Source organism: Ovis canadensis, chromosome 5 (genome assembly GCF_042477335.2).
Source record: "Ovis canadensis isolate MfBH-ARS-UI-01 breed Bighorn chromosome 5, ARS-UI_OviCan_v2, whole genome shotgun sequence".
NCBI classification, from domain to species: domain Eukaryota; kingdom Metazoa; phylum Chordata; class Mammalia; order Artiodactyla; family Bovidae; genus Ovis; species Ovis canadensis.
This window is the reverse complement of record NC_091249.1, coordinates 66287445-67440877: the sequence shown is the minus strand read 5'-3', so window position 1 is coordinate 67440877 and position 1153433 is coordinate 66287445. Positions and strand designations below refer to the sequence as shown.

General features: G+C 41.8%; 3 protein-coding genes, 1 long non-coding RNA gene, 2 other non-coding genes and 1 pseudogene across 26 annotated transcripts; 4 read left to right on the top strand and 3 right to left on the bottom strand.

Annotated features, from left to right (window-relative positions):
- Positions 1–105755: 105755 nt before the first annotated feature.
- Positions 105756–200655, bottom strand: LOC138440431 (uncharacterized). Its single transcript, XR_011257025.1, has 4 exons — positions 200471–200655; positions 188320–188370; positions 121775–121979; positions 105756–106764 (listed from the first exon to the last, which is right to left on the bottom strand). It is a non-coding gene; the product is annotated as an uncharacterized lncRNA (long non-coding RNA).
- A 92739-nt stretch (positions 200656–293394) lies between these two features.
- Positions 293395–412848, top strand: NR3C1 (nuclear receptor subfamily 3 group C member 1). Of its 15 annotated transcripts, XM_069592320.1 has the most exons (11): positions 294517–295567; positions 296016–296216; positions 297933–299144; positions 378494–378657; positions 387198–387314; positions 392878–393156; positions 393640–393784; positions 397551–397681; positions 407987–408144; positions 408714–408883; positions 410546–412848. In XM_069592320.1, the coding sequence occupies exons 3-10, from the start codon at positions 297946–297948 to the stop codon at positions 408864–408866; spliced, it is 2346 nt and encodes a 781-aa protein (XP_069448421.1). In that variant the 5' UTR covers positions 294517–295567; positions 296016–296216; positions 297933–297945; the 3' UTR covers positions 408867–408883; positions 410546–412848. The 15 variants fall into 15 exon arrangements, with proteins under 15 accessions (XP_069448418.1, XP_069448411.1, XP_069448415.1 ...); XM_069592313.1 differs by lacking the exon at positions 296016–296216; XM_069592318.1 differs by having other exon boundaries at positions 408714–412848.
- A 60617-nt stretch (positions 412849–473465) lies between these two features.
- On the bottom strand, positions 473466–962947 carry ARHGAP26 (Rho GTPase activating protein 26). Of its 4 annotated transcripts, XM_069592301.1 has the most exons (24): positions 962304–962947; positions 836633–836728; positions 834966–835027; positions 829883–829954; positions 824495–824596; positions 817583–817693; positions 810246–810350; positions 808704–808833; positions 806613–806713; positions 799145–799239; positions 781255–781333; positions 702737–702773; positions 676727–676792; positions 672410–672484; positions 649921–650008; positions 648199–648257; positions 646414–646519; positions 583729–583888; positions 568518–568656; positions 552201–552354; positions 495170–495280; positions 495005–495034; positions 488800–488891; positions 477665–479658 (listed from the first exon to the last, which is right to left on the bottom strand). In XM_069592301.1, the coding sequence occupies exons 1-24, from the start codon at positions 962455–962457 to the stop codon at positions 479570–479572; spliced, it is 2313 nt and encodes a 770-aa protein (XP_069448402.1). In that variant the 5' UTR covers positions 962458–962947; the 3' UTR covers positions 477665–479569. The 4 variants fall into 4 exon arrangements, with proteins under 4 accessions (XP_069448403.1, XP_069448402.1, XP_069448401.1 ...); XM_069592302.1 differs by lacking the exon at positions 495005–495034 and having other exon boundaries at positions 473466–479658; XM_069592300.1 differs by having other exon boundaries at positions 495005–495280.
- On the top strand, positions 688280–688386 carry LOC138441948 (U6 spliceosomal RNA). The gene has a single exon (XR_011257506.1). It is a non-coding gene; the product is annotated as a U6 spliceosomal RNA (small nuclear RNA).
- On the bottom strand, positions 865678–866198 carry LOC138441838 (pancreatic progenitor cell differentiation and proliferation factor-like; annotated as a pseudogene).
- Positions 962948–1038369: 75422 nt separating the features above from the next.
- Positions 1038370–1151617, top strand: FGF1 (fibroblast growth factor 1). Of its 4 annotated transcripts, none has more exons than XM_069592294.1 (5): positions 1038531–1038948; positions 1049293–1049447; positions 1128276–1128478; positions 1141370–1141473; positions 1148356–1151617. In XM_069592294.1, exons 3-5 carry the CDS (start codon positions 1128310–1128312, stop codon positions 1148548–1148550), a joined length of 468 nt encoding a protein of 155 aa, XP_069448395.1. In that variant the 5' UTR covers positions 1038531–1038948; positions 1049293–1049447; positions 1128276–1128309; the 3' UTR covers positions 1148551–1151617. The 4 variants fall into 4 exon arrangements, with proteins under 4 accessions (XP_069448396.1, XP_069448395.1, XP_069448399.1 ...); XM_069592297.1 differs by lacking the exons at positions 1038531–1038948; positions 1049293–1049447 and adding exons at positions 1055338–1055486; positions 1124827–1124918; XM_069592295.1 differs by lacking the exon at positions 1049293–1049447 and having other exon boundaries at positions 1038370–1038948.
- On the top strand, positions 1107590–1107712 carry LOC138441912 (small nucleolar RNA SNORA36 family). Its single transcript, XR_011257480.1, has one exon. It is a non-coding gene; the product is annotated as a small nucleolar RNA SNORA36 family (small nucleolar RNA).
- Positions 1151618–1153433: the final 1816 nt, after the last annotated feature.

The window sequence follows — 1153433 nt, the reverse complement described above, 5'->3', positions numbered from 1 at the left end:
TCAGTCTGCAAAGAATCTGCCTGAAATGAAGGAAACCTGGGTTCAATCCCTGGGTCAGAAAGATCCTCTGGAGAAGGAAGTGGCAACCCACTCCAGTGTGTTTTCCTGGGAAGAAAGTTAAAAGGAGCTAACTCATCATACCTTATATAGAGTGGGGACCCTGGAAAAGCCAGAAGGAGATGAGGAGAAAGTCTGGGAAAGAAACAGGAGACAGAGCTCTGAAGGTGGTGGAAGGACCCCTGACCATTTGCTGCCTCTGTTCTTCCATTATTCACAACAGCCTCAGGGGCAGTAGAGGCAGTTCAGGGACAGGTTTTGGGAAAGAATGTATGCCCTTTCTGTGTCACCCTCCTATTTCCATAGGAAAATAGAAAAAGTGCTATGGGGACAACAAGAACCAACCAACCAGCCCTCACTTTGGGAGTCTGTCTATACCTCACTGACAAGGGGAAGAATGAGTGGGTGCTTACCACTTGGTCAGGAACTGCAGGCAGGACATTTCTTAGAGGACACCGGGTATGCAAAGACTTGGTGGTCTGAAAGGACCTGAGCAACTTAGAGAAAAACTCTTTAAACTGTGATGGCTTTTCTCAGACATGCTAAGACATTATGTCGTCACCGTCAAAAACTGGGGAACTCAAATAATTTAGTTAGGAAAGACTTGATCAGATCTGTGTCTTCTAAAGAGAGGTCTGGTGCATGCCTTCCAACCATTTGTTTATTCAACAAATATTATAAATATTCATTGTGCTCCAGTGTGCCAGAATCATACTAGGCACTGGGAATACAGTGATGAATGAATTAGCCCTTGCTATACGAATGAGCGACTGAACTGAATTGAACTGATTATGGCACTCACAGCTTGGTTAGGAGATAGATCTTTTAAAATTAGTCACAGAAATTAAAGTTTAATTACAAGTAGTGGGAAGTGCTATGGACGAGGGTCAAGAAATGCTTTGAAAATTATAAGGGAAAACTAATTTTGTTTTGAGGTTGAGTGAGAGTTGGGTCAAGTGTGAGGCCAGCTGAAACTTCACAGATATGCAACCATTGGTCAAGCTAAGAGAGAGATAATAGCTATGTTTAGAGGAGCTGGAGGCTTAAAAATTAGGAAGCTATTCTAATGGTTCAGGCAGGTTCCTGATTCATCATCTACAAAAATTCAGAGGTTTGTCTCTGTTGGTCTCCAAAGCCACCTACAGCTCTGCAGTTCTACAGAATTAAGTATCTGCTATGTGTTTGACATGGTGCTCGATGTTGATTGGAAAAAAATAAGATATGAATCCCCAACAGAGTGAACATCCAATAAATTGTTCACTTTGAACAGTTTGCTTCAGTTGCAAACAGGGTAGCTCTAGGTTTGTTTTTTGTAGTCTTAACAGAATTCTTAAAGCACTTTTAATTACTTCATGTTGAAATGACAGAACCATCTACCATTCCCCAGGGCCAAACTTCTGTTTCCCAAGTTCTTTCTCATGGATTGCCTCCCATCATGGATGGATGGATAGATAGATAGATATTTGAAATTTAGAATGTCCTTAGCCAGTTCTCAACATCTGTAGGACTCTACTGCTCATCTTTACAGTGGAGATAAAGGTATTATTGACCGTCTGAAGAACTGCCACATAATTGGAGACTACCATTAAGTTACAGAGGCACTGCCTTGCACATAAAAGGCATTCAAAAGTATTTGGATGAATGAATGAATGAATGTATAAATGAACTCTGCCTCAAAATACTTGATTGAGAAATAGAATCAAACGTCTGCCACAGACTCCCCAGGGTTTCAGTCACATCCGTGTGATTATGGTGGTATTAAGTGCTGCATGTGATAGACAAAAGGCAGGATGTGTTCCCACTCTTTCCTTGCCCACTCTAAAGCAGTCTTGGTCTGCCCAGTCTTTTTCTCTCCATCCTTAAAAAACTTCAGAGAACTTATCTCCCTGATTTTAAGTGCTTTTATATTCAGAACTAGAAGAAAGGTGAGCAGAAAAATTGAAAAGATGCTCAGACTGGGATTGAGGAATGAGTGGTTTTATTTTTTATTATTCACAGGCCATCCTTTCAGTAATTTGTACACTTGTGCATGGAGAGGATCACATCATAAATGCTATTTTTATTATGGACACCATCTAAAATAAACTTTTCCTTTGCTTGTTTGCTGATTTACTCACTTTTGCTTCCCCAAGAAGAGTTCATTTGTCTGCTGTTGTGTCTTCTCTTTGGAGAGCAAGGTACCAAGCAGGAGCAGTGGGCGAGGGAAGAGGATGAGAAACGAGGAATTTTAAGCAGCATTTCTTTAGTGCATGAATCTTTAGTGCAAGGAAATTCTGTCTTGGCTGCTGGACTGTTTGAGTAATCAGATCACAGCTTTGGAAAGGCTTCAAGTAGGGACTGCTCCACTCCTGAAGGTACTGGTTCCTCATGACTGCCCTTCCCTTTCGTATGGACAGATTCGAATTTCACAAATGTAAACACTGGAGCTGAGGGAGATACAGGGCTCAACTAATGAATACAAGTTATAGAGAGGCATACTTAATACATTTCTCTAACAAGTAGAAATAATTCATGAAAGAGTGGGTACCCTATCAAAGTGTTAACAGCGTTAATGAAAGAGATCTCATCCTGGGTAGATGGTTAGGCTAATTAACATGGAAGGTCCTCTCCTTCACTAAAAGGTCTCTAATGTCGATAAGAAATCCAGATTGAATGAAGAAATACACACCCTTTATGTAAACCCAAGATAGAGTCCTTTCCCTTGCCTTACATCTCTAAACTCAGAGTAAATTGACTGCTTTTTCAAGCTAGTTTAACAGTAATGCTGATGGGGAGAATGTACTCTTCAAGGTTCTGTTTTTCCCCACATATCAAAAAGGCTTTTCAGACTTGTTAGCCCACAACTACCAGCAAGCTCAGTGTCAAGGTTCACTTTAAACTTAAAAAAAGACAAAGATTTGTTCAAGTGAACTTGGTTATGGAGTAGTTTAAAGTGTTTGGGAACACCTTCCTTCGTATCCCAGAGAGGCAGGAGGTCTGGCAGTGACTCCAAGTTGGGCACTTACTAATCTCCAATATTTGGGGCATGGCAGCAAAAGGCTAAAATGAAAGATTAGATTGAGAACAGTACAGTCTGATGCAAATAGCCAAAGTTAATTAAACTCTTACTGTGCATTGTGCTATAACATGCACTGCCTCACCTAGCTCTCATGGTGACCCTCCCCTTACAGATGAGTGAACAGGAGGGGGAGAGAGAGAGAGAGAGAAAGAAGCTCATCAAACATTTCTCAGTACATAAGTGCAATAATCAAACCTAAGTTTTCAGCTGCTATGCCAACAAAGGTCCATCTAGTCAAGGCTATGGTTTTTCCTGTGGTCATGTATGGATGCGAGAGTTGGACTATAAAGAAAGCTGAGCACCTAAGAATTGATGCTTTTGAACTGTGGTGTTGGAGAAGACTCTTGAGAGTCCCTTAGACTGCAAGGAGATCCAACCAGTCCATTCTAAAGGAGATCCATCCTGGGTGTTCATTGGAAGGACTGATGCTAAAGCTGAAATTTCAATACTTGCGCTCCCTCATGCGAAGAGTTGACTCATTGGAAAAGACTCTTATGCTGGGAGGGATTGAAGGCAGGAGGAGAAGGGGACGACAGAGGATGAGATGGTTGGATGGCATCACCAACTCAATGGACATGAGTTTGGGTGAACTCCAGGAGTTGATGATGGACAGGGAGGCCTGGCGTGCTGCAATTCATGGGGTCACAAAGAGTCAGAACTGAGCGACTGAACTGAACTGATGCTTAAGGAAAGAGACACTAAAAAAAAATGATACTTTACAATGCAAAGGATAAACCCAGAAGTAAGATCTACCAGAACTGGCTGGAATAGACCTTGGAAGGGTTCTTGGATAAGGTACAACTTCACCCATTTCAAAGTGTACATGGTTTCCAAATTGGCAAGAGTGGCTATTATGAGATAAAGAATGAGAGTAACTCTTTCTGCTCACCAACAGGATTGGCCTGTCTCAGAGGCTTGATTTGGCCAGGAGGCAATGGAAAGGTCTGGACTCTCTGTGCCCATCCAGTGTGGAAGAAAGCTGAGTCTCTGGCACCCTGGAAACAGGGCCCAGTGGGTGTGCATTGTATGATGTTCTGAGTGCTTAAGTTGTTGCTTGGCTCTCCTGACTGGTGTGTCATTTATACCAGTAGCATGTACAGTAGATCCAGTTTCCACTTAAACTGTAATCATCATGCATTTAAAGCAGAAAATATTCTGAACATTCTAAGAATGCATGTTCTCATTTATTGGATGCCATGATTGAAAATAAATTTTTTATTCCTCTCTTCTAAGGCCCTTTAAAACAACTTAGCTAATGGCAATCTTCAGACAGTGTTTCTTAAAGTGGCATCTACATGCCATCCATATTAGAAACATCTAGGACACTTCTTAAAAAGGACCCTATCCCAAACCTACCACACTGATCAAGATAAGGTAGGTTAATCTCCAGGTCTCAGTGACTTGACAAAACCAGGGTTTGTTTCTTCCTCACTTAAAGTTTGCTGCAGGTTTTACCCACTATTGTTTTCCAAGTAGTGACCAGGATCCAGGTTACTGATATTTCCTGGTTCTGTTATCTCAATAAAGGGGCATGGAGTGTTCATAGCACTCTCCCGTGCTTTGGCTTGTAACTAGTACAAGGACCCTCCCTCCTACAAGGTACTGGGAAGTGCCAGGAAATACAAGGACATGGAGTGAGCAATAAATATATCTGTTACTTTCCATCCTTTCCCCCTTTTTCCTATACAGAGAACATATTGAATCTCTCCCTGAGAAATACAACTCAAAAGTCGCTTTGAATAGATGCATGAAGCTCAAAGTTTAGAATTTCTGGGTGGTGGCCAGTAGTCATTACCTGGTGCAGATGTGGCTCCTTTTGGGCTAGAGAACTATGAATTAAAAAGGCACGTATCTGCCACTCTTCCACATATAATCCCAATGTAGGATGGTGGAACAGAGACCTGGCAGCTGCAGTCAGTACTCCCATTTGGAGTATTGACTTTAAATACTTTAAAATACATTAAAGGGAGACACACACAGTCACTGGTTTGCGGCAATTCTGAGGGGTCCATGGACAATGCTGGTTCCGACCCGAATGTCGGGGAGGTTCCTCAGCGAGACCTTGGTTGTGTTCTCGAGGAGTAGCGGGGGAGTCCCTGGTCTGTTACTTCTTGTATATGCCCTCCTTAAGGGCTTTCTAATCAAGGGAGTTTGAGAGCTAAGGGTCATTTTAAGTCTCTTGATTTTTGGTCAAATACAACTTTCTCAAAAATTCGGAAGACATTCAGTGCACTTGCTTGCATGCAGTCTCATGTGCCAGGAACCCCATCCACATAGCTTATTTGAGACATAGCTCTCAAAACTGCCTCATTTCTTTGTTGATTCCTTCAAATTGAATGGCCGTACATGAAATCTGATCTTTGCCCTGGGTCATTTGGATCATGTATGTTTCTGGACATTTGTTATTCACAGCCTTTTTATATCCTATTTCTCACAGTTCGCGGTCCAGTTACAGTGGATTTTGCAATCTTTAAAGGCATCACATTTCTGGGCTCTGTTGCCTTTCATTTCTGCCAGTTCTTTCTAGAGCATGTCTCTCTTTTTTCCTTACTTTCTTTTATGGCACTGTGCTGATTGATGCCATTGGTGTCCAATAAGCACTAATGAGTTCTGTTTTCTAAACCTTTTCCATTGGAGCTGGTGGCTTAGTGCACACATAATCTCCCTCCCAAGTTATCAGAGGTGACAGTTCGAACAAAATTTCTTTGTCACTGAATTAACAATATCCACATTTCTATTCTTCATTATCAGTATCTTCACTGCTGAGTGGATGCTGTATCTTTTAAGGTTTTGCTACAGCAGCCCTCCACCTTGGATGTCTGATTGTGCATTTGGCATAAATTAGCTTATGCTGCAGAAACAAGCCTACCTCCAAGTACCTGTTGCTTAACATATAAAAGTTCATCTTTTACTTAAAGCCTACCATGAGTCCCGTGACTCCTTATCAAGCAATGATTCTGTCCTTTTTCCATCTTGGAGGTTTATCACTGGAACATATGGCTTCCAGGGTCACCTGACAATGGGAAAAGGGCATTTAGATGCAGTGAAACACTTTGGCAAAGTAGCCATGCATGTCACTTCTACTCTCGGCTTTGCCAAACAACCCTAGTTTCTTTCAGTAACAGGAAGAGTCTCTGACACAACTACTTGATCAAACTCTGAAGGTAGGGCCTGGAATCTAACACAAATCTGGTGCTCAAGAACATTTGTTTAAGGGTAAGAGGTGAGAGTCCTATGTTACTCATAAAAAACTGAACCTTGGAGGTGGTGCAGTTTACCCAAGGTCACACAAAGTTAGTGACAAAGGTGCTTGTGCCTCCTGTTTCAGGTCACTTCAAGCCTGATGTATAAAAAACCCCATCATAATGTAGGTCATGTTCTTTTTTCAAGATCATAGACTTGAGAAGCCATGTTTTTTTCCTCTTCTTCTTTTACTGGGGCCCAAAGAGTTGAAAGAACTGTAGGAAAACAGATTAAAGCAGCATGTTAGCAAATTTGACCAAAAGCCAAAAGGACAGAAGCAGTGTAGGGAAAACAGGTTTCCCAGAAAAGAGGAAATTTATGCTTTGATCATGCATAAATTTGCTAATGATTCAAACCCATAAACTTAAAGCAAGTGAAAACCCCAGAATTAATCCTTTCAGTCTTCAGCTGCACTGAACCGACAGGGTAGAAAGATGTGCATGTACCCAGGTATCCACATGGTAATAGCTACGATTTGGGATAACCTTTGCACTTTTGTGGAGCAGACCTCACCTGTGAGCTCATTCTCAAACAAAATCTGCTTCCATACATCTGTTATAAATGTTCACACTTGCTGGGAGTAAAAATATTCTGTCAAGGTGAAAGGGATCAGCTTCAGAGTTGAGGGAATTTGCTTTGAAACTTGCAGATCTTATCCTTGAATCACACCACAAAGACAAAAAAATGTGGGGTGAAAAAAAGGGAAATTCTTCCTTGCTAATAGGACAGAAATAACTTGAGCTAATTATATTAACCTAAAAAAGTAAGTGAAAATTAATGAAAAATAAGAATTTTAACTGTGGAAATAGCCTCCTCTCTACATGATTGAAATCCTATACCCTTTGGTGGAATAAGCTCAGGTCAGGAGCTAACCCACCAAAATGAAATTCTAGAAATAGAGAATGCTTCAGACGTCCCAAATCCAGCTGAGTATCTTGCAGCGTTTTCCCAAACTCTTGGGTTCAGTAAAATATGATTTAAATTTTGCCTCAAGCCTTTACTTTTGGAATACCGTATGTATTTTTTAACAAATTCAATTTGGATGTTTCTTATTTTCTTGCCCTTTAGCTTATTAAAATGTCATTTTGTAGGAGACATTTGTTTGAGAAGTAATCTGATTCTTTTAGAAAAACTTTGGAAGCCTTTGTTGTTGCGATAAGAAGCAAAATTTTGCATGACCTTGAGTATATACATTCTGAGTGAACTGAAACATTATAGAAGTTTCGGAATCAGAGGTTCTTAAACTGTGGACCCCAGAACAGCATCGTCATTATCACCTGGGCAGGGCCCTCTTGCTAAGAAAGGCCTCATACTTGGTTTGATGTTGTTGCCATCTTGAAATTCTTTTTTTGTAATTCAATTCCAATGGAAAAAAAGAGGACAGCAGAATGTTGGTGGGAGTAGATTCCCCATTCAAAAACAGCATCCACAGTATCCCATGAGCATAGAATTCCAGGAAACCCCACATGTGTGAGAGTTCAGTAAGATTTGAAGCAAGTGTAAGGTAAGCATGTTAGGTCTGCAACTGAATCAAATGTGGCAAGTTAGGGAGGTGAAGGGCTATGACAGCTCAGAGAGGTCACACTTTCTATTTGAACTGGAACTTTCTTGGAACCCAGAAAAAAAGCAATGGCATTCTAAGAACAACAATCCACCAGGAAGCCTTATCATATCTTCTCCAACCTGTGAATTAGCCAACCGCTTACACTGGAGGTAAAGAGAAGGCAACCTGTTGTTCCTTATCTTTTCAGAGCTTCCTTACCCATCAGTAACTCAAAAGCGGGGAAAGTTGGTAGAATGCAAATATATTAAGTGAAATTTAAAATAATGGACTCAGTTTTGTGAGGCAGTTCCACTCTTCTAATTAGAATGGAATATATGTATATATGTATATGTATGTGTGTGTGTGTATATATATATGTAGAGAGAGAGAAACCATGAAAGATTAAGTCATATAATTTCGATGATTCCACAGATGAGTTATGCACTCTATAAAATTGGCATTGTGCAATTTACAGGTGAACAGTAAACTTCATGCTCTTAACTTTACTTTTTCTTTGGAACATTAATGGCAAATAAAAAACCTATGACTAGTTGAGAGGGACCATGGTAGAAAGGAAACCGTTTTATCTTTTAGTGCCTTAATTAATGGCGCTTTCCCCCTGCTTTTTGAATGAGGAGCCCAGTATCTTTGCTTTGCTCTGGGTTTTGCAAATTAAATAGCCTTTCCTGGGAACTTATTAGAAATACAAATTCTCAGGCCTCCTGCCAGACCAACAAAAGCAGAAACTCACCAGGAGGGGCAAGGGAGGAGGAGAGCAACATGTGTTTTAACAAGCCTTCAGGTAAATCTGACCCAGGGGCAATTTTGAGCACCACTGTCTGAATCACTGTCTTAAAAAGCTAAAGAACCCCATAGTTATATTTATCCAGAAGTTTCAGGTCTCTCTAATTGTCTTATTTTATCTAGCCTAAGAGGTAGTAGAATGCACCACCACCTGCATAAATGGCCTCTGAGTGTCCATCACAAGGTGATGAACCTCTGCTGTGGAGTCAGACACATCTGGGTTCACTTTAACATAGCCATGCAGCTTTGGGAAGTGCTATCCACCTTGCTGATCCTGTTTTCTTAGCTACAAAATGGGGATTTTTATGCTGGCCTCAGTGTGACTAAAGGATTTAAATGAGCAAATACATGTAAAGTGTTTAGTGTGGTACCTGGTACATGGTAAGCACTTAAGGAAAAAGCGTTGCATATTATTATAAATAATAATTCATATTATCTGTGTTGCTGTTAACCTTATCTGGGACAAGTCTCTGAGACATCAGTTCAGTCGCTCAGTTGTGTGTGACTCTTTGCCACCAGCACGCCAGGCCTCCCTGTCCATCACCAACTCCCGGAGTTTAACCAAACTCATGTCCATTGAGTCGCTGATGCCATCCAACCATCTCATCCTCTGTCGTCCCCTTCTCCTGCCTTCAGTCTTTCCCAGCATCAGGGTCTTTTCCAATGAGTCAGCTCTTCGCATCAGGTGGCCAAAGTATTGGAGTTTCAGCTTCAGCATCAGTCCTTCCATTGAACACCCAGGACTAATCTCCTTTAGGATGAACTGGTTGGATCTCCTTACAGTCCAAGGGACTCTCAACAGTCTTTTCCAACATCACAGTTCAAAAGCATCAATTCTTCTGTGCTCAGCTTTCCTTATAGTCCAACTCTCACATCCATACATCACCCTTGATTAATTCTTTCTGGGTTGTACCCTCTGCCTCAGGTTGAGACTAAATCACAGAAGAAACAGAGGAAAAGGTAGAACTTTTTCGTTAACTGGTAGAGGGCTAGAAATGGGAAACAGAGCAAGTTGCTGCTTATTCTTGATTAGGCATTTGCTTGTCTAAAAATTCTGCCTTCTCATATCATTTTGCCTTACAATTCTAAAGCAGATGAGGAAGTACCTCATCCCTTGCCTGAATGTTGTAGAGAGAAAGCAGTTTCACAGCTAAGACCCTGAGCTTTGGAGTTGGACCCACCTGCACCCAGATCCTGCAACTTGGACTGGGAGATCATAGGTGACTTGCAGTTGGGCTAAAGGTCTGCTTCATCAAACGCAAAACAGTACCAAGGTGCAGTACAGGCATACCTCCAACATATTGTTCTGTTCCAGATCACCACAGCAAAGAAAGTATCACAGTAAACGGAGTCACAAATTTTTGGTTGCCCAGTTCATGTAAATGTTATCTTTTATAGTAGTTATAGAGCTATACTATACTGTAGTCTATTAAGCATGGGGTAGCATTATGTCTTAAAAGAGCGTATACCTTAATACAGTTCTCTGCTAAAAAACAAAAACATGCTAACCATCACCTGAAACTTCAGTGACTCATACTAGGAACATCAAAGATCATCATAAGAAATGTAATAATAATGAAGAAGTTTACAATGTTGCAAAAATTACCAAAATGATACAGAGACATGCTATGAACAATGGCTATTGGAAAAATGGTGCCAATAGACTTGCTTGAAGCAGTATCACCCCAAATCTTCAATTTGTAACAAAACTACATAGTACCTGGGAAGGCAATAAAGTGCAGTGCAGTCAAATGAAGTCTGCCTGTCCTATGGAGGTGATGCAAACAAAGCTCATATGTAACTCCCATAGCTCAGTATCAGGCTTCAGGTAGTCCATACTGCGTGGTTGTGGAACTGCTTCACACAAACTCAAGCTCAGCATCTTCCCATCAATGTGTAGGCAGATAACTTCCCTGAACCCCTTACTTACAACTGGCATCATAATAACATTCCCTCCTGACCACTTCTAAATCTGAGCTCAAAGAATTATCCAAAAGTACTTCATAAATAATTGAAGCTCCAAAGAACACGAGGAAGTTTTGTTGCTGATGTTGCTGTCTTCAGAATGTAGGTGGCAAGAGCCTGCCAAAGGTATGTTGTTAACTCATTTCTGCTTTCGTGGGAATTCAACGATGTTGGGGGAATCAAGTCCTATTTATTTCTCTGTGTTTATTGCAACAAGAGAAAGTTTGTTTGAGCATAGAGCTAAAAAGTGATCTATAAAAAGGCTGATGTTGAGTGTTAAACGTTCTCCTGCTTTTGCTGAGATCTTCAGAAGGAGGAAATGCTCAGAGATGATGCACACTGAGCGTTACTAGAACTCAAATTTGAATCCAGGACTACCTGGGGTTTCCACAACCCCATGTGTAGCACCTGATTTGCAATGAGTGAGGCTCTCAGATGGGTGATGGGAGGAATCACTTGCCTTCTGCTGTGCTCACATCTTGATCCTACCATAGATCCTGTTTCCTGAGACTAGATCTTACCTTCTTAAGTGAGTTTTGCTTTGCAGCAGTCCTCATTCATGAATGTACATGTAAATCACCCAGGAATCATCTTAAAATATAGATACTGATTCAGTAGTTCTGCTTAGGCCTGGAGATTGTGCATTTTTATTGATTTGAGTCCTTTCCTTTTTTTTCCCTTGATGAGTCTGGCTAAAGGTTTATCAATTTTGTTTATCTTTTCAAATAACCAGCTTTTGTTTCATTAATCTTTTATTGTCTTCTTTGTGTCTCTTTTATTTCTGCTCTGATCTTTATAATTTCTTTTCTTCTTCCAACTTCTGAGTTTTGTTTGTTCCTATCTCTCTAGTTGCTCTAAGTGTAAGGTTAGGTTGTTTATTTGGAAATTTTCTTGTTTCCTAAAGTAAGACTGTATTGCTATAAACGTCCCTTTTAGAACTGCGTTTTTTGTGTCCCATAGGTTTTGGATGACCTTTCATTTTCCTTTGTCTCTAGGTATTTTTTATTTCCACTTTGGTTTCTTCAGTGATCCACTGGTTGCTTAGTAGCATATTGTTTAGCCTCCATGTGTTTGTGTTTTTAAGTTTTCTTCGTATAGTTGATTCTAATCTCATAGCATGTTCAGAAAAGACACTTTATATGGTTTCAATTTCTTAAATTTACTGTGGCCCAGCATGTGATCAATACTGGAGAATGTTCCATGTGCACTTGAGAAGAATGTATATTCTGCTGCTTTTGGATGAAATACTCTGTAAATATCAGTTAAGTCTATCTGGTCTAATATGTCATTTAAGGCCTGTGTTTCATTACTGATTTTCCATCTGGATGATCTGTCCATTGATGTTAGTGCAATGTTAAAATCCCCCACTATTATTGTATCACTGTCAATTTCTTCTTTTATGGCTGTATATAACATTTGCCTTATATATTGATGAGATCAGGTGCAATCAGGATGATGTTTGCCTTATACATTGCCTTATACAGGATGATATTTGCTCCTCTGTTGGCTGCATATATATTTATAAGGTAGACTTTAAAATAAAGACTGTTATAAGAGATAAAAAAGGACACTACTTAATGATCAAGGGATCAATTCAAGAGGAAGATGTAACAGTTAGAGATTCTGCATTTTTAGCAAGCTTTTCAGTCAGGTCAGTTCAGTTGCTCAGTCCCATCCAACTCTTTGTGATACTATGGACTGCAGCATGCCAGGCCTCCCCCTGTCCATTACCAACTTCCAGAGCTTGCTCAAACTCATGTCCATTGAGTCGGTGATGCCATCCAACCACTTCATCCTCTGCCATCCCCTTCTCTTCCTGCCTTCTATCTTTCCCAGCATCAGGATCTTTTCCAATGAGTCAGTTCTTCACATCAGGTGGCCAAAGTATTGGAGCTTCAGCTTCAACATCAGTCCTTCCAAACAAACTTTTAGGTAACACCAATGCAGCTGGCCCACAAACCCTTTGTGTGGTAAGGCTTACAATTGAGGCCCCATTAGGAACTTATAAAATCCACAGGTGAGGCTCTGTTTTGAAGGAAGAGCCCTGAGCATGATGAAACCTGGAGGTGGATACACATTTGGGCAGTGCCTTTCTCTAGCTGGGGTTGAGAGCTTTGGTGAGGTGTTCAGGGACTGTATAGAAAGTAGCATTAGAGGTGCCAGTTGGGCCCATGGTTTTAAAGAATGAAGACCTGGTTTCCAGTTAATTCCTTTAAACTGGACACCAAAGGGGCTTCAGGAAGGGATCTCAAGATGATACTGTGCCTGGAAAAATATTCCAGCAAAAAGCACCCTATGAAACTGCTGTAATGATGCCATTACTGCTTAGCACACTTCCCAGCACTCAGCATATGTCCAAAGCCTGACTCTGTCTGCTCTTTTTAAGACTAGATTTTTGGAATTTAGTAATATTATGTTAGCAGTAGTTAGAACATTGGTAGGAGTAATGGTCATGGCAGCAGTTAATATTTGAGAACTTACAGTGCAAAAGATCCTTGTCTTTGTCTCATTTAATCCTCATAGCATCCCTACAAGTTAATAACTGTTATTATCTTCATTTTCCAAGTAAAGAGAATAAAACATAGGAAGTGTTTTAAGTGACCAAGTCACGCAACTAATTAATAGATTCCCCACCCACCCTCTCCTCCCCATTCCCTTGGGGCCTCAGGCAATTTGTGGTCATTAAAGAAATCACTTTATTCCAAAGAAGAAGAAGAGAAGTCACTCAGTAGTGTCTGACTCTTTGTGACCCCATGGACTGTAGCCTGCCAGGCTCCTCCATCCATGGGATTTACCCTGCAAGAATACTGGAATGGGTTGCCATTTCCTTCTCCAGGGCATCTTCCCGACCCAGGGATCAAACCCAGGTCTCCCACACTGCAGGCAGACTCTTTACTATCTGAGCCACCAGGGAAAGGATCCCAGTAAATGCCCAAGTAGCGTTGAGGACATGGGAAGGGCAACCCTTTCTTTCCTAGGCATGGCAAGAGGAAGTCGTGGGCAAAGTAGAAAACCCTTACTATTGTGGTAGCAAGCACAGTGTTATATGAACTGACCACCACATCTTCCCCATGAGGGGAAAAAACACTTAATAAAATCAATGAGGACTTCCCTGTGAAACAAGAGAACATTTACCATGAAGCCTCCATGAAATCTTTTTTTTTTTTTAATGTGATATTTTATTTATTTCTTTTTTAGTTTTTTATTTTTTAAATTTTAAAATCTTTAATTCTTACATGCGTTCCCAAACATGAACCCCCCTCCCACCTCCCTCCCCATAACATCTCTCTGGGTCACCACCATGTACCAGCCCCAAGCATGCTGTATCCTGTGTCAGACATAGACTGGCGATTCGATTCTTATACGATAGTATACATGTTACAATGCCCTTCTCCCAAATCATCCCACCCTCTCCCTCTCCCTCAGAGTCCAAAAGTCCGCTATACACATCTGTGTCTTTTTTGCTGTCTTGCATACAAGGTCGTGATTGCCATCTTTCTAAATTCCATATATATGTGTTAGTATACTGTATTGGTGTTTTTCTTTCTGGCTTACTTCACTCTGTATAATCGGCTCCAGTTTCATCCATCTCATCAGAACTGATTCAAATGTATTCTTTTTAACAGCTGAGTAATACTCCATTGTGTATATGTACCACAGCTTTCTTATCCATTCATCTGCTGATGGACATCTAGGTTGTTTCCATGTCCTGGCTATTATAAATAGTGCTGCGATGAACATTGGGGTACATGTGTCTCTTTCCATTCTGGTTTCCTTGGTGTGTATGCCCAGAAGTGGGATTGCTGGGTCATAAGGTAGTTCTATTTGCAATTTTTTAAGGAATCTCCACACTGTTCTCCAAAGTGGCTGTACTAGTTTGCATTCCCACCAACAGTGTAGGAGGCTTCCCTTTTCTCCACACCCTCTCCAGCATTTATTGCTTGCAGATTTTTGGATCGCAGCCATTCTGACTGGTGTGAAGGGAATTCTGGAAATAAAAGCAAAAATAAACAAATGGGATCTAATTAAAATTAAAAGCTTCTGCACAACAAAGGAAAATATAAGCAAGGTGAAAAGACAGCCTTATGAATGGGAGAAAATAATAGCAAATGAAGCAACTGACAAACAACTAATCTCAAAAATATACAAGCAACTTATGCAGCTCAATTCCAGAAAAATGAACGACCCAATCAAAAAATGGGCCAAAGAACTAAATAGACATTTCTCCAAAGAAGACATACGAATGGCTAACAAACACATGAAAAGATGCTCAACATCACTCATTATTAGAGAAATGCAAATCAAATCCATGAAATCTTGTATCTGCTACTCAACTATTCTGCTGGACAGGATCCAGAAAGAATTTTCTGCCTCCTTATTCTAGGATACAGGGCCCAGGATTCATCTCTAGATGGCAAGCTCCCTCATTTCTGTATCTCAACCCTGGCACAGAGCCCAGCTCAAGGGATATGTCAACACATGCCATTAATAGATTAATAAACTCATCTAGTAGTAATGCCCTCACTCTGCTCAGGAAGACTCATGGAAGTTGTGTTGAAGTGCCTTGCTCTGATTTATTCCAGTGCCAGGTACTGCCCTCAGGTCTTGGGTGATGATGATTAGGATGACCCTGTGGGTTCCCTCTGGAGGCAGACAGACCTACATTTGAATCACGCATCTACAAACTGCTACTCATGTAACTTTCAGAGAACTTCTCACCATCTTTGAGCCGTGGTTGCCTCATCTATAAAATGGAAATCATGCGGCAGTTCTGTCTTAGAGTTGCTGAAGATTAAGAAAGATAAAGCATGTGAAGTGTGGAGCATCGTGCTCTGCCTATGGTAACAGGACATGATGGCTACATGACTGACAGATGAGCCCTCCCCAAAGAGTTGGTGGCAAGCTTTTCTGCAAAGGGCTGGGTAAATATGTTTTGTGGGCTATATATGGTCTCTGTCACAACAACTCAGTTCTGCCATTGTAGCATGGAAGTAACCACAGATGATACAAATTGACTCTCATCTTGTTTTTAACACATCATCTAATATTCTTCTTCTGATTTTCTTTCCATTTCTTGGCAATGTAAAATACATTCTCAATTTATAGACTAAACAGAAATGGGCAGTGGGTCAGGTTTGACCCATGCTCCATAGGTTGCTGACCCCTGGTCTCGAGGAAAAAGACAAAGCTGCTGCAAATGCAACATTTCAGAGTGCTGAGAAGGCAGGTTTCTCTTCTGCATGGCAGTGAGAAGAGGAAGATTAAGAACAGCTCTGGAGAGGAGGAAACATGGGAGCTGGGGTTTTCAGAGCAAGTAGCAGTTCTCCAGATGGGACAGATAAGAGAAGGAAACAGCAATTCATAAAAGAAAAAGGAAACAAGAAAAACATGTCTTTCTAAAGAATTGCTACAAAGGGAAAGGACTCTTGTAGTTTAGCTGATTGTTTTTCTCACTAATTTGATTATGTTCTGTGGCCATTACTTGATTTGGGTTGATGTTACACAGGCCACCCCCCTGCCCCCGAGTAGACCTTGCATTGTGTTTTACCCCCTGCTCCCAGCCACCATCACTGCCTCAACCTCCTGAAAGTTCTTTCTAGAAATCTCAGGAAGCATCTGTTGACAGATAACGTAACCTTTCCTTTTGGACAGTTTTGTCATTCAAGTCTAAGAATATGTGAACATCTTGAAGTAGTAATAATATCACTCTACTACGCTTTGCTGCTGCTGCTTTAGTAAGTTGATTAGTTGCTCCTCTGTTAAATGTTAACTGAAAATATATTTTAAAAGACATATTTGACATATAATGCATTAGTTTCAATACATTACAACATAATGATCCCATACTTGTATGTATTGTGAAACGATTACCACAGTAAATCCAAATAACATCCATCCCCACACATATTTATAAAATGTTTTTTTTTTCTTGTGATCAAATTTTGTAAGATATATTCTCCTAGCAACTTTCAAAGGTACAATACAGTATTATTAAAGAAAAAAGGAAGAAAGTGAAGTCGCTCAATTGTGTCCAACTCTTTGCAACCCTATGAACTGTTGCCCACCAGGCTCCTCTGTCCATGGGGATTCTCCAGGCAAGAATACTGGAGTGGGTTGCCATTTCCTTCTCCAGAGGATCTTCTGACCCAGGGATCAAACCTGGATCTCCCACACTGGAGGCAGACTCTTTACTTTCTGAGGCACAGTATTATTAACTATAGTTTAAATGCATTTAAGTAGATTTTTAAGAATACTGTTTTTTATGTCTATGAGAATTGCACTATGAAAAATTAGCAAAATCTTTTGTCTATGAAATTATGTTTCTGAATTTTTAAGTCAGATCAAGAATGGATTGGCTTAAAGATTTTTGACCTATAGCTCAGTTACGTCTGACTCTTTGGGACCCTGTGGACTGTAGCCCACTGCCAGGGTCCTCTGCCCATGGAATTTTCCAGGCAAGAAGACTAGAGTGGGTTGCCATTTCCTTCTCCAGGGGATCTTTCCAACCTAAGGATACAACTCTGGTCTCCTGCATTGCAGGTGGATTCTTTACCATTTGAGCCATTAAGGAAGCCCTTTGGCTTAAAGAAAATGGGAGATTATTTGGAATTGTTTTTAAATCTAGGTGCCTGAAAACTATAAAAATTTAATTCTTTAAATTTTTTACAATTTATTTATTTTTTAATTGAAGGATAATGGCTTTACAGAATTTTGCTGTTTTCTGTCAAACCTCAACATGAATCAGCCACTTAGTATATTTTGTTCAATGATACCGTATTGAGCAGGCTTCCCAGGGGCCTCAGTGGTAAAGAATCCGCCTGCCAATGCACGAGGCACAGGAGACTAGGATTCAGTCCCTGGATCAGAAAGAGCCCCTGGAGTAGGAAATGGCAACCCGCTCCAGTATTCTTGCCTGGAGAATCCCATGGACGGAGGAGCCGAGTGGACCACAGTCCACAGGGTTGCAAAGAGCTGGACACAACTGAGCACACATGCATCGTATTGAACAGCTTTAAAAGTTGATGATTATAGAAAAATAGGGCTTCCTAGGTGGCACTAGTGGTAAAGAACCCGCCTTTACCTTTCTTTCAATAAAAGATTGATTCTTTTCTTCAACAAACATGTGTTGAGCCCCTACTATGTACCAGACGCTTAGCAGGACACTGAGGATACACAAAGACTGAGGCACACTCTCTGCCCCAGCAATGAGATAAAGGAACACTTAGCAGTGTGCTGAAGCAGGTCCAAGGCAGAAATTATACACAAGAGGTGATATTTTACCAAAGTCATTACTAGATCCTTGTGGGAAACTCATTTTCAGCCAGAAGCACTTCTTCTATATTCCTTATTCCATCCAGATGAATTGTGGCAGTTTGTAGTGGTAATAAAAATGGTTATTGAATGCCTGCTCTGTGCTAGACTCTGAGCTACTTCACTGCACTATGATATCAAATCTTCACAAGATTCCTTTATGTTATGTGTTATTATACCCATTATTGTGCCTGAGACCACCCAGTTACTGTGTACTACCCTGACCCAGCCTGGTTCAGCCTGATTCCAAAGCCCATGCTGTTCCCACCACACTATACTGATGATGTTTTTTTTTCTGGCATGTGCATCAGAGGTTGAATCATTAAAAAGAAAAAAAAAAGGAACACATCCAGTTAATTTTACTCATGGAAGGGAACTGGCAAGCAGCTGACTGCTAAATGTGTGCATCTCTTGATATAGCCATCAGCTGCAGAACAAGGCCATGCTAAGGTGCGCACAAATGCAGTTGTATGTATAGCCACACACCATACACACACAAATAAAGAAGGGAAGGAAATAGGGAGGGTGAGGGGTGAGCTATTCTAGACCATTTCAGTGATTACCCTCCAGTACTGCTTCTGAGTCTATTCCAAGGCAATTAAGATCGTTAAATAGCAAGCAATCCTTACCTGATCATACCTGCAAGTATAAAGATGCTGCTCAGGCTCTACTACAAAGCCACAGTCATCAAGATAGTATGGTACTGGCACAAAGACAGAAATATAGATCAATGGAACAAAATAGAAAGCCCAGAGATAAATCCACACACACATGGACACCTTATCTTTGACAAAGGAGGCAAGAATATACAATGGAGTAAAGACAATCTCTTTAACAAGTGGTTCTGGGAAAACTGGTCAACCACTTGTAAAAGAATGAAACTAGATCACTTTCTAACACCCCACACAAAAATAAACTCAAAATGGATTAAAGATCTAAATGTAAGACCAGAAACTATAAAACTCCTAGAGGAGAATATAGGCAAAACACTCTCCGACATAAATCACAGCAGGATCCTCTATGATCCACCTCCCAGAATACTGGAAATAAAAGCAAAAATAAACAAATGGGACCTAATTAAAATTAAAAGCTTCTGCACAACAAAGGAAAATATAAGCAAGGTGAAAAGACAGCCTTATGAATGGGAGAAAATAATAGCAAATGAAGCAACTGACAAACAACTAATCTCAAAAATATACAAGCAACTTCTGCAGCTCAATTCCAGAAAAATAAACGACCCAATCAAAAAATGGGCCAAAGAACTAAATAGATATTTCTCCAAAGAAGACATACGGATGGCTAACAAACACATGAAAAGATGCTCAACATCACTCATTATTAGAGAAATGCAAATCAAAACCACAATGAGGTACCACTTCACACCAGTCACAATGTCTGCTATCCAAAAGTCTGCAAGCAATAAATGCTGGAGAGGGTGTGGAGAAAAGGGAACCCTCCTACACTGTTGGTGGGAATGCAAACTAGTACAGCCACTTTGGAGAACAGTGTGGAGAGTCCTTAAAAAATTGCAAATAGATCTACCTTATGACCCAGCAATCCCACTTCTGGGCATACACACCAAGGAAACCAGAATTGAAAGAGACACATGTACCCCAATGTTCATCGCAGCACTGTTTATAATAGCCAGGACATGGAAACAACCTAGATGTCCATCAGCAGATGAATGGATAAGAAAGCTGTGGTACATATACACAATGGAGTATTACTCAGCTGTTAAAAAGAATACATTTGAATCAGTTCTGATGAGATGGATGAAACTGGAGCCGATTATACAGAGTGAAGTAAGCCAGAAAGAAAAACACCAATACAGTATACTAACACATATATATGGAATTTAGAAAGATGGCAATCACGACCTTGTATGCAAGACAGCAAAAAAGACACAGATGTGTATAGCGGACTTTTGGACTCTGAGGGAGAGGGAGAGGGTGGGATGATTTGGGAGAAGGGCATTGTAACATGTATACTATCGTATAAGAATCGAATCGCCAGTCTATGTCTGACACAGGATACAGCATGCTTGGGGCTGGTACATGGTGGTGACCCAGAGAGATGTTATGGGGAGGGAGGTGGGAGGGGGGTTCATGTTTGGGAACGCATATACACCCGTGCTGGATTCATGTCAAGGTATGGCAAAACCTATACAGTATTGTAAAGTAAAATAAAGTAAAAATTTAAATAAATAAATAAATAAATAAAGATGCTGCTCACACATCACTGATAACTGGTTTCCTTAGATTAAATAACCGTCTAAGACAAGTTGAGGCTGGCATGGTGCTGGAGATCCACACTCCAAGCAAGAGAAAGGCAGCTGGGGAAGATGGTCTCCAATCAGAAAGTGCAAAGGTAGGTGTGTAGGTCATCTGTGCTTTTCAGTACATGGATACCCAACAGACTTCCTATAGAGAGAACACGTTTCTGGGCCTGCTGTCTTAGGAAATGGACTGAGGGTGGGGTCTTCACTGCCTGTTCTCCAAATTAGACAGTATTAGGACTGAAAGAGAGGATGTGCACTGAGGCCTGTCTTTACGTGTAACACATCCTGTCACAGGCCTTTCACCTATGGTTTTTGTCACTATGCCAGTAAGAATCACCCTTACATGTGGCAGAGGGACCACAACACAACACCAGTTAATTCCTGTGATTAAATTTGTTTGCCAGTGAGTCAACTGAGTGACTATCCATAAAGGAAAAAGAACATCCAGTCTTTTTTGATATATATTATCTCTGAAAAGTTTTATTACCAAGAATAATTTGGTAGTATTGCCTGGACAAGCAATACTAAATGAAAATAATAATCAAGTCTAAAGCAGACCCATTTGTCATAGTAATGTATCTAATCTCAAGGTCTGTTCCAGAAGAAAAATAACCCATAGAAAGGAAGGCTGTGAGACTCTCAGATCTTAAGAACCTGCATCAGACTTAAGAAGCATTTATACTTTCTTCCTTTGAATTTCTACTTAGTGGAAATTATTCAGTGATGTAATTTTCTTTTTGGAGAAATTTTAGGAGAATAGAATGGATATTACAATAGTCATTCTATCCTTTACTGCTGCTGCCCTTATCCAAGTCACCATTATTCCCACTCAGACTACAGTAATGGCCTCTGCTTTCCCACTGCTCTCCCTTGCCTTCATATACCACTGGATTCCTCATGGGAACTGTGCTGACAACTGTCCCCATCACTTACTGTCTATCTCACTTGATTTATTTGACCATCATCTTAATCTGTCTTATCGGCTGGAGGACCATGGCTGCCTCGTTTACTGTGTCTCCAGCTCGCACAGGGTCCGGCATGAAATGGCACTCAGTGCTTGTCTGATGAATAAGCAAATGGATGGTAGAATGGGCCAAGGACTGGGCTTAATAATTTATAAATATTTTCTTTTTTAATCTTATGAAAATCCTCTAGAGTAGTTACTATCCTCACTTGGTGAACAAGGAAGTGAAGACAGAGATACAGTCTTACAGCTTGTATGTAGAAAGTGGAAATTTCCACTTTAAGTCTAGCTGACTCCAAAGTCACTTTTATTTCTTCCAAATTGTTTTGCTTCTAGTAGGAAATTTTTTCACAAAAGAGAGGATTTTAAATTTTTTTAATATCCTAAGACATTTGACTCCAGCCTTCAGAGCCTTGTGATTTTATACCAAAGTTCTTAGAATGATATCTTATCCCTTGAATTAAAAAACAAAAATAAAGAATGAGATTTCCATTGCTTATTAAATGAACTTGACAATTTTAAGCCCTCTGTCCACACACATGCCAACCCAAAACTATAAGGAGGGATCTACACGCTCGTTAATAAGTATGCAGTGTTTAGCCACATAATGGCTATGGTTGATATTCTGCTTATAATTGATCATTAATTGGCTTCCTGTGCATAAGTTAGGACTGTAGCCTATACATAAGCATCATTTATAGGGCCATTTTAGTTTGGGCATACAAAATTTGGGGAGGCACATTCCCAGTATAAATGGAATGATACACATACTGATATACATGTGTAGTGTATTTATATGTATGTATGTATACATGTATGTATGCATACCCACAAATACACATACCCGTATTTTATGCATAGCTCCAGATACTCTGTCGCACTATAAAACTGAACATGGTCAAAATTTGTTGCCAAAGAAATACAATTTCCTATTTATTCACTAAATTTATATCTACCTCTCTGTTTTCTAACCTAGTTATTTGAACTGATCTTCTCTTCAGGCTTTCATGCCTAATGTCAGTAGTGTGTTTGCCAAAGCATAAGTAAAGTTTTACCCTATTTCAATTTTATAAGAGACTCATGATCCATAATAGCTACACCTATTTGAAGCCTCATTGGATGACATTAAACAAAGCTTTGCCTAGAATATGACATCACTTAGTCGATGGACATGAGTTTGAGCAAGTTCTGGGAGTTAGTGATGGACAGGGAAGCCTGGCGTGCTGCAGTCCATGGGGTCACAAAGAGTCGGACATGAATGAGCAACTGAACTGAGAATATGGTACCCACACTACAAACAGCACACAAGATGACTTAGGCGATGTGTTCTGCAGGGTAATCAGAGACAAAAGCAGGGAAATCATCTGCTCCATCAGGATGGGGCCAGTCTGAAACTGCAGAGGCCAAAATTTCATTGTATTTATTTATGGTTACCTTCTACTCATGGCAAATGATGTTACTTTTCTGTTTATGACAGTGGTGTTTGTTTCCTTTTTGGCTAAATACACTTAAAAATATGTTGATTTAAAATATTATGTACATAATTATACAAGTGGTGTGTAAGGTGGCAAAAATTATGTCTTATGCAAATGACTGATGGAAAAAACTAGTGGAGGCAAGAGAGTTCTGGGAGTCAGAGTCCATCACTTAATAATTGAATAAACTTGAGTAAGGTACTTAACCTCACTTAAAAATAGCTGCAGTAACCTCAGAGCTTTTGTCTGTTCAAATAGAAAGTATATTGAGTGGAGCATAGCAGATGGGAGATAAATGATTTGTAATGATCATATCTGCTTTTATTAACTACTGTTGTTAATGAAATGTTGTATGTGGAACACTTAACAGAGAGCCTGGTGTAGAGTACATACACAGCAAGAATGAACCAACATTCCTTCATCAACAGCTTCCTTTATAACAGGCCTGCAAATAAACATATGATTCATGACTCGGTTTTAGCTGATGCCGATCTAGTGTGTGAATGTTGTGTGATTTTTTTTGAGATGTTTGCTTGAAGGCTATGTTGTCTTGAGGCATACAAAATTCTTAAAAAGTAATGATTTTGGTAGTAAGGCCTACAAGGACTGAAGAAGTTCTGTGAACAGAAAGTAGCTTTCTATAATGTAGAATACATTCTCTTTTCCTCCGGATGAAATGAGTTAAATATTAATCATCTGTTTGCCTGAGGTTCTAAATGTAAAGGTTGAAACTGTGTCTCAAATTTCTGAAATTCTTTCCTAGAAAGAGGTATGTATCAGGAAATTCAACCACAAATCCAATACAAATTTAAAAAGCTTCTCAGGAAGAAAAATAAATTAAAGGCAACCTGAGAAGATTGAGAAAATAGACACAGGGTTTAATGTTATCTAAGAGCACAGGAAACTAGTTATATTTACAGGATCCCATCTCCTGACCCCTGGGCAGACAGCAAGCGGAGGTAAATGGAATTAGAAATGTGCTGACTTAAAGGAAAACTGGGGAATCAAGAAAATCAGAATTTTAGAAGACAGTGACCAGTCTTAGAGAAAACAAAGTAAGAAACTACTAGGAGTAGATGAAGCCTGGCTGAATATAGCAAATCTTTCTCTGAAATTGTGTACTTTATAAATATTTTATTGTGGAAATTGTCCAGCATACACAAAGAAGCGAGAGTGAGTTAACAGTCTTTATAGACCCACTAGAAGTGAAGCCGCTCAGTCGTGTCCTACTCCTTGTGACCCCATGGACTGCAGCCAACCAGGCTCCTCCATCCATTAGATTTTCCAGGCAAGAGTGGGGTGGAGTGGGGTGCACCAGGGAGTGGTGCACTAATAGACCCGCTACCCAACTTCAATAATGATTCACAGTACACCAATCTTGTTTCAGCTTCCCTGGTGGTTCAGACGGTAAAATGTCTGCCTGCAGTGCGGGAGACCTGGGTTTGATCCCTGGGCTGGGAAGATCCCTTGGAGAAGGAAAAATAGCAACCCACTCCAGTACTCGTGCCTGAAAAATTCCATGGACTGAGGAGCCTGGTGGGCTACAGTCCCTGGGGTCACAAAGAGTCAGACACGACTGAGTGACTTCACTCTCTCTCCACTCAAGTCTTGTTTCATGTAGCCTCATAGGATATGGGCCAGGAATGGGACTGGAGCATTTAAAGCTGATTTTAGACATGATGTCCATCATACTGACACAAATAATAGAGTATGCAGTTTTTAAAAGTCTTTTATTAAATTCGTTACAATATACTTCTGCTTTGGTTGTTTTGGCCTTGGGACATGTGGAATCTTAGCGCTCCCGTCAGGGGTTGGACCCACACCACCTGCACTGGAAGATGAGGGCTCAACCACTGCACCAGCAGGGAAGTCCCCTGAAGTGTGCATCTTTAAATGTAGAGGAATGCTTTCCAGAGTCACTATGTGATTATCACTCCTACAAAGTGACAAATTCCTTAATACCATCTGAAATACCTAATTTCTCAAGTTGTTTCAAAGATGTCTCTGTAAAAGGTTGGTCTAAATCAGTATTGGAACATGACCACAAGATGCATTTGAATTCTGTCTCCTCAGTCTTTTCTGTTACAGCCCCCCTCCTTTAATATCGTTGATTTGTTGGAGAAATTGAGTCATCTGTCCTATGTCCCATTACATAGTCTGGATTTGCCTGATTGCTTCATTGTGGTATCATTTTAACTTATTCTTTTGTCATCCACATTTCTTATAATTGGTGACTACATTTAGAGGCTTGATTCTACTTCATTTTTAGGCAAGAATGTTTCATAGGTGGCATTGTCTACTTTCTGTTGTATTATATTTTGAGGCATATAATATCTGTTTGCCCCACTTTTAGGGATTGTGGGATGGGTTTATAATGCTTTCAGCTTCAGTTCAGTTCAGTCGCTTAGTCGTGTCCTACTTTGTGACCCCATGAATCACAGCACGCCGGGCCTCCCTGTCCATCACCAACTCCCAGAGTTCACCCAAACTCAGGTCCATCGAGTCAGTGATGCCATCCAGCTACCTCATCTTCTGTCGTCCCCTTCTCCTCCTGCCCCCAATCCCTCCCAGCATCAGAATCTTTTCCAATGAGTCAACACTTCACATGAGGTGGCCGAAGTACTGGAGTTTCAGCTTCAGCATCATTCCTTCCAAAGAACACCCAGGGCTGATCTCCTTCAGAATGGACTGGTTGGATCTCCTTGCAGTCCAAGGGACTCTCAAGAGTCTTCTCCAACACCACAGTTCAAAAGCATCAATTCTTTGGTGCTCAGCTTTCTTCACAATCCAACTCTCACATCCATACATGACCACAGGAAAAACCATAGCCTTGACTAGATGGACCTTTGTTGGCAAAGTAATGTCTCTGCTTTTCAACATGCTATCTAGGTTGGTCATAACTTTTCTCCCAAGGAGTAAGCGTCTTTTAATTTCATGGCTGCAATCACCATCTGCAGTGATTTTGGAGCCCCAAAAAATAAAGTCTAACACTGTTTCCACTGTTTCCCCATCTATTTCCCATGAAGTGATGGGACCAGATGCCATGATCTTCGTTTTCTGAATGTTGAGCTTTAAGCCAACTTTTTCACTCTCCTCTTTCACTTTCATACGAGGCTCTTTAGTTCCTCTTCACTTTCTGCCATAAGGGTGGTGTCATCTGCATATCTGAGGTTATTGAGATTTCTCCCGGCAATCTTGATTCCAGCCTATGCTTCTTCCAACCCAGCGTTTCTCATGATATACTCTGCAGATAAGTTAAATAAGCAGGGTGATAATATACAGCCTTGACATACTCCTTTTCCTATTTGGAACCAGTCTGTTGTTCCACGTCCAGTTCTAACTGTTGCTTCCTGACCTGCATATAGGTTTTTCAAGAGGCCGGTCAGGTGGTCTGCTATTCCCATCTCTTTCAGAATTTTTCACAGTTTATTGTGATCTACACAGTCAAAGGCTTTGGTATAGTCAATAAAGCAGAAATAGATGTTTTTCTGGAACTCTCTTGCTTTTTCCATGATCCAGCGGATGTTGGCAATTTGATCTCTGGTTCCTCTGCCTTTTCTAAAACCAGCTTGAACATCAGGAAGTTCACGGTTCACATATTGCTGAAGCCTGGCTTGGAGAATTTTGAGCATTACTTTACTAGTGTGTGAGATGAGTGCAATTGTGCGGTAGTTTGAGCATTCTTTGGCATTGCCTTTCTTTGGGATTGGAATGAAAACTGACCTTTTGCAGTCCTGTGGCCACTGCTGAGTTTTCCAAATTTGCTGGCATATTGAGTGCAGCACTTTCACAGCATCTTCTTCCAGGATTTGAAATAGCTCAACTGGAATTCCATCACCTCCACTAGCTTTGTTTGTAGTGATGCTTTCTAAGGCCCACTTGACTTCACACTCTAGGATGTCTGGCTCTAGGTGAATGATCATACTATCGTGATTATCTTGGTCATGAAGATCTTTTTTGTACAGTTCTTCTGTGTATTCTTGCCACCTCTTCTTAATATCTTCTGCTTCTGTTAGGTCCATACCATTTCTGTCCTTTATCGAGCCCATCTTTGCATGAAATGTTCCCTTGGTATCTCTAATTTTCTTGAAGAGATCTCTAGTCTTTCCCATTCTGTTGTTTTCCTCTATTTCTTTGCATTGATAGCTGAGGAAGGGTTTCTTATCTCTTCTTGCTATTCTTTGGAACTCTGCATTCAGATGCTTATCTCTTTCAACTTCATCTCTCCTTTATAAACTTCCCCAGCAGTGTTTCACATAATTTTATCATTGCTTGCATCCATTATTTTAAGATTGCAGAACTGTGATTATCTCAGTGTTATTCCGAATTAGCTGGAATTCTTCTATAAAGATCTTTTCCTCATCAATCATTTGGTTGCCCTGTAAAGCAAGAAACATTCTTCATAGTTTTCTTTTATCAGTTTTCAGAGCAATAATGTGGTGCCCTGGAGACAGCGGGGTTTTTTAATATATATTATTATTTATTAGATGAGTTTCAATCTGTGTAATTATTCTTTTTGGTATTCATGTTGCCCTTGATTAGTTCAGTGGAAAAACCTTCTGGTTGGCCCCTGTGTCTTTTGGCATTTTCCCTATTATTCTTTGATGGCTTCCTTGCTTACTACCCCAGGCATAAGCCAATTTCCCAGGCTTATCTCATTCATTTCCTGTTCTAAACCTAGACTCAGCCTTTTCTAAGAACTCTGGTTCCTTTTAGAGAGGCAGAGAATTAAGAGACCACAATTTGAGTGCTAGGATTGCTCATCATTCTGGACAATCATTGCTCCTAAGTGTTTTCAATAAACAAAGGTAGGGCATAAAAATGAGGAAAGAAATCATGATTTCCTACTGATATTTTCAAATAATATTTAAAGGAGGGTTTGTTGCTTGATTTCATACTTGCATGTTTTTCCTTTTATGTTATAGGTTGTTACATATTTATTTTTATAATAACCTATAATAACAAGAAAATAAGATTACAACATTACCACTGATGACTCCAGAATACAAAAGTTGGTCTGTTTGCTTGTTTAAGAAGAAAAGGCAACATTAGTAACATACCTGAATTAATTTGAAAAGCTATTTGTGTATACCAGATTCTGAATTTGCTATGTCACATTAATAAGAATTCTGTCAGTCTCAGAATTTGGTTACTTGGCATACTGGTTTTTTAGAAGACCAAGGTATAGAAGCTGTAATTCAATGACCAACCTAATTTATTCTAACTGCTTGGGTCTCACTCCACTGCCCTGTTGGCCCATCTGATAACAACACTGCATACACCTCACAAGGGTAGGATGCTGTCTTTTATTCCCCAGTATATTATGTAGCACCTCGCACAGTGCTCATAGTATTCACATAGAAATCAATCATCCTACCTGTTTTAGGGGAAGTCACTGAACCAGAAGTACTGAAATAATCATCGATGACAACACAGTAGACACCTGCTTCTTCATATTCTCTACCGTTGTTTCCAGGCAAAAGTCACAAGTGTTACTTAAAGACCAAGAACTGAAAGAGCTCTTAGGAGCCTAATTCAGTCCCTTCCTTTCTCAAATGAGAAATTGAGCCAGAGATTCAGTCATTTCCCCCAAATGACCCAGCTCATTCCTGGCAGAGCTAGAACTGGGACCCAGAGTCCCTGTTTCCTGGTCTGAAATGGTTTCTACTCATTTACACGGTGGCCTGCTTTCTCACCCATCCCTACATCCTCTCTGGACCAGCGCTTTGATAAAGCAGGTAAAAGTTAAACATTTTATTTTACTTCCTTTCAAAAGGTATGAATACATTCTCTCTCATTAGGCTCAGATTATTGGTGAAATCAACTTAACATGCTATTCTTTCTTATTCTAACAGAAGACATTAAGAGTGATCAAACAAGTTGTCACAGACAGTTTTTTGTTCATCTCTAATTTCAGTTTGTATTAGAATGCAAAATATAATACTGCTAGAAACGTAATAAATTATTACTCTAACCCAGGAGAAAAAAATTCAGTGAATTAGATGAACATCTACAGACTTCATATTTGACTTCCTAATTTTTTACATCGGATAAAAAATTCTGAAGTTTGATTATTAATCTTTGTTCTAGATTACCAATTGTCATCTGACTTTACAGCATAATGGAGGACAGGCTGTTCTCCCTCTTCATTAAGTCCAAGTTGTAGCAACTGATCACTATTAGGAGGCCTTATAGGCATAATGGCTCCATTGCAGTTCCATGCCCAGAAAAAGCTCAAAAACTCTTAAATCATAAGATATTGAGCAATGTGGTGACTGCATTTTGGTGTTATACTTATTTTGCATTTTAATTTTGAATTGCTTTGCTAGTACTTTAAGTACAGAAAAGATACTGAAATTTCAAGCCACTTTAAAACAAAGGTTACAGAGAGTGTGTGTGTGGTTTAGTCACTAAATCATGTCCAACTCTTGCGATCCCAGGGACTGTAGCCTGCCATGGGCTCCTCTGTCCATGGGATTCTCCAGGCAAGAATACTGGAATGGGTTGCCATTTCCTTCTCCAGGGGATCTTCCTGACCGAGGAATCGAAGCCGGGTCTCCTGCATTGCAGGTAGATTCTTTACCTACTGAGCTATGAGGGAAGACCAATTACAGAGTAATTCTGTGCTAATTAGGTAATGCTACCACTTGAATGGTGAAAGTGACGGTGGTATATTAAAAAAATATATGGACTGTTCTTTGAATTTCATCTATGATAGGTCATATTCAGGTGCTTGTTTTTACTTCAGTTTCCTATGAAGTCTCAACATCTTAATCTCATCCAGGTATATCAGTTCAGTTCAGTCACTCAGTTGTGTCCAACTCTTTGCAACCCCATGGACTGCAGCACACCAGGCTTCCTTGTCCATCACCAACTCCTGGGGCTTGCTCAAACTCATGTCCATAGAGTCGGTGATGCCATCCAACCATCTCATCCTCTGTTGTCCCCTTCTCCTGCCCTCAGTCTTTCCCAGCATCAGGGTCTTTACAAATGAGTCAGTTCTTTGCATCAGGTGGCCAAAGTATTAGAGTTTCAGCTTCAACATCAGTTCTTCCAATGAACACCCAGGACTGATCTCCTTTAGGATGGACTGGATGGATCTCCTTGCATCCAAGGAACTCTTAAGAATCTTCTCCAACACCACAGTTCAAAAGCATCAATTCTTCAGCGCTCAGTTTTCTTTATAGTCCAACTCTCACATCCATATATGACTACTGGAAAAACCATAGCTTTGAGTAGACAGACCTTTGTTGGCAAAATAATGTCTCTGGTTTTTAATATGCTGTCTAGGTTGGTCATTGCTTTTCTTCCAAGGAGCAAGTGTCTTTTAGTTTCATGGCTGCAGTTACCATCTGCGCTGATTTTGGAGCCCAAGAAATAAAGTCTGTCACCGTTTCCATTGTTTCCCCATCTGTTTGCCGTGAAGTGATGGGACTGGATGCCATGATCTTAGTTCTCTGAATGTTGAGTTTTAAGCCACCTTGTTCACTCTCCTCTTTCACTTTCATCAAGAAGCTCTTTAGTTCTTCTTTGTAATATACCATAATGGAAATTTTATCAACTTCAGCTCATCACAGCAACACCATCTTTCTTATTCATAAAGTTCATATTTTTCCCATTATCCTTTACATGATTGACTTTCACCTTTTTGATATACATGAGCTCTTTTAACATTTAAAAATAGCTGCTTTTTATTATGTGTATTGAAAGCATTTTTTCCCAGTTGTAGTTTCTGCCATTCAAAAGTGTGTATGTGTGTTTTAAATGGATTTAAATGTATCATTTATTTTCTATCTGGCTTTTGTGTTCAGTGTCTTGCTTCAGAAAAACTTCACCATTTTGGACTCTCTTTCTTGTTTTCTTCTAATACTTTGTCAGTTTCATTCTTTAAATACATATATTTGAATCTTTGAGCTGTCCAATGGAAGGAGTAATACAGCCTTAATATTTTTCCAAAATGGTTAGTCTGTTTTTTCAAAATCATTTACTTGGATAATCTGTTTCCTCTCTAGTTTGAAAAGCCTTTCTTTATTATATACAAAATTGAAACTCATGGAGCTTATTTCTAGGCTCTGTGACATTTATTGTTTTGTGTGCCTGTACTAGAGCAAAACTGTTTAATTGCTATGGTTTTATGTTTAATTTTAGTCACGGAATCTCCTATTTATCAGATTTTCACTTTACCCTTTTAAATTTAATTTTTATTTGATTTGGTTTTGTTTATTTTTCAAACCAGCTGATCAAATTCTGGGGGGGGGGGGGGGAAAGCACAAGCAAGCAAAAAAGAGACAGAGAAAGGAATGTTACTATTGTGATTAAGATCACTTTTTTTAAAAAGTCACTTTTAATTGATCAATTTAGGGTGAATTAATATCTCTACAATATTACATATTTCTACCCAAAATGATAGTATAGTTTCTATTTATTCAGTTTTTCTTTTTGAGAGTAGAATTTTAAATTTTTCTTTATATATCTTATGCATGTTTTGCTAAGTTTAGATGTTTTTTTATATAAATGGACTGTGTCTGATCCTTTTATATTTATTAGACTAAAGTGACTTTTCTTGAGGCAGGTTATACCTACTATCTACCCGTTAACATTTTTTATTGGATATGAGTTCCCTGGTGGCTCAAGACGGTAAAGCGTCTGTCTACAATGCAGGAGACCTGGGTTCGATCCCTGGGTTGGGGAAGATTCCCTAGAGAAGGAAATGGCAACCCACTCCAGTACTCTTGCATAGAAAATCCCATGGACGGAGGAGCCTGGTGTCCATGAGGTTGCAAAGAGTCGGACACGACTGAGCAACTCCACTTTCACTTTCACTTTTCATTGGATATTGAAGTCTATCAAATGGATTTTTGGTACAAAGATGATCAAATGAATTTTCTCCTTGGATCTATTATTACTATGTTAATGATATTTTTAGATAAGCTGTTGTTGAACCATCCTTGCATTACTTGAATATTTCCCACTCTATTAGGATGTATTATGCTACAAATATTCTGCTTGGTTCTATTTGCTAATATTTTAATTGAGAGCAATTTCAAGTTTTCAGAACTATCAAGAGCCATATCTATATATTTATTCTTTATACCGAGCACATAATACCTAGCCCTGTGTCTGAAGCAGAGGAAATTCTCAATAAATATTTGTGAAAAGCAGGGTGGTTCCACAAGTCATATGATTTGATTCTCTAAACTCTTCTGGTCTGTTCTAGAAAGAGATTCCACTACTAAGAGCAGACTAAAGGTCAATGAGTTGGTCATGTGAAGATCCATCCAGGTCATCCAGGTCCTTTGAAAACTTATTTGTGTGTTCACTTGATCTTCTGATTACTCATAACCTTTTTAGGTCCTTTCACCCCTGTTATGACTAGACATGCTTTTTTTACCCTTGAGCAAGCTTCCAGACATCAGCAAAGATATCTCTGACATGAGCGAGCCTAAATTTTCAGAACAAACTGTTTTGTATTATCATGAGACACTGCTTGGGTGTCTGATCTGGACCAAACTTATGTGAGCTAAGAGAAGAGCTTGAGCTTGACCTGGCAGATGCTGGTGTTGGCTCAGTGACCACAATGTAATCAGCATAGCTATTACCTGGCCAGGGTTCCAGGCAGCCACCCAGAAGTCCCACCAATATAATTCCTATAGGTGCCTTCCCCCCGCCCCACTTTCTTCTCGTTAGCTTCCAGCAACAACAAATGAAATCCTATCTTTTGGTGGTTCCACGAGTGTTTCCATTCATCTCCAAAGAGTTCAGTGGCCTGGGTATGTGGGAAGTTCTCTAAGAAAAGTCACATGTGGAAACCAGAAGGGCAGAAGAAATACATGGCCAGAGGTCATTTTGTGTCAAAAGAGCTGTAATGATAGATGCTACAAATGAGCAGTTACTAATTATGACCAACCTGCTCACCTGCAGTTACTCTGGTACTCTGCTTCCTGTATGCTGTTGCACTTTCCCCCAGCCTTTCCCCATAGCATCTCTCTTAGAGTCACAAAATTGGCTCAAAATCTCAAAAATGTCCACATATCTCCTTTTTTTCATTTTCAGTGTTCCATATTTCTATCTAATTAGCCTCTTTTGGTGTTTCCTGTAGCCAGTTATATCTACTATTTGATTTATGGCTATACTCTCAGGAGTCCTGTACCCAAACTTATAATACTTCAATTGCACTGATTATTCAATTGAAAATTCTCTTTCCAATTAAATGTGACCTATTGTTGATTATTACTGATTTAATAGGTAAGAGCATATTTAACAAAATCAGATCACAATACTGGGTTATTGACTTTCACATCATCTGCTCAGAGCTAGCATAGGGGCAATTCATACTGCTGAATAAATAGATAGGTTATTTGATACCCTAGTGCAATGCTTACCTGCTCTAGTGTTCTTGCCTGGAGAATCTCAGGGACGGTGGAGCCTGATGGGCTGCCGTCCACTGGGTCACACAGAGTCGGACATGACTGAAGCAACTTAGCAGCAGCAATAGCAGCAGTACAATGCTTATTTCCTTCCTAGGTTGAAAACCACATAAATTCTAGGGCAAATATTTTTATAATCTAGAATATTCTAAAATGTAACTGTATTGGCCTATGTTTGTGGACTTCAAGAGGCTAAGCATTTTTTTCCTCTATAAGGTCAAAATAAAATGCATTATTGAGTTGGTTGTTGGGATAACTAAAGCTGCAAATGACTCTTACAAGGATTATCCTGATAAACTGGTGATTTCAGAGCCAAATAGTTATTCTTTAAAACTATACTTTTGAGCAAGAATTACCTGCTTTGTTGATGTGGATCACATTCACTGAAAGCTTCCCAAATTTTTGCTTCACTTTGTGGGGCAGACTTGGCATGGGAATACATAGTATATATATGTCTTCTAAGAAAATATATAGTATATTTCTCCTAAATATATTTCTTCTAAGTCCTTCAATTTAAGCAAGAATCACAACCAGCAGATGATCTCCATTGAATCATTTCTTCTTCAAATATGAAGCCTTGCTATATATACAGTGCCAACTCTCACTTTTTCCACATTACATAATCCTCTCTGTTCCCCAGTATTTCCACGTAGCTGTCCTATAAGTGGAACCAGGAGTGTGGTTGGTTAACACTTCATGTTGATATTGGTGAATTATATGATAACGGGTAACTTGTTGTCTAACAACATTATCCTACTGACCTCAGTATGGGTACCACTTGCACAAATGCATCTTCATCACTGAATGGATTATTGTTGCCTTGTTTCTGATGATCCCTAGCCATGTTTAGTTCCCTGCTGAGGCTTCTGATTGAATGTAATGATTGTGCTGTTTTTTTTCCTCCTCGTAGTCTGAAATTGAATCATAAACATTCCACAAGTTAATCCAAATGTCCTTATTTTCTAACTCTTGTCACTGGATCTTGAACCAGACAGCTTGATGTAGTGTCATGGATGGAGAATGAGACACCATTTGCTTGTCAACCTAAATACAGGCATTATAATTTACTTGGGTATTTTTGCTATCAATTTTCTTGTATAATTTTCATCAAAGTTAAATTTCCACAACAATAAGAACAATTAACTTGCTTACTTTATGTCAAGCTTTTAATACACTCTATCTTTTTTAACTGTTACAGAAATATTATGAGGAAGATATTAATATTATCCTCATTTGGGGGGCTTCCCTGGTGGCTTAGATGGTAAAGAATCTTGCAATGAAGGAGATCTGGGTTCAGTCCCTGGGTTGGGAAAATCCCCTGGAGGGGAGGGCATGGCAACCCACTCCAGTATTCTTGCCTGGAGAATCCTCATAGACAGAGGAGCCTGGCAGGCTATAGTCCATTGGGTCACAAAGAGTCGAACACGACTGAGTGCCTAAGCATAGCACATGAGGAACATATTAATATTGTCCTCATTTTTTTTAATATAGGAAAGCTGAAATTTAGTGAGATTCTGCTCTTGTGACAACTCAAACATAGCTGAGTAACACAGCAGTGACTCAAACACAGGTTTGATTCTAAATTATAGGCACGCTGTACTAACTCAGTGGGTTAAGAGCCAGTGGTAAAAATGACACATCTGTACCTAAAAACTCATCTTGTTTCCCAAATTGCAGTTAGCATTACCAGTTTTCAAAATTCTCAACTCCCAGTGACAACTCCCAGTGACAAAACATTGAAACAATATCAGGTCTCTGAATTAACTTGAATCAGATGAAGGACCTCTTGCTAGTATATTGTTCACCTCAAGAGTAAGTCAAAAAACTACCTAATGGGAATTCAAATTTATTTAACAATAGTTATCAGTGTAAAAGACCCTGATGCTGGGAAAGATTGAGGGCAGGAGGAAAAGGGGCAGACAGAGGATGAGATGGTTCGATGGCATAATAAACACAATGGATACGAGTTTGAGGCAAACTCCGAGAGATAGTGAAGGACAGGGAAGCCTGGCATGCTGCAGTCTATAGGGTTGCAAAGAGTCGGAGACAGTTTAGTGACTGAACAACAACAACAATCAGTGATATTAGTGATTGTTTAACCTAATCACTGAAACCAGCCTCCACCGACTTAGCTACTTTGTTATCAACACATAAGGTGAATTAACTGGGATTTTACTTGGAGGAAGCTGAAACTCAGAGAGTAATTTCTAAGTTTCACTGTCAATAAATAATCAAATGGAGATTTTAGTCCAGAAATGCCAAACTCCAAAGATAGTCTTTGGGATTTTTTGCCTTTTTACATCAGAAAAGAAACTACAGGTAAAACAATTTGACATTGTTCAAAGAAGGAACATTCTTGACACTCTTGAGTTACCTATATAGCTACTAATAATCATAACAACTATAATAGTAATAACCACGGGGGTTAACATTTCTGGGATAACTGGAAATTCTGAGGGTTGACTCACTGCAAAGCACTTTGCACATATTATCTTACTAGAGACTCACAGTCACCCTGAGCTGTAGGTACTGGTAATACCCCCATGTTTTTAGCTGAGGAAAGCTAAATGGCCCCAGGCCACAGGGTAGTACATGGGAGTTGCGATTAACATCAAGATTCAGTTCAGTTCAGTCACTCAGTCGTGTCCGACTTTTTGCGACCCCTTGAATCACAGCACACCAGGCCTCCCTGTCCATAACCATCTCCCGGAGTTCACTCAGATTCACGTCCATCGAGTCTGTGATGCCATCCAGCCATCTCATCCTCTGTCGTCCCCTTCTCCTCCTGCCCCCAATCCCTCCCAGCATCAGAGTCTTTCCCAATGAGTCAACTCTTCCCATGAGGTGGACGAAGTACTGGAGCTTCAGCTTTAGCATCATTCCCTCCAAAGAAATCCCAGGGTTGATCTCCTTCAGAATGGACTGGTTGGATCTCCTTGCAGTCCAAGGGGCTCTCAAGAGTCTTCTCCAACACCACAGTTCAAAAGCATCAATTCTTCAGCGCTCAGCCTTCTTCAGAGTCCAACTCTCACATCCATACATGACCACAGGAAAAACCATAGCCTTGACTAGATGGACCTTAGTCGGCAAAGTAATGTCTCTGCTTTTGACTATGCTATCTAGGTTGGTCATAACTTTTCTTCCAAGGAGTAAGCGTCTTTTAATTTCAGTCACCATCTGCAGTGATTTTGGAGCCCCCCAAAAATAAAGTCTGACACTGTTTCCACTGTTTCCCCATCTATTTGCCATGAAGTGATGGGACCAGATGCCATGATCTTCATTTTCTGAATGTTGAGCTTTAAGCCAACTTTTTCACTCTCCTCTTTCACTTTCATCAAGAGGCTTTTTAGCTCCTCTTCACTTTCTGCCATAAGGGTGGTATCATCTGCATATCTGAGGTTATTGAGATTTCTCCCAGCAATCTAGATTCCAGCTTGTGTTTCTTCCAGCCCAGTATTTTGCTTGATGTACTCTGCATATAAGTTAAATAAGCAGGGTGACAATATACAGCCTTGACGTACTCCTTTTCCTATTTGGAACCAGTCTGTTGTTCCCATGTCCAGTTCTAACGGTTGCTTCCTGACCTGCATACAGATTTCTCAAGAGGCAGGTTAGGTGGTCTGGTATTCCCTATGTCTTTCAGAATTTTCCACAGTTTATTAGTCAAGTGCAAACCCCAGCTTTCAACCTTAACACTCACTGCTGCTGGGTAACAAAAAATGTACATGGTCTCCCTAAGGAAGTATGAGAGGTTTCTTGGCTCTTTCTGCTTTTGAAAAACTACTTCTCTCTTAAGAATTTTTTTGCTCACGTGAATCCACTTTGACATTGGGCATAATATTGGAAGAGAGAGCATATATATGAATAGGAAGTAGCCAGAGAGAGACAGCCCACTCTTTTTTCTTAAAAAAAAAAAAATTCTATTCAAATACAGTTGATTTATGATGTAATTATGTGTTAATTTCTGCTGTACAGCAAAGTGATTCAGTTGTACATATATGTATGCATTCATTTTTATTTTTTTATTATGACTTATCATAGGATACTTAATATGGTTCTCTGTGCTGTATAGTAGGACCTCATTGTTTATCCGTCCTATGTATACTAGTTTGCATCTGCTAATTCCAGACTTTCAGTCCATCCCTTCCCCCTTGGAAGCCACTCATCTGTTCTCTATGTCTGTGAGTCTGTTTCATAGATAAGTTTGTTTGTGGAATGACAGCCCACTCTTGTTTGCATTAACCTAGGAGGGGGAAAATTCACATTGGGCCATACCCTAAAGCAGAAATGAGTGAAACTGGGATCAACAACAAAGGGAGATGGGAGGAAGGCGTTACACATGGTGTTCTCCACCCAACTTGTCTACAGATCACAAGTTGGCAGGCACTCTTGATCCAGTTTAGTGGTGCCAAGCATAGTATCTAAACTCTGCAGCCACACTGACTGCGTGGACTTATTGCTCTTGCAAACCATTACAGTTTAAAGTGGAATGAAAATTATTCTGGGAACACCGGCTCTGTTAACTGTGAAATCATATGTGTTTGACTCACTGAAGGAGAGCTTAAAGGTCCCTGAGCTCCATGACTAAGATTTATGTTCCAGTCTTTCTGCCCCTGCTGGCTGGAGGTGAGAGAATAGGGTAACAGAAGGTGACATATCTCCCAGGGGCCAGGGGATGCCCTTTTTTGTTACTTTGTTGGCTTGGGATGGGGGAGCCAGATAACCAACCTTATTAAAATTACTTGATACAAAACCAGAAATGGTTTCTGGGTGAGGTAGAAGGAACTCCTATTAGTCACGTATACAAAGTTCTCTGCCTGGACTTGGTGACCACTGTTCTATTGCTTAGAGAATTTTTACGCTTCTTTCTGGATTCTCCTTACTGGTTCAGACCAGTGGTTTCGTATGTGCTCTTCCATTCATAGAAGCTTCCAAGAGATGCTCAAAGGGCTTTTGAGGGGTCAGGGATATGGGATGGGGCTTCGGTCAGGCCCCTGCTACAACTAAAGCATCAAGCAGATTTTCTTCTCTATTTCATGGAATGGATTTCTGCTGGGGAATGCTTTTATTTCCCCACTTTTTAAAAGAGTACCCTAATTTTCTTCTAGAAATCTATGACTCCCTGTCCTCTGCCAAATGAAGGAATGAGTGTATATGAGACTCAGGCCTAGTCAACCAGGGTCTCTGATCCATCTCACCAGAGGTGATCCCAAAAAGGGCACTCGACCCTCTTGGACCAGTGAGCATTGGGCTGCCCAGGCCCCAGTCTAGGAGTATCCCTTTCTAGCTCTCTTGATATGATATCTCTGGAGTCTCAATTTCTTCATAAGTTAGGGCTGATGCTATTTATACTTATAATAGCACCTGTCAAGTCATATACATTTTATAAATATGAACTATAAATCTGACCACTGAAGAATTGATGCTTTTGAACTGTGGTGTTGCAGAAGACTCTTGAGAGTCCCTTGGGCTGCAAGGAGATCCAACCAGTCTATCCTAAAGGAGATCAGTTCTGAATATTCATTGGAAGGACTGATGCTGAAGCTGAAACTCCAGTACTTTGGCCACTTGATGCAAAGAACTGACTCATTGGAAAAGACACTGATGCTGGGAAAGATTGAAGGCAGGAGAAGAAGGGGACAAGAGAGGATGAGAAGGTTGGATGGCATCACCAATGGGGTGGACATGAGTTTGAGTAGGCTCCAGGAGTTGGTGATGGACAGGGAAGCCTGGCAAGCTGCAGTCCAAGGGGTCGCAAAGAGTTAGACAGGACTGAGCAACTGAACTGAACTGATTACTTATGAACCTGTCAGGGTAATGTATTGCTGAGTTTTACAAGATTATTTCTATTTTTTCCATTATCAATTATCCCGTCCTTCCCAAATTAAAATACAGCATTTCCTCATTTTTCAAGCCTTTTGTCTCTCCACCAACTAAATCGCAATCTAGTTTGCTTTCGTTTCTCTTCTAATCCTTCTCATGCCTGTTCCTGATGCTGTCCATATGCAGAAGGGACCTAGAGAGAGTTCTGCGATGTTTCATGCTTACAGTGTCCCGATGCCCGCTTGAGGATTTCTCCCTCTTTTCATGCACCCTCACCCTCAGGCTGAAATACTCCCTTTGTGACATCACTTGCAGGTGTAACCGTGGTTAGGTATACTACTTGCTTCCCTGACTGAAATGTTTTTGTTTTATTGAACTATAGTTGATTTACAATATTAGTTTCAGGTGTACAACACAGTGATTCAGTTTTTTATAGATTATACTCTGTTATTAGTTATTATAAAAGATTGGCTATATTCTCTGGGCTGTTCAATATGTGTTTGTAGCTTATTTATGTTATATATAGTAGTTTGTACCTCTTGATCCCCTACGGTTATATTTCCCCTCCTTCCTTTCCTCTCTTCACTGGTAACCACTAGTTTGTTCTCTATGCCTATGAGTCTGTTTCTTTTTTTGTTATATTCATTTGTTCGTGTAACTTTTTTATTTATTTTTTTTCATAGTGTCAAGGGTTTTTTTTTTTTTTTACTTTACAATACTGTATTGGTTTTGCCATACATTGACATGAATCTGCCACAAGTGTACATGAGTTCCATACAAGAGATAACATGCAATATTTGTCTTTATCTCTTACTTCACTTAAGTGTAATACCCTCCAGGTCCATCCATGTTGTTGCAAATGGCAAAATTTCACTCCTATTTATGGCTGAGTAATATTCCATTGTGTGTATGTGTGTGTGTATGACCACATCTTTTAAAATATATTCAGCACTACTTTGAATTTACTTCAGTTTACTTTCACTTTGTCCTCTCCACATTTTTCAGAGCCTCTCCATCAACCTGTTTATTCCAGTTGATGGGTTTTTACTATTTCTTTGCCTAAGAGAGATTTTCAGGGCAGAAAAAAGAAAAACAGAAGCCCTTTGAAGACAAGGCTCCTCCTGTCTTGTAAAAGTTGAAGCTGTCTGAGGAGATGCTAAATATCCTCAGGAAGGAAGAGGGAGAGGGTAGACAAAGGAATACCTTTGAGGCTAAGTTGAGAGAAAGGAGACGTGTCTCTGTACCCGGGAAAGGGAAAGTCAGATGGCCACTGAAGGCCCCACCGCAAGGATAGGGCAGAACTCAGATGGGGACTTTTGCCAGGTATACCAGAGGGGGCTGACCCTCTGGGCAAGGGTTCTCCAGCCTTAGTAGAGTTTCTGTTCATGAGTGAGACACAAAAATAGACTGCAGGGCTTGAAGAGAATTCAGATGTACAACACAGTGATTCAGCTTTAGTGAGGATGTCAGCAGTAACTATGACAAACTGGTCTGAGGCTGTGCTAAGTCGCTTCAGTCATGTCTGACTCTTTACAACCCCGTGGACTGTAGCCCACCAGACTCCTCCATCCATGGGATTCTCTAGGCAGGAATGCTGGAGTGGGGTGCCGTGCCCTCCTCCCGGGCATCTTCCCGACTCAGGGATCGAACGTATTATCTCTTCTGTCCCCTGCATTGGCATGCAGGCTGTTTAACACAAGTGCCACCCAGGAAGCCCTGTGACCAGCTGATGACCGGGGATAATTTTAGCCTCCCGTGCCACCCAAGGAGCAGATGGCTCCCAGCCAGGACTGAGGTTAGGCTTCCTGCCATGCTAGCTGGTAGGATAGGCATTGAAGATCATGCTTTAATTGAAAAAGTACAGTAAAGAGATGAGCTCCCTAACACAGCTGTGCACTGAGATTGATACCCACACACCAGAATCCATGGCTGGTCCCCACATGTGTGAACATTTCAGTGAGAGACTGTATCAGAGAATGCCCCAACCAGGAAGGGGAAGCACAGTACCCCTCAAAGTAAAACATCTTCATCTGAGGTCCTCGGATTTGCCTTCAATGTGGGCAAGAGTGCCAAGAGCCAAAATACATCCTTTAAAAAAAGTCACTTCCTTACCCTCAGGAAATTCATCCAGCATCATCCATCTGGAATTTTCTGAAGCCAAACCCACTAGTCAATGTCAAAACCAGAATGAGAGGAAACTTTTTGAAGAAACACCCTCCCATCCTCTCCTGTCATAGGTGAAAAATGGGCAGCTTTGTTTTCTTTGCTTGTGAAGGGAAGAAAAAAATCACAACGCTTAGTCTCAAGTATCCTCATTTCCAGATGCCTTTATAGTTCCCAAGTTGTCCCATCAAACTGAGTTACAACCCCATTAAAATGCCACACTCAATATTTTTTGTCTAATCCCGTAATACTCCAAGCCCTTGCTGTCAGCAGACATGTCAGGAAACTCCCCTATCCAGAGGATTTGGTTTTGGTTTATTTTGGCCTGAGAAAGAGAGGAGAAGCAAGGAAAAGAGGAGAGACTCAGAGAGAACCCAAGTGGCTGGCAGTGGGGAATGACAAGCCTTATTAATTCAGGCAGTCAGGCCCTTTGGGTCTCAGCAGTGAGGGTAGGCAGACACTTCATGGTAGGGCCCCATGAGTGCCATTTGGAAGGAGAGCTGTGACCAGGCTGAAGGAGCACCCATCAGCCACCAAGTGGAGGAAATGAAACTGCTTCACTGCTCAGCAGCTTCTCACCAGAGAGAGGGGAAGGTGTCCCCAGGATGACTCAGCCCAGCAAATTCTGCCCAAGGACAATTATGGAATGCAAATATTTAGAAATCCTGTGGTTGTTTAGCGCTCTTCAGGGCACTAAACACCCACAATGCATCCCCAAAGCAAGAAGAATGAGCCCTGCTTCTGAAGATCCCTGACCTGCAAGGATAAAAGGAAAGAAACAGTCAGACAAGGGTCCTTTCCTCCCACCCCCCGCAATTTTGTGCTTGTTAGTCTTTGTCAGACACTCGTTTTCTGGCCCTAAGTGTCCTCTTCATGGAGGCAGGCGGCTCTCTATATGGAGAGTTTGTCTTCTGATGACTCTTCCCGTGGCTTTCCATGGGAAGAGGTTGGAAGAGGAGCAAGAGGAGGAAGGGAAAGGGATTAGAAATGTCCTCTTCATGTTCTTCTTTGCTGCATATCTGTCTAAGAGTGGCGGATGATATGCCTCAGTCCTTTTGCAGTTTGACCATAGGGTCTCACCCTCTGCCTGATAAATGTGAGCTGGGAGGGGACGGAACCTGGTAGGGCTGGAAGGGAGGTCAGATGACTGTGCTCTGTGGGAAAAGGCAGCTGGCCTCTTGGAGGTCACTGGTTTTCCTCCACGTGCCACCATAATTTTTTTTTTTAAAGAAACACAGAATATTTAAAGTCTGAATAATTAAGGGTTTACTGAAGGGACAAATAAGATCTTAATTCATGGCCAAAAATTAGGGATTGATAACACAGCTAGCTGCTACCTTGGAGATAATAGGAGATTTCTTTTGGGGGCAAAGATGAGTAAGGGAAGGAATTGAAAACTCAGCCTAGAGTCTTGAACAGAAATCTTGAACGTGCACCAAGCACTCAGCTGCTGTGTACCTGAGCGGAGCGGAGACAACATGAAAGAAGGGAAAATACCTAGTCAGAACACCTGACCACATAAACTGGGAGAGCGTGACCAACTTGTGACTAGAGAACAGCAGCCTTTTCCACAAGCTAGAAACGCTAAAATTTTACACGCTGAAAGCAAGTGGAATCCTTTCATGAACTCACTGACAGGGTTCAGAACGGGTGATTTGCCAGGCCTATGCAGTAATTGTCACAATTGCTTATGGCGATTACGCCTCCACATCCTGCCCACTCTATCTCCCCTAAGGTCTCCAGCAGCAAGGCTTTCTCTCTAGCCCAATCTCTCACTTGGTGTGCCTGCTGATGTACTGTTTGAGATCTAGCATTATGGACCATGTAATCATAAAATATGAGAGGTTAGGATAATTGAGAATTGGAATACAGTAAAAGCTATATGATTGAGGAACATGGGTTTAGAAGAAAACAATCTTGAGATTGACAAGCCGTTAGATGACGGGATGCAAGTGCAAGGTTTGACTAAAGCAATGGCCCTCCAGATGTGCTCCTGCACCAACACCATCAGCATCATGGGGGCATTTATTAGAAATGCAAATTATCAAGTCACACGACCCAGTCCTGCTGAATTAGAAAACCCAGGGCCGGGTTTGAGCTTTACAAAACCCTCAGGTAAGTCTAATACAGACTGAACTTTGAGAACCAATGAACTGAGCATTGAAGCTGATTGTCTAAGGAAGATAGCACAACTTCCCATCTCAGGAGCATGGCCTTCTGGCTCCACATGAGTACTTGTTCCAGTCATACTTTAGGCAGATTCTTCTTTGAAAAGAGACTTCAGAGACCAGGATCAGAATGGACCTTGTTTGTTTGTTTCCTTATTTGGATGGTTCTTTACACAAAGTCACATCACACAGCTTGATTCCCAGGCCCATCTCTAAATGTCTTTTGTCAGATTTTCAAACTCAAATTCAGCCTGAGAGAACAAAGGTTTCCTCATTGAGGGTATTCAAACAGAATGTGCTCCAGGCAATGACCTCAGACCTGTTTACCATGACTTTGAGCTGCTGTGCCCCTGTCCTTTCTAGGTATTCGTACATAGAGCACCCATCTGGAACAGTCTGAGAATGTGGCTCTTCTAGGTACGATGGGGCTTGGCTCCAGGGTGACAAAGGATAACCTCATAGACTCTGGGAGACACCAGACTGTGAGTCAGAGGCCAGGTGTACCAAGAAAGAGACACGTAATGTTTCTAGAGCTGCTCAACTTGCATGATTTGGACTCTAAGTACAGTTTGGACAGTGATGAGCCATGCAGTAGCTGCCAGATTCTGATGGAGATAGAGCAATGCAGTGGAGCCACAATACCATCAAGAGATTATGGGGTAGTTTGGGGAGCAATATGTCACACAGACTAATGCCACAGAATCCCACTCTGTTTATTATGACTGTTAACACTGTGTTTTCTATTTGGCCATCGCAGTGTTTCCCAGTGGAATGCAGCCTGTATCTAATTGACATGAGAAATATTAAGAGGCAGTAGTCACCCAAAGCACCCTTCTGCCGTGGGAATCAGGGAATATGGCTGGATTTAAACATAACACAGAGACAGATGTTTTCACAAAACTCCTGTTAAAGCAATCACTATTGCCAAATTTTTTAAACTCCCTCCTGTGGCTGCCCTTCCCCATTTTTATGACAGCCAAGATATCAAGAAGAAGAAGGAAAGAGGTTTCTCTTCTAATATTGACTAAAGACCTTAATTAACTTCTTTGGTAATCCAAGATTTACACATTCACCAAAATTTCAGGTTACAGAGATTTTATATGTCCCATGTCCCTGTTTCCCACTGGGGGGATATTGGGCATCAGTGTTACTCTTAATCAATTATTAGGGAAACAGATTTTTTTTTTTAAGGGAACAGCAAAAAGCCGTTGTTCTAGCACCTTTTTCTATTCCACCTTGAGGAAGCTCAGCAAGGACCAGAAGAGATTTAATTCAACTTTGCCTCTCAGAATGACTAGACAGTGTACTAATCAGAAATGTGTTTAGCTCGATTAATAGCCAACTGACTGAAGTTATTCAAACACATAAAGGTGTGTTTGTCTTTCACATAAGGAGCCTGCAGAGAGGCAGTTTGGGGTCAGAAGGATGCCCTCAAGAATCAGAGTTTTCTGTCTTCTTGATCCACCATCCTTGACTGCACTGTTTGGTCTCATGGAAGCAGCAGAGCTATACCTCAATGTTGTATCTATGTTTCAGGCAAAAGAATAGCAAATTCCTACTTACATCTCATTAGCAGCGCTGTCATGTGGCCATATCTGGCTGTAAAGAAAGCTTAGAAAATCAAATTTTTAACTTTTTAAACCTTTAAAGGAGAGAAGACATTGGGTCAACTAATCTAGAGTATATTATTACAGATGTCATAATAAATAGCAGCTGCTGCTAAGTCACTTCAGTCGTGTCTGACTCTGGGCAACCCCATAGACGGCAGCCCATCAGGCTCCTCCATCCCTGGGATTCTCCAGGCAAGAACACTGGAGTGGGTTGCCATTTCCTTCTCCAAATAAATAGCAGACCTCTGCATTAATATGTCATGACATGTTTTGGGAAATATCATCAAGAGTCTTCTCTTGTTATAGGTTCATACAAGCAATGAATCATGAGTCAATGTGATAAAGACTAAATACCTAGTGTGTAAGTAAAAGAGTTTTGTTTTGCTAGAGGGATGCAGGGAAGCCTAGGCTATTGCTTCTCAAGGTTTACTGAGATTTTGTTAAATTACAAATCCTGATTCAGTGGATCAGGTCTGGGGTCTGAAATTTCTGCACTTGTAACCAGCTCCAAAGAGATGCCAATGCTGCTGTTCCATGAATAGTAAAGATCTAGGTAACGATTAAACACGGCCTGAAACATGAGTAGGAAATTCATCAAGTGGAGAGAAGAGAGGAGAGCCCCTAGGGCTGGGGAAGGGTCATGTACAAATGCACGTGCATATCCTCTTTTATGCAGTCCATTGTTACTCTTTCTAGATAATTTTCTTTAAATATATATATACACATACATGGACAGATGGACAGACAGGTACATAGACACAATAAGCAGATATTATATTTTTAAGTCAACTGTACTATATACTTTGGGTCAGAGTAATTCTCGGCCAATGAGCATCTTACCACACTCTTCTAATTCAATGTGTTAGATTTTCTCATCAGTAACCTTTCTTTCTGCCATTGATGTTGTACTCTAGGAAACAGGTTTGACCTGTAACCATTGCTGAAAGACTTGCTATTATTGGTCCTGGAGTTGTCCACGAAAAGGGAGTACCATGTTCAGTGTTTAAAAAGTAATCTTTGCTTCCTGAGTCTCTTCATGAAATGGTCAAGGGCACAAACAATAAAGATCATCCCTTGAATGTCATGAGGCCAGTCATAGTATAGCTGCAGCTTGATAAGATCGACTGACAATTGTGTGACCCACGACCTGGAAGAAACTATGGGCAGAGGGTTGTAATGACTTCAGAGGATTTGAGAAAATCTGAAGAGCCATTGCCAGTGTTCACTGCCAGACATATCTCTCTGGGGAGACTGTGCTGAAATGTACATGCTGAAACATACAGTTGGTTCAGGCATTTTCATTTCCAGGCGTTCATCCCCCACATAAATGAGACATGCTAGGATGGAGCCCATTTGGAGACTAGCACATAATTTGATGTTTTGGAGTAGAGGGTGATAGAGGAGGAGTGGTAGCAGATGAGGCTTCTTTCATCTCAAAAATTAGAGTGGTTCAGCCATGCTAAGGTCCACTTCACCCATGGGCGGTGGGAAGCTATCAAAGCTCATACACAGTGCAACAACACAGTCATTTTGGACTTTAGAGGGATGACTTTGTTGACAATGTAGTAGAGGGACGCAGGGAGAGTACAGAGCTAAACTGGAGTCGGGGAGTTCAGGTAAAAGGAGAGAGAAGATGAGACCCTGAACCAGAGAAAAGTAAGAAGATGTAACAACGGTCATGTCAAAGGTAGGCTCGTTTGGGTAGAGTTAACTTCAAGAGGTATGGCTGAGGGAAAAGAAGTTGAGGATGACTCTAAGACCTGGGTAAGCAGTTCAGACTAGCATTTTTTTAAAACTTATATTTGATGGCCTGCAGTTTTTCAAAGACGCTCTATACCCATTTGCCTTACTTTATCCACTTCATATGTCTTTGACACCTGCCTGAGCTTGAAAGCTTTTGAGACTGAGCACAAGGGTGTTTACCTTGGCCAAGAGGATGAATGATAGTGCCTCTAACTAAGGGAGGTAACCCAGGAGAGGAGCAAGTCTGCCAGAGGAAGATAACTCAGGATTGCACTTTAGCAATAAAGAGAGAAGAGTGGTTTGGCGCTCCTGGGTCTAGGACTAACTTGAACCTTGATTTACTTTCCCTGTGACCTTGAGTCAGTTCCCTTGGCCCTCCAGTAGCTATAAAGCAGGAGAAAACATTCACCACCCTTGCAAATAGCTCCCCAGAGCCACCATGTTTCTGGCCAGTACACATTAATCAGTGTCATCCCTTCCTCCTTATAGGCGTCTTTACGAGCCCTCATTTCCCTGCACACTCAGCTCGGTAGACTCAGAAAATGTGTGTTGATGACCTGGCCTCCCAGTGTTTTCTCCAAGCAGGGCTGCCCTGTGCTGTCAAAACCGGGAGAGAAGAAAAGACAAGTCTGGGTATATCAAGTTTCTCTGGGACTGACCATCCAGTTCTCAGTATGCAAGAATTTTTAGAAAAAGTTAAGTGTTTATTTTCATGGTCACACTAAAGACCTCTGGAAATACCATAGATAACCACAGCACCATTAACTATCTAATTTATTACATTTGCACATGCAGATGGAAGGAAGCCAGTCTTGGCATAAAGACAACTATAAACAAATGTAAATTACAAATCAGTCAGATTGGAAATTGAAGTAAAAAAACATGCAAAATCCTCCTAAAATTTCCTATTCCCATGTAGCATTAAGGTATTAAATCCTTTTACTCCCCCTGCCCCCCTCCCCACTAATCTGAATTCCCTCTGCAGTTAATGAGGTTTTCTTTCCTCTCTCTTTTTTTTTTTTTTAATTTTTATTTTCACTTTATTTTACTTTACAATACTGTATTGGTTTTGCCATACATTGACATGAATCCACCACGGGTGTACATGCATTCCCAAACATGAACCCCCCTCCCACCTCCCTCCCCATAACATCCCTCTGGGTCATCCCTGTGCACCAGCCCCAAGCATGCTGTATCCTGCATCGGACATAGACTGGTGATTCGATTCTTACATGATAGTATACATGTTTCAATGCCATTCTCCCAAATCATCCCACCCTCTCCCTCTCCCTCTGAGTCCAAAAGTCCGCTATACACATCTGTGTCTTTTTTGCTGTCTTGCATACAGGGTCATCATTGCCATCTTTCTAAATTCCATATATATGTGTTAGTATACTGTATTGGTGTCAGCAGTTAAGACTCCCAGCTTCCACCACAGGGGCCCAGGTTTGAAAACCAGGCGCTAGAGATGCAAAGATCAGATAAGACCCTGCCCCTGGTCAAGACAGAGTTTGGGTGTGAAAAACCTTATATAATGAATAAGTAAGTGTTAAATTTACTTACTAACTTAATCTGTTGTCTTAAAAACCCTTTTGGGGGAGTGTGTGGGTGGAGAGGGGGAAGTATTACTCTTTTCAATGAAGAATTGTGAATAAACTATAACCGGAGGTAGAAAGAAATAAAGTTCTGAACCTGTACTTTTGTGGTCATGCAGTTTGCTCCCTGATTATTTCAGATATCCATTCATTTCCTCAAGCTAAATGATCTTGACTAAGTCAAATATATACATTTAAATATCTAAACTAGGAGCAAATGGATGATATTTTTCTTTCAAGTGGCTCAGCTATTGTTCCCCTCCACCTGCTAACAAGTAGCCTCAGTAGGTTTAGCTAAACTCATAGGCTACTGTTTGAAGTCAGAGCAGTATAACTAGTTTTCTAAACCTGGTCTCACTTAGCCCAATGTAATAGCCATGTAATCCATGTCTTTACAATTCTGTCTTGCCCCTTCTATCCGTTATCCACACAGAAAGCAAAGCGGCCTATTGAAAGCACAAATTAATAATACTAGCTCAGTGCTTTAAAACCCTCCCATTGCTCTTGGGATAAATACCAGAATCCTTAGTACAATCTTAATCGCAGTAAGACAGTCCTGTCCCTATGTCTCCACACTGGGCTTGGACCGTGCCTCTTGTTTCCCTGCTATTTGCTCTCATTGCCCATACATCTCTCTTCATAACAATAATCAAAGGCACAATTTTTGTCCTTTTTATATTGATGACTGTCTCCCTGTCTTGAAAATAAGTAGGAGAGCAGTGACCACATCTATTTGGGCTCATTGCTAGATCTTTAGTGGCTAGTTTAAATCCTCAACACAAAAGACGTTTAAGATGTGTTCATTGCATAAATAACAAAATACATGAATAAATGATCAGTTGTTCACTCAGTCACTGGATGCTATTTTTACTAGTAAGGAAACTTACTTCAGGGATGGAAACTATGCCCATTTTTCTTAATTCTCCAGTAAATATTAGGTTCAAAATATTTCAAGGCTTTAGTGGTAAGTTGTAAAGATGGGCTGTGAAAGGATTTGTGTTTCTGCTATTCCAGGAGAATGAAGGAAGAGGGGAAGCATAGTTATGAACTCTCTCTGAAATTCTCTGTTATTGCCTACATTTGTCTGGGGTTGCATGAATCCTTCTCTCTCTAGAAAAGCCCTGCGTATTTTGTCTGTAGAAGTCAAGAAGCTTGATATATAGTCAGTCATTTCACAAATAGTGTTGTAGAAAATGTTCCTGCTTGCTTCAATTTCATTTGTGAATTGGCTCACCTTTTGTAGTTCAGTCATTGTGATTCTAAACATTAGAACACAAAGATGAATAAGATGCATGTATTTTTCTTACAAGTAAACACAGTACTAAAAATAGACATATGTTGAAAGTTCTGCCAGAATGCTTAGTGAAAGAGTAATCTAACTTGCCTGAGACCCAAAGAAATATGGGGGTCCAGAAGTAAATCCCTTTGAAACAAATGAACCAATTTGCCTGAAACCTGATTTATGAAGATACTTTAAGTGTAGGACTATGGGATATAAGGTAACTGGGTCAAACCTGAGCCTCATTGTATGCCTCATGTTAGCATTTAGGATTGGCATCCTTCTGTATACATCACAGGTTCTGCCAGTGTTCTCATGCAGAGCACAAGCATTTCGTAGCCCTTGTTATATTTTTATAATTTCTTTGAAGGTCTAATATTTATCTAAAAATATCATGTTTATTTGTTTACCTATTCATTATCTGTATCTTCTCTCTGGATTGTCGCTCTGTAAAGGAGAAAGGGATTTTTCTGTGCCATATCCCAGCACTAAACCATGTTGAGTGCTCACACTTGTTGAATCAATTTTTCAAGCCCAAATTCCAATAAGACCAAATTAGTAACTCTTTTTTTTTGTTTCTGTTTCTCCTAAAAATAATAATGATGGCTAAAACTTATGAGTACTTGCTGCCTGGTTAGTACCATGCTAGCATGCTGATACAGATCTATGTATTCTCCACAGCTACCATACACAATCTATGCTTGTGTTTTATTGGCTTTGCAAATGAGACTGTCAAAGCTCAGGGAGGTTGACTCACTAACTCAAGGTCACAGAGCAGGGAAGCTGAAACGTCAGGAACTGAACTCAAAACTGCTTTACAACAGCTCCTTAGTTCACACCGCTCCTCCTCCCCATCAAGTACAGTGCATCCACTTGAAATGATCAGTTGAACTCCTTTTGTGTTAGTTCTGACTTGAGACAGAAGAAAGGTGTTGTCAGTTTCAGTGGCTTCTCCTTTTCTCAGGTCTTACAGCTCTATGGTGAGTACCCACCCTCCTGCCCTCACCCTTCCGGCTCCTTCAGTCTCCTACATCCTTTGGGAAGAGCGAAATAAAACTGATCCCTTTTCAAAACTCGTCAATCTCTCCCAGTTACATTTCTAAGCAGATCTGGAGGGACCCAAGCCTCAGAGTAAAGTCCTGCCATTATACAAGTCCAGCAGCTGATCCTCTTGTATTTTATGATTTACCCGAAGTGTCTGACCAATTGTGTCTTAGTGGCAAACTCTCCATACAAAAGCAAAGCAGGGGTGGAAGTATGCCCTCCCCCTGCCAACTGGCATTTTTTTCTTTGGGATTCCATTCCAAGTTTTGCCTGAGACTTTTAAAAAGCTCTGGGTCTATTCCCTCTTTCCTTGTCAGGCCCATCGTCTATCCAAGTTAGGTAGACTCCTCCTTTTATTTGTTTGTTTATTTATTTGCTTTTTTAAAAAAAAAGGTCCCTTGAGTTCTTCAATGGAAAAGACTCTGATGCTGGGAGGGACTGGGGGCAGGAGGAGAAGGGAACGACAGAGGATGAGATGGCTGGATGGCATCACTGACTCGATGGACATGAGTTTGGGTAATCTCTGGGAGTTGGTGATGGACAGGGAGGCCTGGCGTGCTGCAATTCATGGGGTCACAAAGAGTCAGACATGACTGAGCAACTGAACTGAGTTCCTGTACATATTTTAAATGTAACGTATCCCATTAGGTCACTCTTGTGTTTGTCTTGTCTTTAGGAGTAAATTCCAAAGAATTTGGGGGACTTCAAAATTCATGGATTTTTCCCTGCATTAATATTTTCCTCTTCTGATATTTGAATGAGTTGTACTGATATATGTTAAGTATGTGCAAAACAAAGAAAGTGAAAGTATTAGTTGCTCAGTCGTGTCTGACTCTTTGCAACCCTATGAACTGTAGCCCACCAAGCCTCTGTCCATGGGATTCTCCAGGCAAGAATACTGGAGTGAGTAGCCATTTTCTTCTCTAAGGAATCTTCCTGACTCAGGAATCAAACCCAGGTCTCCTACATTGCAGGCAGGTTTTTTACCATGTAAATTTGTGCAGATCACTACAAATATATGCAGATTATTGTATTTCAACATTTCCTCAAAATTGTTAGGGGAAAACGCCAGATCATATAGGGTTGTGGAGGTCATTGGCACAAAGTTTAAGTTATAAACTTTGGCACCCTTAATGGGAGGCACCCTGGATAGGAGGGGCGTTTCAGGTGGAGTGGAGACACATGTCTGTATGGCTGAGTCCCTTTGCTGTTCACCTGAAGCTATCACAGCATTGTTAATCAGCTATGAGTGTGCTCAGTCACTCAGTTGTGTCCGACTCTTTGCAACTCTATGGACTATAGCCCATCAAGGCTCATCGTTCCATGGAATTTTCCAGGCAAGATTACTAGAGTGGGTTGCCATTTCCTCCTCCAGGGGATCTTCTCAACCAACCTAGGGATTAAACCTGCGTCTCCTGCATTTACAGATGGATTTTTTACCCCTGAGCCACCTGAGAAGCCCATCAATCAGCTATCCTAAGGAAAAGCATGATTAGATTAAATATTTAGTGTGACAGAAGCACCTAAAGCATACGTTAAAAAAAATAAGTCTTACATGATACATCCTCACACATCACAAAATCTCCTCAAATATGGCAGTCATATCACACTCAGCTAATGAAGTTCACAATAGAACACCTGTTCTAACAGCTCCTTGAAAAGAGGAACCCAGGACACTTGAGGAAGGAAATATATGTTCCACTCCTTCCTTAGAGGATGAGAAAAGAGCCATAAAAGAATAGATTAGGAAGCTGGACTTTGACAGCAAGTGAGGATCACAGGAGATGAATGAGAAATGAGACTACAGCTCGTGTGGTCCAGGCTGGCTGGACACAGTCTATCTGGGAGCCTCAGTGGCCATTTTCTTAGGAAATGAAGCATGAACAGAAGGACCTGAACATTGAAGATAATCTGAAACCAAGATTTTAAAACTCATAAAATCTGAAATCACTATATGAAAAATTATGGTGTGTTTAGGTCTTGAGTTTAACTGTTTAAGAGCTAAGGATTAAGAAAGGAAAGACCGACTCTTGGTCAATGGCAGCTTGTTTCTAAGGCACATTAATGCCCTTGAAGAAGCCCTTTTGAACCATCTTAAACATCAACTTGTCACTGACAGGGTCTGTTTCCAACTCCTGACAGCTAGGATCCTGGTCTGGTTGAGGTTGAGGCAGAAATGTTACACATTGTGTTATCACTCCCTTCATCACAGCACTGTATAAATAGTCTGGCCAAACCAAATTTGTTGTCAATGCTAGGAAATACATCTCACCTCCTGCTCTTACAGGAAGTTACCATGGTTGGTTTTGCTAATAGAGTTTCTTAAAAGTTCCTTTGACATGCAACATTGAAAGAAAGTCACGCTATGCTCTCTTCTTTTGAAGAGACTCACTTTTTTAATGGTCATATTCAGGCACACATAGGAAGTGCCTGCCATGTGCTAGATGAGGGATATGCAGGAGGGTGTGCTCTCTGTCTGGAGGACTAAGAATGTACATGGTACTTGGAGTATCTGCTTGTTGGTAAAAATTGATTACCTGCAGAATTGGTGGGATTGAATTCCCATCCATGCCTGAACAAAGGCAAGAGAGATACACAAAGTGGAACCTAGCTTTAAGTCAAATAAAAAATTGATTAAAGAGTGAACTTTTCCAGGATCTACTTGAAGCAAAAGAAATAAAAATCAACACATAGTTTCTTCTGATATGTTCAGACCTAAGAGTTGCAACTTTATGATAGAGCTGCCTCTCTGAGGCTATAAAGATGAAGGGAGATATCCAAGTTGTTCTTTGTTCAATGCCCAGAAGACATCTTATTCCTGGGGAAACAAAAGCATAGACCCAGCAGCAGAGAAAAAAAAAGAAACATCGCCCTTTAGTTGGTTACATAAAGTCTTCCTAGCTCTTCTCTTCCTCACTGAAAGAAGTTTCAGGTGCAAGAACAGTTAATTAAAATAGAGTTTCTCTGGCTTCTGTATAAATATAGTTGCAAAATGAGAAGCTAATTTGTGTTCTGGATAATTTTATAGTTTTGACATCATGAGTTCCTTGATGGCAGGGATATTTGTCTGCATTGTTTCAAAGGTTCTTGTACCTAGTGGATGCTCAATAAATACTTTTGAATGAATTCAAGAAAATAGAGGTTCCTGCTTCCATCAGAATAAGGCAAAACAAAAAAACTTCATGAATTTCTGGAAAGCATGTATAAGAAACAGCACTGACCTCTTGGAAGAAGTGATAGGAGGGAAAGATTTTATTTTGTATATATTTTCATTTTTAAATGTTTTGTGTGAGTTTGAGTCACCTTTATAATTAGGGTGAAAGATTAGTTAAAATTAAATTGCTCTTTGGTTCCCTTTGAGAAATGGCATTATTAAAAGCAAAAAAAAAAAAAAAAGCCTTCCCTTTGAGTTTGCATAGTGTCCTTGCTTGCAGAGAGCCTTTCAGGGGCTGAGTTCAGAACTGCTTAGCCCCACAGGGTGTTTGTGTCAAGGTTTATGGTTCCCAATCATAAGATGAGATAGTGAGGAAAGCTACTCTGAAGGATATTTCAGGGTGGCACGGACCTAGCAGTTAAAGAGACAAAAGACCTAAGACACAGTGGGGCATTGGAGGCAGATGGCCTTAGATAAAGCCTTGCTCTGCAGTTAATCTGTTGATGTTGCTGAGCCTCAGTCTTCTCACCTGTAAAATAGAGGTGATGATAGTACACCTAGTACACCGTGCCTAAGGTTGCTGTGAAATGAAGGAATCAGTACTTCAAGGCATCTAGAAGAATGCATGGTAAAGCATGTTCAACATGTGTCAGCATTTATGAACATCAAGGGGCACAGAAACAGTGAAGTGAAAGAAACAGTGTATATGCGTGTACATTTGGGGGCTCTTTTATACAAGTACAGAAATCTAATAAGACCTGTTTTCTTTCTTATTGTGCATTTTAAATTGTTCTCAACTTGACATAGGTACAATTTTGTTTTTTCCACCAGTATATAGAGGGACAGCACAAAAGTGAAGAAGAAAACATCTGATAGTGAAATGAGTGCCTTTGCATAAACAATCCTTGAAGTGTTTTCTCATTTTCCCTCCAAGCAGATACATTTAAAGAGAAAGACAGCAAAACAGAAATCAAGACATGAAAAAGTGGCTGCCCTTGCATTGCAGGAATGACTTTGGCTATGTTTTGTGAACATGCCTATGTTGGTTAACTGAAAGACCGATAATAGTATATATTTCAAAAGAAACTACAGGGCTTACTCTTACACTGTGAGTGGCTGAGTTGATTTCAGAGCATAACGCTTCCGTTTCTATGATCTGCCTACTTAGAGTAATTTGAAGTCCTTGCTTAGTTTCCGTGATGGTCTCCTAAAGGAGTAACCAGAAACCAGACAGGTTTGTCTAGCCCTCATGCTGAAGCAAACCAGGAATTCCCCAGAATGTTTCCTCTATCCATTAGATGTACTTCCTCCATCTGTTGTTCTCCCCAACAGGCAACACACCCCTGATAGGTTTTTGATTCATCCTTTGCCTCACTTTCCAGTAAAAAGCAGCTTCTAGATTCAAAGTAAAATAAAGATTACAGGTCAGATCAATACAAGAGACTTGGAAACCAAACTCCTCCCCCAAATCTTTGTTGGGTATCAATTTTGTTTTTCTGCTTTGGCTCTTTTCATTGGGGGATAATCAGAAACACATTGCTATTGTTACTTAGTCTTAGAGGGATTTTTTTAAATCCTGGTTTGTTTGGTTTTTTATCTACACCTCTCAACACTGATTTTTTTTTTCCACACAGAAAGATCTTGCTTTTCTTCTATCCTTTCCAAGCAGAGACTTGTTTGTACTATCCTATAAAATATATAAAATAATTATAATTATCTGGCAGGTCTGTTTCCCTGTCTTGTCTCCTTTCCTATCACCTGTCACCTACTGCCTATACTGCCTCCTGTCTCCAGTCTGCCCAGCACAGGTTCCCCAAGTAACCACACAAGTTGAATATACCCTTTGACACGCAGCCCCTACAGCCCCACTGTGATGAGCAACCACTGAGTCCACCTCACAGCTGCCCCAGAGACAAAGAGAAAGTAAGGCTGTCAGCATGCAGAGCAAGGGCTGCACAAGTGAGCCACCGAGGGGCACCATCTGCCCCCAGGTTGAAAGGTGACTTGTGCCAAAGTTAGTCTTTGTTTCTCGTTAAAAATGTTAGATGGCCCCATGAAATGAGAGACCCTTGGACTTTTAACCTGAAAAGGAAGTAAGAGGTAACATCACTTACCACTTGAGCATTTTTTTGTCAGCTAGATACTTTCTGAATGCTTTATGTGGATCAATCCATTCAATCCTTACAACAGCCCTATGAGGCAGGCATTGTTATCACCTCTGTTTTACAGATGAGGAAACTGAGGCTCAGAGACGTTGAGTAGCCCACCTGAGATCACAATAGTTAGCTGAGGCTCTGGGAGACTAAGTAACTAGCCCATAATGGAAAACACTCCCTCTATGAAGTCTTCTGGTGTTGTCCACCCATGTTCCTCACCCAAACCACTTACTGTAGGCAAACTGGCCACTGTGTGCTTCTGCTGTTCCGTATATACATGCCTTTCCAACATCTGTACCGCTTTACTGCTCTTACCTGTTTGTACTGGATCGCTTCCTGCTGGGCCTTAGGGGTGGGAGTCCTGTCGTCCTGGTCTCTACCTTCCCAGTGCCTATCCCACTACAAATATTCCTCTTTTCTTGTATTACTTCTGATCAACTGACATCAACTAGGAATCCTGTGTTACGAATGCTTCTGAGGAAGTCTCTGCAGTTGTTGGGGAAGGTGTGAGAGGGTTGATAGCCGTGGCTGTCGAGGGAGGGAGAGTGGCAGTACACCCACCACCCCTCCTCTGTCCCTGGTTCTAGGGGCCCTCCTAGAGCCCAGAATAGTGCTCAGTCAGTACACATGGTTATGTTGTGACTGAGTATTATACTGAGTTTTTTTCCAGTTCCTTATAGTCCTAAGAATTTTTCACCCATTAACTTCAGTTCTTTCAGAAGTATTGCAGGACTATGTGATTCTGAGAAAAAAAAAATTCACCATTCTTGTAAATCCTTTTGATTACAACAACTGGAAATATCAATCTCTGGAAATCCCAGCCAACTATAGCAAATCAGAAAAGATCAAGGATATGGATAGAGCTTTGAGAAGCTCTGCTTGTGGGATGGGGGGTGGGGGGAAGTGTTAGATGCCAGGGTAAGAGATGAGTGCAGAGAAAGAGGCAGATCCCTGGGGAGAGAGTCAGGCAGATAGGTAGGAGAAAGTCTGGGAGGGTCATGGCAGGAGAGTCAAGGCAATGAGAGGGCTTTAAGACAAGCTTTGTTATCTAGCCATGGGAGTTTAAGTGCCAAGGCTGCACTATAAATGGTGAGATTTGAAAGGCAGTATGTCCCTGTGGCTGTGACACTTATTAGCTGTAAGCCTTGGACAAGTTATGTAATATCCCTGGGATTCATATATAAAATAAAAAAATAAAAGTATTCTGCTACTGTGATAACTAAAGGAGACTAGGACTTACAACATTGCCTAGGTACAAAGGACATGCTTAAATAACAGTTGTGAAGAAACTTTGCAGTTGCTTCAGTGCTTTCAGTATGCTGAAAGTAAGAGAATGAGTGGACAGCAGGGGTTCGGGCCCCACCGGCTCCAGGTGCACTTACTGACCATTTGGCCCTGAATGGATAGGGATGCTTCAGAGCATGGAGACGCAGGGAAGGAAGCAGACACAGGGGGTCCCATCACACTTCCACCCCAAGCTCCAAGCCGTTCTACGGTGGTCTCCTCCATAATGCCTTCAATCTCTATCAATCCCACCACTCTGTTTTATTTTTATACAGTGCTTGACATTGTCAAACACTGTCTTGTCCGTTTATTTGTTTATTGTCTTCTCCACCATCACTCCCCTGTAAATTTGCTGAAAACAGCATCTTGGCTTTCTTGTCCAATACAGTCGGTATCTGCAATGCCTAGAATTGTCCCTGACCGTGGTTCAATAAATATTTGTTAAATTAGTTAATTGTTGAATTGATGCCTTATATTCTCAATCCTGGAGCTTCCCTGGTGGCTCAGTGGCAAAGACTCTGCCTGCCAATGCCATGGACAGAGGAGCCCGGCAGGCTACTATCCACAGAGTAACGAAAGAATTGGACGCAACTTAGCAACTAAACAACAACCACATCCTCAGTCCCACCTAAGGGTGATCTGAGCTTATTTATCAGCAGAGAGAAAGAGTCCAGGAGTGGGGAAATCTTGATAAAGAGGACAGCAAGAATTATTAGGAACCCAGGATCAAAAACACAGGTGGAGGGATGAGAGTGAAAAGGCTAAAGACTATTTCTTGCCCTGGCTATCAGGTTTCATCCAAGGCTGACAACAGCCCTCTCATTTTCACTCCCAGACAGCTGGGCTCTGAAACTCATGTAACTAGACACATGTTGTAATTAATCATCTTTATAAAATAGCTCGGAGGATTATATCCAGCAAGTAACCATTCAACCTTCTAATTGTCCTCACAGCCTTTTCTTTATATGTTGGTCTGCTTCCTAAAATAAGCAGACCCTGTCTTATTAAGAGCAACTCTAAAAGATGCTAGAGTGGTTCATGTGAACCCTATTTAGAAAGCTGCATGCACACATGGAAAGAAGTCTTTGGCTGAGAAAAATCAGCTCATTTAAATGTAGTCAGCAAGTGAGCACTCAAATCTCCAGAAAGTATTTAATAGAAAGGAAAATCTCCACCTTATGGGTAAGATACAGGTAGGACAATTCAGAGAATTCCCCTGACTTTTAAGTTTAAACACCAATAAATATATACTATGAAGTCTAGCTTTGTTCCTGAAATGAAGGCTACACAGTTTGCTCTGTGTTTTAATGTACACACATGGGGATAATATCTTTCTTGTGACATCTGTCCTTAATATAGTCATTTGTCTTTGGAAAGAAATCTCACTGAAACAATTGGCAAAGATAAATTTTAGTCCCATGACCTTTGGTGCATAAAGGCATAAAATTCTGGGGTCCACAGCAAACTGCAGTAAAAAAGTAAAATTAAAACTACAAAAATGATCAAAAGATATTTCTCCAGACTTTGGCAATGGTAAAGAATGTAAGCTGAGTTTAGTTTCCATTATCATTAGCATAAATTTCATTATCATTAATAGTTCAGTTCAGTCGCTCAGTCGTGTCCGACTCTTTGCGACCCCATGAATCGCAGCACACCAGGCCTCCCTGTCCATCACCAACTCCCGAAGTTCACTCAGATTCATGTCCACCGAATCTGTGATGCCATTCAACCATCTCATCCTTGGTCGTCCCCTTCTCCTCCTGCCCGCAATCCCTCCCAGCATCAGAGTCTTTTCCAATGAGTCAGCTCTTCACATGAGGTGGCCAAAGTATTGGAGTTTCAGTTTTAGCATCATTCTTTTCAAAGAAATCCCAGGGCTGATCTTCTTCAGAATGGACTGGTTGGATCTCCTTGCAGTCCAAGGGACTCTCAAGAGTCTTCTCCAGCACCACAGTTCAAAAACATCAATTCTTTGGTGCTCAGCCTTCTTCAGAGTCCAACTCTCACATCCATACAAGACTACTGGAAAAACCATAGCCTTGACTAGACGGACCTTAGTCGGGAAAGGAATGTCTCTGCTTTTGAATATGCTGTCTAGGTGGGTCATAACTTTTCTTCCAAGGAGTAAGTGTCTTTTAATTTCATGGCTGCAGTCAACATCTGCAGTGATTTTGGAGCTCCCCAAAATAAAGTCTGACACTGCTTCCACTGTTTCCCCATCTATTTCCCATGAAGTGATGGGACCAGATGCCATGATCTTCGTTTTCTGAATGTTGAGCTTTAAGCCAACTTTTTCACTCTGCACTTTCACTTTCATCAAGAGGCTCTTTAGTTCTTCTTCACTTTCTGCCATAAGGGTGATGTCATCTGCATATCTGAGGTTAGTGAGATTTCTCCCGGCAATCTTGATTCCAACTTGTGTTTCTTCCAGTCCAGCATTTCTCATGATATACTCTGCATATAAGTTAAATAAGTTAAATAAAATAAGTTAAATTAAAAAATCATTAATAGTAAAATCAGATAATTTGACAGTCAAAGATATCTCGAGTGTTTTCTTTATTTTTTTTTAGTTTTTTATTTTTTTAATTTTAAAATCTTTAATTCTTACATGCATTCCCAAACATGAACCCCCCTCCCACCTCCCTCCCCACAACATCTCTCTGGGTTATCCCCATGCACCAGCCCCAAGCATGCTGCACCCTGCGTCAGACATAGACTAGCGATTCAATTCTTACATGATAGTATACATGTTAGAATGCCATTCTCCCAAATCATCCCACCCTCTCCCTCTCCCTCTGAGTCCAAAAGTCCGTTATACACATCTGTGTCTTTTTTCCTGTCTTGCATACAGGGTCGTCATTGCCATTTTCCTAAATTCCATATATATGTGTTTTCTTTAAAATTGAAGAAAAGGACATCTGATTGAGATTAAAAAAAAGAAAAATATCCTTTAAAGACAACCCATCTCTGTTAGAAGTGTTGTTGAGTCATATTTAATGCAGAGAATCCCTTTTGCCATTTTTGTACTCTAATGTATTTCCTACATTTTTAAAACCAGCAAGACCATATATATGAAACAGATTGTTTTCTTTGTCTTCAATAAACATGCGTTCAATTATTTTTTCAATTAATACTGTGTTTCTTCAATCCCATTTTAATTAGCTTGTTTGTCAGTAAGGAGACTCCAAGAGTCTAAGGGTGAAAGGAGGTGAACACTGAATAATACTGGAAAGCAAGAATCCTAAAGAATCCTCATTCCCACTGTTGACACTTGTTCATTCAACCAGCAATTGTCAAGCTCCTATCCTGTGTTAGACATTTTTGTAGATATTGGGGATAGAAGAGTGAACATGATGAAGACCCTGCCTTCTTGGATAAGCTAATCTAGAGAGAAGGCAGGTAAAGAAGAGAGGAAAGCTGAGACCAGTGCTCTGGAGCACATTTAGAATCTGACAGTAGTGAAACAAGGCAAAAAGACTCAGGAGTCCCTTGTATTATATGATAAAAGGGAAGCAAGAGGAGCTTGGCATCATGAAAGCTTTAAGGGTTTCATCTTCCAGAGGGAAGGCATGATCAACCTGGGCCATGGCTATAACAAGAGACCAAGTATAATGAAGACAAGATTTGGTCACTGTATTTGGTAAGATTTCAGTCAGTGAAGATGTTGAAAGAGCCAGTTCAGTGGAGTAGGTGGGGGCAAAAACCATCTAAATGGTGAAGAGGGAACTGGGAGGTGACAAAGCAGAAACACTACGTTTAGACAATTATTTTAAGGATTTTGGCTACAAAGGGAAATTTAAAAATAAAGCTAGTCTAAAAACAAAGGAGTCCATTTCAGAAGACAATCAGTCACAAAGACACTGATAGTACTGGAGACCCAACACACTGTCAGTTTTTCAAGAAAGTCTCCAAAGCTGTATTTCTTTAATATCCCAGTTGTTCTTGTTGACTCAGTTTATTTAAAACACGTGTTGTGACCAGCAAACAAATTGCATCTGTAGGCCAGATGATTCAATAGATGAAAACCCCTGATTTTAGTGGTTAGCCCAGGACAGGGAGAGAGACCACCTAGCTATCTTTGCTTCAATTCTTCCTCCGTTCTCTTTCTGAGCAATATCCATTTCACATACTTGCTCGTCCATGTTCTATTGTAAAGTGGAAAAAAATTTAACCACTTCATTTTGTCTGAGTGATACCAAATAGCTAGTTTTATCTTTTCTTAATTGAGTTGTTTTGATTTTTTATTTTTGATTTTATTTCCATTATTTCTTAAACCAGCAGTAATAAGCAGAACAGAAAGCTTCAAAAGCAATAATGTTTACTGTTTTTATTCTTTTTTTGTGATGAAAACAACCAAGAAATACCCTTTAGCAAATTTTAAGAACACAATACAGTATCGTCAACTGTACTGCACACCAGTTCTCCAGAACTTGCTCATCTTGCATAGCTGGAACTTTGTACACCTTGACCAACATCTCCCCGGTTCTCCTTTTCTCTTAAGTCCTGGCAATCACCTTTTATTCTCCATTGCTATGAGTCTGACTATTTTAGATTCTTCACATAAGTGAGATCTTACAGTATTTGTCCTTCTATGACCGGCATATTTCACTTAGCATGATGTCCTTCAGGTTCATTCATTCATGTTGTCACAAATGGCAGGATTTCCTTTTTTAAGGCTTAGTAATACTCCATTGTGTGTGTATCTTACATTTTCTTTATGTATTCTTCTGTAGATGAGCACCTGGCTTTATAAATGTATTGTGAATATGTCACAGACATGTACATATATCAGATCATCAGGTTTTCCATCTTAAATATAAACAAATTTTATTGTCAATTATATGCCAATAAGGCTGGGAAAAAATAACAGTGAACAATTATCTGTAGCATACCTGTGGTATGCTCTGTGTGGATGAAGGGAATAAAGAAGCTTCTGGACATTCCAACAAATTAGAAGTGCTCTAAGTCTGTGAGCCTCTCTCTGTTTTGTAAGACTTGGAAAATGAACTTATGGTAGACAGGGGAAAGGGATGGTTAGGGACTTTGGGAAGGTCATGTACACACTGCTGTATTCAAAATGGACAAACAAGTACTATTGTATAGCACATGAAACTCAGTGTTATAAACCAGGCTGAATGGCACAAAGATGGCCTTTTTTGTGGTTCTGGGACAACTAGATATTGAATTTTGACCCCTTCACACACAGAAATCATTCCAATTATGTTGCTACTGTTTAGTGCTCAGTCATGTCCAACTCTTTGCGACCCCATGGTCTGTCCATGGAATTCTCTAGGCAGGAATACTGAAGTGGGTTGCCATTCTCTTTTCCAGGGAATCTTCCTGACTCAGGGATTGAACCCTGGTCTCCCGCATTGCAGGCAGACTCTTTACCATCTGCTTATTCCAATTACATTTTAGATATAAGACTGAAAGGCAAAATGATAAAATACATATAAGAAAACATAGAAAAAAAGAAAATGTAGAAGTATGTGTCTTCATGACCTTGAAATAGAGACTTTTAAACAAGACACGAATAAGCATTAAAGTGCCACAAAAGAAAAAACTGATTAATTGGATCACATTAAAGTAAGAAGTTCTATTTATCAAAAAATACCACTAATAGAGTGAAAAGGTAAGCCACAGTGGGAGAATATATTTGCGATACCTCTGTCTGAAGAGAGATTATATATATTATATCCAGAATATCCACAGAACTCCTTCAAAGAGGAAAAGAACTGGTAACTCAATTGAAAGAAAAAAAGTGGGCAAAAAGATTTAAAGGGCATTTCACAAGAGGATATTCATGTTACCACAAATATGTGAATAGGGGATGAACATTATTAGTTATCAGAGAAATACAAATGAAAGCCACAATGAGATGCTACTACAGATTCACCAGAATGGCTACAATTTAAAAAGACTGATCATTCCAAGTTGATGGCAAGCATAAGGAGCAACTGACGCTTGTAAACATGTGAGAGGAATGTGAACTGGTAAACTCCAAAAACTTTGGTAGGAGCTAATGTTTACTAATGCATGCACCAGGGATTTACTAACAACCCAACCATTCCATGTCTAGGAATATTCCCAACAGAAATTTTTACACCCAAAGATGTAATCAAGAACATTAATAACAACATTGTTCTTAAGAGCCCCAAACCCAAATGTCCATCAACAGAAAAATGAGTAAATTGTGGTATATCCATATAATATATTGTTACTTAGCAAGAGAATGAACAGATTTAATACATACAAGGATACAGATGAACCTCTCAAGTGTAATACTGAGCAAAAGAGGCCAAAGGCAAATGAATGCATACTATGTAATTCTATTACATGAAGTCCAAAATCTGGCAAAACTCATCTATGGTAATTAAAGTTGGGGTGGTGTTTACCCTTTTTAGGGGTCATGACTGGTAAGGGGCTTGAAGGCCTTCTGGGTGTCATTAATATTCCCTGATTTTGGTGGTTATAGTCACATCATGAAAATTAATCATGCTATGTACTTATGATCTGTGTGCTTTCCTGTATGTACGTTTCCATTCAATAGACAGTTTTCCTTTTAGACATACTTGCTGAGCACCTGTGATATACTAGGCATGATGAAGGTATAGGGGACATGTTGGTGAATGAGAACATAGGCTCTGACCTCATGGGACTTAGTCCAATGAAGGATTAAATGACTCGCTATTTCGGGTTTTTTTGTTTGTTTGTTTTTGTTTTGCCCTTTGTGTAGAAAGAACAAGTCATCCTGAAGCTCAGACATGGGTGTACAGAAAACCAAAGATTTTTCTTTTTTAATTTTTTAAAATTTTTATTTTTACTTTATTTTACTTTACAATACTGTATTGGTTTTACCATACATTGACATGAATCCACCCCAGGTGTACATGAGTTCCCAAACATGAACCCCCCTCTCACCTCCCACCCCACATCATCTCTCTGGATCATCCCTGTGCACCAGCCCCAAGCATCCTGTATCCTGCATCGAACATAGACTGGCAATTTGTTTCTTACATGATAGTATACATGTTTCAATGCCATTCTCCCACATCATCCCACCTTCTCCCTCTCCCTCAGAGTCCAAAAGTCTGCTCTACACATCTGTGTCTCTTTGGCTGTCTTGCATACAGGGTCATCATCACCATCTTTCTAAATTCCGTATATATGTGTTAGTATACTGTATTGGTATTTTTCTTTCTGGCTTACTTCACTCTGTATAATCAGCTCCAGTTTCATCCATCTCATCAGAACTGATTCAAATGTATTCCTTTTAATGGCTGAGTAATACTCCATTGTGTATAGGTACCGCAGCTTTCTTATCCATTCATCTGCTGATGGATATCTAGGTTGTTTCCATGTCCTGGCTATTATAAACAGTGCTGCGATGAACATTGGGGTACATGTGTCTCTTTCAATTCTGGTTTCCTTGGTATGTATACCCATTTAAACCTTCACTTTCCCTGAAATTGAATTCACCATTTCCTCCTCACCCATACTCAAAGGTAGAGGTATTGCACCATGTACAAGGTGCATCCCTGAACCTCTACTCTGAGCTCTCACTTCCTGCCCAAATCTTTATCTTTTAATGTAGTACATTATCTGCATGAATGTTTCCTCCAGTAGACTGAATTTTGGATATGAATATACAACATCTATGCAGGTCAGGCTTCCCTGGTGGTTCAGATGGTAAAGAATCTGCCTGCAATGTGGGAGACCCAGGTTCTTATGTTCTTTTAATTCTGCTGCTGCTGCTAAGTCGCTTCAGTCGTGTCCAACTCTGTGCAACCCCATAGATGGCAGCCCACCAGGCTCCCCCGTCCCTAGGATTCTCCACGCAAGAACACCGGAGTGGGTTGCCATTTCCTTCTCCAATGAGTGAAAGTGAAAAGCAAAAATGAAGTCACTCAGTCGTGTCTGACTCTTAACAACCCCATGGACTGCAGCCCACCAGGCTCCTCGGTCCATGGATTCTCCAGGCAAGAGTACTGGAGTGGGGTGCCATTGCCTTCTGGTGTATCTTAAAAATATATTTGAACAACGGTCCTACAGTCAGTTCTTGGCATGTCAGTTGATTAAAGACTGAGAAGAAAGAATATCTTCTGGTGATATAAAGTGTTCTATTCTTGTAATTTTAACACTGCCCAATATGATAATTGAGTTATCTCAGACACCAAGTGATTCCAGCCTGTGTGAATTGGTTAGCTACTAGCAAGCTACTAAATATAGCTAAAGTGAGCACTCAAAGTATTCTTTTTTAAACCAGTATTTCTGTACCACAGGTTCTTCAATGTGAATTTTCCTAGCAAAATAAATCAGTGGCACAACAAAAAGAGTGAATTAGTGTCTTGGCAATTAAAAATAACCTCATCTGTAACCTAGCAACCCAGACTTTCAAGCTTCCCAAAAACATCCATAGTCTTGGAGGTTCCTAACTTTTGGAGTGTCTTCCCATAATGACTTTCCTTACCTTCAACCTGAGTGGGTACTCAGCAGTCATTTGTTACTACACAATCCCATTCCAGAGTCCTAAAATAAATATCTGTCATTTTATTTACAAAGGTTGTATGGAAATTCTGTAATTTATTTAATAAGTCCCCTAGGATTTAGGTTGTTTTTAGTTCTCTAGTATTATAGTTAATGCAGCAATATCTTACCCATGTATCTTGGAGTAATTTTGTGAGTCTATTTGCATTATAAATTTTTAAATTATAATTGCTGGGGCCCATGACTTAGGATTTTACAGGTCAATAAATATTATTTAATTGCCTCCCCCTCCATGAGTTTAACTTTGAAGAAAGGGGCCTTAACGCCTCCTGAAAGTGGGGCATGAAGTAGTGAGTCAGAAGAAACAAGAAACACTGGAGTGTGACGGGGAACGTGAGTTTGTGTGATAAAGGTCAAAAAGTGCTTGATTCTGCCTCATCTGATATAACCAAGGTCACTGAGTTCTTAACAGACCATATTGAGTCACCACTGTATAGATTCACATTCACACAAAGCCTGCTTGGTAGACTGAGACAGGACCGCTAAGGCCCAGGCCCTCTGTGGTTGAGAATTCATGGACTCAGCAGATTCTTGGAGACAAGAATTCTCCCTCTAAGCCTCCACTCCCTTCCAAAAGTCCTTCTGAACAAATGGAGAAATAGTAAGGATTTTTCTCACTATCTCAGGGTTTATATGGCAGTTACTAGTTTAGAAAGTACATTTCCACCCTTATAGAACTCTGGAGTAGCTATAATACATATTTTATAGACAATGAAACAAAAGACCAAAAATATATGGTGACTTCCCCACAATAATAGAGCCGGTAAGTTTTAGAGTGTGAATCCAAACCAATGGGGTATGGTTACAGAACAGGCTACCTTGAAGCTGAGCCATTTAACTGGAGTAGCTGATTTTGACCCCTACCCACCCCAAACCATTTAACTGTAGCTGGTTCAAGCCATTGTCAAGCAATAATTAGCTTTTCAATTGAGTATTCAGGAACCATGAAAACACAGCTCCAGGCAAACAGCAGGAACCTGTTGGAGTTTGAATTTTAAGAAATCCCTCTCAGGTTATTGGGTCAAGACCTACCTAAGTTCATCCTAAGTTCATTATTAGAAAATAATGAACTTCACTCATCTGAGAGTTTGAGGATGAGTTCTTAGGAAAGAGATGAGTAAATACTTCTGATCATTAGTCAGAGTCCTATGTTAGCAAAGTTTTCTGAAAAATGTTGACGTGTTAGGAAACCTTTAGAAACTATAGAACTGGTGTTCTGCAACCATCCCCTCTCTCCCTTGCCAAATTGGCAGCAGTAAATGTTGGCACACAAGGGTACACCACTCTCTGTATCCGGTTGCTGTGGGTCCCTGTTGGGAAACACAGTTCCCTCAAGTGCCTGGGACTTGGCCTTGCAGTCATGAGTGTTAAAAATAGATGTGTACAGGCAAGAGGAACAACCATGGGAAGTGGGTTTTTGGCATTTCCTTTGGTCATATGTGCATCTGTTACCCGCCAACTGATTTCTAGAATGTGATTACAGATCGCTTACAGTAATAATTTCTATACCAAATAGCTAACTAATAAAAACACATGACTCTTCAGATGCAAAGTATGGTGACAAACTGAAGAAATGCTCAGGCTGATTCAGACCTTAAAATAAGTCAGCATAGATTGATAGGCTTACATATTTAAGATGTTGACTTCCCTTCCCTCCTTATTTGTGATCTCAGTACTTTGCACCAGTAGTCTCATTCAGAGCCATAGAGTTGAGCCCCTTCACATACGGATGACTCCGTGACTCTCCAGGCCTAGACCTATACACTGAGCTCAGCATTTCCAAATGATCATCTCATTAGGGCCTCAAACTTAAAACAGAATTTTGTGGAAGGTTTCCCCCAAGGATGGACTTCTTTTCTGTTTTCCCCCAAATAAGTAAATGGTACCATCCCAGCTGCTCAAATCCATCCTTAAATGCCATCGTTGATTCCACTTTTTCCCTCATATCCTGTTCATCAGCAGGTGATCTATTGATACATCTTCCCCTGTCCACTACTGCTCTTCTAAGGCTACACCTTAGAAGGTCCAGTTTCTCACCTGGACTGCTAAAACATGACCGCTTTTGGTGCCAGTTCCTGACAAGCCATTTTCCCCTGCTAAACCCCCCTAAGGTCTTCCTGACACACTTAGGATAAAGTACACATGCCTTATCATGCAGGATCCAGGTCCTCCTTACCTGTCTGACTGATCTCGTTTGACTGCATGGAGGCTGAATGTGCTCCCATGTCATTCTTTCTGCCCCTCAAACATACCAAGCTTATCCATTAGGGCCTTTGCCTCTTCTGGATTACTCTCTACTCAGGTCTTCATAAGGCTGGTTCCCTTTGTCATTTTTGTCTCAGTTCAGCCACCACCTCCTCAGGCCTTCCCTGAACACCCAAATCTGTGTGACTCCTTCCACCCTTCAGCTGCTTTCACTTGTATCACCCCACCATCTTCTATTTTCAACATGTTTCCCATCACTACCTGTAGTTATCTTTTCTACTTTTTAGTTTTTGGTCTCCTTCATTAGAAGGCAAATTCTTTGAGGACCAGAGAATTTGTCTAACTTCTCATTGACTTCCCAAGGTCTGGCCCAAGCTGAATGACTCCTTATCTGACATGGCTGATATGGTCAAAGCCCATGTGTATGTGTTAACCCAGACGGAGCAAGGCTGTGTTACTCACAGTGAGAAGTGTCACTGTATGTTCAGTCTCCACCTCATGTAGAAATTTCTTCTGGAAGAGAAATAAGATTCCAGCAAGGGCTACCTGATCAGCTTGGGTCTCAAACTTAATCCTGACTCATGTTCTCACATACAAAAAGAACCAGGAAGCTCGTGAAAGATTCATGTTTTCATTTACTCTGCAAATATTTATTGAGAGCATACTATATGCAAAGACGGGTGATAAGAGTTCAGTGGTGAATGAGACAGAAATAGTCTCTGATTTTGTAGAACTCATAGTTTGGTGGGGGAGACGTGGTTAACAATTAACTATACAAGTAAACATTTCATTTTGTGATGGGAGCTAGGAAGAAAGCGTAGGAAATTATGACAGGGAGGCATACACACCCTACATATTCAGAAAAGAACTCTAAGAAACCATTATGCTAGGGTGACACTGAAGCAAGTTGACAGAAAAACCATCAGGCCAATCCTGCCTCATTTCCCTTCTCTTTCCCTCCATGATCATTCCATTTACTGTAAAAGAAGGCATTTTCTCTGTATAAGCAGAGCACAAGGCTGGGTGACCCTACTGCCTCTAACAATTGACCTTGGACGACTTGCCCGGGGTAGTAAGGGGAAGGGCAGAGGACCACTTGGGCCAGCTTATCTGTAATGTACACACTCTTGGTCCTTCTATACACTCCCTAAAAATCAGTATGTAGCCAAGGTCTCACCCAGTTAGGAACAGAACCATTACTGCTACCACTAAGACTTCATCAGCAAGTTCACTGGCTAGCATTTACTGAGAGCTGCATGTGTACCAGCTAGCTTCCTAAGCATTTCCTTTCCTGATCACCTTCCATCTTCACCACTATTGTGGTAGCTACAATCATTCATTCCCTTTATAGAAAAGAACTGATAACACAGAGAGTTGCAGTCACTTGCCCAGGTCAAAGGAGAAAGTGACAAACCCAGAATTAGAATCTGGGTCCATCAGCCCACTCTTAGCAACCACACTATGCCACTTCTCAGTGGTAGAAATCAACAACTAGAAACTTCTCCAGAGCTATGTGATTTGGTCAAGAATTAGTATGACTAGGGTCCTCCAGCCCCTGAGATAACTTGGGATGGAAGAAGAAGCCTTCTCTTCAAGACTTTGTGTTACCTAATTTTACCGGATGTGAACCCTCCATAGCAATCTGTTTACTAGTCACTTCCGTACTTTCAAGGTACAGTGTACTTTGATAAGACCTCATTTGTTCTCAGAAAATTTATTTGAGTCAGAAACCATTGTGATCACTTTGCAGATAAGGCAACTGAGGCAGAGGACCGACAAACCACTAATGCTCAAATCTCCGAAGTTGTATCAGAAGCAGATAACAAACTGCAGGTCCCATCTCTTGTGCTGCACACCGGTCACCCATCATCTCCAAGCTTCCACTTCCTCTCCCAAAGCATGAGAGAACTAGGCAAGGACTTCCCTGGGAAACACCCTTTTCCCGAAATTGACATTACCCAGTGTTGCGTATGGTGGTCATCAGTTAGCTCTGCCTGTCCAGCCAGTGGGCTTTTTTTTTTTTTTTGGTGTCAGCTTGTCAGTGTGCCTTGTCATGCTGCTCACCGTCTCCCTCGGGAACCCAATTGCAGGTCCCCAGGAAGAGGAGGGAAAGGCATGTGGATAGATACAACCCCTGTATCACAGTAGGGAGGAGGGTTTTCCCATAAGAAAATGAAGTTGTCATTGAGCAAAACCCACCCACGTTCACCACACAGGATTGGAGAACTTAAAGTTCTTCCAAACCTGGATGCAAGGTTCTCCAGCCCTCGGTTCAGCCAGAAGAGAGATCCTTTGAAAGAGGAAGGCAGGAAGGGCATTTCCAGGGAACAAACATGGGTTGGTCCCATGACCAACATGGGTTTCAGGTAAGGTTCTAAAAAGGGAAAGCAGATCATCCAGCTCTTACTCCAAGCTTTATTCTAATCTTCTGTTCCTTTGTTCCAAATTCTGCTCCAGGCAGCTGTTGACCCTTCATAAGAGAGTGATATGTGGATGTTTTTAATTTTTAAATTCCAAGGAATATATATACTTTAAAAAAGATCTCTGTTGTTTGCTCCTCCTTGAGGAATGAAGAAAAAAACTGAACTAATTTAAGGCTATTTACATGTCAGGAAGGAAAGATACAAAACAAACATGACACCAAGCCAAGAAGGAACTAGAGAGATTGTGGAAGAAAATAGCTCTAACCAGAAGTTGCAAAGGTGGCTCCAGGGTTGATTCAGGCCCTCAGCTATGTTTTCTTCAGCTGGGACAGTAGGATCTTTAAAACTGAATTATCAACATTTAAAAATCAGTATTTCATATAAAAATATTTTTGCATGAAAGCTTTAGGCTAGAATTGAAGAGCAGCTGTTCCGTCTGAACACCTAAATTCTCTTTCTTCCACTTCTCTGGAAGCCTACTCGTCATTAACTGCTAGCCCCCAGAGCCAACTGTATTTTGCAAGCTCTGCTTTAGTCCAGCAGCTGTGGCCACCAGGAGCCAATGCAGACACTTTTCTGAGCTTCCCTGCTCATCCCAGAAACTGAGCTGCTCCTAGGAATGTACAGAGAAAAAAAAAAAAAAAAACCAAAAAACTGTGCTTTTTATCTTGTCATGCTTCGGCAGTCATCACTTGGAGAGAGAGAGTCTAAATCAATATGCAGACTAGTTGGAGAAAATAGATCCATTTGAGATGGGGTTTACATTTCACTTTGGCTTCTGCTGCCAGAACCAGGAGTTTATTGTAAATGGTCCCAAGGAGGGAGAACCAGTGAGAATGGAAGGGAATTAAATTAAGAACTACTCACAACCGAGGATCTACAAGCAGGGGAGCCAACCAGCTTCCAGAAACTGTCAAAGCCAGGATGCAGTGAAGTCACGGAAAGGGTGCGGGTTGAAACAGTGAGTTCCACAAAGAAACTAGGGAGTCATACGGAAAAACAAGATAAATGTCTGAAATGTTTGTATACCACCAAGTGAAAGTGTAACAGTTCTATTTATTAGTGCATTTAAGCAATTTAAGATCATCTGGTGGCTCAGATGGCAAAAGATCCATGTGCAGTGCAGGAGACCTGGGTTCAACCCCTGGGTCGAGAAGATCCTCTGGAGGAGGACATGGAAATCCTCTCCAGGATTCTTGCCTGGGAAATCCCATGGACAGAGAAGCCTGGTAGGCTACGGTCCATGGGGTCACAAAGAATCAGACATGACTGAAGCAACTAAGCACAGCACAGCACATAGGTACACTTCAGGTCACAGAATTAATTTTTACTTTTATCTTTTTTTAAATTGTTCCTCCTTTATCCATGAATTCATTCAGCAAACATCAGGCACCTACTGTGTATCAGGCACTGTCCTAGGCTTTGGAAAGGCTGAGCCTAAGAGATGAGCAGAACTTCAGTTTTAATTTGTTGATTTTATTTGTTTTCATTTATTGGTGTAAATGTTGACCTAAGTTTTCCCTAAATCTCAATAAAAATTCTAGAATAATAATTCATGCATTGAGCCAGACTAACCTTTAACAGAGATAACAGATTTGCAGCATGAGAGGAAAGGCCACCCAATCAGTTAAAGCCTTTTTAGTAACATCCCATATTTGTATATGTTTGTTTATAAATTACATATATGTGTGTATGTGTATATATACACACACATGTATAAATGTTTATGCATTTATATTTTGTACATTACAAAATATACAAAGAAATGGCTAATTTGAAAATGCAACTTTTAACTTTTGTATTTATTTGCTATTTTTAAAACTAGAACTCCTAATATTCCCCTGCCACCCTGCAGTGCACTGTTTCCTGAACTTTCCATGGTGTGTCACCCCATGGTGGAGGTCACTAGGCTAGCCTCCATCTTCTAAAGTTGTTAGTGGGCTCAGTAGCGAGAGTATCAGACTTTGGCATCACCAGGACTTTGGATGATTTTCACTGATCCAATCAAGCGATGGTGATTCCCATCTTGGCACCTCGCCAGAGCTGCTAAGGTCCCAAAGGATCCCAGAGCACAGGATGATCTTTCTCAGAAGTAAACCTATATGTGGACCTCCACTGCTTACAACCCTTCAAAGCCAGTACTTGCACCTGAGCATAAAGCACACAACCCTGAACCAGCCTGCCTTGCCAGCGGAACCCCTCACCTGCTCCATTGTGTCTCTCTCTACCAGGGTCTCCCTTCAGGCCCTGCAGCAGCTGTGTGGGTTCTTCTGCCTCAGGCTCCTCACACAGTCCAGTCCCTTCCCTCTGCCCTAAAAGCCCTTCATCCATTTTTTTTCTTTTTTTTTTAATATATATTTTTTACTTTATATCTGCATGTAACTACTGATTAAAGATGTGTTAGTTTCAGGTGTACAGCAAAGTGATTGACTTATACATAAATATGAAAATGAAAGTATTAGTCGCTCAGTCATGTCCAACTCTTTGTGACCCCATGGACTGTAGCCCATCAGGCTCCTCTGTCCATGGGATTCTCTAGGCAAGAGTACTGGAATAGGTTGCCATTCCCTTCTCCAGGGTTTCTTCCCAACCCAGGGACTGATCCTGGGTCCCCTGCATTGCAGGCAGATTCTTTATGCCTGAGCCACCAGGGAAGGGGTGGGTGGGTGTGTGTGGGTGTGTGTGGGTGTGTGTGGGTGTGTGTGTGTGTTATTTTTCAGATTATTTTCCCATTTAGGTAATTACAGAGTATTGAGCAGAGTTTCTTGTCCTACACAGTAGGTCCTGGTTGGACCTACCATAACCATATTTTAAATATGGTAATCTGCAGGTGTCAATCCCAAACTCCCAATCTGTCCCTCCCTCCCACCAACGCTTCCCCACTGGTAACAACAAGTTTGTTTTCTATGTCTGTGAGTCATTTCTGTTTTGTAAACAAGTTCGTTTGTATCCTAGAGATTATCATGCTATGTGAAGTAAGTCAGACAGAGAAAGACAAATATCATGTGATATCACTTATATGCAGAATCTTAAAAAAAAAAAAAGATACAAGTGAACTTATTTATAAAACACCCTTTCTTCATCTTGAATGTCACTTCCTCAGGGACCTGTCGCTGACCCTCTCATTCTAAATCCAGCCATCCATTGTTATTCTCTCATAACATTTAAGATTTTTCTTTATAACACAATACTATGGAATCACAGATATATTTGTGTGCTTTCTGTTGGACAGCTTTCTGCCCAGTGTCCTCCACAAAGAGAGGAGATTTGGCACATCGGTAGCTGCCAAGTGACCTGGCCAAGTGGATGGAAGTTAGCATATACTCAATAAAGATATTGTAGAGGAAAGAGAAAGAAATGAAGGAAGGACAGAATTGATTCCTTTTTCAATGTGTAGGCACCTACATATAAATTTTCTGAGTACTAAGAAAGAAATTTAAATTTCCTAGGAAATAGTTTCCGGCAGAAATGTTGGTGAGGTTCTCTGCCAGTGAGACAGACCACTAAATGTGTCTGTAATTACAGGGAAAAGGAAAAAATTTTCAACTAAGGTAGGCCAATGATTTTTTTTAATGTGCTCAAAAGAAGTAATTCAAATGTTCTTATGTTCCTGGCTCATGATAAATACTAAAAAAAAAAAAATGTTAAAAGACTGAATATATAAGTAAATCATTGAAAAAAGTGTAAGAGTCCAGAAAATATGAAATACTAAAGTAACAAAAATAATGTTCAGTGATGATAAACTAGCTTAATAAAGATGGTAGGAAAATAAATGTAATACCATAAAATAGTAACACATTGGGAATAGTAGTTAATGTTTACATAACAACTAATATGTGCCAGGCATCACTTATGCATACATTAACTCATTCATTTCTCACAACCATCCTTATTAAGATAGGTTCTTTTATTGTTCCCATTTTGTAGGCAGGGAAATGGAGGCACAGGGCATTCATAACATGCCTACTGTCTTGCAGATAATTAAGTAAGACCAGGGGCATCTAGCTCAGATCTCTGAAATCTTGACTACTTCATTAACATTGCCACTTTTAATTAAATGAAAATACATATACATACTGTGACATTGGTTGTTGCAAAGAGCAAATTCATCCTTACCTATGGCCCATGAAGAGTTTTATTCCAAATTTTTACTTTTAAAAATAAAATATTAAAGCGCTATTCATTTTGACGTTAAAAGTATGTCTTGGAAATGCATGAAGGTCCTGACTTTTTAGGGGTGTGTGAACAAATGTTTCCCAAACATCATACATCTCCATAGAAGAGAGTTCATTGACTCAGCAAATTTTTATTTTATATCGACTAAGTTTGAGTCACTGCAGGGCCTGAGGATTCAGCAAGACCTGCAGTCCCTACTCTCAAGAAGCTTATAACTAGGGAAAGGAAAGAGAAACTAAACAAATAACTCCTTATTAATGATTGTTGTGAGAGCTGATAGGGAAGAAACACCAGGATGCTACAAGCATGGAGAGGCCCTCCAAGCAGTTCAGAATGAAGGGAAGCTCTGGAGCCCTTGTCTCAGCTCTTTGTGCATATGTGTCCCATGGCCAGAGAAAGTGCTTCTCTGATCAGATCCTTCTCATCCCCCGCTCCCACCAGACACGTAACCTTAGGTAGGTCTCGGCATCTCTCAGTGCCTCCATTTTCACACTTGTCAAATGCGGATAATACGCACATCCATCTCATGAATGTATTATGAGGACTGAATGAGATAATACTTGCATATCACTTAAAACTGTGTTTAGAACTACAAGGAGATAGTCAGCACTAAACCAGTATTAGCAACTGTCATTATTAGGAGTAGTAGTACTGTAGTAGCCTCTCAAAACCAGAAATCTGAATCTAGTAAAACTGGAAATATATTGAAGGCAATATCAATATGAGGGAATACTTTAAGCTCATAACCAAGATGAATTTTCATGCCATATATCACTAAGCGGTTTGCTTACAAGATCTGCCAAAATGGCTACCCTGAAAGTGTTCCTGTATCTCTCCATTCTCCTCCTGAATCAGAATTCCCAGAGTCAGAGAAAGAAGAGTCTATTTTGGCTTTCCCCTGCAACTTAATTGAGTATAGCTGGTGTCTAGACACTACATTCTGATACTTCAGCATTTGATAAAGTTATTTGGGATTTTGTAGGAAGAGTCTTGAATTCTCCTCTGCCTTTTGCCAATTTTTGTTACATTATTATGAAGTGATGGTGCCCATAATTATAATTCTTTATTCTTTTAACTAAATTTAACATTTTTTAATTTTAGTATTAATCACTCCTTTAAAACACAACACAAGCATTTCCATTTCATTGTGACTAGATAACACGTTGCCTTGAATTTTATTTTGCATTTGCCAAGTTTCTAGGTCTCCAGTATCAGAAAATAATTGAAGGCTTGCATTTTCTATATTAAACAGAAAAAGTCATAATGGAGAGAAACTTCCTGGGAGTGATCCCATTCCTGCCAGTGTGGTATGCCAGGAAACTGTCAGGCACATCACAGATGGGAAAAATGGGGGAAATACCCACCTCAGGGACTCACAGGAGGCAATGGTGGGAGAGCAAAGGGAGTTGATGATCAGGCCTGAACAAAGGAAGAGAAATATTTCCACCTCTCATGAGTCATCAAGTCAAGTCTCTCCAGCGGGCTCAGGGGGCCTCCTGAACTTTGCAACTTGGCTTTGCTGCAGACATGAAGTATGGAAAGGCACCTCTGATGCAACACTTTCATCACTACCGCTGCTTTGCCTCTTTCATCGCTGTCAAGAGAGACAACACAGGTTCCTGTAACTTCTCTCTGTGATTGCCATGCTGACACAATTGTTTACATGGAAATTCAGAAGATTTTGGAATCAAAGGGCATGTGGACATTATAATCAAGAAACTGTATTTATGTCCCCAAAGACCATGCCCGTATGGGAACAATCTGATCTACCTCCTAGTCCTCATTCAGTCCTTTCATGATATGTTTTAGAGTGCTCGGTGTCATTGTATGTTTAGTGACTGATAGAATTATACCTCCATTCTGAGAATTCCCTGGTGGTCCAATGGTTAGGACTCGTGCTTTCACTGCCAAGGGCCTGAGATTGATCCCTGGTCAGGGAACTAAGATCCCTCAAGCTGCACGACTTGCCAAAAAAATAAATAAATAGAATTAGACTTCTGTTTATACGAGGTAACATTATTAGTCATATGAGTGACCAGGCTGATCATTCATAAGGATTAGAGCAGGCACATGTGGGTGAGCATGCATGCATACACACATTCACATGCTTATCAGAAAAGTCTTCAAAAACCACCTAAGTTCCTGATGAAGAGATGGCCAGTTTGAAACCAATAATCCCAAATTCCCCATATGGATAGATGTCCCCTTAGCAGCTGCTGCTGCTGCTGCTGCTAAATCACTTCAGTCGTGTCCGACTCTGTGTGACCCCAGAGATGGCAGCCCACCAGGCTCCCCCCGTCCCTGGGATTTTCCAGGCAAGAACACTGGAGCGGGTTGCCATTTCCTCCTCCAATGCATGAAAGTGAAAAGTGAAAGTGAAGTTGCTTAGTCATGTCTGACTCTTAGTGACCCCTGGGACTGCAGCCCACCAGGCTCCTCCGACCATGGGATTTTCCAGGCAAGAGTACTGGAGTGGGGTGCCATCGCCTTCTCCACCTTAGCAGCTGAGCTTCTGCAATCTCTGTCCCAGAGAAAGGGGCTAGAATTCCACAGAAAGTAGATTTTGCCCTGGGAACTACACTCTGTCCTCCCATGGTTCTTTCCCCTTTAAGCTAATCCTCCCTACACAAGAAATATGTTTATCTGTATTTTCAGTTAGGTTGACTATTTATCCACATTTCCTGCTGATGAGTCATTTATGCAGTTTACTGAAAAAAAAAAAAAAAAACAATAAATTGGGAACCAAAGCACTGCAAAATTAAGGATCAAAGACGCAAAACTGACGCAAGCCCCAAATAGGTATGGGTTAAGAATTTAATCAGGAAACACGTCAGTCAGCACATCAGAACAGTACTGCCAGGGAAGCTGGGTTTTCAGATTCTTTTCCTGGGGTCAACACAGCCTGCCTCCATGGAGCACCTTTCCTGCTTTTGCTCACCAGACACTTGTAAAAAAATCACCCACCAGTATTTAGTCAAGGAACTGAATCACATTTACTTGGAATAGACATGAGGAAAGATCCAAGGCTTGCTCACATGGTGCCTATGTAAAAGGTATATGTGTTTGTCTCTGTAAATAAGAGGCCTGAATGACAGGAAGACAACAGGAAAATGGCCCTGGGTTTACAATGGGGCTTGATGTGCTATAGTCCATGAGGTTGCAAAGAGTCAGACAACGACAACAACAAGGCAGAGAGAGGCACCAGTCCTCAGCATGAGATTGCTGGGTGAGCAGACAAGAGATCCCTGCCCAAACCCTGAGTGGCTGGGTGTGCATGCCACACACAGACTCCTTTGTCCATTTCTATTCCAGGACTCATTTGGCTGCAAAGCTGGAGGATGAGTGTTAATTTCATCTCTTCCTCTAGGCACATGTTATCTAATATTTAAAAAGATCAACCAGGAAGGCAGAGAAAGCATGTATATACAATAGCTTCACTAAAGTATTGAGAGTGATGAAAAACATGACCAGGAGTTTAGAAATGGATACAAATAGCATGTGTTTAGCAAGCATGTTCTATGCACTATGTGTATTACCTATGTTAATTCATCCTCACAACAGTCGTATGGATAATGGACTTATGGACACAGCAGAGGAAGGAAAGGGGTGTACAAATTCAAAGAGTAGCATTGACATTGACATATATACAGTGCCATGTATAAAATAGAAGCCTGTGGAAAGCTGCAGTAAAGCATAGGAAGCTAAGCTCAGTGCTCTGTGATGACCTAGAGGGGTGGGATAAGGGGTCGGTGGGTGAGAGTCTCAAGAGGGAGGGGATATATGCATGCTTATAGCTGGTTCACATTGTTGTACAGCAGAAACCAACACAAAATTGTAAAGCTATTATCCTCCAATTAAAAAGTTTAAAAAACAGAAACAATCCTAAAAAGGTGTTAGTCACTTCAGTAGTCGTGTCCAACTCTCTGCAACCCCATGGACTATAGCCCACCAGGCTCCTCTGTCCATGGGATTTCCTAGGCAAGAATACTAGAGTGGCTTGCCATTTTCTTTTCCAGGGGATCTTCCCAACCCAAGGATTGAATCCAGGTCTGCTGCATTGCAGGCAGATTCTTTACCATCTGAGCCACCAAGGAAGCCCTCTGAGAACAGAAGGGAAGCCCTATGAAAAAGGTTACTATTATTGCTATCTTTTCATAGATGAAACAACTTAAGCCAATGTCCCCAGAAAGTAAAGGGTGGTCCATCTTGACTTGAAGTTCAAATTCTTAGCGACACCTGTGCTGTCTTCCTTTGACAATAAATCAAGTCTGTCTGCGTCTGATTATGCTATCATATCAAATCTTTTCTATTACCATCCTAAACCGTAGTCTATAAAACATGCCTTTTAATTGTCATTTACTTTTTCCTTACAGTGAACAAAGAGAAAACTTTGAACTTTTTATCCAGCTGATTGAAACACTGACCTTCACATGTTGCCTAACACAACAGGTGAAGCTATGCAATCGTTTTATACCCAGTCTGTGTCTGATGTTGTTGCCTCTAGCCTCTGAAGGGTTGACGTGATCTAAGCCCACCAGGTTCTCTGGAGCTCACACAGCTTTGCAGTCACTTATTAGCGACACTCTCGCCAGTCTCAGGCGTCCCTGGTGTCCCAGGAAAAGACATTCCTGCTCCAGATCTCTTTCTCCTTTTACAAAAACTGCTTTCAGCTACTCCTCTTGCTTCCTACTACCTTACACTTTCCTTCCTCCTCCTCCTTCTCCACCTGCTTCCATAACCTTCTTCTCAGTTTTGCACGCTTAAACAAGTGTAATATGGTTGAACTGTGGTGAAAACACAACTGTTTTCCAGGTTCAGATAATACCTATGACTTCACCCAGGGCTGAAGAAAAGGATCAACTTTAAAAGTCAGTCCCTGTGTTGTCTTGCCTTCTCTCTTGTCTGCTTGGGCATCCCCCATTCTCCCACTGTGTGTAGATGATGACTAGTCCTGAAAGTGAGAAAGTAGAGTGACCCACGTTAGCCTTTATCTTGTAGAGCTCAGCTTAGAATATCTGGAATGGAATCAGTTACATGTGAAGTTCTGGTTTATAATCCAATAACCTGCTCTTCTTAACTGTATATTCATCCAAAACCATCCCTTCTAGGCAGAGCTCTTTTTGACTCACTCATGAGATCACTCTTCTGCTTACTAGGACCCAGTTTTCCCATCTGCAAAAGTAAAGTGTACTAAATCATTTCTAAAGTCACTTCCAGTTCTAAGGCTCTTTGACTGTGACATAGGATTCCATTTTCCTACACTAGGAATTTCCTTCCATCCAGCCCTTTATTTATTCTTTCATTCATTGGGGGGAAAATCCATACTTGCAGTGCCTCCTGTGCTCTAGATAGTGTTTAAGCAGAGGGGTTAAGTAATAACTAGGACAGATAGCATCTCTGCCCTGTAGGATACATAACCTTCTGTCTTTCCTCTCCCACTAACAATTTGAAAGTGTAAATCAAATTTGTGGTAGAGTTGCTCTAACGATGTGGCATAATGGAGTGAAATGTGAGTTCAGAACACCTTACTACATGTGTAACCTTGTGTAGGTCACTTGGGCTGAGTCTTTCTTCAGATGGAAAAGTAGAGCCCAAATCCTATGTCATGAACTGGTATACAGAATAGGGATGTGTGCAGATGCCTAGTGCATAGTAAGTGCTCAGTCATAGTCAAGGATGTTGCTATTATTGTGAACAGCAAGAGCTATGAATGCACCAAACATATTGGCATTAAGCTTCTTGCTTTTTGCTTCACTGATGGGATTTTTGTCTCAAAGGTCATCTCCTCTGATTTAGTTAGGACTTCTTGCCTACCTCCCTCATTGAAGTACTACCCCCATTGAAGTGCTTGGGTTTGCAATATGATGACCCAGTGGGCTGCACCCGGTCTTACTTTTCTATTGCTGTTATAACAAATTATTGCAAAATAAGTGGCTTAAAACAACATAAATTTGTTGTCTTACAGTCCTGAAGGTCAGAAATTTGAAATGGGTCTCACTGGGCTACAGTCTAGGTATCAGCAGAGCTGCTTTCCTTCTAGAGGTTCCAGGGAAGAATCTGTTACCTTGACCTTTCCAGCCTCTAAAGGCTTCTTCAGCTGTGTAGCATCTTTAACTCTCTCTGATTCCTGTTCTGCTTCCTTCCTTCATTCTAAAGGACCCTTGAGATTACATTTGGCCCACATAGATAATGCAAGATTTTTATCTCTCTATTGTAACGCTAGCTGATTAGCAACATTCATTCCATCTGCAACCTTAATTCTCCTTGTCATGTAACCTAACACATTCACCAACACCAGAAATGAGGTCATGGACAGCTTTGATAAGTCACTATCTCGGCTACCACCCCTCTCAAGTTTCTCTTATCCCTCTCTATCTTTGCATTCCTGCTGTTATCTCCCTAACTTTGCCTCTAGTCAGCAACCTGTGAGAGCAGCACCAATATGGAGGGCCCCATAGGTGTTATCCAGGGGACAAATCTGGGTCCCAGACCATAAGCCAAGGGGCTTGAGCCCCAGGGAAATCCTAGGGTATAAGGCCCAATCTGCCCTGCTCCCACCCTCTGTTGTCCTCCACTACTCTAAACTACTCCTTGTCTCCCACTGCTCCCTGACTAAAGTATAAGCACCTTGTCATGGCCTGAAAGAGGCTACCCCAATGATTGGCCCTTGGGAATACCTTGTGTGCGGTAGTTGTCACTTACTGCAATTGTGAGTTTAAGTGACTGGTATCGTGCAAATCTATTGTCAAAGTCTAAAAGAGCCAGGTCCCTAACATCTGACAACTTGGATTCAAATCCCAGTTCTACAAGTCACTGTGATCTTGGAAACGTTATTTAACCTCCTTGAATTTTTATGTTCCATCTATAAAACGGGGTAATACCTTTCTCAAAGGACTGGCATGAGGATCAAACAACTTGATGCATAAAAAGTCCTAGTCCAGTAACTGGTGCTTCATAAATATCTAATAAATGAAAGCCGTATAGCAAGGGTCAGCAAACTTTTGCTATAAAAAGCCACATAGTGAATGTTTTAGGCTTTGTGCGCCAGACAGTCTCTGTCAAAACCATTCAAGTCTTCAACTACTCATTGCAGTGTAAAAGCAGCCACAGTCAAAAACTAAACAAATGAGCCTAGCTGTGTTCAAATAAAACTTTATTTATAAAAACAAGCAGAGGGTTGTATTTGGTTTGCTGACTCCTGCTATATAAGCATATGTCAGAGGTGTCCAATTTATGTTCATTGCTTTGCTGTTGCCAAAGTGAATTTTAAAAATATAAACATTAAAAGTCCCAAATTCCAGTAATCTGAACCTGGCTTTGAACTCAGAGTGGGAGGCTCTACCCACACTTGTGACCTTAGAGACCTTCAAAATAGAATGTATCGATTCTTCTCCATATAGTAGGCTATCAGTGACCTAAATACTTTATTCCTCCTCCTATGGAGAGATGTAGTCTACTTCCCCTTATCTTGAATCTAGGTTGGCCTTAGTGATTTGCTTGACCAATAGAGACAGAAGTGATATTTTGAGACATCTGAGGCTAGATCATAAGAAGACTTGAAGCATAAATCAGTATCATTTTTAAAAAAAAAAGAACAAAGGAAAAGAAGCCTTGATGCTTCTTCCCAGATCTCTTGGAATACTCACTCTGTAAAGCCCATGCCATATGGCAGGCTAGTATGCAGCTCCAGCAGAGTTCCCAGCCATCAGCCAGCATCACTTATCCTCCACCCAAGACAAAATCTAATCATGTGAGTGATGAAGCCCCAGTGATGCCATGTGGAGATGAACCAGCCTGCAAAGCCTTTCCCAGTTTCCTGGCACAAACAACTGTGAGTCAGATTAAATGGTTGTCTTAACCCACTAAATTTTTAGGTGGTTGGTTACATCACCATAGATAATCAGAACAATTGAGAATTTAACTCTATAAGCATAGCTATTTAGGTCTGATTTGCTCAATAGCATTCCCTAATATTCTAGAACAGTGACTGGCAAGAGGAGGTATTCAATAAATAATTATTGAATAAGTGAATGAACAATTAATCTGTTCTACCCTGATTTATCTAGCCAACTTCTCTGCAAACTTCAAGCCTCAGCTTAAATATAATTTTCTCTGACTGTCCACCATGCCCCCACATTATGTCAGATTCTTTCATTCTTTGCTTTTTCCTTCATTATGCTAATGCCTGTGTTGTGCTGTGTTTAGTTGCTCAGTCATGTCTGACTCTTTGCAGCCCCATGGACTGTAGCCCACTAGGTTCCTTTGTTCATGGGGATTCTCCAGGAAAGGATACTGGAGTGGGTTGTCATGTCCTCCTCCAGGGGACCTTCCCAACCCAGGGACTTAATCCAGGTCTCCCACATTGCCAGCAGATTCTTTACCATCTGAGTCACCAGGGAAGCCCAGGAATACTGGAGTGGGTAGCCTACCCCATCTCCAGGGGATCTTCCTGACCCAGGAATCAAACTGGGGTCTTCTGCATTGCAGGAGGATTCTTTACCCACAGAGCTACCAGGGAAGCCTCCATGCTAATCCCTACTATAGTGCATATAATGATGCTTTTAAGCACGTATTTAATGCCCATCTCCCTTCTAGAATATGAGCTTCCTGAAAACGAACATGGCATCTATCATGTTCCCTGCTCTACCTGGCAACCAGCAAGCACTCAGTGTCATTAGGTACATAGTAAATATTGCTGAATAACTAATAGAGGTTGCTATATGAAAAATATTTTACCTAGAAAGTTCTGTTAGTCTCAGTGCAGTCCAGAGAGCAGCGTAGGTCATCACTGTGCTGAAAACACCAGAAAGTCCTAAAATCTACTGGGACTGCAGCATGCCAGGCTCCTCTATCCTCCACTGTCTCCCAGAGTTTGCTCAAATTCATGTTCATTGAGTCAGTGATGTTATCTAACCATCTCATCTGCTATTGCCCTCTTCTCCTTTTGCCTTCAATCTTTCCCAGCATCAAGGTCTTTTCCAGTGAATCCAAGGTCTCTTCCCATCAGGTAGCCAATGTACTGGAACTTCAATTTCAGTATCAGTCCTTCCATGAATATTCAGGGTTGATTTAGGATTGACTGGTTTGATCTCCTTACTGTCCTTGGGACTCTCAAGAGTCTTCTCCAGCACCACACTTCTAAAGTATCAATTCTTTAGTGTTCAGCTTACTTTATGGTCTAACTCTCACATCCATACATGACTACTGGAAAAACCATAGCTTTGACTAGATGGACCTTTGTCAATAAAATTATGTCTCTGCTTTATAATACACTGTCTAAGTTTGGCATAGCTTTCCTTCCAAGGAGCAAGTGTCTTTTAATTTCATGGCTGCAGTCACCATCCACAGTTATTTTGGAGCCCAAGAAAATAAAATGTCATTCCTTCCACTCCCCACCACCCACCACCCACCCCCCACCCCTTTCTATTTACCATGAAGTTATGGGACCAGATGCCATGATCTTAGTTTTACAGTGTTGAGTTTCAAGCCAACTTTTTCACTCTCCTCTTTGACCCTCATCAAGAGGCTCTTAGTTCTTCTTCACTTTCTGCCATTTTAGAGTAGTATCATCTGCATATCTGAAGTTGTTAACATTTCTCCTTGAAATCTTGATTCTAGCTTGTGATTCATCTAACTCAATATTTCATATGATGTACTCTGCATATAATTTAAATAAGCGGGGAGACCATTACAGCCTTGCTGTACTCCTTTCCCAGTTTTGAACCAGTCAGTTGTTCCCATGTCCAGTTTAACTGTTGCTTCTTGACTAAAATACAAATTTCCCAGGAGAGAGGTAATGTGGTCTGGTACCCATCTCTTTTATGGAATTTGCCACAGTTTTTTGTGACCCACACAGTTAAAGGCTTTAGCGTAATCAGTGAAGAAGTAAATGTTTTTCTGCTCTTCCCTTGCTTTTTCTGTGATCCAACAGATGTTGGCAATTTGGCCTCTGGTTCCTCTGCCTCTTTGAAGCCCAGCTTGTACATCTGGAAGTTCTCTATTCACATACTGCTGAAGGCTAACTTGTGGGATTTTGAACACTACTTTGCTAGCATGTGAGATGAGTGCAATTGGGTGGTAGTTTGAACATTCTTTGGATTGCCTTTCTTTGGGATTGGGATAATAGTTGACCTTCATCAGTTCTGTGGCCACTGATGAGTTTTCCAAATATCCTGACATTCTGAGTGCAGCATTTTAACAGCATAATTTTTTAGGATTTTAAATACTTCAGCTGGAATTCCATCACTTCCACTAGTTTTGTTCAAGTAATTCTCCAAGCCAGGCTTCACCAATACATGAACCGTGAACTCCCTGACATTCAAGCTGGTTTTAGAAAAGACAGAGGAACCAGAGATCAAATTGACAACATCCACTGGATCATGTAAAAAGCAAGAGAGTTCCAGAAAAAACATCTATTTCTGCTTTATTGACTATGCCAAAGCCTTTGACTGTGTGGATCACAAGAAACTGTGGAAAATTCTGAAAGAAATGGGAATACCAGACCACCTGACCTGCCTCTTGAGAAACCTGTATGCAGGTCAGGAAGCAACAGTTAGAACTGGACATGGAACAACAGACTGGTTCCAAATAGGAAAAGGAGTATGTCAAGGCTGTATATTGTCACCCTGCTTATTTAACTTCTATGCAGAGTACATCATGAGAAACGCTGGACTGGAAGAAACACAAGCTGGAATCAAGATTGCCGGGAGAAATATCAATCACCTCAGATATGCAGATGACACCACCCTTATGGCAGAAAGTGAAGAGGAACTCAAAAGCCTCTTGATGAAAGTGAAAGAGGAGAGTGAAAAAGTTGGCTTCAAGCTCAACATTCAGAAAACGAAGATCATGGCATCCAGTCCCATCACCTCATAGGAAATAGATGGGGAAACAGTGGAAACAGTGTCAGACTTTATTTTTGGGGGCTCCAGAATCACTGCAGATGGTGACTGCAGCCATGAAATTAAAAGACGCTTACTCCTTGGAAGGAAAGTTATGACCAACCTAGATAGCATATTCAAAAGCAGAGACATTACTTTGCCAACAAAGGTCCATCTAGTCAAGGCTATGGTTTTTCCTGTGGTCATGTATGGATGTGAGAGTTGAACTCTGAAGAAGGCTGAGCACCGAAGAATTGATGCTTTTGAGCTGTGGTGTTGGAGAAGACTCTTGAGAGTCCCTTGGACTGCAAGGAGATCCAACCAATCCATTCTGAAGGAGATCAACCCTGGGATTTCTTTGGAGGGAATGATGCTAAAGCTGAAACTCCAGTACTTTGGCCACCTCATGCGAAGAGTTGACTCATTGGATGACTCTGATGCTGGGAGGGATTGGGGGCAGGAGGAGAAGGGACGACCAAGGATGAGATGGCTGGGTGGCATCACAGACTCGGTGGACGTGAGTCTGGGTGAACTCTGGGAGATGGTGATGGACAGGGAGGCCTGGCATGCTGCGATTCATGGGGTTGCAAAGAGTTGGACACGACTGAGTGACTGAACTGAACTGAATTGAATGTTTCCTAAGGCCCACTTGACTTCACATTTCAGAATATCTGGCTCTAGGTGAGTGACCAAACCATCTCGGTTATCCTGATCATTAAGACCATTTTTGTATAGTTTTTCTGTATTCTATATATTGTGTATTCTTGCCATCTCTTCTTAATATCTTCTGCTTCTGTTAGGTCCTTACTGTTTCTGTCCTTTATCATGCCCATCACTGCATGAAATTTTTTCTTGAAGAGATCTCTAGTCTTTCCCATTCTATTGTTTTCCTCTGTTTCTTTGCATTGTTCGTTTAAGAAGGCCTTATCTCTCCTTGCTATTCTCTGAAACTATGTTCAATTGAGTATATCTTTCCCTTTCTCCTTTAACTTTCATTTCTCTTCTTTCCTCAGTTATTTGTAAAGTCTCCTCAGACAACCACTTTGCCTTCTTTCATTTCTTTTTCTTTGGTATTGTTTTGGTCACTGTCTCCTGTACAGTGTTACGAACCTCTATCCATATTTCTTTAGGCATCCTCACTACCAGACCTAATCCTTAGAATTTATTTATTACCTCCACTGTTTAATCATAAGGGATTTGATTTAGGTCATACCTGAATGGCCTAGTGTTTTTCCTTACTTTCTTCAATTTAAGCCTGAATTTTGAAGTAAGGAGCTCATGATCTGAGTCACAGTCAGCTCCAGGTCTTGTTTTTGCTGACTGTATAGAGCTTCTCCATCTTCAACTGCAAAGAACATAATCAGTCTGATTTTGATATTGACCATCTGGTGATGTCTACATGTAGAGTCATCTCTTATGTTGTTGGAAGAGGATGTTTGCTGTTACCAGTGAGTTCTCTTGAGTAAACTCTGTTAGCCTTTGCCCTGTTTCATTTGTATTCCAGGACCAAACTTGCCTGTTATTCCAGGTATTTCTTAACTTTCTAATCTTGCATTCCAATTCCCTATGACGTCTTTTTCCTTAGAATGTCTTTTTCTGGTGTTAGTTCTAAAAAGTGTTGTAGATCTTCATAGAACTCATTGAATTCAGCTTCTTTGGAATCAATGGTTGGGCATAGACTTGTTTTACTGTGATGTTGAATGGTTTCCCTTGGAAATGAACTAAGATCATTCTGTCATTTTAGAGACAGAATTATTGCATTTTGGACTCTGTTGACTATGAGGACTGCTTCATTTCTTCTAAGGGATTCTTGCCCACAGTAATAGATATACTGGTCATATGAATTAAATTCACCCATTTCTGTCCATTTTAGTTCACTGATTCCTAAAATGTCAGTGTTCAATCTTGCCATCTCCTGCTTGTCTGTGTCCAATTTACCTGGATTCATGAACCTAACATTCCTGGTTCCTATGTAATATTATTCTTTATAGCATCAGACTTTATTTTCACCACCAGACATATCCACAGCTGAGCATTGTTCCCACTTTGGCCCAGCCACTTCATTCATACTGGAGCTGTTGGTAACTGCCTCCACTTCTCCCCAGTAGCATATTGAACACATTCCAACCTGTAAGGGCTCATCATTCAGTGTCACATCTTTCTGCCTTTTCATACCTTTTAGGGGGTTCTCCAGGTGGGGGCTCTAATGGCAAGAATACTGGAGTGGGTTGCCATCTCCTCCTCCAGTGGACCCCATTTTGTCAGAACTCTGCACTATGACCCATCCATCTTGGGTGGCCTTGCACAGCATGGCTCGTAGCTTTATTGAGTTAGGCAAGTCCCTTCACCATGGCAAGGGTGTGATCCATGAAGGGGAATAATCATCACACCCATAAATAACAACATGTGAGCACTTACTATATACAGACATTGTTGATAATCTCTTGGCATATTAAATCAGTGAATCCATACACCTGGTTTCTGAGGGAGAGCTTCTTCTGATTGCCATTGTTACTGATGGGGAAACTGAGGCTGCAGAGAGGTTTAACTGCTTGCTCATAGTCACCAGCTGATCGGACCACTGTGACAGGGTCCCTCGGACTTTCCATGATCCCAAAGGTTCAGAGCTCAGACTTGAGGGCTTAACAGCACAGATGAAGAGCCAAGCTTTGCTGGGGACCAGAGGGGTGACCTTCATCGTCCCCTCATCCATCCCTCAGGTAGGTGAGATGACTTTCCTGCCCATCTGGATGGTTGCCCCAGCCATGTGACCAGGTACTAACTGATGGGGAGCTCAACTCAGCAAGAGTGCAGCCACATTCATAAATTGTTCCCTTCTCCCTCTATCTGTATAAAGGCGGTGTTCTCAGCTGGTCTTTTAATACAGTCTGCTGTTCCCCATACTTCAGGTTGGTCTGCTTCCAGACACAGAAAACTGAATATACTTTTTATACTGCTCCTGTTACTCCAGCCTTCTGGAGAGAACCAAGAAATGTGTGGGGCTTGCAAAGTCCACAGAACTGCCAGAGCTCTAACCCCAAAAGGATTCTTGCTTCTGCAGCAGGAGAATTGGGAGAACTCAAAAGGAAACTTGTCCCCAGTGGTAAAAATCAGACCAAATAGTTTAGTGCCTACCTGGGAGTCTTCTTGGTAAACAGTCTGAAATTCTGTTTCCCCTGGAATTACCAGCTCGGTGAAATTTGCTTTTGGTATTTACCAGATATTTTGAAGACATGGGCAAGCTGCAGGAAACAGACTCCAACTAGGATGCCCCAGACTATACTGAGCCCACCCCACCCAAAAACCAAACTGCCTTGAACCTGAAATCCAAGACATTTCTCTAGCCAGAAAAGAGGCCTTTGCTGAACTGAAAAAGTCCAATGAGAATGAAAGCTGTAGACCAGATGATAATTTCAAGGATATTATGCTTTAATAACAAACACAAATGTTTTTCTTCAGTATACTTATAATAACACAGGGATGATGTGGCTGGCATATTGCTAAGGTGTATTTAGTTCTTAGAGAAAGCAACTGAATGGCAAAATATGCTCCTCTTCTGCAGATGAGGACAGAAAGGCCCAGAGAGGTGGAGGAACTTGCCCGCAGTCACAGAGCCTGCAAGAGCAGACAGGGTGCCGATCTAGTTCTTGCTGACTCTCTTCCTCCGTGCCTCCCTGCCTGCCTGCAAGCTGGATTGCTTTCATCTCATGCTGAGAAGTCCTTGGGCCCCCTCCACACTCCTGCCAAGAAGCAGCTTCAAAAATTTTTTGAACAAAGGGTAAGCCAACAACTTAAGTTAATAGCCAGAGAGTGCCATGCATGCTTTTGGTTCTGCCTGGCTATTGGTGGGAAAGGGAACATTTCTGTCTAATGACTGGGCTTATTGTCTGCATGCCAACAAGTATAACTGGTTTGACTGATGCTGTCATTGATCCATATGGGGAAGGGATAGGCCCAGTTTTATAGTTGAAGCATCTGGTTCAATTGACTGAACTTTCCACTTTTCTGATTGTCCCTGTGGCACCACATGGACAGAACCAGAAGCTCAGCTCAGAGGTTTCACACATTCGTATAATCTTTGCTGACTCCCTAGAGTCCTAGGTTTGACTGTGACAGAGCAAGTCTGAGGCCTTCTCCCTTTGGGGAATGTGCAGAATGTCAGAGGCCACTTCTGTGCAGCTGAAATTTGCCAACCGTTCACCACTTCACTAGAGGTTTTGTTCCTGCCTCATGCCCAAAGTGGTATTTTTGAAGCCATTGGAATTTGAAATGTCATTTTTATGTTATAGTAAGAGTAACACACAGATTACAGATGCATGCTCAGTATAAAAATAATTCAAATGACATAGCAATAGGTAATGGAAAAATGAATATCCATTCCACCCATCCTCTTCCCTACTTTCAGCCTTATTCCCTTCCCTAGAAATAGCTGCTATTAACTTGTGAACATCTTTCTATGCTTCTTTCTAAACAGATATGTAGAAAAATAGTGTGTGTGTGTATGTGTGGAGAGTTTTTAAAAATCATCATTGGTATTAGACTCTGTAAACTATTCTGCATCATGCTTTTTGTACTGAACAAGTTCTTTCCACTTAGATCTCTATATTATTCTTTTAAAGTGCTGCATAGTATTTAATAATTTATTTAACCATTCCTCCATAATTAGTTAGTGTTTTATAAGCTTCACTATTACAAACAATGTTTTAGTGAGCTTACTTACACATTTATCCTCATACATTCTTCAGAATGTATCTGAGAGCATATTTCTTAGATATAGAATTGCAGGGTCAAAGATGTATATTTTTATGCCCATTGTTATTTTGATAGAAAAACTGCCAGATTACTTCTCTCCTCCAAAAAAAAAAAAAGGCAAATAAAAAACAGTGCCAATTTCCTTTCCAATCAACAGTCTATAAGAGGAAATTTGGCAATTTTGTAACACCAACTCCTCAAACCTCTGCCTGAGGGTATTTCTCTGCCAGCTAAAATATTATTCTTGGTATTATAACTTCCTGGTAGCTGATGATCTCTTGGATGCCTGGTTCTGTGGAGGTATTTGATGAGTTGCTCCCTACCCTACCTTAGCTAGAAATGCACCCCACAGCAGCCTCAGACTCCCACTGTTCCGTGTTCTTCATAACAATCATCTTTCTATATTATAACTTATCTAGTCATATTTTGGCTCTTCGACTAGGGAATGCTGTCCTCTGGGACAGAAACCATGCCTAGTCATCCTTTTATTCTCAGCACCCATCACAGTATCTGATCTGTGGTCCCTGAGCTGTTTGAATGAATGGCAAAAAAGAGGGCGGGAAGAAGGAGAGAGGGAGAGGAAAAAGAACCTAAGTTGATCCCTTGAGGGTCCTCAAACCCAGGGAGACTTAATAAAGCTCTGTGTGAAGCGGAGGGACAACATTTCTAGATTTCTCCTGTACCCAAGATATCTGAGCACTTGGAACCAGAAAATGTCTTTTATTTCTAAAACATTACTCAGCCACTTATCTGAACTGAGTAACACTGTTCATCTCCAGTCTTAGAACTGCAAGGTAGAATATGGGATTTGTGAGACAGAAAAGCTCAAACAGTTTGTTCTTTTGAGTTTTCCAAGCACACTGTGCACTTTTCTTTTCTCGTAGCTTATATGCTAACAAAGATGTGTTTGGAAAAATGAAAACTGGGGGACTTTCTGTTCTGACTGTAGACTTACCTCTTTCCTGGGATCTGTCCTCTCAGCACTCAGGGGCCTTCCCACAACCACATGGTCTCCTCTCCCACTTCATTTTCCAGACATCATGCAAGTGTCCTGCCCACTCCATCCTGCCTTAACTTTCTATCCTACACAAGGGAACTCGCTGAAGGGACTCCTCTGCTCATGATTTTAACAGCTGGGAAATTGCTGTATCTTTACTGTGCCCACATGTTGTACACAGGCTTACAGGATATGTCTTATCATTGATTTCTGAGCTGACTCAAGCAATTTCCAGGAAATATTAAAAATTTCCTGAATGCAGTCAAGTTCAAGAACCTGCCTAGAGCCACGCAGGCAGCTTGCACAATCCTGAGGCCCCAGAGCAAAACGACCTCAAGTATCAATGAGAAGCTCTACTTATAAAGGCAAGCATCCACACACAAGGAAGTGGAATGGAAAAATAAAAGGAGAACTGAGATGGAGGGAGGGAAAAAGATGTTTCTTAAAGGATATGAACATTGTAGTTAAAGTATGCAACTAAATAAAGGTGGCATGTCTTATTGAATCAACTAAGTTGATGGATCCTCAGGTACTGTGTTCTCTGGAGGACCCTCTAGCATACTAGTTTAGTAGTCATGCAAACTAGCTGCCTGTGTGTTTGAGACACTTGTGTTTATGTTAATGACCAAATGTTTACTCTACACACTAGTGGCATTAATACCCCAGGGCCTCCAAGATGGTTGTAGTATGTAAGCCACACTGAGCGTCAGTTTTGCTGGTTAGTCCAGAGATGTTTGACCTCTCAGGGGGCCCTAGTGGTAAAGAACCTACTTGGCAATGCACGAGATATAAGACTTGGGTTCGATCCCTGAGTTGGGAAGATCCCCTGGAAAAGGAAATGGCAACCCACTCCAGTATTCTTGCCTGGAGAATTCCATGGACAGAGGAGCCTGGTGGGCTACAGTCCTTAGTGTCACAAAGAGTTGGACACAACTGAAGTGACTTAGCACCAGAGATGTTTTAGTATTTCCTGTCTGGATCTACAATCTCTTATCTGTGGGGACTTTCTCTCTTCTAGCAACACCTCTTCCATACTATGTATAGCTTTATGATGGGAAGACCTATCTGGTAACTCTATATTTTAGAGCTGATGAACAATTATTAAGTATTACCTCATCTGGAGTTCTCAAGTTCATTCTCTGTCTGTGTTACCACTGCCATCACCACCTCGATCCCAAGGCATCTTTCTAAATGCTGTCATTTGCTTTTGCATCTTACATATCTGTATATAATACATTAAGTCCCTACATACGAACAAGTCCCATTCCAAGAGTGCATTTGTAAAGCCAATTTGTTTGTAAGTCCGACAGTTAGCCTAGGTACCCAACTAACACCATCGACTATGTCGTACTGTCCTGTGACAGTGTTAGTCTCAGTCATGTCTGACTCTTGGCGACCCCATGGACCATCGTCTACCAGGCTCCTCTGTCCATGGGATTCTCCAGGCAAGACTACTACAGTGGGTAGCCATTCCCTTCTCCAAGGGTTCTTCCCAACCCAGGGATAAAACCTGAATCTTCTGCACCACGGGCAAATTCTTTACTGTCTGAGCCACCAGGGAAGCCCCTTGTACTGTAGTCGGTTTACATTTTTTACATTGTTTTTTAAATACTGTTTATTTATTTGTTATTTCTTATTTTTGGTTGCCCTGGTCTTTGTTGCTGTACGTAGTCTTCTCTGATTGCAGAGAGCAGGGCCTATTCTTCATTGTGATGCATGGGCTTATCATTGCAGTGGCTTCTCTTGCTGCAGAGCGCAGGCTCTAGGTGTGCAGGCTTCACTAGTTGTGCCACATGAGCTGTGGGCTTAGTAGCTGTGGTGTACAACTCTAGGACATTCGAGCTTCAGTATTTGCAGCACACAGGCTCAGTAGGTGTGGCTCCCGGGCTCTAGAGCTTGGGCTCAATAGTTGTAGGGCATAAGCTCAGCTGATTCGTGGGAACATGAAATCCTCCCAGACCAGGGACTGAAACTGTGTCCCCTGCATTGGCAGGCAGATTCTTATCCACTGTGCCACCACGAAGTCCCACATTTGCATCTTTGAAAGTTTGCAACTAGAGGGTTCGTATGTAGGGGGCTTCAGTTCAGTTCAGCTGCTCAGTCATGTCTGATGCAACCCCATGGACTGTAGCATGCCAGGCTTCCCTGTCCATTAGCAACTCCTGGAGCTTGCTCAAATTCATGTCCATTGAGTCGGTGATGACATCCAACCATCCCATTCTCTGTCATCCCTTTCTCCTCCTGCCCTCAATCTTTCCCAGCATCAGGGTCTTTTCCAGTGAGTCATCTGTTTGCATCAGGTGGCCAAAGTATTGGAGTTTCAGCTTTAGCATCAATCCTTCTAATGAATACTCAGGACTGATCTCCTTTAGGATGTATTGGTTGGATCTCCTTGCAGTCCAAGGGACTCTCAAGAGTCTTCTCCAACATCACAGTTCAAAAGCATCAATTCTTCAGCATTTAGTGTATGCTTATATATGACATGATATAACCTATATAATATTATATTAATAGTTGCCATTATGAGCACATAATTGTTTTCTTTGTCAGACTAGTACTGTATTTGAACTTACTCTACCCTGGAGGTTCTTGGCCACAGTGTTGAGAGACTTGTTATGTGTCAGTGCTTTTGGTGCCAAGTTCCCAACACCCAGTTGCCACTGGGTTAAATGACGATAAAAGGAATGTATTAGCTTCTGTAACTAATATATAAAAATATGTATGTGTACACATACACATGTATGTATGCTATATGAATTTTTGGCATATTTGTGTCTGATCCTAGCTCCTTTGGGCTGAAGTGCTCTTGCTCTACTGGCTTCATCTCAAGCTTATGTCACTCATGGTGGCAAAATGACATTAGCAGTTCTAGGTCCCACATCCACACTGTGTACCACATGTCAGGAAGAACTTGTCTTCCTCCCCCGGTGCTTCCACCCCAACCATTATGCCACAGTCCTGGTTTTCTCTCCAGGAACAGAGAGGTCACACACCTTTTCCTATACCAAGCAGAATGATAACAGATTTGCTCAAGTCCTAGAGCTGGGGATGGGTCAGTATCAACCTAACTCCATGAGTGTATTATGCTCTGGGGGAAGTGAAAGGTGAGGATGGGAGGGCTGGCAGCAATGTCCTCACAGAGGGCAGTGAAGAAAAGGGGAAATGTGTAAATTCTGAGCTCAGAACTATATATCTTTTACAAAGTATCTTATCGTGGTCCAGAAGTACCCTTACTGATAACTTGAGTGGTGGGGCATGTGAAATATAGGCTTGGCCGAAAAGACCTTCAGGTTTCTCCATAACTCAATTGGACTTTTCTGCCAACCCTACACTATCTAATAGATATTACTCAAGATGTTGAGCAAGCTCTGGGAGTTGGTGATGGACAGGGAAGCCTGGCATGCTGCAGTCTGTGGGGTCTCAAAGAGTCAGACACGACTGAGCGACTCAACTGACTGACTGAAGATGTTGAGAATCTGTTCTAACCCATCAGATACTCAGGGCAGGAACTGTGGGTTATATCTCTTTTTAGCACATGGGAAGTGGGAACTGAATTTACTCCTTTTCTCTCTACTGCCAGCTGCCCCTCTCTGTTTTCTTTCCTGTTAATACCCTGATGTTTACCCTCCTCTTCCATAAACTTGCCCCTGTCTACCATTAGGGGAAGGCAAGTCCACTGTCCACCCTTGCCACTTCTTTTCTGGAGAATGTAATTTGGAAAGAAAGAACATATATGCTTGACTATTTCATCAAGTGAAGGAACCTCATTGAGAGGGTCAACTAGAGAATGATGTGTTTTCTCTGTGCACTATAAGCAAAGGCACCCATCCATGTCTTCGATACCTTTTGGTTGTGGAGCAATGTGGGACGGACCTGGAGCTGCCTATGGCTTTGATGTAATTGGGTTTCATAAAAGAAAATCTTTATTTAGATGGACTGTGTGTCATTTGTCACATGTAGACATGATACTCTGACCCACTGTTTTAGGATGCACATTTCTTATGATTATTCACTTAGAGATGATGAGTGAAAGCCGAGCTGCAGATGCTTCTTCTCAGTCCTGTTTGGATCAGGCGCATGTAAAAGATCTGTCTATGTAGTCTTGAGTATGATCTCTGACCACGGGTCTGGATTTCTTCTACTCAAGGGACATGGATTGAACAGGGCTGGATTGTGATACTTAGACACCACAGCCATAAAGCAGTGCTTCACTGTAAAACAGAAAATTTATATGCAGTCAGAAATCAAAATAACATCATTTGGCTTTAGAGATGGCAAAAGTCTGAATAAATGTGATTAACCTGAATTATTCTCTGCCCTTTTGCATCTCTCTTTTAGTTCCCCTTCTTTGCTGGTAGGGCGTTAAGTACATGTATATTCTGTCTTTTAAATAATCTAGTTCTGGGTCCAGAAGGAAATCAGATAGCTACTTTTGCCCAGTAAGTTTTGACATTCTATCCTGCTACGTGAACTTTCCCTGGAAAAATAAAAACAAAAAATTGAACAGATAGAAAGACTTAAGGCAGCTTGCTTCTAACAAAAGGAATATTGAGGTCACTAAAAGACTCTAGACTCCAGACGCTGAATGTTGCAGCTGCTAGCATGGTGACCTCATGGAGAGAGAAGAATCCTCTTTGGCCAGAAAATACAAGTCACTCAAGAGTTCATTTTCCTCAGCCCCACTGCTGGACAGCACTGTTCTCCTGTCCTATCTAAATGCAATCTCTCTCTTCTGTGTCCTTGACCTAATCCCCTCTGGCCAATCAAAGGCAATACTTCAGCAGTTCTTCCCTCCCTTTATTGGATCATTCCCATCAGGCAACAAATGTGCCATTGTTCCTCTTATCTTTAATAATAATATTAATAGCTTCCAAATCCCCCAAGGCTATACCCGATTTCTCTATTTTCTCTTTGGTGATAAAATTCCTCCAAACAGTTGTCTTTAGTGGAGACTAATTCATCCCCTCCCATGAAATCTTAAGGCCAATCCAGCCTAGTTCCTCCAGCTTCCCCAACCCTAGAAAGAAGCTCTCTTCAGGTCACCAGTGATCTCCACATTGCTAAATCCAGTGGTCAGTATTCGGCTTTGATACGGATTTATAGGACACCATTCTGTCTTGGTTTTCCTCCTACTTTCTCATGCTCTGTCTCCTTTGCTTGTTTCTCCTCTTCTCTACAAAGCTGAGGTGCCCCAGGGACCCCCCTAACTCTCATTTTACTTTAATCTTATGTTGATAACTCTAGGAATTCTATCTCCAGTCCAGACCTCTCTGTTGGGCCTCAGACTCATAACCAACAACCAACTCAATTTGAATGTCTAACAAGCATTTTGAAACTCAGCATGTCCAAGATGAACTCCTATTTTCCCCTTCCACTCACTCCCATCCCTACCAAACCTGTTCTACACTTAGTCTTTCCCACCTTCACTGCTAAAGACTCTAACCAGTCCACCAGCATATTATCTTGAAAAGAGAACCAGACTTCAGACTCTCCAGTTTCTACTACATGGTCTGGGCCTGCCAGGATTACTAGCCACCCTGCTTCTATTTTTCGCCCTATCAGTTCAGTTCAGTTCAGTCGATCAGTCGCGTCCAACTCTTTGCAATCCCATGGACCACAACACGCCAGGCTTCCCTGTCCATCACCAACTCCTGGAGCTTTCTCAAACTCATGTCCATCAAGTCAGTGATGCCATCCAACCATCTCATCCTCTGCCGTCCCCTTCTCCTCCCACCTTCAATCGTTCCCAGCATCAGGATCTTTTCCAGTGAATCAGTTCTTCACATCAGGAAGCCAAAGTATTGGCATTTCAGTTTCAACACCAGTCCTTCCAATGAACACCCAGGACTGATTTCCTTTAGGATGGACTGGTTGGATCTCCTTGCAGTCCAAGGGACTCTCAAGAGTCTTCTTCAAAGCCTCAGTTCAAAAGATCAATTCTTCAGTGCTCAGCTTTCTTTAGAGTCCAACTCTCACATCCATACATGACTACTGGAAAAACCATAGCTTTGACTAGACGGACTTTTGTTGGCAAAGTAATGTCTCTGCTTTTTAATATGCTGTCTAGACTGGTCATAACTTTTCTTCCAAGGAGCAAGCGTCTTTTAATTTCATGGCTGAAGTCACCATCTGCAGTAATTTTGGAGCCCCAAATAATAAAGTCTCTCACCGTTTCCATTGTTTCCCCCATCTATTTGCCATGAAGTGATGGGACCAGATGCCATGATCGTAGTTTTTTGAATGCTGAGTTTTAAACCAACTTTTTCACTCTCCTCTTTCACTTTCATCAAGAGGCTTTTTAGTTCCTCTTCACTTTCTGCCATAAGTGTGGTATCATCTGCATATCTGAGATTATTGATATTCTTCCCAGCCATCTTGATTCCATTTTGTGCTTCATCCAACCCAGGATTTTGCATGATGTACCCTGCATAGAAGTTAAATAAGCAGGGTGACAATATACAGCCTTGACATACTCCTTTTCCTATTTGGAACCAGTCTGTTGTTCCATGTCCATTTCTAACTGTTGCTTCTTGACCTGCATACAGATTTCTCAGGAGGCAGGTCAGGTTTCTCCCTATAGTCTACTATCAACACAGCAGCCACTCCAGTCCACTTGGAACAAATCAGATGGCAGTCCTCCAGCAGCTTGCTCAGGGTCAAAGCCATGGTCCCACATTGTTTGGCCTCTTTACTTGCTGACTCTTCTCCTACTGTGTTCTCCTTCTTAATTCTACTGCAGACACTTTGGACTTCTTGGTCTTCCTCAAGCACCCAAGGCATGCTCCTACCTTAGGGTCTTTGCACTGGAGATCTCTTTTGCCTGAAATATTCTTTCCCCTAATATCTGTGTGACAGATCTTTTGCCTCCTGTTAGTCCTTGCTAAAATAGCACTCTCTAGATGAAACCTACCTGACCTTCCCACTTAAAACTGAAACTTGCCCATGTACCACTCCTTGTCTTCCTTATCTTGTTCTATTTTTTTCCAAAGCACTTATCACCTTCTGCCATGCCATATATATACACATATACATATGTATACACACACACACATATATATGATATAATTAACATACATATTATTTTCAGTACAATATACTGTTTATTGTCAATCTCCCAGCAGCCCATAGAATGTACGCTTCTATAAGATGGGGTGGGAGTTTTAGTCACTTTGTATCCAGGTGTCTAGTGCAGTGCTTAGTATTTTCAGGGGCTTGATAAATAGTAATTAATTCCTAGTCTATTATCAGCTGTTTTCACTTTTTACATTGTGAGCATTTTCCATGATTAACATGCTTATATTTGATTCTATGTCCAATCCTATGTGTATAGTGACATACTGAAGACCCTAATCCCATGACTTTATCATCATCTTGTGAATGAAAGAATTCAGATTTTCTCTTTAAATGGAAAGGACTTTCAAACTCCATCTCTCCAGGTCCCATTCTGAGGCCTCATTTCTGTATCAGAGTACTGTAAGGACATTAGCAAGGCACAGTGAAAATCAGAGCTAAGACAGCAATCTGTTGTCTCTACAAATTCCAGAATGAGGAGATCAAGCACTTTTGCAGTGGCATAGTGGTTAAGAGCATGGTCTTTGGAGTCAGACTCCTTGACTTCTTATCATGGAGCCAAGATTTACTGGGCCTATATTTAGTCATCTGTAACACTGCCTTACTATTTTAATCATTGTTGTTGATGGTCCCATAATAGTTGAATAGGTGGTATGGTGGGCAGCATAACAGCTCTCCAGAGATGTCCACATCCTAACCCCCAAACCTGTGCATGTGTTACTTTACATGGCAAAAAGGGGCTTGGCAGATGTAATTAAGGTTACAGACCTTGAGGTGGAAGAATTATCCTTGATTATCTGTGGGTCCAATGTAATCACATGGACCATTGAAAGTAGAGGAGGAAGAGTCAGTAAGAAGAGGCAGGAGAGACACAAAGCATGAGAGGGACTCACCCCACTGTTGCTGGCCTTGAAAATGAAGGAGCAGTGAGCCAAGGAATGTGGGCAGCCTCTAGGAGCTGAGAACAACCCTGGCCAGAAAACCAGCAGGGAAACAGGACTTGGTCCTAAAACCACGTGGAGCTGAACCCTATCAGCTGAGCTCAGCCGGCATGAGCCTGAATGTGCCTTCTCCCCTAGACCCCAGGGAGACAAACACCTTAATTCTGACCTCCTGTGATCCATGGCCAAGCCCACTGGACTTCTGACCTATAGAACCGTGAGATAGTAAATTGAAGTGCCAAGTGACTAGGAACATGAAGGCAACCAAGTCACTATTTATTATTCAAATTCCCCATATAATGCTGAGGAAAAGCTTTCAAGTGGGAGGGAAATTAACATGCTTGCCTTGTGTCACATGCCATGCTAGGACCTTTATGTATGTCATGTCATTCCAAACAGAGACTGGAACATATACATTGCAAGACTTCTACAGTGAGGGTAGAAGGTCAAGTGTTGGATCATGAAAGGGAAAGAAACCCCTTTGCACTTTGTGTCTTTCCTGTGTCTCCCAGAAATCATGGCTGGGGTTACTCGATTTCCTAGTTGTAGTAGTTTTCAGTGAAGTATATTATTTTTGTTATAAAAAAGTTAGAGAATAATATGACAATTATCAATCTACCTGTCATCTAGATTTCACTAATGTAAATGCTTTTGCCATATTTGACTCAAATCTATTCTTTTTATGATAAAAACAAAGATGTCCCAGGTTTGCTGTAGTCCTCCTGTGCCTGGCCAGCATCCCTTCTTGGGCCTAAGAGGTAACCACTGCACCTAAACCACTTCTGTTTAGGGATAGAAAGCAGAATGCACATCCTTTCTGTCCAGGTTTCTATACTGGTGCCAAATATGCCTCTACCCACGTGACACAGTGTATTGTAATGTATGGAGTGTATTATTGTAACGTAGTGTTAGTGTGTTAGCCTTACACAGGTGGAAATGCACTGTGCCTTTTATCCTGCAGTGTGCCTTTCTGTTCTATATTGTGTTTTCACTGTTTATGTTGACATATATGGATCTCAGTTGTTTAACTGCTGAATAACATTCTAAAGAAAGGACCAACTAGTTTATTTACATATTGATAGACAGTGAGTTTCCAAATTGTAGCTACTACAAAAACCGCTCTAATGAGCTCTCCTGTGCATTATTGTTGCATGCATGTGGAGACTTTGTGTAATATGGAAATAACTTACATCTAGGAGAAGACTTTGTGTAAGATGTAAATACCTTTTGTCTAGGAGAGGACTCACGACACGTAGGCTATGCACATCCCTGCAGCTGCACCTTCTCTTAACATTGCCAAGGGGCTCACCTGACTTGTACACCCACCAGCAGCACATCAGAATGTCCCCAACAATAATGATTGTCAAACTTTTAAAACATTTCCCTATCTGATACATGTGGAACTGTCTTTTTTTTTCCCCCTAGGTTTTCTATTATTTCCACTTATTGTTGGAATCATTATGTCTTTTTTTTTTCTTTTTTCACTTAAAAAGTTTCTGTTGGAGTATAGTTGATTTACAATGTAGTTTCAGTTTCAGGTGTACAGAAAAGTGAATCAGTTATGCATATACATATACATATACCCACTCTTTTTAAAGATTCTTTTCCCATGTAGGCCACTACAGAGTAGAGTTCCCTATGCTTTACAGGAGGTTCTTATTAGTTATTTATTTTATATATAGTAGTGTGTATATGTCAATCCCAATCTTCCAATTTATTCCTACTCTCTTTACCCACTAGTAAACATTTGTTTTCTACATCCATGCCTCTACTTCTGTTTTGTATTTAAGGTCATTTGTACTCCCTTTTATTTTTTAGATTCCACATATAAGCGATACCATATTTGTCTTTCTTTGTCTGACTTGTTTCACTCAGTATGACAATCTCTAGGTCCATCCATCTTGCTACAGATAGCATTATTTTGTTCTTTTTATGGTTGAGTAGTATTCCATTGTGTATATGTACCATACCTTTTTTATGATGATTTTTTGATGAACATTTAACATTTGCTTTCATGTCCTGGCTATTGTAAATAGTGCTGCAATAAACATTGGGGTGCGTGTCACTTTTCAAACTACAGTTTTCTCTGGTATATGCCCAGGAGTGAGATTGCTGGCTCATATGGTAGTCCTATTTTTAAGTTTCCTGCATACTGTTCTCCATAGTGGCCTTTTAATTATAATGTCCTAATTAATTGTAAGGTTGACCATCTTCCCATATCTTAACTGGCCAGTTAAGATATGGGAAGTTTCTTTCTTCTAGAAATTACTTATTTATAACTTTGTCCATTTTTTTTTAATTGGTAGGTCCACCTTCTTCTGGCTCATTCATAATTCATTATATAATCCAGAAACACATTTGCTTGTTATAAGAATTGCAAATATCTTCTCCCTGTTGATTGCTTGCTACTATAATTTTATTTGGGGTGGGTTTTCCAAAAAAAAAAAATGCAGAAACTTATTTAACACAGTCAAATGTATGGATTTTTTTCTTTTTATATTATGTACTTTCAAATGTATGGATTTTTTTCTTTTTATATTATGTACTTTCTGGGTTGTGTTTGAGACACCGTCTTTACCCTGAGAGGAGACTGAGAGGCCACCAAGGGATGAGGGAGATGAGAAGGGGTCATATTTGTGGGCTTTTCTGTCTCTGCTCTCCTCAGAATAGTACCTCATATGTCTATTTTATGTTTGGACTCCTACATAGCTTTGCATTGAAAGAGTTGTCTTGCTATTTAAAAATATATATATTTTGAATATTATTATATTTGCTCTGAGATTCATGTCTATTAAGACAAAAAAAGATGAGTGACTTTACTCAGAAGAGAAAATAAAGAATAAATATAATGTGTCAGTTTTTGTTTGCTGGGGAAAAGAGGACTACCAATTTGCCTGAAAGGGAAACCCTTAGCACTGAGTCCTAGCTGCGATATATCACGTGAACCCTCATGTCAAGGAAGGACCCAGTGTGCAATAGTATAAATAGTAGGTTCAGAATGTTCAGAAAGATTCTCATATGGCCTTGCTTATAGAACTAGATGGAGACAAGAGATTCATCTTGGAATACAGGGTACTTTCAGGACTCTATTGAAATGGAAACTCTGTATATTCTGGCTATGTCCCAAGTCACAGATCAGCTTTGAGCTCCACCTGAGGCTCTGATTGGTGCTGTAGTATCTGGTGAATCACAGGGTCTGGAGAAGGGAGCTATTCCCCCTCATCAGGTGTTCATTCTAGTTTTCAGCCTCTCCTCTTTGTTCTTTCTCTAGAAGTCATTAAAGGGCTTATTATTTAGTGAACTCAGATCCTTTCTGTTTTGAAGGCTCTTCATATTCAGCAGCCTGCAAAGGTGAAATAAACATGCACAGACAGTTGCTGCCTTCTAGTTTTTAAAAGCTTCTTACCCACAGCTCTGTATTTGTGAATTTAATGCTTTTCACCAGATGGGGAAATCTAGCTTGTTCTTTATTTCGGTGTTGGCTGGATAGCTCAGATTAGCTGGAATATCTTGTTTTGAAATGTGCATGTTTTCAGAGGTACTCCTATCTCTAGCAAAAGTATGAAGGCAAAAGAAAAGATCATTTTACTTGATTACCTTTTTCTTTTTTATTGGAATATAATTGCTTTACAATGTTATGATAGCTTCTGCTGTACAACATGAATCAGCTATAGGTATACATATATCCCTTCCCTCTTGAGCCTCCCTCTAACTCCCTGCCCCCACCCCTCTAGGTCATCACACAGCACCGCGCTGAGCTCCCTGTGAGGTACAGCAGCTTCCTGCTAGCTGTCTATTTGATGCAGGTTGGTGTATATATGCCAGTGCTGCTCTCCCAAGTTGCCCCACCTTTGCCTTCTACACTGTGTCCACCCGTCTGTCCTCCAAGTCTGCATCTCTATTTACATGATTATCAACTTGAATTTTTAAATCTTTTACTCCTCCCCACAAGTACATTCCCCCCGCCTTTTTCTCTTTTTCTTATTTTAGTTTGTATTATAGTTTCATTTTAAATTCTCTCAGTTAGGGCTCCTTGGTTATGCTTCACTTTGTTTTTTAAAGTAATCTGCTTAAGTTTAAAAGGATCTGTTTTCTTAAACAGGGTTAGCACACATGATAGTATGTTTGCTGGCATTCTGCCACTGTCCTGTCACCCAGCTCTCTGGATTTATGCTTGTTTCTTCAGGAATGTGCAGAACTGTTCTGAATAAAGATAAAGAAAGGAATTCAAAACTCTTGTCCCAAGAAAGGCATGCAGAGTGATTTTTTTCATGCTTATACAGTAAAGAGGATGACTGAAGCTTTTCCTCTGAAAAGTAAGAATATAAAAGTAATACTCAGCTGGATTTTTCTACCCCCACCCTGGAGTGTGTATCAGTGGAACTTCCACAGTGTGTCAATCCATAGACATTTCTTCAAGTAGTCTCCATTTCACAGGTCTGGGGGTTGAATCAAGTAAAAAGAACGCATGGATTGCTCCTCAGATTGTGAAAGATCTCTAGGTCCTGTTCTAAACCACTACGTGGGCTACATACACACACACACACACACACACACACACACACACAGTCTCAAGCGTTTACTCAGAAAGCATCACGTATCTCGACTTACATGCCTTTCAAAGCACAAAGGAATAAGATCCACTCATTGCTGTCAAAGTACTGGCAGATGGAATGCAGAATTCCACTCATAGGCTTTCATTGAAGAGACCTTAATAAAGGAATCATTTATAGGGTAAATGGAGCCAAAAAGGGACCAGCAAGAGGAAGAAGGCATTTTCACCCCTAAAGCTTAAAAGAAAGGATGCCCAGTGGAGCTAGAGCTGGGGAGGGGTGCCTGGCAGTTGCTGGGGCCACAGAGGAGTGTGGCTAGAAGACAGCGAAGAGAAAGTAAGGAACAGGGACAAAATATGCCAGGTCTTCTTGCTTCCTGCCCCTCATCTCTGGCTTCCATGGGCCAAACCCAACCACCCATGCTAGAAGGCAAGGGAGCCATGATGGAGCGGTCCATGGGCCAGTCTCTTTAGGTGCAAAGGAGGGAGGAGGAGCAGGCGTCAGAGAAGAGATGGCTGCACAGTGGTTAAGAGTGAGCAGGTTTGAAATTGGCTCAAGACTGTCTTCTTAAGGGTTATCTGATTCAGTTCCTGAAACGTGGGTGGGAGGTGTGGGGATATTGGTAAATGGCTTAATTTGTTATGAAGAAGAACTCTGGTCTTCTGGGTGACATGACTTTGCTAAAATATATAAGCTGAGAGCCATTGATTAGACATCTGCTGACCTGAGAGAGTGATGAAATGTTTGAGCTGGAGGGGTCGTTTAGAGAGTATCTAACCCAATCACTGCTCTTTGGAGACAGGAAAAATGAAGCTTCTAATGGTCATTCCTTCCTTCATAATAAGACGTAGAGTATACCTATTGTGTAGATACTCAACAGTGAGTTAAACAAAATCCTATGCTCATGGGGCTTATATTCTAGGCAAGAGAAGCAATAAATAACAACAACAGAGTATATGATAGATCTGAAGGGGACATGTGCTATGAAGAAAAATAAGATAGTGAGAGTAAAGAAGGACAAGGGATGTGGTTTCTCCTTTATGGGGTAGATGTGGAAGACCTCTTTGATTAGCACCATTTGAGCAGGGAGCACAAAAGGGTAAGGGATGAGCCATATGGATATCTGGGGCAAGAGCATTCCAGGCAGGATGAGCAGGCAGTTTGGAGCCCTGAGTGGGAGCTTCAAGTAGAGTTCATTGAGAAGGGTTAGGGTGATGGGAGATGAAGCTGTGAGCAAGGGCCAAGGAACTTTGTGGGCTGCGTGGAACTTTGATTCATTCTCAGGGTAATGGGAAGCCATTAGAAAGTACTGAGCAGGGCAGTGACGTGACCTGACTTAGGTCTTAATAATATCCCTTCAGTAGCTGTGTGAGAGTAGATTGCAGGAGGCCAAGGGCCAAAGCAAGGAGAGCAGGGAGGACACTGTGACAGTAATCCAGGGGAGGTAGGATGATGGCTGGGACCAGAGTGGATGTGGTGGCAGTGACGATGTACTCAGATTCTGGGTCTGAACATCGAGTCCACGGGATTTACTGACATAGGAGACAAGTGAGCCAGAGAAATCAAAGGTGACTCCCAGCTTTTTGGCTTGAGTGTCAAGGAAGGTGGGGCTGATATTACTGAGCTGGGAGAGGTTTGGTTGAGTAGGGGTATAAAAAGAATTTGGTGAGGGACTTAGTGTTAAAGGCCTATTAAGGTCTATGAAAGAAAAAAGTGTATATATACACACACGTATACACATACATAAACAGATATACACATATGCATTCACTGGTGTGTGTGGGGGGGGGGGGGCGAGTATGAAGCTTAGGAGAGGGATGAGACCTGAGGTATAAATTTGGAGATAGCATTTAAAGTCAAGAGAGGATGTGGTCATCCTGAGAGTGAATGGAGCTGTAGTGGCGGTGGTTTAGTCGCAAAGTCGTGTCCGACTCTTTGCAACCCCATGGACTATAGCCCACCAGGCTCCTGTCCATGGGATTTCCCAGGCAAGTATACTAGAGTGGGTTGCCATTTCCTTCTCCACGAAACTTAGCACAGAACGCTGGAACATACTAATGAGAATATTTACCTGTTTTAATTTTTATTATTCTTACTAAACCCTCCTTCAGCTCTAACTGTATGCAAGGTACAATGTTAAGCACTTCACATGCATTATCCTCTTTAATTCTCCTAACAACTCTGTGCAAAATTGACTACTATCCTTCTTGTACAGAAAACAAAACTAAGGCTCAGAGGAATTAACCAGCCTGCCAAAGTCACACAGCTAGTCTGCGGCAAAGCTGGGAATCAAGCCCAGACAGTCTGACTCCAGTCGAAGCAGCCAGTCCAAGCTGATGTAGCAAGTTTGTGGCAGAATATGTCTGATAAGCTGCTCTCTTGGCTATGCTGCATCTGCTGATTAAGTTTTTTCGCTTCCATGCAGCTCCTTGAAGTGCAAAATCAGACTTGTACATAGAGCATCCTGATAAGGTGCATACCCTCAGGCCAGCCCCAGCTTACACATCCAACCTCATCTCTTCTCTCAACAGTGGCGAAGGTTCTGAATTCTGTTATCTTTAGTGTCTCTCTGGTGCTCAGCGTAGGACCTGGCCCTGCTGCTGTGGACCGATCAACTGCAAGTCCACTGTGACCTCACTAGCTTATCTTGATGATAAGAGTGAGAGTGAGAAGGGAGGTCACATGCTCATTGCAGAGTTTGTCAATTCAGGCTGACAAGAAACCCACCTTTTGGAAATCATGCAAGACAGAGGACTTCTGTTAGATCTATGATACAATGCCTTGTCTAGGGGGATTAGTCACAATGGAGGACATGAACTGGAAGGTGGTCAGCATCTATTCAAAAGGCTATGTTTGGTATTAACCTGCCCTGGAGTGTGGCTATCCTGTGGCTCTTCTCCTCTCAAAGAATGGTGTTTTGCTGTGTGCTATACCTAGGCAGGCACAGAAAACATTGTGCGGGATCTCCGCCACCAGACTTCGGAGATGTGGCAGAACCGTAACTGGAACCTTTCCGAGAACTATTTGGTAAACATACTGTCAGTCCTTGGTTTTAAATAAACTGCCATCAGCCATCTGAAAAAGACAAAATGATAACAATGTATTAGTACCAAAATGCCAAGGGACACACACCTCAGAACACTAAGATAGGCAACACCAAGCGTGATCTGTAGCTTCCATCACTTCCATTTCCCAAGTTGTTCAGGAGCCTGACATAAAGAAGACAGCTCAGGCTTAGGAGTCAGATGGGCCCGGGTCTGAGTCTAGTCCAGATGTTCTGTAGTGGGGACCTTGAGCTCGGTGCTCAGTGCCTTAGCACCCAGTCATCCTCACTCCTAAAGCAGGAATAAGACAGTTCCTACTGAGTAGGGTTGCTGTGAGGCTATAAACCCAATAGATGTGAAAAATACCAATATCAGTATAGGAGCTGAGACATAATATGTGTGGTGGATAATAGCCCTAGAGATGATGGTGATAATGGTAGCAGTTGTGGTGGTGATGATAAAGATGACAGTTATGCTAGTGGAGGTCATGATATTGTTCATGATAATAGTAATGATGACAGTGATGGTGATAGTTATGATGGTGGAAGTGATGATGCTGATAGTAATAAATATCATCATCCAACATTTGAGGACCTGGGCTGGGCCCATAACTCTGAAGGGTATACGCTAGAAAATGAGAAAGAATTGCTGTTTCAAAGAAGAATGTTTGGTAGATTAAATTAAAATACTTGGAAAAACTTAACTACTCAACAGCTTGTTAATAATTATTAACAGTTAGAATATTTAACATTTATTCAGTGTTCATTGATGTGTCAGGCATGGCACCAAGTAGTTCATATATTTCATTGAATCCTAAAGATACCCCTTTGAAGAATAAAGTGTAATTGGCTCCATGTCAGATTAGAAATCCAAGGCTCAGAAAGATTAAGTGTCTCATCTGCAGTCACACAGTAGGAAAGTGATAAAGCAAGAATTCAAGCCCAGGGCTCCAGAGTCCAAGCTCATAACACTTACATCATAATGCCTCTGTCCCAGCTAGACATACAGTAGCTTTTCTAAGAGGGAAGAGGTCAGCATGCTCTGAAATATTAGCAGGTACATAGAGCTTATGCTGATGGTTCTTATGAGAAATTCACACAAATAAATAAAAGTGTGTTTGTGATACAGTTGAGACTCCAAACAAGCAAATCACAGATACATCTTCTTGGCCCTACACAATAATTCTAACATGTAAAACTAGGAGATCTCAACTTGGAAATCCAGGTTTCTTGCTTTTTTTTTTTTTTAAAAAACAAGTTGAATTGTCTAGAAAACTGGATCATATTCCAGAGTGGTTTCATTTAACTGGAATGGCTGCTACTTTTAGCTCAGGTATTCATTGCTAAGCTTGTCCAGTGCCCCAAACTCCCTATTTCTTTTGCCTGCAAACTTCCCTTGTTTGCACACCTGGCCTGGTCCTATTGATTTGCAAAGAGGGTCCTGCTGTTGAGGCTCACATGCAGGCCCAGGATACAGTTCAGGTGGGAATTAGCAAAGCAGAGCTCCTTCCCCAGTAAATGCCAAAGCCAAAGAAAGAGAAGAGGACCTGCCTTCCGATGGACCAGCTATCTCCTCCCAGGGAAGATGGTCTGTTTTTGTAGCAACTGGAATTCACTCTGATCAGCTCCACCATCAACCAAGGGCTCTTGGTCACCCATTATCTGTCTTTCCTACCCTCCTTGCTGGCTGCTGGTCATTAGTTCCTTTTTCTCCCTTTCACAACGATATTCTTACCTCTCTTGTGACCCATTATTTTTACTGTGGTCTTTCCCCGGAAAGGGTTTCAGAAGGTTATTTTTCTCTTGTTTTCATCTTTATATAAGTAGTTCCCCAAGAGAACAGGACCCTTGCAAGATAGCAAAATAATGTAAGACTTCCTTGTAAGTCTTAGTTGAAAAGAGGTACAGATAAATTAAAAAAAAGATAAGCAAACATCTCATTTGTATTGCGCACAAATCTACTATTTTGTCTGATCTTCAAAGCAGCCCAGGGAGGTGGGCAGAGTGGGAGATACATGTGCACTTCTTGAAGACTACAGCTCAGAAGTGAAGTTATCTCAGAGGTTCAGTGATCAGTAGGCCAGAGAATATGGATTGGTGCCCATGTCTGGCCTGGGGTGAGTCAGCACAGACATGGCTCAGCTCCTGCCTCACCACTTAGTGTACCCTTATGGACCTTTGTTCTGGGAGAACTGAAACCAAAATGCTAAGACCAACAATCTGTATGTTATAATGCCCTTCTTTCCACGAATGTACCAGGCCCTGTGCTGATCCCAGGCTACACAGAAAAGTCCATGTGAATAACGCCAAGAGAGGAAGAGAGGATAGCTCAAGTGCTGCGAGAATACCACCTTGTACCTGTATGGCTTTTTATGATTTTTAAACACTTTTTAAAAATTATTATTTTCTATTTTTGGCTGTGCTGGTCTTTGTTGCTGCGTGTGGGCTTCCTCTAGGTGCTGCAAGCAGGAGCTACTTTTCATTACAGTGTATAGGCCTCTCATTGCGGTGGCTCCTCTTATTGCAGAGCACAGATGCTTGGCACACAGGCTTCAGTAGTTGCAGTATGCGGGCTTGGTTAGGTGCAGCTCTTGGCCTCTAGAGTGCAGGCTCAGTAGTTGTGGAGTACAGGCTTACTTGCTCCACGGCATGTGGAATTTTCTTGGACCGGGGATCAAATCCAGGTTCCCTGCATTGGCAGGCAGATTCTTTACCAATAAACTAGCAGGGAAGTCCTTTTTTATGACTTCTAAAGTCATTTTGAAGCAATCTCATATGCTGAAGGTATTCCCATTTTACAGATGAAATTGAGGCTATGAAAATCTCAGTGACATAACAACTAGCAATCTGTAGAGCTGGGACTCAAACCCAGGTCTTAACATTTTGGGATCAATGCTCTTTTCACTACTGATACTTCTAGCACCTAACGGTACTTTAGCACATAGTGCATGCTCAAGAAATGGTCACCCAACCTGAATTAACACCGCATCCCCTCTTGAAATGACTCAAACTACCTAACATCAACATTTCTGTTTTATGGCCAAGAAAACAAGGCACCTCAGGAATCTTGCAAACCTATGGCTCACAGTCAATAGTGCCTGAAATTAATCACTATTGTTTTCACCTAAAGCAATATATGAAGCTAGAAAAATGAAAAGAAAAGGAAAAAACACCTCTGCAGGGGCAGATAGCAGATAAAGCCTTTTCTTAGGTTTGTTGACATTCTTCTTTGCCCAAGGACAATCTGTTAAGAAGAAAATATTTTTCTTCAAACTACATTCCAGACTCAAAGTTCAGTACTGAGTCTAAGTAGAAGTGAATTGCTTAATCTTCTTCTAGTCTTCCCTGCCCCCAGGTGAGTTTCCAGGTCTTCCAGTGAGTATGGGGAGCCTCCTCCTTGGTTATTGTTCTTCTTTGCAGTTCAGTGGGAAACACACAGAGAGCAGTTTGATAGGAAAACTTTGGCTTAGTTTGGCCCACGCATCAGTACAGAAACAAGGATGAGTGATTCAAGAGCCAGTTCTATGGTTTGAGCCTCCCCTGTTGGAGGCCTGGCTGGTCCAGGAGGATCTGCTACCTGATAGCATTTTCTGACCTCATCTAGCCATCCTTGCAAAGGGCCAGGCCCCAGTCACTTCTCCCTCTGGAAAGGGCTGCTTAGACCCTGGCAAGTACCAGAGCTCCTGGTACTAACTCATGAACTTCACAACCTCCTCTGCCCTTTCTGCTACTTGGCCCTCCCTCCTTGCCTCCTGTTCAGTCATCTCACCACCACTCTCCGAATTGATAGGCACATGGATGGGTGATAGAACTGAACAGACAACAAGAGTGTGAAATCCAATAAAACAAAGGAGAGGGTACTGCAAAGGAATACAACTTTTTATATTTAATTTTTATTTTATATTGGAATATAGTTGATTTTACAATGTTATGTTAGTTTCAGCAAAGTGAAAGAAAAGCAAAGTGATTCAGTTACACATATACATGTATCCATTTTTTCAGATTCTTTTCCCATATAGGTTATTACAGATTAGAGTTCCCTATGCTATATAGTAGGTCTTTATTTATGATCTATTTTATATAAGCATACTAAGTCAATTCATATTAAAATATATATATATAATATATAATAGTGTGTAAATGTTCATCCCAAACTCCAAATTTATCCTCCCCCCTTTCCCCTTTGGGAGCTATAACTTTGTTTTTGAAGCGAGTCTGTTTCTGTTTTGTAAGTAAGTTCATCTGTATCATTTTTTTAGATTCTACGTATAAGTGATATCATATGATATTTGCCTTTTCTCTGTCTGACTTGCTTCACTTAGCATGACTATCTCTAGGCCCATCTCTGTTGCTGCAAATGGCATTGTTTCATTCTTCTTACAGCTGAAAGGATCCCTTTGCACATTGGACCACATCTCCTTTATCCATTCCTCTGTGGGTTACTTTCACATCTCGGCTGTTATAGACAGTGCTGCACCGAACATTGGAGCATAGATATCTTTTTGAATTACTCTTTTTTTCTGCAGATATATGCCCAGGAGTGGGGTTGCTGGATCATACGGTAGTTCTAGTTTCAGTTTTTTAAGAAACCTCTGTACTGTTCTCCGTAAATGGTTGTTTCAGTTTACATTTTTTGATGAAGGCCATTCCAGCTGGTCTGAGGTAATATATCTCATTGCAGTTTTGATTTGAATTTCTCTAATAATTAGCATTGTTGAGCATCTTTTCATGTGTTATGTCTTTTTTTTTTTGGAGAAATGTCTATTTAGATCTTCTGCTTATTTTTTAATTGGGGTGTTTTTTATTTTGTTGGGGTTTTTTTTAGCTGCATGAGGTGTTTGTATATTTTGGAGATTGACCCCTCGTCAGTTGCTTTCTTTGAAAATATTTTCTCTTAGTACTAGGTTATGTTTTTGTTGTGTTTATTGTTTCCTTTGCTGTGCAAAAAGCTTCTAAGTTTAATTAGGTCCCATTTATTTATTTTTGTTTCTACTTTCATTATACTAGGAGGTGAATCCAAAAAAGATATTGCCATGATTTATGTCAAAGAGTGTTCTTCCTATGTTTTCCTCAAAGAATTATATAGCATCCAGTCTTAAATCTAGGTCTTTTATCCATGTTGAGTTTATTTTTGTGTATGGTGTTAGCAAATGTTCTAGTTCCCTTCTTTTACATGTAACTGTCCCGTTTTCCCAGCACCACTTATTGAAGAGACTGTCTTTTCTCCATTGGATAGTCTTGCTTCCTTTGTTGTAGATTAACTGACCATGGATATATGTGTTACTTTTGCTATCCTGTCCCATTGACTAGTGTTTCTGTTTTTGTACTAGTATCATACTATTTTTTTAACTTTTTATTTTGTACTGGGGTATAGCCGGTGAACAATGTTGTGATGATTTCAGTTGAACTGAAGGGATTAGCAATTTCTCCCCAAACTTCCCTCCCTTCCAGGCTGACACATAACACTAAGCAAAGTTCAATACACTATACAGTAGGTCCTTGTTGGTTATCCATTTTATTTTATATTTTAAAATTATTTATTTATTTTTTATTTTACTTTACAACATTGTATTGGTTTTGCCATACATTGGCATGAATCTACCACAAGTGTACATTAGTTCCCAATCCTGAACCCCCCTCCCACCTCTCTCCCCATATCATCTCTCTGGGTCATCCCAGTGCACCAGCCCCAAGCATCCTGTATCCTGTATCGAAACTAGACTGGCAATTCATTTCTTACATGATAGTATACATGTTTCAATGCCATTCTCCCAAATCATCCCACCCTCTCCCTCTCCCATAGACTCCAAAAGACTGTTCTATACATCTGTGTCTCTTTTGCTGTCTCGCATACAGGGTTATCATTACCATCTTTCTAAATTCCATATATATGTGTTAGTATACTGTATTGGTATTTTTCTTTCTGGCTTGCTTCACTGTGTATAATCGGCTCCAGTTTCATCCACCGCATTAGAATGGATTCAAATGTATTCTTTTTAATGGCTGAGTAATACTTTATTGTGTATATGTACCACAGCTTTCTTATCCATTCGTCTGCTGATGGATGTCTAGGTTGCTTCCATGTCCTGGCTATTATAAACAGTGCTGCGATAGCAGTGTGTACATGCCCATCCCAAGCTCCCTAACTATTCCTTTTCCCAGCAACCATAAGTATTCTCTAAGTCTGTGAGTCTCTCTTTGTTTTCCAAGTAAGTTCATTTGTATCACTTTTTTTTTTAGATTCCACCTATAAGGGATGTCATATGATATTTCTTCTTCTCTTTCTGACTTATTTCACTTAGTGTGACACTCTCTAGGTCCATCCATGTTGCTGCAAATGACATTATTATTGCTTTTAATGGATGAGTAGTATTCCTATATATATATATATATACACACACACACACACACACCCCCCACATCTTCTTTATCCATCCTCTGTCAATGGACATTTAGGATGCTTCCATGTCTGGGCTATTGTAAACAGTGCTGTGGTGAACATTGGAATGTATGTATCCTTTCGGATCATGTTTTTCTCCAGATATATGCCCAGAAGTGGGATTGCAGGATCATATGGTAGCTCCATTTGTAGTTTTTTAAGGAACCTCCATGCTTTCTCCATAGTGGCTATACCAGTTTACCTTCCCACCAACAGTGTGGGAGGGTTCCCTTCTCTCCACACCCTCTCCACCATTTATTGTTTGTGGATTTTTTGATGATAGTCATTCTGGTTGATATGAAGTGATATCTCATTATGGTTTTGACTTGCATTTCTCTAATAGTTAGCAATGTTGAACATCTTTTCATGTGTCTCTTAGCCATCTGTATGTCTTCTTTGAGGAAATGTCTATTTAGGTCTTCTGCCCACTTTTTGATTGGGTTGTTTGTTTTGATGCTGTTAAGCATCATGAGCTGTTTCTAAATTTTAGAGACTAATCCCTTGTCGATGTTATGCCCAGAGTCCAAGTCCCCAAAACTGAGAGAATAAGACGTCCATAGCAATGCAAAAGCATGAAGGGGTTTTATTTCTAGCTCGAGCTAGGGCTCCCGCCACATCCAACGCAGTGGCGTGGAGCAAGGAGCCCCGAGACCAGATTTACAGTATTTATAGGTTTTAGAACAGAGAGTTGGCAAGGGCTGATTGGCTGCAGGAGTTTCCTAGTATTTACTAATTGGCTAATCTTTATTGGCTGCAGGGGTTTCCTGGTATTTACTAATTGGCTATTGGCTGCAGGGGGGTGTCTTTTACGTCCTAATAAACTCAAACCAGGTTACGGAGAGTATGCTGATTAGACAAGTCCTGGCATCCACAGGGATGACCTCACTGGGCAATGACTCAGCCTTTCCCGTGAGTCCTACCTTAGTCCCTGAAGCCTATCATGGTGTTTGTTAGGTCCCAACAGTCGATCACATCATTTGCAAATATTTTCTCCCAATCTGTGGGCTTTCTTTTCATTTCATTTAGTTTCCTTTGCTATGCAAAAGTGTTTGCATTTAAGTAGGTCCCATGTATTTATTTTTCATTTTATTTCCATTATTCTGGGAGGCAGATCAAAAAAAGATATCACTGCAATTTATGTCAAAATGTTTTCTGCCTATGTTTTCCTCTAGGAGTTTTATAGTGTCCAGTCTCACATTTAGGTCTTTAATCCATTTTGAATTTATTTTTGTGTATGATAATAAAGAATTACCTAATTTCATTTTTTAACATGTAACTATGCAGTTTTGCCAACACCACTTATTGAAGAGACTGTCTCTTCTCTATTGTATAGTCTTGCCACCTTTGTTGTAGATTAATTGACCACAGGTGCATGGGTTTATTTCTAGGTTTTCTACTCGGTTTCACTGACTTATACTTCTATCTTTGTGCCAGTACCATACTGTTCTGATGACTGTAACTTTGTAGTAAAGTCTGAAGTCAGGGAGCCTGATTCCTCCAGCTCTGTTTTCCTTTCTCAAGATTGGTTTGGCTATTTGAGATTTTTTTGTTGTTGTTCTAGTTCTGTGAAAAATGCCACTGGTAATTTGGTAGGGATTGTGATGAATGTGTAGATTGCCTTGGGTAGTACAGTCATTTTGGCAGTATTGATTCTTCCAATCCACAAACATGTTATATCTTTCCATCTATTTATGTCTTCTTTGATTTCTTTCATCAGCATCTTTTAATTTTCACATACAGGTCTTTTGTCTCCTTAGGTAACTTTATTCCTCAATATTTTATTCTTTTTGATGTGATGGGTGCCATACTATTTTGATTACTGTAACTTTGTAGTATAGTCTGAAGTCAGGAAGCCTGATTCCTCCATCTGTTTTTCTTTCTCAGTACTACTTTTGTTATTTGAGATCGTTTGTATTTCCATACACTTTAAAAAAATTTTGTTCTAGTTCTGTGAAAAATGCCATTGATAATTTGATAGGGACTGTGTTAAATCTGTAGATTCCCTTGGGTAGTAATTAGTCCTCTGGTCCAGTGTCTTTCCATTCTTGTTCTTTTCTCTCTCATTGTTTAAATCAGCCAATTCGTATTAAAGTGTAATGACTGTACCAGCATTTCAGTACTACCTGTGAATTTGTCAGAAATGCAGATCCTCAGGTCCCACTTAAGACTCACTGTCTCTCTCTGGGTAGGGCCCAGAAATGTATGGTTTATCCAGACCTCCAGGTGAATCTGATACACACTCAAATATGAGAACCACTAGTTTAAATAATTTCCTTCCTCCTACTGAGGCTCATTCTCCTGAGGCTCATTCTCCTGAATCTGCTCACAGCTCTCTGTCTTCTAATCTTGATATACATGGAGAAGGATTTTGTGATCATGCTAACTGCCACAGAGCCAAACTATCATTTTTAAGATGAGGTCAAAAGAAATGTCAACCTCTGAAAAATCAGCTGAAATTAGTCAGTTGGGTGTGATGGAGAGAGCATGGATTCTCATATTAAATGGCTCCAGATTCAAGTCCACCAAACATTTAAATCCACACCTGTTAGCTGGTGAGGTCTCAGGCTAGTTATTTACATCTCTGTAGCACTGTCCATAAAATGTGGGTAAAAGACCGAAGTTACAGGGCTATTATAAAGACTAACTGAGGTAGCATATATGAAGTGATAACACACATCAATCACTCTGGGAACATTTCCTTCTTCCTTTTCACCCCATCTCCAGTAAAATCACAGTCAAAATAAGCATGTCTGCACCTGTGCGCTGCTCCTGACCTCTCCCAAGGCTTTACCATAGAAGTCAAGGTATCTTCTTGGACCAATCAAAGTATCTCTCAGTCTGTGATCTAATCAAGATGCCCAGCTTCTATCCTCAGGGGTAGAATGTGCCCAATATAAATGTTATGATGTAGTCCTTTTATTTGATCTAATGTTACAGTGACTGCCATCAGAAGAAGATAGAAGTAGGCAGGAAATCTAGAGAATGAAGATTCAATGTTTAAGAATTGTTAATATTCATATAGAACTATCCAACGAAAAGAAAGTGACAGATACTTCATCAGAGAAAGCTAATGATTTTGGAAACAGTTCAAAGCTTTTCCATAGTCTGGGCAAAGCATCTCTTAAAAGTGTTCTATTCCTTTTGTGCTGAGTCTGTACTAATAATTTATCATTGATTGACTTTTACTATGTTCCTGATCCTAAACTATTAAATGATGTATATACATTGAATCCTCAGAAGTAATTGCTATTACCACCCTCACCTCCACCCTCAATATACAGATGAGACAATTAAGATTTAGAAGCTAAAGACAACTTGCCTGAGATCACCAAGATCTAGATTCAAGTGTAGCATTCCACTCCAGAGCCTTAGTCCTTAATCACTAACCCTCAAATTCCTAATTCACTTTCCCAGGTAGCTCAATGTGAAGGAGTGAAACCGTATTCTACCCATGGAAAAGTTTTATGTTTCTACTATCACTCAGTTGCACACTGACTTATTAATCTGTCTCTAGTTAAATTTTCTTATGGGAACTTGATAAGCTCAGGGACAGCTGATAGATTAACATATCTAAAACTACAAAGTTGAGGGTTAGGTCTTGTCCTGAAATTACATTACCAAGGAATTTCCTACTTGAGCAGGCCTGCTGGAGGCATCTAGCCAACCAGCCATTTCCCTTCTTTTCAGTTCAGTCACTCAGTATGTCCAACTCTTTGCGACTCCATGGACTACAGCATGCCAGGCTTCCCAGTCCATCACCAACTCTGGAGCTTGCTCAGACTCATGTCCATCAAGTTGGTGATGCCATTCAACCATCTCATCCTCTGTCATTCCCTTCTCCTCCCACCTTCAATCTTTCCCAGCATCAGGGTCTTTTCAGATGAGTCCATTCTTTGCATCAAATGGCAAAGTATTGGAGCTTCAGCTTTAGCATCAGTCCTTCCAATGAATATTCAGGATTGATTTCCTTTAGGATCGGGTGGTTTGATCTCCTTGCAGTCCAAGGTACTCTCAAGAGTCTTCTCCAACACCACAGTTCAAAAGCATCAATTCTTTGACATTCAGCTTTCCTTATAGTCTAAATCTCACATCCATACATGACTACTGGAAAAACCATAACTTTGACTAGATGGACCTTTGTGGCAAAGTAATGTCTCTGCTTTTAATATGCTGTCTAGGTTGGTCATAGCTTTTCTTCCAAGGAGCAAGCGTCTTTTAATTTCATGGTTGCAGTCACCATCTGCAGTGATTTTGGAGCCCCCCAAAATAAAGTCTCTCACTGTTTCCATTGTTTCTTCATCTATTTTCCATGAAGTGATGGGACCAGATGCCATGATCTTAGTTTTCTGAATGTTGAGCTTAAGCCAGCTTTTTCACTCTTCTCTTTCCCTTTCATCAAGAGGTTCTTTAGTTCTTCTTCACTTTCTGCCACAAGGGTGGTGTCATCTGCATATCTGAGGTTATTGATATTTCTCCCAGCAATCTTAATTCAAGCCTGTGCTTCATCCATCCTAGCATTTCGCATGATGTATTCTGCATATAAGTTAAATAAGCAGGGTTGCAATATATAGCTTTGATGTACTCCTTTCCCGATTTGGAAGCAGTTTGCTGTTCCATCTCCAATTTTAACTGTTGCTTCTTGACCTGCATACAGATTTCTCAGGAGGCAGATAATGTGGTCTGTTATTCCCATCTCTCTAAGAATTTTCCACAGTTTATTGTAATCCACACAGTCACATGCTTTGGTGTAGTTAATAAAGCAGAAGTAGATGTTTTTCTGGTATTCTCCTGCTTTTTTGATGATCCAACAGATGTTGGCAATTTGATCTCTGGTTCCTCTGCCTTTTCTAAATCCAGCTTGAACATCTGGAAGTTCTTGGTTCATGTACTGTTGAAGCCTGGCTTGGAGAATTTTAAGCATTACTTTTCTAGCATATGAGATGAGTGCAGTTGTGCAGTAGTTTGAACATTCTTTGGCAGTGCCTTTCTTTGGGATTGGAATGAAAACTGACCTTTTCCAGTCCTGTGACCACCACTGAGTTTTACAAAATTTTTACCTTCTTTTTTACCACCTTAAATGCAGTACAATTCAATCACAGCTGAACTCAGAGAAAAATTTAGAGTGATTATGTTAAAAGGAATAAGCCCCTAGGAGTTTTAAGGATTAGTGAAGTTAAGGGCTATCAGAAATTCTTTGTTAAAGGTGGCAAGCGGGTTTCATTTCAAGACTAAAACTGGACCACTTTCTTAAACTATATACAAAAACAAACTCAGTAGATTGGTGGTGGTGATAGTTGAATCACTAACCCATGTCCTACTCTTTTGCAACCCCATGGACTGTAGCCTGCTAAGCTCCTCTGTCCATGGGATTTCCCAGGCAGGAATACAGAAGTGGGTTGTCGTTTCCTTCTCCAGGAGATCTTCAAAACCCAAGGATCAAGCCCATATCTCCTGCATTATAAGTGGATTCTTTACTGCTGAGCCACCAGGGAAGCCCCCCAAAATTATTAATAGCTTAAATATAAGTCCCCAAATCATCAAATTCCTAGAAGAAAATCATAGGCTGTAAGTTCTTTGGCATTGGTCTTAACAGTATCTTTCTGGATCTTTCTCCATAGGCAAGGATAATAAAAGCAAAAATAAATAAATGGAACTATGTCAAACAAAAAACTTTTTCACAGTGAAGAAAAGTATCAACAAAATAAGAAAGCAAAACTGCTGAATGAGAAAAGATATTTACAAGTGTTATCTGATAGGGGTTAATATCCAAAATATATAAAGAACTCGCACATCTCAATATTTTTAATAATCTGATTTTTAAATGGGCAGCAGACAAAAACAGACTTTACCCAAGGAAGACACACAGATGTCCAACAGACAATGGAAGATGCTCAACTAATCATCAGTTCAGTTCAGTTCATTTCAGTCGCTCAGTCGTGTCTGATTCTTTGCGACCCCATGAATTGAGCACGCCAGGCCTCCCTGTCCATCACCAACTCCTGGAGTTCACCCAAACTCATGTCCATTGAGTCAGTAATGCCATCCAGCCATCTCATCCTCTGTCATCCCCTTCTCCTCCTGCCTCCACTCCCTCCCAGCATGAGGGTCTTTTCCAATGAGTCAACTCTTTGCATGAGGTGGCCAAAGTATTGGAGTTTCAGCTTTAGCATTAGTCCTTCCAATGAACACCCAGGACTGATCTCCTTTAGAATAGACTGATTGGATCTCCTTGCAGTCCAAGGGACTCTCAAGAGTCTTCTCCAATACCGCAGTTCAGAAGCATCAGTTCTTCGGTGCTCAGCCTTCTTCACGGTCCAACTCTCACATCCATACATGACCACAGGAAAAACCATAGCCTTGACTAGATGGACCTTTGTTGGCAAAGTAATGTCTCTGCTTTTCAACATGCTATCTAGGTTGGTCATAACTTTCCTTCCAAGGAGTAAGCATATTTTAATTTCATGGCTGTAATCACCATCTGCAGTGATTTTGGAGCCCAAAAAAATAAAATCTGACACTGTTTCCACTGTTTCCCCATCTATTTGCCATGAAGTGAGGGGACCAGATGCCATGATCTTAGTTTTCTGAATGTTGGGTTTTAAGCCAACTTTTTAACTCTCCTCTTTCACTTTCATCAAGAGGCTTTTGAGTTCCTCTTCACTTTCTGCCATAAGGGTGGTGTCATCTGCATATCTGAGGTTATCGATATGTCTCTTGGCAACCTTGATTCCAACTTGTGCTTCTTCCAGCCCAGCATTTCTCATGATGTACTCTGAATAGAAGTTAAATAAGCAGGGTGACAATATACAGCCTTGACGTACTCCTTTTCCTATTTGGAACCAGTCTGTTGTTCCATGTCCAGTTCTAACTGTTGCTTCCTGACCTGCATATAGGTTTCTCAAGAGGCAGGTCAGGTGGTCTGGTATTCCCATCTCTTTCAGAATTTTCTACAGTTTATTGTGATCCACACAGTCAAAGGCTTTGGCATAGTCAATAAAGCAGAAATAGATGTTTTTCTGGAACTCTCTTCCTTTTTCTATGATAACTAATCATCAGGGAAATGCAAATCAAAATACAATGAAATAATACCTCTAACTTGTCAAAATGGCTGTTATCAGAAACCTGAAACTAAGTGTTGGGGCAAGGAAGTGGACAAAAGGAACTTTTGCATTATTATTGCAATATATTATTATTATTGGGAGTATAAATTAGTATAGCCAATATGGAAGACAATATGGAGATTCCTGAAAAACTTGAAAAGAGAACTGTTATGCAACCTATAAATCCCAATGCTAGTATTTCTCCAAGGAAAGTAAAAATGAGTTAGAAAAGATCTCTGCACCCCTATGTTCACAGAGGCATTATTTTTAATAGCCAAGATTGGAAAAGACTCTGATGCTGGGAGGGATTGGGGGCAGGAGGAGCAGGGGATGACAGAGGATGAGATGGCTGGATGGCATCACAGACTCAATGGACGTGAGTCTGAGTGAACTCCAGGAGATGGTGATGGACAGGGAGTCCTGTCATGCTGAGATTCATGGGGTCGAAAGAAGTCGGACACGACTGAGCAACTGAACTGAACTGAACTGAAGTGTCCATTGATTAATGGATAAAGAAGATGTGGTTCATGCATATAAATGGAATACTACTCGGTTGCATTATTCATAATAGCAAAAGAAAAGAACTGGAAATAGTACAAATATTCATCAACCATAATATGGACCAATATTGTGGAATATTTATTCAGTGCAACACTATAGAGCAATGAGAAGAAATGAATGTCTGCTCCATGCAAGAGCATGGATAAATCTCTCAAGTAAACATATGGTGGAGTAAAAGAAGCCAGACACCAAGGAGCACATACTGCACAGTCTGTATAATTCTATTTATATAGATTCAGAAACATTTATTGTAATAGAAGTCAAAAGAGCAGCTCTTTTTGAATGGAATGGGGATCCATCTGGATAGCTGAAAATGTTCTATATTTCTATTTGTGTGGTGGTTAGGACAGTGATTTCACTTTTAAAAAGTCAATCTATAGCAATAGAAGTCCAAATAGTGAAAATAATGAATTTGAAGGGTCCCAGGAAGCTTCTTGGGGCTGGTGATCTTGATCTAGATGGTGACTCCATGGGGGCCATTCGCTTTTTAAACATTCATCAAACTGCTCACTTAGGGTTTCTGACCCTTCAAATGTGGATTTTTTTACCTCAATAAAACTTTACTCTAAAAAAAAATTCTGTATTTGAGAGACAGAAGGCAGTTAAATCCCTAAATAATATGATCTGACCATCTTCATTGGTGATAACAGTAAATGAAAACATTTGTAGTGTGTGTAATATGTGACAGGCACACCCCGCATACTTTATATGGATGTTCTCATTTAACTCTCACATGTGTTATGAGGATTGGTCCTAGTATTAGCCCCAGTTTACAGATGCAGAAACTGAGGCTTAGCTAGATAAGGGGCTTGCCCAGAGCTCCCCATTAGAAATAGCAGACCTAGGCTGTCAGCCCTGGCAGACTATCAGATGAAAAAATGGGATTCAAATAATGTTTCTTTAAAAAGAAGGAAAAAGACAGGAGTGTGTGTCCCCAATTACCTGGTCATTTATGCACTCTGAAAGCTGCCCACTGTCCACCTGCCCACCCAGCAGATTCACTCTCAGCCTCTCAGGCCCAACTGAAGGATACTGTGAATTGGCTTTTTCTCTGCACGTTGTCAGCCTCCAGGACTGAGGAGGAGCAGCTTGTTTACCTTGGATCACAGGGAATTTCTGTGGCTGGCACTCACTGGATTTCCTGTAACTGGAAAAGAGTGATGTCATGGTGTTGGACCAGGGTGGAAAACAGGCCTCGCTGTGAGAAATGTGTGAAACTCCCCCTCTATCCTGCCAGGCCCCAGACAGGCCCTTCTGGCTCTACCGTGAGTCTCAGCCACACACACCTTGTCACACCCTCTCTCCAAGCCCCCCGAGACTGTGCCCTTCTGCAAGCCCCATGACTGAAAGGATGAAGGCTGGGGCCATTCTCAGGCAGAACTTTCCCAAGAACTCAGAGCAGCTCCTCCACTGCAGTCCACTTCCCTGGTCTGATTTGGAAGGACAGATGGGGAGTTCTGCTTGAGGAGATTCTGCAGAGATCTTCTGGAGGCCTACTGGCGAGTGACTAGATGCATTACTTTAAATACACCCCAAGGGCTTTCTAGCATTTGCTAGAATGTTCTAGCTTTTGCAGATCATGCTATCTGAACGTGTGAAGAGGCAAGAGCCACACTCAGGAACAGAAACCTTCAGCTCCCCTCAGGAACATGGACATGACTTAAAAGCAGCAGGAGGAAACATGGTAACAAGTGAGGAGACCCCTACCAGCCTTCAGTCACCTATCTTCCTTTCACTGCCCTCCAGAGAGATTCCGTGCCATCCTGCTCTTCTCAAAAACGCCTCAAGTGCTTAATGTACATTTACTGATATTTTTAGAAAAATCATCAGCACACAAAAATTCCCCTCAGCCAGTATTTTTCCTCTGGGTTCCCTGCATTTATACTCCATTGACTCATTCTTATAATTTATCCACTCATACTTTTTATTAATCCATTTATTGGCTTTCTCTCTCATTTACCTTATAAATACACCTACTATGCACTCTAGGAACTCAGCTGTGAAAAAGAGACATTCTTCTCTTTCCTGAGACACACAATTAAATGTTCCCAACTCAGTTTTATATATTATCTTATACCTAGATAACACTTACTGAGTACTTACTGTATGCTAGGTACTGTCCTGGCCATTTTACATATATTATCTAATCCTTGCAGTACTCCAGGAGAATTGCCATTTTATAGATCAGGAAACTGAGACAGAATGAAAAGTAGTTCTTTAGGCCTTGTCCCTAATAAGTTACACAGCTGGGATCTAAGCCAAGAGGTCTTATTCTACCAACTTTTTCTTCCATTCAGTTCAGCTCAGTCATGTCCAACTCTCTGCAACCCCATGGACTGTAGCATGCCAGGCTTCCCTCTCCTTCATTCACTATCTCCCAAAGTTTGCTCAAACTCATGTCCATTGAGTCAATGATGCCATCCAACTATCTCATCCTCTGTTGCCCTCTCTCCTGCCCTCCGTCTCTCCCAGCATCAGGGTCTTTTCCAGTGAGTCAACTCGTCGCATCAGGTGGCCAAAGTATTGGAACTTTAGCATCAGTCATTCCAGTGAATATTCAGGATTGATTTCCTTTGGGGTTGACTGGTTTAATCTCCTTCTGTCCAACGGACTCTCAAGAGTTTTCTCTACCACCACGATTTGAATGCGTCAATTCTTTGGCTCTCGGCTTGTTTTATGGTCCAACTCTCACATCTATGAGCTTCCCTTGTGGCCCAGCTGGTAAGGAATCCATCTGCAATGCAGGAGACCTGGGTTCGATCCCTTGGTTGGGAAGATCCCCTGGAGAAGGGAAAGGCTACTCACTCCAGTACTCTGGCCTGGAGAATTCCAACAGTCCATGGGGTTGCAAAGAGTTGCACATGACTGAGTGACTTTCACTTTCACTTTTCTCACATCTGTACATGACTACTGGAAAAACCACAGCTTTGACTATAGGGACCTTTGTCAGCAAAGTAATGTCTCTGCTTTTTAATACTCTGTCTAGGTTTGTCACAGCTTTTCTTCCAAGGAGCAGGTGTCTTTTAATTTCATGATATAGCCACAGCCTGTGGTGATTTTGGAGCCCAAGAAAATAAAATCTATCTTTGTTGCCAAATTTTCTCCACCTATTTGCTATGAAATGATGGATAACATGATCCTAGTTTTTTGACTGTTGAGTTTTAAGTCAGCTTTTTCACTGTCCTCTTTCACTTTCATCAAGAGCCTCTTTAGTTCTTCACTTTCTGCCATTCAAATGGTATCTTCTGCATATCTGAGGTTGTTATTTCTTCCGGCAGTCTTGATTCCAGCTTGTGAGTCATGCAGCCTGGCCTTTTGCATGATGTACTCTACATATAAGTTAAATAAGCAGAGTGACTATATACAGCCTTGTCATACTTCTTTCCCAATTTAGAACCAGTCTGCTGTTCCATGTCTGGTTCTAATTGTTGCTTCTTGATCTGCATATAGGTTTCTCAGGAGACAAGTGAAGTGGTCTGTTATTCCCATCTCTTTAAGAATTTTCCACACTTTATTGTGATCCACACAATCAAAGTCTTTACCGTAGTCAATGAAGCAGAAGTAGATGTTTTTCTTGAATTCCTTTGCTTTTTCTGTGATCTGAGGGATGTTGACAATTTGATCTCTGGTTTCTCTGCCTTTTCTAAATCCAGCTTGAACACCTAGAAGTTCTTGGTTTATGTATTGTTGGAGCCTAGCTTGAAGGATTTTGAGCATTACCTTACTAGCATGTGAGATGAGCGCAATTGTGCAGTAGTTTGAACATTCTTTGGCATTGCTGTTCTTTGGAATTGGAATGAGAATTGACCTTTTCCAGTCCTGTGGCCACTGCTGAGTTTTCCAAATTTGCTGGCATGAAATATTACAGAAAAACATCTTTCTGTAAGATGTTACAGAAAAACCCGAATGAAAGTTTTGGCCAAGCCAAATGTAGATGACTAGAGAAAAATCTGAAAGTCTAACCAAATGTCAATCAAAGTTATATTGTTGTTTGGCAACCTAAACGTCCATCAGTAGATGAATGAATAAAGAAGGTGTAGTACATATAAACAATTGAATACTACTCAGCCATAAAAAGAATGAAATAATGCTATTTGCAGCAACATGGATGGACCTAGAATTATACTAAGTGAAGTAAGTCAGACAAAGACAAATACCATATGATTCCATTTACATGTGGAATCTAAAATATGACACAAATGAACTTACCTATGACACAGATACAGACTCACAAACACAGAAAGTAAACTTGTGGTTGTCAAGGGGGAGGGAAGAGTTGGAAGTCTGGGATTAACAGATGCAAGCCATCATATATAAGATGGATAAACAGTAAGGTCTTACTGTGTAACACATGGGGCTATATTCAATATCCTGTGATAAACCATAATGGAAGAGAATGTGAAAAAGAATATATGGATAACTGAATCATTTTGCTATACAGTAGAAATTAACACAACATTGTAAATCAACTATACATCAATGAAATAAATTTTTTTAAGTTATACTTTTGTTTGGAAGTAGAGATAAAGTAGAATGACTAGTGACTTGTATTTTATTCTTGCCATATATTTTATATTCTGATTCATTGTCTCTCTCTCCCCCAACCCCCGGCACTCCCTCCCTCTCCCCACCTATCTCTGTCTAATTCTATTTTACTTGTATAATGAGAAAAACTTGATAAGGTTATAAAGCTTTGAAGGAGTGAAGCAGTGGAGGTGGTGATTTGGTGGGACAGGAGCTTGTTATTTGTGTTGAGGTCTGACAGATGAAGACATCTTTCCCTAAGTACTACACAAGAGGTAGATTCCTCTTGACTTTAGGATTCTTTCAGCTTCTCTGTCCAGCCATAAACCTTTTTAGTGACATTGCCTGGTATTTGCAAATAGGAAGGTTCTAAGTAGGTAGAATTTTTAGTGACCATGCTAGCTGTGTGAGAACAGTGTGTGCTCTGGGAACAAACATGTTGCATAACCACCAGCCCAGAGAAGGTTAACTGCACAAAAATACCTGCTTCGGAGTAAGGCTTGGTGTCAACTCAGTCACTGTGACAACTTACCAGTGACCTGGGCTACAGATGCCTCTTTGCCCCAGCTATCACCATGTTGTGCAGTCAGCGGTTACTAAACAGCTATTCTTATTTCAGTGACATTCTCTTATTCCAATGTTAGTAAGCTTATTTACAACAGTAAAGGAGTGTGCTGTTTCATTTTCTCAGAGGAAAGGATCCATAATTCAACTTTCCTATTGTTGCAAGTATTTTGCCCTTTAGATCATTTAATTTTCAGAGCAATGCATGAAGTAATATATGACCATCCCCATCTTACAGATGAAGAAACTGAACTTCAGAAAGCTTCATAAATAACTATATACAGCAGTTTTCCAGGAGATAATCTGATTTTTTTTTTAAAAACCCTTTTAAAAAATAGATGAACTTAAGAAAAGTGTTGGTACAAAATATTGTGGATATTGAAAATGAAGCTTGGGAGAGAACACCCTTTCTTTTGAGAATTCACTTTGTTTTCATGAAGTAGACCTGAAACCCTATATGGTCACCTGGTTTTAGAAAAGGCAGAGGAAACAGAGATCAAATTGCCAACATCCGCTGGATCATGGAAAAAGCAGTGGAGTTCCAGAAAAACATCTATTTCGGCTTTCTTGACTATGCCAAAGCCTTTGACTGTGTGGATCACAAGAAACTGTGGAAAATTCTGAAAGAGATGGGAATACCAGACACCTAAGCTGCCTCTTAAGAAACCTATATGCAGGTCAGGAAGCAACAGTTAGAAATGGACATGGAACAACAGACTGGCTCCAAATAGGAAAAGGAGTACATCAAGGCTGTATATTGTCACCCTGCTTATTTAACTTCTATGCAGAGTACATCATGAGAAATGCTGGGCTGGAAGAAACACAGGCTGGAATCAACATTGCCGGGAGAAATATCAATCACCTCAGATATGCAGATGACACCACCCTTATGGCAGAAAGTGAAGAGGAACTCAAAAGCCTCTTGATGAAAGTGAAAGAGGAGAGTGAAAAAGTTGGCTTAAAGCTCAACATTCAGAAAATGAAGATCATGGCATCTGGTCCCATCTCTTCATGGGAAACAGTGGAAACAGTGAGAGACTTTATTTGGGGGGGTCCAAAATCACTGCAGATGGTGATTGCAGACATGAAATTAAAAGACGCTTACTCCTTGGAAGGAAAGTTATGACCAACCTAGATAGCATATTCAAAAGCAGAGACATTGCTTTGGCTATTCGAGGTTTTTTGTATTTCCATACAAATCTTGAAATTATTTGTGACAAAGGAGGCAAGAATATACAATGGAGTAAAGACAATCTCTTTAACAAGTGGTGCTGGGAAAACTGGTCAACCACTTGTAAAAGAATGAAACTAGATCACTTTCTAACACCGCACACAAAAATAAACTCAAAATGGATTAAAGATCTAAATGTAAGATCAGAAACTATAAAACTCCTAGAGGAGAACATAGGCAAAATACTCTCAGACATAAATCACAGCAAGATCCTCTATGATCCACCTCCCAGAATTCTGGAAATAAAAGCAAAAATAAACAAATGGGATCTAATTAAAATTAAAAGCTTCTGCACAACAAAGGAAAATATAAGCAAGGTGAAAAGACAGCCTTCTGAATGGGAGAAAATAATAGCAAATGAAGCAACTGACAAACAACTAATCTCAAAAATATACAAGCAACTTCTGCAGCTCAATTCCAGAAAAATAAACGACCCAATCAAAAAATGGGCCAAAGAACTAAATAGACATTTCTCCAAAGAAGACATATGGATGGCTAACAAACACATGAAAAGATGCTCAACATCACTCATTATTAGAGAAATGCAAATCAAAACCACAATGAGGTACCACTTCACACCAGTCAGAATGGCTGCGATCCAAAAATCTGCAAGCAATAAATGCTGGAGAGGGTGTGGAGAAAAGGGAACCCTCCTACACTGTTGGTGGGAATGCAAACTAGTACAGCCACTATGGAGAGCAGTGTGGAGATTCCTTAAAAAATTGCAACTAGAACTACCTTATGACCCAGCAATCCCACTGCTGGGCATACACACCCAGGAAACCAGAATTGAAAGAGACACATGTACCCCAATGTTCATCGCAGCACTGTTTATAATAGCCAGGACATGGAAACAACCTAGATGTCCATCAGCAGATGAATGGATAAGAAAGCTGTGGTACATATACACAAAGGAGTATTACTCAGCCATAAAAAAGAATTCATTTGAATCAGTTCTGATGAGATGGATGAAACTGGAGCCGATTATACAGAGTGAAGTAAGCCAGAAAGAAAAACACCAATACAGTATACTAACACATATATATGGAATTTAGGAAGATGGCAATGACGACCCTGTATGTAAGACAGGGAAAGAGACACAGATGTGTATAATGGACCTTTGGACTCAGAGGGAGAGGGAGAGGGTGGGATGATTTGGGAGAATGACATTCTAACATGTATACTATCATGTAAGAATCTAATCTCCAGTCTATGTCTGATGCAGGATGCAGCATGCTTGGGGCTGGTGCATGGGGATGACCCAGAGAGATGTTATGGGGAGGGAGGTGGGAGGGGGGTTCATGTTTGGGAACACATGTAAGAATTAAAGATATTAAAATAATAATAATAATAATAAATAAAAAAGAAAAAAAAAAAGCAGAGACATTACTTTGCCAACAAAGGCCCATCTAGTCAAGGCTATGGTTTTTCCTGTGGTCATGTATGGATGTGAGAGTTGGACTTTGAAGAAAGCTGAGTGCCGAAGAATTGATGCTTTTGAACTGAACTGTGGTGTTGGAGAAGACTCTTGAGAGTCCCTTGGACTGCAAGGAGATCCAACCAGTCCATTCTAAAGGAGATTAGTCCTGGGTGTCCATTGGAAGGACTGATGCTAAAGCTGAAACTCCAATACTTTGGCCACCTCATGAGAAGAGTTGACTCATTGGAAAAGACTCTGATGCTGGGAGAGATTGGGGGCAGGAGGAGAAGGGGACAACAGAGGATGAGATGGCTGGATGGCATCACTGACTCAATGGACATGAGTTTGGATGAACTCTGGGAGATGGTGATGGACAGGGAGGCCTGGCGGGCTGCAATTCATGGGGTCTCAAAGAGTCAGACATGACTGAGCAGCTGAACTGAATGATACATTCAGACCAAAGTACTCTCTTCCATGGCTTTACACAGGTTGTGCTGGGGTGTTTTATTCTGAGTACAACGAGAAGCCATTAAAGGTTTGGGGAGAGGTTTGGCCTGAGCTGGTTTGTGTTACAGCTCATGCTAAGTGCTGAGTACTGAAGGAATCATGGATTGAATATCTGTCTCCCCCATTGGATGCTGGCACCATTGATTTTTGCTGTTTATTCACTTATACCTCTCTATGCCCATCAAGTGTCAACTCCCTGGGAGGAAGGACCTTGTCTCTCTTTCTCTTAACCACACTACTTCGTTTGTGGGATCTTAGTTCCCGGATCAGGGATCAAACCCAGAACCCCAGCAGAGAAAATGCTGAGTCTTAACCACTGGACCACCAGGGAATTCCCAAGACCTTGCCTCTTTTCTCCTGTATCACTAGTGATACATGAAAGAATGAGTGAGTGAATGAATGCAGGAGCAAGTGAATGAGTGAAGTATCACACAAATAAACATCAAGGGCACTGGGTGCTATGAAAGAAAGCACGGAGGGCCGTGAAAGCATCGAAGAGAAAATGATTAAAGTAGGGAGGATGATAACAGTTGTAGCTGGGAGGCAGAAGAGAAGTGGCTCCAAGGCATGTTGATGACATAAGATGAATGGGACTTGCTGATGTACTTGATATGGAGGCTGGGAGAGGGCTCAGATTGGAAGGTGAGCTTCATTTCCTCAGCCCTCCAAGCTAGACATCCTATTCAGTTCAGTTCAATTCAAGATGAGAGAGTGTTTTCCACGTTGTTTATTAGCTATTTGTGGAGAAAAGCTGCGGAACAGCAAGCATGATTTTCTAAATAGTGAGATTTCTCTCACTGACAATAGGGAGATAAGAGTGTTTATTTTTGTAATATCTACAGGAATAAATTGGTAGCAGTCTCTGTGATGCTTTTTTCAACACTCTCTGCCTTAATCTCCTGATATTTCTATAAGGTTTCCATGGCTAGGTTTCCATGACACCATAACAGTCTGTTTCATCCATTCTGTCAGGAGAAAAAAAAAAAAAACCTTTCCTGTACCTGAATGAATGTGCCTACTCTCTATCCCTAAGAGACACACATACAGTGGTGTTAGCAGAGAACTAGATGCACAGATATTTACAACAACTATCAGTTGATTTGTTTAGTTGGGTTAAAATAGCTTTCATACCTTATGGACTTTTGTGGACCATCAGATTAATATTTATAACGAGCAATATCCAAGTTAAATGTTCTTCCACTATGGACTCTGAAAGTGATTCTCTTGAAATTAGTTGCTGAAGGCAGACACTATTGTTTATAAATTACAAATAAAATTCCTCTCATCTTACTGTCCTCCAAGACTTGCTGTTATTTTATTATTTTGATTTCAAAGCTGGTAGCAGAGGAGATGATTTTCATATACATGTATGAAGCATAGATTTTCCTCTTCTCCTAACTTCCTTGTTCAGAACTCGTTGGCTAGACAGCCCTTCTCAGCTTGCCCAGTGATGGGTTTTAGTTGCTATTTCTATTTCTTTGACATGAATGCTGTGGATGAGCTCACAGAGGGTTTATTCACAAGTTTCAGGAGGTTTTCATTCTCCAGATTCAAGATGTGTCCTTCTGTGACACGGGGGCTGTCGGAACCCTGCCATGTGACTCATGAATGCATATCTCAGTTGATGTTTCCAAGTCATAAAGGTAGGATGAATGATAAACAGAACGTGGACTCCACTGCAGCAGGCTTCCTCCTTTGAGCGCAGCAATGACTTTTCTTGGGTGGGTGCACCTATAGATGATGGGCAATTCTTTTTCATTTTTTTTTGAAAAATGGTTTTAGTGGGCTATTCTTATAAAAGCAATTGAGAGGCTGTGGTTATCTTCTCTGGAGAAATGCTTTGGCAAGATGTCAGCCAATAAAACACATCTTAATCATCAATACTCTTTGGTAGTAAAATAATAGAATGAGCATAGAGTGGGCTGTCTGACACCAAAAATATTGTTCTGGGGTCTCTTAACGCCCACACTCGTAGCTGTTGTTCTAACTCCTTTTGTCGCACATTCAATTTCTATTGATTTTCCCATTTGTCTCCATGAAGGTGAGATTCTACCAGTTCTAAAAGCACAACAAAAGCCCAAAGTAGGCATTTACCTAGCCTTATGGGTCCAGCTGGGAATTTTGTACCTTCTTGATATCTACAGGGTAGTCACATATATTTATGTGTCTCAGTTTTATAAAGGAACTCTGTGATGGACAGACCACAAAAATAAATGAAAGTTTCATTTATAAAAAAATATTCCTTGGGAATTTTTCTGCTATGGTTGTACCCAGAACCCTGAATAAGAATATGAGCCAATTTTAATGGGCAGATGCCTAGAATATAGCACAGTGCCCAATGCCTTTTGAATATAGATTTTCTGTTTATCTTGTGTGTAATGTATATTAGAAATGGGGGAAGGGAAGCACTTTTTATTACCCTTAGACCTCTTAAGATTTTTCCTATTTCTTCTGTTTCTTGCTACAACTTAAAATGCCATGCATGATCTCCCTGCCTTTTTCTCGTTTCATGCTCAGTCACCTGACCCAATTTCTGTGTAGTCCAGTCACCTGTCATTTTTTTCAATTCCTTGACACCATCATCTTCCCTCCTATCCCAGATCCTTTGTACATATAGTTCCCAGTGCTGGGCAACTCACACATATGCATGAATACACACACTCGCCAACCACACACACTCATTAGTCACTACTCCTCTTCTACCTATCTGACTGTGACCCTTCATACCAGTACCACTTCTGCAGGAAAGCCTTCCATGTTAGATTAGGTTCTTAATACACTCTTACAAAACTTATTTTTTCCTTCAAAGTACTTGACTCAGTTGGCAATTATATAACAATTTGGGTAATTCTTTATCATTGGCAGTCTCCACCCCAGAATTTGTAAGCCCTGTGGAAACAGAGACTGGATCTATTTTTGCTCAGCATCAGGTTGTCAACCTTGTACAGAGAGCCTGGTACATTGTTGGCTTGCAATTGACGTTGGATGGATAAATACACGTGACTGTGTGTGAGTGTATGTGTGTGTGAGAAAGAGTGTGTGTGTGTGAGAGAGAGAAAGAGAGAGAGAGAGAGTAAATGGAAATATTGTTAATGTAACTTGCTGAATATATATTTTTGGTTTTCTTTAAGGCTATTCTGATCAATGAAAAGTAGAAATGCTAGTATTCTTCATATGAATCAACTTCTTTGCTAATTCTACTTATGGAATCGGCATTCATTCAGTCACATAAACATCATGAATGATTCATTTGCCTCTAGTTAACATTCAGGGAAGGAAAATCTATTTATACAATTCACAAATATCATATAAATATCACATTTTGTTTTAACTGTGTGTCTGTGTTATTTCCACTTAATCACAGAAACAGCAATTACTCCTTTCTAACACCATTAACAACCTTCTAAAGTGCCACAAATAAATTACTCAATAAACAAACATTTAAATACATTAATAGTGTCCAATGGAGTGTTATACAGCATCAGTCACTTCTCTTCATTTCCCCTTTTCTTCTCCACCTCCCCACTGGAGCAGCCTGTGGAATTTGGGACAGCTCCAAGTAGATAGAATGAAGAGCCCAAATATGATGCTGAAGCTTAAAGAGAAAAGATATGGGAAAGCCCTGTCATTCTCTACTGACTGGTACAATACAGCTGGGAATGCATTTTTGATTGTGTACCAGATAACTCAAATAGATGTAGAATTGAGAAAGGTTGAGAAAAAGCATGTGGGGAACCAGAGAGCTTAAAATAGTCAAGATTGCATACCAAGGCCGGGTTTGAATTCTAGCTAAGAATGGTTTGTGCCCATTCAAAATCTGGCTTAGGGAGCAATCGACATAGTATTATAATTCTGCTGGTAAAATTATACTTAAATATAGAAACCAAGACATTTAAGAATTCCCTTATACTTTGGCTTCCAAGTTTGTAAATATTCATGCCTGAAGGGTCCAACATCCATGGAATCATGGAAAATGGGTTTTGTGTTTCATGAAATATGTCTTTTCCAGGACATATTCTATGAGCAATGTTGTGAGTTCTGGGGCAAGAGGCATCAAATGCCCATAATACAGTTCTGAATTGTAGCTTTCTTTTTTTTTTTTTAATTTGACAAATTAGAGTCACTGATTTTTTTTAAAGCTTGATTTAATTTGCATGGATTTGCATCAGAGAAATGATTCTCTTAAATATATTATTTTGGGAGTTTTTTCAAACATAAAAGCAATATATGCTCATTGAAACATATATGTATGTATAGATATATGGGCACCTATATCGATATATAATGTACCTACACTAAATAGTACATAGGTTTATCAATTAAAAACTGAAATTCATTTTCTCCTGCTGCTGCTGCCTGTCACATCTCATACCCAGAGAGTGCTAACAATCCAGTGCTAACAATTTGATTTCTTTGTTTTTCTTTTACATAAATAGAATCCTACCATATATGCCATTCTTTAACCTATTTTGTTTGTTTTAAAACCTATTTAAATGTACCATTGGGGGAAACTGAATGAAAGGTACATATGACTTATTGCACTATTTTTTACTTCTCTTGAGTCCATAAATATTTCAGAATAAGATGTTTTTTAAAAACCAGTAAACTTTTCACTTTTAAAAAATGTATCTATCCTAGGTAGAGTGTCACTTCAGTACATTACAACTACTTCATTCTGTTGAATGCTTTACTAGCATTTTGTTGTTGGAATATACAGTACTTATTCTAACTAGTCTCCTATTGATAGACATTTATGTATTTTCCAGTTTTTCAATATTACGATAATGATGCCATGGAAGGCCTTGTCCATTTACCTCTACCTGTGATTCAGCTGTTTTTCTATACGAGTCATATATTTAAACTACAATCACTGGTAACTATGTCCAGGAAGGTTTTTCTATTAGCAGATTTGCATTTTTGCTTCCCTCGTAGCTCAGTTGGTAAAGAATCTGCCTGCAATGCAGGAGACCCAGGTTCAATTCCTAGGTCAGGAAGATCCCCTAGAGAAGGAAATGGCAACCCACTCCAGTATTCTTGCCTGGAGAATCCCATGGGCCGAGGAGCCTGGCAGGCTACAGTCCATGGAGTCACAGGAGTTGGACATGACTTAGTGAATAAACCACCACCACAAGAAATGTATATAGTCAGAGCAAACATAAGCGACTTACTGAAAGGCTTGCATCTCCTCCCCTGAAGCTGACTCTGAGTGTAAGCTGCGGTTTCTCCTAGAGGGAGCACATGCTTATCAGATCCTTCCCCTGTTTTGGGAGGAGAGTCTTAGGAGGCCTGCATGACTGAGCATCCTTCAGCTTTGACACAATCAAACAAATTAAAGCATCTGAAAGTTCAACAAAGAGGAAAGATGGAGCTTCCAAATTGGTTGAGAAGACAAGGAAAGAAATAAGACTTCTGAAAACAGTTGCTTAAAATTGGGCCATTGTCAGGCAATCTAAATTTGGCACCTGTTCCTACTGACCAATGCAGACTTCATCAGAAGTCAATATGTCATTCCTAGGATAAAGCCAGACTCATTTATGAGTGTTAATATTTGCCATCATAACAATTATCTGTTTTTATATTTATTGTTATAACAAATTTAGGAGTCCCTACCATGTACAGGGCACTGTGACACAGATATTGAAATACAAAGATAAATAAGATACTACTTGTTGTCTTAGTTGCTAAGTCATGTACGACTCTTTTGCAGCCTCATGGATGGTAGCCCTCCAGGCTCCTCTGTGCATGAGATTTCCCAGGCAAGAATACTAGGGTGGGTGGCCATTTCCTTCTCCAGAGGATCTTCCCTACCCAGGAAGTGAACCTATGTCTCCTGTATTGGCAGGTAGATTCTTTACCGCTGAGCCACCAGGGAAGCCACCCCACCCCCACCCCGCCAAATGACTCTGTCTAGACCAGCAGTTCTTAACCTCTTTTTCAGCCATGGACCCCTTTGAGAATCTGATGAAAACTGTAGAACTAATAAAATGTTCATGTGAATATATACACAAAACTTTACAATGATCTTAGCTAGTATCCCAAATTTGGGAGACAATAATTAATCAATCAGTGGACCTTGGTTAAGATCCCTTGGTCTACTGGACATGAAAGATGGGCAGCTGGAAATATTAGAAGTCATCCTGCTGAATGGTCATCTAGTGAAGAATGTAGTCATACTTTAGAGTACTTCTCATCCGCAAAGAACTTTTCTCCTATCAGCATCCTCCCATAGAAAGCTGACTCCATTTTTGTCAAGCAAGGCACTGTGCTCAGAGAGGTGATGTGACTGCTCCAAGGCTACTCAGCCATAAGCTAGAACTCTGGTCATATTCCATTTCTATGACATGTACTCTCTTTAGCCAAATAGAGTAGATTACTCACATGAAATGCCATGAGCAAGGTTTTTTATTTAAAAAAAAAATTATCATGTCCCTACAGAGATGAAAAGTTCTGATCATCATCAGGATTATCCTTGTAAATGGGTATTTTTTTAATTAAAAAAAATCTCTCTCTCTCTGTCTCATCCTCTTTTTTTCACTTAGTATATATTTTTATATGATTAGTACCCCCTATTAAAGCATATATTCCTTGAAGATAGGAACTATAATTGGTTTATTTCCATTTCTTGGGTGCCCACCAAGGTGCCTGGCATAATGAGTGCTCATTGTCCCTTGAGTGAAAAAAAAGAGGAAATACATGTTTATGTATGGCTGATTCACTTTGCTGTACAGCAGAAACTAACACAACATTGTAAAACAATTATACTACAATAAAAATTAATTTTAAAAAGAAAGTTTATTGCAAAAGGGGGAGATTAGAGAGCTTATCTTCTACCCAGTGTGTTCTTCAGTTCATATTCTGCCTTCAAAGATTATTTCTAAGGATGTGGAAAGTATCATCAGTTCATTGATACATTTCTCTTTGTTCCTCCTCCATTTTTTGTTTTCCCTCCACTCCTCCCACCCTTTCTCCTTTTCTTAACTATCTGTGATATTGGATAAGTGGAACCAAGCTGGTGTGAGTCTAGTTTAAACACTCAACTGAAGTGGTCTTTAACTTTATATAATCAAAGATTTTCCATGCTATATGCCAAAATAGAAAAAAAGTTTAAGCAATAATTTAATTATTAAAAAAAATTTTTTGTGTGTGTAGTTCCTTATTTATTGAAATGAAAAGATATACCTGATAATATTCTTTTAAGAAAAAGAAAAAAGCAAACGTTTCAGACTAGGTTTATACCTGTGATCCAATTTACATAAAATCATACATATGTGTGTTTGGGTATGAAATTGCAATATATTCAAAGAAATGTTTAAAGTGCTTCTCCCTGGATGGTGTAATTTTTATTTTCTTTATATTTCCTGTTTTCTCTTGGGATACTTATTTACTTCTCTTAATGGGATGAATTAAGCTATTTTTATTTCTTTACTTCTTTGTTTGTTTGTTTTAGATTTTTATTTTTTCTTTATTTTACTTTACAATACTGTATTGGTTTTGCCATACATTGACATGAATCCACCACGGGTGTACATGTGTTCCCAAACATGAACCCCCCTCCCCATAACATCTCTCTGGGTCATCCCCGTGCACCAGCCCCAAGCATCCTGTATCCTGCATCAGACATAGACTGGAGATTAGATTCTTACATGATAGTATACATGTTTCAATGCCATTCTCCCAAATCATCCCACCCTCTCCCTCTCTCTCTGAGTCCAAAAGTCCGCTATACACATCTGTGTCTTTTTTGCTGTCTTGCATACAGGGTCATCATGCCATCTTTCTAAATGCCATATATATGTGTTAGTATACTGTATTGGTGTTTTTCTTTCTGGCTTACTTCACTCTGTATAATCGGCTCCAGTTTCATCCATCTCATTAGAACTGATTCAAATGTATTCTTTTTAATGGCTGAGTAATACTCCATCGTGTATATGTACCACAGCTTTCTTATCCATTCATCTGCTGATGGACATCTAGGTTGTTTCCATGTCCTGGCTATTATAAACAGTGCTGCGATGAACATTGGGGTACATGTGTCTCTTTCAATTCTGGTTTCCTGGGTGTGTATGCCCAGCAGTGGGATTGCTGGGTCAGAAGGCAGTTCTATTTGCAATTTTTTAAGGAATCTCCACACTGCTCTCCATAGTGGCTGTACTAGTTTGCATTCCCACCAACAGTGTAGGAGGGTTCCCTTTTTTCCACACCCTCTCCAGCATTAAGCAATAATTTAATTATTTAAATCAGTTGCAGGGTTTGGATACTTTTTAGCTGAAAGCTTATGAAAAAATATAAGAAAAACCCAAACTGTAACTTACCACCAACACAAGCCAAATAACAACTTTGGAAGTAAAGTGATTGTGGTAACAATAAATCAATGGTTCAGCCCCTCTTGAGTCTTGGAAACTTATACCTACCCTTGCCAAGAAGGAGTGAAGGAGTAAGTCTGTCAGTGAATTCCTTGAGGGCAGAATCTGTTCCTGATCCATCTTTGTATCCTAGAAAATTGTTTTGCACACAGTGCCTTTTTACTGGACTAAATTGGATTCTTGCAAAAAGGTATATGTATTTTAATATATGCTTGTATACATGTACATATTATATAAATCTCCTATATGGGTGGATATCCTAAAAGGACAGGGCATGTCCTGTATCTTCCCACATACAAACTATAAAATGCCCATAGTACTCATTTGTGTGTGACCACAGCTAAAGTCAGTTGTGTAATAGAATTCCAGCTATGATATGCATTTTCTGGTTAAAGCCACTGTGTATAGTACCAATTCTTTATAATCCTCTGGAAACTTTTCCTAAATGAAGAGGTAAAATGATCCATTACAGTGTATACTTAATGTACACTTTTAAACCCAAGTCAGAACTGGAGATAGCACTCCCCTACTTTAGCCGTTACATTTCACTGCACCACGCAGCCTACCCTCTCGGCTGAATGGAGCCCCACTGCACCATCTTGAGCTGAGTGTGGTCCAACAGAGTGGGTTGTTACCACACATAAATGGCCTCTTCCTGCAGTTCATTTAAGCCCTAGTGGACAATTCTGACTCACAATGTCTCACAAGTTTGGCAGATAATGGAGCTGGACTCACAGGAAAGAAACTAAGGAAGGTAGAACACGATGCTAAAATGCAAGTTTTATGAAGGCTCAATGTGTTTCTGAGGAAATGGTTGACAAAACAGAGGGCTAAGTTCAGCAGGTAATTGGGGATTTATGGAAACTGTGCAACAATATCTAGAACATAGAAAATATCACTGTCACCTGAGAGGATGACCTGCAGCTGGAAGCAGCTGGAATCCACAGGAAGTCAGGACTTGGAAGATTTAAAGGAACTGGAAAACGTGTGAAAGCACAGTCCCAGGACCATACTTTAACAGCTCCTTTCTGAGCAGAATCAGGTGGAATTCCCATTTTCAGGAATGTGTGGCAAGCTTATACCATGAAGTCATTAAGTTTCCGACTACTTTGAAGCACCTAGTCATTCCAGGAACAGAAGGTGGCCTAGAAGAATGTCCCAACCTACTTTCCTCTCTAAATTACTTTTGCAACAAGGAAAACTGAACTGGGGCAAAACACCTGGGGCTACTGTAACGCTCAACCTATAATAATTGCATTCTCTAAAACCATCTCTCCCCACCTGGGGAGTGAATCCTGAAGGCTCTGAGGAAGGGAGCCAGGCCAAAGCCACAGCTCTCTTTAGTGTTCTCCAGACCTACACTAGCTGGATTGAAATATGATCACTCTCCAACATTACCTAATTTAGCACTCTGGCACTTAATAAATATTTAACCCTATCAAATTACTTGCAGGAAACCACTTGGAAATGAATTGCCTCATTTTTAAGCAACTGCTTGGAAATGGTGCATTTTGCAAGGACCAAATTGACCCATTAAAAAAATATATTCTATGTGTTACATGATATTCTTTTAGTGTTAGTTTCTAAGCCACATGCCCCAGAATATAGCTCCCTTCTAAAAGAAAATGACTCAATTTTTCATTAAAATGATAGTGATATTCATCTGTTGATTCAGCAAATATCTGAGTACCTATTTGTGTGCAGTACTGTTCTAGGCACTGGGAAGGCAGTGGCAAACAACACAGATACACTTTCATAGTGATTACATTCAAAAAAAGCAAATGCACAAATAAGTAGATATATAAGGCCATCTACTGTGAAGAAAAACAAAGTAGAGAAAGGGGATAAAGATGATGAGAAATGATAGAGATATAAAAGTAGAAGCCATCTCAGAAAAGGTGAAATTAGGCAAGAGACCAAAATGAAATGAGAGTGCAAGGCATATGAATATCTAGAAAGAGTTCCAAGTGGATGCGAGAACAGGGGCAAAGGCCCTATGGCAGGAACATCCCTGGCCATACTCAAGGACCAGGAAGGAAGCCAGTATGCTTTCATGAATGACGAGGAAGTGAGAGAAGATGAGGTTGGAGGAAGAATAGGAAGTCGGATTTTGCAAGCTTCCTAGCCACAGTGAGGACTTTGGATATTGTTCTAAGTATGACAGAAAGTCACTAGAGGCCTTTGAATAAGGCATGATCAGGTGGAACTTTGGATTAAACACCCCATATATGCAGATGACACTGTCCTGATGGCAGGAACTGAAGAGGAACTAAAAAGCCTCTTGATGAAAGTGAAAGTGAAGAGTGAAAAAGTTGGCTTAAAGCTCAACATTCAGAAAACTAAGATCATAGCATCTGGTCCCATCACTTCATGGGAAATAGATGGGGAAACAATGGAAACAGTGTCAGACTTTATTTTGGGGGGCTCCAAAATCACTGCAGATGATGACTGCAGCCATGAAATTAAAATATGCTTACTCCTTGGAAGGAAAGTTATGACCAACCTAGATAGCATATTCAAAAGCAGAGACATTACTTTGCCAACAAAGGTCCATCTAGTCAAGGCTATGGTTTTTCCTGTGGTCATGTATGGATGTGAGAGTTGGACTGTGAAGAAAGCTAAGCACCAAAGAATTGATGCTTTTGAACTGTGGTGCTGAAGAAGACTCTTGAGAGTCCCTTGGACTGCAAGGAGATCCAACCAGTCCATTCTAAAGATCAGCCCTGGGTATTCATTGGAAGGACTGATGTTAAAGCTGAAACTCCAATACTTTGGCCACCTCATGCAAAGAGTTGACTCATTGGAAAAGACCCTGATGGTGGGAGGGATTGGGGGCAGGAGGAGAAGGGGACGACAGAGGATGAGATGGCTGTATGGCATCACCGACTCAATGGACATGAATTTGGGCAAACTCTGGGAGTTGGTGATGGACAGGGAGGCCTGGCGTGCTGCGATTCATGGGGTCGCAAAGAGTCGGCCATGACTGAGCGATTGAACTGACTGACTGAAGTATTAAAAACCTTAATTTTTTCACTTTTAGAGCAGATAGAATTATCTACATAGACTGCACCAAAACATCTACAGGCAAATTCTTGAAATTAATGAGAGAGTTAAGCAGTGTTATTGGATATAAGATCAGTATACCAAAGTCAATTGCAAATCTAATGACAAGCTATAAGCAGGTAGAAAATTTATATTTTTTAAAACGACACCACTATAATTACTTCTGAAATAGAAGGTATTGAGGAGCAAGTCCTACAATGGATGTGTAAAGCTTTATGTAGAAAATTACACATATGTGTATAATTGATTTACTTTACTGTACAGCAGAAGCTAGTACAAGATTGTAAAGCAACTATACTGCAATAAAAGTTAATTACAAATAAAAAAAGGAAAATTAGAAACTTATTTAAGGATATTTTATTAAGTGCCTACAGTGTGCTAGGACGCTGCTGCATAGTAGAAATAAAGAAGCTAATAAGACCTGGTATTCCCACTGTCCTCTGCCAACTGGCTGGTGGAAGAAACTAGGGCCCAAGTAAATGGGTGAGATATTACAGGAACATGGAAGTTGCTTAGTCGTGTCTGACTCTTTGCAACGCCATGGACTATACAGTCCATGGAATTCTCTAGGCCAGAATACTGGAGTGCATAGCCTTTCCCTTCTCCAGGGGATCTTCCCAACCCAGGAATTGAACCCAGGTCTCCCACATTGCAGGCAGATTCTTTACCAGCTGAGCCAAAGGATAGGTACCCACCCTATCCCTTGTCCAGCTGATCTTCCCAACCCAGGAATCGAACCAGGGTCTCCTGAATTGTAGGCAGATTCTTTACCAACTGAACTATCAGGGAATCCCAGTACTACAGAAGGTATTTTTAAATACAATGAGAAGGATGAGCAATGTTTGGGATGGTCAGAAAAGGGTCATTCAAAAATTGGAGATACCCATGCTTGAGGATAAATAGGGATTTTCTAGGAGAGCAAGGAGGAAGAAGGAACAGAATGGGTATAGGACAAACTATGGGACATTTAGCAGGCCACAGCTGTACCAGCTCAACAGGGATTTGCTCATAATACTTTCAAGTACCCCCATCTCTGACCTCTTAGGTGGTCATACAATCCCATCCTGCCTATTCCCTCCATCTGTTCCTTTTAAACTATTTCCTAGACCTGAGAGTCCAATTCAGATTACTTTCCCTACTCTCCCACCTCCCTACATTGTGATCCATTTCTCTTCTCTGTTTTGTTAGTACCTGGTACCTCTAAATTTAATGGAATACCGGCTGTTTTCTTCTGTTTACCAAATATCAGTTGAAGTATTTCTGCTACCTTTGCAAAATACCACGCTGATAATTGAGCAGGTACTCAGCATTGGTGTCTTAAATGGACTGTTACTTCTCAGCATAAAGTCTTCTATAAAGCTGCTCTTTGCAGTAGATCTGAAGGAAATCTGCATTGTTGTTGGGTTTGTTTGACATGACATCACAATGAATGACCTTTGTCTAACCCACAAGGGAACCAAAAGACAAAAGCTGTAACACTTGGCTTCTCAGATAAACTCCACCCTGTGTATTTCAAAACAATATAAAATTCCCACCATCTCTCACCTCACTCTGCAACCAAAATTCCTTGAGGGAATACAGACAAGTTATTAACTATTGGACTGCATTCTGCTGGTTAAAATGCTTGTTTGCACATCAGCTTGCTATACCTAAGCACTACCCAACAGGTTCATGTAAACAAGCACAGAAATCAGTTCTGATATTTCCTGCAACTGTACATGGAGAAGGCAATGGCACCCCACTCCAGTACTCTCGCCTGGAAAATCCCAGGGATGGAGGAGCCTGGTGGGCTACAGTCCATGGGGTCGCTGAGAGTCAGACACGACTGAGTGATTTCACTTTCACTTTTCACTTTCATGCATTGGAGAAGGAAATGGCAACCCACTCCAGTGTTCTTGCCTGGAGAATCCCAGGGATGGGGGAGCCTGGTGGGCTGCCGTTTATGGGGTCGCAGAGTCGGACACGACTGAAGTGACTTAGCAGCAGCAGCAGCAGCCACTGTATATCCTCTACATCATTTTTTAAGTTAATAAGTTTGTATAATTCAGCATAAGTAATGCTGTTCCCTTTCAGGTTCAGGGGAAGTATGCAAGTATTGGGGAAGAATACTAGACTTGAAATTCCTAGGAAGATACTGCTGTGAACTTGGGGACATCTCTTAAATCTTTAGAGCCTAAATTTCCTCATCTTCAAGAAGGTGATAATGTCACATCCTGGCCTATTCTTATTTGGTTGTTGTGAGGATCAGATGGGCCAGTGGCTGTGCTAGTTTGAGAAGTGTAACGATCTGTTCGAATGTAATAATGTGCTGTCATTATTACAAAGAATAACCAGCACAATCTGTTAAAATACTTCTCTTCTCGTGAGCTTATATCCTTTGAAGCTATTATTATCTGCTTGAGAAGAATAAGCTCTTGTGAGCCATGCCCAGAAAATTCATTGAGAACATTATTGTTTTTAGATTGCTAAAATTAACCCACATGACTGAAACTTACCATCTTCCTTCAGCATCTTTCAGTATCACCCAGAAGTCTTTTTTTTTAATTGACATGTAACTGACATAGAACAGTGTGTAAGTTTAAGCGATACAAAATGTTGATTTGATGCTTGTATATTACAGTATGATCAACACCATAGTGTTAACTAACACCTCCGTCATGTCACATAATTATCATTTCTTTCTTGAGGTGAGAGCATCTTAGATCTAATCTCATAGCAACTTTGAAATATATGATACAGTATTGTTATCAATAGCTGTAATCACAGTATAGCTTTGTACTGTTTATTCATCTCTGTACCCTTTGACCAACGTCCTCCCAATTCCCTCACCCCAACCCCTGGTAACCACCATTCTGCTCTCTGTTTCTCCAAATTTGGCTTTTTCAGATTCCCTGTGTAAGTGATATCATACAGTATTTGTCTTTCTTTTGTCTGACTCCTCTCATTTAGCATAATACCCTCAAATTCCATCCAGGATGTCACAAATGACAGAATTTTCTTCTTTCTCATGACTGAATAATATTCCATTGTGTGTGTGTGTGCATTTATACCTTCTTTATCCATTCATCCAGGGATGGACACTTAGGTTGTTTCCATATCTTAACTACTGTGACTAATGCTGCAGTAAACATGGAGTGCAAATACCCTGTTTTCATTTCCTTTGCTTATATACACAGAAGTAGAATCACTAGATCATGTGGTGCTTGCTTGTCTTTTTAATTTTTTGAGGAACCTCCATGCTATTTTCCATAGTGGCTGCACCAATATTATATACATTCCCACCTAGTGTTCCCTTTTCTCCACATCATCACCAAACATTATATTTTGTCTTTTTGATAATAGCCTTCCTAATAAGTGTAAGGTGATATCTCCTTGTGGTATTTATTGCATTTCCCTGATGATTAGTAATATTAAGTACCTTTCCATGTATCTGTTGCCCGTTTTTATGTCTCCTTTGGAAAAATGTCCATTCAGTTCCTCAACTCGTTTTTTAATCTGTCTCTTTTTCTGTTAATGAGTTGTATGAATTTTTTCTGTATTTTGGATGTTAATTCCTTTTCAGATATATGTCTTGCAGGTTTTTTCTTCCATTCTGTAGGTTGCCTGTTCATTTTGTTGGTTGTTTTATTCGCTGTAGAGAAGGTTTTTAGTTTGATGTAGTCCCACTTGTTGACTCTTGCTTTGGTTGTCTGAGCTGTTGGTGTCATATTCAAGAAATCATTGCCAGAATCAATATCAAGGAGCTTTTACTCTATATTTTCTTCTAGGAGGTTTCCATCTTTCAGTTCAGTTCAGTCACTCACACGTGTCCAACTCTTTATGACCCCATGGACTGTAGCATGCCAGGGTTCCCTGTCCTTTACCAACTCCTGGAGCTTGCTCAAACTCATGTCCATCAAGTCGGTGATGCCATCAAACATCTCATCCTCTCTTGTCCCCTTCACCTCCTGCCTTCAGTCTTTCCTAGCACCAGACTCTTTTTCCAATGAGTCAGTTCTTCACATCAGGTGGCCAAAGTATTGGAGTTTCAGCTTCAGCATCAGTCCTTCCAATGAATGGTCAGGACTGATTTCCTTTAGGATTCACTGGTTTGATCTTTCTGTCCGAGGGACTCTCAAGAGTCTTCTCCAATACCACAGTTTAAAAGCATCAATTCTTTGACACTCAGCTTTCTTTATGGTCCAACTCTCACATCCATACATGGCTACTGGAAAAACCATATCTTTGACTAGATAGACCTTTGTTGGCAAAGAAATAATGGTAGAAGGGGTGAAATCACAATTAGAATCAAACCCCATACCTGCCAGAGACACTTGGAGGGCTCAAACAAAACCTTGTGCACACCAGGAGACCCCACAGAGACTGAGCCAGACCTGCCTTTGTGTGTTTGAGTAGCTCCTATGGAGGTAAAGGTCAGCAGTGGCCTGCCACAGGGGCAGGGGCTCTGGGTGCAATGAACCTGGGTGGCATAAGCCCTCTTGGAGGGTTTTAACCCCACCTAAGAGGCACCAGAACTTACACAGGACTGGGGAAATAGACTCTTGGAGGGCACAAACAAAATCTTGTGTGCACTAGGATCCAGGAAAAAGGAGCAGTGACCCCACAAGAGACTAATCCAGGCTTGCCCGTGAGTGTCCACTAGTCTCCGTTGGAGGCATGGGTCAGCAGTGGCCAGCTGCAAGGTCAGGGGCACTGAGTGTGGCAGTGCGTGCAGGGGACCTCTCAAAGGAGGTTGCCATTTTCTTCATTACTTCCACCATAGTTTGGTCTCAGGTCAAACAACAGGGAGGGAACAAAGCCCCGTCCATTGACAGAAAATTGGATTAAAAATTTACTGAGCATAGCCCCACCCATCAGAACAAGACCCGGTTTCCCCTACAGTCAGTCTCTCCCATCAGGAAGCTTCCATAGACTTCTTACGTCTTTAAGTCCTATGTTTAAGTTTATAATCCATTTTCACTTGATTTCGGTGAGTATGTAAGAAGGTGTTTAATTTGATTTTTCTGCATGTGGTTATCCAGTCTTCACAACATCATTTATTGAAGAGACTACCTTTTCCCACTGAGTATTTTTGGCTATCTAGTCAAATATTGGTTACCATATACAGGGAGGCATTATTCTATTCTATTCCACTATTCTGTACAGCTAATTTTATGCCAGTACCATAGTGTTTCGATTTCTAAAGCTTTGTATTATAGTTTGAAATCAGAAAGTAATGCCTCAAACTTTTCCTCCGCAAATTGGATATAAAAGTACACACCTCAATATAATAAAGTCCATGTATGAGAGACCCATAACTAATATCATACTCACTGGTGGAAGGTTGAAAGCTTTTTAAGATTGGGAACAGACAGATGTGCCCCACTGTCACCATTTTTAATCGACATAGTACTGGAAGTCCTGTTACAGCAGTCAAGAGAAAGAAATATAAGGCATAAAATTTGGAAAGGAAGAAGTAAAATTGTCTTCAGTTGCAGATGATACAATCTTAAATATAGGAAATTCTAAAGACTCAACCAAAGAACCATCAAAACTAAGCAATGAATTTAGTAAAGTTATGGGATATAAAATCAACATACACTAATAAAGTTGTATTTTTATATAAAAAATGCATTTTACATGCATTTTACAGTGAAATATAAAGTAAAGCAAATAAAATGACCCCATTCACAATAGCATCGAAATCAATAAAATACTTAGAAATAAATTTAACCAAAAAAAGTGAAAAATCTGTATAATGAAAACTATTAATACTGAACTTTGAAGGAGATTGAAGAAGATGCAAACAAAAGATATTCCAAAAGAACTGATATTGTTAAAACATCCATAATACTCAAAGCCATCTATAGATTCAATGCAATCTCTTTAAAATTTCTCAGATTATTAACAATTTGAGGTACTACTTCTTTCCACATGTGTAGTAGTAATTAAAATGCACTCTTCTGTAAATTGCCTTTTTGTATCCTTTGCCTACTTTTCTATTGGGGTTACTGCCTTTCTTTTTTTAATTTTCAGGAGTTACTTGTATTACTCATGTAGTAGGGTTTAGACATTTTGAGTATTCTCATACTGCCTCTGTGTGATAAATGTGTCCATGATGGCTTTGAACAGGAAGCCTTGATGTAAATAGACTAAAGTCATCAGTACTTTGCCTTATGATCCGTGCTTTTGAAATTTTGTTTGCAAAGCTTTTTTCCTCGCTCTTAGATCACCAAGATATTCTCTTACATTATGCTCCATTAACTTTATAGAGTTACCCTTTTCTCTTAGGTTTTGAATCCATGTAGAGTTCACATTTGTATGACATGAGACAAAGATCCAATTTTATTTTGTCTTTACAGTGAGCCAGTTTTCCCAGCGTGAACTGCTAGGTACTAAATTATGATATCCTTCTCATCATATTTAGGTTTTCCACATATACAGATCAGTATCTGAACTGTGTCGTGTTTTACAGGGCTACTTATCTGTTGTTGTTTTACCAATGCACCACTGTTTCTGTTATTATGGCTTTGTTTTGTGTTTCTTGGAGAAGGAAATGGCAATCCACTCCAGGACTCTTGCCTGGAGAATTCCATGGACAGAGGAGCCTGGTGGGCTACAGTCCATGGTGTCACAAAGCGTCAGATATGACTGAGTGGCTAACACTTTGTGTTTCTACATCCAGTAGGGCAAGCTTCCTTTCTATTCATATTCTTTTGTTATAATTAGCCATTCATAAACTCTTATTCCTCCAAATAAATTTTAAAGTAAGTTGTTTTCATGTTCCTCAAAAAAGTCAAAGTAGAATTTTTGTTGGAGCTGTATTACATTTATCAATTAAATGGGATAATTAATACCATTATAGTATAATATTAACTTATCTCATCCAAAAGCAAAGGATTCTCTTCATTTATTCAGATCATCTTTTATGTCCTTCATTGATATTTTAAAGTTTTCTGCTTTCTCTGTATATACATTGTTCATTAATATAATTAAATCCTAGATGTTTAACAGATTTCTTGATAGAGAATGATATATTATTTTTTGTTACATTTTCTGATGACTGTTTTAAGTGTTGAAAATGTTGATGTTGTAGTCAGTGATCTTACTTAGTTCTAGACTGTTTCTAAAAGTCTGTCTTTTGAATCTGTTGGTTTTTCTAGATAAATGATCATATCATATGCAAATGAAGATAATTTTATCCCTTACATTCTCTATTGGGACTTCCCTGGTAGTTCAGTCGGTAAAAAAACTGCCTGCAGTGCAGGAGACCCAGGTTCAATCCCTGGGTCAGGAAGATCCCCTGGAAAAGGAGATGGCAACCTACTCCAGTATTCTTGCCTGGAAAATCCTATGAAGAGAGGAGCCTGGCGAGCTACAGTCCATGGTGTCACAGGAGTCGGACACAACTTAGCAACTAAACCTTGACCTTGAGTCTCTATTAGTCAGCTCTCACTAAGTTATACTATGATAACAAATGTTCCCCAAATTCCAATGAGTTATAACAGCAAAAATTTATTTCTCACTCATATAACGTGTTGAAATACATGTTGGCTGCAGCTCTGCCCTAATCAGGAAATGCACAAGGCAGCCAGCTAATCCACACAATGGCTGTTAAAGCTTCTGCACAGAGCTGGCACAGCATCAAATCCATTCATATTCATTGGCAAAAGCAAATCTCATGGTCAAGGCTGATGACAACAGGGTTTAAAGTTTCCTCCACCCAGAGAAAGGCTCTATAAATTACATGACAGAGAAAAGGATAGTAAATAATTGTCTACAAGACTATAATCTACCACCCTTTCTAGCCTTCATTCTTATTATTTCTTTGTCTTTAGTTTTTTTTTTCTTTAGCCAAGATTTCTAATGATAATAGTAAGCATACTTGCCTTACTTTTATCTTAAAGAGTATGAATCCTGAGCTTCTACAGGTAGTATAATACTTACTATAGGTTCTTAGTATAAATAATCTTTATCAAGTTAAGGAAATTCTCTGCTATTTCTAGTGCTAAGAATTTTAGACATAAATTTGAATAGAATCTTATCAAATGTATTTTCATCTTGATTGATATAATACAATTTTTTCTTTATTAGTATGTTAATACACGAACATATATAAATACATTTTCTCTGTTGAACTATCCTGTATGTCTGAGATAAACTCTGCTGCTGCTGCTAAGTCACTTCAGTCCTGTCCGACTCTGTGCAACCCCAGAAACAGCAGCCCACCAGGCTCCCCCGTCCCTGGGATTCTCCAGGCAAGAACACTGGAGTGGGTTGCCATTTCCTTCTCCAATGCATGAAAGTGAAAAGTGAAAGTGAAGTCACTCAGTTGTGTCCAACTCTTAGCGACCCCATGGACTGCAGCCCACCAGGCTCCTCCACCCATGGGATTTTCCAGGCAAGAGTACTGGAGTGGGTGCCATTGCCTTCTCTGGAGATAAACTCTACTTGATCTTAATGTATTATTATCAAATTTAAAGTAGATTAGCTAATATTTTATTTAGAGTTTTTTAATCTATGTTAAAATAACTAAAGTTGGCCTAATATTTTCTTTTATGTGTTGTCCTTATCTAATTTTGGAATAAGACTATGCTAGCTTGTAAGGTCTCTTGTCTGGAAAATCCCATGGATGGAGGAGCCTGGTGGGCTGCAGTCCATGGGGTTGCCAAGAGTCGGACACGACTTCACTTTCAGTTTCACTTTTCACTTTCATGCATTGGAGAAGGAAATAGCAACCCACTCCAGTGTTCTTGCCAGGAGAATCCCAAGGATGGTGGAGCCTGGTGGGCTGCTGTCTATGGGGTCGCACAGAGTCGGACACGACTGAAGCGACTGAGCAGCAGCAGCAGCAGCAGCTTGTAAGGTGATGTGCATAGATACTTCCCTTTTTCCATTTTTAAAGCTTTGTATGAGATAGAAATTAATATTGCTTAAAAATTAGGTAGAACTTTCCACTCAAACCATCTGAGCCTAGAGTTTTTTGAGGAAGACAAGTCTTTGTTCATCATTTCAAATTATTCAGTACACACTGATGTATCAAATTCTGTAGTTCTTCTCTATACTGATTTTGACAGTTCATAGTTTATGTAGGAATTTATCCAGAACTTCATCCATTTAACTAGGTCATCAAAATTATTGGATTATAACTGATCATAAAACTTACTATGATGATAGAAATATAGCAAAATTTTAGAAATGATCTCTCAGGGTAGAATTAAAGATAGTTTCTATGTTTTAATTTGTTCCATGTTCTTTTCATTATACTTTACATGCATAGGGTATTGCGTTTATGTAATCAGAAATAACCTAGGCATTTTCATTTTGCATTGAAATTAATTCACAAAACTACCTAGTTTCAGAAGATATTTTCAAACAGTCATGCCCCACTGGGAGGTGGCTCTTGGTGAACCTCCTTGGTTTCACCTCCTTGGTGAAACTTAAATTTACCTGTAAACAAATAGAACTCTACCAAGGGGAGACCATAACCTCTACATGGCCCTTAATCTCCCTGTGCACTTCCAATGTGTTATAAATAATAACAATTAACAAGTGCTATTTGGCCTTCTTGAGTTTAAACCAGTTTATTCTATATGAAAGACATATTAACATAATTAATCATGGGTACTTTTTTTTTTTAATTTGCAGTTGAACTCTTGCAAAAACAACTCTTGGTCCTGTTTGTCTTTTTACTGCCTTTACTCTCTACACAGGGAGTTTCCCAGGTGGCTCAGTGGTAAAGAATCTGCCTGCAATGCAGGAAATGCCAGAGACATGGGATTCAGTCCCTTCATTGGGAAGATCCCTGAGAGAACGAAATGGCACCCACGCCAGTATTCTTGTCTAGAGAATCCCATGGGCAGAGGAGCCTGGCGGCTACAGTCCGTGGGTTCTCAAAGAGTCACATGTGACTGAGCATGCACATATTTTCCACTCAAGTATGGGTTTATTAAGCAGTGTATATTTCACTTAAGGCTTCAAAAATTACTTTTTCTGGAAAAACCTTTTCTGGTATTTTGGAGTGAATGGCACCTTACTTATACTTGGTTTTTAGTGTGTGTTGTGTGTAGGTCTTGAGGATTCAGTGAATCTACTTCTTTTTTTTTTTTTTTTTTTGGAAAAGCTGTTGGAAAGCACGTCTTAAATCTAATTATTGAATAGACACAGACAAACAAATTCAGCTAGTTAGCTTACATTTTAAAACGAAAGAGAGAGGTAGAGAGAGTGTGTGTAAGGGGGCCATTTTTACCATCCTCCTTTTTCAATTAAATGTCTTTTGTTCTCTAGACATACATATTATATATATGTATATATGTGTATATAGGTATTATACATACCTATGTACATATGTCTTTTAATTTCATGGCTGCAATCACCATCTGCAGTGATTTTGGAGCCCAAAAAAATAAAGTCTGACACTGTTTCCACTGTTTCCCATCTATTTCCCATGAAGTGATGGGACTGGATGCCATGATCTTCGTTTTCTGAATGTTGAGCTTTAAGCCAACTTTTTCACTCTCCACTTTCACTATCATCAAGAGGCTTTTTAGTTCCTCTTCACTTTCTGCCATAAGTGTGGTGTCATCTGCATATCTGAGGTGATTGATATTTCTCCCGGCAAAATCTTGATTCCAGCTTGTGCTTCTTCCAGCCCAATGTTTCTCATAATGTACTCTGCATATAAGTTAAATAAGCAGGGTGACAATATACAGCCTTGACGTACTCCTTTTCCTATTTGGAACCAGTCTGTTGTTCCATGTCCAGTTCTAACTGTTGCTTCCTGACCTGCATATAGGTTTCTCAAGAGATAGGTCAGGTAGTCTGGAATTCCCATCTCTTTCAGAATTTTCCACAGTTTCTTGTGATCCACACAGTCAAAGGCTTTGGCATAGTCAATAAAGCAGAAGTAGATCTTTTTCTGGAACTCTCTTGCTTTTTCCATGATCCAGCAGATGTTGGCAATTTGATCTCTGGTTCCCCTGCCTTTTCTAAAACCAGCTTGAACATCAGGGAGTTCACAGTTCACGTATTGCTGAAGCCTGGCTTGGAGAATTTTGAGCATTACTTTACTAGCATTTGAGATGAGTACAACTGTGCAGTAGTTTGAGCTTTCTTTGGCATTGCCTTTCTTTGGGATTGGAATGAAAACTGACCTTTTCCAGTCCTGTGGCCACTGCTGAGTTTTCCAAATTTGCTGGCATATTGAGTGCAGTCCTTTCACAGCATCATCTTTCAAGATTTGAAATAGCTCAACTGGAATTCCATCAGCTCCACTAGCTTTGTTCGTAGTGATGCTTTCTAAGGCCCGCTTGACTTCACATTCCAGGATGTCTGGCTCTAGGTGAGTGATCACACAATCGTGATTATCCGGGTCATGAAGATCTTTTTTGTGCAGTTCTTCTGTGTATTCTGCCACCTCTTCTTAATATCTTCTGCTTCTGTTAGGTCCATACCATTTCTGTCCTTTATCGAGCCCATCTTTGCATGAAATGTTCCCTTGGTATCTCTAATTTTCTTGAAGAGATCTCTAGTCTTTCCCATTCTGTTGTTTGCCTCTATTTCTTTGCATTGATCGCTGAGGAAGGCTTTCTTATCTCTTCTTGCTATTCTTTGGAACTCTGCATTCAGATGCTTATATCTTTCCTTTTCTCCTTTGCTTTTCACTTCTCAAATTAAAAGATGCTTACTCCTTGGAAGAAAAGTTATGACCAACCTAGATAGCATGTTGAAAAGCAGAGACATTACTTTGCCAACAATGTCCGTCTAGTCAAGGCTATGGTTTTTCCAGTGGTCATGTATGGATGTGAGAGTTGGACTGTTAAGAAAGCTAAGGGCCTAAGAATTGATGCTTTTGAACTGTGGTGTTAGAGAAGACTCTTGAGAGTCCCTTGGACTGCAAGGAGATCCAACCACTCCATTCTGAAGGAGATCAGCCCTGGGATTTCTTTGGAAGGAATGATGCTAAAGCTGAAACTCCAGTACTTTGGCCACCTCATGCGAAATGTTGACTCATTGGAAAAGACCCTGATGCTGGGAGAGATTGGGGGCAGGAGGAGAAGGGGACGACAGAGGATGAGATGGCTGGATGGCATCACCAACTCAATGGACGTGAGTTTGGGGGAACTACTGGAGTTGGTGATGGACAGGGAAGCATGATGTGCTGTGATTCATGAGGTTGCAAAGACTCGGACACGACTGAGCAACTGAACTGAACTTATGTACATATGTCATATACATATTTTACATATATATATGTGTGTATATCGGAGAAGGCAATGGCACCCCACTCCAGTACTCTTGCCTGGATAATCCCATGGATGGAAGAGCCTGGTGGGCCTGCAGTACATGGGGTCGCTAAGAGTCAGACATGACTGAGCGACTTCCCTTTCACTTTTCACTTTCATTCATTGGAAAAGGACATGGCAACCCACTCCAGTGTTATTGCCTGAGAATCCCAGGGACGGCGGAGCCTGGTGGGTTTCCATCTATGGGGTTGCACAGTGTCAGACACAACTGAAGCGATTTTACAGCAGCAGTAGCATGTGTATATATACATATATATTATATATATATACACACACACACATATATTTGTGTGTGTGTGTTATATCTCCTTTACCTCCATCTTTGTCTTTCAATCATACTGAAATAAATCTAGGTGCTCTAGTACTTTTTCTTGACAGTGACAAAGGAAGCCAAATGCTCCTGAAGTGAATTAATATAGTGGGGCTAGAAACCAGGGATGGGGGAGCCTGGTTTAGCAGCGACTGAAGCGAGTTAGCAGCAGCAGCAGAAACCACACATCACAGAACTCTCTGCCCTCATCTTGAAAAAGACAACATGGTTTTGGGAATGTGGCATGTGACAGATGTGTCCAACTCACCATTAGATGGATATATAAAATGTTAAAGGAAGAAGAGTCTGAAGGCACAGGCTCAGTCAACTTTTAGCTCTGTGACCTTGAGCAAGATACTCAGTCTCTCTAGCTTAGGTCTTTTAATCTACAAAATGAGATAATAACAGCACCTAACTCATATGGTTGCCATAGGGATTGACTGAGATAACCTGTTTTCTTAAATTTTCTTAATTGGAGGGTAATTGCTTTACAATGTTGTGTTGGTTTCTATGATACAACAACGTGAATCAGTCATATATGTATATGTGTGTATATATGGATATCCCCTCCCTCTTGAGCCTCCCTTCTAGCTGTTTTACACATGGTGATGTATATATGTGTCAATGCTACTTTCTCAATTAGTCCGACCCTCTCCTTCCCCTGCTATGTCCACAAGCCCTGTTCTCTATGTGTGCGTGCCCATTCCTTTCGTGCAAATAAGTCAGTCCCGTTTTTCTAGATTCTATATAGATGCGTTAATATATGATATTTGTTTTTCTCTTTCTGGCTTACTTCGCTCTGTATCACTTACTCTAGGTTCATCCATTTCAGTTCAACTGATTCACATTTGTCCCCGTCTATGGCTGACTAGAGAAAGCCTGTGAAGGCACCGTATTTTACATGGTTATACTGCATATATGACTTTTGTTTGTTTCCCCCACTAAACTGTGAGCTTCAGCAGGGCAAGGAACTTTGTTAGTTTTGTTTACTATTATATCTCCAGCGACTAAAATAGTGCCAAGTATATAGTAGGCTTTCAACAAAAGTATCATGTGTTGAATGAATGCTGAATAAAAAGAAAGAGCATTTACTAACTGAAATGTACCTGGTAAGTACCTAATAAATAGTACAGGATGACAATGATCACAGGCAGTAGAAATGGTGGTGGTTAAGTTGACAATGATGGTGATGTGTACGGTGGTGATGATGGTAGAAGGCTGATAGTGAAGCGCGGTGGTTCAAAGTAAAGGCTTTAGGAACCTGCTGCTCCTGTTGACTCTTAGAACACTAGCTCTCAACTGTAACCACTTTCCTCATTGTAAGACGGGTATAATAATAGTATCTACTTTAGATGGTTTTTGTGAAGATTACATTAATTAATATTTTAAACATACATAGAGTAATTCTAGCTGATATTGTCATTATTACTACCACATCTGTTACTTACATAACTGGTCAGTAAATACTATTATGGACTATAATTTTAAAGGAACGCATTCAAAGAAATTACCTTACCAATATGGTACAATGTGAAGGAAGGACTGAGCCGATAGAAAAATCATTAAGAGAATGGAAGATACAATTATAAATGGCCAGAAAACATATCAATTTGTCTACCTAAAACGTTATTAAAGAATGGTAGTTAAAATAATGAAAAAACACATTTGACCTATTAGAATGGCAAAGATGCAAGCAGTGATAACACACAGTATTACCAAGGAGTTGGAGCAACAGGCACTTTTGTATTAGCCTAGCCAAAAGTTCTTTCAGGTTTTTCTATAACATCTTACCCAAAGGAACTTTTGGCCAACTCAATATATACCTGGTAGGAGTATATTTTAGGATGTTTCTGAAGGCCAATTTAGCCATATATATCAATATCCTTAAAACTCCCTTGGCCTGGAAACACAGGTTTTAATAATGTAACCTAAAGAAATAATGAAGCTAATGTTTTGTAATATGTATATATAAATTATAATCATGTGTTGTATATAAGTAGCATTAGAATTTACATAAACATGGGAACTAGTTAAAATACCTTATCCATACACTGGAATATTTTTGTAGTCATTAAATAAGTTTTTGTTGACATGGAAAGGTACTTGTGTTGTTATATGAAAACACTATAAGACAATTTATGATATCACATTTTTATTTTATAAGATAATGTGCACATTGATTTTAAAAAATAGCCTAGAAATCTGTATCTTAAATGTTGAGCTACTGTTAATGTGTTTACCTCTGGTGGGTTATAAAACTACAAGTGACTTTCATGTTCTTCTTTATTGTTACTTGTATTTTCTAAAATTTTAAAAATAAGCATCTATTATTTTCATAATAGAAGACAGTCAAAAGAGCATTTCCAAATTGTGAGAAGGGGAGATTAATCAAGTGTCTGATTAATTTGATCACTGAGGTCAGCCAAATTAAAAAATTTGAGCCTCAGAATCAATTCTATGACCTGAAACAGCAGCAGCTAACAACAAGTCACCGTTTTTGTGACCATTAAACTGAAACTGTTAGTCACTCAGTCATGTCTTTATCTTTGAGACCACATGGACTGTAGCCTGCCAGGCTACACTGTCCATGGGATTTTCCAGGCAAGAATACCAGAGTGGGTAGCCATTTCCTTCTCCAGGGGATCTTCCCAACCCAGGGATCAAACCCATATCTCCTGCATTGCAGGCAGATTCTTTACCATCTCAGCCACCAGGGAAGCCCATTATTTAGTGACTATTAGTCTTGCTCTGCCCCAGATGAGGAGGATGTGGTGGAATCTTCCAATGCATTTTGTACTATGACTCATCTAAAATAATGGCAGGACCACATGAAAATATACATAGCCAAAGGCTGGACTTGGCCAAAATGACTTGAGTACTTTCAGAGATGACCAAAGAATGAAAGGGATTCTGCGAAGGGAAAAAACTAGCAAAGAGGTGCCCTCTGTCTTTTCTGTAAATGCCACCTTTTATTAATACCTCTTCTCCCTTGGAATGGTATGTTGGTTCATTTGTTTGTTTAACCCATTGATTTGCAAACTTCTGTACATCAGAATCATCTGATGGATACTTGTGAAACCACAGATTACTGGGCCCACCCCCTGAAGTTTCTGATTGCTTAAGCCTGGAGAATTTGAGTTTCTCACAAGCTTCCAACTGATGCTCATGCTGCTGGTCCAGAGACCAGGCTTTGAGAACAGAAATGAGCAGCTTGCATATCACAAATGTAACCATATGGATTATTCCCTTTAAAAATTACTAATGGCCAAAACAAAACTAAAATAATCAGTTAAATCCAAAGTTGAAATTGCCATAGCCTAATTTTCTGTCACATCCAAGTTTTCATTTGTTTCCATTCCCTTCTGAACTTTGTCCTTGTTGACATTAGTTTTTTTTTTCATATTTGCAGTAATTATAGATAACAGTAGGAAAAAAATCATACAGTTTTAGCATATTGTTGGAGAATACATTCTCCTTATCTCCTCCAGCTAACCACGGGTGGCCTGGTTTCTGATATAAATCCTTCCACAGCTTCCTCTGTGCGCATACAAACATATGTGAGAAACAGTACAGGAAGAGGTCAGGAGCTCTGGCTGCCATCCAGATTCAACTTCTGGTTCAACTCTTAGCAACTCTGTGTCCACAGGCATCCCTAGGCCTTAGAATCTTTCTCCTGTCTGTATCAGAATAACAGTAACACCTGCAGTCAGATGGCTGTGAGATTCAAATTAGTTAATACATGAGAAGCACTTTGCATGCTCCCTGGCATACAATAGATACTAAATGTAAACCATTATTATTTTGCACATATAGAGGTTATTCTTACATGCATTTCTCTGAGCATTGTTTTCCTTGCAGCACTGACCTTCCTCTGGATAGAAGGATAGAGCTATCACTAACTCTGCGAACTGGGTAGTATTCTCCAATAGCAGGGATGCATCCCTTCTTAGTGAGCCATTCCCCAGTTGATGAGCATTCTGCTTGGGTCCAGATTTTTACCCCTACAAGTGCTTCAGCAGCATCCTTGTCCCCCTCAGCCCTTCAAGGCAGCCTGTTCTGTCCTTCCCCTTTTGCATGTTAATTGCCCCTTGCCCCAGACCCCTCCTCAGTCAAGGGTTTCCTCCACAGGTCACCTCCACCTTGCTGCCCCCTTCCTCAATCCCTCCCCTGTCAGGCTGGCCAAACCAGAGCAAAAGCCCTTTGAGTCCTGAGGAGAACCAGCTGGCTGCCGAGTTGCTGAGGGCAGAGCCCCTGAGACACTGTCATCCTGAAGTTATGCTACTGTTATGATGCCAGGGGGTGGGAATGAAGGTGGAACTAGCAGAAGTGTGCCAGGAAGGCATTTTGACTATGATGAGGAAACAAAAAAATACCCAGGCAATCAGTTTGTAGATGTAGCCCAGATGTTTTAATCCATGACCTGGAGAACAACTCTGGCAGGGACCCCAGCCACAGATTTAACCTATTTCAGGAATGAGCTGTTTCAGGAATAAGGATGCTTTTTATGGGCAGAGGACTCATGCACTGTCAGAAGAATATCTTGCTCTGTTGTGTCATTATGGGTATTTCTGCTGGGTTAAGGGACCCCCATGGCTTGGATCAACTGAACTGTGATTTAGCAGTGGTGTTAAGGTTTGCTGAAATACTAAATCCAGCCACCTGTGAGCCAGGTGTTCATGTTGTAAGGCAGTTCAAAATACTCCCTTAAAACTCCCATGATCTCATCCAAGTCCCCCTGGAAATGGGATGGAACATGGGTATGCTTGAATTTACCATTTAAATGTTATCTGACACATAATTCTCCCTGAAACCCAGAAACCATTATCCCCATTTTGCAGATAAGGCCACTGAGGCTCAGGGCAGTGAAGCAAACTGCCCAGGGTCACTTACTTGCTCAGGAGTAGAGCTAGAATTCAAGCCCAAGTTCATGAGAATAAAAAGTTGTGTCTTCCCCTCCACACACCCACCTAAACCACCAAACCATAACTTTAAAAAAAAAAAAAAAGAAAGAAAGAAAATCATTTCTGGAACATAATAAGGAAAAAGCCACTTTCCCATAGTTGACTAGGATTAGATCAGTTTGGAACATCTATTCAACAGTTCTATCAAACTAGTTTGTACTCCTATCTAGACAGCTACTTGTGAATACGGTTACACAATGATGATGATGATGTTGGTGATGGCAGCAGCAATGACTCCTTTTGTTTCCTGTACCAGTCACTTGGATGCTCACACTAACCCTTGTCATTCTTTCAACAAGCCACGGGTTTTGTGATGTAAGGCAAACACACATACAGATGCAAATCCTGCCCAAGTATCCAAGCATGCACAGCCAGAACATGGCAGGCCTGAGAAGTGGCCTCAGGTCCCTGACTCCAGAGCCTGCTTGGAACCACATCTCTGCACATTATCTAACACAGAGTACTGGTAAGAGAAACAGACGTTGGAAATCCTCCACAAGCTCCCACTGCCCTGGTGGCCATTCTGAGATTTACATATTGTATCCTGCAAGGTTCAGATGTATTTAGACACTTTGTGTTAATCACAACCTGTCGCACTTTATCTGAGCTGTTCATTGTCAGTCAGCAGATGTAGACTTCAGGACCCAGGCATCCTGTGCTTTATATCATCATTTTTTATTACACAACTGTCACAGTAATAGATGAGCTCTGTAGCGAGCAAAAGGCCATTTTTATGGAATTGAAGATAATATAGGTGCTCAGGCTAAATTAAATGGGTATTTGCCTCAGTCTTTTTGGTTATCTGTCATCATGGGCTCCCATAGAGCTCAGCCATCAGTCATGGCTAAAATGACAGTGTCCTACAGGAAATGAAGAAAGAGCAGAACTGAATTCTGCTCATGGCCCACAAATTCCCAAACCTGAGCTCTAGATCTGCCCATGACTTGCTTCCCTGAGTGGAGCAGAGCTGCCCACTTGGCTACCTGATTCCTCACTTCATGATCAGAGGCCAGGAGTACAGTTGATGTGTGCCCGCCATGTGCCAACCATGTTGGCAGCAGCAGCCGCACATACCAAGAACATTGTATTTCTGCTATCCTTGACAGCAGGCTTTTAGACAAGAAGAATTGTAAGTTCTTATTCAGTTCAGTCCAGTCACTCAGTCATATCCAACTCTTTGCGACCCCATGAACTGCAGCACACCAGGCCTCCCTGTCCATCACCAACTCCCGGAGTTCACCCAAACTCATGTCCATTGAGTTGGTGATGCCATCCAGCGATCTCATACTCTGTCGTCCCCTTCTCCTCCTGCCCCCAGTCCCTCCCAGCATCAGAGTCTTTTCCAATGAGTCAACTCTTCGCATGAGGTAGCCAAAGTATTAGAGTTTCAGCTTTAGCATAAGTCCTTCCAAAGAACACCCAGGACTGATCTTTAGAATGGACTGGTTGGATCTCCTTGCAGTCCAAGGGACTCTCAAGAGTCTTCTCCAATACCACGGTTCAAAAGCATCAATTCTTCGGCCTTCAGCTTTCTTTACAGTCCAACTCTCAGTCCATACATGACCACTGGAAGAACCATAGCCTTGACTAGATGGACCTTTGTTGGCAAAGTAATGTCTGCTTTTGAATATGCTGTCTAGGTTGATCATAACTTTCCTTCCAAGGAGTAAGTGTCTTTTAATTTCATGGCTGCAGTCACCATCTGCAGTGATTTTGGAGCCCCCCAAAATAAAATCTGACACTGTTTCCACTGTTTCCCCATCTATTTCCCATGAAGTGATGGGACCGGATGCCATGATCTTCGTTTTCTGAATGTTGAGCTTTAAGCCAACTTTTTCACTCTGCACTTTCACTATCATCAAGAGGCTTTTTTGTTCCTCTTCACATTCTGCCATAAGCTTCTTATTAGCAAAGTTTAACACAGTCTCAACTCTTTATCTCACTAGAATCAAAGTGGGAGCCAGTTACCAAGACCAGGAAGTCTAACTTTTAGTTGGCAATTTGGGAACTTTACTTTCATTGAGATGAGACCACCCTTCCTGTTTCTGCCTTTTACCAACCTGTGTTCCATAGGTGCTCTCTGCTATAGGATGAGGCAAGGAGCCAGGAGAGAAAAGTTCAAAAGCAGGTGGAAACTAACTGCACTTGCTCCTCCCCTCTTAGGGATTCTTGGTGGGAGTTGACATATCAAAACTTCTGAGGAGACCTGCAGTATGGACACCTATTAACTTTGTTTTCTCTGGTGTTGCCCAGCTTTATTTGGGTACCCAAATCTTTTGCAGAATAGAAGTTCATGTGGCTGTAAAGCCACATCTTCCCAAGTGTCCATGGCCCCTTTATTCTGGGATCATGAAAATGAAGAAGACAGTGCTCAGACAGAGGCCAGCAGAATTGGGGAATTGTAAGGAATTCCATTGACTTCATGGCACCCCACCTCCGTCTTGAGAGTCCCAGAACATACTGACCCAGAAAGGTTTGCACAATGCTCCAGAATGAAAACAAATGCCCACACCTCCTCCAGCAGATGGTTCCAACCTGCGACTAACTGACACCGTCATAAAGACATGAAGCTGGGGAGGAGGAGGCAAAGCTCAGCAAGCGAGACTCAATTCCTCTCCTGCTAGGTCTCATCTCTCCTTTCAATATTGCATGCAGGCCGCGGCAAGGCTCCTCGGGACCTTTACTAGATTTCAGAATACTGAGTTTATAGGTAGATGGTGACGTGCATCCTTCACCGTCCTCACCCATATTTACAGAGGCCTAAAGTCCCAGCCTCTAAAGAGGAGTTTGTTTAACAGAAATATTCTGAGGCAGTTAAAAGAAAGGGAAGCTGGTAGAGCCATCAGAATCATCCTGGCAGGGATTAAGGATGGGAGGAAAGTTTAAGAATTTTCTGCTTCCTCTGAGTTTACTGCTAGTTCTATTTCAACTTCTGATTTCTGTTGGATTAATAACTTTAAAACTCAACAAATACCCACTGACCCCTGACAGAGCACAAATGTTTCATAGAACCCAGTTTGGGGAATGTTATCTTACCTTATCCAGGACATGTTTAAAGGTGGAATGTTAAGGATTCTTTAAGTATTTAAAATTATTTTTATTCCCTAAGTAATACACATGACTTAATTCTCCTTTTAAAAAATGAAACTGTTGCCAATAAAGCTAAGATCCCCTTTGGCCAGACTCCTTACTCCCAGTCCCATCTCCCTTGTCTCAGAGGAAAAGAGAGTGTTTTGTTCCCTATTTGTACATATACAGCACACCCATACACTTGTGTGCACATGCCTATTTATAATTTTTATAAAATATATAGTTGGATTTTTTTATAGTAATGGTCTCATATGTTTGCACCTTGCTTTTTTTCAATGCAAAATGTGTTTGGGAGATCTATTGTAATGATACATATCCAGTCATTCCGTTCAGGGGTTCTGTGGCATCTCCTCTTATGATTTCACCACAGTTTATCTATTTCCATTCTGTTGGACCTAGACGTTATTTCCACAGTGGGACTGTTCTGGCTATTCAGTGCTGAGCATCCTTGTCTGTGGTCCCCTGGGCACAATCAAGGGATCACTGGGGTAGATTCCTAGAGCTGTTACTGCTGGGTCATGGGTCGCATATTTATTTTTAAATGGTGTTGCCAAGCTGTGAGCAAAGCGTTCTTATTTGCAAGAGGGTCAAGGGAAGGGCTCTCCACAAGGACTCAAGAAACGCAAAAAGGAGATGAAGGATGTGGATGTATTAGCTGATTTGAAAATTCTCTGGGATTTTTTTTTTTTCATGCCAATAGTCCCCCAAACCAATTCACTGTCAAGATTAAAGCTGTGGTGACTTTTTCTCAATCCAAAGGCTGCCTTCTGCCTTTCTGGGCTTTCCTCTTTCCTTCCAGACCCTCCTTGGTATTTTTCTTAAGGTGGTGTCTTGGTCTAACCTGCTATAGACTGTGTGTGTGTGCACACATGTGGGTGAGGAAGACAGACGTGTATTATTACTGAAAGTTTACCACTGAATGGAAACATGACATTGAGTTATGTTTGAGGGAAACTAAAGAATTCTTATTTACTAAGAAAGAAGTGGATAAGTGACAGCCAATTCACATACTGTTAAAATGAGTAAAAAGGAAAAAAAAGAATATACATGTCACAATGATGAATTTTCACAGAAGATGATAGGTTTGCACTGAAGAGCTTTAGGATGTTTACACAGAAGAAATTAGTAACCTATTTGTAATCAATTAGGTTTTCTAAACTCAAGAACATTTAAACCTCAGACTTTAAATTTTTAAATCTAAATTAAAAATTTTTAATCTATAGATAATCGTAAGCCTACCAGTCATGATACTTGTCTCTTGCAAAATATAGGCACCGAGGTCTTATGCTGATGTGTCATATTACGGAAATTTAAAAAATGGGTAAGCAAAAGATAGACATCCACAGGTGCTAAAGGTTCAAGGAGACCAAGAAGGACTAATGCTTCCTTTTTTATAATACCATTCTTTCTGTCCACCCGCCTCCCATACCACCCCTTTCACTCCCAACTCCCCCCAACAACTCTGATCCCAAACTAAAATGAAGGAGTAGAATTGTGACATAAGCATCTGTCACTGAAATTAGAGCAGGGGACTTTTTGCAATTATACCTTGGAGTATAATTTCCTAGAGGATGGAAACGTTTAAGATTTGGTAATAGGAGTCAAAGAGGTAGGAACAATGGTTTATGACTCTTTTACTTTCAGCTGAGAGTATTGTTTGTGGTCTGTGCTTTGGCACACCCAGCCAGCAAGGATGGCAAATGGTATAATTTAAGGGGCACCAAAGGGCCTAAAGTATGACAACATATCAGTGTCTGAAATTCCCGCCATTAACCTCACCACCTAAGGGCCTAGTGGAGACATGCTCATGATGTTTTAGCATTAGTCTTTAATTTTTAATTAATATATACATAAGATTATAAAGAAAAATATTTAACCTTACAGAAGCTATATGATTAAAGCTAAAAGTTTTTCTTCGCTTCCTTCAGCCTTGAGTTCCATACTTTAAAAGCTACCACTGACCTTTCATAAACTGTATATCCTTTCAGAAATCAGATAATGTATAAAGACAGATATATAGACAGATGTATAAATGTTAGTGGTAGCTTAAAATAGTGCATAAAAGCCCTTCAAGCAAATAATATCATCTTACCTATACTGTCTATACCTTACTTTTCACTTGATACATTTTGGACATCTTTCTAATCAGTACTTTTTTATCTTCCACATTCTTTTAAGCAAATGCATGGTATGTCAGAAGTCCATAGACCATAACTTAGAAATCTGATCCCCTACTTATAGGCATCTGAATAATTTTAATTACTTTGCTATTATAAATTATATGGAAATCAACTTCCTCAAGTATATGTAATTGTATCTAGAGCTGAGTATGTATATAAAATTATTCTCAAACAGTGGTATTCCTAGAGCAAAGAAAATATGCATTTTAAACTCATAAACGTTACCAAGTTTTTGAAAACATTTATACCAATGGTGTACAGAAGTACCAATATACCCCTGCATCTTCACTGATACTGAGTTTCATCAAGCATTATATTTATTGTCAAGCTAGTAAAAATGATTTTGTTTGATACTTTTTTGTCAATCTAGTGAGGTATGTTGCTTTGCTTTGTTTCATTATGATGAGGTTGAACATCTTTTCATGATTATTAGTCACTTTTGTCCCATGAGCCTCTTGTTTGTAATTTTTGCTCATTAAAAAATTTTCTGTTTTGTCCAGTGTAAGCTATCTCTATACAAAGATAACCTTTGTCATGTGTGCAGCAAATTTGTATTCCTAGTTTTGTTTTTTTTTCTTTTACTTTATGGCATTTTTATACTACAGAAGTATTTCATTTATGTGGTTTTCCTTTATAAATGCTGGGATATATTCATTTTAATCAGACATTTGATGATATCTTCTTCTTGTGACTTCTGACACTGGAATCACAATGTTGTGATTATGAAATCAAAATCAAGAATTCAGAATTCTCAAATTATATGTTTCTTAGCCCAAATTTGATACCTTTACTGACTCATATTTTATTAACATCTATGTATGTGTATCTGTGTGTATATTAATCTCTCCAACTATATGAAACGCAACTTGAATGGCTGAAGGAATGAATTGCTTTTTCACATTCCCCACTCCACAGTGTCCAGTGTCTAGAAAGGGAAAAAATTTAAACCTGGGGGAATTTCAAATAAGAACACTACCAAGAAGAGTAGTGTGGGAATCTACAAAGTTATAGGTCCAAATTGACACACTGGCCCAAAGAAGTAAGATTTCCCCAAAGAAGGCAGGAATGATTCCAAGACATACCCAGCCTTCGTTCTCCTTTTGCCTAGAATAGAGGTAGTTCTTAGTTTTTCAAGATCTTGCTCTACCTACCTTCCTGACCTCTCTTGTACTATTCTTTCCCTTATTCAGTTTATCTTATTACTCTTGGCTTTTAGCTGTGATTCAAATATTCAAGTTACCTGTCACTTAGGGCCTTTGCCTGGCATGTTCTTCTCCTTGACTTTCATGTTCCTAACTCCTCCTTGTCATTCAGACCTGTGGCAGATTAGATTTTCCAAAGATGGCCACACCACTATATATCCTACAATTTAAGGATGACATGCCTCCTTCAAGAGATGGGGTCTCTGTTGCTCCCTGTTGATCTTTTTGTCATCCTAACCAATAGAGCAGGAGAAGGCAATGGCACCCCCACTCCAGTACTCTTGCCTGGAAAATCCCATGGATGGAGAAGCCTGGTGGGCTGCAGTCCATGGGGTCGCTGAGAGTCGGACACGACTGAGCAACTTCACTTTCACTTTTCACTTTCATGCACTGGAGAAGGAAATGGCACCCCACTCCAGTGTTCTTGCCTAGAGAATCCCTAGGACAGGGGAGCCTGGTGGGCTGCCGTCTGTGGGTTTGCACAGAGTCGGACACGACTGAAGCGACTTAGCAGTAGCAACCAACAGAGCACAGCAGAAGAGACTTCCAAAGCCGGCCCACAAGAAATGATAGTGCTTCTGCCTGGCTCGCTCACTCACTCACTCTCCCGGGACACTCACCCTTGGAACCCAGCCACCATATTGTGAGGAGACCAGAACATGTGCAGAGACACTGTGGAGGTGTGCTGGCCAGTAGTCCCAGTTAAGCACTCAGCAACCACCAGATATGTGATTGAGCAAGACCTGAAGTGGTTCCAAACCCAGACTTTGAGTCCTCCAGCTTGGCCCCAGACATTATGAGGCAGAGACAAGCTGTCTCCACTGTGCCTTCTGAAAATCCCTGACCCAGAGAATCCATGTGTGTAATAAGCTGTTGTTTTAAAGCTACTGAGTTCATGGTACTTCAGTATGCAGCCATAGGTAGCTGAAATAAGACCTCAGCTTAAATGGCCTCAGAGAGGTCTTCTCTGACCACCCAGTCTAAAGCAGTAACCCAATTATCTCATCACCTTCTTTAATAAAGTTAAATGATGCATGGCACGCTCTTGTTTGGTTGGCTTGCTTATTGTCTGTCTCCCTCTACTAGAAAGTAAACTCCATGTATGCAAGGACCTTGTCTTTCTTGTCCACCTCAAAGTCCTCAACACCCACAACAGTGTCTGGTTGTAGATAGGTGATCAACAAATATTTGCTAAGTTAATAAACAAATGAATGAATTAAACATTCCTAGGTAAATAGATTCCTCCATTAGACCTTATTTTTCCTACTTGATGTAACAAACTTTTACTGAGAACTTCCTCTATTCTTAGGGGATATATTATGATTTCCTATTCTGTAGTTATAAGTGTGCTTCAAATAGTGATTTAATGCTAATAGAAGTAAAAATAGTAGTAAACATAGCAATTCACATAATTAAATTTTTTAAATTGGGTTTAGAAATGACAGAAGTAGGGAAGAGTAAAATGAAGGGAAATAAGGCAAGATCTTTGAACATTAAGAAAGGAAAATAAACAGAGCTAGCCAAAGAAAGTGATAGTTTTCAGTTACTGCAAAACAGAACTCTGCCATTTTTATATGATTTGCAATTTCCTAAAAACAACTCAGAGAAGGCAATGGCAACCCACTCCAGTACTCTTGCCTGCAAAATCCCATGGACGGAGGAGCCTGGTAGGCTGCAGTCCATGGGGTCACTAAGAGTCGGACACAACTGAGTGACTTCAATTTCACTTTTCACTTTTCATGCATTGGAGAAGGAAATGGCAACCCACTCCAGTGTTCTTGCCTGGAGAATCCCAGTGACAGCAGAGCCTAGTGGGCTGCCATCTATGGGGTCGCACAGAGTCGGACACGACTCAAGCAACTTAGCAGCAGCAGCAGCAAAAACAACTCAGTGCTTTTTTATTTATTCAAAGAACACTACCGTGTTGGTCAGAGAATTCATTGGACAATATGGGAAAAGTAAGCTCCTTGAAATCTGATTCTTTCTGGCCAGGTAGGATGGTAACCAAAAGCTTTGCTTCTCTCTCACTTACTTAACATTCTTTGCCCAAAAGAGGTTGGAACCAGTGACCAAACCAATAGAACAGTGAGAAAATCTATAGTGCATGAATAGATCTCAGGCTTTTAAAAAAGTCAAGATTGCTCTTAGAAATTATTCACGAAGTAAGTCTGGTTTAGCCAGGTACTTGGAAGTTTCTTCCTAAGACAGTGAGTTTTCTTCCATTGGACAAGTATATTTACATTTTTGTTTTCAAACAAAACCACCTTTGCTGTTTTATAAAATGTTGAAGCCAATTTAACAGTCCCATTGGCCTTAGAGAAAATATTAAAATATCACAAAGGAGCATAGAACAGAATATTATGGAGAGTTGCTAGGGTAAATATGTATTTTTAATGACATCCTTGGGAAAATGAACACCTAGAAGCCATAAGCCTGCAACTTGTTTGTATCTATTATAACTTACAACTTACAGTGATGACTTCTTGTCACTAAAAATGTTGAAAGTTCCTTGGCTAGACAAAGCGTAGGAGATGAGGCATGGCCTGTTTGAAGTTAACTATCCTTCTAGAATAATCATATAGTACATAACAGATAATACTTTCCAGAAGATGCTAGGGTTGAAATGTGAGATGCTATAATCCTCTTGATCCCTTACCGTCCAGCAATTAACTATTATTCCATGGCCTTTCATTATGTACTCACAGAAATACCCATGTTGATATTACAGTTGACCTTTGAACAACACTGGGCTTAGGGGTTCTGACTCTCTTAACAGTAGAAAATCTGTTCATAGTTTCTAGTAAGCCATCAGTATTCAAGGTCCCTCCATATCCTCAGGTCAGCATCCACAGATTCAGCCATCTGCAGGTTGTTGGAGAAGACTCTTGAGAGTCCCTTGTACTGCAAGGAGATCAAACCAGTCAATCCTAAAGGTAATCAGTCTTGAATATTCGTTGGAAGGACTGATGCTGAAGTTCGAATACTTTGGTCACCTGATGCAAAGAAGTGACTCATTGGAAAAGACCCTGATGCTGGGAAAAATTGAAGGCAGGAGGAAGAGGGGACAACAGAGGATGAGGTGGTTGGATGGCATCACCGATTCAATGGACATGATTTTGAGCAAGCTCCAGGAGTTGGTGATGGACAGGGAAGCCTGGTGTGCTGCAGTCAATGAGGTTGCAAAAAGTCAGACACAACTGAGTGACTGAACTGAACTGATAGTATTTACTGCTGAAAAATTCTATGTGTAAGTGGACTCACAGTTTAAATCCATGTTGTTCAAGAGTCAGGTGTACTTACAACCACCTATGCCTTTTCTTCTGATTTGGTACATGTTCTGTAACTTTTTTCATCAATCTCAATTTAGGTAAAATTCTTCGTAACCTTCTTTTCAAATACCAGTTGAGAAAAGTGAATTCAAAGATTATAAAGTAAAATTGCTTACCCCTCCCTCCCTATCATGTTCTGTTAAGTCAGAAGGCAGCTGGGGCTCTGACCTGAAAATAAGGCTATAATCAATCATTAGACCAAGTCTTAATGAGACTAAAATTGTGGATTCCGCTCTGCACATGGTTTAATTGTACTTACTTTAGAAGATGCCAGAATTCCTCTAGTCTTTTTATATGTTCTTTAAAAAAGCAATTAAATGAGGAGAATGTAAAAATTCATCAAAAAACAGCAAATGCCGCTAAACAGCCATTGGAAATTTGTGCTCCAACCTGAATTTACTGTTTTAGCTTAAGCCAGGTCCCTATTCCCTCTTATGAGTTGAATGTCAAACAGATAGCTGCTGCACAGGAGTTAACCCAGTTGCTGCCTTCCCAACTTTGGAACTTACCTTCCAGCAAGGAGACTAATTGAAAGCTCATAAGATACTTTTTTTGTTTGTTTGTTTGTTTCTTTGTTTTCTTTTTTTTTTATTTTCTTTTTTATTTTATTTTTTTTTTAAATTTTAAAATCTTTAATTCTTACATGCATTATACTTTTTACTCAGTCAATCTAGTCAATTCACAGACTAGATTTTCTGCCTTCAAACTTAATGTTCCTTATGCATGCCATTGTTTTTAGCCTAGCCGTCCCTGACTGTTTCTTAATTTTCCCTTCCAGTTCCTATGCCTGTTCTATTTTTATAGCATAATTGTTAGGAAAAACTTGTTCCAAGAACAATCAGAAAATAATCCAAACCCAATCAGTTGAATAACCACAATCATCATCCTCATCATCATTATAAAGATGGTGGCAAAAGTCATCTTGGTTTTAATAAACAGATTCCAGCAAGTTTAAAATTCTTGAACCTTCTTTCTGAGTTAAATTCAAACTGAAAATTTTACATTCTTTTTATTCCTTTTACCAAACTCCATATCCTAACTGAATAAAATAAGCTTTCAGGAGTTTGTTTTTTTTTTTAATGATTTAAATGGCAAGTTTAAAAATCAGATGGTTCTGATACAACAGTTAACTGATGCATTAACTGTCAGTGAATATACCACATGGATGAAAATCTTCCTGAAATGCATATGGGTGTGTCTGAGGGTAGAGCACTTGGGGCAAAAGACTTTTCAAGCTTTTCTAAAATCCATATATTTGCAAAACTCACTTGATGCATTTTAAAAACTGATTCCAAATCTAGCCTATTTCAAGGTCAAAGAATTTCTGATCTTTTTTAGGCACCTTCCTCCTTTGTTTCTATACAAGTACTTTTCTTTCTTTCTTTTTTTTATTTTTTATTTTTCATGTTCCTCAGTGAGAGAAAATGTCCAGCTTCAGAAACAAGGAGCTTATTCATACTCTCAAGTCTACAAGCAAAGCAGCAGGCTGGGAAAAGGAGAAATTGAAATTCATTTCCAGTGGAGTAGCTGGTATTAGGCTACCCTGTTGAACTCTAGCAGCCCACCATTGCTCTGGAAAAATTTTGTAGTCATCCTATTGATTCATATGGAGTTTAGGGTTGAGTCTTTTCTCCTGAGCTGCTATGAAGCCAAATGTCTCCAATCCTACAATGGAAACCATCACTTAATTTTGAATTTAAATACAGGTCTATGTTGTTATCCTCATTAGCCTTCATCTTTGGTTTTGACTCATTGCTTTAGTATATTAAGATTATTCTGAATCCTGAGTCAGACATTAGGAGATTACATTTTACAAGGAGATTTGGATCTAATATCCATGCATTTAGTGGTTAGTCTTTCATCAGTGATATGCTAGATAAGACTCAGAATCCTTCTCAGTGTTCCAGTGCCTGCTACTAATTATTCTGAGTTGTCATTTGAGAGTATATCTATTCACTGTGCCTGATTTAGGTATTCACCTTTCTCGTCATTGGAATTATTCACAAATAGGCAGTCAAGGTTACAATCTTAAGTAACCCACTTCTCTTGATGTAGATCTCTTGGAATTTCTGCCGTAGCAAGCCTGCTCAGGTCATTTGAAATCTATTTCCAGAACCTGGGACACACAGCGGAGTCCTTTGAATCACCTAGTATTAATGGCAGATTCACCTTCTCCCAGGCTCTCATCCTTTCCACATCACTGATCAGTGGCCATTTCCTCATTGGAAAACCAGTGGGAACTTCTTCTGGGGTTTCTTCCCATAATTTTTGACTGATACAGCCCAAGCAAATCAAATACTTGTCAAGAAAAAATAAAAAGCAGTAGACATTCATTACTGTTTCTACTGATAGAAGGCTAGGTGAAAAACATGGAAAATACTTTCCTACCCAGAGACTATATAGACCAAAGGCAAGAGAGGACTGTGTGCTCTGTTTTATATTCCATCCAATAGTCTTATCCGTTTATTATCAACATCTGTGAGATAGCTCTTGCTTTCTTATGTTCCACTGTCAACTTGATCTTGTTCATCACCTCTAAGTATTTGTATACAGATGGTAAATTTAGTGAAGGTGGGAATTTTGACTTAGCTCCACAACCCAGTACTGAGAGTGCAAGTAGTGGTTTGAATGAATGAATGAACATGAGCATTACACAATTATTTATTTTTTTCTGAGTAGTATTAAAAGTAGTATTATTTCCTGTGTTACAATTTTATATAAAAGGAATTTGAATAAAAATGAACAAGTTTCTATGTTTCATTTCAGTCACTCAGTTGTGTCTGACTCTTTGCGACCCAATGGGCTATAGCACACCAGGTTTCCTTGTCCCTCAGCAACCAGAGCTTGCTCACACTCATGTCCATCAAGTCAGTGATGCCATCCAACCATCTCATCCTCTGTCATCCTCTTCTCCTCCCACCTTCAATTTTTCCCAGCATCAGGGGAAAGTCATTTCCAGTGTCAGTTATTCGCATCAGGTGGCCAAAGTATTGGAGCTTCAGCATGAGCCCTTCCAATAATATTCAGGACTGATTTCCCTTAGAATTAACTGGTTTGATCTCCTTGCTGTCCAAGGGACTCTCAAGAGAGTCTTCCCCAAAACCACAGTTCAAAAGCATCAGTTCTTCAGTGCTCAGCTTTCTTCATGGTCCAACTTTCACACCCACACGTGACTACTGGAAAAACCATAGCTTTGACTAGAGGGACCTTTGTCAGCAAAGTGCTATCTCTGCTTTTTAATATACTGTGTTAGTTTGTCATAGCTTTTCTTCCAAAAGAGCAAGTGTCTTTTAATTTCATGGCTGCAGTCACCATCTGCAGTGATTTTGGAACCCAAGAAAATAAAGTCTGTCGCTATTTCCGTTGTTTCCCCATCTATTTGCCATGAAGTGATAGGACCGGATGCCATGATCTTGGTCTTCTGAATGCTGAGTTTTAAGCCAACTTTTTCACTCTCCTCTTTCACTTTCATCAAGAGGCTCTTTAGTTCCTCTTCACTTTCTGCCATAATGGTGATGTCATTTGCATATCTGAAGTTTTCATATTTCTCCCGACAATCCTGATTCCAGCTTGTGTTTCATCCAGCCCAGTATTTTGCATGATGCACTCAAAGAAGTTAAATAAGCAGGGTGACAATATACAGCCTTGACATACTCCTTTCCCAATTTGGAACCAGTCTGTTGTTCCATGTCCAGTACTAACTGTTGCTTCTTTACCTGCATACAGATATCTCAGGAGGCAGGTAAGATGGTTTGCTGTTTATCAAATTTAATTTTCTGGATTTGCTGAATCAGAAAGATTTACTTTGAAATCAAAGATCAGAATTACTGATTTTCAGTTTCTCTCATCTCCTTTCATCTCTCTTCACCTTGAAACGTACACACACAATGGAAGCAGTTTAGTGACTATGTCAGAGTACTTTGTTCAGTAACAGAAATGGAACTATGCAAACTGTCCCTTGGAACCCTCTCATGTACAAGAATATTTTGGGGCTAAATGGACGGTATGTGTTAGGCCAGAGCTCTGGATCAAAGAAGACCGAAATGCTTCCCATAAAAACATAATCATCAGATTAATCTTGCTTAGCCAGGTACCAGTCCAGCTAACCATCCACTGACAGTCTTATAACTGTCTGCATTCATCCACAACAAACAAAGCAGTGCCTGATTCCAAAGGAAGACAAGGGGAAAAAGAAGTATTTCTGTCTCATTTACTTTTCAAACAAAAGACAAAACGTAAGCTAGGATGCAATATGAAAAGCACAGGTTTAGTAAGATCACAGAAGCTAAGTCCCTTTGGGTACAAAGTGTATATTTTTGAGTGTACCTGGTGCTTTCAAATCAGGACATTATAATAACTGAAAATTATAGGTCAGTGATGGAACCTCATGGTTAAGAGTACAGCCTTTGAGGGTTAGCAGAACTGAGTTTGAGTCCCTGTTTTGTCACTTTCTTTCTGTGTGTCTTGAACTAATTATTTAATCTCTCTGTGCCTCAATTTCCTCAGCTGTAAAGGGGACACTAGCAGTTTCTATAATGTTTAACAGGGTGGTTATAAGAATTAAATGAGATAACGCAGATAAAGTCCGCGCAGACTGCCTGGCACGGAGAAACAATGAATGTTTGTTATTATAGCTATGTGTCTTACATTAATCTGAGAGGAATTAACTTGGTAGGAAGGTTGATAGATTGACTAGAAATAGCACAGAAGTGTCTTATCACTGAGAACATAGCCTTTCTGAGAAATCAGCTGCCCAGCAAGGCCAGTAGCTTAATTACAATTCATTTGAAATGAAAGGGAGACAGATACACCATTGTAAGAATTGGGATGGAGAATTGCTAATGAGGATTGAGACAGTGGTTTGAGGGAGAAAAAAAAGGCCAGTCAATCTATTTGCTGTGGACGGAACCTCTGGCCAGTGGCCCAGAACAAGAACATATACCTGAAAATCTTCATGATTCCCTCTAAAAGCTGAATCAGAGTCCTTTGAAGCTAGGGCTTTGGTAGCCAACCAGGGGTGCCCTGGGAACGGACAAACACCCTTTCTACAACATGCTGTGAGGGAGGGTCATGAGGCATGTTGCACTAGGGGATCTCTGGGGTGTCTGAGATAGGGGTCCAAGATAGCAGTCTTGCTGGTGGAAGCTGACCCCACTTTCACTAATTCCTTTCATTTGAGATCCCCAGAGACCTCCATCTGGCCTCATGGAGCTCACAGCTTAGTGAGAGGATGACTGGATTAGAGCAACGGTACAGAGGGATGGGTACCCTGGCAGGGATACATGCAGGGTATTTGTGGAGCTCAAGGAAGAACCATGTAACCAGTTTTCGTGGAGAAAATATCTCAGATGGGACATGAAGAATGAATACAGTTAGAAAGACAGTAGGGCTCACAGTTGGGAAAGAGGAGAGAGGAAAGCATGGGCAAAGGGCCAGATGAGGAGCAAGAGCATGGTATATTTGGAGGATTAAAAAATGGTCTGTGCAGCTGCAGCGGGGAGCACATTCATTTTGGTGATGGATATCCAACATTAATTTGCACTTACTCTGTGCCAGGTCTTGTGACAAGCAGACCCATTATGAGTATTGGCTCATTAAATCTGCACAGCAGCCCTCTGAGCTAGAGACTGTGGTTCACCCCGTGTTACTGAAGGGGAAACTGTGAATCCGGAAGGTTAGGATTCATGATATTAAACCTGAACCAAAGATCCCACTTTTTATAAGTAAGCTGAGATTTCTACCCAGGCTTTCTGGCGTGCACACTCGCACTCTTAGCCACTGTACCTCCCCGAAGGCATGGGTTCCTGCCACCACAGACTCCCCACCGCAAGGGTGTTAAGATACAGAGGATTAGAGAGTGCTTTTGTGTAGAAGTTTATGCCTGTAACTGACCTGAAGTTAAATTAAAATAGTCCACCCTCCCACCCCCAAATCTCTCCAAATATGTTTCTGAATGATAGAAAGTATAAACACAAGTTTTTAATTCTATACAGGTTTTACTCCTACAGACTGGAGTTCCTGCAAAGTCTTGGTTGAGACTATTTTTAAATGCTTTGGGTTTAAAAAAAAAAAAAAGCCTCTTCTGAGAGGGCTATTCTATCTGGGACTCAGGCAGAGTTTCTGAGTGTGCCCAAGGCTGGAATTCTATCCATATCCCAAAGGAAGGAGCTTCCAGGTAAAGGTAGCCCTGTGAGAAAGAAGAAAAGTCACTATTTAAATATAACTTTAGTACACTATACACAACAGCACCTAGCACATACCTTACTATGCAGGAGATTATAAAGAAATGTTGGGAATGAGTAGATAAGAGCTTGAATAAATAAGTGAGAGAAGTTTTCGTTACTTGTTCCTCAGCTTTCTCCTTTCTCTTGATGTATAATAGTGTAAAGGAGAAACATCTCTGACTAGGGTCAGAAGTTATAAGAACAGATATAACTTCTTTGACCACAAAAGTAATACCATCTTGAAAAGATTTTGCACACCCATGTCCATAGCACAATTGTTCACAACAGGCAAAAGTGGAAGCAATCCTAGTGTCCATCCGTGGATGAATGGATAAACAAATACATATATATGCAATGGAATATTGTTTAACTTTAAAAAAGAAGGAAATTCTGACACATGCTGCAACAGGGCTGAACCCTAAGGACATCATGCTAAGTGAAATAAGCCCGTAACAAAAGACAAATACTGTGTGATTCCACTTATATGAAGTACCTAAAGTAGACAGATCATAGGGACAGAAAGCATGGTGGTGGTTGCCAGGCACAGTGAGGGTAGGCGATAATGTGGATTTATTGTCTAACAGGTATAGAGTTTCAGTTTTGCGACATGAAAAAAGTCCTGGAGATGGATGGTGGTGATGATTGAATAGCATTTTGAATGTACTCAATACCACTGAACTGTACACTTAAAATGGTTAAGACGATAAATTTTATGTGTATTTTACCACAGTTGAAATTTTTTGAATGAAGACAAGATATTTTCAGGCAAAATAATGCAAACTATTACAGTTTAATCTATGATACTACTATAACATGTACTTTGTATAACATATGCATTAATTATTGTCATAGCTAACATCTACTTCATACACTATATTATGATGTAATGATAATCTAACAATAATAATAATTGCTATTATTTTTTTTGTTACTCAGTTGCTAAGTCATGTCTGACTCTTTTGCGACTCCTTGAGCTGCAGCACTCCAGGCTTCCCTTTCCTTCGCTATCTCCCAGGTTTGCTCAAACTCATGTCCATTGGGTTGGTGATACCATTCAACCATCTCAACATCTGTTGCTCCCTTCTCTTACCCTCATTCTTTTCCAGAATCAGGGTCTTTTCTGATGAGTTGGCTCTTCGTATCAGGTGACCAAAGTATTGGAGCTTCAGCTTCAGTTCTGCCAATGAATATCCAGGGTTGATTTCCTTCAGGATCGCCTGGTTTGATCTCCTTGTTGTCCAAGGGACTCTTCAGGAGTCTCCTCCAGCACCAGAGTTCGAAAGCATCAGTTCTTCGATGCTCAGCCTTCTTTATAGTCCAATTGTCACATCCATACATGACCACTGGAAAACCATAGCTTTGACTAGAGGGACCTTTGTCGGCAAAGTGATGTCTCTGCTTTTTAATACACTATCTAGGTTTGTCATAGCTTTTCTTCCAGGGAGCAAATGTCTTTTAATGTCATGACTGCAGTCACCATCTGCAGTGATTTTGGAGCCCAAGAAAATGAAATCTGTTACTATTTCTACTTTTTCCCCATCTATTTGTCATGAAGTGATGGGACCAGATGCCATGATCTTCATTTTTTGAATGTTGAGTTTTAAGCCAGCTTTTTCACTCTTCTCTTCCACCTTCATCAAGAGGCTCTTTAGTTCCTCTGCTTTCTGCCATTAAACTGGCATATCAAAGGTAGTTGATATTTCTCTGGACAATCTTAACTCCAGCTTGTAAGTCATTCGTCATGGCATTTTGCATGATGTACCCTGCATATAAGTTAGATAGGCAGAGTTACAATATAGAGCCTTGACATACTCCTTTCTCAATTTTGAACCAGTCCATTGTTCCATGTCTGGTTCTAACTGTTGCTTCTTGCGCCGCATACAGGTTTCTCAGGAGGCAGGTAAGGTGGTCTGGTATTTCTGTCTTTTTAAGAATTTTACAGTTTGTTGTGATCCACACAGTCAAAGGCTTTAACATAATCAGTGAAGCAGAAGTAGATTTTTGGGGGGGAATTCCCTTCCTTTTTCTATGATCCAGTGGATGTTGGCAATTTGAACTCTGATTCTTCTGCCTTTTCTAAATCCTGCTTGTACATCTGGAAGTTCTCGGTTCATGTACTGATGATGCCTAGCTTGAAGGATTTTGAGCATAATCTTGCTAGCATGTGAAATGAGTGTAATTGTATGGTAATTTGAACATTCTTTGGCATTGCCTTGCTTTGCGATTGAAATGAAAACTGACCTTTTCCAGTCCTGTAGCCACTGCTGAGTTTTCCATATTTGCTGGCATATTGCTACTATAGCTAACATCTATTGAGCACTTACCATGTGCCAAATTCTCTTCTAATTATTCTTTACTTATATGCATATAATAATACTATGAGTCAGCTGCTATTATTTTTCCTATTTACAGACAAGAAAGTGAGGTACACAGATGTTAAATAACTCTCAAAGGAGCACACATAATAAATACAACTGTGATTAATCTAAAGGAATACCTGAAGGGTGGTAGCTGCACTGACATCTTAAGACTAGGCAAGGATGTAGATCAGCAAGCCAGAAGTCCTAGTAGGTTACAACCGCACCCCAAATGTCTTCAGCTACAGCTGATCAGTGATAATAACAACAGTAGAAGGGGCTCCTAGATGCCTGGTACCGCAGTAAGGAGTTTGGATGCATCATCTTATCTGATCTTCCCAACAACCACAGGAAGTAGCTGCCACTATTTTCCCCATTTTACAGATAAGGAAACTGTGGCATGGAGAGGTGAAGAAGCTTGCCCAAGGACACACAATTAATAAGTGGTGGAATCAGGATGTAAATACAAGCAATCTGAAGCTGAACTTTGTGTGTTGACCAAAATGCCAGTTTCTCAAATTGTGACTGAGCTTTAACTTCCTGGTAATTTTCATGACAGTGATAATAACAGTTGATATTAACTGAATACTCACCATATATGGGGCTAAATGCTTCCACTATGTTACTTCCTAAGTGCCCCAAAAGGACCCTGTGAGAAAGTTGCTGTTACTGGCTCTACTTTATAGGAAAAGAGAGCGTCCCAGGGCTTCTCCACTAGCAAGAGGGGGAAGCAGGATTCAAATCCAGGTGGTCTGACCCCAGTTTATACTCTGAAAGATGCCACCCTGCCTACTCAGAGTGGCGACTCTGCACCATTGCCAAGGAGAGGTGAAATGCATGCTCTTGGACCCTACTCCAGACTGAACCAATGGGAATCTGCCTTTTCATAAGCTGGCAGGTGATTTGTGTGCCAGTTGAAGTTTGGGAGATGCTAGATTGCATTTCACTCTTTTCCTGAAAGGCAGTAGTAAACAGCCTAAACAAAGTCCTGCCTTCCAACAGCTGCTGCACTGGTTGAGGGAGATGAAGCAGACCACAGATAAGGAAAGGATTTCAAAAGTGGCAAACCTGGGTTGCTTCTCAAGGTGAAGTTTCTGGTCTTGCCCCGAGACTTACTGAGTGTGAGTCTTGTGGGTGGAATCTTGGAAATCTGCATTTAACATGGTGATTCAGATGCTCTCTGAAGTCAGGGACCACTATTCCCCCTAGTAAAGTACAGGGAAAGAATCAGAGAAGAACACTGCCATCTTTCCTACTTTTCTTATGGCCCCAGTCCTGAGGACCAGAGAGAAACATCTCCAATAGGCTAAACAACTGACAGTCAGACAATGAAGAATTGAATTTGGCCCCTCTCTGTGCATTAATTTAAAATATTGAACTTCAGAGACCCATTGATGCTACTTAATGTGGTGCACAAGGCTGCAGGCACTCACAGTTGACCCTGGGTGGTACTGACCTGTTCCTATGGAAACAGGTCTTGGTTCTGAGCCTGCCTTTGCCTGTCTGCTGTATAGCCCCAGCACCCTTGGGACAGGTCAAACATGACAGTGGCAGCCAGGACCTAAGCAGACACTAACCATGCTGTGAGCGTATCCAGCCAGGAACGAATTCTCATGTGAGATGCTGGCCCAATGCAAGGCTCCTGAGGTGTTCAGTTCAGCCTTTCAGTCGTGTCTGACTCTTTGCAACCCCGTGGACTACAGCATGCCAGTCTTCCCAGTCCATCACCAGCTCCCGGAGCTTGCTCAAAGTCATGTCCATCGAGTTGGTGATGCCATCCAACCATCTCATCCTCTGTCTCCTAAGGTGTCTCATACAGAAATATTTTATTAGCAGTTCTGCTACTCTCCTGTTACTGAGAGCCACTAGCAGGCCTCAGTGGAAAGAGCTAGTGAAAGAAATGCAGGCAAATTGTTCCCAAGACTTGGAGTTTGAAAAAACAAAACAGAAGAACCGAGAGGAAAGGAATAATATAGGCAACCTGCCTTTTTTCAAACAGTGATAATCTTGACCAACATGTAGAAGGTCTTACTATATGCTAAGCCCTGCATTAAGAACCAACATGCCTCATTTCACTCTCCCAATAATCCTGCGAAGTCATTATTATTTTAATTATCCCCATTTGACATAGAGATACCAAGCTGTCACTTTGGAGGAAGAAAGAGAGAAGAAAAGAAAGGTAGGGGGACAGAGGTAAAAAGGAAGGAGGAGGAAAGAAAAGAATGGAGGGAGGGGGAGGGAAAGGAAAGAGGAAAAGAGGGGCAAAGCTCTCAGCTTTCATCAAAGATAGAAGGAAAAATGACCATGGAAGACCTAAAGCAAAAGAAATATCCCTGAGGATCAGGAATAATGTGAATGCAAACTGACTTTTTACCTTAATTTGGAACGATGGAAATACTTAAGCGACTGGCTTGTTTCATGTTTTCTAAACTGAGACCAAAACGTTGGCTGCATTTTAACCACCGCCAAGTAACACACACACACACACACACACACACACACACGCGTGCGCACACACACACGCACACACACGCACGCACACACAGTGTTTGTTTTCCTAATTATGACTTCTTGGGAATGAATGGAAAATTTGGCAAGCCGATTAACTGTGGCTTACAATAAACTAGCACTAAATGGGTGTTTTATATGCCCTTTGTTTCCCATTCTCCTTGGAAGATTGTCAAGGGTTTAATGAAACTAATACTTGGGGATTTAAATCTCTCATAACAAGAAACCAGAGCCTCTCCAACACTAACAACTGGAAGGAACTCAAGCTCTCTGAGCCTGTGGGATGTGTCAGGCACTGAGCTAAGTGCGCTGTGTACTCTGTCCCACCAAATCTGCTCACCAAACTCACAATGAAGATATGATGCATAATTTTGTTTTACAGAGGTGGTAACTGAGGCTCGATAAGGCTGTGTAACTTGCCTAGATGTTGAATCAAGGAGCTAGAAATGGTACCTAGGCTTGGCTAATTGTTTTTAATGGCTTTACAGACTGCCTCAGAAAGTCATCATCCCCCTCTTAACAGAGAGATTTGACCTCCACCCAGGGTGCCGGGGGAATGCCTGTGATTCCAGAATGTTATTAAGGAGTCATTAAGCCACTCAGTCATTCAGCCTTCTCTGCCCAGCTGCCATGGGAAATGCACATTCCCTCACAAGTCCACTGGGCATAGCAGGTGCCCCATAGGGCTGATGCATTCATTCATTCAGTAGATTTTAACCAACTAACTGCCATGTGCCAAGCACCAACCTGGGCATTTCACATGCTACTGCTATTCTTTAATTCTCAAAAGAGCCCTAAGAGGCAAGTACCATTATTATCTCTATTTCATAGATGGGAAAAAAGAAAGTCAAAGCTGTTAACTGTAGCTGGGATTCTCACCAGGACTGTCTGTTGATTCTGGAATTTGCTCTCCCAAGTGCTATGGAATAGTGTGCATGAAAAGATAGACATGATACCCACCCCACAGGATCTATCACAACAGCAGAAGACATGTACAGTAAGCCACTGATTACCCAAATAATTATTTCCTACCATTGTAGAGCATACTGGGGGCTTCCCTCATAGCTCAGTTGGTAGAGAATCTGCCTACAATGCAGGAAGCCCAGGTTCAACCCCTGGGTCGGGAAGATCCCCTGGAAAAGGAAATGGCAACCAACTCAAGTATTCTTGCCTGGAGAATCTCATGGACAGAGGAGCTGGACAGGCTACAGTCCACGGGGTCACAAGAATCGGTCACGACTTAGCGACTAAACCACTATGGAGCGTACTACCCAATTGAAGTAAAGGACCCCCATATGCGTGCTGACAGGAGGGGTTGACCTGAGCAAATCAGGGTATTTTCCCTGACAAAGTTATGGTTCAGCTGAGAACTGGAGTGAGAAGGAGTTAACCAGGAGAGGAGAAAGGGGGAGACTATTTCAGAAAGAGGGCAATAACAATATATTTGAAGACACCGACTTATTAAGAAATAGTAGTATATTGGAGGGGAAGAGGACAGAAGATACAAGAATCTATTGAAATAAGCATAGAATGTCCTCATCCCTTCTCCTTGTCTGGAGACCAAGAGAGGAACTAGCCTCAGGCTGAATCCACCCACTGTCACATTCTTCACTGTGTGTCCACTGCTGCCTAATACACATTCAGCACATCACTAGTGAATGAAAAAAGTGGACAAATGTGTGAAAACTGTTTGATCCAATGTCAAACAAATGTACTAGAGAGGGAAAAAAAAATCCAAGAAATCAGTTTTTCATATCAGTATTCAATCTGTGGTTGGTTGAATCTGCTGTGAAGTTTATAAGGATTTTCGACTGCACCCCTAGTCCCCACCACCCCCCACCATTGTTCAAGGATCAACTGTATATGAACTAATGAGGAAAGAACTTTGTTTAGTTGCTAAGTCACATCCAACTCTTGCAACCCCATGGATTGTAGCCCACAAGGCTCCTCTGTTCATGGGATTTCCTAGCCAAGAATACTGGAATGGGTTTCCATTTTCTAGTCTTTTCAACAAATGATGATAGAAAAACTGGAGTGTCACGTACAAAAGAATGAAGTCACACCTCTCCTTTACATTATACACAAAATTAATTCAAAATAGATCACAGACTTGAATGTAAGTGCTGAAACTATAAAAACCCTCAGAAGAAAACATAAGTGCAAATCCTTGTGACATTGGAATAAGGAATAGTTTTTTACATATGGCATCTAGAGCACAAACAATCATAAAAATAGAATTTTCTCAAAATCTAAAATGGTGATGCCTCAGAAGACCCTATTAAGAAACCAGAAAACCAGCCCTCAGAATAGAAGAAAATATTTGCAAATTATATACATCTAACAAGGAACTTGTATCCAGAATATGGAGAACTTTTACGACTCAACAATTAAAAAACAAATAGCCCAGTTTTAAAGTGGACAAAAGTGGAAAATGTGGAAAGTGTAGAAAAGTGGAAAGTGTTAGTCGCTCACTTGTGTCCAACTCTTTGTTACCCCGTGGACTGTAGCCCGCCAGGCTCCTCTGTCCATGGGATTTTCCAGGCAAGAATACAGGAGTGGGTTGCCATTTCCTTCTCCAGGGAGTTTTCCAGATGCAGGGTTCAAATTCACATCTCCTGCATTAGCAGGCAGATTCTTTACCACTGAAGAACTAGGGAAGATCACACACGTGGACAAAGGATTTTAATAGATATTTGTCCAAAGAAGATATACAGATGGCCAAAAGCATGAAGTAATGCTTAACATCATTAGTCATTAGGAACTAGAAAATCAAAACCTCAATGAGATGCCACTTCATACTCATAAGGATGGCCATAAAAAAAAAAAAAATGTTGGGCAAAGATGTGGAGATTGAAATGTACATTGCTAGTGGGGATATAAAATGGTGAACCGCTTTGGAATACAATTTGGCACTTCCTTAAATTAGTAAACGTGGAGCTATCGTACTACTAAGTAATTCAACTCTAATGGAGAGAAATGAAAATGTATGTCTACATAAAAACTTATACATAGGGACTTCCCCAGGGGTCCGGTGGTTAAGACTCTGCACATCCACTGCAGGGGTCATGGGTTTCATCCCTGATCAGAGAATTAAGATCCCACATGCCATGTGGCGTGGCCAAAAAAATAAACCTTGTATATAGATGTTCATAGAAGCATTATTTTTTAATTTTTTTTTAATTGGAGGATAGTTGCTTTACAATATTGTGTTGGTTTCTGCCATACATCAGCATGAATCAGGCTTAGATATACATATTTCCCCTCCCTCTTGAACTTCCTTCCTAACCTGCCCCTCATCCCACCCCTCTAGGTTGTCACAGAGCACGGGGTTGAGCTCCCTGGTCTCTGTTTCTGTGGTGTGTGTAAGTTTCCACACTGCTCTCTCTGTTTGTCCCACCCTCTCCTTCCCCCACTGTGTCCACAAGTCTGTTCTCTATGTCTGGGTTTCCACTGCTGCCCTGTACATATGTTCATCAGTACCAGCTTTCTAGATTCAATATATATGCATTAATATATGATATTTGTTTTGCTTCTTCTGACTTACACCACTCTGTACAACAGGCCCTAGGTTTATCTACCTTATTAGAACTGACTCAAATGTGTTCCCTTTTATGGCTGAGTAAATATTCCATTGTATATGTGTACCACAACTTCTTTATCCCTTCTTCTCTCAATGAATATCTAGGTTGTTTCCATGTTGTAGCTATTATAAATAGTGCTATAATGAACACTGGGGTACATGTGTCTTTTTCAGTTATGGTTCCCTCCAGCTATATGCCCAGTAGTGAGTTTGTTGGCCTCACTACTCACTACTAATAAAACCATATGGTGGTTTTATTCCTAGTTTTTTAAGGAATCTCCATACTGTTCTCCATAGTAGCTGTATCAATTTACATTCCCACCAACAATGCAAGAAGGTTCCCTTTTCTCCACACACTTTGCAGCTTTTATTGTTTGTAGATTTTTTGATGATAGCCTTTCTGATCGGTGTGAGGTGGTATTATTGTAGTTTTGATTTGCATTTCTCTAATCATGAGTAATGTTGAGCATATTTTCAGGTGTTTATTAGCTGTGTGTATGTCTTCTTTGGAGAAATATCTGTTTAGATCTTCTGCCCACTTTTGATTGGATTGTTTTTCTGGTATTGAGCTGCATGAGCAGCTTGTATATTTTGGAATTCAATCCTTTGTCATTTGTTTCATTTACTATTATTTTCTCCTATCTGAGGATTGTCTTTTCACTCTATTTATAGTTTCCTTTGCTGTACAAAAGCTTTTAAGTTTAATTAGGTCACATTTATTTTTGTCTTTTATTTCCATTATTCTAGGAAGTGGGCTATAGAGATCTTGTTGTGATTTACGTCAGGGATTGTTCTGCCTGTGTTTTCCTCTAAGAGCTTTACATTTTCTGGCCTTACATTTAAGTCTTTAAACCATTTTGAGTTTATTTTTGTGTTCAGTATAAGGAGATATTCTAGTTTCATTCTTTTACACATAGCTGCTCAGTTTTCTCAGCAACACTTATTGAAGAGACTATCTTTTCTCCACTGTATATTCTTGCCTCCTGTATCAAAATAACATGCCCATAGATGCATGGGCTTATCTCTGAGCTTTCTATTTGTTTCATTGATCTATATTTCTGTTTTTGTGCCAGTATAATACTGTCTGGATGACTATAGCTTTGTAGTATAGTCTGAAGTCAGCAAGATTGATTCCTTTAGCTCCATTTTTCTTTCTCAAGATGGCATAGAAACAGTATTCTTAACAACCAAAAAGTGGAAATAATCTAAATGTTCATCAACTAATCAACGGATAAATAAAATATATTCTATTCATGTACACTTGTCCCTCAGTATCCACAGGGGATTGGTTCCAAGAACCCCAGCAGATACCAAAATTCTGGGATGCACAACTCCCTTATATGAAATCATATAGTATTTTCATACAACCTACACACATTCTCCTGTATACTTTAAATCATCTGTAGATAACTTATAATACCTAACACAGTATATTGTTCAGTCACTAAGTCATGTCCAGCTCTTTTGTGACCCCATGTACAGTAGCCCACCAGGCTTCTCTGTCCCTGGGATTTCCCAGGCAAGAATACTGGAATAAATTGCTATTTCCTTCTCCAAGGGATTTTCCCAACCCAGGAATCAAACCCACATCTCTTGTATTGGGAGGTGGATTCTTTAGCACTGACTGAGCCACCAGGGAAGCCCAAAAATATAGTATAAGTGCTGTGTAAGTAGTTGTAAGTAAAACATATGCTGTGTAAGTAGTTGTAAATAAAACATATATACTGTGTAAGTAGTTGTAAATAAAACATATATGCTGTGTAAATAGTTGCCAGCATGTAGTAAACTCCAGTTTTGCTTTTTGGAAGTCTCTAAATTTTTTTTTGGAATATTTTGTATCTACAGTTGATTAAATCTGTGGATACAGAACCAAAAGATATGGAAGGCAGACTATAAAGTCATATCATACATCAGTTAGAAAAATGAAGTACTGACACATCCTGTAACATCAGTTAAACTTGAAAACATTATGCTAAGTGAAAAAGGCAAATCACTGAAGACCCCATGTTGCATGATTCCATTTGTGTAAACTCTCCAGAAAAGGCAGATCCATAGACATAGAAAGTAGATTAGTGGTTGCCTGAGGTTGATGGGGAGTGGCTGCTAATATTAATAGGTTTCTTTCCAGAGTAATGGTTGCACAGTTCTGTGAATATCTTACAAATCACTGAGTTGTACATTTTTAATAGATGAATTTGATAGTATGTAAATTATATTTCACTAAAGTTGTTTTTTAAGACTTGGAACTAGAACTACTGTCACAATCCTCAAATTTACCATAACTGCCTTTTTGAAGTATAATTGACTTACAATGTTATGTTAATTTCTGCTGTAAAGTGACTCAGTTATATATATATATATATATATATAAAACTATATATATGGCATATATATGGCATATATATATATATGCTAATCACTTTGGTTGTGTCCAGCTCTTTGCGACCCCATGGACCATAGCCTGCCAAGCTCCTCTGTCCATGGGATTCTTCAGGCAAGAAAACTAGGGTGGGTAGGGTGGGTTTCCATGTCCTACTCCAATATATATTTTGTGTAGAGATATATGTACATATATATACACACACACATTCATGTATTCCTTTTTTATATTCTTTTCCATTATGGTTTATCACAAGATACTGAATATGGTTCTCTGTGCTATATAGTAGGACCTTGCCATTTATCCATTCCATATATCATGGCTTACATCTGCTAACCCCAGCCTCCCGCTCCATCCCTTCCTCAACGCCCTCCACCTTGGCAGCCGCCAGTCTATTCTGTCTGTGAGTCTGTCCGTTTTGTGGATAGGTTCATTTGTGTCATATTTTAGATTACACATATAGGTGATTTCGTATGATAGTCGTCTTTCTGACTGACTTTACTTAGTGTGGTAAACTCCAGGTCCATCCGTGTTGCTGCAAATGGCACGTCATTCTTTTTATGGCTGAGTAGTACTCCACTGTATATATGTACCACATATTTTTTATACATTCATCTGCCAGTGCACATTTGGGTTGTTTCCATGTCTTGACTATTGTGAATAGTGCTACTAGGACCAGTGAGGTGCATGTGTCTTTTTAAGTTAGAGTTTTGTCTGGATATATGCCCAGAAGTGAGACTGCTGGATCATATGGTAACTCTATTTTTAGTTTTCTGAAGAACCTCCATACTGTTTTCCACAGTGACTATACCAACTTACATTCCCAACAACAGTGTAGGAGGATAGAACTGCTTTTTTTTTCCACCCTGAGATAATGAGGAAAGACTTTGATATTGAATGTCTTTCCACCCCTCCATCTCCCATAAAAGCACTACTTCCAAGATTGAGGGGGCAGAAATGAAGATTAGTTCAGGTCTTCTAAACTTTCTACATTTCTGTCCTGCCCAGTCATAATCACCTTCCTCCTGATGAGCCCTGAGGCCCTGGAGAGTCCTGAATTATTCAAAGATTAAAACTGTACAGAAGTACAGAAGATTCTCTCTACTGTATCTCTAAGCCTTCCCCCTGACTCCCAAAAAGTCTGTGGACAGAAAGCTTGAAATAAATTTTCTTCTTAGTCCAAACTAAGCAGAGCAACTAAAACAACAATAAAACCTACCCATTCCCCAGGAATTCTAGCTATGCGGGTTTTTTTCTATAGTTGAAGAAGCATCTTTTAGGCAGATGTTGGCTACAGGGTAAGGAATTTAGGTTACACAAAAGTCATTTGCTTAGGAGTATTGCTAAACAATGGGTTATTGAGCAAACATGTAAGCTTTCCATCTATGGACATCTTATTCGTTTTTTTAGTTTCTTTAAAGATTTTAATCTGTGAACTCCAAACTGCAGTAGGTTTAGCATTCCCATAAAGTAAGAAGGCAAACACAATTTCCACCTCCATTTCTACTACCTCGATATTTAATGGTTTCTCTTCAACTCCATCAGGCCTTGCAGTCTCTTCTCTGTTTTACTGTTGTTCATTTTTAGCTTAATAGCCACCTTATTCTATGCATCATCTCTCTGAAAATTTCAGAGAATAGGCATGTTAGAGAATTGCGCTCTGAATTTAGAACAGTACATTATGTGTATACTTGTATATTACGTTCCATTTGTGCTGCTCCAGCGGCATTGGCCAAGCTCAATGGCAAACTGAAATGACTATGATGTTTTCCATTTTGAAAGGATGGCTTATTTAGCAGATACATAATAGCATTCATTTTCTTTACCATTAAACATAGTTTGGTCTCTGCCTCCTAAATCAGTTATAGGCATCAGCCTCCCAAGTTTGAACTATTTGTCATGACTGAGAAGATTATAACCTCAGTGTTCTTGTTTTGCTTTAGCCTCTTAACCCCAAAGACTGATAACCTATCAGAAAATCTCTGTCTTTAAGATCCACAGAACTCCTATTTTTAATACCAATTACAGACATTAGGTGAGAGTAATAATAATAACTAATATTTATTGAACTCTTACAATGGCCTTGGAGAAGGAAATGGCAACCCACTCCAGTATTCTTGCCTGGAGAATTCCATGGACAGAGGAGCCTGGTGGGCTCCAGTCCATGGGGTTGCAAAGAGTCAGACACAACTGAGCGACTATCACTACAACGGCCTAGCAACAGTTAAAAGACATAGAGGTAGAGAGATATCAATAATTAATTTACTTAACCCCAACAACTCTGAGACAGGTACTATTATTATCCCTATTTTACAGGTGAGGACATGGAGATACAGAGAGATTAGATAACTTGCCCAGGGTCATACAAGTTGTAGTGGCAGAACTGGGATTTAAACACAGGAGTCTAGCTCCCAAGCTACTAGGGTGTGTTGCCTGGTAGCGGAACCTTAATGACCTTCGTTGAGTAAACAAAAGTATGTAGTGCAACTAAGAAATCTATGACAGTAAAATTCCGTGTGTTCATCTCCACCGTCTTTTTCAGGCATATGCCCCCAGGAAGCCTCCCCATATTACTAGAACAGAAGGGACATTGTTCTCTTGTCCCTCTTCCTAGCTCTTTCACCTCCTTCCTAGTCATGGAGAGACCTTTATAGAAGATATGTTTATAGAGAAAAATGTGTACTTTGCAAAGCAAACTAATTCCCAGGAACCCAGTTATCAGTGTGCAAATGCACAGAGTAAATCTATTCTTTGACTCATTATTACTGTAAGATAGAACAGAATTCTAGTGCAGCAGAATATGGAGAGCAAAAATTCTGCAGAAACCTAGAGCTGTGACACCGTGTTTTAACCTTATCTATTTCCAGCATTTACATGAGACCAAGATGGCATGGCCGGAATTGGATTTTATTTGAAAACCTCTCTCTGATTCCTTGCTAATGAATCAGACAAATTAACCAGGCTGCTCTTTCTCAGTTTCCAAATCAGAAGTCAAGATTTCAGAAGCACTTGGCGCCTATAAAATTTTGTAGTGGTGGCAACACTCTTTGTGCACTGAACATATCATAGCTGCCTCGGTCATATATTCAGAAGTGACAGCTAGACATATGATAGCTGAAGGTCCTGACAGAATGGCTAGACCAACACTTTTTAAAAAGTGAAGAGGAGGACTTCCCTGGCAATCCAGTGGTTAAGACTCTGTGCTTCCACTTCAGGGGGCGTGGGTTTGATCCCTGAGCAAGGGGTACAGGTTCCATTTCTGGTCAAGGAATTAAGATACTATATACCACACAGCATGGCCAAAAAAAAACAAATACGCATAAAAAATGAGAGAGATGAGATCCCCCTCTCCAAACCTGGGGCTTAGAGTAGGAATGTGTTCACGCACAAGCCAGGAAGAGGTTACTCACCAGGAACCGACTCAGTCAGCATCTTGATCATGGACTTCCCAGCCTCCAGAACTGTGAGACATAAATTTGTAATGTAAATAAAATTAAATTTCAAAGTGAAGAGGAGTTAAACTGAGGTAACTGAGATCACAATGTAAGAACAAAAGCACAACAACCTTGCCTCACCTGTTGGGAAATTTCAGCTAAGGCTAATTTTCAGCCACATCCTGAAGGGGATACTGCCTTATATACATGAGCTCATTTAATCCTCCCAACAATTGTCCTACATGATTATCTTTTTATCCTCAGTACAGAGAGGGAAGTAGAGGAAGATTTGAACCCATCTTTCAAGCTCTAAACCCCTTCCTATAACCACTTTAAGCTTCATAACTTAATGTACATCTAAGCATGAAGACAGAACCTTTGGAAAAATTCCTTTGTTGTTCAGTCCCTAAGTCGTGTCCGACTCTTTCCATGAACTTCATGCAGCACACCAGACTTCCCTGTCCTTCACTATCTCCCGGAGTTTGCTCAAACTCATGTCCATCGAGTCAGTGATTTTGTCTAACCATCTCATCCTCTCCTGCCCTCTTCTCCTTTTGCCTTCAGTCTTTCCCAGCATCAGGGTCTTTTCCAATGAGTTGGCTCTTTGCATCAGGTGGCCAAAGTATTGGAGCTTCAGCATCAGCATCAGTCCTTCCAATGAATATTCAGAGTTGATTTCCTTTAGGATTGATTGGTTTGATCTCCTTGCTGGAGAGTCTTCTCCAGCACCACAGTTCAAAAGCATCTATTCTTTAGTGCTCAGCCTTCTTTATGGTCCAACTCTCACATCCATATATGACTACTGGAAAAACCATAGCTTTGACTACACAGACCTTTGTCAGCAAAGTGCTATCTCTGCTTTTTTAATATATTGTCTAGGTTTGTCATAGATTTCCTTCCAAGAGCAAGCATCTTTTAATTTCATGGCCTCAGTCACCATCTACAGTTATTTTGGAGCCCCCCAAAATAAAAATCTGTCACTACTTCCCCTTTTTGCCCATCTATTCCCCATGAAATGATGGGACCAGATACCATGATCTTAGTTTTTTGAAGGTTGAGTTTTAAGCCAGCTTTTTCACTCTCCTCTTTCACCTTCATCAAGAGGCTCTTTGGTTCCCCTTCACTTTCTGCCATAAGGGTGGTATCATCTGCATATCTGAAGTTATTGATATTTCTCCTGACAATCTTGATTCCAGCTTGTGAGTCATCCAGCCTGGCATTTAGCATGATGTACTCTGCATATAAGTTAAATAAACAAGGTGACAATATACAGCCTTATCATGTTCCTTTTCCAGTTTTGAACCAGTCTGTTGTTCCATGTCTGGTTCTAACTGTTGCTTCTTGACCTGCATACAGGTTTTTCAGGAGGCAGGTAAGGTGGTCTGATATTCCCAACTTTTTAAGAACTTTCCACCATTTGTTGTGATCCACACAGTTAAAGGCACAGTCAGTGAAGCAGAAGTGGGAATAAATTCATTACTGGAACCAATGTGACTCATTTCAGTAATCTTCTCGGTAGGATTTTATAGACAGTAGAAGTCCATGGACCTAAACATATTTCTCTCAAGAGCCTGGTTTTCTCTGTTCTGCCCTTTGGGGGTAAGGTATTATCTCTAAAACACACCAATTAAATATGGATAGGAGATAATAAGATACAGGTGATGACAAATTTAAATATAGATGTTGGTAAATTATTTTATATTCTTGTGGTCTTGTTATTTTATGACAACTCTTCTGTGATATTACACTTGGGTAATAAAATTTGGTTGTTGGTGTTCCGATGTTGCATAGTCCATCAGATTTCAAAATCTTTCAGCAACATTGTTTCATTTGATCATTTGAACACCTTTGTGAGGTAGGCAAATAGGAGACCATCATTCAGTTTTACAGAAGGAAAACTGAGGCTTTGTATTTGGATGTGGCATAGTGGTTAAGCAGTTGAGTGGGTGCTGCAACCCACCACGTTTAACTCCCAAATTGGTGCTCTATCAGTCGTCACTATTCCATACTGCTTCTCATAAAATCCACTGATACACTCTTTCACTCAAACACAAATTGGGTTTTTCAATTATCTGTCTCATATAGCTTTCAGAGACCCAATCCCTTGACAGGTAAATACTATAAAGATTCAGTGTATTGGATACCACAGTGCTACCTGAAAGAAAAATAACATTGCAAATAAGGATATTCATGGCATTGTGGTATAGGTAAAACTTAGAAAATAATCCACCAACAAGAAAGCCGATGAATATTGGGGTAGTCATATGACAGAATACTACACAGCAGTGGAATAAATAATCTCTAGCTAACTTCAACAGTGTGAATAAATCATAAGAACTTGAAAAATGCCAGTTGCAGAATACATATAACACTTACATAGACTATAAAAACACACAAAATAATATTATAGGTTTGCATATGTGTGTAATGAAAGTACTAAGAAATGTATGGAAATAGTAACCAAATTCAGACTGCTAGTTGCCTCTAAAGAGCAGAATGTGATCAAGGAGTGATAAGCAGGGATTTAAACTCGAAACTATAGTGGATACCTGAGGGTTGTGATATTTTTCTCTACACATTTGTGTATGTCTTAAATATTTTGTAATACTTTTTTCAAAAAGGAAAGTGAAGAAGGCAATTGTTCACTCTGCAAACACTGGCTGAGGGCAGTAACTATGTCGGGCGTTGTGCTGGGTGTTGGAGACCATGGTGACAAGGCAGACGCTGTATCTGTTGTCACAGACCCTCCAATCTGGTAGAGAATGTAGAAGAAGCAGGTTTGTGTTAGGAAGCACAGGGAACTATGGAAGTCTGTGACATAGAGACAATGTAGTTTAGATGACCTAAGAAATCTTCCAAGAGAGAATGAAGCTTAAGCCGAGACTAAAGAATGATTCATGTTGATGTATGGCAAAACCAATACAATACTGTAAAGTAATTAGCCTCCAATTAAAATAAATAAATTTAAAAAAAGAAAAAGAAAAGATTCAGTTAATAAGAAAAGGAAGACCAGCCTAGATTAATTATATTCTAAATGTCCATGTCTAAAACTAAACACTGGAGCAAGCATGGTAGAAAGAAGCATGAGATAAAGCTGGACAATGAGGAAGAAACCAGATCATGCAGGGCCTCATATTCATTCCTGATTGCCATTTCAACTTCTTTTCTTTGTTTTTTTTTCTATTGAAGTTGAGTTGATTTACAATGTTGTTAGTTTCAGGTGCACAGCAAAGTGGTTCAGATACACACACACACACACATATATTTCTTTCTCAGGTTCTTTTCTCTTACAGATTATTTTAAGACATTGAGTTCCCCATGCTATACAGTATATCCTTGGTTATCTATTTTATATATAGTAGTGTGTATATGTTAATCTCAAACACCTGATTTATCCCTACCCTCTCTTGTCCCTTTGGTAACCATAAGTTTTTCTGTGCATGTGAGTCTATTACTGTTGTATAAATAAGTTCGTTTGTACTTTTTTAGATTCCACATAAGTAATAGGATATGATATTTGTTTAGTTCACTTAATATAATCACGTCTAGATCCATCCATTTGCCACAAATAGCATTATTTCATGCTTTTTCATGGGTGAGTTACATTCCATTGTGTATATATATCACATCTTCTTTATCTATTCATCTGTCAATAGACAATTATGTTGCTTCCAAGTCTTGGCTATTGTAAATAGTGCTGCAATGAACATTGCCATTCATTTTTTTTTTTTGAATTATGGTTTACTCTGTAAATGCCCAGGAGTGGGACTGCAGGATCATATGGTAGTTTTATGTTTATTTTCTTAAGGGATCTCCATGGTGTTCTCCATAGTGCTGCCATTTCAGCTTGGTGCAGCCTAGTATGGAGCTACCCACTAACAAGTATATCGTGAGGGTGGGGAAGGGTGGGGAGGGAAGCAGAGAATCCTAAATGTTTCAGTGACTTCGCTTCCTTGCTAGATCCAGAACAGTTCCCATATTCTCTGCTAATACAGAAGCAGTTTCAGTGGTTGTGGGCAGGGAGCAAAAGGCAGGGAGATAGAAAGTATATGTGAGCTGGAGAAGGCTTTCTCTCCCCTTCCTACGAAAGAAGGCTCCGGCAGATTTCCACATTTGTAGGTGTTTTACCATTTGTCATAGGCAAGTTACACAACTCAGTTAGTGATTAAATTATCAACAGAGCTGCTATTTGAGGAGGGAAGGTTCAGGGTTGTTTCCTGCTCCTGTTCTTTGGTTTAAAGGGAATTGAATTAATTGTTTTTTAATCCCCTTGGTTTGAAGAAACATTAAAAAATCATGTCTGGTCTCCAGTTGATGGTGTAAGAAGCAGCACTAAAGCTCATTCATCAACAGCTAGGGTCCCTATGCCTAACCCTGGTCCCATGTTTAGATTTATAAAGTGTGAGATCATTGTCAGTTTCATTTATCTCTGTTATTAAATTTACTGGGCCTTCTTCAAATGACATTATATCTTCTTATCTAATTCAAACAAATGTCTCACTCATAGCTAGAATGTAGATGGTGAAATCTCATGGTTAACTCAATAATTGAGATAATCTCATTGTTTTGTTTTCCTAGGAGAATCTTAAATGCATTGCTCATGTCTGGGACACAGTTGTGCAAAACTTTTCTTAAAACTGCTACTCTTGTGCATTCTCTTTCTGAATTTCTATACGAATCGAATATTTTTGCCCTATTCTTTAACATTTATCTTGGTCTGTTTATCTTATACAAAATAATCACTCAATTTGGCATCTGTGTTTATTTCCATGTATTGAAATAAAACATATTGATGGTATATTAGGTAAAGGTACAAGCTTTAGGATAAGTCCTACATGCGACCAGTTCCGTGACCCTATGGTGGCTTAACCTCAGTTTCCTCATCTGTAAAATGGGAATAAAAATAGCAACTTCATAAGAGTGTGGTGGAAATTAAGTGAGAATATTTTCAGTGCATTGCCTGGGCTGAAACCATTCAGATTTTAGCCAAATAGATTAAGATACTGAACTCTGTATTGACTAGAAATACAATTTGTCATTTAAAGATTTGAACCAGCCTTTTGAATTGTGGCTTTTAAAAGGGAGTTTTCTCTTTGCTTTATACCATCCTGTACTTAGGGCACTTGCATCTGAACCATTAGTGTTCGCTGGGTTATGTATGCAGACCAGCATCTAAGGTCATTTTGTTTGGTTTGGTTTCATTTTCCTGGTGACTTTCCTAGCTGCCAAAGGTGGGCCTCTTGGTCTGAGGGCAGTGGTTAATGGCCCTTCAACACTTTCTTCAAGTGACTGTCCTGAAACAGCATTCCAAATTCCCAATCACAGCCAGTGCTGCCTGGTTCCCAGGGACAACAGCCTGCAGCCTGAAAATAATGTATTGGGATCATCACCCACAATCAGCCCGGAACAACCATGGCTGCCACCCTACACCCCATGCACTTTCTTACATTTGGAGCTTTATACCTACTTTAATCTCTTCCCGGAACAATCTTCCCTACACCCCTCCTTTGTCAGATTAATTTCTATTTATTTATCAAGTCTCAGCTTGTGTGTCACCTTCTCCAAGTAACCTTCTATGCCTCTACAAGTTGGGGATTTCTATTACGTACCCACCATGACGTTCTCTAGTTACCCCTATTATGTGTCCTCATTTTACATAGTTCAGGTGCACGGACTTCAGTACCATGATTTAGTTATATAACATCAGTCCTCCAACAATACTGTGGGCATGGTATATGAACTGTGAATAATTGTGCACAGTATAAACTTCCCAGCTGGGTTTTTCAGTCCACAGATCACTTAATGAAAAACAGATTCACATCAGTAACAAATTATGTTACTGTTATTATGATCAGTAACAAATTATGTCACTTCTTCAAGTGACATGGTGAGTGGTCATTGACTGTTGCTCATTTCACACACAAACAGCAAAAGCAGCACTTGTGTCGCCCCTTGTCTCCTGGTGATAAACCCATATGGCACTTTATGAATATGGATAATTGAAAGAGGAAATTAGCCAGAAAAAAAATAAAGTGCAGCAAAGAAATGAAGAGTGATTATCTTGGAAGTCAAATGTAAATATAGTTATAGAAGAAATAGCTGGCCGTGGACTGTATGACGTTTTTCCCATTGGACATGGTCTAGATTTGCAGCCAGAGGAACTTGGTGAAGGCAAATTTACTGACATAAATAAATAAAGTGTTCATGACGGAAGGGAAGATGATGTCCCAGGAGAAGTGATTCTGCAAACCATTTCACGTGGAAGGAACTCTCAGAGATACTTCACAGTGATATAAAGAAAGCAAAGGGTAAACTGTTAGAAGCTGATCCAAATTTTAAAGGGAATATGATCATTTGCCAAGACATAGAGAGTATGTTTGTTCTGTGTTGTTATATGATGAAAAGAGAAGGCAAGCACTGTTCGAATAACTCTTGAGAAGTTTTTTATACTAACTCTCAAAGTTTCTAATGTTTTAAATTAGAGTATTAACTAAATAATAGTCTTACTATATTTTTTTTTTCATGTCCTTGTATGTTTAAAACTAATAGTAAGAGAATTTTAAAGGTCATGGAGCAGTCACACTTTCCTCATTGATTCCAGTGGTCACTTTCGGATTGCAGTTTTCAGGGCAATTTTTATGGTCCTGCACTACTGTACAGGGTGAGCACTGCTATAGTATAGTTAGTTTCTATACAGACACTCACAATATAATTTTTAATTGGATGAGTGAGGGAATGAGTGAATTCTATATAAATACTAGCAATGAAAGAGAATATTCCCTTCCTCCCTTGCCAGCTCTTCCCCATCTGAATGCATGGCCCATATTCCAAGGAGTAGGTCCACTCTTGTGCTCAAATTAATTCTGCAGCTCTAATCATGGCCCTGAAGCTAAGGGTCAACACTTCAACCGGCAGGTCAGTGCAACCACTTGTGAGGCTCCACCAGGCCCAGCCCCAGTCAATCACAGCTACAGCCACTCCTGGCTCATTCTGGAGCTGGGTTTATAATTAAATACTCCTAAATCTTAGATTGTGGTCATGGGGCCTAGGAATATCCAAATAAATGGAACTTACTGCTCTAATATAAACTTCAGTCTGGCCAATAGCTTTTATACCCTCTCCTCCCACGTCTTGACTAGAATTGTTAATAACTAAACAGATTTCATGTTCATTTTTTCTCTCTGAGAAGTGGTAAAGTGGCCAAGATGACAGCATTGCCACGACGGCCCTTCAAATCCGTTAATGTAATCCCAGGATAATGGAAAACCTAACTCTTCTGGTATTTCTAGAACTTGTATCATGATAAACGTGTTGGAAATAAGACTGAGAAAAGACAAACTCTGAAAGGGGCAGCATTCCCATAGCTTTTGGATGCCAGCTAAGCAATCTCATCAAGACATTTCCAGGAAATACCACAAACCAACTTATGTGGCTTTTCCTCCTGGGGTTCATCTCTGAGGATACCTTAAAAATTGAATTAAGCTCTTTACAAAGGCCCTTAATAATCCCTTACTCCGTGGCTGCGCTGAAATTTTCTTCCAAATATGTTGGGGGCAGTTGGGAGCAATTTATTTGGCTAACATTTATTGAGCACATACTCTGTCTCCAGCTCCGCACTCAGCCCTGGAATCAACAGTGAGCAGCCAGACATGCCCTTCTGGGACTTACAGACTGATGACAGAAACAGACAATAAACAGACAAACAAAAAGATTTGGAATTAGACTCACACCACGTGCCATGAAGGGAACAAACAATAAAGGGAGGAGAGCAGGAAAGTCCTTACAGAGAAGAAGGTCAGGGAAGAACTGGGGGCGGGGAGACCTGAAATAGGAGGAGTTGAGGAAAGAAGTTTCCTCTCAGAGGAGATGCAAGCCAATAACCACTGAGAAGGCAAGTGTATGAAGTGCTCAAGGAAATGCAAGGGAGGAATCTGAAAATCATGCCTAGAATTGTACATAATGGAAGCCAGTTAAGGCCAGAGTAACTGTTGGGACCCTCTGTAGCTGGCCTTTAGTCATGGCGAGTCTATCACCTCCTCTGCAGACTGGTCCTCTTAGGGTGAAAGCAGTCCACCAAGATGACAGGGAGCCTGGGCTTCACCCCCATCTGTTTGTTATTTGCAGCAGACTTGTCCTGATCTGAGTCTCCATCCAAGCTGGCTTCTCTGAAACTTGCTGACCTCGACTTAGGAATTGCCATAAAGGTTCTTAGTTCCAGGCTAATCTTTTCCCAAGTGCCTTTTCTTTTAACAACTTAAAGGGTATTATTTCTTCATCTTCCCTCACTGCCCACAAGCAGGAGGCTGAACAGTCTTGCCGGCACAAACACGAGGAGGGCAGGGGGACTTATCCTAAAGGGGTCTTCCTGAGCCTGTGGGAGGGGAGAATGGCCCTGGGCCGACTTCACCCAGGAGGAAACCTTGCCGAGTTAGGGGCACAGAGACTCAACAAATGTATTTCTCTGTCTTCTTTGTTTCAGGATTTCAAAAGGAGCATAGCATACATGGTTGAAGCTCATTATTGCATGTAATTAAGAATGTCTGTAATTTGAACTAAGCCAGGAAACTATTTATATGTCATCATGTCATACAATAAAAACTATATGTAGAATAATTTTTAAATAATCCACTATAGGACGCTATTGGCTGTTTTGTTCCAGTTACAGGGACCTCATAATAGGTATATCTGTTATGATAAGGTTTGGGGGAAACAAGATAACAGAGAAACTGGTATATCCCGTGAGTCACTTCTCTCTGAGACCCTCAGCTTCTTTATTATTTAAGAAGGAAAAGCTATAACTCTTGACTTTGCAGGACTGTTGGGAAGACTGAATAAACTGATGAGTGTCAGGCACATGGCCCAGGCTGAGTCATAGGGCTCATAAACAGTGACTAGTATCATATCATGATGAAATAGCATTTCTCTTAAAAAAAAAAAAAAAAAAAACTTCTGTAACTCAAACTTTTTACCCCTAGAACAAACTCTTCCTTCAGTAAGAGCCAGGCAAGGGTTTATTCTATATGCTGGGTGATTATTTTTAGAATTTTCTTTAGGTTTCTCAGTTTTGTTAAGAAATTAGAAATTATAGTTGAATCCTTATTCTGTGGATGGCACAGTTGAGTCCCACAGAGGGAAAATTCTGAAACCACATGGAATCTGGCAAGTTGCTGGTAACAACAGTCAATCCATAACTGTCGTCTTGGCGTCATTAGAACTAGTGACGTATGATCTAGGCTGTATCTATTCTACTTCCTGAGCAAGAGACACTTTGGTACTCATTACAATATAAAATAGTTACAATCTATATATAAAGGGCCTAATCTTATCACTGTGATTTTTGATACCAGTTTAAAAAAAAAAAAAAAGAAGCAGTAGAAGAAGTCTGTATCTTCTGGTTCTTAATGTATTTCTCACGTGTACGAGTACCGAGTACCAGTACCAGTCACTAGTCATGTACCAGCCCCTGTGGTCAGTGTGCTATATGAATTCCCTTATCTATCACTCTACCTGTACGTTGGATACCAGATCTATGCCCCTTTTATAGATGATCACACAGAGGCTTGGAGCTGTGAGATATGTTGCCCAAGGTTACCCACCTGGACAAACCCCCATCTCTGTTGTCTTGACTGCTCTCCTTACGACGGACATGTACCTTTTCTTCAGGCTGACTATGATGGATAAGAGCACAGACTCCAGGATAAGTCAGACATCACCTCTTTGTGCTTCAATTTCTTCATTGATCAAACAGGGATGATAATCCCATTTGCCTCAGTTAGCTGCTATGAGAATTAAATGAAATGATGCATGTAAAGCACTTAACCTGGAAGAAGCAGCCTCACCCTTTAGGAACCCCGCCCACCCCTTCTGGAATATCATGCTTCACTTGATAGGGAAGAATTTCCCCAGATGATCTGGCCCAACAGTTCGTTGTTCCCAGCCAAGGTCATGTTTCATAACTAGTTCCACCCCCCCATCTTCCGTCCTTCCTTGGACGGAAGATTAATTTTTTATAGTTATTACGACTTCCTTAATCTTCCAAGTCTAAAAAATATACATATTCCAATGATTCTGTTGCTTTCTGGACTAAAAGATTTAATAGATTTCCAGAGTAACATGCTTCTCCCTTCCCAGCCTTCCTCTTCCTAGAAATGAAATCTTAAGGAAATCCATGAGGTCAGCTCATCTATTTTTTCCTTTTTGAAGTGTAGGTGATTTCCAATATCATGTTAGCTTCAGGTATATAGCACAGCAATTCATATATGTGTGTGTGTGTGTGTGTATAATTCTTCTTCAGATTCTTTTCCTTTATAGGTTATTATAATACATTGACTATGTTACCTGTGCTATGCAGTAGGTCATTGTTGGCTATCTATTTTAAATATAGTCTATCCCAAACTCCTGATCTATTCCTTCTTCCCACCCTTCCCCACCCCGACCCCCCAGTAACCGTAAGTTTTTTCTCTAAGTATGTGAGCCTGTTTCTGTTTTGTAAATAAGTTAATTTGTCTTTATTTTTATATTCCAAATGTAAGCAATATCATATATTTGTCTTTGTCTGGCTTGTTTCACTTAGTATGATAATCTCTAGGTCCAATCTGTGTTGCTACAGATGGTATTATTCCCTTCTTTTTTATGGCTAAGTAATATTCCATTGTATATATGTACCACATTTTTATCCACTCATCTGTCAGTGGACACTTAGATTCCTTCCATGTCTTTGCTATTATAAATAGCCTGTAATAACTGTTGGTTATTATTATTTTCAAATTATGGTTTTCTCTAAATTATGTGCCCAAGAATGAGATTGCTGGATTGTATAATTCTATTTTTGGTTTTTAAGGAACCTCTGTATTTTTCTCCATAGCAGCTGTACCAATTTAAATTCCCACCAACAGTACAGAAGGGTTCCCTTTCTCCACACCCTCTCTAGTATTTATTATTTTGTAGACTTTTTGATTATGGCCATTCTGACTAGAGTGAGGTGATACCTCATTGCGGGTTTAATTTGCATTTCCCTAATAATTAGCAATGTTGAATACCTTTGCATGTATTTTTGGCCGTCTGTATGTCTTCTTTGGTGCTGATGGTTTAGTCACTAAGTTGTGTCTGACTCTTGCAACCCCATGGACTGTATGTAGCCTGCCAGGCTCCTCTATCCATGGGATTTTCCAGACAAAAATACTTGAGTGGGTTGTCATTTCCTTCTACAGGGGATCTTCCCAACCCAGGAATTGAACTCAGGTCTCCTGCATTGCAGGCAGGTTCTTTACCAACTGAGCTACAAGGGAATCCCATGTCTTCTTTAGAGAAATGTCTATTTAGATTTTCTGCCATTTTTTAATTGAGTTGTTTGTTTTATATTGCTGCTTATCCATTCTTTTTTTTTAAAACTTGTTTATTTTTAATTGAAGGATAATTGTTTTACAATACTGGTTTAATTTCTGGCATACATCAGCATGAATTACCCATAGGTATACATATGTTCCCTTCTTTTTGAACCTCCCTCCCACTCTGTAGATTGTTACAGAGCCCCAGTGTGAGAGTTCCCTGAATCATACAGCAAATTTCATTGGCTATCCATTTTAAAAATGGTAGACGGGGAAGAAGGAGAGGGTGAGATGAATGGAGAGAGTAGCTGATGGTCTATTCTTAAAGGATGCGCGTTGCAGAAGGAAGGATTGGCATCACATCTCTGCTCTAGCGAGGCCACACGAATTCACTGAGGGCTGCACATCATGCTAAATCCATTCTCTCTCTCTCCATCTATTACCTACCAACCTACTTAAATATTTTCCCATATTCTTCTCACTATCAGTTCTCATTATCATATGCAAATCCCCTATAAGAAAGTATTTAAAAGACAGGCTCTGGAGCCAGACTTTCTGGGGATAAGCCTGGACTCACTATTTACTAGCTATATGACCTTGGACAAAGTGTGCAGCCTTCCTGTGCCTAGTTCCTCATCTGTAAAAGGAGATACTAATGGAATCTTTATCACGAAATAGTTTGAGAAGTAATGAATGGAGCACTTAAAACAGTACCTGGCACATGACTCCCTCAATATGTTATTATTGTTAGTTCACTTAATAGATGGTAAACCCTGGTTTTGAAAGGTTGAATAACTTACCCGAGGTCACACAGGCCATGAGTTGCAGAGCTGGCAGTGGCTGGTCACAGAGCTGATGCTCCAAATGCATTGCTGTACTACCTCTTATTAAGCACAGGCCATGTGTCCATTACTCGGCAAGTGCTGCTGGGCATTGTGGAGTATTCAAGAGACAGAAATGTACTTTGATCGTTAGTTTCACTTCTAAGAATTGGACTGAAACTGGAACAAGTACATAAAGGCACAGGGATAATGCTCATTGCAACATTATTTATGATGGCATCAGACCAGGATACATTTTCAGCAAAAAGACTGGAATATAAAAAGACAGTTAAAAAGACTGTTAAATTTAGGACAAACTTAAATAAATAAATGTTTCTCCCCATGTGATCTTTTAAACACAAATTTTCATGGAAAATTGACTCTTTAAATATTGTTGAGGAACAGGCTGTGGGAAATATTCAGAGACTTGAGGACAGAGAATTGGGACTTATGTATCTCTCCCTCTCATTCTCTTCTTTTTTTGTAATTTATTTTTTTATTTTATTGAAATATAGTTGCTTCATGGTGCCATATTAGTTTCAGGTATATAGCACAGTGATTCAATCATATATGTGTGTATGAAAAATATATATATATGTAATCTTTTACAGGTTGTTTTTCCTTGAAAGTGAAAGAAAGTGTTAGTTGCTCAGTCATGTCCAACTCTGTGCCCTATGGACTGTGGTCTACCAGGCTCCTCTGTCCATGGATTCTCTAGGCAAGAATACTGGAGTGGCTATTCATTCCCTTCTCCAGGGGAATCTTCCTAACCCAGAGATTGAACCTGGGTCTCCTGCATTGCAGGCAGATTCTTTACCATCTGAGCCACCAGGGAAGCCCTGTTTTTCCTTATATATAGGTTATTACAAAATATTGAGTAGAGTTCCCTGTGCTACACAGTAGGTACTTGTTGGATATCTGTTTCATATATAGTAGTGCCCATGTGTTAATTCCAGCCTCCTAATTTATCCTCCCCCCTTCCCTTTGGTATCTTCCTCTCACTTGATGGCTATCCAACTCTAAGTACCAAAGTGCCAATCATGTAGGAACTCAACTCTTTATCTCCAAAAGGAAAGAGAGTTCCTCCCTCCGGGATCAGATTAAGAAGTACCAGGGTTCGTGTCTTGCCCAACTGGGCCAGGTAGGGTGAAAGCTCTGTGGCGGTGTCCTATTCATATGACTGCAGAAGACACTGCTGCAAATCCAGACTCTCACCGTAGGGAGGACCTACCACATGGCAAACAAATACCTGGATAGTCAGGCAGAGATTTAGGCTTTTTTGTGTGTGCTTGATTTTTTTTAACTGTTGTGCTGTTTAACACAGCGCACTGTGCACTTCCCTTTGCATGTGTAGACACAACCCTTTTAAAATCTGTATTAAAAAATAGATTTGGCAGTGGCTTTTGCTCCCACTTGAGCTTGCCAAAAAGGTTGGAAGTGAGCATGCTTCTTCCTGCCTCTCTTGGCTGTGTTCCCTCTTAGAAGTTGGTGGAGACAGAAGCCTTCTCTTCCATAGCTTTCCCTTAAGCAGTAAGGGACTGGGGTGGGGTAGGGTCCAGGAGAAGGGCCCTCGCCTTTCACAATCAAGGAGGTGGTGATGTAGAAATATCAGGTGCTGGCAGTGAAATTTTGGAAATTCTGATAGAGTTCCCATGCTGCTGTTTAATCCTTAATCATCCTTCCTGGCATACTTCCCACTGCTACTGCTTATTTAAAATTGGAAGGGACTAATTGCCTCAATCTGTATTTTCTATAAAGCCATGTTCAATGCAAAACCCACTGGGGCTCTCTGCATGATCATCTTGACCTAATAGGCTGTTTTGTTTGCTTCCAAGCAGTCTCTGCTGTCTTCCCCTTATAGTCTAAAATTTTCTTAGTCCCAAGTGAAGTGAGCAGTATGGGAGATAGTTAAACATTTCCTGCAGAAAAACAAGATGTTAGCTGAATTCCATATTCGTCTCTCTGAATGGGTTTAACTATCAATGAGGTTTGCTGCCATGCACAGGGGGTCTTTATGGAAATTACTTTAACTATTTTGTTTTTCCTAAATACTATTCCAGAGACAAAGAATAATCATTATTCTTCAAATCTACAGCAAAAAATGTCAGACTGCTTCATCTAATTGAAATCTGAGGACTCTTATGATCTAAAACATGCCATTCAAATGTAGGCTTTCTGAGGAGAAAAAGTTCATTGCACTCCTTGAGAAAGAAAGTCCAAGATCCACCCAAGTTATTACATAAACTTGTGGCTTATACTCACGGCTAATCACATGCACAAGCAGGGGAGGCCAACACATAGGTGCTATCCCTTTGTTGCCAGAGAGGCCCTAAAATCGATTTTCCTCTAATGCTTAAATTCTACCTTCTGTGAAAGCTGCCTTAAAATTCCTAATAACTGCAGGAGGAAAAATGTAATCAGTCCCTAATTACTCACAATTTGTTGAAACTTTCCCTTTGTTGGCATTAAGAGTGTTTTCTTCCCATTGCTTTCTTTTTGTAGATGTGATCATAAATAGATATAGAGGCAAAACAAGTATACATTATTTAGGAAAAAATGTTAATTTCTTACTCCATGATAAAACATGTGATAGCACATAGCTGCTTCAAGAAAGGAAGGAAGAAAAATTTAAGGTCGAATGTGGAGAGGCAAATAGAAGAGAAGATAGAAAGGGACATTGGGTACCTAAACCACAGTGATGTTGGGCAGGATGGACATGCTCACCAGGGCTGGCTCAGGTGAGGTGCGAGGACAGAATAAGAGAGGCACGCCGATTTCTGCAGAAGGCATTTTTCATTTCCATCTCTGATTAACTGTGCATGCCAGCTCTATAAGATTAACATGTCCCTAAAATAATATTTGGAGAAGGAAATGGCAACCCACTCCAGTGTTCTTGCCTGGAGAATCCCAGGGACGGGAGAGCCTGGTGGGCTGCCATCTATGGGGTCGCACAGAGTCAGACACGACTGAAGCGATTTAGCAGCAGCAACAGCAGCAAAATAATATTTGAACTTGTGAGTCTCACTTCATATTCATTGCAGTGAATTCTAAAAAAACCAAAGCCAGTTTCCAATCCTGAAGGCATTCTAAACAGATAATATAAGTAGTCCAACTTCAGTCATGTATCCATTCCCGAGCCAAATAACTAGGACCAAGAATGCAAGATGGGTACCTGGAGCCCATCCAGGTGACTGAAAAGATACTCTCAGAGGAAAGAAGGGTTAAAGGAATTATCTCACTTGTGTGAACTCAGGGAAAGTAATTCACCTCTGTGAGCCACAACTTATCAGTGAACTAGATTGAACTTCCTATTGTAAGGATCACTGCTCTGTAAACTTTATACAACTAGTCAAGGATTGGGGACCTAAGTTGACTCTAAGTTTAAGATGAATCACAAGTCTTATGAGGCTGCCAAAAAAAAGCAAGCATCATCTTGGCTCATAATAAGTATATATAATAAAATGAGAGTAATATCTGAGGAGGCCTTACAAATAGCTGTGTAAAGAAGGGAAGTGAAAAGCAAAGGAGAAAAGGAAAGATATACCCATTGGAATGCAGAGTTGCAAAGAATAGAAAGGAGAGATAAGAAAGCCTTCCTCAGCGATCAATGCAAAGAAATAGAGGAAAACAATAGAATGGGAAAGACTAGAGATCTCTTCAAGAAAATTAGAGATACCAAGGGAACATTTCACGCAAAGATGGGATCAATAAAGGACAGAAATGGTATGGACCAACAAAAGCAGAAGATATAAAGAAGAGGTGGCAAGAATACACAGAAGAACTGCACAAAAAAGATCTTCACAAACCAGATAATCATGATGGTGTGATCACTCACACTCACCTAGAGCCAGACATCCTGGAATGAGAAGTCAAGTGGGCCTTAGGAAGCATCACTATGAACAAAGCTAGTGGAAGTGATGGAATTCCAGTTGAGCTGTTTCAAATCCTGGAAGATGATGCTGTGAAAGTGCTGTACTCAATATGCCAGCAAATTTGGAAAACTCAGCAGTGGCCACAGCAGTCAGTTTTCATTCCAATCCCAAAGAAAGGCAATGCCAAAGAATGCTTAAACTACTGCACAATTGCACTCATCTCACACACTAGTAAAGTAATGCTTAAAATTCTCCAAGCCAGGCTTCAGCAATACGTGAACCGTGAACTTCCAGATGTTCAAGCTGGTTTTAAGAAAGGCAAAGGAGCCAGAGATCAAATTGCTAACATCTACTGGATCATGGAAAAAGCAAGAGAGTTCCAGAAAAACATCTATTTCTGCTTTATTGACTAGGCCAGGACTTTGACTGTGTGGATCACAATAAACTGTGGAAAATTCTGAAAGAGATGGGAATACCAGACCACCTGACCTGCCTCTTGTATGCAGGTCAGGAAGCAACAGTTAGGACTGGACATGGAACAACAGACTGGTTCCAGATAGGAAAAGGAGTACATCAAAGCTGTATATTGTCACCCTGCTTATTTAACTTCTATGCAGAGTACATCATGAGAAACGCTGGGCTAGAAGAAGCACAAGCTGGAATCAAGATTGCTGGGAGAAATATCAATCACCTCAGATATGCAGATGACACCACCCTAATGGCAGAAAGTGAAGAGGAACTAAAAAGCCTCTTGATGAAAGTGAAAGAGGAGAGTGAAAAACTTGGCTTAAAGCTCAACATTCAGAAAACGAAGATCATGGCATCCAGTCCCATCACTTTATGGGAAATAGATGGGGAAACAGTGGAAACAGTGGCTGCCTTTTTTTTCTGGGCTCCAAAATCACTGCAGATGGTGACTGCAGCCATGAAATTAAAAGACGCTTACTCCTTAGAAGGAAAGTTATGACCAACCTAGACAGCATATTCAAAAACAGAGACATTACTTTGCCAACAAAGGTCCATCTAGTCAAGGCTATGGTTTTTCCAGTGGTCTTTTGTGGATGTGAAAGCTGGACTGTGAAGAAGGCTGAGCGCCGAAGAACTGATGCTTTTGAACTGTGGTGTTGGAGAAGACTCTTGAGTCCCTTGGACTGCAAGGAGATCCAACCAGTCCATTCTAAAGGAGTTCAGTCCTGGGTGTTCATTGGAAGGACTGATGTTGAAGTTGAAACTCCAGTACTTTGGCCACCTCATGCGAAGAGCTGACTCATCGAAAGACCCTGATGCTGGGAAAGATTGAGGGCAGGAAGAGAAGGGGACGACAGAGGATGAGATGGCTGGATGGCATCACCAACTCGATGGACATAGGTTTGGGTGGACTCTGGGAGTTGGTGATAGACAGGGAGGTCTGGCGTGCTGCAGTTCATGGGGTCTCAAAGAGTCGGACACGACTGAGCGACTGAACTGAACTGAATGACAACCTTCTTCCATTGGATAAAAATCTGATTCCCCTGCAATAAAGTCTTCTGTTTGAGATACCTCACTAAAATAGATATTGGCAAATTGAAGTAAGATATGCTGGGATTTCGGGCTTTCTTGGTGGCTCAGTTGGGAAAGAATCTGCCTGCAGTGCAAGAAATCCAGGTTCAGTCCCCAGATCAGGAAGATCCTATGGAGAAGAAAATGGCAACCCACTCCAGTATTCTTGCCTGGGAAATCGCATGGACAGAGGAGCCTAGTCGGCTATAGTCCATGGGGTCACAGGAGTCAGACACAACTTAGCAAATAAACCACCACCACCACCATCATGAAATTTAATGCTACTTTATAGCATACCTTCATATGAATTAGAAAAGCTTTAAAAAAAAAAACTCTAATCCACAGGGTCTTAAACAGTCAGAAATGTATTTATTTATTTATTTTTACATAGCAAAGAGTCTAAGAAGGTTTTTTTCTGGCATTGGGTCATTGGTCCAATGATGTTAAGGCTGGCATCTCTGTGGTTCAGCTAACCTTTCCTTGTGGTTGCAAAATGTCTATCAGCACTACAGACATGTCATCTACGTTCACAGCAGGAAAAAGGGGAGAAGGCAGGGTATTGACTTGATCTGTTCACAATATCAGAAAAGCAAAAGCTTTCTCTGAGAAAACTCTAAGATGTTCCCTTACATTTCATTCATTAGAACTGTGTCTCATGGTCATCTTTAATGCAAGAAAAGCTGGGGATATGTTGGCTGGGAGGCAGCTAGGAAGAATGAGATCTATAAGAACTGTATTTCAGCCAAACACTGTTATCTGCCACAATTGCCATTATTTCCTCTAATTTGGGGGGGGGGGGAGAGGAAAGAAATATTTCAAATATACGCAAAACAGAGAATTCATACTGGTCTAGCTTAGTCAAGTATCCTCCCTGATTCATCAGCTATGGCTAAGATACAGACACAACTGCAGGTTTGTTACTATAAAAAATGTTTGTAATGTCACCCAGACAAGCATACCCAGCTTAAAAAAAAAGAAACATTGCAAATCCAATTGAAGCCTCCTGTATATTTTTCAGTTGCACTTCCTTACTCTGACCCCATAACCAATCACTATCCTGTATTTGAAATCTATTATTCGCACACGTATTTTCACTGTATATGCTGCTGCTGCTGCTAAGTTGCTTCAGTTGTGTCCGACTCTGTGCAACCCCATAGACGGCATATAGTTACTCTCATAATCTTGCTTGGGCTGTTTTAAAATTTGTGCAAATACTGTATCTTAGCCTGCCCTCTTCAGCTTCCTTTCTTAGCTAATTAGATTCATGTTTATACATATGATCTAATTCATTCAGTTTCACAGCTGTATAATAAGTATTTGGTGAATATAGCATAATTTATTTATCCATTCCTTCACTGATAGACATTTGAATTATTTATAATTCTTCGTTACTCTAAAAATGCTGCAATGAATTTCTAGTACATGCCTCTTTCTGCATACGTGAAATTATTTCTCTGAGGCATACACCCAGAGGTGGAATTGCTGGGTCAAAGGTTCTTTCAACTTTTAATTTTACAAAACAGTGCCAAATGGCTCTCCAAACTGGTCTCGCAGTTAGCCATCCAACACAGGGTGTTATTGTTCTAATTGCTTCACATTCTCATCAACTCTTGGCATTGTCAGACTTCTCAGATTATGCCAATCTCATGAATGTGGGTATTCTATCTCTTTGATTTCCCTGATTGCTAGTGAGACTGAGCATTATGCCAGATGTTTATCGGCCATGTGGCTTTCCTCTTCCTTTAATTTCCTGTTGATGTCATTCGCTCATTTTCCCATGAATATGTTATCTTTTCCCTATCTTTCACATCTTTCTATATCTCACTGCCCCAACCAGACTAGTGAGCATCTCTAGTTGAGTCAGGGCTTCCACCATTCATTCAGTTAATATCCACTATGTATATGCTAGACACGGTGGAAGCATTGGAGATTCAGATCCTTGCCCTGAAGTTATTATTATGTCTTTACGTTCTTCAGGTACGTTTGGCACATAAAGAGAGTTGTTGAATGAATAACCAATAAACACAATTCTAAGGAATCTGACAGCTGTCTCTGTGGTCTTTGTGTGGACAAGTCCTCAAACTTACTCTGTATCAGTCTAAAGGGAAGAGTGATTTTAGACAGATAAAAGCTACATGGGAAGATATGGGCTCAAACATAACAGAAACTTTCTAATGATAAGATATGTTCAAAGATAGAGTAGTGAATATCCCCACCACTGGAGTATTCAAGTACAGCCTGATTAGCTACTGAGCAAACCCATTGTATAAGGAATAGAATATCAGATGAGGAGTTGCACCAGGTAAGGTCTTTCTCTGTTCCCTGAAATTTTATAAAATGCAATGCATCATTTCAGTTAACTCAAGATTCCACTTTTTAAAACTACCCCTCATAATTAAGTATAAAATTCATATCTGTCCATCTGATGATTTTCATATTCAAATACCTGAAATTATTCACAAAGTGCCATAAATCTGACCTTTTCTTATACCTGTGTTAAGTTTCATAAATCGTTTTCTTTGTAGCCTTTTCAAGTTATTTAACTCTTCAAATTATAACAGAATGGACTCAACCTTTTATTTCATGCAGTTGACCTACTGTGTTACACCGTAATGCTTAAGAAAAGGTGAAGAAAGACTGGCTTCCTACCCCAGCACTCCTTTAGAAGGAATGGAATTACTGCTCTAAATCCAGACTTTCTATTACCATACATGCATCTGAAAACATAGAAGCATAAAGCTTGGAATTAGGCTCCCCGTTGGTTTAAAAACACACAGTTTCTCCTAGAATCACAAATTTTAAAGCAGGAAGAGGCCATAAAATCCTTTATGTTTACTCAAGTCAGGCCTCTGGTATTGGGCGGCACTAAAGAATCAAAGAGCACTCCTCTGAATATCTGCCTTGTTTGCACGTCGTAGATTGCTATATGGCCTCTTAAGTGATCAGTAAACACTTACTGGAGTGCCTGCTGGGAATTTGACAGCGTGCTGGAGTTAGGACCCAGCTGGATCGTAAGAGAGTCACTGCTCTCCAGGAACTTTCGGTCTTAGTGGAGAGAGAGAGAGGTCGCATATATAGAGAACAAAGACACTATCATAGATATGAATGGAAGCCAGAGTCTGGTCCATAGTCAGCATCATTAAGTGTGTCTGTAACAAGAGAGTCCAGGAAGGACTCCAGAGTTCTGGCTTCTGTGCCAGAACTCTGGCACAGAATGGTAAAGCCATTCACTGAGAGAAGGGACTCTGGCAAGGTCAAGATGGACAGCAGAGGCAGGGGGCAACAGGCAGAACAACCTGAATCTGTCTTGGCTCTACTGGGGATAAGATATGATTGAGAGTCCAAGAGTTGGGTATAAGAGTTTATCGCATAGAGGGAATATCTGGGATAGGATACTAATTTGTGAGTTGTTTGTACATATGTGGCAAACGAGGAGAGAGAGCCTAGGGCTGTACTTGGGGAAAATGCTGGGTAGAAAACGGTGTATCCACAGAGGAGGCAGAGGAGGACAGGTGGGTATCACAAAGAGGTGGGGGGACAGAAGAGGTCAGAAGAGTTGAATGCTGCCAAGATACCAAGTAAATGAAGGTGTGGAAGGGGTTACTAGCTTTAGTTTGAGATGGTGAAGTCAGGGCTTTTGCTGATTCCGAAGTGCAGGGTGGGGATGGTACCCAGACATGGAGAGGAAGAACACAGGCATTCTGGGAAGGGGAACAGCACCACCTAAAACCCAAACAGCAGAGTAGCCATTGGGGTTTGGCATGTGTCACAATGGAACTTTCCCATTTAGTCACCGTCCAAAAGGGGACACTGGAGAAGAAGCCTGGGCTAGGAGGGCCTTGGGTGGCTGGCAAAGAACTTGGATTTTCCTTTCTAACCAAAAAGACCCATGGTTGGTTTCTGAGCCTAGAAGAGACTCTGTAAAGCCATGACACATGCTTCGTAGTTATGGGAGATGCAGTCCTTCTCATGAACTGGGTGGAGGCACACTTCTGAAACACAAAATCAAGCTAAGACTCAGTAACAAAGGGCAAAAACACTCTCGAGTGGGCAGATTTGTTGTACCGTCTTATGAGTTCATGGATGGGAAACTCTGCACCCTCCCAGGGAGGCCCTATTTAGAGATGTTGTTGTTATAGTAATAGCCACTGCCTCTCCCTCCAAGGGAAAGAGTAGAAAACCAGAGCTCCAGGCAGAAAGCAGGAAAACAGCAACAACTCTCCTCTTATAATTTCTGACTGAGCGAGTTACATAAGCAGGCGCTGTGCTGGGTCCACGGTTCCCACAGCAGGGCTTTCGTCTCCTCTCCCTCCATGACCCTGGCTCATTTGACCACCGGGAGGCCTCTGCTTGCTCTGGTGCACTCAAGGCCCTTAGGGCAGTTGTAAGCAGGGATTCACATGTGTGTTTGAAAAACAAAATACTGTGGTCCTGACCCCTCTGCCTCCTGCCTCCCAGCAGGTAAATAGAGGAAGAAAGAAAGATAAAGGAGTTTGGAGTCCTTTCTAGGGGACTGTGGGGCAGACGAGCTGCCCCAGCAGTCAAGAGAGGCAAGAAGAGAAGGACAGCCGTGAAGCAGAGTTCTCTCTGTTTGCCACCTTCCTCTCCCAACATTCTTCCTTCCTTCACTGACTTTTGAGAACGTACTACACACTCAGCTCTGACCTGGGCGCTAAAGATCACCCAGGGAACAGCTCAGGTGGTCTCCCTACCCTCATGGAATTTGCAGTCTAGAGGAAGAGACAGAGATTCAGGCGATTTCATCGGCTGATGTGCATTTGCAAATATAATGAGTGCAGACTGACTGCTAAGAATGAGGAAGAAAGGCTAGACCACAAGGTCAGGTTAGGGAGGTCTTCAGGCCAAACTACCCAGTGCGCCACCCCTTAGCCCACAATTGATCAGGATATAGGTAGCTATCCTAAAAGCACTGAGCAGCCAAGGAGCATTTTAAGCAGGAGGTGGATGGCAAGATCAGCTTTATGTTTGAATCCTCAGCGATAACAATAATCATGTGAAGGTTACTGCATCTAGCATGTCATACATATTTGAGTTACCAGGATGCTTCCTCCTCTTCCTTTGCCTAGGTTTGTCCCTGACCCTGGTCCTGGCCCTGTAGTTTTTCCGGGCTATGATAAAAAATCCACCTGCATTGCAGGAGACAAGGGTTCCATCCCAGTGGGAAAGATCCCCTGGAGAAAGAAATGGAAACCCACTCGGGGATTCTATACTGGGAAATCCCATTGACAGAGGAGCCTGGTGAGCTATGAGGTTGCAAAAAAATTGGACATGACTTGGCGACTACACCACCACCACTGCATGGATCACTTGGCGGCTGCAGAAGGAGAAAGAGGCAGCAGGCAGATGTTCCCCTGGAATAGTGGCCAAGAGAAACTGCTTTCAGGCAGCTGGCGCACACTTAGAAACGTGGGAGTCAGATAAGGGCATCTTGGAACTGTTTAGAGGTTAAATGAGCCCACTTAAGAATGCCGTGCCTATGAGGGAAATGCCCGAGCTACACTGTGCAGTGGAAAAAGCCAGGGGCAAAGCAACAGAGGCAGCATCCAACGCCCTGGGTGTCTCTATGTGCTCAAGTACGTAGAGGTATGCATCAATATGTTTGCATAGAAAAGAAGCATAGAAGTCAATATGCAAAAGTCTTAACAGTAGGTAACTTTGCATAGTGGGACTGTGGTGATACTTTTATTATTCTTTATGCCTTACTGGGTTTCCCAAACTACTCTGCTCCTTAGAATCTCAAACTGCACCTTAGAGGGACCAAGGAAAGGGATCACTCAGTGATGTCTTCAATCCACCAGTCATCACCGAGTGGCTCCCTCAGTGACAGGGGCTGAGACTCACGCCATGGAACTTGAACTCACTGTGTAGCGTCTGAAAGTTAGGGATGTGGAAAGTGTTCAGAAATGTTTCCTGATGTATCTGTTAGGAACCTTTGAATAACTAATGAAGCTGAAGTCAATAGAGTGCTTTGCATAGCCGAAAAGTCCTGAGTATCACTGAGTCTCATTGGTCTGGCCTAGTCCCATGTCCATCACGGACCCAGTCACTTTTCTAGGAGGACAGAATCTATTGAGTAGCTTGATCTGGGTCAGGCACCAGTCTACAGAGCCTGGGCCTCCCATGGAAGCTCAGACTGAGTTTGGAATGGGAATAGTTCCCCCAAAAGGAAATTGAAATATTATTGCCATAAGAACAAAGGAATGGATGCCCATCAGGCAAAAACAGCAGATGCCCAGAAAACCAAGGGAATAACTTAAAGGCTTTCTGGAGATATTTGCTTCCAGCTGAGTCCTTGGAGGACTCAGTGTGGTGTAGTAGGTGGAACCCTAGGCTCAGAAAGAAGAGACCAGAGTTCTAGACTCACTAGTCCTCCTGCCTCTTGTCTATCCCCAGATTCATTTCCATGGTATTACCATAATGATCCAGCTAAAACGCAAATCTAACCATGTCTCAGCTTGAAATTCTTCATTGCTGCCCACCCCACACCTATCTCCCAACCCCAGCCCCATGGCCTGCCAGATCAAGCACAAAGGCTCTCAACAGCCTGCGAGACCCTCGACCTGCTCTTCAGCATTATCTCCTTCAGCTTCAGACTTGTATCCTAGCACCCTGAGCTCCCTGTAGCACACATACACACACCAAGCTAAGTCTCTTCGTGAATTTAATTGTGCCTTTCCCTGCAGTACCCTCCACTTTTCCTCACCGAACTTTTACCTTACCCATTCCATCTCATCCTTGATAACTTGGCCTAGATATCATCTCCTAGAAGCCCTACCCTCCGTCCTTCCATGAGCACCACCTTACCCTAAACATACCTCTTTCTTTGCACTTAAAGTATTCTAATTACCTTTTTGTAATTCTGTTCCAACAAAAGAATTGTGGTAGAAATCCCGTCTTTCTTATATGTGCCACCCAGGTGCTGGTATGCTCACTGGCCCCAAAGAGATGCTTATTAAATGTTTATTGAACTGAACATTTCAGGACTCCTTTCCCTCTTGCCTAAAATGAGAACTTTGGACCGTATGAGCTATGAGAGTCCTTCTAGCTCTGAATGGTTACAGATCAGTCTAGCTCTTGTCAGTAGAGAGAAAGATCAGGAAAGAATGAGACTCAGAGAAGGTGAGTTTTGATTTAGGAACAGAGATTCAGAATAAGTAGTCAAGCGACAATATCATGGCCCAAACTGGGCAGCGCATGAATTCTGTATACTTAAGAGAGAATAAGGTTAGTGTGCATCCAGAACAAAGTGATGAAAAATAAAGCTGTTTTATCTCTAGATGTCAGATCACCACATAGAGCATGTGGTCACTAGAGACACAGCATCTCGTGTGCACTGGTCGCAGAGTAAGCACTCAACAGTTTTGTTGAATGGAATGCCAGAGCCCAGCTTCTTCTGCTTCTCCACCCAGAAGATGGGTTGGCATTTGCCTGCTAAGGGAAGAGCCAAGGGAACATGTATTTGTGTCATGCAAACAGCCATGCACTATGCTGACGGATTCCCACCAGACGTAGTTTAACCTGGAAAACCTGTGAGAAAGCTTCTGCTAGCCAAAAGGGAAAGGCAAAAACTTAAAGAGTGAAAACTTAGGTCCCATAAAATGCTAAAAGCTTAAGAGCAAGAAGATAGTCCCAGCAGACTATAAACCACTGGAATATTTCCAAGGAAGTCTCATCTGCTGTTATCACCCACTTCTTCAGATTTCTTTGCTGTTCTTTTGACATCTGATAGAGATTGAATGAGAGGCAGATAGAATTTATGGTTAGTGAAGAACCTACGCTGAAAGGACAAAAAGAGTCAGTATGTCATCCTTGTTAGGCAGAATGACAGGCTGAAGAGCTTCCCAATTTTCAAAAACTGCATGTCAGTTACTTGAGGAGGGTGGAATATAAGTTAAAATTTTAAGAAGATCACATATTCTAAAATATGTGGGATTAAATGTAATCAAAGCATTAAGGATGCATTTGCATCAAAATAAAATTAATTCTATTTGATTGATCCATCACTGATTTTTCTAACACTCAAGAGTTTATTTTCAGGAGCATTACCTCATCATCTGTGTTGCTGGTTTGTGTTTTTAAATCCCTATGTGTTTGTGCCAGGAGATGTGTTTTGTCTCATGACCAAGAGTTTCGGTAGTATAAATGTACCTTGCTTTGTTTAATTTATTCATTTAATTTCTTCTTGGGTGATAGTTGTCTGTCTTTTCTCCCCTTCTAAATCAGACTTCCTGACAATTTTATGTAGAAAATTAAAGTCATATTCTTTCTGAACCTGAATTGATTTTGCCCAGGTCTTATTTCAGAAATAATAGCAAAGAGAAATAATAGACTCCAGGACCTTGAATTTCACAGATTCCTTCTTTGCAGTCTGGCTTGAAGCCATCATATGAAGTCAGAGCTTTTCTCTCTCTCTCTCTTTCTCCTCTTCATCGCCCACATTTAAAGAGTAATCACTTGATTTGTGTCACTGGGTGGTATGACTTTGTTGCTACTGCTGAAAATAAATCAGTTCAAGGACTGGTAATTAAATCATCTGCTTATATATTTTTTTCTCTTTAAAAATCACTCAGAAACCAGAACGTTTCCCTCCTAATTCTGGGAGGCAATGTCAAACAGTTCTTAGACTCTTAGGCTGTTAATGTTGATGGGAACCCTCGAGGTTTTGAAGTCCAGCAAAATGAGATAGGAAGGAGCGGCAGTCACCTGGCTTTTTGTATTAAAAAAGTCACAATCTTTTTCAATTCAATTTTTAGAGATTTCACTCCATTTACACTTATAAAATATTGGCCATATTCCCTGTGTTGAACAATACATCCTTTGAGCCTATCTTACATCCCTTAGTTCGTGTCTCCCACTCCCCTGTCCAAATATTGCCCCCTTCCCATTGGTGACCATTAGCTTGTTCTCAGAACCCATGAGTCTACTTCTTTCTTTACTATATTCCCTAGTTTGTTGTTTTTTAGATTCCACATATAAGTGATGTCATATATTTGTCTTTCTCTGTCTGGCTTACTTAGTATGATAATGTTAAGTCCATCCATGTTGCTGCAAATGACGTTATTTCATCCTTTTTATTGCTGAGTAGTAGTGTGTGTACGGAGAAGGCAATGGCAACCCACTCCAGTACTCTTGCCTGGAAAATCCCATGGGTGGAGGAGCCTGGTGGGCTGCAGTCCATGGGGTCGCTAGGAGTCGGACACGACTGAAGAGACTTAGCAGTAGTGTGTGTGTGTGTGTGTGTGTGTGTGTGTGTGTGTACAGCATCTTCTTTATCCATTCTTCTGTTGATGGACACTTAGATTGCTTCCATACCTTGGCAGTTGTAAATAATTCTGCTATGAACTACAGTCCTAAAATTAGCTGCATATTCCTCCAACAATGTTTCATTCCTAACATCAAGTGACCTCATGATACAGGGCCAACGTGCCTTTATTAAGGTAAGGATTTGAGGGAGCTAAGTCTTAGACCCAGCATTGTCTCTCCCCAGCTGTTGGCTGATAAAGCCTCTTAAATTCTGTGGCTCTCAGTGTCCAAACATGTAAATTCGACCTCAAAGTGTCTTCCGGTTCTAACATTCTGGAGTCTTTGATCTCTTCTGAATATCTTCTCTAAACACTAGTATTTTCTTTATAGTCATCTTATGATCTCCAACTTTAATTATTCTTAAAAGAAGCAAAAGCTCCATGAAACATGTTTTTCATTCTGATCACACTCTTCTTCTAACATCCATAGGAAAATATGTGATTTTGATTGGCTCTGTCAATTACCAGTTTAAAGACATTCCCGTTTTTTTTGTTTTGTTTTGGTTTGGTTTTTTTTGTAGAGGGCAGTTCCTGCTGCCCTAGAACATGCTCTGTAGGGCCTAGTGTGAAAGTGAGCTTTCTCTCGTCTCACCCCACTGGGACCCCGCCCCACCACTGAAAGGGCTCAGCCACCAAAGTAAGAGAAGTGTTTCCAAACCCATTCTCAGCTTCCCCTTTGTGACCTGAGGTCACATTGAGACCCAAGCTGTCAAATAGATGCGCTACTATCCCCATGTGGATCTTGAACACTTGAAATGTGTGAATTAAGATGTGTTACTAATATAAAAATGCACACTAGATTTTGAAAACTCAGTAGGAATATATGGATATAAAATATCTCATGAATAGTTTTTCATATAGATTCTATCTTGAAATGGTAACATTTTGGGTACATCTAAGAGAAGGTAATGGCACCCTACTCCAGTACTTTTGCCTGGAAAATCCCAAGGACGGAGGAGCCTGATAGACTGCAGTCCATGGGGTCGCTAAGAGTCAGACATGACTGAGCGACTTCACTTTCACTTTTCACTTTCATGCATTGGAGAAGGAAATGGCAATCCACTGCAGTGTTCTTGCCTGGAGAATCTCAGGGACGGGGAAGCCTGGTGGGCTGCCGTCTATGGGGTCACACAGAGTCGGACACGACACAACTGAAGTGACCTAGCAGTAGCAGTCAAATAAAATCTATGATTAAAATTAATTTCCCCTGCCTCCTTTTTAGGGCTGTGTCCTAATGTCATATTAGAAAAATTTGTTTTATTTCTGGCTGTTCTGGGCCTTCGTGGCTGCAGAAGCTTTCTCGCTGGTTGCAGTGAGCAGGGGCTGTGGCTCTAGCTGTGGCGTGCGGGCTTCACTTGCAGGGGCTTCTCTCGTTGTGCAGCACAGGCTCTAGGTACACCGGCCTCAGTGGTTGCGGCTCCTGGGCTCTAGAGCACAGGCTCAGTAGTTGTGGCTCTCAGGCTTAGTTGCTCCACATCATGTGGGCTCTTCCAGGACCGGGGATTGAACCCTTGTCTTCTGCATGGGCAGGCAGATTCTTTACCACTGAACCACCAGGGAAGCCCCAGAAAAGTTTTATATATGTAACTCACAGTCAGACAAAAGAGATGCATATCTGAGATCCATATCCATTGGGCATATCTGACTCACCAACAAAGGGGCTTTGATCAATCAGAAAAATCTACCATGGTTGAAGGGCCAGGAGGAGGGCATGAGGCCCATTCTGGGAGCAACTCAGATGAGCACATTTCTTCACACCAGGCAAAGAGGAGAGGCCCAATACTCCCAAAAGGAGAAAACGGTTCTCAAAGTCAGCTTACATAATTTCTGATGTTTTTAAATTTCTTTGTAAGAAATTCGACAAATTTACACTGATTTCAGCACCAGGAAACCTGCCAGTTTGGCAGTCCCATGATTAATTTTCTCTCTGATCTGAGGTACAAAGTTCCTGAACTGTGTAAGTTTCCCTTCCTGCTATAGTACTTCTGACCTGCTTGGAAAGGTTACAGTCAAAAACATAAAACTACAGCAATGAGACTGTTATGATGTAGGACAAAGTTTGTTCAAGTGGGGACAAAACAGAACTCAAACAGCCTGTGATACTAATGCAAAGAGGAAGGGGAGAAAAATCGACTTTTACAAACTTGGTTCTAAGAAGTTTTTTAAACAACTTGCAAAACTCTGCAATCAGGTGTATGCTGTAGGGCCCCTCTTTACTTCCTCCATCTGACATCTGATGGATTCCTCTCTGGCTGCCCTCCCTCCTAATCTCCCCTGACTCAGTCTATGCTGAGCCTTGCTCCAAGTTGCTTGCAAAACTTGCTAAACTGTTTCTCACACTTTCCTCAATCCCTTTCCTCCACCTGGGAAAAAATTTTACATATCTTTCAAAACTCACTTACAGCTTGGTTTTCTTTCTGAACCCTCCCTAAGCATCAGACCAGGCCTCTACTCAAGCTTCGAGTCCCACACACTTAACGCCTGCATTGCATGCTGTGTTTTCCTCCTCCAGTTTGCAAGGTGCTTTAAACTACAAACTGAATGCTATTTATATTTCTTTCGGCAGTGCTTGCATAGTTTCTGGCCCATTGTGTGCTTAGTTACTCAGTTGTCTTTGACTCTTTGGATGCAACCCCATGGAAGCCAGCCCGCCAGGCTCCTCTGCCCATGGGGATTCTCCAGGTAAGAATATTGGAGTGAGTTGCCATGACCTCCTCCAGAGGATCTTCAAGCCAGGGATTGAACCTAGGTCTCCCACATGCAGGTGGATTCTTTACTGACTCAGCCACCAGGGAAGCCCATCGGAGTGGTTAGCCTATCCCTTCTCCAGGGGAACTTCCCAGCCCAGAAATCAAACCAGGGTCTCCTGCACTGCACTCTGGCCTATTACAGGCAGGTAAAAAGTGCTTGTGGAAAGAATAAGTCAGTGAATGAAAGAACGAATTAATAGTGAGTTCTATTGTTTCAGTATAAAAGATGGGAATTATTTTGATAACGAAATGAAAATGTTACATTCTCTAGTGCTAAATATACTGTCTTCACTCTTGAACTTTGAAGCCTCTGCATGAGACTTAAGCTTAACTCCAAGAGACATAGAGAGATGATCTATATCTCCATTATTTAGTCTACGTTGAATTCTGTTTATTAGCAAGTGTTCATGGGGCATGATGAAGAGGCAATCAGATGGCATTTGATGATAAATAAGCCATCTAGATGCATTATCAATCAGTCCATAGGAGATACAGTTTGATTTCTTGGCCTGGGAATCAGGATAAGGGCAGATTCATATATCTATATTCTATTATGCAGGCCCTCTGTGATCAATAGAATGAATTTTGCAAAAGGTTTGGTAGGTGAGAGATTTATTTCCATAACCACAGAAAAACTGACTGAAATCAGCTAGCCCAAACTGAAATGGAGGCCATTCCATCCTTACAAAGGTTCAAAACAGAAATGTTTATTCATTCTCTTATTGATTTAGGGCAAATCATAGTATATGTCAGTAAAGAAAATCGAAAAAAAAAATTCTTCTGTTTTTACGCCTTCTATGATACACTGTTATCTTCATGAAGGCAAGGATCGTGTCTGTTTTGTTCACTAAGCAGTGACAACCTCCACAGGAAGTACTCCTTAAATATTGCTGACCAATTAGATGAAAGAAGGAACTTAACACGTGAGGTAGAAGAACACCATCAAATTGCTCTCATGACCACTTGGTGTTAAGAATGGCTCATTTTTGGTAAATATGTTCTCTATTCTAAAAGCACTATGATGTGGTGATTTTGTTAAGACTGTAGCTTTCTCCCCACACCATTCTTGAATGTAAAATTAAGAGAATCATATTTTAGGTCAAGAGGAAGCTAAATGAATGATGGAAACAACTTTTCATTCCAGAAACACCAGTAACCAAACACAGGAAAACATTTTTCTGCAAAGTTACCACATTGGCAGATTCTTCATTATATAGGAAAAGAGGTACTGGTACCATGAGGGAGATAGCAATACCATGGGGACTTGATACACGACTTATTCCCATTGTGTCAGCACAGGTTGGGAAAAAGTTGCACTAAGTTTCTGGGTTTCTGAGTGATTTGAACCTTTCAGAGAATATTGAAAAGAGAACTTGGGAAGAAAATTTTTCACAGGATGGAAAGTTACAGCCTTAAGGGGACTTGGTGCCAGAGTTATGACTGGTTAAAAATAATTGGTTTGCAAAGAGCAGTTGTTGTTCAGTCGCTAAGTCGTATCCAACTCTTTGCAATCCCTTGAACTGCAGCAGATCAGGCTTCTCTGTCCTTCACTATCTCCTGGAGTTTGCTCCAACCAATGTCCATTGAGTCAGTGATGCCATCCAACCACCTCATCTTTTGTCACCCTCTTCTCCTCCTGTCTTCAATCTTTCCCAGCATCAGAGTCTTTTCCAATTAGTCAGCTCTTAGCGTCAGGTGGCCAAAGTATTGGAGCTTCAGCTTCAGCATCAGTCCTTCCAATGAATATTCAGGACTGATTTCCTTTAGGATTGGCTGGTTTGATCTCCTTGCAGTCCGAGGGACTTGCAAGAGTCTTCTCCAATACCACAGTTCAAAAGCATCAGTTCTTCCACACTCAGCCTTCTTTATGGTCCAACTCTCACATCCATACATGACTATTGGAAAAACCATAACATTGATTATACAGACTTTTGTCTGAAAAATAATGTCTCTGCTTTTTAATATGCTGTCTAGGTTTGTCATAGCTTTTCTTCTAAGGAGCAAATATCTTTTAATGTAATGGCTACAATCACCATCTGCACTGATTTTGGAGCCCAAGAAAAATTTTTGTCAAAATTAACTACACCTTTACTGATACTACTCTAAAGGTAGCCTAGTATCAAAGGAAAATAGCAGAAGGGACACATCTTACTCCAGTATGAGTCCCCAGACTAAAGTTTTGTCCAGTTCACTAAAGTAGCTTGTTCTCCCCAGGATGCCACCAGACATGCTCAAGTTTGTGAGCCTTTTCCCAATACCACAGTGTTGAGCCTACTTTCTGGATTTGCTTGTGAGCCATCTGCAAAAGTTCACACTCACCCAGTGGTGGGCCAGCTATGCTTGCATAGCAGGCACCAGAGAATTGGAGGTGTCTGAGGGCCATTTGGAAACTCCATGAGAAGGCTAGGCTCCTTACAGAGTCTGTAAAGCAGTTAATAGAATCCATAACCCTCTGTTGATTTCTGAACCCTGGTTGCTATGACTCCCCACTTCTCTTCTCCACTCCCAGTCTCTCCCTGCCACTGAGCCATGCTAATCCTCTCAGTGTTTAGGGTGAATGGAGAAAGAAGTGTACCTCTTGGGTTACACGCCACACAGCTGGAGGAGCTGGCCTCTACCTCTACTCTCACTTACCCCTGTGGGGAGAAATTGGGGCTGAGGATGTCTTTCTTAGCATTAGACTAAGCTACCTTGGTGTGAGGGGGGTGATGCTATAAAGGGAAACTATTATTATGCTTGTCAATGTGTGTATTCTTGGATTACTTTTTTCTCCAGTGGTGTGATGGAACTTCTCTGCTGTATTATCAGACTCCCACAATGGTGCTCTCAACATGGAGATTGTCAGAATTGATGTTTGGTTGGGGGGAGGGAGGGGTGTGAGGTGACAGCTGAAATTCCGCTTCTACCATCTTGTTGATGTCATTCTTCAGTTAAAGTTTGCTTTAAAAATATTATATATAAATTATTTTCTATTGTCATTGTTGCCATCAATGCATCAATGTGTGCAGCCCTAGCACCTAAAGAGTCACTGGAGATGCTGTAGTCATTTGGAGATGTAATGGTCCAAAATGTGGTCTGTTGTACTATAGAGTCAAGCTAAATCTTCCATTTATTAGCAGTTTGACTTTATGTGGGTTTTTAACGTCTGTGAGAATGGGAATAATAATAGTATCTACCCACTTCACAGAGTTGATATGAGGGTTGGATAAAATAATGCATGTAACATGAGTGACACAAGGCAAGCACTCAAAACCATTGACTTTTATTATTATCATCATAATCATTGTCATCACAAAAATTAGTAAAAGTGTGGTCCTTTGGAGCCAAACTGAAATGTTTATCTTTTGCTGCTGCTGCTGCTAAGTCACTTCAGCCGTGTCCGACTCTGTGCAATCCCATAGACGGCAGCCCACCAGGCTCCCCTGTCCCTGGGATTCTCCAGGCAAGAACACTGGAGTGGGTTGCCATTTCCTTCTCCAATCCATGAAAGTGAAAAGTGAAAGTGAAGTCGCTCAGTCGTGTCCGACTCTTCGCAACCCCACGGACTACAGCCCACCAGGCTCCTCCATCCATGGGATTTTCCAGGCAAGAGTACTGGAGTGAGTTGCCATTGCCTTCTCCGTTTATCCCTTTGCTGACTATGAAAAAAAATATGCTATTAACAAAAATCACAAAATAAACAAGGTTGTAGAAGGAGGAATATACTTTTATAATAAAAAATTAAGACATTTGATTTTTATAAAACACAATTTACCAGTAACGGTGCATTCAAACTAATTATAAGTTTGCTCTTCTATACTTTGAAGAATCTCATTGTGTTAGCATCTCTGTGAGTATGTTTCCAGCTTCATTTGTGTCATTAAATATAACTGAAAGCTGTAAACTATAATTATTTTTTTAAATATTCTAAAATTCAGATTGTTATCTATTGTATCATTGTACAGAATTCGAACAAATGAGTTTTGTGAGTGTGAGTTTTGGAAAGAAGGGAAAGGAGGAAAGAAAAGCCTTTTATAAATTTACTTGTAAAGACATTTGCTAGAAAACAGGTTTACTGTAAAACCATCTTTGCCTGTGGAAGATGAGCAAGACTACATCCCTAAGTGACTTTGGAATAGCTCTAAGAACTGACAGATTATACCTTGTTAACTCAGTTCTTTGTTCCCAGCAGTGTATTTCTCAAAACCACAGCATGGGATGAGGGAGTTTCAAATAAATCATGACCATTGAGACTAGAAGGACTGCACAGTTATCAGACTCTGAACTGTTGCTTTAAAATTTGGTTTGTAAAATTTAACCTTGTAAAGAAAATGTAAAAGTTACAATACTGAAAAGTTGCCAGCAGGCTCCTCTGAGGCAGTTTGATCTCTCTTCACTTACATTTATGTATTTTAGTTCGCCTGTATGTCTGCCATGGAAGGAAATATAGGTTCTGGCAGAGTTTTTAACCATTCAGGTATTACAGATTAACTAGAGATTCTGTATTTCATAAATGTCCAGAAATTATTAGATTGCAGACTGTCTGCTTTGGCTTTACTGGCTTACTTTCTTCAGGGAGAGGATATCAAATATAAGACCTATAGTTCGCATTCCAGACATTCTGAAATCACATTTCTAGAGTGGAGGTTGGGGGAAGGACTCTATATATTAACAGGTGATTCTCATGTGCAGTAGTGTTTAAGAATGGCTGCTGTAGGACTCAGACCATGAAAACCTTACCTGGATGACCTGCAAGGACCCTATGGCCCTGTTTTCCATATATGATGCTGTAAATTGTAACCAAAATAAGGAATTCTAAGTAGGAAGTGGGAAGGACAGAGGTCAGAGGACTTCACGCATCATACAAGACATCCTCTTCATATCTGCCTATTCTTTATGTTCACATAGTATCTTTGTTTTTAAACATAGTTCATTCCATGTTTATTGAGCACCTACTAGGTGAGCAACAACAGGGTGGCCATTCAAGGGAATGTTAACTGGCTCCAACATATGCTGGTGCTATTAACTAGTAGCATGGGAGCATGGAAGAAGAAACTAACTGATGAGGGAGAGGAGAGGACATTACAAAGGAGAAAACTCACAAGGTGTACCAGGAGCTACTTCACTGAACAGAAAAGTGAGGGAGAGGCGTTTAAAGCAGTGAGACTACAGGATGGTTTTGGTATTTTCAAGAAATGATGAAAGTCTCCTGAATCCTTACTATTCTCCAATAGAACATTGGAATAATAGCTACCTTAGCTGAGAGGGCCTAGGAGAAGTGACCTGCCAATGCCTAGATCTCGGTTTCTAATATCATCCTCCAGTAAAGGGAACCAGGGCTGCTTGGAGAAATGACTAATCCCAGAACTAGAGCAGGAAATTTATGAGGCAAGCCAGTGGAAGGAGCATAGGAGCCATTGAAAAACCTCCCAGTGACCCAGGTTGGAACAGTTTGAGGGAGAAATAAAGTAGTATTGAATTAGAACCCAGGGTGTAAAATAAATACCCATAAGTCCACATTGATATAAATGATGGACTGAATAAATAAATGGGGGCAAAGAATCAGATCGCCCATCCAAGTTCAGTTCCGTTCAGTTGCTCAGTCTTGTTGAACTCTGCAACCCCGTGGACTGTAGCATGCCAGGCTTCCCTGTCCATCACCAACTCCTGGAGCTTGCTCAAACTCATGTCCATCAAGTCAGTGATGCCATCCAACCATCTCATCCTCTGTCATCCCCTACTCCTCCCGCCTTCAATCTTTCCTAGAGTCAGTCTCCCATCCAAAAGAATTCCAAATAACTAAGTATGTTTTCCAGAAGGAGGGCATCACTCCCTACCACTAGGTGTGCTATGCGTAGTGACTTCCTTCCAAACAGTACAGTGTGAAAAAGGAAAGGAAAAAGCTCAGTTTACTGGAGAGAAACCTGACAAACACTGTCTCAGCCAGGCAACCAAAACTTGCATCAACAGTAATAAGCCACCTTTTTTTCTTTTTTCAAGTATAGTTGATTTACAGTTGTGTGTTAATTTCAGGGTGGGGGGGTACAGCAAAGTAATCCAGTTTTATATTCTTTCTGATTATTTTCCATTATAGGTTATTACAAGATACTGAATATAGTTCCCTGTGCTACACAGTAAATCCATGTTGCATGTCTATTTCATATGTAGTAGTATCTGTCTGTTAATCCCATACTCTTAATTTCTCCCTAACTCTTCTCTTTCCCCTTTGGTAACCATGCGTTTTTTTTCCTATGTCTGTGAGTCTGTTTCTGTTTCACAAATAGATTCATCTGTATTACTTTTTTAGATCACACATATTCAGTGATACCATGTAATATTTGTCTTTCTCTATCTGACTTACTCCACTTGGATAATAAGCTCTACATCCATGTTACTACAAATGGCAAATTTTCATTCCTTTTTAAATCTGAGCAATATTTCATTGTATATCTGTACCACACTTGACCCTGTGCACCCTTAGAATGATGAGATGAGAAAGGCACTTCTCTGGGATCTTCCTCCTAAAAACCTCAATATAATCAAGAGAGAAAAAAACTTAGAAAAATCCCAATTGAGGGCCTTTCTACAGAATACCTGATCAGTACTCCTCGAAAGCTCTCATAAAGGTCATAAAAAACAAGGAAAGTCGGAAAAATGGTCACAGCCAAGAGAAGCCTAAGAAGACTTGAGAACTAAATGTTCTGTTGTTTCCTTGATGAGATCCTAGAACAGAAGAAGGGCAGTAGGGAAGAAGTAAGGAAATCTGGATGAAGTATGGACTTCAGCTAATACCAGTGGATCAATACTCGCTCACACATGTGTCAAATGTACCATGTTAATGCAAAATATAATAATAGAAACTGAGTGCAGGATGTTAGGCTCTCTCCACCTTATCTTTAAACATTTCTGTAAATCTAAATCTATTATAAATTAAAAGTTTATTTTAATAAACAGAGATGCTGATCTGCTTGCCTGCCCTGTACAGTCACTATGAATAACAAATGGCTTAATGTGAGTGACTTGCTGAATTCTGAATTATACCATGAATATAAAATGGATTTAAATATGATATTATTTCAATAAAACTATTATTTAAAGTTTTTAAATTATTTTAAATAGTTAAAATTATTCATGGTGTGAGGATGGATAGAGATGATTAGGCAGGCTGTGAGCACATCATGAAGAGTCCCAGATGTTTGAAGGAGTTTGAATATGATTCTAAAGACAATGGATCATTAATTTCAGTGGCTCAGTTGTGCCCAACTCTTTGCAACCCCATAGACTGTAGCATGCCAGGATTCCCTGTCCATCACCAACTCCCGTGGCTTGCTCAAACTCATGTCCATTGAGACAGTGATGCAATCCATCTCATTCTCTGTTGTTCCCTTCTCCTCATGCTTTCAATCTTTCCCAGCATCATGGTCTTTTCCAGTGGGTCAGTTCTTCGTATCAGGTGGCCAAAATATTGGAGTTTCAGATTCAGCATCAGTCCTTTCAATGAATATTCAGGACTAATTTCCTTTAGGATGGACTGGTTTGATCTCCTTGCTCTCCAAGGGACTCTCAAGAGTCTTCTCCAACACCACAGTTCAAAAGCATCACTTCTTCAGCACTCAGCTTTCTTTATGGTCCAACTCTCACATCCATGCATGACTACTGGAAAAATTATAGCTTTGATTAGATGGACTTTTGTCAGCAAAGTAATGTCTCTGCTTTTTAATATGCTGTCTAGATTTGTCATAGATTTTCTTCCAAGGAGCAAGCATCTTTTAATTTCTTGGCTGCAATAACCATCTACAGTGATTTTGGAGCCCCCAAAAATAAAGTCTGTCACTGTTTTCATTGTTTCCCCATCTGTTTGCCATGAAGTGATGGGACTGGATGCCATGATGTTAGTTTTTTGAATGTTGAGTTTTAAGCCAAATTTTCCACTCTCCTCTTTCACTTTCATCAAGAAGTTCTTTAGTTCTTATTTGCTTTCTGCCATAAGGGTGGTGTCATCTGCATATCTGAGGTTATTGATATTTCTCCCAGAAATCTTGATTCCAGCTTGTGCTTCATCCAGTCCAGCATTTCGCTTGATGTATTCTGCATATAAGTTAAATTAGCAAGATGACAATATACAGCCTTGACGTACTCCTTTCCCTATTTGGAACCAGTCTGTTATTCCATGTCTGGTTCTAATTGTTGCTTCTTGACCTGCATACAGATTTCTCAGGAGGCAGGTCAGGTGGTCTGGTATTCCCATCTCTTTAAGAGTTCCACAGTTCGTTGTGATCCACACGGTCAAAGGCTTTGGCATAGTCAATAAAGCAGAAATAGATGTTTTTCTGGAACTTTCTTGCTTTTTTGATGATCCAGCAAATGTTGGCAATTTGATCTCTGGTTCTTCTACCTTTTCTAAAACCAGCTTGAACATCTGGAAGTTCACGGTTCACGTACAGTTGAAGCCTGGCTTGGAGAATTTTGAGCATTACTTTGCTAGTATGTGAGATGAGTACAATTGTGTAGTAGTTGGAATATTCTTTGGCATTGCCTTTCTTTGGGATTAGAATGAAAACTGACCTTTTCCAGTCCTGTGGCCATTGCTGTGTTTTCCAAATTTGCTTGCATATTGAATGCAGCACTTTCACAGCATCTTCTTCCAGGATTTGAAATAGCTCAACTGGAATTCGACCACCTCCACTAGCTTTGTTCGTAGAGATGCTTCCTAAGGCCCACTTCACATTCCAGGATGTCTGGCTGGACAGGTGAGTGATCACACCATCATAGTTATATGAGTCATGAAGATATTTTCTGTATAGTTCTTCTGTGTATCCTTGCCACCTCTTCCTAATATCATCTGCTTCTGTTAGGTCCATACCATTTCTGTCTTTTATTGATCCCATCTTTGCATGAAATGTTCCCTTGGTATCTCTAGTTTTCTTGAAGAGATCTCTAGTCTTTCCCATTCTATTGTTTTCCTCTATTTCTTTGCATTGACCACTGAAGAATGCTTTCTTATCTCTCCTTGCTATTCTTTGGAACTCTTTTCCTTTTCTCCTTTGCCATTAGCTTCTCTTTTCTTCTTGGTTATTTGTAAGGCCTCCTCAGAGAACCATTTTGCCTTTTTGTATTTCTTTTTCTTGGAGATGGTCTTGATCCCTGTCTCTTGTACAATATCACAAACCTCCATCCATAGTTTTTCATGCACTCTATCAGAGCTAATCCCTTGAAATTATTTGTCACTTCCACTGTATAATCGTAAGGAATTTGATTTAGGTCATACCTGAATGGTCGAGTGGCTTTCTCTACTTTCTTCAATTTAAGTCTGAGTTTTGCCATAAGGAGTTCATGATCTGAGCCACAATCAGCTTCTGGTCTTGTTTTTGCTGATTGTATAGAGCTTCTCCATCTTTGGCTGCAAAGTATATAATCAGTCTGATTTCTGTATTGACCATCTGATGATGTCCATGTGTAGTGTCTTCTTATCTGTTTAATGGGTCATTAAAAGTTTTTAAGCAGAAGAGTACAATTAGACCTGAAGTTTAGCAGTGACAATGGAAAGAAACTGAAATACCGGAAACCACAGAAGTCTGGGCACAGATACTCAGCACAGGGCAGAGGTGGTACAGGGAGGAGTCAAATGGCAGTGGCAACCCTCTGATAGGGATGACTTCCCCTCTGTACCCCAAACCAGTCACCCTCCAGTTGAGACTTTCTAAGGACAGTTAATTTGATATCATTTTAATATTTTCAATAAAAATGATTCATTATTGAATAAGTATATGTCAATGTTTATACCTTGGTTATAACTTTTATAGATACATAAATTATGGTCAATCACAATACCGCATTCCGTTATGTACAGTGATAGGGTCAGAGAAGATCATGTGACTTAAGCAGAGCAAACCAAAATCTGTAACTCTGCCAAGCTGAAAAAAATACCGCCCTGGGGATTCCAGAAATTATTTTTCTGCCAGATAGGGAGGGTCTACCTCCAGCTGACTGAGGGAAACCAACAGACAAAGAGAAATGGAGACAAATAGAGAGGAGAGAAAGACATAGGGAGGCTTAACAGCACTGGTTAAGCCTCCAGAGGCAGCATTCCTAAACTTTCATTTATGAAAACTGATATATAACTGTCCTCTCTCCTTTGTTTTTAGCTTGAGCAGTTTTACTTGGGTTTCTTTAACTTGCAAAAAAGAGAGTCCTGACTCTGTTTCCTCTTCTTTCTGCTCTGTCAACACTGTACCCCCTGATACTCTGTAAGCAGTTACTTAAAAATTATGCTCTCAGTGAAGTCATAAGAATGCCATTCCATGTGTCTGATTGGGGTCTGAGAATATTTTACCCTTATTGTGGCAGCCTAGCACATGTTACTGGTTCATTCCTTGGCCTCTGTTTCCTTCTCTGTAGCATGGGCATCATAGGTTGTTATGAGGGATAAATAACCAGTGTGAAAGCATGTGGCTCATTGCCTGGCGTGTAGCAAGCCCATGGCAAATGGCAGCTGTTATTAATGGTGGTAACAGAAGAAATAATAGGCCTCTTTGACATAGCTCAGGAGAATGAATAAATGTAGTGAAATAAATAAATTCTTGCTGCTACTCACCCTGGAGCCCTGTGTATATTTGCCCTAGTGAGAGCAACTAGGACATTGCTAACAAGTGTCGACAGTTGGGAGCGTCTGCTGTCAGTGACTTTCTTCTTGAGGCTCACATAAAATCATTGTTTCCGTTCTTTGTCTGCTTCATCTTAACAGATTGTAAGCACTCAACAAACATTAGGTTCTTCTCAGTAGCCTTATTACTATCAATAGCACCATACTTCTCCCCACCACAAACTTGTTCTATACAGTTTCAGGTGCCCTGGAGGGCAACTGCCCATCTATTTGAAATGTCCTCCTTGGCCTTCAAAGTTAATTTTTGTCTACTCCATAGAACCTATGTTTTATGTCAGACTATCCCACACATACCCCCTGGATATCATAAAAGTCTATCCAGCTGTTTCCTGGGATGTGATGACAGGCAGACTGACAGAAACTTAGCTTTATGAGCCCAAGTTGTGAAGGTTCTCTGAGCCCTGCTGTTATCTGTGGCTGAGCTTTCATCAGCAGCTTGAGGGCAGGGTCCTTTCCCACCCATCCACATAGAGGGCTTGGCCTCCCACGAGTCTTCATCAAAGCTGGTAACAGTCTCTTTTGGGGAAAACTTCTGGGAAGCACTGCCTCTCTTCCTAAAAGCCCCTGGCTCAGAGGTAGGGCACCACCAAAGCAAACTTCCCGCCACATACAGTTTTACCTGGGGTTAATTCTCCTGTGAAACACCAGTGCATGAGCCACCTCCAGCAGGCCCATTTACTTTTAAAAGAAATGAGGCTATTTTCTTCCCTACTCCACCATTCCAGGAATCTATCTGTGGATTATTTTTAAGGCAAGAACTATCTAATAATGAGTAATTTCGCTGGTCTATATTTGGCATCAAGGAAGATTTTTTTTTTTTAGGTCATTGAAGGGAAGTTCTCAGAAACTTCAAGTTGGAAAAGAGCTGACAGAAGGTGGATGCCATAGATTTTTTTTTTTTTTCTTTCTAGAGCAGAGGAATTCACCATCAGGAACTAGGCCTCAGAAAGTCGGCAGTGGGGACTCAGTTTCCTCATCAACAAAATAGGTGGTATAGAACTTCCCCAGCAGGGCTTTGGTGAGAAATAAAGAAGATAGCAAACAGAACACTTAACTCAGTTCTCAGACACTCTTGGGCCATCTCCACCTGTCAGCCACCACCTCTGATCCCTCCTCTTTGTTGGACAGTCTCACAGCTGTTTCCATACTTTCGGCTCCTCGCCCTGTTCCCCCAGGTTTCCGCTGTCCTTCCTAAAGCCCAGCTCTGAGGCTCTCTCTCCACCTTGCTATCATTGTAGACCTCCTTCAGCCATGCGCTGGTAGCCTTGGCCTCCCTCACTACACTATGCCCTGTAGTTCTAGACTTGCCTCCCACTACCTGCCTGCACAGTCATGCTGGGTACTGTCTAGCAGATAACTAACATACTGTTAAATTAGATGACTTGTCTAAAGTCATTACCTGAGTACCTGGAACACAGTCAATAGTATCGTACTGATAGCTGTTGGCACTGTCATTTTGAAGTATTTTGAGCATACAGAAAAGTTTAGCATAGGAAGTAACAAATATTCATCCATGCACTCAACTTTGTCAGATCATAATATTATGCCATATTTTTTCATATCGTTTTTAAGAAGCGAAACATTCCAGGTGTTACTAAGTTGAAGTCCCCGCTGTACTCTTCCCACCTCCCATTCCGATCCCTCCCTTCAGAGCAGTATCTACAGTCCCAATTTTTTTTATGAATCATATTTTTTTTTTACTTTTATCTTGCATTCTGGAAATTTTATTTAAGTGATACAGTACTGTCTATAGCCTTCTTCAAATTGCACTTTTGGTCAGCATTATGTGTTTGAGATTTACGCATGTTAGGATCCGTGATTTTAATTCACTCACTTTCACTCTGTTTAGTCGCCACGTCGTGTCTGACTCTTTGTGACCCCCATGGATTATAACGGCCGGGCTCCTGTGTCCTTGGAATTTCCCAGGCAAGAATACTGGAGTGGGTTGCCATTTCCTTGTCCAAGGGATCTTCCCTGCCCAAGGACTGAACCCGGGTCTCTTGCATCTCCGGTATTGGCAGGTGGATTCTCTACCACTGAGCCACTAGGGAAGCTATTTTCATTACTGTGTTGTATTTCGTTATATGAGTGTTTTTTTTTTAATTTATTCATCCCATTTCATAGACATTTACATTGCTTCCAAAGTAGAGATAGAATAAATCTCAGAGATCATTATACAAATGAGAAAAGGTAGCTAAGCAAGGGAAGTGATTTGGCTAAAGTCACAGAGAAACTAGTGGAAAGGGACTTTAAAAGAGATTCTGTTAATAGTACTCTGCTTCTCTGATAGCTCAGTGGTCAAGAATCTGCCGGCAACACAGGAGACAAGGGCTCAATCCTTGGGTCGGATAGATCCCCAGTAGGCGGAAACGGCAACCTATTCCAGCCTTCTTGCCTGAACACAACCCCATGGACAGAGGAGCCTGGCGAGCTACAGTCCAAAGGGTTTCAGAGAGTTGGCTGGACATGCCTGAGCAACTGAGCACAGCACAGCACACATAGGAGCCTTCAGTGGCCAGTATTTTTTTTTCCCCCGACAGATGTTCCCATTTGCCTTCTTCAGATTCCTTAGAGGAACTCATCCCTCATTCCATGAGACCCTGTTGGGAATATCCCTGACCAGTGAGCGTGAGAGCCCATGACTCAGTCAAAGTCAGTCACAATACCACATTCCTTGGTGTACAGTGATGGGGTCACAGAAGATTGTGTGACTTCAGTGGAGCCAGTCAGGATCTGTAACTGTCAAGCCGAAAAAACACAGCCCTGGGGATTCCAGAAAATATTTTTCTGCCAGGTAGGGAGGGTCTACCTCCAGCTGACTGAGTGAAGCCAACACACGAAGGGAAGCAGAGAGAAATAGAGGGGAGAGAGGAGAGAAAGCCATAAGGAGGTTTAACAGCATTGTTTAAGCCTCCAGAGGCAGCATTCCTAAACTTCTCACTTATGAAAACTGATAAATACCTGTCCTTCTTTGTTCTTAGCTTGACCAGTTTTACTTGAGTTTCTTTAACTTGAAAAAACAGTCCTGACTCTGTTTCCTCTTCTTTCAGCTCTGTCACCTCTGCACCCCCTGATACTCAGTAAGCAGTTACTTGAAAATGATGCTTTCAGTGAAGTTATCAGAATATCACTAACACTGGACTTAGCAAACACAGCAAGACTAACTGTAATCAACGTTACAAGGAAACAGTCTCTTCTCTTAGATATTTTACTCTGATATGCCATCCATTCATTCAGAATATATTCATCATGTTCCTACTATGTGCCAGATGGAAGAAACAAGACAGGAATAGCACAAAGGACATAGAGAAAATAAAATAATTTTCTAAGTATTTTGTGGGAAGTAGTACAATATTTAATCTAAGTAGACTGCCAATAGGAGATAATACCTATTTAAATCCCTAGAGAGAAAAACTAAAAAGCCAAGAAAGGAATTAAATGGAATATTTTAAAATATCTGATTAGTCCAACAGGACATAGGAAAGAATAAAGGAACACAGAGGAATGGACAAATGAGAGACAACTAATTAGACAGTAATATTAAATCCAACCATATCAATCAGTACATTAAAAATAAATAGCCTAAGCCTCCAATTAAGAGGAAGAGACTTTTAAACTGAAAACAAAGGCAAACTGCTTGTTGTCTGTAAGAGACATGCTTTAAATATCAAGTTATATTTTTTTGGACTCTGTGGGAGAGGGAGAGGGTGGGATGATTTGGGAGAATGGCATTGAAACATGTATAATATCATATATGAAACAAATCACCAGTCCAGGTTCAATGCATGATACTGGATGCTTGGGGCTGGTGCACTGGGATGACCCAGAGGGATGATACAGGGAGGGAGGTGGGAGGGGGATTCAGGATGGGGAACACGTGTATACCTGTGGCAGATTCATGTTGATGTATGGCAAAACCAATACAATATTGTAAAGTAATTAACCTCCAATTAAAATAAATTTATATTAAAAATAAATAAATATCAAGTTATATTAAAAGCAAAAGGTTGGGAAAATTTTACCATGCAAACTGTAAACACAGAAAAGCCAGCATGGCTATATAATATCGAAGATGACTTAATCAGGAGTAACATCAGAGATAAAGACAAACATTTCATAATGATAGAAGGGTCATTTCATCAGGAAGACATGGCAGTTACAAATGTGTACTAACCTAGAAACAGAGGTTCAAAAGATGTGAAGCAAACGCTGATGAAACTAAAGAGAGAATATATAAATCACAATTATAGTTGGAGATCTTAACTTCCATCTTTCAGTAATAAAATAAATAGACAAGTAGACAATAACTGATAGAGAAATGCTATATATAGGGTATCCAAATTCTGTTAATCATTTTGACCTAAATGATATTTATGGACCATATGAAATCAGTGCAGAACAGACATTACTTCCAGGTGCATGTGGAACATTCACCAGAATATACCATATTGTCAAATATAAGTCTGTATCACTTTTAAAAGATTGAGATAAAACCATAGTCTCTGACCACAATGAAATTAAGTTAGAACTTAATACCAATACAATATCTTAAAACTCCCCAAGTATTTTAGAACTATGCAATGCATTTTTAAATGATACATGAACCAAAGAAGAATTAGGGACTATTTCAAAGTGAATGCTAGAGACTGTACAGTATAGCAAGCTGTGTGAGATGTTGGTAACTGCATTTAGAAGGAAAATTGTGAATGTAGATGCTTACATTAGAAAAGAAGAAAACAGGCAAAGATCAGTGATCTATGTTTATACCTTAAGATATTAAAAAGAGAAGAACAAATCACTACCAAAGTAATAGAAAGAAATAATAAATATAAGAGCAAAATTCAATGAGATGAAATAAAAAACAAGCAATAGAAAAAATTTAACAAAACTAAAAGGCTATTCCTTGAAAATATTAATACAGATGATACCCATAGCAAGCCTGATTAACAAAGAAAGAATAAGAACAAGATTACAAATATCAGAAGTAAAGGAAGGCATGTCATTACAGATACTACAGACATTAAAGGGTAATGAGAAAATATTATGAACAGCTTCATACCAATGAAACTTGACATCTTAGATTAATTGGACAAATTCCTTGAAATGCATCCAAAGCAATTCCAGTAAAAGTCAAATTGGATTTTTGAGGAAAGTGATGATTATAAAATATATGTGGAGGTGCGAAGAACCTGAAACACCCAAAACAGTTTTGATCTAGAAAAACAAATTTAGAGGACCTCACTTTACATGATTTCAAGGGTTTCTATGAAGCGATAGGAGTCATGACACTGTGGCTTGGTATAAGTGTAAATAAATCAATTAATCTGAATACAGGGTCCAGAAAAAACCTACACATATTTTTCAATTGATTTTCAACAAAGAATCCATGGCAATTTACTGGAGAAAATAAACTCTTTTGAGTGATTTATCCTGGAAAAGCTGGATAAGTATATAGGAAAAACAGAAAGAAACAACTTTGAGACTTATCTCGTACCATATACAGAAATTATTTTTAAATGGATCCTAGAGCTGAACATAAAAGCTTGAACTTTAGACCTAAATGTGTAAACTTCTAGGAAAAAAAGAAAAAACCTTAGAATACTACCTTCATGAGCTTGGGATAAATGAAGATTTCTTAGATGACACAAAAACACTAATCATAAATGATAAACTTCATGAAAATCTAAAACTTCTGCTCATTGAAAGATAGGGATAAATTTTTTGTAATGTGTAGATCATATACAAAGGGTTTGTATCCAGATATATAAAGAGCTATTGCAAATCAACAACAACCAAAAAATAGTAAAGATGAACAAAGAGACTTGGATATCTCACAAAGATGTGTGAGGGGCCAATAACACATTAAAGTACTCAATACTTTTAATTAAAACCATGAGATACCATTTCATATTCACTAGAGCAGCTAAACTGAAAAAGGCAATACCAAATTTTGGTAAGCATTGTAGAGCAGCTGGCATTCTCTTACGTTTTTGATGGGATTGCAAAATGTGATAGCCACTTTGTAAATCTGCTGGACATTCCTTATAAGTTTAAAGATACGCTTATTCTATAACCCAGCAATTCTACTCATAGGTATTTATCCAAGAGAAATAAAAATATATGTCTACACAAACCCTATACAAGAATATTCATACCAGCTTTATTCTTAATATCCAGAACCTGTCAACAAATACCCATCAAAAGGAGAATGGATAAACAAATTCTGGTATGTTCATATAATGGAATACTACTCAGCAATAAAAATGAACACAGTAATGATGTGTCCAACCATGTAGACAAGCTAGGCTATTGTGATAGAAATCAGAGCTGTGTTTTTCTTCAGTGGATTGGGATTGATTGGAAGAAGGCACAAGAGAGCTTTCTAATAATGAAGTAATGAAAGCATTCTGTATCTTGATTAGAGTAGTGGTGACAAAAGTGGATACATTCGTCAGTTCAGTTCAATTCAGTTCAGTCACTCACTCATGTCCGACTCTTTGTGAACCCATGAATCGCAGCACGCCAGGCCTCCCTGTCCATCACCAACTCCCGGAGTTCACACAGACTCACATCCATCGAGTCAGTAATGCCATCCAGCCATCTCATCCTCTCTTGGCCCCTTCTCATCCTGCCCCCAATCCCTCCCAGCATCAGAGTCTTTTCCAATGAGTCAACTCTTCACGTGAGGTGGCCAAAGTAGGAGTTTCAGCTTCAGCATCATTCCTTCCAAAGAAATCCCAGGGCTGATCTCCTTCAGAATGGACTGGTTGGATCTCCTTGCAGTCCAAGGGACTCTCAAGAGTCTTCTCCAACACCACAGCTCAAAAGCATCAATTCTTCGGCACTCAGCTTTCTTCATAGTCCAACTCTCACAATGATACAGGACCACTGGAAAAACCATACCCTTGACTAGACAGACGTTTGTTGCCAAAGTAATGTCTCTGCTTTTGAATATGCTATCTAGGTTGGTCACAACTTTTCTTCCAAGGAGTAAGCGTCTTTTAATTTCATGGCTGCAGTCACCATCTGCAGTGATTTTGGAGCTCAAAAAAGTGAAGTCTGACACTGTTTCCACTGTTTCCCCATCTATTTCCCATGAAGTGATGGGACCAGATGCCATGATCTTCGTTTTCTGAATGTTGAGATTTAAGCCAAGTTTTTCACTCTCCTCTTTCACTTTCATCAAGAGGCTTTTTAGGTCCTCTTCACTTTCTGCCATAAGGGTGGTGTCATCTGCATTTCTGAGGTTATTGAGATTTCTCCCAGCAATCTTGATTCCAGCTTGTGCTTCTTCCAGCCCAGCATTTCTCATGATGTACCCTGCACTTATAAGTAAAACAATCAGGGTCACAATATACAACCTTGACCTACTCCTTTTCCTATTTGGAACCAGCCTGTTGTTCCATGTCCAGTTCTAACTGTAGCTTCCTGACCTGCATACAGGTTTCTCAAGAGGCAGGTCAGGTGGTCTGGTATTCCCATCTCTTTCAGAATTTTCCACAGTTTATTGTGATCCACACAGTCAAAGGCTTTGGCATAATCAATAAAGCAGAAATAGATGTTTTCCTGAAACTCTCTTGCTTTTTCAATGATCCAGCAGATGTTGGCAATTTGATCTCTGGTTCCTCTGCATTTTCTAGATCCAACTTGAACATCTGGAAGTTCACAGTTCATGTACTGTTGAAGCCTGGCTTGGAGAATTTTGAGCATTACTTTACTAGCACATGAGATGAGTCCAATTTTCTGGTAGTTTGAGCATTCTTTGGCACTGCATTTCTTTGGGATTGGAATGAAAACTGACCTTTTCCAGTCTTGTGGCCACTACTGTGACTTCCAAGTTTGCTCGCATATTGAGTGCAGCACTTTCAGAGCATCATCTTTTAGGATTTGAAATAGCTCAGCTGGAATTCCATCACCTCCACTAGCTTTGTTTGTAGCGATGCTTCCTAAGGCCCACTTGACTTTGCATTCCAGGATGTCTGGCTCTAGCTGAGTGATCATACCATCATGATTATCTGGGTCATGAAGCTCTTTTTTGTACAATTCTTCTGTGTATTCTTGCCACTTCTTAATATCTTCTGCTTCTGTTAGGTCCATACCATTTCTGTCCTTTATTGTGCCTATCTTTGCATGGCTCCACCCATCAGAACAAGACCCAGTTTCCCCTTCAGTTAGTCTCTCCCATCAGGAAGCTTCCATTAGGCTCTTATCCTTCTCCATCAGAGGGCAGACAGACTGAAAACCACAATCACAGAAAACTAACCAATCTGAACACATGGACCACAGCCTTGTCTAACTCAGTGAAACTATGGGCCATGCCGTATAGGGCCACCCAAGACGGACAGGTCATGGTGGAGAGTTCTGACAAAACATGGTTCACTGAAAAAGGGAATGGCAAACCACTAGAGTATTCCTGCCTTGAGAACCCCATGAATAGTATGAAAAGGCAAAAAGATAGGACACGAAAAGATGAACTCCTCAGGTCGATAGGTGCCCAATATGCTACTGGAGATCAGTGGAGAAATAACTCCAGAAAGAATGAAGAAATGGAACCAAAGCAAAAACAACACCCAGTTGTGGATGTGACTGGTGATAGAAGCAAAGTCCGATGCTGTAAAGAGCAATATTGCATAGAAACATGAAATATTAGGTCCATGAATCAAGGCAAATTGGAATTGGTCAAACAGGAGATGGCAAGAGTGAACGTCTACATTTGAGGAATCAGCGAACTAAAATGGAGTCAAATGGATAAATTTAACTCAGATGACCATTATATCTACTACTGTGAGCAAGAATCCCTTAGAGAAAATGGAGTAGCCATTATAGTCAACAAGAGAGTCCGAGATGCAATACTTGGATGCAATCTCAAAAACAACAGAATGATCTCTGTTCATTTCCAAAGCAAACCATTCAATATCACAGTAATCCAAGTCTATGCCCCAACCAATAATGCTGAAGAAGCTGAAGTTGAACAGTTCTATGAAGACCTACAAGATCTTCTAGAACTAACATCCAAAGAAGATGTCCTTTTCTTTATAGGGGACTGGAATGCAAAGTAGGAAGTCAAGAAACACGTGGAGTAAGAGGCAAATTTGGCCTTGGAGTAAAGAATGAAGCAGGGCAAAGGCTAATAGTTTTGTCAAGAGAATGCACTGGTCATAGCAAACACCCTCTTCCAACAAAACAAGAGAAGACTCTACACATGGACATCACCAGATGGTCAATATCAAAATCAGACTGATGATATTCTTTGCAGGCAAAGATGGGCAAACTCTATACAGTCAGCAAAAACCAGACCAGGAGCTGACTATGGCTCAGACCATGAACTCCTTATTGCCAAATTCAGACTTAAATTGAAGACAGTAGGGAAAACCACTAGACCATTCAAGTATGACCTAAATCAAATCCCTTACAATTATACAGAGAAAGTGACAAATAGATTCAGGGGGTTAGATCTGATAGACAGAGTGCCTGAAGAACTATGGACAGAGGTTCATGACATTGTACAGGAGACTGATCAAGACCATCACCAAGAAAAAGAAATGCAAAAAAGCAAAATGGCTGTCTGAGGAGGCCTTACAAATAGCTATGAAAAGAAGAGAAGCAAAAAGCAAAGGAGAAAAGGAAAGATATACCCATTTGACTGCAGAATTCCAAAGAATAGCAAGGAGAGATAAAGCCTTCCTCAGTGATCAGTGCAAAGAAATAGAGGAAAACAATAGAATGGGAAAGACTAGAGATATCTTCAAGAAAATTAGATGCCAAGAGAACATTTCATGCAAAGATAGGATCAATAAAGAACAGAAATGGTATGGACCTAACAGAAGCAGAAGATATTAAGAAGAGGTGGCAAGAATACACAGAAGAATTGTACAAAAAAGAGCTTCACAACCCAGATAATCATGATGGTGTGATCACTCAGCTAGAGCCAGACATCCTGGAATGCAAAGTCAAGTGGGCCTTAGGAAGCATCGCTACAAACAAAGCTAGTGGAGGTGATGGAATTCCAGCTGAGCTATTTCAAATCCTAAAAGATGATGCTCTGAAAGTGCTGCACTCAATATGCGAGCAAACTTGGAAGTCACAGTAGTGGCCACAAGACTGGAAAAGGTCAGTTTTCATTCCAATCCCAAAGAAAGGCAATGCCAAAGAATGCTCAAACTACCAGAAAATTGGACTCATCTCATGTGCTAGTAAAGTAATGCTCAAAATTCTCCAAGCCAGGCTTCAGCAGTACATGAACTGTGAACTTCCAGATGTTCAAGTTGGATCTAGAAAATGCAGAGGAACCAGAGATCAAATTGCCAACATCTGCTGGATCATTGAAAAAGCAAGAGAGTTTCAGGAAAACATCTATTTCTGCTTTATCGATTATGCCAAAGCCTTTGACTGTGTGGATCACAATAAACTGTGGAAAATTCTGAAAGAGATGGGAATACCAGACCACCTGACCTGCCTCTTGAGAAACCTGTATGCAGGTCAGGAAGCAACAGTTAGAACTGGACATGGAACAACAGGCTGGTTCCAAATAGGGAAAGGAGTAGATCAAGGCTGTATGTTGTGACCCTGATTGTTTTACTTATAAGTGCAGGGTACATCATGAGAAATGCTGGGCTGGAAGAAGCACAAGCTGGAATCAAGATTGCTGGGAGAAATCTCAATAACCTCAGAAATGCAGATGACACCACCCTTATGGCAGAAAGTGAAGAAAAACTAAAGAGCCTCTTGGTGAAAGAGGAGAGTGAAAAAGTTGGCTTAAAGTTCAGCATTCAGAAAACTAAGATTATGGCATCTGATCCCATCACTTCATGTCAAATAGATGGAGGAAAAATGGAAACAGTGACAGACTTTATTTTGGGGGCTCCAAAATCACTGCAGATGGTGACTGCAGCCATGAAATTAAAAGATGCTTACTCCTTGGAAGAAAAGCTATGACCAACCTAGACAGCATATTAAAAAGCAGAGACATTACTTTGCCAATAAAGGGCCCTCTAATCAAAGTTATGGTTTTTCCAATAGTCATATACAGATGTGAGAGTTGGACTATAAAGAAAGCTGAGTGCAGAAGAATTGATGCTTTTGAACTGTGGTGTTGGAGAAGACTCTTGAGAGTCCCTTGGACTGCAAGGAGATCCAACCAGTCCATCCTAAGGGAAATCAGTCCTTAATATTCATTGGAAGGACTGGTGCTGAAGCTGAAACTCCAATACTTTGGCCACCTGATGTGAAGAGCCGACTCGGAAAACACCCTGATGCTGGGAAAGATTGAAGGTGGGAGGAGAAGGGGACAACAGAGGATGAGTTGGTTGGATGGCATCACTGACTCAAAGGACATGAGTTTGAGTAAACTCTGGGAGTTGTGATGGACAGGGTAGCCTGGCATGCTGCAGTCCATGGGGTTGCAAAGTTTCAGACAGGGCTGAGAGACTGAACTGAACTGATGCTCAGTAAATTTTAATCCTATTTTCTGTTGATGTGTGGAGCTGTGTTCCCTCTCTCTTATTTAATTGGGGCAAAATTGTGGTGGAGGTAATGAAGATAATGGCAGCCTCCTTCAAAAGGTCCCATGCATGTACTGCTATATTCAGTGCCCCAACCCTGTAGCAGACCACCACCAACCCATGCCTCCGCTGGAGATTCCTGGACACTCCCGGGCAAGTCTGGGTCAGTCTCTTGTGGGGTCACTGCTTCTTTCTCCTGTGTCCTGGTGCATACAAGGTTCTCTTTCTGCCCTCCAAGAGTCTATTTCCCAGTCCTGTATAAGTTCTGGCAGCTCTATGGTGGGGTTAATGAACACCTCCTCCAAGAGAGCTTATGCCATACTGAAGTCTGCTGCACCCAGAGCCCCTGCCCCTGCAGCAGTCCACTGCTGAACTGTACCTCCACAGGAGACACTCAAACACAGTTTTGTCTCAATCTCTTTGGGGTCTCTGGGTCCTGGTGCACACAAGGTTTGTTTGAGCCTTCTGAACGTCTCTGGCAGGAATGGGGTTTGATTCTAAATGTAAATTTGCCCCCCCCCCACCATCTTGCTTGGGCTTCTCCTTTGCCCTTGAACGTGGGGTATCTCCTCAAAGTCGCTCCAGCACCACACAGCCACCACTCCAGCGCCTACCATCTTGCTGGGGCTTCTCTGACCTTGGACGTGGGATATCTCCTCAAAGAATGTGGGTAGGTGGGAAAAAATAGAGGAATCATAGACAGTGGCTTTGGATTGAGGTTTTGGATTAAGCGGTTCCTGGTTGGTTGTTGTCGTTGTTCAGTCACTAAGTCATCTCCGACTCTTTGTGACCTCATGAACTGCAGCACACCAGGCTCCTCTGTCCTCTATCTCCTAGAATTTGTCCAGATTCATGTCCATTGAGTCTGTGATGCTATCTAACCATCTCATCCTCTGTTGTCCCCTTCTCCTCTTGTCTTCAATCTTTCGCAACATCAGGGTCTTTTCCAACGAGTCAGCTCTTCACATCTAAAGTATTGGAACTTCAGAATCATTCCTTCCAATGAATGTTCAGGACTGATTTCCTTTAGGATTGGCTGGTTGGATCTCCTTGCTGTCCAAGGGACTCTCAAGAGTCTTCTCCAGCACCACAGTTCTAAAGCATCAGTTATTCAGTGCTCACAGCCTTCTTTATGGTCTGACTCTCACATCCATACATGACTACTGGAAAAACCATAGCTTTGACTATACGAACCTAGGTCGGCAAAGTGATGTCTCTCCTCTTTAATACGCTGTCTAGGTTTGTCATCATTTTCCTTCCAAGGACCAAGCATCTTTTTAATTTCATGGCTACAGTTGCTGTCCACAGTGATTTTGGAGCCCAGGAAAATAAAATCTGTCACTGCTTCCACTTTTTCCTGATCTATGTGCCATGAAGTGATGGCACTGGCTGCCATGATCTTAATTTTTCTAAGGTTTAGTTTTAAGCCAACTTTTCACTCTGCTTTTTCACCCTCATCAAGAGGCTCTTTAGTTCCTCTTCACTTTTGGCCATTAGGGTGGTATCATCTGCATATCTGAGGTTGCTGATATTTCTCCCAGAAATCTTGATTCCAGCTTGTGATTTATCCAGCCCAGCATTTCACATGATGTACTGTGCATACAAGTTAAATAAGCTTAGTGACAATATACAGCCTTGTCATAGTCCTGGATGCTGGTGTCATTTAATAAGATGAGGAAGACAAGAAGGAACAGTGTTGTAGGCCATCTCATCACATATTCCAGGAAATCAACTTTATAATACAGTTGCCAGCTATTTTCTGATTTTGTGCTATTCCTAAACACACACATACGAACACTTAACCCATCTTTCGGGCCGTAAATTTCTCTTGAAACACAGATCAAAGACCTTTTCATCCTTCAATGTCCAGGTACAGTTCTGCTTCCTCTTTTAAACCTTCCTTCATCATAAAACTGTTGGTATACATATATCCTGTTATTTTATAACTGGGGAAACTAGAAACAAGTAAAATGAACTAATTTGCCCAAGACAGCACTGACACCAACAGAACTGTGACTGGACATTAAGTCTCCTGATTAAGTGGCTGAAAACTACGTTAAATCAAGGGAGAATGGAAAGTCAAGAAGGATGGGCAGAGTGAATGCCAGATGAGTTAGGAAGGGACTATGGAAGTCCAGGCAAGAGGTGGTAGTGGCCTAGCCTATGGTGAGAGTAGGGATAAGAAATGAACATATCTAAGAGGCTTTTAGGAAGTAGAATGGCCACGACTTGGTGTTGGTTTTGAACAGACAGAGTGAGGGAAAGGCAGATGTCAAGAGTAACTCCTTAGATAACCTGTCATTCCCCAAGCCTGGAAGCACTAGAAGACTCAGTCTGGGAAGATCATAAGTTTGGTTTCATTTCCTTTCAGACCTGAACTCATACTCTGAGGTTAAGGGCTTGGCAGTAGGGCTTCTTGGTGGGATCACTAGATGGCTAGTACTTGGATCTCCAAAGGGTCACTACAGGGAGGGTGCTCAGAACTCTGGCTAGAGCTGCATACTGCCTCCTCTCCCTGCCTCCTGCCTAAAAATTTCCACCACTGCCTCTCACTGGCAGGACCTAACTTGGAAACTCAAGTGTCTGGGAAATGCAGCGTCACAGAGCAGAACATGGAGCAGTGGGCTTGGGGCTGAAAGCCATTAGATGATAACTGGCACAGTGGGTTTATGAAATTGAGCCCTGGCTTAGGAATCAAAACACTGGGTTTTGTTTCTAGCTCTGCCATCAGCCGGATGGGACCTTGGACATGTCACTTCCTATCTCTGATTCTCTTTTCACTTCCTTCAAATGTATAAACCTCTCTTTGATGTTGCATGTAGTTGGGTTTCTGTCCTTTAAGAAGCCTTCTCTGACCCCCAACACTTAGGAGGATTTGGTGCCCCTCCTGTTGCTCATATAAGCACCTCTTTTTTTAAAATTGTGTTTTTAATTGAGAAATAATTCACATACAATTAAAAGCACAGATATCAAAAATATTCAATTTGGTGGGTTTTGACAATTGTATACACCCATGTAATCCCATCTCAGTAAACTTTGCCATTTTAGTCATCACTAAGTATACAATTTTGTAGCGTTAATCACATTCACCATTACCACTACCTACCTCTTAGTATCACGTTGCATTGTACTTCCCTATTGATAAGTCTGAGTCCACTTTGTTATTGCTGCTTAGTCGCTAAGTTGTGTCTGACATAGCAACTTTGCAACCCCATGGACTGCAGCATACCAGGCTTCCCTGTCCTTCACTATCTCTCGGAGTTTGCTCAGACTCATATCCATTGAGTTGGTGATGCTGTCTAACCATCTCATCTTCTGCCTTCCCCTTCTCCTTTTGCCAGCATCAGGGTCTTCCCTGGTAGCTCAGACAGTAAAGAATCTGCCTGCAATGCAGGAGACCTAGTTTTGATTCCTGAGTTGGGAAGATCCCCCAGAGAAGGAAATGGTTACCAACTGAAGTATTCTTGCCTGGAGAATTCCAGAAACAGAGAAGCCTGGTGGGCTACAGTCCATGTGGTCACAAAGAGCTGGACATGACTGAATCCCCTAATAGAGATTAAACCCTTATGGGCTAAAACCATGTCTTATCCCAGTGATTGGCATTTAGTTAATACTGGTATTTGTTGGTTGATTGAACAAATGAATGAATGTCTCAACTCTCACTGAATATGTCTTTTTATCTAGTTAATATAATAGTCATCTAAGTACTCCTCTATTTCTCTTCCCTTTCTCAAATATTTATTGTATCAATAGGGTATCTGTGCTAAGCTCTAGAAATTAAAAGACAACCTGAACAAAACTCCTGCCTACAAGTCCATAGCCAGGTGAGCAGGTCCAGAGAAGTAAATAACATATAATAAAATAAGGAGTCCTTAGTAGAGAGATGAGCAGGGTGGGAGAGATGGTTGCAGAAATGAGATTATACCTTATACTGTCTTGAAGCAGCAAGGACAGCTTCATAGAAATTTTGAAAAACAGGCTTTAGTGGTTTTGAGTGACAGAGTTGGGGTGCAGAGAGTCTAGGGGAACCACAGGGAATCCTTTAAAGCTAGAGTCAGGGTCCTTTTACCTCCTGGAGTCCTAATTTCTGCCTCAATGTCTGAGACTATTTTTGGCAGAGAAGTAAGAGAGCTATACTAATTTTTTAAAGCATGATAGGTTTTGCTTACCCCCTTCCTACCCTACTTCCTCTTCATTAAGGTTCTTCCTTATTTCTCAATGGCCTCCCTATTTCTCAATGTTTCCTTTGAGTTAGAGTCTCCTCTTTGTGCATGCTTTCTTTAAATGAGTGGCTTTTATTATTTGTGCCTTCTCATAAAAGGTCTTTGTTCAAGACCTTGGGGTTTTCCCAAGGAAAGCCATATAAATCTCCAAAATATTTTACATATTCATTGGTCATATTCAAAAGTAGCTGATAAGGAAATCTGTACCTGCTTGCTACTAAGTATACTCATTCATACACCACACACACACACACACACACACACACACACACACACACAGTTCTCTGATGTCCCCCATTCTACCCCACTCTCCCATTATATGTAGCTTAAGATGGCTGGATGGCATCACCGACTCGATGGACATGAGTTTGGGTGAACTCCAGGAGTTGGTGATGGACAGGGAGTGCTGCAGATCATGAGGTCACAAAGAGTTGGACACAACTGAGCGACTGAACTGAACTGAAGAATGTAAACCACTAAGAAGTACTTGCCTGTGGTCAAAATGGTGCTACCAGACTTTAAATAGCTTCAGAACCAAGACAGTCTTACTTAAAATGCTCAGTGTTTGGATGGATGGACAGACAGATGAATGAGCAAGACAACCAAGCTTCTGTACGCATGTTAAGGTCACCCTTAATAACAACTCTTACTAGACAACTCAGAGTGAGTGTTGGCGATGATGATGACAATGATAATACTATTGATGGTGCTGTCATAGAAATGCTACAATGGAAGAATGACCCCAAAAAATGTCTTGGGAAAGGATGTCAGTGAGATCCCAAAGAGTTGGACAGGGCTAAGACTTCATGCTCTCCTGCTTCTGTTCATCAAACTGAATATTTACAGGGCAGTCTTCTCAGGCATCACCGTTTATTCAGTCCCTACTGTGTGCATTGTCGTGAATACCAAAGAAGTACCAGGTAGCATCCCTGCCTGTTTTAGGGTAATTCATGGCCTAAGATAAGAGATCCCCTTCTTTTTGTCAATCCTAAATTAAGTAATTTGGTGAAAGGTTGTGAACTCTAAAGGGTGGGAGTCATCCAAAAGCATTTTTCAATGAAGTCATTTTATTTTCTACTCAAGATAATATTAAGTAATAATATTATCTACACTGCTTCTCTGGTTCTAACTTGAATTTTTTGAGAAATCCAAACAAGATCATACTCTGTTTTCAGCAGCACAGATAGAGAAGTGCATCTATAGTTGAGCTCAGTGGAGATGTAGAGCAAGGACCTGCCTCTCTCTTTTGTGCACAAAATTACCAACTTAGAGAAAGACATAAAGATGGAGAAGAGTGTTTCATGCTTTCCTTTCCACTCATTGTCACAAGGGAAATTACACATGATATTGGAATAGCCCAAGGGTTGCATTGCCATGCAACCCAAAATTCCCTCTTTGCCCATGTGAAAGAGGAATTGTCTTATGGCAAGGGCCAGGAAAATTTCCAGAGTACACAAAGTAAGGTTATCTGAAGACCCTGGCTTCTGCCCACGAAGAAATCTGACCCTAGTTGCAGAAACAGGAATAAGTTGCAGCTCCTACATGCCAAGGGTAAAAAGTGAACTGACCTAGCCAGCTTCCCTTATGAAGAGAAGGCAGAACTATGCAACAGTAAGACTATTGGTGGGGTATTAATAACTGGAGCTGAAAAGACATGAAGACCTGTATGCGGGGTGAATTTACATTTGAACCAAAAGTATAAGCAAGCAGAAGCTGTGAGGTGGCTCATGGTGGTTGGAACACATTTTCCCCAGACTGCTCGTTAATCCTACAGATTTCAGTTTAAACATCACCTCCAAACAAACCTCCCTATCCTCCTACCCTACTCCTATCCCAAGATATGGAGACTTGGTCAGGGTTCCCTGGTGTATACCTTCATCAAATCCTCTGGTATCTAACCCATCACACTTAACACATTTGTAGTTAAAGGGTCATTTATGAGATTTTCAGTTGCCTCTGTCTCTCCCCGGCTGGGCTGTAATCTCCACACTGACAGGGGTCACATCCATCATTTTCTTACTGTACATACTCTCAGTGTTCACACAGTGTCTGGTTTGCATTAAAAAATGTTTCTTAAAGTATTTTATGAGAAGAAGGCTTTACTCTGCAGAGGTCACAGCCTTGAGAAGCCTAAAATGAGGAGGCTGGCTTCAGAAGACAGGTGGCTGCACCAATTTACATTCCCACTAACAATGTATGAGAGTTCCCTTTTCTGCACGCCCTACCCAACACTGGCTATTTGTGGCCTTTCTGATGATAGCCTTTCTCACAGGTGTAAGGTGATATTTCACTGTGGTTTTGATTTGCATTTCCCTGACAATTAGCCATGTTGACAAACGAGTGGTTACCAGTTGAGAGGGGTAGTGGGGAGGGTCAAGATAGGCAAATAGGATGAAAAGGATGAAAGTTACTATGTATAAAATAGATGAGCAAAAATATATAGTTAAGCACAGGGAAAGCAGCTACTATTTTGTAATAACTTTTAAGGGAGTATAGTCTATAAAAGTATTGAATCACTATGTTATACATCTAAAGGTAATATAATAATGTAAATCAGCCATGCTTCAATTTTAAAAGAAGAAGAAAACAGGTTGCTGTTGCTGTCCCTGGAGAGATCCCACCCAGTCTCTGGGTTTCAAGCCCTCGGCCCAGTTACACCCAAGGCCCTGAGCAACTGCAGCTCTGGGGTCCCAGTTCCTATTGCAGGATACTTAAAGGTGAATAGCAGAGGAAAAAAAACACAGACTGTGTGCCACGTAAGTGGAAATATTGCTAAACGGAATGCTTCTCAAAGTCCCAGAAAGCAGTCAGTGAATTAAAGGTTTATATTAACCTCATTTCACATTTCTCTTCATTTACAGGAAATTATTTTAATTTTCCATGACCATCTGTTTGATGTTTACTTCACTGACTGTATTAAAAAGTAGCTTCATCATTCTGTTTTGTTCTAGGTTATTTAGATAGAAAAAGGACCCCAATTAATATTTTATTAGTTGCTGTATAATAATTTGTTTTCAAAATACAGGAGTTTAAAAAAAATTCAGGATACTATTACGTGTCTGTCATGCTTGGGAGTGAGAGAAATATTTTTAAAGAACATCGTGTTCAAATAAATAAGTAAAACATCTCCCTTCTCTTTAACGGGCCTCAGTCAGCTTCAGTTCAGTCACTCAGTCGTGTCTGACTGTTTGTGACCCCATGGACTGCAGCACGCCAGGCTTCCCTGTCCATCACCAACTCCCGGAGTTTACCCAAACTCATATCCATTGAGTCAGTGATCCCATCCAACCATTTCATCCTCTGTCGTCCCCTTCTCCTTCCACCTTCAATCTTTTCCAGTATCAGGCTCTTTTCACATTAGTCGGTTCTTCACATCAGGTGGCCAAAGTATTGGAGTTTCAGCTTCAGCATCAGTCCTTCCAGTGAATATTCAGAACTGATTTCCTTTAGGATGGACTGGTTGAATCTCCTTGCAATCCAAGGGACTCTCAAGAGTCTTCTCCAACACCACAGTTCAAAAGCATCAATTCTTCACTCAGCTTTCTTTATAGTCCAGCTCTCACATCCATACATGACTACTGGAAAAACCATAGCTTTGATTAGATGGCCCTTTGTTGGCAAAGTAATGTCTCTGCTTTTTAATATGCTGTCTAGGTTGGTCATAGCATTTCTTCCAAGGAGCAAGAGTCTTTTAATTTCATGGCTGCAGTCACCATTTGCAGTGAATCTGGAGCCCCCAAAAATAAAGTATCTCAACATCTCCACTGTTTCCCCATCTATTTGCTAGGAAGTGATAGGATTGGATGCCATGATCTTAGTTTTTTTAATGTTGAGTTTGAAGCCAACTTTTTCACTCTCCTCCTTCACTTTCATCAAGAGACTCTTTATTGCTTATTTGCTTTCTGCCATAAAGGTGGTGTCATCTGCTGATCTGAGGTTATTGATATTTCTCCTGGCAGTCGTGATTCCAGCTTGTGCTTCATCCAGCCCGGCATTTCGCATGATGTGTTCTGCATATAAGTTAAATAAGCAGGGTCACAATATACAGCCTTGACGTACTCCTTTCCCTATTTGAAACTAGTCTGTTGTTCCATGTCCAGTTCTAACCGTTGTTTTTTGACCTGCATACAGATTTCTCAGGAGGCAGATAAGGTGGTCTGGGCCTACACAGTGTATTTTATAGAATTAATTTATATATCCTAGCTGTTAAACTGTCTGGATTTTCTGTGCCCTGTAGGATGTTCAGCCTCTGCCCATGAAATTCCAGTGGCACACATAGGCTACAGTTACAACAATCAAAAATGTCCCGCCACATTGCCACATGTCCTAGGGGGCAAAATCATCACCATTGAGAACTGTTGGTTTAGAGGGTGGGAGAGGCTGGCAGGCAGACTGTTTCTACATCCTTCAAGAAAGGCAGACCTATATCAGACAAGACCATCACTGGCCTTTTGGGTCATATATTTTTATTTTTTCTTTATTTTTGGCTGTGCTGCGTCTTCATTGCTCCCCGAGGACTTTCTGTAGTTGCAGTCCAAGGGACTCTCAGGGGTCTTCTCCAGCATCACAGTTCTCTGGCGTGGTGCTCGGGCTTCTCTTTGCAGCGGCTCCTCTTATCAGGAAGCGCGGGCTCCTGGCACGTGGGCTTCAGTAGCTTCAGCACTCCAGCTTAGTAGCTGTGGCTTGTGGGCTCTAGAGCTCGAGCTCAGTAGTTGTGGTACATGGGCTTAGTTGCTTCGTGGTGTATGGGATCTTGCTGGACCAGAAATTGAACCCGTGTCCCGTGCATTTCCAGGTGGATTCTTAACCACTGGATCATCAAAGAAGTACAAAGGCTTTTTGTTCTTTTAATTGGAGTACAGTTGTGTTATAACGTTGTGTTAGTTTCTGCTGTACAGTGAAGTCAATCAGCTATAAGTGTACATATATTCCCCTCCCTCTTGGATCTCCCTTATACCCCCTCACCTCCATCCCACCAGTCTAGGTCACAACAGAGCACTGAGCTGAGCTGAGCTTGCTGTGCTATACAGTAAGTTCTCGTTAGTTATCTGTTTTATATATAGGGGTGTATATATGTCAGTGCCAATCTCCCAGTTCATCCCACTCACCTCCACCTCTCCAGGTCCACACATCCATTCCGTACCTCTGCATCTCTATTCCTGTCTTGCAAATGGATTCATCTGTACCATTTTTCTAGCTTCCACATAGACACATTAATATGCAATATTTGTTTTTCTCTTTCTGACTTCACTCTGTTTGATGGACTCTAAGCATACACCCTAAGAAAACCATAATTCAGAGACACATGCACTCCAGTGTTCATTGCAGCACTATTTACAATAGCTAGGACATGGCAACCTAAATGTCCATCAACAGATGAATACATACAGAAAATGTGGTATGTATATACAATGAAATATTACTCAACCATAAAAGGAAATGAAATCACACCATTTGCAGAGACGTGGACGGGCACATATTTTTCCAGTCACCAATCTGGTCTTCGTAAACTACTCCTGACCAGATGCAAACATGCTCCATGGAGTCCCATCCCTGGTGAAAACATGGAACAGAAAATCTCTTTCTGAAATGCCCAGAGGCTTCCCCCCCTCCCCTTATAGTAGAGAGAGTACTATGACGTGATCTAGTCAGACCAGCAGTCTGCTGCTTGTTCCCCGTGTGCCCCTGGAGAGTCCCAGGTCCCTCACAAAGTACAGGTACAATACTTGGTCCCCATACAATGAATATTTAGAAGAACCAAATCAAAAAGTACCCAGTTTTATTTTCCACAAGGGACAGAGTCATACCAAGTAATTCCTGTCAATGTATTTCCCGTTTTTGAAAATATTACTTTATTCTTAAGGAAGGAGTGGGAGGTAGAACAGAGCATGGTTACAAGTCTGGTCTTTGAAATCTGACCAGGCAAGGCTGAAAGCAACTGTCTCCACTTACCAGCTGTGTAGTTGGTATATTGACTGGGACACATAACCTCTCTTAGCCCATCTTTCCTTATTAATAAAATTATCATAATACCTACTGTTAATATGTAGGGTGGACTGTGAAAATTACAGAATATATGCAAGGCACTTTGTACAGGTGTCAAGCACAGTGAAAGTATCCATAAGTTTGGTTTGCCATAACTGATATCATTCGGGGGGGGGGGTGTCTATTTTATAATTGCATTTATTTACTTGTTTTTGGCTATGCTGGGTGTTCATGGCTGCACAAGCTTTTTTCTAGTCATGTTGAGCAGGAGCTACTCTCTCATTGCAGTGTGTGGGCTTCTCATTGTGATGGCTTCTCTTGTGGAGTAGAGGCACACGGGCTTCAGTAGTTACAGTTCCCTGACTGTGGCGCACAGGCTCATTTGCTATGCGTCATGTGGATTTTTCCTGGACCAGAGATTGAGCCCATGCCTCCTGGACTGAGCTGCCAAGGAAGCCCTGTTTCGGTTTGTAACATTTATTTAGCTGTGCCAGGTCTCAGCTGTGGCATGTAGGATCTTTAGTTGAGGCGTCTGAACTCTTAGTCATGGCATGTGGGATCTAGTTCCCTAACCAAGGATCAAACCCAGGACTCATGCCCTGGGAGCTTGATGTCTTAGGCACTGGATCACCAGGGAAGTCCCTGTCGTCATTGTTAATAAATGCAGAAAATATCATGAGTTGCCTGGCTCATGGGAGAGACATTTGGGAGCAGAATTTCCTTTAGAATCCCTAATCCAGAGGTTTAACAGGAATATCCACTTAAATTGTTTTGCTCAAGCACTGAAAGACATGTTGGCAAGATTAGTCCTGTGCCAGGTTTTGATGGCAAGAACTGTGTCTTACACATATTATATTCAAAGCACCTAGGACAGTGCACAGCCAGAGTAGGGGCATTCAATCCTCTACTGGACAGGTCAAATTTCTGAGCACCTACCAGATACCCAAATCACTAGGGTCTGAAAGAAGGAACAAAGATAAGCAAAAACAGGTGCAGTCTTAGCCCTTATGGAGCTGGTAGTCCCATTACAAAGACTGCAAATCAAAAATTCCCAGGGAATAGGAAGATGTCAGAAAAGTCACATAATCTTTTTGGCCTCTTTAATTTTCCCACTTATGATAAACATGTAGTCATGAAGAAATCATTCTCAGTTTTAAGAAAACCAACATTAGAAGCTTTGCTAGTTAATGGAGTAGATGGCGAATGCTACAGTCTCAGTCTCGGAGACAATAGTGCCTGGTGAGAAGTAAGGCTCACTGCAGGGGACAATGTCCCTGTTGAACAGTGAAGGTGACACAATCTCCAGATAGATTTGAGATTCCTGGCTCAGATCAGTCTGAAGAGAACCGACTTCCAACAGCGGGGTTCTTACAGAGGACAGAGGGTGGCAGGCAGTTGTGAGGGCCATGAGCAAGGTAGAATACAATCCCCACAAGACTGGGTTTTAGGAGCCAGATCCCCTAGTCTTTGAGCCCATATGTCTCAGCCAGGTACCTGACAGTGTAGGTGATATTGCACAGCTAGGAGGAAGGCCTACCTCTTTATAAAGATCTCTTTTAATATTCGCCCAAGTTATAGAGATGGGAAAAAGGGAAAACAAATTTCATTCATCTTGAGAAGACTGTCAGAAATTTCCTCTGCAGGTGATTTTAAGCACCTTGTTCCTGCAGGAAGAAGCCTGTAGTAGGATCAAGCATTCCTCTGCTAGATTAAATCCTAATGCTTTTAGAATGATTAATATCAGAAGAACTTGTTGAATGCCTAGGGTTGGTCTTAGCCTCTTGGATGCCTGTGATTAGAATCTTGATAGAGTCACATGGGATGCCTCAATCTTGAGGTTAGGACCAGGCTGCACTCAACTTTGCTTTTCTTTTTTGTAATTTTGGTCTTTTAGCTGAAGCATCACAGAACTCTGGAAAATGAATAGAATTGAAGGTAGGATTATAAAGAAAGGCAAAAGGAACTAAAGGACATTGAGAGAGGTGATTTCAAAGAGTTTGAGGTCATTGTAGTTTTAAAATAGATGTGAAGAAAAATCCCAGACTGCATTATTTACTTCTAAATAGGACAATAGCTGGGTCATTTTTAATTAAGAGGTCTGCAACATTTTACATATAAGAATATGTGCAGTTTTGTGGTCTGTATCATACAGGTTTCAGACTTGTCTGGTTTTCTCTTGGCAGAGTTATAAAGGCAAGTATAAATTGAAAGCTATTTTAATAATCTTTATGGTATAGTATTATATATTAGAAGCAATTCATTGTTTCTTACCCCATATTTATTTCCCACAGCATACCACTGCTTTTACATTAGATGTCTACCCTGTAGGGAGAAAAATGGGTCTAAAATATAAAGCTAGCCCTTTCTTTTTACAGACATCCTGTAATTAGCTTAAGTTTTCATCTCTTCACAGCAAGATCCTGCTGCACAAAAGTTCTCTTTTCTCAACATGTTTTTGCCAGATGTTTCCACACAAAGAAGTGTAAAGGCAAAGGTTTTTTGTGCATTGGTGCATATGACTTCATCCTTAATGACTGCCTCAAAATGCTCCCCCTCCTTAATTAAGAGAATTAGTTCCCCCTCCCCCCACCCCAAACTCCCTCCCCCTCCGCCGCCCGCCACCCACCAGTTCCTATGTCAAGAATATCTATCGTCTCTTGTCTTCACAGCCTCTCAGCATCTTAGCCATGTGCGACTGTCCTGTGTTTCCTCAGATGGAAGCAAACTCAGCTCCACTCATACTCATCCTATCTGTTTAAAATCCAAAATAAACACTTAAGCTCTTCAACTGACAAAAACTCATTCATGGCATATTAGCATGTGAAATTGCTGTTCTCTCCCCTGTTAACCGCACAGTTTTGTCTGATTAAGGGATGAGTCTACACTCTGTGTTGAAATACTGTGATAAGTTTGCATCCATATTAGCAGTCAGGCTCTATTTTATTTCAGATAATAAGGTTTTCAGCCTTACTAGAGAAATACTTTGGAGAAGGCAATGGCATCCCACTCCAGTACTGTTGCCTGGAAACCCCCATGGACAGAGGAGCCTGGTGGGCTACAGCCCATGGGGTCTGTAAGAGTCGGATACAATTGAATGACTTCACTTTCACTTTTCACTTTCATGCATTGGAAAAGGAAATGGCAACCCACTCCAGTGTTCTTGCCTGGAGAATCCCAGGGATGGGGGAGCCTGGTGGGCTGCCGTCTATGGGGCTGCACAGAGTCGGACACGACTGAAGCGACGCAGCAGCAGCAGCAGCAGAGAAATACTTCTGTGTATTCTAAAATATTTTCCATGCTTATGATCTTATCTATATCTACCATCCATGCTGAATTTCGTAAAGTCAGTAGTGGAGATAACCTTAGGAAATCTGATTCAGCCCCTTTATTTGGTATCTAGCAAAACAGAGGGAGTTGCCCCAATCATATATCTGATTAGTAAAGACATCTTGACTCTCATTCTCTATTCCGCATCTGTTAATAACAGATGGCACTGAATTTTCATGTGGAAACCCAAAACAAAACAACCAAATTCCTTCATCTTTTATTAATATCAGTGACATAGGCACTGAAGATGATGCCTACATATACTTCCAACCGCTGGCAAGTCAATGTTTTGCTCCAAGTATCTGAGTGTGTAGCCACACTTTCATTGAATACACTTGGAATACACTACAATTGTAAGCTCCCAAGAACAAGAGAAAAGTCTTTACGGTTAGATATGAGTCCAGATCGCGACTGTTATCTTTTATAGAAAAGAACTTGGGCAAGTTATTCCATTTCTGTAAGCCTCAGTTTTCTTATTTAAAAACTGACTTAGAAATAGGAACTTTTGCAGAAAGCTGTTGTGAGGAATGAATAGATGCGTTGATGAGCATAAGCAGGGATAGTGTAATACCTGACACATAGCAAGCATCTGACATACAGCTTTTGCTATATTTGGTTAAAATCGCAAGGTTGGCAACTTCCTGAATTAAAGAGCAGGAGAGAGAAGTGGAGCAGAAGGCAGCAGCATATAAGAAGTTGAGGTTTCAAGCCCAGGTTACTAGGTTTTCTAGTCCTCACCAGTACCCACCTTACCTCTCCCTCCCAGATATGAGAGACACTGCATTTCCTAGCCTCCTCTCAGTTAGGGGGGCCAGTAAGTAGTCTAAGATTAAAAATATAAGGAGCCGCTGGCTTTCGGGGTCACACCAGTGCCAATCCTGTGCTTGCGTGACCCAAAGAGCCTGTGCCTCCTCAGATGTCACACTAAGGGCTCCACTCCTCTCAGCCTCATCCTAATCCTGAGTAAGAGCATGTGATAAGGGCTGGCCAGTGAGCTGCACCTGGAAGTGACCCTTAAGAGCCAGTACCAGGTGATCTCCATGCCCTTCTCCTTTGCCTCTGCAGCCAAGGAGATCGCTGGTTCCAGATGGTGGAGCTCAGTGGCTCCATGTTGTAGGGTCCTATGCTGGCCTACACAGACATGGAGCATCATCGGGAAATGAAGTTGTGTTCAGCCACACAACTGAAGTTTTCTATTTTTTTTAATGTTGCTGCTGAAACAAACCTAGCCTATTTTTATCCTCACTATTATCATCATCCCAATCAAAAAAAATTGTTTTAATTTTTTCACTCTCCTCCTGAGAATTGAACCTAGGCAGAGTAAAGTTGAAATGTTAGCCTTGGCTCTTTCTAATTGCATTTTCTCTGAACTTCAGTTTCCTTGGTCAGTAAAATAGCACTAATAAGCCAAGGCTTGCAGGGGCTCTGAGTGGGGTCGGGGACAAGGGTTGGGGGTGGGGGTGTTGGTGCTTTTCAGTCGCCTGTAAATGGAAATGTCCTTCTTAAGCTTCTTGTGGGCAGGGAATATCTCTATATCCCTTGCACAGCGTCTTGGCATGTTATGAATGTTTAATAGATGTGTATTGATGAAGTTAAAAACAACTGATTTACTAGTTGTAGCAAGTTTTCTACAGAGTAAAAGCTACGAGCCATCAGTCAACCAAGAAAATGGCCCAGATTTTCTCCTATGTCCCCCTGCAAATCTCTTATTCTTTCAGCCTGCATCAGCTGGGTTGTCAAGGTTACCTCTTATCATCTTTGGGACATTCTTAGATATTGACCCATATTGTGCCAAATTATACATGGGCCTGGATGTATGTTTGCCTTCCTTACTGTTCTGACTACTGCCCCTCTCCTTTCTCATCTGTTTCCCTCACTCCGCTGTATTCAAATTGGTGAACAATTTTAAAGCGTGGCCCTTTACCAGAGAGAGATATCATTCTGTGCTATCCTGACTCAGTGGGAATTCAGTGGGTTTATATTCAAACCTTGAATAAACTGCAAAGTTCTTTTCTTAGCATTTAGGTGAGATTCCATCTTTTCCTTCTAAGTGAAGCAGATACAGCGTGGAGTTTCTTGCATAGTCCTGATGAGCTTCCTCACTCTCTTAAGCTGTCATCATTATCACCGGCATTGTTTCAGCAATGTATTTATCTGGTCCTCTGGTACTGTGTCTGCTCTAAGTCTCCACATGCCTTGTGTCATTTATGCCCCACCACAACCTTGTGAAAGACATGCCTGTGTTAGTCCTGTTCTACAGATGAGGAAATTGAGGTTCAGAAAATAAGTAACTTAAATATAGAGTAACTAAATACCAGAGCTAAGTTTAAACTCAGGTTCAATTTGACTCCAAATCTTGTGATCTTACCTTGCCATTGTACTGACTAAGCAAGAGATAAACATGAAGGGATCTCAAAGGTGGCCCAATTCCTTCCTGTTTCTTGAAGTTTTAAAGCATATATTTGAAAAATGGTAGTGATACCTAATATTCTGAGAATTTCAGTGAGGATGGGAAATGAGGAAGAAAAATTGGTGACCCAGTCTGAAGAATTAGGCTTAAATAAAATATTACTTAGAAAAATAGCCCGTATTTCTTTATAACCTACATTTTTAAGAGAACAGGAAGGGGAGGAGATTTGGTGAAGTCATTTATTAAGAGAAAGTATTTTTTAAAAGCTGTGTTTAAAGATGTACAAGAGCATTCTATAAATTATGAAAATTAGACCTTTTGACTCACATTATCCTGTATTTCCCAAGTCTGCCATTTATATTTTCTTTGTTTGTGGCATTTTCTGTATAAATTCATTTTTCATTTTTATGCTTAAAAGGTAACTTTGATGCTTCCTGTAACAGGGAAAGAATTTGGATGTTAAGCCTAGTTTCACAAGTCTATTTTGTGCCAATAAAGAAGGCAGGGAGCCACCGTGTAATTTGTGAAGCAATTTGCAGAAGGCTTCCTGTTAGTCTCCGGGCATCATTAAATAATAGCCCTGTGCTGATTTGGCTACTTTCCATGCAAAAACCTGGAAGCCACACTATCAGCACTCACATCAGTTTGCAATGCCTGGTTGATTAGAATAGGTGTTAACACCAGCCCATAAAACCACCGCTACTGGATTTGTTGAAATGTCGAGTGATTTGCTGCTGAGAGAAAGAATTTAAGAAAGAGAAGCATGAATGAAAGCTGAAAAGAGGGCAGAGGGTAAAATAAAGAAAAAGGGATAAAAGAAAAGGAAAGAAGTAGGAAAAAGATAAAGAAAGTTATTGAAATACAAAGGAAAAATTAAAAGGGGGAAGAAAGAATCAAAGGAAAAAAGAAGGGAATCAAAATATAATGGATGGATGGATAGATGGATAGATGAGAGGAAAGAGAGGGAGGAAGCAGGGAGAAGTGATGGCGGGTGAGGGGGAGGGAGGAAAGAAAATATAAATCCTCAGACTAAATTTATTTCAACCATGCAAAGAATCAGAAATCCTAGGGATGAAAGAGAATACGAACTTCCTTTAAAGCTCTGCTTTTGCAGGAGTTAAACCTGAAACCCAGAAATATTGAGCAAATTACCTCAAGCTCACACAGCAAGTCCAACAGAATGAGAATCAGGTTCCAGCCCAGTCTCCTGACTTCCAGTCTAATATACCTTCTCATACACCTTTGCTTCACTGGAAACTTGCTATTGGTTTGAGTTGACTTCAAACAACTTCCAACATAAATGATATTATAGCCAAAAGTGGGCCTTTTGATACACCAGAAAATCCGACCCCAGGTGATTTTTTTAGGTTGTAACATATTGTCATAACAGAATTTGACCTATGATGTGTAAACATCAAAAGGCAAATGAGCTAACAGTTCCTCCCTATTTTAAAAAAAGTAAAAGGGAAAATTGTTTGCAAACTCTGATAGAAAAATGTATTTCAAAGAAAATGACTTCAGACAACTTAGGAAAAGGCCAGAGTCTTCAGCACTGTTTGGTAGAATTTTGATTTTTGTGCCACAGATACTTGAGGAATATTGTGCTTTTTTCTATTGCTGTTTAGGGCCAGATAATCAAAGAGAAAGAGAAGCAGGAGGCGGATGTAATTGCAGTTGGCTTTTCATTTCAGTGAGCATGATTTCAGTTCAAGATATGACTTTTCTAAGAAGGGGAGGGAATAGTGCGTGGTTGAACATCAAAAGGAAAAATTGTGAACGACGGGAAAACCAAAGTATTTCTCCAAATGCCCTTAAATACAGAAAAGATCCCCTTTCACGTGAGGTAAATGTGCCCCTCATTCTTGCTGTCAGGAGGCAGGACTGAATGAGAACTGCCTATGACACTATATGATCCTCTCACAGAAGAAAATAAAAGCCCCTTTGCCCTACTTAACGGTTATTGCTTTAACTTTCTATTTTACTTCGGCAGTGGGGAGCTTGCTCCATCCTAATAATTTATTTTGAATGGCGCTCTGCTATATCATCTTAGCTGTTTAAGATTTGTGCCAACAAGGTCAGAGTGTTTAGTTTCACCCATTCATTCAACAAATAGGTATTGAGCCAAGTGCCCACTGGGCACTGTTTTAGATATTGAGCATACAGCACAAACACCAGATTGGCACTCAAGTGGGTTGCTGGTAGGCAGAGATAAACCGTAAGTAAATTGGTATGAACACATATGATGTGTTAGGAAGTAGTAAGTGCGGTAGTGCAAAATGAAACAAGGGCCTGGAGAGGGCAGGATTAGTGGAGGAGCCTTAATTTTAGGTAGGATGAGAAAGAGTCAAGGCAAGTGGTCTCTCTGATGAGAAAATGCTTGAGCAAAGACCTGGAAGAGACAAGGAGACACTAGCCCCCTGGTTCTAGTATCCATGGTGGACACCAAAATCCGCAGATACTCTAGCCCCTTAGGTGAAATGATCAAATTGCCATCGGATATGGAACCCGTGGATACTGAGGGCTGACTTTGAGGCATTGTTCAGGAGAAGGGAGCGACCCTGCGGAGAGGCATTCAGGTTGCATGGCAGAAGCACTGTGAGTGAGCAGGGGAGTGCAGAGACGTGGTACCCAGAGCTTGTAGGGCTGAGTAGCCTTTAGGAGGACTTCAGCTCTGTGAGTTAGAAGAAAAGACAAGACACTGGGGATGCTTGAGCAGAGGGCATGATCCACGTTTTCACGCTGTCACACTGGCTACTGGGTGGAGAACAGCAGGAAAGGCAAGGGGAGAACCCCAAAAGGGACCAAGCCAGACCAGGCAGGAGGTGGTGATTCATGTCATTGCAGTACTGGAAGTATGCAGCAGATCCTGATATACTGAGACCAGAAATGATATGACCTGTTAACAAATTACGTGTGAGTATGAAAGAAAGGGAGGATTTGGGATGACTCCAACATGGATCCGGCTATCTTCATTCCATTATATAGTCACATAAATCTTCAGTGTTCACCACAACCCACTTCTTTTCTACCTTCACCCACCCCAGGCCCAGATGTTAACACAAGTTGTCTGCCATTTGGACTTGTATAATCTATTCTGATTTTCCCTTTATATGAATTTAAAGAGTCCAAACTGAGTTTGAGACTGTAGTCATAACTAGATTTTTGTTGTATGTGTTTATTCTTCTTCTTCTGTGGTTTCCAGGATTTTATGTTTTCATGGCTTGATTGTATATGAGCTTTTGTTGTTATTTTTAAGCTAGAAAAGACCTGGGTTTGATCCCTGGGTTGGGAAGATCCCCTGGAGAAGGGATAGGCGACCCACTCCAGTATTCTTGCCTGGAGAAATTTCATGGACTGTATAGTCCATGGGGTCACAAAGAGTCGGACATGACTGAGCAACTTTCACTTTCACTTTAAACTAGAAAAGCATGTACAGGAGAAAGAGAGAGAAGAAGGAAGGGAGGGAAGGAATGGATGGATGGATGGGGAAAGAGATAAAGGGATAGTATAGCCACTATGGAGAACGATGTGGAGGTTCAGTAAAGAATCCACCTACAATGCAGGAGACCTGGGTTCAGTCCCTGGGTTGAGAAGATCCCCTGAAGAAGGGAAAAGCTACCAACTCCAGTATTCCGGCCTGGAGAATTCCATGGAGTCCATGGGGTTGCAAAGAGTTGGACATGACTGAGTGACTTTCACTTTCACTAAAAAACTAAACATGGGGCTTCCCTAGTGGCTCAGTGGTAAAGAATCCGTCTGCCAATGCAGGCGACCTGGATTCAATCCCTGGTCCAGGAATATCGTACTTGCTGCAGGGCAATGAAGCCTGTGCTCTAGAGCCCAGAAGCTGCAGCTACTGAAGCCCACCTGCTCGCGAGTCCACGCTCCACAGCGGGAGAAGCCACTGCATCCAGACGTCTATCCAGCGCAACTAGAGGGTAGCCCCCGCTTGCCACAGCTAGAGAGAGCCCATGCAGCAGTGAAGACCTAGCACAGCCCAAAGTAAATTCAATAAATAAATAAAATTATTTTTTAAAAACTAAGTAAACAGTTACCAAACAACCCAGAAATCCCACTCCTGAGCATACATCCAGAGAAAACCATAATTCAAAAAGATATATGCACCCTGATGTTCACTGAAGCACTGTTCACAATAACCAAGCCATGGAGACAACCTTAGTGTCCAACAACAGAGAAATGGGTCAGGAAGATGTGGTGTGTGTGTGTGTGTGTGTGTGTGTATGTAGTAGGATATTACTCAGCCATAAAACGATGAAATCATGCCATTTGCAACAGCATGGATGGGCCTTAGAGATTATTATACTAAGTGAGGGAAGCCAGACAGAGAAGGACAAATGTCATATGCTATCACTTATATGTTGAATCTAAAAAATGATACAAATGAACTTATTTACAAAACAGAAATAGACCCACAGACATAGAAAACAAACTTATAGTTACTAAAGGGGAAAGTGGGGGGACTCTAAGGTAGGAGGTTGGAATTAACATATGCACACTATTATGTATAAAATAGATAACCAACAAAGACTTACTATATAGCACAGGGAACCACAGTCAATATTTTATAATAACCCATGAGGGAAAATAATCTGAAAAAGAAAAAATATATATATATATATAGTGATATACCTGAAACAAACATCACATTGTAAATCAACTATACTTGGATTTAAAAAAAAAATAAAGAGATAAAGGGAAAGAGCTGAAGGGGGTAGGAGAGAGAAAGAGAGGAAGAGAGATAATATGAAATGGCCAAATAATAAATAGGTAAGTTGAGTTGGAAAGTAAGGAAGTAAATGCAAGGGGACATCCATTGGGCAGAAAGAGTGGAAGAATGTGATGGCTCAGGATAGATTCATCATTCCTCTTGGAACTATCAAAAATACTAAGATACTCACTGCCAGTGCAGCAGGATTGTGTCCCTAAGCTGATGATTAATAGAACTTAAGGTAATGGTTCACATGAACTTGTTTTGAGGCAAAGCATAAAAAAAGAGAGAACAAAATTTAAAAGACTAAGAGGAATACCTGAGTTCAGTATATGCTAATTCAGGAAAATGTTTTTATAATTTCAAGAAGGAGAACAGCATTTTAAATGTTCTAAAAAGATAGCAAGATAGGATAAATAGTAGCACCAGGATGATGATTTTGTATGTCTTGTTTATCACATTGAGACCAGATTTACTAATATTTATATATTCATGCTCTGTATCCTTGTATGATAGCTTTTAAGAATGTATATAGTAGAAAAGCAGAAAAGTAGCAAGTGAAGGAATCACAGCAAAGAGAAAATATTGAGAAGAAAATAAAGCCAAAGATAAAATTAATGAACAATCACTAATCTCCCTAAGAAAAAGAAAAAAGAAATGCAAAGATGAAGTTCACAGAGTCATTAGAGATAAGCGGTAAGTCTGATTTTGAGCTTCCTACCAACCAAAGCAAAGAGGAAAATATGCATGAAAACCTACAGTTTCTACAAGATTAAAACAGACCAGCACTACTGCAGAACTTAAGACTAAAATCTGGAGAAACTATGTTCTGAGGAGCCAGACAATATGGATCAAGACCTTGACAATATTCTTTAACAAATACAATAACACATTTTATAGAACCAGGTTCTTCTTAGGCTCTTAGTAAGTTGTTCATCTTTTATCATTCTAAAGGAAAACATCTTAATTCTGATAATTTTCATTTCATATCATTTTTTTAGAACAATTTCAAATGTACCATAAAATAATCCTTGACATTATGGTAACCATTGGAGCTGGCTGTTTTGTATCGACCAGTAAATGAGATAAAAGGGCAGCAGTTTCTGGGTATAATTTCTGCAGAAATTTTATGTAAAACAGCATTTCTGCAACTTCTGCCATTTGACCTGTGTCAAGCAAGTTTTCTGGAAACAAATGCATTTGACAGATTCTGCTATGATTAGGACTGAATGAAAACCTCCAGACTGGGACCAAAGCCAGGACTGTTGGTCCCACTGTGGGTGTTCTTGGGCTGGGACAGTTTTGGAGGTCACCCTCATTAGTATCAATATGGCCACCTAATTGGTCCCTCATTTGTTCGACTATTACAAGTGTGCTTGAAACTGAGCTCATTTACAACCTAAATGTGTGTGGGGGACAGCAGGCAGAGCAAAGTGCTAATTTGGGTATTGTGTTTTAGGGGCAACAAATGGTATGTTAATATTTTATTCATCTTCAAATGAACTATAAATTGTACATCCTCGTATTGCTCCTCCTCAGGCAAATGAGGAAGTCTCAGTCGTTAAAATGAATGTACAAAAATCAAAATGACAATTATTTTCCTGCAAGATATCATTTCTTTCCACTGGATGGGCAGTATGTGTGGGGGGTTGCTCTCAGTCCCTGCAAAAGCCGCCTCTCCCTCTGCTCTTGCTCCCTCTTCCCCTCTTTCTCGTGCCTGTGCAGACATCTGAGTTGCCCGCGAAATCACTTTCACTTCTGCTGGGGAAATTACAGCGTGCTTCTTTAGAGGGTAGAGAAAAAGGAGAAACCTTAGATCTTCTGACACCAAATCACTGGACTTTGAAAGGTCAGTAATCTGTCAAGACCAACAAAACCATAAAATGCCCACGTATATCAAAGGAGCACCGAGGCATGAGTAGGGAAGGAATCAAGAGAGTCAGAGAGGAAGAGAAGAAGGAAAGACTAAGAGGCGATGACAAGCCAGCAGTGTGGCATGAGAATCCATGCACTCATCTGTTCTAGAAATCCTTGTTGAACGTCAGGAAGTGCCTGGCACCAGATTTCACAAATATATTAGTTTCCACTAGGGTGTGACTCTGGGAATATCTGCTGAATCAGTAGCTCTGAACTGAACCAGAAAAGTCACCCAAATTAAGAGAGTAATGGTATCAGTCAGAGTCACTCCAGAAAAACTTACAGCCGAGAAGAAGAATCCTCTGATGTGAATTTCTCTCCTCTTGTGAAATTCCTTGCTTCACATGCAAAGCAAAGACCACATGGAAAGTCATGATTTGTCCATCAAGGGCTGTGCGGTTGTCTTCCTCTAGAAAAAGAATCTGCCTCACCTCTAAGCTAGACTTTGTTCTTCTGCTACTTCAGAGCTTTAGTTCAGAAAGGGGCCAGCTTCTGTGGGCAGGGCTGCAGAAGAAGGTGTAATTGATGTCCTACAGATCCTAACTTGGATAAGCACTTAGTGAATGCCTACTTTGTGCAAGAATGGACAGAAAGCACAGTCTCTACCCTCCTGGGGCTTTCTTTGCAACTTCACGAGGAGAAATTTCTCATGCTTCCTTCCCTCTCACAAGACAGAAGGCTTCTCAGAACCTGCTCCAGTCAAGTGTCAGGGAAGAAAGGTAGGTAGTCTTTTCGTTCCCATTCCACAGCTGGCTAAAGTGAGTTCTAACAAAGTCAGGTTACTTGCTAAAGGTCACCCAGAGGTTAGAGCTTCAGAAAAAAATGATCACAAGGCTGATGTCATGTGCTGGGTAGTTTAAACTAAAAAGGAAGAAAATATTCTTATCTAAAATAGAAATGGGTTGCTCTGAGTTTCTCAGCTTCATTTATTCAGCAAGTAGGTGCCAGGTACTATTCTAGCAATGGGAGATAGAGCAAAACTCACACGGTGCTAGATAAGGGAGCCAGACAAAACATTTAAAAAGCATTTAATGTGTCAGATGAAAAATGCTATGAAGAAAGCAAAAACACTGGGGATAGAGCGTGCTGGGAGGAGGCTGTGTATAGAGAGTAGCGGGTGGTGCTTCTCTGAGGAGGTGACATTTGAATAGAGGTCTCATGAAAGGGAAGGAGTTCATTATGTGGCATCTGGGGGACTCAGAGCAGGGGAAGAGCAAGTGGAAAGGAAGGTGTTTGTCAAGGCTGAGGAGCAGCACGCAGGAGCACAGAGAACTTGGGGCGGTGGGGAGACGCAGCCAACGCGGCACCCAGGCGCACTCTGGCTTTGATGCTGAGTGGGGTGGGGAGCCATTGAAAGTACTAAGCCAAGGAGAACTTGCCACGACCTGGGCTAGTTTACCAGGATCCCTCTGGCTGGTGTGTGCACAGACTGTAGTGAGGCAAGTGTGAAGCCGGGAGGTAGCCAGGAAGCTGATGCTGATGTTGATCCTGTAAAGGAAAGACAGTGAAGACCCAGGTGAAGGTGGAACAGAGGGGCTGGTGAAGGTGGTCATTTCACCATGGATTCCCATCATGAAGCCTGTAGAACCAGCTGGAGGGTGGGATATGGGGTGTGAGAGAAAAAGAGGCTTATAGATCAGAAAGATGAGCTGTTAATCCCTTACAGCTTCATATTCCATGATACCCATCAGGGCCAAGGAAAACACCCTTCTCTTGGATGCTGGGCCTTTTGGCCTAACAAGATGACTGTCTGTTTAGTCCTGGTTCCACCCATTACTAGGTGAGAGACTGGGGCACATGAAGGACCCTCTCTGCTCCTCAGTATCTTGGCTGAGAATTTAGGATGGTCATTTCTGCTCTCCCTACTGCAAAAGGAGTTTAGGCAGCTCAGGTTTCGGAATGATTACTTCTGTCGTTAGCACCTTCAGAGTTAATTTTATGAGTCAGCTGAATTACCTTTGGGGTATCATTAATAGATTCCAGGAAGCTCCCCGGCCCAGAAGACTCCTTCTAACTGCCTCTCAGGACGAAATAATTTCACAGTTAGCCTGATTCTTCCCTGTTCAGGCATTGTGGACCCCAGACATCCTCCTTTAAAACAAACTTTTGCGCTACCATCAGTCATTTGCCATTTTAGGTGAATTTACATCACGTCTCTGCCATGATAGCTGGCTTAAGTTTGAATGGGAGGAAGGAAAGAATAAATATGGGGCAGAGATGTGACAGCTGAGGGGTTGCTGAGCATACTGTGGGCAGATTGAGAAGATCCCTGTGGGGAGAACCTCTGAAAATAAACTCTGTTAATGATGAAATATCCAGACTTGCCTCACATCATAGTGTTTGTCTCATCTAATAAAAAATGAAGTCCTACAAGGGCACCTCCTTGGAAGAGTTATAACAAGTAGCCATGGAAGCCAAATTGCTTTAGGAAAATGTTGAATTTGTGGAGAATAACATGCTATTTGTTAAAGAATCTGCCTGCAATGCAGGAGACCCTGGTTTGATTGCTGGTTGGGAAGATCCACTGGAGAAAGGATAGGCTACTCACTCCAGTACTCTTGGGCTTCCCTTGTGGCTCAGCCGGTGAAGAATCTGCTTGCAATGCGGGAGACCTGGGTTTGATCCCTCAGGTTGGGAAGATCCCCTGGAGAAGGGAAAGGCTACCCACTCCGGTATTCTGCCTAGAGAATTCCGTGGACTGTATAGTCCATGGGGTCGCAAAGAGTCAGACACGACTGAGCCACTTTCCCCTCTTTCTCTTTCTCTTTCACTTTCAACATGCCTCAGTGGCCCCTTTGGCTTGCTTTGTTTAAATAAACTTGCCCCAAGCATCTCACAGTTCTCTAATTATGAATATCCCTGCTTTACCTCAGCCTTTTATTTTATTTTTTTTTCTTGCTCTATGGTTTTATTTTTTTTATTTTTATTTTTTAATTTTAAAATCTTTAATTCTTACAGGCGTTCCCAAACATGAACCCCCCTCCCACCTCCCTCCCCATAACATCTCTCTGGGTCATCCCCATGCACCAGCCCAAAGCATGCTGTATCCTGCGTCAGACACAGACTGGCGATTCAATTCTTACATGATAGTATACATGTTAGAACGCCATTCTTCCAAATCATCCCACCCTCTTCCTCTCCCTCTGAGTCCAAAAGTCCATTATACACATCTGTGTCTTTTTTCCTGTCTTGCATACAGGGTCGTCATTGCCATCTTTTAAATTCCATATATATGTGTCAGTATACTGTACTGGTGCTTTTCTTTCTGGCTTACTTCACTCTGTATAATCGGCTCCAGTCTCATCCATCTCATCAGAATGAATTCTTTTTAATGGCTGTACCTCAGCCTTTTAAAGAGCTCTTTCCCTCTAAATATTTCTGGAATTGCCAAGTGTACTGAAATGTGACCAGAAATAATTTGGTTGAGGGTCCCCATCATGGCGGGAATCCATGGATGCAGGCTTCAGTGCTTCCACACAGATTCCCCTCAGGACTAGAAATCTGTCCCCAGCCCCATGGCTGTCACAGAGACCGCTACCTGCAATCCTGGTAAATTTGAAATACTTGCCAGTTCCCTAAACTGGAAGCAATGGTCACCTGCCCACTCAGCAAAATGAGAGGAGGACACACAGGGTGACGTTCGGCTAGAAGTTCCACAGCAAATTTGCTCAGCCTCAGCTGTCATAGCGGCCCATGGCAGGGCTTCCTCCCTGGAGAGGCGGGGAGCCAAGCAGGGCACTTCTCAGCCCGCACCCTGACAGTTCTCCCTATGCTCTGTGTCTCTAAGGTTGAAACCCTGCTGTCACCTCTGAGGCCACTGTCACCTCCTCAGGGAGAATCGTCTCTGCCCAAGCCAAGATAAGTGAGATTCAAAGGCAGAGCATGTCCTGGCTGTGGTACACTCATCTAGGGGCCCCCCTGCAGAGTTGCTTGAGTGCCAATGTGTTCCTACCATTACAGGGTATCATTCCTCCAAATGATAGAGAAGCACTATGACATGAGGCAAATCTGGATAGTATTTTACCCACAGTCCCTTTCACCAAGGCTGCAGATAGGCCCCAGGCGGCCGAGGTCAGGACAAGTTCTGGGCTCAGTGGAGAGACTAACTGTAATCCCCACTCTCCACACCTATCAACCTTTACTCCTGGAATTGCAGTGCCAGTTTCATTCTTCTCTGGAGGCACCTGTTCCTCCACATCCGTCCTCCACCCGGGAGCACCTCATTTTGCAGAAGTCAGTTTGCAATTGCATTGGTAAGCAAGATTCCAGTCTTTTCTCTGGACGTTCCTAAGCCCTCCTGTTGAAAATCAGTAGAAACAGATGAAGGTGTTGGGGGAGAGAGTGGACTAACTCCCTCTGAGAAGCTCCAGGGCCACAGTTCATGTCTGGTCCTGGATTATTGTTGTTCAGTTGCTAAATCGTGTCCAACTCTTTGCGACCCCATGGATTGCAGCATACCAGGCTTCGCTTCCTTCACTGTCTCCTGGAGTTTGCTCAAACTCATGCCCATTGAGTTGGTGATGCTATCTAATCATCTCATCCTCTGTCACCCCCTTCTTCTTTTGCCTTCAACCTTTCCCAGCATCGGGGTTTTTTCCAGTGAGTCAGCTCTTTGCATCAGATGGCCATGTCTGGTCTTGGATACTGTGGTCCTAAACTATGTCTGAATCTTTTCCCTCTTCTCCTCTGAAAAGACACCAAGCACTACATCCCATGAAGATGCAAAAACTAAAACCTCCTCTCTCCTCCCCACATCTCTGCTCAAGGAACACTGTACATGATTGAATTCAAAACACACTTAGCTGTTACTAATGGTCAAGTGGAAGTTCCTAACTGGAAGTCAGAATTATTTACAAGTTCAAAATGGGGATGTGTTTTTAGTGGTTGCATGTAAATGTTCAGCAGCACTAAACAGGATGGGACCTGGCGTCCAGTGGTTGAGACTCTGTGCTCCCACTGCAGAGGGTGTAGGTTTGATACCTGGTCAGAGAACTAAGATCCGATGCACAGAGCAGCCAAAAAAAAAAAAAAAAGAATTTAGAAAACATTTGTAGTAGAATAAAAATGAAAAGGTAATTTACCAGAATTTGTTGTATGCAGCTGAAGCTGCTTGATGCAACTGAATAGAGTGTGGAGTCTTAAATAAGACATGAAAACAAATGATGGACACTAGCATAAAATTGTGCAAAATTTGAATAAAATCTGCACTTCAGTTAATAATACTGTATCACATGTTCATTTCCTGTGTGTTTTTAACAACATAGTGGTCATGATTTTTGATGGCATCATCCAACCTTGTGGATAGAACATAATTTATTTAACCATTCTCCCATTGGTTGAGATGAGGTAGGATGTATTGTTAGGAATGGAACTTCCAAGGATAGATATTTGGCATCTGGGAGTATAATGCCGTGCAGACAGCCAGTTGTGATGTGGTACCAGGTTCTAGATGGGTGACTGGCCTGGAGAATGAGCAGCTACACGTGGTTTGGCTTCAGGTTTTGTTTCTGATCGGAGGAATCCATTACCCAGTTCCTAACGTTCTTCTCCCTTAAATCAGGTACATAACCTTGTCAAATCACAACTTACCTGCCTTGGTTCCCTTTTTCAGAAAACAAGGATAATCTCATAAGTTTTGTAAACTATAAACTGTTGCACAAGGGTAAGGTATTAGTTTAACTATGTAAGGTGCTTATAGGGCTAAGGGAATTCATCAGTGTTCTGCATCAGAGTTTGGTTTTGACTTCTGGATCCATCATCCATTACTTATTATGATATAACTTAGGCAAGTTACTTAACTTCTCTTTTCCTCCATTTCCTCACCTATCAGATGAATGCAAAGCACCTTATATGTGAGCATTAGGTAAGATCATGCTTTTAAAGTATGTAGCAAGTTACTGTTATCATTGTTGCTTATTATTAAGCAATGAACTTAGACTCAGTGTGTTTGAAGCTCTTTGGAAGTCACTGGCTCTCTGTTGAATGTTCTTAAAGCACTGACAGTGTGAGTACATCCATATCATGTAATTACAAATGTTATCAGAATACAAAGGGAACTTTATTCAAAAGGCCTAAGCAAATTAGTAAAGCCAGTGTTTTTCAAAAGGTGTGCCTGTAAGATATCAGTTCTGTAAGGAGGGACCTGATGGTAAACAGTGTGGTAATCAGAATGGAAAGGGCAATTGGGAATTTCGAGACCACCACCGCCCACCCACCCATCCACCCCTAGCCAAGAACGTAGCTTTGCTTTCATGGCAAAAAATTGTTTGCCATCATCGGTTCAAAATTGTTAGCTGATGAGCAAAACCATTTCTCCATGGACCCAAAAGTGGACCTTATTCCCAGGTCCGTGCAGTCAGGTGTTCCCATGTGACCTTGTAGGCATTGTAGTCTCTGTCTGAAGCACCCACCTCCGCCCCTGCTGCATGAGAGCAGCCCTCAGCAGGATGCAAACAAATGTGTGTGGTTGTGTCCCCTACAGTCTTCCAGAAACAAATGCATGTGGTGGTGTCCCCTACAGCCTTCCAGAAACAAATGCATGTGGTTGTGTCCCCTACAGCCTTCCAGAAACAAATGCATGTGGTTGTGTCCCCTACTGTCTTCTAGAAACAAATGTGTGTGGTGGTATCCCCATACAACCTTCCAGAACTTCACTGTAGCTTGTCAGCCCCTGGACTGGAGAACAGCAAGTGAGGAAGAGTTGTACCACAGGGTGGGAAAGGCAGAAATTGCCAACAGGAAGGATCTTGTGTACCCTAGCATTAAGTTTGCTTTTTACCCAAAGAGTAGAAGGGAAGCCTTCGTAGAGTTTTGGAAAGAATATGACATGGTATATATAAGCCCTGCCCTCAGCTGACCAGTATTTCAGCTTTCAATCATCGTGTGAATCACTGGTCCCACCTGGTTAGTTTCTCTGTAGAGTCTCCTCCTATGGAAATTCACTCCTGATTGAGATGGTATCTTTAGGGTACAACCGGCAGCTAACCCCAAGGCTCCTCATGAGGCAGCACTGATAACCCTGGTGAATTTGCTGTGGCTTTTATCACTAATTCAGGATCAGAACCTTGAATCTGTCAGCCCACATCTCCTTCTCCCTGTCAGACTTACACTGAGTTAAAGTAATCGACATATGAAGTCAGAAGCTCATCATAGTGACTGTCAATGAAAACCATAATTGCCACATCTGAGCTGTCTCCACTGATATACTTACATTGGAATAACATAACAATAATTATGATGGTTGTCATTTATTCACAGTGTGCTGAGCATAGCATGAAGCACTCAGCGTGATAACCTTGTTTAGTCCTCACCACAAGCCTATCAAGTCGGAACTGTGGTTAGGCCCCTTTTACAGAGAAAGTCAGAGGTTATATAACTTGTAATGTGCCAAATCTAGTGGGCAGTAGAGCCGGGAACTGAGCCACGTGGTATAAACCAGAGTCGGGGCTCCTAACTGCTACACCATAGTGTCCCATAGAAGGCAAATGTGCTCAGAAGGCTGCTAGTAGACGTTAAATCCATAGAGAAAGGAAAGCAGGGAATCCAGTTTTCAGGTGCATCCGTTTCACAGAAGAGTGATATCACCAGCAGATCCTCAACTCACAAAGTCCCTTGATTACAACCCTCCATCCAACTACACACTGGCTGTGGCCTTGCCACTCAGATGGAAATTCCCAAATCCTGTTATCCCCTAGATGGGGCCCGAGAAAGCACTACTGAGTTTTACCAACACTTTTCCCTCTGCTTCTGGTCTTATCTGCCATTCTTTCCCTTTAGATGACTGCAGCTATTTCATGTAAATTTCATAGTCAAACTATGAGGGGTAATTCCTTCCACCCCACCCCACCATCAGGGCAGTCCCCAAATATGATTAATCATCCCTATCTAGTAATATGCAAAGTGCTTCAGAATCTCTATTTGTATCCTCACTTTAAAAAAAAATTTTTTTTAAGGAAAGAAAAGAAATAAGCCATGTCTGGAGTAGAATGGTCAATAAGAACACAGTATGTCCCATTAAATAATGAAAATCCTTAACTCCAGCAGTGTAGACTAGGGCTCTTCCTCAAGGGTTAGGCATGTTCACTGGGGAGAGTGTCTCAACTTTTGAACTCCTTCAAAGAAAGCAGAAATGAACAGACCTGCTTTGGTAAACAAGACTGGGTCCTTATGATTTATGAATTACATCCCCAAGAACAAGTCAGATCCTACATCCACTAACATACATGCTCCTCCATCCAAAGAGCAAGCAAGGTACTATTGGTGGAGTCTTCACAGTGAACCAAGCTGAGGGGAGGCAGTTATCACAGGAACCCCACAGGTTAGCCCCAGATACACAGCCATTCAGTACCCTCCAAGAGCTTGTACATCTCTAAGAATAACTCATCCCTTTAAGACAGTATTTGACCCATGAATTGGTGTACCATAGAGAAGGCAATGGCAACCCACTCCAGTTCTCTTGCCTGGAAAATCCCATGGATGGAGGAGCCTGGTAGGCTGCAGTCCATGGGGTCACTAAGAGTCGAACACGACTGAGTGACTTCACTTTCACTTTTCACTTTCTTGCATTGGAGAAGGAAACGGCAACCCACTCCAGTGTTCTTGCCTGGAGAATCCCAGGGACGGGGGAGCCTGGTGGGCTGCGGTCTCTGGGGTGCCACAGAGTCAGACAGAAGCGACTTAACAGCAGCAGCAAAGTTCTAATAGAATTTTTGTTTTCAAAGTGCTGTTTTAATGAACAGTTGAATTATCATGTAGGAGTTTAAAAATTAGTCAGAAGAGTCTTAACAGTCAAGTCCTTTAAACTCTGCCCTCCCTTGCTCACTTGACTAGTCTTGGTAACAATCTAAAGGAACTTCTCACCTAGTATGGAACACATGTATTCTTACAAAACAAATATTATTGGAGTAACTCTTCTGCTTTATTATTTTAGCTGATTTGTATAATATATCAACATTCCAAAGAAAATAGAAAGCATATGTTGTTGGTTTCTAATAATTTTTTTCTTTTTTATTATTACTGTTGACATAATTCACATAATGTAAACCACCACTTTTTAAAGTACAAGTCAATGAGTTCCAGTATATTCATAGTTTTGTACAACCAGCCCCACTATCTATTGCCAGAGCATTTCCATCAGCTCAACAATAAAACCTGTACCTGTTAACTGCTGCTGCTGCTGCTAAGTCGCTTCAGTCGTGTCCGACTCTGTGCGACCCCATAGACGGTAGCCCACCAGGCTCCCCTGTCCCTGGGATTCTCCAGGCAAGAACACTGGAGTGGGTTGCCATCGCCTTCTCCAATGCATGAAAGTAAAAAGCGAAAGTGAAGTAGCTCAGTCATGTCCGCTTAGTGACCCCATGGACTGCAGCCTACCAGGCTCCTCCATCCATGGGATTTTCCAGGCAAGAGTACTGGAGTGGGGTGCCATTGCCTTCTCCAGTGCCTATTAACATCACTCCCAATTCCCTTCTTCCTAACTCACCTGGCAACCACTAATCAACCTTCTTTCTCAATGGACCTGCCTATTCTGGACATTTAATATAAGTGGAATCATATAATATGTAGCCTTTTATGTCTGTCTTCTTTCAATTAACATAGTATATTAAAGATTCATCCATCGTATAGTATTTATCAAGCAGTAGTATATTCCCTTTTATCACTAAATAAACTTCTGTTGAATGGATATACTACATTTTGTTTATCTATTCATCAGTTGATGGACATTTGGGTTATTTACACTTTTTGGCTATTATGAATAAGTCTGTTCTGAACAGCCATGTGTAAGCTTTTGTGTGAACATATATCTTTATTTCTACCTAGAAGTAGAATTGCTGAGTTATAGGGCAGCTCTGTATTTAACTTTTGAGGAACTGCCACAGTGGGTGAACCATTTTATAATCCCATCAGCAAAGTTTGAGAGTTCCAGTTTCTCCACATCCTTCCCAGCACTTACTATTTTCCTTTATTTCCTCTTAATTCTAGCTGTCCTAGTGGGTTTGAAGCGATACATCTTGTGTTTTTTATTTGCATTTCCCTAGTGACTAATGATAGTGAGCATCTTAATATGTGTTGATTGGCCATTTGTCTGTCTGCTTCTATTCAATTCACTGGGCTATTTTTAACATGAAATTGTCTTTTTATTGTGCTGCTGTGCTGTCATGTCCCACTCTTGGTGACCCCATGGACTGTAGCCTGCCAGTCCCCTCTGTCCGTGGCATTTTTCAGGCAAGAATACTGTAGTGGGTTGCCATCGCCTTCTCCAGGAGATCTTCCCAACCCAAGGAGTAAGCCCGCATCTCCTGCATTGGCAGGAGGATTCTTGACCACTTTACCACCTTTACTACTGAACTGAAAACACATGATTTTCAAATATTTCTTTCATTTTCTTCATTATGTTCTTCAAAGCAGAAAAAAAAAATTTTATTTTGATGGGGTCCAGGTTATCGATTTTTTTCCCCATTTGCTTATGCTTTGGTGTCATATCCAAGAAACCATTGCCTCATCCAAGGTTATGGAGATTTGCACTTGTGTTTTCTTCCAAGAGTTTTATGGTTTTAGCTCATACAGCTAATTTTTGTTCTGTTTTGGGTTAATTTTTGTATATGATATGAAGTAAGGATCCAACTTTATTCTTCTATACTATATATGGCTATCCATATATAGAAGTATATGTATCCATATATAGAAGGATAGAAGAATACAGTTGGATCCTTACTTCATATCATATACAAAATTAACCCAAAATGGAACAAAAATTGGCTGTATGAGCTCCCATTAGAAGGACTGATGCTAAAGCTGAAACTCCAATACTTTGGCCACCTCATGCAAAGAGTTGTCTTACTGGAAAAGACCCTGATGCTGGGAGGGATTGGGAGCAGGAGGAGAAGGGGACGACAGAGGATGAGATGGCTGGATGGCAACACCGACTCGATGGACATGAGTTTGAGTAAACTCTGGGAGTTGGTGATGGACAGGGAGGCCTGGCGAGCTGCAATTCATGGGGTCGCAAAGAGTCAGACACGACTGAGCGACTGAACTAAACTGATATATGGCTATCCAGTTGTCCCAGCACCACTCGTTGAAAAGATTATTCTTTCTTTATTGAACAGTCTTGACATTCTTGGCAAAAATCAGTTGTTCATGGACATATAGCTTCCTGGATTCTCAGTTCTATTCCACTGATCTAACTATCTCTCCTTATGCCAGTCAACACTATCTTGATTACTGTGACCTTGTAGGAAGTTCTGAGTTCAGGAATTATGATTCCTCTAACTTCACTCTCCTTTTAAGATAATTTTGCTACTCCTGGTTAATAACTTTTAAAAACATTAAAAATGAAGCTGCAACTCAGTAAAGAAAGAAAATGTCAAGCAGGCACTGTGACCTATGCTTGGTATGTACAACTTTCAGGAATGTTTATTCCACATACTGGATTGATTTAATGTGAAAGTCACTTCTTTGGAGCCTTTCCTCAAACTCTTTTTCTAAGAAAACCAGTAACTTCTTCATTCATACACTGTACCTATATTTACCAACACCTGGAACTGGAACACTATATTTGTCTATTTGTATTTGTCTATTTGTATATGTCTATTCCCCACCCCACCCCCACCATTAGACTATAGCCCCATGGAGGACTAAAATCACATTTGTCTAATTTGTCCCTTGATCCCCAAAGTCATGTCCTAAGTAGATGGCCAGTATGTATTTGTTGGAAAGAGAGAAGACAATAGTGACAGAAGGGTGGATACTTAAGAAGGTAAAAGGGAAGCAAGAGTGGATGAGAAAGAGAAAATAGGTGCTAAGTCGTCTCAGTCATGTCCGACTCTTTGCAACCCCTTGGACTGTAGCGTGCCACGCTCCTCTGTCCATGGGGAGTGGGTTGTCATGCCCTCCTCCAGGGGGTCTTCCTGACTCAGGGATCTAACCTGCGACTCCTGCAGCTCCTGCTGCTCCTGCCTTGCAGGCAAATTCTTTACCACTGAGCTATCAGGAAAGCCCAAAGAAATAGGTAACACTTACAAAATGTTCATAATGTTCCAAGCAACCCTAGGAAATAAGTTACTCTTCTAATCCCCATTTCACAGATGAAAACATGAGTCACAGAGTTCAGCAATTTGCTGAAAGTCACACAGCTATCAGGTAGCCTAGGGTGGTCTAGCTCCTTGGCCGTGTTCTAAATTACTGTGCCAGGCTGCCTCTCAGATAAAGACTAATAAAACAGAGATCCCTGAACTCTGCCTTTAGACGTTGGTTCAGTAGGTTTGAGGCGGTACCCAGATATCTGTACTTTTAAACAGATTCCCAAATAATTTGGTGGAGAGCTCAGCTGGAAACCAATGCTTTAAGGAGTGGCCAAATAAAACACTGTGGAGGGTCAAAGCAAGGAGGATTCTGTTGAGATGTCACACTTGGGAGGAAACTCTAGGATAAGTAAGAGAAAACTGGGTATGAGTAAAGATGAGGAAGGAAGAGAAACACAAGCTACTGGTAGTCTAACCAAGAAACAGAACTAACCAAGCAGGAACCACCCCTCCCCTGGCCCTCAGCTGGCCCTTGACTATGACTGTTTGGCATATCCTGCAGTGACATGCACCTTCTACCAAGTCCTAGAATCGTAGGATCTCAGAGTGTCCTATGAGCAAATGAATAAACCGTAAGGGCAAATAGGAACAAATAGTAAGAGAAAGAACTAACATTTGTTTACTGCTTATTATGTGCCAGGCTGTGTTCCAGATGCTTTATATATAAGAACTCCGTTTGCATAACAGTCCTAGAAGGCAGGTCCTATTGTTTTCCCTCATTTTACAGGTAAGGAGCCTGAGTTACACAGAGGTTAAGAAGCCTATAAAAGTCACATGGTAAGAAATGGCAGAGACAGATTCAAACCTAGGCAGTTTTGCACCAGAGCTCACACTCTTAGACTGCTTCTAGAAGAAAGAGAAAAAGAAGCAATGAAAGATGAGACCATTAATGGGATCAAATTTTCAGGAGACATGAACACACAAGCCCTCTGAGGCCCCCTGATGCTGGCCCTGATCTGGCAGGAATGTTCAGAAGACCAGGGGAGCCCAAAGGGTACTTAGCCCCCTCCCCTGAGGGACTATGGGAGCTACTACAGGTGGCTGGCCATTTGAACCTCCATGGCTATGGAGACAAGCCAAGACTGTTCCAAGTTTCTAAGACTCCCAAATAAGGGCTAACTGAGTCTCTTTTTGGTAAATTTCATTAAAAAAACGGCTATCCAAAAAAAGGGGTATTTGTCCTGAGTTATCTCAGTAAGGGAAAATGACTTTTTAAAATTACCATTACTTAGGTAGCAAGAAAAGTCTAAATGATGCTATCAGGGGCTCTGAAGGACTTTTATTTCCGCCGATGTTGAAACATGTATGATGTCTGTAGGATAAACTTTCTGAAATTTGGATCTTTAGAAACACTGCTTTGCTGTGTTTCCTGATGGTGACTGACAGCCAGCTGCAAATGGGTTACATCAAGGGCAGGGATTGCTGAGCTCTGCGCTGCAGACATTTTAGGCTGGATAATTCTTTGTTGTGGGGACTATCTTGTGCATTGTGGGATATTTGGCAGCATCCCTGGTATCTAGCCATCAGATACCAATGAGATTCCCCCTTCCAGCTATGATAACCAGTCATTGCCAGCTGGGCAAAAGTTACCCACAGATGACAACTACTGATCTAGGAGAAACCATTATAATTTGGCTCCTCCATGATCTCTTCAAGCTTTGCATGAAATGTTCACTTTTTAATCACAGTGCTTCAAATACTTTGGTGTTATCCCTAAAAAAATATTTATAAACAAAATATATTTAGTAGTGGGATATGAATATGTTTGTGTCCTTAGAAGAGTGAGAGGAGGCAATATGTTCTTAGTGATAGTAAATTGGTAATACTATCACTATTATTATTAGCTATTACTAACTGTAATTAATGTTAAGTACTGTGCTAAAATTAGCATAAGTAATCTCATTGAATCCTCACACCATCCCTAAGGAAGGAATCTAGTCATTATGCCTATTTAATAGACTGGGAAACTGGGTAACTGGGTCAAGATCAGCCAGCTAGAATCATCAGAGCCTGTGTTCTTTGTAGTTCTGCCCTAATCCAAGTCAGTTTCTTTCTCTTAGCATGATCTTTGTCATCTCACAGGAAGCTCAGACTATGTCTATCTGCCCTACCCGACACCAGCTCTTGCTTATCCTTTAAATCTCAACCTTCTTCCTCCAGGACCTTCCCTGTTCCCTGACTTCACCCTCTGATTTCCTATGCTCCTGTCATACCCTGTACACATGTTTATTATTGTATTTACTGTATTATGTCATCTCTTTGTACTTCTGACCCCTCTTTACTGGGAGAGCTTTGAGGGTCAGAAGCTTCCCTTATTTATCTCTATCTCCAGTGCTTTACATATAGGCATACAATAGGAGCCAAATGGCAGAAAGTGAAGAGGAAACTAAAGAGCGTGTTGATGAAGGTGAAAAGAGAGAGTGAAAAACCCGGCTTAAAACTCCACATTCAAGAAACTAAAATCACGGCATCTAGTTCCATCACTTTATGGCAAATAAAAAAGGGAAAAGTGGAGGCAGTGACAGATTTTATTTTCTTGGATTCCAAAACCACTGCAGGCTGACTGTAGCCCTGAAATTAAAAGACACTTGCTCCTTGGAAGAAAAGCTATGATCAACCTAGATAGCATATTAAAAAGCAGAGACAGCACTTTATCAACAAAGATCTGAATAGTCAAAGCTATGGTTTTTCCAGAAGTCATGTATGGATGTGAGAGTTGGACTATAGAGAAGGCTGAGCACCGAAGAACTGATTCTTTCAAATTGCTGAAGAAGACTCTTGAGAGTCCCCTGGACAGCAAGGAGATCAAACCAGTCAATCCTAAAGGAAATCAGTCCTGAATATTCATTAGAAGGACTGATGCTGAAGCTGAAGCTCCAATACTGTGCCCACCTGATTCGAAGAGCTGACTCATTGGAAAAGACCTTGAGGCTGGGAAAGGTTGAAGGCAGGAGGAGAAGAGGGCGGCAGAGGATGAGATGATTAGATAACATCGCTGACTCAGTGAATGAGTTTGAGCAAACTCTGGGAAATAGTGAAGCATAGGGAAGGCTGGTGTTCTGCAGTCCATGGGGTTGCAAAGTGTTGGATATGACTTAGCGACTGAACAATACTGCTGCTGCTACTGCTAAGACACTTCAGTCATGTCCGACTCTGTGCGACCCCATAGACGGCAGCCCACCAGGCATAAATATGGGCTGTCTAGCAAAAACTTCACAGTCAGAACAGGATTACATCTGTTTGGGTTGAAAGACATAGGAAGTAATAGTCCAGGGACCTAATCTTAGAAAGACAGATGAAAAGAAACCTACCCAAGATCATGTAGTTGGGGGTGGGGTGAGGCAAGAAGGGGTCCCCAAAACCAAAACCCAGTCCCCTCACCACCGCTCAGTGCCTTGTCCACTTGCTATACAAACACTGATGGTGAAGTGAAAGCTTTCATGGCACTGATATAGGTAAACAAGTGAATTTGTGGGTTGACACATGGCCAGCAATAAATTCATAAAAGGTAAATATTGACATATGAAGATTATATGTCACTGTATTTACTGTGTAGAGAACTTAACCAAGAGTTAGGATAGCTTCTGTGTTCGTTTTGGTTCCTTGGCAAATTAGTGAGATTCCAGTCAAATCATTTCAGTTCTTTGTGCTTTTATTTCTTTTGGCTGTAGGATTCTGCTGATTAAAGAACATGCGATCCATTTCTATGCTTTTAAATGTGTTTCTCTATTTGAGCATGCTCAGCTGGAAGTGGAAATATGTGGGCTTCATAAGGATAAAATCCCACCATGATCTGTAACTTGTGTGATTTACAGAATTATTGAACCCCAAAGCTTTGAGGAGCCTGATAAGTCATACAGTGAAAATTTCCAGCTAGTGGCTGAATTTCCTTTGCAGAATCCCCAGTAGGTGCTTAGCGAGTCTCACCTCACAGTCTATGATGTGAGGAGGAAAGTGATTTAGATTGAAGGAAGGTAGAGTAGTGTGAGTGTATGTGTGTGTCTTTCTGATCGGCGTATGCCTACGTGTCCATCTCCCTTTCTGCAGGGGTTATGATTTGTTGGTTTCTTTACATTACTAATCTTTAGCACAGGGCTTAGTAACAATAATCATCATGTAACTTAACAAGCACTTATGTCAGAGACTGTGCTAAATGTTTGACATAGATTAGCTTATTTAATCTGTATAAGAACCTTATGAAACAAATACTATTATTACCTTTATTTTTCCAATAAGGAAATTAAGGTTCAGAGAGATTAACTAACTTGCCTAAAGACACATGTCTACTAAGAGCTAGAGTCTCAAGTTTATTTCTGACAGAGCTGGAGTTATTCATAACCAAATAAATATTTACTGTGTCTAACTAATGAAATCCCCATCCACCACCATGCCTTATTTCCCTGCTACAGATGAGAGAAGAGTATAAAGCTTACATATACCAAACAGTAACAATATTTGTATAAATATTGTAGGTTTAATTCAGCTGAGAGATTGGTTTTTCATATTATTGGAGGTTTTCCTTCAGCTATCAAGTTTGAGTTTCAAAAACACAAGTTAAAACAAAAGTAACAATATACATTTTTATGTATATTTAAAGACATAAAATATATAAAATATTTTCATAGGTACTTCACTAGGCCATATTTACAAATGCTGTATTTAAGTTAATATATTATCAAGTCTACTATAAACAAAGCAATAAAATATAAGGCTGGATCAATAAAGAAAGCAGAGTAGTAATTTAGGCTTCCCTAAAGAGAAACTGGGGCCTCTCTGGTGCCTCAGCAGTAAAGCATCCACCTGCCAATGCAGGAGGCCTGGGTTCAGTCCCTGGGTTGGGAAGATCCCCTAGAGAAGGAAATGTCAACCCCCTGTAGTATTCTTGCCTTGGAAATTTCATGGACCAAGGAGCCTGGTGGGCTACAGTCCATGAGGTCACAAAGAGTCAGGCATGACTTAGTGAGTAAACAACAACAGCAAAAGACAAACTAGATAAAACATTTCTTTGGGAATATTACCAGCTTTTATTTTTTCTGTTAAAGCACAACCTAAAGGAGAGAAGTAATTTCTATGTTAATTTTAAACAATGGAAATCTGAGGCAGATATAGCCGAAATGAGTAAATTAACTGAAGGTTGACGTTCTCATTTATGGACATATAAATAAAGAAGTTTGGCCATCTCACAGTTAATTATTAACGGGGAAATGCGAGCCAAACTCATGAAGCAGGTAAAGTTTATTTTTAGACATTCAGCTGGCTTCTCTCTCTGGCTTCTCTTTTGGGGTCACCCCAGATGCCTAGTAACCTTAGCTTGATTCTGCCTTCCATAAGAAGCAGTGCCCTGTGTTTTAGACCTTTACTTCTTCTGTCAGGATCCTTTCAGATGCCAGTGTTACAGAGCTAATACCAACTGGCTGAACAGAGGAAAAATAATTTATCAGAGTGTGTAATTGTCAAGTCTAGGAGTAGCCCTAGCCTGAGGACCTAGATATTCAAATTACATAACTGAGAAGCTGTCTACCTCCAGATCCCTTTCCTTTTTCTTTCTTTTTTAAATCTCTTTCTGATGGAGGTTCTAAGTGTTAGAATACAGCTGCTGCATATAGACATCTTACCAGCTTAGCTACTCCTGTTTAAAAAGGGCGAGTTTCTGAATAGTCCCTGCAGGCCTCGAAAGGCTCATTTGTGCCTGTCATGTGCCCATCTCTGACCTAAGGCCAGGCCTGTCCTATCTATAGAGTTTGAGATGGAGTTAATCCCATCACAAATACACAGGCTTAAGTTGGGAAGAGGATAGTCTTCCAAAGGAAAGTTGAGGTCCTAGTACCATATGTGGAGAATGAGTGTGTAGCAGTCACAAACAATATCTACACCCATCTGGTTATCACAGGGAACATAACAGGTACCCTCATAGGATGGAGACTGATCATCGAAAGCATTGTGGTATCCCTAAATGACCACATCCAGGTGACTCTTCACAGTTCATATGTAAACCAATGCTCTTGAATTTATAATATAGTTAACATAAGGATGAACACAGCAAAACTGGACCCATAGCAATACACGAGGAATCTTTAGGTGGTAGCCTATTCTGCATAGCCATCAGTGACTCCTGCTTTAATTGAATCTTACTGTAATATCTCAAGGAAGATGAAAGTGGAAAATGAGCTGGAAATGGACGAGCAGTTTTCTAATAAGCCCACTAGTGTGCCACATTTGGGTGCTTAATGATTGTTATGAATCACATTTGTCTGAGTAATTTCAATTATATACTACAGAAATACTTTCACAATGGTGTGTAGAGATATACAAAGATATTCATTGCAGCATAGCTGACAATTGTGAAAAATTGTGAATGACTTAAATATTTATCAATAAGGTAAATGTTAAATGAATTATAGCCAAACAATAGAAAGCTCTGCTGGTGTTACCTGAAAATGTTGACATGGAGCGATGTCCCCAAACATCTTATTTGATGAATAAAGTTGAAAAAAATATATAGTAAGACCCTAGCTTTGTTTTCTTAAGAAATGATATGGTGTGTGTATGCATAGACAAGAAGGGTCTGGAACAATGTACACCAGCTTGTTAAAACTGTTGCATCTGCAAAATGGGATCATATGGAGGAGAGTTTTTACTTTTTCATTTGTGCGTTTCTCTCTTCTATATGTTTGAATTTTTAAAAACAAATATGTATTTAACATGTATATTTTAAAGTTTTTTAAAAGCCAGAAGTAATATCTAAAATTGTGTCATCTTCTAATGCCATGCACACAGACAGTCGTTTTTCTTGAGAGCCCCCAGTCTTCTCTCTGTAAAATCTTTCTCCACTTGTCATTTTCACAACTCATACTGTCACTCTTCACTGCTCTCCATTCGGTCTATAGAGGGGTCCCCAGCCTCTGGGATCTAATGCTTGATGATCTGAGGTGGAGCTGATACAATAAAAAGAATAGAAATAAAGTGCGCAGTAAATGTAATGCACTTGAATCATCCTGAAATCATTCCCAGTCCGTGGAAAAAAATGTGCTCCACGAAACCAGTCCCTGATGCCAGAAAAGTTGGCGAACTGGGGACTGCTGCTCTATTGAAAGACCCAGTCAGGACTTACTGGCTTATTAGGCGTTATTTCTAACAAAAAAAGATTGACTTATAATGTGTATGTGGAATGTACTGACAGAGTAACCACTCGGTATCCTTTTCTTTCTTTCCTCCCTCACAATTTATCCCCTCACTAATCCAGAGAGTACTTACACTGTTTATAATAAAACTAAATTTAGATAGATGGCTGGGCAAATGAATTGAGGGATGAATAGATGGATGGATACATAGATATTTCATATGAGGAATAAAATTGAGCAAGTTGAAACAGATCAAGGAGGCTCTGTTGGTAAAATCACAGTGAGGTAAAATAGGAAATGAAAATCAGGACCAAGGAAAGGGGAATAAAAATACGCTAGACATCATTCAATAACTATTTGCTGATGGTAATTATAGGGATGGAAAACCCATCAGGCCTATGGAGCTAAAATTAATCAGCAAGTATTCATGCTTCTTTTACTGGTTCTGGCTTCCTGCCTGCCCAGCGCCCAGGCTGGAGACAATTGCATGACAGCTTGTCAGGACAGAAGGAGCCAAACAAGCAGGCAGAGGCTCACAGCAGCAGCCTTCTATGCCCTGTCACGTTCACTGGAATCTCAGGCAGGCAAGATAAAGTCCTTCTGTGAAAGACTGCAAACCTAGCTTACAAATCGTGAATATCACTACATCAACTGAAAAGGGCCAGTTAGTAGAGGTACTATTTCTGCAAAGTAACAGTTAATTCATTTGTGCACTATTTGAAATGTTTAAAACAAAAATCCTTATGCTTTTCCTATTAAAGCTGGGAAGGGGAATCAGTAGGACTTATAACAACTATACTTAATTTTCAGTGTTCATTGCTGGCAAAAATTTTAGGTCATGATCACAAAAATTTTAGGTCATGATTAATTCCCCTAAAATGTAAAATACGATATTTGTGTCACTGTTAATATTTTGATAAATAGCTGTCGCAGTAGACATCTGTTGTTTTCTGTGTGGCCTTTTCTCCTACTTTAATTTAAAATCCTAATTATTGGAAAGAGCATCTCTCTTCTCTTTTTTTTCCTTCTCTCTCTTTCTCTCTCATTTGTACCCCACTATTAAGTATCAGTGGGTGGGCATTTCACCTAGGCTTTGCCAGTCAGAGTATAATCTCAACTAGACCCAGCGAGATCCATGGAGCTACTCCCAGGGATATCCACTAAAATTTTTGGAAAAGAAGAGCTTTCTTTCTATTGATGTTACTAAGCTGGTAGAGTTTTAAATCCAAGAGCTGTGGGCCACCAGGTGGGGGTAACCTTCCCAGGAATAAATCCAAAACAGAGGAAAGTAAAGCTAAGAGATAGGAGTCAAGTCCTTTTTTAAAATAAGTTTTAAAAATTTCTTTACTTGTGGTTTTGCTGGGTCTTCGTTGCACAGGTGGGCTTTCTCTAGTTGCAGTGAGCAGGGGCTACTCTCTGTTGTGGTATGCGGGCTTTAAGTGCACAGGCTACAGTAATCGTGGTGCTTGGGCTAAGTTGCCCTGTGGCATGAGGGATCTTCCTAGATCAGGGATGGAACCCACATCCCCTGCACTGGGAGGCAGATTCTTAATCACTGGGCCAACAGGGAAGTCCTCAAGTCATTTTGATATCATTTGAGCCCTTGAATCCAACCATGCCTAAAACTAAATTTCCTCTTGACTTTTAAGCAAATCAGTAAATTTTCTTTTTGCTTTAACAGTTGGGTTTCTTTTAAATCCATAAAAAAAAATCTTGATAAAATACTAATGGCAAGTTTTCTTTGTGTTTTCCATGAGAAATAACCTGGGGGAGAACTTTCATGATTTAGACAAGAGCTATTCACCTCCTGGAAATTCTCCCTGACCACCACCTCCAGACCCACAACTACCTCCCTGTCCTTAAACATCCAGGTGATTTGATGGGTATGTAATGCTCCATGCAGCTATCACCACATTTCTACACATCTTCCTTGTTTGATAACGACTTGTTACTCTGTCTCCATTTCTTCCAGAGTCCAGGCTGTATCGTAAATCATTTTTATGTCCTTGCAACCTTACACTGGGACCTAACATGTAATAGTTGCTATTTGGTTGAAGAAATTATATTTTCCTGAAGAAATGAATGAATGGGAGAGGAAAATAGTTGGGGAAATCCCTTCTATTAATGAAGATTCCATGACTGATTGAAATTGTCAATAAAATAACTAGTATCAGAAGGCCAGAGTAAACCAAATTAATATATCCAAATGGAATCCTCAAACTGTCAGTCCTTAGTGGGTGTCTAGTTGAGAAATTGTCCTTTTTCTGATCATTAGGATTCAGAAGCTGGGTGAATGTGGAGGAGATGGTCCTTTTTTTTTCCTGCAAAACATTGACTGTTTAAAAATCCACAAAATTTAATAACCTCTTGCAATATGTTTTAAAACTGAAATGTACAACCTGCAATGTGTATAGGTTTTGTGCTGTAAGGGAGGACGCAGGGAGAGCAATGGTGACCAGAATCTTGTTGCTAACTAGTAGGCAATACAGTAGGTGGCTTATGGTAGGGGTCTTCTGTGACAAAGCAAAGAATAACAAGGTCCTGAGGAGAATAAAAAGAGGCAGCACCATCTCTATAGCACAGGGTGGTTGAGTGAGTTTTACAGTTAATATGGGCAAATGATGGGGAAAAAAATCTACTGTACATTGGGATAGGATCAAGGCATTGGAATAACAATCCCGTTATGTGGGCAAAATCTTTTTTTATTAATTTTTATTGGAGTATAATTGATTTATGATGTGTTAGTTTCTGCTGTACAGCAAAGATATACACATATCCACTCTCTTTTTTAGATCCTATTTCCATATAGGTCATTACAGACTACTGAGTAGAGTTCCATGTAATATGCAGTAGGTCTTTATTAGTTATCTCTTATATATATATAAAATGTGTATCTATAAATCCCAATCTCCCAATATTCCTCCCCCTACCCTTTCCCCCTTGGTAACCATAAGTTTGTTTCTACATCTGTAATTCTATTTCTGTTTTGTAGATTAGTTCATTTGTAGCCCTTTTTTAGATTCCAAATATGAGTGATATCATATGATATTTGTCTGACTTACTTAGTATGATAATCTATAGGTCCATCCCTGTTGCTGCAAGCGACATTACTTCATTCTTCTTTATGGCTGAGTAATACTTCACTGTGGGCTTCCCTGGGTGACTCAGTGGTAAAGAATCTGCCTGTCAACGCTGGAGATGCAGAAGATGCACGTTAGATCCCTGGGTCAGGAAGATCCCCTGGAGGAGGAAATGGCAACCCACTCCAGTACTCTTGCCTGGACAATCCCATGAACAGAGGAGCCTGGTGGGCTACAGACCATGGGGTCACAAAGAGTCAGACACCGCTTAGTGACTGAACACACACGCAATATTCTATTGTATGTACATACCGCATTTTCTTATTCTTAAATCAGCAGACTTCTAGGTTGCTTCCACGTCTTGACCATTGTAAATAGTGCTGCAGTGAACAATGGGGTGCATGCGTTATTTCCAGTTAAGGTTTTCCCCAGATATATGGGCAAAAATCTTAATAAAATTTCTAGATGAGTAAGAAAACTTCAGAGTAGGACATGACTGAAGTGACTTAGCAGTAGCAGTAGGACGTGTTACTGGTATTTAGGGTTTTCCCTCCTCTCTCCCACTGCAAGGCAGTCAAGCCTAACTTTCTGCATGTGCTTCAAAGATATGAGTTTGAGCCGACCATTTACTTCTCTCCTTCCACACGCTGCTTCCTCCATCTGCTCTCAGGTGCAACTCATAGGAGCACTCACTTCCTCCAACCACTGAGCTTTCTCAGTCCTTGCCAGACAACTTTCCTTTAGCACGGGTAGTTCCTGCAAGTCTATCTCTTCCCTGGAGCTGCCCAATGACTGGCTTGCCTTCCTTTGCCTCCAAAATGCTTCCCCTGTCCAGCCATAGCTTCCCACCTCCACTGGCGCCACCCCAGAGCAAATCTGTGTGTTTCCTTGAATCCTGTGTCTGCCTCCTCACTGTTCCCCCTGCTTCCTGCCTTAGCTCCTACAACACAGGCTCCATATGACAGGTGGAATGAGCTTTCAAATGGTAAATTAGATTACATCCATAATCAGTGTGCTGATAAATGTCTAACAGCTGCTGCGAGGGAGTATCTCTGTATCTGTTATACAGTTTTACTGATACAAAGAATGCATAGCATACCGTTTACCAAAAAATAATAAAATACACAACACTTTTTACAGTAAATTCTATATAGTCCATTGATTTTCAGATTGGTTTCAATGATTTTTGCCAAACTCTTGTACCCACAGTCAGCCTACAGCTGCAATTCAATTATGTTTGGCAAAAGCAGATCATATTTGGTTAATATTCAGTTCAGCAAAGAAGTCACTCATGCCACTGAAGTTCAAACATGAATGTTGATGACTTTTTTTTTTTTTTTACATTAATGAGCAAGATGAAAGTAAAACAACAAAGATGTATGTTTGGACTACCCTTTGGCAATGATGTGAGTGCTTCTCTGTTGATCAGATAGTAGTTTTCAAGTACTGAAAAATATTTCATCAATTTTTTGTGTTATTCATGAATGAACACACATTGAAGTTCAATCTTTATTGCTAAATTTTCTTCTATCACTTTCTTAGGTTTAGACAATCAACACAATAAGTCAAGCTCTGATTTGCAGTGTTTTCCAATTTCTATAGTGTACATACTCCATCACGATTGATTTCAGACTACTGAAATAACATTTCTGAATGCAGAGTTGGGAAGAGATGTTGTATCACACCATTATATGGGATATGCATTATAGAGGATGGATAGAAACAACTTTAAAGCATAGATAATGGTAAAGCAATTAAGAAGTGATGTTTTGAGCATTTATTACCTTGGTTTTTTAAGTATTTTGTTTAATTGTAAGTTTCTAAATGGTTTTTTTGAATCTTGGCCATGATGAACAACTGACTTACAGAATTCCTGAAAACTTAGCAATCAGGTCCCCAAGCAGGTGCAATTGGCTCCAGCACTCATGAATTGCCACCCCTGTGCTGGAATTGTCAGGCTACCCATTGCACTATCTGAGGAAGGAGTGAAAAGAGGCAATAATGATTGTCAATAAAACTAATAATTACTTTTGTTGTGGTGAACTAACAATGAAAAATTATACACACCCCTCCTTGTTTCCCAAGCTTAGTGTTTAAAAACTCCTTTTGTACACACCATCCTGTTTGACTTACAGCTTCCTGTGAGGTGGGGGGTAGATATCACCCTTCTTTTATGAATAGAAAAACAAGGCTGAGAAGAAGTGAATGACTGGCTGCAGATGATTCAGTTAAGTAAAGGACAGAACAGGATTTCAAAGTCAGGTCTCATATTGACAAACAAGAGGCTAGAGAAAATTAATTGACTAATACTGACATCAGATTTAAAAGTTGTAACAAACTGTCTTTTTTAACACTTCAGAGTCTGTTATAAAGTACATTCATGTCTTGTTAAGGGACCCCTATACCAAGGATGTTTTGATCTTTCAACTCCACTATTTCTAGCAAAGCCCCACATGACCTAATAAATAAACAAGGTGTAAGCACCAAAATGGAAATGTAAGTTTTTGAAAATGAGCTGAAAGTTTCCACCTAGAAATGGAACCGATTGAAACAATCTCTACTAAAGGAACATGGAATAGAAAAGGAGATTAAATCAGAAAGAGGAAGAAAGCTAATGACATAATGGCCAGCCACAAATGCCACAAATGAAAAACAAGGTACGTAATACTTGTTACAATTATTCAGTTTGCTCTAATGTCTGCAAACACTAAAAAAACATTAGGTTCCTGCTCACTGCAACATTTATCTCATTCATCTGGTGATATTTACCTCCTCTTTGAATCAGGTATTGCTTAAACTAAGTTCTGCAGCATAAAGAATATAGACTTAATAGGACACCCATAAGCATATCATGCAAATGAGTATAAATTGTGATATTTTAGGTAGCTTATGATGAAACCATTGAAAGCATCATGAGAATCAGCAAAACACCAGGGATGTCCCTAACAATTTAGCATTTCTCAGTTCATGTGGGAATGTTAATTCCAATTACAAAAAGAAGTACCAAAATGGAATTCATTATGATTAAGAACTTGCTGTTCTAAATGTGAATTGTTTATAAAAAGCATGTCTGGTGTAAAATGCAAATATTGAAGCAAAGAAAGACGGGGCTTTTGGAACTCAGCTGGGTTCTGTTGAAATTCTGACCTTACAAAGTTAAACAAGAACAAAAGTGTTTCCTAAAGACAGGATACTGTTTTAAAGCGGCATCTAATAGCTATGGTAGCTGTAGAAGTAATCTTTTTAAGTAAGTTCCAACAACCCACGAAATCTGCTTTTGCTGGCTTAATGTAAAATTTACATATTGAATGAACTGCCATACTCCAAATTAATACATATGAAAATGATAAAAATTTATTGATTCTAATTTACATTTAATGTCATAGATTTAAAGTGAGGTGAGGGGATAAAAGGATAGAATAACCAGAAAGTACAGCCATGACAAGGAATCATGGGCTGTAGGAAAATCAGTTACAAGGAGGTCTCTTTATGTAAAAGGAAATACATGTGGTAAACAACGGTAAAGGTGGAAATGAATGTGGTATGTACACTGTGCTCTTTTCTTCCTCAGGCTCTCTCTTAACTAAAGCTACTAAAGGCATTCATCTCAGCTAATCCAGGTTCTCCATTCTCCCTGGCAACATACTGATTAGGGCAGGACAGGCTGAACACTGGGGCCGCAGTTACTTCCTATGCTCCACACATTGCTGTTTCTACCATTTATGCTCTCCAACAGTTCCTGGCAGTTTTTCCCCCGAAATTATGTTTATTCCATTTGCACTGTTCTAGTAATACTTGATTTAATTAAATATTAAGTAAAATGATGAAACATGAGTAATGAAACTTTTTGGTTTATAAAATCCAAATGGAAAAACACCCTATAAATAATTGCTGTCAAACTAGGTGAATATAAGACTACTTTAAAAGATCAAGGTGAGGGCAAAGAGGATGAATCATAAAAATTTAGAAATCTATACTCATATTATTTTTAAGTATTTTTAATTTCTTGCTCTACTTTAAAAAAAACTGGAAAAATAGTAATACCGACTACTAATAACTGCTAATGATGACTGAACATTTAATATACCCTAAGAATTAGTCAAAGCACTTCATATATATCACATTTGCTTAATCTTTATAATAATTTGAGTTAGTACTATTATCGTAATATCTTATGGAAAAACCCAAGTGAATTTTTTGGCCAACCCAATATCATCCCCATTTTACAGACAATAGAAACTGAGGCACAGAGAGTTAGGTTGCCCAAGGTTACATTCTTCATAGAGGTGGAGGCCAGCCAGCCATTCTGACTTTTAACAGCTATGCTGATGCAATGCAGGTGTAGTTTATACATGAATGAAAACATAAAATGCCAGTCACTGGACTCTCAAAAGCTTTAGACCCTCATCAAAGGATTAACAACTAAATGTTCAGTCATAAATTCTAGGTTTTAAAGCTTCAAATTTACAACTATAATTTTCTATGATTCCCTTGCTTTAACTGACTTTATTTTAATACCAGTCCAATCACATCGGTGACGAAGTTTTGCCTTCTACAAAGGTGAAAGTTGTAGTCTTAAATACTAACCAGAATGAGAGCTGAGGTCTGTATACACTGGAATAGGGATTTATTGTAGATGCTTAAGCAGGAGTGTGACAGGGCTTAATTGATGATTTGGAGGAGCATTCTGGCAGTGAGGCCTGGATTTTTTCTTTTTCTTTTTAAATTGGTATATAATTGGTTTACAATGTTGTTAATTTCTGCTATGAAGTGAAGTTGCTCAGTTGTGTCTGACTCTTTGCGACCCCGTGGACTGTAGCCCACCAGGCTCCTCCGTCCATGGGATTCTCCAGGCAAAAGTACTGGAGTGGGTTGCCATTTCCTTCTCCAGGGGATCTTCCTGACCCAGGGGTCGAACCCAGGTCTCTCGCATCATAGGCAGATGCTTTAACCTCTGAGCCACCAGGGAAGCCTAGGCTAAATGTGTACACATATCCCTTCCTCTTCGATCTCCTTTCCACCTCCATCCCCCATCCCACTGTGCATCCAGGTCATCACAGAGCACCAAGCTGAGCTTCCTGTGCTATATATATATATATATATATATATATATATATATATATATAGCGCAGGTTCCAACTAACTATCTAAAATGATACAACAGATGAACAGAATTGGAGAATTCACTCTGATAATCTATCAATTGCTGTATAAATGTAAAAAAGTGGTTTAGTTACTGTTCAGGTTTAAGGTTTTATTCACCTTAGGATATAGTCTCAGACCCATTCCATTTCTTCCTTCCTTCCTTTATTACTTATTCATTTAACCACTGGGTACCTACTATGTACTAGTGATACAGTTGGAGAAGGAAATGGCACCCCACTCCAGTATTCTTGCCTGGAAAATCCCATGGATGGAGGAGCCTGGTAGGCTACAGTCCATGGGGTCGCGAAAAGTTGGGCAAGACTGAGCGACTTTGCTTTCACTTTTCACTTTCATGCATTGGAGGAGGAAATGGCAACCCACTCCAGTATTCTTGCCTGGAGAATCCCAGGGACAGAGGAGCCTGGCGGGCTGCCATCTATGGGGTCGCACGGGGTCGCGCAGAGTCGGACATGATTGAAGCAACTTAGCAGCAGCAGCAGCAACAGTGATACAGTGTTGAAAAAGACAGACACAGGCTCTGCCCTCAAAGAGCTTTTTAAAAAAATTTTAATATTTATTTATCTGGCTGTGCTGGGTCTTAGTTGCAGCATGTGGGATCTGGTTTCTTGACCAGGGATTGAATCCAGGGCCCTTTGCACTGGGAGCCTGCAGTCCTAGCCACTGGACTACCAGGGAAGTCCCAGAGCAGTTTATATTCTAGAGGGGGAGACAGAAATTTAACAAATGAATCCAAAAGCAGCCAACTATCACTGTAATGTGCTACCAAGGTAAAGTACAGAACACTATAGGATCAAACAGTAATGGGTCTTTTTTTGTTGTTTAATTTTTTTAGGAAGGAGTACTCAGGTGTTTAAACATAAGTCAATTAAAATGAAGACCTTGAGTAATATTTTGACACATTTCATTAACTCATTTGGCCTCCACAACAATGCAACAATGCAGTAAAAGTGATATTATGTCTAGTTAACCCAATGTTTGATTATGACTGTGTACTGGACTCTGTTCTAGGAGTGGAACATATAGCGATGAACAAGACAGTAAAGGTCCTTGCCTTGTTGCAGTTTGGATATATCACCTCATTCCCACCTTTACTTCTGAGACAATCAAATATATTCCCCCTCAGATAGGGATTCATCCTATTTCTTCTTTTTTGGTAATTATAACTTCCCAGGGTTACAGATTAATAATTTTCTATCTGTTAGTAATTTTTCATATTTAAAGATAAAATCATACATATAAAACACTTTCAGTGGTGTCTGGTAGATAGAAGTTCAGTAAATGTTAACTCCTGTTAGAATTGCTGTTATTATTACATTGCTTAATCTCATGTCCTTTCTGGTACAGAGGAGTTCATTTCTTGAATTAAATTCCACACACATTTATTGCAGATGTATCACAGGATTTGCAAACTCTTTTGTGGAAATTACAAGATCAGTGAAGAAAAATCTCTTTGTCTATTTCTACCCTCCATGCTTAGCTATGTGATCTTGGATAAACCTCAAGCTCTGTAAGCCTCGGGTTCTCATGTTAAAACCATATATACCTATCTATTCAGCTGTTGTCAGCAGAAGTGGGCAGCAGACTGTGTGTGTGGGGTGTGGGGTGTGTGTGTGTGTGTGTGTTGGGGGAATCAATAAGTGCATAACAAAGCATAACAATTTTAATACTCTGAAAAGCAGATAGTGGGCTAAAGTTTATGCATGCTTTCAGATAAACATGAAAGACTAAAGAATGAGAGGTTTCCCATCAAATTAAAAAATTAACAGGCATATTTAGACCACTGAAAAGAAACGAATCAGGAAATTCTAACACTTTTGCTCCACTGAAAGTGTTTTCAATGGTGCTTGTTAATCTGAAACAATGAGTCCTCTCCTATTTTAAAGTGATCCACTGGACCTGCAAGAAAAAAATGAGAGGGGAGAATTGGGAACTCTTGTAAAAGCAGATGTTATATAAATGCAGGGTGCCAGCAACCTGCAATATGAACAGGTAAGAGGGATGAAATGTTTTGTTTGTTTTTTAAAAGCAGGGATTCAACTATGAATTGAATTATGGTATGGGAAGAGACACTTGATTAGATATGATAGGGTCCCTCTACATGTTTTGTTGTTTAGTTGCTAAGTCGTTTGGGACTCTCTTGCAACCCCGTGGACTGTAGCCCACCAGGCTCACCTGTCCATGGGGTTTCTGAGGCAAGAATACTGGAGTGGGTAGCCATTCCCTTCTCCAGGGGGTCTTCCCCACCCAGGAAGTGAACCTGCATCTCCCACATTGGCAGGCAGACTCTACCACTCTACCATTGGCAGGCAGAGCCACCAGGGAAGTCTGCCTTGCCCCCTTCATATATATTTGAATACTTAAATAATTCCTAATATGACACCTAAGCAGATGAACAAGGATATTCATTTCAGTGCAAGTTTTCACTTTCATGCACTGGAGAAGGAAATGGCAGTCCACTCCAGTGCTCTTGCCTGGAGAATCCCAGGGATGGGGGAGCCTGGTGGGCTGCCCTTTATGGAGTCGCAGAGAGTCGGACATGACTGAAGCGACTTAGCAGCAGCAGCAGCAGCAAGGTAAAATTGTAGGTTTGGGTCTTGACTTTCTTTCCATGAAGCTGTTGGTTGTTTAGGGACCCATCGGGTAAAGACATGTGATTCTAGTATTTGAAACTTGTAAGAAACTTGGGAAGTAGGCAAAGTAGCATTCTCGGAATCAATTCTCATTTAGAGGCCACCGTGAGCACCCAAGACTAGGGCTTCCCTCCAGTTGACTACTGCCAAGGAAAAGAAAAGAGAAGTCATTTCTTCTGGATCAGAAGAGGTGTTGCTAACAGAAGGGGTTTTGTTAGCAACTGGGTTGCTCAGTACTCTTCATAAAAATTCTCCTAGCTGAGGGTTCTACGCTGGCAAAGGTCTTGGGTCCCTTCTTTCCTCCGGCGGTGAGTGTTTTTTCCTTTGCCAAGATGGTGGCCCTGGCATCATCTGGAGGCGGCCAGTGCAGATCGCCTCCGTACAGGTGGCTTGCTAAAAGCCTAGGTCTCCCCTGTCTTTCCTGGACAACAGACGGGGCAGCGTCCGCCACCTCAGAACCAAGGACGAGCGACTTCGGCTGCCGGGTAACGAGAACCTCGGCCAAGATGGTGGACGCGCAGCCAGGCGGCGTCAGCAGCCTTTACCAAGATGGCGGCGGGCGGTTTCCGGCACGCGCTTACCCAATCCTCTGCAAATGTCAGGGCAGAGCAGCCGCTGCCAGTCTGGGTGCAGCTGAGGGAAAGAGTAGCTGCAGCCGAGCGCCAGGGCACGGCTAGGTGGAGCTCCCGCAGCCTCCGCCCCCGGCAGCAGCAGGCAAGCGATGTCACCTGTAGGGGCGCAAAAGTTACCTCCCTAAACCCTAAAGCAACACAAACACAACCTTTCCCCGAGTCACACAAATGGCAGTATGTGCCGCCCAAGGTAGGAGGCTCGATCCCGGCGTCGCCCTAGCCCTCCCGAGGCGGCGAGCTTGGGAAGGGGGCTGGGGCGGGGGCCTCCCGCGCCGACTCCCCTCGCCCCACGCCCCTCTCTTTGGGGACAAGCCACGTGTTTCCCTCGGACGGAGGGGGAGGTGCGTAACGGGAACAGCTGGAAGGAGTTTCACGCTGACGTTTTAAAGCTGCGTGTGTTCAATTTTATTTGGAGGGACTGTGGTCCCATGAACACGAAATGGTGAGCAACGCATTGAGGCGAGTGCAGCAAATGTCAAAAATGTGGGGAAGGGCCTCCGCGGGAAACTTGGACGTGGGCCCCGGAGGGGGGGTGGAAGGAGAGGTCAGGAGTTGGGGGTGGCGGGGGAGGAGGGCGTACTTTGCAAGCAACTTACTATTTCGCTTGCAACTTGCTTTTAGGCCTGACACCTCCTGCTTTCCTTAAAAATAATAAAAAGTGCAAAGAAATCTAGTTCGCCGGAGGTTTTGCATTTGGCGTGCAACTTCCTTCAAGTGTGAGCGCGCTAGGACGGAGGGAGCGATGGGGGTTGAACTTGGCAGGCGGCGCCTCCTTCTGCCGCCGTCGCCGCCTCGCAGACTCGGAGAAGAGGGTGGGGGACGGTCGCGGCGCGGGGGAGGGTGGGTTCTGCTTTGCAACTTCACTCTGGGTGCGAGCGCGCTCGGCTGGTGCAGACTGGGCCGCCCAGACGATGCGGGGGTGGGGGACCGGCGGCACGCGACTCCCCGTGGGCCAAGAGTACGTATGAGCCGACCCTCTTCCCTGCCCGCCACTCCCTGAAGCCTCCCCAGAGGGCGTGTCTGGCTGTCCGGTCCGGCGAGCGGCCGAGACGCTGCGGCACCGTTTCCGTGCAACCCCGTAGCCCCGTTCGAAGTGACACACTTCGCTCAACTCGGCCCGGGGGCGGAGGCGCGGACCGGCCCCGCGGCTCTGCTGCGGCCGCGCCCCGGCTCCCCCAGCCAGCCCGCTGTCGTCCGCAGGGGCGCTGACGGCGTTTACCGCCGAAGGACTGGGCGAGCTCCGGAGTGGATCTGGAGTCGCGGAGTTGGGCGGGGGCGGGAAGGAGCGGCAAGAAGAGAAACTATAGAGAAAACTCAGCTTCCCTCCGAAGCCCGCCCCAGAAAGGCCAGGTCGGCCCCGCCGGCGCCTCCTCTCCTTTTGCCTGCGGGGTGGAGAGGTGGGGGTCGAGGAGGCGGCCTGGGCGGGAGCCGCGCCGGGGGGCCGCTGGCGGGCAGGCGCCGTCGCAGCCGGGGTGGCGGGGCCCGCGCGGAGGGCGTGGGGGCGGGGGCCGCGGCCGCTCCTGCAGTTGCCGAGCGTCGCCAACAGGTTGCACCGTTCCCCGCGCCGCCGCGCGGCCCCTCGGGCGGGGAGCGGCCGGGGGTGGAGTGGGAGCGCGCGCGCGCGCGCGCGCGTGTGTGTGTGTGTGTGTGTGTGTGTGTGTGTGTGTGTGCGCGCCGTGGCGCCGCCTCCGCCCGCCCCCCTCGGTCCCGCTCGCTCGCCGCGGCCGGGCGGCCCTTTCGCGTGTCCGCGCTGCCTCCCCTCCTCCTCCTCCTCCATTTTGCGAGCTCGAGTCTGTGACGGGAGCCCGAGTCACCGCCCGCCCGTCGGGGACGGATTCTAGTGGGTGGAAAGAGACGCCGCAGCCGGAGCGGCGGAGCGCCGGCCCGGAGGACGCGCGCCCGAGAGCCCCGGCCCGCGAAGACGCGCGCGGGGCGGGGGTCTGGCTTGTCAGCCGGGAAATGGGAGACTTTCTCAAATAGGGGCTCTCCCCTCCCCCTCATGGAGAAGGGGGTGGCTGTTTACTTCCTTTTTTTTAGAGAAAAAAATCTCTCCCTCCTGCTCCTCCTGCTTTCACACGCTAAGTTGTTTATCTCGGCTGCGGTGGGAGCCGCGGACGGTGGCGGGTGAGCGGCGCAGCCGGCAGAGGTAAGGGGAGGGCCGGGGGCTGGGGCCCGCGTGGGCGCTTGCTCCCCGAGGTGCGGGCCGGGGCCTAGAGGCTGGCTCGGGGGCGCCGCGGTAGCTCGCAAACTTTTATTAGCCTCGGGGAGTGGGGGTGGGGGCTGGCGAGGGCCGGGTGGCGGTGACGAAAGGGCAGCGCGCGGGTGACAGGGCTGGCCTCTTCCTCTCCCTGGGCCGCCGTCCCCCGGGGCCGAGGGGGAGGAACCCGAGCTCCCTGCGAGTGGAGCCTCGTCGAGCCGCCCCAGGTTTCCAGGCTCTCGCTCTGGTTCCCTGGCAAGGAATCCTGGCTCTTTTTTTTCCTTCCCTAGTCCCTTTTCTTTTCCCTCCCAGGGGGGCCTCCCTGACACTCATTTTTCTGGTGAACGTTGAGTGGCGTCTGAATTCTCCTCGCCTGAATCTTTCCACTCCACCCTAGTGCACCCGAGCGCGAGCAGGGTTTGTGTCGAGGCTCCAGTGCGTCTTCTTTCTGGCGGGCACGCAGTGTGTGTGTGTGTGTGTGCGCGCGCGTGCACACACACACACACACGCAAGGGGCTGACTGTCTGCGACTTGGAGACTTCGGCCGGGGCTGGCGTTATCTGGTGGAAGTGGGCGTGTCGGAGAAAGAACTCAACAGGTCTGGACACATTTCTCTCTTAACCTCGCACTTTTTCCCCCTCTCCCCTCCCTCGGCCCCGGGTTTGTTCTCTAGCGCTTGACATCACTTCGCGCCTGAAGCTTTGAAGTAGCCCCTTTTAGAAAAAAGACCCTCCCTAATCATTATAGTTTTGTGGTGCAATTTTTGACAAGCGCTAGTCTGACGTTTTGAGATTGCAGACTTGACAGTTGCAACCAGGTAATGCCGCTTAAGACCCCTTGGCATGGTTCGCTAACGCCGGTTACTGTGACAGGGTTATTTGCAACTTAAACGGGGGGATAAAGTCGTTTGAGGTATCTTTTCGTTTTATGAAGTTTTGTTTTGGTTTCGAGTTTGAAGGCAGCTGTCAAAGCGGCTTGGAAATTCATTAGGCTCCTTGTGATACCTTCTGTTTAGAGATCTTTATCAGATAAATACAGCAGAGGGGCGGGGAGAAAAGCAGTTTACCCTTGAGGTTTGTAGAGGCGGGTACCTACCACTGTCTACCTTCATCACATTCCACTTTTAGAGAGGACCAGTGAAGTTTGAGCACCTCAAACTCTCCGTACAGGAAAAGTTTTCTTTCTTTGAACGAGATTTGACTATAATGTCGCAAATAATGCTTATCAAAGACTCTGCCTGCCTCTTAAAACATCTTGATTGTCAATAACCTGTCAACCTAACGCTCTTGAAAGAAGGCTCAGAATTAGAATAGGTGAAGCTTTAGAATTCGGAGCAAATTGTTCTGAGCATTTTACTTCGATTTATATAAATGTGATTTTACAGGTCTGGGGTGTTTTTTTTTTCTTTGTTTTTTCAATACTTAGATATTCAGAAAGGAAAACATTTAATTTCGAGATTATAATAGTATTTCATACTGAGGTCTTAAGCAGTTTAAAAACATGTTTCATCTAGATTCTGTTGTGTTGTAAGGGTTTGAGAGAGCTATAGTTCTTGTACAGTATTTAAATAAGATAAAATTGTAGTGTGAAGCTACTACACATTCTATTCTACTTTTTTAAATCTAAATTTTGATTAGCCAGTGCCTTTCATTTCATACATCCAAAATTTGAAGGCAGGCACTATTAGGCACATTCAGTAGGAAATACGGGTTAAAATAAGAGCCTTTTCCTACTTTGTTGGAGAATGAGCAGACCATCATTGTTTATTTTTCAAATAAAATACATGGTTCACCAGTAGGTTGTACTAAAACGTGTGGATGTGTGACCAGCCAGTAGGAGGGGAATTGGGGAGTAATTAGAAACAATTCTAGCATAGTTTATCAAATTTTATGTTTATTGGTTCTCAGAAAAGCCGATAACCTTGATTAGTTGAAAAGAAATGATCATACTTCTTTTTAAAATTAAATACTTTGACATCAGCTGGAACTTTAGAATAATCAGATGTCATGAATTATAATGTCTCTGATTAACAAAGTTACCAGTTTGTGAGTGGCAGGATGAATACCCAGGCTTAGTTTGATACAATTTTGTTCAGAGCTGTGCAAATGGACTGCATTGTACTTTTAAATGTGATGCACTGAATGGGAGCAGGAGCCTCTGCTTTTGTATTCTGGAAGACAAAATCTATCTACTCTTTTGATGACAAGGAATTAGATCCGGTGTTAACTAAAAGGTTCATTTAACAGGCTCTTACTAATCGGATCACAGAGATAATGTGATTTTGTAGCTTATTATGTCCCCTTCTTTCTTGTAGCTGATACTCACTGATGGACCCCAAGGAGTCATTAAGCACCCCCAGTAGAGAAGAAATCCCCAGCAGTGTGCTTGGTCGAGAGAGGGGAAATGTGATGGACTTCTATAAAACCCTAAGGGGAGGAGCTACTGTGAAGGTTTCTGCATCTTCTCCCTCACTGGCTGCTGCTTCTCAGTCAGACTCCAAGCAGCAAAGACTTCTGGTTGATTTTCCAAAAGGCTCAGGAAGCAATGCGCAGCAGCCAGATCTGTCCAAGGCAGTTTCACTGTCAATGGGACTGTACATGGGAGAGACAGAGACAAAAGTGATGGGAAATGACCTGGGATTCCCACAGCAGGGCCAAATCAGCCTTTCCTCTGGGGAAACAGACTTTCGGCTTCTGGAAGAAAGCATCGCAAACCTCAGTAGGTCAACCGGTGTTCCAGAAAAGCCCAAGAATTCTGCATCCGCTGCTGTCTCTGCTGCCCCCACAGAGAAGGAGTTTCCAAAAACTCACTCTGATGTGTCTTCAGAACAGCAGAATTTGAAAGGCCAGAAGGGCAGTAACGGGGGTAGTATGAAGTTGCATACCACAGACCAAAGCACCTTTGACATTTGGAGGAAAAAGCTCCAGGATTTGGAGTTTTCTTCTGAGTCCCCAAGTAAAGAGACAAGTGACAGTCCTTGGAGATCAGACCTCTTGATAGATGAAAACTGTTTGCTTTCTCCTTTGGCAGGAGAGGATGATTCATTCCTTCTGGAAGGAAGCTCGAATGAGGACTGTAAGCCTCTTCTTTTACCGGACGCTAAGCCTAAAATTAAAGATAATGGAGATTTGATCTTACCAAGTCCTAACAGTGTGCCACTGCCCCAAGTGAAAACAGAAAAAGAAGATTTTATCGAACTCTGCACCCCTGGGGTAATTAAGCAGGAGAAACTGGGCCCAGTTTATTGTCAGGCCAGCTTTCCTGGGGCCAACATAATTGGCAATAAAATGTCTGCCATTTCTGTTCATGGTGTGAGTACCTCTGGGGGACAGATGTACCACTACGACATGAACACAGCATCCCTTTCTCAACAGCAGGATCAGAAACCTATTTTTAATGTCATTCCACCAATTCCTGTTGGTTCAGAAAATTGGAATAGATGCCAGGGGTCTGGAGATGACAGCTTGACTTCCTTGGGGACTTTGAACTTCTCTGGTCGATCTGTTTTTTCTAACGGCTATTCAAGGTAAGATTAACGCTTTCTGTTTCTTGAAAATGGTATGTTTAAGATCCACTGATAGATTTAAACATTTATTTGAACATATTCGACCACAAGTCAAGTGCTTTTTCATGTGAAAAAGTTTAAGTGGTCTTTTGAAAGTAGGCTTGGTAGACAAACTACGTGATGTATCTGCACAAAACCCTTTCAAGTTTTGTTTGCTTTTTCCAAAATAGTGGTATTTGGTATCCCATTGGGCAGTGATTGGAAATTTTATGTAAAAACTTAAAATAATATTGCTCATTAACAGATAAATTTAGTAAAAGTGATGTAAATTCAGAGGGGGATAATGTGTGGAAACATTTATTGTGCATATTTTTAAGTTGTCCTAAAATATGCTCTTACATTACAATGTATTTGTATATCTGTGAAGTGTTAGCCTGGGGAAAATTAGAAGTACTGACAATGAACCCTTTTCTTCAAACTGTGAACCTTCCTGTTGAAGAAACAGTTCTGAGATTACTAAAGCAGTGCAGTGAACAGTTTACCTGACCCGAGTATTAGATGTGGGACAGAGTTCCTGACCCAGGGCAGATAAGTTATGTCTGCTGATTGGTTTCTTTAAGAAAGAAATTGGTGCTGAGTTTACCTTCAAATGTTCCTGCAAGTTCTCACGTATATAACTAATGGCCAACATTGTTAAGCTTCAGTCTCAGCTATGTTTAATTTGTTTCTATCTTCTTTATTCTCCATCATTTATAAGTATACTGACATTTCTGTTTGACTCAAAAAGGTCTGTAAAAATGTAATTACCAAGAAAAAGTTCTCAATGTAAGTGAATCTATTGGTAGGAGTTAAATGCTCTGTCCTGCACACCCATTGCCAATTCAGATAAATATGTATCACATTTTAGGTGTGAAGGAAAAAATAAAAATTAATTGTAGAGACACAAGATTGATTTATCAGTGAGACTCTTTGAGCCAGGAGGAGGGCATAGTAGACACCATGATTTCTTTCTACGTAAGTACTTCATGTTCTAAAATGTTAACGGTAGTCACTTCCCACTAACTAGTCATTGAAATTTTTGTTTAAAACTTTTAAGAATACTTTCTCTGTTAATGATATACCCTAATCCTGAGGTGACTCTTTTCTTTCCTCTTTAAGTAGGAAGCTTTGCTCGTTGGGGAAAAATTTTAGACTTAGATTTAGGCTATATTCTATTCCTTTTAAAAGGCCTAGACGTTTCTTATAAAAGAAAAAAAAAAAATCTTTGGTTCTTGTGTGTTTTAATGTAAACTACCTACTAATCTGTTACTTAAATAATAATTATCTTTTACTTAGAACATTTAAACTTTTTATTGCTGTCATTCTGAGCTGAAGGTTTAAAATGTTTTCAGTAAGAAGATTTGAGATGTTAACTGCATTAGCCTGTTGTGCTTCAATCTTAAAAGACATGCTGTGATTTAAATTTTTCAATCTCAGTGTTTTTGGTAATGGAATTCATGATTGTGCCTATTTGTTTTAAAAGAATAAGTACATTTGATTTGACTAAGGTATTTGTAGGAAACTGCTACTTTGATTTATTAAACATTTAATTGTACAAAGAAGAATAATATATCTTAGGAATCGCTTGGTCATAATTAATGCTTTTTGTTCTGATACTCAGCATAGTATTATTTTCATTTTCCTTACTGTAAAAAAGTCGTGGAACAAGAACTTCTCATTTTCTATTCACAGTTAACTTTCATTAAGCCCTATAAAATCTAGGATCTGGAGAATAAGTCTTAAATGAATATAGTTATTCTTAAATCATTAAAGATAGTTTTAATACTTTTTCTAGTCGTTGATAACATTTAAGGTATGTCAGCCTCAACAACCATAGGATGGTAGGCAAAACGATGATGTGGCTCTTTCAAGATTCTTTAATATTTAGTGAAATGATTATTTTATGCTGATGTGTAGTTTGGAATTATAATCAGTAGTTTGTGTCCCATGAAAAGATGTAATATCTTTACAGAATAGTTTGAGAAGGTTTGAAAATTTTGTGCTTAGTGGCATTATCTTAACATTGGGAAATGTGATTACCCAGAACAAAGCTTCTTCCAAGTAAATTGAAACAGTGTTTCTTTTTACCATCATTGAATTAGCCTATTGTTTTCAAACAGTAACCCTGATATAACTAAAATTGGTTGCTTTCTCTTCTCTATATGTTACATGGTTATAGCCAAACTTTATGACCAGTGACCTTGAGTAATCAGCAGATAATTCAACACGTTAAGACCACAACTGTGTTAAATAGTATCTGTATCTGACTTTAGATACAGAAATATTAAATCCACTAATAACTTTACTTGCATTCTGTTTAAATTCTTTTAAAGCATAAATTGTAATTTGATTTTTTAAGGTGTCACCTAAAATTGCTTTTTCTTAAAACACTTAAAAACGCTTTTCACTCTCTTTTGCGAGGGAAGGCAATTCCTTCTGATGTATCAGCATAGTACAACATCCAGTTATTACATTGTTGTAAAATTATGAATATCATGATGGGCCATAGTAGACTATTTGAAGATTTAAGTTAATTGATAGTAAAATGAGAGGAACCTTATTCATAAAATGCAGTAGCTGTTCTACCTTAATATACTTTTTAAATACTGAAATTCAAAAAATTTAGCATAAACTTGTAACATTGATGAAGGCACATTTCTGCATAATTTGCTTTTCAACATTGTTTCACTTGAGTATTAATGGTACAACTGCTGAAAGGAGGCATAGATGTAAATGGTTTCTGGTGGAATTAAGAGCTTTTATTGGAGCTGTGTTGAAACATTAGTATGAAACAGTTGATCGTTTTCTGAAGGGTATGGCTGTTGAAGAGAAAGAATGATGCAAGGTGAATTTGTAACCTAAATCATAGGTGGAGTTGAAGGCTCTGTTGATTGGTGTTTTATGAAGCTATGACAATTTATGTAGATTTTAACATCTCATTATTATTTGCATCTGTGCCTCACTTATTAACATAATGGGAATGAAGACCTATAGGCAAACACAGGATGAATGAAGCAAATTGTGCCCCCTTTGCATTTTTCTTATTAACATTGTGTTGATTGTTTTCTCAGAGAGAGGAGGCCTGAGGAAGAGATTTTTACTGATTCTTTCCTTTTTTAATGGACACTTTTATTTGTACCTTTTTTCTCTCCTTCCAAAGGTTCTAGCAGTGAGTGTTACAGTGTCTTTTTAAGCTTAATATTTCTGATATTCACTCATAAAATGATTTCTGAATGTTAAAGGAGGCTAGCTTTTGGCTACTTGTCTTCATTTTTTAAAACCCTGTACTTTGTTATGGCTGTATTATTAGTAAAAGGAAAAAACACAAGACAAACACATCGTGTAGTCAGGTGCGTTAGTTCAGTTTGAAACCACTACAGTACAGAGATGTGTGGTTAGCACGGGGTCAGATTTTATTGAAATCACTTCCTGTGATGTTTCTTTGGCTATTCAATTATATTTTTATAGTTGATAAAAATAATTTGTATTACAATGCTGTTTTGGCTTTATCTATTGATGTTACAGATATTTTAGTTAGTCTGGCTACTTTGACTATTATATAGACTGTTTATAGATTTTGTTTATAAACTATAAGAGACTTATTCTGAAACATACCTTGCATATATATAGGTTTATCTATTGATGTTACAGATATTTTAGTTAATCTGGCTACTTTCACTATTATATAGACTGTTTATTAATTTTTTTTACAAACTATGAGACTTATTCTGAAACATACCTTGCATATATATAGGTTAAATGTATATTGTAACAGCAGTAAAATTCATATGTGTATAAAGATCACATTAGTGGCTTTTTGAGATTTTAGTGAAGGAGAGGTTGGATCAAAAGTGTTCAGTATGAGTGACTAACATAAAACAATATCTGTATTATTTGGTTGGTTATATAAGTTTTAATCCACTCTGGGCTGCAGGTGATTTGAAATAGCCTAGTTGTTAGGAACGCTTAATTTATATTGGGCTTAAAATTAGCCTGGGACATATTTCTTAAAGCATATTTTTTCTTACTTTTAACATCATACCTAATTGTAGTGAGCAAAAAGGTTTCATTATGTACTACTGTTTATGTGAGCAAATTAAATACACAAAATTGGTTTGTGCCTGATAGCAAATACCCTTCTGAGGACATTCTGATAATTGTGTAATGCAATATTTATAAGTGTTTAACAAATTAATGGGCACTTGCTTCCATATTTCCAAGTCATGAAAAATGTATATTGGTAAATTGTGTTGCAAAAGAATTTTCAAGAAATATTTTGTTGAATTTAGCTACAACTGAAAAAAAATCAATTACTTATTGATCTTTATAGAAGAACTCCTTATTTCTATGATTTCAGAGAGTCAGTTGCCCTCATTTTCTTCTGGCTTGTTCTACTTACGTTTTGTATTGTTCAAGTAAATAAAAATATCCTTATGGAGAACTTCCGTTTAGGGGGGAAAAAAAGATCTGTTAAGTGTTCCTCTCTCTCTGAATTGTACATGATCATTTTTATGCTAAACTGGATTAGAGTGTGAGTTTTAATGGTAAATTTTTGTATTGATTTTTACCCAGAAAGGTGTATTTTAGAAAATACAGTAGTTCAAAATTAGTTGGAGAGAGTGGTTTCAACCCTCAAACACCAGATTTTGATAGATTGCCTTTTTATTCCTGACTACCACTGTCACATATATCCCTTGAATACAGGTTTCCAGTGGAGTTTGTGGATTACAGGTGTTGAAGGAAGGGATGTGAGAGGGCGAAGCAGTAGAGATGTGAAAAGGTGGAAGATAAGTTTAGAAACATCAAGAACGTTCCAAAAACCAACAGTTTGGATCAGCTGCCATGAATTCAGAGGACTGAAAAAAGAGAAATTTGGGGCTGTGTTTGCACATCAACTCTTTGCACATAAAGCGGTGCATTAACCAGAATTACAGTTTAGTTTCTTTTATTTGACGTAAAAATCTAAAGCTAATTGTGGCAATATAGCCCTGATGTTTATAGGTATTCTTGTTGTCTTTTGCTATCCTTTATTACAAAAAAAAAAAAGGATGGAATGGAAATTTTAGTTCCTTTTAGATTATTTCAGCTAAGACCAAGTTTGTATTTTTCCCATTTTTATTTAGACTGGTATTTACTCAAAAAAGCCTAATTACTGGCATATAGCTGAAACAGTGATGATACATTATGTTGGTAGAAGCACTTTATATTTCCTAGTGCACTTTGACATACACTGTCAGCTGACCATGTCATACGCTCCAGGAGTAGAACCCTCTTCTGTGGTAGTAACATATTTCCATGGATTGTGTATTTTTCTACTGAAAAGTAAGGAAATGGATTCTTATTTAATCTTACCTATGTGTGTGCACGCTCAGCCATGTCCCACTCTTTGCAGCCTTATGGACTATATCCTGCCAGGCTACTCTGTTCATGGGATTCTTCAGGCAAGAATACTGGAATTGGTTGAGCTATTTCCTTCTCCAGGGGAGCCTCCCACCCCAGGGACTGAACCTGAGTGTCCTTTGTCTCCTGCATTGCAGGGATAGTTTTTACTGCTTGAACCATTGAGGAAGCCCATAATAAACTATGGAATTCTCCAGTTGCTAGATAGTCATTTAAACTATTTATATTGCAGTGTAGTCCTTAAAGCCAATTATTTTGAATAGAAGTGTGTTATCACCTAATTTTATCTCTGGCCCGGCTTAAATATTAATGACTTATCTTAATAGAGCTGCATGCTTAAATGTACTTTTTCAGAGTAACATATTCATTTTGAGTGCTTTAAAATTTTTTTCTTTTGAGCAAGTTTAACAAGATTAATAATGTCTATAATACAACAAATTTAGTGAAAATGTCTCTTATTTTAGAATTTTTTTCATTTGCACTGTAGAGCTCCAAATACATATATTTCAGGGGAGAAAGGTTTAATAATATGATTAGCTGTAAATATTTAGCACATTATCTTACATTGAATTTTTATTTTTTAAACTTAAGTTCAACTTAAGTATGTAGTATTTAAAACATACAGTTTGTGGCAATAAATGTTAATTTTTCTTTTTATAATAAAATTAACCTTTATTCTGGTTGATTTCATAATTGTCCTTAATGTTTGGCTGTGGCTATTATGAAAGTATATTTGATAGCCAGTTTTTTAAAGCTGTTGTGAAATGACATTTAATTTAGTACACGATTTATTATTTCATGCTGGTTGGGGCAATGTGTGACTTATGACCTTAGGATTGTCACGTTGAACATTAAAGCTCTCCCGGTTTGCTGTGGACACTTTTTTAGTTTATTGTTGTTTTAATGTTTTGTGTTTTTGTTTTGTAATTATTGAAGATAAGGGTTTTCTTAATTTTAAGATGACATAAACTGCAAATTTAGTGGATAAAAAAAAAAAACACTTCAAATCCCTTCCAAACAATTTCGTTACTTAATAGTAGAAGTAGTAGAAAGAAGTAGACTAAAAATTAGGAAACTTGCATACTAATGCTGAGCTGAACTGATCTGTGACCTTGAATAATCAGGTGTTTTAGAGTAAAAATATTTTCTTTACAATTATACATGAATTATTTTCAAAACGTGTGTACTTCTGTCTCTAAAATCCTATAATCCTCTTAACTTATTATATTAGTGAATGAGGCACCTGGGGAAGGGAATGAAAAACTAAAATTGATCCTTTATACACTGTCAGGTGTAAGACAAGAATGAAACCAGGTTCAGTATTTTTACAAAATAGTAATTTAAAATAATGTCATTGGTGGTACATAGAAAATAATCTGTAAACACTGCTTTTGGTAGAGCCTAAGAGTTGGGGCTCAAGTTCTCAAAGCTTGCTTTCTGTGTCAGGTACAATGATTTTAGATTAGAAGTTAAAGGGACTTGAGAGCTCATTTACAGCGCACACTTATTTTTTCAGAAGAGGAAATGAGACCTATAGAAAGTGTTTAGAGAAACAGCACAGGATTAGTTAGTGGTATTACCAGAAACGATTTAGCAACTAAACAATAGCAACAATTACACAAGCATACCTAATTCTCAGTAGTCTAAGCTCCCCCGCAGGCCTCTCTTAACATCTGGTCTCTAGAGATCTGAAACAAAATACAGATCAGTCAGATATTTTGTAAAAGTTATGATGAAGTTAACTACTTCAGATTTTTTTAAATGTATATTGTCCATATTCTGTCCTGTATATTTTGAACTTTTTTTTCTAATAATTTTTTCTGTAATTTTCTGTCACCAGTGTGCTCAAAACTTCGTATGCATTCATCTTATTTAAACCCCTTGACAACCCTATGAAGGTTTTTAATTCTAGTTTCTGTATTGTTACTGACTCTGTCAATAACTTTGTAGTATAGAAGACAGCTGTTATTTATCTTAATTTTACAGGTTGGGAAATTTGAGACATTTATAGAGAAAGAGAAAATAATAGGAATATTAATTGTGATCTGAAGGGGAAATATTTAATATTGTTAGAAATACCTCCTGAAGTGAAGTGAAAGTCTCTGTGTTGTGTCCGACTCTTCACGACTCCATGGAGTATACAGTCCATTGAATTCTCTGGGCCAGAATACTGGAGTGGGTAGCCTTTCCCTTCTCCAGGGGATCTTCCCAACCCAGGGACTGAACCCAGGCCTCCTGCATTGCACGTGGATTCTTTACCAGCTGAGGCACCAGGGAATTCCAAGAAAAGTGGAGTGGGTAGCCTATCCTTTCTCCAGGGTTCTTCCTGACCCGGGAATCAAACTGGGGTCTCCTGCATTGTAGGTGGATTCTTTACCAACTGATACTTTTTATTTGTCATAAGTGAATTTTTAAACAATATATAAAGGAGAAATGGGATCAAGCCACTTCTCTCTCTTGCGTGTATTTGTGTAGTCACTTTCTGCTCTCTGTCACAGTTTCAGCTTCTGTAAAATAGTGAGAACACTCAGCACTCTTGCTTGAGGGATTTGTGCATGGTTGTTTACTTTGAAAATTAAAAAGTACTATAAAAATTCAGTGTGGAATTCTTAAAGCTCTGCCAAGTCTCCTGAGCTCAAACCAACATGACCCTCACTGGCTTAAGTACACTGGGACATCTGTGCCTTTGTAGGTGTTTCCTATTTATGAAGCATTAAGACATTTTCAGTGCCATTATGTATAATCCCTGAAGGGTCATGGATCCCAGTTTTATAAAGACTAAATATATTTAAAGCTTTCAAGGGCCAAATCACTTTTTATTGCATTTTTTTTTCAGTTTGGGTTTTTTGTTAGCTTTTCAGTGTGATATAAATTTAATAGCCATGTTAATAACTTCAACCACATTGTTGTCCTTTTAAATAAATGCTAGACTATCCCTCTTTCTGTTTGATTGTCTGGTATTCTAAAATCAAGTATGCAAAGATTGTCATTAAGAAACTTTAATCTGAAAAGCTGTGTGCAAAAGAACTTCTGACTATAATGAATACCAAAATGTATCCTAAGGGCATAAATCTGGGAGAATTATATAGTTGACTTGACTTTATTTACTAACATTTTTATTTTTGATAAAGTGGTTGGAAAAAACTTTAGAAAAACAAATTTAGTGGATGAAACCAATCTCTTTGAATAACAAAGAGTCAAGTTCAGAAACAAGTGACAGTTTAAACGAGTAAGCTGTTTAAATTGATAATATAAAACTGATAATTGGTAACATGCTTATTTAAATTGGTAATATAAAAAATAATTCGGTTTGTAGGAAGCTTGCTTATAGGGAAACTAAAACTTTTAATTAGAACTGAATGTGAAATTTGTCAACTGGAATACAGCTGAGTTTCCTAAGGACAAAGTGTGACTATAAAATATCTAGACTGATTTTTTAAAAACAGAAAACACAGAATGAATGTTGTCTTTTTAAGCCTCTACCTTGGGAGTTTGTATATTCCTCTTTTGAAATTGCCTTCCAAACCACTTTATAAGACTTATTACACTATAGTAGCGCCTAAATGTTCTTGCTTACTCAGAAAATGTGTTTATTCCTTAGCTTGATCATTTACCTTACTTATGTGATTCCAAATGATTTGAGTATTTCCATTAATGTAGACATTTAATCCTCTCCCAAATTATAACATTTGTTTTCATTGAGATTATCTAAAAGAACTCATGTAGGTGTTTCTGTAGAAGACTTAAATTTTAACGTTCGTGGAATACCCCTGGGATAAGTGCCTAGCCTCCCAAGATAGGGCTTCCCTGATAGCTCAGTGGTAAAGAATCTTCCTGCCAATGCACGAGGGTTCAATCCCCATGTCAGGAACATCCCCTGGGGAAGGAAATGGCAACGGACTCTGGTATTCTTCCCTGGAGAATCCCATGGACTGAGGAGTGTGGTGGGCTACAGTCCATGGGGTCGCAAAAGAGTCTGACACCACTGAGCTCCTCCCAAAATAATTAATTTGAAATGAATGTGGCTCGATTGCTAAGTTTGGATTGCTTTCTTTAAGCTATCAAGGAGCTTTATGCTGACAACTTATATACTCCCTTTTCTTGACATAGTGTAGAAAAAAATAGATTTACTCACTTCTTAGCCTGATTTTTTTCGTAGATATTATTATATATTTTATATTCAAGTAAAGTGGGCCTGTCTTTGCCCTGAACTTGAAGGGAATCTCATGTTAGCTGATGTACAGTAAATGTAAATTCCTACAGCAATATGTTTCCTTTTCCAAAATCCAAATTCAGTCTTATTTCCTGATCCCAAACAGTTCACTTCCCATTCCAATCAGTATATCAGAGAATTAACTATTCGAGGGTAATTATAGGAAGAGCAAGGGCTTCCCAGGTGGTGCTAGTGGTAAAGAACCCACCTGCCAGTGCAGGAGACATGAGAGATGTGGGTTGGCCCCTGGGCCAGGAAGATCCCCTGGAGCAGGTCGCGGGAACCCACTCTAATATTCTTTCCTGGGTAATCCCTGGCGGGCTACAGTCCACAGTCCATGGGGTTGCAGAGTCGAACATGACTGAAACAACTTAGCGTATATAGGGAGAATAACCCAAGTACACTAAAATTATTTATATCCGTAAAATTAACAGAGTTACAGTTACATGTATTTTCTACTTTTATTCCTTATGAGCTGAAAAGAAATTTTCTGCTCCTACTGAAAAAAATTAAAAAATTAAGTAAATTTTGGTTGTCACTACTCTTTTTTTCTTTTTAGCCATGTTTATTATTCATAAAATGCTAGAATTGGAATGGATCCCAGCCTTTGCAATCATGAAGATACAGTCAGTGGCATTAAAAAGAGGATATACCTTTTGTAACCATTTTCTTTTTGAGATGATTCTGCTTAATAACTTTAGTACGTTTCCCCATGTCTGTATTGAAAACAACCTGTTTTCTTAAATAGTTATTCTTTCTCTGCCTCAAAATGATCTGTAAGTTTTTGATGGCTAAGGAAAGGAAATAAAGAGCCATTATAGTGTGGCCAGTGTGCTCTACTAGTAAATTCACTTATTTCTTTACTCGTTTATTAGCCTGGAATATTCTAGCTTGTTCTTTTAGCTAGGAGCCTGGTTGATGTTTCCATTCAGTAGAAAATGCTTCTTATCACTAAACATATGCAGTGGGCTGGTGTAGGTGCAGTCTGTGGGCACTAGGTTTTCAATATAAGAAATAATTTTAGAAGAAAGGTAGGAAAAGTGAAATAATCTCTAACCCTTTAATTGATAATAATCATTTAACAAGGCTGTACAGTACTTTGAGGGTACCACAGACATATTTAAAAGGGAAAGTAGAGTAAATAAGTGAACCCAGAAGGAAAAGTTAGAACTAGGAAACCGATGAAAGAAGAAAATGGAAGTTCTAAATGCCAGTTCCAGGGTCTGGTTAAATCTGATTTTTCTATGCCTAAGTGTTTCTGTATGAACACTGGGAAACACATAGGCTTCCAGTTACATTGTGGTAATAGGTGGAAGAGCTACAAAGGCATGTCTTAGGAAGGGAATTCTTGAGATGGGTGAAGTGGAGGTTGACTACATCTCAAAGTGCCTCCCAACTGCACTGGCTGCAGCACACACTTAACGAGCTGGCTCTGGGCATCTGGAGGTGAAGATAAATATCTCCAACCGTGAACCTCACAGGTCTAGAGCTCTTCACACCGGATCCTCATACCTCTTCCCCTCTGCCCTCGACTGCAGCTTCCCCCATCACTTTCCACACCCAGTTTGCTTTTTGAAAGGTCCACTTTCCCCAGAAGGCATAACTGAAACTTCATGGAGTAGAGTGTGTGGATGAATGGGAAGTACGAGTTGGTTCAGCTATTTGGAATAAAAAAGTGGCAACAAGGAGTGTGAGCGAGGCGGAAAGAATGAGCTAATCAGACGAGCAGTGAGTAGCTGGGAATGAGCCAGCGGGAGACTCACTCGCCTGTGCAGGAACCTAATGCGCACAGTCACTTAGGCACGTCCAGCTCTCTGTGACCTCAGGGGCTGCATCCCTCCAGGCTCCTCTGTCCATGGGATTTCCCAGAGAGAAGATTAGAGCAGGCTGCCATTTCCTTCTCCAGGGGGTTTTCCTGACGCAGGGATCAAACCCACGCCTCCTGCATTGGCATGTGGATTCCTTACCACGGGGCCACCAGGGAAGCCCAGGCTATGCTGCTGTCACCTCACACGTTCGGAGAAGGCGGCGGCACCCACCCCAGTCCTCTCACCTGGAAACCCCATGGACGGAGCAGCCTGGTGGGCTGTGGTCCATGGGGTCGCCAAGAGTCGGGCACGACTGAGCGGCTTCACTTTCACTTTTCACTTTCATGCACTGGAGAAGGTGGTGGCACCCACCCCAGTCCTCTCACCTGGAGACCCCATGGATGGAGGAGCCTGGTGGGCTGCAGTCCATGGGGTCGCGAAGAGTCGGACACAACTGAGCGACTTCACTTTCACTTTTCACTTTCATGCACTGGAGAAGGAAATGGCAACCCACTCCAGTGTTCTTGCCTGGAGAATCCCAGGGACAGGGGAGCCTGGTGGGCTCCGGTCTATGGGGTCACATGGAGTCGGACACGACTGAAATGACTTAGCAGCAGCAGCATCTTGTACATTATGTGATATAAGAAGGAGGTGGGAGAGGGGTTCAGGATTGTGGACACGTGTACACCCGTGGCGGATTCATGTTAATGTATGGCAAAACCAATACAGTATTGTAAAGTAAAAAAAAAAGAAGGAGGAGGAAACATGACTTGCACCCTTGATGTTAAGACTTTTTTCTTTTCTTCCAGTCCCTTGAGAATATCTCCTTATTCTCTACAAGAAGCATAACCCTCTTTTTAGGTCCCCTGATGCGTTTTATGCCTGGAAATGTTCTCCTCCCCACGTATCTACACGGCTCGCTCTCTCTCTCACTTTATTTAGGTCTCCACCTAAATATCAGCTCCTAAGAGAGACCTTCTCTGACTGCTTATCTGAAATAGTAGCATCTCTCCTCAACATTATATATCTAATTGTTTATGTCTTATCTATTCACCTTCTGAAATCTACGTTGCTTAAGAGCAGTGATGCTGTCTGTTGACTTTGCTTATTCTTGTATCCCAGCAAGTCACAGAGTGTCTAACACATAGTAAGACCTCCATAAATGCACACTGAATATATGAATAAACAAACCTGACATACAAACTAAGATGTGTAGGGATGGACTGCATCTCTGACTTTCCGGAGAAAAGAAATGTTAGCAGATAGTATCACTGAGAGATGACAACCCAAGTTATGTTCTCCAGATAGGAAGCAGGTTTTGAGATGGATCGGTGCTCATGCAAACAGTGTGTACATGAAGAAACTGTCTCCAGTTGTGGCCGCTGCTGACTTGCTCTGGACTCTGGATGGCGTGCGTCCCCGCAGCGTCTGAGAGCAGTGCCGGCGCATCTGTCCCTGGTGCTCAGTCCTCAGGCGTGTCTGGCTCTGCGACCCCATGGCCTGCAGCGCACCAGGCTTCCCTGTCCTTCAGTACCTCCCAGAGTTTGTTCAAATTCATGTCCTTTGAGTCTGGTACATTTTCCATTGGGCAAATTAAGGAAGCCAAAGCTTTGAAAATAAGAGTTTGAGGTCTGGCTGTTTGAAATTTATCTTGCTTGAGATAGTACCTTTCATAGCTTTCGTCTTCTCATTTGTTTAAGAATTGAGATTACGCTTGCAGACATGTAATGTATACATTTGTATTGATTTATCTAGACCAAGTCAGGCAAGAAACCAAGTTGCCCATTTTTCAGATAAGTGTGTGTCTAATGACTGAATACTCCCAAGAGAGAAGGTGTCTTATTTTTGTCTGAATTTCCCAATTATCATTCTTAAGCTTATTTAGCTTATTTAGATTTGACTGACTTACTCTGTTTTTAGTTTTGACTTCATCTATAGTTGCTGCTGCTACTGCTGCTAAGTCACTTCAGTCGTGTCCAACTCTGTGCGACCCCATAGATGGCAGCCCACCAGGCTCCCCTGTCCCTGGGATTCTCCAGGCAAGAACACTGGAGTGGGTTGCCATTTCCTTCTCCAATGCATGAAAGTGAAAACTGAAAGGGAAGTCTCTCAGTCGTATCCGACTCTTAGTGACCCCATGGACTGCAGCCCACCAGGCTCCTCCACCCACGGAATTTCCCAGGCAAGAGTACTGGAGTGGGGTGCCGTTGCCTTCTACACCATATATAGTACATAGCAGCAATTCAAAGCTAGTAAGATATCTCTTCTACTAAGAATGGTAACAGAGTTCAACTTAATATGGTGAAGGCAGTCATAGAAAAGAGAAAATGTAAGGTAAGTAGGTATTAACTAAAGCAAGAAAATCAGATGAGGTCATTTAAGAACGAACTGCTTTAGCATTCAGGAAAAAAGAGGGGAGGACCAAGGACAGGGCTCTGGAAGGCATCCAGAGAAAGCAGCCACAAAAGATAATGAATAGCTGGAGAATTAGGAGACCAGCAATTTTAAACTGAGGTGGGAGAAAGTAGCATATACTGTCAAGTCAACTAGGGAAGAAGAGAGAGAATAGATTAGCATAAATATGAGAGGCTGCTGTTGAAGCCAATATGTAAAATACATAAACATTCTCAAAAGTCAAAGCCAGAGAAATCACTGAAATCCTAAATGGAACAACAATATAACTAGATTTAATTTGATTATCCCTAAGTTAGAGCCTGATCAGTCTTTCAAGTTTAGGTGAAAATATTAAAGTGGATAATGAGAGACACACTTGTGACACCACTGGGACCCTGACACTGAGTTAGGAGTAGGAGACAAAAGGCTGGAAACCAGGAGGGAATTAGGTTTCTGTTTCTGGAGAAGCCAGCACAAGAGAAAGAAAAACACAAAACGAAGACTAGCCATACCCTAGTGCAAGGCTGCTTTCACTGTTGCTCCTCTAATCAAAACGTGTCTGTGGTTCTGCTGCTCAGAGCGTCGTGGTTCTCCATCCTCTTCCCGCCACAGCCTGTGTCCACATAGCAGCCGCATGGATACCCCGGAACCCTTGGAGAATGTGGGTTACGCACGGCTCCTGCAGCTCTGTCCTGATCTGCCGTATCCAAGAAAGCATATCTGAGTGTGGGATGAGATGGCGGGATGGGCTGTGAATTGGCTTGTTTTTAATTGTTTTTATCATTTTCACTAAAGCCTTTTCAAAATTTACAAAAATAATGTGTTCATTCCCTTCAGCAAAATTATACCAAGAACATTTAATCAACTTTTTCTTCATTTCCTCTTTCTTCCTTTCCTTTCCTGTCTCTCCTTATCTTCCACATTGCTGCATGATCATATAAGCATACATACATATAAGGCATCCTGGAATGTTTGTTTTAAATAAGAATAGCACCAGTTTCTCTGCAGCTTGGTTTTCTAACAGTACACTCTGAACATCCTTCCAGATCAACAGATGTAGAACCGATTTTTAAAAATCACTTGTACGGTATTTCACTCAGGTTGTTTCAAGATTTTTACCACTACAAACAAGGCTCCAGCAGACATCCTTTTCTGCGTATTCTTACACATAGCAACTTTGCTTCTAAACATGGATTCCTTCAAGTAGGGTATATACCCTGAGTCAAGGGTATATACATTTTTCAACAGGTATTTCCAGATTACTTTCCACAAGGATTAAAGCAGGTCAGTATAACCTGGCAGTGTTTATACTTCATAATGAAAATACATAGGTCATTATTAATAACAAAGTCCTTGCCACAGACTCTGAAATTGATCACAGCATAGCCGTGTGCTGTGTGATGGAGCTGAGGACTGCTGTTGCCTGGGGTTCGGGCTCATCCTTTCTGCTTTCAGCCCTGTGTCACCTTCTAGATCAGTCTGCTGCCCACTCTGTTTACTTGCCGTCATGAGCCCAGCCCATGGCAACCATGTTCCTCATTTGATGGTGTGCAATGGCAGCTGCTGATCATACAGGTTTTTGGTATGTAGCTCAGTGACAGAGGACATAGTAGATGCCCAATAAGTATTTATTGGACTAATGCTGTGTTCTTTATATATGCCTTACCTCTTCAGCTGGATTCATTTCTTCGTGAACACAAGGAATGTTTTCACTATAGCACTTAGCACTTAAGATACTCAATTTAGGCTGACTATTTAAACAAGGAACCACAGAGAAAAACAGCAAATAACATGACTCTACCTTTAATCATATATTTTATCCAGGGCAAATTGGAATTGTAAGACTCCAGTGCCAGCAGTAACAGTAAGAACACTTGTGTTCAGCAGTTACAGTATGTGAGGCGTAAGTCAGATCGCAAAGGATGCAGCCATGAGCAAGGCTGATGTTGCTTCTGTCCTTGCGAAACTTATGGTCTTACAGAAGTTATACTTAAAAGATTTGCAGGCAACATGGAAACAGTGGTGTCCAGTTTCAGGCTTTTTCCAGCAGAGGCTGTGGAATATTTATTCGTTCAACATGTACTTAGTGCCAGCTCTACCAGGTGGCGGGGTGGCAAGGAATCCACCTGCCAATACTGGAGATGCGGGTTCGATCCCTGGGTGGGGAAGATCCCCTGGACCAGGAAATGGCAACCCACTCCAGTATTCTTGCCTGAAAAATCCCACGGACAGAGGAGCCTGGAGGGTTACAGACCACAGGGTCGCAAAGAGGTGGATGTGGCTGAGTGCGCACACGCACAACTCTGCCAGGCACTGAGGAGAAAGCCTGGGGCAGCCAGACCTTTGGTGCTGCTGCTGCTGCTAAGTCACTTCAGTCGTGTCCGACTCTGTGTGACCCCATAGATGGCAGCCCACCAGGCTCCCGCGTCCCTGGGATTCTCCAGGCAAGAACCCTGGAGTGGGTTGCCATTTCCTTCTCCAATGCATGAAAGTGAAAGGTGAAAGTGAAGTCGCTCAGTTGTGTCTGACTCTTAGCGACCCCATGGACTGCAGTCTACCAGGGTCCTCTGTCCATGGAATTTTCCAGGCAAGAGTACTGGAGTGGGGTGCCATCACCGTCTCTGAGACCTTTGCTGGAAGGCGGCAAACCAACCAGGGTGACTGCTGCTGGTGGTAGACCTGTTCCCAAACCAGCGCTGCCGCTCCCACATCGGTGTATGGAAGGCAAAGGAATAGACCGAGCAATGAATGTTAGTGTGCGCTCCAGAGCATTCCTTGCTCAGGAAAGGTGCCAATCCCCATCACTGCGCCAAAGTACAAACCATTCGAGAGTTGCTCCTGACATTCCGTCCAGTGGAAGCCAGTCTTGCTATCTAGTCCTTACTTCTCATTGAGGAGACTAAGGCTGAGTACAGTCAGCACAGTCCTGTGGGTAAGCATTCGGACTCTGCAGGCAGGTTCCCTGAATACGAATTTGCTGAACAGCTGTGTGACCCTGAGCAAGTGTGAAACTCTGTAAGCCCTCAGTTCCCTCACCTTTGAAATGGGCACAATGAGATGATGGGTATAAGCCTCATAACGCAGTGTCTGGCAGTTGTAAAGTGTTCATGAACTGTTAGGTGTTATTTTTAGTGATGTGGCTAAGATTAGTCAGCTCTTTAAATGCCAAAGGTTCCTGCTTGAGAACCCTGTCTGTTGTGCCATACCATGCTAGTCATAAGCCATTTTCAGTTAAGATAATTCTTCAGCTAGCTTCATTATGATCTTAACTTTCAAACTAAATAATTATGGTTACATAATGGAGACTTTAACCCCTGGTACCATTATGATTTTCTGCTTTAAGTTTGAAGAGGAACTGGAAAATGTATATACAATGGGTGTTGTGTTCAAATGAGTGCTGAGTGCTCCCTTTCAGGTGCTCTCTCCAATGCGTCCTCCCTGCCCCCACGCTTCTCTACTCCGAGTCACTCTTCCACTGTTTGAACCTCTTAGAAACTCATTTAAGCTAAATCAAGGTAACTGAAGAAGAGCAGCCCTCTCATGTCTTGACAAATTCTTGTGGTTTTATAAATAAGTTCATTGCTTCAGTCATCTGATCTCTCTATATCTTTAGCTCCTTATTAAAGAGAATATTAACCCTCTAAAAATCATCTTACAATATAAAGTTTCTATCTCTTCAAAGATAGACTTTAAGAAAATAATTTTTTAATGACTCAAAGTGAATTAACTATCACAATTAAAAGGACTTTATTTTCCAGATGTAGACTTTAAAATACCTAATTGTTTATTTTGATGTCTAAATTTATTATAGATCAACGACCTTTTCCATGTTGGAACCATCTTCTGGAAGCAAGATTTTTATTGTTTCACTTCTGCTTGCTCAAACAAAGTTACTTTGTTTGATAGTTGTATCAGGTAGTACTTGCTCTATAACACACCATCCCCAAATTCAGTACCTTTAAAATAATAACCATTTTTTTTGTTCCTCTTGAGTCTTCAGGTCAACTGGGGAGTTCTGCTAATCTGGCCAGGCTTAACTGATCTCAGCCAGGCTCACTCAGTGTGTCTGTGGCAGCCGGCTGGTTGACTGTGGCCATGAAGACTGACAGTTGTGTCTCATCCAGCAGGCTCTCCAGAGCTTGTTGAGTGTACCAGCAGAAGCATGCAAAGCTTCTTAAGGCCTAGACTTACTTCTCCCTGTTGTCAAAGGTTCTGTTGGTCAAAGCAAGTTAGAATGCTGGTCAAGGTGCAGGCAGGAGGTGGAGGAGCTGCGAAGTTACACTGCAGAGGGCATGGCTTTGGCGGGGGGCGGGGGGGGGGTGTTCTCTTTTGCACTGTGTGCCAGTAGTTATGGGAAATGGATGCGTTGGAAATTGTGATCCTTCAGTTGCTGACACTCTAATCGCTTATGAAGCTTGCCCATGGTGGAGAGGCAGAGTCGCTGCAATCAAACAGATAGAAGCCTGGAGTTTAGACACTAACTGTGGTTCAAACTCCAGATCTGTCACTTATTTCTACAGCCCTGCACAATTTACGTAACCTTCCAAATAGGCACGCTGTAATGGTTGATTCACTTGACTCTTTATGTGTAATTTATTATAAAGAAAGGGTTAGGTTGGATGTCTTCTAAGTACTTAGATAATCGCTTTTATTCATGGAAGCCAAAATTGCTTTTATTCCGGGCTCCTATGGTCCAATCAAAGTGCCAGATTCAGTTATTTCTTTGGAATAAAAGGGAAGGGAAAGTGTGTTAGGGAAGGAAGGAAGAATACGTGACTAACTGTGACCTCAAAATGAAGTGACCACCAACTGGGGAATTTCCCTATAAGAAAAGAATGGCTGAGACCCATAGTTAAGAGAGGAAAATCCATAGGTCTCTTTGGGTAGAATTCACTGATTCATGGGGTGAGAGTTGTAACATTAGACACAATCCAAATCTATGTTTTTAAAAAAAGAATTCTGGCCTCTCTTGGACACACTAGGTGCCGTAACATTAGATTTGGGAACTGTCACACCTGAATCAGGTACTACATGTGATAAGGAAAAGAACAGTACCATCCCACATTGCCAGTTTTAAGTTGGCTGCTTTTAAAAAGTTAAAGGTGCCACATAGAAATAAAAAACCATGAATTTCTTTTCATCGTGCTGAAAACTGTTGTCAAATTAATTAACTGATACAAATCTTTGTCCTACTAGTGGGGAATAGAAAAGGTCTCTCTGTCACACACATGCACACATACATGCACACGCATACATATATGGTAAAAGTGAAATTAAATTAGCTCAGCTCAAACAAAGAGCCAGGTATTTCAGAATCCAAATAATCAGAAATGTTAACTTCTTCTAAGAGAAGGACCAGGTTCATGTCCTCAAAGATCTGAAAATTGAGGCTGAACCACCTCTGGTTTTAGCTAAGGGTGTGAACACAAGCAAGTCAGGTGATTTGTCTGTACCTTAGAGGTGGCTGGTGGCCTTGGATGGTACAGCGTCTGCCTGCAGTGTGGGAGACCCGGGTTCAATCCCTGAGTCGGGAAGATCTCATGGAGAAGGAAATGGCACCCCACTCCAATATTCTTGCTTGGAGAATCCCATGGACGGAGGAGCCTGGTGGGCTACAGTCCAAGGGGTCGCAAAGAGTCGGACACAACTGAGCGGCTTCACTTTCACTTGAGCGACCTTTCATGGGCTTCCCTGGTAGCTCAGCTGGTAAAGAATCCGCCTACAATGCAGGAGACCCCAGTTTGATTCCTGGGTGGGGAAGATCCCCTGGAAAAGGAATAGGCCACCCGCTCCAGTATTCTTGGGCTTCCTTGGTGGCTCAGCTGGTAAAGAATTCACCTGCAATGCAGGAGAACTGGGTTCGATCCCTGGGTTGGGAAGATCCCCTGGAAAAGGAAAAAGCTACCCACTCCAGTGTTCTGGCCAGAATTCCACGGACTGTATAGTCCATGGGATTGCAAAGGGTCGGACACGACTGAGCGACTTTCACTTTAGCCACGTTTCATGCTTAATAATTACACATTATTCTAAGAAAAGAACATTTGAGTATACAGTTGACCCTTGAACAATACAGGTTTGAACCTTGGGGGTCTATTTATATTCTTGAAAAAAATCTGTGTACTACCATATTACACAGTCCACCAAGTGCAGAACCAAGGGTACAGGGGATATGCAGGGCCGACTGTAAAGTTACAGTCAGCTTTTCACTGCATGCAGGTTGGCACCCTGTTATTCAAGGGTCAGCTGTACTCATTTGATTAATGATAATAAAATATTTTACTGTGGACAATAAAAGTGTTTAGAAGCCCTTGTTTTTTAAGGCTAAGCTACTGGATTGTGGATTTCAATCTTTGCTTTTTTAATCATTTCCCAGTTTCATCCTTCACTGAGACCATCTTAAACCATAAACCAGGGGAAACCAGCTTCCCCAAGTATATTTAGGATCCAGGGGTATTTTCCCAAAATATTAATGCTAATTTCATGTCAGTACGTGTTTGCCAAACCAACAAAAGTAGCCTGTGCTAAGGAAAGAGCCTTATCTTGGAAGAGCAGTAACGTGGAAAGAAGAAATGTCAGGCAGGGAAAGTTCAGTGCTTAGAAGTGGATGGTCCTAAAGAGACAGCAGCAGCAGAGTTTTTCTCCCTCTACTGCCTGCTGACCATGTGGGTCAATATATGTATTACTGAGGACCTTCCCACTTGTTCACTCTTGCACTTTGTGCTCCAGAGAAGTGGTGAAATCATATTCTTGTTGACCTCAAAGGCGCCTCCATCTAGTGGGAGAGACATGATGTATATCCATCCATGAAGTAATTAAGGAACAGTGAACTGTTAACAGGTCCTGATGCGTGCTCTGTGGCCAGACGGGGAAGGTGTGATGGGACGAATCCTGTAGAGGAGGCTCCCTCGTGTCTTAGGTCTGTAGGGCCTGCAGGTCCTTATCTGAGAACTTACCTAAGGTTCCTTCTAGCAATCAGATTGTCACTACGTTTGGGAGGCCGAGAGAGGCCGCTTGCCAACCTCCTTAAGCTTGTAAGTCTCTCTCACTGCCCCTGTGTGTGAAGCACGAGAACTTTCTCAGCTTCATCTCATCATCCAAGCTTACTATTCTTTCTGTACACCTTTCAACTTTCTAATGGGTGACGATTTTTGCTCTTTTGCCTTGGAAAAATTCTTAGTGGCACAGACCTAATTTCAGGAAGACTCGCTTGAAAGCTAAATAAATAGCACTGAGGATTTCTGAGACTGTAGTAGAGCATTGTGACTCCTTTAAAGGGGGAAGAACAGCAAAAAGGTGCAAGGCCCAAGCCCTGCCCTGTGTTTCACATCTCTCAGATACTCATCCAGAGACTATTAAGAAATTAACATGACTTTTTTAGGCTTTTTTTTTTAGTTTTTTGAAAAAGCGCTTTACGTTTTAACTCTTCTGTTCCTCTTTCATTAATCAATTGGGCAAATGGTAGAAAGTGAAACAGTCAGTTCTCTGAGAAGTAGATTGACAGAAATTGTTAAGTGATTTTGTGCTGTTATGATAGACGCAGATCTTTTTATTACTTTTGGGTTTTGTGCTTTCCAGAAGTTGATGATTTACTTGTAAATAAAATTACATAATCTTCAATTCTTTAAAATATTTTAAAATTTGAATAGCATTCTACTTTGTAAAATACATGTGTGCGTGTGTGTATATATATATATATATATATATAAATTGTCTCTTGAAAATGTATAACATATCTTTCTATGTCAAATCTACTTTTTAGAAATCATTTTTATTAGAGTATAGTTGATTCACAATGTTAGTTTCAAGTCTACAGCAAAGTGAACCTGTTATGCATAGATATCTGCTTACTCTTTCTAACAGTCTTTTCCCACATAGACTGTTACAGAGTACTGAGTAGAGTTTCCCGTGCTGTACAGTAGGACCTTGTTATTTATCTGTCAATTATTTTATCTGTAGTGGTATGTGCCTGTCAATCCCAATCTTCCAGTTTATCCCCTGCTTTCCCCTTGGCACCGTGTGTTTTGTACATCTGTAACTCTGTTGCTATTTGGTAGGTAAGTTCATTTGTACTCTTTTTTTATTTCTAAATTTTACAAATAATACCATATGATATTTGTGTGTCTCTGTCTGACCAGTCAGTATGACAATCTCTAGATCCATCCATGTTGCTGCAAATGGCATTACTTCATTTTTATGGCTGGGCAATACTCCATTTATATACGTACCACGTCTTCTTTATCCATTCCCGTTGATGAGCATTTACGATGCTCCCATGTCCTGGCTATTGTGAATAGCGCTGCAGTGAACACTGGGGTTCATGTGTGTTTCCAATTATGAATTCCTCTGGATGTGTGCGCAGGAGTGAGATTGCTGGATCATATGGTAGGTCTGCTGCCAAATGGATATACTGTATGTACTAGGCCTCCATTGAAGAGAATTTAGGTTAACGTATTTGTTGCTGTTTCAGAGTTGCAGTGCACATCTCTGTGTTTGTGTGTATGTATGCACACACACATTTTCACTCTCATTCTTTCGAGTGTTTCTGTAGGTTTGAGTCTTAACAAAGGAAAAGTTCTAAAACTGCCTTAAGTAACATCAGAAACATTAAACAGCTTTCTTGTATTTTTCTTTAAAAATTGTGTCCTCTATATGATTAGCTTTCACTAATATGTTCTGCATGAAATTCCTGAAATCTTCAGGTTAAGAACAGGTGAAATGACTAGACTTCCTTAGCTCCAAGAGTAAGGACCTGAGAAGGATTTGGGAAAAGTTCAAATATCAGGGCTGACCTGATGTCAGCCTGGAGCCTGACAAGGTGCTCTGTTTAATCCAGCATCCAGCCGCATGCCAGCATCCCATTACTGAGATGTGTGGTTTTCATCACTCCGTGACAGCCATCCCAAGTTATAAGACGGGCCTTTGAAAACAGGTAGGATGTAAAGGCCCAAGGAGCTTAAGAAAAGCGGCATAATCTAGATAGTAACTAAGAACGTGACTTGAGAATTCAAGTCCCTTCTCTCTCTCTTTTCGATTCACTGTAACTTTTTAATCCTACTGCTCTGTAAAACATTCCCCAGGCAGGTATGAGACTGAGGCAAGTTATTAATGATTTAGAATGTGGGAAAGTTAGGCAATATAAATCTTGAATGGTGAACAAACATCAGGAAAAGACAATAAAGGCAGCGGCATTTTTATATATTAATAGAGTGGCTTACATTAAAAAGTTGTAGAAGCTTAAAGACAGGAAAGAAAAAAAAAAGAATTTATATGATATCTCAAAAACACATTTTTCTGTTTTACCATAGGTACCTTTTTAAGTGAATTCATACACACTGGAAAAAGTATGTAAGTTATATGTATGATTTGCAGAAAAATAAAGCAAATACTTCTTTACACTCACCCCCAATATAAGAGATCACTACTATTCTTAAGCTCACTGCATGCCTCTTCCCAGGCATGTCACCCTCCTGCCCAACCTCTGGTAACTGTAATACTGAATTTTGTGTTTTTGCCTTCTTTTGCTTTGTCTTATGATTTTATTACCTAATAATATATCCCCAAATGATACATTATTTAGTTTTAGATATTTTTTAACTTCATATAATAGACTCACATTGAATGTAGTCTTTACAACATTTTTTAAATTCAACATGGTAAAGATCATCCATGTAATCTTAGCTATATTAATACAGACATATGTTACATGTTTGAATGAATATAGTATATTTATCTGTTCTACTGTTAATGGACATTTGGTTTTGTCTCTAGTTTTCTGCTTTTTGAACAATATTTCTGTGAAAATGTCTCTTGGTGTATATAGTGTAAGAGTGTTCTCCTAGGAAATTCAGTCCAGAAGTGGAATAACTTGCTCAGAAGGTATACACACTGACAGCCTCTGGAGAATGCCAGATTGTTTCTGAGCAGTGTTATAAGGGGTCTTTTTGGCCCACATGCTCACCAACATGTGTTAGTGCTGGCCTTTTGTGCCAGTTTGGTGTATGCAAAATATTTACCTTTTAATTTTTCATTTTACCATATAAGTAGTTTTTTTTTTAATACAAAGAAATCAAGGAAGGATTTTTGTTTGTTTTGTTTTCTTTTAATGCAGAAGTTGAGATTACAAAAGTGCCTAAAAAGGAAATCTTTTCGGTATTCTGGAAGCTCCTCTGCCTTACTGAATAAAACTAGTATGTTAAATTATGCATGTATGGTTTAAAAGTCAGAGCAATAATTGTGCTTGTTGAACAGAGTGACAGTAAGCTATTCTAAGGTCACTTGCTATGGGTCTGTTTCGGCCTCCCCAACTTTTATTTGCTAAAAGTTCCCACAAGCTCTAAAGACTTGTATTAGATGAGAATGGTGGTGATCTGCTGTGTGAAAACACAGGAGACTACTTCAGGAAATTTTGAAATTTACTATAAAGTGTTAGATGAAGGCTGAGAAAGAGGAAGAGAAAAAATGGTTGGAGAGGATCAGGTAGGCAGTTTAAGGGTAGGCAAAGCAATTATTTGAGAAAGGAAAAAAAAAATGTGATTAGTGTTTTACCCTAGCAACAGTGGCAGAGAAAATGGTGAGTTATAGTAACAAAGAACTCTTATAGTATACAAAACATTCCCATTTTTATCTCATTTAGTGATAATGCTAGAAGGAAGTGCCCTTTACCACTGTTTTACTGATAAAGAGACAAAAGATAAGAGAGGTGAAACAAATTGACACCCATCTGCCAAGCGACAGAGAGGAGGGGTGTCCTCAGGGCTCTTCTTCACGAGCTCGCTGCTCTTCTGCTTCTTCTTTCTTGACAGCTGAGCATCACAGCTGCAGGTTCTGCTGTGGGTGCTGTCTGCCAGCAAGCACTGCTCCTCTGCCTTCTGAGCACATGGATGTACTGCAAAGGACCAGAAAGGAAAAACCAAATTCCTACTCAGGAACTTAGAATTGTGGAGTGATGAAAAAGAGTGATATGAAGCAAGAAGAGATCGAAGCAGTTTCTGATTAAGTGCCAGACTGTGCAGTGAAACTCTGCTTTAGTTATAACTCAAAATCAAGGGCACTGTCTAGAGTGGAATGAAAAAGTGAGAATTTAAAGTTAAAGTTATTTTCAAAATTCAAATTGACTTTTAAGTAAAATACTTTTCATTCTGTTATTTAAGGTAATACTTATTTGTCTGGTAACTTCAGGTAGCTACCCAGTATAACAGGGGTGTACACATAATGAAAAAAAAATTTTTTTTAAAGAGCACTACCCAAATCTAAAATATTGTTTTTCCCCTTTTTTGGCCTTTGGTCAGTTGCCATATTTAGTTATGAGTAAGACTCATAGAAAATATTTTCTTGTGCTTCTATACTTTTGTTAGTAGCCCTCCATATGCATTTGACTTTTCATTTAGCTGTGGTCTAAAAATTCATGGACATGTAAAGAACGAATTTTAACAGGTTTTCTAAAGATGAATTGATACATCTTCAGTGTCATACTTGGCATTCATGATCTCAGGTACTAATCTTCCAACTAATTATAGTTGATACAACTATCAACATATAGTTGATAATGTGCTTTTATATATATATATATACCTAATTTCATTTTTTTAAACTTGAGCTTTATTTTCTTCAGTTTCTATTTTATGAAATTCCAGAGTCAGTACAAACTTCTAAGTGATAACTCTGTGGCTTCTGCATCTGTCTTAAAGCTGCTCAGGGAGGCAGGTTTTTGAGTAGGGATGCAACTAATAATAGTCTGAAGTCAGTACAGCCGTTGCTAAGCCTGGGAAGACCAGTGTGTTGTAATGTACAGATCTGTAGCCAGAGTCTTTACTATGCTGGCTTCATGTCTCAAAACTCCCTTTCATAAATATGCAGCTCATTATCATTTTTCCCCAGAAGAATCTCAAAATTAACATATTCTCTCGTTTTAAGTCAAGTCAGCTAAATAATAATGGCATGTTTATGATTAGTGACTTGTTAGAAGGGTGACAGTAATGCCTATTTTACCTCCGAGTTACCGTTTTGTAGGTCTTTTAAAAACAAAAAGTCAGTAGGTTTCCTCTGCCTGAAGACTGTGCGGGTGTACCGTTTGCCATTGGCTCCTGGCTGCCAGCCCAAGGTGACATGAAGTCAGCTAAAGAGAGGGAACTTAATCAGTTGATAGCATCTGTAATGTGTTTTTGAGCTATCATTTTTGAGTAAATATCAGCACCATCTCTTTTGAGAATTGGGGGAAGAGGATTTGGGGGGACTACTGTTAAAAAGATCCCATTGAGCTGCTTTAATATTGTAATAATATCTTAAACCAAAGAGCCATATTCCATCTTAATCTCCTTTTCCATAAATTTTCAACTTTGCTCATTTAAAAAAGAAACCAAACCTCTCCATTGAAATACATTCTTTATTAGGCAAGTGATTATTATAACACCTTTTATAAATTATATTATTGTTTGATCCTCATAATCTGATGAAGTACTTAGAGCAAATATAAAATTATCCCTATTTTTTGAATAAGAAAATAGGTTCAGAGAGATTAAGTGACTTGAATGTTAATTCAGCAGTGCCAGGATTTGAAACTAGGTCATTACTTCTGAATCAGTGCCTTTTCTCACTATAGTTCAGTGCTTTCTACTTCACAGAATTATAAGCATGATAATTTACTTCTCATATTTTTCATTCAGAAGTGCATTGATTTGGTGAACTAAGCCGTTTCTGCCCATGTTCCTGGTTTTCAAACACTCAGTGATAAAGAGCTCCCTTTGAAAATTTTCATGAACATCTTTTATCTCATCTTTCAAAGAAGGAAAAATGACTAGTGATTGGTCAGATTCCAGTTCCAGGGAAAACATTAGAAAAGACACATGGGTACTAGTATGCTCACAGCTTTCTTACAGGTAACACACATAATTGTGTAGCACCTCTACGGCAAAATGCTCACCTGACTTGATCACCAAGCCAGTTGTGAAGTCCTGGATCCCAGCCTCAAACCAATAATCTCGTCGTCTTTAATGAGTGGAGGGTAAATGTTCAATAGGAAGATTTCTATAAATGAAACATCCTTAAAACAAGTTCTAAAAGTACTGTGATGGCTTTCAGATTTCCCAGAATTCTTATATACAATATGGTTGAACTCTTCTCAGAAAAAGAAATTTGAATTGCAAAATCTTAAAGATGTCTTAAAATAGGTGACCTTTAAGGTACGCTCTAAACTTGAAACTGATACTTGAACACTCCTTCACAGTCTAATTTGATATTGTCAGAATGAATAAGGAATTATAGCTCTACTAAGTTCAGAGTTCGGTTCAGTTTAGTTGCTCAATCGTGTCCGACTCTTTGTGACCCCGTGGACTGCATAACGCCTGGCCTCCCTGTCTATCACCAACTCCCAGAGGTTACTCAAACTCACATCCATCTAGTTGGTGATGCCATCCAGCCATCTCATCCTCTGTCATCCCCTTCTCCTCCTGCCCCCAATCCCTCCCAGCATCAGGGTCTTTTCCAGTGAGTCAACTCTTCGCATGAGGTGGCCAAAGTATTGGAGTTTCAGCTTTAGCATCAGTCCTTCCAGTGAACACCCAGGACTGATCTCCTTTAGGATGGACTGGTTGGACCTCCTTGCAGTCCAAGGGACTCTCAAGAGTCTTCTCCAACACCACAGTTCGAAAGCATCAATTCTACAGTGCTCAGCTTTCTTCACAGTCCAACTCTCACATCCATATATGACCACTGGAAAAACCATAGCCTTGACTAGACGGACCTTTGTTGACAAAGTAACGTCTCTGCTTTTTAATATGCTGTCTAGGTTGGTCATAACTTTGCTTCCAAGGAGTAAGCGCCTTGTAATTTCATGGCTGCAGTCACCATCTGCAGTGATTTTGGAGCCCCAAAAAATAAAGTCTGACACTGTTTCCACTGTTTCCCCATCTATTTCCCATGAAGTGATGGGACTGGATTCCATGATCTTAGTTTTCTGATTGTTGAGCTTGAAGCCAACTTTTTCACTCTCCTCTTTCACTTTCAACAAAAGGCTTTTTAGTTCCTCTTCATTTTCTGCCATCAGGGTGGTGTCATCTACATATCTGAGGTTATTGATATTTCTCCCGGCAACCTTATTTAACCTTACTTTTTTTGTCTCTGTGGATTTGCCTATTTAGGAAATTTCATATAAATGGTATGCAGTAAGTGGCCTTTTGTATCTGCCTTCTTGTTGTTAGAATGTTTTCAAGGTTCAATTGTGTTGTGTTCATTTAACAGTATTACATTCCTTTTTATGACTAAATATTCCTATAACACATTTTTATGGTTTTTATTTCTCTTTCATAGGTACCCAGTTAGGGGTATTAATAGATACCTATGTTTAACCTTTTGAGGAACTGCCAAACTTTTCCACAGTGACTATACCATTTTCCATTTCCATGGACAACGTATTAGAATTCCAGCTTCTCTGTATCCTTGCCCATACTCGTTACTGTTTGTCTCTTTCATAATGGCTGTCCAAGTGGGTGTGTCTATCTCATTGTGGCTTTGATTTGCATTCCCCAAATGACTAATGAAGTTGAGCATTTTTTCAAGTGCTTCTTGGCCATTTGTATACCTTTTGAGAACTGTCTGTTCAAATCCTTTGCCTGTTTAATTGGCTTGTCTTTTTATTGTTGTTTGTAAGAGTTGTTTGTTTATTATGAATACTAGACCCTTACCAGATACATGATATGCAGACATTTTCTCCCATTCTGAGGGTTCTATTCATTTTCCTCATAGTGTTATTTGAATCACAGATGTTTTTAATTTTAGTGAAGTCCAAATTACCTATTTTTTTCTTTGCTTGTGTTTTTCACCTGTGTTTCCTTCTAAGAATTTTTATAGTTTCAGCTCTTAAATTTAACTCTTTGATCCATTTTAAGTTAATTTTTGTATGAGGCAGGGACCAAACTTTTTTCTTTTACATGTTGATACCCAGTTGTCCCACCACTATTTGTTGAAAAGACTAATTTCTCCACTGAATGAGTTCAGTGCCCTGGTTGAAATCAGCTGATCATGAATGTATGGTTTTATTTCTGGACAATCAGTTCCATTCCATCAGTCTGCATGCCCAATTGTATGTCAGTACTACACTGCTTCATTTTTTTTTTTCATACTAAGTTTTGAAATTGGGAAATATGAGCCCTCTTTTTTTTTTTTTTTTTTCAAAATTATTTGGCTACTCTGGGTTTCTTGCCAGTCTGCATGAATTTTAGGATCAGCTTGTCCATTTCTGAAAAATGGAAGTTGGAATTTTGATAACAAAATTACATTGAACTTGTAGATCACTTTGGGGTATCTTGCCATGTTAACAACATTAAAGTCTTCCAGTTTGTGAACACAGGCTATATTTTCCATTTCTATAGATTTTTAATTTCTTTACAGTGTTTTGTAGGTTTCAGTATACAACTTTTTGCTTCTTTGGTTAAGTTTATCCCTAAGTATTTTATACTTTTTGAAGCTATTGTTAATGTTTTTTTAGTTTCATTTTCAGATTATTCATAGCTGCAGTATAATAAAGCAACTGATATTTTGTGTTATTTTGTATCCTGCAACTGCTGAATTTATTGACTCTAGTTTTAAGATTTGCTATTAGTAAGATCCTGTAATTTGCAAGGAGGAATATTTTTCTTTCCAGTCTGGATTCTTTTTACCTCTGTTTCTGGCTCACTGCCCTAGCTAGAACCTCCAGTGTAATGCTAAGTAGCAGTGGTGAAAGTGGGCGTGCTTGTATTGGTCCTGAATTCAAGAGTAAATTTTTCAGTTTTAAGTATGTTATTAGCTGTGGGTTTTTCATAGATATACTATATCAGATTAAAAATATATTCCATCTTTTCCTAGTTTGATAAATGTTTTGTATTATGAAAGGGCGTTGGATTTTGTCAAATACTCTTTTTGCATCTGTTGAAATGATTGTGTGGTTTTGCTTTCAGTCTCTGGTATAGTTTATTACACTAATCGATTTCACACGTTGAACCAACCTTGTATTCTTGGGATTGCTCTTGATTATGGTTTATAACCGTTTTTGTATGCATCTAGATTCTTTGCCAGCATTTTGCTGAGAATTTTGCACTTGTCTTTAGAAGGGATAGTGTTCTATAGTCTCATTGTAGTATATTTTTCTGGCTTTGATATCGTGATACTGGCTCAGACCAAGTTAGGAAGTGTTCCCTCCTCTCCTGTTTTTAATTTTTCTTTAAACATTTGGTTGAATTCACCAGCTGAACCATCTGGGTTTTGTTGGAATTTTTTTGATTACTGAATTAATCTCTTTGTTATAGGTCTATTCACATTTTCTGTTACTTTTTAAGACAGTTTTGGTAGTTTGTTTCTAGAAATGTGTACATTTCATATGGGTTATCTAATTAGTTGGTATACAATTGTTCATTTATTCCTTTATAATCCTTTTATTTTCTCTAAGGTCAGCAGTAACTATTCACACTGTAATTTCTGATTTTGGTCATTTAATTCTTCTCTTCCCTCCACCCCCACGATTGGTCAGTGTAGCTAGCCAGTTTTACTGATTTTTTCATTGCAGCAACTTTGGGTTTTCTTTATCTTTTCTATGGTTTTTCTAGTCACTATTTCCTTTTCTCCACTCTAGTCTTTATTATTCTTTTATTTATGCTTTTCTTCTTCTGGTTTCTTAGTGTGAGAGGTAAAGCTATTGATTTCAGCACTTTATTCTTATAAGATAAACACAGCTATAAATTTCCCTCTTCACACTGCTTTTGCTGCACCCCCTGAAATTTATTTTTGTTTTCATTTACCTTAAGGTATTTTCTCATTTCACATGTGATTTTTTTATGTGACTTTTTTCTTTCTTCCACTGGTTATTTGGAATGTTTATTTGATTTATATATGTGTATGTGTGAATTTTCCAAGCATACTTCTGTTAGTTTCTGACTTTATTCTCTTGTGGTCAGAGAATATAATTTGTATGATTTCAGCCTTCTAAATTTTGTTTTATGGCCTAATGTATCATCTATCCTAGAGGATGTTCCGTGTGTACTTGACAAGAATTAATATTCTTACTTTGTAATTTGAAGTGTTTGACAGTTGTCTTTTAGATTTAATTGTTGTAGGGTGGTATTTAAGTCTTCATGCTGCTGCTAAGCAGCTAAGTCACTTCAGTCATGTCCGACTCTGTGCGACCCCACAGACGGCAGCCCACCAGGCTCCCCCGTCCCTGGGATTCTCCAGGCAAGAACACTGGAGTGGGTTGCCATTTCCTTCTCCAGTGCATGAAAGTGAAAGTGAAGTCACTCAGTCGTATCCGACTCTTAGCAACCCCCTTGACTGCAGCCTACCAGGCTCCTTCATCCATGGGATTTTCCAGGCAAGAGGACTGGAGTCGGGTGCCATTGCCTTCTCCGCAGGTCTTCATATCCATGCTAATTTTCTGTCTACTTCTGTTATAGACAGAAAGTGAGAGTATTAAAATTTTCAACTACTTTTGCTTCATATATTTTGGGACTCTGTTGTTACGTGTGTGTATATATATATATTTGTTATTCACTTTTATCATTATACAGTCATCTTTGTCCCTGGGGACAATTTTTATGTTATCTTACTTTGTCTGATACAAGTAGCCACTCTAGCTCTCTTGTATGTGCTGTTTACATGGAATATATTTTTCCACACTTTTATTTTTAGTTTATCTGTGTGTGTAAGGTGAGTCTCTGTAGACAGCATATAGTTGGACCATGTTTTAAAATTCATTCTGCCAACCTCTGCCTTTTGAGGATTTAATCTATTGATATTTAGTGGAATTACTGATAAGGAGGACTCTTGTTCTTCAGTTCCTCCATCATGACCTTCTTTTGTATTAAATAGTTTTATAGTGTGGTAATTTTAACTCCCTTGTCATTCCTTTCACTATACTTTTTGGGTTATTTTCTTACTGGTTGCCCTGGAGATTACATATTGTCTCTGTATATCTCTATATCAGATTGTCTGTTATTGTTATAGGTTTCCTCTTTATATATTGTGTGCCTGTCCACCTAGATTTATAATTATTGTTGATACTGTTGTCTTTTCAATAAGAAAGGGAAAAGGATTTACAGACGAAAGATATATTTACACTGTTTTGTGCATTTACATGGCATTCCCTCCTAGCTCAGTTGGTGAAAAATCTGCAATGCAGGAGACCCAGGTCTGATTCCTGGATCAGGAAGAGCACCCCCTGGAGAAGGAAATGGCAACCCACTGCAGTATTCTTGCCTGGGAAGCCCCATGGACAGAGGTTATGCAGTTACCTTTCCTGGCGTACTTTATTTCTTCACGTGTATTTGATTTACTGTCTACTGTTTTTTCGTTTCAGCCTGAAGAACTCCCATTAGCAGTTGTCGGAGGGCAGGTTTGCTAATGATGAGCTGCTTCAGTCTTTACTATTTGAAAATGCAGCTTCTACTTCATTTTTGAAGAACTGTGCTGCCAGATATGGACCTCTTGGTTAATTCTGATTCTTAGAGCACTTTGAACATGTCATCGTGCTGTTTTCCGGCCTGACCCGGCATAGTTTCTGTTGAGAAATCACTCTCGTAGTCTCGTTAGGAATCACTTGAATGTAATGAGTTGCTTCTCTCCTGCTGTTTTCTGTATTTAACTTTTGATAGTTTATGATGTGTCTGTGTGTGGATATTTTTAAGTCTATTCTTATGTAGTCTGTTGGGTTTCTTGGATTTATTTTTTTCCATTTCAAGTCTACTGATTCTTCTGCCTGCTCACATCTGCTGTTGAGCCCCAATAATGAATTTTTCATTTCAGTTATTGTACTTTTCTGCTCCCAAATTTTGGTTAAGTTTTATAATATCTGTTTATTAATCTACTCAGTTTAGTGACACATTCTTGTTTTTACTTTCCTTTAGTTCTTTAGACACATTTTACCTTTTGTCATGGAACACAGTTAAAATAGCCTTGTCTAGAAAGATCAACATCTGGGCTTCCTCAGGCAGCTTCCTGTCTGACTCTTTGAACTAATTCTGTAAAGGCTGCATTCTTTGTCCATTGTGAACCCTGAAGTCTCTGTTCCCTTAGCTTGGTGTCAGCTAATGGTTGAACAGTGGTTTTATTAAATACCTGCAAACAAAACCATCTTCCAGTCTTTGCCCAGGGGCTCAGAGTGTTTGTTAGGATGAGCCTTTAACTCTCTCTCCTAGAGCTTACAGCTCTGCATTAGCCTTTACCTCCCGCTTCCTTAGAGCTTCAAGGTCAATAAGAGATGAAATTCTAAGGGCCTTCCTGAGGCCATGCTTGTGGTCTTCTAGATTTGCAGAATTATGTCAGACCTTTTCAAAGCCCTAGACTTTCCTTCTAAGCTTTCTGGTTAATTCATTGTGTGCCCCCAGTTGTTATTCATCACCTCAAACAACAGCAACCTAAGACATCAGCATGAACATTGCCAACAAACTTGCCCCCAATGTCTAGAGTATAGTAGCACTTTAGCACTAAGCTAGGTCGAGTTAGGCAAAATAAAGACAATCTTTTTGAGGTAGTCTTCCAGGGAGCCACCAGAATGGTCAGAACAAATACTCAGAATTCTTTGCAAATGAAGTTTATTTTGCTATCTCTGGTGCTTGGAATGAGGGCTGTTATTTTCAAGACTACTAGTAAACTGGAGAGTAGGGGGCGGGACTGGGGAAGTTAAAAACCCTGCCAAGTTTGCTGTTCTTACCAAGAATCAGTCTGTGGGTGAGGGTAGGTGGGGAAGGGTGTTGGAATAAGCATCATCTGGGTTGCTGCAAGCTTTTGAGGGTTCCAAAGAAAAGTAGATTCTGACAGTTTATGCCTTTTTTCTTTGTTCTTCTGTGGGGGTGGAATCTGGAGTTCCTTACTCCACCACTGTTCTAATTTCATTCTTTTTTAAAAAAAATTTTTTATTGAAATATAGTTGATTTACAGTGTTGTTAGTCTCTGCTGTACAGCAAAGTGAATCAGTTCTACATGTTTCCACTCCTTTTTAGGTTCTTTTCCCATATTGGTAATTACAGTGTGCTAATTCCACTTCTATATTAAAAGCACTTTTTGTGAAACCCAAATTTTTTTTTTTTTTCTGAAGTCTCTCCCAGTTCTGAATAATGGAAAATACTACTGTGGTTGGGAAAATGAATTCACATTCGCCAAAAGCGAACATTGGAGCTCTTGCAAACTGTTTCACTGTTGGTCTTAACTTTACAATCTGTTGTCTTGTATATTACTGTATAAGTGGTCCTAAACCATCACAAGTTCAACGTTGGAACAAATGAGGTTTGAGGTTTTTTGTAAAGAGGTTGCAGTTGTTTGAAAAGTACATATTTATGCCTTCTCCACCGAACTGTCTCACGGCAACTGGCAGACATTTCAGGCCGGTCTGTGGTGGTGCTTCTGCCGTCCAGCAGCTGTGGCAGTAGTGCAGTCTTGACCTGTATTGTGGTATCTGAGCAGTTGACTGTTGTAGTAACATTTTTCAAACTACTCTGAGGAACTGTCAGGAACTATACTGATAACTCCAGAAGCTGGGGTTTAGCACAGAGAAACCTACCCAGCTTTTATTACATACCTCATTTCCAGTGACGCTTTTCTTTGAAGAAAGAATTCTAGGGTTTTAAATTTTATTTCAGATGCCATTTGGCATATTATATTTTTATGTGAATTTAGTGAAGTTAACTGAAAATAGAAAAATTACATTGCTAATACAGGGAAAAAATGTTGGGTTTCTGTATTTAATAAAATCAGGACAGTTTTAGAAATTGTGAATATGCACCAAATAGTCGATCCATGGCTTCATCTGCTTGGTCCTTACACTTAATCAGATGTACATTCTGTTCAGTAATATAGGGAGAAAAATCAGAGAACATGTGTGAAGTATGGGAATATATCACTGAATACACTATCTTTAGAATGAAATACAAATAAGAATTTTGTGTAGTATACTTTATTTAGCTTTCTTGCAATAGAACATTACCCACCTCATCCCCACAACCCCATGTAAAATATGTCTTTTCACTTGTCACAAATGTTTTCAGAAGGCATGTGTACAGAAACAAGGAATGCTTATCGCTGAATCAAGACTCTCCATTGTGACCCATAGAAAACTTAACAACTAATGTACCTTTCAATTCCTTTTCTAATTCTTCTAAAATTTAGTATTTTGATTATTCCATAATCGAGAATAAAGTTTTAATTCAGTGACATCAATTCCCGTATCGCTGCTGCCTATTTTGTCTTCTGTAATGCAGCAGTTCTGCCTGTTTATTTCAATCAGTTCAGTTCAGTCGCTCAGTCGTGTCCGACTCTTTGCGACCCCATGAATCGCAGCACGCCAGACCTCCCTGTCCATCACCAACTCCCGGAGTTCACCCAAACTCACGTCCATCGAGTCGGTGATGCCATCCAGCCATCTCATCCTCGGTCGTCCCCTTCTCCTCCTGCCCCCAATCCCTCCCAGCATCAGAGTCTTTCCCAGTGAGGCAACTCTTCGCGTGGAGTGGCCAAAGTATTGGAGTTTCAGCTTTAGCATCATTCCTTCCAAAGAAATCCCAGGGCTGATCTCCTTCAGAATGGACTGGTTGGATCTCTTTGCAGTCCAAGGGACTCTCAAGAGTATTCTCCAACACCACAGTTCAAAAGCATAAATTCTTCGGCGATCAGCCTTCTTCACAGTCCAACTCTCACATCCATACATGACCACAGGAAAAACCATAGCCCTGAGTAGATGGACCTTAGTCGGCAAAGTAATGTCTCTGCTTTTGAATATGCTATCTAGGTAGGTCATGATTTTTCTTCCAAGGAGTAAGCGTCTTTTAATTTCATGGCTGCAATCACCATCTACAGTAATTCTGGAGCCCAAAAAATAAAGTCTGCCACTGTTTGCACTGTTTCCCCATCCATTTCCCATGAAGTGATGGGACTAGATGCCATTATCTTAGTTTTCTGAATGTTGAGCTTTAAGCCAACTTTTTCACTCTCCTCTTTCACTTTCATCAAGAGGCTTTTGAGTTCCTCTTGACTTTCTGCCATAAGAGTAGTGTCATCTGCATATCTGAGGTTATTGATATTTCTCCCGGCAATCTTGATTCCAGCTTGGGCTTCTTCCAGCCCGGTGTTTCTCATGATGTACTCTGCATATAAGTTAAATAAGCAGGGTGACAGTATACAGCCTTGATGTACTCCTTTTCCTATTTGGAACCAGTCTGTTGTTCCATGTCCATTTCTAACTGTTGCTTCCTGACCTGCATAAAGGTTTCTGAAGAGGCAGGTCAGGTGGTCTAGTATTCCCATCTCTTTCATAGTTTTCCACAGTTTATTGTGATCCACACATTCAAAGGCTTTGGCATAGTCAATAAAGCAGAAATAGATCCTTTTCTGAAACTCTCTTGCTTTTTCAATGATCCAGCAGATGTTGGCAATTTGATCTCTGGTTCCTCTGCCTTTTCTAAAACCAGCTTGAACATCAGGAAGTTCACGGTTTACATATTTATGAAGCCTGGATTGGAAAATTTTGAGCATTACTTTACTAGTGTGTGAGATGAGTGCAATTGTGTGGTAGTTTGAGCATTCTTTGGCATTGCCTTTCTTTGGGATTGGAATGAAAACTGACCTTTTCCAGTCCTGTGGCCACTGCTGAGTTTTCCAAATTTGCTGGCATATTGAGTGCAGCACTTTCACAGCATCTTCTTCCAGGAATTGAAATAGATCAACTGGAATTCCATCACCTCCACTAGCTTTGTTCGTAGTGATGCTTTCTAAGGCCCACTTGACTTCACATTCCAGGATGTCTGGCTCTAGGTGAGTGATCACACCATCGTGATTATCTGGGTCGTGAAGATCTTTTTTGTACAGTTCTTCTGTGTATTCTTACCACCTCTTCTTAATATCTTCTGCTTCTGTTAGGTCCATAGCATTTCTGTCCTTTATCAAGCCCATCTTTGCATGAAATGTTCCCTTGATATCGCTAATTTTCTTGAAGAGATCTCTAGTCTTTCTCATTCTGTTCTCCTCTATTTCTTTGCATTGATCACTGAGGAAGGCTGTCTTATCTCTCCTTGCTCTTCTTTGGAACTCTGCATTCAGATGCTTATATTTTTCCTTTTCTCCTTTGCTTTTCACTTCTCTTATTTTCACAGCTATTTGTAAGGCCTCCCAGACAGCCATTTTGCTCTTTTGCATTTCTTTTCCATGAGGATAGTCTTGATCCCTGTCTCCTGTACAATGTCACGAACCTCATTCCATAGTTCATCAGGCACTCTATCTATCAGATCTAGGCCCTTAAATCTATTTCTCACTTCCACTGTATAATCATAAGGGATTTGATGTAGGTCATACTTGAATTGTCTAGTGGTTTTCCCTCCTTTCTTCAATTTAAGTCTGAATTTGGCAATAAGGAGTTCATGATCTGAGCCACAGTCAGCTCCTGGTCTTGTTTTTGCTGACTGTATAGAGCTTCTCCATCTTTGGCTGCAAAGAATATAATCAATCTGATTTCAGTGTTGACCATCTGGTGATGTCCATGTATAGAGTCTTCTCTTGCATTGTTGGAAGAGGGTGTTTGCTATGACCAGTGCATTCTCTTGGCAAAACTCTATTAGCCTTTGCCCTGCTTCATTCCGTATTATAAGGCCAACTGTTACCCCAGGTGTTTCTTGACTTCCTACTTTTGCATTCCAATCCCCTATAATGAAAAGGACATCTTTTTTGGGTGTTAGTTCTAAAATGTCTTGTAGGTCTTCATAGAACCCTTCAACTTCAGCTTCAGCGTTACTGGTTGGGGCATAGACTTGGATTACTGTGATACTGAATGGTTTGCCTTGGAAACGAACAGAGATCATTCTGTTGTTTTTGAGATTGCATCTAAGTACTGCATTTCAGACTCTCTTGTTGACCACGATGGCTACTCCATTTCTTCTAAGGGATTCCTGCCCCCAGTAGTAGATATAATGCTCATCTGAGTTAAATTCACCTATTCCAGTCCATCTTAGTTCTCTGATTCCTAGAATGTCGACGTTCACTCTTGCCATCTCCTGTTTGACCACTTCCAATTTGCCTTGATTCATGGACCTGACATTCCAGGTTCCTATACAATATTGCTCTTGACAGCATTGGACCTTGCTTCTATCACCAGTCATATCCACAGCTGGGTATTGTTTTTGCTTTGGCTCCATCCCTTCATTCTTTCTGGAGTTATTTCTCCACTGATCTCCAGTAGCATATTGGGCACCTACTGACCTGGGGAGTTCCTCTTATATCCTGTCATTTTGCCTTTTCATACTGTTCATGGGGTTCTCAAGGCAAGAATACTGAAGTGGCTTGCCATTCCCTTCTCCAGTGGACCACATTCTGTCAGACCTCTCCACCATGACCCGCCCGTCTTGGGTGGCCCCACAGGGCATGGCTTAGTTTCTTTGAGTTAGACAAGACGATGTATATTACCACATGTGAAATAGATCGCCAGTCCAGGTTCGATGCATGAGACAGGGCACTCAGGACCGGTGCAGTGGGATGACCTGAGGGATGGGACGGGGAGAGAGGTGGGAGGGTGGTTCAGGATGGGTGACATGTACCCCTGTGGCTGATGCATGTCAATGTATGGCAAAACCCACCACTATATTGTAAAGTAAATAGCTCCAATTAAAATAGAAAAAAAAAAGCAGTTGGCCCACAGATTTTGGTGGGCCGTGTTATTGCTCGGGCTTTATTTTTATAACAAAAAGGCAGTTTGATAGAGCTGTGGAAATGTGGCTTGGGGCTGATAATGGAAACAATGTGAGGTTTTAGGGCAGTGGTTTTCAAACTCTTTAAACATAAAGACAAAGTTTGCTGGTAAGCCTGGCATTCCAGTTTCAGTTTTACTGGTTTTAGCAAACAGCTTCACTGATTTGACTGCTTCCTATATAGATTAATATTATGATTCCAAATGTATAAAATATGCTTTGTCAGCAAATATCACTTTTACCTGTTTTATGTATTGAATGTTCTGCATACAGTTTAATGTTTTAAAATAAGATTTTGCTGCTAAGGGCTTGAAAATTCCTTTTTTAGGAGAATGAAGTAGATCAGGTTAAAACTACAAACAAAGAATAGTTTTGAGGTTCTTGTGTTGAGGTTTCTTTGGTAATGTTACACAGTAGAGTTCCTTTCATAAATATTTAATGATATCAGATATTAGATGGCTGTAATGGCTGAAGTGTTCAGAGGATGCTACAATATTCATGACTCATGATTGAAATGACATTAAGGCTATCTCTCTTCAAAATTATAGCATTTATTTGTTTGGAATGCTTGTTGTTAAGGCAGGTGTCCCAGAGCCTTTCTTCCTTTCTTGTCCTCTTGTGGCCTGTCCACTGCAGAGCTTCTGGTGGGGAGCTCCCGATACACTGTGTGTGTGTTGCTCAGTCGTGTCTGACTCTTCGCGACTCCATGGACTGTAGCCCACCAGGCTCCTGTGTCCGTGGGATTCTGCAGGCAAGAATACTGGAGTGGATAGCCATTCCCTTCTCCAGAGGATCTTCCCCATCCAGGGATCGAACCCGGGTCTCTGCATTGCAGGCAGATTCTTTTCCATCTGAGCCACACTGAATGATACATAATAATGTCTTTTGGAAAATGGATGAATAAAGAAGTGAAAAAAACAAAATTTAACAATTCTACAAATGTTTTGTTTATTGGAGTGGAGTGTGGGAAGAGCTGCTGGTAAAAGAGGATGTGAAGAGGAGAGATATCTGCCTTAATTTCCTTGTCGCCCAACCCCATTCAGCCAGATCCTAACATACTTCACTGAAAACAAATTTCCGGTTCAGTAACACAGAATAACCTAAAGATCAAGGCATCTTAACTGGGCTGTTTTTAGATGAAAGAACTGTTCATTTGGCTTGAAAAGATACTTGTTCCAGAAAGTATCTGCCTAAGTTTTTTCTTATTTACTTCAGGTTTTTTTGTTAGCTATTAACCGAATTTCAGACCTCATTTTAGTTCTCATGTCTAACAACAATGTAAGGAAAAGTGAGGCTTGAGGGAAGATGAGAAGATACTTGGGAATAGATGAGACAATTAAACTACAATTATGATGGTATATACTTTTCAGTGAGGATGACTAATATAATATTACAGAATTTTCTTTCATAGTGTTAAAAATGCTAACTTGAAGGTACTAGTCTGAAAAACATACATAAAAATAGTGGGGGAGGTGAAGAAAAGGAAGGAAAAAAGCCCAGGACCCTATTTGTAGTGCCCAAATCACCCTTTTTCAGTTCAACTCTAAAGTGAAGATTACAGAATTCATTTTAAATTTTTTAATTGTGGAACTGTTTCTCACTCCATAGGTAAATTGTGCATCTTTTGATCTTCAGTTTTAGCTTTCTCATGGTTTGATGCTCAATTCTGTACAGGATAGAGCTGTTAACAAAAGAGTAATTAAAAAAATTTTTCCCCCATTGGTTAAAATTGAAAGGGAAATTGAGGTTAGAAATTTATCTGAGAAATGAAATTATAGAAAAATTATATTTAATTATCAACCTATTAAATTTTAATTTTGTCAATACTATGCATATTCTTCTTTTCAAGATATTTATCATCGACAAACCATCTTACTATCCTATAGCAAGTGTTCTTGCCTGGAGAATCCCAGGGATGGGGGAGCCTGGTGGGCTGCCGTCTATGGAGTCGCACAGTCGGACATGACTGAGTTGACTTAGCAGCAGCAGCAGCAGCAAATGTATCAGGAAATACAGTACCCATATAAAATAAAACTTTCAACCTATTTAGTGAGTAGCTGATGATCATTAGTCCTTTGGATTTAGAAGTAACTGAGGAAGTGCCACTCTTGCCTCAGCATTATTTTGAAATCTTGTTTATAAACCATATAATTTCCAAGGCCATGAGTCTGGCACCTTTCCAGGTATTAACTACTGTAACAAAGATAGAATTTGGTTTTATTTACCTACTGATTAAGGTCTAATTTAAACCTCACCCCCTAGTGAGATGTGAGAAATAGCATGTGCTCTGAGCCACACCTAGTCCCAGCACTCTGTGTATTCTTTCTTACGTGAGCTCCTAAATGAGAAATTTAACCAGTATGATGGTCATTAGCACTCAGTGCCCCCTCAAAGTTTTTTTTAGAAAGTAGTACAGGATAATTTATTAAGTTATTTGACAGAATTTACACATGATTTTTTTAAAAGAAATGAAAATTATGAGAAATAGAAAAAAACCAAAGACATGGCAGTAGAATTATTACTGTAGGACCAAAGGTTGCAGGAACTAACACTCCAAATTTATTGGGCATAATGGACTTAGAACAGGGAGAAACAAAAAAACAACCCATACTAGTTCTGAGGGCCTCAATAATCCTACATTTAATAAAATTATTCACTCTGCCCTTTGGGCTTGGGAATTAGGGAAAATTGCCAAGATAACTAGAAAATGGTTGTCATGAAATTATTTGCTTAGGGTACTCTAATAGTAAAAGATATGTTTTTAGAACCTATGGAAAAGTTGGCCCAAGAATCATATAAGGAAGAAGCCAGAGAAGCAAACTCCTACAGAATTGAGCTGTTTTATAGTAGCTAGCTTTGGATGTTTCTGAAGTCTTACCAGCTCCTTTCTCTTTCCACAGAGGCTGTTGAAAGTATCTGTCATTTCTGTGGTTAGTCATCTTTTTTCTCCAGATACATGATTTTTAAAAGTACCTTTGGCTCCTAGGGCCCTTTGAGTTAGGGTTTATTCAAAATGCTTGGTGACTTGATTCTAGGATTATGTGATGAGACATTCCCTTTTTATGTCCTATCACTCATTTTAACATTCATTGAACACAGTGCGTGAAAGATATGTTTTGAACTTTCAGTGGCCATTGATACCAGTGATGGCAGATAACCATGGGGAGACATTTAGACAAAAGCGATAGTAGACAAGTTTGATCCAGAATAAAAGGTTTGTTACTGCTGGTTTTCTCTAAACTAGCCAGTGTGGGTGGGGAGAGACTCTCCAAGTGCCAGGTAGCAAACATGTTTCCTCAGGGCAGACCAGGAATCACTGTTTGAACCATTGTGTTATTCTAACCCACTTCTCACTTGATAATAAGAGTTCACTTTTTCTATTTTTCACTCCTCCTCTGGACATTCTGTTTCTCTTACAATTCTCGGTTTTCATGTTAAGCACTGCATATTTAAAGGTTTCAGTCTAGTTAAGTTCAAATCCATTTTAAGATTGTAGTCTTTAAAAGTTATATTTAAAAGGTGGTTTAGTCACTAAATCATGTCTGACTCTTGCGACCCCATGGACTGTAGCTAGCAGGGCTCCTCTGCCCATGGGACTCTCCAGGCAAGTGTCCTGGAGTGGGTTGCCATTTCCTTCTCCAGTATTTAATCTTTGACAAAGGAGGCAAGAATATACAATGGAGTAAAGACAATCTCTTTAACAAGTGGTGCTGGGAAAACTGGTCAACCACTTGTAAAAGAATGAAACTAGATCACTTTCTAACACCGCACACAAAAATAAACTCAAAATGGATTAAAGATCTAAATGTAAGACCAGAAACTATAAAACTCCTAGAGGAGAATATAGGCAAAACACTCTCAGACATAAATCACAGCAGGATCCTCTATGATCCACCTCCCAGAATTCTGGAAATAAAAGCAAAAATAAACAAATGGGATCTAATTAAAATTAAAAGCTTCTGCACAACAAAGGAAAATATAAGCAAGGTGAAAAGACAGCCTTCTGAATGGGAGAAAATAATAGCAAATGAAGCAACTGACAAACAACTAATCTCAAAAATATACAAGCAACTTCTGCAGCTCAATTCCAGAAAAATAAACGACCCAATCAAAAAATGGGCCAAAGAACTAAATAGACATTTCTCCAAAGAAGACATACAGATGGCTAACAAACACATGAAAAGATGCTCAACATCACTCATTATTAGAGAAATGCAAATCAAAACCACAATGAGGTACCACTTCACACCAGTCAGAACGGCTGCGATCCAAAAATCTGCAAGCAATAAATGCTGGAGAGGGTGTGGAGAAAAGGGAACCCTCCTACACTGTTGGTGGGAATGCAAACTAGTATAGCCACTATGGAGAACAGTGTGGAGATTCCTTAAAAAATTGCAAATAGAACTACCTTATGACCCAGCAATCCCACTGCTGGGCATACACACTGAGGAAACCAGAACTGAAAGAGACACATGTACCCCAATGTTCATCGCAGCACTGTTTATAATAGCCAGGACATGGAAACAACCTAGATGTCCATCAGCAGATGAATGGATAAGAAAGCTGTGGTACATATACACAAAGGAGTATTACTCAGCCGTAAAAAAGAATTCATTTGAATCAGTTCTGATGAGATGGATGAAACTGGAGCCTATTATACAGAGTGAAGTAAGCCAGAAAGAAAAACACCAATACAGTATACTAACACATATATATGGAATTTAGGAAGATGGCAATGACGACCCTGTATGCAAGACAGGGAAAGAGACACAGATGTGTATAACGGACCTTTGGACTCAAGAGGGAGAGGGAGAGGGTGGGATGATTTGGGAGAATGACATTCTAACATGTATACTATCATGTAAGAATTGAATCGCCAGTCTATGTCTGACGCAGGATGCAGCATGCTTGGGGCTGGTGCATGGGGATGACCCAGAGAGATGTTATGGGGAGGGAGGTGGGAGGGGGGTTCATGTTTGGGAACGCATGTAAGAATTAAAGATATTAAAATTTAAAAAATAAAAAACTAAAAAAAAAATGTACTTAAACTTATTAGAGGACACCACTCATGCCACTGATGCACTGTTAAGGTCTGGCATGTGTATTAGTCACTCAGTTGTGTCCAGCTCTTTTCTGCCCCATGGACTGCAGTCCACCAGGTTGCTCTGTCCATGGAATTCCCCAGGCAGCAATACTAGAGTGGGAGGCCATTCCCTTCTCCAGGGATCTTACAGACCCAGGGACTGAACCCAGGTCTCCTGCATTGCAGGCAGATTCTCTACCGTCTGAGCCACCAGGGAAGCCCAGCAGTGTTAGCTGGTCAGTCAATTATTTGACTTTAAAATGCTGAGGTTATGGAAACTGGATTAGAATATTTCAAGCAGTATTAAAAGTAATACCTCTAAGAATTTAATAAAGCTTATAAACCTCTCTTTCTCTGTTGCTCTGTCTGGAAAGGACAGTCTGACTCTGTCTGTAGGCATTCATTCTGTGTGGTGTGATTGGTGGACAAGGAGTAAACAACTTACTGTAAATGGGCACCATGCCAGCTGGCTTCATGCAGCATCAAACTTGTGATTTGCAGTCAGGGTTAGGAAAATGCCTTTTAACTTATTCATTTCCGCTTCTTTTAAACAGGGGAAAAAGGAACAACTGTACTGATTCATTAAGTACCTCATAAGATCTTTTAAGGCTTACAAGATCTTTTAGGAATTCCTCGGAAGTTATTAGTACTATTTCACAGGATCTGAATACGTCCCACATAAATAACAATGATACATTTTAAAAGGCAGTTTTAATCATTAAAAGGAATTTTTAAAATTGGTTTGTCCTCACCTGGTGTATCTGGGGTTATATTTGGGAATTTCTCTGACCTAGTTTCAAAAAATTCAATTTACTGGCCAATTTATTTTGGGGAAAAATATGATTTAAAAAACTGAGTTTTTTTTTTTTTTACTTAGATAAGATAAACCCAAAGTTACCTTTCCTCTAAAGGTATATTATGCCCAAAGCAATTGTTTGGAGCTAGTGAATCATTCAGCCACCTGAGCCAACTGAATGTCATCCCTACATGAAAAGTGGAGGCTCCTGAATTGTGTATAATTTTTTACTGATAAACTAGCCAAGGCCTAATGGTCTTCTTGAATATTCTGTTATATTTATCCACAGTGCAAAAGATGGTTGTGGTTAGTTTTTTTTTTTTAATTAAGATTAGAGCTGTTTTGTGGAATCAAATTACTAATTTGGAGGTTTTTAACAGATTTTTGTTTACTTGTAAATTGGATGAAAGCAGTTTTGTCTAAACTGAAATTTATTTTAAAAATTAAAGCATTAAGATCTAAAAAAAATAAATTTTTGGACAATAAAAATTAACTGCATTATAAAAGTTTTCTTTGGGTGAAAAGACATTTACTGAGTTGGCGTATGTTTCCCTTTCTAAGAAATTTCATAGAAATCCCTGTCTGTCCTTTTAATGCCTTTTAAAGACTTTTGATTTTAGAGCCTGCCTTTCTTTCACTGTTAAAATAGGGGGAAATTTTTTTTTTTTTTTTTTACTGTGCAGTGTACTTTTAGTTCTCCCTGAACCAGTATTGTTAACTTTTCTTGGGCCGTAACCCCTTTTGAGAACCACTGACCTTCTCCCAAAGAAAAGTGAAACACACATACATACAATGTTTTATCATTTTATCAATGAGGAAATTCTTGGAACTAACTCAAGCTCATTCATGAAACTCAAGTCAGTAAGTAAGCCCTATGGGTCTGTCAACATTGCAGAAAATACAATCTAGAAGGCTAGGTTTGAAGTCTCTATTGTTAACAATGTTTAAGGAACTCAAATAACGTGAAACTTTTTTCCTCTTGAAAACTAAAAAAGCAAGTCAAAACCAGGACTGGTATTTGTCATTTCATCCAATAATGCTTTACTTATTTTGAACTTAAGCATTAGGCTAAAAATTAAGATAGTTGATGCTATAAATAATACTAAGAAATTGACCATTCGCTCTAAAAGTATTCATGGCAGTTTACCAAAAAAAGTTAAGTCGACATTTATTTTAATATGAATTAAGCTAAACAATTAGCAATAACAGAGGCGCCAAACAGATTGTGTGCCCCAAGTATGTAAAATATAAATTACATGTTCTGTCAGCTCTAACTGGTGCAAAGACTGTGATGAGTAAAAAATAGCTAATCATCAAATCAGAATCCCCTGGGAAATTCTCAGGCTCCATACCAGATTTAATAAATTAAAATGGGCTCAGGATTGGTTATTTATGTATTGCAAAAGCCCTCCAAATGCTTCAGGTATTTCTTCTAAGAACTACTGGCAATGTAATAGCAGTGGCCATTGGAGGAGTATAATATCATCTTAGATATTATCAATAATAACATTTCCTGGCTGAAAGATAAAAGCAGGTAAAAAAGACATGTTGTAGAATGTGTTGAGATGTTCGCAATCTGAATGGAACGTGCTAAATTATAGTGACAGTAAGGAGGGGAGCATACTGCATGGCACACTCTATACTTCCTCTGTAAAACCAAGAAGCTGTGTCCAGGATAATCAGTTCATGCCATTAAGTGGAATTTTAAGTTCACAATAATGAATTCTTACTGTACCAATCTCAGAAGAAATTTTTCATAAATATTATTTGGGAATACAAGATAAAGTGCACATAGTCTACTGATTGAGCTGAGGGTCATTTCATTTATATATCTATATATGTGAACATAGACATGCATTTATATTTATCATTTAATTCACCATGTAATCTAGTACCAATGCAAGCAGCATCAATTATCAAAGGGCAGCACTTTGCTAAGCATTTTATCACTGCACTGCATTAAGTGTTTTACCCATGTATGTGATTGTGCAGAATCTTCAAAAGTTACAAAGAAAAGCAAAATTAAGAGAATGGGAATGTTGTCGGGGATTCAGCTATGCCTGGGATTACATAACAAAACCCACTTGGTCTTTTAGGTCATCTTTAATATTTCCCTTCGCTGTGTCACAGGCCTCGCTGATCTGTTTGGATTAAAATTAAAATCTGATGCCTATATGATATGATTCGCTCAGTCGTGTCCGGACTCTTTGCGACCCCGTGGACTGTAGCCTACTAGGCTCTTCCATTCATGGGATTTTCCAGGCAGGAATACTGGAGTAGGTCGCCATTTCCTTCTCCAGGAGATCTTCCAAACCTAGGGATTGAACCCGGGTCTCCTGCATTGTAGGCAGACGCTTTACCATCTGAGCCACCAGGGAAGTCTGTTGTATAACTGGAAAGTATGACACTTGCTGGTCTAGGGCAGTGTGTACAAACTAGCTGTCTTCCAGTTGGAAACTGCTGGACAGCTTCTCCGAGACCGGTAAGGGGAAAACCTTTGAAAAGAAAGCCATTATTTCTTCTTCTTGTCATTTTACTTAGCTGAGAAGGTAGCAGAATGAACTGATAATAGTATGGAAATGTTTTCTAAAAGACAGTTTATAAAATGCATTATTAATTCTTAAAAGAACACCATTCCCCCTTCTTTAAGCCTCATGTCTCATGCCGTAGCACAGCAGGGAATGTTTGAGTTAGGAGACTGCTGCATCAGGTACTGTTTGTTCTCTGGGTGGGATAAATAGAGCCCTGGACCCATCTACCCCCAATCCTTTTTTTTTTTTTTTTTTGCCCATAAAAGAAAAATTACTCTCACCAACATGCTTATAGTTAAAATTTTGACTTTTTAAAGTTTTATAATTTTTAAGGTAATTTTTTAAAAGTCAGGTGTGTGGAATGTGGGCAAAATGACTGGACACAGATTGGTACAAAATCCTGGAAGTGTCTGAACATCATGATGAGTAAGCAGTTTGGATTTTATCCGAAGGTAGTGGAGAATCATTGTGTTTTGACCCAGGATTGATTTGCTCTAAGCTGTACCTAAGAAAGAAATTACACTAGCAGTCATATGTAAGATAAATTATATATTGCTTTGTTCTGAGGAAGGGAGAGTTGTGGAAGAGAGACTAAAGAGAAACAGAGGCACACGACCCACTGATAAAGATCAGGGAAGTGGCAGTAAAAGCAGGAGCTGGCATGGTGCCAGTGGAGAAGGACACACGCGGACAGACGTGAGACTCACTTGGGCATAGGACTGACCTTGGTTTCTGTCTACACTACAGACATCTTTCCAGAGTTACCAATTAGCCGCTTCTGTTAAATCAGTGGACACATTCCAGCGACCTACAGTGTACCAGCCCTATGCTAGATACCAGGGTCCCACTTGTAAAGGCTTCTGTCCATGCTTTTTCGTAACATAATACTCTTTCTAGGGTTCCCTCCTTCTGCCTCTCTGGCCTCCTCTTTTCCAAATTCCCCCTCCTTGGTGTTTCTCAGAGCTCCATCCAAGGCCTTTTTCTCACTGCTTCAGCTACCACCTGTCCATATGCAGTGGCCACCTGTATTTTCTGTATCTCCAGCTCAAACACGTTCTCTCAACCTCCTGACCCTTATTTCCAGCTACCTGCTGAGTATCTTTTCTTCGATGAGTTATAGTCATCTCAGACTCAACATGTCCAAAATGACAAATCAACTTACTCCAGGCCATGCTTCCTTTTGCTTCCTTCTTTGATCCATACTCCATCCTGTAGCTGCAGCATTCATACATGCAGATAATGATCAGATGATTCCCCTGTTTATAATTCCTTAGGGTCCCCACTGCTTCAGGATACTCTCACGGTTTACGATGGCTTCAAGAACTCTTATGATCTGGCAGTAACCTTTTTATTGCGTAACTTTCCAAACTGATATTATTTCCCTCTTTCTTGCCTCTGGGCCTTTGCATTATGCTGCTTCATACACTTCACCCCACCTCTAGCCACATATCCTTTCCGCCTGGCTAGCCACCTCTTTCTCCTCAGTAGCCAAAACCCAGCTAAAATTCACATCCTCAAGCAAGCCAATTCCTGATCCCCTGCGACGGGTTAGATGCCCCTCCTCAGTATCCGGCATTTTCTCTATCCTAGTGTTTATCTCACTGTATTACAATTACCTGTTTACTTGTCTCTATCTGCCATTAGTCTAAAAGTTCTGTGAGAGGAAAGGACTATATCTGTCTTCTTCACTGTGATATACCTAGTGCCTGCATGATGGGTGCTCAATAAATATTTAAAAAAATTAATATTAAGTAAATATTAAAATATTTATGCAAAAAAATAAATACAAATAAATGAAAAAATGAGCAGTAAGAGTAAGTTAGAAGAAAACAAGACTATGAAAGATGTAGAAAGGAGCAAGATAAGACGTGGAAGAATAGTTGGATTTGTTTTAGGAAATACTGTTTAGACCACTATAAATGAAGCAGAAACTGAGGCCTGGGTGTGGGCATAATCATCAAACAATGGATAGCAGTAGGTGACAGGATGGGGAGAAAGAGCCAAACTCCCAAGTAGATCTTCAGTTTCAGTTGAGTCGCTCAGTCGTGTCCAACTCTTTGCAACCCCATGGACTGCAGTACGCCAGGCCTCCCTGTCCGTTACCAACTCCCAGAGCTTACTCAAACTCATGTCCGTTGAGCCGGTGATGCCATCCAACCATCTCATCCTCTGTCGTCCCCTTCTCCTCCTGCCTTCAATCTTTCCTGGCATCAGGGTCTTTTCCAGTGAATCAGTTCTTCATATCAGGTGGCCAAAGTATTGGAGTTTCAGCTTCAGCGTCAGTCCTTCCAATGAACATTCAGGATTGATTTCCTTGAGATAGACTGATTGGATCTCCTTGCAGTCCAAGGGACTCTCAGGAGTCTTCTCCAACACCACAGTTCAAAAGCATTCTTCAGCGCTCAGCTTTCTTTATAGTCCAACTCTCACATCCACACATGACTCCTAGAAAAACGATAGCTTTGACTAGATGGCCCTTTGTTGGCAAAGTAATGTCTCTGCTTTTTAATATGCTGTCTAGGTTGGTCATGGAGAAGGCAACGGCACCCCACTCCAGTACTCTTACCTGGAAAATCCCATGGATGGAGGAGCCTGGTAGGCTGCAGTCCATGGGGTCGCTAAGAGTTGGGAACGATTGAGCGATTTCACTTTCACTTTTCACTTTCATGCACTGGAGAAGGAAATGGCAACCTACTCCAGTATTCTTGCCTGGAGAACCCCAGGGACAGAGGAGCCTAGTGGGCTGCCGTCTCTGGGGTTGCACAGAGTCGGACACAACTGAAGCGACTTAGCAGCAGCAGCAGGTTGGTCATAACTTTCTTTCCAAGGAGTAAGCATGTTTGAATTTCATGGCTGCAGTGACCATCTGCCGTGATTTTGGAGCCCTAAAAAATAAAGTCTCTCACTGTTGCCATTGTTTCCCATCTATTTGCCATGAAGTGATGGAATCAGATACCATGATCTTAGTTTCCTGAATGTTGAGTTTGAAGGCAGCTTTTTCACTCTCCTCTTTCACCTTCATCAAGAGGCTTTTTAGTTCTTCTTCACTTTCTGCCATAAGGGTGTCATCTGCATATTTGAGGTTATTGATATTTCTCCCGGCAATCTTGATTCCAGCCTGTGCTTCAACTAGCCCGGCACTTTGCACGATGTACTCTGCATATAAGTTAAATAAGCAGAATGACAATATACAGCCTTGATGTACTCATTTCCCGATTTGGAACCAGTCTGTTGTTCCATGTCCAGTTCTAACTGTTACTTCTTGACCTGAATAGAGGTTTCTCAAGAGGCAGGTCAGGTAGTCTGGTATTCCCATCTCTTTCAGGATTTTCCAGTTTGTTGTGATCCACACAGTCAAAGGCTTTGGCAGTCAATAAAGCAGAAGTAGATGTTTTTCTGGAACGCTCTCGCTTTGTTGATGATCCAGCTGATGTTGGCAATTTGATCTTTGGTTCCTCTGCCTTTTCTAAATCCAGCTTGAGTATCTGGAAGTTCATGGCTCACATGCAGTTGAATACTGGCTTGGATAATTTTGAGGCTTACTTTGCTAGCGTGTGAGATGAGTGCCATTGAGCATTCTGTGGCATTGCCTTTCTTTGGGATTGTAATGTATGAACCTAGAGAAGGAGTAAAATGATAAATCTACCTAGAAAAGGATTAGGGGAGGGAAAGATAAGGCTACTACATGCGCATACAGCTCTCACACATAACGGTTGATTGAGTCATGGTAGTAAGTAACAGCAATGATGGAGTGAAAGAAGAGGTTTCTAGCTCTTCTTGGCCTTTAATCTGAAATGGAAACAGAAGCAGCAGCCATCATCAGACAGTATTGTAAGGAAAATGGTGTCAATGGGGAAGCATGGGTTTTTGTAAAGCAATGTAGCTAAGGAAGACTGTGTTACCATTTTTAACTACCACCTTCACAGAAAGACAATATGATCATCTTTGACTCTCTCCAGTCTTTCTCAGAGACTTAGGAGGGCTAAGAAGAGAAAAATCCTTTGGATTCTAAGAGGCTTCTACCCACCCCCATCCCTTACTTCAGTTTTTACCATATATTACTCAACAGTAATTAGGAATTTGTATAAAAATTTCACTCAGATGGCATGCATGGAGAGAAAAGCAATTATTTAGATGCTTCCCTCTGCCAATAATCCATTTCTGGAAGAATATTTATAAATATAGTAAACATACCAAAACCCATTCTCTGTTTATATTCATATAGAAACTTTAAATTGAGCCCTTAGATTATTTTTAAAAAGGAAGAGCAATTAATATATTGAAAAAAGTATACTCATAATAATCTGTTGACTGAAGGAGTGATCCAGTGTATATAAATGGATAGATGGAGCGATGTACATAACGGTTGAATAGATGGATGTGGATACTGCATCCAGATCTACATAAGAGGTTGGCAAGCCTACAGCCCACAACCCAAATCTGGCCCTTCTAAAGCCATGAGCCAAGAGTGGTTTTTACAGATTTAAAGGATGGTAAAAACAAACAAAAAGAGTGACACATGGTCCACAGAGCCTAAAATTTTTACTGTCTAGCCCTTTACAGAAACAAATAGCTGACCCCTCATCTAATCATCCTTTTCAGTGGGTGTGTAATACTCATCCTATGGATGTCTGTTCTCATTATTCCCTCTACTTAGGTTCCACAGTAGTATCAATGTGAATTAGCAAATATTGAGAGGCATTTGCTACTAGGAGAAATACAGGATTAGCTTTCTATGAGCTTTTATTCACAACACTGTAACCAGCGTATCAGTGTGTAACCCTGTTTTGTGTGTGTTCCTATTTAAAGATACCTTATTTAATAAATTGGAGAAGGCAATGGCACCCCACTCCAGTAATCTTGCCTGGAAAATCCCATGGATGGAGGAGCCTGGTAGGCTATAGTCCACGGGATCACGAAGAGTCAGACTTGACTGAGCGACTTCACTTTCTCTTTTCACCTTCATGCATTGGAGAAGGAAATGGCAACCCCCTCCAGTGTTCTTGCCTGGAGAATCCCAGGGACGGGGGAGCCTGGTGGGCTGCCGTCTGTGGGGTCACACAGAGTCAGACACGACTGAAGCGCCTTAGCAGCAGCAGCAGTGTTTAATAAATATCACTGATTCATTTACATTGAACTCATGGCCAGTAGCACTGTACATCAGGCCTGATCAAAGCTTTCCTGATACACATCCTTCCTCCCTAATGTGCAACCACCTTACACTTAGGAATACTAACCACTTCATTTTAAACAGCAAAGTCACGAACAAAAAGCACAAAAATGCAAAGACATGGCATTAAATATACCACAAAAAGGACACCTGTTTGAGTATGAGAGCTGAAACAAAGAGTGTTTCATAGTGCCATTTTGTTTGACGTCAGCTGGGAACTTACTCGTTAAGCAGCTCAAAGTTTTCACTGTTCTCTGCTTATCCACAAAAGGCCAGGAAAGCACTATGGGCATTGACTTTGGAGTTAAAAATAAATTTTAGGAAGTAGGTGAACTTGCAAGTATGAAAACTGCAAATAATGAGAGTCACCCCTACCAGCTTATCTGATAATTAAATCAGTTTTTAAAGTAGTGTTATAGTACCTTATAACTTGCCCTGGTTCTTAGTGACTTAATGTTGTAGTTTATAGTTTCAGTGGGCATTTTCAGTAGTTTTATCAGAAATCCCATTTCAAATCTTATAACTGAAATCCCAAAATATGCTGTAAGAAAGGTGAGTTGATGATGTGAGACAAAAGCAACGGGTAATCTATCATCATAACTGTGGACTGGAAATTTTTTAAATTTTCATGGAGACTCTAAGATGTTAGATGAATACTGAAGAATTGTGTGCAGAGTAACTCTATCAGACTACTTGAATTTTGAGGGTCTAGGCCTCAGACTGAAAAAGACACTAATAGACAAGAGTTCAGATAACCTGGCTGGAGGAGAGTTTGGAAGCTAACACTGGAGTGTGTACTGAAAGGAGTCAGAGCTCAGCCTGGAAAGGCAGACCAGGCACAGTCTGTGGAAAGCTGTATTTGCTGACTGAAGAGATTTGGACTTCATCTTCTACAAAACAAAGCTGTTGGTTTTTAAGGGGTTGCATAAAAGCTGCATTTTAGTAGCATATATTTGATACAGCTTTTACCTGCCTGAAAGTATCAAGTGTCATTTCACCAGATGATATTCCTCCATGTACAGTTTGGTTTAAGTTTTTACAGTGGGAATGTGATTGCACATTCTTGCCTTGGGAGAGGAAGTGGCCTTTTTAGGCTGAAATCCTTGGGCACCAAAAGATCCTGCCTAATTAAGCTTTTGGCAGTCTCCACTTCTATGCATAGTAAAATAGTTTTCCCAAAAAGTCTTTGTGTATACCCTCTGATGTCCATAACAAATAGAAATGTCATGTAATTTAAGTGGGACTTAAAAGTGAAGAAGACCTTTAATTCTTTAACAATCTGATAACCCTGTAAAAATAACTATCATAAGATTTGGGGCCTACAAGTAGTGACACTGGCTTAAGTAGTAAGTTTTCATGGGCAAGTTTTTTTTTTTTTTCTCTTTGTGTTTTAAGTAGAAATAGGGAGAAAATGCCAGTACTAGTTCCAGTTTCATTTTTTACAAATGGTAATGACTGCAGTTTATAAAAATGTTCTCTTTTGTACCAGATGAGAGTATCTTGAATTTTAGTCTCTACTTTCTTAGCACTTTATAATAAAAGACAATTAGAATATATTGCAATTAAACATAGTTTGCAAGAGATTTTTATATTGATGGGTATGAGGATATTTGGTATTTTCTTTATCATATATACATTATATATACTGTTACATGTAGGGATCAGGAAGAGTCCAGGGGGGCTGAGAGACTTCCCATTAAGAAGAGCTTCTCCTCTGAAAAGGGGTGTCCTTTACAGTGCTGCTTACTGAATGAAGCCTGTACTGTAAATCATGAACACTGAGCACATAGAAGCTCACCCTCTTATTGCTGCTTCGGTAACCTTAGAAATCAGTTTTCAGTAACTCTTTAACATTTACTGTGTTTCTGCTAAGCAGTCTTTAATTACAGAAGAATCTTATTTGATTTTCTGATTCTAATTTTTTCTCCCTAAATTTAAGAACTGTTTGCTACACTTTTCATTCAAAAAAGTTTTATAAAGTTTTGAAGCATCTCATCATTTCAGTTTTGCTGCTATACTTTATTAATATCTTTTAAGAATGTTTCACTTTAACCATTCCTGGGATCTGAAAGTTATTTTGGTGGCAATCTTTATAATCAAGAGAGTATCCAAATTTAGGAAATTTTAATTTTCTAGATTTATAATGTTATTATAAAAATACAAAAATCCAGGCCATAGGCCTTTTATCAAATTAAGATATTGATGGCATAGTAGATAAGGAAATCAAACTGATGTTGACTTTTTAAGTAGTTGAATAGAGACCTATTTTCCTCTTCCATCTTGTCTCACCTTTTCTTTGAGAGACTGTAGGACCTCACTCTTGTTTCATTGCTGAATTGTGTCTGAGTCTTTGTGAGCCCATGAACTATAGCCCACCAGGCTCCTCTGTCCATGGGACTTCCCAGGCAGGCAGATTCTTTACGCCTGGGAGACCCCTGTAGGACCTAGGTGGGAGCAAATTAGCAGATTTCCATACTTAAAATGGAAAATGCCCTGGAAATCAGTTTGTTGTGAGGAAGGGGGAAGAAAGGAAAACAGTGGGGCAGTGACCCTCACCTAGCCCTCGCTGACCACAGCCGCTGTTCACCCAAGTGGCTATCAGCTCAATCTCTTGTCAGTTATCTCTAGCTTTCCAGTAACTTACTTTTAATAACCTAGATTTAGAATTCTGATACCATGCAATGTATGCTTCCTAAATACCAGCTCTTTATTAAAGGCATAATATTGTCTCATTATATGTTTAGCATAGTGGTTACCAGCAGCATCTGGAGTGGTTACCTCATTTGGGATCCAGAGACAGCTATTTTCTGGTTGTATCTTTCTTTGGGAAAATTACCTGACCTGAGTCAAATTTCTTCATCCATAAAATGGGGTTAATAGTAATAATGTAGGCATGAAATAAGAAATTTGGCTACACTAATTGCTAGTTACAACACCTTGAGCAGGTAAACTTCTCTGAAGCATTTTCCTTGTCTGCTTTGGGGTAATAATATCTGCCTCATATGACTGCAGTGAGGACTGATTAAGGTGAGGTATTTGTGAGGATTAGAAAGAGCTGATATTTATGAAATACTTAGACCAGTGTTTAGTACATAGTAATTACTCAGTATTTACTGTTGTCATTGCTGTTATTTTGATATGGTTCTATTTGGTTGACTTGTGTGCTAACAACATACACTGAAATAAAATTTAAGAACTGACTTCATGTTAGAGAAAGGCAGACTGTTGTACAATGATGATAAGTTATGGAATACCGTAAGGAGTCTGTTTTTCTCTTTCATGGCTAATTTATCTCAGTCCTTTTAAAGTCTGGATTCCCCAAACTAGACATAGCAATATATAATATTTAAATGCTAAGCACTATAGCACAGTAAAGTAACTTAAAGATTGTTCCATGTTATTTATACCTTATAGGAACATAATTAATGGAAGTGTAATTTAGAATAAAAATGCTCACCTAAAGTTACTGAATCATAAAAGTAAAATCTTTTTATAAATCATCCTTTTATAAATTAATTAACCACAGTTGAGTGAGAACATATGCAATTTATCTTTCTATGATGTTGGCTTTTAAAATTTATATAATTTGCTGTATTTGAAAGAGCACAGAGATAAAGGTTATAAAACCTGAATCTTAGTCTGAGTGCCGTCACTAAACCCTCAGGGCCTTGCAGAGTTTCAGTTGCCTCATCTCTAAATAGGGCTAATACTACTCTTTAGCATTGCTAATGTGAGCAGACTTTGAAAGGTTCAGTATAATCAAGGTAGTGGGGCTGCTGCTCTAACGGTTCGTGGAGAGAGGCAGCGCCAAGCACGTGCTGCTGGTTAGGGGCGTGGCCTCTGTAGCCCGGATGCCTGGAGGAGGAATCGGGCTCCACTAGCAGCTGGCTGTAAGATCTTGGACAGGTAACGTCTGAGTTTGCATGTTCCTTGTCTGTGTGGGGATAGTAATAGTACCAACCTTAATAGTACCTACTTCATATGGTCTGATCTAAGGTAAGGAATACTGAGTTCACTCACACTGTTTGGCCCTTCACACACACCTACTATTACTGGTTCTCATTAAGATGGTGGTTGTGGTGGTGTTCTCTGGTTGTCTGCCATTATGTGTCTTAGAGAATCATGGATGTTAGAACTGAAAGAATCCTGAGAAAAGTATCAGGTTCAGCTCCTGCCACCTGCAAGAGAAGTGGCTTAATCTGTCACAGAAGAGAGAGCTTCAAATTCCAGGGAAGCTAAATAGCTTACTGATGTCACCCAGTGAGTTGGTGACAGGACATCTGGAATCTCTCTGGTTGCCCATTTCTGGGAGGGGGGACAGGGATTTGCTTTGCACTAAAATGCTGTGCTGTTCTCAGTATGATAGTGCACTCTGACCACTGTGTTACCAAAATTTCTTCTTACTACCTTTCCCTAGATGCTATCTAACATTTGCACTTCATGACTTCCAGATCTCTTTAGACCTTGGCTTGGACAGTATGTTCTAATGCTTTTTAGTATTTTTCCTAGTCCTGTTGTCTTTCCATTTCCCAAAAGAGCCATGCTCATATCAAAAGACTTCTGCACATGCTATCTTTCTCCCTCGATCCCCTTTCTCTCTCCTTACCTTTCCAGCTCTTAGCACTGATGTCGTCTCCTCCAGGAACACTTCCAGACACCTGTCTCTACCTGAAGGTCCTTCGTACTCTCCCATGGCAGCATGACTTGCAGAGTATTGTGACTGCCCACCTCCTTGCATGTCTCCTATAATGGGCGTTCACGAAGCTTCATGAAAACAGAACTTGTGTCTAACTTCCCATTGTAATCCTGAGTACAAGAGCACATTTCCTAGCTCCAAGCTCCTGGGTAAAAATTCAGTCATCCTTCCTTCCTTTGCTCAGGACTTTGATTCCATCTCAAAACATATTGGGGTACCTCCTTCTCTTGGTTTTGGTAACATTTTTCTCTTACTTACTTTTGATGACTTTTTCAACTTCTCCTAAAAACTGATTCTTCAAATGTGTAGTAAATATTATTGATATGTCATCAAAGTAGAGAGAAGCAACAGAACTCAGTAAAGAGACTCCTCAGCCATAGGTCTGAGAATCAGTTCTAGTTCTCAGAGAGCTACCACCTGGATGATGTGATACTTGACAGTTGACCCTCCGGGCCTGTTTGCTTATTTTCAAAGTGAGGATATTAGTAGAACCCATTATGAAAGATGCCACCAAGATAAAAATAGTCATGGTAATTCCTATACTGCATTTGGCACAATGCTTAACACATATTAAGTGAAAATTAAGAATAATTGTAGATTAAAATTAATAAATTAACAGATTAAATGAGATAGTACCAGAAGGAAAGAAAATCTGTTATAACATGTTTCAGAGCTTTTCTGTGAAACATCTGCAAGGTACCTCTTTGTTATTCATACTGTTCTGACTGTAGCTGTCCTGGATTCCTGCTGAAGGTCTGAGAGACCAATTAGTCATTTTTGAACGTGGCGTCAGTAGCAGAGCTTATGATTCATCAAGCATGTCATCCCTGACAAGCATCAGATGGGTGTGGGCCAGGGCTTGACATGATGAAAGACATTCATTTCTCCTTTCTTCCATCTCTGCTTTCTTTGCCACAAAACTAGTCATGTTAAGCCCAAATTTTCCACAATAACAACAGTTCAGCTCAATTCATAATAAAAATTGAGGGCATCCATGTATATTATTTGTTGTAAATTAAATAATTATATATTCAGTCATAATTTATTTCAAATAGATCTTTTCCTTCCCAAGGATTATGAAAGAATAAGAATATTTAAGGACAGGTTTATATTAAGTATTTAATGTCCTTTCGCTTTGTTGTGAAACAAAATAACTATATTAATACTAAAGGATATGAAGCATGTTATATTAAAGAGTTGAGGCAGAAGACTTGTCTTCTGGTATTGGAAAGGCATGTTCCTGAGAGCGACTGTGAACAGTGTATACAGATGTTCCTCAAAAGACCAGTCATGGACATAGTTCTTCATCGTTCTGTCATTGTTGATTGGCATTCTGGTTGTTGAGTGATTCACTTCTGTTTTTAACTCTTCTGTTCAAACTCACTGTTCTAATGACTTTGCTTAAGTAGAGGACCTCCTTTTACTATAAGCCATCAGAGAACTTACCTTCAATTTTTTAAAGTACTCAATTAAGTCATGTTTGACTCTCGTGACCCCAGGCTATAACCTGCCAGGCTCCTCTGTCCATGGGATTTCCCAGGGAAGAATATTGGGGTGGGTTGCCACTGCCTTCTCCAGGGGATCTTCCCAACCCAGGGATCAAACCCCGGTCTCCTGTACTGCATGCAGATTCTTTACCAACTGAGCCACAAGGGAAGCCCATGTGCTCAAATGCTACTGCTGCTAAGTCGCTTCAGTCGTGTCCGACTCTGTGTGACCCCATAGACGGCAGCCCACCAGGCTCCTCCGTCCCTGGGATTCTCCAGGCAAGAACACTGGAGTGGGTTGCCATTTCCTTCTCCAGTGCATGAAAGTGAAAAGTGAAAGTGAAGTCACTCAGTCGTGCCCGACTCTTCATGACCCCATGGACTGCAGCCCACCAGGCTCCTCCATCCATGGGATTTTCCAGGCAACAGTACTGGAGTAGGGTGCCATCACCTTCTCCAATACTCAAATGAGAACCTCATAAATTAAAGAACAACAATAATTCTGAGTTAACACATCCATCCAAGCCTTTGGCAAAAGCAACTTTCCTCTTAAGTTGATTTGCTTTCCTTTAACATTCCTGCTATCATTTTTTTGCTGATTTTTTTCCTTTGGAGCAGTGACTTAATATATTTTAGGCTTTTGACTAAACCAAGTGACACAGGCTAATATTTTGAAACTATATAAGAGCATATAAAATACCTGAAAGAAAAGTTTTGTGTACATTCACACACTGAAAGATCACGTCAGTAAAAATATTTGATAAATGAATGATAGGATCTTTTTAATATTAACCCTTTCTCAGAAGGCAGAACCAAGGTTTGGATCTTCTGAATTGCACATTTCCATATAAATTTGAGAATCACCACACACACACACACACACACACACACACACACAAAACCCAGCTGAGATTATGACTGCATTCAATTTATATATCAATATGGCAAGAACAGACGTAAATTACATTTTATATCCTTCCATCTAATTACATCTTCTTTAGTTTCCTTCAGCAACGTTTTCTAGCTTTCCCTTAAGAGTTCTTACCTTTTTTCCAATTTGTTCTTGTTTTCTGTGTATATGTATTTGTTTCACTCTAATTATAAGGGACAGGCCTTCCCAGGTAGCCCAGTGGTAAAGAACGTGCCTGCCAGTGCAGGAGACACAGGAGGCGTGGGGTTGATCCCTGGGTCCAGAAGATCCCCTAGAGAAGGAAAGGACAACCACAGTCTGCAGTCTATGGTGTTGCAAAGTGTCAGACACAACTGAGTGACTGAGTATGCATGCACACAATTTTAAGTGACATTAATTTTAAATTCCATTTTTGAATTGTTTGTTGCCGTATATAAAATGAGGGTTGATGTTTAATCACTGTACTAAATTTATTCCCATTTCTTTTTAGCCAGTTATTTCTTTGAATATCTGCTTCACTCTCACTGTCTTCTCCTTCCAGGACTTCATTTACGTTAGGTCCTGCGATATCATCTCTCAGGTCCCTTAAGTAGTTAATTTTTCAGCAAGTCTTTTTTACATCTCTGTTCTTCAGACAGTATGAAAGTTCCATGGATATTGGGTATGTAACAGTTCACTTAATCCTCCTGTTTTCGTAGGGTACCTCTGCCCTCAGCTCTGTGTGCAGTCTTTCATTCCAGAGCCCTTTTTATTTTGCTCTTAACAGTGAAAGGCCTTCTGTCTAGAAGGAGGGGATGGATAGAGTGAAAGAAAGGATGGTAACTTCTAGTTTCAAAATCAGAGATCAAAACATTGGAAAATCTACCATGGAGGAAATAGAAAACATGCAGATAGAAGGGACTTTCAAAAATCTATCATTTATATCCTCAGAGATAAGGAAAATACTGCATTTATCAAATAGGATTAAGGGGTTTTTTTAAAAAATGGTGGGAGGAGAAGATTCAGAGAATAAAACCTAACTCTTGGGAATTAAAAAGGTGACAGCATAGATAGATGCAAAGCTCAGTAGAAGGATTGGGAGATTAATCTAGAAATGAGACAAAGAGATGGAAAATAAATAAAATGCAAAGACCAAGGAGTTCCAGAAACAGAAAATGTAGACAACAAAAGAAATCATCAATGATTGAAATAGATGTAATATAGGAATTAACTTATTTCCTTATTTGCTTATTTTATTTAGAATTTTTAAGAAAGTTGCTACAAAGCATACATAAGAATAAACAAAACATATATGAATGCAATTTAATGAATAATTATAAAGCTAGCCCTTGTATAAATGCTAGCCAGGGAAAGAAGCAGAACACTACCAACACCTTGGAAACCTGCAGCATGAATGACCTTCCAAGATTACAGTCCCACGTTACTCCCTGCCCCCAGAGGTAACCAGTCTCCACACACTTAATGATAATTACATTCTTGCTTACCTTACTGCTACTGCTAAGTCACTTCAGTCGTGTCCGACTCTGTGTGACCCCATAGACGGCAGCCCACCAGGCTCCCCCATCTCTGGGATTCTCCAGGCAAGAACACTGGAGTGGGTTGCCATTTCCTTCTCCAGTGCATGAAAGTGAAAAGTGAAAGTGAAGTCGCTCAGTCATATCCGACTCTTAACGACCCCATGGACTGCAGCCTACCAGGCTCCTTCGTCCATAGGATTTTCCAGGCAAGAGTACTGGAGTGGGGTGCCATTGCCTTCTCCGTCCCTTACTACCTGTGTGTAAGTTATACGTGTGTGTGTGTGTGTGTTAGTTCTTTAGTCATGTCCGACTCTTTGCAACCCCATAGACTGCAGTCAGAGTGTGTGTGTGTGTGTGTGCGTGTGCATGCGTGTGCGTGCGTGCGTGTGTGTTGCTTAGTCGTGTCTGACTCTTTGCAACCCCACGGACTGTAGCCTACCAGGCTCCCCCATTCATAGAAGTTTCCAGGCAAGACTACTGGAGTGGGTTGCCATTTCCTTACACACACACTCTGTTAAACAATATAACTTAGTTTGCGTGTTTTTTAACTTTAATGAATAGAATAACATTACATGTATTATTTTGTGTTGTTTCTTTCACTCTACATTGTATATAATTCATCCATGTTGTTATATTTAGCTTGTAGTCCATTGGTGTTTAGAATTGTACCACTGTTTATACATCTGTTCCATTTTTATGAACATTTGAGTAGTTTCTAGTCTTGCTTTACTACCAAAAGATGCTGTTGTCAGCATTGTTACACATTTTACTGTATATACACATTAATTTCTTGGTATATGTCAAGAAGTGCAGTTGTTGGGTCTTAGGATATTCTTGTCTTCATCCTTACTGAGTAATGCCAAACTGTCTTTAAAAGTGATGGACCAGTTGAACACAGTTCCTTCTTATCATTTAACATTTGCCAATCTGGTAGGTATGTGATGGTATTTCATAATGATTCTACTTTCTATCTCCCTGATTACTAACAACAGCTGATAAAATGTTGGAATTCCTATTTTATCAAGTATCTGTATACATTTTTGCCCATTTTTTTTCTAGCAGGTTTTCTCTCCTTTTATTTGAAACTCAAATTTGCCTAAATTTGTAAATATTCTCAGAGTACAAGTGGATCTGGTGTTTTTCCTTAGATTTTAGCCTAAATCCTGTATTATTTTGTCACCTCATTCGTGCTGTTAAGATGATTTTTCAAAAATGTTTTTTATCCAGCAGTTTGTTTTTGTCAGGCAAATTGGCCCCATAACCTGGCCTGCCATTTCTATAAAAAGAAACCTGTATGTGTTCTTCAGCTGACTTTGCACCAGTCTTCCTGATTTTGACCCTACCTTTATCCCAAGTTCTGAGCCTTTTGGAATTTCTGTCATATTAATCAGGTAGCTTCTTAGCTTTCCCCACTGGTAACTTAACAGACCCCAGACACCCAAATCCAATATAAAATGTTGCTGGTATTCTCTCTTCTCTTTTCCCTTCAGTGTTTCTGTGATAGTAGGTTAATACAAAAGTAATGGTGGTTTGGCATTGTTGAACTTTGCCATTTGATATTGGAATACATTCTTAAGTAAACATGGTTATGTTATTTATACATTATTTTAATTCACATTTCTCGCTTTATGCATTTTTGCTAATGACTTACTACTTGCTGTTTATATTTATTTTAGACTAGGGAAATAATGTTAGACAAAAAGCAAATTTGAGCAGTTTTTTAATTCAAGTTCAAAATGGGTCATAAAGCAGCAGAGACAGCTTGCAACATCAACACCATATTTGGCCCAGGGACTGCTAACTAACACACAGTGCAGTTGGTGGTTCAAGCAGTTTTGCAAAGGAGATGAGAGCCTTGAAGATGAGCATAGTGGCCAGCCATCAGAAGTTGACAGTGACTAACCGAGAAGAACGTTGAAGCTGATCCCCTTAACAACTATGCAAGAAGTTGCCAAAGAACTCAATGTCAACCATTCTACGCTCATTTGGCATTTGAAGCAAATTGGAAAGGTGAAAAAACTCAGTAAGCTGGTGTCTCATGAACTGATCACAAATCAAAAAAACTAATCGTTTTGAAGTGTCTTCTCATTCTGTGCAACATCAATGAACCATTTATTGATCAGATTAATGGTGTGCAATGAAACATGGATTTTATACAACTGGTGATGACCGCCTCAGTGGCTGGACCAAGAAAAAGCTCCAAAGCATTTAACACAACCAATATTACACCAAAAAAGGGTCATGGTCACTCACTGTTAGACGGTCTGCTACCTATCTGATCCACTACAGCTTTCTGAATCCCAGTGAAACCATTACATCTGAGAAGTATGCTCAGCAAATCGATAAGATGCACTGAAAACTACAATGCCTGCAGCCAGCACTGGTTAACAGAATGGGCTCATTTCTTTTCCACAGCAACACCCAACTACACATTGCACAACCAGTGCTTCAAAAATTGAATGAATTGGGCTATGGAGGTTTTGCCTTATGTGCCATATTCCTGACCTCTCGCCAACCTCACTTTTTCAAGCATCTCAGCAGCCTTTTGCAGGGAGAACACTTCTACAACCAGCAGGAGGCAGAAAATGCTGTCCAAAGAGTTCGTTGAATCTTGAAGCATGGATTTTTATGCTACAGGAATAAACAAATGTATTTCTCTTAGACAAAAATGTATTGATGGTAATGGCTTCTATTTTGATTAATAAAAATGTGTTTGAGTCTAGTTTTAATGATTTAAAATTCAGGGTCTGAAACTGCAATGGCTTTTTCACCAACCTAGATATAACAAAATATTATTTCTTTTGTCTTTATTCTTAGAGGTTTATGCCTTTTAAAACAAATATTATTTTCATTTTACTGGGCTCCAGAGGGAGCTGAAATAAAAGCTTGTGTTAAAAATACTGTCTTTCAAATCAGAACTTTATCTGGCTGATCCTCTTATTTTCAAGCTCACAGACACTTCAAATAATAATATGGCTAAAAGAAGTATCAAGTGAGCAACATTATGGGATCTGATCATCATAAACTTTACTATCAGACTTGAACAGTTTTAAAATTGGGGCTTTATAGATATATCCTCATTGGACTAAGTGTTAAATACTTAATGACACTCTTCTAAATCAAGAGAAGACAAATACCCTAGTAGAGGAATCGGCAGGGATGGTTACTTGACAGTGAACCGGATTTGTTTTCTATTAGGAGTCGATGTGGTGACATGCCTGTGCCTGCTTTCCTGGCATGAGGGAGGGTAGGCAGTTTAACACGTGTGTAAAGCCCTATAATTATCCAGTCTTTCCTTGCCCTTCAAAGTATTTAAATTAAGTATATAATCAAAGATGTTTGCAAAGGTTTATGCAGTGGTGTTTATTGGTCATTCTTTCTTTTTTCACTATTACAGTGAGGGAATGGCTAAGTTAAACTTCGCAACTGTCAAAGAACCATGTATTGAAATATGTCTATTGACATATAGGATGTTTCCTCAAAAATGTTAAATAATTAGCAACAAATGAACCATGCCGCACATATAAAATCTGAGCTATTTATAATGTTATCTCCGAAATAAATAAGGATTTGTATGGAAGTATTTGCTGGGTTTTCTCTAACAAAAATTTAAGATGGCTTTTTTCTAATTTAAACTTTCTAGTGTTTTCCAAATTTGTTAACTGAATATCATTTTCACAGTTTTAAAAAGTATCTTCCAGTTTAGCTTTAGTTGGCAAGTTAATGTTTAAAGCAATAACCTTGGGGTAGATTATAGATTAGATATAAAGAAACGAACTAGGCAAAAATAGTCTGGGCTTTTTGTGAATGGACACCGTAACAAGTTTTTCTGGTGTGGGGATCATAGTTACATGGAGTTTATTCAGTTTTCCTTTCCCACATGAATGAAACATGGGGCAAGTCCACACCTAGAACTGCCTTAGCATGTAACACTCTACTGCACAGGATGTTTATTTGTTGATGCTAGCAGGTAGAGAACCAGTTTTTTTTTTTTTTTTTTCCTATTTGAAATGAGAGCTTCAAGTCCACAAGTAGACTTGAAGTCAGCCAGTCATTTTTTAGCTACCCACTGCAGTGGCAACCAAGTGTGAGCCTCTTATATCCTTTATCCTATAACTATCATTTTTTTCAGGCTTCTACTACATTTCAGAAATAAAATTCTTTCCTTCATATTACTCTTTTTGGACACTGTGAGAAAAATTAAAATTTCAAACAGAGTTGTCAGATCTGCACTGGTATTCTGATTCCTGGATACAGAACTAGCTGCTTACATAAATAAGAACTCAATTTTAAAACACTCTCTGAGGGCTGACTATTCATATTCTCTTAAGGAAGGGTTAGTTAAAAGAACAGTTTTTGTAATGCTTCTGTGAAGATCAAAGTTGTGTTAAAATGTTTAAGATAATTCTGTGAGAATATGGTGTTGGTTGTGTTTTTAAATCTTCTGCAAATTATTTTACAAAAAGAATTAATTATTGAATCATAATTACATCTCAAATTCAGAGCTTGCATACTGCAAGATTCCTACCACAGTAGCTACCATTTATTTTTTCTCAAAAAAGTGCCACTCATGCCCTTGAAATTTTTATACTCCTAGGATTATCCCCAAAACGTAAGGCAAAAATCATGTCATCACTTGCTTTCAAAGTTTCTTTTCCATTCCCATAAGGTCTCTAAAATGTTAGCAGACACCATTTTAGAAGAAACAGAAGTTACTTCTATAACATTCTAAACTGAACTGCAATAATCTACAGAAAACAAATCAAAGCTTGCTTGTTCTTTATTGCTAAATTCAGCAAAGTGAAACTACACGATAGCCAATGTTGCTTATCACGTTATTTATAAAATTCTACTGAAAAAAACTGTATATAGACAAACACTGAAGTCACAGTACATATGCATTATATGCAGTGCCACAGTAGATTATATTTTCAGTATGTTTTGATTATGTTTAATTTTATAATTTACCAAAGTGAAGGCAAAGTGAAAGTCGCTCAGTCGTGCCCAGCTCTGCGACTCCATGAACTATACAGTCCATGGAATTCTCCAGGCCAGAATACTGGAGTGGGTAGCCTTTCCCTTCTCCAGTAATTTACCAAAGGATCTTACTAAAGTTAAGGAAAGTACTGAATTTTAAAACCGCTCACATATGTTTTCAAAATATAGTCAGACTTTTTAATCTATGTCTGGAGAATGCATGGCAAATAGATAAGAAATGAGTATGGGTGGGAGTTAATAATTCTAGATTGATGGTAACTATTACTTTGGGCATCACTTGGCCTTAGTTTCATAACATCCTATTATTACTATAATGCACAAATTTAATCTATACTGTATGTGCTAAAAAGGACATACTATATGTGCTAAAAAATCTAAAAAGCAGTAGACTTTTAAAATAAATGAAAACACATTGAAATAATTTTTTATATTAGAATTTAGATTCAAGTTTTACTTTGCCTCTCAGAAGTAGTACTTTTTATTTTATATTGAAGTGTAGTTGATTAACAACATTGTATTTCATGTGTACACCAAAGTGATTCAGTTATTATATATGTATCTATTTCAAATTCTTTTCACATTTAGGTTATTACATAGTATTGAGCAGAGTTCCCCTGTGCTGTACACTAGGCCCTTGTTGGTTATATATTTTAAATATAACAGTATGTACATGTCAATCCCAAACTCCCGATCTATCCCTTCTCCACACCCTTCCCCACCCCCACTCCTTGTAACCGTAAGTTTCTTCTCTAACTACATGAGTCTGTTTCTGTTTGTAAATAAGCATTTTTTTTTCTAGTTCATGATTATTTTATTTTCTATTTTTCTTTTAATTTTTATCTTTACTTTATTTTACTTTACAATACTGTATTGGTTTTGCCATACATTGACATGAATCCACCACGGGTGTACATGCGTTCCCAAACATGAACCCCCCTCCCACCTCCCTCCCCATAACATCTCTCTGGGTCATCCCCGTGCACCAGCCCCAAGCATGCTGTATCCTGCGTCGGACATAGACTGGCGATTTGATTCTTACATGATAGTATACATGTTACAATGCCATTCTCCCAAATCATGCCACCCTCTCCCTCTCCCTCTGAGTCCAAAAGTCCGTTATACACATCTGTGTCTCTTTTGCTGTCTCGCATACAGGGTCGTCATTGCCATCTTCCTAAATTCCATATATATGTGTTAGTATACTGTATTGGTGTTTTTCTTTCTGGCTTACTTCACTCTGTATAATCAGCTCCAGTTTCATCCATCTCATCAGAACTGATTCAAATGTATTCTTTCTAACGGCTGAGTAATACTCCATTGTGTATATGTACCACAGTGTTTGTAAATAAGCATATATGTATCTTAAGAAGATTCCAACTATAAGCAATACCATAGGATGTTTGTCTTTCTCTGACTTGACTTAGTATGATTATCTCTGGGTCTATCCAAGTTGCTGAACATGACATTATTCATTCTCTTAGTGACTGAGGTGTGTTCCACGTCGTCTTTATCCATTCATCCATCAGTGGACATTTGGGTGGCTTTCGTGCCTTAGCTGTTGCAAGCAGCTCTGCAGTGGACATTGGGCTGCATGTATCCTTTTGAGCCCTTTGCTTCTCCAGATATATGCCCAGCAGGGGACTGCTGCAGCCTATGATAGCTCTAGTGTTAGCTTCCTAAAGAAATTCCATACTATTTGTCATAGTGGCTGTGCCAATTTACATTTCCACCAGCAGTGTAGGAGGGTTCCCTTTTCTCCATTCCCTCTCCAGCACTTACTGTTAGCAGACTTTTTGATGGCCATTCTGACAGTGTGAAGTTTTGATTTGGATTTCCCATTCAATAGCAATGTTGAGTATCTTTTTCATGTGCCTCGGCCATGTGTATGTCTTCTTCTGGGAAATACCTATTTAGGTCTTCTACCCATTTTTTTAAAAATATTAAGCCCCGTGAGCTATTAAATTTTGGAGATTAATCCCTTGTCAGTCACATTGCTTGCAAATACTATCTTTCATCCTCTGAGTGGTCTTTTCATTTTGTTTACGGCTATGCAAAAGCTTTTCAGTTTAATTAGGTCTGATTTATTTTTGTTTTTATTTCCATTACTCTAAGAGATGATCAAAAAAGATATCACTGTGATTTATGCTGAAGACTGTTCTGCCTGTGTTTTCCTCTAAGAGTCTTCATAGGACCCAGTCTTACATTTAGGTCTTTAACCCATTTTGACTTTATTTTTCTGTATGTTGTTAGAGAATGTTCTAGTTTCTTTCTTTCTTTCTTTTTTTTTTTTTAATGTAGCTGTCCCATTGCCCAAACACTAATTAGTGAAGAGACTGTCTTTCTCCATTGTATAGTCTTGCCTCTCTGGTCATAATAGATAACTGAACACAGATGTGCGGGTTTTCTGTCCTGTACCATGATCTGTATTTCTTTTTGTGCCAATACTGGTTTGGTGATTGAACCTTTGTACCATCTATTCCTCCAGCTCTCTTTTTCTTTCTCAAATTGCCTTGGCTACTCAGGATCTTTTGTGTCTCCATACAGATTTTAAGATTTTTTGGTTCTAGTTCTATGAAAAATGCCATTGGTAATTTGATAGAGATTGCACTGAATCTGCAGATCGCCTCGGGTGGTACAGTTGTTTTTGACAATATTGAGTCTTCCAATCTAAGACCACAGTGTATCTTTCCATTTGTGTCATCTCATTCCTTTTATCAGCATCTGATGGTTTTCAGAGTATAGGTCTTTTGCTTCCTGAGGTAGTTTTATTCCTAGGAATTTTATTTTTTGTTTCTTTAAATTTGTTGTTCTGATCTTTTATTGTTAGTGTATAGAAATACAGATTCCTGTGTATTTTGTATAAAAGGGTACTATAGTTCTCTAGCTCTGTTTTAGTTTCTGAGTTTTTAACTTTCTGTCTCTACACGGTGGGATTGGTGACATCTACTTTCAGATATTGATGAGGATTATAGAGTATTTCAAGTGTTACATAATCCAGTTGAATATAAAATTCTGCTACCTCAGCACTTTAAAAGTAAATAACTACAGTTTTTTGGCTCTAACAGTTGACCTGTGTAGTCAGCAGACATAAATCTTCAATCTGTAAAATTGTTAGTGTGACTAGACAGCTCCTTTCTAACTAAGGCTAAAGTGTTATGCATTTTTCAGAAGAATACAGAAATTAGTCACATCACTATATATTCCCAACTGAAAACTTTGGTGGAGCAGTATATTTTAGAAAAATTAAATGCATTTCAAAAAATTCTATGGTCTAATATGGTAGCCGCATAATTGCTACAAAGCTTCTCTAAGGGCAAAAATGATATTTTGAGTATGCAAAACAGTATTTTTGATACAAGGTCTCCATGTTATAACTCAGTATTTAATGGCTAGTGTGACATTGTCTTAATAGTATAGAAGTTACTATGCTAGTTTAAGATTTCAGTCAGTATAATAAGAATCTGAAGGAAAAATAGAAGTGACCAGAATAGTTTCATATCTTTTAATTATAGATAATTTCTACTTCAGTATGATACCAAGCATAATCAGAAGAGGGAAAAACAAATTATTTTTATATTTACCTTTATCAAGACTCTGGTATCTGATGACTCCTACACTCTTTTAAGAATTCTATCAAGCTGAACAGATGTTACCCTGCAGGTCCCTGCCAGATAACACAGTGATGAGAGTAAGGAACATGGATTTTGGAATCAGATGGTGCTGAATTCAAATTCAATTCCAGATTGTGCTAATGTAACTTTGGGCAGGCACACGGCTTAATTCCTATATTCTGGCTTGTAAAATGGACTAGAAGTAAGGATTATTTGATAAAATCCATTTGTTAAAGTACCTAGCCGTCGATCTTGGCTTGTAGAACTAAGAAATCAGTGGGTGTCAAATTTTATTATGACTATGAAGGAAGTGTTTTGTTCCACCTATCAGAAAACCTTCGTAGTCTTAACTTTTTCATCTAACTGCATGCATTGCAAACATCCTTAGAAGAGGAAGGAAGAGAGGAATAAGTAATCGTTATATCACTGCAGAGACTACTTTCTTGTCTCTAATAGTTTAAAGGAATAATTCAAGTATTTACTATATGGTAAGAACATCAGTAAACCTGTCCCTAGAAGACGAAGAAAGGGACGTTTAGCGATGTACGTACCATATGTTAGATACACATCAAACCAATCTAAAGGAATAATTAAAGTATTTAAGAACTAGCGTGTGAAGTGAGGGCATCATTACCAAAACCTGAGGAAAATACATAGAAGTAAGGAAGTTCTCATACTAATTCAAGAATCTAACAATTGAAGAATCAGGTCTTGGCTTTTTGACTAAGGAAAGTTGAAAGTTCCTCAGGCATGTCCAGCTCTTTGTGACCCCATGGACTGAATTCTCCAGGCCAGAATACTGGAGTGAGTAGCCATTCCCTTCTCCAAGGGATCTTCCCAACCCAGGGATTGAACCCAGGTGTCCCGCATTGCAGGTGGATTTTTACCAGCTGAGCCCCCAGGAATTGAAGAAAGCAAGGGAGTATGTGGCTTTAGACCAAGTTCAAGTTGGTGTTAAAGGTTTTTTTCCTTCTTTCATAGACTCAGCTGTTTTGCCTTTTGTTTGCATTTACAAACATCTTAGGAGTTACTGTGCTAAAGCTGTAGAGTATGAGATAAACATTAGTTTGACTAAATTTTCAAATGATCCATAGACTCTCATACAGTTCTAAGGCAGTTGTTTTTACCTGTTGACCTGCTCTGGCAAGGCTTATCTGGGCAAAAATCTTTTGCAGATCACGTGTGGAAGAAGGCACAGGACATTTGCATCCTTTTGCTGTACATCACTGAGACATCACACCTTAGCCCTTAAAAGCAGAAGGCAGTTTATTCCTCAGTTTGAAAACGTAGCTCTACCTCAGATTCTCAGGTAGTCATGAGGTGGAATACTGGTTAAGAATGCTGATTTCGGTATCAGAGGGACAGGCATTTGCATCCTGTCTATGTTAGTTACTGCGTCACAGATAAGGAAACATGCAGAGAAGCTGACTTGCCTCCAGTAAAACATGAAAACAGTACCCACTTCGTAGGTTTGTGGAGAAGATTAAAGGGGTTAAAGAAAGGGCTTGCACAGCAGCTTCTAGTAGTAGTGAGGTGATACCTGTATTCTGGGTGCAATCTCATAAACATCTGACATGTGAGTTGCCTCAAGTTCTTCTGCAGAACATATAAAGATGTAATATATGAGCTAAATACAATAACATACTGGACACAGTACAAGATGCTGGTGATATAAGAGACCTAGACATGGACCCTAACTAAAAGGAATTGTTGACGGAAAAATATTAATACATCAGAATGTATCGTGTGTAAAGTGCTACATGGCAGTGTAGGGGAATGGTTTGTGTAGAGGAAAGGGAAGACATATAATGAGGAAAGAAAGAGGAACCAGACTGAAGACCACATTGGGCTTGTACCGCTTACATGGGAGAGCCTTGGAGACTTAACCACGATGCAAAGACTGAGTTTTAGCATCGTGGGAGAGAGGAAGGAAAAGCAGCCAGAGCCAGGAGGCCTACTTAGTGTAAATCATTGCAATGGTTAAGGCAGGGGGTGAGGGAGGATATGTATGAAGACAGAGGCAGAGTGGATAGAAAGGGAAACATACATGATACAGTGTAATAGAGAGTAATGAACAGGATGCGTTAAAGGGACTGGAATTGGGAACAAAGTACTGTTACTAAGTATAGTGAGAAGAATTCAACTCTGAGAAAGTAATATTGTAGTTGATGTGGAAATGAACAGCGTTTTTGTTTCTGTCAAGTATTTCACAGCGCTCTATTACAAATTTCAGGAAATAATCAAAATTTCAGAATCCAAAAATTAAATAATATACTTCAAGCTTATGTAAAATGAAATAAAATACAATCAATGCCATTCTAAATCAAAGTACAAACCTAAAATAGACCACAGTTGGTGAAATCTACAAAGTAGACATAGATGACTAAAACCAAGCAGGACTCCCAAAATCTAATAAGTGAAGGTACAAAATACAAGATGTAGGTACAAGCCCAAATTCAAGCTTCCAATGGAATTACCAATAATTACAGTAACAGCAGCATCCAGCAGGAAGACTTGACTCTGAAGTTACCTACTGAATAGCACTGTAGGAAGATAAGGTATTACCACTCTACTCCCTAAAAATAAAACCAAGTAAAACTATAAATATATTGGTTTATGAGAAAAAAACAAGTCTTGAAAGGACATTTAAAAAAATTAATCAAAGTAAGATCCAAGCTCAAAAGCACTCCACAGCCACTGCTTTCAGCCCTAGATACACACACACATATGAAGAAAGCAGTGAGTGTAACATTGTCTCAAACCTGTTAGTGACTTAGTTGAAGACGTCACATTTATAATTCTGCATGTACCAAGTCATAGTTATTATCCTTGTGTGCTCTTAAGAAGCAAGAAAGCCTCAGAACAAAATCAGGTCTTCATTCGACAAATAACCATGTAATGAAGAAAGTTTTTCCTTGCAGTTCTTACTACTTACTCTTGGTCTTAATGTTCTGTTACTAGAACATCATTACTCCTCCTTGGCACGCATGGCCCTCAGTGCAAGCCTAAGCAAACAGAACTGAAAACATGAAACAATATTTCTTCTGTTAGGAACTAAGTTGTGCAGCATAATCACTCAACCGCGGACTGATCCTTCTAAAGAAAAACACAAGAGAACATGTTACGAGTTTAAGAAAGAAGCATAGATAGGTGACATATTCTCTCTTCATGTAAGTAAATATTCAGGTCAAAAGAAGCCTTTCACAGACCCAAGGGTATTCTCCCCTACTTCCTACCCCTGCCTCAGGATATATGGACAACAACTTTGGAGTTTTTTGATTCAGCACCTGTATTTTTACAGACAAGGAAACCGAGTGCAGAGATCTTAAATGACACACCATTGGTGTCTCAGATCTGAAAAAAGACATCTCCTCCATCACACATCCTTTACTGAAAATGCTCCTGAACATTACAGTACAGACTTTGTTCTCTAATCACCTCCATAAGATGAGTAAGTACAAATGATGCAAAGGTGGAGGAAACTGTCTTAATATGCACCTGAAGTTAAAACCAATAGAAACTTCTGTCAACAAGTGCAAAAGCAGATTAATTAGTCTTTCTTTGGCTTGCTAAATAAGATAAAATGCACTCTGCTAAAACCATTTAACAGAAATACTGTGAAAGCCTTCCCCCAGAGTATTTTTCTATTTGATTTGAAAACTATCCCATAGCTTATTATCAAACAACTCAGTAATCCTTTAGCTAATGCAGGGATAAATGGGCAGTCAGAAAATATAATCACTTGGTGTGTGCAGCTGAGTATTTACATTTTACCTAATGAACAAAGATAAGAAAAGTGCAGGCAACAGTGATGTGTAAAAACTACCTCTTAGTGCTAGAGCTAAAGGGAAAAATAAAATTACTCACTCTAGCTAATCCCTAGACCTGTATAGTCCCCTGGCTTCAGGTCTGTTTTGAATCTCGTTTTGGACTTGTCTTGAATCTAAGAATATTTGCAGCTGCCTCGGTAGGGCAGTTGCTCTACTTTAAAACATAGTTTAGAAGGTTTTACAGTAAGTTTCTGGTCCTTGGTGAATTTTCTTTTTCTCCACTTTATATGTTGCTTAAAGATTTATAGCAAAGATTTCTTAATCCTCAGCACTACTGACATTGAAGCTGGATAATTCTTTGTCGTGGAAGACTGTCTGCTGTGCAGTATGGGAGGTTTAGCAGCACCCTAGCCTCTTCTCACAATGCCAGTAGCACATCCCAAGTTGTGACAACCAAAAATGTCCCCAGACTAACCAAATGTCTCTTGGAAAGTAAAATTGCTCCCAATCGAGAAGTTTCTGGAGAATTTAACCCTCCCCTGGCTCACAGGCAACACTCTTCAAAGCACTTCTCATTCCTTGGGATCCTCCGGAAGGGAAAGAGGAGTTGAGGGAAGGAGGAAAAAAGAGTTAATGCCTAAGTGCTAAGGAAAAACATACTGTTTGATTATCATCAAGTGTGTACCAATATAGTTCAAATATATAATCTACCTAAAAATTCCTGAAATGGTACGAATAAGGGAACAGAGTCAGGGGTTAAGTCAGCTAGCCACTGTCACACAGCTGTTACAGTGCTATTTGTCTCTATATCCTAGTTCTATCTCTTGCAGAAGTACTACTTCGACACCAAAGCACCCAAAGTAATTCTGCTCCTCCTACCTAGATCAAAGTTTCTAAGTCCACTATCATCTCAGTAACACATTGTCATGTAGGAGACGACTTCCATATATGATACGACGTCAGGAATCATCTGCTGCGTAAAAGGGTGTAATCTGCCTGCACATTTTACCTGTTCTTCAAGGTGTGTGAGGAACTTCCATAATCCATCCATGGTCCTCCTCTTGTTAACTGCTTTTTTCTGCAAGACAATAGAAAAACCTGCTTTATACTTACTTTGTGTCTCTCAAATGTAATCTCAGTGACCTCAAGAACAGTAATGCCCAGTATACCCTTCATTCTGAGTGGGAGAGAGCATTCAAATATTCATTTGAAACAGCAGGTTTTGTTATCTTGGCTCCTCACTTAAAGCACTCTGGATACAGTCAGTTCATAATGGAATCTCTTGGCATCTTCAGAATGTTTGGCACAGCTGTAAACACACACTAAGCAAGGACTAAGACATTTTAGCTTTCCTATTCAGAATAAGTGTGATATACACTGTTATTATGTTGTACTTTTTATTTCTGTCATGTATCCTTATTAAAATATGGTGATTTCATATGGTTTTCCTTTTGAGTTCTAACCATTTTCTTGAACCCTAGTCTTTTAAAGCAGTATCATAGGGTTGTGTTTACAATTGAAGACCATTTTGGCGTTCACCCATTTCTCCCAGTGGTGTTCACTATAGGCCATCTTGGTGCTCATATTTGTGTGACAAAAACTGGTTTTTCTCCACTGATGTTTGTGGTATGCTTGGCAACTTTCCATGCACTCAATTCTTACCTGATGTAGCCTAGAATAACTGCCTGAAGGGATGCCAAAAGCCTGACTTAAGTTGCAGATTCTTAGTTGCAATTCGACCAATCCATTTGTTCATTGAGTTTTAACTTTCCTTTTTGTCATCTCTAGCTCACAGTTGACTGGCCTGAATGTACTCTGCATATGCTCTAATTATAACGGATAATTTGGGAATACTGTCCTAGATTTTAGACTTAATACTACTTACATAATACTTACACCAAGCTTTCTCATAAAATCTCCAGTTTTCCTGAAAAAGAATGAGCATTTATCGAGTGCCTGCTAGATGGAGGAATTGTACACTAGACTTGGAGTGTGTTCTCTCATTTTCATGACACACAGACACAGATGATATCCTTCCACTGTACTCCTGAGAAAAGAGAGGCTCATGGTAGTAGATACCTACCCAAGGTCACACAAGCTCTGAAATGGTAGAACTCAGATCTGAAACATGTCAGTTTGACCACAAACAGGCTCCATCATCAACCTCTGACAGCTGAGTGACCTCATCTAGAGCTGATGGCATCCTTTTCACAGGGTCGTTGAGAGGATGGATGAGACTGTATTCATGAAAGTGTTTCAAAACTATTAAATACTACACCTAAGTACTGTGAAAACATTTTTAGTATATACTAGTGTGTGCATGGGAGAAGGCAATGGCACCCCACTCCAGTACTCTTGCCTGGAAAATCCCATGGATGGAGGAGCCTGGTAGGCTGCAGTCCATGGGGTCACTAAGAGTTGGACATGACTGAGCAACTTCACTTTGAGTTTTTCACTTTCATGCATTGGAGAAGGAAATGGCAACCCATTCCAGTATTCTTGCCTAGAGAATCCCAGGGACAGGGGAGCCTGGCGGGCTGCCATCTATGGGGTTGCACAGGGTCAGACATGACTGAAGCGACTTACCAGCAGCAGCAGCAGCAGTGTGTGCATATATATATCATGTACATATATATATACACACTATATATATGTATATATAACTGGCTGAGGAAACAGTACAGAATTAACATTTGAAATCAATAAATATTGCACTTATTTTCCATAAACTAAATATACAAACAACTGTTTGGTCCCTAAAAATAGATGTCAAGTGACAGAGATTGGCTGAACTGGAGTAGGAGCATCTTCAGAACAAAACCCAGACAAGTTTTTGCTTCCCTAACACCTTGCTCTGCTCACTCACTCCAAGACCTTCCTACTTCTCTGAAAAACTCTGGCCCACAGCAGCTCCACTACCTTAGTCACAAGTTTTCATTAATTCTGTGCCACACCTACAGCAGAGTTATTTCAGGTGATTCTCCTCCATGTAGGCTTTCAATATGTACTCAGTCCATTCTCCCAAATCTAGCTGGGATCAATACCTTGTGATACAGAAGCATCCAGAAATTCTCCTTAACAATGCTGAGAGAAAAATATGAAACCCTGGGGCCTATTCCCAGAGCTGGGCTGGTAGGAATGTTTTCTATTCACTAAGCCTCTAGATAAACATAGGGTTGGCTAAGTCCAGTATGCTTTATTTGACGACAGAATTTAGGAGGACCTTTGGAGTTGGTCAACACCGAAATCTGATTATATTCTTTGCAGCCAAAGATGGAGAAGCTCTATACAGTCAGCAAGAAGACCAGGAGCTGACTGTGGCTCAGATCATGAACTCCTTATTACCAAATTCAGACTTAAATTGAAGAAAGTAGGGAAACCCCACTAGACCATTCAGGTATGACCTACATCGAATCCCTTATGATTATACAGTGGAAGTGAGAAATAGATTTAAGGGCCTAGATCTGATAGATGGAGTGCCTGATGAACTATGGACGGAGGTTCACAACACTGTACAGGAGACAGGGATCAAGACCATCCCCATGGAAAAGAAATGCGAAAAAGCAAAAAGGCTATCTGGGGAGACCTTACAAATAGCTGTGAAAAGAAGCGAAGCGAAAAGGAAAAATATAAGCATCTGAATGCAGAGTTCCAAAGAATAGCAAGGAGAGATAAGAAAGCCTTCCTCAGCGATCAGTGCAGAGAAATAGAGGAAAACAACATAATGGGAAAGACTAGAGATCTCTTCAAGAAAATTAGAGATACCAACGGAACATTTCATGTAAAGATGGGCTCAGTAAAGGACCAAAACGGTATGGACCTAACAGAAGCAGAAGATATTAAGAAGACGTGGCAAGAATACACAGAAGAACTGTACAAAAAAGATCTTCACGACCCAGATAATCACGATGGTATGATCACTCACCTAGAGCCAGACATCCTGGAATGTGAAGTCAAGTGGGCCTTAGGAAGCATCACTACGAACAAAGCTAGTGGAGGTGATGGAATTCGTTGAGCTATTTCAAATCCTGAAAGATGATGCTGTGAAAGTGCTGCACTCAATATGCCAGCAAATTTGGAAAACTCAGCAATGGCCACAGGACTAGAAAAGAAAGGCAATGCCAAAGAAAGGCAATGCCAAGGAATGCTCAAACTACTGCACAACTGCACTCATCTCACACACTAGTAAAGTAATGCTCAAAATTCTCCAAGCCAGGCTTCAGCAATACATGAACCGTGAACTTCCAGATATTCAAGCTCGTTTTAGAAAAGGCAGAGGAACCAGAGATCAAATTGCCAACATCCGCTGGATCATGGAAAAAGCAAGAGAGTTTCAGAAAAATATCTATTTCTGCTTTATTGACTATGCCAAAGCCTTTGACTGTGTGGATCACAATAAACTGTGGAAAATTCTGAAAGAGATGGGAATACCAGACCAGCTGACCTGCCTCTTGAGAAACCTGTATGCAGGCCAGGAAACAACAGTTAGAACTGGACATGGAACAACAGACTGGTTCCAAATAGGAAAAGGAGTACGTCAAGGCTGTATATTGTCACCCTGCTTATTTAACTTCTATGCAGAGTACATCATGAAAAACGCTGGGCTGGAAGAAGCCCAAGCTGGAATCCAGATTGCCGGGAGAAATATCAATAACCTCACATATGCAGATGATACCACCCTTATGGCAGAAAGTGAAGAGGAACTAAAAAGCCTCTTGATGAAAGTGAAAGTGGAGAGTGAAAAAGTTGGCTTAAAGCTCAACATTCAAAAAACTAATATTTTGGCATCTAGTCCCATCACTTCAATGGGAAATAGATGGGGAAACAGTGAAAACAGTGGCAGACTATTTTTTTGGGCTCCAAAATCACTGCAGATGGTGACCGCAGCCATGAAATTAAAAGACGCTTACTCCTTGGAAGGAAAATCATGACCAACCTAGACAGCATATTAAAAAGCAGAGACATTACTTTGCCAATAAAGGTCTGTCTAGTCAAGGCTATGATTTTTCCAGTGGTCACGTATGGATGTGAGAGTTGGACTGTGAGGAAAGCTGAGCACCCAAGAACTGATGCTTTTGAACTGTGGTGTTGGAGAAGACCCTTGTGAGTCCCTTGGACTGCAAGGAGATCCAGCCAGTCCATTCTAAAGGAGATCAGTCCTGGATGTTCTTTGGAAGGACTGATGCTAAAGCTGAAACTCCAATACTTTGGCCACCTCATACGAAGAGTTGACTCATTGGAAAAGACTGTGAGGCTGGGAGGGATTGAGGGCAGGAGGAGAAGGGGACAGCAGAGGATGAGATGGCTGGATGGCATCACTGACTCTATGGAAATGAGTTTGAGTGAACTCCAGGAGTTGGTGATGGACAGGGAGACCTGGCATGCTGCGATTCATGGTGTCGCAAAGAGTCGGACATGACTGAGTGACTGAACTTGGAGTTTATCAGCCTAGTTGCTTAAAGTAACAAATTATTATTTTACAATTAACTTTTTAAACTTGTATTCCTAAAAGAGAACAAAAAGATGTTACTTAATTTCTAACCATGTTGACAACCCAATTTCTTAAGTTAGTTTGTTCTGTGAATTAGTTTAAGCATGTTTATAATTAAGATTTAATCATGTTATTAGTTGTATTAATATAGACACAACTAACACTCAATCAAAGTTTATTCCTAAATATTATCTCTTTTAGACAATAGGCAGATTAAGAATACTGCAGAGAGAAATTTCTTATATAGGTGGAATCTTTGGGACGAAGATGGGTACTACTTTATCTCTTGATCATGGTGGTAATTACACAATTATTCCTTTAAAGATGATTATAAACAGATGCTAAGCAACTAAAAATTATATCTAAGCAAAGCACAATCTCACCATTCTTCTTAAAGGATGTTTTTTTGTTTTGTTTTGTTTTGTTTTGTTTTTTTGCCATGCTGCATGACTTGTGGGATTTCAGTTTTGACCAGGGATTGAACCTGGGATTGTGGAAATGAAAATGCCAAATGCTAACCACTAGACCTCCAGGGAACTTTTAAGGGATACTTAAAAATAAATGACCTCACTCTTGAGTGTAGAAGAAGAATAAAACATTTTTTGACTACGTCTAGGTAGGATTTTTTTAATGCTTGCCAGTATTTGAAATACATACGTTCAGTGTGAACATGTTTACTGTGGAGTGAAAAGGTAAGAGAACTGTATTTTGATACTTCCCTGACAGTCATGATAATTAAATCCTAACACAACTTTCTCCTTCTCTAGCCCTGGAATGAGACCAGACGTAAGCTCTCCTCCATCCAGTTCCTCAGCAGCTACGGGACCACCTCCCAAACTCTGCCTAGTCTGCTCTGATGAAGCTTCAGGATGTCATTATGGGGTCTTGACTTGTGGAAGCTGTAAAGTATTCTTCAAAAGAGCAGTGGAAGGTAGTGTGTGTTTTGAAGAGTTTTATTTTTCCTCTATTTGGTTCCTTTTCCTCAGACTGGATTCTGTATGCAAAGGCTGTTAACGCTAGAAGTCATTAAAATCAGGGAGAGGAGGGTGGCTCCTAACTCTTCTAGTGGGAAAAAGACACTTTTAAAAGCAAACTAGGATAAAACAGACAAGTAGAAATTGAAGGGAGGGTGTATGATCAGAGACGGAAAATAAGAAAGTACTATGCATGTGAAATGATGGTTTTAGGTTTTGGCAGTAACTAGAGCCACCAACTATTCTAGTGTGGCAAAAATGAGTGATAATGAGGGGAAAAGTGTTTTGTTTTCTAATAAGCCAGGGCTGTGCTACGTGATATAAATGTGACATAAGGACCTTCCACTGTCCTCTGGGAGGTCACAGTCTACTTGGAACTGAAAGATGAGATAGTTACAAGGTACAGAGATTATAATACAGAGGAGCAAGTGACAGACTGCCTGGGGAGGTCAGGAAAGGTGTTTAAAAGAAAGTGACCTCACTTGACAAATATTATATTCATGTAATATTTGCCCTTGTTACAGACCCAGTCTGCCCATCACCTCCTTAAAGGTTAAATTCATTCCATAAGCAAATTACTGGAAGTCACACTAAAATTTTCTAATATTACCAGTGAATCCTCTTGGGAAAAACTGTTGTGTAATTTAGTTATTTGTAAAGCAGTTAGAAGGCATTGTGGCCTGAACGGATTACCTAAAGCTCTGATTAGATAATTATATTTTTAAAAAATTAATATATTTATTCACAGTACATGAAGTATTACTATTTGGCTTCAGTTGTGTTTGCATATGCTTAAGCGTTAGATGAGTCATTTTCTTTTGTTTGGATTGCTTTTAATACATTAGCAACTATAAAATTACTTATGTTATTCCATAGAGAGCACAGGAATTCAGGCTTTAACCAGTTTGGTTATCACCCAACAACTGAGTAGAGTCATTAAGTAAAGCACATCCCTAAATAATGCAATGCTACTGACAAAGTAGATGTTATTTGCCCCAGATGGAAGCTGCTTCTTGTCCTCACTTTACTTTATTCAGCACTTTCTTCACTGATTAGTTCTGTCCATGGTGTAAATGTGATAACAGTGTTACAGTATTCCTATATATAATAAGTAATATTGACAGATTTAATTCTGAAAGTGAAATTCAGAGTGAGACAATGGAGCCTTAAAAGAAATACAGGAATTAAAAAAAAATTTTTTTTTCCCTCATTTTAACTAAAATCATTTAAAACGGGGCTATAAATTCCAGTTCCAGTGCCTATAGGGATTGAGTATGTGTCGTTCTGGCCAAATACAATACCAAATGAGTGAAGAAGGGCAGTCACTGATACTAGAGGGTGCAAACATGTCTTGCCTAAAAGCGTCCAAAGGCAATTTAAAAAGAATAGGAAAGCTAAATATATTACAAATAAGACATCACTGCAGATCATATGCCCCCTAGGCTTTAGGATTAAATTCTCTGCTTTAGAATTAAATTCTTACACGTTTTTAGCTATGAATATGTGAATATTAGCTATGTTCTTGCAAAATATATACGTGTATTTTAGTTAAATATGAGATAGCTAGATTAAATGATAAATAAGAAAAGGTTAAAATGTAAACTGTGTTAAGTAAATCCTTTACTTGGATTTAAATTTTCTCCATGGTCCCTTCCAGCTCTAAAATTCTGTAATCATTTGCTAACCTAATTTGTAGCAGATCTTCCCAACCCAGGGGTTGAACGTGAGTCTTCTGAATTGCAGGTAGATTTTTTTTCCCATCTGAGCCACCAGGGAAGCCCCAGGTAAATCCTTTATTTGGATTTAAATTTTCTCCAGAGTCCCTTCCAGCTCTAAAATTCTGTAATCACTTGCTAACCTAACTCACAGCAGATCTACATTTCCCTTTCTAGACATGATGGGAATCTGTTTTAAGCCCATATACAGATTTTAGAGCACTTTCTTGAACAGTTACAAAGATGAAGCTTGTGTGATTTTCATTATACTACATTCATTCCATTTTTAATACTTGCCAGAAATTATAGGTTATCCATCAAACAGATATGGTATCATAAAGACCCAAAAGTTAAATATTTTTAGGAAATTTGTACAAGTTTTACTTATCCATACAAGCCATATCAAGGACTGAGATTTTGAATTTTATTCATTATTCTGGGAGTTACTTTCTGTGTACAGGAAAGAATTTGGGTAGCTTCATTTCTTTAGATGTATACTAGTTCAGTGGTCTTTTTTCACTGAGTCCCTTCTTCTTATGCTCCCTTAGCACAAACTGCATATAATCTTTGTGGTGGGTCATAATGGAGACAGACACATGCTACTTTTATAATAATTTACCAAGTACTCTGTTTTACATATCCGCTGGAGAAGGGAATGGCAACCCCCTCCAGTATTCTTGTCTGGGAAATCCCATAGACAGAGGAGCCTGGCAGGCGACAGTCCATGGGGTAGCAAAGAAACACAACTGAGTGACTAGCATACCCAAGTACTATGCTTTATATATGTGGTACTACTTAATTAGCAGCTCTGTGAGGTCTTAAATGCTCTTATGATCCATATTTGATACACTAGGGAACTAATGCTCACAGCTTAAGCAGCAGACAGGATTCAAGCATAGCTGTCTACAACCAGGCTCTTAACCTCAGTGCTACACTGACTTCCTGAAAGGATAAAAATCTCATCTCCTAGCAGTTTATAATCTAGTTAGATACTGAGATGAAAGGAATAACAAGGGAATTATTTATAGTGTTTATTGAGTGCTTACAGTGTGTTTAGTTCAGTCGCTCAGTCGTGTCTGACTCTTTGTGACACCATGAACCACAGCACCCCAGGCCTCCCTGTCCATCACCAACTCCCGGAGTTCACCCAAACCCATGTCCATCGAGTCAGTGATGCCATCCAACCATCTCATCCTCTGTTGTCCTTCTCCTCCTGCCCCCAATCCCTCTGAGCATCAGGGTCTTTTAAATGAGTCAGCTCTTTGCATCAGGTGGCCAAAGTACTGGAGTTTCAGCTTCAACATCAGTCCTTCCAGTAAACACCCAGGACTGATCTCCTTTAGGATGGACTGGTTGGATCTCCTTGCAGTCCAAGGGACTCTCAAGAGTCTTCTCCAACACTGCAGTTCAAAAGCATCAGTTCTTTGGCGCTCAGCTTTCTTTATACTCCAACTCTCACATCCATACATGACCACTGGAAGAACCATAGCCTTGACTAGACGGACCTTTGTTGGCAAAGTAATGTCTCTGCTTTTTAATAGGCTGTCTAGGTTGGTCATAACTTTTCTTCCAAGGAGCAAGCATCTTTTAATTTTATGGCTGCAATCACCATCTGCAGTAATTTTGGAGCCCAGAAAAATAAAGTCTGACACTGTTTCCACTGTTTCCCCATCTATTTCCCATGAAATGATGGGACTAGATGCCATGATCTCAGTTTTCTGAATGTTGAGTTTTAAGCCAACTTTTTCACTCTCCTCTTTCACTTTCATCAAGAGGCTCTTTAGTTCTTCTTCACTTTTTGCCATAAGGGTGGTTGTCACCTGCACATCTGAGGTTATTGATATTTCTCCTGGCCATCTTGATTCCAGCTTGTGCTTCCTCCAGCCCAGCTTTTCTCTAGATGTACTCTGCATATAAATGTGTTACAATGTGTTAGGCACTATTTTAAGAACATTCTGCACAACTGCCTTTAACCCTTGCAGAAGCACAGCGAGGTAAATGCTAATTTTCCAGCTTTACAGATGGAGAAACTCGGAGCTCAGAAAGGTTAATAAACATTACTGAGATCACACAGCTAGGCAGCAGAGCTGCAATTCAGACCAAGGGCTTCCTAGCATCCTTGCCAAGTGCACTTTGCACTATACAACACTGTTTTTGAGAGCAGTAAAGAAGCTGAAGCTTTCAGCTTCTTTATACATGTCTCAATGCTGTTCTCTCAAATCATCCCACCCTCACCTTCTCCCACAGAGTACAAAAGTCTCTTCTTTATATCTGTGTCTCTTTTGCTGTCTCACATATAGGGTTATCATTACCATCTTTCTCAATCCTGTATATATGCATTAATATACTATATTGGTATTTTTCTTTCTTGACTTACTTCACTCTGTGTAATAGGCTCCAATTTCATCCACCTCATTAGAACTGATTCAAATGCTTTCTTTTTAATAGCTGAGTAATATTCCATTGTGTATATGTACCAAAACTTTCCTATCCATTCATCTGCTGGTGGATATATAGGTTGCTTCCATGTCCTGGCTATTGTAAACTGCTGCAGTCGACACTGGGGCACATGTGTCTCTTTCAGTTCTGGTTTCCTCAGTGTGTATGCCCAGCAGTGGGATTGCTGGGTCATATGGCAGTTCTAGTTCCAGTTTTTTAAGGAATCTCCACACTGTTCTCTATCGTAGCTGTACTAGTTTGCATTCCCACTAACAGTGTAAGAGAGTTCCCTTTTCTCCACACCCTCTCCAGCATTTATTGTTTGTAGACTTTTTGATAGCAGCCATTCTGACCAACGTGACATGGTAGGTACCTCATTGTGGTTTTGATTTGCATTTCTCTGATAATGACTGATGTTGAGCATCTTTCATGTTAGTTAGCCATCTGTATGCTTTGGAGAACTATCTATTTAGTTCTTTGGCCCATTTTTTGATTGGGTCATTTATTTTTTTGGTATTGAGCTGCTTGTATATTTTTGAGATTAATTCTTTGTCAGTTGCTTCATTATGCCATTATTTTCTCCCATGTCTTTTCACCTTGCTTATAGCTTCTTTCATTGTACAAAAGCTTTTAGCTTAATTAGGTCCCATTTTTTTATTTTTGCTTTTATTTCCATTACTCTGTGAGGTGGATCATAGAAGATCTTGCTGTGATTTATGTCAGAGAGTGTTTTGCCTATGTTTTCCTTTAGGAGTTTTTATAGTTCCTGGTCTTATATGTAAATCTTTAATCCATTTTGAGTTTTTTTGTGTATGGTGTTAAAAAGTGTTCTAGTTTCATCCTGCTAATGGTAGCTGACCAGCTTTCCCAGCACCACTTGTTAAAGAGATTGTCTTTTCTCCATTGTATATTTTTGCCTCATTTGTCAAAGATAAGATGTCCATAGGTGTGTGGGTTTATTTCTGGGCTTTCTATTTTGTTCCATTGATTTATATTTCTGTCTTTGTGCCAGTACCATACTGTCTTGATGACTGTAACTTTGTAGTATAATCTGAAGTCAGGCAGGTTGATTCCTCCAGTTCCATTCTTCTTTCTCAAGATTGCTTTGACTATTTGAGATTTTTTTTATATTTCCATACAAATTGTGAAATAATTTGTTCTAGTTCTGTGAAAAATACCATTGGTAGTTTGATAGGGATTGCATCCAATCTTTAGATTGCTTTGGGTAGTATATTCATTTTCACTATATTGATTCTTCCAATCCATGAACATGGTATATTTTTCCATCTGTGTCATCTTTGATTTCTTTCATCAGTTTTTTATAGTTTTCTATATATAGGTCCTTTGTTTCTTTAGGTAGATTTAGTCTTAATATTTTATTCTTGGTGAATGGGATTGTTTCCTTAATTTCTTGTTCTGTTTTCTCATTGTTAGTGTATGGAATGCAAGGGATTTCTGTGTATTAATTTTATATCCTGCAACTTTACTATATTCATTGATTAGCTCTAATAATTTTCTGGTGGTGCCTTTAGGGTTTTCTATGTGGAGGATCATGTCATCTACAAACAGTGAGAGCTTTACTTCTTTTCCCATCTGGATTCCTTTTCTTTCTTTTTCTGCTCTGACTGCTGTGGCCAAAACTTCCAAAACTATGTTGAATAGTAGTGGTGAGACAGGGGACCCTTGTTTTATTCCTGATTTGAGGGGAAATTCTTTCAGTTTTTCACCATTGAGGATAATGTTTGCTGTGGGTTATCATATATGGCTTTTATTATGTTGAGGTATGTTCCTTCTGTGCCTGCTTTCTTGAGAGTTATCATAAATGGGTGCAAAAACTGATTTTTACTATAAAAATAAGGACAATACTAACAAAACGGTATTGAGAAATCCCAGCTGGCCTGAAGGCTTTTCTCCTGACATCTGCCCTCTCTCTAGTTAGAAAACAAATTTACCAAATGGTAGAAGACACAGAAACTCCAAACTGAAATGTCTTATTGTCTTATCAAATGTATTGACAGCAAGTACATATCCATGCCTTGTAAACAGTGACCACTAGTTGAAACTCCTCTTTTTATAGATAAGATACCCATAGACTTGTCCAACTTCATGCTAATAACCAGATAGAGCATTGAACTTATGAAGGTACAATGCCCCTGATTCTGTAGCTCAGATTCTTAATTGTGGTGAAGATATGCCTGGGATAAAGAAGCCATTATTAGGGCTTCCTTGGTGGCTCAGTGGTGAAGAATCCACCTGTTAATGCAGGAGACACAGACTTAACCCCTGATCTGGGAAGATCCCATATGCTACAGAGCAACGAGGCCGTGCACCACAGCTGCTGAGCTTGTGCTCTAGTCCCCAGGAGCCACAGCTGTTGGAGCCCGAGCACTTCAGCTAGCGAGCAGCCCCTGCTGCCACAGCCAGAGAAAGGCCCACACGGCGAGGAACACCCGGCACAGCCAGAATAGCAGACATCAGCCTAGCATGCACACGCTGAGCTTTTGGTTAGATGTAAAGCGTTGAAACTTTCTCTGTGTTTACCAATAATTTTCTTAATTGTCCCTTCTAGTTTACTGAAGAACAATGATTCAGAGATAGTCTTGTGGGTTAAAACATTTTCATTATTATAACTGCTTCAATTATGCTTTTATCTGTTGTTCCTTCTTTAATTCTGTATAATAAAATTATTGGGTTAGAGCTTCTATTTCATGTCCGAGAAAAGAAGCTAGGAAACTTACGCAATACAGAAAGGAATAGAAATGACTGGTACAGACACTTGGCACTGGAGAACAACTCTGGAACAAAGCTGAATTGTAGACCAGTAGTCAAATTCTGTGGCCGGTAGTTAACCATCTACCCCAAACTAATGCTTAACAAGCCCTGTGATTTAACATGTTAGGAAGAAGTGAATATAGTTTGTTTTATCCAAATCAAGTAGATTATTCTATACATAAAGGATCTTTTCCTAATATCAGAAATAGGTATATTCAACCTTACGAATTGATGATTATTATTTTTTCTCTTTTCTTTGAATATGATTCATTTTTGAGAAGACAAATGTCCTGCAATCTTCTGAATACCACCCCCTCTAGTATAAGGACATGGACTCTTTTAACTATCCAGTGTATCTATTTAGATATGCTGGTCTTGTGTGGAAGGATCTTTTCAGTTTTTGCCAGGCTAGCAAACCCTCAGATAGCTTTCTTCAACAAAAGAGGGTACACTGAGGGTAGAGGGAGGGTAGGAATACTTTTTGTCTTTTGCTTTTAAATTTACCTTGAAAATTTTTGACAGGTAAAAACTGCATTTCTACCTCTTAACACATTTAATACTGGGCCCCGGAAGATTTTAGACAGTAAGAATCATCAATATCTGCTGTCTAAAAACATGTGAAATAATTTAAAAATCTCCCTAAGTTACATATACAGTAGTTTAGTTTGCCAAGTCTGTGATTCACCTAATTACTGGCCACCTTAACACAATTTAAGATTAAGCCTTTACTAATGACTTTTTTTGGAGAAGGCAGTGGCACCCCACTCCAGTACTCTTGCCTGGAAAATCCCATAGATGGAGGAACCTGGTGGGCTGCAGTCCATGGGGTTGCGTAGAGTCAGACACAACTGAGCGACTTCACTTTCACTTTTCACTTTCATGCATTGGAGAAGGAAATGGCAACCCACTCCAGTGTTCTTGCCTGGAGAATCCCAGGGACGGGGGAGCCTGGTGGGCCGCCGTCTATGGGATCACAGAGTCAGACACTACTGAAGTGACTTAGCAGCAATGACTTCATTAAAATTTGGAAGGGAAGTATACTTTATTTGTAGGTGGTGGTGCAATGCTGAATTAATTTTCCCTTTGGTACTCTCACCATATTTTTAAACCAGTTTCCTCTTTCTTTAATCCTGCTAAGCATTAGATTAGAAGTCATAATAAAATAGTGATTACAGAGGTCTTCTGTAACAGTTTAAGAAACTGTTTAAAGTGCAATTTAAAGAACAGTTTATCGAGGAAGAAGTAGTGAATGGAAAGGGGCAAAAAGAGGGTTTGTGGGGTACTTTCTGCTTCTTAATAAGTTTATTAGGTGATAAATTTATGATTTGTGTGTACTTTTCTGTATGTATACTGCAGTAACTTTTTAAAATGAACTATGCTTGTTAAACAATATGAAAGACTTTACTTTTTAAGTTGACCTCTCACTGTGTATTGGATGTACAGTATGCCTGCCTTAATCAGTGCCTTTGGTCCTTGGCTATGTTCCACCGAAAACAACAAAAAAGAGCCTCCCCATAAAAATATCCTTTAAGGCCTGGGAAATTTTAACAGTGCCTTTATTTTCCATGTAGGACAGCACAATTATCTTTGTGCTGGAAGAAATGATTGTATCATTGATAAAATTCGAAGAAAAAACTGCCCAGCATGCCGCTATAGAAAATGTCTTCAAGCTGGAATGAACCTGGAAGGTAATGTAAATATTGAAAATGAATTGTCTTTGTACCATATAAAAACTTACCACTTTACTTCTGAAAAAATACATAAGCAGATGCAATAATTAAAAGGATTTTTAAAATGAGTTATTTCATATTCTTCTTAAGGTTTCAACTCTTATTACATAGACTGACTTCATTATAGCCAAACTATATATGAAGAAAGAAAATTATGTAATAATGAAACTTGCAAGACTTGAAGAAACATTACTTTGGTCTCTATTTCTTTTTATTGCTAGGGTTAGTATAGAAACAAGTCAGAATTATCCTGTTATTTACCTTTTACTTTGCATATACATGTACATATCAATCTTTTATTTCAAATCTAGAGTGGGGAAAAAGTGAAGAAAGCCTTCAATGGGTTTTTTCAAGCAAAGAAGAAATCAGAAACTAGTTATGAATGCGTTTCATATTCCTGTTTATAAAACAAGTATAATTAACATTGATCTCATTATTTGAAATCTTTTCCCTGGGGGAAAAAGTTTGGAATTTTGCTTTAATTGAAGGTGGTAGTGGTGCACTTCAGTTCACCAAGTTTTCACCAAAGCAGGCATTAGACATAAAATGAACAAAACAGTGTCTGTATTCAAAATCAGTAAAATAGTGCCTGTACTCAAGCACTTTACTGTCTAATTAGGTTGCAGAGTCAACAGAAAATGGTACAACACACTATAAGATAAACAGGAGCAAGAGGACGGCCACCTGATTCTGTCCTAAAAGGCAAACAAAAAAAAACCCAGCAACACTGAATTTTAAATCTAGAGAACTTGAGTAGGAGTTAGATGGGAAATTGGGGCAGTGACAGGATCAGACTTGAATTTTGGAAAGGCTAATGTACGAACAAAGCTAGTGGAGGTGATAGAATTCCAGTTGAGCTGTTTCAAATCCTAAAAGATGATGCTGTGAAAGTGCTGCACTCAATATGCCAGCAAATTTGGAAAACACAGTAGTGGCCACAGGACTGGAAAAGGTCAGTTTTCATTCCAATTCCAAAGAAAGGCAATGCAAAAGAATGCTCAAACTACCGCACAGTGGCACTCAACTCACATACTAGAAAAGTAATGCTCAAAATTCTCTAAGCCAGGCTTCAGCAGTACGTGAACCGTGAACTTTCAGATATTCAGGCTGGATTTAGAAAAGGCAGAGGAACCAGAGATCAAATTGCCAACATCCGCCGGATCATGGAAAAAGCAAGAAAGTTCCAGAAGAACATCTACTTCTGCTTTACTGACTACGCCTAAGCCTTTGTGTGGATCACAACAAACTGGAACATTCTTAAAGAAGATGAGAATACCAGACCACCTGACCTGCCTCCTGAGAAACATATATGCAGGTCAAGAAGCAACACTTAGAACTGGACACGGACCAACAGACTGGTTCCAAATAGGAAAAGCAGTACGTCAAGGCTGTATAGTGTCACCCTGCTTATTTAACTTATATGCAGAATACATCATGGGAAATGCCAGCTGAATGAAGCACAAGCTGGAATCAAGGTTGCCGGGAGAAACAGCAATAACCTCAGATATGCAGATGATACCACTCTTATGGCAGAAAGTGAAGAACTAAAGAGCCTCTTGATGAAAGTGAAAGAGGAGAGTGAAAAAGTTGGCTTAAAGCTCAACATTCAGAAAACTAAGATCATGGCATCTGGTCCCATCACTTCATGGCAAATAGATGGGGAAACAATGGAAACTATGAGAGATTTTCTTTTGGGGGGCTCCAAAATCACTGCAGATGGTGACTGCAGCCAGGAAATTAAAAGACACTTGCTCCTTGGAAGAAAAGTTATGACCAACCTAGACAGCATATTAAAAAGCAGAGACGTTACTTTGCCAACAAAGGTCCATCTAGTCAAGGCTATGGTTTTTCCAGTGATCATGTATGGATGTGAGAGTTGGAGTATAAAGAAAGCTGAGCACCGAAGAATTGATGCTTTTGAACTGTGGTGTTAGAGGAGACTCTTGAGAGTCCCTTAGACTGCAAGGAGATCCAACCAGCCCATTCTGAAGGAGATCAGTCCTGAATAGTCACTGGAAGGACTGATGCTGGGAAAGATTCAAGGCAGGAGGAGAAGGGGATGACAGAGGATGAAATGGTTGGGTGGCATCACCAACTCGAGGGACATGAGTTTGAGCAAGCTTCGGGAGTTGGTGATGGACAGGGAAGCCTGGCGTACTGCAGTCCGTGGGGTCACAAAGAGTTGGACATGACTGAGTGACTGAACTGAACTGAATGGTGCTGTTAGAGGTGCTTTTAGAGGAAGGATGCAGTCCATGTGGTTCTTCTGACAGAAAAGAGACTAACTGTTGGTGCTGTCCAGTACACACTGCATACATGTTTTAAAACATAAAGTAGATTTATGGGTGTAACTACAGTCTAATTCCCCAATCCACACAAGAACATTCTCAGTTCTTCATATTACTTTGATAGCAAAAAAGATTAGTCTTCTTCACCATATTTACAAACATTCACAACACATCAATCACTTAGCCCAGTTTTTTCCAAGTATGCCTACGTTCTTAAACTTTACTACAGAGTGCCAATATGTTAAACATTGATTTAAAGAAAATGATAAATGCCCATCTTCTTGCAGGTGTTACAAAAGCTACAGATTGACTACAAATTCACGTAGATGTTCAGTGCCACAGGGATAATTCATTACCAAAACCAGATATTGATTCTTCATTTCTTACATCTCTGTGCATATTTTAGTTTCATCTTCCTTTTCTCTGACCATTTAAATGAATATGTGTTAATGCATGCCAGGTTTTAGTGACTGGTTTATATATTTTGTTCTCCAGCCCCAGTTTTACTGCTTTCCTTTAATTCCCCAAGTATTCATCTCAGATATAAGTTCATTCAGAGAACAAACTCAACATTTGGTCCTATCCCTAATACAGTGTGGCTGCTTACCCAGTAACATCTTTAGATGCTTTCCCGAATACACACCAGGTTTAACTTTCATTTGGAGCTCTAAGCAATGTTAATCATCTTTTCACATGCCTATTGGCCATCTGTGTACTTTGGAGAAACGTCTCTTTAGGTCTTCTGCCCTTTTTGGGGGGGTTGTTTGATTTTTGTTGTCAAGTTGTATGAGCTGTTTGTATATTTTGAAAATTAAGCCCTGTTGAATCATTTGCAAGTATTTTCTTCCTGTCTGTAGATTGTCTTTTTATTTCTATTGCCTTGTGAGACTTACCTAAGAAAACATGGGTATGATTGTCAGAAAATCTTTAGCCTGTGTTCTATTATAAGAGTTTTATGATAAGGTGAGAAGACTTTAAAGTCCTCCAGTTTGTCATTATGGTTTCTTCTGCTCTAATGTAGAGTGTAAGAACACATATTCTAGACAAATTTAAAGTTATGGTTAATAGTAGTTTTCATTTTATTTTTTTATTTTTTTAACTTTTATTTTTACTTTACTGTATTGGTTTTGCCATACATTGACATGAATCCACCACGGGTGTACATGCGATCCCAAACATGAACCCCCCTCCCACCTCCCTCCCCACAACATCCCTCTGGGTCATCCCCGTGCACCAGCCCCAAGCATGCTATATCCTGCATTGGACATAGGCTGGTGATTCGATTCTTACATGATAGTATACATGTTAGAATGTCATTCTCCCAAATCATCCCACCCTTTCCCTCTCCCTCTGAGTCCAAAAGTCCGCTATACACATCTGTGTCTTTTTTGCTGTCTTGCATACAGGGTCATCATTGCCATCTTTCTAAATTCCATATATATGTGTTAGTATACTGTATTGGTGTTTTTCTTTCTGGCTTACTTCACTCTGTATAATCGGCTTTGTTTCAGTGTATTTATTTGGGACATGCATGTTCTCATTTGTCAACAAAACCTCATGATTTTGAGGTCTGGGTGTAAGATATGGTAACTTTGGTTGTTGAAAGAGTTTCCTTAATGTATAGGAGCTCTTCCATTTTTAACTTTGTCACTCCTCTATAAACTTGGACTACATGAATTCAGAATATTTTCCAACTGTATTTTACTACCAGTTTCTGTGATCGTTCTTACATAGCACTTAACATGTGCCAAGAAATGTTTTATGCATTGCATTTTTATATATTCTGATTTAATTATCAATAGACCCTATGAGGTAGTACTGACATTATCCTCATTTTATAGAAGAGGAAACAAAGGCCCAGGGAATAGGGCACAGATACCCAGCTACTCAGTGGCAGAGCCAGGATTATATCCCAACATGTTGGTTTCATATTTATGCTCTCTACTGCACCATACTGTGTCTTCAATAGAGCATGGTAAAATAGAACGTGTCAGTCATGATCATATTTCTCTATTTTGAAGTGTTAACTAAAAATTCTTAAATGTTTGAGCACAGAGCACAGTAAGAAATGGGACCATTCTACCCAACTAAACGACAGGGTTTGGTTTTTTTCCCCCCTAACACTGCCCATGGATATACATAGTTCTTGTCCACACATCTGTCCTCCACAAACTATGTACTTTGTCATTTTAGGGACAAAAGATATAATCATAATTTTTAAATATGACTATCATTTACTTTTCCTTGGCACAGTGGTCTGCATACCTGATGACTGAGACAGGCACGCTTCTGCTTTCATACAACCTACATTCCTTGTCCTTCCTTGGAGCTATGAGGAATTTCTCTTTAAGAATACCATAATTTGCTTGCTTTGGCCCCACATATAACCAGAAAAGAATAATATTTTCATTTGTCACTGGAACAAGTAAATTTAAGAATATCTCTGCTAAAAAAATCTACAGAATCCATATTTTAATTCAATTATACTTTTCCAAACTAAGTCAAAAATAAAAGTTACTTTATATATGAAAATAGATACTTTAGGCTTATAGAGTCATCAGTTAAAATCTCTTATAAAAGAAATTATACCCAGTGGTAATTTATATAAAGAAATGGTTTTCTCTGAATGTCCACAAAGATTTTAAATCCCATATAGTATACATAATATAAAGGTGAAATGGGGATCTTTCCACGTGCATGATCTCCTGTTCAGGATCTCCTTACTTATCTTGATAAGAAGGGGACTTTGTGCAAGACAATAAACAGTATCACTCTCTTCATTATACCCATAATTTAAATTAACCCTAAGCCACCACAGTTACTGGTATTACAAACTTAAATTCTTTCTTTCAGTTGATAGTAATTTGCCTTGTATAACTAATGAAAATTTTTATACTTTGGAGTGAAATTGAGAAAGAAATTACTTTAATGGAAGAATATGTAAGTAATATGTTTATATTGTTTTAACATCGTAAGACATTTAATTTTAACTATAATGAAGAAGTAACTGTCTTATTTGTAGAGGAAATTAAATGAATGGGTTCCTCTTGATTCTTTGCTTTCAGGAAAAAGTGTTTTTCTCCTCTTTCATGTCACTTTATCATAACTGCTGCATAGAAGATTTCTCCTTTTTCAAATTAGTTTCAGCAACTGAAATACCTCTTGAATAAACTATGCTACCCAGACTTTCCCATTACAGCTGATTTCTGTGTATTTTTTTAATATACCCACAGCTCGAAAAACGAAGAAAAAGATAAAAGGAATTCAGCAGGCCCCTACAGGAGTCTCGCAAGAAACTTCTGAAAATCCTGCTAACAAAACAATAGTTCCTGCAACATTACCACAACTCACGCCCACACTGGTGTCACTGCTGGAAGTCATTGAACCCGAGGTGTTATATGCAGGATATGACAGCTCTGTTCCAGATTCAACTTGGCGGATCATGACCGCACTCAACATGTTAGGTGGGCGGCAGGTGATTGCAGCAGTGAAATGGGCAAAGGCAATACCAGGTAAGATGCAAAAGATACCACCACTAAGGTGTAAACCTAGAATTTTTTACATAAAACACTCTGGCTGTGTATCACCTTGGTCCCATGGCTTCCTGTCATCCCTGCTTAATCAAGGGGTAAAGAGGTATAACTATCAGGAGCATTTTTTTTAACTTAAATCCACTGAATGAGTAATGTCTGCCAGGATTCGTGGCTTTCTGTTTTACTTTTTAATATAGCATTTTAGTATTTAGTCCATAATTACTCAAATAAGCAAAAGGTGACAAAAACTGGCTACTCTTTTTTCTAACATTGAATACTATTAAAAAAAATTACTGAGAGCTTTGGTCTTACATGTCAAATGACAAAGGAGAACTGTGTCCACTTAACACTTCATTTCTTCGATTAGCATCTTCCAAAACTGTCTTTGACAGTTCCCAGAGAGAGGATCTTCTCTTTGGCAACTAGAGTGCTCCCTCACACCTTTTATTCCTCCTCATTCAGGATTCAGGAACTTACATCTGGATGACCAAATGACTCTGCTGCAGTATTCATGGATGTTCCTCATGGCGTTCGCCCTGGGCTGGAGATCATACAGACAGTCAAGCGCAAATATGCTGTGTTTTGCTCCTGATCTGGTTATTAATGAGTAAGTCACTTGTTAGTCATTGTCCCTGTATTCATATTCCTTCAGGACTGAATCAGTCCTACCAGGTTATCTTGGAACGGGGCAACCTACCAAGTATCTTGAAGCAGAATTTATCAATGCTTAAGGCAGGCCAGAATGTACTACAGAGCAAACTGCATGTGGCACTATTACGTACCAGGACCTACTAAAGGATATTTTTTAAATAGCATCTCTTGGGGTCAGTAAAGTCTATAGCAAGGGAAAAGGAATCTTACTGTGGCATTGTTTTAATTATATAATCGTATTTCAGAAAGGAAACAGCATAATACAATTCATGTTGATCTTACTTTCAGCAGGGACAATGAACAGATGAGGACAACTAGGATGAAGGGATGACAGATATGGACCCAAAGACAAGAAGCATCTCTTTGCATGGCAAGGCTCACTCAATGTCTATGAGTTGTAAAGAAAATGGGAACAAGATGTTTTTAGTTTGGGAGAGAACCAACCCCACTAAGATTTGATAAATCATCTTCTCTAGTCCTCTAGGTCTATGCCCGTGAACCACTTCAGATACCCATTCCCCTTACCCATTGCACTTGTTTTCTAACCAGCTTTCTGCTGCCCGTGTATCCTCCTTCATGCTAAGCTTTTCTTCTTGACACACAGGTGTCTTCATTGAGCACTCTGCATACTCAGCATGGTTTCTGGCTTTCCAGAATCTGGCCTTATTTTCTCTCTTGTTATTCTCCTTCACATATTCTTTTTCCCCTCAGATGATCTATTCTTCAAACATACCCCTAGCTCATGATAGTCATACCACCAGGTAAAAACCTCTCTGCTGTATATCCCTAGTGTTTATCATGTTCTACCTTTTATTACTACTTTTGCACTCACAGCTTATCTCCTTTATTAGATAGCAAACAGGGAAGTCACACACAGTCACATATGCATACCCACTGATCTTGGCAGAAGGAGATCTGTATTCATGTGAAAAAAAGATTTTAAAATTGTGAGCTCCAGGTGCTGTTGACTGTGCTGCTGCTAAGTTGCTTCAGTCGTGTCCAACTCTGTGTGACCCCATAGACGGCAGCCCACCAGGCTCCCCCATCCCTGGGATTCTCCAGGCATGAACACTGGAGTGGGTTGCCATTTCCTTCTCCAATGCATGGAAGTGAAAAGTGAAAGTGAAGTTGCTCAGTCGTGTCCGACTCTTAGCAACCCCATGGACTGCAGCCCACCAGGCTCCTCCGTCCATAGGATTTTCCAGGCAAGAGTACTGGAGTGGGGTGCCATTGCCTTCTCCACCTGTTGACTATGGGGGTCCAAAAAAAAATTAATGAAATCTTCAACCACGTTATAACAGTCTCACTATACTCCATGTGAGTTAATCCATCATTAGTAGTTTCTGTTCAGAATTGGATGCCATATTAAAAACTGTCCAGAGTGGCAAGAAGTTTAGAAATTAACATCAGTTGATGAACAGAAGATGTGTAAAGGAGAAAAGGAATTATGAGGACAGTCTAAAAAGATATCCTGTGAAGAACAAGCAAACATGCTATTTCCGCTGTTGGGTGTACCAAGCACAAAAATAATGGGGAGAAGGTATAAAAAAAGCATCTATTCGAGCGAGTGTTAAACAGCAGGGCTTGCCTTATGACACAGTAAAGGTCAAATTGTATCTGTTTTAGTAGAGACTGGATGATACTAGCTCTAGATATTTTAAGAGGCTTAACTGGTGAGTTAAACTTGGTGGTGTATCTCTATCAGTGATACTTACTTTCCAGCACAGTATTCATTTAATCATATTTGAGTACTTACCAAGTGTCAGACACTGTTTTTAAGAGCTTGAGCTATAATACATAAGGCTCTGCTAACATACCAATGAGGAAAACCAAATAAATGACCAAATTTATTTCAGAGAGCCATGACATCATAGTGTGGGATACTATAGAAGACCTCTCTAAATATCTGAGCACTGAATAGTACAAAAGAATAAGCTTATAGGAAAGGTAGGGCATTTCAGGCAGAAGAGATGACTACAGAGGCTGAAAAACAACCTTGGCATATGTGAGGAACTGAGAGAAAGCCAATAAAGACTTTCTCCGAGTTTAGAGAAGTGGACAGGGACCAAGTCAAGCAGCATCTTAAAAGCCATGAGACAGAGTTTGTTTTAGGAGCATGAAGAAGCCAGCACTGGGAGGAGAGAAGGGTGGTTTCAAACAGAGGAAAACAGATTACAGGGGATCATCAAATACTTACCACACTCCTAGTATGTGCCTGCTACAGTATTAGCAGAGAACAAGACAAACAAGGTTCCCTACCTTTATTGCTTACACTCTAGTTGGGGAGACAAAGATAACCATCAAATAAAATAATCTGAGTTTTTACTAGACAGAGGTCTTTCTCAGATGAGTCACCAGTGGCTTCTTGGAGGAGGTGTAACTGAGTGAGACATGAAGAAAAGACCAGGCTTCATGGTTAGAAGAAACATGACAAGAGGCATGTGAAATATGTACTGTAATCAAACTCTCTGCGTTCTGTTGATTTTCAGCTAATAGGCACTGCCATGTGCTTGACCAGGCCAGATCTCCACACATCCTTTCAGGTGTCTGCTTCAAAGACAGACGTCACCTTGACCATCTATTGCCAAAAAAGGACTGTTCAATCCACTGTGCCATGGCTTAACAAGATTTAAGTTTTTTGATTAAATTTAACTAGTTAAAAATATGTAGCTTATATGTAAGCTTAATCACCTTTGAAATCACTAAGTACTTGCTGCCCATTTCAGAATCTGACCATGCTTACTTCAGAAGTTAAAAACATGTTGACAATGTCTATAGTCACTGTCTAAAAAGAAAGTTGAAGTCATTAATTGGGAATAAAAGTGTGAATAGAGTTATGATATGAAACACCAACATATCTTCTTTTATAAAATTAATCTGACTCAGAGTATTTATTTGGGAGGTCAAATTTAGATTTAAACCATCATAGCGTAACCTGGTATTTCTTACATAAAGTAGGAGTTACAGAAATTTTTTCTCAGTGTTCGACTTTATTTGAGGATGGATGGCTTACAGAAACAATAGTTTTTAAGTGGGCATTCTATTTCCCATTCTTTCCTCCTTATGCCGTTGGGATAATAACCTTTTATTTTTTCTTAAGTCCAAGGTCACTTTTTGTCAAAAAATTAAAAAGCAGATCTTATTTTAAACCATGAAGAGACACAGTTTCAGGCTCTTTGTGTCATTTAAAAAATTAGGAAACTTGAGAGATCTACTTGAAAATTTTAGATGTGAATCATAACTTTTGAGAACCTTAACTGAAAACTCATTTTGTAGTACCTTTAGTTGGAAGAATATTCAGTCACATAACATTGGTCAGAGGCAGATTTTGGGTATCAGAAACCCTAGAGTCAAGTTTTATTTCTGACCCTCTATGTAACTATAAATATTATCACACACAGTTGTCTTTAGAATGCAGTGCTATGGAAAAAATAACTTGATTTTCAACTGGGTAGGATTTAAAACTGCGTTGTCTAACTGCTCATATTCAAATACTACCATAAAAGCTTGATTTAAATGAATGACTGATAATAGATTCTATAGGAGTAAATTCTAAATACTGAAGGAAAGCTTTCCAAAATTCAGATCAGAGGGAATTTGCATTAATTGCAATAGGTAGATGAGTTAATAGAACGCTTTGCAAAATGAAACAGAAAAGTACTTTCTTGTGGAACAAGAATTATTTCTCTTTAACTCAAACACTTGATATTTGTCTTTCACAGGCAGAGAATGGCTTTACCCTGCATGTATGACCAATGTAAACATATGCTATATGTTTCCTCTGAGTTAAGCAGGCTTCAGGTATCTTACGAAGAGTATCTCTGTATGAAAACCTTACTGCTCCTCTCTTCAGGTTGGTAGAACACCTATTCTCTTCTAAAATTGACTTCTAAAATATGTCAAAAACATAAAACGTAGAAGGCTAGAAATAAAGGTTTATTTGTATACAAAGCACTAAATAATTATACCTCTGCTATTTCCTGGTACTTTAGATTTTCATAAATGTAAAATTTTAGAAAGGCTAAGATTAATAAGATAGATAAGTATCATGGAGAAATGGAGAGGTATTCGAACCACATGGCAGGAAGGAGGAAGTCACTGCTGATCTGGAATATCTATAGCCTTCCTTCCTACAACTTTTTACACTTCCACTACAGAAGACACAGAGAAAGCATGCCAGCTTGAATGATTTTTCCCTACAACACTGTTCAGTTCACTCACTCAGGTGTGTCTGACTCTGTGACCCCATGGACTGCAGCACACTGGGCTTCCCTGTCCATCACCAACTCCCAGAGCTTGCTCAAACTCAGTTACTTAGTCAAAAATTTTAGTTATACAATGACTAATAATACATTGGTAATCCAATGACAATAAGAAATTATGGATGGGACCTAAATTTAAAAGCTGTTGCACAGCAAAGAAAACCATAAACAAAACAACAAGACAACCCACAGAATGAGAGAAAAAATTTGCAAACTAAGTGAACAAGGGATTAATCTCCAAAGTACACAAACAATTCATGCAGCTCAGTATCAAAAACCAAACAACTAAATCAAAACATAGGCAGCTCTAAACAGACATTGGAAGACTGAACTGAACTGAAACAGACAATTTCTCCAAAGAAGACATATAAATGGCTAAACAGCACATGAAAAGATGCTCAACATCACTGATTATTAAAGAAATGCAAATCAAAAGTACAATGAGGTATCACATCAGTCAGAATGGCCATCAAAATTTAGAAATAATAAATGCTGGAGAGGGTGTGGAGCAAAGGAAACCCTTTTACACTGCTGGCAGGAGTATCAATTGGCACAACCACTATGGAGAACAGAATGTGTTGTGCATGCTGAGCTCCTTCAGTGATGTCCAACTCTGCAGCCCTGTAGACTGCAGCCCTCCAGACTCCTCTGTCCATGGGATTCTCCAGGACAGAATACTGGAGTAGGCTGCCATGCCCTCTTCCAAGGGATCTTCCCAAGGCAGGGACTGAACCTGCATCTCTTACATCTCCTGCATTGACAAGCGAGTTCTTTACCACTAGCACCACCTGGGAAGCCCCAGTATACAGGTTCTTTCAAAACTAAAAATAGAACTACCATATGATCTAGTAATTCCACTTCTGGGCAAATAACCGAATAAAATCACAATTCCAAAAGATACATGCAGCACTCCAGTGTCCACTGCAGCACTGTTTATAATACCCAGCCACCTGGAAGCAACTTAAATGTCCATCCACAGAGAAATGGATAAATAAGATGTGGTAAATATATACAATGAAATATTACTCAGCCATAAAAAAGTAATGAACAAAATAATGCCATCTATAGCAACATGGATGGACCCAGCGTCTGTCATACACAGTAAATCAGAGAAAGACAAATATCACATGATATTGCTTCTATCACTGTGGATGGTGACTGCAGCCATGAAATCATGACAACTGCTCCTTGGCAGGAAAGCTAGACAAACCTAAACAGTGTGTTAAAAAGCAAAGACATATCTTTGCTGACAAAGGCCCATATAGTCAAGGTACGACTGTAAGAGCTGGACCTTAAAGAAGGCAGAGTGCCAGAGAATTGATGCTTTCAATCTGTGGTGCTGGAGAACACTCGAGAGTCCCTTGGACAGCAAGGAGATCAAACCAGTCAATCTTAAAGGAAGTCTACCCTAAATATGCATTGGAAGGACTGATGCTGAAGCACCAATACTTTGGCCACCTGATGTGAAGAGCCAATTCACTGGAAAAGACCCTGATAGTGGGAAAGACTGAAGGCAAAAGGAGAAGGGGGCAACAGAAGATGAGATGGCTGGATGGTACATTACATGTACTGAATGAACTTGGACAAACTCCAGGAGATGGTGAGGGACAGGGAGGCCATGGTGTCAAAAAGAGTGAACTGAACAACAGTAACATTGCTTACATACAAATGAAGTTATTTACAAAACAGAAATAGTCATAGTTGTAGGGGAAAAAACTAAGGTTACCGAGGGGGATGGTATACAGCAGAAACTTGCTATACAGCAGAAACTATGAATATTGTGAGTCAACTATACTCCCAATAAAAATTACTTTAAAAGAAAGAAATTATGAAAGAAAAGGATGACCTACAAAAAGTGAGCTTGAGTACTGTTAAAGAATTGGTTAATGCAGCATTGGAGCTGGACTGTTGGACAGAGGTATTTTACCTAGAAAGGAACAACACTATCTTGAAAGTTTACATAAAGTATCTTGGTATATGAACTTCAGTGAGACTGCTTTTAGCAAGCAAAGGCAAACTAGAAAACTTCTGGAAAATACAACGTTATCTTGTCTATATTAGTAAAAATGTGGCATTTTCAACAACTAATGAAATAGCGTTCCAATTTTTTTAAAGACTTCATTCCATTAGTAACTGTGGTTTCAAAGTGGCTAAATAATCTATGGATGGTGTGCATGACTGTGCTTCATCACTCAGTTGTGTCCAACTCTTTGCTGACCCCTTGGACTGTAGCCCGCCAGGCTCCTCTGTCCATGGGGATTCTCCAGGCAAGAATACTGGAGTGAGTTGCCATGCCATCCTCCAGGGGATCTTCCCAACCCAGGGATCAAACCCAGGTCTCCCACATTACAGGCAGATTCTTTGCTGTCTGACCCACCAGGGAAGCCCCTTACATGACTAGATGACTATTTAAGTGTTTCCAAAGCACACATCAACCTTAATGCTTTCATACTATTTTTGTTGTTTAATGTCACGGAACTTAAGGAATATTAGTGATATTCCAAAGTAAGAAAATTTTCTACAACCCATTTTTAAAAAGCTAATTTTTTAAGGTTACCTGTAGCAGTACCCTTGTCAAAGCAGTGAGCTTGATACTGCTGAAGTAAACCGTTAAAGTTCTGATAATGAATCATTTGGGTTGATAATATCCAGGTACAGGTCAATGCCAAGATACTAACCTTTTGGTAAAAAAAAAAAAAAAGACTTGGATGAAAATATGTATCTTAAGATATAGTTAGACTGCTACCCTGACAGAACACTAGAAGTGTCCTAACCCTCCATTAAGATATGCTGGACTTAAAAAATTAAACACTACATGCAGACAGGTACCTAAAGAGATGAGCTGCAGTTGAAGCTAGCTTTCTCTTAGAGGGTAGTTGCCAAGACTGGTAAATTAGTACATTCAATAAATTTAAAGACAAGTACAATTGGGAGAAAAAAAAAAGATGGATCTAAAGGCAGATTAGACATATCTGTAGAGACATTTAAACTGAAATATGCATCTAAAGAAGTTAGCCAGAGTACATTTTTAATGTGCATTTGTGTATATGTATGAACAAAGTTAAGAGGCATGACTGAGAGAGAAGGTCTAAAACAGTACTTCACAACTCTTCACGTCATAATAACATAAAAAAATAGCATTCATTCATATAGCACAATGATGTAAATGAATAAAGCTTCCTGCAACTAGTGGTGACCAGCATAGCAGATCATTAACAACACATTAGTAACCCATTCATATGGTCTTCTTATAATCAAAGATCAAGATGAAAGCTGAAAAGATACTATACAAAGAGATAATGTCTGGAAACTTTCCAGAACAGCAGCAATTGAAGAAAGTGAAATAATTTTTTTCAAAAAGCTAAGAGGGGAGAAAAACTGAAAAAAGAGTGGATTTCCAGTTTAAACTCTCACAATTAAACAACTTGGCAGCTATTGCTCCCATCCTCACAAATAAGAAAAAGCTAGGCAAATTGACAATAACTTTTTTAAAGATCCATCTGAGAAGTAAGGTCACAGGCCAAACCACTAACATCAAAATCTGGAGAAACAGGCAAATACAGAGGACCACAGCCAAGATCAGTTTCCTGGAAACAGAAGCTACTGGACCCACTAACGCAGAAACACTTATGGTATCTGATGAATTTCTGAAGACCAAGTAAGGAATAGCTGGAGTGTTAAGAACCCTGATATCAGGGCTTCTCTGATAGTTCAGTTGGTAAAGAATCCACCTGCAATGCCGAAGACCCTGGTTCGATTCCTGGGTCATGAAGATCTGCTAGAGAAGGGATAGGCTACCCACTCCAGTTTTCTTGGGCTTCCCTTGTGGCTCAACTGGTAAAAAATCCACCCACAATGCAGGAGGCCTGGATTCAGTCCCTGGGTTGGGAAGATCCCCTGAAAGAGGGAAGATCCCCTGGAAAAGGGAACAGCTACCCAGTCCAGTATTCTGGCCTGGAGAATTCCATGGACTGTATAGCCCATGGGGTCACAAAGAGTCGGACATGACTGAGCGACTTTCACTTCACTTTATAAGAACTCTGGAGACCTAGTCTTCAGGGGTTTCCCCCCACAGTTCTCTGGGGCTTACCATGAGAAACCCCACCAAATTCTAATGATGAAGATCAGAGAAGATCCCCTTTCTATCCTAGGGGAAAGGGTAAATAGATAATTCCAGTCCCCTTTACCTTCCTGTCTCAGGTAAGAGAGATAGTAAAAGGAAGAGAAGAAATATTTGAAGCAATAAAGGCTGATAACTTTCCAAAATTAATGACAGACACCAAAACACATCCAGGAAGCTCAGAAAATATCCAGAAAGATAGATAAATACCAAAAAAGCTGCACCTAGGCATACTGTACTCAAACTACAGAAAACTAAAGACAATAAAGGAAAAGGCCAGAGGGGAAAACAGCTTACCATTCCTTATAAAGGAAGGATATAAATTACATTAGAATTCTCATTAGAAATCATGCAAGCAGGAAGGTAGTAGAGTGAACTATTTACCGTTAAAAGAAAAAGATCACCCATGATAGATTCAGCATCCACTGATGATGATTTAATGTACCTACAGTACCTATAAAAATAGTACAGTGTTATTTGAAAGAAGATGTAGATTAGTTGTAAATGTATATTTCAAATTCTAGGGCAGCCACTAAAACAACTTTTAAAGGAAGTCATAATTGATACACCAAGAGGAAACAGAATCACATGAATACTCAGTAAAGACTAGAAAAGGCAGAAAAAGGAAATAAGAAAAATGAATAGATAAGTTACAAACATGGTAGAGATTAATGTAGATATCTCGAACGATCACTTTAAATTTGAAAGGCCTAATATACAGTCTTTTTTTTTTTTTAATGAAGGTCAAAAGAGAATTTGCCACTACAGATCCTCAGTAAAGTAATATTAAAGGATATACTTAGTCTAAGGGAAAGTAGTATCTTGAAGATGGAAAACAGAATAAAGTGGTAAATATTTAGATACATTTAAACTTAACTGTAAAATGACAGTAATAATGTCTTTGGGAAGTTATAAAATAGAACTAAAGTATACAATAATTACATATAGGCAAAGAAGAAAAAAGGAGCCTTTGAAAAGTTAAAGATGAGTGTTTAAATTTCTTAAAGAGTATACAAAGTACATTATCAAACCATGAGGGCTTCGGGGGAGAACATGGTAAGAAAAAACAATCCAAAAGAATAAAAGAAATGAGAGGAAGCTGAGGGCAGAGGGGAAGCATAAACAAAGGCATGATAGGAGGAAGTAACAAATACACTGATTGTACAAATAAGTTCAAATATATCAGCCATTTCATTAAATATACATGGACTAAATGCTCCAAGATAAAAACATACAGAAAGTGCAAGACTAGTTTAAGAAAACAATCCAATTCTGCTATTTATATAAGATATGTATCTAACTAAAGATGTTGAGTAGCTAAAGTAAAAAGATATACTATGGCATACTACATGCCATGTAGTACAGGGTATTCGTGGCATACTTTCTGTAAAAGGCCAGATGGTAAATAATTTCAGCTTCGCATACAATCTCTGTCAGAGGTACTCAATTCTGCCCCTTGTGACATGAACATGATCATTAACAATGCTTAAAGAGTACAGGCATGGCTGTGTTCCAATGATACTTTATTTACAAAAACAGGCTACAGAGAGGAAGGGGCCATTGCTGACCACTGTTTTACCCAAAAGCAATCTGAAGCAGCTTTATTACTATAAAAATAAACACTAAGGCCCCCCAAAACAGTTCTATATTTAAAGATTTCACTACATAAAGCATTCTACTCACCAGAAAAATACTTCTGAATATATGGCCCAAACGACATAAAGCAAAAATCCCAAGGAATATTTGTGGTAACTTGGGATGGATAAAAGTCTTCTAAATATAAATACTGAATAGGTTTCTCAGATTTTTACAATGAGGAAAACCAGCACAGAAAAAAAGTTTTAAATAAGAAATCATTATTTTAAAAATCAGCAATAACTAGATTACCTGTAATACAATCAAGTGTAAAAATTAACCCACTCTGAACATGGGTCTTAACACTCCTGATTAAGTGGCCTTCATTTGCACACTAATACTGATATCCTAGAAGTGTCAAGTTTGCTTTATGAAATCAAAATATTTTCATATGTAGTTTTTGGTCTAATCCTAATCAAAATCCAATAAGAGTGATATATTACACTAACCAAATGAAGGATAAAAATCTAAGTGCAGAAAAAGCATTTGACAAAATTCAACATCCATTTATGATAGAAAATATTAATAAACCAGGTATAGTACCTGACCATAATAAAGGCCATATATGACAAGCCCACAGCTAACGTCATTACTCTATGGTGAAAAGCTGAAAGCTCTTCCTCTGAAATAAGGAATGAGGCAAAGATGCCCACTCTAGCCACTTCTAGTCAGCCTAGTTCTGGAAATTCTAGCCAGGCCAATTAAGTAAGAAAAAGAAAGAAAAGGCATCCAAATCAAAAAGGAAGAAGTAAAAATTCCAACTGGGGTCAGCACATCCTGAGTGTTCTAATTATTACTGCCTGTTAAACTGGAAGTAAAACCATTAGGAAAAAAATATTTTTAAGAAGTTAAATTATATTTGCAAATGATCTGATTTTATATAGAGAAACCCTAAACATGACATAAAAAAATACTGTTCGAACTAGTAAATTCAATAAAGTTTCAGGATACAAATTCAATTTACAAAAATCTGTTGAGTTTCAATACAGTCAAAACAAACTAGCAGTAAGGGAAAAGGGAAATTAAGGAAACAGTTCCGTTTACAACTGCATCAAAAAGAATTTAAAAACCTAGGAAAAAATTTAACCACAGAGGCAAAAGACTTGCACAATGAAAACTGTAAGACACTGATGAACAAAACTGAAGAAAACAAAATATAAACGGACAGTCCATGCCTATGGATTAGAAGAATTAATAGTGTCAAAATGTCCTTACTATTCAAAGTAATCAACAGACACAGTACAATCTCTATAAAATTCCTATGGCATGTGTCACAGAAACAGAACAAATAATCCTAAAATTTGTATGGAAGCATAGAAAATCCAGAACAGCCAAAGCAAACTTGAGAAAGAACAAAGCTGGACTTAACGCCTTGGTTTCAAACTATATTACAAAGCTGTAGTCATCCAAACAGTATTGTACTGGCACAAGACCATTCATACAGATTAATGGAACACAATTGAGAGCCAGGAAGTAACCCCACAATATATGTATTATCAATGAATTAACGACAAAGGAGCTAACAGTATACAATGAGAAAAGGGCAGTCTTTTCAATAAAGATGTTGGGAAAACTATATCCAAGAGAATGAAACTGGATTACCATCTCACACCATACACAAAAGTTAACTCAAAATGGATCATATGGACTTGAACATATGTTCTGAAATCATAAAAGTCCCAGAAGAAAATACAGGCAGTAAGCTCCTTGATGTCAGTCTTGAGGTTGATTTTTTGGCTCAGACATCAAAAGCAAAGGCAACAAAAGTAAACAAATGAGACCACATCAAACTAGATAGCTACACAGCAGAGGGAACCATAAACAAAATGAAGAGGTAGTCTGCCAAATGAGAGGAAGTATTTGCAAATCGTATATCTGATAAGGGGTTAATAACTGCAAATAAAAGAATTCATACGACTCAACAGCAAAAGAACTAATATCCAGATTGTTTGAATGGGCTTAGAACCTGAACAAGTATCTCACAAAGACATACAAATAATAATATGTATATAAGAAGGTGCTTTACATCATCTGGGAAATGCATGCAAATCAAAAGCACAATGAAATACCACCTTAACAGCAATCAGGATGACTGTTAGAAAAACATCCAAAGACAAAAAGTATTGGCAAAGGTGTGGAGAAAAAGGAGACCTTTGTGCACTCTTTAGGGAATTTAAATTGGTACAGCCACTACAGAAAACAGTATGGAGGTTCTTCAGTAGATTAAAAATAGAATTACTATATGACCCAGCAATTTCACTTTGGGGGATTTAACCATAGAAAACAAAGAAATTAACTGGAAAAGGTATGTGCACCCTCACGTTCACTGCAAAATAATCTATAATAGCCAAGATATGAAAACAACCTAAATGTATACTGATGGGTGATTCCATGAGATATTATTCAACCATAAGAAAAAAATGAAACTTCACCATTTGCAACAACATGGATGGACCTTGAGGACATTGTGCTAAGTGAAATCAGTCAAAGAAGAGAAATACCACATACATCTTGTACATATAATCTAAAAACAAAAGCCCATGGATACAGAGTACAAATTAACAAGTACCAGAGGTGTGTGTGTTTGGGGGTGGAGGGTGTTGGGGGATGAGAGAAATGAGTGAAGGGTTTAGAGAGTACAAACTTCCAGTCGTGGAGATGTAATGGTGTCTATAGTTAATAATATGATATTGTATATCTGAAAACTGCTAACAGTAAATTTTAAAATTTTCATCACAAGAAGTAAAGTTTTTTAACAATTTATAGTGATGGATGTTACCTAGACTTGCTGTGGTGATCATTCTGCAGTATATACAAATACTGAATCATCATGCTGTACACTTGAAACTAATACAATGTTACACGCTAATTATATCTAAATTTAAAAATATATATATTTTTTAATTCACTGAGAAAGAAAGGAGTAGGAAACGGGCTCAGGGAGGTTATACTGAAGTCCACCTGGCAAGTAAGAATTAAAAAGACTTATCCTAAACACACTGGTTTTCCTCTGTTCTAGCATTTTCTAAGATGTCAGTAGAAATGAAGTTTACATTTGGAAAAGGATTTGTTCCCGCTCCCTGGAGAGTGGGCTTCCCTGGTAGCTCAGACAGTAAAGAATCTGCCTGCAATGTGGGAGACCCAGGTTTAATCCCTGGGTGGGGAAGATCCCCTGAAGAAGGGAATGGCAACCCACTCCATTACTCTTGCCTGGAGAATTCCATGGACAGAGGAACCTGACAGGCCCCAGTCCATGGGATCCCTGGAGAGTGCATAATTATAGCTCTAAGAAGTCCTGAAATCCAAAACTCTGCCTAACTTGGTATTGAAACATCTACTTTTGCTAAATTCTGATCATCAAATCCTTTTCCCCCTAATCATTATTTACACAGAACCAGAGTTCCTTGGAGCACACTTTAAGAAATGTAGTATCCACAAGTCATAATCTCTGCAAGACCAAGATTAATCTTAATCCTCTATGATTAATCTTAATCCTCTGTTCACAGTCCTTCTTCCTAGTATTGCTTCCTGAAGAGTACTCTGAAAAATTGATTTTACACTAATTTTATGATCCATGACATATTTTCTGTATTTCTATACATAAGGAAAGGCAGACATTTGCTCCCTAGTAAAGCATACATAGAAACCACATAAAAAATCAAGTTTGTTTTTAGATTGGAATCATATCAACTCAGTATGTTAACACATTAATAAAATATACTGCATGCTAGTTTTAAGGTCCTAATTGGTTTTATCACAGATATTCCAAGATATAACTGGTGGAATAAACACTTGTTGAAGCCATCTATGTCTTTACTAGAATTAAACTCAAGGGCAGAATGACAATCAGTGTATTGTTTGGTCTTCACACTAGCTTTGTGAACTAAGGAGGAAGGTGTTTACTAGATCCATTTACAGATGAGAAACAACATGATAAACCCAAAGTTAACATCCTCCAGTTTTCTTTATCCCATATTCTCATGTGGCTGTAGTTTCATAATCCTTCAAAATGCTTATATTTTAAGAGTGCATTAAATACAGTGTAAAACATGAAATGATCTATTACTGATAAATGTCCTACTTGTATATATGAAAAGTTATCACAAGAAAATTCTTTAATTGATTACAATTAACCTTTTAGTTCCTAAGGAAGGCTTGAAGAGTCAAGAACTATTTGATGAAATTAGAATGACCTACATCAAAGAGCTAGGAAAAGCCATTGTCAAGAGGGAAGGAAACTCCAGTCAGAACTGGCAGCGGTTTTATCAACTGACAAAACTCTTGGACTCCATGCATGATGTAAGTGTCAAACAAAAAATCCAAGTATCAAAAGAATTTCCTGAGACAAAGTATGTCCTGATTAGTGTATATAATTACATACCAATAGTTTTAGGGTCCCCCCATTCATTGATTTTGGTCATGGTTTGATTTCAGGCTGTGAAGTTCAGTTTGGCACACAATTCTCCTAAAGTCAATTATGAAATACCATTTCTAGTCATATGCATCTAACATCAAGATACTAGTACAGAATGTAATGGCACTTTTTTTTAAAAGGCAGAATTCCCTATTTCTTTATGAATTTATCCAATAAGTTTGAATGTGTCCTTCATATACTATGGTATCACAATTCATCATGAAACACTTAATTCCATATAATTCTGTATACAATTTAAGAAATTCAAATGTATTTGGTAACTGAGTGCTCATTTTAAGTAAACTTCTTTCTTACCCGGGCAATTCCAGCAGATTGGTATATTCCAGGTCAGAAATTTTAAAAAAAAAAAAAAGGAGGGGGAGGCCAAAACCACCATGAGATGTCTCTACTGCTAAGTTCTTAAGACTGATCATCACTATATCTTCTCTTGCAGGTGGTTGAAAATCTTCTTAACTATTGCTTCCAAACATTTTTGGATAAGACTATGAGTATTGAATTCCCAGAGATGTTAGCTGAAATCATCACCAATCAGATACCAAAATATTCAAGTGGAAATATCAAAAAACTTCTGTTTCATCAAAAGTGACTGCCTTAATAAGAAAGGTTGCCTTAAAGAAAGTTGAATTTATAGCTTTTATTGTACAAACTATCAATCTGTCCTGTAGCAGTTTTATTTTTTTGTTTTTGTCTGGATTTTGTTTTTGTTTTGAATATGCACTACATGTGGTTTAAAGAGGGCCAAGACTTGGCAACAGAAACAGTTGAGCTATCACTTTTCAGTGATGGGCAAAGTAGAAAGTGAGAGTTGGTGGATCCCAGAAATTAGAGCCAATAATGTGGGTGTATAAGCTCCACTTTCAGAGAAGGATGGCACCTAAACCACCAGTGCCCGAAGTCTGTGTGATAAAATTTCTGCTCATACTTTTCACAGTTGGCTGGAAAAAATTTTTTAGACTTTTTGTTGATATATTTTCCCCTGTATAGTTAGGATAGCATTTTTTTGATTTATGCATGGAAACCTGAAACAAAGTTTACAAGTGTATATCAGAAAAGGGAAGTTGTGCCTTTTATAGCTATTACTGTCTGGTTTTAACAATTTCCTTTATATTCAGTGAACTACGCTTGCTCATTTTTTCTTACATAATTTTTGTATTCAAGTTATTGTACAGCTGTTTAAGATGGGCAGCTAGTTCATAGCTTTCCTAATCAAACTCTAAACATTAATCTTCTGTGTGAAAATGGGTCGGTGCTTCTAACCTGATGGCAGTTAGCTATCAGAAGACCACAAAAATTGACTCAAATCTCCAGTTTTCTTGTCAAAAAAGCTCATATTTTGTATATATTTGCTTCAGTGGAGAATTATATAGATTGTGCAAATTAACCATCCTAACTGGTGTAGAGCACCTAGTCCAGTAACCTGCTGGGTAAACCGTGGATTGCGAAAGACTAATTAAAAAAAACACTACCAAGAGGCCCTGTTTGTACCTAACGCCCTACCTATCTCTGCAATGGTTAGATGGGAAGAAAGTTGGTAAACTGTCTTTCAGGACCTTTTGCTGTAGTTTGTAAAACTTCCTAAAAGTTATAATTCCAGATAACCAGCTGAAACACAGTTGAGTATTTTTAACCAGTCCAAGTAATTCCTCCCACTAAACTTTACCCCCTCCCCAAAATCTCTAATATGGCAAAAGTGGCTAGACACCCATTTTCACATTCCCATTTGTCACCAATTGGTCTTTCTTTCCTGGGGATACAGGAAAGCTCAGCTACTGATTTTTCTGATTTAGAACTGTATGTCAGACTTCATGTTCATAAAACTATACATCCCTCACAGCCTTATGTGTGCCATAGAGTTTAATCAAAGTCATGTGAATTTCTCCTTTTCACTGTTGAGAATTATCATTTTAAACAAGATAGAAGCTGTAGTAGCCCTTTCTGTGTACACCTTACCAACTTTCTGTAAACTCAAAACTTACATTTACTAAGCCACAAGAAATCTGATTTCTATTCAAGGTGGCCAAATTATTTGTGTAATAGAAAATGGAAAATCTAATATTAAAAATATGAAACTTCTAATATATTTTTGTATTTAGTTATAGTTTCAGATATATATCATATTGGTATTCACTAATCTGGGAAGGGAAGGGCTACTGCAGCTTTACATGCAATTTATTAAAATGATTGTAAAATAGCTTGTATAGTGTAAAATAAGAATGATTTTTAGATGAGATTGTTTTATCATGACATGTTATATATTTTTTGTAGGGGTCAAAGAAGTGCTGATGGATAACCTATACGGTTTATAATGTGTACAAGCATTCATGCAGACAGCAATGGTCTCCGAAACCAAACAGGTCTGCTCTAGAGGGAGAGGGAAATGGAGACTGGCCCTGTGCACCGTGAAGGTTATTGAGGCTCCGTCCCATTCAGATCAGAGAGGAAGTAATCCTCTGCCTCCCAGAATGACCACCCTTCTCATTCCAACAGTGCGTCTGTCTGCACAGGTTTAGTTCACTAAATCTCCCCTTGCGCTAAAGCATGTTAACAGGACAGAAAGGTGGTGTTTACAGGCACCATCACATACAGCCTCCCCAATAGTTAACAGTTTGGCAATAATACGCATTGAGGTACCAGCAATATGTAAATAGCGCAGAATCTCATAGGCTGCCAATAATACACTAATTCCTTTCTATCCTATAAGAATTCATTTCCTAATAAAATGAGGACATGTTTATGTTTTCTTTGAATGCTTTTTGAATGTTGTTATTTTTCAGTATTTTGGAGAAATTATTTAATAAAAATGTAATCATTTGCTTTTTGAATGCTCTCTAAAAAGGGAATACTCCTTTTGTAATTCTTTAAATTGATCTCAAAGTATTTTAAAATGATTTGTATCCCAGCTGGATGTGAAATTTTTGGTGCCTAAGAAATATTGCTTGAATATTATCAGTGATAGTGTTTTCAAAAAATAAGTTCTGAAAGATAAATTATTAATCATTTATAGAATATTATCTGATTAAAATCAGAAGGTGTACCACACATTAATCTTAATTTTAGCCCCAACCACCTTGGCTCCTAAAAAATCGAGCTCAGTGAATAAAGACAAGTGCACTTTGTTGTTAAAAGAAAATGGACTGACATTCATGAAGCTATAGGAAGCTGTACGTTAAATGGAAAAAGAAGCCGTGACCTTTTAGAAAATGTAGGAAAGAAGAAATTTACCTTAATTGTGTGTGAGTGTAATTATGGGCTTAAGTGAAGAAAACTATGGTGCTGTCTGAAAGGAGCTTCATTTTCTATATATTTGGTATGCTGCCATCCCAAACTATAAAAGTGTATAGTAATTTTAGTGATAGGTGACATGCGTAGATGAGTCACAACAAATCCTGAAAAGTATTTTTAATTACTGGTGGAAAAAGGGACCCTCTCTGTGTTTTCAGGCCTTGCTATAGGATACAAGACAAGTATCTGGGGGGATATACACCCAACTGTCGAAAACTATGTGAGGGGAACCTAAACGTGCACCTGCCTTCTCCTGGAAAGAAGACGACACAGCAAAAGGAAAGCACACACGACTAGTGTCTGTGCAGAACTTAGGGTTTAGCATAGGATGAGCTCTGATACACATATTAAGGAAAGCCAGGCTCACTTCAGAACTGAGGAATGGGAGAATGAGCAACTCCAACTTTACATATCTACCTATACAACCAATTATCACTGTATTATCATTTTAGTTCTCTGTTAAATATCCTAAAACTACATCACCATGGAATGGACAATATTATTGTACTTACTATACTTTGATCTGTCAAAAGTTAAGAACTGTGACAGCCCTCAGTAAGATTTCGATCTTGGTAGATCACTGAAAAGACTGCAGCTGTATATGAATGTGTTTTTCTGTGCCTGGTTTGAGAATTAGAAGAGAAACTAAGAGTGTAAGGAGGACATGTTAACCACTTGGAATGGAAGTTTATCATTTTCCAGACTATGGTCAGTCAGCCTGGTCCACCAAGGGATTAGTGACCAGGTTTTTGGGAAAGGATTAGCTTCTCTCTAGCAAATGCCTGAAAGAAGGATTTTATTTTCTGATGAAAGGCTGTATGAAAATACCCTCCTCAAATAACTTGCTTAACTACATATAGATTCAAGTGTGTCAATATTCTATTTTGTATATTAAACAAATGCTATATAATGGGGACAAATCTATATTATACTGTGTATGGCATTATTAAGAAGCTTTTTCATTATTTTTTATCACAGTAATTTTAAAATGTGTAAAAATTAAAACCAGTGACTCCTGTTTAAAAAATAAAAGTTGTAGTTTTTTATTCATGCTGAATAATAATATGTAGTTTAAAAAAAAGTGTCTTTTTACCTACGCAGTGAAATGTCAGACTGTAAAATCTTGTGTGGAAATGTTTAACTTTTATTTTTTCATTTAAATTTGCTGTTCTGGTATTACCAAACCACACATTTGTACTGAATTGGCAGTAAATGTTAGTTAGCCATTTACAGCAATGCCAAATATGGAGAAACATCATAATAAAAAAAAATCTGCTTTTTCATTATATGACTCCAACATGCTTTTGTAGAACTCATGCAGTTTCACTTTTCCTCCTGCTTTTCTTCCCTCTTCTATTGAATGTAGAGTTACCACCTCAGGGAGCTTACACTGCTAAAGAGGACATTTAAATGTCAGTGTGGCAGGTTTACATGCTAATACAGCTTAAATTCAAAATGAGCTTAACTCTGGCACCAAAGACCCAAAAACTGTCCCATCTGTGCCTCAAATGGTCATGTGCCAACTACTGCAAAGGGTACTAAGGGAAGGAAGAACTCATTCAGGCCTTTTCCAATGAAAATGCTATTTTATGTAAACTGATTAGCTCATCAAGATTCTTACCTTACTTAAATTAACATCAATTCTCCAAAAAAGGATGTAAACATTCAGTAAATACAGCAATATTGCATATTATAGACAATAAAGGCAAAAGGGGTAAAACGGTAAACCAGTTATTCTATACAATTAATTTACGTCGTATTTCCAAAAGCATGTGTCCAATCATATCCATAAACTGGATGATCTAACAAACTTTCCTATAAATACTCTTCTCTCCACATGTAACCTCCATCCCTAAGGAAAAGGCATTACAATTTTAAAACCAAGTCCATCTTACCTGTCATATGTATACTATTTGCTGTGTACCCACTATATGATAAATACTGAAGTTCAAATATGAACCAGAAAATTACTATTCCTACCTTCAGTCATTTGCAAAAGTATGTAAGAAGCTTCCCTTCCCAGTGTCTTACTAGTATGTGTACATATTATTGCTTTACTATTCAAGTATTAGCCTTACATTTGTAGAACACTTTCACATATAGCAGTTAATCCTCACCTACCCAACAAGCAAATGAAATAAAAACAAATGCTAAGGAACATAACTCCATTTCATAAAAAGGGAACAAGCTCAGAGTTTAAACACCTGATTCATAGCTGCTAACCCATTTTATTGAAATCTGAATGAAAAATCTTTGTAATGAGGCTATTTACCACGTCAGAGAATATGGCTCTAGTCTACAAATTCCCAGGGAACTGGGGTTGCTTTTCTGTTTTTAAATACGTGTTTTACTGAACACTTACTTTACGCCAGGCATCATGTTTCAATGTATTACTTCATTTAAACTTAGAAACTCTATAAAGTGCTACTATAAACCTTATATAAACTCACTGTATTTATATGAGACAACTGTGGCTTAAACAACTAACTTACCTAGGTTACAAAGCCTGCAAGTGGTTAAGCAGGGCTTTTTAGGTCTGTTTTTTGTTTGTTTGTTTTTAAATACTGGGCATCTGGCTCCAGAGTCCATGTTCTTAAACATTACTGAGAAATTATTAATATGAAGCTCCTAACTAGATTAAATGAGCCAATGTTGACCATTCTATGTCAAGCCTTTGACCTAATCTCATTTAACCTAATCATTTTAATTTAACCATAGCTATTTTGACTTACACACTTAACAATGATAATTCCTTCTCTTAAAAATGTGTTCTACCATGTGTCCAATACCGTTTGTTTTGTCAAATATACTGTACAAGGAACCTGTCTCACTTAACACCCACAGGAAAATTAACACATTTCTTCAAGCTATGTAGAGAATATAGGCTACACTCAAACAGAGGAAGAGAGTCATTTATAAATGAACACTGATGTAAGTCAAAATTTATGATTAGTTTGGCAAGTAAAAGTAAGAGCCTGAATTTTGAGTGCATTTTTTCTTAGACCTTCAGCTAATTTCTATTAACTGGCAGTACATGGTTCTTAACAGCATTAGTAACTTTATAGCATTTGCTTTAGTGCAGAGAATCCAGTCTTCTTTTCTTATGTCAGGTTTCCATTGCCCAGTTAGAATGAAACCATACTTTGGTAGGGAAACATTTTTTACTTTATTTGGTCACAGACAAGCTAACATCAGAACAAAACAGTTCATACAGAATACATCAGACACCCAAAAAACTTTCCTCATTCTATCCAACCCACTTGAATAAAAGACAGTTTATATTATTCATCTTTATACCCTCTCCATAAATCAACAGAATAATATGTATACACTAAATAAGCCATAGTTTTTATTACTGTTAATGTGGCATTGTCTTAGAAAGTACTGTCTTTGAGTATACATGGAGTTATGCTGGAAATAAAAATCTAGATCATCCGAAACCATTAGGATTGTTTGCTAGCATTGCAAAGAATAGAGATAAAAGTAACTCTTTCCGAGTGGGTGTAACAGGAGATATAGTGCACATAAAAACCAAACAAGGGATCACAGAACATGAAGTTATGTCATAAATACCTGTTGATCAGTTGCCCGACCCACTGTGTGGCAGGCATGCTAGAGGAGCCAATTCAAAGACCAACCACTAAGCCAATACTAAAAACTTCAACATGATTATGTTCCTGCCTTCAAGGAATCAAAGATGAGACACGCAGTTCAACAATTCCACTGCTATGTATCTATTCAAAAGGAATAAAAACATGGGTATACAATGACTTGCATGCAGATACTCACAGCACCATTTTTCATAATAGACAAAAAACTCAAATGTCCAACAACATAAATACATAACAAATAAAACATCAACAAATGAATCAACACATAAACAAAATGTGGCATAGCTATATTTCAGTTCTTATGTATAGCCAGCCATACAATAGAAAAGAATTGTAAGCAAAGCAGAGCAGAATATCACACAACAATAAAAGAGTGGTGCATGCTATAATATGAATGAACCTCAAGCTAAAGAATTCACACAAAGAGACCGCATATTACTTGATTTCATGTATATAAGATGTCCAGAAAAGGCAAAGCTATAGTCAAAAGGCAGGTCAATGGTTTCCTATGACTGGGGGCGGCATCAGGGCTCAAGTGAAAATAGTATGAGGGAACTTTATGGAAAGATGGAAATGTTTTAAAATTGGATTATAATGATAGCTACACAACTCAGAAATTTTAATAAAAATCATTAAGATTTACACAAAGTTTTATGGTATGTAGCTTATATATATTTATACACACACACACTACATCTAAGAGTGGATGTAAGCAAATGTGTAACTTTTGTTCACTGTATCAGCACCTGGTACAAAGTACTTTGAATACAAAAGGCAGGTGCAGCTGATTTTCAGGAAAGCCTATAAGAAGGTGTCTTCCTTTCACGATACTATACACAGACAACCCTAAAGATACTGTTAGAAAATTACTAGAGCTAATCAGTGAATTTAGCAAAGTCGCACAACACAAAATCAATACACAGAAATCACTTGTATTCCTATAAACAATGAAAAATCAAAAAGAAGGTATCAATCCCAGTCACCATTGCAACAAAAAAGAATAAAATAGGAATAAATCTACCTAAGATGACAAAAGAGCTGTATACAGAAAACTAAGACACTGATGAAAGAATTCAAAGCTGACAGACGGACAGATACTGCATGTTCTTAGATTGGAAGAATCAATATTATTAAAATAACTATATGACCAAATGTAATCTACAGATTCAGTGTGATCCCTATCAAATTACCAATGGCATTTTTCAACAAAACTAGAACAAAACTTTCACAATTCACATGGAATAAAAAGACCCTGAATACCCAAACCAATCTTGAGAAAGAAGAACAGAGCTGGAGGAATCAACTTTCCTGACTTCAGGCTATACTACAAAGCTACAGTCATCAAGACAGTATGGTACTAGCACAAAAACAGAAATATGGAACAAGACAGCCCAGAGATAAATCCACGTGCCTATGGTACCTTATTTTTGACAAAGGAGGCAAGAATATGCAATGGGGCAAAGACAGCCTCTGGGAAAATTGGAAAGTTACCTGTAAAAGAATGGAATTAGAACACTTCCTAACACCATACACAAAGATAAACTCAAAATGGATTAAAAACTGAAATGTAAGACCAGAAGCTATAAAATTATTAGAGGAAAACAAATAAATAAATCTAAGAAAATCCAAGAGAAAAGGGGAATTTTATTTTTAATGCTATCCCCCAAAAACATACAGAAAAAGTCAAGGTGAATCAAATGAAGAGTGATGTGATGAACACAAGAACTGCATATAAATTTCCAACCTCACATATTCTAACTTTAAAAAGTCAAGCTGTTCTATCACTGGCCTGCATTTTCATTTTCCTGTATATTCCCAACTATCAGACCTTGGCAAAGGTTACTCAGAGGCACTCAACATTCTTACAGAAAGAGCCTTCAACTTCCAATCATTATCTCAAAACATGAGAAGAACAGTGCCAGTGCAGTAAGATCAAACGAGAAGTGGGAAGTTATAGGTCTTACTAAGTTTTTTGTGCAGATTTTTTTCCTGGTCAATAAGAAGTCTGAAAAAGAGGACCAGCCTGTTTACCTCACCTGGACACTTTCCCAGGGCTATCACTATAACGATGAATATAAATATGAATTAAATTTCATTAAATGTCATTAATGAACAGGAGGACAATTTGAGCTAAAAATCAAAATTGTAAACTTTTATATAGTCAAGAGATGAAAACATGTCTACACAAAAATTTATACACAAATATTCACAGGACTATTGTTCATAATGCCCCCAAAAGTGGAAACAATCTAAATTTCCATCAACTGATGAATGAATAAATAACATGCAGTATATTTGTACAATGAAATATTATTTTGGCAATGAAGTGAAATACTGATACATATGTTTTTTTGGATGAACTTCACAAATACTATGCTAAGCAAAAGAAGTTAGTTATAAAAGATCACATTTTATAAATCCACTTACATTAAATGTCCATAATAAACAAATCATAGAGACAAAAAGTAGATTTGAGATGTCCAGGGGCTGAGGGAGGAGGAGGGGATATTGAAAAGTGACCGCTTATTGGGTGCTGCATGTGTGCTAAGTCACTTCAGTTGGGTCTGACTGCTTACAACCTTATGGACTGTAGCCCACCAGGCTCCTCGGGCCTTGGGATTCTCCACACAAGAATACTGGAGTGGGCTTCTGGGTCAAGATGGCAGAGTAAACGACATGTGCACATCTCCTCCTGTGAGAGTACCAAAATCACAACTAGCTGTTGAACAACCATCGACAGGAGGGGGCTGGAACCTACTAAAATAAGATACCCCACATCCAAAGTCAAAGAAGAAGCCACAGCAAGACAACAGGAGGGGCACAATCACGATAAAATCACATACCATACCTTCCAGGTGAGTGACCCACAAACTGGAGAACAATAATACCAAAGAAGTTCTCCCACTGTTGTGAAGGTTACGAAGCCCATGTCAGGCTTCCCAGCGTGAGGATATGACAAAGGGACTGGGAATCCCTGGGGAATCTGACCTTGAAGGCCAGTGGGACTTGATTACAAGACTTCCACAAGCCTGGGGGAAACAGACTCCAGACCTGGAGGGCACAAACAAAACCTTGCATACACAAGACTCAGAGGTAAGCAGTGACCCTACAGGAGACTGAACCAAATCCACCTGCAAGTGTTGGAAGGTCTCCTGTGGAGGTGTGTGTTGGCAAGGGCTCACCACAGGGACAGAGGCATTGGTTGCAGCAGCCTGGGAAGATCCCCCTTGCTGTTAACCCTCTTGGAGGATTGCCTCAGGCCAAAATACTACCAAATCAGCAGAACTAAAGTGAAGTGAAAGTTGCTCAGTCATGTCCAACTCTTTGCGACCCCATGGACTATACAATCCATGGAATTCTCTAGGCCAGAATACTGAAGTGGGTAGCCTTTCTCTTCTCCAGGGGATCTTCCCAACCCAGGGATCAAACGCAGGTCTCCCACACTGCAGGTGGATTCTCTACCAGCTGAACTACAAGGGAAGTCCAAGAATATTGGAGTGGGTAGCCTATCCCTTCTCCAGTGGATCTTCCCGACCCAGGAATTGAACCAGGATCTCCTGCACTGCAGGCAGATTCTTTACCAACTGAGCTATCAGGGAAGCCCATAATATAAAGGAGAGTGAAGCCCAACAGCAGAAAATTGGATTAAAGCTTTCCTGAGCAAGACCTGCCCGCTACAGCAAGACCTAGTTTTTCCCACCACCAGTCTCTCCCATCAGGAAGCTTACACAAGCCTTTTAGCCTCCTCCATCAGAGGGCCGACAGAAGAAGCAAGAAGAACCACAGTCCCACAGCAACTAAAACAAAAACCGCATTACAGAAAGTTAACCAGCATGAAAAAGCACAAAGTTGTACCCCAGATGAAGGGACAAGATAAAACCCCAGAAAAACAACTAAATGGAGATAAACAGTCTTTCAAAAAGAGAGTTCAGAATAATAATAATGAAGATGATTCAGGATCCTGAAAAAAGAATGGAGACAAAGATTAAAAAGATGCAAGAAATGTTTACCAAAGACCTAGAAGAACTAAAGAACAAACAGAGAAAAATAATACACTAGAAAGAATCAACAGTGGAATAACTGAGGCAGAAGCATGGATAAATGACCTGGAGGACAGAATGATGGAAATCACTGCTGCAGAACAAATACAGAAAAAAGAATGAAAAGAAATGAAGACAGCCTAAGAGAGCTCTGGGACAGCATTAAACACACCACATCATTAGCATTACAGGAGTCCCAGAAGGAGAAGTGAGAAAGGGCCTGAGAAAATATTTGAAGAGACAATAGCTATAACTTCCCTAACATAGGAAAGGAAATAGTCAACCACGTCCAGGAAGCACAAAGTCTCAAGCAGGATAGACCCACGGAGGAACACACTGAGACACATAGCAATCCAACTGACAAAAATTAAATATAGAGATAAAATATTTAAAAATAACAAGGGAAAAACAACAAATAACATACAAGGGAATTCCCATCAGACTATCAGCTGATTTCTCAATAGAAACTCTACAAGCCAGAAGGGAATGGCATGATGTATTTAGAATGATGAAAAGGAAGAACCTACAACCAACAATACTCTACCCAGCCAGACTCTCCTTCAGATTTCTTGGAGAAATCAAAAGCTTTCCAGACAAGCAAAAGTTAAGAGAATTCAGCACCACTAAACCAGCTTTATACAAACGCTAAAGGAACTTCTCTAAGCAGGAAACAAAGAGAAGGAAAAGACCTACCTACAGAAAATGAATCCTAAACAATTAAGAAAACAGTAATAGGATCATACATATCAATAATCACCTTAAATGTAACTGGATTAAATGCACCAACCAAAAGACATACACTACCTGAGCAGATGAAAACACGTGCATGCACGCACTTCCACTTTCCACATCACTCTGCTTGACCCCACAATTTGCATGTAGTTATTTTATATTGTTAGGTTCACCATGGTCCCATTACAGCTTGCAACTGGAAGTATCTTTTATTTTTTATCTGGCTGATTGTGAAAACTAATAAACATCTTTCACTATTGTGATTATGTAACTAGTACTTACTTAATACCAATATATCATGTTTGGCCAACAGAAAAATAATATAATTCTATTATCATCAAAACTACCATTTAATAGAAAAACTTGTAATCACTTTTTAAAATCCAGATACATATGAGAATTATCTTGTAATTTTTTGAAAACTACAAATGCCAACATATTGCTTTTTCTTGCCAGAGCTCCAGATATGTTAATGAATAGCCATGTTTAAAACCATAGTTCAGTTTAAAGCCAACTGAACTATATGAGGATCTTTTATATTTTTCTACTTTGTTTCACTTTTTCTGTTTCATATTCAGTGCTCCCGTTTCATGTAGTTTATGTTTTCCAATTTCTCCATATTTTTCCTGATGTTCTTTCTCAAGCCTTTATCCAGCATAATACAAAAGCCCTTGTATACTAATATAAATACTCTGTATTATATATTTTAGAAAAACTATGAATTTTTGCCTAAAATATTTACATTTTGATTCCACTTATTTGACTTAGTATGAATAGAATGCTAGATTTCTAATCTAAAAAAACATGTATGATACAAGCAACAAAGGTTTACTGTATAGCACAGGGAACTACAGTCAATACCTTGTAATAACATATAATGGAAAATGATTTCAAAAATAATATATGTGTACATGTATAATAGAATCAGGCTTCCCTGGTAGCTCACCTGATAAAGAATCCATCTGCAATGCAAGAGACCCCGGTTCAAGAACCTACAACCAACCTTCCCTGGGTTGGGAACATCTCCTGGAGAAGGGAAAGGCTACCTACTCCAGTATTCTTGGGCTTCCCTGGTGGCTCAGACGGTAGAATCACACACAAAAAAAGAATTCTACTTTCTGAAATTTAGTAATGTTCATCTTTTTGCCAGTTTTTCTAAATGTCCTATGTACATCTAATAACAACGTATGAGATAAAAAATTTGAAATATATTTATGTAGAATATGAGATTAATATAAATTCACATAAAATAGAAATCTACTACAGTTAATTTACCGACATCACTCAAGAAGCTCCTATTCTTATTTTTTCTGCTCTTTATAAAATATTCTCAGAGAAATGCTAATCTGCCCATTATTATTATATATTTTTTCTTTTCCCTTGTATTTCTTCTGCTTTTTGCTTCATGTACCTTTGTTTCTTTGTTGTGTCTAACCATTTATGATGTCTATCTGCTTTGCAAATTGTACCTTTTATCATTAAAAATATTCATCTTTGCTTCATTTAAAAATAATTAGTAAAAAGAATACTGGAGCGGGCTGCCATTCCTTCTCCAGGGGATCGTCCCAATCCGGAGACTGAATCCATATCTCTTATGTCTCCTACATTGGCAGGTGGGTTCTTTACCCACTAGCACCATCTCAGAAACCCTTAGTGAGTACCAAGATTCTTTTAAAAGGTAACAAAAATGTTCTAAAATAAAACTATCTTCATGATTGTACAACTGTGAGTATACAAAAGGTACGTGAATTATACATTTTAAACGGGTACATTTTTTGCTATTCTATTACAGCTCAAAAAAGATGCTTTAAAAAACAGGAAAGAAACAAATAACCTTATTAGTCCTATTGTTGTTGTTGTTCAGTTGCTAAGTCATGTTCGACTCTTTTACAACCTCATGGACGGTAGCCCACCAGGCTCTTCTGTCAATGGGATTTCCAAGGCAAGAATACTGGAGTGTGTTGCCACTTCCTTCTCCAAGGGTGTCTTCCTGACCCAGGGATCAAACCCATGTCTCCTGCCTTGGCAGGTTGATTCTTACCACTGAGCCACCTGGGAAGCCCCAAATTAGCCCTCTATCTATTAGTTGACAAGTTCAGTCGCTCAGTTGTGTCCAACTCTTTGCGACCCCATGAATCGCAGCACGCCAGGCCTCCCTGTCATCATGGCATCCGGTCCCATCACTTCATGGGAAATAGACGGGGAAACAGTGGAAACAGTGTCAGACTTTATTTTTTTGGGCTCCAAAATCACTACAGATGGTGACTGCAGTCATGAAATTGAAAGACGCTTACTCCTTGGAAGAAAAGTTAAGTTGAATTTGTAGTTAAAAACCTTTCCATAAAGAAAACTTCAGGGCCCAGATGGTTTCACTGGTGATTTCACCCAAACACTTCAGAGAGAAATAATACCAATTCTACAGAAACTCTTCCAAACACAAAACTGCACAGGAGGGAATATTACTCAATCCATTCTAAGAGACCAGCATTATGCTGGTCTAGATATCAAAATTAGACAAAAACTACAAGAAAACAAAACTACAGACTAATATCCCTAATGAACATAATGGAAAAACTCTACACATAACTTTGGCAAACAGTATTTAACAATTTATTACAAGGATGACACATCATGACCAAAGGGTTACCTCGAGAACAAGGGTTGGATCCAGATTTCAAAATCAATGCAATTCACAACTGTGAAAAAATGAAAACTCCATGTGATTACCCAAAGAGATACAAAGCATTTGACAAAACCCAACATACAGTTCTAATTTAAAATAAACAACCTCTTAGCAAACTAGGAATAGAAGGGAATTTCCTCAGCTTTATAAAAGGTATTTACAAAACACCACCTTCTTGCAGATAGTGACTTCAGCCATGAAATTAAAAGACGCTTACTCCTTGGGAGAAAAGTTATGACCAACCTAGATAGTATATTCAAAAGCAGAGACATTACTTTCCCAACTAAGGTCCGTCTAGTCAGGCTATGGTTTTTCCAGTAGTCATGTATGGATGTGACAGTTGGACTGTGAAGAAGGCTGAGCACCGAAGAATTGATGCTTTTGAACTATGGTGTTGGAGAAGACTCTTGAGAGTCCCCTGGACTGCAAGGAGATCCAACCAGTCCATTTTGAAGGAGATCACACCTGGGATTTCTTTGGAAGGAATGATGCTGAGGCTGAAACTCCAGTACTTTGGCCACCTCATGCGAAGAGTTGACTCATTGGAAAAGACCTTGATGCTGGGAGGGACTGGGGGCAGGAGGAGAAGGGGACGACAGAGGATGAGATGGCCGGATGGCATCACTGACTTGATGGACGTGAATCTGAGTAAACTCTGGGAGCTGGTGATGGACAGGGAGGCCTGGCGTGCTGCGATTCATGGGGTCACAAAGAGTTGGACACGACTGAGCGACTGAACTGAACTGAACTGACTGACTGACCTTCTTGTGGCATCATACTTAATGGGAAAACACTGAACACTTTCCTCCTAATTTCAGTTAGAAAACAAACCAAACAGGAATGTACCCTCTTACCACTTCCATTAATATTATACTGCAGGCCCTAACCAATGCAATCAGGCATGAAGGAGATAAAATGTACTTATATTAGATGGAATGAGTAAAACTGTTTTAACTCATAGACAATATCTATGCAGAAATTCCATGCAATCTATAGAAAAACTACTAGACTTCAAAAAGTTAAACAGAATTACCACATGATCCTGCAATTCCACTTCTAAGTATAAAACCAAAAGAACTGAAAAGGGGTACTCAAGTGAATACATTTACACATGTTCATAATAGCACAATCTATCACAGCCAAAAAATGGAAATTACTCCACGTGTTCATCAATGAGTGTGTGGATGAATCAATGGTAGTATATATAAACAACAAAATAGTATTTGGCCATAAAAAGAAATGAAGTATGAATTCATGCTACAATGTGGATGAACCTCCAAAACATTAAGTGAAAAAAGCCAGGCACAAAATGTGATATTTTATGTAATTTCATTCACATGAAATATCTAGGACAGAAAAATCTACAGATACAGAAGGAAGATGGTTGGCTGAGAGAGTCTGGGGGAAGGGAATAATGGCGAGAAATCACTAATGAGTAAGCGTTTTACTGTGCGTTTACAGAAATATTTTTAAACTAGACATGGATGGTGGTTCCACAACACTGAGAATATACTAAATGCCACTGAATTACTTAAGTGGTAAACTTTATGATTTATTAATTTCATGTCAATAAATTACTATTTTTGAAAAAGCTACAGGAAATGATACAGGTTAGCAAGGTTGCAGGATACAACAGGGGTCAGCAAAATATGATTTATAGCCAAACAGCCCATTTCCTATTTGTTTTTTTTTTAAAAAAAAAGTTCCTGACACACAGATGTGCATTTAAGTCCTATGTATGCTGCTTTAATAGCGTAAAGGCAGAGCTGAGTAGTTGAAAAAGGAATATATGGCCTACATGTGTACAATATTTACTATCTGGCCCTTAACAACAACAAAAAGTTGCTGATGCCCAGGATACCAGATCAATATATGACAATTAACTGTATTTCTATGCACCAGTAACAAAAATTAGAAGTTGAATTTTTAAAAATACCATTTGCAATATCTCCAAACAATATGAAATAGAAATAAACCTGACCAAAATATGTGAGAAACCTGTAAACTGAAAGCTACAAAATGCAAGCTTGGTCTTGGAGTACAAAATGAAGCAGGGCAAAGGCTAACACAGTTTTTCCAAGAGAATGCACTGGCCATAGCAAACACCCTCTTTCAACAACACAAGAGAAGACTCTACACATGGACATCACCAAATGGTTAATTCCGAAATCAGATTGATTATATTCTTTGTAGACGAAGATGGAGAAGCTTTATACAGTCAGCAAAAAGAAGACTGGGAGCAGACAGTGGCTCAGATCATGAACTCCTTATTGCCAAATTCAGAATTAAATTGAAGAAACTGGAGAAAACCACTATACCATTCAGGTATGACCTAAATCAAATCCCTTATGACTATACAGTGGAAGTGAGAAATAGATTTAAGAGACTAGATCAATAAACAGAGTGCCTGATGAACTATGGACAGAGATTCATGACACTGTACTGGAGACAGGAATCAAGACCATCCCCAAGAAAAAGAAATGCAAAAAAGAAAAATCGCTGTCTGAGGAGGCCTTACAAATAGCTGTGAAAAGAAGCGAAAAGCAAAGGAGGAAAGGAAAGATATACCCATTTGAATGCAGAGTTCCAAAAAATAGCAAGGAGAGATAAGAAAGCCTTCCTCAGAAATCAATGCAAACAAACAGAGGAAAGCAATAGAATGGGGAAGATTAGAGATATCTTCAAGAAAATTAGAGATACCAACGGAACATTTCATTCAAAGATGGGTTCAATAAAGGACAGAAATGGTATGGACCTAACAGAAGTAGAAGATATTAAGAAGAGGTGGCAGGAATACACAGAAGAACTGTACAAAAAGATCTTCATGACGCAGATAATCACAATGGTGTGATCACTTACACACACCTAGAGCCAGACATCCTGGAATGTGAAGTCAAATGGGACTTAGGAAGCATCACTACGAACAAAGCTAGTAGAGGTGATGGAAATCCAGTTGATCTATTCCAAATCCTGAAAGATGATGCTGTGAAAGTGCTGCACTCAATATGCCAGCAAATTTGGAAAACTTAGCAGTGGCCACAGGACTGGAAAGGTCAGTTTTCATTCCAATCCCAAAGAAAGGCAATACCAAAGAATGCTCAAACTACCGCACAATTGCACTCATCTCACATGCTAGGAAAGTAATGCTCAAAATTCTCCAAGCCAGGCTTCAGCAATACGTGAACCGTGAACTTCCAGATGTTCAAGCTGGATTTAGAAAAGGCAGAGGAACCAGAGATCAAATTGCCAACATCTGCTGGATCATGGAAAAAGCAAGAGAGTTTCAGAAAAAGATCTATTTCTGCTTTATTGACTATGCCAAAGCCCTTGACTGTGTGGATCACAATAAACTGTGGAAAATTCTTAAGATGGGAATACCAGACCACCTGACCTGCCTCTTGAGAAACCTGTATACAGGTCAGGAAGCAACAGTTAGAACTGGAGATGGAACAACAGACTGGTTCCAAATAGGAGAAAGAGTACATCAAGGCTGTATATTGTCACCCTGCCTATTTAACTTCTATGCAGAGTACATCATAAGAAACGCTGGGCTGGAGGAAGCACAAGCTGGTATCAAGATTGCCAGGAAAAATATCAATAACCTTAGATATGCAGATGACACCACCCTTATGGCAGAAAGTGAAGAGGAACTCAAAAGCCTCTTGATGAAAATGAAAGAGGAGAGTGAAAAGCTGGCTTAAAGCTCAACGTTCAGAAAACTAAGATCATGGCATTCGGTCCCACCACTTCATGGCACGCAGATGAAGAAACAGTGGAAACAGTGGCTGACTTTATTTTTCTGGGCTCCAAAATCACTGCAGATGGTGACTGCAGCCAAGAAATTAAAAGACGCTTACTCCTTGGAAGGAAAGTTATGACCAACCTAGACAGCATATTAAAAAGCAGAGACATCAAATCACAGAAGAAATCAGAAAAGAAATCAAAATATGCACAGAAACGAATGACAATGAAAACACAACCCAAAACCTGTGGGACACTATAAAAGCAGTGCTAAGGGGAAAGTTCATAGCAATATAGGCATACCTCAAAAAAAAAGAAAAAAGTCAAATAAATAACCTAACTCTACACTTAAAGCAACTAGAAAAGGAGGAAATGGAGAACCCCAGGGTTAGTAGAAGGAAAGAAATCTTTAAAATTAGGGCAGAAATAAATGCAAAAGAAACAAAAGAGACCATAGCAAAAATCAACAAAGCCAAAAGCTGGTTCTTCAAAAGGATAAATAAAATTGACAGACCATTAGCCAGACTCATCAAGAAACAAAGGGAAAAAAATCAAATCAATAAAATTAGAAATGAAAATGGAGAGATCACAACAGACAACACAGAAATACAAAGGATCATAAGAGACTACTATCAGCAATTATATGCCAATAAAATGGACAATGTGGAAGAAATGGACAAATTCTTAGAAAAGTACAACTTTCCAAAACTGAACCAGGAAGAAACTCATTCTATGAGGCCACCATCACCCTAATAACAAAACCTGACAAAGACGCCACAAGAAAAGAAAACTACAGGCCAATATCACTGATGAACATAGATGCAAAAATCCTTAACAAAATTCTAGCAATCAGAATCGAACAACACATTAAAAAGATCATACGCCATGACCAAGTGGGCTTTATCCCAGGGATGCAAGGATTCTTCAATATCAGCAAATCAATCAATGTAATTCACCATATTAACAAATTGAAAAATAAAAGCCATATGATTATCTCAATAGACGCAGAGAAAGCCTTTGACAAAATGCAACATCCATTTATGATAAAAACTCTCCAGAAAGCAGGAATAGAAGGAACATACCTCAACATAATGCAAGCTATATATGACAAACCCACAGCAAACATTATCCTCAATGGTGAAAAACTGAAACCATTTCCCCTAAAGTCAGGAACAAGACAATGGTACCTACTTTCACTGCTCCTATTCAACATAGTTCTGGAAGTTTCAGCCACCCCAATGAGAGCAGTAAAAGAAATAAAAGGAATCCAAACTGGAAAAGAAGAAGTAAAACTCTCACTGTTTGCAGATGACACGATCCTCTACATAGAAAACCCTACAGACTCCACCAGAAAATTACTAGAGCTCATCAATGAATATAGTAAAACTTCAGGATATAAAATCAACACACAGAAATCCCTTGTATTCCTATATACTAATAATGAGAAAGTAGAAAAAGAAATTAAGGAAACGATCCCATTCACCATTGCAACGAAAACAATAAAATACTTAGGAATATATCTACCTAAAGAAACTAAAGACTTATATATAGAAAACTATAAAACATTGGTGAAAGAAATCAAAGAGGACACTAATGGATGGAGAAATATACCATGTTCATGGATCTGAAGAATCAATATAGTGAAAATGAGTATATTACCCAAAGCAATCTACAGATTCATGCAATCCCTATCAAGCTACCAGCGGTATTTTTCACAGAGCTAGAACAAATAATTTCACAATTTGTATGGAAATACAAAAAACCTTGAATAGCCAAAGCAATCTTGAGAAAGAAGAATGGAATTGGAGGAATCAACCTGCCTGACTTCAGGCTGTACTACAAAGCCACAGTCATCAAGACAGTATGGTACTGGCACAAAGACAGAAATATAGATCAATGGAACAAAACAGAAAGCCAGAGATAAATCCACACACCTATGGACACCTTATCTTCTACAAAAGGGGAAAGAATATACAATGGATTAAAGACAATCTCTTTAACAAGTGGTGAAGGGAAAATTGGTCAACCACTTGTAAAAGAATGAAACTAGAAAACTTTCTAATACCATACACAAAAATAAACTCAAAGTGGATTAAAGATCTAAATGTAAGACCAGAAACTATAAAAACTCCTAGAGGAGAACATTGGCAAAACATTCTCTGACATAAATCACAGCAGGATCCTCTATGACCCACCTCCCAGAATATTGGAAATAAAAGCAAAAATAAACAAATGGGACCTAATTAAAATTAAAAGCTTCTGCACAACAAAAGAAACTATAAGCAAGGTGAAAAGACAGCCTTCTGAATGGGAGAAAATAATAGCAAATGAAGCAACTGACAACTAATCTCAAAAATATACAAGCAACTCCTGCAGCTCAATTCCAGAAAAATAAACTACCCAATCAAACAATGGGCCAAAGAACTAAATAGACATTTCTCCAAAGAAGACATACAGATGGCTAACAAACACAGGAAAAGATGCTTAACATCACTCATTATCAGAGAAATGCAAATCAAAACCACAATGAGGTACCATTTCACGCCAGTCAGAATGGCTGCAATCCAAATGTCTATAAGCAATAAATGGTGGAGAAGGTGCGGAGAAAAGGGAACCCTCTTACACTGTTGGTGGGAATGCAAACTAGTACAGCCACTATGGAGAACAGTGTGGAGATTCCTTTAAAAACTGGAAATAGAACTGCCTTATGACCCAGCAATCCCACTGCTGGGCATACACACCAAGGAAACCAGAATTGAAAGAGTCACGTGTACCCAAATGTTCTTTGCAGCACTGTTTATAATAGCTAGGACATGGAAGCAACCTAGATGGCCATCAGCAGATGAATGGATAAGAAAGCTGTGGTACATATACACAATGGAGTATTACTCAGCCATTAAAAAGAATTCATTTGAATCAGTTCTAATGAGGTAGATGAAACTGGAGCCGATTATACAGAGTGAAGTAAGCCAGAAAAAAAAAAAAAACCACCAATACAGTATACTAACACATATATATGGAATTCAGAAAGATGGTAACAATAACCCTGTATGCGAGACAGCAAAAGAGACACAGATGTATAGAACAGTCTTTTGGACTCTGTGGGAGAGGGAGAGGGTGGGATGATTTGGGAGAATGGCATTGAAACATACATAATATCATACAAGAAACGAATCGCCTGTCCAGGTTTGATGCAGGATACAGGATGCTTGGGGCTGGTGCACTGGGATGACCCAGAGAGATGGTATGGGGAGGGAGGTGGGAGGGGGGTTCAGGATTGGGAACATGTGTACACCCATGGCAGATTCATGTTGATGTATGGCAAAACCAATACAGTATTGTAAAGTAAAATAAAAAAGGAAAAAAAAATTAACATTAAAAATAAATAAATAACAACGCTCTCAAATAAAAAAAACTTAAAAAATTAAAAGCAGAGACATTACTTTTCCAACAAAGGTCCGTCTAGTCAAGGCTATGGTTTTTCCAGTAGTCATGTATGGATGTGAGAGTTGGACTATCAAGAAAGCTGAGCGCTGAAGAATTGATGCTTTTGAACTGTGTTGTTGGAAAAGACTCGCGAGTCCCTTGGACTGCAAGGAAATCCAACCAGTCCATCCTAAAGGAGATCAGTCCTGGTGTTCGTTGGAAGGGCTGATGTTGAAGCTGAAACTCCAATACTTGGGCCACCTAATGCGAAGAGCTGACTCATTTGAAAAGACCTTGATGCTGGGAAAGATTGAGAGCTGGAGGAGAAGGGGACGACAGAGGATGAGATGGTTGGATGGCATCACCGACTCAATGGACATGGGTTTGGGTAGACTCTGGCAGGTGGTGATGGATAGGGAGCCTAGTGTGCTGCGGTTCATGGGGTCGCAAAGAGTCGGACATGACTGAGCAACTGAACTGAAGGACATTAGAGCAACCTAACAACAGACGCATGGAAAAAGAACATGCGTTATATATATTTAACGAAATACTGATAGGTCATAAAAAGGAATGAAATAGTGTCATTTGCAGAAACATGTCTCCAGTGTATGACAACCCAGAGACTGTCATACAGAGTGAAGTAAATTAGAAAAATATCATGTAATGTTGTTTATATGTGGAATCTAGAAAAATGGTACAGATTAACTTTCTGGCAAAGCAGAAACAGAGTCACAGATGTAGAGACCAAAATTATGGTACCAGGGGAGAAAGGAAAGAAGGGATGGGATGAATTGGGAGACTGCAATCAACATATGTACACTACCATGTATAAAACAGATAACTAATGAGAAACCATTTCTCAGCACAGGGAACCCTACTCAATGATCTTTGGTGTCCTAATGGTAAGGAAATCTTAAAAGGAGTTATCTGTATGTGTGTAACTGATTCACTCTGTTGTACAGCCAAACCTAACACAACGTCATAAAGCAACTTTAATAAAAATTAATTAAAAAACAAATGGCCTTTGCTATGTTGAGATATGTTTCCTCTATGGTCACTTTGGTGAGAGTTTTTATCATGAATGGATACAGAATTTTGTCAAGTGCTTTTTCTGCATCTATTGGGATAATTCTGTGATTTGTAGCTTTATTTTGTTAATGTGGTGTATCATGTTGACTGATTTGCAGATATTCAACTGTTTGTAGTGTTCTCTTATGATTGTTTATATTTCTGTAATAAGCTATATTTTGGATTCCATAATAGGGGCCCACCCACAAGGGAGGCCTATAGATTAATAAACTTGTAAATCTAAGAAAACAAAAAACAAACAAAAATCATGGTATCAGCATATAAACAAACAGATCAATGGAACAGACTAGAGCATCCAGATATAAACACATTCATATATACACTGGTTTTATTTTGTTTCTTTAACAAAGTTGCGAAGGCAACACAACAGAGAAGGCGCCTTTTCAACAAATGTACTAGAATAATTGGGTATGCGTGTTTAAAAAACCTGGATCCATACCTTGAACCATATACAAAACTAACTCAAAATGGACACAGACATATATGAATAATCTAAAACTGCAAAATTTGCAGAATAAATGCAGGAGAAAATCTTTGTGCCCTTGGGTTAGTCAAAGATTTCTTACATGTGCACCAGGAGCACTATCTATTAATTTAAAAATTGACAAAACGGATTTTACCAAAATTTAAAACATCTACTCTTCAAACATACTTTCAAGAAAATGAAAATATAATGCACAAATTGAGAGAAAAATATTTGCAAACACAAAGATGGTAAAGAACTGGTGTCCAGAATATGTAAAGAACTCTCAAAGCTCAACAGAAAAAGGAGGGAAGGAGGGGAGAGGTAAATCTTGAGTGTGCAGTTAGAGCAGTTCTTGTGACATGCCTGATGGGCATTGATGGAGGGCTTCCCATGCCTCGAGGGATGGGAGGAGGCTCTGTGCAACCAAGTAGGGCATGAGAAGGAAAGAGGGGTAGATGAGGAGTGAAGACTGAAGACAGTAGGCAATCAGTGCCCATGGTAGGGAGCTGGGGAGAGAAGAGGCTCCCACACTCAAGGAACTCTGCTCACAGCTAGGGGAATCAGCAGGCACAGGGAGGGACCTCTAGGGGATTGCGAGATTAGAGGGGAATGCAGTGGCCAGTCTATGGAGGGCAGGATGGAGTGGAACCTGTGTGCATGGTACATGTCACAGCCCTGGGCACTTCAACCTCAGTTGTGTGTCTCCTGGTGAGGAGAAGAGGGGCTTGGGGAGTGGACCCAGAGAGAGGACAACTGTTGGTGGTAGGGGAGGGCCTTCACCACCAGAGAGGTTGGCGGAGGAGCTCCAGGACACCACGGAGGTGAGGCACCATTGTACAGTGATATACAAAGCGTGGGGCCACCACTGTGGCACTCCTTCCTGCCTGCCACTCTGGCCTCCTTGTGCAGTGATAGGGCCACACATCTATACAGCCCCACATGCCCTTCAAGGTGGGGTCTCCCATCTGCTCAGGCCCTGGCAAGCCTGTTGGGGTGCCAGGGCTTGAGACCCACTCCTGCCAGAGTCCCCTCTGGCTGTACAGGTCCCAGGCCTGAGCCCCATTCCCGCAAAAAGCCTCCAAAGATCGTGTAGATCCTGGGCCTGAGCCCCACCCCACCAAGGCCGCCTCTTCCAGACACAAGGGTTCCAGTGGTCCACCTGTCACTCCTGAAGCCTCCTTTAGCTGCATGGGTCTCAAGGATATCCACTCTTGCCACGATTATTCAACATACTTTTGGAACTCCTAGACAAGGCAGTCAGAGAAGAAAGAGAAATAAAAGGAACCCAAATTGGGAAATAAGAAGTAAAACTGTCACTGTCTCCAAATGACAGGATACTTTACATTAAAAATCCTAAAGAGGTCACCAGAAAATTACTGGTATTAAATCAATGAATTTGGTAAAGTCGCAGGATACAAAATTAATTAACAAAAATTTCTTGCACTCCTATAATCTAAAGATGAGAAAGAGAAATTACAGAAACAATCCCATTTACTATTGTAACACAAAGAATAAAATACCTAGAAATACTCAGAAAGCTATAAAATACTGATGAATGAAATCAAGGTGACACAAACAAATGGAGAGATATACCATGTTCCTGGATTGGAAGAATAAATATTGGGAAAGTGGTTATACTACTTAAAGCAATCTACAGATTTAATGCAATCCCTATCAAATTATCAGTGGCATTTTTCACAGGATTAGAACAAAGAATTTTACAATTTGTATAGAAAAACAAAAGACCCTGAAAAGCCAAAGCAATCTTGAGAAAAAAGAATGGCACTGGAGGAATCAGGTTTCCTGACTTCAGACTATACTACAAAGTCACAGTAATCAAGACAGTATGGCACTGGCACAAAAGCAGAAATACAGATCAATGGATCATGATAGAAAGCCCAGAGATAAACACATGCACCTATGGTCACCTAAATTATAACAAAGGAGTCAAGAATATACAACAGAATAACGACAGTCTCTTCAGTAAGTGGTGCTGGGGATACTGAACAGCTACATGTAAAAGAATGAAATCAGATTGCTCTCTAACACCATACACAAAAATAAGCTCAAAATGGATTAAAGACCTAAATATAGGGCCAGACACTATAAAAATCTTAAGAGGAAAACATAGGCAAAACACTCTTTGACATGAATTGCAGCACAATCTTTTTTGACGCACTCCTGCTGCTGCTGCTGCTAAGTCGCTTCAGTCGTGTCCGACTCTGTGCGACCCCAGAGACCGCAGCCCACCAGGCTCCCCCGTCCCTGGAATTCTCCAGGCAAGAACACTGGAGTGGGTTGCCATTGCCTTATCCAATGCATGAAAGTGAAAAGTGAAAGTGAAGTCGCTCAGTCGTGTCCAACTCTTAGCGACCCCATGGACTGCAGCCTACCAGGCTCCTCCATCTATGGGATTCTCCAGGCAAGAGTACTGGAGTGGGGTGCCACTGCCTTCTCCTAGAGTAATGAAAATAAAAACAAACAAATGAGATTTAATTAAACTTAAAATCTTTTGCACAGCAAAGGAAATCATAAACAAGTTGAAAAGACAACTCCCAGAATGGAAGAAAACATCTGTAAACAAAGCAGCTAATAAGGGATTAATCTCCAAAATATATACACAGCTCATGAAGCTCAATGTCAGGAAAACAACCGATTCAAAACATGGGCAGAAGACCTAGACATTTCTTGAGGGAAGACATTCAGATGGCAAGAAGCACATGAAGAGATGCTCAGCATAATTAATTATTGTGCTGTGCTGTTTGTCACTAAGTCATGTCCAACTCTTTGGGGCCCCTTGGACTGCAGTCTGCCGGGCTCCTCTGTCCATGGGATTTCCCAGGCAAGAATACTGGAGTGGGTTGCCATTTCCTTCTCCAGGGGATCTTCTCAACCCAGGGATGGAGCTCGAGTCTCCTGTGTGGGAGGCAGATTCTTTACCACTCAGCCACCTGGGAAGCCCCTCACTAATCATTAGAGAAATATAAATCAAAACTACAATGAGTAGTTCACACCAATCAGAATGGCAACCACCAAAGAAATCTACAAGTAGGGCTTCCCCAGTAAAGAATCTGCCTGCCAATGCAGGGGACCCAGGTTCAATCACTGGTCTGGGAAGATCCCACACGCCACGGAGCAACTAAGCCCTTGCACCACAACTACTGAGCCAATGCTCTAGAGCCCATGAGCCACAACCAAGCCTGCATGCCCAGAGTCCATGTCATGCAACAAGAGAAAACACTGCAACAGCAAGTCCGCCTGTCACAACCAGAGAGCAGCTCTGGCTCACCGCAACTAGAGAAGGCCCACACACAGCAGTGAAGATCCAGTGTAGCTGTAAATAAATAAATCTTTAAAAAACTCTACAAACAAATGCCTGAGAGGATATAGAGAAAAGAGAGCTCTCTTACAGTTGTTGGCGGGAATGTGGATTGGTGCAACCACAGTGAACAGGGTGGAGATTCCTTAAAAGACTAAAAATAGAGCTACCATGACCCAGCAATCCCACTCCTGGGCATATACGAAAAATCTTTAATTCCAAAACACTCTCAGACATAAATCACAGCAGGATCCTCTATGATCCACCTCCCAGAATGCTGGAAATAAAAGCAAAAATAAACAAATGGGATCTGGTTAAAATTAAAAGCTTCTGCACAACAAAGGAAAATATAAGCAAGGTGAAAAGACAGCCTTCTGAATGGGAGAAAATAATAGCAAATGAAGCAACTGACAAACAACTAATCTCAAAAATATACAAGCAACTTCTGCAGCTCAACTCCAGAAAAATAAACGACCCAATCAAAAAATGGGCCAAAGAACTAAATAGACATTTCTCCAAAGAAGACATACGGATGGCTAACAAACACATGAAAAGATGCTCAACATCACTCATTATTAGAGAAATGCAAATCAAAACCACAATGAGGTACCACTTCACACCAGTCAGAATGGCTGCGATCCAAAAATCTGCAAGCAATAAATGCCGGAGAGGGTGTGGAGAAAAGGGAACCCTCCTACACTGTTGGTGGGAATGCAAACTAGTATAGCCACTATGGAGAACAGTGTGGAGATTCCTTAAAAAATTGCAAATAGAACTACCTTATGACCCAGCAATCCCACTGCTGGGCATACACACCGAGGAAACCAGAATTGAAAGAGACACATGTACCCCAATGTTCATCGCAGCACTGTTTATAATAGCCAGGACATGGAAACAACCTAGATGTCCATCAGCAGATGAATGGATAAGAAAGCTGTGGTACATATACACAATGGAGTATTACTCAGCCGTTAAAAAGAATTCATTTGAATCAGTTCTGATGAGATGGATGAAACTGGAGCCGATTATACAGAGTGAAGTAAGCCAGAAAGAAAAACACCAATACAGTATACTAACACATATATATGGAATTTAGGAAGATGGCAATGACGACCCTGTATGCAAGACAGGGAAAGAGACACAGATGTGTATAACGGACTTTTGGACTCAGAGGGAGAGGGAGAGGGTGGGATGATTTGGGAGAATGGCATTCTAACATGTATACTATCATGTGAATTGAATCGCCAGTCTATGTTTGACGCAGGATGCAGCATGCTTGGGGCTGGTGCATGGGGATGACCCAGAGAGATGTTATGGGGAGGGAGGTGGTAGGGGGGTTCATGTTTGGGAATGCATGTAAGAATTAAAGATTTTAAAATTTAAAAAATAAAAAACTAAAAAAATAAAAAAAAATTAAAAAAAAAAAGATATATGCCCCTCTATGTTCACTGCACCATTATTTGTAATAGCCAGGACATGGAAGCAACCTGAATGTCCATCAACAAAGGAATGGATAAAGCAGATGCGGCACACATATACAATGGAATATTACTCAGCCTTAAAAAGGAATGAAATTGTGCCACTTACAGAGATGTGGATGGACCGAGAGGCTATCATACAGAGTAAAGTCAGAAAAATAAACATCGTATAGTAACACATATTTGTGGAATCTTTAAAAGTGTTACAGATGAATCTATTTGCAAAGCAGAAATAAGGATACTGACAGAGAAAACAAATGCATGGACACCAAGGGGGAAAAAGGGGAAGCGGGATGAATTAGGAGACTGTGACTGACATATATACACTACTATGTATAAAATAGTAACTAATGAGAACCTACTGTATACACAGGGAACTCTACTTAATGCTCTGTGGTGACCTAAATGGGAAGGAAGTCCAAAAAGGAGGGGATATTATGTATATGTATGGCTGATTCACTTTGCCACACAGCAGGAAATAACACAACATCGTTTTTGCAACTATATCCAATAAAATATTTTTTAAAAGAAAACAGAATATTCAAAACAAAAAAGCTGCACAAACTGTAAAATTTAGGGGGGGGAGTAGAAAATCAGTCATAATCTCTTCATTAATTACCACTATTTACCACCACTGTGATATATTTTTTAATGTATTTTTCCTGAGCATTTATGTTATATGTCTGTATATCTTTCAAATACATTTTACAACGAGAAGAGGAAGCTTAGGGAATAAAAGATGCAATATGAAAAAAAAAGGAAGGGCAAAATATCTGAATACATGCTTCACCAAGGAATAAATACAGATGGAAAAGAGATACATTAAAAAAAAAACCATCATTAGTTATTAGGAAAATACAAAATAAAACCATAATACGGTAACATCACACATCTATGAGTACGTTAAATAAAAATGAACAGATACGTGCATGAACATGGATAAATCTCAGAAGCACTGTGCTAAATGAAATAAGACATACAGAAGGCTTCATTCTGTTTGGTTCTATTTACTACATGGGTCATTTTGTAAAGGCAAATGCATAGGAAAAGAAAATCAAATCAATGGTTGCCAGGGGCTGGGGATAAGAGGAGGTGTGGAGGTTTGGAGGTGTGTGTGTGTGGTGTGTGTGTGTGGTGTGTGTGTTAGCCACTCAGTCATGTCCAGCTCTTTGTGACCCCATGGACTGTAGCCCAGCAGGTTCCTCTGTCCATGGAATTCTCCAGGTAAGAATTCTGGAGTGGGTTGCCATTTCCTTCTCCAGGGGATCTTCCCAACCCAGAGATCAAACCTGGCTATCTCACAATACAAGCAGATTCTTTACCATCTGAACTGGTAAAGAATCACAGGACTGAAAAAGGTCAGTTTTCTTTCCATCCCCAAAGAAAGGCAATGCCAAAGAATGTTCAAACTACCACACAATTGCACTCATCTCACATGCTAGCAAAGTAATGCTCAAAATTCTCCAAGTGAGGCTTCAATACTACATAAACTGTGAACTTCCAGATGTTCAAGCTGGATTTAGAAAAGGCAGAGGAACCAGAGATCAAATTGCCAACATCTATTGGATCATCAAAAAAACAAGAGAGTTCCAGAAAAACATCTACTTCTGCTTTGTTGACTATGCCAAAGCCTCTGACTGTGTGGATCACAATAAACTGTGGAAAATTCTGAAAGAGATGGGAATACCAGACCACCTGACATGCCTCTGAGAAATCTATATGCAGGTCAAGAAGCAACAATTAGAACTGGACATGGAACAACAGACTGGTTCCAAACTGGAAAAGGAGTAGTCAAGGCTGTATGTTGTTCCCTGCTTATTTAACTTCTATGCAGAGTACATCATGTGAAATGCTGGGCTAGATGAAGCACAAGCTGAAATCAAGATTGCTGGGAGAAATATCAATAACCTCAGATATGCAAATGACACTACGCTTATAGTAGAAAGAGAAGAGGAACTGAAGAGCCTCTTGATGAACGTGAAAGAGGAGAGTGAAAAAGCTGGCTTAAAACTCAACATTCAAAAAACTAAGATCATGGCATCTGGTCCCATCACTTCATGACAAATAAATGAGGAAACAATGGAAACAGTGACAGACTTTATATTTTTGGGCTCCAAAATCACTGCAGATGGTGACTGCAGCCAAGAAATTAAAAGCCACTTGCTCCTTGACAGAAAAGCTAAGACCAATCTAGACAGCATATTAAAAAGCAGACATTACTTTGCCAACAAAGCCCTGTCCAGTCAAAGCTATGATTTTTCTTGTAGTCATGTATGGATGTGGGAGTTGGATATAAAAAAAAGTTGAGTGCCAAAGAATGGATGCTTTTGAATTGTGGTGTTGGAGAAGACTCTTGAGAGTCCCCTGGAGTGCAAGGAGATCAATCCAATCCATCCTAAAGGAAATCAGTCCTGAATATTCACTGGAAGTACTGATGCTGAAGCTCCAATACTTTGGCCACCTGATGGGAAAAGCTGAATCATTGGAAAAGATCTGGATATTGGGAAAGAATAAAAGCAGGGAGGAGAAGGGGATGACAGAGGATGAGATGGTTGGATGGCATCACCTACTCAACGGACGTGAGTTTGAGCAAGCTCTGGGAATTGGTGATGGACAGAGAAGCCTGGCATGCTACAGTCCATGGGGTCGCAAAGAGTCAGACACGACTGAGCAACTAAACTGAACCCTGAATGTGGTGATGGTTACATGTTTACATTACTGTATATTAGTCTGTCAAAACTCTGAACTGCACACTTAGTTTTACTGTATGTAAGTTATACTTTGATAAACTTGAAGTTTAAAATGAGAAAAACTTCAACTTACAGAATCAAATATAATTGCTCTTAGAAAAATAAGACAGAGACTTAAATGTCCTTATTTCTTAAAGAACTTTAGGCACTTGAAAGGAGTTCAAATAAAAGCTCTCAGATTAGAAACTGTGATTATCACTAACATGAAAATTCAATTTTCCAACTAAAAAACCTGGTTTAAAGTCCTTTTTTAAAGTCCCACTGGCCCTGCTATGCAGGCCCTTATTATGGCCCACCTGAATTGCAGCAAAAATTTTCTAATTGACCTCCCTGAACACATCCTTCATACTGTTTTCCACACATTCTTTCTAAACCAAATCTGACCACACAGGTCTCCCATTCAAAAGTCTCTGATGCTTTCCCATACAATAAATTAAAAAAACCCAAAGGTCAGAAGACCCTTCCCAACCTAGTCTTAACGTAACCTCTTCAGGCTAACTTTCAGTTCTGCCTTCCTGAATACAAACTTTTAACTCAATATATCCAAGTACATATTAAGATCACATTACGCAGTCTACTTGAAGTTTCCACATACCCCTCTGGGCCTCTGTACCATCTAGCTTATAATACTCCCTCTACCTCAACTGCCTTTCTCTTCAGGTTCTCCTACACAAATGTCATCTTGGAGGAGGCTTTTCCAGGTCTTCCCCCTCTCCTGTGTTCCACAGTACACACTTTAATGGTGTTCAGCACACAGTTACAATATGTTGACTTGTTTGAACTCCCTAAAATAAGATCTCCTCAAGGACAGGCACCACATCTTAACTTAGCTCTGATTTTCTAGGGCCTAGCAATATTCTAACTGAATGGGTGCTTTGATGGGCCAGATACTTGTAAAGGCAGTTGTTAATGAGAATTTCTTATTCAAGAAAATCCTTTCAAGAAAAAGGATATATTTTTTTCATATCACTAAAGCAGTGTGGAAAAAGCAACTGCTGAGAACTTACAAATACCATTTTCTAGTTGTTAAAACAGCATTCTAGGCTGATTCATGTTGAGGTTTGCCAGAAAACAAAATTCTGTAAACCAATTAGCCTTAAATTTAAAAATAAATAATTTTTTTAAAAACATCATTCTTTATTTAGATGAGAATGCTGTGAGAGGGGAAAAAAATGTCAAGAAATGAAATCAGAAAGCTCACATGAGCTACTTACCAGCTGTGTGATTTGGGGAAACTGTTAATCTTTCTGTATATACTTTCTTGATGCATAAAACATGAATATTAGTGATAGGGTAATGTAAACCACCACAATGAGATAACACAGTGTGAAAGGGCTTTTGTGAATTTAGAACATAAACTGTAGCAATAATAAGGAGAAAAAAGAAATGTTATCTTCCAGAAGTCACCAAGATGGCTGAATAGAAAACCCTGTTCTCATCCCACAAACACACTAATTCAACAATTCACAAAATTGCTCATGAGAAATCTAGACACTAGCTTTTTTGAAAAGATAAACAAACTTGATAAACCTCTAGCTAGACTAAGAAAAAAAGAGAGAACACTCAAAGTAAAATCAAAACTAAAAGAGGAGTCATTATAGCTGATGCTACAGAAATTTAAAAGATTCTGCTTTTTATTTTTTATTTTTATTTTTTATTTTTTTTTATTTTTTTATTTTTTTTTAATTTTTTAAATTTTAAAATCTTTAATTCTTACATGCGTTCCCAAACATGAACCCCCCTCCCACCTCCCTCCCCATAACATCTCTCTGGGTCATCCCCATGCACCAGCCCCAAGCATGCTGTATCCTGCATCAGACATAGACTGGTGATTTAATACTTACATGATAGTATACATGTTAGAATGCCATTCTCCCAAATCATCCCACCCTCTCCCTCTCCCTCTGAGTCCAAAAGTCCATTATACACATCTGTGTCTTTTTTCCTGTCTTGCATACAGGGTCGTCATTGCCATCTTCCTAAATTCCATATATATGTGTTAGTATACTGTATTGGTGTTTTTCTTTCTGGCTTACTTCACTCTGTATAATCAGCTCCAGTTTCATCCATCTCATCAGAACTGATTCAAATGAATTCTTTTTTACGGCTGAGTAATACTCCATTGTGTATATGTACCACAGCTTTTCAGCAGATGAATGGATAAGATTCTGCTTTTTTAAAATTTTTACTTTTTGGCCATGTTGCAAGATATGTGAGATCTCAGTTCCCTGACCAAGGATCAAACCCACATTTCCTGCACTGGAAGCACTTAACCAAGGACTGCCAGGGAAGTCCCACGACAATTTTTAAGGAAAAAATAATAGTCTACTATGAACAATCATACACCAACAAATTGGATAACTTGGAGAAATGGATAAACTCATAGAAACACACAGTCTACCAAAACGAAAGCATACAGAAAATTACCTCAACATAATAAAGGCCATAAATGTAAAGGGCACAGCTAACATACTTAATGATGAAAAGTTGAAAGCTTTTTCTCTAAGATCAGAAACAAAGCAAGGCTGCGCACTCCAGCAATTTCTAGTCAACCTGGTACAAGAAGTGCTAGCCAGAGTATTTAGGCAAGAAAAAGAAGCAAAAGGCATCCAAATTAAAAAGGAAAAGTCTATTTGCAGATGACATGATCTTGTAGAAAACTCCACCAAAAAAAAAAAAAGTTAGGATAAACAATCTCGTAAAATTGCTGTACAGAAAATCAACATGCAAAAATCAGTTTTATTTCTACACACTAACGACAAACTATCTGAAAAGGAAATTAGGCTAACAATCCCATTTACAATAGTGTCAAAAAGAATAAAATATTTAGGAATAAACTTAACTAAGAAAATGAAAGAGCTGCACACTGAAAAGTATAACACATTGATGAAAAAAATTAAATACATAAACAAATGGAAAGACAGCCCCTGTCCATGGATCAGAAGACTCAGTATTGTTTAAATGCCTATACTACTCAAAGAGAGTTACAGATTCAATTCAACTTCTGCCAAAATTATAATGGACTATATATATAGAGAGAGAGAGATTTTTTTTTTTTACAGAAATAGAAAAAAACAACCCTGCAGCTCAGAGGGAACATAAGAACCCTGAATAGCCAAAACGATCTTAAGAAAGCACAAGATTTCAAAAGCACTTAATGATTTCAAAACTCTTACAATGTTACAGTAATTAAAACAGTATAGCACAGCATATAGACCAATGGAACAGAACAGAGAGCCCAGAAATAAATCTCTGCATATAAGGTCAGATGATCTTCAACAAGAGTGCCAAGAAAACATATTGGATAAAGGATAGATTTTTTGCCAAATGGTATTTTAAAAAATGGATATCCACGTGCAAAAGAATGAAAATGAACCCTTATTTCACACAATATCCAAAAATCAAGTCAAAGTGGATTAAAGACGTAAACATAGATCTGAAATTGCAAAACTCCTAGAAGAAAATACAGAGGGGCCTCATCATGAAATTGGCCCTGGCAATGACTTCATGGATATGACAGCAGAAGCACAGGCAACAAAAAGGAAACATAGGCAAGTGGGATCACATCAGACTAAAACACCTCTGCATATTAAAGGGAATAATTGACAGAGTGAGAAGGTAACCTACAAAATGGGAGAAAATATTTGCAAACTATACACCCAATAAGAGGATAATTTCCATAATATATAAGTGGCTCCTACTACTCAATAGCCTCTAAAGAGTTAAATAGGCACTTCTCCAAAGATACACAAATGGTTAACATGAACAGATGGCTCAGCTTCACTAAGTATCAGGGAAAGACAAATTAAAACCACAAACCTTGTACATGATAGGATGGCTATTATCAAAAAGCCCAAAGACAACATATTGGTGAGGATATGGGTAAACTGGAACACTTGTATAATGTAGACAGGAATGTAAAATTGTACTGTTGCTATGGAAAACAGCATAGAGGTTCCTCAAAAGATTAAAAATTGCAGTACTATATGATCCTGCATCTCACTTCTGGGTATGTATCTGAAAGAATGGGAATTAGGATCTTGAAGAGATACCTGTTATTATACCCCCAAGTTCGCAGCAGCCACTATTCACAGCAGCTACAATGTGAAAACAACCTAAAAGTCTATCAGAGGCTGAGCAGATAAAGACAATCAGGTATACGTACACAATGAAATGTTATTTGGGCTTTAAAAAGAAGAGAATTCAGAAATATGCAACAATATAGGTGAACCCAGAAGACATTATGCTGAGGGAATAAGCCAATCATAGAATGACAAATACTGCAAGACAGCACTTAAGTGGAGTACCTAAAATAAGCACTCATAGCATCACAGAGGTGAATGGTGGCTGCCAGGGGCTGGTGGGGAGGGGATTAGGGATAGGAAGTTGCTAACCAACAGGCATAAAATTTCAGTTATGCAAGACTAATTAATCCTGACGATCTACTGAACAACACTATGTATAGTTAATTATACTGTACCATACACTTAAAATTGTGCTAAGGTGGAAAAAAATTACTTTTTTTTTTTTTGGCTCACAGAACCTTCCTTTAAGATAAGAGGTTATAATGTTAATAAATACTTTGGAAATACCATCAAAGTCAACAGCCAGAGTGATTGATAAAGCAAAGAAGTTTTGGCACTCAATGAATTTGGAGCATTGAAAACAGTCTGGGAGCATTATTTAAAAAAAAAAAAAAAGACTGGGGCATTAAAAACTGTCTAGGGCAGGGGAATGTACTCAAAAGACTAAAAATAATTTTTAGTTTTTATCTAAATTATGGGCTTTTTCAATTATAGCTAGAACTTTCAATAAAACCCAAATGAGAGCCAGGAAATCTCAAGCCATAATGAACAATTTTCAAAGATTAACCTATCAGTTCAGCTCAGTTGCTCAGTTGTGTTCGACTCTTTGCGACCCCATGAATTGCAGCACGCCAGGCCTCCCTGTCCATCACCAACTCCCGGAGTTCACTCAGACTCATGTCCATCGAGTTGGTAATGCCATCCAGTCATCTCATCCTCTGTCGTCCCCTTCTCCTCCTGCCCCCAATCCCTCCCAGCATCAGAGTCTTTTCCAATGAGTCAACTCTTCACATGAGGTGGCCGAAGTACTGGAGTTTCAGCTTTAGCATCATTCCTTCCAAAGAAATCCCAGGGCTGATCTCCTTCAGAATGTACTAGTTGGATCTCCTTGCAGTCCAAGGGACTCTCAAGAGTCTTCTCCAACACCACAGTGCAAAAGCATCAATTCTTCAGCACTCAGCTTTCTTCACAGTCCAACTCTCACATCCATACATGACCACTGGAAAAACCATAGCCTTGACTAGACGGACCTTAGTCGGCAAAGTAATGTCTCTGCTTTTGACTATGGTATCTAGGTTGGTCATAACTTTTCTTCCAAGGAGTAATCATCTTTTAATCTCCTGGCTGCAATCACCATTTGCAGTGATTTTGGAGCCCAAAACAATAAAGTCTGACACTGTTTCCACTGTTTCCCCATCTATTTCCCATGAAGTGTTGGGACCAGATGCCATGATCTTCGTTTTCTAAATGTTGAGCTTGAAGCCAACTTTTTCACTCTTCTCTTTCATTTTCATCAAGAGGCTTTTTAGTCCTTCTTCACTTTCTGCCATAAGGGTGGTGTCATCTGCATTTCTGAGGTTATTGAGATTTCTCCTGGCAATCTTGATTCTAACCTGTGCTTCTTCCAGCCCAGTGTTTCTCATGATGTACTCTACATATAAGTTAAATAAACAGGGTGACAATATACAGCCTTGACGTACTCCTTTTCCTATTTATGAAAGTACACAACAATAGGATTATTTAAACTGCAGCATTCAGGAGGTCAAAAATAAAAGATTTAGATAAAAATTCTGATTTTGTAGTGAACATACCTCTAATACTAAAAATGTGAAAATATACTTTCTACCATAGACAAAAGTGTGTCAGCATTCTCTAGGATTGTTATAATTAAAAAGACAGACAATAAAGAGTGTTGGCAAGGATGTGGAGAAACTGGTACTCCTATACATTGGTTTGAGAATGTATTAATAAAATGGTGTGCACCCACTGTGTGAAACAATTATCATATGTCCCAGATACTCCACTCCTAGGCATATATTCAAGAGAACTGAAAAAAATATTCTCACACAAAAACTTGTACAGGAATGTTCAGAGCAGCATTAGTCACAATAACCAAAAGATGTAAAAAACCCAACCCAAACGTCCATTAACTGATGAAGGATAAATAAAATGCTATATATACATATATGTATACATATATACACACACAACTATACACACACAATGTAGTATTATTCAGCCATAAAAAGGAATGAAGTACTGTTACATACAACATGGACGAACCCTGAAAACATCTCAACTGAAAGATACAACTACATGAGAACATATCCTGTACGATTCCATTTATAAGAGACGTCCAGAATACACAAATCCATACAGAAAGAAAGGAGATTAGTGGTTGTCAAGGGCAAAGGATGGAGGGAGAGAAGGAATAATTGCTAATGGGCAGCAAAGATTCTTTTTCAGCTGATGAAAATGTTCTGGAATTAAGACAGTCCTAATTAGATGCAGAACTTTGTGAATAAACTAAAAATCACTGAATTGTACACTTTGAAAGAGCGAATCTATCTCAGTTTTTAAAAATATAGTGCATCACAGTAGGGTGATCCATCGGATTAAACAAGGCATAAACTTTGTGACCTGGGGACCATGAACAGTTAGCTGTTTCCTACTTAGATATATCACAAATTACACACCTTCTTGTAGCCAAGAATCAAAGACAGATGCTGTCAAATCACAAACAAGAACCAGAAAGCTGGCATGACACCACTTTTCGTATACAAAGCTGCCAGACAGTCAGCTGAAAGACTGATCTGCTGAAACTTCTTTTTTTGTTGTTGTGCCCCAAGAATTCATCAAAAAATACAGTTAAGTACAGAGCTGAAAAAATGTTTTTCCCAAGTGCTCCTTGCTCTAGCCACATCTGTCTTTGGTCTTTAGTACCACAGGAAGAACATCTCAGTATTAATTTTACCTTGAATATGATTGTTTCCAGCATATACTACATTACTGAGTAAAGTGTCTTGTAAGAAATGGTGTTCTCTATGTCTATAACATGGGAATAAGGCACTGTAATAAATATCCTAAAAGGATTCACTTTCCCTACCAGTTACGGGTATATAGGAAGAAATTTGTTCCAAGCATAATATCACTAACAGTATTCAATAATCTAGAAAAGAGCTGTTGACTTCAGAGGGTCAACAAAGGGTCAGTTAACCAGAATATTAAAATTCACTGACAAGAGCTTTTAGCATTCCATTTTTAAAGAAAAAGTATTATGCCTTTAGTATTCACACTCAAAATCCAAAATTGTAAGAAGTTAGCAGAGGCTCTTAAAGTCAACACAGACACTCAAATCAAGCTTGTAGTACCGTATATTACATGTGCCTCAGAGCAAAGGCCTATGTTTGTGTTGATCACCTACCTCCAGGGCTTAGCACATGCAGCTGGGTCACTTCAGTTGTGTCAGGCTCCTCAGTTAATGGGATTTTCCAGCCAAGAACACTGGAGTTGCTATGCCCTCCTCCAGGGGATCTTCCGCACTCAGGGATCAAACCTGCTTCTCTGGCACTGGAGGCAGATTCTTTACTGCTGAGCCACCAGGGAAGCCCAGGCTTAGCACAGTGATTAGCATTTTATTAGCAATATTTCTTAAACTAATTTTTTATGAAATCCAATCTAAAATAATGACTTTAAGCCTCTATAAATCAGAAATTCAAAAACTATTACCTGTCCACCTTATATATCTAATTATAAACGCAGGAGGAGAACTTTCAGAGTGGTTTTTCAAGCTCCCTTTTAAAGCGTATACTGACTACACTGTCTTTCAAGAGCAAATTAAGAAAGTACAAAGAAATACAAAACAAAAAATTGACTATAATTTTTGCATCTGCGGCAAAGGCTGGGCTGGGATAAATTAAGCACTTTATTTGCCAGGCTACCCACAGGAAGAGACTGATTATTCTCCAATGATCCCATAAGGTTAAGATGAAGTCATTTGTTCTCAGGTTCTACTGACAAGCTGGTCATAGATGTTTACAATGGAACTCCCGTATAAACACCAAAAGGATGAATCCTAATTGTTTCATTAACAGATTACACCTGTGGTGAAAAGGGATTCCTCTGGCTTGGGGCCAACCACCCACTTTCCAATAATGAAGGCTCTATTAGTCAGCACTACAGTACCATGTTCTAACAGTGTAGCGTCAACAGGCAATGGCTACAAGTTGTGTAAAAACTCTAGGCTTTGGGCTCTTCTTAGGTAAAAGATGGAATCATCGTTGCGGTTGGCTTCTGGGATGAGTGCAAGGAAGAAATTAACTTACATATATGTAAAACACCTGGCACAAGACAACAGCTACTCAAAAACGTAAATCGCCTCCCTGAAGTGGCCACTGCTGTCAGAGGCAAACACACGGATACTCCACAAAGGTTTTCCCCAGAAGTTTATCAGCACATGAATTCAGGATGCCAAAAAAAAAAAAAGGTGTCCCTGTCATCAAGGAACCTACGGCCAAGATCAGGAGCTGGGCAGCCTGAGTGGCTGTACAGAGTTATAACTGGGTAGGCCGGGCTGCTCAATTCCTGCCTCACCTGTGCCAGACAGATACCACACACCTAGGCAAGTACTTCAAAAACTCGACCACAAGCGCTAGAAACGCGACTCAAACCAGCTTAAGCAATACTAAAAGAAAAACTGTACCTCACAGAGGAAGATGTTGAGACTCGAAACCAGCTTCTTCCCTCGCTCTCCTCTGCAAACGTATGCCTTCCGCCAAGATAGGATCTCCCTCGGGCTGCAACATGGCGCCTATCAATTCACCTGCGGTGGAGAGGTGGGGCTTCCTCCCGAAGACTTTATATTAGTACAAAGACTGACGTTTGTACTCACTTATCATTGGCCCAAACTGGCTTGGGCCTGCCCACCTGTCAACCAATCAGTAACAAGAGAGAGCCAACTAATCATGATTGACTGAAAGCCTACTCTATGAGTGGAAGAGACGCTTGAGAGTCAATTCCAAGTGTCCATTACAAGGCACTCAGTAAATGACTATTTGATGAAGAAATAGATGGAGTAATGAATGGCTGAATCTACAAATATAATGGAATTTGTGCTTCTTTTGAAGGATTTCCGCCCCTCCTGGGAAGGTTGTGGGGGTGCTGCTTTGAGTTCCACATAATTAGACACATGTGAATATACCCAGAATTGATTTCATTGGAAAGCTATCAGCAATTAAGCGTAGACCACCATTAATATTGCTGCTGCTAAGTCACTTCAGACTCTGTGCGACCCCACAGACAGCAGCCCACCAGGCTCCCCCGTCCCTGGGATTCTCCAGGCAAGAACACTGGAGTGGGTTGCCATTTCCTTCTCCAGTGCATGAAAGTGAAAAGTGAAAGTGAAGTCGCTCAGTCGTGTCCGACCCTCAGCGACCCCATGGACTGCAGCCTACCAGACTCCTCCGTCCATAGGATTTTCCAGGCAAGAGTACTGGAGTGGGGTGCCATTGCAAGTAATACAAGTCAGGCGTTACTTGGAGTGTAACTTGGGTTTGAGAGCATAGGATTGGAGTGATAAAGGCCTGGGTTCAAATCCTTTTATTAGGTTTGTAATCTTGGACAACTTGCTTAACCACTGGACCTCTGTTTCCTTATCTGCTGAAGAGAGAAATCATATTTCCTACCTCACAGTGTTTTTGTGAGAATTCAATAATAAAACATAGGTGAAATGGTCAGTATACTCAGTGTTTAATAGATGCTAGCCATAATTGCCATTCATAATAAATTCATCCCAAATCAGCTTTAATTTCAATGTAAATTACTCAGAACTAGGAGAGGAAAGGCACCTGTTCTCTGTCTCATAAAGCATTAAAATAGCCATCTTATTAACTGGAAGGACTCAGAGTAGGCAGGCTGCTCTCATGTAAGATATACCTGGTCCTATTTTGTGCTACTGCCATTCTGGATGCCCTGCCCTGAAGAAGGCATGTCACTACTATGTTTCTCTATTTAAAATCTATATATTTACCCAAGAGAAATTAAAAACCTATGCCCTGGTACTTCCTTGGTGGTCCAGTGGTTAAGAATCTGCCTGCCAATGCAGGAGACGTGGGTTTAATCCCTGGTCTGGGAAGATTTCATATGCCATGGGGCAACTAAGCCCTTGGGCCACAACTACTTCATCCGCAGAACTCTAGAGCCAGCGTGCCACAACTAGTGACCCTGGTGTGCTGAAACTACTGAGGCCCATATGCCTAGAGCCCATGTTCCTCAACAAGACAAGCCACCACAATGAGGAGCCTGCACACCAAACAAAGAGTAGTCCCTGCTCGCCAAAACCCCCATGCAGCAACAAAGACCCAGTGCAGCCAAATATAAATAGAAATTTGTTTAAAAAATAAAGAATATATATGCCCTCACAAAGGCTTGTACATGAATGTTCATGGTAGTTAAAAATTGAAACAAACAAACAAAAAACAGGAAAGAACAAGTACTCATTAACAGTGAATGGATAGGCAAATTGATAAAATGAAATACTACAGGTAATAAAAAGGCATAAATACTGAAACATGGATGAATCTCAAAACCATGTTGAGTGAAAGAAGCCAGACACAAAAGAGCACTTCTTGTATGATTTCATTTATTTAAAATTCTATAAAAGGCAAACTAATTTATACTAACAGAAAGCAGATCATTGGTTTCCTGGGGCCAGGTGTAAGAAACAGGTGGAGACAGAGATGAGGCAGAAGGGAATTTTGAGGGGGTGATGGAAATCGTCAGTATCTTCCCTGGGTGCTGGTGGTAGTTAAAATAATGTACATATTTTTCAAAACTCAAACTGTTCACTTGAAATGGGTACATTTTTCTTGGGCTCCAAAATCTCTGTAGTTAGTGACTGTAGCCATGAAATTAAAAGACACTTGCTCCTTGGAAGAAAAACAATGACAAACCTAGACAGCATACTAAAAGCAGAGACATTACTTTGCCAACAAAGGTCCATCTTGTCAAAGCTATGGCTTTTTCAGTGGTCATGTAGGGATGTGAGAGTTGGACCATAATGAAGGCTGAACTCTGAAGAATTGATGCTTTTGAACTGTGATGTTGGAGAAGACTCTTGAGAGTCCCTTGGACTGCAAGGAGATCAAACCAGTCAATCCTAAAGGAAATCAGTCCTGAATATTCATTCGAAGGACTGATGCTGAAGCGGAATCTCCAGTACTTTGGCCACCTGATAGGAAAAGCTGAATCATTGAAAAAGATCCTGATGCTGGGAAGAATGAAAGCAGGGAGGAGAAGGGGACAACAGAGGATGAGATGGTTGGATGGTATCACCGACTCAATGGAGCAAGCTCCAGGAGATGGTGAAGGACAGAGAAGCCTGGTGTGTTATATGCTGTAGGGGTTGCAAAGAGTCAGACACAACTGAGCAACTGAACAACAACGGTTGCAGAGAGACTCTAATTCAGTCATTCCATTTATCAGTGAGGAACTAAAACTTGGAAAGCAAATAAAGTTGGACAAGGTCTGACTTACATTGGTTCAGAGAAACAAAAGGAGCAGCAGAGTGCCTGAGTAACCCTTAAAAGATGACCTATAAGAAATAAAAATCCTTCATGGGCCTGGGGCATTTTTGAGCCAGTGTTCTCTGCTATCCACTGGGTGTGGGTACGGGTGCAGAGATTTTTCTAGCCCACTGCTTTCATGCTCAGTGATTCAGCCACATCCATCGGCTCAAAGGACTAGTCTATTTTTATCCAGGCAGAGATACTGGCACTTGGACCAGGTTCTCGTTTCAAACACAGTTGAATAGCTGGGTTGGAGAAGCAGAGACCTCACTAAATGCCTTGTACCTGCTCACACTGGCTTATGTTGTCTTAAGATCAGGGGTTCTCAAAAGAGCTTCTGTGGTTGAAAAGCTAAGAAACTCCCTAAAATAGTTTACAGATACCTCTGGATTATGGGTCCACCAGCAGTTATAGTTTTGCATTTGTTCACAAGGGACAAGGTTTAGATTCTAGACCTGACCCTCCCTGATCAAAGTTAGATGACTGTTTTGGAAACAGTAAAATTCCCACTGCATTACCCATCGCTCTCTCCATCCCCTTAGTCACTTATCCTGGGTTAGTTATAAACAACAGAAAAGCTGTTCTCTCCATTTCTGCACACACCCTTCATTTGGTCTTGCTGGGCACTGAATTGCTGAAACGAGAACCTTGGATGTGAAGAAAGGGGTGGAGAAAGACAAAATTACTGTTATTAGATTTACTTTCTGTTGGGTGGCATTTGTCCCTAGATGACTGTTTATGAGCGAGATCCGGTGTCTGAAGGTGTCTGGGTTCGAAAGCCAGCTCTCTCAGTCCCAGGCTTTGTGAGCTTGGACAGATCATTCTGTGCCTCAGTCTGCGCATCTGTAAAATGGAGCCCATCATACCAGTTTCACAGGGTGCTAAAGTGAAAGGCAGACCAGTTCTCTCTTTAGTGTTCATGGAACAACAGTTATCAGGTCACATTACTGCCTGCCAAGTTCCTTTCCCACATCTCCACACTCACACAACCCAGCAACACGGCCCAAGGGCACTCACTGGGTCACTGACTTGATCAGTGGTAGCACTTGAGCTGAACTCCAGACATCCTGGGTCCCAGACCTGTACTAATGTCTTTAATGGCTCCGAGCTACACTCACATTTACCAGAAATAAATAAATTAAATAATTATGGTTGGCACAAAACAGGGCCCGAGGAAGATCAGGCTGAAGCACACAGAAAAACTTCTCTCCAGCGCCGCTCCTGCTCTGGCTGGGGCAGAGGCCAGCAGGCCCTCAGCAGCCAGGGGTTAATGGGGGAGAAGCATAAGCTAGGCCTGCAGAGTTAGCAGCTGTCCTGCCTGGCTGTGGCCCCCCAGCTTCACGCAAACTTAATTGCTTTCTTTTCTAATAATGAAGTAGAGGCCAGGTTTTCTAAGTCTTTTCCCACCTGGAAGAGCTCCATCCTGCAGTAAACAGTCCTTTATTCATCCTGGAAGAATCTTCCAAACTCTTCCTGGACCAGTAAATTCCCTATAGAAGGCTTCTGTAGCCAGAGCAGTAAACTGTCTTCCAAGGGAATTTTTCTCGATTATGGCTGAAGTCTGGAGCGGCTGCGGAGGGAATGGTTTCTGTCTTATTTTGCTGGTCCCAACAGGACGACCATGGACGAGGCCCTTTCAGCCACTCTGTTCTTCACAGATGGAGCTTTCTTTGAGTCATAGCTTCAAAGGTGACTGCTCCTTGGAGTCGTCCCCGACCCCACACACCCTTCTGGCACCATGAATGTCTTCTTCACAACTCTCACAGCTTTCATTTTTGTTCATTTCTTTATCGGTGCACATTTGTCTCATGTAATTCATTTGTTCACAGCGCGTCTTCTCTATAGGACTGTGAGGAGAGCAGGGGTTGGATCTGCCTTAATTACACCCGGAATTCCAGGGTTTAGCATCACGCTAAATCAACACCTGTAGGTGGGTGTTGAGTGAGTCCCACATACGTCATTTCTTTGGGCTTCAGCAGTTCTCTGGTAACAAAGGACAAGCTTCTGGATTTCCTTACAGTACTGAACCCTGTGCGTCTGTGAGGAGAGGGCTACAAAGAGCCGGCAAGTTCACCTCCATGAGTCAGGCTCCCACGTATAAGCAAAAGCCGAGGGAGGGCTTCCAGCTGGCAGTTATGTTCAAATGCTGTGCCATGCTGTTGTCGGATGACTGACTGCAGATGCCCTCACACCCTCAGCAAGGTTAGAGCCCTCACAGGAATGGAAATTCCTGGCCGAAACGCAACTGGAGGTTTAGCATTCCACGGCAGTTGAACAGAAATGGTACCAGGGAGAAAGGACAATAGCGATTGGACACACTGAGGCTGCTCTTCAGCTGAAGGATCTTCTTTTGTGTTTGGGGCTCTACCCTCTGCTCTCCAGTCCCCCATGCTCCTTGCCCCTCCCCCCAGAGCCCTGGACTGAAAGCTCAGGCAGGCAGGAGTCCCTGGACCCAGCCCCAGTCTCTGGGCTCAGGAGGAGATAGTCTTACTGCAGACTCAGAGAAGTGTCTGTTCATGGCACAGACTAAGGATGTCATTTCCAACTGGTGGTTTGCAAGAGCCAGTTTTAGAAAGGTCCTCCTCCCTCCTGTGGGCTCTTTCTAGTCCTGTATTTTAACCCAAAAGAGATCCACTGTGGCAATTAGCTAATCGAATAAAACCCTCTCCTCTGCCCTTTGTCGTGCAATTCAGAGCAGTTTACACCCACAGTGAAGTCAAAATGCACTGACCCTTTGAACTGTGTAAGAATCTCGATTATAGCTACACTTGTGTTTAAAGTATGAAAGGACAACTTCAAGAACATTGAGTGAAAACTTGTTGTAACAACAAAAGATTGAAAGGAGCTTAATGTGCATCACCAAGAGATGTTAAATAAGTAAATAACTACTTCTACATGTTGATGCAGCCCTATGTACCCATTAAAAAGAAAGGTCTCTGGAGGAATCAACCATCTTGACTTCAGACTATACTACAAAGCTACAGTCATCAAGACAGTACAATACTGGCACAAAAACAGAAATATAGATCAATGAAACAAGATATAAAGCCCAGAGATATACCCAAGCACCTATAGGTACCTTATCTTTGACAAAGGAGGCAAGAGTATACAATGGAGAAAAGACAGCCTCTTCAATAAGTGGTACAGGGGAAACTGGACGACTACATGTGAAAGAACAAAATTAGAATACTCCCTAACACCATACACAAAAATAAACTCAAAATGAATTAAATACCTAAACATAAGGCCAGAAACCATAAAACTCTTAGAGGAAAACATTGGCAAAACACTCTTTGGCATAAATTGCACTTTGACCCACCACCTACCTCCCAGATTAATGGAAATAAAAACAAAAATAAACAGGACCTAAATAAGCTTAGAAGCTTTTGCACAGCAAAGGAAACTATAAACAAGATGAAAAGACAACCCTCAGAATGGGAGAAAATAATTATAAATGAAGTACTAACAAAGGATTAATCCCCAAAATATACAAGCAGCTCATGAAGCTCAGTATCAGAGAAACAGTCAATCCAATCAAAAAATGGGCAGAAGACCTAAACAGACATTTCTCCAAAGAAGACATACAGATGGCCAATAAACACATGAAAAGATGTTCAACATCACTCATTATGAGAGAAATGCACATCAAAACTACAATGAGGTATCACCTCACGATGGTCAGAATGGCCATCATCAAAAAATCTACAAACAACAAATGTTGGAGAGGATGTGGACAAAAGGGAACCCTCTTGCACTATTGGTGGAAATGTAAATTGATACAGCTGCTATGGAGAACAGTATGGAGATTCCTTTAAAAAACCAGGAATAAAACTACCATATGACCCAGCAATCCCATGACTGGGCATATACCCTAAGAAAATCTAATTGAAAAAGATACATATACCTCAGTGTTCATTGCAGCACTATTTACAACAGGCAGGACATGGAAGCAACCTAGATGTCCATCAACAGATGAATGCATAAAGAAGCTATGGTACATGTATACAATGGAATATTACTCAGCCATAAAAAGGGATGAATGTGAGTCCATTGAACTGAGGTGGATGAACCTAGAACTTGTTATACAGAGTGAAGTAAGTCAGAAAGGGAAAAACAAATATGTTAACACATATATATGCAATCTAGAAAAATGATACTGATGAACCTTTTGGGGCAGGAATACAGGAAACAGTTCAAGGGATAGACAGATCATAAATCCTGAATGCCAACATGTGACATGAAGAGGGAGAATCCAGTCTGGAACAGACACACAGATGTGGAGAATGAGCTTGTGGACACAGCAGGGAAGGAGAAGGTAGGATGAATTGGGAGAGAGCATTGAAACATATATACTGCCATGTGTAAAACCGATGGAGCTCAGTCAGCACTCTGTGATGAACTAGAGGGGTCGAATGGAGGTTCAAGAGGAAGAGGATATATGTATACTTATGGCTGATCCATGTTGTTGTATGGCAGAAATGAACAAAACATTGTAAAGCAATTATCCTCCAATTAAAAATAAATTTTAAAAAGCCCATCTTGGTTACTTCCAATTTAGCCAATTAAGGTTAAAGCTGCCATATACATTTAAAGAAAAACAAAGGTCACTGTATTGATACAGAAAAATTCCCAAGAATATTGAAGAAAGCAGGATGCATAAGAGTGTTTAGAGCAAGGTTCCCTAGTAGTTCAGTGGTAAAGAATCCACCTGCAGGAGATGTGGGTTCGATCCCTGGGTCAGGAAGATCCCTTGGAGTAGGAAATGGCAACCCACTCCAGTCTTCATGCCTGGAGAATCCCATGGACAGAGGAGCCTTGTGGGGTACAGTTCATAGGGTTGCAAAGAGTCAGACACAACCTAACAATTAAGCACGAGATCATTTACTTTAAAATTAGAATATGTTAAGTGCCTGCTACATGTGTTGAATTATGTCATCCCCAAATTCTTACATTGAAGTCCTAACCCCCAGTACCTCTAAATGTGACCTTACTGGGAAGACAAGGTAATGAATTAAAATAAGGTCATGAGATTGAACCCTAATTAAATATAGCTGGTATCCCTATAAAAAGGGGAAATGTAGACACAGACACGCACAGAATAAGAACACCATGTGAACACAAAGCAGAAATTGGGGTGTTACATCTATAAGCCAAGGGACGTCAAAGATTTCTAGCAACACATCAGAAGTTACGAACAAGGCATGGAACATACCCTCCCTCATAGCCTTCTGAAGAAATCTGCCCTTCTGACACCTTGATTTCAGACTTCCAACCTGCACCAGCCTTGGTAAATTTATACAGTCTGTGTGTGTGTGTACAAATATACACACAAAAAGTCCAATGATATGGGTTGCCTCTAGGGAGGGAAACAGGTGGAACAGAAAATTTTCACCTTCCAACTTCCTCCAAACTCCCCCTGTCCACCAATAAAGTCATTATATATACAAGTGAATGAAAATAGCCTTCAGGAGACTACATTCATCACCAAGAAAATCACCAAGTCTTGCCAATCTAACCTTCAGATATTAATATGCTTTACCCTCTGGTGCCAAGTCTGACCTCCATGAGGGGTCGTTTCTGGGAGTGCTGTATTGACAATGATGTCCAGGACCCCACTGGGCTCAGAAGAGGGGAGTTCCACAGTACGTTAGCATTTCTGCCAGGTGCAGCGGGGATTGCCAGCCCTGACCTGTCCCATTATCAGTCCAGGCTGGGAATTTCAGCTGGTTTAGAAGTGTAGCATGCAAGTCATATTCATCTTCATGTAATGGGAAGCCTTATTATTATGGAGATCCACTACAGTGTATGGGTCAGGACAGGTGGCCGTGGAACATATGATAGGATGACTCAGCTCATGCCTGAATCTGGGCCAACTGTGTGTGAAGAAATCCTTCCTTTTTGGAGTAAATGGGCAGATGGATAGTCACTGTGTGAGTCACGAAGCCCGAGGCCCCAAATGGTGGTGCAGATGGAGAAAAATGAGATCCCGTGCAGGAGGTGCCCCCCTCCTCAGACGGTGGGGTCTGCCCCCTGCATGTACTGCATCTGCCAGAATGCACACATTCCAAGAGGCAGCCCAAGCCCTGGGAGCAGAGGGGCACAGAGACTTGGCATGCTCATAGGTACTCCCTGGACCTTGGCCCCCGCCCAAGCAGAAATGCCCGGATACTTGGAACAAAACTCAGTGTGGAAGAAATTAGAAAGAAGGCTGTTAAGTGAATGTCAGGGTCAGTCTAACCCTGCTCTAAATATCACAGGAAAACATAACCACATGTCCAAGTTGACACCTCAGGTGTCAGCATTTTGTACTGTTTACACATTATTCTATCTCTGAGGAATAAGAGCTAAAACCTTTCTAACAAGTTCAGCTCTTTCTCTGATCCCATAGGAAGTAAATTTCCCCAGCCAGCAAATCCAGAATACATTTTTTTTTAAGGCCAGAGACATCCCCTCAGAGATATACTGAGAAGGTGGGAGATCAGGAAAACAGGTATAAGTTCACTTGAAAGAAGGCTGAGATCCTTGAACTGCACCTTTCATAGAACCAACATTCTAGCATGTAGGCAATAGTATAAAGCTACCCCCAAATGGTGACACAGTGGTGCTCTGTGACTATAGACGTGTTATACACATCCTTCCCCCAAGCCAGGCAAGTCCAGCTCTGAGAGTACGGAGGCCAATAATGCAGAACCCTTGATTGTGAAGAGTGTGCAGTGTAAATGCAGAACCAACCCACCGCAAGGCAGACTTGAGGGTTAGACTAACAAAGGCACCGAAAACATGCTCTGGGAGCAGAGAAGAGGAAGACTTCCTTTCCAGAGAAGGTGACTTTTGGACTGAGTATGAAGGGTAAGTAAAGATTTTCTGGGTTAAAAAAGGAGGAGAAAAGAGAGTCCAGACAGAAGGAAGACCTCATTCAAAGGCTAATTCACTAGTGGATAAGGAGCAGTCTGAGAACCAGTAACCAGTCTAGTATGCCAGAGGGTGGGCTTCAGGGCAAGATGAAGCTGGCTAGATAGGCTGAGCTTTGCATGCCCACTCGAGAGTCAACACTTTCTCCTTGAGTTGCTGGGGGAGCTAGCACAGGCTTCACCACTGTGGGAGTTACCACATTCCTGCTTTGGAAGGTAACTTTGCCCTTAATGTGAAGACTGGACCACACTGGGGTGAGCTTGTAGAAGGGAAGCTAGGTAGGAGGCTACTGACATAGTCCAGGGGAGGGAGGGAGAGATCATAACGGCTGAATGTCAACCTGTGACATGAAGATGGAGAATCAGGTCTGGGCCATTTAGGATTTGGGATAGACCAGATGCTCAGTTGGTAAAGAATCTGCCTGCAATGCAGGAGACCTGGGTTCAATTCCTGGGTCAGGAAGATCCCCTGGAGAAGGAAATGGCAATCCACTCCAATGTTCTTGTCTGGAAAAATCCCATGGACAGAGGAGCCTGCCGGGCTACAGTCCATAGCGTTGCAAGAGTTGGACATGACTTAGCGACTAAACCACCACCACCAGACCTCCTAAAGGAAGGGTTTCCGGGGAGGATGATTTTGAGATTTCTGACCTGTGACATCACCCAAAAGAGAGGGCATAGGAGGAAGTGGGGCGAGGTGTCCCTTTGGATGTACCAAGTTTGAGGTGCCTGTGGGTCATCTGGTGATGTCCAGCAAGCAGGCAGAAATATGGGTGTGGAGCTCTGGAGAGAGGACTCTGGTGGAATATCTTTCTTATGACACATTCCTATTAAGCTTCCATTCCTGGGGTTTGGCTAAGGCCATTGTGGACAGATTTGTAGGGGGCGTGCTGTTCTGCGATCCTGGGTGTAGTCTCCCAGCCCTAACAGTGACACAGCTTTCTTCCTCTACCTCTGTATGGGGACCAGAATTTTCATAGGATTGTCATGCGCCTGGCAGAGAGTAGAAGTGAAAACATATTCCACCGTTCTGGGGGCCTAGCACTGAAGTTCCATTTTCAGTCACACATTTTCTGGTTGAGCTTGTCATGCAGGATAAATTCCTGCAGAATCATAGAAGTCTCCAGAACCCCAGGGCTCAGTGAGCAAACTGGAATCTTGAGAAGGGAGAAGCAGAGGGAGGAGGCATGTCCCATCCCTGGGTGCCCAGTAAGCATCAGGAGAAAATCAACATGAAAAGCAGTTGATGCCTGGTGTTATCAGAAGATGGGCTGGCCAGGGCAGGCAACAAAGAAGGAAAGAAGTCCCAGCATATTTTAATGGATTGGCTCTGATTCTAGATAATTTCAGGATAATATCATAACAACATTATTTTATACCTAAAGATGTGCTAGGATGTATGGGCATAAAAGTTCTGTCATTTGCATTATCTCACTTACTAAAACTATTCCTGTGAGTTGAGCTCTGTATTAAAGTTATTAACCCCATTTTGTGGATGAGGAAAACTGGGGGCATGGAGGTTTAATGACCTTCCCCAAATTGTCTGTCTGATAAGTGGTGTATCTGAGGTCTGGAAGCAGTCTGTCTGACTCCAGAGGCTGCCCTCTTAACCACAAAGCCACAGTCTTCCCAGCATGTGTGTGTGACTGATGTATTTTATGGCACTCTGTGCTGTTAAAAGCACTGCCACATATTTAAGCCTCCAAATTGACAGCAACAGGACCAAGACTAAACCTTTAACCTGAAATGGCTTTCTACAGAGTTCTCTGGGGGATGGAGGGTAGACCCAGGATCTGGTACACTGCTGTCCCTTCCATCCATAAGAGCCTGAGTCACAGCATCAGTCAACCCTACTGGCCTCTACCTTAGGCAGGGTGCCCTTCATAGAACCTGCATTTCCTATAAGACCATGCAGGGACCCCAATCCTTCGACCAAGCTGCCAAGAGGAACTGAAACAACGGGAATCACAGAAGGCGGATGGGGAGTCACGTTTTGTACTGCCAATCCAAAAACTGCCCTTCAGGAAATCCTCATGCTGGCTTGGTACTCGTTTTCTTCCTGGCTTCTAAACTCTTTAGACCACACTGAGAGTTTCATTATCGTTGTTAATTGATTAACAAGACAAACAGCTGTCAGTTACTTCATATACACGGGATACTTAAAAAGAAAACCTGAAATTTCAGACTTACAAAATGTTGCCACATTTTCCCTCATACCTCAGAGGTTAGTATTTACTATATTTGCTCTATCTATCAATCATTTTTTCTTTTATCATTTGAGATGCTATAGATCTGATGCCCTTTAATCCTTAAGACTTATTTCCTAAAAGTCTGCCTACAAATCCTGCCTCTCAAAACCACAATGCAATTATCTACATTGTATTAACATTAATGCACTACATTAGTTACCTAATCAATAAATCTTACTCAGATTTCGCCAAATGCCCCTGTGATGTTCTTTTTAGCCCAACTCCCTGTTAGGCATTGCATTCATTTGTCATGTCTTGATATCTGGAACAATTCCTGAGTCCTTCTATTTCATGACATTGACATTTTTGAAACGTTTGATTTGTCTTTCTCATGATGAAACTCAGTTGATGGACTTATTTTTTAGGAATTCCACAGAAGATATGAGTTCCTATCAGTGCCTCATAGAAAAGATGTGCTGTCAATTAGTCCCAGTAAAAGGCAGTGTCCACTGGTTTTCACTAATGCAAAGTCACTATTTATCCTTTGTAATCAATGGGTCTCTTGTGAGGCGATACTTGAGATTATGGAAATATCCTATGATGAGACATCCATAGGTGATTCTTAATTGACTCAAATGTTATGGTTGCCAAATGGTGGCATTCTAAATAAATCAAGTCTCTCTTCCACCATTATGAGTTGGCTTTCAACTGTAAGCAGGAGTTTTTCTTACATGCCATATTTATTTCTAATGGATGGGTTCATGAATTATTACTTTAATCAGTTTGTTATAATCCTTTACTATCTTTTATTTTGACACTCAAACTGTTCCAGATGTTTGCCAGGTACTTCACGTAAAATATTTCATATAATTCTCAAAACAACTTTATGTGGTGTGGATTATGATTATCCTTATTTTGCAGACAAAAGCTGAAACTCAGAGATCAACTTTCATCATGTTTAATTGGTGGAGTTTCCAATCTTCTGATGCCAAATGCTTGATATATATGTATATACACGTCTATAAATTTCCCTCCCAATTCTGCCTATGTGTCTGCCATATAGGAATTATCCCCTCCCTCCCTTTTTAAGATGGGAAAATTGGCTCAGAGAGGTTAAGTGACCAGTCACAGAAACTGTGATCAGAATTTGGAAGCCTATTTGAAATCCCATGTTGTTTTTCAGCAGACCACGTTGCTCCTTTAAGCTGTTTCCCTTTTGTAGATGAGATCCTTAAGCATCTAGTCTTATCTAATCCTATTCAGGACAGAGGAGTTGAAACTGTGGCTTTTTTTTTTCTTTGTTTTTTTCAAACTGATAGCCTGTTTTTGTAACTGTTTTTGCTTTGGTTAAAAGCTATCCCTATCTTAATCAGCACCGAAGTCAGGGGAAGTTGTGGTGATTTAGATCTTGCCGGAATCCTTGGTGTTCTTGGAAGATCATGGCAATTCAGTTACTAAAATATTTAATCTCTCAAGATGAATGGGTTCATTCCAGTGTTTCAGGAAGACTCTGGTGAGGTCTTTCACCACAGTCACCCTCGAATTTACTGTCTATGGATTTTTCCACTACTATGTTTGTGTTAATCACAGCACAGTGAAGAAGCTTTTCAATCATGAACCTGTGGGCCAACAAGAGTTGCTAATAGCTAAATAAAGAAAACCCAGACATTTCTGATATTTAATTGCAAAGGAAGTGTATGTATTAAAGCACCAGTTACGTCTAGCTTTGATCCTAGGTGACCTTAAAATGATGTTTGAGGACCATCAGACTTATAGTCACCCCAGATGCCCATTACAAACAGAGTCTGTTACTCTAGGAGGTGGACTGAAAAAGATATTACTGTGAGTTATGTCAAAGAGTGTTCTTTGTTCTCCTCTAAGAGTTTTATAGTGGTCAGCCTTACATTTAGGTCTTTGATACTTCTGAGTTTATTTCTGTGTATGGTGTTAGACAATGCACTAGTTCTTTCACACGTAGCTCTCTGGTTTTCCCAGCACCACATATCGAAGAGACTATCTTTTCTTCACTGCATATTCTTGCCTTCTTTGTCATAGATTAATTGACCATAGTCATGTGGTTTTACTTCTGGGCATTCTATCCTGTTCCATTGGTCTGTATTTCTGTTTTTGTGCTAGTACCATATTATTTTGACTACTAGCTTTTTTAGTATATTCTGAAATCAGGGAGGCTGATTCTTCCAGCTCCATTTTCAAATGGGACTTAATTAAACTTAAAAGCTTTTGCATTGCAAAAGAAACCATAAACAAAATGAAAAGACAACCTACAGAATAAGAGGAAATATACTCAAACAAAGCAACCAAAAGGGATTACTCTCCAAAATATAAAAATAGCTCATGCAGCTCTATGTCAAAAAAACCCCAAACAACCCAATAAAAAAATGGACAGAAGATCTAAATAGACATTTCTCCAGAGAAGACATACAAATGGTCAAAAAGCACATGAAACAATGTTCAACAGCACTATCAGAGAAATGCAAATCAAGACTACATTGAAGCATCACCTCACACCAGACAGAATGGCCTTATCAAAAAGTCTACAAATAATAAATGCTGGAGAGGGTGCGGAGAAAAGGGAACCTTCCCACACCATTAATGGGAATGTAAATTTGTACAATCACTATGGAGAACACTATGGAAGTTCCTTAAAATACTAAAAATGGAACTACCATATGACCCAATCTACTCCCAGGCATATATTTTGAGAAAATGATAATTTGAGAAGATACATGCATCCTAGCACTATTTACAACAGTCAAGACATGGAAGCAACCTAAATATCCATTGACAGAGGAATGGATAAAGAAGATGTGGTATTAGTACAAATATACAATAGAATATTACTTGGCCAACAAAGAATTCAATAATGCCATTTGCAACAACATGGATAGACCTATAGATTATCATACAAGGTGAAATAAGTCAGACAGAGAAAGACAAATATTGTATGATATCACTCATACGTAGTACAGGGAACCATACCCAATATTCTGTAATAACCTATATGGGAAAAGAATCTGAAAAAGAATGAGTATATGTTCATGTACAACTGAATCACTTTGCCATTCGCCTGAAACTAACACAACACTGTAAATCAACTATATGCTAGTAAAATTAGAAAAACAACAATAAAAGAAACGCAGTCTGGGGCTTTGTCCAGATCTACTGAATCAGAGTCCTTCCATTTTAACAAACTTCCCAGAGACCCCTCACTAAAGTGGAAGTGGATGCTAGGGCTTCTGACCCAGCCTGATTCCTTTGGGCTCACAATGATGCTGCCTTTCTACCAGCAAAGTCGGCCTTCGTTACTTGACCTCTTGCCCACAGAATTCATCAAGGGAAAGGGAATGCATCAGTTTCACTGCCCTTGGGGAATGAACCTAGGGTGGGCTCCCATCTCCTCCCTCCTGCAGGAAGTGGGCACCAAAAGGAATGCATCATCCTCCAAGTTTTCTGATGTACAAAATCTGTACACTGTTCTTGGCAGCCTCTGAAAAGCATTTTTGAATGCGGTGGGGAGCCAAACACCTTTTCTAGGCTCTGGTTAAAACCAGTGCAAATAAATAAAAACCAGTTGTTGATCCACAAAGCAGAGTCCTGCCTGCACTTAGGAAAGGTTACTTTATCTCCAAACCAAGATCACTGGAAAGTAACTGACAGCTCCAAGTGGGGTACTTGTAGCTTCTCTCAGCTCTACCTAATCTCACCTCTACACCCATCCCCCTTCTATCAGGCTGAAACCAGTCCAGGCTGTAAATGGAGCCAAGTGCAGACATCACCTTTCATGTCAAACACACAGTAGTGCGCTGGTCAAGGCTTAACAACCAGCTCTTTGTGGGAGGGGCTGGTTGGTAGCATTTGGTTACTTCATTGCTGTAAATACTCCCATCACAGCCAATTTTAAGCTATCAGCACTTTAACAACCAGCTCACAAGATTTCTGTATATTTAACACGTGGCTCTTGCGAGCTGGATCCAGGACACAACAATCCTAAGACTAAGAGATTCATAGGCTTAAACTGGGGCTTGTGCAGGGAGGGGCAATGGAGGAGCACACTGTTCTCCATAGTAAAGAGGATGAACTGGGCAGTAATGGATGGTCAGCAGTGGTCTCAGAGGAGAGGAAATCCGTCTGCTCTCAAGATTTCTACCTTTCTTCCTAGCATCTGAGAACAGCAATGTGGCAGAAGGCCTGGGATTTTTCAGACTTCAGGGCACTCAGCTTTGCCTTTAATGGAAAACCAACCTGGGTTGTACCAATGGAAAGAGATAAGTAATACCAATACTTCTGCCTATCTCCAATGGCCAGAGGAAGTAGAAAGTAGCTGTTTCTTTTTGGATCTCCCTGCAACAATACCACTGAATGTGCATGTTTTAAGACCAATGCATAAAGTTAACAGTAAAAAGAGATCAAGTGGAATGAATGAGCCCAACTCATGCTAGTTTCTAAACCCATCCTTCCCAACTGGCTGGAAAGGGAGGTGGGTACAAGATGCACACACCACCCTCTCTCCTGGTATGAAGAAACCCCAGAATAAGTTCCCTAGTCCAAGAGTTCTAGACTAAGTAAAAAGCCCAGTGGCTGTTTACTCTATATCTCTATATGACCTGGGGCTACTCTTTAAGCTGCCAGAACCTCTGGTTTCCCCATTGCCAGTTGGGACCCATCATGGTTTTAAGGAGGGCTCTTCCAGTTGCAAGGAACAGAAGCTACTCAAACTGGACCAAGTGTAACAATGTGTTGTAAGAATGTAGGCTCATTTAGGATTCTAGAGCAAGGCATCAGGTACATGCAGGAGCTCAAGAAAAATACACTGCTGCCAGGATTGAGGCAGCTTTCTTTCCTCTGCTTCCAAAGAGATTACTATTTGCTCCATTCTCCTCCTCTGAAGACAGACTTCCTTGTGTCTTTAAACTTGTACCCAGCATGTCATGGTCACCAGTCATTGCTCAACATCAGGAGTTCTCATGTCGTGTTCTCAATTCTAAGTGTGACTTCCCTTGGAAATCAAATTTATAGGACTGAGAAACTAACTGACCTACATTATGTGTTTAAGCCAAGGCATGTGTCACAGGACACTGCCTTCTGACAGTCTTTAGCTTTGGTGTCTGCCCAGGTATGTTCCTCTTGGCTATGACTAGAGAAGCAAGTGGGGAGAAACACATGATATGAAGGATTGCCCTTTACAGGGGCAATGGGCAGAGCCCACATAGCCCTAGGGCCTCCCAAGACTGGTAGACCGGACACACTAATGAATACGAAACAACGTAACAAACACCTAGAAACTGCCAGCTTTTTGCAAGGTGTTGAAGAAATCCATAGTGTAATACTATATTGTCGATTTCTGAGGATGGCAAATTTTATAAAGTACATGAATAAGTATCATGTAATTTCGTTGAAACAGCATTAGAAGCATTCTTAGGTCCATCTTACAGATGAAAACATGGATATGCAGAAAAAATAAGTAGTTACCTCAAGTTCCAGCTGTTAGGCAATGGCAGAACCAGACTTCGTGTCAGATTTTCTGACTATAGATCCTGTGCTCTTTCCTCCTGGGAAAGGATCAGACAATAAAGGTGGGGAGAAAGGACAGAAACACTATGAAGGTTTATCTAGAGCTCAGGACTTAAGTTTTAAGTGAAAGAATAAAAAAAGAAAACTGTTTGAAACAAAATAAGTTTATTGGCTTATGTAACAGATTTTAGGCGCATCTGGACTCATGACACGGACCACTAGTATTCTTTTACATTTTTATTTATTGAAGTGGAGTTGATTTACAATTTTTTGTGTTAATTTCTGCTATATGGCAAGGTGATCCAGTTATACATATATACACATTCTTTCTTTTTTTAATATTCATTCCCACTATGGTTTGTACTAATGGAACATAATGGAAAATAATATAATACCACAGGACATTGAATATACTTCCCTGTGCCTTACAGTAGGACCTCGTTGGCTGCCCACTCTGTACATCACAGCTTGCATCTGCTAATCCCAAACGCCCAACTCCTCCCCGCATCCTCATCCCCTTGGCAATCACAAGTCTGTTTTCTACGTTATGAGTCTGTTTCATAAGATAGGTTCGTTTGTGTCATATTTTAGGTTCCATGTGTAAGTGATATCGTGTGGTATTTTCTTTCTGGCTTCCTTACTTAGTATGATAATCTCCAGTTGAGTCCATATTGCTGCAGATCACATTATTTCACTACTTTTTATGGGCGGCTAGTATTCCTCTCTATATCTGCCACGTCTTCTGTATCTGTTCCTCTGTCAATGGATATTTAGGTTGTTTCCATTTCTTTTGACTATTGTGAACAGGGAACATTGGTATCACCTGTCTTGGTATCACTTCAAGGGTTCCCATTTCTTTGGCAGACTTCCCTGACAAAGAGACAAGAGGACCACTAGCAGTTCTCATGGTTTCAAATCCAGAAAGAAAAAAAAAATCTCTCATCACAACAGTCCAATACAGAAACTGGTTCTCAGACTTCACTGAGTCCTGGGCCCATTCCTGGGCCAACTCATCACTTTGGCTTGGTAGCTTGCATGATCTCATAGGTCTGTCTAGGGTCACAGGTTCATCACTGGATGCAGGGTTGGTGTCTGTCTACCCCAAATCCTGGGACCTGAGATTAGGGGAGGGCTGGGTCTCTAAAGAAAAACTGAGGTGCTGTTACCAAAATAAGGGGTAATGGCTGCCAAACAGCTATCTCCCTTGGGGTGGAAAAGGCAAAGAGCATTTGAGCCTGAGTGAACCTCGGCGGTGGCGGTGGGGGGGGGGGGGGCGCGGGGGGGGGGCGCGGGGGGGGGGCGGGGAGCACAAATGGGAGTCAGCACACCGCACTTGAATGTGGACAGAGAAGGCGCCCAATTAATACTGACAAAGAAGTGAATGAATGTTGGTTCACACTGTCATAGCATAATGAAGACAGGGACCCTCCGGAGCATAGGATACATAAAGGAACGTTGAAGAAAAGATGCTAGATCCATGCTGGGAAGTACCCTTTGAAGTGCCATGCTGTTTTTATCAGGCCATGAGAGTTTTTGAAGGTTTTTTGATCAGGGGTATGCCATGGTCAAAATTTGAAGAAAAAAAAAACTAGAAAATTTTAAAGTGCTATACTAAGTGAGAGCATTATTTTTTTGTGGGCCAGGAGTGCTCTCCTTGCCTGTGAAGGCTTTTGCTTGATCTGAAAGTCCTTAAGAAAAGAAAACCACGAACATGTCACTGGAAAGAGTAGCAGCAGGCTATCCTATCGAAGCCTGATTAGATATACCCTCCCCCTTTCAGGGCCTCGAAGTATGTAGCCCCACCCATATGAAGGTGAAGGTCTGAACTCCAAGACACTGGAGTTTCTCAGACTCACATCTGTGGGATGGTTGAACAGGTCTGGGTGCGGCCCCTGGGGTGTGTGAACATCTTTCTTAACCAAGGAGCACTTGATGGAATGCAATTCTGAATCATGATTAGGCATGATTTATGGGCATTCATTATTCCATCTGACTGGGGGGTCCTCGATGAGAATTTCAGGGTGAAATGTCTCAACACTGATGCATCCCCAGGATGAGTCAAATCATCAAGTGATGACTTGAATCAACTGGGGATGGAAGAGTATGGACAGAGGGCTCTGAACGACACAATTTCTTCCTATTTTATGTGGAGCCGTGGCTGCTTCTGGTCCAAAACAGAGAACAAATGCCAGAATTGAAAAAAAAAAAAAAAAAAAACAACAACAAAAAAGATATACTTGCAGAGCTCAGGCATCAAGGTTTCTCTATTGGTGAACTTATTCCAGGAATGATCACGCTAGAGTAGTCCTGTTCATTTTATATTGCTATGAATATTTAAAGTCTTCTGCTTGTCTTCTGAAGCAACTTTTCTAAGAGGTGCACTACTAAAATCTTTATAAATACTCAACAAAGTATGAGGGCTTTCAAATAAAGGGAAGTGGCAGACAGAGCTCACGGGAGTCATCTGAGGATGGGGCAGGGGAGGGGACAACATTTACTGAGCTTCCCTGATACAATGAATTCCCCTGCTATGACCTGGAGGCCTTGTCCCAGGACAAAGTCCTGGGATTGTGGATCTCACTAGGTCCTGGACTTGTTCCTGAACCAACCAGCCACCTGGCTGGGTGGATGTGATGATCTCACAGGCCCAACAAGGGCCACAGGTTCACCACTGGATCAAGGATGGATGCCAGCCCACCCAAACTCATGGAACCTGAGTGGGTGACTCCCCAAAGAAAAACTAAGCTGCTGTTAGCATTAGAAGGGGTACTGGCTGCCGAGGCGGCAAAAACAACAAGAAAGCCCTCAGGGTGAGAAGACTGAAGTACATTTGAGGGCTGAAGCTCCTGAAACCTTCCCCAGGGTTGGGGTAGTGTAGGTGTCTGCCTTTTGAGGTTGAATCTCTGCTCTGTTACTCATTAACTCAGTGACTTTGAACAGGTTACCCAATCTAATATTTGGCTACCTCTTCTGCAGGAGAGGGTACCAACAGTACCTATTTGATAGGATTGATTTGAGGATTAAATGAGATTATGCATGTACAACAATTAGTATAATGGAAGTGCTCCCTAAGTGAAACTGAGTCATCTTGACATGTAACAGGTCAGCCCCACTCCCTAGAGGAGACTTGGGTGACAGTCTTACTCAATAAGCAGATTTTAGTGCAATTCAGATATTTTCCATCTGCTAAGAGCACTCACCCATTGTCTGCTTTTAGTTCTCATGCTCTTTCCTCTCTCTGAATTTTTTAAATCTCGTGAAGCTTAAGAGGGGGTTAAAATGCCCAAAACTCTCTATTTTGGTGCATTAATAGAGCAGGCTAGAAACACTGGTTCTCCCACAAGAAGACACATGCTCCTGGGATGTCCCTGGCAGTCTCAGAAGAGCCTGAAGGTCTGTCGTTAGCAGCTGGATCAGGGTGGGAAAAGGGACCATTTTCAAATTGTTAGATTTTTTTCTTTTAATTGCACATTATTTATTCTTAGCCAGAAAAATATGGCTGAGCCCTCTGCAGGGACTGTTTCCTTGCTGTGTCCTCAAGGATGCTGGGACCAGCCAAAGACTGCAGCTGGAGTCGCCGGGGCTGCCCAGAGAACCGGTAGTGTCTGCACAGGGTTACACAAGTGGGGAGGGGAGCAGTTCACCTAAGATGAGTGAGCAAAGGGCTCCTCAGAGGAAAGGTTTTAACACCAAAACATCCTGTTCTTACTCCAGCCACTGAAAAACCAAGCTGCACTTTCTGAAGGGCTCACTATTGCAAAGGGCATAAAGAGGTGGTTGACATAGTTCTAAGGAGGGAGGGGGCTGATATGGAGAATTGAAGAACCAAGTCAAAAGTGGAAGGAAAATCTTCCACCCCATTAAAAAATATATATATTTATGTAAAATCACATGGATCTATAGAGAAATTTTTAAAAATTAAGAGCATATGGGCTCCAAAAGCAGACCCATGTTGAAATTTGTTTCACCACTTCCTAGCTTGTGTGATCTCCCTGATGCTCAGTTTCCTCATCTATAAAATTATAGTATTTCAGTTCAGTTCAGTTCAGTCGCTCAGTTATGTCTGACTCTTTGCGACCCCATGGACTGCAACATGCCAGACCTCCCTGTCTATCACCAACTCCCGGAGTCCACTCAAACTCATGTCCGTTGAGTCAGTGATGCCTTCCAGCCATCTTATCCTCTGTCGTCCCCTTCTCCCCCTGCCCCCAATCCCTCCCAGCATCAGGGTCTTTTCAAATGAGTCAGATCTTTGCATCAGGTGGCAAAAGTATTGGAGTTTCAGCTTCAACATTAGTCCTTCCAATGAATATTCAGGACTGATCTCCTTTACGATGGACTGGTTGGATCTCCTTGCAGTCCAAGGGACTCTCAAGAGTCTTCTCCAACACCACAGTTCAAAAGCATCAATTCTTTGGTGCTCAGCTTTCTTTATAGTCCAACTCTCACATCCATACATGACCACTGGAAAAACCATAGCCTTGATTAGACGGACCTTTGTTGACAAAGTAATGTCTCTGCTTTTTAATATGCTGTTTAGGTTGGTCATAACTTTCCTTCCAAGGAGTAAGCGTCTCTTAATTTCATGGCTGCAGTCACCATCTGCAGTGATTTTGGAGCCCCACAAAATAAATTCTCTCACTGTTTCCACTGTTTCCCCATCTATTTGCATTAAGCGATGGGACCAGATGCCATGATCTTCGTTTTCTGAATGTTGAGCTTTAAGCCAACTTTTTCACTCTCCTCTTTCACTTTCATCAAGAGGCTCTTTAATTCTTGCTTTCTGCCATTAAGGGTGGTATCATCTGCATATCTGAGGTGATTGATATTTCTCTCAGCACTCTTGATTCCAGCTTGTGCTTCATCTAGCCCAATGTTTCTCATGATGTACTCTGCATATAAGTTAAATAAGCAGGGTGACAATATACAGCCTTGACATACTCCTAGTACGTATAGTATTTCATTCACATATTTTGAGGATTCAGTGAGTCAACATGTATAGTAGTGTTTGGTACCTAGTAAGACAGTGGTAAATGTCAGCCGATATTGTCACTTATTGAGAAGACAGAAGCCTAATGGTTAAGGGAGTAGGAGTACCATTCTCAGAAAGCCCTTATCTCCTCGTTACAATCATAGTGATCTCACCTCTCTATTGCTTTGTCTTTCTTTCTCTCCCTTTCATGCCTTAGTCCTTGCTGTCCTTGTGCTTGTCCACACTTTTCCATTTGCCTAAGTAGCAAACTTCTATCCATCTTTCAAGATCATCTCCAATGTCACTTCTTTGTGAAGATTTTTCTGGTACCTGTTTCTCAAAGAGAAAGAATCAGTCTTCCCTGGGGCCCAAGACTACCTGCCACATACATGTGTAGCAACATCACACGGTAAACTCTGTTTCTTGTACACTGGTCATCAACAAGGCCAACTGTTGAGTTCCCTGGGGACAGAGATCATGATTTATACTTCCTGGTCTAAATAGCTCCTGGCACATAAGAGGTCATTGTCAAGTGTTTGTTGAATGGGAGCATGAAAATTGAGGGTGACTGCTCTAAAAAGATGATGGCTCCTCTCTAAGGAAATACAGAAAGGAAATGGACCGAAGCTGCATCCTGGGAAACTTCAGCTGGACACAGAATTCCCTTGGTGAGAGTGTTAGATACCAGGCCCAGTTCCCATGGGACTGTGTGGAATTTCCTCTAAGGGTCTTGAAAAAGGAAGACTTCTTATTTTAGGGATGATTCTGATGTGCGATTGCTTCAAGACAGGTCTCCAGTCTGATCTGAAGTTCATAATACCACCCATAAGTAGTTCAGATGACTGAGAAGGGTCTTGGCTCTCGGTCAACTGGTCATCCAGATGGTTTCCTGTGTTAAGCACTAGCAAGGAGGCTGGGAAAGAATGTGGCTGCATGTGTCTGAAAGGAGACTGAGAAGTCTCTCCCACAAGCCTGAATGCTGGAAGACAAGTAAGTGGAGTAGCTTGCCAAAGACCACAACATTACCGTGTGTTCAAACACCCATGTCTAATGATCCAACTTCTTTCTTTCAACTAGAAGTGTAGAGAAGACATGAAGGAGGGATCAGAGTCCACAGCAGTGCTCTCCTGCCTCCTGTTACTAGGTAGCACCCCCAAGGGCCATCCAGCATCTGCCACATGCCAGGTGCCAGGTCCTGTCCTGGTGGAGGTATTAAGAGGGTGACATACAATGCCAAACATCTGATGACAAATAATAAGTTAACTTTGGGTAAAAAGTACTTTGAAAGGGCAAAATGGTGTGATTAGGAGAAAAAGTAGAAAAGAAGGCGGGTTCCCCTTCACTGTCATCCCTTCACCTAACACTAGCAAGGAAGGCATTACTTTCCCACATTTTTTAACAGATGAAGTTTCAGAAAATACAGAATAAAGCTAATAATAAAGTATTTTCAATAATCTACTCCCCCAAATGCAAAAGAACATACGGCTATAGTGTTTAAAAAAAAAACCAACCAACTTTTAGTTTTAGGATGCATAGAAGAACAAGAAGTTATCAAATGTGATTTGGTGCTTAGAGAAAGGACCTATGAATTCACGTCTTGACTGATTTGCTGGTTGGCCTCAGGAAGGCCTATTGGCTATCTGGGTTTTAGAGAACAGAGGCTGGGGAAGGCCTCCTGGAGTCAATGACACACGGCACTTTACAATACCCAGTGTGACAGGAGTTGCCAAGTGCTGTGGGATATAGTGAGTCGAGTTTGATCATTTCAACCAAAAACCATCCTGCTTTGGTCCCCACTGGCTGACAATGGCCAGGTAACACAGGATGACTTCCTGAAAGATGCAGCCTGGCTGGGCATGGCTGCTCACTCTCCCAGGCGATGAGCCTGACCCGCCCTGAGCAGGAACTGTGTTGTTTAGAGGCTCCCTTGGCTGCTATGCAGGCTGAACTCAGGCAATCCTGACTTGCTTGGCACAGTTAATGAGTTGTAGCTTAGCACAGTGCTATTAAAAGCAGGGCGAGCCAAAGACACTGACACATTTGGGTAAGAGAGACACACGGTATGAGTGGAGGTTGAGACAGAATCGAGAAAAGAAGGAATGGAAACCCTGATCTAATTCCCCAAAGTGCAAATGTGCTTGAGATTTAAGAAAATCTTTCATTTACATGATTTCAAGTGTCAATCAAGTCCATGTCTAATCAAGGTGCTCTTAGGATCAATCATATGGCTGGAAATAATAAGTGAAAACACCAAACCAACCACAAGACATGACACAATTTGAGCTCTGTTCTGAGTGGGCAGTTAAAAGCAACAAGAAAATGAAAAACATCTTTCCCATTAAAGAGATGTGAAAGCGGAAGTGAAGAGAGTCTGGTGGAAAAACCAAGGACACAGATATAAGATACAAATCTGTACATTCATTTCATTCTCCATGTTGGCAACAGTTGTCTACATGTGCCACTCAGGTCTCACCCAGGTACCCTGTGACCCCACCTGAGTATGATGCTTCTGATGCCAATTTTCCAGGGCAGGGTATGAGCTCAGTGAAGGAAGAAGGTGCAGTGAATCTGTGTTGTTCCTGTGGTAAACCAGCCCTTCCTAAGTGGCAAACAAGGACAGGATAAACAATTCACATGTGACCCACATATTCAAATCCCTCAGAACCCAGCACCTACTCACTCACCTTCTGCTTGCCCAGGGCAAGCTTCCGGAATCAGAAGCCTTGCCCTCCATCCCCAAAGTCCTGGCTCCCTTGCCCTCTCCTTTTGGCTCCTCTGCTCTCACAGCAGAAGCTGGGAGTGCACTGTAAACCTGGCTCCCAGGCTGCAGCTCAGGATGTACCTGGAGGGGATGTGATGAATGCAACAACTCAATAACATGAGCTGGCCTGGGACAACATGTCACAAGTAACTGATTTATTAATACAACCCTGGGAGACACACCCAGCTTTGTGACAGGACTGTCTGCACTCTGGCTCTCTAGTTATTCCAGACTGTTAATGGAAGTTCCAGAAAATGGTTGATTTGACAATTGAATTTAGGAAGAATAAAATATGTTTCCCAGGAGATAAATTCAGAAACAGTCATTGGAATGTGACTCTTTGCAGCTTAATTGTAGTTCACGAGCAGTGGACCTCTCCCTAAAGGAAACCAGAGCTACCCAGAGCACATCAGAAATCAGCACAGCGGTGCTGCCAGGGACCACAGGAGACTACACTTGTAACTTCTGATCATGGTCTTCGCTTATTTGAAACAAATATAAAAATACGCATCACGGCAAAACAAAACTTTGTCAGAAATTCAAGAGACAAACATACCACCAAATGGAAAAGTCATTTAATTCAAAAATCATACTTCCACTCATTTCACAGAGATTGTCACATAAACCAACCAAATGTAAGAAAGCCAAGTTTCAGAGGCCACTCAACAGAAACTATATTTTCTTTATAGATATGCTTAGTGATGCAAAAGCACAGTTTTTTCTTGTTGTTGTTCTAAAGCCCGAACATGGTAAATTGTTTTATGAATAACAGGGGAAAAGTTCTATTCTAGTCACAAGTTACTTTTTAATTAAGAAATAGGATTCTACACACCAGTCAATATTCAATACTGAATTGAAGTTTAAAACAGTGCATTTATGGTTTTTAAAAAAACATTAAAGTGCCATTCTTAAGTACTTTATTGATATTATATCACACAGCACTTTATAATATACTCAAAGGTAGCCTAAATTATGAACTAAACATGCAAATATTTTCTTCAAAGTAATGGACAAAATGTCTTTTAGAGTGCTTGTGAACACTATCCTAGTATGAATGACTGACTGTTTATGAGTTTGATCTTTTTTATTCCAACATGACTCTTAATAAGTTAATAAGGAATATAGCTGTAGATAGTAACCATCTGATAAATATGAACAAAATTTCAAAATGGCACTTAATTTACATCTTTGATCGTCTATCAACAGCCTCTCTTGTTTCTGTAATTCTCAACCTTTAAATCTTAAAGGCTGTCAAGGCTCAGCAACTGCCAGCTTATGTGGGTTTCTAAAAGAGAGTCTGTTTCGTTATATATGTAAATATGAGCTATACACACACACACACACACAAACACAAACACATACTAATACATATACACTTAAGAATCACCAGATGAATCTCTTTTCACAGGTACAAGGTTGACCCTGGCATCTGGATACCCAAAGAAGCTGCATGCAGGGTCTGTTTGGACAGTTCTATAGAAATGGTTGATGTGGAAAGGTGCTGAATGTCTTGGCCCCTCCAGGACTGCCCAGGTAATTCTGACGCTTTATCACTACTCTTGGTTCTCACTGACTACACTCAGTAGAATTCTGATGTAATAGTAATTGCTATACTTACATGGGTCCAGGACTGTGCTAAGGTCCTTAGCCTTGCTTGCTAAGGCATTCTGCCTTGGAAGATGTTTTCATCTTGTAGTGGCCTGTAAAACTTTTGTAAAATATTAGTTGTGACCTTTTCATGTGATAGATTTTCCCCCCTATTAAGAATTACATTTATCTTTCTTTAAAAAAATCCACAGTTCTTCAGCCTGGTTTATCCCTTTCTGCTCCCAGCATTACTTTACACTCAATCCTTTTCTTCTAGGAATACAAGTCCTTCCATTAGGAGGCCACATTTTAGCCAGGGCTGGCTCTGGATGATGTGCCTTCTCTACACAGCCTCTCCCTCTGCTCTAGGAAGTTCCTTAGTTAGACAGGTACTGTAGGCAGTGAAAGGGAAAAGCTAATCATGACTTGGTGGAGTCTGGTCTCAGGTGTGCTCAGGTTTCTGCAAGGTCCATTACTCCACGGCTATTGTCACTGGGAGGCTACACTTACAGAAAAGTGATTCTGCACCCAGCACACCAGCCTGACTGTCAAACACATTTGAAGCATGACGAGATACATTTTTTAAATGCTGACACAGGGTGTGTGAGAGGACACCCAGCTGGAGTGGGGCAGGGTTGTCTAGGTAAACAATCACTGTCAAGTTTGCCAGATATGACAGATAACTCCCTAGAACACCTAGGCCATTCCTTTCAAAGTCAGGTAGTCAAGCGGCTGTTGAGTTTCCTCACTGCCGGCTACCTACTTGGGTAACATGATTGCTCATAAAACATTCAATGCTAGGGGAACTGCGAGTGCCGTAACAGCCACTGTTGTACCCAGGAGTTCTCTGTCTATAAAGCTGAGTGGTCCAGATTTGCTTCTTTTGGAAACAGAAGCCAGAAGATGAAATGTGCCAATAGACAATCATGAGTAGTTGATCACGTTACTTCAGCCTATTATTTCAGTCTCACTACTCCTCAATCATGGATGTTTTTAGAATCTATAGTCAAAATAGTTTTTGGCGTCACTGGGGTTGCTGCTTTCAAGAGACACAAACTCTCATGGCAGAAGGACCTCCATCTGAGCTGTAGGCAGGGCATACATAACTGCAGAATCTTGGCAAACCTGAAATGACATTGTCACTAGCATGATTTTGTGTCGCTAATACCAGCTGGCCAATACCTGATTGTTCCATTTTCTCTCTTTCTCTCTGCCTCTCTATCCAAAAAGGACTCAGCAAGAGGACATGAACTGGAATTATGCTGGGCGGGGGGGGAGGAAACACCAAAACCCAGTTTGGTCTGGCATAAGGAAATACATATTGTCTGTAGAAATACTAAAAAACCAAGCTAAAAACTGACTCCAATCCTGGGACACCATGGCTGGCAGTGCTATGCAGGATCCGTGCCTCTATGTTCAGATTTGAAAAGAGAAGAGAATATCATCAGTCTTGAGCAAGTTAGGACTTTACTTGCCTGGGGAGTTGGGGGAAGAATGTGAAACTAATTGTCTTCTCAAGATATGGTATTCTGTAGCTATGGAATTCTGGGAGTACCTGGAGGAGGAGTGAGAGACTGATCTTGATGTCTGCGGAAGACTCAGGCTATGTCTGCCAACCTGATCCCAGGGCCTTCCAAAAGCAACATGAGACTCCTGGGAAAGCTCAGAGATTTTGGTTCATAGTATTCCACTCTGATACCCAGTTCACTCCCCTAATCTGCCCTAACATTGCTTCTTCCAAAAGACAAGAGTCAGAAGTGAGGAGCAAAGGTAGTGGACGGCAAAACCCATTTTTCAGTCTTTAAGTTCCTTCTTTTTCATTGGCTCATACTCTGAACAGTGTCTCCAGTTCTGTAGCTGATGGGGAGGAGGGGAGCCTGGCCAGGGAAAAGGAAGCAGAGCAGCCATCTGTCAGGGTCCAGCATTGTCCAGAGAAGCCAGGAAAGGCTCTACCTAAAATTCCCATTTGCACCAGTCCAATTTCCCTCAGCTTCAAATCAGGGCCAACTGAGGAGGGAGGGACATGCTTCCAAAGTGGTCAAGGCGGGGCCAAATGTTTACAGGTATGCTTCGGTAAGGAACTCTGAAAGTCAGGGTCTGGACCTTCTGGGTGCCCCCACAGTAGCTCCAGTTAAGGTTCTGATGGGGCAGGTGATCTAAAACGTCAAATGTATTAAAAGCGTTATGTTTCACTCTAGTTAGAAAGCACAGTGGTACAGAGTGTGCTGGTCCCCTCTGCCCCCTGTGAACAGGTCCCCAAGCTGTTCAAAGTCTGCAAGGAGTACATGTATGCTGCCCCTGTGTGCCTTTTCTTCTTGGGTTTTCAATAATAGCTTCCCTGAGTCCTATCTCAGTCTTCTCCAATCTTAATTCTTACTCCCTCATCCATTGGTAGTGTCTTGCTTGCTCTGGGTTGGGTAATAGCTGTGTCATCCCTGAGCTGATGGAATGAATCACAACAAACTCCTATTACCTTTAAAGTCATCTATAAAGCTATAATAGCACAATCTCCATCCCTCTTTGGAGTTTTTTTCTTATTTTGGAGCCAGAGGAAATCTGAGATGAATAAACATGTTTAGTGAAAAAGGAAGAAGCAGCATATCAAGAACTAAATATCCTAAGCCAGTTGTTCTTAGAACCTAGACACAGAAAACATTTGCAAATTTTAGCTTGGACTTGGTTATAAAGCCTTATAAGATGTGCCGGAAGAATAAGATACAAGGAGCACACAACTATCCCATCTTCTGTCCTGGTACTTTAGGGTACCAAGAAATACACCTGAGAAGAAAAATGAAAAAAAAAAATCTAACCCTTGGCCTCACCTGTTTAAATCCTGAGCTTCATCTTACTACTGGGTAGGAGTTCTTGGAAAAGTTAATTGCCTGAAGATGCTCTTTCCATCTCCAAATCCAAAGCCCAAGAAATGCTTAAAAAAACACATCTGGATAAAGAAGACTGAACACCATTAATGTGCCACGTCCACCACCAAGAACCAGCAAGAATATGTGGAAATATCTTCTTCCTCAAGGCAAGAGAGGGGCTGACCTTGGCTCTCTCTGACCATGTGTCCCCCTCTCTGCCTCATATACACACTTGTTCAGCAATCAAAGCTTAAATGCGTGAAGCAACTAGCTTAAAGAATATCAAATATAAAACTTTGCCATATAGTATTTCAAATCACTCTATTTACAAATTTATCTTTTAAAAAAATGTAAAAGATACAGTAATTCAACACAATTCAAGTTTTTCTTTTCTTCTTTAAAGTTCCCTCAAGAGGAATTCCAGAAGCAGGACACACTCTGGAACAAGGCTGCCATTCCTGAAGGGCTCGCAGGGAGCTTGACAGTCCCTCACTTTGGAGTTGGTCTGCCCAGAATCACTCTTGCAGGGACATTCAAGTGTGGAAAATACTTGGACTCTCTTCTTTGGAAGCCAAGTGGAGTTGAAATGTCCAGGCCAAACTTCCCCATCCAAGGTGGTCTTCCACAAGACCCAGCCCCTTCTGGTCCAGGAAATCCTCTTTCTCAGAAGGTACCCTTCCCACCTTCCATGCCCCAACCTTGTGGCATCCTCTAAATCACAATGGCTTATGATATTAGTCTCACACCCCAAAAGCCTGAGAAACAATTCCCTTTTTCTGAGTGGCAGTGAACATGTATGTCCTTTTAAACTGGAGACCATGGGGTTATTAGCTCAGGAGTCATGCCTGAAAACCTCCAGGCACCAGTGCTGAGCAACCCAGGGCATGGCCAGGGGGGCTGGTCAGTGGTAGGCTAGAGGCAGGCAAGGGCAGGGGGAGGGACAGGTGAACAGGAAGGAATGAGAGAGATAGAGGGTGTTCCTCTTTAGGAGGCAGCACGTTGCCCTCTAGAAAACAGACACGAGTTGCATGCAAGAACAGAAATATTAAGCCTGTATGTAATTTAATCTCAAGAGGTTACTAGAGTTTGCTCCAAATATATCTTGGTGCTGCTGAAATTCATCAAAAAGGGAACAGTTCTCAGCTGCTATTCCATCTGCCCCCAAGTAGACCTTGTTAATTAAGTCAGTTAGTCGTGTCCGACTCTTTGCAACCCCATGGACTATACAGTCCATGGAATTCTCCAGGCCAGAATACTGGCGTGGGTAGCCTTTCCCTTCTCCAGGGGAGCCTCTCAAAGCAGGGATCAAACCCAGGTCTCCTGCATTGCAGGCGGATTCTTTACCAGCTGACCCATCCGGGAAACACAGAACTTGACCAGGTTGTTGGAAAACCATTCAAAAAATGACTGAAAGGGGGAGGAGGCAAAAAAATATGTCATGCAAAGATTTTGAGTTACTTTTTGGTTTGGTTTAGAGGAGGCTGGGTCGCCATGGTTATGAGGTGATGGCAGCCCTCGGTGGCAGAGAAGTTCCCAGCTTGGAAGGGGGGCCCTGGAGTGTTTGTATTCTCTTGCATGAGAGGACCGGACAGAATTCTCCTGATGCTGGGCCAATGGCTGCTTTAGAGATGGTGAGATTGGATCTTGTGTAACCAGTGCCGTGACCCCTCTCCATCCTTCATGCAAACAAACAGACCCAGCAGCCCGGAGCACTGCGGGGCTCAAGTATTCAGAGGTGGGATAGAGTGAGCGTCTACTGTAAACAAAAGCAGTGGACCCAGCCTGGATCTCAGGCCACTGCCCAGCCCTGTCAGAGCTGGCTACACTGCATGCTCTTGGGGACTACTTGTATCTCATTTACTTCCTTTTTCAGAAGGTTGGGTTTTGGATGACTGTGAAAACAAAATGAGCACACCCCATATAGGGTGCTAAATGAGAGACATGGCTCTGTAAGCCTTTCTCGTGGTAATCAAAATCACATGGCCTCCTTTGCCAGTTTCCTTCTGTTTCTTGCAGCATCACCGCATGTCAGCTGAGATGATCACGGGGATGTGTGACACCAGAGTTCAGGAAAACGTTCGTGCTGACAGGTAGCAGCAGAGTCAGTCACCCTGTATTTCTCAGCGGCAAAGAGCAATGGTCCACAACACTGGAATCAGCAGTTGTCATGGATACAGTGGAAAGCTCAGCAGTTCTGCCAGGGCTCCTGTTAGAGGTACTCCACGTAGTTCTCAGGTATGAGGCCCGTCTTTCCATTCAGAGTCCCCTCCAACCAGCCAGGCTCCTGGGATGGATGCACTGTATAGGAAGCGAGGAGAGAGAGAAGATGACGTTACACACAGGACAAGGTAGGGGGGATATGGACTGCGCTTGTGTGGAGGAAGCTTACAGATGAGTGCCATTGCTTGTTAAGGAACATAATTCTTGTACTTGTTTAAACCAGAGGTTTTTCACCCATTGGGGAACCTGGTGAAGGTGATTCTGAACTTTCTCCATAATTAAAAGGAGAAAAGACACAGACACTTAAATTCTACTTACAATTTTAGGAGTTTCATGGACTTTGCAAAGTTCCTGATTTTAACTATAAAGAAGTAACATTTCAATTTTTTAGGATAGAGGCTAGATTTTTAGAGATCACAGTCATGATATTCCCTCTCTATTTTTACCCAGGTATCCATCCATCTATGTGCTCATCTACCCACCCAGTGCTGACTATGTACCAAAGTATCCATGGAGGACTGCTGAGAACCAGTCCTTAAAGATACCTAGCTCCTAATAATTTTATTTCCCTTCAAATCCTGACCCTCTGCTTCCAATTTCCTTGCAAATTCCCTCTGCATTTTTAAAAAGTATCTTACAGTCTTTGAATGGCCCTCTCTTGTTTCCAACCATACCCTTCCTTAGTTTTCTTTCTCATTCTCTACAGTTTTCCTCTTTCCTATATACAAGTCTGAGAGCTGTCCTCTCCCTCTCTATTGCAATTTAGAAAATTTCTACCCCTTTGATTTTTCCATATCCAAAGACTACATACCCAATGTTCTGTGATATGACAATCCATCTCCATGGAAACCACTGTGACACTGTAAAAATTACACACAATCTAGCTGAGTCCGCAAAGCAGTCAACAGCAGGAAGGGAGAAAGAAGGGATCATGGACTTGGGAGAGGGGGCTGTTCATGTTTGTGAACTGGGAATATACAAATCACTCTTGGGTGAGGCAGGACATTTGCTCCTAACATTTTAGGAAAACACCAATTTTTCCAAGATTGTTTGGAGAGAATGAATTCCCCTCATTCCCTTCGTAGGCTAATTGAATGACTTCCTGAGTTCATTTTAGGAAAGCATTTCCACCCTCAACACTACAATACAACTCTAGTTTCGGTCTGTAGGGAAAGAACAGAGACCAATGAGACTAAATGGAGAAGCAGCAGAAGGATTGCCACTGAGGCTTAAAGATCAGTGCCAACCTTGGCTAGATTCTGAAGGCTTCTGTAGGAAAAGACAAGGTCAAACACCTATGAGCTGGCCTCCAACATGTTTGCATGCTTTTGTTTCTCTAGGAATAGATCCAAGTAGCAAGGGTACTTTGGATTCATGATACCACACAAGGAGGAATCTGGGAAAGAAGTGCCATGAAAGAATACAACATAGCTTAAAAGTAATGCAGTCTCTCCAATGACCAAGCTCTCTCAGCCCACCACTGAAACGCTAGCACCCAAACACCCCAGCTTCCTGCCCATCTATCCCAATATCCAGCTGATATTGTCAAGATTACTTCAGTTTCTTCAACCTATCAAGTGGTGATTAAAAAAAACACACACACACACAAAAACAAAACTCTCTTTCCCTCAGTGGATTCTTTTGGAGGTTCAGGAGCCAACACGGAGAAAGCACAGTAAATGCTCAGCATGGGTGAGTCAGCAGGGGAGCCTGCATCATTTGACCAGTAGTTTGGACTGGTCAGTAGGACTTTCCTGGTCAAACTTGAGTCTCAACAACCTGGTCTCAACAACCACCTAAGCTGGGGGAAATCTCAAATGTTCAGAACCCAAACCAAACAAATCAAACTCACTCCCATAAACTAAAGACCTAGAAGGAATAAATCAACACACAAATTAAAAACCCGAAAAAGACATCTCCTATTTAATAGCAAAGCTCCTCGCTGAGTTGCTGTTCTACTGGATGCACTGAGTCCATCTCTTTCAGACTTTCTCTGTTCCTGTGTTCAAACACAGCTCAGGTGCAGAGATGGTAATGTGTGCAAACATTAGAAATGGAATTTGCAGAATAAGGGAAGAATCAGAGGGGACACAGGAGGCCCTCCAAACTAAAGAACGGGAGAAATGCCATGGGGGATGGCAGAGGACGCCGCAGCCTTTGGGTCAGACTGCTGACACAGTGGAGTCAGCAAGTTAGGCTTCACTAAGGCATGGTACCAGACCAGTGCAACAGAACCACCTGCACAGTTATTAAAACTGCAGATTCCTAGGCCTCATGGCATATGGGTTATAGCAGAATCTCGAGGAGGGGGCCCAGGGATCTGCATTTTAACTCATTCACAGAAAGTTATGACTTCTCTGTGTGAAAATGCCCCTGCAACGAAGTGGTAGAACTGACGAAGAAAAGAGGCAGCCCCAGAACCCCCAGCTTTCCGTCATCTTTTGTTTCCCTTCCTTGCACTTCAGGGCTCAGTTGAAGCCCCACCTCCTCCATAAATACCGTCATGGAATGCCATCTACCTGCTCCCTCCCTTCCCCAGGCTCCTGGAATGCTCATCGTACATACCGCATATTATTCATAGGTCTTATTAATGCTGTTCAAATGTGTTAAGCTTGTTTTCCCTAACTAGTTTTTCAGTGCATTTTAGTCTGTATTCTATCACTCAACATACTTCACTCTCCTCCGGTGAACTACAATGAAAGAAGCTAACATCTACAAGTGGTGACTAGGAAACAGCCATGGACTCAGAGACAGACTCATTTAATCTTAAGGATCCTACCTTGTACTACTATTACCCCTATTTCATAGCTGAGGAAAAATTAAGGCTGAGAGGTCAACTGATTCATGCAGGGGCACCATGTTAGAACCAGAATTTGAACCCAATTTGTTTGATCCCAGAAACCAAGGCTTTTCCCACTATATCATATCCCTATCCAACCAGAGGAGGTGATCCTTGAGAAGAAGAATGATGGTGCCCATGGAGACTAACTGGTGGGCCCTCTGTTAAATGCTTCCCCTGCAGGACCTCTTTTCATCTTCACTATAACTACAGAGTTGCTCCTGCTGTTATCCTCATGTTACTAATGAGAAACAAAGACTCAGAGAAGTTAAACTTCTAGTTCCAATTACAAAGCTGGCAGATGATGGAGATGGATCTGAATTCAGGACATCTGTCTGACCCCAGGCTCTGAGGCCTTAAGTACTACCACTCTGGCCTAGCCTAATGCTCCCCAGACACTGAAGATGCTTGTAAGTACTTGTTGGGTTGAATCACACCAACATCCAGCCTTCTGAATTGTACCAGTGTCCCTTATGCTATGTAAACACACAAGGTGTTGCAGTGAGCTGCCTGGGCAGCTCTCCAGCCCAGCAGGCATTATAACAAATAAAAGCTGCTACTGACATGGGTGTGCTTACTGCCAACTACTCTCTCTCAGCTCAGTCCATATTCACATCATACACCCCTGCTCCAGCAACTCACGCTCTCCCGGCTCCTTCTCTCATGATGGACAAGGAGCAACTGTGTGCCTAAGATCCTGAGAGCAGGCTGCCCCAAGGGGAAGCAGCACTAGCTGGAGGAGTGCAGACCCCCGTGTGGCTGAATGAGTGGATTCATTTAACAAATGTTACTTCAGCACCTACTACGTGCCACATTCTGCACACAGAACAAGAAGAGAGACTGCTCTAGGGGAGGGGCCGTCTATAGTAAGCAAGCATGTAATTTTAGGTAAACTGATGAGGGGAGAATGAGACTAAGATAGGGATATGAGCGGGTGGCCAAGAGTTTGAAGAGTTAAAACCTAAATAATCCAAAATGGATGGCCACGCAGTGGGTAATGCAAGTGAGAGGCCCCAAAATGGGGAGAAGCTTGTTGTGATTTCAGAACAGTGCTGTGTAAGTTTTTCTTAAAAAGCCAGATCATCAGTGTGTAACTACTCAAATCTGTCACTGTTGTGCCATAGATAATATATAAACACAAGGCGTGGGTGGCTGTGTTCCAGGGAAGACTTATTTACAAAAACAGTCAGTGGGCTGGATTTCACTGGCAGGTCATAGTTGCTGACCCTATTTAAGAACATAAAGAAGGGCTCAGAGGCTGCTATGTATCAAGGGAGGGGAAGAGGGGGCCAGAGGGCAGGGGTGGGACCTGGAGGACCTCGTCAATAACTCTAAGAACAACATGAGGCTACCAGAAGCAGGAGAACAACATGATGTGACCTCCATTTTTAAACGATCACCTGGCTGCTATGTAGCGCCAGGGTTGTGGGGCAGGAGCAGATGCAGTAAGACCAGTTAGGCAGCTGGTAGAAACGCCCGAGGGAGATATGGAGAGGCTGGGGAGGCTAAAGGACTCCACGAGAAATTCTCTGGGAACCCCACTGCCTGAGATGCCCTTTATCAGCAGAGGAAATCTGGGGCGGCCTGCTTGCACTCAGCACTGCACCCTGTACCCCAGGAAGGAAGGATCTGGCTGGCCCATCTCACATTTGGAGAAAAGCATCCCAAGAACCCAATTTTAGTGAATGCCCTATGAATTTTCCAGGTATCACTAATCACACTGCTTCTAGATGACTAGTGTTCCTGGGAACACCAGTTATTTCTCTTTCCAGTTACTGTCTGAGGTGCTCTTGGTGAAAGCACAGTTTCCTAGTAGATTGCCCAGGGCGGACACTGGAGTTATTTCCGAGTATTGCGCAGCCATTACCCACTGCACAAAGTCCAAGAGCTGACTGAGCATCCTCTCCAGATTCACAGGGGGCCCCTGGAATCCAGAAGCTTGGAGATTAATCATTAGGAACAACTGACTTCCCCTTCAAGGAGCCCCTCCCTCTCCCTCCTCTTTTCTTCTTCTTGATCCTGAGAAAGACAAGACACACATACTCACACACACACACACACACACACTCACACACACACACACACACACACTCACTCACTCACTCACTTACTCTAACTCTGTCATTAGAAAACTTCCTTCTGATTGATCTGATGATTTAATCTGACAGTGACAGAGCACACAACTCACACTGCTAAGGCCTTCCCTAGGACCTTCAGCAACAAACTGCTGAGTGAGAGAACAAGGAAAAAATCTCTCTGACATGTGAATCGTTCTTTTCTTTAACGTCCACTTTTTTTCCTAACAAGACAAAGAGATGGAGCAAGTAGGGTCTAAATATCATTTTCTAAAAATCGGAAGTCATAAAACATTACCAACCAACTAGATTAAAAACGAGATCAACATTTTGTTAGATCCTTCTTTCACTGCAGCTCAGTAAACACTGAGAGGTGTTGTCTTTAGGGCTTAATGTGGCCTTCTGCCTTTCAGGGGATTGGAAAGGTCACTGGCATTGCTGGTTAAAAAGAAACGAGTTTCATTAATGCTGTTGTGATCCCCAGAGACCACAGAGCACAGGAAGGCCCGGTAAGTACTCTGCCTCTCTCCTGCTATCACTGGCCCTTGTAGGGTTAAGACGATTACTGAGTTGAGGGGCGGGAGCAGTCACAGAACCTGCTGGGAAGGGAAGGACTTGGTAGTTAAAAATCAAGTATCATTTCTTTTTTCAGTTGGCTAGCTAAACAACTTCAAAAAGGAGACTTAAAAACTAAAGAAGGGGGGAATGCCAAATGCATAACCCCGCTGGGAATCAGCTGAGCAGTTCCTTCAACAGTTAAACGTAGAGTTACCATGTGACCCAGTAGGCCCCATGCCGTGGTATATCACCAAAGAGAGTGGAAAATCTATGTCCCCACAAAAGCTTGTATGAAGATGTTTATAGTAGCATTACTCATAAAATGAGCCAAAAAGTAGAAATAATCAAAATTTCAATCAATAGATAAATGGATAAACAAAATGTGGTATATATCCATAAAAAGGAATGCAGTTCTGAGGCATACTACAACATGGATGATGTTGAAACCATAATGCAAAGTGAAAGAAGTCAGTTACAAAGACCCTGTATTGTATAATTCCATTTACATGAAACATCCAGAGCGGCAAGTTTATAGTGCCAGAAAGCAGAGGAGCAGATATCTAGGTGGGATGGAGCAGGCTTGGGATAAATGGGGCATGACTGCCAAAGGGAGCAGGGTTTCTTTGGGGGTGATGAAGATACTGTGGAATGAGATAACGGTGATGGTTGCACAACTCTGAATATACTAAAACCCACTGAAATGCACATTTTAAGCGGGTAAATTACATGGCATATGGCTACCTCTATCAGTTCAGTTCAGTTGCTCAGCAGTGTCTGACTCTTTGCGACCCTATGAATCGCAGCACGCCAGGCCTCCCTGTCCATCACCAACTCTCGGAGTTCACTCAAACTCATGTCCATCGAGTTGGTGATGCCATCCAGCCCTCTCATCCTCTGTTTTCCCCTTCTCCTCCTGCCCTCAATCTTTCCCAGCATCAGGGTCTTTACAAATGAGTCAGCTCTTCACATCAGGTGGCCAAAGTACTGGAGTTTCAGCTTCAACATCAATCCTTCCAATGAACACCCAGGACTGATCTCCTTTAGGATGGACTGGTTGGATCTCCTTGCAGTCCAAGGGACTCTCAAGAGTCTTCTCCAACACCACAGTTCAAAAGCATCAATTCTTTGGTGCTCAGCTTTCTTCACAGTCCAATCTCACATCCATACATGACCACTGGAAAAACCATAGCCTTGACTAGACTACCTCAATAAAGTGAAAATGAAAGTGGAGTCACTCAGTCATGTCTGACTCTTTGTGACCCTGTGGACTGCAGCCCACCAGGCTCCTCCGTCCATGGGATTCTCCAGGCAAGAATACTGGAGTGGGTTGCCATTTCCTTCTCCAGGGGATCTTCCCAACCCAGGGATCGAACCCGGGTCTCCCACATTAAAGTTGTCTAAAAGAAAATGGAAGTAGGCTGAACTCAGGAAGAGGAGTCCCAAACAAGACACACACGCTTACACAGACCTTTTGTGAGCTTAAAGCCACTTTGCCTTGGGATCAGGGGTCCGCTGTGTTGTCAGAGTGAATAGCTGATAGGAATACAGCAGCCCCTTGTCCACTGGGGTACTGTAGTGAACTGTGGTTTAGAAGGCAGACCTTTAAGCTCTGGCTTTACTGCCAGATGTGGGGACCTCTCAAATCTTGCTCATGTATGTACAGAAGCCCCTTCCCTGCTAACAGCATAGCACCAGAGCCCGTGCATGCAGCCCACTGATTTGTCTGCCTTGAAAACTGTGTCATGTCATGGCTGGGCTGTGATGCCCCCACACATGGGCCTATTCACAAGGGACACTCGCCAAGGACATGGCTTTAGACAACCTTCAGTGGACTCACTTCATCTTCAGGTGTGCCAGGATCTAAAAGCTCCAGCTGCTGACAGGGGAGGTGGCTTGGCTTGCTATATGTACATCTTGATTTTTAAAGAACCCAAATGAAAGTTAATAGAGCAAAGGTTTAAGGGCAGTGCTCTGGGGACTTTGAGAACCATACATGAGGTGCTGTGGGCTCACCCCCAGCCCTGCTGGCTCAGATGAAGGGCCACCAAATGTGACCCGGGAATTCCCGAGGTGCTCTGTGACCTGTTTCCCATTTTATCTACTCAAGCCTGACCATTATCTCTGCCGTGCCGAAGGCAGGGGCTGGCCACACAGTGGGGAAGCCCCCTTGCATATGGAGGCACTCAAGGCTGGTCCCCAGGAGCCCATCTCTGCTCTGGCTGGGACCTCAAGGCCCTTACAGAAAGCCAGGATCCGGGGTGTTGAGGTGCAGTACCTACAGCCCAGCTGAGCAAGCCAGAGCTGGGTCGTACTAGCAGCTAAGAAGAAAAACTGTCCTTCTGAATGATAAGAGCATCAGGGTCTTTTTCTAAAACAGATGTAGTGAAATTATGATGATCATAGCAACAGCAAGACACTGAGAGCTTCGTGTGTGTTGAGTACTACTTTAAACAGGTCATGCACACTATCTCAATCTTTTCTCACATCCATCTGTTCTCTTTCTATGACAGAGAGGACTTAGGAGCAGAGAGGTTAAGTCACTCCTTGAGGCCACACAGAAGCAAGTGATCAAGCCAGGGATTGCGCTACAGTGGCCTGAATCTCAAGTTCAGGCTGTTCATTGCTACACAGGAGCCCTGGCAGTCCCACGTTTCCAGGTCTCTGGCAGGTGGTAGGAGGTGTGGTCCAGCTCTAGGCAGGACTGTGTGATCAGGACGGGGAGGGAGCAGGGGGCAGTGTTCACTCACCCCTGCTGGGGAACTCTGCCCCCGGCCCACCTGAGGTCCAGGAGGGAGGCCCAGAGCATGTCCAGTTCCTGAAACCAGGCAGCTGGTTTTTGCTTCCTCCTTTGAGCAAAACAAACAGACCCTTTCACCCAGGCATCTAGAGGGATTAACCCCCAAGGAGAACTACATCTGGGGAAATCTCAGCCACAACAGAAACTTGGGCCTTTCCCCAGAATCCTGATTTTTCTCTCAAGGCCAATAATAAGTTATGACACATTGGGACATCAACTTCATCAATTTTCATCTTAAAAAATATTCCCTTTTTTTTGAGGGAGGAATACAAACAAATGCAACAAGGAAATGTTGTATCAAGCAAGCCCGAGGCCCTTGGGGCAGGGGCCTGTATCCATTTTCCTGCAGGAATGCCTGTGCAGGACAGCTGGCGCTTGGCAGGGGTGGTTTGACTCTGGGGTCAACTTCCCGCTCCCGGCAACACGGGAAGGACGAGAAGGGACGCAGCACAGCTTTTTTGCCCTGAGCTCACCCGATGCCCCAAGCCTACCAGACCATCTCAGAAACCGGCCTCACCTGCCATGGACAGTGAATCCCCTGGAACCCCAGAAGACAGGCATAGATCCTGCAGCCGCAGCCCCCCACCCAGAGCTTCTGCCCCCTTGCAGGATTTCTGTTCTCCACTGCTTTGTCTCCCTGCCCTGTCCAGCCCCCTGATGCTCAAAGCCTGTGCACGGACCATCACATTCAATGCCCATGATGTCTCCATGACACCGCCCTGTCTCCGTGAGGAGGCGACTCCACTCTCCTCTCTTGACAGTGACTCCTTGAGCTCTGCCGCTGTTCTCCCACTGTGGGAAAAGACCCCCCCCGCCCACCACACACACCCACAGTCCTTTTCAGTCTTACCTGTTCTATGGAAATTTTCCTTAGGTAGAAGCGACTTAGCAGCAGCAGCAGCAGCAGAAAGCAACTTTGACAACTCCAGTTATTTATTTGAAAAACTCACCATTATCGAAGACCGTCCCTGCTGTGAATGAGAGCTCGGAGTCGTGTTCTGCTTTGCAGGCATACAAGGCTTTTGCCTTCCGGAATGGTGTGCTGGGGGAAAACAGTTTAATGAGCATTTTTAAAAAACCTCCTGCAAGATATTTCATCTCTCTTCTTCCCCTTCCCTGCAAGCGGCCTAGCCCTCTCTTGTGGGAAGAGCCTGACAAGGCAGCCAGATGGCAAAACATGAGGTAGGAAAGTCACAAAGGTCACCAGAGTAAAAACAAGAAATAGGCAGAGAAGAGCCATGAGCCCGGGAAAGACACTCTTCTTGTGGGGTCATCTTGTGCCAAGTCAAAACTTGACCTGGGAGTCACAAGAGCTGAAAAGTTGGGAGGGCAGGCTGGGCCCCATATGGGGAGTAGGACTAGCTGGGGAGTAGGGAAGTGAAGGCAGGAAAAGAGCTTCCAAGTTGCTCTTGAGGACACTCCCAGCAGACCCTGCTAAAAGCCGCAATGCTCAAGGAGTTGAAAAGGAGAAATTCAAGCAAAGATGGGTCTGGGCTCCAGGCCCAGGCTGACGTTAGCTCTTGCAGATGTTACTTCTTTTTCACTGGGCTGGTGGAGCAGGATTCCAGAGTTGGAACTCCCAGACCCCCAGGGCAGGGCAGGGCAGGGCGGGGAGCAGACAAGGTGTGGGCATGAGCACATCTGTGCATTTGCGCGCGTGCGCGTGTGTGTATACGAGCATACGTGTGTATACGTGTGTGGGGATGAAGAAGGGAGAAGGGACACTGTGGCAGTTTTTTGTGCCTTTCTCATTCAAGGAGTGCTGACACTCGTGAATCAGAATCACTTCAAAAAATGCAGATGTCTGGGTTCCACCCTGACGTGCAGATACCAACATTAGTATTTTTATAAAGCTCGCCAAGTGACTCTCATGAGCAACGATGGCTAAGAACCATTCTTCTAGACCAGGGGTTGGCCAACTCCCTCTGTAAATGGCTAGACAGTAAAAATTTTAGGCTTCATGGGCCATACGGTCTCTGCTGCTTCTATTCAACTCTGTACTGTAGCATGAAAGCAGCCGCAGACAAGATGTACATGAAACAGTTTGGCTGTGTTCCAGCAAAACTTTATGCTTATCAAACACAGGGGGCAGGCTGGATCTGACCCAGTAGCTACAGTTTGTGAGCCCATGTTCTAGAGTACAAGTTGCGAGCACTGCTAAATCAATTTTTGTTTTGATATCCAACCAGTTCCAACGGATCTATGACTTCTCAAAGGTCATAAGAAAATGGATGTTTAGCAGTCAAAGGCTGGCTCTTCATTTGCTGAAAGCAACCTCTTTCTTCTTCTAAGCTATCTAAGGAAGCATATTTAGGGGCTCCAGGGTAGAGTAGCCGAACAGCAAGTAGTCGTCTGGGTTAGACAATTATTCAAGAGATATGTATTATTTGCTTTACCTTTATTTGGCTAATGAAGGGCCTCAAGGACCCAGGGAGGCTAAACCTCCATTTCGAGTCACTGAGTGAGATTTAGTAGAGGAATGGTCTCAGGTAATCTGACATGATCAGAAGGAGCAGGGCATTTTCAATCACTACAGAACTGTTACTCTTGGAGTCACTAAGTCCAGCTTCCCTCTGGGAAAGAGGCATCATCGATGTTTGGAAACCTATACAATGGCCAAGCATTTAAAACTTTTAGTCTTGGTTCCATGAAAACTGAAGGAAAGGTGACGTACCAGGTCTATTGTGTGGATAAATGGCTATTCAGAATTTGTTGCTGAGGTGCAGTTTACTGGTGTTTTCTCTGGTCTTCTAGTAACCAGGAAATAACCGGGTGGGAGGAAACTGGGCAAGTGGGAGAACATTAAGTGGGTTTGCTGGGAGTGGAAGGAGGAAGAGCCTTTAGAATGTATCAGCTCCAGCTGGAAACCAGCTCCTCCTACATAATTATCATTAGTGTTAGGATTAAGTTCAGGACAAGGGGCAGAGGCTGTGAATCTAACAAAACCAAGTCTATGTGTTGACCACCAACGGCCAAACAGCCAATGTGGGATTAAAGTTTTATTGTTTTATTTTGCTGTTTTTTTTTTTTTTTTGCTTTTGATGGAATGGGGAGCAGAGACCATCTGCTTGTGAAAAGTGTTAAAACAACCAAAATTCTGAACAGACAGGCAAGGGAAGCCTGCAATGACATGAACATGGAAGGAGAACGCAGTGGCCATGAGCCAGGGTCATTGTCCCTGGAGGACGGGGCAGGTGGGGGGAGAGGCCAGGGACCAGGGACGGGGAGATAAAAGGTGAGGCAAAAATCATCTGAGGCAAGGCTTCTCTGGCTGGGTTTTCATAGAGGTTACTTATTAACCTCCTCAAATACAAGGAATGGGACAAAACAGGGACAAGCCAGGGAAATCAGCTGGAGTACCTGACAGGAAGGAAAGAGGGGGAATACCTCAGATGCCTAAGATTGTCTTTCAAGAGGAGTAAATTTTTCACTAATATCTGGTTTGGGGGATTTAATAACGATAACATTCAATAAAGCAGCATATTAAATATAAGAACAAAGTTCAGGAGAGAATCTTGCTTTTGTTTCAAATTAAGAGGTGACTGACAGTTTACAAGAGGGCTTCCTTCTACCTCCATGGCACGTGCACCAAGAATGGGAGAAAGGATACAAGGGCTGCTTCTAAAAGGAACTACTCCTGCTCCCCAAGACGAGGGCTGGCAAATAAGACACGAGGCAGCTAGTTAAATCTGAAGTTCAGATCGACGAGGGATACTATTTTAGTGTATGGCCCAAATATTGCACAGGATATACTTAAAAAAACGTTTGTGGTTTACAATTCAAATATAACTGGATATTCTGAATCTTCATTTTATTTGCTAAATCTGGCAGCCTACGCAGGGGAAAGTTTTCTGTTTGTAAGAATTTGCTAGACTGAGTCCCACTGAGTCCCAAAGAGTCCCATGTCACACTCTCTCCTTATCAAAAGCCTTGAGCAGTTTGCATTAGGTAGGGTTTCTACCAAAACAGATCCTGTTGGCACACAGGTTTTATTTGCAGGCTTTGGCTCTGATTAAAGAAATACAAGATCTCCACTTTGGTTCTTCTGCTCCCTACTCTCTGCAGAGCACCTCTACCCTGGACACAGAGAGCCTGGGGTGCCTGTGACTCTTCTGCGATGGTGCCCTTCAGACCTCAGTGGGGCCTTCAAGGGCACAAACAAGCTTGGAACCTTCTGCTAGTTCATTTTTAATTTTCGCCTCTGAGCATGGCACAGGGCCAGGAAAGCACTCAGAGGAGTTTCCCTCAACTGCCCTTGCAAGCTCTGCAAAATGACAACCCACTATCTGCACTGTCCAGGGAGGCGGGCTCAGCTAGACTGGCGAGATGCAATAGTCTGATCATTTTGGCCTAATTTCCAGGAGCCCTTGTGTGATTCCAAGTTAGGAATTTGGTGAGGAGCTTTTCTAGGGGTGCAAGTGAAAGTAAAGGGAACACTCCTCCAGTCCCCTTTCTCTGCTGTGCTGTGCAAGGCATCTCCATTCCTGAGCTTGAAGTAACAAGCAAAGCAATGCTTTGAAGAGGGGGGACCAAACCTCTTCCAGAGAAGTTTATATAGAAGTTCATGGGCCCATTCATTAGGTCTAATTACGTTTTTATTTTTAAAAGCTCTGTCTAGGGAAGGAAATCTGGAACTTCATGTTCTGAAAGTGCATTTGGGGGAATGGTTCACTGGACCTGAATAATGGGTATATGCCCCCACCTCTTGGCTGCATATTGCAACAGCAATTTCGGGATTTTTGCCCTCTGTTCGCTGGCTCCCCGCCTGTGTCCCCATCCATGCTCACTTTGGCACACATGGTCAGCTCAATGATAGCCAATTCTAAGTCCTACTCTGTCTTGCCTATTTCAAAATGGCAGCGTCCTACAGGGCTGTGCAACAGCATCATCCAAATGGTGCATTACAACAACGGCCAGAGTGAATGGGCCTGAGTAACCATGAACCCAGACACGTGGGGTGTGCAGATTCTGCTGCCACTGTCCTCTGCCAATCTGGAAATACTCTGGAAAAGGAAAAGCTAAAAGAGTAAAACCTGGAAATTCCTGGGTGACAGGAGTAGAGAGGTGGAGATACCGGACAGGCAATAGGGCCCCAAAGCTTAGAGATATAGAAAAATGAAAACCGTCAAAGCAGAGCACATTTCAGTCTTTTTTAGCTGAATTATTCTACTGTCCTGAGTCCCCCCAACCCATTCTATTCAAGGGCCAATGTTCTGAAGATTTTACTTTCTTTTGATCAAAATGAAGGAGCCACATTTTGGCTCTGGTTCAGGTCTTCATGGGGCAATCAATGACCTAACCAGAACAATTCAAGCCATATATCTGGTGTCCTATAAAGTTAACATCTCCCAGAATGTACCTAAGAAACAAGTAGGAGATAATCTGAGTGTCAAGAAAAGTATAATCTGAATTTTTACCTTATTCCCAGGGTGAGGATAAAAGGATATAGTGAAAAGCTCTCTCTTTCCCATTTTAAAGGAAAAAGCTAGACATAAAACCTAGGAAAGCAAGCCAGGCTATCGGGCTGGGAAGCATGAAAACTCAAATCTGGGGCTACCCATGTGTTTGGAGGAAAGAGTGCTGGTTGAGGGCAAGAAGTCCTGAGTTCTGGATTGGACCTCATGAGCCATGTGACTGCAAGCCACTTCTCTGTGCCTTAGTTTTCCTTCTCTGTAATACGGTTCAGGCCATTTCTTCTCTCATTCTCATGTGAAGATACAATGAAATGATAGGTATGGAAGTGCCTGGAGGAGAATAAAGTAATGTGTGTGCCTGTGTGTGTGTATGTGTGTGTGTGTGTGCACGCGCTCAGCTGTATCCAACTCTTTGCCACCCCATGGACTGTAGACCACCAGACTCCTCTGTCCATGGAATTTTCCAGGCAAGAATATTGGAGTGGGTTGCTATTTCCTACCACAGGGGATCTTCCTGACCCAGGGATTGAACCCACACCTCTCACACTGGCAGGCAGACTTTTACCACTGTGCTACCGGGGAGCACCCACATATGTATGTGGGGCTTCCCTGGTGGCTCAGACGGTAAGGCGTCTGCCAGCAATGCGGGAGACCCGGGTTCGATTCCTGGGTCGGGAAGATCCCCTGGAGAAGGAAATGGCAATCCACTCCAGCACTCTTGCCTGGAGAATCCCATGGACAGAGGAGCCGGATAGGCTACAGGCTACAGTCCATGGGGTCGCAAAGAGTCGGACACGACTGAGCGACTTGTACATATATATAAATAGCATGGTGTTTCTTTTTTTTTTTAAAGTGAGACACAGCTTTATCGATTATTTAAGCCTCTCTGCTGGGCCTCCCCTTTGGAGAAAACCAGCTATGAGTAAAAGATGGATGAGAAAACACTGCCACGGCCTGAGGTACTGATGAAGCTTATAATTAGGCTCTGTGTTTGGGCTGTCTGAAAGCAGAGCCTATCACTGCAAGATACACACATGCTGGGGACATACACAGCAGAGGGACTCTGCAGAATCCTCATGAATTTTTTTGTAGCATTTAAACAGCTTCTTTTTTCCAAAGAACTCAGATACAAAGAATTAAGTCTGCATGTCCTCAAAGCAGGGAAAAACTACAGCCTGGGCCTTGGAGGGAGGAATTAGGTCAACCCTCAGAAAGAGGTTTTACCTGTTCCCATAAGAGCTAAGGGTTTATGACACCTGGAGACAGACGCAGGCTGGGAGCATGAGGGTTCCTGGGACTGCATGGAAGGTAAGGAACAATTTATTCTGTATTATATTTGTCTCTCTCCTAACTGGTCTGGGTCTCATCATCTAGGTATCAATATTCATGGCCAAAAACCCAACTCCACGAATAAATGTTGCCTGATGCTACCTGATAAAAATGAGGGAAGAAAAGGCTGGCACGTGTCTCAGCACTGTTCCCCTTGAAATTATCTTGTGCTAAAGCACAGAGAGCCTCCTGATTCAGAGAGCAATCTAAACAAGAGCCCTTTCAAGAAGCACTCTCTCCCCAAACTCTAGGCACCACAGATAAATTCAGGAACTGGAGGAAGGGTTCAGAGGGGCACGAGAAATGCCATGCTTGTTCATGCAAATGGTCCCTCCCAGTTGGTCTCTGAGGCTGGAATCCCTGACCAGCTTTGGATAAGCAGGAACAGAGTGATCATCATCCGTGATTTTACCTGGAGTCTTCGCGAACTGCTTCTTCTGGCCTGTCAAAAAGCAAGTGCAGGTTTGGATGGCAGGGAACAAAGTTGACGAGGAGGCTGAACACTGCATGAAGAGAGGACCAAGCCGATGAGAGAACAACGGCAGCAACAAAAAAGCAAACAAACCCTGCAACAGACCTGATGGGGGATGAGTCGCTGGACGTGGATGAAGTGGGCATAGGGCTGGATGGCGCCGAGAACATGGGCCAAGATGGCGAGAGGGGTGAAGTTGGGCTTGGATTCGGGGGGCTGCAAGACATAACCACCAAAAAACTCGTCAGCACACAGGGAAACCACAGCAGGAGCACAGGAGGGTCAGAGGAGGCTGAGCAACAGGGAGTTGGAGAGACGGGAGGGGCACTGAACCCAGACTGCGTCTTCAGCGCCAAGGCACATTTCTCCAGACCAGACCCCCGTGTCTTCCAAGTTATGCCTGCTCTGGAATTCCTCGGGGTGTTAACATGTCTCTTCGCCCCGCAGAACAACTGCTTTCTAGGTGATAGGAGCTTCCGCAGTCCTGTCTGTTGTGCCTTTGGCCATCAGTGAAAAATGCCCTGAACCCACATCCACGGGTTCCCGCACACACATCCTATCACTGACCTCCATCTGGGGCAGGGCTAGCTTATAACCAGCCTCCAGCTTCCACCACTATGGGTTTCGAAAGTTGTGTCTCAGCAAAAATGACCTTTTTTTTGGCGGGGGCGGGGGTGGGGGGGAGCCACACAGGCCAGTCCGCCAGAAAACGATTTCCTGTTTACATTTTTAACTAAATGGGCTGTATGCCATTGGAGACCCAGAGAAGGGCTGCATTAGGACAGTGATCGCAGGTGGAGGATGGGTCTGCACACACACCTCCCAGGAGAGGGCACACGACTGCGTGCAGCACCCCGTGGCCCCTCGGAGGTTTGCCTTCCAGGCTTATTCTTTCTCTTTTCAATGATTTTGGGCATTTTGATGCTTGAAGAAAAAGTCCCAGATGGAAGGCAATGTAAAAATGAACTGAAAGCTTAAATCTGTCAATTTGTTCTTTGCTGGGTGGCTGATCAAAAAACTGGACAGGAAAGGTTGAAATCATTCACTAAAACATGGTTGGTGGCTTTTAAGTAGTCATGCTAGCCCTTTGACTTATTTCACAAATTATACAAACAAACATCTAGCAACTCTGTAAAATTGCATTAAGTCATAGATAGCACAAACACCAAAACAACGCAGAAACCACCCAGCCACACCACCTGCAGCCCTGGACGGCAGCTGGCCTTTCTGACCCAAGCACTGTACGAATCCAATTCCAGGGAACACACTGTCTAAACATTCCAGGATTTAGCAAGAACACATAAATGTCCTACTTAATGAGATATCTTCAACTCAGATGAGAGACTCAATAATGGCCTTAATTATCTACAGTTGTAACATAAATTCCTACAGAAATGTACAGTAAAATCCCACTGTGTGAGTTCATTGAATATCCTCAGACTAACTGAATGAAACATTTAGTAAATGCCACTATGGGTACTTGCTTCTAGAACATAAAATCTATGAGCAGGGAGTTTTGTTCGTTTTGTTTACTGCTGTACATCTAAAATAGTGCCTAAGAGGTTTTCAATAAATTATTATTCACTAAATTAACGAATCCCCTTTAACCCAACTATCTAGCCAAGAGGCATTATAATTCCCATTTCATAGGTATGGGAACTTGGGCCAATTTGAGGCTTACCTAAAGATACTCAGGCTGTAAGTGTCAGGACTGAGGTTCAATCCAATCCAAGCACAGGGCTCTTGCTGCCATAGTGCATTGCTGCTGGGTGGTAGGACTTGCTTTGGTCCTCTAGGCTATGCCAGGCTTCTTTATAGATCCACCAGAAACCTTCTTAACCACTGATTTATGAGTTTCCTTCAGATGCCTATCACATTTGCAAGGGAAAATGGGAATGCAGCAACAGACCCAATAGACTCAACACATTGTAAATCCCAACAAAATACTCAATCCTGCCTCCAGTCTTCCATCTGGTAGATTCATACAGCAGATGGAATTCATATAATAGAAGAGATTACAATTGAAGAGTATGACTCTTCTCTTCTCAATTATTCCAGCAATGACTAACTTATTGGACACACAGTGTGATCAAGACAATAAATGGAATACAATTCAGCATTTACCAAGGTCTCTGACTTGCAGAGCATACAGTGTATTTCACGAGATGAGACAAATTAAAAAACAACTATAAGATAAGATAGTAAGTAAACTTCATTAGTTAAGGGATCAGTTACTCTATGATTAGTTTAATACCTGTTCCCACACTTGATTCTGTCTTGGGTCCTGGGAGGGAGTGCTGCCTTATTTCCACTGGGTAGTCAGTCCTTAGTTAATCCATAGAGCAGCTGGTAAGAGAGGCCCTGCATTCCCTAGTCCTCCTCCCACAACCATTCACCCTCCCACAAGGTAATGACCCAGTGAGCAAGGCCTGGCTATTCCAACTGCAGCCTAGCCTGGCAACTCAGGTTCCAACCAGCGACAGTCTGGAGGTTTATGAGAGCAACCCAGGCCAGAGGCCTGAACAAATCTGTTCCTTTGGTTAGCAGGCAGCAGAGGATAATTTGAAAGTTCTTAAGACTTTTTTTTTTTTTTGGACTGGCTTCTATAAGTAGGAAGGGCTTCCCTGGTGGCTCAGTGGTAAAGAATCCACTTGCCAATGCAGGAGATGCAGGTTCAATCCCTGGGTCAGGAAGATCCCCTGGAGAAGGAAATGGCAACACACTCCTGTATGCTTGCCTGGGAAATCCCATGCATAGAGGAGCCTGGCAGGCTACAGTCCATGGGGGTCACAAAAGAGTCGGACATGATTCAGCAACTAAACAACAATAAGCAGGAAATCCCTCCAGCTTCCTACCTCAACTGTACCAAGAATCATTCCTTTGGTTAAAGGCATAGCTGGGAACATAGTCTATGAACACAACCCTGGATATCTAAGTGGTTCTTGGTGACTCAGTTCATGGCTGAAATTATCTGGGGTTATGGTTGATCTTAAACAAGATCAACCTTGAATATTCACTGGAAGGACTGATGGTGAAGCTCCAGTATTTTGGTCATCTGATGTGAACAGAAAAGTCCCTGAAACTATGAAAGATTGAGGGCAGAAGGAGAAGACGGCATCAGAGAATGAGAATGCTGGATGGCATCACCGAAGCAATGAACATGAACTTGGGCAAACACTAGGACATGGTGACGGACAGGGAGGCTTGTAGTGCTGTAGCCCATGGGGTCACAAAGAGTCGGACACGACTGGGTGACTGAACAACAACAACAATGGTTGCAACGCAGGACAATCACAACGATCATAAGAAGTTACTCTTCAATCTCCATGTCTACTGCCATAGTATTATTAACTGTGCTTTTTAACAACTAGCAGATTTTCATCTGTTGGCTTGCATTTTAGTTATAGCAATAACATTTATTTTCTATAAAATAACTCCAATTTAGAACTTATTACCACTACATTTTAGCACAACAATAAAATGTACACTCCACAGTACTTCTATGATTTTTAAACTGATTGAAATTACACTTTGCTTGTGCTCCAGAGTCACATTAACAAAACCAAATGTCAACAATACTACTGAACACTCTTATATACCACAATGATTGATGCTGGTAGCAACAGAATGACATAAACATATAAATGTTCCTCCGAGAAATATAGAGCACATTATATATCAGTTTTGATGCAACCCAGAGAACATATAGGTGGAAAATAAGATGCACAGGGATGACGATAATGGCCAAAGACTATTTGTATAATCTTAACCTCTGACCGCAGAAGTGTCTGGCTATAGGTTACTTAAAGTGACAACAGCAATGGTAAAAAACCTAAGACAAAACAAACTAAAACTGGCCAGCTTTGGTATTACTGGCTCTGAAATCTCCAATATTGAATCCTCAAACTCTATTCCCATTAATGAGGCCAAAGATAACAAATAATTGATGTTAGGTTAGAAGAAAATAATTTTATAACTACACTCTTAGCACTTGATCTATGAAGGCCTCTTCACAACCTCAGAGTCCAGCTGAATGCCCTAGCACATTTTTCTCCCTAAATATTCTTGGGGTTCTGCCAGCCCCCCACATCAAGGCCCAAGTACAGCAACAACAGCTTAAACTTTAAGGAACATTTGCTGGTCTGGTTTTGATTCAACTGGAGACTTGCATCAGCTTTAGTTTGCTGATCCACAGTGTCCTCAAAAGGAGTCATATAGCCCAGCCAGTCCCTGTGACATTCACTGGACAGGGAAGAAATAATGGTTTAGGAAGATAAGGCTCAAAGGCCTGGCATCATGCTGGGATGTGGCTGAGAGTTCAAGTACAGTTGTGTGGTAATATCATCAGCTTGACACCCTTCTGTGGTGACTCACTTGACTGATGGGGCATCTGATATACCAGCCAGGGCATGCCTACTGGGCTGTAGACAGGGCTGCCCCAGCAGGCTCCCAGTTTGATCACGGATGTGGCAGACCCTCTCGTGGCTCCAAAGCACAGGAGTGGAAAATCCTGAGCTGGTATAAGATAAGCAGCCAGTTGACCATCAATAAGAAAACTGGTCTTCTTTAATTCTGATATACAAAATTATAGATGATGAAGAAATGAAAAAGTATCAGAAGAAAAGCAGTAAAATCATACATAATTTATTTCACTGATAATTACTTGGCAATTTTTTTCACTTTTCTCGGAGAGGGGGAGTGTTGTGGATAATATTACATACATAGTAGCATGCTTTTTTCATGTAAGCATTTTCTGTTGTCATTAACTAACCTTTGATATATTCCAAAAATCATAAAACTCTTTCCTCATTAATGAGGCTAAAAAGAAACTGATGTTAGGATAGAAAAATAATTTCAAAACCACAATCTTAGCAGATGACCCTCTGATGGCCTTTCTACAACCCCCCAGAGTATTCTCAGACCTACAGGGGAGTCTACTGTATGGTATGGCCTGATTTATGAAACTCTTTTCTTATTGTGTACATTCGAACTAGTATCCCCCCTCAGCCATAAGAAGTAGTGCTGCAATTCACAGTCTTGTAGCAGACCACTGCTTGTCTCCAGTTGTTTCCTAAGTATAAATTTCTGGAAGTTAAATTAATGGGTCAAAGGCTAGGAGCCTTTTCTAAGGATCCTGATACATCCTAGCAAACAGCTTTGCAGAAAGTTTAGACTGAATTGCATTCCCCCCAATAGCATATGGGGGTTGCCCCTTCCCTCTCACCATGGCCCCACCAGCACAGAGAATTACCAATTTGAAAAATCAGATGGATTTCCCCACCACCCCCATCCAGTCCACAAAGTTACCTTGGCCTCTTCTCTTTCCTAGCATTTCCAGAAAAATGAATACAATTCCTCTCCTGTGTTGTTTCTATCTGGAAGCAAAGTTTAATTTTCTAAAGGGCATTCTGCCAAGAAGGACGAGTGGGAAAGGAGACAAGCAGATGGATAGAGCCAGACTACTGCAGCCTGGGGGGTGCTGGACCCCTGGCCATGTGGTGTGGCTCACCCAAGAGAGACGGGGAGTGGTGGGTGGTTGGTTTAGTGTAGGATCCTCAAAGACAAGACTAACTTGGAGGGATGAGGTACATAGGGGAGCCAAAGAGTGTCTTGTTGGCAGTGTACTAGGGAGAGCTCACAAAATCGACATTGACATCTCTCTGCCAGGCAGTGGTCTGTGACCTATAGGCCAGGTTCTGGGTCATGGATCTCAGGCCTGGACTGACTGCTCCCTCAGTCCCCCTTTCCCATTAGGCTTGGAGCAGATGGTGCTATTAAACTCAAGGCAGGAGGCCTGCATTTCTTTCTCTTTCCTCCTATAATGAGAGACAAGAGAAAATCCCATGAAAACTTGTAAAGTCCCATCTAATCTAATCCCAAATTAGGGAATTTTTCTTCCTTGGAAAATATCTCTTTATGTCCTCAGTTAAAGTGCCATAAAAACAGAAGGAAAATCAAACTTCAGTTGGAAAACAGGGTCAAAAGGAATACCAGTAAACTGGATAGTGGTGAATCAGAGTAAATGATACAAAGTGCCCAGACGCTCAGTCGTGCCCAACTCTTTGCAACCCCATGGACTGTAGACTGCCAGGCTCCTGTGTCCATGGGATTCTCCAGGCAAGAATACTGGAGTGGGTTGCCATTTCCTCCTCCAGGGGGTCTTCCCAACCCAGAGATAGAGCCCATGTTTCCTTTGTCTCCTGCACTGCATCACCTCCTCCTGTAGACGGTTCTCTACCACTGAGCTACCAGCTGGGAAGCCCCAGATGACACAAAAACCAGTTTCTATTTGTTGGAAATTTGAACATATTTTTTACGTGTATCTTGTCTACATCCTGAATCTTCAGTATGTGCTACACAACTTTACAAGAGGAAAACCACAAGCCCCCAAGATGCATTGTTCTGTATTCTTTTCTGACTCTTACAAGTATACACAGTATTTACAGATTTTTTCCCTTCATCTAATATAATTTAATACATATTTTTATTCAGACAGTAACAGAGTCCTGATTCTTATTTTAATGAGACTGGCTGGTGAAATCCCCTTAAGGCCTTAGCAATTATATGCAATTGCTTTTAAAATGGTTTTTAAATAATTTGCTTTTAAAAGAGCTTGACTAGTCTACAGGGCAGCAGCTCTGTTTTCTAGCTTAAAAAATTATTTTTCTAAAGTTCCAAACAAGTGTCAAATTCAGATGGAATATTTTGGGAAAGACATATAATTCTGTGATTAAATGAAATCCAAAATCTTGGAATAGGGAATCTGTTATCCTCAAGGTTCTCTGAAGCCAATCATTTGAACCTTCTCACATAGAATAATAAAGAAATACGAGGTAGAGGACAAAACTCTGGATTGTAAGTAAAGATGCAATGGTAAAATGTAAGTAAAAAGACAACGATCTGAGTTCAGTTACTCCATGCAGGGGAACACCCTCAAGAGAAAAAGGACCAGCAGGGCAAACGGGACAGTGTGCTCTACACTGCACAGAACTTACCAAGGGGAGTATTCTTTTCTGTTAAAGCCCCTCAATCTTTTTCAAAATTGCATTTTAGCTACATCAGAATTGGTTCTTAAAATGTATTTACTTCAACTAAATAACCTCACAATTTATGAAGCTATTTTTAATGAAACTCAGAAACATTTTGGGAGCACTTCAAAGGATCCATGAGGTAACATTTGCTATTTCATAAGACTGAAGTGGTTGCAGAGAAATCCAAGTATCTCCTTACTGTCTTAAACTGAGTGCAATACAACTGTCATTCTCTATGAAGATACTGCAAAGACAAGTGCATTCACCGTAACAAACAGAAAAGTGATAGTGACACTAGATTCGATCTTCTGTCCTGAGGCACAACTTAAGTTTGCCTTAAAGCCACCATTCTAATGCTAGGGTTCTTTAAACTATTCTTAAAATTTACAGGCAAGAAACTGTAACTGCCTCAGGGGATTAAGAATGGGGACTGAGTCCACAGGCATGGACTGGACATTCACTTTTTAAACGTTTACACTTGTTTATACTGTTTTGAGCTTTTAAATCATGAGCCTATATTACTTTATAATACTAATGGAAAGCACTCTTCCACTAGGTGCTAGGATAATCAAATATCTATACAGAAAAAAATGACACGATCAATTCCACATATCATACCTAACAGATAGTTTCCTAGCGGATTATAGGTCTAAATGCCAAAGGCAAACAATAAAACAGGGAATAATTCTGGGAACTTGGGATCGAAACTTATCCAATAGGGCATAAAAGCAAAGTATCGATATATATGACTATATTAAAATAAGAACTTTTACGTATCAAAAGACAAAGTTAAAAGACAGCAAAAGATGGTCTACAACATATAAATACATTAAAAAAGAGCACACACAAGACTATACAGAGAACTCCTACTGATCGTGATCAGTAAGAAAAAGCAGACAACCAAGTCGAAAATGGGCAAGACATTTGGGCAGGGATTTCAGAAAAGAAATTGCAAAAAAAGGTGCTCACACTTTCTGTAATGCAGGAAGCATAGATTAAAACCACAGGGGGATGATCCTGCTCACCTACCAGAACAACTAAGACAGCTAACATCAAAACGCTGAAAATACCAAGTGTTTACAAGAAGTGGAATCACTGGAATTCTTATACGTTGTTGAAGGATGGCTGTAAACTGCTCTACTCACTTTGGACAACAGGTTGGTACAAAAATTTACCACTCTCTGTGACTCAGCAGTTCATTCCCAGATGTGTACCCTACAGCACAGTGTGTATGTGTGTACCAAAAGACATGTATGAGAATGTGTTGAGCAGTTTATCTGTAAAAAACAAAAACTGGAAACAAGCTACCATGGTCAGCTGCTTCAGTCGTGTCCAACTCTATAACCTCATGGACTGTGGTCCCTGCTCCCTACCTCCCACCCCCGAGGCTCCTCTGTCCATGAGATTTTCCCAGCAAGAATACTGGAGTGGGTTGCCATGCCCTCCTCCAGGGGATCTTCCCAACCCAGGGATTAAACTCACATCTCCAACATTACAGGCAGATACTTTACTGCTGAGCCACTCACTGGGGAAGCCCCAAAACAAACTAAAAGTTGAGCAAAAGCAGAATGCAGAAACAGTTTTAGTATATTAATACAATTGTTCATTCTACTATAGTGAAAATAAATGAATAAACTATAGCTATTACACAAGAATGACTTTTAAAACTATTTAGCAAAAGAAGCCAGACTCAAAGTAATAAAACAAAATGTTGCATTTTAGGGATGCGCTAAATAAGTTAGTCATTTGTGGATCTGCAGTCGTGAATTCACCTATTTGCTAAAATTTATTTGTAAGTCCAGAATCAATACTCAAAGTGCTTTCATAGTCATTTGTGGACACATATGGAGTGATGAAAACCTTCAGTCACCCAACATGCACATTCTCAGCTGAGGTTGAATAAAGGGATGCTCTGCCTTCTGTTCCAGCTCTGCAATGACTCTATGTACAAGAAGGCTGGGATATGCCTCACAAAGAATACACGTGCTTAAGAAGCTTTATTCAGTATGACTTACAGCCCTGCTGGTCCTGAGCTGAATACTAATGAATCAATAGTAATATTAAACAAAGTGTCTTTAAATAGAAATCCATGTAAAACAAGGTTATGGATTAATAAATTGACAAAAAAACATTGTAAACAGAGGCTGTAGGAACCTAATCCTGTATTTCCTATAGGAGCAATAGTTAGATATTTGCTAATTCAGTGTTTGCAGTGACTTCATGGGACCTTACTATTGCAAATAAAAACTGCCATTCCCTTCTCCAGGGGATCTTCCTGACCCAGGGATCAAACCTGAGTTTCCTGCATTGTGAGTGGATTCTTTACTGTCTGAGCCAACAGGGAAGCCCCCCAGAGTTTGTATTGAAGAGCTAAAATATAAATAAAAGCAAGGAATTGATTACAATAAACATCAGACTAGTAGTTATCCACAGAGAGGGAAAGGCTTGTTAGAGGGAAGGAGAAAGTGAGAGTTGTTGGGTCCCAGCAACATTGTACTTCTTACCTGGGGGGCAACTGCTTAAGATCAATTTGTGAAGTTGTATATGTCTCATGCACTCTTCTATGTAATAAAAAATATGTACACGTCTATCTTAAGACATACCTACGGACAGTAAGCATATTAATAGCATTCTCTGGGTGATTTTTATTCTTTGTGCTTTTAAAATGTTTTCCATATTTTCTACAATTAATATGTTACATTTAAAATCAAAAAGTTAATACATGTTAATAGAAGAAATGCTCTCCCTAATCATACAAATGGCTACTTTTATTCTTTAGAGGAGGGATGCTTAAAAAGGGCAAAATGACAATTTTGTCTTTGTTACACCAATCTGTGGTTTAGGTTGCATAATACAGTTGGCAGTTCCCAACTGTTTTTACTGTTTCTCTTCTTTTTCAGTCAAATACAAGCAACAAATATTTACTGAGTGCCCCTCCATATGCAAGGACTAAATTTTCCATCCTCTGTTCTCACTGAAAAATTGTGTTGACTGCTCTAGAGACCTTTTTTTTTTTAAGGTAAAGTTATTACAGTAAATCAACGGTGTCTTCCTTCCCCCCAGGAGGGGGACATCTCCAATGTCGCATTCTGAGTTGGCCGGACAACAAGTTAACAACACTGCCTCAAGTCATTGGCCATCTGGCATCCCTTTCTATGCAGTCTGCTTTCAGGGAATATTTCCTGTTTGGACTAGGGAGAGGAAAAGGAGGTAAAAGGACTTAATAAGAATCTAAATGTCCACTGATGAAAACAAAGGAATATCTAAAATTAGCAGAGGTGGCCCAAGGTACTTCAGCTTAACAGTAACCCTGGGGAAAGAGGATTCCTTGAAAAAGGAGTCTAAAATATTTTGCTATGTCCACAATTCTCAGCAACAGAAAAAGCACTTCTGTTGAAGATAATATCCAGGACAATTAAATTACACTACACAGTACAATGCTTGGTCTGGATATCGTGAAAGGCGCGTGAAACAGAGAGATAAGGAGGCGTGGACTTTAATGTGAAGGCCACTGGACATTGCTTGTCCCCTCCCAAGCAAATAGCTGGCTTCCCTAAAATTCTAGTGTTTATTCTTTAGTCTAAACATGTGGAAAATTGTCTCTGAGATGACTTTAACCTCCTCAAATGTCTTCCCTACTCCATTTGTATTTTCCACCCCTGCCCCTGCTTCACAGATGTGACCATGCACAAAACCCACTTTCTCCCTTCGACCACGCTCACTTTCCACAATGGCTGGCTCGGGCAGCAATGAAGAAATGCAATCTCACCAGGTTCACAGTGATTTTCACCCCTTGTTCGTTTGCTTCTGGGGAGCTTATTGACTTGACTGGAAAAAACTTTAAATGATTTTCCAGCAAAGTCACCCTTTCCAGTGGTAAAAAAGAGGTTTAACATCTGTGAACAAAAACAAACTGAAGGAAAATGATTTTTATATTCTCTAGTTCTTATACTCCAAAAGCAAACACCCACTGAGAAGTCAATGAAAACAGACACAGCAAAATACCATTAGTTCTAATCTCACAAAATTGAAATTTCTATTTTTTCAGATCTGAGGTAGATCCAAATTTACCCTGAACAGTTTATGAGTGACTAAGCCAACAAACAATGTCAACAAGATTTTCAATATAGATGTTTAACCCAAAAGAACCATTTCTAGTGATCATTTCAAAATGCAAGTCTGATCATATCATTTCTTTACATAAAACACTCAATGATTCCCCACTGCTTCTTGGGTGAAGACCAAAGCCTTCCCACCTTGACTATTTTAAAATCCCTAGCCCGGTTTCTTTATCTTTTACCATTTCAATCCACCCTATCTAATCTATCCTAACCACACAAACCTCCTAAACACATAGCTTAATAACAACTTGTTGAATGTTGTTCAATGAACATTGTTTCCCACTCATTAACTCTCCAATACCTACTGCATGTAGAATACATTGCTTGCCCTACTAGAGTGGAATGTGTAATTACAACTTACTTGTGTCCACCAGTTTTCCATCTCCTTTTCTTCTGGTTCATTTGGAGAAGTTCTTCTAGACCCCAAGCAATACAGGAGGGTCCAGGGTCCTACCGATGCTACTGCAGGGGCAGGCATGTGATTTAGGCTAGTCAATCAGAGGACCTCCTTCCTTCTGGCTACAGTGAGTGAAGAATGGACAGGTAACTGATTACAGTTCATTCATGGGGTCTAATATATGAATGCTCTTCTTCATGAATGCAAAACCTAAATGTATTGGCTTAAGGATGACCAGAGAGCCCTTTTTTCCTATTACATGGCAAACATCTTTCTGCAAATGAAGTTGTTTTTTTTTTTTTTTTTTACAAGAGGGAAAAGGAGCCAACTAAAATAATAATTTGGGCTCCTGGATTCAATTGTGCTCGAAGTTAGATTCACTCTGAGATTTTCCAAACTTGTAAGCTTATGATTTCCACTTTTTCCCTAGGCTACTTGGGTTCCTGTCATTTGAATGTCTTTAACAAGACATCCTCAGTGCTCTTCTTTGGAGTCATTACTTGCTCCAAGTCAGCAAACTTTCTTAAGGGTCATATAGTAAATATTTTTTAGACTTTGTAGAACAAGAGGCAAAATTATGGTTATTACATAGTTACATAAACGTTCTAAATGTAGCAGTTTGACAATGTAAAAACCATTCTTACTTCATGAGCCATAAAGTAGAAATAAGAGCAAACAAAGAAAAACAAGGTCACTGCTTGGATTTGGACCATGGGCCATCGTTCTCCAACCCCTGTTCCAGTCAAACTGATTTACTTGTGCCGTGGGCATGCTGTAAGCTTTCTATTGCCATGTTCTTGCTGATGATGTTTTTCTCCCCTGGAAGGTCTCTTCCCTTGCCACTAACTACTGCCATCTACCATTCAAAGTCCATATAAGTCTGAACTACCTCCCGAGGCTTCTCTGTTATCACAGCAAAGGAAGGTCTTTCTCTTTTGAATCCTTAAGGACTATTTCTCTTTAGTCTTGACCCCACTTTGCACTGTAGTTATGCTACTCTTCTGGTAGCTCTTGTAAACTGTGAGTGCTTAGTCAGTTTCTTTGGAATTGATAATATCTAAAAGGCTGAAAACAGCAACAAAAACCCCCCAAAAACTCCACAGGATCAAAGCAACTAGTAAAGGTTTGTGGATCCACCAGAAGTGCAGGGTAAGACTTTTGGTAGCCAAGGAAGCCAGACATTGGAATATCACAAAAAAGCACAGCTCTCACTTCAGTGTTGTCGTGACAGCTCTATGCACAGCTGCTTGTTTGCTTGTCTAGGGTGGTTATGCCCAACAAGTACCACATAAGGGGTATTTCAGACATTTTGTTCCTGGAGGGGAGGGAGACAGGCATGTTGGTCTAGACTTGAAGGATTCCTGTGTCTCAGTCTGTAATTCTGGTTGCTCACTTGTGGTGTTTTTCCTTCTGACTACTGTGTAGTGCTGCCTAAACTCAGTCATCTGTGACCCAGCCTCCTATCTTTTCACCATAGTATGTGTTTTAATATATAATGTAGCATACATAATATTATATATTATATATGGGAAAGATTGAGGGCATGAGGAGAAGGGGATGACAGAGGATGAGACGACTGGATGGCACTGTTGATTCAATGGACATGAGTTTGAGCAAATTCCAGGAGATAGTTTTCCAGGACATAGACTTCCCTGGCATGCTGCAGTCCATGTGGTTGCAGAGTCAGATACAACATAGTGACTGAACAAAATATAATATAAATATGAAGTATTTTAACATTTTTCTCTACATTGTTCTTTTTAATAACACATGAACAACTATGTCAATCCACTCTAAATAATTAAGCCTCATTATTGTTAAAATGAAGAAGAAAAGGCTGTCCAGGCACCATTTAAAACTTTCAAGCACCTCAGTGCCACAAGGCTCACATTTTGAACATTTCTGTTCTCAGTTACCAATCTTCTCATTTGCTTTTGCAGAAATGCAGCATATATTTTCCCAAGACCTACTTAATAACTCCAAAGAGCAAAATCAGCTAATACAAAATGTGTACGTCTATTTCAGGCAAGGTGGTGATGGTCATTTAATATTTTTCTTCTCTTAATTTTGATTATTAGTTGTCTATACTATTGTTACCATCAAGTCAACATTTACTTACTGTTTTGCATCCCTGGGAGAGCAGGATTTTTAAAGGTAGTTTTATTGAGGGATTATTCACATACTATGAAATTTATCCATTGTAAATGTACAACATGGAGAGAGCTGTGTAATAATCACCCATAATTTGGTTCCATAATGTTTCTATCAGCCCCCCATGGTCCCTCCTGCCACCTGCAGCCAAGCCCTGCTCCTGTAACCAGCCACAGGCAACCTGATCCACTTTCAATCGCTAGACATTTGCCTTTTCCAACATTATATAAAAAACTGAGTCCTACAATGTGTGATCTTTTGTGTCTGGATTATTTCATCTGCAGATGTTTATAGTGAGCCAAAAGGAAGGTGAAAGAAGATGGTAACAAATACTAACTTTAATTGAATACTTAGTATATACCAGTAATTCTGCCAAGCTTTGGGAGGCATGACCTTATTTAATTTTTCCAAACAATCACAGGGACAGGTACTATTATTCTGATTTTTCAGATGATGAAACAGAAGTTCGTAAAACTGAAGGATCTTTGCCTAAAGTCAATTAACTAATCAGTGGATGAGCTGAGATTTGAAACTACCCCTAAATCTTGGCCACTATGCCATCTGCCTGGTGTTTAAAAAAAAAAAAATCTTGAGATGAACCAACAGAGATTTTCCTTAAAAAGAAAAAAAAGATATTTCAACTTACAGGAGAAGGCAATAATACAGTTCACGGTGCTAGAGGAAAAAAACAAACAAAGGGTGCCTAGATGGGGAGGCTCACCACAGTGGGCACTCTGGCACCTTCTCAGCACAGTGAGCCTCCATGGGGCGCAGAGTCCCTGTCTTGCATGCCAGGCTCGCTGCTCCTGCCACTCAGGCAAACCAAAAGAGGCCTGTTCCTCACAGCATCCTTCATAATATGTGCTCTTGTCCTCAGTCTTCTGCAGCCTTTCCACTTTATTTAGAAAGCATGTGTTGGAAAACACACACACACACACACACTATATATATATATATTTTTTTTTTTAAGGCTGTTTATGAGCAAATTTCCTCAAAAAGCCTCAAGCTGGTCCATTTGTGCCATCTGTTATAAGGGAAACTCGAAACCACCTGTCTGCCTGCCTGAGCTCTGCTCTTATCAAGGAAGTTGTAATTACCTCTTTGGTGAAGGATTTGAATCATTACAGTAAATCCCTTATTCAGCACATATTGTATCAGGAGGGCATTCTGATTCTAAAACCCAGGGTTTTTACCACCTTGCCCTGCACAGATGCTGTAAAACCACAGCTATTCAAAGCCTGGCAGAGTAAATTACGACTTAATCTTATTTGTTATCCAATGATAAATATTTACTAAACAAATACTTCCTCCACACTTACTACATGGCAGGTACTTTTGCAGGCACTGGGAACACAGCAGAAAACAGGGGAAAAAGGTTTCTGCTCTTAGACACCTTATGTTCACTCACAGAGAAGGTCAAGGCAGGTTATGAGAGCACAGGCTGGGTGGAGGAAAATATCAAAATTTCCACTTGCATTCTTCATCTGATCCTTATAAGATTTTTATTTTATATATGCTTTCTGACATGTGTAAAACAATTAGTAAGATAGGTAAATACTTTATAAATAAATAAAACCAACAAATACATACTGGAGGTACTTACCCCAAATATTTTTTTTTAATGACAATATTTTGATCACTTAAGTGATTAAAATTGTTTAGGAACACTATTCTCGTGTGTGTGTGTGTGTGTGTGTGTGTGTGTGTTAACAAACAAGTAAACAGCACATCATTTCTTCAAGAGCTATGAAGAAAATACCAAACAGTGTGACGACGAGTGCCAAGCGGGAAAGAGCAGGTGGGGTGAACCGGATTCCAAGGATGGGGCTGCTTCTTTCAGGAGTAACATCTCAGCTGAGACATCCACATAGGAGAATGTTCAAGGCTCCTTCTCTTAAAGATCACGGCATCTTTTTATTTTAACCATTTGGGATTTTAAAAAACCAAATTCCAATCCCTCCTAAGCACGCTCACAGTCTCTCTGCTTAATCAGAGAGCCTTTCCCTGGAACGCCATGTGAACTTAATGGGAAGGGTCCCATTCTGAAGGGAAGAACTACTGAAAGAAGATTAGTAGCAAATCTAATGGCTTGGCTGTAGCAGAAATCCCAGTGAAAGTGCAAGTCGCTCAGTTGTGTCCGACTCTCTGCGACCCCATGGACTATACAGTCCATGGAATTCTCCAGGCCAGAATACTGGAGTGGGTAGCCTTTCCCTTCTCCAGGGGATCTTCCCAACCCAGGGATCGAACCCAGGTCTCCCACATTGCAAGTGGATTCTTTACCAGCCGAACCACAAGGGAAGCCCAGTAGTGGCTAGTAACAGAATTCCCAGTAGTGACTAATAACAGCAAGACATAGTTTTTCTGCAAGAAATTGTTTCCTGGTAAAGCCAGAAAGTCGTTCTGCTGGGGGAAATAAATGTGTGCCTTTTCAATGAAGTCTCTATGTACCTTAAAGAAAGTATGTTGCTCGTTCCTTTTCAGAAGACATAAATCCCAAACCAACCAACAATCAGCCTGGAGATGTGTCTTCTCTGGTGGGAACTGCCATATCTCCCAGACCTCTACAGGACCAAGCACAAAGCTAGACACCCTAGTTATTACACCTCCATTTTCTGGATCTCTCTTTCACTACATGAAAGAGAGGTATAACACCTCTGAAGTTCTACTCACTTTTTGTCACTATATTCATGTTAATTCACATACAAAGGTATTCTTGGTAAGCTCTCTATAACATCATCCCCCGAGGCTCACATTATACCTCTGCCAGCTCCCCTCCTTATTGTTACCAAGGCTTATAGGGACAAAATGGTATTCTGCATAGACTTATCCTTTTTCTCCTCCTCCCAGGAATTATTTTGTTCCTATAAAATTTTTGATTTATTCTCATGGAATTTATTATTATTTTTGACATGGCAAATATGTCATGTATTCAGTTCAGTTCAGTTGCTCAGTCGTGTCCAACTCTTTGTGACCCCATGAATCACAGCACGTCAGGCCTCCCTGTCCAACACCAACTCCCAGAATTCACCCAAACTCATGTCCATCGAGTCGGTGATGCCATCTAGCCATCTCATTCTCTGTCGTCCCCTTCTCCTCCTGCCCCCAACCCCTTCCAGCATCAGGGTCTTTGCCAATGAGTCAACTCTTTACATGAGGTGGCCAAAGTATTGGAGTTTCAGCCTCAGCATCAGTCCTTCCAATGAACACCCAGGACTGGTCTCCTTTAGAATGGACTGGTTGGATCTCCTTGCAGTCCAAGGGACTCTCAAGAGTCTTCTCCAACACCACAGTTCAAAAGCATCCATTCTTTGGTGCTCAGCTTTCTTCACAGTCCAACTCTCACATCCATACATGACTACTGGAAAAACCATAGCCTTGACTAGATGGACCTTTGTTGGCAAAGTAATGTCTCTGCTTTTGAATACGCTGTCTAGGTTGGTCATAACTTTCCTTCCAAGGAGTTAAGTGTCTTTTAATTTCATGGCTGCAGTCACCATCTGCAGTGATTTTGGAGCCCAAAACAATAAAGTCTGACACTGTTTCCATTGTTTCCCCATTTTTTCCCAAGAAGTGATGGTACCAGATGCCATGATCTTCGTTTTCTGAATGTTGAACTTGAAGCCAACTTTTTCACTCTCCTCTTTCACTTTCATCAACAGGCTTTTTAGTTCCTCTTCACTTTCTGCCATAAGGGTGGTGTCATCTGCATATCTGAGGTTACTGATATTTCTCCTGGCAATCTGGATTCCAGCTTGTGCTTCTTCCAGCCCAGCGTTTCTCATGATGTACTCTTCATCTAAGTTAAATAAGCAGGGTGACAATATACAGCCTTGACGTACTCCTTTTCCTGTTTGGAACCAGTCTGTTGTTCCATGTCCAGTTCTAACTGTTGCTTCCTGGCATGTCACGTATAGTTAAGTATAAACTGTTAAACAGGGTATTAATAAAATGTCAGTGCTAATCTGTGATTTGGTCAAAAGAACTAAAAAGGTTCTGGAAAGAGAGGGATCAGTTTAAGCTGGATGAGTTTGGGAAAGTTTCCCTTGAGTTGGAGTGTTTCCATTTTTCATTTCGGGGTTTCAAATTAGGGGGGCTATGTGGTCAGCCTTGAAGCTGGAAAAGGAGAATCAGTGTCAAGGGCAAAAAAAGCCCCTTTGTCACTCTCTGCTAAAACAAGATGCAGCAACAGCATACACAGCCTTGCTTCTAGAGTAACAACTCCCACTGGTGTAGACTGCTTACAACCCGCCAGACTCCAGGCTGAACACTTTTGGTCCCCGACTGTCCCAATAACCGAAGAGACTGGGTTGCTGCCCTGACTTTGCAGAGAGGTACGGGTAAGGCTGGAGAGGTTGAGTTATTTTCTAAGAGCCAGAGAATGGTGGTGCTGGGACTGAAGTGAGACAGCCCGGCTCTGGAACAACCTCTTCTGAATGCCTGTGCCTACTGCTCCCCCGGCTACTGCTCCCCTCCAACATCCTCCAGCTCCTCACAGAGTCCCCAGCACACTTCCTACATGGGCCTGGTGTACAGAAGGCCTGGTAGATGGCTGATGCAAACACAGTGAGCTGAATTACAGGGAATTTGCCTGGGCGCCCTAGAACCTGTTGAAGCAGGTAAATCCCAGTTCCCAGATTTTACAAATAACATTACACAGAAAAAGAAAAACAGTTTGGAAGCTTCTCAATATTTCCATACATTATCTGTTTGATAAACGGACTTCTAAATAAAAACACTATTCTTAAGAATGGTGAATTAACCGTTAAGTGCAAGAGTCTGGAGTCAGAGCTCCAATAAGCTTTGAATCCTGGTTCTGCCACTTAATTCGCAGTGTGACTGTGGGCAATTGAACCTCTGTGCTCCTCATTTTCCTCTCTTGCTTAAAATGTGGATAATTAATAACTCTATCTGAGAGGATTGGTGAGAATTAAAGGGGATCATACATATAATACACTTAGCATACTGAAGCTTGGTACACAGTAAACAAACATTAAATGGTAGCTATGAGCATACCAGTCAATCATAAAAAAAATCAACTCTGAATATTCATTGGAAGGACTGATGCTGAAGCTCCAATACTTTGGCCACCTGATGCGAAGAGCTGACTCACTGGAAAAGACCCTGGTGCTGGGAAATACTGAGGACCAGAGAAGAAGGGGGAGACAGAGGATGAGATGGTTGGATGGCATCGCCAACTCAATGGACACGAGTTTGAGTAAACTCCGGGAGATAGTGAAGTACAGGGAAGCCTGGTGGGTTACAGCTCATGGGGTTGCAAAGAGTCGAACATGATTTAGTGACTGAGCAACAACAATTATGATGATTAGGATATGCTTGACTTCTCCTGAAAAAGTGGTTCCTCTATTTCAAAGTGAAAAGTAGACTTCAGGACTCAGCACTGTACCACCTATAAATCTGAAGGCATTGATCCAAACAGAAGGGAAAATGAAGAGCAAACTGCACCAGTTCCAAACCAAAAGGCGAGAAGATGTAATCTGCCTCCAGTTCTAGGGCTTCACCCCAGGGTCGTTTGTCCTCTTAGCATAGCCCCGTCACGTGTGTCTGCACAGCAAAGCCCCCGGTGGAAAACACACAGAGACAAGTTCACAGGCACTCAGGTTGTGTTACCAGGGACAGATTGGTCCACAGGGATCAAATAACTAAAGCGTAAAGCCCAGAAGCTCATGTTCAAGAAGAGGTGTCAATGCCGAGCTCTGGCACATCCATGAACCTTAATTAAGCCCCAGACTCTTTTTCAGGGCAGGGTGGCAGGAGGTGTCTATTTTTCCACTGATTCTCATAGAAGACCTGGTGGTGCTGAAGAGAGTGGGCCTGGGGAAGAGAGGAGGACAAGCACTGTCCACCTATCTACACTCATTCTCGGGGTGTCCAGGGAGAGAATCTGAGTTTCTGGATGCACAGCTGACAGCTTCCTGAGGAGCCCACATGGAGAGGGCAGGTGGAGGGACAGAGTCGTGGGCAGTACCTCCTTCTTGGGGTAGGCCTTCCCCCAAGGATGACTACAAGCTCTAAAGAGCAGCACCACACAAAAGCTCCCGGAGATGGTGCTGCTCATTCTTATAATCTTTCTTCAAGTTGGGCAGCCAGGGTCACCATCATTAAGTGGCCAAGGTAGGCTGAGCCAGACCCTCGACTTTAGGACTCAATGAAAGGCTTAGTTTCTTGGGGGTGGCGTGCGGGCCACTGCACCAGCTTCCTTTTCATCTTTTCCTTCTAAACTGTGGGCTTCTCAGCATCTAACTTCCCCTCTCCCTGTCCTCATCTCTGCCAACAGACTAAATGCTGGGTCTTTAAATAGGGAAGGTCTTTTAAGAACGGTCTAGGGAAGAATCATTGAGAAACTTCCCACAGGAAATGCAAGGCTGAGAGGGAAGAGTAAGGGCTGTGGGGGCAGGTGGTGTGAGGGTGGGAATCCCTACCACTCCACCTCACTCTCATTTGAAAACCATTTGAAAATCACTCTCATTTGAATATCAGACCCTTTTGTTATCGCAAAGGGTCTCAGTAAGGACCGTATGACTCTATGTCTATAAAGGGTCAGGCGCCATCTCTGGCACCTGGAAAGTGCCCTTGACACAACAGCAAGTATTAATACTTTCTGAGCTTGACAAACCAGCAGAATTAAGTAAAGGAGGAGATGACCTAAGGTTCTGGGCAGTTATATCTGCCTTTTCCAAACTAAAACTAACCAGGACCAGGAAGAAGGATGCCAGGGCTTTGCTTCATTCAAATATCGAAAGCCAGCTCACTTTCTCTCCTTATCCCCACTGTCTTGTTTTGGTTTTAAAAAAAAAGAGGGGAGCATGTCCCCTAAATATATATTTTTAACACATAAATATTTATTTTTTAAATACAAAAAGAAAACCATCATTTCTGTTTCTAGCTATAAAAGCAATTTGTACTCAATGTAGAAATGAAAGAAACAATAAATAGGCAGAACTTCAAACTACACAAAACTTCCCCAAATTAAAAATAAAACTCCCAAATGATCCAGGAATTCCACTTTGAAGAGAATGAAAACACTAACTTGAAAAGATAGCTGGACCCCTGTGTCTATTGCACCATTATTTATAACGGCCAAGATATGGAAACAACTGTCCATCAACAAATGAACAAATAATGAAGTTGTGGTACATAAATACACACACACACACAAACATTATGTGGCCATGAAAAAGAAAGAAATGGTGCCATTTGTGACAACATGGATGGATCTTGAGGGCATTATCCTAAGTAAAATAAGTCAGAGAAAGACAAATACCACATCATCTCATTTATATGTAAGAATCTAAACTGAAAACAACAACAACAAACCCACTGAGCTCATAAATCAAGAGAACAGACTGGCAGTTGTCGGAGGCAAAGTGAGGAGGGAAATGGCCGTGAGAGCAGCCAAACGCACAGACTTCCAGCTATAAAATAAATAAGTTACGGGGTACAATATACAGTATGGAAGCTATAGTTAAGAATAATTTATTGCATATTTGAAAATTACTAAGAGAATAGAGCCTAAAAGTTCTCATCACAAGAAAAAAATTTGTAACTATATATGTTAACTAGACTTATTATGGTGGTTATTTTGCAATCAATATTAATATAAAATCATTATATTTTATACTTGAAATCAATACAATGTTACAAGTCAATTATACTTCAATAAAACAAAAAACTTAGCAAATGAAACAACTGACAAAGAATTTCCAAAATATACAAGCAGCTCATACAAGTCAATACCAGAAAAACAAACAACCCAATCAAAATGAGGCTGCTGCTGCTGCTGCTGCTAAGTCGCTTCAGTCCTGTCTGACTCAGTGCGACCCCAGAGACGGCAGCCCACCAGGCTCCCCTGTCCCTGGGATACTCCAGGCAAGAACACTGGAGTGGGTTGCCATTTCCTTCTCCAATGCATGAAAGTGAAAAGTGAAAGTGAAGTCGTTCAGTCGTGTCCAACCCTCAGCAACCCCATGGACTGCAGCTTACTAGGCTCCTCCGTCCATGGGATTTTCCAGGCAAGAGTACTGGAGTGGGGTGCCATTGCCTTCTCTGGGGAAAAACCTAAAAAGACATTTCTCCAAAGACATACAGATGACTAATAAACACAAGCAAGTATGCTCAACAATTTTTGCTCATTATTAGAGAAATGCAAATCAGAACTACAATGAGGTATCACCTCACATCAGTCAGAATGGCCATCACCAAAAAGTCTATAAACAATAAGTGTTGGAGAGGGTGTGGAGAAAAAGGAACCCTCTTGCAGTGTTGGTGGAAATGTAAATTGATACAGCCACTATGGAAGACAGTATGGAGATTCCTTTAAAAAAATTAGGAATAAAACCATCGTATGACCCAGCAATCCCACCACTAGGCATATACCCTGAGGAAACCAAAACTGAAAAAGACACATGTACCCCAATGTTCATTGCAGCACTATTTACTATAGCTAGGATATGGGAGCAACCTGGATGTCTATTCACAGATGAATGGATAAAGAAGCTGTGGTACATATACACAATAGAATACTACTCAGCCTAAAAAGGAACACACCTGAGTCAGTTATAATGAGGTGGATGAACCCAGAGCCTGTTATACAAAGTGAAGTAAGTCAGAAAAAGAAAAACAAATAGTGCATAATAATGTATATATATGGAATCTAGAAAGGCGGCACTGATGAAAGTATCTGCAGGACAGCAATGGAGAAAGACATAGAGAAGAGACTCATGGGCACGGACGGAGAAGATGGAGGAGAGGCTGGGAGGTATGGAGAGAGTAATACGGAAACTCACATTACCATTGTAAAACAGATAGCCAAGGGGAATTTGCTGTATGACTCAGGGAACTCAAACCAAGGCTCTGTAACAACCTAGAGGGGAGGGATGGGGAGGGAGGTAGGAAGGAGGCTCAAGAGGGAGGGCACATATGTGTATCTATGGCTGATTCATGTTGATGTTTGGCAGAAACCAACACAGTACTCTAAGGCAATTATCCTTTGATTAAAAAAACAACTAAAAAAAAAAAAAAAGAAAGAAAACCAACCTGACAAAAGGTACCACGTATCACTGACTGGTTCAGAACCTTTGCAGGTACATATATGCATTCATATGTATTTGTTTTGCCCATTAAAATGGCACTATAACCTACATACTTTTTTATTCTGCTTTTCTTTTTAACAAAGTGGTTTATTATAAAAATATTCTCATGCCAATAAAGTTTATCAGCAGCAAGATTTTTAATAGCTGCACTGTAGGCCATGGCTATGTGATAGTTACCAAATCATCACCATTGTTGGACATTTAAATTATTTTGTTATGATAAGTAATACTGCAATGAAAGTTCCTCCACCTTTGCAAATACCTGTGATTATTTCCTTGTTATAAATACTAGGAGTGCAATGACTGAGTCAAAGGGCTAGTCCATCTGGAGACTTCTGACACCTATTTCCATACTATTCCCAGCAAAGGTCATGCTGCTTCAGAATCCCACACACAGAGGGCCATTCTGACCTCACACACAGCCCTTCCCTTCTTCCTCTCTTGGGTATATGAATTTTGTTGCTTCTGTCAAACAAGCGCATCAAACCACTGAGACAAAAACGGGGTAGATCGCACTAGGTTCGAATCGTTATTCCAAAGTAAATGAGAGCTCTAAGAGGAGCCTGCCCTGAAGCACTGCACCGTTTCAGAATAAGGGGGTGGTGAGAGAAGGGAGGGGAGGTTTGTTCTGCCTTAGCCTCGTCTCCTAAATAGAGAATTACTGGCTTCCTCCAGTCCATCAATCAGCAAGCTGAGTCTGAACACTCAATTATAGCAAGGGAATGAATGAGCTTATACATAGTAGGGACACACACACTGACAGCAAACAAGCCCAGTCACCCCCATCACATCTCAGCTGCGACTGACACCGGAGATACTCCGGCAGGTACGATGTCCTTGAGAGGGAATGTTCCTCATGTTCTTTTTTCAAAGGGGAGATAAAAGGATACGTGATAAAAAAAGATAATCTGGGTTGGAGGCTCAAATATTCATAATGAGTATTTCAGCTAGTGAAAAAGAAGCATTCTCCTACTCCCAATGGGCGAGAAGGGACAGCTGGCATTTTGGAGTTGGCAAATTGCTCCTGAAAGATCAATGTTGTCTCTGTATTTGATAGACTGATCTGGTCTAAAGTTTATTTGTTGAAATAGATAATGTAATATTCAGGCCATCAGTGTGTACACACATATGCTGTTTTCCCTTAACCCCTTTCCCTCCGTGAAACTTTCAGAATCTGAATGCCTTATCCCCTTACTGGACCAGGGGCAAAGGTAACTTCAAATGACGCGGCTCCCTTGGGGAAAAGAGACAGAACAAACAGTTTTCAAGAACTACAAGTTATCCAAAATTCTATTGAAACTAAGAAAATGGAGTCTTTCCCCAATTGCCTTCTACCATCTCCCCAGTCAGAATTCTCTGCCTGCGTATAGAGACCACAAAGAAACGCTTGTTTTGATGTCTGCGAGGGGCAGGGTTATTGCTGTGTTGCCTCAGGGCTTCCACTGGTATCTGGGTGCCTGTGCTGGACACTGGGAGAGGGAGAGGGAAGCCATTCCCCTGGTGTGCTCTGCCCATTACCAGAGGCAGTGAGTGCCCTGGGGGAATTTCCACTGGGGTACAGCTGTTGCTCTCTGGGTAAAATGTGGTACGTGTGGGCAGAGAAGAGCTCAAGAAATGAGTTGCCTAGAGCCAACTCATTCTGCAAGCTGCTCCTCAGAAGATGACAGACAGATTGTGTGTTTTGCAACTGCTCAGGGTGGGGGGCAAACTCCTGGTGGTTTTGCCCCAAAGCCTAGGGTCATATGTCCTTCCAGAATAGCAGCTGAGATGAGTGAAAAGTAGGAATAGTTAATATTTATTTAGGGCTCATTACAAGGCAGGTCACAGAGAGCTCTGCACTCATTAGCTCAATTCCCCACCAGAAAGCACCGCCAGATAAGGAGCACAGATACACAAATTTGGTGTTCTGGAAAATCACAGAAAATCTTCCAGGACGTTTTTTACTCTGGGCCTACCCCCAACTCACCTTCTGCCCTCATCTCCAGAAGTACAGGGCCAAGTGCGGCGTTTACTAGAGAGGTTATGTTGCCACAAGGAATAGCCCAAATTCCCTGATAGGCCATATCCAGGAAAAGAAACAGGCTCATACGCCACTTTTAAACTGCACGGGGCGTAAGAAGAATAACTCTAAACTAGCCTTCCTGTTGCCGATATGTTGTGTTCAGCTGGAGTCAAAACTAGAGGAATATGCTTTCAGCAAGTGGTAGCATCAACTTTCCAAAGGACCTGTGTTGTAACGGATCGGGTGCACTATGATTAACTGAGGGCCATACCTTGCAAAAATCATTTCTTTGACATGATTTATGGAAACAACTACTTACAAAGGATCTGAATCTGAGAATGGAGTGGCTAAAGATAGTGACTATTTACTTAAGAACTGACGTGGCCAGGCCACCATCCAGAGAGCAAAGAATTCGTCTCTATTTCTAGGAAACTTCAGGACATTCTGGCCTGATACAACTGGTGATGAGTCTACAAAAACTCAGTAGCTATGTGGATAATTTGGTCAAGTACTTCAGGCAGGTGAGAAATTATCTTGTACATCTTCTGTGTTAATGACTACCTCTGGATAAAGGAATTCTTAACTCATGAACAAACAAGTTTTTTTTTTTTCCCCCCACAACTAAAATGGTTTCATTCAACAAATACTTATGAAGCATGTACTGTGAGCCAGGACTGCTGGGGATACTATATGATATATAATATAGTAAGATGCTTACTCTCATGGGGTTTAGAGTGTCTTGAGGAGAGATGGACAACAAGTCAGTCAGTTAGGAGGCAAGATAAGATTGCAGAGGAAAAGTGCTATAAAGAAAATAAAACAAGGAGACAGTGATGGTAGACAGTGATGGGTGGGGTTTGGAAGGGTCAGGGCAGGCCAGGGTGTGTGAGGATCAGGGAAGATCCTTCTAAGGCAGCAGGAACAGGTGTTGCTAAGGTCCTGAGGCAAGAATGAAGTGTATTTTGTATGAGGAACAGAGTAAGCATAGGAGCATGGCAAGCAAGGGAGATGGTCATATGAAGTGAGGTAGGAGAGGTCAAGTAAGGTAACCAGTCAGAGCCAGGTCACACAGGCCAGGATAGACAGTTGAGATTGTATTCTGTGTTCAACTAGAAGGCACTGCAGAGTTCTAAACAATTTCCTGAATCTGAAGCATTGCTAAACATCTGATGTGCTTGTAGAATTAAAAAAAAAAAATAACCCCCACTGAAAAATCTCAAAGGTGAGTGCCATTTCCCAAGTACGGGGAAGGAGGGGGGGGGGGTGGGCACAAGTTCTACTTTCTGCAAAACTGATTGTTCAGAAATCTTTTTCAATGTATTTTATGTGCTTACTCATTCCTATAAAAAACAAATCTGTATTACTAAGTTCTAGGCACCGTGCTGGGTGCTGAGGAAATATGATGGCGAAAACATCATTGGCCCACAGAGTATGAGACAAATAACCAGGCAATGACAACACACTGTGATTACACCCTACGGGGAGCTGGGTAAGCGCTTCCCTAATACACAGGGATTCTCTACACAGTCTAGGAGAGAGAACAGGGGCGAGCAGGGAGAATCACGGAAGGTTTTCCGAAGGAAGTGACCCCTGAAGGAGAATAACACAACATTCTCCAGAGGTAAAAAGGCACAGGGTAAGGTTGAGGAAGTGAAACAAGTTCAGTTGGCCCAAGTGCAGGGTTTAAACAGGGTCAAGCAGGGGTGTATCACCCAGGGCCTCTCCGTTAATAAGGATTCTGGAGTTTATGGTATCAGTGGTGGGGGAGGGGTATCAAGACTGTAAAGAAGCAGGGGAGTTCAGGTTTGCACATCCCATGGGTTGCAGTATAGAGCATGAGCTGGAGGGACCAGTCAAGGGTAAAGAACACCAGAAGGTCTAGGGCTAGGGTGGAGGCAGGAGGGACAGAGACAAACAGGCTGGTATGAGAGAGCCAGAAATGACAGGTCTAGATAACTGATGCCTCCTTGATGGCTGTTGGTAAAGAATCTGCCTGCAACGCAAGACCTGGGTTTGATCCCTGGGCTGGGAAGAACCCCTGGAGGAGGGCATGGCAGCCCACTCCAGTATTCTTGCCTAGAGAATCCCCATGGACAGAAGAGCCTGGTGGGCTACAGTCCATGGGGTCGCAAAGAGTCAGACACAACTGAGCGACTAAGCACAGAACAGATGATTGATGAGAAGTCAGTAAAAGAAGTAAAGGAAGCTGGCCAGGTTTCCAGGCACCCGATGGAGAGTGGTAAAACACATGGAAACAGGAAATGCAGGGTTATGAGAGGAAGCATTCGTGCATGAAGTTGGCTGGTGCTGGGGCTTGGCAGACAACTGGACACATGGGTCTAAGGCAGACACATGGGAACAGGCAGAAGATCGGGATACAGAGAGTCTTCAGCAGGTTGCTGGCAACTGGAACCACAGAAAATGATGTGATTCACTGAAGAGTTAAGAAGAAATAATTTTTAAGAGAAAAGGAACCCTCAGAAGAGACAGGCAGAGAGCAAGCAAGAAAATCAAGAGAGTGTGGTGCCACCCAAGACAAGCCAAGAGAGGACTTTAAACAGAGGGGTCCATTGACCATGCCCCATACTGCCAGCAATGAAGCAAGGCGGGGGCTGAGAAGGATCCTCGAGGTTTGACAGGGCAGACGCTGGTGACCTGGTGAGAAGCAGTGTCAGCAGGGTAGCTGGGGACAAAGCCCAGGCTGAGAGGGGAGGGTGGAGTCGGGGGAGGAAGTGGAAACAGGAGAGATGCCTATATTTAGTCTCAAGAATAGGGATGAAAAAAATTCAGCACAGAACTTTCCCCACATTAACAAATCAAATGTGAATTTTCCAAACACTGGAAGTAACTCCAGATTTTTTAAAAAAGGGCTATTTGGCGGCAAATAGCCCGAGGCAAGAAAAGCTGAAGAAACCCCAAGATGTCTCCCTCTGAATCCTTTTGAAGTGGCCACCTTACAGCCTGGAAGTAAGGACCCTGCCTCCCTTCCGTGAGCTTTGCCCCAGGTAGAGGGGAGGTGATGCCAGGAACCTGACTCCAACCACGGCTCACTGTCTGTTCTGAGTCGCAAGGGCAGCATGCAGGGGAGGGAGCGTCGCCAGAAGATGAGAAAGCCACGATCACGAAAAGCATCACACGTGGTCATGGTCTGGTCTGAGAAGCTGACACGACTACTGTTCACACTTGGGGTCACACAGCTCTCTCCTTGCTGCTTCACCTGCTTATCTACCCAACAACTATTTACTAAACACCTCCATGATGCTGGGAAAGATTGGATGCTGCAAAGCAGCAAGGTCCAGCCCAGTGAGGAAACTTCGCATCTAAACAGAAGATTATTCTGCAGTTAGGTAAGCGGGGTGTGGTGGGCTCAGCATCCTGGAGCCATGGGATGCGTTTCTCGGTCTGCTCTGTGCACACTGTGTGACCTAGCGCAGGGGAGATAAACTTTCTGAGCCTCAGTTCCCCCATTTGAAAAATGAGGTCATAGCAGGCTGCCTCCTGGCTTGTTGTTTAGTCATTGGGTCCAACTCTTTTGTGACCCCGTAGCCTGCCAGGCTCCTCTGTCCATGGGACTTCCGAGGCAAGAATACTGGAGTGGGCTGCCATTTCCTTCACCAGGGGATCTTCCCAACCCAGAGATCACATCCAAGTATCCTGCACTGCAGGCAGATTCTCTACCGCTGAGCCACTAGGGACACAAAGGGGCTGATAGTGAGAAAATGTGAACATCTCACTCAGCTCACTGGCACCACTGGAGCCCTGGAAGGATGGTGGCAGCTGTACTTGTGTCAATGACAGAAATCTAATGACAGACATTGGCCTTGGCTACTTTGACAGCTTGGGAAATCTGTGTAGTCGAGGGCAAAGGGGTCAGGGAAGGCTCTCCAGGGAACTCACAGTGGACCCAGTGGGGGCCAGCAGACATCAGCAAGTGCGGGTCGGTGGGGTGGGACACCAGGCAGGGGGAACGGCAATCTCCTGCCTTTCCACGTCACTCACAAAGTTGGTAACCCCACACAATAAGCATGATGCTGTTTTTTTTTCTGGTGCTGATTCCACAGGAAAGGCACAAAACTTGGAATCAGAAGGTCCAAGCTTGGAGAGTAGCCTTCCAGCTGAAGACTGCCACACCCTTGTGAATAGGCCACCCAGCCCTCTCAGCCTCAGTTCCTCTCATTCACAAAATGTAGGCGCTAGCTGCCCTCATTCCTCGGCCAGCCAGCCCTTTTTTATCAAATACCTACTAACAGCACTGCCAAGTGCCAGGGACACAGCCACGAACCAGAAACGGGCACGGGTGTGAGGTATGGTACAGTTTAGTGCAAGAGTCAGAGGAGTAAGTGTGATTGGAGTCAATGCAAACATCAAACAAAACAGGCTCTGAAAAGCGGTAAACCCTATCAGTGTACTTTGTAGTACTACTCTAATAGCGCCAGCCAGATTCTAAACCTCCTAGGAAGTTTTCTAAACTTGTAGTCTGCTGATGGCACCTTGTTTTCAAGATAGCTATGGGTCCACGTGCACATAAAATACATGTATATGTCGACTCTCTACACGCTGTCACGGGCAGGCTCTCAGCCTGGTCATCAACTGTAACAGAGCACCTTGGCATTTGATAAGGCCTGCCCACATTGGGTAACAGTATGGTTGGTGATTTCACATACATTTCATGGACCCAAACCCTACAGGCTTGTGATGCCGTCTGATATGCCGATTCTTTCATTCAACACCTACTTCGTGGCAAAATGTCAGCCAAGCAGTGCTCTGATAGGCTGAAGGTACAAAGACAAGTAAGAGGGTTCCTGATCCAAAGGCAATCACTTTAGTGAGAAAGACACTGGGTGATAATGTGAAGAGGTGTTATGATTAATGCTATGCTGTATCCAACTAGAGTGATAGTATCATCTGTCACTTACACCAGGACCGTGAAAGAGGGGTGAAACTACTAAATTTATACCTGGGCTATGAACATGAATTGAGCTATATGGTCCTTAGACAGAATACAGAGGTCCAATTGCTCAAAGTAATGGCAGATAAATGTCAGAACCAAAGCAAATTGATACTGTAGCCTGACTCAACGTAACTGATATTTTTGCTCTCCAGGAAACTAGTTACCCACTTTCATGCTTCCTTGTAATATACTCTATCTTTTGCTTATTGGACTGTAAAGGCATTTGTGGATTTCACGATTATGAGCTGAAAATTGCGTAAGGATGATAAAATATTCAGAGGCCTTTTTTTTTTTTTTTTTAACGGCAGAAATCTACATTATGGTATTTTAAGTTTCCATGCCATTTCTATGTTTCTGTCTAATGGCCTGCCATTTAGGTTTATGTTAAATGCTCATCTAAAGGATTTCCCTCCTCAAGCTCCAAAATGAACAGTCTTTCTAAGTGCTTTTTAATATTAGCATTTAAAATCCTTCTCCAAGTTACCCTAGGGCTAATTCAATTCAATTTCTCAGTTTTAGACTCACTCTCTGTATATCCAATGGTAAAAGGGCTTCTACTTTAACGTATGTAAGCATAGAAGTGACATTCCCAGAAAGACGAACTGGGGGAAGGACTAAACGTTATGTTGGAGACGTCCACAGGTTACAGGATTTGGAAGTCACTCTCTTGCCTAAAGAGCTCCCTTGCCAGTGGAAGTAATTTCCCAGGTGAAATTCACTTTAAAGGAAAAGTCCCATAGGATGAAAGCCCACCATTTAAGAAGGAAGCTTATGTTTATAAATACACCAGTAGACTTGATGGCCTGATATGTTGATAATCAAATTATCTGTAATTGACTAAGCAGCAGACGTCTCACTACACAGATGACATGACTTTTCATCTTTCTTAAGGGACAAATGCATAGCCAATCTTTGGCTTAGAGATGACACATATCTCATAAAGATGATTCTGTCTTCTTTTACAGGTCATGTTTCAGACGAGAAATTTAAAAAGAGAGGGAAAAAAAGTCAAAGTTGGTTAAAAAAAAAATTCCTTATGCCAGTTCTCTCCCAAACCTAAGAATCAGAAAAAAACCTTTTTTGCAAAAAACAAAGTATATCAAGTATACTAGAAAGAATATAGAATTTCAGGACCAGGTATGTACTAGGAATCCTCTACATTTTGGTATCTATAATCCTTCATAAGAGGAAGTGTATAATTTTTTCAGCCTCTTCTAATAAACACTAAAAAATTGGTAAAAGGAAAAAAAAAAAAGCTGTTCTCCTAAAACATTTCTGAAAACACATATTTTCAAAGGAAAACTATCGTGCAAAGCTGCAGTATGGCAGACACCCTTTCTTCATGACAAGATGACAGCAAACAGGTTTTCCCTTAGTATCACCAGAGCACCACAGTCCCTAAGCATCTTGCTTAATGTGTCCCCTGGGTTGCCTCTCATGGTGTTTATCAATCCCTCTGTTTATAAATTCTGCCAGCTGTAAGCACGACCCCAGAGGCCTGAACTTTTCCTGGTTAAAATAATACAACCACTGAGGTCACTTGTGAAGCACTAGAAAGTAAGAGCTAGCTCTTATGTCACCTAAACAGCCATAAACAGGAGAGAGACTCTGGGGCTCCTTTTACATAGGAAAGGAAAATTTTTTTAAAGAGTTGGAGCAACAGATGTATTCTGAACACATGGGTTCTCTGGCATTCTTCCTGTAGCTCTGTATCAAATTTGAAATGTAGTTAAACCACAGGTTTACACTTAAGCTTGCTTATCTCTGATAATGGACTTGGACACATATCAAAGAACCTGCCCAGGGGCACTTATCAGTCCCTGACAGGTATGAGGCTTATGAGTTCAATATAGTACTTCACTGCTCACTTGTGTAGAAACTCAGATGTAGTGTATCAGCCAGTATTTAGATAAAGGCTCCAATTACCTGTGATCCTAGGTAATCCTATATTGCTCCAAGGTTGCCTGGTTATAAACTACAGATTTAAAATACTCTCATGATGGATAATTCATAGCCAGGGGCCAGAGGTCTACCTCTATATCTATAAATAAAACATATGAATATCCTAAAACTTGTCTGGAGAATGGGGAGGTTTCTCCCTTTAATTTTTATATTGAGTTATTGCTCTGAATGGATATTACCTCAGTTGATAAAATTTCTGAACATTATAAAAGGGTATCAATATTAAAACACAAATAGGGAATAGTAAGTCTGTCTTCCCACTGACCCCCCCTCTTCGGAAGTAACCATCATTATGAGTTGCTTGTATTTCCCTCTGGAGATATGAACATGAACATACAAGCTTATGTGTGTGGATGTGCCTGCATGGGCACCTGTGTGTGACTCCCCCTTCTTTTAAAAAACAAATAGTAGCAAGTTTTTACATTGTCCTGAACACTGCTTGTTTTCTTTAATATATCCTGCAGACTGCTAGCTCCAACAGTCCCTAAAGCCTTGCCCCTTTCTTCTTTTCAGTGGCCCTATCATGTTTCACTGCAGACATGGATCATACCCAGCTACACATTTACCAAAGAACACACAGGCTGTTTCCCATCTTTTGCCTTCTAATGGGACAGAATCTCAGAGCTGGAATAGGACAGGACAGGCACTGCTTACATACTGACGTTTTGTCCTACTTACTGCCATTTTTTCTTTTAAAACACAATGATGCCTACACAACATGGAGAGAATGTTCAGAAGAAATGGATGACAGCCTCCCTGGTGCTACACACAGGAAGATGAACCCTCTCCTCTCTTCTTTAGCTAACGGCTGGTTTCCAAAGCTGAGGAAGTTTTGGTGTTGCCCTTGAGCAGGAGCTGAATCCTGGGAGGAGGAGGTATTTAGCTTTGCCAGAACCCAATTCATCCTGTTGGGCAGAACAGACTCAGCATCCAAGCCGCCTCCACCAAACAAAAATTCTCTGTAAGGTAAAACCTCTTAGTTTAGGGAGCCTAGTGCAGAATCTAGGTCAAGGTCTTCCCTCCCTTCCACACAGTGTCTTGCAGGAATCTCATTCTACAGGGGCTCTAATTTTGGACTTATACAAGCCTTAGACAAAAAAAAAAAAAAATCCCAAACTCCCAAACAACAAGTTGGTGAGAAGTTTGTGGAGCTGAAATGCCTGGACTCTGAGCCAATTATTTAACTTTTCCACAGCTCAGTTTCCTCTCTATAAAATGGGAAAACAATACCTACCTCAGAGGCTGACTGTGAGGATTAAGTAAAATAACACACAGGTAAACTGCTAAGCAAAGTGCCTTAAGTTAATAAAAAATCAAGAAAATGGTAATTATTATTAACAAAGCAATCCAAAGCCACTCCCTTTTTTTGAGAAACATCCTGGCCCCACCTTAAAGATGCATCTGCTGCGAGTTTTGGCCCTGGGGTGATGCTGCAGCCTTCTGACTCCTCTTTCTCCCAGGCCCCAGGTTTCCTGCACAAACTGCGGAATGGCTTGCCATTTCTTGAACATTCAGTATCTTTGCCTCCTTTTATGTGTTTGAGCATTTTCGATGGCCTACAAGGTCTCCTGTCTTCACATGGGTAACTTCACTTCCCAAGATGCAGCCCACAGGAATCCAGGATTCCTCTGGATCCCACGGCGTCCTGAGCCTACCTCCCTCACCACACTGCCAGGCCACCTGGAAAGGACCTGGGAGCAGGTCTTCTTAGGGACGGAATCCTAAATTCCAGGCACCCAGCACAGTATTAGCACACCATAGCTACTTGGCTTGCTGAATTCAAATGAACCCCATGGTGACAAGGATTTCTATCAGCCTGCTTCATTTCCTCAATAAAACATAATCTGTGCCTCTGGTATGTTCTTTTCATCAACACAGGTATCTGCACTACAGGTGTTTATATTCTTAAAAACTTTAATTTAGAGTCACCTGTCAAAACAGGGCTGAGGCGACACAGGACAGCCTTCTTCTAAGAGAGCTCCTGCCTTCCCATGATCTCTGCAACCAAAAAACCACATGCTTTGTCAAGGCTGTTCTCCTCTCGACACCAAAATACAAAGGGCCTTTCAGTACTTCAGCTTAGCTTTTACTCTACAGTTGGTCAGAACCAGTGAGAGAAACAGCTGCATGACTTATACGTTGGATAAAACTGCTAGCGAAGATGTAGTCTACCGTCCTATTCAAAATCATTATTGCAGAGATTCATATGACAAATTAATATCAAAACTTGCAACTCAATGAACACGTATGCTTTCTTTGAAGAGAAAGCTGAATTATACATTCTGTCATATTTTTCCCTTCCTCATCATGGCTGCTACATAACGGAGGGTACTCGGATGGTGAGTAACCCCCGTCTTCATTCAGCCTTTGTTAAGCCACTATTCTACATCTAAGTTTACTCTACTGTGTATGTATTTTGAGAAGGAGTCATGAGTCTCCTGTTTTGTTTATCACCAATGCTTGGAGAGTAAGTGTCACCAAATACCTGACACATGGAACACACTTGCCTGCACTGTCATGCAACTGGCTCTAAATGCACAAACATCAGACAGAACTTGTTGGCACACAAAGACCTGAAATAAAAAACAAATGCCTGCACTTAGTAAAGGCTTACGAGTCGTGGAAAGCTGGTTTTAGCTGGCAACAGGAGCCAACTTATGTAACGGTTGCTACAAAGATTTCTGAAATGGATATGATGCCCAAGTCGTTGATAAGTGTATCGAAATCTCTCCATTCTTTAGGGGCATAGTTATACCTTCCAAGCAAGAAATGGGAGGGAAGGGAAAAAACTGGAGAGGGAATTCAATCCCTGAATCACAAACTTAAGAGCACACTGGAACTGAGATCAGTAGGTTCCGGGATGGTGTCGACACCAGAGATGGACTGAACTGCAAACACCCTGCTGCCTCCTCTTCAACTGGAAGAAAGTGTAAGTGACAACAGATGGTCAGCTTCTGAAGGAAAGCTTTTATTGTCATCTTTAAAGGGCAGAAACGAGCAAATGTAAGGAAATCTCATGACTATGAAACATCACTGCTTACCTGAGATTAGAGGTTTATGGAGTGCTTAAGGAGAGACGAGCACTTCTGCCAGAATACTTGCGGTCTAAAGAGTCCGCCCTAGAAAGTTAGAAACTGGGAGAACGGAGGCGTGCTCTGAAACTGCATTCCCTTCCTCTCCCTTCCTTGCAAATGGGAGAAAACAGCCAGTGCCTTCCAGCAAAGGATGGGCTCTATCAGTGTTATCTCCCAGTATCTGTCAGAGCTCCAGATCCAAACTGTGGCTCACATCCAGGCTACAAACCACCACCAGAAAAAGATTAGTCTCTCTCCTGTGCCCCTGACTGATCCTCAAGACAACAAAAGACCTGCTGACCTGAGGCTCACGCAGGCCTCTTTTTAACATCCTGGTTCTGCTTCCTGCCAGCTCTGTGACCTTGTGGATGTCACTTCATCCACCTGAAACTCAGTTTCCCCATCTGTAAAAAGTGGTTGTTTACTTCGCTAGGTTGTAAGGAAGGTTGAAAGTGAAAGGGAGGTCACTCAGTCCTGTCTGACTCTTTGTGACCCCGTGGACTGTAGCCCACCAGGATTCTCCAGGCAAGAATACTGGAGTGGGTTGCCATTTCCTTCTCCAGGGGATCTTCCCAACCCAGGGATCAAACCCAGGTCTCCCACATTGCAGGCAGACGCTTTAACCTCTGAGCTACCAGGGAAGCCCCATCATGTAAAATCTCAAGACTAGTGCCTGGCAGTAGCAGATGGCCACTAAACACTACCCCATTCTCCGAACTCCCTGGAATCCCCCATTTTCGTCTTTTATATTCTCTGTCCTTTGTTACAGTTTATCCCATCTCCTTCCTGTTCTCCTCTCTCTCCCTCCTTCTCTTAAACTTTGGCCTGAGCTCTTTTATCAGGCACTCATTCACTGCTACTTATTCTTTTACGCCCTTCTTAACCTTGCCAACTTGCCCAGCCCTTGAACTTCAGTCATATGGGGAATGGAGGTGAGAGAGGGAGAGTGTGGTGGGGCTGCTTTGCGTGCCCAACCTTGGAAGCCTGTCCTCACCCAATCACCTCCAGAAGAGCGTTTTAAGCATAGAGACTGAGGGTGGGGGATACTAGAATCTGACTGCCTGGGTTCAAATTCCACCTTTACCCTCAGGTAAGTTAGGCAATCTCTCTGTGCTCTTTCCTTACATGTAAAATCGGGGTGATAACAATCCCTCATGTATTATAACGTTATAAGTAAATATATGTCAAGAACCTGGTACAGCCATGTTTACTGAGTTTTAGCTACAATCACCACCACCACCATCATCCTAAATTCTATGGAGACTTCACTTCCCATCGTTATATTTTCAATTCGTGAGAGCAAAATTTGTTCTCAGGAATATGAATCAGGCCCTGGATGATCAAACTAAGGTGGAATTTTCCAGCAGCTCAATGTGATCCTGGCAGAAGATTCAGTTCTTATCCACACTCGTAGGCTTTGGACAACGTCACCACAAGTTGGAGACTGGTGCATAGCTCAGTGAGTTGGCTGCTGGCTGCCCAGCCATTTCTGGCAAGCCACCCGAAGATGCCACCACCCAGGGGCCTGGCCTGAGGAGCTCCCAGAGCCGCTGAGCCAGAGGATACACTGTCCCCGTGTGTTCAAGGCTCTCACAGAAGAGAAGGGGCCAGTGCTTTGAGGTGCTTTTCCCTCCAATTACTCACATGCTCAGATGCACTCCTCCCAACACTGTCATTAAAACTAATGGCTACTGGGCCCAGGCACACCGGTGTTTGCCTCGTGTCTGCTAATGATCTGTAATGGGCTCTGATAATGAAACCTTTTCCCAGAAATTTGTTTTTTAAGTGAATCAATTTTGTCCAGAGCTAAGTAAAAAGATGATATTTTCTTCATTTTTTAAAACTATAAACTATGTTCTTCTGGAAGGAGCCAGTTAACTAAGACTAAAATAAGACATTCTACAACAACCATTTGGACTCAAAAAGTGACATTTTCAGAGGACATGTGAGGAACTATTGGGGACAACAACAAAAAGCAGTATAGATTTGCCTCCTGGCATCTAAAGACACAAAATCCTTCACCAAATCCATGGCAGAAAGGCTTGCAGAGTAGACACTTATGGTCTGGGTCAACTCTCCTCTGGGGACAGCGCCCCACCCCACCCCCAGTACTCACAGTCCTTGTGCTTGGAGTGTCGATCTTTCTCCTTTCAGCCAGGCAAGGAGGAGCAGGAGACACAGGTCCAGCCCCGCAGAGTATCCCACACTCGGGTCACAGAGACTGGATAAGGGACTGGACAGGTGGTGCAGTGTGGACCATGAGAAATCAGGCACCATTCAATGTCTGATTCAAATGCCTCATTCAAACTTTTAAGGAAGGGAGGTTCTCTCTTTTTTCCTGAAGTTGGGCTTTTAAGGAAGTCAGCCCAGCTGGTGGCAACCATCTTACAATAAAAAAGAAAGTGCTTATCTATGAAGAGTCAACACAGAGGGAAACTGAGCTGAGAGATGGCAGGAGCTGGGTCCCAACAGCCACATCTGAGTGCCTGGATCCACGCATGTGTGAAGCAGAGGTTCCTTGCATATCAATTATGTAGGTGAACCAGTAAGTTCCATGTCAGCCTATGGAAGGTGGGCCAAGTTTTCTTTACTTGAATCAAGAATTCTGATTGGTGGATTTGCCTAAGTTGACACATAGGGTCTTCAATATAATGAATGCCTGTTCACTGAAAAGATGTCAAATTAGGGAAGTTTATCTTGGTGCTCAAGTATCAGAAACACGTGAGGACGGGAATAGTCACCTCTTAAGAACTCAGAAAGACCCTGGATTGATAGAAAAGCAAAGATTCCAAAAGCAAAGGCTGCACAGTAACTTCTACAGTGGGTGGTGCCTTGTTACAATGTGTCAGCTAGAGGTGAACAGCTGGGATGCAGTTTCCATCATTCACTTAGGATTTGAGAAAGAGAATGGATGTTACTGATTGGAATAAAAATAAATACCAGGCTTACTTTAGTGAGTTTAGCACAGTAACTGAAGGCTAAACATAGCATCTCTGCCTAAGGAGTAAAAATAAGCAGGAATTTTCTGTAAGGCTATGTGATCCCTATTTATACTCTCTCCTTATTAAGCCCACTAAGAGTTTAGCCTGTCCCGATTGTCTCCAGGCTGCTTTCCCCATTCTGAGCTCAGAACTTGTCTTTTTCAACTATAGCCTAACTCCAAGGTAAGCAGCCCCCGCTGAAAGCTAAAGGTGTCAGAATTTGTCTGATGTGTTTGGTGCTGGATTGTAGCACAGACAAGAAGAATATAACTTACTTTCAGACCGTTTTGCTTACTTTTTACAACAGAAAACTCAAAGCAAAGAAGGAGCAGCAGAACGTTGTAGGGCTTTATGTGACACTTAGAAATGAAAATAGGCCCTCTGTGAAAGAGAATTTGGCCTTAAAAAAAAAGACGACTTCCAGATGGTGAGGTCTATTTGACTGTGAAGCAAAACTGTGATGAAAGTAGGGAACGTCTCAGGCAAGTCAATTACACAAGATTAATCGGTAGATGATGTTCCACTGGGATCCAGCTAGCATAGAATTCTGGAATGGGAAGACAACATTTACTAAGCTTTCCCAGCTTTAGCGCCTAAAGAAGTAAAAAATCATATTGACATAAGAAGCAAAACAACTGTAATACTGTAGATGAAAAGCATATGTTCAGACAGAGTCAATTATGAGCTGCTCCCCACATGTGCCTGGTACATTTCTGCCTCTGAGCCTTTCCCTACTGTCCCTCTTGCACAGAACACCCCAGTCCTTTCTGCCTAAACCTGACCGATCTCTCAAGACCCAGGTTCAAGTGTCAATTTGATCACAAACCCTTCCTTGATCATCCTGTTGGGGAATTCAGCAGCACTTCATCCTGTAGGATCCATTTGGTCTTGGTTTACAGTTACCACATATTTTACATATTAATAATATGTATGATTATAAAGAAGGACTATATTTTCTTATTTTTTCTTTTAACTTCTTTGAAGTCACCATACTGTACTTTATATCCCAGGGACTTAATAAGTTTGCACCTGTTGACCACCTTCACCCATTTTTAAATATGTATGTGTGTGTATATATATATATAAACATATTTTATAGTTCTGCAGACTCTTGTTTTAAGGGCACTATCTCCAACTAGCTCATCTTTAGTATAATGTGCTTACATATTGAGGACATTCAGTAAACACTGCTGGACGACTAAGGAATATTCTGGCTGCAGAAGACTGAAACACCTGAACTAGAGGAATGAAAGGGCGTAAGAAGCCACCTCTGTAGCGCTGGCCCAGCTACCTTCTGTTTCTCTCTGCACACCGGAGTGACAGCAACTGGACTTTCTCCTTGTGCAGGAAACATGCTGCTCACCATTCTGGGTGGGGGAGGGGGTGGGCAAATCAGACTCTAACTGAAAATTTTTTAAGTTTTAAGTGACAGTTCAAAAAAAAAAAAAAAGGGAAAATATTAGGGTGGGTCTGGTTTGGTCATGTGTCAAGATTTCCCAACAAGTAACTCTATAAAAATATCAAATTTAATTATTTAAGCACCCATGTTTTATTATAACCAGTAGACACCTTTCACAAAATGACAAGAAGAGTAAGCCAGGTGTGAGCATCAAGCAGAAACAGTTGGACACAGTGAGGGCAGCTGCAGGTGGTGACGTGGAGTAAAAACCCCTACTCGGCTTCCTTTTGGTCCTGGCCATCCTCTGGGTGGCTTCACCTCTCTGTAGCCCCAGCTCTTTCCAACCTTGCCTTGGCTCCTGGCTTGTGTTTCTCCCCATCGTATTCCTTCACTCCCCTCAAGTGGGAGTCAATTATGTCCTGGGTGGCCAACCAGGTCAGAAAGCAGGTGATGGTATGGGCTCTCCCGATCACTCAGAGCGCCCTGCGACTGGTCTGGGGGAGGGGCGGTGCTGCTCTCTAACCCAGACATGCGAGATCCCGCTTCACCCCACGCCTACCAGGAAGCAGGGCTCAGGACCTCAGCACAGCCAACCGAGACATGTTGTGTCCTCAGCTATGCTTAAAGCAACAACTATGCTGCTCAGCAGGGCAGGCAACTTCTGCTGAGCACTTATTACATGACAAGAGCCATACTAAGTGCTTTACATGAACTAATTCATTTAATCCTCACAACCTTAGGAGGTAGAGAGCATTATTATTTCTATTAGACAGACAACTTTTACAGATGTCTAGTAACTTCATGGCAACACAGCTGATAAGCAGTAAAGTTGGGACATGAACTCAAATAAATCTGTTTGAGAGCCTACACTCTTAACACTGTGACAGCCTGAATAATGAAACCTGACATGTACTGCGGACTTCGTGAAGTGACACGAAGAGGATTCATATCACACACCACTTATGAGAGACTCCGAACATTTCCCTTGAGATAGTTCTGCTCCCCCAAAGTGCCCCACCCAACTGACAACACCCGCATCTCTCCTCTCTTGTCTCTCCCCAGCCTCTAGAACTCTGCATCCAGATGCCCCATTCAACAAAATCAAAGCCTGGCCCTCGGGAGACCGGACTCCACCTCCAGCTGTGCGCAAACACGCACTCTAGTCTCTGAGCTTCCACGTGGAGCACAGGCAGGCCCACAGTGATGCATGGGAAGGAGTTCTCAAAGAATCACATGCTCTCCATAGAAAAGGGAACATCTTGAGAGGTGGTGAAATACAGGTCAGCTCACCTGAGTAAAGATCACATGTTCTTTCTCTTCTTTACTACAGATTCTTCTATTTCTCAATGAACCTGGAGTAAAGCTAAGCATGAGGCTGTAGCAACACACATCTAAGGTTCTGCTGGAAATCACACCACTCTTCTATTTTGTGTGTGTGTGTGTGGGGGGCCCGACATACTGATTTCTTGGGCTCCAAAATCACTGCAGATAGTGACTGTAGCCATGAAATTAAAAGACGTTTGCTCCTTGAAAGAAAAGCTATGACCGACCTAGACAGCATATTAAAAAGCAGAGACATTACTTTGCCAATAAGGTTCGTCTGGTCAAGGCTATGGTTTTTCCAGTGGTCATGTATGGATGTGAGAGTTAGATCATAAAGAAAAATGAGTGCCAAAGAATTGATGCTTTTGAACTGTGGTGTTGGAGAAGACTCTTGAGAGTCCCTTGGACTGCAAGGAGATCCAATCAGTCCATCCTAAAGGAAATCAGTCCTAAATATTCACTGGGAGGACTAATGCTAAAGCTGAAACTCCAATACTTTGGCCACCTGATGTGAAGAACTGACTCATTTGAAAAGACCCTGATGCTGGGAAAGATTGAAGGTGGGGAGAGAAGGGGATGACAGAGGATGAGATGGTTGGATGGCATCACCGACGCAATGGACATGAGTTTGAGTAGGCTCCAGGAGCTGATGACGGACAGGGAAGCCTGGTGTGCTGCAGTCCATGGGGTTACAAAGAGTCGGACACAACTGAGTGACTGAACTGAACTGAACATACTGATTACATATTCATATTCTAGAGGAGTGTCTTAGGTTTCTGCTGAATATTTTTAATACAGAAGTCCAATGCTTCCTGAGCCATGCCAAATTCAGTGGGTTACTTGGTAAACTGCTTGTATGAGGCACACCAAGAGTGAAGTGTAAGGCAGGAAGCTGGCTTGGACTATGTCTCAGCCAGGAGCATTCAGATCATGGTTAACAGGGCTCTCTATGGCCTGATTCTGAGCAAGCCCTATTCAAAATATCAATATCAGCTCAAAATATCAAAATATCAGCTCAAGTTCTATTAAGCTTCCCTTTGTATTGCCACTGGAATTGGTTACTAAACTGTATCTTGAAAAGGATAACTCCAGGAGCTGACATTTCTTGAAGTAGAAGACAAGCCTGGAAAAATCATCTGAGTTTGCAAAGAAAAATACTCTAAGAAAAGTTTCTTTCTTTGCATTGATGAAGCTGGGTATTTACTTTTGGTCATGTTACCTAATTGACTCGTACTGAAATTAAAGGCATAATTAATAATTGGCTTGTGAAGCAGAGGAAATTTAACTTAGAATTTCCTAATAGACATAGACACAGAAAAAATAGCCCTCACCCCTACATAGAGATTTGGATGTTGCATGAAATTTCACTAGCAAAACTTCTCTTGACCCACAGCAAGGTCTTCTTACTTATTTTTCCTGGCTACTCTAATTCAGAGATTAAAGTACTACTAATTCTCAGGAACTTTCCTTTTCCATGTAAGGTCACAAAATAAACCTTCAAAGTATGAATTAATTTTCAATTTAGTAGGACATTTGGTGTAGGACTTTACACAAGAAATTGTTACTGATTTTTGCAACATGTATTACTGAACTCCTAGTTTTTTGGCAAGAAAAAAAAGTACAACTATCCTAATGAAAAAGTCAGTAAAAGCATCTGCCTACATGCGGGAGACCTGGGTTCGATCCCTGGGTTGGGAATATCCCCTGGAGAAGGAAATGGCAACCCACTCCAGTATTCTTGCCTGGAAAATCCCATGGACAGAGGAGCCTGGCAGGCTACAGTCCATGGGGTTGCAAAGAGTTAGACACAACTGAGTAACTTCACTTCACTTCAATGAGAAAGTCTCTTGTTAGGGACGGGAAAAAAAATTTTAACCACAACATATTCAAATGATCAAATTCCAACTTTTCATTTCTTTCAATATTTTTTCTCTATACATCACTCTTATGGTGTAAATTTTTAATTTTAGGTCATCTAAGATGTTAGATCCATAGACCTTTGTGAAGAAAAGAATTAGGAAATGTACCATCTTTTCTTTTATAAACCCAATGCTTGAAAATTGGCAGAGTCTGAGAAGCAGAAAGTCTCCTGGTTAACAGGATAAAAATGTTGGATCATTAAACCAGAACTCCTCCTTACTCCACTCTCAGTAAACTGGACCAAGGCAGACAAGGAAATTACAAATCTAAAGCAGATCTAGAAGATGAAGGAGGGAGATTATTGGAAACCTTGTCCATACAACATAAACTGCAAAGGCACTTCATTCAACCACAAATATTTCTGAATGAATGACCAGATCACTCACTTATTTACTGCTTAGAATCTGTCTCTCATTGGCAGTAATGTTCCCCTTATATCCAAAGCTCTGATTTTCCCCCATGTGGACTCTGAGAGATTTGAGCAGAGAGTATTGATAAGTCCCTTTCCTACTGACTGAACAGAAGGTATTTATTATGTGTCTGTGGGCTGATGGGGAAGAGACTGTCCCTCAGATCTGGTGGTTCTGGCGGCTCACACTGTGCAGGTAGGCTACGCCGGCAAACGCTCAACTGGTGGTGCCATATAACCATATGGACACATAAGCTGGAGCAAAGTCTCTGTTACACTAAGATTTAAGAAAGGGTAGAAGCTCAAATAAGAGCAGTCAGTGGTATTCCTCTGCTAATAATTATTTAAACTGCAGTCTTCATCTGGGATAGTGCTGGGTCTAACGGCTGTCTGAAATGATCACCTTGTCTGTGTCGGTCACTAACATGTGGACTGGTTCACTGTGTTTGGAATGTCTATGAGTCTACTTCTTGATCTTCTGCCAGTTTATTTTCACTGTGACAATCGCACATCACAAGTACCGCCATAGATGGCTCGGGGAATAAGTCCCCTAATTCCACTTTTACACAAAGGGTCAAGAGAAGAATGGTAAAGAGGAAGTGTGTGTGTGAGAGGTGGGGGCTGCTTCTCCCCCAGAGCGGGCAGAGAGCTGCATGGCACTCCTGTCATGAGGTCTATGCGATAAGGCACAGTGTGTGGAAGGGAGGGGAGGGGAGGGGAGGGTACAGATTTCCTCCAAGACAAGGTTGAAGCCAACACACCTGAAGATCGGAAATCTCTCTCATGCTTCAGCTTTGGATTTCCCACCCGTCAAGCAGTACTCTTCAAGTCTAAATGCTGAAGTTCGTGGGCTATAGTCCTTTCTGCCAGTGATGTCTGATGTGACATGACAACAGCCTTGCCAACCTCCTTCTCCCATTCCATCTTTTGGGCGCCGCTGTCCTCAAATTCTATCCTGCATCTTTCACCTGCTTAAATCATCAAAGGTTTTGAGTACGTACAGTGGTAAGCAAAATAAACTGAGCAGGGCTTTAGCATTTTCTCAAAACCCAAGATGATTTCTCTCTATGTCACTGCTATAGTCACCAGAAACTACATAAAACACTTATTTTCAGTGTGTCTAATCACAAATGGTGTCACTTCTATCCTTTACAAGAGAAGCTGAAAAGAATGATAAAACTACTAAGTTATTCCTTTTCGTGACAGGAAGCATGTGATCTTACTATCCAGAAGGCAGAGATGGGTAGTGAGGAACACAGGTGCCTTATGCTGTGTGACTGAGTTTCCAGAGCAACTGCTGATTATGATGGAGTAACTCTAACGTATTTCCATAGAGGTCAGAAGTTAAGGTTTTTCCATTATATATTCTGTTTTAAAATGGGGCTTTTAAAGGAAATTGGGTAGATGGAGAAAGATGAAGATCAGGTGAAAGAACTATATACAGCTCAAGAAAATGGAACTCCTGAAATTTCACAGTGTTGGTTGATGGGATGGGAGAGGAATTCATGAATAGCCAGCTGACTTTCTGGTTTCCTAAGTTAGGGCTTCCTAATTTATTAAGAAATCTGAAATCAGTTCAGACCTAGAGGTCTAACTGGATCCACTCTACTTAGCTGCCTGAGACAAAGTTCCTCTGCTGTCCTAAAAGAGTTATCATTTACTAAATTGACCTGGAGTCATAGAGAGACGACCAACCTTGGGAGAAGTTATTTGGTTACTGCATGAATGATTTAAATACCACTAATTTCATTTAAAACAAACCAAAAGCAACACCTTCCTATACAGCCCTTATTGTTTAATCAAATGGCAGGTATCTCACTCAGATTATTAGTTACTGAGGATATAACTGACGTTAAAAAAAGAGAATTCTTCCTCACAAAGACATATAGCATAACTTAAAGGAGCAAATAAATAAAATAAGACAATTGCAAAACTGAGTAAATATCTATTTTACATTGAGTTTTCAAAACAGAAAAATACAAACGTGTTTGTAAAAAAAATTCTAAAATGATAAAAAAGGCAGTGTTGAAAAATCAATGTCCCTTCCAGCACAAGCCACTGTCCGGTCTGCCTTCATTATAGAAAACCACCCTAATTCACTTTCCTGTATCTTTCCAGAAATACTACAAACACATACACATATCTGTCTGAGTATATACTCCTGGATTCATATATATAAGTATGTACACTAATGGTTTTCAAAAGTAGCTGCATATCAAATCACCAAGGAAGTTTAAGAAACATACCAAAATTCAGATCCCACCAAGATCAATGAACTCTGAGGTTCCAGGGAAGGGGCCTATGTGCTGGAATTTTTCATTTTCGTCTCCTCAGGTGCTAAAGTATGGCTGGGCTGAGAGCTGCACATCACCCTACACCTTGCTCTTAGCATGCTCCATACCTGCATGCACAGAACAATCTCATTCCTCTGCTGTAGGTAGCAGTTTACATTATGATTTATTTCAGCAGCCCTTTACTGGCAGTTATTCCTTCTGGTCCCACAGTTTGGCTTTTATAAATGGTACCACACTATACCTCTGTGCTGGAGAGCATCCACTCCTCTCTGGGAGGAGTATCTGCCCTCCTCTCTGGGCACTAACCAGCATGGATTTCTTGTTGGGTTCACCAATGGGGAGCTCCGGCAGGAGATCAGCAGGAGGAAGGAGAGAGCCAAGGTATTTATTCCCTAGTCTCCCTTTCTGAGAGGTCACCTCCACCTGGCCGAATCCCTTGACCAAAGGTCCTTTCAAAGTGCTGACTTGATAGAAGTCTCTCTCCTTCTGGGTTCTGGTAACCACTTTCTACTCAAATTCCTTTGGCCTAAGGATGGTAATTAGTTGGCTGCTATTAGCTCTGGTTTACTGTACTAATAACTCTAGTGATTCTCCTATTCCCACCCCTTTATAAATAAATTCTCCTTGAATAATGCTATTTTCATTGCAGACTGATGTTTCTTCTTAGGATTCCAAAAGGTCAACCCTAGATGGCATCTATGCCTTTATTTCTTTGTGGACAATGCTGTCCCGGTTCCTTCTGAGAGCACTGGTTTCTTCACAAAGGGCAACAAGAGGTAATAAGGTTACCTTAAAGCAGCCATTTTATCCCTTTTTCTGAACATTTTTGACAACAACCAGGGAACAGCCCCATTACCTCTTCAATGTGCAAGGAGTATTGGAAGTATTCTGAAGCAATGGCTTAGGGAGAACCTCACTGCTTTCTCGGGAAGGGAGCTGACAGACACTGAAGAAAAACAGAAGAACAAGGGCAGTGGATGACTAAGATGCAGAATTTCAGGATGCTTTCTTTTCAGAAACAATTTTTTTTTTTTTGCCATATGACAGTCAAATTGACAAAAAGTTACAGGCTGGAAAGGAATCCCTGAGGCTAAATTATCACTCAGTGAAAACTCAGAATTGCAACTGGGTTGCAGTCTAATTAGTGTTGCTCCAACTGGCTCCACCCAAAGGAGAAACAATAGGGCAGATGCCCGACAAGGCTCTCAAGAGCAAAGGAGTAAGCCTGATGACTGTGAGCAAACACTTGTAGCTTGACTTGTAAAGGGAGTGCTTCTACTGATTTCTATGTATTTTATTATTTGTAGTTCATTTAGCTTTAGTTCTTTTATTTTAAAATTATTATCTCAGTATTTTGAATTGGGCTGCTCTGTGTTACACAAGGATCAAACAAATAAACAAAAATAAACATTGCTGCTAAACCTGAAAGGAATCAACACTAGGGGTTTGTTCACTGGTGGTGGGGAGACAGTTTAACAGCCAATAAAGATAAGGTAATTTTAAAAATTACAGAAGTAACTGATTTACATTGACCACTTATTACAAACCTGGCCATTTACTAAATATTACACAGTGATATCTCATCTGACTCTCACAACAAATCTTGAATGCAGGTATTATTCTTAATTGGGGCTTCCCTGATAGCTCAGTTGGTAAAGAATCCACCTGCAATGCGGGAGACCTCCGTTCGATCCCTGGGTTGGAAAAATCCTCTGGAGAAGGGATAGGCTACTCATTCAGTATTCTTGGGCTTCCCTTGTGGCTCAGCTGGTAAAGAATCTGCCTGCAGTGTGGGAGACCTGGGTTTGATCCCTGGGTTGGGAAGACCCCCTGGAGAAGGGAAAGGCTACCCACTCTAGTATCTGGCCTGGAGAATCCCATGGACTACAGTCTATGGGGTCGCAAAGAGTCGGACACAACTGAGCAACCGTCACTTTCACTATTATTACTTACCATTTCAGGGAAGAGGTCTAACTCAGAGAGGGCTAGCGACAGCTAGGATATACCAGAGCTAAGGTTTCACTGCCCGGGCCACACTGGCTTTTCCGTAACGCAGATCCCAAGGCTCACTGATGCTCTGTGCACGACAGAGCCGCTTATGTTATGATAGAGCCTGTTTCAGTCTTCAGATACCTACGAGCATATATCTCTATATAAATGAAATCACTATTCGTTTGCAGAATCTCTGCCATAATGATACCATCCATTATGAGAAACATATTTCCCCCCTCAAAAATAGTGTTTCAGAATAGCATTTCCTTAAACTATGGAATCCTGTTTTAAGAGGCTGAAGTACTGTAAAACCATCTTCTGTGGTCACATACATTTAGGAAATGCAGCCTAAGACACGCCCCTCGGGAGATGCACAATGGACATATTAAAGGCACAGAAGTCCTCTTGCTAAGAATCTGTTGAACTTCGCCCCATTCCCCTCTTTGCACTTGTCTCCCATTCCTGCATCAGTCTGGTGCACGGTGATCTACAAGCCTCACATCTTTCATACATGCTGATGCCGACCCAACACTCAGTATCACATACCCTGAGATCTCTTTTCCTGTCAAGACCCAGTGCAAGGGTCTTGATCTTCTTGGGTCACATACACAGTAGATGCACAGTAAGAATATCTATTGGCTTGATTAATTGATGAACCCATCCTGTCTCGATTTATGACCAAAAGGCAAGTATTTGCAAAGCAGCTGGCTGGCTTCCTTGAGGAGCTTTAAAGGAAAGCACTGGTGAGCTAATTGGATTCCCCTGAGGGCCAAGGGCCGAGCGCTCTCAAGCTCCACTACTGTCATCACTGCAGGGACAATCAAAGTGCCAGTGATGACACAGGCTTGGCCCTGAGAGCTTTACATTGATGTATATCCAGATTTTATTCTTGTGGAAGTCCATCAGCCTAAGGCACTGTGACTCTGGTTCTCAGACTTGAGGACCACGTGTCAAAACGACCTGCTGGGCTTGATAAACCACGATTGCTGGGCCCCTCCTCCAGAGCTGCCTATCCTGTAAGTCTGGATGGGGCCTGAGAACATGTATTTCTAACAAGCTCCCAGGTGATACCAATGATGGTGGTCCTAGGACCACATTCTGGGAACCACTACACTGAGCTAAGACCCTGCCTAGAAAGAGCAGCATGCAGAGACCAAAGCAGCCTACAGTACAAGGTTTTCTAGATTCTTAACTCAGACAAGGCTGAGTTTCCAACTAGAGGCTGTTTCCAACTAGAAATGTGTTCCTAGCTAAGTAAGCATCTGCTTTCCAGACTGACTGAAAAGATTTAAAAGTAGTTCCTGAACTCCAATATGCTTTTAATTTACTTAATTTAGGATCTGGATCTCCCAGTAAGATTCCTCCAAATTATATACATAGGGAGGAGAGAGACAATCCCAGTTCTAATCCAAATCGAGAAAAACAGCCACTTAGTGTTCCTTCCAAGTCCACTTACAGGCAAAATAGTGCTGAAAGCCATGCAAAATCTTAAGCTTACTTCCTTCCCTAAAGGCACTACCAAAACGTGGGGACTTAAAATGCTTAACACCTACTTACATAGACAAAATACAGCTCACTCCAGAATGAAACCTGTTCATTCATATATTTAATTAAACTCCAAGGTTTCAGCATCTACCATGTCATGGCAAATGGGGGGCATTATTTAAGACTATTTAGTAAGATTAATTAGTTTATAGAAGAAAATGCAGACCCTTTCCATGATTTTAGCTTGTTAAGGGGGGAAGAAAACAATCCGTATGAAGGAAAACATTGTTCCCTTTCTGATTTCCACTCTGTCAGGGATGCCAGCTAAGCACTGAACGGTGTTTGGTCCCCATCTCCTCCCATACCCCCTCTGCCGACCGGCTGGAGATATCCAAGCCCACAGACAGCCCTGGTGCTTGGGAAAGAAATCCTGTGGGTCATGAAGAGTGAGGCCTGCCTTGAGCAATTTTTTTCTGTGGAAAAATAAAAGAAGAACCGCTAATAACCAAATGCATTTATCCAGTAAAAACCGGATGGATCACCAGGCAGGATCACCACCCTCGACCAAGTGAGATCTTGGCTGGGCAATGGGAAAAGCTGACAGGAAGCCTCTCAGAAAACAAGAATGTGGGTGACATCAGTGACAATCTCTGAAAATGCCAAGGGAACCTAGTCTGGTACCAAACGGAACCTGGCTAGGTATCCAACCTAGCCTTGGAAAAGCTGTGGCCGTGGTGGCCCCAGGAGCCTGAGACGTAAGAGGGATGGTTCAGGGCTTGTCCAAGAGATGACCACGACTGAGCAGGCGGGAACTACTGTGGGGGCGGTGAGGAGTAACAAGAAAAGGAAAAGGATTCCTTGTGAAAATCATTTTGCTTTCAAGCTATTTTGCAAGGTGGGGAACACCGCCAAATTTTCAGGCAAAACTGTCTGAAGAGATCTTTTATGCTTGGAGGCAGGTGAGAAAAAATATCCTCAATCTAACAGGAAAGGTCCTCTTCCCACAGAAAGCTGATTTAACCACAGAGGAAAACTTCCTCTTTCAAATCCCTGCATTCCAAAGAATGACACATAAAGATCACTGGAGCAAACCCATAGCTGCCTGTTTGGGTGTAACTCTTTTGGCATAAAATAGCATTTAGATGGTAAAATTACTTAAAAAAATATGCCATTAGTTATCGCTTGTCTAACGCCTCTTATTCATTTAGTGATTTATCTGGACCCAATAAATAACAGTGAGGCATGCAGCTTATCAGGTACCTGGTGAGGTGTGGAGGTTTCCTATGTTTTAGGAACAGGCCTGTCTACCCCGGTGGGTCTAGGTTTAAGGTGGGGCGGTACCTGCCTCTACAGTAGAAGCTCCTTCTTCCACTAGTAACTCAAAGACTGACCTGACAGCTCCAGGCCATCTAGACAGGAGACCAGTGTGGAGAATGGTCAGAACAGCCTGGGACATCTCTCTGTACCTGAATAACACACACCAGAGATGAGGAATAAAGGGACAGGAAGGACAGAGTAGAAGAGGACCCCTGACGAGTTGCTGATAATTGCCATTCATAGTGCCGAACACGTAAATGACACAAAAGATGATCTCGTTTAAACATCACAAAACCTTTTCATGGAGGGTATGATTACCCTATTTTACAGATGAAGAAACTGAGGCAGAAAGTACTAAAGCAACTTGCCTCCTTCCCCTCCAAATCCATACCTGCTTTTCTCTATGTTAATTTTCTCCACAGAACTTTTCAACATTTGCTATCTGAGATTCTGATATTACCTTTCTAGAATATAAAATCCATGACAGCAGAAACAATGCAATTTCTTATCACCCTATCTTTAGGATTCAGAACAACACCTGGCCCACAGTCAGTGTTCAAACAATATTTATTGAGTGAATGTTGACTGAATAAGTAAAACAGAAGTAAACTTTTAGAGATATCTCTCTTGGTGAGCTTTTCCCAGGTTTCATGTGAGGGCAGCTGAAGCAAATTCAGTAGGAGCCAACACTGCTTCAGAGAAACAGCTCGGCCTGGAAGCAGGCCGTGTTTATCCTCTGAATTCCAGGCACTGTTCTCCTGCCTCTCACTGGCCACTAAAACTGGAGAGGTTGACTCTGGCAGAAACTGAAGGCATTTGGCATGCACACATCTTTTAGGTCACCAGAAATAACTTGGACATGCATGTGTGTGTGTGTTAAGCGGAAAGGACAAGAAAAATCAGTTTTATTTATGGGGCTACTGGGCAGCGAGTTAGTTTTTATGGGTGGGGACCACTTAGGCAGGGAGAACTCTCAGGTTAGGTTATTCCATTACTGGAATCATCCCCTGTCCTTCTCTCTATCCCTACCCCAGTGGTCTGAAAAAAAAGCATTTCCTTGGTCAGTTTTAATTTGGGGGAATTACTGCAGTATCTTTAGTCCCTAGTGGGATGTCCCCTGACTTCTTTCTTAGCATTTGTTTACTTCCTCCTTAAAAATCACTATCCTCCAAAAAAGCGGAGGCATGAGGCCAGTTCTGTTGGTCACTAGGAAGGAAAGAGATGAATTTCTGCCGTCCTTTGTAAGCACCCAGCGAATGACCTCTGCTCTTAGGACAGTTCACCCCACTATGTCCACCATTGGGAGAAGGGGGATGGGTGCATTCAGGGACACATTCGGGGCCAAGGACAGGCATTGGCCAGTTGATGTTGGTGCCAGGATTAAAACCTAGGTCTTCCTGCTTTCCATATCAGTAATAGAACTATCTTTCTTTTTGCCTCTGCCATCAGATATGGGTTTGGTTTTGTTTCTTAACTTCTTAGAATCTCATTTATGAGTTATTTTCTTTCAAACAAGATTCTGGAAATGGGAAGCTCATCTTCATATGCCACTGTGGCAGGGTGAGAACCTTCCATCCCCTCCTACTGACCTAGGCAGCCTAGCTCCATCCCAAGGCCATTGCTCATGACTCTGACTTCTGTCAGTTAACCTTTGCTGAAAAAACTGGCCCAAATTCAGTAGCTTAAAACAACCACAAGGTATTACTCCTCATGCATCTGTGAGTTAATTGGGCAGCATTTCTGTTGCTCTTTCCTGGACTCACTCTTGTGCCTGCACTGGCTGACTCTGGGCTCTGGGCTTAGCTGGTGAGAGTAGGCCTTCTCTTTCCAATAGTCCTTCATTTTCAAGGAGGTTGGACTGGGCTTTTTTACATGGTGACTGGGATCCAAGAGGATGAGACAGGAAGCTGCAGGGCCTTGTGGCCTGGCATGGAAGTCATATGATGGTCAAATCAAGTCAGAGGGTAAAGGCCAGCCTAAGTTCAACAGCTCCACCTCTTGAGGGGAGGAGCTACAAAGACTCTTGGGCCATATTTATCATAGGCCTCCGAGACAGAAGGGAATGAACTGGGACCATAAGAAGCTAGGGACTAAAGAATTTCATCTGTTACCAGAAAACATATGGATTTAAAGTGGCCAAATCTTTTAACTTTTCAAAAGAAGCTGGGAATCTAGATTTTAAAAAATCTATTAATAGCCTGTCTTTTAGAGCAGTTTTAAGCTTATAAAAAACTGCTCAAAATAACTTAGAATTTTTATATAACTCTCCCCTTTCCCTAAGTTTCCTCTATTATTAACACCTCTCATTACTGTATAGCTACTGATGAACCAATTTTGATACATTATTATTACCATTGTTATTAACTATCAACCAAAGTCCACAGTTCACATTAGGATCCACTCTTTCTGTTCTATGAGTTTTATGAGTTCTGAAAAGGCATAATGTCTTATGTCTACTACTGTCCTAAAAAACCCTGTGTCCCTCCTGCCCTCTAATCTTTTTACTGATTTTGTAGTTTTCTGTTTTCCAAAATGTCATGTAGTTGGTATCATACCATACTATAGTCTTTTCAGAGTGGCTTTACACATGTATGGTTTAATCCATGTCTTTTCATGACTTGATAGCTCATTTCCTCTCAACATCAAATAATATTCCATTGTTTGGATGTATCATAGTTTGGTTATCCATTTACCCGCTGAAGAATGACTCGGTTGCTTCCAACTTGGCAATTATGAATAAAACTGCTATTTATATTTGTGGGCAGGATTTTGTTGTGAATGTAAGTTTTCAACTTATTTGAGTAAACACCGAGGAGTGTGGTCGCTTGATTGTGTTGTGTGATAAGTCTACATTTAGTTTTATAAGAAGCAATCAGCTTGCCTTTTAAAGTGGCTTTCTCAGTTTGCATTCCCACCAGCAATGCATGAGACTTCTGTTGCTCCTTATCCTCATCAGCATTTAATGTCAGTGATTTGGAGGCTAGCCGTTCTAATAGGTGTGGAATGATATACCCTTGCTTTAATATTGAGCATACTGGTCCTTTATCAGATATGCATTTTGCAAATGTTTTCTCCTAGTCTGTGGCTTGGCTTTTCATTTTCTTAATAATGTCTTTTGCAGAGCAGAAGCTTTTAGCCTAAATGAAGTCCAACTTACCAAGTTTTTCTTTCATGGATTATGCTTTTGGTGCAATATTTAAACAGTCACTGCCAAACCCAAAGAGACCTAGTTTTTCTCCTTTGTTGTGTTCTAGAATTTTATAGTTTTGCATTTTACACTTAGGTCTATGATCCATTTTGAGTTAATTTTTGTGAAAGTTGTAAGGTCTATGTCTAAATTCATTTGTGTGTGTGTGTATGTCTAGTGGTTCCAGCCAGCATGAAATCTGGATTTTGTTGTGAAGTGACCTGATCTTAAAAGGTCGGTTCAATTTTTTTTTTTGGTGGTCATGCTGAGATGACAACTAAGTTCTCCTTCCTCCAATACACATTTCGTAGAATGTTTTTCTCCACCCTGGATCACCTCTGCCTCCCTCATCCCCTTATCTGAAATGCTCTTCCATCCATTCGTATCATCTTTCCTAGTGCCCACCTCACATTTCATCTACTCCGCCTTTCCCAACACTAGACTGGCTTGTGTACCTAAAAAATACCCAGTTAAGAGTTGTTGAACTCTATATACACTTCTGAGTTCTAAGTTCCATTTAGCACTGTCGTTTACCACCGTCTTTCCTCCTCGACCAGAGTATAAACTTCTGGGGAGGCCCAGGGATTCTCTCCTTCTCCTTTACCACAGGAAGCTCAGCAGAGGTCTGAGCACAAATTTGGTCAGTGATCTCCACCGACCATTTTAGACAATCTAAAGTGCTCTTTGATCTTTAGGAGAGATGGCTGAGGACCTCCCAAAGACAGGATCCCCGAAGTCTTGCCCTAGCAAGGCTGAAATGGTAGCATCTCTGATTCTGATGCCAGCTTTAGCATTATGTCCACAAAACAAGAGGGCACTCATCCCCTCGGAGAATTAGGAAAGATTTACCAATGAGACAGCAAAATATGGCCTCTGAAGCACCAAAGATGCCGAGTCACAAATGTGTTTCTTTCATTATGATTGTTATGTGGTCAGAAGGATCATCCCAGTCATTATGAAAACAATGAAAAATGAATGAAATAAAAAAAAGACAGTTTTTTGGTGACTGATTCCCCACCTCATGCCTAATTTATATTCAACATAGTGGTAATCCCCCACCCCTTGATTTGGTCTTGTGTGTTTCCCATCTTTAAGTGTTTCCCATTTAAGGGGTTTGGTGCATCTCAAAGTGAGCAAAGATGGAAAGAATGAAAGGGTCCAGGGCTGAGACCCAAGAGGTCTGGACTGGTTGTGACAGAGCCCAAGCACCACAGCGGAAGGTGCTTCAGACCTCTCAGAATTCACAGCCTCAGGGAAATGCTGCGGCTTGCATTTGCTGGGGTGACCTCGAGTCTGTCTGTGTGTGGTCCATCCAGGCCAATCCAGGCAGAAATAAACAGGCAGGCACAAACTGGGTGACAAGCTCTCCCAGCCCTGGGTTTAGAAATGGGTGGTGAACCAGTTGCAGTGTGGAGCCACTGACATGGCCCTCATCAGGGCTGAGGCAAACGCTGTTTCAGCACTGCTTCTACCTCAAGAGCAGCCTTCTCAGAGCTCAGGACTCCCACGGATCACTTCACTATTCCCTCGAATGGAAGACAACAGCCCAGCAAGAAACATACCCACATTCCAGCCTCCCATCCTCCACCAAACAAGGAGACTGTTCCAGGCCTCATACTCCCTTCCCTGGGAAAGCCCCCAAACCTATAGCAGGTAGGCATGTGTCCCACGGATGGCATGAAGCAGGTAAAGTGATAGCCAGTGTTTTACATAAAACAAATCTAGCTTATTTGAAGTATGACTTTTGTACATTTCATAGCATATGACGAATAATTGGGTTCTCAAAAAAAATCACATCTAGACATCAAAAAATAAAAAATCACAAGCCCCCTCATCTATGACCTGTTTAAAAGACATAACCCCCCATTTCCATGTAACTGCTGAAGCAGCCTCTTTGGACACACTATAGTCAACAAAGCCTTAGGGGCGCCCAGATACCAGCTGCTGAAAACAGAACTTAAAGACCACTAGTTGGTGCTGCTGGTGAAAATCATAGAGTGTTGAGCAACCATGCTCATCAGTTCAGTTCAGTCGCTCAGTCGTGTCCGACTCTTTGTGACCTCATGAATCGCAGCACGCCAGGCCTCCCTGTCCGTCACCAACTCCCAGAGTTCACTCAGACTCACGTCCATCGAGTCCGTGATGCCATCCAGCCATCTCATCCTCGGTTGTCCCCTTCTCCTCCTGCCCCCAATCCCTCCCAGCATCAGAGTCTTTTCCAATGAGTCAACTCTTCACATGAGGTGGCCAAAGTACTGGAGTTTCAGCTTTAGCATCATTCCTTCCAAAGAAATCCCAGGGCAGATCTCCTTCAGAATGGACTGGCTGGATCTCCTTGCAGTCCAAGGGACTCTCAAGAGTCTTCTCCAACACCACAGTTCAAAAGCATCTATTCTTCGGTGCTCAGCTTTCTTCACAGTCCAACTCTCACATCCATACATGACCACAGGAAAAACCATAGCCTTGATTAGAAGGACCTTTGTTGGCAAAGTAATGTCTCTGCTTTTCAATATGCTATCTAGGTTGGTCATAACTTTTCTTCCAAGGAGTAAGCGTCTTTTAATTTCATGGCCACATGAAACCATGCTCATGCTGAGCAACAAATAATCTCAGCAACTGCAAGGTACAGAGGCTTAAACAGAATGGAAGAAAAGGAACCAGAATCTCCTTAAAGTCTAGGAAAGCAGCATTAGGAGTCCCTGAGGGAGCCATCCATCACGGGATGGAGGCTCCACTGGCCATGGAGAACCAGAAGGGACTCACTGTCCACAAGCTGAACAAGTTACATTATTTGAACATTTGAGGATACTTCCTGGTATACAAACACATCATCTACGTCATAATAGGTAAGTAATTAAACTTCTTGAATATCAAGGTAGGATTTAAAGCTGTCAACAATTAAAAAGAGACCTGATTTTCTCAATGTACAGTTTCATCTTACACTGTGGCTGCATTTTCTAAGCACCTCTTACCCATTTTAGAATCATTTTTCATTCCAACCCTTAGTATCCCTTAGTCTCTTCTAAGGAAAAAAAACGTTAGACCCATTTTGCGGGTCTGTAAATATGTTAGCGAGATAGAATGGTGGGGTGCAATCATGCAACCACAGCGAGGAGAAGGGTAGGAAATGGTTCTGACATGCTGGTGTCTCACCAAGAGAAACGACTGCCCTGAAGGCAATTTGTGGCTGAACCGCGAACTATTTTCATCAGAGAAAGGCAAAGTCAACTCTGCTCTTCCTGAGTTTCACACAACTGTGGCCAGAGGGTCCAGCTGTTCTGGTCATGGCCTCACATTCTTTCTGCAAAGGCTCTAGTGGACAAGATTTATGCGGTGGTCTGAAGAAGCAAGCTAAGTAATGTGGGATGTAACCAGAAAAGAGAACTTTCTGGCCCAAGCAGAATAAATCTAGTTTCCGTGGAGGATTGGACAACCAGCCTCAAAACAGTCTCAGCTATGGGTGCTCAACACCAAATAATGAAGCAACAGAGGTTCTTCTCTTTTGGAGCATCTGCTCTGTGATCATGGTCATGCTGAGCTTTGAGGAGCTAAAGACTCAAAAGGCTCCTGGAGCTATTCTCTCTGGCAGTAGAGACAGATAGCACTGAACATATTCAACAAAAGTTGGGGAGAAGGGAAACTGTGACAACACAAATGAGTGAAACAAATGTAGCTGCTGATCTACTGAGCTACTACAGTGCCCGGATGTTTGTAAAACTAAAAGAAGTAGTTTTTCATGCCCTAGCAGCCAGCACAGGCAAGGAGCCATCACCAAAGCCATCTCAGCAGGATGGTAGATCAAACATCACCAAGGCCAAGAAGCAGTATGTTAACAATCGTGATTCCCCTTTGAGATGATGGTGCTTAAAACATGTGAAATAAACTTAGCCAAGCTTCCAAGTTGAGGGAGAAGGTTTACGTTAGGTTCATGGGACAATACTCAAAGTCAGGCGGGGCCAGAAAGCACATTCTGGGTAGAATGGCCGACAAGGGCCCCTTGTGGCCAGCAGCTGGACGTCATACTTACAGTGAGTTGGGCCGGGTGGGTTTGAGCACATCCAGGTCTGGGTCACTGGAGTTTATGTTGGGCTGTAAGCTGCTGCTGGAATTGAGGATGCTGTTCGCATTTGAAGAGACGACAGATTCCAAACTGGAGTTGATGAGGCTGTTTCTTTGTTCCTCTGTGGGGAACAGAAACCCACAAACCCCATATTAATATTATTCCATTCGATTCCATTGGGATAGTCTGTTCCTACCTATCCAAAAGTTTATAAATAATGAGGTTACATGGAGCTCTCTGGTGCTAATGAAACTAGGAAAAGGACATAGGGAAGAATTACAGGACAAATAAGAATCACAAGTGGGAGGACCTCCCCGTGGATCCTGTGGTTGGGAAACTGCCTGCCAATGTAGGGGACGTGGGTTTGGTCCCTAGACTAGGACAAGTCTACGTGCTGAGAGGCAGCTGGGCCTGTGCTCTAAAGCCTGTGAGCTGCAACTACTGAGCCCACACGCTGCAACCACTGAAGCCAGTGTGTCTAGAGCCCGTGTTCTGCAACAAGAGAAGCCACCACGATGAGAAGCCTGCACACCACAACTAGAGAGCAGCCCTGGATCGCGGCGACTAGAGAAAGGCCACAAACAGCAACAAAGACCCAGCACGGCCAAAAATAAATAAACAAATGAATTAAAAAAATACTAATTACCAGTGGGAAAGGAAGAACCTGAGAGTAACAGGTGATGTGAAACTTTAGAGCAAAACTCATTCCTCCGCTTGACAGGACGTATCTTCTCTTTCACATGACAAACCTTTTCGTGGCTCAACCACCACACAAGTTGTATCTTCCTTGGACTGGCAGATGGTCAGAACAGAGAGAAACTTCAAAGCCCCCTTGCAGTCAATCATATCCTTTTGGCTTCTGTGACATTCACCCTTTATTCTAAAACTCCTGCCCCTAACACTGCCTTACTTGCCTAAGCCATGTCCTACCTCTGACCCTATGGTACCACACTATAAAATATCTACTCTTTAGCCATCCACTTCCTTATGGCTCTGCAATCTAACCCCCTGATCACTCCCCAGCCAGATCCTTCTGGGTTGCCTCTAGCTCCAACTATTTGATGCTGAGCTTCCAGTTAGTTTTTTGACTAATAGATCTATAAGGACTACAGAGTAGTCTACATATACAAATCTGAGTCTATGTTCCAAGCAGTCACATTAGTGCTTGGAGAATATTACCAAGTCAGAGGGGAGAAACCTTGAGTTCCCTTCAAGACCACACTCCTGACTGGGTATGTAGAGTCAGGCAATATTTGGCTCTCTGTTTCTCGGTCAATGCAGCTATACAATGGGGAGCATGAAAAATGCCTTGCACAGCTTGGGGAGCTGTCATGAGGATCAAGTGGGATCATATGCAAGAATGTGTTTTGTAAACTTCAGAACATTGCTCAAAGAAAAGAACTTTCTGTTTCTTCCCATTTTTAAAAACTTGGAACCATGTGCTGAAGAAAACACTTTGGATGATTTAGACAAATGGCATGGGCACTACTGTAGAAGCAAAACATCAGAGACATGGAATGTCTTTCTTGTTCCACATTCCTTACAGATACACCATATTGGAATCAACTGATGTTTTGGGCAATCAATTCAAGTATCAAGAAATATCATATCTGGGTTAATCCTCACTGGATCTTTCTGAAATGAGCCAGAGGTATACCATATCCCTAAGAAGAAAGACTAGGCTCACTTACATGGTAGTTTAGAGGTCAACATTTGAACTCAGGTCTCTTTAGACAAAATGGGGGGTGGGGTGTTATGATAAAAAATGCTCTTCCTTTGCACTATTCATGTATATAAAAATAAGCTTATGAAATGATGTTAGAGTAATATTCACATGAGTTACACAAATACATAAACATACAAACATACACATACACACCAATAATACCTAGCATCTCGGCAAATTCTCAAGGCCATGTTGAAGCCTCTCAGAATTCTGAATCAAAAAAACCCATGAAGCTTATGGGGTATCCTTGAACTCTAATTAAATTTTGAAAAAAAAATAGATTATTAAGTTGATTCCTGAGGTTTAGAACAAGTCATATTTCAAAAGCTTGAGTTCCAAAGAGAAACAACAAAGAAAGAGAAATCAACAGTTACACTGGGCCAAGATGTGGGAGGACTAATAGGGCCTGCAAATGGGAGTTTGCTACCAGGAAGAAAAACAACTCCAAAATTACATAATTAGGGGATCATTGAGAGAATGGATATGCCATTTATCAGTATGAATCAGTTCATAAGTAAAATTTTCCTTTGCACAAAATCCTCGCATCAAGACTCCTGAAACAGTACGAGGAGCCCAAGACTACCTCCACTCCACAGGGAGTAAGGATGACACTTCATTGGGGCTCAAAGGATGTATGTTCTGCTTCATGAGAGGAGAGATGAAGAATTTCATTAACTCTGGTTTGAGGCTAAGTATGTAGGATATAATTATCTGAATTCATAGGAAATAGAAGAGAATAACTATAGCTCATATTTCTTTGTGATTATATTTACTTGTCCATGCTGCTACTGCTGCTGCTAAATCGCTTCAGTCATGTCCGACTCTGTGCGACCCCATAGACGGCAGCCCATTAGGCTCCCCCGTCCCTGGGATTCTCCAGGCAAGAACACTGGAGTGAGTTGCCATTTCCTTCTCCAATGCATGAAAGTGAGAAGTGAAAGTGAAGTCGCTCAGTCATGTCCGACTCTTTGCAAACCCATGGACTAGAGCCTACCAGGCTCCTCTGCCCGTGGGATTTTCCAGGCAAGTGTACTGGAGTGGGGTGCCATTGCCTTCTCCGACTTGTCCATGAGAGGGGTATAATTCTATGAATTAAAATAATGCCTTGCTAAAAGAATATTAGCTTTTCTAAAATATTATGAGGACATTTGCTATTCATCAGAAAACAGAGTACCTGAAATGAAACATTTTTTAATTTTCACTTATTCAATAAATATTTATTGAGCTCCTCCTGAGTACCGAACCCAGCCCCCAGACAGCAGACTCTGACACTAATTCATTGGTAGTTTAATCAGATGAATATTAGAGTACTGACTGATTCATATGTCTACCTTTCTCAGTAGGCTACAAGCAACCTAAGATTGGGCACGGGACAGACAACATTTTGAAATCACAACTGAAAAAAGTCACAGAAAGATGCTCTGCTTTATAAAGTATTTTACCAGAATCCTAATGCTCATAAAAAAGCTTTGTTTCTAAAAAATGGATTTAGGTAAAAGTTTTAAGAACCCAGCTCCCACTACAGTATTATAGACTGGGTCTTTCCCATGAGCTAACGAGGAAGACTCCAGCATGTGGAACAATGATGATTTTGGGTTTTGAAAATTTTTTTATTTTTTAAAAATTTTATTTTGGGGTATAGCTGATTTATAACATTGTTAGTTTCAGGTGTATGACAAAGTGATTCAGTTATACATATATCTATTCTTTTTTTCAGATTCTTTTCCCATATAGGTTATTACAGAGTACTGAGTCGAGTTCCCTGTACTATACAGTAGGTCTTTGTTGATCTATTTTATGTATAGTACTGTGTGTTAATCACAAACTCCCATAAACCCATAAGAGAATGAGGGTATGGATAGATAACGAGGACTCAACCTTCCTCGGACTAGCAGTTAATAGAATAAAACAGGTGGCTCTACCCTAACTGAGCTTGAGGAGGGATTCATTTACTGGAGGACATACATTCTTTCTTAAAATAATAAATTCTTTTTGAGATTATATTTTGACTTATATTTAGGTATCTAGGACCTGTCACATGTGGTGGACTTATAATAAAACAACAACAAAAGCAAAAAATCAGGGAAAGGGATTCTTTGTCCAAGAAGAAAATGCCAAAAACTTAATCATAATATTTCACAGTTTGCAGCCAAGATGGACAAATATGCATCTCAAGAGGCAGACTCTTTACTGACATCCTCCATGGGTCACAAGATATGGAGACCTGGAAAATCTGGCACTCTCTGACTACAGGAACACTACAATTTTCTTTGACAGGAGACCTCACATAATTAGACTGAGAGCTTCTAAGAGGACAGACGTCTAAGCTGAAATGCTGACAATCCTTTCTGAGGATGAGTAGGAAGGTGATTATTGCAGAGACTGAGTGGGGAGTAAAATCAACAGCAAATCAAATGTTTGGCGGTTAAGGAAAACTATACCTCAACAAATTCTAATTTGCAGCTTCAATGAATTAAGAAGAAAAACAGCAAATGATTCGGTAATGTCCCTCAAAACAGGAGGACTTCTGTCAAGTCAGCAAATGGACACTTGCCTCTGACAGAAAAACATGAGAACAAGCAGCCTAAAAGATTAAAAATTAAAAAATTAACGAAATCATTCAAATACCAGAGCTGGACTTCTTTGAGTCACTTATGAGTCAAACGAGCTCTGGCATCTACATCAGAAGGTATAAGAAGGACTGATGGCAATTATATTGCTGGAAAAAAAAATTACAGGCTAGTGGGCTGAAAAAAAGGAAAACAGCAACCAGTTATGAGTCAAATCAACAAGATCAAATGACCAAAACAGAAAGAATCCCCACAACGCAGGAATTTTCCTGACCTGGTTGAAGGCAGTGAGAATGCTTGCTTATTTGTCAACAAGAATCTCTTTTCTTATTACTCACAGGAAAGAAGAGCCCAGAGACAAAGAAATGGTAAAATAAAAGCTCAAACAATTGCAAATGTGCACAGGTAATGTGTTGGATGCTTTCATTAACACGTGCTCCCTAGGAAGTGACAAACTGGATGTGGATCTGTGCCTTAAAAATGCACGCTACTCAAGGGCAGGGCCGTGTCTGTCCACACAGACTACATCAAGCAGCCGTGACAATGGCCAGTGAGGTCAAGGTTAGTTCATACACTCCTGGTGCCCAGGCCATGCACAGTAGCAACTAAGGCTCTACAACGGTCATGACATAAATGATAAACATAAATAAGGCAACCCTAACTACCAGGACGCGTTCTGCTGGCACACAAGGAGGCAGTTTTGTGTGACTTAATTTTTCAGGTGCTTCAGGCAGGGACCACTTATGTCCTTGAAACCAAAGTACTGGTTACAGTGGGCAGAGTCTCTGTTTTCTGTACAAATCAGGAGTGGAAAAACATAAGTATGCAACCAAATCACTGCAACTAAAAAAAGCAAGCCACAGAATAATTTTGGTGATATTGTACTTCTTTTGGGGGTTGCCATGGAAATTTTGGAGCTAAGCTCCTTCACTTTCCATATTTATCAAGTGACTCCCGCTTGCTCTGATGACAAGCACACCACATACAAGAGGCAGGGTCTCTGCTGATCACAGAACCCAGAGGTGAGACAAGGAACGCACATGCAGAGCCCAGCCAAATTCACCTGGCTTGGCAGGCCTGAACATGTCTGGCCCACTGAATACTCAGAGCTGAAGGGTAAACAGGAAACACAGACCTCCGACAACACTTTAAGGGAGCTTTCCCACCATGCACAACAGTATGTCATCATACAGGCTGGTATTTTAGCTTTCCACGAGGTCTTGGACTAGCTGTCAAAAAGTAGAGCTAAGATGACTGATCTGTAACAGCAGCTCACGATGCCTCGCAGAGCCCAAAGGAGGAAACTGTCTCTGCGTATGATCAAACAGGGAGAAAAGGGAGTCACCAGATGGAGGCTCTGCAAAGACCCAGGGCGTTTCACCAAAAATACTAAGGCAGAAGCAAACGCCCAGAGGCTTTCCTGGGCTGTGTTGGAGCGAGAGGTGTACTTTCTCCCACTTGTTAAAGTTTTGCAATGAAGCCTGTAATGTATCATCTTGACAAGATAGGATGATAATAGCAAGGCAGCTTAATGAATTTTGCAATAAAAAATGATGAGTGCACAGCAATTTTGGAGTTTGCCATCTCTGAGAAACACCCAAATACACAGAAAGCTTGGAATCAAGACTTTCTGAAGCAATTTTTCTCCCCTGTAGCTTTTGCTCCTGATAAGGGTGGCATGCCAAGCCCCACTAAAATCTGAGCTGGTTTGATTACAAGTTTGCTAACCCAGTCTCAGTCCCTATGATAAAAATAATCTTAGGAAACAGTTTGGGCAACATGTTTAAGCACATGAAAACAATTTGGACAATGTTTGAAAAAATAATCGTAAAACATAGTTTGGGCAATGTTGTATTAAACAGGGAGGTGACAAGTGAAAAATGTCAATGTTGCTTGGACCACAGACACAGGACATGTGATCACAACTTCTGACAAGTTGTCTTCAGCAAAAGCACCACAGATCTTGGTTCCCTATAGACTGGCTGACATACTCTCCCCATGGTGCCATAATAACCCTCTGCTTTGCAAAAGGAAAGAATGCCAGTGAAAATGGGTTTCATGAGAGAATGGGGAAGTCACTGTGGCTGGTCCCAGATTGAAGAGATTCACAGGACTGAGATGCCGTGGTACAACAGGGAAGCCTGCTCCTGAAACAACATTTCAAAAACCACATGTTAGGAATGCGCCTCTAATTAATGGCTGAACAGGGACTTGAATGTTCAGAGTTAAAGAGACACTTTGCTACTCACAACATAGCCTTCTTTCCTCCCTGAGAACTTACTTTTGAGGAGGGACACTCTCTCTAATCTATGGTTCCCCGATAACTGAGAAAGCCCACACACAGACTGCTGATGTATTGCTGACAATACAGTTTCTTCTTTCCCACTACTTATGGGAAAAGAAGAAACTGATACAGTTACTTATTATTATACTATAACTCACTGCAAAATGGGCTGAGAGAGTAAAATGAAATGTATGATTAGAGTGTTTTTAACAACTTAAAAATTAGTTAATACATAATAAATATGCATTTCTCTTTAGTTTAAAAGTACAGAATGGCATACAAATACTCCAGATATATTCTGGTGCATAAAAGTCCAGTTGTTTTTCTATACACAGAAATAGGTACTTATATAATTTTTTTTTTCTTTTAACAAAGTAGGATAACATAATGCCTAATGCCGTGATACCTTTTTTGCTCATATAGTGATAACACCAGAGATGGCACCCTGGAATATGTTCTTTTTAATTTTTTTCCTGCCATTAGCTTTCCACGGCATCACTTTCTAAGGGCCACATCAACTATGCAGGTCTCAGTCACACATGGTAACCACACACAATTAAGACAAGAGCCACATTACACTTTACAGTCTGCATGAAAATAGGAATTCCTGTGGATAAACATGCTGTCTGCCAAAACAAACAGGTATGTCCAGAACTCCCAGGATCTGCAGAAGCTACCTGAGAAAAGACACATGCCGCAGGTTCGACAGCTCCGAGAGAGGCATTACGTAAACCTCAGAATGGTACAGAGTCCCAGTTATTTTTCAGCAAGGGAGACACACGTCCGAACTACATGAGCTGGATTCTCAACCTCTCTCTGGGCCTGTCTGGGAGAGGGTCCAGGATGAATTAACAACTAAGAGAATTAATCAAAGCTATAATCTCAGCAGCTATTTAATAAGATCCATGTAAAACAAAGCCCAAGAATCCATTCCCAGACCAAGCAAGGCCGCACAGCCCACTGCTGGCTACTGATGCACTGGCACTCTAGCATTCAACGGGCTCTCTCTGGGCCAGGGCGACTCTGCATTACTCTCAAGTATGGGCCTCTCCTTCGGAATCTGCAGGCTCCAGAGAGGGGATACTTTCTTAGTCAAACATAAAGTAGGACTCCTGACGGTAATCATCATAATCGGAGCTAACATTTATTAGGTGCTTACTATGTACTAGGCTTGCTGTCAAGTATGTTACATGCGCTGGCTCACTTAATCATGGCAATTTCCCTCCAAGGAAGTTATTATTAGTGATCGATTTTACAGATGAGCAAATGGAGGTTCATAAATGAAAAGTAATGAGCTCCAGGTTGCAGAGCTGGTAGCAGGTAGAGATGGCATTGAAGAAAAGTGTGGCAACTGCAGAGCCCCTGCTTTCAACCACCACCAGGCTGCCCCAAACCCTGAAAGAAGATCTAAGAGACACTCTGCTAATGACAGAAGACAGGCCATCTTGACCATCCCTCCCCTCCTCAAGCCAGTGCTTCTCTAATCCTTGCTGGCTTTAGCATCACCAGGGCACTTTTAAAATGACAGAGGCCTGAGCTCCAGCCATTACCTGATTCAAAATGTACTGGGGAGGAGACCAGGCATCTGTATTTTCAATTAGCTCCTCACATGATCTTAATGTATACCCAAGTTGAAGAACCACACTTCCAAGAAACATATTTGAGGACCTGGGACAGCTATACTTTGGAGACACTGTGGCTGTGGTTCCAGACCACTGCAATAAAGCCAATATCGCAACAAAGCAAGTCACATGAATATTTTGGTTTCCCAGTGTATATAAAAGTTATGTTCATACTACACTGTTGTCTATTAAGTATATAAGAACACTATGTCTTAAACAACAATGTACATACCTCAATTAAAAAAAAACTTTATTGCTAAAAGATGCTAATCATTATCTGACACCAAGGGGTTCCCACAAAACTTTAATCTGTAGAAATGCAGTATCTTTGAAGCACAGTAAAGTGAAGTGCAATAAAAAGAGGCATGTCTTTGTAGGTAATAAAAAGCTAGGACAAAATGATAAATGTTACCTTGCAACCTCTTGGAAGAAATCTTAAAAAGTATGAGACCTGTGTGCTTGGTTCCCTCTAATCCTCTGGCTCTACCTTCTACAGTCGTGTGAAAAAAGTACAGCTTGTGTGTCAGTACCTTTCACCTAGACACACCAGTCTAGTCTCTGCTGTATGATGTATCTGCATGGAAACTTGGAGATTAAACAGTAATCTCCTTTGCTACCATTCATCTGGCAGCACAGATGAAAAACCTCCTTTCATCTCCTCTGAGGTGATCACAAACAAAGTGATTGCCTCAGCCCAGCATATTAAGCGACTGCTGAATGCACACAGCTCACTGCAGAGTTGCCGTGAGATGGGGGTGGGGGAGGGGAGTGGCCGTGGAGTGGCTGCTGCCTGCCACTGCGTGTAGTGAGGAACCCATTCAAAATGGTCCAGCTGCCTCCATGGCAATGCTGGGCACCAGACAGATAGTTTTTCTTGCTTCTTTAACTCAGTCTAGAAAGGTTTTCACTTTTGTGGCTCGAGAAGTGACAGAGGTATCCTTCTGGAGACAACATGGTATGGGGAAGGGATGTGGCCTGGGTCCAAATTCCTCTTCTGCTGATGCCCTAGAGCCTCAGTTTACTTGTTTGTAAAATGTGGATGATGAGAACCTACCTCAAGGGGTGATGAGCAATTATAAAGATGAGATGAAGTAACACTGGGAAAAGGAAAAAGCCACCTGGAGAAGACTCCAGTAACTACTCTCAGATTAAAGCAGAGGAGTCTTACAGAGGTGCCCAGACATACAACTGGTCTACCCTCCTGGACGGAAAAACTCCTTCTGGAAAATAAGACACACATCTGTGAACATCAACAGGTGAGATACTTTCATGACAATCTGAGACCAGAGTGTTGGCACAGATTCACATCTAAGAGGAAAAAACAGGCTCCAGCTTCTGCACAGGCTGGGGACACTGCAGTGAGGTGAGGGAAAACATGTGCCAATGGAATGTACCTACTCTGTGAATTTGGGGCTCATCAAGCATGTCAACTGGGGGCTGAAGAGAAGGCTGACCCACAACCACAGGAAATATTAAACTGCAAGTGTGCCAATGAGACTGAGAAAAAATATAACTCAAACAAGAGCAGGCACACAGACATAAGAGAAATGAAGCTCTGGCAATATCATATGAAGTTGGAAGGCACAAGGGAGGCACATGGAGGTACCATGTGGGGTATGTTTGTGTGTCCTCACAGACGTCATCCCTGTAACAAGAATCTGAAGAAAGGAAAGGTCACGTCAAACCTGGAGAGGTGTCACAATGCACCCAAAGTTTTCAACATGAAACTGACATGATTGGTGAGGGTCCACAATGATATAAAAACCAACAGGCAACATCTGAACCCGATTCCAGTCAACTGGACAGAAGAATCTTGAGTTTGTGTATGTTAAGAGGAAGGATCTCTCAGTCAAAAATTTAGAGCAAGACCTGTGGACTCCAAACTGTGGTACATGTTCCACAGTTTGGACATATGACAATTCTAAGGTTTGATGTGGATGAACATTCTTTAGCTTAACAGTTACTTATGTTTTAATATTTAAAAATACATGTAATTAACAGACTGGTTCCAAATAGGGAAAGGAGTACACCAAGGCTGTATGTTGTCAACCTGCTTATTTAACTTATTTGCAGAATACATCATGAGAAATGCTGGGCTGGATGAAGCACAAGCTGGAATCAAGATTGTGGAAATTATCAATACCTCAGATATGCCGATGACACCACCTTTATGGCAAAAAGAGAAGAACTAAAGCGCCTCTTGATGAAAGTGAAAGAGGAAAGTGAAAAAGGTGCCTTAAAACTCAACATTCAGAAAACTAAGATCAAGGCATCCAGTCCCATTACTTCATGGCAAATAGATGGGAAAACAATGGAAACAGTGACAGACTTGATGCTTGCTCCTTGGAAGAAAAGTTATGACCAAACTAGACAGCATATTAAAAAGCAGAGACATTACTTTGCCAACAAAGGTCCATCTAGTCAAAGCTATGGTTTTTCCAGTAGTCATGTATGGATGTGAGAGCTGGACCATAGAGAAAGCTGAGCAATGAAGAATGGATGCTTTTGAATTGTGGTGTTGGAGAAGACTCTTGAGAGTCCCTGGGACAGCAAGGAGATCCAACCAGTCCATCCTAAAGGAAATCAGTCCTGAGTATTCATTAGAAGGATTGATGCTGAAGCTGAAACTCTAATACTCTGCCCACCTCATGTGAAGAACTGGCTCATTGGAAAAGACCCTGATGCTGGGAAAGATTGAAGGTGGGAGGAGAAGGGGACGACAGAGGATGAGATGGTTGGATGGCATCACCGACTCAATGGACATGAGTTTTGAGTAAACTCCAGGAGTTGGTGACGGACAGGGAGGCCTGGCATGCTGCAGTCCATGGGGTCACAAAGAGTTGGACACGACTGAGCAACTGAACTGAACTGAATATTTTCATGTATATTAGAGAGTAATACGGTAAGATAACAAAACTGATATTTTAGAAATTTTATTGAATAGGATGAGGCAATGTAAAGAAGTGAGGTTCTTAAAAACTGATTTAAAGAAATGTATCAAACAAACAACTGTGGAAAAGTTATAGGGTTGTGGCCCAAAGACTAGATGAAGGCTTATGTAAATGATGCAAGTTTGGGAAGTACTAAGCTAGGCATGGATAAAGGCCTTAAACTGAAAAACATCACTGTATGGAAATATAAGATTTTTTTTCACAGATTACCTGCAGAGTCTTCACCAGTACTTTGATCCCAAAGAGTAAACCCAGTGATGTGCTTTGATAAAGTCTTCCATCTTTGTCCACAGATCAGACATAGAGGAGGGTTTTGTGTGTGGCAATAGTACCCTGTTACCTGCTCATGTAACAGTGGTGAGCGGCTGCACTGCAACCTAGGAGGAGTGAGTGCTGGCAGAACCTTACACCTCCTGGCCAGTCTTCCTCACCCACTTCTACGGTGCTTTCCAGGCCAGCCTGAGTATTGTTCTAATTTCCCGGGGAGCTGGGGGTTCCAAAACAAACTCTAAAAAGTATATTATACATACACCGCTATATACTTTTCAACAACAATGTTTCTCCCAAGGCAAGGAGGAGAGCTGAGCATCCTGCAAGTATCCTCACACATGAGCAGTCAGCCCTGTTTCCAGGGAGGGTTTCCTCCTGCTCCCAGGGTAGATCTACTGCTTCACTGTCTTCCCGTCTTGCATCCTCCTGTCCACCGTGTTCAGACAGGGACAGCTTGATCTGCAGCTTAGGCACGTCTACCTTCACACATCCTTAACTTTCACTCGCCGCCTCGTGTGACAGAATTAATCTTGAGAAGAGATCTAATTGATTTTCTCCTAATCGCCACCTTCTTTCTTACATGCTCTTAGAATATGCTTTAAGACCTGATCCATAGCTGCCTCTGTTTCCATCTAAGCATCAACTTGGCACTTTTTCAAGCTTAGAGGAATTTACTAATATCATCTGATCTGTCCTGAGCCGCAAATGTACACTGCTTAGCACAAAACCTTAGGTGACCGTGGCTGTCCTGGAAACATGAGAAGGTTCTCACTCCACAGCCAGATGCTGTGTTCGTGGCAGATGAGGGTGAGGCCAGGCCTGTTCCAAGTATTCTCTGGTACAGACCACAGTGAGAACGACCCTAGCCAGATACATAAGGGAAACACAGGCTACTGTTTGAAGGGAAGCCAACTGCAGTACGGGGTCAAAGCCCTGAAACTGTGCCTATCTGCTGACCCAGAGATTCTTCCAGGAATTTATCTTAAGGAAATAATCATGAATATGAACAGATTCAGCTACAAGGATGATATAGTAGCTTTATTCATAAAAGCAAGGTATCTGAAACAACCCAAGTGGATGCACCAAGGTGTGGCCACATTATGGGATACAGCAATCTCTTTAAAAGCTGTGATCCTCCAAGGTGGGGAAGATTTCTTCTCAGGAATAATGAGAGGAAGGCCATTACTTCTGGAAGGCAAAGGGATAGAAAACATTTTCTGTAACAAAGAGAAAGATGCCAATCAGGATATGGAATGTCTTCCCTCCTCAAAGCCAAGAGGATCATTTTCTCTGATTTGTGATTTTACTGTAACGCATAGATAATATTGTTATTATCACATAATACATAACAGACATATCATATTTGTATAAATATATAAAAAGAATACAGACTACATATTAATATATTAAATAAAAATATATAATAATTATATAATAATCATAGGACTTTCACACCCATAGCATTTACGGAGCATCATCTGAAGTGCTTTAATCCTCACCACAAACCTGTGAGGTAGAAAACCATTATCCCTGTCTTGCAGAAGAGGAGCCTGAGACCCTGCAGTAGCAGAGAGCATCAAGCAGGTTCTCACCCAGGCTGCTGTGCCTATGGGCGCTGTCAACCACAGCATTCTCCTGCCTCCCCAAAGACACACTGCTCTGTGAGAGCAGCCATCTGCCGACTTACTGTCACCTATTCACCTGTCTACTTCCATTACTCAATCCTGAGCTCCTTATAGGCCAAGGTCACGTTTTTATCCTCCTTGGTTCCTGCATGTGATTAAACAGTAACTAATGATAACAGCAGCAGCTTTCAGTCGATCACCCTTGCCACATCCTGTGCTAGCTGCTTAACGGCATAAGTCTGCTGAATCCCTATCACTTTCCTTTGAGTTAGGTCCTATTAACCCTATTTCTGTCCTTTATCGAGCCCATCTTTGCATGAAATGTTCCCTTGGTGTCTCTAATTTTCTTGAAGAGATCCCAAGTCTTTCCCATTCTGTTGTTTGCCTCTATTTCTTTGCATTGATTGCTGATGAAGGCTTTATCTCTTCTTGCTATTCTTTGGAACTCTGCATTCAGATGCTTATATCTTTCCTTTTCTCCTTTGCTTTTCACTTCTCTTCTTTTCACAGCTATTTGTAAGGCCTCCCCAGACAGCCATTTTGCTTTTGTGCATTTCTTTTCCAAGGGGATGGTCTTGATCTGTCACCTGTACAATGTCATGAACCTCTGTCCATAGTTCATTAAGCACTCTATCTATCAGATCTAGTTCCTTAAATCTATTTCTCACTTCCACTGTATAATCATAAGAGATATGATTTAAGTCATATCTGAACGGTCTAGTGCTTTCAGAGATACCAAGGGAACATTTCAGGTAAAAATAGGCTTGAAAAAGGACAGGAATGCTATGGACCTAACAGAAGCAGAAGATATTAAGAAGAGGTGGCAAGAATACACAGAAGAACTGTACAAAAAAGATCTTCATGACCAAGATAATCATGATGGTGTGATCACTCACCTAGAGCCAGACATCCTGGAATGTGAAGTCAATTGGGCCTTAGAAAGCATCACTACGAACAAAGCTAGTGGAGGTGATGGAATTCCAGTTGAGCTATTTCAAATCCTGAAAGATGATGCTGTGAAAGTGCTGCACTCAATATGCCAGCAAATTTGGAAAACTCAGCAGTGGCCACAGGACTGGAAAAGGTCAGTTCTCATTCCAATCTCAAAGAAAGGCAATGCCAAAGAATGCTCAAACTACCTCACAATTGCACTCATCTCACATGCTAGTAAAGTAATGCTCAAAATTCTCCAAGCTAGGCTTCAGCAATATGTGAACTGTGAACTTCCAGATGTTCAAGCTGGTTTTAGAAAAGGCAGAGGAACCAGAGACCAAATTGCCAACATCCGCTGGATCATAGAAAAAGCAAGAGTTCCAGAAAAACATCTATTTCTGCTTTATTGACTAGGCCAAAGCCTTTGATTGTGTGGATCACAATAAACTGTGGAAAATTCTGAAAGAGATGGGAATACCAGACCACCTGACCCGCCTCTTGAGAAACCTATATGCAGGTCAGGAAGCAACAGTTAGAACTGGACATGGAACAACAGACTGGTTTCAAATAGGAAAAGGAGTACGTCAAGGCTGTATATTGTCACCCTGCTTATTTAACTTCTATGCAGAGTACATCATGAGAAACGCTGGACTGGAAGAAGCACAAGCTGGAATCAAGATTGCCGGGAGAAATATCAATAACCTCAGATATGCAGATGACACCACCCTTATGGCAGAAAGTGAAGAGGAACTAAAGAGCCTCTTGATGAAAGTGAAAGAGGAGAGTGAAAAAGTTGGCTTAAAGCTCAACATTCAGAAACCTTAGGTCATGGCATCTGGTCCCATCACTTCATGGGAAATAGATGGGGAAACAATGGAAACAGTGTCAGACTTTATTGTTTTGGGCTCCAAAATCACTGCAGATGGTGACTGCAGCCATGAAATTAAAAGACGCTTACTACTTGGAAGGAAAGTTATGACCAACCTAGACAGCATATTAAAAAGCAGAGACATTACTTTGCCGACTAAGGTCTGTCTAGTCAAGGCTATGGTTTTTCCAGTAGTCATGTATGGATGTGAGAGTTGGACTGTGAAGAAAGCTGAGCACCAAAGAATGGATGCTTTTGAACTGTGGTGTTGGAGAGGACTCTTGAGAGTCCCTTGGACTGCAAGGAGATCCAACCAGTCCATTCTAAAGGAGATCAGTCCTGGAATTTCTTTGGAAGGAATGATGCTAAAGCTGAAACTCCAGTACTTTGGCCACCTCATGCAAAGAGTTGACTCACTGGCAAAGACCCTGATGCTGGGAGGGATTGGGGGCAGGAGGAGAAGGGGACGGCAGAGGATGAGATGGCTGGATGGCATCACCAACTCGATGGACGTGAGTCTGAGTGAACTCCGGGAGTTGGTGATGGACAGGGAGGCCTGGCGTGCTGCAGTTCATGGGGTCGTAAAGAGTCAGACACAACTGACCGACTGAACTGAACCCTACTGTACACACAAGTAAACTGAAGCTGAGAGAAAGTAGGAGGCTTGCCCAAATGCTGTCACTGGTATAGAAGCCCAGGCCTGCCTGCCCATGGGCAGTGCTGGGGCCTTCAACCCCTCTCCTCCACCACTGGACTCCCTTATTACAGGAACTGAAGAGAAACCACACTGGAGATCTGAGAGCCCAGTAACCCAATCACTGCAAAGTACTTGGAAATCCAGAAGCGAAAACAAGATTTGATACAGTCATGGTGAGAATCCTCTGCCGTTTGGAGCAAGGAGGGTAGTGCTCTCTTATTAATCTATTAATTAATTCCACACACTTAGTAAGTATCTACTGTGCGCCAGGCCTGGGAGAAGTGGAGGGGAAGGAGAAGCAAGCCAAATAAGGTCCCCGAACAGAGAAAGCCCCATTCCAGTAGTACACATAACTCGTGCTAATAAGCATAGAATTACAACCTGAGAAAAGGAAGGGAAACTGGTTCTAGCAGAGCCAATAACAAAAGAGGGGCTGAAGAAGCAGCACCTGAGCTAAGCATTGACTGTGTGACTGGAGGAAAAGAGGCTCAGCTATCTGCCCACAGGAGATCTGGAAAGTGGATCCTGGACACTGCGGCTCCTTGCCTTTCATCCTCAGCACCCTGCTTCCTGTCCTGTCGAGGTTACTCAGCCACAGAACCTCGGAGGGCATGATGGTCAATACGCTGTCCTCAAGGACACAAAAGGCAGCAGCTCACACACAGAGGTAGAGGTAAGTTCTCTGGGCAGCGGGGAGGCGGCTGAGGTGTCCCTAGGGCACCCTAGGCAGTGACTCACGTTTCTCTGTTGACTGCATGGTGTGGAAGAGCGTCAAGGGCCTCTCGCTGCAGGACGGGGGTTTGGAGTCACTGCTCTTCTTCCGAGACAGGTGCAGTTGGGCATTGGTGAGTGGCGCGTCTGGCACGGTGTTAAATATCTGCAAAACAGTTTCATAAAAATGTTACACACTAATGTGAACCCAGAAGAAAGCACGAGTCCGGACCTATATGATTAAAAAGTCTAGTGGGGTCTAAGAATCAGCAAGAGAAAGATAGAAAAAGACCACCAGCATCTGCTCAGGACTCTATTGTAAGCATCTCTCGGAGCTGGCAGGAAACAGTCTCCTCTGGAAGTACACCCCAAGGTCAGGAACCATCCACTTCCACTTCTGACCCCCTCTGTTATCATTTGCATGGATCTTCTTTCTGTTGTTCTCTCCAGGGCCAATGGAAAGTAGCCACTGTGGAAAGGACTTAAAAATTTTTTGATCCCCTTTTTCTAGAACTGATTAATCAAAATCATTTTCCTGTTCTTCACTGCCCATGAGTCTGTTTCCCAGTTCTTAACAACTGCTTCACAATTTTCTGAAGATGTGAAACATGCATTTAAATGACACCAAAGAAGCCCAGAACAGGGCATCATTTTCTCATCCTCAATCATCTCTAGCTAGACCATCTTTTCTACTTCAGCAGCTTTGTGTTATTTTTGAGCTGGAAAAAAAAAAAAAAAGGCTGTTTTCCCCAACTCTTGATGACAGAAGTAACATACCTGCTACAAACTGTTTGGAAAATGTAGAACAGCTTCAAGAAGAAAACAGAAAAACTCTCCCAATTCCACTATTTAGAGATAACCACTGTTAGCATTTGAATTTTATTTTCACATAAGCTTTTTTGTTTTAAGCTTTCATTGCAAACAAAACAAAACAGGTCCATGGTTAAAAAAAAAAAAGTGAGAAGAAAATGACAGATAAAATTCATGACAATGACAGATAAAATTCATGACAATGCTTGTCTTTTTTCCTACAGATCCAAGTATGACAGAATTATTATAATAGCTACCACTTACATGGTACTCACCATGATTACAGTCACCACCCTACAATGCTGGCTCCCTAAGGACCAGTCACTGCATGTGTTTTCCATGTAGCTCACTCAGTTCTGAGTGACCCTGAGCTTCAGGTACTGTTCTCATCATTTATAATGAAGGACTGAGGCAGAGAGGTTAAACTGCCACAATTACAAATATAATTACAGATGATAACATAGAAAACCTGTGTCCCTAGTTTTCTAGATTTCTTTTTAAGTGCATATAACAACAACAACACTAATTCATTCAGCCTGGAAAGATCTTTTGAGCATCTCCTTTCTACCAGCACTCTGGGTACAGCAGTGCTTGAGGCCAACATGCTTCCGGTGGTTTAGAGAGTCTGCATCTAGCAGCTGTGATTTACTGAGTATCGACCATGTCAGGCACCGCCTCAAGTGCTTTGTATGAGTTATCTCACTTAATGTTAAAATACACTTCTCCATAATTGGAATCCTATTCTTTTTATAGTTTTGTATCCTATATGTTTCTTCTAACATTGTATTGTAACATTTCCCCCTTCATTAAAAAAATCTTCAAACCTTATCCTTCTTGGCTGCATAATATACCCACTGTATTAAGACATCAACATTTATTGACCCATTCATTATCATCTCATACTCTGGAGTCTTCTGGATCTTCTGTTTCCCAATAATCACAAGTGATGAGAGGAAAGTGGTGGCACCCCCATGCCCCTCACCTATGGGTGGTTCTAGACACATGAGAATCTTTCCCACGGTTTTCTCTCCTTTGTGTGTGCATTAAAAAGCAGAAGCTGAGATATAGGAAGCAAAGTCATAAGAATGATAAGAATTTCAGCCAAAACAGCTGCTCTCCATGAGTTGGCAGGTCTTTGGGTTCCAATGATGCCAGCCAGCTGGTTCAGTCAGTCTCCCTTCCAAACACAGCTGTCTGAAAACAGCATTATCATATTTTCCCCAAGGGACTGAATTTTCCACAAAATAAAATGAATCACTACATAGCTGAGTTCATCTGGGGTGAGGATGTAAGGAGAGAAGGGAACTTAAAGCAAAACAACAAAACCCCCTAGCTTCCAGAGGAGCTTGAACCCCCAAAATAAGTACCAGTGCCACACATGTCACCAGGCTCCTTCTGAGGATCTTCGAGGAAAGAAAAGAGAAACTATGGTTGTTGCTGAACTCAAGGACCACAGGGCTAAGACCTAAGCACAGACCTAAGAAGCTATCTTCCACTTCGTTCTGTGCTCAACAATCCAGCCAGGGCTGCTCCTAGGTGACACTCTGTGCACCAATAACATTGGCACTTGCTCTTATATATGAGTGTTTGCACCTGCCAGTCACTGTGCTAGGTCAACTCAGTGTAGCCAAGCAGGATGACCATTCCACAAGGAGAGATTTCCTGAACCACATGGCCCAGCAGGAGAGGGGCTTGGATGCAACCCTAGACCTGCAGTTTCCAACAACTCCCCTCCCCACCTCCACAGCAGTTCTCAGCATTCAGCTCATCTTCTCCAGCCAACCTACACTACCAAAGCTGGGGCCCAAACCCACAAATACAGATTTCAACAAATAATGATGTCTCTTAACACCCTTCTGCCTCTGGCCTTAAGTACAGCATGTTCCTCAATTCCAAGCAAAAAATATCTGAAAATGAATTCAAACTAAGTGATAGGCCCCCACCTCCTCTGTGTGGCTTCCAAATTTTGTCTTTCTTTTCCTAATGAGCTACTGAGAATGAGATCCTCGCACAACCACAATAAGGAAAATGATAATGCATATGCAGCATTTCCATTTCAACTGTCACCAGAAAAGCGGGCATTTCCTCTTTCCTAAATGCTAGAGGAACAAAGAAGAGTGAGTCGTAAGGAAGAACTATGGATTTAAACAGGGGAGTGGAAAACTGCCTCCAAAACTGTGATTATACACTGATAAATAGGAGGAGACATGGGAATTACATTCTGCTTATTGGCTGTTCTCTCTAAAAGGAAAGCTGTTGGAGTGTACTAGAATCAGTTCTAGATGGAGATTTTCTCCATGGGCCAGAGCTATAGTCCTGAAGTCTAGCTCTCTGGGCCTCAGTGCAAGCCAGGCCCAGGCTTTTGAAGAACTTGGACAGGGCTATTTTCAGGATCAAATGGACACACGTGCAAGTGGGCCTGCTATGAAATGTGGAGCGCCAGACACAGGACTATCATCATTATTATTACACATGTTTTTTTCTGAGGCACGAGGGCACTTCTGCAAATCTGAGCAATTCAGAACAGAAGATACAAACTTTCACTAAGGAGTCTGGGCAATCATTCCCCAAACTACTGTTGTTCCTTTAACTCTGAAACTTGAATACATACAGGTTGCTTAAAGCTGCTCACTATTGAGCCAACTTCTCAGCCAGGCCAAGAGATGCCTGTGTGCTAAAAGTGAGCTGGAATTCGAAAGAGAATTTGAATGATTCACAATTGTGCTGTTATTCCAATCCTAATTTGTTTGGAAGGGATGACTTTAAGAGAACCCTGTGGAGTTTCCTTCATTCTGATGAGTAGAATCAGTGTACCAATTTCTCTGCCGAACAATGGAAGTATGAGCTCTCGTAATCTCTGAGCAATGGATTTATGGGGCTCTACCAGATAGCTGAGCAATCTACTTGTCTCACAGAGACTTTCCAAATTAACACAAAAGTGGGGCGGAGGGGCAAGGTTTATTCCATACCCGAAGTGTCCCATTAATTCTGTTCAAATTTACAAACAAATTCTGACTTAGGAATGCCTTAGAAATAAAAGTTATCAGGAAGGCTCTAAGGGGGTCGCAAAGAGTCGGACATGACCGTGCGACTGAACTGAACTGAACTGATATGGCAAATAGGTAACCAATAAGAACCTACTGTATAGCACAGGCAATGTTACTCAATACTCCATAATGAGCTATATGGGAAAAGAATCTTAAAAAGGGTGGATATATGCGTAACAGAGCAGAAACACAACAATGTAAATCAACTAGACTCCAATAAAAATTAATTAAAAAAAAAACCTAAACATCATCCAAAAAATAAATATATAGGAAAGGAATTTACCATCATTTTATGAGGAGAAAGTAAACAGGCATTGGAGTTATACAGCCTTGGGTTCATCTTGGGCAAAAGCCTTAACCCCTCTGAGTTGTTTCCCTTCCATAAATGGGAATCTAACACCTATCCTGCAGAGATACTGAAAAGTTAATGCATATTAAATGCTGAGCACAGAACCTGATAAAGAGTGGGCAGGAGGCAGAGTTAGTGTAAAGGATAATAAAAATATCCAAAGTTTGTTGAGTGCTTATCATGCTGTTATTCACATGGATTATCTCAGGACTTGGGCTTTCCTGGTGGCTCAGACAGTAAAGAATCTGCCTGCAATGCAGGAGACTAGGGTTCAATTCCTGGGTAGGGAAGATACCCTGTAGAAGGGAATGGCTACCCACTTCAGTATTCTTGCCTGGAGAATTTCATGGACAGAGGAGCCTGGTGGGGTATAGTCTGTGGGGTGGCAGAGACTTGGACAAAACTGAGCAACTAGCATTTTCACTTTCTTTCAGGATTTACCATTATCCTTGGGGCTTCCCAGGTGGCGCTACCGGTAAAGAACCCACCTGCCAACGCAGGAGACACAGGAGACGTGGGTTCAGTCCCTGGGTTGGAAAGACCCCCTGAAGGAGGGCATGGCAACCTACTCCAGTATTCTTGCCTGGAAAATCCCATGGACAGAGGAGCCGGGTGGGCTATAGTCCATGGGGTCACAAAGAGTTGGACACAACAGAAGCAGATGTTAAGTTAAGCATTGTCATCTTATAGGTGAGGCTCATTGAGACGAACTGACTTGTTCAGTGTCACATGGGTGAGTACAGTTGGACTAGGACTTAAGATAGCTTAGCTGGGCTGTCTGGGTCTTAATCACCTATGGCCTTTATATCTGTTATTAATTTGAGAGACAAAAGACAAAATGCAAAGATCATAGTTCTGGAGTCTGATGGCTCTGATTTTAGTCACTCACTAGCTCTGTGACTTTGAACAAGTTATGTAACTCTGACCTTCAGCTGCTGCATCTATAAAAACTCCTGGGACTGAGGTGAGGACAGAAGCACCTAACACAGTTTGACACTCAGTGCCCAAAAGCCATGACGGCATCCAGTAAAAAAATACAAGAAGGAAAATAACTGGAAACTCAACAATGAATTATCTGCAGAGGATTTAATTTATAAGTGCAAATTTAATTACTGTTCTTTGCAAAACATCGATCTCAAATGCTTACAGCAATGTTAGAATTTGCTGTTCTTTTCCCCTTGTTGTCTACAAAATTCAAATTTCACTGCTGCCCCCCCGCCCCTCCCTTGGGCCCATCTCGACACTGGAGACCATTGACACTTGTGGGATTTATTCTTAGCCACATCACATATACATTTTTATACCTTTTCTAATTCTACCTGTAACATGCTTCTGCAATTTACAAGGATTAGAAGCCTCCCCATAATGTGTGTGGTCTACTCTTTATTATGTGCTGTGATCTTTATGGGAGGAAAATTAGGTAATGATGAAGAGTTCCTGGTCTGTAACTGAAAAGTAGTTGAGACAATAAATCAATGACAGAGGCCTGGGATTACAAGACAAAAGAGGAAGGCTTCTAGAGAGAGGAGACTAAGCACTTTTCTGAGACATGGTGCATCAGGGTTTCAAGTAATAAAAAATAACAAGTTATGGGCTTATTTAATCTGAAGAGTGTCTGCTTTGGAGGTGGAGGATTAGGCCTACACATACCAGCTTACACACTGCCCGCTCTTTCTAACAACAGGCTGCAGAGCAGGATTGCTCAGGGTACGGCAAGCCATAAACCTAGTGCCTTTCTTCTGGAAAGCCAGGCAAGTCTTAGCAGGGCTCATTTAATAAAATAGTTAAGAAGCCAAATTCAGAGGCTACAGGCACAGAGAGGTTTTTTAAGGACAGTTGGAAGTCCAATGCCCTGTTGATATCAGCATTTTGGCCCAGAGAACAACAATTTGGAAAGTAGTTTGTGGAGTTTTATTAAAAGTCCCTCAAAAGGAGCCAATTCCATTTAGTAACTGGCCATATATATCGCCGGCCTGGGTAACCCATGGGAGGCTGTGATTTTCCTTATCTCCAAAATGATTCTATTTCCTATTATCTTTGCTGACAGAGAGCAATAGAGTGTAACATAACAAAGCTCCATCGTTACTTGAGAACCATTAAAGAAGCTTCACAATTCAAATATGCTTGGTTTTTCTGGGGCTTTACTGGTGGGGTGGGGGTGGGGGAATACACATGTTCAGATCCACAGCCTGTGAAACTAAAGAAGAACCGTTTACATGGCATTAGACACAACAAATAGAAAAAAGGTCTGTGACAGAACCATTCTGGCCCAGTATATAAGTAATTCCAGCTTATTTCTAGACCTAACTGGATAGAACCAAAAAGAAGGTGGCACGATGGTAAAGAATCCACCTGCCAATGCAGAAGACACAGGAGATGCAGGTTTGATCCCTGGGTCAGGAAGACTCCCTAGAGTAGGAAATGGCACCCACTTCAGTGTTCTTGCTTGGGAAATCCCATGGACAGAGGAACCTGGCAGGTGACAGGCCATTGGGTCGCAAAGAATTGGACAGGACTGAGCACGCATGCAAAAAGAAGGTCCTCAGGGACCAATGTAGGGAAAGGTAATGACAACAACAACAAATCAATGAGCAAATGAAAAAAGCCATGGCCATGAGACATAAGATTAGCTTCCCAAGCAGGCCACAGTGACAGGGGTTATCTCCATGGAATAAAGTGTCCAGGTATTCTTCATCATCATCATCATCGTCCATTCTGCATATCAACAGCTGCTTGAAATACCAAGGAAATGAAATACAATTGCCCAACACTGGTCAGCTGACAATCTATTGAAATCAACTGTATTCTATTAATTGATCTACATTTTGTGTACAAACCCCAACAATGAATGCAATAGATGTCAATGCAACCAATATTTTGTTAAAAGCAGATCAAGGCAATTCAGTGGCCCAAATCAACTCAAATCAAGACAATCTTGAAAGAAACACTATCATTTTAATGGAAATGCAAGGTTGTTTAGGACCTGCTGCTTTTACACTAGGTGTTAAGTGAGGCCATCCATATTTGCTCACTCTTTCCCTTGACTATAAGATTAAAAGTTAACAGGTAGGAAAAAGGGGCACTGATCTTTGGGCACTTCTGGAAATTAACAACTCAAAGCTCAACTCTCCTACCTGTTCCAAAGCCAATTGATGAACTGGAAAAAGAATCACAGTAACTTACTTTGTAAAACATCAATAGGCATTAAAAGGGGCAGTACTGATAAAAGCACAAGGTGCCTGGGCACCTGTGCACACCCACGTCCAGCTTCATGTGCAGGAACCTTTTTTAGTGTTACGGCCAAAAGAAACACTATGGACTGCCCAAGAACAAACCAGTCCTATCTTACTAAATATGTGTCAGAAAGTAACAGGAAGATGAAGACATACACATAACCTGAGATTTCACGTTTGACCAAAACTCTGAAAAGGTGCCAGTTTGTTTCTTGACAGGGTTGTTCTTTCTAGACATTTAAATTTTTCAAAGCTGGCAAGGTAACCTTTAAAAAGAGAAATGGAACAAACTTTGTAAGAAATTACGGAATTTCTGGGCTTTCAGGTATCTTGGACAATGACAGCATTCAGTATTTTGAAATCTTAACTAGACGCATATAAATACTGGTAACTTTCACTATAACCCCAAGTATGGGCCTAATTGATGTCTTAAGGTGACAAGGTATGAGCTGTTTGACTTAAAATAATTACCTCAAACAAGCATGGAAACAGCCAATGTCTTTTCCCTCTGAACTTTCAACTCTGAAATCTGACCACAAAAAGAGCCAGACTCTCAAGTCTGTTCTTTAGCTTTCATATAAACCATGCTGAGTACAGGGTATGGAGTTGTTGATGGGAAATGATGCCATGAGCTAGTATTTCCCTTTGGGAAGTCTGGCAAGACAACTCAAATAAAAGCCATTAGGATCCTACCCTAGCCTATAATAAGTAAAGGCTATAGGTTAAAGGTTATCAGAGAAGGCAATGGCATCCCACTTCAGTATTCTTGCCTGGAAAATCCCATGGACAGAGGAGCCTGGTAGGCTGCAGTCCATGGGGTCGAAGAGTCGGACACGACTGAGCGACTTCCCTTTTCACTTTCATGCATTGGAGAAGGACATGGCAACCCGCTCCAGTATTCATGCCTGGAGAATCCCAGGATGGGGGAGCCTGGTGGGCTGCCATCTATGGGGTCGCACAGAGTCGGACACGACTGAAGCGACTTAGCAGCAGTAGCATAGGTTAAAGGTTATAGTCTCTTGAGTAAGACTTTTAAAATATATAGCCCCAAGTTTACAACAGTATGATCAACTCTATGGTTTTGTTATTTATCTAACTTTCACCCCTCTACTTGGAATCCCTGAGAGCTCCCATTTTTCTGGAGCAAATGTCAACCTTTTTCCCATAGCTTTCAAGACCCCTGACAGAGGGGCTCAATCCAACTGTCTGGCATCATCTCCGACCACTTGCTAACATACAAGCCAAGATTCTTTCACACCCATGTTGTTGTAATACATACGAGTTGATTAATGTTGATTAATTGATTAATGTTCTTCTGGAAGGCTGTCCCCACTGTTTCCACTGTTGCTCTGCCTAGAAAACCTCTACCTATCTGTCAGAGGCCCATACAAGATGAATGAAATTATTTATCCTCAGTGGTACCATATAATTTAGTCATTTGATTGAATGTCACTTAGCAAACCGTATTATGGTAAGTTATATATCCTGAGAAAACAAGAAAGCCATTGGAAAAAAGATCTTGTCTCATTTATCTTTGGTTAACAGATGTTCAATAAATGCCATCATTAGAGATTAACAAGAATAGATTTTAGTAGCTTGAGTTGTGAAAGGAGTCCTAAGTTCAACCTTAGTTCCTCTCCTAACAAGTTGTTTCTTCAACTCTCTGGACTTCAGGTTCAAAATTTAAAAAAGAGAGCTAACAATATTGGCCTTATAATGTTGCCATGGAAAGTAAATGATACGATAAATATATGGCTGCTTACCACAATGTCTTGTGAACAATAAGCTGTAAGTAAAAGTTAGCTATTAATATCACTATTCTTATTACTGCAAGACTATGTACATTAAAAAGGCCCATTACCTTTAACTGAGCAAATAAATCAGTATGTATTACCAGCATGGAAAAAGAGCAAGTACCATGAACATTCATGCATAATCTGTATCTTCTAGCTTTTTTCTCTCTGCTTTCACTTACTGCGGAATATCTATTTGGTACAAATTGTTCCAAACATTGCTCCCCTACCCAGGGTTGCGCAGGAGGTGAACAACAAAGTTTCTGGAGCATCACCACAAGGTATGTAGTTAGTGAACTTAATCTGACCAAACCATGTCTGTGAGAAACACATCATGAAGGCTCCCACGAACAAGAAACAGGTTAAGTTCTCGAGATGAGATGATGATGCTAAGCAGGAGATGTTTCTAGACAAATAGGTCTTGTCTTGAGGCTGTGCAGATGTGCCAGAGATAACATAAAGGAGTCCAGAAGTTCATTTTAATTTTTAACCCTTTGTCTGAATGTCTAGTGTTAATCCTCAGTAAACAACGAGAGAGTGGGACGTGGAAAGGGTGGGGGACAGTAGAGAGGCAAGGTCCTATGCACGAAAAAATATGTTTAATAAGGAAAAAGAAACAGCTTTCTCGTCAGGAGAAAATTCTCCCTCTCTTCTAAATGTCAATTTTAAAGACAAAGCTGTTTTCCATTTTAGACATTAATGAGTCAGTACTCCATACCGAGGCTCACAAAGGGTATGTGAAGACTGAACGTGCCACTGTTACCAAATGTTGGATGCTCCCTGGCCATGTAAAAACGGCAATACTGAGGAGAAACAGAAGAGCATTTTCCATACGACATGCTGAGGAGTTGCAGCACTAATAAGAAAAGGAAGCTACATGCGAACCTGCCAGTGACGGGGAGTGAGGCATTCTGGGAGATGGTCTGCAAAGACAGCAGCCCACAACTGCCCCCACATCTGTGTGGGCACACTGCTCTTCCCATGGTGGGGCAGGGTGGGGGTTCCCTTTCCTGCCCCTTCAGTGTGGCTCGACTTGTTTCTTTGACCAAGAGAATCCAGTCAAAGCAACACTTTGTCTATTCTGTTCTAGGCCTAGAACTTCTGAGGCCTTGCGGCTTCTGTGCTTGTCCTTTTGAAAGTTTGGCCTAGACTATTAAACAGTGATAGAGCAGGTGAAGAAAGAGGACAAGTGGAGGAGGACCAAAGTGTCCCAGCAACAGGTGGCACCAAGGTCCCAGACACGTGGAATAAGGCCATCTTGGATCTACCAGCTGCACTAAAACCACTCGGGCAGATATTATACAGAACACAGGTGAGCCCTCCCCAAAGTTCTGGTACACAGAATTGTGAGCAAAAAAATTATTGCTATTTTATGTCACTAGGTCTGCAGATGATCTGTTACAAAGCGATAATCAAAAGACACATCTTATGGTTCCCCCCACCAAGTGGCTCCAACAAGGTTAGGTGCCTGGGTTTCTATACCCTTTCTCTGTGCTGTCTTCCAATATTTATTCCTGGGCCCCTCTCAATTTTGTTCCAAGGCACAAACTACACATCCTATATAAAATGCCCATAACAACATGGGAGAGGGTATTATGCCACTAACTGGGGGGACATACACTTAAGATCTGTATGACGGCTTGTTTCAAGCAAGAGGACATATGCTATCAGATGCCTGTTGGGGGACAGATTGAAATGATGCTGTTAGACAGCACTTCTTCATCTGGTGTTTCAGGATTTTGTGCAACTTCTGACAACAAAGTTAGAAAAGTGGTCACTCAAGAGATTTGTGTGTGTGTTTATGCTTCTAGAAAATTATAGCCAAGCCTAAGGGCTTCCCTCATAGCTCAGTTGGTAGAGAATCTGCCTGCAATGCAGGAGACCCGGGTTCAATCCCTGGGTTGGGAAGATCCCCTGGAGAAGGAAATGGCAACCCACTCCAGTAGTCTTGCCTAGAGAATCCCGTAGACAAAGGAGCCTGGCAGGCTACAGTCAGTGGGGTTGCAAGAGATTGACACGACTTAGCAACTAAACCACCACCACCACCAAGGGAATGCTCATTAAATACTGTTAACTAACATCTCCATATTGTGAATTTTAAAGAAAGATGACAATATTTATCTGAGGACAAAGTCTGTTGATGAATAAAATTGAATTCCTTTGGCAGTAAATTCATCAAAAGCATTGTCTCCAAAGCTAAGGGCTCTCAGAGCATGAGTTCCTTGAGGTGAACATCAGAGGCTTCCAAAGGAGACTAACACAGCATCTGCTGACTTTATACCAGACCAGGCCTGAAGCAACATTTGCAAAGGAATCAAGCTGCCTTAGTCTGAGTTGTTCTTATCAGAAAGGCAAGCCTGATGAATGTTAAAGACTTTCTCCCCAGAATCATGTACAAACACAGGTCTTGCATATAGCTTTGGCCCATCACAGACCCCAGGTTAAAAACCTCTATCAGGGTGGCACGGGAGCTCCCTTAGGACTGGAGACACACACTCCACGGTAGCCTTCATCCCAAGAATGTTTCCACTGACACTCCTGCACCGGCTCCCACAGGAACATAAATCTCACTGTGATTCATCCCACTCTCTGGCAGAAACTAATGAAAAAGAACATACAATAAAGCACTGCAATGCTCTTTTAATATGTGCCTCACCAGATACACAGTAGAGAGGAACATAATTTATAATCCAACATATCAGATGAGTATTTGCACCAGTTCCTGCCCATATACTTGCAGGCCTGGCCCTGAATTTCATATTTCATTTCTATTTCTGCATTTTGTGCTCAAGTGGGATGGTGCTTGTTGACACAAGTCTCAATAATGTTATTAGCAGTATCCAATCTTTTTCCTATCATGTTACTTTTTAATGTTTCCTGGCTTTGAAGGCCCAAAGACACCAAAAATTACTACAGTTCAAAACCTACTAGATGCTGCCTGCTATAAGCTCAGACATGAAACATAATCAAAGTACTTACTCCTTAGAGCTCTGTCTCAATAGTTAATATTATTTATTTGAGAAAATATTATGTTTAAAAAGTATTATTTTGAGCAAGGGGGCACATGTGATACTCATAGATGTGTTTATGCTCTATCTTCAGAGAATCTGTTCAGACTGCTGAAAAGAATAGTTTACAGTTAGTGACACTTCTTGTTAGATTCGTGGCTAAGACCTTTAATAAATCACCTTATCTCACCCCTATAACAAACCAACTAAAGGGATGTGGCCCACTGGCTGATTGGTCATCAAACGTCTTTCCCTTTCCTCTGCATGGTTAGGGGCTTTCCCAGTCTTCCTTGCAGTGAGCAGTGGCCACATCACTGAGTTCTGGCCAATGGAAAGCGGAAGAGAATAAGGAAAGCATCCTCTGGGTTTGGCCCACATAATCTTACACAATCTACCATGCCCTCTCGGTTCCCTCACCAAACGGCTGATTGCAGAGATCTGCAGAGCAGAAGGCAGAACTACAGGAGAGAAGGAACCTGGATTGCTGAATCACTGTGTAGGATCCAGCCAACAGAATACCCACAGTGAACCGGTATGTGAGGAAGACAGAGATTACTATTGTCCTGAGTCACTGATTTGGGGGTTATTTGTCACAGCAGTCACACTGTACTGAAAGTATTTTTATGAGCATAGAGAGGTTGAGTAATCTGTTCATGGTCACACAGCTGACAAGAGGTAATAAATTTACATCCAAGTGGTTTGCTTTTAGAAATCATGCTATTAACTTGTTTAGAAACATGTTATTCAATTATATTTCCTTTTTACAAGTTCATTTTAATCCTACAGAACATAATCATCTATACCTGACTTACTATATATGAAGGAAGTGACAGACAAAGTCCAAAGGTTGAGACAGAGAGAAGATAATTTCTTCAAGTAAATTATCTGACCTCAGATCTTTTTATTAACCATGTAAGAAAAAAGCAATGTTGTCTACACAATTTTCCAGGATACCTCAATTACTCCATGAAAGTCTATATTCAGAGGTTCTTTAGTAGTTACTAATGCTGCGTAATAACTTACCCCTCCCCCCAACTTAGTGGCTTAAAATATTTAATATCTCTCCAACTTTCAGTGGGTCAGGAATTCAGGAGAGGCTTAGCTCAGTGGTCTCTTATGAGGCTGTACTAAAGGTGTTGGTTGGGGCCACATCATATGAAAGCATGACCAGGGCTGGAGGAGTCACTTTCAAAATAACAGACTCACATGGCTGGCATGCTGGTCTGGCTGTTGGCAGGCAGCCTCACTTTCTCTCCACTGGCCTGTGTGATCATCCTCACAACATGTGGCTTGCTTCCCCCAGAGTGAGAAAATCCAGACCATGGCAAATGCTACCAGGTCTCAGGACTGGTCTCCAAAGTCAAGTCCATTACCGTCACAGTTTCTCATTATCAATTCCTACTGATCACACTGGGATCAGTATTGATCCCTTATTCACAGTTGGACGAGAACACACAAGGGGCTGAATACCAGGAAACAAGGGTCACCGGGAGCCGGTCTGGAGGCCAGCTACCATCCATTCACCCAACATGCATGTACTAAGCACATACTGAAGAACTATGGGAACAAAATGGCCCAAATTTGTCTGCTTTCATGATACATATGTTCTAGAAGAGGTGAGAAAGGCAACAGATGTAATCTACAAGTAAATTATATACAGTATACTAGAAAGTGCTAAGTGCTGTGGAGAGAGAGAAAGCACCCTCAGGGGCAGGGGGAGTGCTGGAGTTGGGGCTGTCTACACTTTCACACAGAGAGATATGGGTGGGCCTCAGTCAGGCTTGAAGGAGGAAGAGTGTTCCAGGCACCACAAACAGCAGTCGCAGAGGCCTTGAGGTGTGAGTGTATGCCGTGGGCAAGGAACAGTGAGGCGGTCAAAGTGGCTGTAGGCAGGAGCTGGAGGAGAGGGCTGCAGGAGATGACATGAGGCAAGTAGCAGAGGGGAGAGTAGAGGCCGTGGAGGACATTCCAGGCTCCTATAAGAGCTCTGAGTTTCACTCTGAAATGTGAAGACACTGGACAGTTCTTAGCAGACAACTGACATGATGTGATCTAACACTAAAAACATCTCATTCTGGTGGCTGACACCAGAACAGACAGGCCAATGGTGGAGGCAAGGAAACAAATTAGGAGGTTCCTGTATAAACCCAGACAAGAGCTGATGATGGCTTATGGTATTGTGTTGTCAGTGCAGGTGGTTAGTGGTCAGATGCTAGATTCATTTGGCAGGTAATCTAGCACAATTAATTCACCATTCTAGGTAAAGTTTTTATTTAGGCTTTCATTATATCTCAGCACCTTGGACTGTCAAATGGTGCCCTAGGGGGCCTTGCAGATGCTGAGAAAATTCATAGGGATTTGCTACCAGAAACTGAGGTGGGACTGATGGTTGCATGCTGCTTTCTGTCCCCGAAGCCCAGTTTTTAAGGGCAGCTGTGCTGACATACATCATTAGGCAGGGGTGAGGGTAACCCTCTTAAGACAGACTAGAAACTTCAGTGCCCTAAAGGAAAAAAACTGAGCATGCACCCACCCACATACACAGTGTAAAACAATACAGCATTTATAAAATTATAAGGAAACTGTATTAGGAAAAATATTTGCAATGCACATGAAAATCGTCTACTATCCCTAACATTTAAAAACTCAAAAATTCATAGGAAAGAAAAAGTAAAAAAATGGCTAAAAGCCATGAAGTAGTACCTCCTTCATCAGATAGTTGTGAGGTTAAAAGGACAACATATATAAAGTGCTTAGCGCAGTTCCTATTACAAAAGAAATGCTCATTATGTTGCCCACTGCTACCACCACCACAACAACCACCGTAGTCACTGCTGCCACCCCAAGATGACTATCACCACCACCATCAGCAACTTCGTCAGTGTCACCACAGCGTAAGGGCCACCAGTAACGCAAACCTGAGTCAACCCTGTAGGCCAGTTCTAACTCAGCTCTCCCCACATAAATTCTCCACTTGCAATGACAAACAATATATTACCTTTTCATGATTTTCTATTAGGATCTCAACGACTATGTTCTGAAACTTGATATCCATTATGGCTGCTACAGTTTCTTCCTGAGGACGCAGCAGGGTGGGTCCAAACACCACGCCGAGGTTTGCCACTGTCATCAAATTCTGCTTGTGGTTGTTAGCAACACTGAGAGGAAGCAAAAGAAATGGCACAAATGAGAGAAATAAAATGACAGACAACTGACTTCCTATACCCATCTCATCTTCAGACACCTCCTCTGGTAGGAGCCAGACCTAGGAGTCTGGAGCCCAAAGCCAGACCTCGCTGCTGGAGTCTAAAGAGAGACTTTTTTACTCATAGTTTCATCTACCAAAGTTTCAGAAATCTCCAGTGTTAGGCTATTTTGCTATTTCATGATATGCCACTCTTTACAATTCCCATTTTGCCTAAAAGAAACCAATAACCAACCAACCAAACAAAATGGCCTGCCTTCCAAAATATGAACCTTTGCACATTTGAATCCTTGTTCTGCAAATCCAGGTTAACTGGTAATCCCTCTTAGTTACAACTTTTATCCTTGGCTGCTGCTTAAACCACTGTGATCATTAGCATTTTCTCTAGTGCAAATATAAAAACTCCTGACGGCTTTAATACATTTGCAAACACAGCCCAAAATAGATCTAATTTTTTTAAATGAGTAGATCTGTCAGGAAATTCAGCACTTTAGGCTCAAAGCATTTAAGTCCCATCACATCAGACACGTGGCTTGTATTAAGCCAGACACGTGGCATGAACAGAAATAAAAACACGTCCACATATATAGCTGTTTATATTATCACTTATACTCAAAATCCAAGAAATACGCAGGGCCAGGAATATCAGGTCTGAGTAAGCTTCTAACCACATATGCATATTTTTGTATAATCAACTAATCAAAACATATATCTGAAATCCACACCCAGGTCACCATGACCTAGTCATAAAACTTCATTGTTCATTTGCTAGCCCCACGTATAAAAATATACAAAGTTATCTATTGACAACAAGTTAAGTTAGAAGTTAAGGCCATTCAATATTGTTAAGAAAATATTAGGGGCTTCCCTAAATCACCTGTTGGAAGAAGGAAACTATTCATTACTAGAAACTAGAGAGAAATTGGGCAGTGGTAGCAGTTTGCACAGACATACCTCCCTAGCATTTAGTGCTATTTATACAGAGGTTTTTTTTTTTTTTCATACAATTCTATAAATGTTTGCACTGTTTCTCTTGGATACTTCTATTTTGTAGGAGAAAAAAGAGATTTGACTGCTTTAAGTATTGGTTTCAAAACTGAGCCTTTACTGAATACTATATTAACTGATTTTATCACCAGAAACGTATTTTTCTTTCATTTTCTAGAGCTAAAAGTCTAATTTCATAAAAAACTCCTCCTCTGAAAGCAATGGTTACATCTGTGAAGCCTGACTGTGGAACAGCCCAATAAAGAAGGGAATTTGCTTTTTTATTGCTAAGCAACACCTGTAGCATCTGCCACTGATGCTTTGTCCTATTTCTGGTCTACATAAGACTATTTTCATTTCCTGAGATCTAGCTGAATTTCCGGATATTACTTAGTTTTCCATTCTACCTAGAACTGTATCAGTTTTCTAGTCTGAAAGTGTTAAAGCAGATAGTTAAGGTTTTACCTGGCGAAGGGGAAATGATTTGGTTCTGAGTCTCAGTTAGAATCACCATGTCTGCATATTTACAAGTTGCTTGTAACACCACCACTTTCAACATCAGCTCCTTTGTGCAGGAAGTGAATTCCATGCTCTTATATTTCCCCTGCCAAATGAGCCAAGTCAGTAGACTTACCCTCTTGTCACAAAAGTCCCTTGTGTATATGAATCAACAAGCTATTTATATATGAAAGCACTTTTAAATTGTAGACCAATATAAAAATATAGGGTTTGGATAATGATCACTTTCACCATCACACTTCTCAACAGGGCATCTGGCTAAAGCAACTGCATCTTAACAGGGCTCTCAGACTAGACTCTCTGGGTTCAGCTGCGTCCCGCCTGCCCCCACCAGCTTCTGTCTGCCAATTCAGCACCACTCAAGTCAGTCCTCTGTTGGAAACTACAATGGCTTCACGCCTCGCTTGGTCGCTAGGAGAGAACACAGTGACACAGTGTATGTGCATGACACAGTGTATGTTCAGGAATGCTTCCACGGTTGGAATGTCCTGATAATGGTGACTATAAACCGTTGATGGGCTCCATTGTTTCTCATGTCAAACTCCTATAACCTAGCACAGCTTTTTCCAACTCACTTCTAAGCCTTCTGCCTCCTCCCAGATCTGGTCCTGGGAAAAGGGACTTAATGTTTAAGCTTTGGATTCCTCATCTTTTAAAAACAGGGTGGGTTTCATTTCTAATCTACTTCATGAGGTTGCTATGAAGATTAAATGGATATAAGGTGGGAAATGCAGTGATGATGATTCTATTAATCATTCACTACCCATCTTCTGTCTACTTTCATATCTATCTGCCTTTGTCAGTCCTCGCCCTGGAATGTCCTCTTACCCTTCCTTTCTTTGCTTGGCAGACTGCTGATCTGCAAGGCACAGTTCCAATGGTGCCCTTTCTTTCCAAAGTCTCTGACTAGTCTCTTCCCAATCCTCCACCACTTGATGAAGGCAGGCGTGTTGGCCCTGGATTTATTACAAGTTATTAGTGTTTCAACTGTTGCCTTAGGATAGAGACTGTTTTTATTTTAGTTGGTAACACCAGTGCTGAGAGCAGTGCCTGGCTCAGGAGAAACACAACAAATGTTCTCTGTGGTGTTAAAAGATGATGGGAGTTTCTGAGTAGACATTAAACAATTATTCACAACCTAGCTACTTACTTGGAAAACCTCAAACTATTACTGATGATTTTGGGGGAATGTATCTCAACTTTTCAAAGTCTAGAACTGTGTTCCACTGCTTAGATTTAATTAATGAGCAATAGTTACTCTGATTTGTAGACCCCAGTGACCCAAAGGCATTTGGAAAAAAAGTATGGTAACTGTGAATAAGCATTTGTGAATATAAATAAGCTTGAGGCTACCTAACATAATTCATTTCTTTTTTAATGATCCATTTTATTTTAGAACTTACAACACACTGATGTAACTCATAAACTTTTGGGGAAACAGGCTGCACCTTTTACGACTAACTACCATTATCTTCTGGTACACTGAAGCAACAAATTGATCTATCATTTGATTATTACTGCTCACAACTTGGTATAGCTATGTTCATTACTCAAGAATGAATTATTAATGGCTGGAGATCACTTTGCATTCCAGAAAGAAAGGCACAGACCTCAGCCTCTTGCTGGCACCAGCCATCCATTACAGCTTGATGCATTTACCTGTGTGTGGGAGGCAGGCTGGCAGAGTGCTGGGGAGCCTGGTCTAGTTGAGGCCACGGGGCTCATTCATTAGCGAGGTAATAAAATATGGAGAACTTGCTTTCTGGGCTGGTAACTGAGGTGCTTGAGCTCTTCCTCACAGCCCAGAATGTCACATTGAGTCTTGACTTAAAATCCACACACAAAAGTCTCTTGGGCATGACTGCACACTCCACCACGGGAGTCTTTGATAGGCCTTGCCTAGGTCCACAGGGACTCCTCTGTGAGCCTTCTTACATTACTGCCAGTTCTACAGACTTCCTTTGCAGGCAGAAGAGAAACAGCTCCACATGTGATTTTAACCTGGGAAAGGCCTGCTTCCTTTTGTGACGCATAAGAGTTTGCCACGATGGCTGAGAAACAGGGCATCTATCTCCTGAGGGACGTGACTTCAGGGCAATTGGTGGGGGTCAACACCCCATGTTCCCTGTAGTTCCCTCAGGAATTAGGGTTAATGAGGAAAGAGCACGTTCCAAGGAACATGGCAATGGCAAAGGGGCCTCTTGCTACATTTGCTGCCAGGGAAAATGGATGAGGGCTCTGGATTGGTCTGACATCTTTTGAGAGGCAGAAGATTACTTCCAGATGAAGATGGTGATGGGGGAGCATGAGGAGGAGAGAAATAGGAGCCAACTATTTTGGGGCCAGAAATGCAGAGACGCCCATGCTGTCTTAAGGATCACATCTGTTTTTCTAGCGTTTAAATGAGAGTCGGAGCTCTGGAAGTGCTGAGTAGTACTTTATAAATACAGACTGGTCCTGATGTACCAACAATACCTAAGCCTGTTGCTAGGTTTGCAAACAGGTTTCATCTGGAGGCCTGCAGTGCTGTGTCATGGAGTATGCAAGCTGCAACCTGGCTCCATAGGACACAATACGTTGGCAGAGCAGCACTATCTGCGATGGACCGGATGGGTGGAGGTTCCAGCACAGCAACACCATCTGCCTTGCTTTGTTTGTTTGCTTCAGCTTCCAGTGTTAAGAAATGATAACTTAGACTTGTAAGGTGTTTTAGAGTTTACAAAGAGCTCTGCAACACGTTTTTATGTTTGCTTGAACTTCATATAATATGTCTAGAACAGTAGCTCTCAAACCTTCTGACAAGGACCCATGGTAGGAAATAGATTTCCCCATGTAACATTTCACTAGCACATACATACATATATATACACACAGAGAGAGGTACACACACATACACACATGCATATCAGAAACACAAGTCTCAGAAATAGTGTGATAACTTCTGTTAGTTTTGATTCTACTCATTTTCCTATCTACTAAATCAATTTCACAACTCACTAATGTGTCATGACTTACAGTTTGAAAAGCTTCCTTCTACAGGTAAAGAGTACAAATATCATGTCCAATTTGTAAATACAGAGAAATAAAGGCTAAGGGAGACAGTAAAGTACAGGGGGTGGAGTCAGACAGAGAGTCCCAGCAGGATGAGAGTAGGCAGGTCGCCTGGCTTCTCTAAACCCCTTTCTTCACCTGTAAAACATGAGCAACAACATCTGCTTCATAAAGTTTGTCACTGTTCAGTCACTAAGTCACGCTCGACTCTTTAAGGCCGATAAAGTAAAACTCGGTGAATTGACCTCTTGGATTGAAACAATGGCTTAATAAGTGACAGCTGGTATTGTCCACAGGGGCAGTCAAGACAGTGGTGATAACAATGTGGAAGCAGCAGAAAGTGCCAATTTAAAGTCACACTGTAAGTTGGTGGTGTCACCCGGTGTCACATTCAGGAATCTCTAGTGGCCTGCTTCTACCTGGGGCAAGGAACCTGTGTCTTCCACCTGTATTTCAAGGGCTAATTTTTTCTTCTGGTTATTCTGTGTTCTTTTCATTGCTACTTTAAAAAAAATTATGATATACTTCAAATCTACAAATAAATTCAAAATATATTGTTACTTAATTTCTATTATTTCCCTATAAGCAACTCTGGGCATGACAGGTTCAGAGCCTCATTGGAAACTATAGCAAAACTCACCACACTCAGGCCTTCCAAGGGTTAGGCCTGCCTGGCAAGTCCTCCCCTAACCATCCAAAGCTCACCTGTCTGCAAGGCCAGCTCTAGACACCCGTCTGACAGGAGGCCACACAGAACTCTCTCCTCTAAGTGATTATGTTCCCAACCAATCCATGGAACATTTCTACACTGACTGCTTCCCTTCTCATGAGCATCTCAGGACTGTGAGCTGGATCTGGATCTTGAAGTGAGTCCCCTGCAGCACACAGGCAGGGACTGGGAAGGCCTCAGGTTACCAATTAGGAAAGTCACTGTGTGAGTGGGCACTCAAGCTGCAGTAAATATCACTTATTTCTCTACCATCCTCTCAGGGTTAGAGAAGCTCCATGCCCTGGGGCCAAGGAGTAGCCAGAAATGAAGTTGCTAGAACTATACATTTTTTGTGGTCACCCAAGGCAAGTTAAGTTTCGAGGGTTGTCACTGTGGTTCCTTCCACCAGCTTAAAATTCATCTTTAGTACGGAGTGGGGAAATGGTGAGGGGAATCCCCACCACCACTGGCCATGCGTTTTCTACTAATTCAGACTGTGTGTGTATGATGCCTGGATACCACCTGAACTTAGTGAGACGGGAACAGTCTGGATGGTGCTCAGGAGGCCTCTGCCAAGGAAACCCATCAGAGCCATAAATACAGCTTTGCTGGGCTGTACCGATGGCTGGCACCAGAATGAGAGTTTAAAATAAACTTTTCCATGCACTGACTGGGGTCATGTTCACCAACCATATTTAACATCTCTCTGGGAATGGCTATCCAGTGAGAAGCCAGATTTGAAACTTTGAAACACTAAGGGTTTATGATGGACACTTTTACAGTGCAATCTTCAAGAGAAAGCCTTGAGACAAGTAGGTAACACTATTACTGTCATTTTACAGATGAGGAAACTGAAGCACTGAAAAGTTAAGTAATTTGCTTGAGGTCACACTTTAATGAAGGACAGAACCAGGAAAGGAACTCAAGGTGGCTGCAGAGCCCATAATCTTCACTTCAGCACTCTGCTGCGCCCACACAAGTAAGGGTCAGTTCAGCTAGGCTAAAAGACACTCTTCTTTTTCCCACTCAGAAAATCCAACCACAAATGAATATATTGAGGCTGCAGCATGTGGGAGAAAAAGCAATGGTTACAACAGAGAAAAAAAATAAAAGCTTCTCCCTTGATTTACCACCCAAATTACTAAACTGGAAGAAGCGGGAAAAAAGCAAGAGAGAGGAAGAAAAAGGAGAAGAGCCTATGACAGTGGTATCAGACTGAACACCATTTCTACTCTCTTCTTACAGTGAAAATGGCTTCTTGCCTCACAAAACCATGAACGTGGCAAAATGCCCCTCATACCTGAGAGCATTCCATTTGTAGCTGGCTGGCAGAGTCAGATCGAAAGAGTGAACACTTTGAGAGAGAATAATGAATTAAAAGGAAAAAAGGAGGAATGGCTAAATGGATGGTTTCCAAAGCAGCCCCTCCCCACCCCCCAAGACAATTATGGCCGTACATGCATCCTTGCAGGCTGCTCTGCTTTCATCCAAAAGTTCTGTGAATAGCAACAATGTCTTCTCTACTTTCAGTGAAATGTATAATCTATATTTCAGATGGGTAAGCATCACTGCTAAGATGGTAAATATTGACCAATATGATACACATCAGGGCTTCCCTGATAGCTCAGTTGGTAAAGAATCTGCCTGCAATGCAGGAGACCCTGGTTTGATTCCTCGGTCAGGAAGATCCACTGGAGAAGGGAAAGGCTACCCACTCCAGTATTCTGGCCTAGAGAATTCCATGGACTGTATAGTCTATGGGGTTGCAAAGAATTGGACACAACTGATTGACTTTCACTTACACTTTTAATGTATGTCAACTTTAATGCCCAATTACAGAGGCCCATTTGGTGCTGAAAATTCTTTAGAGAAAAGGAAAAGGGATTCGGGTGAATTTTAAAAAGTCACTATACCTTTTGGCATATAGCCTATGTGCAACCAACTCTATTTCTACTCTGGTCTCCTCCAATCCAATTCCACTACCTATTTAAAATCCACCAAAGGTTTCTGTTTTAAATTTCAAGTTGAAAACCCTTGGCCTTCAAGATCCTGCCTGATCTAGACCTTCCTTCATCATCTCTCCCTTAGCTCATGGATCCCTGGGCTGCAACTCTAGTTAGGCCTGGGTGCCTTCCTTTCTAATGTCTATCCCCCGATCAGGGAAACTCTGCAGTTCCTCTTGATCTGGCTCTCTTCTGACTCATCACTCTCTTTTCCCAAAGAGTCTCTCCTGGATACCCCAAGCCAGGTCAGATGCCTCATTACAACTCTTAATTCTGCAATTCTCCTTCCTAGCACTTAGTGAATTATGTCATTATTCATGGAATTATCATTGTCTGTCTCCTCCACTTACTAGAAGTTCCAAGAAAACTGGGATGGCATTATCCTCCCTTATTGCTCCATCGCCAGGGCTTAGCACAGAGTTTGCCTGTATTAGGCATTGGGGGAAAAAGGAACACATGCATGCTTTAGGAGGTCACCTTCCTTTGAGGTTATCAAGGCTCAGCTGCACTAATTCAATTAAATTCAATTCAGTTGCTCAGCCATGTCTGACTCTTTGCGACCTCATGTACCACAGCACGCCAGGCCTCCCTGTCCATCACCAACTCCCTAAATGCCTGGTTTAAGCTGTCATGTAATCTACTAATGTCTTGCTACCTTTGCCAAGGGGGGACAGCAGTCAGGGGAGTGGCCAGAGCAGCTTACTGCGACACTGACAGCATGTAACAAACCAGTGGCTCTCCTTGGCCACAGTGCTAATCTGGAAGGTACGAAGGCCGTAAATACTTGTAGGGTATTATTACCATTATTACATGACTGCTCTAATATGCACTATAAAATACAGCATGAGTTCACAATGTTGTATCAGGCTCTTTTCAATACACTTAAACCTTCTAGGACAGTGTCTCCTGTGGGGGAAAAAAAAATCTCACTTTGCCTTTTCTTATCCCTTTCTGCAATTTCATTATTTCCTTCCTGCCTTAGATTTTGACCCACAGAGATGTTATGGGGAGGGAGGTGGGAGGAGGGTTCATGTTTGGGAACACATGTAAGAATTAAAGATTTAAATGAAAAAAAAAAAAGATTATCATCAACAATAACAGCTACTGACACTGACCAAGCACTTACTGTGAGACAAGTATTAAGCACTCCACTGATTAACTCATTTTATCTTGACAATAACCCTATGAGGTAAGTTCCATTACTGCCCCCACATAAAGAAGCTAAGGCTCAGAAAATCCAGAAATTTGTCTAAGGTCACATACTGGGGGCTACCACATACTGGTGGCTCAGTGGTAAAGCACCCACCTTCCAGTGCAGGAGACATAGATGTGATCCCTAGGTCAGGAACATCCCCTGGAGAAGGAAATGGCAACCCACTCCAGTATTCTTGCCTGGGAAACCCCACGGACAGAGAAGCCTGATGGGTTATAGTCCATGGGGTCACAAAGAGTAGGACACGACTCAGCAACTGAACAATACCACCACATACTGAATAAGTCATACGGTGGGAATTTGATGCCAGGCAGTCTGCAGTCCAGAGCTACTGCTACTAAATGCTCTCTGGTACAGTGCAATGCGGGTGTGTATGTGTGTATGAGATAGAATATATACAGTATATGGTCTGTCATTTTTATCTCACTTGCCTCTCTTCTTTTCTACATAGCCTAGCCTTAAAGAGAACATGGGTAAAAGGAGAACCAGATTATTTTTAAAAGGATGTTTTGAAAGCAAACAAGAATATTAGGTTCATCTCTGCCCATCAACAGTATAAAATCCCTAGGCTTCTCTTCTGGGAGAAAACTAATCTGGGTCATGGGAATTACTGGCCCCCTCCAGAATAGGCCAAGTTTCATTAACAACAAGAATTATACTTTTTCTGCTAAGCTGTCTACTTTTCCTAATTAGTCACTGTCATTTAGAGACTAACAATAGGCTAACCTGCATTCTACTTGCCCTGCATGGTCTCAGCTACTTGGTATCCAAATAGTTCTGTGCAGATGGAAGGCATATCCCTTCAGTCTAGGGGTTAATGGGTGGGCTTCCCCTCTCTGGCCCTGGCTAGATGAGCCTCTGGCCTGCAGCTGTATTCTTGGACCCAGTCCACAGGCCCAGATGAAGAAGCATAGCACTGTCATACAGAAAGACCTGCAGAGAAGCTGGCCCAGGGAACCCTGCTTCCTGGAAAATTAACTATTTCAAATTATATAATAATCCATTCTCAAGTTCAGTGTTGTTATCATTTTCAAAGCATTTTACAGTTTTTAAAGTCCTTTCACATTATCACTGACTGACATATTTTGAGGCTTATGTTCTCCAGTCTGGAGAGAGATGCCGGAGCACAGAGGAGGCATATTAGATGCTCCTGTGTGTGCCAACCTGATGCCACCAAGCACTGTGAACAGATCAGTCTCTGCTGATGGTGATGTTTCCTTCAGTGGTTCACCTACCACCGTTAGGTGAGCACTGTCCCAAAAGGCAGGCCCTGGAGAAACTGCCTTAGGACCTTCCACTGCCTATCATGCACAAGGGACTGCTTTAAGTGCTAGGGATAAGGCCATGAAGAAGACTGATGATCCAACCCATAAATTCCCTGCTTTAAATGCGTATATTCTTTTGTGGTCAAACAGACAATAACCAAATAAAATCTACAGTGGAAAGAGAGCACCGGGGGGCTGTCTGCAGTTTGAGGCATGGTGGTGAAGGAAGGAGCCACTGGGAGGGAGGCATGTGCTAGCAGCCTGAAGGAGGGAAGGAAGCAAGTCATCTGGGTCTCTGGGAAGAGTGCTCCAAGGAAACAGAGAGCAGATGCAGGCAGCTGGCAGCACCGGTGAAAGCCAGTGTCCCTGCCGCATAGCCAGCAAAGAAGGTATCAGGAGAAGTCAGATCATGGATTTGGGGGCAGGAAACCTTGGAGGACTTTGCAGCCCACTGTAGCTTCCCCCCCATCCCCCACTCAACGAGATGATACTCCAGGAGAAAATTCTTTTTTTTTTTTTTTTAAATGTAATCCAGGAGAAAATTATGACCAGAGGGATAACATAATCAGTTATGCTTCTCTGTAGACTCAGAAAGGTCTCAACTACTAAGACTTAAATGCCTCTAGTCCATGAGATATAAGAGCTGCACAAACTAGCATAATGAAGCCCCGTGAGAGGATGAGTTTGAGACAGGCGAACACCAGAATATGCTACTTCTCATATTTATTTGACTAACTGAAATGTGTCAGCACTGTACTTTGTATCTGTCTGTTAACATGGCCGGTCTCTGAAGCTATTCCACATTTTTCCCCTTAGTCATTACGCTAAGTCTTTTGCCAACTTCTCTACAGGCAAGTCCATGAACGATCAGAATGTTTAGCCAATAAGCGGGAAACCTAGAATACATAACAGCCTTCTAGGTGCTAGTTACCTGCTACCTAGCTAATAGTCACCCACAAAGAGCACCAACATTAAACAAGGCATGTAAACATTTATAAAGCCCATTTAACTGAACCATCTTAACAACCTTTAATTAATTAAAATAACAGATCTGTATGACTAGATCTATTTTACAGATGAAAAGTCAGGGATAAAAGGAACTACATCAAAGGTTAAGGGATTGGCCCTTTTCCATGTGGCTTAGCTCCAATAAGAACAACGGCTCCAAGACTGAACAGTCAAAGGTTTTCACTTTAGTTTGTTGCTGCATCTATAAACTGACCATAATCCTTTCATGAGGTACAATCAAGATTTCAAACCCACTGATGGGAGTATAGGCAATGTCACCGAGAGAGAAACTGACAAATTGAGAGCAAGCGAGAGAGAGAGAAACAAGTATGCATACAGATAAACATGGACACACACTTACGCACTGGGTAATCTATTTCTTTTCATGAAGATTTTTTAAACAAAGGAAATAGCCCATCTGAATGGCATAGCTTTGAAAAGGAGTGTACTTTCACCTCAGAAAGGATACCGACATAAAATTACATTCCTTGCCATGAACCTGAAACAAATGAGACTTAGGTTGGAAAAGCTGGATTACTGGTACACTGGGCCAACGTACCAAAATGACTGAAATTTATAAACCTACATGGGCTATCAACGAACTTATGAACTACATGTGGATAGGCAATTAACAGAGAAAATTACTATTTCAAGGTGTCCTGAAAAATTCATGCCTCTTCATACATAAGAGCTGATACCCCCTGGAAAAGTTCTGGAGATCAGTTATTATGATCAATGAAAAATGAAACCCTAGATCTCTAACATCCATGAAGAATCACATGAGCAGAACACCAACATTTTTATATATGTTTACATTTCTGATGCTAAAGAATACAATTCTTTAAAAAAAATTCAACAACATATATTTCACAACTCATAAAAATTAGAAAAAAATCTGAGTGAATTACATCTTAATACATCTCCATTAATACATCTTAATACATCTCCCATTCCTGAAACTCTACACCACCATCTAGCTCCTTGCTACACCTAAACTGTTATCTCCTAAAATGTCAATGTAGTCCAAGCTGAAGTGAAATAGCAGCTCATCTTATTTATCTATACATATAAAATGTGTTTATATATAGTGGTACATGTTAGAATACGAGTGAATACACAAATACTTCTGTTACATTTATTGCCTCAATCACAAAAATAGATTCACCAGGGAATTATGCCAGGAGAGTTCTTACTTCACATGCCAGGCAAAACCTGGTTCATCCTCATAGGCAGCACCAAACTGAATTCTGCTACTCTGGAAGCAAATTATAAAACAAAGTACAGTGTTGACAAACAGGAATTACAGATCCAATGTGTGAAAACTAACAATATCATTAGGCAGAGAACAGCAAATAAGCCTGGGAAAAGAGACACAAATGACTCAAACAGTGCAGTTGAGATCTGGGCCCCAATCCCCCACCCTTCAGGCTCTTGGTGAGTGTCATTCACAAAGCCCAAATCCAGTACTTTTTGATGGGGAAGTCAAGGCGTTTAGTGACAAGCTTCTGGAATGCTTCCAATTGTGCAAGCATCAAAGCCTAACACCTTAGCTCTTGTCATCCTGTTCTGCCCAGCCTGTTGGAAAAGGTGGGTGAAGAACGCCAAGCTGCTGGCAGTGGGGACGAGAAGAGACTGTGGCACAGGCTAAACAAACACTCTGAGGAAACAGTGGCACCCAAGCCCCAGGAGAAATGCCATCAAGAAACAACTTCAGCAGACCAATCTGGATGTGTGTAATCCCGCAAAGATGAATCAACGTAATGAAGATCGGGTACTCAGGTAAAACCAAACCCCTCACCGTGGCCCATGTGGTTTGACCCTGCCGATCTGTCTAACCTCAGGTCACGTGGTTCTGCTCTCACCCTCAGCTCCAGCTCCCCTGGACTCCTGCAGCCTCTTATACCTAACGACGTGTGATTCAACAACTAGTACAGCCCACAACTCCTTCTAAGCACTAAGGCAGGGAGCCAGAATGGCAAGATCCCCGTTTCCGACATACTGGCATTCTATTCCAACTGGAAAGACAGTACATAGTACATTAGTAAGAATATCTGACTGTGAAAGTGACAAGAAGATATGGAACAGGAGCATGTGATAAAAAACAGTGAGGAGCACCAATCTAAGTAGACTAGGGAAGGCCTCCCTAAAGGGAAGATGGGTGAGCTGAGCCTGTTCATCAGAGTGCAGTCTGTAAGTCTACAGATGAGGAGACTACAAAGCACATGTATAAACACACAGGCAAGTAAGAACTAACTTCAACCACAAACATCAGAGCCTGCCTGAGACCTCTTTAAAAGTTACATGCTAAAGGAGTCTGGTTCCTCTTCTGCAGGAATTCCGAAGTCTTTGTCAACAGCTGTTTAACCCAAGTGGAAGCCCTGGGATCTTTGCCAATCCTATGGTTTCCCACACAATGATGGGAACGCCCTGCAGCTTTGGCAGCTCACCCCACCCCATCCACCTCTGTGGCCCCAACCCAGTTCGGAAGCGGCTCTTCCTGAAAACATGTCACTAGCAGATCTACTGCTCACTCTTGCAAACAGAAGGCCACCTCCCAGAAATTTACATGGAAGGAGAAAATCACATGGAAGGAGAAAATCCTGGTGACAGGTGCCAGCATGTGGCTGGGCTATGTAAAAAGCTAAGTAAACAGGGGCAGGAAATAAACAAAGGAGAAACCCATTAGAAAGATCAAATATGTGTGGAAAACTTGAGTGGGGGGAAGTAGCAAGGTTCAGGGTGTCCTGCTACTCTGTGGAAGGTAGGATTCCACAGAAGGTAGGAGAGCGTTCACTAAATAAAAGTAAAAAATACATATAAAAAATCACTTGAACTCCCTAAAACAAGTCTTCTTCTATGAATTGGTATTGGTGATTAAAAAAAAAAACAAATAGCAAGAGGCTTCAAGAAGTCAGAGCACAGTTCTAGATGTGACTGTCTCCTGAAGCCTCTTTAGCCTCCTGACCCACTGAAGGCAGGATGCCTGTAGGGGCACCTTGGGCATCAAATGAGTGGGCCAATGAGTCAGGGTGTGGACCACAGCGGTCAGCTCAGCACAGGCAGTATCTTCGGCTATACAGACCTCAGAGCCTCCTGCAAGGATGGTGGTCCTGCAAGGTTATGACATCTGACTACATACACACAAAGGCACACACACACGCACGTGTGTGCATATACCCACATGTATGCATACACAACCCTACCTGGATGTACACTCCCTTAAACATGCACATCCCCACATATGACTCCCCACCCTCAGCACAGATGCAGTGTGAAATTTACAAAATAAAATGTCTCTATCTCCCTTAACACAGAATCAGTAAATGTCATTAGATGTCTTGCAGGTGTAGTGGCCATTTAAAAATAGTTATCCTTTACTCTTTCTCTTGGTGTTATCATCAGGGAGAAAAAAACTAAGACTTAACTCCCTCCCCTGCCTGTTTTTTGGGTTGGTTTTTTTTTTTTTTTTTTGGTATTATAAGTGAAAAGCATCCATTGTGGTACAATGAAAAAGGCAGTAAAACACAAAGAAAATAAAAATCACTCATAATTCCACTGATTAGAAATAACTAAGTTTTACCCAATTTTTTAAGATTGACCTGTTATGCCCTATGCTTTTCCCAGGCACACATACATACATGGATACAGACATGTATCTTAATGTATCTTAATACAAGCCAGAATCATACTGTATGTACACAGTTTTATAACCTGTTTCTATTGCTCTACTATGAATTTTTCACATATCATTCACTGTCCTATTCTACATATTTAAGGTTTATAATATTCTACTGTATGGATCTGGACTTCCCTGGTGGCGCAGACGGTAAAGCGTCTGCCTATAATGCGCGAGACCCGGGTTTAATCCCTAGGTCGGGAAGATCTCCTGGAGAAGGAAATGGCAACCCACTCCAGTACTCTTGCCCGGAAAATTCCATGAATGGAGGAGCCTGGTAGGCTACAGTCCATGGGGTTGCAAAGAGTCGGACACGACTGAGCGACTTCACTCACTCACTCACTGTATGGATATTCCAAAATTTATTTAAGAAATCCTCTTTTATTGGATAATCCAATTGTTTTCAATACTGGCACATCTTTCTTTCTCTAGAATAAATTCACAGAAGTGGCATTTCTGGATTAAAGCATATAAATACTTTTAATATATACTAGCAAACTGTCATCTAGGAGACTTCTATCCATTCACACCCCCACCTAGAATGTTTTAGCTCTCTGAGCCCTAACGCAATACTACTTTGAAATTTTTAATAAGTAGTAAATGATATTGTACCTATCTCATTTTAAGTTGTATTTCTTTGATTAGTTAACAGTATTGACTTTTTTCCAACTGTTTACTGACTCAACAACTTTGCTGAGGGTCCAAATAAAACAATTAGTCTTCTACAGAGCAGACCAAAAGTCTCACGTAAAATAATAAGATACACCAGGCAAAAATGGCATCTTACTATACTTTAAAAAATAAACACAATTCTACATCTATTAAAGCATTTTTGTAATTATAATTCATCTATTGTTCATGCAATTTAATGGGCAAGGAAAAAAAAAACATCAAATTCCTCTCTATGAAGCCAGGAAAGGGAGAATTTCCCTGGCCCAGCATTTGGTGCAGAACAACTGGGTCTACAGGAGGGAAGTGTTCATTGGTGTGTGCCTCGTTCATCAAGGTAAGCCTTATTCATCAATGTATGCCCAGTACCTGGCAGGACAAGCACTTAATATTTGTGGGCTATTCTCAGGCTGGTGGTCAAGGGAGCTGAAGGAACTCAAGCTTCAGAATATCAGCACTGCTGGTTTCAATATATTGCGCCCATGCCAATGGGTACCAGGGCACTTGGGAGGCAGCATATAAATGATGCGGCTGCCAAAGAGGCCAAAAAAGGACCACCGCCCCCCTCTAATCTACTTCACAGGGAGGTTGTAAGGACAGAGCAACAAAGAGAGGTGAAAAGGGTTCTGAAGACTATCTGGTGCTGTGCCAAGCGGGATGAGGAGAAGAAGGACGCAGAGAACACATTTAAACAGAAGCCTCAAGGAGGCAGGATTGATGGGTACATGCAGAGACTGTGTTATACTGAAGCAAGTCTTGGAATGAAACCAGCCTTTCTGCTCTGGTATCCTGTGAGCTGTGTATGGAGACAGCCTGTCTCCATGGACCCTGGGTGGGTGATAAAAACGGCATGGAGTGTAACCAGGGCACAAAGTCCTGAAAATAGACCTCTAACTGTGGGCTGTGGGGTCACACAGAGTCGGACACGACTGAAGCGACTTAGCAGCAGCAGCAGCATGGCTGTTGAGCTCTTATTTATCATACAAAGGTTCTTCTTTATAGATTTTTCTTTCCATCTAGAGCATTCTACAGCTTCTCTAGGACATGCATTTGTGTGGAGTTAGTTTTATTTCTCCTTTTGGAATTTGCTGTGACTACTGAATCTGATGTTTCAGATCTTTCAGCTTAAGATCCAATAGGAAGTCAGCTATTAGCAGAACTAAGCATGGTTGTGCACATTTTATGAGGGTCAGCATTTTGAGTTGGGAGAGAAAAATAAAGCCTATGATAAGAACTTATTCTAGGGAAGAGTTGGAAAAAAAAAAAAAAACCAAAAGGCTTTTGCATGTTTGGGATTCAACACAGAGGTCTTTGGTGAAGGAAACTTCTTTGAACAGCTGGGTAGCATTTCTATAAGGCCCTGACAGGAAAGATCCACACTCTGGTAATTCCTGATCAAGCAGATTGGACTTCACTAGGCAGGAGCCCTGAGCCTGAGATGCAGGAAGGTGGTCGGGGGAGAGAGTGGATGACAGTTTGGAAGGGATCTGGCGTGTGCCAAGAGCACAGGAGTGCCCCCACCCATGCACCTACTAGACAGGACAGAGAGGGGCTTAAAGGTCCGTGCCCTTGCCTCCGCTGTCTTCCAGCTCCATGAACAACCTGGCCATGTATATATAACAGACACACTCAATTATGAAACATGGCAGTAATCACTAGAAGTGAGCCTGCAACCCTAAGCTCCTGTTGCAAAGGCTACTGCTGCTCCTGATTTCTGCTCCCCACCCTCCAGACTCCTGTACTACCAATGCCACTGAAGCCCTCCCAGAGACTAGAACCTGTTGCCATGGTACCTGCTTTCCCCACTCTCAGGGAGGGCATGCTCCAAGCCATTATGAAAATAAAAAGCTTTTATGTTTCACCTCACCTCCTGTTTCTCTCTCTGTCTTGTCCAGTTAACTTTGAGTAGTGCTCACAGCAGAAATTGAAATGTGGGCATTTCAATTACAGCAGTAACAAAAAATTAATAATCCAGTTTCCACAAAGAGGGAAGGTACAAAATAACTGTTCAAAGGAACAGTGTATATGTGTTTGGGTTAGGTAGAGGGGAAAAAGAAAGAATGAAAAGTAATTAAAGAAAGACATTCTCTGAAGATCATTAGATCTGACAGACACCAAAGCACTGTCTGGTTGTTTGCTGAGGAAAAGAGAGTAAGAAAAGTCAGTAATGGTAATGGCTGATGAGAAAGAGTCCCCCCAGAGGGCTGAGAAAACAATCCCCCTTTGTTAACAGAAACCAACAGAAGGAGTGAGAGCTGTCTAGAAGCCCAACCAAAGACACATTTAAGGACTAGACCCCTGGAGAGAAATCCAAGGTGATATATCAGTCACAACCCTGTACTACAGGACTTACTGGTACCCACCATGGAATGCAGAATGAAAAAAATAATGAGAAAGCAATAAGGACAGTTGTACCATGAGTGGAGCAACTTTCTGTACTGTCCTTACCTCTAAAAAGGCATCCCTCCTGCCAGCACTCATTCCCATTCTCTCCTAACTCTGAGGTTATTGTCCATGAGGGAGCTGACCTGGCATGTGATTCCCTCCCAGGGATGCTTCCCAAGTAAGGAAAAGCTTCAGACCTCTATTTAAGTCCAGAAAATGGAGAGAGATGTATTGATCCACAAGGAGAAAGCAGCAGCAAAGGAGAAACTTGGTTAAGTCCAGACCGCACCAAAGATGTTGAGGTTTCTTCTCCTGCTCATAAAGCCAGAGAAGTCCCTAAGGCAACTGCCAAGCAGTAACTACTCTAGTTCTGTGCCTGGAATATCTAAAGACAGGAGAAAGAATACTAACCCTCCACACTCAGACCACTGGAGGTGATTAAGCCTAAAATTAGAGGTGATAATAAGTAGAACAAATAATGTCCAGCTATAAAATGCCATGCCTAATGGTTATCAGTCTAAAAAGCACTTTAACAACAGAGAAGTTCAAGGAGAAGAAAGTCGGCGTCACTGAACTTGCTCATGCTGTACCAGGACTTATGTTGCCAAGCACAAGGCTAGAGACAGAAAGTTCATTCACTACTTTCTAATGCCATGTGGGCCATGGCTGTGTGGCCTTTTCTTTATAAGATCCCTTTATATTGAAGAGATCATTACAGATTCTCTCTTTATTTCTAGAGTGTTCTGCAGCTTCACTAAGATATCTATTTGTGTGGACGTAGTTTTATTCTATCCGTTGGATGTGTGATCACTGAATCTGATGCTTCATCTCTCTCAATTTAAGAAAATTCTCAGCCCTAAACTCATCAAATATTACCTCATCCTATTCTCTTTAGTCTCACCTTCTAGCACATCTTAGAGACGTATTTTCATTCTGCCTTCCATGTCTCTTCAAATATTTTGTTTCATCATCTCTCTGAACTGCAGTCTAGCAATCTTCTAAAATACATATTCCAGTTCATTAACTCTCTCCTGAGCTTTGTTTAATTTGGTATTTATTTGGAGTTTTTATTTTTAATGATTTTTAAAATTTCTGTAAGTTCTATTGATTCTTCCAATGCAGCCTATCCTTTTGGGTTTAGTCCTTTCTTTATGTTTTTGGTTGTTGTTCAGTTGCTAAGTCATGTCCAACTCTTTGCAACCCCACGGACTGCAGCACACCAGGCTTCCCTGTCCTTCACTATCTCCCAGAATTTGCTCAAACTCACGTCCACTGAGTTGGTGATGCCATCCAACCATCTCATCCTGTCACTCCCTTTTCTTCCTTCCCTCAATCTTTCCCAGCATCAGGGTCTTTTCCAAAGAGTTGGCTCTTCACATCAGGGGACCAAAGTAGTGGAGCTTCAGCTTCAGCATCAGTCCTTTCAATGACTATTCAGAGTTGATTTCCTTAAGGAGTGACTGGTTTGATCTCCTTGCTGTCCAAAAGTCAAGAGTCTTCTCCAACACCACAGTTCAAAGGCATCAATCAGTTTTCGTTTTTCTTTTCTGTAGTAATTTATTTTATTAAAATTTTTTAAAATTTAATTTATTTTAATTGGAGGCTAATTACAATATTGTATTGGTTTTGCCATACATCAACATGAATCCGCCACAGGTGTACACGTGTTCCCCATCCTGAACCCCCCTCCCACCTCCCTCCCCATACCATCCCTCTGGGTCATCCCAGTGTACCAGCCCCAAACATCCTGTATCCTGTATCAAACCTAGACTGGCGATTCGTTTCTTATATGATATTATACGTTTCAATGCCATTCTCCCAAATCATCCCACCCTCTCCCTCTCCCACAGAGTCCAAAAGACTGTTCTATACATCTGTGTCTCTTTTGCTGTCTCGCATACAGGGTTACCCCACTCCAGTATTCTTGCCTGGAGAATCCCAGGGACAAGGGAGCCTGGTGGGCTGCCGTCTATGGGGTCACACAGAGTCGGACACGACTGAAGCGACGCAACAGCAGCAGCAGCAGCAGCAGCAGCAGCAGCAGCAGCAGCAGCAGCAGCAGCAGCAGCAGCAGCATACAGGGTTATCATTACCATCTTTCTAAATTCCATATATATGTGTTAGTATACTGTATTGGTGTTTTTCTTTCTGGCTTACTTCACTCTGTATAATCGGCTCCAGTTTCATCCACCTCATTAGAACTGATTCAAATGTATTCTTTTAAATGGCTGAGTAATACTCCGTTGTGTATATGTACCGCAGCTTTCTTATCCATTCATCTGCTTTCTTTATGGTTCAACTGTCACATCTGTACGTGACTACTGAAAAAACCACAGCTTTGACTATATGAACCTTTGTCAGCAAAGCGATGTCTTTGCTTTTAAATACACCATCTAGGTTTGTCATAGCTTTCCTTCTAAGGAGTAAGCACCTTTTAATTTTATGGCTGCAGTCACCGTCTGCAGTGATTTTGGAGCCCAAGATAATAAAATTTGGAACTGTTTCCACTTTTTCCCCTCCTATTTGCCACGAAGTGATGGGACTGGATGTCATGGTCTTCGTTTTTTGAATGCTGAGTTTTAAGCCAGCTTTTTTACTCTACTCTTTCACCTTCATCAAGAAACTCTTCAGTTCCTCTTTGCTTTCTGTCATGAGAGTGTGTCATCTGCCTATCTAACGTTGCTGATATTTCTCCCAGCAATCTTGATTCCAGTTTGTGATTCATCCAGCCTGGCATTTTGCATGATGTACTCTGCATAGAAGGTAAATAAGCAGAGTGACAACATATAGGCTTGATGCACTCCTTTCCAAATTTGGAACCAGTCTGTAGTTCCATGTCTGGTTCTTACTGTTGCTTCTTGACCTGCATACGTTGCTCAGGAGACAGGTAAGGTGGTCTGGCATTTCCATCTCTTCCAAAAGTTTTCACAGTTTGTCATGAGCCACACAGTCAAAGGTTTTAGCATAGTCAATGAAGCAGAAGTAGATGATTTTCTGGAATTCCCTTACTTTTTCTATGATCCAACAGATATTGGCTATTTGATCTCTGGTTTCTCTGCCTTTTCTAAATCCAGCCTGTACATCTTGAAGTTCTTGGTTCAAATATTACTGAAGCCTAGCTTGAAGGATTTTGAGCATTATCTTGCAAGCATGAGAAACAAGTGCAATTGTACGGTAGTTTGAACATTCTTTGGCATTGTCCTTCTTTGGGATTGGAATAAAAACAGACCTTTTCCAGTCCTGTGGGCATTGCTGAGTTTTCCAAATTTGCTGGCATATTGAGTGCAGCACTTTCACAGCATCATCTTTTAGGATTTGAAATAGCTTAGCTGAAATGCAAACACCTCCACTAGCTGCTTGCAGTAATGATTCCTAAGGCCCACTTCACTTCAGATGCCAGGATGGATGGCTCTAGGTGAGTGACCACCCCATCATTAAGACCTTTTTTGTCTAGTTCTTCTCTGAATTCTTGCCACCTCTTCTTAATCCCTTGCTGTTTCTGCTATTGTGCATAATTCTGCTATTATGTCCATCTTTGCATCAAATGTTCCCTTGGTATCTCCAATTTTCTTTTAGAGATCTCTAGTCTTTCACATTCTATTGTTTTCCTCTATTTCTTTGCACTGTTCACTTAAGACTTTCTTATCTCTCCTTGCTATTCTTTGGAATGGTACATTCAACTGAGTATATCTTCTTTCCCTTTCTCCTTTGCCTTACACTTATCTTCTTTTCTCAGATATTTGTAAGGCTTCCTCAGACAACCACTTTGCTTTCTTTATGTTTTTAATCATATTTATTTTACAGTCTCTGTGGGATTTTTCTGTTACTGTTTTATTATTTGCATTTTTAAAATTCTGATACTCCTGTACATTACTCCCACTGACTCTAGTTGATAACAGATTATTTTCCTGTGTGTTTATGATTCTGAACTTATCTGTAGAGGAGCTTTATTTATGGAAATACTAAGTACTTCAGATCAAGTACATACTCAAGAACTATCACTGAGTGATGTTGGTAAAATAAACTTGAATGAGGTCATAAATTTCCTTACAGATCCCAGGCTGAGATAGTAAAGTAAATTCCCTACTGTACTCTTGTGCTACAAAGTAGATTAAAAATAAAATCCAAGGCACATTTTTGATGAGAGTGAGGCTGTCCAGGATCCCAGATTAAGGCAGGAAGGAGTCTCAGTTTTAACTCCTCCTATCCTCAAGCAGCCCCCAGGTCTCATCTCCATCCACACAAGATTTTAAAATCCAAGGTAACTGGCACTGATTACCTGACATTCCTCTAACTTCCCAATGCCTATCCCTACCATCCTAGGACAGTTACAGTGTCAGCAGGCTCTTATTAATTAATTTTCTAGGGAACAGTAACTTTTGCTTGACTTTGTACTTACTACTGATGAGGATTCAGTCTCTGGGAAGATAGATTTCAACTTGTGTTAAAATGGGTAAGTTTGCATAGATTTTTGTCTAATAGAGAGGCAAATAATTTCTGTCCAGGAGATAAAATAATCTCATAAATTAAGATTTTTATTGTCCTACTGAACATTAACCAGTTACCAGTTACGAATCTAACTCACTGATCTTATTTTCAGTGCTTTTTTCTTTCATCAACTATATAAATAAGTTTCTCCTATTCTCTTTTGAGATGCTTTATATTTCTACCAGGAGCCTCATAAATCTTTGACATGTGCTCTTTCTATATTTTTAAAAAAATATTTAAAAGATTTTTTGAAAACTGTACACTAACTCTATTGGCAATCTATCACATGTAAGGCAAAGCGTTAACTTCTTTATATATGTTGTATGATTAAATTCAATTCCCATGAGGGAGGGGTGATTATTCCACTTTGACAGATGAGGAAACTGAGGCCCAGAGAAACTGAGTAATCTATTCAAGGTCACCAGGCCAAGAAGAAACTGAGCTATGATTCAAATCCTATGATCTCTCTCTTTTTTTTAATTTGTTTTTTAATAGGAGGAAAATTGCTTTACAAGCTCATGTTCTTTTGTCTTCATAATGTAATGAAGTGATATTATTTTCCTATAACATCTACCCACCGGTGTTACCACCACAAGGAGTTGTCCCTTCCTTTTCAAGACAAAATATTCCAGCTAATGTAAATTAAAACCACACTAACTTTTAATAACAAGAAAATAATTTGAAGGTAAATAATTCAATCTGTGTTTCACATTTACCTTACACACAATTTAATCTCCTACTGATTATTCCCATGAACTGATTTTATGTTAAAGTTGAACTTGCCACTAAAGGTAATATAATTATTTAAAAAGTAACAGGTATGCTACCCAATGCAAAGACCAAGGAAGTCTATATGGTTTGTACTGTAACACTTCAACTTATGGTGAAATATACCAAGCACATCTGCAGAACAGGAAGAGTCTAAGAATTTAAAAAGAGAATTCTAAACTTTGAATTCCAAATTATTTAATTATACAGGCTCTCAAAAACAGAAAACAAGAAAGAGCTGCAACCAGCTCTTCTCAATAAGTAAAAAGGTATAGTACAGAATTCTGAGAAGTTAGGAACCTGAGTTTGAGCTACTTTTTAAAAATTGAAATTCTACAAAAATAAATTCTCAAAAATCTCCAGATTTGTGTAATCTAAAAAAAAAAAAAAAAAAAAGCCCCACTGAAATTGTCATCAAACAAGATATACTGAAGATATCTGAATCAAAAAATACTAGATATTAATAGGCAACACACGGGAATTTTCAGGTAAGTTCTGCAATCATAGTAAAAGCGAAAGTGTTAGTCACTCAGTTGTGTCCCACTCTTCGTGACCCTATGGACTGTAGCCGGCCAGGCTCCTCTGTCCACGGAATTCTCCAGGCAAGAATACTAGAGATGGTTGCCATTTCTTTTTCCAGGGGATCTTCCCTGACCCAGGGATTGAACCTGGGTATCTTGCATTGCCAGATGGATTCTTTACTATCAATCATAGAATTCCTCAAATTCTCAGGGTATTACTTCTATAGAAGTAATTTGCTTTAACATACAGGAAATTTCTTCAAATTATTTCCTTGTTCTTCTTAAAGGAAGAGGCTGGAATAATCATATTTAATAGAAGGCGATTTTGGTTTAAGCTGTTAACAGGGGTTTTCATAGTGTGGTCCACGGACTCCTGAAGGATCTCCAGGACCTTTTCAAGGCTTCCATGAGATGCAATAACAAGTGTATGTAAAAATGGTCATGCCTTAGCACTAATCTAGCAGTGGCACCAAGCTGTACCAGTAATTACTGTACTCTTCACCACCACAGATTCACATGTTAAAGAAAAAAACAAACAAAAAAAATACCCTAGAGAAAGAGGTGACAATTATTAATATGATTAAATCCTGTTTACTTAGCACACATTTTTAAAAATTTATATATATATATATTTAACTTTCTATCTTATATTGGGGTACAGTTGATTAACAATGTTGTGATAATTTCAGGTGAACAGTGAAGGGACTCAGCCATACATATACATACATCCATTCTCCCCCAGACAAATATTTTTTATATTATAATGAATAGGAAACAGGCACGAAATACTTCTATTACATACCAGAACTGACTTGAGGGAGAGCAGTTGTGCAATTATTTCAGCTGCAACTAAACTAACCTCTTTTCTCATGAAACACCATTTTAGCTTGAAAGAACAACTGAGAAACTGTGGTTATTCAGACTTCGGTATTTGGCAGACATTTTTCTCAGAAATGAACCAAGTTGAGTCTGTCACTGCAAGGAAAACAACTGACAGTATTTGGTATAATGATAAAATTCATTCTTTCAAGCAGTCAGTATAATTTTAGAAAATTTGGATTTGCCACCATGAGTCTGACAGGTTCCCAATACTTAAGAACTACCTGAAAAATGTGATCAATGGTGATACTAATAAATACTATTAAAAAAATTATATGATGAAATATGCCCACACTGGAAGATTTTAATCAATATTTTTCAAATGACCAAAGTACATTTAAAAATTTCATGCATGGGTAAAATCATGCATCCTGGGTTTTATAATCTTATGCATCTCAGACTAATAAATTTAACCATTCTGTCAAAAGCCAGGACGATACAACACACCCTATATGCCATACTGTGATAGGCCCTGGGAACAAAGGGGTGAGCAAAACAAACAAGTGGTCCCTGAACTCTGCACTCTTACAGGATTCATACTTCAGTAGATGATAAACATTCATCAGACAATGGCTCATATTAAAGAAATGGTACAGTAGTTGAGAGTCCTCTATGAAGGAAAGTTTACAACCTCAGAAGCATGAAAGGTGTGTGAAGGTGTGAAGTCGCTCAGTCGTGTCCAACTCTGCGACCCCATGGACTGTAGCCTACCAGGCTCCTCCCTCCATGGGATTCTCCAGGCAAGAGTACTGGAGTGGGTTGCCATTGCCTTCTCCAGGGGATCTTCCCGACCCAGGGATCGAACCCGGGTCTCCCGCATTCCAGGCAGATGCTTTAACCTCTGAGCCACCAGGGAAGCCCAGAAGCATGAAAAACAGAAGACTTAACTAAACTGAAGATGGAAAGAAGAGTTCCAGAGGACCAGTTGCACCAATTTCACCTGGGAACTTGTCAGAAATGCCAGATCCCAGGCTCTTCCAAGAACTGCTGAAGGAGAATCTGCATTTTAATAAGCTTCCTAAGTCATTCCCACTTTAGAAGCACTCACTGTTCTAAACAATATACAGGTGTTCATTCTATGAAGGAAGAATACTCTTGAACAGGTAACAGTCCCAGGCCCTATGGTCAGAGGAGGGTGTGTTTGAAGAACTCAAAGAAAGCTATAGTGGCTGGAACAGAAAGAGCCTGGGAAGGATGGCACCAGAGCTCTCAGTGGCTGGCAGACACTGAACCTGGGCATGAGTAAACAGAAGGATTAGAATGCAACCTCCTGAACTCCATCAGACAGGCCTTCCGGCACTAAACTGATTTTAAAACAAACCCAACAGTTAGATTCTCATCCTTTTATAGTTGCCAAAGGGCAAATTCCTTTAATTCCAATGAAAGAACCAGGCTCTTATAGCACAAGTGGCAACAGCTCTGGTTCCCCACAGTGAAACAATAGGGCAGCTTTGCAAAGCCTTAATTTGAAATGTGTGTAAGAGACCATATTAACTTCTTGATGCATTGGAGGCCCCTCATTACTAGCAAGGTCTGAACTCTTAAGAATGAGTGACTGTGCTCTTAATTCTGCGTAAATCTTTATTCTCCATGTATTTGGCCCTCTGATATCAAACATGGGTCACAATGCCACTGATCCTGGTGAACACTGTATCTACTCCTTGGGAAACTGAATGGAACATGACCCAGCAGGACAAACTCTAAAGGCTGTACTGCAGGAGCTATACCAAAGAGATGCAGTCAACACATATTTGAGAGATGGAGAGATAGAGACAGAGAAAAAGAGAGAGAGAGAACATGACCCACAGCTTTGTGGCTCCAGGTATTCATGGATGTCTGAGCATGGAAGGAACCAATTATGCCCAGCAGTCCCCTCTGTACTGACTAAAACAAGTCATATGAAGACCCCCAGGAAGGAAGAAGACTCCCAGTGTGGATGTAGACTACAGAAGAGAATTTACACTGGAAGCATCTCAGCAGCAGTCTGAAGTGCTAGGAAGGGAAGGAAATACCTTGATTAAAACAAGGAAGGTTGGCTCAATCTCCAGCTAATAAACCCTAAAGTAATGTCCAAGGTGAAAACAACTCAAGGGCAGAATTTACATCTCTTTGAGATAATTTCTTGCTTTCTCATTGTGGAGCTCTACACTAAGGTCACAGGTGTGGATTTAGGTATACTGGCAAAACTTGCAGTATGATAAACAAAAAATAAAAATGGAGGCCTAGGTTCATTTCCTCCATAGTCAAAATTCTAAATAATGACAAATAGGGGGTTTGTGTCATTTTAGCAATACCAGAGGGGGCTGGAAGTCTTCTAGTTCTTTGAATGGCTACACCCAGATGTACAATTATTTTTTCCAGATAGTCTGGAAAGAAGAAGATTCTTCCAACAAAGATCAACAACCTCATGTCCGGTCAGTGGAAGCTGCGTTGCCACTGTCTGAAACCCCAGAGAGTCAGCTCTGACAATCAAAGACTGGAATGAAGACTCTCGCTTCTCTGTGAAAATCCTTGATGAATAATCTATCAGTTCTAAGAGGTTGAAAGTTTTCTTGTGTAAAAGAGATCAGTGGAGCCAAAACTATTTAAACATTAAAAAGGTTATAATATGATTTTAAAAAATGAGAGAATCTCAACAATCAAGATAGTTTCCATCGAACTTGAATTCTAGGGCATTCTTTTGGCTAAGAGGTCTGCTTTCTACGTTGTCCTTACCAGCTACATCAGGGCTGGGGCTCCTCAGCTAACTTTTGGCACTCTCTCAACTGCAACTGGAAGGGATAAATGCTTGGTCTAGCTGAACAAATGCTCTGGAGCACTCTACATCTGTCACCCCCAAACTCAAAGTCTAGGACCGCCTGAACAGGATCTGGCTTTCAGTGCTGCCTATCTAATTATGAAGCTCAGACTAAAGATTTCACTTAAAAATCATTCATTACACACAATTATTTTATCACCCCTGCTGCTCTTCCTAAGCTAATCTCTACCTTGGCCTCTTCCTCTTGGTACCCCAACTACACTGCTCACATGCTATTATCTGGGAGCCTCTTCCTTCATGTCCTTTGTCTTTATCCAACTAACTTCTAGTAACTCTTTGGCTCTTGGCTCAACCCTACCACCACCCGATTCCTCATCACTAAGGGAGTGAACTCTGCTGCAGCTTGTCATCATGTGTGTATATGGGACTAGCTGGTGAAAGCCTCCCTCACTTTCTCCCACCAGAGGCTGCTCTGTGAAGCATCTACAGCAGGCTGGGCAGAGTGGGACCAATGATGAGGCAGACACCGGGCCTGTCATCAAGCAGCTTGTCCTATAACAGAGAGGAAGAAAAATTGGTGAAATAAGTGTTTCAGAGGCTGTGACCACAGCATGCACAATGCACAGGGTTGGGCTGCGGGACAGCAAGCTTTATCTGTGCAGAAGCATCTGGTGGAGATGAGGACATAAGCAAAGGAAGGGAGCTGCACAAGTCTGTGGGCACCACAAGCGGCTGATGGCGCCCAGAGCATCAGGTCTTTGCAATGGAGTGGTCAGGGCGAGGCTAGAGGGGAAGCAGTTTCCAGAGGAAGCTTGCCTTCTTATGCCACGCTGGGGCGTGCAGACTGCGGCTTTAAGTAGGGCAGTGAAAAGGGTAGGGTTCCCTTTTGGTTACAAACATGTCTCCCTCCAAATCTGTGGAAACTCAGGTTGTATTCCTTCCCCTGCTCTCCTGCCAGATTTCCCATCAGCACTCCATGCATTCCACTCAAGGGAGCAAAAAGGAGTGAGCAGCTTTTCTGTGCATTCCAAATTCACTTGCACGAGCCATCACAGATCAATCACCGCAGCGAGCTGAGAATCCAGAGCCCACGGCGGGACACAGCCAAATCTGCTTCCTTTACATTTTCTTTTCTTTCTCTATTTTAGTAGCATGCGATAAAGAACCTTAAAAATTTTAACATGGGATTAAGCAACAGGGAATAGACTGTGACTGCGGTTGTGATCCCAAGTCTCCTTGGAAATTAATCAATCACCTACAGTCAGGTCATTAAAAGTAAAATCTTTCTCAGACTGTTAACTTCCCCTCAATTATAGTATGGACGCATTTGGATGGACTGGGCTGGTAGCATTACATAAAGGTCAACGACATGGATGGATGGGAGGTATCCATTGAAGGTATCTTCAATAAAGTATACGTGGACAGTGCTAAAGTGTCTTATCTTGCAGACTATTATCTGCTCTAAAACCATGCTATCATTTTTATGTGCAATAATTTAAAATTGGCCCTCTGCAAATGAAATATCTCAAGTACTTCGTATGAGAGAGATGAGCTCCAAGATACAAGACAGGATAAAGACATACTGAATTTGAGTTAAGATGCAAAGAAGTTAAGAGGACATAAAAAGTGAGATTCCTCTCAATTCAAAAAATTTTTACTGAGCACCTACAATATGGCCAACCAACTAAATGCTGGGAATATTCAGGCAAATAAGATTTGATCTCCCACTCCACCAAAAACATTTGAGTGGAAAGAAGGGGAGAAATGAGAGACAAAGATAAATTTGGTTACAGTAGAATTGGATCAGCTATTACAGTATACACTTGGGGAGAAAATGAAGTGAGAACTTCAGATATATTTCTAAACAGTAGACCAATTCCTCAGGAAAGTGGCTACTGCCCATAGCTTAGATTACTAATAATTTAAACTAGACCACATCTAGGAAACAATGTAACCTGGGTCTAGGGGACAAAAAAAGAAAAAAACTCAAGGTGCATTAAGGACTGCTCTCAATTGATGAATATACTCTACTGAGATTCTTCATAAGTATGACCTACTGGTGTGGAAAATTTACGCTCAACAGTAAGGAACAGTAATGACCTTTTATCTTGAGGAATGCAAAAAAAATTTAGTTATGAATACCACCCCCTCAAAGCAACATCAATCTTTCCTTCCATTTTTTAAACTCATCAAAACTCATGAAGTTCTATCAGTTCAGTTCACTCACTCAGTCGTGTCCGACTCTTTGCGATCCAATGAATTGCAGCACTCCAGGCCTCCCTGTCCATCACCAACTCCCGGAGGTCACTCAGACTTGCATCCATCAAGTCAGTGATGCCATCCAGCATTCTCATCCTCTGTCGTCCCCTTCTTCTCCTGCCCCCAATCCCTCCCAGCATCAAAGTCTTTTCCAATGAGTCAACTCTTTGCATGAGGTGGCCAAAGTACTGGAGTTTCAGCTTTAGCATCATTCCTTCCAAAGAAATCCCAGGGTTGATCTCCTTCAGAATGGACTGGTTGGATCTCCTTGCAGTCCAAGGGACTCTCGAGAGTCTTCTCCAGCACCACAGTTCAAAAGCATCAATTCTCTGGCGCTCAGCTTTCTTCACATTCCAACTCTCACATCCATACATGACCACTGGAAAAACCATAGCCTTGACTAGACGGACCTTTGATGGCAAAGTAATGTCTCTGCTTTTGAATATGCTATCTAGGTTGGTCATAACTTTCCTTCCAAGTAGTAAGCGTCTTTTAATTTCATGGCTGCAGTCACCATCTGCAGTGATTTTGGAGCCCCAAAAAATAAAGTCTGACACTGTTTCCACTGTTTCCCCATCTATTTCCCATGAAGTGATGGGACCGGATGCCATGATCTTCGTTTTCTGAATGTTGAGCTTTAAGCCAACTTTTTCACTCTCCTTTTTCACTTTCATCAAGAGGCTCTTTAGTTCCTCTTCACTTTCTGCCATAAGGGTGGTGTCATCTGCATATCTGAGCTTACTGAGATTTCTCCCAGCAATCTTGATTCCAGCTTGTGTTTCTTCCAGTCCAGTGTTTCTCATGATGTACTCTGCATAGAAGTTAAATACGCAGGGTCACAACATACAGCCTTGACATACTCCTTTTCCAGTCTGTTGTTACATGTCCAGTTCTAACTGTTGCTTCCTGACCTGCATACAGATTTCTCAAGAGGCAAGTCAGGTGGTCTGGTATTCCCATCTCTGGAAGAATTTTCCAGTTTACTGTGATCCACACAGTCAAAGGCTTTGGCCTAGTCAATAAAGCAGAAATAGATGTTTTTCTGAAACTCTCTTGCTTTGTCCATGATCCAGTGGATGTTGCCAATTTGATCTCTGGTTCCTCTGCCTTTTCTAAAACCAGCTTGAACATCTGGAAGTTCACAGTTCACGTATTGCTGAAGCCTGGCTTGGAGAATTTTGAGCATTACTTTACTAGCATGTGAGATGAGTGCAATTGTGCAGTAGTTTGAGCATTCTTTGGCATTGCCCTTCTTTGGGATTGGAATGAAAACTGACCTTTTCCAGTCCTGTGGCCACTGCTGAGATTTCCAAATTTGCTGGCATATTGAGTGCAGCACTTTCACAGCATCATCTTTCAGGATTTGAAACAGCTCACCTGGAATTCCATCACCTTCACTAGCTTTGTTCATAGTGATGGTTTCTAAGGCCCACTTGACTTCACATTCCAGGATGTCTGGCTCTAGATTAGTGATCACACCATCATGATTATCTAGGTCGTGAAGTTCTATAGAAAAAGATCATTTAAATAGCTACCATGGGAAAAACTAAACCACTTAAGAATTTATGATCTGAAAAGGGATAATCTTGTGTTACAAAATTGAAAAGGAAATAAAATACATCAGAAGGAAAGATCGACTTGAAGTGAGCTGCAGATCATATTCCTATCATTTTGGTTTCATATCCACAATTAACGCTTATGTGGAGGTAGAATAGACTGAGGAAATTAAACAGGCTTGGGACTCAGGTAGGATCATGGGTACAAATTCTGACTGAAACTTGGTAGCAATGTAGCTTCGGGCAAAATATCTGACTCTTTGAATTTCAATGTTCTCGTCTGTAAACTAAAAATCCTAGTAACAGCTTTTTGATATCTTTGCAATGACAGCAGATACTGAATAGTCAAAGATCTTCAACAAATGCAAAGCAATTTTAATGTTCTCACATTCTCAAGTATGAATTCTGATCCCTCTTAACTTTGAGTAGGCACAAAGAGTGATAAGAGCTTTTCTCCATGGATGGGAAGGGTCAACACAGCTCCATATTGCCATGACAATCCAGAGAGATCACAGCTCAGTCACCCTGAAGGAATTTCTCCAAACCCTTCCAGGGTGACATCATTACTGTCTCGAGAGTCAGGGCGAGTGTCAGTGCTGAAGCAACTGAGGCATTACCACAAGCTGAGAGCCAGCAACAGATACCAAAAAGCCATTATAAATAGCAGCTGAAGACCCAAAAATGCAAAGTAGAAAAGAGAGTGTCCCACAAAGCGTTAAACATTCACAGCAAAAGACCTTAACAGAGGTTGATGAGGTAAACACTGTCATTTTTCAGTGCTGACTCTATGCAGACATGCATTCTGCACGCATCAACCTTGACAATGCACTTTCCATGCATCGACTCACTTAATCTTCACAACATGACTCTGAGGTAGGTCCTACTGTCCCCCCCACCCCCCACCTTTCATAAATCAGGACATAGAGACCCAGATAACTGTAGATAACTGTAGGAGGCCCTCCAGCTGTAAGTGGTGTAACTGGAATTTGAACTCAGGTCTGTCTGATACCAGGGCTTCACTCTTAAACAACGTGCCATTTCCAAATACATCAATGGTAAACCAGTTACACAGTCATCACCTTAAATAAGCCAAGTGATCTATTTCCCAAAAGGTAGGCTTAGTCTTCCTGAGTTCCATTTTGGTTCATTGTGTAAGGTGTGAGTCCTAACTAGGACACATCCAGGAGCTTCTGATCTGATTGCAGGCTTTTCCTTCCAGTTTCTGTTGCTAGATCTTTCTTTCCCCACTTCTAACTGCTGCCATGCCCAGGACTCTGTTGTGGGACTGCTCTTCCTCTATTGATCTCCTGAGTCATCTCATCAGTCCCATGCTGATATGTATGAAAAAGAAAGCATCTGTATGCTGAGAGGGCTAAACAGAACCCTGGATATATTCATTCCTGATCCCTGCCCACCCCACCACACTCATATAACAAAACCAGACCCCCTTCTTCCCTGCAGAAGGTCAAAATCTAGGAGTTATCCTTGATTTTTCTCACAAGCCACATCTAGCTCATAAATTAATTCTGTTGGCTCTATCTTTAAAGTATTGATAGATCCCAAATTTGACCACTTCCACCACCACCATCCCAGTTCAGGATTACTGTGCTAGCCTTCCAGTTGATTTCCTTGACTCTACTCTTACCCCAGTTCAGTTCATTTTCTAGAGACCAAGAGAGCAACACTGGAGAAAACAACAACAACAAAAACAGATCATGTCACTCTTCAGAATCAGCCAGTGACTTCCTATTACAATTAGAATGAAATTCAAGCTTCTTCCCATGGCTCTCCCCAAGCCATACCTAGTCTGTTCCTTGCTTAGTTGTCCAAATTCAGCTTGTGACGCACTGACATGACTCTCTGAATAAACTGCATATGCTTCCATGTCAAGCAAGTTCCCTTCTAAGGGCATTTGTACTTACCATTCCCTCTGCCTGGAAGAATCTCCCTCCAATTCTTCACATGGCTTTGCTCTCCCACATCATTCATGTAGTGACTTACATGTCACCTTCTCTGACCATCTTGATTTAATAGTTCCTTGCCCATTCCCACCATTCTAATAGCATTTCACTTCCTTGAGAGCACTTAACATTCCCTAAAATTATATTTAGTCTATATTTTTATACCATACTTTAAAAAAACTCACTGCTGTGTTCACAGGACATAATAGTGAGTAGGTGTACCTAACAGGCAGGACTTCCCATGTGGCTCAGTGGTAAAGAATCTGCCTGTCAATGCAGGAGACACAAAAGATGCAGGTTTGATTCCTGGGTTGGGAAGATCCCCTGGAGAAGGACATGGCAATCTACTCCAGTATTCTTGCCTGGGAAATTCCATAGACAGAGGAGCCTGGAGGGCTACAGTCCATGGGGTCCCAAACAGTTGGACACAACTGAGCAGCTGAGCACGAGCACCTAACTGGAGCTCCCTTAGTGGAATGGCCATCTGAACTCATGACGGAGCAGTTCAAAGGGCCCTGTTATCCAGAGCTATGTTGTGATCCTGGGGCTTCACATTAGAACTTCCCCATCCAGATGTCCTGAAACTGGGTGACAGCTGTCTTGGTCATTCAAAAGGGGATAATACAGTGTGAGGCAATATGAGCCCAAGTTTTGACCATCAAGGGAATTCTGTACCTCACCCCTATCTTGAGACCCCACTCAGGCCTTGCAGAGCCTGCATCCAACAAGCTTATTTTCCGCAGACAGGCTGCACCATTGGGTCAGTTCCCACAACCACTACCTTGCTGAGACTATAAGGTTGCCACTTCCTTCTCCAGAGGATCTTCCCAACCTGGGAATCAAATCTGGGCCTCCTCCATTGTAGGCATGAGTCCAAAAGGAAGACAGGCTCTCAGGGAATCTGAGCTCTACTCCAAGGAGCCACCAAAGTGATGCAAGGACTTGCTCCACAGCCTGACCTAGGCATGTACACTTATGAACACATTCATTTAATTCAGTCTGACAGTGAAAAGGCTGTGTATGGGGCCCACACTTAGACGCTGGCTATACTCTTAAGGTCCCTGCAGGTGTTTTCAGTTAAATGTGATAATCAAGTTAGCTGCGCAGCACAGTTAACTCTGAAGCAGCAAACTGAGCTTCCTGGGTGATCTCCCCATCTGTTTTACTACCAGGCTAAGTGCAAAGAGCAATGGCTAAAGTGAAGAGCGCAAAGCAAAGGTGCTTATGGGCATGTAAGGTGCAAAGAGAAAGGAAAAGCGTGGGTGAGAGGTGGGTTTCTGCTATAGCAGTCCCAAAAGGAGAAGGTGCTTATTTCACAGTCAGGATAAAAAAAATTTTTTTTAATTTCACAGGCTCACCCTTGTGCTACAGTTGGATAACTTGTCTGTTCTCCAACTATATAGATCATCCTGTCTATAAATACAGATTTACTCCTATATATTTACTATAAACTACTCCTATATATTTACTATATAGTAAATATAGATTTACTCCTGTCAGGTTGACTTGGCACTTAGATGGGGCTAGGCTTCTCAGTACTCCCCACAGAACATAAGCTGAAGGAGGGTAAGGTTTTTTTGCAGGACTGGTTATGAGAAACCAAAGAAAAAGTAAAAACTGTCATAAGATAATTTGATAATCCCAGGACCTTCGCCATGGCCAATGTTTCTTGCCCACTTCAGCTGTAAACTGCCTTTGGGGTCCAAGTTTGCAGGGCATGGTGAGGAGATGATGTGCGTGACTGGCAGATTGGTTCCTTGGAACAAAAAGGCAGTATAAATTTTGCTTATCCTATTACCACTAATTTGCTTAAATGGCTCTACCACCACCACCTGTTTCACCAGCCAGCCAGGGACAAAGTACTCAAGAAGTCCAAAGAATTTTGATGCTGCAGAAGTCTCTAATGAAGCTTTTCCAGTTCCTAAGCAAATCAAATCCACCTGTTCCTATTTTGCCACACAGCTTTCAATTACTTATGTTAATAGAAGGCAAGAGGGGGGCACAATTTTCAATTATCCACGCTAAGCCACAACACATTCACTCCTGAAAAGGTCTCTCTAAACTGAAATTTGGTGTCTGAAACCCCCTATTCCCATTCACTGCTATATAATTCCAGATGTAGTCTGAGATGGCAAACTAAGGACACAATGAACCAATGCCTATTCTCTATCATGGCCTATAGCTGAGGGAAGAACTATGGTCTGGAGGCTAACAAAAAGGCCAAAGAGGGAATTTAAATCCAGTCAAGGCCAGGACTAGGGTAAGACAAGAGAGGCTGGTGGGGTGCACAATTTCAGGAGGTGAGGTCCTGAAACCAACCCGAGAAGGAACATCTCACGGTACTTCCAAATTTGTTTTAAAAGGCTAGGATTAAAACTTTTAGGACTTCCCTGGTAGCCCAGTGGATAAAGAATGTCCACCTGCCAATGCAGGGGACACGGGTTCAATCCCTGGCCCAGGAAGATTCCACATGCTCTGGAGCAACTAAGCCTGTGCACCAACGACTGAAGTCCATATCTAGTCTGTGCTCCACAACAAGAGAAGGCACTGCAACGGGAAGCCCGTGCGCTGCAAAGAGCAGATAACAATAAAACTGCAAATAAAACCTCTCTTCTCACTAAAAAATGAAAAAACAAAAACAACTTTATTTGAAAATATTTTCGTTTTTCCTGGTACCATTTGTTATTTGAAAAATAATAAAGGAGAAAGTGGAAGTAATGATTACCCATAATTTTGTCACACTTTTGAGAAATAAAATCTCCCCCATTATAACTACTGTGAAAATCTAGTCATTGTTACTAACCATTTGGTGCATGCTTCGGGCCCTTTTCCTTTCACACACAAACACACACACACACACTCACACACCCTCACTCCCTCACTCATTCATATATATTTTTACTTAAAAAATTGAATCATCTTTAGCACTTACTTAAATTTAAAGAAGCATTCCCTTCAGCAATGTTAAGGGTCATCATCTCCTTAAACTGTACACCTCAGGTGTCTCTCTTCCTTCATCCTGCTCCCAAACCTGTTATATACATCATCTTGGTGTCCTTGCTTACTTTACCTGCTGATTGACATTTTTTTATTGAGTCACCATAGTATCATTGTCTGGATAATATAGGAACCAAGTTTCTGTTAAGACTTTTCTCTCCCTCTTCATCAGCTTCCTTGTTTCCTTCCTTTCACTTCCTGTTCATTCACAAGAAGCAGGAAACAGAGTAGGTATGTGTTGGCTCACTTTAATGGTGATGGAATAAACAAGGCATAGAGACACTAATTGGCCTTTAGAGGCTGGCAACAAAGGTGAGCCCCCTCTCAGGACTCAGAAGTCTAAGGATATTGCTGGCAATCAGCACTAGGGAAGGAGAGGTGCTCTCAAGCTGTACCCCAGAAGACAAGAGCCAAGGGCCAATAGCCAGAGCTCGTCTCCCATCACTGGAGAAGCCAAAGAACTGTGAGGGGTCCTGGCCTTACACCCTTCTGGGTGGTCCAAATGGCTAACCATACCCAAAGTCTGAACAGTCTGCTGTTACAAATTCCTCACCTCAGTTAGAAATTTTGAACTCATCCTCAAAAAAGACTTCCACAAAGAAGTTGGCAGGGCCTTATTGCTATTGCAAGCAGAAAAGATGGCTCCCCATATTTTAAGCCAGGAGCCCCTGGAGCCCACTCACCTGCAGTGAGGCTGTTATGACTTGTAGCTGCTTGGGCCCTTGGGGTGCTAGGGTTATTTTATGGAGGTTATGGCACAGGTTAAAAGTCTTTATATTTGTGGCTCAGATGGTAAAGAATTTGCCTGCAATGCAGGAGACTGGGGTTCAACCCCTGGGTCGGGAAGATCCCCTGGAAAAGGGAATGGCAACCCACTCCAGTCTTCTTGCCTGGAGAATTCCAGGGACAGAGCAGCCTGGAAGGCTACAGTCTATAAGGTCGCAAAGAGTTGGACACAACTGAGCGTCTAACACTTCCACTCTTAAGACTACGCTTTTAGGGATCATTTCTATAGTCTACTTATAGAATAAGCAGGACCTGCAAAGGTCCCAGTGAGCACAATGGTAAGGGCAGGTGCTGGGGTGGTGCTACATCAGACTCTGGGTGATTCAACATCAGTTGGTCTATAAGCCTATGAAGAGATTTGCCCCTTTGATTCATTGGTTCTTTTTACTTCCCTGATACTCTAGGCCTCCACTCCAACTCTGTAGCCTAGTTAACTTCTGCTTAAATCTTTTACAGTTCAGGTTAATGGTAACATATCAGCTCCCATACACTGAATGCATTCAAAGAAGTCAGAGCATTGCCTGGGACCCAAGACGTGTCGCCTGCAGCATTCTGCTCTATATGGACCCACTGTTCCAAATGAAAACCGTGAGGCAGCTAAACAAATTCAATCCCTGCAGAAAATGATTTGGTGATATCCAAAAACAGGGAAGCTGCATATATGCCTGGAATTCTAGTGCTAGTATACATCATGCCAAAATTCACATGTATACAGAAAGGTGTCTGCAAAGATGTTCACTGTAGCACTGCTTACAATGGTAAAAAAAAAATGAGACACAGTTCGAAGTGTCTATTAGTAGGGGAAAGAGATAAATAGTATGTACCATTTTTACACAGCATTTAGAGAATGAATTAGCATTTATCTCAAAGAGAGAAAACTCAGTAGAAAAACATGTTGAAAAATGTGAGTGCACGCTGAGAGCCTTTATGGACACACACACCAGATGGCCATTTGCGGTAACAAATGGAATTGGGGAGAAGCCCAAAGAGGATTTCAGTGTTAACATGAAGAAGAGAGAGGTCAAACAAAAATGTTAACTGTCACATAAATACATATACATGTCTACATATACACATGAAAAATTACAGCGAAACATACAACATATGCACTCCAAATATACACATTTTTGCCCTAATTCTGTTTTCAAAAAAAAAGGAAGAGAAGAAGGAGAGAGGGCACATTTTAGGAAATCAGAAGAATTCCTTCACATTGTCTTAAGGATCCTGAAAAAGCTCTGTGTATGTCAAAGGCTGATAGCAGGTGACAGGAAAGAGAAAAGAGTTCTTAAAAATGAAGTTAAGAATAACTTTTATAAATGCATCTTTAATCAATACTATCCTTAATAATATTCCCAGACTTTAGTGTAGATGGAAAACTTGAGAGCTTATTAAAAATAGAACTCCATATCCTGCTTACCCCAGCCCGCAACATTCTGAATCAGGAAATCTTAAATGGAGCCTAGCAATCTCCTTTTCATTTTCATTTATACATATATTAATAAATTTATATGTCATTTTTATATATAAATGAATTATCATTTATATGTAAAAATTAATTTATATCTCATTTATATATATATATTTTGAGTACAGTAGAGTTAAGCCTTTTACATTGGTGACTTTTTAAAAAAATTTTTATTTTATATTGGAGCATAGTGGTAGCTCAGACGGTAAAGAACACCTGCAATGCGGGAGACCTGGGTTCAATCCCTGGTTAGGAATATCACCTGGAGAAGGGTATGGCTCCTCAATCCATTTTAAAACGTATTGAGAAGCATTTAAAAAGGAATGTAAAGTAAATGAAACTTGCAATTTTAATGTAAAAGTCTATTTCCCTTTGCCCAAAAGTGAATAGCTAACAGCGGCTCTTAAAAGAAAATTTGATATCTTGATGATGATAAAGTCACTTTATACAATGTTTATTTACAAAGCTCTATAAAATGTTGATCCTATAATAGAACAATAATTACACTGTACAATGTACAGCTGAAATGTTAAAGGCACACTTGCTGAACTTATAAAACTCTTATTCTAGGTAACAATTAACTTCAGTGGAACAATTCCAGTGTTTTAATTAAAGAATTTGAAAAAGAATAGATACATGTATAACTGAATCACTGTGCTGTATACCTGAAACTAAACACAACATTGTTAATCAACTGAAAATGAAAGTGAAAGTTGCTCAGTTGAGTCTGACTCTCTGCGACCCCATGGACTCTAGCCTGCCAGGTGCCTCTGTCCATGGAATTCTCCAGGCCAGAATACTGGATTGGGCAGCCATTCCCTGCTCCAAGTGATCTTCCTAACTAGGGATCAAACCCAGGTCTCACACATCGCAGGCAGATTCTTTACCACTATGCTCCAATATAAAATAATTTTTTTAAAAAAAAGTCACCAATGTAGAAAAACATAGTTTTAAACTATCAAGACTTTGTAATCCATTATCTAATGATGATATCCTCTCTGCTTTCCCAAGCAGAGTCAAGGTACCCCTTCAGGGTTCCCATAGCCCTTAACTCATACTTGAGATTAGCACACAGATCTATGCTGTAGGTTACCTATAATCACATCCATGCCCCCCATCCAGGCTATCAATTCCTCCCAATAGGAAAGGGATCATGCTCTCTTTGATACCTGTATCTAGCACAGTACCTGGCACTGTACTTGTATTTATCAAGCTGCAGGCACTCGATAAATATTCCTTTGAATTAGTTAGCATAACCAAACAAGTCTTAAACTTGAAGACATCCAAAGAAGAGACAGTTTCCAGTGCAGAGTTGGCAGACTTGTCTCCAAAGGACCAGACAGTAAATATTTCAGGCTTTGAGGGCCATACAATTTTTCTTGCAACTTCTCAACCAGCCAGTGTAACTTGGAGGGCTGCCATAGATAATACATAAATTTTAAAAGTGCCTCTGTCCCAATAAAACTTCATGAACACTGAAATCTGAATTTCATGTAATTTTCACGTGTCATGAACTACTGTTCTTCTTTTGATTATTTGCAACTATTGACAACTGTACACAAACATTCTGAGCTTTTGGGCTGTATAAAAATTAGCAGCAGGGTTTTCCCACTCCAGCTGTAGCAGATCTGGGCAGATAGGCAGGAGGAAGAAGCTCAAGATACCAGACAAGCTGAAGTAGACTGAATCTAAGAAGAGAAGAAAGGGGTCTATGTTGAATAAAAACCCAGCGGACCTTCATAGTACCTAAAAATGGGACAAAGGACACAATCCAAAAATAAAAACAATGCAGTTTTTTCTTGCTGTTTTTTTTAAATTTTATTTTAAACAAGTTCTATCATAACAATAAAGCTCATATACAATGAACTAATGCCTAAGGAAGTCAGGAAAAAAACCTGAAATAATTAAAAGTCATTAGTAATACTAGTTAGGGGAAAAGACCAAAGCTTCTTGGATTAGTTTGCCTATCTCAAGCATTGCTAAGGTATATTCTAATGTATATTCTCCTTTCTCTCTGATCCCCATTCTCACATAGAAATCCAAATGAGCAAGATAAGTGGTCAAAAGATGGGAAGCAAAAGCTGAGAAAAGGGGTTAAGTGTCAGAATACCCAAAGATTGATTGTCCTGTCCTGTTTTACCAAGTCTTGTGCATAAAATCACAGATGTCTTCAAAATTAAAAGAGGCTCAGAATCAGAGTCTGCTCCATTCATTAAAAGTAGTTGTAACTTTGTAAATAGCACACATGGTCATTTTATAAAAATAAAGAAAGCAAGAGAAGAAAACACAAGCACCTAGAGATAACAACAGTTAAAGATACTGCTGGCTATCCTGTTTTTCTTTCAGCTAAGGTATTGCTGGCTATCCTGTTTTCCTTAACTACATTGTGTGTATGTATATATGTGCTTTTTTTTAATGCAAAAAAAAATTTTTTTTTTAATTTTGTAGATGGAAGCCTTGTATACCTGAGGTCTGGCACACTTGCTCAAGATCATGAATAAAATGACTTTTACCTATTGTGCCAACACTCTCTCCTACCACCTCCTAAAAGAAATAAATCATCAGCACCTTGGATAAGTTAGTGCCTTGTTAGCACAGGTGCTCAATCAATTAATACACGCTGGCATGAATGAGGCCAACTGGGCTGTCCTGTTTATCTCAGTCAGGCACTGTCCAAGTCAGCTTCATCATAAAAGCTGCTAATTGTCAAGCAATAGAAAAGATCAATAAAGGAGATGGGTTTTGAAAAGATTTTTTAAAAATAAAAAAACTGTTAGCTAGACTCATTGGGGAGGACCAAATTAATAAAATCAGAAATCAAAGAGAAATTAAAACTGATACCAAATAATAATAAGATTACTACAAACAGCTATGTGCCAGCAAATCAGACAACGTAGAAGAAATGGGTAAATTCCTAGAAACATTCTATCTCCCAAGACTGAACCAGGAAGAAACAGAAAAACAAAAAGATCAATTACTAGTAACCGGTAATCAAAAAACACCCACAAAACCAAAGTCCAGGACCAAATAGCTTTACAGGTAAACTCTACCAAACATTTAGAAGAGTTAGTATCTATTCTTCTCAAACTATTCCAAACAACTGAGAGGAAAGAATGCTTCTAAACTCATTCTACAAGGCCAGCATTCCCCTGATACTAAAAGCAGACTACTGCTACTGCTAAGTCACTTCAGTCGTGTCCGACTCTGTGCGACCCCGTAGATGGCAGCCCACCAGGCTCCCCCATCTCTGGGATTCTCCAGGCAAGAATACTGGAGTGGGCTGCCATTTCCTTCTCCAATGCATGAAAGTGAAAAGTGAAAGAGAAGTCGCTCAGTCCTGTCTGACCCTTAGCGACCCCATGGACTGCAGCCTTCCAGGCTCAGACTGCAACCTTCCAGGCTCCTCCATCCATGGGATTTTCCAGGCAAGAGTACTGGAGTGGGGTGCTACTGCCTTCTCCGAAAAGCAGACTAAGACATTAAAAGAATTACAAGCCAATATCCCTGACACATATAGATGCAAAAATCCTCACGTAAAAACTAGCAAATTGAATTCAACAATACATTAAAAAAGGATCATACACCATGATCAAGCTGGATTTATCCCAAGCATGCAAGGATGATTTAACACCCAGAAATCAATCAACATGATATATGACATGAACAAAAATGAAGGATTAAAATCATATGATCATCCCAGTAATATCAGGAATAAGACAAGGATGCCCACTCTCCCCACTTTTATTCAATGTAATATTACAGATGACATGATACTATATAAAAACCCTAAAGACTCCACCAAGAAAACTTTAGAATTAATATGTGAATTCAGTATAGTTGCATGATACAATAGAAGTATACAGAAATCTACAGTGTTTCTATATGCTAATAATGATGTATCATAAATTAAGAAAAAACTCCACTTATAATTACATCAAAAGAATAAAATACTGAAGAATAAATTTAACCAAGAAGGTGAAAGATCTATACTCTAAAAAGTATGACAGTTATGAGAGAAATTAAAGATGACACAAATAAGTGGAAAGACAGTCCATGCTCAGAGATTAGAAGAATTAAAATTGTTGAAGTGTCCATACTAGCCAAAAAGCTTACCTATTCATGGCAATCTCTACCAAAATATTCATGGCATTTTCCACTGAACTAGAACATATAATCTTAAAAATCTGTATGGACTCACAAAAGATCCCAGTTGGCCAAAGTAATCTTGAAAAAGAAAGCTGGAGATATCACACTCCCTGGTTTTAAACTAAATTACAAAGCTACAGTAATCAAAACAGTATGTTACTGGAACAAAAGCAGATGCATAGCTGAACAGAACAGAATAGAGAGCTCAGAAATAAACCCACATGTATATGGTCAATTAGTCTACAACAAAAGTGGCAAGAATATACAATAGGGGAAAGACAGTCTCGTCAATGAATGATGCTAGGAAAACTGGACAGCTACATGCAAAAGAATAAAACTAGACCACTTTCATAGACCATATACAAAAACAAAACAACAAACAAAAAAATACCTCAAAATGGATTAAAGACTTAAATGTAAGACCTGAAACCATAAAACTCCTAGAAGAAAATATAGGCAGTAAAGCTTTTTGGCATCAGTCTTAGCAATATTTTTTAAGTAAGGGTAACAGAAACAAACAAATGGGACTACATCAAAATAAAAAGCTTTTTAATAACAAAGAAAACTATTAACAAATTGATGGCAACCTACTAAACAGCAAAAGATATTTGCAAATGTTATGTCTGATAAGAGATTAATATCAAAATATATAGAGAATTCATACAACTCATTATCAAAAACCAAAAAATCTGATTAAAATATGGGCAAAAAAAGAGAATAGACATTTTGCCAAAGAGGATATATAGATATCCAACAGGCACATGGGAAGATAGTCAACATCACTAATCATCACAGAAATGCAAATCAAAACCACAATGATATACATCACCTCACATGTATGAGAATGGCTATTATCAAAAAGACAAAACCTAAGTGTCGGTGAGGATAGAGAGAAAAGGGAGCCTTTGTGTACTGTTGGAGGGAATGTAAATTGGTACAACCACTATGGAAAACGGTATGACGGTTTCTCAAAAAAGACAGAACTGCCATGTGATCCAGCAGTTCTATTTCTGGGTATTTATCTGGTGACAAGAAAAACAGTAATTTGAAAAGATATATGCACATCAATGTTCACTGCAGCATTATCTACAATAGACAAGATATGGAAGTAACCTAAGTGTCCAATGATGCATGAATGGATAAAGAAGGTGTGATACACACACACTGAAATTTTACTCAACATAAAAGACAGCCTTCTGAATGGGAGAAAATAATAGCAAATGAAGCAACTGACAAACAACTAATCTCAAAAATATACAAGCAACTCCTGCAGCTCAATTCCAGAAAAATAAACGACCCAATCAAAAAATGGGCCAAAGAACTAAATAGACATTTCTCCAAAGAAGACATACAGATGGCTAACAAACACATGAAAAGATGCTCAACATCACTCATTATTAGAGAAATGCAAATCAAAACCACAATGAGGTACCACTTCACACCAGTCAGAATGGCTGCGATCCAAAAATCTGCAAGCAATAAATGCTGGAGAGGGTGTGGAGAAAAGGGAACCCTCCTACACTGTTGGTGGGAATGCAAACTAGTACAGCCACTATGGAGAACGGTGTGGAGATTCCTTAAAAAATTGCAAATAGAACTACCTTATGACCCAGCAATCCCACTGCTGGGCATGCACACCGAGGAAACCAGAATTGAAAGAGACACATGTACCCCAATGTTCATTGCAGCACTGTTTATAATAGCCAGGACATGGAAACAACCTAGATGTCCATCAGCAGATGAATGGATAAGAAAGCTGTGGTACATATACACAATGGAGTATTACTCAGCCGTTAAAAAGAATTCATTTGAATCAGTTCTGATGAGATGGATGAAACTGGAGCCGATTATACAGAGTGAAGTAAGCCAGAAAGAAAAACACCAATACAGTATACTAACACATATATATGGAATTTAGGAAGATGGCAATGACGACCCTGTATGCAAGACAGGGAAAGAGACACAGATGTGTATAACGGACTTTTGGACTCAGAGGGAGAGGGAGAGGGTGGGATGATTTGGGAGAATGACATTCTAACATGTATACTATCATGTGAATTGAATCGCCAGTCTATGTCTGACGCAGGATGCAGCATGCTTGGGGCTGGTGCATGGGGATGACCCAGAAAGTTGTTATGGGGAGGGAGGTGGGAGGGGGGTTCATGTTTGGGAATGCATGTAAGAATTAAAGATTTTAAAATTTAAAAAATAAAAAACTAAAATTAAAAAAAAGAAAAAAAGAAAAAAAAAGATATCCTAACCACCAATAAAAAAAAAAAATAATAATGAAATTTTTCCATTTGTGACACCATGGATTGACCTAGAGGATATTATGCTAAGTGAAGTAAGTCAGACAGAGAAGGACAAATACTTTTGATTTCACTGACATTCAGAATCTAAAAAACAAAACAAACAAACAAACAACAAAATAGAGACATGCATAAAAACAGAACAAACCAGTGGTCACCAGAGGGGAGGAGTGAGGGTGGGGGCAAAACAGGTGAAGGGAATTAAAGAGTACATAATTCTAGTAGCAAAATAAATTAAGTCATGAGGACATAATGTACAGTACAGGTAATATAGTCAAGACCATTACAGTAACTTTTGGTGACAGATGGTAAATTGACTTAGTGTGGTGATCATTTAGTAATATATAAAAATAGTAAACCACTATGTTATACACATGGAACCAATATGGTATTTTTAAGTCAATTATACTTCAGTAAACCTATGGTTTTGCCCATGTTCTCTTCCTCTTTAACCATCTGGTATGGCCAGGGAGATGGACTGTGTGAGACATGCAACAATGCTGGGAGAAAAGTTTGCGCATGTGGCATGCAAAGCAGTTTAGGTGGTAATTCAAGTGAGAAGGAAAGTGTGGCTCTTAAAGCAGCAAAATGTTAAGGTTATCTTTCAATAGTGAGAAAAAGAAAATCCGACTAGCCTGCTAGACTAAGAGGCAGGTTTGAAATGGGAAACCCCCATTTGCTTGGTGACCTAAGGAAATGTGTTCAAGTGTGTCTAGTTCTGGGACATGGTTAACCAAGCTCACACCTTCACTCCTTCAACCACCCCTGAAGGTGATTCTGGGCCCAGGGTGTGTATGAAGACATGCTCTGAAGGGAGACCACAGGCTCCTGTCAAGAGCTAGCTCATGAAAAACAGAATCAAGCATTCTGGGGAACTGAGCCGTGCAACCAGGTATTAGAGAAATATCTGAAAGCAATGTTTGTTTTTTTCTATCCCACCAGCTACAAAACAATGTATAATAGAGTTATCCAGGCATTTATAAGAAATGTGTTTCAGCAAACACAACTCTTGTGACTACCTAATATTTTCACTTGCCTGGCAACCTTTGAATGATAGCCTCCAATTTTTCCTTAGACTGCCCTCTCCCATGACATGCGGTTCTAACAAGAACGTTAGCTGAGTACCCGGCTACCACCTCACCACAGAAGTTGAGTGCATTACACAAGGGAGGTCACTGCACTCTCTTTATTAGAAACATTAACCTGTAGTGGAACCATAAGAAGAAAAGGTGGTCAGAGGTGAGACATTCAAAAAGTAGTGCTCCAGGGCCAGCATGAGTTCCCTGGACATTTTCTACCCTTTAGTTCATTCATTATTCAACAAATACGCAAAGCTTCGCTGCAAGCAGTGTGGTGACAGACAAATTTTCAACCTCAAACTGTTTATACTTCAGTGCAAAGAAAACAACAATAAATAAGTCAAACACATACTATATTAGACAGTGATACATGCTATGGAAAAAAAAAATCAGCAGTGGTCATGGGTAGGGAGCACTGGAGCTGCAGGCTACAATTCTAGAGCAAGACCTCACTGTAGAGAGAGAGGAGCGAGAGTGGGCAGAGCAGTTCTAAGGATTAAAGTCTTGCGGTACTGAAAACGAGATGGAAAACGAGCCGCCAAGGAGACAGAGGGGAAAACTATTGGAGCCAAACCCTTCTGGATGCAGCTGCAGATCAGCTATTCTGCCCCAGTGATGGAACTACCTTTAGGGAGGAGCGCCGAGCATTCCTCTAGCACACAATGGAGGGAAAGTAGAAATATGGGCACAGGTGTCATGGACTGTAGACATTCTCCTGTCGTACCTATTCTGTCAATGAAACAGGAAGCAAGATCTGAGAGAATCACCTAGGGAAGAGTAAAATGGCACAGGGACATGGAGTAGGATGCAAGGCACATAACTGCCCTTGAGGTTGTGTTCCAACAGCTAGCTGATAGCTCAACTCTGTTTTTGGTTACTCCCAGAGGACTGCCAGTAAATTCCCTTCTTTTTAAAAACTAGCGACAGTTGACTTTTGTTGTTTACAGGCAAAGATCTAATACACCAGTTCTTCCTTGAGGCCTTAAGGTTACCCCAATTTCTCACTGAAAGTCTGACTTTAATGAAACTGATTCTGTTCTATCAGACTAGGCATCTCCAGGTATATAAGAGTCGCTTGCAATGGACCAACCAGCCAAATATGATGGGTTCCTCTACCACTTACTGAAAGAACCAAGACATATTGATTTATACTTATGATACCTAACTGGTAGCCCTAAACCCACATGCTAAACTGCTGAAAGAACAGCATTTCAATCCATGGGAGAAAGCAGGAAGGATTGATACCGAAATTCAAATTGCCTTAGTGTTTCTTCAGACCCTCTTTTGAGTTAAACAGTCAAAGTGTCTACCAAGACGGAATGAAGACAAACATATATACAACTGTCCTTAGAGCTCAGATTAATACTTCATTACAGATTTTACAGACTCAGGGAAGGAAACCCACATGAAGACTGCATAGAGGGGGAAATTGGAAGCAGAGAGAACCATTCTCACACTGGATGAGACTTTAATCTGGGAATGGCATCTGAGAGGCAGTCACGCTAAGAAAGAAGATAAGTCAGACTCTCCCACAAAGAGAAACATTTCGAAGATCACAAAGAAGACTGGGAATTTCCAGACCGTGCAGACTAAGATGAGTCCTCATGATATAACGTGTTGTTCCCCCTCCAGGAAATTAAGAGTTATTAAATTGCAGCAAAGACAGCTGCTTCTGAGATGAAATCAGCCTTGCAACACCAAGAAGCAAGAGACTGAGGGTGAGGAGTCTATAACCTCCCATGGAGATCAGCACCACACAGCTCGTTCTTTCAAACAGGTGTGCTGCCCCACAGGACATCTGAATCATGGACACTCACAGGACACTGTAAGGCTTTGTGTAAAGTGTGACCTGAGAGCAGATAGCAACAGCTTTCTCCTGGCTGACCCCTCGCTGGCTCACCCTTTGCTAGGAAGAGGGAGAGAGATTCTCAGTCCTTTGGGCCAAACATGCACAAACTGCCGAGAAAACAAAAGCCAAGTAAAAGTAAACACATATACACATGCAAATCTCCCAAGTGGGTCAGAGTCCTGTGTGCTACTTTTCAGCATTCAGCCCTAAGGATTTTGCTTGCCAAGAACAGAACTATGGAGAAAGCCCCATCCCATCAGTAAGAATGCCTTGCTTGGATTTAATCATTAGAATAATTTCACCATCTTCCCTCACCTTAAGGTACAGCTCCATGACTCTTCTTCCTCCATCCCCTGATTTCTCAAATACACTGTAAAAGTCTACATGGACAATGGATATACTACTTGCCAGATGCTCTTTTAAGAGGTTTAGGTGGATGAGTTAACTAAATTCTCACAAAGACTCTAAGAGAATACATGCTATTATTGTCTTTAGTTTTCCCAGAAAAAAGAGCCTGAGGTGACGGCATAGATGATTCTGTGCTTCTAGGGGGCTTCTTGGGAGGAACAAGGCAGGGAAGTTAACCCCTTCTTGGTTCAAGCACCAATAGCTGCTCATCTCTTGGGATCATCTCCCAAGAAGCTACCTAATGACTGCTATTCAGGACACCCAGCTCTAACCTTCTGTTAGTCAACGGTTTCCCCTTGGAGGGTTTTTTTTGTTTTGTTTTGTTTTAATACTCCTTTGCTTCCAGGCCATATGAATGTGGATGGCAGCTTGCGTCATGTCTCCCTGGGCTAGCAGGTAAGAGGAGGGGCACACAGTATGTGCATGAGGCTATAAGCTATCAAGCTGCACCTGCACAAAATGAGTTGAAGGCTACACAACCAGTACCCACAGCGCTGGATGAAATATGCACAGGAGAAGCCAGAAGAATCTGATATGCTAATTTAAATGTTTCTGATACAATTATTATGTATCCTTATTCAGATAAGAAAAGTGAAAGTGAAGTCACTCAGTCGTGTCTGATTCTTTGCGACCCCGTGGACAGGAGCCTGCACCAGGCTCCTCTGTCCATGGGATTTTCTAGGCAAGAGTACTGGAGTGGGTTGCCATTTCCTTCTCCAGGGATTCTTCCCTATCCAGGGATCGAACCCAGGTCTCCTCCACTGTAGACAGACCCTTTACCATCTGAGCCACCAGGGAAGTCCAGATGAGAAAACTTGGTCATAAATCAGTGAAGACATTCACACAAGGTTTCAGAAGAGATGGGTAAAACTAGGTAGTCTGGCTCCAGAATGTTCTCTCTTCACCACTGTGCCCAAGCACCTTAGACGAACTACAGTTACCCCAAAGTCTGCCAGTTGCCTCACTGCAGCTGCCCTGTTTGAGCCACAACAGTCAGGAGTTCGTTGAAAAACCAGTCAGTGTAAGAAAATAAGTATCACAGATAATGTTCACTGTGCAATGCAAAGAGGATGCGGTGAGAGAGGGCTTCAGTGCACAAAACAGTGCCAGTGAATCAGTCACTGACACTGAGCCAAAGAGAGACCTTTAATGAAACCAACCCTGGGGCCAACACGTAAGAAAGCTGGCTCATAAGAGCGGAGATACATGAAAGAGAGATTAAAAAGACAGAGAAAAAAGATCAACGAAACTAAGAGCTGGCTTTTAAAAAGGTAAATAGAAAAGACAAACCTTTAGCTAGACTCATCAAGAGAAAGAGAGAGGGGACTCAAAATTAGAAAAGGAAGGAAGGGAGAAAGAAAGAAGAAGGAAGGATGGGAAGAAATCTGGCTCTGGTAAGGGCTGACAAAAAAGAAACAAAGTTGTGCTCACGCTTGATGATACTCTCACTTCCATAAGATCCTGAAATAATAGGGGGCAGCCACTGAGAGGAAGACAGCATCCTCTCCTTTGCTCCTCCCTGAATTTGAAAAGGAACTCCACAGGTGACTCCAGGGGTTCAGAAGAGGAAGCATCAGAGTTGTATCAAAAACCAGGAAAGTCTCTGAGAAAATTAACCCAAACAGAAGTGGAACAAATCAAAACAAACAAGAGAACTAAATCAAAGAAGCTCTAAGACTACTGAGCATTAACAGCTTGAAGCCAAGCATTTCCCCTTTCAGAATGGGTATTTCTTATGATGTGAAAGATTCAGTTCCTTGAATTCAGAAATTTTGTTGATATTTTTTTTTAAAGCAAAACATCTGAACTTGTATCTTTCCTTCTCTAATCCTGAAGGTTGGAAGGTCACAAAAGAGAGAAATTCCTGGGTTGAAAGTAAGTGACGTCTGGCAAGTAGGCTGAGTAAGGCTTGAGTTCTGACGTCACCTGCATTTCCATTAATTTAAAGTCCTAAAGTGCTAATGCCTGTTTGCTTCAAAATATGTGCTTGTCCTCTTTGTAGTGGCCCTTTAAATAGATTTTCCTTTGGTTCCACCAAAAATAGCTAGAGAAGGTCCTTTGAGAATTCCATTCTTAGTCTTAAAAAAATGCACTCTCTTCCCTGCCCCATACACATAAACAGGCCTGGAAGCAGTATCTCCTACTTCTTCCAGGGACCTCCAATCTATCAAAAACAATAAATCTTTCAGGATTAAAACAGAACTGGTCAGGGAAACAATTTTGCCAGCCCATTTCTGCTTGTTCATTATGGGATCACCAAATATCAAGGTCCTCTTTTGAGATGAGCAGATAGTCAGGCCAATGGCTGAACATCCAAGTGTCTGCCCAGGGTCAGGCAGGTAGGGGGCAGGAAAGAAATAGGCCAGGCACAATAGGGACTATTGTTGTTATTATTTGGTTGCTAAGTTCTGTCCAACTCTTTGATTGCAAAGTTGCAACTCTTTGCAATCAAAGAGTTGGACACAGCCGGAACTATAGCATGCCAGGCTCCTCTGTCCTCCATTATCTCTCAGGGTTTATTCAAATTCATGTCCGTGGGGTCAGGGATGCTATTTAACCATCTCATCCTCTGCCACCAGCTTCTCCTTTTGCCTTCAATCTTTGAACTAGGCAAACTGAAGAAGGCATGCCCAAGGGATAGGGTGTAGCTCTCACTCAGTTCCAGCCAATTGCTCATAAGAAGATCTGAAGTTTTCCAAGTAAAATGACCCCTGTTAAAAATGCTGGAAACCTGTCCAAATTTTAAAAACAGCAATGTGTGGGACAATAATACCAAATAGAGCACATGTGTGGGCTGCTCTGGCTGGAGGCCCTTGTTTGCAACTTCTAGGTAAGACACAAAGATAAAGGAAGACAGACTTCCTGTCCCCTGACAGCTTATGACCTAGTAGGAGTGAGAAGCTGCACACCCTGTAAACTGTCCCCCAGGGTGAATGTGATACACATTAAAAGAGGAATAAGCAGAGGCTATGGGAGTTCAGGCTAAAGAAAAAGGGAGACTCTGGCTGGCAGAAGCTGGGGAGGGACCTTTCCTAACACACGGTGGGGAAGGAGAAGGTTGAGATGGGGCTGCTGCATGCTTCTACCCAACAAATACTCATGTTCACTGTGCGCCAGGCAGTAGAGATGCAATGTGATCACAAGTGATGAAGATAAGGCTGCAAAGTCTGAAAGTCCCAGTCCAGAGAAGGCCTTGGGAGGCCATATCCAGAGTTCTGTCTTAAGAGCAGGGGGAAAGCTGCCTTTGAAGTCTTTTTTAAGCAGGGGAATCACATGTTGGGATCTGCAGTGTTCCAAGTTTCCCCAGCCACAGAGCATGCATTCTGTGGCCTGGCAGGGAGCCAGAGCTCCACCAGCCAGAGCAAGCTGGGAAGCAGTCTAGGGAAGAGATGACGACAGCTTGACCTAGGCTGGCAGTAATGGACACGAAGGAAACTGGATGAATTCACAAGATGGTGAGGGGTTAAAATCACGGGAACGATCTGTTCGGGATAGCAGTCAGTGAGGCAGAAGCCAAAGAGGCCTGGAGAATGTGGCCAATGTGGCCTGTGGGGTTCTCAGGCCACATCATCCGTGGCCCAGCAGCCTGGCAATTCTGCGCCAGCAGCAGTAGGTATCTAGTGGTTACTAGAGAGAAGAAGGTTCTGAAGCCAGGGTGTATGTCTGAGGAAAGGCTGCCAGAGAAGCTCACAGGAGCTTTTCATCTTAGAAAGCCATCATCTCAAAAGTACTGTTTCCTTCTAAATGTGCTTTATAAAATTCCACGCCTATTTTGTTTGGACTAGCCTTGATGGCAAGGAAATGGAAAGCACTGCTCATGTGTTCAACAGCTCTTCAAGAAGCTAAATCTTCTAGATTTGGGGTGAAAGAAGAAGGAATAGCAGAGTATCTGTAAGACATATGCTAACGTCAAGTATCCACTTCTTTACATTTTAACCTTGAGAACTTCAGAAATGCTAGTTAACTACCAGGGTCCAACCTCCTTGGTGCTAAGGCCTAACAATGATTTTCTTTATAACCACAGGCATCTTTGCCGGTGGCTGCGACTGGTGCACTAAGCGTGGCCGAGAGGAGCTACCCCACGTCCGAGGTCAGGGGCAGAAGCCGGGAGGACTCCATGCCCGAAGGACGGCAGCCAAGAGGAGTTACCCCACATCCAAGGTCAGGGGCAGCGGCCGAGAGTGCTAGGCTGCAATGGCATAGGAACGTCTGAGAGGAGCTACCCCGCATCCGAGGTCAGGAGCAGCGGCTGGGAGGAGCCACCCCGCGCCTGAGGCCAGCAGCGGCGGCCGGGAGGAGCAATCCCACATCCAAGGAGCGGTGGCTGCGCGGGTGCAGGAGGGCCTAGAGGAACTATCCCACATTGAAGGTCAGGAAGGGCGGTGGTGAGGAGATACCCTTCGTCCAAGGTAAGGAGCACCGGCCGCACTTTGCTGGAGCAGCCATGAAGAGATACCCCACGCCCAAGGTAAGAGAAACCCAAGTAAGATGGTAGGTGTTGCAAGAGGGTATCAGAGGGCAGACACACTGAAACCATACTCACAGAAAACTAGTCAATCTAATCACGCTACGACCACAGCCTTGTCTAACTCAATGAAACTAAGCCATGCCCACGGGGCTACCCAAGACAGGCAGGTCATGGTGGAGAGGTCTGACAGAAGGTGGTCCCCTGGAGAAGGGAATGGCAAACCACTTCAGTATTCTTGCCTTGAGAACCCCATGAACAGTATGAAAAGGCAAAATGATAGGATACTGAAAGAGGAACTCCCCAGGTCAGTAGGTGGCCAACATGCTACTAAAGATCAGTGGAGAAATAACTTCAGAAAGAATGAAGGGATGGAGCCAAAGCAAAAACAATATCCAGCTGTGGATGTGACTGGTGATAGAAGCAAGGTCCGATGCTGTAAAGAGCAATATTTCTTAGGAACCTGGAATGTCAGGCCCATAAATCAAGGCAAATTGGAAGTGGTCAAACAAGAGATGGCAAGAGTGAATGTCGACATTCTAGCAATCAGCAAGCTAAAATGGACTGAATAAGTGAATTTAACTCAGATGAGCATTATATCTACTACTGTGGGCAGGAATCCCTCAGAAGAAATGGAGTAGCCATCATGGTCAACAAAAGAGCCCGAAATGCAGTACCTGGATGCAATCTCAAAAACGACAAAATGATCTCTGTTCCTTTGCAAGGCAAACCATTCAACATCATGGTAATCCAAGTCTATGCCCCAACCAGTAACGCTGAAGAAGCTGAAGTTGAACAGTTCTATTAAGACCTACAAGACCTTTTAGAACTAACACCTAAAAAAGATGTCCTTTTCATTATAGGGGACTAGAATGCAAAAAGTAGGAAGTCAAGAAACACCTGGAGTAACAGGCAAATTTGGTCTTGGAATGCAGAATGAAGCAGGGCAAAGACTAATAGAGTTTTGCCAAGAAAATGCACTGGTTATAGCAAACACCCTCCTCCAACACAAGAGAAGACTCTACACATGGGCATCACCAGACGGTCAACACCGAAATCAGATTGATTATATTCTTTGCAGCCAAAGATGGGGAAGCTCTATACAGTCAACAAAAACCAGACCAGGAGCTGACTGTGGCTTAGATCATGAACTCCTTATTGCCAAATTCAGACTTAAATTGAAGAAAGTAGGGAAAACCCCTAGACCATTCAGATATGACCTAAATAAAATCCCTTATGATTATACAGAAGAAGTGAGAAATAGATTTAAGGGCCTAGATCTCACAGCTAGAGTGACTGATGAACTATGGAATGAGGTTCATGACATTGTACAGGAGACAGGGATCAAGACCATCCCCATGGAAAAGAAATGCAAAAAAGCAAAATGGCTGTCTGGGGAGGCCTTACAAATAGCTGTGAAAGGAAGAGAGGCAAAAAGCAAAGGAGAAAAGGAGAGATATAAGCATCTGAATGCAGAGTTCCGAAGAATAGCAAGAAGAGATAAGAAAGCCTTCTTCAGCGATCAGTGCAAAGAAATAGAGGAAAACAACAGAATGGGAAAGACTAGAGATCTCTTCAAGAAAATTAGAGATACCAAGGGAACATTTCATGCAAAGCTGGGCTCAATAAAGGACAGAAATGGTATGGACCAAACAGAAGCAGAAGATATTAAGAAGAGGTGGCAAGAATACACAGAAGAACTATAGAAAAAAGATCTTCAAGACCCAGATAATCATGATGGTGTGATCACTCATCTAGAGCCAGACATCCTGAAATGTAGAGTCAAATGGGCCTTAGAAACCATCACTATGAATGAAGCTAGTGAAGGTGATGGAATTCCAGTTGAGCTATTTCAAATCCTAAAAGATGATGCTGTGAAAGTGCTGCACTCAATATGCCAGCAAATTTGGAAAACTCAGCAGTGGCCACAGGACTGGAAAAGGTCAGTTTTCATTCCAATCCCAAAGGAAGGCAATGCCAAAGAATGCTCAAACTACCACACAATTGCACTCATCTCACATGCTAGTAAAGTCATGCTCAAAATTCTCCAAGCCAGGCTTCAGCAATACATGAACCATGAACTTCCTGATGTTCAAGCTGGTTTTAGAAAAGGCAGAGGAACCAGAGATCAAATTGGCAACATCCACTGGATCATGGACAAAGCAAGAGAGTTCCAGAAAAACATCTATTTCTGCTTTATTGACTAGGCCAAAGCCTTTGACTGTGTGGATCACAATAAACTGTGGACAATTCTGAAGGAGATGGGAATACCAGACCACCTGACTTGCCTCTTGAGAAGTCTGTATGCAGGTCAGGAAGCAACAGTTAGAACTGGACATGGAACAACAGATTGGTTCCAAATAGGAAAAGGAGTACGTCAAGGCTGTATATTGTCACCCGCTTATTTAACTTCTATGCAGAGTATATCATGAGAAATGCTGGACTGGAAGAAACACAAGCTGGAATCAAGATGGCCAGGAGAAATATCAATAACCTCAGATATGCAGATGACACCACCCTTATAGCAGAAAGTGAAGAGGAACTAAAAAGCCTCTTGATAAAAGTGAAAGTGGAAAGTGAAAAAGTTGGCTTAAAGCTCAACATTCGGAAAACGAAGATCATGGCATCCAGTCCCATCACTTCATGGGAAATAGATGGGGAAACAGTGGCTGACTTTTTTGGGGGGGGCTCCAAAATCACTGCAGATGGTGACTGCAGCCATGAAATTAAAAGACGCTTACTCCTTGGAAGAAAAGTTATGACCAACCTAGATAGCATATTCAAAAGCAGAGATATTACTTTCCCAACTAAGGTCCGTCTAGTCAAGGCTATGGTTTTTCCTATGGTCATGTATGGATGTGAGAGTTGGACTGTGAAGAAGGCTGAGCGCTGAAGAATTGATGCTTCTCCAACTGTGGTGTTGGAGAAGACTCTTGAGAGTCCCTTGGACTGCAAGGAGATCCAACCAGTCCATTCTGAAGGAGATCAGCCCTGGGATTTCTTCGGAAGGAATGATGCTGAAGCTGAAACTCCAGTACTTTGGCCACCTCATGCGAAGAGTTCACTCATTGGAAAATACTTTGATGCTGGGAAGGATTGGGGACAGTAGGAGAAGGGGATGACAGAGGATGAGATGGCTGGATGGCATCACTGACTTGATGGATGTGAATCTGAATGAACTCCAGGAGTTGGTGATGGACAGGGAGGCCTGGTGTGCTGTGATTCATGGGGTGGCAAAGAGTTGGACACGACTGAGTGACTGAACTGAACTGAACTGACTGATCTTTACAGAAACCCAATTCACTCTGCATGTAGATTAAGGAAATGTAAATAAATCCGTGATAACTTGCAGGGATGCCTGGAGGTACTCACACTAGATGGTCAACCCTTGATAACTTGTGGCAAAGAGTCTACATATTTTGCTGAAGTCTCACTTGTATGCCAAGCATCTGCCCCACAATATTCCATGCATTCAACCATATTGCATTATGCATATAAATAGTGCATATTTAGTAAAAAAAAAAAAAAATTCATATATAAATGAACCCACACAGTTCAAATCCATGTTGTTCAGAGGTCAACTGCAATGCCTTTCTGCCCCTGGACAACCACTCATACTCATATGCAGAAATGCAATGTAACATCTTAATGATCTTGAGAGGGCTAGCCAACACAGTGAAGTTGGCTGTGACCAGGGCCATGGAAATAATGCAAGCACTTCATGAGCCAAGAAGTTAACCAACCCTCTGGACTTATTTTGTGTAATGAGACAATAGATTCCCTTGTATTGCATAAGCCACTGTAAACTAGATTTTCTGTTTCTTGCAGCCCAAAGCATCTCAAATGATATAGTACTTCTTTGGAAAAGCAAGAAAAGGGTTCCCTGAAAACACCTAGGAACGAAGGAACAGTTGCTTCAAAAGAGAAAAGAGACTAAGATTTATGTCTCAGTAAGTGTTTTGGGAAAACCAGCTGTGAAAAGGTACTGTTAATAGCCACTCTGGATGTAAGGAGAGCGCTCTAGAATCCTCCCATGCAGCATAAACACTGAAATAAAGTTCCAGTGAGCCACTGTGAATGGTATGTGTGGGGATATTCAACATACTTGGAATCATAATAATATGTAAACATCAGGGAATTACCATGAAATTAGTCTTTATTACTCATCTAATCTTATTTCCTTCTACATTTATAAGACTGGGGATTTTTTTTTTTTTGCCCCCTTCCTACCTGATGAAAACAGAGACTCACATGATTGGAAGGGGAAGTCAGGAAACCAGGCTTAAAGAGGTTAAAAGATTTCCACAAGGTGCAACAGCCAGTTGGGGGCGATTTTCTTTATTATTAAAAATTCTTTGTGCGTTACTTTAGAACAAAATCATTTGCTGAACACCCAATTTAGTGAAAGGAGAATTGTAGAGACACAGGAAATCAAAATTGAATTTTTTTTGTAATTACATTATGTAAGTAAAATCTACTTTTTGAACTTGTTGCTTTGAGTTTCTTTTTCTTTATTTCTAATAGCCTCCTAAATACCAATCCATTCCTCCCAAAATCATTTATCCCTCCTAGAAAACTGCTTCATATGGCCATTCTCGAGCCCAGTAATTCTCAAAAGATTGCATCTGGTTTACCTGTGAAGTAAATCAGAAATGCAGATTCCCAGGCAGAGTCCAATTTAAAAGACTAAGGGTGAGGCCCAGCACTGTCCATGTAAACAAGCTCCCCAGGTGAGTGTAACTGTGCTTTGAAGCACATGACTCCAGACTGTATGCTTTATTCCATGTTCCAAATAGAAAACATCTAATTTTTACAGTAGATTTAAGCTGGAACAACAAAAATATGTGCAGAGCTGCCTATAATTTTTAGGTTCGCTCTGAGGTCTGAAACTGACCCAAGAGGTCTGTGATTTGGATGAACCCTGGCAATCATTTGCATGGAGGTTTGGAGTTTCTTTTCTTCCTTCCAAGACCTTCCCCCCCGCCCCCCCACCCCTCCGCCAATGCATTTCTAGTCGGGATTAAATACAAAATGTCTTAACTCTTCCTCTACAGCTAAAGGAAATCAATTTTTTAAAGTGTTTCAAGAGTGCTTTAAAAAGTACACAAAATATCTTCCCTTTGAACCAGACGCCTGGGACATACAGGGCAAACAGAGTAGGTAATGAGAGAAGTAAACACCAGGTTTTCCAGCAGAACCAACCCCGAAACTAGAACTTAGAAAGGAAGCTGACTGTTAAGTAGTGGACCAGAGGAACAATAGCTCAGGCATATCCTCGGATAAGTTTGAACCTGAGAAAACAGGAATGAAACAGACAAACCTCTTGTCCCAAGTTAACTTTCCCTTCTTGTTATATTTTAAAATAGGACAGTGTCATAAGTGAGAATAGAGAATTTATGTGGAATCTTAGACCTCCTCTGGGTGCCAAAAGATTTCTTCAAACCAAAATAAATACTCCTTACTGGATTCAGCATGCATACAGGCTAAGTCGCTTCAGTCGTATACAACATTTTGCGACCTATGGACTATAGCCCACTACGCTCCTCTGTCCATGGGAATCTCCAGGTAAGAACACCAGAGGGGGCTGCCATGCCCTTCTCCAGGGTATCTTCCCAGCCCAGGGATCAAACCCACATCTCTTATGTCTCCTGCACTGGCAGGCAGATGAGTAGTACCATATACTCTTCTCCACAAGAGATTTTAAATCTAGAGCTGCCAGAGACCAAGAACATAGCACACTGAGAACAGGAGTCTGTGTGTCCTACCACCAGCTCTAACCAACTCCCACTTACAACCATGAGGGCATGTCTATATGTAGATTTCTTAATGATTATATGACAAAGAACTGCCATAGAACCTCACAGGACCAAAAAAAATCATTGTTAAGTATCAAAGATAATACAAAGTGCTCCAGAAATGCTATAAAATAAATAACTAACTTCAGCAACAAAATTGGTTTAAATTTGTTAGAAGGCAGAAAGTCAAGGTTACAATTTGAACACACACATTCCAGCTGTACTTCTCCTTGGCTTAGGGACAAAGACTGAACTTCATGGGGTGGGAAGAGAAGAGGGTGGAACCAGAGGGACAAAGTGAAGCATCCACCAGAGATGAATAACCTCAATGATTCAATACCCACCTTGAGGGTTTCAGATTTTTTTAATTTCTATTTATTTTTCTTTGAGGATCTCTAACAATCCTCAGGGCGTTTTAAAAATGGGAAGATTCAGTTCTGGCTCCTCTGGATCACCACTGACTCTTGGTCTCTCAGTCCAATTAAACTCTCATCATAACTGCACAGCTTGCAATGCCTAACTTCTTTCAGCTGCTTCCTATCCTTTCTCCAGCTGCTCCCAGCAGGTATGGAGGCCTTCTAACACTCAGTGGCCATAAAGCAGTCACAAACGAGCAACACTACACATACTTGGCCAGAGGGTGTACCTAGAACTTTCTCTGTTCTGGCGCAGGCCATTTAAGTGTATGCTGCTGCTGCTGCTCAGTTGCTTCAGTTGTGTCTGACTCTGTGCGACCCCACAGACAACAGCCCACCAGGCTCCGCCGTCCCTGGGATTCTCCAGGCAAGAATACTAACATCTAAACCAGCTTTTCCGTTTCGCAAATGCCTGACTGGGTTATGTGGAACAGGCACCACACTGTCATCTCAGAGAATCTGGAACTACTTTTTTTTTTTTTTAAGTTTTTATTTTTACTTTATTTTACTTTACAATACTGTATTGGTTTTGCCATACATTGACATGAATCCACCATGGGTGTACATGCGATCCCAAACATGAACCCCCCTCCCACCTCCCTCCCCACAACATCTCTCTGGGTCATCCCCATGCACCAGCCCCAAGCATGCTGTATCCTGCATCGGACATAGACTGGTGATTCGATTCTTACATGAAAGTATACATGTTTCAATGCCATTCTCCCAATTCATCCCACCCTCTCCCTCTCCCTCTGAGTCCAAAAGTCCGCTATACACATCTGTGTCTTTTTTGCTGTCTTGCATACAGGGTCATCACTGCCATCTTTCTAAATTCCATATATATGTGTTAGTATACTGTATTGGTGTTTTTCTTTCTGGCTTGCTTCACTCTGTATAATCGGCTCCAGTTTCATCCATCTCATCAGAACTGGTTCAAATGTATTCTTTTTAATGGCTGAGTAATACTCCATTGTGTATATGTACCACAGCTTTCTTATCCCTTCATCTGCTGGTGGACATCTAGGTTGCTTCCATGTCCTGGCTATTATAAACAGTGCTGCAATGAACATTGGGGTACATGTGTCTCTTTCAATTCTGGTTTCCTCGGTGTGTATGCCAAGCAGTGGGATTGCTGGGTCATATGGCAGTTCTATTTGCAATTTTTTAAGGAATCTCCACACTGTTCTCCATAGTGGCTGTACTAGTTTGCATTCCCACCAACAGTGTAGGAGGGTTCCCTTTTCTCCACACCCTCTCCAGCATTTATTGCTTGCAGATTTTTGGATCGCAGCCATTCTGACTGGTGTGAAGTGGTACCTCATCGTGGTCTTGATTTGCATTTCTCTAATAATAAGTGATGTTGAGCATCTTCTCATGTGTTTGTTAGCCATCCGTATGTCTTCTTTGGAGAAATGTCTATTTAGTTCTTTGGCCCATTTTTTGATTGGGTCGTTTATTTTTCTGGAATTGAGTTGCATAAGTTGCTTGTATATTTTTGAGATTAGTTGTTTGTCAGTTGCTTCATTTGCTATTATTTTCTCCCATTCTGAAGGCTGTCTTTTCACCTTGCTTATATTTTCCTTTGTTGTGCAGAAGCTTTTAATTTTAATTAGATCCCATTTGTTTATTTTTGCTTTTATTTCCAGAATTCTAGGAGGTGGATCATAGAGGATCCTGCTGTGATTTATGTCGGAGAGTGTTTTGCCTATGTTCTCCTCTAGGAGTTTTATAGTTCCTGGTCTTACATTTAGATCTTTAATCCATTTTGAGTTTATTTTCGTGTGCGGTATTAGAAAGTGATCTAGTTTCATTCTTTTACAAGAGGTTGACCAGTTTTCCCAGCACCACTTGTTAAAGAGATTGTCTTTACTCCATTGTATATTCTTGCCTCCTTTGTCAAAGAGATTGTCTTTACTCCATTGTATATTCTTGCCTCCTTTGTCAAAGATAAGGTGTCCATATGTGTGTGGATTTATCTCTGGGCTTTCTATTTTGTTCCATTGATCTATATGTCTGTCTTTGTGCCAGTACCATACTGTCTTGATGACTGTGGCTTTGTAGTAGAGCCTGAAGTCAGGCAAGTTGATTCCTCCAGTTTCATTCTTCTTTCTCAAGATTGCTTTGGCTATTCGAGGTTTTTTGTATTTCCATACGAATCTTGAAATTATTTGTTCTAGTTCTGTGAAAAATATCGCTGGTAGCTTGATAGGGATTGCATTGAATCTGTAGATTGCTTTGGGTAGCATACTCATTTTCACTATATTGATTCTTCCAATCCATGAACATGGTATATTTCTCCATCTATTAGTGTCCTCTTTGATTTCTTTCATCAGTGTTTTATAGTTTTCTATATATAGGTCTTTAGTTTCTTTAGGTAGATATATTCCTAAGTATTTTATTCTTTTCATTGCAATGGTGAATGGTATTGTTTCCTTAATTTCTTTTTCTACTTTCTCATTATTAGTGTATAGGAATGCAAGGGATTTCTGTGTAAAGCCCAGTTCTCATTATTTTCAACACACTATCAAGATTCTTTGACATCGGGGTGTGGGGGGGGGGGCATTCCCCTGTTCTCAGTTATGCTTAATTGTTTTTGAACATACAAGCTTGACGTGGTATGGCAAGAAAAAAAATGTGACTCAAAATAAAATACAGCAACCCTTGACTCTGGCTGATTGCTTCTTAGCAGCATGCAAACCACTCTATGTTTATTCATCATTAACATCTGAGTACATTTTATGGTAACATCTATACTCTCTCTCCAAAATCAAGTGCTCAGTAGAAATATGGAGCTTCCTGGTAGCTCAGCTGGTAAAGAATCCACCTGCAATGCAGGAGACCCCAGTTCAATTTCTGGGTCAGGAAGATCAGCTGGAGAAGGGATAGGCTATCCACTCCAGTATTCTTAGGTTTTCCTGGTGGCTCAGCTGGAAAAGAATCCACCTGCAGTGAGAATGTCCTGGGTCCAATCCCTGGGTTGGGAAGATCCCCTGAAAAAAGGAACGGCTACCCACTCCAGTATCTGGCCTAGAGAATTCCATAGACTATACAGTCCATGGGGTTGCAAAGATTCAGACATGACTGGGTGTTTTTCAGGTTCCATTTTCAGTAGTAGAAATATGAAAACAAGCCATCATAATCTCCCTCAGCAAAGTATTTACCCAAAAGACATGACTTAATGGCAGAACAATGCATGCATAAGGGCTGGATTTACAATGTATCAGTTCCACAGAATGTCAAATTTATCAATTCGTGTTAACTGTTATAGTCTGTCTTTTCTTAGACTGTAGTCTCCAATCAAGAACATCCATCAAAGTTAAGAGAAAGTTGGAACATACACATATGCAGTGGCTGATACAATAAGGGGCATCAGCAAGGCCAATCCAAAACAGGTCAAGCAACAGTAAACACACAAGAATTTCAAATGGTTCCAAGACTATAAGTATTCCTAGCAGGAAAATCAAGTCCCCACTGACTTCCTCAGAAGGCAAATGGGCATTTGCCAATTCCTCTATTTTTTATACTACTTCAAGGGTTTTAACACATGTAACTTTTAAATTCAATGACATTATAGAGAAGGGGGAGACTACTACCCATATTTTTGACAGATGAAGAAACTAAGGAATTGAGAGGTCAGTGGCTTGTCCAGGCCTAGTTAAGTGGCTTGTTAAGAACAGAATCAACTTTAGAATTCAGGCCTCTTTATTTCGAATCCAAGTTCTCTAAACTTGTAACATATTCCTGTTTGCCCTCAATCATCACAAGAACATGTAACTCCTGAAAAGTCTGCTTTGTGATCTGGTAACATGGAGGACACACTTCTTGACTTCGATCATCACAAGAGCACAAAGTGTCCTGCAAAACTGTGCCCAATGGCCTGACCGTATGGGAGCCTCCTCAGCCTACCCTGCAAAGCCTACTGCTGAGACCCACTGGAGTTAACATTTCACACATTTCTTTCCTATGCCTTCAGCATCCCTGACGCAACAGTGAGAAAGGGAAACATAAGCAGAACCAAACTCAGTTTTTGTGCTAAGATAAGAAATTTCCAGGGCTGAAGAAAGACCAGCAATTAGTCTTAAACCTACTTTGCCAAGTGGTTCATGAGCAGCTGTAACATCTGCCTGTTTTTCTCTGGGAGCCGATGAACAAGGCTGTGGATTTCAGAGACCCGAGACTCCTGGTTCTCCAGCTCTGCAAAGGAAGGAGGGAGGTAACACTGGATCAGAGTTACAACTAAATCAGTTTGCAAGACAAAAATCAGAGGAAAATAAAGGTGGGGCACAAGAGAGGGAAGATTTCTCACAGAGAAGACCCTGTTCTGTGTACTCATGACTAGACTGACTGGATCTAGAAGTGCTTTTTTTTTTTTTTTAATTTTAAAAAAAAATTTTTATTTTTACTTCATTTTACTTTAAAATACTGTATTGGTTTTGCCATACATTGACATGAATCCACCACGGGTGTACATAGAAGTGCTTTTAATAATGCTTTCCATGACAAAGTTCATGAAAAAATAAGACTGTCCAAAAAATCAAGCCAAGACGGTGACGTACGATAAGGAAACAGAACCTCCTCACTCAGGAGTGGGAATAAATTTGAGAGTGGCTGGCTCCCTAGAGTGGGATCTTTGTTTCAAGGAAGGAAGGAACTTGATGCACTCATTAAGTGATGAGCACATTGTACGTGAACAACACTGCAAGGGTTTCAAATATCAAAATAACGTCTCAAGACTGCATCAAAGACATCAAAGGAAATGTCCAGTTATTTCCAATCACATGAAACAACCAGCTAGGGAGAAGAAAGAAACGGCAGTAAAATAAGGAAATGTTTCTGCCAACCTGTAACCTAAATCATGATCTGTCACATTCTAATGGCTGCACTTGGGTAAGTGGCGTCATGTCTCTGGGAAACAGATTGATGGCACTCACCACACCTATTTATAGCTCTGAGGTGAGTTTTAATTAAAGAATGGTTGCTATGGGTTTGGAATTTCTCTGAGAAAGAAATCACATAAATACCATCTTTACTTTCAGTTTTCTCCCAGGTCTTTCTCCTGTTTTATGGGGGCCACTCTGCATGGATAAGGCCACCAGGACACGAGGTATTCTTTAATGAGGCCAGTAGCAGCTACCAGTGTAAACAAACTCAGATGGCTTAACGGAAGCAGGGAAAAGCACATACTATGGACATAACAGCACGGTGGGGATTTGTGCCAGATTTAAATCTGATAGAGAATCTTACTTCCCCGTACAGGAGGCCTGCCCCACGCAGAAAAATTCCAGTATGCTTAGGGTAGCTTGCACCTAATCCCTATGTATTTTAATACCAGTAATATAACGCCCAGGCTTGCATGATATAGCTGAAGACTGACCAGAAGCTGTAAATACCAGCCATGATGGAAAAGAGGACCGAGAAGTTATATAAACCATGATGGAAAAGAGGACTGAGAAGTTATATAAACGGTGTCGGATTCAGGGAAACATCCCGTGCTCAATTTAGGTAATGGGCAAAGTCTGAGTCATTCCGAAAAATGTTACCTCCAGGGCCGGAAAAGGCCCCAGGAGTTAGAACTCCAATAATCAAAACTAGAAAGTCAAATTTGCTTTTTTCACCTCATCCCTTCCCTGTACCACTAGCCTCCAGCTCACTTCTGAAGCTTCTCCCCTCTACTGTAAATTCAGTATGCTCACAAGGTCCTTAGCAAAACCCAACTTGGTTTTGCTTTCATTCTGTGAGTCTTATGAGTGTGAATATGGGTAGTTTACACACAGCACACAAGGGGTTAGGTAATACTTATTTGGGGATACTTTTCTTTGAAATAGAGAAATCTATTCCCTTTCCCTTAAAACTGTCACAAATAAAAAACTTACTTGCCGCTTTAATGAAACTTCTTTGAAACTGGTACATCATGAGTGGTCCTGGAAGCATTCTGGAATAAAAGGATATACACTAGTCAGTTTAACAAAAGCAGTCCTATTCTCACTACCCAGTAGCCTCCAGATGGCGGACTGTGTTACATTTCTCAAAGACAAAGATCATGGGCAAATGAGCAACTCAGTTTAGTTCAACTTAGTTTCCCTTTTGAAAGGGTCCTGAGATTTCACCTGAAATGTTCATTCTTTCTCCTTTTTTAAGGGAATAGACAAAACTTACGTTTCACAGTCACAAACCAGCAAAGTGCTAATGTAAAAGTCTAGCACAACTGAGAGATTTCCTTTTCAGTCAATGACTCACCCACAACAAGAGCATTTTAAGATGTGCCTGAAATACAGGCAACTAACCCAACTTTTGCAATCATCAGTCTTAAACTCTTGTCTTCCTGGCAGCTTGTTATTAATCACTTCATCTGGAAACACTATGTGAGACTTTTGTAGGTGTTTTTTATAGCAAATTCCTTATGGAGTATTGCTCCAGTATGCCAACCCTTAATATTAGGCATGACATAATCAAATTTTACCTGCTATCATAAAAAATATGTATATTTTATACACAGTGTCTATTAGCTAATTAATATCAAGATGCACAGATAAGTACTAAATATAAACCTCTAGCATCTAGGCTTTATATAATCTATTATGGTAGTATTTGGTGTATGAATATGTTTAACTGAAAATTTGAGTATTTTTACTGATAGTCCAAACAATAAGCTTCTCAACAGATTATCTATGGTCCTTGTTTCAGATTTCATTTTATTCTCACTGGATCCCCTGATTCAACTCTTAGTCATCACTTACATGACATCTTACTCTTGATATCAAGAGCCTTCCAGCAATTCCCCAACAGCCAATAAAACCGGCATCACCAATTCCTTTCCTGTGGCTTTCGAACCAAGTAAATCTTAACAGATTTGTAGAAATGCTTATGTAATTCCCGATTATAGTTCTCCTCTTTGTTTATGACTAGACCCCCACTTTCCTGCTCAAGAGGGACCACAGTGGAGAACTACAGCATCCCTATGCTTCACATCTAGCATGCCTTTCAGTCCACTTGGAAACTGAGATGTAAGCAGCTAGTCAATCACCCACTCCCTTAATAACCAAGGGAAGGGTAGGGGGCAGCAGGAGTAACACATGTATTATTATAAGAAAAGCAGTCTTCTCGCCAACAAAGTCATATTTTCCAATCTAAGCACAAGGAGTTAAAAAGGAGTACCATTAAAGTTCTCATTTTTAAGGAGCAACATTAGCAATACACTATCTATGCAAGGTGCAGAACTCTCAGAATACACAGGGTATGTAATCACGCATTCTCAACACAATGGGATATGTGATTCCTTGTTTTCTTAGCTGATTACCCAAGCATTACAGGAAATACCATATTTGAGGTTCTGTTAAAGGCTGATCATCAGAGAGCTTCTCAAAAAGAGCAAAGCTTCCTAAATCACTCATGGCACCATTGCACAATGGCAATCCATCAACTCTGGATGATTTATAATTGGTTTGAACAGCTCAGCTAATTGCACCCACACATAAGCTGTTTCCACATCTCAAACTCCCACCCATCAGTCCTCTGGAGGCTGAAAATAAAACTGCTTGCTTCTTGATTGCATGATAACAAGCTGGCACCATGCCCTGCAAATGGAAAGTCCCTACCTTAGGTAGGTCTTCAAAGCACTAGTGATGGTCTTTATCTCCCACTCGGCACAGATATCCATTTCTGTTTCAGAAGCTGTTTTGGGGTCTAAAGAGAAGAAAAGACAATGGGTAAAACAGAGCAGAAAATATAGCTAAAAAACAACCATGCATAAAAGCATTCAACCTCCCTGCTAAACAAGGAAATCCAAAGTAAAAACAAAAATGACAGCTAGTTTTTCCTGATGGAATTAGAAAACTTTAAAAATCCAAATATCTACTGCTGGCAAAAATGCAGTGAAACTGATCCTCTCAGAAACTGCTGGACGCAGATGAATTAATGCAAGAGATGTAAGAAGAAATTTGGCAATATATATCAAGCCCTAAAAATGTTTATACACTTTGAAACAGTAATCCCACTTCTCACAACCCATCCTCAGGAAATAAGACAAGATGTGAGAAAGTTACATACACTCAAAATGTCCACCCTACACTACTATTGATAACACCACAATACATTTTAAAAGAACAACCCAAACAGCCAATGATAGAATGATTAAATTAATCCTGGTCTATTCCTGATGGAATAGCATGCCACCTTTACATGAAAATGATAACTACATTGCAAAATGGAAAATGCCTGAATTATCATGCAATGTCAAGCAAAAAAAAAAAAAAAGATTCAAAGTTTTGTGAGAAACTCAAATGAATGAAAGCTGAAAGGAAATATTCTAAAAAGAAAAGTGTGGTTGGAGAATGGCAGAATTGTGTTTTTAATTTTTTTAAAAACTATGACTTGATTCCATTACTTATATATTTTAAATTGCCCTAAACCAAGATGTGCAAAAAACAACCACCATAATTATATCAACTCCTGATCATTTCTTCATTTCCTCTGTGTATACTTCCAAACAAATGTGTGTATTTCAGATAAATGTATACTGTAAAAGAAGAGATAATTCTTGTAGTCTTTCTGAGCAGCACACAGGCAGGCAAGAGGAGAGGCAGAGGTTGGGAAATACGAACTGTTTCAGAAACCAGCAGAAACCTGGATTCTAGCTGGCAAGAAGTCAGAAGCAGAGTCTCTCAGTGCACTGAATGGACAACCCAGCTTCTTGCGATTTGCCTCCCAGCTCCCATTGCCATTTCTTTCTGCACAGCGTTCAGTTCATTTTCAGCTGGGCTGCTACCCTTTTCTTACACCTACTCCCCATGCTCAGGTGAGGCCCCACTCTTCCAGGTTGGGGCGGGGGGAGGATGAGATGTTTCTGAACCCAGGGACTGGTTCAGGGATGGTCCAAGACCTAAGCCAGGTCAGTCAGCATGAAGTCCAGGACTTCTCTAGGAAAGAAGAAAAAGCACTCGCTGTGCACCGGGGGGTGGGGGGGGTGGGGGGGGCTATACTGCTGCCCTGAATGCCACCACGTGGAGCCTGAGAGCATAGTCTGACAGACAAAGCCACGGGGAGAGGCTGAGAGTCTGGATGACATGGTCTGAGCCTCTGTAGACCACCATGCCTTTTTAATCAAATAAGCCAAAAAAGTCCCTTTTTGCTTAAGCCAGTTAAGGTCAGGTTCTCTGCTCTTTACAATCCAAAGAGGTCTAAACGTTGCAGCAGGTAAATGGAGACAGCAACCAGACTCTCTCTTTCTGGACAGTCTCAGAAGAAAGAGGATCCTCCTGCAGGGCCCACAGCCTTGCAGATGGAAACGCCCACAGGTGGGCATGACACATTTTCCATTTACTTTCATCCTAGTGAGAAGAGGTAAAAAATCATGAGTGGCTTAAGGATTTAGGCCCTAGTCCCCAAGTAAGGGCACAAATCCAGTTGGTATCTACTGTTCTCAGTGCGTTCTCCTGACAGGGCCCTGGTTCAGTAAGTGTTTGGCTCCGAATGCCATAACATTAATTCTTTCCTGGCTTTGCCATCTCACACTCCCTTAATGGTTTGTTTCTTCCTGTGGAAGTGTAGGTACCAAACAACTTCGCTTACCATGACCTTCCTCCCTCCCTATCCCCAAGACACATGGAAAGCTGCCACAGTGCATGGTTCTTGGATGCAAGACAAATGTTACTGTACATTTTTCTGAGGAACAAACCAACTTCTACCCAAGAAGAGTGAACATGACACTAAATAAGGAGCAGTTGGCAGGTCTGGGAGTTGTGAACTGTTCCATGAACCACATTTAGCAAACTAATGATTAGCTTCCACTTATTCGGGCTCTGTAACCATAGGAATATTGTGTAACATTACGGAGAGGAGAGTCAAATTACAGCCAGGCTAAAGGGCTTTTTATAGCACTGATGAGGCAAAGTTCATAACTTGAGTACGTTCATTTTAATTCATTTAATGTCCAAACTAAATTGAATACAGCCTCCAAAACTACCCCATTTTCAGAAAGTACTGCCAAAGCTCCCCTCCCTACCAAAGCTCCCCTCACTTACAGAAGCTTTCTGGCAGCACCTACATATGATACAGAGACATAATTGACAATTTCCTTCATAACTCAGTACATTTCTTTCCACCAGGTGGCTTGACGATTGTAGACTTAGTAACACTGACCTAAGCTAGAGGAGCAGTCCAATGTACAGAAAGGCATCATATAGGTAGAGGCATTCCTCTTCAACCTACTCCCTGCATGAATTCAGAAAAGCAGGAGATATGGGTTGGAAGTGACGGTTACACGGCGGGAATGGTCTTAGAAATGTCACACCGGATCACAGAAGATCCAGTGATCCACTGTTGTGCTGTTGACAAAGTCACTAGGGATCTTCTGGGTGAAGGGATTAGGAAAGTCACCAATACACAACTAATCTCCTAATGCTACATTATAATGTATACACATTAAAATATTTTCTCTTTAACTGTGAAGGTAACACACGCATGGGGTAAAAAAAAAAAAAGAAAAAAAAAAAAAGAAAATCACACAAAACAAATACATATACACCAAAAGTAAAACTTCCCCTGCTAGAGGTTACTCAATACCAGTTTTGTCACCAATACAGTATATTAACGCATATACATGGAATTTAGACAGGGTAATGATGATCCTACATGCAAGGCAGCAAAAGAGACACAAATGTAAAGAACAGACTTTTGGACTATGTGGGAAGTCCACATAGTCCACATAGGTGAAGGTGGGATGATTTGCGAGAGTAGCACTGAAACATGTATATTACCATATGTAAAACAGATGACCAGTGTAAGTTCAATGCATGAGGCAGAGCACTCAAAGTCAGTGCTCTGGGACAACCCAGAGGGATGGGATAGGGAGGGAGGTGGGAGGGGGGTTCAGGTTGGGGGGACACATGTACACCTGTGGGTGATTCATGTCGATGTGTGGCCAAAAAACCGTACAATATTATAAAGAAATTATCTTCTAATTAAAATAAATGAATTAAAAACAAAATACCACTTTTGTCATGTGTATGTGATCTCTAACAGTGTGTACGTGAACAAGCAGTTAACTGACTACGTATAGCTTTCTAAAACCACAAATGGAAGCACACTCTAGATGCCATTCTGTGCACTGCTATTTTCATTTCATAATATCTTAAGAAATAGTTTCCTATTAGTAGACAAATGTATCTAACTCACAGTACTTCACTGTACCATACTTAATGCCCCCATTCAAAGAGATTCAGGTTGTTCCCTAGATTTTGCTATGGTAAACAATGATATAAAACCACTGTTCCCTTGTAGATTATCTTACCTACAGAAAAAATTCCTCTAAGTGGAATTTCTGAGTCAAAAAGAAAGTGCATTTTTAATTTTGAAAGATATTGTTCAACTATCTCTCAGAGGTTATACCATTACATTTAAGAATGAGTGTGACTCCCTCCTCAATTCCTTGACAACAATGAAGAATCAAACAATTTGATCTTAGTCACTCTGACAGGTTAAAGAAAAACAGCTCATCTACTTTAATTTGCAATTTTGTCTGAGCAGGAAAATTGAGAATCCTCTCTTGCATGTGTGTTTTAAAGTCAAATTTACTGAAGTATAACTCACCTTTTTAAAGTATACAGTTCCATGATTTTTGACAAATATATATAGTCATGTAACCACTGCCACAATCAAGATATAAGTCATTTTCCTCATACCCTCTCCAAACTCTCTTGTGCCTCTTTCTCCACAGTCACTTCCCTCCCTCCATCTCCAGCCCCTGGCAACCCCTTTCCATGGCATAATACTCATGAAATTCACCATGCTGCTGCATATACAAGTAGTTCAATCCTTTTCTTAGTGAGTAGTATTCAATTTTATGGGCATATCCACTGACTAGTTGATGGAATTTGTGCTGTTTTCAATTTTTGACTGTTATGAATAAAGCTGCTATAAATACTTGCAATGGGTCTTATGAACTACTTTTTTGTCTCCTGAGTAAATACTCAGAGGTAGAACTGGGTCAAAATATGTAGGAGTAGGTCATATGGTAAATATGTTCAACTTTATCAAACCTATCAAATGGTTTCCAAAACAGTTGGGCTATTTTGCATTCGCAGTAGCCAACAGGAGAACTCTAGTTGCTTCATATATTTGTCAACACATGATACAACTATGTGTTTAATTTTGAAATTTTAGCTCTATTAGGTATGTAGAAATAACTCATTTTTGAAATTTGATTTTCCTTAATGACTAATGATGTTGGTCATCTTTTCATGTGCTTTTTGGTCATCTATATATTTTCTCTGGTGAACTATTTGTTCAAATCTTATGTCCATTTTAAAAACTGAATTGCAAGTTATTTTTAATACATTCAGGCTATAAATCATTATTCAGACATATATTTTACAAATATTTTCCCTTGATCTGTAGCTCATCTTTTCTTTTTCCTAATATATTTTAAAGAGCAGATTTTTTTTTTTTAATGGATAAGGTTCAGTTAATCAGATTTTTCTTTCATGGTTCCTGCTCTTTGTGTTCTAGCCAAGAAATCTTTTCTACAACAAGATAGCAAAGATAGATTCTCTCCTAAATCTTAAAGTTTAACAGTTTTATCTCTTAGGTTTAGGATCATTTGTCTATTTTGAGTCAATTTCTGTACATAGTTTAAGATAAGGGTTGAATTTATTTTTCCTCATATAGATGTCCAATTACATTAGTACCATTTGTTGAAAGGACTGTCGTTTCCCCCACTAAACTACTTTGACATCTTTATCCAAATTAATTGACCCCATATATGTGGACCCTATTTCTGGATTCTCTTGCCTGTTCCACTGATCTATATGTCATTCCTAACCATACTGTCTGAATTTCCTGCATATAAACATTAGTTGTATTTTGGTTTTTGTCTTTTTCTAAAATCTTGAGTCTTTCACAATATTCATTCTCCATTATGAATGGAGAAAGACATTTATGTAAATATACTATGATTCGAGGGGCAGTCCTAAGATGGCAGAGGAATAGGACAAGGAGAACACTTTCTCCCCCACAAATTCATCAAAAGAACATTTAAACGCTGAGTAAATTCCACAAAACAACTTCTGAATGCCGGCAGAGGACATCAGGCACCCAGAAAAGCAACCCATTGTCTTCAAAAGGAGGTAGGAAAAAATATAAAAGACAAAAAGAGAAACAAAAATGGTAGGGATGGAGCTCCATCCCGGGAAGGGAGTCTTAAAAAGAGAGAAGTTTCCAAACACCAGGAAACACTCTCACTGCAGAATCTGTGGTGAGCCTTGAAAGCAGAGGGCAATATACCTGGGAGGAAAAATAAATAAATAATTAAAACCCACAGATAACAAGCCCAACAGTAACTCCCCCAGCAGAGAAGCAGCGCAGACGCCATTGGGCATGAATGCCCCGAGGGTAATCAGAGTGAACTAACTTGGGCTAGCAAACCAGACTGTGGGATAGCTACCACGCGAAAAGCCCTAACCTAAGACACCACCAGCACTGCACACAGAACAAAGGACTGAACTGAACTAGCTGGGTGCAGACCATCCCCCTCCAGTGACAGGCAGCCAGAGCTGGAAGGGGGCAATCGCAGCCTCAGAGAGACATTATCTACCAAACTGCAAGCAGGCTTCTTTGCTAACTAAGACTTCATGGGGTTCTGGACAGTCATCATCTGCCTGAGAAGGTGCGCCGGTTGTACACCCAGAAAACTGAGCGGCAGGGATGGGAGAGATGATAAGTCGCAGCGACTGCGCCTGCCAAACACCTCATCACCTGAGCTGCTCGGACCTGGGAAGGCACAAAATGCAGACCCATCCAAGTCTGCGCCTCTGACGACTACCCGAGTGCCTGAACCTGAGCGGCTTAGACCTGGGAGGTGCATGCAGCCCAGGACTGGCCTCGGATGGTTCCTGGCAGAGCAACCTAGAGCCTGAGCAGTGCGGACAGGGAGGGAACAGGCGCCATGAGCTGGGGCAGGCCCAGTGTGGCTGAGGCACTGCGAGCACACGCCAGTGTTTTCTGCAGCGTCCCTCCCTCCCCACAGTGCAACTGAACAAGTGAGCCTAAAAAAGTGTCCACCACCGCCCGCCTTGTGTCAGGGTGGAAATCAGACACTGAAGAGAGCAGCAAATAGAAGAAGCTAAAACAGAGGGAACCGCCTTGGAAGTGACAGGTGCAACAGATTAAAACCCTGTCGTTAATACCGACTACATAGGAAGGGGCCTATAGATCTTGAGAAATATAAGCCGGACCAAGAAACTATCCGAAAATGAACTGACCCAACACTGCCCACACACCACCAGAGAAAGTCCTAGATATATTTTTACTATTTTTATGATCATTCTTTTTTTTTTTAACTTTTTAAAATGTTAAGTCCTCTATTACTCCTTTAATTTTCATTTTTATAACCTACTATTACTTTTCCAAAAAAGACCCTATTTTTTAAAGCAAACTTCATATATATATTTTTAAAATAATTTTTGTGACTTTCTTTTTTTTTATTCTTCTTCTTTTCTTTAATATTGTATTTTTGAAATTCCAACCTCTACTCTAGATTTTTAATCTTTGCTTTTTGGTATTTGTTATCAATCTTGTACCTTTAAGAATGCAATCTTCAGTACCCATTTTTACTTGGGAGCAAGATTACTGGCTTGACTGCTCTCTCCCCCTTCGGACTCTCCTTTTTCTCCACCAGGTCGACTCTGTCTCCTCCCTCTCCCTCCTCTTCTCTACCCAACTCTGTGAATCTCTGTGTGTTACAGACGGCGGAGAACACTTAGGGACTGATTACTGGCTGGATCTGTCTCTCTCCTTTTCATTCCCCCCTTTTATCCTCCTGGCCACCTCTGTCTCCTTCCTCCCTCTTCTCTTCTCTGTATAACTCCGTGAACATCTCTGAGTGGTCCAGACTGTGGAGTGCACAAAAGAAAGTGATTACTGGCTAGCTTGCTCTCTCCTATTTTGATTCCACCTCATCTCAGTCGGGTCACCTCTGAGTCCCTCTTCCCTCTTCTCTTCTCCATGTAACTCTGTGAACCTCTCTGGGTGTCCCTCACTGTACAGAAACTTTTCATCTTTAGCCTAGGTGTTTTATCAATGGTGCTGTACAGAAGAAGTCTTGAGACTACTGTAAAAATAAGACTGAAAACCAGAAGCAGGAGGCATAAGTCCAAATCCTGAGAACATCAGAGAACATTCCCTGACTCCAGGGAACATTAATCAATAGGAGCTCATCAACACCTCCATACCTACACTGAAAGCAAGCATCACCCAAGGGCCAACAGGTTCCAGAGCAAAACATACCATGCAAATTCTCCAGCAACACAGGAACACAGCCCTGAGCTTCAATACACAGGCTGCCCAAAGTTACTCCAAAACCATTGACATCTCATAACTCGTTACTGGACACTTCATTGCATTCCAGAGAGAAGAAATCCAGTTCCACCCACCAGAACACCCACACAAGCTTCCCTAACCAAGAAACCTTGACAAGTCACTAATACAACCCCACCCACAGTGAGGAAACTCCACAATATAAAGAACTCCACAAACTGCTAGAATACAGAAAGGCCACCCCAAACTCAGTAAAATAAACAAGATGAAGAGACAGAGGAATATCCAGCAGGTAAAGGAACAGGATAAATGCCCACTAAACCAAACAAAAGAGGAAGAGATAGGGAATCTACCTGATAAAGAATTCTGAATAATGATAGTGAAAATGATCCAAAATCTTGAAAACAAAAGGGAATTACAGATAAACAGCCTGGAGACAAGAATTGAGAAGATGCAAGAAAGGTTTAACAAGGACCTAGAAGAAATAAAAAAGAGTCAATATATAATGAATAATGCAATAAATGAGATCAGAAACACTCTGGAGGCAACAAATAGCAGAATAACGGAGGCAGAAGATAGGATTAGTGAAGTAGAAGATAGAATGGTAGAAATAAATGAATCAGAGAGGAAAAAAGAAAAACGAATTAAAAGAAATGAGGACAATCTCAGAGACCTCCAGGACAACAATAAACGCTCCAACATTCGAATCATAGGAGTCCCAGAAGAAGAAGACAAAAAGAAAGACTGTGAGAAAATACTTGAGATAATAGTTGAAAACTTCCCTAAAATGGGGAAGGAAATAATCACCCAAGTCCAAGAAACCCAGAGAGTCCCAAACAGGATAAACCCAAGGCGAAACACGCCAAGAAACATATTAATCAAATTAACAGATCAAACACAAATAACAAATATTAAAAGCAGCAAGGGAAAAACAACAAATAACACACAAGGGAATTCGATAAGGATAACAGCTGGTCTTTCAATAGAAACTCTTCAGGCCAGGAGGGAATGGCAAGACATACTTAAAGTGATGAAAGAAAATAACCTACAGCCCAGATTACTGTACTCAGCAAGGATCCCATTCAGATATGAAGGAGAAATCAAAAGCTTTACAGACAAGCAAAAGCTGAGAGAATTCAGCACCACCAAACCAGCTCTCCAACAAATGCTAAAGGATATTCTCTAGACAGGAAACAAGGGTGTATAAACTCAAACCCAAAACAATAAAGTAAATGGCAAGGGGATCATACTTATCAATAATTATCATAAATATAAATGGGTTGAATGCCCCAACCAAAAGACAAAGAGTGGCTGAATGGATACAAAAACAAGACCCCTATATATGTTGTCTGAAAGAGACCCACCTTGAAACAAGGGACACATACAGACTGAAAGTGAAGGGCTGGAAAAAGATATTCCATGCAAATAGAGACCAAAAGAAAGCAGGAGTAGCAATGCTCATATCAGATAAAACAGACTTTAAAATAAAGGCTGTAAAAAGAGACAAAGAAGGACACTAAATAATGATCAAAGGACCAATCCAAGAAGAAGATATAACAATTATAAATATATATGCACCCAACATAGGAGCACTACAATATGTAAGACAAATGTTAAAAAGTATGAAAGGGGAAATTAACAATAACACAATAATAGTGGGAGACTTTAATACCCCAGTCATACCTATGGATAGATCAACTAAATAGAAAATTAACAAAGAAACCCAAACTTTAAATGATACAATAGACCAGTTAGACCTAATTGATATCTATAGGACATTTCACCCCAAAACAATGAATTTCACCTTTTTCTCAAGCACACACAGAACCTTCTCCAGGGTAGATCACATTCTGGGCCATAAATCTAGCCTTGTTAAATTCAAAAAATTTGAAATCATTCCAAGCATCTTTTCTGACCACAATGCAGTAAGATTAGATCTCAATTACAGGAGAAAAACTATTAAAAATTTCAACACATACAGGCTGAACAACACGCTGCTGAATAACCAACAAATCACAGAAGAAATAAAAAATGAAATCAAAACATACATAGAAACGAATGAAAATGAAAACACAACAACCCAAAACCTGTGGGACATTGTAAAAGCAGTGCTAAGAGGAAAGTTCATAGCAATACAGGCATACCTCAAGAAACAAGAAAAAAGTAAAATAAATAACTTAACTCTACACCTAAAGCAACCAGGAAAGGAAGAAATGAAGAACCACAGGGTTAGTAAAAGGAAAGAAATCTTAAAAATTAGGGCAGAAATAAATGCAAAAGAAACAAAAGAGACCATAGCAAAAATCAACAAAGCCAAAAGCTGGTTCTTTGAAAGGATAAATAAAATTGACAAACCATTAGCCAGACTCATCAAGGAACAAAGGGAGAAAAGTCAAATCAATAAAATTAGAAATGAAAATGGAGAGATCACAACAGACAACACAGAAATACAAAGGATCATAAGAGACTACTATCAGCAATTATATGCCAATAAAATGGACAACGTGGAAGAAACGGACAAATTCTTAGCAAAGTACAACTTTCCAAAACTGAACCAGGAAGAAACAGAAAATCTTAACAGACCCATCACAAGCACGGAAACTGAAACTGTAATCAGAAATCTTCCAGCAAACAAAAGCCCAGGTCCAGAAGGCTTCACAGCTGAATTCTACCAAAAATTTAGAGAAGAGCTAACACCTATCCTACTCAAACTCTTCCAGAAAATTGCAGAGGAAGGTAAACTTCCAAACTCATTCTATGAGGCCACCATCACCCTAATAACAAAACCTGACAAAGATGCTACAAAAATAGAAAACTACAGGCCAATATCACTGATGAACATAGATGCAAACATCCTTAACAAAATTCTAACAATCAGAATCGAACAACACATTAAAAAGATCATACGCCATGACCAAGTGGGCTTTATCCCAGGGATGCAAGGATTCTTCAATATCTGCAAATCAATCAGTGTAATACATCACATAAACAAATTGAAAAATAAAAGCCATATGACTATCTCAATAGATGCAGAGAAAGCCTTTGACAAAATGCAACATCCATTTATGATAAAAACTCTCCAGAAAGCAGGAATAGAAGGAACATACCTCAACATAATAAAAGCTATATACGACAAACCCACAGCAAACCTTATCCTCGATGGTGAAAAATTGAAAGCATTTCCGCTAGAGTCAGGAACAAGACAATGGTGCCCACTTTCACCGCTACTATTCAACATAGTTTTGGAAGTTTCGGCCGCAGCAATTAGAAGACAAAAAGAAATAAAAGGAATCCAAATTGGAAAAGAAGAAGTAAAACTCTCACTGTTTGCAGATGACATGATCCCCTACACAGAAAACCCTAAAGACTCCACCAGAAAATTACTAGAGCTAATCAATGAATATAATAAAATTGCAGGATATAAAATTAACACACAGAAATCCCTTGCATTCCTATACACTAATAACGAGAAAATAGAAAGAGAAATTAAGGAAACAATCCCATTCACCATTGCAATGAAAAGAATAAAATACTTAGGAATATATCTACCTAAAGAAACTAAAGACCTATATATAGAAAACTAAAAAACACTGGTGAAAGAAATCAAAGAGGACACTAATAGATGGAGAAATATACCATGTTCATGGATCGGAATAATTAATATAGTGAAAATGAGTATACTACCCAAAGCAATCTACAGATTCAATGCAATCCCTGTCAAGCTACCAACGGTATTTTTCACAGAGCTAGAACAAATAATTTCACAATCTGTATGGAAATACAAAAAACCTGAATAGCCAAAGCAATCTTGAGAAAGAAGAATGGAACTGGAGGAATCAACCTGCCTGACTTCAGGCTCTACTACAAAGCCACAGTCATCAAGACAGTATGGTACTGGCACAGAGACAGAAATATAGATCAATGGAACAAAATAGAAAGCCCAGAGATAAACCCATGCACCTATGGACACCTTATCTTTGACAAAGGAGGCAAGAATATACAATGGAGTAAAGACAATCTCTTTAACAAGTGGTGCTGGGAAAACTGGTCAACCACTTGTAAAAGAATGAAACTAGAACACTTTCTAACACCGCACACGAAAATAAACTCAAAGTGGATTAAAGATCTAAATGTAAGACCAGAAACTATAAAACTCAGAAGAGGACATAGGCAAAACACTCTCTAACATAAATCACATTAAGATCCTCTATGACCCACCTCCCAGAATATTGGAAATAAAAGCAAAAATAAACAAATGGGATCTAATTAAAATTAAAAGCTTCTGCACAACAAAGGAAAATATAAGCAAGGTGAAAAGACAGCCTTCTGAATGGGAGAAAATCATAGCAAATGAAGCAACTGACAAACAACTAATCTCAAAAATATACAAGCAACTTATGCAGCTCAATTCCAGAAAAATAAATGACCCAATCAAAAAATGGGCCAAAGAACTAAATAGACATTTCTCCAAAGAAGACATACGGATGGCTAACAAACACATGAAAAGATGCTCAACATCACTCATTATCAGAGAAATGCAAATCAAAACCACAATGAGGTACCACTTCACACCAGTCAGAATGGCTGCGATCCAAAAATCTGCAAGCAATAAATGCTGGAGAGGGTGTGGAGAAAAGGGAACCCTCCTACACTGTTGGTGGGAATGCAAACTAGTACAGCCACTATGGAGAACGGTGTGGAGATTCCTTAAAAAATTGCAAATAGAACTACCTTATGACCCAGCAATCCCACTGCTGGGCATACACACCGAGGAAACCAGAATTGAAAGAGACACATGTACCCCAATGTTCATCGCAGCACTGTTTATAATAGCCAGGACATGGAAACAACCTAGATGTCCATCAGCAGATGAATGGATAAGAAAGCTGTGGTACATATACACAATGGAGTATTACTCAGCCGTTAAAAAGAATTCATTTGAATCAATTCTGATGAGATGGATGAAACTGGAGCCGATTATACAGAGTGAAGTAAGCCAGAAAGAAAAACACCAATACAGTATACTAACACATATATATGGAATTTAGGAAGATGGCAATGACGACCCTGTATGCAAGACAGGGAAAGAGACACAGATGTGTATAACGGACTTTTGGACTCAGAGGGAGAGGGAGAGGGTGGGATGATTTGGGAGAATGACATTCTAACATGTATACTATCATGTGAATTGAATCGCCAGTCTATGTCTGACGCAGGATGCAGCATGCTTGGGGCTGGTGCATGGGGATGACCCAGAAAGATGTTATGGGGAGGGAGGTGGGAGGGGGGTTCATGTTTGGGAATGCATGTAAGAATTAAAGATTTTAAAATTTAAAACAATAAATATATATATAAAAAAAGAATGAAACTAGAACACTTTCTAACACCGCACACGAAAATAAACTCAAAGTGGATTAAAGATCTAAATGTAAGACCAGAAACTATAAAACTTTAGAAGAGGACATAGGCAAAACACTCTCTAACATAAATCACATTAAGATCCTCTATGACCCACCTCCCAGAATATTGGAAATAAAAGCAAAAATAAACAAATGGGACCTAATTAAAATTAGAAGCCTCTGCACAACAAAAGAAAATATAAGCAAGGTGAAAAGACAGCCTTCAGAATGGGAGAAAATAATAGCAAATGAAGCAACTGACAAACAACTAATCTCAAAAATATACAAGCAACTTATGCAACTCAATTCCAGAAAAATAAACGACCCTATCAAAAAATGGGCCAAAGAACTAAATAGACATTTCTCCAAAGAAGACATACAGATGGCTAACAAACACAGGAAAAGATCACTCAACATCACTCATTATCAGAGAAATGCAAATCAGAACCACAATGAGGTACCATTTCATGCCAGTCAGAATGGCTGCGATCCAAGCAATAAATGGTGGAGAGGGTGTGGAGAAAGGGGAACCCTCCTACACTGTTGGTGGGGATGCAAACTAGTACAGCCACTATGGAGAACAGTGTGGAGATTCCTTAAAAAATTGCAAATAGAACTGCCTTATGACCCAGCAATCCCACTGTTGGGCATACACACTGAGGAAACCAGAACTGAAAGAGACACGTGTACCCCAGTGTTCATCGCAGCACTGTTTATAATAGCCAGGACATGGAAGCAACCTAGATGTCCACCAGCAGATGAATGGATAAGAAAGCTGTGGTACATATACACAATGGAGTATTACTCAGCCATTAAAAAGAATATATTTGAATCAGTTCTAACGTGGTAGATGAAACTGGAGCTGATTATACAGAGTGAAGTAAGCCAGAAAGAAAAACACCAATACAGTAACGCATATATATGGAATTTAGAAAAATGGTAATGGTAACCCTGTATGCGAGACAGCGAAAGAGACACAGATGTATAGAACAGTCTTTTGGACTGTGCAAGAGGGAGGGGGTGGGATGACTTGGGAGAACGTCATTGGAACATGTATATTATATAAGAAATGAATCGCCTGTCCAGGTTCGATGCAGGATACAGGATGCTTGGGGCTGATGCACTGGGATGACCCAGAGGGATGGTATGGGGAGGGAGGGAGGAGTGGGGTTCCAGTTTGGGAACACGTGTATACCTGTGGCAGATTCATGTTGATATATGGCAAAACCAATACAATATTGTAAAGTAATTAGCCTCCAAGTAAAATAAATAAATTTAAAAAAAAAGACTAGATTCGATACTTAGCAACCTGATAAGCAAATCTGTTTATCAAATTATTTTCTGATTATAAAAGCTGTACCTCTTAAAAACTTTAATCATTTTCCATATCTAAAGCTTAAAAATCCAGAATATCTATAGCCACATCTGTTCTAAGACCTAAATGCTATTGCTGTCTTCTGTCTGTCTTAGGAGAACCTGCCTGAAGCATCCCTGTAAGCAAAGGTGACGGTGGGAGGAGCAGAGAAGAAGGGGAGTGTCCATCTGTGGCCTCCATTCTCTAGGAACTTAGGACTGTGGTGAATAGTGCCCTTACTAGCTCTCAGATGGGTCAATCCTCCATCCAAACAGTATACTAGCTCCCGGTTCTGGTCAGCATTTGTCTGCTGTCCTTTACTGGTAAGTAAAACTGGAAGTGCACAATGTCAGGGCTTCTTCTCTGCTAGTCTTCAAAGATTTGGGGCCGTTTCTGCAAGCCTTACATCTTAGAAGTTGTCATAAGCATATCTGTTACTTCAGCATTTCTTCAGAAAGAAACTTTGCTTGCTTTTATTTATGACACTCTGTGAAGGGTGTGAGAAAGGAAAGGCATAGAAAAAAGGCCCCAGAGGAGCCAGAAGGACGGTTCATGGTTGGACCAGAGATCAGTGAGTGAGGCACGCTACTGTGACCTGAATCTTTAAAGCGTAGCAATTCAAACCTTCCATGATTTCTTTGTAGCACTGACCTTAAATGTTAGTTAAAAAAAAAAACAAACCCAAAAGACAAAACAGGATAAAGTCACAGGATAAGAAAAAAAGAACAGCAACACTAAACTTGCATTCCCTCAACACCACTGTGAGAAACTATAAAGACACACACACACACACACACACACACACACACAGACATACAGTTTCAACAACACAGAAAATAAGGCTCACAATCAACATTCTACTTGTCCCTAGAGGATCATCCACCAGGCAGTGTTCAGGAGAAGCCCAGAGGAAGACCCACACTGGGGAACTATGTGATGGGTGACTGCTTTCTGCCTGCTCTGAGCTACAGCCCATGCTATTCCACGGAAGGGGGACATGCTGCACTGCACCCATCCCACCACAGCACAGCTCAGTGTTGAGACTGCAATCCAGGCAGTGAGATGAGACTGCGACAGTGTGGAGGTGTGTCTGCTTATACAAAGGGAAGTGAATTCAGGAGGGGAAAGTTCTAGAACAAATATGAGAATGACAAATGAATAACCACAGCATACTTCAGATTAACCAGGAAGTAACTCCACTTCACCCACAACCATGACCAACCAGAACCAGGAGAAACCTTTTCAGGAGTACAGGTAGGTCCACACTAAATGAAAAATTTCAGAGTACCAGAAACATGGATGGAATCATGTATAATAGTGCTCTAATTTCATGTGACAGGATGATTCTAATAGGAATCATGAAAACAGCAGCAGGATAAGGAGAGTCTACTCACAATGAATTCAATTGCAAAGGTTTATAAACCACTCTGTGTTCAGGTGGATTTAAAAAGAAGATTAAAAAGCTGATAAAATACTTGTTCACATAAAACACAGAAACCAAAGCACTCAAAAACATTTCACAAAGCATCTGTTCTACATATAAATAAAATTCAGAAAAATATGGATGCTGTGAAATAAGACATCAAAGCAAAAAAAAAAAAGAAACACTGAAATAATAAAGGTGAAATGTAGAAGGCAGAAAGGTAGAAATGAAAAGAGTTAAAATAACTCAGTAAAAACACTGATAATTCAATTACCAAATTAAAATGTGCATTATAAAGAGCAAAAAAAAAAAAAAAACAGCCCCAAAGAAATTAAAACAAATGGCATGGATATGAGGTGCAAATTTTAGAATGTTTGCTTATGATGCAAAGAATCAAGACAGAAAACAACATTAGAAAGATGACAAATGAAGATAATTATGTTTTTAAAATGTTAAGAATTGAAGAATAACAAACAGAAAGAGAGTTTGCTTTTCTTTAGAAAACCGTGTGTGAAAACTCCTTCACTGGACTCCAATATGTGTAAGAGAAGGACTAAATGGTGATATTTAAAGCAATGGAGGGACTTCCTTGGCAGTCCAGTGGTTAAGACTTAAGTGATAAAGGGTGTGTGGGTCTGATCCCTGGTCAGGGACCTAAGATCCCACATGCCTCTCAGCCAAAAAAACCAAAACACATATCAAACAGAAGCAATATTATAACAAATGTAATAAAGACTTCAAACAAGGTTCACATGAAAAAAAGCATCTTTAAAAAAATAAAATAACAGAAAGGGAAAATTTTCCTCCTCACTGACATATGGTTATTTGTCAACTGGGTAAGTATTTGAGGAAAAGTAGGGCTAGTTTTCATTTTTCATGGATATATTCCAGATGGCTTTTAAGGAAAACAAAGTTTTTGCAGTCCTAGGATGGGGAAGGTCTTTTAGGCACGATCCATCTATGAAAAAGACTAGGACTTCATAAAAATATTATAAATATTCATAAGACAAAACAAAAACAAAAGTACCCATATAAAGTTCAAAATAAATTATATCTGAAAGAAAATATTGGTAACATAACTTCCATATATAAGAGTGTCTTAAAATTGAAAGATAAATACATCAATAGAAAACTGGCTGACAACACAAATAGGCAATTCACTTAAGAATAAATATCAGCAAGAAACCTAGAAAAAAAAAGCCAATCTCACCCAGAATATTTTTTTAAATACTTATAATTTATATGCAAAAAAGTAACAGAGAATGGTATGTGGTAAAGGATACTCTGACAGCAAGTTTGGGAATATCAATTAAAGGCCTTAAAAACATGTGCATACCTTGACCTAGAAATTCAACGTCTTAAAATAAACTCTAAGGAAATAATTAAATATGCATATAAAATTTAAAATAACAACAGCTAACATTTATTGACTAACATGTAGAGGCTTTGGACTCAGCAACCCACATGCATCTTTTCTTTAATCCTCTCTTTAACACAGAGGCAGAGGCTATTATTACAGATAATGAGACAGAAGACTAGATGGGCTTAAATAATTTGTATAAAGTCAAATGGACAAGCAGTTTAATTATAACTTGCTCAACTCCAAAAGGCATGCTCATAACATATGCTATCCTGCTTTTGTGGGGATGTTCACCTGAGCACTTTCTAGAATCATGAAGAACTGAAAGTAATCTACAGATCTGAGAAGAGGAGGCTAATTAAAATGTTATAGTACATCTATACATATGTGACCCAAAAAAACCCACTACACTTTAGAAGAATATAACAGAAAATAGACATTATACTGTTATGCGAAAGAAGATTGCTAAAAAGCAGCATATATGCACCATGTGATTTCTAAGCATTTCTTGTTATATGATGGGACACTACATTTGAAAGGTGACAGAAATATGATAAAATAGTCAATGCTGCTGCTGCTGCTGCTAAGTCACTTCAGTTGTGTCCGACTCTGTGTGACCCCATAGATGGCAGCCCACCAGGCTCCGCCGTCCCTGGGATTCTCCAGGCAAGAACACTGGAGTGGGTTGCCATATCCTTCTCCAATATATGAAAGTGAAAAGTGAAAGTGAAGTCGCTCAGTTGTGTCTGACTGTTAGTGACCCCACGGACTGCAGCCTACCAGGAAAATAGTCAATAAAGACTATCTATAGTCTAAAAGACTTTTATTTCTTCTTTGCTACTATGACTTTTAATCAGAAAAAAGGTTTTTTAAATCTGTACATGAAGAGACAGACGTATACTGAACATGCACAGACAGAGCTATCTATGTTTTTTAAATGCTGAATCTAACTTTAGAAAGATTTACCTTCACTTAACATTCAGGGGGAGAAAAAAAAACAAACAGTACACACATGGAAGCCACTCCATTTCTAAGAAGCTGTAAATCGGCTTCCTCTTGACACTCTTCAAAGACATGGATCAAGGGCAGCTCTTGGGATGACACTAGCAGAAGGCCACATAGCATATGCTGTGAGAAATTCTGGCAAGCATTCTTTAGAAACTCGATTCTGCGAAATACAATGTTTTCAAAGTGTGGCTCTTCCATTCCTCCTCCCACCTAACATCCCCCAACTTGAAGCAATCAAAGGAAGCTTCTGGTTTTGCTTAATTCTAACTCTCATTTTCAATAATAAAAACGTACTCTTCCACTTTGAGAGACTCTGACCAATAATCCAAATCTTAGTACCTGGTACATAATACAGCATCCAGTGAATACAGAATGAGGAATAGTGACTGAATGGCTCATACTCAGCCCAGCCGTGTCAGGGAGAGGTTTTGGAGTATAAGAGTTATATTTTTTTACACTCTTGGCTAACCCAGTCTAGTACAAGTATGAAGAATTGATGAAGATGAAGGGAGACACGGCTCTGCCTTCAGGTCTGGAATTTCTCCGGCCTAATGGGTGATCCCTCAGTTCCCAGAGGGATCAGTTCCAAGAGCCAAACTGTTCAACTTAATTGACAGTGAGAATCTCAGATATCCTTCTCAACACTTTTGATTAGATCTTGCACTGTGGTCACCTCTCAGCTCTGGTTGAACCTCAGTCTGGAATCTAGTCTATCTGTAATGTCCTCCTGGCAGAGACAGCTGGCCTTGTGACTTTCAGCTGTTGGTTATTAGTTTCTCATGACATTTCTCAGATGTTCATGATTATTTTGTCTGTCCCTAGGAAAACTGACGAAGCAAACAGGACAAATATCTTGTTCAAAGGTCACTAAGTGAAGTGATAAAAACAAGATCTTTTCATACCACTCTTTGCTTAGCACACGTGAGCTAAGATAGTTGGTTCTCTTTTAAATTAGCAACTCCGTCTAAAATGTCATATTTCTTTTCATTAGTGTCATCTTACACAATCATCTGCTGCCTCTGAAATCTCTCTGCCCCTTTGACTCCCCTGTATTTAGTTGGTTACAAGGTCCTGTTGATTCTCTTTCTCCAGTCCTTTTGAGGCTGTGCTTTCTTCCTGACCTCAGAGCAGCTCTCTGGTTCAGCAGTTGGTCATGTATGCTCTGCCTAATCTATCCCAACTGTCTTATTCCTCCATGTGTTTCCAAGATCACATGCATGCTCCACATTGCTGCCAGCATTATTCACCTAAAACTAGCCTCTGATCAAGTTACATCTATGTTAACCATATACTTAAAAAAAAAAAAAATCACCCAGAAGCATTATTCCAGAAGGCACTCCCCCACCATTCTATTAATAATCCTGCTCAGTCCCCAGGATTCTATGGACCAACCTACCTTCCCACCCCACCCCTGCACACCCACCAACCTCCCAGAGGTGGTGTGGGATCAGAGACAAGCAAAGGATCCAGGCCATTGGGATCTATCTGCTATAGGTCATGCAACTGGCCTGAAGACTGTGAAATGAATCACATGGATGGCCCCATATGGATCAGTGAAAGTCCATCCTTGGGACCTTCTGTCAAAAAGATCAAGAAAGACACTCTCCACTCACTGATGCAAGTTCCAAGGACCACTGAGGCTGGTTTATCTATTAACCTTCCTGCAGAGAATACAGCAGAGACATAGGAAGACAAGGGCTCACAGATAATGAGACACCAGAAAAAAGAAATGGGAAAGGCTGCAGTAAATGTGGAGCCACAGGCCATGCCATGCTTCTGCCATCTTGGACTCACCAGTAATGTAAGGAAATAAATGCCTATTCTGAATTGTCTTCTTGACAGTTTTGTGTAAAAAGAGTACTCACACAAACAACTCCACTACTTTGAAAATTTAATAGCATCTTACTTCCTACAGAGAAAAAAAAACCCTGAACTCCTCAGAACAACACTCGAGTTCCTCAATCAAAGGGGTTATCTCAGATTTCCAGCTTTAATTCTCCTGTTCTAGTATTTTCAGATATTAAAATAATAATAATGAAATCAATACTCTTAGTTCATAACATTTCCTGAATCTGAATTATACTTCTGTTCTCCCTCCAATACTCAGACCTTCAGACCCAGCTCCCACTGGGCACCAGCATCATATCTTACATAACAACTTTCATATGAAAGCATAACTGCCCCCTAACTGGATACTCTGTGAACAAGGAATGACTCTACAAAGTTTCACCTCTAGCACCTGACCATCTCCTTCAGAGAGCAGACACTCCACCAATGTATGTAGCTCTGATTGAAAATGAAAGACTAAGGATAGATACCTGTTAGACTCTTCATTCTTTCTTACATTAGAACTTTTCAAAAATTAACTGTATTACTGTACAATCCAGCAACTGTACTCTTGGGCATTTATCCTATAGAAACAAGTTAATCTTCATTACTTTATAATTTTATACACTTTACAAAAACCTGTATAGCTGTTTTATTCACCCACAGAGTAGAAACAATCCAGTCATCCTTCACTGGGTGATTGGCTAAACAAACTCAGGTACATCTACACCATGGAATATTACTCAGCAAAAGAAAACAACTCTTGATACACAAGACAACTTGAACAAATGTCAGAGGAATTTTGCTGACTGAAAAAAAGCCAGTCCCAAAGGTCACACAGTATATGATTCCATGTAAATAAAATTCTTGAAATGACACCTTCATTCTTATTTTTTGGGCTTCCCTAGTGGCTCAGACAGTAAAGAATCTTCTGGCAATGCAGGAGGCCTGGGTCTGGAAGATCCCCTGGAGAAGGGAATGGCTACCCACTCCAGTATTCTTGCCTGGAGAATCCCATGGACAGAGAAGCCTGGCCGGCTACGGTCCATGGGAATGCAAAGAGTTGGATACGACTAACACCTGCTTCAAAATGACAACAATCACAGAAACAGAGAACAGATTAGTGGTTGCCAGGAGTTAAGGATGGGGTTGAGGTGAGAGATGAGACAGATGAGGGCAGCTATAAAATGGATCCTTGTGGTGACTGACCTGTTCTGTATCTTGATCACATCAGTATCTTGGCAATGATACTGTATTATAATCTACTGTTAAAGTGGGTTAAAGTACCCAGGACTGCTCTATGTCTTATAACTGCATGTGAATCTACAATTATCTCAAAATAAAAAGTCTAGTTTAAAAACAAAAAAAACCACTAGCTATATCTCTAATCTAAAATTAGATTCTCAGTGCAAGAGTACCTCACAAAGAATCATAGTTTCCAACAATAGATCTCACAGCAACTATCATACATTAGAGTTTTGCTTAAAAGAGGTGAGAAGAAAAGAGAATTTTCCTGATCAATATGAAAGGGAAGAGTTTTCTTTACACATAAAAATTATTTTCAGAAACTGGGATGGCAAAAAGAAATGACAAGTACTAACAAAGAGAAGTGTCCCTGCCCAAAACACTGAGCGTGGATCCTGAGCAAGTCTATCTCTAACAGTGCATGGCTGGACTTCCATGGGGATGAGTAAGAGCCACCAATCTGTGAAATCTGATCCGTTTGCCATTTAGAGCCATGTGACTCACTGAGGCTGCCTGCATTCATATCTAAAAATACAGGAAATCTGCAGCCTAGGCAAATTTGGCTCATTGGCTCAGGGCTTTTTGATTCAAATGCTGCACATTTAGAGATAGTGGTTTTATATTTATACCAGCCAGCTGCAAAGGAGGTTCTGTTGCTCAAATGACAGAGACTAGGTGGAAGTCTAGAAGCAAAGAGGATCAGAAGACTTATCTGCTTCTATACATTTATCTGGAAGTCACAGGATGACACCTTCTCAGTCACTGGGAACATGAGATCTGAAGTTCTCTGCAAGCTAGAAGGATGAGCTTTCTTGGGGAAAATGGGTGTGCCCGTGAAATGCTGGTCTTCAAAGAGGACAAAGGGAATGTCATGAGCTATTAAAGACAGAGTAGGGTGTGGCAGTCGCATGCGCAGTGGAGCACCACTTGGACTGATGGCAACCAACTCTACAGGCAGAGAGGGTGTGCCGCTGTGGACCTGCCATTTTTTGTTTTGTCTAGTCCCACTCAGTTATCTCCTCCAGTAATGCCTGAGGCCATGACCACTGGTGAGTAGGACACTTGATATCTGGGAATTACCTCTTGGACACTCGAATTCCTTCTCAGGAGGCTCCCCCTTCAACCCTTGGGAACTGCCTGGCAGAGCCCCTGCACTCACCCATCAAGACGCTCAGCAGCTTTTGCACTCTGGAATTGACCCCCACAATTCGGTAGAGCCCTTGCTCATTGATCCCTGAGAAGAGAAACAGTGAAGATTTAATTAGAGGCACGTCAGAACACCAGTCAGGCCAGCCTAGCCAAATGCACTTTTTTCATTTTCTCAGGACTTCTAAAAGCTTCTCTAATTAAAATTCCCTGTCACTCAGCTCTGCTCTTAGCGAAGGAGTGGGATTTGGTACAGCTGTCTAGGATTTCATGGGTGTGCTGCACACTTCAGCCCTTGTGTTAGTTCAGTCATCACAGGGGCACAAAACCAAGGTAGCATTTGAAGAGTTTTGAAAGATGTGAAATATACATGTCTCCATATGTCATATTTACCCAGTTTTTTCATTTAAAAAGTCAAAAATGAAACGATAAAATAAGTTCACACTACAGACAAGGATAAACACTTTATAACCTATTTTTGCATACAGAATGCAAATACTGAGGTGTTGGGGCATTTTATATTTTGGACAATGTTATCAGCTAAGGCTGAGAAATTAGACAGTTCATTCATCTGTGGTGCAAATTTCTTTATAAAGAAAAAAGTCGACCATCTTTATTGAACCCAAGGAAACATGAAAATAGGCTAGAAGGGGTTCACCTTCAAACACCCAAACAAAGAACCAAAACTAACCAGCCTCAGAACTTTGTTCATTGAACTGCAAGGATTAGATCACCACTGACCGCATCCTTTACATCCAGACCAAGTGGAATGACGTGGTGAAATGACTTTTTTCCTACTGGCCCCAAGCCCATTATATCTGACACTTCTCAACTAACTGGTCTCCTGTCGCTTCTTATTCCCCTGATGGTCATCCTCCACTTAGTACCCAAAAGGAGCTTTTCAAAGTGTCAGTCAGTTCAAAACATCTCTTTCCTTAAAATCTTCCAATGACTTCCCACTGCATTTGGATCAAATCAAAACTGACCATGGCCTGTAAGGCCCTACACAGTTGAGCACAGCCCGTCTCTGACTGCTTTATCAAACACCTTTATGCTCCTCCAGCCATGTGTGCCTTCTTGTTACTCCAACATGCAAAGCTCATGCGCTCAAACCACAGCCTCTGCACAGGATTCCCTCTACCTGGAGCATTCTTCTCCCAGATCTTTTCACCACTGAGGTCTCAGCTTACATGCAAATTTTTGGTCAAAAAATCCCATGACTAATACTATTCGCCACTGCCTTAACCAGTTTTCTTTTCCTTATAGTAGTCAATAGTATCTGAAATCATCTTTATTATTCAATTTCTTGTTTGCTTTCCCCCCACAATTATCACATAAACTTTAAGTACAGTGAGTCTATCTTCTTCACCATTATATCCCCAGTACCTAGGTAAGTCTACAATATAGGACAGAATGAACAAAGTATTCATCAGGGCCACTACTTTGGGACCAAAACAAAATTTCCTGGAAGAAATTTGGGAAAAGGCTGACTCTGCAGTGTTTTTAACAAGGCCTTTACAGAAATGGAACTAATAAACAAAAGGAAGTAGTCCAGAACGGTAAGATTTTACAGCTCAAAGGGACTATAAAAGCATGTACATCATCCTGCATGGTTCATGGGCTAGGAGACCCCGGGTCTCCTGAGGGATGGGCCTCAAGTTACTGAGTAGCAGAACCATTATTCAGGGCTGTGGGGGCTTGAAGGGCTTATCCTTTCTGCAATGTCTCCACGCCTTCTGTCTCTGTGCTTTCCTAGAGCTTCACACACTTTCAGCTCCTAGTGGATGACTGACGAACCTCAGCATGCATGAGGTCTGTTCACTCACCTCTGGTCACCACCAGTGGTGGTGGTGTGTACATACATGCACCGCAGTAGGGAGATAACCCACGGCCTCCCAAGCATTTATGCGAAAATGGCGTTTAACTCACACTGTCCTTGTTTCCTCTTTGTGTTAAACCTTCTTTTGATGTTAAAATATATCACATTCATTCTCTTTTTAGAGGGGGTGGGGACGAGGAGATGGAGGCTGAAAGATCAAACCAATCGGTGACCCTCTTCTTCCTCTACTAATCACTGCACATATTTTCTGGTTTTACATCAGAAAAAGTCACCTCTTGAGCTGTGGGTTTGCATTCATCACACAGACTGTGAAGGAGTTTAAATGATTAGGAGATGTTGCTCTCAGTTTTGGTGGCCGAAAACTGAGAGACAAAGGGGCTGGTCCACCTCTGCAGAAACTTGAACTTCATCATGGAGGGGAGGGGAGGGGAGCTCACTTTTGGCTCCATTTTTATACTTTCGCCCTTGTTAATCCTGGTGTGCTGCAGTCCATGGGGTCACAAAGAGTCAGACATGACTGAGCAACTGAACTGAACTGAACCCTGTACCTCTTATTTCTCATTCCTTTAAAATGACAAGCAAATCAAAACGCCTATTGAAAAATTACCTTAGTAACACACTTTAAAAAGTGTCAAAAGTGCAGTTATGGAAAATAGACAAATCCAAGGAAGACAGTGAAGGACACCAGAAACTGCCACTCACAACACAAGCTGTCCACGCAGGCATGATCCTTCCTCTCCTTGCCATCCCCCGAATGGGTTCAGAGTGGACAGGCTGGTTCATAACTAGCATTTTTCACTTAATATACATTAATGAAAACCTTAGGTTTCAATAAATATATTTCTACTGCATTTTTAGTGATTCAGAGTGTTTTACTGCATGGATGTAGCACATTCTCGGTTTAACCAATTTTTGAGACATTTAGCCAATTTCTGTTTTTTGTTTTGTTTCTTACCTTAGCACTACTGTATAAACATCTTTATGGCTCAACCTGGCCCATGACCTTATTTCCTCAAGATCAATTTCCAGAAATCTCACCTTCTTCTATTTTATATTCTCTGGCTATGTTTTACACATCTTTGCAACTCTTTATTAAAAGAAGGTATAGCAGAAATAAGCAAACTTAAAAAAAATAGCCCGCATTATAATGATTACTTCGGAAAGAATAGATTTGGACTAGATGCACAGGAGTAGAAGTTTATATGGTTAGTTAGTTTCATTTTGTTTTTTTCTCCCCCTCTACTCAATGCTTCATAGCCTTTAATAAAATGCTTGTATTTCTAAACTTGTAAGAGTTAAGGATCCTGTTTTAGAAGACAGAACTTCCTCAGACAAAAGGGCTGGAGGGTTGAGAGGTTGGAAAATCAGTAAGATTACCATCTTTGACAATGGTTCAAATCAAATCCAGTGGAAAGACAACAATCAGCTTTCCTCAGGAATATAACAGACAACGTACTCAAAGCTTGAAACTGCCAGAATTGAGGAATCTCCTCTGCGGCTGTCTCCTCTGGGACAGAGACCACTGATGAACCAGCTTCTCTGACCTCAAAGTGCTGCCCCTATGGACCCAGGAAAGGTCAACGTGTGACTTCAGCACCACTGCAGGAAACCAGGGGCCTGACCCTTTCTCCTTACCTAGATAGTGCCCTGGGCAGGATTCCTAACCTGGGGTCCACAACCCCAAGAGGCCCACTAGAGAATTCAGGGTGTCTATCAACTCAGAAAAACAATCACAACTTTATTTCCACTAACCTATAATTGAAATTAAACATTTTCTTCCATTACAATATAAGCAACAAATCACAGCTTTAGCAGTACATGCAACTTGGTTGAAAACCAAAGATATTTTCCTAACATGTTAACAACTGTCACTGACATCTTGAACTATTTCTGAATTATGCTAGCTATCAGACCCACTGCCGGAATCTGATGTGTAAACAAAGAATTGCATATATTATTATATCACAACCATGGGTTTTAGTATTTTAGCTGAATTTCAGTAACTTCAGTAGCTTCCTTGGTGGTTCAGATGGTAAAGAATCTGCCTGCAATGCAGAAGACCTGGATTTGATCCCTGGGTTGGGAAGATCTACTGGAGAAGGGAATGGCTAGCCACTCCAGTATTCTTGCCTGCAGAATTCAATGGACAGAGGAGCCTGGTGGGCTACAGTCAATAGGTCCACAAAGAGTCAGACATGACTGAGTGACTAACACACATCAGTAACTAGATTCCTTATAATTCTATGTATTTGATATGCATGTATTTAAAACAGTCTTCTGATTAGCTGAAAAGGTTAATGACACCAAATGAATCAAATCAGCTGAGAGCCCTTGTGCTTCAGAACAACACAAGCTGTGGAAACACACTGCCAGTGGCATCTGGAGAGTGAATGAGTCACTAGAGATTGGCAAACAGCAGGTAGCAGGTCTGCCACCTCACCAGATGTGTGACCTTTGCTGAGAACAATGCCATCTGCTGAACTGTTTTACCTCTGGTTTCCACAGCATGGATGCATTTCTTGATGATGCTGAAGCCAATGCTGTCCAACTGTGCAGCTGAAAGAGAAAGAAGAAGGCAGTCAAGGTGCTGGCCGCACACATACCAACTCTGAACAGGGCTTGACCAACCCAGCATGACTCAGTCCCATGGTGTCGCTAAGGATTCTTTTCTTTTTTTTCCACTGAAAGTACAGGAATGATTCAAGATTTAAAACTGCCATCATGCACGGAGAGCTTAGCATATGCCAGGTATAGTTCAAAGTGCTTTGCACACATCTCATTTAATTTTCATGGTAACTCCCTGCAAGGTTACCGTCTATTAACAGCAGAAGAAATGCAGCACAGAGTGATGAGTACTTTACTGAAGGAGTAACCAGGCAAACTTTAACTTGTTTTGCTATTGTCAGGAGCTTTAGGACTGACTGTGTGCTGGTCTCCTTCATAAAGCATAAATTAAGTGCTCAATAAATGTCAGGTAAGTGCTTCCCACAGCTCACCTTGTTTAATCCCAGCAAGTCCTCTAGGTTGGTACTATCGTGAGCCCAAAATTATACAAGAAGAAACAGATTTGGCAAAGCTAACTATCTTGACCAAAGCTGCAGAGCTAATACGTGGGAGACTCACTCCAGAGCCAGTACAACCTTAACTGCCTTAATGTTTGGGAATGCATGTAAGAATTAAAGATTTTAAAATTTAAAAAATAAAAAACTAAAAATTAAAAAAAAATAAAATAAAAAAAAAAAAATAAAAAAAAAAGTGACTCTGAAAAATAAAAAAATTTTAAAAAAATAAAGTGACTCTGAGTTAAAAGGAAGAATAAAAGTCTGCTCAGATGACTAGAAAAAGGGGAAAAAAGCAAAACTGACCAGGGGAAAAATTAAAATAGCCAAAGACAAAGAAGGTATCTAAGGGAAAAGCACTAATGTGGAAGACCCACCCTCTATGCAGTAAACCAGCAGGCGGTGACAGGTTCTCCATCTGCTCCAAAACACCCTCTTGTCACTCAGAAAAAAATGACAAGTAGCACCAACTTTTCCACAATGCAGAACCAACTGCCAACCTGGCAACAAGGCTGAAAACCCAACAAAATTCATTCCCATGCTCTGATTACCCAATGATAAGATGTGCGTGGTAATCTTTAAGAATCTTTGACCTCCTTAGGATATCAGGACAAGATGTTCTACAAACCAGTGATCCGAGTGGAGAAGGGAATGGTAGGAAGAAGGAAAGTAAATATTTATAAATGATTTGTTGTCATCCCAGGGCAAGAAATACACTTGTAAAACAGGAGAACTGAGCAGAACTTGAACTCATCTTGGATCTCATCCAAATGGAATCTCTCCAATTCTTAATGTAGATGGTTGAATATAGGTCCAATGAAGAAAAAAAATCCTTTAAAAATCACTGAAAATTCCCCAAATCAAACCAAAAAGGAACGGTAATTTCCCCAAACTTCTTTTCACAAACAGAACCAGCTTTAGCTCTTACATGTGTACATATCACTTTGTGGTACTTATTATTAAACACACTTACTATCTCTAGGATAGTAAATAAAGTACCAGAAAAGGGGGGGAAATGATGTTTTTCTTCCTGGAGAGCACTTGCTATACAAATCATTGTTCTTATTCTCTTAAAGCTACAAAGAGTCTACTAATTCAATCCCTTGTTTCTTCTAGTATGAACCAAGTGTTTACTCTGTACATTGTGTTATATATAGCTTTCTGACTCAGAAAAGGATCATTCTTCCAAATGAAGCTCAACTCATACCATTGAGTTTTCTCAAATTTTATGACAAACTATAATACATAGGCTAAATATCTACTGGAATCAAAGCAACATTTTTTCAAAATGATAACTCACTAAGATATAATTCACATACTGTAATGTTCACTCATTTAAAACTTACAATTCATTAATTTCTAGTATATTTCAAAGTCATGAATTAATCACCATTCTCTACATAACATTTTCAATACTCCCATGAAAATCCTTATACACATTAACGGTAACTCTATTTCTCTCCTCCCTCAGCTCCTAGAAACCAGAAATCTATCTTCTGTTTCTATAGATTTGCCTATTCTGGACATTCCATGTACAAGCAATCATATAACATGTAGTCTTTGTACCTAGTTTCTTTCACTTAGTATAATGCTTTCCAGATTTTTCTACAATGCAGCATCAATACACTTTACTCCATATTATGACTAAATAACATTTCATTGCCTGGATATACCACATTTCATTTATCCATTCATCAGTTACCATTTTTGCTTTTTGACTATTATGAATAATGCTACTAGGAACACACTGGTGTACAAATCTTTGTGTGAACATGTATTTTCATTTCTGTTCATTATGTGCCCAAGGTTAGAAGTGCTAGGTTATACGGTAACTCTATGCTTAACTTTTTGAAGAAATGCCAAACTGCTTTCTAAAAGTGCTGGACCACTTTACATTCCCACCAGTGACATATGAAAGTTCCAATTTCTCCAGGTCCTTACCAACATTTATTATTGTCTTTTTAATTACTGCCATTCTGGATATGAAATGGTATCTCACTGCAGTTTTTACTTTCATTTCCCTAATGACTAGTGGTGCTGGGCACCTTTTCATGTATAGGGGAGGATGTTCATTCCTTTATACAGTAGTCAGAATAGAACCTACTGGCAAGTATTTGTCAGAGGGGAAATTATTTTCTATACTTAAGGATGCTTCCTAAATGTCCATAACATGATTCAATAGTCAGTTGAAGCCTTTTGGTTCTTCTTTTGAGAGGTGGCTAGGATTCTTGCACAGGGATAATAGTCAAGGAAGTTTGGGAGAAAAAGAACGGAAGTTGTGGACAGTGCTCTGGGGAGTTGCTGAGATGAATTCCAAATTTGGAAATTTTAAGGTTAGGTTTGTGAACATGGTCATGTTCTAGGCATTGACAAACTTCTGCTCTGGACAAAGACTACTTTGCTTCCCTACCTCATGAATATGGTTAAAATTAGAAATAACAAAAAAAAAATTAGAAATAACTTGGCAGCTGACAGTGATGACCCCAGTGGCCAGAAGATACATGCTCATAAAGCCACATACTACCCAGCTACTGGAAGAAATATGGACAGAGCTAGATATAACCCTGCAGAGACAAATCAGTCCTTGACCTTTTCTCATGGAACTGTGGGAAGTTGGCTCCTTCTCTAAGTAGGTAATAGCTGATGGAAAAGAATACAATGCTACCCCCAAGTATATTCAGAAAAAAACTAAATTCCACTAACCCACACTAATTACACTTATGTCTTTTGGAAAATGGCAAAGAAAAATGCCCCCCACCCAAAATCTCTGAGTAAATGTTCCTTCTTTGGTTTTCTCAAAATTAGAGGTTCTCCAATTCATTTTATACCAGCTAAATCTTTTTCATGAAATAAATCTTACAAAGATTTGACGCGTAAAGGCATTACGCATATAACAATATTAGTATTTTTAGTTGTCTAAGTTCAAATGCATATAACAAATTCATAATTGCCAAATCAAATGCTAAGAGTTCAAGGTAACACTGTAAGCCTCTAATGTGTTCAAGCTGCATACTGGTGATAATTATCACAGTTCCATAAACAAAACTGTGTTAAGAAATGGAATTAATATCAAACAACAGTCCTAATAAGGAACTCATGAAAAACACTTTAACTATCACTGTTGTAAATCTCTAAACTGTAACTGGTATAAATTATTACACTGCCCCCTACCCTGGCACTTCCCTGTATCTCTCTATCTCTGGTGTGCATATACACACACATACAGACAAATACACAGGTTTGAATTCTATTCTCACCAGTCTGAGTTTCCTTCTGACATCATGATTAGGTTACTGATGATGAATAATTTCTTTCCTATTTAACATGTACTGAGTACCACTGATGTGACAGGGACTACAGTGAATCCATAATCAGATCATTAGTCCTGATCACTGTCCAGCAGATACATAATCTAAGTTAATTGAGATCTCCTATTTGGAAAACCCAGTTCCCACTATTAGGTTTAGAACACCACCACCACTGAGCAGAGTTTGCTAATAACAGAAAAAGTCTGAGCAGCCCGCCAGATGGAAGCGGCTGTCCTTAATCCCTTCAAGCAGGTGATTCAGCTCTTTTACTGAGCCCAGGCTCAGAAAAGGTCAGGGATTTATTTGCAATTGCTGTATCCTTATAATCTCCAGAAATAATCTCTCATTAAATATCTACTAGGGTTGCATTATTCCCTTAATTTGACTGGCAATGAGTTGTTGCAGGGCCGGTACCTCCTAGGCCAGACACTCACCGTCTGGCAGCTAAGGCCTGGACTGGCTTACCTTTCTCTCTCAGCCATGAGTTCAGCTCTGCCTAGGTTTACGCAAAGGGCAGGCCAAACAGTTGTCAGATAATGAATATTCACAGAGCTCACACAACACCCAGGCTGACCTGCCAAGTTAGAAAAGGGTCATCCTCTTAACTGTCATGTCAACTTTTGAAGCATTATTTGTCTGTTTTTAGATGAAGTTAAGGGCCAGGGTCACACAAAGCTATTTTCTCAAAGTTTTATGGGGAACAGAAGGACATGGGACAGGCAGCTTAACTCTCAGTCAACCTGGAGATTCTTAGGGCCAAAGCGGGAGGAGGATGTCTAGCAGACTATTTGGTCTCTGCTTACCATGCCCAGGGTATGAACTCTGAGAAGAGGGAAACAGGTTAGATCCAGAAACTGACTGCTTTACTGCAATGGGCTTAAAACAGCAATATACTTTAAGGATCAGTCAAATTGTTTAAAAGAAGGAGGCTGGTGGGTCAGGTATACACATGGATTTTAACATAACCTTCAATGCCCTGTTCTGCAGCTTCTGGTACCTCATGTTACCTCATATGAAGCTTCCCTTGGCCTTAAAAAAAAAAAAAAAAAGAAGAAGAAGAAGAAGAAGCATGTAGGTGATGCTAAAGAGTGAAAGCTACAATAAAATCATGAACTTAACCTTTGGCACTTCCCTTCTTTCTTGTCTCCCACATCCAAGTTATTTCCCTCAGTTTTACCACCTAATGCCATCTTAATTTTATCTAGTTCTCTCTGCCTTCACCACACCACCCTGGTCCTGGACCCCACATCTATTACCAGGACAGCTGCAAGGCCTTCCCAACTGGTCTCCTTGGCTCACACCTCCTCTGGCTCCCTCCAATCTGCCCTCAACCCTTCCCTTCAACCCTGCAGTCCCCATGACCTTGACAAAACCAGACCACATCACCTCTCTGCCTAAAATCATTCAATGGCACCCAACTGCTCTTGGAAGCATAACCCTGACCCCTAAAATGGCCCACACAGCCCTGCATGGTCTGGCTCCAGCTTGGTCTCATGGCCCTCCCCCAGGTCTCAGTATCCCAAACACACTGGCTTCCTCTCAGAGAATCCAATTAACCACACTTTCTCCTTAGCCTTTGCACAAGCTTTGTTTCACCCCTGGGAGCCCTTTGGCCCATGTGACTCCAAATTCTCAGGTCTTCCCCTTCAAGTATCGTCTCCTGTAAAAAACCTTCTCTGACCCCTCCACCTAGGCTGATGCCTTCCTTAGCCTCTCCATCAGAGTATGCAGCATGAGGACAAGCCTACAGTTATTTGTACAATCCTGCAAAAGATGTCTACCAAGCTGGATATGCATTCATAAAGACAACGGTCCATATATAACTTTACTGATTTATTGTTGTTACTACTAAATCTCTGTCATCCACTGTCCACCATAATGCTGGAAATGAAGTAGAAGCATGGAACTTTTCATTTGGTGTAACTTTTCATTCTCGACACATGGATCTGTAAAGTGGTGACTGAATGGTAGGAAGAGTGGCAGAGGGGCAGAGTCAAAGTGACCTTTCAAACTTCAACTGATGTAAACCCTATGAAAGCAGACAGGTCATCTAAGCTTCTGGTCCTCCACTTTTCCATCTTTTGTCAGGATAAAAAGTTAAATAAAGAAATGAATGGCTTAATCTAACCACTTCCTTCCTTCCTGTATCAATACAAACAGGTATTACCAAGCAGTACAGCCCTGAGAATCAGTCCCAGAGAAGGGAAAACAAAACCTATGCAAGCCAAGAACAGAGGAGATGCAACTGTGCAACACAGAACACAGGAGACAAAACCAAGTGTAGGTTTCCTGGACACTTTTATTAATAGAAATCCTTTGCTTGCACATACTAAACTAGGCCATCTAAACAGTCAGACAGGACTTCCCTGGTGGTACAGTAGATAGGAATCCACCTGCCAATGCAGGAGACAAGGGTTCAAGTCCTGGTCCAGGAAGATCCCACGTGCTGTGGAGCAACTAAGCCTGTACCACAACTACTAAGCCCTCACTCTAGAGCCTGGGCTCTACAGTGAGAAGCCGCCATAATGAGGAGCCCGCAAGCCACAATGAAGAAGTAGTCCCCACTCACTGCAGCTGGAGAAAGCTCGAGAAAAACAATGAAGAACCAGTGCAGCCAAAAATAAAAATAAATAAATAAAATCATTAAAACAAAACAAAACAAAACAGTCAGACAGGCCTGAGGGCAGAGAAAGCTCTAGAAAACAAGAGCATTCACCTCCAGAATTTTGTGCCACTCACTCCTGAGGTCCCAAAGTCTTTCTTATAAAAATCACTGACTAGGTGCTGCCTGTCTCCAAATCCTTAGTATTCAAAGCAACCAGAAACTAGGTAAGAAGTGGCCAAATCACCAGTTCTGAATAGAAGGGACCTTTTCACAGCATAGGCTGACTGATGGACATATACTCTGAAAAAAACCCGACACTTTCAGATATGTCCCAAAGTTACCCCAGACATGCCTCCCAGGAATTCTAACAGACCTCAGACCTCTCCTCAAAAGGAGAGGAACTGATTTACCTGAATTAAGCTCAACATGAATTAGATGGAATTAACAGTTTCCTAAAGCTGGTGTTCGACAGATTTTTTTCTTTATTCAACTTTTCTTTGATTAAAAAATATATATATAACTTTCAAGTTTTTCTTTCTTTTTTATGGGAGAAATGGAATTTTCTGGAAATAAAAACAAGAGAACTGAGGTAAAGGAAGTCCCTGCTGTGTTTCCAGTGCTGATGGATACAGGAAGTTGTCTGGAGTTGCTGAGACCAGCCCACCACTTTATGGACAGTTCCTGGGGCACGTTCTCACCACAGAAATTTACTCACTTTCCCTATGTGATTTGCTCTTTAAAGCCTGGCCTGCCTTGCCCCTTCTGAATTTAATCAATTTCAGCACCATTAAAAGCCATGAAGAAAAACACCCACACTGAATTGAATACAAAATCCCATCTGGAGAAGAGATTTCCAGTTGGCTCACACACTCAGAGGGGCTCACATCCTTTTCCTCAGAATGTGAAGCCCCAGAGTTGCCACGGCTTCCTGGCTGTGAAGCTTCTAGTGGGGTCCAGGAAAGGTGTGAGCTCTCTACTTGGGCAATTACCCAGAGCCACTTTTAATCCCAGATCAGTTCCCCAAACCTGTGACCCATTTCACTTCACTGCCAACTGCCCTCTATTCTGTTCCCTGGCGGGTAGGTACTCAGGGAATGAAAATGAACCTTAATATTAACTGAAGTAACACCGACAGAAGCTGTATATACTGGAAAGAGAACAGTGAATTTTAAGGCCAGAGAGATCTGGCTTGGACGCCTGTCTCTGCCACCTCTGGCCATTATGCTCTTAGGCAAGAAGCTTCACCTTCCTCACCTGCGTGGTGTGGTAACTCACCTTAATGCTACAAAGGTCAAATGAAATGCACAGCAACTGAGACTTGGCCAGTATTCGGTAAATGGCCATTACCAGTACTATGATTATTAGGATATAGTAACTATCCTGAAAGGGATGAGCATACCAGACCACCTGACCTGCCTCTTGAGAAACCTGCCTCTTGAGAAACCTGTATGTAGGTCAGGAAGCAACAGTTAGAACAGGACATGGAACAACAGATTGGTTCCAAATAGGAAAAGGAGTACATCAAGGCTGTATATTGTCACCCTGCTTATTTAACTTCTATGCAGAGTACATCATGAGAAACGCTGGGCTGGAAGAAGCATAAACTGGAATTCAGATTCCCGGGAGAAACATCAATAACCTCAGATATGCAGATGACACCACCTTTATGGCAGAAAGTGAAGAGGAACTAAAAAGCCTCTTGATGAAAGTGAAAGAGGAGAGTGAAAAAGTTGGCTTAAAGCTCAACATTCGGAAAACGAAGATCATGACATCCAGTCCCATCACTTCATGGGAAATAGATGGGGAAACAGTGGAAATGGTGGCTGACTTTATTTTTCTGGACTCCAAAATCAGTGCAGATGGTGATTACAGCAATGAAATTAAAAGACACTTATTCCTTGGAAGCAAAGTTATGACCAACCTAGACAGCATACTAAAAAGCAGAGACATTACTTTGTCAACAAAGGTCCATCTAGTCAAGGCTATGGTTTTTCCAGTGGTCACGTATGGATGTGAGAGTTGGACTATAAAGAAAGCTGAGCACCAAAGGATTGATACTTTTGAACTGTGGTGTTGGAGAAGACTCTTGAGAGTCCCTTGGACTGCAAGGAGATCCAATCAGTCCATCCTAAAGGAGATCAGTCCTGGGTGTTCATTGGAAGGACTGATGTTGAAGCTGAAACTCCAATACTTTGGCCACCTGATGAGAAGAGCTGACTCATTTGAAAAGACCCTGATGCTGGGAAAGATTGAGGGCAGGAGGAGAAGGGGATGATAGAGGATGAGATGGCTGGATGGCATCACCGACTTGATGGTAAAGGGTTTGGGTGGACTCCGGGAGTTGGTGATGGACAGGGAGGCCTGGCATGCTGCATTTCATGGGGTCATAAAGAGTCAGACACGACTGAGCGACTGAACTGAACTGAACTGAACTACATTCTAATACTTGAATCAAACTTTCCAGTTGATGAAATACTCTTCACACCCAAGTGCATGTTAACCTTACTGTTATCTCATGGGGGTACATATTGCTACTATTCTTACTAAAAACGTCTTGCTGTGTCTCCACACTAGTAAGTATAATGAAGGATAATATAATACTATTTATAGAATAAATTAATAGCTTATAGTTTATTTAACTTTCCCAATATATCTGTTAAGCTTTTATGACGAGAAAAGCCAGGCTCATGACGTTAAGTGGTACCAACAATGATGACGGCAGTAGTAACGCTTTGCACATAGTGTGGCTCTGGAGTAGGCACTTAATTGCACCATATCATCACCATTATCATTACCACCAGCCCTGCTCTGCAGATGGAAACCTTGGATCCAACAAGGTTAAGGGGCTCCTGTAGGCTTGCGGTGCTCATGAGCGGTGGGACCAGGACTCTAACTTGGTCTGGCTCCAGAGGCCATTCTCTTCTATCCCCTGTTCCTCTGCTGAAGTTCACACAGCCAGTCAGAGAAGGACCCAGGGCTGGAGTCCTATTTTCTGAATTCTGCCCTTTCTACTCCAGAAGTAGCTCCCAAACAGAGGGGACAGACTCAGGAGCACGCTTATTCAATGCAGATTCTGGGTGCCTCCCAAAGGATATGCTTCAGCAGGTATGAGAATCACATGTGGGACAGATAACACTGTATTGTATACTAAGTGACTAAAATTATTATCACTAAAGACCACTACCAATGATTATTGACTGTTAGTTAATGGGTGATACTTATTCCACATTCCTCATCCAATAATAAAGATTCACCAGTGCTGTGTACCTCAAAGTGTAATGTTGGCTTGTGCCATTGGGATATGTGAAATGATTCCAAGTAGTTCACAAATAAATATTTCCAATTGTTACACACTTACTTTAATAAGTACTGGAAATTTATTGTTTTATCTCACAAAGTATGATGCATTTTTAAAATAAATGTGGCTTAAGAAGAGTGAATTGATTTTTTAAAATAGTACATAAATAGTATTACAGGGGGTATATACACATGTTAAAAAATAATGAAGGTGACAAACACCACATTTGGGAGCTACTGTTCTAATCTGCATCAGCCCAGGCACCACCTTCAACCTGGCTGAAAGGACAAGATGGGAGGGTACCACATTCTATCAGCAAGCTATCAATAGTCATCCTTGAGTCCTTGCCATCTCTCACACCCTACATCCAATCCATTAGCCAGTCCCATCAGGAATAACAAACCTAGAATCCAGCTACTTTTCATCATCTCTGTTACTAATACTTTGGTCCAAGCTACCATCATCTTTTGCCTGGATTGTTTCCATAGCTTCTCAACTGTTTCTCCTTTTGCCCCCTACAGTGGATCCTCTGCCGGCAGTCAGAGTCATCTTTTAAAAATATACATTGGCTCATGTCACTCGCCTGATCACAACTCGCCGGGGACTTCTCATGACACTCAGAACGCAATCCTACCTCCTGACCACAGCCTCACATGGCTCAGTCCACCTGAACACTCTCCGTCTGGTCTCTGCCAATACAGTCACAAGGATCCTTCCCGATACTCCTTGAACATGGCTAGTTCAGCTTCCCCACTGCAGGGGCCTCTGTGCATGCTTGTTTCTCTGCCAGTTCCTGACATGCCACCCTCCCTAGGTTTGTTCAGGTTTCTCCTTAAATGTCATTTCTTCAAGGAGGCCTCCTCTGTCCCTGGTATCTAAAAAAGCCACCCATCAAGAGAGGGATGGACAGTTTGGGGTCAGTGGATGCAAACTGTTACCTATAGGATGGATACACAACAAAGTCCTGCTGTACAGCACCGGGAACTATGTTCAATATCCTGTGATAAACCATAATGGAAAAGAATATGAAAAACAATGTGTCTTGGTGTATAACTGAGCTATTCTACTGTACAACAGTAATTAACACAACACTGTAAAATCAACTATACTGCAGTAAAAAATAAATTAAATATAAAATAGCCACCCTTCCCCTGTAACTCCCTATCCCTTTGTTCTTGCTTCCTCATAGCCCTTCTCGCCACCTGGAAGCCTCCCTTTGTTTGCTAGCTGACTGTTTGGGGTCCCTGCTCTCATTCAGGGACTTCATCTGCGTTGTTCACTACCGTAGCTTCAATATACATTTCCTGAAGGAAGCAACAAATACAACCCACAGCAGAGACACCAAGAAATCAATAGGTAAAGAAGTTCCTACACTCCAGGAACCTCAGTGGGGAGCAGCTGACTGAACCCTGGTACCTTCCAGAGTGCAGGGGTCTGCTGGGGAACTGCAGAACAGATAGCACTGATAGGGCTCTCATTCACCCCCTGACCTCTGTGCATGAATACCACCAATCAGGATTTTCTTCCCTGCTGCTAAGTCGCTTCAGTCATGGCCAACTCTGTGCAACCCCATAGACGGCAGCCCACCAGGCTCCCCCGTCCCTGGGATTCTCCAGGCAAGAACACTGGAGTGGGTTCATTTCCTTCTGCAATGCTTAAAGTGAAAAGTGAAAGTGAAGTTGCTCAGTCATGTCCGACTCCCAGCGACCCCATGGACTGCAGCCCACCAGGCTCCTCCGTCCCTGGGATTTTCCAGGCAAGAGTACTGGAGTGGTGCTCGCTTCGGCAGCACATATACTAAAATTGGAACGATACAGAGAAGATTAGCATGGCCCCTGCGCAAGGATGACACGCAAATTCGTGAAGCGTTCCATATTTTTCCAATACAGTATACTAACACATATATATGGAATTTAGGAAGATGGCAATGACGACCCTGTATGCAAGACAGGGAAAGAGACACAGATGTGTATAACGGACTTTTGGACTCTGTGGGAGAGGGAGAGGGTGGGATGATTTGGGAGAATGACAGTCTAACATGTACACTATCATGTAAGAATTGAATCGCCAGTCTATGTCTGACGCAGGATGCAGCATGCTTGGGGCTGGTGCCTGGGGATGACCCAGAGAGTTGTTATGGGGAGGGAGGTGGGAGGGGGGTTCATGTTTGGGAACGCATGTAAGAATTAGATTTTAAAATTTTAAAAATAAAAAACTAAAAAAAATAAAAAATTAAAAAATAAAATAAAATAAAATAAAGAGTACTGGAGTGGGGTGCCATTGCCTTCTCCAATCTTTTCTCATGGTTTCCGTAGACACACATTAAGAAAAATAAGCCGAGAAGGACGGAGAGTAAAGCAAGTTAAACAGGTAGCAGAGGAAGAGATGAAAACCCTGCCTGGCTTGGAATAAACCTGCAAGTCTCAGATGTTCCAGTTCTCAGCCAGACAGAGGCAGCCAAAGCGGCAGCAGGCGGGTTTCTGCACAGTACAGCTGAGAACTGCAGACCAGCATGGGGTGGAAGGATGGAGGAAGGACAGTTTCCTTGTGGGTTTTGACATCTGCAATCTCCTCGTCTACCTTAAAATTCTTGATCAGACAGCTGCGAAGAAGCAAGGCTGCACACACGCCTTGGTAATGTGAACCATCTTAATCAGAACCATTTGTCTCCTACCTGGGACTCCGGACATCCCAAGAATGACTTACAGTCCAGTGGCCTCAATTCCTTTCTACCTCGAGGCCTGGGTGGCTGTGCTCTGATTTCTCAACCAAGAGAGATCAGTGCCAGCTTTCCGAAGGTGGATGTGTTTCAAGTGGAAAACCAATCTCCTCTGTCCAGCTAGATCCCTTCCTGCCTCTAACTACGCGTCCTCTACCTTATCTGCCCTAGAAACGGTTTAGCTATTTTTCAGACACATCAAACTCCAGGGCGGTAGAAGGCAGGGAAGGAGATGCCATTCAGAATCTGAGGCCTAAGATTTGCACCTGGAATCACCATGATATTGTATGATGTGGAAATACATCACCTCTCGGACCCTTTTTCTCATCTTGAAGATCAAGCACAGTAGAAATTTTAAAAAGCAATGCATGTGAAGGCACTCTGAAAGAAAACTATCCAGTGTCAGGCTTTATATAAATAGCCTCTCGTTTCAGCTAATGATGATGTTATTGATAATAACAGCAGAGAGCAACATTTAATGACTGCTTAGAATACCAAGCACCACTGATTAAAGAATTTCCAGTTTATTCTCATTTGATACTCTCAAAAAAAACCAATGATGTAGACAGTAAGACTATCCTCATTTTACAGATAAAGAAACTGAGGTCTGGAGAAATTAATTTTCCACAGTCACAAATTCAATAAGCCATGAGGCTGGGATCCCAAACACATGTGTAATAATACTCCAGAATTAACATTCCCAACCACTACTCAAACTGCCCCCCACTGTGGGGAACAGTACTTGACAGCTTTCATAAAATCTTACATGCTGAATGAGAGGTGCACACTGAACACTGATTATGGGGGGAAGGAATGATCTTGAGTAACTACAAGCTTGCACTTAGGATGAAGCCTCAGTTTTCTCATCTGTAAATGGGGTCAATACTACCATCTGCTTCACAGGGTTCTTACAAAGATCAAATAATATAATGTAGGTCAGACAATAAGCACATTGCCTGGGACACAGTATGTACTAATGATAATGTTTATCACTAATGATTTCATTGATCAAGAGCCTGTACTTGGTGCCAGTGAGGAAAATCAGTCTCTCTCCACAGCCCCTTGCACTGGGCTTTAAGAGTTAAGGATGTTGCCAGGGACCTGCTTGCGGCTCCTTGGTTGAAGCCCAAACTGGGATGCCAAGGGGTGGTGGGCACCTGCCAGGCGGCAGCCTACTGTCTGTCCAGAGCCCACATGGCTGAGGGGAAGGGGATATCAGGCCACAACGAAGTCACGCACTGGCTGCGTTTGTCAGTCTAAGGCTGGCTGAGGAGAGGAGAGAGTTGAGGACGAGCCGAGAGTCTTCTGACTGCACAGGCAAGTCTGAGGAGTACCCCGTCAGCCATGTCCTTGAGGGGTGGGGTGTCACCAAAGCAAAGGGCTGGGAACCCAGAGAATAGCATCTCGGAGAAAACAATCCATTCCTTCTCCTTCCTCTCCCGCTGGCCCCCAGCGCTCATGCCGGCTGCTGCCACTCTCCACAGGCCACAGCGAGCAGCTGCGCCATGCTCACAACTCGTAAGGAAAAGCAGGCTGGGGGCCAGCACTTCAGTGAAGGAGCAGGAGACCATCTTATCCTACCGTGGCTCAGGAGAAGAAAGTAATGGTGACAAAAAGCTGCCATGGAGGGAAAAGGGAAAGAAGAAGGGCCAAGAGGGGCTGGGGGCAGAGGGAAGGGAATGCACGCCTGTCTTCTATCAACTCTGGCTGGCAGGCGTAGAGAGAAAGCTGGAGGGGAAGGTGTACTCAGCTGACTCCCTCGTGGGCCAGCACATAGGAGGCCAGGCCACCATCCCCACTAATGCGTCCATCCTTCTCAGGTTTAAGAGGGGAAATGTTCTATTTATAAGCCACCAACCAGTGGAGATCTGGCAGCCGCTGGATGGCTCTGATCCCACAGGGATCCTGGCTACTCGCGGCTGTCTTCTCCAGCCTCTCAACTGGGGGTGTTCTCAAAGCAAAAGGCCAAAGGTGATCGGAAGCAAAAGAAAAAAAAGCTGCTTTCCTGTCCTTCGCTGCTTTCGTGAGACTGCTAGCTTTTTAGTGATGGCTAAAGACTTCAGAACATTTTAAAAACAGCGACCCATGTGGTCCCATCAGATCTTCCTCCCCTGAGAGCTTCAAGACTCAATCTCTTTTTCTGCTTTACGATCAATGGAAGCTGAGGCAGAGGATGAAGGGAATGCAGAAACCAGAACAGGGCAATGGGCAAACAGAGAAAGGTAATGATGCCCCTCCCATCTCTCTCCTTGTCCTCAATCTTATCCTCATGAAACAAGAAGTGCTTTGATCCAGCAACATTATGGAGTCTAATCTGAGAAACAGCCGAGAGAACGAGTGTATATAACAGAAACAACATATAAAGCAGCTGTGGTTGTGTTGTCAAAGTCCGTGGGAGAGTAATGGGTCATGTTGCAGCTCTGCACCTGGGAAGCTTGAGTCACTGAAATATGTGACTCTGATTCTCCCAGCATCCTATGTGACGTGTGAAGAGCCACAGATGGCTCTGGAGGAGGCTCACTAAGAAGGAACAAGGGATGGCCCCTCAATGGCAAACTGCTGGGCAGATTAAGTATTGGAAATTGATGATGAAACTCTTTCCAGTCGCACTGGGTTGCCCACAAAATGACAGATGGCAGGGCAGAGCAAAGATCTCACGCACATCAAGAATGGTAGGGGAAATGATCTTGGCAATCGGGCAGACTTAGCTCTGGTACCTTGCCATCCTTAAGCCTGTTTGCTCACTTGTAACTCGCTTGCTGTGAATAGCATTTCTGCAGTAGTACCCATCCACGCACCACACTCGTGCTCCCTGCCATAACCCCATGCTGTCTTGAAGAGATGAATATTTAAAAACCTATCTTTGTATCACGCTGAGTTAACAAACTTGTAGTTAATGGACTAAACTCACTGTTGCCTGTTTTATAAATAACACCACCCCCTTTGTTTCCACATTGTCTATGGCTGCTTTCAGACCATCAAAGCAGAGTGAAATAGCACCACAAATCCAAAAATCTACTCCTTTCCTGAAAAACCTGACCCCTGTGCTAAGCAGTAACATTCAGAAACCTGGGTGGGGCAGGGAGAAGTTATGTTTACTTGTGGGCTGGTCCCCAGTCAATACACATTAAATAAATACATAAATTTAAAAGGCAATTGAAAACATTTGTCTGGTCCTATACAAACGGAGAAGGCAATGGCACCCCACTCCAGTACTCTTGCCTGGAAAATCCCTGGAAGGCTGCAGTCCATGAGGTCACTAAGAGTCGGACACGACTGAGCGACTTCACTTTCACTTTTCACCTTCATGCATTGGAGAAGAAAATGGCAACCCACTCCAGTGTCCATGCCTGGAGAATCCCAGGGATGGGGGAACCTGGTGGGCTGCCGTCTATGGGGTCGCACAGAGTCGGACACGACTGAAGCAACTTAGCAGCAGCAGCAGCATACAAAACGATCTGGGCTGTCGCCAGCAGTGTGCATCCCCTACTTTGAGAAATGCAGTCATGAGGATCCAGAGGATTCAGTGGATTAACACAGGCTGGCCTCCAGCCCCCAACAGCAGGGGTGTTGGCTTCTGCCCTTTGTTCTCTTCCCCTGCTCCGCTCAGAAGTGGCTCCCCTAACCCAGTGACTTCTTTCTTCCTCATATGGGAGAGTAATTGGTATGACCAGATAACAACAAGGATAATAACCACAGTAATTAGGCACTTATTCACTAATAGACCAGATATTGTGTTGGGCTTTTATGCTCACAGCAAGGTTATGAGGTAGGGTTGTGATTTATCCTCATTTTACAAACAGGGAAAGAGAAGCTTAGAGAGGCCCAGCACTGAGCCGTGGTTTCACGGCCAGCAGGCCTGCAGGATAATCTGCATCATTCACACAGTACCCTCCCAGTTCACCAGGAACTGTATTCACCAGGAAACAGCTCTCCCAGCTCATCCATTAGGACTGTCCCATGTGAAGTTACGTGAAATGTGTACAAAGACGGATGTACAAGGATGCTCACCCTGATGTCATTCACAAAAGCAGAACTCTGGAAAGGACATTCAAGACCAATGACAGGAAATAGTTCCACAAATCAGGATGCACTCTTATGACAGAGCATGCAACAACCATTACAAATAATATTTATAAACAACTTAGCGTCTGAGAAAACGCTTGTGAATTTTTAAAAGCAGAATACCAAGTATGTTCAGTATAATGTCAGTTAAGTAGAAATACATACTGACATTGGCAAAATAAACGTAAGACATCATGAAAGAAGAAAAAGCAAGGAAGAAGTATCTCTAGAGATGAAATTATAGATGATTCTTATTGAATTTTTGAAAATCCTTGCTACATTTCCTTAATGTTTCACAATGAGTTCATATTATTTTCATAATAAGCAAAAATACAAATCTGTCAAACCTTTGGAATGAGGTTCAGAGATTTCATGTCCACACCCTACAGATCCTAATTCCAACTTTGCAAACTTTCTCCAATCACTGCTCTTCCTCTCAGCTCTGGTGTGAATGACAAGTTGGCAACCTGAAGTGGGTTCTTAAGCATTATGCAGATAAAAAGGAGTCTTGCTAAAGTATTAGGTTAAGAACAAACTGGAAGGAATGAAGGGATTAAAACAAGGAAATAAAAGAGGGAGAACTATATTTCCTTCTTCTGGGGAGAAGGGAGGGTACTTTTTAAAGTCTTTCTAGCCTAGCTGGAAGTCCATTCCAACTGGCCGTGGGCACTTGCCTGCACATTAGTATATCCGTAAAAGCACAGATATTAAGTCTAGCGAAAGGTTCAGGTTAAAGCACAGGAACATATTCAACAAGAGGAGGAAGCAAGGAAATGGCTACAATGTCCCTCTGAAAAGCCAGCGGGGGTCAGAAGTGCACAAGAAGGCACACCTAGGGCAACTCAGGCATATCCCTCTGAAACCACCCGATTGGCCCAGGGGATCTGAGTTAATACACTAAGGGACATGCCACTGGAAGCCAAGATTAGAAGACAGCCCTCTCTGTCTCAGTCTGTCGGCTTCCAAACAGCTGGCAAAGCAGCGGGAGAGCACCATTTCCACAAACAAGCTAATCTTTCCACAGCTAAGTAGGCAGTGACATTTATTATTTAAAACTTCAAAGCTGGTAAAGACAAACTCACACTAGAACAGCCTGCCTTTCCCTGGATCTCTTGCACTGGACCATGTACTCTCTCTGACAAGTTCTCAGCTTTCCAACTGTCCCTCTAGTGGGAGGACAGGACAACAGGAAGGGGGCTGAGAACAGGTTCCTTCCTGGCGCCTCCTCCTGCTTCTGACCTGGGCTCACTTCAAAGGAGAATGAACCAGTTCTCACAGAGCCTTTGGGGCGTAAATCTCACAACTGTACCAAACGTAAGATGCGACAGGACATGGAGACTGAGGAGATACGCATTAAGGGGGCAACATTCCTGCCCAGGGAAGACTCTTGTTCTTTGTAATAACAAAGGGCAAAATCGGTGACAGTCGTTTGCTGTCTAGATGACTGACACTGGTGCGATCACCTCCTCAGTAAAGAAGTGTAGGGAGCAACAAACAGGACTTCCTTCTTCTCTGCTAGTCTTACTCCTGTTTTCTCCTTCCCTTCACTACTGGTTACAAATGTGACTAATGAGAGAAAACTCAGCGTCACTGCTGCATATTCTTCACGTTCCAGGAACAAACCCAGGTAAGGTTCCTGATGGCAGAAGGATCCATCATTGAGCGGCCCATACAATTGGCAAAAAAAGCAGATTGGGATTTGAATTTAGTATGTAGGGCTTAACTTAACCAAGAATACAGAAGACTTCTAGGGAGAAAACTAAAATGCTAACAGAGGTGTGAATAAATGGAAAGACATGCAAAGTTCTTGAAGGAGGTGACTTAGCACTATAAAAGTGTCAATTTTTTCAGCTGCATGTAAATCAATGCAGTTAGAACTCTCCTTCACACCATACACAGAAATAAAATTACTTAAAGACTTAAATATAAAGACATGATACCATAAAACTCCTAGAAGAGAACATAGGCAAAACATTCTTTCTCATAAATTGTAGCAATATTCTCTTAGGTCAGTCTCCCAAGGAAAACGAAATGAAAGCAAAACTAAATGAATGGGACCTAATCAAATGCACAAGCTTCTGTACATCAAGGAAATGATAAACAAAACAAAAAGACAACCTATGTACTAGAAGAAAATATTTGCCAATGATGTGACCTACAAGGGCTAAATTTCCAAAATACACAAACAGCTCATATAACCCAACAGCAAAAGAAAGGCAGGGGTGGGGGTGGGGGTGGGAGTAGGGAGGAGGGACAGAAGACCTAAATAGACATTTCTCCAAAGAAGACCTAATTTCTCCAAAGAAGAGATACAGATGGCTAAGATTTATATGTAAATATGCTCTACATCACTAATTATCAGATAAATACAAATCAAAACTACAATGAGGTATCACCTCACACCAGTAAGAATGGCCATCATAAAAAACTCTACAAATAATAAATGCTGGAGAGGGTGTGGAGAAAAGGGGAGCTTCCTACCGTGTTGGTGGGAATGTAAATTGGTCCAGCCACTACAGAGAATACTGTGGAGGTTCCTTATAAAACTAAAAATAGAGTTAACATATGATCCAGAAATTCCACTCCTGAGGATATATCCAGGAAAGACAAAGACTCTAATCCAGAAAGATACATGTACCTCAATGTTCACAGCAGCACTGTTTACAACAGCCAAGACATGGAAGCAACCTGCATGTCCACTGACAGAGGAATGGATAAGGACAATGCAGTACAGATATACAATGGAGTACCACTCAGCCATTTAGGGAACACTGCCATTGCAGCAACATGGACAGACCTAGAGAATACCATACTAAGTGAAGCAAACCAGAGAAAGACAAGTATTATATGATATCACTTACATATGGAATCAAAAAAATAATACAGATGAACTTATTTACAAAACAGAAACAGACTCACAGACGTAGAAAACAAAATTACGGTTACCAAAGGGAAAAGCTGGAGAAGGGATAAATTAGAGGAGTATGGGATTAATGGATACTACTCTATACAGGCTAGATAAACAACAAGACTTTACTGTATAGCACAGGGAACTATATTCAGTATTTAGTTATAACCTAAAGAATCTGAAAAAGACTATGTGTGTGTATGTGTGTGTGTGTGTGTGTATATATGTATCACTTATATATATATATCAGTTCTATACATATATATAAAACTGAATCACTTTGCTATACACCTGAAATTAACATAGTACTGTAAATCAACTATCCTTCAATAAAAAAATTTCCAATTTAAAAAAGTATTTGTTACTTGTAAAGCATACTATGAGAAACAACATTCAAGAGTAAACCATTATTAATAATATTTTTAAGTGTCAATTTTCTGCCAATTAACCTGTACACTTCAATGCAATCCCAAATGAAAATTTCAAATTTTTGAGGAAATTATCAAACTTATGCTATAATTTATGTAGAAGGATAAAGGTCCACAATCAGCTAAGTCAACTGTTGAAAAGCAAAGAGAGGACACTTAAACTACCAGATATTAAGACTTGCCTCAAAGTCATCATATTAAAACCAGAGACGTATTAGCACAAGAACAGACAGACCAGACCAAGGAAAAAAAGAGCTCAGAGACAGAGCTCAGATATGCCAACCTAATACACAAGAAAGCTGGTATCACAAGTAAAAGGAGGAGAGAATAGATAGCTTCACACATGTTGTTGGGAAAAGTGGCTTTTTAAAACAAAATTGAATCCTTATGAAACACCATATACAACGATGGATATCAACTGGGTTAGAAACCTAAGTGTGAAAGACAAAATCATGAAGCCAATAAAAGAAAATGTAGGTGTAGGTGCACATCTTTGCAACATGGGTCAGGAAGGCCTCTCTCAAAACACAACTTGAAAATCACAAACCAGAAGGCAAAAAAAAAAAAAAAAAAGAATCAAATTTATAGAAAGTAAAGCTTTATACTCAAGGAAAGATATCAAACATAATATCAAATGTTAAATGGCAAAATAGGAAGATATATTTGAAATCTACAATAAGGAATTAATATCTAGACTATAGAAGGAATTTTATAAATCATCAATAAAAAAAATGGTAACTGCAATAGAAAAATGGGCAAAGGACACAAATAGGCAAAAAGCAGAAGAGGATACCCAGTAAACTCATCAATTATCAGAGAAGCACAAATTAAGACAACAATGAGCTACTATTTTATATCTACTAGATTGGTAAAAAAATCACAAAGCTGAATAAAATGGCAATAGCTGACAGGAATGAGGAAATTGTCACGTTGGGCTGGGGAAACTATGAACAGGCTACTTACTGTAGGTCACAAAGGTGAGAGCCTTCCCTCAAACCAAGTACACACACACCCCTCAACTGATCAGCAACTCTCCTGGAGGGTAAACCCCAAGGAGATTCTCACAAGGGGACCTGTGCGGAGATGTCCACTGCAGTACGGTAATGGTGATGAAGAGCGGGAGGGCATCCCTGCACAGTGGTACACACTGTGGAGCATGCAGCAGACAGAAGCCACTGTAAGTATACAGAGGAATACGAGCGGCTCCCACCACAACACTGAAGGAGCATGGCAGAAATCAGAACACAACGGACGCTTGTATACCTGAAAACACAGGCAGGTACGAGACTAACCGTCCAAGAGCACATGTTAAAGACACACGTCAGAGCAGTGCAAGGGAGGACAGCAATAGGACGCGGGGAAAGAATTCCAAGGGAGTGAGTGAATGAACACACGAAGGAGGGAGGGGTCTGGGATGATCACGCACAACAAATCGGGGAGAATGATTAAATCATTTTCTCTGTACCTGAGATCCAAACAGAGAAGAAAGAGGAGGGGGAAAAGGCTCTGCAAAGAAAGGTGCATATATTTGTCTGCTGGCAACCTCTCCCTGGCACCGGGCCACCTGGAAAATACCAGCTGCTGCCAGACATTATGTATGGCCCTGTCTTATACCCCACAGACTCAGTAAGCCCTGAGAGAAACTTCAAGACAAGAGCAACAAATTCAGCACTGTCCTCAGAGGAACTCCCTTTTGCTACCTGTCTCTTCAAACATTCTGGTTCTGTGATTAAAATGTTGGCACTCAAACTCCCACCAAAACATTTTCTAGAAAGGAAAATGCTAGACATTTGGAAGTTGGCTATCAGAGGTGAAAAGCACGATGTCCAGCTCTTAAACTCCTGTCAGACTGACTTTTTTCCTTTAAAAAAGTTCTGATGGTCCTATAAACACTTGCAGAACAACCAGACCCTGGGCAATAGTGCTTCCTGTGGCGATGAGTGCTATAGTGGGTGTGCAGCGAAGCTGCAAATTACAGCCAGGAGGAATAAGAAAGGGACAGCACTCTGGAGGGGAGGCGAGGCGAGGTGAAGCCAAGGCCTGTGTGATGGTTAGAGGGGATCGTAATGTCAAAGGACGGGAGGAAGCACCAGTCCAGAACACTCCTCTGGTTTTGCCAGCTTGGAAATTAATGAACAGAACATCTCTTAGGATAGCAATGCCCTAGAAAAACAGTTTCTGTGAAAAGTGCTCCTGAAAAAGTGGTCAATATGTTTAACATCTTTTTCTCTCCCACTTCCTAAATGAAAGGTTAAGCAACTGAAGAATCATCAGAGACTCGAGGCAGCCAACTCTCTGTGCCCTGTGGGTAACAGGATGCCAAAAGCAAAATGTTCAAGTGTCTCTGTTTCCCAAAATGGAACTTTCTGCATTGCCCTTTTCCTAGCGAGGTAGAAAATCTTTTGTGGTTAACAGCAAAGACGTTGGAGTCAGACAGCACTCAGATTAAATTACATCTCCTGAGTTTACCAACCTCAACTTCCTAATCTACAAAGTAGGTCAAGAGCACCCACCTCACCCAGTACTGTGAGCAGTAAATGAGCTAATGTGCACACAACACAGTGGAACGCTGCAAGCAGTTGATAAATGCTACCTATTAACAGCTATTATTATAAAACACACACCCTCTGTTGGCAATTCAAAGTCTAAAGAATATTTAAAGCAGAAGGTCAGCGTCTTGTAGTAATCTATCCTCTGTCCTGCGGAGAAGGCAATGGCAACTCACTCCAGTACTCTCGCCTGGAAAATCCCATGGACGGAAAAGCCTGGCAGGCTGCAGCCCAGGGGGTCACTAAGAGTCGGACACGACTGAGCGACTTCACTTTCACTTTTCACCTTCATGCACTGGAGAAGGAAATGGCAACCCACTCCAGTGTTCTTGCCTGGAGAATCCCAGGGACAGGGGAGCCTGGTGGGCTCCTGTTTATGGGGTTGCACAGAGTCGGACACGACTGAAGCGACTTAGCAGCAGCAGCATCCTCTATCCTGAGTAACAACTTGCTGACAAATGTATTTCCAGACTTTTTTTCTATCAATATATCTAGACAAGTCAAATAATTTATTTTAATAAATGCACCATTCCATGATCCGAATTTTCAAAAGCTCAATGAACAGTATATGGAGGACACTGCTTCTGCAAATGTTTCAAGATCTCTCTCATTCTTCTTCTTTTTCTTTTTGGCTTTAAGTGCTTTTTTTTAAAAATTTTATTTTCTTATTGAATGATAATTGCTTTATAGAATTTTGCTGTTTTCTGTCAAACTTCAACATGAATCAGTCATAGGTATACATATATCCCCTCCCTTCTGAACGTCCCTCCCATCTCCCTCCCCATTCCACCCTTCACCCTTTTAGGTTGATACAGAGCCCCTGTTTGAGTTTCCTGAGCCATACAGCAAATTCCCGTTGGCTATCTATTTTACATATGGTCTCCCATTCTTTTTAAAGGCTATATAGTATTCTATGATACTTTTAATAAACTTCCTACTGAACATTTAGATTGTCTCCAGTTCTTCACCTATTATTATCAATGCTCTGGTGAACTTTTTTTTTAACAGAAACATCTTTGTGCTCCAGTCTATTCTTTAGGACAAATCACTAGGTCAAACAATATCTACCCTTTTTTTTTTTACTACTTGGGGAGTTTTTCTTTTTCTTTTTAACTTATTTTATATTGGAGTATAGGGCTTCTCTGGTGGCTCAAATGGTAAAGAATCCGCCTGCAATGTGGGAGACCTGGGTTTGACCCCTGAGTTAGGAAGATCCCCTGAAGGAGGGCATGGCAACCCACTCCAGCATTCTTGCCTGGAGAATTTCCATGGACAGAGGAGCCTGGCAGGCTACAGTTCATGGGGTCGCAAAGAGTCAGACACAACTGAGTGACTAAGCACAGCACAGCACATAGCTGTGTATACATATATGCATCCATTCTTTTTCAGCATGGATTCTTTGGGCTTCCTAGGTGGTGCTACTGGTAAAGAACCCACTTGCCAATGCAGGACATGTTTGAAATCTTTTTCAAATTCTTTTACCATTTAGGTTGTTACATAATATTAAGTAGAGTCCCCTGTGCTATATAGTAGGTTCTTGTTGGTTGCCCATTTTAAATACAACAGTGTGTACACATCAATCAAAGGATGTTTACTTTTTAAAGGCTTCCAGTACCTATGTCCTAAAGGCCTTACAGAATGGTACAACCAGCTGGCATGCCCACCAGCAGAATCCTGGTCATCTTTCATATCTATTGGCACTTATCTCAAGGAGAGACAAGCAGGTTCGTAAGGTCAAAAGTTACAGGCAAGCTTCTGGTCTGGGGACGGGGGTGGGGGCGGTTCTCTATTCATATGTGTCTCAACCCCCACAGTTCTGGGTCCTTTATAACAGACATGGGTTGTAGGCTGGGGCATGGGGTGGGCATCTCCTATTTCAGCCTGCATGGCATCTACCCTCTCATGTCCCGGGGGGCTGCTGATCTCCCTGCAGGTAAACCACCGTGCTCTCATTTTATGAGCACTTTTGAAACCATCGATCAAGGTGCATTGTTATCCTCTGGGTGGGCCAAAGCGAGACCATCTTGATGCTATCTTTCCTGGGAATCTGGACCTTCACAAGAGTGAGGCAAGGACTAAAAAATTCTATGGGCTTTATGATCCTGCAAGTATCATCCAGAGGACCCTTTCTCGTTGGTTCTCAGGTCTCCAGAACTGTCTAGCTTTCAAGTCTTGGTTCTTCAGCTCTTCCTACCTTACTTTGAATTACCCTGAGGACTTCACTGACTCGATGGACATGAATCTGAGTGAACTCCAGGAGTTGGTGATGGACAGGGAGGCCTGGCATGCTGCGATTCATGGGGTCGCAAAGAGTCAGACACGACTGAGTGACTGAACTGAACTGAACTGAGGACTTCTATATTCCTTCATTATCTTTAATATTGTTTTTGCTATGGCTATTTTAGGACATATTCTAAAGCAATCCCACCTGACACAGAGAGAGGGGAAAATGACTTGTTTCTTTGAATATTTACTTGAAAAACATTTTCCCTTGTTCAATTCCTGAGGGAAAAAAGAAACAACAAAAAAATAGTTTTCCTCCCCTAAGGCCTCTGAACTTACCAACAGCAACCATTCCAAATTACTTAATATTTTATTTAAAACTTCTGATAAAATCTGTATTTTGGAAAGAATGAAAGAAGGAAAATCTCTACTCCATAATGGATTTCACACACACATTAAATGGCTCATCCTTTTGTCCACAAGAAGAAGCACTGTTTCACTGACTTTTCTGACAATACTAGAATTCATGGGAGGGCTACCTTGGAATCTTTTTCCAAATGGATTTTACAAAAGCAAATCTGAGGCAAGAGGACAGAATTTCCTTTGTACTCTGGTAGCAACGTGGAAGGAATTTGTGTTTTCCCCTGTGCACCAAGGAGATAATCAGCCCAAACACTTAGCAAAAGCAGTTCCATTTTAATCCCATCATCTTCACAAGGTTACAGGTGCCCTTGGAAACCACAATTAACCAGAGTACTCAGAGAGCCAGTGGGGGGAGAAACGTGCTATATAATGCTACAGAGGCTGCCCAGGGCCACTCCCATCAAAACGGAATATTATTACAGAGTTCACCGTCTCCACTCATAACTCTCCAGAGCAGCAACAAGGAATACAGCGTTAGTTACTAAGTGATCACTAAGATGGTTCTTGCCTCTTCAGGCCTCTGAGTGAGACCGTGTGGGAGGCAAAGTCAATTCTGGCTTCCCACAGGTCAGGGTGCTGGGGGAGCTGGGTATTATTGGATTAAGTGACTTTTAAGTGGTGACTGGAGCTACATTCTTAAGACAACACAGGATTAACTGAGATAATGTATATAAAAATTCTTTGCACCGTGTGAATGGTTATACAGCGCAAGATGTCATCACAGCCATGCCCGTCAGGCTCATTGATGGTCCTGACATGGTATATTAGGGCAGAAGCAGCTCAGACTGCACTGGGGGAACCGGGCCAACCCAATGTGCCCACAGCACCTCCTGGTGGTTCTTCCCCAGAATGGCAACTTCACCAGGCCCAGGCCCACACCCAGCTGAAGGAAAAGTATCTAAGCAACATACTTACTCCCTTCGCTCTGGCTGTCTTTGTTTGAGTTGTAGACCTGGAAAACAGAAATAACATTTACTTGTGTGCATTTTATACCACCCAACAGGTTCACTATAGAAAACCATTACCTTCTCCTTTTGCTTAGTATGTGCTAGAAAATGGAAGGCAATTTCTGGCCCCCAAATGGAAATTCCTTCTATTATTACTCACTTCCTAATATTTACTTTGGGAGAAGGTGACAGCACCCCACTCCAGTACTCTTGCCTGGAAAATCCCATGGACGGAGGAGCCTGGTAGGCTGCAGTCCAGGGGGTCACTAACAGTCGGACATGACTGAGCGACTTCACTTTCACTTTTCACTTTCATGCACTGGAGTAGGAAATGGCAACCCACTCCAGTGTTCTTGCCTGGAGAATCCCAGGGACGGGGGAGCCTAGTGGGCTGCCGTCTATGAGGTCGCACAGAGTTGGACACGACTGAAGCTACTTAGCAGCAGCAGACTTAGCAATATTTACTTCAGCTGTTCAGAGAATCACCTCTGGAGCTTTACTGCTAAAAAAAAAAATAAGTCATATACTTCCTTTAAAAAAAAGAACTAATATGTGTATATAAACTAAAAGGGAGGAAAAATTAATTAGTTACAAATCATTAAGCATTAACTGCACAGCAGGCAACGGCGCTAAGCAATTCACATGAATTATCTCAAATTATCTATGCAACAATTCTGTTGGGTAGGAACTGTTAATATCACTGATACATAGATAGAGAATTTGAGGCTAGAGAGGTTAACTAAGGTCTCACAGCTAGTACATGGCAAAGTCTGGACAAAGATACATTACAAACTGTTAAGTGTTAACACTGGCAAATGGGACCAGTAACTTTTTACTGTGAATTTAAAAGGAGAATATGCTACTTTTATGACAAAAAATCCTTAAGTGATTTATACAAATCACAAAAGGGAATGAGTCCCAACATAAAACAGACAATGATACACTGGAAGAGTTGGCAAGCTTTTTCTTGTACAGGACTAGAAGGTAAACATTTTAGGCTTTGCGAGCTAAGAGGCAAAAGCCAAACCAATGATTATACAGGGACTTGAAAAACGAGAGAGACCACACATTTTCACGATTTTTTCCTGACAAAATCCAAATAGAGTAAGTTTTGAAAATACAGGTAGAATATTCCTAGCAGGTGAAAATCAATCTTATTGTTTCATGGCTGTCTTTTTGGGGGATGCTTGGCTTGGTTCTTCCAGGGGTCATACAGCTGGTTCTCAACTGTAAGAGTGGCCATCACAACCACTGGGAGTATCTTTTCTCAGGAGTATAACTTTCTGAAATACAGATAAGACTAATGAGAAAAACAGAATTTTTATAGAGGGAGGATAGCATTTAGCTTAAATAGATGTCAAAGTGTTTCCTATCACTGAGTCAATGGCAAATGTTCACTTGTAAATACCATGTTGAGCTCATGGGCTACAAAAAACAGGTAGCCAGTTGGATTTGGCCTGCAGGGCAGGGTCTGCCAATCCCTGATATGCTGACATTATTAAGTAAGATGATAAAACCTCTGATTTAGAAAAAAAAAATCGTAGCTCCAAAATCTTTCTTTGGTGTTTATGATCCTATAGATATGAAAAGGCATAGGATGAAGTTGGTGGTAACAAAAAAAAACAAGGATATCCCCAATGATTGTAATGGTCACTGTTGGTTGAGAACCACTTATTTAACCCTTAGAGAAACAAAGCCAAGCAACTCTGAAAAGAGAGCCATGATATCCTAAGGGGGGCTTCTTATCTGCTAGTAAGTATCGGTGAGACTGATACTTACTGATACTGCTGGTCAAGAGCTAAGCAATAATTCCAACATGGCCCCCAGTTGCCTTGTGTCACTGGGTAAGTCTCTCACCCTCTCTGTATCTCAGCTGCCCTGTCTATAACCTGAAGGAGTCAGCCAAGAAGGTCTTTGAATGGTCAAATAGTAATTTGACAAATCTCCCATTTGTCAAATGGAGATAATCAAATAATCAAATGATTATTATTCATTTCTCAAAGACTATACAAAGATAAATAGGCACATACTGAAGGTCAGAAAGATGAGGATAAAAGGGGTTTCTATATTTCAAGCACCGCTGTCTGATGAATGAAAAGGCCTCAGACCAGAGGAGATAAGAATGGGGCAAAGAGGGAAGCAGAAACAGAATCCTGCAGAGCCAAATGGGTACAGGTCAGACCAGCTACCCACAGTCAATGGCATGCACTGCAACTGGACAGGTAGCTAAGGCAGACACAGGGGAAGACACCACAGTCGGGCAAGTACTTTTTCCGGCCATCCCTGCTCACTTCATTCCTCCCAATAAATTCACACATTCTATTCCAGAGAATCCTGCTCCTGTTTCTAACTGGCAAAATCCAGAAGGAATAGCAAAACAAAACAAAACAGGGCTTTCAGCCCTCCTTAATTAGGAGGTGAATTTGCACCAAATTACTTTCCTTTAAATGTCTCCTAGAGCTCAGGAGGCCCCTGCCTAGAACACTGAGGTATTCCCCAAACTGCAGAGGCGTGATCAATGAGCCAAAGGTGCCAGGAACATGTGCCGCCCGGTACTCTGAGGGCAGGCCATTAATCTCTGTCTGGTTTGAGTAAATGAGCCAAAGAGAATGAGTTTGAAATGAAGCTAACAAACCATGCCTGCCAGAACGGTATGACTACATGGCCCAACAAGGAAGGCCCGGGTAAGGAAGCAGCCTCATCATCACACAGGCTGGATGGTGGTATGGGAACAGTGCTAAGTGGAAATGGCTTTGTTCACTGGCACTCACCAAGTGCCATGCATGACATTATCAAATCTTTTTAACCACCTTGTGAATTAGCCACTAGTGTTGTTTGCATCTTATGGATGTGGAACTGGAGGCCAGAGAGGTTACATAGTTTATCCAAGGACAGAGAGCTGGAAGGTGGCATACTGGTCTATCTTGCTGCTGCAGCAAAGTTCCAATTGTCCTTTACTTTTCTAGGTAGTGGCAAATGCACACAACTACCAAGCTCTACTAGTAGTCTCTGGTGTATAAATACCTTCCATTCTGGCAGAAGCAAAGGGCATGCAATTCACCCCTTCAGAAATGCTCAGTCTGTTCTGGGAAAACCGTGAGATCTCACAGTTGCCCACTAATGCCAGACTGAGGTTCAGAGACAAGGGCAATTTGTTATCTCTGAGTTTGTATGGTTTCAAGTAAGTCTTTAAGAGACTATGTCTTAAAAGGATAGAATTCAATTCTCCAGGACCAATTCATGGTGACATGAGTCACTCAACAATTCCTGAGTTATGACTCCAAGGAAGAATGAATCACTCAACACACAAACACAACAACCCAACTGAAGCTAAAGTCCATCCACCCTGCTTAGCCAGAGTGCCTAAAACCTGGCCCCATAATCAAGTCTCTTTCGGTTCTCTGGCTTTCTATAGTGCTTTCATTCAGGGATGCACCAGTTTCAGCTGAACTCTGTACATGCTGCTGCTGCTGCTGCTAAGTTGCTTCAGTCCAACTCCGTGCGACCCCATAGATGGCAGCCCACCAGGCTCCCCTGTCCCTGGGATTCTCCAGGCAAGAACACTGGAGTGGCTGCCATTTCCTTCTCCAATGTATGAAAGTGAAAAGTGAAAGTGAAGTCACTCAGTCGTGCCTGACTCTTCGCAACCCCATAGACTGCAGCCCACCAGGCTCCTCTGTCCATGGGATCTTCCAGGCAAGAGTACTAGAGTGGGGTGTCATTGCCTTTTTCCTGTACATGAGGGTTTGTTAAATATCCATACCGCTGAATATTTTTTTTCAAGTGTACACTTCTAGAGAATACAAACTACAGATTTACTTTATGTTATGAGGGTCCACCTGAGACTCATTATAAAATAATTACAATAGCAATAATGGATTTAATACAAAGGATGATGATAAAAGACTTATCACGTGTCAGACACCACTCTGAGCACTCTAAAATGCATTATCTTGTTTAGTCCTCACACCAACCTAATTATTCCTGACATATAGATGAGAAAACTGAGGCATTAGAGAGGTTAGGTCATTTGCTCAAGGTTAGGCACCTGGAATTGGGCAGAATCCAGACAGAACTCCTACAGTCTGTCTCCAAATCCCAAACTCTTCATAACTAATCATGTGATACCTAAGACATGATGATGATGACGATAAAGGTGATAAGATGTCATGGGGAGCCAGGGAAGGTGAGTCACTGGCATAAAGAATTTGCCATGAGTCAGAAAATGAAATTGGGAATTGCCTTTTGATTCTAGCCTGAAGCATTTACCACTAACCCATGTGACCAGCTGACATCTAACCCAGAAGTAAAACTTCATATTCTTTGAACCTCAGGGCTCAATTCTGAAGATAAACACCAGACAGGAAAGTAGGTCTTTGATACAAATCACAGGATACTGCAGTTCTGTGAGACCTCACCCAGAAGCTACAACAGGAATACAATTTAATTAAATCAAAGGAGGGTGAGGAAAGCCTTCATATGCTCCTATTGCATTAAGACGTGATTTTGCAATCAGTTCTGTTCACTGATGAGCCAATTCAATTTATGTGTCCCTAGAGAATTAAGAGAACAGAGTTATTTCGGTTCCCAGAATTTTTTCACAGCTGTCCTTTATCACCATTATCCAGGCCTTACCAAGAAAGCACAGAAATTTTTTAACTTATAAATTAAAGGCATAAGTAAAGCAAGAATTAGACAAAGCAATCTCACTTTTCCCTCTGATACACAGCTGCATTAACACTTGGCCATATCACATTTTGGATCAAAATCTGCACAAAAGGAAAGTGCTGGAGAAACAGGTTCATGGACAAATTCACTTACAACTGCTGTTCCTGTCTCAGCTGCATGTGAATTCACATTTAAGCTTTGTCATTCTCAGGTCTCTTCCAAGTAGCTTGGACCACCTAAGCCCCTCCCACCAGGTGGTTCCTCTTACAGGTCCATATGGAGAAATACAAAACAGAACTACCTGCCCATACTCCCAAACATTGCCCACGCTGGCTCTACACCATCAGAGACAATTTTTGTTGCTCCTCTCTTGTGACACAATGGACCTACCATCACTAGGGCTTGCTCTTTTCAACTGTCAGGGGTGACAGATTTATGCTCATATGCTGCTTAGGTTCGAAGTCCAGCTCTACCAGTTACCAGCTATAGAGTTCAATCACTTCACATCTCTAAACCTCAGTCTTACCTAGTCTAAAAGAGGGATATTAATATTCCCTACCTCTTAGGGTCATTGTGAAAATTAAGTAAGACAATAGATAGAAAACATTTAACATGGAGGATAGAATACAAATTCTATGGCCCATAGAGCGTTCTGTAAAGATGGTCTTTCATCACCATCAATGCCCCTCCCCTTTCCTTCTCTTCAGACTTATCCTCTATGGGATAAAAGGCTAAGCACAGGTCTGTGGTTTGAGGGACACAGCGACAGCGACCTCATTAGCCACGCAATTTAACCAAATGAAACTAATTAAAGGACTAAAGGAAAGGAGACCATCTAAAGTCAACTTGCAGAGCAATAGTTGTCAATGTTTTTTAAAACAACAGTTAAACATAAAAGTAACTACTCACCACACTTTTTCACCACCAGTTATGTGCCAGATACCACACCCAGCATTTACATGAATTATTTTATTTCATCCTCAAGCTTATGGGGTACTCCTACTTCCTCCACTTTATACCATCATGTAGATTAAATAAGTTTCCAAACGTTACAAAAGCCAACAAGTGGGAGAGTGTTTTGGTCTAGATTTGTATTCAATCACAACTTCATAGACTCCTCCACCCAGTACAATGGAAAAAAAAAAAGTTTGGCAATCAACAAAGAACTGAAAAGAAGCTAAGCAGTCATTAAAATGGCAATAACACAACCATTATGTAAGAACAGAATTTCCACCCAATTTAAACATAACAGTAATTCTATAAACTTCCAATTAATACAAGTATGGCAGTAACTGAAAACCACAACCAGCTGGAGACACTTTGGGATGCTCAAAAAACATCCTTCACAAAAGCTAACAGCAGAGAGAGAACCGGCAGTGGTGCCCAGGATGGTGTGGTGGACAGATCCGTGAGAGCACCACATTTGAATTTAAACAGGCTTACCATAGGCACTTTCAGTAAAAACCAAGAGAAGTTACTAGTAAGACACCCCTCATTTGTGCACCACTAACCAATAATGGACATGAATTTTTGCATCCAGGAGACCCTCTCTTCTCATATAAATTCATAGGTCAGTCTTCCAAGGCAAAAGAAATAAAAGCAAAAATAAATAAATAAACAAATGGGACCTAATCAAACTCATTTGTTATTCAGTCACTAAGTCCTGTCTGATTCTTTGCAACCCTATGGACTGTAGCACACCAGGCTTCCCTGTCCTTCACCATCTCCTGGCATTTGCTCAAATTCATACCCATTGAGTCAGTTTGCCAAACTTACAAGCTTGCACAACAAAGGAAACCATTAACAAAACGGAAAGACAATATATCTTTCTCCCGTAGAATATCTTCTACGGGAGAAGATAGTCACAACTGACAAGGGCTTAATTTACAAAATATACAGACAGCTCATACAATTCCAGCACAACTACACCAAAAAACCAACCCAACTGAAAAATGGGCAGAAGATATTTAGAAAAGAAGAGAAATAGACATTTCTCCAAAGAAGACATACTTTGGCCACCTGAGGCCAAGAGCTGACTCAATAGAAAAGACCCTGATGCTGGAAAAGATTCAAGGCAAGAGAAGGGGATGACAGAGGATGAGATGGTTGAATGGCATCACCGACTCAATGGACATGAGTTTGAGCAAGCTCCTGGAGATGGTGAAGGACAGGGAGGCCTGGCGTGCTGCAGTCCATGGGATCACAAAGAGTCGGAAACGACTGAGGGACTGAACAACAACAAGGCACATGAAAAGATGCTCATCACCGCTAGTTATTAGAGAAATGCAGATCAAACCACAGTGAGTTACCACCTCATACAAGTCAGAATGGCCACCATTTAAAAACATCTACAAATAACAAATGCTGGGAAGGGTGTGGAGAAAAGGGAACCCTTCTGTATGTTGGGAAGAATGTAAGTTGGTGCCGCCACTATGGAAAATAGTATGGAGGTTTCTTCAACAAGTAAAAAATAGAGCCGTCATATGATCTAGCAATCCCATTCCTGGGCAGATATCTAGAGAAAATTCTAATTTGAAAAGATATATGCACCCCAAGTTCATAACAACACTATTTACAATAGCCAAGACATGGCAGCAATCTAATGTCCACTGACAGGTGAATGGATAAGATGTGGTACATATATACAATGGAATATTACTCCGCCATAAAAAAGAGTGAAATAATGGCATTTGCAGCAACATCTAGATCCATTTAGAAGGCAATTCTCATACTAAGTGAAGTAAGTCATAAAGAGAAAGACAAATAGCATGTGATATCACATATGCCTGGAACCTAAAATATGACACAAATTAACTTCTTTACAAAAGAGAAACAGATTCAAGATACAGAGAACAAACATACAGTTACCAAAGGGGAAAGGGGGTGAGGGGGATAAATTGAGAGTACGGGATTAGCAGATACAAACTGCTATATATAAAAGAGAAACAACAAGGTCCGACACTGTATAGCAGGGAGCTATATTCAATGCCCTGCAATTAAGTATAATGGAAAAAAATGAATCGTTTGAATCTTAAGCCTGTGGGGATAAAATCAGTTTAAAGAGCCTGGAGTAAATGAGGATATGTCTCAACTCAAGGCGCCAGAGCTGGGGCGCTACTATTGGTTCCTCCTTCTCCCACTAGAAACATGCCTCTTGTCACCACAGTCTGAGCGACAGAAGGTGGCCAGAGAAGCAATGAAAATGGCTGCTGCTGCTCTTCTAATTCTCACCAGGCAGCACCTCCTCTGGCTTGCCCTTTCCACTGCCACCAGTACTGCATCTGCTGTTGTAGGGAGGCTCTTTCAAAAGCGAAACCAATAAACACATGTCTGATGGCTCTTCCCCATGACCTGTTCCTAAACAAACACGAAGACCCTGCTCTTCATGCAAAGAGGTTTAGTAACTGGAATATAGTAGGCCACTCAATATTGACTGGATGAATGTTTGTGAGTAGAGGAATAAAAGAGATGTAAGTTTTTTAACAATCTCCAAGTTGAAGCAACAAGGACAATGCATTGATGGATCAACCAGACAGAAAGTAAGCCAGATCTATCACTGCCAGGTGAGGATGCCTCATTCTTCTCAACACCTGGCAAATTCACTATGAATCTTTACCTCAGAGAGAAAGAGAAATACACAATTCAGGTCTTATTACGAGACAATATAAGGCAGATTTATCTTACCTGGCTTAACTTCAGGCTGTCAAAACCCTTTACAGAGCCATTCATTTTCTATAGCACACTGATGAATGCTAGCTTTACACCCAACAATTGACCACAAATGCTGCTAATGCTAGTCCATGGCATCACCAGGAAGGCGTTATTGTAGTTCAAGGTACCGAGGCTCCCTCCCCCATGCATCACAGGCACCTTAGGAGGAAGGCACTCTTTTGGAAAATGGCCCAGCACAAGTGACTAAATGGCCGTGCTCCCAAAGTCAGCTGAATAGTCTTTGACTCTGTAGACTTGCTCAGCAGCACACCAGCTCACTGGTGACTAAAAGTGACCCCCTGCGCTTCAACATGACTATGACAATGATGATGACTAGAAAAACACACTTTTTGTTCCATTGATTCAAGCATCATCTGCTGCTTGAACTGAAGGCTCTAAAGGGCTTATCTCTTGTACAGTTCCTCAGGAACACCAGGGGGGAAGCAAAGTACTCAGAACATCTGCTCCCATTTCCTCTGCTCAGTACCCATGCTTTCTATGTCCAGGGATTCTGCCCTCATTTTCCTTGGGAGCCACCTCACCACCAAGTCCTTGCTGTTTGGGGCAGGAAGTGGGGGTGGTGGTGCTGAGCCTAATTCCATCTTTGGGTGTGGCCAGAGGATCCAGACCTGGTATCCCAGAGTGCGTGTGATTCTCCCCAGGCCAAATGCAGTCGACAGGATTTGTGTTTAAACGTTTTTATTACACCAGCGGGAATGAGGCCTTGTTAGAACAGGACCCATGCTTGGAGCTTCTGTAGCTGACTCTGCCACCACAAGCACAAAGACTGAGCACAGGCCAAAGGGAAGTGGAGTGATGACATGAAGGGAGACCGGACTTCAGGGCACTACCTGAGCTACTGAGATGTGGCTCAGTGTCATCCCTGCTCTCTCCACGAGTGAACCAGCAGGATTCTTTTTTTAAAAAAAATTGTGTTTCTATTGCTTGCAGCCAAGAGTTCTGGCAAAAAAAAAAAAAAAAAAAGCTAATGAGAGAAAAGCCTAATTAAGCTTTATAGGGAACTCTTAAATGGAGAACAAAGAAAAATACGCAACACAGTAGAGAGGCAAAGTAATCTCATTCATCCTTGATTTTCCCCCTTCCTTCTCTTTCCTTCTACTTCACATACCCAGCCAGTGCCAGGATTTATCACTGTCCTGCATCCTGAGTCTATCCCTCATCCCCACTTCTCCTTCACTGCTCAAGGTCAGGCTGTGTCTTCTCATTTGTATCTCAACACTGGCCTTCTCCCTGGACTTGCTGACTTCTCTCTCTCTGCTCTAATCTATCTGACACACTGCTCCTGGAAAATGTGTTGCCCTAAACCACAGCTCTGGCTGGAGAACAAACTTTGAAACATCACAATACTGGTCCTTCAAATACTCAAAGGACCTATCATGTCCAAGAAGAGGAAGACTTACTGCTCTGAATGGAGATGAAAGTCAGGGTGGAGTTCCAGGAAAGTAGATTTCAATTGGACGAAAATAACAGGCAGTTAGGAGCTCTTCTGGAGAAGGCAATGGCACCCCACTCCAGTACTCCTGCCTGGAAAATCCCATGGATGGAGGAACCTGGAAGGCTGCAGTCCATGGGGTCGCTGAGGGTCAGACACGACTGAACGACTTCACTTTCACTTTTCACTTTCATGCATTGGAGAAGGAAATGGCAACCCACTCCAGTGTTCTTGCCTGGAGAATTGCAGGGACGGGGAGCCTGGTGGGCTGCCATCTATGGGGTGGCACAGAGTCGGACATGACTGAAGTGACTTAGGAGCAGCAGGAGCTCTTCTTAGTCCACTGAAGTAGGGAAGCTGGCTGAATGTCATTCCCATACATAAGACCAAGCCCTGTTTCATCCAGAAGGCAACCCTGGGCATTCCTGGGCTGATACAGTCAGCCTCATTCATTATTGTTGGCCCATCCTTCCACCTGTACAAGAATTGGAGGAAATCCAGAACAAGGGGGAATGGAGGTGGTTGAGGCAAAGTGGAGTGGTGGACAGAATGGGCTGTGTGCCCTGGAGACTTGGCATAAAGGCCTGGTTCCATGGGCCTTTCTGGCTGTGGGCCTTCAGATGGTTATTTAACATTTGAGCCTGTTTTTTTCTTATAGTAAAGTATAGCTAAGTAATAATATCTGTGGGAGTGATGGGAGAATTAGAAGTAGTTTCACAGCGCCTGAAAATGTCATTTCCCTTTCTTCTACCTTCATGAAGAGTTCCTACCTTACTTAACGGCTGCAGACCTCCCTCCTGTATCCTCTCTCTGACTTCTCACTCCTCGAACGGCCTACTCTACAGAATTTAATGCTTTAGGATACAACTTCACACTTTTCATTATTTCTCATCTCCAAATAACTCCCCAATGGCTACTTTTGCCTTACACTTTCCTGGGGGATCACCCAGCTTCTAACACAGGGCTGGCATATATACAGTCCAGGAAATCACCACTGACTGAGGGACAGGAGCTTAAAACATGGGATCCACATTCTCTCGTCTGAGTCTTCCTCAGTGGGTCAGGAGCCGGTCATAATGACCTTAATGAGCAGATTATTCTTAAAGCAGCACTTCCCACTTTTGAGTGTTGCTGGCATTTACTACCGTTCCCTGTCAGAAATCACAAATGAAGCCAACAGAATTTCAAAGGAAAAGGTGAAACAGCTCCTCCTGGAGTATATAGGTGGCAGGGTCCACCCAGATATCCAGTGGAGGGGTAAGCTAACTGCTTTAACCAGCTTCATGAGCAAAATGTTTCTGGGACTATTAACACTGAGTGTTGTTGGAGGGTGCTTCCGCTCCGCCACAGAACTTTGATTTGCATGTTATATAAACACTGTTGTCATAGTTATAATTCAGGAAGCTTTGTTGCTTGACCTCAAGAAAAAAATTCAACCTCAAATCAGGGTGACACTGACTCTCGAGACCACAATAGACCATCAGTGGGTAAGATCTGCCAAATTCCTTTAAGCTTCTAGAAGGAACTACTATATTTGGGGTAACAAGCAAGCAACAAGAAGAGGAAACTCTGCAACATTATGCAATTTCCTTGCATTTCATATTCAGAAATCCTGAAAACCCCTATAAGCAACTTCCCTAGCTTTCAAACCAAGATTGGAGTCACTGCCAATGTAAACAAAACTGGACACAAAAGAGGAAACAAGAAATCTGGTGTACAAGTCAGAAAAGCATCTCAGGGAAAATTTAAAGGCAACACAAAGCACACAAGCTCACGTGATATCAAACGCATGACAGTTAAACAGATGGCGTGCGAGCTGACAGGTATGGAGGACGTGGCCGGCTCATAATGTGAGGAGTCTTCGGGCTTTAAAATTTCCTGGCTTCATGCTCATGTGAAAGGGTGTGAACCCATTAGTCCATCAGCCTGGTGTCTCTGTGAGGAGAGGGGGGATCATCTCCCCATTCTCCAAAGACCGTGCTCTTAACCAGAGGAGGTTTTTCTGTGTTCCTCTCTCTCCTAGCTCCTCTCTTTCTCTCTGTCTTTGGAAATAGTGACACAGTACCATCAGCAGAAGAAGGAACTTTGTTCTTTTGTACTCTGGAAAACTGCAAATGAGAAACTCCTTGGTCCCGTATACGTGATCCCCAAGTGGGAGCGTGTGAGGTGCTGCTGCCAGAGCAGGGCAGGAGGAAGGAGAGCCAGAGGGTGAGACACTGGACAGAATCCACTCCTTTCACCTTCCAGCCCTCTGTCCTTCAGAGGACTTAAGCGAGTGGCTTTTAGACTGAGCTCATTAATCTGCACAATGCATCTTTGTGAGGCAGGAGGTGAATTTATCCAACACAGACACAGGTGACTTCTTTCTTTGCCTCAGACAACTGCGAGGTCGGAGTACCGCATTTTCAGACAGATGACTGACTCAAAACCAAGCTCCCTTAGATGCAGGACCTCTCCTAAATTTGTAGTAATAATCCTGATGCCAACCCATGGATATGCAGCAAGGAGTTCTGGGAATAGCCACTTCCTTGCTCTGACAGGGGATCCCTAACTCTATGACATGAGGAATCTCTGTATTTTCCGACAATTTCCAATGAAAGGAATGCGGTTTGCAAAGAAAAGTAGATTCTATTGGGTTGGCCAAAATGTTCATTCAGAGTTTTCTGTAACAGCTTATGGAAAAATCAAAATGAACATTTTGACCAACCCAATAGAATGCTTTCTGGTTCTACAGAGGCTAAAAGTTACTAAGTTGAGCTCTTCCTCAGCTCCACACAGTGTGAAAGGGAGGAGGTTTATCGAGATTCCCTAGCACTTCCCGCACAGCAATGGTGCTAAAGGGTAAGGGTGGGACCTTGGAAAATGACCTCCATTCCTCAGGTGTTAACATATTCTTACATCTGCCTTATCACATATCTAACCATCTCTCTCATCCACCAACACAGCTTACTTCTTTAATAAATTTTAAAGTAAGTTGCAGATATCAGGTCTTCCCTTCTAAACACTTTGGTAAGCTCATCACTCACTAAGGTTCAATATTATCAGTCTCTTAAGGCAAAAGTTACCTACAGGGAAATGCACAATTCTTAAGGGAGTTGTGACAAAGTCATGCATGAAGGTGTCCTTAACCCATATGAAGGTAGAGACTTTACCATCACTTCAGACAGTTCTCTCAGATCTCTCCATTTTACCCTCAAAACACACACACCCATGCACAACCTCTGTACTGTGTTTTCCTTTGCTCTCACCACTAGCTTTGCCTGTTCAAGAACATCATGCAAATGGCATCATACCAGCCATACTCTCTATGGCTGCCTATTTCACTCAACATAAAATTTTCGAGATTCATTCCCATTTTGGCCTGAATTAGTACTCTGACTTTTTCAATGTTGAGTAATACTTTATTATTTGACTATATTACTGTTGACTGACTCTCCTGTATACAGACATCTAGACTGTTCTCCCTCTTTGGCTATTATACATGAAGTTGCTCTGAATGTCTTTGTGTAAATCTTTTTGAAGACCTACCACTTCATCTTCTCTTGTGTAAATATCTCAGGGTGGAACTGCTGGATTATGAGGCAGGCTTTTTATGTGTTGTTAAATAAGAAACTGCCAAGATCTTTTACCAAATGTTCATTTACAATCCCACCAATAATATATGAGAGTTCTAAGTGCTCCACATACTCACCAACACGTGGTATTGTCAGTCCTTTAATTTTAGCCATTTTGGTGGCTATGTAGTAATATCTCATCATGGTTTTAAGATGCATTTCCCTGATGACTAGTGATGTACTGTATTTTTTTCTTATGCTTACTAGACATTCTTAAGGTGTTTCTTCATGAGGTGTTTCTTCAAGTCTTTTGTCCATCTTTTAAATGAATTGTTCTGTTTATTATTGAGTTTTTATGAGTTGTCTCTACATTCTGGACCTAAGTCCTTTGTCAGATGGATGTTTTGCAAATATTTTCTCCCCTACTGTGGCTTGCCAATTGACTTCCTCAATGGTGGTTTTCAGTAAGCACATGTTTTTGATTTTAATTAAGTCAAAATTTTCATTTTGGGGCAGGGCTATTGCTTTCTGTATCTCATTAAGAAACCAATGCTAAACTCAGATTGCAAAGATTTGTCCTGTGCTTTCTTTTGGAAGGCTTATAGTTTTAGTTTTTATGTTTATGTTTCATCTTGAATTAATTTCCCTAGTTTGTAAACATAATTTACAGCTGCTTCTGAGTCACAGCCTAGATTTGGAACTTGCTGGTTTAAAATACAAATTTAAGACAAGGAGCCCTAACACACTTCACTACCCTTTCCCCAACCCCAGGAAGCTATCACGTAGAATTGATCCACATCACTTTTGGGAGTCTGCACATTGTTAGAAAACTAATACATACTCTGTACCCCCAGCTAAGGACAGGGCGTAAGAATGCTGAAGTTTGTAAAGATTTACATACATGCTCAATACTGATATTCAGGGTATATGGCTAACCACACAGCTGTGATCGGAATAGTCAGGGAGCCTGAAGGTGACAAGTAGAGTGGTCTTGACCAGCCACTGACGTCCTGTGTGACCCTGATCCAGCCTCTCCCTCTCTCTGGACTTAATTTCCTAGTCCATCAAAGAGGGGCTGGAAACAGAGCTGCTTAAAAAAATTCAACTCCCTTACTATTACTACTTCACATTTTTAACACACCACCATCAAAAGTAAACTTCTTTGGCCTGAAGGGCTCATGTCAACACTCCACTCACTTTAAGGATTTCCCATTACAACAGAAGGGTAGCACCTTATATCTTATCAGCAACCTGCTAAATTGGGATTTGCTGACAATTAAGAATGAGGCCCCAGAAGTTTAGAGGAACAGGGACTAAGGACTGAAAAGGAAAAGGAGGCAGGGTTGGAAGGTTGCTGATCAAAGGCCAGCTCACTGAACAATATGGTTTAAAATGGACCAGGAAGAAAAAGGTTGTTACTAGTGTTCACATCAAAAGCACAAAGCGCCCAACCCAAGATCCTCTTGCTTCTTCTTTGGAGAAAGCCAAAGCACGCTGTACACAGAGCCATGGAGCTGGTATGAGCACAGCCAGCTGCCAAAGTCAGCTGGGAGGGCTAAGCTCACTTGGTCCCCTCCCCAGAGTGGCGGACAGAAGAGATTAGGACGTGCTTTACTTCTGATCTGCATTTGAGAGCATGGCAGGTAAACACACAAACCAAAGGCTGCTTCTGGGCCCTTTCCTACAGCACTTGATATGGTTAGTAGGCACTTGATAGCCTGTGGTCTTTAAAAATTCATCTCTTCTGAACCCTTCCAGCCCTGCTCCACAGACAACACTGCAGGTTCTTCTACCCTGTGCTAATCTTCTTCAATTTGGAGGCAGGGGGAGGGAAGTACTTACACATAAATATTATAAATGAGAATAAAATCATCACAAATACAAAGTAATCATAAATATAAAACATACTGATACATATATATTTATACACAGTCGATTCTCATTATTCACAGTAATTATGTTTTTTAAAGTCACCACAAACACCGAACCAGTGATCATAGAGAGAATACAGGGTTAAATTCCTACAAGCCTCTGGTGACAATATTTTCAACTGATCAGCATACAACCCTGTTTACGTGCTTCTGTTTCAAGATACCTTATCTAATATATACCACTAATTCATTACCGTTGAACTCATGGTACAGCACCGTAACTGACGCCTGAACGAAGCTCACCCAACACTTGTTTGCTCAGTAAGGCTCACCACAGCCTTCCTGTGCTTAGGAACAGTAGTCAGCACCTTCAGTACTGTGCAGAGGGCCATTTTAAACAGTGAAATCAATAGCAAAGAGCACAAAAACACAAAATATACTAAAATATTAAATGTACTAAATAGCAAAAAGAATACTTATTTATGGCATGATGACTGAAAGAAGCCAGAGGGTCACCTTGTCCACCCTCAGCTGGGAACATGTGTATTGAGCAACTGAAGTTTTTCTCTGCTCTGCAGACATGTACAAATGACTGTGAAAGCACCACAAACATCAATTTAGAGGTACAAGGAAATTTCAGCAAGTAGGTGAATTCACAAATACAGAATCTGTAAACAACAGGGATCAATTGTATGTACATACACATAAAATATTTTGAGCATAAAAGTACAAAAAAATTATGTAAGTCATGATGCAGATTTTATAGATATTAGCAGTTTTCTAAATTTTGTTTCTGAGATCTCAAAGAAACTGAATATCACAGTCCCTTAGCCTTATCTCTACCCCTTTCTCCTTGTACCCCAAAGATGGTATGTACATTCCATGTTTTAATACTTCTACTACATATGCACATGTTTACATACAACAGTTTTATGTTTTTAAAATGCACATAGATCGCTTATACCACATATACATATATCTGATCTTGCTTCTTCACTTACCATTACATTTGTAAGAGTTATCCACATTAATACATACAGATCAAGTTCATTCATTTAATCCACAATAAAGTATGCTATTACTAGTCCACTGTATATATGTCCATAACAATAGAGGTTATTTTCAATTTTTCACTATTACAAACTACACTGCAATGAACAACCTTTTACGTATCTCCTTTTGTACTCATGCATGTTTTCTTGGCAACAAAATCAGCAAACCACAGCTGGTGGGTCACATCCAGTTGGTCCTGTGTAAGTAAGGATTTTTTGAAAAAAAGATCTGCTCAGTCACAGATGGTCCGTGATTGCTTTTGCGCCACGACAGCAGGGCCGAGTCATTTCAACACAGGTCACTGGAGGGTATGTGCACGTTCAGCCTTACGAAGTTTTGGATGGATTTTCCAATTTACTCTCCATCAGCAGTATACTTTGAGAATTCCTTGGCTTACTCTAAAAATTCCCAAAGCTCCTTGCTTAGCTCTCTTTATCACACTCTCATTCCACACACAACACCTGGAAATGTCATCCATTTCTGCAGCTTCAACAAACGACTCTATGCAGATGGCTCCCTACCTCTGAACATGCGATCTCAACCTTGCCCCCGCTTTGTGAGGAGCACATCGCCATTTCTGATTACATGTCAGTCACCTCCACTTGGGGATTTCCCTGAACCTCAAATCCAGCATCCATTTCTCCTCTCACCACCAAGAAAGGTTTCTTGAGACAATGAAAGGAGTAACACCTTAAAACTTGTGAATAGGCAGCTAAATGAGAACTTGTTTTCAGTTGGCTGACACAAGGTCATTTAATAGGAAAAAGAATACACAGACCTATTTTCACACAGCAACTCTGCTGCTTTCTAGTTGTGATACCTTTCTATGGCTCAAATTTCCCATCTGCAATATAGAGATTATTCCACCCAAACTGAGGGATGAGACATCAGCAGGGAAGCAGCTGGCACAGTGCCCAGCACACACAGTAGTTAATAACCGCTGTCTTGGTTAATGGCATCACTTTAATCTCAGTAACTTGGACCTAAAACTCCTGTCTTTATTCCCACATCTCATCAGGTGACAATAACTATATTTTATTTTCAAAATGATGATCATATCTATTCCTTCCTTTTCAGTCCCACGACTACTTTTGAGGAGTTAGTACCTCCTACTTGTAATGTCTTCAAACTGGTTCAAACTGGTTTGACTTTTGCCCTTCCCCTTGCCAATATATCCTTCATGTGGCCAAAGCTCTGAAATCACTTCTGCTTCAAAACCTTTGTGGTCAAATCACTCCCTGACGGCACAATGTCCAGATTTCTATCTCAGGCCTCTGGCAAGCTGGCCCCAGCATTTCTTACTTCCTACTTTCTCTTCCCTAACCTCGTGTCCAAGCTACACTCAGTGTCTGGCTATTTCCTATGCCTGCCACAGGCTATTCTGTCTAAGAAACCTCGTCCCTGTATTCCTGGCAAAGAAAGGCTTTCTATTCATCTCTGCCTGTGTATGGCCCTCAAAGCCCTACTTATATGCGCCTGCTCTCCTAAGCTGTCCTCAACTCCCTTGTCTAAAATCATCTCTTCTATTTCAAAGACCTGTGTTTACACCTCACATGCATCACTTTCACTCTGAAATAAAGGCAAGGCAATAGATTTATCTTTGTAGATCCCAGAGGGCCTTGTACATAGCTGGCATTCAAAAACATTTGATGAATGACCTTATGAATCAAAGCCACTGAAAACGCTGTTAATGCACATCCTAGACTCAGTTTACATTAACTTAGAAAGTGCCAATCAAAGCACTGAAAGAAGTCAGGAAATTACAAAAGAGTTTAGTATTTAGAGAAACCTGGGAAGAGCAAACTGCCATCTGTCCATCAGCAGTTAAAGTATCAAACTGCTCATTTAGAGTTTTGCTCACATCAAGGTTAAGCAGTGAGCAACAGGCCCAGGCACAGAACATAACCTTCTCACTCCTGGAAGTGCGTCAGCCATGGAAAAAAAAACAGGGTGACTTAAAGTGTGGCAGCTTATCTGGTTTCTTCTATGGCAACTAAACTTTACATATTCCATGTGCTTAGAAATCACTGCTGCCTTTCTTAAACTGTCTTGGAGCATCCAAGAAGAAGATATAACAATTATAAATATATATGCACCCAATATAGGAGCACCGCAATATGTAAGACAAATGCTAACAAGTATGAAAGGGGAAATCAACAATAACACAATAATAGTGGGAGACTTTAATACCCCACTCACACCTATGGACAGATCAACTAAACAGAAAATTAACAAAGAAACGCAAACTTTAAATGATACATTAGATCAGTTAGATCTAATTGATATCTACAGGACATTTCACCCCAAAACAATGAATTTCACCTTTTTTTCAAGTGCTCATGGAACCTTCTCCAGGATAGATCACATCCTGGGCCATAAATCTAAACTTGATAAATTCAAAAAAATCGAAATCATTCCAAGCATCTTTTCTGACCATAATGCATTAAGGTTAGATCTCAATTACAAGAGAAAAACTATTAAAAATTCCAACATATGGAGGTTGAACAACACACTTCTGAATAACCAACAAATCACAGAAGAAATCAAAAAAGAAATCAAAATATGCATAGAAACTAATGAAAATGAAAACACAACAACCCAAAACCTGTGGGACACTATAAAAGCAGTGCTAAGAGGAAAGTTCATAGCAATACAGGCATACCTCAAGAAACAAGAAAAAAGTCAAATAAACAACCTAACTCTACAACTAAAGCAACTAGAAAAGGAAGAGTTGGAGAACCCCAGAGTGAGTAGAAGGAAAGAAATCTTAAAAATTAGGGCAGAAATAAATGCAAAAGAAACAAAAGAGACCATAGCAAAAATCAACAAAGCCAAAAGCTGGTTCTTTGAAAGGATAAATAAAATTGACAAACCATTAGCCAGACTCATCAAGAAGCAAAGAGAGAAAAATCAAATCAATAAAATTAGAAATGAAAATGGAGAGATCACAACTGACAACACAGAAATACAAAGGATCATAAGAGACTACTATCAGCAGTTGTATGCCAATAAAATGGACAACGTGGAAGAAATGGACCAACTCTTAGAAAAGTACAATTTTCCAAAACTGAACCAGGAAGAAATAGAAAACCTTAACAGACCCATCACAAGCACGGAAATTGAAACTGTAATCAGAAATCTTCCAGCAAACAAAAGCCCAGGTCCAGACGGCTTCACAGCTGAATTCTACCAAAAATTTCGAGAAGAGCTAACACCTATCCTCCTCAAACTCTTCCAGAAAATTGCAGAGGAAGGTAAACTTCCAAACTCATTCTATGAGGCCACCATCACCCTAATACCAAAACCTGACAAAGATGTCACAAAAAAAGAAAACTACAGGCCAATATCACTGATGAACATAGATGCAAAAATCCTCAACAAAATTCTAGCAATCAGAATCCAACAACACATTAAAAAGATCATACACCATGACCAAGTGGGCTTTATCCCAGGGATGCAAGGATTCTTCAATATCCGCAAATCAATCAATGTAATTCACCACATTAACAAATTGAAAAATAAAAACCATATGATTATCTCAATAGATGCAGAGAAGGCCTTTGACAAAATTCAACATCCATTTATGATAAAAACTCTCCAGAAAGCAGGAATAGAAGGAACATACCTCAACATAATAAAAGCTATATATGACAAACCCACAGCAAACATTATCCTCAATGGTGAAAAATTGAAAGCATTTCCCTTAAAGTCAGGAACAAGACAAGGGTGTCCACTTTCACCGCTACTATTCAACATAGTTCTGGAAGTTTTGGCCACAGCAATCAGAGCAGAAAAAGAAATAAAAGGAATCCAAATTGGAAAAGAAGAAGTAAAACTATCACTGTTTGCAGATGACATGATCCTCTACATGGAAAACCCTAAAGACTCCACCAGAAAATTACTAGAGCTCATCAATGAATATAGTAAAGTTGCAGGATATAAAATCAACACACAGAAATCCCTTGCATTCCTATACACGAATAATGAGAAAGTAGAAAAAGAAATTAAGAAAACAATTCCATTTACCATTGCAACGAAAAGAATAAAATACTTAGGAATATATCTACCTAAAGAAACTAAAGACCTATATATAGAAAACTATAAAACACTGATGAAAGAAATCAAAGAGGACACTAATAGATGGAGAAATATACCATGTTCATGGATCGGAAGAATCAATATAGTGAAAATGAGTATACTACCGAAAGCAATTTACAAATTCAATGCAATCCCTGTCAAGCTACCAGCCACATTTTTCACAGAACTAGAACAAATAATTTCAAGATTTGTATGGAAATACAAAAAGCCTCGAATAGCCAAAGCAATCTTGAGAAAGAAGAATGGAACGGGAGGAATCAACTTGCCTGACTTCAGGCTCTACTACAAAGCCACAGTCATCAAGACAGTATGGTACTGGCACAAAGACAGACATATAGATCAATGGAACAAAATAGAAAGCCCAGAGATAAATCCACACACATATGGACACCTTATCTTTGACAAAGGAGGCAAGAATATACAATGGAGTAAAGACAATCTCTTTAACAAGTGGTGCTGGGAAAACTGGTCAACCACTTGTAAAAGAATGAAACTAGATCACTTTCTAACACCGTACACAAAAATAAACTCAAAATGGATTAAAGATCTAAATGTAAGATCAGAAACTATAAAACTCCTAGAGGAGAATATAGGCAAAACACTCTCAGAAATAAATCACAGCAGGATCCTCTATGATCCACCTCCCAGAATTCTGGAAAAAAAAGCAAAAATAAACAAATGGGATCTAATTAAAATTAAAAGCTTCTGCACAACAAAGGAAAATATAAGCAAGGTGAAAAGACAGCCTTCGGAATGGGAGAAAATAATAGCAAATGAAGCAACTGACAAACAACTAATCTCAAAAATATACAACCAACTTATGCAGCTCAACTCCAGAAAAATAAATGACCCACTCAAAAAATGGGCCAAAGAACTAAATAGACATTTCTCCAAAGAAGACATACGGATGGCTAACAAACACATGAAAAGATGCTCAACATCACTCATTATTAGAGAAATGCAAATCAAAACCACAATGAGGTACCACTTCACACCAGTCAGAATGGCTGCGATCCAAAAATCTGCAAGCAATAAATGCTGGAGAGGGTGTGGAGAAAAGGGAACCCTCCTACACTGTTGGTGGGAATGCAAACTAGTACAGCCACTATGGAGAACAGTGTGGAGATTCCTTAAAAAATTGCAAATAGAACTCCCTTATGACCCAGCAATCCCACTTCTGGGCATACACACCGAGGAAACCAGAATTGAAAGAGACACATGTACCCCAATGTTCATCGCAGCACTGTTTATAATAGCCAGGACATGGAAACAACCTAGATGTCCATCAGCAGATGAATGGATAAGAAAGCTGTGGTACATATACACAATGGAGTATTACTCAGCCGTTAAAAAGAATTCATTTGAATCAGTTCTGATGAGATGGATGAAACTGGAGCCAATTATACAGAGTGAAGTAAGCCAGAAAGAAAAACACCAATACAGTATACTAACACATATATATGGAATTTAGGAAGATGGCAATGACGACCCTGTATGCAAGTCAGGAAAAAAGACACAGATGGGTATAACGGACTTTTGGTCTCAGAGGGAGAGGGAGAGGGTGGGATGATTTGGGAGAATGGGAATTCTAACATGTATACTGTCATGTGAGAATTGGATCGCCGGTCCGTGTCTGACGTAGGGTGCAGCGTGCTTGGGGCTGGTGCATGGGGATGACCCGGAGAGATGTTGTGGGGAGGGAGGTGGGAGGGGGGGTCATGTTTGGGAACGCATGTAAGAATTAAAGATTTTAAAATTAAAAAAAAAATTAAAAAAAAAAAAAATTAAAAAAAAATAAATAAATAAATTTACTTTCTATAAAAAAAAAAAAAAAAAAAAAACTGTCTTGGAGCATTTCACATCAGTTCAGAAATAAAGGCTTGTGAGATAATAATAATAATTTGAAGGGGAAAAAATGAAGGCAGATCTCCATTTTACTCTTTTTTGATGCCATACCAAATCTCCAGAAGATATTTACCTTAGAATGGGATGCATTCAAGCAATGATAAAATACATAAAATAGCTTGAGGCCTTAATATATAAAGAGCTCTTATAATCAATAAGAGAAAGGCAAATAGAAAAACAAATGGGACAAAGGATAAACTATTCACAAAAGGAGAACAAGTATTCAATAAACATGGAGAATATTTAAACTTGACAGAAAATAAACTGAAATTATAACAATGATATTATTATCTTTTAAAAAAAACTTCTAAAAATTTAAGATGGTATCAGTATAGACGTGGGCTCAGGGAAATAGATACTTCAATATGTGAATTACAGAAGTATAAATTGACAGTCTTCATTGCAGAACAAGATTTAAAAATGGATCCATGTGTTTATCAAGTATGGTACTTCTATGAATCTATGCTAAGGAGAGAATCATAGACAGTAGCCCAAAGAGGGAATTTAGTGACTATATAAAACTCCCTGATACTATATGTGAAATGTTATTTATTTATACATTTTTCTGAGGTGAATGCACATGATTTTCTTAATATCATCAAAGGAGTTTGTAAGTCACCCGAGAACTTCTGGCTGAGAAATAATACCTAGAAATAAGGTGTGATGGGCACTGCTAGTCGTCTATAGAATGTCCATCTTCCTCTGTCTTCCTTAAGAACTGACCCCCTGATTATGTAGAAGCAAAACATCATTCAGCTGAAATCAATACCATTCTTTTAGGCAGGAATGTGAGTCAGTCCAGCCAATGAGACACGAGCGGATGCGAACTGAGGATTTCTGGGAACCTTCTGTTCCTCTCACACATATTAACTCTTCTTTCCTTCTTCCATCCTTCGCCCTGCCTGATCCCCAGACACAAGGCAAGGATGCACCAATGATCTTGCAGTCATGAGGTGACAAGGAAGACAAAAGCTTCCACCCCAAGGACAGAGGAGCACAAGTATGGGAAAAATCTGGGTCCCTGAAGGCTTCTCAGAGCCACCTATCTGTCCCATACTGTCCACCCTACGTCTAATGCCCAAACAGCTCCCATTTCTTTTAAGCCACTGTTCGGTGGATTTTCAGCTGTTAACACTAAAACTCATAACTAAACTAGTACATACGATAAAAATATAATAAATTAAATGAAAATCCTATCGATAATAGAATATGTGTAAAGCGATCCATTTTATTTATAATAGAAAAAAAGGTTGAAAGCACAAACGTCAAAAATTAGTGCTTATTCTCCATGAGAGAGATGAGTGATATTCATCTTCCCCCTTATGCTTTTGATTATTTTCCATATTTGACCATTTTCAAAACAATAGAAACAAAGGATTAGTACCTTTGAGCCTGATTTACCATTAGCAAGGAGGATCAGCCTCAGACATCAAGGACAAACACAACTTTTTCTGTTTCAGATGAACTTGGGTAGCGGACAGTCCATGACCCATCCTAGCTCTACCCTGCCTACCGAAAGGCTGCAGTCTAGGGTGGGAGCAGAGAGGGAGCTGGGCAAGTTCTGTAGGGCTGCTCTGGGGAGCATGGCAGTCCCAGGCAGTACTCAGGCCACCTGGACAAAATAATCCTGATACAAGGCCTGTATGAGGTGCTGTAGGTGAGCAGGCACCTTGAACAGCTGCTTCTGGGTCACATCAAGGCAATGCAGACGAGGAGGACCCGAGATGGCCTCCCTGCGAGCCCACACCTGGCCACCAGGAAGGATGATCCCACAGTCTCTTGGAAGCCTCTGGTATATCTTCTTCCTTAAAACATCAGGCTCAATAAACAGAGCTTGAGATTTAAAGCCAGGTTAGCCAACTGCAGACATGCTGCACCTCAAAGCTGAAGGAATGATGTCTTTTCAAAACCGGGCCTACCTCATTATATTACGTCTCGCTTTATCGCACTTCCCAGCTAGTGCATTTTTTAACAAATCGAAGGTTGGTAGCAACACTGCATCAAGCAAGTCTATCAGCAACACGTTTCCATTAGCATTTGTTCGCTCTGTGTCTCTATGTCACATTTTGGTGATTCTCATATTCAAACTGTTCCATTATTATTATACTTGTTATGGTGATCTGTGATCTCTGATGATACTACTGTCAACATGTTGCTATTTTTTTAGCAATAAAATTTTAATTTTTATTTTAAATTTTAAATTTTTTAATTTTAATTTTTAAATTAAAGTATGTACATTGTTGTTTTTTTGACATAATGCTACTACATACAATAGCCTACAGTATAGGGTACATGAAACTTTGGTCTGCACTGGGAAACCAGCAAATTCAGGTGACTTGCTTTATTGTGATACTTGCTTTATAGACGTGATCTGGAACTGAACCTGTAACATCCCTGAGGTGTTCCTATGCAACAAAGGGTAAGCTCAGACACAAGCACACAAAACAGCAAGGCTGGAACTGATAGACCCTGCAGTAAAATTGTTTCTTCCTTCCTTTTCAGATTCCTTCCTTCTACTCCCCAAAGGATTCCACAGGGCTGCCAGGCTGTATAACCATTACTCCTGCCCTACTGTGCCCCTCTGTTTACTGTTTAAATAGCAGAGTTTCCCTGTAAAGTCTAAACAGTAGAGATGGACCCCTTCCCCCAGGAGACAAACTCTCTCCTGCCCCAGGGTGGAGGCAGTAGCCAAATTTAGGGGATCCTATTCTGACTCTGCTCCATTCTTCTAACTCATACAGCTGAACGAAATAATTGTTCTCATTAAAAATGGACCCACCTCTTATTGCCAGTGCAGGCATTCCCAAACTGCTGGCTGAGTCTCCAGGGCTAATAGCCGGCCATCTGCACTGCTCCAACAGCTTATGTAACGTGCTGGGTTTCCACCTTTGGTTTGGGGGAAGGGGACAAGTGTGTATGGCAGGAAATGGACTGAGATGGAGCTGTCACACCATCATGTCTGAAAGGCCTGCTAAATACTTGCTCACAGAGTTGCTTTAGCCTTTAAAAGCAACATAAGGTAAACTGGATTGAGCTAGCTTACATGCAACAACAACGAAAAAGGAGCCTCAGGTCAAATGGACTGGATAAAAGGCTTCTGAGTGGGCTAATACAAGAGCCTCCAAGCGTCTCCTTTATGTATTAACAGGCTACAGAGCAAAATACAGGCAGATGTATAACTGTAACAGAAGACAGGGAAATGGTAAACTTTCCCTTACCCAGTAACTTCTGAAGTTTAAAAAGAAGGAGGGGGTGTATGAGCTGCTTATACACTTTGGAGATGAATCCTGGCACTCTGGGATGACCTAGAGGCGTGATGTCAGGGAGGGAAGGGAGGCGATGTATGTATAATTATGGCTGTTTTGTGATGTTGTATGGCAGAAACCAACACAACACTGTAAAGCAATATTCCTCCAATTGAAAATGAATTTAAAAAGTAAAAAATAAATAAAAAGAAGGAGGGGGAAGTGCTAAACTAGCTCTGAGACAGTAGGGGTGTGCTGACACCATGTGTGACTCAAGTAGCTTTTCCCCATCAGGGACAAAGGCAACTCCAGTTTAACTCCAGCCCATAGCGCTGGAGAAGTGAAGGGGGAGCTGAGGAGGAGGAAGCAATCAGTTCTTTTAAGTAAAAAGTATACAGAAAGACCAAGGCTTCCCAGATGGTTCAGACAGTAAAGAATCTGCCTACAATGCAGGAGACTCAGGTTCAGTCCCTGGGCCAAGAAGATCCCCTGGAGAAAGGAATGGCTACCCACTCCAGCATTCTAACCTAGAGAACTCCCTGGACAAAGGAACCTGGCAGGCTACAGTCCCTGGGGTCGCAAAGAGTTGAATATGACTGAGCAGCTAAGCATGCATGCACACGGGAAGACCACTCAACTGAACATAATTCTGCCCTGGAAAAGAGCAGCCAACCCACTAATTATAATAATAACGGTTATCAGGAGCACACTCCGCACTTCAAAGAGCTTGCCAAACATTAACGTGCACCCTACCCCAAAACACAGACTTTATAGGGACTTTCCTGATGGTCCAGTGACTAAGTCTCTGCACTCCAATGCAGGGGGCCCAGATTTGGTCCCTGGTCAAAGAACTAGATCCCACATGCTGCAACTAAAAATCCTGCATGCTACAACTAAGACAGACACGGCCAAATAAATAGACTTGATCAAAAGTCTCAAGGGGTAGCTCAAGGCCTCTCCACTTTCAGGAGATGTACACACCAGTAGAGAAAGGTGAGCAGAACATTTAGACTGAATTTGTGATTTGGGGTAGTTGATGCTTTGTCAGTTTGGCCCCAGTTGAGAGGCAACAGGGGAATGGACTTGCATCTAAGTTCAGCTGTTGGTTCTGATACTTACTGGCTATGTAATGTTGGGTAGCATTTTCTAATATTGATAACAGAGATAATTACAGTACATACCTCTGTAGAATCCTGTTACAATTAAATGTGCTAATACATGAACACATCTAGATTTGTCTGGCATATAAGAAACATTGAAACGATGGAGTCACTACTTATTTTCACTATTTAACTGGATGGTAAGTTTACTAAGAGCTGGAATCAGGACTTTGGGGTTATGATTCCCTAGAAATACCCTGGTACAGTGTCTAGGAATTAGGTGCTTAATAAATGCATTATCCACCTTACTTGAAGAGGAAGAAAAATAAAAAAGCTTGGGTCAAAGCTGGAAAGAGAAATTCAAGAGCTGAACTGTCCACAGAATCAGGGTGATGCCCCAAGGCCCTGACAGTAAATGGCTGAGACAGGCCCTAGCAAGAATGGACAGCAGGACAATCAGATCCTGACCAGACAGATGGAGTGGGAGAAAAGGGTTGCTTGACTACTGGTGCTAAAAATGACTGAATGTTCACACACTTATAATACCCTGAGCTCCCAAAGGAGCCCCCCGCCTCCTCCTCATCACCACCGACATGGCTATTCATTTACAACATTTAATGACCACTTATTAAAGCATCTGCCTGCACTGTGGGAGACCTGGGTTTGATCCCTGGGTCGGGAAGATCCCCTGGAGAAGGAAATGGCAACCCACTCCAGTATTCTTGCCTAGAGAATCCCATGGACGGAGGAGCTTGGTGGGCTACAGTACATGGGTCGCAAAGAGTCAGACACGACTGAGCAACTTCACTTTCACTTTCACTTACTATGTGTCAGGCATCACTCCATAAGCGACATATCCTAACCCACTGTTATTACCCACACTGTATAGTGACGAAAGAGGCTGAGAAAGCTACTTAACCACCCAACTAGTAAGTAAGTGAGGCTGGGGCTGGAATTCAAGGTGTCAGAATTCATGGTGTCAGAACCAACAACCACAGTTTTATCACTAACCAGGTGATGCTGCCTCCACATGCAACTTGTCCACTTGCATTTTCCTCTTCACGGTAACTACTGACATTCATATTTGCCTTTACAGAAAAGACACGTATGCACCGAAGGAAAAAAAAAATGGCCAAAAGACAGTACAGCCATTTCACAAAAGTAGATACCCAAATGATCTCCACATCATTACTCATCAAGGAAAAGAAAATACACACACCCAATGAGATACTACTATACACACACCAAATTGGCTACAATTAGAAAGATGGACAGTTACAAGTGTAGATGAGGATGTGGAAAAACTAGAACCTTCATACTTTGATGGTAGAAATGGAAATGGGTTCAGTCCTTTTCAAGACTATTTGGCAATATCTACTAAGGCAAACAGACATCTACCCTATGATTCAGCAATCCTACTGCTAGGGATATACTTCAGAAAAGTGAGTGTTTATGGCTATTAGAAGATATGTAAGAGAATATTCCTAGAGACTTTATTCATAAAAGCTTAAGCTTAGAAACAACCCTACATTCACCAACAAAAGAATGAAAAACTTGTGATATATTCCCCATGATGAAATGCTTTACATCAACCAAAAGAACAAACTGCTACTACATGCAGGCTTCCCAACGGCTCAGACAGTAAAGGATCTGCCTGCAACTCAGGAGACCTGGGTACGATCCCTGGGTCGGGAAGATCCCCTAGAGAAGGAAAGGGCAACCCACTCCAGCATTCTTGCCTGGAGAATCCCATGGACAGGGAAGCCTGGTGAGCTATACAGTCCATGGGGTCACTAAGAGCCAGACACTACTGAGAGGCTAACACACACACTACTACAGGCATGTGCACACTTCACAGACATGTATTGAGGGAAAGAGGCCACAAAAGAGAGTATATGCCAGATGATTCCACTTACATGAAGCTCAATAGGGAATTAGTCGATGGTGGTGGAGTCAGAACAGTGGTTCCCTGGAGGGTGGGGAAGGGAGGGAGGAACTGACTGGGTGCACTAGGAAGTCTTTTGGGGTGGTGGACGTGTTCTATGTCTTAATCTGGGTGGTGAAATACTTGTATATTTGGCTTGAAAGTGACAACAGAACATGATCCCCCAGTTGATATTCCTCTCCAGAATACCTGACTCTGGAGTTTCTAGCTACTTACTGGTTAGGCAGACAGGACTCTGCCAACCTCCCATACACTTCCTTATCCTCTGATTTGCCTAAAAGAGGGACTGCAGAAAGTGAACTAAGGATTAGCTCCTGGGAGCGGGCTCACAGTAGGGCTGGGGATTTCTCATACAAATACCTTCTTTGACCCCAATATAAATAATGCAATTTGAATACAAATTTGGAGACTCAGTCCCTGAATTTTCCTTTTCTTTTCAATTGTGTATGGAAGAAATGTTTAAATCTTCCAAAAGCTTTAAATCTATTCCTGCTATTTTCTTCTGTGGGGCATAACAGGGCAGCCTATCGCTGGCATTCCTAGTCCTTGAGGCACAGTTATATGGCACATATAAGTGAAGACACTGAGTTAAAAGGAAGACCCCAGTACCTTCCAGATGCACCGTGGTTCCTGCAGGAAAGAATATGCTTTCTGAGCAGACTCACTCTGGCTGGAGACACAGACTGAAGCAGGATGGAGCAAAACCCAGACGGCAGCTGGGACCTCAGAACTCAATTGAGTCAAGAGGTGGGGAGAGAAGAAAGAAAGAGCATCTAGAAGAAATTGCTAAAGTGGCATAATATTTATTAAGGGGAGAAAAAAACAGGAAACATTAAGAAAAACTCATAAATCCCCTCAACTTTTACTTTTTTCCATAAATAACAACCATCTATTATGATATCTAACAAAATTAATGATAATTCTTTAATATCATCTGATAATCCACACTGGAATTTCCAGAACTGCCTCAGAAACTATTATAACTGTTTTGTTCAAACCAGCGTCCAACCCTGGCCCACATGTTACATTTGCTTAGGTGATAAAAGTCATTTTTGGCTTTTACAGTCTCCCCTCCCTTTTCCTTTAACACAGCATTGCTTTACTGGAGAACTTGGATCTGCAATGCTTTAACTATTTTTAAAAAACTAAAGAAACTTGGTAAACATTTTGATTTGAGAAAGCTGACTGGTCAGGCAGGCACTATAGCCATTATACCACTCAATATGCCTCTTTGTATTTTCTCCCAAATTTCAACCCTTACAAAAATGGCAAACTCCCTTCTTAACACAGAGCTCGAACAATAAGATCATAATACTTATAGGGGGTGCACTCATGGCAAGTACTGAGCCAGGGAATTCTGATGCATTAGCTCATCTAACTGTACAAAGAACTGTATGAGGTTACTGTTAAAATTATCCTCACTTTAACAGATTGGAATCTGGGACACAAGATAATTCAAATAATACATGATGAAGCCTGAATTCAACCCCAGGTTATCTAAAATCAGACCACACACTTCATCATCACTCTCTACTAGTGTTTCAACTTTGAGTTTGAATAGCCTAGATCAAGGTTGGGAGTGGCCACTGGCTAACCCTGGCCAGCAGACAGAGACACAAGTAAGTGGAGAGAGCGCCTTCCTCCAAAGGGAACCAAGGATTTCTCAGACATTATCTTATACCTCATAGTTGAAGAGAAAGAGAAGGCAAGAAATGGGAAAACAAATTTGAGGCAGCACTCCTTTGACAGCAAGGGCATCCATTGATGTACCACCACTGATGACCTTGAACCTCGGATGTGCCACATAGCCCCTCTGAATACAGTTAACACCTAACAAGACAAAACCTGACCCCGCTGCAATTAACGCAAAATGGAAAAATTTAAGACTAAATGTGCTTATTCATGGGAAGGTCTGCAAGAGCCCAGGAAAGAAATGGAAAATGTTGTCAAGATGTCAGTCACTGAAAATAAAGTCAGAGTGGTCAAGAGGATCACCTTCCTGTGCCTCTGTAGGTGATCCATCAATCACCTGGCTGTGGGCCTGAGGAAACCTTTCAAGGCACCACTCATGTTTTTTTGTGCTGGTGAATTTACCCTGGAAGGGAAGCAGTAATGGTAAAAACAGAAAAACACAGGATACCAGAGGCTTGCTGAACTATGCTAAAGACGTCCAGCCTGGTGCATCTCTGACTCACCAACTTCCTCAGTGAATTTTTGTGGTCAGGGGAGGATAGCAGATCTGTCTCTGGCGGGGGGGGGGGGGGGGGGTGGGGGGGGGGGCAAGTGTGAGCTGTTTCTGCTTCCTTTCCCTACCACCTTCCATTTTCTTTCTCAACCAGGAGATGGGTAGGGACTTTTAGACACAACTACATCAGACCGTGCCAAGTGGAGAAAGTCAAGCTCACAAACATCAGCTCCTTACCCAGGACACTGCAGGGTTCAGCACAAAGACCTGAGATTAATATCCACAGATCAGCATCATACAGTGGGGGGAAAAAAGAGCAGTTGGACTGACCTGTGGCAGCCCCACGACCTCTAGTCAAGTCAACCCGACAGAAAATTTGCCTACCTTCTATGTGCTTCTGAAACAAAGAAATCAAAGGAGGATTCTTTCTTTGCAACATCAGGTTAATTGATGACTGTGTTAACTGATGAACAACGAAGGGTTATTCATCTATCTGAAAACCCCCTAACTGGCTGAACAGTGCCACAAAATAAAAGGCATACATCATAAACCAAGCAAAACCAGAGGCTCAAGAACGAACCCAGGGCTCAGGTGTTACTTTTATAGAGCTTTCTTTACCTATCACCTCCAAGAGCCCCCTCTGAAGCATATCTATACAATCCCTTTTACTTGCTCATATAACAAGATGGAATCAAGAATGCCAGGAGAAATATACCCTCAGACATAGAGATGATACCACTCTAATGGCAGAAAGTGAAGAGGAACTAATGAGGCTCTTGATGAGGGTGAAAGAGGGAAGTGAAAAAGTTGACTTGAAACTCAGCTTTCAAAAAACTAAGATCATGGGTGGCATCTGGTCCCATCACTTCATGGCAAATAGAAGGGGAAAAAGTGGAAGTAGTGACAGATTTTATTTTCCTAGGTTCCAAAATCATTCAGACAATGACTACAGCCATGAAATTAAAAGACATTGGCTCCTTGGAAGGAAGCTATGACAAACCTAGATAGCATATTAAAACCAGAGACATGGACCAACACAGGTCCATGTGGTCAAAGCTATGGATTTTTCAGTAGTTGTGTAAAGATGCGAGAGTTGGACCATTAAGAAGGCTGAGTACCAAAGAACTGATGCCTTTGAACTGTGGGGCTGGAGAAGACTCCTTTTTTTTTTTTTTAAAAGAAGACTCTTGAGAGTCCCTTGACCAGCAAGGAGATCAAACCAGTCAATCCTAAAGGAAATCAAGCCTGAATATTCATTGGAAGGACTGATGCTGAAGCTGAAGCTCCAATAATTTGGCCATCTGATGTAAAGAGATGAATCACTGGAAAAGATGCTGAGAAAGACTGAAGGCAAAAGGAGAAGGGGATAAAAGAGGGTGAGATGGTTGGATGGCACCACCGACTCAATGGACATAAGTTTGAGCAAACTTTGGGAGACAGTGAAGAGCAGAGGAGCCTGGCGTGCTGCAGTCCATGTGGTCGCAAGAGTTGGACACGACATAGTGACTGAACAACAACAACGATGAGGACCATCAATCTGTCGCTTGGTCTGCCCAGAATCTAGTCCCCTTTCTACTGGTAAAACTCCTCAATTTTCCTTCGGGGAACTACCCCTTCCCTCATCTCTGTCTATGTGGTCACAGGGAGCCAACCCCAGGGCTGTATTAGGACTCAGATCTGGCCCATCCGTCATAGTGACCACTTTAGGGAATGGAAGCGGTTCAAACTAATGAAACAGTCATCACTGGGACTTCTGCTTGAATTCTGACTCCTCTGTGCTGAGGGTGCTGAGGGTGCTGAGTTGGTAGAGGATACCAGGAGCTGCTGGTATACAGAGGCCTCTCTATGACACAGTCAGAAGCCTGTCTGAGAAGATGCTAAGTCACTCAGTCATGTCCAACTCTTTGTACCCTGTAGACTGTATCCCTCCAGGCTCCTCTGTCCATAGGAGTCTCCAGGCAAGAATACTGAAGTGGACTACCATTTCCTCCTCCAGGGGATGCTGCCGACCCAAGGATCGATCTTGCATCTCATGTCTCCTGCATTGGCAGGCAGGTTCTTTACCACTATCACCACCTGGAAAGCCTCAAGCAATGCTAAGCAAAGGAAAGCAGGGGCCGACAGGTTCAGGCTCTACATCTCTGTAGTTCACACACTACCTAAGTTGACATGCCTTGTTTTAAGAGCTGAAATTCCACCTACAAGGAACCAGATGTCTCTATAAAACTGTCTATCCAATCTAGTTTAGTAAGATCTCAATTTATATCTCTGGCATGTCAAAAATATCTTTTCCTGGCAGGATATCTTATGAATCTTGCATTTTCTCAGTCTCATCGGGTGTGCTTTCATTCCTTGGCTGAATGTATATTGAATGGATGTATTTATTACATATGGATATTAAAGACTTCACAGTGATGATATGAAAATATAGTGATGATGACTGGGTCAAACATCCTGGAATGACAGACAACTTATCCTTGGGCTACCTTTAGAATCAGCAAAAGCACAGACCAGAAGGATCTGTCCTTTCCTCAGTCAAAAGCCCCTGCTCCTCAGAAGCAGAAGCCACTCTGCACGGACCACTAGGATGACATCAGTTCACTTATTTTCTTTATAAACGTACAACTTCCTTAAAGGAGGTGCTTTTTAAATATTTTCATATTTCTATTTCAGGCAGATTTTTCAAAAATGCTTTTAAAGGGTAAAGCAGTATTGTGAAATCACCACCATACAATAAATATCTGTAAACTCCTTCATGGGTAAGGACTGTCAGTGAAATGAAACAGAATATGGTGACATCATATTTTCTCAGGTTATAAGATTCTAAAGCCAATGGTTAAGGCAAAATGCAGAAAGTGTGGGAATCTCTCCTGCAAAGCCCTTAAGCTGTGCACATAGCACAATGCACTCTGCTTTGTTTAAACTGCACTGTACTGCAAGTCAGTCAGTTCCACCGAGAGGCTTGTTACCACTTGGTGGCTCCTTCAGCTGAGCACCTGCCAAAGCAGCTGCTTGTGTTCAGAGGCCACAATGAAGTGGTGTTGCACGCAGGACACTTACAGTTTAAGCATTATCTAAGATAAATGCACGTATCTCAACTAACGTTATTATGCTTTCCTTTACTACTATCCAAGTCACCCACAACACAAAGACTGATGTTGCTTTCAGCCTATACAGTCCTTTACTACACATCTTAGGTTTCGGGGATAATGAAGTTTTACACTGGGAGGCGGGGGTGTGGGGTGTGGGGTGTGGGTTATGCACATGGAAAACATCTAAAGCAAAGCCAAGTCAAATGAAAAGTATTTCATGAGTAGGAATTAATTGTGGTAAGAGACAGGAATCATATTAGGATCATCTAATCTGGTGGTTTTCAACCTATTAGTACAGAATTCTTTTTATCAAAAACCATGACTCCAACAATGGATCAGTCAAATGTGAAACTTCTACACACTAAAAAGATAAAAGCAAGGCAGCTCTCGGAGAAGCTAAGAGAAAATCTTTTCACCCCCAAACCCACAGAATCTTAGATGTTCCTGAAACATAATGTGAAAAACTATCCATCTAGAGAGTACACTGCCCCCTTTCATTAGAGCTGCATAATCCCAGGCTGAGAGGGTAAGGAACTTTTCCAAGGTCATGCAGTTAATGCATCAGTGGGCAAGACACTGCATTTCCTGACACAGTGTGCCCCCACTTTCACTACAAATCTGGTCCCTCCACTACCCACCAGTCCATCAGATGTGAACTTTCACAACTATGTCCAAATGGAGATTTGGAGAGAATGAGGCTGGCTGTAGAAGGTCAGGCAAGACTTCTGGGAGGAGGGAAGTTCGGTGCTGCATCTTACAGGAAAAACAAGCCACAACTGAACTAGTGGAAAAAGTTATGGGGGTGAAATACAGAGTGTGAGAGTTCAAATCGTGTTGGGGAGAAGGCTGGCAAGTGAAATGGAACAGAAGGTCTCAGAGAGGGACACAAGAGAGAGGGGAGAATAGAACAAAAGGGGAGTACATTAGGAATTCTAAATAGCTGAGGAAAACCTATTTCCAAAAACATATACTAGCTTCCCTAAAGATATGGCTGGCAAATATGTTCAGTAGTCCTCACGGGTAAGACGGTATGGAGCTGGAGAGGAAAGTACAGGCCTGGGGCCTGCATCACAAGGTCTAGATTCTAGAGGTGGCCCTGCCTCCTCATCCACAGTGGATGACTGCAATTATAGCTACTAGTAAGTTAAATGAGCTGGTGTTTAAAAAAAAAAAATACTTCACAAACATTAAACCAGTAAATATAGTTAGCATTTAACAACAAAATACTAAGTAATCATTCATGTGAAATAATCCATTTCTAAGAAGAGCCAAGGTAAAAGGGCTCTTCTTCCAATTCTCCAACATTAACAAAGCGTTTGCAGGCATTAATCTGCCAAGATTTCGAAGTCAGGCGAACAGACGACTGACACAGAGAACAGAATCAGAGGTCTGCCCGCCCAGGGGTTCTTGGTTACACCATTTCAGATTCCGCAAGGAAGGAATCCAAGGAAAGCTCCACTGGTTATTTGGGTCAGAGTCATTGAACTATCCTGATTTTCAAAAAGCAACCACTGGAGTACAGACATAAGAAAGGAGGGGGATAATAGGGGAGTCCCAAAGCCAGACCCCCACACTAAACTATGCCAGAAGCAATTAGGGTAAGAATAAAATACTACATACAAAATTCGACATAACTGATCAAATAGAAAATAAAACAAAAATACAGACAGTAAAAGTTACAAGTGCATTGCCTTGTCTAAATAATCGCTTCAAACTGTATGTGGAAAAGGAGAGGGAAGGGATTAGAAGTCAGCAACAAATGCAAAAAGCCAAAGAGGGTCAAGGAAGCAAACTTCACATCCTCTGCCAGCTCTCTCCCCACCACCACACAAAAACCGAAGGAGAGGCTTTTTCAGTTTTGTTGTTGACCTACTTTTGAACATCCAAGGTATAAATAAGCAGTTCTATAAAGCCTGGGAGGAAGGAGAGAAAAGAAGAGAAATGTTCTGGGTCTCAGTGTCAGTGACAGACCTCACTTCTTCACAACACACTGATGGTTTTCATTAAGGAGTTCAAAGGGGAAGTTCACATGTACTCATTCATAACCAACGGGTGTTTTCTTTCTTTCTTTTTTTTTTAAACACAAAAGTAATACTGGTGCATGGGGTAAGACCAAACTATACAGAAAAATTTTTAATGAAAAGTTATATCCTCTAAACACTCTCCCCAAAGACGTAACCTTTACATTTTTGAGTATCATCCCTGAAAAAGAAATTATTTATATGCTAGGAAAGGCATGTGCACATATTTTTATTTATTCAAATGAGATCATATTACTCAAAAAGTTTTGGACATCACCACTGTCACACTGCTTTTCCCATTAGTACAGGCAGGCCTGCATCAGCTCAAAAGCACTGCACAGTAATCTGCTGTATAGACCCACTGTAATGGAATACACCAGTCCCATGCTAGTAAGATGTATGAGCAATTCAGTTTTGTGTTCCTGTCTATCTGTCCATCCACCCATCCATCTATCTGTCCATCCAATATAGTCATTGGCTCTTTCAAACAAGCTGCAGTAAACATCCCAATCTGCATCCCTAGCATTCGCTCTAAGCCAGTCTGAGCTGTAAGGGTCTGTTCTCATCCTGCGTTAATTCCCAGTTAACCAGCTGCACCAAAAGGTTCGAAATACTACTCAATAACAACCCAAAATCAATTTTTAGTAACAATGAAAACTTACTAAACTATGGTATAAAATGGGATAAATGAAAACTTACTTGGAAAATCTGATATCCAATATATAGAAATATTTATCATTTTTAAAACATTATGGAAAAAAATTAAAACTGTACCATATAAAGATTTGGGATCAAGCCTTTCTCTTTAAAAAAAAAAAAAAAAAGGCCCAAATTGGTAACAATCTTTTAAAGTAGTCCCTTGTTGTCTCTAAGGCCCCTATGGAGATGAGTTTTCTTTTCCTCCAGTGTTAGAAGGGAACCTATGGACCACAGTTTGTCTCTGAGCAAACCACCCTCTTAGAAGGAGCTGGCAGCAGAGGCTAAGAGAGACCAGGCCTCTCAATGACTTAAGGGTCAGCCAGCCAGTGGCTCTCACTGCTTCTCACTTGTTCTTCTTCTCTATCAAGTGACCTCACCACCGTGTATCACTACTTAGTATCTTAAACCTCAGGTATCACATAATTAGGGAATTAAGTTAACCCACTTAATGCCAGTCCCCTCAAAAGTCTCTCCAAGACATGACACACACTGTGTGTCTATTTGTCTCTTTGTCTCAAATGTCAGTCATCAGAGAGGCCCCCCAGCTTCCCCCAGATCAGCCTGGTGCTGAACTTAAGAGATTGTAAGATACGGCTTCTCTAAGCTGCAATTTCCTCAAATGCAACATGGGAACAGTACTTATACTGACTCGGCACAGTCAAGGACCATGAGATAACACATGTGACACTCTTGAAGGGAAGAATGATACAAAATAAGGGCTCAAAAGGTGTTAGTAACTTACAAAACCACAGTCTCAGTTTTGAAAAATGAGCAGGCACAGAAAAGAGAACTCTGGCTCTATCTACCAAAATAAATAGATTTTTGCTTAGAGATATGATTAAACCTATTCAAGCTACCCAAGGTACAGCCATTATTTATACCCTGGGAATGCCTCAGCCTAAGAGACAGCAGCTAATCCAGGGCTGCAATGAGGTAAGGATACAGCTAACCAGAAACAGTGTGAAGGGTGTCTCCATGATGCAAAAAATGGCGTGTGACACTTACTGTGGCCAAGTTCCAGAAAATCGTAAACTTTATAGATGTTTTCCTTTCTCTGTCATTTCATTTTCTTCATAAAAATGCTGTTTTCATCTTATTTAACCACAGTTATTCTACTCTACCAAGTAATCAAGAGTTTACACTGTAGTTCCTAACACAGTCCCTTCAAAGAAATGCCAGTTGCCAAAGAGAAACAGTTTTTAACTCAGGCTCTCTTCCTTCCATTCAGAATATCTATCAAACACACAGACCACCACACCTTATGTGTATCTCTGAAAAAAATAATTTGGTTCTCAAATTCATTTAAACTTTCAATGTCACCTGAAAAACACACAGTATCTTGAATTTCACCAAAGTGGGGCTGAAATTTGAATTTAACAGAATCACACAGTTTCATATAAGAGAATTCTTATCCTGAGAATTAGCTAATTTAGTCTTTAATTTATTCTTTCATTCCCTATTTGCACATTCATTCATTCATTCTAGACTTGGTTAAACACCACCACCCTCCCCAGAAAGCCTTTCCTCCCTTGCCCACCCATATCTTACAGCCATTTTCGTGTAGACTACTGTGGTGGTCCTTGTTCTTACTTGCCCCACATCACGCCCACTTCTGGTAGCAGCACTCGTGTCCTCAAATGTCAGTCAGATGGTTCCCTACCTTTCCACCAACATAATCCAGCCAATCAATATATTCTATCTTTCCTTTCTGTGACTGGCTGAGAGTTTAACATGTGACCCAACTCCAAGACCTTTATCACAACCTGAGGGGGCAAATATCAGGTCTTCTCTTTAGGGTTGCTGGTGATAAGGATGATGCAAGACTGGGCCCATCAAGATCAGACGGCTGTTAGGTCATACATGCAGAGATGCATCCTAAGAAAAAAAGTCAACAAAGAGGAAAATGGAAACAGACCAAGTTCACTCTGGTCTGGAAACAGATTAGACAAAGTTCTGAAATTTTCAGAAATACATATGCCTAAAACTTCTCTTTTCTGCCATGGGCCAGTTTCTGGTATTTGGAAGCAGACATGCTAACATATTGGAGAAGGCAATGGCACCCCACTCCAGTACTCTCACCTGGAAAATCCCATGGACAGAGGAGCCTGGTGGGCTGCAGTCCATGGGTTTGTGAAGAGTCGGACACAACTGAGCGACTTCACTTTCACTTTTCACTTTCATGCACTGGAGAAGGAAATGGCAACCCACTCCAGTGTTCTTGTCTGGAGAATCCCAGGGACGGGGGAGCCTGGTGGGCTCCCGTCTGTGGGGTCGCACAGAGTCGGACATGACTGAAGCGACTTAGCAGCAGCAGCATGCTAAGATATACAGCTTGGCTCTACTGATTTCTACTCATGCCCAACTTCCTCCACAAGACTGTTAGTCCATGAAGGGCAGAAACTATGTTTTACTGTCTTCCTCTGCCCACAATTAGTAGAAGGCCTGAGTAGATATGCACAGTAGCCCTGGGATCAGAGAGGATTTTCCTACAACCACTATCCTATTTCAAGAAAAGGTGCATATGCACCCGGCTCATTAGCTTAATGTGAGTAACAAATTGCACAAAAGAGATCTGATTAGGGGTTGTTCAAACACACTGAGGGAAAACAAAATGCTGCATTCTTCCCTTTTGCTATACAAGAGCAAAAGGGAAGAATTCTTTTAAAAAGAAAGAGTATTCTTCCTTTCGCTACGAGAGTCATTTATTAACTCTCTATATGTACCCCCAATCTCAAACTATCATCATCAACAACAAAAGTCACAAAGTTTCCAAAGCAGTGTCACCGAAACACCATCACATGAAAAGAGCTGAGCGACCACAGCAGGAAGGCAAGGAAAGCAGGGCAGGAATAGCTAGCTACCCTGGGACCCCCGCTTCTCAATCTGTAAGCCTCACCCTTGGGGCGGTCCTGATCTGAATGCCCATCTGCAATCTTCTTCAGAGATGATATACAACTGGGGTCTGTGACGCCACAGAGGTGGAGAACCACTGCTCTAAAGGGTACAAGTGGCTTTTCGGGCATTTTGTTTCTCTTCCTTTGCTAATTCAGTTAGGAGAAAATGCCCGTAACTCACAGAAAAAACAAGAAATACTTGAACTGGAGCTCTTTTACTCATAAATGATAGAATCTCCAAGGAAGAGGCCAACAAAAAGTCAAGGTTTATTTATATGTTTGTTTAAATTTAAATATGGCCTCTGGTAGAAGAGGAAATGATTTCTCAAGATTCACTGTCTCTAATGGGAATGATCAGTGGCAGCTTACAAACGCCCAGCTGAACAGAGTCGGAAAAGAGGTAGGTAGAGCCTCACCCTGCCCAAGAGCCTGCTAACCTTATAAAGGTTTCTTAAAAAAGAAAAAAACACTGGCCTACCTGAAATGAGGGAACAGTGTCATCTATTATAGCGAAAAATAGGAAACAAAGTATATGTTCGTTAGAAAGAAGACCAGTTAAACATTCTGCATTAAGACAATGCAATCAACATGATTCATTAAACAAAGATTTACTGAACATCTATTATCTGCCAGAGCTCCACTGGGAAGTGGAGACACCACTGCAAACCTAAGAGCTCTACATCTAAATTCATTAACAAGGTAAGATCTCTGTGACAGCCATTCAAAAGGCACACAAACCAAAAGAGCACACAAAACACAGTGCTGCCAATTAATATATATTCACATAGATAATCTCCCGCACGTAAAGACACAGGTACAAAACAGTGGATGATGTGCAATTCCAATTTTCATTAAAGAAATATATTTATATTGTATCTATGAGTGTAAGTATCTTAATAATCACTAAAATGTTACTTGCAGTCATCTCTAAAAGGTGGGGATTTGGGTAATTATTATCATCTACATACCACTTTCATTATCATTGGGATTTTTAAGAGTGTTAAAAATTGTGTATTAAAATTTTATGGTCCCATCTAACAATATATAAGAGAACTGGCTGTCATACCAGATGATCTGGGCTCAAATTTTACTTTTGTCACTTATGTGCTATGTGACTTTAGGTAAATTAATCTCTCTGTGCCTCAGATCACCAAACTGTAAACTAAGGCTAATAAGAGTGACCTCACAGAGTTGTTACGAGGCTTGTGGTTGTTCAGTTGCTAAGTTGCCTCCAACTCTTTGTGACCCCACGGACTGCAGCATACCAGACTCCTCTGTCCTCCACTATCTCTTGGAATTTGCTCAAATTCAAGTCCACTGAGTCGGTGATGCCTTCCAATCATCTCATCCTCTGCCGTCCCTTTCTCCTGCCTTCAGTCTTTCCCAGCATCAGGGTCTTTCTGAATGAGTCGGCTCTTCACATCTGGTGGCCAAAGTACTGGAGTTTTCAGCTTCAGCATCAGTCCTTCCAATGAATATTCAGGGTAGATTTCTTTCAGGATTGACTGGTTTGATCTCCTTGCAGTCCCAAGGACTCTTAAGAGTCTTTCGAATGTTCAGTTTCATGGCAGGTTTTCACTCTCCTCTTCACCCTCACCGAGACTCTTGTTCCTCTTAACTTTCTGCCATTAGAGTGGTATCATCTGCATATCAGATGATATTCAAGATTGTTGATATTTCTCCCAGCAATCTTAATTTCAGCTTGCTAATCATCCAGCCCAGCATTTCATATGATGTACTCTGCACAGAAGTTAAATAAGCAGGTGACAATATACAACAATTCTGAACCAGTCAGTTGTTTCATGTTCAATTCTAACTGCTGCTTCTTGACCCACATACAGGTTTCTCAAGAGACAAGCCCTCTCATTTCTTTAAGAATTTCCCACAGTTTGTGGTGATCTGCAGAGTCAAAGGCTTTAGCATAGTCAATGAAACAGAAGTAGATGTTTTTGTACAATCTTCTTGGTTTCTCCATGATCCAACAAATGTTAGTAATTTCATCTCTGGTTCCTCTGCCTTTTCTTAATCCAGCTTGTACATCTGGAAGTTCACGGTTCACATACTGTTGAAGCCTGGCTTGGAGAATTTTGAGCATTACTTTGCTAGCATGTGAGGTGAGTGCAATTGTGTGGTAGTTTGAGCATTCTTTGGCGTTGCCTTTCTTTGGGATTGGAATGAAAACTGACCTTTTTCAGTCCTGCAGCCACTGCTGAGGTTTCCCAATTTGTTGCCACACTGAGTGCAACACTATCACAGCATCATCTTTCAGGATTTGAAATAGCTAAGCTAGAATTCCATCACCTCCACTAGCTTTGTTCATGGTGATGCTTCCTAAGGCCCACTTTACTTCACATTCCAGGATGTCTGGCTCTAGGTAACCATTGCGGTTATCTGGGTCATGAAGATCATTTTTTATAGTTCTTCTGGGTATTCTTTCCACCTCTTCTTAATCTCTTCTGCTTCTGTTATGAGGATTAGATGAATTAATAACAAATAGGGAGAAGGCAATGATGATGATAGAGAATAAGGAGATCAAGCTGCTTCAGACATACTATCCATGAACATGCCACCCTGCTTGAAACATCTCTGAGTACAAGCCTGACTGAAGCCCTTCTGGCCTTTCTGTGATCTATTCCTCTAATAACAGCAAGGACCACCTCTTCAAGGGTATCAGGAGCTTTTAGCAAACTCCTGCTCATCATTAACCCCATCAGCTGACCTCCCTCCCAGCTAGTATGACCCATATCCATGCACTACCCTCTCCTGTCTCCATGGCTACAAGTATGTTACTTCTCCAGCCTTGAAGTTTCTCTGTTCTCCAATAAACTGGATTCTTTCCATCTCTCTGTGGTGCTCATTAAGGCTTATCCAAGTAGATCCTCTTGGTTCTGTTATTATTTCCTTTCCCTTCCCATCCCTTCCCACTCTACATATTTAAGTGCCTAGATTGATTGGTCTTTAAATATATTGATGTTTGAGGCATGTTCTTCTTCTTCCCTACTACTTCAACCTTAAACTCTAATTTCAGTTAGTGTTCTTAGAAAACTATCCTCCCACTCCCTCACCCATCCATCCATTCACCTACCCATCCTTTAGCGATTAACAACAGCAAGCCAATCATCGTGCTGGGTGCTAAGCCAGGGTGGGCATCTGAGACTAGGAATACCATCATCCAATAAAAAGTTAAATTGATGCTATATATAGCTTCTAACAACCATGTAGTTTAATGGCTCTATTAAGCACAGGGGACTCTACTCAGTACTCTGTGATCTACTCAGTACTCTGTGATCTACTCAGTACTCTGTGACGACCTATATATGAGAACAGAATCTAAAAAAGAGTATATACACGTATATGTATAACTGATTCACCTTGCTGTACAGCAGAAACTAATACAACACTGTAAATCAACTATATGCCAATAAAAATTAATTAAAAAAAGATGCCATTATTTGACTACCCTAAACAACTGCAGTTGACTTTGTTTCAGTGTCACTTGTTTTAATATGTATGTGGTCAAGTCATATCTTTCTTTTTTTTCTTCTCCTGAATTTTATTACAGACAAAATATTGTAGCACTAAAATAACATTAAGAAGAATATTTTTTTTAAAAAATTCACCATGCTAACAGCAGCTATTTTATTTTCTCGTGTCTTCTCTCTGTTTTTGTATATGTGTGTCAATTTATGCATTTCTAATCAGAGCACACATAAACTCTCATATTACTTTTCTACTTATTGAGAACGCATTTTTCTGCATTCAATCTTTATGGTTTTAAGAGCAGTATAAAGTTTCAAAGGGCTGTCACACCATACTTTACTTATTTACTCTCCTACTGATGAAAACATAAATTATTTCCATTTTAAAAGTTAACTCATTGACAGGTGATCTTCCTGTATACACTCCTTTTCTTCTTTTTAATTATGGACTTGGAACAAATTTTTCCAGCCCTGGGATTACTAGACCCAAAGCTATGAAAAAAGAATGTAAGGCTTTTGGCAGTCATAGGCTATTAAACTAAAGAGTTTTAACAATTATGCCTACAGTCAACACTATTATATACACTAATAGAAGAAAAAAGAGTTGAGGATAACTCAAATTACTTCTGTTTGCAATTGAGAGACCAAATATTTACACATACTTTTATAGATTATTTATCTTCTTAATTACATTTCACACGCCAAAAGAGAACATGTAGAAAAAACAGATCAGGTATGTGAAAGGACTATGAAATATTAAAAGACCAACACAAATTTGAATGCTGCTGAGAAGCCAGGGGACACCAGTCTAAGAACTGCAAGAAGGCCAGAAGCCATCTACACACAGACACCTGAGAGCTGCCTGTCTACATCCAGACGCCCTCTCCCACAGTACACTTTGAATGCCACTGGAGCAGTCTTCCTATTTGTGACTCCACTTGGTTCTGAGTCCCCAAAGAGAAAAAGGAAAGTGTGTGTCAATATCTGACTCCCTTCTGTACTCTTTTCTCCATCATCCCAGCCACAGTCATTGCCATTCTGTATGCTGCAAAGCAAATCCCTAAAAACAGAAACCAAACTGTCTAAAATATAAGGGGGAAAGGACTGGGAGAGAAAATAAAAGTCCTATATTAAAACTGTCTACTAAAGATTAAACTAAACCACCCATTTTTATAAGCCCTTTAAATCACCATGCTCCTCCTATTTACCTTGGATGGTTTTCAGAAGCTTGCCTCCACTCCCAAGCACACACAAAACCGACAAAACGCACCCTGTCTGGGTCTCAGCAGCATCCTGCACTCAGCCGGCATCCCCACACGCGGCACCTATGCTCCTGTGGGAGATGTGATTTCACCTGACCCAGGGCTGCATCCCTGAAACACACTGTGTCCCAGCATATGAAAGATATTCCCTTCCTATTCCCTTTTAAGGTTTGTGACAGATCTAAAAGAAGTGTCTGTCTGGTATTGGCATGTCTTCAACATTTAACAGTTGCTAACATACTCTCATTTTCTTAACAGAGAGAAAAGCTGGGCATAAAGGAAAAGGTTTTAGCAAGTAAATGTATCTAGTTAGAACTTACCAATGTAAGTGTGTTTCCATTTTCTTTATCTTTAGGATATCCTTATACAGTAAGTGATACTAGCTTACATAGTTTTGCTAAGTAAAGAAAGTAAAAAGAATCACAAAGACAAACAAAACAAGTGTTATGGGAATATGCCCAAAATCAAGAAGGATGTTGAGAAAGCCTGACGTTTATAAAACTGCATTAGGCCTATTTACATTTCATACTTGTCACCTTTTGTACATATTCATCCCCTCAACCCTCAACATAACTGTTATATCCTTAAGGGGAAAGGGTTCTATTTTAATATCATGTTTTATTTCAATTGCCAGGAATCCAACATAGAAAAAATTACCTAACATTTCTAATTTGTCAGTTAAAACAAACAATTAAAACTAGACATTGTGAGTCCAATGAAAGCACTGTAACTCCAGATTTGTTTTTTCTTGATTTCTCATTGATCTTTTCGTCCAATTAAAAAATCATTATAATTTAACTTTGTTTATCTTGACTTCTGATTGCTTTTTGGTCATTAATGACATAGCACCCTTCAGATTTCAGTTTTTCCCCTTGTTAATTATTTGATAATCTATAAAGAATATGGCAGACATTCCAGTAAAACGTCAGGTGATCCCTTTATGTGTGACTATGTGGAATCCTTTCGACCCTTAACTTACTTTGCCCCCAGTTTATGTTTCCAAGATACTCAGACATTGAAAGTTAAACATCTCTATGGTTGTATAAAAGGTTGTGCCTATTCTTGGTTGGTTGCTTGGTTTGGGGGTTCCTGTTGTTTCTCTTACCACTCAAGTAGAAGCAATGTTTTGTACATATATAGCTTTATCAACCAGAGATTTTTTTTTTTTTTTAAAGAAAAGAAAGAGAAAGAAAAGCTGTCACCATTCAGTCTCGTTAGTCAAACAAGGAAAACTCTTGTGGATCTTCTGGCTGGCAGCCCATAAGCTGGCAATAGATTAAGACTATAAAGATACCAAATATAAATCATCATATCACTGCCCAACAATGCAGATGATCTGGAAACTTGGCAAAAAGGGTCCTGGCTTTTCCTATTGTTTCCCCCCGCCCCATTCTTCTACACATGCAAGAGCCAAAAGCAACCCCACCCGAACAGAACATTCCTGTTTACTCAAGAGACTCCAGAGGGCAGAGAGTTGAGGGGCATTAAAGGATGCAATAAAGGCAAAACAAGCAAACACCCGAAAGCACGGTTTCATATTTGCCAGGCTAAAATTCATGCGGAGATGCCTAAATGAAAGAAGCCTCAGAAGAGAAAGAAGTATCTGGCATCATTTGCAGGAGACAAGCACAGAGAAAGTTTTATTTGCGAAATAATTTCTATGTACTTTCTGCCATCAGCATATATCCCCTGCTTCGCACCAACATTTGAAGTTTCCCGTTAATTTACTCTCGATACCAACTGCACAAGTATCTTAAAGGGTAAATGATATTTTTAACAAAGCCAGGAGTGCTAAGGGTTAGGAACATTGGCCAGAGTTCAAAAGATGTGTAATTTCCACTGGGAGATGAATCTGCCATCATTTTTGTTTAACAGACACTGAAAATGAAAACAACATATCTGGAAGAGAAACTACAAGCAGAAAAAATATGAACAGAGTAAGGAGGGTGAAATGAAACAATTCAAACTGGACATTAGAAGACTATCAGTAAAAGACTTTTGTTTGAGAAAGAAAAGACCTCTAAAAGTTGAGTATTTTCAACACAGAGCAGTTCCATATGGGAGGATGGGAAACATCAAGTATTGGGGAAGTCAATCTTAGTTAGCTGTTTCTCTGATTAACTGTATGACCTCAGGCTAGTCATGAAGCCTTTATCTTGACTGCCAAAATGATCACCAGGAATACCAACAGGTCCAGGGACATGCTGACAGTGCTGCTCCTGTTACACCATGACCTCCCTTTGTGACAAAGGAACATTTAATATCTTGGGACCCGTTTAACATTCAACAAATAGTGACTGAGTGTCAACTCCATACTGGGCTCCAATCTAGACACTAGGGAGACAAAGGTGAGTTAGAGAAGGCCTATTTCCAGGAGTGCAATTCTAAAGGTGGGAAACAAATCACAAACAAGCAAAAGGAGCAGACTGCACAGAAGACAGAGTGATGAGACAGAAGGTACCAGAGGTTAGGAAGAGAGAAGATAGTAATGCTATAAATAGGGCAATCAGGAAATTAAGAATGTACAATTTAGGCTGAGAAATGATGGGAAAAGTGAGCTATATAAAAAAAAATAATAAAAGCACATGAAAAGCTGATAGGCAGAAAGGCTTGTGCAAAGGTCGTGAGGAGGGAAAGAGATTAGTGAACTTGGGAACAGAAAGATGGCCAATGAAGCTGGCCTTTCTGGCCACACCAGGAGTTTTAGGTTTTATTTCAAGTGAGTAGGAAGCCACTAGGGTGCCACTAAAGCAGATTAGTTTTCTCATTAAGTTAAACTTAAGCCTTTTTAGGTATCAAAATGTTAAACCATTTTTTGACAGGAATTCCTTTCACATTAGATCATAGATTTTCTCTTCTTAAACTGGGGATATAGAGCTTAACCTTTTCTTGCTGACCTAGGCTCAATCAACTACTCTTTAGTACTGTCATCCATGAGAAGAGCAGAGGTGTTTGAACCAAGATAACTGGGCTTTTATAATCCAGTTTCTTTCTTCTTTCTCTGCTACCAAAAGTCACTCTCGCTCCCTCAGACTGTTCCAGCTGCCTTATTGGCAACAATTTCAGCTACGACCATCAGGCTGTGCAAGACACTGCCTCTTCTATGCAATCAAGGGCATGCATTTCGTGACAGTTATTGCTGCCCAAAGGCTATTACCATCACGAGGACCTTGGAATACATAGATCAACCCCAAATAGTTGTCTTTATTTCAAGGTTCATAGAAGTGTTGGGGTTTGTCCAAAGTGGGGCCACCAGATAAAGTGGATATGGTAGGTAGAATTCTTTTTTTTTTTTTTTTACCAAAGGAAATTCTTTATTGTAAACAAGATATAAAGTACAACAAAAGAAATATTGTGCAAACTGTAAATCACAAGGATTTTAATTAAAAGTTCTTTTTTGTTTTCCAAGGGTCCAAAGTTTTGATGGCAGAAATCTATACCCAATATAGAGAAAAATGTTAAATGGAAAGACATAGTGACATTTTTCACTACATATTTTCAACAATTAACTTTTGTTTTACCACTGTGTATATCATCCACTACATAACAGAATATAACAGAAATACTGTTAACAAAAGTGAATGTTCTATTTTTCTACCTATCTTGTTCCACATTCTCCCCTCTCCCCCAAAAAACTTCTATAAATTAACAGGACATTTATCCATTTGTGAATAATGGTCACTAACTTTCTAATTCAATAAAGCACATGTTATATCCTCATAACATAAGGGTACTTTACTGATGACCTCAGCCATCTTTTTCAAGGAGTTATCTAAAATCCTTAATATCCCTTCTTTACAATATGTTTTCATCTTCAATTTTTTTTTTCTAAACAAAGTGCAGTGTATTTTAGAGTCTATGGAAAACACATTGGTATACAATTTTCAAATCTATACAAGAAACTGCAACCAACTAAGATTCAAAGCATAATAAAATACCTAGTAATAGTCATTTGTTGAACTTTTAAAACAAAAACGCAAGAAAAAAGTTGCCGATGTTTGAAATTGAGCAACTGTATATTGCTGAAGAGGTCCCAAAGAATTGGAATCCTCATTAATTTAATTGCTTTGAAATGTAGCTGGTAGGTAGAATTCTAAAGACAGCTTCCCTAAAACTTCAGTCCTGCGGTTATTCAAATGCTAGCCCAGGTACAACTCTGAAGAAGCTTTCTCAATTAAGGTCCCAAAGTCAGCTGACCTTAAGACACAGAAATGATCTGAATGGGCTTAATCTAATCACACAAGTCCCTTAAAAGCAGACAGTAAGAGCACAGGACACTCTAAGTGCATAAAATTAGGAGACAGCAGCGCCGAGGTCTAGTCCTGGCTCTGCCACTAAGTACTTGGGCATTCAGCGAGGTAGTCCTTCTCCTCCTCAGCCTACCTTTTCTACAAATGAGGGAGATGCTCAAACTGACGGTTAGGGTCTCCTCCAGCTCTGACATTCTGAGAGATGAGTCATCCCTTATTACATAAGAAAAGTGAACTAAAAACAAACATGCACATTTTTCTCTGTATATTATTTTCAAATGATACTCATCACTTCCTGTGTACTAGTATATCTGTGTCTCAGGCTGTAATATTTAAGGAAGGGTGCAAAACAAAGATCTGCTAATACTTCTTATTTTAAATATAATCAATACATGATTGTTGCATTTATTTTTATCACAGGATATAACAGCATCTCAGAGGCTTTTCAGTCACACAGTTAACAGTCTACACAGCTTATCTTCATGTAAAAGCTGAGTCAACATAATCCTAAACCTATGTAAAACATGATCTGGGTGTCAAATTAGGGGTGGAGGTGGGAGGATAGTTATCTAAACACATACCTTAAAGCCTAAAAAATGTTCTCTGAATAAAAAATGACCATACATGTTTGGGGGCCTCTGTTCAAATTCCCATTTCTACCATTTGGATTTTTCACTACTAATTTGTATTTTAAATCAAACAGAGACAAGGGCCCTTACATACATTCCCCTCTGTTATTTCAATGTGCTCATGCCATGTGAAAGTTGCAAGTCATTCTGAACTGAAACATTATGAAATAAAGATCTCTCTACAAAAACTATGTGGAGCTTTTGTCACAGTTCAAGTACTTTTCCAGACTGGAAACCTGAGCATGTGCGAATGAAAAGATAATGTGTGAAAGTGGGAGGAATTACTGTGGGGAAAGGATGCGGACAGAGCAAGAGGGTGGAGTGGGTGGGAAGGGGGAGGGAGAGAGACAGAAAGAGAGAGGTTTGCCATGTTTAGACAGGCACAAGTTTCCTAAGCAGCTCAACCGCTAAATTCTCTGTACCTCAAGCTGAACTCTGAATTGTCACACAAGAGTGCTAGAGGGCTTCCTGTAAAAAATAGCATGTGCTACAATGAAAGAAGATACTTTTCAATACAGGGCAGCAGGGAATAAGAACAGGACTGCACAGAAATCTGGATCAAATCAGAAAAGACACCATTCTTAGTAAGGATGACCTGCCTGCCTCTGCGTACTGTGTGCATGTATTGCAAAGAGGGACTTGTTATCACAAGATGATTGGTACAAAAGCAAAGATACAAGGCGAATATCCCTAATAAGAAGACCAACATTCGATGATCAAATGGGGGTCTTAGGTGAGGGTGAAGGGGCTGAATAGGACTTTATCTAGAAAATGAAATAGCAATCAAAATAAGGGTTCCTTTATATAAGACTGAACTTCATATTGCACCTGTGCACAAAATATTAACAGACTAACAGCTGATGAGAAACAAAATTTTTCCTACAAGATGTCATGACAAATGCCGTAAGTTTGAATTTAACTGCACAATTTAAAAAATGGTCATTATTGCATTTAAGAGCCTCATCAGTTTTCCCAAGGTCCATTCTTAACCCTCTGATTCAACTCTTTCTCATTTCAAGCATCTATCAAGTTGCCGTCCTCACGTATTTTCTCCTCATCAGCTGCTGTTTTAACACCCAAGGTTCTCCTTTGTCCATGACAAGGCACACAACTCAAGAAGTTCTCCAATACCACTTCCAAGGATTTACAATTTCCCTGTGCTCTGCTTTTGAATATTTATCTGCCATTCAGGGTGAAACCAGGACACAGACAAGATGTCTCACAATAACTGAAAACATGAAGAGAGGAGGACAATGGGTTAAGCTGTGACTAATTTTATTAGTGTCTGTCATCAGCTGATATTTTCAAAGAATTGTAACCTCTGCTTCCATAGGTAGGCTCCTAACTTCAGAGACTGAGATAATGAAAACACAGAAAAACAAATACTCCTACCCCTAAAGTTAGGCCTAAAATCATGCCTGGCTTCATTACATAGTGTGGGTTTAAGCATTCACAACTAATTCTCAGCTGTCTTCTAAAGTCCTGAGTACACAAACCCTTCCAGAGACTGCTCTAAAGAAATAGCTGGGCTAGCTGGACTCCACTTCTCACCACAGCCAGGATTCTGGCATTCGAGCGAATCAAGCCAAGGAAGCAGTGAGCTGTAGAGGATTCACTCTGAGTCTGTGGCGTGTTGCACGGGGACAGCCTGAGACGTGTCCTGGCCAGAGAGACAGGTTTCAAGGACACTAACATCTGGAAATGGTCATCATCTACTCTCACTCTTCCCCATAGAGGCCTATGGAGTTTTTAGTGTTAATAACTAAAGTAAGGTTCCTGATACAAAACACCGCAAGATGTCTTCTTCAGTCATTCCTTGGAAAGTTTCCCAACAGGGTCAAACCAGGACATTCTAATCCACAATGTGTGACACTGGAGATCTGAACCTGGGCAGACACAGAGGGTCCATAAACATAAATGCTCATAAATACTATGCCAGACTTACTTATTTGGATACATTTATTTTTCACATAGGCCATAGTATCCACTGGATTTTAAAAATAGTCTCTCATGCCCCTCCTCCCTCCAAAACCTCCTATATACATAATCTTCCTCCACATCAATCCCAGTAGATCACCAGGAGTTTACATATACACCTCCTCCTCCAAAAGCTGAGTTGTGTCTGAGGGACTGCAGGACTGTGGCCCACCAGGCTCCTCTGTCCATGGGATTCTCCAGGCAAGAATACTGGACAGGGTTGCCATTTCCTTCACCAGGCCATCTTCCCAGGGATTGAACCCATGACTCCTGCAGCAGGCAGATTCTTTACAACTGAGCCATCAGGAAAGCATAAATACATCATATTTCCTCAGTTCTAAACAGTTTCCCCCCAAAGTGGAATGTACCTCATAATCCTTGTTTATATTTAATGTTTCCTTCATGATCAACAAAAGCGATTATTAAACTGACAGTGTACCTTTGAATCAATGTCACCAAAGCCATAGAGGAATTAGCCCTGTATAAAATACATCAGTAAATAGGCAAATTGCATGTCCCTAAACAAATCATAAAAAGCCTAATATGGATACTTCAGTGACCCCATGAGAACACAGGATGGGCATCAAAACACCTGAAACAACTGAACTGACGTTCTACCACCAATGGACACTGGTCAAGTTTCAAGCTCTTACCCAACATATCTTGAGGGGACCCTGTGCCAGATACTGTGCTACTGGGAAAAGTTACTCATCTAGGCAAGAGAACCAGACAAGTTCCTAAGAGGGAGGATGCAGAGATCCCAATGGGAAGCAGGTAGGCTGGCCTAACAAGGAAGCTGAGCATCATTAGGACAGAAAGAAAACAGAGAGCTTGGAGAGAAAACAGGGCCAAATGAATGACTCCAAAAAGGCTGGGGTGGCTGCTGCTGCTAGAGGATAATTCATCAGCTTATTATAGAAAACACATTATAACACAGGGGAGAGGAAACCTTGGGAATTTTCAATTGTAAGACAAAAGGATTCTATCAGAAGCCAAGAAAGTGGATGTAGGGACTCTGATCACAGGAGCAGAGAAAAAAAGCATAGCCTCATCTGAGCTCTAAATTGGGCGAACATTATAATGAGTGCTCAGAAAAAAGTCCCATTTATGGGTGTAACATTCTTCCACCTCCTACGAAGAGTGCAATTAGCAGATTTTCTTGACTACAGTCTAGTACATGTGTGTGTGCTCAGTTGATCAGTCATGTATGAGTCTTTGCGACCCCATGGACTGTAGCCTGCCAGGCTCCTCTGTCCATGGAATTTCCCAGGCAGGAATACTGGAGTGGGTTGCCATTTCCTTCTCTAGAGGATCTTCCTGACCCAGGGACTGAACCCTCTTCTCTCAAGTCTCCTACACTGCAGGTGAATTCTTTACCCACTAAGCCACCTAGGAAGTCCCACAGTCTAATGGTCTGCAATAATCACCCCAAAGTCTAGATGCCCTTTCCCAGAGATGGGATGCAGAACTAAAACATGCAGTGTTTGTAAATCCCTTGGAAAAGCACCTTTGTTTAGGTACTTGCTGGCCTTGCATCGTCTGTAAAATGATAGGCAGAATCATGCTCCTCAGTGGTCCAAAGATTCTGCAGGAATCTCTGTACCAAACTGAGACAACTCTGCAGCCTCATGGACAATTGAAGCTCACCTGTCAGGCACAGGGAATACCTAGTCAGCACATCTTATAGGAAAACTCTTGGCTGCTCTCTTGTCAACTGGTACGCCATAAATCCTACCTCACCAAAAAAAAAAAAAAAAAAAATCTTGTCTATATAAGACAAGCTGCCTTAATTTTGGCAAGTCCTGAAACACTGAACTAGCAGGACACAGACCAGCGTCCTCTACGGTCAGGACTTGAAAGGCCAGCCAATTAATAGGACAGAGCTGGTGAAATCAGCAAGTGTTTCAAATAGGCTGGTGAAAGCTCCCAACTTATGGGAAATGAGGCTGTGAAGCTACAAAACACCACATCCATAAACATGTGGTACACAGAGACTCTCTTGCATGGAGGTTTTAAAAACAAAAAAGTCATTAAGTTTACAACAACTAACTACTGTAGTGCTCAGGACTGGAAAAAGGTGCGACAAGAGATGGGAAAAGAGAACTATTTACGGCACAAGGGCAGGTATCTTAACCTGTTGGCTTGTTAACTCTGTCAAGGCCTACATAGTGGCTGGTACATACTCTATACCCAATACATGTTCACTGAGGTAAACTCCAGAGGTTCAAAATGTTGAAGATCAGTTTATGCCCTCTCGTGTGTCAATGAAGGAGAGTGACAGTGGAGAAGGGACATCCTGGGTGGTGCGGGGTGCTCGATTTGTCATGCCACACCACACCACAGCTTCAGTACACCGGCTGGGGCAAAGGGATAAAAGCTATAGCCTCCTCTTGGCTGCTACCATCTTAACAAAAACAAGCAAGCAAGCACAGTAACAGCCAAGGGCCAGAGCACCTGCACAGCAAATACCTGTATCTGCCTTTGAATCAACACAATGGCTCATGGATGGGGTCAGGATCCATTTTCGCTTTAATAACTTTTCTCCTTTCTATCCACAGTTGCCCCCTCCACCTCCACCTACTTCCTCCACTAAAGAAAGAACCAAGGCTTTTATCCGCTTCCAGCCAAGCCACAATGTCTAGAGAGACCACAGGAGAATGAGAAGGCCACCTCCAACAAACTCGAAGACAGAACAGAGTGCCTCTGACTCAGACAACAGAAAAGACACACTCATGAAAGAAAGCGCCCCAGGCAAAGGCCTCCCTCACAGCTGAACTCTGGCAGCGAAGATGATGTGTGTCACCTCTAAACACAGAAACCAAGAAAGGAAGTTAATCTGCTCTAATGAGTTGGATGGTGTCCTAACCCTCCAAACCCATGAATGTGATCTTATTTGGCAAAAGGATCTTAGCAGATGTAATTATAAAAAGATAATCCTGGGCTATCCAATGGGCCCCAGGTCCAATGACAAGTACCCTTATAAGAGACAGAAGAGTTCTCAACACAGAGAAGAGGAGAATGCCATGTGGAGACAGAGGCAGAAACTGAAGTGAAGCAGCCCCAAGCCAAGGAGAGCATGGAGCTAACAGAGTGGTGAGAGGCAAGGAAGCACTCTCCCTGGGGCACTGAAAGGGAGCACAGCCCTATTGATACATTGATTTAGGACCTCTAACCCCCCTGAACTGCAACAGAACACATTCCTATAATTATAAGCTACCTGGTTTGTGCTAATTTGTTTTGGCAGTCCCAGGAAACTAATATATCTGCCCTACCCTCAGGATTCCTCTTATGGTGTGTTCATCTCCAATCCAGCAGACACAGAAACACTTCCTGCATGAGCAGCCAGAGCAGCAGGGGAACCCCCTGGGGCAGGACCCTCAGGTACTCTATGTGGTCAGATCTTGACTGCTTCTTTAGTCAGAGATTTGGATTCACATCTCAGAGATGGAAGGACCCCTTTAAGACTGATAAGATCCTGAAGACTGACATGCCTACCGTCCTTACAAGTCCCTTTATTCTTCAGATGAGGTAATCAAGCCCTGAAAGGTAGCTAACTTGCCCAAAGCTCACATCTATGGAATCAGACTAGACTCCGGCCCAAATCTCAATGTGATGCTCCCCACTATGAATCCAAATGACACCAGAGGTGCGAGGACCCCAAACAGCTGTTCCCCAAAGGTGTGGGGACACAGCTGGTGCCTCCCCCCTCTCCTCACTTTACATTTCCAGCCTTCCTCAAAGGTCTTCCAAAGGCAATGACCACTCTGAAAGTTCAGTTTACACTTCCCAAGCACCTACCACCTCAGAACTGCTTCACCAAAAGGCAACGAGGGAGCAACGGCCCCAGTGTGGGATGTGCTCTCCTCACCTGTCCTTACACAGGACCCAGCCCTTATTCTCAAACCAGTGTTTCTTTCCTCATGTTGCTATCTCTGTGCTCTATGTCACCTGAGAGAGGGCCTTCTCTTACCTAACCAGATCTCTGTCATAACTTGGCCTAGGATGAACTGAACTGAAACAAGAGCAGATTCAGACATCTTACAATCATTAACTAGACTTTCTTGGTCAATGACTCAGATTGGCTGTCTCTGTCAGAAACACAGCACTCTCCTAACAATAACACAACCAGACAAGGAATAACATGCAGAAAAGAAAGGTTCACTTTAAGGATTTCTTGTTTGAGCCAAGAATAGAATCTGACAGGAATAGAGTTGTTCAGGAAAAAGGAAATGAGATGGTGATTCTATTTCTCTTGTAAGAAAAACTTTCTAAAGTTATTAAAAAAAAAAAAAATCACATACTACCTTGAGTTCAGTTGTGAATGTGGCAGCCAAAAAATGAAAATACAAGCACTAACCAAAACAAGGCAAATATCACTGGAATCAACACAACACAGAAACCCAATGGTGAGACTGAAAGCTCCCCCCAAATGCGTGTGCGCCCTTTCTCCCTCTGCCTCCAGCTCTCTGCCTGTCACTTTCCCCGCCCTCCCTCTCCATCTCTCTCTCTCACACACACACACACACTCACTCACGCTTTAAAGTTTGTCCTCTGTATAACTCATCTATAAAGGAAATGTGGTTATGTTTTATCTCTGAGCAAACTCAAAATGCAAGCAGAGAGCAGACAAACGCACTTAGCTGTAAAGCCTTCCCAAGTCTCCTTCATGGACCCAGACCAAACAATATGCCACCTCCTTTACTGGGTACTAAGAGGAGAAAGCTAGGGCTTCCCTGGTGGTCCAGTGGTTACCACTTGGCGCTTCCACTGCTCTGGGCTCGGGTTTGATCGTAGTGGGGAACTAAGATTCCACAAGCCACATGGCACAGCCAAAAAAAACACAACAAAAAGAAAAAAAAGAGAGAGAGCCCTCCCTCAAAAGTCTCATGAAACAACCAGGTCCACATGAAATGACCAGGCCACAGTGGACCACAGCACTCTCTGATACACTAAGAAATGCTGAGTGTGTTTCCTTAGCAGCCCCATACACAGACATCTTCCATGCCACTTCAGAGGGTTCACAGACATCATCATTAAACCCCCTGCTCCAGTCCGTCCTCAGCTCCCAGAATGAGCAGCCCTTGTTGTAGAAGAGATTCAAGTGCCAGCTACCCCCTTACCCTTCAAACTTACCTTCTGTGTCTAATTCCTCTGGTTGTACCAGTTCTCTATGGATTGTGATGAGCATACAGATCAAGTCAAGTACATTGTGGATGGAGTAACCTGAATCCAGTAAGAATAGTGATGGATACACCTACCCAAAGAAATAGCTCGTGTTCTGTTCAAGGTGAGAGTGATAAGAGCTCTGGTCCTGAGCCTCTTCACAGAGAGGAAGGTATTAATCACCAGGCCTCTGAGCCCTTTGCAACAAAGACTGGACAGTAGCACATCCTAAGTAGCCCCATCATTCTGTCAAGATGCTTCAACAGCATCTGGGAATTAAACCTCAGCAGGTCATTTCTGTGCTTGCATAATGTACTGTTGTTAGGTGGACATAAATTAACAAAACTGGCTTGACAATTTAAGAATCACATTTCCCTCCAATTTCTATCCCCAAAGTTTGTTTTTCAGTGTTACTACTTTTGCTTTCTTGCTTTATATCATATTCCAAACTGTGCTCCAAAACATACCAATAAATAAAAAATATATCATGCTTTGTGTGCATGTATTCAAGCTAAGTTGCCTCAGTCGTGTCCAACTATGACCCTATGGACCGTAGCCTCTAGGCTCCTCTGTCCATGGGCTTCTCCAGGCAAGAATACTGGAGTGGGTTGCCATGCCTTCCTCCAGGGGATCCAGGGATTGAATCCACATCTTTTAATGTCTCCTGTATTGGCAGGTGGGTTCTTTACCACTAGGGCCACCTGGGATTTTATAAATCATTATAGTTCCACTTACCTACCTCCTGAAACATATGTATGCAGATCAAGAAGCAACCATTAGAACTGGACATAGAACAACAAAGTAGTTCCAAATCGGGAAAGTAGTACATCAAGGCCATATATTGTCACACTGCTTATTTAACTCAGATGCAGAGGACATCACACGAAATGCCAGGCTGGATGAAGCACAAGCTGGAATCAAGACTGTCAGGAGAAATATCAATAAAAGGTATACATATGATACTACCCTTATGGCAGAAAGCAAAGAAGAACTAAAGAACCTCTTGATGAAAGTGAAAGAGGAGAGTGAAAAGGTTGGGTTAAACCTCAACATTCAGAAAACTAAGATCATGGCATCCAGTCCCATCACTTCATGGCAAACAGATGGGGAAACAGTGGTAACAGCAACAGACTTCATTTTCTTGGGCTCCAAAATCACTGCAGATGGGGACTGCAGCCATGAAATTAAAAGACACTTGCTCCTTGGAAGAAAAGCTATGACCAACTTAGACAGCATATTAAAAAGCAGAGACATTAATTTGCCAACAAAGGTCCGTCTAGCCAAGGCTATGGTTTTTCCTGTGGTCATGTATGGATGTGAGAGTTGGACTACAAAGAAACTGAGTGCCAAAGAACTGTGGTGTTGGAGAAGACTCTTAAGAGTCCTTTGGACTGCAAGGAGATCCATCCAGTCCATGCTAAAGAAAATCAGTCCTGAATATTCATTGGAAAGACTGATGCTAAAGCTGAAATTCCAATACTTTGGTCACCTGATGCAAAGAACTGACTCATTTGAGAAGACCCAGATAGTGGGAAAAATTGAAAGTGGGACGAGAAGAGGAGGACAGAGGATGCAATGGTTGGATGGCATCACCGACTCAATGGACATGAGTTTGGGTAAACTCCGGGAGTTGGTGATGGACAGGGAGGCCTGGCGTGCTGCAGTCCATGGGGTCGCAAAGAGTTGGACACGACTGAGCGACTGAACTGATAGTTCCACTGACTAGAACTAACCCAAAAGGCAGTCAGTATAGAGTCCAGATAGATCCTGCATCTAGACAATGACATAATCTATACACAGGCACATATAAAATCTAAAGGTCTCTGGAATTCACATTTAAGAGGACAGCTAATCTTTACAGAACTGATGTGAAACAATGTGTTATCTCCTCGAGTCTCAAAGGTACTATTATTCTCCCCCGTTTACAGCTCAGTAAACTGAGATTTGGAGATATCAGGCAAGCTGCTCAAGGGTCCATGGTAGAAGCAGAATTCAAACTCAGGTTGGCTGACTTCAAAGCCCATGTATTTAACCCTTTTCCTACCACAAATGAAATGAAGTAGGACAGTAGGAATCCACTTGAATACAGAGTGAAATCCATTTGTGGAATTATAATAAATGACTACTGCCAGCTCCTCCACTGAACCTAATTGCTGCAGTTATGTGTGTGTATGCACACATGCATATGTGTATGCAACACACACACACATTTTCTTGGGGTTTATATTTTTTACACTTAAAAAAAAGGGTCAAAGTAAAGGGATCATCTCAGGAAATGGAAGGCGGAGGTCAGCCCTTACCTATCACTCTTACTTCTTCAGCATGGCTACAAGGATACTGATGGTCACAGAGTCTCCTACAACATGGCAATCTGACCACTGAAAACACACCTGTGACCATAATTATGCATTTTGCATAAATTCATGGAAAACCAGCAGCAAGAAGATACATACACAAGCACACGTATATCCTAACATTATATACTGTTGTCCTTCAGTCGCTAAGTCTTTTCCAACTCTTCGCAACCCTGTGGTCTATAGCCCACAGGCTCATCCATCCACGGGGTTTTCCAGGCAAGAATACTGGAGTCAGTTGCCATTTCCCTCTCCAGGCGATCTTCCTGGAACAGGGATGGAACCAGTGTCTCCTGCATTGGCAGGGAGATTCTTCACCACTGAGCCAACCAGGCAAGCTCTCTGATATTATACATACACATATGAATTCTAACTTCATTGTCAGTGCCACAGGCAGCATATAACAGTCAGGGGATTACAAACTTCTCAACCAATTCCACATTTTTGGTCTCTAATAAGCCTTCTAAACTGATACTTTCTCTGGTTCAGGACACTGATTTCAGCCATATACCAACAATGACTAAAATACGGAGAAGAAACCCTGAGCCGCATGGAAGTAATGTAGTTAAATTCAAAGCCTGTGACTAAAAACAGAAACAAACCTCTGGGTATCCTTTCCTTTATTCATTCAAAAAATATTTATTTAACATGGATTCTCAATCAATATGCTACAGTGATCTTGGCCTGGGGCTGTTCTAGGGCTAGAGATGTATGGAAAAACAAGAATGGCAAGGTCCTTGCCTTCACGGATTTATATTTAGAATGGCCCAATAGTGACCAGAGGGATTCCCTGGTGGCTCGGCTGGTAAAGAATCTGCCTGCAATGCAGGAGATTCCAGTTTGATTCCTGGGTTGGGAAGATCCCCTGGAGAAAGGATAGGCTACCCACTTCAGTATTCATGGGCTTCCCTGCTGGCTCAGATGGTAAAGAGTCCACCTGCAATGTGGGAGACCTGGGTTCGATCCCTGAGTTGGGAAGATGCTCTGGAGAAGGGCAATGGCAACCCACTCCAGTATTCTTTCCTGGAGAATCCCCATGGACAACGGAGCCTGGTGGGCTGCAGTCCATGGTGTCCCAAAGAGCCAGACACAACTGAGCAAATAAGCAAACACACAATAGTGACCAGAACCCAAGACACTCAACAAATGAACTGTAGAGTACCTAACAGAAGCCAACTCAACTCACTGCCCCCAAGTTAATTTAGTAAGTCATGAGTGCTTATTATGTACTCCAAACCCAAACACTATAGGTAAATAATATTAAGGGCAGAAAGAATATGATCAATCCCGGCCATAAGCAAGTCAACATCTTCCTGAGATGACAACACATAGAGGTGTGAGCTAAGCGGAGAAACTGCCAAAGCCAGGTATCATAATCCATCCAGATGTCTGGCATAGCCAACAACTAGGAGAAATATGGCATTCATTTCCACAAAGCGGTTCAAGAGGGAAAGTTAAAAATTCAGTTCAGTTCAGTTCACTTCAGAAGCTCAGTCGTGTCCGACTCTTTGCGACCCCATGAATTGCAGCATGCCAGGCTTCCCTGTTCATCACCATCTCCAAGAGTTCACTCAGACTCACGGCCATCGAGTCCGTGATGCCATCCAGCCATCTCATCCTCAGTCGTCCCCTTCTCTTCCTGCCCCCAATCCCTCCCAGCATCAGGGTCTTTTCCAATGAGTCAACTCTTCGCATGAGGTGGCCGAAGTACTGGAGTTTCAGCTTCAGCATCATTCCTTCCAAAGAAATCCCAGGGTTGATCTCCTTCAGAATGGACTGGTTGGATCTCCTTGCAGTCCAAGGGACTCTCAAGAGTCTTCTCCAACACCACAGTTCAAAAGCATCAATTCTTCAGCGCTCAGCCTTCTTCACCATCCAACTCTCACATCCATACATGACCACAGGAGAAACCATAGCCTTGACTAGACAGACCTTAGTCGGCAAAGTAATGTCTCTGCTTTTGAATATGCTATCTAGGTTGGTCATAACTTTCCTTGCAAGGAGTAAGTGTCTTTTAATTTCATGGCTGCAATCACCATCTGCAGTGATTTTGGAGCCCAAAAAAATAAAGTCTGACACTGTTTCCACTGTTTCCCCATCTATTTCCCATGGAGTGATGGGACCAGTTGTCATATCTTCGTTTTCTGAATGTTGAGCCTGAAGCCAACTTTTTCGCTCTCCTCTTTCACTTTCATCAAGAGGTTTTTTATCTCCTCTTCACTTTCTGCCATAAGGGTGGTGTCATCTGCATATCTGAGGTGATTGATATTTCTCCCGGCAATCTTGATTCCAGCTTGTGTTTCTTCCAGTCCAGCGTTTCTCTTGATGTACTCTGCATACAAGTTAAATAAGCAGGGTGACAATATACAGCCTTGACGTACTCCTTTTCCTATTTGGAACCAGTCTGTTGTTTCATGTCCAGTTCTAACTATTGCTTCCTGACGTGCATACAGATTTCTCAAGAGGCAGGTCAGGTAGTCTGGTATTCCCATCTCTCTCAGAATTTTCCACAGTTTATTGTGATCCACACAGTCAAAGGCTTTGGCATAGTCAATAAAGCAGAAATAGATGTTTTTCTGGAACTCTCTTGCTTTTTCCATGATCCAGCGGATGTTGGCAATTTGATCTCTGGTTCCTCTGCCTTTTCTAAAACAAGCTTGAGCATCAGGGAGTTCACAGTTCACGTATTGCTGAAATTGCTCCAATATATTTCAACACTAGGCACCCTTCCCCCAAATAAAAAGACAAAACCAACAAACCCAAGTCCATTTACCCTAAGAATGTTGATGATTTCCTTAGACTGGCGGAAGTAAAGCTCTCTTAATATTTAAAGAAAAAAATCAAACTAATTAGCAATGATTAATTATAAGAGAGCATGTTTCTAATCTGAGGAATCTTAGCCCAGTTTGTGGTTCCCCTCACCTCCTTCTCTTCTTTGCCTTCAGAAATAGAGGCAAAGATAGGGAGAACTCGTTTTTCTGGGCACTGGGCCAGGACCACACAGCATGCGGGAGCCAGGGGAGCTGGCTGGGGGCCGTCAGGGCCTGGTTCCTTCTGCTCAGCCTTTGGCTGTAACCACTAGACCACACGTCTGCACTATCTTCCTGATGACCAAAGGGAAGGATTTTTAAAACCATATTAGAAAATGGCTTTGCTGTTCAGATTTTTTTTTATTTGTTCTTATGTTTTCTTCCAGGATTGTGGGCCAGGATTTTGGAGAACACACTTAAAAAGAATGTGGTCCCAATGGTATCACGAGACTCCCAAACCTGACCACACTGCAGCCCGATTCAGTAAACTCAAAGATAATCTCGCAAAAATGCTTATCTTGTTCCACACCTCACTACAACCTAATTCACAGTCCTCCTAATATTGAAATTACTGTCTTCTGTCTGTATAATTTTAACATTACCACCCTTTACTTTTATCACTAAAGAGATATGACCACTTTCTGGCTTTTAGGGTATAAGAGAAGGCTTCAGAAATGGACCTACAAGCCATTCAATCATTCTTCCAATGAACAAAGTCATTTGAAAAAGATTTCTCTTTTATCGACTGCCTTTCCTGCAGAAGAAAAAAAAATTGAAACTACTTCAACCATAATCTCCACTCTCATGAATCACTGCCATGATATCTGAGAGAAGACCAACAGTAATTGATGCTGCTGCTAGAGGCAGAGGTCACACTATGGATTGTCTATTAAGACCACGCTACGGCCTTAGTGCCTTTAAACTAGCAACTACAATACAGATAATAAACACAGTAAATTGCCCAAGGAAGAATTTATGATGTGAGCAGATACGGTGGAAGACAAAATGACCAAAAGAAATAAATGTATTATAACAAAATCTACAAACATGAGATGAACTATATATCAGAGAATCTACAGAAGACAACAGAAATATAAATAAAAGTTATAAATTATCTCAAGGGAGAGAGGATATTGACAACAGTCCTCAAATCCACACCAAGATGGGAACAGAGAGAGGATGATGTCCTGATTTCAACAATCTGGACATCTGTGGATGGTGATATTCCTTTAAAAAGCCCAGCCTCTAAAGTTCCAGATTAAATGAAACTAAGGGGATGTGATGCCATGACCTTAGTTTTCTGAATGTTGAGCTTGAAGCCAACTTTGTCACTCTCCTCTTTCATTTTCATCAAGAGGCTCTTTAGTTCTTCTTCACTTTCTGCCATAAGGGTGGTGTCATCTGCATATCTGAGGTTATTGATTTATCTCCTGGCAATCTTGATTCCAGCTTGTGCTTCATCCAGCCCAGCATTTCTCATGATGTACTCTGCATACAAGTTAAATAAGCAGGGTGACAGTATATAGCCTTGACATACTCCTTTTCCTATTTGGAACCAGTCTGTTGTTTCATGTCCAGTTCTAACTGTTGCTTCCTGACCTGCATACAGGTTTCTCAAGAGGCATCATGGCATCTGGTCCCATCACTTCATGACAAATAGATGGGGAAACAGTGGCTGACTTTATTTTTTTGGGCTCCAAAATCACTGCAGATGATTTCTGTAGCCATGAAATTAAAAGATGCTTACTCCTTGGAAGGAAAGTTATGACCAACCTAGACAGCATATTAAAAAGCATAGACATTACTTTGCCAACAAAGGTCCGTCTAGTCAAGGCTATGGTTTTTCCAGTGGTCATGTATGGATGTGAGAGTTGGACTATAAAGAAAGCTGAGCACTGAAGAATTGATGCTTTTGAACTGTGGTGTTGGATTAGACTCCTGAGAGTCCCTTGGACTGCAAGGAGATCCAACCAGTCCATCCTAAAGGAGATCAGTCCTGAGTGTTCATTGGTAGGACTGATTTTGAAGCTGAAACTCCAATACTTTGGCCACCTGATGCAAAGAGATGACTCATTTGAAAAGACCCTGATGCTGGGAAAGATTGAGGGCAGGAGGAGAAGGGGACGACAGAGGGTGAGATGGTTGGATGGCATCACCGACTCAAGGGACATGAGTTTGGGTGGACTCCGGGAGTTGGTGATGGACAGGGAGGCCTGGCATGCTGCAGTTCACGGGGTCACAAAGAGTTGGACACGACTGAGCAACTGAACTGAACTGAAAGAGACGTGATAAGGTAGAACACTGGATTAGAAAACAAAACTTTTTTGTGTGTGGTATAACTGGCAAAATCTGAGTTCTGTAAAATGGTTAATAATATTACATCAATGTGAATTTCCTGGTTTGGTAATCATACTGTGGTTATATACAATGTAACATTCAGGATACCTGGGTAAAAGGTACTCTGGAATTCTTTGCACTATTTCTGTGACATTTTTATAATTCTGAAACAATTTCAAAATCAAAAGTTAAGAAAAAGAGCTAATACATCCACACACATATACATACAAAAGTATCAGTTCAGTTCAGTCTCTCATCCTACCATCTAACCATTTTATCCTCTGTTGTCCCCTTCTCCTCCTGCCCTCAGTCTTTCCCAGCATCAGGGTTTTTTCAAATGAAGCCTTTGATAAATTCTTGACTTACAAAAATATCATATTGTAGATGGAGGAAACAAAATAGGGAACTCTTAATTTGGCCTTAATTCTGACTCAAATGAACAACTAACTGGTGACAGAAACCTTCAGATTTACAGTCTCACCTATGACAACCTCTGCAGAGGAGGTCAGGCAGTAGTTAATCTAGGACAGAAAATGGAGGATTTTCCAGAAAATATGAAATTATGTGTGCCGTTGTTGCTATTGCTCAGTCGCTAAGTTGTATCTAACTCTTTGTGACCCCATGGACTGTAGCACGCCAGGCTTCCCTGTCCTTCAGTATCTCCCTGAGTTTGCTCAAACTCATGCCCATTGAGTTGGTGATGTTATCCAACCACCTCATCTTCTGTCACCCCCTTCTCTCCTTGCCCTTGATCTTTCCCAGCATCAGGGTCTTTTCCAATTAGTCAGCTCTTCGCATCAGGTGGCCAAAGTATTGGAGCTTCAGCTTCAGCATCAGTCCTTCCAATGAATATTCACAATTGATTTCTTTCAGGACTGACTAGTTTGATATCCTTGCTGTCCAAGGGACTCTCAAGAGTCTTCTCTAGCACCACAGTTTGAAAGCATCAATTCCTCAGTGCTCAGCCTTCTTTATGGTTCAGCTCTCATATTCATACATGACTACCAGAAAAACCACAGCTTTAACTATCCAGACCTTTGTCAGCAAAGTGATGTCTCTTCTTTTTAGTATGCTGTCTAGGCAACGGCAACCCACTCCAGTGTTCTTGCCTGGAGAATCCCAGGGACGGGGGAGCCTGGTAGGAGGCCGTCTCTGGGGTTGCATAGAGTCGGACACGACTGAAGTGACTTAGCCGCAACAGCAGCAGCTTTCCTTCTAAGGAGCAACTGTCTTTTAATTTCATGGCTGCAGTTGCCAACTGAAGTGATTCTGGAGCCCAAGAAAATAAAATCTGTCACTGCTTCTACTTTTCCCCCTTCTATTTGCCATGAAGTGATGGGACCAGATGCCATGATCTTCATTTTTTTTAATGTTGAGTTTATAGCATGTATCATGAGCTAGACACTGTTCTATGTACTTTACATACATTATTATATAAAAATAAGAGAAATATGTATGGCTGGGAAACATGAGAAGAGACTTTCAATTTCATTAGTAATTTGAAAAATGCAAATGGAACAATTTTCTACCATCAGACTGACACACACATGTATATACACACCTCTGTTGTGTACTCATAGTATGCAGTACTTGCAAAGGTGTGGAAAAACTGGGTACCCTCACAAGTCACTAGAGGAAGTAAAAGCTAATGCTTTTCTATGGAGAGAGCAACATGCCAAAATTCGTTACAATATTAAATGTGCATGTACCATTCAACTGGCAATTCCATTTGGTATGCATCCTAGAAGAAGTGCTTAACTAGGTAGACAGTAAAGTACAGAATGAGGATTTCATGACATCATTGTTTATAATCAAAAATTGAAAACAACCTAAATGTCAAAGACTGTCTACTAATCCACACTAAATCTGTACTAACTCAAAAATTCTACGAAACAGAAGAGTTTATTTCTAGATTTACAAGTAAAGGAATAAATACCCAGAGAAAATTCCAGAGAGACACACACCATATGTTTAACTCTAGAGAGGGGTTTCTCCCTTCCAATATGTCTAGGGATAGAAGGTTCCACAACCCAAGTAACTAACGCCAATGACAAAGGAAGAGTGAGAAACGACTGAAAGAATAAATGTGACTCACAGGGACAGTCTCTATTATTACTTTTACTTAATAACAAAATTAGCACATGCTGACAGTGAAAAATTCAAACCATTACAAAGTCCATCACAACCAATCCTATACCCCTGCCCAAGGTTAAGCTAAAATAATAAAGACAAAAATAATGACAGGAGCATAAAGGGGGGCATGTTAGAACAGGGGCTCAAGTCTAGAAAGGCAGGGATGTGAAGATGAAGTTGACAGTGATCTGAGACTTGCAGAAAATGCTGAAGACAATAGGCCTTTATGTTCTATGTAGACCCCAAAAGTGAACAAAGAAGTGAGAATATTAAACAGGGGGTCTGCACAAGTCTATAAAGGTAGGTGAGAAATCCAAGGAAACTACATAAATTTAGAACAAGTCACACCAAACCAATACTGTCTTTTTTCCTAGGTTAATTCTTGTGATTATTTGACAAGTGGATACTGAACTCTTACTGTGTCAGATACTATGTATAAAAGATAAAAAAACAAAAACCTTTTGAAAAAGTGAAAATAGTCATGTCCTCTGGAAGACGGCAATCTAAGCAAGAGGACTGATATTAATCAAACAATCATATTAACTGATGCACCACTAAAAGCTGAGACAAGGGCTTGGAAGTCAAAAAGAAAGTCTCTCAAAACATCTTTGCAAAGAAATGGACTTAATGGGGGGAAGAAAGAGAGCATACAAGGGTCCATGAACTTCACCAGCAAGGGGAAAAAATAAACCTTTATTTACCTTAGCCTCTAACTGAAATTTAGCATTTTCTTGAAATATGACTGTGGGCAAGCACCACATAAGTAGTATCTGTGACTCTGTCACCAATAGAAATCACAGATATTTCCATATAACATTACTGCCATTGCAGGTAACTTGAAATATTATTTATAGCAGTTGTCTTTGTATCTTATTATTTACTACGGTAATAAAGAAGCATATATTTTATCACAAACGGTTTTAATATTTTCATAACTATTTTTCTATATTTTTCCTTTGTAAGTCATATATATTATATGGTTAAAAACATTACTCTAAGAAACATGGTAATATATACAATGGAATATTACTCAGTGATAAAAAAAGAATGAAATTGGGTTATTTGTAGAGATGTGAATGGACCTCGAGTCTGTCATACAGAGTGAAGCAAATTAGAAAGAGAAAAATCATATATCAACACATATACATGGGATTTAGAAAAATGGTATGGACAAACCTATTTGCAGGACAGGAATAGAGACAGAGGTGCAGACAATGAATGTGTGGGCATGGAGGTGGGGTGGGGTGGGATGAATCAGGAGACTGGGATTGCCACGTGTGCACTACCATGTATGAAACAGCTAGCTAGTGGAAAGCTGCTGTACAGTACAGGCAGCGCAGCTCGGTGCTCTGCGCCGATCTAGACAGGTAGGACTGGGGGAAAGATGGGAAGAAGGAGGCCCAAGAGGGAGGTGGTAGTGGTTTAGTCACAATGTCGTATCCAACTCTTGTGACCCCATGGACTGTAGCCTGCCAGGCTCCTCTGTCCATGGGATTCTCCAGGTAAGAATACTGGACTGGAAAGGGTGAATTTAACTCAGATGACCATTATATCTACTACTGTGGGCAAGAATCCCTTAGAAGAAATGGAGTAGCCATCATAGTCAACAAAAGAGTCCAAAATACAGTACTTGGATGCAATCTCAAAAACGAGAGAATGATCTCTGTTCGTTTCCAAGGCAAACTATTCAATATTGCAGTAATCCAAGTCTATACTCCGACCAGTAAGGCTGAAGAAGCTGAAGTTGAATGGTTCTATGAAGACCTACAAGACCTTCTAGAACTAACACCAAAAAAAGATGTCTTCTTCACTATAGGGGACTGGAAAGCAAAAGTAGGAAGTCAAGAAACACCTGGAGTAACAGGCAAATTTGGCCTCAGGAGTACAGAATGAAGCAGGGCAAAGGCTAATAGAGGTTTGCCAAAAGAACGCACTGGTCATAGCAAACATCCTCTTCCAACAACACAAGAGAAGACTCTACACGTGGACATCACCAGATGGTCAATACCGAAATCATATTGATTATATTCCTTGCAGCCAAAGACGGAGATGCTCTATACAGCAAAAACAAGACCGGGAGCTGACTGTGGCTCAGATCATGAACTCCTTTATTGCCAAATTCAGACTTAAATTGAAGAAAGTAGGGAAAATGACTAGACCATTCAGGTATGACCTAAATCAAATCCCTTATGATTATACAGTGGAAGTGAGAAATAGATTCAAGGGATTAAAACTGATAGACAGAGTGTCTTATGAACTATGGACGGAGGTTCGTGACAGTGTCCAGGAGATGGAGAGCAAGACCATCCCCAAGAAAAAGAAATGCAAAATGGCTGTCTGAGGAGGCCTTACAAATAGCTGTGAAAAGAAGAGAAGTGAAAAGCAAAGGAGAAAAGGAAAAATATAAGCATCTGAATGAAGAGTTCCAAAGAACAGCAAGGAGAGATAAGAAAGCATTCCTCAGCAATCAATGCAAAGAAACAGAGGAAAACAACAGAATGGGAAAGACAAGAGATCTCTTCAAGAAAATTAGAGACACCAAGGGAACATCGCATGCAAAGATGGGCTCGATAGAGGACAGAAATGGTATGGACCTAACAGAAGCAGAAGATATTAAGAAGAGGTGGCAAGAATACATAGAACTGTACAAAAAAGATCTTCATGACCCAGATAATCATGATGGCATGATCACTCACCTAGAGCCAGACATCCTGGAATGCAAAGTCAAGTGAGCCTTAGGAAGCCTCACTACGAACAAAGCTAGTGGAGGTGATGGAATTCCAGTTGAGCTGTTTCAAATCCTAAAAGATGATGCTGTGAAAATGCTGCACTCAATATGCCAGCAAATTTGGAAAAACTCAGCAGTGGCCACAGGACTGAAAAAGGTCAGTTTTCATTCCAATCCCAAAGAAAGGCAATGCCAAAGAATGCTCAAACCACCACACAATTGCATTCATCTCGCACGCTAGTAAAGTAATGCTCAAAATTCTCCAAGCCAGGCTTCACAGTATGGGAACCAAGAACTTCCAGATGTTCAAGCTGCTTTTAGAAAAGGCAGACGAACAGAGATCAAATTGCCAACATCTGTTGGATTATTGAAAAAGCAAGAGAGTTCCAGAAAAACATCTATTTCTGGTTTATAGACTATGCTACAGCCTTTGATAGTGTGGGTCACCACAAACTGTGGAAAACTCTTAGAGATGGGAATACCAGACTACCTGACCTGCCTCTTGAGAAATCTGTATGTAGGTCAGGAAGCAGCAGTTGTAACTGGACATGGAACAACAAAGTGGTTCCAAATCGGGAAAGGAGTACATCAAGGCTGCATATTGACACCCTGCTTATTTAACTAATATGCAGAGTACATCATGAGAAACGCTGAGCTGGAGGAAGCACAAGCTGGAATCAAGATTGCCGGGAGAAATATCAATAACCTCAGGTATACAGATCATACCACCCTTATGGCAGAAAGCAAAGAAGAACTAAAGAACCTCTTGATGAAAGTGAAAGAGGAGAGCGAAAAAGTTGGCTTAAAGCTCAACATTCAGAAAATGAAGAACATGGCATCTGGTCCCATCACTTAATGGCAAATTGATGGGGAAACAGTGGAAACAGTGAGAGACTTTATTTTCTTGGGCTCCAAAATCACTGCAGATGGGGACTGCAGCCATGGAAATTAAAAGATGCTTGCTCCTTGGAAGAAAAGCTATGACCAACTTAGACAGCATATTAAAAAGCAGAGGAACTACTTTGCCAACAAAGGTCCATCTAGTCAAGGCTATGGTTTTTCCAGTGGTCATGTATGGATGTGAGAGTTGGACTATAAAGAAACTGAATGCCAAAGAATTGATGCTTTTGAACTGCGGTGTTGCAGAAGACTCTTGAAAATCCCTTGGACTGCAAGGAGATCCAACCAGTCCATCCTAAAGGAGATCAGTCCTGGGTGTTCATTGGAAGGACTGATGCTAAAGCTGAAACTCCAATACTTTAGCCACCTGATGCAAAGAACTGACTCATTTGAGAAGACCCTGATGCTGGGTCAGATTGAAGGCAGGAGAGGGGGACAACAGAGGATGAGATGGCTGGATGGCATCACTGACTCAATGGACATGAGTTTGGGTAAACTCTGGGAGTTGGTGATGGACAGAGAGGCCTGGCGTGCTGCAGTCCATGGGGTCACAAAGAGTTGGACAGGACTGAGCAACTGAAGTGAACAACACACCACTATAGTGATACACTTTGTTGTATAACATTATAAAACAACTATACCCCAATTTTTAAAAAAATAAAAATATTTCTCTGAGAAAGGATTTAAAGGCTTTACCTGATTGCCAAATGTCTTCCTGGCACAAAAAAGATTAACTGGTCCCTCAGCTAAATTCTGTTGCAAGTAAGTAGATATGTACCTAAATGAAGTATACAATCAAGGAATTAAAAATTTACCCACACAGTCTCAAGTAACGGAAGCAATACAGTTTGTGAAGAAAACGGGGTTCATCCTCAATTCCTCCCCTTAGTTTTGACTCCAGCTTTTCAGCAAGAATTTACGGAGTAGTTATGCTGGGCTAGCTGCTGGGCTAGGCAATGGGGAAACTGCAGCAAACAAGTGAGATTTCTATTAACATGGGCCTTCCTCATATTGGCATCCTCATTACTCATCAAGATAATTGGTGGACAATATACACATGTTTGCTAAAGCTGAAAGAAGAATGATTAAGACCTGAGTAAGCACCACCAGTGTGTTATTAAATCATAAGGTTCAAACCAAAAATCTTCTGGCTATCAAAATTTCCATTTCGTACAACAGTTTCATCAGCTCTTCATCATAAAACAATTTCACTTGATCTCTTCTTTTCTCCCAACTCACAGCTCAGGTGCCTCAATTAAATATTCCATGATTTTCATAAGAAATTGTTCTTCTAAAGGACATCTAACCAAAGAGAACAAGGAAAGACATGACGAGTACTATAATTCTTTTTTAAGACTTGGGCATGCTGGTGATAGAATATGCAGTATTATAAATTCTACCTATATAAAAACACTGATATGATTCAAAGATGAAGCTTACAACCAGCTTCTTAACTCAGTAAGAGGAAAAGAAACAGAAACAAGTAACATGGAGGTTTCATCCAGTTTCCCCGCAGCTTGGGGCCAAGTAGGGGGCTGAGGTGGGGAAATGGAAAGTAAATTAGGAACCTCACTTTCCGATGATTTATCAGTTCACACTATGTGATGTTACAAAGACAGCCTTCACAAAATGGACAGAAGTATTCTTCCACACCACCCTTCTACTCATAAAGAAGCAAGACCTGCATCATTACACAGGAGCTCAGCAATTCCACTCCTCGCCTTCTTAACCATCCATACTCCTTTGATCACTTATTTTAAGAAAGGAAAATGTAAGTTTCAGCAGTAGAATAGTGAGCTGAGCTGAGCATACAGCTGGGATTACAAACTGCCAGACCTGGGCCACATCATAGCAAATAAGGCTAAACATTACTGCATGCTCCTCCAACTCACAGCCTGAGAGTTCAGACTGACTGCTAAATGAAATCACATTTTCCATACTAGTGAAAACAGTTCCTGCCCTGCACTTTGGTAAGCCTGGCCAGGGTGACTAAATAAACTGTGTTCAAATGAGCTGAGTAATTTAGAAAAGGAGCTAGAAAGAGAATCCAAGTGTCTGGATATCTGTCCCTCCTCTCCAAAAAGATAATGGTATGAATTAACACTTAATGAGCACTTCACCACATAGAGGCCTTATCTAAGCACTTCACATAAATGTTGATCCTTATAAAATAATCTTATAGGACGATACTATTAATATCTCCAGCTTGATGGCAAAATCAATACAGTAGTGTAAAGCAAAATAAAGTGAAAAAAAAAAAAAGAAAGAAAGAAACATGCTCAGAGACCAGGTCATTTCCTAGTGTTAGAGAGCTACTTGTGGTGAATAGGGATTTAAAGCCTGGCTGCCCGAGCCCACATTTTTAACCACCATGACATTCTGCCTCTGATTATGAGATCTCATCTGAATGGTCATCAATCTCACTTTTGCCTTTAAAACACAGCTCACTCTTTCGGATACTGGGTGCAGAACGTAAGATCCAATGCAATTGCTGCTTCCTATGAGTTCCTGAAGCGACTTAGCAGCAGCAGCAGCAGCAGCATGAGTTCCTGAAGAACTCAGGGGCTGGAACTTGGGCTTGGCAGAGATAGGTAAGAGAAGGACAGACTGTTCGGTCTCAAAGTCTACAAGGACTAAAATAGAACATTTCTTTAACATGGAGGTCAGCAGGAGGAAGCCATGCTGACTTGTCCACTTACTAGACAAGTGGTTTTTCCTTAGTCCCTGATACTTTTTCCTTCTCCTGCAGCAGCAGCCCCAACAGAGGAGCTCCATTTAAAAGGTAGGGTAGATGCCATTCAATTACGTGCTTGTGCTCAGTCGCTCAGTCATGCCCAACTCTTTGTGACCCTTTGGACTATAGCCCACCAGGCTCCTCTGTGCATGGAATTTTTTCTGGCAAGAATACTGGAGTCGGTTGCCATTTCCTCCTCCAGGGGATCTTCCCAACCCAGGGATTGAACCTGAGTCTCCTGTGTCTCCTGCACTGCAAGTGGATTCTTTACCCACTGAGCCATCGGGAAAGCCCCCATTCAATTTTGGCTTCCTAATAATTCATCCGTTTATGAGTTGTAGTACTTAATAAAACATCACAGAGCTGAAAGCTAGAAGACTTGGATTATCCACCCAAGATCAACCACTGACTGGCCCTTTTGAGCAGTGTTCCCACTTAAATAAATGAGCATGTGATACTGGCCTAGGTGTGGGCTTCTTTCTGTTCCACAAGTAGGAGCTTGAGCCACATGAAATCACCAATATCTGGCCATTTTGACTTTCACAAGTGGCAACTGCATGATTTCAAACTAACACATGTATTTACACACAATCTTTGATGCTACACCACCTGTTTCTTCTCCTCCTAAACTAATTCCACATAATTCTGGCATCTGCCAACTATTGAACTTTCTGGCTATCAAAAGAGATTCAAGTGCTAACTCAAAGTGGAGAAACATTTAATTTTACTGAAGAATCCTTGGGTGTGAAGGAAGACTAATATTTCTAAAATAAGGAGGTAAGAGAAGCACTTCCAGAGATCACTAATCACAACTACGGGAATATATAGGAACACAATTCAGAAAGATCCAAGTTCTGAGACTCTGGGTTCCCCTATTAGTTCCACTTATGTGCTGAGTCATCTTTCCATTGGGCAGAAGGTTGGGTGTATGTGTTGGTAATGACTGTACTGATTCTAATCTGCTTGCTTAAATGTACTGAACATACTTGGAGCAATATACAAAGAGAAGAGGAGAGAACCTTAGTTATAAGGAACCGAGAAAAAAGGAAATTTGCTGTCTCTAAAATTTCTCCTGGTTGCAATGTTTATGCAACTTGCACTAAAGCTCTGTGTCCCATTTAATATATAAAGTCTATTCTCAAGCTAAGACAGTGGCCATAGACCATTAAAATCAAAGCTTATGTGGCTGGAATGGTGACTCGATAGCTTGTCAACCCACATTTAACAGAAAGTGAAGAAAATCCAGCAAAATCATTTCAAAATTTTATCTCACTAGCTAGTTACTGAGCTCTTAAAAAGTATCTATGTGTCTTTTCTTTTCTTACCCTAATGCACTGGCTAGGACTTCCAGTACCATGCTGAGTAAGACCGGTAATGAGAGTGGACATCTTTGCCTTGATCCCACTCTTAGGAAGAAAGCATCCAGTCTTTCATTTGAAGTATGATGTTTATGGTAAACTTGTGGTTTTCATTCCCGGCCAAGTATTAAAAGCTCTCTGAATAGAAAATTTAATGGACTATAGATATCAGAATTGGATAAACTGTGTCATTTTTGCCTATTTCATGTATGTCTACCACCCTTCTTCATAACAGTACTTTGATTTACCCCAAGGGAAGCCAACCTTCCCTCACCATTACAGTTCTCATGCAGTGGGAAGGTGAGCCACATTGTCAATTCACCTGTCCCATGCTCTGGTCCAAGTATTCAGCCCATTAAAATTCAAACATGGGACCTCCTGGGAATTATTAAGCAAAGCTCTCCTTCTACCAGACTTACAGAGCAGGGATTTCAGTCTATGACTGAAATTTGGCCTACTTGTTTTTATAAATAAACTTACTGAAATGCAGCCACACGCATTTATTTATTTACATATTGTCTATGGCTGCTTTTGAGCTCCAATAACAAAACTGAGTAGCTGCAACAGTGACGCCTACAGCCTCCAATGCCTAGGATATTTATTAATACTACCTAGCCCATTACAGAAAAAAGTTTCCTCTCTCCTGTTCCTGATAATAAGATGTAAGCCTGGAACAGCTAAAAAGCATATCACCACTACATAAAAAGAACCTCTCAGAAATGACACCAGTAAAAAAGAAGAAACTGACTCCAAATATTATGGAAGCCCCTGGATTCAGATGGGCCAGAACTATTACAACATTTTTCAGTTACATAACCCAATAAAATCAGATTTTTCTCTGAAAAGTTTAAATTGGCTTTCCTTCTTTTGAATCAGAATTCATTACATAGATTAAAAACCGTAATGCTCATTGCTGCTGCTGCTGCTGCTGCTGCTGCTGCTGCTGCGTCGCTTCAGTCGTGTCCAACTCTGTGCGACCCCATAGACGGAAGCCCACCAGGCTCCCTCGTCCCTGGGATTCTCCAGACAAGAACACTGGAGTGGGTTGCCATTTCCTTCTCCAATGCATGAAAGTAAAAAGTGAAAGTGAAGTCGCTCAGTTGTGTCCGACTCCTAGCGACGCCATGGACTGCAGTCCACCAGGCTCCTCCGTCCATGGGATTTTCCAGGCAAGAGTACTGCAATAGGGTGCCATTGCCTTCTCCAATAATGCTCATTACTGAAACACAACTCTAATTTCTTTCTCTATTATATATCCATCAATAAGATAAAGACATTCAACTTTTCTTTAGGCTAGCATGTTACTGGTTGTTAAAAGGTGTAATTTATTTAACAATCAGCTAAAACATTGTTTAAAAAAAATTAAATTGACTCGGAGTTCATAAAGGGTTTTTTCCCAACCAAAACAGGTGTTATTGAACGATGAAAGAACAAAAAGATGGAAACCAAGATTACCAACCCCTTCAATTAACAACAACAACAAAAAAAAAACCCAACACTGAGTAATCAATTACAGAACCAAGCTGTACGTATAAAAACAAAAGATAGGTGCTGCCATTAACATCTCCCTGGAGTAAAGGAAATATTCAAAGATCAGCTGGAGAAAAAGGTATCTGCTCCCTTACCAAAGCCAAAATTCCCAAGGGGACAGACCTAACTGTTAGGGAGATGGTGATTAAGCAGAGCTGCTAATTGTCTACTGGGTATATAGCTCCTGTAATGCTCCCCAGAGGCTCTCAGCAATGGGAGACAAAATTAGGCCTAATATTCCTGCCAATTATACTGTCATCACATGCTTGCATTTATGTGTCTCTTCAGGAAACTTAAAAGCACACAGAGGCGTGGTTTTCAATGCAAGCTATATGTTACTGAGAGGAAATAAATTTATATTATATTTGGAAAACAATTAATTTGTGCTTAAGCTTGTTTTACTATGCACATTTTGGAGCAAAGAGATGTGTCTCTCAGAGACACACTTTCCCTGCAGAGGTCAGATGTTAATCTATGGGGAAGCTAAGGTGGTTTATAAGAAAACCAAGTACATGCAGACAGAGAACAAACACCAAAGGGTGGGAGAGGGAGGCGGGGCAACTTAAAATGCAGTGCATGAAGCAATTTAAGAACTCCAGCTTATTAGAGGGAACACACACACACATATCTACCCACCCCAAAGTGGGTTTTTCGTTCATACAAAGAATAGTTTGCCTGACAGGATTTTTCTTTCTACGTATTTCCTGCCCTATGAGTTAAGAATCATTCAAGAAAGTCACAGAAATCAATGAAAAAATTAACTGAGTAAGGATTCTTAGAAGGCAATTTGACATTTCATCTCTATTAAAAATGAAAACCAAAGACATTTAGGGCTAGATACAGGTTCCAGTGCTAGCTTTGCACTGTGGTGGAAACTGTTGACCATCCCACAGCTTCTGTTCTTCCTCCTTGAAGTGGTAAGACCCCCTGGGCACTGGCTGGAGCCACGGCTGCCCATGTTCAGCCTACCTTTCTCATGCTCCTTTGTAGATGGATGTGGCCATATAATTATTTGGGGGGCCATGGAAGTGGGGTATGCATCTTCTGGATCCCAGATGCTCTCATTTCCATTATCTGGCTGGAAAGTGGAAATGAATGGAACATGGAAAGCCATGGATTGAGGATGGCACTGATACTGGTCAGGATTCATAGCCTTTCCCAATCAACAGAAATTGAGTAGAGGCCAGACAAGAAATTCACGCAAGGTTTTATGGGCCCCGGGGCAGCTAGCAGGGGAACAAGAACAAGTAACAGCTTCCCTTACTTGCTCCCTGAGGAGGTGGGAGATGGCTCCTTATATGCAATGAGGGTAGAGGTGTGTTGAGGGACTGGGCTGGAGGGGTGGCTTAGGTGGTTCTCTCACCCCTTAGGTGGTAGTGTGTGCAGAAGGCATGTGCAGTACCCTGCTTTTGCTCCCAAATCCCTGCTTTTGCTCCCAAATCCCTGCTTTTGCTAGTTGTTCTTCAAAAGTGGCAGTTAGGTCTTCTGGTCTGTTTGTATCCTTTGTCCAGAATCTGCCCCAACAGAGCGAGCACTCAGTTATTTTTAGTTCCTTATAGTTTCTTTGTCTTCTGTTGTTGGAGGACAGGTTTGTCCAGGTGCAAGCACTACAGCAAAAGGTCCCAGGTCCCAGTCTGTCTCAGCAAAATGACCCTTTTAGGCAGAGACTGCTCACTTCTGAGCTCAATGAAAGAAATAAACTTCTATTTTATTTAAGCTTTTGTACTTTGAAGTCTCTTTGTTATAGTAACATAGCCTGTGCCCTACTAATAATAGCCACTTACTATCTGTACAACTTGGGGTAAGTTATTTAACCTCTTCTAAGCCTCAGTTTCCTCATCTGTGAAATGGAATCATAACATTTAGTTTGTTAGGTACTAAGAGGTTAAAAGATGCCATGTGTCAAATCTGTGCCTTAGCGCGTGCACACACACACACACACACACACACGCACACGCACACGCACGCACGCTCAATTAATGGTAGGTGATAACAGCAGAATGAAGACTACTTAGGAAACTGCTTTGAAAAGCCTGTGACATCAAGCACCTACTGTGCTCACAAAGCCCTGAAGGTAGAAATGTGTATCTGCTTTTGAGAGAGCTATCAAAAGTTATCAGTAACGAAGTATTCAGGGAAAATCAAGGGTATCCTGTATTTTATTTAGTCCAGGAGAAGAACTAAGATATGTTTATTTAATTAACTAGGTTTAGCAAACTGCACCTAAATCTTTAAACGGTTCTTTAAATCTTGCTCTGTATTATTAAATGTGATACAAATACTAGTTATTTGTCTATACTTAGTTGACTATAATGAGTTCCATGTTTGGACACAAAATATCTCAGTAGAAAATGACATTAATCAATACAGATCACCTAACCAGAGCAGGCTGAGAAAGAGACACACAACTGAACTGGAATCATCTATATTGCACACCCCGTGTGATGCACAGTTCTACAGTCAATGGAGGCTATGCCTGCCTCATGTCCCTTGCACATATTTCCCTTTTTTGACAGTGCCTTTGAATGTGATCATTATTGGCCCAATTATTGGCCCTCTGACAGTGTGGATTCTTTTTATCTTTTACTGGTGGGACATGGTTAGACCGTACTCTTAACGACTTCTGTAACCTTGAGATTTGGTGAGTACTGGAGCTGAGATCCTTGGTCCCAAGTTAAGATGACTACTCTGACTCTAGGGACTTCCCCAAGGTTCTTCCGTGGGTTTTACATGTCACAAGATGCAGGAAAACCACAAGATTACATCACCTAGAGGAGACAAGCACCTCTGAAACAGGAGGATAGATCACATTTTAGGCTTAACTCCTTTCGTGGACCCTGGTAATCTCATCAGTTGTAGTGGGATGTGAACCAAGTATGGCAATGGGAAACTGAACCAGAGGGTGATGACAAGATTCTGCATCATCTGCATACACTTTCATCATCATTTAATCTATTTAAATGGATCTGAAGTAATGCTCTGCACTGCACTTTGTGGAGGTATCGATGAGTATTCTTTAAGTCAGACTGATGGTGCCTCCCTCTAAGAGTCCTCTGGGTGTTAACAACTGCCTTGGTGAAGGCGGGTCTCTGGTCTGATGTGGCGTCATAAAGGACCCATACCTTAGACAGAGGCCAGAGCTCCAGAATTGCATCCACACAAAAGCAGTATCAATACCCAGGAACATTAGTCCAGGAATAAAAAAAAATAAAAATAAAAAGCCCCTCTGGTACACTGGTCTCGAGAGCCCAAGGTTTTATTTAGAGCAAAAGCAAAAACTGCTGCACTAAGGAAGCAAAACAACTCAAGACCTTTATTCTTGCTCTACTTCCCTGAATTGTTACTTACAGGTTCCCTGCCATCCATGGCTTCCATCCAGAGCCTTCGGTCCTCTTCAGACAATGCCTGCATGGTGATAACCCCGGGCCTAAGGAGAAACAAGGACATGTAAACACAGTGCCACAGATGAAGGTGTGTCTTAAAGAAAGTGAAAGGCTACTAGGGTTAATGGCATGCAGAGAGAGAGGCACCCCTCAGCTCTTCAGAGCCACCTTCCAGCCTCAGAAAGAAAAGCCATCACCCCAAATCCCTCTCAGTAAGCCCACTTCCCTCAGGAAAGTGGCAGGAAACACAGAAGACAGGACTCTACATACAGCCAAGTACACAGAGGAGTCAAGTGACTCCCTCTGGCCTTGTTTGTTCTTTGAGATCATATTCGTTCCTCTCTCCCAAAATGCTACCAGAGTGTTTGACTCCAAAACTAAGGTCCGTCTAGTCAAGGCTATGGTTTTTCCAGTGGTCATGTATGGATGTGAGAGTTGGACTGTGAAGAAGGCTGAGCGCCAAAGAATTGATGCTTTTGAACTGTGGTGCTGGAGAAGACTCTTGAGAGTCCCTTGGACTGCAAGGAGATCCAACCAGTCCATTCTGAAGGAGATCAGCCCTGGGATTTCTTTGGAAGAAATGATGCTAAAGCTGAAACTCCAGGACTTTGGCCACCTCATGCAAAGAGCTGACTCATTGGAAAAGACTTCGATGCTGGGAGGGATTGGGGGCAGGAGAAGAAGGGGACGACAGAGGATGAGATGGCTGGATAGCATCACTGACTCGACGGACACGAGTCTGAGTGAACTCCGGGAGTTGGTGGTGAACAGGGAGCCCTGACGTGCTGCGATTCATGGGGTCGCAAAGAGTTGGACACGACTGAGTGACGGAACTGAACTGAACTGAACTGAGGGGTACAATAAATATGTACTAAAGTGAACATAGGGCTTTCTGGTGGCTTAGTGGTAATAAATCTACCTGCCAATGCAGGAGACTTGGGTTCGATCCCTGGGTCAGGAAGATTCCCTGGAGAATGGAATGGTAACGCAGTCCAGTATTCTTGCCTGGGAAAGTCCATGGACAGAAGAGCCTGGCAGGCTACAGTCCATGGGTTTGCAAAAGAGTTGGACACGATTTAGCGACTAACCAACAACAAAAACTGAAGAGAATTATTGGACTCAATAAAAAGAGATGGAACATCCAAGTGGAGGGATCCTGGTCTAATATCTAATGGGTATTATACTTCTGACTATATTAAATGTACACACTAGTTTTAAATGAATCTTTAGCACAGCAGGAACTAAACACATTCTTTATATGCATTAGCTCTTTTCACTCTCTCCCTGAAATATTCTTGCTCTTTCAAACTGAGCAAAGACCCTCCAGAAAGCATGCACACGATATCGAATAATGTTTGCTGTGTACCCCTAACAGATGTCACACAAGAGGGGTGCACCACAAAAAGGAACTTGGCAGAAGGGACTACAAGCCCTCTATGCGCATTAAGACAGGAATTCTTGACTTAGGGTCCAAGGATGGGCCCCAAAGAGGCTATGAGCCACCCTTCCTCCTCCAAATGTTTGTGCCTTTTTTTGGACAAACAATTCAAACTGCCTATCAGATTATGGAAGGAGACTGCAACCCACAAAAAGTTAAGAATTAATGACTCAAATCCTCATCTTTAAAGTTTGAGAAAGCCTAAAAGGAAGGCAGAGATCCATGGAGCAAGAATTAAGTCAGCAGCACTGCTTAGGATCACAGAAGGTACAGTGGACACACACACGAACTCCATGATGCCTTGCACAGCACAAGTCTGGGCCTAGAAACACCTAAGCCTATTTATTCAATCCACTTATAGTTGCTGTTTTAGTTGCTCCTGGCTTATTTCCACAGTTTCAATGAACATGCTAGGTCTACTTATGTTGAACATATTTTAAATATCACATTTGTTTTCATTCATCTTTCCTCAACATCTCCAAAGAAAAAAGTTTTCAAAGATGGAAGCATGGAGGCTTCCCTGGTAGCTGAGAGGTAAAGAATCTGCCTACAAATGCAGGAGTCATGGGTTGGATCTCTGGTCTGGGAAGATTTCGTATGCCGTGCAGCAACTGAGTCCACGCACCACAACTACCGAGCCTGTGCTCTAGAACCAGTGAGCTGCGACTACCGAGCCCACATACAACAACTACTGAAGCCTGTGCACCTAGAGACTGTGCTCAGTAACGAGAGAAGCCACCACGACGAGAAGCCCATGCACTGCAACTGGAGAGTAGCCCCCACTCTCTGCAACCAGAGAAAAGCCCACACAGCAATGAAGACCTGATACACACACACACAAAACGTATCTAGGGGAGGGTGGGAATGAGGGGCACTGGGGAGGGAGTGTTAGTGGGAGGCAGTGAACGAGAGGGTCGGGGCAGGGAGAGGGGGAAAGACCAGGCAGGAGTAGCAGCGGCGGGAGAGGCGGGGTGTGTGCAGGTGGCTGGGGGGTAAGCAGGTGGACGACACGCAGGCGATGGGACAGAAGCTATTTCCAAGGGGGCAGTCACTCTCGGGAAGGTCACACTGGGTGCTAGTACCTAGACCCAATGACTCAAAAGGCACAGTGATTTACTGCACAGGCCAGGAAACTCCTTCTTTTTCTCCCACCATTGTCAGCCCATCTAGTGTGCCTGACCTGCTGCGTATCTGCAGACTGCTGGCAGCTGCGGCCCTGTGGCTGGGGGCTTGGTGGATTGATTCTACTCTTCCAGTTTAAAGCCACATGCAAAGCTTTAATAGCTTTAAGATGAAAAGCCTACGAAGCTGCAGTCCACTGTGGAACTCTCCAGTCCCTGAGCCTGAAACTCTTTTTTGAGTGTTGTTCTCAGTGTTGTTGTGCCTGGACATCAGGCATCCCCTTAGCATAGAGGTACCCAGCGCGGCCCTGCCTCACGGAACCTGAACTTCTACGCTGTGCCTGAGAACTTGAATTTTAACCATGTTCTCGGGTGATCCTGAGGCACCTCTTCCCACCCAGACACCCCATTTTTCCTTCATGTTCTCCCCACACTGGAGAGCAAAGACACCCTACTCTCCACACTGGGGTAAAGCTACTCTCTACACACCAAGTATCTCAATTCATTTCCTGCTAGGTGTTCATCAGCAAACAGTGAAACCACAATAGCTTTCTAGCAGACCAAGATCTCAGGGACCTTGTAGATGTCACATCAACTTCATGGCAAACAGTGTGAAATTTCCACCCAGAGTCACAAAGAGGAAGTTCCAACAAACTCAGATGCTATTAAGGGTGGGCCACTTGGCATTAGCAACCAGGAAAGTCAACAGGATTTGTTTTATTTCATGAAAAAATATCAAAAGATAAATTCTTTTCCACGTGTGATTTTGTTCTTTCTTTTTTTGGAGGGATGGGATGATAGAAAGCTGAATAGATTTAACACACTTGATACTAATCCTATCACCCCCAAGTTCAGAAAACTTTCAGCCTCATGTATGCAAACATCTGGATCACAGTACTATACCATCCTTTCTAGACATCCAGAAAACACTCACTTGGCTTCAAGTTTTCTTTTCCCTTATTACAATTTAAGCCACTATTACATAAATCTCTTATGTCTGTAATTCCTAGAACCAAGATAAATGGGTCAACTTTATTTTGGAATCAAGTAGTCACTTCCTTTCCAATATTCTATGCCCCTGCTAGCCACCATCCCTCAAAACAAAAGAAACTGAGCCAAACTATCAATGGCTCTACACATTCCATGTCAGTCTCTATAAGGTATCAATTTCATCCAGGTATCAATTTAGTTCATGTGTGAAATGCATCTGGCTTTTCATAACAAAAGTGGAAAGATAAAGAGGGAAAGAGACAGAGGACTCACGAGGTAGGAGTGTGGACTGAGGAAAGGAAAATATGACACAATAAAAGGAAAATGGAGTAAATGATCAGAGCTCTTTTCAGCTCTGCAAATAACTGCGGTCCTCAGATATAGAGAACAAACTAGCAGGTATCAGAGGAGAGAAGAGTGAGAGGAGGGACAAAACAGGTGAAGGGAATTAAGACGTACAAGTGACCAAGTAAGTCGTAGGGATGTCATATATAGCACCAGAAATATAGTCAATATTTTATAATAACTTTGTATGGTGTGTAGTCTATTACAAAATCACTGTGTTGTACACCTGAAATTAATATTTTAAGTCAATTATACATCAATTAAAAAAAGAATTGTGACCCCCATCAAATAATAATAAAACTACAATAATAATAACCCAACTCTGTGTGCCAGATAGTGTGTTAAGCACTATATAGTAATTAATTCATTTCATCTTCACAACTACATCATGAGGGAGGGATATTCTCATTATCCCATTTAGCAGATGAGAAAACCAAGGCACAAATAGGTTAAGTACTTTGTCCCCAGTTACAGAGCCAGGAACCAGACCACACAGTCTAATGCTTTGTCCTCAAGCACAAAGCTATGGGAAACATGGAGATACTGCAGCTGCCGGAGAGCTTCTGTTGGCCATCAGAAGGGACTAGACCCTCCTGCAAGGCCTTTATTGAGCTCCTGCCTAGGATCAAATGAGGTCGAATGATTAAGAGCTCTGTGAAACCTAAAGTGTTTTATAAAGATGAGGGCTCAGAACACCACTCTAGGCAAACAGTTGGTTCAAAAACAGGAATCCAATAATGACCAGTGTGACTGTGGTTTACATTCTATAACAGTGGGTCTCCACGTTTTTTTCTGCCTAAAAATATCCAAGAGATGGAAAGGCAATGAGTTTTTCATTTTGCAGAAGAACACAAAAAGCACTAATCATAAAAAAATAAGGGTGAATTTGGATTTCACCAAAATAAAAGAAAGTCCAGTTATCAAAAGATACTAAGAGAGTCAAAAGATACTACTAGGGGAGTAAGAGAAGGTGTTTGTAATTTTTATCTCCAATGAGACAAATATCCAGAATATGCAAAGAATGTCAACAAATAAGAAAAGAAAGAAAAAGAACAACCTAATTAATAAAATGGATGAAAGACCTTCATAAAACAGGACACACAAAGGGCCACAAACATAAAAAAAGAAGGGAACTCGATGACACATCAGGGAAACGCAATTAAGACCACAATGAAATAAACACCTTTCTGAATGGAAAGCATTCGAAAGACCACCAGTAACAAGTACTGGCAAGAAAGCAGAGTTCCTGGAACTCTCATCCACTGCTGATGGGAGAGCAAAGTGATAAAACCACTTTGGAAATATCTATTAAAATTAAACCTATGCCTTACGATCTAGCAATTCTTCCTCTAGATATATACCCAAGAGAAATGAGCACATATCTACCAAAAAACACATTTGAGAATACTCAGGTTTATTCACAATGGCCAAGTTTTGCAACAAGAACACAAATATTCATTCACAAGACAATAAGCTGTTGTATATTTAAAACAATGTAACACCACAAACAATAAAAAAGACCAACTACTGTTACATGCAACAACATAAATAAATCTCATAGAAATAATAACGAGGGAAAGAAGCCAGACGCAAAAGACTACCAACAGAGGGATTTCATTTATATAATGTTCAAATTCTTGCAAAAGTCCTGTGCTGAGAGAAACCAGAATAGTGATTTCGCCTTGGAGAAGAAGTATGGGCAGTGATTGGGAAGGTGCCCAAGAAAACCTGCCAGAGTGACAGAAATGTTCTATAACTTGACCTAGGTGGTCACACAGGTATGTGGGAGGATGTGTCTGTGTGTGCACAGTCATTAAGATGTAGACTTAAGATTTATGCATTTTATTCTGATTATAACTCAATAAAAAGAATGTTTTTAAATACCCAAGATATACCACCTGTCATCTAACCTTACTTGTCATTCTGACTTTAGTGCTTCCTAGCAGACAAGTAATTGAATGATTCTATGTTATTCTTTAAAAAACAGACAATAAGAGTACCTACCTCATGGGGTGGTTGTGAAGGCTAAGTGAACTATGTATAAGGCATTTCAAAATGTCAGACACAAAGTAAGTGATCCAAAAATTAGTTTTTATCACAGGAGCAAATGAGCAGCAGGTCAGTGGAGGGAACAGATGACAAGTGTTGGGTGGTGTCCAAATTATGGAGGAAGAAGGGCAGATTAAAAAGGGACAGAAAGTCACAGGTGCTTCTGATACACATGATCCCCACCCCCCAAACACTGTCACACACCAGTGAAAAATCACACCTCTACCACAAAGCAAGCCAGGCCAAGGGGCTGACATACAGGCTCTGAGACCATGGCCATTTCCTTTTTCCTCCTGAGTAAAACATCAGAGAGGCCTACTTCCCCCTTTTGGAATTAATGTCTGATCATTGATAAGGGGTCTTCAGCAAATCCTAGAAAACCTGCCAGAGCATTCCAACTACCCACCAGAGGAGAGAAGAACAAATGATCTACAATCCTTTCTAGAGCTCAACCCTAAAATTCTACTTCAAATACAGTACCTCCTGTTCACTCTGAACAAGTGCTCTATCTGGATCCTCTTGAGACGCATGAATAAGGATCTGCAATTTTCTACACACCTTGCCTCTCGCACTACTGGGGTGATGCAGAAAATAGTTATTCACCTATCAAAAGGCAAACTGCTACCCACCACCTTATCTCCTTTCAACTCTGGTCTCCACAAAGGGTCCACATTAAGTAATACATCACTTATTAGCACATCCAGGAACCTGGGACTGCTCATGTCTGGTCACAGCCTTCTCACCAGCCAGGAGCAGGCGGAATCACAACCAGCCCTGATTCCAGGGTTGCTGGACAGCCTTCCTACTCTAATCTTATTCCTGAATCTGAGTCAACAATGGTGATCTCAGTGGCTTGGCAATTTACCCACTTCCTACTGGACCAGGAAATGCTATTACTAACTCACTCCACCCCACTGAAACACACTCAGAATCTAACAGTACTTTTCTTTCTATACTGACCTCCAAAGATCTAGGGCTTACTCATTCATGAGACTACAAATCTTCTCCTGGCAAGAGTTCATTCCCCAGGTTCTATCCACAGTGCTGTACACATAAGGGTTAAATTCTGGGTAAAAGAAGGACTGTGGCATCCACAGAAACACATGTTCTCACAGCCTGTGCACAAAACCTGCCTCACTGTGCTTAGACAGAAAGACAGAGGAAAACGATGAAGGCCTAGAGAAGAGGTTGCCAGTCACAGGTAAAGAGAGACATATGAGTGCCAAAGGAAGTGGTCCTTTGGTTTTAAAGTGCTACTGGCAAACCTGGTCCTTAACTGTTCCTTGGCAATTACAAGGTTTCAGCAGATCTTCATGTTACCAAACATATGGACAAAGCAGAATAATTCTGGAGAATGACATCTCTTCCGTGTATATGTGAGATTACAGAGTCAAGTATCTACAGAGACCAGACAAGTAAGCAAAATGAGGAAAACTGGAGAAGATTCTTCCCTGCCCCAAGGAAAACAGGTGTGGTCTCATTTACCTTAAAATATGCAGCTCATTATTTTTTCTTTCTCACTTTTGCTTTCTGATAAAGTTACAGAAACAAAAGGGGTTTCCCTCTATGGGAAAAACAACAGTACAAATGCAAGGCAAAATGGTAGCTATCCCCTGTCACCATGGTGGGGGACATCAGGGCATGGTGGGGATGGTCGCAAAGTAGAAAGCACATGCCCCACCTAAATGAGGCATCTGCCATTCAGCTCTATAGACAGCTGGCACGTGGGAAGTCAGCATCAGTGTTTACACATCTTTCCCATTTTAAAATGTTGCTTCAAACACTATTCAAGCCAAATTGAACATCTATGGACTGCCAGCCTACGATTCTGGGGTCTGTGTTGGTCCTTCTCTGCCTCGCCTTGCCTGAGCTCCATCCCAAGGCATCCCCACATGTCACAATGCATCTTGTGCGCTGGGACTAACAATGATGCATGTCTGCATCCTTGATGTGCCTCACAGTCCAACTGAGCAGAGTCTTTCCAGTTCATTAACGAAAGGGGAACTGGGGATACTTGCCCGTTTTTTCCCAATATGAGGACTCAGTATCATCACAGAAGGGCAACATTCATCTACTATATTCATCTACCATTCAAAAACTTATGAATCTGCACAATTTGTATGCTCTGAGAAAAATAACCATTGGCGGTCCTTGTGCATTACATATGCTTGCACATAAGAAAAATACACATGCCAGAGTAACCTGCAGTGGGCTACAGGTGAGAAAAGACAGACGTGAGGGAGAAACCAGACATTGCAAACAGTGGCCCAGCAACTGCAGCTAAGGTTTAGTGTTTATTATGGGCCAAGCACTGGGCTAAGGATGTGGCTAGCATTATGATTTGTTCCTCTCAATGAAGTAGGTACTTTCATCATACTTCTTTTTAAAAATTGAGGCTCAGAAATGACTTGCACAATCTTCAACTGGTAGGCAACAGCAAAGCCTCAACTTGAAAACCCCGTCTGCCTGACTCTAAAGCAAGGCCCATACGTTAAGCACAACACTGTACTGCCCCCACTCCAAGCAGGGAGTATCTGTGCCCCGGGATCCAAGGTGACCATTTCCTTAGGAGGACGGAGGGAAAGGGGAGAAGGCACTTCTTTCTCTCTCTCTCTCTGGAGAAAGGAAACGGGAGAAGGAGGAAAGGACTTCCTCTACACACACCCCCACCCCCACATACACAAATACACATACAGCCCTTGAGAAATTTTCGGAAGCAGGCTTCTAATCAATTATTTAGAAAGGATATGATCCTAATGAGTGAATGAATCATAACCTACTATAGCCTATAGCACTGAGCTCCTGGGAGGAGAAGTCCTAAAATAATCAGGACCATAGCAAAGATAGCAGTCTAAAGAGGAATACTGCCAATCGCTTCATATAATTTCCTTACATTTTTACTTTAAAGGAGAATGAAGTCATGAAACATCAGGAAGCCCAGACAAAGACATCTTTGGTGCAGTAAGTTACATGGTCTTTAATGAAACATACTGACTGAGCACCAGCTATACGCCATAGGCACCAAGGACCGAAGAATAAGCAGATTTCAACACACACCACCAGAAGAAAGCATTGCCAGGACGAATAACCCTCAGGGGGAATGCAAATGTTATTTTGATAACAACCTATGAGAAAATATTCTAATTCTAAAAATCTTCTAGGTCATTTATCAATCCTTCTTAGTATTCTGTCTCATGATGAACAGACACGCAGGTAAGTGGAGTTTACATACTGAATTGTCTCCTTTCTTCAGATTCATATACTAGCAAAATTTTGGTTTTGATTTTTAAAAACTAAACTCATTTTATACTTAGAAATTAGCAAATAACATGGTATATTCAATCAATAAAACTCCAAATTTCACCATGTAGACTAAAGAACAGAAACAGGATTAAGTAATAGAAATAAAATAAGTACGGTTGCCTTGTTTCACACCACAGTTCATTAACCAGCACATCCCACTCTTACTTAAACCAGAATCAAACAGCAAATACTCTCTCATTTAACTTTTTAAAAAGGAAAAGAAAATTTAAAAAAAAAAACCCAGCAATTTAAAAAATACAAGACGTCTAAAGATTCTAAGAACTTCTAAACTAGCTTATTTTATGGAACAGTCAAGGAGCAATTCAGAAAGTACAATATTTCTCCCCACTCTACCCCCACCCAAATCATGGAAGTCAGAGTAGGAGAACACCCTCTGAGGAAGGAAAAAGCCATTTCCTCCCCGAAATGTCAACGGCATTGAGACCAGCACTGTAACCAACCAGCAGGAAGGCAAAATCAAATATTATTTCAAACAAGGGGTGAGAAGGGGAGGGGAGGGGAAGTTTGAAACCAGGAAAAATGGATTCATCTGCTGCAGAAGATAAAGGCAGACTGCACCAAAAGGGAAAAGCAGAAATGCCTGGTTCTCAGCACACACTGGACAGTCCCAATCACTCATCTGTTTTTATCACCAGCCTCGAATAAGCTGTCCCTGAAGCAAAGAGCCTGACACATGAATTCAGAAAGTAAGGTAAAATGCAATGTTTAAACAGAGGCTGCACTAACTGAGCATGCTTGCTTCTGCAGCAAAGTGGGTATGAAGTGATCCATCATAGAAAGGTGGGAAAGAAGGAATTTCTAGGGAAAGAATGAGTCATTTAGAATGCCTTTCCTTTAAGAGGTAATATTCACATGATGGCTTCTTCTACAGAAACACACGTCACACACACACCACTGACTACTAAATGTCAGTGTAGAAAGGACAGCTAATTTTCCACTGGACCAGCTAACAGTTATAATACGTATACAACACTGCCATCTAGAGGCTGAGCACTGAAACAAAGTCTGTTACATAAGATGATCCTTTTTAGAAAACACAGGCTTACACTCGCAAATCACAAAGATACACAAACAAACGCACGCATACACACCACATTCCCAACTAGAAGAGTATTATTTTAAGTTAAAAGTAGCATGGTATGGTTTCTTTTTGAGAGCATAAATTGGAAGGAGGGGCTTAAACCTTTTATCCTGTATAGGAAATATATATAAATAATAGATTATCACATACAGTTTGAAAACAGATTCTTCCTCCTGTACACATATAACCTTAAAGTACCTGTATTCACTCTCAACTTATAGATGACTGGAAAAGTCACAACACTAGGAAAAAGGTGTGCCATCAAAATGAAACAGGTTCAAAGAAATACCTTCCAACACTAAAGTACACTGTAAGAACAATGAAGTCCCAAGTTTTAGGATAGAGAGCAAACTTCAAAGAAAGAAACTCTTCCAACAGAGAACTACATCAGGGAAGAATATTACAGTATTCCATTTTCAAAATAATCTTGCAAGGTAGGTATGATTAAAGTGGTTAATCCACCAGTCCAGACTCACACAGCCAGTAAGAGGCAGATCCCAAGTTCAAACTGAGGGCTGCTTCGACCTTTACGTGCATCATGCAGCCTTCTATAAACATATACTAAGGGTGGTGACTCATTAGAAGGTTGGGGTAGATTATTCAGATCTTCCATTAATCTTTCTAGCTGTCACTATTCGTTCTTTAACCAACTTCCCATTCTTCTGGTTTTTTGCCCTACCAATGCAGAAATGGAGATTACGTTTAAACTTGCCCAAGCTTCAGTTTAAATATCAACTAACATGATTCAGTTCCCATAATCTTACATAGTAATTCACCAAAGTCCCAGAGGAAAGAACAAAATAATCTAACTCGGAAAATGCATTACTATAAAAAACAAAACTGAACTACAAGCACACAGTACTGTACTAAAAGCTGAATGAAGTAATGTTATTCTGCCTCTGGGAGCAAATTACCTGAGACAGATAGTTAGAATTGAACAGAGTTATATAAAACATAACTAACTGAACAACTAACCAATACAAAGGAAAGCCTGTACAATGTGCAAATACCTAGTACCTGGTGGGACATGAGGATAGAGTTCACAGTGGGTGTGACATGCCAGGCTAGGACTGGTTCACAGGAAAGCTGTCTCTCTTGACCTATTCACGGAAAGCTCACAGGAAGAGGACTGTGAATGTGGTTTGCAAGAAAAATCAGATGATGACTCTTAAGAAGGAAAGTCGAATAGATTCATACTGCTTCATTAAACTTTGTTATCTCCATGGTCAGTAGAGTCTCCGGCAGTTAGTTATGGCTAATAAACGAGGAGGGGGAAGGGGAGAACAGAGGAAATGAAAACTCAAAGCATTCTAATTATGCCATCAGTCTCTATAAGACTGGAAGGGTGAAATCCCCCTGTGAGTTATGCCTTCCTCATAGCATTTTGATCCACCAAGTTTGCTGAACTCTCAATATACTGGTGTTTATACCTCCAGTTGCACGAATGTTTGCCATTCTACAGTCAATGCTAAGTAAGACCCATGAAGACAAGGACTATGCTTGTCTTGGTCCCCATGACACCCCCAGCACCCAGTAACCTTGTGATCCTAATAAATTCTCCTGTTCTGCCCACCTCTGGAGAGTACCAAAGGTGGGAATGCGGCATGCAACACTCCACACAGTATCTTCAAATGTATGGACTTCTGTTGGGGTCAGCTAGTCCTGGAAAACATAAAGCATTCTAATTGTTTCCTTTCCTCCAAGTATAAACACCGCTCCTCAAGAGACTACACTGATTCAATGCATCAAAAAGAAGTCTTTTGTTTCTATTATTTTCCATATGGTTTACGGCTCCTCCTGGAAAACATTTGGGAGAAAATACCCATGTGTCACATACATTTGTGAGACATCTCTTTAAAAATAAACAAATGCAGAGATGCCGAGCGATGACTACCACCATGATTCTTCAGCTTAAGTAAGTATTTTCCCTACGTGTGCTCATTAATTTCCATAAGATGCTGCATGGTAGAGTTAATTATTCAGAGTAACTAAAGACAGACAATGGCAAGTATCACATGCCACTACCCCAACGGCTGCTTTTAGACAAACTCTCATTTTTTACTCAGGAATTTTACATTAAACTCACTCAAAAAAGAGTTAACACAATTTAAAGGAAAAAAAATCTATCTTTTATTATATTAACCAATGTAGCATATAAACTTTCAAATGTTCGGTTCTACAGCAAGGTAATACAAAAAGAATGAAGAATGCTTCTTTATTAAGGTATAAGAAATAATGATTTTTCAAATGCTAAGGAAGATAATGTATGTAAAAGGGTGGCTTTGTGAAGTGGGGCTCCTTATCAATGGGATTGTTCAAGGAATGTGTACTGGGCCACCCATCTAAAAGGTTGTGAGGGCCTTCCACGGCTGCTTCCTTGAGAGAATCCCTCCTACCCAATACTGTATGGGTTTGCTCGGGCTGCTGTAACAAAGACCCCCAAAGCGAGTGACATGAATAACAGAAACGTGTCCTCTTACAGGTCTAGAAGCTAGAAGCTCGCGACCAAAGTGTCAGCAAGTGGGTTCCTCTTGCAGTATGTAAAGGAGAAGCTTTTCCATGCCTTTCTCCTAGCTGCTGGTTGTCTGCTAGCAATCTCTGGCATTCCCTGGCTCAAAGAGATATCACCCTGATCTCTGCCTTCATGTTCACACGGCATTCTCCCCGTGTACATGTCTGGCTCTGTGTCCGAATTGCCCCCTTCTATCAGGACACTAGTCAGAATGAATTAGAGCCCACCCTAATCTATTCACCTCATTTTAACTTGACTACCTCTACAAATACTCTATCTCCAAACAATTTTTGTTGTCAGACACTGGAGATCAGAATTTCAGCATTATGAACTTGTCAGAGTATGCAACCTAACCCATAACAAGCACCTTCTGGGAAAATAAAATATTCTTCAGAGCAAGTTGTGGCAACACCCACAGCTACTACAAGTCACACACTCATTTAAAGCCACACAGATTCTTAGATGTAAGAATTAAAGTAGCTTTCTGAGATGTATTCACAGTAGTAAGGAGGATCTTTGACACAAAAAGTTCAAGAGGTATAAATCTAAATCCCTAAACTCTGAATTAATCCTCAATTTGATTTCCAACTCATTCATGGGTCAGAGTTACAACAGCTCTTCCTAGAGGACAGAAATTAATCCCTTTTTGGCAGAATCTGAGGATTAACGAATTGGCAGCAATGCACTGGGATGCAATGCAAACAGCCTACTGACAAATGGTGCCAGTGCTTGGATTCCTTACTCATGCCAGTCTCCTTAGATGAGCAGAAATGTAAATCGTCAGGAATAAAAGGCAAAAGAAGAGAGTACAAAAAACACACAGCATTCACGGAACACCTACTGTGTGCCTCTTTAAACTGTCAGCCACGTGAGGACTTTCTGAAGAGCACAGGGTAGGAAATACGGGAACAGAAGTGTGTGTGCTGCTTTTATTCAACCACCATTAGTTTACACACCAAACGCCAATGACAAGAGTGAGAAAGCACTCCTCAGATTTCAGTCAGCAAGGTGACTGCTCAGCAGCAGCCCCAAGATCCAAGTACAGAGAGCACTGGGCTCATCACTTGAAAACGCTTCTAAAACACCCTGAGTTTTGAGGCAGCAAAAGTGCCCTCGGTTCAACTGCCACCTGAACCTTGGGTAAGACTCACCCTCTAAACTGCAGATCCCTCCTCAGAAAAATGAGACACTTGAGCACAAGTCTCCCTGGGCTGGGTAAGGATTACATGAAATTACATGAAGTGTTCAGCTTCCAGAAAGTACTCTCTTACTGCTGGTCTCCTCCACAGTTACCTAAAAAACTGGGTTTTATTGCAGGTTTTACTGTTGCTTTATTCCTAATACTCTGTATCAGAGACTGGTGATCATTTTTTCTACTAGCTATATTCTCCTCTATCAAGCTAAGAATTAAGCTCCTTAGTAAAGGAGCCTGAGTTGTTTTGTTTTATTTTACTGTTGCTTGTTTTTAACAAGGAAAATGCTTTGGTACACTCTGAGAACACTATACTAGGATATGCCTGCTCTTTAATACAACAACTGTGAGCAAGAAGAGAGGACAAGAGAAGACCTTATTCTCAAAGTGGACTTCAGAGTCCCTCTTGCAGAAAGGCACACTGTGTTGGTCTGGGGCAGGAACAAGAAGCTGCCTTTCTCACAAGCACCCCTGTGGATGTTGAGAGTGGGTGGTTCTCACCACACAGTAAGAGACACTGGCATCTTCAACTCACAACACTGACCTCCTAGAACATTACTTCCTAAAGGCTACAGTTTCAGCTACACAATGACATGAAATATCAGCACTGAGCCTAAAGGATAAAAGTAGTCAATCTTCAAACCCCACAACTTCACATATTCTAAGTCAAATAAGTCACACTTTAGCATGTAGTAATATCTTCATAGAAGAAAACATTAATAGCTACTACATAAATGTTAATCTGTGCTACATACTCTGGGAACATTCTAAAACTTCACGCTGTTAGATATAACCATTCTCTCACTGACTTTCACATTTCCCAGGTGCTAAACTTGCGTTTCACCCCTTTGCTTCTCCAGCTCAGCAGGCAGAAGCTAAGAAGTCTGTGGAAGGCTGCAAACACAGCAGGACAGCTAGCAGCATCCCTGCCTTGCTAAAGCACACTGGAGGAAAAAGAGGGGTGCAGGCGTCTTCCAGAGAATAGGACTCTATGCAGAGTTCTCAGGGATGCCTCCCCTGAGCACATGCAAATGCCTTTCCCTCTCACCTCAGTTTCTTCCTGGATGTGGGAAGAAAATGCAGAAAGATGCTAAAGAAAATGGTGCCAATGGTAACCTCATCTTTGAGACCAAAGATGACGACCTGTATAGAAAATGGAGAGAAGGTGGTTCGTGGATGTTCTGTGTTCTTTCAGGTGATGGCCAGTCAAGCGCAACCACAAGAGGAGACACAGAAGGGACTCAAGGAAACCAATTTCCTTATATTCAAGGGTGCCAGAAACAGGATGCCTGGAACACCACATAGACCACGTGGGAAAACACCAGCATCATCCAGGAGGCAGAAGTGGCTGGAGAGGAGAGTCCAGACTCTGACCTTTGTTAGAGTTTCTGCAGCAAAGGCAAGGCAGGGCCAGGTCAACCGTTTAGGACTGGCTAGTTTGAATAACTTCACAGGTGCTAAGCTGTGAGAGCAGTCCCTAGGGGCCTGGTTCCTGGCCTTGGATGGTTCAGGCAGAGGAATATTGCCTCCTGGGGTGCGGGGGCCAGTGGAGGCAGCATGGCTGTGGACCAGGGGTCCACATGTCAGTGGTACTCCCCAGGTTCAGCCCTCAGATGACTCCAAAAACTGGCCAGCTCTGAATAGGGCAGGCTCTCCCCAGGCAGAACAGCATCACAGTACACTGAACATTAAAAACACAAATAATACAACAGAACCCTCTACTCCCTTCCTGCTTATTAAGAGGAGATTCAGCAGCCTCATTCTGAACCATAACTGAACCCTCTCCATGTCACGCCAAGAAAACCAGAGGCAATGACTTAAAAGAAATGGACTTCCCAAATACACTCAATATGTTGAATGTGACACATTTGCTCACGGCTTATAATTGGGACGTGCAAAGCTTTTCTGGCCTAACACAGGAGGAAGGTGGTAGGAAGTGTTGGCAAGGGTGGAAATGAGATAGAGGAACCATGGCGAGTTTTAATTGCCTAAAAAGCAACTCTTTACAACTTCTGGGAAACTTCTGAAGAAGAAAATGACTCAGCTTCAGAAAGTGTCACTGACCTCATTTCCAAAATAACAAGAGCTGCAATGTAGGGGATGCCCTTGTTCAAGGAGCCCTAATATAGATGGCCACCTCTGGGAACTATTCAGCTGACCAGCATCACACAACAGGGCTCCATTTCCACACAAACACATCCACTAATCCATTTTTCATGGACGTCAACAAATATGAATTCTTACAAATTCCAAACTTGTAATAGAGAAGAGAGATGCCTACAAGGGCTCAAAGCATCCAGACGTAGGATTTGTTTAAAGTCAAGAATAATCTTAGTTTGCGGTGCACTTTTCGCAATCCCCCTTTGCTACCCCAATTCAACCTACTCCTCCATACAGCCGTTCTCCATTCCCTTCCCCTCTCACAACCCACACACAGCAAACAACTAGGGCACTCACTTTTCTTTACAAATTATATTTATTGCTCTGCATTTACATGCTAGCTTTTGAAATATCAAGTCAGATAACCATGAGGGACATGCTAATTAATAACTAATAACAATTCATTGATGAACATTTATTATTTGCTAGTCTGCCAAGCATTTTATATGCCTTATCTTCTTGAATCCTAATCATTCCCGGAACTAGGCATTATGACTACCTTCATTTTCCAGAGAAGGAAATCAAGGCCTCTCAAGATTAAGTGACTTGCCCAAAGTCATATGGCTACTAAGCAAAATTTTACTAAGTCAAAATTTAGATCTGGGTTTCCTGACTTGAGAGCCAAAAGTATAACTAGATTGCTAATGAGACACGGTTAGTTTCTACAAATGTCCAATTTAGGCTACATGGGCATGCTCTCTCCACAGGCACGCTATCAGCCTCAGGGACCACACTGCAGGGACACATGCACCACAAGAAGGCATTTCATCCCTGGCAGCACACGGAGCAGAACACGCCAGGTGGTACCCTCGCTCCAGAGCCTTTAGAGCTGTCATGAAGTGGCCACAGGTAAACGTCTCAGGGAAGATAGAAAGTACTGGCCTGACAAAATGTGTATCTTTTTCTTTTTTTTTTAATAAAGGGAAAAAATTAAACAGCATGACAAGAGAATCATGCTGAGATCTAAGCACCTTTGTGCTAGCACTGCTGATCTTGAATAGACAGCTTAAATAAGCTTAACTCATGGCATTCATTCAAAGAATTAACCTGTTGCCAAGTAAAGTGTCTCAGAGAACTGGAATGCTGTCAAACCAGCTTAACATCATGAAATGGTACAACTTAATGAGATTCTATAAATCTCGAGGAACACAACACAGAGCTTCCTCTCCAAAGACTGATTTCACAAGTGGTGTGTTTTCTTTCTTGGGGGCATACACACCACAATGGTAGGCGAAATGCTGTAACTAAAAGCCCCTTTTTGAACTGAGCAGAACTTCTACTTTTATCTAACTCCTTTTGAATCATTTCATAAAAATTCTAAGTAAAAAAATCTCATATAGCTGATACAATTGTGCTAAATAGATTTCTCTAAACATAAATTCACCTTCCTGAGACCTAACACACATTCCCAAGAAGGAAGCCCTGACATTAAAAGAAAACCAACGAGGGCCTCAGTTCCAAATGTAAAGCACGGGGGTAGAGATACTGATTTCTGCAAATGAGCAATTGGCCTCTATTCTAAATGGAGGAATGGAGAAGGGAAAGAGAGGGTAAAAAACCAGAATGTTCTGACTGGATGGGAAAGGTAAGAAATTCAAAGTCAGCAATATTTCTTTCCGAGAAAAAGTGTGACAGCTGCTCACCTGTCTACTGCTTCCACGTCAAAGCAAAATCTCTTCTCAATGGAGTCTGTTTTCCGCCGTGTGCAGGATTTGAGGGTGACTGATTCATCTTCTCCCTGTTGGGAAGACACAGACAGTCAAAATGAGGCTAGAATTCGGGCCATGCTCCTCTCCTGGACAAAGATGCCACATAAACAGGAGTGATCATTTCATCTTCTAAGACCTGAGTATTCAGGACCACAGGAGGTTGGTCACCAACTTCCTCAGGCCAGAGCCTCATGCAGATAAAATCTGTGAGCCATGTTTTACTTGGAGCCCAGCATCCGAGTATTGATAGATTATGATGGTATAGCAGCAACACATGCTAGATTAAACTCTTGTTGGTATTGTTTTAAATAAGTTTAATCTGCAGGTTTGATAAGAGTTGAAACAAGACGACCTTGAGGTCCTCCCCCCAATTCTGAGCTTCTATGATCTTGGTTCAATGGTCACTTCTCAGGAAAACATTCCTGAAAATACACCAGACATGCTCACATAGCACCATGTACCCCCCCTCCTTCCCTCATAGCACTGATCACAGCTGAGACCTGCTGCTGCCCTAAGGGATGATTCAAATAATGTCTCTCTCCTCATTAGGCTGCAAGCTCCCTGAGGGCACGTACTAAGCCTGTTTTTTGCTTGCCCTTGGGTCCCCAGAGACCAAACAGTCCCTGGAACAGAGTAGGTGTGCAATGAATATGTTTTAACAGCTTTTTGAGTATATATATTTAAAGCATGTACTTTCTTATTGAAGTATAGTTGATTTACAATGTTGTGTTAATTTCTGCTGTACAGCAAAGTCACTCAGTTATCTGCAAACATATTCTTTTTCAGTTCTTTTCCATTATGGTTTATCACAGGATACTGACTATAGATCCCTGTGCTATACAATAGGACCTTGTTGTTTATCCATCCTATCACTCAGTCGGGTCTGACTCATTGTGACCCTATGGACAGTAGCCCTCCAGGCTCCTCTGTCCATGGAATTCTCTAGGCAAGATACTGGAATGGGTAGCCATTCCTTTCTCCAGGAGATCTTGAGTATAATTTTTATTGCATATGTTTAAGCAAACAACTTATGAGTTTTGACATCTGTATACATCTATGAAATCATCAACACAATCAAGGTAATGAACATTTCCATCAGCCCACAAGTTTCCTTGTGAGTCCCTTTATAATCCATCAGCCCTCCACCCAGTCCATTCCCAGGCAAACACTGAATCTGTTCTGCCACTACAAATTAGTTTGAATGCTCTGTAACTTTATACAAATGGAATGCCTTTTTATGCCAGACTTCTTTCATTGAACGTAATTCATTTGCTATTCACTCACGCTGTATGAATCAAGGGTTTATTTCTTTTTACAAATGATATGATTAACAAGGGGGTAATACCCAAAATATATAAACAACTCATACAACTCAACAACAAAAAAAGCTAACACCTCAATTAAAAAATGAGGAGAAGACTTAAACAGATATTTTTCCAAAGAGGAACTGCAGATGGCCAATAGACACATGAAAAGCTGCTAAACATCACTAAACATCAAAGAAACACAAGTCAAAATCACAATGAGATATCATCCTACTCCTATCAAAATGACTATTATCAAAAAGACCACAAATAACACATGTTAGTGAGGATGTAGAGAAAAGGGAACCCTTGTACACTGTTGGTGAGAATGTAAATTGGTGTAGCCACTGTGGAATACAGTATGGAGGTTTTTCAACCAACTAAAAATAGAACTACCATATGACCCAGCAATCCCACTCCTGGGTGTACGTACATCCAAAAGAAAACAAAAACACTAATTCAAAAAGATACACATATCCCAATGTTCATAGAAGCATTATTTATAATTGTCAAGATATGAAAGCAACCTAAGTGTCCATCAACAGATGAATGGATAAAGAAGTGGTACAGGGCTTAAGAATCCGCCTTGCAATGCAGGGGACACTGGTTTGGTCCCTGGTCAGGGTAGACCCCCCATGCTGTGGAGCAACTAAGCCCAAGCACCACAACTACTAAACCGGGGTTCTAGAGCCCATGAGCCACAACTACTGAAGCCTGCGCTCCTAGAAGCCTGTGCACCAAAACAAGAGAAGCCACCACTACCGCTCTTCACAACTAGCGAAAGCCTGCGCACAGCAACAAAGACCCACTGCAGCAAAAAAAAAAAAAAACATATGTATATATCTACTTTAAAATAAAAGAAGCAGGGTGTGTGTATGACACACACACAGACACACACACACAACTGAATACTACTCAGCCGTTAAAAGAGAATTAAACTCTGCCATTTGCAGCAACATGGATGAACTTGGAGGGCATTACGCTTACTAAAGGAAATCAGAGAAAGACAAATACAGTATAATATCAATTATCTGTGAAAGCTAAAAAATGAAACACACTTGAATAGAACAAAAAAGAAACAGACTCACATAATATACAACAAACCAGTGGTTATCAGTGGGAAGAGGGAAGGAAGGAGCAGCAAGATAGGGGTAAGGGATTAAGAGATACAAATTACTATGTACAAAATAAATAAGTTACAAGGATATATTGTACAGCACAGGGAATATAGTCAATATTTTATAATAACTATAAATGGAGTATAATTTTTAAAAATTGTGAATCACTGTTTTATACCTGAAACATAGGTAGTGTTGGAAATCAACTATATCTCAATAAAAAATAAAAATTAACATTAAAAACAATGCAGGCAATTTTTTTAATCCATGGTACAAAACAAAGGAGCTTTTTTCTTTCTACTATTGGGTAGTATTCCATTGTACAAATGGAATGCAACGGTTTTGCCACACAGCACAGCACTAATTTACTGCTTAGAAACATAGAGGTTTCTGACCCTGATTTCTTCTCTTCCTGTCACAAAGGAATTTTTTAGGGTTCCTTTTTCTCCTGTATCTGCCAATGTTTCTTCCTAAACTAGGGGGAAAGTAACAAACTTGCCTAGTCTGTTGAATAATAGGAAATGTGACTGGGTATGGTAAAATTTAACCACCCACTAATATCAAAATAGCACATAAACACAGAAGACCTAGGAAGAGACAGTCTACATTCACAAGCCTTACACTATTGTCTTTTACTGAATGGCAAAGATTAACTTCTCAGATTGAGAACTGCTCCTTCTGCAATGCGTAAATGTATGCCCATAAATGCACAAGCATATGTACTACTGACCATGTTAATATCTAACTCTATTTCTGATTTAATGGTGTTGGACTGCTTCCCACTTTGAAAGTTTAGGGGGAAGGTGGTTTAGTCGCTAAGTCGTGTCCGACTCTAGTGACCCCATGGACAGTAGTAGCCTGCCAGGCTCCTCTGTCCATGGGATTCTCCAGGCAAGACTACTGGAGTGGGTTGCCATTTCCTTCTCCGGGTTAGGGGGAGGTGTCCCTGAGAAACAGGAGAAAACAGAGGGTCTATACAAAACTGGCAAATATAAGCAGAAATAAGAGGAATATAAGACTCTGTTCCAAAAATGACCATAACATACCAGGAAAAATCTATAAAGACAATCTGTTCAAGTACTCATGGTTTTAAAAAATGGGGGAGAGGGATAACGATCACTTATACAAACAAATGAGGAGTTACAACCATGACAAACACTGCAAAAAAAGAAGCATGTTGTGCTACAAAAGCCTAAATTAAGGGGGTGTAACCTGGGCAAAAAGGTCAGCAGAGGCTTTCTTGAACTGAGACCAAAGGATTCATAGGAGATAAAACCAAGAACACAGATCTGGGTGGAGAACAGCAGGTGAAGAGGCCCCCACAGTCAGGGTCCATGGAGCCCTGGAGGAGCGGAAAGGAAGCCGGTGTGTCTGGAATCCAAGAGCGAGAGTGAAAGAGGACTGAGGAAGACAGGGACCTGATCGTGCAGACTACGGTCTGTATCCTGCGAGCAGTGGGGACATAATGAAGGGTTTCAAGCCAGGGGAGGGACAGGGTCAGCCCTGGGCTATTCCAGGGCTCCCACAGAGAGGGGCCTCATCTCACAGCGTAGAACTCAGGGTACTGCCTTTCACCACACACAAGCCCTGTCTCCACGAGGACGCAGAAAATCTGCTCACATCTCCTGGACTGAAGTGAAAAGAAAAGTGGGTACTTTCAAAGGAAAATAACTCAAATGCAAAGAAGGAAGCAGAGAAAGGGTGGATAAAGAGCATGTTAGGAAAAGAAAACACCCTATCACCTATTTCAGTTTATCTCCAGCTCCTAAGAGAGCTTTACATAAACACGTAACACACTGACATCACATGTTTCTCCTGTATAAATTAAGAAGATATCACCTCTGGACAGCCAGTCTTCATGTCTCCTCCACCCTGAGGCTAAGGAAACAGAGAGGTGTCATGAAAAGCCATTATTTTATATTTATACATTATTATTCTATTTGATTTGCCTCAGAATCAGGAGATGCCAGCTCCAGAATCAGGGTGTGAATACTGGCTTTAGTTCTCACTGATCATATGATCTTAGAAATCACTTTCTCTCTCTAATCCTCAATTTCCTCTTTTGTAAAGGAGGAAAAATGGATCAAACAGGATGAGAAAGGACAATATTTTAGAAAATGTAAAACATAATATAAATATAAGTAATTATTACTAGAAAAATGATTTCATATAATACCAAGCTCCCAATATAGCAGCCTCTGTGTCAGCCTCTATTTCCTGTCCCAAAAAGTTTATATACTCTAATACATATAAACCTCTTCACAACTCAGTGAGGTGTTTCCTTTTATCTCACTAAAGTCTAAGGAGTTCAAATCACTCACCATAATTGGTTTCTGCCCTTCATTTTTAAGTGTGGTAAGAAAGGAGTAGAGAAAATACAAGAGAGTTCCTTCACTCCAGGTTTAGGAAAGCACCAGATAAACAGTCCCAAAAGAAATGTGAGAGAATAACTCAGTGAAGTTGATTTCTAGAAGGACTAGAAATTAGAAAAGAACTATGACTTGGTCTAAGAAAGGCAGACCTAACCCTATTTCCATTTCATGACAATAAGTGACTCCTATTAACAGAGATTGTTAATATTCCTTCTAACTCTATAATTCTCTATGTTTGATCATTTCACATGTCTATTTTCCTGCGATTATTTATAAGTCAACTCTACCCCTAACAGGAAACATTAAAAGTGCCTTGACTTTTTTTTATGCTTTGATACAAGGAAGGACAGAGATGCTGACCAACTCCAGTGTTGTGGCCTAAGAAAAAGAAAGTCAGGAAGAGAAACTGCAAGTGGCAGAGAGCAAGGGGGCATCTTGGGGGAGCAGCTAACAATAATGACAACAGTGTCACACATCACTGACCTGGGCAGTCTAACCTCAAAGCCAGTGCTCTTCACCTCTATACTGCAGTGCCTGCATACATGCAACCAAACCCAACAGGATGCACAAAAATGCACCACAAAGAAGGCCATGGCTGGAATACTACAGAGGACTACCTTATCAACAGATCAGACACAGCTGAAAAATTCTTTACACTAAAGATAGAACCAGAGAAATATTCAGAACACAGTCCAGAGATTCAAAGAAATGAAAAATATAAATATTTTTATTAAAAGTATTTAAATATCTCCAGAAAGAGAAAATAGAAAGAATGGGGAGGAGGGGGAATTCAAAATAATAATTGAAAAGAATTTTCCAGAATTACTAAAAGACACCAATCTGCAAATCCAGAAAGGCCAAAATGCCTAAGCACAACATATTACAAAAAAAAAAAAAAATTCACAGAGAGGACCAGCATAAATAGAATACTGAAAGGAAAAAGAAGAAGATGTAATGTGCAGCCAGAGAGAAAAGACAGAACCTAAAAAGGCAATGTAGACAGACAGAGCGCTCCCGGAGGAAAGGTGAACAATGGGGCACGGCAAGGCACTCCTAGCAGCAGTCACCCCACAAATGCAGCCTGGCACTTCTAATGATGGCACTTCTAATGATGGCCACAAGAATGTCTTTCACCCCACGTGCTCTTCAACGTGATGTGACTGTGCTATTCCTCCCACCAAGACAGGGTCTGCATCCTCTCCCGCTGCAATGGGGTGAGCTCAGGTGGGCTTTTATAACTGCTTCAACCAACACAGAGGGCCAACGTAAGATCATTAAAAGGCGATGCAGTGTCTCCTTTTGTTGCTGGAAGATTCACTCCTGAAAACGTTAGCTGAAAACGTTCCTGAGCCCGCCATGCTGAGGAAGCCCAAACCAGCCCACATAGAGAAGCCAGAGAACAGGACTTGGAACTATACACAGCAAAAGAGAAAGAGGGAAGAGAAGAAAAGAGAAGAGGAGGTCAGGAGAAAGTAAGATATCTGATCAGCCCAGAGTTGCTTCAAACCCTTATGATCCAGTTCCAGTCACTATCTGATTGGAACCATTTGAGAAACTCTAAGCCCAAACTTATTTTTTTTTACTTTGCTGACTAAGGTCTGTCTAGTCAAGGCTATGGTTTTTCCTGTGGTCATGTATGGATGTGAGAGTTGGATGGTGAAGAAGGCTGAGCACCGAAGAATTAATGCTTTTGAACTGTGGTGTTGGAGAAGACTCTTGAGAGTCCCTTGGACTGCAAGGAGATCCAACCAGTCCATTCTGAAGGAGATCAGTCCTGGGATTTCTTTGGAAGGAATGATACTAAAGCTGAAACTCCAGTACTTTGGCCACCTCATGCGAAGAGTTGACTCATTGGAAAAGACTGATGCTGGGAGGGATTGGGGGCAGGAGGAGAAGGGGACGACCGAGGATAAAATGGCTGGATGGCATCACTGACTCGATGAACATGAGTCTGAGTGAACTCCAGGAGTTGGTGATGGACAGGGAGGCCTGGCGTGCTGCGATTCATGGGGTCGCAAAGAGTCGGACACGACTGAGCGACTGAACTGAACTGAAGCCCAAACCACTTATCCACATGATCCCCAAAGTCCTTACCCACAGAAACTGTACGAAATGACTAAAATGATTGGTGCTGTTTTAAAAGTCACTAGATTTTTTAGTGTTCTGTTACAATAAATAACTGGAATAGATATCTGGAAAATTAAAATGATAGATAGATAACTGGAACATCTAAACTGCCGACTGGCAGTCCTCTAGGTATCAGATGAAAGTGATGTATGGCAAAACCAATACAATATTGTAAAGTAAAAAAATAATAATAATAGAAAATCAGTTTCACAGGATGAGGTCATCCAAGAATTTCTAGTATCTAAACATATTAACACATTTAATATTGCATATATATGAAATACAAGAATCTGTCTTAATTACAGCTTCTAACACAGCTTATAACTAAAAATAATCATCTTATTTATCTACTTTATTCTGAAACTACTATATAAAAACAAAGAAAATTACAGTAAACATTGGAGGTTTTACTTCAAACATGCATTATACCCATCGTATGTTAACCAAGTAAATCAAACATGAAATTTAAAAATGAACTCACCCCCTTTCCTCCTGACTTTTGGTCAAATGGTACCATGGTGATTTGTTTAGAATCCCGTTGATATGTACAGTAATGCTTCACCCAGGAAGTTCCAAAGTGACCTGCAAAATAATACTCCCCATTAAACATCTCTACATGTCCACTGCATACTGGACAACACAGAACATGTAACTCACAATGCTCACCTATCCTTAAACTGTTTCTAGGGGCAATATATTCTCCACACCAGCTAGACAACCACAGGCAGAAATCTGATCTCACACGCTCGAAGTGAAACTAACCCAGGACTTTTCCCAAGGACCAAGGAAGACTTTTTCCCACTAAATGCTGCATCTGGTGGGTCTTAAAATATAATGGAAGTAGAGGTTCTCTGGGGAAATTAATTCATTTTCCCATCATCGATTCCCATCTGAAGCTTCCTTTCTCTCCCCTGACAGGAGTAAGATGACTGAATAAGAACATAGCGAGGCTCCTCAAAATGCCTGTCACCGTCCCCATCTGGTGCAATGACTTCATGCTTCCCACACAGCTACGGTGTGATCACGTGCACAGACATACAGGGGTTCTGACCTACTTTCAAACTCCTAATTTTTACTTCAGCAGAATTCAAGAAGATCTGAAAAGCAGACAAGGAAAACCCAGAGACACTAGACATGTGGAACAGAAGTAACTATAAATACTCAAATGTAATCTAAGTGTTTGTCCCTCAAAATTATCCCTCGGGAAAGAGGCAGGTGCCCTGAAGACAAATTCTTACAGTTTCTTATTTTATTGGTGCCTGCCCAATTACTTTATTTCAAAGTACTATTAGGGGAAAAAGGCATAATTGGCATTGTTAGCCTGCAAAGACCTCAATCAATATGAGTTCTGGATGCTTATAGAGATTGCATAGCAGATATGATTAAAAAAATAATGATAACATGAAAAAAGATTCAGCAGACACTTAATAGGTATTTTTCAGGGTATGAATACCCATTGCAAGTGTTGGATGTCACTTAATACACTTAAAAAGCAACGGAGTGTTTATATTGGAACATCAAGAACAAATGAAAACAGCAACTATTCTCATGTGTTTTTGTGGCTTAGAGAATAAATTCCAGTGATGGCACAAAGATTTCAAAAGTGCTGTGTATGTAGCTTCTGCTTCTTACAAGCCTTAACAAGCTCATACCTGTAAGAATAAGGGACATAAAACTCTCATCACAACTGATACTCCAACTTCAAATCCCATTCCTACACCATTGTCACCAGGGAACAATTTTATGCCCAAGCAAGTTTCTGAGCAACCACTACACAGAATAATCACTGTAAGTATTTTGTTTCATAGGAAACTTCTAGGAGTGAAGACATTTAACAATCCTAATCAACAGTGCCCAGATAGGAGACTATAAGAAGAACTATCCATTAAAGAAAAACAATGCCCTGTCTTTAATCTCTAGTACTGCATGCATGAATTAAGTCTGGGAGTGCTACAGCCCAGTGCATAAATCTGAGTCATCATTGAAAACCCTATGTTAGCAGCACCTAGCATTTCTTTCGTGATGTCCTATGGGCAAGTCAATGGCCCTTCTCCCTGGTTTGTAAAGTGAGCTTTTGTTTCTACTTTTCACAAAATTTAATTGTTGGAATGACAGGAGTTGAAGTGAAGAAGGAAAGGGCCAAAGTCATGGTAGTTTAGGCCTTGCTGAAACAAATCTCAAAAACAACTATTATTAGGTCTACCAAAGGATATTACTATAAAGTCTGGTCAGTTAGACCTCTCCAAGGCCTCTACACCAAGGCTATGGTATGTAAAGCTGTACTGAGGGTATACAGGAACCTCAAGAGTAGAGTGACACCAAGAGGAGAGGTGGCACCACAGAGTCTATGAATTCCGGGTTGCAACAGGATTCCAGTTACACAGAAAACACAATATATCACTAGGAGATAGACAAGACCTGTGGACAGCATCTTTTCCCTAGAAAGCTGAACTATAAAGTCATTCTCCTTTGACCAAATAAATGTTCCATGTCAGGCACTACTGGATACACCCCCAGCTCCTGAGAAAAAAGGCATGAGTACAGCCACGCGGCTGGTTGGCCTGGCACTCACGTTTCTCCTGGACGTAGAGGTACCCTTCCATAGTGTAAGGACTGATGGTCTTGTGCTCGAGGGGATTCTCCTTCATCTTCTTCATCAGGGATTCCACCTCCGACCTGGTGCCTTCAAAGCGATTTCTTGTCTAGAATGAAAGGAATTTTATCCAAATCAATGAAATGAAACCCTCTTTGTTTCTCCAACACTTCAGAGTATCAAGCTACAGAATCCCAGATCTAAAACCAAGTGAGAAATGTTCAGCTATCAAAAAATAAGGCAAATGTTCACTTTATTGAAGTATATTTTGGCCTGAAAGCCCTATCCAAGAATGACTCTCAAATTCTAGGGACCATCAAAATCACATGGGGAACCAGCAGGAAATGCAACTGACCAATCCTCACCTCCAAAGATAAACTCATCACCTCTCAACCCAGAAACGTGCGTTTCTAGCAAGCGTCCGAGCAACTCTGAGGCAGAGGGCCCACAGCAAGACAAGCCCTCCACCAGCCTCTAGGACAGAGATGCTCTCACACTGGCTGTTTGCTGACAGCTTCCTCCTCAAATGTTCCATGTAAGGTTCCCGCTCCCCCAGGACAGCCTGCACCACAACACAGGGCAGCCCAGGGACCACTGCAGCTCCAGGGGGCCTGTGCCATCAGCTAAGGCCGCACAACTCCTCGCTCTGCAGGGCCTGCTGCCCTCAACTCTCTCACAGGCGTTTTCACCCACACTGCCTCCTGGGAACCTGCTCTGTGTAAATCTCCACTTCAGAGCCTGTCTTCTGAGAAACCCAGCCCAACAGGAGGCCATACTTCGTGAAAGCTCGTTCAAGACCCTGCAACTTCCTGTTCTCAGAGGCACCACAGGGAACAATGAGAGCTTGGGCTTCCAAAAGCATACAGTCCAACCCACTCGGATACACCTGGGTTTATTTTGACACAGGATCACCCAGAGACAAAGTGCAGACTAATGTGATCACATTAGGGAAGAAAGGGGTTTAGTCCCAGTGAGACTGATCAGAGGCCTAAGCCAGATTCTGTGCACCCAAAGGTCCTGCTGCTTACAATCTGGGAAAGGAGATTGGGAGTAAGGCACACTGACTTGGATTTCCTCACCAAGAGTTGAACAAGAGCACATCCTTTGAGCTGGAGGCCAGCATGTGTTCCCCACCCCCTACCTCTGAATACACAGTCTAGTGTTTCAAGTGGCCAGGCAGCTGGACGCACAGAAGGGAGGCCAGGCGGGGTTGGGTGGGGCTGGAACTTCCACTGCCAAAGGAAATCCTGACGTTGGTGCTACAGATTTAAAACATAATCAGCAGCAGCACTTCCGCGAACAGAAATAACGGAGCTTTGAAATAACAGAGGTGAGGGTGAGCTCTGGGACCACCAAGCACCCTGGAGATGACTGCCCTCTGCTGCCCTCTGAACCCAAGCAAGATCCATCCTCCCCATCTGCATTCCCATCCATTTACGCAATCTCTATGCAACCAGACCCATGTTTTGTTTCTTCCTTCCCTTAACAAGGGAAAGGAAGCCCATCCCCTCGCCCACTCACGTTCTGTATGCTGATAGTCAACTGTGTCTTGAAGTCATTGAAGTCCTTGGCCAGTTCATAACCATGGTGATAGAAAGTGAAGAGTCCTTGTAGGAATGCCAGTAGCTGTAAAGGGAAGATCTCACATAAGCAGGTTCAAGAGGTATTATGGAGCTGTATCTGAGTTCCCAGCCCTGCTCTGAACATAATATAATGACAAGGTAATAATAATGACTATCATTTACTGAGCTCTTCTTACATGCCAGGCACTTGGGACTTCATATGTCCCATCTCGCTGAATAGTCCTAACAGTAGGATTCATTTCATAGGTTGTTATCTCCATTTTAACAATAAGGAAGCAGATTCAGAGAGGTTAAGTAACTTGCCCCAAAACACACAGTATATAGCAGCTAGGATTTGAAACCAGGCCTCCTTGGCACCAACACCCAAGCTCATATCCTGTGAGCCTCATCACCTCCTAAGAAAATCACTTCTTTAGAAACCAAAGACGAGGGGTTCCACTCAGTCTCCTCCTATTAAATTCATTACATCAGGTTATCATGCAAAAGGATGTGGTTATACTGATAACCGACAAAGAAGAGAGAAAAGGAAGCTGGTGTGTCCTGAGTCTGCAGCCTAACAGGCAAAGTTATATAAAAAAAAAAAATCATCAAGATTAGACTCCAGTTCAAGTGTGTTTCTGCACTTGCTATAAATTATCCAAAAGTCAACACTCTGGACCCTTTATTAAAATAATCCCATGTTCCCACATTTTCAGTTAAGATGGTTTCCCTAAATTCTCATTTAAAGTGCCTTGGGCTAAAAGGTAAGGGCATTCCTTGTTTAGTCTTGTCTTTAGTGAAGAGTGAAAACATCTGTTCACCATGATTCTCACAACAGGCCTTCATATACTTAAAACCACTAATGTCCCCAGCCTGAGCCCCTGCCAGCCTTCACTTCTCCAAGCTAAACAAACGAGTGTCCTGCCGTCTCTCCTCTCGTAACGCATATGGAACCTCATTGCTGTTACGCTTCCTGGCCCCTTCCCAAGCTTTACATATCCTGCCTCGGTCCCATATCGCAAGCTGAAAGGATTATAATTAAAGCCTGAACAGGGTTTAGAATAACCAGGACCTCAACTTTATCACAGCTCAATTCTACTACATTTGGAGACCAGCCCCAATTTAACATGAACTTCTCGAAGCTGACTCACATCGTTTGAGTTGTTCCCTCAGACCTGCCTCAAACACGTTATATCAAGACTCAGTTGCATCACTTTATACTGTTGTGTTTAATCTTCTAGTCCTTAAATGAACACACCTTTACTTATTAAACACAATCTCACTCTGTTTCACCTAACTCTCCCTTTCTGAGAAGCAGCCTTAACGATGAAAGTAAAGGAGACCTTTACACTTTGCCTGTGGCAGGAATGGTAAACACCAGGGTGTATACTGACCTGTCTTCAGGCAACGCCACATGTCCAGCCCACTTTAAAGAGCTTTACACTGGAAAGTCAGACAAGGCCCAGCTCATAACAACATGGTCCCTTGACTTCCTGTTGCCATTGTCCCTGGAGCATCTGTTCCCTTACATCTTCACAGGAGGTAAGCAACAGGCATTGCTGGCTCCTCTGGCTAGAAACACATCTAGGGGCACCATTTATACATCCCTAACCTAAATTAAGGAACAGGGGGTAAGCCACAGAGAGTCACCAAGGGCTAACAATGAATTCTTTTCCTCAAGATGACCATAGTCTCTGGACGTCCTCTATGTAAAACCCGTTTCTGTGAAGAAGGCCCATACTTTTTCTTCTAAACAGCTCCAGGAATGGAGAAGGAGGGGCTGCTGCGCCAAATCTAGCGCCATATTCACAAGGACAGCTGTCCTTCCTTATGTCTCCCTCCCTGTCATCCTTGAATGCTGCTGCTCCATCAACTTTTCCAGGGCACTGAATCACCCTCTACTGGAGAATAATGCAGAAGATAAGCAACTGATGCTCAGGATATTCCTCCTATTAACTCTGAGTTATCCTTCACTTAAAATCAACAGGGCCTCTCTTACTCAGGGTAATTATCTCAAACAGCTCACTAAGATGTCACCTGCATGTACACACAAGCACTCCAAAGGCAGAGGGCTGCTGATATTTATTTTGGTTTTCACTTCCTTTGGTATCATGCCTGGTTGTCCATTTTTCTACAGGAAATGATGCCTTAAATATTGTTATCTTTGGACCACTTCCCTTCCTTCTCCCCTCACAGCATCTTTCCTCCCCTCCCCGACCTCCCACACACTGTATGCATCTCTGAACCTGTGACCCATGGGAAATGAAAGTCCACTGCTCAGGGGTGGGCAAGGCCCACAGAAAGACTCCAGAGAAGAAAGGATCTGTCCGCTTCAAAGAAATGCTTCTCCTCACACAGAGAGAAGTGCTGCTGTGGCCTCACCTGGTTATTAGGTAAGAGAAGCCGCATGTGCACCCAGGCTCCTCCCTGGACACCAGACACACCACCACAGCACAACAAAGGAAATGCCCAAGAGAGACCTTACCACTCTCCCCTTCCCTTCTGCCCCATCCTTGTTTTCCTCTGAGAATTACTGTAAGAAAAATCTATTTTTATTTCCTAGCTGATTACATAGATTAAAAAAAAAAAAAAAGAACAAAACCCTAACTGCTTTATTAGCAATGGTTGCATTGTTCTGGACTCTGTGATAAATTTGTTCCCATTCATAGAACAGGTTGAATTTTGCCCCTCTATATCCAAAAGATATGAAGTCTGAACCCCCAGATTTCAGAATGTGATTTTCTGTAGAAATAGGATCTGTACAGTGGTAATAAAGTGAAAATGAATCCATTAGGCCCTAATTGAAAATGACTGGTGTTCTGAAAAACCGGGGGTGTGGGAGGGTAGAGTTTGGACATAGTAACAAACACAGAGAGAAGACAGACGTGTGAGGATGAGGAACTGAAGTGACTTGTCTATAAAGCAAGGAATGCCAAACACTTCCAGGAAAGCACCAGAAGCCAGGAAGAGGAAAGGAGGGATTAGTTCTCTAAAGGTTTCAGGCGGAGCAGGGCCCTGCTGACCTGGATCTCAGACGTCTATAGCCTCTGGAACTATGCGTCGGTACACTTCTGCTGCTCTGAGGCACCCAGTTTGTAGTACTTTGTTACAGAAACCATAGCAGAAAAACACAGCTACTTAGAACCATTCATGCACACAGTGAAGAGAAGGGCTGCCGGCAGAGAGATAAAAAGCTGGGCTGGGGAAGCCAAGTAACTCCCTGTAACTCATCCTTAACCTATTAGCACACTGGGCCACGGCAAAGACTGAGATCATCTATGCAGCTGATTTAGCACAGGAGTGCTGGCGGGGCCACTCAGCAAGAGAGACAGATGCAGACCGGTGTATCAGAAGAGACACTGAGCTGATGGGGTCGCGACAGGATGCCACTGACCAAAGAGAAAGAAGGACAACCTGCAATGGGGCAAGAGCTGTGAGAAAGGACAGAAAGGCAGAGCACTGAGAAATACTCAGGAGGCGAAACTCAGAGGCTGCAGAGCCTGACAAATGTGTAGACTGAGTTCTCGGCAGCACAAGGTAACCGCCAATTATGAAAACTCAGGAAACAGACGGAACGAGGCTTCACCTTCGGGAAGCCATTAAGTCATTATCTATGATCCCAATCTCCAGAACATTTAGTATCTCAACAATAAAATTAAGGTTTCCAGGGCACAAAAAAATAGAGGATTTAGATCCCAGAAGGCTGACTTTGCTTCCTTGGCATACTAACATTTTGTTTTTCTAAAGGTAGGTAACATCTTGGTACTTGAAGTTACTTTTCAAGAAACAAATGAACATAGTTGATGTGCATGGAGGTTCCCTGAATGGCTGCAAGATTTCCTTGACTGAAACCAACTCAACACATGAACACTTATACCAGGCACCCCAACAATTTAGTTCAATTGATTTTTTGTCGGTTTCCTTTCCACCTGCAAATAGTCAAATGCTGTTTCAAATAGAAATTAAGAGTCAGACCATTACAGCTCTGCCATTTACTAGGTGTGACCTTGCAGAGAGGTAAATAAACATGCTTCAATTTCTTTATCTGAAAACAAAAACAGGACCTATCCTCAAATAATGATTGAATGACATAATGTGGCAATGCACTTATTAGTTACACAGAACATAACAGAGTTTCAGCTGATATCAAGTGTTACGTTCTGTACAATCTAGGCCAGTAGTTTAAACTTTAATGTGCAGCAGAATCACCTGGAAGGCTTACAAAATGATGACTGGATCCCACTCCCAAATTTCAGGTATGGGGTACAGCTTGAGAAGTTTTATTTCTAGGACTTTGAGAACTACTAATCCAGTCAGTAGCTTTTTTGCTATATGACTCTCTTCTCCCTACTCACAGCTCCAGCCACTCACCTGCTTGTCTACTAGTATGCTCAGAAAGAAGAACTTCTGTGGAAAAGTGAAGGTTACGTATCTATATCCAACCGCTCAGCCAACTCATTTTTTTTTTAATATTTATTTATTTGGCTGTGCTGGGTATTAGTTGTGACATGCGGAATCTTAGTTGAAGTATGTAGGATCTCTAGTTGCGGTATGTGGAATGTAGTTCCCTCAGGATCAAACTCAGGCCCCCTGCATTGGGAGTGCAGTGTCTTGGCCACTGGCCACTTGACCACTGGCCACTCAGCCGATTCTGACACGAGACCAGACATTTTTTCATTAGCTTTCCAGGTGCCTCACTTTATGAACTCAATAACATCTGCAATCCACAATGGTTTTCTACTTTTTAAACCCCTCTGTACATCCTGTCCAACCTGGCACTCACCTGCATGCAACTTTGGCTAGCTCGTTACTATACATATTGCTTCCCCAAGGAGGCTGTGAGCTCCTTGGACAGAGCAGCTGGGTTGTCAGTATTTTCTATGTATTCAGAAAAAAACGCTTTTAGATTTACCAAGACTGTATTAAACAAAGCAGACCCTGTTAACACTGCCACTTGACTCATTCACTCTTTTAAGGAGACCCTGGATGGCCAGGGGTCGTCTGACCCTCTGCCTCATAATTAAAAAAAAAAAAAAAAAAGCTGTTAACTGGGTCCTAATAAGCAACTATATAATAACTGGGTGTTAATTAGGTTAGCACTTTCCTGGTGGCTCATAAAGAATCCACCTGCAATGCAGGATATGCAAATTCAATTCCTGGGTCGGGAAGATCCACTGGAAAAGGGCATCGCAACCCATTCCAGTATTCTTGGCCTGGAGGATCCCATGGACTGAGGAGCCTGGTGGGTTATGGTCCACAGGGTCGCAAAAAGTCAGACACAACTGAAGTGACTGAGCACACACACACCCAATTAGGTTAGCTCTATTCTAAGCATCTTACCTGGATAAACTCAGGTAATCTCCCTAACATCTTTATAAATGGGATTGTTGTACCTATTTTGCAGATGAGAAAACTGAGGCCCACAAAATAGCTTCCCAAGAACAGGCACCTGGAATATGACTGAGCCGAGATTTAAAAGCAGGCAATCTGGTTCTACACCATCATTGACAATGATGCTACACTGCCTCTCAAAAAGCTCAAGACACTGATATATTACACTAGAATGCCAGGAAACAGAAAGGTAAATCCTTACAGATTTCTTTTTAAAAAGAGGAGAAAGGAAGGGAGGAGGAGGAGGAAAGCTCACATAGATGAACAGAGTCATCCAGCTGAGACCAGCCTAGACCAGATGAACCCCACAGATGTGTGAGAAACGTCTACTGTTATATAAGGTTTTATGGTCATTAGTTACCCAACAAAAGCTAACAGATACAGTACCTGATTTACTATATGGAGAAATCAAAATGAACAAGGAAAAACACCTCCAAAAAACGGGGTGGGTCAATTAAAATGCAACTCATCAAAATCAGGCATTTATAAAATAACATCAATTAATCTGTACATAAAGGTTATTAGAATCATACTGCTGTTTTTCTATAGAAATTCCAGCAAAAGCAAGTAAAAATGCCAAAGGCTAATTCTTCATGACAGCATTTGAATTCCTGCCCCAACCATGAGAGATGAGACTGTAATTGAATGGCTGGTTTTAACACCTCTGGGCCCCAAGCAGGGAAATCAACAAGCTTGCTTTCTCTGACAGATGGCTTCCCCATCTCACAGATTCTGCAGAAAGACAAGGATTTTGAGATCTTGGTAGAGATCACTGCTAGAAAGGAAGATATCTCTAAAATTTCCAACATTCAAGTAAGACTGAGGTAATTAACAACTCTGAAGAATTTGCCAGATGACATGGCTGGGAGGAGATCCCAAGAACATAACAGTTTCTGCAAAGTAAAAGACAGAAGCATCAGATTCCAAGACCAGAGTCTTAAAATCACCTGCCAGTCTACACACCTAAAAAGCACCCCCAAAGTCTATAAAATAGAAAGGGGGCACAAAACACTCTTGACCAAAAAGGGAGGTCATTTTCTTTCAGTTTCTTATAATTTTATTATTTACTAAAGAAAATCACTCTTTCTTAAATTTAGGTAATCTTATTTGTAAAGAGATTCAAGGCTTAGGTCTAAATCAGAGACTGCATCTGGCTGAAAAGTTCAAGATCTGCAAGTCTTAAATTGAGGCCCATGTGCTCATTTGGTGTCTCCATGGATTCTGAACACTAGTGCCACAGCAGAGTAAAGCAGTACCACGTCTCCACGAAACCACAACCACACTGGGGTGGCCGAGGCTATGGACAGACTTGTTCCCACACTGCAGCCCTACATGCCCACTGGGATGTTCCACCAAGTCCAAACCCCATCACAGTCTCTTCAGGACAATGCCTCCTGGTTATAACAAGCCTAGAGTGAGACATTGCTTCCTATCCCATCTTTTTAATACATGCCTGGGATAAGAAGGGGCTTTGAACTTAGGGGGCAAAAAGAGAAAGGTTTCCTTGGGTTGTTATCTTTGGGTTATTTGTGGGAGAAAGGAAGCAGGGTCGAGGGTGGGGGCTCAGGAGCAGGCAGAGGAAGAAGAAAAGGTTAAGGGGTCATCACTATAGTTTGCAAGATGAAAACCCCTCCCCTCCCTTACTCTGACTTGGAAATGAATCAGCCCAACCCAACCCAACATAGATGAGGGAACCGTTGCTGAACATTCTACTTGCATGTCTTTGGCTGCACTGGGAAGAATCCAGGGTAGCCAGATGACAGCACTGTTACTAGCAGAAGGCACAGCATCAGGGCTGGTCAGTCTCTTCATTAACAACTTAAAGCATTTCAAAATCTAGGTAACTGGAATGAGTGGTAGGGATGAAAGTCTGGGTACACGGCAAAACCCTGAGCATCTACTTACAGGCTCCACGAACTCAAACATCTTCCTCTCTTGGACTTCCTGCACCTTGAAGACATACTCCAGGGATACTTCATAGAAATGCTGCCGGACCAGGTCCACTTGGCTGTCTGCCTACAAGCAAGATGGGATTTCAAAGAAAAAGCAGGTCACTATCTGAGGAGAGGATTCAGTAAGCAGCTCCCCACCCCTACCCCCACCCCTCACCAAGAAAAGATCTCCAGAGATGGTTTTTAAAAACAAATCCAGTAGCATGAAGCAGAAATCAGAATAATGTTCATGGTTACCTGAGCGCTAAGTCCAGGCACCGTGCCCATAGCTGTACATCATTATTGTAGTCAGTCCTCATAAATTTTAGTTATTTAACCCTCATTATAATCCTAAAAAGAAGATAGCATCCTTACCCCTAACTTACAGGAAGTAAATGAAATCGGCTAACATTAACGAACCTGACAGAGTTGGTACAAGACAGAGCTGGGACTTCTGTCCTGGCTGCTCTTTCTCCAAACCTCTAGACTCTACCACCTTCCCACAGTGGGGCAGACCTATGTTCCATGAAAGACGGAATTTTAAAGAGAAAAAGAAAACGTGCAGGACCATCCTCGTCCGATCCACCCTAATGAACAAAACAATCTGATAGGGGACAGGAGACCTCAGAACAGAACATTTTCACTCATCCCAAACACTTTCTTTGGACAAGGATGAACTACTAGTTTACAGTGTAATTGGGCTTCCCTGGTGGCTCAGCAGTAAAGAATCCACATCCCTATGCAGGAGACCTGGGTTCCATCCTTGGGACAGGAAAAATCCCCTGGAGAAGGAAATGGCAACCTACTCCAGTATTCCTGCCTGGGAAATCCCATGGACAGAGGAGGCTGGCGGGCTACAGGCCACCGGGTCGCAAAACAGTCAGATACACTTACACGAGCAGTTGGATTTGTCCAGTCCCTGCAGTCCTTGATTTCTCGAAGTGCAAATCCAACACACTTACACCAGGGACCCACCTACTTTCCCCAACTCCCCCCAAATCCTGGATGAACAACAGCAAAGCAGAGTAATTACCTTGCTCCCTCAAAGCCTCACCTCCCACTCTTGCAGGTCGTGAGACCTGGAAAGACCCACACCTGGTACAAGTAGGCAGCGATCTGGGATCCAGAACCCAGGGGAGAAAATCACTGTGTGGAGCGGCAAGAAGCTGTGCTGAGAAGTGCCTCAACCACCACTACCAAGCTCTTACACTTTCAACAGTGTGGCGGAAGTCAATTCACTCTTTCCAAACAGATAATTACACTGAAAGCACATTTCAATGACAAAAGAAAAATATGATTTTTTAAAAACAAAAATGGATATCCTGCTAATAGGAAACAAAACACTCTTTTCTTTAGAAATAAAGGTGTCAGGTGTCATTCGATAACATACTTTACAAAGACAAAGCTCCCAAAGGAGTATTTCTTTCAGCGTTCCATTGTCAAAGATTCCTGCAGAGCAAACCTGGGACAGATCTTGCACTTCATTAGGTATTGCTAACATATGGTATTGCTAACCTTGTATCTTAAGGACTTGGCAAAGTGTTCATTCATTCATTGGGCTGCACAGCTTAACGAGGAAAAGAGATAAATAATCGTGTAAATTAAAAAAAAAAATTTACAAACTCTGGAAAAGGACGAGGTGCTATGAAACAATCCAGAAGATCCATTCAAGTCTCCTGGTAGTGACTTCCTCCCAGGGCAACTTCCATATTAATACAGAGAAGGTCCCAGCTCCCTAAGTTTAAGTGCTGCACAAATCAACATAAAGGGCTAAGCCTGTGGGCGTTTCCTAAACCTCCAAGCAGGAGAGCTGATGTCTGAGCACTGACTGAGCTTCATGTGGAGGACAGAGTTGAAAAAGTGCTGCACTAACCCCCTCTCCAGGGTGGTCAGCAAGAGTCTGCACACTTCTGTCTGGGCTCCTGCCAGCTAAGGCCTGTAAGCCCCCGCAGTTCTTGATTTCTCGTAGTGCAAATCCAACACCTTTACACCTAGGGACACATCTACTTCCCCTGACTTCCCCCACAACCCAAATACATCCTCCCTGCTCGGGCTAGCCAAGTGAGACTGCAGCAGAAAAAGGGCGCTTCTGAAAAGCCACAAGCTAGGCCAGGCTGGAGCAGGCAGGAGGAAAGTGCTCTGAGAAGAGAAGAGCGCAGCATCAGTGAGAGCGCCAGGAGAGCGACCGCTTGGGTGGGAATCGCAGTTCCATCATTTTCTAGCCGGTGGGACCTGCTACAGCCATGTATCCTCTCTGGGTCTTTTCCCCGTACCTGGAGACTGGGGCTGGTATGACTTGCCCTTGCTCTGAGCAGAGCTGTTTAGAAGAGAAAATGAGTAAAAGGACGTGAACTATTTGAAAACCAGGATGCGTTCCATGTACACTGAGTGTTACCACCAGGGAAGTGGAAGCAGATGGGCTCCAAGCCCTGCTCCTACCCTAAACCAGCCACATCTTCTTGGGCAATGACAGTCCTCTCCTCACTGGCCTCTCTGCTTTCTTTCTCTGCCCCCACAGTCCGATCTCTATCCAGCAGCCGGAACACTTTTCCTAAAGTCTCCATCAGACACTTTCACAGCTCCTTCAGTGCCTCCCCTGGCCCCTACTATGGTCTGAAGGCCCTGAGGGGCCAGCCCACAGCTCTCTCTCTCCCTCAACCCCTCCCTCTCCTGTTCCAACCGGGGCTTCTAGCCACCCTCCAACTCTCCAAACTCTTTCTTTCCATGCAACCTCTGCACTTGTTCCATCTGCCTGAAAAAACCCCTCTCCCTAGACAGAAGTTCGATTTTTTTGAACTTTAATGCATACGGAGAAATACCTTTGCTACATAACTCAATAAACGTACGTATATGATTAGACACAACACACTTCCGTCTTTCTCACTCTATCCCAGCCTACTCTACTCTATTTCATGATCCAGTAACTCAGATCTTATGACACACACACAATTTAAAGAACACTGTTCTAGCTTTTAACCCATGTTGCTCCTTTTTTTCCCCGGTCTCAATTCAAATGTCCCCTCTTTAGAGAAGCCTGCATTGACATTATTTTAGGAAGGTTACCCCGAGGAGTCTATATCCTATCTCCCAATTTATTTCCTTATCACTACATGAAATTCTTATTTATTCTTCTCTTTTTTCATGTACTGCCTAGTAGAATATAAAGTCAATGAGAGTAAGGACCTTGTTCCACTTTTCCATTTCAGATCCCAGAAAGGGGCCTGGCCCATAGCAAACATTCTGATGCTTGAGGAACAAAAGAATTGATCTCTATGTGAACACCAGTGATCCAGCACTGAGAAGAAAAGTAAAACAGAATGCATTTCCAATGGAAAAGGAAAAAAAAAAAAAAAAGAAATCCCAAGTGGAATGGTATGTTTCTCCTGCCAGTGACCCTCTTATCTGGGCCACTGAATTCACCCACATCCTTAGCCGCTGCTACAATGGAATCAGAAGCCGGATTCCAACCCCTGAGCAGGCAGCTCTTCTGTTACTCAAGAAGCCGTCAATCTACCAGCTTGTCTAAGACCCACCAACCACTCTCTGCTTCCTGGAAGAGACACATTCTCCTAGATTGTAAGTTCTTACCATTCATTTCACTCCCCACAACACACTTAACTCCTGAACAGACTTTTCACAGAAGCATCCAATGAATAATTTGTCCAAGGAATGATTTCTTAGAAGCCAACTTCTGAGCCACTGAAGACACTGACATTTTAAAGCCATCCACTAGATGGCAGCATCGCTTCACATCACTACCCTGTTATTTCAGCCACCAGAGACAGGGGATGGGCTAGAATTTACAAGTATTCAGGTCAGACCTACAAGCAAGGAACAATTCTGGATCATCAAAGAAAATAGATTTCATTATATGTGTAGTAGGAGATTAATAAGATTGTTAAAAGTTTATTTTTTAATAAATGGGAGGGAAATCATCACTAAATATCTGGAAGACATTGAGCAAATCACTTGACCTCTGCAAGGACCTCAGTTCCTGCAAATGGAATTCTAAGAGGTTTAACCAGAGGATCACCAAGGTCCCTCCTGCTCCCTGCTTCCATTAGCTTGACACTCACATTAAATAACAATGGCTGGCAGGCAGCCCAGCAACATCCTTCCCTTCCAAGATGGAGAGATAAGAGCTTACTGGGTTAAGGGAAAGGTCTCCAGAGTCAGGAGCCAGGGTTCAAATACTTGCTCACTAGCAATGGGCAGGCTATTTAACATCTTGGAGCATCAGCTGCCTCCTGTGTAAGAGAGAGGGAATCCATCTGTACCTCATAGGGTGGTTGTGAGAAGTTGAGCAGATTCCATGTGAAGTGCTGGTACATAAATATGTATTCAGTAAACACCCACCACTATTATTCTTGCTGTTGCTACTAAAAATATTATCATTATTATTCATTATTATATCATTATTACTTCATTATTATTATGAGATTTTTATTCAATTTAACTCAGCTAAGGTATACAAAGCAGTGCTTGAGAAGAGACCAGGACTTTCAACAAAGACCCACAGCCCAATCCTTGCCTTCCAAGTACTTAGGAAGTTTGAATGGGTAAAAGATAAGGACTGTAACCACAACAACAAAAAGACAAACCATAATGCAAAAATATCCACTAAGATAAACACTGGCAAAGGCAGAACTGCAGATAGAATGCTTGCCCTCCTCCCCACTACGTTAGTGACTAATCCCTAGTGTGACAGCATTTGGGGTGGAGCCTGTAGGAAGTAATTATGAGCTTAGAGTCTTGAGCATAGAATCCTTTTTTTAAAGTCTTCATTAAATTTGTTACAATGTTGCTTCTGTTTTATTTTTTGTTTTTTAGGCCAGGAGGCATGTGGGATCTTGGCTCCCCAACCAGGGATCAAACCCACACCTCCTGCACTGGAAGGTGAAGTCTTAACTACTGGACCACCAGGGAAGTCCCTTGTAGAGTTTCTACTCAAGTTGCCAAGGAGACTCACTCACTCTACCCCTTTTGCCTTCTGAGGACACAGTCAGAAGACAGCCATCTGTGAACCAGCAAGCAGGCCTCACCAGACACCAAATCTGCCACCACCTGGATCCTGGACTTCCCAATATCCAGAACTGAGAAACAAGTTTCAGTTGTTTATAAGCGACCCAGTCTATGGTATTCCATCACAGCAGCCGGAACATAAGGCACCAGGAAGAATGCCATCCAATGCTAACAGGGGAGGGGCAGGAACAGGCCAGTTATGGGGATAATAGTTTACATTTGTGTAGCAGCTGTGATTTACCATCTCATACATGAAGTAGACAGGACAGGTGATTTATGAGTATTTTACGAAGGATCTAGAGCTCAGAGAGACCAAGTACTTTCCCAGGTCACACAGTCAACCAAGTGGTAGAGCAAGCCTTGAAAGAAGGTATCTCTGTCAGTCCAGCGTTCTGGTCCCCATACTGCTATCTCAGTTCAGTTCAGTCGCTCGGTCATGTCCGACTCTTTGCGACCCCATGGACTGCAGCACACCAGGCTTCCCTTTTCCTCACCAACTCCCAGAGCTTACTCAAACTCAGGTCCATCGAGTCAGTGATGCCATCCAACCATCTCATCCTCTGTCATCCCCTTCTCCTCCTGCCTTCAATCTTTCCCAGCATCAGGGTCTTTTCCAATGAGTCAGTTCTTTGCCATCAGGTGGCTGAAGTATTGGAGCTTCAGCTATCTCAGGAGGAGATGCTATTGGCATGGCCCTAAAGGAAAATGCGGGACTTGTCCCAGACCAACTCATCAGGATCCAAGCGTGGAGAGAACAGACTGGGAGGAGAAGCTGTCTCACTCTGGGGATGTCATACATGTGCACCTCCCAATACCAGTAGGTGCTAGAACAACTATTTACTCACTCATTCAAACACTCACTTCAAAGCAAAGAGTTCTAAGCACACTACTTCCTAACTGGGATATGAAACAAATCCCAGTGGGGAGGGGAGTGGCCTCTACCATCTCCTGACTAATCCTGATCTTTCAGCCTTTAACTCCATCACCTTCATGTGAACAGAAGTACTGGCATGGAATTTGCTCTAAAAGAAAGGAAACTGAAGAATGCAGGCTCACTCAGGAGCCACAGGGTCTCTTTTAGCACACACCTGAGACAGTTCAAGCAAATTTTTAAGCGTTAAGAGGATATTCATGTAGCCAAGCATGGAGTTACACTAGCAAACTGCCCTGTCTCTCCAAAACATATACCCCATCACACTGAAAATCTCCATGAACTAAATAAAAATGGTCACAGCTCCAAGTTCACAAAGCCAACTTTTCTTTCCAAGTTAACCACTCTTTAAAAAGACTTTATGCAAAAACAAACAAACAAACAGGGGCAGATCAAAGAATTTACTTTTTTGAAACAAGGTAACCTCTGCACAAAATATATGAGACAATAAAATACTGCTTAAAAGAAAAAAAAAATAATGTCAAGTAGCGGTTGGATTTTTTTTTTTTTTCCATTTCACATTAAGGAAGGATGACCAAAGGGTTTCAGATACTAACATTTCAAATCAGTGATGTAAGGAGAAAGTCAAAAGGCAAGGTAAGGGCATACAGAATCAAAAGTCAAGGGTGAGAGAAACAGGAAAACAGATCTCAGTTTGAAAGGAGGAAGCACAGTCTAGTGATTAGGGTGATTTTAACCAGCTGCATGTTCCTTGCCATGGACAGGGTGGACAGCACACAGTGTGAGCTGCAGTTTGAGAAGGGACAAAGGCCACGTGGGCAGCAAGCATGGAAGGAGGGATGAGAATGAAGCTCCTGGCTTCTGAGGTCCCTGCAAACCCTAGGATGTTCCAGCAAAGAGTAACCAGCACATATCCACAGTACCATGGAAACATTAAAACACTTTATTCAGGACACTAGTAAAGTCTCTTACCTCCTGAAGCTGAGACTCTTTCTTCTTGGAAGACAAATTCAAGTGTTTTTCTAAAATGCCACAATACTTCTCTGTCTCCTTGTCATACTTCTTTTTGGCCTCCTGGCAAAAAAAAAGAGGATAAGAGAAAGAAAAAAGAAAAATAAGATGTTCCAGGAATGAAAGCAACCCAGGGTCAGACTCTTCCTGTTGATCTTCACGGGTTAATCATTCCCTTAGACTCAGAAATGTGGCAGACCACCCAGCTCCTACTCTTCCAATAATGCCCATGAAACCAAACAACCACACATCAATATCCTGACCGCTCTGAGGGTCTACCATAGAGGAGCCACTGCAATACCAGAAACGAGGTAGACACCAGTATTTCATAGTGGCAGAGTCAGGACTCCACCTTCTAAAAACTTCAGTTGTAAGATAGAAATTTCTAGTTTATAACTCACAAGGATGTTCAAAGCCAAAGGAAGAAGGAAAGTTATCTGTAAAGCTAATCCCCAAACAGGAAGGTCTACATACACCTTAAAGGGGACAAGTCTGAACTAATGGTAGATCAAGCTTTAACCATGTTCAAAAAGCACTGTTTAATTTGGAGACCTAAACATCCTTGATGCAATAATATCACATATGGATCTTCAAGATAAGGAATCAAGGTAAGGAACAAAGAAGATGTTATCTTCCCAGATGTGTTCACTGCAGCAGCATTTATAATAACCAAAAAAAAAAAAAAAAAAGCAAGAGTAACATTGCTGCCTAAGAATAGAATTTGGGATAATTAAAATATGAGGTACTCAATACACATAACTTGGAAGGCTAGCTATCATATGGAAGGATGCTCACAACGTAATGAAAAGTAGTGACAGCATGATACAAACTTGTTGCATCCTACAAAGGATGTGTCTACCTGCAGACAAACATTAGGTGGGAAGGCACTTCAGTGAAAATACCTGAGATAGCAAATGGGATAATGAGTGATGTTTTCCTCCATTAGGGAGATGTCTATTATCCTATATGATTGCTTTCAAAATAAAAAATATATGTATGTAAACACTGTATTGCAAGTAATAATCCCTGCTCTCCCAAAGTCACTGAGTTTCTATTCCTTATTTTACAGATAAGAAAACTTAGATGCAGGAGGTTAACTTCTGTAAAAAGTTCCAGAGAGTGACAAGAGCTGGAGTCTGAGCCCAAGACAAGCTGCTTCTAAGCCCACACCTGGACATACTGTCGTAGGTGGTTTCTCTTCCCTCCACATTTCAGTGGGGATGGCAGGCAAGGGGGCTGGAGGAAGGTCCACCATGGCCTGATAAACAGGATCAAATGCACTAACTGGGTGCATCACTCCTGCTTTTGACTTTTGGGGATTCCACCGGAGATATTTTTCTGCAACTCCAAGGCTTATAAGAGGAGAAAAAAATGTTGTGGCCAGATAAGGAAGCTGAGACCCCTCTTCATTTAATAATGATGTAATGAGCAAACACTCTATGTAAGGATCCTTCAGGCACTGGAAATATAAGGCAGAAAAGGCCCCACCCTCATGGTGGGGGTGTTCAAGCAGAAGGAGAAACACAATTAACCAGGAAACAAACAGCACGATTTCAGACTGCCACAGGTCCATGAAGGGAACAGGGTGCAGCCCCAAAGATTCTTGCAGACAAATGTTCTGGAGAGGCCTCCCTGGGGAGGGGAAGTGTGATCAAAGCGCTGCTCACCTAGTGAGTGGGAGGGGACTGATACATGCAGCTGGCAGAACACCCAGAGCCTAAGCGTCACGGAGACACCAAGAGACCATCACCTGAAGTGCCGACAAGCACCCGTGGCATCAGAACATCATTCATCGGGTCAACGCCAAGACTCTAAGCCTCACAAAATGGGCAGAATCATCATTTATCCATTTGAGCTGGCATGAGTCCATTTCTACAAATCTGAATTTTGTTTGAAAGTCTTACATACATGAAAAAACATGTAAAAGCAAGTGGAGACAAAGCCAGAGGACACATTAATCCTTCAAATAGGAAAGGTATAGGCAAGACACTTGACTCAATGCTTTTCCTTCACAGAAATCTAGTGGCTTGGAGCTGCGGTTCCAACTCTGCTTAATACTCTTACAGCCCTTTCACCAGCCTTGTCGGCAACCCCCAAAGACAACCCTGTGCCAGCACAGTCCAGCTGACCAGAGGTGAGAAGAGGCCTGGGAACATGAGTCATTGACATTCTGTGACTTTCTGGCAACTTGAGCCTCCACATTCCATGCTCAAGAGGACAGCCAGAGCTTAAGGGAACAGGAAGCGGTTCCTGTCCTGAGAAAACAGAAACAAGCTCTCTGGGGGCATAACTCCACTAAGACTGAGATAATGTTCTTTAGACAGGAAGGTAGTAAGACTCAGCCAACTCAGGTACCAAGACAGTATTCACTGACTTCCAGAGGGTACACAGTAGTTGGCAAAATGGATCCAAGACAGAGTTAGGATCCTGGTAATGATTCCCAACTCCGTACAAACCTCTGTCCCTCCAGGACTCAATTTCCTGATCTATAAATTCAGGATGACTAAATCAGATAATGCCTCCAGTTTTCCCTTTCAGCTCAGAGACTAACATAAAAAGCATTAAGAACACCCACCCCATGGTAGGACTGTCAGGACTAAATGAGATTAGCCGTATCCAGTGCTTGGCAGAGCACCTGGCACATGGAAAGAGCTTGATAGAATTCCATGCTGACGGTGGTGGCGGCAGCCGGGGTGGCGGCAGTGACGATGAGGTCCAGCATCTAAACCTATCTCCTTCTATCAAAACACCACTTGATTTCCATGTCCCACATCCCAGGAAGGAAACCCTTCACAGCACCCACCGCCATGTGCGAGATCATATGCTTATTTATACCATTCTGTACAGGGCCTTCCTCCCTGCATGCCACGAGCAAGGCAACTACATCTGCATTTATTCTCCACCAAACAGCAATGTGGAGCACAGTGCCAGGCACGCAGCAGGCTTCCATCGTATCTTGTGAATGAACTGCGTGTATGGAACAGAACAGCTAATACCAAATGACCTTATGACAGCATTCTGAGCACTGTATAGGGGTTCGCTGATTTCTTCCTCATAATAACTCTGTAAGGTGAGCACTACCATGATCCCCATTTCTCAGTTTAGGAAAAAGAAGGTCAGTAATCGCCCCATGTTTATATGTGAATAGCACAAATGGGATTTGGACTCGAGCAGCCCCACTCTGAACCACCCTCTCTGACGTCTACTGTAGTTTCACTGGAGAACCCAGCTTTGGCTGTAAGAAAAATCAATTCCCCCAAACTCAGGTATCTAAAATCCATAGGATCTTCCCTACCTCCAAAGCACCATATTAGCACAAGAATGCTCCTCATTCATAGCCTTCACTCCCTGCCACCGCCCCCAGCACTCTAACTTTCGCTTCTTGAGTAGCAACAGGTTGTTATAGCAACCGAACTGGCACCAGAGTGGGGAGGAGGATGGGTAATTTTAGCATCACACGGGCAGAGTTTGGAAACTTCCACTTGGCCGTTACAGGGAACTTGCTGGCTCTGAGGTATTCCTGAATTTGCTCCCTCAGTGGCCTAGTAGAGGGATTGTTGTTTCTTTGTGTTCTTGTAAATGTACATAATTCTGTGATATACATGAACAGTGTGGGGGTGGGGATGAGAACAGGTATATTGAAAAAAGAGAAAAAACAAAGGGGGAGGTATGGGAAATCATCCCCAGTGCCATCACCTTGCTCTTTGACGAGAATGAGAGAGGAGAATGCGTGTGAGGAAAGGCATGTTTTGGCGAGTGGCTCTTTTCTATACGTTTTTTAATGCTTGCGTTTCTCACCATCTATCACTCTCTGAAAAGTACCTGCTCCTGTCATGACCATCACTGACAGCAGCCCAAAAGGAGAGCGCTCAGACCTCCCCTCCTTCTCCATGGTAACCATGGTAATCCCCAAAGCTGGACCGAGGGAAGAGGCTGGAGTGAGAGGCGTCTGCGCCTGGGAGCTGGAGAAGTGACTGCTGGAAAGATGACTCAATGCATGGGTCTGCTCTGCCTCTGCCTCAAAGCTCTTTAGGATCCTCCAGAGCCACTTCCATATGGGTAGGACTGGGAGGCACAGACCCCAGGGCCACAAAAGAGAAGGTGCTCATGGGGTCTGCATCAGTGAGAACTCAGGGAGGGGCACTCAGCATTATCCTATCTGTCCCTCAGCCTGTTCAAAGGCCTGGACAAAATCTTAGCAGAATAAGACTTCCTTTAAATTATACATTCCTTAATGTATGGTGATACAATACCAATGAGCTCCAATTTCTTCATAAATGAAAACTGTAAAACTGGATGAAAAGTGCTGGAAAACTGGAAGAAAAATCTCGGCTGCGGTCCCTCCTTCAAACTAGGGTCGTCCATCCCTCTGAATAACGGTGACTGACTAGAACGTCTCTTTCACGCCCTAATCATATTCATTTTCAGAAAGCAGATGCACTTAGTTGGGGGTGGGAGAGACCACCCTAGTTACACTTCGATTCTGTGTTTTCCTACCTACAAGCAGGCACCTCTCAAGGCCATTTCACAACAGTAAAATCCACACCGTCTCAACAAGAGGGTGACATTGCCCAAGATCCCCTGCAGGTGGTGCAAGGGGCTGCAAGGCAAAAGACAGTTCAGTTTAAAAAAAAAAAAAAAAAAAAAAACAGGAAGAAAACCTTGAAAATTCTTTTGCTTTCATTGATTCCAATGAAAACATCTTGCCTATAGGTGGGCTCTAACACTCTACTGAAGGTCAACCTGGCTGGGGCTGTCTAGTGATTTAGCACAGGGCGGGAAACCCGGGAGAATCCACCTTTAAAAAAATGAGTAACAGGTTAGAATCAGCCAAGTTTCAGCAACAATCTTTCCAGGTCAGTGGTAACAAATGCTGACCTCTGGGTTGAACCAGTCCTGCTTTTTGACTCCATGCAATATATATTTTTAAATTATGTGCCACCAATTTTTTAAAGCCAGGAAATTTCACATAAAACTCTGACTTTTCAGTTTCTCTTGAAAAAATGTAAAGATCTAACAACAAAGGGCTCAATTTCACGCACAGCGAAGGTGAGCTAAGAAGAGGGTCCTCACATCTACAAGGGCCTATTTGCAACCCCTGTCCTAGGCCTCAGTCCTGACCTCGGCAAACAATACAATTCCATGGTGTCCAAACACACAGGTTAACTATTCACGCAAAGGAGGCACAGTTTCCACCTCTGGATGATTTATGAACTAGCACAACACAATCAGATACCAAAACACTACACGACTCATCTGGGGTTGACCTCTCAGTCTTATTCGGACACTAGGTGTTGTATTTCCCAGACCTCCTGTCCTGAAATCCAAGAAGGCTTGCAAAATTCTCACCTTGGCAGCCCCAATCTGCTCCTTTCGAAACTTCTCCAAGGGAGTGATGAGCACTTCACTGGCGTTCTCAATCTGGAGGGGAAAAGCAGAGGGGTGGGGGAGGGGGGACACAGAAACAGGATTGGTAAAGAAGCAGGGCAGTTCCGGCACAGAAAACTCCCCCAGGCCTCAGTATAAAATCTGAGTTAGCGTGGTGCCTGTGTCACCTCTTCGTAACACTTGAACCAACAGCACGCCAAATCAAACTTTAGTCATCGGTTCAAAATACGGTATTCTTCCTATGCATGAGTAAGACAGATTCTTTAAAAATAAAAATGAGAACCTTTAAAAACGTAAGCAACCACACTGAAGGCAAGCGGAACTGGTGACAGAGTAGGGTCTAAATTTCAAGCTTCAGCTGACATCTTCTTGTAAATGCTCATTCAGCCAAGTTATATTTAAGTAGATATATATTCAAACTTAAATCTAAGTTAACCCTCCCTGCAAAAAAAAAAAAAAAACCACCTTTGGTGACATAAAAACCATCCAAGACTGATTCTATGTAGCCCTCCCTACCAGCTCTGGACTGGGATCAAGACATGTGGGCCTCCCGGCTGCCTTTCAGCTTCATCTCACTGTACTCACCCCTCAGGCCCCGCCCTCCAACCACACTGTCACCTGAAAGTGCAAGTCGCTCAGTCATGTCCGATTCTTTGCGACACCACGGACTGTACTGTCCATGGACTTCTCCAGGCCAGAACACTGGAGTGCGTAGCCTTTCCCTTCTCCAGGAGATCGTCCCAACCCAGGGACTGAACCCAGGTCTCCCACATTGCAGGCAGATTTGTTACCAGCTGAGCCACAAGGGAAGCCCAAGAATACTGGAGTGGGTAGACTATCCCTTCTCCAGTGGGTCTTCCCGACCCAGGAATAGAACTGGGATCTCCTGCACTACAGGCGGATTGTTTACCAACTGAGCTATCAGGGAAGCCTTACCGTCACCTGAAAGCACTTCAAATGGACCAAACCTTCCCCACTTCCAAAACTCTGCATTTGGTTGTTCTTTTAGATGTTCTGTTTCCAAATTCTTGTGCGGACAACTCATTACTTCCTGCAATTCAGTTTTCAGCTTAAATATCACCTCTTTAGGGAGGTTTTCTCTACTGCCAAAGTAATCCAAAGAAACTTCCCACCACCTCACCAAGCATTTTCTTCAGAAGATGTAGACTAGCTGAAGCTCTCTGTTTCACCATTACAATATACGTACATACACGCCACTGTCTTATAAATGCTCACTTGTCCACCATCATCCCCAAAACACAGAAGAGTGCTGAAACAAAGGAACACTCAAACGTTTTCAACAATTAAATAAATGAATGAATTGGTTCTTGGTTGGCTGCCAACTGTGTGACTACGGGCAAAACATTTAACCTCTTTGGGCTCTAATTTCCTCATCTGCAAAATAAGTGGGGTGAATTGTTCCAGCTCCAAGATTCTATGGTCTTTTCTAAGGCAGCACGACATTTTACAATCTTTCCTTTAAGTCATTCACTGCTCACTCATCACTCAACTGATTATTTCAGGAATCTCATCGCAACAAAGCATTATTTTTCTAAATCACATGCCTATCCATTGCAATGAAACTAACAGGGTAAATGCCAGAAGCCATAGATGGAGACAGCAAAGAACTAACTAGACAATGCGAAGGGGAGAAGGTGGCAGGTCTCCAAATTTATTGCCATGTGCCTTTTCCTCACTTTTGAGAGCATTTCTGTTATAATATTTTAACTCTAGAGTGTTGCAATACTGTTTAACTTGCTTGATTTATACTGTCATTTGGCTCACTTATTTCATCTTTTCCACAAATCAAGTGTAAGTCTCAAACTCACAATGGTGCTCAGAGCCCCTAAGCCAGTGGTTCTCAATGTTAACTGAAAGCTAGGCTCACCTGAGGAATTTTTAAAATCCCAGTCTCCAGGCCACGCTCCAGACCAATAAATCAGAAACTCTGTACCTCATTCCACACATCAGTATCTTTTAAACTCCCCAAGTTGTTCCAGTGGGCCTCCATGGGGGAGAATCCAGCCCTCACTAGATGCTAAATATACAAAAGCCCTAACTTCCCACCTGGGAATCAGGATGCCCAAGTCCTTGTCCCGGTGCCTGCTACTGCATGCTATCAGTCTTCAGGACACCTCACTTTTCTTATCTGTCAAATAATGGGCTGTACACAGTAAGGAATGGGGTCCATGTGGGTCTAAAATTTTATGACTATATAATTTCCACTCAGTTCCAAGCACTAAGATAATATGGGAACACAGTAGCCCCTTCTTCACCCTTCAAGAACTCATTCTTCCAATGGGACTCAAATATATGCAGTGACTATCAAGACACTCCATATGCAAAGTCAGAGGCAGGAACTGGACATTCAGAAAATACAAAGGATGGCCAGGAAGGCTTCCCAAGGAAGGTACAGCTTTACCAGGCTAAGGTGAACTGAAAACAAAGTTGTCACAAGGGGAGGAGGTTAGGGAAGGGGCTTGCAATGGCCAGATACTCATGTGCAGACAGCAGAAACTCGATTTTCTGACATTAATAATAAAATTGCAGAGGCAAGCTGAAAAGTATAATCCAGTCATTATTCCCTTACCCCAGACCATAGCAATCTGCAGAGTATTCATCATGATTTGCCTGCCACACCCCCCACCCCCAAATAACAACTCCGCCAAGAATCAGACTCAAAAGAATCACTTCCCTTTCTGAGGCACTAGCACGTGCACAAACACACAAGCTTTGCTCTGCTTCCACCCACCACCCTCCTGACTGGTTCAAGAACCCAGCAGGGAGCAATCAGGGCAAACACCGTCTCTCTACAGAGCAGAGAGCGACAGACCTCTGGTTGAAGTTTAACAGAAACACCTGCTTCTCTGATGTCACTCACACCTGGGTTTCAATCCAGACTGTGCCACTTATTAACTGCGTGATTTTGGTCATATTACTTTACAGACGTAAATCTTAGTATCTTCATCTGGACAATGGGGATGATAAAGGTCCCACTTCATAGAGTCATCATGAGAGTTAAAATAGAAAATGCATGCCTACATAATGTCTTCGTAGAGCTTGTGAACTGAATTGCTGCTGCTGCTGCTGCTGCTGCTAAGTCGCCTCAGTTGTGTCTGACTCTGTGCGACCCCATAGACAGCAGCCCACCAGGCTCCCCCATCCCTGGGATTCTCCAGGCAAGAATACTGGAGTGGGTTGCCATTTCCTTCTCCAATGCATGAAAGTGAAAAGTGAAAGTGCAGTCGCTCAGTCGTGTCCGACTCTTAGCGACCCCACGGACTGGAGCCTACCAGGCTCCTGCATCCATGGGATTCTCCAGGCAAGAGTACTGGAGTGGGCTGCCATTGCCTTCTCCGAACTGAACTGCATCCCCTCCAAAATTCACACATTGAAGCCCTGCTGCTGCTGCTGCTGCTGCTGCTGCTGCTGCTGCTGCTGCTAAGTCGCCTCAGTTGTGTCTGACTCTGTGCGACCCCATAGACAGCAGCCCACCAGGCTCCTCCATCCATGGGATTTTCCAGGCAAGAGTACTGGAGTGGGTTGTCATTGCCTTCTCCGATTGAAGCCCTAACCCCTATTAAATTAAACAAGGAGGCCATTAGACTGAGGTGGCTCTAATGCCTTAGCAGCCTACATAAGCAAACTAAAACCCAAGGCTTTAAGTCCCTCAAGGTTAAGAAACTGAAATCTAAGAAAATGAAACCAATCACAAACAACTAGACTTTTCCAAATTAGGAAACCACTTAAGCTATAGCCAATCAAATAATTGCCTTCCTTTGCTTCCACATCTGCTATACAAAAGTCTCTGCCCTGTCTCCTTTTGATGGGGTGCTCCTAACCATTTATGGATTGGTTCTGCCCAATTTGAATCAATTTTTGTTCAAATAAACTTAAAATTTTAATAAGCCTCAGGTTATCAACACTCACAATGTGATAGTACTGATTTTTAGAGATGGAGCCTTTGGAGGTCATGAGGATAGATTCCTCGTTATGGGATTAATGACCTTGTTAGAAGAGGCAGGAGAGCGGCCCCGACCTTTCTCTGAAACAGGAAGGAGGTGGCCGTCTGCAAGCCAGGAAGAGGGCCCTCACCAGGAACCAAATCAGCCAGCAATTTAATCTTGGACTACCAGTCTCCACAGCTGTGAAAAATAAATGCTTGTTGTTTAAGCTACTCAGTCTATGGCAACCTGAGCAGACTAAGACAGTACTTAGTCCTGAAACCACTGACTATTAGTATGGGAAGAGAAACAAATGCTCACAGATGACTCTCCTCTGTGGCACTGCTGCCTAGAGACAAGCCCACCTGGGGACAAAGCAGCATGCAGCTTCATTCCTGATTCTTAGGAATAAGGGGGAGGCCCAAAAGAGCTTCTTGTGAACGCAAAATCCCTTATCTGTGAATGCTGGATGACATCAGAATAAATCCTCATACAAAAGATATCTCTTAGAAACCTGGAGATCAGTGTTTGATTCTTGAATTGGCATATTGCCTCTCTTTGAAAAGCTTCTTATAGTTCCTAACATTTACCAAGTACCCATTGACTGGGTGCCTACCAACATGGCAGGCACTGTGTTAGGTGCCTTAGAATTAACAAGAGAGAGCTCTTGGATGAATTTAGTAAGGTGAAGAGAAGGAGAGCAGGGCAGGGCACTTTCATTCCCATTCTGCCAATAAGGGATCTGAGTTAAACTCAAAAGATTTATTTCATCCAAAAGTTAAGTAATTCAAAAGATCCACCCTAAGTCATATACTTTATATACATATGTGTGTGTGTGTGTGTGTGTGTACATATATATACACACACCTTATAGTGAATCTTTAGGAGGGTAAGTATGTGGTTCTAAGTTATGCATGGTAAACCTTTAATATTTACAAAAGGCTTCAAAACCCAACAAGGATGAGAAGATGAGGTTTGCTCATGAGCCTAGAGCACTCAAGTGGCAGAGCCTGGACTCAACCCCATTCTTCTGATAACAAACCCTGTGCTTCCCCAATGATCATACTGTCCATGACCAAGGGCAACCCAGCCATACTCACCATTCGTATCCGTTCATCTTCAAGATTCCTGAGGACAGTGGCAAACTCCTGTAAAGACCTTGCTGGAAAAGAGAAAGGGGGTGTGAGGTGGAAGTAGAGTGAAAGGCTCTTGGAAACCCTTCCAGATACAGCTATTATGTTATGGACTAAAATCCCTTGGCATGTGCAGAAGCCTAAAGACAACTCTTCCCAAGGCTCCCCTTGTCTTTTCATCACTAACCATTAAGGATGACCCCAAAATGCAGGATAATCCACTGGGAACTCAAGCTGGGGAAGGGTTTCCTTCAAGGAAAAGGCCTGCCTGTTCCTGAGAGTACCCAGGACTGATGGGATGCTGGCTAGCTCCCAGGCTGGATGGTGTAGAGTTCTTCTCAGGAGTTCAAGGATTTCCTGCCCAGGATTCAACCTCTGCAGCCTTTGTTGTGGGGCTGCATCAGAACCCAACCTTTTCTTTGCACCAGAGTTAAACAAACAACGCCGCTGGCATTGGAAGCCACCTCTCTGCCTTGGGTTCCTCCTCTCTGAATCCTCAAGCCCCTTATTATTGCAACACAGTTGGCAGCACAGCAATCAGGCGTAGACAGTCTCTTTCACTGAAATTATTCCAAACACAACAAGCATTGCATACAGTAGCCCTAAGGATACTGGAGACATTCATGTATTGTTGGGAAAAGCATTCACATATTCAGGCATTACAACAATGATATGTTTTCACTGCTCTCAGCTGTCTCCCAATTCCCTCTGCTCACTCCCAGATTCTGATGCTCTGTAAGCCAACAGGGACTCCATAAGCATTTGGTGACTTAATTAATTTAATGTAACTCGCTCAACTCCTGCTCACTTAATGGAGTCAACCAATACACCCAATGGAGAATAAGGTGTAGAGACTAGGATCTGGCAAAGACAGGTGTCTTGACATTGCAAATCCTCTGTGCTCAGTGCTGCCCACAGAAGATGGACAGGAGATGGTGAAGAGAGATGCAGTGAGGGAATAAGTGGGAACCTCCACTCTCAGTCTATTTGCTAAGGAAAATGCAAGGGGCAGGTGTGTGTGGGGGGTGGGGGCCAGTGAATGATGCAGACACCCAGCTTCTCTCCACATCCAAAAGCGAGGACAACTACTTAGCCCCAGCCAACTGCTGCCAGGGCAGAACAAGAGGTCGGCTTCTCAGGCTCCCCAATTTTTAGAGAAGCTGAAAAACTGGAACTTGACACAAATTCAATTTATATGGTAATTCAGTTTTAAAAAATGAGTGTCCAAGAAAACATGTCTGCATTAGGACCTCTGATCTAGCTCTTCTCCCGTCTCCCCATGCTCTGCTTTTGTTCTAATCCTAAGGCACCACGCTTGGAATTAGGGGAAGAACGTCATGAAGCCAGCCAGAAGCAGCATGCTAGTGGAGGGTGGAGACAGGAGCCCCACCGCCCACCTTCCCGTGCTCTCCTAAGGCCAGAGGCGGAGAGGCGGCCCCAGGACTCCGAGGAGAAGCCCAGGAGAGCCCGAGGGCCCCCGATGCTCACTCCACCCTGCTGGCTCTGCTCTCAATACCGACTTCTTAATGTGTGACACTTACATGCTCGCTGTTCCAGGGGAGAGGCCCGGTGAGGACGATGAAAGTGTGGTGGACCGCGCACTTTTCACCTCCTTACACGTGGCTGCGACTTACCTATACACATTTCATCGTCTGTTTCTGCGTCTCCTATGCACTGAAATTTAAATTCATTTAAGGAGTCTGCAAACTTCCGCTTCGCTGAAGACAAATCTAGCAACAACAACAAAAAAGAGAGTAAAAAATGTGAATTATTGAAATAAATCTGCTTTCATATTTACTGCACTTTTTAGTCCTTGTACTACAAAAAGCAGCTAGATCTGTTCCTGAGTCCATCTCAGAGCACAAAATAATGTCGATTCAAAATAGTAAATAACTGTTTATAACATGAAATAGCTGATGTGCTTCACAAGTCAGTACTTTTGCTACATTTGCTTTAACAAGTCTGGCGCTCTCTCTCTTAATTCCTCAAGCTACACAGCAGGTCCTGCCATCTCCACTTGATACGGGTGGGAATCCACTTGCCTAAGAATGTCAGGGTCAGAGCCCACATTAGGATCTGCTCAGCCCTGCTCTGTCATTGACCCTCTGCATGGTCAGTGAAGCTGCCCTCATGTCAGACTCAACAATACACACCTCAATCTAACACACAAGACAAACAGGCATTAGGTGGGAGCTGGCAGAAAGAGCTTGGAACTGCACGGGAGCACCCGAACCCCCTCTTCTGACTCAAGGACACACAAGGCCTGAGTTCTCAGAACCCTCTGGGCTCCCCTCAGAGGAGAGCAGCCGCCAGCCTGACAAAGCTCTGCCTGAACCAGATAGTTCCCTGGGTGACCTCGTTCCACCACTGTCACAAGAACAAAGCCCTGGCAATGTTCTGAGCTGGGGTAAAAAACGCACCCCACACATGGTAGTAATAAAGAAAGCTCTCAGAGGCCCTTGTCAAATTTTAAAAACAAGCTTTCATTTAAGACAGTAATAAAAACCAATGACCCTTCCGGAACCCTCAGCTTCTGTTAAGGGTATAAACCACCGAGGTACCTTTAAGTGGCCTGATGGACAAGGCTGCTAGGCACAAATGTGCTTAACTTAATTCCATGTGCAGCCTTGCTGCAGATTAGGCTAATCATTCAAATTACCCTCGGACATGTTTCCCTCGTTGAAGGGGAAATGGCATTATGTTCAAATTCCCAGAGGAGGGAAATATGAGGCATAACTGGCAGCGAGGTCTGGCTTTCATAAGGTACTAGGGGGAGTCAGGGGCGAGGGAGGGTTCTAGCTTCACAGATCAACAGAGCCTTCTGGAATAAAAGCATCCATGACCCTCAGCACTTCTTTTTTAGTTCCTAAATTTGTCCCTTGAGGTTAGGGGTCATGCTTTTTCCATCTACTGGCTTGGTCTGTTTGTTTCCTCTCCATGTACTTGGCACTGTACCCTGCTCAGTACGTGCTAAATAATATGTGTGTGGCAGGGGTGGGGAAAGCTATATACAAATCCAATCCCCAGTAGTGAGCTCGCCAAACCCAGTGTTCACCCCAAGCAATGGAGCCAGGTGGGCTGTCCCGCTATTCTTGGGTCTGAGGCTCAGACCCCTGCATGGTTTCCAGGGGCTCCTGCTCTGGGACTGCCCTCCCAACCTCAGCTCATATGACGCGGGTCCCAAGCTAGCTATGCTTTGTGCAAGGCCCGCTGCTCATCACCAGAAGAGAAAGGCACTCGGAGCGGAGGGGAACACAGGAGCCAACGGCCAGCAGTCTCTGATTCAGTCACTTTAATGGAATGGTTCTTGGCCAAAAGTATAAAGATTCTGGCAGAGAAATCTCTCAGGGCATCTCTTAAGATTGGCCAACCCAGGCTGAGAATATCCCCAAGAACACACATCACTCCCTGGCAAGTCAAGAAAGAAACAGATGAATCTGAAAGAACACTGTGGGGAGAAGGACAGGGGTGGCAACAGTCAGGCAGGAAGAAAATGAGGAAGAACAATGTTTCTAAGTAGAAGACAAAGCTCTTCATGCAGTGCATGGAATGTGGGCAGGTGGTGCTCAGTCTCGGCTTTGCCGGAATGTTTCTCTGATCGAGATTCACAGATAAAGGCCTGAGCAAAGAGTAAGAACAGGACTGCTTCTCTATCCACTCAGCAACCCTCCTGTGCCTCTCCAATAGGGCAAGTAAGACTCAAGCTGGACCCTCTTCTCAACAAGGTAGAAGAAAGGAGAAAAGTCAGCCAGGCTTGGGAAAGCTCCCAAACAGGCACCTGAAAAGCTGTGCGGCCAACAAAGATTGAGCAGTGGCTAATGATACACAATGGGGCCTTTGTGGGGCCTTCCTCGGGAGGCCCATGGAGCCAGAAACAAGCCTGTAAGCTTACCACCAGAGTGTGACCCGACTTCCCTGTGTGGTGACACACAGCACACCCCGCAAAGCGCTGTGGGCCCCACAAAGCTGATAAAGAGGCTGGTCCCCTGGATGGGAGATTAGGTAATGAGTCCTGGTATGGAGTCAATACAGGGCTGTGGGCCAGAAAGGACAGCTGGGTAGAGTGAGAAGCCCAGTCATCGGAATCTGAAAAGAAACTTACCACGGGCTTGAATGACACGTGCCTGAGAGAGAACTCTCCGTGTAAAGGTACAGTGAACACTGTTGTTTCCTGGTTCAGCATCTACTCCCAGCCTTTGGAACAGCATTTCCAGCTCTACTGTGAAAACCTCCCTTCTCCACTGGCTTTACTTGGGGTCCTGGTTCTACACACTGGTCAACCCCTTCCCCAGCCCCTGGCCCTCACCTCAACCTCTGCTGCTCCTGGATTCACATTTTAGCTCTATCACTGATCAGCTACGTAACTAACCCTGGGTTAGTCATAAAGTCTCTAACATCTCACCTAACGTAAGTCATCATCCTCTGGATGAGGAGACCTACCTAAGCTGTGGGGCTGCCAGGAGACCCACGGAGACACACGGGGTAAACGCTCTGTAGGCTGTCAGCTTCTGTTCTAGGCAGGGCTGGGCTACCCTTCCTTAATACATTAGTCCTCCCGTAACAGGACCCGGGAAGGGAAGCACGATGACCTGTACTGAGAGTGGGCGAAGTGAAGGGACTGACAAAAGCGTACACGACCTCTAAGACGTGGATCTGCAACTCTACAGAGTGTCTGCAGCTACAGAAGTGTGTCTGCAGCTGCACAGACACTTCTTTCTGGTGCCTTCATCTTGATGCATGCAGGAATCTCACACACACATTTCAGTAAGAGGAGAGAAGGCAGGGAGGCTGGTGTTGGGGCTGGGTGCATGCCAAGCTTCGTGGCACCCTGCTCATATAACCCCACTGTTTCATGTTCAGGCAGCGGAGACACAGCAAGGAGCCAAGCAGAGGCAATAATATTTACTTTTCAGAAACATCTGTTGCTAGAAAGGCAGAACGCTGGCCAGAGCAGAGGGAAGGCGTGACTGGCAGCCTCTGGGGAGGACGAGGATCTGCTTTACAGAGTAAGTAGGCTCTGCCGCTGAGTGAGGAGACCAGGCAGTGAAGGGACGAGGAAGCAGCTGGAAGTCTGGGCCCCGACAGGCTGCTCCGAAAGCTGCTGCTCACTCGAGAACCAAATGAAAGTGCCCTTCTTTTCCTGGAGATGCCAGAGCAGATACTAACTCCCCAGAGATTGAGAGAGTAAGCCAAGTATAATCCTTTCTTTCACTGAAATGGGTAGTTTATCCTAATTTCTTAAGTTAGTTTATGTAAGTTTTACAAGTAATAGCACAAGTCAAGCCATTTCCTTTTGTTCCTTGGGTAAAACAACACACATGTGCACATGAACACACGGGCTTACACACGCATACATAATGAAGAACTCAAGGTAACCTCACAATTGTTTATTATCGGTGCATCTGATCTCCCAAGTTAGCAAGACTGGATATGCTCTGCTACTCTATCACTGTCCCTGGACCTAGAAACCGGTCCCAGTTAATACAGACCAACGGCTGAGGAAAGCACTTGCAACAGGATTAACCTCTCGGCTGCTTACAAGTGGTCTTGTGTGCACAGGAACACCAAAGTCTCCAGGCCTTGTTAATCTCTCCCTTCTCTGAAAGCCAATTATACTTATTCTCTGCACCCCATCATACTGCATTTAGAATGATTCGTGAATGATTTTGAATTACAATGCACAATGAGTGTGTAGGACAGGGCTGGACAAAGTGGCCCTCAAAACCTATTGCATCGATCTGCTTGGCCAAAGAAACACAAGTTGGTTTGTGTGGAATGTCAGATTCTTTAGAGAAGAGAACCAACACTGAGAGCTGAGAGGAGGACATGAGCCCCAGAGAAGTTGCAGCTTTTCCTCAGAAGCCCCATTCTCAGGTAAAGCTCCACATTCTCAAAATGAAATCCTCTCTTCTCTCCTACCGGCTCCCCAAAGAGCCAACCACAGGCCCCTTCCTGTGCCCCTACTTAGGCAAAGGGCGCCACCATTCAGCATGCCACACAGGTCAGAGACAGACACCGCGCGGTATCTTTGGCAGCAAGCGCTCTCCTCCTCAAGTCTGTCTATTTGGCTTCCTGCGCATTGCAGTTCTGCACACTCTTGCATCAACACCGGCAACCTGTAAGCCAAAACCCCCATTGCCTGGACAACTGAAACTGCCCCTTCCTCGTCTCCCAGCTTTGTCCCCCAATGGCTCTCCACCCAACCATGCCGGCTCCAGCAGTGAGCCCTGCAATGGCTTCCCAGAGCTCTAAGGACACAGACCAACCCCCTCCCCCAACCCCCGGAGGCCTCAAAGGTTCTGCAGGGTCTGGGCCGCCACCTCCCCGTGGGCTCTGGAAGCTCTGGCCTCTGCCAGTTTCTGGAATGGACCCTATTCCTGCCGGCAGCCCTCTGTGCAATAGTTCTTTCCTCCAAGAAGTCTTCCCTGACTCGTCTACTCAGGCCAAACCCTGCCCCAATTTCACTCCCAGAATCCTATGTATCTCTTCTTTCCAGCAACTTTACATCATTCGGATAATTATCTGCTTAGGGTCTCCCAGATGGCAAGTTTTGTAAGAGTGATGACTGTGTTCCTTCATGTTCACCACTGTATCCTAAGAACCTAGCACAGTGACTGCTTGAGAGAGGGTGTCACTGAAAGAACAAAAGGAGAGAGGAAACTGGCCACTCCATAGTTCATCACACTCATCAAAGGTGATATTCCCAATTTTACGCTTGATGAGTGAAGAAAAAAAAAAAGACAGATTAGGTACATTAGGTGAAACTTTCCAACCATGCAAATCTGGTCAGAGCTTACCACATAAGAATGTGGTTGGTTACTATAAACATACAGCCACTTGCCCTGACACTGTCCATTAAGGAAGATTCCCACAGAACTGAATAAAGAGATGCCAGCAAGCACATAAAACAAAACCACCTCTATACCAAGTGACCAGGAAAATGAGCTACAAACACGGTCACTGTTGGTCACAGCCAGGCGTCCCTATTCAGCCCCAGCACATCCCACACCTGGAGCTAAAACAGGTGAAAGCAATTCCCAGCGACTCTTCTCTTTCCCCATATGTGGACAAGCTGAGAACACATTCTACCGAAAACTGTGCTTGGAGAGAGGCATTTCCCCAAGTCACATGTAGCATTTTAAACTGAGTTCTATTGCTTAATTTGTAAGAAAAACAAGTGATGTCTCCTTGTTCAATGCCATTCTACAGCCTGAACTCCAGATTATTACATAGGCAAAAGGAAACAGACCATGTTCAAATACATTTGACTAATTTCTGTGATGTGCAGTCTTGCCTATAGCTTCTAGGTGGCAAGTGACTATGTCAGGGAAGGTGTGCCAAGACTCACAGAAAAACAACAGGGCCAATCTTCATCCTGTCCCACTGATGAAGATACTAGCGAGAGGAGGGAAATGTCCAGTGGATGCTCAGTCAGAAGCGGAGAGAGGGGCCCTAGCCTCCATGGGGGAAGGACTGTCCTAATACATTCCAAGAACCTCTGTTGGTCTCATCCATTCAAGCCTGAGACATGGAGGGGAAAGGTTGGAGGGATAAAGTCACCACCAGTGTCTTCTGCATTCTTTCAAACATGGCTGGAGAGACTCGGAAAACCTCTCACCTCTCCAGATATGCCCACCAACCACATCAGTCACAACACAGCTCACAGTGTGCATTCTGGGTACACATCTGCATGTTTTTCCTAAGGCCATTTCCCCTAAAACTGTATTTCTTAAATGAGGCCATAGCCAGCACTGACTCTGGAGAATTTGTTTTTCCAACCAGAGCACTGAAGCTAATGAAATTTTCAGGGTTGATTTTTAAAATGAAATCAAACAGAACAAAGAAAGGTGCGTCAACGTTTTTCCAGATGAGGTTTCTAATTCTATTTACATGAAAATATCCTTCAAGGAAAATGTGGAAGATCCAAGCTCACCTCTATGTAAATCAAAACAACTTTAAACATATTATTTATTGGACACTTTACTGTGTAACATGTACCTACTAAGCAATTTAAATCATTTCATCCCTACAACCATTGCACTGAGCATGTGTTATTACTCCCATTTTCAAATCGGTAAACCAGAGAGGTTAAATAACCTGTCACAACTACATAGTTCATAACTGGTAGTCTAAGAACCTGGTTCCTCTGATGCCCAAATTCTTAACTATTATACCATAATGCCTAATTTACTCAAATATTTGAGAATCTGATGGCAATGTATGTACTCAAGAAATAAAAAGATGACACGTATCTACTCCATATCCTTGAGGAAAATACAATTTAGAAGGGTCTACTCAGGGCTGTGGTACAGAATCCACCTGCCATCACAGGAGACACAAGAGACAAGGGTTCGATCCCTGTGTCAGGAAGATCCCATGGAGAAGGAAATGGCAACGAGCTCCAGTACTCTTGTCTGGAAAATTCCATGGACACAGGAGCCTGACAGGCTATAGTCCATGGGGTCACAAAGAGTCAGACACAACTGAGAGAGTGAGCATGCATGCATGCACTTTATGTACAAACTTATAAATTAAAGCAGTACATGCTAAGGCAAAAAAAAATAGCCACAGAAGTGTAAAAGGGGTATTATTTAAGCTGGGATCATGGGAGGAGGCTCCCCGGGGGGCGGGGGGAGGCTCCCCAAGGGAGAGGAGGAAAAAAAGAAGTGGCATTTGAAGTATACTTTAAAAGTTTAGTACTATCTGAATAACTAGAGATGGAAGAGGTGCAGGGCAGGGGAGAGAGGCATGCAAAGGTATTCCAGAAGTAGGAAGGGGAAGCAAAGAGATGCAAAAGCGGAGGACCTACCCAGAAATAGCAGGAAGCTCAGCTTGAAGGATATAAGACTAGGAAGAGAGCTTTGAATCAAACTCTGGAAGAAACTGAATGCCAAGCTAAGGAATTTGAACTTCATCCCCAAGAAAATGGAAACCAGATTTTTATACAGAAGAGAGACTAGATCAATTTAAACACTGATTAACCCTTTCACTGAGAGGCTAGCCCAGAACTTAGTTTGGGAACTTCTACTCTGACGTTCCATCTCACTTCACTCAAGAACAAGCAACCACAGTAAAGAGGCTTTCTCCCTGTGGTATAACACCTCTCAAACTGGACACTGGTGCACAGGCCACCCAGTCTGGAGATAACGAGACCATGAGGAATTCAAAGAAACTCTGCTCCTTACTAAAACCTCCAACTTCAGATCCAGCTATGAGGGGTCAGTAGCATCATCATTCCATATACATAATAGCAGCTGACCCTTGAACAAGATGGGGCTTCTTCGAGAACTCAGTTGGTAAAGAATCCGCCTGCAATGCAGGAGACCCGGGTTCAATCCCTGGGCCAGGCAGATCTGCTAGAGAAGGGATAGGCTACCCGCTCCAGTATTCTTGGGCTTCCCTTGTGGCTCAGCTGGTAAAGAATCTGCCTGTAATGTGGGAAACCTGGGTTCAATCCCTGGGTTGGGAAGATCCCCTGAAGAAGGGAAAACCTACCCACTTCTAGTATTCTGGCCTGGAGAATTCCATGTACTGTATAGTCCATGGGGTTGCAGAGTCCGACACGACTGAGTGACTTTCACTTTCGCCTGAACAGGATGGGGGTTAACACATGTAACTTACAGTTGTCCCTTCATATTCACGGTTCTCCCTTCATATTCACATTTCTTCCACATCTGCAGATTTCAGCAACCACAGACCATGCAGTACTGTAGTATTTGCAGTTGAAAAATATCCACATACAAGTGGATCCACATGGTTTAAGGGCCAACTGTATATACAAATGATTCATACAAACACATCTGTATTTCCCAAGGGCTAATTAGCTTTACCTCACAAAAATATTGAGAGTTCAAGTGATGGGAAATTAAGGACTAACTGAATGACAGTGCATATCACATAGCAGGTGCTCAATGAACATATGCTAATCAATTATCATTATGTTAAGTGACTCAGCATCAGATCTACAATGTGCAAAAATTAATAAAAATAAGTGAACTCTAATTAAAATAAAGTCAGACGGCCAGAAGGGCAAGCTCTCATGCCGTACAAAGCTAGCAAAGCTCAAGAAGAAAAAGACTTCCCCTTCTTGCCTGGCGAAAGCTTAGCCAACGAGAGACTGTCACAACTCAGCCAATGAAAACCCACTATACTTTAAACTCTCAAATCCTCCAATGGGTTCTTTGTTTACTACAGCCCTCCCAGCTTTCTTTTGCCCTCTTTGAAAAAGTTCTCTTCTCCTTGCTGTATTGGGACTCGCGCGTAGCTCACCCTGATTGTAAACTCCAAATTGCAAATCTTTGTTGATTTCAAATAAACCCACTTTTGCTGGAGAAGTAATTGTCAGTCTATCTATGTCAAGATTTTGGTGGCTTGTATGGGGATCCAGAGAAGACTCCAATGACTCCAAGGCTGGTGAGCAAACAGATGTGGTACCCATTTAATGTCCATTGTTGCTCACTCCTTTCCTCACCAACCCCAGAGTTTAAGGCTAAGTTTTTCCTCCTCTTTCCATCCAAATCCAAGCTTCTGCTCTCTTTGTGTTTTGAAGTTCTCCAGGTTTCACTTGAAATCTATTTTAAGGCCCCATTCTTTCTTATTAGGTCTTGTTTCTGATAGGCCTTATTTTATCAATATATTCAAGTACTAACCTGACACTTCAACCTGATTTCTAGGCTGTTACAATTCAAACTGTGTTGGTCTTCCATTCATTTCTTTTGGAACAAGGCCTGCTTCACTGGACCTGTGCCACTTGAGCCATTGGCCTGATTCCTTTTGAAGCAGGAGCTATTCTACTGGAACTGTGCTGTTAAGCCTTTGATGCAACTCCTTGGGGACTAAACTGCTCTAGTGGAACTATGTGTTATATCTTTGGCTTGACTCCTTCAGAATTAGGCTGTGTCGTTAGAGCTGTGCTGTGCAGCCTTCAGCCTGGCTCTTCCAGGACCAGACTGTTCCCTTAGGATTGGCTGGTATTAGGCCTGCAGGCTATCTGAGCTGTTCAGGAAAGATTTGGGGCAAGAGGAAAAGGTGGCAACAGAGGATGAGATGGTTGGATGACATCAGTGACTCAATGGACATGAGTTTGATGAAACTCATGAAGATGATGAAGGACAGGGAAGCCTGACATGCTACAGTTCATGATGTCACAAAGAGTCAGACGTGACTTAGTAACTGAACAACAAGCTGTCTGAAAATTACTCGTTGCTCAAGAGAAAAACTTCTGAGCGATGGGAACCAAGTTGTGTGTCTATTTTGAAGGCATTCCCCACACCAGGATTCCAGCCAGTTTTGTTTAAATACAGAATTGTTCCTCACACATTTCTAACTTAATGTACATACCTAACAAAAGGCAATTTAAAACATCAAAGCCATTATGAGGAACTTTTAAAATCCCAAACTTTTCTTAAAACCAAACTAAAAACCATAGCTCAAAACTTTCAAAAACTGAAAGAAATGCCTATTTTGACTGGTATTCTGAGGCTTCCAAACATTATTAGGAGCCCAAACTGCCTTTCTGCAAAATAAGATTTAAAAATAACTAAGACAAACAAATGATTAAAGAAATGTAAAGTGGCTTCTGAAGCTTCCAGCTCCTCTTCCTGGGCTGTCTCAGGCTCTGTCTCCAGGGCTGCCTTCTTCCTTTGCCTCTATGCTGACTACACCTTTGTACCCTCAGCTCTCCCATACTAATTCTCTGGCCCAACTTCTCCTAAAACTCTCCACTCCCTTTTTGTCTAAACCTATCAGAACTTGAGCCTCTAAAATTAACCTTTCTGAGGATCCAGAGGCCAAACTCTTAATTTCTTATATTCCCAGGACTAAAGCTGAATTGCAAACCACAAAGATTATTTTCCCAAAGTAACCCAAAATCCTCATATATTTGCTGAGAAATTTAATAAAGCATTCAAATTTATCAACCTTACTGCTCTGACTTGAACCAGCTAGTTCATATGCTTGTGAATGAAGGCCAGAACCAGCACTGGATGAAAATTGCTAATGGGAAAAATCCTGAAGGTCTCTAAGATTACAACTGGGAGACCAGCCCACTGATTTCTGTTGTTAACAGGCTCAGGCAATCACTAGGCAACTTCATCAGGCAATCCCTAGGGCTTTTCCAAAGTCTGTGGACAGAAACAAAATTCAGGCATTCAAACAAAAGTCTGATGAGCCTGTTCATAAGTATTACAATTGACAATGTTATTTTTAAAAGAAATTCTGGTCTTCCTTCAGATATTGATTCTATTTGCATAGCTCTTAGCTCTGTGTTTACTAATGGGCTGAACTGAGACCTTTTCCTTCTAGTAAAAAGGACCAGGATAGAATGGGAAACTATGTCCACTCCAGATTTAGTTAGTCTGGCAAACTAGCTCTCTCACACTGCAGGTGAGTCACCTAAAAGACGGCTATAATTCTTAATCCTCAACTATAGCAAATTATGGTCTCAAAATGAAGCCCAAACCCTCCTAGTTTCTATTATCACAAAGAGCCAGGTCATTGGAAAAGAGATTATAAATTTTAATGTTTCAGGTACCTTCTGCTGTCTAACCAGCCTTTCCAATGTCCTCCCAATTCTCAATCACGGAACCCCAAGGAACTATATAGAGGCTCTTTCCAATCCTCCCTCTTAATTGGCTTAGAGAAACATTTCTCCAGATTATGGATGAATTTCTCCCAGTCCTGACACTGGGGCTATACTCTCGGTACTCAGCCCCACTATAACAAAACAACCCCTGCCTCAGGACACTAAATCAATTTAAATAGTGGGGATCTCCAATGAACCTCAGAGATTCCTGTTTTGAGTCTATCCTCTTTTGTGTAGACTCTTTGAAAGATAAATACCTTTTTCTGTGCAGTTCCTCTGCCCCATCCATTTAACAGGCTTAGACTTCTTAGAAAAGTATCATGCCAAAATGTCTTTCTCCTAAAAGGGGAAAATAACTCTAGAACTTAACAGCAGTAGTCAAAGCAACCAACTAGGTGAATTAAATGACCCATTGAGGTTTTCTATTTGCTCCATTTCTGACAACACTAGAGTAGGGTCTGTAAACACACATCATCTGTTCCTATTGAATCAGCTACCAACCTAATGTGCAAAATATCTAAAATGATATTGGCAAAATTCATAATGCACCTCCTATCAAGATTCAAACGGATCCCTCAAAATCTCTCCCCAGAATTAATCAATACTGTATAAGAAGCCCTTCAAGGTACAAAGCCCATAACAGAAGATTGCAAGTCCTCGCCCTCGACACTACCTCTTGTAATACTCGTACTTTGCTAGTAAGAAAATCTAAGGGCCGCGTATGGAGGTTTGTCCAGGATCTCTGAGTAAGAAACATTACCTCTTGACACCTGGTTGTTCTTAACCCTCATACATTACTAACATTCATTTCCATGGAAGCAAATGCTGTGTTGTAATTGATCAACGTACAGCATTCTTTAGTATTCCAGTTGAAGTCAGCCAACACCACTTTGCCTTCACTTGAGAATAAACAAGAATTCACCTTAAGAGTAATGCCTCAGAAATTCGTTTCTCACAAGCCTTGAAGGCCGATTTGGATGATAAAAAGTTCTTGGGAGGTTTTACTTTGCTGCTATACGTTGATGACTTACTTCTTTATTCTTCTCAAGCCTCCTCATAGGAAGGCAACATCCACTTGCTAAAGCATCTAGCCTTAAAGGGACATAAGGTCAACAAGGAAAAACTGCAGTTTACCAAAACCCAGGTTCAATTTTTAAAGTAACTGATATCAGAACAAAAGTTCCACTTAGACCCAGATAGGATTCAAAGTGTCTTAAGTTTCCCAAAACCCAAAACTAAGCACCAACTGCAAGGGTTTCTCAGGCTAGTTAGCTACTGCTGATTCCAAATTTCTCTCTTATGGCCAAACTTCTATGAGATTTACTAAAGAACTACCACCTTGGCTAAATTTTATAAGAACTCATCCACACAGCCTATAAAGCACTGAAGGAGAATTTGGTTAACCCATTTGCCCTTGGGCAGTCCAATTATCAGACTGCCTTTTTCCTTTTTGTATAGGAAAATGAATGGAAGAGAATGTCCTTGGAGTATTCACCCAAAAACATGAGGACCACCACGAACCATATGGTATTAGAGCCAGCAACTGGGCACCATCTGTGACACAGGGGAAAATCTTCTTGCCTTAGAGCCAAAACTGCCATTACCCTTTTGGTTAAGGCCAACAAGAGTATCACTGTGGGATCTCCTTTAACAATTTCTCTACTTTGTGTACTAGAAGCCCTGCTGAATTTTCATCACACTCAACTTTTCTCAGTCACCTTACCTCCTAGAAGTCCTTTTGTTAACTGCTCCTCACTTAACTACAATATTACATTATAATACACTTAACCTAGGTACTCTTCTCCCCTCTGTCACCGAAAAAAAACTCCTTTGCAACTGCTCAATGCTGGCAGATCACCTCCTGACTCTGTGAGATCACCTCCTGACTCTGATATTGCACAGTAAATTCCCTTGGGTAAGGTTGACTTCTCACGGTTCACTGATGGTTCTTATTTAAAAGATGACAATGGTGAATACTGGGCTAGATATGATATCGCAGCTCCTTTTAATACATTGAGGCAGCATCTTAACCTATGGCCATTTCAGCTCAACAGGCTGAATTACACGCTCCTACACAGGCTGATACTTTAGCTGAGGGCAAAACTGCCAATATTTATACTGACAGTAGATATGCTTTCAGAGCAGCTCATGATTTTGGAATGTTGCAGAAGCCACAGTTTCCTTACTTTCAGCAGAAATAAAATTTAAAATGGCCCATGTATACAGGAATTATTGGATGTGATACTTTAACCCACCACTTTATAGTTATTAAGATCCCAGAGCATTCTAAGCTTGATTCTCTGGAAAAGTGAAAGTTGCTCAGTCATGTCTGACTCTTTGCAACCCCATGGACTGTAGGCCACCAGGCTCCTCTGTCCATGAAATTCTCCAGGTAAGAGTACTGGAGTGAGTTGTCATGCCCTCCTCCAGGGGATCTTCCCGACCCAGCGATCAAGCCCAAGTCTCCCTCAATGTAAGCACATTCTTTACCATCTGAGCCACCAGGGAAGCCCAATTCTCTGGAAGCTAAGGGAAATCACTTCACTGACTTTTCTAGGAGAAATGCTGCTCTAAAAGAAATCAAGAACAGCCAAACCTCTGTCATGGTTCAAATAAAATGTTCCCCAAATAGGAATTTAGAAAAGCTGACTACAAAAGCATAATAACTGGGCTCAAAAAAGGAACAACAAGATTAAAAATTCAACAATTGTTTGATTAAACAGATAAGGTGCTAGTTCATACCAAATAACAACCCAGTCAAACTGCAGACTCTAAAATTCCCACTCCTCACCACTGTACATCCATTCAGCCACTGGTCTACTAATAAAATGTCAGCATTTGTGAATCAATATTGGCAGGAAACATCAACAAGACTGCTTAAAGTGCCTACCTAACTTGTCCCACTTGTCCAAAGTACAACCTAGAGAAAGCTGGATACCACTCTCTGATATTTTAAACTGCCTAACAGGTCATTCAAGATATGGCAAATAGATTTCATACAACTTCCTCCCTCTTGTTGATCTAAATATATTTTGGTCATTGTTGGACTGAATAAAGCCTCCCCTTGCAGACAGCCTCTTCTGTGGTTAGAGTCCTTTTGGAAAAGACTGTCCCTACTTGGAGAACTACTCTCAGTTTTCATAATGATCATGGAACCTACTTTATTGGTCAAGTACTTCAACAAATCTGTGCTATCTGGCCAATTTAATAACACCTTACTGAACTTACCACCCTCAATTCTCTATTTTAGTTTAATGCACTAATGGCATTAAGACTCAACTGGCAAGGTTGGTTCAACATAGTGGAGTGGAAGAATGTGTGCTGATCTCCTCTTGAGAGAGCACCAAAATTGCAACTAGCTGAGGAACAACCACTGACAGGAGGATGCTGGAACCCACCAAAAGAAGAGACCCCACATTCAAAGACAAAGAAGAAGCTGCAATCATGACAAAACCAAATCCCACACCCACAAGGTAGATGACTCACAAGCTAGAGAAAAATATCAAAGAAGTTCTCCCACTGTTATGAAGGTTCTGAGGCCCACGTCAGGCTTCACAGCCTGAAGATCCATCAAAGGGACTAAAATCCCCAGGGAATATAACCTTGGTCAGCTGGATTTGATTACAGGACTGGCGAAAACAGACACTCCATTCTTGGAGGGCACAGACATACCCTGGTCTAGTTCATATCAGGACCCAGGGAAAAGGAGTAGTGATCCTACAGGAGACTGAACCAGACCTACCTGCCAGTGTTGGAGGGTCTCCTGTGGAGGCATGAGTCAGCAGTGGCTTGCCACAGGGACAGCAGCACTGGCATCAGCAGTCCTGAGAGATACCCCTTGGCATGAGCCCTCTTGGAGGACACCATTAACCCTATGTAAAGCACATAGACTCTGGGGCTGGACTGCCTCAAGTCAAACAACTAACAGGAAGGGAGAGTAGCCTCCCCCATCAGCAGACAATCAGATAAAAGTTTTTACTGAGCACTGCCCACCAGAGCAAGATCCAGTTTCTCCCACTGTCAGCCCCTCCCATCAGGAAGCTTGCATACGCCTCTTTGCCTCATCCACCAGAGGGCAGATGAAAGAACCAAGAACTACAATTCCATAGCTACCAGAACAAAAACCACACCACAGAAAGTTAATCAATATGAAAATGCAGAGAATTATGTCCCAGATAAAGGGACAAGATAAAACCCCAGGAGAAAAAGAAAAAAAAAAACTAAATGAAGTGGACATAGGCAATCTTTCAGAAAAAGAATTCAGAACATTGATAGTGAAGATGATCCAGGATCTTGGAAAGGAATGGAGAAGATGCAAGAAATGTTTACCAAAAACCTAGAAGAACTAAACAACAGACAGAGACGAACAATACACTGGAAAGAATCGATAGCAGAATAACTGAGGCAGAAGAACAGATACGTGACCTTGAAGACAGACGGTTGAAATCACTGCCACAAAACAGAATATAGGAAAAAGAATGGGAAAAAAAAAAAAAGATAGCCTAACAGACCTCTGGGACAACATTAAGCACACCAACATTTGCATTATACAGGTCCCAGAAGGAGGAGGAGAAAGAGAGAAAGAATCCATGAAAATATTTGAAGAGATAATAGCTGAAAATGTCCCTAACAGGGAAAGGGAATAGTCAACCAAGTCCAGGAAGCACAGAGAGTTCCAGGCAGGATAAACCCAAGGAGGAACACACCAACATATAATAATCAAACTGAGAAAAATTAAAGACAAAGATAAAATATTAAAAAGCAACAGGGAAAAATGACAAAAAAAAAAAAAAACCATACAAGGGAACTCCCATCAGGTTATCAGCTGATTTCTCAACAGAAAATCTACAAGCCAGAAAGGAATGAGATGATATATATATAAAGTGATGAAAAGGAAGAACCTACAACCAAAAACACACTGCGCAGCAAGAACCTCACTCAGATTTGATGGAGAAATTAAAAGGTTTCCAGACAAGCGAAATTTAAGAGAATTCAGACCACCAAACCAGCAAACACTAAAGGAACTTCTCTAAGTAAGAAACACAAGAGAAGGAAAAGACCTACAAAAATAAATCTGAAACAATTAAGAAAATGTTAATAGTATCATATATATCAAAAATTACATTTAAGTATAAATGGATTAAATGCACCAATCAAAAGATACAGACTGGCTAGGTGGATGAAAATATTTGCATGTATGTACTTTCACTTCTCCAGGGGATCTTTGACTTTTCACTTTCATGCACTGGAGAAGGCAATGGCACCCCACTCCAGTACTCTTGCCTGGAAAATCCCATGGACGGAGGAGCCTGGTAGGCTATAGTCCATGGGGTCGCAAAGAGTCGGACATGACTGAGCGACTTACACACACACACACACACACACACATACACACTCTTCACACACACACACACACTTCCACTTATTGGAGAAGGCAATGGCACCCCACTCCAGTACTCTTGCCTGGAAAATCCCATGGACGGAGGAGCCTGGTAGGCTGCAGTCCACGGGGTCGCGAACAGTCAGACATGACTGAGCGACTTCACTGTCACTTTTCACTTTCATGCATTGGAGAAGGAAATGGCAACCCACTCCAGTATTCTTGCCTAGAGAATCCCAGGGATGGGGGAGCCTGGTGGGCTGCTGTCTATGGGGTCGCACAGAGTTGGACATGACTGAAGCGACTTAGCAGCAGCAGCAGCAACTTCCACTTATTACCTCACTCTACTTAACCCCCCATATTGTAAGCAATTATTTTATACTTTATATTGTTAGGTTAATCATATTTCCATTATGGCTTGTTACTGTAATTATCTTTTATTTTTTTCTGGCTATTGATTGTGAAAACTGACAAATATCTTTTGTTATTGTGATTATGTAACTCATTCATTTTAATACCATTGTATCATGATTAGTCAACAGAAAATAATAGAATTCTATATTACTAAACCTATCATATAACAGAAAAATCTGCAACCACTTTTTAAAATCCAGATACACAGTAGAATTATCTTGGATTTTTTTTTTAATACAAATACCCAGGTATTGTTTTCTCCTCCAAAACTCCAGATGCGATTCTAATGAGCATCCATGTTTTGTTTTTTGTTTTTTTGGTTTTTTTTTTTAGCATCCATGTTTAAAAACAACTGGACTATATGATGATCTTTTACTTCTATCTAGTTGTTTCACTTTTTCTATTTTATAGTTAAGGTTCCCATTTCATTTATATTTTCCAATTTCTCTAACTCTTTTTGTTGTTATTATTTCTCATGCCTTTATCAAATATAATAGAAAAAGTTTAGGTATACATATATATAATATTTATAATCTATATTTTAGAAAACATGATTTTTTGCTTAACTAAAAAATTTATGACATTTTGTTTCCATTTGCTTGACTAAGTATGAATAGAATACTAGATTTCTAATTCATATTCACTCAAAACTTTGGTCTTAGTTCCATTTACTCTGGCATCTGGCATTATCACTAAAAGTCTAAAAAGCTTATTATTTTAGTGATTTAAAAAAAATAATCTGAATGAGGCTTGAAACTTCTAATTCTGAGAAAATAAAGAAATACTATGTTGTAAAACAAACAGGAAACTAAAATGCGATACAGTATTATTAACTAAATATAGATTTTGTTCAAATTACACAGAATTTTATGCTAGCATCCATTATTTTTCATACCTTATTTAAGATTACACATTTTATTTAATTGTACTGAGTAGCTTCAACTGCATGCAACAAATTCTGATAAATTCTTTTTATTTTTATTTTGTTACAGATATTTTCTACTTTCCCTTATTATGGCTTCTTAGATACTCTCATCATTTAAAAGTGGACATTTAATTTCCAAATACATGGGTTTTCTTTAAAATATCTTTGATATTAATTTCTCATTTTGATACTAATTTCTCGTTTAAATGCTTTCTTCTCTGCAATCACCCTCTGTGTTTTTTCAGTCTTTTAACTTTATTGAGGCTTTCAGTGGCTAAGTCAAAGATCTCTTTTGGTAAATGTCACATTCCACTTGAAAATATGTGAATTATTTTCAAATATCTTTCGATATTGATTTCTAAGGTTTCTATCATTTCACAGTGATAAGAGAACAGACTGTATGATTTCAATACCTTTTGTTGCTACATTTCAGTCACTAAGTCATGTATGACTCTTTGAAACCCCATGGACTGCAGCATGCCAGGCTTGCCTGTTCTTCACTATCTCCCAGAGTTCACTCAGATTCATGTCTATTGAGTCAGTGATGCTATCTAATCATCTTAATACCTTTAGACCATGAAACTTTTGTCAGTTTTATGTCTCTGCGTATGTTCCAGTGTCTCCTGATTTAAAGTCTATGAGAACTTGAATAGAATTTGTATCCTGCTGTTATGTGAAAACTGAATAAATCTTAATTATGTTGAATTGGTTCATAGTGCTTTGGGGTTCTTCTATATCCTTCTACTTTTCTGTCTATTCGTTCTATTAATTTTTGAGTTTGAAATTAAAACCCCAACTAAAAATCTTAATTTATCTATTTAAAAAAAATAATTGCAACAACTAGCGCAACCATTTGCAACTTTGTTCTATATTTTCCAAGTCTCCTACAGATGAGTTATCATACTTTCATAATTCAAAAAATAAAGAAGAAGAAGAAAAAGACTCAACTGGCAAAACTGGAGGATAGAGGCCCTCCAAATACCTTTGCAAAAAGCACTGCCATCGATCCTTCTAAATCTCAGATCCACCCCTTCTGGAACTCAAACTTTCACCCTTTAAGACAGTCACAAGATGTTCAATGCATTTGACTCATCATTCTTTTGACTCACAAATGATAAAAGGAGAAGTACTCCAGTATTGTAAATGTCTTATTGCTTCTATCAAAAATAACCGTTTTGGTAGAGCAACCTTTTCACAGAGTGCTCTTGGGAGATGAATACCCTAAGCATCACACCTGGCAACCTGGACATTTCATTACTGGAAGAGACACCTACAGAAAGACTCTCTTCAACTTCACTGGAAAGGACCCTACCAAGTACTACTAACCAACCTTTCTGCAGCCAAAATCCAGGGAACAGACTCTTGTATTTACATAACACAGCTAAACAAAGCAGCAAACCAAACCAGATCTGCACATCGTTTGGTAACTTGAATGGAAAGATTCCTCGGAACTGAAGGAGACAACATCTGATGAGACAGCCTTTCTAAGATACCTGGATCAAGCTTACAGAAGTTTGTCAAACCTTTGATGATGACGTAATATTTCAGATGATTTCCAATGACTAGGATATTAATAACATACGGACTTTAGATAAAAGAACCTGAGAGTTGCTTTTAGATGTAATCTCAGTAGGTTTCTGTGTATTTCCCCTCCAAGGTGGGACACTATACTCAGAAAAGGTCCTTTCTGGCATGAAGGGACAAAAAGCTGCTAAAACAAGAACACCTAACTCTTACCAATGATCCTTTCAGAGAAGGATCCTAATCAAAAGGAGGAAATGTAAAAATTAATAAACAAAAACCTCAATTAAAATAAGAGTTGGGAGGCTGGAAGGGAGAGCGCTCACACCCTACAATGATAGCAGAGTCCAAGAGGAAGTAGCAAGACTTCCTCTTCTAGTTGGCAAGAGCTCATCCAATGAGACATTGTTACCACTCAGCTGATGAAAAGCCACTATACTTTAAACACCGATTCCTCCAATGGACTCTTTGTTTACTATAGTCCTCCCAACTTCCTTTTTCCCTCTTGAAAAGAGTTTGTCTCTCCTTCCTGGGCAAGGGACTCACACGTGGCTCACCATGGTTGCAGAACTCCCACTGCAGTTCTTTGTTGATCCTGACAATCCCATTTTTGCTAGAAAAATGACTGGCAGCCTATTTGTTTTAGGTCAACAGATGAAAACTCAACCCCTAAAGACTCCAGCCCTAAATTTGAATTGCTTAGCCCTGACACAAAACAGAACCAAAACACAGAGGTACAGTATTCAGAACAATTACATTTAAAATGTCCCAAGATCTTATAAGACAGCAGGTCAGTACAGGAAAAACTCACTCAAGGAAAGAGTGATGGTTTGCTTAGTTAAAACAAAGAAATCTATTTTGAGAGGGACTAATCAAGTGAAAGGGAAAAAAGGGTATTTCCAGGCCATCCAAGTACAAATGTACACATACACACAGAGCAAAGTCAAGGGCAATTCAGAAGACTGTGAAGTACATGGACGCCACAAGCAGGGGTTCAAACCCTGGATCTGCCAACTGCTAGCTGTCTGACTTTGAACAAACTACTCAACCTTTCCAAATGTTCATGTAAGTATGAGGATAATATGTACCTCACAGGATTGTCATGGGAAAGGTGGGAGGGAGAAAGGAAGAGAGAAAGAAAGAAAGAAAGTGGGGAGGGAAGTAGAGAGGAAGGAAGGAAGAAAACACGTTGCTGCTGCTGCTGCTGCTGCTGCTGCTGCTGCTGCTGCTGCTGCTGCTGCTAAGTCACTTCAGTCGTGTCAAACCCTGTGCGACCCCATAGACGGCAGCCCACCAGGCTCCTCCGTCCCTGGGATTCTCCAGGCAAGAACACTGGAGTGGGCTGCCATTTCCTTCTCCAGGAAAACATGTTATGAAACAGCAAAGCACAGGGCAGACCTTACATATTAGATGCTGGCAACTTAGATGCTCACAAGTACTGGCTGAGTGGAAGTTTACTTGCAGGTTAAAGATAAGAGAATTAACAAAAGGAGAATCTTAATTAGAGTAAGAATTAAGAAATTTTTGCCTCACTGATTCACCAAACTAATCAAAGAACTTCATTCTAGTGAAATGAAAAACACATTCGAGATCGTAAGGGTTTTCCTCAGATGCTTAGAAAACCCCAATCCATCTACAAATTAAAAGTTTCCTTTCACACTTCAGAGCTGAAAGCAAAGCAAAAATCCTGGACTAAGTAACAGTACTTTTTTTTTAAACTGAACTGTAACTCAAAGCAGTATGGGTTTCTTCTTGAGTTTATTAACCTTAAGTGGTACCTTTTAAATGTACTGGGGAAACAGTGGTATCATCAAACCCTTTTTGTTCAATTGCCTGGGGAAGGAGGCCAGTCCCAGATGAAACAGATAAAAGAGTGAGCATGCTTAACAGGACATGCAAGATAAATGGTATTTGGGGGGTTCACAGGCTTGTAGTGCCTAGCTTTCTGAGAAGCTGACATTTGTGCTTTGCCCCTAAAACAGGCATGTTTTAGAAAAGAGTGAGAGGGGGATGTGAAGAAGAGGCCACACAAGCCAAAACAAAGGATCTGCAGGAAGAGTGAGTCAGAGTGGTACCCAGAAGACCCCGAGGGGCCAGAATGAGATGGAGCCAGAGTGCAGGCTGGGTGAGTGTCCCCTAGGTCACCACCACTGCATGAGGCTTGAGAAGGAGCAGAGGAACAAACTGGCGGAGGGGCAAATGAGCCCAGCTTGGGCCTCAAGATTCAGCTTTTGTTTCTAGTACCTTCTTACTTAGAGCAGAGCTTCTCAAACTTCAATACACACCAGAGGATCTTATCAAAGTGCTGATTCTGGTTCAGTATGCCTGAGAATCTGAGGCTGCATTTCTAAATTTTCAGGTGATGCCAGTGCTGCTGGTCCAAGCCCTACTCTCCTAAGCAAGGATTGTGATTCCCACCCAAGACTCTGAGATCAAAGATCACAGTGTCTTTTTCCTGGAAAAAGATTACTTAGGACGACTTAAACTGTAACAGAAAAAGAACAAAATCTAAAACAACCACCAGAAATGGGCTGAATCCTTGCTCATCCACCAATCATGTATGTGAACCTAGGGAGAGTTACTTAACATGCCTGGCCTTAGGAAACTCATTTCAAAACCTGGAGAATGAACCACTTGATCTCTAAGGCCTTCCAGCTCTAAAACTCCACCCAAAGTATTTTTTTTCTGTGCCTTAAAAAAAATTCATTTTAATGGTGAGGATATTTGCTCGATATTCCTCCAGCAACACACACCTCTGTCATTCTCAGACAGCCGTTTCCAAAAATCCAATTGAGAGAACACAGGTTCTGTTGGTCTCAGCAAATAACCATAGCAACTAATACCCCCCAAATAAAATGATGTCTTCACAATGATGTGCTGGCTCAATTAGATTAAGAGGGTGACGTGTACCATCTCAAAATTTATGGTCGTAAATTTACAGTGAAAGCCAGACCTTCTTGGAAGAGGTTTATAAGTGAAAGAGAGGCCTTGCCAATAAAATGAAGACGGCACAGGAAGCCAGAAAAACTGAGTTGATGAGAAACTGGAGCAGGGCCACCCTGCCTGTCCCAGGTCCACACAGACACAGCCATCACCCAGATGTGAATCTGGAACGTGGTTAAACAGCTACAGATCTGAGTGCCACCACTTCTACCAGGGAATCAGCAAGCAACTGTCTTCTCTCCATGCCTCCTTCATGTATATAATCAAAGGAAACAAATACTGCTCCCTCAGAAAAGGTTTCTAAGAGATTCAGCAGAAGACTTGTAAACCTCTTAGGTAAAAAAGAGGACAATTGCAGAATAGTAAATTAGAGGTGGTATTGGATTTACAGCTCATCATGGGATGCAGACCTTCCGGCTCCAAGGTCTTTAGATTGGAGTTAGAAAAGGGAAGGGAAAATACAGCTTCTGTAAATTTTATAATTTACCATCTTCCCACACCCTCAGGCCTGCCTCTTCCAGGGTGTGGGCAATCATGTCTGTTCTGAACAAATTCAGGCAAGCAAGAATGTCACTTGAAAGGTAGGAAAAGGGAAGTCAAGGTCCATCACCTCCCTATAACCTTCAAATCTTTTCCAGCAAAGGACAAAAAGAAAAAACAACAACAAACCAAAAACCCAGCCTAAAGAACTAGGGTTCAATGTCCATTTAACTGTTATTAATTCAGAAAGTCCTGGGCAGCAAAACCTGGAACTGAAACACAAAATCTGCTACATCACCAGTGGTTCTCATCAAGAACTGTAACAGTTTACGAGTAGTTAAGGCAAGACAAGGCACAGTGAGTAAAACAAGGCCTTCCATCAGCTTTACAAGCCAAGAACAGTGGGTAAGGGAACAAACTTGCAGGGTTCAAAAGCCCACTGCAGACCCCTCCATGCTCTCAGTACTGAGTTTCCACCTGTATGAAACTGAGAAGAAAGAAAGCTGCCTCTGGGGATTTCTGTGAGGAAACAAATGATGCTCAGAAGCACTTAGCACCAGGCCTGGCTAAGCAACAGGCAATAAACGATAGGTATTTGTAGTGTAGAGTTTCACGCAGTAACATAATAAAACGACAGGCTGATTTATTTTGGGGTAAAGATGAAAGGACAGCCAAGCCACTTGGTCTCCTTCCACCCACCTCTACACCCACTACCTGGCTGACTTCCCACATTACTATCCTCTAAACAGAATCCACCTAATCCCTCGGCACAACTCAGACTCTCCTCCTCACTAACACCACGGGAAGCAAGATGGCTACTCCTCAGCACCAAAAAAGTTCAATTAAAAAGGGAAAACCTGCCTGTTGCGCCAGGATTAAATTACTGTTTCCTGAAGGGAAAAAAAAAATGTATCTAGCAATTCTGAACATAGCCACACCTAGTAATGTTCTCAGAAGTTAGTTTCACTTTCTTTTACCCCATTTAATGAACCACTTCCTTGCTGCCCTCAGGGGAGGCTGTGCTCCCAGACCAAGCAGGGAGGTCCAGGTGGGTACCATTCTGCCTCATAGGTTCCCCACTGAACCTGATTCCCTGCCTCCTTCCCCAACTGTCCCCTCCCCAGCTCCGTCCCCCAGTCCACATACAAAATTAGGCTTCATCTAGTTCTCAGAGTACCCACCTCTCCCCACACCATCACAGAATTTGAGGGATCAAAAAGACTACTGTTTGTCAAAAATATGATGGGACATCACCTGTGGCGGACTCTCCCAGGGAGCCCACACCAGCCACCTGAGTTCAACTTCGGGGCTAGGGTCCAAGAACCTTGGCTCCCCAGAAGTTTTTATACATGCAGGAGTTTGAAAACTCCTAACACCTGAGCCTTCGGAACATCTCATTCCAGTACCAAGAATGTAAACCTCTCCAGATCACAAAGGTGGGGCTCCAAGAAGCAGCCGAAAATTCTGACTCCTGACAGAAGATTTACAAATGTTTCCAAAGCAGGAAATCAAAGTTCATAGTGGAAGAAATCTAAGTGACAGTAGAGATGAGAGGAGGGAACACCACAATTCAACTTAAAAATCACAAATTCCAAACACTGAGCCTTTTCCCAAAAATGTTCTCAATCACATCTTCTACTGTGAAGCCCACAGAGTCCACTAGGAAAGCTGCTCTGTTTAGAACCTGATTTGCACAGACCCAGCTCATGGCACCTGGAAGTGACGAACGCCAGTTCGTCAGTTGATTGTCTAGAAACCCATCCAAAACCTGGCTTCCCAAAGTGGTAGCTGCCTTTAGTGCCTGGGGAGCCAAATACTCTTGGACTAGGCAAGGCTGCAGCTCCCAATACAGGCTCTGCCCAGTTAATCTTCTCTGAGCCTGCAAATAATAAATCTGACACAGACTCCACTGAATCTGGGAAAAAGGCCCACAGGTGCCCTAGGAGAGAGAGTACCTAAGGTACTTCTGGGGTGTGCAACCTCCTTCACAGACTCATATACAGAAGGGCCTGCCTGGGTTAGTGCTCTCCTGTCATCATTTTGAAATTTTTAAATTTTCATCTTTGAACTTGAGTTTTACAAGTGAAGTCTGGTGTGATGGTGGAGCACGCATATGAGTTGAGGCAAGACTTACGACATGAATGTCATGTGGGTCCACCAGGGTTCCTTTTGGCCCCATGTGCACAAGGTGTGAGGCCCCTTAAATACAGGATTCTGGTGGACCCACAGAATGTGGGAGTTGAGCCAGACTAAGAGTGAGTACAAGGTATGCCTGTGGTGCCTACAACTGAACACGCAGGAGTGCTGACAGCCCTGAGAGGCCACGCTTTTCTCGCAGACCAGAACCTCCGAAACGCAAGAGGAGGAAAGAGCATCCTAGAAATACGAATGACTAAGGAACACTGCAACAGCCGTTCTTATTCATGTTGTTTCCCAGGATAAGTGGACTACTTATGCTGACCACGACAACACCAGACAGTAAAGGATGGAGCAACCCATAGTCACATTCCTTTCAATCCTCCTTCATTCATCAGTGAGCCAGAGAGAGAGGCTGTTAGTAGAATGCGCAAGTATCAAAAAGTGAAATAACAAAAACAGCTCTGTCAGGGTATTTTCACAGAAATAGAACAATCCTAAAATTTGTATGGAACAAAAAGACCCCAAATAACCAAAGCAATCTTCAGGAAGAACAAAGACAGAGGCATCGTGCTCTCAGATTTCAAACTATACTACAAAGCTATAGCATTCAAAACAATGTGGTATTGACATAAAACTGATCACTAAAACAGAACACACAGCCTAGGACAAACCCATAATATACAGTCAATTAATTTAAGAAATATGAGCTGGGGAAAGGACAGCTTCTTCAGTAAATGGTGCTTGGAAAACTGAACAGCTATATGCAAAAGAATGAAACTAGCCCACTCTCTTACACCATACACAAAAATTAACTCAAAATGACTTGAAGACTTGAATATAAAACCCAAAACCATAAAACTCCTAGAATAAACATAGATGGTAATCTCCGTAACATTAGTCTTTGAGGTGATTTTTTGAGCTTGACACCAAAAGCAAAGGCAACAAAAGTAAAAATAAACAAGAAGGACTGTATCAAACTAAAAAGCTTCTACACAGCAAAGGAAACCATCAACAGAATGAAAAGGCAACCTACCAAACGGGAGAAAATATTTGTAAATCATATATTTGATGAGGGGCTAATATCCAAAACATATAATGAATGCATATAAGTCAACGGCAAAAGCCAAACAACCCAATTTAAAAATGAGCAAAGGCTCAGAATAGACAATTTTCCAAAGAAGACAAACAGATAGCCAACAGGTACATAAGAAAGAAGCTCAACATCACTCGTCAGCAGGAAAATGCAAGTCAAAACTACAAAAAGATTATCTCACATCTGTTAAACTAGTTGTTATCAAAAAGACAAGAAACAAGAAGTGCTGGCAAGGATACAGAGAAAAGGAAACACTTATGCACTATTGGTGGGAATGTGAATTGGCACAACCACCATGCAAACGGTGTGAAGGGTCCTCAAATCATCCAGCAATTCCCCATCTGGATATGTACCTTAGGAAAGCACAGGTGCACCTGGGGGTGATTCATATCAACGTCTGGCAAAAACCACCACAATATTGTAAAGAAATTATCTTCCAATTAAAATAAATACATTTTTTAAAAAAGAAAAGAAAAACACTACAGACAGTCTCTGACTTACAAAGGTGCAAATGCAAAACACTCTCGGGGGGAACCGTACTTCAAGTTTTGAATTTTGACCTTTTTTCAGGCTAGCGGTAAGCAATATGATACTCTCACATGATGATGGGCAGTGGTAGGGAACCACAGCTCCCAATCAGCCACTCAATCACAAGAACAAACAACTGAAACACTGACAACCATTCTGTCTTTCACATTCAATACAACATTCAATAAATTACATGAGATAGTCAACACTTACAAAATAGGGTTTGCATATTTTGCTCAACTGTAGGCTAATGTAAGTATTCTGAATATGTTTAGGGAGGCTAGACTAAACTATCATATTTGGTAGGTTAGATGTACTAATGCATTTAAAGTATTTACTTGTTTTGCTGTGCCAGGTCTTAGTTGTAGCATGTAGGATCTTTGAACTTCATTGCAGCATGTGGGATCTTTCAGCTGCGGCATTCAAACTCTTAGTTGCCGCATGTAAGATCTAGTTCCCTGACTAGGGATTGAACCTGGGGCCCCTGCATTGAAAGCATGGAGTCTTAGCCACTGGACTACCATGGAAGCCCCCGATGTGCATTTTTCATTTACATTTTCAACTTACAATGGGTTTATCAGGATATAAGCCCATCATAAGTCAAGGAAGATCTGCAATGCAAAGAGATACATTAATCGCTCTGTTCTCTGCAACATTATGTACAATACCCTAGAAGTGAAAATAACCCAAAAGTCCATTAATGGATAAATAAAGATGTGATGTATGTGTAGTGTGTGTGTGTGTGTGTGAGAGAGAGAGAGAGAGAGAGAGAGAGAGATGGAGTATTATTCAGTTATAAAAAAGAATGAAATCTTGCTATTTGTGGCAACTTAGATTGACCTTGAGAACATCATGCTAAATGAAATAAGTCAGAGAAAGACAAATAATGTGTGATTTCACATATACGCGGAATCTTTACAAACAAAAACAAAAGAACTACCTCATAGTACAGAGAACAGATTGGTGGCTGCCAGAGGCAGTGGGTAGCAGACAGACAAAATGGGTGAAGGTGGGCAAAAGGTACAAATTTCCCATTATAAAATAAAGTCATGGGTTTGTAATGTAGAATGTGGTTACTATACTGAAAAATACTATATTGCATACTTCAAAGTATTTAAGAAAGTACATCTTAGAGAAAGTTCTCAACACAAGGGAGAAGAAAATTTGTAACCATGCATGGTGACAGAGTTAATTACACTTATTGTGATGATCATTTTGCAATATATAAAAATGTTGAATTATTACACTGTATACTTGAAACCAATAAAATGTCATATGTCAATTATATTGCAATTTAAAAAACTACAAAAAAAACCAGTTGAGTCATTTCATGCAGTGTCCTAGTCTGAACAAAACTAATATGCATATAAGATACATAATTCAAACTATATAATTTTAGTGATTCTATATACAAATCAACTATCTCATATTTACAATTAAAACTGGCATTGCACAATATAAAGATGAATAGTAAAATTCATACTAATAGTTCAAATTTTCGATTGTTCTTTTTTTTAAATAGCATTAAATAACATTTTTTTTTAAAAGAGGCAAGACACAATGAGAGAGACCATTAAAAAAAAAAAGGCTTTACATTTTAATACACCTTTAGCAGCACGTATTTGGGCTTCATGAACAAGAGGCCCACAGATAAAACAGACAGCCCTAGGCACAAACACACCCAGGATGGCTCTTCTCCCTGCGTTAACTTTCTCCTTTCTTCCAGCTGGCACCTGGAGGAGGAGCTCCACTGCTGAGCAGCATGAGCCCAGGCCAGCAGCATAAGCCCAGGCCAGCAGCATCATAGCTGGCCTCCCCGCTCCCTCCCAGCTAAGCTGTCCAGGATGATCTTTTCAAAAAGCAGATCTGATCTTGTCACTGCAGCTTCCACATCCTCCCCAGCTATAATTCTTCCCTTTCATCTCAAAGTAACTACAAATCTGACTAGAAAGTGGGTGGGAGACAACTCAAGGGCACACGCCACTGGCCTGGCCCTCCCTCAGTCCTCCAGCCCCACTAGCCAGCTCAGATCCTGGGCCCCTCTGGCCATAAAGCCTGGCATGTTTCCTCAGCCCACAGTCCTCGCCCAACCCTCTCCACCTTGCTGCTGTCACCCTTCAAATTCCACTTGGAGGGGCACTTCCTCAGGGAAGTGGCCTCCTCTCACCCCTCACCCTCTCCCAATGGTAGCTCTCCCGCCTCCCTACAACTTCCTTTCCCATCCCTTCACATGACAGGTAATTTCCTTAGATTTTCATGGCTGTTTAATGCGTACCACCGATGATATTAAGACAGCTATCACAATTCTAGTATGTAGTAAGCAAGCCTCCAATAACACTTTTAAATATATAAATGAATTTGCGTGACTCTTTTTAAGAGTTGAGCCAGGAAAGGGACAAATCCTGCAATCCTCTTTTTACAGAAAGGGAAGAAGCTAGATCACCGAAACAGAGATCAGCCATCTCTTTATTTACTTCATTACACTCACGAAATCAAACAGGAACCCCATTTCCTAGGCTGAGCTTAGCCTTGAAGACACACTTTTCCTACTCTCTCTTTTTTTCCCTCACTGCTGGAGTTTATTGTCCACTTGGTGCAAGGCACAGGGTTACAGGGTGTGAGGAAGGCACACTCGTGTGGCTCAGAGGGCAGAGAGGGATTCTCTCAACTTCCTTTTTGGTGTTCTGCCATTTTGATATTAAAAACCGAACTGCTTCCCTTGACTGCAGTCTGCTTGGTCTTGGGGAGCGGAGGGGGAGGGAGGTACAGCACAGCGGGGAGGAGCAGGGCTCTGATGAGCCTAGCACCTTGGAAGGAAGCCTGGAAGCTGGCGGTGGTCACTCAGGATAGGGGCTGCAGTTGGTTTTGCCAGGCTGGCTGCCAGGCTGCTGCTTCCCCACAGCTTCCCGAGCCAGGTCATAGGTGATCATGCTGGTGGAGGCTGGGGCAGACTCTGATTGCTCTGGGGACTCCAGCACCATGGCCATGAGTCCACTCGGGACAGTGGACTTCTCTTAGAAGAAGCTAGCCCACCAGTGTCCTGGGTCTGCTTTGGGGAGACCAGGGTGGTGGGGGACAGCTTCCCCAGGTTACTCAACACTTCCGCAGGAGCTGTTACTGGAAGTGGAGCCCAGGCGGCGCTGGCAGTAGTCGTGGGTGGCCATGAGTGAGCCGCTGGAGGGGATGGCCCCCATACTCTTGCTTGCGAGCTGGTGGAAACCTCGGCGGAGAGCCCTCGCAGGCCTTGGCGTGCGATCACTGATGGTGGGCACGGGAGCACTAGGCCATGGAGCCGACCTGCGTAAAAAAAGGCGGGCGGCCACTCCACGAACCAGACACGCAGGCCCTACTCTCTTTCTTGGCCAACAGTCCAACAATGTTTTCAAGGTACCACTAACTCGATCTTAAAATCGAGTTACCTACAAACTTTACCTACAAGCAAATGATAGGCAAAGAATTGGCATCAGTATACCTAGACAGCATACCTAGGTCAGAACTTTAAAAATATAATCTGGTGACAAACTGTGTCATGCAAATACAGAAGCCATCCCTTTTAACACACCAGGTACTACTTGAGGGAAAACAGAGAAACATAACTTCGGCGGCAATGTTTCTTGATCTGTGTTTGTAAGGTCACCTGAACCAGATCACCCCAGACTTTTTTAAATCTGAAATTCTGGGAATCTAATCTGAAAATTAGATCTGGAAATCAAATTTCCAGATTGGCAATCAAATCTGGAAATCACAGTAAGTTTAAGAACTGCTGTTATAGGAAGACACTGTTGAGTCATTTGTTTAAATGCCAAGGGGCGGCAGGACACTACTGACACTGAACGTGAGAAAGCGGGGACCCAAGCAAGAAAAGGAAAGCGATGCCCCATTCTGGACCCAGAAAGTCCCTGGCAACACGCCTCCAAGAAAGAAGCAGGAAACTGTTCCCAGAGAAGAGGAGCCTGGAAAAACCCCAGGCCATTGTCGGCTAGGGCTGTGAATTATTCTGGCCATTTTATTCTTGTGGACACTTCCTCCTTTCTCAAGGTGCTCTGGGGACAGCCAGTAAGGGAACCTGACGTCTGTCCCCTCACTGCAGGAAGGACACAGTGAACGTGAGCCAGGGGCTGCACAAGCAGGGCCACCTCTTATAGTTCCAGAGCTTCCTTTAGGGTGAAAAGGGTCCAGTAGCCAGGAGCCCTCCCTGCTGCTGCTGCTGCTAAGTCGCTTCAGTCGTGTCCGACTCTGTGCGACCCCAAAGATGGCAGCCTACCAGGCTCCTCCATCCCTGGGATTCTCCAGGCAAGAACACTGGAGTGAGGTGCCATTGCCTTCTCCGAGGAGCCCTCCCTAGAGACTGGAATTCCAGCCACTCCTGGCCCACCCTCCTCACCACCTGTCTCCTGCCTGTCAACCCAAAAGCCCTGAGAAATGAGAAGATCCGTAAGAAGCCTCTCAGCACACATACACCAACTCCAATATCCCCTCCTACAGTGGGCTAAATCATGTCTCCCAAGTTCATGTCCACCCAGAACGTCAGAGCCTGACCTTACTGGGAAACCTGAGTCTTTGCAGATGTTATTAGATGAGATAAGGTCACACTGGATTAGAATGGGGCCAAAACCCAAGGACTAGTATCCTTAGAAGCAGAGAAGATATGCACACACATGGAAGGAGGGGCCAAGAGTGTAGTGATGGAGCCACAAGCCAACCACCACCCAGGATTGCTAGAAGCCACTGACGTCAGGAAGAGGCAAGGGAAAATCCTTCCACTGAGCCTTCAGAAGGAACACAGCCTTGATTTCAGATTTCTAGCCTCCAGAACCACGAGAGAATAAATTTCTGTTGTTTTAGGCCACCCGGTCTGTGGAAATTTTTTACCACAGGAAGCTAATACACCTCCTTTCTTAGGAAGCTGAAGCCTTTAAGTCACATTGCAACCAAAATCTAGAGGTTCTGCAACAACACTAAAAGGAATGCTTCCAGTACTGTAGCAGGCCCTGGCCTGGCCTCACTGAGGGCAGCTCTCCTCACTTGGGCAGTCCTGGCTTTCCTCCTGATCAGTGCCCACACAGGCCTGCTTTCACCCTGTCCACACACTGCACCTGTTACCCCTGCCAGCTACACACACGCTGCCTGCCATCCTGCACTGGCCCAGGCTGCCCCCACCACGTGCCCAGGGCACCTGGATTTCTCCCTCCGAGCACTTTCCACACTCACTCAGTGTGGCAGCTCTGAGAGGCTGGAGACCTTGCCGATCCTGTACTCAATCACAGCCTGCGGCCTTCCCACACAGCTCACTACAGGGGATCAGCCCAGCGAGGGCGCGAGCCAACACAGAGACAGCAAGCTCGGCAGCACGCTCGGCCAGCCCTCGTCCCTCATCACTCGGCACAGAAATGGGGTCAGTGCGAGTAATTCCGCCTTCTGTGTGGCTTCTCACAGCATGTCCCACACTATATAGATCACTCATTTATTCTGTTACTCATTCAAAAACCTATGCATTGAGCATCTATGTGCCTGGTATACTAATCTGGGAGACAAAGAAAGGAAAAAGCAGACCCAGCCTGTGTCTTTATAGCATGGGTGTAAGTCAGTAATTAATAACCTCACATTAAAGCTGGAAAACAACAGAACAGTCTTGTTCATAGGCCTGTTTCCTCTGGGTTCCTAGAACCTAGAACAGCACCTGGTACATAACAGGATTGCCAAAATTCTGTATGGCTGAAGGATGAATAGGTTGAAAATAGGTAGATGGATGGAAGGAGGGAAGGGAGAGTGCCTGGTATGTAACAGGCAGTCAATAATAGGATAGTCAATAATAGGATAGATATAGTCAATAATAGGATAGGTGGATACACAAACGGAGGAAGACAGATGAGTGTATGGATACAGCCTCATACATAACAGGCAGTCAATGATGATGAACAAATGGAAGGACAGAGACAGATATCTAGGGAGCAAAGCTCCTGGGATGAAATCTGTACAAAATACAACTTAACAGAACAAAAGGCTTCAGAGCCTTCTTAAGTGGTACCTCTGGAATCACCTCATTTCTTCCCAAAGCATCCCAGCTGCCTGCTAGCATCTGAAAGAAACGATAATTCTAAATGAATCTGGTATCCAGATCTTCTGTAAACATTTAGTGGAAAATCAGCTTCACCAGCACAAATATGCTCTCTCTTGCTCCCCACCCCTCCCCTTCTCTCCGTAATGGGGGTTTTAAAAGCCTGTTTCGCTCGTTCTTCTCCACCACAGCGAGTATTTACTGCTTTACAATGTTGACTCCTGCCAAAATGCACACCACAGACCACTTACCTGGTTGTGTCATTCTTAATTATTATTTTTATGATTCTTCAAGTACCTAAGAGAGACTTTTCTTTGAGGGAATCAGCTGACTCTGAAAATTTACTGCCATTTACTATTGAGGGGTGGGATGGGGTGGAGTGGAAATACCACAACTGAAGAAGAAAAGGATGGGGTGGGGGGGCTTCTGAGAGCATATCCAGTCAAAGTCCCCTTCTTTAGCAACCTATAGTAGAGAAACAGTTTGCAATTTAAAAAAAACAACAACCTAACAGAGCCCCAACATAAATGTTTACTCCTGCATAAAACAGCGAGGCTCAGAACAACAGAAGAGGCCCCATGTGCCTTACCTCTGGGTCTAGCTTGTATCAGGTTAAATTCCCTGCATTTCCAGGCTCTCCTTGGTCTCACTCAGTAATGAAGCTAAAGTCACTCAGACCCTAGGAGGCCTTTCTTCCCTTTGATTTCCCTCTGCTAAAGATAAGAATAACTTTCTGAGTCTCAGAACACTTGTTTCCTATGCTCTCAATTCAGGCCCCAAAGCACTATGACTCACTGCTTCATACTCGACTCTCCACTGAGCACCTCCCATGTGTGGGGGACTGTGGGAGGCAATGAGAATTGAACACTGAACAAAACCGATATAGTCCTCGTGCCCCCAACCTGTAACCTGGTGGGAACAGACACTCAACAAAGACACAAACACACACAATAATCATCTGAAAGCTCACTGGCAAGGATATAAAAATGCAGCCGGTGGCTGGGAAGGAATGATGTAAGGGGAGGAAAGCAGACGCTCCCTCTAGGTAAGGCAGAGAGCCACATCAAGGCAAACAGGGAAGTGGCTGATCAGCTACCCAGAAACAAAAGACTTTTGAGACAAGCATTAAAAATTCCCCTAGCATTGTGGCGATGGCTTCACAGGTGTATACAGATAACAAAATTTATCAAATTGTACAATTTAACATGTGTAGTTTTTTGTATGCCAATTAAGTTGTTTAAAAAAAGAAGACTTTCCCCCTAAATTTGCTGCCTACCTCTCAGGATTTCCAGGATGATGCAGGTTCCTATAGCTACAAACTAATAAAAACAACTTGGCTACACCAAACATCCCACCCAACCATATTCCTGTTCTTGACTGGCTCACAGCTTCATTCATTCATTCCACAAGGATTTATTAAACACCTACTACAGGTCAGATACTGTCTTTTGTGTTCTCCATTATAATACAAACAAAAACATACTTAACCCAGTTCTCCTAGAGCTTATAGCTTCGTACAAATGTATGCCCAAGTAGAACGCTGTCTACATACTAAGAAGGACTTTCAACATTCTCAGAACATGGATTTAAGGCTATTCTGAAGGACGGCCAACGTCATGACAGACAACAGCTTATTGAAAGCTTACTATGCACCCAGCCCCTGAATGCTTTAAAGGTATGATGTCATGCAATTCTCCCCCAATCCCTTTAAAGTAAGTACTATTGTTCAAATCCAGTTAACAAACAGGAAAATGTCCAGTTAAGTGGTGGAACCAAGATATAAACCCAAGAGCCCGACTCTAGATCCCACAATTTACAAATCTGCGCTATAGCACTGTAAGGATAAGCTGCTCATCAACTGCCTCAGAAAGCCACTTTACAGTCTAAGCAATTTCTCCAGTACAAATCTTGCTGAGCACATTCTCTGACCCTCCCCCATCAGTACTTCCATCGCCTCTGGAGCTTGACAAAGCCAAGTGTGAGAAGTAAGGGAGGCTCACATGTTTCAGAGCAGCAAGACTCTGCGCAAGAGACTGACATCTCTCTGGTGCCAAAAGAAGTGCTCGACAGGACACAGAGACACAACCGCTCGATTCCCTGGCTGCAGGCAGAGGGACACCCAGGGCCCTGGCTGGTAAACTCTTCTGTTCTGCTGGCCCTCTAAGGCACAAGTAAGACACAAACTTACTGGGAGAGATCGTGGTTATAACAATGACAGAGTGCAGAGGAACACAGAAATCCTCTGAATCAAAGAACTTTTCCACCAGCCCCCATCCAGGACACTCAACCAGATCGTGTAAAAATCAATATGACTGCTGGCAGTTTATATGCAGCAAGGAGCCAAAATACATCAACGTGTGAGAATTTATGCGCAAAATGATAAAAACCTCTGTGACAAGCCATGGACATCTGTATTAATAGCACAACTCCTATCATTAGAGTCATTCAGGGAAAACTAAAATAAACCTGCCCTAAGACAGCCTCCATGAAGAAACCAACTCTGAATGTCACAAGAGATACAAGAATGATTTTAAGAATGCAGATCCTGTCATACTTTCTTTCCCTAGAAGGCCTTTTACCTTGGACAGCAGACACATTGGTCAAGAGGAGTCTGGCAATGCCTGAGCTGGTCCCAGGCCTCCAAAGGACAATGGGGTCCTCATGACAATACCCACTAACACCCACAACGCCTCACAGGCTAAAGGACTCCCATCTGAGACCTGCCCCTTCCAAACCACATCCAGCTGCTCAGAGCCCCTACCTGGTAAATAGTTCCCTGACACTTAGCCCTACTGCTTACCTCATGCACAAGACTCTCTTTTTTCATTAACATTTCTCAACATGGAATTCCCTAACTCTTCACAGAAAACTTGTAGAACCCTTTAGCACAAGTGCCTATCAGAACTTTATCAAGCTCTGAAGGGAGGACAACTAGCAAATCCAAACTATTGCCAGAGCTCAGTTTCATTTCTACCTTTCTGGTCAAAGTGAACTACCTTTCCAACGTTGGGGAGGGGCAGTGTGCCTATGAAGCAAGGACTCTAGAAATATACAGACCTTACGAACAACCTCCTGTGAGTCAGGCAGACCTCCTGAGCTCTCTGGCCCTCAGGACGATAAAGAACAGGCGAGGGGCAGGGGCTGTTGGACAGAGGTCTGGGAATCATGTCCACGTGGTGATGGCTGAAGCCAGGGACAGGAGAGATTAATGATGACAGAAAGAGACAAACCCTCTGGTCTGGGAGGCAAAGGTGGCCTGGAACCTTGGGAAGAACCATAGGACAAACATGATGAGCTGGGAAGGGATGCTCAGAAGGGATGAAGAAGCTTGGAGAGTATACCATCGATAAAGGCAAAGCAGAAGAGTCTCGAGAAAGAAGGCCAAGAACAATCACTGGTTTAAGTAAGTGGGCAGCCCCGGGGACCTCTGAGACAGACAGCAGGTCCAGAGAGAACTACAGGCAGAAACTGGACCTCAGGGCTTTCGGTGGTAAAGGCAGTAAACACAGAATACTCTCTCAAACACTCTAGCTAGGAGAACAGTAGCAGCACAGGACAGTAGTAAGTGGGAGAGGTACAAAGGGAAGTTTTGCTGGGATTGGTTTTTTGTTTCCTCTTGTTTAAAAGACAATAAAGACTTTAGCCTGTTTGCAGATGAAAAGGAAAATGTGCCACTAGTAAAGGAGGAGAGTCTAATGAGGGGAAGGAGGATGCTCTGGGCCCTAAAGTAATGGATCTTGTGTCCGGAGAGGGAGGAGGATTGCAACAGGGAGAGAGAGCTTTAAGAGCATTAGTAGGTTTTCCCGGGAGAGAAGGCTGACCAGTCTCTCTACTGATTGTGTCTCCAACCACAGTGCATATGATACCACATGGCGAGTCATATTTGAAAATGAACCCACATTCCTTCCCAAGCACCATTCATCTTTCTGGAAGAAAAGCCAACACCAACGGTGCTTTGGGAGGGAAGAGAAAAGATAAGGAGGCAGGTACTTCACTTGCTCTGAAGTCTCTTGATTTGGGGGTTGTTGTGTTTGGTTGTTGTTGCTGCTTCTGTTTTATATGAGAACCTGTCTCACTCAAGGGTGAGGAAACTACAGAGTGGACAGAGTCCACACCTACTCATCATGAAAACCTATTTGAACTGCTTCAGCTAAGATGAAAGCTCTCCTGTCGTAATGGTTTCGATCTTTCATAACATTATTCAAAACTGCAGACCTTCATTCACATCCTTTGCCTCCTTTTAAAGTGCTGTTTGTGGCTCAGAGAAGATGGTGATAAAACCATTTTTTCAGATCAAGTTGAAGTTGGGAATGGAATTAGCATGAAAGAGATACATAGAGCAGCAGAGACAATTGGTAAAAAGATGATCTGGATCACTACCTCCAGTTTAAAATCAACTTAGTGAAAAGACAACCAATTGCTCCTGGGATCTATACAGTACACCAATTATTTATCCTCTTACAGTCATTTTTTAGTAAGGCCAAGAAACCAAACGGACTTCCCTGGTGGCTCAGACAGTAAAACGTCTGTCTACAATGCGGGAGACCCAGGTTCTAGTCCTGGGTTGGGAAGATCCCCTGGAGAAGGCAATGGCAATCCACTCCAGTATTACTGCCTAGAAAATCCCATGGACAGAGGAGCCTGGTAGGCTACAGTCTATGGGGTCGCAAAGACAAACAGGAGGGAAGGAAGGACTGCCTGGTCCAGAGATCAGAAACCTACTGGTTAATTCCCACAAGCCAAGGCTGCACCACATACTGAGGGAGCAGATCCCTGTTGTAAAGAGCTTCCAATCTTGCTCCAGGAAAATCCAATGATGAAAACGCTAAACAAATCGTGTCAGGGCACAGGTGTTCAAAACTAAAGCAATCTTTTACCTTGCAAAGCAAGCACTGCAGGCAAGATTCACTTTCACAAAGTGCTCACCTTGACAGCATCCACCCTGCACACACAAAGGGATTTATTTGCACACGACATTCTCTAACCCCATGTTACAGGAAGCGAGAAGCATTTGCCTCGGCTGATGAGCTAAGACTTGAGAACTACCTATGGTGAGAACCGGACCATGGAAAATAAGGAAAAACTGCGAGAGAGTAAAGGAGGGAAACATGATTGGGAATACCACAGGGCCACCCACCATTATTTACTTCAAATAAGTTTTTACTTGGCTCAAGGTCCGATGGTCTCAAATTTAAATGACCCCAGGGAGAGAACTGGCCACACAGTCCTATAGTCTCCTATTACTATCAGAATGCTGACCAAAAGCTCAGGGAGTATCTGTCCACAGTCCAGGTAAAACCAAAACTAGTGTCCAGAGTGACTTACAGTTTAAGGAAGGCAGCTGAGAGAGAGGGATGGCGTTCTACAGACGAAATAAACAATCCCAGGAGGCACTGTGGGCAGAAATCAACTTCGCCAACTGAAGTTCAAAATTCCTTTCCATTAAGTCAACTCCCCTTCACCAACTAAAGCTTTACCCCTCTAGACACTGCCTTTCAGCTGGGCTAAACTCTGTACAGAGCCATAGCCCAGGCCCCACGTTCCTGAGGCTTACACAGTCCTTCTTCTCCTCTGAACCTAAGGGTTCCCAGCGCAAGTGCACATGCCACCCTATCCTCCTGGCTGGGCCTTTACCCCTGCTGTTCCCTCCGTAAGAATATTTAGCTTCCTGGTCTCCCCTCATCCAGATGGACCAATCCTTCCAATGCCATCTCCTCCATGAAGTCCTCCCAATGCCACGTCACCCAGCCTGCAGCATCTCCTGCCACTCACACAAACCAAGCGCCACTCCCCTCCCTGGAACCTCTTCGTGGCACTATCTGCATTCAGTGGCGGTTAATATGTTATCATCCTTTGCAGTACTCACTGTAACATGAGTTGAGACAGCCTCTCCAGGGCTTGGTTTCTGGATCTTTAAAACAGATCCTAAAACATTGTTTGTAGGAATGCCTACAAACAATAAAAGGGAAAATAGACACCTTTTAAGAAGTTCTTACTACATACCAGAGAAATGGTGTGAAATTTACAAACACTGTCTCTTTTGATCCTCGAGATCCTATGAAGGCAGGCGCCACCATCCTCATTTCATAGATGCTGCTGCTGCTAAGTCGCTTCAGTCGTGTCCGACTCTGTGTGACCCCACAGACGGCAGCCCACCAGGCTCCCCTGTCCCTGGGATTCTCCAGGCAAGAACACTGGAGTGGGTTGCCATTTCCTTCTCCAATGCATGAAAGTGAAAAGTGAAAAGTGAAAGTGAAGTCGCTCAGTCATGTCCGACTCTTTGCGAACCCATGGACTGCAGCCTACCAGGCTCCTCCGTCCATGGAATTTTCCAGGCAAGAGGACTGGAGTGGGGTGCCACTACCTTCTCCTTTCATAGATGAGAAAGTAGATGATCAAAAAGGCTGAGTGATTTGCCCATGTCCACAGCCGGCAAGCAACAGAGTAGAGGTTCTCTCTCTGGCAATCTCCCCTCCAGGACCTCTCTCAATCACCAGGCTCTGCTGCCCTTCTTTCCTTCAGTCTCCTGCCTACCTCACCAGGGCTCCTCTGAGATAATACAGGAAAAGTCCTTAGCACACTGACTGGTACTGGGTCTTTCTGTTCCCAGAAAGGTCACATCCTTTAAGGGAGAAGAATTACTGGCATATGTGCACACTTTAATCATACTAATCAGAGAATGGATAAATGCATAAATGAACGAATGAAATGAAAAGAATGAAGAGTGTCAGCTAAACGAAATTAGGAGAAGGAGTATTTTTAAAGCAGATACTGAACATTCTATATACAGATCCTCACAGGGCAGCACAAAACGTAGCCTCTTTCTCCACAGTGTCTCTCAAATGCAGTGCTCACTCCGAGTGTACAGGGGAAGGGTGTGGGAGGTCACAGCAGCGGGGTGCGCAGGAATGACCCAGAGCAGCAGGTCCAGTTCTACAGCTCTCACTAAGACAAAATCCTCACTGGAGGGAAAATCCCATTCAAATCCTCTTTGTCAGCACCAAGAAGGTCAACGAGACTAATCCTCCAGAGGACCTGAAATTCTGGCTCACCTGTGCCACACCAAAGGACAGCCTCCCAGGAGCAAGAATACGGGCCTCAGGGGGGCCCACCCCATGTTTCTCCCTGTCTGAGCTGGTTCAGCCTCGCCTCACACACGCACCTCAGCACCCAGCTCTGAGTGTAGACACTGCCCCAGTATGGCAGGTCACGGGCCCATTCAAACCTCAGTCTTCCCATCTGGAGAATCCAGACAATCCCAGAACTACCCTCAGAATGCTGATGGGAGGAGTGGACAGATGACCCATGGAGCCACTGCCTGTTACATAAGGAGCACTCTGTGTGTGTCAGCTCTGAATGTGGGCAGACAGGGGGGACACAGAAGGACCCCGACACCACCGGGCACTGTCCTGGCTCCCAGGGGTAGCAGCTTGGCCCTGTGAGCTCTAAGCAATTAGTTCTACATAGGAATTAGGTGGTCAGTCTCAGTGTGGTACACAAACACCTCTTTGACAGTAACAAGAACTTAAAATGCAGTTGGTCTTACATGGGGGAAAGGCCAGTGGTTGGGGAGATAAAAAGGAGAAAAGGCTAACAGGAACGGAAGAGAAGGATGTCACCTAACCAGCTGCCGACACTCCGAGAGCCAGGCTAGTGTAAGTGCAGACTCGGTGGCGGGGGAGCAGACACAGGTCCCTGTGGGGACACAGCACCTAGCCTATTAAGAAAAGAGACCTGAGGGTCAGTCCTGCCCCTCAAGCCATCACAGCAAACACGAGCCAGCCAGGAGACTGGCCACCGGCATTTGGCCATCAACCACGCAGACGCTTGGCTGCTTCAGCTGGCCTTAGTCTTCAGAAACTGATACGTCTCTGTACACAAACAGTAGACAGAGAAGTCTCTTCCTTTTCTAAAAATACACATCTGCACTTCAGCACGGCAAAGGCCGTCTAGAGCGCCTAACAAAGCTGCCATCAGCGGATGTCTGGGCCCCAGGAGGAAAAGCATTTCCTTTATCAACAGCAAAGGGTGTGAAGCTACCGTTCACCTCGGAGGGTGACTCTGTCTCAGGAAACAGCACAGCACAGAGGCGTTCTGTGACCAAGACAGACTGGTCCTGACTCCCACCGCGGCCTCTTGGCCTGCTCAGTTAACTTCGTTCAGCCTCAGTGTCCTCATCTGTAAAGAGATAGTGAGGCCCGCATCCACCCAATAAGGTTCTTGTGAGGATCAGAAATGACTGCAAATCACCTAGGACAGTTCCTGGCACAGAGCAGGCCATCAACACACAGGAGCTTGGTCATTCCTGAGATCCCAGGGTCTCCCTCCTCCTTGATCCCCCTCTCATTCCTAAAATAACCCAGGCAGGAAGACAAAGACTGATCTTCCCTGCTTCCAGGGCAGCCCACCCTTGAAGGACATTCCCGCTGTATGTTCTGGGCAGCAACACCAGGGCCAAGCAAGTAGGAGGCTGCATGTTAGTAGTGAATGGAGTGCAGGAAGAAAAGGAAACGCATCCCACAATCCTCAGGAGAGCTCCTCCACGCACCCCAGCCTCAGCTAAGGGCCAGCAGGGTGCAGAGGGAAAATAAGGCAGGGTCTCTGTAGAAAGGAGGTCACAATCATCTGGGAGGGTTTCCTTCTGGAGTTCACAGACAAGGAGCTTTAGAAGATCCTGAGTCCTCTGAAACTGAATATGATTTGGGGTGAACATTCCCTTTTTTGGGAAAGAGTCCAGAATATCCATCAGACTTTCAACAAAGTCTGTGACACTTCCCCAAGAAAAAGGCTTTAAAACCACCAATTCATTAAGGGAAAACAAGAACGTCTGAGAGAAAGAGAATAACATAAAATGGTCTCTAATTTTAGCTCACATGTAATGACGCTTTTCACAAAGTGCTTCACCACATGTCATGTCACTTAGTCCCCATTACAGCAGAAGGGGACAGTCACCATCCCAAAGTGAGGAAACTGAGCTCACAGGAGGCCACCACTTCCCAAGGCCCCTGGATGAGCAAACGGCCAAGTCAGGATGCAACCCCAACAGAGTCTGAGGATCCTCATCATCACGTCAAGAGTGTTACCTCCTCCAGGCCAAGCCCCCAATCTCACAAACCAGAAGGAAGGGTGGGAGGGAGGGGGAGAGGGAGAGGGGTCCAAATGTGACTTACAGTGCAACATCTTTCCACTACACCCATCCTGTCTGTCTTCACACACTGACACTGAGAAATTTTCTAGACATCAGGAAAGAAACAAGATGTCATAAGGAAGTATACAGAAAGCTGGCTATGTTACATCGGTACCAAAAGCCCCAATTTCCTTGCTGGGACAATGAGGGTTATAAATGACTACTCCATGCACATTTGGCATGTAGTACGCATTCATGGAACCTGTCTGTTGTTCCATGTCCAGTTCTAGCTGCTGCTTCCTGACCTGCATACAGATTTCTCAAGAGGTGGGTCAGGTGGTCTGGTATTCCCATCTCTTTCAGATTTTTCCACAGTTTATTGTGATCCACACAGTCAAAGGCTTTGGTATAGTCAATAAAGCAGAAATAGATGTTTTTCTGGAACTCTCTTGCTTTTTCCATGATCCAGCGGATGTTGGCAATTTGATCTCTGGTTCCTCTGCCTTTTCTAAAACCAGCTTGAACATCAGGAAGTTCACGGTTCACGTATTGCTGAAGCCTGGCTTGGAGAATTTTGAGCATTACTTTACTAGCATGTGAGATGAGTGCAATTGTGTGGTAGTTTGAGCATTCTTTGGCATTGCCTCTCTTTGGAAATGGAATGAAAACTGACCTTTTCCAGTCCTGTGGCCACTGCTGAGTTTTCCAAATTTGCTGGCACAAGCTAGAATCAAGATTGCCAGGAGAAATATCAATAACCTCAGATATGCAGATGACACCACCCTTATGGCAGAAAGTGAAGAGGAACTAAAAAGCCTCTTGATGAAAGTGAAAGTGGAGGGTGAAAAAGTTGGCCTAGAGCTCAACATTCAGAAAACAAAGATCACGGCATCAGGTCCCATCACTTCATGGGAAATAGATCAGGAAACAGTGGAAACAGTGTCAGACTTTATTTTGGGGGGCTCCAAAATCAATGCAGATGGTGACTGCAGCCATCAAATTAAAAGATGCTTACTCCTTGGAAGAAAAGTTATGACCAACCTAGATAGTATATTCAAAAGCAGAGACATTACTTTGCTGACTAAGGTCCGTCTAGTCAAAGCTATGGTTTTTCCTGTGGTCATGTATGGATATGAGAGTTGGACTGTGAAGAAGGCTTAGCGCCGAAGAATTGATGCTTTTGAACTGTGGTGTTGGAGAAGACTCTGCAAGGAGATCCAACCAGTCCATTCTGAAGGAGATCAATCCTGGGATTTCTTTGGAAGGAATGATGCTAAAGCTGAAACTCCAGTACTTTGGCCACCTCATGCGAAGAGTTGACTCATTGGAAAAGACTCTGATGCTGGGAGGGACTGGGGGCAGGAGGAGAAGGGGACAACAGAGGATGAGATGGCTGGATGGCATCACGGACTCGATGGACGCGAGTCTGAGTGAACTCCAGGAGTTGGTGATGGTCAGGGAGGCCTGGCATGCTGCGATTCATGGGGTCGCAAAGAGTCAGACACGACTGAGCGACTGAACTGAACTGAACTGAAGCATTCATGAATGGTAGGTATCACTGTAATTAGTAAAATCTAATGAATCACATGTTCTAGTGATCAAAGTGAAAGTCGTTCAGTCATGTCCAACTCTTTGCGACCCCACAGACTATACAGTCCATGGAATTCTCCATGCCAGAATACTGGAGTGGGTAGCCTTTCCCTTCTCCAGGGGATCTTCCCAATGCAGGGATCGAACCAGGGTCTCCCCCATTGCAGACAGATTCTTTATGAACTGAGATGTCAGGGAAGCCCAGTGATCAAAGGTGCCATCTTTATGTCAATGAACCCCAGATTGCTTCAGTGAGCCCACCTCCCTGCATCCCTGAACTCTGTTCAGATGCTGGTGAGAGAGGCCTCACTGTGGCTCCCAGAAGTGATGACACTTCCCACAGCTGCCTGCTTGGGAAGCCAGTGGCGGCAGCCAGCAAGACTTGGGAGCAAGCCGAGGTCCCAGAGCCAACTATTCGACATCATCTGAGGTGCAGAGAGGTCTTGGAAACCTCTAGGGTAATTACAGGAGGTGGGGAATATCCATGGCAGGCTTCTCTAGATACAGAAAATAAAAACAGAAAATAAGTATAAGAAGTTCTCAAAGGTGAGACAGAGCCACCTGAGACAGATATGCAAACAGATGAAAAAGCCAGGATTTTGGTGGACAAGATTTTGGGAGGATAAACAAGGATACAAGGGCCTGACTCACAGGCCCTTCATCCCTACCAAAAAACACATGTAACTGATGCGATTCTCCAAGAGTGATAATTTTTATGAGCTGAACCCACTCTTCACAGCCAGAATATACCATCTCTAGCACCATCGATGAAGTCCCCACACAGAAAATAACTATTTACAGTAACACCTGCCATTTATTTATTAAATAATTATACTCTATGCTGTCTTTTACACATATTATCTCATCTAAGCCTCAAAATGGAATTTTGAGAAAATTCCAATACCCATTATACAGATGGGAAATTGGCACCAAAAAGGTTAAACAGCCTGTCTAAGGTCATAGGGCCAGTAAGTGACAAAGAGAGGTGTCTAATTTCCATGCTCTTACTACTATGTGTTTTCACATAAAACATTGGGTTTCACCCATAAGGCCTGTAGACAGGTTCTTCTCCTAGTCCTTCCAGAAAGTGAGGGACTTACTTATTCCCCTGTATCCTAATCCAAAATACTTTTTATGCTAGGTACTGGACCCAAGATAAACCCCACTAAGCCAAGCAACAGCTATGCTCATAAGCACACAGACAAGGGTTTAAATAATACAAAATACATGTGAGGTGAGGAATTAACAGGTAAGGGGAAAGAGGATGTGACCACAAACCTTTTATCCCATAGACCAACATACCCAGAGCATTCCACACTCCTTTCTTCCCAAGAGAAGGAAGAAAATCACAATCTCAAGAAAAGATGCCTTCTCCAAAGAGAACAAGATTCCAGAAATGATAGTGAAGTGTCTCTAGAATCAGGAGAGGTGACCAAAGAAACGTGCATATGTGCTAATTCATTTCAGTAGTGTCCGATTCTGTAACCCCATGAACTATCGCCGGCCAGGCTCCTGTCCATGGGATTCTCCAGGAAAGAATACTGGAGCGCGTTACCATGCCCTCCTCAGGGGGTCTTCACGACTCAGGGATCAAACCCACGTCTCTTAAGTCTCCTGCACTGGCAGGCAGGTTCTTTACCACTAGCACTACCTGGGAAGCCTGACCTAAGAAGAATGCAGAGGACACATCACTTGAAAACAAAATAAAGAAAGCAAACACATAACACCCCACAAGTGTTCTCCATTAGATTTCCCAAAGCAAGTCATGACTTTGGAACCAACCCATTAACACAAATCAAAATAATTTGAACCAAATGTTCCCATTTAAAGGTCTGTTCCCCGCTTGAAGAGTTCTACAATGTTCTATCAGGGTAAATGTACTTTCACACACCAGGCCACCTCACTCCAGTAATTACCACCAGACTTGAGGTTTGCATGGCTCTAACCAAGCCAGCAAAAGTCTATGAATCCCAAAGCCAATAGCAGAGGTCATAGGAGAGGTGGCAAGAGGTAGACACAACGGACGTGGGAAGTTCTGCAACAGGACCTCCCTCTGAAAATGAAACACTCTCTCTGGATTTTTGTTCCTAGAAGTCATCCTTCACAGGACTCACACCCTCTTCAACTGGCCATCTCCTTTGCTCCAGCCAGAGGAATCTGTCACTTAGCAACTACTCTCCAACAAAATACTAAGGAAAACTGGGAAACCAAAACCAGGAAGCCAAGATGAAGTCAGGCTTTTGAAATCTCTTGCTCCCTAGCACTCATGGGATAAGCTTCAAGCAGAGCAACAGTTTCCATCAGACCTGGGCTCAGAGCAAGGGAAGCTCTGCAGAAGTGCCCTCACCCAATGTCACTGAAGAGTCACCCTAAACCACTCAGACCAGGGCAAAGGTTCTCATTAAACTTCAAGGACTCAGTACACTGCAGAAACCACAGGATCCCCCAGCTCTCACCCAATCTGTCCTCAATTACAGTGTAAGCATGGGGCCAACGAGGTCCTAGATTTGGCCCAGTGTATCTTCCAGCCTAGGCAGCCGGCTTAGCACCACGATAACTGACACGACTGATTACATCCTCAGAGCCCTTCCTTGAAGCCTCACCTAAAGTCAGTCCCTCTCTATCAACTGTGACTTGCTTCTTGCCTGTCTTAGAGTGACTTTGCCTCGTTGTTTTCTTTTTCTGTTTGCCTCCATGAACACAGGGACCCTGATTACTGCTGTTATCCTTCAACCCCAGGGATGGGCACAAACAAGGCACACAACCAATACTTACCATGTGGATGGGATAAGATGGTGAGAGGAAAAACACACAGAGGCCCTCATATATGCTCACGTGGTAAGAGATATATCCTAATACTACTAACTTGCCTAAATAATCTATTACGGATCCAGTTTTCACAAATTTATTCTTATGACTTTTCACACTTTCAGTCTCAGGGAAAATAAATGAATTACATGTGTTCTACTGTGTGAAAGTAACATTTCTTTTTATGTTCCTAAATTACCTCTACTGAACCTTTATTCTTAGAGGGGGAATGGAAGGGAAAAAACTTGCAGGACAGATATTACAGGGGTGGCTAAATCCAACTGTTATTCTAGGATATGAATCAGCAAGCCCACACTTCCCCTAACCATTCCTTGATAATTTTCTCTCAGTTATGAAGGGAGTACACGCATGGGGAGCCTGAGAAGAAGGCTACATGGAACTCCACAGATAACTTTTCTGATGACTCCTCTGCCCACTAACTAGGCTCAAAGACATCATGGCAACTACCACTGACCCCAGGCTCTCTCATTTGTTTACCTACGGATCTTATAACTATCTGAAATTTCTATCCATCTACTTGTTTAAATGGATCTGTCTTTTCCACATGAATCTGAGTTTCGTAAGAGTAGAGCCTTGTCTGTCTTGCTCCCAAGACTGCAGAACATTTAAGCCCCATAAAACAATTGTCAAAGAAACTTAACAGTAACTACGTGCCTTGTGAGATTGCCTAGGCTTCTGAACAAAGACAATGAGCTTGTTCCTTCTTAAAAGAAAAAAAATAATCTATGGAGTATTCCTCCATGATGAGGTAAGGCTTTGCCAGCCCCTCCCCATCATATATTCACATGGCTCTGAGTAAACTCAGTTCAGGTTCCACCCAAAAACTGTGTAAACTTAGCTTTTTTAACATCTGCAAATTCATAAATCACAATAATCATGATGATACAGGGACTCAGCAAACTACCCAGGCCCTGAATGAACCTATTCAGCAAGAGTAGAGTCAACAAACGTGGCTGATTATATTTTCCAAAAACAGCCCCACCAACACAGCCCATCCCACATGCTACTCTTACAATAAGTGAGACACAGACACTCCTCCATCAAGCAGTGGGGCCTATGTTCCCCTTCCCTGGAACCAAATGGACCATTGCAATGTCCTCAACTGAAAGAACACGTGGGAGTAATGCTGCAGGGCTTCAGAGGCAAGATCAAGAGCCAAGACGGCATTTGCCCAGTGTGCACGCCCTCCTGCTCTTGACACGTGACGTTGGAGCCCACAGTGACCTTGTAGAGCTGGAGAGACTACAGGGAGGCCACAGAAAGAGAGGCCCAGCTGCTCCCACCTGCTCCCACCGCCAGCTCTTCTGGTCCTCCCAGACCAGGTGCCATGCGAGTGGGCCAGAGAGATGATTCCAGCCCCAGCCCTCAGTGACAATGGGCAGAGCCGAAACAAGCTGCCCCTGATGAGCCCTGTCCACAATGCAGATCCATGGGTGAAATAAATCTTGTTGCTTTGAAACCATTGAGTTGGGACATATTGTGTTTTTCAGCCACCAAAGCTGCAAGACATACAAAATCAGTAGTAACAGTCCCGCATCTGTAGTTTTCACCACCACATCTTGGGGGTGGGGGTGGTTCAGTCCGCATGCAGTGTATGGGTCTATATATACGCAGATGTACAACCCCAAAATTTCTGGATCAATGAAAGTCACAAAACAAGAAGCAGGAAAAAAAAAATACAAAACCGCACAGCACACAAAGCTTTTCCAAGTTCGCCAGTCTCTGAGCTCTTTAGACTTGAAGAAGCTGCTCTTTGGCCAGCTGCCGCTTTCCCCCTTCACTGTACATTTCATTCCCCCGAACAGAGACTGGAAAGTAAGAACATTCCCTTTTAAACAAGCTCTTTTTACCAGCTTGTTCACTCACTCTCAGGAAAGCCTCACTCTGGAACTTCTTTTGTTTTGAACAAACTGGAATAGGGATTATCTACCTATGTAAGAGCACTCTTAGATCTGCTTTGGCAGACGTTAATCAACCAAACTTGGAGGGATATTCTTCTAATCTGGAGAATCCTTCATGTCTCATATTTGTTGAAAGAACATTTCACACGCACATGTTTATGATCCCACATGGGTGTCAGCATCAGACACACACGAGTCCAGATACAAGCTCAACCACTCAGCAGCTGTGGGACCCCTGGCAAGTTATTTGACTTCTCTGTGTATCAGTTTATTGTACCTGTGATGGAGACAATAATAACCCTCAAAGGGGTGTTGTAAGAATTAAATGAGGTTAGTACAACTAACACATATAAAGTGGTTACCATACGTCAGACACTGTTCTAAGTGCCCGAAGGCACTCAGACCATCCCTGGCCCACAGCGGCTGTCCATAGGCAGTGGCTGTCTGAGCATCGTTATTACTAATGTAACATCATTAGATGATGATATATTCCTCTGACTGAAGCCGTAGCCCTTGGGGTAACTCTGTAAACATCAGCTCTTATTACAACGCCAAGAGCCATGGGCCTCAAATTTATAATCAACTCACAAACCTGTAAACTCATAAGATGTATAAGAATCAAATGAGGCGCCTGTTAAAAAGAACATCCCTGGCTGTATCTCCAGAGATTTTGATTTAATAGTCTGGGATGGAGTCCAGGAAGTTGCTTTCTTAACACCCCCACCCATCCACAGGTGACTCCAACAAACCCTGCCCTAAAGATGCTGCTGTAAATATCTGGACTGAATCAATCCTGATGCCATAGAAAGAGCATATGGTCACAGTGAGAAGTCCTGATTCTAATCTTAGCTGCTCCCCTAACTATTTCTACAGCTGGGACATAGACCCTTAACTTCTCTGGGTCTTGGTAAAAGGCAGGCTTCAGATTAGATAACCCCAAAGGTGCCTTCTTTTCAAACCTGATCCCACAACTTGACTACTAGACCCAAGTCCCTCAGACCCCCGATTTTGTGCATTTATAGCAAATGAACTAAGAGTACCCACTTTTATTAAGTCCCCGCTATATGCAAGACCACTGTCCAAAATGCTTCATCCACTTAAAAATGTCTAATGTTCACAGCCAGCTGCTAGAGGTTTAATAACTGTCTGAAGTAACACGGCCAGTAGTAGCACAGCCTTGATTCCACGCCAGGTTAACCTGACCCGACACCTGTGTTCTTACGCCATTATGCCTTTGGTCGTTTCACCGCAAAATTTGTTTTCTTTGCATTTCTTGTTTTCTGCCTTTGAGATATAAGGTAAATGCCTAAGCTCCTCAGCTCTGCAAAGAACCAAAGGACAAGAACAGGGCAGAGAGGGAGAGAAGTGGGGCATCCGGGAACCAAAGCCCAAAAAGGAAGCTCAAATGAAGCTGGAAGAACAAGCTATCTTGTCAGAATGATGTCTTTACTACAAAGTACTGAGGTTGGTCAGCAGGAGGGAGGTGGAAGGAGACAGCAGAGAAGTGAAGACAGAGCGGTCAGCAGGAGGGTGAACAAGCAAACTTCCGGAAGATCTTCCCCTCCCTTTCTTAATTCCTCTCCTGGGAAGAACAGGCCTTTTCAACAGAGTATCTTCCACGTGCTTTGCAATACAATGGTTAAGTTTCTCATGACGTCCACTCTTTTGTTTTCTCTTGCCAAATAACTTAAAGGGAAGCTAATCCCAGGCCTCTTGCCTCCAAACCTCCTTGCTTCATCCTGCGACTCAGAGGGAAAAAGGAAAGCTAGCGCAGAAGAGGAGAAAGAGCATTCACTATGGCAAGTTCCAGACAATGGGTTTTAAACAAAAACTGTTTGGGTTTCCAACATTGTTCTCTGAGAGATTTAAAGGGATCTTGAAGGACAGGCGTCCTTGGTGGCTCAGACAGTAAAGAATCCACCTGCAATGCAAGAGATCCTTCGATCCCTGGGTCGGGAAGATCCCCTGGAGAAGGGAATGGCTACCCACTCCAGTCAGCATTCTTGCCTGGAGAATTCCAAGGACAGAGGAGCCTGGCGGGCTACAGTCCATGAGGTCTCAAAGAGTCGGATATGAATGAGCAACACTTTCACTTTCACTATTTTTTTTCGAAGGACAGGCCGCCCAGGGTAAGCTGACAGGAAAAGCACAGGATTTGAAATCAGAAAACCTGACCCCAGCACTGGAAGAGATACTTCCTGTCTGACCTGGGGCAAATTACACCTTCTTCCTGCATGTTCCACATCTGTGAAATGGGCACAACACCACCACCATCACTGATCTGTTTTAAAGAAGAAATGGATTAATGTATGTGAGATGCCCAGGGTGGCATCCAGCCCAAAGTTTTTCTTTTTTTTTTTTAATTTTTATTTTTACTTTATTTTACTTTACAATACTGTATTAGTTTTGAAGCAAAAAATGACTCATAACATCTTATTTATATTTGTTCAGTTTCAGACATCTTCAAACTATTCTCTGGCACCCTGCAGTTCTCTTTCAATCTTCACTCTTCCAAGCAACCAAGGGACAACTTCTCCTGTGAAAACAAATGCTTTCTAGATGTGTCAAAACACCCACTGGTGACAAGGAAAACCATGGTGACTACTTCAGGCTGGTACATAGGAGGCTAAGTATCAGCTGAAGCCCAAAACAGAGCAAAGAGAAAAGGCAGCCTAATGACACACGCAAGTCAGGGCATTTAGCTCTTGCTTTACAGGTTAAACTGAATTTTAGTATCGGAAGAAGGGAAAATTTCTTTAAAGTTATAAATGATTTACAGGACTGGTTCACTACAGAGGAAAAGGCTGTCAGGCTTTAAGGAAGACAGCACCTTTCTCCAGAGGGGAAGCATGAACGCTAGATTCAGGAGGAAGTCAAAACCCTAGAGAGATCATTAACCGAGTGAGACAGAGACTTGGCCCAGCCAGTTCAGAGCCGCTGTGACGGCACCACCACCGAGGGTGCCTGGCCCTGGAACTCCAACAGAGGAGAGTGGGGCCTGTGAAAAGGGTCAGCAACCCTGCCTTTGCTCTCTAACAATCCAGACATCACATCAACATACACAAGGGCTCCATTCCTGAGTGAGGCAGGCATGGCAACCAAGGCACTGGACTCAGACAACATGGGTTTAAATCCTAGCTCTGTCATTAACTAGCTCTGCGATCTAATGCTCTGTGCCTGGATTTCCTCATCTGCAAAATGGTTATAACAGAAGCAATCTTTTGTGAGTTTTGCAAGTACTGTATGAGTGAACACAAACATAGAGCCTTGATCACAGCAAGTGCTCAATTAAATCAAAGCTATTACTGCCTAGCTCACTGTGATATTAGCCAGCCATTACTGGGCTTTTCTTCTGTACCATGTGCTAACCATAGGTTGCCAATTAGTCCCCTAAAGCCCTGTGAGTCAATGAATGTAAAGCACTGAGCTCAGTGCCCTCAGAAACATAGAAACTGCTCGATAAAGGGAACCCACCCTTGCTACTATCATTATCAAATCAAACCCAAAACACCCCTTCACTCAGTTCTGCAAAGATACCTGGGTAATACAATTCGAAGAAAATCACATATTAGGCATCTATTTTATAACACATAAACCAGATCTTTTTGATGAGTCAGAGCCTCTAGTTGCAAACAGCCTTGATTATTACCTTGAGAATTTCACTTTAATACAGATTTCAGGACCCAGAAATTAAATGAGTAAGGCCTACTGGATGCTCTCTTACATAAGGATTCTATGGCCTAGAGGGAAGAGAAGGGGCTTCTATACCAAACATTTTACCTCTGATGGTTGAAAGTGCCATGCACTTTGAGAATACCCATTTGAATTCCAGATAAGTGTGTGCTGGTAAAGCATGTGCTTTATATCACTTCATGAGCTAGGCAGAGCCACTCAACCATGAAAGAAATATCAGGAAAAGAAAAAGATACAGTACAAACTTAGTTAAAAAAAAAAAAAAGTCAATCCCTAAAAGTACTTCTTTCTATTTCTGATCCAATTGTTTTCTATCAGAGGTAGATAAAATTGACCCTCCACCTGCCCCAGGCTGCTTTGCTTTGACAAATGACAGTGCTCACACTGGACCAGGTAGAATATAGCCTCAGTACCGTTAAGTCAGGTTCTATTATTAACAGTAGTCTTGGACAAAGTAGTAGGAATAGCACTTTTCAGTTGGTATGGCACATTGGGTAATGATCACAGATCTTTAACGTAAGCTTCTCTGCAGTGTGACTTTGCCATTCATCATTTCTCCACTCCCTTGAATCTCGGCTGCCCTTGCGACTTGCTTTGGTCAGCAGAATGTGGTAGAAATGATGCTATGTGAATTCCAAAGCCTGGGCCTCAAAAAGAGCTGAAGCTTCGACCTCTGCCATCTTGGAACACTATCCTGAGACTGTCATTCCATGAAGAAGCCAAGGAAGAGAGACCACATGGGGAGAGAGAGGGGTCCTGTGTCCCAGTGAAATCCATCTGCATGAGCAAGCCCAGGAGAGGCAAGAGTGGCATCCAACCAATCCACGGAGTCACCAGAAGAGACTCTAATAACTACTGCCACCTTCAGTCTCAAAGGTTTGGGGTGATCGGTTGTACAGCAAGAGATAAGTGATACAGGTAGACTAATTGGAGTTCAATTTTTGAAATGAGCTTTCAAAACAATCCTAAACTTACCTAACTCAATAACAGGCAAAATCCAGGTTGCTGGAACTCAGGAATAGCAGCTAGCTTAGGAGAGGAGGAATGGGATGGGAAGGGAACTTTATGGGATGCTGATAATTTTATTTCTTGGCTTGAGTAGTGACTACATGGATACGTCCACTTTGTGATAATTTATCAAACCCTGCAATTCTGAGCTGTGGGCTTTTCCAGATATATACTAAACTTACATTTTTAATAGTTTAAAATAAACCTCTCTTGGAAAAATCTCTTTGAGAAACAAAGGTATGTGGCTAAAGGAAATAAATAATCATGCTCATAATTATTTTTGTCGATGAAAATTTCCTCATAAAAGCATATAACACACACAAGTCCAGTTTTAAAAACTCAGCCTCACTTTTTAACTATGAGCATGCTTCTTCCTTGCCAAAAACATGACCCATTTATGAGTCTAAAGATATCCCCCAAAATCCCAGGAAACTCTGTAATGCCTGCTGCTGCTGCTGCTACTTCTAAGTCACTTCAGTCATGTCCGACTCTGTGTGACCCCAGAGATGGCAGCCCACCAGGCTCCCCCATCCCTGGGATTCTCCAGGCAAGAGCACTGGAGTGGGTTGCCATTTCCTTCTCCAACGCATGAAAGTGAAAAGTGAAAGTGAAGTTGCTCAGTCGTGTCCGACTCTTAGCAACCCCATGGACTGCAGCCTACCAGGCTCCTCCATCCATGGGATTTTCCAGGCAAGAGTACTGGAGTGGGGTGCCATTGCTTTCTCCACTGTAACGCCTAGGTCAAGATATTTAAGTCCTGGTTTGAAATTTTCATGTCATTTCAGAAACACTGTACAAATCACTTACAAAGTAAAAGGTCCTCAGAGCTTCTGTACACACAGGTATGTCTCCCTTGATAGGTCACATGATTAGGACACATTTGATCCTGTACAAACATCTACTGAGACACTTGGTCCACCCCAAAAGTTCCTTGAAATCAGGTCCTATCAAAAATATCCACAAGTGAACTTCCTTGGTTGTACAGTGGATAAGAATCCACCTGCCAACGTGAGGGACAGGGGTTCAACCCCCTGATTCAGGAAAATTCCACGTACCACAGAACAACAAAGCCTGTATGCCATTACTGAGCCCACATGCTGAAACTTCTGAAACCCACAGACCTGGAGTCTGTGCTTCGCAACAAGAGAAGCCACCGCAAGGAGAAGCCGGCGCACAGCCCCCACTCTCTGCAGCTAGAAAAAGCCCGCACACAGCTACAAACACCCAAAGCAACCAAAACTAAACAAACTAATCTTTTAAAGGCAGGATATAAAAAAAAAAACAAAAATATATCCACGAGTTTACTTGGTCCATGCCAAATGGTCCTTGATATTCAGGGTCCTGCCAAAAACATGCACATTTGGAAAATTTCTGAGTTCAAATAGCCCATAACACTTACACTTTCAGTTTATGGAATTAATATATTAAAAAATGTTACCATGTCTTATCGGTCCAATAACTGTATTGAGGCTATATGCCAATAATAACCAGTCTTGCCTCAGTAGTCTAACTGGGGTTAGGTAGATGGGTTAGGGTTCGAATCCCACAGAAGAGCAGAATTTATATTAACTATGTATGCCCAGGAAGAGTTCTACAGTTAGAGAAATGTACGGAGGATGACTGACAAGTTGAGGATGGAGTCTCGCAGTGCATGCACGGTGCATTAATACGTCACTGGGCATTTGGCTGAATGTTACTGGGTCCTTCAATAAGGGCAGAGTTTGAAAGAAGGAGCTTGGTCAAGTTGCTGTGTAAAACAAGCAGCGAGTGTAATGTAAACACTTAACAAAGTTATTTTGCTTGTATGGGAGGAGAGAGAATGGGTGTGGCTCTCCTACCATATAAGAGGTCTGGTGTAAGAGTCACCATGAAGAGAATATCAGGCATCTAATTAAGCCCCATACAACTATACCAGCGCCCAGGATTAAGGGGCAATACTACCTTTGAATCAATGCTCTACAAGATAATACTGCAGTATCCACAAAAATGTCTGCCACTATTTGGAAACGTTTTTGTGGGTATGACTCCCATACTTAACTGTCAATCAGCAGCAACCACCACACCCTCAGCTAGTGCCTACCTACTGGCTGATTCAGCCCAGCCAAACCAGGATTCAATACATAAGACATTTAATTAGGTTTCCCTACCAGTGACCACTGGACATACAGCTACAGAAGAAATAAACAACTCTTCTTCTATTGCTCGGCAATGTGTCATCTTTGAAAATTCCTCCAGAGTATGACAGAAATAGTACGCTCACAATGGAAAAGCCAGTGCTGCATTATAACGGCTTTTATTACTGTTTTCATTTCTTTAAAAGACAAAGAACTAAAAGGCACTGACACTATGAAGAAAGGAGAACCTGTAATGCCCGATATATACAAGTCAGGATTCGGATAACATTGCCATCAGTCAAGATGCGACAGGAAAACAGCAGCACAACACTGATGTTAAAGGAAAGGAGGGAAAACCCTGAACAGGTTAAAACGACACACAGAAGAACCAAATGCAACACCATCACGGGCACCTCTAAGAACTCCTCATGATACTCATGATGATGAGACCCTGTTAAAACTGCCAGAAAGAAACTCATTAAAGAGGCAAGTAAAGAGAACGGAAAGTAGACTTCCAGCTCCAAACCCAGCTCCACCACATGGAAGCCGAATTCTAGAGGACTACAAAGTGACCATTTTTCACACACGATGCCTATGCTCAAGATGACGACAGATTTCCTATTCACGCAACTCATGACAATATTCAATATTTAAGAACCAGTTCCACATTATGCCATAATAGCACCTTAGGGGTGGCACCAATGCAGTGCAGTTATTTACTGTGCGTGGTGTCTCACTGGTTTAGACTGTGCCACTGGTTCACACACTAACAAGTTCAGTTACTTACTGTGCGTGGTGTTTCACTGGTTTAGACTATGCCACTGGTTCACACACTAACAGTGAAACGGTGAAAAGACACTTAGAGATATACATATAAAAAAGTATTGCACTTGCAAGGAAAAGAAATCTTATCAATAACTCTTCACTGTATATGATGGATTTCAAAACTGCAAATATAAAGGTGATTAGACTACTCCCAACAAGTGCACAAGTGAGAGGACGCTTGTTTCATTTTCCACAATCAATGTGACCAAAAAATACCTTTTGAGTCTAATGTGTGAGCATATAACAAAGGAACATAACACCTGTAAGTATCAAGCATCTTGTTTGGACTGCCATTTCTGCCTTTGGAAAACGCAAATGAAACTTTTAAGCATTATGAGGAATGCAAAGGAAAATTCAGATGACCTAATAGATTATGTGGAGAAAACGCATGCCCATGGAAGACGTGGCAGATCTCCCCCAGAAACTTGCAATGTATATACATCAGTGCTGAACATAGGTCACAGGATGAACAATACAGTGGATGGCTGGCAGAGCAAATTTCAAGAGCTGATGGCAGTGCACCATTCTTTAATCTGAAAATTTATTGACATATTAAAACACAAACAACAAAGCAATCAATAAATTAGCACCCAAGTTCTTGGTGGTCGCACACAAATACAGCCATCAATTGATGCAACAATATGAACAAAAGCAAAACCATATTACTGAAATTGTTTACAAATATAATCAATAACATATATCTAAAAGACTGCTCACTGACTTAAGAGTAACCTTGACAAACTTTATCATGAGGACGAACAAGAATAAACGTGAAAACCAAAATTCATCATAAATTACAATAAAAATAATTTAAAGAAAAATTTAACCAAGTTAACTGTTTGTAAAATTGACAAATCATGGATCAAACACCTCAATGGATATTTGGAAAAGGATTAAATTTCAGTGATCTCTTGGCAAAATTAAATGCTTGTATTATTTAATGAATCACAGACTAAATGTCTCAATGAAAGTTTCAGACAGGACCAAATTTCAAGGACTTTTTGGCATGGACAAAACGGGCTGCAAGAGATCACAAAAACTCCGTAAGACCACATTTCTCTCATCTCACTGTCCCCCAACCCCCGCATTCTCATCCTAAAGACAAGCAGAGTCACTTGTTCACAAACAAAGAACTCAACATATGTCTGTGGTTGTTAGGACACCCCAAAGCCCTTAACAATGTTTATATCCCTTGACTAAGTAACTCCTCTTCAAGGAGTCTGTTCAAAGGAAATAATTTTATTAAATGGAGACAAAGATTTACATTTGATATTATCAAATTCTTTAACACAGAAAAAATTAAGAATGGAAATCCTTTAAATGTTTAAAGTTAGGAGATTAGATTAGGAAATGCTATATATCCATAAAGCAGAAAACAAAGACATTTAAAATGACATTAAGAAAGAGAAAAGAAGGAATTCCCTGATGGTCCAGTAGTTAGGACTCGGTGCTTTTACTGCCACGGGCTCAATCCCTGTTCTGGGAACTAAAGTCTTGCAAGCCACATGGTGTAGCCAAAAAAAAAAAGGAGAGAGAGAGAGAGAGAGAGAGAAAAGAGGTTCTCTCTTTGTGGTAGGATTATGAGTGTCTTTCTTCCTACTTCTTTACAGCTTTCAGTACTTCTCAGATTTTCTACAAAGTGCAAGGGTTCTTCACTTTTATAATCAAAACAAAGAAAAAAAACAGAAAAATGCATTGAACTGAAGGTAATTAACATTATAATCCTTCTCTTTTAGTAACCGTTTGTGATTTTATCCATTATTTACATTCCTTGCCTGGAATCATAACTTCAGCTGTTTACATACCTTGAACATTCTACCAGAGTCAACTCCCAATGAATCACAATAATCTATTTATCTTTCTTTCTTCTCCTCTAGGCTCTGAGTTCTCCATTTTCTTTGTAAACCCAATGCTCAACATAGTGTCTTTGCCTTAATGGGCACTCAATATATTTTGACTGAAAGCTGCTGGATGCCAGAGTAACGACAAGAGGATTCACCTACTGCCTGGCAGCAGGGGCCATGTTTCCCTACATATCCCACGCCTGGCGCACAAAAGATCTAAAATAAGTATATGCTATTTGTCTTAGGCTGAGTTGCCATAAAAAAAATTAGAGACTGGGTGGCTTAAACAATAGACGTTTATTTCTCAAAATTCTGAGAACTGGATGTCTTGAGATCAGGCTGCCCGCATGGTTGGGTTCTGGTGAGGACTCCAGTCCTGCCTTGTGGGCAGTCACCTCCTTGCTGTGGGCTCACCTGACATCTTTGTGCATGTGCACAGGGTTGAGGGGCAGGGAGAGCAAGCAAGTACAAGTGCACACACATGCCTCTTCTTAGAAAGACACTAATCCTATGCAACCCCACCCTTAAGATCTCATCTAACTCAATTATCTCCTTATAAGCCCTATCAAATAGTCACAGTGAGTATAAAAGCATCAAAATGTAAGTTGTGGGGGTGCACAATTCAGTCTGTATCATTAGTAAATGAAAAGTGATAACATTTCACCTCACCAGTGGATCACTAAAGTGATACCAAAAACAGATAACTGCCTATGACCAGAACAATGTCTGATAGGGTGCACCAAAGAGAAGTATAAGATTTTGGTATGTCTTCCTAATTTCATGCAGAACAGCAAGTCAAGAAAGAATATGGGCAAACACAAAAGACCCCAAACAGCCTAAACAATCTTAAGAACAGAGATGGAGGAATTATGTTCCTTGCCTTCAGACTATACTACAAAGCTATAGCCATCAAAACAGTATGAGTCTAGCACAAAAATAGACACACCCATGAAACAGGGTAGAGAACCAAGAATAGACCCACACATTCGCGGTCAATTGATCTACGACAAAGCAGGCAAGAATATACAATGGAGAAAAGACAGACTCTCTTCAACAAGTGGTCATGGAAAAACTCGACAGCCACATGTCAAAGAAAGAAATTAGAACATTGTCTAACATCATACACAGAAATAAACTCAAAATGAATTAAAGACATAAATATAAGACCGTATACTATAAAACTCCTAGAGGAAACATGGGTGGTGCACTCTTTGATATAAATTGCAGCAATATCTTTTTGGATCTGTCTCCTAAAGGAAAGCAAATAAAATTTAAAAAATAAACACACGGGGCCTAATTAAATTTAAAAGCTTCTGCACAGCAAAGGAAACCATCAACAAAATGAAAACATAACCTACTGAATGGGAGAAAAGATCTGCAAATGATACAACCAATAAAGGACTAATATCCAACAGATATAAACAGCTCAACATTAAAAAAAAAAAAAAAAACTTGATTAACAGATAGGAAGAAGCAAATAGGTATTTTTCCAAAGAGAACATGTTGATGGCTAGGAGGTACATGAAAAGATATTCAACATTGCCAATCATCAGGGAAATGCAAATCAAGACCACAGTGACCTATAATCTCACGCCTGTCAGAATGGCTGTCATCAAAAAGAACATAAACAACAAATGTTGGCCGAGATGTGCTGGAGAGGGTACCCTCATACACTGTTAGTGGGAATGTCAATCGGTGCAGCCACGGAGGAAAACAGTACGGAGGTTTCTCAAAAAACTAAAAATAGAACAACCATACACCAGAGCAATGCCACTCCTGGGTATATACCCAAAAGAAAGCAAAAATACTAATTCAAGAAGATACACACACCCTAATGTTCACAGCAGCACTATTTACAACTGCCAAGACATGAAAGCAACGTAAGTGTCAACCAACAGACAAACGGATAAAGAAGATGTCTTACATATATACAATGGAATACTATTCAGCCATAAAAAAGAACCTAATTTTGCCATCTGCAGCAACATGGATAGATTTCGAGGACATTAAGCTAAAGTGAAATAAGTCAGACAGAAAAAGACAAATACTGTATGCTACCACTTACATGCGGAATCTAAAAAATTTAAAAAACTAGTGAATATAACAAGAAAGAAGCAGACTCACACATACAGAGAACAAACTAGCGGCTACCAGTGTGAGAACTGGAGGCAATAGAAGGGGGCAGACTGGAGATATAAACTGTTGGGTGTAAGATAGGCTTAAGGATGTACTTACAGCACAAGGAATGTAGCCAGTATTTTGCAGTAACCATAAATGGAAAGTAACTTTTAAACACTGTATAATTTTTTTTAATTTTTTAAAGAAAGAAAGAATTTGGATATGGGTGTGATATGTCCAAACCTGTTGTGCTTTAGAATGATTAATGAGAAGATAGTTAAGTCTGGATCTAGATGCAAAACACAGGAGGTGAGAATGTATTGGTAGATGCCATTTCAGGAGTCAGTTGAGTGCTGTGGTGCTCGTAGTAAGGAGAGAGAGGGAAGATTAGATGCAAGGGGTATCACCCAGGTCAGATCCACACGAAATTGTTACCAACTGGATGAGAGACACAGAGAATGAAAAAGTGGCAAAGGGGAAGAGAGGAGATAGGGAGAGGAGAACTGATCATCCAAAGAGCTAGGGATGGGAGGAGGAGGATATGCTTTGCAGAGGGTGGTCTGCATATGAGATATGTTGAATCTGGGCTGCCAGGAGATATGCAGGCAGAGATGCTAGTCAATCCATCAGAAATGGATGCAGGGAACCCCAGGAGAGAAATCAGGCCACAGGTGGGTACCTGAACATCATCCACAGAAGTGAGTAAGATAGCTAAAAAAATTTAGGTGAACTGAGCACAGAAACTCAGAGACTATCTTCTTTGGACAGCAGAAAAAGAGGCCAAAAAACCAAGGAAAGGAACTGAAGAAAGGTAGAGAGGCAGGAGGAAAATTAGGATAACACAGTGCCACGAACCAGAAAAGCAATGTCTTCCGGTTGGATGGAGTGCTCAGTATCAGCAGGGGCCAGAAACATCGAATGGCCAAGACAGAGCATTTGGATCTGGCTCCTATGTGATCAGTAGGACAAGGTGTTTAGGCAGCCACTAACAGGCTGAGTACATAGGTGTGTGCCAGGCATCATGATAGGAATTTTGTATGGATTTATCATCTTTAATCCTCACGAACATCCCTTAAAAGTAAGTGCTATGAATAATTTGTATCCAGAGCATTTCGCGTATAAATTAATGAAAGAAGCATACCTTAAAAAAAAAAAAAAAAAACCTCTCATACATATTTTGATGTGGCTATGGAGATTTGAGAGCAAGCATGTAGCTGGAAACTGGTATCAGGGAAAATGGTACAAACTGAGAGGGGCTGAATATGGAGTGGTCTGGCTGGGTGACTAAAGCACATGATCAAAATGTTTGTAATGGCAAATGGATTTGTGTGTGTGTGTGTTTCTCTGGCTCCCACAAGAACTGCTTGGGAGAAAAACATGCTTATGTGGTCAATCAGTCCCAGTGCAAACTCGTACTATTAGCAACAATTTTTGAAGGCTGATTTTTCTGCATGCACCTGCACAGCTATAGTAATTAAACTCTCAGTTCAGCAAGCCATTGATTGAAAAAAAAATCAATGTGATGACTTACAGGTCATCACAGCTATGAAAAATGTATTCGAAAATTATACAGAAAAATAGAGTATAATATACTCTAGGAAATATTTCCAACTTGTGGAAATTTAACACAAATGGGAAAATTAGGAGGTTTGAGAATCTTTCACTACTTCTTCCTACTCTCTACCACAACTCATTATCTACCACAAAATAATTTTTCATCATCACCACAGTTGTCTTCAATGGCATGAATTAAAAGATCCAAAAATCAGCTTGCCTTTCTCAGTCAGATACGTAAATCACACTTGATAGTAATGAGCGGTTTTGTTAGAATTTTTTTTTAATGTTAGCAATTCAGAGCTTGTAAGAAGCCCCAATAATAGAAGCCTCTTTGGATTTAGAAACCCATAAATCTGTGGATGCTGTTCAACATTTACTGAACATGAATAACATCCCCATGTGCTGCGTTTCTGAGGTTTGGCCAGCATTCGAGGGATATGACTTGACTCGCATAGATAGGCTCAAAGAGGTTCATCCTGGACCAGTATCCTAATTGCCCCTTTCTACTATTCTCATCAGGCCAAAAGCTTCTACCAATTGTACCTCTCCAAGGTAACAATGGTATAAAACCCTGAGCATGAAAGTTGCTTCTGCCACTCCCGACTGAGAAGTGGCTCATGGCTGGAATCAGTTTCATCCCCTGCTTGCATGATGGGAATATCATGAAAACACTAGGTCCACAGGGCACCCAGCAAGGGGCAGCAGAAAGAGTCAGATACCCTGGCACTCCTCTGGATTCTCCCTTACCTACTGGGCTTGATGACACTGGGTAAGCTCATCGTTCGTTTCCTTTAAGTTTCATTCTCTCCCCAGTGAGCATATCGGGTTTCATCAGCTAGCACTGAAGTTTTGCTTTTTCAATCCGGAGACCCCAATCCCATCATGTCATCCCTCACTCTCTCCCACTGTGAGGATCTAAGGCGACCACCACTCCACAGATCTGTAGGTTTTTTAAGCTAGTCAGGATGGAACTTGTAACAACCCTTTCCAGAACCATTCTTTCTTGCTGACGTGGGTGGAAAAGGAGGTAGCCTCACTCTTATAATCATCTACTGGAGAAAAACCCCTCAGGAAGCTGATGTTCATTCCTACTGACAAAGGTTTTCAGAGGAATCCGATGTGATCCATTCACAGGGTGACCATATCCAAAGCAAGGCAGTTTTGAAAACAAGGGGTCTATTAGAAATCATTCTGAGACAGGAGCTGCGACCCAAGACATACAGTCCATCCTGGCCGGGTCCTCGGCCAGGAGGAAGAGGGTATACAGCCTTTCTTCCCTCTTCTACCAGGTTTTAGTCAAGGAAATCCAGAGGTCAGAAAGTAAGGTAACCTCAAAGCCTCCTCCCCTCCCTTTCAGGACCAGCCCTTTCCCTGACTCAACAAAAGGACATGCCTAACCAGCACTTACAACCTACAGTCAAACCATGCCTTTCCCTTGAACACAGTGGCCAACTTCCATCAACAGCAACAGTGAAGACCTGAGCACAGAAGCATTTAGGAAGGTCAAGCAGAAACACAGTCAGACAAGCTGGTTTGGGCTGAGGACAAGGTCAGGCTGATGGAGGTGAGAGGCAGCTGCCCTACAATCACCTAGCACGGCAGGCGAAGTCTTGGTAGGGGAGGCAAAGACCAGACTCGGGCAACACCACATAAGAGTGCTTGGGTGCTGCCAAATCCCAGAACACAGAGCATGCCCCACATGACAAGTCCTTGTGAAGTCAGGCCATCCCCAGGCTCACAGCCGCTGTCAGTGACCAGTCCCCTGCATAGCAGGGCAAAGCCTTTCTTTGTAAACTAACTCAAAGACAACAGTATTGCGGTTACAACTAATCATCAGGAAAAGGAAACCAAATTCATGTCAAAACAAAAGCCTTTGGGAAAAAGATAATGTATATGTTTAATTTTCATTTCCCCAACCACTGACAGAATTATCCAGGAAGGACCCTGCTTTATGTGTCAGTCTTAGAAGAAACAAAAAGGAAATAAAATAATCTTAATTCATAATGATGTTTTTTATGATGCATATTCTATAAGCCCAAGAAAAGTCTGTGACAAGAAAAATTCGATCAGTAAAAGTGGAATAGTACAGGGTGTAGGAATAATCCTTCCATTAAAGTGCACTCCAATTTTTTTCCCCTAAGAAAAGGCAGAGATGTCGAAGAGGACAACACTTTCCATTTTTCACAGACGCTTGTCTTCAGAGTATCTCCAGCATTTCATACAACCTGGTAGAGCTTCCCAGGGACTTCCAGGCTGAGAACCCAATACGAAGATAATGCCTACCCGTGAAAGAACTTCCCAAAGCAAACCATCTATTCCCTCAGGAGAGTGTGTGTAACTGTTCCCAGAACAACCCCTCCACCAGGCCTACTTCAATCCTTGGTAGACCAAGAAAAGCCAAGGGAACAAAGACCAGGAAGAGTGATGTTGAAATTAACTACAGCGCTGGGAAAGAGAACATAAACTATAACATTAAAGGAATAAAACCTGTATCAACACTTCCTGGAAGCCAGGGGAGTCATAGCTGGTGACAAGTGATACTGAGCTCTTACAGGAGCAAGACACATGTGAAGCACTGAATATTCGCACTGAGCTCAGCCCCCAGCGATCCTGAGAGGCGGGCTCCATTACCATCCTCATTTCAGAGGTGAGAAACCAGAGGCAGCTTTTAGATTTGGGTCAGCAGAGCTAGAAACGGGCCCCCACATTAACTCAAGTGCCCACATTGGTGACCTCTACACTATATTCAATATGTAACTTTCTATTATTGGTCACTCAGCTGGTGAAGGCAGGAGGTGAGGACTGGATCCCAGGTCTTCCTGGCCCTAAAGCCCCATGCTCCTAACCCACACTCTACACAATTACCTGGAAGATATTACTAGACATCCTGCCCTGAACTCTATGAATATGACAAATTCTACTCTCACTATTAATAACAGAGTACATCATTTATGGAGGACTTGTTGGGCCAGGATAAGAAAACTTTCGCTTAGAGATGTTAAGTTGACTCAGATCCCACACATGCAGAGGAGCCAGGATTTGGGCCAGGTCCCTTGGACTTCAAAGACTGAGCTCTCAATCCCTCCATCAGAGGCCAGGGCTATAGCAAGACCATGACCACAGGCCGGGGACCGTAATGCAAACAACAGAGGCCAACTCCAGAGGCGGCTGTTACAAAGTCCCTGGCTCTTATTCTTCAAGTCTCACCCAGCAACTTCCTGCTTTTTAATTCCACTCTCACACACACACACACACACACACACACACACACACACACACACAGAGAATAAAAAGCCCAGACCACACACACACACACACACACACACAAATAGAATAAAAAGCCCAGATGCTCAGTGTCCTCATTCATGGCAGGTTAGAAACAATCAATCCAAAGGGAGTCAGAGGCAGTCAGTGACAATCTCAGTAACTGCAGGTGAGGTGACAAATGACACAGAGAGGGGAAAAAAAGGAAAAACTGAAAACACAGATGCAAAATTATATGGTACATGAATAAAACACAAAATGACAGGCCTGAGTCATCGTGAAAAAAAAACTGGCCTCTGCTTAAGCATCCTCTGTCTTTAGAAGGAGGGAAATCCCTACCATTTAAGCCAGGTTTTGATCAGGTATTTCAAATTTTTCAGGACTCGGCATTTGAAATAGTAAGAGGTAGAGGGGCTTGGTAGAAGCAGGCATAGAGGACAGCGCCCTGGACTCCACTGCTGAGAGCTGCAGAAGGCCCAGCTCTGTGGCTGGGGACCCAGAGAAATCCCCATGCCCTGGGGACTTGTCTCAACAACAGTGTGGGCCTCCCCGTCCCTCCCATCACTAGAGCTCTGTTAGAAAGAACACAGAGTAGGGGCAAGCCATGTGCCCTGGAGCCAAGCAAGCCTGGCTGAGTCCCAACTACCCACTAGCAGCTCCTGTCGAGTTTGCTCATGATGATGATCTTGTTACCTGGCACACATCAGAAACCCAATAAATGATTATTCAGTGACTGAATGAAGCCACGCAACCTTGACAAGATTACTTCACTGTCTCTGAACTGCATGTTCCTGCTCTGCCAAGTAGATACGACAATTCCTATATTATGGACAATTCCTATATTATGGAATTGTAAGGATTAAACGAGTTAATTCTAGAAAAGTGCCTCATCCAGGGTGTGGACAGAAACTTACCATACTGTGAAATCTGTACAGCTCATCTTCAGTTATCTGGAAATCGGACCTATGAAGCAACCCCCATTCCCCTACAATAATGGACACAGGAAGCACAAACACCTCAGCGTGTCAAGTATGTGAAATGCAATTGGAGAAAATATCCACACCCTTAATCCCCAATTAAAATTAATCCCCAAATTCAGTATTGTCTCACTGGTCATTAATATCCTTGTGAACTAGAAAGATATTCTAATTTTACAAATGAAGACACAGGGCACAGCTGCAGGTTTCCCTGTGCTAACTGCCTGCTAAGTGCTTCAGTCTCTGCAATCCTGTGGACTGTAGCCCACCAGGCTCCTCTGTCCAAGGGATTCTTCAGGCAAGAATACTGGAGTGTGCTAATTAGCAAGTCCAAAACCTAGGTCTTCTGACTGCTTCCTTCTCCTCTTCCTTTCTTTTCAGCCACTGGAAACTGAATACCCACAGGCATCCTGTGCAAATTCCACAAATCCCAGGCCAGACGAAATGCAGGAGGAAAAGCAACACTGTCATAAGCAGACTTTAAAACTGTGTTCTGAGCACTGATTTCATCAAGGACACCTATAAATGATACTTTCTGGCTCAAGAAAAATTTCCTCCTTTCTGATCTCAAACCTCTGCTACAGAGAAAGGCCTTCTTAGAATACTGACTCTTAAGTACTTTTCGCCTTATCCTTCAGTCAGTGTTGCCAATTTTGCTTTTCAAACAAAAGAATAAATGTCCTGAATGTCCCAGAAGGAATTAACTGTCCTTCTAAAAAATTACAATAGAAAAATAAGAACTCTTTGAACTTTTGGTGGCCTGGGGACAGGGAAGAGATTAAATCAAAGAAGCCGACACTGCTCCAGGCTGTCTCCAGGAAGAGGCTGTTGACCTGGGCCGTTTGTCCCTGTCTGGGAGATGGGAAGGGGCCAGGCTTAGGGTCCTCCCTCTCAGATTCCGCATTCACATCCTCATATCCACCTCCAGCAGGAGGGACAAAAAGTGAGACCTCCAGAACCTTTGGCAGTGGGTGGAAGCGATTGACAACCCTCTTCCTCTGGAATTACTCCCTCTTCGTTCAATAATGATGCTAATAGCACTACTAATAACAGAATTATTATTACTATCACAGAATTTGCACTGTGTGTTAGCGTTGTATGTAACGCACTGTTGCAAGCATTTTAAATGCATCTTTGTTGTTCAGTCACTCAGTCGTATCCAACTGTTTGTGACCCCATGGACTGTAGCACACCAGGCTTCTCTGTCCTTCATTATCCCCTGGAGTTTGCTCAAACTTATTTCCATTGAGTCACTGCTGCCATCCAACCATCTCATCCTCTGTCACCCCCTTTTCTCCTCCTGCCTTCAATCTTTCCCATCATCAAGGTCTTTCCCAATGTTGTCAGCTCTTCCCATCAGGTGGCCAAAGTATTACACCTTCAGCCTCAGCAACAATCCTTCCTATGAACATTAAGGGTTGTTAGGATTGACTGGTTTGATCTCCCTGCTGTCCTAGGGACTCTTAAGAGTCTTCTGTGACACCACAGTTCAAAAGCATCAATTCTTTGGTGCTCAGCCTTCTTTATAGTCCAACTCTCTCACATCTGTACACGACTACTGGAAAAACCAAAGCTTTGACCATCTGGATCTTTGTCGGCAAAGTGATGTCTCTGCTTTTTAATACGCTGTCTAGGTTTGTCACAGCTTTCCTTCCAAGAAGTGTCTTTTAATCTCATGGCTGCAGTCACCATCTGCAGTGATTTAGGAGCCCAAGAAAATAAAGCCTGTCACTGTTTCCATTTTTTTCCCCATCTATTTGCCATGAAGTGATGGGACTGAATGCCATGATCTTAGTAATTTTAATGCTGAGTTTTAAGCCAGCTTTTTTACTCTCCTCTTTCACCTTCATCAAGAGACCTTTAGTTCCTTTTGCTTTCTGCCATTAGGCTGGAATCATCTGCATATCTAAGGCTGTTGACATTTCTCCTGGCAATCTTGATTCCAGCTTTTGATGCATTCAGTCCATTTCGCACGACACGGATTTAAATTCTCACAACTATCCTACGAAGGAGGCCATGTTAGTATACCTAAGATCACACAACTAGGGAATCACTCTTTATTCAAGCCCACTTCCCAGGCTTGAAGGAGAGAGAAAAGAAGCCCCTTATTCTTGTTAACAGGAAGGCAGAACACAGACCTCACACACAGGAGGCAAGGAATACATATAAATGAATAAAAAGAGCAGTTGGCCTGTGTTCCCACTAGTTATCCCAGGAAAAGGTACCAGCTCACTTTCTCTCTTCTCAGCCTGAAGCAGCAGAGAGCAGAAGACCCTCAATTAATATTTGTTTAACATAAGCCAGATACTCCCCTAACTCCTGGGCTTACCTGGTGGTTCAGATTGTAAAGAATCCTTCTGTAATGCAGGAGACCAGGGTTTCATCCCTGGGTTGGGAAGATCCCCTGGAGGAGGGCATCGCAACTCACTCCAGTATTCTTGCCTGGAGAATCCCCTTGGACAGAGGAGCCTGGAGGGCTATATTCCACAGGGTTGCAGGAGTTGGACATGACTGAGCGACTAAGCACAGTTCCTAATTCCTAAAACATTGTTCCTATACATAAAGCCTGGTCCTTACTGTGGCACTCCTGATGCCCTGTCCCATTAGCAAGACCTCCTAGGAAATTCTTTTCTAGTCAAAACTTTGTGCTTGGATCTCTCATTTATCACATGCTCTGAAACCCCACAGAGACAGAGCTGCTGGGACCATTTTCTGTGGGTGTCTCAACGGTTAAGCATGGTGACAGCCAGCAGTCTTACCTTTGCTGGCTGTATAATCAGCCTGCTTTTAATCCTGCCAAGCTCCGTGCTGCCTGGCACCAGAGGCTAGAAGCTGCACATAGGTACTAATTTAACAAATCACCTGTCTGGCTCTCTTGCCAGGACACCCACCCTGGAGATTATACAGCTGCTGATGCTAGGGCTGCAACCCTGCAGGACGACAGGTAAACAGCAGAGGCCAGGGGCTCAGGGCCCACACACTTCCAAGCTCTGTCCTGCCAAAGAAAGCCCAGCTGAGGTGTTTGGTACTAGGTGACCCTCAGAGACTAGGCCTCCTACTCCATTCCTAACTCCCTGAGGATTTTTAAATGTCTATTTAGCCAAATTCAGAACTAACAGACAGACAGAGCTCTGCTTTAGAAGCACTAACACATACTCCCAGAAACCTGGAAGGCAGGATCATCCAGGACACAACCGTAAGATACAGTGAGAGGAAACCGCATCAACATATGCACACACCAAAAAAACCCTATACAGAGTTCTGCAACCAACCAACCAACCAACCAACCAAAAAATGTGATGTGAAACTAACTGTAGAGCTTGTTCCAAAATGTATGAGTCATACTCACCCAGGACCACGGGAAAATAAGTGAAATGGTCCACAAACTATTTACAATACTCACTCATTGTGTTGGCTGTTTATCTATAACCACTGAAAGAAAAGATCTTTTTAGGGTGACAAATAAGATGCCCACTTTTTAAAAGTGACAAATGTGCCATGACAGACCTTACAAAAGGACAAATCGCTTTGCTCCCTGCAGTGGAGGGAGAAGTTAATCTAAGGAGAGACTGCCTTTAAATAACCACCAGCAAGCTATAAGCTGTCATAAGCAATTACCGCCGTCAAATACTTGTCAACATGCACATTATGACATTCATGTTAAAAGACAGCAGAGCATAGATTTTTAGGTTAATCTTAAAAAAATGTTTCAAACTAGATTCTCAATCCTATGTCTTAAGAAGGCTTAAAAAAAAAATCACAATATTGCTTCCAACAAGTGCTTTAAGATTGGTTTGCCACTAACACTAGGTTAATGGCAGGGTGACACGATGGATTCCAAAAACAAAGAGAGCAGTGTCTAAGGTCACAGAAGCTCTCCAACCAGGTTTCAGGCTGGACAGTGAGAGAACAGGGGCCGCACTGACCAGTCTGCAGCTTTACTTCTGCAGGAAAGAAGGTAAGCAGCATGCCGAGTAGGGACTTCCACCAAGCACCTGCGCAGCCAATATTTTCTGTCTGTAACTGTTTACCATTTTAAAGAAGCCAAGCAGAAGCCACAGCCCCACATACTCCATCGTTCTCTGCAGGTCAGTGTCCTTACCTAAAAAGTTAAATGCTCATGTACAAAGTTAGGCTTTTACAGTACATGAACAGAGAACTTTCAGATGTACAAGCTGGGTTTCAAAGGGGCAGAGGAACCAAAGATCAAATTGTCAACATCCGCTGGATCATGCAGAAAGCAACAGAATCACAGAAAAACATCTGTTTCTTCTTCATTGACTGGCTACTAAAGCCTTTGACTGTGTGGATGAAAATAAACTGTGGAAAATTCTTAAAGAGATAGGAGTGCCAGACCACTTTACCTATCTCCTAAGAAACCCATATTTGGGTCAAGAAGCAACCGTTAGAACCAGACATGGAACAACTGACTGGTTCAAAATTGGGAAACAAGTACAAGAGGGCTGTATATGGTCACCCTGTCTATTTAACTTATATGCAGAGTCCATCATGCTATATGCCAGGCTAGATGAGTCACAAGCTGGAATCAGGATTGCCGGGACAAATATCAACAACCTCAGACATGCAGATGATACCATTCTAATAGCAGAAAATGGACAGGAACTAAAGAGCCTCTTGATGAAAGTGAAAATTTTGACTTAAAACTCAACATTTAAAAAAACTAAGATTAAGGCATCCAGTTCTACCATTTCACGGCAAATAGAAGGGAGAAAGTAGAAGCAGGGACAGATTTTGTTTCCTTGGGCTCCAAAATCACTACGGATGGTGACTACAGTCATGAACTTCAGAGACACTTGCTCCTTGGAAGGAAAGCTCTGACAAACCTAGATAGCACTTTGCCAACAAAGGTCCAGATGGTCAAAGCAATGGTTTTTCCAGTAGTTGCGTACAGATGTGAGAGTTGAACAATAAAGAAGACTGAGTGCCAAAAGAACTGATGCTTTCAAATTGTGGTGCTGGAGAAGTCTCTTGTGAGTCCCTTGGACAGCAAGGAGATCCAACCAGTCAATCCTAAAAGAAATCAACCCTGAATGTTCACAGGAAGGACTACTGCTGAAGCTTCAATACTTTGGCCATCTGATGGGAAGAGCCAACACACTGGAAAAGACCTTGATGCTGGGAAAGACTGAAGGCAGGAGAAGACGGGTGCAACAGAGACGAGATGGTTGGATAGCATCACCAACTCAGTGGACATGAGTTTGAGCAAACTCCTGGAGATAGTGAAGGACAGGGAAGCCTGGTGTGCTACAGTCCATGGGGTCGCAAAGAGTTGGACACGACTTAGTAAGTGAACAACTTAGCACAAGTTTCAAAGTCATATGGCCCAAGGTCCCATCACCAACCACATGATGCTGGCCAAGTTACTTTATAAGTTCCCTCAGCTGTAAAATGGACATACTGATACCACCTGCCTTGTAAGGTTGTAGAGAGAATTATCTGATAGAAGTTACTGGAATTGCTTAGCACAGGGCCTGTCTCAGCAAGAATACTCAATAAATGACTGCTACTCTTGTCAATATCATCAGTATTTCCATAAATGGGGGCTCACCCATGAACTAGAGCAATAAAAGTAGTTAATTCACTTGCTCATTTAGCAAATATTTACTGACCGCTCCCGCAAGTGCCAGGCACGGTGCCAGAGGTTAGAGATACAGCAGTGAGTAGCATGGGGCTCAAACTTCAACAACTCCAGTCTGATGGGGAGATGCGCACATAACTGATATGGTGGCCAAGTTTCCAGAGTAAAACAAAGCATAAACACAATAAAACAGTTCAAATGCCTCTTCATAATTTAGAATTTTATTTGTGACACTGGTCAAAAATACACATATCAGATACCATATGATATCTGTTCCTTACACAGGAACTACACTAAGATTCAACCAAGCACTGCTTTTGCCAACACACCCACAGAAAGTAAATGTTCAACAGTGGGTTAAAGTTCAGCAGGAACTGGAGAAGCTGCCAGATGGATACAGACCGAAATAAAGATCGCCTCCTCCTCGAGATGAACAGAGTCCAAGGTGTATGTCACCAGAAAACGTACAATCACAAGACTAAAGATGCATGGACATCCAGCTGGCTGCACTTATTAACTGTGAGTATGAGTCATCAGGCAACTCTCTAGGCAAAAGTAAGACTAAACGGGCTTATTGTTGACAATTCATCCAAAAGTACAATGGAAAGATGAAGAATGAGCCAACTCTAGAAGAAAATGAGCAAGCATAACCATGACCAGCTGAAAAGTCAATTCATTTATTTCTTTAAAGCCCAAAATGATACTCTTTGAAGAAATTCCTAATGGGAAATGGAGTTTGTTCAGCAAATCAATAGTTTATCACCTCCGATTTATTGGCCTCAAAGGGCTGGGTCAGATGCCACATTATGGCCAACATAAAAGTTCACATGAATTAACCAGTGCAGGTCAAAAATCCTCTTATCTAGATCTAACTCAATTTACAATCAGCTGAGCACCAATAAGCAAAGGACAAAGATGAGAAATATTATGCATAAAGGAACACTGTTTCCTAAAAAAGATTTTAAGGAAATGTGGCTTTTTAATAAACATTCCTCTCAACACACAGCTGGCACTGGAAATTAACTCACCAGATGGAGAGGGTTACCCGGCCAGTACTTCTCAAATTTTCATGTTCCTATAAATCACCTGGTATTCTTGTTAAACTGCCAGTTCCAATTCTAGGTACCCAAGATTCTGCATATGTAAACAAATTCCTAGATGCCATGGATGCTACTGGCCCACAAACTATACCTGGAGAGGCAGGGAGCTAGACCAGCCAGCTATGGTTCAGCAGTGAGCGCTCCCCTTGCAGTGAGGCATCTGTTCAGGGTTGCAGAGGCTCAGAGAGTAGAGAGGAAGCCAAGGACCCCACTACCTAGAAAAATGTGTGTGTGTCCTGCAGGCAGGGGCACACTGTCTGTGCTGTTGTTCAGTCACTAAGTCGCGCCCGACTCTTTGTGACCCGTGTGCACTGCAGCACACCAGGCTTGCAGGTGGATTCTTCACCATCTGAGCCACCATAGTAGTCAGGGGCACGTGCACAACAAATTTCAGAATTCTCCTAGAGGCCGCTGAAGAGCCTCCCCACCTCTGTAAGATGGTCCACGGAACCCAAGACAAGAACCTCTGCCTGAGGAGTCTGCCTGTTCCTGCTGCCAATACCAGATGAGCCAGGCGTAGGGCAGAGGGATGCATCCCAGTGAGCTCTTTGGCCCACGTGTGAGCAGCATGTGCTCTCCTCCCTTGGTCAAAGGTAACACAATTAAGATGCCATAAAGATGATGGATAATAAGTAAGAAATCAAGAGAGAATATCAGGAAACTCCATAAACTGCCTCCAAGATACAAGTGACTCACCTTCAGCCTGAGTTTGCCTCAAGGAGCCCTCCTTTCTGGCAATCTGTCTGTCCCAAGCAGAGCAGACACTACCTGAATCTCACCATCATATGGCACTGCCTTCCCAGATGATTTGACTTCTGATCTAGACCAAGGAGCAGAAGACTGTCCTCCCTACTTATTCTTGAAGTCTCAGTTTCCTCATCTGTAAAATGCCACTTCATAGCATGCTGGGGAAAAATAAATGCATACAAATGTGTTTGGAACACTGAAAGGCTTTAAAAACGTTTCCTTATTAGTATGCTTTGATTATTATGGCCTTTATGAACATGCAGAGACCAAGACCCATTCACAAAGAGTCTTTTCTAAATGGAAGAGCTTAAATGCTATGCTGCATCTCCAGGGCAAAGGCCAGCTCCCACCATCCTTCCACTGCATACATACACACAGCCGTCAGAGAACCATGCTGGTGGCTACTGCTGCCACTCACAAACCCTGTGGTTGTCTTTTCTGCTTCTGTTTTTATTGATGTAAAATACACTGTGACAGTCCTTTAACAACCACTGTGGCCAGGCACATGTTTCTCTACTACTAGGTTCAAGATTATATCCAAAGCCTCCAGCTCCGGGCTGGCATTGCTCAGTATAAGCCTTAGTTTTTATTAGCACCTTGAACCAACAAGGCCAAACCCAAATATGAAATGGCTGTTCAGAGAGAAAAGAGCCACAATGCTAAGAAACCCTTAATAATTTGTGATGTGAATTTATTCAGCACCCTTTGTCCACAGATCTCAAAAATCCTTCACAAGAAAGTTATACCAGTTTGAACAACAATCCTAAGGACACTGGGGTGAATAAAAATTGGATACTCAAGTTTTGAGCCTCCTGGAGCTCTTTAAGTTCCAGTGTTCCTCAAAGCAAGGTCAAGAATCACCCGCTTTAGTCACCTAAATGCTTATGAAAATACACATTCCTGGGTTCCATTAAAACCCACTACATCAAAATTTCTGAGGAAGGAAACCGCAAGTTTTAATAAATCACCTCCAGAAAGTTCCAGCACACACTAAATTTTAAACAGTGCTAAGACTTAATGCCCCAAGGAAAAGAACAAACAAGTAAACGCATTCACAATTTTGCCTACAGCTTCAAGGGATTTACAGACCTCCTGAAGTCTTCCCTTGGATTCAAGGGTAAAAATTCTGTACACCAACAGTCACTGCTTCCCAGCCTGAGTCATTCATATATGACCTCCACACTTTCTTTTTCCAAATCCATACTATTTAAACTTTCTAAACAAACTTATTTTTATCTACTTATTATGTGTAATAGCTTTGAATCTGTTGGTTTGATCTTTAGCTACAAGTTTTCCTAATAAAATATATGATTATCAATACAAAAAACGTTCGTTACTGCATATCCTAAAGCCATCTCCTGTGTCACCTATGAGACATAAGTGTTATCCCTCTTCATGAAGCACTTTGTGTTGTTCAGAAATCCGAACCCACTGGGGTTTTATGAGGCACTCATGCTCTTTGACACGAGAGGCTGTCTATCCTGGCAAATCCCAGATAACCTCAAAACCTCAGTCTGCATATGCCTGGCAGAGCCAGCCAAGGAAGGGAGAGGGCTTCCCTTCCTAAGAGGAGGACTGGAGGTATGGTACATTTGGAGGTGACCTGCCTGTCCCCATCAACGAGGTGGCACATGCCCACTCCAGCCCCAGCTCTGCCTCCTCAGTACAGGGACAAAGGTGGGCATCTGAGCTAGCTGGGCCAATTTGTTTCTCTTCTGGGCATTTGTGATTGGGGCATAGAGGAGCCTGTTCTTGATGCTGACATTCAAACTGAGGAGCGTTTCAGAACTGGGCTGGGGCAGCCTCCTTCCCCTTGTGTGCACACTAAACAGATAAAGCTGGTCTGTGGAGGCAAGCGAGAGGACACATCAGCAGCCCCAGAGGGAAAGTTCACACAACTTGGCTCCAGACTTCCCCATTCCTGGTTCCCAGCCAGCTGCACTTCCTGCCCTCAGGGTCCACGGGACATCCCAGCATCCCAGCAGTAAATTTCTCCCCTTGGCTTCAGTTGGATTGAACAGGCAGCTGTTCCTCGCAACCCAATCAGCACTAAATTAAGGCTCCGTGTGCTGCACAGCCCTGGCTCAGATGACCAGGTGGAGGGGAAGAAAGGCCAGGCGCCAGGAGCCAGAGCCAGAATGGGCGCCCTTCCAGACACACCCAGAGAAAGGGTAACGCTGGAACCCTATCATAGGGACACGGAAGGGGGGTGCTCATGGGGGTCCCCTCCGCATCACTCCAGGTGAAAGGTTCACAGGAAGGAGCTGACACAAGGGTACACGGAGCTCCTCCCCCCACTGATGGTGGACAGAGAATAAGAGAGATGACAAACACAGCTGACATTTACTGAGTGTTGGCATATGAGCTAGACTCTTTACAATTATGATCTCATTTATTCTTCCTGAGAGCCCAAAGAAGGTGGTAATGTTATGTTCCCAATTTTATACATGAGGAAACTGAGACTCAGAAAAGTTAAGTGTTTGACAAGGCGGGCTTCCCTTGTGGCTCAGCTGGTCAAGAATCCGCCTGCAATGTGGGAGACCCGGGTTCTATCCCTGGGTCGAGAAGATCCCCTGGAGAAGGGAAAGGGTACCCACTCCAGTATTCTGGCCTGGAGAATCCTATGGACTGTGTAGTCCATGGGGTCGCGAAGAGTCAGACATGACTGAGTGACTTTCACAAAGGTGATAAAGCTAAGAGAGGATCCAAAGTCCAGAGTCTGAGCTCTTACCCATCACGCTATGCTGATTTATGAAACGATACTAAAGGACAACACAGGGACCCTGGGCAGAGCTAGTACCTGAGTGACAGCAGAAGGTGCAGCCGCCAGAGGACCTTCCCTCCAGCAGCTCTCCTGTGCCAATCCCTGACCCCAGCCAGCAACAGCACACCTATGGGCACAGCACCAAGAAAACAAGGGTGTGCAAAAGAAGCCAAGAGAGGGGTGCCACCAGGCTGGGGCGTGGCTTGGCTCACCCAAGTAAGACCCACTGGAGCCTGGCTTGGACCCAGATCACAGACACGGGGTTAAAGTAGAATGATGAAACAGCAGCAGCAGCAGCAACTGGTACCTGGTGTCTCCTCTGTGGCCCCACACGGAGTGAAAGGGAAGACACACTCCCAGGCCAGACAGATCTAAGCAAACCTGCCCAAGAACCATGCTGTCAGAACTTCTAATAAATACTAGGACAGACATCACATTTCCACGTTTGGGACTGGATGACATGGTCAAAGAGAGAAAATAGAACCTTAATCATGCCCCCAGAGCCTGCTCGGATAGATAGCCCTGCTATTCATCTCTCATTTCTAAAACCTGAAGCCCAGGGCAGACAACTAACCTGCCACAGTCCACAAATCAATTTCAACTAAAGCACTGGTTCCCCAAACTCCAAGAAGACCCCAAACCTGGTCGGGAATCTTAAATAAGGCACCTGAACTTTTCAATGTTTGGGCAGCGAGTTTTCCTATGAAAACAGCACTGACACATCCACTTCTCACCATCTCTGCCAGAGGAGTGAACAGTGCGATTCGACAAGACTGGATGAAATGCCAGTTCTGGGCAAGGCACCGAGCCAAGGGCTGAAGTCACGCCAAGCTGTCCTCACCGCCTTGTGAGAAGTAGGCACTTACCAGATGGCTGCCAGGATTTGGGGTTGCAACCTATGGTCAGGGAACCAAAATGACAAAGATGCTGGCTGAAATGGCGTCCGACCCACAATGCCACCCACAGACCACCTAAAGTCCTCTTAGCCTTCGTCATGTCGACAGCAGGAAAACCCATCTTATAACCCAAGGCTTTCAAAGCACCATCCCCTCAGTTTTTTACCTATTCTATCTCTGAGTCTTCCTGACTCCCTTCTCTTATCCTCAGAGGGAGATGGTCCCCAAAGTGCTGCCCAAGCCCTTGCTTTAGACTGAATGTTTGTGTCCTCGCCAAAATTCACACATGGAAACCCTACTCCCCAACGTGATGGTTTTAGGAAGTGAGGCCTTCAGGAGGTAATTAGGTAATAAGGAGGTTATGAGGGTAGAACGCTCATGATGGGATTGGTGCCCTTAAACGCAAGAGAGCTTGTTCCCTACCTCTGCTCCCCACCAGGGAAGGACACAACAGGAAGTCGATAGTCCACAACCCGGAAGAGGGCCCTTCTGAGAAACAGACCATGCCAGCACTCGCATCTCAGACATCTTGCCTCCAGAACTGTGAGAAATCAATCTCTGTTGTCACAACAGCCAGAACTCACTAAGACACCCCTTCTCCCTCGGTTGACTGCAGCAATAACAGTGACATACGCTTCTCTCCCTGGCCAGCTCCACTCCTGCTTTTCCAGCCACCTGCCCAGATTTATCACCTGAGTTTTGGGCTGGCACCTCCATCTTGCTCGCTCCCCTCCCACATGTTTCTCTGCCTGAGCTCTTATTTGTGACACAGGGAAGAGAATTAGCATTTACTGAAATTCCAGCACTAGCTAGGCACCATGCTGGGAACTCGCCACATTCCTACATTTAAAAGAGTCATTACAACCTCCCATAGTCACCTGGGCTTCCCTGGTGGTGCAGAGGTTAAAGTGTCTGCCTGCAATGTGGGAGACCTGGGTTCGATCCCTGGGTCAGGATGATCCCCTGGAGAAGGAAATGGCAACCCACTCCAGTATTCTTGCCTGGAGAATCCCATGGACGGAGGAGCCCACTAACCAGTGATTCACCCAGTCAGTGTTATCTCTCACCTCACTGTCCAAAACCCCCTTAAGCCTTCTTCCTCCCACTCTGCGAGCGTCTCCTATTCATCCTCCCTATCATGGGCTTGCCTCCTGGCACAAGATCATAGACACTATCCTCTTGAGACACAGTGCCCACATCATCAATAACTTCTAGGACACCTCCTCTTTTCTTCCATGCCAACCCAAGTGCTTTGCCTGGCCCTGGAGCCTGCCACAACCTGGTTCTCACATACCTTCCAACATACTGCCCACTGCTTCCCCGCCAGCCTTCAAGGCTCCAGCCAAACCACGTGACTCCAGTCTCTGAAGCCAGGCTATGCCTTCCAAGCCTCGGCACACAGGCCCCTCCATCCAGTGTGCCTGTTTCTCCCGTTTCTTCATGCTCAACTCCTCTTTCTCCTAGGCCCCGTATGCTGCTTCTCCTGTGGAGAATGACTCTGCCCTCCTGTGAACTCAAGCATCACTGGTGTACTCCTCTGATGGCACCACTGAGTTCTCCTCTAAGAGACTGTTTTAAGAGTAGGAACTGAATAGGACTATCTCTGCAGCTCTCCATTGTATCTAACACAGCTCTTCTCACCAAAACAATATCCATTCATTCATTCAATACCTATTTACCCAGTGTCTCTATGTCCCAAGGTGCTACAAGGTGTTCAGTATACAGTGGTAAGCCAAAAAAGACAAGGTTCCTACCCTCACGGGATTCCTAGTTAGTGACAAGACAAACTTTAACCAGTCCTTACCTAATTGAATGTGCAATCAAAAACGGCTCTGTGCTATAGAAGGCAAGAACCAGGGTCATACAGACGCACAGAGGAGCCAGGAAGGCCAGCTAGAGAAGTGAGGCTGGGACGAGTCTGAAGGATGAGTGGTGAGAAGGGGAAGTGGCAACGGTGCTCCATGGTTCGGCAAGGGCGTATGCAAAGGCCCTGCGGCGGGCAAGAGCATCTCGATTACAGAATGTGAAGGAAGCAGGGGAAGGCTGCGCTGTCACTGCGGAATCTCAGCAAATCTGTGCCGTGACCTCCACCCAATTAGCATACAATTTTTAAGTCAACAAGACGAATACACCTTAGCTCTACAGCAGAACACCAAAGTTATTTTTTAAATATATGTATAGTTTTTTTCCCATTGGAAAGAAATTTCCTCCTTAAGCATGAATGCTGTTCTCAGAAAAAGATTAAAGTAAGTTCTCTTAGCTGGAAACAGAAATGCACTCAAGGCTGCTGCTGCTGCTAAGTCGCTTCAGTCGTGTCTGACTCTGTGCGACCCCATAGGCGGCAGCCCACCAGGCTCCTCCGTCCCTGGGATTCTCCAGGCAAGAACACTGGAGTGGGTTGCTATTTCCTTCTGCAATGCATGAAAGTGAAAAATCAAAGTGAAGTCGCTCAGTCGTGTCCGATTCTTAGTGACCCCATGGACTGCAGCCTACCCGGCTCCTCCATCCATGGGATTTTCCAGGTAAGAGTACTGGAGTGGGGTCCCATTGCCTTTTCTGTAAGCAAGGCTGGAAACTGATAAAAATCACTTAAGACTCTAAGTTATATAATGCTGTTTTTTTCATAATTAATAGCTAGCCACTGGACTGGGGAAATAAACAGCTTGTCAATCACTAAGCTAACCACTGGCTAACATGCAGTGTCTCGTTTGATCTTCACAACATCCCATGAAGCAGGTACTAGCATCACTCCCATCTTACAGAGAAGGAAACTGAGGCTCAGATTAGTAGCTGGTTTATGGTCACTCAGGGGACGAACAGTAGAGCCAGGATTGATGGGACACCAGAGCTTTACCTTAACCACCATGCTACACTGCCTCACAAGCCAGCTATAATGTCAGAACTTCCAGAACTGTGTTTATTTTTAAACCCCCCTCCCTACACACACACACATTTAGGCTGCTAAACACAGACAATGGAAACAAGATGAAATAACTTCTGAAGGAATGCAGTCAAACTTCTAGTGTCAGCTCCCTTCCTGTCGTAGGTCTCCCTCAAAACACCCCAACTCTTCCTCCAATTTTAATAAAGAAAAGTTTTCCAGTTCATTGCAATACTTAATATCCTGAGAGAACAGGAATTGGAAACCGATGAATCTTCTCAGGCCACACTGCAGCCAAAGTCAACAGCCTCCAAACCCTCTTGTAGGCAGTCGCTGTTTACAGTGCATCTAACAGGAAGGGGGGGGTTTCAGATTACTGGAAAGCTCCTGCCACAGTTTTCCCAACTCTTGACAAAGTTCTGAGTCTTGTCTATGAAGGACAATATCATGCTTCCTCTGTCAACAAATCCGTCCCCAAACTATTTCTACTCTTCTCTCTCAAAGTTTACCTACCTGTTTGGATAAAACTAGCCACCTACTTGAGGCCTGGGTGACCTCTGAGGAGGGTGCTCGCCTAAGTCACCAGCAAGATCTCATTAAATCAGTAACAGCGGCCACCACAAAGCCAACGCCCAATTCTAAAGCTGGCTGGCCTGCTGAGCCTCCCTAACACCCTCAAACACTCATCTGAACAACTCAAGGCATAGGAAATAGGGGTGTTTTCAGAACTGCACTCCTGAACCACAGTGTTATGGGCTGAACCATGTCCCCTCTCAAAATTCCTGTGTTTAAGTCCTAACTCCTAGTACCTCAAAATGAGACTATATCTGGAGATAGGGCCTATAAAGAGGTGATTAATGAAAACTGAGATCATACTGGTGGCCCTCATCCAATATGACTGGGTCCTTATAGGAAGATATTAGAGGACTTCCCTGGTAGTCTAGTGGTTAAGACTCTGGGCTTCCAAGGCAGGGGGCACAGGTTAGATCCCTGGCAGGGGAACTAAACTCCCACATGCTGCACAGTGCAGCCAAGAAAAGAGAAGACACCAGGATTCAGACAATTACTGAGGGGAGAGCATGTCAAGACACAGAGAGAAGACAGCCATCTACAAGTCAAGAAAAGAGGCCTCAGAAGAAACTGACCCTGTGGACCTGGATCTCAGACAGCAGTGAGAAAATTAGCTTCTGTGGTTTAAACCACTCAGTCTGTGATACTGGGTAACGGCAGCCCCTGACAACGAACATGCACACTAGTCATGTTGCTCCAAACCCCAAGTCACCGCCCATCGCCCAGTCTTGACAGGGCACAGGCAGACCGGCTTCTCCTCTGAAGCCATCTCTCTGGGCACACAAATCACAATCAGACCACTGAGTGCTCGAGTCAGTGGAAACTTTTGCCACTGGGACTGGAGACCCAGGACAAAACTATACTTGCGTCCTTAATTACAAAGGTGATAAACAGTATTCTGGAAATGAATGGAATTCAAACATAGTCAAATCCCTTCACGGACAGGTGCCAAGGCCTACCTCCAATACCTCTGTTTGAGCCCAACCATGCTACGGAAGGTTTCTCCCATGTGCAGTAACAAAGAATTGCATTAAACGGTTCTTCACAGCACACTGCAGGGTGAGGATTCCTGCCTCAATAACCCTCCAACTACAGGAAGAGAGGAGGCGGCTCTGGGGGGAAAAGCAGCAGAGGAGGGTCCCTTCTTGGTTAACAAAGGGCAAAAGAGCCCGCCCCAGAAACGCCATCCAGGGCATGAGAAGGCCAGCTCCTCACGGCAGTGAGGGCTCCTCACGGCAGTGAGGGCTCCTCACGGCAGTGAGGGCTCCTCACGGCAGTGAGGGCTCCTCACGGCAGTGAGGGCTCCTCACGGCAGTGAGGGCTCCTCACGGCAGTGAGGGCTCCTCACGGCAGTGAGGGCTCCTCACGGCAGTGAGGCAATGACTAAGCTGATTTCAGGGGGTGACCAGGACACATGAAGTCCTACGATTAGGTGAGGAGGCTCCAAACCAGGCAATTTTCCCAGAGGCTCTGGGGCTTCGAGAATTACTTTAAGGCCAAGAAATAAGGAGAGAGTATTTCAGTTGGGTGCTGCTGAAGCTGAGGCAGGCAGGAGTGGGCTCAACAGACTCAAAGCCTGGTATGCTGCTGCTGCTGCTAAGTCACTTCAGTCATGTCTGACTCTGTGCGACCCCATAGACGGCAGCCCACCAGGATCCCCCGTCCCTGGGCTTCTCCAGGCAAGAATACTGCTGGGCACCTAATTATCATAATGAAACAACTGCTATTTACAAGGCAGCCAGTGAGCCAGGCACTGTGCAAGCACACTACTCACACTGGCTCACTAAAACCTCAAACAACCACAGCAGGGAAAACTATTATTAACTTCAACACATGAAAATAAGGCCAGCATATAAGCTCTGCGAAAGCCTCAGTGTTTTTCCTGGTTTGTTCACTATGTTATCCCTAGAGCCTAGAACAGTGGCTGGGCTATAGTAGGCACACCGTGTTTACTAGCTGAATAAACAAAAGCAGAGGTTACATGTCAATGTTACAGAAGGAGCGGGCCTGGGATTTGAGCCTGTGCTGTTGGCACCAGAGGCCACACTCTCGGCTTCTGCTCTGCCACACAGGATGGAGAATGCTTGTTAAAGAGCTGGGGAAGATGCCTGGTGTGAAAACAGCTTGGCCCACTGCACTTTTTCAATGTCTGCATCTCCTGCTCCTCAGCAAGGAGATGTTATCTGCATCCAGAGTACAGAGCAAAGTGAAACTGGGGCCGGGGCCTATAGATGATAGGAAAAAGGGGCAGTCAGGAATATGCCCTTCCCTCACACCTGTGACACTCCCTGAGGCCGCACACGGCAACGTGTGTTGTGTCCAGGAACTCACCTGAGAGTGGACAGGTAGTTGGAGAGACAGCAGCTGGAAGCAGGGAGACTGGTTCATCCGACTCATCAGGAATAAGTTGAGTAGAGCCAGCACAATCTCTGACACAACTTCCCAAAGCGTGGTGAGCACACAACTTTCGCAGGGTACAAAATCATCTTACATGGCACAAAAATACTCACTAGAGCTGATGGAGTGATTGCTAAGGTTACTTTCTATTTTGACCAAAGTATACTAGTGCTTTATTTATGGCCCAGTTATAAAATACCCTTTTAAAACAAAGGGTGACCTTTCGAAAAGAACAGCACTCCCATTTAAATAAACACATTAGGTAAACAACAGAATAGGTTGCGTTGATGTGACAGAAAATCCTCATGGAAGTACATGAGTGACTAAAGTTTGGGAACTGCGGTTTCCTAGAACATTCTCAGTTCTCTGTGTCAAATGTTCCCATCGCTGCACCTCATGCATTCACCCAGACATGCCACAACTCAAAAGGAAGAGAACCTACAGAGATGAAAATTTTCCATTTCCATCCAAACCCCTTAATAAATGACTACATGTGAGAGAGAGACTGGGAGAAACAAAGACAAAAAAGAGCGAGAGAGAAAGCACAGACACAAACACAAAAGGCACGTCCATTAAGACGGTATGAAGTCCACAACAGGGCTTGGCCTGGAGCTGAAGCCCTGCCCCTGCCTGGGGAGAGCAGCAGCACAGAGCTCCCTTTGATACTATCCTGAATTCCACACCGATTCTTTCAGCTCTTATTTTACGGCATGGTAGCTGAGCTCAGCCCTGTCCAAAGAATTGCACTGAGGTCTCTGGGACCTGTTCCAACAACAACACACAATGAGGCCTTCTCTCTCTGATGAAGCCAGGAACCCCTCCCTCTGTGATCTGCTCCCCTGCTCCTCCCAGACAAAAGTAAAGTCCCATTTTGAGCAGAACTCTGCCAGCCACATGCAGTCTTCTCCTCCTCACCTTCCCTGTTGGGGATAGTCAAGTTTCAGGCCGGCTGTGGGTGGGAGGAAAAGTTGAGCTCCAGGTCAGACCTAGGAGCCCAATCAGTTCTTGGGGAGAGAAGAACGCCTTCAAGTCCATGCAACTAAAAGCTGAAACAGAAGCAATGGTACCACAACCTGCTCCAAGCCAACGTGTTCCAACAAGTTTGTAAGCTCCACGAGTGCAGAGGCTTGTCTGACTCTAGAGCTGAGCGCAATCAGTGGCTGGTGCTCAGGAGGTACACAGTAAATAGGCATTAAATAAACAGATGAGTCAATCAATCAATCTATATATCAATCAATGTATGAATTGATGGATGGCCACGGCAGTGAAGGGAGGAAGAAGTGAAGAGGTGTGAATGTAAGATTATTTCTCCCCTTTTTGGTTGAGAATTAGCAAGCAATATATAAATAGGAGACCCCAAAAAGGATACTTTTCCCTTTTCACAGCCACCCTGAACAGGTGGTAAATTAACAGCAGAACCTTTGATCCCTGGACTATCTGGAATTATAGCAGAATGCAGCAAATCAAAAGCAACCTTGACTTTCTCCAGGGCATGCTCACAGACACTCCAACTCCAGGTCTTGCTCCCTGGACCAAGGAAGAGAAGAATGATTCTGAGAATGATGACTTGCACCAATGGACTCGACTCCTCCTTTTAAAAAGTTCCAAGTCCTTCACATCCTGGTTTCTCTCAAGGGACTTTTATTTAGAGTGTATATATGTTTCTCCTTTCCTTTTGCTCGTTCTCTCTTTGCTTATCTGAATTTTCTAATCATTTTACGATGAACATAGATTACTTGAGTTATAAAACATCTAACACAGGCTGATGAAACACACAAATAAGACCATTCAAAAAGGACACTGAACATGCATATTTTACAGGACTTCATTTTAATGTTTCTATTGATACACTGCAAAATTTAACACTGCTATGTCATGTAATTGCACTCAACTAAGTCCTCTGGAAAGCAAATTGTAAATTTCTGATTAAAGTCAAAGTTCTTGACTTAAAAGCAGAACACCCGGTCACACAGGCACTTATCTTATAATAGGGCAACTAACTGATGGGCCAAGTGCCAGAGAACCAGACAAGTACAAGGACACAAGCTTAATAAGCAATGTGCCATATATGGATAAGACATATGTCCTAACTCATTCATGCTAAGAAAAGCTGCTCGGCAACTCTTTTCTCGGGCAGAAACCTCCAGAAGTTAATAGTGGCCAGGGTACACTCTGCAGGGATAGAAGAGCTTTCCTCTCTTCATGGAGCTGGCTGGTCCATCTTGGAGCTCACCCCTGGTCCCAAACTGATGGACCATACTCTAAGCAGCTTGTAACCACCAGCTAAGTGCCTCTGTTTCTGTTAGGTCCTCGGAACTCACTGTCAATGGCTCGTCTGTCCCACAAAGTGGTGACAGGAAAGCAGCTGGTCTGGCAATCAAAGACCTAATTCTGAGGTCCGATTCTCACCAGACCCTGTACAACTCAACCACTGAATGCCTTGGTCTGTCCATTTTACCAAAAGTTAGTAAGATCAGTAATATCTCACAGGCTATTGAGCATAAAAACTAAGGCAAATGTTAAGCTGCGAGGGGGCAGAAAGGGAAGGAAGAAATAATTTAAGAACTAAGCAAAATCTGATACCACTTAGATGGATGGGATTTCACCACCTCAAACTATAGGGCTAAAGTAGAACAAGCAGAAGAGATTCAACTGTTGTTCAGTCTAGTGTTCTCCCAAATTACAACATTCTTAAAAATAGAAGAGAAATGGATAGAACTATGCAATTTCTCATTTTCTAGCCACCTTCTTCCTCACTAGGAATTGGCAAAGTATTTAAACTGTGGCCTGAAAGAGCTGCATGAAGACAGTTGATAAGAAGCCCCTAGTTCCAAGGTCAGGCAAGGGGAAAGCCACTTGCATGTGACCCAGCAGACGCCCATGAGCACCAGGGCAGCTGTTCACATCCTGTCCTCAGCCCCAGGAGCCAGGCCTGCAACTTGGGTGTGAACTTGAATGTTCTGGGGATGTATCAACAAAAGGGGTGACAGGGGCAGCCAGGGCAAAGACTTCCCAAGGCTGAATCAATAGAGCTGTCTATAGACAAAGGGAAGGCAAACAGAGTGTTATCAGACACACCAGAGCTGTGTGGGCTGCCCCAGGGAGAACTTGCTAAGCTCGGCCCACAGCAGCCATCTTCAGCAACCTTTTCACACATAAGACCCCCACAGTGAAGGGGGATCAAAGTGAGATCGGTCTCTGGAAATGAGATTTCGTGTAGAAACTGCTGAACTGAGCAGCTTGGGTTTTTAACAGAACAGGCTAGGTTTGACTCCTGACTCTGTGTCTCTCATTCAGTGGCAAGTTAAATGAACAAATTACTAAACATTCCTGATCTGAAGTTGTTTCACACAAAAATGGGATAACCGCGCCTCTTTAACACAATTGTTGCTAGAGTCAAATTACACCACGCCTGAGAGCACTGAGCACAGTGCCCGGATCAGCACATTTCATTCTTATAATTTCATGCACAGCACCAACACTATTGTTGTGGTTAGCTGGAAAAATGGCTATGTGTACTTCAGGATCATGTTACAGAAAAATTCCACTCCCAAACCCCAGGCAAGAGAACAGGCACTGGAGAGCAAGACTGGGGCCTCCCCTCACCCTCAGGACCCAGGGCTGCTCTTCTGTCCCAGAGTCCTCACCACAGTACTGCTCCTGCAGAGCCTCCAGCCTCAGCAGAAGATCCAAAGAAAACAACTCTTGCCCTGAAGAGAATCAACTGTCGGGTAGCCTCAAACATAGCTAAGCTTAGCCTGAGCTTAGCCTGGCTTTCTTACCCTACCAAAGCGACTGCATATATTTACAGTCAGATGGCTAAGGAAGGAAGCGGGTGACGTGCTTGGGAGAGTCCTTTCTTGGTTTCACTCATCTTTTATTTTGGTCTCACCCAGGCACCACTCCAGATGCCCACAATCCACAATTATGTAAGAAAATCAGGAAGGAGGCAAAACACAAGGTCCACCATGGATGCCAACAGCCTCCTTTCCAAAACCTTGTCTGGAAAAGTTGTTCCCAGATTTGGGGATTTCAACAACCAACTTAAACTAAACAAGAACTGCAAGGAGGCAGGCACACACACATTTGGGTGCCAGTAACATTACTTGAAGCACAACCATTAAAAAATTTTATCACCATCACTAAATATAAGAAGAACAGTCTTAACAATTCCAAAATAATACAAATACACTCTCAGAATAAGATAATTTAGCTTTGTGAAAAAACCCAATATACAGTCTGCATTTTTCTCAGCAAAAACTGTGGGACTAGGATTTTGAGAAGGAGGAAACACTACTTTCCTATAAAGGACTATCACTGCAATAAGATTATAAAACGAGTTCCAATACCTATGTCCAAAAACAGCAAGGGCAAGAGCAGGCTTTTGCCCACTCTGCCAAGTGTGCAAAGAGAAGCAGTATTAGTCTCCATGGACACCAGGATCTTTCTAGCCAACTCCATCTGCCCTTCCTAACTCCCCTACTTTAAAGTATGTCCAGCTCACCTTTCTGGGTTCTGACATTTTACTCTAGGTCATCATTGCCTTGCTGTCTAATCCAAACCTCTCTTCTACTTTTGAGCCTTCATGTAAACCCATTTTTCACTCTCCTTCCTCAGAAATCTGCTCCTTAAGGAGAAATTTACCATATGACCCAGCCTACCTGAGAGAAATGAAAACAAAGCCACACAAAGCTGAGAATGTTCATAGTAGCGATATACATTAACAGTCAAACAACAGGAATGATCCACGTATCTATGAACTGGTGAATGGAAAAACAAAACGGTGTCCATCTGTACAAGGGAGCGAACCAGTGATACATGCTACAGTGCAGGATGAACCGGAAAACTGGATGCTGAGTGAAAGACACCAGTCACAAAGACCGCAGAATGTATGACTCCATTCTTATGAAATGTCCAAAAACAGTCAGCATACAAAACACAGATGAGTGGGTGCCTAGGGGTGAGCGCAGGATTTACTACAAATGTGCAAGAGGGAAATTTTCATACTACGTATTTTTAAAAACTTGCTCAATTCTATGCTTAATATGATGCTTGGCACAATTTTTTAGTGAGATTCTATCTGCTAAGTGAGCCACAGAGTGAGGGGGTGAGTGAATGATTGAATGAATGAACACTAATTTCCCAGAAGCCTCCCTGGTAACTTGAACCAGGTCTACACACTTCAGTCACTCCTGTCAGCCTCAACAAGTTACATATATTAGTTATATAACAATGAATTGTGTTACGTGTGTGTGTGTACGTTTATCATCAAGTCTTTGGATCAGTTTGAACTATATGAAACAGCCATTTCTGTAGGTCAAAAATGGTTGGTACAGCATCGGTAATTTCACGTGATTCAACCTACACATGCAATTTTTGATGGAGGAGACAAGAGAGAACAGAGACTTCTTTTTTCATGTGGACCTTCCCCAACCAGTGGTTGAACCCATGCCCCTTGCACTGGAAGCACAGAGTCTTAACCACTAGACCACCAACTAAGTCCCAAGAACAGAGAGGTTTTAAGTCAGACCAGCCTGAGTGTGGCTCCAGGCTCCATCCTGTATGGGAAGCTTCAATTTCCTCAGATGGAAAATGGAGATGATCATAGGATCCAGCTCCTAAGGCTGCTATGAGGATTACTAGGACAATACCTGGAAAGCACCGACCAGCACTGAGGCAAAGTCACCAAGGAATTGCTCAGTAAATGACAGAAAGTACTGGTAGATGCTGCTCCTGTCTATGAAACTGCTCATTCCTCAGTTATCAAGGACTGGGATTTTTCTTTTGTATTCATGTGTTCCCTAGACCTGCAGACAAAGGATGCTCCTTGCTGGAGTCCTGCACAGGGAATGCTTCCAAACAGCTCCTGAAGCCTGACAGCACAGGTTCCTGGATGCCACTGCAGTGTCTGCCTGCAGACCCCCAGGTTCCTCCAAGGTGAACCACAAACATCACTGCAGGACTGTTACACTGGCATTCCCAATGTCTACTCACCACTAGCTCAGCAGTACCATGCACCAGGGGAAGCGCCATCCGAGACAGTTCCTTCTGCTTATTTCTCAACAAAGATGTTTGGCTGCTATGCAACCAGTGTTTTAGTGGATGTTGTGGCTATTAGGGAAAGGCCAGGTTTCTACTGGCAACTACAAAGGATGGGGGCAGCAGGGGAGAAGCAAATAAAATCCTATCCTTACATCCTACTCAAAATTCCTCATTTTTAGTACTCATAAAGTTAGTCTATGATTCCAAACAGGGGGAACTGAGATTAAATTAGGGTGGTTAGATTTCACAAATAAAAATATAAGACAACCAGTTAAAGTTAAGGTAAACAACAAATATGTAGGGACTGATTGACACTACAAAATTTTCATTGTTTATCCGAAATATCATTTTAACTGGGCATCCTGTGCTTTATCTGGTAACCCAATATTAAACTGGTACCAGAATCAGTTCAGTTGCTCAGTCATGCCTGACTCTTTGTGACCCCATGGACTGTAGCACTCCAGGCTTCCCTGTCCATCATCAACTACTGGAGCTTGCTCAAACTCATGTCCATCAGGTCGGTGATGCCATCCAACCATCTCATCCTCTGTCATCTCCTTCTCCTCCTGCCTTCAATCTTTCCCAGCATCAGGGTCTTTTCTAATGAGTCCTCTCTTCACATCAGGTGCCCAAAGTATTGGAGCTTCAGCATCAGTCCTTCCAATAAACATTCAGGACCAATTTCCTTTAGGATTGACTGATTTGATCTCCTTGCTGTCCAAAGGACTCTCAAGAGTCTTCTCCAACACCACAGTTCAAAAGAATCAATTGTTCAATGCTCAGTATTTTTACATCCAACTCTCACATCCATCCATGACTACTGGAGGAATCATACCTTTGACTAGATGCATTTTTGTTGGCAAAGTCATGTCTGTGCTTTTTAATATGCAGACTAGGTTTGCTATAGCTTTTCTTCCAAGGAGCAAGCATCTTTTAATTTCATGGCTGCAGTCACCATCAGCAGTGATTTTGCAGCCAATAAAATCTGTCACTGTTACCACTTCTCCTCTATTTGCTATGAAGTTAGTTTTTTGATGCCATGATCTTAATTTTCTGAATGTGAGTTTTAAGCCAGCTTTTCACTCTCCTCTTTCACCCTCAACAAGAGGCTCTTCAGTTCCTCTTCACTTTCTGCCATTAGAGTCATATCATCTGTGTATCTGAGACTGTTGATATGTTTCCTGGCAATCTTGATTCCAGCTTGTGATTCTTCCAGCCTGGCATTTTGCATGATGTACTCTGCCAGAGATCAAATTGCCAACATCCGCTGGATCATCAAAAAACCAAGAGAGTTCCAAAAAAGCATCTATTTCTGCTTTATTGACTATGTCAAAGCCTTTGACTGTGTGAATTACAATAAACTGTGGAAAATTCTGAAAGAGATGGGAATACCAGACCACCTGACCTGCCTCTTGAGAAATCTGTATGCAGCTCAGGAAGCAACAGTTAGAACTGGACACGGAACAACAGACTGCTTCCAAATAGGGAAAGGAGTATGTCAAGGCTGTATATTGTCACCCTGCTTATTTAACTTCTATGCAGAGTACATCATGAGAAATGCTGGGCTGGAGGAAGCAAAAGCTGTAATCAGGATTGCCAGGATAAATATCAATAACCTCAGATATGCAGACGACACCACCCTTATGGCACAAAGTGAAGAGGAGCTAAAAAGCCTCTTGATGGAAATGAAAGTGGAGAGTGAAAAAGTTGGCTTAAAGCTCAACATTCAGAAAACTAAGATCATGGCATCTGGTCCCATCACTTCATGGCAAATAGATGGGGAAACAGTGGAAACAGTGTCAGACTTTATTTTGGGGGGGCTCCAAAATCACTGCAGATGGTGACTGCAGCCATGAAATTAAAAGATGCTTGCTCCTTGGAAGAAAAGTTATGACCAACCTAGATAGCATATTCAAAAGCAGAGACGTTACTTTGCCAACAAATGTCCATCTAGCCAAAGCTATGGTTTTTCCAGTGGTCATGTATGGATGTGAAAGCTGGACTATAAAGAAAGCTGAGTGCCAAAGAACTGACGCTTTTGAATTGTGGTGGTGGAGAAGACTCTTGAGAGTCCCTTGGACTGCAAGGAGATCCAACCAGTCCATCCTAAAGGAGATCAGTCCTGGGTGTTCATTGGAAGGACTGATGTTGAAGCTGAAACTCCAATACTTTGGCCACCTGATGTGAAGAGCTGACTCATTTGTAAAGACCCTGATGCTGGGAAAGATTGAGGGCAGGAGGAGAAGGAGACGACAGAGGATGAGATGGTTGGACAGCATCACCGACTCGACGGACATGAGTTTGGGTAGACTCCGGCAGTTGGTGATGGACAGGGAGGCCTGGTGTGCTGTGGTTCATGGGGTAGCAAACAGTCGGACACGACTGAGCGACTGAACTGAACTAAACTCGGCATAGAAGTTGAATAAGCAGGGTGACAGTATGCAGCCTTGACGTGCTCCTTTCCCAATTTGGAAGCAGTCCCATTGTTCCATGTCCACTTCTAACTGTGGCTTCCTGACCTGCATCACAGACTTCTCAGGAGGCAGGTCAGGGGGTCTGGTATGCCCATCTCTTGAAGAATTTTCCAGTTTGTTATGATCCACACAGTCAATGGCTTTAGTGTAGTCAATGAAGCAGATGTTCTTCTGGAATTCTCATGCTTTTTCTATTATCCAACAGACGTTGGTAATTTGATCTCTGGTTCCTCTGCCTTTTCTAAATCCAGCTTCAACATCTGGAAGTTCATGGTTCAAGTACTATTGAAGCCTGGCTTGGAGAATTTTAAGCATTACTTTACTAGCGTGCAAGATGAGTGCAATTGTGCGGTAGTTTGAGCATTCTTTGGCATTGCCTTTCCTTGGGATTGGAATGAAAACTGACCTTTTCCAGTCCTGTGGCCACTGGTGAGTTTTCCAAATTTGCTGGCATATTGAGTGCAGCACTTTCACAGCATCATCTTTCAGGATTTGAAATAGCTCAACTGGAATTCCATCACCTCCACTAGCTTTGTTCACAGTGATGCTTCCTAGGCCCATTCGACTTCACACTCCAGGATGTCTGGCTCTAGGTAAGTGATCATACCATCATAATTATCTGGGTCGTGAAGATCTTTTTTGTATAGTTTTTCTGTGTATTCTTGCCACCTCTTCCTAATATCATCTGCTTCTGTTAGGTCCATACCATTTCTGTCCTTTATTGAGTCCATCTTTGCATGAAATGTTCCCTTGGTATCTCCACTTTTCTTGAAGAGATCTCTAGTCTTTCCCATTCTATTGTTTGCCTCTATTTCTTTGCACTGATCACTGAGGAAGGCTTTCTTATCTCTCCTTGCTATTCTTTGGAACTCTGCATTCAGATGTATATGTCTTTCCTTTTCTTCTTTGCCTTTCGCGTGTCTTCTTTCTCAGCTATTTGTAAGGCCTCCTCAGACAACTATTTTGCCTTTTTGCATTTCTTCTTCTTCTTGGGGATGGTTTTGATCATTGCCTCCTATACAATGTTACAAACCTCCATCCACAGTTCTTCAGGCACTCTATCAGAGCTTATTTCCCTGACACAAGAAAATGCATCTTCAATTAACTGTTCTTTAACCACAGTAAAACTAGGCAGTCCAGAAAGATAAAGTTCCCAAAGTTAGTGAGAGTCTGCGTATGAAGCTAGATTAAGGGGAATCTATACCAGCCACCATTTATTGAGGTTGTAACCAGCACAGTATTAAGTACCGTATAAGCACTATTAGCTCACTGAATCCTCAAATTAGCCCTGCGTGGTAGGCACATGTACTATTATCTCTATAATACAGGTGAGGAAACTGAGGCTTAGGAGAGGTAGAATCAAACTCAAGTTTGGGCCTCCTGATTTGAACCTCAAATTCATTTTGTCTTGGGGCCTCTCACCAGAGTCCCAGACTCAGCCTACAATCTATTCAGGTGTCCCTGAGCTAACTCCACATTTCCAATGCTCTGGTAAGTGAATTATATCTCAATAAGGCTGTTTAAAAAAAAAATGCTTTCCAATATCTACTTCTCCATCAATAAAACTGAGAAACTTCAAACCATAAAACACTCTAGAACCACTTCAACTGATAAATATAATTGCTTTTCCTCTCTTCCATTCTATAGCAGACAATTCTCATGAGCCTTTCCACTAAAATTAAGGACAGAAAAAACAAAGGGTAACCAAACCTTAAACAAGTCAAATCATTTTGACTGGGTATAGCTCTGTTAAAGGATACATGGAAAATAAGACTAGAATCACAATGAAATCAGAAAAGTGACAGCTCATCATATCCATTTATCTCCTTCGTCGCCAGTGACCATGGGACTGGGCCACAATGAGAAAATGGTAGCCATTACTGTGAAAGAGAAAATTCCCTGGACAGTTGTCACAAACAAATGCTTTTTTCTTACAGAAGGTACCACAGAAGAGTTTTCCTCATCTCAGTGCTGACAGCCTCTACGGCTGCCAGGGGTTTAAGAGGGAACAGATACTCTTTGATGTTCTTCTTTTCAGTCCAGTTTTTACCCTCTTTCTCCAAGGCTACGGAATCTGACCCACGCCCATTCTAGTCTCACCAGATTGAAGGCAACTGCTTATCTGGATACTCTAACCAATGGCTGGCATTACAAATGAGTATGAATAGCATGGATTTAATTCATTTTTAAAGAACATAGTGTTTCCTGAGACATGTGGGTTACTCTAACCACCAAAGTTCAGAACAAGGCCTTTTCATCCTTATTCTCCATAAGGAACACAGTTGGGTATGGTGACAATCTTCAAGCACAGGAGTAGCCAGAAGCGGGGGGAATTCATCATCATATTTGCCTTTCAGAGGCAATATATCTCCTTGGTAACAATTCTAAAAAAGAAAAAAAAAAAAAAACCCTCTACTAAATCTTACACCTTAGCAGGCAGTCTAGAAAATATGCCTGTGATTCAGGCAAGACATGCAGTCCTTTCTCTCAAAGGGATGCTTATTTTGTTTTGTCTGTTTTTATCAAAAAGGGGCATCTAAAATCTTTCCAAGTGGATCTGACAGCTTTCCTCACAAAGACAACGGCAAGGGTGATAATATCACTACCTTGATTGTTTTCAGGGTTTACTGAGAGCATGTGTAGGATGTATAGAAAGGTCTGCCACAGAGGGCATCATCAATGCATGTTAGTTATGACTGTCGCTACTCCCCAGCACAGTACTTGGAGCACGAAGGTTAACTTGGAAAGACAGAATATAGAACTGGATGGTGTGCAAGACACGAGGCAAAGGTTGTCATGGAAATTCTCCAACTGAAGACCAAAGAAAAGAACCAAAGCCAGAAAACAGTTTTAAACAGAAAGAAAAAGCTATCAGCCTGTGCCCCAACCAACTAAACCACAAAATTAAAGGTGCCTGCAGCATAGGAAACAGCACCTACTGTGAGCTGACAACCGAACTGTATACACACACACACACACACACACACACACACACACACACACACACGCTCAGCCCGGAGCCCATCTGTGCCCTTATATTCCTTACAGGAAGGGGAGGTTTGGACACTACATTTTTTAAAAAAAATTTTATTTTGGCGGTGCTGTGTGGTCTGTGAGATCTCAGTTTCCTGACGAGGGAGTAAACCCAGGTCTCTGCAGTGAAAGCACCGAATCCTAAGCACTGGACCACCAGGGAATTCCCTAGACACTTGCTTAAACTGAAACAAGACATGAGCCCAACATCATTTCAATCTTCTCTGCTACTACTCCTGCTTTCCTCCCACCTGGATGCCAAGACCCTCCAGCTTACAGATGGCATATGACTAGGAGACTCAAAGCACACATGAACACCGGAAGCATGCTGCTGGGTTCCCAAGGAGGACTGCAGAAAGTGGGGAAATCACTGAACCACCACCACAACCAGGTCTATTAATGAAGCACAAATAATGGGATTAGACAAGAATAAAGAAAAAAGCTTGGCCTTCTAAAGGTAGTTTAATGGAAGAGAAGCCCAAAATAAAGGCAGGGAAAGGGGACTCCAACGAGTCATAAGGAATGTTTATGTGTCTCCCTGGTCCTCCCCAGCTCTGCACCCCAACATTTAAGTCAGAACAAATATATTCATCATTCATCCACTTAGTCTGCACTTTTTATAGTTATTTATTCTACAACCAATGCTTTCTGGATAACCACTCCAGACAACGGCAACGTAAGCATGGCTCCTCTCAGAGCTTGCATTCAAGGACAGAAGGAGAACGAGCTATTCCCTGTACATCTGTTCCGATGGATCGTTCATTTAATACTCTGCATTGCACTCCATCAGGCCAACAGGTCAATGAGCAGCCATGAGGCCAATTACAACCACACGGCTCGTGTCAGTCCCCATAGCTGGCAGAACAAAGCCTCTGCAGGAATTCACAGGTATAAATACTCCCAGCCTCAAAGCATCGCTGGCAGGGCTGCTGAAAGATCAGATCGGTATGGGAAGGATGAGGCTGGGGAGTCTCACCATATTGCAAATTAACAAGTTCCTCCTTATGACCATTTGTGGAGCAGCTATTATATGCCAGTCACTGTGCAGACAACAAAGGATACAGCCCTAGAGCCTGCCCTCCTGGAGCTTAGAATCTAAGTGCACTTTTCAGTCTAAATCATAATAAGTTATGAGAAGGATCCAAAATGCAGAGGACAAACCTCCAAAGGGAGAGAAGGAGAAAACTAAAATATGCTCTAAAAAACCCATAGCTGCTGTCCGTCAACAATGAATGGATAAAGAAGATATGGCGCAGTAAGTACACTGGAGTGTGACTGAGCTGCAACAGAGAATGGAATTCTGCCATGTGCAGCAACATGAATGACTCGGAGGGCAGTATCCTAAGCGTACGTCAGCCAGAGAAAGACACCGAATGACATTGCTTATATGGGGAGTCTAAAAAATACAACCAACTAGTGAACATAACGAAAAAGCAGCCAACCACAGATGTAGAGAACAAAGCACTGGCTGCCAGTGGGGAGCGGGGAGGGGCGACATCGGGGTGGGGGAGTGGGGGATACAAACTCTTACGTGTAAGATAGGCTCAAGGATGTTATTTGTACAAGACGGGGAATATAACCAATATTTTGCAGTTAATGTAAATGGAAAGTAAACTTTCAAAAAGTATATACATATAAAAAAATTTTAATGGGATAATAAATGACAGCTCTTACCTCAAAAAAAAAAATACCACCACACACAGTATCACAGTTGTTACTCATGGTAACAGTCACTGCTGTAAGAGCAGTGACACGGCAGAAAAGGTGACCACATTACTGAGGTTTGTTAGGTTTGCCACAGAACACATTCGAGGCATCCCTTCAAGGCGTTCCAGATTGGGAAGGAAGAGCCTCACCTCAACAGGGCTATGTGTAGGCCCAGGAAGCTGTCAAAGGTCTGCTGGGCTTTAAAGAGAACCCCCACATGCCCAGCAGCCCAGCCCGGCAGATGACAAAGCCCAGCAGCAATCCCACCTGGATTCTTCTCTCAGCTCAGCCACACGTTCTATATGCCTGAGCTAGGCAACTGCTTTCTGGAATACAGTTTCTGTAATTTTAAGAACAACAGAAAAAAGGAGAAGCAGTGGGGAAGAAAAAGAGACACACAGGACCATTTCACCAAGTGCGTGGACACCCATAAAAGCGCTAAAAGCAGACTTTAGATGACATGATTTGGCTTCAAGTGGAAACTGCCCTTCCTCTTCCTCCTTCACACTACAAAGACCACTTTCACCATCACTACCCTTCCAGGCAGAGAGCTTTTGAAAGGCAGCTCTTGGGCAATCTACAACTTCCTAAAATGATGCACAGCACTTGAACTGAGTGGATTATTGGAATATAATATCCAGCAAGCCCCCAGCCAAATCCCCCACTTCCTTGCTTCTGGACCCCAGCTAGAGACCAGAGGGGACTGGCAATGGCAGAAGAGGCCAAGGCGGAAGGTCACTGAACAGGGAAGCCTGGGGCGGTTTTCAGAGGAAGTAGCACTTGAGCTGGGGTGTGAAGTAGTAGTTAGGGGAAGGGAGGCAGAGGAGTGCAGCATCAGAGGGAACCGTGTGTACCAAAGCCCTGTGATGAGAGGCACGTGAGCATCAAAGAGAGCAGAGGAGAGGCCTCGAAGCTGGAAAATACAAAGATGGTGCAAGATGAAACCAGACTGGCAAATGGGCCGGACTAGGATACAGAGGTGCACTGGGGACCACTGAAGGGACTTCAACAGTTTGTCGACACGCTCAGATTTTCACTTTGCAAAGATCATTCTGGCTACAAGCTAAACAATGAGTCTTGGTGGCAAATACAAGCAGCCACTGAAGGAAGACAAGTATCTGAGATACCAAGAAATAGAAACACTAGGGCACAGAGGAAAGGAAGAAAGTTCAGGTGAAAGGAGATCCAGGCCTTTTCCTTGCAACTCGACAGCATCAATAATAATCAACTGGGAGCTCGTGAGAAAGACACGGCTCCAAGCCCCATATCAGAATCTGATTTCAACAAGGCCCCAGGCAACTTAGATGGCCATTAAAGGCTGAAAAGCACTGCTCCAATACAGAGTGGGAACTGGTCTTTGAAGATCATTAATTTATACCGCTAAAGTCTTTTAAACTCAGCTTTAAACATAGTCTGTAATGAAGGTGAAAAACCCAATATCTCCCTTAAATCTTAAGTAAAATGGAATCACAGACAACACCTACTGGGAAAAAAACTCTTCCTAAACCAGCCAGGAGAGGAAACTGGCATTTCTGCTCCTTGACTTTGCTAAATCTGCACATATAACAACCACGTAGGGTGACAATAGCTATGATACAAAGAAGCATCCTTTACCCACCCTCAAAGGATCTGGTTAACACACCTAAACAGAATCCAAGCTTCTGCCAAAGCTTCCAGAAGTATCTATGAGTCAGTCACCTTTGAGAGATAATCTTAATACTCAAACAATTATTCACTTTGCTCTCCACTTTGAAAAATGAACGAAGTCACTTACAACACTCATCAGTCTTGCAGATCACAATGCTATCTAATTATAAAGACGCTTGATGGCTCAATCACTGCTTTTCTGTGACGCCTAAAATAAGTCCTTTAATCATTACGTGTCCCAGCTTTCTTCCCAATTGCAAAATAGGAACCCTAGCATTTATCCCTCCAAGTATGCTTTAAGGATTAGGGAAATTATGTTTTCAATGCTCTTAGAGGTTCATCTGTGCTATTCACTTCATAAAGCTTTGATTATGTCACTGTGATACTCAGAAAACTTACACTGGCTTCCCAGTACCCACTAAATAAAAAGTCTCTTCACTGTGGCACCCAACCCTTCTACAGTCTAATCCCCCAAACCTTGGCATACTTATTGCATAGATGCTCTAGCCAATCCAGGCTAGTGACAGTTCCTGAGCAAACTCAGGCCTTTTTTAGTCTCCACTTTAGCTAGTGAGGTTCCTGGTAGAACTGGAACCGCACTGCCAATCCCTCCTAAATCCATACCCACTGTGTGTTGAGACTCAAAGTATGTTTAGGCACCAGCCAAAGGGGGATGAGGAAGGCACCAGGGATACCAGGTAGAAAGACAAACACTCAGTGGGCTGACTCCATCTTCCACTGGAGGAACCAAAATAAATTCAGGAGGACCAAAACGCAGAGTATAGACAGGACGATAATGTGAAGCTGGGGCAGCAGGCAGGGGCCGGAGTACGGAAGCTCAGAAAGCACTATCACGACATACGTGCTTTCTCCTGAAAGGGCTAGTGGAAAGGCTCTTGAGTGCAACCAGACTATAAGACTTGAGAACTGTTTTAGGAAAGGCACAAGGTACCTCTAAAAATGTTTTCTGAGTCTCTTTAAATCCACTCTGCCCACCAATGAAATTCAAGCTGTTTTTAGGAAATATCTGTGGCAATTTTAATAGTAGTACACCGTCTCTTTTAACCAGAGATTATAATCACAGAACTAAAGACCTAGTAGGAACTTTAGCAATCATTTACTCTAACCCCTTATTTTAAAGATAAGAAAACTATAGTCCTAAGGGCTTAAATGATTTGCTCAAAGACACAGGCAATTTGTGGTAGGGTCAATATTCAAACCCATCTCATGGATTTCTAGGCAAGAGAGAATAGGATGTAAACATTCCGATACAGGAATCAAGGCATTCATTCATTCAACAAATATTTATGTACTGGATGTCATTTAAAGCATTGGGAGTACAGAAGTGAACCGAGACAAACACACTTGGCGTTGTAGAGTTTTCATTCTAGTAGGGAGAGACAGACAAAAAAGAAACCATAATAAATTAATTATGTAGTATGTTAGAATGAGAAATGCACTATAGAAAAAAGTAGAACAAAGAAGTAGGATGGGAGTGGGTGGCCAGCTTGAATCTCACTGAGGAATGTCAACTGAGCAAAGACTTGACGGTGAGTGCTTGCAGGATACTAAGGATTTGGAAAGTCATGTGATTTCTATCCATTCCATCACAATTTGCCTGTACAAGTAAGTGCAGGTAATAGGCTGACATCCATCCACCAAGTTCAACAAACAAAATCCACAATTCTAACATTCTCTCTGATAAAACAGAAAAAAAAAAAACAATTCTCTTCCCAGCTTTAAGAAGAGGTCCTGATGGGCTGATGAAGTGGAATGTAGTGAAAAAGTGGATAAGGAGGGAATTTCAGGCTGGAAGGAAAACAAGTACACATTCTGCATTCTGACAATGAACCAAGCCAATTTATTTCAGTTACTGCCAAACATGGATTAAAATGTGGGTCACTTCCTGAACAGACCAGAAATGAAACTGAGATTGGCACCAAGTTCCCAAAAGCTGGTAGAGCTGTCCAGAGCAGAGAAAAAGTGAGCATAAAAAAAGAGGAAGAAGAATGGAAATGACAAAAACTCTTAGATCTCAACCCCATTGTCCCCTCGGAGTACATACACTGTGCAGTGCTCTAAGGGGTCAACATCACGATTCCAAGGAGCCAATACTGTCTGAGCCATCCCAGCAATAACCCAATGAGGTGGGTACTTTTACCAGACTCATTTTTACATATGAGAAAACTGGGACCACTGAGTCTCTGAGATGTTAAAATGCCCACACAGACAGAACAGGAACCCAGGACCACTAATTCCACAACCCATACTGGGACTCAGCAAACTGTGGTCCTTGGGCTACGATGAGTTTTTACATTACTAAATGGCTGTTTAAAAAAAAAAAAAAAAAAAGCCAAAGAAAGAATATGTGATAGAGACTCTACAAGGCCCACAAAACCTAAAACATTTATTATCTGGCTCTTTACAGAAAAAGTTTGCTGACCTTGGTAGTCTAACCTACTACACTGGCCATCAGCAGGTTCAAACACCACAGGATGTATTATGTTTCCCAAATTGCAAGGGTCATTAGGAGAAACACGCTCTGAAAGATGGAGAACTCGATCTCATATTGGCTGAGATATGATAATATCATATCATATTGCTGCAAGATAATCGGCGGCTTGCAGTTATGGATCTGCTGTATTACTTATCTCATACAGCATTTTGTATTTTTTTTTTAATTTATCCCAACAGGGACAGTCCCCTCTCACCCTCCTACCCACCAGACACCCCACCCCCAGCTTACTAGGCTCCTAAACACTATTCTCAGGTTGCCCACCATCAGCCCAGTCCTAGTGGTCCCCAGGGCTTCTAAACTGTCTCATTTTCCCCAAATCTGAATCTCCAGGTTACCTCACTTAAAAATAAGTCTCATATCCCAAATTAACTCACCCAAAGGTGGCCAAGAACCATGAAGTATCTGAGAGGTATAACCCTTTCTCTTCCCTGGATGACCCTGTTCAATCTAACCAGGCCAGGGTGGAGGAATTTGGTTGCCTTGGCTGCCAGGCAGCTAGCCCCGCTTCTTCTGTATTTATAGCACCTTAACATTCCTCTGGGAGACCACTCCTCCCTGACACTCAGAACTTGTATCTCATATGCTGCTGACTCCACTCTGGGCTCAGGTCAGGCAAGCTTCAAGGACTATCTCAAGGATGTGCACATGACTCAATAAAAATCCAAAGAGAATCACACTCAGGGCTTTGGTTCAAACTCCTGGCCACAGGTTCTCTTGCCAACATAAGGAAAGAGGCTGTCTGAAAATGGCACCAACCTACAGGAAAGCGGCATGGAGAGATGCAAAAACTGGGGCCCGCAGACACTGTGTGAGCCACGGGAGCTGGTACAGTAAGAACTCAGAACATCTCTGGCCTTTCCGGTTCCACACCACAATCAATTCTCTGTTGTAAGTGGCTTGGACTGTGTCTTCACTCCTTCACAACAGAAAGTGGCCCGTCTGGCACAGAGTGGAATCGTCATGTCTACCATGTTCTTTCTGAAAACCGACTGAGAGGCTAGTGATAACAAAAGCTACCTTCACAGTCAGCAAAGGTCCAGACCAATAGACCACGTCCCTGCAGACACAAGGGGAAGCTCACCTCTCTTCTCCCAACTGCTCCAGGAATGTAGGGATCCCTGAGAATGATCGTTCTCATTTAAGGCTCAGTTATCTGTCTAGAGCTGAGACCAGTGGTATTAAAACAGTAAGACTCTCACAATCAGTCTTTCAAATTAGTGTACTTGATCTCCTCCCACCCAAAACCAGTATCCCTCAAGCCTCCAAGGGAAAACAGAGAAAAAAGGCAAAGGGAATTTAACAGTCAGTGGGCGAGTTCTCTTGCTTCTATTATGTCCAGGGTTGCTTGGCAACCAGCCTCAGCCTGGTAATTCCCGCGGACAAGCAGAAGAACGAATGTCAGACCTCCAGGTCACGCAGCATGTCCTGTTTATGCCCCGTGACTCCAGGGCAGGGGTGGGTTCATGCTGTTCTACAAAACTGGCCAAATCCAGCCCACAGAGCACCTGACGTCTTTAGGGGTTCTCCCACACTGCCCTTGAACCTTCGCCTTCAATGAATGTAAGCTGTGGATGTCTCCTCAAAATAGATTTTAAATACTTTCAAAAACAGCTTGTCAGAAGAATAGAGAGCAGCTTCTGACATGGATAGAACTCTAATACTATTTATGAAGACAGTAGAAACCAGCAGGGAGCAGAGGGCATGGTGCACAATCCGGAAAAAAATGGGCCAGTTTGCATTTCACGTTCAGGATTTTCTGGAATTTTCCCTGACCCTGTATACTCTGAGGACACCTCCAAGGATCTGGGTGCTGAAAGCTTGGCCACTGTGCTATGCGACTCTAGGTCATGAGTTCCTTTCCAACAACTGAGAAGTCAGTGGGGACGGAGATTTCTGCATTTGGCAACACATTTTAGAAGTAACTGTGGCAGCCGATCCCTGCACGGTCAGTACACTGCAGGAGGGTAGGGAAAGAATGCGGGTCAGTGAGTCTCCAGTGCTTAGATGTCTCCAAGCAGGGCATCTGTGTCCACAAAGACGTGACGCTGCTCCTTCTCTCTCTCTTCCCGCTCCTAAATTACATATCTAACCAAGGACAATGGCTTTCCACACAAAACAGAGACAGCGCCCAAGAGAGACAGGGACAAGAAACTCACGCTTGTGCTTAAAATTCTATTTAGCAAGACAGAAGTCCTAAAAAGTAAGGGGCTGTACAGGAAGCACTGTCTTTAGTTGGCTGATTACTGTTAACACCCATTTGTCCACATGAAACTATCCAAATGAACTTATTTAAATTGTTTTTTAAAAAAATTACTACTAGGTTTCAGGAAAAAGTTTTGTATAGACATTATGCCTTGGCAGAGTGGTGTGTATCCTTTGGAAGTACAGTGGTTCCAGCTGGAAACACTGTCAGCAACATACAGCCTGCAATATGAACAAAAGAAATATTTTTTTAATCTTTTTAGAGGAAAATGAAAAATAAGCCTTTTATGATTGATTATGAGGCTTACCAAGGATGCCTTTCCATTTGTGTTACTTTAAAATGATCGTTAAAACTTCACAGTTTCATTTAAGATTTATTTATTTACTGATGTCTACTCTGGCTGTTGGCTGCTGTGTGCAGGCTTTGTCTCGTTGCAGCAAGCAGGGGCTCCTTTTTCACTGTGGGGCACAGTCTTCTCACTGCAGCGATTTCTCCTGCTGCAGAGACAGGCTCTAGGCACATGGGCTCAGCAGCGGCAGTTCCGAAGCGCCGGCGTACTGGCTCAGGAGTTGGTGGCACACAGACTTTAGTTGCTCGGCAGCTTGCGGGATCTTCCTGGACCAGGGATCAAACTGGTGTCTCCTGCACTGGAAGGAGATTCTTTACCACTGAGCCACCAGGGAAATCCAAAACTTAACACCTTTAAATGAGAGGTATGGAGGAGAATAACCTAATATTGAAATCTCTCTTTTTAAAGAAAAAAAAAAATAAGCAAACAGTCTTATTGGTTTAAGAGACAGTTGTAAGTCACTTTCTTCTAGGTGTGAAGATTATGAAAGGAGTCAGCTCACATTAACTGGCCCAGCCAAGGATATCTGAGCTTCCTGCTTGGTGCTACTTACACGGATTTTAGAACATCAGACTTCCCTTTCCTCTGCATGATAAACATGAAATAAAGATAAAATATGACAAGCATAAAAATAAAGAGGTAGAGAAAGATCTAAGAGAAAGAGGGCAAACACAGCAAAGGGATGGGCAGCAAGGAGGTAGCTGGTGAAGGCTCTTTGATCTGACTCTTGCCTTTTCTAAACCATCATCATTTCCTGTGCTACCCAAAGGTAGACTGGACTGCCACCCCATCAGAGCAGTAACACTGAATCTGTCCAAGAAAGAATCTTTAAATAAAATAAAATCTAAAGAGAACCAAGGGATACCTGGGGCCATAAGCACTTAAGAGTGACTTTTAGAACACAGAGTCAAGTGGTTGAGTTGGGCTCTCTGAAGGGACACTTGACATAATTCATTCAACATGCACTGGGGAGCTAATGCCTATCCTTCTAAAACTCTTTCCAAAAATTGCAGAGGAAGGAACACTTCCAAACTCACTCTACATGGCCACCATCACCCTTACACCAAAACCAGACAAAGATAATACAAAAAAAGAAAACTACAGGCCAATATCACTGATCACCATAGATGCAAAAATCCTCAACAAAATTTTGGAAAACAGAATTCAGCAACACATCACAAAGCTCATACACCATGATCAAGTTGGGTTTATTCCAGGGATGCAAGTCAATCAATGTGATACACCACATTAACAATTTCAAAGATAAAAACTATATGATAACCTCAATAGATGCAGAAAAAGCCTTTTTAAAACTCTTCAAAAAATGGGCACAGAAAGAATCTACTTCAACACAGTAAAGCCCACATATGATAACCCTACAGAAAACATTATTCTCAATGGTGGAAAACTGAAAGCATAACCCCTAAGATCAGGAACAAAACAAGGGTGTCCACTTCACCACTATTATTCAACATAGTTTTGGAAGTCCTAGCTACAGCAATCAGAGAAGAAAAATAAATAAAAGGAATCCAGATTAGAAAAGAAGAAGTAAAGCTCTCATTATTTGCAAATGACATGACACTATACATAGAAAACGCTAAAGACAGTATCAGAAAATTCCTAGAGGTAATCAGTGAAAGCTGAGCCCAGAAGAATTGATGCTTTTGAACTGTGGTATTAGAGAAGACTCTTGAGAGTCCCCTGGACTGCAAGGAGATCCAACCAATCCATCCTAAAGGAAATCAGTCCTGAATATTCACTGGAAGGACTATGCTGAAGCTGAAATTCCAATCCTTTGGCCACCTGATGGGAAGAACTGACTCACTGAAAAAGACCCTGATGGTGGGAAAGATCGAAGGCGGGAGGAGAAGGAGACTGACAGAGGATGAGATGGCTGGATGGCATCACCCACTCAATGGACATAAGCTTGAGTAAGCTCTAGGAATTGGTAATGGACAGGGAAGCCTGGCGTGCTGCAGTCCATGGGTTCGCCAAGAGTCAGACACGACTGAGCAACTGAACCGAACTGAATCAGTGAATTCAGCAAAGTTGCAGGATACAAAATCAATACATAGAAATCACCTGCATTTCTATATACTAATGATGAAAAATCAGAAATAGAAATTAAGGAATCAATCCCATTCACCATTGCAACAAAAAGAATTATATATGTAGGAATAAACTTACCTAAGAGACAAAAGAACTGTACACAGAAAATTATAAAACACTGATGAAAGAAATCAAAGATGACATAAATAGATGGAGAGATATCCCATGCTCCTGGGTAGGAAGAATCAATATTGTGAAAATAACTATATTACCAAATGCAATCTACAGATTCAATGCAATCCCTATCAAATTACTAATGGCATTTTTCACAGAACTAGAACAAAAAATTTCACAATTCATATAGAAATACGAAAGACCCCCAAATAGCCAAAGTAGTCTTGAGAAAGAAGAATGGAGCTAGAGGAATCAACCTGCCTGACTTCAGATTATACTACAAAGCTACAGTCATCAAGACAGTATGATACTGGCACAAAAACAGAAATAGACCAATGCAACAAGATAGAAAGCCCAGAAATAAACCCATGCACCTATGGGTATCTTATTTTTGACAAAGAGGCAAGAATATATAATGGGGCAAAGACAGCCTCTTCAATAAATGGTGCTGGGAAAACTGGACAGCTACATGTAAAAGAATGAAATTAGAACACTTCCTAACACCGCGCACAAAGATAAACTGAAAATGGATTAAAGACCTAAATGTAAGACCAAAAACTATAAAACTCTTAGATGAAAACATAGGCAGAACACTGGATGACATAAATCAAAGCAAGATCCTCTGTGACCCACCTCCTAGAGTAATGGAAATAAAAACAAAAGTAAACAAGTGAGACCTGATTAAACTTAAAAGCTTTTGCACAGCAGAGGAAACTATTAGCAAGGTGAAAAGACAACCCTCAGAATGGGAGAAAATACTAGCAAATGAAACGACTGACAAAGGATTAATTTCCAAAATACACAAGCAGCTCATACAACTCAATACCAGAAAAACAAACAACCCAATCAAAAAGCGGGAAAAAGACCTAAACAGACATTTCTCCAAAGAAGACATACAGATGGCTAACACATGAAAAGATGCTCAACATTGTTCATTGTTAGAGAAATGCAAATCAAAACTACAATGAGATATGACCTCACACCGGTCAGAATGGCCATCATCAAAAAGTCTACAAACAATAAATGCTGGAGAGAGTGTGGAGAAAAGGGAACCCTCTTGCACTGTTGGTGGGAATGCAAATTGATACAGCCACTGTGGAAGATGGTATGGAGATTCCTTAAAAAACTAGGAATAAAACCACATGTGCCCCAGCAATTCCACTCCTAGACACACACCCTGAGAAAACCAAAACTGAAAAAGACACATGCATCCCACTATTCACTGCACCACTATTTAGAATAGCTAGAACTATTAACATAACTAATAACATCAACAGATGATTGGATAAAGAAGTTGTGGCATATATACATGATGGAATATGACTCAGCCATAAAAAGGAATGCATCTGAGTGAGTTTTAATGAGGTGGATGAACCTAGAGCCTATTATACAGAGTGAAGTAAAGTCAGAAAGAAAGATAAATATCGTATACTAATGCATATATATAGAATCTAGAAAGATGGTACCAAAGAATTTACTTATAGGGCAGCAATGGAGAAACAGACATAGAAAACAGACTTATGGAATGGGGAGAGGGGAGGAGAGGGTGAGATGTATGTTGAGAGTAACATGGAAACTTACATTACCATATGAAAAATAGATAGCCAACGGGAATTTGCTGTATGGCTCAGGAAACTCAAACAGGGGCTCTGTATCAGCCTAGAGGGGTGGAATGGGGAGGGAGATGGGAGGGAGGTTCAAAAGGGAGGGACATATGTATACCTATGGCTGATTCATGTTGAGGTTTGCCAGAAAACAGCAAAATTCTGTAAAGCAATTATCCTTCAATTAAAAAATAAATTAACTAAAAAAAAATGCACTGGGGAGTTTTAAGGGTAGAATAGGCACATTACCTATAAGCCAGGGTAATGACATAACGGAGGGGGTCAGATGGTCAGGGGAGGACTCTTTGAGGGACTCACTCGGCTGAGTCCCCAAAGATGAGATGAAGCCAACCCTGTGAAGAGCTGTAACAAAGGTGTTCTAAGCAATGGAAAGGTCCTATGGCTGGAAAGTGCCTTGTTCTGAATCCCTAGGTAAGCCAGCCTAGATATGCTCTCAGAATGCAGTGTGAGAACCGGCACTGTTTTCCTTAGAACTGCCCAAGTGTTCATGGCTGCTGAGAGGCAGGAGTGATTGGGAGGAGGGGAAGGAGAGACAGGAGGGCACGTGCAACGAAACGACTCGAGTTGGAAATGGGGACAATTCGTGACCAGAGGACAGAGATCACCGACCTCCACTTAACACCAACACTTATCTAAAACACTTTTGTCCAGTCCTGCAACAGATACTTGAGGTTAGACTCAAGGAAGAATTCCCTGTTAGAATTCAGTTGTCTGCACAAGAAAGTTCACCTCTGGGTAGTGAGGTGCTCATGGAATGTGTTACTTTTAGAGTGGTTTTTGACAAGTCAGCATCAGAATCTTGTGAGCAGATGTGTATAAAACCAAGCCACCAAAACATTAGTGACTAGAGTATGAGGCCCAGTTTAACTTTTAGAGATAATCCCCAACACATGGATTCATCTCCAGTGAGAAAGTCAGAGATTCAAACGGAGACACTGCACAAAGACTATTTTTACAGTATCTATATTATTCCTACCTTATAAAAGGTGAAATAGTCATTAGAGTAGCAACAGCTGCAGTGATCGGGGGCCAGATGCTGTTCACAACTAACGAGCTCATTTAATCCTTACAATGTTCTCAAGCAAGTACTGTTATTCTCACTTTATAAAGGAAGAAAGGGCTCGCTTCGGGGCTCAGCTGGTAAAGATCTGCCTGCAACATGGGAGACCTGGGTTCAATCCCTGGGTTGGGAGGATCCCCTGGAGAATGGAATGGCTACCCACTCCAGTATTCTGGCCAGAAGAATTCCATGGACTGCATAGTCCATGGGGTCACAAAGAGTAGAACATGACTGAGCGACTTTCACTTAACTTCACTTCAAAGGAAGAAACAGAAGATTTAAGAGATTGGGCTAAGATTATAGTCAACTGTCCACCATTGGTTAAGAGCAAAAGAGTCTGCACTGGCTCAAAGTTCTAACCCTGAGTCTAATACTTTTTATTTGGATGAGTTATTGTTGCTTTCTGTGTCTCCTTTTTCTAGTCTATAAATTGAGATATTACTACATACCTCATAATACTACTGTGAAGGTGCAATGAAATAGTTTGTAAAACACATAATAAAAGGTTCTGACATATTAATAAACAGTTAAATGGTGGTAAATGTGTTACTAGTTATTATGTTCAAATGAATGCAATCAAAAAAAAAATGAATGCAATCATATGCATTCAATATATGAGATGCTTCATTCTGTGGCACTCAAAAAAGACATCCACTTTCTGGCTCCAAGGTTCTGCTCAACCTGTAGGAAAAGAAGGCAACAAGCAGAGAGATGAGAACGGAATCTTAAAGACAGGAAGAGAAACGGGGCAACCTATGTAAATACTCTTAAGGAGCTAATGATGGCATAGCTGTAAGAACATTCATTATAGACTGGTTAATGAACATGAAAAAGAGAAAAACCACCTAACCATCCAAAAGTAGGCCAGTAGTAAGTCTTGACAGAGCATGCCTGGAATATTATATAACCACTAAAAACAATCTCAGAGAGTGCATAATCATAAGGAAAGATGAGCATAACCTGAGTGAAAAAGATGATAAAACCAAAATGAGTATCTCTAATCAGTACTATTAGTGTGATCTGCATTTTCCTCTTTTATTCATCTGTAATTTTTAAGTTATATCTAATTGACACGCATTACTGGTATAATCGGAAAAAATACAGGTTTGTTTCTGGATTGCTTAATTTTTTTTAAAGAATTAGTTTATGTGATGAAAAAGGCAAGAGATATACACCTCAGAAGAAGGCTGAAGGGGCGTCCTGTTATTTTCATACTATCACGCCATGTAACAACTTTGTGGGTTGTTCAGCTGGAGGGAGGGAGATATAACCCACCTGATCAAGCTGTCATTTAATTATGCCCAAAATATATTATTTCCAGAGATTACACTAGTAAAGACTGAGATGTCATACCCAGTTTCCTGACCTATTCTAAATAGGTTTCTAGGTCTCTAATCAGCATTATAAATATACATAATTATATCTGGATCTGTTCAACTAACCCAAATAACATGCTCTCATTCAGCATCCCCAAATTTATCTTTATGAAATACAAATCACTGACCTACTTTTGTTGAAGATAATCTTAACAGCACCCCATCTCAATGACAAAAAAAATGAGGCTTGCATCAAGTCCCATTAGGAGAAGAAAAAAATATGCTCCTCATCAGAACAGCTAACGAGGGGCCAGACATTTCACACCCTCACTGGTTCAGTTTTCACCTCTGGAACCTAACACAGGAAGTTTAACAGGAAACGGGACCCCACACAGTGCTGTCTACAACACAGTGCCAACTCAGAGCCCACATTTCTTCCTGGCACTACAGATTCATAGTCACCTCAAATCTAGAAGTCTTTTTAAGTATAACCCTAGAAACTCTGGAAATTGATTTCAGGTCATTCCCATTTATAAAAGGTTTGCTTTTCAAAATCAAGAGGTCAGAGATCAGTCACTTTTTTTGCCCTCTGGCAAGGCAAGATGTGGGAAGGGCACAGGGAAAGAATGACAGAGGGGAAAAAAGCAAAAGAAAAAGAAGGGACAGAAGCAAATGAGAGAACGAGAAAACAAATAGACGTAGAAAATGTGTCATCTACATCTGGGCTGGCATTTCCTAGAACAATCCAAGGTCTTTTGTAGGGAAGAAGGACTTTCATGTTAAGACCTTAGACACCATCATTTCAGCACAAGAAACTTACTTCTTTACCAACATTCCTAAAATAAAGCCAAAACCCTCCAAGTGTTGACTATCCAAATCAGTGTATCACTGAAATTTTTCCCACTCTAGAAATAAATGTTCTTCTCTTCTGCTCAAAACAAGGCATCTACTGGATATTGGGTATTCCTCCCCACTTACACCAGATTACCCTCTCCAAAGCAAGATCAAAACAGAGAAAGACAGGATAAAAAAAATCCTAACGAGAGATGTACATGCACTCAGGGATGAGTGTGAATTAGTCCCTGCCACACTAGCACATTTGTCAGGGGTGAACAGAATACAGAAAAACTGAGTTCCAGATCCAAACGCCTTGGCGCTGAGACTGCAGCATTCTGGAGAAGTGCAAATTATCTGGATGCATCAAAGGAAACAGCTGCTGCTGCTGCTGCTGCTGCTGCTAAGTCGCTTCAGTCGTGTCCGACTGTGTGTGACCCTATGGACAGCAGCCCACCAGGCTCCTCTGTCCACAGGATTCTCTAGGCAAGAATACTGGAGTGGGTTGCCATTTCCTTAAAGGAAACAGATCTATAGTTTAAAACGATCTAAGGACAAAGCAGACAGGTGAGCACCACACTTTGGACCCTGGGTTAAAATCGTAAGTGGCTGACTAGAGCTGGGGAGATGGGGATGCTGGCGAAGGAGTGCAGGATTTCTTTTGAGGATGATGACCAAACATATTCTAAAATTACTTGTGGAGATGGGTGAAAAATTCTGTGAACATACTTAAAGTCATGAACTGTACATTATAAATGAGTGAACTGTGTGGTATGTGAATTACATCTCATTAAGTTACTTTATTTTTTTTTTCATTAAGTTACTTTAAAAAAACCCTAAGGCAGGACCTCCAAAGTCTCTGCCCACCATTGCTTAACTCCATGCCAACACATTTGAGGAGCTCAGTGATCTGACTGTTTGAGGTGTCACAGTAAGAAACATGAGTCATCCTTCTCCTCCGTAACATTTCACACATCTCTCATTTAAGATAACCACCAAAAAACATTTCAACCTTCTTTTGAGGGGCTCAGTTCTCCAGATTAGAGGGGAAGGGGAGAAGATGAGACCTCAATATTCAAAACTAAGACTTGTGAAAACAAGCCAAATATAGGTTCTTGTCGGCTGATGACCATCTTCACGCTTGAACTCTGCACCTCAAGTGCAAAATCCCAAGCCCTGCTGGGATTCTCCTTTCATCACAGTATGGTGTGCTGCCAGCCAGAAGAGACAGGGGACCGGAAAGCAAGCCAAAGACAGAACCCAAAAGATACGGGGGCCAAAAGCTCAGCGCCACTCCAATTTTCTAAGCACTGGAGCAGAGCTTCCCACTGGGGAGCTGATTCCAAGCATGCTGGCTATATGGAGAGAAACAGAATTTCTTTCCAGAGAGAGAAGCATCTTGTTGCTCTACACAAAGCTGACAATATGGTGGTTTGCTAACCTTGCACACTGAGCTCAGGGCGGCTTCAGTCAGAGGGCTGGGAGAGGGCAGCAAGCAAAGTCATCTGTGGCTTCCAAGGCCTGGCCAGCAGGCCAGACACCTCTGGGTGTGGCTGGGGCTGGACGAGGCTGCAGATGCCAACGTGCCCATCCCCAGGGCCTGCCTGGTCTCCGCAGTGCCCACAGTCAGAGTCATGAGGCTGATGCTCTGCTGGGTACCGGCCCAGGACAGGATTTGTGTCAACATCTCAAGGCACCAGTCAGATACAAATGCAAACCCCCTTCCCTGTCTTTGGAAGAGCACCCTACAGAATTTCTTAAGAAGCAAATCACAAGGGGAAAGCTGCACGGGTCAACACCCCAGGGTCGCAACAGTGGTAGCTGTTGTCTGCTCTGTCACCCAGTCCTTCCTAGGAGGCTGAGAACCCACTGAGATCAGAAGAGAGATAAGGAGGAGCTGGTGCCAGAAATGAGTTCTCCAATGGCACCTTGGAGACACCCCAGCCTTCTCTGGGTTTGGTGCACAGCTCGTCCTCCAGAGCCATCAGCCAGTCCCTCTGCGGCTCTCCCGGAGACAGGGTTCCCCCCACCAGCAGTGCAACAACAGCTCAGTCAGCTCATTATGCTTCTTCTAGGTTTTTAAACAAAAACCATGCAATATAATCACAGGCTCTGATCCCACATGACTTTAACCCTGACAGGACTCACTGGGGAAATGTGTGTCGCGTGACTGTGAGCAGAAAGTTTCCCTTCAGGAGCTTCCCGGCCTCCCCAGGCTCATGGGACAACGGGATCCTAGGCGTGCAGCCACATGCTGAGATGTTCTGAAACGGGAGATCCTGTACCCTTTGGAGCCAACTCCCCATCATTCCTTGACCTGCTCTAATGGTTCCTTCCAGAGACAAATCTAGAAATGACAGTAGTGACATTCCAATTGCAAAGGACTTACCATGGGCCTGCTCACCCCGCTAGTCACGATACCTGTGATAATCTCATTTACTCCTCACAATAATATCGGATAGTGGATATGTATCACCCTCGCACTTAAACTGCTTTCTCTGGTTTCCAAGGGCAAAATTCAAAGGCTTTAGGCAAGCCCTCACCCACACTGCCCAGGAAGACACACCTCATACTTAATCAGAACAAATCTCTCCATCCCTATTCCACCCACCTCTTCTGCCGAATGCTGATGCTGCCCACAATTTTGGCCCCCGCGCTCTCCTCTCACTCCATGCCAGTGGTTCTCCAACTGTGCTGCACATTTGCAGTACCTGGGGTGCTTTTAAAATTCCCCTGGCATAAGTTGCAACCCAGACAAATTACATTAGAATCTCTGGGGTGAGTCCCAGACTCCCAGTGACTTCAATGGACTGCTTGGGCCTCTGATAGCACCTGGTGAGACCCAAACCCACAGCAGTACCCCCTCTCTCTCTGGGGCCCCTGGCCTGTTTTTCCCTCCACCTAGTAGGTGTCTCCACCTGTAGGTCCCAAGCAAATAACTCAGCAAGGACTCTTAGCCCCGTGTCCCCCACCAGTTCAGCCAGGGACACCCCTGTTCCCCCTTCCTCTGTTCTCCTCTTCAGTCACACCAGGTCTTCTGTGAAAAGTGCCATGGTATCTTGATTGTTCTTCTATAATTTATGGGTGTGTGTTTGAATATTCAAATAATGATTCCACTGAGTAAAACAGATTTTCAAGAAGTGCACTCCCTGCAACTGGCTTTGCATACTCCCTGGCACACTGCCACCTACCCCGACGCCAGCCCCTGAGTCTGAGAAGCACATCTCTGCCCTTCCCTCCCTCCTAGCACAATGGCCACATGCTGTCTGTTCTCTGACGCGCCCCTGCTCCAGGACAGCGCAAAGCAGAGGGAAGCTCAAATCACTGATAAAATACAGTTCTATTTTAGATCATACAACAACAAATACTTTTCAATGTAATGATTATGAATTAATGACCACTTGAAGATACTCTAGGAAAAAAATATTACTAACCACATCAAAGCCATGATTTCAGGATGCTATAATGTTCTCTTTTGAAATAAATGTAATTGTTAATGAGTAGACTTTTTCCAAATAAATAAACCGTGATGAGATGGGGCAGAAATGACCTAGGTGATTTTAGAAGACTGATGGTTAGGAACACTGCCTCCCTGGACTTGCCTTTCCCTAAGTCCTCTGCTAGCTCCCTAGAGATCTCTTAACCTGCCAGGAATCGTTGTACTGTGGACGGTCTGGGCTTCCCTGGCCTCCTGAAGATGCCGAGCAACCAGAGCAATCACTATGCTCGCCTCATCCCAGAGCCCCACTACCAGGAGCCTTCTACCCCAATGTGAGTGGTCCCAGGCACTGAAATAGAGACCACAGACAACACGTGCCCTCCATCAGGGAAAGTGCCAAGCTCTGCTGAAGAGGCAGCCAGCAGAGAGAGGTCAGACAAAAATGCCCAGCTCCCTTGCCACTTCCCAGAAAAGCTTCACGGACAGACAAGCTGTGCCTACTGGCTCAGAATAAAAGTCTTCTGTCGACAGAGGTGGGAGGGAGCCTGCCCTCCTTCACACCTGACAAACCTCCAAAGTAAAGCACACACTGCACCAAGACAGAACTCAGCAGCACCCTCACCAGAAGCACAGACAAGCTCTCCGGGGGCCCCACGCGCAACTGATCACCAGGCCAGCTCTGGCTCATTTTAGGGAGCAATTTTGTCGTCACTTCTGATCCCAGAATGAAGTACACACAAACTGAGGAGTAGGAAATGGACAAAACTCGAAGCACTGCTTTACTGCAGGTGCCACTCTATGATAAACCAAATGATGGATTTCCTTTCTACTCCAAAAATGTGATTTATAAAATTCAGTTCACTCAGAACTTTTCAGAAGCACTCCTATGAGATATCCATTGAAATGAAAAGTTGTACGTACCCTCTGGCCCAGCAGTTCCATTTCCAGAATTCACCCTACAGATGTACTCACTCATCTGCTCATAACAGGTGGTACGAGGAGGTTCACAGCAGCTTTGCTTATAGTAGCAAAAGGTTGGAAATTATCTAAATGTCTATTATTTGGTGGTGGTTTAGTCGCTAAGTCAGTTCTAACTCTTGCAACCTCATGGACTGTAGCCCGCCAGGCTCCACTGTCCATGGGGTTTCCCAGGCAAGAATACCGGAGTGGGTTGCCATTTCCTTCTCCAGGGGAACTTCCTGACCCGGGAATCGAACCCACGTCTCCTGCACTGCAGGCAGAGTCTTTACCAGTTGAGCCACCCAGGAAGTCTGATTAAATAAATTATGTCCATACAGTGCCATACAATGCAATGCTAAAAACGAATTTGCTCTATATGTACCAAAGTTGAATAATATTCAAAATCCATTAAAATAGTACAAAATGCAAATATATGCAGAACAGTGCATATGGCTTGCTACCGGAGAAATATATAAATATGTATTTGCTGGCACATGCATAAATTATACTGAAAAATACTCAAGAATGGATGAAATGCTGTCTCCAGTAGAAGAACCAGGAATCTGGAGACAGGAGGCATTTAAGGATGCTTGCATCCCTTCCTGTCCCTTCTAAATTGTGTACTATTTACAGGTATTACTTAGTGACATAAACTTTTTAAAAAGAAACATAGGTATGAATTAAAGTAAAAATGCTGTTTTAATTCCATCTCACTTGCTCAAATAATAATCATCTTGTACACTTGACCCACCAGTGTAATAACAAGACACAGTCAGGAATCTGTTATGGTTTGGACTCAATCTGTTTGACAGTCTCTGTGGCACAGAAACAGCCTCAAATTCAACTTGATCTACCTGGAAACCTATCTAAAGTCTCACAGGAGAAGCCACTTCATCTTTTCAAAGTGTTCAAATCAGCCTGGAATAAACTTAAAAGCACATCTGACAGCAAGATCAGATGAGCTCTGAAATCAACCTGTGGTGTCTTTACAAACCATATAAAATGGGGTTTCTTGTGGCTTTTCCTGTGTGGCAGCAGCAGGAATCAACCGTAGCTACTGGCTTGGCCAAAGGAAGCCAGCCAGTTAGCAAGGTTTGATCCAGAATTCCCAAGCCCCTCAACCCTTTATCCATCTGGCAAAGAAAACACACACACACAGACACCCCCTCAGCCCCAGGAATCTCCACTTTCTAAATATAGTAACACTGCCCAAGCCTCCAGGCTCACCCCCTGCAGCATTCCGTGCCTTCCTACCAAGGTGAAATGAGCCAGATATAAACATGCCGTGACAGCTTCTGGGCCACACTGCCAAGCTGTTTTCCTTACTATTTCCTCTCTTTCTCCACTCTGCGTTTCTACAAAATGTGTAAACTCCAGTGACTCTAATTTGTAAATATTCCTCTGGCCACTAAGGCTATTTTCTTCATCCTAACAAATGTGATTTCCCTGAAATTTGAGGTTGGAACAGCGTATTAGATATGGGCAAAGCCACATCCCATATCCCATTTTATCTGTAAGAACTTAGAGCTCAGAAAGGATATCAGACAGGTCCAACGTTAATTAGGACACAGCCAATTAATTGTAATCTCTCTCTCTTTTCTAGCCCCTGGTTCCTTCAGAATCCATGCCAGCACCTAAAAGAAGAGCTTGTCCTGTTAAGGACGCTTCCAATTAAAGCAAAACATTAAGCTTCAGAAACAATCTAACATCACACTTAAAACAGTGCCAGACAAATACCAACTTGACAGGAGTGCCAAGGACCTAAAGAGTCAATGTCAAGGAACTTGTAAAAAAAAAAAAAATAGATGGGAGCTGGCAATAATTCCGCTTTAAGGAATCAACCCCCATGGAACTACTACGAGCCACACAGAAAGGACAGTGTGCAAACCATCACTGTAGCAATTTCTCTGATAGCGAAAAGTGAGGCAATCCAAATATCCCTCAACAGGAGAAGGGTTAAATCAGCCATGGTGTCGCCACATAGCAGTGCTCTCTGCAGGTGTTAAAAAGAATACACTGTATATGTGTACTCTAAGACGTAATATCAACCAGAAAAGCAAAACACAGACTAATTCATATCCTGTTAACTCCACTTAGGAAAACAACAAATACGCACAGAAAAAGGATGAGTAAAAGAGCGCGTCGGTGGCTAACTCAGGCAAGGGGTGCTTTACTCTGTATACTTCCACACTCTGTCATTCTTTTATGAGTGTATGCATGAAACGTGTAACTTTTTGTCTTTGCACGATAAGATTAGGTCATCCATTTACACTGTTCATCTTCCCCCAAACCTAATCCTTCCCAAGTCATCCTTATTTCAGAAAATAGCACCATCATTCACATAACTGCTCTGCTGCTAAGTCACTTCAGTCGTGCCCAACTCTGTGCGACCCCACAGATGGCAGCCCACCAGGCTCCCCCGTCCCTGGGATTCTCCAGGCAAGAACACTGGAGTGGGTTGCCATTTCCTTCTCCAATGCATGAAAGTGAAAAGTGAAAGTGAAGTCGCTCGGTCGTGTCTGACTCTTCGCAACCCCATGGACTATAGCTCACCAGGCTCCTCCGTCCATGGGATTTTCCAGGCAAGAGTACTGGAGTTGGTTGCCATTGCCTTCTCCGTAACTGCTCTAGCTAAAAATATTTGAATCATTCTTGATTTTTAGTCTCAAAGCCTAAATCCAATCAAATAGTAGATCTTGTGGGCTTCCAAAAACACCCAGAATCTGACCTACATCTCCAACACTGCCCCCTAGCCCAAGGTGCCACTGCCTCTTACTTCACCTATTATACAGCCTCCTAACTGCTCTCCTTGCCTCCATTCTTGCCCCACTAAATTATTCTCTACACAGTGGTCCCCATAATCTCTTAAAGCACAAGAAGGATGATGTCACAACCTTCCCCTGACTTTCCATCACACTCAGAATGAAACTCAAAGTCCCTTTGGGAGTCAAGACCTCGAGGACTTGGCTCCCAGCCTCTCTCCCTGTTCATCTGCCATCGCTCTGCTCCAGCTACATGGCCTCCTTGCGAGCCCCGGGACACCCCATAATTCCTCTCACCTCACAACTTCTGCATCTGTTACCACAACCTTAAAAGCCCTTCCTCGAGGCCAAGGCTTGGATGACAAGGTAAGAGCAAAGTAAGACTCCATGTTTGTTGAATGAAAGCGTTCCTCTGATGGCCTAAGATATACAATTTAAAACATACTGGGTTATAATTTTAAAAATTAAAACTTGAGTCAGTCAGAAATGTATGACACTTAGCTTCATACTGGCACCTCTCCTTTGGCTAACTTTTAAATATGCAATGGCCTAGACCGGGTAACAAAGTCACCTTCATGAACTGCATTCCCCAAAAGCTCCATGGTGACAACACTTTCTCCCTGACCCATTCCCATTTTGTCAATTCATGGGATTTGTGATCATTAGCTTACGTTGGCCAGCATTAGGAAGTTCAGCCTGGGGCCTCTCCCCAGAGGGACGCTGACTGGCCTAACTAGAGCAGAAATCTGAACCATAGCCTTGTCAGAATCACCTTTCAAGCCCTGGGATGTGAAACTGATGAATCAAGTACATCTGAGGTTGAAGCAAGTAGAAGCAAAAAGTCCCCAAATGAGGGCAAATACAGTATACCCAATGGTGTTCACTTACTCATCAAAAATGTTATGGAAAAAGTAAAAGAATTAAGGGCTTCCCAGGAGGCTCTTGTGATTCCCTGGAGAAAGAAATGGCAACTCACTCCAGTATTCTTACCTAGGAAATCCCATGGATGGAGGAGCCTGGCAGGCTATGGTCCACAGGATCACAAACAGTCAGATACAACTTGGAAACTGAGCATGTATGCACAAAAGGATTAAAAAAACAATCCAAGATATAAACAGTGCCCATCTAAAAGATCTGAACAGACACTTCAGCAAAGAAAATGCACCAGTGGCCAATGAGGTTATGAAAAGATGCTTGACATTGTAAGTATCACAGAAATGCAAATTAAAAGAAGAGGTACCTCTTCCCACCCACTGGGATGGCTACAATCAAAAAGACAGACAATAGCAGGTATTGGTGATAATGTGGAAAGACTGGAACCCTTGGATGTTCTGAGGGGAATTTAAAAGGATGCCTCTAGTGCAGAATAGAGTTTGGCAGGCTTTTACAAAATTAAACTTAAGTTTATCTATGCAACCTAGTAATTCTACTCCTAGGTGGGAAATTAAATAAGAAATGAAAACATATGTCCATACAAAGACATGTATTTCACAGGCTGAAACTATTCTGCATGATACTGTTAAGGTCAATACATTTGTCAAAATCCACAGAATATACAACACAAAGAATGAACCCTTGTGTAAACTATGGACTTGAGTTATAACACTGTCATTATTGTAACAAATGTACTATCTGAGAGAAACGGGTGTGAGAGGCTATATGGGAACTTTCTATACTTTCCACTCAGTATTTCTGTAAACCTGAAACTGCTCTAAAAAATAAAGCCTATTAATCATATTTTTTAAAAAGGAGGGAAGGGGGAACTTAAGCCTCAAATCAGTGGGCTGAGTGCTATAGATTATTGTTATTTAGTCGTTGAGTGGTGTCCAACTCTTTTGCAACCCCAATGAATATAGCCCTCTGTTCATGAGATTTCCCAGGCAAGAATACTGGAGTGGATTGCCACTTCCTTCTCCAGAGGATCTTCCTGACCCAGGGATCAAACCTATGTCTCCTGCATTGAAGGCAGATTCTTTACACTGAGCCACATGGGAAATTTTGTACAGATTATAGATGCAATTTATTCAGTCCAATCCAGAACTGAATAACTGAATTAAAGTGGAAGGACTTTTTTTAAAGCCAGTGTTTTATAAAAACTACAAAATCTTGTTTGGATATAATTTGCAGATGCTTATATTTGTATGAGTAATATTCCAAATGTCAGTATTGCAAATTACCACCATTTACAAATAATTAGGAAATGCTTTTTCTTCTTTTATTCGAAAGGTGCTAAAGCAAAGCAAAAGAGCTGAGAAAAAAACTTTTTGTTACCTAACTCCATATGCATTTGATCCTTTAGGATTTGGTAAGTAAAAAATAATATTAGTCCTAAACAAAGCAGGTTGGTACTTAAGAGCCTTTGGGAGTTTAAACCTACATCAAATCCTAAAGAAGTACAAAAGTGGTGTTTTAAGCACACCACTCTTGGTGATTTTTTTTTTTCCACTCTCGTTTTAATGAGCAAAAAGGACGAACTATTTATCTTAACAAATCAGACCCAGGAACAGGTTTTTGGCCTCCATGTTCAACTCTTTACTACCCAGTTAAAAGAGAATAACTTTCATTCACAAAATAAGTAAGTCGTGGAATGTGATGCATAGCATGGTGACTGTAGTTAATAGTACTATAATTTGAAAGCTGCTAAGAGAATAGATCTTAAAAGTTCTCATCACAAGAAAAAAAATTCGTTAATATATGTATGGTGATGGATGTTAACTAGACATACTGTGGCGATCATTTCATAATATATACAAATAGCGAATAGTGACATTGTACACCTAACACTAAAAAAATGTTCTGTGTCAATTATATCTCAATTTTTAAATATTTCAACTGAAAAAAGAAATGTTAGAAAAGTATGCATTTTCTAAATAACATTAAAAAGAAGAGAGAAACTCACTGGTAATCAGTGCTACCCCCAAAGAGCAACTCTACTGCTTCAAAAAGCCAAGAAGTAGGCACCCTTTACTTATGCCTCACTAGCCTACAATGGGTCTTTAATCCTACGATGATGCGAGCACAAAACTTCAGAGCACAATACAAATCTTGGCTATTCTTTGCAACCAGGACTCAGAGACTGAAAAACAATGGGTACAATATTCTCACTTAATCTAACACCTGCTGCACATTTCTCCTGTCTAGCGTCTACCTCTGAAGAATTTGTATCCTCACTGGCAAAGTGTTTACTGAAGCACTGATGGCTCATGTTTAAGAGAAGCCCTGCAGTCCGTTGCCAAGTTCAAAACTTGCCTACACAACTTCCTAGCTCTGTGACCTGAGACAAGTTATCCTAACTGCAAAATGCAGGTGAATAAGAGTATTCACCTCGTAGGACGGCGTTGCAGGTGAATAAGAGTATTCACCTCACAGGACTGCGTTAAGGACCCATGAGACAGTGTGTGCACTTAGCATAGCGCTGGGCCCTTGGTGAGTGTTTCGAGAACAAGAGCTGCTGGCAAGGTTCCAGGTTTTCTGTTTGCTTGTTTGTTGAGAAAACTGACAGTGCTCCCAAGGTCTTAACAGCATGTATGTGCTAGAGCTTGACTGAACATCAAGTCTGCCTGATAACAGAGGCCTGGCTCTCTGAATTGCACTATGTGCCCCAGGTCTGGGTCTCCTCAGCCTGCACATTACCAGTTCCAAGTTAATTCTGTAGAGTTCACTTCTTAAATGAACTTAATGCTGAGATATGTTCCCCATCTACATAAAGGGGCCAAAAGAGAAGTGGCTCAGTCGTGCCCGACTCTTTGCGACCCTATGGACCGTAGCCTACCAGGCTCCTCCGTCCCTGGGATTCTCCAAGCAGGAATACTGGAGTGGGTTGCCATTTCCTTCTTCAGATCTTCCCAACCCAGGGATCGAACCTGGGTCTCCCGTATTGCAGGCAGACGCTTTACCATCTGAGGCACCAGAGCCACATCCAAGATGTATTCTTGGAAGACATCCTGTGAAGGACTTCTATAAAGAGACTGCCCACTAGTATTACTAATGTTCAGAATCCAGATCATTGTGAAATGCAGAAGAGCAGTTACCAACGGAGGATTAGAAACAATTTTCAATACACTGAAGATATATATGCTTATTCTGGGCATCCCTTGTGGCTCAGCTGGTAAAGAATCCACCTGCAATGCGGGAGACCTGGGTTCGATCCCTGGGCTGGGAAGATCCCCTGGAGAAGGGAATGGCTACCCACTCCAGTATTCTGGCCTGGAGCACACAAAGAGATGGACACAACTGAGCAACTTTCACTTTCACTTTTTTTTCATGCTTCTTCTAGAACACATCTATTAGACTGGACGTTTAGACTATGGCAATTAATGACAACTTGCATTATTTAAGAATGTAGATATGAGATAATTGTTAATTTTTTTCCTCCCATAATATGAGGTCAGGGCCCCACTGAGCCTCATGAATGCCCTCTAGCAAATATTATCAAAACTATTTAAATCTCATTCTTTTTTAGATAGTAATGTACTATCTAAACGTTCTTTCTTCATGCCTTAGCAAAAAACCTTTTAAGTATGACCTCACTTAAGTATACCAGACTTTTTATCCATCTCTCCACTTGGTTCAAGGTCCAAAATACAGCATTTTGCTTTGTTCATGTACAGCTATTACGACAGATTTCTACAACTCTAATTTCTGTTAAAAGATAAATGTGCCTTGAATTTAAGATTTGATATTGACAGACAAATACATAGCAGCTAAAATTTATTGCTGTGTTTTTTACTGGCATTCTTATTAATTTATTTTTGTTAAAATTCACTGTGATTGCCTTGGAAATGTGATGCAGGTCAGAATTACTAACCTCTGAGAATGCAGTGATAAAGGCATATCATACCCAAAAAGCCTCACGAAAACAATAGGCTGAACTAGAGAAACACAGATACACTCATTTCACTTTACTCAAAAGAAAAAAAAAAAAAGTGTCACCCAACAAGATATCAACCCCAGAGAAAGGCTTTATTCAGTATCACACTCTCTGCCCCAACTTGACTGAAAGCTGACTGACAGAAGGGGTTGGATCCTTGTTCTAGTTTTGGTAGTCTCTTCCCTGGTGGCTAGGATGATAAAAAAATCCACCTGCAATGCAGGAGACTTGGGTTCGATCCCTGGATTGGGACAATCCCCTGGAGAAGGAAATCGCAACCAGCTCCAGTATTCTTGCCTGGAGAATTCCATGGACAGAGGAGCCTGGCAGGCTAGTCCATGGGGTCACAGAGTCAGACACAGCTGAGCTACTAACACTTTCACTTTCTGTATCCTTGAAAGTGCCAGGAACTAGAATGAATCCATCTTTCCATCTCATGAGACAACTGGGTTTTCTCCTAGGACACAGTTCAGTCTCTGGGACCTCACCCCTACTTAAACCCCACTGTAGGAGAGCAGCTTATGGTTCAAAGTTTCCCACCTGAAATTCCAATCAAGAACTCAGTGCCTCAAGTTGCCCACCACCATCTAAGAGAAAACTATTAAAATTACACTTCTGATATACAGAATAGGAAAATCAATAGAGACAGAAAATACATCAGTGCTTGATGAGGGCTGGAGGGCAGGAGAATGGGGAGGGAGGACTTGGAAGAAAATGGTGGGGGCTGACTGTTTATGGGAATGGAATTTCTTTTGGAGGTGATGAAAATATTCTAAGATTGATTGTGGTGACAGCTGCACAGCTCTGTGGATGTACTAAGAACCACTGAACTGGATGCTTTAAGAGGGTGAAAAGATTACATCTCAATAAAGTTGATATTCTAAAATGTGAATTCCTGCCCCATCCCTCCCACCTAAGACTATTAAAGTAAGAGAATTCACTCTATCTTAGAAAGAAGTCAAATTGAAAGGGGCATATCCCCAGGAACAAGTCCATAAACCAACTGAAGGTGGAAAGAAAACAGTTCCTGAAAACCACCTCTCAAAACCGAAAGCCTAATTCACTTTCCCAGTTCTATGAAATCACATTTGGTTTGCCATGAAGTCCATGAGACAGACAGAAATGAAGTTCAGTGCACTTGTGTAGACAATTCTGCTATTAGTGACTCTTGCTCTGAGTCTTGACATTCTGGAAGATAATAATAGCTGCCATTAACTAAGCAGCACTACACACCAGGCTCTAAGCCAAGTGCTTTCTTTACATGCACGTTTCATTTCGTGCTCACAACAGCCCTAGGAGGTCAGCGTGGCTCTTCCCATTTTACACAGGAGGAGCTCAGGCTTAGTGCCTTGTCCAGTAAGTGATAAGGTCAAGAACACAGAAAATCCTAAAACCCTTAATTCTACAAGTCTGAACGTCATCGCCAGCCTCTATTATCTCTCCAGAAAGAAAAAAGGACCAAAGCATACTGAATCCTCTGGACTGAGACAGATTAATCAGGTTAAGGAAAGAGTGCTCACAGAAAATGCCTAGACAAATTAGCACAGAAGAAATTGACTGGGAGTCACCACATCAAACAAGAACTTTCTCCAAAGGCAGGAGTTTTTGAAATGCAGGTCCCAAATTATTTTATTGCTTAGCTGCCTTGTTTACCAGATTCTCAAGGGTATTCAATAGACAACAGACCTACACAACATTTCTACTTCACAGTTAAGTGCACAGGCTCTGGAATCAGATAACTTATGTTTAAGTACACTTAACTGCTGTGATGCCTTGGGCAGGTTACTGATCTCTCTGATCTTCAGTTTCCTCATTCATAAAGAGCAATGATCTAGCTGAACTTCAGCAATCCCTGGAGGCCAGTATTATTGCCTCAGATTAACACACAAAGGAAATCTAAACCCAAAGATCTGTGCATACTAATTAAAAATAAAGCCATAAAATTTTAGAGAGGGAAGAGCCTATAAATCATCTAAACCAATGTTACTTTTACACAATTATGTATTTTTATATATATATTTTTTAAAACGCTTTACATTTTGCAGAAGTGATAAAGATGATCCAAAGAAAATGAATACACATATACTAGCATAGTAATATACCATGCAAGAAGGACCCAATGATAACACAATGCCTGAAGTTCAGGAAATAATAATCCTCTCCACCCTCTTTAAGAGGGCATGTGGCACCTGTTCAAGCACTAATAAGAGTAGAAGAGAATAGTTAGTAATAGAGCTAGATATTAAGAGATTAGAACACCTAGCTCTCCCCCAAGTTATAGAGCTGGTCCATTCATTAGACAATTTAAAAAACTCTTTATCACCTGTACTGTTTCCTCCTACCCAAAGAATTCTTAAGTTCCTCCCCCATACACACCTTAAAAATAGTGGCAAGCAGATAAACTGCCAATCACATAAAGGCATCTTCCTCAGACTCAAGGCTAAGATACAAAATGCAAGTCCAAATTCCAACACTCTCGGACCAGGGGCTCCATTCTGGGCAAGAGGAATGAGACAGAATTAAGAGCTCAACATCAGCAGGAACTTCATCTCTGGCTCAGACCCTGCGGGAGACAAAAACAGCCCTGCTCTTAGAGCGGTGAGACTCTCAGCCAGTGATTCTTTCAAGCCTGCTTTCTCATTTGAAAGATGAGTTATAATACGTGAGATAATTTGTGGGTGAAGCAGTGCCTAGTTTGGAATAAGTCTCCACAGCCACAGGAACAACAGAACAGTCACTACTACATCCTCAGTGCCCAGGGTAATATCGAGCACACAGCAGGCACTCCAGATGTTTGCTGAATAAAGCAGAGGCCCAATTAAAGCCAGTCTGAGATTCAAACAAAATGTGTGGGCCCAACCTGTAAGTGAGCCCCTAACTTAGTCCAAACTAGGGGTCACATATTCTAAGGACGGCCCTGGTCATCAACAAAAGAAGAGTCTATTCATTTGCTTCTGGTCACAACCTCCAACAGAGACCCTGCCTCTGAAGAGCCTCAGCACACCAAAGTTCTACTTTTATTTCACCTCAAAAGACTACCACTTGCTGCCCTGGGGCTCCTCTGTCTTCTTCATCTTTAGAAACAACAGGCTCACAAAATGACATCTCAGGCACTTGACTTTAAGTCTCCTTCAAAGAGACTTGGTGACAATTCTCAGGCCCACGGCTGCACTCTGCCAAGACAAGCTTTCCTAGTTGAAAGATATCACCTATTAAGAAATGCAGCAAAGAGAAAGGAAAAGTCAAGTGAAAGACAATTCCACTATCTGCCTTTATGTTATTTCTGATTCTTAAAAATAAAAGATGGACCAAATTATTCTTAAATGGGTAGACAGGAAAGGCACCCAAAAAAAGGAGCTCAGCAATCCAAGGCATCCATCCCTAGAGCACTCGTTTGGCCAGAAGGAGACACTCTCTGGCTCTGCAAATGACAAGGGAAATCATACACAGAATGTAAATTTCATTTCTCCCCTGCCAAAGGGAAATTTGCAAAAATGGTTTTGCAAAAGGTTCGAAAATCTCTAAGGATAAGTTTAAACTTCTTTCTGAGCGAAGATCGAGGACATTCCTTCCCAAACCTTTGAGTTTTCAAGGATATTGAGAGAGGTAAAAAAGGAGAGTGAGGGAGCGAGAGAGGGAGAGGATATGTTCGTTCTATTTTTAAACCCTCGCCCACAGTTTAGAGTAAAGGAACACTCTGATTCTGTACTCCCACCCCTATCACCTTCTGCTAAACACAAGAATCAGAACCTGCACACGTACGTGGCCCTGATTCTAGATCTGGTGGGTTAAAAGCTGCCACTATTCCAAAGAATCGCGAGCTGACCAACCACCCTACCCAGCCCTTTTCTGGGAAGGGAAGGAGATCTCTCGGAGACCCCGGCGGCCCTGAGCAGGCGGGAGTGAAGCAGGCACAACCCGCCTTTTCCTGAGGGGAGGCAGCGCCCCCTTGGCAGGGCACGCTCCATTCCCACGGCTGGGCACTCAGGGGTGAGCAACTCTCCCCCAAGGAAGCCGGAGTCGTGGACGCGAAGGGGTTTCCCAATATGCTACGGTGCTCCAGGCACTCCAGTCCCACTCCTGAGACACCTGTGTGACGCGCACACCCACCCGCGGCGCCCCAGAGCGCTACTCGCGCTCGGTCACCTCCCAGTCCCCTCGGAACGCAAACGGCCGGGTGACGGGTCTCTGCCTTCACTGTCTTGTTGCTAGCTCGCCCATTTTACGTATCCTTTCCGCTTCGCGACAAAGGTCTACGCCCGTCCCTCAGCGCCCGGGGGCAGAAATCCAGCCGGGCGCGGGACCCCTAGGTCTGAGCGCCGCCCGACGGCCCCTCCCGCCCCGGAGCACCGTCCCCGCCAGGCTCCCGGGCACTCACTCTTGAGCGCGCTGATGAGTGACTTCCCGTCCTTGATGAGCTCCTTGATGAATTTGTTGGTCTTGTCCAGCTCCGCTTCGTGCGACTTCAGCGTCTCTCGGAAGTGAGGGCTGTCGAGGCAGCAGTCACTGAATTCGAGCGCGGGCAGCCCCATGGTGTCCGCGGCGCCCAGCCGGGGGGCGCGCCTCCCCCAGGGCTCCGGCGGCCCGCAGCCCGGAGCACGCACGCGGCGAGACCCTGGCCGGCACCCCCGACGGCCGCCGGCTCCACAGGTGTGGCGCCGGCTCGGTCTCAGCGCGGTGTCCGCGGGCGCGCACGACTCCTGAACAGAGCCTGGAGGCGAACGAAGAGCGTCTGCTCCAACGGCGTGTAACCGAGAGGGCGCGGAGCAGGAAGAGCAGCTGAGGACCCGCAGCGGCGACGGGAAGGGAACGAGCAGTCGAGCGAGTGCAGCAGCCGCCTGCCCGCCTCCCTCGCCAGTTCGCTCTCCTGCAGCTTCGAGCGCCCTCTCACAGCAGCCTCGGCCGCCCAGCCGGCGTCCGAGCCGGACGAACCTGCTAGCAATGACCTAATCCCAGCCAAGCCAATCAGAACCCCGTCTCAGCCCTACCCACGGGCCTTCCGAGGATGCCCGGCCCTTCCGCGACCATAACCCAATCAACGGGGTCCAGAGGCGGGGTCTAGGTCGGGGGCGTGGCCCACGCCACCGCCTAGGTCCGCAGCACAAGCTCCGCCCTCTCCCGTCTGCTCTGGGTTGCACAGTCGGAGCCGGGAAGGAACGAAGATTGCTGCCGAATGGGCCAGCGCAGCGGCCGGGATCCGAGCCGGAGACGGTGCGTCTGCATATCTGGGAAGCGGAGGAGCCTAGATGTGCCGAACATGAAAAATCTAGGAATTTAGGGCTGCAGTTCCCCTAAGGCTGAGGCAATCGTGCTTACACTCAAAATGCATTCCCCAGTCGGACACAACTGAAGCGACTTAGCACTCGCGCACGTCCCAGGAGAACCCCGAGCGTACCAAGCGACCACGTCGCCCCTAGACACAAGCTCCTTCTTCCACTCAAGCAAAACATACTTACATCTTAAAACTACCAGCTCTTCTGGCCTGCAGTCTTCCCGCCCCCTACAGTCCGGCCCCCTCAAGGCCACTCCTGCTCAAAACCCGCCCACGGCTGCCCCCAACCGAAAGATCTAACATCCTTTCAAGAATTTCAGCCGCCTGTTTTCCTGCTGGGCACCTCACACAATTTTACATAATTACGTCCACTGCCTGTAGTCCTTTGCAATAAATACTGTGAGCTTCAAGACTACGAAATGAGCCACCGCCGCTTTCTTGTGCGCTGCGGCATCCCTAACGCCTAGAACAGTGGCTGGCATCTAGTAACAGATACTGAGCGCTTCCCTTGTGCTATATGTGCAACGGCGATTGATAAGGATTTGTGGAATAAACGAATGGATCCGTTCCCGTGTCTTTCTCCACTTTCCACTTTCCTGTAATGTGTTGCCCTATTGCCCTTGGGTTCCACCACAGTAATCAATCCAGGCAGCTCACTAACTGCACCTGTCAGTCTGGATCCCACAGTGTCCAGTGCTGAACTATGAAGTGCTAGAGGAAAGGGACTGTCTTTGAATAAATTATTCGTATGTCTAGGAAGGAGGAGCCCTCCAGTTAGGTGGTTTTGTGTGTGTGTATGTGGCTTGTTTTTTGTTTGTTTGGTTGTCTTTGTTTTTGTTTTTACATAGGTCTGCTATGTGCAGGCACTAGACTAGATACTAGAGATGCGAAGATGAATAACACAGAATGAACCTGTCTGCTACTGGTTAGTGGGATAGAAAAGCGACAAGCAATAGCAATGCTGCATAGTAAGTTGGGAACGTTGAGAAGGCAATGCTAACTCGGGAGCTAGAGAAGTCATCTACATGGAGGTATTGATTTATTAAATGCATGAATGAATGAATGTGATCTGTTTGCCAGTTGTAGCTACAAATTTAGATTTGATAGCAGGCCCAAACAGTTATCAAATGGATAATTAAAAGTCTGAAAATAGTTGTTCCTCAGTTGCCAAGAATGAGAAAGATGTGGAATGGAATTCCATGAAACTAAATCTGCTTAATGCTATATCTTGAGCACTTAAAAGTAGGTGTTCTGGCTCTTAAGTAATACATAACAAATCACACCAAAACTTAATAGATTAAAGCAAAATATGATCATTGTATTTTCTCTCCTAATCTCTGTGGATCAGGAATTTGGGGAAGAGCTTGACTGGGTTAATCAAGATTGCCAGGAGAAATATCAATAACCTCAGATATGCAGATGACACCACCCTTATGGCAGAAAGCGAAGAACTAAAGAGCCTCTTCATGAAAGTGAAATGAGGAGAGTGGAAGAGTTGGCTTAAAGCTCAACATTTAGAAAACTAAGATCATGGCATCCAGTCCCATCATTTCATGGCAAATAGATGGGGAAACAGTGGAAACAGTGAGAGGCTTTATTTTAGGGGGCTCCAAAGTCACTGATGGTCACTGCAGCCATGAAATTAAGACGCTTACTCCTTGGCAGTAAAGTTATGACCAACCTAGACAGCATATTAAAAAGCAGAGGCATTACTTTGCCAACAAAGGTCCGTCTAGTCAAGGCTACGGTTTTTCCAGTAGTCATATATGGATGTGAGAGTTGGACTATAAAGAAAGCTGAGTGCTAAAGAATTGATACTTTTGAATTGTGGTGTTGGAGAAGACTCTTGAGAATCCCTTGGACTGCAAGGAGGTCCAACCAGTCCATCCTAAAGGAGATCAGTCCTGAGTGTTCATTGGAAGGGCTGATGTTGAAGCTGAAACCCCAATACTTTGGCCACCTGATGTAAAGAGCTGACTCATTTGAAAAGGCCCTGATGCTGGGAAAAATTGAGGGCCAGAGGAGAAGGGAACGACAGAGGATGAGATGGTTGGATGGCATCACCAACTCAAGGGACATGAGTTTGGGTGGACTCTGGGAGTTAGTGATGGATAGGGAGGCCTGGCGTGCTGCGATTCATGGGGTCGCAAAGAGTCAGACGCGACTGAACTGAACTGAACTGAAGTATAGGGATAGCATGTAAATTTCTTATGAATTTTATCCAGAATTTCCACAAAGACCCCTCACACTTTTGATAATATTATCAGAAGAAGATAATCAGAATGTAGTAGTATTGAGTACAGTAACTGGCCCCTGGAAGATGCAGCTGTTTCTCTATTTCTAGAATGTAATCTTCATGAAATACAGTTTCTGTGTTATTCACTGTACAGCCCCAGCACCTAGAACAGCAATGGGCACTTCAAAGATGCACAATGCCAATGGGAGGGGCACTTCTTTAATAAGGAAGAAACAGTGACTCCTGTAACAGCATAGGCTGTGGCCATGAATGCAAATAGAATACAATACTTAAAGCCCAGAAATAAGTTTCAGATGAAATACAGAAATTATTTAGGCAAAATGATCTGGCCTAAACATTTTAGAAAAATATCTGAATTCCTTCCAATTAGCCAGTTAGTCCAAACAGTTCTACTTTTGATATCAATATATTTTATATCCATATAATTTCTGACTTGAATTGTCCAATTAACTTTAAATCCACAATACAATTACTTCCCCTTTGTAGAAAACAGGAAAGTACTCTCACAAATGTTATCTCCAAGCCCACACAAGCAGAGGTGGGCAAGGGCCACTCACCCATGATTCCTGAACACAAGCTAGAGAACACAGCTCGTCTACGATAAAAGTTCACTGGTCCTCGTGTAACAGGACCAGGGTAGTACAGCTTCAGGACAGTTTCTAGCAGTTTAGCTGATGATATCGGCATAAGATCTCTCTCTCCATCACTCCAGCTGACCTTCCTCTGTGATGCCTTCATTTTCAGAGATTCTCTCTACTTCTCCAAACTTATGTCAAGCAGTATTAGCAGTAAGAAAGTTCTGTTTGTTTGTTTCCAAAAAATCTAGCAGAAATACAAGACTAAAGCCAGAGGTGAAACAGTCCCATTCCCAACACATAAAGCCTTGGGAGTTAGCAAGCAAAGTGCTGTTAAAGGGAAAAGAGAGAATTGCTGTTGAATAGGAGAAGGCAATGGCACCCCACTCCAGTACTCTTGCCTGGAAAATCCCATGAACTGAGGAGCCTGGAAGGCTATAGCCCATGGGGTCACTGAGGGTCAGACACGACTGAGCGACTTCACTTTTACTTTTCACTTTTCACGTTCATGCATTGGAGAAGGAAATGGCAGCCTACTCCAGTGTTCTTGCCTGGAGAATCCCAGGGACAGGGGAGCCTGGTGGGCTGCCGTCTATGGGGTCGCACAGAGTCAAACACGACTGACTCGACTTAGCAGCAGCAGCAGGCAGACACTATAACATGCAGTACATCTGACCAGTCTCCCACCCACCCCTCAAAATGAGTGCTCCTTCTGCTATATTCCCTGGGTTTTGTAATTCTAGTTAGCATTCATTCAAGTTTTTTTATAGTTGATACCGTATATTTCCTTATACACGACTTCACCTTTGTGTTCTTATTGGATAAGACATCAGTTATCCTATTTTAAAACGATGATTTGGGGATAACAGAAAATCTATTTCTCGACTGTGGCACAAAGGCATTAACATTTGTGAAAATCCATGAGTGCATTTTTGTCTATATAAATTACACCTCAACAAAGTTGGTTTTAAAAAATGATGATGGTGGTGGTAACATTAACAATGACATTTATTGTTTTTGTTGAGTAGTAGGATTCATGCTAAGCTTTTTTTTTTTTTTTTTGGTACTTCCTCACTTAATCTTTAGTAGAATTCTGGGAAATAGGTGCTGTAACCCTCCCTACTTTATAGATAAGGCAGCTAAAGCTTGAAGATGTAAGGTGCCTAAGGTCACATAGTTAGTGATGAAACAATGCTTATAATTCAAATCTGTCTGCCTTCAATAACTATCTCCATGAAAAGTGAAAGTGTTAGTTACTCAATTTTGTCTGACTCTTTTCGACTCCATGGACTGTAACCTGCCAGGCTCCTCTGTCCATCGAATTCTCTAGGCAAGAATACTGGAGCTAGTTGCCATTTGCTTCTCCAGGGGATCTTTCCAAACCAGGGATCGAACCCAGGTTTCCTGCATTGCAGATGGATTCTTTACCATCTGAGCCACCAGGGAAGCCCAACTATCTCCATACAAGATGTCTATAAGAAAGACACATTATATATGTAAATAATAATAGCCACATACCTAAAAATGGAATAAAAATCACACATGAATGAAAGAGGAGGTCTCATTCTGAGGTGTGTGTGTTTTCCCTTTGCTAGTATGTCCCGGATACATCAATCACTATACAAAAGCCTCTAATTTGTTTTGGCTTTAAGTCCCAGGCCCTGTAATTTGTGTAGAAGCAACTGACTGAAACAGACGTAAAATTCTCATTTTTCTCCAAAAGAAAAAAAAAAGAGTAATATATCCTGATAAAACCACTGGCTTGCAGTTTTCTTTAAGGGAAGTATGTGAGGTGTGTGTGCCTGTGTGCGTGTGTGTGTGTGTGCGTGCATGTGTGTATGTATGTGCACACGCATGTGCTTGCACTTAGCTATGTCTGACTCCTTGCGACCCCACAGACTGCAGCCTACCAGGCTCCTCTGTCCATGGGATTTTACAGGCAAGAATACTGGAGCGAGTTGCCACTTCCTCCTCCTGGGAGTCTTCCACGAGATCAAACTAATGTCTTTTGCATCTCCTGCATTGGCAAATGGATTTATTACCATTATGCCACCTGAGAAGCCCTGTTAAGGGAGGTAACAGCACTTAATTAACATTCTTTCATGCAAGAAATTAATAAACTCATTCCTTGTACTACATAAGTCTGCCATATATGTTAGCAATATTTTTATTTCCATTTTTTAATAATTTGTTTATTCCATGCCTGCTACTTTTCTACCCAAAGTCCATTCCCCCATCTTCCTTACTCATTTAATGAGAAAGTACTTATATAACATTTACTATTTATCAAATACTTTTCTAAACTCTTTACAGAAGTTAATCTCATAACAACAAGATTATTATCTTATCTCCATTTTATGCAAGAGGAAACTGAAAAGGAATCATCTACTGTGAGATAACCACCAATCTACAGAGCTGAGATTCTAACTGGTAGTACAGCTCCAATCTTAGGCTATGTTACTAGCAGAACCTCAAGTGCCCAGCTAAAGATTTCAATTCCTCTGACTTTCACAGCGCTACTCATGACTGTGGCCATGTTACTGGCCATTGAGATATAACCAGAAATCTACTGTGTAGGGTTTGGAAAAGGGTTTGTTTGTTTTAAATAAGGAGACAAATGACACACATCTTTTGCCCACCTTCCTTCCTCTTGTTTTTGCCAAGAATGTGGGTACAAAGCATGAAGGAGGAGAAGCTATCTTGCATCTATGAAGAGGAATACCACATGCTAGGGGCTGATGTATGGCAAGATAGTGAAAGCCAGATGCCACGGAGCCATAACTCTTATCCCCAAAGTGCCTTCCTCTCAACTACTCATCACTTGAAGGGGAAAAAAACATAACCTGTTTAAGTCCCGTTAATGGGGTTTGTTGCTACTCAAAGCCAAACACAACTCTAATTGATAAAATGCACTAATCACAAAACCTACTGTTTCACTTCTGCCTGAATTTTGGTCATCTGCATTAATACATGGTTCTTACATAGCTTCCCAAAAGGAAAATTATTAGCTTTAAGAATTTTTTTTCCATTATGCTTTATTACAGAATATTGAATATTAGTTCCCTTTGTTATACATCAGGACCTTCTTATTGGAGAAGGAAATGGCAACCCACTCCAGTGTTCTTGCCTGGAGAATCCCAGGGACGGGGTAGCCTGGTGGGCTGCAGTCTCTGGGGTCGCACAGAGTCAGACACGACTGAAGTGACTTAGCAGCGGCAGCAGCCGGACCTTCTTGTTTTAACTATTTTATGTGAGTAGTTTGGATGTGCTAATCCCAAACTCCCAATATAGTCCCCCTTAAACCATTTCTCCTTTGGTAACTCTAAGTGTACTTCTACGTCTGTATGTTTCTGGTTTTTGACTGTGCTGGGTCTTCCCTGTGGTATGCGTGGGCTCTTCACTGTGGCATGCAGCTTTAGTTGTCTAATGGCATGAGGGATCTTAGTTCCCTGATCTGGGATAGAAGCCAAGTCCCCTGCATTGGAAGGTAGATTCTCAACCACTAGACCACCAAGGAAGTCCTCATTTGTGTCATATTTTAAACTGCACATATAAGTGATATCATATGGTATTTGTCTTTTTCTTTATGACTTACTTCACTTAGTATGATAAATTCTGCATCCATCCATGTTGCTGCAAATGGCATTATTTTGTTCTTTTTATGGCTAAGTAGTATTCCATTGTGTATATATACATCTTCTTTATTCATTCATCTGTTGATAAACACAGGTTCCTTCCATGTCTTAGCTGCTGTTCACAGTGCTGCTATAAACACTGAAGTCCAAATATCTTCTCAAATTAGAGTTTTTCTGGATATATGCTCAGGAATCGGATTGTAGATCATTTAGCAACTCTATTTTTCGTTTTTTGAGGAACCTTCATAGTGTTTTCCATAGTTGCTGCACCAGGTGCACCAATCTACATTCCTACCAACAATGCAGGAGGGCTCCTTTTTGCCACACCATCTCCAGCATTTGTTATTTGTAGACTTCTTAATGATGGACATCCTGAATGATGTGAGGTGGTACCTCACTGCAGTTTTCATTTGCATTTCTCTAATAATCAGTGATGTTGAGCATCTTTTCATGTACCCGCTGGCCATCTGTATGTCTTCTTTGGGGAAATGTCTATTTAAGTCTTCTACCCACCCACTTTTTTGATTGGGTTGTTTTATTGTTGTTGTTATAATTATTGAGTTGTATGAACTGTTTGTATATTTTAGAAATTAAGCCCTTTCAGTTGCATCATTTGTAAATGCTTTCTCCTAGTTCATAGGTTGCATTTTCATTTTGTTTATAGTTTCCTTTGCTGTGCAAAAGCTTATATATTTAATTATATTTTAATTTTTGCTTTTATTTCTATTGCCTTGAAAGACTCACCTCCTACAATTTATATCAGAGAATGTTTTGCCTATGTTCTCTTCCAGGAGTTTTATTATGTCTTATATTTAAGTCTTTAAGTCATTTTGAGTTTATTTTTATGTGTAGTATGAAGATGTATTCTAACTTCATTGATTCACATGCAGCTGTCCAGCTTTCCCAACATCATCTGCTGAAGAGACTTTTTCCCATTGTAAATTCTTGCCTCCTTTCTTGAGGATTAACTGACCCTAGGTGTGTGGGTTGGGTTTATTTCTGGCTCTCTGCTCTATTCCATTGATCCATGTATTTGTTTCAGTGTCAATACCAGGTGGTTTTGATTACTATAGCTTTATAGTATTGTCTGAAGTCTGAGAGTGTTATGCCTCCAGCTTGGTATTTTCTCTTCAAAATTGCTTAGGCAATTCTGGGTCTTTTACAGTTCCATATAAATTTTAGGATTCTTTGTTCTAGTTCTATGTAAAATGTCATGGGTAAATGTACAAGGATTGCATTAGATCTGTAGATTGCTTTGGGTAGTATGACCATTTTAACAATGTTAATTCCTCTAATCTAAGACTATGGGATCTCTTCCTTTTCTTTGAATCATCTTCTGTATCCTTTATCAGTGTTTTATAGTTCTCAGAATATAAATCTTTCACCTCTTTGGTCAAGTTTATAAGAATGTTTTCTTAAGCATTTATGATAAAAATAATATCTGATTTACAGAGCAGGATTGAATATTAAATAAGAAACAATATTTAAGAAAAACAATAATCCATTAATAAAAATAAACTTATTCAAAAGCTGAGATGATACCAGAAAACCCGTAAAAATACAATTTCACTACAGCCTCAGGGTTATTCGGGTCAATAAAAGTAATTGGCCTATTTCTTACCATTGTTGCTGCTAAAATGACAAACTGAATCAGCTTACTTATGAAAAATAACTTAAATTGAAGTAGCCCCCATACATTTGCTATCTTTCTTGCCTCTGGATCTTCCCATACATGTGTATACTTTAAATGTACCTCAGCACATTAGAGGTCCTGAGAAGCCCTGAAGTAAATAATACTGTGAGATTTTGCCTAACCCACTATTTCCCATATTTCTTGGAACACAGAATCCTGTTTTTTTCCCCCAATGTTACATCCCACATAGTGCTCTAGGAAATACATTCAGAAAATGAACAATATCATAAACAATGGAATAGGAGCATAAGGAGAAAGGGTTAATTGCTAGTCTTTTGGTTGCCATTTCAGTGGTTGCAAAATAGAAATTTTGTCATGGGGAATAAACTTTCTAAAGCAATTAGAAAGCTATCATATCCAACTTTAAAACCTTATTAATGGATGGACTTTTCTTCCACAGGAATTCACATTCTGTTAGATGACTCTGGTTTTGAGGTGATGTTGTGGTTTTTAGTGGGTTCCTGGGTCTATTGAAGGTGGCACTGTTGGGGCAGAGGAGGGCAATATTTCAAGAGAGAAAATTACTCCATCACCTTTTTCTAGGGAGAAGCCAGTAGGAAAAATCAATACTAAGCACAGAGCAAAGAGGATATAATATCTGCTCTTTCTGCAACAGTGGATGATGGCAGATTTCTTTCATTTTCTTCCTTACTTCCCTTTGTATTTCTTTTCCAGAATTTCCCACTGTTATAGTTCTATTACCCAAAACCCATGTATAGAAAATTTTTACTTATAAAACTTGTGGCTGTAATACTCTCAAATTAAAATACTAGCATGTTTCCATGTACAAACTAGACATTTTTAAAAGGTTGTTTTGTCTAAAAAAGTAACAGTGTGAACTACCCCTCTGCTTTCCAAAGCTGGCCTGATGACCTGGGCCTGCCTAGAAAGAAGTTTTCTGTGTTCTGTCATGAAATGAAAAAAAAAAAAAGTGACTGTGTAATGAATTTTTTATGAAGCTACATGTATTCCATTTAAATAAGTGCTGTTTAAGGTATGTCCTTCCCACATATTTGGTATTGGTATACTCATTTTTTTTAATGAAAAGCAAAAATAGTAGCTGTAGTCTTTTTAAACATCCTTTGGCAAATTAAAATTTGGAAATCTTATGTCCCACCAGCCACAGGATACTGACCTCTGGACTAATCAAATGAAAGAGTGAGTGACTAAACACAGAATAAAACTAGAAATTTCAGAGACGTAGGTCCCAATCCTTCCTTGTCACTGAGTGACCACGACCTCAGAAAACCCAGACTGAAACACTGGAACAACCTGTTTCCATAGCTATAAGTTGGCAAGAGCAATTGGAATCTATTTTTTAGGGCTATTGTTACTGATAAAGTATTATAAATGACAAGGAGGAAAGGGTCAAATAATATATCCATATGTATAAAAGAGAAAATAGTAGACAGATCAACTAAACTGTTTTAAAAGATTTAATTTCCTACTGTTTTCATCTTTTTAATTGAAAAAATAAAATCAGAAGTCCCACTGAACACCATTGAATTATCTTTGAACTGAGCTATTTATGGAGTCATAGAACCATGGAGCTTTAGAGCGAAAAGAGATTATGGAAAACATCCAGTGCAATCACACTGCTTTAAAGGCAAAGAAACTGAATACTAGAGAATAAAGATACTTCCCAAAGGTCACTTATTTAAAGAATGAAAACAGTCTAATAATAAAAGATACCTTCTGAAACCTGAATAAGAAATAAGATCTCATAAGAAAGAAACATGGGGTTTCCATCCCTAGATTGTAATACTGGCTTTGACACATAGATTTGAATCTGTTACTTAACTGAGACCCAATGTCTTCATCTTTTAAATAGCATTGATAATTAATATCTCATAAAAGTATAGTTAACAAATGAAATAATATACACAGTACACTGAAGGGGCACACAATGAATGCTCAATAAATTATAACTTGAATTTCTATTATGTGAACTTTAAAAACCTCACAATTTACCCAACCTGCTTAAAAATATTCAATCTGTGGGTTTTAAATGAGCTAAGTAAGAAATAAGACCTAAATATTTGATGTCCTACCAAAAATATTTTTATCTTTATTAGTTCAGATAGTTCCCTTCAATTTCTATTCATAGCATTCTTGAAAGACAATGTAGGGCTTTTTCAAACTTGAAATTACCAACTGACATACTTTCACTTTAGGATGGAATTTGCTTGACACCACTTAAAACAAGTTTGTCACTGAAATATCCCAAAGATTATTCAACTATGCACTTAGCACCTCAAAGCTTATAATTTTCTTTCTTATCTAAAAAAATTTTATGAAGATAAGGATTGTAGTACTTAAAATATAGTTAAGAATGTCTTCAAATCATCTTTTTCAAAGTCATGCCGAAAGCAAAATCTTGAACACTGGACAGATATGGGTTTTAACGGAAGTCCTGCCACTTGCTGACTGTGTGACCTTGGACAGTGAGGTAGTTCATCCAAACCTCAAGAGTTTTAAGTGCAAAATGGGGTTAATAATAGTATCAACCTCAAGGAATTTTGTGAAGATTAAATGTTAGGATGCATATTAAAAGCTTACTTAGACCAGTGTCTACGCTGTATTAAGTGTTCTCCAAAAAATTTTAGCTAAATTAAATGGTAACTAGGAAAATCCCAGGGACGGAGGAGCCTGGTAGGCTGCAGTCCATGGGGTCGCTAACAGTCAGACACGACTGAGTGACTTCACTTTCACTTTTCACTTTCATGCACTGGAGAAGGAATGGCAACCCACTCCAGTGTTCTTGCCTGGAGAATCCCAGGGACAGGGGAGCCTGGTGGGCTGCCGTCTCTGGGGTCGCACAGAGTCAGACACGACTGAAGCGACTTAGCAGCAGCAGCAGCAGGGACTTCCCTGGTGGTCCAGTGGCTAAGACTTCGCACTCCCAAGGCCAGCATTCAATCTCCGATCAGGACACTAGACCCCACATCCCTCAAGTAAGACCTGCTGTAGCCAAACAAATAGATAAATATTAAAAATTAAATGGTTACTAACCTCTTTGTTGGAAGATGAACTTTGATAAGTCTCATTTTTATAATCTTCTGTTTCTTCTGGCAGATGTTAGATAAAATTGTAAAGGAACTGATTTTTCAGCCTACTCCTATAAACTGTTGAGGGCAGATGCTCACAGAAGATGGAACTGGAGGTAGGCTTCCTCCCTTGTTCTAACAAGAGCCTCAAGTTCAATTCAGGACTCTAAAAAGAAATAGATATGCTGGTTACTTTAGAACCATCAGGATCTTAGAGTTTAGAGAAGCTTCCCTGCTGTCCTAGTGGAAAATAGTCCCCAAAGTTACTCTTTACTGTTACTCTGCATCTCAGACCCCTGATTGTTTCCTTCAGTGTAGACATAACAATTTGAAGCTATTTTGTTTATTTGTTGACCCCACACACATTATCTCCCTCTCTTCCACTCCTACCGCCTCTGCTAGAATGTAAGCTCTTTGTTGGCATAGACAGTGCTGGGACTCAGTGGTTCACAGCTGTAAATCCAGGGCCTAGAACAGTGCCTGTGTATTGTAAATTCCCAGTAACTATTTGAATGAATGAATGATTTTATGAATGGGAAGCCCCAGCAGGTGTTCAGGGCTTTAGATTTTCCTTAGAAGTGTAGAAACGAAGGTGAACTGATCTTGCAGTTACCACAAGATGAAAAGAGAACTAGTAAAATTCATGACCACATAGACTCAGTAATGAAGTCCAGAACTACATGGGACTCAGAATCCCTGCGGGGGGTTGGGGGGTTTGGGGTGGGGAACAAAGGAAATATATGGTAGCTGAGTGACCTCAAGCCAAAAAATTATACACACACACAGAGACACACACATGTACACATACAGAAAGACACTATCCACTGAGACTTAAGATAAATTAGAACTTGGTAGGTTGTTTTTTATTTTAGGCACAATAATCTTGCTTCACTTGACCTCTGGGTCACCACCCACTCACTGCCTCTTGGATCTCCTTTCTCATTGGTCCCTCCACCTTGGCCTCCTTTGCTGATTCCTCCTCATTTTCCCAAATTCTGAACACCAGACCGTTCCAAGTTGGTCCTCAAACCTCTATTCCTTACACACTTTCTAGATGACCCCTACCTGCCTTATGTCTGCAAATACCATCTGTAGGCTAAAACCTCCCTTCTGAACTCCAGACAGGTATGTACAACTCAGCTGTTCAGTATTCCCCCCTTGTACAACTAACAGACATAAACTGAAAAAGGGACCAGACCTGAACTCCTGATTTTTTCCCCTAAACCTGCTCCTCCTAATTGCAAATCCATTCTTGCTGTTGTTCAAGCCCAATCCTTGGAATTATTCTTTTTTTTCCCTCTCTACAATCCACGTCCAATTACCGGCAAATTCTTTTGGCTGAGTCTTTGATATACACCTATAATCTGACTACTTTTCTGCCTCCTGGCTACCACCCTGCTCCAGGACACCAGCATCTTTTGCCTAGAATGACAACAGTTCTAAAACTAGTCTCTTGGCTTCTGCCCATGCTGCCTATATGTAGTTAAAGCCTCCTCCAAGCAGCCAGAGTGATCCTATCAGAGTATAAAGTTTCATCAATAATCTCCTCTAATCAAAACTCTCCAACAATTTTCCATCTTACCAACGTAAAAGCAAAAGCATGATCTGATCCAGAATACCTCTTCTCATCTTATTTCCATCTTTTCCCCACAATTCACTCTGCTACAACTGGTTGACAATCTGAATGGATTTCAGATTAATTTAAAAGTATTAGTCTGAAAATTCAGGAAAAGGTTTAAAATATCTGACTATAAGTAAATAAACTGTTTAAGTTAGAGAAATATCTGATTTTTCTTATTTGCCATTCCCTTATCCCATGGTATCAAATCAGCATAAATATTAATATTTTAGGGTCTTTAGTATTTGCCTGGAGTTAATCTTTTGGGCCAGAAAATGCAAATTAGATTACCTCCAAGTCTCTACTGATAACCCTTGATCTCGGTCTTGGATAGCATATCCTCTAGCTTTACTATTCTATGGAGTGCTTTTTTCACACTATAAAAGTACCAAGACTAATATACCCGCTCCACTTAAAACATAGTTCTTCAGCAGACATGAAATCCTACTGTGTTTCGGGTAGTGGGTAGGCACTGAGGAATCAAGGATGAACAAGACATGCCCATATCTTCAAGGAACTCACACAGGAGTCCAGGTTGCAGCAAGAGGATCTGATGTTAATAGTGTAATGATGGAGGGACGGCCACCGTGCTATGGAAGCCAGCTAGAGGGCACCCAGATCTGTCTAAAGAGGGTTGACAAGGTTTACTAGAGGATATGATATCTCACTGGAAGCATAAATGATGTACAGAAATGGGAGTACAGGGTATTCCAGATAGGAAGTCGAGCATGAGCAAAGCCATGAATCTGGGTGCTGGTGTGTGAGAAATAACAAACATTCAAGCCAAACCATGTTCAAGATGAGACTGGAAAGAGAGGCAGAGAGCAGACACAGGGAACTTTATTTGGCATTGTAAGGAGTATGAGCTTTGTTCACAGGCAACAGAGAGTCACTGAAGAGGGGAGTGTGATGCTATATGGACACATTTAGAGGCAGACAGATGAGTAGGGAGGCTATGGCAGCATCTAAGTAGAAGGTGCTACAAGTCTGAATTAGGACAGGAGGAGTGGAGATGGAGGAGACAAATAGAAGAAATATTGAGTTAAAATTAGTAGAACTAAGTGTGAAGGAATCCAAAATCACTGCAGATGGTGATTACAGCCATGAAATTAAAAGGTGCTTAATCCTTGGAAGAAAAGTTATGACCAACCTAGACAGCACATTAAAAAGCAGAGATATTACTTTGCCAACAAAGGTCCGTCTAGTCAAGGCTACGGTTTTTCCAGTAGTCATGTATGGATGTGAGAGTTGGACTATAAAGAAAGCTGAATAGTAGTGGTGAAAGTGGACACCCTTGTCTTGTTCCTGACTTGAAAGCATTTCCCCTAAAGTCAGGAACAAGACAAGGGTGTCCACTTTCACCGCTACTATTCAACATAGTTCTGGAAGTTTTGGCCACAGCAATCAGAGCAGAAAAAGAAATAAAAGGAATCCAAATTGGAAAAGAAGAAGTAAAACTCTCACTGTTTGCAGATGACATGATCCTCTACATGGAAAACCCTAAAGACTCCACCAGAAAATTACTAGAGCTAATCAATGAATATAGTAAAGTTGCAGGATATAAAATCAACACACAGAAATCCCTTGCATTCCTATACACTAATAATGAGAAAGTAGAAAAAGAAATTAAGGAAACAATTCCATTCACCATTGCAACGAAAAGAATAAAATACTTAGGAATATATCTACCTAAAGAAACTAAAGACTTATATATAGAAAACTATAAAACACTGATGAAAGAAATCAAAGAGGACACTAATAGATGGAGAAATATACCATGTTCATGGATCGGAAGAATCAATATAGTGAAAATGAGTATACTACCCAAAGCAATTTACAAATTCAATGCAATCCCTATCAAGCTACCAGCCACATTTTTCACAGAACTAGAACAAATAATTTCAAGATTTGTATGGAAATACAAAAAACCTCGAATAGCCAAAGCAATCTTGAGAAAGAAGAATGGAACTGGAGGAATCAACTTGCCTGACTTCAGGCTCTACTACAAAGCCACAGTCATCAAGACAGTATGGTACTGGCACAAAGACAGACATATAGATCAATGGAACAAAATAGAAAGCCCAGAGATAAATCCACACACCTATGGACACCTTATCTTTGACAAAGGAGGCAAGAATATACAATGGAGTAAAGACAATCTCTTTAACAAGTGGTGCTGGGAAAACTGGTCAACCACTTGTAAAAGAATGAAACTAGATCACTTCCTAACACCGCACACAAAAATAAACTCAAAATGGATTAAAGATCTAAATGTAAGATCAGAAACTATAAAACTCCTAGAGGAGAACATAGGCAAAACACTCTCAGACATAAATCACAGCAGGATCCTCTATGATCCACCTCCCAGAATTCTGGAAATAAAAGCAAAAATAAACAAATGGGATCTAATTAAAATTAAAAGCTTCTGCACAACAAAGGAAAATATAAGCAAGGTGAAAAGACAGCCTTCTGAATGGGAGAAAATCATAGCAAATGAAGCAACTGACAAACAACCAATCTCAAAAATATACAAGCAACTTATGCAGCTCAATTCCAGAAAAATAAATGACCCAATCAAAAAATGGGCCAAAGAACTAAATAGACATTTCTGCAAAGAAGACATACGGATGGCTAACAAACACATGAAAAGATGCTCAACATCACTCATTATTAGAGAAATGCAAATCAAAACCACAATGAGGTACCACTTCACACCAGTCAGAATGGCTGCGATCCAAAAATCTGCAAGCAATAAATGCTGGAGAGGGTGTGGAGAAAAGGGAACCCTCCTACACTGTTGGTGGGAATGCAAACTAGTACAGCCACTATGGAGAACAGTGTGGAGATTCCTTAAAAAATTGCAAATAGAACTACCTTATGACCCAGCAATCCCACTGCTGGGCATACACACCGAGGAAACCAGAATTGAAAGAGACACATGTACCCCAATGTTCATCGCAGCACTGTTTATAATAGCCAGGACATGGAAACAACCTAGATGTCCATCAGCAGATGAATGGATAAGAAAGCTGTGGTACATATACACAATGGAGTATTACTCAGCTGTTAAAAAGAATTCATTTGAATCAATTCTGATGAGATGGATGAAACTGGAGCCGATTATACAGAGTGAAGTAAGCCAGAAAGAAAAACACCAATACAGTATACTAACACATATATATGGAATTTAGGAAGATGGCAATGATGACCCTGTATGCAAGACAGGGAAAGAGACACAGATGTGTATAACGGACTTTTGGACTCAGAGGGAGAGGGAGAGGGTGGGATGATTTGGGAGAATGACAGTCTAACATGTATACTATCATGTAAGAATTGAATCGCCAGTCTATGTCTGACGCAAGATGCAGCAAGCTTGGGGCTGGTGCATGGGGATGACCCAGAGAGATGTTATGGGGAGGGAGGTGGGAGGGGGGTTCATGTTTGGGAACGCATGTAAGAATTAAAGATTTTAAAATTTAAAAAATAAAAAACTAAAAAAAAAAAAGAAAGAAAGAAAGCTGAGCACAGAATTGATGCTTTTGAACTGTGGTGTTGGAGAAGACTCTTGAGAGTCCCTTGGACTGTGAGGAGATCCAACCAGTCCATCCTAAAGGAGATCAGTCCTGGGTGTTCATTGGAAGAACTGATGTTGAAGCTGAAACCCCAATACCTTGGCCACCTGATGCAAAGAGCTGACTCATTGGAAAAGACCATGATGCTTGGAAAGATTAAGGGCAGGAGGAGAATGGGACGACAGAGGATGAGATGGTTGGATGGCATCACTGACTCAACGGACATGGGTTTGGGTGGACTCCAGGAGTTGGTGATAGACAGGGAGGCCTGGTGTGCTGCAGTTCATGGGGTAGCAAAGAGTTGGACATGACTGAGCGACAGAACTGAACTGAACTGAGTGTGAAGGAGCCAAGAAGGAGGCGGCAAGCATAAACCTGAGGTTTCTATCCCTGAGGGTATTACCAAGTACAAGTAGTAACAGGATCAGGCAGGAAGAAGATTTCATTGTGATGTATGTTGAACTTGCAACATTAAGGGAAGCATTCATTCATTTATTCATTGATCAAGAATTCTTTATAAAGTACCTACCACGTGAATGTCCAAGTGTGAATCTGAAAGGAGAGGTCTGGACTTAGAGGAGATTGGGTGTCATTAGCTTGTGGGATGATCAGGAATTAACCTTCAAGGATGGTTGGTACTGTACCTGGCACAAAGGATGCTGTCCTTGGGAATCTGTTGAAAAGCATGAATGAAGAGCTAGTCTGTGAGAGTCTGTAAGAAGAGAAGAGCTGGGAATCATTGATGAAGCTCTAGAAAATACCAGAGTTTGGGCCTGGATAAAGGATACAGAAATGGAAAAGTCAGAGATGTGGAGGACTAGAAGGGTATGGTGTCATGGAAATAAAGTGAGGTAGATATAGGACCCAAGTACACACACATTATCAGGTATTAGAAGGACTTCATGAATTATTTATAAGTTGAAGGTGAAACCTGTCTTGAGACATATCTAAATAAGAATGAGCATTTCTTGTCTTCTAGAGTTTTGTCACTTTATAATCCAAGGGCTACTGGGCAGTAGTTGCATTTCCAATCACCAAATTTAATCACCAAGTTTATGCTATTCTGTGCTTTTGCTTTAAATCACTTTGGATAGTGTTTTTCCCCATTTGTGACGATTAGTTTCTGTCCTTGGTGTTAACTCCCTCAGTCTCTCAGTTGTGTCCAACTCTTTGTGACCCCATGGACTGCAGCACGCCAGGCCCTCCCTGTCCATCACCAACTCCCAGAGTTTACTCAAACTCATGTCCATTGAGTCGATGATGCCATCCAACCATCTCATTCTCTGTCGTCCCCTTCTCCTCCTGCCTTCAATCTTTCCCAGCATCAGGGCCTTTTCAAATGAGTCAGTTCTTCACATCAGGTGGCCAAAGTATTGGAGTTTCATTTTCAGCATCAGTCCTTCCAATGAATATTCAGGACTGATTTCCTTTGGGATGGACTGGTTGGATCTCCATGCTGCCCAAGGGACTCGCAAGAGTGTTCTCTAACATCACAGTTCAAAAGTATCAATTTTTCGGTGCTCAGCTTTCTTTATAGTTCAACTCTCACATCCATACATGACCACTGGAAAAACCATAGCTTTGGCTAGATGGACCTTTGTTGGCAAAATAATATCTCTGCTTTTTAGTATGCTGTCTAGGTTGGTCATAACTTTTCTTCCAAGGAGCAAGCATCTTTTAATTTCATGGCTGTAATCACCATCTGTAGTGATTTTGGAGCCCCCCAAAATAAAGTCTGACACTGTTTCCACTGTTTCCCCATCTATTTGCTATGAAGTGATGGAACCAGATGCCATGATCTTAGTTTTCTGAATGTTGAGTTTTAAGCCAACGTTTTCACTCTCCTCATTCACTTTCATCAAGAGGCTCTTTAGTTCTTCGTCACTTTCTGCCATAAGGGTGGTATCATCTGCATTTCTGAGGTTATTGCTATTTCTCCCAGCAATCTTGATTCCAGCTTGTGCTTCATCCAGCCTGGTATTTTGCATGATGTACTCTGCATATTAGTTTAATAAGCAGGGTGACAGTATACAGCCTTGACGTACTCCTTTCCCAATTTGGAACCAGTCTGTTGTTCCATGCCCAGTTCTAACTGTTGCTTCCTGACCATGTGCATATAGGTTTCCCAAGAGGCAGGTCAGGTGGTCTGGTATTCCCATCTCTTGAAGAATTTTCCATAGTTTGTTGTGATCCACACAATCAAAGGCTTTGGCATAGCCAATAAAGCAGAAATAGATGTGTTTTTCTGGAACTCTCTTGCTTTTTCGATGATCCAGCAGATGTTGGCAATCCGATCTCTGGTTCCTCTGCCTTTTCTAAATCCAGCTTGAACATCTGGAAGTTCATGGTTCACATACTGCTGAAGCCTGGCTTGGAGAATTTTAAGCATTACTTTACTAGCGTGTGAGATAAGTGCAATTATGTGGTAGTTTGAGCATTCTTTGGCATTGCCTTTCCTTGGGATTGGAATGAAAACTGACCTTTTCCAGTCCTGTGGCCACTGCTGAGTTTTCCAAATTTGCTGGCATATTGAGTGCAGCACTTTCACAGCATCATCTTTTAGGATTTGAAATAGCTCAATTGGAATTCCATCACCTCCACTAGCTTTGCTCGTAGTGATGCTTCCTAAGGACTGCTCGACTTCACACTCCAGGATGTCCTGCTCTAGGTGAATGATCATACCATCGTAATTATCTGGGTTGTGAAGATCTTTTTTGTCTAACTCTGATTTAAACCAGAGGATAAAATTCTGTCAGTATAAGAACAACTAAATATCTAAGACCATCATAATTATCTGGGTCGTGAAGATCTTTTTTGTCTAATGTTGATTTAAACCAGAGGATAAAGTTCTGTCAGTATGAGAACAACTGAATATCTAAGACCTGATGATAGCATTTAGTTAATAATATATTCATGTGCTGATGATAGATGGTAGCTTCCAACTCAATTTTATGTGAGTGTGTGGATTATAGGTTGTAGATGTCTGTCATCTGGTTTTTATTTTCGTTTTATTTTGTTTTGCCTACCCAGCATCGATACTGAGTTTTGATAAGGGTATCTCAGTTTCTCTTAGGGAACCCACTTCTTCCCCATATCTAGTCCAAGTAATCTGGTTGGAGCTGATTGCACCAGACTTCAAGGAGAGGGGATGTGACCCAGAGTTGATCAATAAAACACTGCAATCCCTGGGTTCAAAGGATGGGCACATGACCAATAAAAAGCAATGAGATAGGATCCTTAGACACGCTAGAGAAACTAGGCCAAATAAACTCTTTACTGAACTTAAAGCTGGATGGGGTATACTAGGAGCTGGTCATGGGGAGGGCCAATACAGAGGAAAGAGGAACTGAGAGGTGAAGAAAGACCAAAAGTTACTAAGGACATTATTGGTGGTGGTCCAATGGTTAAGAATTTATCTGCCAATGCAGGGAACCTGGGTTTGATTCCTGCTCCAGGAAGATTCCACATGCCATAGGGCAACTAGGCCCATGCACTGCAACTACTTAAGCCTGCACGCCTACAGCCCATGCTCTGCAGCAAGAGAAGCCAAGCCACCACCATGAAAAGCCCGCACACTACATCAAAGAGCAGCTCTCGCTCACTCCAAGTATAGAAAGCCCATGTGCAGCAACAAAGACCCAGTGCAGCCAAAAGTAAGTAAATCTTTAAAAAAAATTAAAGATGTTTGAAATCCTAGATCTGGGCATACCTAAGGCAATATCAATTATGTGAAGCAATAAATTCCCTTTTTAAACTCTGGCAACATTTTGTTAGCTTTCCCACCATTTGCAACCAAAAAGTCTACATGAGAGACAAAATTCCATCGCTCTTCTTTCTGCTTCATCCCCTGAAAATGGAGTCAACTGTCTAAAGTCAAAGTTACTTCCTTTGGCAAGTCATCCTGTGAACACAGCCCACACTATGCTCAGCATTCTCAGATCAGCCTCTTGTCACCTTCTGTATCAGCCTCATTCTCCATTTCTACTTTGTGTCCTAAAGCTCTATTCATCACCTGAACTCACTGAACTTGGAAAGTCCTAAGTCCTAAGATCCAGTAGACTGGAGCCCTCACTGTTCCCCATGGGTACATCCTGTTTACTGTATTCACCTACAGCAGGCTGTTTCTACTCTGCCAATTGTTTGCTTTAATAAGTAAAGGCAGGACTGGATGGAAGCCACTTCTGTCCCCAGGCTTGCGAAGCCCACTGCCAAATGGCTGGCTCTGGCCACCACCCAACACCACCCAGTACACTTTGTTCAAGCTCAAATCTTCTTATCCCAAATGTTGTACCTATTGCTTTTTTTCTTCTCTCTCCAGATGACAAGTTTACCCTGATGTTATCCCCAACTCTGTCATCTCGATTGTTGTCGTGACATCAAAGACCTTTGCCATTTTCCCTCAGGGATCTTAGGAATTTCTGGGAAGTCATACCTTAGAAGACTAGAAGAATCTAGCTTCCAAACACTATTTCACAACTACCAAGATGACACTCTCTGTCCTCAAATAAGGTGGTTTCCCTTTTTCCTGCCTCTAAACAGGCAAGGTATCTATTTGGAAACACCTGCCAAGAGAGGAAAATAATTTATTTCAGAACTATACAAGAGGATACGAGTTCTTCCTTTGGCATTTTCCTGAAACACAGGGAACAACAGAGGGACCAATGCTTCTCTGAGTGCAGATGATGAGGTGACCTCCTTCTGCTTTAATTATCTTTCTCTCATTCACTACATATGAACTCAGTAGGCTTCTATGTTCTTGTCAAGCCCCAGAGAACTGCACTGTAACCATTCAATACAAATTCAATGAATATTTAATTGAGCATCCATTACGTGCCAGGAACTGTACTAGGTAAGGGGTATACAAAAGAGAAGAGGACAGGCTTCATTTAACTCCTACTCTACTGAAGGTCAAAAAGAGGTAGCAAATAAACATATGACATAAAGGAACAAAACGACAGACAGTGCTATCTGATGCCTATCATCAGACAGTGAGAAGTGCTATCAAGAAAATATAAGGGGCTAATATAGTTAGGGAACTATTTCAGATAGAGTGATCAGAGAAGGCTGTTCTAAGGAGGTAATATCTGAGTTAAAACCCAAATGAAGTGAAAGTACAAATCACATGAAGACCTTGGAGAGGAGTATTCCAGACAGAAGTTCAGCACATGCAAAGGCCCTGAGCTTGGAGCAAGCTTGCTACATTACAGCTGGGGTAGGTAAAATGTGGTCTGGGGATCAAATCTGGCCTGCCTTCTTTATTTGTACACTCCAAAAGCTAAGAATGGCTTTTACATTTTTAAATAGTTGGGAAAAATGTTTCATGATGCATGAAAATTATATGAAATTAGAATTTCGGTGATCATAAATAAAAATTTCTTGGAACACATATATCAATCGTTTAAATATTTCCCATGGCTGGTTTCATGTGTCACTGGCAAAGCCAAATAGTTGCAAAAGAGATTGTGTGACCAGTAAAACTTAAAATATTTACTATCTGGCCCTTAACAAAACAGTTTACTGACCTCTATGTTGCAGGAACAGGAAGAAATATCTTCCCAGGCTTGAAAGAACCTTGAATTTCTTTAATTATTTCTGACCCCTTTGACTGTAAATAACAGAAAACCTGTTTCCAATTGATTTATGTGATTTTCAGGGCTTTTCCCCACAAGCGATAGAATCTATGTTATCTCTTTTTGAATCTGGGTGGGTTTTGTGCCTGCTTTGATCCATAGTACATGATAGAAACGATTCTGTGCCAGTCCAGTCTTGGGCCTAAAGAGACTGGCATCTTCTGCTTTCTGCCTCTTACAGCACTTTGAGAGCTCTGTGCTCCTTGTGAAAAGCCTGACTACCTTGGATGGCCATGCTGGAGAGTCCACATGGACATGTTCTGGCTGAAGTTATCAGTTGAACTTAAATGTCACCAGGGACATCCCTGGTGAGCCAGAGGTTAAGAATTGGCCTGCCAATCCAGGGGATACAGTTTCCATCCCTGGTCCAGAAAGATCCCACCTGCCAAGGAGCAACTATCCTGTGCACCACAACTACTAAGCCCATGTGCCTAGAGCTGGTGCTTCACAGCAGGAGAAGCCACCGCCTGCAACTAGAAAGCGAGCCCCCACTCACTGCAACTAGAGGAACTGCACGTGTAGCAGCAAAGACCCAGTACAGCCAAAAATTAATTAATTAAAAAACAAACAAAAAACCTTCAAGCCATTACCACCAAGATGCCGAGTACAAGGAAGCCATCCTGGGCTTTTCAGTCCAGGCCATCAGTCAGCTGAATAACACTGAGTGACTTCCTTGTTGAGTTCTGCTTGGCTTCCTGGCCCACAAACTTGTGAAATATAATAAAACGGATGCTGTTGCAAGCCATTCCATTTTGGGATAACTGTTTCATAACAATAGACAATCAAAATGAACAGCACAGAAATCTTATTATCTCACATAATATGAAGTTCAGGGGTAGATTACAGGCTATCCACAACATATCCTGATACTGCTTTCCTGAAATCCCTTGACGTCTGCTCTCTGCTTTGCGTTTTTGTTGTTGTTGTTGTTAGACTGGCAGATGGCTATAGCAGGTCTCCTTCAAACCTGACAATGTCCAGAGAAAAAAGAAAGATTGTTCTTAGAAGAAAGAATACATAGACTGATCAGGATTTACCCTGGAATTAGAGATGGAGTCTCCTTCTCTGAATCACTGGGGAGGAGATGGACACAATCAAAACTGATGGAAGAAAGGTAGGAAGGAAGAAAGTGGATACTAGGTGAGCAATTCATTGTGTTCAAGGTATCTTTCCTCTTTCCGTCATTCATTTATGCACTCACTCAGAATATTTTAGGTTGAATCACATGGATGTTTTTTAATAAGTCAAACATAGTCAAATAACAATAATTTCAAATGATTAAACCTAATATTTATCAAATCTATACTATAGTGGTAGACATAGAATTAGATGCTAGAGCTATTGAAATTAAATAATGCTAAGTTTAAGGAAGGGAACGAACAGGACCAGCTATATGATCATCAGAACTTAGTCAAAATGATAATGGAGAGTGCTTTGTTCAAAGATTATGAAGAACTGCAAGATGACAACAGCAGAGCATCCAGCCAACCGAGCTTAGTCCTCCGAAGTACAGGGCCTGTGAGCTGCTCAAGCTGCATGCCCAAGAAACTGGCCCTGGGGAAGAACAGGCGTCCACAAGATAGAACAGCAGGGGGCCTCGTGAGATTCGGGGGCCTGGAAGGAGGATGATATTTCAGCAAGGGTCTGAAGGATGGATGGGAGTAGCCAGGTGAGAAGTGGAGGCATGCAGCTTCCCAGCAAAAGAACAGCATTCCCCCTTCTCCTCCATGCTCCAAGCTGGTTAAGAGACTTGGTGTGGCCTGTCATCAGTTGTGATGAAACAGAAAGATAAAGGTAACAGATCCTTTTCCTGTCTGTGTCAGCTCAGGCCTTTTTCCCGACCCTTTCTACACTCCAGATCTTAGCCCTTGGGTAATCTATCCATATAATCTGATCCTCCCCCTTCAGCACTATAGATGGTCAGGACAGCCTCAGAGGGCCCCCAGCCTCCTCTCCAAAGGGCAATTGCAAGTGCTTTCTGGGACAATGGCCTAACCTCCTAATCCACTTGGCCCAGGCTCGTCATAACCAAGGAAGAATTCTCCGCCCTCACCTTCTCCAAACCACAAACTACGTAGACAGCTAACACTAACTGGACCTCAAAAAACTTGATTACCAAACCTGAATCCTTTTCCTAAAATCACATTCTTCCATTTTTAGTTCTATAATGTTCTTTTTCTATATTGGAGCCTGTGGAGATTTGGTGTAATGGGCCTCCAAGTTAGTTGTAAACAGCATCAGATGAGAAGCTTATTAAAAATACAGAGGTACCAGCCCCATGCCAAACCCAGCTCCTCTATTTTTAACAAGTTCCACAGGTAAGTAATCCTGATGCACTGCCAGGCCTCTGAACCACTGCTTTGGCAAGCTGGACAGAATAAGGGAGAACTCCCCATTTGGCTCTTAGGAGTCAGAATGTTTCATTCCTGCTGTTCACTGTGACCCCTCAGGAAAACTACTTCCATTCAGTGACTCCATTTCCCCGACAAAGTACTGGTGATTCTTCCATTACTTCTCGTCCCCAGCAGCTCTCTCGATCATGAAATTCTTATTGCCTTTCTATTATCTACACCCCCTGGAGGTGGCAGGACTCCTCTCCCACTCTCCCATTGCAGGTAGGCTTGATAGGAATATCAATCAAGGAGCTCTGATGTCCCCCCTGCTGACTTGTAGGCACAAGACCCAAGTTTGGCCAACCAGACTTTCTCTCCCAGGAAATAAAATCGTGGGACAAATGAAGCAGAGACAGAAAAAGACAAAGCTGATTCATCTGGTACAGGTGATCAGGGACCGTGCTCCCTGAGCCATCTTGGTCCCCGTGCTTTCAGAAGCCTGGTCTGGGGACTTCTCTGGTGGTCCAGTAGCTCCCAATCCAGGGGGCCCAGGGTTCAATTTCTGGTTGGGAAACTAGATCCCATATACCACAACCAAAAAACAGGAAAAAAAAAAAATCCCCCACGCCACATGAAGATCCTGCATGCTGCAACTAAGACCCGACACAACTAAATAAATAAATGGGAAAAAGAGAAAAAAATCTGGTTTACCACCTTTTCCTTGGGATCTATGAGCAGAAGTCTTCTTTTTGGGGGGCGGGGGGGTGGAGGGGGTGAAGTATGGGAGGGGTTAAATGAGCCAGAATTGGTTCTGTTGCTTGCCACCAAGGAATCCTGTTTCTTAGAAACAAGATCTTTGATAGTGTTCCATATGATGATGATGTCATAGCTTCCATTCCTATAAAACCATCACAAATAATGCTCTTTTAACTAAGGTGACAATTCTTTGGGAAGCCGAGAGTTTATTTTAATAAAGACATCTTTGTTCCAATAATAACAGACAGTGAAAATTCCTCAATAGCATAAAAGATTAACTGGGCTGCTGAAATATCCTAAATGGAAATAGGCTTTGGGTAAATACTCTTTTATCTAAAGGAGGCTTATTGTTCTGGACCTCAGGGAAGGAAAAGACAAGAGAAAAAGGAAGATCTTGGTTTCAGTTTAAACCATCTCCCGTCCCTGATACTGAGAAAGACTGAAGGCAGGAGAAGGGGCCAACAGAGGATGAGATGGTTGGATGGCATCACTGACTTGATGGACATGAGTTTGAGCTGGGAGTTGGTGATGGACAAGGAAGCCTGGCGTGCTGCAGTCCATGGGGTCGCAAAGAGACACGACTGAGCAGCTGAACTGATGCTAATGAGTGTGAAGTGATACTAGTTTTGATTTGCATTTCCTTACAGTATTCTTGCCTGGAGAATCCCATGGACAGAGGAGGCTGGTGGGCTACAGTCCATGGGGTCGCTAAGAGTTGGACATGACTGAAGCGATTTAGCATTTAGCATTTAGCACAGTATACTAACGCATATATATAGAATTTAGAAAGACGGTAATGATAACCCTGTATGTGAGAGAACAAAAGAGACACAGATGTACAGAACAGTCTTTTGGACTCTGTGGGAGAGGGAGAGGGTGGGATGATTTGGAAGAATGACATTGAAACATGTATAATATCATATAAGAAACAAATCGCCAGTCCAGGTTTGATACAGGATACAGGATGCTTGGGGCTGGTGCACTGGGATGAACCAGAGGAATGGTATGGGGAGGGAGGTGGGAGGGTGGTTTAGGATGGGGAACATGTGTACACCTGTGGTGGATTCATGTTGATTTATGGCAAAACCAATATAATACTGTAAAGTAATTAGCCTCCAATTAAAATAAATAAATTTAAATTTAAAAATAAATAAATATAATAAATTAAGGTTGAAACCTCAAAAAAATAAAAATGAATCATCTCCCCTTCAGCTGTATCTCAGCCTTTACACACAAATTTAAGAAAAGGCCTATACTTTAACTACTTAAAAGAATGTTGGAAATTGCATTCTAATATGCATTTTAAGGTGTGACTACTGCAGAGGAAAGAGCTTTAGTGGTTGGACTCTTTCCTCTCTTTAGCCTCTGTTTTCTTTTTTTTACATTCTTTTTTTTTTTAATATAAATGTATTTAATTGGAGGCTAATTACTTTACAATATTGTATTGGTTTTGCCATATATCAACATGAATCCTCCAAGCCTCTATTTTCTTTCCACCCCATCTCATTGTTACAAAACCCTCAAATCCAGCCATTATGCTCTCTGTTAAGGAGTGGGAGCATAATGTTATTTATTACTACTTTCAGAACTAAAGCTAATCTTTGGTTGATATAAGACCCATTGTATATCCTTTTGTGCCTCAGTTCCTCAAATGTGGAAAACAGCCAAATAGGGACATAAATAAGCAACCAACTTTCACACTAAGTCTACAGGGTTCCCTCGGTAGAGTCTCATTCATTCTCTGCTATTAATTCAGTTTAGCCTTCGGATTCAGGCCTTTGGCTTGCCGCTGTACTAACTGAGTGACCTTGGGCAGAACAGTGTAAACTCCCAAAGCTTCAGCAGTCTTGTCTGTTGTTGAAAGAATGGCAAAAACATGATAATGTGTATAGAATAATTAGTCCAGTGCCAGGTACATGACAGGTAGGCAGTAAACTGACGACTTAGGAATACTGATGTCTCTGCTGGCTCCACTTACACATTTTATTCAAAACAGTCCAAAAGTCCAGTGTGTTCTCAATGTTCTGAGTGGCAAGTGTGATCTGAAGTCATCCTTAAAGCATGTAGCTTACTTTCTCTATTTCCAAATTATGAGCAGAATTAATTGGAAAGAAGGAATAAAGCTACATGGACTTATTTATCATAGCACTTCTTACTAAACTCTCCCTTGGAAAAGATTCAATAAACTAAATCTATCACTCTTGCAAAGATGGTTTTGATCATTTCTCAAGGAAAATAACTATTGATATTACACAAAACTTGACTGTTTTATGGTCCATACTTTCTGTTTCTGTTTCAAGGTTCAGATGTGAGGCATGAAACAGGTTTAATTTTGAACACAGTATGCAGATGAAACATTACTACTTTCTCAGAAGAGACTCTTAACAGGCATTTCAAAACCCCTATCCTGTCTCATTTTCATTAGATCTAGATCTTTAGTCAGTCCTTGACAGTTTCAAGCCAGTTTCTTTGATTTCAAAGGATCAACAAACCCACCAGATCACACTGGCTACAAATCCTAATACAAGGATGAGAGAATTTTTTGCTGAAGTTAGGTGTGGCTACAAGGACTGTGGCTTTTTGAGCTATGGAAATGTAGGCAGTAGTCTTTAAGAATCAGAAATGATTTTGTATGTCCACTGTCTCCCTGCCAGGGTCAATTGAGATTGCTCTGGATGTATAGTGTGTATAAAATAACATTTTTATTGTTTTAAGCCACAAAGATTTTAGGGCCACTAAATTTTAGAGCATAATTTAGCTTATCCCAACAGATATAGCAAAATTCTGAATGCAGGTGACATAGAAAATAGGCACACCCGTGGTGCCATGCTTAAATTCTCTCATTTTGGTCAATAATTAATTTCCAGAAGCTACTGGTTTGGTGGGATGGAGAAATGAAGCTCTGAATCACAATCAATGTCCAAACAGTTTTAACAGACTAGTGGAAAGATTCAGAGAGACTTTTCCAAAAGTGATCAAAGAGATTTCTGTGCCATCATGAGAGTAAGAAACACAATTCCTAAATCTGTATTTCCAGCTGGAATTTCATCTACATACAGACTAGGCCACTGACATCCTGGAGAGAACCCAGAGCAGGTTGTTTCGCTCATCCATAGGCACTGCTCAGGGAAGTTGGGTGGCTGCCTGACCGCAAACTGGGAACACACTCAGATACATCATCTGTGCCCAGCAGCTCTCACTCTAAGGAGTTTATAATAGAGAAAGGGTTGACGGTTGATGCCAGTCTTACACATGTCATCTGTTCCCAAGCCAACCTCTCCATGAAGGAATCAGTAATCTTCCATATATTTTCTTCTCATTGCTGGAATCAATAGTATTATTTTAATTTAAAAACACACATGATCTAAATCTCACTAGTAATAATGATAATCATTTGTTGAGTACTTTCAATGTGGTACTCAATAAGAGCTTTACATTCATTGGCCTATTTAATCCTCACAACAACTTGATTAGATAGGAGCTATTATCTCCTTTTCTATTGTACAAATGCAAAAAAACAAACTTTAGAGCAGTCAAACAACTGGTTGGAAGGCAGCCAGCCTAGAAATGGGAGAACTTACACAAACCCAGGAGCTGTACTCTTAGATGAGGAACCTTTTACTCCCCACTCCTGGCCATACTGTTAGATCTCAATTCCCACACTCAAAATAGAAAACCCTGCAGTTTTCCTTGTCTTCGTTTGTTGCCAGTGAATTGATTACATCATTTCTGGTTTGGAATCGACATTGCTCCAGTATATTCCCCAGGAGAACCAGGCCCTCAACAACACCTGCTTAGTTTCTTCCTGGCTTTGCAGAGAGGAGTCTGGGAAATTAACCTAAGAAAGCAACAAAACAAAAAGATACAAGGGGAAGAAAAAAAGAGAAAACAGACTTCACAAAGGGACAGAAGTTGTTTTCTACTTTGATAATTCTGTGTGACTAACTAGTAACCGTGGAAGAGAAAGAGCTCTGTGAGCTTGTTTGAGAGCCTGAGGAGGAAATAGGCACTGTGAGACTAAGAAGTGGGCAGAACCAGAGGCTGCAGCCAGGAAACAAAGGAGAGGAAACAGGATTTCTTTTTTTCCTACGTCCAAAACAAAGCTGACAAGAAGTTTGGCAGGAAGAAGGATAACCACTTCATACTTTTGGTGGAAAAAGTACTAAGTGCTCAAAACTGAAATTATTTGGGAAGGCATGAGTCATGGAGAAGTGATGATGTATAATACTCTCTTTCGAAAACCAGTCACTGAATATTCCTGCTCGACATACTTCTATATTCCGACTACACTCCTCCCGGCTTTCATTGGGAAGTCGGGAGAGGGCTGGAACCCTCTCACCGTGCTCATGATGAGACACTGAACCCGGAAGCTCGCTCCTCCGCCCACCCTTCTTTCTCTCGCCTGGGTTGCTGGTCTCCTTGCAAAGCCTCTCCCACTGCTGTTGGTGTCTTACTTCCTCAACAGCCAGCAAAACCAAGACCGGGAGCTGGCTGCGGCCCAGACCATGAATCCTTATGGCCAAATTCAGACTTACATTGAAGAAAGTGGGGAAAACCACTAGACCATTCAGGTATGACCTAAGTCAAATCCCTTATGATTATACAGTGGAAGTAACAAGTAGAGCCAAGAGATTAGATCTGATAGAGTGCCTGAAGAACTATGGATGGAATTTCATGACAATTTACAGGAGGCAGGGATCAAGACCATCCCCAAGGAAAAGAAATGCAAAAAGGAAAAATGATTGTCTGGGGAACCTTTACAAATAGCTGTGAAAAGAAGAGAAGCAAAAAGCAAAGGAGAAAAGGAAAGATAGACCCATTTGAATGCAGAGTTCCAAAGAATAGCAAGGAGAAACAGTAAAGTCTTCCTCAGTGATCAATGCAAAGAAATAGAGGAAAATAATAGAATGGGAAAGTCTAGAGATCTCTTCAAGAAAATGACAGATACCAAGGAAACATTTCAAGCAAAGATGGGCACAATTAAGGAAAGAAATGGTATGGACCTAACAGAAGCCGAAGATACTAAGAAGAGGTGGAAAGAATACACAGAAAAACTATACAAAAAAGATCTTCACAACCCAGATAATCACGACAGTGTGATCACTCACCTAGAGCCAGACATCCTGGAGTGTGAAGTCAAGTGGGCCTTAGGAAGCATCACTATGAACAAAGCTAGTGGAGGTGATGGAATTCCAATTGAGCTATTTCAAATCCTGAAAGATGATGCTGTGAAAGTGCTGCACTCAATATGCCAGCAAATTTGGAAAACTCAGCAGTGGCCACAGGACTGGAAAAGGTCAGTTTTCATTCCAATCCCAAGGACAGGCAATGCTAAAGAATGCTCAAACTACCACACAATTGCACTCATCTTGCACGCTAGTAAAATAATGCTTAAAATTCTCCAAGCCAGGCTTCAATAGTACTTGAACCATGAACTTCCAGATGTTGAAGCTGGATTTAGAAAAGGCAGAGGAACCAGAAATCAAATTGCCAACATCCGTTGGATCATCAAAAAAGTAAGGGAGTTCCAGAAAAACATCTACTTCTGCTTTATTGACTACATCAAAGCCTTTGACAGTGTTCAGTTCAGTTCAGTTCAGTCATTCAGTTGTGTCAGACTCTTTGCAACCCCATGAACCGCAGCATGCCAGGCCTCCCTGTCCATCACCAACTCCCGGAGTCCACCCAAACCCATGTCCATTGAGTCAGTGATGCCATCCAACCATCTCATCCTCTGTCATTCCCTTCTCCTCCTGCCCTCAATCTTCCCCAGCATCACGGTCTTTTCCAATGAGTTAGCTCTTTGCATCAGGTGGCCAAAGTATTGGAGTTTCAGCTTCAAAATCAGTCCTTGCAATGAACACCCAGGACTCATCTCCCCTAGGATGGCCTGGTTTGATCTCCTCACAGTCCAAGGGACTCTCAAGAGTCTTCTCCAACACCACAGTTCAAAAGCATCAATTCTTCAGCGCTCAGCTTTCTTCACAGTCCAACTCTCACATCCATACATGACCACTGGAAAAACCATAGCCTTGACTAGACAGACCTTTGTTGGCAAAGTAATGTCTCTGCTCTTTAATATGCTGTCTAGGTTGGTCATATTGACTGTGTGGACCACAACAAACTGTGGAAAAAGGAGATGGGAATACCAGACCACCTGATGTGCCTCTTGAGAAATCTGTATGCAGGTCAGAAAGCAACTGTTAGAACTGTTAGAACAGACTGGTCCCAAATAGGGAAAGGAGTATATCAAGGCTGTATATTGTTACCATGCTTATTTACCTTATATGCAATATACCACATGAGAAACTCTGGACTGGATGACACACAAGCTGGAATCAAAATTGCTGGGAGAAATATAAATAACCTCAGATATGCAGACGACACCACACTTCTGGCAGAAAGTGAAGAACTAAAGAGCCTCTTGATGAAAGTGAAAGTGGAGAGTGAAAAAGTTGGCTTAAAACTCAACATTCAGAAAATGAAGATCATGGCATCTGGTCCCATCACTTCATAGCAAATAGACGGGAAAACAGTGGAAATAGTGTGAGACTTTATTTTTGGGGACTCCAAAGATACTGCAGATGGTGTCTGTGGCCATGAAATTAAAAGACGCCTGCTCCTTGGAAGAAAAGTTATGACCAACCTAGACAGCATATTAAAAAGCAGAGACATTACTATGCCAACAAAGGTCCGTCTAGCCAAAGCTATGGTTTTTCCAGTACTCATGTATGGATGTGAGAGTTGGACTATAAGGAAAACCGAGCACCAAAGAATTGATGGTTTTGAACTGTGGTGTTGGAGAAGACTCTTGAGAGTCCCTTGGACTGTGAGGAGATCAAACCAGTCCATCCTAAAGGAGATCAGTCCTGAATATTCATTGGAAGGACTGATGCTGAAGCTGAAACTCCAATACTCTGGCCACCTGATAAGAAGAACTGACTCATTTGAAAAGACCCTGATGCTGGGAAAGATTGAAGTCAGGAGAAGAAGGGGACAACAGAGAATGAGATGGTTGGATGGTATCACCAACTCAATGGGTATTAGTTTGAGTAAACTCCAGGGGTTAGTGATGGACAGGAAGGCGTGGCATGCTGCAGTCCATGGAGTGGTAAAGAGTTGGACACAACTGAGTGAGTGAACTGAATTGAAGGGAACTCCTCAATAGAGCTTACTCCAACCTTTATTCTGTAGCAGTGATTGCCAGCTGCCTATCCAGGATCCATTCTTCCTTCTTAAATTCATCCTTCTGATTTTGTTGGTGGTAAAGTTCCTAATAAAACACGACATTTCCCAGCCTCCTTTGCAACTAAGGGTAGTTACATGACATGGTTCAAGCCAATGAGGTATGAACAGAAGCTGTTAAGACTGTACTTTCAGAAGATTTCCCTAAAAGGGAAGCCAATTCAACCAGCAAGCAAGCTAACCCTGTTTATATTTGACACTTCCTCCTTGCCTGCAACTGGACCTCTGTCATGATGAAAGGCACTCCAGCATCCTTCTACTAGGGATGAGGTCAAGGACCATACTCTGATGATGGCAGAAAGTTAGAAGGAACCTAACATCTGAGGGAGACCTGGGTTGGATTCCTGGGTTGGGAAGATCCCCTGGAGAAGGGAAAAGCTACCTACTCCAGTATTCTGGCCTGGGGAATTCCATGGACTGTATAATCCATGGGGTCACAAAGAGTCAGACATGACTGAGCAACTGTCACCAACACCCTGATGACACTGAAGAGATGCCATACCAACACTTGTCTACTTACATCCAGACTTCTCATCCCGCAGTGGGAAGGAACCAACCCTAAATCGCTTAAGCTACTGTTCATTTGACTTCTATTACTTCTAGGTGCCTACAGCCTCCATTGATAATCCTCACAGGAGTAAATAAGTACTTCCTTGATTTATCTCTAAAAACCTATTGTCCTCTTTCTTTGTAGCACTTAAACCTTATAATCATTTGTTTGATTAATAGTCTATAAGCTCCAGGAAGAGAGGGACTCATTCTGCATTGCTCACTGCTATATTCTCAGCACCTAGAAATCTGGACAACTAGATTTGGGGGTGACCATTGTACTCCATTGCTAATCAGCCCCACCAATAGCTGAATGTCAAGAAAGCACATAGGAGTCCTTCAAAGGCGTTGCAGTAATGTTGGTATCTCTGAAGACCAAAGTGGAATATCAGCTGAACATCTAGATCAACAAAGCAGAATAACCTTGTATTCGAAGCTGTCTTGTTATTCCATCACTTGGAGTAAGTTTTTGCAGGAGACATTGGTACAGCTTTTATATAGAGGGTTTCATTAAAAGAGAGCACAAGTGATAAAATTATGAGAGTTCTGAAATTATTAACCATAGTTACTATTGTGATGATTGTACTATTTAATGAACATCTCATTCAACTATTCTCTTTAAGTAATTATTTGCAGTTATAACAAATTTCTCTGCTGAATAACACCCAGGCATTTAGATATTGACTTTCCTCATGGAAGGACATTATCCAAATAAAACTTTCGTCTCATGTTTACTTGTGTTATTGTAAAGAGCCATTGCTATTAGAAACTGTGTTCAGTTCAGTTCAGTTCAATCACTCAGTCATGTCTGACTCTTTGTGACCCCATGAACCGCAGCACGCCAGGCCTCCCTGTCCATCACCAACTGCTGGAGTCTACCCAAACCCATGTCCATTGAGTTAGTGATGCCATCCAATCATCTCATCCTCTGTCGTCCCCTTCACCTCCTGCCCTCAATCTTTCCCAGAATCAGGTCTTCTCAAATGAGTCAATGTAGTTAAATTTCATTTCCTGGGAAATATATTCAAATTGTTACTTTGGTTAGAAACATGTTACCTGGATAAATATTTACTGAAGTTGTGGCCATACTTCTTCACTTTCATGATTTAATAAATTTTCGTAGACAGCGCATAGTCATGCAGAGCACACATGCAAATGTCAACTGGGGAGTGCAAAGCTGACCATCAACTCCTGATTTGCAAGAAGCCCTTGACATAGTTTGGGTTCACCTGGAAAAAGACCTGGATTTGAGAGAAACTAGCTCATGTGGGAGGTACAGAGATGCAGGTAAAGGTGATAGAGGGAAGGAAGGCAGCCAACAAGAGGTGTTGGGTAGCAACTACAGCAAGTGACTAGAACTTAACCCTCCAGAGAAACTCTGGGAAAGAGTACAAAAGGCATACTTCAGAAGCATCCCATCAGAGGGGTAAAGAGCTAGGGTCGTTGTACACCAATTCCCTTCAGTCACTGGTAGAGGCTACTCTCAGGGATGTAATTTCCTGATAGCCCACAGAACAGGGCAGAGCCAGAGGGGCTCTCAAGCATAGAGGTGCAGATCTTGGCAGTTGGAAGGGTCTAGAGAACAAGAAAGCAGTCAGGCTTTCTCTAGTTGCCGTGAGTGGGTGCTGCTCTTCATTGCAGTGCCCGGGTTTCCCATTGCAGTGGCTTCTCCTGTTATGGAGTACAGGATCTAGGCTCTCAGGCTCCGGTGGTTGCAGTACACAGGCTCAGGAGCTGTGGTTCACAGGCCTAGCTTCTCACGGCATGTGGAATCCTCCCAGAGCAGGGATGGAATCCATATCCCCTGTACTGCCAGGCGGATTCTTGTCTACTGCACTACCAAGGAAGTTCAAATTTCTTCTTTAATAGTAACAGATTAGGTTTAAAGTTCCCTTTTACTTAATGCATAAGATGCTGAATTTCCATTTGTGAAGATAATATAACAAATAAATTGTAAAATAAATCAGGTAAAACAAAAGTGACCTGTGGATTTAAAGAATAGTAAAAAAAAATTATACAAATGGTACAAAACTATGCAAAAGTAATGAGTAAATGACTGAACTTTGGGAAACACTGATGAGTATTTTATAGGCAGTGGCACAGAAACGGTGCAGGTATGTTCAGTTCAGTTCAGTCGCTCAGTCGTGTCCGACTCTTTGCGACCCCATGAATCGCAGCACGCCAGGCCTCTCTGTCCATCACCATCTCCCGGAGTTCACTCAAACTCACATCCATCGAGTCGGTGATGCCATCCAGCCATCTCATCCTCTGTTGTCCCCTTCTCCTCCTGCCCCCAATCCCTCCCAACATCAGAGTCTTTTCCAATGAGTCAACTCTTAGCATGAGGTGGCCAAAGTACTGGAGTTTCAGCTTTAGCATCATTCCTTCCAAAGAACACCCAGGACTGATCTCCTTTAGAATGGACTGGTTGGATCTCCTTGCAGTCCAAGGGACTCTCAAGAGTCTTCTCCAACACCACAGTTCAAAAGCATCAATTCTTCGGCACTCAGCGTTCTTCACAGTCCGACTCTCACATCCATATATGACTACTGGAAAAACCATAGCCTTGACTAGACGGACCTTAGTCGGCAAAGTAATGTCTCTGCTTTTGAATATGCTATCTAAGTTAGTCATAACTTTCCTTCCAAGGAGTAAGCGTCTTTTAATTTCATGGCTGTAATCACCATCTGTAGTGATTTTGGAGCCCAGAAAAATAAAGTTTGATACTGTTTCTACTATTTCCCCATCTATTTCCCATGAAGTGATGGGACCAGATGCCATGATCTTCGTTTTCTGAATGTTGAACTTTAAGCCAACTTTTTCACTCTCCTCTTTCACCAGTAACACTGAAGAAGCTGCAGTTGAACAGTTCTATGAAGACCTACAAGGCCTTTTAGAACTAACACCCAAAAATGATGTCCTTTTCACTATACGGGACTGGAATGCAAAAGTAGGAAGTCAAGAAACACCTGAAGTAACAGGCAAATTTGGCCTTGGAATGTGGAATGAAGCAGGGCAAAGGCTAATAGAGTTTTGCCAAGAGAATGCACTGGTCATAGCAAACACCCTCTTCCAACAACACAAGAGAAGACTCTACACATGGACATCACCAGATGGTCAACACCAAAAACAGATTGATTATATTCTTTGCAGCCAAAGATGGAGAAGCTCTACACAATCAGCAAAAACAAGACCAGGAGCTGACTGTGGCTCAGATCATGAACTCCTTATTGCCAAAATCAGACTTAAATTGAAGAAAGTAGGGAAAACCGCTAGACCATTCAGGTATGACCTAAATCAAATCCCTTATGATTATACCATGGAAGTGAGAAATAGATTTAAGGGCCTAGATCTGATAGAGAGAGTGCCTGATGAACGATGGACAGAGGTTCGTGACATTGTACAGGAGACAGGGATCAAGACAATCCCCATGGAAAAGAAATGCAAAAAAGCAAAATGGCTGTCTGGGGAGGCCTTACAAATAGCTGTGAAAAGAAAAGAAGTGAAAAGCAAAGGAGAAAAGGAAAGATATAAGCATATGAATGCTGAGTTCCAAACAATAGCAAGAAGAGAAAAGAAAGCTTTCCTCAGCGATCAATACAGCTATATTACTATTCAGTAAATATCTATTCTGTATCCAGCATTCTTCCAGAATATAAGAGACTTAGAAATCATGGACACTGAATCAGGGATTTAACCAGTGGTAGTAGCAGTGGTTAGCCTTTAGTGAGAATTTATGTTTATCCTCTCCTTACTTGTCTTCCTTGGGGAAGCTGTGCCAGCCTTCAATCATGAACACTGAATCAGGGATTTTACCAGTGGTAGTAGCAGTGGTTAGCCTTTAGTGAGAATTTATGTTTACCCTCTCCTTACTTGTCTTCCTTGGGGAAGCTGTGCCAGCCTTCATAAATACATGAAACAATTAAAGGGCTGTCTATGCAGAGAATGAGGGCCAGATTTAGCTGGAGGACGGTTTCATTAAGATTTCAAAGAAGAGAAAAGAAGCCTTCATGGAAGTCTGAGCAAAGAGACAGAAAAGAATCCTGGCCCATCTGTGGTCACAGTCAGAGAACAAGGAGGGCACAGCCTTGGATATTGTGTACACTGACCTATCTCCTGCCCCACAAGCTATAGAGCTGGACTCAGCAGCTGGGAGCAGGAAGGATGGAGAGAAAGTAAGCTGCAATGATGCTGCCAAGCAGACCCCAAAATGTGCCATCTTGAGAGGCAGCCTTATTGTGTAAGAAGACTTAAAATCAAAATCCAGATGGCAATTTTTTAATTTTTTTAACTTCCTATACAGAAGTCACATTTTCCAGTACATCCTAATTCTATTTAGTGTGTGTTCGTGTGTGTGTCATGGACAAATGTCATTAACAATAGCCAGGCACGAAAATGAACAGAGTCATTAGGCTAGGACAGGCTCAGCAGCTGCACCAGCTCCGTGCTCTTGGGGGGAAGGTAGAGTGGGCAGGAGCTGTTGCTGGGCTGCATCTAAGTGCTCTGCAGCCTCTAGGGACCTGCACACATGTGGAAGCACAAATCTGGACTGACAGCAACATCACATTCAATCAAGCCCTAATCTGACCCAGAGAGCCACTGACTTGGTACAGAAAATGCTTCAATAGTTGACTTGAAAAACAAATAGATGCTAATTTGCATTAGAATTTGAATTTGCATGTTGTTTATTTCACTTAGGTGCAGAGAAGGGAACTGTAGTGTATGCTCACATAGCTCCACGTTCTTCTAATTTCAAACCAGGTTTGTTAGCCAAGCATAAAACAACCACCCACGAGGCAGGAAGGAGTGAGGGAGTTAATCAAGAGGGCACTTTGGCATCAGACAGTCTGAGTCTGAATGCTGGCCCTGCTACTTACTCTGGCATGAGACCTGGGGAAATGTGCTTAGTTTTCCAGAGCTTTTCTTTTTGTGTAAAATGGGGATAATACAACCACTTCACAAGTTGCCATGAGAAATTAAGTGAAACAAATTTTTAGCCTGTTGCCTGACACGTGTGTGCTGCTCTATGGACTGCAACCTGCCGGGGCTTCTCTGGTGACTCAGTTGGTAAAGAATCTGCCTGCGGTGCAGGAGACTCAGGTTTGATCCCTGGGTCGGGAAGATGCCTTGGAGAAGGGCATAGCAACCCACTCCAGTATTCCTGCCTGGAGAATCCCATGGACAGAGGAGCCTGACAGGCTATAGTGCAGAGGGTCGCAAAGAGTAGGACATAACAGAAGTGACTTAGCTCGCACACAGCGTGACATACAGTAACTGCTTAAGTAATGTATGATTACAGCTAAGTAGGACTGATTCTTATTGTAGTAACAATCTTTATTACTGTCTTTGAAGTCCTGCCCCCCATAAAACATCAAAGCCTACTGTTAAATTAATTAAACAAGGAAGTCATTAAAATGAGGTGGTTCTAATGCCATGATGTGGCGGCATATGAATGCAAACCAAATCTAAGCCTGGAAGTGCCTCAAGCTTACAAAATCAAAACCTAAGGGCAGCCGATCACAAACAGTCAACCACCCTTTAAGCTACAGCCAAAGAACTTCTTTTTCTTGCTTCCACATTTTCTCTATGTAAGTCTTTCCCCACTCCCTGTCAAAGGAGCACTCCTAACCACTTCTGGACGGGCTCTGCCTGCTCTGCGTCGATTTTTGCTCAAATAAACTTAAAAATTTTAATATGACTCCATTTATATTTTAACAGTACAAAGAGGACTGACACAGAAATGGGGCAAGATTTGACCAAATCCACACCTTGTAAGAAAATAAAAGAAGAGAGAAGAGGGGAATGAATGAGTAAGGCTCTGAAATACCAAGCAGGAACGGAAGATGGAGGAGAGAAAGAGCCCACTGTAAGAATACATGCCTACCCACCAGCACAAGTTTATCTGTCTGTGACAGAGGATAACATTCAAAATAACTTAGGCTTCCCTGGTGGTCCAGTGGTAAAGAATCTGCCTGCCAGTAAAGGGGACACGGGTTTGTTCCCTGGTCCAGCAAGATCCCACATGCTAAGACAGTGAGCTGCAACTAGAGAGTAGCACCCGCTCGCCACAACTAGAGAAGGCCCACATGTAGCAACAAAGACTTAGAGCAGCCAAAATAAATAAATTAAAATGTAAAAATTAAAATAACTTGGCAGCAGGGATAACCTTTCCAGCTGTCCAGTGGTTAAGACTGACTTCCAATGCAAGGGACATGGGTTTGATCCCCAGTTGAGGAAATAGGATCTTGCATGCTACACAGTTTGGCCAAAAATTAAAACACCTGGTAGGAAACTGTGCTTGTTCCTAAATAAAAAGGGAAATAAGAAGAAGTAGAATTAAAATGTCTACTGGAAGGGGAAAAGAAGGCCAGGCTGCTTCAGCTGTAATATCAAAACACCGAGGCAACCCCAGTGGCCAGAGAGCACTGTTTGTACTGCTTTATTGCAGGAGTCTTCATTCCCCAGCACCACAGAGGCAGTCTCTTCATGATTTCTGTTCCCACTTATACCCCCATATAAACTGTTCTCTGCCCAGCAGCCAAAGTTATCTTCTAAAATCATAAATCAGATTATGTTACTGCTCTGCTTCAGATCTGCTCTAAGGGCTTCCCAATGGACTTCAAATCAAATCCACTCTCCATGGCCTGAAAGGTCACCATCTGGCCTCCCACTGCTTCTGCACCGTCATCTTGCTCATGATTCCTGAGCAGGCCAAGCACGTTTCCACTGCAGCGCTGTTCCCTCTGTCTGGATTGCTCCGACCACGTCTTTGCAAGTGAAGCTCAGTTCAGAAATCACCTTCCCAGAGAGGCCTTCCTCAGTGACCCAACCAAATGTTCATTCTCCTGCTCAATTCTCTATTCTATTGCTTTCTAGCACATTACTACCACCAGGCAAAATCACCGTCTATGTTTGCTTATGTGCTTATCATCAGACTCCTCCTCCCCACACTAGAATGTGAGCCTCTGGAGAGAGGGAACTTGTTCATAAATCAGTCTCAGGGACTAGAGTGGTACCTGACACAGACAGGACTTCTTGAATAACTAAGTGAATAAATGTGCATTTCACCCTTTTAAACCCTCCCCTGTCCCCACCTCCCTGCAACTGGGGAATAGGTGATGTGGAGTTATAAGCAGAAGCTGCCTGAAGTCATCCTGTCCTCCTCTTTTATGAAGATCTTACCAAGCTAAAGAGCAGATAGTAGGGGACTCAGAGGGCCAGGAGGGTGAGGGGCTTGGCTTTGATTGGGAGAGGAGGAGCAGGACTGCAGGTTGGTGAGTGATGAAGCCTTGGAGACATTCCCTGGGGTCACGTGGAGACCTGAGACTTACAGGATAGTGTAGCGGGGAGAGCTTCATGGTGGGCTCAGGAAGATAGGCATGAAGCCTGGCTTGGAAATTCTGTGCTCTAGAGGCCTACAAGTTCAGGGTCAGCAGACTTTAGGTGCATCATTCCCCTTAGGCCCCTATAGGCATCTCCCCCATGTCTGGGCATTCTGTTATAATAATTGAAACTGAGTTTCCTGAAAATCTGATGGCTTAGAGTTGGATTTCATTTTTACTTTTTAAAAAAATAAGAAAGCAGTAGGACATTTCAGATGCATCTGAGTTCTGGAATAATGTTCACCCTGAAGAGGCTACAACACAAACACCGCGCGGTGGAGTGAGGCAGCTCTGAGTCCTCTTCTCCCTCACCACCTGCTGGAGGCACCCAAGGCAACAGAAACACTGCCTGATCTTAGCTTTTCCTCACCCACCCACTGAATGATATTAAAGGCTGTTTTCTTGCCTCAAAAACACAAAGATCTCTTCCTAGAATACTTGGAGATAGGTGAAGTGGGCAAATATCACATAGAAAAAAAATATGATCACTTGACCTTCCTAGCAAGGATCAGCAAAGTAATAATAATCTATTATACAGCATATCATTAAAAGAAAAAAAAATGGGGGCTCCCCATCTGCTGCCCTAACCACATCCCTCACTGCACCTCCAGTGCAGCCGCACTGCCAGGGTTTTTCCTGAACTGAGGAAAGGCCCAGGACAATGAGTTCATATGGGAGCATTTGAGATTTAATCACTTCCTTCTTGGGAAGTGAGAGAAGGATGGGGATGCAGATACAGAATATCATTTAAAAAGAGGAGCCTGGAGAAGATCATGTTTTGGACAAAGGAATGACTCCAATGGTGGAAGTTCAGCCACAAAGGCAGGGCAGCAAACAGCTGGGACCCATCACATCACAACGCAAGTCTCTGGCTACGGCCTGAGGAACCCACTTGGCTGTTGAGATGGCTTCTCTATCCCAGCTTTTCTGTGCCTGACCAGTAAATCCTAGAGAAGACTCTCCAAAGATGCCAAATGTGCCCCACTGTCTCTGCCTGACTCTCCACAACTCCACACACAACCAGTTTTTTTACCCCTGAGACCAGGTATGCACCCAGGGCCAGTGAGGGGAGGCCCTGAGCTTCTAGAACAGAAGTGGCCTCAAATTCAGATAACTTAGAAGTTGAGGGTCATTACATCTTCTCACCAGGTCAGTTAACAAGCTGTGTAAACTGGAGTTCTCAATAGTCAGCACACTTGCGGACTGGAGGCTATCAAAAGTCTGTTCAGTATCCTACCACACAGCACAGGGAACTCTACTCACTACTCAGTAATGGCCTATATGAGAAAAGAATCTTAAAAAGTGGACATATGTACATATATATATATATAATTGATTCACTTTGCTGTATACCTGAAACTAAAAGATACTGTAAATTAGCTATATTTCAATAAAAAATTAAAACAAGCTAAACAAGGCTGCTCAGTCCTCCTGCTGCTTCCAGAAGCTAGGGAAGGGGTGGAGTGCATAGCTGATTGACAGCCCCTCTGAATCCTTCGGGGTTGGTGCCCAGGTACTTTCCAGAGCTGCTCCCAGCAATGACTGAGAATGCTGAGGTCTGAGCACATGACTCCTCTAACTCTAGCTGAAGCACTCTTCATTGTCTGACTGAAGTTTTCTTAGAACTACAGTGTGGTCTGAGTCTCTTTCTCAATCATCCTTCCCAAGGTTTCCTTAAACAGCTATCAGAACAGCAGAACAGTCTGAAGACTCTCCCTGTCCAATCCTGCTCCCTCCCTTTTCCACAAATAACCTCTCACACTTCATCACATCTGCTTCTCAGAGAATCCAAACTAGCACAGGAACAGTTGGAGAAGGCAGGCAGAAAGGTGAGGCTTGGGACCTGCCTTGTTTACCACCAGGAAGACTGAGGACATCATCCTGAGTGGAATGGGGGCAGAGAGAATCCTTGGCACAAGCTGGTGGCCTAATGGCTGATGCTTCATTGGTGGTGGCCTGGGGAGGCATCCAGTGGCCTGTCAGGTTGAGGAATTTGAATGATACTGGGGGTGAGGAACAGGTTTGGGATGATGTCTACAAAGAGCTCAGAGTTAGCTGGTTGTTGCTAAGCTGTCCTGAAGCCCAGCCAGGGAGGAGGAACCGAAGGTCATTAACAAATAGTTAAACCAACAGTTAAAGGCTAAGCGTGAGAGTCACAGGGTTTATTTGGTAGTTTACAAAAAGGCCCTCATTCCCTACAGTAGAAAAGCTAACAGAGCTGAGGACTGAAGAGGACTCGATTGTTTGAGTTTCAGAGTTCCAGAGGCATTCAAAAACTCAGCCTAGACCAGCTATTGTGCTAAGGTCAAACCCTGGCTGGAAAATCTGGTCCCTGAAATGGGGGATGGGGACACCTGGATAGATGCTCCAGGCTTCTTCATATCTATGGCAATACCCTGCTTCCCCGGGAGGCCTCCTCTTTCTAGTAGCCCACCTCTTTCTAGTAAGAGCACTTGCCCACGCAGGATGGTCCTGCACAGGTTTCTCCCCTGACAAGCCCTCTTGAGAACTGCTCTCACCTTCCACTAGTAAGGATTAAATTCCAGCATGTGCTAGGCCTGAAAAGGAAGGAAAGGGGCCATACAATGAGAGCTATAAGAATTAGCTAAACATGTGTCAGCAGGAGCTGAGATCAAAGGTAAGAATACACTACCGAAAATACTTTGACTTGGAGGGATTTTCCTGATATATGGAAGTTAATACCCTGTCCAGGATCCCAGGGTCCAAGGCCAATTTGCTGCTATGGTAGCTATGTAGGCATTCTCCAAGATGGTCCTCCTGGTACTCATGCCCATGCGTAATCCATTCCCACTAACTGTAGGCTGGACTTATGACTTACTTCTATGAAGAAGAACACAGCAGAAGTGATGAGACGGCACTTCCATGATTAGGCTTGCTTAAGTTTTGGGCTCTCTCTCTCTCTACTTCAGGTTCTCTCTCTCTGTTTCTGAGGTTCTTTTTCTTTTTTTGAATGCACACTTTCTTTTTCTCTCACAGTCCAGCCACCATGTAAAGAAATCCAGACTAGAGAAGTCATATGGGGAAGAGAAGTCCTGGAGGATGCAAGGCCACATGGAAGAGAACCGAGGCATCCCAGCCAGGACCAACTGCCAGCCAGGTGAGCAAGCCTTCTTGGAAGCTACCCCTCCAGTCCAAGCACGGCTTCAGATTGTTAGCTGGTAGAATAGGGAAAAGGAGTCCAAAATAGCGGCGGCTAAAAGACAAGGAAGGGGAAAGCCCGCAAAAATAGAACAAAGGAAGGTCCGAGGACCGGAGTGAGGACCTCAGGTGAAATAAACAACGCTCCTGGATGGCCCAGTTTACATAGGACAGGCCCAGGGAGAGATGAACATATAAAAAGAGGAGCCAAAACTAGCTCTTTCTCTCTCTCTCCCCCGCACGCTGGGGCACTCTTCTCTTCGCGTCTTTGGATCGACATGCCCTCACGCCTCGAAGATGGATTTTCCTGCTATCTTCTAAATAAAATAGAGCTGTAACACTGATTTGTCTAACAGCTATATCATGGTCTTTTCGAGACCTGAGAGCTCTAACACAGTCTAGCCAAGACCCCCAAGAGCTGTGACACACCGAGGGGCTTTAATGTCCGTCACTCCAAATCTTTGTTGTGATGAGACAAAGAACCGAGGAACATACACTCGCGTGACAAGATGATGTGTACCTGGCTGATGCCTTGACTGCAATCTTATGACAGTCCCTAAGCTAAACCACTTCCGACCTGACCCACAACAGCTGTGAAATAATGTATGTTTGTTGTTTGAAACCAGCAAGTTTTAGGGGATTTGTTCTATAGTAATAGACAAGAAATCCAATAGCTCTCAGAAGCCTAGACAGTGATGAGCCAGGAAGGACAAAGGGGAAATGCCTGATTTTCTCTCAAAGACAGGCGAGGGAGGAATGAAGAAGCTGAATGCTGGAGTGGATCCATTATGTGTGGCCAAGGGATCACAGGACCCTGTTCCATGAGAAAGCCCAGGGGACACATTATTAACTAAGACCATCAGGACCTTATTAACTTATATGGCAGTAAGAAGTTTAGTGGCAGCTTTCCTCTGCAGGCCAGAGGGTTAGTCACAGAGCTGGGCTTGCTAGTACCCATAGGGATGACTCGTCATTCTCAAGTAACATAAGCCAAATGTCAATCATCAGAAGCCAGCTCTGCTGCCTTCACAGTAATAGCTGTCAAGTGTGGAGGGGCAGCCAAGGGAGACTGACCTGCAGGGGGCTGTGGAGATGGCTGATGGAGCAAGGCATTCCTTCCCAGAAAGAGTCGTGGTCCCTCACTCGGTTTCTGGATCAAGTCTACTCTCAGATCCAGAATCTGCTGATTGAAGAGGAAGATGGGTCCTTGACAGAAATGACCTAGCCACTCCATGGCAAGTATGCACTAGAGCATTACTCGGGTCACTGAACACTAAGAAAATGGGAGTGTCCCGATACTGAAGAGACCCTTGGGCAGATGTGGGGTGACACTGATAGCCAGAGACACAAATCATTATCATGGTCTGCCTCAGAGCAGGGGCTTGTAGGGATCAGGTTAGAAATGAAATCATGGCTAACATCTGGCTCATGGTGGCTTGTGAAACCACCAGGTGATCATTTCCACCATCCCTGAGTGTAAAATTGGGATTGATAAGTTCAGCAGTTGGTATAATACCTGCACTGGGTCCTTGGCCTTTGGCATAGGCGTTATCATAGTGGAGAAGGTCAAATGGAAACCTCGGAAGGTGCCCCCTCCTTCCTGGCCAAGAATGTAAATAAAAAATACTATATCCTGGAGGGATGGAAAAAATTAATATCACCATGAAAAGCTTAAAGGACAGGGATGGTGGTTCCTCTTGTATCGTCACTTAATTTGTCAATTAGAATCCATCAGAGAGCAAATGGATCTGGAGAATGACTGAAGACTGTTACAATTCAATCAGTTAGTGCCCCTGATTGCAGCTGCAGTGCTGGATGGGGTATTTTTGCTCTAGAAGATTAATAAGGCCTAAAGTACATGGCAATGGCACCCCACTCCAGTCCTCTTGCCTGGAGAATCCCGTGGACAGAGGACCCTGGTGGGCTGCAGTCCATGGGGTCGCTAAGAGTCGGACACGACTGAGCGACTTCACTTTCACTTTTCACTTTCATGCACTGGAGAAGGAAATGGCAACCCACTCCAGTGTTCTTGCCTAGAGAATCCCACGGCCAGGGGAGCCTGGTGGGCTGACATCTATGGGGTCGCACAGAGTTGGACATGACTGAAGCGATTTAGCAGCATTAGCAGCAGCAGCAGCAGCAGCAAAGTACATGGTATGTGGCTTTTAATTTGGTAAATGCCTTTTCTATTTTGGTTAGGAAAGAAAATAAGAAACAGTTCACATTATTGTGAAACTGACCTTTATTTAGTTTTGTTTCTCTGCTCTTTTAACTCTCTCACCTTCTGTAATAGTACAGTCCACAGAGATCTGAACCACCTGGACACTCCATGGAACATTACACTGACGGCATCAGACTGGTCAGATAGGAAGAGCAAGAGCACGATGAGCAGAACAGTGGAGACCTCAGTAAGACAAGTACACTATACAGGGTAGGACCTGAATGCTGGGAAGATTCAATGACCAGCCAAAGCCACTGTGAAGTCTTTAGGTGTCCAGTGGTCAGATGTATACCAGAACAACCCCTCTAAAGTAAAAGGAACATTACTGACAGACCCAGTGGAAGAATCATGATGAATCAAGAATCTTGGATTCTAAAGCAGGGTCAAGCAATCTACAGCAGACAAGCACACACCTTTAGAGAAACAGCTCATGCTGTGTTGCTTGGTACCAGTAGAGACAGTCTGTAACTGCCTATTATGAGCTGGTGTCTGTCAGACCCAGCGAGTCACAGAGTTGGGTGGGCCCAGCAACAGTGCGGTGTTGAGTTGGAAATGGTGTGTCTGGGACCAGGTTGTATGGATGGACAGTCCAGACTCCCAGGTCACTTACTGCAGTTGCACAAACATCCCTTGCCCAGCTTACACCAACGCCATGTTAGGGTCCTTAAGACCAGCTATAAGCAGAGGAAGAAGCCCTTGCTGGCTTTACAGATGAGTTGGCCTGGCTGCCAGGTGCAAGGCGAAAATGGATGCTGCTGCTGCTGCTGCTAGGTCGCTTCAGTCGTGTCCAACTCTGTGCCACCCCATAGATGGCAGCCCACCAGTCTCCCCTGTCCCTGGGATTCTCCAGGCAAGAACACTGGAGTGGGTTGCCATTTCCTTCTCCAATGCATGAAAGTGAAAAGGGAAAGTGAAGTCGCTCAGTCGTATCCGACTCCTAGCAACTCCATGGACTGCAGCCTACCAGGCTCCTCCATCCATGGGATTTTCCAGGCAAGAGGACTGGAGTGGGGTGCCATTGCCTAATGGTGGCTGCAATATAGCCAGATTCAAGGGTGGCCTTTAATGGATGAGGTGGAGATAGAAAATCTTCTCAATAGGTGTAGCTGTAAGTGATGCATGTGGACCCATTCTGTGTGAAAGCAAAAGTAATAAGAGGTAAGAATATATAGAGATTTATGACCACAGTCCATCAGATCATCTGATAAGTGTCATGAAAGAAAAAGACTCCTCATTGGAATGGGAGAGGCCCCTGGGGTTTGCATGGCCTTGAAGGAGAGAATTGAGGCACTGCCTAATCAATGAACAATGATTCTAAATTTTCTCTTGTCACCTTGGAAAGTAATGAACACTCCAAAACTGAGAGAAGAGAGAAAGTAGAAGCGGTGTCCTTCTTAGTCTCCTCTGCTGGTGTCTTCTCACATCTTGGACCTGTGAATGATGGGCAAGTCCTTGGATACCTCCATTCCTTATTAAACTAACTTCCTGGAGGATATCATGGAGTCTTGTGGCTTAAAATAACAACTATAAGGTGATGACTGTCAATGTATATGCTAGTTCATCAAAAGTAAAAACTTTATCCTTCAAAGAACATCATCAAGAAAGGAAAAGACAACCCACAGAATAGAGAATAATATTTATAAATCATATTTCAGAGACAGAGTTCTATCCAGATTATATAAGGAATTCTCAAAACCCCAAAATAAAAGGACAAATAACCCAATTAAAAATCGGCAGGAAATTTGAATAGATATTTTTTTTAGATGATACACAAGTGGTCAATAAGCACATTACAAAAGCTCAACATCATTAATCTTCTGGGAAATGCAAATCAAAACTCAAGGAGATACCACTTCATGCCCACTAGGATGGCTGTAATCAGAAAGACAGACAACAACAAGGATTATTATCTGGAGACATTGGAATCCTCACACATTGTTGGTAGGAATGTAAAATGGTGAAACAGTTTAGCTGCTTTAGAAAACAATTTTAGTTAAACATAGAGTTACCCTATGACCTGGCATTCTACTCCTAAGTAAATACTCAAGAGAACTGAAAACATGTGTTCACACAAAGACTTGTACATGAATGTTCATAGTAGCATTGTTCATAATAGCTAAAAAGTGGAAACAACCCAATTATCCATTAATTGATAAAGGGACAAACAATTATGGCGTATCCATACACAAGAATATTATTAAGCCATAACAATCAAGTACTGACTCTGATGGGTGTACTGCGAAAACATTATGTTCAGTGAAAGAAGCCAGACACAAAAGGCCACATATTATATGATTCCATTTTTATGAAGTGTCCAGTACAGGTAAATCTGTAGAGAGAGGAAGTAGATCACTGATTGCCAAGAGCTCGAGGGGACAGAGGAGTGATGGCTAATAGGTATGGGGTTTCTTCTGGGGGTGATGAAATTTCCTGAAACTAGATAGTGCTGATGGTTACACAATCATGTGACTATATTAAAATCCACCAAACCACACACTTTAGAAAGGTGAATTTTACAGTATGTGAATTAGCTCTCAATAAAGCTGTTATTAATATAAAAGAGAAAGAAACCATAAAACCTCAGGTGTCTCCCCTAAATCAGAGAAACCGTCACCTCTCCCCTAAACTCCAGACTGGTGTGTCCTACTCAGTACTTGACATTTCAGCCTGGATACTTAGCAGGAACCTCAAACTTAACATATCCCAAACTGAATTCTCAGCATCTCCCCAAATTTGTTCCTTCTAGACTTTTCTCCAACTCAGTAAATGCCAACCTCTTGCTTCCAATTGCCCAGGCCAAAAAATTTGGAGCCATCCGTGACTCTTGTCTCTTGTCCTTCTTTATATCCTCCATTCAATACATCAGTGAACCCTATGCTACCTTTAAGATACTTGTTGAAGCTGACTACTCCACTTTCACATCTATCACTCTAGTCCAAGGTATCATCATCTCTTGCTAGCCCCTTAAGTAGTCTCTCCAATTCTACCCTTGTTCCAGTATGAGCTGAACTGTGTTCCCTCCAAATTCATGTGTTGAAGCTATAACCCCCTAGTACCTCAGAATTGGGATATATTTGGAGACAGGCCCCTGAAAGAGATGATTAAGTTCAAATGAGTACATGAGGGTGGGCCCTAATCCAATCTGAGCCGTGTCCTTGCAAGAGAAGGAAATGGGGACCCTCAGAGAGACACTAGGGATACACAAGAACAGAGGGAAATCACATGAGGATGCATGGAGAAGGCAGTCTGCACCCCAAGGAGGGAGGTCACTGAAGAAATTACACCTGCCAACATGTTGATCTTGGACTTCCAGCCTCCAGAACTGGAGAAATACATTTCTGTTGCTTAAGTTAGGGGTCCCCAACCTCCAGGATCTAATGTCTGATGATCCATCAGGTGAGGGCTGATGTAATAGTAATAGAAATAAAGTGCACAATAAATGTGATGTGCTTGAATCATTCCAAGACCAACCATTCCCCTCCCTCCCCACTCCCCCTCCTCATCAAGGTCAGTAGAACAATTGTCTTCCATGAGACTGGTCCCTGGTGCCAAAAAGGTGGGGGACCACTGGCTTAAGCCACCTCAGTTCACTTCAGTCGCTAAGTTGTGTCCGACTCTTTGCGACCCCATGAATTGCAGCACGCCAGACCTCCCTGTCCATCACCAACTCCCAGAGTTCACTCAAACTCACGTCCATCGAATCGGTGATGCCATCCAGCCATCTCATCCTCTGTTGTCCCCTTCTCCTCCTGCTCCCAATCCCTCCCAGCATCAGGGTCTTTTCCAATGAATCAACTCTTCGCATGAGGTGGCCAAAGTATTGGAGTTTCAGCTTTAGCATCAGTCCTTCCAATGAATACCCAGGACTGATCTCCTTTAGAATGAACTGGTTGGCTCTCCTTGCAGTCCAAGGGACTCTCAAGAGTCTTCTCCAACACCACAGTTCAAAAGCATCAGTTCTTCAGTGCTCAGCTTTCTTCACAGTCCAACTCTCACATCCATACATGACCACTGGAAAAACCATAGCCTAGACAGACTATTTTGGCTAGATGGACCTTTGCTGGCAAAGTAATGTCTCTGCTTTTGAATATGCTATCTAGGTTGGTCATAACTTTCCTTCCACGGAGTAAGTGACTTTTAATTTCATGGCTGCAATCACCATCTACAGTGATTTTGAAGCCCCCCAAAATAAAGTCTGACACTGTTTCCACTGTTTCCCCATCTATTTCCCATGAAGTGATGGGACCGGATGCCATGATCTTCGTTTTCTGAATGTTGAGCTTTAAGCCAACTTTTTCACTCTCTTTCACTTTCATCAAGAGGCTCTTTAGTTCCTCTTCACTTTCTGCCATAAGGGTGGTGTCATCTGCATATCTGAGGTTATTGATACTTCTCCTGGCAATCTTGATCCCAGCTTGTGTTTCTTCCAATCCAGCATTTCTCATGATGTACTCTGCATAGAAGTTAAATAAGCAGGGTGACAATATACAGCCTTGACGTACTTCTGTTCCTATTTGGAACCAGTCTGTTGTTCCATGTCCAGTTCTAACTGTTGCTTCCTGACCTGCATACAGATTTCTCAAGAGGCAGGTCAGGTGGTCTGGTATTCTTATCTCCTTCAGAATTTTCCAGAGTTTATTGTGATCCACACAGTCAAAGGCTTTGGCATAGTCAAGAAAGCAGAAATAGATGTTTTTCTGGAACTCTCTTGCTTTTTGAATGATCCAGCAGATGCTGGCAATTTGATCTCTGGTTCCTCTGCCTTTTCTAAATCCAGCTTGAACATCTGGAAGTTCACAGTTCACATATTGCTGAAGCCTGGCTTGGAGAATTTTAAGCATTACTTTACTAGCATGTGAGATGAGTGCAATTGTGTGGTAGTTTGAGCATTCTTTGACATTGCCTTTCTTTGAGACTGGAATGAAAACTGACCTTTTCCAGTCCTGTGGCCACTGCTGAGTTTTCCACATTTGCTGGCATATTGAGTGCAGCACTTTCACAGCATCATCTTTCAGGATTTGAAATAGCTCAATTGGAATTCCATCACCTCCACTAGCTTTGCTCGTAGTGATGCTTTCTAAGGCCCACTTGACTTCACATTCCAAGATGTCTGGCTCTAGGTGAGTGATCACACCATCATGATTATCTGGGTCTTGAAGATCTTTTTTGTACAGTTCTTCTGTGTTTTCTTGCCACCTCTTCTTAATATCTTCTACTTCTCTTAGGTCCATAGCATTTCTGTCCTTTATCGAGCCCATCTTTGCATGAAATGTTCCTTTGGTAGCTCTAATTTTCTTGAAGAGATCTCTAGTCTTTCCCATTCTGTTGCTTTCCTCTGTTTCTTTGCATTGATCGCTGAGGAAGGCTTTCTTATCTTTCCTTGCTATTCTTTGGAACTCTGCATTCAGATGCTTATATCTTTCCTTTTCTCCTTTGCTTTTTTGCTTCTCTCTTTTCACAGCTATTTGTAAGGCCTCCCCAGAGAGCCATTTTGCTTTTTTTACATTTCTTTTCTAAGCCACCTAGTCTGTGGTATTTTATTATGGCAGTCCTAGCCAACTAGCAAAACATCCCTCTGCCACCCATTTTTTACACAGCAGCCCAAGAGATCTTTTAGAATCATATCAGTTCTCTGCTCAACACTCTCGTTTGCTGCCCATTTCACCCAGAGTAAGAGTCTCAGTCCTCACACGGCCTGGAACATCCCATTCTCCTTCTGCCTTCATCACCTCCCGGGGCCACCGGGCTGCACCACTCCCCAGGGTGTCCTGCAAGTCCTACTCCCCCCTCCCGTCACCATGCTCCAGCCCCACTGATGGCTCAGCAGTTCCTCAGACACACCACTGTCCTTTCATGGCCTTTGCATACACTGCCCTCTCTGCCCCAGACCTTCTCTCCCTACATCTGCGTGACTCTCTTCCTCACTCTTCAGGTTACCTCTCAAACATCACTGCTTAAGAGGACCTTCCTAACTATTCTCTCTAACTAGACCTCATTACATAGTCTCCTATCTTTTAGCACTTAGCAGCACCTGATATATTATCACGTTTCATTGTTTCCTTGGATATTGTTTAGTTCTCTCAACTGGCAAGTATGCTCCTTGAAGACTGGGGCTTAGTTTTGTTCATATGGCTCTATCTTCAGTGCCAGCGACAGTGCCTGGCAGAGAGAGGTTCAGTAAAGTGTATGCTATGCGCTGTGCAGAGTCACTCAGTCGTGTCCAGCTCTTTGCAACCCCATGGCCTGTAGCCTGCCAGGCTCCTTGGTCCATAGGGATTCTCCAGGCAAGAATACTGGACTGGGTTGCCATGCCCTCCTCCAGGGGATCTTTTAACGATAGAAAGGGTGAAGGAATTAAGGATATCTGAGTCACCTTTAAGACTGATCACTTTTCTTGTTAGAAAGCTCGGAACCCATCTGTGTGCTGTCTTCACTAAGGGTACTCAAGCATATATGCAAGAACCTGGTTTTGTCTGTTTCCCATCCTGTTTTCCCTTTGCTTTTATTTCTTTTACTGAGATATACTGTGTGCATTGGCAAGCTGCCTTAGTTTCAGAAATGGCATTGAGTATAACGCAATGAACTTGAGAACACATTTAAAATATTTCTCCAGTTTCCGGCCTTCTGGGATGGCTGTTTGATCTCTGGCTGTCTTGGGAGTAGGAAAGGACACTGGAGTGGTCCCAGTCCAAATCGCTGGACATGGGGTCCCCTGGTCACAAGAATTTCTGGGGGAATTCTTCTGAAGTTCAGTGAATTCTCCCAGGGACCATCAGCTTCAGCAGAAGAAAAGAGACTCTTTTGAAGGCCTGATGGCCAAAGAGTGCGGAAAAACTGCACTTTCGGATAGAAAAGTGCATCTTCTCAGCTTATGAGATGTCAGGCTAAAGTTGAAAGAAGAGCTCTTAAATCTGCCCACCCCCAAAGGGTGCAAGGGCAATTTCTGAGTTAAGTGTCTGGGTGCCAGGAAACATGGGGACAGAGTGAACATTGTCTGGCCGACTGGGTTCCTAGAGAACATCCTGCACTGGCTGTCACACTTATAGGGCTCAGACTGACCTCAGGGACAGGAAACACAGGGGTAAAGGTTCCCCAGCCACTGCACAGACACTTGGCCTGTGCCCCTCTGTTCCCTGGGAGTTGGATCTTGCAGGCTAAGGCCAGGGACAGTGCTCTGACCTCTGGTATCCAAGTTCCCAATTGCTCTGTTCACACAGTCCTGCCCCCAGCCTGTGGCAGAGGTAAAAGCCACTCAGGTCTGAAAGCAGCAGCAGCTTCTTCTCCCAAAGGAGGTTGCAAACTACCATGAGCCCTTTCATCAAAGAATTGAGTGGTATTCACACCAGGTAGAATGGCCATCATCAAAAAGTTCATAAATGATAAGTGCTGGAGAGAGTGTAGAGAAAAGGGAACTTTCTACACTGTTGGTGGGAATGTAAATTGGTAAAACCACTATGGAGAATAGTATGGAAGTTCCTTAAAAAACTAAAAATAGGGCTACCATATGGTCTAGCAATCCCACCTCTGGGCATATAACATATAACCAGAGAAAGCCATAATCTGCAAAGATACATGCATGCCAATATTCATAGCATCATTGTTTGCAATAGCCAAGACATGGAAGCAATCTAAATGTTCACTGACATAGGAATGGATGAAGATGATGTGGTACATATATATAATGGAATATTCCTCAGCCATTAAAAAGAAAGAGAGAACGGCACTTGTGGCAACATGGACGGACCTGGAGTTCACTTCACTTCATATTAAGTAAAGTCAGAGAAGACAAATGTATCACCCATATGTGGAATCTAATTTTTTAAAATGATACAAATGAACTTATTTACAAACAGAAACAGATTTCACAGATATTGAAAACAACCTTATAGTTACCAAAGGGGAAATGAGGAGGTGAGGGATAAATCAGGAACTTGGGATGAATGCACACACTCTACTTTATATAAGACAGATAACCAACAAGGATGTACTGTATAGCACAAGGAACTCCACTGAGTGTTCGGAGGTAACCTACATGAGAAAAGAATGAATATATGTATGCTGCATCACTTTGCTGTACGCCTGAAGCTAACACAACACTGTAAATCAACTATATGCCAACAAAATTGAAAAATAAAAACAAAGCAAAATACAAGACTACTTCTTTTTAAAAAAAAAATAGAACTGGGTGATGTGGACAGTTTCTGATGGTTCTCACACACTCCCCTTCGCCCCCCAAAGGCCAGGTGAGAAGCTATGGTGTTTTTCCATCATAATTTCTTGGCCTTAGACTCAATGTAGCCTCCGATTATATCTCCTTTCTTTCTCTGCTTCTTTGTGTTCTGTTATCAACACTTCCCCTCAGTTGCTGAGGGAAGTCTAGTTGAGTCAGGAAAAAAATTGGGGTCTATGGGACAGAAATTCAAATTTAACTGTTGTAAAGCAATGGCTTCCTGAGTGTCCTGGTACATTAGCATCTTTTACGTAGCAGTTTTCAATGAAAATGTGTTCAAATTGCTGAGAGATCTGTGGTTAAAGTCACCTGTTAAACAGGAAGCCATCGTACCCAGCCTATTTAGTGAGTCTGGGGTGGGAACAAGGAACCTGTATTTTTCAACAAGTACCCAAGAGACAATGTAGGCAGCCTATTGACCACACTGTGGTTAATGATCCCAGTGTCCGGGTCTGGCTACTCACCTACCAGTTCAGAACTTGTGGTGCTATGTCTGTTCTTCTCCACAGAGGAATCCAGCTCACTCTAAGCCGGGGATCCACTGCCACAGGAAGCACTTCGTTCGGAAAAAAGCAGACAGACTTTCATCTTTGAGACCCTTCCTCTGGTGTGGGCACCCAGCACCACCTGAAAATCACGGTACAATACTTGTCAGCATAGAATCTCTGAAAAAAAACTCCAATGTGACCCAGTCATTGAGATCTTTAACACAAATGACTACAGAAATGGGAAGTATGAGTGTAACCATTTTACAGAGCTTTCCTCTCTTTTCCTGGGTCTTGTGGAAATCCCCGGGGTGAAAGTGGCCACTTAGAGTCACCCACCTGACTGGGAGACTGGCCGCGCCACTGTATTCAAGAGCAAGGGAGGTAGTGGCGATAGCTGTATCCGCCTATCATCCAGAGTCAGCGAGACTGGCACACATCCTGAATAGCTGCATATGAGCACTAGCTGGGCTCTTCCATGCCAGGTGCCAGGTTGCTGCAACTGCTGGGAGAACATGCTCTGTCAGAGGGGCTAGCCGCACCTGGCGGGAATGATATAACCTTCAGGAATGCTAGATATGCCTGCATGCAGACAAGTGCACTGGGGAAAATCAGCAGCCTCAGCACCCAATTATGGCCAGTTCAACTGCAGAACTTGCGGTCAGACTTGCCTGTCCAGGTGGGATGCTTCTCAGGGAGACCAGATGGCTTCATTTGTAGTTTATGATAAAGCTGAAGTCTCATTCAGATGAGTGTAACTCCCATTTTCCAGTCAAAGACAATGGAATCATGGGGCTAGTCTTAAGCTTAGCTCCTCTCCTGATCTCCCACTTCTAGTGGGTATCACTGGGGCTGCTTAAGCCATTGTTCTCTCTCATTCATTCAACAAACATTTACCAAGCGCCAACTATGATAATCACAACTCACACTGTCTAAGTGATTGCCCTGGGCCAGGCACTGGTCTAGGGTTGGCACGTCCATCTCATACAATTCTCATCAAACCATATGAGTGAGCGATCCCATTTTACAGATGAGGACATTGAGGATCAAAGAGGTGACTGCCTAAGATGCCACAAACAATAAGACATAGAGCAGGGACTTCCCAGGTGGTCCAGTGGCTTAGACTCTGAACCCCCATTGCAGGGGGCCTGGGCCTGGTCAGGGAACTAAATCCCACGTGTTGCAACTAAAGATTCTACATGCCAAAACAAAAGATCGAAGATTCCGAGTGCCGCAACTGAAACCCTGCACGGTTAAATAAATATACAAGTAAATAAAATTTTTTTAAATAAAAGAGATACAGAACAGACTCCTAGGCAGTCAGCCCTTCCTGTGTGCCAGGCTGAGCTGAGGCAATGTCCTCTTCGTGCCTTTCCATGGATTCACTGATCTATTCATACTACAAACCTTTATTCTTATGCAGTGTCCCCTCAGCCTATCCACCTTACACACTCTGACACTGGCCCTCCTTCCCATCTATTAGCCCTCCCAAGTAGATTCTCCTCACTCCTCCTGATGCCTTGTTACCACTCTCCTGATCTTCCCTCCACCCTGTGGCTCTCCCACTGGTTGGTCTCTTGAACCCTGGTGTTGTTCAGAGTTCTCTGACACTCAGCCTCACAACCTTTACCTCAGGAAGACACTCCTGACCCACCCCTTCCCCACATTCACAACCCCACAGTGTGATCTTGCTGCATACTGGAGATGACTTTATCCCAACACGATATCCCATGACAGGTGGCACTTCTATTTTTCAGAATCCCCTATTAAAATGACTTCATGAAGTTGGACTGGTGTCCACCTCCCTACATGGCACGTGATTGGTTTCCAATAAACGTCTGTCAAACTGACCAGAACTGACTCACATGCTTTATATACCAAGGGTATGAGCAATAGAAAGAGCAGAACTGGTATTTTAATACAAGATGGTAAATATAACCTCATGAATATCACTCATGCTTGGAAGAGAGAAAAACAGGACAAAAATATGCTAACAGAACTATACAGGAAGGGCCATAACACATAGGATAAATGCATGACTCAGGAATCTGACCACCTGAATTTGAATTCTGGCTCCCAACTTGGTAACTATGTGATGCAGAGCCAGTGACTGTACCTCTCTGAGGCCGAGTCCCATCCTTAAGCGGGACTAACTCATCTTACAGGATTGTGGGGGGATCAATGAGATAGTCCCACTTATAGATGAATGTTGTATTTATTTTTTGTTCATAATGGATGGATTTGATAACAAAAGACTGAGGGAGGAAGAAACAGTATAGTATTTTGAGACTATGGTACAAACCCCCAGGTCAGACCCAAAAATGCATGTGAGAACTGGCCAAGAAGAGGCCCAGATTTTTACATTTTTAATTAGCCATATTTAATACTGAAGGAACTTCATATTAAGGAAAAAATCCAGAGTTCTGACTTCTCTTGAGAAACTAGAAGAGTTGGCTACTATGGGCTTCTATCTCTCCATGGCAGTAATTGTCTGGATTTGTATACTAACTGCTCATTTTGGCAGGCATCAGCTCTCTAGCTTCCCCAGTACCTTCCATGCCCACTGCTTCTTACTTGGCCTGCTTCACATTATAGGTATTTGAGTTTGCACCCCCTGTCATGTATGATACCTTCTCAATACCAATACAGTTTATTATTATGCACAGTTCTCCTCTGTTCAAAAATCTAGTATAGCTCTCTAGTACCTCCATCACTGAAGTCAAACTTTGTCATCTTCTCAATTTGGAGACCCATCCGGTCTTACTTCTCATGACTCCCCATCACACCTCAGCTCCTCCCTGCTACCGGGCTGGCATGGCCCCTCCCTCCCTTCTGCTCACCTGCCAAAGCTAAGCTCAGGTACAGCCACTTCTCCCACACTCTGCAGCCTGGGGTGCTCTCAATCCCCCAGACTTGCATGGCGTGATGGGCAGGAGCAACCAGGATTCCAGTGCAGTCAGAGGTTCTTGGGCTTTACCCCAAAGGAAACCTGCCTTTGTCCACTCTGTTCTCTCCTTTCCCCCTGCTCCCCTGGGGTCCCCACCCCTGCTGGACCTGGCCCTGAACTTTTGTGATTTTAAACAAAACCAGAATGGGGTGGGAGAAATAAGACAAGAGCTGTGAGAGGTTAGGGGAAAAAGGAAGAGAAAATCAGGGCTAACCCGGCAGGGTCAGTTGCACAGGAAGGAGAAAGGGAGGGGCTGCAGCAGCACTGGGAAAGAATGGAAGCCCAAGGTCAGGAAGGGAATTTGGTGTATAGGGAGCTTCCATGCAGCTTCCCCCTGTAGCCAGAACCACACCCTTCGGGACTCCCTCGGTCTTTGGTTTTCTGTGGCAATCCTATCTTCTACAGGAAGAGTGGAAGCTCCATGAGGACAGACGTCCAACTCAGCACTCCTTTGTATCTCCCAGAGCCAGAGATTCCACAGGTTCATGCACAATGACAGACCTCAGTATCCTCAGGTGTTCTCAGGTAAGTGACCTGAAGAAGATGTTGGGCATCAAGAAGGTGGGCTCTTAGATTTCACTTCCTGGCAGAAGTGTGATGAGATCAGATAGGAAGGTGGTTTTGCCTCCCAGCCAATAACCAGGGAGATGCTTTGGACTGGAGAGCAGTGGTGCTCAAGCTAAAGCCTGCAGAGCAATCACCTTGGGGGAGAGTGGGGCCTGCTTATTAAAAGAAATGGCTGCCCCGCCTCCAAGGCCTCGGATACAGCTATCTGAGATGGGGCCAAGAGTTTGCTTTCCCAGGTAGTTGGACCAAGGATCACACTTTTGAGAAACCTAGCTCTACAGTCCAAGGTTGTGTGGTGTTAGTCGTTAAGTCTCATCTGACTCTTTGCGACCCCATGAACTTAGCCGGCTCGACTACTCTGTTCACGGAATTCTCCAGGCAAGAGTACTGGAGTGGGTAGCCATTCCCTTCTCCAGAGCATTTTCCCAACCCAGGGATCAAACTCAGGTCTCCACCATTGCAGGCAGATTCTTTACTGTCTGAGTCACCAGGGAAGCCCAGAGTCCAGGACTGAAGTCTAACTCTGAAGCCACATCATTCAGCTACTTGATGGAAGAAAAGTAACTGCTCCCTGCTCCACTCTTCCCTGTCTAGCAGGTCACTCAACCTTCCGTTTTCAGGGCCTTAATCCAGACCATAAATGCCTACGACGGTGTGGAGGGTGCCCCCTTGTGGCACAAATGGAAAATTACCTGAACTGAAATTTGCTCACTTTTACCCTTAACAAAGGTTGTTGAACAAATTTAGTTTTTTTTCTGCCAGACAAAAGATCCCTGGAAACTTGAGATGTTCATCATTCACTAGATCTGGTCCATGAGGAAGGGCCAAGGGTCCTTTCAGATGGGTAATGAGTTGAATACTTGGCACAAAGTTGCCTGAGGACAGCAGAAATGATTTATTCTCTTGGCTTTGGGATTTTACAGGGTGAGAAGTATTTTAGGAGAACAGTCCAAACCGGATTACTCACTAAATTCTCTGTTGGAGAAGATGCCTTTGTAACAGACATTAGAACTGGACAATTTCAAAGCCCTGGAAGCACTATGTGACTAAGAAGGGACCTTAGGATGACTATGAACCATTTCCCCTCTGACTTCCCTGAAATGAGAAAGCTGGCATTATTAACTGTGATCTAGTGTGAAAACACTTTGGCGCCCAGCTCTTACCAACTGATTTGGCAAAAGCACAAGTTTCTTGCAGGAATTACAACATCCTTATAGGCTTTGCTGCCACCTGCTGCTCAGGCCTGGGATGTGCAGGAAATGGTAACCAGGAAAATGTCAGCTGAGCAGGCTTCTCAGCCTTTATAGTATATTAGCATCTCAGCATCTGCTGGAGGGCTTGTTAAACCATAGATTTTTGGGCTCCACCTCCAGGGATTCTGATTCAGCAGGACTGAGATGGAGCCTGAGAATCTGCATTTCTAATAACTTCCTGGATGACGATGCTGCTGCTGGCTGGAAGGCAGGCAACTGGATGGCATTTGCAGTTTCTCTTTACATCATACATACGCTAGAACCTGACCATCAATCAGTGTAAGTTGCAAGCAACCCAAAGCTTCTAATTTAGGGCTTCTCACCTTGGGCCCTACTCATATTCTGACCTGATAATTTTCTGTGTATGTGTTTTGGGGGATGGGAGCTATTCTGTAAGTTGTAGGATGTTTAGCAATATCCATCCCTGTCCTCTACCCACTAGATGACAGTAGCACCCCTCTCAGGCATTAGCACCTGAGAACCACTGCTCTAAAAGGTGGGTAGATTTCCTCTCTCACTTGATAGACTGTGACAGTGTCCCATGGTATTGCCTTTAATACAAGATGCTACTGACCTACAGTAAATTTTCAGTTCTATGGGTTTAACTAACAACAAAAAATAACGGCTTACATTCGTTGACTACCTACTCTAGGAAAGGCACTCTACTAATGCTTTTTAATTACCCTCTTTAACTCCTACAAACACTTTCTTACTAATGAGGAAAATGGAGCTTCCATGGATTAAATAACTTGTCCAAGGTCATGGTTAATACCAGTTAGATCTGGCTGGGATAGGGGAGTGTGTGGCTGAACCAACCAGCACAGTCCCATAGCAGTATAAAGCAAGTCACAAATACAAGCCATATATATAATTTTACATTTTCTAGAAGTCACAGTAAAACAGAAAAAACAAACTAATTTTCATATCCTCTATGTGAGAATCAGAAGATAAAGAAGGCTGAGCACCAAAGAATTGATGCTTTCAAACTGTGGTGCTGGAGAAGACTCTTGAGAGTTCCTGGACAGCAAGGGATCAAACCAGTCAATCTTAAAGGAAATTAACCCTGACAATTCACTGGAAGGACTGATGCTGAAGCTGAAGCTCCAACACTTTGGCCAGTTCAGTTCAGTCACTCAGTTGTGTCTGACTGTTTGCAACCCCATGGACTGGAGCACCCCAGGCCTCCCTGTCCATCACTAACTCCCAGAGCTTGCTCACACTCATGTCCATTGAGTTGGTGATGCCATCCAACCATCTCATCCTCTGTTGTCCCCTTCTCCTCCTGCCCTCAATCTTTCCCAGCATCACAGTCTTTTCTAATGAGTCAGTTCTTTGCATCAGGTGGCCAAAGTATTGGAGCTTCAGCTTCAGCATCAGTCCTTCCAATGAATATTCAGGACTTATTTCCTTTAGGATTGACTAGTTTGATTTCCTTGCAGTTCAAGGGACTCTCAAGAGTCTTCTCCAATACCACAGTTCAAAAGCATCAATTCTTTGCCACTCAGCTTTCTTGATGGTCCAACTCTCACATCCATACATGACTACTGGAAAAACCATAGCTTTGACTAGACAAACCTTTGTCGGCAAAGTAACGTTTCTGTTTTTTAATATGCTGTCTAGGTTGGTCATAGCTTTTCTTCCAAGGAGCAAGCATCTTTTAATTTCATGGCTGCAGTCACCGTCTGCAGTGATTTTGGAACCCAAGAAAAGTCTGTCACGGTTTCCATTGTTTCTCCATCTATTTGCCATGAAGTGATGGGACCAGATGCCAAGATCTTAGTTTTTTGAATGTTGAGTTTTAAACATCTACTTCTGCTTTATTGACTACACCAAAGCTTTTGACTGTGTGGATCACAACAAACTATGGAAAATTCTTAAGGGAATACAAGACCATCTTACCTGCCTCCTGAGAAATCTGTATGCAGGTCAAGAAGCAACAGTTAGAACTGGACATGGAACAATGGACTGGTTCCAAATTGGGAAAGGAGTATGTCAAGGCTGTATACTGTCATCCTGTTTATTTAACTTATATGCAGAGTACATCAAGTGAAATGCCAGGCTGGATGAAACACAAGCTGGAATCAAAATTTCCAGGAGAAATATCAATAACCTCAGATGTGCAGATGACACCACTCTTATGGCAGAAACTGAAGAGGAACTTAAGAGCCTCTTGATGAAAGTGAAAGAGGAGAGTGAAAAGCTGGCTTAAAACTCAACATTCAAAAACTTTGGCCACCTGATGCAAATATCTGATTCACTGGAAAAGACCCTGATGCAGGGAAAGATTGAAGGCAGAAGGAGAAGAGGGCAACAGAGGATGAAATGGTTGGATGGCATCACTGATTTAACAGACATGAATGTGGGCAAACCCAGGAGACGGTGAGGGACAGGGAAACCTGGCCTGCTGCAGTCCATGGTGCTGTGAAAAGTCAGACATGACTTGGCGACTGAACACAATCTTCTATTTTGCCCAACATTTATGTCTAAACTGTTACCATTTTAACATGCAACTAATATTTTTTTTTACATTGTTGATATATTTTACATTTTTTTATTCCACCTTTGAGAGCTGTGCATGTTTTACACTGATAGCACCTCAGTGCCCACCAGCCACAGGTCAGGTGCTCTAGGGCTGCGCAGAATCACCCTGGACTAGACTTGCACCTCAGCCCAGCCACCCTCCAGCCTTCATGTGTGGAACATGTGTGTCAATTTCACCTCAGTGTCTTTTAGTTTCGGCTTATACTTCATCCATTTTATCAGACTCCTGTACCTATTCATGGGCCCTGCAATCTCTTCTTGGAATATCTCTACTTACTTGAAAACGAGGGTTGCAGTTTTGTGAAATTCAGCAAACAGTAGATTCCTCGTCTGGTGGCCAGCCTGTTAGCTATCATCTAATTTTAGTTCCTACAGCTTTTCCATTGGCTGTTTTCCCACAGTCTGTGTTTGTATTTGCATCACGGAGACCATCTTAACTGTCACTAATCAGTGAGCCACACATTTCTTCACACTCTCCTGTCTTTTGGTTTATTCCCTCACATCCAGGAACGCTCAGCCTCCCTCAGTGACTGTGCCTTTCAGTAGCCCCCAGACAATGTTTCTCCCTGCAGTTCTCATGCCGTCTTCAGTAAATGCTTCTGGAAAAAAATCATTCCCTAGAGAATTCTGCAGTAAATCCCTTAGTCTTACCAGATTTGTTCATTCAAATTTTACAGGTATGAATATCAAGACAGATATAAGCACTAACATTAACTTACACCAATAAAAAGTTGTTATTAAGAGCTCATCCTTACGAAATATTTTCCTACAAGCCATATGCTGTGCCCAGCACTCGACACACATTTTCTTATTTTTCCTAATAGATCTACAAGGTAGGTGCAATTACAATTGCCATCCAGAAATGACGAGAAGAGACAGAGAGTATAAGAAGCTTGCCCAAGGTGTCCCAGCTAGCAACTGACAGAGTTGGGAATTGTATTGAAGTTTGTTTGATGATAAAGGTGATCTCCTCATCACCATGCTCCACTGTCTGAAAAGTGATTTGCAAGTATTGACTTCATTTCTGAGTTTGTAAGAGTGTGAGTCTAGATTATATCCCTTACCTCTTCTCTTTTTTCTTTTCAATTTAAAAAATTTTTTAAATTGGAGGATAATTGCTTTACAATGTTGTGTTGGTTTCTGCTGTATAACGTGGATCAGCCGTTAAGTATACCCATGTCCACTCCCTCTCAAACCTTCCTCCCACCTTCCACTCCCATCCCACCCTTCTAGTTTGTCACAGAACACCAGGTATTATTTCACTTGCCAAGATATGGAAGCAATGTAAGTACCCATCAACAGATGAATGGGGGATTTCTCAGGTGGTCCAGTGGCTAAGACTCTGAACTCCCAATCCAGAGGATACAATGAGGGGACTCGGGTTCCATCCCTGGTCAGGGAACTAGATCCCACATGCCGCAAGTAAGATCTGGTGCAGCCAAGTAAATAAATAAACTCATTTAATAATAATGAAAAAAACAGATGAATGGATAAAGAAGGTGTGATTCATATATACAATGGAATACTATTATATAGTATTAAATATATTTTATATATATAGTTATAAAAATGAAATTTTGTCATCTGCAGCAACATGGATGGACTTGGAGGGCATTATGCTAAGTGAAATAAGTCAGACAGAGAAAGACAAATACTGTATAATATCACTATACAACAAGCTAGTGAATATAACAAAAAGAAGCAGACTCACATGTATAGAGAACAAACTAGTGGTTACTAGTGGTTGGGGGAGTAGAGGGGCAATATAAGGGTGGAGTTGTAGGTGATACAAAACTATAGGGTATAAGATAGACTCAAGGATGTATTGCACAATATGGGATATATAGCCAGAATTTTGCAATAACTGTGAATGGGAAATAACCTTTAAAAATTGCATTAAAATTTTTAAAACAATTTTTTAAAAGAAAGAATTTGGACATAGATGTGATCTATCCAAACAGCCAATATTTTGTAATAGCTGTGAACAGAGTGCAACTTTTAAAAACTGTATAAAAGATTTTAAATTAAAAAAATAATAAAATACAAAATTCTTGGTGTTCTAAGGACTGTCTCTGAAGCAAGATGCCAGGACCATTCAAGATGCAGTGCTCTTGCCTTGAACAGGGGGCTGGGACTCAGGTCTATCAGGAGTTCAAACCAGGAGGCCCAGCAGGCCATATATCAGGACCCAGAGCTAGGAGAGTATGGGCACCAGAGTGTGATGGGTTTAGGAGTGGATGGAGGTGGGGATGTGGAAGTGAGAGTGAAGACAGGTCTCTTGGAGAAGACAGGGAGAGAGGGTGGGAGAAGAAATGCGATGGGGCTCAGGGTGGGGGCAAGGTGAGGGAGGTTATGATTTGCTTTGCAGTTTTGTTACACATGAGTATGTTGCAATGCTGACGGTGGAAAATTAAAAGCTTGGGGAGGGGGTGGATGTGAATCAGCAAGAACCCTAAAGAGTCAGAACAAGGGAGGTGTTTGAAGCCCATGTCAGGGATACATGTTTGCTGGTCTGATGTCAAAGCCTTCTTGCACCTGTATTACCCTATCACCTCCCACCATCACTGTCTGCCAATCAACCACTGTCAAGAGTCCCACAGCCAAGTGGCTTGAGAAGTTATGCGTCTATAGTCAGAAACATGTTCCCCTCACTGGACATAATTTCTTAACCCTATCAGTGAGGAAAGCACACAACACTTGAAACCAGAATACATATCCCCAGGCAGCCTTATATGCATGGGACATAGTTTTTGTTTTTTTTTTTTTTTTTCACGAGAAACATCAAGTCTGTCTAAAACAGCTCTCAAGGGTTACCCTCAGATTCCTGAAATAATGCACCATTTGGATAACTTTCCTAAAGAGTCTTGTTTAAAAAACAAATGGGTCAAAACAGTCAGGAAAAGAGCACCCACATTCATTGCTGCATTATTCACAATGGCCAAAAGGTGGAAGCAACCCAAGTGTCCATCGATGGATGAACAGATCAACAAAAGGTAGTATGTTCATGCAATGGAAACTATTCAGCCCTTTTGAAAAAGGAACATCATTCTGACGCATGCTACAATATGGATGAACCTTGAGGACACTACGCTAAGTGAAATAAGCCAGTCACAAAAGGATGAATACTGTTATGATTCCACCCATATATGGTATCTGGAGTAGTTAAATTCATACAGACAGAAAACAGAATGGCAGTTGCCAGGGGCTGGGGTCGGGTGGCGGGGGGAATATGTGGCAGTGTTGTCTACTGGGTACAGAGTTTCAGTTTGAGAAGAGGAAAAGAGCTCTGAGGTGGATGATGGTATGGTTACACAACAATGTAAACGGAACTGTACACTTAAAAATAAGATGGTAGTTTTGTGTCATATATATCCTGCCCACAATTTTAAAAAGCAATTTTAAAAGGACCACTTGATCCCTTGTTCTTATTTATTATTAGATTGGCTCAGCTTTACTTCTCAGTAAAGGAAGCTCAGCCAAGAGCAGGATGTTGAGGAGATGGGATCTGGAAGAGCTGGTGAGAGGCAACAGTCCAAGGGGTAGTAATTCTCTGGGCTGTGGGATGCGCTTTGAGAAAGGGCAAGTCTTGAGTTCCAACCTAACTGAGAGGGATAGCCTTGTGGAGTCCTCGGGAGCAAGAGGGGAATCTGAGTCCCAGACACCTTGAGAAGCTGCTTGCTGTCGCTGCTGCTAAGTCGCTTCAATCGTGTCTGACTCTGTGCCACCCCATAGATGGTAGCCCACCAGGCTCCTCTGTCCCTGGGATTCTCCAGGCAAGAACACTGGAGTGGGTTGCCATTTCCTTCTCCAGAAGGTGATTGAGGGGGAAGGAAAACAGCAGCCTTTATGACTTGCCTCTACTGAGGGCCGCCTGGGCAGTGCCTTCCTCTAGGGGAGTAAGACTACTACTGTTCAGGCTCCTAGCTTGTTTAGAAAACTCTCGCACTGGAGGAAGGTAGAGCTGACACTGCGTGTCAAAGTCAAGGGTGGGTCTGAGGGTGGTGGAGCCACGCCCATGGCCCGTGACCCTCTCAGTCTTGTGCTTTCTTTAACTGAGCCAGCACCTCCTCCACCATCAGACCCTGGGAAAGGAAACTGCTTGGCCACAGAAAACAGCATTTGAACCCTCATTAATGAGAGAGACAGAATTGTTACACTAGTATGGGAACACTCAAGGAAGGAATAAATTTCATTTCCATGCATCTCTAGCTTGAGTCCCAAGCTCAACATATGCTATTTTTATCAAATACTTTGTATTCTGTGACATGCGTTGCCAACTTTCTATTATTAGACACATCAGAAAAAGTCCATGTTTGACTTCTCTTCCTTCTAACTTCTGCCTCCCCATTTGTGGGAGGGGTGGTAGCTTGGGTGGGGGCCCTGTCCTTTCAACAGAGGGTAAGTGACAAGGAGATGACAGCCATCTGAAAAGTCACCTTGCTGCCAAAGCGTCCAGGATATGGGCTCTGCCTCCTCTGCAAATGACATCTTGTCCTTGATTCACCCCAGCCCAGATGGCACAGCTGATGGGATAGGAAAACATATGTATTTCAGAGTATTTACAGCACCATTTCTTGCCACCCCCACTTCCTATGAAGGATTTAGTCTTGGCCAGCTAAGTTTTGGAGACTTTTCTTGTGCAGATTGTAGGAAAATAGAGGAGGGGTTCTGAACTGTGTGATGCTGTGGGTTGGATGAGTTGATGGGTTCACTGAATAGTGAAATCACCTATTGGAGAAAGCAGAATAGATCAGAAGGTGAGAAGGGGGACGAGAGATAGAAGCCAGGGATTGCCTGAATTGGGAGGAATTAAGAGATAAATTAAGGGGAAATGGAGTAGCTGCTAGGTTGCTATGAGAAGAATTTGGGAGAGAGATGGGAGATTGTTCAGGAACGTTGTTGATATTATGATTGGAATCCATCCTCCCCTTGGCATTTTTAAGAGATTTCAGTAGAGACATAAAGTGGTTTTAAAGCTATTTTTTATATGAGGGCCTCAAGTTTATCTGGGCTTCCCTCGTGGCTCAGCTGGTAAAGAATCCACCTGCGATGTGGGAGACCTGGGTTCAATCCCTGGGTTAGGAAGAACCCCTGGAGAAGAGCAAGGCTACCCACTTCAGTATTCCGGTCTGGAGAATTCCATGGACTATATAGCCCATAGAGTCCCGAAGAGTTGGACACAACTGAGCAACTTTCACTTTGATTAACTTATGGGCTTCCCTGATAGCTCAGTTGTTAAAGAATCTGCCTACAATGCAGGAGACCCCTGTTCGATTCCTGGGTCAGAAAAATCCACTGGAGAAGGGATAGGCTACCTACTCTAGTAAACTCGGGCTTCCCTTGTGGCTCAGCTGGCAAAGAATCCACCTGCAATGTGGGAAACCTGGGTTCAACCCCTGGATTGGGAACATTCCCTGGAGAAGGAAAAGGCTACCCACTCCGGTATTCTGGCTAGTCCATGGGGTCACAGAGTTGGACACAACTGAGCGACTTTCACAAGTTTATTCAAGGCAGCCTGGACTTCTGGAAGCTAGTGTTTAATGGTGCAGGAGAGCCACCCTTCACCCCACTTCTCCCATCAACACAGACTATAGTCTAGCTATTTCAAACTGGTGTCCTATGGGCTGGGTTTGGACCCCATATGGGTCTTGTTTGGCTCACTGAGAGTTAATTTTTTAACCACCATTGAAAATTGGAATTTCACATTTAAAAAGTCTGCATTTCCTACTTCTCTTGAAAAGCAAAAAACTGGAAAATCTGCCAACATGAGACTTTCCTTCCCCTAAAACAAAAATAGGTCCATGCTCTCTGGTTGACCTTAGTGCTCACCATTCACATAATGTATGCACATGTACATACACATGGACAACTTCTTGAACTTATATTTCCCGCCATCTGATCACAGCAGACTAGACCACTGGGCTCTCCTTTCTTCCTGAGGACAATTAGAAAGTCTGGACCAAACAAGAATAAAATCAGCCTGAAGGCATCAAAGACAATAAGATAATGAAGAATCGCCAAACCAAGTTTTGGGAAAAGACAGCCATTCAAGGAGACAAGCCCAACAACTAGGGGCTCTTCCCCCTTGGGACATTTACTGCTTCAGGAAGAGATAGCTAAGAAGCTGAAAAGTTAAGCAGTACCTAGGCAATTTTGCATGTTGAATGGGACAAAAGGTGGAATCCAGTGCCCACCAAAGAATCGAGGGCACTGTAACTCCCCATTTTAGGCAAAGACCCTGAAGGACTACACCTTAAGACTAGGCAAATCGGAACTAACCACAGATTTTGTAGAGCCTCAACCCAGCTTTCAATGATTTTAATTCTTTAAGTTGGGTTAAGGCTATCCCAAATTGTTAATATCCCCAGGCGTCTAGCAGAAGCAAATGTTAAGTAGTCTCTGGAGGAAGATAACACCATAATGTCACATGTTACTTCTACTAGCAATTTTTCACATACAATTTCAGCATGAAAATATCCAGATACCTAGGGAAATAAGACAACACGAATGAGATCCAACAGAAACAACTACAATAGAAACAGTCAAAGAGAATTCCACTTTTGGAGTTACTGGACACAGACTTTGGAAATGTAAAAATACAGCAGAGAACTGTAAACTTGAAGGTGTGTGTGAGGGGGCCAATCTTGATTTGAAAAATGACCAAGTAGAAATTTAGAGTTAAAAAATACAATAACAAAAGTGAAGAGCTCGGTGGATGGCTTCAAAGCAGATTAGGCACAGTCACAGGGGAAAATGATGAACTGGGAAGTCAGTTAGAAGAAAACATCAGGATGAAACATAGACACAATGATGGGAAATACTGGGGAGGGAATAACAAATAAGGAAGATAAAGTGAAGACTGAAGTTCTACAAAGAGATGACAGAGAACAGGGCAATAGCAATAATTTGAAGAGAAGATATTTGAGAAACTGCCAAAATTGACTAAAAGCTAGCCACAGTTTCCAGAATCCCCGGGAACCCCAAGCAGGACAAATAAAAAGAAAACTACAACTAGGTATCCTGCCAATGCAGGAGACGGGGGTTCAATCCCAGGTACAGGAAGATCCCCTGGAGAAGGAAATGGCAACCCACTCCAGTGTTCTTGTCTGGAAAATCCCATGGACAGAGGAGCCTGGTGGGCTACAGTCCACGAGGTCACAAAAAAGTCATTACAACTTAGTGATTAAATAACAACACCACCTAGGTACATCATAGTAAAATATATGAAAACCAAAGACCAAAAAAAAAATGTTAAAAGGAGTTATCACTACTTGAGAAAATGGAATAGACTGTTAGCTTACTTCTTGACAGAAACAATGGAAGCTAGGAATTAACAGAATTTAAGTATCTTTCAAGTGCTGAAAGAAAATAAATGCCAACCTAGAATTCCATGCCCAGTGAAAGTAGCCTCTAATAAGAAAGGTTAAGACATTTTCAGGATTCTTTAATAGCTGCAGATACTAAAGCGTCTTTAAGTAGAAGGAAAATGATTTAATATGATAGATATAGGTGCAGGAAGAAATGAGGAACAATGCAAAGGTTAATTTGAGGAAATTCAAATGAAGTAGACTCTACAAAACAACATGGCAACGTCATTTGGGGATTTAAAAAGTTAAAATATATAACAAATACACGTAGTAAGGAGGGAGGGACAAATGGAACTAAAATGTTCCGAAGTCCTTGTATTACTATGGAAGAAGACTGAAATGTTAATTAACATTGTTATTGTTGATGGTTAGTCGCTAAGCCACATCCAACTCTTTTATAACCCCATGGACTGCAGCATGCCAAGCTCCCCTGTCCATGGGATTTCTCAGGGAAGCATCCTTGAGTGGGTTGCCATTCATTGCCTTCCCAGGAAGTCATCCTGACCCCAGGAATGAACGCTTGTCTCCTGCACTGGCAGGCGAATTTTTTACCACTGAGCCTGGGAAGCCCCGTTAATTAATATCAGACTTTGATAAATCCAAGATAATATTGTGATTGCCATGATAACTTTAAAAGGGATAGTAAAAAAGTATATAGCTTGCAAGGTAACAGAGTGAAAAAATAGAATATTTAACCACTCCAAAGGCAAAAAAAGAAAGAAGAATAAAAAGAATATAAAGCATGTGGGACAAATGAAAGCATTTAACAAGATGTAGATATGGACCCAAATATATCAATAATTACATTAAATATGAATGAACAAAATACTTCAATTATAAGCCAAAGAATACTGAACTGGATTTAAAAAATCTATGTATTACTTATAAGAAACACATCTAACATATTAACTTTAAAAATATTGAAAGTAAAGCGTGGACAAAACACAAATATTAAACAAAATTATATTAATAGTACATATTAATGTAAGACAAAACATATTTTCAGGCCAAAAGCATTACTCTATATATCCTAAAGAAGGATATATCAAATAATAAAAAGTTCAATTCATAAAGAAAATAGTGGTTATAAATCTTGATTATAAAACTTATACATCATACATTTTATGATGTAGCTTCAAAAAATATGTAGCTAAGATTGACAAAAAGCACAAGAAGTAAGATAAAGAAGTAAGGATGTAGATTATTTGAACATGGTTAGTAAACTTGATTTGGTACACTATTATGTATTATACAGCAATTATAGAATTCAGGTTCCTCAAGTATTTATAATCCGTGACCTTCCAAGCAAATTATAGGGCTAAAATTCTGTCTCATTTTATGTTAGGTGTGGCTGTAAGACTCATTTTGGCCAATGAAATGTGAGTAGGAGTAACTTCCAGGTGCTAGTTGTAATAGTAAACACCTCTCCCCTTTCCCTCCTATAAGGGGAGGGTTAGAGTTCCTTCAGTTTGGACCCTCAATTGAGAATGACATGGAGAGAGCTGCCTAGCCAACCTACAAATGGACACGCTGATGTTGATGTGTGAGAACTAGACCTTTGTTACTTCATGTGTGTGCTTAGTTGCTCAGTTGTGTCCAACTCTGTGACCCCACGGATTGTATGGAGCCTACCAGACTCCTCTGCCCATGGGGTTTTCCAGGCAAGAATACTGGAGTGGGTTGCCATTTCCTTCTCCAGGGGATCTTCCTGACTCAGGGATCAAACCAGCAACTCTCATGTCTCCTGTATTGCAAGCAGATTCTTTACCCACTGAGCCATCATGGAAGCCCTTGTTACTTTAAGCCACTGAAATGTGGAGATTATTTATAAATGTCATGTAACCTGGTCTATCTGAAGTAATACAAGTAGAAAAAGCAAAGGACTGTTTTACAGGCATAGAGGTAAGCCTGTCTTGTACGAGTGTGGTGTGATAAGTCCTGGCGAGTTCACCTGACTTAAGCTCTGGGGAGGTGGGGTGGGAACAGGGCTGGGGCAGGAAGAGCAGCTCCCAAGAAGGGCCCATGAAGACTGCCTGGTGGCAAGTTCTGAAGGACCTTGGATTAACAGTATGGAATAGATACTGTGCTGGAAGTTGATAGTAACTAAGAGGATGAACTAGGGAGAATCTAGCTGGTGTTAAAGGAGGGAATCAGGTAGGGAACTTTTCCCCCACTTCCTCGAAATAGACATTTAAAAAATTTGGTGAGAATTTTCCCAGCAATTGCTTGTACAAGCAAACAGTCATATAAACCAATTTTTTAAAAAATCAAATCGACTACATTCAATCTGCTGTTCAGAAAAAATTTTCCAGTTAATATCTTCATGGTTATTTTCTGAGTCATCTCAAAGAATTTTCCTCTTTTCTTTTTTTGGCTGCCCAGTATTCCACTGTATGGATGTACCAAATTATGAAGCTATTTCCCTGTTGACAGACGTATAGTTTCACCATTACCTTATTGCAGTGACCAGATTGTGAATAATATCCATAGATTTTTGTCTTTTTTTCTACAGGAAGCCAGACCAGTTTTGCCTACCATTTTAATAGTGAAAAGTTTAGGCTGGGTAACAGGAGCGCTATCAGGCCATTGGAGGTGACAGTTTTAGTTAGGGAGTGCCTGGTATGCCTTGATTACACCCAGAAGAGTGTCTCAAACATAGTGGGTACCCAATGAGAACCTGCTGAATGAATGAATGGATGGATGGATGAATCCACATCCATGGTAGACACTTATTGGGCCTTCCCTGCCCTCTCAACATCACCACCACTGACTTTAGGGCCAGCCTGGACACTTTGTTGTGGGTGCTATCCTGAACATTGTAGCATGTTTAGCAGCATCCTTTGCCTCTACCCACTAGATGCCATGAGCACAGCCCAGCTGCAGCAACCAAAAATGTCTCCAAAAATTGCCAAAATTTCCCTGGGAAAATTTGCTTCCACTGATTTTCAGTATGGACTGTTTTTAACTTATATGCAGAGTACATCATGAGAAATGCTGGACTGGAAGAAACACAAGCTAGATTCAAGATTGCCGGGAGAAATATCAATAACCTCAGATATGCAGATGACACCACCCTTATGGCAGAAAGAGAAGAGGAGCTAAAAAGCCTCTTGATGAAAGTGAAAGAGGAGAGTGAAAAAGTTGGCTTAAAGCTCAACATTCAGAAAATGAAGATCATGACATCCTGTCCCATAACTTCATGGGAAATAGATAGGGAAACAGTGGAAACAGTGTCAGACTTTATTTTGGGGGGCTCCAAAATCACTGCAGATGGTGATTGCAGTCATGAAATTAAAAGACGCTTACTCCTTGGAAGAAAAGTTATGACCAACCTAGACAGCATATTCAAAAACAGCGACATTACTTTGCCAACAAAGGTCCATCTAGTCAAGGCTATGGTTTTTCCTGTGGTCATGTATGGATTTGAGCGGTGTACTGTGAAGAAGGCTGAGTGTTGAAGAATTGACGCTTTTGAACTGTGGTGTTGGAGAAGACTCTTGAGAGTCCCTTGGACTGCAAGGAGATCCAACTAGTCCATTCTGAAGGAGATCAGCCTTGGGATTTCTTTGGAAGGAATGATGCTAAAGCTGAAACTCTAGTACTTTGGCCACCTCATGCGAAGAGTTGACTCTTTGGAAAAGACTCTGACACTGGGAGGGATTGGGAGCAGGAGGAGAAGGGGACAACAGAGGATGAGATGGCTAGATGGCATCATTGACTCGATGGACCTCAGTCTGAGTGAACTCCGAGAGTTGGTGATGGACAGGGAGGCCTGGCGTGCTGCAGTTCATGGGGTCGCAAAGAGTCGGACATGACTGAGTGACTGAACTGAACTGAAATGCCCTTTCTAAAAAACAACTGACTCGGCAAAGGTTGATCCTACTTCTTGCCAATCCTGTCTCATTAAAATGCCCTTTCTTCCTGGATTTTCATATAGATTGCTGAATACCTTTTTCTGAGTTCAGATCTTATTCCTGACATCTTCACCATGAGTTAGATCAATCTTCATTATATAGTGTCATTATACATTGACATCATATACATATATATGTTATATACATTAATATATTAATGTATATATACAATAATGTTTATATATGTATATGCATTATATACATATAATCCTCATTATACACTGTCTCATCACTGAATACCCTTCCTTGGAAGTACTTATCAAAGGTGAATCCTTACATTTATTTAAGAAATTACTAAATTAATCTGTTTCCCTTCACTCAGCTCCCTAGAGGGACTCATAAGTAAGAAGTTGGCATATCACATGTCAGTTCTTACTCACCATTTTTATATCTAGTGCCTAAAACAATGCCTGACACATAGTAGATGCTCGATGGGTATTGGATGGATGGGTGGAAGATAGATGGATGGATGGAGGGGTGGGTGGATAAGAGCAAATTATCAGTCAACAAGGGCCACCCTAGGCTACAACAGTCTTCATCCATTTTTGCCCCTGTGCCTTCTAAAGCAATTATGAAAAATTATGTTACCTATACTCACATTTAAAAATTGATGTTAAATGGTCACCACCAAATTCATATGGAATTAAGATAATAACTTCCAGCATATTATAAACATTGGATTTAAAAAATTAAACTCTGCTATAGTTCTTTAAATGCACCTATTAATCTATTGTTATTATTTCTAATATCCTCTACAACTTTCACAGTACTCTCCTTCAAATTCAAGGGATGGAAAAGAAAAATCTGTGAAATTTAAAACTGCCTTAATTATTTATTGAAGGAAGTTGAGTTAAATTATTAAAGGAACCTTTTTGTCTGGGAACTTGGACCTGGAAATTTTCACATTTGGGGCTATGGCTCCTGAGTTAAGCTTTGTGAAAAGTGAGGGGTATGCTTTCCAGTAAGGATAGGATTATTATGAACACAGACATTGTTTTCAGGCTAACCAGTTTTAGGAAAAGATACCTTATAGAATCTGGGAACCTGGAAACTGGTTCTCTAAAAATATTCCTTGGTGTGCCCATTGGAAAATCTTGGAGACCACCATCCTGGGGGTAATTAATACCAGCGGCCAGCAGAGGGAAGTATTGTACAAGCTGCTAGGCTCTATCTCCCTGGCTCTCAAGGTAGCAAAGAGAAAGGGCAATTCACCTTGGACGCAGCGGGGACCACAGCTTGGGCAGTCCAGCCCAGTCCCTTCTGGTGTCTTGTGTTTGCACAGTGAATTATTCATAGGAAACTGGCTCCACAGAGAATGGAAGCCCGAGACTCTCCATCCTGCACCTCGAATCAGGGCCTAGGACTGTAAACTTTATCCTTTCTCCTCTTCAAGATCTGAGTTTGAGAAAAGAAACTGAGGAGTGAAGTCATGGATCTGAATCAAACGTGGGTTTTTGTTATTCTTATGAGATGAAAACAACAGCGAAATTTCAATGATTTATAGATTCAGGAGGCAGGGAGCAAACAAAGTGACTGAAAACGCCTGCGCTGGAGTCGGCCGACGGGGCTGGCATCTCTCTCCTTGGCAAGCTCACCTTCCTGGCCTCTGCTTCTCTGGCTGTCAGATGGGAACAGGATTACCTTCTCCACAGAGCTGTTGTGAGGATAAATGAGATAATGCTAGAAAAGAGCTCAGGATGGGAACGGCATTTTGCAAGGGCTCAAGAAATAACTGTGGTGATGGTGAAGATGAGGATATGGAACTGGCATTTTGTCAGGAGTGAGCATTTCAGAGCTTCCCATTTGGGTCTGAAGAGGAAGAATCAGAAGTGAAAAAAAACAAGCTATTTACATATTGTAAGTTTAACAAATCCAGGAGTTAGAAGCAGAAGCGCCAAGGGAAACAGGCAGAATCAGAGATTCAGAGTTACAGTCTCGCTCCTCCATATCACTCACAAGTGCCTTCCAGGGCTGAGGTCCCACCCAGTGCTGGTAACAGGGTCTCTGTGTCTGCAGTACTGTGTATGGCTATACGTGTAGCCTCAGACATAGAAACAGTGACGTTGTTCCTTGGATAGATCCTCTGTGAAACCTTAAAGGGTGGGGATGAATCGGTTGAAATAAAGTTAGTAATTAAGACTAACTGCTCAGATATATTAAAAGTAAGGTTCAGAGCAAGCCCCGCCTCCCCCTTCTGCTTTACATGGAGAAAGGTAGCAGGGACAGTTCAGAGAGAGGCATGGAGACAAGTTGGATGAGATAACTGTCCTTTCACCTGGCGGCTGTCCAGCCCCCAAATAGCTTTTGTGTTTGGTCCAAAAATAAGATCACATGAGAAGGGGAGAAATAAATACGCAAGTATTTGTCCTTGGGCTTTCTGTGGGTCCACTAGCCGCTCTAGTAGGGCCCCAGGAGAGTGGCTTCATGCCACACTCCGCTGCCTCTCTCCCCAGGCTCCGCAAGGCTGGGGAGACAACCTGGAACAGGGCGCGTGTGATGTGTGGTCGGCACGTAGCCCGCCTCTCGGGGCTCCCCTGAGCTCCATACACATCAGAGAGGGAGCAAGAGAGGACAAGCAGACCCAACCGTCTGGCCCCTACGGGAATAAGGGCATCGCCTCCTTTGGTGAAGGCCACTCCCTTCAGATGGAAGATGGGAACTCCTTTCTTCCTGCAGAGGCCTGCCTGCTGCAGTCCTGCTAGGACAGTGTGGACACCGTAGGCTGCCACAGCTGCCAGCACCCCAGAAAGAAAGCACCCCAGAGCCAAAGCAGAGGTGAGTACGTTCGTTTCTCCAAGGGGCTCGGATTACTGTGGACTTTCTGCTTGACTTCAGGCTTTTGCTCTGCATGAATGCTCTCCCCCACCCTCTTCTCCCTGACCTCAGTCAGTGGCAGGCTCGAGTCTATGTGATGGATGCTCAACTGAGACATTCCTTGTACTCCCCTCTCTCATTCAGACACTAGCTAGATCCCAGAAAGAACTGGGTGAGTTAAATTCTTAGCAGGGAAGCAGCAAAGGGCTGCTACCAAGTGAATTATCTTTGCTGAGATTCAAGAAGATATTTCCCAGAAAATCATTAACAAATCCCATTACGGTAATGTTAATGCTTAGTGTTTTGTTTTGTTTTGTTTTGTTTTTTTAAAAAAAAGCTCTGCATCAAATAGGAAAAAAAAAGAAAAGAAAAAAAGATGCCAGGTGATTCCTTGTGATTGGGCAAAAGGGAAGAACACAAATGAGGTTGAAGAGCATCTGTAGAGTTTCCGTTCCCTTCACCTCCTCTCTATCTCCTGACGTCTTGGAACCCTGCAAAATACACTTAACAGATCCAAAAATTCTTCTCTTTGGAAAAAAGCAAGGGTTTGGGGGAGAACTCCTCTGTAAGCAGAGTCAAGGGAAAAAGAAGAAAGACATTGTTTCAGAGTCTTGTGTTCTCTTCCTAATGTCTCTGCCTCCCAAGCACGTGACGTGTACCTGGGCCTGTTTGGAGGTACAGAGAGATGTCTCCATCGCTTGCATGCACATACTGCTCTTCCTTGACACAGCTCTTGACTATGAATGCTATGCTAAGGGTAAGCCAACAAAATGCTGGTGGGAACAAGATAAATCCTTGAATAAATCAAAATTCTTTGAGTGACAACAGGCTGAAATCCAATTTGAAGAGACTTACACAAAAAAAGAAAGGGGTGGGTGGAAATGTTTTCCTCATGTAACTGAAATGGCCAGGGTTTTGATTTGGTGGAATCCAGGTGTTCAGATGATGGTATCCTGAATCTGTCTCTCTCCATTTCTTGCTTTCCATCCTTGTATCATTCCATTTCCAGGAAGACCCGTCCATCACAGTAGAGGATGGCTGCCAGCAGCTCAGGGCTGACACCCTGCTGGTACAGCTGCCCTATAAGAATGGGTGCTGTCCTTTCCCAAGAGTTCTAGCTGGGATCTCATTTCACTAAACCAATGTGGGAACTGTGCCCACCCGTGCCACAGGGGTATAGTCATTGCCACCCAAAACCAAATGACCTGAAAGCAATGAAAGGCTGGTCCCCAAAGACAAGAAGGGGTCTGGATGCAGGATGGCTAGGGTCAACAGTTACCACTTTGTACTGCTTTTTTGGTGACCATTCAGATTAAGAGCCAAAACTCCTCCAACATAGCCCCTCCTCTTTCCTCCCTCTTAAGAGGTCACAAAAATGTATAAGTGACAGAAAGTGTCATAGAAAAGATAATTAATAGAACAGGTGACTAAAAGATCCCATGGTATGCCATCCCTAGAGACTCCTGAGAGTGGGAAAGACATCGGAAGGCTTGTCTCTGGCTCAGTCCCCAGACCACCCACCATGCCCAGACCCACTGGACCCTCAACCTGGCTGTGCTCACAGGGGTCTCCCCTTCCCCTCTCTCACCCTTGTCCACTTCTGCCTCCTTCTGCTCTGCTCTGCTGATGGGAACCCATCTTGCCTCTCAAAGGCTGGCCTCTGCAGTGCCTTCCCTCCGACACCTCATCTGGCCCATCTGACCTTCTCTACTCCTCTCCTATCTAAGCTGGGGCAGCACTGACCCTCAGCATTCCATCACTGTTTACCTGCTCTTTAAGAGCTGCACGTATCTTAGTTTCTCTCCCAACTTGAATTCTATATTCCTGGGGAAAATTAAGTTTCATCCCCAGCCCTACCTGCTGTGTCTAACACATATTGATGCTGCTGCTGCTGCTGCTAAGTCGCTTCAGTCGTGTCCGACTCTGTGCGACCCCATAGACGGCAGCCCACAAGGCTCCCCTTTCCCTGGGATTCTCCAGGCAAGAACACTGGAGTGGGTTGCCATTTCCTCCTCCAATGCATGAAAGTGAAAAGTGACAGTGAAGTCGCTCAGTCGTGTCCAACTCTTAGCGACCCCATGGACTGCAGCCTACCAGGCTCCTCGGTCCATGGGATTCTCCAGGCAAGAGTACTAGAGTGGGATGCCATTGCCTTCTCCGCTAACACATATTAGGTGCTTCTAATTAGTAAAAATAAATAAAAATAAAAACAGCCTCCCTAAATAGCTTGGAGGGGCTTCCCTGGTGGCTCAGTTGGTAAAGAATCCGCCTGCAGAGTGGGAGACCTAGGTTTGATCCCTGGGTTGAGAAGATCTCCTGCAGAAGAGAAAGGCTACCCACTCGAGTATTCTGGCCTGGAGAATTCCATGGACTGTATAGTCCGTTGGGTTGCAAAGAGTTGGACAAGACTGAGCAACTTTCACTTTGTCACTAAATAGCTTAGAGAGGATGGCTAGATTACTTGAGATCCTTAATTCTTAATTTGCAAGTAATATAATAACTATGACAAACATTGACAGAGCTCTGATAGACTAGAGACTCTATGGGCATCTTCTCAGTAAGTCCCCACAGTGACCCGGTGAAGTAAGTGCCAATATTATATCCAGACATTTACTTTAGTCTCAGAGAACTTAGTCACTTGTCCTAGATCAGACAGCTAGTAAGTGGTGGTCTGGAAGTTAGAACCCAAGCAAGCCTGCCATCTTCTTTCCTATTAAACTCATCAATTCCCTGTTTATCCAATAGCACTTTCTGCTGCCTGACTTTAAAAAGTGAAGGGCACGGGCAATTGGTCAGAGGCTATGAATAAGCTCGGATACTTTAGCCTCCTCTCCTGCCACCTGAGCTCCCAGTGCCTCTGCAGGGGAGTCTTTATTAGACTGTATCCAGGGGTGTGGGGTCCTACCCCAGGGCCAACAAGAAAGTCAAGGGTACAGGAATTTTGCAAAAGGAGGTACTTCTGGGACTCTGCAGAAAGGCAGGTACTTTTTGATTAAATGAGGTCTTTGATTAGAGTAGTCTTTGGGAAAACGTTAGCTGGAGGGTGGGCTTTAGAATTTGTTTGGTGATCTGGCTGCCCATCACTGAGCATGGCCCTGACCTTTCTCCTGCCCTCTGAGCAGGGTGACCAAGCTGAGCCTCCTGCAGAGGGTGGTCTGAGGGATTTAGAATGCAACCAAATTCAGAGAGCAGAGGAAACCCAAATCTCAAGTAAACAGTATTTTTTTATACCATCTGTGCCTCTGCATTCACCCACTGGCCTCTGGGCTGATGCCATCACCTGTGGTGCTGGGGAGCCCCTGTCTGGCTTGAGGGTATCTTGTTTCTCTGATACACAGGAACCTACTCCTGTGGGATAGTGTCTTCTCAAGAGCAGATCCTACTGGGTTTATGTCATTAATCCTCACAGTATCCCTGAGAGGATCAGAGAGCTGGCTTCCTCACAAGTGAGGCTCAGTGAGATGAAGTCACATCCCCAATTACACAGAAGCAAGGAGGGCTCAAACTCAGGGCAGAGGAGTTCAGAAGTCCTTAGGATACAAGCCTTCTTGCTTCCCCAAGTGATCATGATAGAACAAAGCTAAAACGAAAAGAATTATTTAAGTTAAGTAAAATGTTTTGGGTAAATCTTTAAGAGAAAAACCATTACCAGACTCAAGAGAAATAAAAACATGTTCACATGAAAATGTGGACACCACACATTCACAGCACCATTACTCATGATATCTAAACAGAGGAAACAAGCCAAATACCCTTTAACTGATGGACAAAGGAATGGCATTCATAAATATGAATAGGCTACATATGGATAAGCCTTAAAGACGTTATGCTTTTTAAGGAAAAGAAACCCATACTATATGATCCCATTTATACGAAATAGCCAGAACAGGAAAATCTATAGAGACAGAGAGTAGGCTGGTGGTCGTGTGGGCCTGGTGGGAGCCGGGGAGGGGATGCCAAATGACTGCTAATGGGTATGAGGGTTTCTTTGGGGGATGACAAAAGTGTTCTAAATTAGACAGTGGAGATGGTTGCACCACTTTGGGAATATGCTAAAACCACTTAACTGCACACTTTAAATGGATGAACTGCATGATATGTGAACTATATCTCAATAAAATCTCTCTCTCAAAAAAACACCAAACCATGCATGGCTAATGAAATAATTAACAAAGTGACAAAATGGCTTTGTTGAAGGATGTAGTCTAACCCTGTCTGCTCTGATAAGTTTATGTCTCGCCCCACTGAGCTTGGCTATAGGTCTCCCAGACAATTCAAGTGGAAAAAATATAGATGGAAAACATAAGATGCACAGATTTCTCCCCAGAATTTAGAATTGAAGGATCTTATTCTCCTCTTTCTTGTAAAGATCATTTTAAGTTTTACGGAATCAATCTCACTACTCTATTTTTGTTTCTGGGTTTCAAAATATGCTTCAAAAAGCATTCTCCAACCTAAGATGGGAAACCTTATTACCTAATAATTTCCTCTAATGCTTTTCTCTAATGTTGCCCTCTAAGGTTTGTCTGGTTACATTTAATAAACTTTTATTCATCAGGAATTTAACAAATTGAGGATCCAGGTTGTCTTTGTTCTGCCAAGTACATAGCCAATGATTAGATCAGGAGTTTTTAAATTTTAGATTAAAACAGATTTGAGGCATCTTATAACTTCCTGAAATTCAATATGAAAATGTGTGTATGTGTGTGTGTGTGTGTGTTGTATATATTCCAATGCACTGAGGCCTAAGCCAAGTCAACAGCATAGTTGTTAAACAAATACAGGGGAGGCCTGAGTACTTACCCACAGGGAAAGTACTCTGTCACATGTCAAGCGAGAATCCCACCACCTTTGGCTTTGAGGCGTTACTAAGGCAAAGAACAATGACTGTCTCTCATTGGTTCCCCTGGGCCTGTAACACTTTAGGTTTCTAATCATCTGCTGACAAATGAATGGAGCTAATACATCACTTTAGCTGACAGAACTTGGAGCCCTCCTGTCACAAAGAATTGGAGGCTTATGGTCTAACAAATATAAATAAATGATAAACTGAAAATAAAACTGCCTTTCCAAAGAAAGTAGCAGATCCTTCTGTGCAGACTTGTGTATTCACATAATAAATGTATAAGCAACACCCACCGTGTACCAGGCACTGTGCAGACTAGTGGTTCTCAAAGTCTGGCCCATGGGCCAGCAGCCTCAGGATCACCTGGAGCTTGTCAGATATGCAAATTCCCAGGCCTACTCCAGTCCTTCTGAAGAGAAACTCTGGAGTTGAGGCCCAGTTATCCATGACTGTGATGCACATTCAAACGTGAAAACTCTTGATCTAGGAACTGGAAATATAAGGGTGAACAGACAAAATCCCTGGCTCTTCTCATGGACATTTCATTTTAGTGTGTGTGTCAGGAGGACACACAAATAAGTCAACAAATAACTGAACATGATAATTCTCAGATAGTAATAAGATCTATGAAGAAAAAGAGAGATCTATGAGAGGCTAATTTAGAACAGGTGGTCAGGGAGGAGGGTCTGAAGTGAGACCAGAATGATAAGGAAGAGACAGCCATGTAAAGAATCGAGGGGCAGAAAAGAAATCCATGCACTTCAGGTGGAGGGAACAGGAAGTGTAAAGGCCCTGAGGCAGGACCATACTTGGCTTGTATGAGGAGCAGGGAGGCTAGAGAGCAGTGAGAAATGCATCAGAGATGGACCTGAAGATGCAAGTGGTTGACAGCAAGCTTAGCTTTCGTTCTTAGTGCCAGAGAAAGGCACTGGGCGGTTATGTTCAAATAGAAACACAATCCCATTTACCTTTTAGCAGGATTCCTCTGGAACTGTAGAGGGTAAGGGCAGAAGCAGGGAAGTCAGCAAGGAGGTACTGCAACAAGCCAGGCAAGGAATACTGGCGCCTGGATAGACCAGACCTATATGCAAAGACCTAGTGTTAGGTGAAAAACAAACAATGCAGGACACTCTGCCTAGTAAATTGCTTTTAAACAAACACATTCAGGTGTATAAAGACATTTTCCCCTCAAAGGATCCAGGAAAAAAGTGAACAATGATTATCTTTGGGAAGAAGGGGGTTAGTGAGGGTCATTTTGTACCTGTCTGTATACTGTACATTTTTTATATATGCACAAAGCATTCCTTTTATTTAAAGATAAAATATTTTAAAATAAAATTGAAAAGCTGAGATCGAGGAAAACATTGACTAGGCAATGGATACCAGTATCAGAAAAAGAAAGCCTACTTCTCATGGGTGTGACCCTCTCCAAGCATCCTCTCCTGTAGTTGCTGAGCCAGGCCGATCAACTGGGACAAGTTCCTGCTCTTGGGTTACAGTGAGATTTGAGAAAGGCACCTTTTCACTTGAGAACCTCTAGACCCCGTTTCTGTCCTGTAGCTCTGGTTATGTTTGTGTCTGTTGGGTCTCCTTGGGCAACTAATACAATTTCCTGTGAATGTCAGCTGTGTTTCCCTGCGCCCTGTTTGTCAAATTGCTTCCCTCCGTCATCTTGGCAGCTGGTTCACCAGGAGGCCAGCGTGCCCTTCATTTAATTGCATGATTGAGCATAAACAGAAGGAAATACTTTGCTGCGGGGAGAGAGAGGCAGGCAGCATCTGATTTCTCCTGTCAGCTGATTAGGATTTTTTGAGTCCAAACAAGGTCAAACGAGATTAGAAAGAAAATGCAGTGTCTGGTATGCGTTTCATATAACTGCATTGTTCATGTAAACAGGATGAATGACAGGGAAACTTTAAAGCAAATATTGAATATCAGCCTCAAGACTCAAAGACAAGAAGCCAGGGCTTATGTGTTATGGCAGGAGAGAAAGAAAATTTATTTCCTGCGGACATTTGGAGTCCTGTTGAATCTATCATGCTCTGATTCCTCTTTCATTTTGGTGCAGTTAAAAAGTGATAGTTTTATGTCTGATTTTCAGAGGCGCTGAACACAGAATAAGAAAAAATTATAGAAATGCCACATTTTACTTTTCCTGTCCTTCTAAATCTCTTATAAGAGGTTTGGAACCACTTTCTGTAATAGCAACTGCTTAAGTGCTTGGTAGTAAGTCAGTCTCTCAGGTCGGGGAAGGAAAAATCTCAGCTCCAGTACCAGCCACAACATTGTAGACATGGCTGACTCTGGCCAAGGCCACACCTCTGTGGATAAACCTACCAGACTTCTACTAGGACTTCTGTTGGTCCTCCAAATCTGTCATTTTCTTCTTTTCTCAGACCTGCCCTCTGTAGTGCTAGTAAGTGCATATATAAAGTTTTAATTACTTCACAACCTTAAATGGTTTTAATGGCACTGAAAGAGGTCTAAGAGCTTTGAAGGAAGCTATGGTTTCTGTTACATACTCTCTTAGAATCTAGTGGCTTGTGAATGCTTAACAAGAGGCTTTGACAGCTGTTATTTCCATGGACTATTTCCTAGTCCAGAGCTAGGAGGCTATTCTGAGGCCAGACTTTTAAACTAAGAAACCTCCCATTCTTTACCATGCTAAATAACAGAAGGGCCAGGAACCGTTAACATTTCATATCTCATGATTCCAAGCATCTGAATATACATTATTTAAAAGATAAATCTAGGTGTGGTATATATACACAATGGAATACTACAAAGCCATAAAAAAGAATGAAATAATGCCGTTTGCAGCAACATGGATGGAACTAGAAATTATCATTCTAAGTAGAATAAATCAGAAGGAGAAAGACAAATACCATATACCACTTATATGTGGAATCCAAAATGCGGCACAAATGAACCTATCTATTGGAGAAGGCAACGGCACCCACTCCAGTACTCTTGCCTGGAAAATCCCATGGACACAGGAGCCTGGTGGGCTGCAGTCCATGGGGTCGCTAAGAGTCAGACACAACTGAGTGACTTCACTTTCACTTTTTACTTTCATGCATTGGAGAAGGAAATGGCAACCCACTCCAGTGTTCTTGCCTGGAGAATCCCAGGGATGGGGAAGCCTGGTGGGCTGCCGTCTATGGGGTCGCACAGAGTCGGACACAACTGAAGTGACTTAGCAGCAGCAGCAGCAGAACCTATCTAACAGAAACAGACTCACAGACAGAGAGAACAGGCTTGTGGTTGCTATGGGGAAGGGGAGGTGGAAGAGGGATGGAGTGGGAGATTGGAGTTGTAGCAAATGCAAACTATTATATATAGAATGGATAAACAGCAAGTCCTATTGTATGGCACAGGGAACTATATTCAATATCCTATGATAAGCCATAACGAAAGGAATATGAAGAAGAATATATATATGTATATGTGTGTATATATATGTATATAAAATGGAATTACTTTGTTGTACAGCAGAAGTTAACACAATATTGTAAATTATACTTTAATAAATTTTTAAAAAAGATAAATCTACACACTTGAAATGGAAATTGAAGCAAATATGGAACTTGAGAGATGTTAAATTAAAACATTAAAAATTCAGTATTGAGAATTATGTTAAGTACTTTAAGGAACTGAGAAATCATGATTTCCCAGAATTTGGACAGGAACACTGCCAAACAACACCTGATAGTAGTAAATTAATTGGTTTATATCAGTAGCTAGGGATTGCATTTGCCTATATCTGCCTAGGAGATGTGTGTGTTTTTTTGGCTTTTTTTTTCCCTTAAGGGCATTTGACAACTAGATGTAATGAAGAAACAGCACTAAAATAATGACTTACACTTGCATCACTGGTGTTCAAGGTGTTGTCACACATTTGGACACATTTGATTGTCACCATAATCACAGGAGCTTGCAGGGAAGATTTAGGGTGCTTCCTAACTTTACCACCTATCATTCCAGGTGGCTAAAAACAGCTCACATGCACTCTGGAAGCAGCAAAACAATTCTCCAATATTAAGAAGATGACTGTCTAAAATAACTTCATCTATGATCTGGAAGGTCCGTTGGAATCGTGCAGATGCTTAAGAAGATTACTATTTTTTTTTAAAGCAAATTTTAAATTTTGTCAAAAGGACCTTTGACAGTTCATTGAGGTTCCTGTTAATAAAGTTGAGAAAAATCAATTATTCCTGTACCTCTCAAGTTCCTTTTAGCAGAGCTGTGCTTCATCCATTATCAGAGTTATGTTTGTCTGTGCTTCTAATTCTTTGTCACAGGAGGTGAGCTTTTCTGAACTCCTTCCTTCAGAGGCACATGGAGTTTCCCTGATGACTCTGGAGAACAGTTTTCCATCTCCACCTTCCCAGAGGAGGGAGAAACCAGCGAATATATTTCTAGTTCCAACAGGTCAATCTGTACCTCCTATCTGAATCACCAGGTGGGCAGGCTTGTATGCGTGTATGCACATACACACATACTCTCTTTCTCAGTGACACCTCCCAGGCTCAAATGCCTGCATCAGGAACAGGACTCTTTGTCAATTATAGGAAACTATTAATCATGTTTCCATTTGGTCTCTTCAGAGATACCTCCTGATCCATAGCCTTTCAGTCCAAATTCATTCCTCATGTTGTAGCCAAAAGTCATTCGTACAAGCAGCTTCCCCTCTTCCTTACCCCATCCTGACCAGGGGCACAAAGATGATGCCCGTGGTCCACTGAAGAAACCCCACTTGATGATTTGCTTAGTTCAGCAGGGACAGGTTTGACCACTGGTGAGAAAGGGCAGAAATATTCTCTCTGCAGCCCCTCCCCAGCTCTAAACTGCATGGCCATTGCCTCGAGTGGCTTTGCAAAACAGGAACAGACAGACAGACGGACAGACATCTACACACTGTGCAGAGGTGCCAGAAGTCAGAACAGAAAAGGATTCCTTTTCATCCAGCTGTCTTCTGATTGCAGAGGAGTGTCTCTGAGCCATGACCTGCTGTTTCCCTGCCAACTGAGGCCTCAAAATAAACAGGAATCTGCCCAGACGGGCTAGTAGTCCATTCAGTGCAGCCATTTGCCCCAAGACAAACCACGTTAAAATAACACCCAGGAGAGCTGCCGCCACTGTCTGCTGTCTCTGCCTCCCTTCCCTGCTGGCCACAAGCTCTGTGTCCCTGGGCCTGCTGTTGGCTGCCCAAGGCTAGGGGTACTCCGTGTGCACCCCTGTAGGCAGGGTCAGTGCAGGCAGCTGTCTAAAGGCAGGTCCCCTCTGCCGATCAAAACGGGGCTGGAGAGAGACCTACAGGCTGCACGCTCAGCCCCCTGGCTGCCTCCCTGCTTCCCACACAGCCCTGCAGGACTGGGAGCCGGCTCTGGAGTACGGTGTTTGGAGGCGGACCAGCAACCTGATGTACATGCCACGGCCCGTCCCCTCTCCCCACACAGAGCCGCAGTCACCGGGAGGTGCTGAGAGCCAGCCTGGGGCTGCTGGAGAAGCAGTCGCAGCACACTGACAGTGACAACGCAGGGCGGATGAGACTGAGAGGATTCTCTTTCCCTTCGACTGGAGAGGAAAAGCCCTCAGCCTGCGAGCTGTTCAGGTAGGAATCAGGGTTTCTACTCTTGGGAGCGGAGAGCAGGTTATATACATCCAGTGCTGAGGTAGAGAGAGAGACAGAGAGAGAGAGATAGTGTGTGTGTCTGTCTGTCTGTCTGAGTGCAAGTATAAGGCTTCTTGGGGGAAAAAAAAAGAAAGGCTGGCTAACATCACAGACATGTGAAAAATAGCACCTGGAGTGCAGAGCCTGTGAGAATAATCGTGCAGCATTCCTCCTGTATCTTCATCCCCCACTGCCGGCCATGAGGACCAGAGGGAGCAGAAGGCTCTCATTCACTAAAACCTTTGTGGTTTGGCAGGACTCTGGGGCTGTACTGAGCATGGCTAGCATTATTTTGCTTGTCATACTCACCCTCTTAAGTAGCCTGGAAATTCAGCCGTCTAAGCAACCCTGTCTACTGGGTGGGCACCTTAGATTAGTCAATATCTTGATATAAATGTTAGGCTGAAGTATGCAATTATCTGAGTATGCTTGAGAGGGTGGGATTCCAATGGCCTTGTTGGTCACCTGGATTACTTCCTAGCATTTTTCTAATCTCTGAAAATCACACTGTCATCTCAGTGCCCCTCCGGATAGGCACCGGCAGAGAGGAAACGGGAATGGCTAGCCACTGGGCACATTCTCTGGCACTGATGCTATCCATACCCACATCACTATTACATGCTGAAAGTATGCAAGGCTTCTAGATAGAACATTCCACAAATCCAGACCTAAAAAAATTAAGGACCCATTTTTCGAGAGGGCACACACCTATCTAATCAGGTGCAAGAGCTCGCTCTGTGCTCTCTCAAGTTGTTTAAGTCCACCCCCACCTTCCTGCTGTGGTGACTAGTACTCTCCCTTTCATTTGCTCTAGGGACACAATTGTTCATGATTTAGCTCCACGAACACTGGTGGGCGGACACAAGCATCCGGGTTCTGACTGAGGGTGACCCAGCCCAGTGGTGGCAAAGGGTTCGAGAGAAATCAGCTGGCTGAGTGGTGTCCAGCAAAGTGGCTGTCTGGGTGAATGAATGTGGATTTTGGTGGAGACTGTGATTCACAGTCACAAACTTCCTTTGTTTTCTTTGTGTTGGTCATTGAGGGCTCTCAAGGAAATTCCCCTTTTGAGATCATGTATCTGAAGGCAAATTTGCCAGATCTGCTGCTAAGGGCAATGGGTAAACTCAGGGAAACTGTTTTCTATTGATGCTGCCTTTTTAGCATGAAGAAAAGGATTTGCAAATGTAGTGTTATATCAAAAGCAAAGTTAACACAAAATAAGTAAGGGAGAAGACACTGAGTTACTTATAAACTTCCTCCCAGACCTGGTGTGCACATATGCATATACACCTTGCCAGCTTCCAAAAAGGATTCAAGGAGGAAGTATCCAGTTGATTAAGTGGCTTGATTTCACAGGCAGGCAGCACAAACTCTGATGATGATATTTCCATCGTGACACTGGACAGACACCTACACGCCCCATCTACATCCAGAGAAGGGATGTCTGATGCCAGGACAGAGATGTGTTTGCTTACTCTGCTGATGTGCATTCTATGGATCCTGAATAAACGGTTAAGGATTGTGGAGCTGCCACCCCACTGCACCAGCTTCCAGCAGTCAGGGACCATGCAGAGGGGAAGACACACCCCTTCCACGTCATCAAATAGGCACTGCTTGGCTAATGAAATACTCCTTGATTTAAGCTACTGGAAAAATAATCTGCAGCCATTCGGGCTACAGACATACCCTGTTTTAGGTAAATCTAACAACTATCCATGACATATAAAGTATAGGTGAATTACTATTTTTCCTTAAGAAAAGTATCACTCATCAAGTTCATCAAATACTGCGGCAAGGTGTCCCATGGGACTGGATCCAGCCTATCCAACCATAGAGAAAGGCAGGGACTTAACTGGGTGGGCAGGTAAGAGCGAATGAACCTGGGCTGACAGGATGTCCAGTTCAGTTGGGAGGTAAAGGAGTCCGAGGTACAGGAACAAAGACAAGCATCTGGCCTACAGCAGGAGAAGAGGGAAGTGGGAGAGGGTAATTACCTTGATTCCTAAATGTTACCACTTAAGAGAGGCCAGAAACTCTGGTACTTTGGCCACCTCATGCGAAGAGTTGACTCATTGGAAAAGACTCTGATGTTGGGAGGGACTGCGGGCAGGAGGAGAAGGGGACGACAGAGGATGAGATGGCTGGATGGCATCACCAACTTGATGGACATGAGTTTGAGTGAACTCCGGGAGTTGGTGATGCACAGGGAGGCCTGGCATGCTGCAGTTCATGGGGTCACGAAGAGTTGGACACGACTGAGTGACTGAACTGAACTGAACTGAAGAGAGGCCAGCAGAACAGTGGTTAAGAACATAGACTCTGCAGGTAGGAAGAAGCCAGGGTTAAAATTCAGACTCTGACACTTACTAGTCCTGTGACCTTGTGCCTTAGTCTTCTCATCTATAAAATGGGGGAATAAAGTACTAGCCTTATAATTGAAAGGCTCAAATGAGTAAATGCTCTTAGCTCAGTGGCTGGTTTATAGTGAGCAAAATTTAAGTATCTGTTGTTGTTGTTATTATTATTATTGAAAGGTGAGTTCTGAAAAGGCTGCTCACAAGTCCATTTGTTCCAAGGTCCAAGTGAATCTCTGTGTGACCATCAGTGCCACCTTCTGGGCAACATGGAGATGCTTTTGCTTGGTGTGATGTTTTGCTTACATTTCTGAGCTTTTAGAATAGAGAGAATAGCATTGAAACATGTATATTATCATATGTGAACCAGATTGCCAGTCCAGGTTTGATGCATGAGACAGGGTACTCAGGGCTGGTGTACCGGGATGACCCAGAGGGATGGGATGGGGAGGAAGGTAGGAGACGGGTTCAGGAAGGGGAACACACGTAAACCCATGGCTGATTCATGTCAGTGTATGGCAAAAACTACTACAATATTGTAAAGTAATTAGCCTCCAATTAAAATAAATTTAAAAAAATAGAGGAGCTTCTGTGCTGGTGGCCAGCATTTCTTGAGCCTTTACATGAGCCAGGCACCATTCTTGACTCTGTATGTGACCTTGCCAGATTCTAGTCACAACTCCATGAAGTGGGGCTCTCATGGCTGCAGGAATTGAGCTTGGTGGGTTTGGCCATTTGCCTATGGTCACACAGATAAAAAGTGGCAGAGCCGAACTTACACCTAGGCTGTGCTCCTAACTGCTGTGTCATCTCCATTTTGGGGGATCATTGGAGGTGTTCTGAGAGGCAGGTAGAGTTTGGTGACAGATGGACTTCAGGAAAAGATGATTCTTGAAGGCCCTAGAAAGTAGGCCAGGATTTGGAAGCTCTGTCAAGAGATGGCAAGACCCTGGATTGGACCGGAGATAGAATCTCAGCCTTGAGGACTCATGACCTTGGGCCTGGGTGTTTAGGAACAAGACATGAATGCAGGCCCTGGGGGACAAGGTGGGGCACAGGCTTTCCTGCAAGAGGATGGTACCAAGAAGAGAAAAAATGGTGCCTAACAACAGAGACAAGGACACAGCAAGGGTGCTGGGCCACAGCTCTTGACAAACCTCCAGCCTAAGATCAGAGGTCATCTTGAGCTAAGCCTAAGGTGAAGACTAGGTGACTCCAGCCATGGAGAGAGGAGGAATGGGCAATAAAGAACTTAGCATCTGGACACAGTCAAGTTTATAGTGATGCAAAAGGCTTGATTTGCTAATGTAATCTCTCTAAATTGAATGTTCAAAACATGACACAGAGATTTGTTTTATGCATAGTTGCTCAAGCCCACCTCTCTGACTTTACTTAAGGAATGATGGTGATGGGAAGATATGCCTATCTTGTACCAGAGCTGTGTAGATGTGGGGATTACTGATGGACAAGACTCACCCTTGCTGCTCCAGAACCCGTGGTCTGGCCCAGGCATTTTCAAATTTTAATCTGCCAAAGAAAAACATGGGAGCTTGTTTAAAACACCAGATTCATGGAGAACAGATTTTTGGTTGCTAAAGGGAAGCTGAGCGCCAAAGAGTTGATATTTTTGGAACAGAGGTGTTGGAGAAGATTGAGAGTCCCTTGGACTGCAAGGAGATCCAACCAGTCCATCCTAAGGGAAATCAGTCCTGAATATTCATTGGAAGGACTAATGTTGAAGCTGAAACTCCAATACTTCGGCCACCTGATGCGAAGAACTGACTCATTGGAAAAGACCCTGATGCTGGGAAAGATTGAAGGCAGGAGGAGAAGGGGGCGACAGAGGATGAGATGGTTGGATGGCATCACTGACTCAATGGGCATGAGTTTGAGTAAACTCTGGAAGTTGGTGATGGACAGGAAGGCCTGGCGTGCTGCAGTCCATGGGGTTGCAAAGAGTCAGACACGACTGAGCAACTGAACTGAACTGAAAGGAAAGGGGGAGGAGGAATGGAATGGGAGTTTGGGATTAGCGAATGCCAACTATTATATATAGAATGCATAAACAACAAGGTCTTACTATATATATATATATATATATATATATATATAGCACAGGGAACTATATTCAATGCTCTGTGATAAGCCATAATGGAAGAGACTATTTTAAAAATGTATATACACATATAACTGAATCATTTTGCTGTACAGAAGAAATTAACACATGATAAATCAACTATATTAAAAAATAACTAATAATAATAATAATAATAAAACCTGTTGGACTTCTCTGGTGGGGCAGCAGATAAGATTTCACCTGCCAGTGCAGGAAACATGGGTTCGATCTCTGCCCCAGGAAGATACCACAGGCCGTGGAGCACCTAAGCCCGTGAGCCACAACTACTGAGTCCGTGCACCACAACTACTGAAGCTCATGCACCTGGAGCCTGTGACCCGCAACAAGAGGAGACACCTCAGTGAGAAGCCTGTGCATCACAAGGAAGAGTAGCCCTCGCTCCCGGGAACTAGAGAAAGCCCATGCAAAGCAACAAAGACATGGAGCAGCCAGAAATTAATTTTAAAATGTTAAAACATCAGGTTCCTGGGAACTACCCACGTAAGTACTGACGTAGCTGGGTTCACGAGGGGCCCAGGATTCTGCATTTCCTGGGTAGGGCCCAGCTGGTTCTGATGCCTCCAGTCAACAGGTCACAGCTGAAGAAGCCCAGGGCTTCTTCAGTTGGTCTGGTTCCCTGTCTTTTTTGCTTTTAATGAGAACAGAGTCATGTGGCCTGAATCAGTGGCGATTAGCCTCTTTTTTGACTTGGCCTTCTTCCTGAACCACCGTTTTACTTAGGCTAAACCTACACTGTGGGAACAGTGTAGCAGCCCACCTACTGCTACTAAGTTATCAGGTGCTGGGCACAGTGCTAAGCCCTTCACAACCATCCCATAAGTTAGGTACTGTAATTATCACATTTCACTAGTGAGGGTAAAGACCTCACTGCTGGTATGTGGCAGATCCCGGATAGGATCCCAGGCCCCACAGATCTCCATAGCATAGCCATGGAGCCTCTCACAAATATGTGAGGGTAGTTTTAGCTCTTTGTCCGTTCAACCCTCTTTTCTCACCCTTCAATGTCTTTCTCCTCTTCATATTCCTATCTTGTCCTCCCCCATCCTGAGACTCCCACATAATTTCTTCAGAAGATGATGTATCCTTGTTGTTCCCTATTTTTATCTCATTCAATAAGCCAAAAAGGGTGGGGGCAATGGGTAGTTGGAAGGTAGTAGTTATGGGTTGAACTGTGTCCCCCCTCACATCTGTAGGTGGAAGTCCTAACATTTCAGAATGTGACCTTATTTGGAGACAGTGTCTTGACAGAGGTCATCAAGTTTAAATGAGGTCATTAGGGTGGATCCTAATCCAGTATGACTGGTATCCTTTTAAAAAGGGGAAATTAAGCCATAGTGACACACACAGAGGGAAAAGGACATGACAAGACACAAGGAGAAGACAGCCATCTACATGTCAAGAAGGCCTGGACCACATCCTTTCCTCACAGCGCTCAGGAGAAACCAACCCTGTGAATACCTTCAGTTTGGACTTCTGGACTTCAGAACTGTGAGACAAGAAATTTCTGTTGTTTAAGCCACCCAGTCTCTGTAACAGTCTTGTTACAGCAGCCTTAGAAAATGATCATATTAGGAATCAGATCTCCTCTCGAGGCCCTGGGTCTGGGGTGATCTAGTTGATCAACACATCCTGCCAAGTTGTGGCAACTATTTCTTTAACTCTGAATGCTTTTCTGTTGACTTACATAGTGTTCTGGGGAGCCACAGGTAAGCCTGAGGCCAAGGAAGGAAGAAGGAAGGGATAGGAAAGATGGAGAGGATGAAGGGAAGGAAAAGCAAAGAAAAAAAGAAGACAGGAGGACATAGAGAAAGAGGAGAGGGTGCAGACCAGGATGGGCAGCCTGGAGTCCACTCCTGAGCAGTCCAGGTCAGGAGGTTCATTCTTGGGCCCTCCTGTGTGCCAGGAGCAGGCTGCAGAGCCTAGGACCAACAGTTCCTACCTGCACGAAAGCAAGAGGCTAGGTGGGGCCATCAACATCCATCCTGCACGAATTCTCCTGAGTGGTCCCCCTGAAAGCAGAGGACAGCATGCTGGACCAAGTCAGGGTGTCTGGAAAAGCTTCAGTGACAAGGTGACGCTTGGGATGAGATCTGGAGGATGGGCAGGGGTCAGATGGGTGAAGGCTGAATGTTTCAGGTGGAGAGAATGTTATCAAAAATGCAAGTCCATGTGCCTGAACCACTGGTGCTGCTGCTGCTAAGTTGCTTCAGTTGTGTCCGACTCTGTACGACCCCATAGATGGCAGCCCACCAGGCTCCTCTGTCCCTGGGATTCTCCAGATAAGAACACTGGAGTGGGTTGCCATTTCCTTCTCCAATTCATGAAAGTGAAAAGTGAAAGTGAAGTTGCTCAGTCCTATCTGACTCTTAGCGACCCCATGGACTTGTAGCCTACCAGGCTCCTGTGTCCATGGGATTCTCCAGGCAAGAGTACTGGAGTGGGTTGCCATTTCCTTCTCTGCCAGAACCACAGTGAGGCCAAACAATACCAAAACGTCAGAGTTTGGAACACAGAAAGGTTTATTGCAAGAACATGGGCAGCTCATGCCTTATTTAAAACCCCAAGTTCCCCAAAAGCTTTCAGCAAAGCCATTTTCTAGGAAAGCTGAAGGAGGGGCATGGTTAGCTGTTGTAAATTTCTTCGTGTCAGATCCTTTGTTCTGGAGGTCAGGTCATTGTCAGGTAACCATGTTCCTGTAAATCTCTAACAAATAAATATTATTCTCTGTTCTGACAAGGGCCAGGTCCCAACTTTCCTCCTCCTCCTCCAAGGTCCAGATATTGCCTAAAAGGAGGCAGAACTGAATTGGCAGCTCCCTCAGGACCAGGTCGCCAGACCCTGTCCAGCCATCAATGCTGAAGGAGCCAGGTGCCCAGGACACAGTGACCCTCAGGCTCCTCGGGCCGCCCAAACCGAGGGGGTGGGAGGTGGGGGCGAGGGCAGACCCACAGACCGTCCCATGCAGACGGCCATAGCCATTCGTTAACAGAGGTGGGGGTGGGGGAGAGGCTCACGGTTGGCTGCCTCACAGCCAATTGGTGGCCTTGGTGAGGACCCAGCCCCTCGCCTATACCCCGAGCCCCCAACTCACCTGCTGGACCAAGGCTAGGTGAGCTGAAGAGCCCCAGGGAGAAGGCCAAGATCCCCTTCTTACCTCACTCTACACCTGACAACAACCATTACTGGCTGAATTGCTTCACTAATGGCCGCTCACTGACAGTTGGTTACTTGTGGGAGGGGCCTACCACGGTACCAACCAATGACTGAACAGGACTACTAAGGGTTGCTTATTGCCAGTTGGTTGATTGGGGGAAGGGCCCACTGCCCTGCCAACCAATGGCTGGGCAGGACCAATGGGCCCATGGTAACCCTTGCCTGGTAACAGGGTGCCGGGTAATAGCACAGAGGGTTGGCTGTGTGCTAAGGGCTGTACTCTGTCCATGCTCTATTACAGGCAGAGCATGAGGGAAGATCACATGGTGTGAGAAGTGCGCCTTCACCAAGGAGTGGAGGGGAGGCTGTGCGGCTAGAAGGCAGGGAAGAAGCACAGACGGAGGCTGAACCATGGTAGCCATGTTGAGGATTTAGGTCCTTTGCTGAGAGCCACAGAAAGCCAGAGGAGGAGGCAGTCCTCTGCAGGGTAAACTCTGATTTCAGCAAAGGGCAGAGAAGTTGATGGCGTGATTCAACAGTGGGTCAGCCCCGAAGGAAGACAGCAGGCTTCCTGAGCTCATAAACTTAGTGTAGGATACATCGCCATTAGGGATTAAAGTTCCAGACCTCTTCCCCAATAGTGTTCTAGCCATGGTCCCCTCAACAGCATGTTCTAGGTGTCCGTCATGGCCCCACTGTTTTGTTGTTTAGTTGCTAAGTTGTGTCTGACTCTTTTTGACCCTATGGACTGCAGCACGCCAGGCTTCCCTGTCCTTCACTATCTCCCTGAGTTTATTCAAATTCATGTCCATTGAGTTGGTGATGCTATCTAACCATCTCATTCTCTGCTGCCCCCTTCTCCTCTTGCCCTCAATCTTTCCCAGCATCAGGGTCTTTTCCAATGAGTCGGCTGTTCGGATCAAGTGGCCAAAGTGTTGGCGCTTCAGCATCAGTCCTTAAAATGAATAATCAGGATTGATTTCCTTTAGCATTGATTAGTTTGATCTCCTTGTAGTCCAAGGGACTCTCAGGAGTCTTCTGCAGCACCACAATTCAAGAGCATCAATTCTTCAGCGCTCAGCATCCTTTACAGTTCAACTCTCACATCTGTACATGACTACTGGAAAAACCATAGCTTTGACTATATGGACTTTGTCAGCAAAGTGATGTCTCTGCTTTTTAATATGCTGTCTAGGTTTGTCAAAACTTTCCTTTCAAGGAGCAAGCATCTTTTAATTTAATGGCTGCAGCCACCATCCACAGTGATTCTGGAGCTCAAGAAAATAAAGCCTGTCACTGCTTCCACTTCCCCCCTTCTAATTGCCATAAAGTGATGGAACCAGATGCCATGATCTTAGATTTTTGAATGTTAAGTTTGAAGCCAGCTTTTTCACTTTCCTCATCAAAAGGCTTTAGTTCCTCTTGGCTTTCTGCCATTACAGTGGTATCATCTGCATATCTGAGGTTGTTATATTTCTCCCAGCAATCTTGATTCCACCTTGTGATTCATGCAGCCCAGCATTTCACATGATGTACTCTGCACAGAAGTTAAATAAGCAGGGTAACAATATACAGCCTTGTCATATTCCTTTCCCAATTTGGAACCAGTCTATTGTTCCATGTCTGGTTCTAATTGTTGCTTCTTGACTTGCATACAGGCTTCTCAGGAGACAGGTAAGGTAGTCTGGTATTCCCATCTCTTTAAGAATTTTCCAGTTTGTTGTGATCCACACAGTCAAAGGTTTTAGCATAGTCAATGAAGCAGAAGTAGATGTTTTTCTGGAACTTCCTTGCTTTTTCCATGATTCAATGCATGTTGGCAATTTGATTTCTGATTCCTTTGCCTCTTCAAAATCCAGCCTGCACATCTGGAAGTTCTTGGTTCACATACTGCTGAAGCCTATTTTGAAGGATTTTGAGCATAACATTACTAGCATGTGAAATGAGCACAACTGTACGGTAGTTTGAACATTCTTTGGCATTGCCCCTCTTTGAGACTGGAATGAATACTGATCTTTTTCAGTCCTGTGGCCACTGCTGAGTTTTGCAAATTTGCTGACATACTGAGTGCAGCATTTTAAAGTCTAAATAGGGACCATTGTCTCCCACTGATGAGTTAATTCAAGACCTTGGGAGCCGGGCCAGGCTCAGACTGGGGTTGACCAGGCAGCCAAGCCCAACCTTCTTTGGCATCACTTGAAGGACACACAGAGGTCTCATGAATGTAACCTCTCCTTTGCCTGCTGAACCTTTCCTGAAGCTACAGGAATAGGTCAGCAGACTCATTCAGCAGGGCTGTGGAGAATGGTCGAGATTCAAATTGTGAAGAGGCAAGAAGTGAGGGCAAGAAACCCAGGCAGACCCCTTGTGGCAAAGGGTGGAAGTGGGCAGACACAGGTATGAAAATAGGCAGAGAATATAAAGAAGGAGTACAAAGGACTTGAAGCCAAAATGTGCCTTATTCAGGGTTTCACATGAGAAGCAGAAAGATAGGTCTGTGGCAATGGAATTCCAGCTTGGAGTTTGTAGCCCTCTTAGGTGTCTTCCCTATCAGACACACACACACCATTCCCGTCATTTGGAAACTTCTCATCGACGCCAGCCACTGTTGACATAAACCATGAGTGAGTCCTGATGTCAAGTTGAATGCCATGCCTTTGCCATATGTCCTGACAGTCACAAAAGAATTCCCTTCCTTTTCCTGCCAGCAGAGGAGCTAGAGTTGGCTTAGCAAGGATGAATCCCTGGGGCAAGTGGAGTCCACTGTGGAGAAGAGAGGAGACTTTCAGGAAGGTGAGAGCAGCTGAGGGGTCTCATGGGGACAAGATCCTCCACTCCTCTCATATCCCCCACAAGCTCTAGCCCCACTGGCCTCTCTTCCATGCCTCGGACATTCCATGCCCTTTCTTGCCTCTGGGACTTTGCAGTTGCTGTTCCATCTGCCTGGAGTACTTTCCCTGCTGTTCTTTACATAGGAGACCTCTTTGTCCTTCAGGCCTCATCTCTCTGGTCAACTCCTCAAAGAGGCTTTCTCTCCTGTTACCCCCTATTCTATTTCCTTCATGGCACTGACCCCAGTCTGTATCATCTTGTCAATTGTTTTTTAAAGTTGGCTTTGATTCATCCTTTCCCCTTGAAGATAAGCCTCAGGAGGGCAGGCCTTGTCTCTCTTTTTCCCTGCTGTATCCCCAGAGCTGAGAACATAGTACAGAACATAGAACACAGAACATAGAACAGAGCTGAGCCACATAGTAAGTGCTCAATAAATGAGTGACTGGTTCAATCCTGGGAGTGGAAAAGGCAAAACCAAGGACAGCAGTGGGACCTCCCAGCCTCTGTTCCTCCTCATAGCTCTAGAAAGGAGCACATTACATCTGAAAGCAGCGCTGCCAAGTGTGCTTCGGGGCCTCAGACCCCGGCTTGGGTGAGCAGGCCCCTCACAGCCCCCAGAGCCCCATGCTCTGCATCAGCTGCTCTGGCCTAGGGTGCATAATCTCGTCTCTTCAGAGAACTCACTTTGGAAGCCTGGAAAAATTCAGCCTGTTTGTGTTATTCATGCTCAGAGATGAATAACACCTTTTGGCTGATGGGCATCAAAGGCAAACAAGTGATGTCAGGCACCCAGAAGGGTGACATTGATACAGCACATTCCTGCCCTTGCACTCAGAGAGGAGTGGACAAAGCCACTCACCCCAACCTTGGCTACCAGGTCCATGGGGTGGAAGCAGTGTCTGCACTGATTAATCAATGAGCACAAAGTGCTGCTTCAGTACCAACTGGGGACACAAAGAGCTGTCCAAAAACTAGGCTGTACTTGTTCTTCCTCAGAATCTATGTCAGAATTTTGAAATGGCAATTGGAAGAAAGCTGGGAATGACCACTGCAGAGTCACTCCCTTGAGTCTATATGGCAAGCTGCAGCCCCGGGAGAGCATGTCCCTGGTCCAGAGTTCAAGGTTGGCATGACCCTGGCTCCTTTGTCTTCAATGCTAAGGTGGTAGTTAGGTTAAAGGAGCAAAATGTTCTTCCTTAAGCCTCTATTTGTTTTTCATGCTTGAAACGTTAATGGGGATGTCTCTGGGACAGAGATGCAGGTCAGCCTCAGGATCGTTTCCTCCCAAGGGTAAAATCCTCGCTTGGTTGGCCATACAGAATGAGCTGCCGTTTTCCAAGGCTGGTCCTGGGATGTCTCTGCCGAAGACTCGGGAGGCAGTGTCCAAGTTCATTGGAAAGGGAGCTGATGTGGTAGACCAAGAGTTCTCCTGATGCCTCCACTTCTGGCCCATCTCTCTCACCATCTTTTTTCATCATGACAGTCTGCAGGGCGTGAGGATAGGAGTATACCCGTTGGGGCAGGCAGGACTGCTTGGGTTTGAATTCTGGTTCTGACACACAACAGCTGTAAGGCTCTGGCCCAATTCTGTAACCTTTCCACTTCTGAAACAGAGACATGATAACAGCACCCACACCCGAGGGTTGTTGATGGGACTCTGAATTTATACAGGTGAAGTCTGAGAAAGTGTTTTATTATCATCATTAGCTGTTACTCCCTCACAGAAGTGATTTAAGATGTCAGTGAGACAAAAATGTTTCAGTACATAATGCAGAGCACACAGTGTTCGATCAATAAAATATTAATTATTATTGCTACCAACACCTTGCAGTCTGGCTAAGGATTTCAGGAAACCTAAGACTGTATTTGAACTGAAAAAATGATCTGGGAACATGAAGGTCACTTGCTGTTCCCCATCAGTCTTCTTTGTTCCAAGGGACAATGATCACCCTGTGCTCTTTCAGCACTTAAAATTCACATGTCAGGAACCTAGAACTAGCCAAGAAACCAATAGCTCCTTTAAAGAGTTCAAGCATGGAGCAGACAAGCCTCCTGTCCAGCAGTTTTAAGCTGTAAGAGTTTGCAACAAAAAAAGAAGCTTCAACTTTAGGAAGGCTCCTTTAGCACCATTCCCCAAAAGGCTGTGGGATCCCCACCCTTCCAGGGTACATGTGGTTCCTTGGTGCTCGGGTGCTTTCAAACTTTTCGTCTATGTCCCCTGACCCTGGGCTTTGAGTTTAACACATTTGAAGACGAAATGCAGAGTGAACGGAACGGCCTCCTGTAGGCTGTGAACTGCACAGTTATTTTGCACCCAGGCTGCCCAGTGCCCCATCTTGCCCTCCTGAGTGACTGTGGGTAAGAACTGGTCCTCCCTGTGCTTTGTTTCCTTCTTTACAAGAGTTCATCTCTAGAAGCGGGAGCAGAGGTTATGAAGGGGCATGGAGAGCTCCAGCTGTCTCCCTCTATATTCGCTGATTTCCTTCATGGCCCTCCTGACCATAACAGAGCAGGGATTATGGAAAAACCCACTGGTGAACAATGCTGTAGAGGTCTGCAAACACTCTCTTGCACTAGGTGACCATGAGCACATCACTTGGCTTCTGGAGCAGCACAGAGAGATGGATTACGGGAAGGGGTCCAGGCCACAATCTGGAGGAGGGGATGCTGGCAGCCCCCGCACTCAGCCCGGCCCATTCTTGCGCCACAGAGACTGGGCACGGAGTATGGATTTTCAGCCCATGGCTCTCCTGGGTCATCAGACCTCTCACTAAGGCCCGAAGATGGATGGTCTCCCATCACGGAGGTGGACCCCTTCCTGACACACTCTGACCTTCCTCCACATGACTCCCTACCTCCCGCTGCGGCCAGAGGATTTAATACACAGCTGGTTCAGGGTGGGTCCAAACGCACACAGTGCAAGTGGGAGAAAAAGGTTTCCAAGGCAACGTCCTCGTTGTTTCTAGAGACCCATTGACCTGACCCTCCCTGCCTTGCACATCCCCAGAACTAAGCCAAGACTGTGGAGGGTGGCTATACCTTGGGTTGTCTGGCCGGGGCCCTACTGTGGTGGGAGGTTCAGATCCCACGCTGGGAGGGGCCCTGGGGAAGGTCATGGGGAGAGTGAGCCAAAGCAGGCTTCATCGCCTCCCTGTAACCTCCTGCTATTCCTTCTTCTTCTGACAGCATGGCAGTCAGAAGTGGGGTGTGGAGGCCTCTGTTCTAGCAAATGTAAAGAATAGCTCTTAAAAAAAAAAAAAAAAAAAGACTCTAAACACATCTCGCTCCGGGATGGAAGCACAGCCTGAAATGGTTAAAGTCTTTCATCCGCCATCGACTAAGAGGAAGAACTCTAGTACCTAACGCAGAGTTCTACCTTCATCAGACTCTTGCAGTATTTTCTTGGAGTCAGGGTCACTTTCTCTTCCTGGCCAGTCCCACATCCTGCTGGGCCTTTGTTGGCCAGCTTCTGTTTCTCATTATCTTTCCCCCATCCTCTAAAGGTTTCTCACTCCACCCAGGGGTTTTATTTTTAAACTTGCACAGTAATGTTAGGGCTGAGCAGCACACACTGCCCACATTCACGGGAAACTGGGCTGCCTGGAGAAGCATCTCACTTTTCAGAGACTCCCTCCCTCTCTCCCTTCCCTATATATTGGGTGCATTCTCCGTGAAGGGCCCTGCCTCAAGGATATGAGAAGGAGACAGACATGGTCCCTACCCTTGAGGAGCTGACATTCTAATGCAGCAAGGGAATGGCAAATAGTGTACACACCTACCCACACACCCACACCAAGTAAGTCAACAAAAAGAACTAAGTAAAAACCATGCTAAGATCTACAAATAGAACAAACAAGGTCCTGGAACAAGAGAAGCTGCTACAAATTAGGTAGAAAGGGAAAGTCTCTCCAAGGTGACACAGAAGCAAAGACCAGAAGGATTAAGAGGCTCCAGGCATGCCAAGAGGAGGGATGAAGACTATTCTTCGTGGAAGGAAGAACCTGAGATAAAGCCCCAAGGTGGACAAGAACTCGTGTGTTCTAGACTCCAACAGAGGCCAGGATACCTCAAGAATAAACAGTGAAGGAATGGGTCAATATGAAGCTGGAGAGGTGTGCAAGAACCAGATCACGCATAACCTGGAGTCAAGCAAAGAGCTAGGGCTTTATTCTGAATGCACTGAAAATAACGAGGGGATTAGCACTAGAGGTGACATGCAACAATGGACATTTTAAGACCCTCACTTGATCCTGAGTGGAGATTTGACTCTAAGATGGGTGGAGGGAAGGCAGGGGTCTGAGTCAGGAGGTCTGGGAATCAAGCAGAAAGGAGATGGGAGAGGCTGAAACAGGGCCACAACCAGAAACAGGCTGGCTCCTCCAGGTATTAGCCCACTACTAGGCATCCTCTCTCCAAAGAGCTCATACAATAACAGAGCTGATAAGACAAAACAGAACAGCAAGGCCCGAAGTCACAGGGTTGGTGAAAATAAGCAAGAGTTTAGCTATCATAATGCCTATACCGAGCCACATTTATGAGGTTTCCAAACACAGTTAAGTAAGATCTTTGTCCAACATTGGTTCCCAAGATTTTCTGATAGATGTAAAAATTCTCTGGTTTTTCTTTAAACCATGGCAGCTCCTCTGTCCTTTATAGCTTTGCCTGAAAATGGTTTGGACTGAGTGATCTGACCACAGACAAAACTCAAAAGTGACTTTATAAGCCTTGAAAGAAAGAAAGTGAAAGTGAAGTCGCTCAGTTGTGTCTGACTCTTTGCGACCCCATGGACTATAGTCTACTGGAATGGGTTGCCATTTCCTTCTCGAGGAGATCTTCCCAACCCAGGGATTGAACCCGGGTCTCCCACATTGTGGGCAGACGCTCTACCATCTGAGTCACCAGGGAAGTCCTAAGCCTTAATGACCTAAAAAGAGGGAGACGGAGGGGGCTTTGGGTTGGGGGGGATACACGTATACCTGTGGCCAATTCATGTTGATGTATGGCAAAAACCATCACAATATCATAAACTAATTATCCTCCAATTAAAATCAAATAAATTTTTCAAAAAAGACCTAAAAAGTGGTCCCTCTCTCCAAGAGCAATACAACTATGTTACACTCTTTGGAAGAAAGGAGATGGAAAACAGAACAGCAATGCAGCCATTCCACACAATAATAGTAACAATAGCTATTATTTGTTGCTACTTCAAAGCACTTTCTTATAACTTTCTTGTAACTCGGTTAATCCTCCAAAGGCTGATGACGTAGGTACCACTCTCCATCCTTTTTACTGATGATGGAGCTGAGACTTAGAGGGAAGTGAAATGATGTCTGGAGGTAGAAGCGGCCGAATCAGGGTCCAGAGGCTGTTCAATCTCCATTGGCAGGACTCCTAACTGTCCCAGGGCTTGGAAGCTGTCTGCTTTGGTCACCATTATGCTTTCAATGCAGCACAGAAAATGAGCTGAAGGAGATCATCCAAAATGCCAGTGAACAAGGGTATGAGTAACTTTGCTTTCTTTCTGTTTTTCTTTTTTTTTTTTTTAATGTTTTGAGTCTAGTACACAATGGAGTCTCAAAAACTGTTTGTATAATGAAGCTGTTGAGTTAATGAGTATGCCCTACTTAAAAAATTATTCTTATTTCATCACCAATACAGTATACTAACACATATATATGGAATTTAGGAAGATGGCAATGACGACCCTGTATGCAAGACAGGGAAAGAGACACAGATGTGTATAACGGACTTTTGGACTCAGAGGGAGAGGGAGAGGGTGGGATGATTTGGGAGAATGACATTCTAACACGTATACTATCATGTGAATTGAATCGCCAGTCTATGTCTGACGCAGGATGCAGCATGCTTGGGGCTGGTGCATGGGGATGACCCAGAAAGATGTTCTGGGGAGGGAGGTGGGAGGGGGGTTCATGTTTGGGAATGCATGTAAGAATTAAAGATTTTAAAATTTAAAAAATAAAAAACTAAAAATTAAAAAAAATAAAAAAAAAATTATTCTTAGACAATTAAGTAATATATTTCATTATAGGAAATGGAAGTAATACCAGAAAATACAATTTAAGAAAATAAAAGTTTACCCATCAAGAGATAATCACAGTTAAAATATTGATAAATTCCCAATTCTTTACTTATGTTATATATATGTCTATGTTTGTGTATCTCTATTTGTCTTTTTCTGTGTATGTGAAACAAAAATGGGATCATACTGTCTTTACAGACTTTTAACTTACTTTTTCATTTAGCAACATATCATGGGTGTCCTCCACTCAAGACTGTTCTGAAACAGATTTCTTAATGGTGGCAGTGTACTCCTCTATAATCTAACGAGTCCTCTATTATCGGATATTCAGTTCATTGTCACTATTATTAGTAATGCCATATTGAATATCCTTCTACAAAAACATTTAAGCATAGCTCTATTACTGTTAAGGAGGAAAGAGCAATATATATTGAAATAGAAAAAAGATGAAGACCCCTATTTTTAGGGTTCTTTTGTGCAGGCCAACCACATTTCTTACATCTGTCCTTTGGAATCACTTAAAGATGGCAAGATGTCATCTGGAATGTTCCCTATTTCCCCAAGTCTGGTCATTATTCACCTCTCAAGTATGTTTTGGTGCTATTCTGCCACAGTGGAGATGGGTTAAGGAAAAACCCAGTTGTGGCTAAATGTGGGCCCTGAAGTCAGACAACTAGATTTAAATTCCTATTCCATGCCTACCCAGTTTTGCAACCTGTTTCATCATTCTGAGCCTCATTTTGTGTGTGTAGACGGCACACACCTCAGAGGATATAATAAAACAGGTAATGCTATTCAGGCACCAGACTAGCACAGGACGGATGCTCAGGAGAAGGCGATTTTTATTATTACAAGGGCAGAGGAAGGCTTTCCTTACAAGGTTAGTTCTTTGGGAAACTCCTTCCCAGCCTACGGCGCAAGATCCATGGAAAAAGAATTTTAAAAGCACTCAACATACCCTCTGGCTTCACTGCCTTTTTACTCTTTGGATATGCATGTGCACACATGTACGTATGAGTGTGAAAGCCTAAAGTAGTAAAAAACAATTAACTCTTTTTCCCTCCCTTGCCAAGAACCAGGTCTGCTGGATTAGAGATATTTAAATTCTGTTGTTCACAGCTGCATGAAGAATGTAGCTTTTCTTTCCATTTTGCCAGCTGTGTTTTGTAACTGTCTATCCTAAAATAAAAACAAAGCTGACCAAAAAAAGCAGGACTGTCTATATCAGTCCTAAATTGCTCTCAGTTTTATACAACAAAACAGAGAATATCTAACCCCTAAAACACAGACTACAGAAAGAATTCATCCGACTCATACACTAACAAAGACACACGACTGGCACAGAGTAGGTGCTCGCTGAACCTTGTTGAATATATCTATTGAATACATGTTTTCCTTACAAATAACAAGCTGTCGCAAAATCATTATATTCATTTTATCTAAATACTGTCAGAGCCTATTCAGAGGGGCTGAAGATGACAGATGATTAAATGAACAGATGTTTTCTGAGTCTGTAAATTGAGTGTTGGGAAACTTTCTCCTCCTAATTCATGGCTCTTGAAATATGTTTATGATCCTCATGGAATTGTGTAGGGATTACTGTAAATCGCCATCAAGGGGAACATATGTGATAAAGTACTTCTGATGACCAGGCCACGTTTTTCCATCATTGTCTAAATATGGGAAATGTTCAGGAAAATCTTAAGTGTATCTGTAATAATGTATCCACAATATCAAAATGACTCTAGAGATCACAGATAGCACATCTGGTTGTAAGGCAACCTAATTCTGGGCAAAGATTTTAATTGCAGGGCCAAGCCCTGAAGTCAAACAGCTCCTAGGCCCTGTAATTTACAAGTGGAACAGCCAGCATCTACTGTCCTCAGACATTTGTTTCTCCATATGTTTTGCTGGCGTTGGCGGAGTCCCTTCTGTGCATAAGAGATCAAGCCACAGAATGTTCTAAGACAAGGTGTCTTCTGCTCTCATGACGTCATAATCCAGTGAAGGGGAGAGACAAGCCAACAGCCGGGTGGAATCTTAGAGAGAACGCAAGAATTGCTAGGCAAAGCACTGCACCATGGGTCCTCAAAGGAATGACCCTATTTACAGGAGATATTAGGGAAGGCTTTGCAATGGAGGTGCAATGTGATGTAGGCCCTGAAAGGTAAGAAGTTTAGCTAGAAGAGACTGGAAGGGAAGGCTCCTCCAGGCTGAAGGAATAGCATGAACCAACTCATGAAGTTCTGGACATGCAACAGCGAGGTGAGGCTTTCAGGCAAGATTGGAGGTCACTGAAACCCTTTGCCAAGGACTTAGGGCCTTAATGTTTGGGAAGTGGGAAGCAATGGAAGGTTCTGATAATGGGAGGTTTGGTGAGTATGTATCTTCCTTTAGAAGACCGGAAGAAGTGACTGGCACAGCAATGCCACGAGACCAATCTCGAGGTTCTGGCTTCTGTTTTCCATCTGTTTAACCTCTCAGCACCTCAACAGTGTGGTCTAGAGCCAGTTTTCCCAAAGAACGCTGTGATCCTGTACCCTCTGGCCTCCAGTCCCCTGCGACTTCTCCTCTGAGATCAAGGGCTGCACTAGGGATCTCTTGAGAATGTGGGATGTCCCCCAGGGTAGCTGCCTCTGTCCACCTCTCTTTTCAGGCTCTGGGTTCTTCTCCCTTGAAGATCCCCATCTCTCCCCTCATCTCTGACCGCCCCCCCCCCACATCTGCCTCCAACTCTGGCTTCTCCCCAGAGCCCCGTGTCCAAGGCCTGCCAGACACCCAGCTTTGAATGGATGGTGTCTCACCCCTGGGAAGCAGCCCACTCTGTCAGGCACTTGGTACCTGCCTCGCTGACCAGGCTTCTCCTGATTCTGTCCGTTCTCCCATCCATTCATCCATCTTCCCCACCATGTCCTATGCTGTCTCTGATTATTCCTTTGCTGAGTTCCTGGCATTTGCCAAATCCTCTTCATGCTCCTCCTCAAGTGACTTTAGACCATCCCTTCCCTCTACTCTCATGGCTCGAGTTTCAGATCTTTTGTCTATTTCAATTCAACAGCTATCTATGAAGCACCGCGGATTGTGCTGGGGGGTAGAGCTGTGTGAAGGAAGCATATGGCTCTTGTCCTAGATGACCTTGTAGTCAAGTAAAGAAGATGAATATTAAGCAAGGACTAGAAGCCTAGTGAATTTTCAGAGATGGGAACACAGAGCAAGTGTCCCTCAGCCTGAGTGCCCAGCCCTCCCTGCCCCCACCAAGATTTTCCCATAAAATTTTACTAGAAACATCTAATTCCCTTCTCAAAGATCTCCACTGACTGCCCACCACTTGTAGATAGAAGTCTACACTCTTCAGGTGGCACCACTTGGGGTCCTCTCTGGTGTGACTCCAGGTGGCACCACTTGGGGTCCTCTCTGGTGTGACTCCAAACTGGCATGCACTGACCTGCAAAGTAGTGCGCAAGCCCCAGCCCAGCAGCCCCAGTCACTCATGCTGGGACCAGACCGCCTCTGTCTGCCCACACTCAGGCCTCTGTTCAACTTTCCCTTTACTCCATGTCCGCATGCATGAAGCTGCTTGTCCGGGTCTGACCTGCCACAGCTTCCACTAAATCCTCCTGGACCTCTTCTCCCTCTAGAGTAGGGCGCCTTCATCAAAGCGCTTACCAGTCTGGCTTACGATTTTCCTTCTCATCCTCCATCAAGGACAGGGAACTTATTTATTCCGAATAACTAACAAAATAACAGCTACAGAGATCAGATGTGCCAGGCGCTGTGCCAAGTGAGTTACACATCTTACCCTGTTGCACCCTCACAATGAACAATGTGGGGTGGGGGCTATCACAGGTCAAGTAATTTGATGCTCAGAGAGGTGAACCGACCCTCTGGATTTAAGTCCAGGAAGCCAGACTTCAGAGCTTACGCTTTGACTGCATCTCCACCTTTATTCCCTTGCAGTGTCTTGCCAAGTCCATGTGCCTAATAGTAGTATGCATGGGCCCTTACTAGGTGTAGTGAAGTTAAGTGAATGGAGACAGTGAAGCCCAGAGCAGTCTTCTCAAGGTAATACTGCATGCAAGTCACAATCGCTGGGCAAAAGCACAACGCTGAGTGGCAGCATCTTCCCTTACACATATTAACTAGGAAACGGAGGCCATTTTCAAAGCAAAGTAAACATTTCTGACTGACTCAGGAGCAAAGGATTAGAAGGCAGCCTGTTGAATGCGGGAGCATTTACTCTTAGCTTAGGTGGTGACGTGCTGCCCTCACAGCCCTCTTTTGACTAGACATGCAAAGCAGAGAACTTCCCACTTACATACACCCTCTGCTGAGCCTGAGAGGAGGTATTTCACGAGGGGAATTCCTTCTCCCCGTCACTGGACAAGACCTGTCCGTTTCCGTAAGGAAAGGGTGTGGTGTGGAGCACCAGCTCTCCTCGTGGGCCTGCCCTGCTCAGCTCCAGACAGACCTGCCTTTGTGAGCAAGGTGGGAAGTGGGGAGTGGGGGGAGGAGGCGGGCACTGCTTGGCATCCCACATCCTGGGAGCTCGGCCAGAGGGGAGAGCTGCGGCGGGAAGGCTGGGGAGGCGAAATGGCCGCTTTCCCGGATGGCTGGACACGCAGCCACCATGAGCCAGCTGGGTGCCTCCTCCATTCCTTTCTGGGATGAGTGGGGTAGGAGCTCGCCCCACAGAACCTTCAGGAAGGTTTGGAGCCCTGGGCTCTGAAGCCTGACAGCATTAGACACTTTGGCCTCTCAGAGCCCGCAGGACACACTGCAGTGTGGGACATTCGACAGGGGGAGGGCTTCACTCCTGCCTTCTTACTGTCTGTCCCTCCCGTGGCCTGGGAGGGACTCCAGGGAGGGTGCCCTTGAGGCTCCTCATCTTGCTATCTTACAGATACCTTTATACACCACCCTCAGCTTCATTTATATCCTGGCGTATACACCACGTCCTTCTCTAAACGTATCAGAGGATGTATAGACAGGCAGACAGACGAACAGACTGATAAAGAAGTAAACACAGGGACTTGTCTAATGTGTCGTGTTTTCTCCTAACTCAATGATGCCACGTGGCTGCTGCTGCATTTTGTGAAATCTGCTCCATCCCTTTCAGCACATGGCACTCTGTCCAGAAGATTTTTAAGGGAACAGAAACCAGTTTTGAGAAGCCAAGACATTTGGGACACACTCCTTAAGACCACAGGAGTCATTCTGTTACAAACACAGTGAAGACCAGAGATCCCACAGTTCCCCTGAGGGGCAGGCCTACCACGCTCCTCCAGAACCAGCCCCTGATAAAGATCTTGAGGGGGAGCTAGTGGCTGTTTCGTTGACAAAGTCTGAGATTTGATCTGATGCCATTCCATACCAGAGAGGCTTGTTTTACCCTGGAATCCCCCGGCCAAGGTGCGGGCAAAAGTCTTGAGTTTCCTGCCCGTGGGTTTGGTGCAAAGAGGCAGGCCAGTTACAAAAGGCAGCACAAGGCAGGCTGCAAGGTACGGGTAGGGTGGGGGTGGGGTGTCTTACCTCAAAAGAGAAGGGCTTGCCAAAGAGCTAGCCTGGGGAAAACTCATTAGTTCTATCTTCTGTGCTGAAAAATGATGAGAAAGATTAGGAGGGCTCAAGAAAGGGACTGGCCAAACCTGTCTCTCCATGGGGCTCTGTAACCTCCCCCACAAGGAAAGGCTTGCTTGTGGCACTTGAAGAGGAAGGCTGTGCGATGCCCTCAGGACCATGGAAAGCTGTGAATGGGAGAGACCAAGTGGGGATCTGAAGACCTGGGGAGGCTCTGAGTGCATGAGTTAATAACGTTATAAATGTAAAGCATGATTGATTCTGATATGTAACTTACTAGGCAGAGGTAAGAAGCTTTGAGAAAAATATGGTATTTACATTTAGGGTAGAGGATGCCAGCAAGGACAGAGGCAGACAGCTTTGTGAAGTGAGTCAGGGCACTTAAGAGGGGACGGGAAGATGAAGCTACAGAGAAGTCTTGCTGGGGGAGGTCTTGGGTGATTAACTGCTTGACAAAACCCCAGCCAGGGTTTGGGGTGGTCTTTCCCAAGGAGGGAGCGAGCCAGCCCGCTTCCCAAGAAAAACAGTTCCTGAAGTAGTGAGTCCAGAGTCCTGAGGGTAGTGCAGGGGAATGCTGAGAAAGGAGCAGGGCAGGAAGCGGGAGAAGGGTTCCAGGTGAGGCAGTGGGGGGTTGCAACCTCAGCCACCATCACAGGGCAGGAGGATGGATTTGGGTTCTGAGATCCTTCCCATTGAGAGTCTGAGATGAAATTTTGTGTGGGGCTCCCAAGATACCTCAGGAATAGTAATACTTGTAACACAGTGTAACTCTGCTACCTAACGTAACATTGTTTATTTGTATAATCATCTAACATTTATCCAATGTAGCACTGTGCTAAGCAAGCACTTTATATAACCATCTCCTCTTATCCTCTTCTGATAACCCTATGAATGTAGGTAATATTTCTTCCTTGCAGAGCAGAGGAAACTGAGGTTCAGAGAGGTGATGTTGCTTAGCGTGGGTCACACGGAGAGTAGTAGCCCAGACAAGACTTACCTTCAGCAGGCCTAACTGCAGGGCCCAAGTTCCTGTCCCCCAGGTGCCGTGCCATGCTTAGTTGCTCAGTTGTGTCCAACTCTTGCAACCCCATCAACTGTAACCTGCCAGGCTCCTTGTCCATGGGATTCTCCAGGCAAGAATACTGGAGTGGGTTGCCATTTCCTTCTCCAGGGGATCTTCCCAACCCAGGAATCGAACCCATGTCTCCTGCATTGCAGGCAGATTCTTCACTGAGGTGAGCTACAAGGGAAGCCTAACTGTCTCCCAGGGAAAAGGCTCAATCAGTCCAGAGAGAAGAAGGGACCCCAAGATGTGGACAGAGCCATGAGATCGGTCCAGGGAGAATGACACAAATCACCTCCACTGCCACTTACCGGCTGTCTACTTCCAGATCAAACCTGCTGCTGCCAAGTCGCTTCAGTCGTGTCCGACTCTGTGTGACCCCATAGACGGCAGCCCACCAGGCTCCCCGGTCCCTGGGATTCTCCAGGCAAGAACACTGGAGTGGGTCACCATTTCCTTCTCCAATGCATGAAAGTGAAAAGTGAAAGTGAAGTCGTTCAGTTGTGTCCGACTCCTAGGGACCCCATGGACTGCAGCCCACCAGGCTCCTGTGTCCATGGGATTTTCCAGGCAAGAGTACTGGAGTGGGGTGCCATTGCCTTCTCCCAGATCAAATCTAAGGCACCATAAATTGTATTTTATGTACCACTAAGAAATCAATGCTGCATATCCTAATATCAGAGATGTTAAAATACCAAAGGAAAACTGCATCTGAGGCTTGAGAAAAGGTTCTAAGTGCCACGATGCACTAAAAGCCTTGCCTAGGCTATTTTATCTCAAGCCAACAAAAGCCCTTTATCACCCCCTCTGTCAGGGAGGGGACACACCACTTAGAGCAGCAGAGCCTGTGCCATGGTCAGTGACACAGCACCATGGAGCCTTGGAGCCCAGAAGGCTGCTCAGCAACCTCCTGTGCCCACAACGCCTATGCCTACCCAGCAGGCCACACTGCCTCTGAGGCAGATGGGCCATCTTTGTCATTTGTTTCTTCTGGTGGGCAGCCAGCTAAGCAAACCAAAAACACAACAGCGGCACTTTTCAGGAGAAAAGAAAACTTTGCTTCCTTGCTCTTCACAGGCTCATCTGTGCCTGGACTCACTCCGAGTTTCAAGCTCCTCTGAACTCTGGGGCTGCATCAGCCTCTGGTTGCCAGCTCAGGTGACCCATTCAGGAAGACCTTTCAGCTCTGCCCTTTCGTCTCTGAGCTCATAAGCCTCCTCAGTCCTGGGTCTTTCTCTGACCCACATCTCCTTTTTCCCAAACTCCAGCTGGTGATCTGTACCAGATTTGGCAGCATCATCTTTGACCCTGAACTTTATTCTTCCCACGTCTTCCTTGCCTCCTCCCATCTTCCCAAGTGTCTTAACTCTTCGGCCTAACCCTGCCTTGTTCAAGAGCCTTATTCACATATTAATCACTTCCTAGCCCTGTTTCATACCTCCTTTTCATTTGAGGCTTTCTAGAATCCCTGCGTGTCCAAATGAAAACACAGAGAAAAGAGACGTGGAGTGAGATGGTTTTATGTGTGGACAAAGCCAACTGGCCAAGGTTCCTTAATTTTTCTTGCCGGGACCTCCATCACCTGCCACGGGCTATGCAGCTAAAAGCTGGCCTCTTGGTTTCCCAGCCTGTGTTACTGTGTATCTGCTCGCCTGGTGTCCTGACCTCTCGGCTGTCCTTCCCACGATTTTCCAAAGTGAAGGAGGCAGTCGCGCTTTAATGAAATCTCCACCATCTCTTTGAAACACCCTGGTTCCCTCCTCTCCTGGCCACTGAGTCACTCTTTCCCTGCACGTCTCTTCTCAGAGCTTTCCCAACACAGGAGATGAAGGAGGGTACTTGGCACTTTCCACTTTCTGAATACTACTCCCCACTTCAGGGAGAAATTAAAATCACCAGGTGGACATACCTCCTAACTGGCAGAATAATTGTACTGAAAAATGCCCATTTTCTTTCTTTTTTTTTTTTCTGATTAAGCTTCTTCTCACTCTGCCTCTATCCTTCAGAATCTCTCTTCTTTACTGCATGGCTGTCTCAACTCAGTCTAACTTCCCACAAAGCCCCCTTCAACATAATTTCCACTTTCCATCTATGTAAATTTTTACTGAAGGTTCGTTATTGTTTATTTTCAGTGTTTGATCAATGCGTTAACCCTGCTCAGGACAGGTTTCCTTTGCTCGGAGTCCCTCCAGAGTAAAGACCTGTCTGCTTTGTACATTTACTCCATCCAAGGGTCATGAGGACACAGTGAATATGTGCTGAGGGAATGACTGACTCGCAGCCACTGCTGGGCTTCTGTCTCCATTTCGGATATGAGCACCATGAAGCATCTGTTCATTTGACACACCTCTGTGGTACCCTACCATGTGCCAGACCCTATGTCAAGCATGGGGGTATGAATAAAACAAGAGTCTCTGATCTCTTTTTTCAAAATTTTTAATTGGAAGATAATTGCTTTACAACATTGTGTTGGCTTCTGCCATACGAGAACATGAATCAACCAGAAGTATATATCCGTCCTCTCCCTCCTGACCATCCCCTACCCCATCCCACTCCTCCAGGCTGTCAGAACACTGGGCTGAGCCCCCTGTTACACAGCAACTCCCCGCCAGCCGTCTACTTTGTGCATGGTAATGTATGTGTTTCCATGCTACTCTCTCAGCTTGCCCCACCCTCTCCTTCCCCTACTATGGTCCCTGCTATCCTGAAGCGTCACTTTTTTTTCTTAATAAATGTTTATTACTCATCTGGCTGCACTGGGCCTTAATTCTGGCATACCAGATCTTCTTCCATCTTCGTTGCAGCTTGTGGAATCTTTAGCTGTAGCATGTGGGATCTTTAGATGTGGCATGAGGACTCTTGGTTGTGGTATTTGGGGTCCAGTTCCCCAACCATGGATCGAACCTGGATCCCCTAAATGGAAGCGTGGAGTCTCAGGCACCAGGTCACCAGAGAAGTCCCTGAAGCTTCACTTCTAGTGGAAAAGGATGGTTTGAAGTCTAGTCACCAAGTACTGGACTCTAATAAGCGTGCTGGAGAAGGTCTTGAATTCATGCTTGTCCTAGGAGGGCTAAGCAACTGGGAAAGGGAGAGTCAGTTAGAGAATGAGATGAAGACATTTTTTTTAACCGCTTTATTGAGATTTAATTTATTTACCATACAATTCACCCATATAAAGCATACAATTCAATAGATTTTATTATATTGACAGAGTAGTGCAACTATTGCCACTACCTAACCTCAGGGCTTTTTCATCATGCTAACACCTCCACACTCACTAGACTGTTGCTGCCCCATCCCTCCTCTCCCAGGCCCTGGCAACCAGAAATCTACTTCCTGATTCTATGAACCTGCCAATTCTGGACATTTTATATAAACTAATCAGATGCTATATGGGTGTTTGTGACCAGTGTCTTTCACTATCATATTGTTTTCAAGATCCATCCATGTTGTAGCATTTTATCGGTTCAGTTCAGTTCAGTCACTCAGTCGTGTCCGACTCTTTGCGACCCCATGAACTGCAGCACGCCAGCCCTCCCTGTTCATCACCAATTCCTGGAGTCCACCCAAACCCATGTCCATCGAGTCGGTGATGCCATCCAACCATCTCATCCTCTGTCATCCCCTTCTCCTCCTGCCCCCAATCTTTCCCAGCATCAGGGTCTTTTCAAATGAGTCAGCTCTTCGCATCAGGTGGCCAAAGTATTGGAGTTTCAGCTTTACTCTTGCCATCTCCTGCTTGACCACTTCCAGTTTGCCTTGATTCATGGACCTAACATTCCAGGTTCCTATGCAATATTGCTCTTTATAGCATCAAACCTTGCTTCTATCACCAATCCCATCCACAACTGGCTGCTGTTTTTCCTTTGGCTCCATCCCTTCATTTTTTCAGTACTTCACTCCTTTTTATTGTCCAGTAATACTCCATTGTATGAATACACCAAATTTTATTTATCCATTCATTCATGATGTGTTGGACATTTGGGCTATTTCCACTTCTTGGCTATTATAAACAATGCTGCTCTGAACATTATTATATGTTTTCGTATGAACACATGTTTTCACTTATCTTAGGTATGTCCTTAGGAGTGGTTTTGTTGGGTCATATGGTAACCCTTGGACAACCATTTGAGGAACTGTCCAACTGTTTTCCAATGTGGTTCACCAATTTTACATTTCCACCCACAATGTATAGGGGCTCCAATTTCCCCATATCCTTGTCAACACCTGTTATTATCTGTCTTTTGCTTACAGCTATCCTAGTAGATGTAAATGGCATCTCGTGGTTTTGATCTGCACATCCCTGAAGGTTAATGATCCTGAGTATCTTTCCATATGGAGATGAGAGTATCTAAATTATGTTTGTGAGACAGCAACTGACTTGAGTCCCAGAACAATGCATGCCTGTCACAGCTGCTCAATAATATCACTGAATGAACACAACTAAGAATGTAGCAAAGAAAACTGCCTTAAAGGACGCTGGCTCCATGAGCCACAGCCGGCCTGGAAGAGGAGTGGCTGGATGAGGGCGTATATTTTACAAAAACGAAGCAATGCATTTTGATCCCTCTCACCCCATCCTGCTGCCTCTAAACCATGTTCCATTTGGAGCCTCCCTTCCCAGAGGCTGGGTCAGGAGGCCTGGCACCCAGAGCCAGGGGGAAATTGGAACGCAGAAGAATTGCCAAGATTTGTGAAACTGCTTAAGTTCCCTTTTAACACAGGGAGGGCCTGACCTGGCAGACAAATTATAGAACTTCTGCCACTGTGTAGGGGGCTGCTTGCCTGCTGCTGGGGGTCAGCCTTGAGGACAATCTGCCTGTGAGTGTGCAAGGGCTGGCGGTAGCTGTGCCTCTAATGACATCCCAGTGAGGTGAGGGTGGGCAGGCCTGAGCCCCTGGCACGTGGATGCAGCCTGGACTCCAGACTTGCAGCTGTTCCTGAGTGATGCTGAAATGAGGGCCAGAGGCCACTGCATGGTGATCTGTAGCAGGACCAGGGACAGGCCTCCTAGGCTGGGAGGCAGACACCCAGAGAGGCCATGGCCAGAAGAGCCACTCAGCCAGGGAGTCACCCTGGGCCCCAGCTAAACCGAGTGAAACCAGGGCCTCAGCTTGAGCCGTGAAGGCCATGTTGGGCAGTTCAAGAGCAGGCAGAGGGCTCCACATGGAGACCTTGAGCCCCAAAGGCCCTGACTGAGGGTCTTGACACTTCTGATAAGAGGCTGAATGACATCCACTCCTGTTACAGCTAGCTGATGCTTTGGAGAGGGGCAGGTAGAGTGGCCAAAGACGGGGGGCTCTCTGGGTTGGGGCATCACCCAAGAGGGCTGTTCAGATTCCTATTCTGGGTGAGACTGATGTTGCTGCTTTTCAGCCACCTAACACGTGAGGTCTTGGGAAGAAGCCCAGATGACAGACGAATGAAGAGACGCTCCAGTCACATTGTGTGATGAAGCTGGTGACATGCCACCTGGGGCCTTGGAGGGCTGATTCACCCAGCAGTGAGCCAGGCTGCATGGGCAGTGGGCACGGGACATGGTCGGAATCCAACCTCAGCCTGAGTGTGGCTGTGTATGCAGATGTTTCTGAGGGTCCACTGTAGGGTCTAGGAGTGTCTGGGCAACCCTGCTTTACAACCAGAAAATCAGCTCAACGTGCACATCCTGTGTCATGTTTGGCTCAGATCCTTTAGAAGCTTTTGGAGATATGAGGATGGGCCAGGCTGAGAAAACATCACCTCTCGAACAGTGGCTCCTCTGAGTTTTTGAGCCCTTCCTTTATTATAGGTGCTGTGCTAACACACGTCATCGAATCCTCCCAGCAACACTGTGAAAGTAAGGACTACTGGTGGTTGTGTTTTATAAAGAAATTGGGGGCTTGGTGAGGTCCCCTAGGGTCTCATAGGTAAGTGTTGGCGTCAGTATTTGAAGCACAGTGATTTAGCTGCAGAGGCTGAAGACTGGACTACTGGATACATGGTCTCTCACTTTTCTATCTAAAAATTCCCCTTAAGATTTGAGGCAAGAGCTGTTTACTGAAGAAAAAATGTTAATGTTATTGTTTCATATTTGTAAAAAAAAAAATTGCCCAGAAAAGTGACCAAAGTGGACTAGTGAACATATTGGTAGAGAACCTGAGAGAGCACTCTTTAACAGCATATCTTCTCCCAGCATAAACCACCTCCAGCAAACCCAAGACCTCAGCTTTGTTGGTTATGTAACTGTACCCAAAAGACACTAAACCCAGCTCAGCTCAAAGCATGTGTGTTCCCACCCATCTGCCCATCCACCCACCCATCCACCTGCCCATCCATCCATTCACCTACCCAACCATCGATCTATCTACTATTCCCTTTCACCTCAGCATTTCATCCCACTTTTTCATCTCAGCCTAGTATGTATAACGCACCAGAGGCCCAAATGAACAACAAAGTTCCTCCTTTGAGAGGGTCACAGTTGGGACAGAGGCACCCCCACAGCACAGTGCCTACAGGTAGAGATGGTGGTTCAGTGTGCATGGAGTAGAGAATAAGTTTTTTTAAAAGGGAGTGAAGATAGGCGGGCATGAGAAGGAGGGGTTTTGCTGGTGGGCTACCTCCCAATCTCTGCACCTTCTCCTCCTTCAGGTCTCAGCTTAAATGTCACCTCTTCGGGGAGTCTTGCCTGACTAATCTAAAGTTGGATTTACTCTTTATTCTCTGCCTTTGTTTCCTGATATTGAACTTTTCTTTCTCTGTCGTTTAAGTCACGTGTGTGTGTGTGTGTGTGGTGTGTGTGTGTGTGTGTGTGTGTGCACGCGTGCGTGCAGTGTTCTCTGTAAAGTTCCAGGTAAAATGTGGTCCCATAAACACAGGGAAAAGGACTTACTTTTTTCACCAAAGTACCTCCAAGGCCTGACATACCATCGGTCCTCAGTTTATTACCTGAACAAATAAAGGCTAGAACTAGATCATTAAGAGCCTTGAATGCCAAACTAAGAAATTTGGACTTTGGCCTGCGGGCAGTGAAGAATATGAAAGGGTATTTGAGCAAGGACGCTATGCAGGAGGCACAGGAGACCTGGATTTGATCCCTGGATGGGGAAGATCCCCTGGAAGACGGCATGACAACCCACTCCAGTAGTCTTGCCTGGAGAATCCCCATGGACAGAGGAGCCTGGTGGGCCACAGTCCATAGGGCCGCAAAGAGTCAGATATGACTGAAGCGACTTAGCACGCGTACATGCATACATGAGGCATGATCAGATTTGGGGTTGGGAAGGACAAGGCTGGAGGAGGTGTGGGTGAGGTAAGAGGAATAAGCTACAGAGAGAAAAATTAGAAGCAATCGCCTCAGATTGGGGTCAAGATTTCACCATCCTGGCCCAAGACACTGATGGTAGGGAAGGAGAGGAATGAAGTTGTAAGGCATACTTAGGTCAAATCATTAGGAAATGCCTGTGGGAAGCGAGGGAAAGGGAAAATGACCAAGGTTTATAGTTTGGGTTACTTTGTAACCACCGTACTGTCATTCATTAAGGCAAAGGCAATCTGGGATTTTGGAGACATGGGCGGAAGCTGATGCAGACAAGGGCATGTTGGGAGAGGAGGAGAGCAGGTACATGGTTGAGAGAAGACACGGGTGGGCAGACCCCTGAGGGGTCTGAACATCCAAGGAAGGGCCAAACGACAAAGCCATGAAGAGCTGCTAAAAAAAGGGGGGGGAGGGGGCGGGAAAGGAAGACCGGAAAGCCAGAGCAATGGTTGAAATCAGACAGAACAGAATGGTTTCGAATGGGACTGGAAAGTTCTACCGGCGGTGGGAGCAGGAGAACCCACAGGAGGGAGCAGCGGAGACCCTGGGTCAGGCTGCCCCTCGGTTTGACGGCGGGTGCAGCGGGTCAGATCTTTGGATGGTTAAAGAGAGGACAGTGCCAGGTCCAGGTGCAACCTCCCAACTGGTACACGTTGGATCGACTGAGAGCAACTACAACCAAAGCACAGCTCCGGCAAACCGCACAGCCTCAGGCCACTTCTGGCTCACGGGCCACCAGTTTGCAGCCCCAGTATTGGAGAACATCACGGGCGAGCTTTTCCAGAGGCAGTTTTGGCAGAAGGAGGACTCCAAAGGGCTGAGGGTGACTGAGAGGGGCTGGAGGCAGTGACACTGGTGGGGGGAAGCTTGGCCACGGGGAAAGCTAAGAGTGAGGTGGGAGCTAGAGGGCCCCAGGGAGGGTGGGAACGAATCTTTAGGTGGAAGACATCAAGCAGGTTTGGGGCTGAAGTGACAGGCTGAGAGCACAGCATTCTTGCTCTCTTTCCAGAGGGCTGTCTGTACAAGGGTTAGTGTTTCTCCTTTAAATTAGAAGAATACGCCCAATATACTTTCACCAGCTCCATTCCACAATCCAAGGTAATCGTTTCTTCAGGTGGCTATCTATGTATCTATACACACACATATAATTTTGAAAACCAGTTATGGGACAATTCCACACATACTGTTCTAGGGCTTTTTCCCCCCATATGTCACTCTCTTTTTATATCTGCCTGGTATTTGCTTGACTATATAATTTATTTTATCATTGTTATTGATGTAGCATGGTTTCCCAGTTCTTGTTATGAGAAACAGTGCTTCTGTGAACTTTATACATTGATCTCTGGGTCCTGGGGTGAATCCTTCCATAAGACAAATTCTTCACCTTGGACTTACCAGAGTCTGCACACACTGTGATGTCTCCTTGAAGGACTTGTTGGATTTGTCTGCTTTCTCCTCAGGGCCTGGGGATGAAAAAGGCAGGGAAGAAGGTATATTTCCAAGGAAGCTTATACAACTAAAAACAAGACTTTGATGCATCCCAGTCTTATGACTGTACAGATTTCTTTTTAATCAAGATGCTGTGGGTAGGGTGGTACTTATGCATGCTGCTGCTGCTGCTAAGTTGCTTCAGCCGTGTCCGACTCTGTGCGACCCCATAGACAGCAGCCCACCAGGCTCCCCCGTCCCTGGGATTCTCCAGGCAAGAACACTGGAGTGGGTTGCCATTTCCTTCTCCAATGCATGAAAGTGAAAAGGGAAAGTGAAGTCGCTCAGTCATGTCCGACTCTTAGCGACCCCATGGACTGCATGCAGCAGTCTCCTGCGTCCATGGGATTTTCCAGGCAAGAGTACTGGAGTGGGATGCCATTGATTCCCAAGGGCCCACTGAAATAAGTTAGAAGAGCCATGATGTGGGAAATTTGTTCACAGATTTCAGGGAGATCAAAGGTTGAAGGCTATTAAAAAAATTTTTTAAACATAATTTTACACCTAGGATTTGGTATTTAATCTGTGAAATCATCAGCTTAATTATATTTTCGGAATACCATTCTTTGGCAGAGAAGAGGGAAAACCCTCTCTCATTTCTACAGAGAAGACAAAAACAGGCAGTACAAACGAAGATGAAGCGTGAACAACCTCTTTCTAGGACCCTGGGTTCCCAGCTGCAGTCAGCACCCTTAGCTCGGAGCGCCCTCTTCTGGACTTGGGCTCCTCTGCACCAGCCTGTGCCCAGCCCACCAAAGACAGGACAAGTCTGATTTTCAGTTTGGAAAGCAGCTCCAATTCTAACTTCAACACATCTTTGAGTTTCCTCTGCCTTAGCCACTGAAGCCCCAGGATGTTCTTTTTCAATATTTGTGCTACATTTTCAGGTTACACAGGACTCTGTCTCCTCTTTAAGAATGATTCCTTGGTGACTTAAAAAAAAAATTACCCTCCTTAGATCTGAGTTAAGCCTTGGGATTCCTTATAAGTTGGCTGTCAGGAATACATTCCTAATTTTGAATGAGTGGGAACTAGATCTAGAAACCCAAGGAGAACAGCAAGCAGCTGTATGTGCCATTACCCAATGCATTTGGGGCAAGTCTATTCAAAACTGTGGGTTTCTGTCCCATTTTAGAAAGTTCTCAGAACTTTAGATCAGCGTCATATTTCTTCTATTCCTTTAACAAATACTGCTGAGCACCTGCTCTGTGCCAGAGGTATTCACACAGGGATAAGAGGCTAGTGTTACTTTAATCCCTCACAGGTGATAACCAGATGGTATTGTTATTGCAAAACAGTTGAAAACCTATGCACATCATAATGGGTTACTGGGGCCTCAATCGTGTTCTTTCAAATTACCTGCTAACCTATGATGTGCTGCTACTATTAAATTTAACTAGGTTAATCCTCTCAACTCAGAAATGGCTTCTAACTTCTCAAAGGGTGCTGTTCAGTCCTCCAGAGAAACGCTCATAATCTGTTTTGATAGGAAGGAGGAGGCATGATGAATGAAAACAGCTTTTCTGAAAAACTGCCTGTTTCCTTTGGAGCCGGGGTGGGTAGAGCTGAGGCCAGGTCCTGTCTGGATGAGAGAGCCCGCAGTCACCTGGCACTTTCTTCATAAACCCTGCTGGGACAGCACCAGCCTCTACGGGCAGCTTACCCCTGGCCCTGCTCATCCTCTGGGCAAAAGGGAAGCCCCTTTTGCCTCTCTGCCTCTCTTATTCTCATTCAAGTAATCCCTAGGGACCATCTGCCAGACTAAGGGGCATCAGGTCGTGGAAAGGATCAGCTCCAAAGATGGGAATGCTTCCTTGCAACCAGACCACAACATTTATGGAGTCAAAGACAGCAATAACCACACTGGGAAGCGAGCCAGGCAAGGTCATCCAGGAGAGATAAGGAAATGACGCAAGGCTGAGGGCTTGAGGAGCCAAATCCCAGCACAACTTCCATGAGATTCCACTTGTTATTTATGCTCTGACTTCTACTAAACTTCAGATGAGCTTCAGACAGGCAGACACCATATTGTCTTCACTTCTCTTGGATTTATAACCGTCATATGATGCTTCTTAAGGAAAGTCATAGATTCTCCTAGTTTGCTATCCAAATTATAAGTGAACCTGGCTTTTTAAAAACACTAACCTTCTCTCAAACATCACTCCAGATTTCCACAGGGGGTGATTCTGAGAGTATTTGTGGGCTTGCTCCATCCAAAGTTCTGAACTTTCAGGTGCCCTTTCCCAAGTTATACTGTTCAATTAAATCCCAGTCATTCAATTCAATTGACCAAGTAGTTATTGAGCTGAGTTCTGTGTTAGAAAAAAGACCTGGATATTGCCCTTAGGAAACTCACAGACCAAGGGATGAGACAGATGAATAAACAAATCATTTCAGTTCAGCCTGGTAAGTGCAGTGGTAGAATTACATACAAGGCAGTACTTTCAAGCTTCTGCTCTCATGGAGTCACAGTCTAGAGGGAGAGCCAGACATTGACTGGTAAATTGCACAAATAAAAATAGAGTTTAAACTTTGACCAGGACCATGGAGGAGAGGCAGGCAGCACCATGACAGCTTTAATGAGACATATGGTCAGGGAAGGTTGAGTAGGACATCCTTGAGTAAGGCACAGCTGAGATGTGAAAGATGGTTCAGGGTGAATTAGCTGTGGAGTAGCGGGAACGGGGGTCCTGGCAGAGGGAAAGCGTGTGCAAAGGACCTGTGGCAGGAGGTCACACTGTGTATCCAAGGGATGAAACCAAAGCTGGTGTGGTTAGATCACAGGGCCGGAGGTGGGTGGTAGGGCGGCTGGGCCAGAGAGATCAGCAGGGCTGGATCCCATACACCCCCTGGTCAGCCAGGACTGTTCCTTCTGGGTGCTTATTTCCTCACCTCTGTAAAAGGGGTCCAAACAGCACCTACTCTCACAGGAATAAGGGAATCCCTTTCAGCACTTAGAGGAGTGTCTGTAAGGATCGGCTGCTATTATAATGCTGTAATTATCATCCACATCATCTCACCAGGATGAGCCTGCATATAAGGATCCTGCTGGCCCACATCAGATATTTCTTAACACTTGGCTACATGGGCACAGTTCCATAGACGGCTCAGAGGCCACAGAAATCAGCATAAGCTCTTGTAAGCGTAAGTGCAGGCTTTCTGGAGACACTCTGAATGAATGACTGGCTGGACTGCTGACCACAGGGCTCCAAAACAACCACCAGGAGTTTATCCCCAAACACCCAGAAAAAAACCGAGAGAGGAAGGAGGACAGTGCCTCCTGCGAGAAGCCTGTCTATAAATGGAAAATTACACTGAAAGAAAACAAATCTTATTTGATGTGAACCCATTTTGGACTCTGTCTGGAAATCCAGGGCAGAAGGAAGTGGAGGGGACAGGGAGTGAGCAGGTGCGTCCAGGCTGAGGCGCCCTGCAGGGACCAGCATGTACTGTGGCTAGGGTGATGATGAGGGGCTGCAGCTGGCTGCCAAGGCGCCCACCCCTGAGGCCAGACCCCAGGCGCTCAGGCTGCTTCTGTGCTCTGATATCTGCTTGGTCTGCCGACACTGGTCCCTGGGCTCAGATGGGGAGAAGCGGTGTGGGATGGGCAACATGGAAGGAGCTTCTGGGGAGTAGGGGGAGCAAGGCCAGGCTCCTGGGCACCTGTTTCCTAAATGGGTTGTCTTAGCGTGGAATGGGATAACCTATCTGGTAAGTGCTCACCTTACAAGTCAATTGGCACTCTCTTCAGAGCAGCCTGGAGCCTCCAGTACCCACAGCTTTTCATTTCAGTTCTGTAACCTCTTGGCAGCATGGCACCAGGGAATTTCCAAACATCTCAGTGCTCTGTATGTCTCATTAGAAAAGAACTGCAGCCTGACCATTTAAATGGCTCTGCTCCAAAAATATTTACAATAATAAGAGGTAACATGAGCATGTTTTCACTACATGCCAAACACTTAACTTTTCAGGGAGGTTACAGCACTACCAATACTAACATCTGAAGTCAGAATGTCTGGGTTCAAGTAACAGGCCAATCCTTTCCTGGATCTGTGGCGCTGAGCAATGACTTAACCTCCCTGGACTTCAGTTTCTTCATCTGAATGAAGAAGGAGGGTTCATAATACCTACATCCTAGGGTTCAGGAAGGACTAGATGAGGTGGTATGGAGAGCCTGGAACTAAGTACTTAAACCTTCATGCTTATCATCATTATGAACACATTACCCCTTATGACATGATGCTTTTGAACTGTGGTGTCGGAGAAGACTCTTGAGAATCCCTTAGACTGTAAGGAGATCAAACCAGTCAATCCTAAAGGAAATTCTGAATATTCATTGGAAGGACTGATGCTGAAGCTGAAGCTTCAATACTTTGGCCATCTGATGCATTCATTTCAAAAGACCCTGATGCTGGGAAAGATTGAAGGTAGAAAGAGAAGGGGACGACAGAGGATGAGATGTTTGGATGGCATCACCAACTCAATGGACATGAGTTTGAGTAATCTCCAGGAGTTGGTGATGGACAGGGAGGCTTGGCGTGCTGCAGTCCATGGGGTCGCAAAAAGTCAGACACAACTGAGTGACTGAACTGAACTGAACTGATAAAATATATATACTGATTATAAAGGGGGTTGAACAATCACAGTTGTAAGCATCTTCCTTGCCACCACTGTCATCATTTAATAGCCATGTAAGAAGTCTCAAGTTCTGAGTAGGTTATTCACCCAAGTCATTCGATCTTCAACTTTGAGGTAGGTAGTATTACTATGACCATTTTACAGATGGAGAAACTGAGGCTCACAGACGGTTTTAACTGCCATACTCACCTTTCCTGACCTTTTGAACCTTTCGCACACATCATCCTGATAAATCCCTGTGGACTCCCTCTCCCTCCTACTTCAAATGTCAAACCCAAGCCCAGTGCCTGGCACAGGGGAGCTGTTGATCAATGTCATTCTCCAACTCTCCCCAAGCACACCCTTTCTCCACCAACTATCTGCCCCTGCCCTTGGAGAAGAGAGGGCAAAAATGTTAAGAAAAAGGAAAACAGGAGGAACTTCAACTTTCTAATGTTTTCTTTTATATATAAAAAATCTAAGGTAAATTTGAGAGAATGTTAACATTTGTTAAATCTGGGCAGAGCACACATAGGTTTTTTTTAACTATTATTTTGTTTTTCTTAAATAAAAACAAAAGCCACCCTGCCTCTCTAGTCACCCAGTCTCCTTCCTTGAAGGTGGGCGGTTGTTTATTTCATGCCCATCTAGGTCAGTTTATGTGTTAACAAGCATACGAGTCTAATGTGATTCCCTCCTACCTGCTTCAGGACCCAGTCTCATCAATTAAATTCTCTTCTGATCTCTGATCTACTCAGTCCCCTTCTCTGAAGGTTTCCTCTTGACAGCATTCCCAGGTCTCTCATTTGAGAAAAGTTTCTCTCCATTCCTCCTGCTTCAAGCCACAATTCTCCTCTTCGTGAGACCATAGTCCTTCCTGGGCAGGTGGTGTGGACTCGCTGCTTCCAACTGCTCACCACTGACTCAAGCCTCTGCTCCCTGCGCTTGGTTTCTCTTATCACCCACCTCTGGGGACAGAACTCCATGTCCATTTCTTAGTTTCTATGTTCCTTGATGTTTCTGCAGAATCTGATGCTTGGATCACTCCATTCCTAACCTTGCCTCCTGCCCTCACCTGAGCCATCATTCTCCATCAGTCTCTTTCCCCACTTCCTCATCTCAGCTCCCCTTTTCTTGTACCCTTACTGGGCCTGCCCCTGTGGTCCACCAACTCTGTCTTCTTCTCTCCACTCATGACCTCACTACAGCCTGCACTCTGACCCTTAATGAGCATTTTGGTGAAGATGTTAATTTCCTTTGGGGTTCTCTTTCCATGACTTCAGAACCACATTTCCAGCTGTCTGGGAGACATACCGATTTCACTGTCCTGCAAACAAAGCAAACTCAACCTGCCAAACTCAAGGTTCTTACTCTTCAGGAATTCTGTTATTTCTGCTAGGTTGGTGCTTCTCAAACTTAATATGCATACAAGTCAGCTGGGACATCTTCTTACAGTGCAGATTCTGGTTCTCTAAGGTGGGGGTGGAGCCTGACAATCTGAATTTCTAACAAGTATCTGGTGGATACCAGTCCAAAGATCCCATTTTGAGTAAAAGATGCTACAGAGATTTCTATTCCCTAAGTCAAGGATTCTTAACTATCTAAAAATCAGGACCACCTGGGAACTGTACTAGATATAACATGGCTAAAAATATGCATATAGAAAAAAAAAAGGCACCTCAAACAATTTAACTTCTCTTTAACTCCTAACCAGGACTAATCAGAATTTTTCTGGGCATGCGGTCTCGGCATCTGCATTCTGTGAGTGACTACTGAGTACCTACTTGGGCTGGATTGTGCTAAGGACTAAAGAGGCACTGGTAAATAAGACAAAGTCTTATGGAGCTTGCAAGTTAGTAGAAGTGATGGTGATAAGAGAGAAAATACTGAAGAGCATTTCAGATAAGTGCTGTAAAGGAAAAATGGAGTTCTGAGATAGAGAAAAATTGAGAAGGGCCTACTTTAGTTAGGATAGTGAGGATGACCTGCAGAGGTACCATTCAGGCTGAGATATAAGCCATGAAGAGGTGGACAAGCAGAGGTCTAAGCAAAGAGGAGCATTTCAGACAGAGGGGCCAGTAAACACAAAGATACTGGAGCAAGTCCATGCTTGGAGAGTTCAGAAGAGAAGAGACGCTGTCGTGTGGGTGCAGCAGGACAAGCAAGAGAGGAGAGGAGAGGAGAGCCTGGGTCTAATCATGAGCCTGTAGCACACGGTATTCCCACGGACAGATACAGCAACAGGAAGCTGCTCGGAGGCTTTCAGCAAGCAAGGGCATATGATCTGACTTGAGCTAACTGCTGTATGAGGGTAAGAAATGGAACAAGGAAGTGGGTAAGAAATGATGATGTCTTGGAACATAGGGGCAATATTGGAGTAGAAGAGGTCAGACTGAGGATACATTTTGGATACGGAGCTTGCTGATGAACTGAAGGGGGGTAGGTGAAGAAGAGAGAAACAATGACTGGGGACATTTACGAAGATTTGAAATACTTGAGAAAGCTGGGGGGTTGGGTGAGGGGAACCAATTGTTCTGTCGAGGTAATCTTAAGAGTTTTTCTTTGTAATCCTAAGAGTTCTTTTTTTTTTTTTTTGGTCTTCTTTATTTACTTATTCCCTGGCATTGAGCAGCCTGTGGAATCTTAGTTTCCCAACCAGGGGCTGAACCAAGGCCACGGCAGTGAAAGTGCTGAGTTCTAACCACTGGACTGCCAGGGGATTCCTGAGGTCAGCTTTTTTAAGATAAATACTAGACATCCAAGTACAGATCTGGCTATAAATTATCTTTCCAGACATATCCCTTCCCCATGAACTCATTATATATGGGCCATCCTTAATTCAAAGTGTACTGTTTCTCAAGACTTAAAGACACAGAAAATCTTACGGGTACTAAAGGGGAAATGCTGGGGTGGATAAATTAGGAGCTTGATATTAATGGATACATACTACTATACTGAAAATAGATAAAAGAACAAGATCCTACTGTATAGCTCAGGGAACTACATATAATATCCCATGATAAACTGTAGTGGGAAAGAATCTGAAAAAGATACATATATCTTCCCTAAATCTCCATCAGTTGCGGGATTTGTGTCTCCTTGTAACACTGCCGTGGTATTCACAATGTTCCTAGAACATAAAAAGCTGTTCATTCAATGTGTTGAATAAATAATGATCAGGACACATCCTGGGAGGACAGCCTGTGGTTAATCTAGTCATTGGAGATCAAAAGTGGGAAGTTTTCTTAACCATGGAGGAACTGATGTTTGTGGACTCCTCAGACCATTGGTAAGGAACTATCTAGTGCAATGCTAACAGTCTCAGCTCATGTATATCACTGCGTATCTCTCAACAGTGATGCATGTAACCTGCTTAGGCCAAAAGTGTGCCCCTTAAAAAAAACGGAATCTAATTCAGAACTTCCTAAAGAAGGCTATTAATAGAAAAGCTGGTATATGATCTTTCCTGAGAGAAATACTGCCTTTGTGATCATCACCACTGCTGTGCCATGCCCAGCTTTGATAAGACGGGACTTTGGTCCACTGTACATTCTGTGGGTACACGTTCAGCATGCTGGGGCGCTGGAATGGGCACTGCGCTCTGACCATTTTATGACCTTAGGCCCAATCTGTCCATGAGGTGTCACTAAAGCCAGACTGATTTATTTCAGTGTCTTTCGCTTCACCAAGTGCCCAGTCATGGATTTTGAAGTGGAGAAGAGACCATGATGGGCTGGACATTGGATCTGGGGACATAAGCTGACAGACACCGAGAAAGTGAGAGAAAGACGAGCTGGAAATGGATAGGAGTGAGCATGTAGGGATGCTGGGTGGTGGTGTCAACTCAGAAGGGTGTGAGAGGTAAAGGAGGACTGCTGGAAGGAGGAAGGGTATGAAGGCTGAGAGAGATTAAAAGGGGAAAAAATATAAAGGGTGGAGAAGTATGGAGCTGCTGAAGGAAGATGGTAAAAGCACAACCTCAGTCAACATCTGCTGAGTGTTGCTTGCAAGCCAGGCATTGTGGTAAGGATTTTATATAAATTCTCTGACTTAACTTTTCTCAAGATTGTAGTTGGTGCTATTATTCAACCCATTTTACAGCTGAAGGACATAGAAAGTAGAGAGGTTAAGTAATTTACTTAGGGTCACAGAGTTAGCAACTAGAAGAGCTAGGATTCAGGCTTAGCTCTGTTACATGTCAAAGCCTCAACTCATAACTGCTGCTTGCTATCACCTTCTGATATTAATTCAGGGGCATTTCTTCTCCCCAGGCCTGATGCAGGCTGAGAAACACAACGTCTTCCAACATCCCAAAGAGTGAGGTGCTGGGTGATGAGCTAATTTGGAGGTGTAGTTCAAAAGCCTTGCTATGACTGAGCTGTCTGTCAGGGCCGTGAGCCCTCAGAGCAGAGATGCTCTCATCCATCATCAGGGAATATTCACTCCATTGTGTTGGGCCCCACCTCAATGTTTTTTTATTGTCTGCTCTCCGCCATGAGTAATGCCACTTTCCATTTTAAGCTGGGAGCTTCAGGAGATGACCGTGATGTAAGCCAGGGTTGCAAGCTAAGTGCTGCCTGGGGGATTACTCACCCACTCTAAGATGCGGCCAACATCTCACCCGCCCACTCAGGATGCTGCTGGAATAGCCTCTTCCCTGCCAAAGCCTAAAGGAAATCTGGTTTCTCCTGGAATCAGGCTAGGAACGGTGCCAGGTTATCAGAAAGTTGGCAAGTAACTGATTCTCCAAGTGGAACTACTGTGGTTGTTCTGGTCCCCTCCCAGGCGGTTGCTTGTTTATTCATTTGACATTTGCAGAGGGCCTACTATGTGCCAGGCAGCCTCCTCCATGATAGAACATCGCTACGGTGATCTAGATGGCTTTAGTTCTTGTCTTCAGGGAGCTAAGTCTAGGGGAGAATAAGAAGGTAATTCCAATAAAATGTCACAACCAGAATGAAATAAACAGTATGCCATAGGAAGCTCAGAGAGTTTGGGGAACTAACAGCTGAAGGATTTATGTCAAAGTAGGACAAGCAGGAGCTGGCTAAGCTCCTTAATTGTAAGCAACCAATGACTTTGACAATAAACATAAAGAGAATATGGAGAGCCCACAGTTGCGCAGAATCAGTGGGAAGGTTTGGTACTCCCAAATCACACTGCAAGAAGGGTCCAGCCAGATCAAGACCTGTGTGTTTATGTTGGGCTTTAGATGGTGGGCAGTCAAAAAGGATGGCAAATGTCCAGGACAGCAGGTACAAGTAGGGAAGGTGGGGAGGAGAAGGCTGTCTCAGGATGACCTAAGACACTGAGTCAGAAAAGCCAAAATGAACAGCTTAAAGGGAGCACTGACTTAACTGAGGGGAGCAGGCACTGGGGCCACAGCCAGGCTCTCAGGGTTTCCTGAGTGAGTTAAGTTTGCTGCTCAGAGACTTCGAGGCTCTGTGGGGAAATAAGCCTATTGCCAGCAGGTAAGTAGGAACTATATTGGATTTTTAAAAAATTTTTTTGGTGTTCCTGGGGCCATTCTGGAAGGTCACAGTTCTGAGTACATGCTTGACATAGATTATAGAGACCAGCTAAATCAGAAAAATATTCTCAGTGAAATAGTTAGAAAAGATGACTGGGACAAGCCAATGGGATCATGACAATAACTGGCCTTTATTGCTTGTGCTATCACGCACTTACATGCATTGCTTCATCTAATCCTCATTAGAAGCCTATTTAGAAACCAGCAGACAGAGGCACAAAGATTATAAGTGGCTTGGCTGAGGTCCCATGGTTAGCAAATTGTGGAGTTGAGATGCAAATGTAGATTTACTTCTCTATAACCGAGAGTGTGTTGACAGAAAACAAAGTGAGCATCGATGAAGAAAAACTGTCATCACAGAAGAAAACACTTTGTTTTCTATGCTAAGAGGTTGGAAGCTTCATTCCTTAGCTATTGCTTCTCTCATGGGTACCACTTTGAATCTTCAGGTCAGTTATTGCTCCCTACTGAGAAATTTTCAAATTTTATCCGAGGGGAAAAAGACTCATTTCCTAGAGGAACACTTTAGTTTGGTGCCTGTAGCAGTAAGTCAGGATATTAACCTCTAGGTTGCAGCAAGAGGTATATATAACAATTTGATGGGATTTTTAGGATAAAAAATGTCTTTATACAAATAATACATGTTACTTATAAAAAACTAGGGAACTATAGGAAAATATAAATAAGAAAACAAAAATCATCTGTAACCTTGACACCTAATAATGGCTATGGTCATACTCCGGGGTCTGTGTGTGTATATAATCTATAGTCTCTCTTTAAACTGCATACATATATCTATGTATAGGTATTATGTTTTTAAATCATAGTTCTTAATATCTTAAATAATTGTTATTGCCTTGATTTCACCTTTTTCCTTGAGGAAGAATTGTATCAGAGTATTCAAATTGGTAAATCTACTGAATGAATATCAGTGAACGGAGTAGAACATGATCTGGAATGCAAGGTCCTTTGTTCAAAGGACAGAAGACATGAGGGCCTCCTGGGGTGCACTGGATCTAATGTATGTGCCTGGTTCTTTTAGGAGGACTTGGGTTTTCATTATTTAATATTTCTAGTTGGTAAGCATTACCTGAAAAATGCTTAACATAATGATTAACCTAATTAGATAACAATTTATTAATTAGGAGAGATTTATTGCACAATCTACCTACCATACAGATGACGTTGATCATGCTATAGAGACAAAAAGTAGAAGAGGAGCTTTTAGGATTGAGTACCAAGTGGAATCCTGGTTCTGACCCCACTTCCCCTTTTCTGGCCTAGGGAACCCCATCTCTTCCCATGTCCCAGTCACAGGCAATTCAAACTCCCACAGTCCAGCATACACAATAATGGGGCCTTCTGAGGCAGGAATGCGGCTTGGCCTTTACAGCCCCCTCTGAGCGTCATCTCTTGGAGCCCACGTGGTTCAAGCCAGCACAAAGCCAGGTCTATGTGGTCGCTGCTGTTGTCAACTCTTGGCACACCCAGTGCCACCCATCTCCTGCCCTTTTCCCAGCTCATCAAGACAAAGTTCTACCAGTGGAGGAGCCCCGTGCGCTCACTCTGTGCAGCTTGGACATCTGTTTTGTGTTGGGAGTCACTGGCCGGTCAAGGGCTTGCATGCTGCAGCTGGATTTGCTGATGTAAACAAAGCTGCCTTCATGTGAGTTTTCTGACCCTTAAAAGACCCCACAAAACTATCCCCTCAGGCCTCCATCAGCACTTTGCTCCCAGTCCAAGGGGACAAGGAAAATGGACTTGGTTTTAGTTAATAGGTAACAGTCAAGAGGGAAGAAAGCACCTGGTCCCTCTCCTTTCTTTGCATCTCCATGTAACCCTTTGCTTATTGAGCCACCACTCCTCATCCTGAACTGAGGTGACGGCACCACCAAGGACATCCACACTGATGGCCCAGCAGGCCAAAGGTCAGCTGGCTCCTCTGACAACAGCAGTCTACCTCACTCCTCCTGGGACAGAGGTCTTTTCTGTTCTTGCTTTTTTTGCTTTATTTTCTTGTGCTTCATTAGATTTTATATCTAGTTACAAAAGTAAACAGTTAAATAGTACTTAAGTATCCACTTTAAAAGGTAATCATTTTCAGGGCCACCTTCTACTTTTAAGCTCCATTATTCCATTTGCAAACAAAAAACTAAATGATAATTTATATTAAAACAGCTCATAACTCTAGGAGCTACTTCACTGCTCAAAATCTGATTTTTCCTCTGTGAAAATGAGAATAACAATGTTTATGCCACCTCAGCTCCTACATGGAACCATGAGATGACATCTATGAAATATTGGGTTGGCCCGAAGGTTCATTCGGGTTTTTCTATAGCAGCTTTTATAAAAACCCAAAGGAAATTTTTGGCGAACTCGATACTTAAAATGTGCTATGTGGTATGCTAAGTCACTTCAGTCGTGTCTGACAGGCAAGAATACTGGAGGGGGTTGCCATTTCCTTCCTCAGGGGATCTTCCTGACCCAGGGACTGAACCTGAGTCCCCCTGCATTGGCAGGTCTGTTCTTTACCACTGAGTCACCTGGAAAGCCTCAGTAGTGATACTAGCTTTCTATTTGATCTGAATTCCAGATTGAACACTGGTTCAACTTTAAAAATACCAATTATAACAAAGCTGCACAAAACTGCCTATATCTAGATTATTCAGGACAATACATTCTGTACATATAGAAAATAAACCCACTCAAAGAAGGAAATGATAAAGAGAACACAAGAAGACATGAAACCCCAAACTCCAAATCAACCAACAAGCCAATCAGTATACCCTCAGAGCAAACACACACAAGTGTGGCACAGCAAGGTGATTTTCAATAGCTTTTTATCAATAGGCAGTTAGTCCTCACAGCCCCAGCCCTTTTTGTGCTTTCATCAGCTTTCTTTTCTTATCCAGCTGCCCTGACTGCAAAGCCTTGAGGCACTGAATGGTCTCCACTAGAACCATCCAGGTGTGAGTCTCCCACATGACCCATATTATCATTCCCCAAATCAAACTCTTTTAAAAAATGTATGGTTCCAAAGTATTAGTCAGAAATTTCAGTTACTCAATTTAATAAATGCCAACATATATCACCAAGCGTCTATTAGATGCAAGCCAAAAGCATGTATCTATGAAGGAAAGGAGTCCCTAGGATCCAATCCCTGCCTTGAGGAGGTGAAAATTCACTAGGAGACCAACTGAAGGATGCAAATAGCTCTAATTGCAGGGTAGAACGCAGTAACTGCCACAGACAGCTCCAGCCAACTAGGTGCAGGATGCCGAGGCAGGAAACAATCAATTTCGGCTTGGTGCAGATTGGGAAGGGTCAGGAAGGAGGCAGCACTGCCCTTCTGAGACGCATCTGTCCTTTAAAAGATGACATGAATTCCTATGCCCCCCAATGGCTCAATTATTTTGCGTCCCTTGCCTAGACTGGGCTAACTACTGCAAGAAGGCTTAGCATCCTGACACTGCTTTCCCGAAATGTGCCAGTTCCTTACCCAGGAGGATCACACAGTCTCCTCCAGATTAGGACACGTGGCTATGCACACATCCCTGGGCCCACGCACTGAACTTCTGCCCATCCCCAAGGTCTCAGCTCAGTGTCAGCTCCTCAGAGACACCCCAACCACCCTCCATCTACCAGTGCCCTCGCCACCTCCAGCCATCTGCTGTGCGATTTCAACAGGGAGATACAGGAATTAGCACTAAAGATGTTCTCATTTGGTTGTTCACTTTTTACAAACTTACTATCTCCCCCATAGGAATAAGAACAGACAATGAAAGCAGGGACTGTGCTGTATCCTCAGTGGCCGAGAAATCATTGTATAAAGTTGGAATGAAGTAATGAATAATAACAGACTGACTCAACCTCATCTCTTCCCACAGTCTCTTCATCTTCCTGGCTGACTGGGTTAGTTTTTGTGGGATGGGATCAATGGTTTCAGAAAACGTACAGGATGAAGTTTTGATTGACTTAATCTATTAAAAATACTAATATCTCGGTTCAGTACAGCAAGTGGCAAATTAGTAGTTTTTCAGGCTTTGATTCACAAGGGGTCTTCTACGTGTAGCATGTGACTTTTCAGGAAAACTGATGCAATACACAACATGTCCAGACCATCATTCTCTCCCACCCCTCTTTTTTCCAACAAACACTGCTGCTGCTGCTGCTGCTAAGTTGCTTCAGTTGTGTCTGACTCTGTGTGACCCCATAGATGGCAGCCCGCCAGGCTCCCCTGCCCCTAGTATTCTCCAGGCAAGAACACTGGAGTGGGTTGCAATTTCTCTCTCCAATGCACAAAAGTGAAAAGTGAAAGTGAAGTCGCTCAGTCGTGTCCAACTCTTAGTGACCCCATGGACTACAGCCCACCAGGCTCCTCCATCCATGGGATTTTCCAGGCAAGAGTACTGGAGTGGGGTGCCATTGCCTTCTCCCAACAAACACTATTACTCACCTATTATGTGCTAGTCCATGCAGGATGCTAAACAGCTGAGCAACAAAATCAAGGGCTCTGCCCTGATGGAGCAAAGTTGATGGGAGGGACAGTCAGTAAGCAGCTAGTGAACTACAGAGGGGCAAGGACATCCGCTGGGAGGGTGGGCCTGGATCTGGGGCGAGTGGTCAGGGAAGGCTCGTCTGAGGAACACCTGAGGGCATGTCTGAGAAAGAAGCAGGAACACCCTGCGTGGCAGTGGGCAGTGGACAATGTTGGCAAAGAGAGGTGCAGGCCACAAGGAAACAAGTTCAAAGGCCCAGAGGTGATTGCCAGCTTGGAACCAAAAGATGGTCACCCCTGTTAGAGGTCACTGAGGAATTCGAGGCCAGGGAACTCTTGGGCTTTGCTATTCAACACCAAGACCAGGAGAGCTGAGGGGCACTGCGGACTATCAGTTACACCTCAGGAAATGACTGTTACATGAGCTCCCCGGGGAAAGACTCTGCCACTTTCTTCACCATCTGAGGATGAGGCCAGAAGACTTTACCCATTTCCTGAGTGAATGATTGAAGTGCCCTGGAGGTGACCCCAGCCACTTCCTCTGGTGTCACCAAGCCCCAAAGATCCTAAGACCGAGAGTCATGTAGAGAGCCAGCTGGGCCACTGTTCCCTCCAGGCTGTCTGACCTGCCCTGAGCTGATGCAATCTTGTAGATTTTATAAAGTTAGTAGCATGATTCGGAAACTCGGGTCTCTGAGCTCATATACGTATAGCCAAGGGATAGATGACTTGTCCAGTGACCTGGTGAGTCAGGGAAGAATGACGAAAAGCAAGGACAAGAGTTCTAGTCAGCAGGTCAGGTAGCAAGGCCTTCTGGAGCCCCGGATTCTGTGTCATTTATTAAGACACCAAGATGCATCCTTTCCCAATCTGCTCCTAAAGATCAGTGTGCTCACATTTCCCCAGCAGCACCATCTCCTGTCGAAATGACATTTCCTGATATGCCTGGTGGTGAGATTTTTCAGATTTTCCAACTTTAGCTCATCTCATGATACCATGTGCTGGCTGGATGCTGCTGTCCCTCTGAGAGAAGGCTAGTGGCTGGGTAGCTGTGAAGTATGTACACCACATCTGGCCTGTACCCACGTCTACCTGCTGAGTCCCTATCACCTCTCACCAGTGCATCTAGTTTCCCTGAACTCTTCTTCAGTACTTTTCCACTCAGCAGCCAGGGTGACATTTTAGAAATGCAAATCTGATCATGCCAACCTGCACCCTGCATTGTTTGGTGGTCTTTAGACAAAGGCCTGCAGGGCCCTGCATGACCTGGCCCCACCAGCTTCCCCATCCACAGCCTTCTCACCTCACCTATAGTGGACTAGTTTCAGTTCCCTAAATGAAGCATGCCCTTTGTGGGCTCAGGATCTTTGCACACACTCTTCCTGCTGCTTTTCTTCCCATCTCCCAGGCTCTCTAAGAGACCTATTATGTAGTTTGGAAGGTGCCCTGGACTTCGCTGCTCTAACATTCAGTTCGCTGGGAATTTCTTTTATGGTAGGTCTTCCTCACTAGAATGCCAGGTTCAAGAGGATCTCATTGCATCTGCCTTCTTCTCCATTACATTCCTCATCCCTGATGCATAGTAGGTGCTCATTAAATATGTGTCAAGTGAATGAATGAGTACTCAGATCTTTGAACAATTGAGAACTTTACCAAATAAATTAAGAAGCAGAGAGAAATGAGAACACAACAGAACTGCACTGCAATTCCAAGCTGTACAACCTCCCTCACTCTGGAGGCCTGATTTAATCTTACTTGTACATTGTGCTGAGGCCCCAGTTAATTCTTCAGAACTGGTTTCTGACTCAGTTCAGAGAAATCTGGGCCTTTCCATCAGGCTCTACCACGATCAGCAAGCCAGAACCTCAGAGCAAACCAGACCTAGTTGAGACATATTGCCTGCTGGTGGCCTGTGGCTCCCACAGCAGAGAAAGGAAGGCCTCCCTCCCATCCCAGCCTCTCAGAGCAAAAGGGTTGAGAAGGACCTGGAGCCCTCACTCATTTCACCTTACCCTCTGTCTTATTCTGCCCCCACCCCACCCCCAGCAGGCACAAACAATAATTCAGCAAAGGAAATATGAGTAATGGAAAGAAAGAGAAAAAATAAACATATCAAAATGTCAGTGTCCTCTGAGCCACTGCTTTTAAAGAAAACAACGTGAGTAGATTTAGAGTTATTTCAGTGACTTTGCTAAAACGAGAAAAAGAAAAAGAACCAAGCTGGCCCTTCTAGGCTGAATTCCTTTCCTCTCTCTTGATGCATTAAAAAAAGGATATCCCAAACTAGTGGTTCTCACATCCTGGTGTGCACTGGAATCCCTAGGGGAGGTCTGCTGAACTTGCAGGCCCAACCCAGGCCCAGTGAATCAGGACCCCTGGGGAGGGGACCGTCACTGCAGTGAGGCACCACCTTGAGGAATAACTTTCAGGATGTGAAGGCAATGTCATGCCCTGTGCTTGCTTAGTAACACAGGGTCCAGGTAAGAGACTCACATCTGCTCCTGGATACTGACAACCTTGTTCATACTAGAACACCACAAGCTATAGTTAAGATTGGTAGGACGATGAAGATTATTGATTTCGCCTTCTGGCAGAAAGGGGAATGGGACACATACTCTATTCATTTCATTCACTTCAGTTGACACTGACTGAAGGGACCTCGTAGGCAAGGACCTGTGCCAGGTGCAAAGGCAAAGTGATGACAGGGATGGAATTAAACATGAAAATGATGGTAACTCACAGGTATTGGCACCATAGAATGTGCTAGGTGCTTTACACGCATGATCTCATTTAATGTTCAACCAACCTATGAAGGTATTACTATTACTATTTCCACTGATGGATGAGAAAACCGAGGCATGGGCAATGACATGACTAGCCCAAAGTCACCCAGCAAGTAAGTGCAGACCCAGACTGAAACCCAAGTTTTCCTAACTGTGCAATCTATCTCCCATTTGAACTGTTACCACATAAGTGCTCTTGAGATAGCCAGCCCCTGGTTAATTATAATTAACAGGAAAGGCATAAGACAATCAAAAGAATAGGTATAAACTATATAGTTTCATGAAACAATGAGCCATCAACCTAGGGACACTGGATGAGTCTTATCCTGTTTTAGCTAACCACTTGGCTAAGGCTCTGTTCCCTGGATCTCAGGAGTCATGAAAGGCAAACCCTGAAAGCAAAGGAGCTGTTTTCCCTCCTCTGTGGAAGGATGAAGTGAGGGGATTTTAGAGAAAACCAAGTGGCCTTCCCAGCCTGTTTCTGCTGCACAAAGAAGGGAGACCACAGGCTAAACTCAGAGGGAGACTGTATCATTCAGTAGATGCCCTAAATACAAAGGACATTAATGATGTCATCCATGGTGAGCTGGTCACATGCTGCACAAGTGCTATTCACTTTACACCTTCTTATCAAGTTGGATCTTTGCAACAACCTCACAAGCAGGTACCATTCAGGAGAGGAAACAGACTCAGAGAGGACAAGACATTGGCCTGGAATCACACACCAACCATGGAATTACACCTGCTGGTCTGAATCTCAGTGAGTTTCTACCCAGTGCCTTGGCTGTCTCTTACTGAAACATTTAGACACAAGGACAGTACTTGGGATACTCAGTGAGCAAGAATTCCCAGTTGTCTGCCATTTTGTATTTGGTTATGCCAAGCCACGCCTTAGTCTGGGAGATGCTGAGTTCTTATTTCAACAAGTGTTTACTGACTGCCTTCAATACACTGTGCTTCATGCTACATAAGAGCTCCACATTTAATAAGGTGTGTGTGGTGCCCCTTTGCAAGAATTCATTGTAAATTTATAAGTTAATAGTGGATAAAATCACTTAGAGGTGATATTACAAGAGGTCTTGAATTGCTGGATTGAACAGTCATCAATACCACGTGATCCGTAGAGGAGGTGCGCTTTGAAGAGAAGTCAGGAGTGGTTTGTCAGAACTGAGAGATGAGGGCGGTGTAGCAAAGGAGTGAAGTGGCCTGCAGTGTCAAAGAGACAAAGGATGCCTCCAAGGTTGCCTGAGCCAGTGCTGGTCTGGGGCATCTGCTCCCCAGGAGCCCAGGGCTCACTGGACTCTGGAAAGCTAGGAAAGCATCCTTTACATTGGGTCACAGGCTTGGGAACGTGTGCAGCAAGATCCCACAAGTGGTGCCAGGCACCCTCAGAGCAAGTGGAGGCAAAAGGAGCAAGGGCCCCAGTTTATGAGGGGACTTGGAAACCAGTCAGCAGGTCAGAAGGTTTCAAATTAATTTCTCTACCTTGAAGAGCAGACAGGAATAAGAAGGGAAATACTGATAATAAGTCAAGGAATATAAATGGAACCTAAGCACATAAAGGGTACAAACTTTCTGAAAATTTTGAAAGTTTGAAAATTCTGAAAAGTTTGAAAAAACTTAAAATGTATATGCTTTTCCCTAACAATTCTATTTCCATAAATCATCCTAAGGACATAAAGGCCTGGGGGGTGAGGCTGCCTGGAGCAATTTTGTTCATAACAGTGACAGAGAGTACACAACCTAAATGTCTAATGATAGAGGCTTAGTTGACACAGTTTTGCTTGTACTTATAACCAAATGCTATAATTCTATGTAGCCATTACAAGTGGAGAGGTGCATAGATATACGCTTATTAATGAAAAAAAATTATACATGTGATTCCACTTTCTTTAGACCAAGTCTGAATCAACTTAACAGAACTGAAACCATAGAGAGTAAATCCTAAGATCACTGGTAAACTAAATATCAATAACCATAACATATCTAGGAAAACTATATTTTCAATTGAACTACACATATAGAAAAAAAATCAAAGAAGAAATTACAAAATAGCTTAAGCTAAATGATATACAAAACCCAGCATACAAAAATTTGGGGAAGTAACTCAAGACAATTATTAGAAATTTTACCTTTAAGTGCTCACATTAAAATATTTTAAAAGGTTTAAAATTGATGATCCAAGACTCTGCAGGAAAAGGTTTTGAAAAATAAAAGGAGAAAGTAAACTAAAAGTAAGCAGTAATAGGAAAAAATAAAGATAAAAGTAGATAGTAACAAAATAGAAATTAGGCAAACAATGCAGAAAATTAACAAAGCAGCAAGTTTTGTGTTGCAGGAAATCTGAGATATTTGTATATATGATTCACATATATGATTCCACTTTGTAAAATGCTTACATTTCCACGAATGGAAATGTTAAAAGGAGTTCTCTCTGGTTGACAGGATCATGAACAATCTTTTAAAACTTTTTACTGTTGTTTATCTGTATTTTCTAATTTTTCTATCACCTCCTCCTATTTCAGGATTTCTAAGGGGACTGACTGGCATTCTCTGCTTCTTTGTTGAACTGGTATAACAATAAAGCCTAACACTTTGCTTCATCAAGTAGGGTGCATGTGCCCCTGCTACTACAGGAGAAGCTCTGAGTGGTGCTATGACATCTCTCAGGACCACTGTAGGGAGACTACTGTCCCCTTCAAAGTCTCCTTCAATCATTTTCACTGTTGAAGGAGAAAGCGTCATCTTGGTACAATTTTGTTTTCAACTCCCCTAGAATTGTCCGGAGAAGGCACCCCACTCCAGAACTCTTGCCTAGAGAATCCCATGGACAGAGGAGCCTGGTAGGCTGCAGTCCATGGGGTCGCTAAGAGTTGGACACGACTGAGCGACTTCACTTTCACTTTTCACTTTCATGCATTGGAGAAGGCAATGGCAACCCACTCCAGTGTTCTTGCCTGGAGAATCCCAGGGGCGGGGGAGCCTGGTGGGCTGCCATCTATGTGGTTGCACAGAGTCGGACACGACTGAAGTGACTTAGCAGCAGCAGCAGAATTGTCGCTCTCTCTTGATAACCAAAAGAGCTGAGCAGGCAGAGAACAGCACCTAAGCAGAAGCCAGTGACTGTGTCCTTCGATTTTATTTGTCTTGACCACTGCATTCTACTGATGGGATATTTTTGCGATTATACTAGAGATATAAAGCCTCCTTTACACAAGGACATTGAACTGAAGTTAAACTGCACTTTGGTAATAAAATTTTAAAGTAAGCAGATAATGTCAGAGTGATGAAGGTGTACCCCCGTACTGAAGCCCGGGCATAGTGGTGATGACCTCTGGCGAGAGAAACACCACTCCTCAGGGAGTATCAGTGCACGGCAGAATATCCCAATAGCTCCCCCAGGCTTTGACTTCTGTCTGCTTATCTCACCATTTCAATATAAAAACAACAGCATGAAAATAATAAAGGAAGAATTTGCTCAGATGGTGACCCAGGCAGAGGGTCAGAACAGGATTCCACACTTGTCCAGATAAGTCCTGCTGGAAGGATGATGGAAGAGGGAGGCTCTTAAGAGCAGACAGAATTTCTCTGTAACATTTGCCCTGAAGAAAGAGGCTTTTCCACAGGAAGAAGGTCAAGTCCAGTCTATTTTTATAAGAGCATTTCAAGTGGTTAGTGGACTTATTTCCTGTGGTTCCCAAGAATTTTGCAGCAGGCTCTCAGAAGGATGTTGGTGATAGGGAGCAGCGACTTGATGAGTGAGAATCAATAATTATCTCTATATTTGCTTCCCTTTTTTCTATAAAAATAATCCAAGGGAAAAACATTTGCTTTAGAAGAGCAAAGTTCATGACGACAGAGAGTAGAATAGGACATAAAAGTTCCTCAGTGTGTGGGAGAGTCCTTAGATCAAGATTTTGCAAGCTGAAGACCTATTTCTCCACTCATTCTCTTCCTTCCCTCACTTACTCAATAAAGGGCTGGGTGACTTCTCTGTGCCAGGAATGGTTTAGAGGCTGGGGAGAAGGTGGTGAATAAGCCCAGCTCTGTCTTCCAGGAGCTTACGGTTGAGTCAGAGAGAAAGACATTAAGCAAGTAAACTCATGGCTGGACATACAATGAAATTACAAATGATGAGAAGTGTTGAAAAGGGAAAGAACAAGAGGCAACAGAAGAGAACAATAGAGGCAGAGGGCAGCAGAACTTAGACCAGAGGTTAGGGAAGACCTCTGAGGAGGTGGCGCTTCAGCTGCCATTTGCAAGGTAGAAAGAGGTGGTGAAGGGTACTGCTGAGAGAGGGAACCATGTGATGAAGGCAGGCATGTGGAGACCACCATGGACTTGAGGATCCAAGGGAACGGAGTGGATGGAAAGTGATGGGCAAAGGGAGAGAGGAATGGGGAGGTCAGGCCAGGTCATAGGGTCTCAGACCATGGTTAAGGACTTGAGTTTTACTTCATGGAAATGGAAAATTACAGGTTTTAAGCCATGGAGTGATCACCTGAAATAGGTTTTAAAAGATCTTCTGACTCTGTGTACAGTACTGACCTGAGGCGACCAAGAACAAATGAGGGCTACTTTAGACATCAAGACAGGAGCCAGTGGTGAACCGGGGTGGGTACTGGCAGTGGGTCAAGAACGTGAATCTGATAGCCCTTAACTAGAGTCGAACGGCTTGATCATGAGCGCTCAGAGAGGTCAACCAGCTAAAAGGGCTGGTACCAGGGTAGGATGAGGGAGGCACTTGCACTGGGCACAAAATATACTTAGAAATCAAAAGAAATGATATTTTAATGCAAGACTTTTTAAAAATCAAATTTTATGCAGAAAAGTCCACGATGAACAAAATATCGAGCTTCTTTAAAAAGAATACAAGTGATGAGCTCAGTACAAGTGCTGAGCTAAGCCATTTAGGGGAGCTGGGGCAAAAGGGGAAAATCAGTCACTGATCCTATCTTTACTGAAAAATTTGACATTCTGTTCCTCACTCTTGTCATGTCGAGCTGACCATCCCCACCTGTAAAATAAGAGGCCATATGTAACTCTGCTCTAAAACAGACATGATGGAAGGGGAATTAATGACATATCGTCGAAAGCCCCTGGTGGTTTCAATGGTATCCTTCCTTCCTTATTGTGGAGACTCTGAGACAAAGGGTGTAAATAGTTGCTTCATAAATAATTCTGATGGTAATGGTAATAACTAACATTTATCAAGCTCTTAATATGTTAGGTGCTTTGCCAGAAAAAATTAAGTACAATTATCTCATTTAATCCTCACAGTAATATATACTAGGTAGATATACTATTACCTATTTTACCATGTCTGGTATATATCTGTACTTGACAGGCATTTAATAAATACAGGAAGAAAAGACAGATGAATAGATAGAAGGGAAAATAAGAGAAAGAAAAAGGGATGGGCCTTCCACTAATTCCTTCAAAGTCCTACAGGGATAACAAGCGGTTCCAACTCTGTCAAACACTATTCTTTAACATGCTATTTACCTTGCTTAAAAGGATTCAAAGGAAAAGGAAACTAACCTTAAATATCACCTTCTTCCATAGGAAGCATTTTTGATAAATTGGTTTTCTTTACACTTCTTCCCAACAACTTTTCTGGGAACATATTTCTTGAATTCATGCACTCCCATATTGAGTAATTACTATGCATCAGGCACAGAGCTAGGCACTGAAGATATCATGTAAGCCTAAGGAACCTGACCTGGGCCCTCCTGGGGCTTCCATTTGTCTGTGTGTGTGTGTCTGTGTGTAAGCAAATACATAAATAAAATCATAAATTATCATAAATGTTTGGGTCTGAGATAGAGGATAGGGAAGTAATAGGATCTCCCCTAGACAGGGTGGGCCCAACATAAGTAGACTCAGGGAGGCTCCCAACTGTCATGCAGTTGAAGATGCTGTTAAGAAGAATTTTTGCAAATCTAATCAACCAAGCTCCTTACAGAATGTGAAACTTGACAACCTAACGATTTGATCCAGTGAAGGCCAGTTATGAAAAGCAATATCCATCTATTTATCTATCTTCTGTATGAACAAATCCACAGAAAAATTATTCATACCATCAAGGGTTTAGGAATACAATATCATGAAAATGTTAGGAAATGTTCAGCCTTCTGACTGCCCCACCTCATGGTCCCACCTAAATGTCTAGATTTATCAAATTCCAGAGGAGTCCCCTGAACCTGACAATGGTAAGGAGCCAAGGAATGTAGGCTCCTTGAAAGTCAAGAGGAATTATGTGCAAAAAGATGGCAGCCCAGAGAAGTAAGAAGGCTCTCTGACATTTCCCCTTACTTCTTGTTGCTTAATCTGCCTTCAAAGGCCAGTAAAATAGAAGTGCCCCATTTTTCAAACCACTCCACCCAATGTAATGGCGCTTTGATCTCTAAAACATCAGAGGAGAGCAATGGATGGTAGAGGATATTAGTGACTTTGAAAAGTCAGTTAGAAAAAAGAAATAAACAAGGACAGAAACCATGTGGAGTGGGAAGGATGAGAGCAAAGCATGCTTCCAGCTACCTGCCAGAACTAAATACAACTCTTATGAGGCCATGTTTAACATCTGAGTGTACTGCCCTGGTTGTTAGTCCTGGGCTATCATTGTGATTTTCCTGATAAATGGTGTCTTGGTTGCAATGTGCATGTTCCTGGAGACACTAGCTATGAGGGGCAGAGTTATCTCTTAGTTGAGTTTCTTGGATACAAATTTCAACTTACTTCTAAGCTTTATCAAACACCAGCCATTTCCTGGGGCTTTTGGTGGTGATTTTCTCTTGCTCCATCCATTCCCATAAAGTCCCCCCAGTTCCCACCAATAGCTGAGCTATGTGTAGACCTGTGTGGGCAACACCAGTGATGGGGTCACAGGGCCAAAGAGCCATCAGACGTGCTGAAACGGGGCAAACAGTGAAACTGGACATTGGTCCCTTTTGGACTTTTCATGTGGGATCAAAGAGAGTAGGCAAGTGAAAGGAACTTATAAAAATAGCCAAAGTCCTTAAAAAGAAATAATACAAAAGGAAACAAATTTCACACTGCCTTGAGGCAAGCTCAGCAGGGACCAGGCTCTGGAAGGCTGGTGCTGGGGTAGGGGATTCTTTTCTTCCTGCCCTTTGGCTGTGACATCCACTGGGTCCCTCTGTGAATCCTGGGCTCTGCTCCCCGCCCGCTTCCTGCTGGATGCCTCCACAGGAATGTAGCTTTTGGGGCAGAGCTGGGGCCTCTGTGGCCCACTTTCAAGATCCAGAATAGACTCTGACATGTGAAACGAGTTCCATGGGGTTTACCTTCCTCTTTCGTATCCAAGCACCTTGCAACACAAAACCGCCTGCCAGGAAAGCTAACTCTTCTTCCAGAGACATTTGGAAATCACTGTCTGGAAGAAATGTGAGTTTTGTCTTTTTGATTTTTTAATGTTTCGAGTGAGCATGGGGCCCTTGGAAACGAGGTTGCCCCACAGAGGGGAGGCAGCAAGATAAACTGATATCTCGAGACTGAGGGTTTTAGTCTTGGCTGAGTCATAGGTTTGCTTTGATAAGTCACTCACTCAGCCTCTCTGCACCCCAGGTCTCTTGGCCAGAGAAAAGGAGAGGCCTTTATCCATTTGACATAACAGCAGGAAGAGCAAATATGAAATGATTATTAAGTACCTAATGTACAGTCTATGCAACTGACACTCCCAGATGATAGCTTACTCATGTAAGATGCTTTGTGAAACCCTAAATGTTGTAAAAAAGTAAATAATCAACACATAGGATAAAACATACACTCTTACTAACAACAGTCATAATATCTTCCATTTTCACGGCACTCACTCACTACATATAAGGCCCTTCCCAGGCCTCACTCTCTCCTGTCCTCATGGCACCACAATAGGATCAGTCCTCCTAACAGCTTCCTTTTACCAATAAGGATCAGAAAAATTAAATGACTCGCCAGGTCATGCAAGTAGTTAAAGACCCAACAGAAAATAAAAAGCAATGTCTATGAGAACCTCCCTTTTTCATGGCCTTTTCAACACAGTAGGAAGGAAGATCTTTCAGTCTGCCCAGTGACCTCAGACCTCACCCCAGCCCTTTAAAAGTAAAGGCAAATGACTCTGCAGTGACAAAAGCGAAGAAAGATTTAACCATTGTTGGGTTATTTGGGGCGAGCATCACAGTGACAATAGGAAAGTGCGGGTGGGGGCCACTATACCGCTGGGGAAGACGATAGTCATGTGTCAAAGGAGAACCCGTCAAAGACTTCATTCAAGGAAAAAAGTACCTTCAGCAGAACACAGGCCAGGGCCCTTTGCAAGCTATGGAAGCTGGTGGGGTGAAACAAGCCGAAAAGCTAAGGATCACTTAATCCAACAGGCATTTTATTCTCTTCCTCATGTTTCTTTGGCAATTCAAATCATGGACTCTGGAGTCAGAAAAGTCTTTCTTCAGCTCTCAGTTTTCACATTTATGCAGCTGAGCAACTTCACTTTCACTTTTCACTTTCATGCACTGGAGAAGGAAATGGCAACCCACTCCAGTGTTCTTGCCTGATGAGGGAACCCGGTGGGCTGCCATCTATGGGGTCGCACAGAATTGGGCATGAATGAAGCGACTTAGCAGCAGCAACAGCAGCTGTGTGACCTTAAGACAAATTACTTAAGCTCTCTGAGTCTCAGGGTCTTCAGAAGCAAAATAGGGGACAAACAAGGAATGCCTTGAGTTCAGTTCAGGGCAGCATCTCTGTTCTGCTAATTAAACTCAGGGACATCAAACTGGCTAGGATAGCTGATGGCTAGAAAATATTTCTCTATTCATTTACCTCCTAACCATTAAAACAAAGAAATAAAAGCAATGCCTGCCTAACGGAAGTTCTTCAAGATTAATTAATATAATATATACAAGGCATTTAAGTCAGTACCTGGTACATAGTAAATATTCGAGAAAAGGTCACTATTTTATTATTTATGGGCATATTTTATTATTTATGGGTATGTCCAGGGTAGGCTATTGGGAAACATATGGTAGGGAAAGGCCTCAGCATTTCCAAAGAGATAACAAACACATACTTCAAAAGACTGAGTTTGTAGAAGCCAAATTTTCTAGGTCAGGAGAAAAGGAAAAAAAAAAAAAAACAAACCAACAACTCAGCAAACAGACTCTCTTTCTATGAGCTGGAAGGTCTGTTGATTTCAAGAAAGGAATGTCCTTGCTGGGCTGGTCCTGGAGACTGTTAATTTGCACAACAGATTCAAAAGATTTGTGGAGACACATCAGTAAGAGAAGGCTAGAGGATGGGTGGAAAGGGTTGCTAGAGCCCCTGCAGAATCACTTTGCATTTGGCTCGAGGCCCTGGGGCTTTAAAGTGTCAGTCTGTAAGAAGGATGTTTCCATTGAAGATGTGTGCAGGTCTTCAGAATGGCTGAGTGCCTGCTGGATGCTCTGGCCTGGGGTGTACCATTAAGCCCAGACAGACCTGGGGCCCACAGAGCACACAGCTGCACCAGGGAGCACTGTTTTTCCTCTTGAACAGAGGCCGTTTTCTCTAAGCATTTAAAAGAATTCCTGATGTCTAAACAAATGATGCTCTAAGGGGGAAGTGTTTTGGGAATGGTTAAGCCAGACTGCAGAGAATTAAATTTGGGAATCAAGGGAAGGAATGAAGGATATTGGAGGAGATTCTTTGGAACGTACGTGTCTACTCATATTTTCTACTCTTCATTGAGGGGTATAAGACCTAAGGCTGGGACTGAGCCATTGGGTGACCCAGCCCAATTAGATGAACAGTCCCCACTTCCTGCTGGCTACACTTGGTCTAAGCATCTATGTCCCTCTTATCTGAAGCATAACTTTATGACTTCATACGTCTGGTATGGCCAGACTGTGAATACCTTAAAGGCAGACATGATTTCTACTACAGGTCCAGAATTCCTGTTTCGAAAAGACTTAGATATGTTTCAAAATCCAGAATTTGGGAGATTTTAGAAAGGTAGTATGGTGTGTATATTGTATATGATGGAACAATTCCAGAGGTGTCTGGCATAGTAGCCTAAAATCAAGCATGTTAGTAACTCTGCACCAGATTATATAAATATTAACACAAAATGGAATAAAAAAAAAAAACTTTAAAAAGTCTCAGGACAGTTTGTGTCAGGTTTTGCCACATTTGAATTATGAAAGGACGTCCGGTTTTCAGAGTCTTTTGGTGTTGGAGAAGACTCTTGAGAGTCCCTTGGACTGCAAGGAGATCCAACCAGTCCATTCTAAAGGAGATCAGTCCTGGGTGTTCATTGGAAGGACTGATGCTAAAGCTGAAACTCCAATACTTTGGCCACCTCATGTGAAGAGCTGACTCATTGGAAAAGACCCTGATGCTGGGAGGAATTGGGGGCAGGAGGAGAAGGGGACAACAGAGGATAAGATGGCTGGATGGCATCACCGACTCGATGGACATGAGTTTGGATAAACTCCGGGAGTTGGTGATGGACAGGGAGGCCTGGCGTGCTGCAATTCATGGGGTCTCAAAGAGTCGGACACGACTGAGCAACTGAACTGAACTGAACTGAATTTCAGAATTATGGATTAGGGATTTCAGGCCTTTTAAAATTTTATTTTATTTTTCCTTCTTTTGCAAATTTTCAGAACATCTGCAGCATCCTGCCCTTGACAGGTGCAGAGTAGAAGTTATCTTAAAAAACAAAATGACATTTTGATCTCCCTCATGTAATATTTGATTCTGGAAGCCAGGGGATAGTTTATCTTCAATGACTTTGGGATTCTTAAGGATTAGAAGAATACTAAATTAAAGAGTATTGCAGATGAAGACAACTGAAATATAGATTTTCTATCATCCTGGACAGTAACACACACAAACCCATAGTATATTATAATCAACATCTAACCAAATGAGAAAAGAGCATCACTGCATGTCAGTGACATGAAAAATTTCTACCCTATCACTTTAAAAATATTTTCAAATATTGCTAAAATATCGGTAAACATTAAAAATCAACTTTGTTCAATTTTAATAGCACAGATAACTGGCAAAACCAAACAATAAGATACAAGGAGGCTGGTAATCAAGCTAACATATACTGAATGCTTATAAGTTTTCAAGTGCTGGGCTCAGTGCTTTGGATGCATTATTATTTATGGCTTACAGAACTACATGAAGTAGCTGCTACTATGGGGGCCTCATTCTGGAGATGAGGAGTTAAAAAAAAAAAAAAAAAGACACACACTAGTGAGTGTCCAGCCAGAACTCCAACCTGAGTTTGACAGTCAGAGGAAAAAAAGGAAGGAAGGAAGGAAGGCAGGGAGAGAAAGAGGGAAAGGAAGAATAGAGAGAGAGAAAGTCTTTTCTTACAGCATCTGCCAATTTCTGTGGTGTAAATACTCTCCCTGGGGCCAATTTACAAGTTACTAATGGTTCAACAACCGGCTAGCAAAACTCATGAATTAATAAATTGGCTTTCACAAACTTGTAGGAGTCATCTCCTACATGCCACTGTCAAGTCCACCCCATGGCCATGTCCATAGTTTACTGCTAACTTTGGAAGATGAGATATCAGCTCATGGAACAGATCTGGCTTAGGAGGAACATGCAGAAGTGATAGCCCAGACCAGGGAGTCATGGCTCCATTCCTTCCTCAGTCCTGGTGCAGACCTGGTACACACCAAGAGTAGAATAGGAAAGAGGGGAGAAGAACACACTTGTCTCCCTCTCCTCACCAGAGGGTATGAAGTGGGTTCCTGCCAACCTGACACTCCCTGGCAGAAATAACAACACCTGGAACTTTTTTCCAGACCCTACCAACTTTCTCTAGGTGAGATAAAGAGGTTAGACTTGAGACCAAAGGGTCTGATCCCTTCCTTTAAGATCTTTAATTTCCTTAACATTTCCTTCAAAGTAGTAAGTATCTTCTACAAGATGAGAACCAGGTTTTGGCCTGCTTTTAACATAGAATAGGATATTCCAGACCTAATCTGAACCAAATTAAAATACATGTAGGCTCTTGGCTTAGCTACTCTGTTAACACCTTTAGGACACCACCTTCTAATTAGGTGGCCTGATAATATGTTTCCATGAGAGGCTCCCGAGAAGGGACTGGCCTGGTATTCAATCAACAGAAATGCACATAACACTGATTATGTCCAGCCATTTGCTAAGTTCTGTGTTTAGAAAGAAAAAGCAGTTTCTGTTCCAGGGCCTTGGAAACTAATGTAGGAGATGGTCAAGCAAACATAGTCAAATTATATTCATTCACTCTTTCAACAAATATTTATCAAATGCCCATTCAGTAACAGGCATTTTGCCAGGTACTAGGCTACTATGGTGAGCAAGACAGATTAGTGTGTACTATCATGGAGCTGACAGCTCAGTCACAAAGAGACAGTAATTAAATAATCATAAAGAATGAAGGTGTAATTAAAAACTGAAATAAGAGCTCTGAAGAAATGTTAAACGGTCCTGGGAGAACTAGAGGAACCTAATCCAGTTAATGGAAGTCAGGCAAGGCTTGAGGAAATGAGAATTGAACTAAGACTGGAAAAAAAAGTAGGAGTTAACCAGGTGAGTAAGGTAGAGGGGAGGAGGAGGAGAACAGTGCTCCACAGAGAGGGAATAGTGTAGGTAAAGGTCTTAAGGTGGGTGGGAATCCATGTTTTCAAGAAAGTAGAAGCTTAGAAAGAGAACATGAAGGGGCATCAGCAGGGGTAGAGGCATCAGCAGGGCTGGTCCTCACAGAACCCTGCTGTCCTTGTTCTGGCCTTACTCTTTATCCCAGAGCAACTGGAAAATAATGAATGGTTTAAGTAGGGAATATGTACAGCAATTACACCTAGTGCTATGACAGAATAAATGGAATGCTGCCATGGGAGCATTAGGGAATCAACTAATCTAAACTGGTGTCTGTGGAATGGAGGAAAAGTGGGGAGGTTAGGGCTGGGGACATGTCCAAACAGGCTTTCTGGAGGAGGAAATATCTGAGATGAATTTTTGAAAGATGAGTATGACTTAGTCAGGCCACAGTGGAAGGGTGGAAGAAGGAAGAGAGAGAGAGAGAACGTGGCTGGCTGATTGTGACAAGGTTAGGTGGGGACCAGATGAGGAAAGGCCATAGGTCATAGGTTTGGGTTTTATCCTGACGGCAGCAGAGAACCTGCAGACACAGTCTAAGGTCTTCAATAGGAGAGAAATGCTCCTTTTCATACGTTAGAATGGTCACTGGCAGCAAGGTAGAAAGTGGACTGGAAGAGAGCAGTGCTGGAAAAGAGAGGCCACTGCTGCCCGTCTCAGTAGCCCAGGTGAGAGAAGGTGTTACACTTGCTCTCAGGAGCACAGTGAAAATGCAAGAGGGAGGGTGATGCTAGCAGACATTGAAGAGGCACAGTTTAAAGGGCTTTGTCACACGTGGGATGGGTGGCAGTGATTTCTACTCTAACCAAAGAATAGTCTCAACAAAATTCTATTTGTGTTGAGTCTTACTTTATGACCTTGAACATGGTCAATTTTTGTAAATGCTCTGTGTGTCCATGAGAAAAATGGTATTCACTAATTGTTGGGTATAGGGTTCTCTTATATGGTTTCTTCAATTAAGCATGTTAACTTTGTATTTTTATCTTCCACATCTGTAGTATTTTTTCTCTATCTGCTCTATTACTTATGATAAAAATGTGCTAAAATCTCTCACCATCATTGTGGACTGGTCAACGACTTCTCTTCATGTATTTGTCCATTTTCATTTTTAAGGCTACATCATTAAGTATATGGCACTCCACTCCAGTACTCTTGCCTGGAAAATCCCATGGATGGAGGAGCCTGGTAGGCTGCAGTCCATGTGGTGGCTAAGAGTCAGACATGACTGAGCGACTTCACTTTCTCTTTTCACCTTCATGCATTGGAGAAGGAAATGGCAACCCACTCCAGTGTTCTTGCCTGGAGAATCCCAGGGACGGGGGAGCCTGGTGGGCTGCCATCTATGGGGTCACACAGAGTCGGACATGACTGAAGCGACTTAGCAGAAGCAGCATTAAGTATACACAGGCTTAGAAGTTTTACATCTCTCTGTTGAATTGACCCAGTTACCATTATGCAGTGATCCCTTTTATCCCTGATCATTCCTTTTGCCACAGACCTATTTTATATTATTAATATATTAATACTGCTATACTAACTTAAATTGTTGGTTAACTTTTGGTGTCTGGTTTTCATCCTTTTTCTTTTAACCTTTCTGTGTCCTCATGCTTTTACTGTGTCTCTTGTAATCAGTGTAGATGGATTTTTTAAAAAAATCCAACAACTAGCAAATTTAGCCCATTTACATTTATTGTGATTATAAACATATTTGAATTTATTTCTGCCAGTTAATTATAAGCAGTGTTTTTTAAAGTTTCTATTAGTTTTCTCTTTTTTTCTAGATTCTTTGGGATAAGTACAGTTTTATTCATTTCTTTTCCCTTATACCTGTCAGTTGCTTGTTGGAATGAATACATTCTATTTCTTTTAACATGTATATTTGACTTGTCAAAATCTAAGTTAAATGAGTATCTCTAAGGAAGAGTTCAGGCTTTTGAGTCACACCATTCAAAGAGATTAGAGAAAGGACATGGGGTACTTTTGAGGCCAAAGGTGAGATCTGTTTTACATATACTGAATTTGAGGACACATACCCAATTATCACCTTAACAGATGCCTATGTACTTACCTTCAATGGCTTAATACACTTTGCAAAACATCCTCCTTCATGGGTATTCTGCATTGCTGAAGCAGTGACAGAAATTAAAAACAAAATTAAAAAAGAATAAACATCAATGTTTGTCTTCCTTTGATTCTTAGAACCATGTCTTCCCTTCTGACCTAGCCCAGGGCCACACTGAACACAAATGTGTCCTAGAAACAGCAAGCCTCATGAACATTCCTTAAATAACTGTCAGTGAGCTGAAAACCGAGTCTGAAACAGTGACCTGGATTCTCTCTCACATGACCATGGCTTACCTGTGCCTCCCCCACATTTTCCACTCTGTTTAAGGCTTGAATGATGAGGGAAGAAGGGCTTGGCTAATTTCTGCCAAATATTAGAGGGGAGAAAAACTCTATTTCTATATCAGCTGAAAAAATTATTTTATAATATAAGTTTTAAAATTTTAATTGGAGGCTAATTACTTTACAATGTTGTATTGGTTTTGCAATATACTGACATGAATCCATCATGGGTGTACATGTGTTCCTCATCCTGAACCCCCCTCCCACATCCTTCCCCACACCATCCCTCTGGGTCATCCCAGTGCACCAGCCCCGAGCATCCTGTATCATGCATCGAACCTGGACTGGCGATTTGCTTCACATATGATAATACACGTTTCAATGCCATTCTGCCAAATGATCCCACCCTTGCCCTTTCCCAGAGTCTAAAAGACTGTTCTATACATCTGTGTCTCTTTCGCTGTCTCGCATATAGGGTTAGCATTACCATCTTTCTAAATTCCATATATATGTGTTAGTACACTATATTGGTGTTTTTCTTTCTGGCTTACTTCACTCGTATAATAGGCTCCAGTCTCATCCACCTCATTAGAACTGATTCACATGTATTCTTTTTAATGGCTGAGTAATACTCCATTGTGTATATGTACCACAGCTTTCTTTTCCATTTGTCTGCTGATGGACATCTAGGTTGCTTCCATGTCCTGGCTATTATAAACAGTGCTGTGATGAACACTGGTGTACATGTGTCTCTTTCAATTCTGGTTTCCTCAATGTGTATGCCCAGCAGTGGGATTGCTGGGTTGTATGGCAGTTCTAGTTCCAGTCGTTGGTTTTTTTTTTTTTTTTTTTTTTTTTAAGGAATCTCCACACTGTTCTCCATAGTGGCTGTACTAGTGTGCATTCCCACCAACAGTGTAAGAGGGTTCCCTTTTCTCCACACCCTCTCCAGCATTTACTGCTTGTAGACTTTTGGATAGTAGCCATTCTGACTGGCATGAAATGGTACCTCATTGTGGTTTTGATTTGCATTTCTCTGATAATATGTGATGTTGAGCATCTTTTCATGTGTTTGTTACAGCTGTATGTCTTCTTTGGAGAAAAGTCTGTTTAGTTCTTTGGCCCATTTTTTGATTGGGTCGTTTATTTTTCTGGAATTGAGCTGCAGGAGTTGCTTGTATGTTTTTGAGATTAATTCTTTGTCAGTTGCTTCATTTGCTATTATTTTCTCCCATTCTGAAGGCTGTCTTTTCACCTTGCTTATAGTTTCCTTTGTTGTGCAGAAGCTTTTAATTTTAATTAGGTCCCATTTGTTTATTTTTGCTTTTATTTCCAATATTCTGGAAGGTGGGTCATAGAGGATCCTGCTGTGATTTATGTCAGAGAGTGTTTGCCTATGTCTCCTCTACGAGTTTTATAGTTTCTGGTATTATGTGTAGATCTTTAATCTATTTTGAGTTTATTTTTGTGTATAGTGTTAGAAAGTGTTCTAGTTTCATTCTTTTACAAGTGGTTGACCAGTTCCCCCAGCACCACTTGTTAAAGAGATTGTCTTTTCTCCACTGCATGTTCTTGCCTCCTTTGACAAAGATAACGTGTCCATAGGTGTGTGGATTTATCTCTGGGCTATCTATTTTATTCCATTGATCTATATTTCTGTCTTTGTGCCAGTCCCATACTGTCTTGATGACTGTGGTTTTGTAGTAGAGCCTGAAGTCAGGCAGGTTGATTCCTCCAGTTCCATTCTTCTTTCTCAAGATTGCTTTGGCTATTTGAGGTTTTTTTGTATTTCCATGCAAATTGTGAAATTATTTGTTCTAGCTCTGTGAAAAATACCATTGGTAGTTTGAAAGGGATTGCATTGACTCTATAGATTGCTTTGGGTAGTATACTCATTTTCACTATATTGATTCTTCCAATACATGAACACAGTATATTTCTCCATCTATTAGTGTTCTCTTTGATTTCTTTAAACAGTGTTTTGTAGTTTTCTACATATAGGTATTTTGTTTCTTTAGGTAGATATATTCGTAAATATTTTATTCTTTTCGTTGCAATGGTAAATTGAATTGTTTCCTTAATTTCTCTATTTTCGCATTATTAGTGTATAGGAATGCAAGGGATTTCTGTGTGTTGATTTTACATCCTTCAACTTTACTATATTCATTGATTAGCTCTAGTAATTTTCTGGTGAATCTTTAGGGTTTTCTATGTAGAGAATCATGTCATCTGCAAACAGTGAGAGTTTTACTTCTTTTCCAACTTGGATTCCTTTTATTTCTTTTTCTACTCTGATTGCTGTGGCCAAAACTTCCAAAACTATGTTGACTAGTAGTGGTGAGAGTGAGCACCCTTGTCTTGTTCCTGACTTTAGGGGAAATGCTTTCAATTTTTCACCATTGAGGATAATGTTTGCTGCGGGTTTGTCATAGATAGCTTTTATTATGTTGAGGTATACTCCTTCTATTCCTGCTTTCTGGAGGGTTTTTATCATAAATGGATGTTGAATTTTGTCAAAGGCCTTCTCTGCATCTATTGAGATAATCATATGGCTTTTATTTTTCAATTTGTTAATGTGGTGTATTACATTGATTGATTTGTGGATATTGAAGAATCCTTGCATCCCTGGGATAAAGCCCACTTGGTCATGGTGTATGACCTTTTTAATGTGCTGTTGGATTCTGATTGTTAGAATTTTGTTAAGGATTTTTGCATCTATGTTCATCAGTGATATTGGCCTGCAGTTTTCTTTTTTTGTGGTATCTTTGTCAGGTTTTGGTATTAGGGTGATGGTGGCCTCATAGAATGAGTTTGGAAGTTTATGTTCCTCTGCAATTTTCTAGAAGAGTTTGAATAGGATAGGTGTTAGCTCTTCTCTAAATTTTTGGTAGAATTCAGCTTTGAAGCCTTCTGGACCTGGGCTTTAGTTTGCTGGAATATTTCTGATTACAGTTTCAATTTCCATGCTTGTGATAAATCTGTTAAGATTTTCTATTTCTTCCTGGTTCAGGTTTGGAAAGTTGTACTTTCTAAGGATTTGTCCATTTCTTCAACGTTGTCCATTTTATTGGCATATAATTGCTGATAGTAGTCTCTTATGATCCTCTGTATTTCTGTGTTGTCTGTTGTGATCTCTCCATTTTCATTTCTAACTTTATTGATTTTATTTTTCTCCCCTTGCTTCTTGATGAGTCTGGCTAACGGTTTGTCAATTTTAGTTATCTTCTCAAAGAACCAGCTTCTGGCTTTGTTGATGTTTGCTAAGGTCTCTTTTCTTTTGCATGTATTTCTGCCCTAATTTTTAAGATTTCTTTCCTTCTATTAACTCTGGGGTTCTCCATTTCTTCCTTTTCTAGTTGTGTTAGGTGTAGAGTTAGGTTATTTATTTGACTTTTTTCTTGTCTCTTGAGGTATGCCTGTATTGCTATGAACCTTCCCCTTAGCACTGTTTTTACAGTGTCCCATGGGTTTTGAGTTTTTGTGTTTTCATTTTCATTCGTTTCTATACATATTTCTTTATTTCTTTTTTTATTTCTGTGATTTGTTGGTTATTCAGCAGCGTGTTGTTCAGCCTCCATATGTTGAAATTTTTAATAGTTTTTCTCCTGTAATTGACATCTAATCTTACTGCATTGTAGTCAGAAAAGATGCTTGGAATGATTTCAATTTTTTTGAATTTACCAAGGCTAGATTTATGGCCCAGGATGTAATCAATCTTGGAGAAGGTTCCGTGTGCACTTGAGAAAAAGGTGAAATTCATTGTGTTGGGGTGAAATGTCCTATAGATATCAAAAAGGTCTAACTGGTCTATTGTATCATTTAAAGTTTGTGTTTCCTTGTTAATTTTCTGTTTAGTTGATCTATCCATAGGTATCAGTTCAGTTCAGTTCAGTCACACAGTCGTGTCTGACTTTTTGAGACCCCATGAATCACAGCATGCCAGGCCTCCCTGTCCATCAGCAACTCCCAGAGTTCACTCAGACTCACGACCATCAAGTCACTGATGCCATCTAGCCATCTCATCCTCTGTCGTCCCCTTCTCCTCCTGCCCCCAATCCCCCCCAGCATCAGAGTCTTTTCCAATGAGTCAACTCTTCGCATGAGGTGGCCAAAGTACTGGAGTTTCAGCTTTAGCATCATTCCTTCCAAAGAAATCCCAGGGCTGATCTCCTTCAGAAGGGACTGGTTGGATCTCCTTGCAGTCCAAGGGACTCTCAAGAGTCTTCTCCAACACCACAGTTCAAAAGCATCAATTCTTCGGCGCTCAGCTTTCTTCACAGTCCAACTCTCACATCCATACATGACCACAGGAAAAACCATAGCCTTGACTAGACGGACCTTAGTCGGCAAAGTAATGTCTCTGCTTTTTAATATACTATCTAGGTTGGTCATAACTTTTCTTCCAAGGAGTAAGCGTCTTTTAATTTCATGGCTGCAGTCATCATCTGCAGTGATTTTGGAGCCCCCCAAAATAAAGTCTGACACTGTTTCCACTGTTTCCCCATCTATTTCCCATGAAGTGATGGGACCGGATGCCATGATCTTCGTTTTCTGAATGTTGAGCTTTAAGCCAACTTTTTCACTCTCCTCTTTCACTTTCATCAAGAGGCTTTTTAGTTCCTCTTCACTTTCTGCCATAAGGGTGATATCATCTGCATATCTGAGGTTATTGAGATTTCTCCCAGCAATCTTGATTCCAGCTTGTGTTTCTTCCAGTCCAGCGTTTTTCATGATGTACTCTGCATAGAAGTTAAATAAGCCGGGTGACAATACACAGCCTTGATGTACTCCTTTTCCTATTTGGAACCAGTCTGTTTTTCCATGTCCAGTTCTAACTGTTGCTTCCTGACCTGCATACAGATTTCTCAAGAGGCAGGTCAGATGGTCTGGTATTCCCATCTCTTTCAGAATTTTCCACAGTTTATTGTGATCCACACAGTCAAAGGCTTTGGCATAGTCAATAAAGCAAAAGTAGATGTTTTTCTGGAACTCTCTTGCTTTTTCCATGATCCAGAGGATGTCAGCAATTTGATCTCTGGTTCCTTTGCTTTTTCTAAATCCAGCTTGAACATCAGGAAGTTCACGGTTCACATATTGCTGAAGCCTGGCTTGGAGAATTTTGAGCATTACTTTACTAGCATGTGACATGCGTGCAATTGTGCAGTAGTTTAATCATTCTTTGGCATTGCCTTTCTTTGGACTGGAATGAAAACTGACCTTTTCCAGTCCTGTGGTCACTGCTGAGTTTTCCAAATTTGTTGGCATATTGAGTACAGCACTTTCACAGCATCATCTTTCAGGATTTGAAATAGCTCAAATGGAATTCCATCACCTCCACTAGCTTTGTTCATAGTGATGCTTTCTAAGGCCCACCTGACTCCACATTCCAGGATGTCTGGCTCTAGATGAGTGATCACACCATTGCGATTATCCGGGTCATGAAGATTTTTGTACAATTCTTCTGTATATGAGTGGGGTATTAAAGTCTCCCACTATTATTGTGTTGTTAATTTCCCCTTTCATACTTGTTAGCATTTGTCTTACATATTGCACTGCTCCTATGTTGGGTGCATATATATTTATAATTGTTATATCTTCTTCTTGGATTGATCCTTTGATCGTTATGTATGTCCTTTGTCTCTTTTCAAAGCCCTTGTTTTAAAGTCTATTTTATCTGATATGAGTATTGCTGCTCCAGCTTTCCTTTGGTCTCCATTTGCATGGAATATCTTTTTTCAGCCCTTCACTTTCAGTCTGTATGTGTCCCTTGTTTCAAGGTGGGTCTCTTGTAGACAACATATATAGGGGTCTTGTTTTTGTATCCATTCAGCCAGTCTTTGTCTTTTGGTTGGGGCATTCAACCCATTTATGTTTACGATAATTATTGATAAGTATGATCCTGTTGCCATTTACTTTATTGTTTTGGGTTCAAGTTTATACACCCTTTCTGTGTTTCCTGTCTAGAGAAGATCCTTTAGCATTTGTTGGAGAGTTGGTTTGGTGGTGCTAAATTCTCTCAGCTTTTGCTTGTCTGTAATGCTTTTGATTTCTCCTTCATATTTGAATGAGATCCTTGCCTGGTACAGGAATCTGGGCTGTAGGTTATTTTCTTTCATCACTTTAAGTATGTCCTGTCATTCCCTCCTGGCCTGAAGAGTTTCTATTGAAAGATCAGCTATTATCCTTATGGGAATCCCTTTGTGTGTTATTTGTTGTTTTTCCCTTGCTGCTTTTAATATTTCTTCTTTGTGTTTGAACTTTGTTAATTTGATAAATATGTGTCTTGGGGTGTTTCGCCTTGGGTTTATCCTGTTTGGGACTCTCTGGGTTTCTTGGACTTGGGTGATTATTTCCTTCCCCATTTTAGGGAAGTTTTCAACTATTATCTCCTCAAGTATTTTCTCATGGTCTTTCTTTTTGTCTTCTTCTTCTGGGACTCCTATGACTCAAATGTTGGGGCATTTAACATTGTCCCAGAGGTCTCTGAGATTGTCCTCATTTCTTTTTATTTGTTTTTCTTTTTTCCTCTCAGTTTCATTTATTTCTACCATTCTATCTTCTACCTCACTTATCCTAACTTCTGCCTCCATTATTCTACTGTTGGCTCCCTCCAGAGTTTTTTTGATCTCATTTATTGCATTATTCATTATATATTGACTCTTTTTTATTTCTTCTAGGTCCTTGTTAAACCTTTCTTGCATCTTCTCAATCCTTGTCTCCAGGCTATTTATCTGTAACTCCATTTTGTTTTCAAGATTTTGGATCATTTTCACTATCATTATTCAGAATTCTTTATCAGTTAGATTCCCTAATTCTTCCTCTCTTGTTTGGTTTAGTGGGCATTTGCCGACTAAGGTCCGTCTAGTCAAGGCTATGGTTTTTCCAGTAGTCATGTATGGATGTGAGAGTTGGACTGTGAAGAAGGCTGAGCACTGGAGAATTGATGCTTTTGAACTGTGGTGTTGGAGAAGACAGTTGAGAGTCCCTTGGACTGCAAGGAGATCCAACCAGTCCCTTCTGAAGGAGTTCAGCCCTGGGATTTCTTTGGAAGGAATGATGCTAAAGCTGAAACTCCAGTACTTTGGCCACCTCACGCAAAGAGTTGACTCATTGGAAAAGACTCTGATGTTGGAAGGGATTGGGGGCAGGAGGAGAAGGGGACGACAGAGGATGAGATGGCTGGATGGCATCACTGACTTGGTGGACTTGAGTCTGAGTGAACTCTGGGAGTTGGTGATGGACAGGGAGGCCTGGCGTGCTGCAATTCATGGGGTCTCAAAGAGTCGGACACGACTGAGCGACTGAACTGAACTGAACTGATCCTGTTCCTTTACCTGCTGGGTATTTCTCTGCCTCTTCATCTTGTTTATATTGCTGTGTTTGGGGTGGCCTTTCCATATTCTGGCAGTTTGTGGAGTTCTTTATTGTGGAGTTTCCTCAGTGTGGGTGGGGTTGGACAGGTGGCTTGTCAAGATTTCCTGGTTAGGGAAGCTTGTGTCGGTGTTCTGGTGGGTGGAGCTGGATTTCTTCTCTCTGGAGTGCAATGAAGTGTCCAGTAATGAGTTATGAGATGTCAATGGGTTTGGAGTGACTTTGGGCAGCCTGTGTATTGAAGCTTAGGGCCATGTTCCTGTGTTGCTGGAGAATTTGTGTGGTATGTCTTGCTCTGGAACTTGTTGGCCCTTGGTGGTGCTTGGTTTCAGTGTAGGTATGGAGGCATTTGATGAGCTCCCATTGCTTAATGTTCCCTGGAGTCAGGAGTTCTCTGGTGTTCTCAGGATTTGGACTTCGGCCTCCTGCCTCTGGTTTTCAGTCTTATTCTTACAGAAGCCTCAAGACTTCTCCATCTATACAGCACCAATGATAAAACATTTTGGCTAAAGATGAAAAGTTTCTCCACAGTGAGGGACACCCAGAGAGGTTCACAGAGTTACATGGAGAAGAGAAGAGGGAGGAGGAAGACAGAGGTGACCAGGAGGAGAAGAGGGGGAATCAAAAGAGGAGAGAGCAAGCTGCCAGTAATCACTTCCGTATGTGCACTCCACAAACTGGACTGCTCAGAGATGTTCATGTAGTTATACAGAGAAGAGAAGAGGGAGGAAGGAGACAGAGGTGGCCAGGAGGATAAAGGGGGGAATCAAAAGGAGAAAGACAGATCCAGCCAGTAATCAATTCCCTAAGTGTTCTCCACAGTCTGGAACACACAGAGATTCACAGAGTTGGGTAGAGAAGAGAAGGGGGAGGGGGCAGATAGAGGTGACCTGGTGGATGAAAAGGAGAGTCCAAAGGGGGAGAGAGCAGTCAAGCCAGTAATCTTGCTTCCAAGTAAAAAGGGGTACTGAAGATTGGGCTCTTAAAGGTACAAAGTAACAAGTACCAAAAAGCAAAGATTAAAAATCTAGAGTAGAGGTTGGAGTCTCAAAAATACAATATTAAAGAAAAAAGAACAAAGTCACAAAAATTATAAAATATATAAATATACACATATATATGAAGTTTGCTTTAAAAATAGGGTCTTTTTTTGCAAAGTAATAGTAGATTATAAAAATAAAAATTAAAGGAGTAATAGAGGACTTAAAATTTTTTTAAATTTTTTATTTTTTTAAAGAATGATAATAGTAAAAATAGATCTAGGACTTTCTCTGGTGTTGTTATGGTCACTGTGGGGTCAGTTCATTTTCAGATAGTTCCTTGATCTGGCTTATACTTCTAAAGATCTATAGGCCCCTTCCTATGTAGTCAGTGCTAACTACAGGGTTTTAATCTATTGCACCTGTCACTTCCAAGGCGGTTCCCTCTGCTTTAGCTTCTTCTGTTTGCTGGTCTCTTCAGTGTCTAGTTTCTGCCCTGACACAAGGGAGTGGTGGTGGACACTTTTTGACGCTCACTTGTTCAGTCGTGCTGTGGGGAGGAAGGAACACTGCAAACAAACATCACTGCGTGTGTGGGGAGTGCTCGCAGTGTTTCAGGCCCACTGGGTTTGGCCCCGCTCACGACATGTGTGCTTTCCCTGTCTACACTGCTCAGGCTCTAGGTTGCTCTGCCAGGAACGGTCTAAGGCCAGCCCTGGGTTGTATGCACTTCCCAGGTCTAAGCCGCTCAGGTTCAGATACTCAGGTACTCCTCAAAGGCACAGATTCGGTTGGGCCTGCGTTTTGTGCCCTTTCCAGGTCCGAGCAGCTCAGGTGATCAAGTGTTTGGCAAGCGCGGTTGCTGAGACTTATTGCCTCCTCCGTCCCTGCTGCTCGATTTTCTGGGTGTACAACCAGTGCACCTTCTCAGGCAGATGTCGACCATCCAGAATCTCAAGAAGTCTTGGTTAGCAATGAAGCCTGCTTGCAGTTTGGTAGATGATGCCTCTCTGGGGCCATGATAGCCCCCTTCTGGCTCTGGCTGCCCTCGACTTCCTGTCTCCAGAGGGGGAATGGGCTGGTCCGAGGCCGGCTAGCTCTAGTCAGTCCTTTGTTCTGTGAGCGGGCCTGGCGGTGTCTTAAGTTAGGGCTTGTTGCGGGGTAGCTATCCCACAGTCTGGTTTGCTATCTCAAGTTAGTTCCCTCAGATTGCCCTTAGGGCATTCAGGCCTGGTCCTTACTCTAAGCAATGCAGCCAGCACCTCCCTGCCCAGCCCCCCACTTGTTAGTGGTGGATGCAGGCGTCTGCACTGCTTCTCCGCTGGGAGTTACATTGGACACATAATCTGTGGGGTTTAATTATTTATTTATTTTTCCTCCCGGTTATGTTGGCTCGCCACAGACTCGCCAGTGAGAGTGCTTCCTGATGTTTGGAAACTTCTCTCTTTTTTAAGACTCCCTTCCTGGGACATATCTCCATCCCTACCTCTTTTGTCTCTCTTTTTATCTTTTATATTTTTTCCTACCTCCTTTTGAAGACAATGGACTGCTTTTCTGGATGCCTGAGGTCCTCTGCCAGCATTCAGAAATAGTTTTGTGGAATTTACTCAGCGTTCAAACGTTCTTTTGATGAATTTGTGGGCGAGAAAGTGGTTTCCCTGTCCTACTCCTCCGCCATCTTAGGGCCACCTCTGAAAAAATTATTTTAAATTAAGCATTCAGTTGCAACTGACCTAGAACACATTAGGCTTCGACCAGTTCAACATAACCACCTAGCCCTCTCTCGTAGAGGTCAGGTCACACTTGTAAACTTTCTAAGTAGTGTTATGAATACTATGCTCATTTAACCCTTCAGACAGTTGAAGGGTTAAATCTGATGTAGGCAGCAGGGTGGGTATTGTTAGAGGAAACATCTTGGAAGAAGTTAATGACTCGCCCAGGCTCCCAGAGACAATTTGAGCATAGCTAGAGCTGTACAGTGTTCCTTACTCTCTCACACTGAAAAGTGACTGTTGTATTCCTGGGTAAGAGCATATACTTAACATCCTATTCATACGTCAGAGCTCAGATTCTCTTCCAGAGACTACAGCTCACAAAATATGTCAGACTTAATATGAATGTTCCAATAGGCTTGGTGTTCTCCTCACTTTGGTTGTCACTGTTAAGTCGAGAAAATCTCCCCAGGGCCCCAAATCCCAGAGAGCTGGGCCAAGCACATGACAAAAGACCATTGGGCTTGGTCTTTTCCATCTCCCAACATACACAGAGATAACTCCCTTCCCTGACAGCCAACAAAAAGATTATAGTAAGCAGGAGCAGGGCTTATAAATTTCCATTATGCTCTATGCCTGATTTCACATAGTTAATGGATTCATTTATTAGAGCAATTTGTGAAAATCCCCAAGGGTCTGGGAAGGCTGCTGCCTAATGGTTTTATCGCGTCATATACTTTCTTCATGCCTGTCCCTTTAACACTTACTGGATTGGCAAGGAACTTTGGACCAACCACTACTAAAAATACAAGTAAACTCTAAACAAAGCAAAAAGAGGAGGGGCATTTCATGCCTCTGGAGTTTCCTTCACCAAAAAAAAAATTTCATTTTTGTATGTTTTACAGCTGATTCATATATGCCACTGTCACAGCCTACCAAATTCACATTGAACTCAAGGCTTATTTTCAGGGATCAGCAAATCACCTTCAGATTTCAGGTATGGATTTGAACTGAAGGGTGATGGGAGCAATCTTAAGTCAATGCAGCCACACTGTCACTGCACCTCTTACTGGGTGGAGCAGGCACAGAGCAGAGGTGGGGGGTTGTACAACCCCAGGCTGCAATGCAAACCAGAGGGAAGGGGTGCCTGGCCTCTGGCAGAGGCCCTATCTGGGTAGAGTTGCAGTGATAAAGCCCAGGCTTCATGGCTTAACACATACATGAATGTTAGAGCATAAGTAGAAATCTTGGCCAGAACTGAGGTCTCCAACCTTGGCCAGACTTTTGAGGGTCCCTTGACTTCAAGGAGATCCAACCAGTCCATTCTGAAGGAGATCAACCCTGGGATTTCTTTGGAAGGAATGATGCTAAAGCTGAAGCTCCAGTACCTTGGCCACCTCATGCGAAGAGTTGACTCATTGGAAAAAACTCTGATGCTGGGAGAGATTGAAGGCAGGAGGAGAAGGGGACAACCCAGGATGAGATGGCTGGATGGCATCACGGACTCGATGGATGTGAGTCTGAGTGAACTCCGGGAGATGGTGATGGACAGGGAGGCCTGGCGTGCTGTGATTCATGGGGTCGCAAAGAGTCGGATACGACTGAGCGACTGAACTGAACTGAACTGTCCCCTTCATCCCAATGGGATGGAAGCAACAATGTAAATGAGTAGAGCCAAATTCACATGCAACACTTAGAAACCAACTTAATGGAGACTCCTAATGGGTGCCAGATCTAGAACAGAGGCCATCCTCACCACAGCAACTGCTACCTGACCAGGGCTCATGGGGACCTCCCTTTGAGAAAATCCAGGGACAGCAAGAAACAAAATTCTACCTAAGATGGAGAATACAAATGACTATTTGTATAGTGAAATGGCCACCACTAGTATATAGTTATTGTCTCCTGTACTAGGAGTACTGTAATTAAGTACTAGGTGCTTGAAAAGAAGACTGATAGAACAAAAAGTATGGATTATCACTTAGCTGTAATTTAAGGAACAAGGATCTGGTCAGTGTTCTATGCTGATGACAGGTGATGGGTGAAAATGCCCATGTTTGGAAACACTGAATTGCTTTACATCAGAGGGGATTCCAGAATTGTGTGTAATGGGGAAGAGGAGGGAGAGGGACATTGAGAGGTTGGGAGGAAACAGGGCTGAGTACAGAGACAGAGGTAGGCACAGAGACTCAGAGCCTTGTGGATAAAGAGAGTTTTGGAAAAGAGAGTGAGGTTTTGTGAAGGGAATGCATGAACTCTGCCATCTGCCCTGTGGAACTGATGTATATGAAATTAATTTTCCATCTGTTATTATACTATGTGAAAAGGATTAGACAGAGTTTTGCCTTATGTGAAGGAGATATTTGGAGGTGATCTGACTTTAAAGATAGTTTACATGGTGTATGCAAAACTCTGAGGATCCTTGGAGGGACTTCAAACCATAGCCCATGTGGCTGCAGATTGGAAGAGATGTACCAGACACATTAAAATGCCTGGAGCAGAGGAACATGTGGAGGTTTCTAACATGAACTCTAATTCCAAAGTCACCAGGACAAATCATCCAAATTGCTGTCTTGATTTCTGTTGGAATTACCTTCTATGCGAGCAGCTCCCTGAAGCCACTCCAGGGACGGCTGGACGGCTGGAAGGGGAATGTGAGGGATGTAGGAGACTGGCTGGCCTTCTGTTAAGTTCACAAGGCTCCTAACACATGGTGACATGGGTTCTCCAGGGAATGACAACATGTATGGGGGCAAAAGTGGAAGCTGTTGGTGACAGCCAATACCTGGGTTACAGATGAGTAACACTGAATGATTAGGTCATGGGGGCAGATGTACGTGCCACGCTATGAGTAAAACCCCCACTTCTGCTAATAACACTGTGCTATCACTGAAGTCACTTAATACTGTCATGGTAATGAAGGGCAAGTTGGGGCTTTCTTTCAACAGACCCCTTTAGAGGCTCATTTACTAGCTGTTGAGACAGGCCATGAGCAGCTATAAGCTTTGGTTTCACTTTATAAAAAAATTGAGGATAATATCAGTGTCTGCCTCAATGACATAAGTTAACTTCTAGCCCATAATATGTTAACAATGATGCTGATGATCACTAGTATTATAAGGCTGCTTGGTAATCAGTGTGTACAATTGGCATCTACTCACTCTTATAAGATGAAATTCCCACGGTGGTTTTCTGGTCTCTTCTTCACCTCTTTCTCGTGCAGTCCTTGTAGTAAGCACTGATCCAGTCTTCTAAATGGTGGAGCAAGGAGATATTTTAAAATACTAAAGTTTATCAGCTTTGCTTTTCAGTTCGTAGAGGGCCACTGACGTGTTTGTACACTGATAATACAAACTTGTGTAGAGTGGGTCCACTAATCCATTTGTACACTGATAATCTAAATTTGAGTATAGTGGGTTCACTAATGCATTTCTACATATATGCATTTCCGATAATATAATTTGTGTACAGTGGGTATACATAGCATTAGAGGGTCATAGAAGGTCATACAATGGTTTCTGTGTCATAAGACTTCTCATTAGGAAGTAACTAGGGTGAAGGTAGTTTTTGTACCAGGGATAGACTACTGTCTTCCCTGTGTGATCTGAGGATGTACAGGAAGCTGTGGATGCAGGCGACAGCCAGCAGAACCTTCAAAATACTCCACCCCATAAAATTTCCTTTGGCACAGTGATGGCCCTTTAAAAACCCCACCTAACACCTCCACGTGCCTACTTCTCCACTTCTGGTTCCGTTCCCACCAGCAAACCCATAATTTTCCTTTATACATTAACTGTTGGCTAGTTCGGAAACACTCCACCCCACCCCAGCCCACCCCACCCCTTCCCCCATGGGTCTCGCGTGCCCAGGCTCCCTGGGCTATCTCTGTACACAGGCTTCAGCACCTGGGCAAAACAGTGGGAGGGTGGAGGGCACAACCTTGGTGCCGGCCTCTTGGCTTTTGTGGGTTTCAGCCAGACCCTGAGTGTTATTTTAGTGCAACTTTGGTGTTTAATTTGAGGATGTGTGTGGATCAGAAGGAGGGACCAAAACACTATTTTTTTTTCCATCCACCAAAATGATCAAATTTGATATTCCAAAAAACGCACAGCCTGGTCCAGAGCTGTGTCCAATTGGGAAGTGGGAAATGACTGAAAATCCCTCCCCTGCCAGGGACCATCATTCCTTAACCACTGGCCACTGCGCAGGCTTGTTTACTGTGGGCAGCACCTGGGCAGTCTGTGGTTTCCGCCCACCCAGAAGCCGGTGCCCTGAGGCTCTCCTTGCCTTCTTGAAAGTGCACACAGCACCTTCACTGGAAGAACATCCTACAGGGTTGTTTAATTTCTTACAGCCTTGAAACAGCCACAACCAGCAGCTGCTGAGCCATGGCTGAAGGAGAAACCACAACCTTCAGGGCCCTGACTGAGAAGTTTAACCTGCCTCTAGGCAATTACAAGAAGCCCAAGCTCCTCTATTGCAGCAACGGGGGCTACTTCCTGAGAATCCTCCCAGATGGCAGAGTGGATGGGACGAAGGACAGGAGCGACCAGCACAGTAAGCATCCATCTCACATTTCTGGTATCTTCCTTAGTCAGGGATGGGAGAAAGGAGAATAGCTAAGGGCTGTAACCCATTCTCCAAGATTCTTTTCAGACATGACACACAGACACAGGGGTGACAAGGTACAGAGGGTCTGGGTGTGGAGAACGGGGAGTTGTGAGGGCAACAGCCTGCCTAAAGGAGTCTGATTTCAAGAGTTTAAGAGGACTCTCTGTCGACCTAACATACTTGCTGTGAGATCAGACTGGCTGCCAATGTTCAACTGTTCCAGATTCCTGTAAGCAGCGAGAAGCCTGGTCCCCAAGGCTAGTCAGGGCCCGTCTCACTCCATGATGGGAAGGGCCACACGGAGCAGGGGCAATAAACTCCCAACAGACAAGGGCTCAATTTCAAGTTAACCGATTCTCCAGGTTATGTTTCCATTGGGCTTGATTTGTGAGATCCTAGTTCACAATCGTAGTCTTACACATCATTAATTATGCTGCTCTCGCTCTACATATCATGCAGACGTGGCTGCGGTAACGGGGAGGGGTAAAGTCATTCACCAGACCTTATAGAAACAGGAGAGTAGGAGCGATTTGAGCCAAAGGCTGAGTATCTCCTCCGGGCTTTCCTGCCATCCCTGCTCTCAGATGGTGTTGATAAATGGCGGCATAACTTTGGAGAAAAGACTCTCCTTGACTAAGAAAAAAATCCCTCCCTTCTGCTTTGGTATTCCTGGCAGTGGTGTGTATGTTTGATACGAGGTGTCTGGGTTCTACTGTGATGTCACTGGGGATTCCCTGAGCCCCACCAAATCATTAGATGTTGGAGCAGAGCCAAAAGTTAGATCTGGTCCCTGCTCAGAGGGTCTGAGGGGTCAAACGTGTCATGAACCAAGGGAAGGAAAGTATGGATGAAATCAGAAGATACAGAATAGAACAGGTAGAATTTAAGGTTGTGCAGGATGGCTTTGAAATGAGATACAGAACACTGGCTTTGATGTGATGGTAGTCTTTATTATTGATTTGATTTACACCAAAGGTTAGGGCTTCCCAGGTGGTACTTGTGGTAAAGAACTCACCTGCCAATGCAGGAGACTCAAGAGATATGGGTTTGATCCCTGGGTTGGAAAGAGCCCCTGGAGGAGGGCATGGCAACCCCTCTAGTATTCTTCCCTGGAAAATCCCATGGACAGAGGAGCCTGGCAGGCTATGGTCCATAGGGTCGCAAAGAGCTGGACACAACTGCAGCAACTTAGCATGCATGTACATACACCAAAGGTTGCAGGCACTAGGCACAAATGGTCACCCCAGTGGTGCCCACTCTCCATCCACAGAAGCACAGATGATGGGGGCGGGAGCTAGCATTAATCAACCAGGTGGCACTGTCCCTTCCCTCTCACCCACCAAGCAGACGCTTGCAATGAGAAGCAGGAAGTTTGGGGCTGACCGCTGCAGGGTCAGCTTAGTTTTAATGGCTTGTCTTCAGATGGACTTCCGAATGCCTATACTTGATGAAAAATATGTGCCAGAGTATAGCAATAAAAAGACTTCTGAGTATGTCAAACATACACACAGGCAATGTTCACTGCAAATAAATGGACTCAGACTTCAATCTGTCGTGTTGTATCAGGCAAGCTACACAATTTGTGTGATCTGCCTCACACAACATAAAGGGAACAAGCTGTAATTTCTGGAAGGTTTTAAACATTTCTAGTAAGTCTTATCAATTTTTTGAACCAATGAGAATGTTCTCTGGTCTTCTGCATCCCAGAGGAAAAGACAACCTTGGTGATGTATTCTATGGGGTTAAGCTGGCTCTTCTGGGAAACCTTAAATTCTGGGGTCACAGGAGGCTACAATTACAATTCCAAGTACTAGAATTTCTGTACACAGGGCATGTGACTTCACTGTTAACATTATAGTCTGCACTCTGGGTACAGAATGTGGGACAACTTCTGCAGAGTGCTGCAAATTCAGCTGCCTGACCTGAGATGTCAGAAGCCCTGAAGGGCAGCATACAGTGGCACAGGAGTCTGTATGAGGAGGTCGACACAAGAGTGATGGTGGATTAATTACTTCCCAAGTGAACTCAGGCTAGTTATGTAACTGTTCTGGCCTTACTTTTCTCAACTGTAAAATAAGAGCAATATTACTTGCCTCCCAAGTTTCTTGGGCGGGTTACATGAGACAATGTAGCGAAAATTCTTGGCACGGCCTCTTGACCGACAGTAACAGCTCCCCATATGTTGGTTCATGTTGCTACTGTCATCACCACTATCACCGTCACTACCACCACCAAGATTTCCACGCACTCAACACAGCACATGGAACACAGGATAGCCCTTAACGACCCTCCCTAGGCTCTTCTCTTCAGCAACACTGCCCTCCAGGAAGCCAAGGGTTTGGATTCGGGTTTTGATTCAAGGCCTCTCTGGCAACATTCAGAGTTGTTGTGTTGGCCTATTTACTTAGTCTAGAACTAAGAACAAAGGCCAAGGAGGACAGAAATCAAAGCAGGGTAAGTAAGCCAAAATCCATCCCCCACTACCTGTCAGTGCCAGGAGAACCAGGTAATCCATGTACCCCTTGCAGAGACAGGAGGCCTAGATTTAGAGTCAGAAACCTTGAGGTCATATTCCTATGCTGCTGCTTTCTAACTGGATCAGCACCAGACAATTATCATTCTCTCCATTTGGCATAAAGTGCTCTGCAAAAGCAGCTTCAAGTCTCCCAGCCCCCAGACCCTTCCCATCATCTTCTCCTCTACAAAAATGTGAAATTCTCCAGTGTTTCCGGCTTTCTCAACTAGCAGGGAAATACTGAGGCTCAGTTTCCTCACCTGTGCAATGGGAAAAGCAACACTGCCTTGTGTGTCTGACAAAGCTGAAAACTCATGAGATCCTGCAGCCGAAAGGACTGACTCCCTGCCATGGATGCACCCACTAAATGTGGCTCTGTCGCCCTCTTCTGCCCAGTGGTGGTACTGCCACAATCTTTCTGAATTTCAAGGTTCTTCAGAAACCTGGGCAGGCGTGGAGTGGATGATCCCTGGGTGGTTAGCACAACAGTTTGTATTCCTTGATCGTTAGTTGGAGTATGACTAGAGACCATGAAGATAAGTGGATAACCACACTCTAAAACTTCCTCAGGGAGAGCATTTCTAAAAGCCAATCAAATATTTAAATAAATCTACATACACCATGCAAAATGGAACTATACGCCTTCCAGTACTACAAGGCAAAAAAAAAGAAAAGAAAACCTCAACTCCTTTCACAGCTTTTCTTTGTCCCCAACCAGTTGATCTACCCTGGACAAGACTGAGAAATCTGCAAAATGTATTCCCTTCCTACCCCCAGGAGAATAAGTTTCCCAGAACCTAACCCAAGGTCTTTCTTGGAGTGGAATAAACCCAGGACGGATGGATGTGCATGGACCACTGTCCTGTAGACCTGAGTCAGAGGTCTCCACAGGTGGGAATTTCTGGCCTGCAGAGGAGATGTTTTTGGTTCATCCCTTTACAATGGCTCAAATCACAGCTGCAGGCAGGTAGCAACACAGACTATGGACATCTGTTACTTGGCCACACTAGGAAGGCCAGGCAGGACCAGACAGAAGACTGGCAGGCTGTGAGAAGGGGCGCTGGGCACAGGGTGTGAGAAGACTTTTGTTGACCCCTAGGGTGTGGCTTGGGGGGCTGGTTAGTGGCCACATCACCAGGAGAGGGAGGCTCCTGGAGGAGGGACAGGGACAGGGAATGAGGGCCAGCTTCACCTCAGACACGCAGTGTTTGAGGAGCGCCTTCTGTATCAAGGCAGCCCTCCTCGGGGTCATGCCACACATTTCCTTGTGTGATTATCTAATGGTCTCCTGCCTCGCTGGGCTCCCTGAGGACGGGGACTTCGTCTCTCACAGCTCAACACTGCAACCTGTGTGTCAAGCACATGGCTGGGTGGTCAGGATCATGGCCAATAAATATTAATTGGATGAGTGAATGAACTGTTGGAAGCAAATAAATTCAAATTCAATAATATATTCCATAAATATCTATCAAGCACATAATATATGCCAGGCGTTGAGCTAGACTATTTAATTTCCTCTTAGCCACGGTCCTGATGAGGTTATTAATTATCATTCATAGTGAACTGCCCTGTGCACTAACTCTGCAAACACTGAGCCCTGGGGAACAGCCAGTAATTGGGAAACTGGGCCCGACCCTCAGCTGCATCTTCCAAAACTAAGGCTCTCTTATAGCACACTTCCACCCTGACACCAACACCACAGCGGTGGTTTCACCCCACACACTAATTAAATGAACACACTGGATTCACACAGCCCATCTGCGGGCCCAGTAGATGCAGGACCCATCACTGCGGTTTACTGGCTCCCTGTCAGCTTCCCTGTCAGGAAGTTACTTTTTCTCCACATGCCTCAGTTTCCTTGTTTTAAAAACAAGGATGGCAACAGTACCCACCACCCTTATAGGAAAGTTGGAATTTTAAGTATGACAGTTTGTGAATGTCTTTAACAGCCTGCCAGGCACATGATAAGTGCCTGGAACATGGTATTTATCAGCAGCAGCATCCTGAGGCTTGCTGGGCCTTCCTCATCTAACCATCTGATCTTCAGAGTGTGCCGAGTTAAACCAATGCTATACCAGCTCCCTGCATCTCGGCATCTCCAGGACTGTCCGGGCTTGGAGCTCTTGAGGTCTGGCATGTAGGTACCCTGTGCCCAGGCACCAGCGGCTCCGCAAGCCCTGCCCTGTCTCGCCTCTCTGCACAGCAAGCTGTCTTGGGCAAAGCAAGGAGCTCCGTGCCTGACTCCGCTCTTTTGGGGGGAGTTCACTCTCTGTCTAAGGGGGCCATAACCTATTTCTGGAGCAGTAACTGGAGGATAGGAAAAAGCTCACAAGCATCCAAAACCTGCAGCCCCCTCCTGTGGTGCGCACCCCTCACTTCCCCAAGCACGTACGAGGCTTCATGGGGAGCAGGATTACCGGCACCACTCACCACACAAATGGAAATGTTCCTGAGCAAAGTGTGTGCCAATCAAATATTTATAAATCAAACCACATCCTAAAGGCACTAGAGGAGTTCACTGGTCCCCAGAACCCTGCTTTGCAGCCCTTTAGAAAGGGCTCCTTCCCTTCAGTGAATCCCTCCTGCCTGCAGTTCTGGGGGCGATCCAGATTCCCCATCCTGCTGTGGCTCACCACTTGACGGCGAACCCACTGTGCTCCCCATTGCACTGGTGTGCTCTTTAGGTGACCACAGTGGGCAAAGCCAGGCATCAGAGAGACCGACTGGTCTTCAGACAGGCATGCTCTCCCTGGAGGCACATCCTGCTGAAGGCCTCCTTCCCTCTCCTCCCTACCAGCTCCTTATCTGCTTACACAGGAGGGATTTTTCCAGATAGACTTTTTTTTTTTTTTAATATCACACAGTCCATGGACTGTATCAAAATTTTCCAGGCACCTTTTTCAGACCCTAGAGGAGAAGCAAACACCTTTACACATTCTAAGAAAAGTCTTTTTCATACACACATACACACACACACACACACACGTATCCAAACCACTGTAACTTTTTTCCCCCCACAAACTCCATTTTATTTCTTCTCTGTCTTTCTCTAATGTTTTACAGTGCCTGGCTTGTGGCTACATTTTAATTATAAATGCCACTGACATAAAACAACCTCACCAAGTTCTGAATGAGGCTGACCTCATTTTGGGTAAACAAGGCAAAGGACGGGAAGTCTCCAACCCAGAATAAACCAGGCACGTAATCTCTCTGGGCCTCTATCTGGAGAACAGAGGTGGAAAGCAGGCTTAAAGGCCATGGAGGAATGTGCTGCAGAAGCGGGACCTCCCTCCACAGCATTCATCCTGCTGAACGCAGCAGCTGTAGTCTTACCTTTCAAAATTCCTAGGGAAGGACAGGAAGAGAATAGCATGGTGCCCCAAAGCTCATGTCTCTTGGCACTGGCAGGTTCTAACTCCTGTTCCTTCTTTCTATCCTTGGAATGTAAGGGATCATGTGTCTTATTGTGACTAAATGACGATGAAGAGCTAATGGAAGGCTCTGAGGAGCAGAAGAGAAAACCAGAGATACCAGCTTATAATTCCTCAGGAAAAGAAGGAAGAGCTCTAGACAGGGACCAGCATATCCACTCAGATCCCTGGCTTCCCCCTTACCTAAGGGTCCAAAGGATGAGGCAGGAGCATGGGCTGCAAAGGTCATCTTGTATATTTCAGTTATTTGACATTTACTTTTGATAAATTGGCCATTCCCAAACCAGCACACCTTAATGCGTTCCTAGACAAGGAGCAGGACTCTGGATTCCACTGGGGACGCTGTGGTTACTAGTCCATCAGGCAAATGCTTCCAGTCTTTCTGTAGCACATTTTTAAAGTGCTCTATAAGTTTGAATTTCTCAAAGAAACTTGTAACTGTCACGAGAGTACGTTTTTTAAAAATTGCTTTTCACTTCTTCTGCTAAGTCAAAAGTTTCTGTCCATATTTCAGAGATGGGGAACAGTAACTCCCCTGAGGGCTGAGTGATTTGCCTTCTTTTTCAAAAAGTACTTGCCCCTTCATCCTTGGGATGCTACAGAGCCACTGACCACCCTGCTCATAGAGAGCAAGTCCTAAATTCCCCATATGGGAGAGAGGAGGCACTGCCTTCACCCCTGTGTCCTGGGTGCTAACCTGGTGGAAGGTGCTGGAAGAGGACACTGAACAGAGCAGGAGTGACCTGAGTGCCCTTCACCAGCTTTCCCGGTTCCCTGTCTGCCCTTAAATTGTTGTTCAGTCACGAAGTTGTGACCCCATAGACTGCAGCACATCAGGCTTCCCTGTCCTTCACCATCTCCTGGAGTTTGCTCAAACTCATGTCCATTGAGTTGGTGATGCCATCCAACCATCTCATCCTCTGTCGACCCCTTCTCCTGCCCTCAATCAGGGTCTTTTCCAATGAGTCGGAAAGGTGTGTCTGCCCTCAAGATGACATACCTTCTGCAGATACCTGCATTCAGGTCTAGATGGTCCCCGAGGTCAAGTCTGTGTTGGGTCACAGAGCACCGCAGGGGTCAGCAACAGCAAGAAACTGAATGTCTGCCCACCAGCTATAAACCAGGCTTTACAGATCAACTACTCAGCCTCACCCAGAACACTACAAAACCATCAGCAACCCCATCACCCAAAGTTAACCACTGTTACCAACTGGCTGGCTGTTCTTGCCTCAGTATTGTCTTTTGGAAGGAATGAAGTTAGGAGGAAAGGCAATTTCCCTCCATTCCCCTCCCCAGTCTCAGTCATTTTCATCCTCCCCAGAGCAGCCACTGCTATGAATTTGGTCTGAATCAAATGCACATTTTTACCTTTTATTCCCTATCTATTCATGAACTATGTGCACTGGTTTATGTTTTGTTTACAAAATTTTCATCAAGGATTTACCATAAATATTCTTTCGCAGTTTGCTTTTTTTCCCCATCATACATTATTTTCTGCTTTTCTTTGAGAGAGAAAACAATTATAGAGAGAGGGATAAAAGAGGGTTTTGGTTGCTGCACTTCTGTTTACTTTTAGCTCGAAAACAAGTGGAGTTTTTGCTATTGTACTGCTTGATTACTCTGGGTCATCTGACCCTAAATAGGTGTAAGCCCCTGAAGGCAGGGACCTTGCCCACACTGAACAGAGCATCCAGCACGTAATGCCCAGACCATGAATACATGATGACTCGGTGGCTTCCCCTGAGGCCCCTGCTCCCTCCAAGAGGGAAGGGCTGCTGTTTCTGCCAAGGCTGTTGGCCAGTCCCTCCCTCTCTTTGTAAGCCCCCCTCTCCCACTTGCTCTCCTTCCCTCCCAACCCTTAACAGCAGCTGCAGGAGGATGTAGGTTTGGAAAACTGGAATGAAGTCACACTAGGCAGTTGGACACCTAGTCAGCTACGCGAGCAACACACTGGGTGTTACTCCTTCCTGCCAGCCCTGCTTGTAGAAGGATATATGTTTAAGCAACTTAGCCAGAAAGAAATCCAGTGAAAATGAGCTATGAAACTTGGACATCCTGGAGAAATAATATTTACAGAGGAAACTCTTGAGACAAACTCTCACCAGTGCAACAACCTGGTGCTGGGGCTCAGGGCCGAGGGCTGAGTCGTGCGCCAGGCAGCTCTGTCTCATGTCTACCTCCATGGAGCGTTTACATGGCCAAGACAGGGCTCCTCAGACGGCAGAGTCAGCTCTACCTACCCCCACAGCGAGACAAACGGGCAGTATTTAAGGTGCAGAACAGAAACGGACTAGAAAATAAAAAGCTAAAGAAACTAAGTCTTCCTAGGTGATCACGATGTACTGGTGTAGGTTCATCATTTATAACCCCCTCACTGGTGGGGGGTGACAATAATGGGGAGACTGTGCCATGCAGGGGAGGGGCACATGGTAAATTTCATACTTTCCCCGTATTTTTGCTATGAACCTAAAACTGCTCTACAAAAGGAAGTCTATTAAAAAAACATTTTTCTTGATTACCCCAAAGGACTTACCCTTTGGGGTTTCTGTTGCAGCTATAACGTGACTGACTTACATATAATGTGACCTACTTATATAGATGTGCATGCTAAGTCACTTCAGCCGTGTTTGACTCTTTGTGATCCCACGGACTATAGCCTGCCAGGCTCCTCTGTCCATGGGATTCTCCAGGCAAGGATACTGGAGTGGGTAGCTATTTCCTTCTCCAAGGGATCTTTCCCACCCAGGGATCGAACCCAAGTCTCCCGCATTGAAGGCAGATTCTTTACCATCTGAGCCAAAAGTCCCAGGTAGCTAACATCATCATGGCTACAAAACGGGGTTCTGCATGGCCATCCGACATCTTGTGCAGGTCAGATCTTGAACATAAGGGGGACCAAGGAGTGAAGTGAATATGGCTTGATTTGGACCAATCTTTCTGGTAACTGTTCAAGGTATTGTATGAAAGAGAGGAAAAAGCAGGATATTTAAAACAGTCAAGCCTGGATTCTGGTCATGGTTTTGTCTATGATTCCAAGTACAATGTCTGGTAAAGGTGCTCTTACCAAGCTTCAGTTTCCTCACCTGCAGGACAGAGCCAGTGCCACCTTCCTCCAGGGATGCTCTGAGAAGCGATGATGTCACCTAAACACAATAAAAATGATAGCAATTTTACTGGACACGTCTAGGTGTCAGATCATTAAACCTCACAACTCTATGGAGCAGACACTATCATTACAGATAAGGAAACAGAGGTAAATACCATACCCAATCATTACACAGCTAATACACAGCCAAGCCAGAATTTAAATTCATGCAGTTTCCTTCCTGAGTCCAAACTCTTCAGTTTTACACTATTTATACCAAGATAGAAACTAGCAAGATGCCTGGCACATTGTAGATGATGAATAAACAATTATTCCCTTCCTTTGGTTTCTCTGGAGAAGGTGATGGCCACCCCACTCCAGTACTCTTGCCTGGAAAATCCCATGGATGGAGGAGCCTGGTAGGCTGCAGTCCATGGGATCACTAAGAGTCGGACACGACCGAGCGACTTCACTTTCACTTTTCACTTTCATGCATTGGAGAAGGAAATGGCAACCCACTCCAGTGTTTTTGCCTGGAGAATCCCAGGGACGGAGAAGCCTGGTGGGCTGCCGTCTATAGGGCCGCACAGAGTCAGACACGACTGACATGACTTAGCAGAAGTAGCAATTTGGTCTCTCTTAAATATACAGGACTATGCTGAGAAACTGATAGAAAACACATGTGAAAGTTCTCTGCAAATCAGAGGTCAATGAAAATACTGAGCATTGAAAAAATTTCTTTATTGAGATACATTCACATACCTTACAATTCACCCATTTAAAGGATGCCATTCAGTGGTTTTCTTAGAGATTTGTGCAACCATCTCTACAATCAGCTTTCATCACCCTAAAAGAAACCCTATACCTCTTAACCATAGTTTTCCCTTCTCTCTCCAACCCCTTCCTCAGCCCCTGGCTGCCACTAATCTACTTCCTGTCTCTACGGGTTTTGCCTATTCTGGACATTTATTTTAAATGGAATCATACAATATGTGGTCCTTTGTGAGTAAGCTTCTTCACTTAACATGCTTTCAAGGTTCAGCCATGCTGTAGCATGCACCAGTCCTTTATTCCTTTTTATGGTGAAATAATATTCTGTTGTATTTAGCACCATCATTAAATGTATTTACATGCTTTCAAGACTGCTAGTGGTGGGAAAAAACTCTAGAAATTGAATCTAAATCATTCCAATTTTACTAACAAGGAGACTGTGGCCTGAAAGTTAAACAACCCAGCCAAGGTCCTGCTCCTAAGTGGCAAAGCCCAGCCTTGAACCTTACAACTCACAACTCGGTTGCATGTTACTTCACTCCACAAAGCATTATTGGAAACACAATTCAAAATGTGCAGCTTACTAATGATGGGCCAACAGAATCATCTCTGCAAAGATTAGCCTAAAACTGTCCACTCAACAAATACATACTGGCTCTCCCCAGAGTGCAAAGCACTGTGGGAGGCACAGGAGACTGAAGGGGAAATAGGACAGATAAAATTCCTGCCCTTTCTTCCAAGTGTACACTCCCCTGGGGAGGCAGAAATAAATGAGCAAAGCCCTAAACAACAAAAATAAGTGCACGCTAAGTGCCATGAAGGAAACAAACCAGGAAGGAGAAAGACAAAGATGCAGAGACTAGGGTGCCAGGGCTCCTGGGGTGCGGGTGAAAGGACTTGCTGTGCAGAGTGTTGTGGGGTACTTGTGGGGGGAAGGCCTCTCTGAGGAAGGGTTTTTGGGCTGAGGCCAGGAGGAAAAGGACCATCTTTGTGACTATTAGGGGAGAGGAGATACCAGACAGAGGGCAGAGCCTGTGTGCAAAGATCCTGTGGCAGAAGAGAAATTGGTGTGGGAAAGGAGTGGTGTGGTTGGAGTAGTGACTCAGTGAGCGAGTGGTGGGACCCAAGGCTGGAGAGAGGAGGCCTCTGGCCTGTGCTCTCATGACTGCCTCTCAGAGCTAAGCAGAGTCAGGAGGCCTGGTGGCAAAGGAGATTGTGGCTTCTCGCTTTCTTCTTATGAGTTAAATAAACTCTGCTCACCAGAGGAAGTGAGTGGAGGTCCTGAGTCTCTGCAGCAAAGACTTTCAAGGACAAGAGAACTGAGTCTTCAATAATGGTGATGTAACTACGTATCACCCTTGGGATGAATCAGAAGACAAGGAAAACAGAGGGAAATGAGAAGATACAGACATACTAATAAGGAAGTGGTAAAATGATTACCACACATCCACATAAGGGGACACAATTCAATTGGCAAAGATGGAGGGTAACTTCTTCACTGCTTCAGTGCAAAGATTTCCAGTCAGTTTTAACTGAAAAACACAGGTACAAGACTATAGGGTATCTCACCATTTGTGTAGGAAAAAACAAAAAGACAGGAGGGATAAAATCTATTTCTCATGCATAAAATCTCTCTAGAAGAACACACTCAAAATATACCTAGGAGTTTACTTGTTTGTCTCTGTCTACCCAGGAGAATGTATCCCAGGGGAAGGGCAAGGATCCCTGTCTGTCTTGACCCCCATCAATTGGGAGCAAGAGGTTGGAAGGGGCAGAAGGAGGACATTCGCCACCTCCTCCTCTGTGTTTCCAAGTATGAAACATGGGAATACATTTCTGATTCTAAGAAATCAAATAAAAAATGAAAACAAAGAAAAGCAATGAGGGGCCTAGGGGTTCAAACTGAAGGCCTGTGCTCCTTCTAGCATCCCCTGTACTTTGGCCTCTGACAAAGTCAACCCTTAGAGAGGTCAGCTGACTCCCAAAGAACTGTTGGATGCTCAGTGGTCCCCAGTCCAGACTTCACTCCTAATCATAACAATGGTTAGGACCAATGAAATTGTCCAGAAGTGGGCAAGGCACCATGGGAGTATCAGTCAGTGTAACTGGAGAGGAGGTAACTCAGAGCATCTCAGTCTTTACCCTTAACCTCAGTGTTTCCCAACCTTGGCACTACCGACTTTTGGGGCTGAATAATTCCTTGCTGTGAAGGGGTTCCCTGGGCACTGTAGGATGTTGAGCAGTATGCCTGGCTTCTACTTGCTAGATGTGAGTAGCACTATCCCACCCTAGCTGGGACAACCAAGAGTCTACAGACATGGCTACCTGCCCCCTGCAGAACAAAATCATCCCCAGTTGAGAACCACCACTCCCATCCCAGGTACCTTCCTCATTCTCCCTGTCAGAGGTCAGGATTTCCCCTCTACCAGTACCCAAGTGGGGTTGCCACAGAGGTAGGGGCTTGACTGAACTTCATCGTGGGTAAGCTCCTTGAGTTTCATACATGTCAATAACTTCCTGGGAACCTCTTCCATCTGGGAAAATAACATTATTAGATTCTGAAAAATAACAATCTGTCCATGAAAAGCACCCATGAAAGGAAGGCCCAGGCCTTCCCAGCACTCCTGCAAAGCAGGTTGAGAACTGCAGCCGAACAGCCTCAGGCTGGCCAGCTGCCAATTCTGTGGTACCCCAAGATCGCTTGCTGGGATGCTGGATCCAGGGAAGTGAATGAGCTTCCTCCCCTGACCCTGCCCTGTGAAGTGCATTTGGGGTCACAAACGAGGCAGAGACGGGTGGGTGAGCCTGCCACCACCTCTCCTTCCCTCGAGAACATGACTCCCAACAGACGGCTTTCTTTGGAGGGCAAAGAAAAAGGAACTGTATTTCTATGTTTTGATTAATATGAGGCTCATCCTTGAGGGCTCTGTGAGATGAATGAGCAGAATTTTCCGTGGCTAACTGTCCTGGCTGCCAGACTCTATCGGCAAAAGCTTAGTGTTTATTTACTTTTGCTCGTGTTATTTTTATTTCAGTTCAGCTGCAGCTCTATGCGGAAAGCATAGGGGAGGTGTATATTAAGAGTACGGAGACTGGCCAGTTCTTGGCCATGGACACCAACGGGCTTTTGTACGGCTCAGTAAGTATGTGGCTGACATGCTTCCAGACTCAGCCAAGGTTTGAGGTTTCCAGAAATCTTGTTACATGGAGTGATGCAAACTATAAAGCATCAATTAGTCTCTGTTTGTTATTTTTTCCAGCAGGATTCCCACCCTCCACACTGCCTTATTTTAGGCACAAACATAAGAGTTTCTTGCGGTATTCTCTCAAAATACTCCAACATATTATCACATAGACAAAGAGAAAACATTGATTGAAATTTTAGTAACTCATCCAGTCACTTGCTCCAGAATACCCAATCCCACTTTATTCATTCATTCATTAATTCCAAAAATGCTTCCTGAGCATGTGCCTTGGGTTATATAGGTATGTCTCATGCTTTTTATAAAAACTGCAGAGCCCAGACTCTTGCAGTTGATACGTCATACATAAAACTTTTAAAATAGTCCTTTTATTCTGGAAGGGTCACCTAAAAGGATAAAAAGTTTAATAAGTTAATTCAACAAACACGTAGTAATGCCTCCTGTGTGTAAGTGCAGTTGGGTACAGGGGTGAGAGGAGGGTGGGGGGTGGGAGTGAGGAGGGTAATGAATAGACACATCCCTGCCCTGGAGAAGCACGGTCCAAGAGCTTATTCAGTGGCTAAAATCCTTCTCCTTTCCTCTTTTACTTAAGGCTTTATACATGTCTGACTCAGTACATATTGATCTTTGTGAGAAAGGAAGGAAACAGGGTCAATTTTATTTTTTCCCTATTCGTATCTCTGGTAAAGGATTTGAATTGAAAGAGAGCTAAAGCCAATGGCTGCACCTTTTGCAAATTATTTCTGGATTTCAATAATCCCTTCTCTGTAGCTTAACAACTGAACATTAAGGCTTCACCAAACCCCCTTCTTCCCTTTTATGAAGACATCTACCAAAAGGCAGCCAGCAGGGGAATTTCAGTCCAGGGCTCCCTTTAACTTAAATCGAATTGCCAAGTGGCAATTCAAACTTTTTCTTGAAGCTGGAATTTCAGCTAGGGCTTGGGGTCTGAACACAGTTCATCTTTTTCATGCTGCCCACTAGGGCTCAGCAGATGAGACCATCGGAGGAACAGCTAACTCCTGTAGGCTGTTTGCTGAAATACAGATTGATTTGGACAACTTGAAAGGGTTTAGAGCTAGGCAGTCACTGGAAGTGAGAGTAGATATTTTTTTTAAGGCAGATCTTCCAATCTGTAATTAAATCAATAGACCAATCCATCAATCAGTCTCAGACTCGTAACTTAATCTCGTGTCTCTGCCAGTTTGGCAAGTTACTCACCTACTCTGAGCCTTATCTGAAGCAAGGACAGTAATGAACAGTAATTACCGCATACTTACATAGGTCAGGAGAGTCAGAGAGACAACACACAGAATCCACCCGCACGGAGCAATGACAGCTGTAACGCAACTGCTTTACAGATTCCTTACCTTCATTATCACATTATATGTTACAGTTTTATGGCTTTTCTTTAAGTCAATACTGATGTTTATTATAACCTTCTCTTACTTGTATAAAACTTTGACGGAGAATGCCCCTTAAATTCCATTTCCTCTAGGATTGAAACACCCTTCTCTAACCATAGTCTTGGATGTCACTGATTCACCTGAAATATGCCCAGGGTGATCTTAATATATCACTATTTTCATATTCCTAAGAATATGAATTTTCATCTGCCTTCATTGATGAAGCAAAGTTCTAAAATATCTCAGAGCTCTGCCCCATGCTCTTAGCCAATAGCAGGTATTCATTTATCCAGATACAAATTTCTATACATGGAAAGTACATTTTTTTTTTTTAGTTTGAAAGGCTCTAAAACATTAATATATTTATCTTTGGGAATGGTGAATGGATGACTTTATAATACGCGAATGCTTTTTTGTATTTTCCAAATTTTCTATAGTGGGTATCCATCACCTACGTAATTGGGGGAAAGCATGACATGGGGTTGCAAAGAGTCAGACATGACTGAGTGACTAACACTTTCACTTCATTCTTTTTCATGCTAAATATAAAAAATTAACTAGAACAACAGCCATGAATCAGCTGTTAATCCCCAGGCCTATGGCACTGCACGAAGTGCACAGTAAGTGCTGACAAATCCTGGTTGAAGCACAGATAGAGCATCTCCAATTTGGCCTCTGACTCAGCCTGTGACTCAGCAATTCTGTGTGTGTCAGCTGCTCTTGTGTAATAGACATATCAGGTGAGGGACGTGGCCGTGCTCAGCTTCATCACAGCACCCAGGCCTGACACCCACGGAGGGCTGTCATAGGCTGAGTCCTCCCTGCAGGAGAGTGGATAACCCACATGGGTCCAACACTGCCAACCTCCTCCCACCCCGATGATGTGCACCAGACTAATGTCTGGGCAAGTTCCTCCAGAGGCCGCAGAGTCACCTAATCAAATATTACATCTCTATCCTATCTTGTTCCTAAATGGTCTAAAGTGTCTGGCCCAGCTGTCACTGCACTAGGCTGCAGAGGAATAAGGAGCAGAAACCTCCTGTTACACTGTTGTTGTTCAGTCACTCAGTCATGTCCAGCTCTTTGCAACCCCATGGACTGCAGCATGCCGGGCTTTCCCGTCCTTCACCATCTCCTGGAGTTGGCTCAAACTCACGTCCATTAAGTCAGCGATGCCATCCAACCATCTCGTCCTCTTTCTCTTGGCCCTTTTCTCTTGCTCTCAATCTTTCCCAGCATCAGGTATTTTCCAATGAGTAGGTTCATTGTGTCAGGTGGACAAAGTATTGGAGCTTCAGCTTTAGCATCAGTCTTTTTAATGAATATTCAGGGTTGATTTCCTTTAGGATTGACTGGATTTCCTTATGGTTCAAGGGACTCTCAATCTTCTCTGGCACTACAGTTCAAAAGCACCAATTTTAGGCACTCAGCCTTCTCCTTATGGTCTAACTCTCACATCTGCACATGACTACTGGAAAAACCATAGCTTTGACTTGATGGACCTTTGTTGGCAAAGTAATGTCTTTGGTTTTTAATATGCTGTCTAGGTTTGTTATAGCTTTTCTTCCAAGGAGCAAGTGTCTTTAAATTTCATGGCTGCAGTCACCATCTGCAGTGATTTTGGAGCCCAAGAAAATAAGGTCAGTCACTGTTTCCATTGTTTCTCCATCTATTTGCCATGAAGTGGTGGGACTGGATCCCATGATCTTAGTTTTTTGAATGTCATTTTAAGCTAGCTTTTTCACTTTCTTCTTTCACCTTCATCAAGAGGATCTTTAGTTCTTCTTCACTTTCTTCCGTAAGTGTGGTGTCATCTGCCTATCTGAGGTTATTGATATTTTTCCCAGCAATCCTGATTCCAGCTTGTGCTTCATCCAGCCCGAATTGCACATGAAGTACTTCTTATAAGTAAAATAAGCAGGGTGACAATATACAGCCTTGATGTACTCCTTTCCCAATTTGGAACCAGTCCATTGTTCTGCCTGGTTCTAACTGTTGCTTCTTGACCTGCATACAGATTTCTTAGAAGGCAGGTAAGGTGGTCTGGTATTCCACTTTCTTTAAGAATTTTCCACAGTTTGTTGTGATCCATACAGTCAAAGACTTTAGCATAGTCAATGAAGCAGAAGTATATGTTTTTCTGGAATTCTCTTACTTTTTCTATGATCCAATGGATGTTGGCAGTTTGATCTCTGGTTCCTTTGCCTTTTCTAAATTCAGCTTGTACATCTGGAATTTCTTGGTTCACGTACTGTTGAAGCCTCGCTTGGAGAATTTTGAGCATTACTTTGCTAGCATGCAAAATGAGTGCAACTATGAGGTAGTTTGAACATTCTTTGGCATTGCCCTTCTTTGGGATTGGAATGAAAACTGACCTTTTCCAGTCCTGTGGCCACTGCTGAGTTTTCCAAATTTGCTGACATATTGAGTGCAGCACTTTCACAGCATCATCTTTTAGGATTTGAAACAGCTCAGCTGGAATTCCATCACCTCCACTAGCTTTGCTCATAGTGATACTTCCTAAGACCCACTTGACTTCACACTCGAAAATGTCTGGCTCTAGGTGAGTGGTCACACCATCGTGGTTATCTGGGTCATGAAAATCTTTTTTGTATAGTTCTTCTGTGTTTTCTTGCCACCTCTTCTTAATATCTTTTGCTTTTGTTACGTCCATATCATTTTTGTCCTTTATTGAGCCCATCTTTGCATGAAATGTTCCCTTGGTATCTCTAATTTTCTCGAAGAGATCTCTAGTCTTCCCCATTCTATTGTTTTCCTCTATTTCTTTGCATTGATCACTTAGATAGGCTTTCTTATCTCTCTTTGCTATTCTTTGGAACTCTGCATTCAGATGGGTATATCTTTTCTTTTCTCATTGCCTTTCACTTCTCTTCTTTCTCAGCTATTTGTAAGGCCTCCTCAGACAACCATTTTGTCTTTTTGCATTTCTTTTTCTTGGGAATGGTTTTGATCACCGCCTCGTATACAACATTAGGAACTTCCATCCGTAGTTCTTCTGGCATTCTTGTCTATCAGATCTAAACCCTTGAATCTATTTGTCACTTTCACTGTATAATCCTTTTACGTAGTTCCTTACTAATCAAAGATAACCTTACTGAATACTTTAAATGAACTCAAGAACGAAACTACATTCATCACCTACTTGGTGAATACCTCTTATGTTCAAATTCTCTGTGTTGGGGAGGAGACACAAGGCTACAAGATTCCATCTCTTTCCTCAGTAGGACTGACAGTCTATACACACAAACATGCTCACCAATAGAGAATAAACAACAGGATTGGAAACCACCAGAAAGGGACTTGCCAACCATTGCTGAGTGAAGAGATAACATAGACATCACATGACTTGGAATTGGAGCTAAGTCAATACAGAGCACATGTATTTTAAAACTCCTGTCTTATGTCCAAACATAATAAACGTATTCTAAAATCTTGACAAATAGAAACTGCCAAGAACTGGAATTCCTCCCATTCTAACATGCATTTTAGTAAAAAAAAAAAAAAAAAGAAAGAAAGAAAAGTAATTGTTGGTAGATATTTTCAGTGTAATTGCACAATTTAAAATGTTTTAACTATCTATCCAATTAATAAATTGACAGTTGCATTGGATCCTTTCATGAGGATATACCGCTCTCCACTTAACCAATCACAGTTCCATGGGTATTTACATTGTTTCCCACGTTATCATTATAGCCAATATTAAAGAACATCTTTTGAAAATATAGTTTTACACTGGCTCAACTAACTCAGAAGTGTCAATTCCTAGAAGGGAAATCACTGAGTCAAGGGCAATGCATACTTTAAATTTTGATGCACATGCAAGTTCAATTCAGTCACTCAGTCGTGTCCAACTCTTTGCAACCCCATGGACTGCAGCACACCAGGCCTCCCTGTCTATTACTAACTCCCAGAGCTTGCTCAAATTTATGTCCATCGAGTCGGTGATGCCATTCAATCATCTCCTCCTCTTCATCCCCTTCTCCTACCTTCAATCTTTCCCAGCATCAGGGTCTTTTTTAATGAGTCAGTTCTTCACATCAGGTGGTTAAAGTATTGGAGTTTCAGCTTCAGCATATGCAAAAGTCCCCTCAAAAAGTTTCCACCAATTAATCTCACCAATGTGTGTAAAAGTGCCTATTTCCCACACTCTCCCCAATACCAAGCCTTGTAAATCTTTTTAAGATTATTATAACCAACATAAGTTAAATCATTTTTTAATTTACATCTTCTTGCTAGTGAGATTAAATATGTTTTCATAGGTTTATCACCCATTTTTAAAACAGCAGAGATAACATGCCATTTTGATAACATCCTAAATCTATATCCATATGGCCTATCTATGTCTCTGTATGCTCATACATAAAGATGTATGGAAGGAAGTTCATCAACTGTTAACAGATGCTTATATCTGAATGGGTATGCTTTGGGGTGATTTTTTTCTTTCTGTTTTTAAAGTGAAGCTGTGATTTTTACAAGTACCATTCTTTTGATAAGTAGCAAAAAATAAAGTTATTTTCATTAAAACAAAAACAAAAACAACCCTTTACGTTCCAGGACATGTTTTGTGCTTAGGACATATTTTGTGCACTCATGTTCATAATGGAGAAGGCAGTGGCAACCCACTCCAGTACTCTTGCCTGGAGAATCCCATGGACGGAGGAGCCTGGTAGGCTACAGTCCGTGGGGTCAGGAAGAGTTGGACATGACTGAGTGACTTCACTTTCACTGTTCACTTTCATGCACTGGAGAAGGAAATGGCAACACACTCCAGTGTTCTTGCCTGGAGAATCCCAGGGACAGGGAAGCCTGAAGGGCTGTCATCTATGGGGTCGCTCAGAGTAGGACACGACTGAAGCAACTTAGCAGCGCAGCAGCAGCAGCATGTTCATAGTAGCACTAAAGTAAAATCCTGATGTTGTTAGTGAAAACTACCAGGGTATAAAGTAAAATTGGCAGGTTTTCATTTACTCTTCAGGATCACACTTAAGAACGTCCCATAGCATCACAATCTGGTTTCACCTCTTTTGGAAGTTTTTCACGGTCAAACCTAGGTGTCAGGTCTCCACAGAAACAAAAGATTCAGCCCTGTCCTTGAGGTACTTCAAGTCATTCAGGATTTCCTCCGTGGGAGAGTACAGGGTCCTAAGCACAACAGACACTAGAAGAGCTTGCCTAACAGCAGACGCACACTGAAGGCTCACTGAAGTCCTCATTTCTAGCCTCAGACACAGGTTCCATTATTTTCCCACTATTTGCTTCACTGAACAAAAAAAGTGAAGCACAGACAGCCTCACTAACTTGCCCAAGGTCACACAACTAGTAAACAGAGGAACCCCATCGAAAACCACTCACTAATTATTCTACTCTCTCTGGTTTTGTTATTTTTTTTAGCAAACACCCAGTGAGGAATGTTTGTTCCTGGAAAGGCTGGAGGAAAACCATTATAACACCTACATATCCAAGAAGCATGCAGAGAAGAATTGGTTCATTGGTCTCAAGAAGAACGGAAGCTCCAAACTCGGTCCTCGGACTCACTTCGGCCAGAAAGCCATCTTGTTTCTCCCCCTGCCAGTTTCCTCTGATTAAAGAAATCTGTTCTGGGTGCTGACCACTCCAGAGGAATCTAAAGGTGTCCTCACCTGGCTGACCCCAGATTGTACCCTTTACCATTGGCCGTGCTAACCCCTGGCCCACAGAGCCTAAACCTGTAATGTGCTTCTACATGCCCAGTTCACTATTTTTAGAGCCCTTCGCCCTGGCACAGTTTGGAACTGAGGGACCAAATGGCTTTTAGGGGCCAGCTGGCTGGCCAGTCTGGGTCTGGTTTGGAAGTCCAGTTGCCTCTGGGCATCTGCTGCTGGCTGAGCCTCTCGATGCATGGGTGGGGCCAAATGAAGTATGAGCAGGGGGCTGCCAAGTGGGTTGGGAGTAACTGCATGCAATTCCCTCTACAGAGTAAACCCTGCCTGAGTCCCTTGAACATCTGGCATGATTCCCTTTCATCCTTTCAATCCATCATGAATGTCAGCAGAAAAGTTGATGGCTAGGTTGGAGGAAGGCAGCTTTCCATGAGTGGAAACATGGATGAAGAAATCCCCTCTCAAGAACAGAAGGGATTCCAGTGGCAAGGGGAGGCTGACTGGATTCGAGTGGGATTTCAGTGCACAATCCCACTGGGAGGATCGTGGGAGGCTCGGGCACAGGAGAGCAGAATGAAGGCACAGCCTTAGGAGCTGTTACAATGCCTTGACTTCTCCCTGGTTATTCAGCAGCAGGAAGCCCTTGGATGATGTCAGGTGGAGAGCAGAAGTGGATTCTTGATAAAAATCAGGTTGTCAGGTGTTGGGAAATTCATTTGGGTCTGGGGAGTGGGTGTGGGAGTGATAAGATAGGGGAAGCATAGGCTCAGAGGATGTTATTCTCCAAAAAGGATATTCTAGAAATGAGAAGGAAAGAGAAAGGGACACCATGACCTGTGTGTGGGCACCAGAAAGTACAGGTTTGGGGGTCCTGGGGCACTGCTTACAAACCATAGAGCATCTTGTTTTGACTGCAGATTATGGTTCAGTGACTCTGCGGTGGAGTTTTCCCATTTCTTACAAGATCCTAGGTGCTGCAGATGCTGCTGCCTATCCACTCCACCCCCACACATTAAATAGCAAGGTCCCTGAAAGTGTTATTCAGATATAAGGGGGCTCAAACCCAGACCCCATGCTCCATGGATCTTCCTGCACTCAGGCAGTTATGCTTGAGTCAGGATTGTGGGTTCAAAGCACTTTGGCCCAATGCCTATAAAATGCCCATTTAGAAGATATACAAAAGCATACTTCAAAAATGCTAAACCCTCACAAACAGCTTTTCCCAAAAGGCCGTTTGTGTGATGATTACTTATATAAATATGCTTCCTGCTTCAAGAAAACTTGACCCAAGTGGCTAGCAAATTAGAAACACCATTCATCTCTGACATGATACTGTTGCCATGTAAAGGCCTTTAATAAGCCATTTAAACTTACTGTGAGATTGTACCTTTTACTCATATTTAAAAATATATAGCTCAAAGGCAGTTAAACGGATTAGTATTCAGCCATTGAGAATGGTAATAATAGCATATGCTATATAAGCTCCTTAACTATCTACTACTTAGACTACTACATTTACCTTAGAAAATGAGATTTCTCTTTGTTTTTCACTGTGGTGTTATAAATTTTCTTTTGAAAATGGGGACTCTCGAGCAATGATATAATTGTGTATAAAAACTGATGTCTTATAATGATTTTCAGTGATTATTAATTGAAAGGTAATTCCTTAGTAATTGAACTATTCTGAATAAGAAAAATGGCAGTATGTGAAAGTTCAGCATGATGCTACAATTGAGGAACTAAGTTAACACTACATTATTAATATAATTCTGCATTTGTACAGCAGAACATTTCATAACTTCTTCTGTTTTTGTAACTTGGATAAGACAATTTTATTTTATTTTAGTAAGTCTTTGCAGGGAAGTTGGGGATAGTGCAGTGTGGCTTGACATCTCTTGACTATAAAGATTTGGCCAGGAAAAGGTACCCAGTGAGGAATTCTAAGATATTTATAATGGTCCATAATTTTTAGTTTATGAATCAAATTCAAGTATAACATTGGCCAAGAAAAATTAAAACTGTGGCTAAAAGATGAGACAGAAGTCTGTGGTTGCAAAGACCCAAAGCATTGAGAAGAAACATTACTGTGAACTTGACAAGCTTAGCCCAGTCGTTACTCGTGTATTCACTCAATGAGTAAGTGCCAAAGGTGTGCCAGGCATTTTACTGGGTCCTGGCGCCCCCGGGAACATTGTCTGCCTGGTTTGCTGCTGTATTCTCTCCCAGGACATTATATAATGTTTATAATGAAAAATGCTGAGGATTCATTTCTTTCAGTCAAGTAAAGACCAGAGAATCTATAGGTAACTGCTGAATAAACAACTCCCAGAAACCAATGTTCTGGAAGAATTAGCAACCCCCAGCTTGAGAAAAGCCTCTATCGAAGTGTCAGGGTATGGCCAGGTAAACCTAACACTGCAATTGCAGAACCATGTCAGTTCAGGGAGATAACCTTCAAATCAATAAAAAAGGCCTTCCGATCCTATATGAAGGAAGTGGGTGGCAGTTCCCTGCACTGTTTTGAACATGTTCTCGTTCCTCAAGCTTGGAGCATTCCTGTTGCGCTCTCTCTCCTGTGAGAAAGTTGTGGAGCCATCTGCCTGTCAGATGCCTATCATGTGGATTCATTTTCAAGTCAACTGCTATGAGTTGCCTGGCATTCTGTACAAAGCATCAGGAGTGTATAAGCTTCTGATTGTTTTCAATGTGATGGTGGAGGTGATGGAAATCTGTTTCCTCGGAAGGGGTGATAATTAAAGCCTCCCATGGCTAACCACGTGGACTTACAAAAAACTGACTAGAGCATCCCATGTTACTGAAGATAAGGGTCCGTGCTTTGTGCTGGAGGAGATGGAGCCCAGGTCCTCAGCCTTGTAAAGCATACTGCTTAAACCGATCAAGTTCCTGGGGTGCAAAGCAGACCTCAGAAGAAGAAGATGCCTGTCATTCACATCACTGTCTCTCTTTTTTTGCACCTTAAAAATATTAGTAAATGTTACACTTATAGGCGAAAACTTTTCTCTCGGTTTTTGAACGTCACCGTGTCTCATCTTCCTGCGTAAGGACTTAGCCGGCATACCTGAGCTCTGGATGCTTTGTTTCCTACACTTAGCTTGTTACCAGATATGAGACTTTGAAGGTTAATAGGAAAAACACTTTTTCATTTTGTTTGGAAACCTAAGGCAATAACAGAGCTTCTCCAGGGATCCATTAGGGAAATATATGCAGGAAATTTGCCCTCTGAAGAGCCAAGGACCATTACTAACTTGTTGTTGTTGTTGAGTTGCTAAGTTGTGTCTGACTCTTTGTGATCCCATAAACTGAAGCACCCCAGGCTTTCCTGTCCTTCACTATCTCCCAGAGTTTGCTCAAACTCATGTCCACTGAGTCAGTGATGCCATCCAATCATCTCATCCCTCTGTCACCCTCTCTCATCCCTCTGTTGCCCCCTTTTTCTCTTGCCCTCCACCTTTCCCAGCATCAAAGTATTTTCCAATGAGTAGGCTCAGGTGGCCAAAGTATTGGAGCTTCAGCTTTAGCATCAGTCTTTTTAATGAATATTGAGGATTGATTTCCTTTAGGATTGACTGGTTCAATCTCCTTACGGTTCAAGGTACTCTCAAGAATCTTCTCTAGCACTACAGTCCAAAAGCACCAATTCTTAGGCGCTCAGCCTTCTCTTTACGGTCCAACTAGCACATCTGCTCATGACTACTGGAAAAACCACACCTTTGATTATATGGATCTCTGTCAGCAAAGTGATGTCTCTGCTTTATCATATGCAGTCTAGGTCTGTCATAGCTTTTCTTCCAAGAAGCAAGCATTTTTTAATTTCAAGGCTGCAGTCATGAAAGTGCATTTCATGAAACTGACCATCAGCAGTAATTCTAGAGCCCAAGAAAATAAAATTAGTCACTGTTTCCACTTTTTCTCATCTATTTGCCATGAAGTTAGTTTTCTGATGCCATGATCTTAGTTTTTTGAATGTTGAGTTTTAAACCAGCTTTTTCACTCACCTCTTTCACCCTCAACAAGAGGCTCTTTAGTTCCTCTTCACTTTCTGCCATTAGAGTGGTATCATCTGCGTATTTGAGATTGTTGATATTTTTCCCAGCAATCTTGATTCCAGCTTATGATTCATCCAGCCTGGCACTTCGTATGAGGTACTGTGCATATAAGTAAAATAAGCAGGGTGACAATATACAGCCTTGATGTACTCCTTTCCCTATTTGGAACAAGTCCATTGTTCTACGTCCAGTTCTAACTGTTGCTTCTTGACTTGCATACAAGTTCCACAGGAGGCAGGTAAGATGGTCTGGTATTCCCAACTTTTTAAGAATTTTCCTCAGTTTGTTGTGATCCACACAGTAAAAGGCTTTAGCATAGTCAATGAAGCAGAAGTAGATGTTTTTCTGGAATTCCCTAGCTTTTTCTAGGATCCAGTGGATATTGGAAATTTGATCTCTGGTTTCTGTCTTTCCTAAAGCTCCTTTGATATATTTGGAAGTTTTCAGTTCATGTACCATTGAAGCCTAGCTTGAAGGATTTTGAGCATTACCTTGCTGGCATGTGAAATGAGCACATTACATGATAGTTTGAACACTATTCGGCATTGCTCTTCTTTGGGATTGGAATGAAAACTGACATTTTCCAGTCCTGTGGCCACTGCTGAGTTTTCCAAATCTGCAGACATACGCAGTGCAGCACTTTCACAGCATCATCTTTTAGGATTTGAAGTAGCTCAGCTGGAATTCCATCATCTGCACTAGCTTTGCTTGTAGTAATGCTTCCTAAGGTGTATTTGACTTCACACTTCAAAATGTCTGGCTC

What these genes read in the sequence shown, in the direction of transcription:
- FGF1 (XM_069592295.1), top strand. Translation starts at nt 1,128,310, where the DNA reads ATGGCTGAAGGAGAAACCACAACCTTCAGGGCCCTGACTGAGAAGTTT. An exon ending in GGACAGGAGCGACCAGCACA is followed by an intron (nt 1,128,479 to 1,141,369) that starts GTAAGCATCCAT and finishes TTTTTATTTCAG; the next exon opens with TTCAGCTGCAGCTCTATGCG. An exon ending in ACGGGCTTTTGTACGGCTCA is followed by an intron (nt 1,141,474 to 1,148,355) that starts GTAAGTATGTGG and finishes TATTTTTTTTAG; the next exon opens with CAAACACCCAGTGAGGAATG.
- ARHGAP26 (XM_069592300.1), bottom strand. Translation starts at nt 962,457, where the DNA reads ATGGGGCTGCCCGCGCTCGAATTCAGTGACTGCTGCCTCGACAGCCCT. An exon ending in TGTTTGAGTTCGTGGAGCCT is followed by an intron (nt 810,351 to 817,582) that starts GTAAGTAGATGC and finishes TTCCCTTTACAG; the next exon opens with CTACTGGCATTCCTACAAGG. An exon ending in CCCACCCGGCCCAACTCACT is followed by an intron (nt 495,281 to 552,200) that starts GTAAGTATGACG and finishes TATGTCTTGCAG; the next exon opens with CCCCCCGAATCCAAGCCCAA.
- NR3C1 (XM_069592310.1), top strand. Translation starts at nt 297,946, where the DNA reads ATGGACCCCAAGGAGTCATTAAGCACCCCCAGTAGAGAAGAAATCCCC. An exon ending in AGCTGGAATGAACCTGGAAG is followed by an intron (nt 387,315 to 392,877) that starts GTAATGTAAATA and finishes ATATACCCACAG; the next exon opens with CTCGAAAAACGAAGAAAAAG. An exon ending in TCTTGGACTCCATGCATGAT is followed by an intron (nt 408,145 to 408,713) that starts GTAAGTGTCAAA and finishes CTTCTCTTGCAG; the next exon opens with GTGGTTGAAAATCTTCTTAA.